This window comes from Papio anubis, chromosome 1, assembly GCF_008728515.1.
Source record: "Papio anubis isolate 15944 chromosome 1, Panubis1.0, whole genome shotgun sequence".
Lineage (NCBI taxonomy): Eukaryota > Metazoa > Chordata > Mammalia > Primates > Cercopithecidae > Papio > Papio anubis.
Genome location: NC_044976.1, coordinates 48,482,852 through 49,467,470, shown reverse-complemented (window position 1 = coordinate 49,467,470; position 984,619 = coordinate 48,482,852). Strand labels below are relative to the sequence as shown.

At 40.1% G+C, this 984,619-nt stretch overlaps 5 protein-coding genes, 6 long non-coding RNA genes, 1 other non-coding gene and 4 pseudogenes across 35 annotated transcripts; 8 read left to right on the top strand and 8 right to left on the bottom strand.

Moving 5' to 3' along the window:
* The first annotated feature begins 35,722 nt into the window (after positions 1-35,722).
* On the top strand, positions 35,723-36,373 carry LOC100999618 (annotated as a pseudogene). Its single transcript, XR_159652.5, has one exon. The product of XR_159652.5 is annotated as a protein shisa-5 pseudogene (transcript).
* A 17,941-nt stretch (positions 36,374-54,314) lies between these two features.
* On the bottom strand, positions 54,315-61,060 carry CDKN2C (cyclin dependent kinase inhibitor 2C). 2 transcript variants are annotated; one of them, XM_009208406.3, is made up of 3 exons: positions 59,052-61,060; positions 58,454-58,593; positions 54,315-55,062 (listed from the first exon to the last, which is right to left on the bottom strand). In XM_009208406.3, the coding sequence occupies exons 2-3, from the start codon at positions 58,580-58,582 to the stop codon at positions 54,685-54,687; spliced, it is 507 nt and encodes a 168-aa protein (XP_009206670.1). In that variant the 5' UTR covers positions 58,583-58,593; positions 59,052-61,060; the 3' UTR covers positions 54,315-54,684. The 2 variants fall into 2 exon arrangements, with proteins under 2 accessions (XP_009206670.1, XP_017816914.1); XM_017961425.2 differs by lacking the exon at positions 59,052-61,060 and having other exon boundaries at positions 58,454-58,886.
* Positions 61,061-68,722: 7,662 nt separating this feature from the next.
* Positions 68,723-563,949, top strand: FAF1 (Fas associated factor 1). Of its 4 annotated transcripts, none has more exons than XM_031668481.1 (20): positions 69,015-69,229; positions 94,144-94,181; positions 169,695-169,763; positions 222,773-222,819; positions 236,272-236,477; positions 271,815-271,906; positions 275,617-275,708; positions 305,210-305,315; positions 354,977-355,063; positions 413,366-413,461; positions 424,176-424,302; positions 425,289-425,352; positions 426,305-426,386; positions 441,963-442,117; positions 469,912-470,048; positions 474,163-474,251; positions 515,713-515,793; positions 516,852-516,929; positions 531,069-531,284; positions 563,691-563,949. In XM_031668481.1, exons 2-20 carry the CDS (start codon positions 94,149-94,151, stop codon positions 563,772-563,774), a joined length of 1,941 nt encoding a protein of 646 aa, XP_031524341.1. In that variant the 5' UTR covers positions 69,015-69,229; positions 94,144-94,148; the 3' UTR covers positions 563,775-563,949. The 4 variants fall into 4 exon arrangements, with proteins under 4 accessions (XP_021778554.2, XP_031524341.1, XP_021778529.2 ...); XM_021922837.2 differs by lacking the exon at positions 69,015-69,229 and adding an exon at positions 93,455-93,667; XM_021922862.2 differs by lacking the exon at positions 94,144-94,181 and having other exon boundaries at positions 68,723-69,229.
* Positions 266,236-266,326, bottom strand: LOC116272080 (annotated as a pseudogene).
* LOC116271961 lies at positions 426,486-426,592 on the bottom strand. Its single transcript, XR_004180694.1, has one exon. It is a non-coding gene; the product is annotated as a U6 spliceosomal RNA (small nuclear RNA).
* On the bottom strand, positions 535,329-554,713 carry LOC108586937. Of its 2 annotated transcripts, XR_001904985.3 has the most exons (4): positions 553,210-554,713; positions 550,917-550,961; positions 537,162-537,279; positions 535,329-535,988 (listed from the first exon to the last, which is right to left on the bottom strand). It is a non-coding gene; the product is annotated as an uncharacterized LOC108586937 (long non-coding RNA). The 2 variants fall into 2 exon arrangements; XR_004185106.1 differs by having other exon boundaries at positions 550,917-554,713.
* A 10,662-nt stretch (positions 563,950-574,611) lies between the features above and the next one.
* On the bottom strand, positions 574,612-580,497 carry LOC116275791. Its single transcript, XR_004185105.1, has 3 exons — positions 580,324-580,497; positions 579,856-580,019; positions 574,612-579,671 (listed from the first exon to the last, which is right to left on the bottom strand). It is a non-coding gene; the product is annotated as an uncharacterized LOC116275791 (long non-coding RNA).
* A 2,328-nt stretch (positions 580,498-582,825) lies between these two features.
* On the top strand, positions 582,826-586,586 carry DMRTA2 (DMRT like family A2). Its single transcript, XM_021922944.2, has 2 exons — positions 582,826-583,479; positions 584,737-586,586. Exons 1-2 carry the CDS (start codon positions 582,921-582,923, stop codon positions 585,792-585,794), a joined length of 1,617 nt encoding a protein of 538 aa, XP_021778636.2. The 5' UTR covers positions 582,826-582,920; the 3' UTR covers positions 585,795-586,586.
* A 12,979-nt stretch (positions 586,587-599,565) lies between these two features.
* On the top strand, positions 599,566-601,510 carry LOC110740744 (annotated as a pseudogene).
* Positions 601,511-607,327: 5,817 nt separating this feature from the next.
* On the top strand, positions 607,328-609,366 carry LOC100997852 (annotated as a pseudogene).
* A 21,072-nt stretch (positions 609,367-630,438) lies between these two features.
* Positions 630,439-665,074, top strand: LOC108586925. Its single transcript, XR_004185094.1, has 3 exons — positions 630,439-630,854; positions 632,080-632,195; positions 663,855-665,074. It is a non-coding gene; the product is annotated as an uncharacterized LOC108586925 (long non-coding RNA).
* Positions 665,075-678,457: 13,383 nt separating this feature from the next.
* On the top strand, positions 678,458-743,951 carry LOC103885055. The gene is made up of 4 exons (XR_004185093.1): positions 678,458-684,836; positions 729,061-729,206; positions 731,467-731,764; positions 742,540-743,951. It is a non-coding gene; the product is annotated as an uncharacterized LOC103885055 (long non-coding RNA).
* A 9,069-nt stretch (positions 743,952-753,020) lies between these two features.
* Positions 753,021-753,734, bottom strand: LOC100997503 (cytochrome c-like). The gene has a single exon (XM_009208342.4). The coding sequence runs from the start codon at positions 753,717-753,719 to the stop codon at positions 753,258-753,260; it is 462 nt and encodes a 153-aa protein (XP_009206606.1). The 5' UTR covers positions 753,720-753,734; the 3' UTR covers positions 753,021-753,257.
* Positions 753,735-786,025: 32,291 nt separating this feature from the next.
* LOC110743811 lies at positions 786,026-798,453 on the bottom strand. The gene is made up of 3 exons (XR_002523438.2): positions 798,378-798,453; positions 796,283-796,403; positions 786,026-786,671 (listed from the first exon to the last, which is right to left on the bottom strand). It is a non-coding gene; the product is annotated as an uncharacterized LOC110743811 (long non-coding RNA).
* Positions 796,399-802,382, top strand: LOC103885062. The gene is made up of 3 exons (XR_002523436.2): positions 796,399-796,517; positions 801,932-802,091; positions 802,186-802,382. It is a non-coding gene; the product is annotated as an uncharacterized LOC103885062 (long non-coding RNA).
* A 2,043-nt stretch (positions 802,383-804,425) lies between these two features.
* ELAVL4 (ELAV like RNA binding protein 4) lies at positions 804,426-960,516 on the bottom strand. Of its 18 annotated transcripts, none has more exons than XM_009208329.2 (8): positions 899,101-899,373; positions 865,769-865,855; positions 862,414-862,654; positions 831,820-831,923; positions 814,244-814,397; positions 812,384-812,609; positions 810,705-810,743; positions 804,426-807,398 (listed from the first exon to the last, which is right to left on the bottom strand). In XM_009208329.2, the coding sequence occupies exons 2-8, from the start codon at positions 865,772-865,774 to the stop codon at positions 807,029-807,031; spliced, it is 1,140 nt and encodes a 379-aa protein (XP_009206593.1). In that variant the 5' UTR covers positions 865,775-865,855; positions 899,101-899,373; the 3' UTR covers positions 804,426-807,028. The 18 variants fall into 18 exon arrangements, with proteins under 18 accessions (XP_009206593.1, XP_017816886.1, XP_009206580.1 ...); XM_017961397.2 differs by having other exon boundaries at positions 804,426-807,356; XM_009208316.4 differs by lacking the exon at positions 899,101-899,373 and adding an exon at positions 888,376-889,288.
* Between the last annotated feature and the right edge of the window lie 24,103 nt (positions 960,517-984,619).

Below are 984,619 nucleotides of genomic sequence, written 5' to 3'. Positions count from 1 at the left end.
GCGCCCGCCACCACGCCCAGCTAATTTTTTTGTATTTTTAGTAGAGACAGGGTTTCACCCTGTTAGCCAGGATGGTCTGGATCTCCTGACCTTGTGATCCGCCCGCCCCGGCCTCCCAAAGTGCTGGGATTACAGACGTGTAATCCCAAAAGGAGAAAGACAAATGAGTCGTTTGTTTTTCTTTGAGATGGAGTCTCTCTTTCTCTTGTCCCGGCTGCAGTGCAATGCCAGGATCTCCGCTCACAGCAAGCTCTGCCTCCGAGGTGCATGCCATTCTCCTGCCTCAGCCTCCCGAGTAGCTGGGACTACAGGCGCCCGCCACCACGCCCAGCTAATTTTTTTGTATTTTTAGTAGAGACGGGGTTTCACCGTGTTAGCCAGGATGGTCTCAATCTGCTGACCTCGTGATCCACCCGTCTCAGCCTCCCAAAGTGCTGGGATTACAGGCGTGAGCCACCACGCCCGGCAGAAGCTGTTTTTCAAGGAAACATATCTGCTCCCTTCAACCAGTACATGGACCAGTACTTGGTGGCCTGTTAGAAACAGAGCCACGCAGCAGGAGACAAGAGGCAGGCAAGCGAGCATTACTGCCTGAGTTCTGCCTCCTGTCAGATCAGCCGCGGCACTAGATTCTTACAGGAGCGCGAACCCTATTGTGAACTGTGTGTGCGAGGGATCTAGGTTGTGCGCTCCTTAGAAGAATCAATCATTCCTGCCCCCACCCCCAGCCCTGCGGAAAAATTGTCTTCCATGAAACCAGTCCCTGGTGTCAAAAGGGTTAGGGATCGCTGCTCTATGAAATCACAAATTCAGAGTCTGAATGTAATGGTTAATGCCACAGCTAAGATTCTATAGAAAGAATGATAATGCTACAAGAGTGAGACTATTTCACTTCCTTTGGCTATAACTCTTTGCATCAGTCTGTCTTGTAGGCATGGCTTTGCAAACATGATTGAAATAAACAAAGGAGTTGGCCACCTACCATTACCCTTGGATATTGTTTAGACAGGTATTGCTACTATTTGCTCTTTTTCTATGCTCTTGGATGACATACCCTATTTCTAATTTTCTTTTTTTAGATTCATTAATACATTTAATAAATAAGACCTAACTGGTCTAACAGCCTTTGTTTTACAGCATTGGCTCTACCTGCTGAATAGAAACTTCAATATCTGTAGAAGTCATTCCAGAATCTCAATATATGAAAGAATCAGACAGTAATTTAGTTCAGAGCAATGCTTTTCAAATACTGTACAGTGAAAAATTGGTTTTATTTCTTATCGATCATATACCTATATATATATATATATATATATATATTTTTTTTTTTTTTTTTTTTAAATTTGAGACAGTCTTGCTCTGTTGTCCTGGCTGGAGTTCAGTGGTGCCATCTCGGCTCACTGCAATCTCCACTTCCCAGGTTCCAGTGATTATCATGCCTCAGCCTCCTCCTGAGTAGCTGGGATTACAGGTGTGCACCACCACACCTGGCTAATTTTTTTTTTTAGACGGAGTCTCACTCTGTTACCCAGGCTGGAGTGCAATGGTGCGATCTCGGCTTACTGCAACTTCCACCTCCCAGGTTCAAACAATTCTCCCTGCCTCAGCCTCCCAAGTAGCTGGGATTACAGGTGCCTACCACCACGCCCAGCTAATTTTTTGTGTTTTTAGTAGAGACAGGGTTTCGCCATGTTGTCCAGGCTGGTCTCAAACTCCTGACATCAAGCGATCCGCTCGCCTCGGCCTCCCAAAGTGCTGGGATTACAGGTGCTTATCGATCATATACCAATACTTTTGAAAACTAAATAAATATGCATTAGTTAAAAAAAGAATGGTAAAAGAGATATACAAAAAGCAAGCTAATTTTTATTATTAGATTTGTCAGACATAAAATTATATTAATATTTCAATAAATATAACCAGTATAAACATCAAATAGGAATAAAAGAAAATTTTAAATCTATGTATTTTTAATATATTTTTCTTGCCATATTACACTGGCTATAATTTCCACTAAAATGTTGACTAAAAGCAGTAAGAGATGGCTTCCTTGAATAGAATACAGACCCAGAAATAAAGCCACATACCTGCAGCCATTTTATCTTTGACAAGACTGACAAAAACAAGCAATGAGGAGAGGACATGGTATGCAATAAATGGTGCTGGAATAACTGGTTAGCTGTATACAGAAGAATGAAACGAGACCTTTACCTTTCACCATATACAAAAATTACCTCAATGTGGATTAAAGATTTAAATGAAAGACCTTAAACTAGAAAAATCCTTCAAGAAAACCTAGGAAATATCCTTCTTGACATTGGCCTTGGCAAATAATTTTTGGCTAAGTCCCCAAAACCAATTGCAACCAAAACAAAAACTGACAAGTGGGATCTAATTAAAGGGCTTCTGCACAGAAAAAGAAACTATCAACAGAGTAAACACACAACCTACAGAATGGGAGGAAATATTTGCAAACTGTGCATCTGACAAAGGTCTAATGTCCAGAATCTATAAGGAATTTAACAATTGAACAAGCAAAAAGCAAATAACCCCTTAAAAAATGGGCAAAGGGCAAGGTGTGGTGGCTCACACCTGTAATCCCAGCACTTTGGGAGGCTGAGGTGAGTGGATCACCTGAGGTCAAGAGTTCGAGACCAGCCTGGCCAAGATGGCAAAACCCCATCTCTACAAAAAATACAAAAATTAGCCAGGCATGGTGGCATACACCTGTAGTCCCAGCTACTTGGAGGCTGAGGCACGAGAATCACTTGAACCTGGGAAGCAGAGTTTGCAGTGAGCTGAGATTGTACCACTGCACTTCAGCCTAGGAGACAGAGTGAGACTCTGTCTCAAAAAACAAAAACAAAAACAAAAAAACGGCAAAGGACATGGACAGACACCCTCAAAAGAAGACATACAAGAGGCCAGTATACATGAAAAAATATTCCACATCACTAATCATCAGAGAAATGCAAATCAAAAGTGCAATGAGATACCATCTCACACCAGTCGGAATGGTTATTATTAAAAAGCCAAGGTCAGGCACAGTGGCTCATGCCTGTGATCCCATACTTTGGGAGGCTGAGGCAGGAGGATGACTTGAGTCCACGGGTTCAAGACCAGTCTAAGTAACATAGTAAGACCCCCCTCTCTATGAAAAAAATAAAATAAAAATAAGTTAGTGAGGTGCAGCGGTGCACTCTTATAGTCCCAACTACTAGCGAGGCTGAGGTGGGAAGATCACTTGAGCCCTGAAGATTAAGGCTGCAGTGATCCATGATCATGCCACTGCACTGCAGCCTGGGCAACAGAGCAAGAACCTTGTCTTAGGAAAAAAAGAAATCAGATGTCGGCCAGGCTCTGAAGAAAAGAGAATATAACTGTTGCTGGGAATGTAAATTCATTCAGCTACTGTGGAAAGCAATTTGGAAATTTCTCAAAGAACTGGAAACAGAACTACTATTTGACCCAGCAATCCCATTGCTGGGTATACATCCAAAAAGAAATAAATTATTCTATCAAAAAGACACATGCAATCATATGTTCATTACAGTACTATTCACAAAAGCAAACACATGGAATCAATCTAGGTGCCCATCATTGGTGGATTAAAGAAAACATAGTACATATACACTGTGGCATACTATGCAGCCATTAAAAAAGAACAAAATCAGGTCCTTTGCAGCAGCATGAATGCAGTTGGAGGCCATTATCCTAAGTGAATTAATGTAGGAACAGAAAAGCAAATATCATGTGTTCTCGCTTATAAGTGGTAGCTAAACACTGGGCACTCACACAAAGATGGCAACAATAGAAATAGGGGACTACTAGAGGAGGCAGGGAGGGAGGGAGGCAAGGATTGAAAAGCTATTGGGTACTATGTTCAGTACTTAGGTGACAGGATCCGTCATATCCCAAACTTCAGCATCACACAATATACCCAGGTAACAAATCTGCACATGTACCCCTAAATCTAAAATAAAACTATTTACAAATACTTTGTTAAACATTGTGCAGTTGTGTTCATGAAGACTATTGGTCTATAGATTTTTTGTGACGTCTTTTTCTAGTTTTGGTATCAGAGTAATATTGTCTTCATGAGTTAGGAAGTGTTCCTTCTATTTTTTGAAAGAGTTTATATATAATTGGCATTATTTCTTCTTTAAATGTTTGATAGAATTTATCAGTGATTCTATCTGAGCCTGTATGTATGCATATATATACAATTATATGTGTGTGTGTAATTGTTTTATTACTAATTTATTTCCTTGTTGTATGCCTATTCAGATTTTCTGTTACTTCTTCGGTCAGTTTTGGTAATTAGTTCTTTTCTAGGAATTTGTCTATATCATCTAAATTGTCTAATTTGGCATAAAGTTGTTTTTCTTTATTTTTTTTTTTTCTTTTGAGACAGAGTCTCTGTCGCCCAGGCTGGACTGTGATGGCGCCATCTTGGCTGACTTCAGCCTCTGTCTCCCAGGTTCAAGCAATTCTCCTCCCAAGTAGTTGGGATTACAGGCCCCAGTTAATTTTTGAATTTTTAGTACAGATGTGGTTTCACCATGTTGGCCAGGCTGGTCTTGAACTCCTGGGCTCAAGTTATCCACCCACCTTGGCCTCCCAAAGTGCTGGGATTACGGGTGTGAGCCACCACACCCAGTCAGTTCACAATAATCCCTTTAACCCTGATTTTTTTTTTTTTTTTTTTGGTAGGATTGCCAGTTGGTGGCATAGCCCTTCCTTCATTCCTTATTTTGGTAATTTGGGTCTTTTTTTTCTTTGTCAATCTAGTTAAAGGTTTAATAATTTTGTTGATCATCTTAAAGAACCAAATTTTGTTTTCACTGATTTTTAAAGTTGTTTATGTTCTGTTTCATTGATTCTCTCTGCTCTTTATTATTTTCTTCCTTTTGCTTTCTTTGGGTTTAATTCATTTTGTTTGTTTTGTAGGTTGTATCTTAGATATTGTCTTGAAACCTTTACTTTTTCTCTAATACATGTGTTTAAAGCTACATTTTCATCTTGGTCCTGTTTTATCTAAATATTTTAGTATGTTGTGTTTTCATTTTCATTACCTTCAAAATGTTTTCTGATTTCTCTTGTGATGTTTTCATTGACCCATGAGTTATTTAAAATTATTTTGTTTAATTTCAAATGTTTGGGGATTTCCCAAATTTCTTTCTTTTGTTGGTTTAGAATTTAATTTTATGGATTGGCAAGCATGTGTTTAATGATTATAATCCTTTTGAATTTGGGAACTTGTTTTATATCATCATATGACCTAGCATACGGTCAGTACTGAAAAATAGTCTATGTGTGCTTGAAAAGAAGGTGTATTTTTTATTTTTTATTTTTTCTGAGACAGAGTCTGTTCTGTTGCCCAGGCTGGAGTACAGTGGTATAATCACAGCTCACTGCAACTTCGACTTCCCAAGCTCAAGTGATCCTATGGCCTCAGCCTCCTGAGTAGCTGGGACTACAGGTGTGAGCCACCATGCCCGGCTCGGTTTTTAAATTTTTAGTAGAGATGAGGTCTCGCTATGTTGCCCAGGTTGGCCTTGAACTCCTGTCCTCAAACAATTCTCCTACCTCAGCCTCCCAAAGTGCTGGCATTATAGGCATGAGCCTACATGCCCAGCCAAGAAGGTGTATTCTGCTGTTGTTGGGTGGTCTATTCTAAAAATGCCTCCTAGGACAAGATGGTTGATAGTGTTAAGTTTTCTCTTTTCTTGTTGATTTTTTGCCTAGTTGTTCTATCAGTTATGAGAATGATATATTGAAATTTGTACCCCAAGCTGTTGAACTGTCAGTTTCTCCCTTTAACTGTTATTTTTTGCATCATGTATCTCATGCCTCTGTTTTAGATGTATACATATTTTAAATTTCTATATTTTCCTGGTATATTGAACCTTTTAACATTATGAAACATGCTTTGTCACCGGGTGTGGTGGCTCACACCTGTAATCCCAGCACTTTGGGAGGCCAAGGCAGGCAGATCACCTGAGGTTGGACGTTCGAGACCAGCCTGACCAACATAGAGAAACCCCGTCTCTACTAAATATACAAAATTAGCCAGGCATGATGGCACATGCCTGTAACCCTAGCTACTCAAGTGGCTGAGGCAGGAGAATCACTTGAATGTGGGAGGCAGAGGTTGCGGTGAGCCAAGATTGCGCCATTGCACTCCAGCCTGGGCAACAAGAGCGAAACTCCATCTCAAAAAAACAAAAAACAAAAAACAAAAAACTCTGTCTTAAAATGTATTTTGTGTGATGTCAGTATAGTTACTCTAACTCTCTTATGGTTACTGTTCCCATGATATACATTTTTTCTATCATTTTAATTCTACTTTTCTATCATTTTACTTTTTACTATTTGTTTCTTTGAATCTAAAGTGTTTCTCTTATAAGCGGTGTATCATTCTTCAATCTTGCCTTTTAGAAAGAAGCCTGAAATCCTCTGCCTTTTGGTTGGGGCGTTTAGTCTATTTGCATTTCATTCATTATGATGTCGTTGGATATACGTCTGCCGTTTTGGTAATGTCTAATGTCTATTTCATTCCTCTATTTTTTCTTTACTGCATTCTTCTGTTAAATATATTTTAATGTATAATTTCAATTCCTTTGTTGATCTTTTCATCTGAATATTTTGTAATGTTTTTCATATTTGTTCTAGAGATCACAATGTGCTTCTTAATAAGACCATCTACTTCAGGTTAATACTGATTCAACTACAGTAAAGTATAGCAACTTCCTTGTGTTAATGTTGTTATATGTATTTATATATGCTTCTAATTCAACAACACAGAGTTATGATTATTGCTTCATATAATCTTGTCTTTTAAAGAAATTAAGAAAATAGAAAAATAGATATTTATATGGACTTTTATATTTACCCACATTTTTGCCATTTCTGATGCTCTTAATTTCTTCCTATGGATTCAAATTACTGTCTTATGTAATTTCTTTTCAGCCTAAAGGACTTCCTTAGTATTTATTATAAGGTGGGTATGCTAGCAATGAATTCACTCAGTATTTAATCTGGGAATCTGTTTATTTTCTTTATTCTTATTATAGAATTCTTTGGTGGCAGTTCCCTGACCCTGCCCCCAGCACTTTGAACATAATCCCACTGCCTTTTTTCCTCCATTGTTCCTGATGAGAAGTCAGCTGCTAATCATATTATTGCTTCCCTATCTTTAAATCCATTTTTCTCTTGCTCCTTTTGACTTTTTTCTTCATGCCTGTGGTTTGTTGAGCTTCTGGAGTATTTAATATTTTCTTATTTTAATCAAATTTGGGAAGATTTCAACCATTATGCTTCAGTTAACTGTTCTATCCCTTTCTCCCTCTCCTTTCCTTCTGAGACTTCCACTACATATATGTTGGTATACCACATACATGTTGGTACATTTCATTCTTGAAATATAATTTTGCTATACAGTTTTAGGTGGAAAGTTATTTTTTCTCAGCACTTTGAAGGTATTATTTCATTTCTTCTGTCTTCAGTGATAGCTGCTGGGAGGTCTTCTCCCAGGCCTTAAATATTGTGAGCTACCCTTTTTCTCTAGAAAGGTGACCTGTGCATTTTATCTGGCTATTTTTTTTTTCTTTTTGAGACAGAGTCTTGCTCTATGGCCAGGCTGGAGTGCAATGGCACAATCTCGGCTCACTGCAACTTCTGACTCCCTGGTTCAAGGGATTCTCCCACCTCAGCCTCCTGAGTAGCTGGGATTACAGGCACACGCTACCATGCCCAGCTAATTTTTTGCATTTTTAGTAGAGACAGGGTTTCACCATGTTGGCCAGGTTGGTCTCAATCTACTGACCTCATGATCTGCCCACCTCAGCCTCCCAAAGTGCTGGGATTACAGGCGTGAGCCACTGCCCCCAGCTATCTGGCTATTTTTAAAGTCTATCCTTTTTCATCTATATATATGTTTTTAAGTTTCTCAGCAATATATCTAGTAGTAGATTTCATTTCCTTTTTCTTTTTCTTCTGCTTATCCTGAGTAATACATGCTATGGTTTTCATATCTGTATATCCATGTTTTTCTTCAGTTCTGGAGAATTTTAAGCTAGTATCTCTTCAAGTGTTACATTTCTTCCATTCTTTCCTGGAATCTACTTAGACATATGTTAGAGCTTCTGACAGCTCTTAAACTCCCTTTAATGTTTTCTTTCTTGCTCTTTGTATTAGTCCATTCTCACCCTGCTATAAATAAGTACTGGAAACTGAGTAATTTATAAATAAAAAAGATTTAAACAAGGGATGTGAAGGACCTCTTCAAGGAGAACTACAAACCACTGCTCAACGAAATAAAAGAGGACACAAACAAATGGAAGAACACTCCATGCTCATGGATAGGAAGAATCAATATCGTGAAAATGCTCATACTGCCCAAGGTAATTTATAGATTCAATGCCATTCCCATCAAGCTACCAATGACTTTCTTCACAGAATTGGAAAAAACTACTTTAAAGTTCATATGGAACCAAAAAAGAGCCCACATTGCCAAGACAATCCTAAGCCAAAAGAACAAAGCTGGAGGCATCATGCTACCTGACCTCAAAGTATATTACAAGGCTACAATAAACAAAATAGCATGGTACTGGTACCAAACCAGAGATATAGACCAATGTAACAGAACAGAGCCCTCAGAAATAACATTACACATCTATGACATCTGATCTTTGACAAACCTGACAAAAACAAGGAATGGAGAAAGGATTTCCTATTTAATAAACGGTGCTGGGAAAACTGGCTCGCCATAAGTAGAAAGCTGAAACTGGATCCCTTCCTTACACCTTATTCAAAAATTAATTCAAGGTGGATTAAAGACTTAAATGTTAGACCTAAAACCATAAAAACCCTAGAAGAAAACCTAGGCAATACCATTCAGGACATAGGCATGGGCAACGACTTCATGACTAAAACACAAAAAGCAATGGCAACAGAAGCCAAAATTGACAAATGAGATCTAATTAAACTAAAGAGCTTCTTTCTGCACAGCAAAAGAAACTGCCATCAGACTGAACAGGCAACCTACAGAATGGGAGAAAATTTTTGCAATCTATCCATCTGACAAAGGGCTAATATCCAGAATCTATAAAGAACTTAAACAAATTTACAAGAAAAAATCAAACAACCCCATCAAAAAGTGGGCAAAGGATATGAACAGACACTTTTCAAAAGAAGACATTTATGCAGCCAACAGACACATGAAAAAATGCTCATCATCACTGGCTGTCAGAGAAGTGCAAATCAAAACCACAATGAGATACCATCTCACATCAGTTACAATGGTGATAATTAAAAAGTCAGGAAACAACAGGTGCTGGAGAGGATGTGGAGAAATAGGAATACTTTTACACTGTTGGTGGGAGTGTAAACTAGTTCAACCATTGTGGAAGACAGTGTGGCGATTCCTCAAGTATCTGGAAGTAGAAACACCATTTGACCCAGCCATCCCATTACTGGGTATATACCCAAAGGATTATAAATAATGCTGCTATAAAGACATATGCACACTTATGTTTATTGCAGCACTATTCACAATAGCAAAGACTTGGAACCAACCCAAATGTCCATCAACGATAAACTGGATTAAGAAAATGTGGCACATATATACCATGGAATACTATGCAGCCATAAAAAAGGATGAGTTCATGTCCTTTGTAGTGACATGGATGAAGCTGAACACCATCATTCTGAGCAAACTATTGCAAGGACAGAAAACCAAACACCACATGTTCTCACTCATAGGTGGGAATTGAACAATGAGAACACTTGGACACAGGGTAGGGAACATCACACACTGGGGCCTGTCATGTGGTGTGGGGATGGGGAAGGGATAGCATTAGGAGAAATACCTAATGTAAATGACCGGTTAATGGGTGCAGCAAACCAACATGGCACATGTGTACCTATGTAAAAAACCTGCACGTCGTGCACATGTACCCTAGAACTTAAAGTATAATTTTTTAAAAAAAAGAGAGAAAGAGATTTACTTAGGTCATGGCTCCACAGGCTGTACAGGAAGCATGGCTGGGACGGCCTCAGGAAACATGATCACAGCAAAAAATGATAGGGAGCAAGCATGTGTTACATGGCTCACAATCTAATAAGTATCTGCCTAGTGTGAAGAAGGATAATTGCAAAATGCTTGCTACATACCGTCCTTCATTTATGCATGCTGGGATTTTGTTTGCATTTTTAACAGGTTTACAGAATTAGGCTTACTTTCAGGTTGTGATACCTTGTTCTTCAAATCTTTTTTTTTTTTTTTTTTTCATTTCTGTCTTTTGTTGAGATGGGGGTGAGGATGGCCTTGCTCTGATGCCCAGGCTGGAGAGCAGTGGTGCAATCATTGGTCACTACAGCCTTGATCCCCTGGGCTCAAACAAATCTCCTATCTCAGCCTCCTGAGTAGCTGGGGCTACAAGCACTCGCCTCCAAGCCTGGCTGATTTTATTTCCTTTTTTTTGTAGTACAGACAAGGTGGTGTTATGTTACTCAGGCTGGTCTTGAGCTCCTAGGCTCAAGCAATCCTCCTGCCTTGGCCTCCCAAAGTGTTGGGATTACAGGTATGAGACACTGCACATGGCCTAAATCTTTTTCAATCGTGCTTGCCCGTAACCTCCATAACCTGTGTTCCATAAGAAACTATATAAAATAATCCTGTTCTTTTCTTTGAGTAGTGTTATCAGAAATTATTAATAGGGGCCAAGCATGGTGGCTCATGCCCATAACCCAGCACTTTGGGAGGCTGAAGTTAGAGGATCACTTGAGCTCAGGAGTTCGAGACAAACCTGGGGAACATAATGAGATCTCATCTCTTTAAAAATAAATAAATAAATAATTTTAAAAGAATAAATTATTAATAGACTTTTATTAGAAGAAGAAAACCATATACATCATGTCTGGATTTCAGTTAACTCTCTCTGGACCTAATCTACTTTGACAACAGATGGTGTATAACACAGGGCATGTTTACTTGATAAGTAACCAATAAAATGAGTATTTAATTATATTAAAAACAATACTCTAGGCCGGGAGTGGTGTCTCATGACTGTAATCCCAGCACTTTGGGAGGCCGAGGCCGGTGGATCACCTGAGGTTGGAGCTCAAGACCAGCCTGACCTACATGGTGAAACCCTGTCTCTACTAAAAATACAAAAATTAGCCGGGCGTGGTGGCCTGTGCCTGTAGTCCCAGCTACTCGGGAGGCTGAGGGAGGAGAATTGCTTGAACCTGGGAGGCGAAGGTTACAGTGAGCCAATATTGCACCATTATACTACACCCTGGGCAACAGAGTGAGACTCCATCTCAAAAAAAAAAAGTTATCATAAATATTGATAGTTTCCCAATGATTTAGCTGAGAAAAGCTAGAAGGGATAGCTAACTTGTTAAGTAAGATCATCAAGATTTTAAAGGATCTCAACAGGCTGGAATAATGGACTGACTGATTTCTAATAAGATACTGATTTATAATAATTTCATAAGGGTAAATTATTTTGAATTTATTTTCAAAAATCCAGTTTATTAGCTCCAATCTATGTGGAAAATATCATAGAGGCATTATTTTGTAGCAAACTTGATATGAATCTATATATTTTTGCTGTCTAAAAAGTCAATATTCATCTACATTAATACCATTTAGAATGAATGATTGATTGGGGTTCCTGAAGAGTAGGAAAAAATAAATTTAAAAAAGTAAAAATAGAATGACTGGTAATGGTGCTAGTCTATTGTGGTCAAAATACTTCTTGAATATGGAATTCAGTTTGGGAATGGTGCGCTTTAAGAGATAGAAGAAAAATTGGAGCATGTCCAGAAACAAAAAAGTAGAAATGTGAGGAAATTCCACTGTGTACATGAAGAAATTTTGAAGGAAATAGAATATTTAACCAAGGGTGGGGGGTGGGGAATTAGAACATAATTGGTTTCTTCACATATTTTAAGGCAGCAGTGTAAAAGAGAAGTGCAATTAATTTTGTTTGACTTTAGAAGATAGGATAGAAACACGGTAAAACACTCCCACTTGGGCAACAGAGTGAGACCCTACTTCTAAAAGAAATACGGTAGTTTACAGGAGGCAGATTTCAGGAAATAAAATTGTCTACCTTAATATAGTTCCCTGTCACTGGAGGTACTGAAGTAGTCTATATGATCTTTTCTTGAAGATCTTCATGAAGAGTTCAAGTATTTATGAGGAATTTTAGTTGAATATGCTGCATCTCCTTAGCCTGTAGATTCTTTGACATTTTACTCGATTAAAACATTTCAAATATTACTATTTTCTGATACTAGTTAACTTTCTGAAGGCTTGATATTAGATGTTAGGAAGACAGCAGAGCATATATTTGATAAGATCATAGACTTTGGAGTGACTGTCTGTGTTTAGGTCTGGCTCTGCCACTTACTATTAAAGCTTTGTGATCCTGGTCAAATAAGTTCCATATCTTGGAGGCTTTATCTAGACAAAAGCAATGTGTTTCCTCATTTGTAAAATGAGGATAATAGTTCCTACCCGATGAGGTTATTATATAAAGATTTAATTACTTACATCAGTAACAGGTATGTTGTAAGCACTATAAAAGTGTTATTAAAAAATAATGAGGATTTTTAGTAAAAGTTTTAAGGAACTCTAGGTTTAAGATTGAACTCTATTTTATACCGCACATTTAAATGTTGAAATACATAGCTTTTATTTTCATTTTGATCTTTTGGTGCTGTTTTGTTTTTAAGTAACAGGGAGTCTTTTCATGCCATAATTTTAAAATAATAAATTAATAAGGTCAATGAATTAATGATCCTGTGCTATGTAAATGTTTAATGTTTACACATTAAAAACAATTATTTTCTGTTATTTTCCCCTACATTTACTCTATATGAAGTTTAAATTCCGAAGTGTTTCACCCCTAACTTATTTTAAGACCTGGCTTTCATCACTTTCTTTTTGCTCACCCCAAACGCAACAATTTCCTTGCTTAACCAACTTAACTTATGCATCTGGAATTGCAACACAAAGGTCCCAAAACAGTACTTAAGAAACTGTGATTTATACTTAATGTGTTACAGGTGGCTTCTTAGAAAAAATGCTTATTTCTAATGTCATTAAAATGATAAATTCCTAAATTCTCAAGTTCTATTTCTGTTAAAAGTTTGCTATGGTTCATTTTCTTCCAAATTTGGGTTTGCATACACATTCCCAAATATTTTTGACCTTATGTTTACAAGAGCAAAATTACTATTAAAATTCTAGTAGAAGTAAATGGATATTAACAAATTCAGCAATAGAATTTCCTGCTATCAAAACATCATAAGTTGTTTAGACTATGCCAGACTCTATAACATATTCTAGAGATCATCTGGCTAAAACATTTACATTAGACCACTATCAAAATCAAGAGGAATGTCATGGATAAGGCAATCTCAAATATAAATTACCACAAAATAAACAACTACAATAGATTTTAACATTGAATTCTGAGAGATTAACTAGCAGCCAATTTGTGTCCTTTGAGAATTTTAGCTGTTTCTAGTTTTTAAAAAGTGGTTTACAATGCAATAAATGTGATAATCATCTCTTAAAAACACTACCTTTGCTAAGTTAATGTTTTCCATTTAAAAGTTACTTTAAAAATGTAAAGACCAAACATGATTTCTAGTAGTTTTGGTGTGTTACCGAAAACATCTGTTGGTTTAAAGGAAAAAAGTGTATTGACCTATAGTAACACAACTAGGCTGAATTTTAGGTACATATTTATTTGCCAATTAAATATCCATCATTTCAGTATAAAAGATAATCCTGTATAACTGTTGTGGTGATATTTTAGGAACATATTTTTTGATAATTGTTAAATGAAGATAGTTCTTTTCCAAATTTTAACTATGATAAATGAGCTTTAAAAGTGCTATGAAGACAGCAATTTCTATATTTTCTAATGTTTAATGCCATTGTATTCCTGATGGATGAGCATATGAACAAGCTGTGTTAGCTTAATTTGCCCCAGTTTTCCTTGTTCTCATGGCTATTCTTAAGGAAAGAGAGTAGATCTACCGATTGTTGGGCCTGCCGTGGACAGAATTTTCTATCCAGTATTTAGGTCACTTGGCTGATAAAATGGTTTCTGGGATTACTAACAATTTTCTGTTTGAATGTCTTCCTGTAACCAAAGAAAGTAAATTTAGTACCATCTTTGCAATATTCAAATCCATAATAATGGGGTTGTGTCTTCTGAGCCTGTGGAGCATAGAAAAGCCCCAATCTACTACTGAACATGTAGGAGAAACTCAATATAGAACCAACTAGGATTTTCCCTAATTGTTTTCTTGTTCCGACACTTAGAAAAACTCCTATTGTACCTACTTTATGTCAGATCCTATACTATGTGTTAATAATATTTTAAAAACAAAACAAAAATGCCCATTCTCAAGGACTTTGTAATCTAGTGAGAATCAGAAAAATAAGAAAAGCTTTTAATACAGTTTGAAAATGCTATAATAGGGTGCTAAAAGAACAAAGCAAAGATGTGCTTAATTACACCTGAGATGGCTTGGGAAGGTTATCTGGATAAGGCAATGACTGAATTAAGATGCAAAATTTTGTAGAAATTACTAGGGAACATTTAGGGTAAAATAAGAGGGTGGTAAGTATATCCCAAGCAAAGAACACATATGCAAAGGCAAAGAGGTTAAAGAGTGTGTGGTATATTATTAAAAAACACTAAATACTTTGGTATAGCCAGTAAACAGAGCTTATTGTTAGAGTGCAGAAATATTTCTGGAAAGGCAAAGTCCAGGTCAAGAAGTGTTTTCAATAAAATCCTATGATTTAAAATTTTATTCTGAATATGACACGTTGTTAGACAGTTTTGTAGTAGCCAATACTACCATTTTCTGAGGTGATATGAGATATACATACAGCAAAGTGTGTTAAGTCTAAAACTCTATGAATGGAAATATGTAAACACCTCTGTAACTACCACTCAGATTAAAATATTGAACATTTCTAGCACTCCAAATTCTCTCATGCCTCTTTCTTATCTGTAACTATCCTTCATCCAACCATTATTCTAACTTATATTACCATGCATTAATTTTTGCCTTCTCTCATACTCTTTCTAAACTTAAAAAAAATTATTCTTTCACTCAACATAATATTCATGAGATTCATTCATGTCAATATATTGCAGTAGTAGGTGTTTTTTTCTTATTGCTGGGTAGTCTCTAGTACGGTTTTGCCAGTTTGTACATTCTACTACTCACTGACATTTGGATTGTTTTCGTTTGTTTGCTACAATAAAATAAAAATACTATAAATGTTCTTTGCATATGTTAGTATGTTGTTTGAATTCATATATGCATTCAGTTCTTTAGAGTGGGTTCTTTTGGGGTGAATTGGATTTCTGGGCTTAGTAGATACTGCCAAAAAGTTTTCTAAAATGATTGTACCAATTTATACTTTCATCATCAATGTATGACTTGTAATTGATCTACATTTTCTTCAATACCTGGTATTCTTAATTTTTTCATTACTAGTTATTCTGGTGGGGTGTGATATCTCATTGTAGTTGTAAGTTGCATTTCCCTGATGATAATGATGTGGATACTTACTGGCCACTTGAATATCTTCTGTTAGGAGGACCTGTTCAATTCTTTTGTCCATTTTAATGTTTAAAAAATGTTTTTTTAAATCTTATTTGTAGGAATTCTGTATAAACTCGGGATACATAGAAAGGCTATATGTATGTATTGTGAATATCTTCTCTGCATTGTTGCCTTCCTTTTCACTCTCTTACTGCTGGTTTTTTGTTTGTTTGTCTGTTTGCTTTAGATGAAGTTTCGCTCTTATTGCCCAGGGTGGAGTGCGGTGGTACAATCTTGGCTCACTGCAACCTCTGCCTCCTGGGTTCAAGCAATTCTCCTGCCTCAGCCTCCTGAGTAGCTGGGATTACAGGTATCTGCCACCATACCCAGCTAATTTTTTGTATTTTTAGTAGAGATGGGGTTTCACAATGTTGGCCAGGCTAGTCTCGAACTCCTGACTTCAGGTGATCCACCCACCTTGGCCTTCTTACTGGTGTTTTTGATGAATTAAAGCTCTTAATGAAGCTCAATTTATTAATTTTTATTTTACAGTTAGTGTTTCTTTGTATCCTGATTAAATCTTTGTCTACAACAAGGTCATAGAGATATTCTTCTATGTTTTTCCTCCATAAACTTTATTGTTTTGTCTTCACATTTAGATTCATGATTCATCTCAACTATTTTTTTTTTTTTTGAGATGGAGTCTCACTCTGTTGCCCAGGCTGGAGTGCAGTGGCCGGATCTCAGCTCACTGCAAGCTCCGTCTCCCAGGTTTACGCCATTCTCCTGTCTCAGCCTCCCTAGTAGCCGGGACTACAGGCGCCCGCCACCTCGCCCGGCTAGTTTTTTTGTATTTTTTAGTAGAGACAGGGTTTCACCATGTTAGCCAGGATGGTCTCGATCTCCTGACCTCATGATCCGCCCGTCTCGGCCTCCCAAAGTATTGGGATTACAGGCGTGAGCCACCGCGCCCGGCCTAATTTTTGTATTTTTAGTGAAGACAGGGTTGCACCATGTTGGCCAGGCTGGTCTTGAACTCCTGGCCTTACGTGATCCACCCGCCTCGGCTTCCCAAAGTGCTGGGATTACAGGCATGAGCCACCGTGCCCAACCTATCTCACTTTATTCTGAAGAAAATTTTTTCTTGGTATAGAATTCTAGGTTGGGAATTTTTTTCTTTTAGCAAACAAATGATGTCATTCAATACTCTCTGTTGCTTCTGCTGAAAAGTCAGTTGGAAATCTTATTGTTGCTCTTTTAAAGATAATGCTTCCTTTTTTTCTAGCTGATTTTAAGATTTTAGTTTTTTATCTCTGATTTTCAGAAGTTTTACCAAATTTTATCTGGGCATGGTAATCTTTGCATTTATCCTGAACTTCTTGAATATGTATTTTATTTAATATACATGTATTTTTTGAGACAGGGTCTCACTCTGTTGTCCAAGTCGGGTGTAGTGGTACAATCATGGTTCACTGCAGCCTCAACTTCCTGGGCTCAGATAATCCTCCTACCTCAGCCTTGCGAGTATCTGGGACCACAGGCGCACACCACCACACCCAGCTAATTTTTTGTTGTTGTTGTTGCTTTTTAGTAGAAGTGGGGTTTCACCATGTTGCCAAGGCTGGTCTCAAACTCCAGAGTTCAAGCAATCCACCCGCACTGGCCTCCAAAAGTTCTGGGATTATATGTGTGAGCCTCTGCACCTGGCCTGATATATTTTTTAAATCAATTTCAGAAAATCCTTGGCCATTATATCTTTAAATATTGCTTCAGCCCCATTCTCTTTCTCTTCTGTATTCAAAATTCCAATTATATATATGTTAGATCATTTGTCTCTGTCCTGCATGTCTTTTATTACTGTTGTTTTTCTCATTCTTTTTTCTTTCTATGCTTCAGTTTGAATATTTTTATTGGACCTGTCTTTGTGTTCACTAGTCTTTCTAATATGTCCTTAAACCCATTTGATTAGTTTATTGTTTCATTTCTGGATTGTTCATTTGATTCTTTTAAATAAATTTTAATTCACTCGATATTTTCACTCTACTTTTTCACCTACTTTTAAATCTCTTCTTTGATTATTATTTTTTTTAATTTGTAATAGTGATTTTTAATTTCCTGGGGCCAGGAACGGTGGCTCACTCCTGTAAATCACAACACTTTGGGAGGCCAAGGCAGGCTGGTCACTTGGGGCCAGGAGTTTGAGACCAGCCTGACCAACATGGCGAAACCCCATCTCTTAAAAAAAAAAAAATTAAAATTAAAATCTTTGTCTGCTAATTCCACCATATAGATCATGGGTGGATTTGGCTCTGTTTGTTTTTTATCTTGATTATTGAAGTCCTTTTTCTTCCTCCTATATGTATTATAATTTTAACTATATGCATACATTGTATAGAGTAGAAAGTACAGGTGATATTATTTTCCCCGAGAGATGGTGCAAACTTTTCCTTGCTAACTAGATGTGGTAAGGTGAAAATCACCACATCCAATCTGGAATTGAGCTAGGTTGGAGCTGAGGTATAGTTTTAATGAAACTTAGTTCACCTCTGATTTATCCCTGTTCCTTAGAGGTGACCCTTCTGAGCTTTTGGTTGAAAGATTGGTAGGTCGGAAGTACTTGCCTACTGTAGGGAAAACCTGAAATACCAATGGAGATTCATCTGTCCTTCAGAGATTTGAACACCATGAAATCACAAGACATTTTACTCTGCGTTTCCAGCCAGCACCATGCTCAAGTGTGACCATTTCAGGCTTCTGATTGAAAGCCTCGTGAGTCCCTGTCTCCTCAGCCTTTTTCTGTGCTTTGGAGTTTTAAACTTAATTCTTTCGTGCTTCTCTCCCCATGCAGTTTTACAATCTGGCAGATTTCTTAAGAAGGGAGACCTGTTGTGTATTTGTTGCAGGACCATTCACTTTATTTTAGCAAGGCTCTTTGTTTTCTAAGCGTCATGAAATTTCACTCTGCCTTCCTGACCCAGGCCCACCAGCTTCCTGCTTCACTCTGTGAGAAAATGTCCCATGTGATAAACTGGTGGCACATTTGTGGAACCTTTAAATTCCAATCCATTATGCCAGCCCGTGTAGTTGTCAAATTCTCTTCTGTTTCTTTCCCCCAGGAGAGTCCTTCTTATTAGGCCAAGCCCAATTCCTCAGTCTGTGCCTAGAACAAGATAGTATGAGAAAAGAAAGTAGTTATTGCCAGCTTATCTAGAAAAAAAACTCTTCCTGCTGAAATTTTAATTCATCTAAGTGAATGAACACTGATGTATTGAAAAATGTTTTTTGTGATCTTTCTTTCTTTTTCTTTTCTTTCTTTCTTTTTTTTTTTTTTTTCAGACAGTCTCACTGTATCGCTCAGGCTGAAGGGCAGTGGCACAATCTCGGCTCATTGCAACCTCCACCTCCTGAGGTCAAGCAGTTCTCCCACTGCAGCCTCCTGAGTAGCTGGGATTACAGGGGCATGCCACTATGCCTGGCTAATTTTTGTATTTTTAGTAAAGACAGAGTTTTACCATGTTGACCAGACTGGTCTTGAACTCCTGGCCTCAAGTGGTCCACCTGCCTTGGCCTCCCAGAGTGCTGGGATTACAGGCGTGAGCCACTGTGCCCAGCTTTATCTTTTTTTCTAGTTGTTGAAGCAGAATATTTGTCTGTTTTCCTACTATAGCCTATCTACAAGATGAATTATAGTGATTTAAAGTGAATTTTCCATATTACTAATTAAGTAGAGCTGTTCTCATATATCTGTTGGGCATCTGGATTTCTCTTTTTGTGAAATATATGTTAAGTTTTTGCCTCTTTTTTTCTACTAGGTTGTTTACTTTTTATTGATTTGAAGGAGCTTTTTATATATTCTTCTAGAATGGTTCTTTTTTAAGTTTTATATATTACAAATATCTCCTCCCCCTCTGTGAATTTTTTGTTACTTTTCTGTCAGTATGTAATACATCATAATAAAAAAGGTTAAAAGTATTTTGGGAGATGTTGAGATTGAGATACCTGTGGCCTATCCAGTGCTAATATCTGGACCATGGATGTAGATTTGGGAGTATACCTGACACTTTATGAATTGCCTCAAATTCTTCACTATTCTTCCTGACCATCAGCTGCTTGCTTTGCCCCAGTGTGTCTATTTGATGCGTCTCTCTTTTCTTCTTTATTAGTCTGGCTAGTGGTCTAGCTATTTTGTTAATCTTTTCAAAAAATTATCTCTTGGATTCATTAATTTTTTGAAGGGTTTTTCGTGTCTCTATCTCCCTCAGTTCTGCTCTGATCTCAGTTATTTTTGTCTTCTGCTAGCTTTTGAATTTGTTTGCTCTTGCTTCTCTAGTTCTTTTAATTGTGATGTTAGGGTCTCGATTTTAGATCTTTCCTGCTTTCTCCTGTGGGCATTTAGTGCTATACATTTCCCTCTAGACACTGCTTTAGCTGTGTCCCAGAGATTCTGGTATGTTGTATCTTTGTTCTCATTGGTTTCAAAGAACTTATTTATTTCTGCTTTAATTTCATTATTTACCCAGTAGTCATTCAGGAGCAGGTTTGTTCAGTTTCCATGTAGTCGTGCAGTTTTGAGTGAGTTTCTTAATCCTGAGTTCTAGAGACTAGGACTGCAACCTCTGCTTTTTTTTTGCTTTCCATTTGCTTTGTAAATATCCCTCCATCCCTTTATTTTGAGCCTATGTGTGTCCTTGCACGTGAGATGTGTCTTCTGAATACAGCACACTGATAGGTCTTGACTTTGTATCCAACTTGCCAGTCTGTGTTTTTTAATTGGGGCATTTAGCCCGTTTACATTTAAGGTTAATATTGTTATGTGTGAATCTGATCCTGTCATTATGATGCTAGCTAGTTATTTTGCCCGTTAGTTGATGCAGTTTCTTCATAGTGTCGATGGTCTTTACAATTTGGTATGTTTTTGCAGTGGTTGATACCGATTTTGCCTTTCCATATTTAGTGCTTTCTTCAGGAGCTCTTGTAAGGCAGGCCTGGTGGTGATAAAATCTCTCAGCATTTGCTTGTTTGTAAAGGATTTTATTTCTCCTTTGCTTATGAAGCTTAATTTGACTGGATATGAAATTTTGGGTTGAAAATTATTTTCTTTAAGAATGTTGAATATTGCCCCCTACTATCTCTGGCTTATAGGGTTTCTGCAGAGAGATCCAATGTTAGTCTGATGGGCTTCCCTTTGTGGGTAGCCCAACCTTTCTCTGTGGCTGCCCTTAATTTAACATTTTTTCCTTCGTTTCAACCTTGGTGAATCTGACGATTATGTGTCTTGGGGTTGCTCTTCTCAAGGAGTATCTTTATGGTGTTCTCTCTATTTCCTGTATTTGAATGTTGGCCTGTCTTGCTAGGCTAGGGAAGTTCTCCTGGATAATATTCTGAAGAGTGTTTTCCAACTTGGTTCCATTCTCCTCGTCACTTTCAGGTACACCAATCAAACGTAGGTTTGGTCTTTTCACATAGTCCCATATTTCTTGGAGGTTTGTTCATTTATTTTCATTCTTTTTTCTCTAATCTTGTCTTCACACTTTATTTCATTAAGTTGATCTTCAATCTCTGATATTCTTTCTTCTGCTTGACTGATTCGGTTATTGATACTTACATATGCTTCACAAAGTTCTCATGCTGTTTTTCAGCTCTATCAAGTCATTTACGTTCTTCTCTAAACTGGTTATTCTAGTTAGCAATTCCTCTAACCTTTTTTCAAGGTTCTTAGCTTCCTTGCCTTGGGTTAGAACGTGCTCCTTTAGCTCAGAGGAGTTTGTTATTTCCCACCTTCTGAAGCCTACTTCTGTCAATTTGTCAAACTCATGCTCTGTCCAATTTTGTTCCCTTACTGGCGAGGAGTTGTGATCCTTTGGAAGAGAAGAGGCATTCTGGTTTTTGGAATTTTCAGGCTTTTTGCGCTGGCTTTTCCTCATCTTTGTGGATTTATCTACCTTTGGTCTTTGATGTTGGTGACTTTCAGATGGGGTTTTTGTGTGGACGTCCTTTTTGTTGATGTTGATGCGATTCCTTTCTGTTTGTTTTCCACAGTTTTCCTTCTAACAGTCAGGCCCCTCTGCTGCAGGTCTGTTGCAGTTTGCAGGAGGTCCACTCCAGACCCTGTTTCCCTGGGTATCACCAGCAGAGGCTCCAGAACAGCAAAGATTGCTGCCTGTTCCTTCCTCTGGAAGCTTCGTCACAGAGGGGCACCTGCCAGATGCCAGCCAGAGCTCTCCTGTATGAGGTGTCTGTCCACCCCTGCTGGATGGTGTCTCTCAGTCAGGAGGCACCGGGGTCAGGGACCCACTTGAGGAGGCAGTCTGACCCTTGGCAAAGCTCGAGCGCTGTGCTGGGAGACTTGCTGCTCTCTTCAATGCCAGTAGGCAGGAACGTTTAGGTCTGCTGAAGCTGCACCCACAGCCACCCCTTCCCTTAGGTGCTCTGTTCCAGGGAGATAGGAGTTTTATCTATAAGCCCCTGACTGGGGCTGCTGCCTTTTTTTCAGAGATGCCCTGCCCAGAAAGGAGGAATCTAGAGAGGCAGTCAGGCTACAGCGACTTTGCTGAGCTGCAGTGGGCTCTGCCCAGTTCAAACTTCCCAGTGGCTTTGTTTACACTGTGAGGGGAAAATCACCTACTCAATCCTCAGGAATGGCGGACGCCCCTCCCCACCAAGCTCAAGCATCCCAGGTCAACTTCAGACTGCTGTAGTGGCAGCGAGAATTTCAAGCCAGTGGATCTTAGCTTGCAGGGCTCTGTAGGGATGGGATCCACTGAACTAGACAACTGGGTTCCCTGGCTTCAGCCCCCTTTCCAGTGGCGTGAATGGTTCTATCTCGCTGGGGTTCCAGGCGACACTGGAGTGTGAAAAAAAGGCTCCTGCAGCTAGCTCGGAGTCTGCCCAAATGGCCGCCCAGTTTTGTGCTTGAAACCCAGGGTCCTGGTGGTGTAGGCACCTGAGGGAATATTCTGATCTGCAGGCTGCGAAGACCGTGAAAAAGTGTAGTATTGGGCCAAAGTGCACAATCCCTCACGGCTTCCCTTGGCTAGGGGAGGGAGTTCCCCGACAACTTGCGCTTTCCAGGTGAGGCAGTGCCCCACCCTGCTTTGGCTTGCCCTCCGTGGGGCTGCACCCACTGTCTAACCAGTCCCAGTGAAATGAGCCAGGTACCTCAGTTGGAAATGCAGAAATCACCCTCATTCTGTTTTGATCTCACTGGGAGCTGCAGACCGGAGCTGTTCTTATTTGGCCATCTTACCAGCTACCTCCACGTGGTGTTTCTTTATAACCTGCCCAGAGATGTACTGCATGGGTAAGTTTCTGGTTATGTAACTTTGAGAAGTAATGGCCAGTTTAGTAATGAACCACATTAAATTTGCTCCCAATTTGTTGCTGTCTCAATTGCCTTTTTCCCTCACTCTTACAAAAACAATTCAGCTTTGCCTCAGGATTTGTTTTCTAAGGAACCCAAACCTACAAATCTTGTAAGTTAGTAGTCTTCCCTTCTCTCCTTTAAATTCTATCCACTCTCCCACTCCATTTCCCTCTTCCGAAATAAGCAATGTTACTTTCAGGTCCTGCTCAAATAGTGCTTTTTCCAGTTTACTTCTTAGATTCTTTATTTCATTCAACCTTGCTAGAACTTTTCTTCTTCTTTTGCTGTGACACTTACCATTTTTCTCCTTATAATTGTAACCTGTTCATTGAACAAGCTGGACCTGGTACAGTACTAGCACAAAGTAATTTTGTTCTTTCCCACTGATTTCTTCAAGCCTACTCTCTCAACTTTTTCATCTCCATCCCTGGATGACATCTCAGGAAAGCTCCGTAGCTTTGCTGGTCACTGTTAGTAATTAAAAAACAAAAACAAAAAACCTACTAGTTAATCAAATGAAGTCTCTTTCTTAAAATAAAAAAAGTCTAGTCCAAACTCTACTTCAAACTCTCATACAATTTAAACTTATCCTGTACACAGTTTGGCCTGCTTTCGATGTAACAGCCTTAGTTGGGGAGAGTGACATAATTGACTTCTTTTTCACTTCACCACTTTGTGCTTCCACTCCTACTCCCCCATTCACAAGACTGAATGTTGGATTAGAACAAGGGAGAGGGAGGAGAGGTAAGGGGCAGAAAAATCTCGCTTGGCTGATGCAGTTATAATCTGCCTCCAGGGTGCTCTTTGTGGCAGTTGCACAATCAGTGGCTCTAACTTTAATAGAGCACTTTTGTGGGCTTTTTTGTAGACTCCCTCTTTTAAGTTCCCTGGGTATTTCTCTGTTCTCAATGCCTATTCTAGCAAATTAATTACAGCTCCACCCAACATTGTTTAAAAAAATCTTCCTTAGTTAAAAAAAATAAAAAATAAAAATCCAGCCTTAGTTTCCGGCAGTCCACCCATCTGCCTTGTCCCTCTCAAGAAGACCCAATCTGGTTCTCTGGCCTTTCTAGGACAGGGATAGAAATTGAAGCCAGATCTCAGTAAGTTGACAACAAGATTTTCTTATACTTATTCTGAGTATAGCACCTTAGCATTCAATAAATGCTGTTTTGTTATACGTCAGTGCCTCCACTAGGAGTCAAGGGGTGGTCCAAACTCTCAGCTTAGCAAGACTTTCTCTTGCACTAATTACTACTTTACTATCAAAATCTTCTTTGGGACCTTCAGAAGTAATCTCGTCATGCCATTTATCTCTGTTATATTGATCACTACAAAAAGCCAGTTCACAGGTCACCTCTTACCCCAGATATAACCTCCATTAGGCTATGCACGTTTTCATTACCTGACCCCTTTTCCCACCTACCTCTGCTACTCACTACTATATTAACATCCTAGATCTTGTCTTACCTATAAACTATCTTTCCCTAATTTCCCTAATCAATTTCATGCGTATCAGTCTCTAACCATCATCTCCTGTCTTTCCACTCACTCCCTTTAAGCTCCTGACTTTAATAATTCTCAAAGTCACCTGAGACTTAGACCTTATTGCTCCTATGACCTTTTACTTATGCTTCATCCCACTTGTGACCTCACACCATTCTTACCTACTTTAAACTCCATGGTTAATGATTATAATTACTCCCCTCCACACAACCTGCCTTGCTTTCCTCTCACTTTGGCAAGACTTGTTAAATTACGCTCTCTACCATTATTCTCATATAGCTAAATGTGACTGGAGAGGGACATAACAATACTGCCACTCTCACTTTAAATTTATCACCACTAGTCTCAAGTGGGTCATTAATGCTTTTCAGAAATTGTATTATATTACTCCACCACTCTCATAGAGAACTATTCTTACTGTCTGTCACCTGAAATCTCTAACTTCTTTTCCTCTCCTCTCTTTCCCTCACTCTGGGCTGTGCACTTGCCAAATGGGCTGAGTATACTTCCATGCTGTCTGAAGAGGGCCCTAGGGCAGAATGCAGGCTTACTGGAGGAGGAAATGGCAATGTGAGGTGAACTGGAATGGACTAACACAAATGTGGCTGAAATCAGAGATGGCCTGTGAATATGTAACGTGGGTGCCAGAGACATATGCTACAGAGGGAGACATGTCATTGTTATAATAATTATTTTCAATTAAGAATGAAGTTGCCTAGGCTATGAGTGGTGGCTTATGCCTGTAATCTCAGCACCCTTGGAGGCCGAGGCAGGAGGATCACTTGAGGCCAGAGGTCAAGACGATGGTGAAACCCTGTCACTACCAAAAATACAAAAATCAGCCAGGCATGGTTGTGCACGCCTGTAGTCCTGGCTATTTGGGAGGCTGAGGCAGGAGAATCCCTTGAGCTGGGGAGGTGGAGCTTGCAGTGAGCTGAGATCATGCCACTGCACTCCAGCCTGGGACACAGGGCAAAACTCTGTCTCAAAAAAAAAAAAAAAAAAAAAAAAAATGAAGTTGCCTTGCTACAAGAACAGCTAAATTTGGAATCAATATATTTCAGCGGTTAGCCTTTTTCTTTCTCAAAATCAAATTTAGTTTTTGGTTTAGTTAAGATGCAGTGGGAATATTTATTACATTTTTATTTATTGATTTTCTATTACATGAACTGATCTTGAGGAATTTACAATGTATTTGGGAGAGAAAAGATAATTCTTATTTGTAAAATACAAAAATTGGTGAATGATTCAGAATGAAATATAAAAAATAAGTCCCATGAATTCAGATACAGATTGTTTGGGAAATAAGAACACTTTAAATGTCATTGTAAAAATATTAAATTGTTATTACTATAAGTAGTGGTATACATAGTATGTTTGGCACCAGGATTGGATCATTTTGTTAACACATTTCTCCTCTAGATGACAAGATTATCTGTAATAAAAATCAGAAAATGAAATGAATAATCACAATGGCCAGAAAATAAATAGAAACAGTGAAATCTCCTTTTGTTCAAAAGAGAAAAATAAATATTAAAGTACAAAAAAATGAAAAAATAACAAATTAATGCTTTTTAATTAATTTAGTTTTTAAATGGGAAAGAAAGGCTGGGTGCAGTGGCTCACACTTGTAATCTGAGCACTTTGGGAGGCTGAGGCAGGTGAATCCCTTGAGCCCAGGAGTTGGAGACCATCCTTGGCAACATGGAGGAACCCTGCCTCTATGAAAAATACAAAAATTAGCCGGGCGTAGTGGCGCACACCTGTAATCCCAGTTACTCCAGAGGGCAAAGTGGGAGAATCCCCCGAGCCTGGGAAGTTAAGATTGCAGTTAGCCAAAATCATGCCACTTGCACTCCAGCACCTGCAACAGAGTGAGATCCTGTGTCAAAAAAAAAAAAGTAAATGAAAGAAATGTATACTTACATAACTTACATATGAGTCTGTTGCAATAACAAATGACATTTTGCTTTTGAGCCTTAATTTTTATATATTTGTCAATGACTCCATCACAGTTAATCTTCACATATTCATATTCAATAGACAGTATAGCCAGATTTGTCAATCTGTCTTCATTTACTGTTGATCGAAGAACTTTCTACTAAGTTTGATTTTGAAAAGTTTTCTTCAAATGAAGAATCCTATCTACAAATAGGACGTCTTAAACAAAAAGAACGTTTGTGGCAGAGATTCATAGCAATCCCCTCTCACAATAAAGTTTAAAAATTATGTCTGTTTCTTCAGGATTGATTCGAGTGGCTTTCAAATGTTTCTGTGTTTTACATTTTAGCTATTAAACACAGATAACTCCATGTAGTCATGTAAAATGATAGAATTAAAGTAACTCATGTTTCTTCATCTTTACAATCTAGTATCATTATTTATACCAAGTTTACTGTTTAAATGCAGGGGTTAGAGACAAGAACAGCATCTGCAGTGAGCTCAAGCAATTCTGAACCATCATGAACTTACTCAAAACAAATGTGCAGCTGAGTCTGATTGTGTCACAGGCTGACTCTGAGTAAACTTCCATGTACAATACATTGTTCAAGTAATTAAAAATGTGCTAATTGGAAGCAAGTATATATTGTTAAAACTCATAGTGTAACTGCACAACTTTCTAGAACTTAGACCAACAAAATATTTTGAGGAGAGGGTATTTTATCACTGATATAGTTTAAAATTGCTGGTGCATGGTGATAGTAAAAACTAGATCTATCTTTAGTCAGTTTTATTATTGCTTTCAAATTCTCTACACTTAGTTTACTTCCTTAATGCATTCATTCAGAGTAGACTACTCCCACCACCCAATCCTTGGCACACCACTGACTCTAGGTAGTTTTCTAGTTTTAGTCTAAGCTATATCCCTATTTCTGGTACTTAGACTTAAAAGATCAGTGTATTAGGGCAACTAGGAATTTGCATGAATTGATTTGCATGAAGTTTGGAGGAAGAGATCATAAAAAGAGCAGGGTGACACCAGGTGCTGTGGTTGCATGCCTGTAACCCCAGCTACTTGGGAGGCTGAGGCAGGATGATCTCTTGAGCTGGGAGTTTAAGTCTTGCATGGGCAACAGAGCAAGACCCTGTTTTAAAAAGTAGTTTTTAAGTGAATGTAACAATTGGGAAGGTAGCATGGGAGTCCTAAAGAATGGGCCCAGCTAATAAACTTAAGTTTGAGCCCCTTAGGGACCAGTACTCCAACTAGAAACTGAATAGACTATTTTTATTTTTAACTTTTAATTTTTAATTTCGATGGGTACATAGTAGGTGTGTATATTTGTGAAGTACATGAGATGTTTTGATAAGGCACGCAATGCATAATAATCACATCATGGAAGATGGGTTATCCATCTCCTCAAGCATTTATCCTTTGTGTTACACACAATCCAATTATATTATTTTAGTTATTTTTAAATGTACAGCAAAATTATTATTGACTATAGTCACCCTGTTGTGCTATCAAATATTAGGTCTTACTTATTCTTTCTATTTTTTTGTACCCATTAACCATTTCCACTTCCCTCCAACCCCCTCTACCCTTCCCAGCCTCTGGTAACCATGCTTCTACTCTCTGTCTCCATGAGTTCAATTGTTTTGATTTTTAGATCCCACCTGTAAGTGAGAACATGTGATGTTTATCTTTCTGTGCCTGGCTTATTTTGCTTAACATAATGACCTTCGGTTCCATCCATGTTGTTGTTGCAAATGACAGGATCTCATTCTTGTAATGGCTGAATAGTAGTCCATTATGTATAAGTATCACATTTTCTTTATCCATTCATCTGTTGATGGACACTTAGGTTGCTTCCAAATCTGGATCATGTGATAGTTCTATTTTAGTTTTTTGAGGAACCTCCAAACTGTTCTCTATTTTGGTTTCACTAATTTCCATTCTCACCAACAATGTACAAGGATTCCCTTTTCTCTACATCATCACCAGCATTTGTTATTGCCTGTCTTTTAGATATAAGCCATTTTAACTGAGGTGAGATGATATCTCGTTGTAGTTTTGATTTGCATTTCTCTGATGATCAGTGATATTGAGCACCTATGCCTGTTTGTATGTTTTTTTTTTTTTTTTTTTTTTTTAGATGGAGTCTTACTCTGTTACCCAGGCTGGAGTGCAATGGCATGATCTCAGCTCATTGCAACCTCCGCCTCAGGATTCAAGCAATTCTCACTGCCTCAGCCTCTGAGATAGCTGGGATTGCCCGGTCGCACCACCATGCCTCGCTAACTTTTTTTTTAGTAGAGACGGGGTTTCACCATTTTGGCCAGGCTGGTCTCGAACTCCTGACATCAGGCAATCCACCTACCTCGGCCTCCCAAAGTGCTGGGATTACAGGCATGAGCCACCACACTTGGCCTGTGTGTCTCCTCTTGAGAAATGTTTATTCAACCTTTTTTTTTTTTTTTTGAGGTGGAGTTTCACTCTGTCACCCAGGCTGGAGTGCAGTGGCGCAATCTTGGCTCCTCTCCTCCACCGCCCGGGTTTAAGCAATTCTCTGCCTCATCTTCCTGAGTAGCTGGGATTTTAGGCGCCCACCACGATGCCCGGCTAATTTTTTTTTGTATTTTTAGTAGAGACAGGGTTTCACCATCTTGGCGAGACTGATCTTGAACTCCTGCCCTCATGATCCACCCGCCATGGCCTCCCAAAGTACTGGGATTACAGTCACGAGCCACCGAGCACCTGGCTATTCAACTATTTTGTCCATTTTTAATTGAATTATTAAACTTTTTTCCTATAGAGTTGTTTGAGCTCCTTATATATTCCAGTTATTAATCCCCTTGTCAGACGGACAGTTTGCAAATATTTTCTCCCACTCTTTGGGTTGTCTCTTCACTTTGTTGATTGTTCCCTTGTTGTGTAGAAGCTTTTTCACGTGATGTGATCCCATTTGTCCATTTTTGCTTTGGTTGCCTGTGCTTCTTGGGTATTACTCAAGAAATACTTTGCTCAGACCAATGTCCTGGAGAGTTTCCCCAAGTTTTCTTTTAGTAGTTTCATAGTTTGGGGTCTTAGATTTAAGTCTTTAATTCATTTTCATTTGAGTTTTGTATATGGTGAGAGATAGGGGTCTAGTTTTATTCTTCTGCAGATAGGGGTCCAATTTTCCCAGCACCGTTTATTTAAGAGACTGTCCTTTCACCAGTGTATGTTCATGGCAACTTTGTCAAAAATGAGTTCACTGTAAGTGTATGAATTTATTTCTGGGTTCTCTATTCTGTTCCATTGGTCTATTGTGTCTGTTTTTATGCCAGTACTGTGTTGTTTTGATTACTATGGTTCTGTGGTATAATTTTAAGTCAGATAATGTGATTCCTCCAGTTTTGTTCTTTTTGCTTTATCCTAAGATTCGCTATTCTGGGTCTCTGTGGTTCTATATAAATTTTAGGATTTTTTTTCCATTTCTGTGAAGAATGTCATTGGTATTTAGATAGGGATTGCATTGAATCTGTAGCTTGCTTTGGGTAGTATGGACATTTTAACATTGATTCTTCCACTCCATTAACATTTTTTGATGTCCTCTTCAATTTTTCTCATCAGCGATTTATCGTTTTCCTTATAGAGATCTTTTCCTTAAGTTAATTGCTAGGTATTTAATTTTATTTGTGGCTACTGTAAATGGGATTACTTTTTAATTTCTTCTTCAGATTGTTCACTGTAAGCATATAAAAATGCTACTGATTTTTGTATGTTGGTTTTGTATCCTGCAATTTTTCTGAATTTGTTTATCAGTTCTAATAGTTTCTTGTGGAGTCTTTAGATTTTTCCAAATATAAGATACTATCATCTACAAACAATGATAATTTGACTTCTTCTTTTCCAATTTGGATGCCCTTTAATTTGTTCTCTTGTCTGATTGCCCTGAACGACTATTTTTAGAAATTACTCTGGGAGACCATAAGTCACAATTGGCATTGCTTGGTTCCCAGGTATATAAAGTGAGGGAGAAGGGCATTCTCACCTCTTCTGCCCCAAATATTGCCCACTGAGAACTTGAAGAAGTTTATACTATTTTGGCACCTAAAGGATTTCCATCAGCTTTGGGAGCATCAGGAGATAATCCCTTTGGAATGAACATCAGAATACTCAAGATGATAGGCATCAGGGCCAGTGGCAGTGCAGAGACATCATTAAATAATACTACAGGCAGTGGGAAGTCAGGAGATTTCACTGAAGGGAGTCTAGCAGGAGAGTACTGCATGACAGATGGTAGAAGAGGGACTATTCATGATCTCACATGAGATATGCTCAGGCTTCCAGACATAGCTGGGTGAGATTTTGGAGGTGGGAGAATGAAGATCCAATAATAGTAATAGTACCTTAAAAAAAAAAAAAAAAAAAAAACCTCTTTAAGTACCCAGCTGTACACTAGATTTTTTTTACTTTTCACAGGATCATTCTACTGCTACAAGCATACTCTAATATATTATATTTAGAAACCTTCCCTTGACACTAAATTCACCCTCAACTATCACCTCATTTCTTTGCTCATTTTCAGAGCAAAATTCTCAAGCTCTTCTATACTCATTGTCCATTCTTCCCCATCTCCCATTTACTCTTCAACCCACTTCATTTTGGCTTCTGCCCTTATTACTTCATATGTAACTGAGACTACTCTTGCCAATGTCATCAACAACTTTAGTATTACCAAATCCGATCTTTCCTCATTCTACTTGACCTCTTTGCAGTATTCAAAACTTCTTGAACTTTTCTTTTTTATGTCTATGACATCATTGTCTCCTGATTTTTCTCCTCACCTCTCTGATTCTTTTTCTTCAGTCGTTTATTTATTTTTTCCTCATTCTTCTGATACTTGAGCTCTAATTGTTCGTATGTTCCCCAGGTCAACTTACCCAGTCCCAAACCTGTAAAGCTGAATTTTATCTCCAGCTTTAACCTCTTCTCAGCGTTCAAGACACTCATGTATAACCATTTATTTGACGTTATCACTTGGAAATCTAATAAGCATCTCAAATTCAACAGGTCTAAAACTGAACTCCTACTATTTTCTGTCTTCCCTCCATCAAAAAAAAAATAAAAATAAAAAAAATAAAGCCCTTTTCTTGGTTCTCTTCACAGTAGGCCCTCAATAAAAATGAATAGAATGAATGAAAGAATGTTTACTACATGTCATTCTATCAATAACTCTATACAGTCATTGTAGGTGCTATTTTTAGCCCCATCCTTAAAATAAGGGAATTAGAGAGGTAAAGTACAACTTGCCTAAGGTCATAGGGTTTTAATCTGTGTGCTTTTCTCTAAAGCTTACATGCTTCTTCTCTATGCCACAGTGGCTTCCATTGAAACAAGGATGATTATTATAAGTTAAAATTATATTTATGACCATAAACTAGTACAAATTAGAAAAACATAGGTTATATTACCAATAATGATAATGATGATAACAATGATTATCAGCTTTCACATACCAGGCATCATGAGAGGCTTTTTTTCATTAATCAAGTTTATTATTTAGGACAGTTTTAGATTTACAGAAAAATTAAGCAGGTAGTAAGTATAGAGAGTTCCCTTATACCCCCCACCTGATCCGCACAGTTTCCCCTATTATTAACATCTTACATTATAGTATGATACATTATTATAATTAATAAACCAGAAGATACATTATTATTAACTAAAGTCCACAGTTTATTCATGTTTTCTTAAGTTTTACCTAATGTCCTTTTTCTGTTCCATAATCCCATCCAGGATCTCACATTACATCTAGTTCTGTCGTCTCCGTAGGCCCCTGTTGGCTGTGACATTTTCTCAGACTTTGTTTTTGATGACCTTGGGAGTTTTGAGGAGTACTGGTAAGGTTATATTGTAGGATACCTCTCTATTAGAATTTGTCTAATGTTTTTCTCATGATTAGACTGTGGTTATAAATTTTTTAAAGGAAGACCATAAATGTAAAGTGCCATTTTTATCACATAGCAGGATTATATACCACCAACATGGTTTAGGACTGTTGATGTTGACTTTCATCATCCAGCTAAAGTAGTGTTTGTCAGGCTTTTCCACTGTAAAATGTCTCTTTTTTTCTGCCTTTCCATATTGTACCCTTTGGTAGAAAAGTCACTATATGCAGCCCACACTTCAGGAGTGGAGAGGCTCCCCTTCTTTAGGGTGGAGTATCTGCACAATATATTTGGAACTCTTTGGTAGGAGAGATTTATCTATTTGCTTCAATTTATCAATTTATTCAATCATTTATTTATATTAGTATGGATTCCTAGATATTTATTTTATACTTTGGGTATAATCCAGTGCTACTTTATTTCGTTGCTCAAATTGTTTCACTTTTGGTCATTATGGGTTCTTTCAATGGGCTTTTGTGCCCCTTTGACATATCCCATCTGTGTGTGTGTGTGTGTGTGTGTGTGTGTGTGGAGGGTGTGTTTTGAAAAATTCCTTAGCTACAAGATGATCCAGGTTCATCTTGTATATTTGCTGCCCCAGTCCCTAGAATCAGCTATTTCTCCAAGAAGCCCTGGATCCTTTTCATAGAGAATAGTATTAGAAACCAAGATCTGGGCACTAAGTCTGCTCATTGCTAATGGGGTATCATTTCTTCTAGGCCTTCTCAGCTGACAGATCAAAGAAATATATGTGTGTATACTAATCCATGTGTATACACATATCTGTAAATATTTCTAAATGTAACCATTTGTATCTACACATGAGTTCTTACTGATGTCTCCAACTCTAGTCCATTACCACATGGATTATTCTAGCCTGTTACCTGGCTTGTCTGTAATCTCCCACTCATGAGAGAAATTTTATGTAAATGAACTTATTTAATCCTGTGAGGTAGATATTATTATCTCATTTTATAGTTGAAGAAACTGAGGCTCAATGATGATAAATTTTTTCAAATACATAGCGATTAGGAGGTGTAACTAAACTGGGCATGGTGGCTCGTGCCTGTAATCCCAGAACTTTGGAAGGCTGAGACAAGGGGATCACTTGAGCCCATGAGTTTGAGACCAGCCTGGGCAACACAGTGAGACCACCACCTAAAAAAAAATTTAAAAAGAAAAAGAAAAAGAGGTGTAACTACGACCTCTTCTGGGAGAAAAAGAGCACACACATTGTGGAATTGAGAAGGTATATGGTTTGTGCAGTAGTACATACTGATGAGTCAGTAAAATACATTAAAGTTATCTTGGTATGACCCTGAATTGAACACTGATGATTTTGAAATTTTACCAACTGCTTAAACGTCATGCACATCTCTTGAGGAGCAAATTATTATACTAAAGATACATCACCCCATGAGTCAACTGCAAAACTGTTTAAAATTCTTTTCAATCTTTTTTTTTTTTTTTTTTTTTGAGGCAGCTCTCGCTCTGTCGCCCAGGCTGGAGTGCAGTTGCATGATCTCTGCTCACTGCAATCTGTGCCTCCCAGGTTCAAGCAATTCTCCTGACTCAGCCTCCCGAGTAGCTGGGATTACAGGTGCCCACCACCATGCCCAGCTAATTTTTGTATTTTTAATAGAGATGAGGTTTCATCATGCTGGCCAGGCTTGTCTCGAACTCTTGACCCCAAGTGATCCACCCGCCTCAGCCTCCCTCTTTTGTATCTTTTAAAAGAGTCATCACTGGTTCCTGAATTCATGAAGATTATCAGGTATTATATAATTTTAATCAATTAAAGGATAACAAATGGCAATGGACTTGACAGGTAATTTGTACCTCTAGTCAAATTTTTCCTGACCAAAAAAACAACCATTCTCCCACCTTTGTTAAAAAAAAGTTATGGCCTACCTTGATTTTTTTTTGTTTTTTTGGGACACAGTCTTACCATGTGACACAGTCATAGCTCACTGTAACCTTGAACTCCTGGGCTCAAACAATCCTCCTGCTTTGGTCTCCCAAAATGCTGGGATTACAGGCATAAGCCACAATGCCGGGCCTAAAGTCTTAATCTTTGCTCATTGTAAAGAGGGCTTTGTGATTTAAAAGTTTGGAAAACACTGCATATATATCAATTATCTCTTGGAAATTCTAATGTGCCTATTACGTAACTGAGACAAAAATCAACAAAAAATTAACTTTCAAGGAAATATTTCCCAAATATATTTGTTCATAGAATGCCTTGTTTTAATGTAAGGGTGATTAATATCACACAGACCTATATTTGGAATTCAATGTTTTATTCATTTCATAAGAGAAGGAACTTGGGCCATGTTTTTCTGTTTCCAGAACCTAAAATGGCCTGGCACATACTAGGTGCTCAATTAATAATTGTTTGTTAAATAAGTGGACAAGCAAATTTGTATTATCTACTATATGGTAGTCACAAGGAATATAATGGTGAAAAAATAAACATGGTCCCTGTCTTCATGTAACTTACAGTCTACTAGAGAAGATTATAAAAAAGCAAGTAAAAAGGCTAAATCTTGGCCGGGCGCAGTGGCTCAAGCCTGTAATCCCAGCACTTTGGGAGGCCGAGACGGGTGGATCACAAGGTCAGGAGATCGAGACCATCCTGGCTAACACGGTGAAACCCCGTCTCTACTAAAAAAAACAAAAAACTAGCCGGGCGAGGTGGCGGGCGCCTGTAGTCCCAGCTACTGGGGAGGCTGAGGCAGGAGAATGGCGTGAACCCGGGAGGCGGAGCTTGCAGTGAGCTGAGATCCCGCCACTGCACTCCAGCCTGGGCAACAGAGCGAGACTCCGTCCCAAAAAAAAAAAAAAAAAAAAAAAAAAAGGGCTAAATCTTAGATAAGAGTTATTAATACAAAACTCTTTAGATAAGAGTTATGGAAACAAACAATGTTGAGATGAAGAATAAAGGAGATGGAAGGAGCATTACTTTCAAAAATAAGCAGCAAGATTTTTAATGTATTTACTCAAACAAATCTATAGTTAACCATAATCTGAGTATTTCAAACATCAACCTTCATTCAGATCACATATTCACAAAGATTGTATTAATCAAGGTCCTTGCATAAAACTGATGGCATACTCAGAAGGACTTAAATTAAGAGAGTTTTATAGAAGAACTATTTATAGCTCATGCCTGTAATCCCAGCACTTTGGGAGACTGAGGCGGACAGATCATGAGGTCAGGTGTTTGAGACCAGCCTGACCAACATGTTGAAACCCCGTCTTTACTAAAAACACAAAAAAATTAGCGGCGCGCGGTGGCGCACGCCTGTAATCCCAGTTACTCAAGAGGCTGAGGCAGGAGAATGGCTTGAAACCAGGAGGCAGAGGTTGCAGTGGGCTGAGATTGTGCCACTGCACTCCAGCCTAGGCGACAGAGCAAGACTTTGTCTCAAAACAAACAAACAAACAAACAAAAAAACAGCCTTTTCTCCAAAAGGGGAGGAAGTTGAAACTGAGTGGTCCACGATGGGAAGAGGGGAAGCCCAGGGGTACAGGAGGTCTCTAGGTGAAGGCAGAGGCTAACATGGGGTTCGGAGCGACCTTGGCCGTTGGCCTGACCATCTTTGTGCTGTCTGTCATCACTGTCATCATCTGCTTCACCTGCTCCTGCTGCTGCCTGTACATGACGTGCCGCCAACCACGTCCGGTTGTCACCACCACTACATCCACCACTGTGGTGCATGCCCCTTATCCTCAGCCTCCAAGTGTGCCGCCCAGCTACCCTGGACGAAGCTACCAGGGGTACCACACCATGCCACCTCAGCCAGGGATGCCAGTAGCACCCTACCCAACGCAGTAACCACCTTACCTGGCCCAGCCATGGGCCCGCCGGCCTACCACGAGACCCCGGCTGGAGGAGCAGCCGCACCCTACCCCGCCAGCCAGCCTCCTTACAACCCGGCCTACATGGATGCCCCGAAGATGGTCCTCTGAGGGTCCCCCGACCTCTCTGGCTGCCACTTGGTTATGTTGTGTGTGTGTGAGTGGTGTGCAGGCACAGTTCCTTGCGGCCCATGTGTGCTGTATGTGTCCTGCCTGTATATGTGGCTTCCTCTGATGCTGAGGAGGTGGGGAACGATCCTTGCCAGAGTGGGCTGGGACCAGACTTTGTTTTCTTCCTCACCTGAAATTACGCTTCCTAAAATCTCAAGCCAAACTCAAAGAATGGGGTGGTGGGGGCACCCTTTGAAGTGGCCCCTGAGAGGTAGGGGGCTCTCCAAGGCACATCTGGAGTTCTTCTCCAGCTTACCCTAGGGTGACCAAGTATGGCCTGTCACACCAGAATGGCGCAGCTTTCTGTATAATGCAGATGTGTTCTGGTTTCTGCAGCGTAGCCAGCTGCTGCTCGACGTGATGCAGGTGAAGCTTGGGATCTGACCAAGTTGGGCTTTGATCCTTTGGGCAGATGTCCCATTGTTCCCTGGAGCCTGTGTCGTGCCTGTTGGGGGTCAGGCAGCCGCCTGATGCCAGAACACCTCAGGCAGAGCCCTCCTCACCTGATAGCTGTCTGCCTGGACTGTTCCCTGTCTCTGCATCTTCCCTGGGACCACCCAGAGGGCCACATCCACACACAGCCTAGCTGCCCACAGGGAGCTCTGCTGCCCTTGCTGCCCCTCCCTTCCTACAGGTGAGCAGGGCTCCTGTCCACCAGCACACTTAGGTCTCTTCCCTGCAGTGTTTTCATTTTATTTTAGCCAAACATGTTGCCTGTTTTCTGTTTTAAAACATGATCGTTGATATGAGACTGAAACCCCTGGGTTGTGGAGGGAAATTGGCTCAGAGGAGATGGACAACCTGGCAACTGTGAGTCCCTGCTTTCCCTGACACCAGCCTCATGGAATATGCAACTCCTGTACCCCAGTCCAGGATGTTCTGGCAGCAGGGACACCTGGGCCAAGGGGCCATCTGGACCAAAGGTGGGGTGTGGCGCCCTGGATGGCAGCTCTGGCCCAGACATGAATACCTCAGTGTTCCTCCTCCCTCTATTACTGTTTCACCAGAGCTGTCTTGGCTAGGGTCTGTACCCTTGTTTATAATAAATGCAATCGTTTGGAAACAACAACAACGAAACAAAACAAAACAAAAAACAAGGGAAGAAAAACATCTTAAGAACCAAAGACAGCCAGAAGCCATTAGCAGCACCCTTAGACCTGAAGGACAAGGGAGTCAATGGGAACGAGGCATTAGGTGTCAGCTGAAAATAAATTATATTAATATAAATATAATAAATAAATATAATAAACTATATTTAAGCGTAGATCATATGGAGGCAGCACAAACCACTTCTATATAAATAGGCCTAAACTATAATTCCATGTGGGCAAAAATTAAGTTTTTGTACCTTACCACCTATTACAGTCCTCACATATAGTGGTACTGTTGGATGGAATTAATACATGTGTATTGAATGTACACATTGCATCTGACAGACATAACTTTCTTGAACAGCGATAATCACATGAGATTAAATATAAAGAACATTTCTTTTAAAGAGTTATCATTCTTCTAAAATTTTGCAGTTAAAGCAGTTACTACAGTTACATAGGATAACTGTAGTATCCTACGTAAGACTGTTTCAAGTTTAGAACTATGCCCTAATTGGCAATTATATATTTCAAATGAAGAAAACTGTTCTCTTGGGTGTCTAATGAAGAAACCAGATAAATCAGCAATAGACTGAGCAGAGGTTTTAAAGGATACTTGAACAAAAATGTAAAGCAGGCCTACTTTTATGTTTTAAGTGTGTGAGCACTGAATTAAATAGCCCCTTAGAAAAAAGTATTTTTGGCTGGGCATGGTGGCTCATACCTGTAATCCCAGCACTTTGAGAGGATGAGGTGGGTGGATCACAAGGTCCATCCTGGCTAACATGGTAAAACCCTATCTCTACTAAAAATACAAAAAAAATTAGCTGGCGTGGTGGCATGTGCCTGTAGTCCCAGCTACTCGGGAGGCTGAGGCAGGAGAATCACTTGAACCTGGGAGGTGGAGGTTGCAGTGAGCCAAGACCGAGCCACTACACTCCAGCCTGGGTGACAGAGCGAGACTCCATCTAAAAAAAAAGAAAGAAAGAAAACAAAGAATGAAAAAAGTATTTTTAGGCTGGGTGTGGTTGCTCACTCCTGTAATCCCAGCACTCTGCGGGGCCGAGGTAGGTGGATTGCTTGAGGTCAGGAGTTAGAAAACAGCCTGGCCAACATGGTAAAACCCGGTCTCTACTAAAAATACAAAAATTAGTTGGGCATGGTGGTGGGCACCTGTAGTCCCAGCTACTCAGGAGGCTGAGGCAAGATATGCTTGAACCGGGAGATAGAGGTTGCACGAGCTGAGATCGTACCACTGCACTCCAGCCGGGGTGACAGAGCAAGACTCTGTCTCAAAAAAAAAAAAAAAAAAAATTTTGCCATATAAAGGAATCTGTCATATTGCATATAACATCAAATTGTTCCATTCTATGTCAAAAAGGATTTATTAAGTTATTAATATGACTTTTTAAAAGAATAAACTGGCTCTAGATAATTTAAAATATGCTAAAAGATTTGTTTAGGTTGCTTAAGTTAATTCACATTTGAAAACAAGCATGTTTTCTTATGATTACACATAAGAATATTTTATAGCACATCATAAACACTAAATGCTGTTTTTCTTTCCATTTTTCCTAGTCCACCACATATGTAAATATAAACAGATAACCTAAGCAATTAAACAGTCATCCTGCGGCATTTTAGCCAAAATCTATCTTTTTGCCAATATCCATTCATCCAGGTGCTTTGGGGAGAAATCACTCAATGCACCAGAGATGGGCATGACTCAAGGTTGGCCAAAGCCATAGTGATTACATCAGAGATTGGTATGCCAGCTAATTAGAGCCGGTAAGGCACAATGATGAAAAAGGTAAAAAGTCATCAGATTCATAATACATATACATAATATAAATAGTATATATAAAACATAAATATATTTTGGTGATACAGTTGACAGAATTTGCTAATAATTTAGATAACAGACAGGAAGAATCAAGATTGATTGTCCTTAGCATTTGGGTGATTGTAGGCCATTTATTGAGAGGAAACACGGAAGAAACAGGTTTTATGGAATAAAAGTTAAAAGTTTAGTTTGGGACATCATAAATTTGAGATGCCTACTAGACACACAATAAGAGATGTCAAGTAAACAGTTGTACAAATGAGTTTAAGGGAAATTTATAATTCCTTAGGGTAGATTCCTAGTAGTAGAGTTGCTGGATCAAAGGTTATGTGCATTTTTAGTGTTGTGCTGGAGCCAATATAGTTGGCTTAGTGTTGGCTAAGATAGTGTTGACTAAGATAGCCAGTGTAACGTTGAATAGAAGTAGAGTATGCATCCTCACCTTGTTCTGATCTGAGAGAGAAAATATTCAGTGTAACAATTACATATGAGGTTAGCTGGCTGGGCACGGTGGCTCACGCCTGTAATCCCAGCACTTTGGGAGGCCACGGCAGGCGGATCGCAATGTCAAGAGTTCGAGACTAGCCTGGCCAACATGGTGAAATCCCCATCTCTGCTAAGAATACAAAAATTAGCCGGGTGTGGTGGCACGTCCCTGTAATCCCAGCTACTCGGGAGGTTGAGGCAGGAGAATTGCTTGAACCTGGGAGGTGGAGGTTGCAGTGAGCCGAGATAGCTCCACTGCACTCCAGCCTGGGTGATAGACCGAGACTGTCTCGCAGGGGGGGAAAAAAATGAGGTTAGCTGTAAATTTTGCCTAAATGCCCTTTAGAGAATAAAGAAGTTCTATTTTCTTACTATTTTTGAGAGTTTATTTTTCAATCATGAATGGATGTTGAGTTTTGCAAATGCTTTTTCTACATTAATTGAGATGGTCATATGGTTTTTCTCCTATACTTTGTGAATGTAGTGAACTAAATTGATTGACCTTTGAATGTTAAAACAACCTTGGACTTCTGCACTAAACTTCACTTGCTCAAACTAGATTACATATTACTGAATTCTATTTGCTAATATTTTGTTGAGAATTTTTGTATCTGTTGCCAGATGCAGTGGTTCATGCCTATAATCCCAGCACTTTGGAAGGCCGAGACAGGCAGATCACTTGAGGTCAGGAGATTGAGACCAGCCTGGCCACCATGGTGAAATCCCATCTCTACTAAAAAAAAATACAAAAAATTCGCTGGGCATGGTGGCGCATGCCTGTAGTTCCAGCTACTCAGGAGGCTGAGGCAGGAGAATCACTTGAATCCAGAGGCGGAGGTTGCAGTGAGCTGAGACCGTGCCACTGCATCCCAGCCTGGGTGACACAGCGAGACTCTGTCTCAAAAATAAATAAATAAATAAATAAATAAATAAATAAATAAAATGAGAAAAGGAATTTTTGTATCTATGTTCATGAGGCATAATCTTTTATTTTCTTGTAATGCCTGTTTCAGTATCAGGTTATGCTGACATCATAAAATGAATCAAAAATTATTTCTCCCTTCTCTATTTTCTGAGTTTGTGTAGTATTGTTTCTTAAAAGTTTGGTAAAATTAACCAGTAAAGTCATTCGTGCCTGGAGTTTCTTTTACAGGAGTGTTTTTAATTAAGAATTCAATTTCTTTCTTACTTTTTCTCTCTTTTTGGCATAAATTTGTTCACAGTATTTTCCTTTATCCTTTAAATATCTGTAGTAATAACTTTTGTTTTCTGTATTTCTTGGTCTAGCTAAAGGTTTATCAATATTATTAACCTTTTCAAAATATCAACTCTTGGTAGTTTCTAAGAACAAAGATATTCTCCTACATAATCACAATGGCATTATCTCACCCAAGAAATTTAACACTGATATGATAATCTTGTCCAATCGTCAGTCCATATTCACATTTCCCTAATTGTCCACAAACGTCCTTCAAAGTTGTCTTTATTCAGCTGAGAATCCAAGCAAAGACCATGCATTGTTGCTGCATGTATTATCTTTTTAGTCACTTTTATCTCTAAAAGTTCCCCTTGCTTTTTTTCCCTTAGATAATATTGACTTATAAAAATATGGCCAGGTGGGCTGGTGCGGTGGCTCACACCTGTAATCCCAACACTTTGGGAGGCCGAGGCAGGTGGATCACTTGAGGTCAGGAGTTCGAGACCAGCCTGACCAACATGCAGAAACCCTGTCTCTACTGAAAATTCAAAATTAGCTGGGCATGGTGGCACATGCCTGTAGTCCCAGCTACTCAGGAGGCTGAGGCAGGAGAATCACTTGAACCTGGGAGGTGGAGGTTGTGGTGAGCTGAGATCGCGCCATTGCACTCCAGCCTGGGGAACAAGAGCAAAACTCTTAACTCAAAAAAAAAAAAAAAAAAAAAAAGGCCAGGCACGCTGGTGGTCCATGCCTGTAATCTCAGCACTTTGGGAGGCCGAGGTGGGGGGATCACCTGAGGTCAAGAGTTCGGGACCAGCCTGGCCAACTAACATGGTGAAACCCCATCTCTACTAAAAATACAAAAATTAGCTGGGCGTGGTGGCACATGCCTGTAATCCAAGGTACTCAGGAGGTTGAGGCAGGAGAATCACTTGGATCCAGGAGGTGGAGGTTGCAGTGAGCCGAGATGGTGCCATCACATTCCAGCCTGGATGAGAGAGTGAGACTCCTTCTCAAAAATAAATAAATAAATAAAAATAGTCTAGCCAGTAGTCTCACAGAATGTCTCACAATCCGTTTTTATTGTATTGCCTTTCAAAAATTAGGTTAAACATTCTTGGCAAGAATACTTCATAGCTGATATTGTGTACTTCCCACTATATCACATCAGGAGGCAACTGTCAGTTCATTCCATTATGGTCATGCTAAGTTTGATCACTAATTAAAGTGGTGTCCAAAAGATCTCTCCATTGGATACTTTGAGATTATGTAAATATCCTGTTCCCCAGCAAAGTTTCATACAGTAATTTCTAATTGAATATTACATTGGTGGGAATAAAATAGGATTTCTTAATTCTATCACTCGTTCTACTTTCTTTTTAAATTCAACAGATATTTACTGGGTGCCTACCAAGTGCTAGTTACCACGCTAGGAATTAGATAGTGAAGTGAGCAAAATAAACACTTTTCTTCATTGTCTATAGTGGGAAAGAAATAAGGAAACAAACTCTTCTCAGTACTCCAAGAAGCTACATAAATTAAAAATCTAAAGAACAAGTTATATTTGTAGTCATCATTATCTTCGTATTAAGGGAAGTAGATGTACATCTTTAAAAAAAGTTTCTGTTTCTCTCTTCTTTTAAAAAAACTGATACATAATTACATCTCATAAAATTCATCCTTTTAATAAAGTTTAAAATTTAGTGGTTTTTAGTATATTCAAAAAGTTGTTCAGCAATCACCACAATCCAGTTCACCAACATTTTCATCACCCTGAAAGGAACTTTGTACCCATCAGCAGTCATTCCCCTCTTACAGCTCCTGACAACCATTAATCTACTCCTGTCTGTATAAATGTGCCTATTCTGGACATTTCACATAAATGGAATTATACAATATGTGGTCTTTTTCTTGGCTTTTTGTACTTTGCATAATGTTTTCAAGGTTCATCCATGTTGTAGCATTTATCAGTACTTACGACTAAAAATATTTCTTTGTATAGACATAATATTTTGTTCATTCATTCATGACTCCATATCAGTTTATACAGCTCTTCCTAACATCATTAAATTATAAACTTCTTTTCAAAAGACACAAGCTGGGCATGGTGGTACGGATCTGTAATTCCTGCTACTTGGGAGGCTGAGGTGGGAGGCTCACTTGAGCCCAGGAGTTGAGCCCAGCTGGGCAACACAGTGGGACCCTGTCTTGGGAAAAAAAAAAAAAAAAAAAAGACACAAGAAAACTAACAAGACAAGCCACAGACTGGGAGACAATATCTACAAAACATATCACTGATGAAAGACTTGTATGCAGGATGTACAAAGGACTCTCAAAACTCAATAGTAAGATAATGAAACAGAAACATAAAGATTAGCAAAAATTTTGAATAAACACTTAATTTAACTTTTCCCTAGGTGTACTGTCCTTTGGGATACTAGCTTTATAAAGGGGCCTTCTATCAGTCTTCTCACTTTGCAGTTGCCCTAAGCTTTGGCTTTTATCCCTCTCTGAGTCCCTTTAAAATGAAATTTGTAGTTTACCAGGTGTTAGGAGTTGAACTGTGTCACTCCAGAAGATGCTGAAGTCCTAACCTCCAGTACCTGTGATTGTGACCTTATTTGGAAATAGGATCTTTGCAGATGATCGAGTTAAGATGAAGTCATTAGGGTGGGCCCTAATTCAATATGACTGATGTCTTTATGAAAAGTGAAGACACTGAAGGAAAGCCATCTACAAGCCTGGAATGCCTGAGGCTATCAGAACCCAGGAGAAAGGAATGAAACAATTCCCCTCACTGCCCTCAGAAAGAACCAATTCTATAAACACCTTGATTTCAGACTTCCAGGCACCAGAACTGTGAGACAATAAATTTCAGTTGTTTAAGGCACTGAGCTTGTGGTACATTTTTATGGCAGCCCCACGAAACTAATATACCAGGGGTCAGTAGCTGCCCCCAGAGCAACTGGCATCAGGACTTGGCTTTCATTTTTGGTCTCTGTAGATTTTTCTTACTTTTTTACTAATGCAACTCTGCATTCCAAAATATGTTTTTAAAAATATTTTATGCAGCAATTTGTTTTGTGCTGGGAAGATTTTTTAGGATATTTAATTTTCATTTTGTTGGAAATGGAAGTCTACTTGATTCTTCAATAATAACTTTCTGAAAATGGGGTTTGGTTTCTCTCAGGTACTTATTATTACTTTCCAAGTGAAATTTATTATTTATTTTACATCTCAGTTATGCCTAATATTCTATTGTATTCTGTACATGGCATTTTTGTCTCACAAAATTGCTAGTTTCTTGAGAGTTGAGATGGTGTCTTACTTACCATTGAATACAAGCATATAGAACAATACCTCACATATAATAGATATTTCCAAAATTACCTGTTGGTTATTAAACTGAATGTACTTGTATACTGAGCAGATGCATAGGAAGGTAAAGTTGCTTGGAGTGATAACTTTAAGTCTTAATTTGAAGTTTTCATTAATTCACAAATGTCCGTGTTACTCAGGGTCATGGTCACCTAGGATGGGTTTTCTTTTTTTCTGATTAATATAATTAAATCTAGGTCTCAGGAAACCTGTAGGTTTATGACCTTTCAAGTTTCCTATATTAGAGTTTAAAGTGACTTTATTAATAAATATTATTTGTAAATATTACAACTCTGTAAATATTATTATACCCATTTTTCAAATACAGAAAGTAAAGTTCAGAAAGATGAAATGCCTCTTCTAAGGTGTGATACATAAGTACCAGAGTTAGAAATAAGTGTATTTTGCCCTAAAGCCATTCACTATTCTATACTACTTATTATGGATCCCATTTTGTAATGATTATGAAACTCCTTGCTGTTTTTCTATTCTTATTTGTTTCAGAGTATCATATTTACTTATTTCAAAATAATGAAAGAGGTATCTTTCAAAATACCTGCTTATGTATGATTTTTATGTTTTCTGTCCATGAAGTCACTTTCCATTGTTCACCTGATATATTTGTTAGACATAAACACCTTCAGAGGTTACATGCTAGAAAAACAAACATTTTGAGGTAGCTTTTCCTTTTTCTTCTCAGTAAGGAAAGGTTTCCACTGTAGGACATTCGAATCCATATCATTAGCCTTCTACAAGATTTTCCATAATAAGGCTGCTTTTGGGTTCAATCTGCACCACACACTACTATGCACTTGCTTATACCCTGCTTACTTTCCAGTTGCTTTAGTATGCCATATGTAAACTTTATTTACCCAAATCGTTTTTTAAGTTCCTTGAGGTCAAGCATGGATTTTCTATTACTGTGTATTCCTGTAATAGCTGCAATTTATTAAAGGCTTACTGAGTACCAGGAACTTTGCACACATTTCATTTATTATTTACAATAACATGGCAAATTAGGTATTACTACCCCCATTTCACAGATGTGGAAAGCCTCAGATATAATTAGTCCCAAGACTGTAAACCTATTAAGTGACCATAATGATGGGTCCTTAATATGTGATTGTTGAGTTGATGGATTTGTGGTAATTTTCCTGAAAGATCTTTCCATCTGGCCACAGTGCAGTAGAAAAAGACACCAGTTTGCATCCTTGTGCTATAGATTACTAGCCTGTGACTGTGGACAAGTGACTTAGCGTCATCAAATCTGAGTTCCTGATTTGTAAGATGGGATAATAAAGCCCAATCCATGAAGGAGTCTTAAATATTAAACTAGGTCATACGGATGCAAAATAAATATTGATTTATTAACTTGCTTGCTTATGTGTTTCTTTTCTTTCACTGAAATATACACTGAATAAGTGAATAAATTAAGAAGTACCAAGAAAAGACACTTATCAAAGTATATTTTTTGTATAAATATGATTTAATAACCTTTAAATTATGATAAAATTCAATATAATTCAATTTTTTTAAGAATTCTTCTATGCTAACATATTCACAACTACATTAAAACATCTTCAGATCATCCTCTCAGATCAATTACCATCACACTTGTGAATGGAGACCACTTGTTTTTAGCATGTTCAGATTCTTTCCCTAAATATCTAGGATTTTATTTCCTCCGACAATATTGGATAGGAGACAGTAATCTTTTAATTTAATGGAAAGAATTTAAATGCTTTTTTCTCCACTCCTTTTCCCCAAATTAGTACATGATTTTTGTGTGAGGTGATTTTTCTGTCAGGTAATTTAGTATCATTGTTGTTCCATAGCTTGAATTTTATGTCGGATATTTCAATCTGCTTTCTCTTCAGCATGTTCTGTTGCTGAGTAGAGAAACCTCACAATGGCCATAGACTGTTCTATTGTTCAAATTCTATGCATTTAGAGTCAAAACAATGATATAAAACATGCCTTTACTGTAGAAATGATAAATCAATTGTATATTGATTTTAAAGATAATATCTTTGTTTGTGGAAAACAAAAAAGGGCTACTAAAAATTCCCAGATCTCCATCCTAGTAATTCAAATCAGAATATTTTCCTTAGAAGGCACTAATCTTTAAAATTCTTTTATGTTGGTAAGCCAAAACCTCTACTTGCTGATCCTAGGGCATGATGTAAGATCTTACAATAAGGTTTGATGAACCAACAAGTATTCTGGAGTACTTCTTGAAGAAATTTTAAAAATTAGAATATTAATAAGTTAGTATTTATTGTTTATAGACAGTAGTCATATATTTGAAGAACTGTGCATTTTGAACCTTTAAAATATGATAAATAAGCCTTTTTAAAAGAAAATGAAAGCAATCATTGATCTTCAGCTGATGTTGTTATGTACAATTATCTAATAAATTGCCAAATTAATATTTTCTCTATAACATCTGTGATGTCCCTCTGGACTAAAAAGACATACATATATTCTTTCTGTTAACTGTCTTTATACAGTTATTTGCTTTTCCATTAGGTGCATGGTATATTTAAACAACTGCAGGCAATTTATACTAGCTCAGAGTCATTTTGATTAGTCTTGAGTAAATTAACCAGCCTTCAGTCAGTTCAGTGCTCCCTCCTATGTGGCCCTACTCCGGCTTCACATTGAATAGTTCCTCAGTCTAGTCCAGATGTCCAACTGTATCCACTCACCCTTTCAGAATGATGTTGTGTTTGCTATTTTTAGATGGAATATGTGTCTGCTGTATGTTAGTAAAACATGTAAATTATGTATGCAATTTATACATAAGTAGTGTGTTTTTCTACTATGTGTTTCAAAAGCATTATCCAAATGAAAATGATTAAAAAACTTCCCACAAAACTGGAAAATGTTCCATACCAAGAAAGTTAATTTGTTTATATTTACCATTGTGATATAATGAAGGAAATTTTTTTGGTCTGTTTGCCCTGCTTTTGGATTCTTGGGCAAATGTCTTTTACTGGTCTTTTTTTGTCCTTGCTTTTGGATTCTTTAGCAAATTGTCCACCATGTAATTAATATTAAATTAACCTACAGGCATTGCTATCTAAAACATTTAAAATATTCATTATTCCTCTTATCACTATCATACTTTCTTTTCTAATGTCTGAAATTTCTAAATTGTGGATAAGTGGCTTTTTAATATATTTGCCTTATGACAAGCTTTTGAAACATTAACTTAGGTAGAATGAGGACCTGCATTGGTGTTTTCAGTGCTAAGATTTTAATTTATATCTTTCCCAGGATCATTAATTAAAATGATTTAACCTATAACTAAAAAATTATCAGCTTATATTTCTTTAGTAGATAATAATTTGTCATCTTAAAATAGTAATATGAAGTGAATTGATAGTATTTGTTCCACATCCATTTTACTCAGTACTGAACTTTAGTAAGAAATATCTTAGCACACCCACATATACATAAGGATACTCCTATAGGACAGGACCAAAAACATTATTTTGATTAACTGGTTAGTACCAACTATATACTTATGGATAAACATAGCAAGCTTTAGTCCACATACAAAGTGCAAAATGTAACTATAAAATAACAATACAATTAAAATATGTAATTTACCAGTAGGAGTAATTTATTTTTTAAAAATTGCTTTGGATTTCATACCATAGTCTTTTCCTCATATTTTTCTGTAAGTATTAACAATTGAACATTTTCTTAAAATGATTAGTCTTATCAATATGACAAATTAAAATGTTATTTTCTGAAGATCACAAATTAAGATTTTCCAGATCTTAATTCTATGCTGAAAATGTTAGCATGTGTTGAAATGTTAAATATTATAAAACACTTCAACTAATTTATATGCTAAACATGAATACACAATTGATGTAACCTAATGTATACTTTTTTTCACTTAACTATTTTAAATACAATATAGGCTGAATGCTTTTTCACTCATAGGCCTATGATAAATTTTAATTAATGGGGATAATAACTACTTTTTAGCATCATTAAATATGACTTTAAAAGTTGAAGTAATGTTTGTGAACAGGCAAATCAATGGCTGAACAATCAGGAATAAAGAAGTATTGGAAACGTCTATCTACATGCTATTTTTGTTCATCACCTAAAATGTGGAGACAAAAAAATATACAGAGAAATTTTTTTAAAAAGTGGGGTGGACAGCCAAAACTATAGGTGATAGTATAGTGAAATATTTTCTAAACCATTGTTTTTAATTATGTTTTGAAAAAGAGACTCTGGAGTGATCAATTACTTTTATATCTCATGATGATTATTAAATGTTATCTTTCATAGTTAAAAAGCATACCACAGTATACAGTATTGTCTATGTGAATACTGAAACAAGGAATATTATCCTGTTAATCAGCAAGTACTGATTATTTAACAATTTCATCCTATTTATTCTTCTAATATATGAGCTTTTATTTCATCTTGAATCATCACCACACTATAACATTATTGCTGATTTGCAAATTAATTATTCTAGGCCTTTCAAATGTTAGTATTCATTCACAGCTGTTCCAAAGTTTGACAAAAATAAGAATACATGTTCATTTTTAAATGGCCTGTATAGGTTTGGTGTGAAGTGCCTGAATTAGCAGAATCAGTATCAGAATGCTGATATATCACTGAGGACAGTTACTTTTTAATAAAATTATCGGAAGGAGAAAACCATGGAACAAGAATTCCCAAAAAAGTTCCAAAATGTAAGAGAGGATATACTGTTACATTAGTTGTGCACGGAATAGCCAAATTATAGAATAATTATTCCTAAAAATCAGTAAGTGTTTTTTTATTTTAGAAAATAATGTTTCCAAAGCATAAATTTTAAACTCAGGACAAACTTCTTTACCAGCCAGTTGTGCAGACTGTCCACTGAGAAGGAACAGGGAGTGGACTGTATTTTAATAGAGTTGTGATAAATAATTTAGTTGCATTTCTAAATTAAAAATTCAACATTAAAAAATGTTGGCAGTTTCCTTTTTATGTGATCTTTCACTATTCATACAACTAATCTGAAAATCTAAGACATATAATGAAAATAAAATTCGCATGATACTGCTTTATATGGTCAAGATAAAGTATCAGCTTTTTCTAAGTAACTAAGAGTAGTTACTTCTGCCTCCAAAAATGTCCAGGAAGATTTTTGAGTTTTTCATGCATCAGTTTCAGAAACTGTCCCATTATTTTCATGCCAAAAGACAATATCACTTTAATTATACCAAATTAAATGCGTATGAAGTCCTGATAAATTATTTCTTTCATAGCATTGGTTGTAAGTAGCATTTCTTCTCAGTGCTCAAAAGAAACGACGTGTAGTTGGATAAGGATTGGTGGTTTTTTACTTCCTCCCCCAAAGAGCTTATGTTTTTGGCTGGTTGTTTTTTGTTTTTGTTTTTATTTGGTGGTGGGGGGAGACATGAGAGAAGAGAAAAAGGCTGTATTTAGAATTATTGAACAGGCCTACACTAAAATTCTTCCTTGTCCGATGAGGATGAGGGCTGGGGGAGAAAGGTGAGGTAGAACAATTGAAGTGTAATAGTATCTGTGTAGTTTTTTTAAACGTACAATCTCTCCCCCGGTCTCCGGTCCCCCTACTCCTATGTGCTGGTACCTCTGGACAGTTCAGAAGCCATTTTAGAACTCAGGAAGCAAAATATTTGAGTTCCACTGTGCTTCTGCAGGTGCTGTGGTGGCAAGGATAACCTTTGCTCGCTTGCCGGGAGTGTAACCATGCTGTTATTTAATGTCTTTGAGGATTAAACACACCACAGAAAATTCCAAACCCACATCCTAACACCTGAAGCTCGCACAGTGTTTCTAGAGCAAATGACAAAACATTTCACTGGAACCTTAATTTAGCAAGTTTGTGTCCAGATCTGGGGATTTTTAAAAAAATTGTTTTGAGGCGTCGCTGATGATCCATACAGTATTCGATTTTCAAAACTATTCTGGGTTGAAAAAAGACCCTTTTCTAGGTGTTTTGCGCACCCGAGCCCTGTAGTTCACGGTATTTCGGGAGGAGGGTCTTTCGGAATTGAACGTGCATTTTCAGTCCTGGGTGTCTAGTAATTTATGGGGTTCGGGGGAGAGACAAAACCATAGGGCAACTTCCCGAATAGTCTGAGGGGCTAAGAAGCCAGAGAGGCATTTGCCTCCTCGCAACTGGACGCGAGGCTCAGAGCCCGGCTGTCCTCAGCTGTCATGGGGGAGGGGAAGGGAGTGCTGGCATCGGCGTCGGGCGCCGTTTGCTCAGCCTCCCCGCCGCGTCCCGCCGCCAGCTCACCTCCGCGTAGAGCTAGGCACTCACCGGCCCGCTGGCCCTTGCTCCCTGGCCGCCCTCCCGCCCCGGTCCTCAGGCACAGGTCGCCAGAACCGTCCAGTGGGATGGCTGCCGCCTCCTCGAGGACCGCTGCCTTAGGGCCAGGACCGGGGTCGCCTGGCCGCCCGGGGAACATGCAGCTCCCGGGGTGCTGCGCCCGCGGCCGGGAGGCGCTGGCGCCCGCTCCCCCTCCCCGCCCCCCGCTCCCGCCTCCTGCCCGCGGCGCGGTGCTCCTGCTTGCCCCGGCCGGCAGCGCGGCAGCGCACACACTCACTCCGAGGGCGCCTCCAAGGTTACCCGCGGGTGGGGGCTGGGGCAGAGTCCGGCCACTGGCCTCCTTCGCTGCTTTCCTATCGCCGCGGCCCTTCTGCCGCTCCAGGGCCACCGGGATCCAAATCCTAACGCAGAAGACGCTCCAAAGTCCGGGGAGGGAAGTCAAGCTGAGAGGCAGGCCGGCATCTGGGCTGGGGGCGGCCTTAGCTGGCTTCGGGTGCCCGGACAGCCGGGTCAGGCGAGGTCGCGGCAGGAGGGGGCTGTGGCTCTGGCGGGCGCGCTCTGTACAGCGCAAGCTGGGCTGGGGGCAGCGCGCGGGGGCTGCAGGCAGCACCGAGGCGCCCGAGGCGCCCCGGGCCCGTAGGGGGGCAGAGACAAGCGGGCGGCCAAACCTGCCGAGGAAACTAACTAAATAAAAGGAGACTGTTATTTAAGGCGCGGAAATTTGAAATATTTGGACAGGAAGAGAAAAGAAAAGAAACCTTAGCGAGGGAGGGGGAAAAAACGCGAGCTAACGGTTTTGAAGCTCCCCCACCCCCACCCCAGGCTTTTCTGCGCGCCCTGAGGGAGCTCTGGGCTCCAGCTTCCTCACTAGGGCCCAGGGAGTTGGAGCTGGAGTCTGGAGGAGTGACACAGGGACAGAAAAGATGTCTTCGCAGCCCCTCCGTGGAGGGCTTGGGTTGGCTATGGGCAGACCTTTACCCGGGGTCTCAGGTGGGAAGTTTATTTCCTGCCTCTCACTAGGTTCCTGCGTGGATCTGTTTTCATGGGACTGCCATATAAAAGCAGAACAGTCTCCAGAGACCGAGACAGGGACTTTCCCCCGTAGCCTTTTGATGAAGGTTGCTTAGGGCATCCAGGAAGGCTGTGAGCACGACCTTTTCTTGCTCCAGCACTGTGATTGCCCGGCGCCTATCGACTATTTACTTCTACCCCCGGCAAAAGCCGAAAGCACCTTTTTGGGAACTGAGATTTCGAAACCAGTCCTGGGCCACTGACTCCATCCACAACGTTCTTTTGATCAATACGATAAGGGAAATATATCATATTGCTTTCTCGGGACAGAATACTTAATCTACTTATTGATCAGCCACCCATTGTGGTGTGTGTGTACATGAACTCATCACACCGTTGCAAGATGCATAATGTTTATCAGAAAACTTAATTCACTACCAAAATGTGATAAAAGACACTTTGGTTAGCAGTTCGGGGACCAGAATTTGAGCCGAGGTCATGTTAGTGCCCTCCACCCCAGATGTAAGCCTGGCTTCAGCTTACTGGGCAAAGGCTGAGCCCAAGTTTCCCGATGTGGATGCGGACGCAGCGGTGAAGAACTGAATTTGAGAGCGCATCCTCTGCTTTGTATCCTCCATCCTTAACAACAGCGTCGTCCCCTGGAGCTCTGGACACTGCATTAGTTAGCACTTGCATCCCCACTCTCTGCATCTGAATAAGTTCAGACCCCTCCTCACCTCAGGTCGCTGAAAATAGGACCCAAGCAGCACCGTTTCTTCCATCCTATACATTTCGGCATGTTCAAGAGGCTTACAGAATATTGTTGAGGTTTTTGAGATTGAATAATGGCTTTTCATATTTCCTAGAGGGGACCACATAACTCATTTCTAAAATACTTAGATTAGCAAAGCTACTTCCTGCACAGAGCCAGAGTAATATGGCGATGTTTTAATGCCTAACAAATTTTAGACTGATGAAAAGATAGAGCGTCCTCTCCCTCTACTGTGCTCCGACCAGCCGAGAACAAAGCAACTGCAGAAGTACTCTTTTGCTTTATGAACGTCCTATGCTTTTATATTTGAAATCTCTAAAGATAAATTTTATTGTAATTAAATAAAGTAAATGCCGACACATGTTGGATGCTGTGAAGTCCATTAAACTGGATTTTAAAATCATGACCGGCCATCTTTACAGTTGTGACTTGTAAGAGGGTTTTTTTAAAAAAATTACTTTCAGTTAGTGTTTTGTTCAAAAATATTCGTCTTATTAAAGTAGTATTTTTGTATATTGACTCAATTTTAAAATCCAAAATGTGACACTTTTACTTCAAAACCACCTCAATCTCTTTTTTTTCTTAAATAAGTGTTTTAAGTTTGTTGCCATCAAAAATAAATGTATTTAGTAATTTGTGGTTGAAGGTGTCAGATGATGAGGTCTTTTTGCACTTAGAGAATGTAAATTTTACTGCAAAATTAAAAGGATTAATCTTTTCTTTCTATATTCTTTTATACTATCATGGAAGATAAATTATTGAAAACCACTTGCCTGCCACCCAGCCATTCCAATCCTTGTTAGGTCAGGCATCAGAACCATGTCCTTCAATAAACCTTGAGGCATTTTGTTCTTTTTGGAGGGCAGAGAGCTTATGAAGTAGGAGGGAACTTTCACATAAAACATCTTTGATCATGTGGGAGATGATGAACAAAGTATGTATGAATTTGTAAATGATAACTATTGAAATACATTGTTGAAAAGTGTAAATTAAAATGACCGAGTAGTAGATGCTGGAAAATTGTCTTGGAAGTTTAATATTTCTACTTCCTTAAAAAATTTTTTAAGGTAAATGTACGCCTAAAAATATTGTATACTCTTTTACTAAAAAGTTTTGTGGAAATTAAGTACCATTTGTGGGAGTGGCTCATTTATTATTTTAAAAGTTTCTACATTTATTTTTCTGCAGATCCTAAAATAGTTATGACCTTTATATATAATTTATACATTTGTCTCGCTGTTTTTCATTCCCTAAAATTTGATATTTGCACTTTAATACTTAAACATTTTGTAATTTTACATTTCTTACACTCAGGGAGAAAAAGTCTACATTACACTTAGTGTATTTATGATATAATTTTGGGAAATGTATTATTTAACCATTTGCTTCATTTTGTGATTAAAAACCCATTAGTGGTAAGCACTTTTAAGGTGGCATTTTCTTTTAAAACTTTAGAACTAAAATATGTTTTCAGATTGCTACTTCTGAACTCTGTCCTGCAACTACTTGACTTAATGTCGAGAAAAAGGGAAGATTGGACATTAAGGGAAATTCACACTAAAATTTCAGGCTTAATCTTCAAAAAAAAAAAAAAGTTGTCCTTGTTTTGTTTTAAAGCAGAAATACTAGGCACCAAGGTGGAATGGACATGGGTAAAGGATGAAAACAATAACTGAATCATCAAGAGAGTATGTCTAGTTTTCCAGTTGGTCTACCTTTTCTAGTGTAAAGACTTATGACATCGGTAACTTTTAGTACAGTTCTCCTTAACAAGTGACAAGTTGTGTACGGGTTCTAGAGGTAGGAAAATCACAGAAAAATGTTGTCCTGTTTTGAAAGTGTTTTAATTAGGCAAAAGAAGCATCAGGACAAACCATTTTAAAAACAAAGTCTTCAAGTTGGATGTTGAGATTGGTAACAGGGGAAGCAAGGGAAAAGCCAAGTAAAGATAAAATATTCAGAAGAAAGTCAAAGCTATTTGCAATTACATGTTAGAACAGATTTTGCAGGTGAAAAAAATGTTGCTTAAATATATTCATAAACCTGTTATAAGATTTTCACTTATGCTGTTTCAGAAAATTTAGCTGCTTAAAATATGACAGAACAGTATTTTAACAAATGACTTAATTAAAAGTCAGGAGAGCTACCCAGTTAATTGATAAAGTAGAGGCAACGTGGGGGAGCCCTTCCCACATTTATTGAAGATTTGTGGCTCCCCCAGCCCCATTTGCCTGCATCAGGCTAACAACCTCGTTCCTCCCATAGAGCCTGGCCAAATCACAGGCGGTGTCCCCCTTATGGTTCCGATGCCCCACATTGCTGGCCGTGTGCTTCACCAGGAACTCCACCACCCGGAGGTGGCCTTCTTTGGCAGCCAAGTGCAAGGGCAGGTTCCCTTCATTATCCTCGATGTTAACATCAGCTTGAAACTCCAGCAAAGTCTGTAAAGTGTCCAGGAAACCTGCTCTGGCCGCATCATGAATGACAGCGAAACCAGTTCGGTCTTTCAAATCGGGATTAGCACCTCTAAGTAGTAGTCTCCTGGCAATCTCGGGATTTCCAAGTTTCATAACCTGGAAAAGAAGTAGAAATGGTAGAATCCTTCAAGTGCTCATGCTACAGAAATATAAAATATCTGCCTGTCCATCCATTTATTTAACTATTTATTTTTGATGGAGTACTTGCGGAAGACCCATAGCATGGGGCTTGATGGGGTCAAATGCAGAAAAGTGCTAGTAGGTGAAAGTAGAAGTTGAGCTTCTAAAAATTGAGCTTCTATGATGGAACGTCTTAAATGGGTCCAAAAGTAGGATAAATTGATCAATAAGATAGAATTTGTGCAACATGTATAGCATTTGCTAACAACTCAGTCTTCTATGTTCCATGAAGAGTTGTGTAATTTCATGAATTTATTAAAATAAAAGAAATGGAATTTGGGATTTAAATAAGAGTCTCTTTCTGTTTGATTGTTCATGCTCATAAAAGGTGCCTGTGGTATTAATTCTAGAAAATCATATGTGGTTAAACTTTATTTTCTAAATAGCTACTGCAAACAAATAAGGATGTTGAGTTTCTTTAAACCAACTCCATCAGCGAGTGTAAAAATGATGTCTTAAAAATTCAGGCCTGATATTTTCTTAAATGATCAATTTTTACAGGTTCCCTCCAAACAGATATAGTTCCAAATTTCCGAGCATTTCTTTAAAAATGTTTTTTATTTGTAAGTTATTTAGTATTGGCTACTAGGTGTATTCAATGCCTAGAATCCTTCATTTTAAGTTACAAAACATTACTGATTATTAAGGTGTTAAATAAGCCACAGTGTTCTAAATTGTTTATGGTATCAATTTATATAAAACTAAGTTCCTGATATGCCTTGTATCACAGTAGGAAATTGTTGTATGACAACTGTTCTTGAAAATAATAAAATAGTCACCCTATTACATTATATGCTGTTTCTCAAAGTTCTTACAAGCCTCCTGATTTTCAAGTGAGCAAAAGAAGAAAAAATAAGATATTTAATGGGTGTTTTGGGACACGGACAGCCTTGTGCCTTGTCTTGTGGTTTGAGCTAATTTAATAATCAACTGGTGATCCTGTGTTAGTTCCTTTTTCAGTTACTATCAAGCATTTAAAGAATAGCTATTTGTAAACTGCCAACATTTTAAAAGTCAGAATGTGGTATTACCACTTGCTATCAACATACAAATAATTCACATAACGAAGATTATTTACTATTGTTTGAATATGTTTCACTCTATCAGTGGTCTGTTATAAAATATCTTGTAGAACATCATGCAAACATAAAATACATATAATTTAGTTGTGAAAAAATATTACTTTCATTAACATGCCACATATTTTCAGCATTTACACTGGTTTATTTATATTTAGGTATATTATAATAATCTAAATTATAATAAATATCTTATATAATAGACACTCAATGTTTATGAAATTAAATGCTAATGGAAAATACAAAGTCGATCTATCTTTTTTAAATGTTTAAAAAATCTAATCACATATTAAATAATAAAATATATTTAGAATGAGTAATATTTTGTAAATGCAAACTATATAGATGGACAAGATATTAAGCTCCCCTGTTGATAAAACTCTGTTGACTTTTAGCTCTTCCTTTGGAGCAGTGGTAAACAGTGATACATAATTTATATTTCAAGAACTTCAATGAAACATACTTTTGGTTATTAAAAATTGATATCACCACAACTGTCTCTAAAGATTTAGTCATATTTAAGGACCTACAATGAGAAAAATAAGAGACAGATATCTTGGATCTTTGTAAAGCAAACATACGATTAAGGCCTTTGATATTAACCTGATAGAAAAATATACACTAGGAAGGTGGAAAAGGCTTTTGAAATTGAGTTAAATAAACATAATTGTAGAATAAAATTCACCTTTTTTCACAGAAAATAATAGTAATATTGGAAATGGTTTTGAAGAAAGTTATTTCTTGACTTATGACACAACTTCAGAGTCAGGATTATACATAATGAAAATAAGCCTTGAAACTCCAGTTTCTGTGTGTGTGTTTCGTTATATGTACAAGGACTAAGCCACAATAAGTGGGTGTTAGTATCTTGATAAGTATGTTTAATATAAACAAGATTGCAAAGTTGTATTAAAAATGTTTGTCAAAACTTTTTAAAAGAATATTATTAATTTCCCAGTCTTTCTGTTCGTCAAAAATCCTGTAAAATCTTATTATGAACTTGGGTTAAGTAGCTCATTCTTTGTGAAGTTTATATAATCTTTTGAGTTTTCAAAAGGAAGCTTTTCAATATATTAAATTTGTTACTTTGCTATCATCACTAAACCTGTTCAAAACTACTAGGTAGAAAAAGAAAAAAAATCATTACTTAATGTAGCAGAAATAACAAGATAAATAATTTAGTATCTGTGCATAAACTTCCTTAATACTGAAATTTTTGCAAGGCCAGTGTATTCTGATTGAAAACGTACAGACTACATGGACTTTGTTTGTTACTAGTATATCTCCTGGCACTTAAATTTTTAATTCTTGTAACCGAAACAAAGCCCTCTAAAAACCCTCTCCCCAATGGGTTTTCAAAAACAGCTTCAAGTGTTGCATTTCCAAATAAGAATAGCTCATAAGAATATCATCAGAACTCTGATAAATTAACTATTTTAAACTATTTTGTCATTTTTCTGTTTCTAAGCCTTTCACCTAAGTTACATGATAACATTCAGAAGAAGAAAAAAATTATCAGGTACAATACTTGGCAGCTGGACATGTGTCAATTGTTGCCTGTAAATCTAATTACTGAAAATTAGAGCACACCACGGCATAATCGTAGAGACAAAGACACTGCAGCTGAGCTCTGATTAGAAAATTCAACTTTTTATTCCTCCCGACTCCTGAATGAGTGGATGATATTACATTAACTGTGAAATGTACATCCTGTCCCGGTGCCCAGGCCACCCATTCCAAACGAGGAAAAGTCGTTTGTCAAAACTTGGAGCATTTGAAGGAAAAACACCCTCACCAGTAGTCAAGAAAATTAACGTTAAAGTCTATTACTGGGGGCAAAGTACGTGAAACCACTAATAGCAGTGTATTTCAAATAATAATCATAATAATGTGTTTACAGAGCTGTCTTTAAAAACAAAACAAAACAAACAAACCTCGGCCCTACAATGACTACTCTAAAATCCCCACCGTCACAAAAAGATTCCAAAAACTAAGACCAAATCTGGACCCCATTTGATATCAAGGATGTTATTGGATTTGAGGAGTTTGTTCAAAGTACGTCATTTTTGAGAAGTTGCATCCACTTAAAGATATAAAATATGGCAACCAACTAGGTTTAAAAACAGTGAAATTTTATGTCCCTGAAAGCTTAAAAGCTGTAAATCTAGAAAACCGGGTCACGTAGGCAACATTATTGACTTGTTTTCCCCACCTCTCTGAATACCAACCTGCAGCGCAGTCCTTCCAAATCCATTTTGTGCATTGACGTTTACATTATTTTGCAACAAACTAGTAAGTTGCTCTAGGTCCCCCCTGGCAGCTGCGGACGCCAACTCGTTCCCCCAAGGCTCGGCCATTCTTTAGGGTCCTGACGATCAGGAAAAGATGAATTAGTCGTTTTTCTTTTTCTCCTTTCCTTTGCTCCTAACCAGGCTGCATGATGGCATCGGAGACTGACAGAAGGACTGGGATGGTTAATCTGGAGTAGAGCTTGGTAGTAAATACTAGTAAGATCTGCCTGCCAAAAGCCCGCCCCTCGATTCACACGTGATTATTCAGCAAAACTGAGCCATTGGAGAGGGGCTCCTCGCCTCGCTTTTTTAGCTTAACCCCTATGAAGAATTCTGACGACTCCACAGAGACACACACAGACACACATACATTCCTGGGTAATGACTCCGGACGTCAGATGTAGGCAGAGCTGTCACGTACCTACGCTACAGATCTCTGTGAGGAGTGTGTGTGGACACTCAAGGGACTATAGATCGGGGCAGAAAATACCGCGGAAGGAAAGACATTCGGGGGGAAGAAAAGGCATTCACCCACCCTTGTTCACGGTGGTGACTTGAGCCGTGTGAGGCAGAACTGCAGGGGCAGGTCCTCCAGGGGGCTCGGTTTCCATCCGTCTCGCCGAAGGGACAGTCCTGGGTCCTCCGCTGCTGGGAGAGCGCCGCGGTGGCTGGATGCTGACGTGCTCCGGGGGGTTAAAAGATGATCGCCAAAGGCGAACGGGAGTAGCAGTTCCGTGGCCCTCAAGTTACAGGTCGTAACGACTGCCCAGTACTCTGGGCTTCTCCAGAAGAGCCTTTAGTCGCGTCCGGGCCAAGTCGTGGGCTAATGCCGCTCAGGAAAGCTCCGGAGCCCGCCCGCCAGGCAGCCGCAGCCCCGCCGAGCCTCAGAGGCCGTGGGAGCCGGGCTCGGCGCGCGTCTCCGGAGGCTGCCGGGCGTGCGGCGGGCCCCCGAGAAGCCCGTCATGCCGGCCCCGCCAGGTCCCGGGACTCCCGGCAGCCTGAGGAAGGAGGAGAGCGATGCGGGAAGCGTCTACGGGGCCCGGACTGCTGGGGCAGCTCGCGGCAGCATTGCGGCTGTACTGGGCAGCCCCCCGGGAACTTCCCGCCTACGACCGAGCTCGTTCAGGCTTTCTGTTGTAGGTACTCATTGAGCTGCTGCCGCCGCTGTCCTTTCCTTCCTTTCCCGGTTTTGTGGGAGCCTCCGGAGATGGGGAGAGTCCTGGGAAACGCAGGCCAAGTTCTGAGTAGGGGGAGTCGCCACAGTTCCAGGGCGCAGCCAGACCCGCCGCCGTCTCGGCGAGCGCTCAGCAGCTTCGGCGCCCGGTGCCACTTCGCCACCTCTCGCGGTCCCTGGCCGCCTGTGCCCCTTTGCTGCGGACAGGACAGCCGCCAGCCAGCTGTGCCCTGGAGCCGAGCCTGGCAGCACTGCTTCCTCCCTGGCCACACCGCTCCCAGTGACAGTTTCTTTTGTAGCTGATTCCCCCCTAGATCGCCGGTCCCTGCTCCTTTCACTCCTACGGGCACTTGCGTGTCGCCCCCTTTTTTACTTTTTTCCTTCACTCCCTCCCTTGCTGCTTTTTTCGCTGAAACAATTGCTGCTTCTGTTGCCTCTCAGAGAGGGTGCCGGTTTCTTCTCCCTTTTTTCCGACCTCATCAGCTTTTTTTGAAAAGAAAAAAATTGAGCGCTTTTTGAGTTGAAAAACCCGCCCCCATTTTAACGGCAGAGTTTTAAGGAGGCTCGGCGGAGTTGCAGCGCCGCGGAAGCGGGAAGGCCGGGCACCGCCCACGCCCCGCCCTCCGCCCTGCTGGCGCTCGCGCTCGCAGTCTAGCAGGCTCCGCCCTCCCGGCCCCGCGCACTCATTCCCGCCTCCAGCTCTCCACCTCCTCCCGTCAAGTCTCTTGCGCCGGCTCCCTCGCGCCGGCTCACTCCCGCCGGCTAGGCGGCCTGTCCCCAGCTGGAGCGGGGTTCGGCCCCGCGAAGCCCGGCCTGCCCTTCTCCGGCGGGCGGGCTTGAGTCTGTGACGCCAACCCCCAGCTGCCCCAATTCCTACGGGCGCGAGGACAGGGGTTTGTTATTTAAGACGCTGTGGAGGGCGGCGGGGTCTTCGAGGCTCCGCAGCACAGGCTGCGGGAAGGCGGAGAGCGAGCTGGCATAAAGGGAGTCGTTCTCCAGCGCTAGCGGGGCAGGTCGGCCAGCCTCTGTGCTCCCCCGCCAGGCTCGCAAAGTTCGGGCGGCCAGGCTTGCGGCTGCTGCTGCCTCCTCTAGGGCGCGCGCGCTCTATAAACTCGGCCTCCTTCGCTGAGCCCTGGGCCTCGGCCTCGCACCTGCCAGATCCACGCCCGACGGCCGCGGTGGGCAGGGGTGGCCGCGAGGGTGGAGGGAAAAATCCGGACTGTCACTAAGCACAGTGCTCACAAAAAGCAAGTCTTGTATAGATTGAATTTTATGAAAACTTAAGAACTCTGAAGCCTTAATTAATCAAGGACTAAATAGTCCTGTTATTAGAGAAAAAGGAGAAAAGCAATTAAATTTAAAGCAAAATTTAAAATAAGTCGTGTGAAGTGTTTTCTAACAAAGCTATTTCTTTGTTGCCGAAGTTCTCTCACTACTTAGAAGTGGCTTGGTGTTTTGGGGGTGTGGGGTTGGGGAGGGTGTCTATATGTAAAGGAATGGTCTCTCTCCTAATCCTTTATTTAATCATCCGACACCAATTTCCAGTACTTTTAACGTCCTCTTTTAAAGTGAGATTAATTAACTATTGCTTTCTATATTTTTATACTCTTAAAAATATCCAACACGGTTGCATGATGCACCCAGTGGTCAAAATGAAACCAAGCAAAAAATGACAAGTCTAATTAGAACCGGACTTTGGCAAGCGGATCCTCGAGCAGTATCTGTACCCTTCTTGAAGTACACTGAGAGTGTTAGCAGCAAAACACACCAGAAACATCTGGATAATCATCCAGCAGCAGATTGACTGGTAGGTAGAGGGAAAGTTGAAACTGGGAAGAATCTGGCAGTGTTTTCTTTAACGTAATTGTTGACCAAAAAACTAGAACTCTTTTCTTAGGTAACTAAACGAGTTGTGAATCAAATGAGAACTACAAAAAAAGAAACTAACTCTCTTTTTCTTACATATATGTAGACGTTTCAAATAGAAACATTTAAGATTCCATTTATACCAGTAAGAAATAAATAATAATTTACTTTTGATTGTTCTGGGAACTGTGTAATCTTTTCATACAGCCAGGGGGTGTGAGGACATATTAGCACTGTTGGCTGATAAGAGAGAACTGGTATTAGTCCAATTTATGAAGGTTGCCTTCTAGCATTTATTATGGTTTCTTGCTTAGAGATAAATTGTAAAGAGGAAGAATCTTAAATTGTATGATTACATAAAGTACGGGTAAACGTGCTATAATTTTCATGAAATAAAGTACTTATTGCTGAACAACTAAGTAAAACTTATGATAATTTAAGATGTACACAGAGTTGTATTAAGATTTTTGGAGGCCCTAAGCACTGAAAAGATTTTGATGTTCTACCACCTCTTCCTCATATAGAAATAAAAAGAAAAATAACAGAACCCCAAAATAAGAGTAAAAAAGTCCAACAAAATTCTGGTTTTTTTTCCCATGATGGCTACTTCATTGGTTTTGCTGAGATATTAAATTATTTGGCAAAGTTTTTTTTTTTTTTTTTAACAGTCTGGTTTTGCTGGTGCCCTGAAGCATATGCTTCATTTGCCTGTTGGGTAAACCAGAATTGGCAGTGCAGAGCTTAGGGTCTTAGTTCAGAAGGCATACATAAGTATTACACAGTAACCCCAGTGAAAATCTAGTATTTATTGAGGGCTAGTTCACTAAAGCAGATTCAAGGGTATCCTTACCCTCAAGAAGGTTATATTCTAACATGGCTTACAAGAAAAATTGATAGTTAAGTTTCTACTATATTGAGAGTGGTGCTTTCTCTTTTAACATCGTAATGATAAGTACATCAAATACTGAAATACAGCCTTTATAGTTAGATATTAAATATTAACAGTCATGGAAACCTTGTGCTCCAGCAGTTCATAATCATTTAAGGAGACATAGAAATGGCTGGGCGTGGTGGCTCACGCCTATAATCCCAGCACTTTGGGAGGCCGAAGTGGGCGGATCACCTGAGGTCAGGAGTTTGAGACCAGCCTGGCCAACATGGTTAAACCGCAACTCCAATAAAAATACAAAAGTTTAGCTAGGTATGGTGGCTGGTGCCTGTAATCCCAGCTGCTCAGGAGGCTGAGGCAGGAGAATTGCTTGAACCTGGCAGGCAGTGGCAGCAGTGAGCAGAGATTGTGCCACTGCACTCCAGCCTGGGCGATGGATCAAGACTCCGTCTCAAAACAAAAAACAAAAAACATAGAAATGTGATTTAGTCAAATTATTCCGTGCTTTTCCCTCATTGACTCAAGTAGGTACAGTATCAGATTGATTAACTTTTGGAAATGTGTATGTGGTATTTACCATTTCTTTAACTGGTCTCAAAGTCTTCCTTTTTGTTGTATTTATAGATCAACAGAGGTGGAAAACAGACTGGGCACCCCCAGGCAGCCTTTTTTGTCACTTTATAATTGTGGCTTCAGCATTTTATTTCTGAGATTCAGTGTTTTTTTTTTCATATAGGTACTTATTTACGAAAATTTTTTATTATTTTTATTTTATTTTATTTTTAAGACAGGTTCTCACTCTGTTGCTCAGGCTAGAGTGCAGTGGCTTGGTCATGGTCATGGTTCACTGAAACCTTGACTTCCCAGGCCCAAGTGACCCTCCTACCTCAGCCTCCAGAGTAGCTGGGGCCACAGGCATGCTCCACCATGCCTAGATAATTTTTCTAATTTTGTGGAGATGGGGTCTTCCTATATTGGCCAGGCTTGAAAGTTCTTTCAAGAACAGGGAAAGACGGAGTCTTGCCCTGTCACCAGGCTGGAGTGCAATGGTGTGATCTCGGCTCACTGCAGTCTCCAGCTCCGGGTTCAAGCCATTCTCCTGCCTCAGCCTCCTGAGTAGCTGGGATTACATGTGCCTGCCACCACACCCAGCTAATTTTTGTATTTTTAGTAGAGACGGGGTTTCACCATGTTGGCCAGGATGGTCTCCATCTCCTGACCTCATGATCTGCCCGACTCGGCTTCCCAAAGTGCTGGGATTACAGGTGTGAGCCACCGCGCCTGGCCTAAAAGTTCTTCTTTAAAGTAAGAAGAAGAAAAGCCCAGTAAGCAACCCCAAAGCTGAAAAATAATAGCAATAATTAATATTTGTATAGTGTTTCATGGTTATAAAATATGTGTGTGTGTGTGTGTGTATATATATATATATATTATTATTATTTTTTTTTTTTGAGACAGAGTCTTGCTCTGTCACCCAGGCAGAGTACAGTGGCACGATCTCAGCTCACTGCAACCTCTGCCTCCTGGGTTCAAGCGATTATCCTGCCTCAGCCTCCTGAGTAGCTGGGATTACAGGTGTGCACCACCACACCCAGCTAAATTTTGTATCTTTAGTAGAGACAGGGTTTCACCATGTTGGTCAGGCTGGTCTTGAACTCCTGACCTCGTGATCCACCCACCTCAGCCTCCCAAAGTGCTGGGATTACAGGTATGAGCCACCGCGCCCAGCCAATGCATATATTAATCTTTACAACAATTCTGTGAAGCGACTATGATAATAATCCCCATATTTCAGGTGAGGGAATTGAGGCTGACAGAAATTGTGATTTAAAGTCAGTAAATAGTAGACATAGGATTTGAACTCAGTTCTTGGGGCTCCAAACCTTATACTTTTCCATTAGTTTAAGAGAGTCCAGGGTCAGCCACTAGTATCCTAAACAACATTAAATCACTAGATGAAATACATATGTGTAGTAGCATTAGTCTTCTCATGAATTACATTATAAGCAAGAAGTATTATTTAAGAAATTGGTTATCTTAACCGAAGAATCAAGGTTACCACTACAAGTAATAAGTCAAGTTGATAACACATAGCCCTGATATGATGTAACAAGGACATATCACCTCTGCGGTGTTTTACCCCAAATGCATAAACTCAGTGTAATTCTGAGAATACATTAGGCAATCCCCGATTGAGGGAGATTTTATAAAGTTCCTAACTCTTCAAAAGTGTCCACTGAGAAACTGTCACAGATTGGAAGAGGCTACTGAGACATGACAACTAAATGTAATGTATTATTGGACCATGGAACAAGAAAAGGACATTAGTGTAAAAATCCAAATAGAGCCTCTGGAATTTAACTAGTAGTATTTAGCAGTGTTAATTTCCTAGTTTTGATAGATGTACCATGTTAAATAAGATGGTAACATTAGAGAAAAATGGGTTAAAAGCATATAGGAACATGCTGTACTATCTTTGGAACTATTCTAAAATAATTTCAAATAAAAATTTAGTAAAATATAAATAGTATTTATTATTTATATTGGAAATAAGGATGATATAAAAGTTTCTCTTAAAAGAACATGGAGATTCTAGAAAAACATCTGTATTTAACTTAGGCTGAGCTCCAGGAACTCCTACTGTGGGCCAACTATGAGAATAGATAAATTAAAATTACTTGTCTTTGCTCGTGCATGGACCAAATTTCTTTACATTTCTTTCTTTTGGCTTATGACACTTAGCTGAAATTGTTTCTCTTAAGGATGGAATTCTGGAGAAGTAAAAAATGATTTTTTTCTCCTAATTCAGTATTTATTTTTCTTCCCTTCTCTTATCTGTAGTAGATAATTACTCTGGATGCTAGGTATCCAATTGGGAAGAGTTAGGCCATAGGGAAGAAACAGTGTCTTTGGGAACGGTATAAACTAAGCAGCATGGAAGGGAAATTGTACAGAGGCAACATGGTAACTGGAAAGAGCACTAATTTGACCTAGTCTTGAATCCTAGGTTTGTCACTTTGTAGCATGACTTTGAGCAAATTCTTAACTTGCCAGAGCAGCTTTATATTCTGTAAAGTAGTAGTTGTAAACATTAAATGAGATAAAGTTTGTAATGTATCTGTACATATAGACTCCCAATAAAAATTAATAAATTCAAAAGCATTTACTATCTGTTATGTTCACAAGACTTTGCTATGTTTGCACTATGGCGAATATAAAAACACATGGCATAAAGCAGTTTATAATCTCAAACTTTCAACCTTTAGGGGAGATTAAACATACATATATGAAAACCATTAGAGAAAAAAATTACAGAATTTACTGGAGCACTAAGTTGTGTTGTAAAGATAGTAAAAGCAGTGATTAGAAAGGAGAAAGATCCTTATTGGCTTAAATTTTAGGAAAGGGGTGGTCCTGAGAAAAGCATTTAGGAATTGGTATACAGAGTAATAACTAATATGTTTGGAGAGTTTTAAGGTTTATAAGGAATTTTCACCAGCATTTTATCACTCAACATTCAAAATCACAAGTTTTTTATTTTAGAGATAAAGAAATAGAACCAGAGAGCCTTTGTTAAAGAGCAGAGTTAGAACTCAAACCACAATTATTGACTATTAAATGTATGTTAGTTTGATACCAATATTTTATATTTTCCATGCATTTTCATAATTGCTTTCTCGTTTATCAGAGGAAATAGTCCTGTGAGAAGCTGAACTCAGAAAGATTAACTGACTCATCCAAGTTCCCTCAGCTAATTATTTGGAAAAGCAGTACTAATATATGCCTGAATGTCTAGTGTGTTCATCCCATTGTTCTATATACCACATTGTTTTAATTTCCAGATGGAGAGAAACGAAAGAAAAAGGGAGCAACATGGGATTTGAATGGGTTCCGAGGTACACACGCATCATCACAGAGAAAAACCCTCAACTTTTTAGGACTGCATTAATCCTTGGCCATATAACTAGAAACAATTCACCTGCCTTATACTGAGGGTGGCCTATATGAATGGAGCAACTGAATTGCCACATTTATATTATTGGTGCTGTGTTTTGCCTCATGATTCACATTTGTGCTGACTTTTGGAATTACTTTTTTAAAAAATATTTATTTATTTATTTACTTTGAAACAGAGTTTCACTCTGTCACTGGACTGGGGTGCAGTGGTGTGCTCTTGGTTCACACTGCAACCTCTGCCTCCCGGGTTCAGGTGATTCTCCTGCCTCAGCCTCCCAAGTAGCTGGGACTACAGGCGCACGTCACCATGCCTGACTAATTTTTGTATTATTTTTAGCAGAGATGGGATTTCACTATGTTGGCCAGGCTGGTCTCAACTCCTGACCTCAAGTGATCTGCCCGCCTTGGCCTCCCAAAGTGTTGAGATTACAGGCATGAGCCACTGCCCTGGCCATGGAATTATTTTCTTAGGGATGAAAATTAAGCAAGACATTTTGATTCATGTGACTATGGAGAGTTCTATTATTTAGCTAATTCTGGTCTAAACACAGATCAATACTTAAGAGTTGTAGGCCAGCCTATTTTCATTTAAGAAAACACACAGAACAAACTCAGATCATAATACAGTGCACTTTTTTATATTCAGTGAAACTGAACAATTAAGTCATATTTCTGATTTCACATGAATATATTCCCAGTTTATGGAGCCTAGGCCTTGCTGGGTGTGGTGGTATGGCTCACACCTGTAATCCCCACTCTCAGGAGGCTGAGGTGGGAGGATGGCTTGAGCACAGGAGTTGGAAGCCAGCCTGGGCAACATAGTGAGGCCCTGTCTCTAAAAAAGTAAATAAATAATACAAGTTTAAAAGATTCTTAAGGGAAGCCTAGGCCTTCATGCTATATGATGATTTCACTAGTTTTTATTTTAGCTCTATAGGATAAAATCACCAATCTTATTTCACATTTTCAAGCGTTTACATACTTTCCAAAGTAAGTAAATGCCCCATGACAATCCAAAAGCTGATATTTTCCCAAGTCAAGGACGAACAACTTCCACTGTCACACTCACTGTAACCTGGATGACAATTACAAACTGTCACACTTCATTGAACATAGTCTTTGGCTGTTTTAGTTACAGAGGCTGTCAATTTCTGACCGTGGGTTGAAACTTTAAATAATTGGTGAATATTCCAAATTAGTTTCTTATAAAAATAAGTAGGCTGGGCGATGTGGCTCACGCCTGTAATCCCAGCACTTTGGGAGGTCGAGGAGGATCACGAGGACAGGAGTTCGAGACCTGCCTGGCCAACATAGTGAAAAATACGTAATTGCTCTAAAATAAGTCTCTACTAAAAATACAAAAAAAAAAAAAAAAAAAAAAAAAAACAGCCGGGCGTGGTGGCGGGCGCCTGTAATCCCAGCTACTCCGGAGGCTGAGGCAGGAGAATCGCTTGAACCCAGAAGATGGAGGTTGCAGTGAGCCGAGATCGCGCCACTGCACTCCAGCCCGGGTGACAGTGCGAGACTCCGCCTCTAACTAACTAACTAACTAACTAACTAACTAACTAACTAACTAACTATGTTCAAAGCTGGATTCAAGTTTTACCCCATTTGTAAGATGTCTCAGCTTAAAAAAAGAAACAAATATAACTGCAGCAATAGAAAGGTTTTCCCTTTTTTCCCCCTTTGGAGCAACCCTATTAACTGAGGGTTGTTATTTCTCATAACTACCTTATCAATTAAAAAAAATGCTCCTCCTCTTCTCTGGGACGAGATTTTTACCTTTCTCAGCTTCCTCGTCTCTCCCATGTCTACCATGGCAGTCTGGTTACTTCTGGGTTATGGAGTCTGAGGATGCAGACGTCAGGGAGCTTGGGACTGGGTGTGGCAGTGTGAATTCGGTTTTGACAGGTTGAGCGTGAGAGACTATATGAAGTTGTATTTTGGTGAAACATCGTAGAGAAAACGTATATTTCCGAAATACTGTTTGTTAGACGAGTTGTAAGCGTGTGTTCAGTTGGTTTGTGGGGCTGGTGTGTATTTATGAGACTAACCACGTGAGGTGCACAATCTGGTCCCCGCCTCAGCTAGGGGGAGGCGCTATCCCGAGGCCTTTGCTAAATCCAAACTGGAATAACCTGTTGCCAGACTTGAAGCTTCCGCAGCTGCAGGTTGCAGTCTCTGCAGCCAGCGCAGAGATCCTGGCCCGGTAGTCGCGCGCCCAGCGCTTGACAGGAGGGTGGTCACGTGGAAGCCGCAAAGCGGCGCTTTGCGACCTCGATGACAGGCAAAATGTGCGACAGCCGTGGCGCTGGCCAACCAGGGGCGGAGGCGGCGGCCAGGGAGGAAGCGGAGGAGGCGGAGGCGGCCGCGGCGTTCGCCCGCCCGCTAGCTCGCTCGGTTTCCCCGCCCCCGCCGGGCTTAACGCCGCTGAAGGTAGCCGGCTGCGCGCTGTCGCAACCTGCCCTCATCCTGGCCCGCGACTGTAAGACCGGACCCACATCCAGACCAGTTTCCCTGTCCCGGCTGCTGCGACGCGGGCTCGGCAGATTGCAGGCGGGCGGCCGGGGCGCCTGAAGGTTACCGAGTGCATGAGCGCCTAGCGCCTCCCGCGCTGCCCCGCCCGCTGGCCCGCCGGCCAGCCCGCCTGCTCGCCCGCCAGCCCGCCCGCCAGCCCCTCGGCGCCCGGCGGCGGCGGCGGCGGCGGCGACGGTCGCAGGAGGTACCGTCTCCCTCCCAGGTGCGCGCTTCGCTCCCGGAGCCGTGGAACTCGGCGGCCGCCATGGCGTCCAACATGGACCGGGAGATGATCCTGGCGGATTTTCAGGTGAAGTATCTGGCCCTTTTCCCCTCCCACTTCCAACCTCGTGGGTTTCCGGTGCCACAAGGGAGTCTTCTTCCCAGCGTTTGAACGCTGCAGTGATGTGTGGTTTAGGCTTTTATACGGTGCGTGGCGTGTGTGTGTGTGTGTGGCGAGCTATGGAAAAACGTATAATTTATATGCTATCATGAGTGTGTAGAATGTGTTAAGTACGGGGTTGAATGGGGTTGGAGGTATTAATGACTTTTGGGTTACTATGTGTGTGGAATGTATGGTGTTTCCTGTATGGTGTAGGGGAACGTGTAGAATTTTTGTTTTAATTGGTGTGGGACCATTAAGCATGGGATGTTTTGGGTTCTATGGGGAGAGATGTATGGAGTGTGAGCGTGGAGCATGTGGTGTTATGGGCGTGGTGTATTTATATTGTATTAAGGGAAGAGTAAAAAAGCAGAATGATGAGATGGCGAGGGTAATAGCAATGGGGTACTGAGGTCCTTTTCAAAGAGGAGTAAACATTTGAGACTTTGCCTAATGGAATCTTTGGAGGGTAAGAAGATAACGAGGAGACAGATAAGACTGTATATTCCAGAGTATCTCTGCAATGAATTCACAAGCTTAATAAATTACCTCTTCATATTTGCGGATTCCCCTCCTCTACAGACTTGAATTGCTTGGTTGGTGTCCTTTCTCCAGGAATACTTTAAAGGATAAGTAAAGGCTGTTCTCTTAATAAACCCAGCTGTAGTGCCACTGACATGTAAGTATCTTAGGGAGGCCCTTTGAAAGTAGAACTGTATGCATTGTGAAAGACTTGGAGCTAGAACTAATGTCCTGTGAGCGCTACCTTTGCCTTTTGATGTTTGGTGAAGAAATTATTTTAGTGAGATATTTTTAGCCATTTTGGCATCAACTTAGAAGCTACTGTCAAGTATAGGCAGACTTTTCCCTCTTTAACACTCATCATTGCACAGAGTCTAACACTAGCATAGTAGGCAGTATTTTTCCTTACTGAAATTTTGTTGGGCTGTTCTCTCTCTCTCTCTCTGTTGTATTAAGTTCCTTATTTTTTTAAAATTAATTAATTTTTTTTTGAGACGGAGTCTTGCTCTGTCGCCCAGGCTGGAGTGCAGTGGCGTGATCTCTGCTCACTGCAAGCTCCGTCTCCCGGGTTCACACCATTCTCCTGCCTCAGCCTCATGAGTAGCTGGGACTACAGGCGTCTGCCACCACACCCGGCTAATTTTTTGTAATTTTAGTAGAGACAGGGTTTCACCCTGTTAGCCAGGATGGTCTCGATCTCCTGACCCGTGATCTGCCCGCCTCAGCCTCCCAAACTGCTGGGATTACAGGCGTGAGCCACTGCGCCCGGCCCTTGTTTTTACAAATTAACGTTCAGATAACCATTTTCAGAGTTTGCTGTTTTGGTTACCCAGTGGAATCTGATATACAGGTATTAGGAATATGCATATATCTACACTTTGATTAAACCATAACCTCTAAACTAATAAAGGAGGGTCCTTAAAAGTTGACCATAAGATTTTGATGTTTTGTAGGTTTAGGATTAGCCTCAGGCTTTTTGCCTGCCTAAATTTAAAAAAACTTTTCAATTAATTAGATTTTTTAGAGATGGGCCTCGCCATGTTGCCCAGGCTGGTCTTAAACTCCTGGGCTCAAGTGACCTACCCGCCTCAGTCTCTGAAAGTGCTGGGATTACAGGTGTAAGCTGCCACACCCAGCCCTGCCTAAGTTTTTCATCACTGTCTTTTTGTTTTGTTTTTGTTCTCCAGTTCTATCTTTTATCTAATGTGGAATGCACTGTTTGAAAAAGGACTCTATATTTCTAGGTGTAGTTTTACCGTGTTACAAAATTGTCTTCTGATTTCCCTTTATAAGGTAATTATAACTTTGTTTTGATTTTGCCTTTTTATCTCTAATAACTTGCATCTGCTTTCTATTTTTTGTGTGTGACAATTATTATGCTTAACTGTTAACCTTATATTGGCTAAAGGACAGGAAATTTAGGCTTCTTGTACTCAGGCAAAGCAAGATTTTCCAGGGATTTTGGTTTGGAAATGAAAATGATAATTTCGATCACATTAATAAGATGGGGATAAGTTTTTCTCTTCAGACCAATGGTAATGCTATACACAATTGTTTAAAAATGGGGAAAATGGAATAGCATCTGCAGTGAACAATTGTTTGCCTAATAATTTTATGTTGTCAAATAGGTAAAACAATGTTAATTGATAGAAGAAAAAATTATTTGGAAAACTACACACATTAAACACATTAGCCATTTGTGTGTTTAGGAACCTGGAGTCCTCTTACAAATGATGGTCTTAGTAAAAAATGATTTTTTTTCCTGTTTTTCATATTATTTAAATTTTTATAGGATTAACTTAAAAGTAAACATTTATTCAGTTATAAGAAAACCAGGTAATTTATTTATTTACTTACTTATTTTTTCTGAGACGGAGTTTCACTCTTGTTGCCCAGGCAGGAGTGCAATGGTACGATGTTGGCTCACTGCAACCTTTGCCTCCCAGGTTCAAGTGATTCTCCTGCCTCAGCCTCCTAAGTAGCTGGGATTACGGGCATGCACCACCACGCTCAACTAATTTTGTATTTTTAGTAGAGACGGGGTTTCTCCATGTTGGTCAGGGTGGTCTCAAACTCCTGACCTCCTCACCTGCCTAGGCCTCCCAAAGTGCTGGGATTACAGGCATGAGCCACCACACCTGGCCTCAAGTAATTCATTTTAAGGATTGCAGCTTAAGACTTGGCATATGGATACTTGGATGACACTGGTTTCTTCTGTAACTGGGCAAATCAATTTCCTTACCAAAAGTGAATATGGTAAAATTACATGTTTATATCATATGATTGTGAGACTCAGTAATAGTTTGAGAGCTCAGTATTATCTTTGTAGAAAAGACATAATTTCTAAATTATGATTAGAATTTTCATAATTTTCATAATTTTCATAATTTCATAATTTTGATTAGAATTCGAAAATGAATCACATTTTGATCATTGCTAGATACTGTGTCTAAATGTGGAAAAACCTTTGAAAAGGATTTTTGTATTTTTTTCTTTGACTATTTCAAGTCAATAGAGAAAAGAATTCTGTTGAAATCAGTGAAGTGGTGATAAGTAGTGGGTAGAATATTACAGCTCAGACTTAATGGGATAGATTTGGAATATTATAGATGGGTGAATTTATTACAAAGCAAATATTACTCCAAATTGTCCTCTAAGAAAATCCTCCCCCAATCTGTTAATGAAAAAAAAAAATAATTGTGGTACAATCTTTATAAAATTTACCATTTTAGCCATTTTAAAGTCTACAGTTCACTGGCATTAAGTACATTCATTTTGCTTTGCTACTATCACCACCATCCATCTCCAGAAAGCTTTTCATCTTGCAAATCTGTTACCATACTTATTTAACAATAAGTCCTGTATCCCTCTCTCCTCAGCCCCTGGCAACCACCATCCTACTTTCTATCTCTGAATTCGACTATTCTATTAATAGGTACCTCATATAAGTGGAACATACAGTATTTGCCCTTTTTCGTGACTGGCTTATTTCACTTAGCATAATGTGCCCAAGATTCATACATGTTAGCATGCGTCAGGATTTTATTTCTTTTAAAGGCTAAATAATGTTCCATTGTGTGTATATACCATATTTTGCTTATTCTTTCACCTTCCATGGACATTTAGGTTGTTTCTATCTTGTAGTTTTGTGAATCATACTGCTATAAACATTGGTATACAGATTGATGTTCCAGCTTCTGCTTTTAATTCTTTTGCATATATACCCAGAAGTTAAATTGCTGGATCACATAGTCATTCTATTTTTAATTTTTTGAGGAACTGTCATAATGTTTTCTATAGTGGCTTCACCACCAAAATTTTGAATGGAGAGAATGTCAGCATCCTATTTAATAAGTTATTTTAAAAATAAGATTTAGAGCTGGGCACGGTGGCTCACGCCTGTAATCCCAGCACTTTGGGAGGCCGAGGTGGGCGGATCATGAGGTCAGGAGATCGAGACCATCCTGGCTAACATGATGAAATCCCGTCTCTACAAAAATACAAAAAATTAGCTGGGCATGGTGGCAGGGAATGGTGTGAACCCGGGAGGCGGAGCTTGCAGTGACCCTAGACCGTACCACTGCACTGCAGCCTGGGCGACAAAGCAAGACTCCATATCAAAAAAAAAAAAAAAAAAAAAAAAAATCAGATCTGAGCAAATGAATTTAGAATTTGGAATATTCGACCAAAAATCAGTTTTACATGTACATAGTGTTAACATTGTATGTTACTGATAAAGGAATGACTAGAGTAGTACACCCACAGTTCTTGCTGGCTAGAGCCAGAAGGGGGCGTAAAGGAATTTCCTGGGTTTAAAAAAGCAGGCAGCGTTGATGAATCATGACTTTCCCCCTTACCCCCCTTACTTGTTTTGTAACAAAGAGATGCATTCAGGTGACAGTTTCAAGTCTTTTAGTAACTATAGAATAACGGTTCTTTTTGTAATTGTAGAATTCTTTAACTTTTTTTTAGGTTGAAGTAGAGAACATGGATCATTTGGTCTCAAACAAACTTTTGAGACCCTATTTGGTTTGCTTACATATGTGAAAATAGTTATTCAAATAATTGCGATTGCTATCAGATAATTTCAATAATATCAGTTACTTCTTTTGGTCTAGAGTCTTCTCCTCCTTAATCTCTTTTTTTTGGTGAGACAGGGTCTCACTCTGTCACCCAGGCTGGAGTGCAATGGAGTGATCACTGCGGGTTTGAACTTCTGGGCTCAAGTGATCCTCTCACCTCATCTTCCTGAGTAGGTGGGACTACAGATGTGTGCCACCAAGCCTGGCTAATTAAAAACAAATGTTTAAGCCAGGCATGGTGGCTCACACCTGTAATTTCAGCACCTTGGGAGGCCGAGGCACGCGGATCACTTGAGGTCAGGAGTTCAAGGCCAGCCTGACCAAGATGGTGAAACCTCGTCTGTTCTAAAAACACACACAAAAATTAGCTGGGCATGGTGGCTGGTGCCTGTAATCCCAGCTATGGGAGTTTGAGGCAGGAGAATCACTTGAACCTGGGAGGTGGAGGTTTCAGTGAGCCAAGATCATTTCACCTCACTCCAGCCTGGGTGACAGAGTAAGACTGTCTCAAAAAAAATCAAATTTTTTTTTTTTTTTTTTTAAATTTTTAGAAACAGGGTCTTTTTATGTTGCCCAAGCTGGTCTTGAACTGGCCTCGAGTGATCCTTCTGCCTCGGCTTCCAGAGTGCTGAAAGTATAAGCATGAGCCACCACACTTGGCCTGGTGTTACCTGTTTTTGTATTTATGTTTCTCTGTTGCTGTTAATACAGAGGCAGACATCATAGCTGTACTCAAGTGAAGAAAGAAAAAGAACAACTCTCACTAGTAGTAATATTTGTTTTAGACTTTCTGAGAAGCCCTATCTGCCTTGCTGAAAAAGTATTCTTGGCCAGGCACGGTGGCTCACGCCTGTAATCCCAGCACTTTGGAAGGCCGAGGTGGGTGGATCATGAGGTCAGGAGATCGAGACCATCCTGGCTAACAGGGTGAAACCCCGTCTCTGCTAAAAAACAAAAAATTAGCCAGGCGTGGTGGCAGGCGCCTGTAGTTCAAGCTACTCGGTAGGCTGAGGCAGGAGAATGGCGTGAACCCGGGAGGCGGAGCTTGTGGTGAGCCTAGATCACGCCACTGCACTCCAGCCTGGGCGACAGAGCGAGACTCCATCTCAAAAAAAAAAGTATTCTTTCTGGATTTAGTTCCATTGGTCATAGATTAAGAGTCCCTTTATTTCTTCTCTAATTTGGCATTGATTTGATGTTATTTTCAGTTATGTTTTCTGTACCACACAAATGTGCTTTTGTTTCTCACCTCTAGTCTTTCCAGCTAATAATACTTTTTGCTGCCTAAATTGCTTTATGAATTTTCTTTTCTTTTCTTTTTTTTTTGAGACGGAGTTTCGCTTTTGTTTCCCAGGCTGGAGTGTAGTGGTGCGATCTTGGCTCACTGCAACCTCTGCCTCTTGGGTTCAAGCGATTCTCCTCCCTCAGCCTCCCAAGTAGCTGGGATTACTGGTGAGAGCTGGGATTACTGGGATTACTGGCGAGATATGGCCAGCTAATTTTTGTACTTTTAGTAGAGATGGGGTTTCGCCATCTTGGCCAGGCTGGTCCCAAACTCCTCACCTCAGTTGATCCACCCACCTTGGCTTCCCAAAGTGCTGGGATTACAGGCGTGAACCTCCACGTCTGGCCAAATTTTCTTGTATTGGGTTGTCACCATGGGTCTTTGAAACTTTTCTTTGCGTATGAGCTTCTCTTTGAAGTATGGACTTTTCTGTTGCATACTGGTAAGTCACTTATGTTGAGTGACACATAAGTAGTGTCTGTCCCTTTATAACATTTTCTCTTTCTAAATGAAGTTGTGAATCTCACTTCTTTCTTTTTTAGTTTGACACAGAGAAATATCATCTACAAAAGACAATACCAGACTGTGTGAGCAGAAATGGTATTGATCCAAACAGATATCTTTTGTGATGTTGCGGATTAGGGACCAAACTAAGTATCCATGGAACATCATATTTCATTCCTGGGAGCAAGTAATCTTGTTACCTGTCCTTTCTTTCCTTTCTCCTCTGCCCTGTTTATTTATTAGAGAGACAAATCATGTTGTTTTAGTATTTGGGTTGTAGGTCATTGGGAAAATAAGGTTTTCGCATGTAGAATAAAGTTTAATGGTTAGAGGTTAAGGACAGGGACTTTGGATTCAGACCACTTGTATTTAAATCACAGCCCTACCACTGACTCTTCAGGTGATCTTTGACAAATCACTTCACACCCCTCTGCCTCAGTTTCCCCATATGAAAAATAAGTTAGCATATGTAAAGTGATTAGAAAAGGTGTCTGACATAGAAAGTGTTCAATAAATTTTAGCTGTTTTTTTTTTTTTTTGGACAGTTTTAAGGTATGTACTTGCTCTCTATAGGGAGCTTCAGAGATCATCTGTTTGAAGCTTATCAGTTTTCCCTTTGTGGAAATTGAGACCCAGAAAAGAGAAGTGACTTGTACAAGGTCATAGGTTGGTTTGAAACAATGTTTGTTTGTTTGAGACAGGGTCTCATTTGGCCACCCAGGCTGGAGTGCAGTGGTGTGATCTTGGCTCAGTGCAACCTCCATCTCCCAGGTTCAAGCAGTTCTCTTGCCTTAGCCTCCTCAGTAGCTGGAATTACAGGCATGTGCCACCACCCCCAGCTAATTAAAAAAATATTTTTAGTAGAGATGGGTTTCACCATGTTGGCCAGGCTGGTCTTGAACTCCTGACTTCAAGTGATCCGCCCGCCTCGGCCTTCCAAAGTGCTGGGATTTCAGGTGTGAGCCACTTTGCCTGGCTGAAACAAATATTTTATAAAGGCACATATAAGAGTGTTCATTTTCTAGCTAATGTGTCAGCTTGGAGTTCTTGGAGAAAACAAAACCTGCTCTTTAGCTATTTCTCCAAATGAGGAAACTTACATATAAAATAAATTAACAGTGCCTGGCTATCATGTAGTAGACCCTCAGGAAGGAAGGAAGGAAGAGAAAGGTGGCACTTTGTCTATTCCTTGTTTACCGTTTAGTGCCATGCTTCTGTGTTCACAGGTGTTCAGAAGCCTTGGAATGCACATAGTGTCTCTAGATTAGCTGAGCGTGATTGAGTTGATGCCTGTTGTTTGCTTGACTGGTTTTATGGACCTTGTAGATCAGGGGTCAGCAAACTATATCTTGCAGGCCAGCTGCCTGTTTTTATAAGTAAGAATTTATTTCAGCACAGCCATACCCCTTCATTTGCCTTTATCTGTGGTGGTTTTCTTGCTACAGTGACAGAGATGAGTAGTTGAGACGGAGATTTTAATGGCCTTACAAGCCTAAAATATTTACTGTCTGGGCATTTAAGGTAAAGTTATTTCCCTCCTCTCCCCATGAAACCAGTACTTTTCTAGGTTTTAGTAAATTCAGAGGGCTGGTACGTTTGAATGCCTGCTAGGTGGCAGTATGTGGTTACACCTCTATAAGGGGCAGTTGTTGGAGCATTGTACTTAGGTAGACTGGCTGTAGCTGTTGTTTTTTTGTTTTGTTTTAGGTTTTCTAAGCTGTGGTTCTTTGAGAAAGTCATTTACCCTTTATGGGCTTCATTTATTCAGTCTATAAAATGGTGATCTGGGACGGGTGTGGTGGTTCCCACCTGTATTCCCAGCACTTTGGGAAGAAGAGGCAGGGGGATCACTTGAGGCCAGGAGTTTGAGATCAGCTTGGGCAACATAACAAAATCCTGTTTCTACAAAACAGGATTTTTTTTTTAATTAGCTGGATGTGGTAGCATGTGCCTGTAGTCCTAGCTACTCAGGAGGCTGAGGTAAGGTGATGTGATTGCACCACTGCACACCAGCCTGGGTGGGTGACAGAGAGACCCTGTCTGGAAAAAAAAGAATGGTAATCTGTGTAGAGCCATATGTACCTGTAAGCAGAAGACTGGACTAGGTCGGGCCAAATAGAATCCAGAGAATCACTTGGCAGCAGTGGGACTGAGGACAATCAATTGTAATTTAGATAACTGACCTAGATAAGGGGTCAGAAGATTACAGCCCGAGGGCCAAACCACCACCTTTTTTTGTAAATAAAGTCTTATTGGAATATAGTCATGCATGTATGTTTACATGTTGTCTCTGGTTTTTTTTTTTTTTTTTTTTTGAGACGGAGTCTCGGCTTGTCACCCAGGCTGGAGTGCAGGCCATCTCCGCCACTGTGCCTGGGCCCGGTTCGTGGCCATTCCCTCTGCCTCAGCCTCCTGAGTAGTTGGACTACAGGCGCCACCTCTACCTCGCTAATTTTTTGTATTTTGGGTAGAGACGGGGTTTCACTGTGTTAGCCAGGATGGTCTCGATCTCCTGACCTCATGATCCGCCCGTCTCAGCCTCCCAAAGTGCTGGGATTACAGGCTTGAGCCACCGCGCCCGGCCAAAGTTGAGTAGTTGACTGCATGTCCTGCAAAGCCTAAAATGTTTACCGTGCTCCTTTTAGGAGAGTTTGCTGATCCTTGATCTAGATCAGTGGTTTTCAACCGAGGGTGGTTTCTGTCCCCCAGGGGACATTGGGCAATGTCTGGAAACACTTGGGTTGTCACAGCTTTGGGCTGCTACTGGCATTTAGTGCACAGAAGCAAAGGATGCTGCTACACATTCTGTAATGCACAGGCATCCACTGATAGTAAAGAATTTTCTGGCTCAAAATGTTGACAGTATTTATTGGAGAATCCTGATTTAAACCAGTGGTTCTCAAACTTTAGTTTGCATGAGAGTAATTTGGAGGGCTTGTTAAACCATAGGTTGCTGGATCCCCACCTCAGAGTCTCTGACTCAGTGGGTCTGGTGTAGGGTCTGCAAATTTGCATTTTTTACCAGGTTTGCTGGTTATGCCAATGCTTCTGATCCAAGGACTACACTTAAGAATTGCTGAGCTAGACGACTTTTGAAATTCCATCCATTTCTATGATTCTTTGATTTTGTGATCTTAAGTACTGTTCCATTTCTACGACTTAGCAAAATGGTTTTATGATATGGTTTGGATGTTTGTCCCTTCCAAATCTTACATTGAAATGCGACCTCCTAAGTTGGTGGTGGGTCCTAGAGGTAGGTATTGGATCATGGGGGTGGATCCCTCATAAATGGCTTAGCATCATCCCCATGGTGATGAGTGAATTCTTGCTCAGTTAGTTCATGTGAGATCTGATTGTTTAGGAGTCTGGGGCCGAGTGTGGTGTCTCACGCCTGTAATCTCAGCACTTTGGGAGGCCAAGGTGGGTGGATCACTTGAGGTCAGGAGTTTGAGACCAGCCTGGCCAACATGGCGAAACCCCACCTCTACTAAAAATACACCAGGCGTAGCGGCGTGCACCTGTAGTTCCAGCTACTTGGGAGGCTGAGGCATGAGAATCACTTGAACCTGGGAGGCAGAGGTTGCAGTGAGCTGAAATCGTGCCACTGCAGTCCAGCCTGGGCAACAGAGCAAGACTCTGCCTCAAAAAAAAAAAAAAAAAAAAAAAAAAAGAGAAGAAAAATAAATAAGAGTCTGAGATCTTCACCCTTTTCTCTCTCTCTGGCTCCCTCTCTCACCATGTGATAGTCTGGCTTGACTGTGAGAGGCTGTCTCCTGCTTTGCCTTATACCATGATTGTAAGCTCCCTGAGGCCCTCACCAGAAGCTAGCAGATGCTGGCACCGTGTTTTCTGTATAACTTGAGAACCATGAGCCAACAAACCTCTTTTCTAAATAAATTACCCAGCCTCAGATTTTTTTTATAGCAACACAAGAATGGACTAACAGAGAATATTTCAGTATACTGATGCTTGATGCTTAGGCTGTTTCATGACTCCACGTTTTTGGATCCTTACTTTTCATGTTCCTTTGGAAAGTTTCTATTTCTCTTTCAAAAACCACCTCCTACCTTTTGCTTGTAACATTCATACCTTGTACCCAGTTAGGGTTAATAGTTTCTTGTGTATTGTGTACGTATCTCTTCTTTTGAGTCTTATGTTAGATTGTCAGTGATCAATTTACATGTTTCTTTCTCCTACTGTCAGCTCTGAGAGGGGAGCAACTGTCTGGATCTTAACCATCTGTTTCTACAGTATCTAGTGAAAGGTGCTCAGTGACTATTTACTGAAGGAATATTCTTAGTTTAGGCTGTTATGGTGCAAATGGAATAGAATTGTAAATTTTTATGTATTTTTGATATCTGTCATTGGCATGATTTTGAATAATAAAATCTGTCCTTGGGAAAATAAAGATTTGACTAAATCGAGGGTTATAACTTTAAAGTGACGCATATACAGAGAAGTACAGAACACTTCTGCTCTTGTTCAGCTTTTACTGAGGGGCTCAATAAGATGTGGTAAAATATAGGCCTTGAGGCCAAGAACTTTGTAAAAATTGAATGCTGCTATTGAATTTGCTGTTTTATTCACTCTTCCTGATTGTAATTTCACTCTCAAATGGTTTTTAAGGCATACATTTTATTTTCAAGTCAAAATTGTCCGCCATATTAAATCACTAGTCATTGACTTAAGGTGAGATAATTTTTTTGAGATAATTTCAAAAAGCTGTCTGGTAAAATTAACAGAATAATTACACCTGGCTTTATATTTACTTGTGGTTATGGGGAATAATAGAGATAAGAAGAATGAGATGTCAGATTGTGGTAAAGGAAGAAGGAAGAGTTTTCAGATTATGTGCGCCTTAATGGCTTTCAGGTTGGGTTTGAGTCACCTAGTTTTTCTCTTTGTAGTTGGTCCTGGCTCCCTGGATTCTTTAATGATTGAGCTATAATAGAAGAGTGTTAGTAGAGGAAAGCTTCTTCTCTTTTGCCCTCCCCATCCTCTTTTTCCCTAAAGGAAAGTAGTGGTTGAATTTGTTTTTTAAAATCAATTTTAGATGTATCCTTTCTTTAATAGGGAAGGAGTAATAACATTAACTTCTAGCTTTTGATTACTTTGTATATGTCAGGTACTATGCTAGGCTCTTAACATCTAATCTTTACAGTGATCTTTTATTGGGTTATAGTGATATGGTTCTCCATGCATGGTTTCTGTATATCTTCTCACCAGAGGCACTGAATGCCTTTGTTTCTATCTTTCCAAAGATTTTTGTACTCTGATCAGCCTTGAAAGGCAGAGATAATGTCTCCCTCTTGGGTGAATGGAGGTAGACATACTTCCCCCTATAAAAGATTTGGATTCTTTAGGCTGTGAGTTCCTCTTCTGTATTGCATTCCACTGCATGTGCAGGTATCACGTGGCCTATTTTGTGTTGCCCTATAGGAAATGGGACTGGAGAACCAGCACAAGAACATGCTGATACTTTGACTACTAATATTGCTGTGAATCATAAAGTTCATTGTCTCTGACCTGGGAGTCAATGTCTTCTGCCAGCATCCATGAAACTGGCAGACTAAGTTGTTAGCTTGCTAGTAGGATAAAACTCAGATCCTTTAGTTTTTAAGTTTTGGCAGCAAGGATGGATGTTGGCAGACACATGACATTCTGGAAGAAAGATGAGGGTGTCTTCATCAGTTGGTTAACAGAATTTGAGGGAAGTCCTTGGGAATTGGTAGAAACATGTTGACCAAATTAAGTGGTTCTCTACTTCATTGCCTGTTAATGATAAGATATTGGGGAAGTGGTTACAGACTGAGTTCCAGGACGTAGGTTCAAAGACAGCTGCCTGAACATTCCTCCTGTTGTTGCCAACTCTCCTTTGGGTGGGGAGGATATTTTTCACCAATCTGGAGGTCACCCTCAAATCCTCCCCAGTGTAACAACTGAGGAGATGTGTCCTGGTTGGGCAAAATCTTCTGTTCCCTTTCAGACAAGAGTTACAGATGTATGTGTACCTACACTGAGTGTGAAAGGAGGCAAATTTGTAACTTATGTGGGCAGAAAAAAAGTTGTTAGAATTTTGCTTTGCCTGAGAGATGGAGTGTATAATGTCTTATGGCTCAGCCCCTCTGGAGGAAACTTTAATTCCCACTTTACTGTCTGAAGCAAAGCCATCGGCTCAGTGGGGTCATTGATTCACAGAGGTTTCACCTTAAACCTGCTCCTGGTTTGCTGATGGTTTAGTCAAGCTGAAAGCTTACTGTGTCTGCTTGACTTCTAGGGCTGTTCAACCACTGTACTAGCTATGCAGACTGATAATGGATGTGATTGCTCTGTTCTCCGGACAGAACTCAAGGCTTTTTTTTTTCAAGGCTTTCTCATAGCTCTGATTGGTACTCTCCTTGATGAAACTTGTTATATTTCTACTGACCTTTGCCTGTTGCTAATGGCCTAGCTCTTTGGTCTGCCACTTGGAGAGCTATAGACTGGCGAGTTAAAGACAGCTTTTGTTAAAGCTGTGAACTATGAAAACAAATTATACTTGCTGATCAAACCATCTGGATCACTCATCTAGATGCCGTTAGTAAGGGCCTATCTTCTGATGAAGCCCACTGGAATCAAGCTTCTGATTGAGTGTACACTGCCCAGGGCCATGTTCATTATATTGGATGTGATGAATATCAACCATCATAAACTGGACACAAAACAAAGGACTGTGACACAGCCATTACATGCCAGACTTTTGCCTCTTGCTAAAAGTTTAACCGTTTGTCACATGATGAGAGAAGCCGGTGGCATGAGATGTGGCTCCTGCTTGCTCCTGGCAGGTTGAATACATTGGACCTTTGACCTCCCTCTCATAGCCAACTTCCTATCAGTGGTGCCTCACTGCCGTTGACATTTTTTTGTGGTTTTGATGTTGCTGTTCTAGTCCAATCAGCTGGCTCTGGCCACACCGTCGTAACCCTAGAAACCAATCTGTGTTATGCTTTTGGCTTTCTGGACTGTTTGCAGTGTAACAGTAGTGCACCTTTTATCGTACAAGCCACTCAGCAGTGAACTGATTGTCAAGGTATTTGATGCTTCCATGCTCCCTACTGTTCGTAGGCATCTGGTATGTGGATAAACATTAAATATTGGAACAGCTTCTTCAAAAATTGACTCAACAATTCCTCTTTCTACATCCTCCACCTCCCCTTGATTCACACACCTTACTTAGAAAGCCAATTTTGCCACTGCTTGTAGCTGTCCCCAGAAAAGGATCATCTCATCTTGATCACTCCTGAGTAATGATCAAAATGGAAGGGGTGGGAGGTTATATAGCCCTATTTTGAGAATTCAGGATTCCACCCTGACCAATTTAGGCGTGATGTTTCTTCCCCCCCCCAGTAATAAACCAAGGCCAGCCTGGTTGGCATCTATCTTCTATGTGGCAGCTAGGCCAAAAGATGGCTTAAGGAATTCATAATTATTGTTCAGTTACCTGGATTCTCTTGTTGCATTAATATTATTCTAGGTCATCAGGATAGTCTCTATTTGGTTAAGTATACTGCTTGCTGGGTCCCTGTATGGTAGACAGTGTAGGCCATAATAGGTTTCTGTAGGTTTTATACAAATTCCCTTGACCCTCTTGTGCCTGACATTTCCAAATGAAAGGTCTGGGTGTTGTGAGTAAAAGATGACTGGGAAAAAGATAAAGTTATAGCTACTGGAATGGGACATACTGATTTTGTAGCAATGGACAGAGAGCAGCAATCCTGACACTTGGTGGAGGGACCACCTTAGACCCCAGGAGGTTTAGAGAAGGGAAGGACATTAATGTTCATTTTCTTTCAGAATCACCCTTGAAGACTTCCTCATAAAGGAAAACACTCTGGTGCAGCTCCTCCAAACTGTTGCTATCACATTAAGTTTAGCTGACTGCTGGGTCTGCCGTCCCCCATGACTCTGATCATGATTTGTCATTCCCTGTAAACTTACTGGGAAGTCTACTGGAAACAGCAGTGGTTGGCTCCAGGTCATGTACCTTCCATACAAAACACCTGCAAACACTTCTTTACTCCCATCTCATCAACTTCACTCGGATTCTGTGGGATAGATTTTGACCACCTGGATTATGGCCTGGACAAATGGGACAGATTGGACTGACTGCCATCATTCAGTCCTTTCAAAAACAAGGACTAGACTCAATGTTTTGAACTGAACGGGGTGGGAACCTTGTGCTGGGACACAATTTGACAATGCCTCCTTGGCTGATGTAGGTACTCCTTGGAAAGACCTAGTGATTCTAAACAACCCTCTCTTTTCCGGTGTACCATGTGTGTCCTTGGGACTGTACTTCTTTTGTGTAACCCAGGTATTAGCTTATCTCCCTTCTAGAAACATGGACCTTCCTCTACCTTTGAATGTTTAAGGAAACACCATTAAATCTTGTAGCCTTTAGATAACTGTGGAGATCTCTCTAAAATGAGGCCATCCTTGCTTGCTTGGGGAAGCTTCCTGGAATGATAACTGATTTATTATTTAGGCACACCCTGTGAACAATTATCTCTCTAAGGGGAGTCATTCAATTAGACTAGGCAGTGCAAAATTCATTCCTGACTTTTTAACTGAAGTAACCAATGACAACACCTTGGCCCTGGAAGGCATTAAGGTCAGCCTCAATTCACTGACCAGAGTTCTTAGGGATGATAAAATTGCCCTGGACTTTTTTCTTGTGAGCCAAGGCAGAGTCTGTACAATTACTAATATATCTTATTGTTCCTAGATTAATACCTTAGGCCAAATGGAAAGGTCAATACAGACAGAAAGCTACTTGACTTTCTGAGGTAGACCCTGATGGCTTATGGGATTTCATCTTATTTGGGTGTGGGATTCTAAGAAACATGGTTGAAATCAATTCTGAAAATTGACCTCATCCTGCTGCTTGGAGTCTTGTTGATAGTAGCCTTAATTAAATGATGTATGATATCAATTGATTAGATTTAGGTCAACCCTCTGTCTGTTGGATTAATCAGATTGCCTGATAGTGGCATACTTGTGAGAAAATTATCAGCCGCCAAGATGGTTAGAAATGAGTGGATGTTGTTGGGACACAATTCTCTATGCCTTATATGTTTCTGCACATCTTATGAATAGGGTACTGATTCTTCTAGGTTTTCTTCTCAAGGATGTTATATTGCTACCAGCCTAGATAGTGTTTCCCCAAAGGGCTCGTTGCTTACACTCTGAAGGTAAAGATGCTTTCTCCCTCCACAGCAAAGGACAGGTATGCTTACAGTCCATTATAAAAGATTCACATTCCCTAAGCTCAGGGTTCCTCTCCTGTAATGCAATCCACGGTGTATGGCCCACTCTGTGTCACCCTATGGAAAATTGGCCTTGGGAATTGGTGTAAAAATTGCTGATACTCTGTTAAAAAAAAAAAAAAAAAAAAAAAAAGCTAAAACTCTGGCTGCTGTTATTGTTGTGAGGAATAAAGTGCTTCATCCTTGTCTTAGGAGTCCTGTATCTTCCTCCAATATCCATGAAATTGTAACAGGACAGGTTGTTAGCTTGCCAGTAAGTAGGGTGGATTCTTAGCTTTTTTGTAGTTGTTACTACCCTGCAAGGTAGGTAATCCCTCATTTTGCATATTGATCTTAGAGATAGTAATTATAATAACTACAACTAACGTTTATCGAACGTTTCCTTCCCTTCTCTTCCCTTTCCCTCCCCTCCCCTTCCTTAAAATACAGTGTAGTTTACAACAGAGTTCACATGTGATGTGGTGCAGTGGCACCATCACGGCTTACTACACCTGGCTAATTTGTGTGTACATATATATACACTTTTTGTAGAGATGGAGTTTCACTATGTGGCCCAGGCTGGTCTCAAACTCCTGGGCTGAAGTGATCTGCCCACTTCGGCCACTCAAAGTATTGGCATTACAGGCGTGGGTCACCACATCTGGCCTGAATGTTTTCTTTCTATTGGGCTCTGTGATAACTGTTTCATTTGCATTGTCTCATCTAATTGTTATATGCCATCTAATTTGTAATAGCCATTGTTATTATTTCTATATAAAGATGGAGAGGCCGGGCGCGGTGGCTCAAGCCTGTAATCCCAGCACTTTGGGAGGCCGAGACGGGTGGATCACGAGGTCAGGAGATCGAGACTATCCTGGCTAATATGCAGGAAACCCCGCCTCACTAAAATACAAAAAACTAGCTGGCGTAGGAGCCTGTAGTCCAGCTACTTGGGAGGCTGAGGCGGGAGAATGGCGCGGAACCCGGGAGGCTAAGCTTGCAGTGAGCCAAGATCACGCACTGCACTCCAGCCTGGGAGCACAGCCAGACCTGGCCTCAAAAAAAAAAAAAAAAAAAAAAAAAAAAAAAAAAAAAAAAAAGATGGAGAATATGGAGGGGTAAAGAGGTTGAGTAAGTATCTAATGACAGATAGTAACAAGGGTGGGATTGGAACTCAGATTTGTTCGACTACAAAGTAAAATGTATGTATGATCTCGTATATCCACATTTGCTCAAATGGGTATGCTAGGCAGTACTCAACAGCAATTTACTGGAATAATAAAAAAAAATATGGTTTTAAGAAATATTAAAAATCATTTTCACAAAGTATATATAAAATTTACATGAATTTTAAATAGAAAATGAGATTTCAAAGACATTGTAAGAAGGTAGCTTGCTTCTCTTTGGGCCCAATGGGGAAACATGTTTTCCTCCAATGAGGGAATGTATTTCCCTTCTGTCGTTATGCCCACAGTTGTGGTAGAATTTAATAAATACTAAACTTTACCACATTGTCTTTTTTAGAGCAAATCCAAATGCATCCAAACTGGGCTCAGTGGCTCATGCCTATAATCCCAGCACTTTGGAGGCCAAAGTGGGAGGATCGAATGAGCCCAGGAGTTCAGTATTGCCTGGGCAATATAGTGAGATCTTGTCTCTACAAAAAACTTGAAAAATTAGCTGAGACCTGGCATAGTGGCTCATGCCTGTAATCTCAACGCTTTGGGAGGCTGAGGTGGGTGGATCACTTGAGATCAGGACCAGCCTGGCCAACATGGTGAAACCCCGTCTCTACCAAAAAAAAAAGAAAATACAAAAATTAGCTGGGCGTGGTGGCTGGCACTTGTAGTCTCAGCTACTCCGGAGGCTGAAACACGAGAATCACTTGAATCCAGGAGGTGGAGGTTGCAGTCAGCTGAGATCACACCACTGCACTCCAGCCTGGGTGACAGAGTGAGCGTGAGCCCTGTGTCTCCAAAAAAAAAAAAAAAAAAAAAAAAAAGTTGAGCGTGGCAGCGCGCACCTGTAGTCCCAGCTACTGAGGAAACTGAGATGAGAGGATTGCTTGAGGCTGGGAGATGGAGGTTGCAGTGAGTCAAGATTGTGCCATTGCACTCTAGCCTGAGTGACAGAGTGAGACTCTGTCTTTGAAAAGAAAAACCCAAACTGCATCCAGGTATTTTTTGATTCTTTCTTTAGCTTTATTCTTTAAAGATGATTTTTAAAATTCCTTTATCCTATTGTAGCTTTATGGCACGCAAAAAGAGAGGACAATGTAGTTTTTCTGGTGTCCCTGGATTGACCAAGGATAATAGAGAGATGGAAAAACAAAATCTTCCCCCAAAACGAGAGCTTATTGACTGCTTATCTTGAAGTTATGTGTGACAATGGTTGCTACCGAGATTATGTAGTTACTGGTATTTTTACGTCACTTTTACATTCATCAGTGCCTGTACGTTACTTTCATTTTTAAAATTTTTTCTTGAAAGTACTGAAAGTGCCTGTAAATAATTATGTTAGTATAAATCTATATCAATGCAAAGTGATTTGCTTAATTTTTCTGGGAGTACTGTCAGTTTTGGGTATATTCCCAATGTCCTAGTAGTAGAACTTGAAACAAAAATAATGGTGTAGACCAGGCACGTTGGCTCATGCCTATAATCCCAGCACTTTGGGAGGCAGAGGCAGAATTGCTTGAGACCAGGTGTTTGATAACAGCTTAGACAACATATTGAGACCCCCATCTCTACAAAACAAATGAACAACAAAAACATAATGGTATAGTGGTGAAAGTTGATACATGTGAACTTTGTTGTAAACTACATTGTATTTTAGAAGAGTGAAATAATGCTTACTAATTACTTTGGAATAATATAGTAAAAATACTCTGCCAACGCTGACTGGATAGATATTTGATAATATGAAATATATGTATATTTTTAAATCTGGTAATGTCCTTACTGGATTTTAAGAAAAGGAGTCCTGTGGCTGGGGATGGTGGCTCCACGCCTGTAATCCCAGCACTTTGGGATGCTGAAGTAGGCAGATTGCTTGAGCTCGGGAGTTTGAGACCAGCCTAGGCAACATGGTGAAACCCCATCTCTACAAAAAAATACAAAAATTAGCCAGGAGTGGTGGTACGTGCCTGAGGTCCCAGCTTCTCGGGAGGCTGAGGCATGAGAATCACTTGAACCCATGAGGCAGTGGTTGCAGTGGGCCGAGATCATGCCGCCGCACTCCAGCCTGGGTGACAGAGTGAGACTTTGTCTTAAAGAAAAAACCAAGAAAATAAAAAAGTACTTTTAGAGACATACTGTAATACTTACGGGTGAAATGATATATCTAGAATTTACTTCAAAATGACCTTCAATAAATGTGATTCACCACGTAAACAGAATTAAAAGCAAAAACCATATGATCATCTCAATAGATGCAGAAAAAGCTTTCAATAAAATCTAACATCCTTTCATGATAAAAACCCTCCTCAGACTAGGCATGGAAGGACCATAACTCAAAGTAATAAGAACCATCTATGACAAACCCACAGCCAACATCATACTTAATAAAAGCTGGGACCATTCCCCTTGAGAACTGGGATGAGATGAAGATGCCTACTCTCACCATTCTTATTCATCATAGTACTGGTCATAGTACATAGTCCTAGCCAGAGCAGGTATTCAAATAGGGAATGAAGAAGTCAAACTATACCTAGAAAACCCTAAGGACTCTGCCAAAAGCCCCTAGAACTGCTAAAAATTTTAGCAAGGTTTCAGGATATAAAATCAGTGTACAGAAATCCAGTAGCATTTCTATACACCAGTAACGCTCAGGCTTAGAGTCAAATCAAGAGTGCAATCCCATTTACAGTAGCCACAAAGTATATGGAATACCTAGGAATACAGTTAACCAAGGACATGACAATCTCTACAAGGAGAACTACAAAACGCTGCTGAAAGAAATCAGAGATGAAACGAATGAAAAAACATTCCATGCTTATGCATTGGAAGAATGAATAACATTAAAATGGCCATACTCTCCAAAGCAATTTATACATTCAGTGCTATTCCTATCAAACTACCAAGATTATTTTAAACAAAACTACAAAAAACTATTCTAAAATTCACATGGAAGCAAAAAAGAGCCCAAATAGCCAAAGCATTCCTAAGCAAAAAGAACGAAGTGGGAGGCATTATACCACCCAACTTCAAAGTATACTCTAAGGCTGTAGTAACCAAAACAGCATGGTACTGGTACAAAAACAGACACATAGACCAATGGAACAGAATAGAAAAACTCAGAAATAAAGTTGCATTTCTACAGCTGATATTTGACAAGGCTGACAAAAACAAACAATGAGGAGAGGACCCCTTATTCAATAAATGGTGCTAGGATAACTAGCTGTATGCAGAAGGATGAAACTAGACCCTTACCTTTCACCATATATGAGAGTTGACTCAAGGTGGATTAAAGATTTAAATGAAAGACCTCAAACTAGGAAAATCCTAGTAGAAGAAAACCTAGGAAATATCCTTCTTGATACTGGCCTTGGCAAAGAATTTTTGGTTAAGTCCCCAAAAGTAATTGCAACCCAAACAAAAATTGACAAGTGGGACATCATTAAACTAAAGAGCCTGTGCACAGCAAAAGGAACTATCAACAGTGTAAATAGACAACCTACAGAATGGGAGAAAATATTTGCAAATCTATGCAGATTATGTGTATTTATAGCAGAGCCGTAGCATTTCCAGGGGATGGATCCTGAGGGTACCCTGAGTTAATAATGGATACAGAGCCATCTTTTGATGAAAGGGTACTGGTGACATACATAGCTGGTCCTAGGACTCAGTTTCATATACGTTCCTACTGAGTTTTTAGGAGACCTGTATGAAGGTAGTGGCAAGGAGCTCCCTCCTGGCCAGGGAACGTCTGTCTTGCAGTTGCTATTTGTTACCCATGGGAAATGTATGAAACTGCAGAGTCCTGGCTCTTAATTATTTTCCACAATTGCTATAGTAATGTCAAATAGGATGTTCTGAGCTTGCCTAACCAGGCATTTACTCAGAATATTCTTAGTGGTATGGTTGGCATTGTGGTCAGAGAAGAGAGATGGGTATATCATGGAGTTTTGTCAGTATGAGCAATTGTGCCTAATAAAAAAACAGTGTCTTTAATTCTTATTGCTTAAATCAGTATGTACTGAGGGTATACCAGGTATTAATTTATTCAACAGATACTTAAATGACCTCACATGTCTTGTGATGCAAGGATGTAAGGAATACAGAGAAATACGTATTACCTGACATGGTTTTTATTCATATTTTCACTCACTTGACAAAGATTTATTGAATATCTGCTCTGTGGCAGGCATTATACTAGGTATAGGTGAATAGGGATTGGAGAGGAGGAAGAGATACAAAAATTAAGATAGGGGCATTGTTCTTAAAATCCTTGGAAATAATTGTAGTGCAGAATAACAATAAAGGAATATAGAACTTGGTTCCAGTGGTTAAAATGGGGTATATTCATATAGTACTTTAAACCAATAATATTAGATATGTCATAGGGCAGAATACAACTAACTATCAGATGGTTGGTAAAACCATGAGAATCATGTGGTACAAAGTCCCAGGGCTGAAATCCCTTCTGTATCTTTCCTCATGTCCATCTTTTGCTTGAAAACTTTTGGTGATTAGGGGATCACTACTTTGGAAGGCAGCTAATAAAATTTTACCTCTTTGTAACTTACTGATTTACTCTAGACCTGTACAGAATCTGTGCCCACCGCCCCATGTGAAGGCAACTATGTTAGCATTAACTCTTATCTGAGTCCTAATTTTTCAGTTCTTTCTACCACTCTTATTACTTAGCTCTTCTCTGGATGTGCTTGTCTGTCAATGAAACACTTCAAAAGAAGAGATCAAGAGTGAATACAATATTCCAAAAGAGATTTGGAATACAGTAGAATGGACTTTCCCCTAGTTGTGCACATTGTATTACTATTAATGTACAATGTGTGATACTAATACCTTACAATTTTGACACATATTGGTGGGTGGTAACATAAATATCCCACCTGAGTAAGGCATACCTCCCTCATCTTAAATTCAATCATTTGAATTTCTCTAGCTCAGTGAAGAACTTTGCCAACTTGAATCTTTCTACCTGCTCTTAAATCATCTCTGTAGGAATTTGCTCCATCGGTTTTCTCCTACATTTCCTTTGGCTTCTGCATCTCTGTTTCGACTGACTCCCTCTTCCCCTCATATTTCTCTTCAGCGTTAATGTACATTAGAGTCTGTCCTGTCCCCTTTTCCTTTCCACTCTACCTCATCCGATATGGTTTCCAAATAATCATCCTTTCTTTGGTTTTCACTATCCATTAAATATATGCTACTAAGTCCAAAAACAGCAGCCTCATTTCTGTCCTCCTTTGAATTCCAAATTAAATTGCTTACATAGAATGAGGGTCAAGTTCACCGGCAGGCTAACAAAGCTCCTTGTGATTTGGCCTTCTATACCCTATGCCTTGTGCTGTAGTAATACTTTGATGCTTGTAATTTTCTTGAACTTATGTCATTGTGTGCCTCTGCTTTTGTCAGTTCTCCTGTCAGTTTTGCCTGATTCTGTCTTCGCACACTTGTGTGTAGGCATTATTATCTTCTGTGAAGTCTTCTCTGACAGTTACTTACTCCCTCCTCTGTATTTCTCATTCTTCTTCTTTTTTAAAAAAATAAATCTGCAATACCCATATGTATTTCTCATTCCTATATATCTATCTGTCATTATAACTATCACATTACTTTGTAAATATCTGTTTGTCTGTCTTATTAATTTGTGAGTTCTTTACAGCCAGGAACGGTATCTTATTTGTTTTGCAATTTCTGGTGCCTAGCATGCTTCCTGGCATATAGTATGTTCTCACTGAATATTAAATTGAACTGAACTAGTTAGTTTTGAGCTTGTTGAAATAAGAAGGAAAAGATATGATTCCATCTTTGTATCTTGATTTTGTCATCAGGATGTAGCTGTTTTAGCTTTGTGTCATTTGCATATGTAAGTGAACATTAGTTTGTTAGTTAACACTGAGTGCCCTGAGATTTGGGACTGTGTCATGTTCATCTCTGTATTACTAGTACCTAGTACATTGCCTGGCAAATCTCAGGATGTCAGTACTTATTAAAATGTAGCTTTAAGAGTAAATCAGGCTGGGCGTGGTGGCTCATGCCCATAATCCCAGCACTTTGGGAGGCTGAGGCAGGAAGATCACTTGAGGTCAGGAGTTCGAGTCAGCCTGGCCAACGTGGTGAAACCCCCCATCTCTAGTAAAAATACAAAAATTAGCTGGGGGCGTGGTGGTGGGTGCCTGTAATCCCAACTACTTGGGAGGCTGAGGCATGAGAATTGCTTGAACCTGGGAGGCGGAGGTTGCAGTGAGCTGATACCCTGCTACTGCACTCTAGTCTGGGTTACAGAGTGAGACTCCATCTCAAAAAAAAAAAAAGGTAAATCAGGCCAGGAGTGGTGACTCATGCCTGTAATCCCAGCACTTTGGGAGGCTGAGGCAGGAGTTTGAGACCAGCCTGGGAAATATATGTTATATTCTTGACATGCTAGTCAAGTTATTTATCGAAAAATATTTTGGCATGAATTATTAATAATGAATTCATGGTGATTTGTAATGATCATCCTTCCTAGAAAAAAATGTATAGGCCAACATCTTTATTAATTATAAAATTTTGGCATTAATTGATGGCAGCATACAAAGTTTCTAGTTATCTTAATTTTTGTTTTTCTCTCCTTTTGAAATTCTAGCATTTCTCCTATTTAAAACAATTCTCAAAGATTTCTTGTTGGTTATATGGGTCTTATTGCTACATTTTTCAGTACCTTTGTGGTTAGTTGGTGTAAGACATAAATTTACAGATTGAAGAAGCTTAGTGAATACCAAGTAGGTTTAATACAAAGAAAATCAGTTGTAGGCACATAATAATCAAACTGCTAAAAACCAAAGATAAAATCTTAAAAACATCCAGAGGAGAGGGAAAAACATTCATAAATAGAGCAATGACAAGAGTCATAGCTAACGTCTAGTCAGAAACAGTGGAATCCAGAGGATAATGGAATAATATCTTTAAAGTGTTGAAAGAAAAAAATATCAACTAGAATTTTATATTCATCAAAATTATCCTTCAAAACCAAAAGTGAAGGCTTTAAAATTTTTTTTTCAGTTACTTATTTATTATTATTTTTGAAACTCACTGTGTCACCTAGGCTGGAGTGCAGTGGTATGAACATGGCTCATTGCAGCCTTGATTTCCTGGGCTCATGTGATCCTTCTGTCTCAGCCTCTTGTGTAGCTGGGACCACAGGTGTGTACCACCATGCTTGGCTAATTTTTAAATTTTTTTGTAGAGACAGGGTCTCATTTTGTTGCCCAGGCTGGTCTCGAACTTCTGGGCTCAAGTGATCCTCCTGCCTTGGCCTCCCAAAGTGCTGAAATTATAGGCATGAGCCACCATACCTGGCCAAGAGAGTGTTATATGATAAAATATGGGAAGATATGTTGCCCACAGATCTGCATATTATAAGAAATTATAAAGAAATTTCTTTAGGTTGTAGAGGAATGGTATCAGATGGAAATATGGATCTACGGAAGACATGAAGAACACTGAAAATTGCATATATATGGGTAAGTATTTAAAAAATTACGTAGAAGTAAAATATGTGACAACAGTATCAGGAAAGAAGTATTGCAAGGTTCTTACATTACATGAGGTGCAGTAATATTAAGGTATACTGATAAGTTCTGGATGGATGTTGTAATTCTGAGAACAACCACTAATAAAGAGAAGAAATATAGTTAAAAAGCTAATAGAAGAGATAAAATAGATACTAAAAATATGCTGATATGGTTTGGCTGTGTCCCCACCTAAATCTCAACTTGAATTTTATCTCCCAGAATTCTCACGTGTTGTGGGAGGGGCCCAGGGGGAGGTAAATGAATCATGGGGCCTGGTCTTTCCCTCGCTATTCTTGTGATAGTGAATAAGTCTCGCGAGATCTGATGGGTTTATCAGGGGTTTCTGCTTTTGCTTCTTTCTCATTTTTCTCTTCCCGCTGCCATGTAAGACTTCTGTCATGATTCTAACTTCTGTGCACCCGCAGGCTCAATGATTCTGAGGCCTCCCCAGCCATGTGGAACTGTAAGTCCAATTAAACCTCTTTTTGTTCCCAGTTTTGGGTATGTCTTTATCAGCAGCATGAAAACAAACTAATACAGTAAATTGGTACCAGTACAGTGGGGCGTTGCCAAAAAGATACTGGAGAATTTTGATGCGACGTTGGAACTGGGTAACAGGCAGACGTTGAAACAGTTTGGAGGGCTCAGAAGACAGGAAAATGTGGGAAGGTTTGGAACCTCCTAGAGACTTGTTGAATGACTTTGACAAAAATACTATTAGTGATATGAACAATAAGGTCCAGGCTGAGGTGGTCTCAGATGGAGATGAGGAACTTGCTGGGAACTGGAGCAAAGGTGACTCTTGCTATGTTTTAAGCAAAGAGACTGGCGGCATTTTGCCCCGCCCTAAAGACTTGTGGAACTTTGAACTTGAGAGAGATGATTTAGGGTATCTGGCGGAAAACATTTCTAAGCAGCAAAGCATTCAAAAGGTGACTTGGGTGCTGTTAAAAGCATTCCATTTTAAAAGGAAAAAAGAGCATAAAAGTTCAGAAAATTTGCAGCCTGATGCGGTAGAAAAGACCCATTTTTTGAGGAGAAATTCAAGTTGGCTGTAGAAATTTGCATAAGTAGCAAGGACCCTAATATTACATGGGGAAAATGTCTCCAGGTCACGTCAGAGACTTTCATGGCAGCCCCTCCCATCACAGGCACGGAGGCCCAGGAGGAAAAGTGGTTTTGTAGGCTGGGCCCAGGTGTACTGAGTGCATCCTAGGAACTTGGTGCCCTGTGTTCCAGCCACTCCGGCCATGGCTGAAAGGGGCCAACATAGAGCTTGGGCTGTGGCTTCAGAGGGTAGAAGCCCAAAGCCTTGGCAGCTTTCACGTGGTGTTGAGACTGCAGGTGCACAGAAGTCAAGAATTGAGGTTTAAGAACCTCCGCCTAGATTTCAGAAGATGTATGGAAATGCCTGGATGCCCTGGAAGAAGTTTGCTGCAGGGGTGGGGCTTTCTTGGAGAACCTCTGCTAGGACAGTGTGGAAGGGAAATGTGGGGTTGGAGCTCCCACACAGAGTCCCTGCTAGGGCACTGCCTAGTGGAGCTGTGAGAAGAGTGCCACCATCCTCCAGATCCCAGAATGGCAGATCCACTGACAGCTTGCACCCTGTGCCTGGAAAAGCTCCAGATACTTAGTGCCAGCCTGTGAAAGCATCCAGGAGGGAGGCTGTATCCTGCAAAGCCACAGGGGCGGAGCTGCCCAAGATCATGGGAAACCACCTTTTAGATCAATGTGACCTGAATGTGAGACCTGGAGTCAAAGGAGATCATTTTGGAGCTTTAAAATTTAACTGCCCCACTGTATTTCGGTCTTGAATGGGCCCTGTAACCCCTTTGTTTTGGCCAGTTTCTCCCATGTAGAATGGCTGTGTTTACCCGATACCTTGTACCCTCATTGTATCTAGGAAGTAACTAGCTTGCTTTTTATTTTAGAGGCTTATAGGTGGAAGGGACTTGCCTTGTCTCAGATGAGACTTTGGACTATGGACTTTTGGGTTAATGCTGAAATGAGTTACGACTTTGGGGGACTGTTGGGAAGACATGATTGGTTTTTAAATGTGAGGACATGAGATTTGAAGGGGCCATGGGCGGAATGATATGGTTTGGCTGTGTCCCCACCCAAATCTCAACTCGAATTTTCATCTCCCAGAATTGCCACGTGTTGTGGGAGGGACCCAGTGGGGAGGTAATGGAATCATGGGGGCCAGTCTTTCACGTGCTATTATTATTATTATTTTATTTTTATTTAGTTATTTATTTTGAGACGGAGTCTTGCTCTGTCACCCAGGCTGGAGTGCAGTGGTGCAATCTTGGCTTACTGCAAGCTCTGCCTCCCTGGTTCACACCATTCTCCAGCCTCAGCCTCCCCAGTAGCTAGGACTACAGGTGCCTGCCTCTATGCCCAGCTAATTTTGTGTGTGTGTGTATTTTTAGTAGAGATGGGGTTTCACCGTGTTAGTCAGGATGGTCTCGACCTCTTGACCTTGTGATCCACCTGCCTCAGCCTCCCAAAGTGTTGGGATTACAGGCGTGAGCCACTGCGCCCAACCACCTGCTATTCTTGTGATAGTGAGTAAGTCTGGTGAGATCTGATAGGTTTATTCAGGGGTTTCAGTTTTTGCTTCTTCCTCATTTTTCTCTCACTGCCACCATGTAAGAAGTGCCTTTCACCTCCTGTTGTGATTCTGAGGCTTCCCCAGCTATGTGGAAGTGTAAGTCCAATTAAACCTCTTTTTGTTCCCAGTTTTAGGTGTGTCTTTATCAGCAGCGTGAACCAACTCATACATATGCTTAACCCTAAAGAATGCAGATAAGAAAGTATAACTGAAGAAAAACAATTGGGACAGATTGTGGAAACAAAATAAAAGAACCACGATAGTAAACGAAGAACCCAGATAGTAAACTTACAGTAAACTACTGCCATATCAGTAATTACATTAAATGTAAATAGGGTAAATAGTTATCAAAAGGTAGAGACTGTCAGGTTGGATGAAAATTAAATATTGATCTATATTGTGTATAAGAGAAGCATCTGGAATATAAAGATGCTTCTCTAGGTTGTAAATAAAAGGATGGATAAACAATGTATCATGTAGACACTAATCATAACAAAGCTGCTGTGATTAATTAATGTTAGACTAAGTAGACTTCAATTTAAGGAGTTTTACTAGAAATAAAGACATTCTGGCCCACAGTTTTTCTGATTTCTAACCCTAGTTATGTTGCCTTCTTTAGTTTTCTCATTGTAAAATTGGGCTATTTGATGCTTTACCTGCATTATTATTAGTCCTTACAGCAGCTTTGCAAGATTTGTTATTACCATTGTATGAATGAGAACACTGAGACTCAGAGAGTCTCAGGACTAGTTAAATGGTAAAGTCACAGGTCTAGTTAAATGGTAAAGCTGCATTTGAAGCTAGTTGTGCTTTGAGTCAGAGTTTTTTTTTCCACTACACATTGTTTCCTGCCAATATACCTTCCTGAATAGTACTGTACCCTAAGCTTTGCTTCTGTATAAACACACCTACTTGGAAGAACTCTCCTGAGGTCACCTGCTTAGCTCATTATGCCCTTTTGGAATCCATTCTTCTTTAAAACAAAATAACCAAGATGTATTAGAATGTCATTAATAGGCTGTAATTGAGAATTTCCCATGTTGGCATTATGATTTTACTACTTATCAGTACATTTCAAAGATATCCCTCTCTTGAAATGCTTTGTTAACTATAGCCCCAGATTCCCCTAAATAAATGCTAATTTGCTAACATTTTGGTTAAGCAAATGAAAAATGAAAAAAATGAGTGGCATGGGTCATTGGAGTCTACTTGGAAAAAAGAAGGTATTTGCATCTTGGTGCTTACTGTTAATTGTTTATGCGATAAATTGCCTAATATGTGTTATTTGCTTTTTAAGAGTTGTAGACTACAAATTACTGATAATTTGTATAGCGTTACATCATATTTATAGCTTCTGGTAAGACAGAATACTTATAAATTATGATTTATAATAATTATAAAAAAGCTAAGTATGGTTTGAGTCCATTTAAAGAATCTTATAAATCTTTAGATGTACTTTGTTATCTGAATAATTGTGAATCGTGAGGGCAGGAGCCAAATCTTTTACCCACTGTATTTCCAGAACCTAGCACTAGGCCTGGCACATGATAGAGACATTCAATGAATATTTTTGGCAGTTTTATTATTTCCTGAAAGTCTTGTGTGAAAGCTAGTGTGAAATGAAATTCCCAAGATGTGTTAAATGTTTGCTCCCTCTTGTGGATAGAAAAGATAATGTAAGCTCTTATAATGAATCTGTTCTCTAGTTTTTGTTACCAAAAGATATAGTATAAACAGTGTGTAAAATTTACTGAAATTTTTCTCTTTTTGAAGGGATCTGAATACAGTTTTATCAACCAAAGATCTTTTGGTTCACATATATTCATAAAACATGCATAATTCTTGCTCAAGTATCATTTTTTAAAACTATCCAGGATAAAATTTATATACTAGTACTCGATTTAGAACTTAAATAGCACTGTTTTTGGAGCCCACTCCTTCTGCTTTCCTATGTATAAATTGTGTGAATGATCAAAGAACTTCCTGTTTTAATTCTGTTAATACAACTCTATTAAATATTGTTGGATATCCTTTGAGAGTATTATTAAACACATCATTTCCTAATAATTCAAAACATTTTTTATTTTGATTAAAAAAAGAATAATTTTGCTAGCTTTCCCAGTTATTTATTTTTTTTGAGACTGTGTCTCGCTGTGTCACCCAGACTGGGGTACGGTGATGCAGTCTCGGCTCACGGCAACCCGTGCCTCCTGAGTTCAAGCAGTCCTCCCACCTCTGCCTCCCATGCAGCTGGGACCACAGATGCACACCACCATGCCTGGGTATTTCTTTGTATGTTTAATAGAGATGGGGGTTTCACCATGTTGGCCAGGCTGGTCTCGAATCCCTGAGCTCGGCTTGACCTCTCAAAGTGCTGGGATTACAGGCATGTGCCACTGCGCCTGGCCAGCCTTCCTCAGTTTTTTTTTGAGATGGAGTCTCGCACTGTTGCCTGGGCTAGAGTCCAATGGCATGATTTCGGTTCACTGCAACCTCCGCCTCCTGGGTTCAAGCTATTCTCCTGCCTCAGCCTCCCGAGTAGCTGACATTACAGGCGCCCACCACCACACTCGGCTAATTTTTTGTATTTTTAGTGGAGATGGGGTTTCGCTGTGTTGGCCAGGCTGGTCTCGAACTCTTGACCTTGTGATTGGTCTGCCTTGGTCTCCCAAAGTGCTGGGATTACAGGCGCGAGCCACCATGCCTGGCCGCCTTCCTCAGTTTTTAAATACAGAACACTTATTTTCTTTTAAGTGTGATACTTTTATTCTAAAGAGTTAACGTCACAGACTAAAAGCAGCTGGCCTTTGGAAATGCTTTGACATGTAGAATAAATCTTTTAAACAAAGATGTAGATTCTTGATATTCTTTTCTCCATATACTCAAGAGACTTTCATATTACTTTCTTAGACCTTCATTTTCTATTCTATTATTTATAGTAGAAGTTGACTTTCATTTTGAGGCCACTTTTGAAATAGAACTAATATTTTTGCCATTTCAGAAAAGTTGTAGTCTGTGTGCCAAAGACAGACAGCGTGCAATATAAGTGCACTATAGCATGGATGTTGGACTCTTAAGCAGGGCTCACTTACTAGGCAGGTGACTTGTTCCTGAAAACCAGTCTGGCTGTGAACATCCAGATCCTCACCTCAGCAGAATCACAGTCTGTCATTAACTAAAGCAAGTGAAAACTCTAAACTTTATGAGGGTGTAATATTCAGATAGCAAAGAACAAAAATCCTAAGAGTATAGTTTGAATTTGCACAACATGAACACATCCATATAAACAACACTTTGGTTAAAAGAACAGAATATGTGACAAGAGTAGAAAAAAGAAAAAGAGGAGATTAGGGCACATAGAGACGCAGGGAAGAACAATGTGAAGACACAGGGAGGAGATAGCCATCAACAAGCCAAGGAGAGAGGCCTCAGAAGACATCCAAACTGCTGACACCTTGATCTTGGATTTATCATCTCAGAATTGTGAGAAAAAAAATTTATGTTTAAACAAACAAAAAGAAAAAAAAGAAGCAGAATATAATCAGAGTTCCAGAAGCTTCCTTCTTCCATTCAGTTATCTCTCACCCTTCAGGATAACCTAGTAGATTGACTTCTGACATTACATATATGTTAGTTTTGCAAGTTTTAAAACGTTATGTATATGAAACTACACAGTAAGCTTTTATTTTATTTTATTTTATTTTATTTTATTTTATTTGTTTAATTGTTTTTTGGAGACAGGGTCTCTCTCTGCCACCCAGGCTGGACTGCAGTGGTGCCATCTTGGCTCACTGCAACCTCAGCCTCCCAAATAGTTGGGACTACAGGCACGTGCCACCGTGCCCAACTAATTTTTTGTCATTTTAGTAGAGACGGAGTTTCAATATGTTGACTAGGCTGGTCTTGAACTTCTGACCTCAAGTGATCCACCCGCCTCGGCCTCCCAAAGTGCTGAGATTACAGGTGTGAGCCACCATACTTTACCCCCATACAGTAAGCTTTAAAACAAAAAAATTCTGGTAAAATATACATAACATAAAATTTACCTTTTTAGCTGTTTTAAACATACAGTTCAGTGGTATTAAGTACCTTCACATTATTTTGTAGCATCACCACCACTCATCTCTAGAACTTTTTCATCTTCCCCTAAACTCTTATTGATTAAACATTAACTCCCCATTCCCCTTTCTGCTTCTAAACATTAACTCCCCATTCCCCTTTCTGCCTCTGTGAGTTTGAGTACTTATAGACGTGGAATTATTTAGTGTTTGTCCTTTTATGTCTGGCTTGTTTCACTTAACATAGTATTTTTAAGGTACATCCATTTTATAGCGTATGTCAGAATTTCTTGTCTTTTTAAGGAGCAACAATACTCTGTTGCGTGAACATACTACATTTTCTTCATTTATGGATGGACATTTGAGTTGTTTATACATTTTGGATGTTGTTAACAATGGTACTATGAACATGGGTGTATAAATATGTTTTGAGTCCTTGCTTCCTTAAAAGTCTTTTGGGCATATAACCACAAGTGCAGTTACTGGATGGTACGGTAACTTTTTCCCTTGTATTTTTAGTTTACATGTAATAATTGTATATACTTATGCGATACAAAGTGATCTTTTCATAAGAATATGCAATGTGTGGTGATCAAATCAGGATAATTAGCATATCCTTCACCTTAAACTTTTTTTTTCCTTTTTGTTGGGAACGTTTAAAGTCTGCTTTTTTATCTTTTTGAAAATATACAATATATTATAGTTAACCGTGTCACCCTACAGCGCTGTAGAACACCAGAACTCATTCCTCCTATCTAGCTGTAATTTCATATCTGTTAACCAGGTTCTCCCCATTCACCCCTTCTCACTGCCCTTCCCAGTCTCTAATATTTCCAATTCTATACTCTAATTCCGTGAGCTCAGAATTCTTTTTAGCTTCTACATATGACTGAGAGCATGTATTTATCTTTCTGTGCCTTACTTAGTTTAACATACTATCCTGCAGGCTTATCCATGTTGCTGCAAGTGATAGGATTTCATTCTTTTTCTTTGTAGTTTGTTTGTTTGTTTATGTTTAGAGACAGGATCTTTCTGTTGCCCAGGCTGGAGTGTAGTGGTATGATGTAGCTCTCAGTAATGTTAAACTCTGGAGCTTAAGCAATCCTCCCCCCTCAGTGTCCTGAGTAACTGGGATTACACGCATGTGTCACCACACCTGGCTAACTTGTTTTACTTTCTGTAGAGATAGGGTCTTGTTATATTACCCAAGCTGATCTTCAACTCCTGGCCTTAAGCGACCCTCCTGCATCAGCCTCCCAAATCACTGGGATTACATGCATGAGGCACACTACACCTGGCCCAATTCCATTCTTTTTCATGGAGGAATAGTATTCCATTGTGTATATAAACCACTTTTTTATTTATCCATTTGCCTGTTGATGGACATTTAGGCTGACTCCGTATCTGGGCTATTATGAATAGTGTTGGAATAAACATGGGGGCGCAGGTATCCTTTTGATGTTGATTTCCTTTCCTTTCTATAAATAACCAGTAATGAGATTGCTGTATCATATAGTAGTTCTATTTTTAGTTTTTTGAGAAGGCACGACACTGCTTTTTATACTGACTGTACTAATTTATATTCCCACCAACAGTGTATGAGTTCCTTTTTTTCTGCATCCTTGCCAGGATTTGTTTTTTTTTGTCTTTGATAATAGCCATTCTGACTGGGGTGAGATAATATTTGTTGGTGGCCATTTCTGTGTCTTCTTTTGAGAAATGTCTCTTCAGATACTTCACCTACTTTGTAGTAATGGGATTTTTTTTTTTTTTTTGCTGCTGAGTTGTTTGAATTCCTTGTATATTCTGGTTGTTAGTTCTTTGTTAGTCAAATGATTTGTAAGTATTTTCCTATCTACAGGTTGTCTGTTAACTGTGTTGATTGTTTCTTTTGCCGTGGAGAAGCCTTCTAGTTTAGTACAGTCCCATTTGTCTGTTTTTGTTGTCTGCGTTTTTGTCCTGATGTGTTTTTGTCCTGACGTGTTTTCACCCAGCAGTTTTATAGTTTTGAGTCTTACGTTTAAGTCTTTAATCCATTTTGAGTTAATTTTTGTATATAGTGATAGATAGGGGTCTAGTTTCATTCCCCTGCATATGGTCATCCATTTTTCTCAGCACGATTTATTGGAGACTGTTTTCCCAATGTGTATTCTTAGTACTTTTGCCGAATATCAGTTGGCTAAAAATATGTGGATTTATTAATATTTTTAATTTTAGGGTTGTCTGTTCTGTTGGTCTATGTATCTGTTTTTTTTGTTTGTTTCATTTTGTTTTTTGAGATGGAGTTTCATTCTTGTCACCCAGGCTAGAGTGCAGTGGCACGATCTCAGCTCACTGCAACCTTTGCCTCCTGAGTTCAAGTAATTCACCTTCCTCAGCCTCCGGAGTAGCTGCGATTACAGGCGCCCACCACCACACCCAGCTAATTTTTGTATTTTTTGGAGAGACAGGGTTTCATCATGTTGGCCAGGCTGGTCTTGAACTCCTGAACTCAGGTGATCTACCCACCTCAGCCTCCCAAAGTGCTGGGATTACAGGCGTGAGCCACTGTGCCTGACCTATGTATCTTTTATTATACCAATACCGTGCTGTTTTGGTTACTGTAGCTCTATTGTATATTTTGAAGTCAGCTTTGTTCTTTTTTCTGATTATTACTTTGGCTATTCAGGGTCTATTGTGCTTCTATGTGAACTTTAGGATTGCTTTTTCTATTTCTGTAAAGAATGTCCTTGGTATTTTATGGAGATTATGCTGTATCTGTAGATTACTTTGGATAGTATGGTCATTTTAACAATATTAGTTCTTCTAATCAATGAGTGTGGGATACCTTTGTTTGTGTTCTCTTCAATTTCTTTCATTAGTGTTTTGTAATTTTCATTGCAGATGTCTTTTATGTTCTTGGTTAAATTGATTCCTAGGTTGTTGTTGTTGTTGTTTTAATAGCTATTGTAAATGGGATGGATTGGTTTCTTGATTTTTTTTTTTTAAAATTGTTCATTTTTGGTGTATAGAAGTACTGATGATTTTAGTTTGTTTATTTTGTGTCTTGTAACTTCGCTGAGTTTATCAGTTCTAAAAGTTTTTTGGTGCAGTATTAGGTTTTTCTATATCTAAGATCATGTTATCTGCAAACAAGAATGATTTGACTTCTTCCTTTCCAATTTGGATGCCTTTTACTTCTTCTCTTGTCTGGTTGTTATAGCTAAGACTTTTAGTACTATGTTGAATAACAGTGGTGAAAGTGTGCATCTTCGTCATGTTCCAGATATTAGAGAAAAGTGTTTCAGTTTCTCCCCATTCAGTATGATGATAGCTGTGGGTATGTCATATATGGCTTTTATTACATTGAGATATGTTTCTTCGATACTCAGTTGGGAGTTTTTATCAGAAATGGATGTTGAATTTTATTGAATGCTGTTTCAATGTCTATTTAAATGAAAATATGATTCTGGTTCTTGATTCTGTTAGTGTGATGTAGTGTGTATTTATTGATTTGTGCATGTTGGGCCATCTTTGCATTCCTGGCATAAATCCAGCTTATGGTGAGTGATCTTTTTAATGTGCCATTGATTTCGGTTTGCTAGTATTTTGCTGAGGATTTTCAAATCTATGTTCATCAGGGATATTGACCTGTAGTTTTCTTTTTTTGTTGTGTTCTTGCCTGGTTTTGATATCAGGGTAATGCTGTCTCATAGAAGGAATGAAGAAGAATTCCCTTCTTTTTAATTTTTTGAATATTTGAGAAGAATTGGTGCTAGTTTTTCTTAAGAGTTTTGTAGAATTCAGCAGTGAAGCTATCTGGTCCCGGGCTTCTCTTTTTTGGGAGTTTTTGTTTGTTTTTGTTTTGTTTTTTTAAAGACACAAGGTCTACCCTGTCACCCAGGCTGGAATGCAGTGGTGTTATCATAGCTTACTGCAGCCTCAAACTCCTAGAGTCAAGGGATCCTCCTGCCTGAGGCTCCCAAGTAGATAGGGCTACAGGTGTTGCCTGGCTAAATTTTTTTGGAATATTTTTTGTAGTGATGGATTTTTCTATGTTACCCAGGCTGGTCACCACCTCCTGGGCTCAAGCAATTCTTCCACCTCAGCCTCTCAAAGCATTGAGATTATAGGTGTGAGTTACTGCACTTAGCCTTAGGAGACTTTATTACTGATTCAATCTTGTTGCTCATTATGGGTCTGTTCAGTTTTCTATTTCTTTATGGTTCAATCTTGGTAGTTATCTGTATCTAGAAATTTACCCATTTACTCTGTGTTTTCCAGTTTGTTGGTATATAGCTGTTCACAATAACCTGCGATGATCTTTTGTGTTTCTTTGGTATCAGTTATGATGACTTCATTTTCATTTCTGAATTTCTTTTGTTAGTCTCATGAGTAGTTTATTGATCTTTTTTATCTTTTCAAAAAAACAGCATTAGTTGATCTTTTGTCTTTTTTTTTTTTGAGGCAGATTCTTGCACTGTTGCCTGGGCTGGAGTGCAGTGGCGTGATCTCGGCTCACTGCAACCTCCATCTCCTGGGTTCAAGTGATTCTCCTGCCTCAGCCCCGCCAAGTAGCTGGGATTATAGGTGTGCACCAACACACCCGGATAATTTTGTATTTTTAGTAGAGACGGGGTTTCACCATGTTGGTCAGGCTGGTCTCAAACTCCTGACCTCAGGTGATCCACCCTCCTCGGCTTCCCAAAGTGCTGGGATTACAGGCATGAGCCACTACAATCCAGCTTAGTTTGGTGGTTTTCTTTTCTTTTCTTTTTCTTTCTTTTTTTTTTTTTGAGGTGGAGTCTTGCTCTGTTGCCCAGGCTGGAGTGCAATGGCGTGACCTCGGTTCACCGCAACCTCCGTCTCCCAGGTTCAAGCGATTCTCCTGCCTCAGCCTCCCTAGTAGCTGGGATTACAGGTGCCTGCCACCATGCTTGGCTAAGTTTTGTATTTTTAGTTTAAACGGGGTTTTGCCATGTTGGTCATGCTGGTCTCGAACTCCTGACCTCAGGTAATCCACCCACCTTGGCCTCCCAAAGTGCTGAGATTACAGGTGTGAGCCATCACATCTGGCCATTTGGTAGTTTTCTGCAGTGGTTACATTTGAGTCCTTTCCTCTTTCTCATTTGTGTGTCTGCTCTCTACCAGTGAATTTTATGCTTTAATTTTTTTTTTTTTTTTTGAGACGAGGTCTTTGCTCTATTTCCCAGGGTGGAGTGCAGTGGTGTGATCTTGGCTCCCTGCATCCCTCTGCCTCCTGGCTCAGGTGATCCTCCCACCTCAGCCTCCCGAGTAGCTAGGACTACAGGCATGCACCACCATGCCTGGCTAACTGTTGTATTTTTAGTGGAAACAGGATTTCACCATGTTACCCAGGCTGGTCTCGAACTCGTGGGCTCAAGTGATCTGCCCTCCTTGACTTCACAAAGTGCTGGGATTACAGGTGTGAGCCACCATACCTGGCCACTTTAATATGTTTTCATGATGATAGATATTATTCTTTCACTTCCAGATGTAGGAACTCCTTAAACATTTCTTGTAGAGCTGGTCTTGTTGTTATGAATTCCCTCAGTGGTGACAGAGGCAGGAGGTGTCAAGCTGATTCTCAGGCTCTTGGATGGTGCATGCAGCCACTGACAGTGGGTTGCAGTCGGGCAGGCCAGTCCACAGGCTCTAGGATGGCATCTGGGGGTGTTGGCTACTGCAGGTGGGGCAAGTCGGTCCCTTGGCCCTGTGACGGCTCACCCAGGCTCTGGCGGTTGTGGGCAGGGTGGGCCAACCTAAGGTCCCTGGACAGTGTGTACCTCATATGGTAATCGTGGGCTTGGTCATAGATGTATTTTGTTACTGTATACATTTACTTATTTTTTCTAGAGGTTTTTAATGTAAAGAATGCAGAGTTTTCTATATATAATCATTTGTCTGTGATAAAAGATAGCTGTAATTCTTTCCAGTTTTTATGACTTTTTCTTATTTATTGCATGTAATAGGACCTCTAGTATAATAGAGGTTGAATAGAAGTGGTAACAGCAAACATTCTTTTTTTTTTTTTTTTATACTTTAAGTTCTAGGGTACATGTGCACAATGTGCAGGTTTGTTACATATGTATACATGTGCCGTGTTGTTGTGCTGCCCTCATTGACTCGTCATTTACATATGTATATCTCCTAATGCTATCCCTCCCTCCTCCCCCCCCATCCTACAACAGGCCCCAGTGTGTGATGTTCCCCTCCCTGTGTCCAAGTGTTCTCATTGTTCAATTCCCACCTGTGAGTGAGAACATGCGGTGTTTGGTTTTTTGTTTTTGTGATAGTTTGACAGCAAACATTGTTAACATTCTTGCCTTTTTCCCTATCTTAGGGATAAATATTCAGTCTTCCACTATTAAGTATGGTGTAAGCTATAGATTTTTCATAGATGTCCTTCTGCTGATTAAGGAAATTACCTTCTATTCTTAATTTGCTAAGAGTTTTTATTATGAATGTTTATTAATTTGTTTTGAATATTCTAGGGAGATGGTGATATAGATTTTCTCCTTTGTTCTGTTAATATGGTAAATTATACTGATTTCTGAATGTTAAACCAACTTTGCATTGCTGAGAGCAACCTCAGTTGGTCATGATTTGTTATCCTTTTTACAGAATCCTGGATTTGATTTGCTAATATTTTGTTAAGGATTTTTGCATCTATGTTCATGAGGAAAATTGGCCTGAATTTAGAGGAATCTTGGGTTCATCTGCCACATATCAGTGATGTGAGCCAGGCAATCAGGGACAGTGTCTGTCATCTGCAGTAGTACTTGGTGCGTGCCTATACTTTTTGGGAGCAGTAATGCCTACTGTTTTTCTTCCACCTTCCAAAGTATATTTTCTTTCTTTACTTTTTTTTTTTTTTTTTTTGAGACGGAGTCTTGCTGTTTTGCCCAGGCTGGAGTGTGGTGGCGTGGTCTTGGCTCACTGCAACCTCTGCCCCCCAGGCTCAAGCGATTCTCCTGCCTCAGCCTCCCGAGTAGCTGGGACTACAGGCGAGTGCCACCACGCCCAGCTAATTTTTTGTATTTTTAGTAGAGACAGGGTTTCACCATGTTGGTCAGGCTGGTCCCAAACTCCTGACCTCAGGTGGTCCACCTGACTCGGCCTCCCAAAGTGATGGGCTTACAGGTGTGAGCCACTGCCAGGCCTGCACATGTTTTTTTGTGGCCATTCCTGACCTCAGACCACTCAGGGAAGGAATTTTCAGGAATTTAGTTTCAGCTTAGGTGAGTTGATACAGTATGAAACCAGCAGATCTCATCTTTGCTATACTTCTTACATTTCTTTTTTCCCACCCTTGTTCTAGAGATTACAACATACATGGTTTACTTATCACAGTCTCTCTTAATTGCTTTATACTACTTCATGTATAAGAACTTTATAAGAATATTCTTCAGCTGGGCACGGTGGCTCACACCTGTAATCCCTGCACTTTGGGAGGCTGAAGCTGGTGGATCACGAGGTCAGGAGTTTGAGACCATCCTGGCCAACATGGTGAAACCCTGTTTCTACTAAAAATAAAAAAAATTAGCCAGGCGTGGTATCAGGCGCCTGTAATCCCAGCTGCCTGGGAGACTGAGGCAGGAGAATCGCTTCAACCCAGGAAGCCAAGGTTGCAGTGAGCCGAGACTGTGCCACTGCACTCCAGTCTGGACAACAGAGCGAGACTCTGTCTCAAAAAAAAAAAAAAAAAAAAAAATTCGTCTGTTTACCCCCTTGTAGCCTTTATTTTATTCTTTTCATATATTTTACTTATACATGTTATATAGCTCGTAATTCATTCTGTGATTTTTGCTTAGAGTTGTCTTTTAAAGAATATAAGAAATAATAAATGTTTATATTTATTATTTCTGATGCTCTTTGTATAGATTAGAGGTTCCGTCTAGTATCATTTCCCTCCAGCATGAAAAGCTTTACTGTTTTTTATATGCAGATCTGTTGGTGAGAAATTCTCTCAGCTTTTGTTTATCTGGAAATTTGTTTTGTTGGTGAGAAATTCTCTCAGCTTTTGTTTATCTGGAAATTTGTTTTGTTGGTGAGAAATTCTCTCAGCTTTTGTTTATCTGGAAATTTGTTTTGTTGGTGAGAAATTCTCTCAGCTTTTGTTTACCTGGAAATTTCTTTGTTTTGGTTTTTCCTTATTTGCATGTTTTTCATTTAGGAGTTAGAGTTAGTGGTAAACCTATCTGTTGGATATTTAAAAACATTTTGGTAAAGAGTATAAAACATTATTAAGGAAATAACATTCCTGACACTTCATAATTTTATTATTCTGCCTTTATTGATAAGTACAAGTTCATTTATTTTGTTCCTTATAATTAAAAAGTTTTGGTTTATGTGAAGTTTACATTCAGTGAAATGTACTCTTTGTAAGTGGACAATTTGATGAGTTTTAATAATTATATAGGCAGGATATGGTGGCCCACTCCTGTAATCCTAGCACTTTGGGAGGCCGAGGTGGGCGGATCACTTGAGGCCAGAAAGGTTTCTTCATGGTCTCAATCATTCTCCATGCCCTATGTGAAACCATAGGTCTGATTTCTATTATTGTAGATTACTTTTGTCTGTTACTGGACTTCATGTAAATGAAGTCATACAGCATGCAGTATTTTGAATATGGCTTTTTTCTCTCATCTTAATGCCTTTGAGGTTCATCAGATAAATGTATTGTGAACATTTTCTTCCAGTGTGTGACTATCTTTTTATTTCACCTTAGATTCTGATGTTTCATCTGAGGTCTTAACCCTGGCTGGTCCTGATGTGTAATTTTGTTTTGTAAAACTGCCAAAAACTATGTTGGTCTTTCTTTCTCTCTTTCTCTCTCTCTTTCTCTCTTTCTTTCTCTCTTTCTTTCTCTCTTTCTTTCTCTCTTTCTTTCTCTCTTTCTTTCTTTCTTTTTTCTTTCTCTTTCTTTCTTTCTCTCTCTCTTTCTCTTTCTCTCTTTCTTTCCTTTCTTTCCCTTTCTTTCTTTTAAGAGGCTTCTAACTAAACTTTTTAGCTCTCTGACTCATGAATACATTAATACATTAAATTTAGGAAATGTTGCTTGGCAAAAAATCTGGCATTATGTTTGAGGCCCTCTGATTGCTGCAAAAATCTCTGCTGGTTTCTATTCTTATTTGTTGGTTCTGTTGATGCAACGCTTGTCTTTTCAAGTTCTTGCTTGGAATTAAAAAGTTCCTAGCAGAAGTCAGCTTACCTCTTACAGTTCTCTCGATTTCAGGATCTTAAGCCATCTTGTTCTTGTTGCCTGTGTGAGGAAGCTTTTCTCATTCTGCAATAGATTATTGCAGTATGTCTTTGAGCTTTTCAATTTGTTCTCAGCAAGAGTCTTCTGCAAGCTACTCTAGCCCATCTGGAAGCAAAACCTTTTGAATGCATTGATGAGAATACTTTTTAAAAATAGTTTGGATTTTAAGTTTTGCTGTTTACCCAAGCATAAGCCATCATCTTTCATTGTTCTTCCTCCTCTCCTGGTCTTTTTTGATAGCTGATTCTGTTAGGGTGATAGATTTGGGACATTGTAGTTATCACATGATTCATCTGGCAGAAACTTTCTTTCATTGCCAGTGACCTAGGACTTGGCTGATTAAAAATTAAAACTAGGGCTTGGTTCATTTCTCTTTTACTTTAATTTCCTTTGATCTGTCTGCTTTTTATTTCTGTCTTTTGCTTCTAATCCATGAATGGATAGGATAGATACTGTCTTTATTTACTTAGTGACATTAATTCTGTTCTTTGCTAATAATTGCTATTCTCAGCAGCATTTGATTATTAAAACTTCATTTCTATGTTTCCCTAAGTCTTCTAGGAGAAGTAATATGAAGGCTTCCATTCTCTTTCCAATCTATGATTTGTTAGTGCTCCTCTCCTTTCATTTGTCAAGACCTTTGCAACCTGTCAGGAAGTATGTCATATGGAAAATTATTATGCTCTGAACAGTTTGAAGATCTTTGTTTCTATGTTTAGAGAGGTTCATTTTACATTGGGGCTCCTGAGGAAGTGGGGCTCTAGAACTCTGAGAAAGCACTTTTCAACTTGTCCATTAGGAAGAAGGGTAGTGCCACAAGAAAGAGGCATCATTATTATGAAATTGAGGTGTTTGTATGGGGAGATAATTCCTAAAGGGAATGGTAATACTTATGGTTAAAAGCCCAGGTTTTGGGGTCAGGTAGCCTTGGGTTCCTTTCCCACCTTTACCACTTATTAGCTGTGTGACTGAATAATTTACTTAACCCTTTGTCATTTCCTCATATAGATGGGAATAATAATAAGTTACAGAATGCTATCAAGACTGAATAATATCAACACTGAATAGTAAGTATAAGAATTAGCATGGTGCCTATCTTGCATTCTACCCTTCTTCCTCCCACCCCCTTTTGTTTGTTTTTGTCTGTCTTTCACGTGCTAGGCTTCCTCAAACGTCTGGTGATCTTTTATTACCTATTCACATTTAAGAGTATGTACTGAAAAATTACTTAGAAGCTCAGAGGACATGGGCTGGAATAATCAAACAGAGGGCTGTATTATTTCTAAGGTTATTGTTTGATTTGCTTTTTTCTTTGAGAACATTCAAGTGTCAGTATATGAAGTTATTTTCAGCTTTAGGGGAAAAAAAAGGAGTTTTTAAAGGTTCTTTGTCCACTAGTGTTCTAGAGTTGGATGGGAATAGGGACTGTGGATCTCACCTTTCAGAATGCTGACTTAGCCTTATTTTCAGTTCAACAGTTCACTCTTATCCTCCTATGGGACTAGTTTCCATGAGTCTGAAATATTTATTTCAACATCTCTAGAATACATACCTCTTTTCTTGGAAGGAGGTGAAGAGGAAGGTTAGTTGCTTCACTATGTGAATATGGAGTTTGGGAACTGGGAGATCCCTTGTGGATTAAAAAAAAAAATCTATTTTTAGCCCCCTGACTTACCTCTGCCTTCTGAGGTACCTGGTACATACCATTCCTGAGCCTTTCTTCAGGGCAAAAATCGGCTTATATACCAGACATCATCTCTCAACAGGTTTTATCTTCTACTCTTCTAAGTAGTTGACTCTTTTTAAGTGCATCCTAACATGGTTCAGGGATATAGGTATCTTCTGTTGAATGAAAGATGGAGATTTTTTTCAGTAACTTGTTTTTTTATTTTTATTTTTATTTTTTTTTGAGATGGAGTTTCGCTCTTGTTGCCCAGGCTGGAGTGCAATGGTGCGATCTTGGCTCACTGCGACCTCCGCCTCCCAGGTTCAAGTGATTCTCCTGCCTTAGCCTCCCAAGTAGCCGGATTTACAGGCATGTACCACTATTCCCAGCTGATTTTGTATTTTTAATAGAGATGGGGTTTCTCCATGTTGACCAAGCTGGTCTCGAACTCCGGATCTCAGGTGATCTGCCTGCCTCAGCCTTCCAAAGTGCTAGGATTATAGGCGTGAGCCACCACGCCCGCCTGTTGTTGTTTTTAAGTGATGAAAAAGAAGAGTTGAAGAGGACAGAAGCATTTTCTTCTGTGAGCCTAAAACCAGAAATTCAGATATGTTTTAAAAACTTTGCAATGTGGAGAGCTGATTAGGGGAGTTCATAATTTAGGAAGACCAGTTAGGAAACTGTTGCAGAAATCTAAGGATAGAGAGAAACATGCTTGGTCTAGGCTCATGAAAACAGGGATATGAAAAAGGTGGATGCATATATTGATAGTGATTTGTTTGGATCTAGGGAATGAGATGAAAAGGGAGGTCTAGGATGACCATTTGGACATTACTTTGATAGCGAGATAGAAGGGATATGTTAAGTATAGCACATTGTCCCTTTTATTGCTTTTTCAGTTATGTGGGAGGGATCAAAAATAGACAAGAAGTTAAATAACATTATGAGGCAAATAATAGAGTAAGACACAGTATAATTAAATGTGCAGTGATTGATACATTTACTCAGAAGATAACAGAATAGGCATAACTGTGTTTTTCAGGAGCCTAAGCATAAAGGCATAAAGTTTGTCATCTTTTGCCTGTTTTATCTGTCACATTCTCGAAATGTGGTAAGTAAATCAGGGTTTTTGTTTTGATGCACTAACTAATTTTAGAAAAGCAGTTTGCTGGTGGGTAAGCTTGAAAAAGAATTAAGAATTGATGGTAGGCAATTAGAGAGTAGCATTGATTTTATTCTAGCTTATGTTAAAAATGATTCTTACTGGCCTATATAGTTTTGTATACTTATTTACATGCCTTTGGTATCATAAACCAAATTCCCTCTTTGGTGTATTTGGTGAATGGAGAAGAAGATCTAACTTTAAAACACTGCTAAAATCAAATCATAGCTTACCAGGTTCTGATATTTCTGTGAAATGTGGCTGAAAAAATAAGAGAAGTTTGGCTGAGTCATCAGGAATCCATGATCTCGTCCTTTGCTTTGCAGACTTAAATACTTGATTTTTTTATGTTATCCATCAGTGTTCTGGTAAATTGATTCAGAGTAACAGATATACAGGAGACTGATCTGTTATGTGGAATATTAATTTACAAAGATATAGCCATTTTTGCATTGACCACGAGACTTGTAATCATTATTCAGAGCATCTTCTTCCTGGTAGGATACCTGAAAAACCAATTTGGTCATCAAAACATGGATTGGTGAGCATGGAAACAGAACAAATTACTTGCATTGGTCTGGGGGATGGTTTACTCAGGCCATGGTAAGTCTAGGAAGTTATTCCCACTCTGTTTCTACTGGTTAAATATTCATCCATCAGTTCCATCAGTACTATTTTTTAGTATCTTTACAATATCTTTAGTCTTTTGGAAAGTAATAGACAAATTCTTCCTTTCTTATTTTTTTCCCCCAATATAATGTGTAGAGACTACTGCTCATTAAGACATATATTATTGTCATTATTTTGATTGATAATTATCTGCTGTTGCTGACAGTTTACTCTTCTTGATGAAATTTGAGAATAATTCAAATCTTTGTAAGACCCTGATACAGATTCTCTTCCTTTTTTGATGTTCACATCTTGAAGAAATCTGCAAGGTCTCTAATGGATAGATTCAGCCTTTTGGTGTTGTGGCTTTAGATTCAGATTCTGGTTCTACCACCAAGTAACTGAGTAAGTTGCACATGCCACTTGATCTCTTTAAGCTTGTATTTTCTTACTGATGTACCTTCTCTTGTACGGATGATGAGACAGTTATGAATTAATGTGTTTAAAATATCTGAGCAGTGTAAAAAAAATGTATTGGTGTAAAATCGATCCATCCATTCATCCTTTTAACAAGTACTGTATCCCAGGCAGTTTGCTGTGTATTGGATTATAACACTGACCATGATAATCATAATCCCTGCACTCATGCCATATATATAGTACAGTGGGGAAGAGAGGCACATAAACAGGCAATTATAAAACTGTGTGGTAAGTACTATAATAAATGATACAACATTTTTATAAGTGTTTTTAGAGGTGCTTTAAAAAATGCAGCACCAAAATATTTAAGGCTTTTTAAGGCTTGAATACCCCAATTTACCAACTGGCTGGTTCATTTCTGTTAATTGAGTTGAATGTATGCATAACTTATAGGAAGGAAATGTTGTGTGAAACATAGTTTATCAGAATTCAGTTTTGGTATGGCTTCTACAGTTCACCTTTTTTTTTTTTTTTAATTTAAGTTTTGGCAAAAACTTTTAAAGAAAAGTTATTTAAGAAACTGAAAATGGGTAAGCAATTGATTGATATTTTCAAATACTGAACCGCTGTTTGGCAAAATGTGCATGCACCTGCACTGTAGCACTGGCATTTATAAGCATCTACAAACATGTGAGTAGATTGCATAGTGTAGAGTCATATGGCAACTTCTTTTGGGAAACAGTAGAGACACATGATTTTTCTTAGTACACACTGCCAGTTCAAGCATCTGTGTAGGTTGTGATAACCAGAGTAATGATGTTAAAAATAACAACACACTAAGCTTAGTAAGGTTTAGTACAATTCAATCATCTTTTTAACAGCACTAAAAGTTTTGCACTTAAAGTGGTTTTCTAAGAATACCACCACCTAGATGGGGCAGGTGGTGGACAAGGCTCTCTTTCCACTCTACTCGTACTTCTCAAACTTTAATCAATGTAAGAATCACCCGAGATACTCTGTAAAATGTAGATCCTAGAATCCTACTTCTAGAAAGTGATTCAGTAGTCTGAGACAGAGTTAAAAACATGTATTTTAAACAAGCTTCTCAGGTAAATCTGATGTAGGAAGGATGAGGACAACTGTAAACACTTTAAAACACCATTCCTGTCTCCTATGCTTTCTGTAATAATGACTTGTCTAGTGGCAGCTCAAGCTCTTCTCTCTCCATAATTTTGAAATTGGTGGTCTTTTTGAAATGGTGGTGTTGTCACCATTGAAGCACTGACAATAGTGTACTCTGTTGTGCCTCAGGTCCTCCAAATACTCTGCCCTTTTTTTTTTTTTTTTTTTTTTGAGATAGTGTCTCACCCTGCCACCTAGGCTAGAGTGCAGTGGTGAGATCTCGGCTCATGATAACAGGCTCAAGTGTTTCTCCCACCTCAGGCTCTTGAGTAGGTGGGACTACAGGAGCATGCCACCATGCCTGACTGATTTTTCTGTATGTTTTTGGTAGAGATGGGGTTTCGTCATGTTGCCCAGGTTGGTCTTGAACTCTTGAGCTCAAGTGAGCCACCCACCTTGGCCTCCCAAAGTGCTGGGATTACAGGCGTGAGGCACCATGCTTAGCCCAAGTATATATTTTATGGCTGTTTTACCCATTCATGGGAGAAGTGTTTTTTTGTTTGTTTGTTTGTTTTTTGTTTTTTTTTTTTTTGTAGCGGAGTCTTACTCTGTTGCCCAGGCTGGAGTGCAGTGGCACCATCTTGGCTCACTGCAACCTCTGCCTGCTAGGTTCAGGCCATTCTCATGCCTCAGCCTCCTGAGTAGCTGAGACTGCAGGCACATGCCACCATGCTTGGTTAATTTTTGTGTTTTTTGGTAGAGATGGGGTTTCACCATGTTGGCCAGACTGATTTCAAAACTCCTGACCTCAAGTTATCTGCCTGCCTTGGCCTCCCAGAGTGCTGGGATTATAGGTGTGAGTCACTGCATCCAGCAAGGAAGAAGATTCTCTCAAGAAAAAAAGATAATAATAAAGGTGGTCAGGTGTGGTGGCTCACGCCTGTAATCCCAGCACTTTGGGAGGCCAAGGCAGGCGGATCACTTGAGGTCAGGAATTCCAGAACAGCCTGGCCAACATGGTGAAACCCCATCTCTACTAAAAATACAAAAATTAGCTGGGCATGGTGGTGGGACCTGTAATCCCAGCTACTCGGGAGCTGAAGTGGGAGAATCGCTTGAACTGGGGAGGCGGAGGTTGCAGTGAGCCGAGATCATACCTCTGCACTCCAGCCTAAGTGACAGAGTGAGACTCTGTTTCCAAAAAAAAAAAGAAAAAAAAAAGATAAATAAAGGCAAAATTCAGGATAGTGGTTACCCTAGGAGAAAAAAGGAAGGTGAAAGGAGGTTCCAAGATGGCGGAATAGGAACAGCTCCAGTCTGTAGCTCCCAGCGTGAGCTACGCAGAAGACGGGTGATTTCTGCATTTCCAACTGAGGTACAGGTTCATCTCACTGGGGCTTGTCGGACAGTGGGTGCAGTCCGTGGAGTGTGAGCCAAAGCAGGGTGGGGCATCACCTCACCTGGGAAGCGCAAGGGGTTGGGGAATTCCCTTTCCTAGCCAAGGGAAACTGTGACAGAAGGTACCTGGAAAATCGGGACACTCCCACCCTAATACTGCGCTTTTCCAATGGTCTTAGCAAACGGCACACCAGAGATTATATCCTGCGCCTGGCTCTGAGAGTCCCATGCCCACGGAGCCTCGCTCACTGCTAACATAGCAGTCTGAGATTGAACTGCAAGGTGGCAGCAAGGCTGGGGGAGAGGCGTCTGCCATTGCTGAAGCTTGAGTAGGTAAACAAAGCGACCGGGAAGCTCGAACTCGGTGGAGCCCACTGGAGCTCAAGGAGGCCTGCCTGCCTCTGTAGACTCCACCTCTGGGGGCAGGGCATAGCTGAACAAAAGGCAGCGGAAACTTCTGCAGACTTAAACGTCCCTGTCTGACAGCTTTAAAGAGAGTAGTGGTTCTCCCAGCACGGAGTTTGAGATCTGAGAATGGATTACAGACTGCCTCCTCAAATTGGGTCCCTGACCCCTGAGTAGCCTAACTGGGAGACACCTCCCAGTAGGGGCTGACTGACATCTCATTCAGCAAGGTGCCCCTCTGAGATGAAACTTCCAGAGGAAGGATCAGGCAGCAACATTTGCCATTCAGCACTATTTGCTGTTCTGCAGCCTCCGCTGGTGATACCCAGGCAAACGGTCTGGAGTGGACCTCCAACAAACTCCAACAGGCCTGCAGCTGAGGATCCTGACTGTTAGAAGGAAAACTAACAAATAGAAAGGACATCTACACCAAAACCCCATCTATACATCACCATCATCAAAGACCAAAGGTAGATAAAACCACAAAGATGGGGAGACACCAGAGCAGAAAAGCTGAAAATTCTAAAAATCAGAGCGCCTCCTCTCCTCCAGAGGAACGCAGCTCCTCGCCAGCAATGGATCAAAGCTGGATGGAGAATGACTTTGACGAGTTGAGAGGAGAAAGCTTCAGACGACTGATAATAAAAAACTTCTCAGAGCTAAAGGAGGATGTTCGAACCCATCACAAAGAAGCTAAAAACCTGGAAAAAAATTAGACGAATGGCTAACTAGAATAAACAGTGTAGAGAAGACCTTAAATGACCGGATGGAACTGAAAACCACGGCATGAGAACTATGTGAGGCATGCGCAAGCTTCAGTAGCTGATTCGATCAAGTGGAAGAAAGGGTATCAGTGATTGAAGATCAAATGAATGAAATGAAGTGAGAAGTTTAGAGAAAAAAGAGTAAAAAGAAGGGAACAAAGCCTCTAGGAAATATGGGACCATGTGAAAAGACCAAATCTGCATTTGATTGGTGTACCTGAAAGTGATGGGAAGACTGGAACCAAGTTGGAAAACACTCTTCAGGTTATTATCCGGAAGAACTTCCCCAACCTAGCAAGGCAGGCCAACATTCAAATTCAGGAAATAGAGAGAACACCAGAAAGATACTCCTCGAGAAGAGCAACTCCAAGACACATAATTGTCAGATTCACCAAAGTTGAAATGAAGGAAAAAATATTAAGGGCAGCCAGAGAGAGGGGTCGGGTTACCCACAAAGGGAAGCCCATCAGACTAACAGCGGATCTCTTGGCAGAAGCTCTACAAGCCAGAAGAGAGTGGGGTCCAGTATTCAACATTCTTAAAGAAAAGAATTTTCAACCTAGATTTTCATATCCAGCCAAACTAAGCTTCATAAGTGAAGGAGAAATAAAATCCTTTATAGACAAGCAAATGCTGAGAGATTTTGTCACCACCAGGCCTGCCTTACAAGAGCTCCTGAAGGAAGCACTAAACATGGAACAACTAGTACCAGCCACTGCAAAAACATGCCAAATTGTAAAGACCATTGATGCTAGGAAGAAACTGCGTCAACTAACGAGCAAAGTGACTAGCTAACTTAATAATGACAGGATGAAATTCACACATAACAATATTAACCTTAAATGTAAATGGGCTAAATGCTCCAAACAAAAGACACAGACTGGCAAATTGGATAAAGAGTCAAGAATGATCAGTGTGCTGTATTCAGGAGACCCATCTCACATGCAGAGACATACACAGGCTCAAAATAAAGGGATGGAGGGATATTTACAAAGCCAATGGAACGCAAAAAAAAGTAGGGGTTACAATCCTAGTCTCTGATAAAACAGACTTTAAACCAACAAAGATCAAAAGAGACAAGGCCATTACATAATGGTAAAGGGATAAATTCAAAAGGAAGAGCTAACTATCCTAAGTATATATGCACCCAATACAGGAGCACCCAGATTCATAAAGCAGGTCCTTAGAGACCTACAAAGATACTTAGACTGCCACACAATAGTAATGGGAGACTTTAACACCCCACTGTCAACATTAGACGGATCAATGAGACAGAAAATTAACAAGGATATCCAGGAATTGAACTCAGCTCTGCACCAAGCAGACCTAACAGACATCTACAGAACTCACCACCCCAGGTCAGCAGAATATACAGTCTTCTCAGCACCACATCGCACTTACTCCAAAATTGACAACATAGTTGGAAGTAAAGCACTCCTCAGCAAATGTAAAAGAACAGCAATTATAACGAATTGTCTCTCAGACCACAGTGCAATCAAACTAAAACTCAGGATTAAGAAACTCACTCAAAACTGCTCAACTACATGGAAACTGAACAACCTGCTTCTGAATGACTACTGGGTACATAACGAAGTGAAGGCAGAAATAAAGATGTTCTTTGAAACCAATGAAAACAAAAACACAACATACCAGAACCTCTGGGACACTTTTGAAGCATTGTGTAGAGGGAAATTTATAACACTAATTGCCCACAAGAGAAAGCAGGAAAGACCTAAAATTGACACCCTAACATCACAATTAAAAGAACTAGAGAAGCAAGAACAAACACATTCAAAAGCTAGCAGAAGGCAAGAAGTAACTAAGATCAGAGCAGAACTGAAGGAGATAGAGACACAAAAAAATGCTTCAGAAAATCCATGAATCCAGGAGCTGGTTTTTTGAAAAGATCAACAAAATTGATAGACGGCTAGCAAGACTAATAAAGAAGAAGAGAGAGAAGAATCAAATAGACGCAATAAAAAATGATAAAGCAGTATCACCACTGATCCCAGAGAAATACAAACTACCGTCAGAGAATACTATAAACACTTCTACGCAAATAAACTAGAAAATCTAGAAGAAATAGATAAATTCCTGGACACATACACCCTCCCAAGACTAAACCAGGAAGAAGTTGAATCCCTGAATAGACCAATAATAGGCTCTGAAATTGAGGCAATAAATAATAGCGTACCAACCAAAAAAAAGCCCAGGACCAGACAGATTCACAACCGAATTCTACCAGAGGTACAAAGAGAAGCTGGTACCATTCCTTCTGAAACTAATCAATAGAAACAGAGTGAATCCTCCCTAACTCATTTTATGAGGCCAGCATCATCCTGATACCAAAGCCTGGCAGAGACACAACAACAACAACAACAACAAAAAGAATTTTAGACCAATATCCCTGATGAACATCAGTGCAAAAATCCTCAATAAAATACTGGCAAACCAAATCCAGCAGCACATCAAAAAGCTTATCCACCACGATCAAGTTGGCTTCATCTGTGGGATGCAAGGCTCGTTCAACATATGCAAATCAATAAATGTGATCCAGCATGTAAACAGAACCAAAGACAAAAACCGCATGATTATCTCAATAGATGCAGAAAAGGCCTTTGACAAAATTCAACAGCACTTCATGCTAAAAACTCTTAATAAACTAGGTATTGATGGGACGTATCTCAAAATAATAAGAGCTATTTATGACCAACCCACAGCCAATATCATACTGAATGGGCAAAAACTGGAAGCATTCCCTTTGAAAACTGGCACAAGACAGGGATGCCCTCTCTCACCACTCCTATTCAACATAGTGTTGGAAGTTCTGGCCAGGGCAGTCAGGCAGGAAAAATAAATAAAGGGTATTCAATTAGGAAAAGAGGAAGTCAAATTGTCCCTGTTTGCAGATGACATGATTGTATATTTAGAAAACCTCCATCGTCTCAGCCCAAAATCTCCTTAAGTTGATAAGCAACTTCAGCAAAGTCTCAGGATACAAAATCAATGTGCAAAAATCACAGGCATTCCTATACAATAACAGCCAAACAGCCAAATCACGAGTGAACTCCCATTCACAATTGCTTCAAAGAGAATCCAATACCTAGGAATCCAACTTACAAGGGATGTGAAGGACCTCTTCAAGGAGAACTACACACCCCTGCTCAATGAAATAAAAGAAGCACAAACAAATGGAAGAACATTCCATGCTCATGGATAGGAAGAATCAATATCGTGAAAATGGCCATACTGCCCAAGGTAATTTATAGATTCAATGCCATCCCCATTAAGCTACCAATGACTTTCTTCACAGAATTGGAAAAAACTACATTAAAGTTCTTTTGGAACCAAAAAGAGCCTGCATTGCAAAGACAATCCTAAGCCAAAAGAACAAAGCTGGAGGCATCATGCTACCTGACCTCAAACTATACTACAAGGCTACAATAACCAAAACAGCATGGTGCTGGTACCAAAACAGAGATATAGACCAATGGAACAGAACAGAGCTCTCAGAAATAATACCACACATCTACAACCATCTCATCTTTGAAAAATCTGACAAAAACAAGAAACGAGGAAAGGATTCCCTATTTAATAAATGGTGCTGGGAAAACTGGCTCGCCATAGGTAGAAGGCTGAAACTGGAGCCCTTCCTTACACCTTATACAAAAATTAATTCAACGTGGATTAAAGACATACGTTAAAACTAAAACCATAAAAACCCTAGAAGAAAACATAGGCAGTACCATTCAGGCCATAGGCATGGCCTAGGACTTCATGACTAAAACACCAAAAGCAATGGCAACGAAAGCCAAAATTGACAAATGGGGATCTAATTAAACTAAAGAGCTTCTGCACAGCAAAAGAAACTACCATCAGAGTGAACAGGCAGCCTACAGAATGGGAGAAAATTTTTGCAATCCACGCATGTGACAAAGGGCTACTATCCAGAATCTACAAAAAACTTAAACCAATTTATGAGAAAAAATCAAACAACCCCATCAAAAAGTGGGCAAAGGATATAAACAGACACTTCTCAAAAGAAGACATTTATGCAGCCAACAGACAAATGAAAAAATGCTCATCATTACTGGCCATCAGAGAATGCAAATCAAAACAACAATGAGATACTATCTCACACCAGTTAGAATGGCGATCATAAAAAATTCAGGAAACAACAGGTGCTGGAGAGGATGTGGAGAAATAGGAATACTTTTACACTGTTGGTGGGAGTGTAAACTAGTTCAACCATTGTGGAAGACAGTGTGGTGATTCCTCAAGGATCTGGAAGTAGAAATACCATTCGACCCAGCCATCCCATTACTGGGTATATACTCAAAGGATTATAAATCATAGTGCTATAAAGACACATGCACACTTATGTTTATTGCGACACTATTCACAATAGCAAAGACTTGGAACCAGCCCAAATGTCCATCAATGATAAACTGGATTAAGAAAATGTGGCGCATATATACCATGGAATACTATGCAGCCATAAAAAAGGATGAGTTCGTGTCCTTTATAGGGACATGGATGAAGGTGGAAACCATCATTCTGAGCAAACTATTGCAAGGACAGAAAACCAAACACCGCATGTTCTCACTCATAGGTGGGAATTGAACAATGAGAACACTTGGACACAGGGTAGGGAACATCACACACTGGGGCCTGTTGTGGGGTATGGGGAGTGGGGAGGGCTAGCATTAGGAGATAAACCTGATGTAAATGATGAGTTAATGGGTGCAGCACACCAACATGGCACATGTATACATATGTAACAAACCCGCATGTTGTGCACATGTACCCTAGAACTTAAAGTATATTTTAAAAAAAAAAAAGAAAAAAAGGAAGGTAATTAGGAAATATCATTCAGATGGCTTAAAAAAGTATTGATGATAATGTATTTTTTTAGTTGAGTAGTAGTTATATTTGTTTCAGGAGGTTTTTGGAAACTGACAGTTCATCTTTGCTCGAAATAGGGAAAAGTGAAATGTAAACATTATTATTTAGGACCATTAGTAATATTTATAAGCAGGAAGATTTCTACCCTTGGGGTGGTAATCTCCCAAATACAATCCAGTAGGGAAATATTTGCAAACTTTGTTTTGATGACATAGGTAGGACATTCTCAGCACAGCTAGGTATTACTGAGGGCTTGTCTTAAACTGTATTTTAGGAAAGTAAACATGCACACATAGCATGAAGTATACAAACATCAAATAAAAAGTATACATGACATATATAACATAAAATCTATCATTTTAATAATTTTAAAATGTATTGTTCTGTTGCATTAAGTACATCAAAATTCTTTGTGACCGTTACCACCATTCATCTCCAGAACTTTTTCATCTTCTCAGACTGAAACTCCATGCCAATTAAACATTAATTCCTCATTTCCCCACTCCCCAGCTGTGGCAGCCACCATTCTACTTTCTGTCTCTATGTATTTGATTACTCTAGTACCTCATATATGTAGAATTATACAATATTTGTCCCTTTGTGTCTGGCTTATTTCATTAATGTCTTCAGGATTCATCCACTTTGTAGCATGTGTCAGAATTTCCTACCTTTCAAAAGCTGAATAATACTCTCTTGTATGTATAGACCACATTTTGTTTATTCATCCGTCAATGGACGTTTAGGTTGTTTCCACCTTTCAGTTATTGTGAATAATGCTGCTATGAACATTAATATACAGATATCTGTTGGAATCCATGTTTTCATTCAGTTTTTGGAATATATACCCAGAAGTGGAATTGTTGGATCATATGTTAATTCTAAATTTAATTTTTTGAGGGCTGCCATACTTCTGCAGAAATTTTATACAGTTTTCATTTACATAGCTTGTTTTGTGAGGTTCCTTAGAGGGACTTGGAAGCCAAGTATCCTATATGTACAATGTGTAGAGAGAACATGCTGGAAACCAAGCCAGCAGGAGACTAGAAATAACAGAGTGGAGACTCTTCCTTAATTTCTTACTAAGGGAGCCAGTGATAATTCAGTTCTTTGCTAATTAGTGTCTGTTGCTGCTGCTGAACTTGTCACCAGACGTATGTTACAATATCACTAATGTGGTTGGTTAGCAAATTGAATTTTTTCTTTTATCTTTCTTCCTTAAAATTCCCTTTTTCTCCTGATGTCCTCTATTTATTGCCATTTTTATTAGGTGCTCAAATGTTTCAACATTTTTTGTTATGAAACTGGAATTTTTGCTAGTGCATGTACAGTGATTTAATTTATACATATAGTAAAGATACATCATTTAATTCCTTTGAAAGACATTTGTTACCATTAACTATACTAGATATAGTTATAAGATGGCAGAGCTACAAAAATGGACAAGACACCAGTCATATCTTGAGGAAACTATATAAAGACACAGTATACTAATCCTTATAATTTATAAGTATCTCAGGAACTTTGAGATACAAAGTCCTAAGAAAACACAGGTAAGTAACTCTTTCGAGGGTTTGAGGCTAGGGATAATTAAGGAAGACTTTACTTAATGAAATATCTTGGCTGGCAGAGAAGATGATAAACAAGGAAATAGCAGGAAACAACTTGAGCAAAAGGTGTGAGAATAGTTTGAATATGCATTAGATATGAACAGATATCTCTGTTGTGCACTGGGGATAAAAAGATGACTTAAAATGTAGGAACTATGTCTTAAGAGATAAGAATCTAGTAGGGGAGATAGAAGATAGGTATATAAACAAAATTGTAGTGTGATAAAGTGTCCAGGTTTTGTTGGAGAGCAATAAGGAGAAGGACCAAGATGACCAGAAATAACACCCAAAGTGTAGTTGGATAACTGATTTGACTGAAACTCTCACACAAATGAGTTAATGTAGGATTTTTATTAATATTCTTGGGTTCGGCATTTCCAGATTCAACCAACCACAAATTGAAAATATTTGGGAAAAAACCCAACACAATAAAAATAATGTACATAAAAACAGATACAGTATAACAACTACTTACATATCATTTACATTGTATTAAGTATTATCAGTAATCGAGAGATGATTTAAAGTATGCTGGAGGATGTGCGTAAGTTACATGCAAATCCTGTGCGATTTTATGTACGAGACTTGCATTCTCAGATTTTGTTATCCAGGGGAGGGGTACTAGAACCAATCCCCATGGATACCAAGAGACAGCTGCATATAGTTAGTGTGACTTTGAGTAAAGGGAGATGAGTTTAGGGCAGTACACATCCAAAACAGAGTGTGAGCCATATATGTAATTTAAAAATTTTAAGTGGCCCTACTTTTAAAAAGTAAGAATAGATGCATTAAATTTAATAATACATTTCGTTTAAACCAGTGTATCCAAAGTATTATTTTAACATATAATCAACATAAAAATTATTAATGAAATGTTTTCTTCAATTTCTAAGAAATGTAGTGTGTATTTTGTACTTACTGCACATCTCAGTTCTTATTACACATATTTCAGATGCTTAGTAGTCACATGTGGTTAGTGGCTACCATATTAGCACAGGTTTTAAGATTCTATTAAAAGCAATTAGAATTTCTGGAATAGTTTTTAAAAATCTTTTAAGTACTTTTCCTTTTATAATTATGGAAGGATCTTGTTTACAGTAATCAACTGATCACCTCTATCTGTGACATGGACTGAAATCCTTGTATTAGTAGGATTTATGAGGAACTTTGAGAGTGATGCAATAACGAAAGTTACACTCTTTGGAGGTTCATATTTCCTAATGAAAATTAGGTACTTTGTAATTTCATTAAAGCTATCTAGAGATGGCTTACAGTATGCAAAGATACTTGAAGAACTGTTCTAAAAGATCTGCTTATAGTACTTCTAAACCATGTAATTGTTAATTGGCTGTAACAGGGTTTGTTGTTGTTGTTTTTGAGACAGGGTCTCACTCTGTTGCTCAGGCTGGAGTGTAGTGGCATGATCTTGGCCCACTGCAGCCTCTGCCTCCCGGGTTCAAGTGATTCTCCAGCCTCAGCCTCCCAAGTAGCTGAGACCTCAGGCATGCACCACCATGCCCGGCTCATTTTTGTATTTTTTGTAGAGACAGGGTTTTACCATGTTGCCTAGGCTGGTCTTGAACTCCTGAGCTCAAAGTGATCCACCTGCCTCGGCCTCCCAAAGTGTTGAGATTACAGGCCTTAACCTGCCTGAGCCACTGTGCCCAGCCAACAGTCTTTTTTTTTTTTTCTTTTTAAATTTTTAAATTTTATTTTATAGAAACTAGGTCTTGCTATGTTGCCCAGGCTGGTCTCGAACTCACTGGGCTCAGGCGATCTTCCCACCTTGGCCTCCCAAAGTGCTAGGCTGACAGGAATGAGCCCCCATGTTCAGCCCTGTAACAGTTGGCTTAAATGAGGCACAAATGTGTTTTGGGGAAGCTGAAGTATTATTTATAATAAAATGGCTTAGAATTAAAATAATTGATCTTTCATTGTTTATTCCCTTCTTCCTCATCGCCTTAGTGGGCCCTGGGGTCTGTCTTTTTCTCTTTTGATGGTTTTTGTTGCCTTTTTCTGAGAACAATAAATCTTAGCCCTGCAGGTGGAATCCTAACCATTCCAAGCCAGATTGTATTTTTTAAGAGGAAATAAGTAGCTAGATTAGAAGAACATAGATTCAGATTATTTTCTTACAGATGTTATTAATGAAAAACAAGTAGAGAAGTATATAATACATTTTGAAATACTTCCATATTTTTCTATCTACTCTTTTTTAAATGTTTTAAACAATTCACTGTCGCATCACGATCAAATCTTTAAATTGTAACAGTTCATGGGGAAGTGATTTTACCTCTATTAGAAATATATATAGTTATACATAGCATATGCATATGTATACCTACACACACATAAATAGAATTTATTAAGTGAAAGATGACTGCGAATAAATAAATTACTCATTTGAGGCTATGTTATATATTAGTACATGATGATATTTATAAAAACTGACAATTTATATTGGAAACCTTTATATTTAACTGAAAGGGAAATGTGAAAAAGAGACTTACTGAGCATGTGCTGTGAGCTTGTTGCTTAGTTTATCTCACTTAGTTTTCACATCCTCATGAGGAAGTTATTATTTTTCTCTGTAGATAATAGGTGAAGTAACTTGCTCTGGGTTTTAAAGTTTGTGAATTCAAAGTGTGTGAATTTGGAGTTAGACTGGTCCGACTCCAGAGCCTATGCTCTTTGCTCTGTCACACTCAAAATTGCTTCCATCCATCCATCTGTCCATCAATCGATCGTAACTCTGTTTAATGCAGGGAATTATGAAGAAGAAAACAGTAATCATCACTGCAACAAAAAACACCTTAATTTCGCCAAAGATTAGACTAATTTAAGAGAAAATTGAAAGCAGTAAAAATGAAAAACTGTAATTTCTAAGATTGTGAGATGTAATATATTTTATGTGAAATGAAGCTTTTAGTCTTCATTTAGTTTAGAAAAGTTGGAAGAATTTATTTTCTGAAGTGTTTATGTAGGCTTTAATATGCTAAAATTCATTGTGTCAGAGAGAGAGAATGTATACAGTTTCCTAGCTTACTTGCTGTGAAACCCATTTTTCTAGGCATTTCTCAGATGATTAAAATTTTTTGAGAAATGCTAGAACTATTAACAAAAAATGAAGAAAATGTAAATGGAAAGTATTTATGAAGTAAAATATCTCCAGCACTCACACAAAGCATAGACTATTTCTTGCTCCCACCAGCTGACTGAAAATACTTTATAATAAATAAATAAATGGGCACCCTAGTGTACTCAGAAGGATATTGCCTTAGTAGTAGGGGGAAAATAGCCCTAATCTAAAGGCTTCTCTGGTGATGCCTAACAAAACTTAGAAAGAAGCCTGAAAAACATCAATTATTTTCAAGCATCTCAGAGCAAAGCTCAAGAATAATTAAAGGAGGCTGGGTGTGGTGGCTCATGCCTGTAATCCCAGCACTTTGGGAGGCTGAGGTGGGTGGAGCATGAGGTCAGGAGTTCAGGACCAGCCTGGCCAACGTGGAGAAACCCTGTCTCTACTAAAAATACAAAAATTAGCTGGGCGTGGTGGCATGTGCCTGTAGTCCCAGCTACTCAGGAGGCTGAGGCAGGAGAATCACTTCAACCTGGGAGGCACAGGTTGTTGCCATTGCAGTCCAGCTTGGGTGACAGAGTGAGACTCTTTCTCAAAAAAAAAAAAGTGTGTGTGTGTGTATATTTGAAGATATACAGAAATATTTAACATATAACAAGGATAAAAGTCACAGTATTTAGACCCAATCAAAAATTGTCAAGCATATAAGAAGCTATAAAATATGACCCATAATCATGAGAAAAATCAGTAGAGAGAGACCTAGAAGTGATATAGATGATAGAAGGTCATTAAAAGTTATACCTATATTTTGAATGTTTAAGACAGTAGAGGAAAGCATGAATAGGTTAAGGAAAGACATGGAATATGTGAAAAAGTCCTAAATCAAACATCTTCAGATGAACAGCATAATGTCTTAGATGAAAAATGCAATTAATGAGATTAACAGCAGAGTAGACATTGCAGAGGAAAAATACTAGTGAACTTGAGAATACAGAAGTAGGAATTACGCAAAACAAATCACAGAGAAAAAGCTGGGAAAAAAAGAGGAGCAGTGATTTGTGGGACAATTTCAAGCAGTCTAAAAAAAATGTATAATTGGAATCTGCAGAAGGCAGAAATGGGAGGGGAGAGAAGACAGAAAAATATTTGAGGAAATAACCACCAACATTTTCCAAATTAGAGGAAAATCATAAACCAACATATCAAAGAGGTCATTGAATCCCAAACACAGGGAACATGAAGAAAACTAGAAAGCATCAAATGAAATGGTTTAAAACCTGTGAAAATTGAAAAATTTAAGAACAGTCAAAGGAAAAGATATACACAAAGTTAACAAAGATAAGACTGATGGAATACTTCCAATAATAATGCAAGCCAGAAGTCAGTGAAGGAATATCTTTGCTTTTAAGGTATATGGTATAGTTTTATGTGGTCTGTCCTGGAGAATGCCCTATTCTCTCCCTTCTACAGGAAACGTTACAGAAATCATCTTATTTTTTCATTGTAAAAAAATAGAAGTAAATGTGTCTGTATTTTCATATTCTTATGAATCATAAATAAATGGTAGCATATTATACAAAATTTTCTATGCTGTGTTTTTCATTCAAGGATATATTCTGGAGATTTCTTCATTGTAGAATATAGGACATGCTCAAATATACATATATATTTAATGTGTCTACATAGGTATAGATATCAGCTTATTTCTTTTAGAACTGCATAGTACTCCTAGAGTTTTTTTTTTTTTTTTTTTTTTTTTTCTTTCAAGAGATGGGGTCTTGCTATGTTTGTCTAGGCTGGAGGGCAGTGCTTGTTCACAGGCATGATCATAGCACAATATATCTTCTAACTTCTGAGCTCGAGTGATCCTCCCATCAGCCTCCTGGGTAGCTGGGACTGCAGGAATACACCACCATACCTGGCTGGAGTATTTTTAAAATGCAAATCCCAGACATAGTATTTCACTTGAAACTAATGCTGTTGCTGTGTAGCAAACAACTTCATAGTAAAGTGGCTGAAAACAACAATTATTTATTCTCATTCAGATATTTGCCAGGAGTTGGCTGATTGTTTAAGTGACCGTTTCAAGTTGCAGATCTGGTTGGATGGAACAGATTGGGCTCAGATATGTTCCATGTGTATTCAGATATCCTCTGATGAGATCACAGATAAATCAAAGGAAAGATCTTATAATCATGATGACACAAAGTTAAGACTGCAAGCAGAAACTCATGGTACTTCTCAAGGCATAGGCTCAGAATTGTCACAATGTGACTTCTGAACATATTTTGCATTGATGAAGAGAAGTCATATGTCTGAGCCCAGTGAATGGAAAATATACGTTAGCAGGAGGGACTATAGAGTTGAATGGTATGGATGCATGGAAGGTTGAAGAATTGGGTTCAGTACCACAGTCCATTTTGTCCTTGTTCTATAAAATTAGAAATGTTTTTAGGTCGACTTTATGGTGAACATTTACACTGTCAGCTATTTTTCTCATATATTATAGCTTTGGAGATATTAAAATACATAGGATATAGTGTGGGAAGTCACATTGGAAGCGACTTAGTCCAGTTCCCTCTGAAAATAAGCATATATTTTATAATACCTCTTGATAGATGATCAGCTGGCCACTTAAAAAATTCATTTATTTATTCATCTATGTGTTTATCCATTCATTTATTTAATATAGGAAAAATAGATGTGTCTTTCCAGAATGTTTAAATTGTGGGAACAATCACACTCTCCTGTGCCCATGCACGTCTATGTATATTGGATAAGTGGTGTATTAAATGGTGAAAGTTTGACACTGCCTCATAAAGGGGTAGTGATATGAGGGGAGTTATTCAGAGATGACATCTGAACAATATTGTGTTTTCCTGTCTGTGAACATAGAATATCTCTCCATTTATATATTCTTTAATTTCTTTCATTAGACTTTTATAGTTTTCCTCATATAGATCTTGCACATATTTTGTTAGATTTATTTATACCCATGTATTTCATTTTTAATTGGAGCTAATGTAAATAGTGTTGTGTTGAAATGTGTTGAAATTCCACTTGTTTATTGCTGGTATGTAGGAAAGCAATTGACTTTTTCTTTTCCTTATTTTTTTTTTTTTTTGGTTAAATACACATAATGTAATATTCACCATCTTAAGCCATTTTTAAATATACAGATCCAGTGGTATTAAGTATAGTTATATTGTGCAACCATCACCATCATCCATCTCCATAACTCTTTTTCATTTAGCAAAACTGAAACTCTGTATGCATTAAACAGATTTTCCATGCCCCTCACACCGTCGTCTGACAATCGCCATTTTATTTTCTGTCTCTTTGAGTTTTACTACTTTTGGTACTTCATTTTAGTGGAATGATACAGTCAATATTTGTGTTTTTGTAACTGGCTTATTTCATTTAGCATAATGTCCTTAAAGGTTCATTCATGTTGTAGTGTATGTCAGAATTTCCTGCCTTTTTAAGGATGAGTAATATTCTGTTGCACATATATTCCACATTTTCTTTATCCATTTAACATCCACTCATGGACACTTAGGTTGCTTCCATATCTTGGCTATTATGAATACTGCTGCAGTGAACATGGGAATGCAGATATTCCTTTTACGTCTTTTTTCATTTTTCTTTTCTTAAAAAACATTTTAATTTTTGTGGTACATAGTAGGTGTATGTATTTATGGGGCACATGAGATATTTTGATACAGGCATACACTATGTAGTAATCACATCAGGGTAAATAGGGTATCCATCACTTCAGGCATTTATCCTTTGTGTTACAATCCATCCATATACTCTTTTTTTTTTGTAGACAGGGTCTTACTCTGTCATCCATGCTGGGGTGCAGTGGTGCAATCACAGCTCACTGCAGCCTCAACCTCCCAGGCTCAGGTCACCCAACTAAGCCTCTTGAGTAGCTAGCTGGGACTGCAGGCATGCACCACCATGCTGGGCTAATTTTTCTATTTTTTGATAACAAGGATGATTTGAATTCTTCCTTCCCAATTTGGATACCCTTTATTTGTTTACCTTGTCTGATTGCTCTAGCTGGTACTTCCAGTACTATGTTGAATAGCAGTGGTGAAAGTGGGTATCCTTGTGTTCCCAATCTTAGAGGAAAGATTTTTAGTTTTTCCCCATTCAGTATGATGCTAGCTGTGGGTTTGCTATATATGGCTTTTCTTATGTTATGTTCTCTCTATACCCAGTGTGTAGAGGCTTTTTTTTTTTTTTTTTAATCTTGAAGGGATGTTGAATTTTATCAAATGCTTTTTTGGTATCTATTGTAGTGAACATATGGTTTTTGTCCTTCATTCTGTCAATATGATGTGTCACATTGATTGATTTGTGTATATTGAACCACCCTTGCATCTCTGGGATAAATACCACTTGGTCATGATGAATTATTTTTTGATGTGTTGTTGAATTCAGTTTGCTAGCATTTTGTTGAGGATGTTTGCGTCAATGTTCAGGGATATTGGCTTGTAGTTTTTTGTTTGTTACTTGTTTTTGTTTTTTGATGTGTCTTTTTCTGGTTTTAGTATCAAGGTAGCACTGGCCTCATAGAATGAGTTTGTAAGTATGCTCTCCTCTGTTTTTTGGAATACTTCAAGTGGGATTGGTATTAGTTCTTATTTAACTGTTTGGTAAGATTCAGTGAAATCATCAGGTAAAGCTTTTGGGTCCCAGGGGTTTCTTCTGGCAGACTTTTTATTGCAGCTTTGATCTTGTTACTTGTTACTGGTCTATTCATGTTTTGGATTTCCCCAGGGTTCAGTCTTGGTAGGTGGTATGAGTTTAGAAATTGCCCCATTTCGTCTAAGTTTTCAAATTCATTGGCATATAGGTGGTCATGGTAGCCTCTAATGATCCTTTGAATTTCTGTGGTATAGGTTGTAATTTTTTAAATCTCTGATTTTATTTATTTTCCTCTTTTTTATTTAGTCTGGTTAAAGGTTTGTTAATTTTTTTCTTTTCTAAAAACCAGCTTTTAGTTTCATTGATCTTTTATATTGTTTTATTTGTTTCCATTGCATTTATTTCTGCTCTGATCTTTATTATTTCTCTTCTTCTACTAATTTTGTGCTTGGTTTGCGTTTATTTTTCCAGTTCTTTAAGATGCATCCTTAGGTTGTTCGCTTTTCCACTTTTTGATATAGGTGCTTATACCTATAAACTTCTCTCTTGATACTTGGTACTTCTCTCTTGCTTTTGCTGCAACCCCATAGGTTTGGCATGGCATGCTATGTTTTTATTATCATTTGTTACAGTTAGTTTTTCAAGTTCTTACTTAATTTATTCATTGACCCACTGATCAGTCAGGAGCATATTGTTTGATTTTCATGTATTTGTATAGTTTCCAGAATTCCTCATTATTGATTTCTAGGTTTATTCCATTGTGGTCAGAGAAGGTACTTTATATTACTTCATTTTTTTTTTAGTGTTTTAAGACTTGTTTTGTGGCCTAATATATGTTCTGCCCTTCAGAATGATTCATGTGCTGAAGAGAGTAATGTGTACTCTGCAGTTGTTGGATTAAAGATAAGTTTTTCTTGCACCTTAAGTAACAGCTTGGCCACAGGGGTAGAGCACCAGGTAGGCTCTTGGGGTCCCTGACTCCACGCCTTGGCTCTTGGTCGGCATTTTTGGACCTGCCTTGGACCAACCAGAGTGAGGAGCCCACTGCCCTGAAGAGAGAGTCCCAGGCCTGACGGCATTCACCACAAGTTGACTGAAGAACCCTTGGAGTTTTTTTTTTTTTTTTTTTTTTTTTAAATTTTGAGACAGAGTCTCTCTCTCTCTCTCACTCAGGCTGGAGTGCAGTCGTGTGATCTTGGCTCACTGCAACTTCCACCTCCTGGGTTCAGACAATTCTCATACCTCAGCCTCCTGAGTAGCTGGGATTACAGGCATGCGCCACCATACGTGGCTAATTTTTGTATTTTTAGTAGAGACGGAGTTTCACCATGTTGGCCAGGCTGGTCTTGAACTCCTGGCTTCAAGAGTTCTGCCCACCTCGGCCTCGCAAAGTGCTGGGATTATAGGCAGCCCTTGGGCTTCAAGGAAACATTGGCAGTAGCCTGGTGGTAGTCCCCATGGGTCTGTGGTGGTGGTCACCACACGATGAGGCTCCTCTTCCTATGGAAAGGGGAGGGAAGTATGGAAAGGACTGTATCTTGTGGTTTGAGTGCCAGTATAGTAGAATACCAGGTAGATTTCTAAGGTGTTTCACCCCATTCTGGCTTCTGTGCAGTATCACTGGACCTGCCTAAGGCCTAGGGGAAATTTTTCACCCTTTAGGGAAGGATATAAACCTGGTTGGCTTCCCCACCTGCTGATTGTTGAGACATAGGACTTTGTGCGAACGTAGTTGGTAGCCAAGTAGTAGTTACAGGCAGCCTGGGGACATGACTCAGTGCTGTGCTGGCATCAGGTCTGACCCAGCACAGTCCCAGTGGTGGCAGCCATAGGAGTACTTGTGTCACCCCACCCCCAGCTCCAAGCAGCTCAATACAGAGAAACAGAGAGAGAGAAAGAGAAAGTCTCCATTTGTTTGGGAGAAAGTATGGGAAGATAACAAGAGTTTCTACATGCTAATCCATAAAATTTTTCCAGATCTTATCCAAGACCATCAAGGCAATACCTCTAGAAGTCTGTAAGAGCTACAGCGTTACTGGGCTTAGGGTGCCCCCTAATGCAGGTATGACTTGGATCACAACACCGAAGTTCTTTCCAGTACTTGGAAAGTCTTCTCAAGGACAGATACAAAGAAGTCCTGAATGCAAAAATTACAGTAAATACCTAACTCATGTATATGCCCAGACACTAGCAAACATCCGTAAGCATCAAGATGATCCAGGAAAACATGACCTCACTGTCATGCACGTCCGTTATGATCCAGGAAAACATGACCTCACTGTCATGCGCGTCCGTGTGAAGAGACCACCAAACAGGCTTTGTGTGAGCAACATGGCTGTTTATTTCACCTGGGTGCAGGCAAGCTGAGTCCGAAAAGAGAGTCAGCAAAGGGAGATAAGTGTGGGGCTGTTTTATAGGATTTGGGTAGGTAAAGGAAAATTACAGTCAAAGGGGGGTTGTTGTCTGACAGGCAGGAGTGGGGGGGGTCACAGGGTGCTCAGTGGGGGAGCTTTTTGAGCCAGGATGAGCCAGGAAGAGGAATTTCACAAGATAATATCATCGCTTAAGGCAAGGACCATCGATTTTCACTTCTTTTGTGGTGGAATGTCATCAGTTAAGGCAAGGTAGGACATTTGCACTTCTTTTCTGATTTTTCAGTTTCTTCAGGCCATCTGTGCAAGTCACAGGGGATGCGATGGCTTGGCTTGGGCTCAGAGGCCTGACATTCCTGCCTTCTTATATTAATAAGAAAAATAAAATACTGCTGGATGATCAGTTCTTGTTAAGAATCTGACCCCTCAAACTCTACAACCTCGATGGACCGGACCCTACTTAGCCATCTGTAGTACCCCGACTGCCGTCCGCCTGCAGGATCCTCCCCACTGGGTTCACCGTTCCAGAATAAAGCTGTGTCCATCGGACAGCCAGTCTAATCTCTCCTCTTCCCCCTGGAAGTCGCAAGTACTCTCCCCTACTTCCCTAAAACTTACTCGTATTTCTGAAGAACAGTAATAACCCTTATGTACCTAATACATCCCTTCATTCTATTGGGTCTGTTCGTCCTTACCCTACTTTTTATAACAGGGTCTTACGAAGTCACTCCCACCATTGGACCGAGCCCCAAAAACTAGTCATCCCTACTATCTTCTGTCTAGTCATACTCCTATTCACTGTTCTCAACTACCTATAAATGCCCTACTCTTGTTTACACTGCCGGTTTACACTGTTTCTTCAAGCTGTCACAGCCGATATCTCTTGGTGCTATCCCCAAACCGCCACTCTTCACTCCTTCTTAGAGTGGATAGATGATCTTTGCTGTCAGGGCATACTCCAATACTTCCGCCCTGAGGAAGTTCTATTATTTACTTTTATACTCACTGCTGAAAAAGGCGGACTCTGTATATTCTTAAATGAAGAGTGTTGTTTTTACCTAAATCAATCTGGCCTGGTATATGACAACATAAAAAAACTCAAGGATAGAGCCCAAAAACTTGCCAACCAAGCAAGTAATTACGCTGAACCCCCTTGGGCACTCTCTAATTGGACGTCCTGGGCCCTCCCAATTCTTAGTCCTTTAATACCCATTTTTCTCCTTGTTTTATTCGGACCTTGTACCTTCCGTTTAGTTTCTCAATTCATCCAAAACCGTATCCAGGCCATCACCAATCATTCAATATGACAAATGTTTCTTCTAACGACCCCACAGTATCACCCCTTACCACAAAATCTTCCTTCAGCTTAATCTCTCTCACTCTAGGTTCCCACGCCGCCCCTAATCCCGCTTGAAGCAGCCCTGAGAAACATCGCCCATTCTCTCTCTGTACCACCCCCCAAAAATTTTTGCCGCCCCAACACTCAACACTATTTTATTTTTCTTATTAATATAAGAAGGCAGGAATGTCAGGCCTCTGAGCCCAAGCCAAGCCATTGCATCCCCTGTGACTTGCACGTATATGCCCAGATGGCCTGAAGTAACTGAAGAATCATAAAAGAAGTGCAAATGCCCTGCCTCGCCTTAACTGATGACATTCCACCACAAAAGAAGTGAAAATCGATGGTCCTTGCCTTAAGCGATGATATTATCTTGTGAAATTCCTCGTCCTGGCTCATCCTGGCTCAAAAACTCCCCCACTGAGCACCTTGTAACCCCCACTCCTGCCCGCCAGAGAACAACCCCCTTTTGACTGTAATTTTCCTTTACCTACCCAAATCCTATAAAACGGCCCCACCCTTATCTCCCTTCGCTGACTCTCTTTTCGGACTCTGCCCGTCTGCACCCAGGTGAAATAAACAGCCATGTTGCTCACACAAAGCCTGTTTGGTGGTCTCTTCACACAGACGCACATGACACTCACCAAATGAGTTAAATGAGGCACCAGGGACCAATCCTGGAGAAACAGATATGTGACCTTTCAGACAGAGAATTCCAAAGAGCTGCTTTGAGGAAACTCAAAGAAATTCAAGATAATATGGAAAAGGAATTCAGAAGTCTATTGGAGAGATTGAATTAATTAAAAAGAATCAAGCAGAAATTCTGGAGTTGAAAATGCAATGGAACTACTCAAGAATGCATTTTAAGTCTTTTAGTAGCAGAATTGACCAAACAAAAAGTATTAGTGAGTGTGAAAACAACCTACTTAAAAATACACAGTCAGAGGAGACAGAAGAAAAAAGAATAAAGCATGCCTTCATTCTAGGCAAAAGATATCAGAAGTAGCCTCAAAAGGCCAAATCTAGGAGTTGTTGGTCTTAAAGAGGAGGTAGAGAAAGAGTTAAGGGTGGAGAGTTTATAAAGGAATAACAGAACTTCCCAAATGTAGAGAAAGATACTAGTATCTAATTAAAATTTGGTTATAGAACACCAAGCTGATTCAACTGAAAGAAGACTACCTCAAGACATTTAATAATCAGACTCCCAGAGATCAAAGATAAAGTATCCTAAAAGCAGCAAGAGAAAAGAAACAACATACAATGGAGCTCCAGTATGTCTGGCAGCAGACTTTTCAGTGGAAACCTTACAGGCTGGAGAGTGGCATGACATACTTAAAGAGCTGAAGGAAAAAAACTTTGACTCTAGAATAATATAAAATATTCAGTGAAAATATCCTTCAAACGTGAGGCGAAATACTTTCCCAGACAAAGAAAAGCTGAGGGATTTCATCAACACCAGACCTGTCCTACAAGAAGTGTTAAAAGGAGTACTTTAATCCAAAAGAAAAGGATGATAATGAGCAATAAGGTATCACCTGAGGGTAAAAAAAACCTCACTAGCAATAGTAAACACACAGAAAAACAAAGAATATTGTAATACTATAACTTTGGTGTGTAAACCATTCTCAAATAGACTAAAATATGAACTGATCAAAAATAACTACAACAACTTTTCAAAACATAGACAGTACAGGAAGATATAAATAGAAACAAAAAGTAAAAAAGACGTTAAGATGTAGAGTTTTTCTTTTTGCTTCTTTCTTGTTTATGTAAACAGTTTCAAGTTGTTATCAGCTTAAGATAATGGGTTGTAAGATAGTATTTGGAAGCCTCGTGGTAACCTCAAATAAAAAAACATACAGAACATACACAAAAAATAAAGAGCAAGAAATTAACTCATACTACCAGAGAAAATCACCTTCAGTAAAAGGAAGAAAGGAAGGCAGCAAGGAAAGAAAAGAAGACCACAAAACAACCAGAAAACAAGTAACAAAATGGCAGGAGTAAATCTTTACTTATTCATGATAACATTGAATGTAAATGGAGTAAACTCTTCAATGGAAAGACAGTGGCTGAATGAATACAGAAAGAAGACCCAAATGATCTGTTGCCTACAAGAAACAAGAAACACACTTCACCTGTAAAGACACACATAGACTGAAAATAGAGGGATGGAAAGAGATATTCCATGTAATGGAAACCAAAAAAGAGCATGCTTAACTAAAGTTATATCAGACAGAATAAAGTTCAAGACAACTATAAGAAAAGACAAAGGTTACTGTATAATGATAAAGGGCTCTCAGTTCAGCAAGAGGCCGTAACAATTGTGAATATATATTCATCTAACACTGGTGCACCTAGATATGTAAAACAAATATTAGAATGTGTGTGTGTGTGCGTGCACACACGTGTGTGCATGTGTGTGTGTGAGAGAGAAAGACAGGAAGATAATGGGAAACCTTGATACAATAATAGCTAAAGACTTCCACATACCCCTTAGCATTAGACAGATCATCCAGACAGAAAATCAACAAAGATTGGACTTACTCTGCACAATAGACCAAATGGACTTAATAGATATTTACAGAACACTTTTTCCGTCAGTCGCAAAATACACGTTTTTTCCTCAGCATATGGATCATTCTGAATGATAGACCATATGTTAGGGCACAAAACTTGTCTTAAAGCATTCAAAAAAATAGTTATGTGAAGCATCTTCTTTCTGACCACAGTGGAATAAAACTAGAAATCAGTAACAGGAAGAATTTGCTCCTGAAATGACCAGTGGATCAGCGAGGAAATTAAGAAGGAATTTGAAATATTTCTTGAAACTAATGATAATGGAAACAGAACATAGCAAAAAACTGTGGGACACAACTAAGACAATACTAAGAAGGAATTTTATAGCAGTAAGTGGCTAATCAAAAAAGAATTAAAACGTTATAAAAATAGGGTAACCATGCATTTTAAAGGGCTGGAAATGTAAGAGCAAACGAAACTCAAAATTAGTAGAAGAAAAAAATGATAAGGATTAAGCAGAAATAAATGAAATTCATGTGAAGAAAACAATACAAAAGATCCATGAAAGGAAAAGTTGGCTTTTTTGAAAAGATAAACAATATCAACAAATCTTTAGCGAAACTGAGAAAAGACAGAAGACCCAAATAAATAAAATCAGAGATGAAAAACGACATGTTACATTGTTATGCCCAGACCGTTTGTTCCCCAAAGAAGACCACCAGAGTCCAGAGTCAAAGCCAAGCGGCAAGGATCTTTACTACAAGTTTGAACTTGGTCCCTCCATTCCACAGCATACAAGAGGGCCTCGAACAATGTGAGTGCTTGCTTTTTATAGCCCGATGTAAACAGGATATGTAAAGTTACAGGGAACAAGGTAATTCTCTCAGTTACAGCATTACAATTGGTTAACATTATACATTTAGCATTCCTTATCGGAGATCTCCCAGGTGATGTTTTTCTGAAGTTTGAAAGAAATATGGAGGAATGTGTTTGTGCTGGGCTCAGGAAGTTGGGAGATATATGGGGGATGTGCCTCATTCCTTTCATTCCCCCCTTTTTTTCAGGTAACTCTAGAGCCAATCTTGGGTCTTATAAGTTTGACTCTGTTTCAGCGTTTACAGGTTGGTATTGGGCTCTGAGGACCATGAGCTGAACAGTGTTAAACCTTTCTCTGACAAACTGCAAAATTCTGTTAACAACACAAGGTCCTACGGTTAGCAGAAATAGTAGACTTAGCAGGGGTCCAAGGAAGGGGGATAACAGAGAAAACATAGAGGAATTCCACCATTGGTCTGTAGCTGAAGCAAACTGCCGTGTTTTTACTTCAGTGCTTAACTTGCGTAACTGTTGGACCTGGTCTTTTACAAGCCCTGATTTATTTATGTAGAAACAACAGTCCTCTTTCAGAAACATACATGTACCACCTTTTTCAGCAGTGAGTAGGTCTAGGGCCCTCTGGTTCTGCAAGGTTACCTGGGCTAGGGACGTGAGCTGTTGCTGAAGGGAGGCAAGGGACTCAGCTGACTCCTCCATAGCAACGGCAAATTGTTGGTACAACTTGTTGCTTTCTATGAGGGTGTGACCTAGGGCTCCCCCCGCTATCCCGGCCGCAATGAGGGATGCGGTGAGGGAGATTCCTGCAATGAGGGGGAGAAATATGGCTCGTGCAGGTCTTGGTCTAGGGACAGGGTGAATAGCAGTACTAGTCCAGTTACCGGTGTACCCTAGGAACTCGCCAGCAGTTAGTAGAGTCAACTGGGGAACTAATGTGACAGGGAGACACAGTAGGTTGGTAATAGAGGGACTAGATAGGTTCTTAGCTCTGTCCACAGTCCACGTGGCGGGTGCTTCAGCTGCCGCCGTGATTGGTCCCAGAAGGTCAGAGGTTGGGTCCACTGGCCTGACGTGGGTGTAGTGGATCCACGACGCGATGCCTTTTACCTTTAGGGCGGTGGGTGTGGTCAGGAGTACCTGGAGTGGTCCTTTCCACCTGGGTTCTAGGGTCTCTTGTCGGTGTCACTTAACTAGAACCCAGTCTCCCGGCTGGTACGGATGGGGTGTCGGTGGGGGACCGGTCTCATATAGTTCCTTCAGCTTGGGCCAGATTTCTTGATGAATTTTCTGCAAGGCTTGTAGGGAAAATAAGAATTCAGAGACATTTTCTGTTTCAGACTTAAGCAGATCGTCTTTTAACCTGGGAACCAGGGGTGGAGGTCTGCCATACATGATTTCGTAAGGGATAAGGCCCAGTCTGTAAGGGGTATTACGGGCCCGGAACAGAGCGTAGGGGAGAAGGACTACCCAATTAGCGCCAGTCTCCATAGTCAATTTAGTTAAGGTCTCTTTTAAGGTCCGATTTATGCTCTCTACCTGTCCTGAACTCTGGGGCCAGTAAGCGCAATGTAGTTTCTAATTTGCCCCAAGGATGGAAGCCAAATCCTGACTTACCTTAGTGACGAAAGCCGGCCCATTATCTGACCTTATCTGGACGGGGAAGCCATACCTGGGAAGGATATCTTCCAGAATTTTCTTTGCTATGACCTGAGCAGTTTCTTTGGTTGGGAAGCCCAGTCCACCCTGAAAAGTATCTACAAAGACAAGTAAGCAATCAGACAACTGCATTTCTCCTGGCTTTATTTCAGTAAAATCTACTTCCCAGCAGATACCGGCCTGGTTCTCCTGAGCCTGCACTGCAGTCTAGGATTGGGGTAGGCTGTTAAGCTGGCAGATTTTGCAACTGCCACGATGCTGCTGGCCTCTCGGGCTGTACATATGTCTGAATTTGAGCTAGAGCCGCCTGATCAGGTCTATCATCCACGAGCACCCAGGTGGGTTGTTCGCGGATGTGTTCTAACACTGTTGTCCTAATTTTTCTGGTAGGATGGTTTGATCATTAGTATCAGTCCACCACCTGCTCCTGATCTGTTTCAGGGAAAGCTTGTCAATCCACTGGAGATCTTGTTCTGAATAATCAGGAAACAGGCAAGTCCCGGGGCCCGGTCAGGAGCCGGAGTGCAAGGAGTTGGCTGGGGAGCCTTTGCCACATTTCTTGCAGTTTGTCTGCCAGAAAGGCCTGGAGCAGTTGAGTGGTTGGTTTCTGATGCCCTGGGCAATGCACAATGGCTAACTTTTTTTGGCTTCCATAGCGCTGTTAACAGGGCTAGGATCTCTTGCTTGTTTTTTATCTCTTTTCTTTCAGCCGTTAGTAACCCTCGCTCCCTGTAAATGACCCCATGTGTGTGCGCCGTAGCAAAAGCATATCGGCTGTCTGTATATACTGTCAGCTTTTTCCCTGCCCCTAAGGTAAGAGCTTGGGTGAGCGCTATCAGTTCGGCCTTCTGGGCCGATGTCCCCGGGGGCAGGGGTTCCGCCCAGATTACCTCAGTCTCTGAAGTCACTGCCACTCCAGCGTACCTCTGGCCTTGATGCATGAAGCTGCTCCCATCAGTGAACCAGACGAGGTCAGCATCAGGGAGTGGGCGGTCCTGCAGGTCCTCTCCAACTCCGTGCACCTGAGCTAGTATCTCGGTGCAATCATGGAGTGGCGCGTCCAGGTCCGGGTTGGGCAGCAGCGAGACAGGGTTTAAGGTCGTTGGGGACAGGAAGGTTATCCTGATAGGATTTCCTTGGTAGTGGGTGAGCCGGGCGTTACTTATCCATCGATTAGGTGGCTGTTTGAGTACACCTTCGATGGCATGTGGGGTAACGACCTGCAATTCTTGACCTATGACAAGTTTATCAGCATCTTGTACCATCAGAGCCGTGGCCGCAATCATTCAGAGACAAGGGGGCCACCCGGCAGCCACTGGGTCTAACTTCTTTGACAGGTAGGCAACCGGCCTCTGCCAGGGGCCTAAGTTCTGAGTTATTACCGCCTTGGCAACACGCTTACTCTTGTCCACGTATAAGTGGAAGGGCTTGGTGACATCAGGTAGTCCCAGTGCAGGCGTAGAGAGTAGGGCAGTTTTGATCTGTTGGAAAGCTGACTCGGCTTCGTCTGTCCAATTAAATGGCTGCTGCCCCCATGTTGCCTGATACAAGGGTTTAGCCAGTTCTGCGAACCCAGGTATCCATAGTCTACAAAATCCCACTCCCAGGAATTCCCTCACTTGTTGGGTGGATTGTGGCCTGGGGATCTGCAGAACAGTCTGCTTCCGGGCATCTGTTAACCAGCGCTGCCCTCCTTTTAATGTCTGGGGCTGCCTGATTTACGAAAGACATTATAACAGCTGCCTGACTTCCTGGAGCCTCTGGGTCTATGGGGGTGTACTGTCTAAAAGCTTCCATTAATCTTTCTAAGTAGGTAGCTGGGCTGTCTGTCTTTCCCTGCAGAACAGAGTATACTTTAGCCAAATTAGTGGGCTTACAGCAGCTGCCCGAGACCGCCATTAGAGTCTGGCGATAAAGGCGAGTCGCCCTCTACGTTCTGCCGTGTTGTAGTCCCACGGGCCTGGTCAGAGGAAAGTTGCATTTATGTAGGTAGGGGTTGGCAGTCGGTTGGACCGTTGTCCCCGGACCAGCTTTCAGCTTCTACCTGTATTCTCTCCTCACCTCCGCTAGAACAAGATTCGGAGGGGAGTTGCTGACAGTCATCAAGTGGCTGGTGGGTGAACATGACACTATCCAGTAGCCATTAAATCTTTGGGGTTGTCTGAAAACCGAAAGCACTCTGGGTCTTCCAGTTATACAGATCACTGGTAGAGAATGGCCAGTACTGGAGCCTGGGGATTCCTGTGTCATCTGGGGGTCCTATTTCCCAAGGTAAAGCCACCATGGAACAGCGTCAGGGGCTAGCCTGCATGCCTCTTGGCGTCCACTACTGCCTTTCGTGTTACTTTTCAGCGGGTCTGTGTGCCGGGCCGCCCTGTCCTGCTTTCTCCCCCGCTCAGCCCGGGTGGGTCCGAGGCAGTCACTCGCCCCACCTGCTCCTTCCCACAGCTCACACTGGGGGCTGGGGCCTGGGGCCCGGAGGGGTACGGGAGGGGGTTCTGTGAACAGTGGGTCCCCGGCCATCAGGTAGAACATCATATGGGGGGCAGTTGGTTGCTTGATTTTAGCCGCTGAGCAACCAGTGCCTTACAAGGTTCAGGGGCTAATTGAAAGGTGACAGCCAAGGAGGCGGGTTAGAACCCTGGGTGAAGGAAATCTGACTTTATTAATGATATCTAGTCATAGCCAAGGCAGCCCGGTCAGGAACGCTGCCGCTCAGATTGCAAACGCACTCAGGCAGCTTCAGATCGGAGCGCACTCGCAGCCCGGTCAGACAGCCGCTGCCCAGATCGCGAACGCCCGCAGCTCAGATTGGCGAAGCTCGGCAGCCCGGTCAGAGACAGCCGCCGCCCAGACAGCAAACGCCCGCAGCTCAGACGTAGCTCGCAGCCCGTCAGAGACAGCCGCTGCCCAGATTGCAAACGCCCGCAGCTCAGATCGCGAAGCGCCGCTTCGCAGCCCGCCAATGGACAGCCGCTGCCCAGATTGTAAGCGCTGCCCGCAGCTCAGACGCGAGCGCGCCTCCCGCAGCCCGGTCAGATTGCCGCCCAGATCGCAATGCTCTTGGCAGCTCAGATCGCAAGCCCGGAAGCCTGCGCCCGAAGCCAGTTGCTCGATCGCAACCGCTCAGCAGCCCAGATCGCAGCCGCACCGGTAGCCTCGGCCGAGTATGCTCGGATCGCTGACCGCGCCTGGCAGCCTCTTAGACGCAAGGCACCGTAGCCTCCGGGTCAGAGTTAGCTAAGCTCGATCAACAAGCATCAAGGCCTCCTGCAGCCTAGATCGCAGCGCGACCGTAGCCCGGGTCAGAGTTAGCGTTCGATCGCACCGGCCCGCAGCCCAGATCGCAGCGCCGCACCGCAGCTCCGGGCTGTGAGTTAGCTGCTTCGATCGCGACCGGCCCGCAGCCCAGATCGCAAGCTGCACCGCAGCCCGGGTCAGAGCATGCCGGATCGCGACCGGGCCCGCAGCCTGCTAGATCGCAAGCGCCGCACCGTAGCCCGGTCAGAGTTAAGCTGCTCGGATCACACCGCCAGCCCGCAGCCTGTGACGCAAGCGCACTGCAGTCTGGCCAGATAGCGTCATCGCGACCGCGCCCGCAGCCTGACGGTAAGCGCCGCACCGTAGCCCGGGTCAGAGTTAGCTGCTCGGATCGCTGCATCATGCCCGCAGCCCAGATCGCACTTAGAAATTTGTGAGAGCCAGGGGATGTCTCCCACCGGTCTCTGCTGGCTGTTCTATAGCGCGTCCGCCAGGACGGCTCCAGCTCCAGTTTCAGATCTCGCGAGTCACAGATTCAGATTCAGAACAGACACAGACAGACAAACGGAGATGAGCCGGCTCAACTATCAGTAGATCGATCCTAGTAGATCCCTTGACCAGGGGTCTGGTGGGCTTGGGGAATCCTGGACGAGCCCCCAGATGTTATGCCCAGACCATTTGTTCCCCAAAGAAGACCACCAGAGTCCAGAGTCAAAGCCAAGCGGCAAGGATCTTTACTACAAGTTCGAACTTGGTCCCTCCATTCCACAGCATACAAGAGGGCCTCGAACAATGCGAGTGCTTGCTTTTTATAGCCCGATGTAAACAGGATATGTAAAGTTACAGGGAACAAGGTAATTCTCTCAGTTACAGCATTACAATTGGTTAACATTATACATTTAGCATTTCTTATCGGAGATCTCCCAGGTGATGTTTTTCTGAAGTTTGAAAGAAATATGGAGGAATGTGTTTGTGCTGGGCTCAGGAAGTTGGGAGATATATGGGGGATGTGCCTCATTCCTTTCAACATCTGATACTGTAGAAATTCAAAGGTTCATTAGTGGCTACTCTGAGCAACAACTATATGCCACTAAATTGACAAATCTAAAGAAAGTACATTTCTGGACAAATAAAACCTGTCAAGATTGAACCATAAAGAAATCCAAAACCTGAAGAGACTAATAATGAGCAGCAACATGATCAAAGGTGTAACGAAAAGTCTACCAGCAAAGAAAAGCCTGGGACTCAATGGTTTTAACTGCTAAATTCTACTATATACATAAAGAAGAACGAGTACCAATTTTACTCAACCTAATCTGAAAAATAGAGGAAGGAATACTTACAAACTCATTCTACAAGGCCAGTGTTACCGTGATGCCAAAACCAGAAAAAAACACATCAAAAAAAGAAAACTACAGTTCAGTATCCCTGACTAATACTGATACAAAAATCCTCAACAAAATACTAGCAAACAAAATTCAACAACACATTAAAAAAGTCATTAATCATGACCAAAGGGGATGTATCTGAGAGATCCAAGGATGGTTCAACATACACAAGTAAATCTTCCTGTATTTAAGAAAAAAATTTTGTTTTTTTTTTTGAGACAGTCTCACTCTGTGGCCCAGACTGGAGTGCGTGATCTCGGCTTACTGCAGTCTCTACCTCCCAGGTTCAAGCGATTCTCCTGCCTCAGCATCCCGAGTAGCTGAGACTACAGGTGCATATCACCACACCTGGCTAATTTTTTTTTTTTTTTTTTAAGTAGAGGCAGTGTTTCGCCTGTTGGCCAGGCTAGTCTTGAACCCCTGGCCTCAAGTGATCTGTCCACCTCGGCCTCCCAAAGTGCTGGGATTATAGGCATGAGTCACTGTGCCCGGCCTATATTTAAGAATTTTTAACAAGTCATGTGTTTTATTTCTATGTATACATACACGTTTGTTGCTTTGTTGTTTGAAAGTAACTTGTAGACATCATTATACTTCATTGTTAAGTACTTCAGTATGCAACTCTTAATGGGGACAATTTTTTTTTTTTTTTTTTTGAGACAGAGTCTTGCTCTGTTGCCCTGGCTGGAGTGCAGTAGTGCAGTAGTGCAGTCTTGGCTCACTGCAACCTCCACCTCCTGGGTTCAGGCGATTCTCCTGCCTCAGCCTCCCGAGTAGCTGGGATTACAGGAGTGCCACTGCCATCATGCCTGGCTAATTTTTGTATTTTTAGTAGAGACAGAGTTTCTCCATGTTGGCCAGGCTGGTCTCGAACTCCTGACCTCAGGTGATCCACCCGCCTCAGCCTCCCAAAGTGCTGGGATTATAGGTGTGAGCCACTGTGCCTGGCCTAATTTCCCATATACTCGATACTTTACTTCTCAGTAAAGTAATAATTCAATAATATCTTCTAAAATCCAGGCAACACTGAAAATTTCCCAGTTATGCCAAAAAAAATTTTTTTACAGCTTTTCCTGTCAGTATCTAATTTACAATTGTATATTACATTTGATAGTTGTATCTTTAGTGTCTTTTAGTGTGGAAGGGGTCTTGTAACTCTGTGGAAGGAGGGGAGGGAATAACATTAACTTGTGAGGGGTCCAGGATAGTCTTGTGAAATGTGCATTTTAGATTTGTTCGGTTGTTTTCTTCATGGTGTCATTTGACTTTTCTTCTTTTAAGTCTAGAGACTTGATAAGACATTGGTGGAAGACTTTGGTGGAAGACTTTGCTTCATGAGTGATACTGTCAACTTTTTATCTTATACCAGAAGGCTTATAACCTGATGTTGTCTTAGTATTTGTGATACTTAGTTTGGTCATTTAGTTTAGGTGGTAACTGGCAAATTAACAAGTAATCTGGTGGTGATACTTTAGCATTTTGTAAATAAAAATCCATTTTTAAAAGAATCAATATGGATTTTTGTTTATTCAGTGTATTATCATTCAGTATAGGCATTTTTATTTATTTTTCTTTTTATTTCAGACATTTTTATTTTTGATGTTCAGGTTGTCCCATACATTTGTTAGTTGCCCAGTGTTGTTTTGGGCACTTAGGCATTTGAATTGCATCCTAGGTGCATAAATAGGGGTTTCCAGGTGGGGCAAACAGTGATCTCCTAGTCATCAAATCTTGTGGGCATTTGTGAGTCTTGATTTTAGATCTCTAAGCTGCATTTCAAAATCAATGCAGTAACCTAGTTGTTGTTGTTTTTTTTTTTTTGAGACAAGAGTCTCACTCTCTTGCCCAGGCTAGAGTGCAGTGGTGCAATCTCGGCTCACTACAACCTGCCTCCCGGGTTCAAGTGATTCTTCTGCCTCAGCCTCCCGAGTGTCTGGGATTACAGGTGCCCGCCACCACACCCAGCTAATTTTTGTATTTTTAGTAGAGACAGGGTTTCGCCATGTTGGCCACGCTGGTCTTGAACTCCTGACCTTAGGTGATCTGCCCACCTTGTTCTCCCAAAGTGCTGGGATTACAGGTGTGAGCCATTGCACCCGACCATTAACCTAGTATTTTTAGTGTGTGTGTGTTTACACATACCTACATATACATATATTTATTTATTTATTTGAGACAGAGTCTTGCTCTGTTGTCCAGGCTGGACTGCAGTGATGTGATCTTGGCTGACTGCAGTGATGTGATCTTGGCTCACTGCAACCTCTGCCTCCTGGGCTCAAGCCATTCTTCTGCCTCAGCCTCCTGAGTAGCTGGGATTATAGGCACATGTCACCATGCCTGGCTAATTTTTTAATTTTTGTATTTTTAGTGGAGACAGGGTTTTACCATGTTGGCCAGGCTGGTCTCAAACTCCTGACCTCAAGTGATCCACCTGCCTTGGCCTCCCAAAGTGCTGGGATTACAGGTGTGAGCCACCGTGCCTGGCCTACGTATGTATATTTAATGCAGCAACTCATCTTTCATTTTAGATCTTCTTACTCTGTACATTTACCATTCTTGTTTTGTTAACCAGAGTTTTTTCTTTCAGGGTGTTTTCTTTTGGGGCTTAATTTAGGACTTAGGCTTAAGTAATATACAACTTAGTTTCTTTTCAACTATGTGCTTTTATATGTATTACATATTTTATGTATTTGTATTTTGGTGCAATAATCTTTGTTCAGAGTAATGACTTGACATTTTAGATGCTTACTGTTTTTTAAAGCATTGTTATTCTTCATGGGTATTGAAACAATGCCTTTTGTGCGAAGTCACCATTAAAATACATAGATAATCTCCAAATACATCAAGTGAAGAGCAAAAATCTTAGAATTTTCAGGGTTTCCAGCTTAAAAATTTATGCTTTACCCATATATGTTTTCAATGCACGTATTAGTGTTGCCTTCTCATAAATGCACTTTTTCTGTAGCTATTAAAGAATTTCTTAGTTTAACAGTAAAATTATATATAGGTATTTAATATGATCCTCTGTGGTAGATGAAATAAGATTCAAATGTTTTAGAAACCACTCATGTAATGGGAAAGATAACAGTGATAAGTGTGTGCTATATGGAAAACAACGTCAGCTCTGCAAGAGTACCTGCAGGTGTTTCTAAGGGTTTTCCCGATTGATGCTTTCAACTTAGTGACATGTATGGAAGTATTTACTCAAATCCCCAGTGCTCTGTATCATAATATGTGGAAGACTTAATTGTAGCCTGGATGTTCCTTCTTTTGGTAGTGTGAGGGAGTGTGATAGGTAGATTTTTGGAATAATTAACTCAATCATATAAATAATCAGTTACCATGAAACTCAGGTTGGGACAGTATTTAAGTTTTCGGTCTTTCAGGATGAGTTCACCAGGAGGACAACTTTGAAAGTAGCCTTCCAGACCGAGGAAACAGCATGTGCACAAGAACAATACCAAAAATATTTTTGTGCCGGAGAAGTTCAGTAGATTGTATAAGGAGACCACCTATATCACAACCACCTAGTGAATTTTCTGAAATACAGATTTTTGGCTTCATTAAAAACTACTCCAAAAAGAGTCTCTGGGAATGGGGCCTAGGAATTTTTATTTTTCTTTCACTTTTAAGTTTTAGCAAAATAATTCTTGTATGTTGTCTAGAACAATGATTCTCATACTAGCTACGCTCATTAGAATGACCTGGGGAGCTTTTTAAACAGTACTAATGTTTGAACCCCACTCAGACTAATTACAATCAGAATCTCTGAGTTTGTAAGCTAGTGATGTTGACATTTAAAAAATATATATCCAGGTATTTCTTTTATATAGAAAGCATTGAGAACCACTGGTCCAGAAAGCGATTCCAAAGCTGAAAACCAATAAATACCATTGAAATTGCAGAGCCAAATGGTGTGCTAGAGTTTAGTTTTTTTCCTTTCTATGATGGTAACTCTATGACTGAACTGCTTATGAAATTTATAAAATTGTAAGTGAAACTTACTCTCTTTTTGTTCTGCCCTACATTCATTGCTCTTGTTATGCCACATTTTACTCAGACGGCCATAACAGAATATTGTACACTGGGTGCCTTAAACAACAGAAACAAATTTTCTCACAGTTCTGGAGGCTAGAAGTCCGTGATCAATGTTTCATGTGATTTCATTTCTAGCGAAGGCTCCTCCTGGCTTGCAGATGGCTGCCTTCTCACTGTGTCTTCATATGACTTTTCTTTGGTGTGTACATGTGGAGATAGTGCACGAGTTCTCTAGCATCTCTATCTATAAGAATAGTAATCCTATTGGATCAGTGCCCCGTCCTTATGACCTCATTTAACCTTAATTATTTCCTTACTCCGAATACAGCCAACCACATGGGGAGTTTGGGCTCTAACATGAATTGAGGAGGAGCATAAACATACAGTTCCTAATACTTTATATTTTGGAGCATGATATTCTTACAAAATCCTTTCCTCTCACTGTACCCCCACTTTTTTTCTGATAGCCTTTTTCCCTTTTTTTTAATTAACGGAAATCGTATTTCTTAATCATGACATGAATATCAGCTCCTTGGCTGGTCCGTTTATTGCTTTACATCAATTTAATTCTTCATGAAAGCGGGCTCCTTAGACACTACTGGATAGAAACCAGTAACATTCCTTAATACTAGCAGGCTAAAAAGGAGTAAGTGGATTGGAAATTGTGTCCTGGCCAAAATTGAAGTTTTAACCCAGGCTATCTTGTGTTTGCTTTAGCATGAATAGTAGAGAAGATTAAATGGTGTGTGTTTTTCTCTACTTTGTCAAGACTTATGCTTTTTGTTGTTTTTGTTGGTTCAGTGTTTCTGGAAATTTGAATTGGAGTTCTCTTAGGCAGATTCCCATAGTCCCTTCCACATCTTATCATCCTACTTCTTCTGACTACCTTAGCCAATTAAGGCAGTGGTTCTTAAACTTTAACTTGCATCAGAATCATCTGGAGGAATTGTTAAAACACAGATTACTGGGCCCCAACCCGAGACTGTGATTTAGGAGCATGGGGTCAGGCCTGAGAATTTACATTTCAAACATGTTCTCAGGTGATGCTGATGCTGCTGGTCTAGGAACAACACTTTGAGGACCACAAATTTAAGGTACCTACCTAGCCTCAAAAGACATTTACATTTGTAAATCTGATGTATTTTCCCATTTTCAGTTGTTGAAATCCTAGTTCTCTTTCATAATCTATCTTAAATGTTTTCTACCCCTGAATCTTTCCCATCTATCTAATTGGAATTAATTTTTTATTTTCTCTTTCATCAGATACAGTTTTTAACATCTATTATAGAAGTTATTTTCATTCTGGTTCATAAAGCTAATTGTTTGTACATATACTAGGTTGTGAATTTCTGAGTATAGGGAATATATGGTCATCTTTGTATTCACCCTCCCACCAGAGAACAGTTACCAAATTCCACTTGGTTTCTAATGAATTGAGGTAACCAGCCATAGATGAATTACATTAATCTGATTCATTAATTCATTAATTCATTTATTTGTTTATTTTTTGAAACAGGGTCTCACTCTGTGGCCCAGACTGGAGTGCAGTGGTGCGATGTTATCTCACTGTAGCCTTTGTCTCCTGGGTTCAAGTGATTATCATACCTCAGCCTCCCCAGCAGCTGGGGTTACAGGTGCTCGCCATGACACTGGGCTAATTTTTGTATTTTTAGTAGAGATGAGGTTTTACCATGTTGGTCACACTGGTTTTGAACTCCTGACCTCAAGTGATCTGCCCACCTTGGCCTCCCAAAATGGTGGGATTACAAGCGTGAGCCACCGTGCCTGCCCTAATCTGATTCATTTATGCTTTCATTTAGTAACACTTAACAAGAGTGACAGTGCTATGGGGGAGAGTGTTCTGGGATTGTAATTCTAATATCATTTACTAACACTGTGATTCTAGGCTCATTGCTTAACCTCATTGTTAAAATGGTCATAACGGTATCTACTTCATAGGGTTGGTGAGATGATTAAATGAGATACACTAAGTTGCCTGGTCCACAATAACTTGTTGCTAGTTAGCTTTTAATGTGTAAGGATTTTAAAGGGCATAATAATATCTATCTTGTATCATTGAGAGGACTAAAAGGTACTGTAGATTGCTTGGCTCATCATAAATAACTTCTTAGTTTGCTGCTAATGTGTAAGGGTTTTATGGTGAGGATACCAAATTGATTTTCAGTGTTTTCTGTGGCCTCAATTCCCTAATTTCAGAATTCTGTTACTTGAATATTCCTTGCTGTATTTTGATAACTTTTATATCTTAGCTCTAGGTCTTAGGGTGAAATAAGAAGAAACCACCCACAGCAGATGTTTCTGTGTCTGCTTCAAAAGGTTGTGAGTTACCTGACTAGAATCCTAGCCTCTTATTGGTTTCTTTGGCTTTTGAGTAATAGCTGAATTTAGTTCTCTGAGGACTGCTTAGGAAAATAGATAGCTTTGACTGCCAGTGCACAGCACTGTAACTCATCAAAAACAACTTTCATGCTTACTAAGTTCATTTTGTTTCAGAGTGCACAGTTGAAGTCAGTAAAATATGGAGACAAATGTCTAAATTTAAAGTTATATTTTGGGAAGCAAGAATTGCAGTTTGGGGCATACACACAGACTGGGTGGTCTTTGGTATGTCTGAAGAACAAAGAAAAGGTTAGTTTTATTAAAAAGAGAAATGTTATGTGTTGTTTTGAAGGAAAGCTAATTGGCACTAGAGAAGCTTTTGGGAACTGGCAAGCTCAGATTGGCGGGTGATAGTGGTAGGTAAAACCAGTCTTAGAGCCACAACAAGTTGTTTCAGCAGCTGCTAGGTGAAACTGGTCTTAGAGTTATAGAAGGCCATTTCAGCAACTGGCCTTATGAACAGTAATTCTTGGAGCAAGTGCTGTGTGCCCTGAGAGCTTTTTCTCTCTGGCCCCTTGTCTCCGATTTAGTTGAGTATCACAAGAATGACTCAATTTATATAATTAACTTTCACAACAGCCATTTCTGTTAGTCAGCAGTAAACTGAAGGGAGAAAACACTAATTAGAATGAGGAAGCATTTCTTTCTGGCCAGGAGGGTATTTGGAAAACAAAACTGTTACATGTTGGTATAAAAAAGGAATAATGTAACTAGTGGAACATACATATATTACATATGTAATATAAATATTTATTATAAATATCACATATTTATATCTATATTAGGGTTAGGTGTAGGTAGCTCTAACCCTAATACATATTTACATGTATTTTTAATACATAATATATTTTTACCTAATGTTCTTTTCTGTTCCAGGATGCCATCTAAGATACCACATTAGATTTAGTTGCTGTACTTCCTTAGGCTTCTCCTGCTGTGTTAGTTTCGCAGCCATTCCTTGTTTTTGATGGCTGACAGTTTTCAAGAGTACTGTTCAAGTATTTTGTAAAATGTACCTTAATAGGGATTTGTCTAATCTTTTTCTCATGATTAAACTGGAACTATGGGACTTGGGAAGGAAGACCACAGAGATAAAATACCATTTTCATCACATTATTATTTTAACATGACTTAGCATTGTTGATATTGACCTTGATCACCTGGCTGAGTGTTATTAGGTTTCTCCACTGTGTAGGTACTCTTTCTCCTCACTACCTGTGCTGTTGCTCTTGGGAAGGAAGTTACTATGTGCATCCCATACTTTAGGAATAGGGAATTATAGTCAACCTCCTTGAGGGTGGAGTAGCTACATAAATTATTTGAAATTCTTTTACATAAGGAATTTGTCTCTTCCCTATTTTTTTATTTATTCAATCATTTATATCTATCTGGACTTGTGGATATTTATTTTATAATTTAGGTTGTAATTCAGCACTACTTCATTTTGTTGAAATGTTTTAGCTTTTGGCCAGGTGCAGTGGCTCATGCCTGTAATCCCAGCACTTTGGGAGGCCGAGGCAGGCCGATCACCTGAGGTCAGGAGTTCAAGACCAGCCTGGCCAACATGGCAAAACCTCGTCTCTACTAAAAATACAAACATTAGCCAGGTGTGGTGGTGCTCCTATAATCCCAGCTCCTCAGGAGGCCCAGGCAGGAGAATCACTTGAACCTGGGAGGCAGAGGTTGCTGTGAGCTGAGATTGCGCCACTGCTGTCCAGCCTGGGTGACAGAGTAAGACTCCTTCTCAAAAAAAAAAAAAAAAAAAAAAAAAAGAAAATGTTTTAGCTTTGGCCATTGGGAGTTCAGTTAGCTTTATAGCCATTTGAAGTATTCCTTTGTCATATCCCTGTATTAGTGTACATGTGTATGTATGTGTGGTGTATTTACATTTGAACACTTACTTGCATTCTGGCACTACAAGGTGTTCCAGGTTCATCTTGTATATTGCCTTCGTAATATCAGTCCTAGAATTAGCCATTTCTACAAGGAACACTGGTTCCTTTTATTGGACAGTGGTGTTAGAAACTAAGATCTGAATACTAGGTATTCTTGATTTGACCTACTTTTACTTTCCAGAACATACCTTAATTTCATGCATCTAAGCTAATTGGTACTAGAGAAGCTTTTGGGAGCTGGCAGGCTCAGACTGGCGAGTGATAGTGGTAGGTAAAACCAGTCTTAGAGCCTCAACAGGTTGTTTCAGCAGCTGCTAGGTGAAACTGGTCTTAGGGTTATAGAAGGCCATTTCAGCAACTGGGCTTGTGGACAATAATTCTTGGAGCAAGTGCTATGTGCCCTGTGAGCTTTTTCTCTCTGGCCCCTTGTCTCCGATTTAGTTGAGTATCACAAGGATGACTCAATTTATATTTGGCCATGATGTTTGGCCATGATGTTTTCTCTGTATGGAATGTTCTCCACCTTTCATTTGCCAGACGTACTCCATTTCAGGACAAAGCCTGCTCAAGTACTGTGTCCTCTGGAATGCATACCTTTATCCTCTGTAGGTGATTTACTTTCTCTTTTTAGTCCTTTTGCACATTTTACATACTATTATAGCACATATCCTACTATATCATTGTTTACCTGTTTTTGTCCTCTTAGTGAGCTGTTCAGGGCAGTAATAGTTGGGGGATTCTTATTTATTAAAAACACACATATGAAATTTTAAAAAACCACTTGTCTTTTTGAGGAAAAGGATGGTGGTGATAGTTAAAGTAGGATTTGAATGACTGGTTTAATCAAAACTAGAATCTGGGGAGTTGGGGAGGTATTGGTCAAAGGATACAAAATTTCAGTTAGGGGGAATAAGTTCAAGAGCTGTATTGTATAACATGATGACAGTGGTTAAGAATGTGTGTATTAGAGTCTGGGTGCAGTGGCCCATACCTGTAATCCCAGCACTTTGGAAGGCTGAGGGGGGTGGATCACAAGAGCAGGAGTTTGAGACCAGCCTGACCAACATGGTGAAACCCCATCTTTACTAAAAATACAAAAATTAGCTGAGCATGGTGGCAAGTGCCTGTAATCTCAGCTGCTTGGGAGGCTGAGGCAGGAGAATTGCTTGAACCTGGGAGAGGGAGGTTACAGTGAGCTGAGATCGAGCCACTGCACTCCAGCTTGGGCAACAGAGTGAGACCCAGTCTCAAAAAAAAAAAAAAAAAAGAATATATGTATTGTATTTTTGAAAATTGGGTAGACAGTTGATTGTAGGTGTTCTCACCAAAAAAATCTTAAAATAGGTAAGGTAATACATATGTTGGCCCCATTTAGCCATTCCACAATGTATACATATTTCAAAACATTATATTGTACATGATAAATATATTCAATTTTTGTTAATTAAAATATATAACTAAAACAACAAACCCCCAAAATCTACAGTCTGAAAGACTGTAGATAAATAAATAAAATGAAATAAATAAGATGAAATAAATGAGTATAGTGACAGCTGGAAACCATTTTTATGTAACAACACAATAGATTCAGATTGGTATGATTTATAGAATACTTTGAAAAACAAAAGAATATTCAATATTCTTTAATATGAATTCATATATAATGTAAAAATATAAAAACATGTTGGTATAGCTTTTTCTCACTTTTGGGGAGGGAAGAAGGAAAAGAAATGAGATACCAACTTGGGCAATATGGCAAAACCCTGTCTCTACAAAAACAGAAAACGAAAAACAAAAATTAGCTGTGCGTGGTGGTCCATGCCTGTAGTCTCAGCTGCACTACAGGCTGAGACAGGAGAACTGCTTGAGCCCAGGAGTTTGAGGCTGCTGTGACCTGTGACTGCACCACCGCGCTCCAGCCCGGGTGACAGAGTGAGACCCTGCCTCCAAAAAGGAAAATAAGATGGAGAAGGGTTGGAGACTTAAATCATCTATAAACTTTTCTGACTTTTTTAGAAAGTGGGTTTGAAATATATATGACTGTTGGCTGTGCATGGTGGCTAATGCCAGTAATGCTTGTGCATTGGGAGACTGAGGCCGGTGGACTGTATGAGGCCAGTAGCTCAAGACCAGCCTGGGTAATAGTGAGACTCCATTTCTACGAAAAGTAAAAAAATTAGCTGGGTTTGGTGGTGCTCGCCTGTAGTCCTAGCTACTTGGGAGCTGAGGTGGGAGGATCACTTGAGTGCAGGAGCTCAGTATTATAGTGAGCTGTGATCACACTACTATACTCTAGCCTAGGTGACAGAGTGAGACTCTGTCTCAAAGCAAACAATCAATTAAAAACATATAGCAAATACTAAAATTATGAAGTGTTGGTGGAGGTTATACCATGGTATAGGATGGTTTTCTTTTTATGTTTAAGAAGTTAGTTGTAAGACAGAATGAAGAAAATAATGAACAATAGACTTTCAAATAGTCTGGTAGACTGAAGACCCTCTTTAATACTAAATAAAATCAGCCAGTAGAATAAAGGAGTAAAAACAACAAAAATACTAAATATGGTCAAGCTAGAAAGGAAAAATAGACAATTGTCAGGTACTAGAACCAAGAAGGGAAATCAGTGTCATTGCAATGGTTTTATCAGAACCTCCCAGACAAAGTCCCAAATTTTGGGTCTCACATACCCTGCATCATTTCTCCAGTTGTTTTCAGCAACTGGCCCTCTCAACTGGATATAGACATTAGGGGCTGAAGACTGGTCTTATACCTGGAGGTGAGATATAAGACCTCTGTCCTGTAGAAATGCAGGGTATGCGAGACCCAAAATTTGGGGGTTAGCCTGGGAGGTTTCTTGGCTTTGCACAAAAAAGAATTCAAGAATGAATCAGCAGTGAAACACAGCAACTTTATTAAACTCGCACCGCCCCTTGCAGAGCAGGACTAACCTATAGGCAGTGTGCTGAGAGCCCTTGTGTGCTGTTGGCTAACAATTTACACCCACTTCTAATTACATGCAAATTAAGGCGCAAGTCATTCAGAAATCCCTAAAAAAGGAGTGGTAACTTAAGAGTTGTGGCATTTGGAAAGTGTCATGGTGTTGGTGGGAGTATCTTATGCTAATAAACAATGAGTGCCACTAGAGGTTGCTTTTGGCGCCATCTGCAGGTTCTGGCCATTTTCTTCAGTTTATCTTGCCCAGTTGGGGAAGTGAGTCCTGCTGGTTTCCTGTCATACAAGGAAGAGCTATAAAAGCCTGGCGTGTACTTTTCAAATAATGTCTAGTAAAATTTTACCTGAAGATTCAGGGAAGCAGTAAAAAGGTGACCATTTACCCAGGGCCATAGGGGGAAAAAGGCATCATTAGCCTCAAAAAGTGAGAAGTACAGGCATACCTCAATGATGTTTTAGGTTCAGTTCCCGACCACTGCAATAAAGTAGATATCTCAATAAAGTGAGTCACTAATTTTTTGATTTCCCAGTGCATATAAGTTATGTTTACACTATTATGTAGCCCATTAAGTGTGCAGTAGCGTTATCTTAAATAACGCATGTACCTTAATTTTAAAATACTTGATTGTTAAAAAATGCTAATTTTCACCTGAGCCTTCAGCAAGTGTTAATCTTTTTGCTGGTGAAGGGTCTTGCCTCAACGTTGATAGCTGCTGACTGATCAGCATAGTGGTTGCTGAAAGTTGGGGTGGCTCTGGCAGTTTCTTAAAATAAGACAACAATTACATTTGCTGCATCGGTTGGCCCTTCTTTCATGAAAGGTTTCTCTGTAGCATGCAGTGCTGTTTGGTAGCAATTTTTTTTTTTTTTTTTGAGATGGAGTTTCGCTTTTATCGCCACGCTGGAGCGCAGTGGTGCAATCTCGGCTCACTGCAACTCTGCCTCCCGGGTTCAAGCGATTCTCCTGCCTCAGCCTCCAGAGTAGCTGGGATTACAGGCATCCACCACCATGCCTGGCTAATTTTTTTTGTATTTTTGGTAGAGATAGGGTTTCACCATGTTGGGCAGGCTGGTCTCGAACTCCTGACCTCAGCTGATCCGCCCGCCTCGGCCTCCCAAAGTGCTGGGATTATAGGCATGAGCCACTGCGCCCGGCCTGTTTGATAGCATTTTACACAAACTAGAGCTTCTTTCAAAATTGGAGTCAATCCTCTCAAACCCTACTGCTGCTTTATCAGTTAAGACTATATCATAGTCTAAATCCTTTGTTCACATTTCAACAGTGTTCACAGCATCTACATCAGTAGTAGATTTTCATCTTGAGAAACCACTTTTTTTGCTCATCCATAGGAAGCAATTTCATATCTATTGAGGTTTTATCATAAGATTGCAGCAATTCATGCATATGTTCACACTCCACTTCTAATTCTAGTTATCTTGCTGTCTTTGCCATATATGCATTTACTTCCTCTACTGAAGTCTTGAATCCCTCAAAATTATCCATAAGGGTTGGAATCAACTTCTCCCGAACTCCTGTTGCTGTTGATATTTTGACCTCTTCCCATGAATTATGAATGTTCTTAATGGCGTCTAGAATGGTGAATTATTTCCAGAAGGTTTTCAGTGTACTTTGCCCAGATCCATAGGAGGAATCACTATCTACAGCAGCTATTATAGCTTTGTGAAATGTATTTTCTAAATAATAAGACTTGAAATTCAAAAATAATCCTTGACCCATGAGCTACAGAATGGATGTTGTGTTAGCAGCCAGAAAAACAACTTTGATCTCTTTGGACATCTCCATCTGAGCTCTTGAGTAACCAAGTGCATTGTCAATGAATAGTAATAGTTTGAAAGGAATCTGTTTTTCTAAGCAGTAGGTCCCAGAAGCTGGGTTAAAATACTCAGTTACACATGCGGTAAAGAGATGTGCTGTCACTCAGGCTTTGTTATTCCATTTAGAGAGCACAGACAGAGTAGATTTAGCATCATTCTGAAGAGACCTAGGATTTCCAGAATGGTCAATAAGCATTGGCTTCAGTGGAAAGTCACCATCTGTATTAGCCCCTAATGAGAGAGTCAGCTTGCCCTTTGAAGCTTTGAAGCCAGGCATTGACTTCTCTTTTGCTGTGAAAGCCCTAAATAACGTCTTCTTCCTATAGAAGGCTGTTTTATCCACATAGACTGTTATTACTGCTGTTTAGTGTAGGCATCTTCATCAATTAGCTAGGTCCTGAATAAAACTTACTACATCTTCTACATCAGCACTTGCTGCTTCACCTTGCATTTTCATGTTGTAGAGATGACTTCCTTCCTTGAACTTCATGAACCAGCCTCTGCAAGCTTCAAACTTTTCTTCTGCATGTCCTCACCTGTGTCATAGAATGTAAGCAAGTTAGGTCCTTGCTCTGCATTAGGTTTTGGCTTGAGGAAAAGTTTCAAGTGGTTTAATCTTCTTTTCAGGCCACTAAAACTTTCTCCATATTAGTAGTAAGGCTGTTTTGCTTTCTTATTATTTGTATATTCACTGGAGTAACACCTAATTTCCCTCAAGAACTTTTCCTTTGCATTCACAACTTGACTATTTGGTGCCCAAAAAACCTCGCTTTAAGCTTATCTCAACTTCCAACATTTCTTTCTCATTAAACTTAATCATTTTTAGCTTTTGATTTAAAATGAGAAACATGACTTGAACACTTAGAGGCTATTGTTGGGTTATTAAATTGGCCTCATTTCAATATTGTGTCTGAGAGAATAGGGACTCCCAAGGAGAAGGAGAGAGTTGGGGAGCTGGCAGGTCAGCAGAGCAGTCAGGACACATACATTTATTGATGTTCATTGTCTTGTAGGCATGGTTCGTGGCACCTCAAAACAATTACAATAGTAACATCAAAGATCATAGATTACCATAATATATATAATAATAGTGAAAAAGTTTGAAACATTGCAAGAATTACCAAAATGTGACACAGAAACATTCAATCAGCACATACTATTGGAAAAATGGTTCTGATAGACTTGCTCGATGCAGGGATGCCTTAAACTTCTAATTTTTTCTTTCTTTTTTTTTTTTAATGGAGTCTTGCCCTGTTGCCCAGGCTGGAGTGCAGTGGCGCAATCTTGGCTGTGTGCAACTTCTGCCTCCCGGGTTCAAGCGATTCTCCTGCCTCAGCCTTCTGAGTAGCTGGGACTACAGGCACATGCTGCCACGCCCAGCTACTTTTTTGTATTTTAGTAGAGACAGGGTTTCACTGTGTTGCCCAAGCTGGTCTCGAACTCCTGAGCTCAGGCAGTCAGCCTGCCTCCGCCTCCCAAAGTGCTAGGATTATAGGCATGAGCCAACATGCCCGGCCCCTTCAATTTTTTAAAAATACAATATCTTCACAGTGCTGTAGAGTGTAATCAAATGAGTTTGCTTATACAAAATTCTGTCAAATGATTAAGATTAAATTCATGCAAATTAAAACTGGTCTAGAACTAACAAAGTCCATAAAGTTCCAGCCAGTGCATATACAGGAAACACTTTATAAGGATACCATCATAATGCATGGTATGAAAATAAATCTTTCTGAAGATGAACTCAGTTGTTAGACGTTGTATACCACAGGAGAAGCCACAGTCACATTCAGCAGATGCTGAAATCATAGAACTAACAACTTGAGAACTTGTAGCAAAGAGACTTTTAGATATGTTTAAAAGATATAAAACTGTAAAGAATAGAATTTATAAGCCAGAAATGGTGAAAAAATAGAATAGATTGGATTTTATAAAGAATCTAAAAGTATATCCTCAAAGAAAAAACTCTGTAATAAGTAGGTAAATTGGAAAACTATCGGTTTAAAAAAATGGTATAGAAGATAAAGTGAATCATCACTATACAAATTTGTATAGAAAATTTAAAAGATGACATGGAGGCTAGAATGAGATGCACCTGCATGGCAAGTAGGAGCTCTGAAAGGACAGAATTGATTAGGTAAGAGAGATAACATTCAAATGAATAAAAGTTGAGAATGTCTTAGATTTATAAAAATATGCAACAACAAACACCATGTCATATACTTAACTCATAATAGCAAAATAAAAAACAAGCACTAAAAGCCACCAGAGAATGGGATGATTAGAAAACAAGTAGGAGCGTGGCAGACTCAAGCCCAACCATAATAATTACATGAAATATAAGTACTTTAAATACTTTAATATAGAGGCAGATGTTGTTGTAGTGGATAAAACGCAAGACCTGACTATAGTCTGTCTAAAAGAAATGTACTATATAAGTAAAGCCACAGTTAAAAAATATGGAAAATTATATACTATGATGCTTATTGAAAAGCTAGATGACAATATTAATACCAGACTAAGTAGACTTCAGTACAAGGCATATTACCAAAGATAAAAGAAACATAATCACAAGAGAATCAATTTTTCGAGAAGGTAACACTCCAAATTTGTGTACACTCGTCATCAAGCAAACATGAGCAAAACTGAAGGCAGATATAGACAAATCCACAAATACAAATGGAGATTTTCACAGTTCTCTCTCGGTAATTAATAGAACAAGTAGAATCAGTAAAGATACAGATAATTTGAACAGTACTATCAATAACTAGACTTAATTGACATTTATAGAGTTAAATGGCAATTCCACACAATAAGAGAGAATACACATTTATGCGCATATGAAACATTTAGCAATACAGATTATTGGGCTATTTAGTCTTCATAAATTTCCAAGGACGGAAATCATACAGATAAAGTTCTCCATCCACAATGGAATTAAATTAGAAATCAACAGCAAAAAGATGTTTGGAAAATGGTATGTGTTTAGGAATTAAGTAACATTCTTCCAAATATAACACATGGGCCAAAAAACAGATCATGAGGAAAACTTTGGAAAAAACTTTGAACTGAATGATAATGAAAACACATATAAAAATTTGTAAGATGTAGCTACAGCAGTGCCTAGAGGTAAATTTACAGCTATAAATGCTTACATTAGAAGGGAAGAAGGGATTAAAATCATTGCTCTATGCTTCCACCTTAAGAAGCTGGAAGAGCAACTTAAGCCAAATAAGTGGAAAGAAGGAAATAATAAAGATGAATCCAGAAATGAATGAAATAAAAAATAGAGAAAATAATGAAAGCAAATATTAGTACTTTTTTTTTTTTTAACATTCTTTATTTTATCTTTTTAAAAAATTTCAGCAGTTTTGGGGGAACAGGTGGTGTTTGGTTACATGGATAAGTTCTTTAGTGGTGATTTCTGAGATTTTCATGCTCCCATCACGCAAGCACAGTACACTGTACCCAATGTGTAGTCTTTTATCCCTTACTCCACTCCTACCCGTCCCCTCAAGTCCCCAAAGTCTGTTGTATCATTCTTATGCCTTTGTGTCCTCATAGCTTAGCTCCCACTTATAAGTGAGAATACAATGTTCAGTTTTCCATTCCTGAGTTACTTCACTTAGAATGATGGTCTCCAACTCCTAGGTTGCTGCAAATGCCATTATTTTGTTTCTTTTTATGGCTGAGTAGTATTCCATGGGATATATATATATATATATATATATATATATACACACCACATTTTCTTTATTCACTCATTGATTGATGGGAAGTCAGGCTGGTTCCATATTTTTGTAATTGCTAACTGTGCTGCTATAAACGTGTGTGCAAGAGTCTTTTTCATATAATGACTTCTTTTCCTTTGGGTAGATACCCAGGAATGGGATTGCTGGATAAAATGGTGGATCTGCTTTTAGTTCTTTAAGGAATCTCCATACTGTTTTTCATAGTGGTGTACTAGTTTACATTCCCACCAGCAGTGTAAAAGTGTTCTATTTTCACCACATCCATACCAACATCTATAATTTTTTGAGATTTTGATTAAGGCCATTCTTGCAAGAGTAAGGTGATATTGCATTGTGATTTTGATTTGCATTTGCCTGATCATTAGTGATGTTGAGCATTTTTTCATGATTTTTTTGCCATTTGTATATCTTATTTTGAGAATTGTCTATTCATGTCCCTAGCCCAGTCTTTAATAGGATTGTTTGTTTTTTTCTTGCTGATTTGAGTTCCTTGTAGATTCAGGATATTAGTTCTTTGTTGGATGCATAGTTTGCCAGGATTTTCTCCCACTCTGTGGGTTGTCTGTTTACGCTGCTGATTGTTTCTTTTCCTGTGCAGAAGCTTTTGAGTTTAGTTAAGTTTCATCTATTTATCTTGGATTTTGTTGCATTTGCTTTTGTGTTCTTGGTCATGAAGTCTTTGCCTAAACCAATGTCCAGAATAGTTTATCCAATGTTATCTTCTTGAATTGTATGGTTTCAGGCTTTAGATTTAAGTTTTTGATCCATGTTGAGTTGAGTTTTTATAAGGTAAGAGATGAGGATCCAGTTTCATTCTTCTGCATGTGGCTAGCCAGTTATTCCAGGATCATTTGTTGAATAGGGTGTTCTTTCCCCATGGTATGTTTTTGTTTGCTTTGTTGAAGATCAGTTGACTATAAGTTTTGGGCTTTATTTCTGTTCTCTATTCTGTTGCATTGGTCTGTATGCTTATTTTTATACTAGTACCATGATGTTTTGGTGACCATAGCCTTGTAGTATAGTTTGAAGTTGGGTAATGTGATGCCTCCAGATTTGTTCTTTTTGTTTAGTCTTATTTTGGCTTTATGGGCACTTTTCCGGTTTCATATGAATTTTAGGGTTGTTTTTTCTAGTTCTGTGAAGAATGATGATGGTATTTTGATGGCAATTGTATTGAAGTTGCAGATTGCTTTTGGCAGTATAGTCATCTTCCCAATATTGATTCTACCCATCCATGATCATGGGATGTATCCATTTGTGTCATCTATGATTTCTTTCAGCAGTGTTTTGTAGTTTGCCTTATAGAGGTCTTTCACCTCCTTGGTTAAGTATATTCCTAAGGTTTTTTGTTTTGCGGCTATTTTTAAAGGGGTTGAGTTATTGATTTGATTCTCTGCTTGGTCGCTGTTGGCGTATAGCAGTGCTACTGATTTGTGTATTTGATTTTGTATCCTGAAACTAACACTGAATTCATTTATCATATCTAGGAGCTTTTTGGATGAGTCTTTAGTGTTTCCTAGGTATACGATTATATCATTGGCAGACATCAACAGTTTGACTTCCTCTTTACTGATTTGGATGTGCTTTATTTCTTGTCTGATTGCTCTGGCTAGGACTTCCAGTACTCTGTTAAATAGAAGTGGTGAAAGTGGGCATCCTTATCTTATTCCAGTTCTCAGGGGAAATACTTTCAGCTTTTCCCAGAACTTCAGTATAATTTTGGCTGTAGGTTTGTCGTAAATGGCTTTTATTACCTAAGGTACGTCCTTTCTATGCCGATTTTGCTGAGGGTTTTAATCACAGACGGAAGCTGGATTTTTGTCAACTGCTTTTTCTGCATCTGTTGAGATTATCATGTGATTTTTGTTTTTAATTTGTTTATGTGGTGTATCACATTTATTGACTAGTGTATATTAAACCATCCTGGCATCCCTGGTATGAAACTCACTTGATCATGGTGGATTCTTATTTTGATATGCAGTTGGATTTGGTTAGTATCAGTTGTAATATCTCCCCTTTCATTTGTAATTGAGCTTAGTTAGATCTTTTCTTTTGGTTAATCTCGGTAATGGTCTGTCAGTTTTGTTCAGCTTTTCAAAGAACCGGCTTTTTGTTTCATTTATCTTTTGTATTTTTGTTTGTTTCAATTTCATTTAGTTCTGCTCTGATCTTGGTTATTTCTTTTTTTTTTTCTGTTGCATTTGGTTTTGTTTTCTTTTTGTTTCTCTAGTTTCTTGAGGTATGACCTTAGATTGTCTATTTGTGCTCTTTGAGACTTTTTGATCTAGGCATTTAATGGTATGAACTTTCCTCTTAGTACCACTTTTGCTGTATCCCAGAGGTTTGATAGGTTGTGTCATTATTATTGTTAAATTCAAAGAATTTTTTAGTTTCCATTTTGATTTCATTATTGACCCAAAGATCATTCAGGAGTGGATTCTTTAATTTCCATGTATTTGCGTGGTTTTGAGGGTTTCTTTTGGAGTCGATTTCCAATTTTATTCCACTGTGGTCGGACAGAATACTTGATATAATTTTGATTTTCTTAAACTGATTGAAACTCATTTTATGGCCTACCATATGGTCTATCTTGGAGAATGTTCCATGTACTGATGAATAGAATGTCTATTCTGCAGTTGTTGGGTAGAATGTTCTGTAAATGTCTGTAAGTCCATTTGTTCTAGGGTATAGTTTAAGTACATTGTTTCTTTGTTGACTTTCTGTCTAGTGCTGTCAGTGAAATATTGAAGTCTCCCGCCATTGTTGTGTTGCCATCCATCTCATTTCCTAGAACTTTTTTTTTTTTTTTTTGAGACGGAGTCTGGCTCTGTCGCCCGGGCTGGAGTGCAGTGGCCGGATCTCAGCTCACTGCAAGCTCCGCCCCCCGGGTTTACGCCATTCTCCTGCCTCAGCCTCCCGAGTAGCTGGGACTACAGGCGCCCGCCGCCTCGCCCGGCTAGTTTTTTGTATTTTTTAGTAGAGACGGGGTTTCACCGTGTTCGCCAGGATGGTCTCGATCTCCTGACCTCGTGATCCGCCCGTCTCATAAATGGGAGCTCCAGTGTTTGTTATATATATTTAGCACTGTAATATTTTCCTGTTGTACTAGTCTCTTTATCATTATATAATGTCCCTGTTTGTCTTTTTAAACTGTTGGTGCTTTAAAGTTTGTTTTTTTCTGATATAAGAATAGCTACTCTTGCTTGCTTTTTGTGTCCTTTTGCCTGGAATGTCTTTCCCCTTCACCTTAAGTTTATGTGAGTCTTTATGTGTTAGGTGAGTCTCTTGAAGACAGCAGATACTTGGTTGGTGAAACTTACCCATTCTGCCATTCTGTATCTTTTAAGTGGAGCATTTAGGCCGTTTAGTTCATTGTTAGTATTGAGATGTGAGGTGCAGTTACTCTATTGTGCTAACAAATACTAGTTCTTATTCCTCTATCTGACTGTGGTTTTGTACCCATTAACTATCCCATCTTTATTCTCCTCTGCCCACTGCCCTTGCCAGTTGCTAGTTACCATCATTCTATCCAACATTCTCTGTTTTTGACACTTTGTTCCTCTGGTTTTGTAGCTTTTTGTTCATGATATTTTTACTCTATGAGCATGTTTAAGATGATGATTGATAGACTTTGTCTACTGAGTCTGATGTCTGTTTTTCCTCTGTACAGCTTCTGTTAATTTCTCTCTTGAATGGGCCACATACTTTGTTGCTTCTCTGCACACTTCACATATATTTAAATGGACATTTAAAACATACAGTATGATATCTCTGGAGGTTAGATTGGTTCTCATTCTCATGTTTTTTTGTTGTTGTTGTTGTTGCTTTCTGTCGGTTGCAGTTGTTTGTTTAATGACTTCTAAACTATTTTCGTAACTTTGTTTTCTTTGTTACAAGTGGTTTCTGTCTTAGTCTATTTGTCCATGGTAACAAAATACAGTAGTCTGGTTTGGCTTCAACAAAAGACATTTATCTTCTTGTAGTTCTGAAAGCTAATTGTGTGTCATAAGGGTACCAGCACGGCCAGTTTCTGGTGAGGGCTGTCTTCCTGACTTGCAGATGGCTGCTGTCTTGCTGTGTTCTCACCTGATGGGGTGGTGAGGGAGACGGCAATTTTTTTTTTTTTTTTAATTATTTAGTTTTCCTTTCTAGTCTTTCAAGCTTGAAACAAGTTCTTTGGTATCTCTTCTTACAAGGGCATTAATCTTTTTATTAAATAACTTTTTAGTTTTATGAACTTAGGAGTACAAGTGCAGTTGAGTTACATGGACATAATGTAAGGGCACTAATCCTATCATGAAGGTTCTACCTTCATAACCTCATCTAATCCTAATTACCTCTCAAAGACCTCATCTCCAAATACCATCATAGTGGATTTTAGGATGTCACCATAGGAGGATACAGATATTCAATCCATAGTAGTCTCTTGTTTTTAATCTGTGGTCTACTAGTGTTTTGTTTTTCAACTTTTGTTTCAGATTCAGGGGATACAGATAGAAGTTTATTACCTGGGTATATTGTGTGATGCTTGAGGTATGAAATGATCTTGTCACTCAGGTACTCAACATAGTACCGAATAGTCAACCCTTGCCTCTCTCCCCATTCTAGTAGTGCAGTTTTATTGTACCATGTTGCCGTCCATGAGTACCTGATGTTTAGCTCTCACTTGTAAGTGAGAAAATGTGGTGTGTGGTTTTTTTCTTTCTGCATTAATTTGCTTAGGATTGTGGCTTCCAGCTTAATCCATGTTGCTGCAAAGGACATAATGTAGTTCTCTTGATGGCTGCATAGTATTCCACAGTGTATACATGCCACATTTTCTTTATCCAGTTCACTGTTGATGGGCACATGGGTTGATTCCATGTCTTTGCTATTGTGAATAGTGCTGCAATTAACATGTGAGTGCATTTATCTTTTTGGTACAATGATTTTTTTTAATACATACACAGGGATTGCTGATTTAAATGCTGTTTTAAGTTGTTTGAGAAATTTACAAATTGCTTTTGTAGTGACTGAACTAAGTTGTATTCCCACCGACAGTGTATAAATATTCGCTTTATATCTGCAGCCTCACCAGCATCTGTTTTTAAAAATATATATTTTATTAATAGTCACTTTGACTTGTGTGAGATGGTATGTCATTGTAGTTTTGATTTGCATTTCTCTGTGATTGTTGATGTGGAACATTTTTTCATGTTTGCTGGCCATGTGTACATCTTCTTTTGAGAAGTGTCTATTCCTGTCCTTTGCCCATTTTTTAATGGGGTTACTTGTTTTTTCCTTGTTGATTTGTTTAAGTTGCTTATAGATTCTGGATATTACATCTTTGTCAGATGTGTAGTTTGTGAATATTTTTTCCCATTCTGTAGGTTGTCTGTTTACCCTGTTGATAGTTTCTTTTGCTGTGCATAAGCTCTTTAGTTTAATTAGATCTAACTTGTCAATTTTGGTTTTTGTTACAGTGGATTTTGAGAACTTAGTAGTAAATTCTTTGCCAAGATTGATGTCCAGAATGGCATTTCTTAGGTTTTCTTCTAGATTCTTATAGTTTGAGGTCTTATATTTAAATCTTTAATCCATCCTGAGTTATTTTTTTATATGGTGAAAACTAGGGGTCTAGTGTCATTCTTCTGCACATGGGTAACCAGCTATTCCAGCACTGTTTGTTTATTCAATAGGCAGTACTTTCCCCATTGCTTATTTTTGTAGACTTTGTTGAAGATCAAATGGCTGTAGTTGTGCAAGCAGCTTTATTTCTGGGTTCTCTGTTCTGTTCCCTGAGTGTGTATGTCTGTTTTTGTGTAGATTCCATGCTGTTTTGATTATTGTATCCTTACAGTATAGTTTGAAGTTGGGTAATGTGATGCCTCCACCTTTCTTTTTGCTTAAGATTACTTTGACTATCGGGCTCTTTTTTGGTTCCGTATGAATTTTAGAATAGTTTTTTTCTAGTTTTGTGACAAATAACATTGGTAGTTTGATAGGAATAACATTGAATCTCTGGATTACATTGGGCAATGTGGCCATTTTAATGATATTGATTCTTCTAACCTGTGAGCATGGAATGTTTTTTATTTGTGTTGTCTCTGATTTCTTTCAGCAGTGTTTTGTAGTCCTCTTTGTAGAGATCTTTCATCTCTTTGGTTAACCATATTCCTAGGTATTTCGTTTTCTTTGTGGCTATTGTAAATGGGATTGTGTTCTTGATTTGGCTTTCAGCTGGAATGTTATTGGTGTGTAGAAATGCTACTGATTTTTGTACATCAATTTTTGTGTCTTGAAACTTTACTGAAGTTGTTTATCAGTTCCAGGATCCTTTTTGCAGTCTTCAGGGTTTTCTAGATATAGAATCATATTATTTGTGAAGAGAGATATTTGACTTCTTCTTTTCCTATTTAGATGCCTTTTATTTCTTTCTCTTGGTTGATTGCTCTGGCCAACACTTCTAGTACTACGTTGAATAGAAGTGGTGAGAGTGGACATCCTTGCCTTGTTTCAGTTCTCAAGAGGAATGCTTCCAGTTTTTGTCCATTCAATATGTTAGTTGTGAGTTAGGCTCTTACTATTTTGTGATATGTTCCTTTGATGCCTACTTTCTTGAGGGTTTTCATTGTAAAGGGATGTTGGGTTTTATTGAAAGCTTTTTCTGCATCTATTGAGATGATTGTATGGTTTTTGCTTTTAATTATGTTTATGTGGTGAATTATATGTCAAACCCACCTTGTATCCCAATAATGAAATATACTTAATTGTGGTTAATTAACTTTTTGATGTGCTGTTGGATTGGTTTGGTGGCCTGAGAATAAAATGCCTACACTGCCACGAGCCGGGTCACCAGAGAATGGCTGACTTTATTTTTTTATTTTTTTTTTGAGACTGAGTCTCGCTCTGTCGCCCAGGCTGGAGTGCAGTGGCCGGATCTCAGCTCACTGCAAGCTCCGCCTCCCGGGTTCACGCCATTCTCCTGCCTCAGCCTCCCGAGTAGCTGGGACTACAGGCGCCCGCCACCTCGCCCGGCTAGTTTTTTGTATTTTTAGTAGAGACGGGGTTTCACCGTGTTAGCCAGGATGGTCTCGATCTCCTGACCTCGTGATCCGCCCGTCTCGGCCTCCCAAAGTGCTGGGATTACAGGCTTGAGCCACCGCGCCCGGCCTGGCTGACTTTATTAATGTGCCCAGCTTAAAAATGGCATCCTGCTAGTTAATATTTGCTTAGTCTGGTCACAAGTATGTCCTCATATGTTTTTTTCAAGAACAGCACCAGAAGTATAATTTCATATATGTAGTTAATTTTTTTAGTGTTTATGTTAAAAGGGTAAAAAGAAATGTGTGAAATTAATTTTAACATTTTTATTTAAGCCAATATGTCAAAAATTTCCATTTCAACATGTATTCAAAGGAAAAATTATTAATGAGATAGCTTACATTTTTAATTTTGGTGCTAAGTCTTACCTGGTGTGTATTTTGTACTTATAGCACATCTTAACTCAGTTGAGCCACATTTCAAGGACTCACTAGCCACATGTGTCTAGCAGCTACCAGAGAGCAACTGGTAGTGGCTATCAGACAGCACAGATCTAGAAGTTTTATAGTTTTAGATTTTACTTTAGGTCTGTTACATATTTTGAGTTAGTTTTTATATAAAGTGCAAGGTATGGGTTGAAATTCATTTGTTACACATGTGGTTGTCCATCAGAATCTTTGACTAAAAATTGTTCTTGGTAATTGGAGATCATCCTGGGTATCAAAGCTCAAGATTTAAATATACTTTCTTTTGCTGCTTTATTGTCTTTTTCTTTCAGAGCAATGTAAATTTATTTTGTAATTAACGATATTCATACCATATATGTAAAATGCTTAGAAGTGTTAAACTTTTAGTGTTTTGGCTTTATTTATATACCTATTTGAATTTAAATTACATATTATGCTATTTACATTTTTAAGTCTGATTTACCTCCCCATTTCTAAAATTATATGTAAAATGCTTATTTACTTTCTTTCTAGGCATGTACTGGCATTGAAAACATTGATGAAGCTATTACATTGCTTGAACAAAATAATTGGGACTTAGTGGTAAGTACTTTTTTATTTCTCTGACCAGTAATCAAGTTTTATGAATTCTTGAATCTCTTTAATTATTTTTTATAGATGGGTTCAGCACACCATAGCTCATCTATAACTCTAAGCTGAGTTAATAAAGTCTAAATGCCGTATCTTTAATATGGAGTTTATATTTCGCTCAGTATTAAGTTATTATGAATACTTAGATAATTTAAATGACTTTTAAAGTTGTTCTCTTATTTTACTGTGTGTTATGGTTCATCTTCCCATGTAGTATTTTGGTGGAGATGCTTGGAAGGAGAGAAGAGTCAGACTTATCTGACTGTCTGAATAACATATGTGATGTTTCCCCCTCACTTCTGGAGCCTTCACTGATAATTAGTCTTTTCTAAAGCTGTTAAAGTAGTTGCATTCTGCTGTAGTTTTCCTTATAAACTTCAGGCAGTATATTATAGAGGTGGCTTAGTTTTTTCTTTTTTCTTTTTTGGCAGTAACTCAAAAAGCAAGGCACAGCATAGCACTAAACATTCACCTATTACAAAGCAAACCAAAAATGGATTGTATAATGGCATTGGAGCAGTATTGGTTGTGTCAGGATGACACAGATGTCTCTTAATGCCTTAGAAATGCTAAGAAAAGTTTAAATTATAATTTTTTAAGAAGTGCTAATTTTCAAAAGTCAAAACTTGGCCGGGTGCGGTGGCTCAAGCCTGTAATCCCAGCACTTTGGGAGGCCGAGATGGGCGGATCACGAGGTCAGGAGATCGAGACCATCCTGGCTAACACAGTGAAACCCCATCTCTACTAAAAAAATACAAAAAAAACTAGCCGGGTGAGGTGGCGGGCACCTGTAGTCCCAGCAACTCGGGAGGTTGAGGCAGGAGAATGGCGTAAACCCGGGAGGCGGAACTTGCAGTGAGCTGAGATCCGGCCACTGCACTCCAGCCTGGGCGACAGAGCAAGACTCCGTCTCAAAAAAAAAAAAAAAAAAAACAAAAAACGTCAAAACTTAAGATGTGTACTTATAGAAGTGAGTTTAGATATGTAGGTATATGCATACATGTGTTATGCGGACTTAACATAATTAACTCTTGGTGTCTCTGTGCTTTGTGTAGACTTACTACTGTTTTAAACTCAGAATATGAAAAGCTTTTCTTTTCAGATTGTAAAAGTAATGATGCTTAATGTAATGAAATGAGATGAAAAATTTACAAAGAAAATATTAATTACCTTTAATCCCATCACTCAGATAATAATTATTTCACATTTTTAAGGTATATTATTCCAGATTATCTTCTATAATTATGTGATTAAATTTAAAAAATGTACAAGTGAGATTGTTTTATACCTTCTGTTCTGTAATCTGCATTTTTCACTTAATTGTGGCTGTTCATCATTCTTTTTAATGTTTGCATAGTATTTCATAGTGTCACTGTAACATAATTAACCGACTAGTCCTATGCTGTTGGGTATTTAAGATTTTTGCAGCATTTTGCTATTATGAACATTACTGTAGAGAACATTCCTGCATGCACATGTTGCATATTTAACCTATTTTTTCCAGAAGAAATTGAATAAATTCAATTCATAATTGAATTTTTGAGTCAAATTACATGCATATTTTTGGAGTTTTGAATACTTTTAACCAAATGGACTTCCAGATTGGTTTTACTAATTTAAAATTCTACCAACTATGTATGTTTTTGATATTTCCATTTCATTAAACCAATGCTTCCTTATCTTTTTTGTGTTTTGGTACTTGTCAAAATTTAGAAGTATTTGTATAGCTTGACTCTAAATTCATGCTTTTAACCATTGTTGCTATACTCCAAGAAAACATGATATAGGTGACAGCTCAATGATTGCCATATAGAGGAAGGGAGAAAGGGCAGCAGCTTAATTGAAATGATGCTCCCAAGTTTCTCGTCTTGATTCCTCTTTTGCAATAACAAGTGCTTTGCTTTATTTAGTTGTGTATTTTGGGAGTGTCTGTTAGAGAGGCTGATTGAAATTATTGGGGTGGTTAAAAATTCCTCCAACCCCCTCTTGCATGGTACTTGTAAGAGGGATATGGAATAGAGGAAAGGGTGATGGTGGGCTGGGAGTACAAGTCTTTAATGGGGGAATTACCAGTTTTGAGGACGGATGTATGTTCTTTCCTTATCTGCTTCCTATTGGTTCGTGTCCATTAATTTTCAAGGTTAAAACACTTACTGGTAGTGAATATTTTATCAGTATAGCCTATGCAGAATATTGCAAAAGGAGAATTTTCCCAGATAATGTTGAATAATTGAATGGTAAGGTACTCTTTCACTATTTCTGAGTTATTTTATTTTGGAAAATATTCTAATGACACTTGGGTTTAAAACACTGGTGTTATATTTGTGCAGAAATGCGATCATACACTGTATCAGGCCCAAGCAAAAACATCAGGCTGTCTTTCAGAACCTTAAATTTTGACTTTCTTTCGAGATATATCTATCTCCCAGCTGGCTTTTCTTCATAAGTAATTCACTTTTATTCACAGTAAAGATTTCTTGTGCTTTGTGACTATCTTGTGTGTACATTTGATCACTTCTCCTGTTTTCATACAGCATTCACTTTGTTGTTTTTTAAAAATGAAACTTAAATATTTTGAATAACCCATCACTAGTTTAAACTTTTTAGTAGCATCATGGAACTTTACGTGATGTCCTCTATATTTTGCCTGTGCATTATATTTTGTGTTTCTAAATTATGACTGCCACTGATCTGCATTTTCTAGGGTTTACAGAACAATTTGCATTAATTGAGTTTTAACCTGGGACATGTCTGTATTTTATATTTCCTGCACATATCACTTGGACCTCTCTCCTCCAGTGTTTTTGTGCACATTTTTGCTAGGGAAATGTAAAGGAATCTGAGTTAGGCACTACAGTCTGGAATTGTGATGAACTTAAAAAAAATCTAATCAAAAAATGCATTCAGTGAGCGTTGAGTGCTTACAGTGCATCCAGATTTTTGCTGGATACAGTGGGGGCTTAAAAAATATAACAAGATATAGTCTCTAACTTTGAGAATTGTGCTGAGAAATCAATAAGACACAAGGTCTCTGATCCGTGTGTATTACACAGGTCGAGTATTCCTTATCTGAAATGCTTGGGACCAAAAGAATGTCCAGATTTTGGATTTTTTCAGATTTTGGTAAATCTGAAAATTTAAATATACATTATACTGTTGAATATTAGTATCGCTAATCCAAAAATCTAAAATCCAAAATGTTGTATCGAGCATTTCCTTTCAAACATCATCCATAATGTTCCATTGAGCATTTCCATTCGAACATCATGTTGGCACTCAAAAGATTTAGGATTTTGGAGCACTTTGGATTTTGGATTTTTGGATTAGGGATGCCCAAAGTAACTTCCTAAAAAAATGGTGATTGCAAATATTTTAGTTATTTTGTAGATCTAAACACACAACAGTTATTCTATATGAATATAGAGCCCAGTCCTAGGAGTTCTGATTATTAGTCACCTTCCCAGACCTGGCACATTATTTTTGTTGTGTGGGCTGCTGTCTGCAAAAGAGGTATTCCAAACTCTATGTTTTAAGTACTCCACAGTTGGCTCTACTTATTTTGGGGTAACTGCAGGTTAGATTATATATATCAAAATTCTGAAAACAAAGTAACATGTACTAATACTTTTAGGAAATGTCTCAGCTTACTGTGTTACTTGACAGGAACCCCGTAGGTCTCTCCCAAAGTTATCTCCCTCTGACTGTTACCATTTTTCACATGTCCTGCGCTTAGAGTTAAGAGAAGATGAATGTCATTACAGTTGAGATTCCTCCCTTGAGATGAGTATTTTCCATTTATATCCAGAAAGGTAAGTACATAAGGAAGAACTAGTGACAGTGAGTTAGAATCTTTTACCAAAGGGCTTTTTCTGTGGAAGTGTGCTACATGGACATTATAAATTCTAATCTGCGCCCCAGAATTGACCCATATCTCACTTTCTGTTTTCACTATAGAAGAATTTGGGCCAGGGGAGAATAAAAATTTATATTGCTTGTGTAATTTTGACTAATCAAAATGCTAGCTATAGTGGTAAACACACTGCATTAATTGAGTGAACAGCCCTGGCTTTTCAGACCTCTTAGTAATTTATTGAATGTGGCCTTGGCCAAGTTACTTCTCTCTAATTTCTGAATTCCTCATATAAAATAAAAGGTTTGTACACTAGATTATACTCAAGCTTCCGTGATATATGAAGTATTTCTGAAGGATCTATTATGTCCTAATTTTTTGTTAAAATTCAATGAATAGCAGTCAATTATAAATAGTAGTACAGATTTTTAATAGATCTTCATAAGTTTGAAACATTTATACACATACTATTAAAAATTATTTTAACAACTTTATAGTGTAGATGATGGCAGGAGAAGATGCTCTTCCAGTTGTTTTACACACGATCTCTAGATATGAAACTCCTTCAATAAATTAAAATTTCCCATAATCTCTAGCAGATCCAGGGAAAGCTATCTGACATATACTTGATAACCCAACGTTAAGTGAAATAAAGTGAAAGTAAACATTAACCTAGCCATACTACATTTTAAGTACTCGATGCTCTTAGGAAATGATTTTTGAACTTTGCACTCAGTTTCTGCTGTAGTTTGCTGCCTGTGCTGACATTGCTGTTTTACTGAAGAAAGACTTTATTCAGAGTGCTTATATTGATCTTTAACTACGTTTCAACCTATAAGAGTAAAACAAATCTGCATATGTATTTCTATATTGTCATTGAATTTTTAGTCCTTGAAGGTAATTTTGTACTAATAGAAGCTTATAGTACAGTCATATACACTGAAGAGTCAAAACTAGGGAAAATTGTACTGCACATAATCTGCCTCATTTTAAGATCCATTGAGGTACTTTGAGAAATTTCCTCCAATTTTCACTTTTGAAGAAGCATATCTTAATGATTGCCCTAAAATTTCATGCAACAGTTTCTTCCGCTACTCTGCTCAGGATGTGGCTGTAGAGGTCCTCAAATGTACACTGCTTTTCTACTTTATACAGTGTTATGGACACCTGCAGTTTTATGAATGAATAGACTATTGATAATAATAAGTCTCTGTCCTCATCCGAAAGCAGCCAAGCATTGAGCACTGCCCTTCATCAGTGGCCATCAGACCCTGGTTTATATTTGCACAGATGCTTGCTATAACAAAAGATAAGTTACTGTGAACGAATAGCTCATCATATCAATTTCTGCTTCTTTCTACAACGCATTATTTACAAAATTTTTCAATTTCTCTGTTTTTAACCTGACAACCATTCCATCTTCTATTGTCTCTTCTTTAATTGAGGGTTTATTTTGTGTTAGGCATCATGTCAAGTGATACACTTACATTATTTCACTCAATCCTCACAGCAGTCCCCAAAAGTAAATAGGTAAATGTTAGTTTTATTATATAGATGAGAAACTGAGGGCTAACGAAGTTAAGTAAACTGTCCAAGCTCATATAGCTGTTAAGGGATAGAGTTTTGAACCCAGGCCTGTCAGTTCATGAGGAATTGTCATAGCGGTAAACCACATTTTAAGATTACTTATCACATTTTCCCTACCTAGTATGCTATTATTCTCTGTACTAGTTTTTTTCTTCCTACCACTTATAAATAATGTCATGTTGAGCTTTGGCTGTAATCACATAGTGGTGCTTTACTCTAAATACGTTTCTGCTTTGTTGTCACATAGATTCTCAGTTCTAGAAGAAGGGAATTGTGGTTCTTATTAATTTTGTCTGTGACACATAGTAATTGCCTAATGAATACTTGACTGACTGAGTTTATTATTAGCAAGCTTATTTTTAGGTCTGTTCTTTCTCATTTGGATATTTGAACGTCTTTGCTGTTAAGACTTCTGACTCTTGATGATATTACTTTTCCTTGTCTGGCAAACATAAGGTTTGAGGAAAGAGCGGGATAACCCAGACACCCAAGGAATAAGAAAGGCTAGTTTTAATATCTAACTAGTAAAATTACATGAACTCTACCTATTGTGACTTTTTTGAGAAATACTTTTCATGAATCTTTTCTTTGCAGTTTTTTTCTAAGCATGTCATACAAATCTTTTTTTCTTTCATATTTATATTTGGTTGTGCCATTCTACTATAAGGAAAGCTCATTATATAGCCTAACCTATTTGAAAGTTTTTATCAGTTCTGATTCTCAGGAGAAAACTTAGGGTGATAAAACACTGCCAAACTGTAATTAAATAGGTATGAAAGAATTTTTTTTTTTTTTACCTTTCCGAGGAAAATCTCAGTTTTTAGAAACATGAAATTCTCAATTTACTAAACTCACATTGGTTTGCCTGATCAAATTGAAACCTTTTGAGGTTCACAATTTTTCTTGATTGCAGTTTTACCTTTTGCTTATTTCTGCATTGGATCTTGCTCTACCTGTTGTATCACTTTTCCTATAAATATAATCTAGTTCTAGAATTACTTTATTGCAAGAAAGAAACATCTGCTTTATAAAATCTATGGTAGACAACAGTTCAGAGGCTTTAGGACCCACTAAAAATGTGTCGTGTTAATCATCTAGCAGAACATGCTGGTGCTCATGGTTGAATGCAGTTTGGAAACGTGGCTAATATTTACTGTTTTTTGATAGCCAGTATTACTTATGTAAATTGACAGTATAAATGTATGTTTTATAAAGTAAACTAAATGAAATAGGGATTCAGCTCACAGCTGGAAAACCAATTTAAAGGCTTTATGCTAATTCTGAAAGAAGTAGCATATGCTACTTACGACTTGGACGTTTAAAAGAAAATAAAAATTTAGACTCAGTGCAGTGGCTCACACCTATAGGCCCAGTACTTTGGGAAGCCAATGCGAGTGGGTCACTTAGTTTGAGAGCAGCCTAGTCAACGTGGCAAAACCTCGTCTCTACCAAAAAATACGAAAATCAGCCCCGCGTGGTGGCACATGCCTGTGGTCCCAGCTACTCAGGAGGCTGAGATGGGATCGCTTGAACCTGGAAAGCAGAGGTTGTGGTGAGCTGAGATCGCACCATTGCACGACAGCCTGGGTGACAGAGTGTGACTCTGTCTCAAAAAAAAAAAAAAGAAAAAGAAAAATGTAAATTGCTCCATTTTTAGGATTGTTCATATCAATCAGATGCACTGTGTACTTGATATTTTTTAAAGCTTACTAACCTACAAGTTAGCTTGATTTAATTTATTTCTATTACTGGAAGTTTAAACCAAATATCATTGTAGCAAAATCAATGGTGTAGCACATCTGTAAATATGATGACTTGGCAGTTCTTCCTGCTAGTTTCAAGAATCAGCTGACATAAATCAGTGTGTACTTGGAAAAGAAAAAATAATATGGCAGTTAAAATTCCTGTTCATACTGTCAGTTTTTTAAAAAATTTGCTATTTAATGGTAATATAATTTCTTAAAATTTCTAGTTATACTTCTATATCTTTAAGTAAAATATTAAAGTATTCATGTACAAAATTTCTATTTCCTACTTATACCTGCCAGGTTCTCATTTTTTTATCTTTTAATAATCTGTTTTTGGATTTGATTTAATTTGATGCTTTAGTTATTTTTTAATATTTTATGTTTTTATATTACACTCATCTAAATACTTCTTTATCTCTTGTGCATGTACTCAATTTCTCTCAAACACATACTCTATATCTTAAAGAGCCAAGTTTAAAATTTATCTATGTGGTAAATGTAATTCTTCAGATTCCAAGGCATTCTAAGATTAATCTTTGTGTACATACATCTGCTTTAGTTACAGGAAACTGAATAGTGGAATTGTTCTTTAAAGGCCTCTGTTACTGAATTTGAGCTTTCCTCTTTAGCTTAATGTTGAAAGCTCTAGCATTTAACCCCTCCTCTTCATCATGAATGAGTTTCCGTAACTCCTGAAGTATGTATAGCTTTGTAATCCAGCTAGTTAGCCTATATTCTCAGATATGCCATATATATTTCTACCTCTTAAGTTTTTGCTATTATAGGTCTCCCTTGGATGTTTTCCTCTATTTCTTGTTAACCATTCAATTTTTTTTTTCGTAGCTCCTAACCCTTCAGGAACTGTCCAAATTTCATCTTTCCTTTAAAGCTGACCTGAAGTCTTATCCCTTTTATTCCTTAACAGACTATTCTCTCAGTGGGGACACCTGACACTATTTTATTGCCTCTTTCCCTCACCCAAGTGTACGTGCCTGTGCGCATGCACACACAGAATTCTACATTTAAAGAGAATGTGTATTGTTGAAAGGATTTAAATGATTTCCAGCTAGGGTGTGTAAGGAAGAGCTGTATTGATAAATGTACACTTTGATTCATAGATATAGCTGGGGAAAAGCATTATATGATACCTATATGATACCTTTAATAAAGCCATGACTAGCGGCTGTGTAGATGTCTTTGAAGGTATTTAAGTAGCTCTAATATAATGCTATGTTGTTACCAAAATGTTGGCATTTTGACTTTTTTTTTTTTTTTTACAAGGATATTTATTATGTTTTACGGATACCAAAACTGACGTATAGTTCTAGAGGTTAGTAGTCTATATAGTCTAGAGGTTAGTAGTCTATATAGTCAGTCATTCTATAAAGTAGACTATAGTCTACATAGTCTGTATAAACTAAAATATAGTCTATATTTTAGGAGTATGGCAAGTCCAGTAGCACTCTCACAAGTTCTATGCTTGAATTTTTGGACTTATTTTTTTGTTAGTAATTTATTTACTGCACAGAGGATGAATATGTTAAAATGTATAATGAGTGATAGCAGTGTGTTTAGAATGCAAGGATATCTAAAAATGTAAAGGAACTACAGAAAAATTGCAAAATAGTGTAGAGCTCTCAATACCCTTTTTCAAACTTCTGCTGATGTTAACATCTTATAAATATAGTACACAGCAATTGGCATAGTGCTATTGGTAATTTTCTTTTCTTTTCTTTAATTTTTTTTTTTTTTTTGAGATGGAGTCTCACTCTGTTGCCCAGGCTGTGGTGCAGTGGTGCGATCTTGGCTCACTGCAACCTCCGCTTCCTGGGTTCAAGCGATTCTCCTGTCTCAGCCTCCTGAGTAACTGGGATTACAGGCATGTGCCACCAATCCTGGCTAATTTTTTTTTTTTGATATTTTTAGTAGAGGTGGGGTTTCACCATATTGGCCAGGCTGGTCTCGAAGTCCTGACCTCGTGGTCTGCCTGCCTCGGCCTCCCAAAGTTCTGGGATTAGAGGCATGAACCGCCATGTCTGCCCTAGTACAATATTATTAACTAAACTACTGACCTTATTTGACTATTACTAGATTTTCTACTAATGTGCTTTTTCTGGTTCAAGATCACATTTAATGTCCACAATGCATTTAGTTGTCACGTCTGTGTAGCCTCTTCCAGCCTGTGCTAGTTCTTCAGCCATTCCTTGTTCCATGACCTTCACACTTTGAGAGATTACTGATCAGGTATTTTGGAGCATGTTCCTCAGTTTGAGTTTGTCTGATGTTTTTTCATGAGAGAGTGAGTTTATGCATTCTTGGAAAGAGTATCACAGGTGTGATTTTGTATTTTTCTCAGTGTAACAGGAGGTACGTGATATCAGTATATGTTATTACTAGTGCTGTTAACTTTGACATGTGGTTAAGATAGTGTCTCCCAGTTTTCTCCAATGGAGAGTTACCATGCTTCCCTTTGTAATTAGTAAGTATCTTGTGGGAAATATTTTGAAACTATGCAAATATCCTGTTTCATATTAAACTTTTGCCAGTGAATTTTTTATTCTCCATTGGCATAATTATATCTCTTAAAATTATTTTTAGTAGTTATCCTAGGTTTTACAATATAATCAGACAGAATCTACAGTTAGGTAGTAATACTGCTTCATTTAACAGCCCTATACAGCATTGTATTTCCAATTCTTCTCGCACTTTTTTTGTATTTTTGTCATGCAATTTACTTTTGCATATGCTGGAAACATAATATTTTGCTACTGTTTTTACTTCTGGTAGTCAGTTATCTGTTCAAGCAATTAAATACAGGGAGAAAGTTAATTTAATTTAATTTTATTATCATTTGTTTTATTTCCAGTGGTTTTTTAAAATTATTTTTTTGGTATAAGTTTAAGTTTTTGTCTGGCATACTATTCTTTCTGGGTGAACTACTTTAGCATTTCTTGTAGAGTACATTTGTTGGCAATAAATTCTCAGTTTTTTGTTTGGGGAAGTTTTTATTTCTTCATTTTTGAAAGATGCTTTCACTGGATATGGGATTTTTTGTTGACAGCCTTTTTAAAGACTTTTCCTTGTGTTTGTTTTTCATAGTTTGAATATGATATGCCTAGAGGTGTGTGTGCGTGTGTGTGTGTGTGTGTGTGTGTGTGTGTGTGTATGTGTGTTTCTAAAGCCTTATAGCCTTGGGTGCTGTTGGTGCTCTTGGATCTGTGATTTTGAAATATTTTTCTTTTTTATTGAGGATAAATTTATATAATATACAGTTAACCATTTTAAAACATACAATTCAGGGATATTTAGTGTATTCACAATGTTGTGAGCCCACCAGCTCCCTCTAGTTGGTTTTGAAAATTCATGGTTATTTTTTTCTTTTCTTTCTCTCTCCTAAGATTCTGACTATGCATATATTAAATAGTTTGTTTTTTGTTCTACAGTTTTTGTTTGTTCTTTTCATTGTGTTTCAGTTTGAGTAATTTCTGTAGCTCTAGTAATTTCTATGGCTCTATCTTCAATTTCACTTATTCTTTCCTTGACTGTGTCAGTTCTACTGATGAGCCTGTTGTGGACATTCTTCATCTCTGTTACAGTATTTTTTTAAAATTTCAAGCTAAGTTTATGTTTCTTTGCTCTAATTACCTATCTGGTCTTAGGTGTTGTCTGTTTTTTCTATTTGAGCCTTTCACATATTAATCATAGTCATCTAAAATTTCCCGTTCTAACATCTGTGTCCTATCTCAGTTTTTTTTTTTTAATTTCTAAAATCAAGTTTATTACTCAAAGCAAAATTGCCCATATAATTAATACATTAGTCTTCAATTTTTATTTCTGCATGGTTATGGAGTCTGAATGACTAGCTCACAATCCTGGTTGGTATTACAAGTTTTGCTCTTCAAAATGGTGTTACTGTTGTAAGGGGAAAAGTCCTCACTGACAAATGGCACTAATGAAAACAAAATCAAGAATGATCGCTGGTGCCACAAATTACAGAGAAGCTGTCAGTGAGCAGTTCCTCACCTCTCTCAGCAAAGGGGATCAAGGGCTAAAAATATCTTAGAAAAATCAAACAGCACCTGCAATACACTCTTATATAAAGGCCAGGCTTGCAAACTATTTCTTCTCATCCATGCTGCTCAAATGTGAAGGGATTAAATATAAGGCTAATCCCTGGTGACTCTCCTTACTTCTTCCTCTTCTTTGTGGAGTGTAATTTTCCTTTAAGTGGGATTGGGACAATCCCTTCACATTCCTTTAGTTCCTGGGTCAGAGGATGTTTGACAGTGTTTGGTCTAATCACATCTATGTTTGGAGACAAGTGCTCCATCATGCTTTCAACAGTTGTGGTTGGTGCATAAAAATCCACCAGGAAATACCTTCCTCTGTTGTGCCACTGATTGTGGGTGGAGATTTTTTTTTTTTTTAGACGGAGTTTCTTCGCTCTGTCACCCAGGCTGGAGTACAGTGGCGCAATCTCAGCTCACTGCAAGCTCCGCCTCCCGGGTTTACGCCATTCTCCTGCTTCAGCCTCCCGAGTAGCTGGGACTACAGGCGCCTGCCACCTCGCCCGGCTAGTTTTTTGTAATTTTTAGTAGAGACGGGGTTTCACTGTGTTAGCCAGGATGGTCTCGATCTCCTGACCTCGTGATCCGCCCATCTCGGCCTCCCAAAGTGCTGGGATTACAGACTTGTGGGTGGAGATCTTACAAGGAAGCGCCCGTTCACCTAGGTTTTCCAAGTTCCTATTGCTCCTCTGTCCATCGGAGCCTCTATCCTATGTTTCAAAGCAGCAACAGTCTGGCTGCGGCATGGCTTTCAGGATTAAAGCCAGCTCATAGCGGGGCATGCCCAGAGGCTTGATGAGTGCGGCTTGGAAGCGAGCTTGTTCCCAGGACATGAAGGGGCAGGATGGCGGGGACGGCGGGGACCTGGAGGTGGCCAGGCCTGACGTCTCCCAGACAGCAAAAGCACGCTCCAGCCACATGATCCCGGGCCCCCTCAGTCTGTTTCTGATGACAGCTTGTCACTTGCAAATGTACTTTTTTTTTTTTTTTTTTGGTATGCTTTGTAATTTTTATTGAAAGCTGTACATCGTATATAGCGTAGTATAGACAAAGGCAAATAGATTTTGTGCCTCGAAAGGAGTCTCCCTTTCTTTCCTTCCTTTTCTTTCCTTTTTCCTTTCCTTTCCTTTCCTCTTTCCTTTCCTTTCCTCTTTCCTTTCCTTTCCTCTTTCCTTTCCTCTCTCCTTTCCTCTTTCCTTTCCTCTTTCCTTTCCTCTTTCCTTTCCTTTCCTTTTTCCTTTCCTCTTTCCTTTCCTTTCCTCTTTCCTTTCCCTTCGCTTCCCCTTTGCTTCCCCTTCCCTTCCCCTTCCCTTCCCCTTTCCCTCTCCTTCCCTTCCCTCTCCCTTTCCCTCTCCCCCTCCTCTCCTCCTCTCCTCCCTCTCCTCCTCTCCTCCTCCTCCTCCTCTCCTCCTCTCCTCCTCTTCTCCTCTTCTCCTCCTCCTCTCCTCCTCCTCTCCTCTCCTCTCCCAGTTTTGTTCTTGTTGCCCAGGCTGGAATGCAGTAGTGGCACAGTCTTGGCTCACTGCAACCTCCATCTCCCAGGCTCAAGTGATTCTTCTACCTCAGCCTCCTGAGTAGCTGGGATTACAGGCGTGCCCCACCACGCCCAGCTAATTTTTGTATTTTTAGTAGAGACGGGGTTTCATCATGTTGGCCAGGTTGTTCTCGAACTCCTGACCTCAGGTGGTCCACCTGCCTTGACCTCCCAAAGTGCGGGGATTATAGGCGTGAGACACCGTGCCTGGCCATGAGTCTCCCTTTATGTGTGCTAAGAGTTTGAGTATAATTTTGAGTTGGGTTGCGTTTGAGATTTATTTCTCCCAGGAAATTTCTCCCAAGAAATTGTCCTAAGGAAGGACAAACTTAGAAGGGATTCACATCTTGCTGAATATGTAGTTCAGCTTACCGAATAGAAAAGATGTTCACTGGTTTGGCTACACCAGGCTAGTCCTGGTTTGTAGTCACTAGACAAGCAGTTAGCATCTTCTGTGCAGGTGGGGAAGCCAATCAGCAAGCAGAAGAGTAGGTACACAGTGGGCTTGCAGAGAGTGTGGGGTCCCTCTGTGCATGGACAGACTGCACATGGGGGTGGGCAATTTGCAGGAGCAGCAGCCTGGTGCTAACCCTCTAACCACAGGCAGGATGTGTGCAGGGTTTTACAGAGGAAGTCAGAGTCCTAGTGGGTGGACAGGAGGCCTTTGAACACTTGTTTGCATGTTGAGAAGGCCATGCAAAGGTTATTGGTAGGCTAAGACTGCAAGGTTGCAGAGAGAGGGTGTTCTGAACCCATGGCTGAGAATACTGGATATCCTCACGCTCATACTGCTGGCTTCCAAGTTGCAGCCAGAAACTACAGGTGAACATCTTTCTTCTGCAGTGTCCTTCCAGTGCCTTTTACAGAGAAAGGTTAATATCATGCTTGCTTTAAAGGAGAGAGATATCTAAAGAGATTTTTCTTTTTTTCTTAAATCAGAACATAATTGAAGAATGCTTTTGGATCTGAGAGTCGATAAATTGATAACTGAGACAGATGGAGATATTGGATGACAGTAAGCAGTCACTGTTGACTTAAGTTAGCTGGAAGTCCCACCACATTTTACATTTCTGTACCTTTTATTTTATTAAACCTTTATTTTTCTTTTATTAAGCCTTTATTTGGAATCGCTGTTCCTTGGTACTTAAAACCTTTTCTTCCACACAGCTTTTCAAACATTTATCTTGCTCAGGGCACCCTCTGTTATAATCTTGACCAAAACTTTATCATTACCAATCACTGCCACCTCCTTTATAATCTTATTTTCAGGTACCCCTCTTTTCTCACACCATCTCATACCAGTAACCTGACTTGGAAAATACTTGAAGCACAGTCGCATCTCTAATTTATTGATGCTACCACCTTCACATTGTCTTCCAGATTCTTTGTATTCATTTTTCCTGAATCAGTTTCTTGGCTCCATCATTATGTTGACACTGCTGTGGGACAAAAACTTGGAGCCCAGGTCTTTGGGCTCTAGATTCAGATTCCAGTATACTAGAGATGACAAACAGTTTTAACACTTAAATCAATTCTGTTCAGTTATATTTTGCTGTGCGCAAAGGCCATTAATAGTGTCTGCCTCGAGCAGTATATTAAGGTTTATGGAATTATGTACAGGTTTAGCAGGAAAAAGTGAATATCTGAGTATCTGCCATGTACACATATTTCTCCCTGTAGCCATGTTTGTTTTAAAGCATCTTAAAAATCAGTTGTAATTGACAACCTGTAGAATGGGAGAAAATATTTGCAAATTATTCACCTGACAGGGGATTAAAATCCAAAATATATAAGGAATTCAGCTCAACTGTAGAAAAACAAATACTATGATTAAAAAAAATGGGCAAATGATCTGAATAGACATTTCTCAAAAGAAGACATACAGATGGTCAACAGATACATGAAAAAATGCTAACCATCACTAATTATCAGGGAAATGCTAACCAAAACTGTAATGAGATATCATCTCACCCTAGTTAAAGTGGCTACTATAAAAAAGACAGAAAATGACAAATGCTGGTGGATGCAGAGAAAGGGGAACACTTATACCCTGTTGGTGGGAATATAAATTAGTACAGCCATTATGGAAAACAGTATGGAGGTTCCTCAAAAAATGAAAAGAGCTACCATATACCCAGAAGTTCTCACAGCTGGAATATATTCAAAGTATGGGAAATCAGTATTTTGAAGTGATATCTGCACCCCTATGCTTATTGCAGTACTGTTCACAATAGCCAAGATGTGGAATCAACCTAAGTGTTCATCAAAGGATGAATGAATTAAAGAAAATGCAATACACACACACACACACACAATGGAATATCATTCAGCCTTAAAAAGAATGAAATCCTGTTATTTACAGCAACATGGATAGAACTGGAGGACATTCTGTTAAATGAAATGTCAGGCACAGAAGACAAATATTGCATGTTCTTATATGTGAGAGCTTTCAAAGGTTGATCTCATTGAGGTAGTGAACAGAATGGTGGTAACCAGAGGCTGGAAGGGTGGTAGGGAGTGGGGGATGAAGAGAGGTTGGTTTATGTGTACAAAAATAGATAGAAGGAATAAGTTCTGATGTTCTGTAGCACGGTAGACTGACTGTAATTAACAATAATTTATTGTATATATTTAAATAGCTAGATTTGGAGTGTCCCCAACACAAATAAATGATAAATGTTTGAGGTGATGGATATCCCAATTACCCAGATTTTATCATTGTACATTGTATGCTTGTATCAAAATATCATATGTACTCCATAAATATATACAGCTATTATATGTCCATACAATGAAGAAAAAGAATTAGGTCAGAAACCATAGGCAAACCCTCTTATCAATATGTGACACATAGCTCTCAATATTAAAAAAAAAATCAGTTCTGTGATCACTAGTAGAATGTTGAAGTAGCACATTTAGGTTTTAGTTTTAGAGAAAGATAGTTGGCATTCGGTAACATCTCTATTTCTGTCACCTGCCATGATAGTTTATAAAGCTAGTAAGTCCAAAATGAGTTTATCTCATTCTCTTATTATGTATGAATTCAAATATTATGTTGAGTCCCTTACTATGTGCTAGCGCTGTTTTAGGCACAGGGGATGTAGCAGTGAACAAGACAAAATCCAGTCTTATTGGATTTTATATTCTTGAGCAGATGGGAGTCAGATAATCTGCAAAAGTAAATTTATAAATATACAGTGTAATTTTATAATATGATAAATATCACGAAGAAAACCAAATAGAATAGTAGAATAGCATGACTAAAGATATAGAGGGGATTATTTTATATTGTAGAGTCAGGTAGGGTTATTTTATGGGGTAGCATTTTAGCTGAAATGTGAGAATGAGGAGCCAGCCAGGTGACGATCTGAGGAAAAAGCACTGTGAAAACAGAAGGAAAAGCAAACACAAAGGCCCCGAGGTGAGAGCAGACGTGTTGGAGAAAGAGGTAGAAATCTAATGTGGCTAGAGTATAGTGAGCAAAGGAGTGTGCTTAGAGGAGAAGACTAAGCAGAGGTAGGGGTCTGGTTTTATAGGACTTTGTAGACAAGAATTTTGTGTGTGGCAAGAATATTTTAGTTTGATAATTCATAATCCAAAAATGATTTTTTCAGTAATGCATGTAATATTAAAATACATGCTTAAGAATGATCTAAAATTATACTGGTTTGGATTACAAAATGGTGTTCTCTTAATATAGACCTCAAATGGCAAGCTAAAAACTAATTATTGATTCAGGGAAGTAATTACCCAGACTCTTGGCTCTTTTTCTTGGTATCTACCTACCTCCCTTTCACCATTTGGGCTGCATCCACCTAGGAACTCAAAATCTAAGAGTTTTTACATGAGAATGAAAGTATTGGTTTTAGTTAGTCAATGTGAAAGTGTTAGTACTCCTAGTTAGTGAGGATCCAACACTCCTGCTTAGGGTAATGACTCTTAATATACTTACAGTATAACAGAGTCTTAAATTTTTGGTCAGTAAGGAGAAATAAAGTTCAGAATTCTAAGTAAGTTAGAAAGTATAATGAGGCCCTTGCATTCCTGGTCAGTCAGGAAGTGTAACAGAGTCCAAAACTCTTAGTCTGGAAATGTAATGATCCAGCATTCCTAGTTAGTCAGGAAGTATAACAGTCCAGCACTTAGGCAGCTATTGCTTAGCAACTGGTATGAAGGTTGATGGAAAGGAAACAAACTGATGGTTAAAGTGAAGTTTTGGAATCATTAATTTATTCAGGCCATGCTTTTAATTGATCTCGTTAAAAATTTTATGTCCCATATCTGGGTTTTTCTTTTTACCTTAATAACTTTAAAAAATTTTACTATCTGGCTTTTTATTTTTTACAGTTATCTTCATTTCTTACCATGTTAACAGATTGGCCACTTCAAAATGTTGTTTTTCAGATAACATCATATCTTTCTTTTCTTTGCTAGTCAAAGGCCTAGGCCTTTATCTTCCTTTTTACTACAACCCTAAAGGCAAAGAAAGAAATGGGAAAAAAAGGCTTGGTTTATCCTATATTTCTTCTGAGTTTACTGGTATTTTTTTTAATGTATTTTGTTTTAATGCATGAACATACATGGATATTATTGAAAAATTTAAAACTATATGGAAACACAAAGGAGAAAGTCACCATCTTACACTACAACTTTTGGCACTTTGGTATGTTTCCTTCTAGTCTTTTTTTTCTTCCTGTGATTATATATAAGCATGTGTACATACATGCTAATTTATCTTAAACTCTTTTGGGTCACAAATATCTTAAAAATTTTGAAGCCTGTAGATGAGAGAAAATATATAAATGTTGAAGACAAAATTTTGTATATATGTGTCAAGCAGATTTAGGAATCAGTATCAGCAAGGATCTTTTTCATTCACTATCCTGTGCTGTTGTTGCAACTTCTTTTAAGTCTTGTTCTTAGTGCTGTAGTGGAGCCATTGCTGCGCCAAATCTTTGGCCATTGTAGTGCTATTGTTGGAATGTAAGGTTACTGTTACCACTCTTACAGTTTGTGTTCACTGTTAGCTATTTTTATCAAATAATAGCATTCATGTGTGAAGGGACTGGGTCCTGATGGACTTCCAGTCTCAGTAATATGTGGCATCAGTACCAGTCTTAACTTCAGTAACCCATTTGATCATTTTTTTCTTGACTGAGTGGTATTTCATTATGGGATATGTTATAATTTATATAATCTATTATAAATGTAGGCTCTGTAATTTTCTCTACCATAAGTAAAACAATGATGTAGTAAATACTCTTATATTTACTTGTCTGACAATTTTCTTGGGATAAATTCCTAAAAGTGAAATTACTTAGTCAAATTTAATATGAATTACCTGGTTGTGCCTGAGAAGTATACCAGTATATAGATAACAGTGTGGTCTTTGCTAACACTGGTCATTATGGAATACTTTTATTAGTTATAATGTTTATAAAGTGAAATACATAAATCTAAAGTATATAGTTAGATGTTTTTTGACGGTTCTATATGTCTGTGTATTTAATACCTTTAGCAGTGTATAGAACATTTCCATTGTCACAGAAAGATTCTTTATAAATCTTCCTGTATTCTTACTGGCCATCTATTTTTTTTTTCCTTTGGTGAAGTATCTATTAAAATCTTTTGTAGATTTTGTAAAATATTTAGATTTTCTTCTTCTTACTGAGTTGTAGAAGTTCTTCATATATTGTGGATACTAGTCTTTTGTCATGTATTTGTAGAATAAACACATTTCTGGTATGTGGCTGGCCATTTCATTTTCTTAGTGGGGTCTTTTGACAGTCAAAGGTTTTAATTTGAATAAAATTCAATTTACGAATTATTATTTATACTTTCTTGTCCTCTGTGGGAAATCCTTTCCTTAACCAAGGCCATAAAGATTTTTTCCTATGTTTTCTTCTAGAAATTTTACAGTTGTTAGCTTTTATGTTAAGGTATATGATACATTTTGAGGTAATTTTTGTGTATGATGTGAGTGTAGATTTGAAGTTTTTTAATTTTTTCTGCCAAATGGATATTCAGTTTTTTTAGCACCAATTTTGAAAAGATTATTCCTTCCTTATTAAATTACCTTGTCCCTTTTTGAACATCAGTTAGATATACAGAGATATTATGCTATGGCTTTGAGGAATGTGTTTGTTCATAGTATTGAAGTATAAGGAGTTAGAAACTATGCTTTGTATGTTTGGAAGTTGATTAAATTTGAAAAGCCTTAGCTTTTTGAAATTCTTTTTCTTTTATTCTTTTTCAAGTATCTTGGGATGGCTGTAGTAGAATCTGATTTGTAATGTATTTGTTTTCAGTGTGGCATATCCAGATATTTTTCTCTCTCCTTTTTCAATTACTAGTTTTTGTCAAACTATTTTCTGGTATTGAAGGTTAAACAGGTTTGTAGCCATCTTGAAATAGGTATTATAAGGACCTGACAGGTCATAAGTCTCCTTGTGTAGAACTCCTCACTCTTGCTTCCTGTGAAAGCATAAAATGTTGGAATTAGCAAAATCCAATCAAGAGTATATAGGCCCTTTCTTTATTACTTTTATTTACTGACATCTTTTTCTCTTGTCAGGCTATTATTAGCGATCATGGCCTTATGAAATTCTGGTTGAATAAAGCACCTGGAGAAATAGTAATTTATAAATATGAAACAAGACTAAAGTCTATTAATACCAGACTTCTTTGCATATCAAACAAATATTGCGAATTTTTAGCGAGAGTATGTGAACTTGGAGCGCGTGGCCATTTGATAGTAGTCATTTGCTTGGTGTTGGTGTCACCATTATAAACTAACGCAAGCAAATGCATGTCATAAGTAGGCAGTAGCTTGATTTTTTTTCTTGTTTATACAAATAATAGTAGAATTGAAATGAACTCCTTTTTTTCTGCGTTTCTTGCACAGTTGCCAATAAAAAATGCAGTCATTAAGCAAGCAGCAGGGTAAGAAATATAATAAATACATATTTCTTTTTATGAATAAAACTTCTCTGCTTCTTGCAGTAGAATTCTTTGTGCTCCGATCACATCAAAAAAAGCAGTACCTGAGGTCATAGGTGTGCCTGGTAGCACAGCTAAGTTGGATATTTTCTCCCTTGTGTTTTTATCACAAACATTGATTGATCTTAGGTGTTTATAATTTGATAGTGAATACTGGAAACATATATTCAGCTTCCAGTGTTAGTGTAGAAAGAACACCATCTGATGGATTGGTCAGAGTTAAATTTGAATCTGATTTGGATACTTTTATTGTTACAATTTTGAAAGAGTTATTACTAAATCTAATAGTAATAGTGATGTATTCTTTATAGTTATCACATTTAAGGAATTTTCAAAATAAAATCCTCTGCATGTTATTTCTCTGAGAGGAAATTACATTATTTAGAATGTTTATATTTGCAAAACCCAGTAATGTCTGTGGGAGCAGCTGATTGTCACAGATATTTTCTAGAAAAATTGCACAATAATGTGTATTTATAATTTAATTTTTATAATTATATAAAATATATATTTTTTAAATTTATAATTCTACATGCAAACTTGTTAATGTAAAATTATATATATTTATAACAAAACATAGCTTATATAAAATTATATATAATTATATATTTATAACTTACACTTTTACATTAATATGTAAAATTAAAAGTCATGTAAAATTTTACATTAACATGTAAAATTATAAGTTAATGTAATATTTTATGTTAATCCTATAGTTTACATGAGTTTCATAGGATAAAATGTTTTGTTAAACAATTCGGAGCTTTGAAAATATCAGTTGATGAATATCCTCAAATATAGATTCTTCATTTTATTTTATTTTTTAAAGAAATATCTACCATCTGATGGTATCTGCAGGCTTTACCCCAGATGGTTCAGTCCATGAAACCATCCTGTTGTGGTATACCAAAATACGTTTAAAAAGCTGTGCATGCCTTTATGATTTGATTTTGTTTTTTAAGGGATGATAGAGGTGCTTTGTGTTTTTAAGGGACACATTGTATAAAGGAGCATCCGGCTGGGTGCAGTGGCTCACGCCTGCAATCCCAGCACTTTGGGAGGCCGAGATGGGCGGATCACGAGGTCATGAGATCAAGACCATCCTGGCTAACGCGGTGAAACCCCTTCTCTATTAAAAATACAAACAATTAGCTGGGCGTGGTGGTGGGTACCTGTAGTCCCAGCTACTCGGGAGGCTGAGGCAAGAGAATGGCTTGAACCCAGGAGGCGGAACTTGCAGTGAGCAGAGATCGTGCCATTGCACTCCAGCCTGGGCAACAGAGCGAGACTCTGTCTCAAAAAAAAAAAGACATAACATACACTTATAAAGAGACAATTGGAAGAATTGAAAGAATTCAAATAATGTACTATTTTGTAGTTGCAATATAGAGTCAATATTAATTTTTTTTGACTTTGATAATGATATTGTGGTTATAAAGAGAATATCCTTATTCTAATGCTGGGACAGAGTGTCATAATGCTTGCAATTTACTTTCTTTCGAAATTGTTTTATTTTTAATTGGCACATCATAATTGTGTATGTTTATAAGGTTGCAATTTACCTTCAAATGTGAAAGAAATGGTATATGTATTTGACCAGAAAGGATGAAAGTAAACTTGTCAGAGTATTAACAATTATTGAATCCATGTGAAAGGTACATTGATGTTCGTTGTACTTTTCTTTCAAGTTTTCTCTATCTGGAAATTTTTTAAAACAAAAAAGCTGGGGACAAAATCTCCACAAAGAATAAACTGTAACATTAGGGCAGTGCAACTTACTATTTTTGGTCCAATTTTTGTCTCTAACATTATCCTTTGTAAGAGATTATTGAATATATGTTCAATACTTATTATTTTGTTTCCTGCAGTTTAATAATGCTTCATGATTTTAGAATGTTTTGCAGTTTACAAAACATATGGTGGGCGTGGTGATTCATGCTATAATCCCAGCACTTTGGGAGGCTGACATGGGAGGATCGCCTGAGCCCAGGAGTTTAAAGTTAAAGTGAGCTATGATCACACCACTGCATTCCAGCCTGGACAACAGAGTGAGACCCTGTCTCAAAAACAAGAAACAGAAAACAAGAAAACCCAAAAAAACAAAAAACAAAAACCACACACAAAAAAATCCCCCAAAAAACTACGTACAGAGAGAGTATTTATGTACATCCTATTTCTATTTTGTGAAATAGACGAGATAGGTGGTATTTTCCTCACTTTACAAATGAACAGTGTGAGTTTTAGAGAAGTATTCCCAAGAACATAGCTAGCTACTTTTGTGCCCAGACTTCCCTCCTAACCCTTGGAGTCTTCCCTTTATCAACCTTGATGTCCCACAGATTATTTTAAATGCAGTGTACCACAAACTTTCCTTTTTTCCTCTTTATATTATTCCTTGGTAATGGTGCCTTGATCTACCCAAATAGACCAGTCGCACATCTGGAAGGCATCCGACAATTACTGTACTCTTTCCTAATTGGCTCTAGGGGAGAAGAAATGGGGAAGAGAACTAATGTTTTTCAAGTACATATTTAATATCTGGTTCTATGTGTTCGATGATTTTCATGAATCTTATTAAATCCTTTCAACAGCTACTGTGTTTAGATGGTGTCTCCAATTTTACAGTTTCATAGTAGAGATTTAGAAATAGGCTTAACGAGGTTAAGTGATTTTTTTTTTTTTTTTGAGATGGAATCTCGCTTTGTCACCTAGACCCAGGCTGCCAGGCTGGAGTGCAGTGGCACGATGTCAGCTCACTGTAACCCTCCTCTCCTGGGTTCAAGTGAATCTCCTGCTTCAGCCTCCTGTTAAATGATTTGTTCTAAGTTGCAAAGCTCATAGACAGTGACTGTGGGATTTGAATTTAGGTCTTAAACTTTCTAAAGTCTGCATTCTTTCCAATGTACATAAGCAAATTTCTTTTAAATCTTTCTCTTAACTTTTTATAACACTACCATTGCTTGTGTGTCAGTTTGGATTACTGAAAGAGCCTACCTACTCAGTTTTTCTGTATTCAACCTTATTTCCTTTAGTTAAGCTTCCATGCTGTTGACAGAGTGATCTTTCTAAAATCCCACTCTGGTCATACTGCTTCTCTTCATTGATAGAATGAAAATGGCAAATAAAGCACTTCATATAATCTAGTTTTTGCCTTCTTTTTTCATCTTCCCGTACTTCCACACATCTGTGCTACTCTTCAGCCACACTGAAAAATGGAATTAAAGCTTTAGTCTGTCATAACTGCTTGCCCTTATAATTGTTACTACCCTAGTCTTTCATTCTTTGCTGTGTTATCTATTGCATTCACTATTCAAGACTCCAAAGAGTAAGTTCCTAAGGGAAGTCTTTATAATGCCTTCACTGGCTGTATTAGGTATTTTTCCTTTGCCATGTGCATACATCTGTTATAGAACTACATTATAACTATTTGTTTTCAAGCCTTTTGCTGTAATACTGTGAATTCCTTGAAAGTCATACCTCACAGATACTCAGTGTTCAGTAAATGTTTATTATTGAATGGAGATTAATGAACCTCCTTCTAATCCCCACACTATGAATATACTTTTCCTTAGGGAGGCTAAAATATATCAGTTTTTCCATAGAGGTTGTTGTGACTTTCATATTTATTTATTTTGTTCATCCTGAGTATTGGAATAGTAGTTAGGGGACCTGATTTCTAGTTTCGGCTCTGCCACTTACTTGCCATACTCTTCTGGGCAAGTTAGTGTAATTTGGCCTTGGTCTCTTGGCCTCAGTTATCATCCACTTAATAGCAGGTTGAATTAAGTGTTTCCTGACCTCTTACCTGTCTTTCCCAATGACTCTGATTTCTTGGGAAGGGTTTTGAGCAGAGATATGACATGTTGGTAGTGGTCTTATGAGTTTCACTTTGACAGAATGTGTAGGATGGGTTGGAAGAGTGTATTAGTCCATTCTTGCATTGCTATAAAGAACTACCTGAGACAGGGTAATTTATAAAGAAGTTTAATTGGCTCACAGTTCTGCAGGCTGTACAGGAAACATAGCTGGGGAGGCCTCAGGAAACTTACAGTCGTGGTGGAAGGAAAGCAAAGGGGAAGCAGGCACATCCGACATGGCTGGTGCCAGGAAGAAGATGGCGAAGGGAGAGGTGCTACACCCTTTTAAACAACTAGATTTCATGAGAATTCACTATCATGAGAACAGCAAGGGGGAAATCTGCCCCCATGATCCAGTTGCCTCCCACCAGGCCCTTCCTCTAACATTGCAGATTACAATTTGACATGAGATTTGGGCGAGGACGTAAATCCAAACCATATCAAAGGGGATAAACCAGATGAATGCAGAGAGACCGTTTAAGAGAGTGATGTGGTTTCATGAGCGCCTGGAATGTGATCAATATTTGGAAAAGGAGAAATAATTGTGAAAGAAACTTTACAATTTGAAATGGTAAGGGCAGATGTGGTATCACAGAAAGATATCTGGTCTTTGTCCCTGATTTTTGGCACAGAGGTCTTAAAACCCTTGGAATTTCCTGAGCCATAAGGGTAATAGAAGTGTCTTTTGTTCTAATGAGGCTACTCTTGGTGGGCCCCTAGATAGCTTCAGGATGGGGGCTAGTCTCCAGGAAGATGAAGCCTTGATTAGAAGCTTGGAACTTTCAGCATGACCTCCCCAACCTCTGGGGAGAGGACAGGGGACGGAGATTGAGTTGATCACTAGTGGCTAATGATAATCAATTGTGCCTATGTAATGAAACCTCCATAAAACCCATAAACAACGGGATTTGGAGAGCTTCTAGATTGATGAATGCAGTGAGGTGCTGAGATGTTGGCATACCTGGAGAGTGCATGGAAGCACTGTCTCCCACACTCCCGCCCCCACACACCTTACCACCCTATGTATCTTTTCCATTTGGCTGTTCCTGAGTTCTTTTTTTTTTTTTTTTTTTTTTTTTTTTTTTAATAATAAGCCTGTAATGGTAAGGAAAAAGCATTTTCCTGAGTTCTGTGAGAACCAGCAAAATATCAAACCTCAGGAGGGGGTTGTGGAAACTTCAAATTTGTAGCCAAGATGGACTGCATTGTGGGTAACCAGGGAACCTAATACTTGGAATTGGCATTTGAAGTGAGAGCAATCTTGTGGAACTCTTAAATCTACAGAGTCCGACACTAACTCTGGGTAGTTAGTGTCAGAATAGAATTGAATTGTTGGAGACCCAGCTGGTGTTCAGAGGATTGGAGAATTGTAAAGTTGATGTCAGGATTGGTTGGTGTAAGGGGGAGGGGGGGAAAGGCCATAACAGCATAGTAGAGTGATTATCTTCTCTGCAGATCCTGTCTTCCCTGCAAAAAAGGACTCCAGGATTTGAAGCCTGTGTTGACTTAAACAGACAACTAGGTATTGTATTTTGAGAGAAATAAATAGCTTAATTTTTTTTCTTATTTCTGCCTTATTTTCCAAAGAGGATGGGAAGAAATGGAACTTTATAACTAGAGGCATAGTTATTTTCAGATTTACACAGAAAATGTTATTTTCCCACATGGGGAAACAGCTCCCTAAAACACACAGAAAGAGGATTATCAGTCAGAAACAGCATAAAGACAGGGAAAAGAGATTGGGAACCTTCAGTAAAAACAAATAACTATCCGTACTTGCTCATCATTTTCCAAGTTTGTGAAGTTTTGGTTTTGAGGATTTTCTTCACTTGGACTTGCGCTGTGAGGAAGGTCTTCTTCTTAATATTATTGAAATTGTGCACCTTAAATTTAGTATTTGTCAAACTCTCATATTTGTTAAACAGTGAGCTTTAGAAAACATCTTTACTGTCTGTACTCTGAGGGTGCTATTGGCACTTACTAGCGCAGGCAATCAAGAGAGCTAGAAATCTTTCTTTATCAAAGTTGATACTAAGTCTGCGAAGTGCTGAGTGACCAATTTGTTCCTGTTGCTACTGCTGGAACTGTACTGTACCAGTACTGGACAGTGGTAACAGCTGTTGAGGCTGCTGATGCTAATGTCTTTTCTGCTAGTAGTCCTCTAAATCAGTGGTCCCTAACCTTTTTAGCACCTGAGACTGTTTTGTAGACAACAATTTTTCTGTGGACTGGAGTAGAGGATGGTTTGGGGATGATTCAAGCTCATTACATTTATTCTCCACTTTATTTCTATTATTATTGCATTGTAATGTATAATGAAATAATTATACAACTCACCATGATGTAGAATCAATGGGAACCCTGAACTTATTTTCCTGCAACTAGACTACCCCATCTGAGGGTGATTGGAGACAGTGACAGATCATCAGACATTAGATTCTCACAAGGAGCACTGAGCCTAGATCCCTTGCATGCACAGTTCATAATAGGGTTCATGCTCCTGTGATGAACCCTATTCATTACAGGAACAATATGGTTGCTGCTGCTCATCTGACGGGAGGCGGAGCTCAGGTGGTAATATGAGCGATGGGGAGTGGCTCACATTACCACCCTTCACATTGCATTCTCTGTGTCTCAGTCCTTTTTTTTTTTTTTTTTTTTTGTCTCTGATAAAGGGTACTCTTATGGGATCTAGGATCTACCATAATCCAACATTATGTAATCCCAATCCTTACTTTAATTCTATCTACAAAGATCCTGTTTCCACGTAAGGCTCACATTTTTAGAAAAAGACACGAATGTTTTAGACACACTATTCAACCCACTATAGGAAGCTGCTAGCAATTAGAAAAAACTCTTTATTAGTGGGGACCTTGTTTTCTCTTGATCATATTCATTCATTGGCTCAACAAACATTTAAGGAACCCCAACACTGTACAAGAGGAAGGTGTAGAGAAAGATGGCAGATATATTCTTTGCTGTTATGGAGCTCCCAAGCAGATGTAGACACCAGTATCTGCAGTACAATATGACAGGCTGGGCATGGTGCTGTAGGAATACAGAAGACAGATTCTATATTTGTTCTGGAGGGGCCTAAAGTTGCACCATTTAAGTCTTGAAGAAAGACAAGGAAGTTGCTGAAAAAGCTAATATCACGTGTAAAGACACTGTGGGTGGAAAGAGAGTAGCTTAGGAAGTCATAGGTTCTTAAGTGCTACTGGATCATGGAGTGCACTTAAAGAGTACATTAAGTATTTATTACCATGTAAATAGTGATTTAACTTCTCAGCTAATTATTTGTTAATTAGGAACTTTCAAAAAAATAATCCCTGCTTTGTCTACTGACTCAAGTCACCTTTAGCATATGTCGAATTTTTCTATATACTGTGGTTTCTTTGGGGCTATTCCTTTTGTTTTTGTGATTTTTAAAACCTGTTTTTGAACTAGATTCAAATGGTTTTCCTTAATGTAGCTTTATAATGTTTACTTACAAATGATGGGTCAAGTATATTTTCATTATACTCTTTTACAAAAATGTTTTGGTTGTTTTCAACTTTTTTTCTTCCAGATGGGTTTAGCTTACAAAAAAGATTCTGTTGATATTACTTCTAGAATTTCTTTATTCTTATAAGTTCATTTGGGATCAGTTGACATCATTTTAGTAGTCTTTGCAGTCAGGAATAACTTCTCATTTTTTCAACTTTCCTTTTTATGTTCTTCAGTAAAGTTTTAAATGTATTTATTTTTTATTTTAAAATGAGATGAGAAGCCATTGGAATTGGTTAAAAAAAACAAAACAAAAAACATTGAGCCCTGGAGGAAGCCACAATGTACACTGGCGAGTCTATTTGATAAACTAATAACAAATTCTATTCAGATTATAAAATATAGGTTGGTAACAGTTGGAAATGTTTTATAGACGATGTATTAGTTGCTGAGATGGTCAGTCTGTATTGATCTAATGGTCAATTTGAATTAACTCTAATAACTATTATAGAAAGTTTGTAAGAACAACCTTTTCCCCAGTGTCTCTGCGTCTTAAATGATACCCTGTGGTGCTGGGCACAGTGGCTTATGCCTGTAATCCCAGCACTTTGGGAGGCTGAGGTGGGAGGATCACTTGAGGTCAGGAGTTCGAGACCAGCCTGGCCAACATGGTGAAACTCCGTCTCTACTAAAAAATAAAAAAATTAGTTGGGCGTGGTGGCACGTGCCTGTAGTCCCAGCTACTCTGGAGGTTGAGGCAGCAGAATCGCTTGAATCCAGGAGGTGGAGGTTGCAGTGAGCCAAGATCAAGCCACTGTATTCCACCTTGGGCAACACAACAAGACTCTGTCTCAAAAAAACCAAAAAACCCCCAAAAAACAAAAACAAAAAGAAACAAGAATGATACCCTGGGGGTCATGAGGAGAGAGTTAGACATACTGTGTTTAATCTAGATGTCTCTGATGTAGATGCAGTTCTCTTCCACCAGCTCACCTGAACCTAAAAGGGACATAGCAAGAAACCAAGATTTAGGTGGTACCTGCATGCCAGATTCTAATTACCAAACCATTATTTCTTTTGTAACCTCACAATTTCTTTCAAACTAGTAGTGCTTTTTGATTTAGAATGATATTTTTCTTATTCTTCTCATTTGCAAAAGCAGTTTGGCTCATGAGGTTTAAACAACTGGAATGCTGGCTCTTGGTTTGTCAATAATCGGCAGCTCAGTAACAGGATGTAATGTCAGCTGTCCAGATTTAGAAGAAACAGTGGAACAGGAAAAAAGAGAAGGGAGTGTAGGTAGTTTCTTGGTTTCCTGATGTTTCCACTAAGTACAGAATGCTCTGAAAGAGAAATGGACTTTTGGGAAGGGGTGTTACCTTTGACTGCCTTTAATCCTGAGTTGCAGTCTCAGCTTCCTACTTTGGCACACATGCCTGTTTTCCTTTTGTGGAATGTGTTAAGGAAGGCAGCAGATGGTTGTCAACACTGTTGAGGTTAGACTGTAATGAGAGGTCGCTTTGTTGGGGGTGAATTGATTTATGGTTTACAGTACATTGTGTATTCACAGTAGGTAATACTGTGAAAGCAAAACTGAGATCTCATTAAAAAACAAATTGAAGGATAATGCCTTTTTTGTGTATTTTACCGCACCACACAACAGACCCTTCAAGTTGGCCTGGTTCCATCATCTACTTTGTCTTTAAAATACAGCTCCTCACGGGAATGCCTCTCCCTTACCCACCCCTCACCGCACTATGATTATATCACATTACTGCTTTCATGAAAGTGGTTGTCAGTACAGCCTATCTCCTACTCTGTACTGGCAGTTTGAGAGTTCCAGTTGCTCTACATTCTTGCCACTCACTACCTTTCAGCCTTTTTGTTTTTAATCCATTATTTTCAACTTAGAGGCATTTCATTGTGGTTTTAAATTATACTTCCCAGATTATTAAAAGCCATTTGGGGATGCTGTCTTGTGAGTGCCCATTCAAATCTTTTTCTTACTTTTCTGTTGAACTGTGTGTCATTTTCCTGTTGATTTACCAGAGTTTTTTATATTTTCTGGATAGAAGCTTTTTGTTGTGTGTTGCAGAGACCATCATCTATTCTGTGACTTGTGTTTTTGCCCTTTTAATGAGTCTTTAATGAGCAAGAATAACTAATTTTAATATAGTTCCGTTTATTCTTTCTTTATTGATTTTGGTTTTTTTGGATCCTGTTTTTAAAGAAATCTGTCCACCTCAGCTCATGAATATGTTTTCCTGCGTTTCTTTTAGAAGCATTGTTTTTACCTTTTACATTTAGTGTTGTAATTTATTGAAAGTTAATTTTGTGTTAGTATAAGATAGGCTGAAGTTTTGTTTTTCTCATGGAGTATCCATTTAACCTACTATCATTTATTGAAAATACCCTTCTGGGCTGGGTGCGGTGGCTCACGCCTGTAATCCCAGCACTCTGGGAGGCTGAGGCGGGCGGATCACGAGGTCAGGAGATGGAAACCATCGTGGCTAACACGGTGAAACCCCGCCTCTACTAAAAATTACAAAAAATTAGCTGGGCATGGTGGCCGGCACCTGTAGTCCCAGCTACTCGGGAGGCTGAGGCAGGAGAATGGCGTGAACCCGGGAGGCGGAGCTTGCAGTGAGCCGAGGTCGCGCCACTGCATTCCAGCCTGGGCGACAGAGCAAGACTCCGTCTCAAAAAATAAAAAAAATAAAAAAAAAATAAAGACCCTTCTTTGCCTACTAGTCTGCAGTGCCATCTTTGTCATAAATCAAGTATTCCTACTTGTATGGGACTGTTTCTGAATTCTCTAGTCTTTTTTTATTTGTCTATACTTGCTTCATTCAATACTACCCTGTTTTATTTATTAAAAGTCTTGATAAGCTGGTAGTGTAGGTCCTTGAGCTTTTTCTTTACTAAGATGGTCTTGGATATCCTCGGGTGTTTGCATCTTCACATATAAATAATTTACAGTCAGGTTATCAATTTCCTCAAAAAATATTCCAGGATTGTAATTGAGATCATATCGAATTTGAAGATGAATCTGGGAAGAATTAACATTTACAGTATAAAGTCTTCAAATCTATGAACAGAGAATATCCTTCCATTTATTGAACTTGTCTTTGATTATCTCTCAGTACTCTTTTAGGCTCTGTGTTGTAATTATGTACATTTTTCTTTTGATACTGGTTTAGGTATTTTAAATATATTCTTTAGATTTTTTTATTCAGATATTTTATTTAGGTATTTAGGTATTCTTTGGGTATGTTTGGTGGAATTCATCAGTGAAGCTGTGTCTGAAATTTTTTCGTGAGAAGGTTTTTAATTAAAGATTTGATATCTTTAGTGGATATAAGACTAAATGATTTTTCTATTTTTTCTTGTGTGTGTCTTCACAAGTTGTGTTTTGCTAAGAATTTGTCTATCTAAATTTTCATATTTATTGGCATAAAGTTCATAATATTCTTTTATGATCTTTTAAATATCTGTAGGATTTGTACAGACTTTCCTCTTTTATTTCTAATACTGAACATGTGGATCCACTGTCTGTTTTTCTGGACTATGACCAAGGGTGTATTAAGTTTTTTTTTTTTTTTTTTTTTTTTTTTTGAGATGGAGTCTCACTCTCTCCCAGGTGGCTCCAGTGCAGTGGCGTGATCTTGGCTTACTGCAACCTCCATCTACTCGGTGCAAGTGATTCTCCTGCCTCGGCCTCCTGAGTAGCTGGGATTACAGGTGTACACCACAGCACCCAGCTAATTTTTGTGTTTTAGTAGAGATGGGTTTCACCATGTTGGCTAAGCTGGTCTTAAACTCCAGATCTCAAGTTATCTGCCTGCTTCAGCCTCCAAAAGTGCCGGGATTACAGGCATGAGCCACTGCGCCCAGCTTAAACATCTAGTTTTTATTGGATTCTTTTTTATGGACTTTTGAGAATATTTGTGGCTTTCTCCACACGAGCAAGAATATTTGTTTACTCTTTTTAAAATTTTTCATATTTATCTTTACATTTAAATTCTTTGGTTTTTATTTGCTTTCATTTTTGTAATTTATTGATATGACTGCTTAGATCATTTTTTAAAGTCTTCATACTTAATATGTGTCATTAAGGCTATACATTTCCACTCAAACATGGCTTTAGATGCATATCATATGTTTTGCCAGCATGTATTTTCATTATTATTTAAACATTAATTTAAATATCTAATTTGTTTTAATTTCTTTTTTGACCCTGAGAGTTATTTTGAGGTATACTGCTTGATTTTCAAACATAGATGAATTCTGTATTTAACTTTTCAGTACTGCTTTCTAGCTTAACTCCACTTTGTTTAGAGAATATACTATGTGATTTCAGTCCTTTGAAATTCATTGAGATTTGCTTTATTGGTCAATACATATTGAAATTTTGGTAAATGTTTTCTGTACACATGAAAAGAATGCCTAGTCTGGATTTGTTAGATCCAGTTATCTTTAAGTTGTTATTATGTCAGGTTTTTTTGTGTTCAGGTCTTCTATATTCTTACTAATTTTGTTTTTTTCCCGTTCTCTATCAATTACTGGTAGATATGTGTTAAAATCTCCCCTATGATTATGGAGTTTTCTGTTTTTTTAATTCTGTTTTGATCATGTGCTCTTACGTATCTACAGATTTAGAAATGATACATATTCCGGGTAGATTGACCCTTTTATCATTATGAAAAATACTTCCCTCTTACCTTAAAGTCCTATGTCTTATATTACATAGGACTTTGTAATATTTGTTACATAGTTAGTAGATATAAAACTTTTGTTAGTATTTTCATGATATTTATTTTTCTAGTTTTACAAACTTCATTTTCACATTTTTAGATTTTTATATTTAAGGTTTGTCTCAGAAATATTTTTGGGCTGTCCCTCCACAATTAAAAAAATTGATACATAATAATTGTACGTATTTATGGGTTGCATGTGATATTTTGATACATGTGTACAATGTGTAATGATATAGTCAGAGTAATTAGGATATCCATCACCTCAAACATTTATCATTTCTTTGTATTGGGAGCATTCCAAATCTTCTCTTCTAGCTATTTTGAAATACACACTAAATTATTGTTAACTGTAGTCGCTCTATTGTGTTACTGAATACTAGAAATTACTGCTTCTATCTAACAGTATTTTTATACTAATTAACTAAACTCTCTTATCTCCCGTTTCCCCTACCCTTCCCAACCTCCTCTACCCCTCCCATCATTCTACTCTCTACTTTCATGAGATAAACTTTTTTTTTTTTTTTTAGCTCTAACATATGAATGAGAACATGTAATTTGTCTCCTTGTACCTGGCTTATTTCACTTTATATAGCGTCCTTCATTTCTAACCATGTTGCTGCAAATGACATGATTTCATTCTCTTTTATGGCTGAATAATATTCCATTGTGTATATACACCGTATTTTTTTAAATCTGTTCATCCATTGATAGGCATTTAGGTTGATTTCGTATCTTGGCTATTGTGAATAGTGCTGCAATAAACATGGGAGTGCAATTATCTCTTCTTTGGATGTATACCCTGCAGTGAAATTGCTACATCATACAGTAAATCTATTTTTAGTTTTTTGAGGAACTTCTATATTGTTTTCCATAGTAGTTGTACTAATTTATATTCCCACCCACAATGTACAAGTGTTCCTTTTTTTTTTTTTTTTTGCATTAATCAGTCAATTTTAAGTGCTATGGTTGATGCAAAGAAGAAATATAGAGGAGAAAAAGGATTAGCATTATTATAAGGCAGACTATAGTATGTGCTACATGAATGATCAGTATAATAACTATCTTCAAATAGGTTTTGGCAGTAAAAATTGAGAGAGGGTGAGAATGATTGAGAATGCTCACATAATGGAGGAGAGACTTGAATTGGGCTTGGTGCCTACTGGAATGGATAAGCTCAGATGCTTTTAAAATAAATATAAGGATTTATTATATGTATCTGAATATGATTCTCATTTTTCTAATGACATAATAGTGAAAATGTTTTGATTAACCTGAATATATAAACTGTTAAGCTGGTAGAAGAAATAGTTATTTACCTTGTTAAAATAGTCATACATGTATATTTAAAAGTGTATATTACTTTAGAAAATTTTTTATGCTTGTTTTATGAGATAACATTATTCACACTCTTCATATGCATTTTAAAATTAATCTTTCTCTTTACCAGATTTAGTGTCTTTTATAATTTTCCAGAACACATGATTTTAATTTTTACTTACATGACTTGAAATAAAGCATTTTTTAAAAATCTTAAGTATGACACTTTCCCTGGGAATTTTTATCTCCTGTCACAAGTAATCATTTGCTATTTACGAACTTTACAATGAAACCCTTTCAATTGATCATTAATGGGCCTGTTTATATTGGTATCTAAAAGTGTTAATGTGAGTCTGTACCCCCCAAATAATTATGAAATCTGTTTTTAATTTGTTTGCCATTCTTTTTAACTGTTTTTGCTGGGTAACCTCTTTTCAGTGTCCCAAACTGGTATTCCTTGAAGTTGTTTTTCAGGATGTATGTCTTTTCCAAACAGGTTTTTTTTTTGGTTGTTTTAAAAAAATACAGTAAGTAGAAGAACTCATTGGTAAGGTAATTTTCTCTTTTCTTTGGGATATTTTGGGAAAAGAACTTTACCTTATGTTCACTGTTATCATCTAAAATGAAGAAGGAGTAAAGGATAACTCTGAGATTTTTGACCTGGCCAGATGGAAGAATGGAATTGCTATTTAATGAGTTATTGCTTAATATTGTAGATATTTTATGTGCTTATGTTATTCTTTGTGTGCTTATCTTATTCCTCCTTCTAGTTCCCCAAGGTTTGGGGCTGTCTTGTCCTTGAACAATAGTTCACAATACCCAGCACAATTCTTTGTACAGAGTAATTGCCACCTACTTTCCTGAATTAAATTGATTTTAAATATACACCAGCCTCAAAATGTAGGCAGCTATATTCAGGGCTGCTATTAACAAGGAAGAGTGTTTTCCTGCTGCTGCTGCTTGTAATATAAAGCAGATATAGCTTGTTGGCTTTGTTCAACCATCCGATCCAAAAATCTTCCCTTGCATACTGCAGGATGTCTAACTCATAAACCCTTAAAACTGCTAGCCTTGGCTGAGCGTGGTGGCTCACACCTGCAATCCCAGCACTTTGGGAGGCCGAGGCGGGCAGATCACCTGAGGTCAGGAGTTTGAGACCAGCCTGACCAACGTGGACAAACCCTGTTTCTACTAAAAATACAACATTAGCCGGGCGTTGTGGTGCATGCCTATAACCCGAGCTTCTCAGGAGGCTGAGGTAGGAGAATCGCTTGGACCCGGGAGGCAGAGGTTGTGGTGAGTGGAGATTGTGCCATTGCACTCCAGCCTGGGCAACAAGAGCAAAACTCCATCTCAAAAAAAAAACCAAAAAAACCCCCCCAAAAAACAAAAAAAACCCCACACACCAAAAAACTAGCCTTTAGACATTTCTGTTGCTTTTAGGTTTTAGCTTGCAAATTCAATCTGGAAAAGGACTATTAGTTGACAATATTCCTTTCCTCTCCACATTTCATTTAAGAGATGGCAGTTACACAGTGAGCAGAAGGGAGAGGGGTGAGTGGGTGTTTATGTGAGGCTGACTAAAGTCTAATCAATGTGTTACCCAGAGTGGGGCAAAGACCTGTGAAGGGGAAGTAGGTGACTGTCACACAAAACACCTTTCTTATATTTTGGTTTCAGTAAATGAAATCTTGGTTGTCAAATCCTTTTGTTCCTAGCCCTGTGGTTTTTCCAGTCTGCTATTTGGTTTTCACTCATAGATGTTAATTTGACAAGAGGTTAATTGGTTAAGGTACTATTAGTTTTAGGATCTGCCTCATATTCCCTCATGTTTAATTTGGTCTGGACCAGTCTTGGTTCTGCCTGTTGGGCTATTTTGGTAGTGATATCTACTTGGAAGAGTTCAGTGAACATTCTTTGCATTTGACTAAAAGCAGATTGTGGAATGGTTACATTTCTTACATTGTTCTGCATTCTGGTTTCTTTTCTCCTGGAAAAAAAAATCAAATTAGAACTTAATTAGAACTTATTAAAACAAAATATTTGGCTGTTAGGATCTGTTCTAGGATTGCCAGTTGGAATTCTTTTCTACTGCAAAAATATACAGCAGGGTTAATAAAAAGAAATTTAAATTTTAAGTTGTAGGGCTGTTAACCTACCCACTTTTTTTCTGCTTTGGTCTCCTCATTTTATCTGTAATCAATAGAGGATTTTGATGATGGTAGGCCATTTAACAAGTAAAGAGGAAACATCTGAGAAATAAGTTGTCTGCAGTCTATTTCTTTATAGTGTTTATTAATACTTTGCCTTCAAAAATTTTGATTAAAAACATTTGCGATTTTAAAAACGGGTATCAATATGACAATAATTACTGTAAAAGCGTTCATCTTTATTGAGTACTTTTCTGTGTATCAAGCATTATTTAAGCACTTTCGATGTATTAGCAAGTTTCATAAAAACCTGATAAACAGGTATTGTTATCCACTTCCATTTTACCAGGAGAGAACTGAAGCAGAGAGAAACTAAGTAACTTTCTCAAAATTATGCTTCTAGTAAGTGCTGGAGCTGGTATACAATAGCTTTCTGGCTCCACAGCCTGAGTACTTTGAGCATATTTAATAATATATGAGTTTATGAAGGCTCTATGCCTTTAGACATTAACTTCTGAAATAAGAAAAGGCCCATGGGAAATAAGAATGGTATGGCATAGTAAAAGTTTTTTTATGTGCCTTTAATATGTATGCTAAATCTATCTGAATTTTTCTCAAACTTGGCTGTGCCTCAGAATCATTTGAGGAGCTTGTTAAAAAATATGATTTCTGGCACTCATTCCATACTACCTCACTGGAAGCAGGACTTTGATATATCTGAATTTCTAGGCCAGTGTGAGGCAGATATTTATGGACCACTGGCATACAACACACAACAAAATAGATTTTTTTGAAGTTACATATTGATGCTAGCTAATTATGGCAGCTAACATTTACGGAAGACTTTATCTGTATTATTTCATTTAATTCTTACAACAACCTTGTGATGTCAGGCAGCATTATTTCCTCCATTTTATAGATGAAGAAACTTAGGTTGGTGCAGAAGTAATCGCGGTTCTTGCCATTGAAAGTAATGGTAAAAACCGCAATTACTTTTGCACCAACCACAAATCCTAGAGTAGTAACATGACCAAGCCCAGTGCTCATTGCAACATTATTCACATTAGCTAACGTATGGAAACAACGTAAATGTTCATCAGTGAATGAATGCATAAAGAAAATCTGGTGTGTACACACACACACACACACACACACACACACACTATTCAGCCATTAAAAGAAGGAAATCCTGCGAAGTACAAAATGGGAGAAGCTGGAAGACATTATGCTAAGTGAAACAAACCACACACAAAAAGACCAATATCTGTGTGACCTCACTTACCTGTAGAACCTAAAAGTGTCAAACTCATAGCAACAGAGAGGTTAGAATGGTGGTTACCAGGGGCTGGTAAATGGGGAGATGTTGGTCAAAGGGTACAAACTTTCAGTTGTAACATGAATAAATTCTGAGGATCTAATGTACAACATAGTGACCATAGCTGATAATAGTATTGTTTACTTCTTGACATTTGCTAAGAGAGCAGATCTTAAGTGTCCTTGTCACACATGTACACACACACAAAGGGTAACTAAGTGTAGTTATGGTTGTGTTGCTTAATTTGGTTATGGTAATCATTACACAGTGTATACATTTATCAAATCATCACATTGTACACCTTGAATATACACAAATTTTATTTGTCAGTTATACCCTGTTAAGCTTGGGGAGAAAAACATGACCAACATCACATGGGTAATAAATACATGCTAGAACCAGGATTTGAAAACAGGTCTATCAGAATACGAATAATTTAACGTTAACTGTATTCACATTGTTGTGAAAAAGATCTCCAGAACTTTTTTGTCTTGCAAAACTAAAACTCCATGCTCATTAAGCAACAATTCCCTGTTTCCTACCCTCTGCCCCCCATCCCCTAGTAACCACCGTTGTGCCTTCTGTATCTGTGAATTCAATATAATTAAAGTATATCATATATATAGATGCAGAGAGAGAGAAAGAGTGTGTGTGTGTGTGTCAGTCTTGCTCTGTTGACCAGGCTGGAGTATGGTGGTGTGATTATAGCTACTGCAGCCTCGAACTCCTGGGCTCAAGTGATCCTTCTGCCTCAGCCTTTCAAGTAGCTGGGATTACAGGTGTGTACCACCATGCCTAGCTAATTAAAAAAAAATTTTTTTTAAATTTTCTACAGACAGTGTCTCGCTGTATTGCCCAGGCTGGTCTCAAACCCCTAGGCTTACTCGATCTCCCTCCTTCAATCTCCCAGAGTGCTGATTACAGGCATGCACCACTGCAATTTACATATAGTAAAACATATAGATTTTAACTGTAGGTAGCCTTATGAATTTTGGCACACATATATATCAAGTGTCCAATCCCCCCTCCCTCAATCAAGATTTCTGTCATGTCAGAAAATTTCTTTTTCAGTTAGTGACTGCCAACTCTACGCTAGGCAACCACGGATCTAATTTTTATTACCACATATTAGTAGTCTTGTCTATTCTAGAACTCTATAGGGGTTAAGCATCCCTAATCTGGGTATCTGAAATCCAAAATGCTCCACAATCTGAAACTTTTTGAATGCCAACATGATGCCACAAGTAGAAAATTTTACCCTTGACCTTATGTGATAGGTCACAGTCTAAATGAAGTCAAAATTTTGTTTCATGCAAAAAATTATTTAAAATGTTGTATAAAATTAACTTCAGACTATGTGTATGAGATGTATATGAAGTGTAAATGAATTTGTGTTTAGACTGGAGTCCCATCTCCGACATTTCTTTTTCTTTTTTTTTAAATAGATGGAGTCTTGCTCTGTCGCCCAGGCTGGAGTGCAGTGGTGCGATCTTGGCTCACTGCAAGCTCTGCTTCTGGGCCTGCACCTGGCCTCCAAGATTTCTTATTGTGTGTCTGTGCATATTTCAAAATCTGAAAAAATCCAAAATCCGAAATGATTCTGGTCCTAAGCATTTTAGATAAGGGATGCTCAAGCTGTATGAAGGAAATCATACAGTATGCACTCTTTTATACCTGGCGTTGTTCACTCAATATAATGTCTGAGAGATTCATCCATATTGTTACATGTATAAGAAATTCGTTTTGGTTATTGAATGGCATTCTTTTGTGTGAATATACTTCAATCTGTTTATTCATTGGTTGACGAACATTTTGGTTGTATCTGGTATGAATATTTGTATACTGGTCTTTGGTAGACATTTTTTCTTTTGGGTATATTCTTAAGAGTGGAATTGTGGGAATGTATGTTTAACTTTATAAGAAAGTTTTATTTAACTTTATATGAAACTGCCAGGCTGTGTCCAAAGTAGCTGCACCATTTTACACTCCCACCAGCAATGTATGAGAGTTCCACTTGCTCCAGATCCTTGCCATTATTTGGTGTTGATAGTCTTTTTAATGTCACCCACTTTAGTGTGTTTGAGATGGATTTTTTTGTGGTTCTTTAAAAATTAACTTTATTGAGATATAATTTATATAAACCCATTTCATCTGTAAAATTTGGTAAGTTTTGATAGATATGTGCACCTGTGTAACCAACACCATAGTTATCCTTAAATTTTCTTCTTGTCCATTCTCTGCCCACCTCAAGCAATTTTTTACCTGTTTTCTTTAGATTAGATTTTTCTTCTCTAGAGTTTTCATATATGTGGAATCATATAGTATTTACCTTTTTCAAGCCCTTTATTATTGCAGAATATGTACTGTTGAAAATATTATGTGAATTAAAGATAAAATATCATTATTCTTTGTTTACAGCTTTATTGAGATATAATTCACACATCATGGAGTTCACCTATTTGAAGAGTACAATTCATTGTTTTTAAATATATTCACAGGGTTATGCAACCAATGTTATAATCTAATTTTAGGACATTTCATCCCCAGCAAAAGAAACCCTGTGCCTATTAGTAGTGAATCTCTATTTCTGTTTAAATTTTTAAATCAGGCCGGGCGCGGTGGCTCAAGCCTGTAATCCCAGCACTTTGGGAGGCCGAGATGGGCGGATCACGAGGTCAGGAGATCGAGACCATCCTGGCTAACACGGTGAAACCCCGTCTCTACTAAGAAATACAAAAAATAGCCGGGCGAGGTGGCAGCGCCTGTAGTCCCAGCTACTCGGGAGGCTGAGGCCGGAGAATGGCGTGAACCCGGGAGGCGGAGCTTGCAGTGAGCTGAGATCTGGCCACTGCACTCCAGCCTGGGCGACAGCGCGAGACTCCGTCTCAAAAAAAAAAAAAAAAAAAAAAAAAAAAAAATTTTTAAATCATTTTTTATTGTGATAAAATACACATAACATAAAACTTACCATCTTAACCAATTTTAAGTTTACAGTTCGGTGTCATTAAATATATTCATAATTTTATGCAACCATCACTACCACCCATCTCTATAACTCTTTTCATCTTTTAAAACTGAAACCCTGTACCCATTAAACAGTAACTCCCCATTAACTTATATAGCCAGCCTCTGGCAACCAACATTCTGCTGTCTGTCTCCATAATTTTGACTACTCTCACTACCTCATGTAAGTGGAATCATAGAGTATTTGTCTTTTGATGACAGGCTTATTTCACTTAGTATAATATCTTCAGGGGTCATCCATGTTGTAGCATGTCAGAATTTCCTTCCTTTTTAAGGCTGAATAATATTCCATTGTATGGATATATTACATTTTGCTTATCCATCTGTTGATGGACACTTGGTTTGCTTCCATGTTTTATTTATTGTAAATAATGCTCCTATGAACATACAAACATGGGTATACAATTATCTCTTTTATGAATAGTCAAAGCCATCCTGAGCAAAAAGAACAAAGTTGGAGGCATCACATTACCCGACTTCAAAATATACTTTAAGACTAAAGTAACCATAACACCATGGTACTAGTACAAAAACAGACACATAGATCTGTGGAGCAGAGTGGAGAACCCAGAAATAATGCCGCACACCTATAGCCATCTGATCTTCAACAAGTTAACAAAAATAGGCAATGAAGAAAGGACTCCTTATTCAATAAATGGTGCTAGGATAGCTGGTTAGCCATATTCAGAAAAAATGAAAGTAGAGCCCTACCATTCACCATACACAAAAATTAAATTAGGATGGATGAAAGATTTAAACGTAAGACCCCAAACTATAAGAATCTAGAAGAAAACCTGGGAAATGCCATTCTAAACATCAGTCTTGGCAAAGAATTATGACTAAGTCCTTAAAAGCATTTGCAATCAAAACAAAAATTGACAAGTGAAACCTAATTAAACTACAGAGCTTCTGCAGAGCAAAAGAAGCTATCAATATAGTAAACAAGACAACCTACAGAATGGGAGAAAATATTTGCAACATATGCACCTGACAAAGGTCTAATATCCAGGATTTACAAAGGACTTAAAAATTTGAACAAGCTAAAAAACAAATAACCCCATTAAAAAGTGGGCAAAAGACGTGAATGAACACTTCTCAAAATAAGACATATAATGACCAACTACATGAATAAAAATCACTAATCTTCAGAGACATGCAAATCAAAGCTATGAGATTCCATCTCACACCAGTAAGAATGCCTTTTTTTTTTTTTGAGTCGGAGTCTCACTCTGTCACCCAAGCTGGAGTACTGTAGCTCGATCTTGGCTCACTGCAACCTCCGCCTCCCAGGTTCAAGCAATTCTCTTGCCTCAGGCCCCCGAGTAGCTGGGGCTACAGGCGTGCACCACCATGCCTGGCTAACTTTTTTTGTATTTTTTAGTAGAGACAGGGTTTCACCATGTTGGCCAGTCTGGTCTCAAACTCCTGACTTCAAGTGATCCGCCCGCTTTGGCCTCCCAAAGTGCTGGGATTTACAGATGTGAGCCACCACGTCCAGCCAGAATGGCTATTACTAAAAGTTAAAAAATAACATGTTGATGAAGCTATAGGGAAAAGGAAACACTTATACCCTGTTGGTAGAAATGTAAATTAGTTTATCCACTGTGGAAAGCAGTTTAGAGATTTCTCAAAGAACTTAAAAAGAATTGCCATTCTACCCAGCAATGCTGTTACTAGGTATATATCCAGAGGAAAATACATCTTTCTTCCAAAATATGTTCATCACAGCAGTATTCACCATAGCAAAGACATGGAATCAATCTAGGTGCCCATCAACAGCGTGGAAATTGAAAATATGGTACATATACACCATGGGATATTATGCAGCCATAAAAAAGAGTGAAATTATGTCCTTTACAGTAACATGGATGCAGCTGGAGGCCATAATCCTACGCGAATTAACTCAGGACCAAAGCACATTCCCACATAAGCAGGAGCCAAACACTGGGTACTCAGGGACATAAAGATGGCAACAATGGACACAGGGGATTACTAGAGAGGAGAGAGGGGAGGTGGACAGGGGTTGAAAAAGTACCTGTTAGGTACTCTGCTCACGACCTGGGATCAGTCATACACCAAACCTCAGCATCGTGCAATATAACCGTGTAACAAATCGACAGATGTACTCCCAGAATCTAAAATAAACATTGAAATTATTAAAAATAATTAATATATATATATATATTTTTTTTTTTTTTTTGAGACGGAGTCTCGCTCTGTCGCCCAGGCTGGAGTGCAGTGGCACGATTTCGGCTCACTAAAAGCTCGGCCTCCCAGGTTCACGCCATTCTCCTGCCTTAGCCTGCCGAGTATCTGGGACTACAGGCGCCCGCTACCACGCCCGGCTAATTTTTTTGTATTTTTTTAGTAGAGACGGAGTTTCACCATGTTAGCCAGGATGGTCTCGATCTCCTGACCTCGTGATCCGCCCGCCTCGGCCTCCCAAAGTGCTGAGATTACAGGCGTGAGCCACCGTGCCCGGCCTTAAAATAAATTTTTAAGAGACTGCTTTTAATTCTTTTTGTTGTATACCCAGAAGTGGAATTGCTGCACCATATGATAATTCTCTTTTTAACTTTTTGAGGAAATGTCATATTGTTTTTGTCAGCAGCGATGCCATTTTACATTCCCATCAGGAGTACAAAAGGGTTTTAATTTCTCCACATCTTGCCAACAATTATTTTCTGGTGTGTGTGTGTGTGTGTGTGTGTGTGTGAGAGAGAGAGAGAGAGATAGTAGCCATCCTAATGGGTGTGAGGTAGTATCTCATTGTAGTTTTGATTTGTGTTTCTCTAATGGTTTGTGGGGCTGGGCATCTTTAATGATTAGTGTTGTTGGGCCTCTTTTCATGTACTTATTGGCCATTTGTATGTCTTTGGAAAAATGTCTATTCAAGTCCTTTGCCCATTTTTAAAATAAGGTGTTGGTTTTTGTTTGTCTTGAGTTAGTATTTCCTCTTACATGTCTAACTTTATTCGCTTAACATAATGTTTTTGAGATACATACATGTAGTTGAATATATCTATAGTTGGCTTGTTTTTTGAATATCTATAATGTTTTTGAGATATGTCCATGTAGATGAATGTATCTGTAGTCAGTTTTTTTTTTTAATTTATCTACAGTCGTTTTGTTTTTTATTTTACTATACCCATACAATATGGTATATCCAAAACAACATTTGTCTGTAGTTGGGCATTTGGTTTGCTTCTAATTATTGGGTATAATACGATGCCTAATGTTATTTGGCAATATAGTATACACTAATATGCATAGTTGCCATGTATATTGTACACATAATATGCAGCTATAATATTAGGCTAATATTATGCCTAATATCACTTTGCCTAGGCATATTATGCCTAATATGTAGCTATGCATATTATGCCTAATATGTAGCTATGCATATTAGTGTAGAGTTGTCTTCCCTTATTAGTGGTTTCAGTTACCTGCAGTATAGCACAGTGAGATATTTAGAGAGGGAAAGACCACATTCACATAACTTTTGTTACAATACATTGTTATTGTTCTATATTATTATTGCTGTTAATATCTTACTGTACCTAATTTGTAAATTAAACTTTATCATAGCTATATGTATAGGTAAAAAACATAGTATAATATGGTATGGTACTATCTGTAGTTTCAGACATCCTCTGAGTGTCTTGTAACATCTTCCCCGAAGACAAGGAGGAATTACAGTATGAATCTTTGGAGCATACGTTTTCATTTTCTCAGGATAAATACTTAAGAGTGGAATTGCCAGGTCATGTGTTTTTGTTTGTTTGTTTGTTTGTTTTTTAATGAAGTTGTGGATTTACTCTGACTGGTATGGAGAGATGCCGACAATATAGTGTTAAATGAAAAGCATAAAGCATCCAGCACTTTGGGAGGCCAAGGTGAGAGAATCACTTGAGCCTAGGAATTTCAGACAAGTCTCAGCAACATGGTGAAACCCCATCTCTACAAAAAAGTTTTTAAAATTAGTTGGGCATGGTGGTGCGTGCTTGTAGTCCCAGCTATTCAGAAGGCTGAGGTGGGAGGATTGCTTCAGCCACGGAGGTTGAGGCTGCAGTGAGCTATGATTGGGCCACTGCACTCCAACATAGGCAACAGAGGGAGACCTTGTTTCAAAAATATTTTTTTAAAAGGAAAGCATAAAATAGCACATATAGTAAGATCTCATTTTTGGAAAAGTGTGTATGCAGGAGGAAAAAAGACTGGAAGGATATACACTAAAATATTAGCAATGGTTTTCCACTCAGTGAAATTTTCTTCTTTATACTTTTCTCTGTTTTCTGATTTCTTTTGCAACAAGTATGTATAAGTTTAATAATTTTAAAAAGTTTTTTTCAGTTTTTCCCCTGTGCTTTTCTGTTTTTTAAATTTTATTTGACATTCAAGAGTACGTGTGTAGGTTTCTTATATAGGAAAATTGTGTGTCACAGAGGTATGGAGTACAGATTAATTAATCACTAATAAGCATAGTACCTGATAGGTAGTTTTCTATCCTCACCCTCCTGCCACCCTCCACTCTTAAGGAGGCCCCAGTGTCTGTTGTTCCCTTCTTTGTGACTATGTATACTCAGTATTTACCTCCTACTTATAAGTGAGAACACACTGTTTGGTTTTCGGTACCTGTGTTAGTTTGTTTGGGATAATGGCCTCCAGTACCATCCGTGTTGCTGCTAAGGACATATTGCTCATTTTTATGGCTGTGTGGTATTCTGTGGTGTAAATGTACCATATTTTCGTTTCCAGTCCACCCTTGATGAGCATTTAGGTTGATTCCATGTCTTTGCTATGGTTAATAGTGCTGTGATGAACAAATACATGCATGTATCTTTATGGTAGAGCAATTTATATTCCTTTGGGTATATACCCAGTAATGGGATTGTGGGGTCGAATGATAATTCTTTCTTAAGTTCTTTGAAAAATCGCCAAACTAGTTTCCAGAATGGCTGAACTAATTTACATTCCCACCAACAGCATATAAGCACTCCCTTTTCTCTGCTACCTCACCAGCACCTTTAATTTTTTGAGATTTAAATAATGCCATTCTGACTGGTGTGAGATGGTTTCTCATTGTGGTTTTGATTTGCATTTCTCTAATGATTAGTGATATTGAGCATTTTTTCATATGCTTTCTGGCCGCATGTATGTCTTCTTTTGGAAAGTGTTTGATCATGTCCTTTGCCCACTTTTTAATGGGGTTGTTTTTTGCTCATTAAGTTGTTTAAGTTTCTTATAGATTCTGGATATTAGACCATTTTCGGATACATTTATTTTCTCCCATTCTGTAGGTTGCAAATATTTTCTCCCATTCTATTGGTTGTGTGATTACTCTGTTGATAGTTTCTTTTGCTGTACAGAAGCTCTTTAGTTTAATTATGTCTCACTTGTCAATTTTTGTTTTTGTTGCAGTTGCTTTTGGCGTGTTTGTCATGAAATCTTTGCCAGAACTTTTGTCCAGAATGGTATCTCCTGGGTTATCTTCGAGGTTTTTCTTCGAGGTTTTAGGTTTTACATTTGAGTCTTTAATTCATCTTGAGTTGATTTTTGTATATGCTGTATGGAAGGGGTCCAGTTTCAGTCTTCTGCATATGACTAACCAGCTACCCCAGCACCATTTATTGAATAGGGAGTCCTTTCCCCATTGCTTGTTTTTGTTACCTTGGTCAAAGATCTGGTGGTTGTTGGAGTATGGCATTATTTCTGGACTCTCTATTCTGTTCCCTGGGTCTGTGTGTTTTTGTACCAGTACCATGCTGTAATGGTTGCTGCAGCCTTATAGTATAGTTTGAAGTCAGGTAATGTGGTGCCTCCAGTTTTTTGCTTAAGTTCTTTTTGCTTAGGATTGACTTGGCTATTCAGACTCCTTTTTGATTCCATATGAATTTTAAAATAGTTTTTTCTAATTGTGCAAAGAATATCCTTGGTAGTTTGATAAGAATAGCATTGAATCTGTAAATTGCTTTAGGCAGTGTGGCCATTTTCACAATATTGATTCTTCCTATCGATGAGCATGAAATGTTTTTTCCTTTCTTTGTGTCATGTGTGGTACCTCTGAGCAATCTTTTGTAATTCTCATTGCAGAGATCTCTCACCTCCCCTAGCTGTATTCCTAGGGTATTTCATTTTCTTTGTGGCTATTGTAAGTGGAATTGCATTCTTGTATCGACTCTCATCTTGGACATTATAGGTATATAGAAATGCTACTGATTTTTGTATATTGGTTTTGTTGTTGTTTTTGCTGTTGTTGTTGTTTTTGCTGTTGTTGTTGTTGTTGTTTGACCCCTCTGTTACTCAAGCTAGAGTGCAGTAACTCGATCTTGGCTCACTGCAACCTGGGCCAAGAGTAATCTTCCCACCTCAGTCTCCTGAGCAGTTGGGACTACAGATGCACACTCCCTTGCCTGGCTAATTATTTTTGTATTTTTTGTAGAGGTGGAGTTATGCCATGTTGCTCACACTGGTCTTGAACTCCTGAGCTCAAGCGATCCTCTTGCCTCAGCCTCCCAAAGTGCTGGAATTACAGCCATGAGCCACCATGCTTCGTCTTTTTTTTTTTTTTTTTTTTTTTTGAGACAGTCTCACTCTGTCGCCCAGGCTGGAGCAGTGGCATGATCTCACCTCTATGCAACCTCCACCATCCAGGCTCAAGCGATTCTTCTGCCTCAGCCTCCCAAATAGCTGGGACCACAGGTGCCACCATGCCTGGCTAATTTTTGTGTTTTCGGTAGAGACGGGGTCTAACCATGTTGGCCACGCTGACCTCAAACTCCTGGACTCAAATGATATACCCACCTCCGCCTCCCAGAGTGCTGGGATTACAGGTGTGAGTCATCATGCCTGGCCTGACCATTTTTGTACCTTAATTTTATATTCTGAAATATTGCTGCAGTTGTTTATCAGAATTAGTACCTTTTGGACAGAAACTATGAGGTTTTCTAGGTTTGCAGTCATGTCATCTGCAAACAGAGATAGTTTGACTTCCTCTCTTTCTATTTGGATGCCTTTTGTTTCTTTCTCTTGCCTGATTGCTCTGGCTAGGAGATGTTGAAAAGAGCGGTGAGAGAGGGCATCATTTTCTTGTTCAGGTTTTCAAGGGGAATGCTTTCATCTTTTGCCCATTCAGTGTGATGTTGGCTATGGGTTTGTCATAGATGGGTTCTTATTATTTTATTTTGAAGTGTGCTCCTTCAGTGCCTAGTTTATTGAGGGTTTTTTAACATGAAGGATGGTAAATTTTATTGAAAGCCTTTTCTGTATCTGTTGAGATGATCATGTTATTTTGTTTTTAGTTCTGTTTATGTGGTAAATCACATTAATTGACTTGTGTATTTTTTGAATTTTTTTTTTTTTTTTTTGAGACAGAGTCTTGCTCTTGTTGCCCAGGCTGGAATGCAATGGTACCATCTTGACTCACTGCAACCTCTGCCTCCCGGGTACAAGCAGTTCTCCTGCCTCAGCTTCTCAAGTAGCTAGGATTACAGGCATGCACCACCACACCCGGCTAATTTTGTATTTTCAGTGGAGATGGGGTTTCACCATGCTGGTTAGGCTGGTCTCGAACTGCTGACCTCCTGTAATCCATGGGCCTCAGCCTCCCAAAGTGCTGGGATTACAGGCATGAGCCACTGCGCCGAGCCAATTGATTTGTGCATATTAAACCAACCTTGTATCCGAGGGCCCACTTGATCATAAAACATTAGCTTTTGGATGTGCTGCTGAATTTTGTTTGCTAGTTTTTTGTCAAGGATTTTTGCATCTGTGTTCATCCATGATATTGGCCTGAAGTTTTCATTTTTTGTTGTGTCTCCCAGGTTTTGGTGTCAGGATGATGCTGGCCTCAAACACTGAGTTAGGGAGGAGTCTCTCTTTCTTAAATATTTGGAATAGTTTCAGTAAGAATGGTATCAGATCTATATACATCTGAAGAAATCAGCTGTGAATGACTGTGTCTGGTCCTGGCCTTTTTTTCGTTGGTAGGCTTATTATTACTCATTCAATTTTACAACTTATTATTGGCCTGTTCAGAGATTCAGTTTCTTCCTGATCTAATCTTGGGAGGTTGTATGTTTCCAGACATTTATTCATTTTTTCTACGTTTTCTAGCCTTTGTGCATAGAGAGGTGTTCATAGTAGTCTCTGAGTGTTCCCTGTATTTCTCTGGGTTTGGTGATAATGTCCGCTTTGTTATTTTTGATTGTGTTTATTTGGAGCTTGTATCTTTTTTTTTTCTTCATTAGTCTAGCTGGTTATTATGTGAGTTTTATTTATTCTTTCAAGGAACTAACTCTTGGACTTGTTGATCTTTTATATGCTGTTTTCACGTCTCAGTTTCCTTCAGTTCAGCTTTGATTTTGGTTATTTCTTCTGTTAGCTTTGTGGCTGGTTTCCTCGTGTTTCTTTAATTCAAGGCATGAAGTTAGGCTGTTAATTTGAGGTCTTTCTAACTTTTTGCTGTGGGTGTTCAGCGCTATAAACTTTTCTCCTAACACTGCTTTAGCTATGTTCCAAAGTCTCTGGTATATTGTATCTTTGATCTCATTAGTTTCAAAGAATTTCTTGAATTCTGCCTTCATTTTATTGTTTACCCAAAGTCATTCAGGAGCAGGTTGTTTTAACTTCCATTAAATTATATGCTTTTGAGTGATTTTTTAGTATTGATTTCTATTTTTATTGCACTGTGGTTGAAGAGTATGGTTGATATGGTTTCCATTTTTTTTCAGTTTGCTGAGAATTGTTTTATGGCCAATTATGTGGTCAGTTTTAGAGTATGTGCCATGTGCAGATGAGAAGAATGTATATTCTGTTGTTTTGGGATGGAGAGTTCTGTAGATGTCTATTAGGCTTATTTAGTCAAGTGTCCAGTTTGGTTCTGGAATGCCTGATCCAAACTGATTCTTAATTTTCTCCCTTGATGATCTGTCTAATAATGTTAGTAGAGTATTGAAGTCTCCTATTATTATTGTGTGGTTACTAAGTCTCTTCATTGATCTCTAAGTATTTGCTGTTTGGATCTGGATGCTTCTGTGTTTGGTGCATATATATTTAGGATAGTTAGGTCGTCTTGTTGAATTGAACCCTTTAGCATTATGTAATGCCCTTGTTGGATGTGCTGCTGGATTTGGTTTGCTAGTATTTTGAATGATCCAAAAATCACTCAAAAACATACAATTTAATGGAAGTTAACCTGCTTTTGAATGACTTTGGGTAAACAATAAAATAAAGGCAGAATTCAAGAAATTCTTTGAAAGCAATGAGATCAAAGATACAATATACCAGAAACTCTGGGACATAGCTAAAGCAGTGTTAGGGAGAAAAGTTTTTTGTTTTTTTGTTTTTTAATCTTTGTTGGTTTAAACTGTGTTTTATCTGAAATTAGAACAGCAACCCCTGCTTTGTTGATTTTTTGTTTGCTTGGTAGATTTTTCTCTGTCTCTTTACCTTGAGCCTGTGGGTTTGATGGGTCTCTTGCATTTATGTGTGATGGGTCTCTTGATGACAGCATACAGTCAGGTCTTACTTCCTTATCCAACTTGCCAGCCTGTGCCTTTTAATTGGGGCATTGACCCATTTACATACAAGGTTAATATTGATAGGTGAGGATTTATCCTGTCATCATGTTGTTACCTGGTTGTTATGCATACTTAATTGTGTGGTCGCTTTATATTATCAGTGATCCACGCACTTAAGTGTGTTTTTGTGATGGCCTGTATTGGTCTTTCTTTTCCGTATTTAGCACTCTCTTAAGGAGTCAGGTCTAGTGGTAGCAAATTCCCTTAGCATTTGCTTGTCTGAAAAGGATCTTATTTATCCTTTTCTTATGAAGCTTATCTTAGTTTGGCTATATATGGAATTCTTGGTTGGAATTTTTTTTCTTCAAGAATGCTGAATATAATCCCTCAGTCTCTTCTGGCTTGTAGGATTTCTGCTGAAAGTTCCACTGTTAACCTGAGGAGGTTTCTTTTGTTGGTGACCTCCTTCTTCCTAGCTGCCTTTAACATTTTATCTTTCACTTTGATTTTAGCAATGAATAGGCAGTTGGTAAGAGTGTTGTATTTCACCAAACTTTCAATTTTACCCCTGTTTCTTGTGTCTTTTTTTGTTTTTTTCCTGTGGATTCTATATACTCAAGAAATCAATATTCTTATGGGGGGGAAAAAAAGCAAACAAAAACTTACTGCAGCTGTTCTTCTTACAGTTTCTGTCTTTATGCCTTTCACACTAAATGTTTTAAGAGAGTCAGTTATTCTTAGTTTCCCATTTATCTTTTTAGTTTTTATAATTTAGTTATTGTTAAACTGTTTTAAGATATGTCTGATAACCTTAGGCCTCATAATCTTAGTGTATTTTCACATTTTCTAGCTTTTGTGTAATATCTCCTTATAGTTCTTCTTTGCCTCCTCTGTAACACTTTCCCAGTCTTTTTCCTCCTATCTGTCCTTTACATTTTTATTTTTCTTTGTTTTGTTTTTAATGAATTACTCCAGATTTTATCTTCGTCTGCTTTTTCTTCAACAAAGAAGATAGCTGAGTGAGGGAGGGAGTTAGAATATTTCTAGGGCTTCATTTATTTGCCTTTAAACAGGTGTTGCTTTACTGAAATATAGCTGTGATTTTTCAGTTACATTTTGGATATCTCCATTTTGGTATTAGCTGAATTTTTCATAGTAAAACTAACTGTTGAATATACTTGGTCCTTCGTAGAAGGCAAGCTGTGTTATGTTCATCACTATATCTTAATTGTCTAGCCTAGTGCTTGGTACATAGTTGGCAATTAATACACGTTTATTATATGAACAATTGATATTCTCCTGTCACCTGAAAGTTAACATGTTCAAAATTGAGCACATTAGAATCTGGAATTTTCCTTTGCTTCTGTAATTTCCTGTTGTTTGAAGCGTAGATCAAATGCCCCCTCTTCTCTAAAGTTTTCCTTAATCATCACAGTCAAAAATCTGTTTCCCTATTCTCTATTGCTTTACCAAATTATACTTTTATTGTACCTTAATTCTGGATTACATTTTACTTATTTATGTACAGAGTTTGCCGTACATAAGATTGAGGTCAGGGGCTAACTTCTCCAAGACAAATTAACTATTTAAAATAATGTAAGGTTTTGGGAAAGGAAAGGGTTGAAAAGTGGTTTTGTGTCACTGTTCCTTCTGCATAGAATCCCCTCCGCATCTTTCTACTTTTCACTCATTCTTCAGCCTCAGCTGAGGCATTTTTTAATCCAGGTTTTTCTGAGCCGACTTTAAGTCTTGAATAGGTGACTTTTCTTTGTATTCCTCTATTACTAACTCCTTTAATAAATAATTATTGAGTGCCTTTAATGTGCAGACACTGTGCTAGACAGGCCTTTTAGAAACAAAAAGGCAGGACTTTTGTGGCTGAGTATGTAATGTTTAGCTCATTATACAATTACGTATTACACAGATAAGGAAACTGAGGCTCAAATAAGTTAAGTGATTACACTAAGGTTACCAAATTAATAAATGGGAGAGGCTGGTTTCAGACTTTGGACTTTCTGAGTCCTTGGTGTTCTTTCCATTATACTTTGGCATTCCTCAGTGAAAATGTTTTTCGAAAGATTTGAACCAAATCTTTCTAAGCTCTGGTATTTTGTTTCTTTTCCAGCACCACACAGCATTCTCTTAACCATTTACTGTTATTTAGCAAAGGGGATATGTGTAGATAGAACCATTGCTGTCAACAAAAAGAGGATAGTTAACCTGGTACTGGGCAGAAATACTTCCATTGAATTTGTGTCTTTGAAAACTGATTTTAGCATTTGCTTTACTCAAAGGATTTATAAGCCTCCAGAGTTGTCAGGGTTCTATGGTATCTATTGTCTATATTAATCTGTGGATTTCTTTGTTTTTTTCCACTGTAACATTACAGCTCTCAAAATTCATAGCAAACACCCTACCCTCTATTTCCATTCAACAGTATGATGGTATGAATTTGACCCACCTCTGGCAAATACTTAAGTTAATATTTCACAAAATACCCAAACTCCTGTTGGCAATGGATTTCCAGGCAGCTGATAAAACATTGAATTGATAGGTGTATTTTGTTTTTGTGGGTTATTCATTTTGATGTGGATACAGAAGGGTAGGGAAGGAGAAGTTGTTATAGTATAAAGACAGAGTTGGAAAAGTTGGGCTTATGTTGTTGTTTGTTTTTGTTTTGTTCTCCTGAGAATATTCTCTGTTACCCTGCAGTAAGCTGTCTACAGTCCAGGATTTGACAGCCTGCTTGCTTAATAGCCTTCAAAAACATCCATGTCCTGTCATACCTGTGCTATGTTCTGACTACTTGGTACTACTTAGAGATTAGTTTTAGGGATGTTTTATATAAGGAAACCTCTCCTCTAATGCTGCCTCCTTTTGTCACCTGTTAATAGTCATGGTGTTAGGTTTATTGAAGGACTTTTGCCTCTATATTCTTTTCTTCTCAATGTTTTTTTCATTAGGAGTAATGGCTGGGCATGGTGGCTCATGCCTGTAATCCCAGCACTTTGGGAGGCCAAGGCGGGTGGATCACCTGAGGTCGGGAGTTTGAGACCAGCCTGGGCAACATAGTGAGACCTCATCACTATAAAAAGTGATTAGGAACCCCATCTCTACTAAAACATGGAGAAACCCTGTCTCTACTAAAAATACAAAAGTAGCCGGGCTTGGTGGCTCATGCTTGTAATCCTAGCTAGTTGGGATGCTGAGGCAGGAGAATTGCTTGAACCTGGCAGGTGGAGGTTGCAGTGAGTTGAGATAGCGCCATTGCACTCTAGCCTGGGCAACAAGAGCGAAACTCCGTCTCAAAAAAAAAAAAAAAAAGGAAAGAAAGAATAATGATCATAACATGAAATAGTACTTTCATTTGTGATTTTATATCTTGCTCTTCTCAGTTTGACAAAGGAAATGTTTATAATATTAAGTTACTGATTTTTCCTGTTTAGACATCCTTAAATTTTGGGTTCTGTGGGTGTTTTGCCTGAATTAGAACTGTGGAATTAGACTTTATGACTCAAGGTTTGGCGATGTTACATGTCAAATGCATGTTTTTAAATTTTTTAAAATACAGTTTTATAACAGAAATATAGAAACATGTATTTAGTAGACAACATTTTGCCTCACTAAAAAAATTAGTATTATATTTAAATACATTTTTAAAAATATACGTATTTCCTTTGAAAGTGTTCTCCATCACATTTGGCATTTATCTGTTTCTTTCAATGGCCTTCTCTGTTTCTTGTTTGCAGGCAGCTATCAATGGTGTAATACCCCAGGAAAATGGCATTCTACAAAGGTATGTTATAAAGTGCTTACCAGTTAAGATGACTTAGCAGAACAAAAAACAACTAACTGTTAATTTTTTTGTTTTATTTTTTAATGGAGCATTGATTTGGGGTATATAAGTTCATTAATATTGTTCTTTCAGATATTTCTATGTATTATATTAATTCCCTAAAGTCTCCAACTTTTAACTGTATAAAATTACTACATATTTGGTAACACCATCTTTTAAGGTGGTTTTAATTTTTAAGAAAGCTTTTCAAGCTTATTCTTTGATTTATAAGATGAAAGGAACTGAATTTTTTAATTTTTTAAACTACTAGCACTGGCTATTGGCTTAATAACACCAGAATATGGTTGTCAAGCTTAACTATACAGGCTTTATCTCCAGGCTTACTACAGACATTTTCTCCTTCCCTTTTAGGTTCTAAACCAAGTATGTGATAATTTGCAACAATTTGAGGCAGTTCTTAATAATGTAACTTTTTAGAGTACTGAACTATTTCACTTGAAGTATCCAGTGTTAACAAGTGGAATGGTTTTAGAGGTTTTGTGTTATGGCCAGAAGGTAAAATTGGAAGATGTGGCCAAGAGAATTATAACAGTTACAACGTAATTCCTTAAGTTAAAAATAAATTCATGACTTTTGTCTCCTTAAAAATTGGAGACTCTGGTTCTAGATTAAAGAACACTCTAAAGTCTTAGGAGGTAAAACCATTCTCCCTTCCAAGTGTAGTTTAATTACTTGATTTTTCCCGCCTTTCCTATCAATTCAAACTTTGGCTTGAATTTGGGTGGCTGGGATTTCTAAGTCACTGAAGCATGATCTGCTAAGTGCAGATGAGGCAAACAGAAACAGCAGATTAGGAATGAGGTCGTTTTGGAGAGCGAGAAAAGTACTCTTGCAGAAACATCAGGAAGTTCACCATGAACTGCAAAACGTGCTGTTCTTTATAAGAAACCATATATTTAGGATGGAAGCAAAATTCTGTTTGATACCTGTACCACCTTTAATGATTAATGGTTTTTAGATGAAAGCAATGATAAAACAGACCTATACCCTCATTCCTCTCTTTTAAACTATCAGAAAGATTTTCATCCAGAGTAAATGCGGCTGATTTCCAGAGTTTCTACCAACTTCTGTTTGTTTAATTTTTAGTTTGTTGTTTGTTCAAAAACATTCAATTCTATCGAAACCCTTGCCTAGAAAGCGAATCAGATGAACTTCCTTTATGGTCATTTTTTTCTTAGTTTAGAAAGTTTTACACTGTTAAATATCACTCCAGTTTTATTTTTGAGTAAATGTTATTGCCACTTTTTGTGCCAAAGTTTTTGCTATGCAAAATCTGTGTGGATTCAGCTACTGGATTCTGAATACATATTGGATATATCATCCAATTAATAGCATTTGCCATAGGTGAACTGTAGAAACTTCTTCTCCCCTGGAAACATTCCGTCTTTCCTGTCACAGATTATACTTTTTGTTTAATATATTTTATGACTAGAAATTCAGTATTAAACTGATTTCTCATAAAGTTACTATAATATTTGGGGTTGAACTTTGATCAGAGTAGGATTTTGTTGGTTTTGTTTGCTTTTTTTGAAGGAATGAATCATATGTCTACATGAGAAAATCAGTTGTATCTAGTAATATTCTTCAACTATTTCCTTCCTAACATGGTTCTTTAGCTTTGAAATCATTGTGGATTTAACATAACTGAAAATTACTCTTGTATGTCTACTGACCAGAGGAAAACAAGAGGGCTCTTTGTGTACTTTCTCATAGGCTTAACACTGAAAGTAGAAGGCACTAGGCTAGAAATGGTATATTCAGGCGGTTAAAAAGATTTTTGTTTTGTGTGTTTGCTTTTTATAATAAAGTTGAATTTATATAGTCTGTGTATACAACTGTTAAATTGTTAGTCCATCCCTTACTTAACAAAGAAAGGAGGTATCAAATACTATAGTTTAAAGAAATTACTATATAAAGCAATATTCTCATGAGATAATGAACTTTTGGTAGGAAATAAATACCTACCTCACTGATACATGTGTTGATGCTAAATTGCTTTGACTGAAAATTATTATTATTATTATTATTTTGTTTTGAGAGAAAGAAGAGCCAGTATGTGCCTTATAGCTTTTCTTGAAGTCAGGTTTTTGTATGAATCCAAGAGGGAATATGATTTTTAATGTAACCATAAACTTCAAGGGAAAGAAACTTTTTTTGTATGCTTAAGGCAGTGTGCTAGGCAATTGACATATTTTTATTCATTTAATACTCACTACAACCTGTAAGAGGTAAATGTTTATATTTTATGTATGAGGAAATTCAAAGTTAGAGAGTTTACATAGGCTTGCCCAAGTTCACAAGCATAGAAGCAGGTGGTGAAGTCTAGATTGTCTTATTTTAAAAGCCATGCTCTATCTTCTCTATTACTCTGTCTTCTTCAAGATCAGTCAGTGAGGTATTTCAAAACTTTTAAGATTTTTCCTTTGTGGGCTGGGCATGGTAGCTCATGCCTATAATTCTAGCACTTTGGGAGGCTGAGGCCGGCAGATCACTTGTGGTCAGGAGTTCAAGACCAGCCTGGCCAACATGGTAAAAACCCTGTCTCTACTAAAAATAGAACTTGAACCCGGGAGACCAAGGTTGCAGTGAGCCAAGATTGCACCTCTGCCTTCCAGCCTAGGCAACAGAGTGAGACTCCATCTTAAAAAAAAAAAAAAGATTTTTATTTTGGATAAAAGTTGAAATTCAATATATGTACATAATGTCTTTCTTCCACAGCTTTGTTTTTTATAGTTACTATTTTAGTTGTAAGCTATTAAAGGCAGATATTATTATTCCTCATTTTACAGGTAGATAGGATAAGTCATAAAGTGACTTGGCCCAGATGTTACAGCGTGATGTTGATGGAGTCAGGAATATAAGCAAGGCTTCTGGCTGTTTCTCCAAGGCTTATTTCACTAGACAGTATATTGCTAACACAGCATACTGTGTGTAACTTATGCAGTCATAAATGTAAACTATTCATTCAGTCATAAACAAACATTGAGTATGTGTATTTACATGGTCTGGTATATTATTTATTTAACATATTGTCCAGGGCCTCTTTAAAAATTATTTTTGGATATATTTTTAGGAAGAAATGTTAGTGAATTACTTGTATAATTAGAGAGCTGATGCCATGTTTTCAAAAAGTAAACTTTATAAATTAATAGCATAATTTAACCACTCACTAAGTGGATGGTATTTATTAACTCATACTTGTTTTATTACCCAGACAGGTGTACAGTATATTCATTTGTCCACTGTTTAATTCATGGAGAACACCTAGATAAGACAACATTTATTTTCAAACCTTGACCACTAGGCTTTCAGAATATATAAATGCCCAACTTTTTTGACTTAGAAAATAGCCATTATAGCCAGTTAGTCTCTATGTATTGCTTTGTGTAATTTCCATTTTAAAAACCTGATTTAATTGATTCACAAGTTTATCTCTAAAATAAATGTGGAGTTTTTTTTTTTTTTTTTTAGGAGATGCCTAAAGATTTTGCCATGGCATAGACTTTAAGAAATTGAAATAATTAGCAAGTACAGAGTTCCTGTTTACTTTTCTTTCTGTTCATTGCCTTCCAAGATCCTGAGTTGTTTGTAGAGGAAAGTTGAGTAAGGATAAAAACACTTGGTTGGAGTTTTAGAACTAAATTTCTACATAGAGCTTCCAAATCAGTGGCATTTTTATATTTATTTATTTTTAAGGTACAGGGATCTTGCTATGCTGCTTAGGCTGGACTTGAACTCCTCCTGAGCTCAAGCAATCTTTCTGACTCAGCCTCCTGAGTAACTGGGTCTACAGGCACGTGACACCTTGCCCAGTTTCCCATTAGTATCTTTTTGTTGTTGTTGTTGTTGTTGTTGTTGTTGTTGTTGTTGTTTTGGGAGACAGGGTCTTGCTCTGTAGCCCAGGCACAATCACAGCCTTGACTTCCTGGGCTGAAGTGATCCTGCCACCTCAGCCCCCTGAGTAGCTGGTACTATAGGTGCTCACCACCATACCTAGCTAATTTTTGTATTCTTTGTAGAGATGGGGTCTCATGATGTTGCCCAGGATTTCTAGACTCCTGAGTTTAAGCCATCCTCCCACCATGGCCTCACAGAGTGCTAGGATTACAGGCATGAGCCACTATACCTGGCTTTCAATCGATATCTTTTTTAAAAAAAAGATATTTATAGATTAGTCAATCTATAATGATTACATTATTAGATTATTAAATAGAAAAGAATAGCAAGGCCAAATTATAAGATCATGGTTTTCACAGCTGGGAAATTTTTAAAATGCATTTACTCTTTTTTGATTCGATAAGTTTGGATGTTTTTGTATTCTTTGGATCTCATTAAATGTTAGTGAAAACTGATGGGATCATTCATTGACTGGTAAGATCTCTCTCTTCCTCTCATTTTTTGGATTGCCTTTTTGTTTTGAGACGAGGTCTCACTCTGTCACCCAGGCTGGAGTGCAGTGGCATGATCTCAGCTCACTGCAACCTCTACCTCCCAGACTCAATTGATCCTCCCACATCAGCCTCCTGAGTAGCTGGGCTATAGGCATGTGCCACCAAGCCTGGCTAATTTTTGTATTTTTTGTAGAGATGTGGTTTTGCCCCAGCCATGTTGCTCAGGCTCGTCTTGAACTCCTGAGCACAAGTGATCCTCCTGCCTCAGCCTCCCAAAGTGCTGGGATTACAGGTATGAGCCACCGCACCTGGTCTACCCTAGCAATTTTACCAGAGGGAATTTTAAATAGGGAGTCAGTTACACAGATATGGAGAAGTTTGAAAGATCAGAAAAGGGATAGTGAGACAACCTAGATAGAATGACTGCAGGAGGCAGCTGTACCACCAAGCGCAGGTATGGGTGGTTCTTTCTGCTTGGCAAGGAAAGGAGCCCAGGGCAAGAGCAGACTCATAGCTTCAGTGAGAAGGGTAGGGATGTGGAGGTCATGATTCCCATTCCAGACCAAGAAGCAGCAGCTAGAACACATCTACCAGGGAGAGCCCCCTGCCGACCACCAGTGGGCACAAAGGAAAGTGATAGAGGAACAAAGGAAAGAGGCTGATGGAGGTTGAGGTTAACAAAACTTTATTTGTAGCTCAGTGGAAGAGCCCTAGGAACTTGTCCCCAGACATATGAGAAGGAATTCCTGTTCAGCTGATACTGGTAGCTTTGGCAGGATGCAGAGAGACTTACGGAAAAGGTGCTGGGGGAAAAGAAAAAAAAACTAGAAGCTAACATCAGTGGTTGATGCTAAAACAAAATGAGTGCCACCGTTGGGGTGATATGTCACTGGTAGGGTGATGTTGATAGGATCAATGTGCAAACTGCAAGAAGATAGGGGTGTGTGTATGTGTTTGTGTGTTTGCTGCCAAAGTTTCTGTTCTGTTACTGGTCATAAGGCCATAGTTGATACTGTGAGTTTATTTCACCATTTATTCTGTATTCCCTGTTGTCAGCTAGCACCTCAAATGGTCAGGGTTTTTTTTTGTTTTTGTTTTTTTTCTTTTCCCCCCGGTGGAGCATCTTACACCTTCATTTTTGAAGAGTCAGAATCCTCAGTTTACCTGCTTTTTTATTAGTTGTAATTTTGCGTTCTTACTAGACATGCCCCCCAAAAATCTCCTGGGCTCCAGTCATAGTCCATTGTGTAGCAGCAGCCCAGTTTTTTTCTTGGTAATCAGGACCAGTCACTCTAGCCAGTACTCCTTTCCTAGGTGGTAATTCAGTGCCACGAGGAGTGCAAAATGGCCAAGCAGCATTCTCAAGGTCCAATTCAATGGAAGTGTTGTGGAAATGTTACATCTTTGGGAACCATAATTTCTGAACCATCAGCACCCAAAGTTGCAGGAGGCAAAAGTTTAGTAAGCTGTTAGGCATGTAAGAGGAATCACTGTGAACACTTAATTCCCATACATGTGTTTTCTGGCAGTATGAAAAATAGTGTTGTGTTTTGGACACTGATGTAAACCATTTATACCACATACTTTCAAGAGGAACCCCAGTCTTTGAGGTTATCTCCTAACCAGTGTCATAACTGAATCTTTAGTAAGTCATTCTGTTGTTCTGTCAAGCTAGCTGCTCCTGAGTAATGGCATACACAGTGATCCCAGTGCTGCACTTCTTTTGCTGTGAAACAAGTTCCTTAGTTAGAACCAATGTTGTGTGGGAAGCCATCAATACTTAGGTATTCCCTAAGTCCTTGAATGGTGGTCCTGACAGATGCATTGCTGTCAGGTAAGTCAAGTTCCTATTTAGAAAAGTGTCTTTTTCAGAGAAGATAGATCACTGCCCCCTCCATGATGGAAATATTTTATTACCAGGTCCCTGGGAAATGGCACCTGATTGGGGACTCAGTATTAGTCTGTGTCACTTGCAGTTTAGGCACTCCATAGTTTGCCTAGCTAGATGCAGCCTTGGTGAGGGGAAGTCCATGTTGTCGTGTCTGTGCGTAACCTCCATCTCTGTTGACATGGCCACATTGTACATTAATGCATCAAGCAGCCTCAGTAGGAAGGGATAAAAAGCTGACTGAACAATGTCTTCTTATCCATGTTATTAAGATAGTTTTTAAAAATTGGTTAGTCTTTAGAGAATATTCACTTAAGAAACAAATATATTTAGCCAGGCGCAGTGGCTCATACCTGTAATCCCAGCACTTTGGGACGCCAACGCGGGTGGATCGCCTGAGGTCAGGAGTTCGAGACCAGCCTGGCCAGCATAGTGAAACCCTGTCTCTACTCAAGATACCGCCCCCCCCCCCAAAAAAAAATTTAGCTGGGCGAAGTGGCGGGCATTTGTAATCCCAGCTACTCAGGAGGCTGAGGCAGGAGAATCGCTTGAACCCAGGGGGGCAGAGGTTGCAGTGAGGCAAGATTACACCATTGCACTGTAGCCTGGGCAACAAGAGTGAAACTCCGTCTCCAAACAAACAAAACCAAATATATTTTTATTCTGTGTGCATTCTAAAGGATCTATTTTCATATCTCTTCTCCAGACTTTCTTGTCATCCAGTTTTCCAATTTTATTCTTTTCAGGACCTGAACTGCTGGCCAACCCATCATCTATTGCCTATGATTCAATGTAGATTTATACCTCAGGCTATCTCTCCTTCCAGATGAAGTGGTGAACATAGTACAACATTAAGTTCTCCCTAGTGGGAGGCTTTTGTTTCACTGCTGTCTTTCAGGGTTATCATTGATTGTGGTCATAGTACTACAGCAGTGTAATTTTGGTTGGTGCCAGCATATTGTACATAATCATTTTTTCTCTTCCCAGTCCGAATTTTTTTTCCCCTCAGTTAACTTAGTTATTTCTTATTAATTGTTGGGAAATACAGAGTACAGCTTTCACCCTCATGTGCTTTCAACCACTGGACTCTAGAAACTTTACCAAGGTGGCAGCCCCTGTATTTTTGTGGTATGTGTCTGCTAATCCCTAACTTGCATGCGTCCTACCAAAGTATCAAAGTATAGGTTTAGTTTTCCTTATTTGAAGTGCATAGGACCAGAAGTATTTCACATTTCAGTTTTTTTCAGATTTGGGGATATTTACTTTATACATACTGGTTGGTTGAGCATCCCTAGTCCAAAAATCCGAAATGTTCCAGTGAGCATTTCCTTTGAGTGTTATGTCAGTGCTCAAAAAGTTTCAGAGTTTGGAACATTTCAGATTTCAGACTTTTGGATTACGGAGACTTAACCTATACTTGCTGCTTATGCACTTCAGGACCAATCTATGTTGTCATCAGTGTAATATCGTTCTTTGGAATGTCAAGTTAATCAAGATCTCTACAGACTATTATTATGACAAAATGTCAAGTTAATCAAGATCTCTACAGACTATTATTATGACAAAGAGCAGGAGAGTTGATGTAATCTTTAGGAAAAGACAGTGAAGGTGTTAGTGTACCCTGCTATGTGAAAGCAAAATGCACGTCCCAGTGCTTACAAATTAGTGTAGAAAATAAAACACATATGCAAGATCATTTGTTTCCACTGGTCCCTTCTTACATTACAGTCCTAACTCCATGGATCAGGAAACCAATATGGAATATCTACCAGTTACCGAGTGTGTTTTTTTCTATTATACCTCCAGGGCCTAGGGAAATAACTGCAGGGTAGATTGACTGACTGATCACATTTACTGTGAGCTGATTTGGGCCAAAACTTCACTTCCAACTCTAGTCTTTCACTTTTGTAAATTCCCCAGTAATTAGCATCATTTTAGAGTTAGCATCTAGTAATCTCCTAAAAATCTGGATATTTTCTTTTTATTGGCACACAGATACTCTAGTAAACAGCTGCAAGTGTCTTAATGGAAATCTTAGAGGAAAATTTACAATAAATACTTGTGGCACTGTTGTGTTTTAGGGGTCCATGCCTCATTTAATCCAGGGGCTTTATGTCTGTGAACCAACTTGTGTTTGGAAACTGGAAGTGACTTTGATTCTCCATAGTGGTCACTGAAGTCAGGATTTAGGCTACCAAGTCTGGGGTTTCTACTGTTTATAGATCAAGTAGTGTTTTAATAGACTGACCTTTAATTTTGTTCCTTAGAAATACCATGCTCAGTTCGAAACTCCGTCTCAAAAAAAAAAAAAAAAAAACCCAAAACAAACAAAAACAAAAACAAAAAACCACATTCAGTTAAGTACTTCTAAAGGTGTCTGCAGGTCTTGTACGTCACAACCTTCTTGATTGTCACTTTCTGTCCATGCTGTGCATTAACATGACTGTTCTTACCTTTTCTCTGTCAAATTTTACCATTTGACCTCTGCCACTCTGGAATCTGATCAGCTTGTTCAGGAGTCTTTCTCAATCATGCCATCTCCCCATGTCATTCCCAACTCACAGAAAACAGTCACCACAGAGTTTTTCAAATACAGATTCCCTTACTAATGTATTTTAAAATGCTTTAATACTGTATCCTCCAGGACCTCATGGATGATGTATAGGATGGTATGTATATATTCAGATTATACATGGTAAATCTACTCCAGCATTCCTGTTTCTTTAAGCATCTGTATTTCTTCTACATTATGCTAGGAAGGTTCAGGCATCTCATCCATATGAAATGTGGACTCTTTTGAGAGTTTTCATTTAGCCAACTAATAAACTATTAAGAGTTTAAGCTAAGAGCTTTCACAAAAGTGGAGGCTAGCATTCTCAGTCATGGGAGAAGGAGCTGTTCACCGACGTATCCTCATTCCATATCTTAGGGCCTCACTCCTTCCAAAACAAAGGAAACTTAGAAAGTATGTTTATTCAACTTTCACCATAATTCTGCAATCTGCAAAATTAAATTTTGGACTCAATTCTTGGCAGAGTTGTACCTATGGTTACAACAAGTAAGAAACTTTTAAAAGGCTATTTTTAAAATTTTGTAGCTATCTTGTCATGACTTGAGCTGAAAGTTAAAAACTTAAAAACTCTGTATCATTTTCTTTTTTAAGTCTCCAAGTCAGAAGCAGCCATCCGCAAGTCCTTGGTGTCATTATTACCATCAAAATAGTCAAATCAAACAGTAATTTGGTTCTCTTAGACACTTGTTTCAATAGGCATATCATCATAATTAGCTACAGGTGATAATGCAGTAATCATTATGCCAATGCATGGAATGCATCACTAGTATCCCGTTTATTATTGACAAGGAGCTAGCAGTGAATTGAAGGTCACGGTCACATAATCAAGCCAATTCTTGAATCCTGTCTTTGAGAGTATGTTTCCTGGGAACTCTTTACTGTATCAGGATCCAATCAGGAAAATGAAACATACTAGATATTTCAGCAGAGGAAATTTAAAGTAGGATTGGTTACATAGGTATAGAAGACTGAAAGAGCAAAAAGAGGTAACATGGATATGATAAATGCCAGAGGAAGCTACCACTGTTAGGTTTAGGGAACAGAGGGGTTTAACAGAACCATGAAGCACAGAGGAGCTTCATGAAGCTGGGGATCAGACCTCTGTGAATGTACACTGTCCAGCTGCTGCTCGTGTTTAAGGGAATATCAAGAAGCTGGTTATAAGAGTGCTGAAAAGAGCTGAAGACTGGAACCCACCTACAGGGTGATGCTGATGGAACTGTATACAAGCAGGAAAAAAGAAGTCTCTCCTCCCTTCGTTACTAATCTCTACTAATCTCCTCTTTAACTACTAATCTCTAGATAGCATCTCATCTTGGTAGAATCTAACAGGAAACCATCTAGCAGAAGAAAATACAGTTTTGCAGAATACTGGCCCCAGCATCCCAGAGTAGACTATATAGAAAGGTGGATTTGAAGTCAAAAAACAGTAAGTCAGTGACTAGCTTTTTCTTAGGTTTTTCTTCAGTTCTGAGAAGTTATGACAAACTTTAGAGATGTGGAATGTCATCGCACAGATTCTGTTCATAGATGTTTAAGAGCTCACTTTAGATTTCAGCTGTGGGATTCTTTCCTGCCTTTGGACATTTTCTTGGTTCCCATGTTTTTTTGTACAAGATTACTTTCTTTGAATTTAACAACTAGGAGAAAGGATAGGTTTTTGTCTTGGATCAGTGATTACTGGATTATCTGAGCTCTGTTGATTGAAAAACTAACTGTTTTTGAACTTTTTGGAATATGATTTACAATGAGAAATACTTGGAGTTGCAAACACATGTCCATATACAACTATGTAACAGAATAAAAAGTTTTATGGAACAATAGTTGGTCCTGTTAAGTGACACAATACTGATAATTTCTATTCTAATCTTTAAAAGACTGATCACAACTCACCAAGTCAACGATGTAATCTATAGTTTGATGAACACTGTTCAAAGCAGTAGTATGAAGAAGGGAAATTAAATAAAAAATAAAAATAAATATAACTATTTTTCTGCTTAATTGAAAAACAATTGAACATTGTTTTTTCTTAAATTCAGGTTGAGAAGAAAGATGTTTTAGAGCTGGTCTTGAGTTCTAGTGGTTGTGAAAGATACATACCATACTGATGTTGCAGTTGAAACACTCCTATGGTTCCCTCTCTCCCCACCTCCTTCTCTCAGAGAGGAAAAAAGAGAAGTGGCAATACATGTGATAAGTTAAGTCAGAGAAAAGCCAAATTTTAAAATAATTATTCCTCTACTTGTTAGTTTGGCAAATATTTGAGTGCCTCCTATGTATAAAATCTTAAGCTCAGGGCAGAGGATACAGCCATTAAAAACACAAACAAGGCCGGGCGTGGTGACTCACGCCTGTAATCCCAGCACTTTGGGAGGCTGAGGCAGGCAGATCACGAGGTCAGGAGTTTGAGACCAGCCTGGCCAACATCGTGAAACCCTGTCTCTACTAAAAATACAAAAATTAGCTGGGTGTGGTGGTGTGCACCTGTAGTCCCAGCTACTCAGGAGGCTGAGGCAGGAGAATCGCTTGAACCCAGGAGGTGGAGGCTGCAGTGAGCCGAGGTCACCCCACTGCACTCCAGCCTGGGCGACAGTATGAGACTTTGTCTCAAACAAACAAACAAACAAAAAACACAAATAAGAGATTTATTCTTGTGGTGCTTATATTCCAGTGGAGACATAGATGTCAAATCATTAATTATACAACTAACTAGTTAGTAGTGTGGAATTAGACCTAGTGCCCTGAGTTGAAAAACATTCAATCTGAGATATGAAAGGTTGAATATAATTTGTTAGAAGAAAAATAGAAGTGGATGGGTAATGGAGGAAAGGATATTCTTAGAGGGAATAGCCTGTGTTCCTCTGTGAAATGGGAATGATTAAGGTGAGAGAAGAAATGAAAGACCATGTGCCTATTAGCATAGAGGGCTGGAGATAATGTAGTACAAGAATATGGAAAGCTAGGTAGGATTCAGATCATGCAGGGCCTCATAAGCCACTTTAAGTATGTATCTGAAGAGTAAAGGAGAGTAATTGAAGGGTTGAGAAAGAATTATATGAAGACATTTGTGTCTTTAATTTCACTCTAGGAGCATGATGGAATGGAATTCAGTGTTGTAGGAGTACGTATAAAGGGATTAGTTAGGAGGCAATTGCATTAGTTCATACAAGAGGTAATTGTGGCTTGGACTAGAGTGGCAGCATCAGAGGGTAAAGGTGGATGACTTATGCAAAACATACTTAGGAGATATAATTTAAAGGACTGATTAGATATGTGAGATGAAAGAGAAGAAGGGATCAAGGATAACACCACAGGTTTCTGGATTGAGTTGATATTAGGAGTAATGGAGGAGGGTCAGACTTGAGGAAATACTAATGAATTGAAATGTGGACATACTGAATTGGGGATCTGGGATCTTACTAAGTACCAGATGTTGTGCAAATACAATTATTGTTCCCATTTTACAAATGGGACAGCTATTAAGTGGGCAGAGCCAGGATTTCATGTTATTTTTTAAGAAGGGAGAGATATGAATGTTTTTAAATGTTGTTCAAAAGAATCCAGAAGAGAAAGAGATGTCAAAGATACTGGATATAAAAGGGATAATACCTAGTGTACAGCTAATGAGGACATTGTTTTAGCCTGGGTACAGTGGCTCATGCCTGTAATCCCAGCACTTTGGGAGTCAGAGGTGAGAGGATCACTTGAGGCCAGGAGTTGAAGACTGGTCCGGGCAACATAAACAAGACTCCATTTCTACAAAAAAATAAAAAATGAGCTGGGGCTTGGTGGCATGCATGTATAGTCCCAGCTACTTGGGAGACTGGGGTGGATTGATTGCTGGAGTCCAGGAGTTTCAGGCTGCAGTGAGCCAAGATTTTGCCATCGCTGTCCAGCCTGGGTAACAGAGTGAGACCCCGTTTCAAACAAACAAACAAAAAATGTTTTCGATTTTGAACAGATTAAAAATATGGTATCTCTTCTATTTTATAGGAAGTGAGGAAGAGTGCATATGTGGGCTTGTTTGTGGATTTGATGTTAAGATAAGGGAAATTTCTCTTAATGGCTTTTGTTTTTTTGGCAAAATGGAAAAAGACTGAGATGTGAGATAGGGAAAATCGGGGAGAATTGAGGTTTAAGGACAGTAAAATTTCAAAATAGTCTGTGGAAAGTAGAGTAGATGAGTCAAATAATGATCCAGTGAGTAAATGAGAGTGAGTGAAGAAGACACTGTTCTTAATTTACCGAGTTAAAAATGATGTTTATATTATAACAACACAAGGTAAAAATCTAATTAAATGCTAAATGATATGATACTTTTAATAAACATAGAAAGGCAAAGAAGGGAAGGAGAGTAATGTGGCCTTCAGTCAATGGGAAAGATTTTATGGAGGAAGTAGAACTCAAGTTTGGCCTTGACACACATGTAGGTAAACTTACTTGCTAGGAAGAACAACACAAGCCAAGTATGGAGTGGGTCCCTAGTGGTATTCTGTAATGATTTGGTTGACAATAATCCTTCTTTTATGTCAACATTTTAGTGAATATGGAGGTGAGACCATACCAGGACCTGCATTTAATCCAGCAAGTCATCCAGCTTCAGCTCCTACTTCCTCTTCTTCTTCGGCGTTTCGACCTGTAATGCCATCCAGGCAGATTGTAGAAAGGCAGCCTCGGATGCTGGACTTCAGGGTTGAGTACAGAGACAGAAATGTTGATGTGGTACTTGAAGACAGCTGTACTGTTGGTAAGGTTTTTCCTGCCATAAAGCCTTCACAAATAGATAATTAGGTAAACATAGATTTTATACTTTTTAATTTCATGTTGACTATCAGTGCAAGAAGGGAAAAAAAGCAAGTTGAAACTGGTAACTTTCCAATACTGATTATTGTGCTTTATTTTTAAATACTGTGTTGAGATTGAGGTAAGTTTGAGAATAATGTTTTTTGTTCTATGCAAGTAGAATGGTATATGATGCTGTTTTAGGGCTGATGCAAATCAAACATCTGAGAGCTTCAAAAAAATACCCTTATCAAGTACATTGCATATCACACTTTACAACTGAGACTCACTCATTTTTCACAGGATATATCTTGATCCTTTTTGTGCTGCTATAACAATACCCGAGACTGGGTAATTTATAAGGAACAGAAATTTATTTTCTCACATTTCTGGAGGCTAAGAAATCTAAGATCAAGGCTTAGAAGGTTTGGTGTCTGGTGAGGGCTGCTCACGGTTTACAATATAGCACCTTGATGCTGCATCCTTCTAAGTGGGGAACATTGTGTTCTCACATGGCAGAAACCAGAAGGGCAAAAGGGACAGACTCCCTTCATCAAACTCTTTTTATAAGGGCACCTAATCCCATTAACAAGCTCTCATTGCCTAACCATCTTTTAAAGGACCTGCATCTTAATACTACCACATAGACAATACCTGAATTTTGGTGGGGATACATTCAAACCATGACACTATGTTTAATGAGAAACCAAACATGAGACATGTTTCCATCACTTTTCTCTCTGCCAGTTGAAAAAATGCTATTTTTCAAAAGGAAGTGAAAGTATATGCCTGCCATTTCTGGACAGACTTTATGAAGTTACTATAGTTTAGCTATGTTGAACTTATATTTGATTCAGATTACCTGATCCATTTTCATTGTAGAACCACATATTAATTTTCTCTTAATGTGGTTTACCTTAAATCTGAATTCTAGATGTTTCTGGAAATTTCGCTTTATTCCTTTTAGGAGAGATCCTTTTCTAATTTTATTTTATTAATTGAGTCTTGGAAAGCAAGGCTGTTTTAAGAGTGTTCATTCCCAAACACTACTCAGATTATGTTATTACTTTTCTTAAAGCTATTCAAAAGCTTTCTATTGATTTTAGGATATAATTCAAATCTTTAACATGGCCTATAAGTCCCTGTTTGATGAAGCCCCTACCTGCATTTGTAGTTTCATCTGTTACCACTCTCCTTCTAGTTCACTGTGCCTAAGCCATAATGGACTTATTTCAGTTTGCCAAATAGGTCTGGACCTTTGTACTTGTTTCGTCTTCTATGTAGATTATTCTTCTAGATAAACCCCTTCTCCCTGTACCCATTTCCATGCCCCCAAATATTCTCCTGTATGTTGTTTTTTATTTTTAAAAAAATTATGGTAGAAAACAATATGAGATTTAGACTGTCAATAAATTTCTGAGTGTACAGCCTAAGATTGTTTACGCACTTTTTCATCTTACAAAGATTGTTTACGCACTTTTTCATCTTACATAACTGAAACTCTATACCCATTGGATAGCAATATTCCATTTTCCCCTCCCTCAAGCTCCTGGCAACTGCCATTCTATCTTCTGTTTCTGTAAGTTTTGACTATAAATACCTCATAGAAGTGGAATAATGCAGTATTTGCCTGCTGTGATGGCTTATTTCACTTAGCATAATGTCCTCAATGCTTATATATGTTGTAGCGTATAGCAGGATTTTCTTCTTTTTTAAAACTGAACAACATTCCATTGTGTGTATATACCACATTATTTTTTATTCATTAACTTATCATAAATGGATATTTAGGTTGTTTCTACCTTTTGACTATTGTGAATAATGCTGCAGTGAACATGAGAATGTGATTTTTTTTTTTTTTTTTTTTGAGACAGGGTCTCATGCTGTCACCCAGGCTGGAGTGCAGTGGCGTGATCACGGCTCACTGTAGCCTCAAACTCTGGGCTCAAGCAGTCACCCTGCCTTGGCGTCCTGAGTAGCAGGACTATAGGTGCGTGCCACCATGGCTGGCTAATTTTTTTTTCTTTGTGGAGAAGGGTTCTTACTTTCTTTCCCAGGCTGGGCTTGAACTCTTGGGCTCAAGTGATCCTCCTGCCTCAGACTCCCAAAGTGTTGGGATTATAGGCATGAGTCACCGTGCCCAGCCATGGGAGTGTGAATATTTCATGGAAATCCTGGTTTCAGTTCTATTGGCAGTATGTTCAAAAGTGGGATTGCTGGATTAGATGGTAGTTTAATTTATAATTTTTTGAAGAACCTCCATACTGTTTCCTGTAGCAGCTACACCATTTTACATTCCAACCCCAACTTCGTTAACACTTATTATTTTCTGTTTTTCTTTTCTTTTATTTCTTTTTTTTTTTTAATAGTAGCCATCCTAAAAGATGTGAAGTGATAGCTGATTGTGGGTTTGATTTATATTTGTCTGATTAGTAATGTTGAGTATCTTTTCATATACCTGTTGGCCATTTGTGTGTCTTGTTTGGAGAAATGTCTGTTCAAGTCATTTGCCCATTTTTTAAATGGGTTATATGATATTTTATTGTTGAGGTGTAGAAGTTTTTCTATATTTTGTGCTTTAACCCCTTATTAGATATATGGTTCGCACATATTTCCTCTCATTCTGTGGGTTACCTTTTTACTCTATTGTTTACTTTTCTGTGCAGAAGCTTTTAAATTTGATATAGTCTCACTTGTCTATTTTTTCTTTCATTGCCTCTGCTTTTGGAGTCATTTTCAAAAAACTATTGCCAAGATCAGTGTTATAAAGCATTTCCTCTCTGCTTTCTTCTAGGACTTTTATAGTTTCAAGTCTTTTTTTTTTTTTTTTTTTTTGAGACAGGGTCTTGCTCTGTCACCCAGGCTGGAGGACAGTGGCAGAGTCTTTGCTCGTATAGTTTCAAGTCTTATGTTTAAGTCTTTAATTCACACAATGCAGTGAGATGATGTTTGTGTATGTTACGAGGTTCCAAATTCTTTTGTATGTGGATATCCAGTTTTCCCAGTACCATTTGTTGAAGAAACTATCCTTTCCACATTGTGGGGTCTTGGCACTCTTGTCAAAGATCATTTGACTGTATATTTGTGGGTTTATTTTTGGGATTTCTGTTTTGTTCCATTAGTTGGTGTGTCTGTCTTTATACCACTACCAAACTGATCTAATTACTCTAGCTTTGTAATATGTTTTGGAATTAGGAAGTAGGAGACCTCTAGCTTCGTTCTTCTCACAATTGTGTTTGGAGTTCCTTGTGGTTACTTATGGAATTTAGGATTATTTCCTTATTTCTGCAAAAATACCATTGGCCTTTTGATAGGGATTGCATTGAATCTGCAGATCACTTTGGATAATATGGACATTTTAATAGTGTTAAGTTTTTCAGTCCATGACCATGGGACGCTTTTCCAGTGTCTTCTTTAATTTCTTTCAGCAAGGTTTTGTAGTTTTTAGTGGACAAGTCTTTTTTCTCTGGATAAGTTTATTCATAAGCATTTTATTCTTTTTGAAGCTATTATAAATGGTACTGTTTTCTTAATTTCCTTTTTAGATTGTTCAGTGTTAGTATATAGAAATGCAACGGATATTTATGTGTTGATTTTGCATCTTATAACAAGATTGATGAATTTTGTATTTATTAGTTCTAACAGTTTTGTTTTCTTTGGTAGAATCCTTAGTGTTTTCTACATATAATATCATGTTGTCTGTAAACAAAGATAGTTATATTTCTTCCTTTCCAATTTGGATGCCTTTTGTTTTTCTTGCCTAATTGTTCTAGCTAGGCTTTCCAGTACTACGTTGAATAGAAGTGGTGAGAAGTTATCCTAGCTTGTTCCTGATGTTAGAAGAAAACCTTTTAGTTCTTTTTTTTTTTTTTTTTTGGAGACGGAGTCTTGCTCTGTCGCTGGGGCTGGAGTGCAGTGGCCAGATCTCAGCTCACTGCAAGCTCCGCCTCCCGGGTTTAGGCCATTCTCCTGCCTCAGCCTCCCGTGTAGCTGGGACTACAGGTGCCCGCCACCTCGTCCAGCTAGTTTTTTGTATTTTTTAGTAGAGACGGGGTTTCACCGTGTTAGCCAGGATGGTCTCAATCTCCTGACCTCGTGATCCGCCTGTCTCGGCCTCCCAAAGTGCTGGGATTACAGGCTTTAGCCACTGCGCCCGGCCTGAAAACCTTTTAGTTCTTAACCCTTGAATATGATGTTAGCTGTGGGACTTTCATATATGGCTTTTATTATGTAGAAGTTATTTCCTTTTATTTCTAGTTTGTTCAGTATTATGAAAATATGTTGAATTTTGTCAAAAGCTTTTTGTTTATTGAGATGATTGTTTGACATTTATCCTTCTTGCTTTTAATGTGGTGTATCACATTGATTGATTTTCATTGGTGGTTGTTGTTGTTGTTGTTGTTTGTAAGATGGAGTCTCGCTCTGTCATCCAGGCTAGAGTGCGATGGTGTGATCTTGGCTCACTGCAACCTCCGCCTCCTGGGTTCAAGTGATTCTCATGCCTCAGCCTCCTCAGTAGCTGTGATTACAGGCACGCAGCTGCCACGCCTGGCTAATTTTTGTATTTTTAGTAGAGACGGGATTTCGTCATATTGGTCAGGCTGTTCTCAAACTCCTGATTTCAAGTGATCCACCCACCTCAGCCTCCCAGAGTGCTGGGATTACAGGTGTGAACCACCGCGCCTGGCCGATTTTTATATGTTGAATAATCCTTTCATCCTAGGGATAAATCTCACTTTGCCCTGGTGTGTGATCCTTTTAATGTGCTGTTGAATTTAATTTCTCTAATAGTTTGTTGAGGATCTTTGCATCTGTATTTATCAGGGATATTGGACTATAGTTTTCTTTTCGTCTGATAGCTTCTTTGGCTTTGGTATTGATGTAATGCTGGCCTCATAAAAGAAATAGGAAGTATAGCCTCCTTTGGCTTTTTGGAAGAGTGTGAGAAGGGTTGGCAGTAATTGTTTAAATGTTAGGTAACATACCCTAATATTACCATGTGGTCCTGCATGTTTCTTTGTTGGGAGGTTTTTGATTGCTGATTCACTCTCAGTAACAGACTAGTTATATGTCTGTTCAGATTTTGTGTTTCTTCACGATTCAGTCTTGATAGGTTGTATGTTTCTAGGAATGTATCAGTTTCTTCTATGTTATCTAATTTGTTGGCATAAGATTTTTAATAGTAGTCTCATAATTTTTTATTTAATTTTTCTTTTTTTCTTACTCTAGATAAAGGTTGATGAATTTGGTTGATCTTTTAAAAAAAAAAACCTCTTAGTATTGTTGACTTTTTTCCTGTTATTTCTGTATATTAAAATATGGTATAAAAAACCATCTGGAAAGGACTCACCATTCTAAGATGCCACGAAGAACACTCATGATTCATGGGAGGAGGTCAAGATATCAACATTAATAGGAGTTTGGAAGAAGCTGATTTCACCCTTCATGGATGACTTTGAGGGGTTCAAGACTTTAGTGGAGGAAGTAACTGCAGATGTGGTAGAAATAGCAAAAGAATTAGAGGAGGAGCCTGAAGGCGTGACTGAATTGCTGCAATCTCATAAAACTTGGATGGAAGAGCAAACAAAGTGGTTTCTTGAGATGTAATCTATTGCCGATGAAGATGCTATGCATAAACATGGTTGAAATGACAAAAAAGGATTTAGAATGTGACATAGACTTAATTGATAAAACAGTGGCAGGGTTTGAGAGAATTTACTCCAACTGTAAAAGAAGTTCTAGTGTGGGTAAAATACTATCAAACAGCATCACATGTTACAGCAAAACTGTTCATGAAAGGAAGTTAATCAATGCAGCAAGCTGTATTTTGTGTGTGTGTGTGTATGTGTGTGTGTGTGTGTGGTTTTGTTTTGTTTTTTTAAGGGATGGTCTTACTCTGTCACTCAGGCTGAAGTGCAGTGGCACACTCTTACTGCGGCCTTGAACTCCTGGGCACAAGCAAATTTTCTACTGTCTTTGCCAGCCCTGAGATAGCAAGACCAACCCCTCCCCTTCCTCCTTCTCTTCAGTCTGTTGAACACAAAGACAGTGAGGAAGATAATATTTTGGATTTCTTAATAACATTTTCTTTTCTCTAGTTTATTGTGGGAAATGTATATATAATGCACATAATATACAAAATATTTGTTAATCAATAGTTTATATTATCAGTAAGGTTTCTGGTCAACAGTAGGCTATTAGTAAGTTTTTGGAGAGTCAAAAGCTATACCTAGATTTTTGACTGTGTGGAAGGGTTGGTACCCTAACCTTCCCACCCCCATTATTCAAGAGGCAATTATATGTAAAAATTAAGTTTATACCCTTGGAACCACCATCACCCTGATCCAGATAGAGAATATTTCTTGCGCCTCAGAAGCCTCTCTCATTCCCCCTGCTAGCTATTTAATCTCCCCTCTGAAACCACTATTTTGACCTTTGTCACCTTGGACTGCATTTGTGTATTTTGACCTTCGTATAATTGAAATCATACATTGTATACTGTGTTTAACTTCTTTCACTCAATATTATGTCTTTGAGATTCAGTAATTCATTCATTCTAATTGCTGTGTAGAATTCTATTATACCATAAATTACCCATTCTACTGATATTTGGGTTCTTTCTAGTGTTATCAAGCTGCTATGAACATTCTTGTGCGTAGTTTTGGCGTAGATAAACATTCTTCTTTTGAGCTTCAAGTGGAGCTGCTGAATCATAGCATAAAGGTATATGTTTGTTTAGAGTTAGCAGGTGTAGCAAAACATTTTTATAAAATTGTTGAACCAATTCACTTCACCAGTAGAACAGGGTTCCAGTTGCTCCCCATCCTTGCCATCACTTAATCTGGTTAATCTTTTCAATTTTAGCTATATTCCTGATCCTTTCTGAATTTCTTTTTTTTTTTTTCTTAAAATGAATTCAGGTTCTAAAGTTCATTTTGAATTTAGACTTCAAACAGGCTGGAAATCTTTTTTCTAACTTGGTAGCCATCTGCATTCTTATTTTAGATTCATTGTCCAAACTCATCAGATTTTCTTAGCTGCATTGAGGATACCTCTGGTATAGTTTACTGTATCTGTGTTTTTCATTTTTGTCCAGTTTAAAGTCCCTTTGAAAAAATATTTTTATAGTGTTGACTTAGGAAATATATAATAATAAAATGCAGTTACAAATTCACTATGGCATTTTTGAATTCATATGACTTAAAGTGATTTTTTTTCCTCTTAAGTGACAGAATCTTGCTTAAGTCCCAGGTTAGAATGCAGTGATATGACCACAGCTCACTGTTAAGCTTGAACTCCTAGGCTCAAGTGATCCTCCCACCCACCTCAGCTTCCTGAGTGCTGGGACTACAGGTGCACGCCATCATGTTCAGCTAATTTTTTTTCACTTTTTCAAGAATTTTTTTCTGATTTCACTGCATTTAGTCAATAAAGTTTTATGAATTCTATCATATTATCACTGAATCTCTCCTTTATTTTTCATCCCACTTTGTTAGAGTTCAAGAATTTCTTTCATGAATTAAAATAATTCCCGATTTCCATACGTTCATTTCTTTCTTCTTTTAGTCCATCTTTTCTATATAGTTGCCCTGTAGTGATTTTTCTAAAACACACATCTCCTCATGTGCCTTTCAGTGGCTCTGTATTTCCTGTATTCTGTTTGATAGACCTTTTCTTGCTTTAGCTTTCTAGAAAACTCCTACACAGCTTCCAAGATCCCATGTAAATATTTTGTCTTCTGTGAAGCCTTTCCTAACCTTTCTGGACATATAGTTAAGTTGAATCATCCCCTATGATCCCATAAAATTTTGTGTATGCTTTAAACATGGATTTTAACACATCTTACCATTTCTTTGTGTTTCAGATTTTCCTTGTGAATGTTAACTTCTCATGCTTAGAGACCAGGTCTTATTCCTCTCTAAATTCTTTATTCTAGCACAGTGTTTGGCACAGAGTAGTGCTTGTTGAGGAAACAAATGGCTCAATAAATAAGTATATGAATATATGTATATATATTAATTCATCCATCATAGGAAATTTTAAAAATGTGCACTCATTAAAGTTTATGTGACCAGCAATAGAATTGTTATAAATCATTCCAGCGTTACCGGAATTATATAAATAATATTTTTTCTGTAGCTGTATACATATAAATAATACAATGCAAAGAGATACCCAATCAGGTAATGCACTTTTTCCACATTATTACCAGGAAGATGCAACAAGGTTTGAAAGCGAGCCCAAAGGCAGCTAAGAACTTTGTATCACAGTGACACCTAGTGGTATGTTCACTGGGTTGTTAATGTTTTTAGGGTCCTTAATGCAGTTTTGTTTCAATATCCAAAACCTTCTGAATTCTGTTTTCTTATCTTAAATAAATTTAAGGAATTATTTTAAAGCATTTGTCCTCCTATAAAATGCTGTCTGATGTGAAGTATTGTGATCTCTTTGAGGGTAGGGATTATTGTATATTGTTAGGTCTCTAAGATCTAGCAGTGGATTTAACCTAACATGCAGGTATTTGTTTAATAAAGTTTGTTAAATCAGTACTGTTAACAAACCTAATTTACTGGAGCCTACTAGTCATAGCTTTAATTCCGTTTCTGAGATATAGCAGAAAAATAGATCTGTTATTATTTGAATCATTTATCTTATTTTTTCTCTTTTTGATCTTCTTAAAGCTACTTTTATTATATTGGATACTATTTTAGTTTTTAAGAAATCAGGTTGAATATGGAAAGATTTAAAATATTTAGCAAGTGCATTTTCAGTCTGAAAAAGTAGTTCAGGTTATTTCAAACCAGTTTTTGTCCTGAATCTATAAATTTAGATTCTAATCTTGACTCTGTGACTCTTATTAGCTGTATAGTCTTTGGCAAATGCCTTAATCCCTCCCCCACATGCCTCAGCCATGCTTTATGAATACTAGTTAAATGTTCTTCTGTTATTAGTACATGTGAAAAGAAGGAAAGAGTGACAATTTTGTGTGTCCTGAAAGATGCTATGAACATGAAATGACAATGCAATTGATTATAGTTTGTACTTTTGGGGAAGAAAGACAGCAAATGTTGTGTGTTAGTAGTAGTGTTTAGTCCATCTGCAAACTGATGTCTCTTGCCTCTGTGCCATCAATTGTGTACTCCCCAAATAATTTATTATTGGGTCATTTTGAAACCTGAATAAAGTAGCATCTCAGACTGTGGTCTCAATGTGCATAGTTTATTTTTATGCATTAGAAATATTCTTTAATTCAGCTTCAGATTTTTAAATTGATGTTTAATAAGTGTATATGTTTATGAGGTACAATATGATGTTTCAATACGTATGTATGTTGTAGAATGAGCAAATACATACCAATCATCTCATATACTTACGATTTCTTTGTGGTGAGAACACTTAACATCCACCCTTTTAGCAATTTTGAGTGATACATTATTTCTTAACTGTATTCACCTTACTGTGCATTAGATCACCAGAATATTTTCCTCTTGTCTAGCTGATCAAAGAGATCCTCTGATTGATATTATCCACGGAGCTCACTGTATGCCCTTGCCTCTGGTAACTACCATTCTACCCTCTACTTCGTATGTGGATTCAGATATTTAGATTCCATATGTAAGTGAGAGCATGTGATATTTGTCTTTCTGTGCCTGGCTTATTTCACTTAGCAGAATGTTCTCTAGACTCATCCATGTTGTTGCAAATGACAGAATTTTTTTTTTTAAAGGCTGAATAGTATTCCATTGTGTATGTGCCACATTTTTGGATCCATTCATCTGTTGACGGGCACATAGATTGTTCTGATCTCTTGGCTGTTGTGAATAATCCTGCAACAAACATGGAAGTGCAGACATCTCTTCAACACATTTTAATTACTTTGGCTATAAACTCAGAAGTGGGATTGCTGGATCTAATGTCACATTTTTAAACGTTGTACTTAAAGTAAAAACAGAGTCTCACTCTGTCGCCTAAGCTAGAATGCAGTGATGCGGTCATGTCCCACTGAAGCCTCAAGCTCCTAGACTCAAACAATTCTCCCCAGCTGAGCTTCCTGGAATCCTTTGTCCAGAACCTCAAAATACTCACATATTTATAATTTTTTTGGTAATTGTAGGTGTTATGTTAAAGCATTTTAAATGTAAACTTATGTCTATAAGTAGCAAGATATACAGGAGTTAGCATCTTTCAATTAGTGATACCAGAATAGTACATAGGGAAAACCAATGGGCATTGTCTTGTAGTCTTTGTCATTAAATCATTTCTTGTTCTTGAGTAGCCTTATCCTAAAGTGCTTTTGTTTTTTATTTTCAACATTTTGAGTGTTTGCTCTAATGAGATTTATTTATTTTAATGTTTATTTTAGGTTCAGGGGTACATGAGCAGGTTTGTTACATAGGTAAATTGTGTGTCACTGGGGTATGGTGTGCAGATTATTTCATCACCCAGGTAATAATCATTGTACCTGACAGGTAGTTTTTTTGATCTTCATCCTCCTTCCACTCTCCACTCTCAAGTAGTCCCCAGTGTCTGTTGTTGTTTTCTTTGTGTCCCTGTGTACTCAGTGTTTAGCTCCCACTTGTAAGTGAAAACATGCAATATTTGGTTTTCTGTTCCTCTGTTAGTTCATTTAGGATAATGCCCTCCAACTCCATCCATCTTGTGGCAGAGGACATGATCTCATTCTTTTTTTATGGCTGTGGTGTATTCCATGGTGTAAATGTACAACGTTTTCTTCATCCAGTCTACCATTGATGAGTATTTAGGTTAATTCCATGTCTTAGCTATTGTGAATAGTGTTGCAATGATCATATAAGTACATGCGTCTTTTATGGTGTGATGAATAATATTCTTTTGCGTATATACCCAATAATGGGATTGTGGGGTAAAATGGTAATTCTTTCTTAAGTTATTTGAGAGATTGCCAAACTGCTTTCCACAAAGGCTGAACTAATTTACATTCCCACCAACAGTGTATAAGCATTCCCTTTTCTTAGCAACCTTGCCAGCATCTATTATTTATTTATATATTTATTTTTCAGAATATTGCTTTTACTAAGGACCTTCATGGTATTATACGTTAAAAGACACTGATTAACTTGAGAAAAAAATGCTTCTTGCAGTTGAGCAACATCCACAATTTTTACTATTATACTTTTGCTATTATACTACATATATGAAAAGATAACCTACATGTAATCTTTTCCTGTATTTCCCTACAACTTGTTCATAATCTCTGCTGTTTCCCAAGGGCTCTACTTCTGTCAATTTTTTTTCATTTAGAAGAGAAATTTCAAAATTACACACAGTTGGCATTTTGTTTGTTTTTTGGAGACGGAGTTTCACTCTTATCACCCAGGCTAGAGTGCAATGGCATGATCTTGGCTCACTGCAACCTCTGCCTCCCAGGTTCAAGCGATTCCCCTGCCTCAGCCTCTTGAGTAGCTGGGATTACAGGCGCCCACCACCACACCCAGCTAATTTTTGTATTTTTAGTAGAGATGTGGTTTCGCCATGTTGGGCAGGCTGGTTGTGAACTCCTGACCTCAGGTGATTCGCCCACCTTGGCCTCCCAAAGTGCTGGGATTACAGGCATGAGCCACTGTGCCGGGCCCATTATTTTTTTTTAATAGCCATTCTGACTGGTATAATATGGTATCTCATTGCAGTTTTGACTTGCATTTCTCTGATAATTAGTGATACTGAGCATTTTTTGTATGCATTTTTGGCCATATATTTGGCTTCTTTCAAAAAGTATCTGATTGTGTCCTTTGCCCACTTTTTAATGGGGTTGTTTTTTGCTCATTAATTTAAGTTTCCTATCGATTCTGGATATTGGACCTTTGTTGGATGCAAATATCTCCTCCCATTCTGTAGGTTGCAAATATTTTCTCCCATTCTGTAGGTTGTGTGATTACTCTGTTGATAGCTTCTTTTGCTGTGCAGAAGCTCTTTGGTTTGATTAGGTCTCATTTGTCAATTTTTGTTTTTGTTGCAATTGCTTTTGGCGTCTTTGTTATGAAATTTTTGCCAGGGCCTGTGTCCAGAATGGTATCTTCTAGGTTGTCTTCTAGAGTTTTTATAGTTTTAGGTTTTGAGTGTTTAATCCATCTTAAGTTGATTTTTGTATATGCCGTAAGGAAAGGGTCCAGTTTCAGTCTTCTGCATATGACTAACCAGCTACCCCAACAGCATTTATTGAATAGGGAGCCTTTCCCCATTTGTTTGTTTTTGTCAACTTTGTCGAAGATCAGATGGTTGTAGATATGTGGCATTATTTCTGGGCTCTCCATTCCATGAGTCTGTGTGTTTGTTTTTATACCAGTAACGTGCTGTTATGGTTACTGCAGCCTTGTAGTATCGTTATGAAGTTGGGTAATGTGATGCCTCCAGCTTTCTGCTTAGGTTCTTTTTGCTTAGAATTATCTTGGCTATTCAGGCTCCTTTTTGGTTCCATATACATTTGAAAATAGTCTTTTCTAATTGTGTGAAGAATGTCCTTGGTAGAAATAGCATTGAATCTGTAAATTGCCTTGGGCAGTATGGCCATTTTCACAATATTCATGCTTCCTATTGATGTGCATGAAATGTTTTTTCATTTCTTTGTATCATATCTGATATCTTCGTTCAGTCTTTTGTAATTCTCATTGTAGAGATCTTTCACCTCCCTAGTTAACTGTGTTCCTAGGTATTGCATTTCCTTGTGGCTACTGTAAGTGAGATTGTGTTCTTGAATTGACTCTCAGCTTGGACATTGTAGGTATATAGAAATGGTACTGATTTTTGTACATTGATTTTGTATCCTGAAATATTGCTGGAGTTGTTTATCAGAGCTAGTAGCTTTTGGACAGATACTGTGGGGTTTCCTAGGTATACTATCATATCATCTGTAAACAGAGATAGTTTGACTTCCTCTCTTCCTATTTGGATGCCTTTTTTTCTTTATCTTGCCTGATTGCCCTGGCTAGGACTTCCAGTGCTATGTATGTTGAATAGAGTGGTGAGAGAGGGCATCCTTTTCTTGTTCTGGTTTCAAGGGGAATGCTTCTAACTTTTGCTCATTCAGTATGATGCTGGCTGTGGGTTTTTCATAGATGGCTCTTAATATTTTGAAGTATGTTTCTTCAATGCCTAGTTTGTTGAAGGTTTTTTTTGTTTGTTTGTTTTTGTTTTAATACAGAGTCTCACTTTGTTGCTCAGGCTGGAGTGCAGTGGAGTGATCTCGGCTACTGCAGCCTCTGCCTCCTGGGTTCAAATGATTCCCTTGCCTTAGCCTCCCAAGTAGCTGGGACTACAGGCATGGGCCCACCATGTCCAGCTAATTTTTGTATTTTTCATAGAGATGGGGTTTCACCATATTGGCCAGGCTGGTCTCAAACTCCTGACCCCAAGTGATCTGCCCACCTCGGCTTCCCCAAGTGCTGGGATTATAGGTGTGAGCCACCACACCTGGTCTGTTGAGGGTTTTTAACATGAAGGATATTGAATTTTATTGAAAGCCTTTTCTGTATCTGTTGAGATGATCATTTGGTTTTTGCTTATAGTTCTGTTTATGTGGTAAGTCACATTAATGATTTGTATATATTAAACCAACCTTGCATACCAGGGATAAAGCCCACTTGATCATGAAGGATTAGCTTTTGGATGTGTGGCTGGATTTGGTTTGCTAGTATTTTGTTAAGGATTTTTGCATCCATGTTCATCAGTGATACTGGCCTGATGCTTTCATTTTTTGTTGTGTCTCTGCCAGGTTTTGGTGTCAGGATGATGCTGGCCTCATAAAGTGAGTTAAGGAAGAGTCTCTCTTCCTCTAGTATTTGGAATAGTTTTAGTAGGAATGATACCAGTTCCTCTCTATGCTCTGGTAGAATTCAGCTGTGAGCTTATCTGGTCCTGGGCATCATCTGGTTGGTAGGCTTTTTATTATTCATTCAGTTTCACTTTACTGTTGATCTGTTCAGGGATTAAATTTCTTCCTGGTCCAATCTTGGGAGGTTGTATGTTTCCAGGAATTTATTCATTTCTTCTGTGTTTTCTAGTTTGTGCATAGAGGTGTTCATAGTAGTCTCTGATAGTCTCTGAGGGTTTTTGTATTTCTGTGGGTTTGATAGTAATGTCCTATTTGTCAATTTTGACGGTGTTTATTTGGAGCTCTCTGTCTTTCTCTCTCTCCTGTTTTTTTTTAAGTCTGCTCAGTAGTCTATCAGTCATATTCTTTCAAGGAACTAATTCCTGGACTCAGTCTTTTGTATATTTTTTTATGTCTCAGTTGCCTTCAGTTCAGCTTTGATTTTGGTTATTTCTTGTCTTCTAGCTTTGTAATTGGTTTCCTCTTGTTTCTCTTGTTCCTGTAGGTGTGATATGTGATGTTAGATTGTTAATTTGAGGTCTTTCTAACTTTTTGCTGTGGACATTTAATGCTGTAAACTTTTCTCTTAACACTGCAAACTTTTCTCTTAACACTGCTTAAGCCGTGTCCCAGAGTTTCTCTTACATTGTGTCTTTGATCTCATTAGTTTGGAAGAATTGCTTTAATTCTGCCTTTATTTTATTATTTACCCCATAGTCATTCAGGATAGGTTGTTTAATTTCCATTAAATTATATGCTTTTGAGTGACTTTCTTACTATCAATTTCTATTTTTATTACACTGTGATTCAGTAGTGTGATTGCTATTGTTTTGATTTTTTTTTTAAATTTGCTAAGGATTGTTTTATGGCCAGTTATGTGATGGAATTTAGAGTATGTGCCATGTACAGATGAGAAGAATATATAGTTTGTTGTTTTTGGGTGTAGAGTTCTGTAGATGTCTATCAGGTTCATTTGGTCTAATGTCAAGTTCAGATCTTGACTATCTTTGTTAGTGATCTAATTCTATCAGTGGGGTGTTGAAGTCTTCTACTATTATTGTGTGGTTATCTTAAGTCTCTTTGTAGATCTCTAAGAACTTGCTATATGAATCCGGGTGCTTTTATGTTTGGTGAATATATATTTAAGATAGTTAGGTCTTCTTGTTGAATCAAACCCTTTAGCATTATATAATGCCTTTCTTTACCTTTTTAAAATCTTTTTGGTTTAAAGTGTGTTTTGTCTGAAGTTAGAATAGCAACCCCTGCTTTGTTCTGTTTTCTGTTGACTTGGTAGGTTTTTCTCTGTCCCTTTACTTTTAGCCTATGGGTGTCATTGCACATGTGATGGTTCTCTTTTTGGCAGCATACAGTTGGGTCTTGCTTCTGTATCCAGCTTGCCACTCTGTGCCTTTTAATTGGGGCTTTTAGCCCATTTACATTCAAAGTTTATATTGATAGGTGTGGATTTGATCCAGTCATCGGGTTGTTACCTGGTTATTATGCAGACTTGATTGTGCAATTGTTTTGTAGTGCTAATGGTCTATGTATTTAAGTGAGTTTTTGTGGTGTCTAGTAATGGTCTTTCCTTTCCATATTTAGCACACCCTTAAGGAGTGTCTATAAGGCAGGCGTCGTGGTGACAAATTCCTAGCATTTGCTCATCTGAAAAGGATCTTATGTCTCCTTCATTTATGAAGCTTAATCTCGCAGGATATGAAGCTCTTGATTGGAATTTCTTTTCCTTGAGAATGCTGAATATAAACCCCCAATCTCTTCTGGCTTGTAGGTTGTCTGCCAAAAGGTACACTGTTAGTTTGATGGGGTTCCCTTTGTACGTTACCTGTCCCTTTTCTCCAACTGTCTTTAACATTTTGTCTTTTATATTGACCTTTAAGAATCTGATTACTATGTGTCTTGGGCATAGTTGTCTTATATAGTATCTCAGAGGCATTCTCTGAATTTCTTAAATTTGAATGTTGGCATGTCTAGTGAGGTTGGGGAAATTTTCACGAATGATATCCTAAAATATGTTTTCTACGTTGCTTGCTTTCTCACCCTCTTTTTCAGGGACACCAACGAGATGTAGATGTGGTCTCTTAATGTAATGCCAAATTTTTTAGAGGTTTTTTTGTTCTTTTTTGAGTCTTTTTAATTTTAGTCTGAGTTGTTTTGGGGAACCAGTGTTTGAGCTTTGGATTTCTTTTCTCCAGTTGGCTAATTCTGATGTTAATACTTGGATTGTGTTCTGAAATTCTTCAAGTGAGTTTCTCAGCTCTATCAGATCACTTTGGTTCTTTCTTACAATGGCCATTTCATTTTTTATCTCCCAAATCATTTTATTATGTTCCTTAGAATCTTTTATTGGCTTTCAACTTTCTCCTGAATCTTGATGGTCTTCATTCTTATCCATATTCTGAATTCTGTTTCTGTCATTTTAGTCATTTCAGCCTGGTTAAGACCTATTGCTGGGGAACTAGTGTGGTTGGTTGGAGGTGAGAAGACACTGTGGCTTTTTAAATTGGCAGAGTTCTTACACTGGTTCTTTCTCATCTGTATGAGCTGAGCATTCAGTCTTTGAAGTTGCTGTCTTTTGGATGTGTGGGTTTTTTTTTTTTTTTGCTTGCTTGCTTGTTTTTATCTTCTTTGATGCCCTTGAGGGTTTGATTGTGGTATAAGGTGAGTTTAGTCAACTGACTTTGTTTCCCTTCCTTTGGAGTTGTTGGGGGCCAAGCATGAATCCCTGTGCACGATAGCCCTGTGCAGGATCCCCGGCTTCCTACCCCTTTGGTTCAGCATCTGTGTCCTTCCTTCATCCACTCTGAATGCCTTACCTCCTAAGATCTGCTTAGAATGCCCCAGTCTTCCTGATGTCCCAGTCTCTTGGTGGCAGCAGATGTTTGTCCTGGCTGCAGCTAGTTGGCCATCTTCAGCACTTCCCCAGAGTAGGTTTAAACGTCTTCTTGGATGAGTCCTTTCCAGCTGTAAAAGTCTGAATTGCCTCTTCCAGTACAGAATCTTAATTTGACTTTGCTCAAAGCAGTAACTTTCATAGTTATAACAGTAAGTATTCTAGCGGGTAATGGCTTATAATGTTTAAAAGAAAAAAATGAATGGAGGCAGTAAATGATTTCTAACATTATAAAACATGATAATAGAACAAAGAGAGAAGAAATTCGCTTTTGATAATTGTGCTTGAGAAAAATTCAAGTGATGTAATATTATTGCACGTTTTGTTGCTTCTGGCTAACAGGTCACGGTTTTTTTTGTATCTACTCTGAGATGGGCTAGGTCTCATTTTACTTTTTTTTTTTTGAGACAGAGTTTTGTTCTTGTTGCCCAGGCTGGAGTACAATGGCGCGATCTCAGCTCACTGCACCCTGTGCCTCCTGGGTTCAAGTGATTCTCCTGTCTCAGCCTCCCGAGTAGCTGGTATTACAGGTACCCACCACCACGCCCAGCTAATTTTTTGTATTTTTAGTAGAGACAAGGTTTCACCATGTTGGCCAGACTGGTCTCGAACTCCTGACCTCAGATTATCCACCCTCCTCAGCCTTCCAAAGTGCTGGGATTACAGGTGTGAGCCACTGTGCCTGGCCCTGTTTTTTTTAATGTTGATATTTTAAATTTTACAAAGTGGTAACAGGCAAATTCCACATTATTTAAAAAAGAAAAAACTACTAAATAGTAAAAACTACTAAATAGTAAATAGAAAAAACTACTAATAGTAAAAACTACTAAATAGTAAATAGAAAAAACTACTAAATAGTAAATAGTAAAAAAGAAAAAACTACTGATTAGTAGAGATGGGGTTTCACGGTGTTAGCCAGGATGGTCTCGATCTCCCGACCTCATGATCCGCCCGCCTCGGCCTCCCAAAGTGCTGGGATTACAGGCTTGAGCCACCGCGCCTGGCCCACTACATTTTTTTCTCTGAATGGAAATAATTTGACTGTATTAATAGCCACTTGTTTATAGGAGCAGAGTCCCATATCCCCCATGTTTTGTCTAGAAATTATGAAGGTTTAATACAATAAATTTAAGTAATAAATTCCTTCCAAATGACCTTGAAAAAAGGTAGTAAATTCTGTAGATAACGTATTTGTTAAAATTTGAGACTCTGAAGAAAAATAAAAACAACTATTCCAAATGATCTATTTTTCAGGCATTTAAATGGCAGATAGAGCGCGTGTGAAGTGTTTTCAGTTTATTGAAGTGAGCCAACTAAACTGAATGACCTTTTGCTAATTATTTCTCTCCTAGGAAGGCAAATATCCACTTAGAATTATTGCTTACTTAGGTTTGAGGTAGACTTTTTTCTTTTTGTAGCCTTCTTGTCACTGTGCACTGGAAAATTCTAGAGAAAGGTTGCTGTTAAAAACATAAAGCAGAGAATTGTACTCAGCAACATTTGCAATATCCGTATTAATCTATAAGATAAATTGTTAGATGAAATGATTTATGGTAATAACTTGGTTTGTGTTAACATAGAGCCACATGAATGTGAACCACCCTAGTTTCCAGTGTAAAGATAGACATTTTCATGTAAAATTGAATTAATGTGCCCAAAATATGGGGGAATAAGCTCTTGTAAATTACATCTCTGACAGGTTAGTTTATCTGAAACTCTTTAAATCTGAGAAAACATTGAAATTTTTCTTGGCAGTAATTAACCGTAGAAAATTAACAGAATTTCTACTTTTGCCCTTAAAGGAATAACTGATATAGTACCTCTCTTCCTGCTGTACGCACCTGGAAGACTGGACAAAATATGTGAAACAACTGCTTGTAGGCATTGGGCATTAGGCAGCATAGGCCTATGATTCATGAGAAATGGGAAACAAGCAAGGTGAAAATTTCTGTACAACAGTTCACGAAAAAGGGAATGTAAGCAGAGCCCAACAGTCTTGCAGAGTTAAAGAGCTAGGAGATCCCCTGAGACTGAGATTGGAATGTAGAGGGCTCAGTACTAGGAGAAAGATTGCTACGTAGAGAAACATGCAGGTATCTGAATGATGCTTTCTGCAAATCTTTGGCTGAATAGTAATCTGTACACTATTGAGTACGCTGAACAATTCCTCAACCTTATAGATAGGACTGGAATACTATTGAATTCCTTCCCACCAGAGAAAAAAGACTTCGTTGCACACATGGTACAGTTAGTTCTGAGACCCCAGAGTAAATATTTTCCATATTAGTAATTAAAACTGAGTAACTTAAAAATATTTCTTAATTAATAACAGTAATGAACTCATTGCATATTAACATAAATAATGCTCTTAATGAAAAATAATTTTTCAAAACAAAAAAAGTAATGAGAAAGTGGTATTGTCTTAGGTACATTGCAAACTCTTCAACATCTGTCCATATAAAAACTGGGTTCTTATATCTCCTTCTCCATTTATTCTGTTGCAGTATGTTACTTCTGTTGAAGTATATAAAGAAAATGCCACCAAACAGCTATATAGTAAGGGAGGGATATTTTACTAGCTGGATAATTATGGACATTCTTAATTGGTAGTACACTGAAACTTAGCAAATGGTGGTTTCTTAAAGGTTTATTGCAATGTAAAACCAGAAACCACTTCAATGAAATTTTAATGTTCTGTTATATTAAAATCCATTGGTCATTTGGGAAATATTGGTTCACTTTGCTATGATATTAACAAAATGTTGATACATTGCATTATGTAATATCAATAATTTACTCTGATGGATTTAACAGTTTAACTGTTGAAAAGGTCAATGAATATGAAGACATAGCAATAAAAACAATGCAAACTGAAGCACACACAGCAAAAATACTGGGAGCTAGGGTCTGGAGAGGGAAGGATGTTGTCTGAACGACTTCTAGGCAAATATAAAATGGTTCAATGTATGTCTGATTAGAGCCCCAAAAATAGAGGAGAGAGTAGAAAGGGGGAAATTTTAATGAAAGAATAACCCAATGCTAGCCAAATTTGGTGAGAACTATAAACTCACAAATCTAAGAAGTTTCATAACAACAAGCAGGAGTAACTCAAAGGAAACAGCATCAAGGCACATCATAATCAAATTGTTAAAAATCAGTAGTAGAAAAGTCTTAAAAGCAGCCAGAGCCAGAGAAACAAAGATACATTTTATATTTTATTTTGTTTTATTTTATATTTTATTTATTTATTTTTTGAGACGGAGTCTCACTCTGTCACCCAGTTTGGAGTGCAGTGGCGTGGTCTCGACTCACTGCATACTCTACATCCTGAGTTCAAGCAATTCTCCTGCCTCAGCCACCTGAGTAGCTGGGACTACAGACGCATGCCACCATGCCCAGCTAATTTTTTCGTATTTTTAGTAGAGACAGGGTTTCAGTATGTTGGCTAGGCTGGTCTTGAATTTCTGACCTCAGGTGATCACCCGCCTCGGTCTCCCAAAGTGCTGGGATTACAGGTATGAGCCAACACGCTTGGCCTACATTCTTTTTTGTTTTGTTTTGTTTTGTTTTGTTTTTGTTTTTTTTTGTTTTTTTTTTTTGAGACGGAGTCTTGCTCGGTAGCCCGGGCTGGAGTGCAGTGGCCGGATCTCAGCTCACTGCAAGCTCCGCCTCCCGGGTTTACGCCATTCTCCTGCCTCAGCCTCCCAAGTAGCTGGGACTACAGGCACCCGCCACCTCGCCCGGCTAGTTTTTTGTATTTTTAGTAGAGACGGGGTTTCACGGTGTTAGCCAGGATGGTCTCGATCTCCTGACCTCATGATCCGCCCGTCTCGGCCTCCCAAAGTGCTGGGATTACAGGCTTGAGCCACCGCGCCCGGCCCAGGCCTACATTCTATATTTTAAAAGAGAGATTTAAAAATAATAGGGGACCGGGCGCGGTGGCTCAAGCCTGTAATCCCAGCACTTTGGGAGGCCGAGACGGGTGGATCACGAGGTCAGGAGATCGAGACCATCCTGGCTAACACGGTGAAACCCCGTCTCTACTAAAAAATACAAAAAAAAACTAGCCGGGCGAGGTGCTGGGCGCCTGTAGTCCCAGCTACTCCGGAGGCTGAGGCAGGAGAATGGCGTGGACCCGGGAGGCGGAGCTTGCAGTGAGCTGAGATCCGGCCACTGCACTCCAGCCTGGGCGACAGAGCGAGACTCCGTCTCAAAAAATAAATAAATAAATAAAAATAAAAATAATAATAATAATAATAAATACACAGCACTTTGGGAGGCCGAGGCAGGCGGATTGCAAGGTCAGGAGGTCGAGACCATCCTGGCTAACAGGGTGAAACCCCGTCTCTGCTGAAAATACAAAAAATTAGCCGGAAGTGGTGGCGGGCACGTGTAGTGCCAGCTACCCGGGAGACTGAGGCAGGAGAATGGCGTGACCCCAGGAGGCGGAGCTTGCAGTGAGCTGAGATCGCGCCACTGCATTCTAGCCTGAGCAACAGAAGGAGACTCCGTCTCTAAAATAGTAATAATAATAATAATAATAAAAAATACAGACTTCTTATCAGAAGCGATGCATACCAGGAGACAATGCAGTAATATTTTGTAAGTGTTGAAGAAATAAAATGTTCACCTAGAATGCTATATTGAACAGAGTAATCTTTAAGAAATGAAGACTAAAGATATTTTTCAGATGAACAAAAGCTATAAGAGATGTTAAAGTAAGTACCCAGGCAGGCTGAAAGCAAACAATAACAGATGGAAGATTAGGTTAATACAGAGAAATGAAGAGCACTAGAAATTGTAAATACTTGGATACACATTTTTTTAAACCTTTTCTGTATTTTAAAATTTATTTAAATGAGAATTGACATTTAAAAGTAGAAATTATAGCAATGTATTATAGCATTTGTAAAATGTGTACAAGTACAGGTATGACAACAATAACATGAAGAATAGGAAAGGGGACTAGAAGTATACTGTCGTAAAACAGAGGCCTGTCTAATTTGAAGGTAGTCTTTGTTGAGTTAAAAATGTATGTTGTGCTGAACGTGGTGTCTTATGCCTTTAATCCCAGCATTTTGTGAGGCCAAGGCAGGTGGATCACTTGAGGTCAGGAGTTTGAGACCATCCTCGCCAACATGGTGAAACCCTGTCTCTACTAAAAATACAAAAATTAGGCCAGGTATGTTAGCTCACTCCTCTAATCCCAGCACTTTGGGAGGCCAAGGTGAGTAGATCACTTGAGGTCAGGAGTTTGAGACCAGCCTGGCCAACATAGCAAAACCCCGTCTCTACTAAAAATACAAAAATTAGCTGGTAGCATGTGCTTGTAATTTCAGCTACTCGGGAAGCTGAGGCTCGAGAATCAGTTGAACGTCTGAGGCGGAGGTTGCAGTGAGCTGAGCTTATGCCACTGCACTCCAGCCTGGGCGACAGAGTGAGACTACATTAAAAAAAAAATATGTTGTAAACTTTAGAGCAATCACCGAAACCGTGAATACAGATAATAGTCATTAAGCTTCGTGTTGAGATGAAATAGAGTACTTAAAAAATACTCAAAAATCCCAAATGAAGACAAGAAGATGATAAATGAAATAAACAGATAAGACCAATAGAAAAGAAAGATGACCACATAAATAATTATAATATATATAAATGATCTCATGTTCTAATTAAAAGGTAGAGAGTGTTACACTGAATAAAAAAGGGAAACCCATTTGTATGATATATACGGGAAACCTGCTTTATAAAGTATAGAAATTGAATAAAAACTAAAAATGAAAAGAACTGGAAAATATATATGAAAATTGTAATCATAACCTGAAGGATCTATGTTAATATGGAATGAGCTAGACTCTGGACAAAGAATATTATGAAGGACAAATGGGGACATTTCATAATGATGAAACTGTTGATTCATCAAGAAGACATAAATATCCTAACTGTGTACATATCTAATAACAGAGTTTGAAATATTTAAAAGCAAAAACTGGTAGTACTAAAGTAAGAAATGGACAAATCCAAACTGACAGAACTGAAGTAAGAAATGGACAAATTCACAATTGGAGATTATAACACTCCTGTCTCATAGTAATGTTCAGAACAACAGACAAAAAATCTGAACAGCATAGAAACCAATTTGACTTACTTAAAACATATATAATACTCCTCATTATAACAGCGAAAGACATATTCTTTTCTTGGGCAATTGATCATTCATTAAGGTAGAACATATGCTCAGTCACAAAACAAATTTAAAAATTTTTAAATTATATTGACGAGTGTTCTGACAACAATGGAATTAAGTTAGAATTCACAAGAATTTGGAATATCCCTATATATTTGGAAATTAAACAACATATTCCTAAATAAACCATAAGTCAAAGAAGAAATCACAGGGGAAAGTAGAAAATATTTTGAACTGAATTGTGATGAAAACATGATGATATGGTTTGGCTGTGTCCACTCCCAAATCTCATCTTGAATTCCCACATGTTGTGGGAGGGACCTGGTAGGAGGTAATTGAGTTATGGGGGCAGATCTTTCCCATGCTGTTCTCGTGACAGTGAATAAGTCTCACGAGATCTGATGGTTTTATAAGGAGGAGTTTCCCAGCACAAGCTCTCTCTCTTTGCCTGCTGTCATCCATGTAAGATGTGACTTGCTCCACCTTGCGTTCCAGCATGATTGTGAGGCCTCCCCAACCATGTGGAACTATAACTCCATTAAACCCTTTTTTGTGTATAAAATACCCAGTCTCAGGTATGTCTTTATCAGCAGTGTGAAAATGGACTAATACAGTAAATTGGTACCAAGAGTGGGGCACTGCTGAAAAGATACCTGGAAATGTGGAAGCGACTTTGGAGCTGGGTAACAGGCAGAGGTTGGAACAGTTTGGAGGGCTCAGAAGAAGACAGAAAAATGTAGAAAAGTTTGGAACCTCCTGGAGACTTGTTGAATGGCTTTGCCCAAAATGCTGATAGCGATATGGACAATAAAGTTCAGGCTTAGATGGTCTTAGATGGAGATGAAGAACTTGTTGGGAACTGGAGCAGAGGTGACTCTTGTTATGTTTTTGCAAAACTTCTGGCAGCATTTTGCCTCAGCCCTAGAGATATGTAGAACTTTGAACTTGAGGAGATGATCTAGGGTATTTGGCAGAAGAAATTTCTAAGCAGCAGAACATTCAAGAGGTGACTTGGGTGCTGTTAAAGGCATTCCGTTTTATAAGGGAAGTAGAGCATAAAAGTTCAGAAAATTTGCAGCCTGACCATGTGATAGAAAAGAAAATCCCATTTTGTGAGGAGAAATTTAAGCCAGCTGCAGAAATTTGCATAAGTAATGGGGAACCAAATGTTAATCCCCAGTACAATGGGGAAAATATCTCCAGGGCATGTCAAAGGTCTTCACAGCAGACCCTCCCGTCACATACACAGAGGCCTAGAAGGAAAAAGTGGTTTCATGGGCCGGAAGCAGGGTCCCTGTGCTGTGTGCAGCCTAGGGACTTTGGTGCCTTGTATCCCAGCTGCTGCAGGTGTAGCTGAAAGGAGTCAATGTAGAACTCGAGCCGTGACTTCAGAGGGTACAAGCTCCAAGTCTTGGCAGCTTCCATGTGGTGTTGAGCCTGCAAGTGCATAGAAGTCAAGAATTGAGGTTTGGGAACCTCTGCCTATATTTCAGAAGATGTGTGGAAGTGCCTGGATGCCCAGGCAGAAGCTTGCTGTGGGGATGGGACACTCATGGATGACCTCTGCTAGGGCAGTGTGAAAGGGAAATGTGGGATTGGAGCCCCAACACAGAGTCCCTACTGGGCACCGCCTAGTGGAGATGTGAGAAGACAGCCACTGTCCTCCAGACCCCAGAATGGTGGATCCACGGACAGCTTGCCCTGTGAGCCTGGAAAAGCCACAGACACTCAGTGCCAGCCCTTGAAAGCAGCCAGGAGGTAGGCTATACCCTGCAAAGCCACAGGGACGGAGCTGCCCAAGGCCATGGAAGGCCACCTCTTACATCAGTGTGACATAGATGTGAGATACGGAGTTAAAGGACATCATTGTGGAGCTTTAAGATTTGACTGCCTTGCTGGATTTTGGACTTTCATGGAGCCTTTAACCCTTCATTTTGGTCAGTTTCTAACATTTGGAATGGGTGTATTTATCCAATGCCTGTACCCCCATTATATCTAGGAAGTAACTAACTTGCTTTTGATTTTACAGGCTCGTAGGTGGAAGGGACTTGCCTTGTCTCAGATGAAGCTTTGGACTGTGGACTTTTGAGTTAATGCTGAAATGAGTTAAGACTTTGGGGGACTGTTGGGAAGTCATGATTGGTTTGGAAATGTGAGGACATGAGATTTTGAGGGGGCCAGAGGCAGAATGATATGGTTTGGCTGTGTCCCCACCGAAATCTCATCTTGAATTCCCATGTGTTGTGGGAAGGACTTAGCAGGAGGTAATTGAGTCGTGGGGGTGGGTCTTTCCCGTGCTGTTCTCATGGTAGTGAGTAAGTCTTATGATATCAGATGGTTTTGTAAGGAGGAGTTTCCCTACACAGCCTCTCTCTGCTTGCTGCCATTCATGTAAGATGGGACTTGCTCCTCCTTGCTTTTCACCATGATTATAGGGCCTCCCCAACCATTTGGAACTGTAAGTCCATTAAACCTCTTTCTTTTGTAAATTGTCCAATCTCAGGTATATCTTTACCAGCAGCGTGAAAACGGACTAATACACATGGCATATCAGCATTTGTTTGATACTAAGAAATTGGAATTGAGAGGGAAACTTATGGTTCAAATGCTTAATTATAAATAAACAAAGTTGTAAAAGCAATGACTAAAGATTCCGTCTAAGAAGTAAGAAAAGTCCTCACTTTCATTTCCAGCCAGTATGGAGTAACAGGAATCAGATTTACTGTCATTTCCATTACAACTAAAAACCACTCAAAAGGCTTAGTGGGAACAAGATAGGGAATAGTGTCTGTTCCTACCAGCTAGATTGGAAAACCTCATAATTCATATGGCTTTGATTATACTACTCAGAAGGGTCTTTTCTCAATGGTGGAGAGTAGTACAAGATTACTGCTCGGGCGATGCTGACTAACAAATCTTAAAAGCAGAACACAGAAGGATTAAATTGTGTCTAACTAACGTAACTGCATCCCAAAATTAAGCTCAGTAATATTTATAGGAATATAAAAATATCCAGCACTTAACAAGATAAAATTTACAATGTCAGGCATCCAATAAAAAATTACCAGGCATGCAAAGATGTAGGAAAACCTGGCCCATAATGAGGAGAGAAATTGGTCAATCATAACCAACCCAGATCTAACCTAGATGTTAGAATGAGCAGATAGGCTGGGCACGGTGGCTCACGTCTGTAATCCCAGCACTTTGGGAGGCTGAGGCAGGTGGAACACTTCTGGTCAGGAGTTCGAGACCAGCCTGGCCAACATGGTGAAACCCGTTCTTTACTGAAAAATACAAAAATTAGCCAGGTGTGGCAGTGTGCACCTGTAGTCCCAGCTACCCTGGAGACGGAGGCAGGAGAATCACTGGACCCCAGGAGGCAGAGGCTGCAGTGAGTTGGGATCACCCCAGTGTACTCCAGCCTGGGTGACAAAATGAGACTATGTCTCAAAAAAACAAAACAAAACAAAAAAAATGAGCAAATCAAACCCAAAGTGAGTACAGAAGTATAATAATATGTATAAGAGCAGAAAACAGTAAGTGGAAGATAGGTATGTAGTAGAGAAAATGAACAAAACCTAAAGCTGTTTTTTAAAAAGATTAATAAAACTGATAATTATTTTGCTAGTGTGTAAAACAAGAACAGAAGAGGAAACACAAGTTATTCATATTGGGAGTGAAAGAAGTGCCTACATACATTACATGGACTGTAAGGTGATATTAAGAACAAACTTATGCTAGTAAATTTACATGAAACTCTAAAAGGTTAGAAAAATTCTTTTAAAGGTAAAAGTTACCACATTCACAGAAGTAAAAAATTTGAATAGCTGTACGTCAAATACATAAATTGAATTGGCAATCAAAACCTTCTCACAAAAAGGGCCTGGCATGGTGGCTCATGCCTATAATCCTAGCACTTTGGGAGGCCAAAGCGAGCAGATCACCTGAGGTCAGTGTTTGAGACCAGCCTGGCCAACAGGATGAGACTCTATCTCTACTAAAAATACAAAAGTTAGCCGGGCGTGGTGGCACGCGCCTGTAGTCCCAGCTACTCAGGAGGCTGAGGCAGGAGAATCGCTTGAACCTGGGAGGCAGAGTTTGCGGTGAGCCAAGGTTGTGCCACTGCACTCCAGCCAGAGCAACAGAGTGAGAGTCTGTCTCAAAAAAGAAAAACAAAGACAAAACCTTCCCACAAAGAAAATCTGAAACGCTAGATGGCTTTACTGGTGAATTCTATCTAATATTTAAGGAAGAACTATTACCTGTCCTTTGCAAAAAAGAGATGAAACCTTGCCTCATTTATTTTATGAGGCTAGCATTAGCCTAATACCAAAATCAGACAGAGATTTTTACAGGAAGATATTTCTTATAACTATGGAGGGAGAAATCCTTTACAAAATAGTTGCAAACTGAATTCAATAGAATATAATAAAATATATAAATATGTTTATAATATACATCATAGCCAAGTAGGCCATGTGGGCTTGTTTAACAGCTTATAATCCATCAGTGTACTTCCCCGTATTAGTATAGTAAATGAGAAAAAGCATTTGACAATATTCAACACCCATTTCTTGTTAAAAAAGAAAAAACTAAACTTGGAGCAAAGTAGAAATATAAGGGAACTTTGTAAACTTGATAGAGGACATTGCTGAAGAACCTACAATAGTTGATAATGAAATACTAAATACTAAGTATTTCCCTCCTACAATCAAGAGCAGTGCTAGGGCCACTCAACACTATTCAACATTTCCGTTTCTTTCTTTTCTTTTTTTTTTTTTTTGAGATGGAGTCAGTCTGTGGCCCAGGGTGGAGTGCAGTGGCACGATCTTGGCTCACTGCCACCTCTGCCTCCCGGGTTCAAGCAATTCTCCCGCCTCAGCCTCCTATGTAGCTGGGACTACAGGTGCGTGCCACATGCCCAGCAAATTTTTGTAGTTTTAGTAAAAACGGTTTCACCACGTTGGCCAGGCTGGTCTTGAACTCTTGACCTCGTGATCCACCCACCTCGGCCTCCCAAAGTGCTGGAATTACAGACGTGAGCCACTGCGCCCAGCCTACTATTCAGCATTACATAGAAGATATGCAAATAGTCAATAAGCACATGAAAAGATGCTCAACGACATTAGTTACTATTAATCATTAGGGAATTTAAATTGAAACCACAATGAGAAACCACTTTATATCTGTTAGAATGGCTGAAATTAAAAAGACTTAAAATTTCAGTTGTCATCAGTGATACACTGGAACATTGGTGGGACGCAAGTTGGAACAATCATCTTGGAAAACACTTTGGCAGTTTTTATAGTTATATACTTGAGAAATAAACATGTTCACAAAAAGTTCACACAATAAAGTTCATAGCAGCTTTATTTATAATAGGGAAAAACAGAAATATCCCATGTGTTCATCAGCTGGTGAATGGATGAACAAAGTATGCTATATTCATATGTATTAGTTATTTGCTGTGCAATAAATTACCCAAAATTTAGTGTCTTAAAAAAACAACCGCCTGGCACGGTGGCTTACACCTGTAATCCCAGCACTTTGGGAGGCTGCGGCAGGCGGATCATATGGCCGGGAGTTCGAGACCGTCCTGGCCAACATGGTGAAACCCCATCTCTACTAAAAATACCAAAAATTAGCCGAGTGTGGTTGGGGGCGCCTGTAATCCCAAGTACTGGGGAGGCTGAGGCAGGAGAATCACTTGAACCTGGGAGGCAAAGGTTGCAGTGAGCCAAGATTGTACCACTGCACTCCAGCCCGGGCAACAGTGTGAGAATCCGTCTCAGAAAACAAAACAAAACAAAAAACAACCTTGTTATCTGACAGTTCGTATAGGTCAGGAAAGGGGCACACATGGTATTTTATGGATTGAAATCATTATGTCATCTCAAGGCTTGACTAACAAAGGATCTACCTTTGAGATCACTGGTGGTTGCTGGCAGGATTTCTTTTATGTGAGCTGTTGAATTGGGGGCCTCAGAGCAAGATGGAAGTCTCAGTCTTATGTAACCTAACTCATAAGTGACATCCCATAGCCTTTACTGTATTTTATTCTTTAGAGGTAAATATCTAGGTATCAGCCTACACTAAAGGGAGGGGATTATGAAGGGTATTAATACCAGGAGGTGGGGATCATTAGACGCCATTTCAGAAGCATCCTATCACAGCATATAACAGAATAGTACTCACCAACAAAACAGAGCTATTTGTTTGTACACATACAAACATGGATAAATCTGGCCAGGTGTGGTGGGTCACGCCTGTAATCCCAGCATTTTGAGAGGCCAAGGTGGGCAGATCACTTGAGGTCAGGAGTTTGAGACCAGCCTAGCCTGCATGGTTAACCCCCATCTCTACTAAAAATAGAAAAATTAGCTGGGTGTGGTGGGATGCACCTGTAGCCCAGCTACATAGGAGGCAGAGGCAGGAGAATCACTTGAACCCAGGAGGCGGAGGTTGCAGTGGGCTGAGATCACGCCACTGCACTCCAGGCTGGGCAACAGAGAGAGACTGTTTCAAAAGAAAAAAAAAAAAAAAGAAAGAAAGGAAAGAAAAAGGATAAATCTCAAAAACATTACTCCAGACAAAGGAACCCAGACAAAACTAATCTTTAGGGTGAGAATGAGGATCAGTGGGGTAGGGGTAGGCTTTTGATCTAAGAATGTATGAGGAAACTTTTTGTGCTATGGGAAATGTTCTTCGTCTTGATTGTATGGTGGTTATAACCCTGTATATATTTGTCAAAACTCACGAGTGAATTTTATTGTATATAAATCATAATTAAGTTAATGTTTTAAATTCTTATTTTTCATGCTAATCTTCTCTGTATTGTTCCAATTTTAGTATATATGCTGCCAAAGCAAGCACTTAAGTTAATTTTTTAAATACAAAAGTATGCTATTGGATTCAGTGATTTGTTATTGATGACATCTGCCGGTTTGCACAATTTTTCAAGGAACGTGGCCCAGGGTGGGATACTGCAATGGCAGTGCCATCTTGTGGTAAGATCTTTGGAGTTAGGCAGACACAAATACGAATTCTGGTTCTGAAACTTGCTACATTCTAGTACTTTGTTCCCCTGAATTATTTTGGATATCCTAAAAACAATAACTACTGTATTTTGAGAACCTATACTGCCCAGGTACTATGCTAGGCACTTATGTGTATGTTACCTTATTAATTGTAATAATAATAATACAACTCAAAATAACATTTTTTTAGTTCCTTAGAATGTATTAGGCACTCTGTAAAACATTTTTCATGAATTACATCACTTAATACAGCAACCCAATGAAGTATTGGTTCTACAGTTATTTCCACTTTAGAGAAGAAGAGATTGAGGCCGAGAATCTTTTTTTTTTTTTTTTTTTGGAGACAGGTTCCCACTCTGTCATCAAGGATGGAGTGCAGTGGCAGTGATCATGGCTCACTGCAGCCTCCATCTCCTGGTCTCAAGCAGTTCTCCTGCCTCGGCCTCCTGAACAGCTGTGACTACAGGCATGTACCACCATGCCTAGCTAATTACTAAAAATTTTTTGTAGAGGTGGTGTCTTGCTATGTTGCTCAAGTTGGTCTCAAACTTCTGAGCTCAAGCTGTCCTTCTATCTTGGCCTCCAGAAGTGCTGGGATTATAGGCATGAGCCACCTTGCAATAGAGAATAATTTTTAAAATATGAGGAAATCAGGTTGCTGTCATGATTCCAGCTTTGTTTTCTATTCCTTTCTTTCTGTGGAACCAAAGGCTGTTTGTCTTATGTGTTACCCAGGCTTTCTGCAAGAGTAACTGGGACTTTAAGTTAAAATCTCTTCTTGTTTTTCCTTTAAGAAACTTCTTTTAAGGCCTGAAGGCTCAGAGTGTTTTCAAGAGTTTAAGAAGGTGGTGTCAGGTCTTGGAGATTGGTTTCTGAGCACTGGACAGACTTGCAAATGCATAAGCTCAGTTCCAGACAGGTACAGCTCTAGAAATATCAACCTCAGCCACAAGCAAAAAGGCAATGTTTATATGTGTTTGGTATAAAAACTGTGACTTATTTTTCTACTCTTTCCATAAACAGAATGATTCTTTGTCAGCAGTGACATTTTTGAAGGCTGAGAATGGTTAAAGTTTTTGCTTCCACAACTACAGTGTTGAACCAGAATTGTTTTTATGATAATCGCTATCCATAGTGCTCACATAGGGATCTTTTTAAGGAAAGTTAAAAAGTGTCATTGAGACCATGAATAATTGTATTGTAGCATTGCTTACTTCAGTAGTTGTGTTCCCATAGAACTTGTATATCATAAGTTCTCCCCCCACTCTTCTTTTTCTTCATCAGCATGGAATTATTTTCCTTCTTTTAATATGTAATATAATCAGTCTTTTTGGTATTCATGTACTTACTATAAATGGAATTGAATTATATTTTAATCTGAAACTATAGACTAGCAGCAACCTAACATAAGCAGATATATGAAAGATAAGTACATTCCGATTCACTGATCTTTAAAATAGTATAGTACCAGAAATCAGGTGATTAATTTATAAGTAGATTTGATTCCTGAAAAATAATTGTGGGGCACAGGGAAAATTGTGATTTCTCACTGTTTCTCATTAACATCCTGTCTATTTTTGCTTTTTTACCTTTCAGTCATTTTTCTTTTTTTTCGAAACAGAGTTTCACTCTTGTCGTCTAGGTGCAATGGCACCATCTCGGCTCACTGCAGCCTCTGCCTCCCGGGTTCAAGCGATTCTCCCACCTCAGCCTCCTGAGTAGCTGAGATTACAGGCATGCGCCGCCACGCCCGGCTAATTTTTTGTATTTTTAGTAGAGACGGGGTTTTGCCATGTTGGGCAGGCTGGTCTTGAGCTCCTGACCTCAGGTGATCCGCCCGCCTTGGCGTCCCAAAGTGTTGGGATTATAGGCGTGAGCCACCATGCCCGGCATTTTTCTTTACTGTATAGAGTATCCTTCATTATTTTGGTTTGTCTGTCCTTCACAGACCAACTGTACTTCAAGTTTGATTTAAGTCTCATTTCTCTCACAAAGCCTTCTCTGGCTATTTGATACAACACATTTGTATTAGTCCATTCTGGCAATGCTATAAGAAAATACTGGAGACTGGGTAACTTATAAAGAAGAAAGGTTTAATTGGTTCACATTTCTGCAGGCTATACAGGAAGCATGGCAACATCTACTTCTGGGGAGGCTTCAGGGAGCTTTTACTCATGGCGGAAGGCAAAGCAGGAGCAGGCATCTTCACATTGCCAGAGCAAGAGGAAGAGAGAGAGAGGGGAGGTGGCACACACTTTTAAACACCCAGATCTCATGAGAACTGTATCACAAGAACAGCACCAGAGGAGGAAATTGTCACACATGATTCAGTCATCTCCTACCAGACTCCACCGCCAACACTTGGGATTATAATTTAACATGAGATTTGGGTGGGGATGCAAATCCAAACCGTATTGTTTCACCTGCGGCCCCTCCCAAATCTCATATTCTTCTCACCTTGCAAAATGCAGTCATCCCTTCTCAACAGTCCTCCAAAGTCTTAACTCATTCTGGCATTAGCTCAAAAGTCCAAAGTCTCATCTGGGACAAGGCTGGCCCCTTTCACCTGTGAGCCTGTAAAATCAAAAGCAGGTTACTTACTCCCAAGATACAATGGGGGTATAGGCATTGAGTAAATACTCCCATTCCAAAAGGGAGAAAATGGCCAAAAGAATGGGGCTATAGGCCTTGTGCAAGTTCGAAACCCAGCAGGGCAGTCATTAAATCTTAATGTTCCAAATCTGCTTTGACTCCATGTCTCATATCCAGGGTACAATGATGCAAGGGTTGGGCTTCCAAGGCCTTGGGCAGCTACACCCCTGTGGCTTGGAAGGGTTCAGCTTCCATGGCTGCTCTCAAGGACTGGTGTTGAGTGCCTGCAGCTTGTCTAGGTGCAAGGTATTTAGCGGATCTATCATTCCAGGGTCTGGATGATGGTGGCCCTCTTCTCACAGCTCCACCAAGCGGTGCCCCAAATGGAGACTCTGTGTGTGGGGGGGGCCAACCTCACATTTCTTCTCTGCACTGTCCTAGTAGAGGTTCTCCATGAGGGCTCTGCCCCTGCAGCAGGCTTCTGCCTGGACATCCAGGCTTTTCCATATAGCATCTGAAATCTATGCAGAGGCGCCATGCCTCAACTCTTGCATTCTGTGCACCTGCAGGCTTAACACCACATGGAAGCAGCGGCCCAAACGGTACCCAGGTTCCTTTGAGCCACGGCTGGAGTTAGAGCAGCCAGGATGCAGAAGCAGTGTCCTGAGGCTGCGCAGGGTGGTCAGGGTGGTGAGGCCCTGTTGTTCACCCACCTCATAGGCCTCTGGGCCTGTGATGGCAGGGGCTGCCATGAAGGTCTCTGAAATGCCTTTGAGGCCTTTTCTTCATTGTTTAGCTATCAGCACTTGACTGCTCTTTACTTATGCAAATTTCTACAGCCTGCTTGAATTTCTCCCCTGAAAATGGGCTTTTCTTTTCTACCACATAACTGGGCTACGAATTTTTCAAACTTTTACACTCTGCCTCCCTTTTAAATATAATTCATTGGCCGGGCTTGGTGGCTTATGCCTGTAATCCCAGCACTTTGGGAGGCCAAGGCAGGTGGATGACCTGAGGTTGGGAGTTTGAGACCAGCCTGACTAACATGAAAAACCCCATTTCTACTAAAAATACAAAACTAGCGAGGTGTTGTGGTGCATGCCTGTAATCCCAGCTACTCAGGAGGCTGAGGCAGGAGAATCGCTTGAACCCAGGAGGCAGAGGTTGTGGTGAGCTGAGATCACGCCATTGCACTCCAGCCTGGGCAACAACAATGAAACTCTGTCTCAAAAAATAAAAATTAAATTTAAAAAATATATATATGTGTTTGTTTCAGGTCACTTCTTTGCTCACACATATGAGCATAGGATACTAGAAGCAGCCAGGCAACATCTTGAATGCTTTGTTCCTTAGACATTTTTTCCTCTAAATCCTAAGTCATCATTCTCAACTTCAAAGTCCCACAGATCTCTAGGCAGGGGCACAATGCCACCAGGTTCTTTGCTAACACATAACAAAAGTGATCTTTGCTCCAGTTCCCAATAAGTTCCTTATTTCCATCTGAGATCTCCTCAGCCTGGACTTCATTGTCCATATCACTGTCAGCATTTTGTTGACAACAGTTTGATAAGTCTCTAGGAAGTTCCTAATTTTCCCTCATCTTCTTGTCTTCTGAGCTCACCACACCCTTCCAGCCTCTGCCCATTACCCAGTTCCAGAGACGCTTCCACATTTTCAGATATCTTTATAGCAATGCCCTACTTTTCAGTAGCAATTCTGTTAGTTTTCGCACTGCTATAAAAAATACCCGAGACTGGACAATTTGTAAAGAAAAAGGGTTTGATTGGCTCACTGTTCCATAGGCTTTATAGGAAGCATGGCAACATCTGCTTCTGAGGAGGCCCAGAGAGCTTTTACTCGTGGCAGAAGGCAAAGTGGGAGCAGGCCAGAGCAGGAGGAAGAGAGAGAGAGGAAAGGTAGCACACACTTTTAAACAACCAGATCTCATGAGAACCCTCCCACAAGAACAGCATCAAAGAGGGAAATCAGCCCCCATGATGCAGTCACCTCCCATCAGGCCTCACCCCCAACACTGGGAATTACAATTTGACATGAGATTTGAGCAGGGCCACAAATTCAAACCATATCAACATTGTTTTTCTTTTCTGAAATTCTTGTTGCTTTTCTCTTTAACACAATTTAAATTGTCTCCTATATATTATTATCTGTATATTTGCTTTATTATTTTATTTTATTATTATTTTTTGAGGTGGGGTTTTTCTCTTGTCACCCAGGCTGGAGTGCAGTGGAACGATCTCAGCTCACTGCAACCTCTGCCTCCTGGGTTCAAGTGATTCTCCTGCCTCAGCCTCCTGAATAGCTGGGATTACAGGTGTGCGCCACCACACTTGGCTAATTTTTTTGTATTTTTAGTAGAGACAGGGTTTCAACAGAATTTCACCATGTTGGTCAGACCGGTCTTGAACTCTCGACCTCAGGTGATCTGCCCACCTTGGCCTCTCAAAGTGCTGGGATTACAGGCATGAGCAACCACACCCAGCCTAGCTTTATTTTTTAGTTTCATTAATGTATGCTATCTTTTGTCATCCTCAGATCCTAGGGCAAGATAAGATAAATAATATTATTTCCCATTTTATAGATACAGAAATATTCATCAGACAAATGTGATTGACTGTACACTATATGCCACATATTAGTGTTAGCTCTGGATATGGACAAATGTTAACTGTGTTATTTTGTTAGTAATATTTGATCTCTTGTTATTTATACAGGAGAGATTAAACAGATTCTAGAAAATGAACTTCAGATACCTGTGTCCAAAATGCTGTTAAAAGGCTGGAAGACGGGAGATGTGGAAGACAGTGTGAGTTTTTTAATTACATAGAAATTAAGTTATGCCACTGATTAAATGATACGTAAAAATTGGTTTTTATTAATGTTGTTACATATGGCAGAAGTAGATTTGGCAATAGTAATTTAGTTTAAGGATTCAGCAAGTAGTGTTTTCTAAGCTAAAATATTTCCTGATAAACCAATAACAATTGTAAATGAGTAGATTTGTAAATGAAAACAGTATATGGTATGTTTTTCCTATTTCTAACTTTTAAAGGAGTTTGGCCCTTTTTTTGGGAGCCTTTACCTTTTTTTCAAACCTCCTAGAGTATCAGAGAATGCCCTGGAATAATAATTTTCTGAGCAATTACATATTGGTCTGAAAGAAGTCACATGCAGTGTATACATTTATGTCAAGTATTGATTGTGGAACAAAGATAATAGGAAATTTTTTAAACTGAGAATTTAAATGATAAGAATGTTGTTTTCCTTGTTGACTTGGATAGTGGCAGGTGCATGGGATGAATTATATTTTAAGAATTTGCAGAGAGTGTTGCAATTTTAAGGAAATAATTGCTATTCTCAGGGTCCCGGTAGCAACCTCAGATATAAAATTTTTTACACTTTTTTTTGAGACAGAGTCTCGCTTTGTTGCCCATACTGGAGTGTAGTGGCACGATCTTTCCTCACTGCAACCTCTGCCTCCAGGATTCAAGCGATTCTTCTGCTTCAGCCTCCCGAGTAGCTGGGACTGCAGGCACATGCCACTATGCCCAGCTGATTTTTGCATTTTTAGTAGGCATGGGATTTCACCATGTTGGCCAGGCTGGTCTTGAACTCCCTCCTGACCTCATGATCTGCCTGCCTCGACCTTCCAAAGTGCTGAGATTATAGGTGTGAGCCACCGCGCCTGGCCTTACACACTTTTTTTTCTTCCAGAGAGAGTGGAGAAAGAAGGAAAAAAAATGAGTTAGCTCTCAAGTTTTAGATGTTTGAAGTGGAAATAATTATTGAATGTTTTCACATTTGTTACTGTGTCATTTTAATGGCCAGGCATAAACTTAGAATCTTCAACTTTTGGCCGGGCGCGGTGGCTCACGCCTATAATCCTATCACTTTGGGAGGCCAAGGCAAGTGAATCACCTGAGGTCAGGAGTTCGAAGCCATCCTGGCCAACATGGTAAAACCCCATCTCTACTAAAATTGCAAAAATTATCTGGGCGTGGTTGCGTACCCCTGTAATCCAAGCTACTCGGGAGACTGAGGTGGGAGAATTGCTTGAACCTGGGAGGTGGAGACTGCCATGAGCCAAGATCGTGCCACTGCACTCCAGCCTGGGCAACAGAGCAAGACCCTGTCTCAAAAAAAAGATAAATAAAAATAAAAAAAACTTTAACTTTTGGTTCAATTCTTCTTCGTGAATGGCTTCTTGTAGTGATTGTGCCTATAAGTACTTATATGTGAGTTCATTTGAAATTTGGAGATGTTCTGAGTATTTCAGTGAGATATTTACAGGAATTTTGGGTTGGGAAGATACGGGTAAGTTTAGAAGTGCTGTATTAGGTGTCAGCAAACTTTTTCTGTGCAAAGTCAGGTAGTAAATATTTTAGGCTTTGTGTGCCATGCAGCTACTTAATCACCGCTCTCTTAGTGGGAAAGCAGCCATAGACAATATGTGAAACATTGAGCGTAACTGTGTTTCAGTATGTTTATGGATGCAGAAATTTGAATTTTATGTAATTTCACATGCCATAAAATACTCTTTTGATTTATTTTCCAACTCTTAAAAAAAGTGAAAACCATTCTTAACTCACAGGCCATACAAAAACAGGCAGCAGGCTGGGTTTGACCCCCAGGCCACTATCTTTGGATAGTGGCATGGGAAAAGAACAATAATGACTTGATCAAATGGCAAGCATTTACCAATAATTCGCAGAGTAAAACAATGAAAGATAAAAAGAGAAAAATAATTTGTGTGTGAGTGTGTTGTAATGTTTGCATGTTAACTCTATAGAGATAACTCATCAATTTCAAAAGGATATCACATATTTGACATAAATTTCAGGATATCCATGTCTCCTGGCAGATTGTAAAGTTACAGGTAATTGCCTAATGCAGTGTTTTTTTCAAACCATGGACCATAAACCATTAGTGGATTGAGAAGTTAATTGAGTGGGTTATAGTCAACATCATTAAACAAAAACAAAAAAAAATGGAAGAAGAAAGAAATGAAAAAGAGAAATAGAATACAATAGGAAATGCCACGGTGTATTTCATATAATAAGGGTAATTATGTATTTATTTTCATTTAACAGATAACTAGTATGAGTCAAGAGTAAGTCTCAATACCTTTGGATTAAGACTGCACACTTAATAAGCTGGGTCCTCTCATGGAGGAGTTAAGAATAAGTTCCTTATGTTCCATGCTTGTGTTAAGATTGCCCCTCCCCAGGAAGGAATATATTATTTCTTTATATATTCTCATGGTTTGTTTCCTTCACCTTTAAGTTTTTGCTCAAATGTCACATTCTCCAAGTGAGACCCACCTTCATCACCCTGTTCAAAATTGCCAAGCTCCCCAACCCCACATTCTTTATCCCCCCTTCCCTGCTTTATTTTTAGTCAAAAAATTGTCACCTTCAACATTCAGCTATACAGGGTTACTTGTTTTATTTATTCCTACTCAAATGTAAGCTCCCTAAGATCAGAGAATTTTATTTTAGGCTATTCTGTTCAATGCTGTATTCTCAGTGGCTAGAGTAGTCCTGGTACAGAGTAGGTGGCTCAATAAATATCTGTTGAATAAGTGCATTTCCTGGCTTATGATGTAAAGATGTACAATGTATTTCTTAGTGTGTATTGCTGTCAAGAAAAGTTTGAAGTACTTCAGCAAGTTTTTACCTTCCGGTTAGTAGTTTGAAATATATGTGAGTTTTCTGCAAAGAAATTTAGTGAATGAAATTTTCTATGCGTATCAAGATAGTAGGTCATATGTAGTCCAATAGTAATTTATTAATTCCAGAGAGAGAGAGCTTTAACAAAAAAGATATCTGGAGTAAAAGATATCTAGGTAACACTAGAGCCCTCATCCAAGTTACTTAACCTCTTAGGCTATATAGCTTCCCATCTATAAAATCATTGACTTGAGGTGCTCTCAGTGATCTTTTCAAGGTCTAATGATCTCTGAAAACCTATATTACCAATTTTTGCTATGATGACCCTGAAACGAAGTATATATTAGTTGCAAGGATCTACTACTTCAGTGAAAAAGTAATTGAGTCCCAACTGTGTTCTTATCTATTTGTATTGCTTCATGAGCTGAAGAGTTTGTATATTAACATTCAGGTTTATGCTAGTTTATTTTATATATGTATATGAGTGTATATACACATATATACATATATAAACACACATATATGTACACACACACAGATACATATGTATATACACACATATATGTATACATATACATATATAAAATAAACTAACATAAACCTGAATGTTGTATACATATAATGTATATAGGTATACAACCATATTCCCATATATAATATATGTATATATTATATATATGGGCAATAAGATTACTTGGATTCAGTAGTTCGTTTGCATTAGCCTATTTAGGAAATTATCAAAAGCTGAAAAAATCGAACTACAAAATTAACAATTTTTCAAGAATTGTAGGAAAAATCAGTAATGAGTAATCAACATTCATTTTTTGCTTTATTTTTTCTTTTTCAGACGGTCCTAAAATCGCTACACTTGCCAAAAAACAACAGTCTTTATGTCCTTACACCAGATTTGCCACCACCTTCATCATCTAGTCATTCTGGGTAAGTTGTTTATATTTCCTGGAAACCTGAAATGAAAAACTCAGTTGTTAAAATTGCTTTAAGTTGTATATTAACCTCAAAATTAAATCAAATACAAGTCTTGTTGAAACTTGACCCTACCAATTACTATGAAGTATATCAGGTTTGAAACAATTTGGTCTGGATAGTTTGTTTTAATGGTATAATCTTCTTATACCACTTTAAAATATTTAGCAGAACTCCAGTATAATTATTAAAAATTGTCAAAATGGTACTTCTTTGACTGAAGGGAAAGGATTCAAGTTGGAAGGAAGAGAAAGTATAAATGGAGTTCCAGTTTCTCTCATTGCTAAAGAAGACATACCTTTGAGGAAGATTCATTGAGCTCTGCAGAGTAAATCTTGAAAAACAGTAACATATATATATATATATATGTATATATATATATTTTTTTTTTTGAAACAGAGTTTCACACTTGTTGCCCAGGCTGAGGTGTAATGGTGTGATCTTAGCTCACCACAACCTCTGCCTCCCGAGTTCAAGCGATTCTCCTTCCTCAGCCTCCCGAGTAGCTGGGATTACAGGCATGTGCCACCACGCCCGGCTAATTTTGTATTTTTGGTAGAGATGGGGTTTCTCCATGTTGGTTGGGCTGGTCTTGAACTCCCGACCTCAGGTGATCCGCCCACCTCGGCCTCCCAAAGTGCTGGGATTACAGGCATGAGCCACTGTGACTGGCGATATAAATTTTTTATTAAGGTTTTCTCTCTATTTGGAATAAAGGATCTCATTGTTTTTTCAGTTTTCACAGTGGAACTGAATACATTTATACAATGATCACATGATTTTAATTTTTAATTATACATTATGTTTTTAATTGTTTAATGAAGCAAACTGACCTGTAGTGGATGATTATGCTAGTGATAAGATAATAATTTTTATGAGGAATCTTTTCATACAGTATTATTCCAGAACTATGTTTAAGTTGGTTTTCTGTTGTTGATACAAATTTTTCTCTTTTAAATACAACAACTTGGTGTTTTTTTGTGGTAGGGAGACCTGTGTCCCTAAATTTTGAATATTGTCAAGCTTTCCCCCACCACTTAGCAAATATCTTGATTTTTAGGTAGATAGTAGCAAAAATAAAATTAAATTTGGCTTTACTGAAGTAGAAATCACTGAACTGAAAAGTTAAATCTTGTGTAGTTGTATTTGCTGGTCTATTAATAGTTTGTTTTGGGTTAAGAATTTAAAGAGTTCTTGGATTGCTCTTTATCTTCTATGTTTAGACCATATGTTAACGGAAAGTGGAATTTGCACACAGTTACAAAATCACGAACTACAAACTTTTAGTCCATGTGTTTATAATAATGTTGATGTAAACCTCAGATGAGATTAAGTTAAAGAGTTATAGGTGTGGTTCTGTATCTAGTCAGGTAGAACATTATTTTATAGGTTAGCTAACAAAGTGTAATCACTGTCATAAAATATGTAATCCACATAATTAAAAGCAGTCAGGAGATATCATTGTTTATAATCTATTGCTTTCCAGTAGCATGATTAAATGGATTTATCAAAATGTCTTCCTGGGCTAATGGAAATGTTCTTCATTGCCGTGTAGTTGACCTTAGTTTGATTGCCAGTCACTCACTCCCTAGGCAAGCAGGAGTCTACAGTGCTGCTGAAATGCAGCGTTTATTGGAGAATGAGTACTTTAGCATTAAAGTATCCTTCTGTAGTTGGCTTTGTGGATTTTTACCAAGTTAGAATGATTCTTTTCTTGTATTGGAAAAATAAGAAAGAGAGAAAAATTCAAAGGTGAACAAAAAACGTAGTGGGAGGAGGGACAAATGGAGACTCCTGCTAATGTAAAAGTCACGTTAATGTACTTTTGATTAAAACATAACTTAAAAGCCAGAGTTTACATCTTGTAGTATGTTTATTCAATATATCTTTCTATAACACTAGAGATTTTTAAAATAACATACATCTTGAAAGCTGACTTCATGGGAGACAGTTTAAAAAACAAAACAAAATCCATGCAGAACCTTAAAAGCTGATGGTAATAATTATTTTTAAGTTATGAGTTTTATTTCGTGACTCATCAAATAAAAATATTTTGACCTTTTTTTTTCTTTTTTTGGAGACAGAGTTTCGCTCTTGTTGCCTACGCTGAAGTACAATGGCATGACTCAGCTCACTGCAACCTCTGCCTCCTGGGTTCAAGCGATTCTCCTTTCTCAGCCTCCTGAGTAGCTGGGATTACAGGTGCCCACCAGTACGCCTGGCTAATTTTTGCTATTTTTAGTAGAGATGGGGTTTCACCATGTTGGGCAGGCTGGTCTCAAACCCCTACCTCAGGTGATCCTCCCGCCTTGGCCTCCCAAAGTGCTGGGATTACAGGCGTGAGCCACTGTGCCCGGCCACTTGACATCTTAACTATATAGTAGAATCAAACAATATCCTAGTAAGTTATATAGCATATCATATTATCAAAAATGGTAGACAGATAAACTTGCTTTGTACTAGACTTCATAATGAATTAAACTGATTTGCTTTTGCAGAATTTTGTTATAATTGATGGATTCTTAGAAACTGATTTGTAATTTGTAACCTAATTTATAATCTAAAAAGGAGAAAAAAGGTAATTATGGTTCTAAGTGTTATATTTGGAAATTGGCAAATGAATATAGCAACTCTGTAATTGGTAGAGTAAAATGGGAAGGTTTATGTATATATTCTTACATTTGCATGTATTATCTCACTTATAATTCTTAAGAATTTGCATGAAATTTCAGTGTGTGAATTCACTCTTAGTTACAGTATATTATTAATCCTTTAACATAATGTAGATATAAAATAACATGTTGGCCGGGCACGGTGGCTCATGCCTGTAACCCCAGCACTTTGGGACACTGAGGTGGGAGGATCACTTGACTGTAGGAGTTTGAGACCAGCCTGGAGAACATAGCGAGACTGTATCGCTACAAACAATTTTTATGAAATAGACGGGTGTTGTGACACACACCTATAGTCCTAACTACTCAGGAGGCTGAGGCAGGAGAATTGCTTGAGCCCAAGAGTTCGAGGTTACAGTGAGCTGTGATCATGCCACTGTATTTCAGCCTGGGCAGCAGAGCAAGACCCTGTCTCAAAATAAATAAAATAAAATAGTTATTAAATTGTTCACTGACAAAACATCCCACTCTTAAGTTTTGTTAAAGAAGTATAGATACGAGAGGGGGCATGGGGGCTTCAGAAAGAGCTTGGAGGAATAGATTGCAAATGGGCACAGGGAAACTTTTGGAAGTGATGAATATGTTCATTATCTTGGTTTTGGTGATTGTTTCATAGGTGCATGCACATAAATATTACCATATATGCTGTTCCTTACATATTCACTGTATTTCAATAAAGCTGTTTTTTGTTTAAAAAAAAAAAAAAAGAAGAAGTATAGATACAGAAAACTGTATCTCAAACCATGTCCTATTAAAAAACAAAACAAAAAAACTTCGTAACTTGATTTTACTGCCACTAGGGGGTGCCTGGTAATTTAGTCTTGTATTAACATGTAATTTCTTTCTAGGGGAAGAAATGGTATAAACCAAGAGCAGCAAAATTACCGTATGAGTGCCTATACTTGTAAACTGAATGTTTGTAAACTAAATTATGTGTTTCAGAAAACAGAATTTCAAGCTTTCTGAGAATTGAAGAGCAAACTCTTAATCATAATCTTTATAACAGCTGAAAAGCATTTTAAGCCCTTTTCAAAAAGAAATCAGATTTCACTAATTAATTGAAAGGGTGAAGCAGTGCTCCAGTGGCCTCTATGATACAACAGTAAATTATATTATAAATCACAGTAAAATTAGAAAGGAGAAAACAAACTATTAATTATACTGTTTCACATTATTATAGGAAAGATTCAGTCCATCAAAGACTTATTGATTACTTACTAAATAAAAACAAGCTGTGTCCTCAAGTAGCCTGTAACCTATTTATTAAGATGATTAGGCCTTTTCTTAAGTTATTCCTGTATAGAAAATTTTCTTAGATACCAACTCATTCCTGGTGTTCTTTCTGATTGTTTCACCCACTTTCCTTCTTAAACTCTTCATTTCTTCACCTGCTCTAAATGTTGGTATTCTGGAGAGTTTTCTTCTCAGCAATCTTTCTTTTGTACCTTCTCCCTGATATTTACTCTCAACTCTTCAATTTCTAAATATGTATAGATAACTTACAGATCTCTATTTAGCAACTCATAAGTCCCAGTTGCCTGTGGAGTTTTTCATTTGTGTGTGTCCTGTCTGTAATTCAAAGTCATATGTCTCTGTATTACTACCTGTGTTTTTCGTTTCAAATGTCCAACAGTATAAAATACTGGAGTGTATTCTAACCAAGATGCTGATTATTAAAAAAGCCACTGGGTTGGGAATATAAGTAATTAATGACTTCGTTAAAATCATTTTTGGTAGAATGGTGAGAATGAGAACCCGATTATAGTAGATTTTAATGGATAAACAAGAAATGAAGAAATGATTACTGTTATTTTCAGAAAACTTGACAGTGAAGGGAAGGAGAAGTTGAGGGAGAAGTCAAGGGAAGATGGTAGACAAGTATTGGAAGCACAAAGAGTAAGAGACAGCAAGTAGGAAAAATTTAAATGAGTGAAACAAAAATAGAAAATGTGGCCAAAGACTGGGTGCAGTGGCTCACACCTGTAATCCCAACAGTTTGAGAGGCTGAGGTGGGTGGATTGCTTGAGGTGAAGAGTTTGAGACAAGGCTGGCCAATATGGTGAAGCCCCATCTGTACTAAAAGTACAAAAATTAGCTGGGTGTGGTGGTGCATGCCTGTAACCCCAGCTACTCGGGAGGCTGAGGTGGGAGAATTGCTTGATTGCTTGAACCCTGGAGGTGGAAGTTGCAGTGAGTTGAGATCGCACCACTGCACTCCAGCCTGGGCAGCAGAGCGGGTATGGAACTGTTTTAGTTTGCTAGGGCTGCTATAACGAAGTACCATAGACTGGGTAGCTTAAACAGCAGGCATTTATTTCTCCTTGTTCTTGAGTTTGGAAACCTCCAAGATGAAGGTTCCAGTAGAGTCAGTTTCTATTGAAGGCTCTCTTCCTGGTTTACAAACCCAACTTCCTGCTGTGTCCTCATATGGCAGAGAGAGAGAGAAGAGAGAACTCTGGTTTCCTTTCATCTTTTTATAAGGACATCAATCCCATCAGATTAGGACCCAGCCCTTATGACCTCCTTTAACCTGAATTATATCCTGAAGACCCTATCTCCAAATACAGTCACAGTGGGTGTTAGAGAGTCAACCTATAAATTCTAGGGGGACACACTTCAGTTCATAGCAGAGAGATAAGGGTGGAGCCCAGGGAGTAAGTGTTGAAATGACATTAGGTAACAGGTTTAGAGACAGTAGGAAAGGTGTAATAATAGAGGTTTGGAGACAAATGGAGAATATTTCTGGGATCTAGATTTCAGTACTGTTGCAGTAATGGTTGATGACAAATTCCAAATTATAGATAACATCAAAATAGAAAATAGGTAATAGTTATGAGAATAAGGATGTTAAGGAAGTATGAAGCTAAACTATTTGATAAGTGACAGTGACACAGTAATTATCATTTATGAAGTCAGGTTTTTTGGCAAGCCTGTTATGTACATTATCTTATTAAGTCATCATAGTAAATCATAAGTAAATACTATTACCTGTTTTGCAGATAGAGAAATTGAGTTACAGGTAGAGGTGAAGTGACGACACAGAGATAGTGGTTATTGGGAACTACAGTTGAAGAAGGCTAGAGATACTGATTAATTTTAGTCTGTATTTTAAAAACACAAATCTAAGTGTTATAAATAAAGGGAATAAACACTAAAAAAAAAAAAAAGGAAGTAAATAACCTGCATACGTCTAGAAGAAAAAAAAGGAATGAGGAACTCAGTCAGTACATCAGCAAATAGGAATTTGAAACTGAAACAGAAACACAGGAAAACAAGGATAATAGAAAACAGAAAATATGATGGCAAAAAGAAAAACCAGATTTATCAGAATTCTCCATAAAAAAGAAAGTACTAAACTCTCCTATTAAAGACAGAAACTCTCAAGTAGGCTTTACAAAAATAGCCATACATCATTTACCAAAGAGACATCTTTTAAAGAAATGACAGAGAAAATAAAGGAAAAGAAAGTGATTCCAGCCAAATATTAACTGTAAGAATATCCTATAGTAATAATATTTATATCACATAAAATTGAATTTAAGGCAAATAGCATTGAAAGACAATTTGCCAAGAAGGTATGACAATTGTGGGCTTATATGCACAAGTCTGCAAAATTGGACAGAATTACAAGGAGATATAGCCCAACCCCACATTGAACACAAAATCTTTCAGAAAATAATGTATTTAGCAATACATCTTTGTCAGCTATAGAAGATTTTAATAACCCCATAAAGCACACATGGAGTACTTAGAAAACTAACCATGTAGTAGAATACAAAGCCAGTATCAAAGAATCACTATCATATTGACTGCATTCTCTCGTCATTATGCAATAAAATCAGAAGTAAAGTAATAATAAAAAGATATCTCCTAAATCCTCCATACATTTGGATCCTACAGATAATTTACTTCAAAACAATTTATGGATAAAAATGAAGTCATAATAGCAAACACCAGATACTTAGAAGTGAACATAAATGAGATTGCTAGATACTAAAACCGTGGATACAGCCAAAATGATACTTAGAAATTTGTAGTCTTAAGTCTGCCAGTTAGAAGACAAGTGTTTTGAGGCTGGGCGCAGTGGCTCATGCCTGCAATCTACCCGCCAAGGCGGGTAGATCACGAGGTCAGGAGATCGAGGCCATCCTGGCTAACACGATAAAACCCCATCTCTACTAAAAATACAAAAATTAGCCGGGCGTGGTGGTGGGCGCCTGTTGTCCCAGCTACTTAGGAGGCTGAGGTAGGAGGAGCATGAACCCGGGAGGTGGAGCTTGCCATGAGCCGAGAATATGCCACTGCCCTCCAGCCTGGGCAACAGAGCGAGACTCCATCTCAATTAAAAAAAAAAAAAAAAGACAAGTGTTTTGAGAGCCCCCAGCTCTCAAACTGGGGTTCTAGTACCTCAGCAGTTAGCTACCTTAACAGGAAATGAAGGGGAACTGAACAAGAGTGTTTGTAGTGTGCCTTTGATGGGATACTTCTTCTACATGGTGGACAGCCTAAAGCCTGGTTGTCCAACCTATGACCAGGGGGTCCCTCACACAGGAAACTTGTTTATACTGATAGATGCCTTTGTGGCTCTTATCTAGCTTGTGGGTCCAATTTTTGCCTGCGTGACCATCACTCTGGCTTCTAGGAGCCTGACCTTTTGTTCTCCCCAGTATCTCTGGGAAAGCCCAGCCTGGGGCAGTCCCTAGTTCTTCAGATGGAAGGTACAAATTCAATATAACACAATAGGAAACAAGTTCAGAGGTATTTTTACTTTCAGTTCCTAGGCAAGGAGGACATGAGTTGGGAGGGTAGTCCTCTGTCCCTGTGTAATGTGAAGCAGAATGAAGAGTTGGGCAGAGAGAGAAAAGTGTGTAGCAACTAGCAATATATATAAGGGAAGTTCAAGAACAAATACCTGAATGGTCCTGATAAAGGAAGCTGCAAGAAAGTGTGGAACCTAGTCTGTTAGGCAGGTGAGGTGCCTCTAAGTTCTTATTTCTGACCATTGGCCTGAGCCATTTGGGTATAGTATAGAACTGGTAATTCTGTCAAGAGTAGCTGAGCCCTGCTTCTGGCATGAGAAAATTAAATGTTCAAAATGAATGTGGCAGCAACATAAAATTAAAGAATTCACCACAATAAGAAAGATAGAAAATGATTGAATTGTATGTTTAACTTAAGAAAATAGAAGAATAACCGCAGAGTAAGTGCACTGAAAATAGAAAGAAAGAAAGATTAAAGAGCAGAAATTAATGACAGAGGCAAACAACAAGAATAACAAACTATTTACTTGAAAAGTCAAGCCAGGAAAAAATGAGAGTAAGCATAAATAAAAATACTAGGTATTAAAAAAGAGACTTAAAACTACAGATTAAGAAGAGATTTTTAAAGTAATAAGATAATTATTAAATAATACTAAGCAAATAATAAATTAATAATTTCAAAATAAACTGAAATATCCGTGTCTTTATGCTAACAAAATCCAAAATTTAGATGAAATGAAAAATTTTATATAAAACATGAAGTACTAAAGTGAGTATAAAAAGAGATGACCTGAAAAAATAATAATTATTAGATAAACTGAATTAATTGTCAAAAATTCCACATGCTGCTCCAACCCCCTTCACCCTTCAGAGGATTTTTCATACATTTTCATAGAACAGATGATCACAATCTGTCATTTTATTTTGGAAACAGAGTCTCTCTCTGTTGCCAGGCTGGAGTGCAGTAGCATGATCTTGGCTCACTGCAACCTCTGCCTCCTGGGTTCAAGCAATTCTCTTGCATCAGCCTCCTGAGTAGCTGGGATTACAGGCGCGTGCCACTACGCCCAGTTAATTTTTGTATTTTTAGTAGAGATGGGGTTTCACCATGTTGGCCAGGATGATCTCAATCTCTTGACCTCATGATCCACCCGACTCATCCTCCCAAAGTGCTGGGATTACAGGTGTGAGCCACTGCACCTGGCCTATCCCAATCTTACATAAACAATTCTAAGATAGCTTCAGTGCAGTGGCTCACACCTGTAATCCCAGCACTTTGGGAGGCCAAGGCTGGCGGATCACCTGAGGTTGGGAGTTTGAGACAAGCCTGGCCAACATGGTGAAACCCTGTCTCTACTGAAAATACAGTAATTAGCCAGGTATGGTGGTGCATGCCTGTAATCCCAGCTACTCAGGAGACTGAGGCATGAGAAATGCTTGAGCCCGGGAGGTGGAGGTTGCACTAAGCAACCTCTTGCATAAGAGCTGGGATTGCTACTTATTTTATGATATTCATATAATCTGGATACCAAAATCAGAAAAAGAAAATACAAGAAAAAATACAGGTAAATTTCACTTGTGACCGTAGATAATAAAAATGAGTAGATAGGCCAGGCATGGTGGCTCACACCTGTAATCCCAACACTTTGTGAGGCTGAGGCGGGTGGATCACCTGAGTTCGGGAGTTCGAGACCAACCTGACCAACATGGAGAAACCCTGTCTCTACTAAAAATACAAAGTTAGCTGGGCGTGGTGGCACATGCTGTAATACCAGCTACTTGAGAGGCCAAGGCAGGAGAATCACTTGAACCAGGGAGGCGCAGGGTGCAGTGAGCCGAGATTGCGCCATTGCACTCCAGCCTGGGCAACAAGAGTGAAACTCCGCCGAAAAAGAGAAAGAAAAAGAGTAGATAAACTCTTCTTTGGCTTCTCTCAGCCTTACTATTTAATGATGACTTTTCCCCCTGTACCTATTCTACTATCTTCAGACAGCATCTTCTCCCAAGTTCAGATTGTCTCACTAAGATGTAAATGAACTAGTCCTCTCCATAAAAATACAACTTGATTATATCTACCTGCTTAAAACTCTCCACTAGCTTTCTTTCTCTCTCTTTTTTTTTTTTGAGACGGAGTCTGGCTCTGTCGCCCAGGCGGGAGTGCAGTGGTGGTGCAATCTCGGCTCACTCCAACCTCCACTTCCTGGGTTCAAGCAATTCTCCTGCCTCAGCCTCCCGAGTAGCTGGGATTACAGGTATGTGCCACCATGCCTGGCTAATTTTTGTATTTTTAGTAGAGACAGGGTTTCACTATGTTGGCCAGGCTGGTCTCAAACTTCTGACATCAGGTGAGCCACCATGCCTGGCCCTCTCCACTAGCTTTCTATTACACTTCTAGTAAAATCTAAGTTCCTTACTATGACCTACAAAAGACTTACATAATCTTATCCCTGACTTTATAACTTCATCTTTTATCACTATCCCTCTGGCTCATAGCTCACCAGCCATACTGGCTTCCTTGTTCCTCTTTAAACCTTCTAAGTGTGCTTAAACCTTAGAGCATTTATACTTTGCTATTCTCCTGCCAGTAATGATACTAGCAGGTAACAACTTGACTCATTTCTTTACTTTATTTAGGCCTCTACTCAAATATCACACCCTCAGAGAGACTTTTCTTGATGCCCCTATCTAAAACAGCCCCTCTGTTATACCCTCTCTCTCTCTATCTTGCTTTATCACTATCTTTTTATCTTGCTCTTTATCTTGCTTTATCTATCTTTTTATCTTGCTTTATCTACTATAGTAGATACTTGGAAATGTTTATGGAACAAATATTGTAAAGTGACACATTTCTAAAGACATTTGCCTTAGCTTTGGTTTATTTTGATTGATCATACATATATATATTGAGTATCGTCTTACAATGTGTTAAGTCTTTGTTCTAGGTGCTAGGGATATAATGAGCAAGACAAATAAGGTCCTGCTTTCATAGAGTTTACAGTATAATATGTATAGAGGTGTATCTTGTTTATAATGAAACTACGGACAAGATAACAAGAAAAAAGTATCAGATGATAGTAAGTACTTTACAGAAAGCTAAAATATGGTGGCATGATAATGAATGAATAATTGAATGACTAGTGTGGGTTATAAGGTCAATAAAGGTGACCTCACTGAAGATGTACTATTTAAGCTGAGACATTAAAGATGGACGGGCCATCTAAGTGAAGAGCAGAATGAAGAATATGGGGGTATGGCTAGTGCCAAAGCCCTAAGGCCATGTATAAATATAATTGGAGAAGGTTTGACATTTCTGGGCTTTGTATTGCTGATGATTACCTTGATAGAAAAGGACTGAAGAAATGTCTTGATAATAAAAGGCGGTCTTTGCAATTTGCTTTAGTCACCGTCTAGTAAGTGATGAAAATGTCTAGTTCCATTTTAATTATGTATATTTTCTTTTTTTTTTTTTTTTGAGATGGAGTCTTGGTCTGTCGCCCAGACTGGAGTGCAGTGGCGCGATCTTGGCTCACTGCAAGCTCCGCCTCCCGGGTTCACACCATTCTCCTGCCTCAGCCTCCCAAGTAGCTGGGACTACAAGCGCCTGCCCCCATGCCTGGCTAATTTTTGTTTGTTTGTTTTGTTTTGTTTCTGTTGCATGTTTGTTTTGAGGCACGATCTCAGCTCACTGCAAGTTCTGCCTCCCAGGTTCATGCCATTCTCCTGCCTCAGCCTCCCGAGTAGCTGGGACTACAGGCGCCCGCCATCACACCTGGCTAATTTTTTGTGTTTGTAGTAGAGACAGGATTTCACCCTGTTAGCCAGGATGGTCTCAATCTCCTGACCTCATGATCTGCCCGCCTCAGCCTCTTGAAGTGCTGGGATTACAGGTGTGAGCCACCGCACCCGGCCATTTTTTTTTTTAATTTTTAATGAAGACGGGGTTTCACCGTGTTAGCCAGGATGGTCTTGATCTCCTGACCTCATAATCTGCCTGCCTTGGCCACCCAAAATGCTGGGATTACAGGTGTGAGCCACTGCGTCTGGCCTATTTTCTTTATTTTTATATAATAGCAAGGTGTGACAGATAATATGGTATCCATTGTTTGTAGTTGTCCCTTTTACAAGTAGTATTGAGTCGTGCTATTGGACTTTGATCTTTTTGTACTGGACTTACGGTTCCAGTTAATTTTTTTTGTTGTTGTTGAGATGGAGTCTTGCTCTGTTGTCCAGGCTAGAGTACAGTGGCGCAATCTTGGCTCTCTGCAACATCCACCTCATGAGTTCAAGTGATTCTCCTGCCTCAGCCTCCCAAGTAGCTGTGATTACAGGCACCTGTCACTGTGCCTGGCTAATTTTTTTTTTATTTTTCGTAGAGAAGGGGTTTCACCATCTTAGCCAGGCTGGTCTCAAACTCCTGACCTCATGATCCGCCCGCCTTGGCCTCCCAAAGTGCTGGGATCACAGGTGTGAGGCACCGCGCCTGGCCCCCATTAATATTTTAATGGCTTCATATAAGTGTATTATTGAGCTCTGATCCTGCAGTCAAGCATATCACTGTCTTCTGTGGCCTCTGGGTTGTGAAGTTGCATTTAACTATGGCTTTGAATTAGTGCTGTTTGTTCAAGCAGGAGTAAATTCAGGGTGCTGAATGGGACTCCTGTGATAGTTGAGTAAACCAGTGGTGTTAAAGTATATGGCTTTTCGGCCAGGCGTGGTGACTCACGCCTGTAATCCCAGCACTTTAGGAGGCTGAGGTGGGTGGATCACTTGAGGTCAGGAATTCAAGACTAGCCTGGAAAACATGGTGAAACCCCTTCTTTACTAAAAATACAAAAATTAGCTGGTCATGGTGGCACGCACCTGTAATCCCAGCTACTCGGGTGACTGAGGCATGAGAATTGCTTGTGAGCCGAGATTGTGCCACTGCACTCCATATTTTTGTTTTTGTCCTTGGAAAACCATTGGTGGGAAAGCAGATTACAGTAGCCATGAATTAAGCGAGAATAGAGTTCTTATATTTTCCAGTGGGTGCTATGGAAGGAATTGAGGAGTAGTAAGTCAAGATAGCTGAGTTTTAGGTCAAGCTCGGCTTCAGAATCACTGTATGACTTAGGGAAGTCTGCACTGGGCCTCAGATCCTATGAGAAAGTAGAGGCTCTTTTAGATTTTTAGATATTCATGGTGCCACTCATCCTTTCTTCTAGGGTTCTTAGCAGTAGATTAGACACATAGAAATCAATAGCCAAATTGGAAAACAAAACTACTTTAATGGCCGGGCAAGCACCTGATGGAGAGGATGTGGCCTAGACCTGAGTCCTAAATGATGTCTTTTACCTCTTGCTCTAGATCTAAATCTAAATCTAAATTTAAATCTTGCTCTAGATCTAAATGTTAGAACCTTTATGCTCATGTGGTCTGTAGGAGTTATGATTGAATCTTCAGAGCCTGATGGACTGATACAGTAGACCTGCCTTACTAACCTAATTTGCTACAATTTATTTTGAAATGATTTTTCTATGAATATGACTTCTTCATGCTGGCTTTTTAGTGATCAGTATTTGTGAAGTTTTAGCAGTGCAACAGAAAAGGAGACCTGGCCAGGCGCAGTGGCTTCCTCCTGTAATCTCAACGCTTTGGGAGGCTGAGGTGGAAGGGTTGCTCGAACCCAGGTGTCTGAGACCAGGTTGGGCAACATAGTGGAACCTCATCTCTACAAAAAAGTAAAAAATCAGCCAGGCATAGTGGCACATGCCTGTAGTCCCTGCTACTTGGGAGGTTGAGATGGAAGGATTGCTTGAGGCCAGGAAGTTGATGTAATGAGCCGAGATTGTACCACTGCACTCCAGCGTGGGTGACAAAGTGAGACCCTGTCTCAAAAACAAACAAAAAATGATTTAATAAAAAGAAAAGGAGACCTTAAAGTGGCCTATAAATAAGTTTTTTGAAAACTTTATGTATGTAAGTAAATGTCTGAATGATTGAGTTGTATTTTTTTTTCTGGCTGGGCACGGTGGCTCACACCTGTAATCCTAGCACTTTGGGAGGCCGAGGCAGGTAGAACCTGAGGTCAAGAGATTGAGACCATCCTGGCCAATATGGTGAAACCCCGTCTCTACTAAAAATGCAAAAATTAGCTGGGTGTGGTGGTGTGTGCCTATAGTCCCAGCTACTCTGGAGGCTGAGGCAGGAGAATTGCTTGAACCGGGGAGGTGGAGGTTGCAGTGAGCGGAGATCGCGTCATAGCTCTCCAGCCTAGTGATAGAGCGAGACTCGTCTCAAAAAAAAAAAAAAAAAAAAAAAAAAAATTCCCAAAGTGCTTTACGAAACAACTTTTTTTGTTGTTTTCATGAAGGATATTGTAGGGAAACAACAAATGTCTTCCCTCCACCCTCTGGGGTCTTGGCTGGGCTACAAATTACATTTACATAAAACAGATTAACAAGAGAAAAACATACTTAATTATATATGTACACATAGGAGCCCCACAAAATATGAGACTGAAAGAATGATCAAATGACTGAAACTTATATAGCATCCTGAGCTACAGAAAGGAATGGGAGCTTGGGGCTTCTGGTGGACGGTGGTGATACAAGTTATGAGAGGGTGAGGAGAGGAAATGTATGGTGAATAAAGGTTGTCTTATTATACAAATAAAAGGTCTCTCAGGTAATAAAAGTGGTCTCAGAGCAGCCCCCAGAAGAACAGGTGATCATCTCTCTGGGTATGGTTTCAGCCTTCAGTCTCCTCTTCTGTGACATGAGTTAGTTTTTGCTGGTTGATAAGATTCCTAGGGTGGGGGTTCAGGACAGTTGTGTTCCTTTTGGAGGATCTGTCTTTAGGCAGATAAGGGGAGCTCATAGAAAGCCTGTGTCTGTGTCAGCTGTTCCCCAGGTGCCCTCAGTTCAAAGTAATCAGCATACCAAAGTGTCACATTATGGGGTTGGCATTTCCTGAACTCTGTCAATATTTATCTGTAAAAGTATTTTAAGTTACCAGTATTGTAATTAGAACAATGCATGATTTGATATATTATTCTTAAAGTATTTTCATTTCTCAAGAATAAATTGATATAATCGGTATTTCAAGTACATTGTGATTACTGTTCAACTTAAATTTAATTGTAGTGAGCATTATTGTTAGATTTTGTAAAAGTGAAATTTGAAAGTACTGGGCTGGTAAATGTTTTTTAATAAGTGGCTACTTAAAAGTGGCTCATTTTTTGGGAGGCCAAGGTGGGCGGATCACCTGTCAGGAGTTCGAGATCAGCCAGGTCAACATGGCAAATCCCCGTCTCTACTAAAAATACAAAAATCAGCCGGTGTGGTGGTGCAGGCCTGTAATCCCAGCTACTCAGGAGGCTGAGGCAAGGCAATGGCTTCAACTCAGGAATTGGAGATTGCAGTGAGCCAAGATTGCACCACCACACTCCAGCCCAAAAAAAAAAAAAAAAAAAAAGGTGGTTAATTTTAAGAAGAGGACATTTCCTAAAAGTTATGCACTCTGGATGAAAGAAGAAACTTGTCCTCAATTAAAGCACTGACGGAGATCACAACACATCTAATTGGAGTGAAGTACCAAATCCATTTATACAGTTTACTGCCTAGTGATAGTTCAGTGACTACTGAGATTAGCTTGTTAGCATCATACTTTGAAAAGGAACTGCAGGTATTCTCTATGGTTGATTTAACGGATAGTCAGAAACTTGGTCACTAGGAAGCAAAAATTGATATATCTATAAATATTTCTTTGCTTTTTTCATATTTTGTCTAGATGGGTAGAATTCTGTTTTGACAGTTTTGCCATGTACTACTTGATGCATCACAATATATCACTATCATCACTAATTACCACATTTTGATTAATTTTACATACTTTGGTTAATACATTTTGCTGTATCCAATATATCACTATATTGATTAAACAGTAATTATAGACATAAGGCCACGTGAACTTTGAAATCATCATGAAAAATGTTATTATAAATTATGTGAAACCAAATGTTTATTTATCTAGACATGCTTAATTGCCAGCAAAGAAAGCAATTAAAAGTAGCTGTAGAGTAAGAGGCCAGCCTTCGTTAAACATGGTTTTAAGATTGTTACAGAACTTGTGGTGATGATAACATGGTGTCTTGGAGGATGTTAACAACTGTAGCAGAGTGTTAATTAAGAATGATGTCATCTGCAGCTCAGAATTACTAGTATATTTTAGTTTAGCTGGACAGGAGCAAAACCTAATTTCAGTTGTGATGAGAGCTCAAATCATATTTATAGTGGAAAGATTAACATTTTATTTTTATGCTGTTCCTGAGACAATTTAAAAATCCTGAATGAAATACAATCTAATGTAAACATCAAGGCCCTAGCTCATTTACATATGTGCCAGATTTTCAAACTGATTGCTATTTGAACCTAATCTGTCATTGCTAGCTGCATTAGCTACAACAAACATTACATTTACATATTGATTTCTTATTTTGTTTTAGTGTAAATAATCCATAATTATGGTAAATTTGGTCTTTTGTTGACAAGAGCTCATATGACTCTGTAAGTTTAGAAAGGAAATTTAAATTGCCATGTGTCACACTTTTTAATTTAAAATCTTGATGTAGCTAAAGAGATAAAAATAATATTGTAGATCACAAAATATTCCTAAAGAGACAAGAGAGAGAAAAAAATGTTAGGGCGTTTGGAAAGATAAATGATAAAGTATTAATGAAAAATTCAATACCACATTTTAAAATTATTACTTACATTTTTATAATTAAATAATCACAGTAATCTGAAGTAAAGTCTTTGTTCTTGCTTCACTCTCAGGCCATATTTAAAAAATAAAATCTAGTGAAAATGAACCTTACAAGCCAATTTTAAATTATTTTTGTTTAAAATATACAGTGCAAGAAAAGAACATATGCACATAGCAGGAATGAAATGAGATTTCAATCACTGTATTGATGTTAGTACTTTATTCATCTTAACAGCACACACAGCACTGATTTGAGAAGTATAATTTCACTGCTGACAGCTCATATGTGTCAGTGGACATATGTTATTTGCTATACTTGATGCAGCAAGTCCATGGTTCCCATTTACACTGACTAAAAGTGGATCGCGGCCAGGCTCGGTGGCTCACGCCTGTAATCCCAACACTTTGGGAGGCTGAGGCAGGTGGATCACGAGGTCCGGAGTTCGAGACCAGCCTGGTCAACATGGTGAAACTCTGTCTCTACTAAAAATACAAAAATTTACTGAGCGTGTTAATCCCAGCTACTCGGGCTCCTGTAATCCCAGCTGCTCGGGAGGCTGAGGCAGGAGAATTGCTTGAACTCGGGAGGCAGAGGTTGCAGTGAGCTGAGACCATGCCATTGCACTCCAGCCTGGGCGACAGAGCGCGACTATGTCTAAAAAAAAAAAAAAAAAAGATTGTATTTTTGAAGTTAAAAGTATAGGGCCCATGTAACTGCAAAATGGTCACTATTCGATTATTCAGGCATTTTTTTATGGTTAATGTTTTCATGGAGTTATAATTCATATACAGTAAATGTACAATTGTTTTAAAAATTGTTTTACAGATATGAGGTCTTGCTATGTTGCCCAGGCTGGTTTTGAACTCCTGGCCTCAAGTCATCCTCCCACCTCAGCCTCACAAAGTACTGGGATTATAGGCATGAGCCATCACTCCCAGCCAGGTCTTAAGTGTCTCTGAGTTATACGAGTTTTGACAAAAGTGTATTGCTTTCTGTGATATCCTATTAAATGGGATTTTAGTGAGTGAGATTTCAATTTGGATTTGTACATTAGAAGCCTGTGTTGAACTCATGGCAGCTGTTTACTTGAGTACTATGAATACAGAGGCCCTAAAAGCCTTTATATTAGTCACCTTGGGCTGCCATAACAAGATACTGTTTACTGGGTGGCTTAAACAATAGCCCTTTATTTGTGAATGTCAAAAGTCCAAGACATGGTGCTGACAAAATCAGTCCCTCATCCTGGCTTTGTCACCTTCTCATTGTGTCTTCCCGAGGCAGAAAGAGAGAGAAAACTCTTATCTGTCTTTCTCTTCTTATAAGAACACTAATCCCATCATGAAGGCCCTACTCTTATGACCTCACCTAAACCTGATTACCTCCCAAAGACCCCATATCCAAATATCATCACATTGGGAGTTAGGGCTTCAATGTATGGATTTTGGAAAGTATACAAACATTCAGTTCATAGCAGCCCTGAAGCCCAAGTATTGTGTCCAGAATTGGTTCCTTCCAGTGGGTTCTTGGTCTTACTGACTTCAAGAATGAAGCCGTGGGCCTTCACAGTGAGTGTTACAGCTCTTAAAGATGGTGTGTCTGGAGTTTATTCCTTCAGATGTGTCCAGAGTTTCTGCCTTCCAGTGGGTTTGTGGTCTCGCGACTTCAAGAATGAAGCTGCGGACCTTTGCAGCGAGTGTTACAGCTCTTAATAGTGGTGTGGACCCAAAGAGTGAGCAGCAGCAAGATTTAATGTGGAAGCGAAAGAAAAAAAGCTTCCACGGCATGGAAGGGGACCCCAGTGGGTTACCACTGCTGGCTGGGGTGGCCAGCTTTTATTCCTTTATTTGTCCCCGCCCACATCCTGCTGATTGGTCCATTTTACAGAGTGCTGAGTGGTGCATTTACAATCCTTTAGCTAGACATGGAGCACTGATTGGTGCATTTACAATCCTTTAGCTAGACCCAGAGCACTGATTGGTGCATTTACAATCCTTTAGCTAGACCCAGAGCACTGATTGGTGCGTTTTTACAGAGTGGTGCATTTACAATCCTTTAGCTAGACACGGAGCGCTGATTGGTGAGCTTATATTTACAGAGTGCTGATTGGTGCATTTACAATCCTTTAGCTAGACACAGAGCTCTGATTGGTGTGGTTTTACAGAGGGCTGATTGCTGCATTTACAATCCTCTAGCTAGACACAGAGCGCTGATTGGTGCATTTTATAATCCTCTAGCTAGACAGAAAAGTTCTCCAAGTCCCCACTCAACCCAGGAAGTCCAGCTGGCTTCACCTCTCAGTATGAATTTATCTTTCCTAGTCTAGTTGTTTAATTTTGATGTATACTTTATAATAGTGAGTGCTTCCCCTAGTACTATTAATGTATTAATAGGTGGGCTATGGGTTAGTTTAGCCAATTCTTCTCTCTACTAAAGACTTTAAGAGGGAGTTCTTGATTCAAGGAATTCCTAGAGAGAAAATCCTTAAATTACTATGATTATTGTTGGTTCAAGACAGTTTGCCTACTACTGTTGTACCCTGTGAAATGGGCCTGCTGCTGGTTGGCAGGAGGAAGTCATTCCTCGTCTTCATCAGGAATTAATAAAGTGGATTGTTTTACTAACATAATGCAACCTTAAGTTCACCTTGAAAAATTACTGTGTGTATTAAAATAACCCTGTGCTTTCTCATATATGGATTGCAGAAGTACTCTCTGAATGAGATATAAACTCAGTCAAGACAGTAAAGAGTGTTATATTTATTTTCTTTGTGTTGTTGCTGATTTCATCAATACTTGACATATGTAAGCTAATAATATATTGGCTTTGTATGTTCATATATAAATAAATACCTGTGCTAGACTTTCAAATTTATTAGGGCCTATGTTTTAAAATTTGCTATACCTGATTTTCCGCCTTTTTAAAAAATGTGGAGGAGTATGTAAAATGTATAAACTAAACTAGTGAATTAAAATTACATTGGTACTCATTAGAAGACTGGTATTTTACAGGTAACCTCTCTGTTCCTGATAAATATTCGTAGTTAAATTGGAATGGGAACTCCCCAGGCATAGCTAGATGGACATTCTGCTAATGAAAGAGCATTGGAAGCATAAGACTTGTGGACGACGAAGAGAGTAGAGAAAAGAAGTTTTACTAAAAAGATTTCTAGAACTGTTAATGGCATAGGTATTAATGCTTAGTAATGGCACTGAGAATTTCAAAGTGGTTATCTGTCTATATTTTTATAGTATCTTCTGTTACATGCTACTTCTCCCTACCCCCCATGCCAGATTTATTTATTTATTTATTTGTTTGTTTGTTTTGAGACAGGGCCTTTCTGTGTTGCCCAGGCTGGTCTCAAACTCCTGAGCTCAAGCAGTTCTCCTGTCTCAGCCTCCTAAGTAGCTGGGATTACAGGCACACAGCTCTGTGCCTGGCTCCCACCCTGCCACCTTCACTTTTAAAATTAAGAAACAGCCTGGAAAAATTATAAGGTGATGTATATGAAAATGTCTAGCATTTTGCATACTAAGTGTTTAATAATGTTAACTTTCATTTTATTTTGTTACAAATAGCACTGGAGCCCCCAGGGACGAAGTACATAATTCTGATTATATTTTAAACATTAACTTCAGTCTATATCTGAGGGTAGAGGAAGAACTGTCAGTTTTAATAGTATTTTTCTGTTTGTAGAAACCAAATTGTGTCCTTGTTGATTTTATATATGTGTGTGTGTGTGTGTGTGTGTGTGTGTGTGTGTGTGTGTGTATGTGAACTTTGCAACAGGTTATTTTTGTGTTATTTCTGTTACGGTGTTTGAAACCTAAAGAAATACATTTTCTCTTCAAATTTGGATGTGTATATAAATATCATTTGTCTGGACTCAGGACACTCAATGCCATGGTTTCTTGGCCTACGTCCGCTCTGAAATCAAGCTGTGTCTGTCTGCCCAGGGACTCTGAGAACATGGAAAATAGACAGAGTTTAGAGTTATTAGAAAAATAAGAGCAAATGAATTTGCGAAGAAAAACCAGTGAAGAGAAGAATTTGATTCATCTTCCAAGGGTCCATAGCTGTTAACCCAAGCTGTTCTTGGGAGATATCCAGTCTTTTGAGTGGCTGGGACTCCATACCCACTTTCCTTCTTGAATAGATCAAAGGCAGTTACTACAAAAGCTGGCTAAAAAGCTGATATCCAGCTCCAGCGTCCGAGGGTTCGTGAAGATGTGGAGGTTTTTTTGTTTGTTTTGTTTTGTTTTGTTTGTTTGTTTGAGACAGAGTCTCACCTTGCCGCCCAGGCTGGAGTGCAGTGGCACGATCTTGGCTTACTGCAACCTCTGCCTTCCAGGTTCAAGAGATTCTCCTGCCTCAGCCTCCCGCATAGCTGGGATTACAGGCGTCCGCCACCACACCTAGCTATTTTTTTTTTTTTTTAAATTTTAGTAGAGACAGGGTTTCACTGTGTTGGCCAGGCTGGTTTTGAACTTCTGACCTCAAGTAATCCACCCACCTCAGCCTCCCAAAGTTGTAGGATTATAGGCATGAGCCATGACACCCAGGCGAAGATAATGCAAATATTTCAATTGAAAAAAAAATCATAATGGAGAAAAAAAAATTTAAACAAGTGAGGAGAGAATGACTATATGGTCTGTCAAAACCATTTCTTGCATTGAGTTAAAATTCAAACTGCTTTTAAAAAATTTCCACATCGGGCCAGGCGTGGTGGATCACGAGGTCAGGAATTCGAGACCAGCCTGGCCAAGATGGTGAAACCCCATCTCTACAAAAAATACAAAAAAAGTAGCTGGGCACGGTGGTAGGTGCCTGTAAACCCAGCTACTAGGGAGACTGAAGCAGGAGAATCGCTTGAACCCAGGAGGCAGAGGTTACAGTGAGTGGAAATCGTGCCACTGCATTCTAGCCTGGGTGACAGAGCAAGACTACATCTCAAAAAAAAAAGTTTCTACATTTGCCAGATGCAGTGGATGCAGTGGCTTATGGTTGTAATCTCAACTACTCAGGAGGCTGCAGCAGGAGGATCACTTGAAGCCAGGAGAAGACTAGCCTGGTCAACATAGCAAGACTTCATCTTTGTTTTTTTTAAAAAAAGATTCTACGTTTGCTTATATCTTTTCTTCTCCCTCTAATTGAAAAGAAAACATGCAGTTTTTTGGCCAGATGCAATGGTTTATGCCTATAATCCCAGCACTTTGGGAGGCCGAAGTGGGCAGATCACCTGAGGTCAGGAGTTCGAGACCAGCCTGGCCAACATAGTGAAACCCCGTCTTTAGTAAAAATACAAAAATTAGCCAGGCGTGGTGGCACATGCCTGTGGTCCCAGCTACTAGGGAGGTTGAGGCAGGAGAATCGCTTGAACCCGGGAGGCGGAGGTTGCAGTGCAACGCCACTGCACTCCAGCCTGGGTGACAGAGTGAGAGACTGTCTGAAAGAAAAAGAAAACATACTGTTTTGTTTTGTTTTTTAAACTGTTTCATTATATCTTACTGTTTCATTATTTCTTTGGTTAATACTTATCCTTTTGACCCTGAAGATCAAAAGTTGAAGCAGCATAAACTTTTTTCTTTTTTTGAGATAGGGTCTGGCTCTGTCACTCAGGCTGGAGTGTAGTGGTGTGATCTCAGCTCACTGCAACCTCCCCCTTCCATCCTCAAGAGGTCCTCCCACCTCAGCCTCCTGTAGCTGGGACTACAGGTGCGTGCCACCATGCCGGGCTAATTTTTGTATTTTTTGTAGAGTCTGGATTTTACCTTGTTGGCCCAGGCTAATCTAGAACTCCTGGGTTCAAGCGATTCACCCACCTTGGCCTCCCAAAGTGTTGAGATTACAGGCGTGTGCCACAGCACCCCCCAACTTGAAGGTAAAAGACTGCTCCAAGGTGGCTTAATCGTGGCTAACTAGCATAACCAACCTAAATTAGGGGGCACTGTGTGAGAGAAAATTGCTCCTGGATGCTGCAGCTAAGGACTCAACTCATAGTTAGCTTTAGAAGCTAGGATCATTTTGCCTAGATAACATTTTAGCGAAAAAGTCTTTGCAGATTATACAGATTACCATGGCATTATTTTTTCTTTTGCAACAGAGTCTCTGTTGCCCAGGCTGGAGTGCAGTGGTACGATTTCGGCTCACTGCAACCTCTGCCTCCCGGATTCAAGCAATTCTCATGTCTCAGCCTCCTAAGTAGCTGGGATTAGAGGCGTGTGCCACCATGCCTGGCTAATTTTTGTGTTTTCAGTAGAGACAGGGTTTCGCCTCGTTGGCCAGGCTGGTCTCAAATTCCTGGCCTCAAGGGATCCACCCACCTCTGCGTCCCAAAGTGCTAAGATTGCAGGTGTGAGCTACCAAGCACAGCAACCATGGCATATTTCTTACAGCCTTCCCCACTACCCCCTCTCCTTAGAGTCATCACAAAACAAAACTTAAGCAGTTCACATGCCAGTTTCTGTGGAAAGCATTACTGATCTAATTTAGTTGTTATTCTGTGTTTCCATAGCACCTTAGGAAAATCGGTATTAGAAGCACAGGGGTACTATATGTGAATTGCAAGTTTGCTTATTTGCCCATCTCTGAGTAGACTCAATAAAGGCAGACATGTGATCTTACTGTGTTCACTTCCTTGATACCCGGAGGTCCAATCATAAGAGTATAATCCCTGAAGTTAGACCTCGGTCATTGGTACTTTTTTGTATGACAGTAATCAAGCAAGTAACTTAACATCAGTTTCCTCATCTGTAAAATGGAAATTATGATAATAACTTCATAATGGTATGAATCTCTTAATGCCTGGTATGTGGTAGCACTTGTTAAGTGTTAGTTATTATTATTAATGGCTAAGTGAATGGATCAGGCTAGAGTCTAAGTTTAAAGATAATACCCTTATCTGACTCCTCCAAACAAACTGTACTCAAAAGGAGCATGAATGTGGTAGAATCAGCCCCAAGCAAGACCTCTGTAAAAAAGAACAGGCCGAGTGTGGTGGTTCATGCCTATAATCCCAGCACTTTGGGAGGCTGAGGCGGGCAGATCACGAGGTCAGGAGTTCAAGACCAGCCTGACCGATATAGTGAAACCTTGTCTCTACTAAAAATACAAAAATTAGCCAGACGTGGTGGTGTGTGCCTGTAGCAGCTACTCGGGAGGCTGAGGCAGGAGAATCGCTTGAACCCAGGGGGTAGAGGTTGCAGTGAGCCAAGATCGTGCCGTTGCACTCCAGCCTGGGTGACAGAGCGAGACTCCATCTCAAAAAAAAAAAAAAAAAGAAAGAAAATAAGAAAAAAGTCAGTCTGGATAACTTTAGGTACAATATACAGTTATGTTTGGTGATCAAAACAAGGTTTTACTCTATATGAACTCCTGCCAGGGGATAGAACTAAAACATGAAAAGTAACTGCTACGAAAGCACTGTAGATCCTTTTGCTGATGTTTCATTATCACTGTAAGATTTTAAAGTATGAGTACCCTTCAAAAGTGTTCTATTTTCAGTAAGTTGTAATAGCTCACCTTATAACTTATGTGCAATAAAAATTCCCACTTGGAGACTGGATTAAGAAAATGTGGCACATATACACCATGGAAGACTATGCAGCTATAAAAAAGGATGAGTTTGTGTCCTTCGTAGGGACATGGATGCAGCTGGAAACCATCATTCTTAGCAACCTATCACAAGAACAGAAAACCAAACACCTCATGTTCTCACTCATAGGTGGGAACTGAACAATGAGATCACTTGGACTCGGGAAGGGGAACATCACACACTGGGGCCTATCATGGGGAGGGGGGAGCAGGGAGGGATTGCAATGGGAGTTATACCTGATGTAAATGACGAGTTGATGGGTGCTGACGAGTTGATGGGTGCAGCACACCAACATGGCACAAGTATACATATGTAACAAACCTGCACGTTATGCACATGTACCCTAGAACTTAAAGTATAATAATAATAATTAAAAAAAAAATAATTCCCACTTGGCCGGGTGTGGTGGCTCACGCCTCTAATCCTAGCACTTTGGGAGGCCGAGGCGGGCAGATCACGAGGTCACGAGTTCAAGACCACCCTGACCACCATGGTGAAACCCTGTCTCTACTAAAAATATAAAAATTAACTGGATGTGGTGGTGCGCGCCTGTAATCCCAGCTACTCGGGAGGCTGAGGCAGGAGAACTGCTTGAACCTGGGAGGTGGAGGTTGCAGTGAGCCAAGATTGTGCCACCACACTCCAGCCTGGGCAACAGAGTGAGATGCCGTCTCAAAAACAAACAAACAAACAAAAAAACAAAAAAACTCACTTGGCCGGGCGCGGTGGCTCATGCCTCTAATCCCACCACTTTGGGAGGCCGAGACGGTGGATCACGAGGTCAGGAAATCGAGACCATCCTGGCTAACATGGTGAAACCCCTTCTCTACTAAAAATACAAAAAATTAGCCGGGCATGGTGGCACGCACCTGTAATCCCAGCTTCTCAGGAGGCTGGGGCAGGAGAATCACTTGAACCCGGGAGGCAGAGGTTTCAGTGAGCCGAGGTCGTGCCACTGCACTCCAGCCTGGGTGACAGAGTGAGACTCCATCTCAAAAAAAAAAGACTTTTAAAATATAATATTCATAATTCTGTGAATGAAGGATTATCATCCTAAGAATTTGCAGAGTAGTTAAATGCCAAAAATAGAGTATTTTATATGGTAGACACTCAATAAATACGGTTGAAAGAATGAATGTTTTGGGGGAAGAAAGAATGAATGACTTGTCGAGGTCAAAGAACTAGCAAGTAGTGAATCAGGGATTCAGATCTGGCTTTATGACTCCAAAGCAGTTTAAAGCCATAAATATTGTCCTTGCCAGCTTACCCTCTTCCACAGCTATCCAGGAATTGTAGAACTAGACAAAATTTGTGTTCTAAAGTAGTCTGGCGGTCAAACTGGTCCTGGCAAACCTGTTTGCAAAGTTATTACACATGTCTGCCAGTCAAGATCAAGGAACATATCTAAGGAATTGCAGAGGCAAGCACTCAAAATATTAAACGTATGCATAGATTCTTATGTAAAGGTAAAAGAAAATCTATATAATAATCCTCCAGACTTCTGAAACTCTGAGCTCCTTAGCCTAGCATTTGAAGCCCTCCATAATGGAGGTCTTTAATATTGTTAAGGTTTTCTCTCTCACAAACCTTTCTTCACATCTCCTTACACTTCTTCCTCATTGCTTTCTACACGTTTCTTAATATTCCCCCATCTTCATTTCTGCACTGTTCTATGTCTGAAATCATCCTCTGTATCTACTTATCAAATTATTATCCATTTTTCTTGATAGTACTTTAAAGCATTCTCCCTTCTCCACAATCTTAACATCTTTTTGAACCTCTCTGAGGTCAGTGATTTCTTTTATTCCTGTATTATTACAGATAATAGGAATCAAATAATTATATGAATGAATGAGTGGTAAACTTCTAGCAGACAGGAGTCTTGTTCACCTTGTATCGCCCAAGCAGCCTAGCCTTTTGGGAGATAGGATGCTCAGGTTTGAAGAACATGTAATCAAATATAGGTTAGGGACTGGGGTCCACCTCTTTATAGCTTGATGATCAGGGACAATTAGTTCTACCTCTTTGTAGCTTGATGACCAGGGGCAGTTAACCTTTCAGAAGTATAATTTTGTGAGTAAAATGAAACCTCAGGTAGGCTTAAAAAAATGATAATCAGTAGTTCTTTGTATGCAGTTCAGAATATGCAGAAGTATTTCTTGAATCTTTATACAGTTGAATTGAATCACCTTCTAGTGTGCTACTTTCCAAAGGATATACTGATAAGTAATCAGTTATGATAAAAACATATAGTCTAGAATTCAGGGTAACCACACATGAAACAAAGCAAACTGTACAAGACAATAAAGTATGTGATACAGGAATTCAGAGGAGAAGAGAAGGTCATTAGTAAACCCAAGTAGAGTCCTGAAAGGTGATCTAAAAGCTGTGCAGTATTTGGAAGGGAGCAAAGGAAAGGAGGATAAGAACAATATGAACAAAGATTGTAGTGAGCATGTTTTTGACATGAGGGGATGTCAGACAAGCTCTAGAGAAAAAACCAGTTTTGAAGAATAGTTATGATAGATCTACCTTGGAAAGGCCTTCAGACCTCAAGAAGTCTTTCCATTACTCACCACTTCTGTGTCCAAATTCATTCAGCATGTATATATTGATCATTGACACCATCTGTTGTTTGAGCCTCATTTCCCAGTAGACTTCTCTCACACAGCCTTCACATTGAGCTTTTTGCTGCCTCCTGAACGTGGTCATTTTTCTGCCCTTCCCACCTTTAATGTCTCAGCAGCATTTGGCATAATTGATCCCGCCCTCCTATTTGAAACAGTTATTTCTTTTGGCTCCCTTATACTAGACTTTCTTGATTTTTCTTTTCTCTCCTTTGATAAAAAGATTTGTCAATCTCCTTTAAACTGACTCATTCTCCTCTGCTTGATTTCAAATGACTGAAATGCCCTAGGGTTCCATCTAGGCCTCTCTTTTCTCTGTGTCACTTATTTTTCTAGGTAATTTATTTTGGCCACGAAGCCTAAAAACTGACTACATGCTACTGACTCGCCTGCTCTGGGCTCTCTTACTTGATCTTTGAGTCTTATATTCAACTGTACATGACATTTTCTTTTTACTGTGTAATAGACATCTCAAAACATCTCAGAGGACATCTCAAATTTTGAACGAAAACTCCGCTCTCAATTTCTCCACCTCACCTGCCACTATTCCACTTTTTCTTGTTAAATGTAATTCCATTCTCCTATTTACTTAGGCCACAAACCTTGGGGTTATGTTTTTCTCTCACACTCCCTCAGTAAGTGGTCTGACTTCCACCTCTAAAATATATTCTGAACTTGACAACTTTTCATCTCTGCCTCTACCACCTTAGTCTAAGCTACTATCGCTTCTTTCCTGAACCAGCCTCCTGTCTGCTTTCCCTACCTCCAGTCTTTGCTCTCTGTAGCCACAGCAGCCAGAATAATCTTATATAAATGTAAATGTAAGTCATATCTTACCAGTTCCCATTATAAAATGTTTCAGGGGCGGGCCAGGCACTGTGGCTCACACCTGTAATCCCAGCACTTTGTGAGTCTGAGGTGGGCGGATCATGAGGTCAGGAGTTCAAGACCAGTCTGACCAACATGGTGAAACCTCATCTCTACTAAAAATGCAAAAATTAGCTGGGCATGGTGGTGCATGCAGCTCCTTAGCACCTGGAACAATGCAAGTCATCAAGTTTTAACTCCCATGGTAGTTTTCCAGAAGGCAACATTTCCATGTGAGATACAAAGATGAATAAGACTCTTGCCTTCTAGAAATTCACAATTCATTCATTATTCAGTAAATATTTATCTGCAGTGTGTCACACATTATGCTTAATTTCTTTCTTTTCTTTCTTTCTTTTTTTAAGACGGAGTCTCCCTCTGTTACCCAGGCTGGAGTGCAGTGGTGCCATATCAGCTCACTACAACCTCCGCCTTCTGGGTTCAAGTGATTCTCCTGCCTCAGCCTCCCAAGTGGCTGGGACTACAGGAGCCCAGCATGACGCTCAGCTAAATTTTTTTTGTATTTTAGTAGAGACAAGGTTTCACCATGTTGCCCAGGGTGGTCTCGAACTCCTGAGTCCAGGCAATCCACCCGCCTCAGCTTCCCAAAGTGCTGGGATTACAGGCGTGCACCAGTGCCCCCAGCCCATTATGCTTAATTTCTAAGGATATAATGACAAAGGTCCTTGCTTCAAGAAATTCTATTTTAGTTGGGTATGATTTCCTTTTATTTTGATTAGTAATATTTCATGATACGTATGTTGGTGCTTGCTAGGTATTGTCTATAAGCTGTGAACGCTATGGAAGACAATAGGGCAGACAGATTATCTGCCTAATTCTTCTTCTTCTTTTTTTTTTTTTGTTTGAGATAGAGTCTTGCTCTGTCACCCAGGCTGGAGTGCAGTGGCACAATCTCAGCTCACTGCAAGCTCCGCCTCCCGGGTTCACGCCATTCTCCTGCCTCAGCTGGGACTACAGGCGCCTGCCACCATGCCCAGCTAATTTTTTGCAGTTTTAGTAGAGATGGGGTTTCACCTTGTTAGCCAGGATGGTCTCCATCTCCTGACCTCATGATCTGCCGGCCTCGGCCTCCCAAAGTGCTGGGATAACAGGCGTGAGCCACCGCACCCGGCCTGTCTGTCTAATTCTAATCTTTATGTTGTCTGTGTATTCATCACATAGTTACAGATGAGCAAAGGAGGAAAGTTGAAGGCTAAAACCATGGAGCACACCCAAAATATTTTCCTGGTACCATAGGCATGGCAAAATTATACTTGAGACAGGCAGTAGAAATTATTCAGGCATACTAGTGATAGGTCTTTATTTTCAATAGTGATGAAAATAATGTTTCTAATATTTAATACTCATTTAATATTACTTTAATACTTCTATTATTCCATAACAGCTATTTCACTTGTAATTAAACCAGAATCTTTGTGTATACATTTTAGTAGCATATTTGGAATTTGATATAATTGACAGTTTCAGGAGGAGAAAAAAATAGAACCATGACTTATGTTTCTTATTTTTTGTCACTAATTTCATATACTCTTCATGGTTCTGATACATTTCTAAATTTTGGAACTTTGTTATGGACTTTACAAAATGTTGCTATGATTTCTCCAGTTTCTAAGTTCTGTGTATTACTGAGTCCTAAGTGAAAGCACGATTATTTTGAATGAATTTTTACATAGCAAGTAAAGTTCTGTAGATTTCAATATTTTCTGAATTTTGACTGAAATCATATTCTATTATACAACATTCATGAATATAAACAATAGCTTCATACTTCTGTTATTCTAGAACAGCTATTTCACTTGGAATTGAAGCAGAGTCTTTGAATATACATTTTAGTAGCATATTTGGAGTTGATATAATTGACAGTTTTGTTGGAGGAGATACATATGCAGATATTATGAATTAGCATATATGACTTGTAGAAAATTCTTAAGTATACAAGGCATTTAGACTTGAAATTTAAAAACACCTTGGTAGAGAAAGAGTTAACAGGTTAGCTCCCCTTGGTTGTTCTCAGTGTGTTCTCTTGCCTTTAGGAGCTGAGAATATGATAACATTGGGCCCGGACATGCCTGTGTGGAGGTTAGGGTACTCCTGGGGTTTTTGCAGCTAGCTGTAAAGCAAGCTAGAACTTGTTCATCTCTAAGTTCCTTGTTTTTCTTTCAACCCTTTCAGTGCCCTGCAGGAGTCATTAAATCAAAACTTCATGCTGATCATCACCCACCGAGAAGTCCAGCGGGAGTACAACCTGAACTTCTCAGGAAGCAGTACTATTCAAGAGGTGAGTTATGTCTCACAGCTAAGAAATAAAGGTAGCTCATTATAGCTAATGTTGACCCTGTTAAAGAGGGCTTATCTGTTCTGGTTGGAAATTCTCTTTATGTTTCATTATTGAGTTCTTAAATTTTAATTAACTGGAGCATCAATGATTACTGTAGATACACTAAATGACTTGACCTAGAAAGAAAGATGTAAATGGGAACTCTTGATAATTTTTAAACTAGTCAACTTGAAACGCTTCTTAAAAATAACTGATTATTACATAATATATTTCATGGTTTTATAGTCATTATTAGAAATACTACTTAGGAAATTGTTGACAACATTCATTTTGGAGGATGCTTATATTTTATTTGAAAGGTTGCTCTCAAATAATTATTTATACTGTGTACTCTGCCTGTTTCTAAAAGGAATTTGAGGGGACTTTTCTTAAGCAGCTCAATCCTGCCCTTGGGCAGTATTCCTAAGATGCTGTTGGAGACTATCTTTTAGCTTAGAATATGAGAAGGGTCTATTTATAGTGTCAATATTTTCTTCATCACGACCAACCAGGGCCACTGTTTCAAAAGAGAACCTCCCCCAAGAGAGAAGAGGTACCTTCTTGGTATGCCTTGGGCCCCACCCACCTAAAAGCTAATAATTTATCTACATGGAGGGTGGGGGGAATATTTAAGGCTATGACAGGACTTATGTTTAGAAACATTGAAATGATGACTATGTTGTATTACACCTTATAAATTATGAAAGCAACAGTCATTTGTCTACTAATTTTTTCTGAAGAGAATTAATCATGCTTAATCTTGGATTATTTTATAATTTTTTTCTTAGACTACATTGCTTAAAATAATCACTTAATGTCATTGTGAAAGAATAAGTTTTCACCCTAGTGTTTTCCTTCAGAAATATATGAACTGTTTCTGTAGACTATTAATGGTTTCCTTTTTTATATTGTGTTAATGAATTTCAGCTTCTGAATTTGACATGAATAACTCATTGCTTTTGGTTTATTTTCTTTATTGATTACTTGAATAGTTTATTGACTAGAAACTAAAGTCTTTAAAATTTTTTTCTGATCTGAGTCCTAAACTGAATCATAGGTTTGCATTATTTGATTTTTTTCAGGATTTTAAATATGTATAAATTGTAATTTCATTTTCAACTTCCATAATGAGTATTTTATTCTCTAAATTAAGAAACTTAATTCCTTAAAGAATCATTTGTGTTTTTCTGGTAGAAATAATGTTTTGCTGTGGCTCCACCTCCGAGCATCTGAAATTTTACAGGATAGTAAAATCTAAATTGTGTATGTGAATATAATGAAACAAGGAAATTTAGATTTAAAATAACTTCAGTTTAACCAACAAAAGAAAGATCAGAGGTAAATTCATTTTATTGCTGACTTGAAAATTGAAGAATAGTATAATGCGTGATGAATAAATATAGTTTGCTTTTTTTTCCTTTGGGGTTGAATTTTCTAGCCATAATTTTGCTGCCACCCTCTCAACCCCCCACCCCCCGTTTCTGTTATTTGAGTGTGTTTCAGCTTTCTCCCACAAGAGGGCAGAAAGGACTATTCAGCAGATAGCCTAAAAATGCCATTCAGTGTTTTCAAATTAGCTTCTCTTATATTAACAAAAAGGAGCATAATGGCCAAGTTATTGTTTGATTTACAGATAATTGGCATATTGCAGGGAGGAGACTTAATTTCACCCTTTTAAATTAAACAGGGAGATTTAAAAAGACATAAAATATTCATTAATGTTCGGTGATTATAAAGTAGTGGCATATATTTATTTTGCCTTTATTACTGTTTCGATGGGAAAATACTGCAAATATTTCCGAAATCGAGTTGGCCATACTGACAAGTTGAAATGTTTAAGCAGCGTTAATGCAATCTGCTCACACCTGATATCCTATGCAGAATGATTCAAAATGACTACATCAATTATTAAAAGAAATATTTAAAATTCTGTAAATGTGCCATTGTGTGCCACAGTTGGCTGAAACTGTTCTCCGTGGTCTGCTATTTAGATTATCAAATATATCTTAAGCTTCAAGGACTTAAAAACAGTAAATCATTTTTATACCATTTTCTAAATGTCATTTTTAAAATGTTCCAGAAATATTTTTGCCAAGACAGATATTCTTATGTATTTCTTGTCAAGAATTTGGTTTCTTCTCCTTTTTCCTTTTTTTCCCTTTAAGTAAATTTAAAATAATATTTTTAAATGCTAGTTTGCCCGGAACAAATAAATGCAGTTGCTACTTATGTCACTTGCTTCTCTGTGAGTAGACAGGTACACATAGGCTGTTTTATTCTGTACAACTTAGATAAAGGATGTGGGACCTCTCTGGGCCTAGTTCTGTGACTTTTCTGCTTCAACTTGTGGAACACCTGTGATGGAGGGGGTAGTTTCAGGTGAAGGACAAGGTGTTCTTATCTACAGCTATTCAATCCACAGTGACACTTAAGTATGTACATTTTTTCTTGTTGCATGATTGGAAATTTAGTTTGATTTTATCAAGATAAAAATATAATTATGAAACAATTTTGTAGTTTTATTTTATAATGCTAGTATTTGTTTTTTATTAATGTGAAAGCTTAATGATACCATATGTGCTAAATTGTAAATTAATCTATCTCACCAGTTTCAGGAATTTCTTTTCAGTATTAATAGGTCCAAGAATAAATCCTGACTAATATAATTGAAGGAAAGGAAAAAATGTTCAATACACAAAAGTTCCTGGTCATTTTTTTAGTGTATTTTTTATATATATATATATTTTTTAATTTTTGAAAACCTTGCATTTTTAAAAGAAAACTTTGCACTATTTTTCACCCAGAGGGAAATTTCTATTAAATGAAATAGGATTGAAAAAGGCACTATGATTTCAACTTTTAATTAGAACAAAGTACATTTTTTAAAAATACTGAGTTAGAAAATAGCACTAAAATGCAGTTTGAATTTCAAATAAACCATTCAATGACCATATGGTCATTGCAAGTTAATGGTGATAAACCAAGAGGTGTTCAAGTGTTTGTTCATTCTGGCTTTGTGGTCTGCTGCCTCACAATGCGTGACTTGTGTCCTTTAGGTGCTCTAGATTTTAATTTAAGCCAGTTGGTTATTGAGGGTTTTCATTTTGATTTTGTTTTTTAAAAACTCTGTACAAATCCTTCCACTTACATTATCCTCCTAGTTGAGGAGAAAGCAGTGACAGTATAAAAAGGTCAGAATGGAGAGAGTTGCAAGTAGTCTTAAGAAGAAAAATCTTTTCTCTTTTCCGTTATGACCAAACAGCTTGTAAAAAATATCAAAGAATGCAACAGTAATTCTGTGATAGTCTGTCTTTTCAACCTTTTGAGTCCTAAATTAGCTATTTGTCACACTTTAAAATTGTGAGTTTCCTTATATTTAAACAGGCTTACTTTATTTTAATGAATTTTTTTTACACTGAGAATTCAGGTTTTTCAACAGTTTATTGAGCAGATTCTAGCAATTCTCACTAATACTATTAAAGATCTGTGGTTATAAATGCACTTGGGGTGGGTTAAATTAAAGGGAAAAAAAGATTGATTTGCTTTCAGCAAATCCAAAACCCAGGTGTGGAAAAGGATATGAAGTCCCTGAAATCAAGCCAACTTTTCTTGGAAACTGATTCTTTGTTATCGGCCTTACTACTGCAAAAGCTTCTGTTAGGCAAAATATTGTTTTCTTTGTAGATGTCATATAAATTTAAGGAATATACACATGACCCAGAATAACAATAAGAAACCTAAGTATTTTTAGTGTAGAATCATGGAGTATTACTTACCTATTACAGCAAGAAGCATGATGAATAGCTTATTGGAATTATTTAAATCCTCTTCCAAGTTTCACTTTACCCCAGAATTCTCACTGTTCTTATTAATGTTGATTTAGTTCTTAATGGCATGAAAGAGGAAAATTGACAACCTATAAAGATGTATCTTGCAGGGAGTAGTAAAACGTTTCAGTACTATTACGGCGTTGTACAAACTAGTGATTAAGTGAGAAGCCAATAGAGTTGAATTAGTCTTAGGAACTGAATGAACTAAATACATAGATTATACCAATCCTTAAAAATAATCTTGGCTAAATAATCATGAGGCTAACTCTGATTCTGAACATTTGAACCTAATGTCGGATTTTGTGTGTTGTGTCTATTTTTGTACTTGCTACTTTCTTAACTTGGTTGACTAGCGTATATTTTGGACTATTCTCCTTTAATGCTGGTGGCCAGTAACAGTAATTAAAATATGTAGTCTTTTACAGATTGTGCTAATTATTGATGTTCTAGTAGTGGGTTGACTATGACTCCTTAACTAACATGGCCTTTCTGTAAATGTTTTAAGTATTGGGTGTTTTTTTTTGGTTTGTTTGTTTTGTTTTCCAGTATGGGGAGGGTTGGGGTTGCTGGCACAGAACTGAAGTAAGAGTAGAGTAACTGAGAATGTGCATATGCAAGAGGGTAAATTAAGTTGTGTGCTTATTTAATTAAAAGTGTAAGTGGTTTGTTTTTACTGCAAGATAAATGGCATATATTGGATCAATTAGAATGAACCAATTTAATTAACATATATTATAGTTTGATTTTTTAAAATTTGAAATCATGAATGACATTTTAGCAAGAATGAAAGAGATAATTTCTTCTGCAACTGGGCAGTGAATTCAAGCCTTTATTCAGCTTTCAGAAAAGAAGATTACGCATCTTTTAAATATGCATATATATTATTAGTTTCAAGTTGCATTTGAAAACTGAGATCTGTTGAAATCATACCACTTCAAATAAATAAATCAGTAGGGATCATTTTATAAATATTGAGGTTTCCTGTGATTCTTAATAAATTATCCCCTGAGGTAATAAATTTAATATTTATAACGCAGCTCTTTGGAACTGACAAGTCTTTTCCCCTCTCTGGAAGTGTTTTAGAATAATCTGGATTGGATCTCTTTTTCGGCCCATATAAGTATTTGTCTACCTGCGTTTCAAGATGATAGAAGCAATGACATTTTAAGAATTAAGAGCAATCTTTAGCCTTTTGTTACTTAAGATATGTGTATCAAACATCATAGCTGACCACATTTCATAATCTGTGATTTGTGTGTTGGTAGTTTTGAAATGCCTGGGTTAAGAGAAATTATGTTCAGTTATCAGAAACTAATAAACATAAGATTTTTTTATATGCAAGAAAAGGCAGAGAGTAAATAATTGCACTGGTGACCAATACTGTAATAATCCTGTTTTACAATATGCACTTGACAGGTTGTAATAGTGCTAATTGAAGAGACTAATTCACACTTGCTTCATTCTATTCAAAGGCAAAATCAGCAGCTTGTTTTGCTTTTGACCAGATGGTCCTCATGAACACCTACTGTGCACTTTAAGTGCTTTACTAGAATTACAAAGGCCGGGGGCTGCGTTCGACTCCAAATGATTTGAGGAGAGAGAGAGGGGGGAAAAGAACCTCTGTGCTCAATGGATTTGGTGCAAGTAAATTAATTCTAGTGGACCCATTACACACTGAGCCCCCTTTTCAAAGCTCTGAGCCTCCTCGCTTGCTCTGTAGCAATGAGAAAGAGAAAGGCAGATTACTGCAAACAGAAATAAAAAAAAAAGGGGGTATGAAAGGGAGAAAAGAGGCCTTGAAGCCTTTCATATCATTTGAGTTTTTCAAGTGCGTTATTTTTGGGGAGGGTGGATGTATGAAAAGCCAATTGGAGTTTTTTTTGTTTTAAAGTGCGCTATTTAAGCACCATGAATATAGGCGCAAGAGCAACAGTTGACTGAGTTTACTGTGATGAAGCTTTGTGTCCGAGGATGAATCAAATTCATTATATTCAACTCTTTGTGTTTTAACATGAATGTAGGGTTAGTTTCACAAGACTGTGTCTGTTTAGGATAATTATAATTTAATATTTTCCTTTCATAAAGTTATCACTGTAGATGTCTAAAATTTTAATCAAAGCAGATTTTGTACATTGACTTTGAAGCACCCTGACAGTTTAAAATTCAAAGGAAAGCTTTTTTAGTTTTCAAAAGAAAAGAAAGGCTCATTCTAATGGCATTGAAGGAGAGATTATTATAACTAATTAGAAGTCACACATCTGTTAGCTTTTGGTTTGTGACTTATTTATGTATTTTTTGAGTAAAATATATACTTTAAAAATATATTGCTGTTATTGTGTGAACCTAAAGGGATAAAATGCACTTAAAAGAGAACCATTCGTTTCAGCCAACCATTTTTGGCAAATCTCTAGATGGTCCTATAAAAATATGTAATGCAGTAAAGCACATTAAGTGTGAATTGCAGTTGTATAATTAATAATCTTAATTTGGAATATGCTTTCAAACAGTATTTTCACACAGTTCTGTTATCATAATTCTGATTATTAACCAAAGTTATGAGATAAAAAAACTTGTCCAGGTTGTACAAATTTGTAGTTGTTCCTTATCCTTAAAGCTGTTCACGTATAGTACTGTAATTTGGAATACTAACACTGTAAAATAATTAGTTCTTATTGTAAACTATGTAGGTTAGGACACAAGGAATCAAATATAGGAATATATATCACCCGCTTTTTATGTTTTTGTAGTTCTAAATTTAATTATTGTGATATATTTTCGTGGCATTGTTTACTTTTGTTTGATGGCATATATTACTGCCACCATGTTCCAGTTCATTTTAATTATAGCTATTATCAAAGAATACAACAAAATTACACCAATAGTGCGTAATGATAATTGTAAAAGTTTCATAGTCTTTTTAAAGTTTGGATTATCTCTTCAAATGAATGCCTAGAATTTATATTTTAAAAGGCATATTGCATCAATATGTTTTTTATGTCAATAAGTTTTAATTACAGTTTTAGAAAATAAAACACAGAAATGCACAAGCAACCACAAAAATCTTTTTTATTTCTCAAATACTTCATTTAAGAGGGTAGCATGCCTTTTATATATTTAAAATAAAATTTGATTCATATTAATGTACTCATACTTTGGGAGTGGTCATTCAAATGTGAGTTTTAGGGTGAGGAGGGATATAAGGAGAGTTCCCAAACCTTCCACCAGCAAAATATCCAATGAAATTTATAAGTAATGAAGCATTAATGAATTGATATCCTTGGGGAGAAAAACATTTCAAGAAAAAATATGAAAGATTAAGCAATACTCACTGCAGAAATTTTTTTGCAGCAGACCATTTAAAATAAAGGTAAAGGTACTAGATTTCTTTCTTGTAGGTACAATAAAAAGCTATCTTTAAAGCCAGAACCTTAGTTAGCAGAAGTGGATTGATCACGACCATGTAGTCACTTATTTCACTTGTTTAGATGGGGCTGATTCTTTGGTTTCACAGAAACAGTGCTCCTCATGCATGAAGAAGAGGTTTTTCTTTTTCAGTATTAAAATATTAACTCCTAGATTCCTGAATGCCAGAGATAAGGTTCTTTTCCTAGGGTCTGTGTTGGGAAAGGCTATAATTTCTTCATAGATGTAGTAAGTACCACATTACTTAAGCTGAGAAGTATTTTAACATTTAACTATCTTCCAGTCCTAAGATAAGAAATAGTAACCTCTTCATTCCTCCCCAACCCTCTGTAAAACAAACACACACACACACAAGGAATTAAACCACAGGATGGGTAAGTGAATATAAAGTGCTCATAAATATAAGCTGGACCAAGACTTGGCGTATTAAGATAAGGCCTGCATGTAGAAAATTATTTACATGTTTATCTTTATATGCCAAAAGTTATTTGGTTACAACCTCTTAAAACATCTGGTTATGGTAATTTTTCTTTTGTCTAATGTGTCTCATGTATGACTCAGTGTTAAACAGTTAAGCAGTTTTTCTTTTTCAAACATACTTTTTGTGATTAATGTTCTTTTAAAAAATCCTACGGCTCAATATAGGGCTATAGTGTAGTATCTTATTACCCTCAATGTATTTCTATTATTATTTTGAAAAACTTTTTTTTTTTTTTGGGGAGAAAAAATATTTTAAAAGCTTGTAGTAAACATTTTATATAAATGACAAAATGTATTCCTTGCTTTGTGGTCATTGCGTGACCAGACAGTAGAGTACTGGATTGTTCTAGGGTTTTACAGCTGCAAGGCAAAAGCATCTGCTCATTGCAAAGCCGGCATTGTTTAATTTTGACACTGACTTTTCCATGAGTCTTGTACCAAGCACTGGATTAGATGCCACTAAGATGAAATTTGTTTTAAGTTGCTCCCAAAGTGCAGCTGTTCCTATATACAGCCTTGTAGCTTAACCAAAACAGACAGACATAGGATCAATCAGAATCTTTGTACAGGGTCACCTCAGTAGGCTAGGGGGCCCCAGAGAATGTTAATGATATTATTTATCATGAATAATTGCAAAATTAGTTTCTGGGCTTATTTAATATCTATAGCACAGCCCCCCACCTTTTAAAAGCAATAGAACTGTTATTAAATATTTAGCTTTTTAAACTGGATTATCATGGCTAAGTATTAGAGTACCCCTGTATGCATTAGGCACTATTCTTCCACAATCAATTGCAAGAAAAATGATTAGTTTATTGGTCAGTAAAGTAGTGATTGACTGAAAATAAGACCTATTCTAAAATTGTTTGCTAAAATCTTGAAAAGTGGACATTTTTATAGAATGATAATTTTTCTTTAATGTTTCAAGTGAATGAAAAATGAAAGAGCACCTCACTTCCCAGGTTTCCTGGGATTGTGTGAATTTCTACCCAGCTGGTCCAAATTGATTGATACAGGGCCAAATATTTGTCTGCCTACATTTCAAAGTCTATAATTTGCTAATGAATTGTGGTAATAATCTTTCATCATACATGAAAGATTTAGCCAAACAATTTGCTAAGTATATATTTTGATCATAAAATTTTTGGACTTACACCAAGCTTTACATCTACTTTACAGCTAATGCATGGGGGTGGAGGGAGGGCAGTAGGAAAAATAATACTGAACATGGACACTTGATGGAAAAGAATGAAGGAAGCGTGAGGAAAGAAGGTACTTTGGAAAAGAATAATACTGGGAAAATCCCTGAGTGACAGAGGAAGACCAATTCTATTTGTACTTAGAGTTCAAAATAGAATTTTTTAAAATGCCAGTACAGTTTTAGTCCACAGTATCCGGAGACATATGGTATCCATTTAGATGAAGGCAAGGAAGGAATCTTTTTCTGTTTTGGCTACAGCTATTCCACACATTGATTATGATTATAATTTCCTAAAAACTTGATGCTGCAAAGTCTAATGCCCACAAAGTTTAAGTAATTGAGGCATAACAAAGACAAATGTTTGTTGGGGTTGATTAAAAAGAATCTAATGAAGAAATAAATGTGATTTGACTAATTCTAGAAGAAGCTGAGACAGTAACCTAGTAAAGCTTTTGAAATGACTGTAGGCACCCAAGAGAACATTTTCTCCCTCCAAAACAAGGGAAGACTGTATAAAGGAAAGTTTGGCTTGTGTCTGGGAGGCTATGTAGCATTAAGTTACCTTTGCTTGGGAAAGTGTAAACCTTAATTTTTATGTATTTTGGGAGAGGAGCATAAGATATACTCCACAGGAAATCCAGGATTACACTATGGAATGAGAGAGCTAGGCAATGTTCAAAATACGACTGTATCTTACACATGTAATACCTCTTCCATTGTTAGAAATCAAGGTGCCGTGATTTCCTATTTGACTTATATAATTTGAATTGTTTTCAAGTTGTCCATGTGGAGAATCTTAAATAATATTGATAGAATTTCCCTTGCCTAGCCATTTAATACCAAGTAGTTTAAAAAAAAAAAAAAAAAAAAAGACCGAGCACAGTGACTCACACCTGTAGTCCCAGCACTTTGGGAGGATGAGCTGAATGGGTGAATGGATCACCTGAGGTCAGGAGTTCGAGACCAGCCTGGCCAACATGGCAAAACCCCGTTTCTACTAAAAGTACAAAAATCAACCAGGTGTGGTGGCGGCTGCCTGTAATCCCAGCTACTCAGGAGGCTGAGACAGGAGAATCACTTGAACCCGGAAGCTGGAGGTTGCAAGTGAGCCAAGATCTCGCCACTGCACTCCAGCCTGGGTGACAAGAGCGAGACTCCGTCTCAAAAAACAGAAAGGAACTTTGTCTTATACGGAGAAATCAGATATATTATAAAGGAGATGGACCCTCCATTGTATAGATTTTAAAGATAAGCAACTCTATAATTTTTATATACCTGTGGGACCTCTTAAATGTATAGTTAAATGGCACATTTCCAGAGGATTAATTTGTATTCATTTATATAATTCCCCTTTTGTTCTCTGCTAGAAGTAAGCCTCCTTTAAATGTTAGTACAGTGGATGTCTAATCAAGGTGGCACCATTGAACTATTTTTTTTTTTTTTTTGAGTGCAATGGCGCAATCTCGGCTCACTGCAACCTCCACCTCCCAGGTTCAAGTGATTGTCCTGCCTCAGCCTCTTGAGTAGCTGGGGTTACAGGTGCATGTAACCACGCCTGGCTAATTTTTGTATTTTTGGTAGAGATGGGGTTTCACCATGTTGGTCAGGTTGGTCTCGAACTCCTGACCTCAGATGATCCGCCTGCCTTGGCCTCCCAAAGTGCTGGGATTACAGGCTTGAGCCACTGCACCCGGCCAACAATCTTTAAAGTATTTAGGAAAGTTAAGAATTTATGTTTAACTAGAGCTTTATTCAGATGAATAGAAAATTTTGTTTTACACATTGACTTTCTCAGCCTCTTTCCTTCTGTTTTGCTGACAGTTAAAAATCTGTCAATTTAATACATGCTATAATTTTTTTTTTGAAACAGTCTCGCTCTATCGCCAAAGCTGGAGTCCAGTAGCACTGTCTCAGCTCCCTGCAGCCTCAGCCTCTTGGTTCAAGCAGTTCTCCACTTCAGCCTCCCGAGTAGCTGGGACTACAGGTGCCCACCACTACGCCCAGTTAATTTTTTTTTTTTTTGTATTTTTTAGTAGAGATGGGGTTTCACCATATTGGCCAGGCTAGTCTTGAGCTCCAGACCTCAGGTGATCCGCCCGCCTCGGCCTCCCAAAGTGCTGGGATTACAGGCCTGAGCTAGCAAGCCTGACCTACTTGCCATAATTTTTTGTAGGTATATTGTTATCACATTATGGTAGTTACTATAGCAAATACTTAATGAAGTTTTGGTTTGCAAACCTTTGTGGGTTTTTTTTTTCCTGGCTATAGTATTATAGAAGAGATCCGTAATCATTACTATGAAGGAAAACTTATAATGAAAATCACATTTAAATAAAATTAATTATAAGTGAGATAATTAGTAAGATTCCTGATTTTTTTAATGAAAACTCAATTTCAAAAGCAAATATTAGAGTTATAGGTTATGTATACGAAATTCAAAATATGCTGTTAGCATTTGTTTCTAGTCCTTTTGGTGTTCTCTTATCAAAGGCACATTATATTTACATGCCTGCCTTTGCCTAATGAAAATGAGAAATAAATTCCTCCTAAGCAGTGTGTTTATAATGTCCTATAATAATCATTATCATAAGAAAAGCATATCATTTAAATATCAGTTCATTGCTGTTGAATTGGGAGATGTTTCCCTTATTCTTCATATCGTAAACAAGGAAATCTCAAGACATTTTTAAAGACTGCTATTTTTTTGCTGGTCAGTTTTTTTATAATGACATATATACGTATAGATCACTTTGCTTGAAATTTGAAGTATCAGAAATATAGTAAATATCTTAAGAGTCTTGATTTCTGTTGATAATTATTTCAAATAATTGATTCTAAAATTTGGTGATTATGTGGGAATTTAGAAATCTCATGTGCTTCAAGTGAACCATTTATGTGGGTGTGTGAGAGAGAGGGTGTGTGCTGGTCTATAGGCAGTGACTGTATAATTAAATGTATAAATATGTTGCTATGAAGTGTAAGTAATCTTTTAATCCTTAGGGTATTACTTAAAAGGCTCAGGGTTGAAATAGAGTTTTCTGTTGCCATGGTGTTTGAATTTCTATAAATCAGTGTTGTTTTAATGAATGATAAGGAATTTTATTTTTTATCTTAAAGTAGACTTTTACCTTATATGCATACGCTACAAAAGATTGTAAAAGTAAATTATATATCCATAACAAGGCTTTCTAATATATAAGATTTTATAATATTGAGAGATAATAAATGTAAATGGTACAATTTGATGTCATTAGCTTTACTTGTAGTAAGTGAATTAAAATTCCATATGGATGTTAAGACTGTGGAACCAGCATAAGGACATACAGATAGATCAGTGCACTAGAATTGAGAACCTAGAAAGAAACCCTTACATTTATGGTCAATTAATTTTCAGCAAGATTACCAAGAAAATTCAACATATGGTGCTGGGACAACTGGATATCTATATGTAAAAGAATGAAATTGGACTGTTCCCTCACACCAGACAGAAAGAAAAATTAACTCAAATCACAGATCCAAATCTAAGACTTAAAACTATAAACCTCATAGAAGAAAACAGGAAAAAATTTTCATGGTTTTTGAGTTAGGTAATGGTTTCTCAGACAGGACACTAAAACCAGAACAAGGACAAATAGGTTATTTGAACTTTATCAAAATTAAAAACTTTAGTGCCTCAGAGGGCATCATCAGTAAAATGACAGTTTACAGAATGGAAGAAAATATTTCCAAACCGTATATTGATAAGAGACTTGTATCTAGGATATATAAAGAACTCTTACAACTCAATAATAAAAAGACAAATAATCTAATTGAAAATTGGCAAAGATCTGAATAGACATTTCTCATGAGAAGATATGCAAATAGCCAATACGCAAATGAAAAGTTGCCCAACATCTTTAGTCATTAGGGAAATGCAAATAAAAAATCCAAAGAAATTGAAATCAGTGTGTTAAAGAGATATCTGCATTCCAGTATTCATTGAAGTATTGTTCACAATAAGCAAGACATGGAAGCAATCTAAGTGTTCATCAATGAATAAATGGATAGAGATTATGTGGTATATATTAATATATATAACAGAATACTATTCAGCCTTTAAAAAGAAGAAAATTCTGTCATTTAGAACAACATGGGAAGACCTGGAGGACAGTATACTAAGTGAATAAACATGATCTCACTTATATATAGATTCTAGGAAAGTTGAATTCATAGCAGCAGAGAGGAGAATGGTGATTACCAGAGGCTGGTGGTGGGGTGTGGACAAGTAGGAATGAGGAAAGCAGAGATGTTGGTTGAAGGGTGCAGAGTTTCAGTTTGACAGGAGGAATAAATTTGAATCATCTTTTGTACAGCAAAGTGACTGTATGTAGTAATGTGTTATATATTTCAAAATTGCTAAAAGATTAGAATTTAAATGTTCCCACCACACACACACACACACACACACACACGCAAAAAAAAAAAAAAAAAAAAAAAAGCACGGTAAATACTTCAAGTACTGGATATGTGGGGGTTGTTGTTGTTTTCTTACCCAGGCCGCAGTGCAGTGGCACAAACAAGGCTCACTACAGGCTCAGACTCCTGGGTTCCATTGATCCTCCCATCTCAGCCACCTGAGTAGATGGGACTACAGGTACGTGCCATGATGCCCAGCTAATTTTTGTATTTTTTGTGGAGATGAGGTTTCACCATGTTGCCCAGGCTGGTCTGATACACCTGGGCTCAAGTGATCTGCCTGCCTGGAGTGCTGGGATTACAGGTGTCAGCCACCATACTGGCCTGCTGGATATGCTAATTAGCTTGATTTAATCATTCCACAATGTATACATATATCAAAACATCACTTTGTACCCTATAAATGTATATAATTATTATTTGTCAATTAAAGAAAAATGGCCAGATGCGGAGGCTTACGCCTGTAATCCCAGCACTTTGGGAGGCCGGGGCAGGCAGATCACCTGAGGTCAGGAGTTTGAGACCAGCCTGACCAACATGGAGAAACCCCGTCTCTACTAAAAATACAAAATTAGCCAGGCGTGGTGGTGCATACCTGTAATCCCAGCTACTTGGGAGGCTGAGGCAAGAGAATCGCTTGAACCGGAGAGGTGGAGGTTGCGGTGAGCGGAGATCGCACCATTGCACTCCACCCTGGTCAACAAGAGAGAAACTCCGTCTCAAAAAAAGAAAAAAACAAATTGAACTACCCTTCACACCACTAGGATGGCTAGAATTTTAAAAGGTGGGCTGTATGCGGTGGTTCATGCTGGTAATCCCAGCACTTTGGGAGGCCAAGGCCAGCAGATCACTTGAGGTCAGGAGTTTGAGACCAGCCTGGGCAACATGGTGAAACCCCATTTCTACTAATGACACAAAAATGAACTGGATGTTGTGGTGCATGCCTGTAGTCTCAGCTACTGGGGAGGCTGAGGCATGAGAATCACTTGAACCCGAGAGGTGGAGGCTGCAGTAAGATCACACCACTGCACTCCAGCCTGGGCGACAGAGTCAAACTGTTTGGAAAAAAAAAAAAAAAGGTGATAGTGACAAGTGTTGTATTGGCAAGGATGTTGAGAAATGAGAACTATTACACATTGTTGGTGGGATTATGACATAATCTAGTAGCTGTGGAAAAAGTTTGATAGTTCCTCAACATGTTAAACATAGTTACCATCTGTCTGACCCAGCAATTCTACTCCTAGCTATATAACAAGAGAATTAAAAACATACGTCCACCCAAAAATGTGTATGTGAATATTTATAGTAGATGGTTCATAATAGCCAAAATGTAGAAGTCCATTAATGAATGAATGGATAAACAAAGTGTGGTATATCCATGCAATGGAATATTTTCAGTCATAAAAATATGGAATGAAATACAGATATATATGACAACGTTAATGAACCTTAAAAACATGCTAAATGAAAGAAACTAGACACAAAAAGCCACATATTGTATAATTACGTTTATATCAAACGCCCAGAGTAGGCAAGTCTCTGGGGCATCTGGCTGGAGGGAAGGGAAAATAGGTAATGATTGCTATTGGGTTTGAATTTTTGTTGTTTTTGTTTTTACGTTTCATTAATAATAAGTTATGTAGCACAATGCATTTTAAATATTAAACTTCAAATAATTATTTTCTTTGTATGCAACAGTTTTTTTGTTGTTGTTGCTTGCTTGTTTGTTTTTGAGACAGAATCTTGCTCTGTCACCCAGGCTGGAGTGCATTGGTGCGATCTCAGCTCAGTGCAACTTCCACCTCCCAGGTTCAAGCGATTCTCCTGCCTCAGCCTTCCGAGTAGCTGGGATTACAGATGCGCACCACCACACCCAGCTAATGTTTTATTTTTAGTAGAGAGGGTTTCACCATGTTGGCCAGGCCGGTCTTGAACTCCTGACCTCATGATTGCCCACCTTGGCCTCCCAAAGTGCTGGAATAACAGGTGCGAGCCACCACGCCCAGCCATTATGCAACAATTTTATATAAGAAATGTAATTTAAACACTGCACAATGATCTTCCTGTGTATACTGTAGAGTGTTTAATAAACTTGGAGAGTCTGTTTAAATCTTAATGTTTAATGCGTACAAATTTGTTTTTGTTGTATTATCTCTACCTACATAGGCTAATTTTCAGAATTCTGAAATAAAGTAACAGAAAATAGAACAGCATGTTTTTAAGGTTCATCTGTGTTGCACATGTAATCCATATTTTATTCCTTTTTTAAGACTGAACGATATTCCATTGTATGGATATACCACATTTTTGTTCGTTAATTCCACCTTTTGGCTATTATGAATAATGCTGTGAATATTCATATACATGTTTTTGTTTAGACATACTGTTTTTTTTTTTTTTTTTTTTTTTTTTTGGAGACAGAGTCTTGCTCTGTCACCCAGGCTGGAGCGCAGTGGCGCAATCTCGGCTCACTGCAAACTCCGCTTCCCAGGTCCATGCCATTCTCTTGCCTCAGCCTCCCGAGCAGCTGGGACCACAGGCGCCCGCCACACCCGGCCAATTTTTTGTATGTTTAGTAGAGACGGGGTTTCACTGTGTTAGCCAGGATGATCTTGATCTCCTGACCTCGTGATCCACCTGCCTCAGCCTCCCAAAGTGCTGAGATTACAGGAGTGAGCCACTGTGCCCGGCCTGGACATATGTTTTCAATTCTCTTGTTATATCTAGGAGTGGAATTGCTGTGTCAGATGGTAACTTTATGATATATATGATTTTTTTCTGTGTTTTACCAATTGTAGTAAAATATACATAACAAAATTTAGCATTTTAACCATTTTTACATATATAGTTCAGTTACATCAAGTAACATTCACATTCTCTTGCAACCATCACTTTAACCCATTTTCAAAACCTTTTTTGTCTTTACAAACTAAAACTCTGTACCCATTAAACAGTAACTCTCTGTTCCCCTTTGCCTCTAGCTCCTAGCCAGCCACGACTCTACTTTCTGTCAAATTCTTTTTTTTTTTTTTTTTTTGAGACGGAGTCTCGCTCTGTCGCCCAGGCTGGAGTGCAGTGGCCAGATCTCCGCTCACTGCAAGCTCCGCCTCCCGGGTTCGCGCAATTCTCCTGCCTCAGCCTCCCGAGCAGCTGGGACTACAGGCGCCCGTCACCTCGCCCGGCTTATTTTTTTGTATTTTTAGTAGAGACGGGGTTTCACCGTGTTAGCCAGGATGGTCTCGATCTCCTGACCTCGTGATCCACCCGTCTCGGCCTCCCAAAGTGCTGGGATTACAGGCTTGAGCCACCGCGCCCGGCTCTGTCAAATTCTTAATCTGACCACCCTAGGTACTTCATAAAGTAGAATCATACAGTATGTGGCCTTTTGTGTCTGGCTTATTTCACTTAACTTACTGTTTTCAAGGTTCATTCATGTTGTAGCACATGATATAATTTTATTTTATTTATTTTATTTTTGTTATGTTATGTTATGTTATGTTATGTTATGTTATGTTATGTTATGTTATTTTGAGATAGAGTTTCGCTCTTGTTGCCCAGGCTGGAGTGCAATGGCATGATCTTGGCTCACCGCAACCTCCGCCTCCCAGGTTCAAGTGATTCTCCTGCCTCGGCCTCTCAAGTAGCTGGGATTACAGGCAGGCGCCACCATGCCCAGCTAATTTTGTATTTTTAGTAGAGACAGGGTTTCTCCATGTTGGTCAGGCTGGTCTCAAACTCCCGACCTCAGGTGATCCACCCACCTTGGCCTCCCAAAGTGCTGAGATTACAGGCATGAGCCACCACGCCTGGCTAGAGTTTTATTTGTTTTAAGGCTGAATAATATGCTATCATATGTAAGTACCACATTTTCTTTATTCATTCATGCACTGATAGACCGTTGGGTTGTTTCCACCTTTTGAGTATTGTAAATAATGCTGCTATAAACATGGGTGTGCAAAAACATCTTCAAGGTCCTGCTTTCATTTCTATTATGTATATACCCAAGAATTGGGATTGCTGAATCATACGGTAATTCTGTGCTTAAGTTTTTGAGGAACACATTTCCACAGTGAATATACCATTTTACATTTCCTCCAGCAACACAGAATGGTTTCCATTTCTCCACGTACTAACCAATACTTGTTATTTTCTGTTTTACTTTCTTTTATTTATTTTGTTTTGAGACAGAGTCTCGCTCTGTTGCCCAGGCTGGAGTGCAGTGGCGCCATCTCGGCTCACTGCAAGCTCCACCTCCCGGGTTCACACTGTTCTCCTGCCTCAGCCTCCTGAGTAGCTGGGACTACAGGCGCCCGCCACCACACCCAGCTAATTTTTTGTATTTTTAGTAGAGATGGGGTTTCACGGTGTTAGCCAGGATGGTCTCAATCTCCTGACCTCGTGATCTGCCTGCCTTGGCCTCCCAAAGTGCTGGGATTACAGGAATGAGCCACCGCGTGTTTTATTTTTTTAGAATAGCCATTCTAATGGAGGTAAAGTGGTATCTCATGGATCTGGTTTGCATTTTCATAATCGCTAGTGATTTTGAGCATCACTTCTTTTTTTTTTTTTTTTTTTTTTTTTTCTTTTGGTTGAGTCTTGCTCTGTTGCCCAGGCTGGAGTGGGATCTTGGCTCACTGCAACCTCTGCCTCCCAGGTTCAAGCAGTTCTCCCACCTCAGCCTCTGAAGTAGCTGGGATTACAGGTGCATGCCCCATGCCTAGCTAATTTTTGTATTTTTAGTAGAGGCAGGGTTTTACCATGTTGGCCAGGCTGGTCTCAAACTCTTGATCTCAGGTGATCCACCTGCTTCAGCCTCCCAAAGGGCTGGGATTACAGGTCTGAGCCACCGCGCCCGGCCAATTTTGAGCATCATTTCATGTGTTTATGGACCATTTATATTTTATATATCTTCTTTGGAGGAATGTCTATGCAAATCCTTTGCCCGTTTTTCAGGTTGGGTCTTTTTTTTTTTTTTTTTTTTGTTGAGTGCTGAAACATTCTGGAATTGGTTAAGGTGGTTGTATGATTTTGTGAATATATTGGAAACCACTGAGTTGTACATTGGAACATAAAAAGGAAACTAAATATGAAATGGAGAACTGAGCGCTTATAAGACAGCTACACATACAAAATTAAAAATTACTCCGAAAATGAAAACTAAAGAATTGGGAATTATGTCACTTGAATAAAATATAAAAATATCAAGTTTCAGGTTGGGCACGATGGCTCATGCCTGTAATCCCAGCCCTTTGGGAGGCCGAGGTGGACGGATCACCTGAGGTCAAGAATTCGAGTCCACCCTGGTCAACATGACAAACCCCCGTCTCTGCTAAAAATGCAAAAATTAGCTGGGCGTGGTGGCACTCGTCTGTAATCGTGGCTACTCAGGAAGCTGAGGCATAAGAATCGCTTGAACCCGGGAGACAGAGGTTGCAGTGAACCAAGATTGAACCACTGCACTCCAGCGTGGGCGACAGAATGAGGTGCTGTGTAAAAAAAACCCAAAAAACAAAAACAAGTTTCAGTATACCAATGTTTGCCAAGAGTTTAAAGAACTCTTTTTGAGGTATTGCCTAGGGGTTTTTCCTTTCTATTGAAGTTAAACCAAGAAAAAATAGACTTTGTAATGTTGGAGACAGTTTTCTTGAGTTTGATATTAAGCACTGGATAGTTTTATGGAACCATAAAACTATCCATAGTTTATACGTGTTCCTCCCCTTCCCTCCCCTCCGCTCCCTTCCCCTCCTCTTCCCCTTTTTGAGCTGGAGTTTCGCTCTTGTTGCCCAGCCTGGAGTGCAATGGTGTGATCTTAACTCACTGCAACTTCCGCCTCCCAGGTTCAAGTGACTCTCCTGCCTCAGCCTCCCGAGTAGCTGGGATTACAGGCATTCGCCACCAAGCCCAGCTAATTTTGTATTTTTAGTAGGGTTGGGGTTTATCCATGTTGGTCAGGCTGGTCTCGATCTCCTGGCCTCAGGTGATCTGCCTGCCTCGGCCTCCTAAAGTGCTGGGATTACAGGTGTGAGCCACGGGGCCGAGCCTCTGTTACATTTTTTAAAGGGGACATATTTCTACTCTGTTTCCAACTATTAGATGGCAGTTATGTTGCACTAGTAGATAACATTTCAAGTGGGTTAATACCAGCTTTTCTAGGTTATAACATGGACAGTGGTACTATTATTGGATACTCTTTACATTATCATACAGAGTTTCTGTGACTAACCTTGCATAGTGCTTCCATCAGTACTTTTCTGTTACTATAATGTAGCAGAAGTGTATTTGAGCAGGGGATGAATACTTTAGGGAATAAAGATATTAATTAGCCTGTTAGGAAAACATATTCTCAATGGGGAAATTATCATATATCATTTATATTTCTAGTTGAGATCCATTAGAAAGGAGAATGGTTTTTACTTCATAGTAATTTGAGTGTATTTCTGGGCAAAATTTGCTAGTCGGTGGTATTCTAGTTGCTGACCTTGAAAGTTCATGCCAACTTCATTGAGGGGAAAGAGAAGGAAGCTTCATGTTGAGTTAACGTTTTATACTTTTCAACTCCTTTCCCCAACTTTAGTTCATTTGATTCTTAAAGTATCTACTAGTGTCAGTAGCTGTACACTTGTACACATATAGCTGAACAAGATGAAAATGGCATCTCGTGGCTGTACAACACAATGGTCCTGGTGATGGTGTTAATATAGGACTTGATAGTCAACTCTTCTTGCTATATAAACAGAGGGACTGATACAGAGGATAGGTTAAGTAGTACTCAAGAGTTCACAATAAGGTCATTGCTTTTCCCTATTTTACGATTTGTAGTGCTTTCTGTGATTCCATTTCCTAAATCTTCCATTAACTATACTATACTATACTATACTATACTATACTATACTATACTATACTATACACTATAACAGTAGTTTACCTCACCCTCCTTCCATCTCACTACTTGAACTCTTTCTTTGTCAGTAAAGTTAGCATAACAGTAGGAACACTTCCCTGACAGATGTTGTTTGTGAGAATGAAAGTGAGACAGTGTAGGTGAATACAACTTTATTAACTCTAGAATACTTTTTTTAGAAGTTATTTGTCTTTCCATGTACCTCAGATTTTACCAACTGATATTTACTTACCTGCCTCTGAACACATAAATTTTTTAAAAGGATGTGATTTCTTGCTCATATAGTTCCCTCAGCTCTTCTCCCTCAGCCTTACCCCTTCTCCTCATGCCATTCACAGATCCGTATGTGTTTCAAGAAGACTACACTCAGCTGACACATCCTTCAGGAAACCTTCTATAATCCTGTGTTCTATATGAACATAACCTCTCCTTATCTGCTGAATTAGCCTTGAAATACCGCACAGTGATATTGTGCCTCATACAACATTCCTTTGTATAATTGGCTTAGTCCATCTTATAGCCTATATACTTTTCGAGGAGGGGTGACTATATCTTACTGATGTTTATATTCTCTATAGAACAGAATGTTTTAAGAAGAGTTAAAGAACAAATAGTGTTTGTGGAAATTAATTGAATTTCATTAAACCAATCTATAACACTTTCTATTATATCTATATTGTAGTACTTATTGGTGTTAGCTTGCAAACATTCCATTGAAGTTATTAGTTGAATGCTGGAGCTGACTCCTATTAGTGCGAGAAAGCTGAGTAGTAAACATTCAGGAATTTTGTGAATCTGACAAAGTCTTGGTACCTTGAAATTAGCTTCAGTGGTATTGTTTATCTCATGGAGATTGGCAGACTCTTAAAAGCACTGCTTTTTGTTTTGGGAGAGCCATTTACCAGTACATCATTGGTTGTATGTTTCTAACCCCCACTAGAGTATGAGCTCCTTCAAGTTCATATCTGCCTGAATGCCTTGACTGTGATAGGAACATTCTTTGCTGAATTAATGAATAAATAAGTGATTGAGTATATCAGCTGCTTTATTCCTCTACTGCCTGACCCCTGCCGGCAGAGACCGAATTTCAGAATCTAGTGAATATTTTGAGACTGAGTTTTAAAATGGCCCGTTGTCATAGGCTGTAGTTTCTTCTTCAGAGTTTGAACCAAAAAAACACAGTCTGTTGGAAATCAAGGCTATTAAACACACAGGTTTCAATAGCACAGTAAGGATGGCATTTCTGTCTATTATCACCTTGTTAAGCTACTCCTGCTATGACTTTGCTACCTAATAAGTTTTTGGCATCTATTGCTTAACTAACTCACCTTTCAATTTCCAAGTTGGAAACCAATAGTGTGAACCATCTCAAATTAGCTGAAAGATGTCCTTTCACATTATAAGAGGTAACTAACTGATTAATTTCTCCTAGTCATAGATGCTATAATACCAACAAATAAAAAATACAATGTCTTGAGGCCTTAAAATATTTTTTTTTTTTTGAGGGAGTTTTGCTCTTGTCGCCCAGGCTGAAGTGCAGTGGCACAATCTTGGCTTACCACAACCTCCGCCTCCTAGGTTCAAGGGATTTTCCTGCCTCAGCCTCCTGAGTAGCTGGAATTACAGGCATGTGCCACCACGCCCAGCTAATTTTGTATTTTTAGTAAGGTTTCTCCATGTTGGTCAGGGTGGTCTCGAAGTCCCGACCTCAGGTGATCTGCCTGCCTCGGGCTCCCAAAGTGCTGGGATTATAGGTATGAGCCACTGTACCCAGTCAAAAATATTTTTTAAATTACTATGTTAAAACAATTTATATTTTCTATTAGGTTCCTATCAGTTTTATCAAAAGTAACATTTATATAAAATTGAAATTGGGGTATAATTTTTTTTTTTTTTTAATGAGACAGGGTCTCACTCTGTCACCCAGGCTGGAGTGCAGTGATATGATCTCAGCTCACTGCAACCTCTGCCTCCCGGGTTCAAGGGATTCTCCCACCTCAACCTCCCAAGTAGCTGAAAGTACAGGCACATGCCACCACGCCCAGCTAAGTTTTGTATTTTTAGTAGAGATAGGGCTTCACCGTGTTGACCAGTCTGGTCTCGAACCCCTGGCCTCAAGTGATCCACCTTCCTCGACCTGCCAAAGTGCTGGGATTACAGGCGTGAGCCACCACACCCGGCCAAGGTATAATGTTAAGAGTCATTTGGATTTTGTATTTTCTCTGAAACATCCTCCATAACCATGATGTATCTATGTTTTTTTTAAAAAAAAATACCGTTTTTCTAACCATCCTATGTAACATCTACTGTCATCTAAACCTGAAACTATTTTTAATTTCTTGTTAAATTTTGGATAAGATAAGCATACTATATTCAGAATATTCAGAGCCTTTTTTTTTTTTTTGAGACGGAGTCTTGCTCTGTCACCAGGCTGGAGCGTAGTGACGTGATCTTGGCTCACTGCAGCCTCCACCTCCCAGATTCAAGCAACTAATTTTTTGTATTTTAGTGGAGACAGGGTTTCAGCATTTGGCCAGGATGGTCTCGATCCCCTGACCTTGTGATCCACACTCCTCAGCCTCCCAAAGTGCTGGCATTACAGGCTTGAGCCACCACGCCTGGCCATATTCAGATCTTAACACTAAATATTAAAAGACTAAAAATAGCAGCTTCTCCCTGAAGTTCTCAGTTTTATGTTCTGTATACCATTTTTACTGTTGGTTATAGTACTTGAAGTTCCTTTCAAAATGACTGAGATATACCAGTATATATAATACTAAATATATAGCAGATTTACTTTTGTAACCAAGGAGGTAAGTAGGCTAATCAGTTACCAACGTAATTTTTGTTTTGGAGTTCTGCCATCATTTTAAACAATAGGTTTAATATTTTGTTGATAAAATCGAAGCAGAAAGTGACATAAGATGACATGCGTATTTCTTGGTTTTATTAAAGATGCAAAAACCTTCACAGTTCCACGGCTCTCTGCAACCTCAACCTCCTTGCTCAATCAATTGATTCTCCCACCTCAGCCTCCCAAGTAGCTGTGACTACAGGTGCGTGCCACCACAACCAACTGATTTTTTTTTTTTTTTTAAATAGAGACAGGGTCTCCCTGTGTTGCCCATGCTTGTCTGGAACTCCTGGGCTCAAGCAATAGGCCCACCTTGGCCTCCCAAAGTGCAGAGATGGACTGTGCCCAGCCTCACAGTTTTAATCAGGTACCAGTACCTTCTGTCTCTAGAGGTACATCCTTTGGCATCAGTTACTCAGTTACATGTTGAAATACTGTTCTGGAGACCAGGTGTGGTGGCTCACACCTGTAATCCCTTCACTGGAAGGCCAAAGTGGGTGAATTGCTTGAGCCTAGGAGTTCATGACCAGCCTTAGCAACATAGTGAGACCCTGATTCTACAAAAAAATACAAAAATTAGCCAGGCATGGTGGTGCACACCTGTGGTCCCAGCTACCCAGGAGGCTGAGGTGGGAGGACCGCTTGGACCTAGGAGATAGAAGTTACAGTGAGCCCAGATTGCACTACTGCACTCCAGCCTAGGGACAGAGCAAGACCCTGTCTCAAAAAGAGAGAGAGAGAGAGAGAGAGAGAGAGAGAGAGAAAAGAGGCCAGCTGCAGTGGCTCACACTTGTAATTCCAGCACTTTGGGAGGCCAGGGCAGGTGGATCACCTGAGGTCAGGAGTTCGAGACCAGCCTGGCCAACATGGTGAAACCCCTGTCTCTTCTAAAAATACAAAAAAAAGAAAAGATAGCCGGGCGTGCTGGCACATGCCTGTAATCCCAGCTACTCGGGAGGCAGAGGCAGGAGAATCTCTTGAACTTGGGAGGCGGAAGCAGGAAAATCAGTTGAACTCAGGAGGCAGAGGTTTCAGTGAGCCAAGATTGCGCCATGCACTCCAGCATGGGCAGCAAGAGTGAAACTCTGTCTCAGAGAGAGAGAGAGAGAGAGAGAGAGAAGAAGGAGGAGGAGGAGGAGGAGAGGAAGAGGAAGAGAAAGAAGAGAGGGGAGGGGAGGGGAGGAGAGAAAGATTGTGTTGTATGGAATTTGTATACCACAGCTATTGAAGATATTTAAAAATAATAACAGCTCCAATATGTATTCTAGATGTAAAAATAAAGAATAATGGAGTGATGAAATTTTAATAAAACCATGCCTGTTCTGTGGAAAAGTTAAGTGATAGAAGCTAATTAGGCCAGGCACAGTGACTCATGCCTGTAATCCCAGCACTTTGGGAGGCTGTGGGAGGTGTATCACTTGAGGTCAGGAGTTCAAGACCAGCTTGGCCAACATGGTGAAACCCTGTCTCTACTGAAAATACAAAAATTAGCTGGGCGTGGTGGCAGGCACCTGTAATCCTAGCTACTTGGGAGACTGAAGCAGGAGAGTCACTTGAACATAGGAGACAGAGGTTTCAGTGAACCGAGATCACACCACTGCGCTCCAGCCTGCGTAACAGGGCAAGACTCCATCTCAAGTAATAATAATAATAATGATAATAATAATTTTGAATGTAATGCTTGTAATCTATAATATATGGCTAGTTTGTATATGTAGACAAATCTGTTCAGGTAACCATATAGGTTTCTGTTGACTCTACTTTTAATTGGTTTGCTTAAATTCTACGCTTCAGTTTTCTAACTCCACAAACAAGAAAATCAGGGGTGTTTAAGTTGATCTGAGCCTTGTGGAAACAGATGAAAACTCCAAATTCTGACCATTTGTCAGAAGGTTATGTTATGGAGGCTACCACATTGAGTGTTTTGACTAGATGATCCCTTAGGTCACTTTTGGCTCAGAAGTTCTTAGAATCTGTGATGGATTTTCTTTCTTTTTTTTGAGACAATTTTCACTCGTCGCCCAGGCTGGAGTGCAGTGGCGCAATCTCAGCTCACTGCAACCTCCACCTCCTAGGTTTAAGTGATTCTCCTGCCTCAGCCCCCTGAGTAGCTGGGATTACAAGCATCCACCACCACACCCGCCTAATTTTTGTATTTTTAGTAGAGATGGGGTTTCCCCAGTTTGGCCAGGCTGGTCTCAAACTCCTGACCTCAGGTGATCTGCCTGCCTTGGCCTCCCAAAGTGCTGGGATTACAGGTGCGAACCACTGGCCCTGTGATGGGTTTTCTAAGTATTTTCTTAATAATATGGGAGAATATTGTATTTCTAAGTGTTTTCTTAATAATATGAGAGAATATTATAACTTCTGTTTGAAGGCATTCTTTCTATAAAATGTACCTTATTTAAATAAAGTATAGCAGGGAACAAACCGAAAAACAAGTTGTAATATTTAGTGATAAAACTAATTGTCAGTAACACTCAAACCCTAGTTTCACAAAACATTAATTCAATATTTCTGTTGTCAATCTGTTATACACTATCAGAGATTAATGTTTCTTCAACTTGGAAAACATCATTTTAATATTGTAAGATTCCCTAATTCTGAATTATAATTAATTCAACATGAAACAAAAGTAATTTCTTAAGCATTTACTGTATTACTAGATCTATCATAGTGAAAGTGATTTTTCTATTTTAGCTAGATTTTAACTCACGACGAACTATTACCAGGCTCTAGAACTTATTCCTGTTTAAGTAATTTATCAGAAGTTGAATATATTATGAATTTATGTAGTATTGTTATTCGATGTCTTAGTTGCCGAGATGTGTGGTTCAGACTCTAGGTAAAGTAAATGTATGTACAGAAGTGATTTATGTTTTAGTATTTGCATTTAGAATGTCTGTGACATACAAATACCTGTGGAAATAAATAGCAGTTACCAACATATTCATTTCATGTTTACTACTATGTGCTTTACATTTTAACTATATAATGTTATACTTTTATTCTTCAGTAGAAATGTGGATGATGAGATTCAGGGGAATGAAAAATGATTTCTAAATATTTGACTCGAGTAACTAAGTTCATGGTAGTGCCGTTTATTGGTATGGAGAGGACCAGGTAGGAGGATAGTTTAGTTTTGGCTATATTACCTTTTTATTGTCTGTTGAATGTCTGAGTAGAGAGGCAGGATCATCTGTTGGGCAAATCCTTAGGTGTCTTTTTTTTTTTTCATCTGTGAAGTGGAAATAATGTCATCTATTTAATAGGGTTACTGAGGGGTGTGTTAATGTATAAAGCACATGGCATGTAATGCTTGAACGAATGAATGAATGAAATTGCTATTCTTTTTTTTTTTTTTTTTTTGTACTTTTTCTTTTTCTTTTTTTTAAGAAAGTAAAGGAATAAAGAATGGTTACTCCATAGACAGAGCAGCTGAAATTGATATTCAGAGCCTGTAACTACAGCTTTAAAAAATTGGAACTGGCTTGCTTCCCATCAGTAATTTTGTTGCCACATGTAGCAGTTACAAAACAATGTACTGTGTGTTAATTGTCATGTTTGGTAGATAAAAGATCTGGCATAGAAAAAAAAATTTTTTTTTGAGATGTAGTCTCATTCTGTTACCCAGGCTGGAGTACAGTGGCGCGATCTCGGCTCACTGCAGCCTCCACCTCCTGAGTTCACGCCATTCTCCTGTCTCAGCCTCCTGAGTACCTGGGACTACAGGCGCCCACCACCATGCCTGGCTAATTTTTTGTATTTTTAGTAGAGACGGGGTTTCACTGTGTTAGCCAGGATGGTCTCGATCTCCTGACCTCGTGATCCGCCTGCCTCAGCCTCCAAAAGTGCTGGGATTACAGGCGTGAGCCGCCGTGCCCGGCCTTTTTTTTTTTTTTTTTGAGACAGAGTCTGTCTCTCTCGCCAGTCTGGAGTGCAGTGGCACGGTCTCGGCTCACTGCAACCTCTGCCTCCCGGGTTCAAGCGATTCTCCTGCCTCAGCCTCCCAGGTAGCTGGGATTACAGGCATGCACTGCCATGCCCAGCTAATTTTTGTATTTTTAGTAGAGACGGAGTTTCACCACATTGACCAGGATGGTCTGTATCTCCTGACCTCGTGATCCACCACCTTGGCCTCCCAAAGTGCTGGGATTATAGGTGTGAGCCACCACGGCAGACTGAAAAAATGTATTTTTTTAAAAGCAACTAGTGACCAGGCGCAGAAGAAAGATCTGGAGAAGAAAATCTGGCCAAATGTGTAAATTACAAAGGGAAAGTACTAATTTGTATGTTTTGGATAACTTAAGACTGTCTGATACAACCACTTTTCATTCAAAACTAACACTAGTTTTTAGGCCCTTACCTGCTCCACCCAGCTTTAACTACTCCCACCCTCCTTGAACTATCCCATAATATAAAATCTAAAAACTGCATAGGAATTTCTCCAATCTTTCATAAGTTCAAACAGCATCAGCCTCATAGGCCAAGTGTATAGGGACTGGGTAACCAGGCAACTGTACTCTATTGAAACCACAATGTCAGTTTTATTAACTCATGGGTCAGGCAATGTCAAGCTTATATCAAGGGGGCAAGTTCATTAATGTCAATGTCAAGCATATATGGAAGGGTAAGTTCATTGACTAGGGTCCTATAGAGAATCTGTTTTGCCTCTAGCCTACATATCTCACAAAACTCACCATTTTTATAAATGGAATACAAGGAAGATGGCAAGAGCTGCACAATTCGATAAAAACTTGTTGCTTTTTTTTTTTTTTTTGAGGCGGAGTTTTGTTCTTATTGCCCAGACTGGAGTGCAATGGCGTAATCTCAGCTCACTGCAACCTCTGCTTCCCGGGTTCAAGTGATTCTCCTGCCTCAGCCTCCTGAGTACCTGAGATTACAGGCATGCGCCACCATGCCCTACTAATTTTGTATTTTTAGTAGAGACAAGGTTTCTCCATGTTGGTCAGGCTGGTCTCGAACTCCTGACCTCAGCGACCCGCCCACCTGGGCCTCCCAAAGTCCTGGGATTACAGGCGTCAGCCACCGTGTCCAGCCCCAATTCGTATTTTTAAAACTTAGTAATAAGAACTAAAATGAAATTATCTCATTTATTCAGATTGACACTCAGAAGTATAACAATTTTTCCATCACAGTGTTTACTTTTTTAATTACTAAAGAAATACATGAGTCATTTTTATTATAAATGACTCAGGAATTCAGAAATCTAAAACATAAGAGCTCATCTTTATGAATTGCATGAATTTCTATAGGATCAGTTCTTAGAAATGAAATGGCAGGGTTGAAGGGTACATTAATTTTATTTTGATATTGCCAAATTGCTCCTCAGTAAAGCTTTACTTACTTCTTCACCTAGCTAGAGTATGGAAGCAGGCATGTTAGAATATACACAAATATATTCTTACCAACAACAGATGTGACAGTGTTTTTAGTTTTTGCCCAATTGAAAGGTGAGAATGATGCCTTGTTTTAATTTGCATTTCCTTAATTACTAAGTGAAGTTACCCATTTTTCTTTGTGTATGGGTTTATCTTAATAATATTATTCTTTCTGAACCAAGTTACTTTAGTATTTATTCAATTATAAAGTGACTAATGTGCATATGGCAATGGTTTATAACAATACTGAAGCACCCAATTCACATTGTTAATTTTACTACTAAGTATTTGTTGCTATGTGTATTTTATTGTCCTTTTTTTGTATATCACAGTTGGAATAGAATGGAGAGAGGCAGCCTAGCATATTGGTTAAAAGTATGTACTCCTATATCTCAAGTGTTAATGTCTTAAAATTACATCTTGGGGAAAAAAAATATATATATATACATATATATATATATATATATGTATATTTTTATATGGAATCTTGCTCTTTTGCCCAGGCTAGAGTGCAGTGGTGCAATCTTGGCTCATTGCAACCTCCACCTCCAAGGTTCAAGCAATTCTTCTGCCTCAGCCTCCCGAGTAGCTGGGATTACACGCCCCTGCCACAATGCCCAGCTAATTTTCCTATTTTTAGTAGAGACAGGGTTTCACCACGTTGGCCAGGCTGGTCTTGAACTCCTGACCTTAGGTGATCTGCCGACCTCGATCTCCCAAAGTGCTGGGATTACAAGCATGAGCCATTGTGCCCAACCTTGAATGTATTTTTATGTTATATCCTAGGGTGATTGTTACATTGAAAATAATATCTAAATTTTTCTTTTTTTACTGAAATAAGTGATAAACAAATTAATTTCATTTTCTTTCTTTTTTTTTTTTTTTTTTAGACAGAGTTTCACTCTTGTTGCCCAGGCTGGAGGGCAATGGCGTGATCTTGGCTCACTGCAGCCTCCACCTCCTGGGTTCAAGTGATTCTTCTGCCTCAGCCTCCTGAGTAGGTGGGATTACGGGTACCTGCCACCACACCTGGCTATTTTTGTATCTTTAGCAGAGACGGGGTTTCACCAGGTTGGCCAGGCTGGACTTGAACTCCTGACCTGAGGTGATCTGCTGGTCTCGGCCTCCCAAAGTGCTGGGATTACAGGCATGAGCCACCACGCCTGGCCCTAGTTTCATTTTCAAATGTTCATATGATTGATTTTCAAACACTGAGACTTGGTTGGAGGAATGGCTGGCAGTGTGATATGTTAGGAAAAAAACCTGCTGATTTTTGAAGTCACAAAGAGTAGGGGTTCAAATTCACATTCGGCTCTACCACATAATAAAGCAATTTCTGTACCCATAGAATTGATGTGAGCATGAAATAGAGTAATATGCATAGTACCTGGACCAGTGCCTCTGGTACTCAATAAATGGTAGTTTCAGCTACTATAATGGCCTCTTATACCTTATTGATATCTTTATCGTTATAACTATCACATTGTATCATAAACATTTGTTTCTTCATATGACCTGTAGAGGACTGTGTGTTCCTTTAAGGAAGAATATTGTGTCTTTATCTATCTTTGTATTTCTCCTGCAGAGGTTGCAAACTGGCAACCACAAGATTATTTTATTTGCAGCCAGTTTGGGTCCCAGCATGTTTTAAATGTGCACTGGTTGCCAACATTTAAAAGTTAGGAGGTTTCACATTTAAAATAAAATGAAACAGGATTCCTGACTTCTGGCTTCTTGCAAAGAATCAGAAAATCCTGGTGATGCTGAACCCTACATTTTCTATAACAGCAATCAGCTAGTCTGGAGCAGCATCTGCCTCTTTGGATAGGACACGCTCTCTAATTTGCCATCGTCCCTAACATTCCAATATTGTATCCTTGAAACAAAGGCTGAATGCCATTTGCCCATCACATTTCATTCATTTGTGTTACTTACTGGGCTGCTCTAGAAATTTGCATTTTTGACTGCTGCTCTAGTGACTGTCAGAGAGTCTGGAACTCAAGGAAGCACTCAATAAATGTTTGTTGAACGGAAGAAAGAAGAACCATTAATATATACACATAGAGAAAATTTACTATATTTACTTGAAAATGTACAAGGTCTGGCTGGGCACTGTGGCTCACACCTGTAATCCCAGCACTTTGAGAGGCTGAGCAGGCAGATCACCTGAGGTCAGGGGTTCGAGACCAGCCTGGCCAACATGGCAAAACTCTGTCTCTACTAAAAATACAAAAATTAGCCAGGCATGGTGGTGGACACTTGTAATCCCAGCTACTTGGGAGGCTGAGACAGGAGAATTGGTTGAACCTGGGAGGCGGAGGTTGCAGTGAGCCGACATCGCGCTACTGTATTCCAGCCTGGGCAACAAAGAGTGAAACTGTGTGTCAAATAATATAAAATAAATTAAAATAAAATAAAATAGTACAAGGTGACAGGGGTTTAGCATTGCTCTAGCGATAACTATTCCCATCTTTTCTTTTTCAATGTAGGACATGAAGCATGAATGATAATGTTGGGGAGTTGAGAGAATGATGCTCTGAAATAAGTGACTTTCATTGGCCATGATTGCCAGGCTGTGACAATTTTCAAGGATAGACAACCTCAAATTTACTTATTACTGGCATAATGCAGTAAAACATGCCAAAAAATAGAATATGATCAAATGCAGTTGCCATTTATTTTGGAATGCATGACAATATCTATTCACTTGCACAGAAACATAAACAACACCCACCTGTGTTTGAAGGCAAGGTATCTTTGATCAGAATCTCTGAAATATCCCTTTGAGTTAGCTATCACTATAGCAAACTTTATTAATTTGTACCTGACAGTAATTTGGGATTTATGATTATTTAGTTGAACTAAAGCATCTCCCAAATATGTGAAGGAAGAGTTAGCTAAGTAAGTGAATAGTGTGAGTAACAATTTCTTTGGCAAGAAGTGAGGGAAGAGAGGATGATTTACAGAAAAAGAACAAAGTTTTCCAGTTTTAGTTTTTAGGGACGTGTCATGGTACAATTAAAAAAAAAATTGCCTTGGGGCTGGGCACAGTGACTCACATCTGTAAACCCAGCACTTTGGGAGGCCAAGGCAGGCAGATCAGGAGGTCAGGAGTTCGAGACCAACCTGACCAACATGGTGAAACCCCGTCTCTACTAAAAATACAAAAAAAAATTTAAAAATTAGCTGGGTGTGGTGGCAGGTGCCTGTAATCCCAGCTACTTGGGAGGCTAAGGCAGAGAATTCCTTGAACTAGGGAGGCAGAGGTTGCAGTGAGCCGAGATTGCGCCACTGTACTTCAGCTTGGGTGACAGAGTGAGACTCCATCTCAAAAAACCAAAACAAGACAAAATTCCACCCTGGACAACATAGTGAGACCTTTTCTCTACAAAAAAAAATATATAAAAATTAGATGGCATGTACCTGTCCTAGCTACTCAGGAGGCTGAGGCAGGAGGATCAGATGAATCCCGGAGTTCAAGGTTGCAGTGACCTTGATCTTGCCACTGCACTCCAGTCTGGGTGACAGAGCCAGACCCTGTCTCTAAAAGTAAATAATAAAAATTTAATATGTTCATGGCGCCACTGCACTCCAGCCTGGGTGACAGAGCAAGATTCCGTCTCAAAAAAAAAAAAATTAAAATGTTCAATAGGTACTTAATGAATAAATAAGGTATTGAATCTGAGACTGGTAGTGATTGTAATATCCATTATACCTGCTGCTAACCTAGTACATGAATACATTAAGGATCTTGACCCAAAAAAATGGATTAAGTTTGAATCCTCACCCTCTTAAATAAAAAACTGCCAGGTATATTGTTAACATTATCTATTACAGTAACATCTAATTCACTGTAATCATGCTCAAGTAATCGTTTTGTGAATGTATGGATTGATGAATAATTAGATCATAGGTTACATCATGTGGCAGCTATGGAAGTCAAACTTATCTTTTTTTTTTTTGAGATGGAGTCTCGCTCTGTTGCCCAGGCTGGAGTGCAGTGGCATGATCTCGGTTCACTGCAACCTCCACCTCCTGGTTTCAAGAGATTCTCCTGCGTCAGGCTCCCAAGTAACTGGGATTATAGGTTTGTACCACCATGCCTGGCTAAGTTTTGTATTTTTAGTAGAGACAGGGTTTCACCATGTTGGCCAGGCTGGTCTTGGACGCCCCACCTCCAGTGATTTGCCTGCCTCGGCCTCCCAAAGTGCTGGGATTATTTATTTATGTATTTGAGGCAGAGTCTCACTCTGTCACCCAGGCTGGAATGCAGTGGTGGGATCTCAGCTCACTGCATCTTCCACCTCCTGGGCTCAAGTAATTTCCCCACCTCAGCCTCCCAAGTAGCTGGGACTACAGGCATGCACCATCACACCTGGCTAATCTTTGTATTTTATAGAGATGGGGTTTCGCCATGTTGCCCAGGCTGGCCTGGAACTGCTAAACTCAAGTGATCCACCCACCACAGCCACCAGAGTGCTGAGATTACAGGCATGAACCACTGTGCCCCGCCTTAGGCTACTTTAAAGTAACATTATTAAAAACAGTAAAAGTATAATTTTGAAGAATTAATTTAACTGCAGTATTTCTACCTTTATAGTTCAAGGACTATAATGAAATAAGAATGAAGTGAAGCATGTAAGCATCTAGTTTATCAATAGTATGTTTTTATGTTGCTCTATATTTTCTACTTTCTTAAGTAATATCAATATATTGTCCAATAGGGCCACTATTAGCTGTGAATGGCAATTTAAACTTAAATTGCTGGCCAGGCGCCATGGCTCATGCCTATAATCCCAGCACTTTGGGAGGTCGAGGTAGGCAGATTGTTTGAATCCAGGAGTTTGAGACCAGCCTGGGCAACATGGCGAAATCCCATCACTACAAAAAAAAAAAAAAATACAAAAATTAGCTGGGTGATACCCTGTCCCTCCCCTGCCCCACCTCTGGCGGCTCCAAATGTAAATAAATAAAACATTTTTTTAAGTTTAATTTGTTTGTTTGTTTGTTTGTTTGTTTTTGAGATGGAGTTTTGCTCTTGTTGCCCAGGCTGGAGTGCAATGGCACAGTCTTGGCTCACCACAACCTCTACCTCCCAGGTTCAAGCGATTCTCCTCCCTCAGCCTCCCAAGTAGCTGGGATTACAGGCATGCACCACCACGCCTTGCTTATTTTGTGTTTTTAGTAGAGATGAGGTGTCTCCATGTTGGTTGGGGTGGTCTCGAACTCCCAACCTCAGGTGATCTGCCCGCCTCAGCCTCCCAAAGTGCTGGGATTACAGGCATGAGCCACTGCACCCAGCCTAAAGTTTAAAATTTTATCCCTCAGTCGTACTAGCTACATTTCAAGTGCTCAGTAGCCATATGTGGTTAGTGGTCACTATATAGGACAGCACAAAGAACATTTCTATCTTCATAGAAAATTCTGTTTGCTCTTGTAGATTATTACATACACAATTACTTATCCTTTATTTTGCTACAGTGTCATTAGAGTTTTTGTTTGTAATTTGATAATTCAGTTTCATATGTCCTAGAAATACTTTTGCTTTCTTGAAATTTTATTTCCTCCCAGTTTTTTTTTAATCAACTATATGTTTAAATCAACATTTTTTTCCCTTTGTTGTTCCATTAAGATAGTCAACATCTGACAATTTTACCTTAAAACTTTTAAGTTCTGTGATGAATACAGTCGAAGTAATGCCTTTAGGTATTATTCATTTTTAAGACAACACAATCTATGACACTGTCTCTCCATGTGCCTCTTTTACCATGTACAGTGAAAAACTACTTATTAAATGGTGATTTTCCCCCCTTTATCTTATTAAGTAAATTATATGGTCTTTTTTTTATGGAAGCCTCCATAGTTAGAGATGTAAAACGGCAATTTCTTGGTTCTATAGCATGACATAGTTCAGAGCTGAGATTAGAGAAACCCCGTAGAGTTGTTAATACTTGAGGGCATCCCCAACTAGAAAAGTATGTGAATTTAGGCATGGGAGGAAGGAAGGATCTGCTTTAAATTTAGTGTAGGGTCACTGAATCTTAATGATAGATTAAACAAGGGAGGTAGAATAATGAATAGGGGTATACTGTGTGTAGCACTAATACCAGAAGTCCATGGTTTGTGGCGGTTTTTTAATGTCCTTTCCCATATGGTTTTGAATAGAGCAGGTTATGGCAGGGATGAGCTAAGGAATAGCTTTGTTAATGAATAAATAGGAGTAATTTTTTAACAGGAGACTTCAGGCAGTTTATTCAGAATGTCTGCTTATTTAATGAATCATGTGGTTAAATTTTTTTTCCTGATCTTAATAATACATTAAGTGGGATTGCTAAGGTATTCCCCGTATTTTCTTTCTAAAATAGCTGTATCTACATTTCAGAGCCAGCCCTAACAGTGAATCCTTGGGTTGGGTTTTACTTTCTTAATTAAAGGCCAGTCGTATGGAGCTTTTGAGCATTGGCAGCATCAGTCCTTAGGGTTTGGTGTGCAGCATTAGACTTTGTTTCATAGTGTCAATTCATTTGGTACGAGTTAATTAAATTGTCATTTGGAGCCATTTTCCAACTCTACTATATTCACCTAAACTTAACTAGGTGTGTAATTTTGGTGACTTTACTCTTATAACGTTGCTCATGGGCAAGGCAGCCACTTTTCTTAAGACAGGCTTTCTGCCCTCCCACTTACAAATCTCTGTGAGTAATGCTGAAAGCTGATCTTGCAGAGTAGCAAGTTAGAATCAGATAACCTGACCAGACACACTTTTAAGTATCTCTCAGGGCAGTTCTTTGGAGGAGCTTACTTAATATTTCCTAAAGGAGAGGTTAAGTGGGTTGTCTTTGGTGCGTTAGTTATGCAGAGAGACGGGAAATGTAACTCTCCTGACTCCAGGGCCCCAAATGCAAACACTAGCCTAGTTGTTCCCAAACTTTCTTCTTGATGTGGATGACTTGAATGGTTTATTTTCACTTGATGAGCCACACCCCCAGGCCACTTTAGTATTCATGGCAGACCCCAACACTAAGTCCCTTTGTTGTCTTTGTTTTTTGCATTTTTTTGTTAACTAGAAAAGATAAAATTATGAGAGACCTGATTATAGACTGAGGTTCTGTCGCTGATGGTTCCCACCACTTTTTTCACATCTCAGAGAAAGGCAAAGACCTGGATGGGCAACAGAAAACAGCAAAGCAAACATAAACATCACATCATGTCTGAGCATCAATGTGGTGCTACCAGAGTGGGAAAGGATATAGTCATTATCAAAATATAAAGATGGTTCTTTGCCAAAAGCATTAACATTGTCAGCATTTTAAAGTTTGAAACTTGCTGTAGAAGCAATGGTCTTTTCTTTAAGGAAAAAAAAATGTTTTCTTGAAGAAAAGGAAAATGGACTAAGAATTTTAAAAATCTGCATTATTGTTCTGAATATTAACTAAGTGAATGACATTTAGGCAAGTAGCTTAATTTGTCTGTGTTTGTGCATGTGTGCACTTGTGTTTTTTAACTCACATGAAATAAAATTAAAAAGGAAGTACAATTCTTTAAAAAACAAGTGGGCAAAGTAGATTAATGGCACTGGTAAATTGTCTTCCTTGTAGATGCAGTTTTTTAGTTTAGAACTTACAGAGGTTACAAATAAGACACAGCTAACTGTTTCTGATAAGAGTTTCACTTGTCCAGATCAAAAGCATAGAAGAGGAGTTGGCAAGAGTGCCCAACTGTTGAGAGAGGGAAAACTGGAATAACAGGATAAGGCATAATTGATTTACTGTCCATTAGCCAAGTAGAAGTAGCAGGCCCATAGTGTGAATATCTTCATATTCTTTTATTCCAGCCAAAATCCTTACTAATGTAAGGGGTGAAGGAGACTCAGAACGCATTGGCCAAAAGTGTAAGAGGAAGAGCCTTGGTAACTCTCATGATAAAATTTAACTATTTTAGGCGGGGCGCGGTGGCTCACGCCTGTAATCCCAGCACTTTGGGAGGCCGAGGCGGGCAGATCACGAGGTCAGGAGATCGAGACCATCCTGGCTAACAGGGTGAAACCCTGTCTCTACTAAAAAATAGAAAAAATTAGCTGGGCGTGGTAGTGGGTGCCTGTGGTCCCAGCTACTTGGGAGGCTGAGGCAGGAGAATGGCGTGAACCCGGGAGGCGGAGCTTGCAGTGAGTCGAGATCGCACCACTGCACTCCAGCCTGGGCAACAGAGTGAGACTCTGTCTCAAAAAAAAAAAAAAAAAAAATTAACTATTTTAAAATGCTCTTCTTTTTCCTTGATTCATTTTCCTTGGAGATTTTTTATCTTGCCATCTTTCCCTGATGTGTGTGATACCAGGAACTCTGCTACCTTTCTGTGAAGGATTCAATTGTTGAAACAGTAACAAGTTGCTATTGTTATTGTTACTGGCTTTGTTGTTCTTCCTCTTCATCACTTAAAAGTACAAAGTGGACAGACTATAACTGCAGTATCCATTGCAGCGCAGCAGCTGTGAAAAGGCTCATTTGCTTTTATAACAGGGGCTTTGCCCATAGTTGGTCCCTCTCACTTGTTACTAGTTTTTGTTGTTCTTGTTGCTGTTGTTGTTTTTGAGATGGAGTCTCGCTCTGTCTCCCAGACTAGAGTGCAGTGGTGTGGCCTCGGCTCACTGCAACCTCTGCCTTCTGGGTTCAAGCAATTCTCCTGTCTCAGCCTCCCGAGTAGCTGGGATTACAGATGTGTGCCACCATGCCTGGCTAATTTTTGTATTTTTAGTAGAGATGGAGTTTCACCATGTTGGCCAGGCTAGTCTCGAACTTTTGACCTCAGGTGATCCGCCCACCTCAGCCTCCCAGAGTGTTGGGATTATAGGCATGAGCTACTGTGCCCCACTCACTTGTTACTACTTAATGACCACTGTTTAGAATTAAGTGCAAATGGTTTCATAGAAGATTCATACACATTACAGTTATAAAAGTGTCCGGTAGCCGGTCACAGTGGCTTACAACCTGTAATCCCAGCACTTTGAGGGTGCTGAGGTGGGAGGATTGCTTGAGTCCAGGGGTTTGAGACCAGCCTGGGCAAAATAATGATATCTCCTCTCTACAAAAAGTTTAAAAATTTACCCAGGTGTGGTGGTATGCATCTGTAGTCACTCAGAAGGCTGAGTTGGGAGGATCTCATCAGCCCAGGAGATCCAGGCTGCAGTGAGCTGTGATGGCCCCACTTCACTCCAGCCTGGGTGACAGAGTAAGACACTGTCTCAAAAAAACACAAAAAAGTGTCCAGTGGACGGCTGGGCGCGGTTGCTCACGCCTGTAATCCCAGCAGTTTGGGAGGCCAAGGCAGGCAGATCACCTGGTCTTTTTTTTTTTTTTGAGATGGAGTCTCACTGTGTTACCCAGGCTGGAATGCAGTAGTACGATCTGGGCTCACTGCAACTTCTGCCTCCCAGGTTCAAGCAATTCTTGTGCCTCAGCTTCCTGAGTAGCTGGGATTACAGGATGCACCACCATGCCTAGCTAATTTTTGTATTTTTAGTAGAGACAGGGTTTCATCATGTTGGCCAGACTGGTGTCGAACTCCTGACGTTAAGTGATCTGCCCACCTTGGCCTCCCAAAATGTTGGGATTATGGGCGTGAACCTCTGCACCTGGCCTGATCTTTTTTCTAAGCGTACATATGGTATGCATACATATGTACCTATACTTATACACACATAACTTAAACAGAGATTCATATTATTTCGTAACCTGGTTTTTAAAAAGATCGTGTAACAACTTTTTATATTACCAAATATTCTTCCACATTAGGGGTCAGCAGATTTTTTTCCTGGAAAGAGACAGATAATTCCTATTTTAGGGTTTTTAGGCCATGCAGTCTTTGTTGCATCTACTCAACTCTGCTAACTTAGTAGTGCAAAAACAGCCAGAGAAAATATGTAAACAAATGGATGTGGCTGTGTTCCAGTGGAACTTTATGGACAGAAACAGACAGTAGACTGGATTTGACCTCTGGGCTCTGCTTTGTTGATGTTGGTTCATCACTTTAATAACTGCACGGTATCTGATTTATTCTATTATTGGATATTATGCCAATTTTGTGTTTTGATATGATTTTGTGTGATGATAAACAAGGCTGCAATGAATATCCTTATAGTGAAATATTTGGTTGCAGTTATGATCATGTCTTTAAGATTAGTACATTGCTTCTGACATTGTATCAGATTATCTACTAAAACTCAAATTTAAAAATCAAAACATTTCTGGTCTGCAGTATTTCTTGATTTATGTGTCCAATCTTTAAAGTATTATATAAAATTGAATTTCACAAAATGGTGTTAGGTTAAAGTAAAATTCCTAAAAATGTTCCTATAATTGCTTCAGTTATTTCTAAAATTGTCTTTGGGCTTAATTGGTGTTTTCCTTCCTGAAAAGAATTATAAATTGATTAATTTACTTGATTTTTAAATGAGATTTTAAGAGCCTTTGTTGAGTGATTGTTATTTTATTTATTGCAGGCTGTAAGAAACGTTTTTTTCATATTATTTACTAGGCCATTAAATAATTGGAAAAGTTTTGTTCCCTGTACAGAAGAAATATTGCCCTTTGTGACAAGGTCTTGTCTGACTGTAGGAAACTAACCTTTTTCTTTTGGGCCTTGTTTCAGCTATCCTACGAAAGGAAAACATAACCTGTTTGTTTGTTTGTTTGTTTGTTTGTTTATTGAGACGGAGTCTCACTCTGTCGCCCAGTCTGGAGTGCAGTGGCACGATCCCGGTTCACTGCATGCTCCGCCTCCTGGGTTCACGCCATTCTCCCGCCTAAGCCTCCGGGGTAGCTGGGAGGACAGGCGCCCTCCACCACGCGTGGCTAATTTTGGTTTTGTATTTTTAGTAGAGACGGAGTTTCACCTTGTTAGCCAGGATGGTCTCGATTTCCTGACCTGGTGATCCACCTGTCTCGGCCTCCCAAGGTGCTGGGATTACAAGCGTGAGCCACCGCGCCTGGACTTCTGTTTCGTTTTTTATATGGCTCAAACATAGTTTTCTGGTGGTTAGGGACATTTCTTCAGTTTATCTGACATAGATAGATATCTTCCAAGTTTGTTTAGTGAGACCAATAGGTCATTTATTGTGAGTTTGCAGGTTTATTGCAAGTTCCAAATACGTATTATGACCAGGAAGCAGTCACACTTAAGCTTGAGACAGAAAAACTAAAGATTGGCCCAGCGCAATGGCTCACAACTGTAATCCCACCACTTTGGGAAGCCGAGGCAGGCGGATCACAAGGTCAAGAGATCGAGACCATCCTGGCCAAAATGGTGAAACTCTGTCTCTACTAAAAACACAAAAATTAGCTGGGCATGGTGGCACACGCCTGTAATCCCAGCTACTTGGGAGGCTGAGGCAGGAGAATTGCTTGAACTCTGGAGGCAGAGGTTGCAGTGAGCCGAGATTGCACCACTGCGCTCCAGCCTGGTGACAGAGGAAAAAAAAAAAAAAATTAACAGGTTTTCAATTAACAGATATTTAGATTAAACTAAGAATGCAACGAAGTCTGTAGTAAAGAGGTAGTATCTTCTCTCATTAATTTCTTAGGCTAATGAAATCACATCATCCAAATAAAATTGCAACATTTTTAGAATTTCTGCAACAAATCGTTATTAATTATATTTATTCTCAAAAGTGACTGGCCACCTTAGGCAGAGTTCAAAGAATTTTAGTATCAGTAAACTCGAGAGGCATGGCTATCTGGAAGAGCCCATATATTATTTGCACATTCTAAAGCAGTGCTTCTTGCCGGGCGCGGTGGCTCACACCTGTAATCCTAGCACTTTGGGAGGCCAGGGTGGGTGGATCACAAGGTTGGGAGTTCGAGACCAGGCTGGCCAATATGGTGAAACCCTGTCTCTACTAAAAAAATACAAAAATTAGCCAGGTGTGGTGGCATGTGCCTGTAGTCCCAGGTACTCGGGAGGCTGAGGCAGAAGAATCGCTTGAACCTGGGAGGCGGAATTTTCAGTGAGCTGAGATTGTGCCTCTGCACTCCAGCCTGGGTGACAGCGACTCCATCGCAAAAAAAAAAAAAATTAAAATTGGGAAAAAAAAAAAAAAAAGCAATGCTTCTTAAAATTTAGCTTGGTAAGAGTTACCTAAAGAGCTTGTTAAAAGACAGATTGCTGGGCACCAGGGTGTTCCATACACTAGGTCTGTAGTGGGGCCCATGAATTTGCATTTCTAATAGTTTCCAGGTGATACTAATACCTGGTCCAGCCACCACCCTTTAAGAACCACTGTTGTAGAAAAATAATTAACCTAGGGGAACATCACACACCAGGGCCTATCGCGGGGAGGGGGGAGGGATTGCATTGGGAGTTATACCTGATGTAAATGATGAGTTGATGGGTGCTGATGAGTTGATGGGTGCAGCACACCAACATGGCACAAGTATACATATGTAACAAACCTGCACGTTATGCACATCTACCCTAGAACTTAAAGTATAATAATAAAAAAAAAAGAAAAATAATTAACCTTTTTTTCAGTTATAATTTTAATTCCTGCAACTTCACAGTTTCTATAAACTTTTGTTTTTCAGAAAGCTCCTAAAATTTAGCTTCTTTTTGTGAATTATGTTTAGCTTTTCTCATCTATGAACATTTTCTTAGCACTTTAGGAATTGTCTTTTATCAGAAGACATGCATACAGCCAACAGACACATGAAAAAATGCTCATCATCACTGGCCATCAGAGAAATGCAAATCAAAACCACAATGAGATACCATCTCACACCAGTTAGAATGGCAATCATTAAAAAGTCAGGAAACAACAGGTGCTGGAGAGGTTGTGGAGAAACAGGAATACTTTTACACTGTTGGTGGGATTGTAAACTAGTTCAACCATTATGGAAAACAGTATGGCGATTCCTCAGGGATCTAGAACTAGAAGTACCATATGACCCAGCCATCCCATTACTGGGTGTATACCCAAAAGATTATAAATCATGCTGCTATAAAGACACATGCACACATATGTTCATTGTGGCACTATTCACAATAGCAAAGACTTGGAATCAACCAAAATGTCCATCAGTGACAGACTGGATTAAGAAAATGTGGCACATATACACCGTGGAATACTATGCAGCCATAAAAAAGGATGAGTTTGTGTCTGTCCTTTGTAGGGACATGAATGCAGCTGGAAACCATCATTCTCAGCAAACTATCACAAGAACAGAAAACCAAACACCGCATGTTCTCACTCATAGGTGGGAACTGAACAATGAGATCACTTGGACTCTGGAAGAGGAACATCACACACCGGGGCCTATTATGGGGAGGGATTGCATTGGGAGTTATACCTGATGTAAATGACGAGCCGATGGGTGCTGACGAGTTGATGGGTGCAGCACACCAACATGGCACAAGTATACATATGTAACAAACCTGCATGTTATGCACATGTACCCTAGAACTTAAAGTATTAAAAAAAAAAAGAATACATTTCTTAAAACTCTAAAGAATAGAAAAATAAGAATAAAAATTATATAGCTTGGAAAAAAAAAAAAAAGGAATTGTCTTTTATCTTAAAATCCAGGTTTGACCTTTTACTAAGGATACAAATTCACGGCCGGGCCCGGTGGCTCACGCCTGTAATCCCAGCACTTTGGGAGGCTGAGGCAGGCGGATCACGAGGTCAGGAGTTCGAGATCATCCTGTGAATGGTGAAACCCCATCTCTACTAAAAACACAAAAAATTAGCCGGGCATGGTGGCGGGCACCTGTAGTCCCAGCTACTCGGGAGGCTGAGGCTGGAGAATGGCGTGAACCTGGGAGGCGGAGCTTGCTGCTGAGATCGCGCCACTGCCCTCCAGCCTGGGCGACAGAGCGAGACTCCGTCTCAAAAAAAAAAGATACAAATTCGTTTTAATAAATGTGTGATTATTAGTTGTTATTTAAGTAATATCTAACTTTGCAATTGTCAAGTTGCTTTCACCCACACCAGACTTTTAGTATTGGAAATTATGAACATAACCATGTTACCCATGGAAGTGTTAAATCTTATCCCTGGGTAGTGTTTCAGGATGGCCAAAATCCATCTCCAATTAAATACATTTAAATTAGTTTCCATATTTGATTAACTTTACTGTCATCATCCTAGTAATCATTTAGAAAGGCAATTGTCAAATTTCTTTATAGCCAAGTAAGAGTTGAAATAAGTTTTTAAAGTATGGTACAAAGCAAAACTAAGTTACAGTTATTAAAATGAAGAATTCATTTAGAGCCAAAAGATTTTTTAAAACTGCAGAATACAGTCAGTTCAAAGCCTGATTGAAAGCAACTTCATTTTTATAGATTTCTTGAAACAGATCTTCATTGTTTTCTGGAAAGATAGTATTTGAGAAAAAGAAATGTCTCCAGTTACTGTTTTTATGAGGAGAGAATAGCTTGGTCTTTTTAATGGTTAATGAGAAGAAGTAATAGTTAAACACTTAGAGCATTGATTTCTGATTTGAATTCTCCAACACAGGCCAGCCCTGGGGGGGGGGGAAAAGCTTGCTAATTAACATTTGATTACTGATGCCACCTTCTCATTCCCCTTGCACCATCCGGTTTCAAACGTTTTTTGTTCAGAAAGGATTTTAAGGAGGTTTTTAACTTGCATCTTAGTAAAACAAATCCATGTGCAACTGCAACGTGTATACAATAATTTTTAAAAGAGGAGAAAAAAAGGCCTTAGATATGAAGTATGTGTTCAGAACGCACTCTGAATCACTTCTGATTCAGAAGTGATTGCTTTCTTAACTATAAGCCTTTCAGAGCACCAGTGATTGCTAGGATACTGGAATTAAGCCTAGTTTGTATGCGTTATTTTGATTTAGCACACACACATACAAATAACTTATTTGCTCAATGCGGTTAAAACAAACTCTTAACCAGAACATCTGATAATGTGATGCACTGGGAGCTTAAGTTTGATATATTTAAAATTTGGTCTAAGCTCAGGTTTTAATATGACCGGAGTCCTTTTTCTTCTAAGAATGGTAAAAGAATGAGATGGATGGCTGTAGTTTCAGAGTACTTTTTTGTAAGTGCTGTACTATAAAGTGCCATAGTATCTTAATTCAGAAAATCCAGAAACTAAAATGCTGATTACTGAACATTTTGTTTTTATATTTTGCAATAACAAAATGTTTGATACGTGAAGAATTGTGGGCCAGATTTCAAAAAATGTTAAATGTTGAGATAAATTAATAAAACTTGAAAACTATATCACTTAGTAGCATTCTGGCAAAATCATATAATCACTCTGATGACATTAGGTTGATAGAATAGTTTTCTGGGAAACCAGTATGACAGGCCTTATTTTTAAATGAGATCTCATAAGGGGAAAATATTAATTAGTGTTTTTTAAAAAGTGTAATAAAAGTAAATACTAAGACTCATCATGTAAAAAAACCACGAAAATGCTTATTATCTTTATTTCTCATGTGAAATTACTTGCCATTTTTCTTTTCGATGTCTCTGTTATATTTATCCTATTGTTTCTCCATTTTCTAGCATTAACGATTTTAAATTTTCTCTCATTACTTCCTCGTCTTGTATATATTTAGCACCTCTTTTCTTCTACCTAGGATTAAGTCTAGTATTTTCATGAAATAATAACATTTTGGATCTTTGAAAATCAGAAATGATCATGTTTTATTCTCTTCTAAGATGGAGTACGTGAGATCTCAGAAAGGCTCCACCAATTTTTCCACAGTAACAGTTGAGCAGAATGAGGATTAGAAATCTAGTTCTCTGGCTGGGTAAGGTAGCTCGCCTGTAATTCCAGCACTTTGGTAGGCTAAGGTGGGCAGATCATGAGGTCAGGAGTTCGAGACTAGCCTGGCCAACATGGTGAAACCCTGTCTCTACTAAAAATACAAAAATTAGCCGGTGTGGTGGCACACGCCTGTAATCCCAGCTACTCAGGAGGCTGAGGCAGGAGAATCACTTGAACCCAGGAGACAGAGCTGGCAGTGAGCCGAGAACCCACTGCACTCTGGCCTGGGCGACAGAGCAAGACTGTCTCAGCAAAAAAATAAAAATAAAAAATAAATAAATCTAGTTCTCTGCCTCAAGGTATGCTGCCACACCTCAAACTTTGTGACTTTTTTATTAGTTTGCTTTCACAAGAATAATATCTGAATGACATTTAAAATTCCCTAAAAGTTTTTCAGTAGTTTGATTGATATTTAGCTCACAAGGAATGGTGTTTTATAACTGAGAATGTTATCTACTAAATTTTATATTTTTCAATTTAAATAGTTAAGAACAACTTATTTGAGACTAATCTCAGCTTCACGGTTTAACCTTTAGCAGAGCAACTTTTCCTAAGAATTACTTTCCTAAGAAATTCTGATGAAATTTAACTAAAAAATAAAACTGAAAATTTAAATGAATAAAAAAAAAAGTTAGTGGGAGATGAATATCTTATGAAGGTATTTTATAATTTTATACTGAGTAGGTTATAATGAAATAATCTTTTCACCAGTGCTGTGTTTAACATTGAAATTTCCACAGACATTGAGGAACTATGAAGTTTGAAGTAGAGATTATTACTTAGTTTTTCATATTAATTATACTATATAAACAGGTGTTTATTAGCAATGACAAATAAATAATAAGGAAACAAATCAGTAATTAATTCTATACTATTAAAAGTTAATCTGATTTATATATTTCCTCAGTTGCAAACGACTGTCTTATCTGAAACAATATGGAAGAAATTAAACCATACCTTTAGAAAAACTTGAATGCAAATTAGAAAATCTGTTGTCAATGCAGAACTCTAGATCTAAATACAATATAGTTTGTGACGTAATTTTAATGTTCAGCTTGTAATCAAAGAATTTATTAAATTCCTTCTGAACTAATTGAAACATTTGCATAGTTTAGGAGTCTGAAATCTCATAGATTTAGAGCTTAATGTAAAACAAGAATTAAAGAGATTATGAAGGTTCAGCATGATCTTGAGCCAATGCTGATCAAAAACAAAAAATGTGTAAGATAAAAAAGCCCTTAGGAAATGTTACCCTGTGAAGTGCCACTTGTCCTTAACACACTCTAAAGATGAAACTCCATCAGAAGCAGCACAATATTGGCAGCTGGTCATGCCAGCCACTGCAACCCAGCCTGTGTGTGTATGTTCTTTCTACTTCTTTAAAGTGCTCTCAAATCCCAAGTCAATCAATTAGTGTCCTTCCTCCTCTCTTTCTCACTTCTCTCTCCTCTTTCTTTCCCTATCATCTCTTTTTCTCTGTCTCTTTACCCTCCATCTTCTCTCTCTCTTTCCTCCTTTTCCCTTTCCCCTTCTTCCTCCTTTTCTCCCTCTCCATTCCCCCTCCCTCTTTCTTCCTCTTATTTCTTCATCTTCCCTCCTCTGAAAGAACTGTGTCCTTCATCTGATCCATGATGACTTTAAATTCGTCTGTATCATTTTATACAAAGCTGTATTTTATCATTTAGGTTTCCTAGAATACTAACTTTTTTCAGAATTGTTTTTATGTTTGTTTTGTGTACATTTTGGATTTCTTTCTTCTCTGCAGGATTATGATTTCAATTTTTTATTAAACATAATCATCAATAAAGAAAATGGAATTGTAATCTATTAGTAAAATCCCCACTGTTTTGATGCTTTTGCTATCTTATCACTTGTGCTTCATCCATATACTGATAACATCTACATATGTACAGCATTGGTATGCATGGAATTATTTTTGAACAACAAATTTGTTTTCAGTTAAATTGTTGTTTAGTGATTGTGGTTTAACATAAGATTCTTTTAGTTTAAACTCAGAATACTCTGTGAATTTAGCCTTTGCATTGGAACAATCAAACATTAGCCTAATATGCTTTACATGGGACTCTCTCAGCCAAGTTCTGTCTGCATTAGCCAGTTTATTCTATGACAAGTTGCTTAACAGATGTCATTCTGGGGAGAACAATGAAGCTAAATACTTGTGCAATGGCTAACATTACTCTAACTTTGATCACTTTTGTTCAGCACATCAGTCTGGCGTTGTGCTTTATACCAACATAACACTATAGCCAGGACGTGCTTTTCAGGCTTAGAATAGCAAAGGAATGTTATTCAATTTAGTGCAGTTACAGATGAGTTAATGAAAGAAGAAAATACTGTTTATTTCATAATACCTTATTGTTGTATTTTGGAATTAAGATGGAATTTAAAGAATCCCACTCCAAAGTTATTTGTTTGTATACTCATAGTATTTGTGTATACTTTACAATGCTAAAGTAGCTTTGCCGCCTTTCCAAAAGGATGTAAATATTTGTCCTGCTTTTTTTCAAAAATAACTGATAAAGTTTGTTATATCTAGATAACATAATCAAAAATAATTTCAAGAAATTACTTTAAAGTAATAATTTCTTAATTATTTTACGAAATAGTTTTAAGAAATTCTTTTGCCTTGAAGCCTAAAGACTCCTCATACTCCCTCTTCTAGCCTTCATCTTTTATTAATGTAACACTCTAGGTTTGTGGAACACTTTTCTTGTTAAGAACACTAATGTTTAAAAATAACAAAATAATAACAGCTAGTGAAAGTGGTTAGATGTTAACCCAATTACATTTGGTTAAATTGTTGGGTTGATAATGACGGATAAAAATTTCCAAACAATGTGACCAACTATAAACAAAGTATTGCATGGTAGACTAGCCATTTGCTAAGAAACTCTAAAGAAAACCTGTTTGTTTGAATTGAGTACAGATCAAGCCATTCCCAAGCTCCTCAGATCTCGTTTACTAAGTCGTTTTTCCACAGGTGTGAATTAGAGGTAAAAATAGAATGAGTTCTGTGTTTTTGTTTTATTTTTTGTTTCTCCTTTCCGTAGTGAACTTGTATCTCTATTTCACTGGAATGGTAACTTAGATGTGATTATGTATAAGAAAGGGTAATGTGAAAACAAAATGCTGTAATTGGACAACATGATACTTTAAGCTTCTGCATTTTTAAAACATAAATGCATGATGCTTGTTGAAGTATGAGAATCTATTGAAGTCTTTGGGTTTTGTTTTGTTTTTTGAGACAGGGTCTCACTGTGTCATCCAGAGTTCAGTGGCACAGTCATGGCTCACTGCTGCCTCGATCTGCTGGGCTCAAGGGATCTTCGCAGCTTGGCCTCCCAAAGGGTTGGGATTACAGGCGTGAGACACCATGCCTGGCCTCAAGTCTTAACATAGAACATATGATAGGGAGCATTTCAATCCTAACTTCATTTGATACAGTAGGATAATAGTGCCATAATTAACTTGAAGAATTAGTTAAAATGGATAATCTCTCCATTGTTATGATTCATTAATTTATTTGTGAATAAAAACTAAAATAGAAAAGAAAACCTGAAGAGAGACATACTGCTTTTTTCTTTCTTTTTTTTTTTTTGAAACAAGGTCTTGCTCTGTCTGCCAGGTGGGAGTCCAGTGGCGTGATCATGGCTCACTGTATCCTTAACCTCTTGGACTCAAACAGGCGCCCCACCTCAGCTTCCTGTGTAGTGGGGACTACAGGCATGAGCCACCATGCCTAGCTAATGTTATTTTTTGGTAGAAATGGGATCTCACTATGTTGCCCACGCTCATCTTGAACTCCTGAGCTCATGTGATCCTCCTACCTTGACCTCCTAAAGTGCTGGGATTACAGGTGTGAACCACTACACCCAGTAACACTTCTTTTATTTTTATTTTTATTATTTTCTTTTGAGACAGAGCCTCATACTGTTGCCCAGGCTGGAGTGCGGTGGCACAATCTCAGCTCACTGCAACCTCTGCCTCCTGGGTTCAAGCCATTCTCCTGCCTCAGCTTTTTGAGTAGCTGGGATTATAAGCACGTGCCACCACACCTGGCTAATTTTTGTATTTTTTGTAAAGACAGGTTTTGCTGTGTTGGCCAGGTTGGTCTTGAACTCCTGACCTCAAGTGATCCGCCCACCTCAGCCTCCCAAAGTGCTAGGATTACAGGTGTGAGCCACCACGCCCAGCCAACACTTCTTAATTACTGGCTGATGTAGAGTTTAACCTTCCAACACTTTATTCTGATAAGTTTACCTCCTTCCCTTTCAAAGTAGAAGGTATAATGTTGCATGTTGGGAAAAATAGTTTCTCAGCTTTAATGCATTTTTTGTATTTAATTTTCAGGAAGGGCCTATAGCTCTGATGTTAGTAAATATTACATGAAATAGTTTTTAGTTTGGATTGATTTCAAAAAAATAACCTGTGCTACTTTTTTTTTTTGGTCGGTGGTGGGGAGATAGAGTCTCACTCTGTTGCTCAGGCTGGAGTGCGGTGGCGCGATCTCAGCTCACTGCCACCTCTGCCTCCTGGATGCAAATGATTCTCCTGCCTCAGTCTCCCAAGTAGCTGGGATTATAGGAGCCACCACCACGCCTGGCTGATTTTTTGTATTTTTAGTTAAAGATGGGGTTTCACCATGTTGGCCAGACTGGTCTCGAACTCTTGACCTCAGGTGATCCACCTGCCTTGGCCTCCCAAAGTCCTAAGATTACAGGTGTGAGCCACTGTGCCTGGCCCTGTGCTCCTTTAATAAGAAGTTTCTATATCTTTGAAACTTACTTAAAAAATGTAAAGACAATTTTAGGTTTTTCCGCCCCTGCCCCACTTCCCTGTAATAAAACTACCCTTCACTATTCCACATAAAAACGAAATATGTTTTTGGTTTTGAATCATTGTACATTTTAACGATTAAATAAATTATAAAAATTCATAATTGTACTTTGCCCTTAGGGAACTGGGTGCCTGAAGTTTCCTGACTGAAAAGAAATGAAGCCAGCCAGGGGCTGAAAACAAGAGAGGAGGGATGTTTCTTAACTCTTACTTCATCTAGTCTTCATTGAGAATCTGCTTTTAAGTTTGGTTTTGTTCTTTTTTACAAAATTTTTTGACTTGGGTTTTTATAGTTTCAAATTCTTGTTTTGAATCTAGAAGAAAACAGGAAATACATTGTGTGTCTCATAAATTGATTGGAAACTATAAGTCATGTGAAAATTCTATTTTAATTGTCCTGTCTCTTTCTTTTCATAGGTAAAGAGAAATGTGTATGACCTTACAAGTATACCCGTTCGCCACCAATTGTGGGAGGGCTGGCCAACTTCTGCTACAGACGACTCAGTGAGTGACAGTCATATTTTCAGCTTTATATACTCCTTTCTCTTTTGCCACTTTCAGTCTATTTGGCTTTGATAATAAGCACAATCAAATGCATTGAGTCTTCCATTGAAAGAATTATCTAGCCAGGCACGGTGGCTCACACCTCCCAGCACTTTGGGAGGTTGAGGTGGGTGGATCACCTGAGGTCAGGAGTTTGAGACCAACCTGGCCACCATGGTGAAACCCTATCTCTACTAAAAACACAAAAATTAGCTGGGCATGGTGGCAGGCACCTCTAATCCCACTACTCAGGAGGTTGAGGTAAGAGAATCACTTGAACCTGGGAGGTGAAGGTTGCAGTGGGCTGAGATTGCACCGTTGCACTCCAGCTTGGGTGACAAAAGTGAAACTCCATCTCAAAAAAAAAGGAAATAATTATCTAAACCAAACAATGTGAAAGTAAGAGAAGTTGTAATAATTTGAGTTCACTTTTGGAACAGATATCACAAGCCAAGCAGGTCAACGTTCTGTTGGTAATGTTACAGTTGTCAATGCAAGAATTTGATGCTGCTGGATTTGACTTAATTTTTTTCTTGATGAGAAGAATATATTCAGATACTACTAATGAAATGTTCAAGGCAAAAACATTTTCTTTCCTAAATTACAGATATTTCAAAATCAAGCCAATCATTGTATTTAATTTTAAAACTACCTTTTTCATAGTAGACTGACACTTAAAAGTTAATTTTTATAGTTAATATTAATAGCACTTTAATCTCAAACATACCCATAAATTTCGCTACTGTTAAGAAGCTGGAAGAAAATAGCCTGTCATTTTTACCCTTATTATATTTTTTATAATGATTTTCCTATTGTAAATTTTTGAAGCCTTTCCTATCTCTTTTCATTTCCACTTATTGCTCTTTTCTGTGAGAGTAAATTTCACTATATAAGGAGGCCATCTGAAATTCAGTTTTGGCCACTTTTCCCCACAAACTTGCTTGTCTAACCAGATATCTAATTTTTTTTAAAAAGTAAAAGTGAAAATGAGAATGTTTCTGGAAATCTCAAGTTACTTCTAATTTTTAAAATAAATAGGGCTAAAAAGAAATTGGGACTTTATAAACATCTTGTAATGATCAATACTGAAATAATGATTATGCCTAAGAATTGAATTACCTTTCAATATTTTCTAGTAAATATTATATTTCTGCCTGGATAATAACTACAGTTCACTCCTCTTCCAGCACCACCACTATATATTTTAATATAAAATAATTCTTTGTGGAAGACAGAAAAGTTTTAAGACAATTTATGTAGATGCTACTTGAATCTAATTACAATGTAAACACTACGCCTTTAGAAAATGCTTTGTGGATTATGAAATTTTAAAAATCAGAAACTTTAATAATCAGAAAATAGCAAAACCTTTATTTTTGGTCAGGCACGGTGGCTCACACCTGTAATCCCAGCACTTTGGGAGGCCGAGGCCGGTGGATCACCTGAGGTCGGGAGTTTGTTTGTTTGTTTGTTTGTTTGTTTTTGAGATGGAATCTTGCTCTGTTGCCCAGGCTGGAGTACAATGACACAATCTTGGCTCACTGCAACCTCTACCTTCTGTGTTCAAGCAGTTCTCCTGCCTCAGCCTCCCAAGTATCTGGGAGGTGCCCTCCGCCATGCCCGGGTAATTTTTGTAGTTTTAATAGAGATGAAGTTTCACCATGTAGGCCAGGCTGGTTTTGAACTCCTGACCTCAGGTGACCTGCCCGCCTTGGCCTCCCAAAGTGCTGAGATTACAGGCATGAGCCACTGTGCCTGGCCAAGGTCAGGAGTTTGAAACCAGCCTGGCCAACATGGTGAAACCCTGTCTCTAATAAAAATACAAAATTAGCTGGGCGTGGTGGCTTATGCCTGTAATCCCAGCTAGCTGCGGGCTAAAGCAGGAGAATCACTTGAACCTGGAAAGGGAGGTTGCAGTGAGCCGAGATTGTGCCATTGCACTCCACTGGGCAACAAGAGCAAAACTCCATCTGAAAAACAAAAACAAAAGCCCCTTTATTTTTAATAAACATTTCCAGAAAAAAAAACTTTAGGTTTAGGTACTAAATTTGTTTCTAAAAAACTGATTTCAGCATTGATATTATAGTATATAATTAGAATTATTGGCTGGTCATCTATGGTTAAGGATAGGGATGTGTTTGTGGTTTTCTTCTGGTTTTTCTTTGTTGTTGTTTTTCTTGCTTGAGTGAGAAATTTGATGGCGAATATGCTACATTTATTTTTACAAAAATAAAAGAGTAATGTTCATACATGATGGTCTACTGTTTACCTGAGGAGGCATGAAAAAAACAGAAATGTTCTTAGTATTGTCTAATAACTTATTCCAAGAAATAGTAATATTATAGAAGAAATAATTATATATATATAGAAGAAATAATTATATATATAGAAGAAATAGAAGAAAATAATTAAGACCTGAGCATATCATTAAATTCTCTGAGCTTTAATTTTCTCACTAATTTGCGGAACTATTATGAAGATAAGTGATAATATAAATACAGTACCTGGCTCATAGTAGACACTCGATAAATGAGTCAACATTATAATTAAGATAACTCCAAAAAAAGTGATCATAATTGCAGATTACAATTACAGGCAAGAATTGACTGATTTAAAGAAATGAAGTGGTGTCTGAGACTTGCTTCAGAATAACCCATGCGTGGCACAGTGAGTGAGGATAGAGCTAATTTAGATTAGGCATCTATCACTCATTGTTGAATCTGGATGATATGTATATTGGGTTTATTATACTGTTCTCTCAACCTTTGTATATGTTTGAAAATTTTCATAATACAAAGTTTAAAGCAAAAATAATTGTCTTGTTTAAGAGCAGGGACATAAGATAATAGAGAAACTCTGGAAATGTGAGACTTCACAGGGTTGAAAAAGCCAACTGCTTTTGCACCCCACCCTTTTAGAAACCAGAAATGGGCTTATCAGGTACAAGTTCCAAGAGTGGTAGGCAAAGTCGATGAAATATGATCAATTCTTCTGCCTGTAAAATAGTGCCTTATACATTTTAGGTGCTAATTCATTGAATTGAGTTGGCATGGTCTTTTATGAGACCCATGTTTTAATGGTTTTTATAACATTTAATTTTTTGCCAAAGAGTTGTCATGCAGTCTAATTACTATAGGAAAATATGGAAAGCAGCTAAAACTGTTTGTTTCCAAGACTGTAATACTACTTGGTGCTCTTAAGTCACAGCAAACACAAGAGGGAATCCCTATTAAGAGGCTTGATTCTTTTAGCCTCATTATTCCCATTTGCACCTTGTCCCAGAACCTGTGAAGTGGTGCCTGCCCACACCTCCCCAGAGCAAATGTTGCCGCATTGGCAGGATGTTGCCTTGAGCTTGCATGATTTGATACAACAAAGATGTTTAGGGCCAAGCTGCTTTTAACTGATGCCACAGCAGATTCACTAGCTCCAGTGCTTGAATTTAGCCAAAAATGGCTTATAACCAGTATTCTGAGGATATCATGGCCAAATAATATGTCATAAAACCTGTTTCATTAGGAGTATAAAAACTCATAATGCTGGTACTTGTAGTCTATATTTGTTGCAGGCAGTGGTGTTTTTATACTTATTGAAATCATTCAAGTGGAGGCATCTGCTACAAAACAAAATAGTCCTCAGCTTAGGGCATGAATTGGGTACAGCTGAGAAATGTCAGCTGTGTAAACAGCCTGAAATGTGTTACCAACAAAAATATAATTAATTTCTTTCCAAGACAGTGTGCCATAACTTAATACTTAGAATGGTTTAACTTTCAGAGAAAGCACCTGAACATTTGCTTCCTAGTGCCAGAGTAGAGGATTGATTATAAAGGTCATTAAAAGTAAGGTCATGTTGTACTTTTATTGCTCAGTTGAAGAAATTTGTGTAACTTTGAATATAGATAGCCTTAGATATCATTGGCTTCTATGAATTTATGAAAATACCGTAGATCAAGAAATTAATGGATTTGGGGTGATGAAAATATTCTAAAAATTAGATTATAGTAAAGGTCACACATCTCTAAAGTTTTAAACAATCATTGAATATTTAAAATGAGTGAATTTTATGGCATATAAATTATGCCTCAGTGAAGCTATTTTTTTTTTTTAAAAGTTGATTAACTAGATTAAAATACTTTTTCACTTACATTTTTATCCTGCATGAGAAATACTTTGCAAAAGCACAAGAGATGTTTTGTTCAGTATACTTCTCATTAACCTTTGACTCACCCAATAGGACAAAGAAATAGACCTCTTATAATCAATTCTTTTATAATCTTGAGTCTCTTATGAACCTAATAGACTTCAGTCTTGGGCATTTTCAGGCTACTCAGTGAAGTCAACAATCATTTACAACATTGTTGCCCACCTCCCTTCAGAGTTAACATATTTTCTTTGCTTGTGGTCGTACTCTAATAGGGTGTGGAATACTGTATGAATTGTCAGTAACTCCATTCCTTTTGTACTCTTTCATCAGAAAAATAGGTATCTAAAGCTTCACCAGTGGGAAAATGTTTTCATGTTGTGACAGTTCAGCTGTGAGAACAAGGAGTTACAAGTAGGCAAAATCTCATTTTACACTTTAACAAGGAAACTCTTGGTTTCTAGAGAGGAGAAATAATTTTAACGCCGTGAATTATGTTTAGACAGCTTATTACAGTGCAGTCAATATGAATACGTGTAGTTCTTTTTAAATTCCTGGATTTAATAATGCTTACACAAAGAAAACTCTTTCAGTTTTGTTTGTTTGTTTGTTTTTATTTTTATTTTTATATTTTTTTTCGACAGAGTCTCTCGCTCTGTCACCTAGGGTGGAGTGCAGTGGTGAGATCTCAGCTGACTGCAACCTCTGCCTCCCAGGTTCAAGTGATTCTTATGCCTCATCCTACCAAGTAGCTGGGATTACAGGTGTGTACCACCATGCCCAGCTAATTTTTGTATTTTTAATAGAGACATGGTTTCGCCATGTTGGCCAGGCTGGTCTCGAACTCTTGGCCTCAAGTGATCCACCCGCCTCGGCTTCCCAAAGTGCTGGGATTACAAGCGTAAGCCACTGTGCCCAGCCAACTCTTTCAGTTTTAATACTTTTTTTTTTGAGACGGAGTTTTGCTCTTGTTGCCCAGGCTGGAGTGCAATGGCGCGATCTCGGCTCACCGCAACCTCCGCCTTCCGGATACAAATGATTCTCCTGCCTCAGCCTCCCAAGTTGCTGGGTTTACAGGCATGCGCCACAACGCCCGGCTAATTTTGTATTTTTAGTAGATACGGGGTTTCTCCATGTTGGTCAGGCTGGTCTTGAACTCCCGACCTCAGGTGATCCACCTGCCACGGCCTCCCAAAGTGCTGGAATTACAGGCATGAGCCACTGTGCCCAGCTTGATACTTTATTATTGTGCTTTTTTTTTTTTTTTTTTCTGTCTCTCTCTTTCCCTCTTTCTCAATCTCTCTTTTTTTTTTTTGGACGGAGTCTCACTCTCTTACCCCCATTCTATGGCATGGTCTTGGCTCACTGCAACCTCCACCTCCTGGATTCAAGCAATTGTCCCTCCTCAGCCTCTCGAGTAACTAGGACTACAGGTGCATGCCATCATACCCAGCTAATTTTTTTTTGTTGTTGTATTTTTAGTAGAAACAGGGTTTCATAAGTTGGCCAGGCTGTTCTTGAACTCCTGACCTTGTGATCCACCTGCCTCGGCCTGCCAAAGTGCTGGGATTACAGATGTGAGGCACCATGCCTGGCCTTTTCTTTCATGATTACTAATGGTCTTCTGTATTTCTGTCATTGGCCACAAAATATTCACTCAGAATTTTAGAAACTAGGAATTTTAGAAGCAAAGCTCTTTGGGCATGTGTTAGGATTCAGAAAGCTAGTTATTAAATATTTTCACATTGAGAATGTGAGATAACTTACAAGTAAAACCATTACACAGTGCTTTTGTATAAAATAAAAAGAACTGGGCACAATGGCTCACGCCTGTAATCCAGCACTTTGGTAGGCCAAGATGGGTGGATCACCTGAGATTTGGAGTTCAAGACCATCCTGACCAACATGGAGAAACCCCATCTCTGCTAAAAATACAGAATTAGCTGGGTGTGTGGCGCATGCCTGTAATCCCAGCTACTTGTGAGGCTGAGGCAAGAGAATCATTTGAACTCGGAAGGCGGAGGTTGCAGTGAGTCGAGATTGCGCCATTGCACTCCAGCCTGGGCAACAAGAGCAAAACTCTGTCTCAAAAATAAAAAAATAAAATAAAATAATTAAAAATTAAAATAAATAAATACATAAAATAAAATAAAAACTACACACAGCCCTCTCCCCGCGCCACTCTTAAATAGAAATGAATCTGAAGGCTGGGCACAGTGGCTCACACTGTAATCCCAGCACTTTGGGAGGCCGAAGCAGGCGGATCACCAGGTCAGGAGTTCGAGACCAGTCTGGCCAACGTGTTGAAACCCTGTCTCTACTAAAGATACAAACAATTAGGGCCAACTCCCCTAACTTTTGAGATGGAGTTTCGCTCTTGTTACCCAGGCTGCAGTGCAGTGACACGATCTCGGCTCACCGCAACGTCTGCCTCCCGGGTTCAAGCGATTCTTTTGCCTCAGCTTCCCGGGTAGCTGGGATTACAGGCGTGTGCCACCACACCCAGCTGATTTTATATTTTTAGTTGAGCCGGGGTTTCTCCATGTTGGTCAGGCTGGTCTTGAACCCCCGACCTCAGGTGATCCGCCTGCCTCAACTTCCCAAAGTGCTGGGATTACAGGCATGAGCCACCTCACCCAGCCAAAATTAGTATTTCTAAAGTACAACACGAATCACATTCAGCCTTGCTTACTTATTTTCAATGGTTCATTTATGCTGGCATTCAAAACCCTTCATTCTTTAGCCTGAAACTTCCCTTCCAGGTTTGTTTTCCCATACAGGCTCTGAGTAAATACTTGATAAATATTTGTTGAATGAATGATTGAATATTACACCATATGTGTCTCAGCTTTAGCTAAATACTTATCTTACTATTTTTCAAATATAGTTGGTACTCTCCCACTCTGTCATTTAATCATACTCTTCCTTCCACCTAGAATACCTACAATTATCTCCTTCCTTGAAGACCTTTTTTTTTTTTTTTTTTTGAGATGAACTTTCACTCTTGTCACCCAGGCTGGAGTGCAATAGCGCGATCTCCGCTCACTGCAACCTCCATCTCCTGGGTTCGAGCGATTCTTCTACCTCAGACTCCTGATAGCTGGGATTACAGGTGTGTGCCACCATGCCTAGCTAATTTTTGTATTATTAGTAGAGACGGGGTTTCACTATGTGGGCCAGGCAGGTCTCTAACTCCTGACCTCAGGTTATCCACCCACCTCGGCCTCCCAAAGTGCCAGGATTAGAGGCATGAGCCACCGCGCCCAGCCAAGACCTTTCTTTAAGAAACCCTGCCTATGTCCTTCTTCCCATGCTACCTTCTCCAACCCTCTTAGAAATTCATTTATAGTTCTCTTCTTCTGCTTAAGCTTTTTTCACTTTTTTCTTTCTTCGTTCTTTGTTTCCTTCATTTCTCCCTTCCTTCCTCCTCTCTGGCTTCATCTGAGTCACCACAAGCAACTTAATGTCTGTGGATCGCAGTCTCTGTAACTGTCGAACAATAACTTGTAGAGTTATTGTGAAGATTAAAGAGTCAGTAGTTACAAGAATAGTTACTGCTAGGTTTATTTTAAAGATTGAAGTAGTATGTACTAGAAAGAATGCCTTAACATGGTTAACTTTTGGCTATTATAGTTTTTTATTTATTGTTTTAATCTATCCATTCACTTGACATTTGTGGAACAACTCTGTTAAAAGAAAACTTCAGACAAATTAAATTTAACAGAGTTTAATTGAACAAGAAAAAAAAATGATTTGCAAATTGGGCAGCCCCCAGATTCATAGCAGATTCAGAGAGACTCCAGGAATGCCTCGTGGTTAGAACAAATTTATAGACAAAAAAGGAAAGTGACATACAGAAAGAAGCGAGGTACAGAAACAGCTGTATTGGTTACAGGTTGGCGTTTGCCTTATTTGGACACAGTTTGAACATTCAGCAGTGTATCAGTGGTTGAAGTATGGCTGCTGAGATTGGCCAAGGCTCAACTATTATTATAGGCATTTATTCATAAGTTAGGTTTTCAGTCTTGTCTACCTATTAAGTTAGGTTAGGCTTCCTCCACTAGGACTCAAATGTAGAAGTACGGAGCCCTAGGCTGGGCATGGTGGCTCATGCCTGTACTCCCAGCAGTTTGGGAGGCCGAGGCAGGTGGATTGCTTGAGACCAGGAGTTTGAGACCAGACTGGCCAAATTGGCGAAACCCTGTCTCTACTGAAAATACAAAAAAAATTAGCCGGGCGTGGTGGCTCACACCTGTGATCCCAGCTACTCAGGAGGCTGAGACACAAGAATTGCTTGAACCCGGGAAGCGGAGGTTGCAGTGAGCCAAGAGCGTGCCACTGTACTCCAGCCTGGGTGGCAGAGTGAGATTATGTCTCAAAAGAAAGAAGAATAAGAAGTACAGAGTCCTTCTCAGATCATATATTTAGTTCGCTTTAACAACTCGTATAGGCCAGTAACTGTGCTGGCCCTTAAAGTTGGAATGATAAGATCTTGCTTCTCAGAGATTGATGAGTTTAGTGGGAAACATATGTATGTAAACAATGACAACTGAAGTATACAAATGCAATGGGATCATAGAAGAGGGAACAACCAATTTTGCTTACAGTTAGTGGTAGTGAAAAAATGACTTCTCAGAGAAAGGGACATTTGATTATGTGTTAATTTGTATACTTATATTCCTCCTTTTGCTAATTATAAGCATTAGAAGTAAGAACTGTCTTCACATTTATATCAAACATAGTGTTTTACGCATTTATTTAAATTGCATTCATTTATTTAAATTGTTCAGTGCTCCACAAAGTTGACATCTATTGCAATAAACAACTAAAGAATCGATTTGTGAATATAGTAACTGGATAAACATTTTGAGAATCATTTATTTCTAATAAAAATTAAATTATCAAAACTAAGCATTTTATAGCAGCAAGTAGAATAACAGATTTAAGAGTGTGCAGAGCTACCTTGTCAGCCGATTTTTACCAATGTGTGTGTGTGTATATATGTGTATTGGTGGGAGGTAGAGGAAATGGAGGTGGGGGAGAATGCAAGTGAGCAGACCAGTCCAAGTTTATTGAATCCTAGTATTACTATTATTTATATGTTACTTAATATTTGAGCTTCTGTTTCTTTATCTATAAAATGGAGATGATATTAACACACTTGAAAGCCTATTGTGAAGATTACATGGGTTAACATATTATTAAGTTGGACCATATGAAGTTGCCATTTTTTAGGGACAAAAATGGTTACAGATTAGAAGTTTCATATGATTATATCTAATATGTAAAGCACATAATATAATGCAGGGGTTGACAGTAATGACTGTGAGCCCAAATCTCACTTAGCATCTGTTTTTGTCAATAATGTTTTCTTGGGACACATTCACACCGATTTCTTTTTTTTTTCTTTTTTTTTTTTCTTTTTTTAGACGGAGTCTCGCTCTGTTGCCTAGGCTGGAGTGCAGTGGCGTGATCTCGGCTTACCACAACCTCCACCTCCTGGGTTCAAGAGATTCTCCTGCCTCAGCCTCCCGAGTAGCTGGGACTACAGGCAGGTGCCACCATGCTCGGCTAATTTTTGTATTTTTAGTAGAGACGGGATTTTGCCATGTTGGCGAGGCTAGTCTCAAACTCCTGACCTCAGGTTCTCCCCACCTTTGGCCTCCCAAAGTGCTGGGATTATAGGCATGAGCCATAGTGCCTGGCCACACTGATTTCTTAAAGTACTGTGCCACAGCTGCTGTCACACTATAAGCAGGGATGTATAGTTGCAAACAAAGACCATATGGCCCACAAAACCTGAAATATCTACTGTCTGGCTCTTTACGGAGAAAGTTTGCCAACCCCTGGTGTAATGTCTGGCATTTAGTAGGCATTCAACAAACATTAACTCTCTTTCCCTTGAGTAAGCACCTTCTTTATATTGCATACACATGCGGAATCAGAAGCATTCTTTGAATAGCTTCAGGGTCATCTTATGCTATTTAAATTACTTTGTTAGCCTGTCCTAGGGCAGACAGATTCAGGCAATCTTTGGACATTTTCACTGACTTTTTCTTTATTTGGGAAGGTCATGGATAATGTTGCTTCTGATGGTGGTGAGACTCAGTAGCTTCAGAGGGTTCATTGCCCTTGTCAACATATAGAGTCTTTTGCAAATAACACAGGCAAAGACTAAACAGATGGAAAGAACAGCTTTGAAAGCAGTAGAAGAAAGTTTGGGTTTAAAAGGAAAGAAAAGTTGTGAAATGAATTCTATTCTGAACAAGAGTGAGAAGTTTGGGAGTGTGAATGAAGCACTCAAGGGAAATGTTTACTCAGTAAATATGAGGAAGAACACATGGAAGCAAGACAGCCCCCAGTTGGAAACCTACAAGCACTGAGACCTAAATGTGGGTCGTGATTTCAGTTTATTAAGATCCCAAACCTGTAGACTGCTGCTTCTGCCCATGAAGGGATAAATGCTTTGGGATTTTCCTTCACTCTGTAAACAACTACAAGACAGGATAAAATACATGAAACAACTGTTTTCAGATATTAGCCAACAGGACTCTGAAGAAGGAAACAAGAGTCCTATGAGAGTCTTAAATTCTGCCTGGAGGCAACTTCTGGATCCCATAGCAGGGAAGGGAAAGTAGAACAGAACTTGATGATTTCGCTGAGTTGAAGGGACAGAGGTTGGAGTTTGGGGAGGCTCCAAAAGCTAAATTTTGCAAAGCAGACTACCAGTAGAGAAAAATCTCCAGAAATCTGCATGTTCCCCAAGTCTTTAGCTGAATACCAGTCTCTGTGCATGCATAGGGTAAAATTTCAGGAGGCTAGGCAAAGAGAAATTGTTTGGAAAAAGAACAGTTAACTGGGATCTATAAGGTAAACAATCCCCAGACTTTACACAAAACTAAAACTACTTCAAGTTTCTTCCAACTATACATTGTAGAGACACCTCAGTGAATACACAGGGCATTCAGTAGCTATCTTCAGAAGAGTTATCCACTCCACTCCATTAAGTGGAGTGGATAAATTGGCCCTAGAGTGAAGGCTACTCTAGGACTTTTTAAAAGCTTAAAAACAAGGCTCAATAAGGAATAAGCTGATTAATAGGTAACTGCCTCTAAAAACAAAGTACAGCATCCGATTAAAAGTTACTGCACATACAAACAAGCCAGAAAATCTGACCCATAACCAGAAAAGAAGTCAGTAAAAGAAACAGACATGGAAGTTACTTAGATAATGAAATTGGCAGACATGCACTTTAAAGTAGCTTTTATAAATGCTATGAATGGGCTCAAGGACTTAAGTGAAAACATAAGAGGAAATAATAAAATATATAAAAGAGAACAAAGTATCACGGCAAGGTGGGAGTTGGGGCGGCGATGGCTCCTGCCTGTAATCCTAGCACTTTGGGAAGCTGAGGCAGGAGGGTGACTTGAGCTCAGGAGTTTTGAGACCAGCCTGGCCAACATGGTGAAACCCCAGCTGTACTAAAAGTACAAAAATTAGCCAGGCATCGTGGTGCATGCTTGTAGTCCCAACTACTCAGGGCACTGAGGCAGGAGAATCGCTTGAATCTGGGAGGCGGAGGTTGCTGTGAGCTGAGATCATGCCACTGCGCTCCAGCCTGGGCGACAGAGTGAGACTGTGTCTCAAATAAAAAAAAATTTTTTTTTTTTTTTTTTTTTTAAGGACAACAGTAACACTTCTAGAGATAAATAATACAGTATCTGAAGTACAAATTTTACTGGATGGGATAAATAACAGCTTAGACAATGCCCAAGAAAAGATCAGTGAATTTAAAGATACAGCAATAGAAACTGTCCAAACTGAAGCACAGAGAGAAAAAAGAGTGAATGAACAAAGTATCAGTGACCTCTGGGACAAAAATCAGGCTTCAAACATACCTACAAGTGGAGTTGTAGAAGGCGAAGAAAGATGGAGGGAAGAGGTCAAAAAAAAAAAAAAAATTGAAGACATAGGCTGAGCATGGTGGCTCATGCCTGTAATCCCAGCACTTCGGCGGGCCGAGGCGGGCAGATCACAAGGTCAGGAGTTCGAGATCAGCCTGGCCAACATGGTGAAACCCCATCTCTACTAAAAATACAAAAATTAGCCTGGCATGGTGGCACACACTTGTAATCCTAGCTACTCAGGGGGCTGAGGCAGGAGAATTTGCTTGAACCAGGAGGCAGAGGTTGCAGTAAGCTGAGGATCGTGCCACTGCACTCCAGCCTGGGCAACAAAGCAAGACTCCATCTCAGAAAAAAGAATAAAAAAGAAAAAAAATTGAAGAAATAGTGGCTGAATTTTTTTGGTCATATTTATGAAAACTATAAACCCATCAATCCAAAAAGTACAATGAACTCAAAGAAGGATATACAAAGAATTTCACACCTAAAGTGTGTCCTAATTAAATTGCTGAAAAGCAGTGAAAAAGAGAAATATATCAAAACAGAATTTTAAAAAATTCATCACACACAGGAGAACAAATATAGAATCTTTAGATTTCTCTTTAGAAAAAATGCAAGCCAAACTAGGTGCAATGCTTCCTGCCTGTAATCCCAGCTACCCAGGAAGCTCTGGTGAGAAGCTGGGAGTTCATCACCAGCTTGGGCAACATAGCAATACCCTGGCTCTATTAAGGAAAACAAAGAAGCAATACAAGCCAGAAGACAATGGAATGACATTTTTAAGGGGGCTGAAAGATTTTTAAAAATTTCAAATCAGAATTTTATATTCAGTGAAAATAATCTTGCAAAACCGAAAGTAAGGCTGGGCTTGGTGGCTATGTCCTATAATCCTCAGGACTTTGGAAGGCTGAGATGGGAGGAGCACTGCTTCCGGGAGTTTGAGACCAGACTGGGAAACAAAGTGAGACCCCCATCACTACAAAAATTTTTAAAAAATAGCTAGACATTGGTGATACCTGCCTGTAGTCCCAGCTACACAGGAGACTGAGGCAGGAGGATAGCCTGAGCCCAGAGATTCAAAGCTGCAGTGAACCATGACCTTGCACTCCAGCCTGGGTGACAGAGTGACACCCTGTCTAAAAAATAAGAAATAAAAAGAAAAAATAAAAAACTGAAAGTAAAATAGAATTTTTCAGGTAAGCAAAAACTAAGTGAATTTAGTGCCAATAAACCTGTGCTACAAGAAATATTAAAGGAAGTTCTTTAGACAAAAGGAAAACTGCCTTTTCCAGATACCAGATGGAAACTTGAATCTACAAAAAAAATGAAGATTGCCAAATAATGGTAAATATATGGTTAAATATAAAAGAGATATTTTTCCTTGTGCTTTTAATTTTTTTAAGATAATTTTTATTTTTTAATTTTTTCAAATTTAGTGTGAATTAGGAGGGTACATGTGCAGGTTTGGTACAAGGGTACATTGTGTGATGCTGAGGTTTGAGGTTGAATTGAACTCATCACCCAGGTAGTGAGCATAGTACCCTATAGGTGGTTTTTCAACCTTTGTCTCCCTCCCTCTACTTGTAGTCCCCAGTGTCTATTGCTCCCATTAAAAGATAAATTTTAGGAAAAAAAATAATAAGCAATATGGAATTTTTAACATATGCAGAAGTAAAATGTTTTAACAACAGTAGGACAAAAAAACAGAATGGAAGTGTACCGTTGGTGATCCTACATTATACATGAAGTTGTATACTGTTAATCAAAGGTAATCTGTTAGGTTAATAATGCATATTGTAAACCTTAGAGCAGCCACTAAAGAAAGAAATATAGCTAAAAATCCATTAAAAGAAATAAAACGCAATGCTGAAAAAAGTACAAATAAAACAGTACAAAGACCGGGCGCGGTGGCTTATGCCTGTAATCCCAGCACTTTGGGAGGCTGAGGTGGACGGATCACCTGAGGTCAGGAGTTCAAGACCAGCCTGGCCAACATGGTGAAACCCTGTCTCTACAAAAATTAGCCAGGCATGATGGCAGGTGCCTGTAATCCCAGCTACTTGGGAGGCTGAGGTGGGAGAATCGCTCGAACCTGGGAGGTGGAGGTTGCAAGGAGTCGAGATCGCACCATCACACTCTAACCTGGGTAACAGTAAGACTCTGTCTCAAACAACAACAACAAAAAAGAAAACAGAAAAAAAGGGAACAGAGAACAGATGGGATAAATACAAACAGCAATATGGTTTAAATCCAACCATATTGATAATTACAGTAAGTATAAATTACTTACATTAAAAGGAAAATATTATTAAAAATGAACTTTAAAAAACAAGATTCAACTATCTGACTGCAAGAATTTTGTTTTATTTTATGTTATTTTATTATTAGTCTTTTTTAGATGGAGTCTCACTCTGTTGCCCAGGCTGGAGTGCAGTGGCATGATCTCGGCTCACTGAAACCTCTGCCTCCCGGGTTCAAGTGACTCTTCTGCCTCAGCCTCCTGAGTAGCTGGGATTGCAGGCACATGCCCCTACGCCTGACTAATTTTTGTATTTTTAGTAGAGATGGGGTTTCACCATATTGGCAAGGCTGGTCTCGAACTCCTGACTTTGTGATTCCCCCTGCCTCGGCCTCCCCAAGTGTTGGGATTATGGGCTTGAGCCACCACGCCTGGCCCCAGAATTATATTTTAAATGATAACAATAACACTCTTCCACTAAATGAGCAGAAAAATATTTGCCATCCAAACAGTGAACATAAGAAATTTGGGATGACTATGTGACATCAGAAAAGATATAGAACAAGGAATTTTTCTTCTTTTTTCTTTTTTTTTTTTTTTAAGACAAAATGTCACTTTGTTGCCCAGGCTGGAGTGCAGTGGCACAATCTTGGCCCACTGCAGCCTCCGCCTCTGGGGTTCAAACAATTCTCGTGCCTCAGCCTTACAGGCGCCTGCCACCACGCCTGGTTGATTTTTTGTATTTCAGTAGATCTGGGGTTTCACTATGTTGCCCAGGCTGGTGTTGAACTCCTGATCTCAGGCAATCCATCTGTCTCAGCCTCCAAAAATGCTAGGATTACAGGCATGAGCCCCCGCGCCTGGCCAGAACAAGGAATATTATCAAGACTAAAAAGAGAGATTTTGCAGTAATTAAAAGGTCATTTCATCAAGAAGACAGAATGATCCTAAATGTGTATGTGCCCAGTAACAGTTTCAAAATACGCAAAGCCAAAGCTGATACACAGGTAGAGATTTCATTTTCCTTTTTCAGTGGTTTATGATAGGTAAGAATATAGATTTGGTCAACATGATTAATCAACTTTGCCTAATTTAAATTTGTAGACATTTCACCCAATAATAGCCGGATACGTATTCCTTTCAAGTATGCATGATGCATTTGCCAAAATACACTATAACCTGGACCATAAATATTTATTTATTATCTCAATACATATTAGATGATTGTAATTAAAATTATCACTAACCAAACATAATTAAATTACATATTAATAACACAGTGGTATCTGAAGCTCTTCAAATATTTGAAATAAAAAACATACTATTTTTTTAAATTCATGAGTCAAGGAAATCAGAAAAGATTGGTAACATTTTAAACTAAATGAAAAAGAAAACATAGCATATTAAATTTGTGGGATTCAGTTAAACAGTGCTTAGAGGAGAATTTATAGCTTAAATGCTTATATTAAAAAAGGAGGTCCACTATCAATGGAATAATCATCTACCTGAAGAAGACAGAAAAAGAAGAGCAAATTAAATCCAAATTAAATAGTAAAGATAAGAAAAAATATCAATGAAATAAAAGATTAGGAAAAATTATTGAAACCCAGTGCTGACTCTTTGAAAAGATCAATTAGGCTGGGCACGATGGCTCACACATGTAATCCCAGCACTTTAGGAGGCTAAGGCGGGTGGATCACGAGGTCAAGAGATCGAGACCATCCTGGCCAGGATGGTGAAACCCCATCTCTACTAAAAATATAAAAATTAGCTGGGCATGATGGTGTGCTCCTGTAGTCTCAGCTACTTGGGAGGCTGAGGCAGGAGAATTGCTTAAACCCCAGAGGCAGAGGTTGCAGTGAGTCAAAATGGTGCCACTGCACTCCAGTCTGGTGACAGAGTGAGATCCAGTCTCAAAATAAATAAATAAATAAAACTTAAGCTGATAAACTCCTAGCTAGACTGATCAAGAGAAAAAGAGACTAGATGCAAATTAACAATGCCAGTAATTAATGAGAGGACATCAGTACAAATCATACAGACAGTTAAAAGATAAAAAGGAAATGTGAATGACTTCAGGCCAATAAATTCTGCAACACTAGGCTGAAATGGACAAGTTGCTTGAAAGGTTAAAAATTACCAAATTGATCCAAGAGAAATAGAAAACTAGAATAACCCAAATACGATTTTAAAACTTGAACTTGCAATTAAAAATCTTGCCACAACAAAAACTTCAGGACCAGCTTATTACATTGCCAAACACTACCAGATATTTAAGGTAAACTAATTCTAATCCTCTTCATATTCTTTTCCAACTCATTTTATGAGGCTGCTGTTACATTTATACCAACATTGGTCAGACATAGGGAAAAAAAAACCTAAAAAGCTACAGACCAATATCCTTCATGAAATACATGTTAAAAATGTTAACACATTTTACCAAATTGAATTTCACAATAAATAGAAAGAACAGTACATGAATACATTTTAAAAGCGTGAATTTTATGTTATATGGTATGGTACCATATAACAACAAATAACAACAAAGTTGTTACTTTTTTTTGAGACCAAGTCTTGCTCTGTCACCCAGGCTGGAGTCCAGTGGCATGATCTCGGCTCACTGCAACCTCCTTCTCACAGGTTCAAGCTATTCTGACTCAGTCTCCCGAGTAGGTGGGACTACAGGTGCACGCCACCATGCCCAGCTAATTTTTGTATTTTTAGTAGAAACAGGGTTTCACCATATTGGTCAGGCTGGTCTTGAACTCCTGACCTTGTGATACACCTGCCTCGGCCTCCCAAAGTGCTGGGATTACAGGCATTAGCCACCATGCGCAGCCAAAGCTGTTACTTAAAAAATAAAGAAGAGGGAAGAATGGGAAAAAGAAGACAAAAAAAAAAAAAAAGAACAAAAAGGGTCATGCATCATCATTGGGATTTATCTCAGGAGTACATGGATGGTACAACACTGGAACATCAACCAGTGTAACTAATTTCATTAACAAAACTAAGAAAACATACACAATCAGATGAATAGGTCCTGGAAAAGCATTTAATAAAATTTAGCATACATTCCTGATAAAAATCTATCAGCAAGGTAGGAAGGCAAAATAGTATAGCCACTCTGGAAAACAGTGGCAGCTGCTTAGAAAATTAAGTAGACACTTAACATACAATCTCAACTCTTAGATATTTGCCAAAGGGGAATGAAAACATGTTCTCACAAAGATTTATTCTTGAATTTTTATTGGAGCTTTATTTATAGTAGACAAAACCCAGATGCAACCCAAATGTCTGTTAACTAGTGAATGATAAACAAATTGTGATATATCTATACAGTGAAATGCTACTCCAAATGAAAAGGAGCAAACTACTGATAGATACAACACTTAAGTTAATGATGTCAGACACAAAAGACTACATCACTATGTGATTCCACATTTATGAAATGTGGAAAAACCAAAGCTATAGGTTACAGAAATCCAGTCAGTGGGTTGCCAAGGGGTAATGGTGGAGACTGACTCCAATAGGGACACAAAGAAACTTTTGGGAGTCATAGAAATGTGTGTATTAGAATTGTGTTTGTGCTTATTAGAATATTGTGCAACTGGAATATTGGTGAATTTTATAAATGTAAATGAGTCTTTCATAAAAATAAGTTTTTTTCAAAGCAAAAGCAAACTAACTCAGCAAACTGGGAATAGAGAAGAATTTCCCCAGCCTGGTAGAAGGACTCTATAAAAAAGCAATAGCTAGGCCAGGTGTGGTGGCTCATGCCTGTAATCCCAGCACTTTGGGGGGCTAAGGCGGGTGGATCACAAGGCCAGGAGTTCAAGACCAACCTGGCCAAGATGGTGAGACCCCGTCTCTACTAAAAATATAAAAAAGTTAGCCAGGCATGGTGGCGGGCATCTTAGTCTCAGGAGACTAAGGCAGAGAATTGCTTGAACCCGGGAGGCAGAGGTTGTAGTGAGCCGAAACTGCACCACTGCACGCCTGCCTGAGCAACAGAGCGTGACTCCATCTCAAAAAAAAGAAAAAAACATTAGCTAACATATTTAATGGGGGAATACTTTCACTCTAAGATTGAAAATGATGTAAGGATGTTCACTTTCGCAAATTCTATTCAATGTTATACTGCTAGTCTTAGTACAGTAAGGTTAGGAGGAAAGAAAACACATGCAGATTAGAAAGGAGGAAATAAAACTTTTTTTTGTTTTACAAAATATTTAGTAGTTTGTTTCTTGGTAGATCCAACATAATCCAGCAAAAAGCTAATAGAAGTGACAAGTGAAATTAGCAAGGCCATGGGCTAGGACATCAATATTCAAAAATCAATTGTGTTACAATATAATAGCAAAGAACATTTTGAAATGGGTTTTAAAAAATTTATATGACTCACAATTCTATCCCAAAACATGAAATATTTAAGGATACATTCAATAAAATATATATAAGATCTGTACCTTGAAAATGGCAAATAACTGGAGAGAAATTAACAAAATTAAGACATGGAATGAGCTACCATGATCATGTGTTTGTGTATGTGTGTGTGTGTATATATATATGTGTGTGTGGGGGGGGTTTTTTTGTTGTTGTTGTTGTTTTGTTTTTGTTTTTTTTTCAAGAGACCTCGCCACATTGCCCAGGCTGGTCCCCGTCTCCCGGGCTCACGCGACCCACTCACCTTGGCCTCCCCAAGTGTTGGTATTAACAGGAGTGAGCCACAGAGCCTGGCCTACATTCTATATTTTTAAGGTGGTACCTCCTCCCAGACAGCTATGGATTCACTGCAATGCCAATCAAAATCTCGATAGCCTTTTTCGTAGAAATTGGCAAATTAATTTCAAAAAATGGTATGGAAATGTGAAAGAACTAGTGTTCCTAAAACAATTTTCTGCTTTTTGTCTTTTGTTTTCTTTTTTTGAGACAGAGTCTTGCTCTTTCGCCTAGGCTGGAGTACAATGGTGCAATCTTTGGCTCACTGCAACCTCCGCCTCCCAAGTTCAAGTGATTCTCCTGCCTCAGCCTCCCAAGTAGCTGGGATTACAGGTGCCCACCACCATACCTGGCTAATTTTTGTATTTTTTTAAGTAGAAATGGGGTTTTGCCATGTTTATCGGGCTGGTTTCAAACTACTGACCTCAGGTGATCCACCCGCCTTGACCTCCCAAGGTGCTGGGATTACAGACATGAGCCACCACTCCTGGCCTAAACCAATTTTCAAAAAGAACAAAATTGGAAGACTTACACTCCCTGATTTCAAAAAGTATTACTATAGTATTCAATACAATGTGATATTTGTGTAAAGACAGACATGAATCAATAGGTAAAATAGAGTGTTCAGTAATAGATCTGTATGTATGTGCTGTTAATTGGTTTTGTGCAGAGATACCAAAGTAATGCAATGGAGACAGTTTGTTCTTCATTTAACAGATGGCGATGAGGCAGCTGGATATTGGTAAAGATAGATAATTTCAACTTTTACCTTATGCCATACACAAATTTATCTTAGATCAGAGATGACTTAAATGCGAAAGCTACAGCTATTAAACTTGTTGGAGAAAATGTAGGAGAAAATCTGGGAATAGGAAAAAATTTCTGAGAGAGAGCACTAAAAGCTCATAAGAGTAAAAAAATGGATAAATTGGACTTCATTACAATTTGCAAGTTTCGCTTTTCAAAAGACAGGATTAAAAATACAAACAAGGCCAGGCACGGTGGCTCACGCCTATAATCCCAACACTTTGGGAGGCTGAGGCAGGTGGATCACCTGAGGTCAGTAGTTTAAGACTAGCCTGGCCAACATGGTGAAATCCCCTCTCTACTAAAAATATAAAAAATTAGCCAGGCGTGGTAGCGAGTGCCTGTAGTCCCAGCTACTCAGGAGGCTGAGGCGGGAGAACCACTTGAGCCCAGGAGGCGTAGATTGCAGTGAGCCGAGATCACGCCACTAATCTCAAGCCTAGATAACAGAGGAGATTCTGTCTCGGAAAAAAAAAAAAAAGAAAAAAAAAAAAAATTGGATAGGCCCCAAACTAAGAGAAAATATAAATTTCATGACGTTTGCCTCGGATGAGGTGTGGTAGTTGACTAGAAGAACGTAAGGAAATTTTGAGAAGTGACGGAAATTTTCTATAATTTGAAAATTATACTAGTGGTTACAAGATTGTATAGGTATATAAAAACTCTTCTAAATATGCTTTAAAATGGGTGCATTTTAGTGTAGATAACTAGACCTCAATAAGTTTTATTTTTAATTAGTGGATTTAGGATGAATATGTTGATCTGAGACCTTAACTGAGAAGGTAAAGTACAGAACCAGGATTCAACATAAAATCTGTCTCCTCTCCCTTTTGCTTTCTCTTGTACCATGCCATTTCTTATATGTCCTTGCTTCTCAGAACAGTTCCAGTTTTAAAATGTCCAGTCCAATTTATCCTATCATTGCACTCACACTGGCCACCATGTGCCTTTATCAAGGTTTGGGAACTATAATACCAAGAGGCATGGATGGCTTTCCAAAGTATTTAGTCTATTCCCTAATAGCTGACCTAAATTTCTATTTATCAGTTGAGCAATTATCTTTACCTCTGCATTAGTCTAAGAAACCAATGGCAAAGGCCAGGCATGACATCAAGGAGTCAGTAAGGCCAAATGAGTGAGCTAAATGGCATCTATACAATTGAATTTTCAGTCAGGGTGGGTGGTTTGCTTGAGCTTAGCAGTTTGAGACCAGGCTGAGCTCAGCAGTTCGAGACCAGCCTGGGCAACATGGTGAAACTCCATCTCTATCAAAAATACAAAAATTATCTGGGTGTAGTGGCATGCACCCATGGTCCCAGCTACTCAGGAGGCTGAGGTGGAAGGATTGCTGGAGCCTGGGAAGTCAATAATTCAGTGAGCCGTGATCACGACCCTGCATTCCAGCCGGGGTGACAGAGTGAGACATGGTCTCAAAAAACAAAACAACAACCAGATTATTCTGGAGTAGGACAGTGTGCTAAAAATAATTTAGATTCTTTGCATTTCAAGTCATAGAAGGAAAGTAGAGAAATTAGGCTGAATTTTTCTTTGTCTTCATATGATTAAACTGAATGTGAAGGTTTACAATTATTCAGTAAAAGGTAGAAACAAGCAAAATTTTGCCTTTATTTTCCTTTATTAGGTAGGCACTATGTCTTTGAATATAAGTGAATTTCAAATTTTCATCATGGTACTTTGGTTTGTATGTCTGTGTGTTCTTGAATGGTAGCCATATTATTAATGTGTCAGGGAATAGCAGTAGTACTCTTATTTTGGTGCTCACAGTTACTTAAAGTGTAAGTGAGTATATTAAGAGACATGTATATAGTGATTTGTAGTTTACAAAGTGTATTTCTTGTACATGATCTTATTTGAGCCAAGTAGTAGATTATAAGTGACTGATTTTTGATAGAAATTATATACAGTAGAATATAGTTACTGTCTGTTATCATAAATTTTCCTTAGGATTGCTTGAAACCACCCTTTTACACCTACTGCTTATAATCATTTTCCTTCTTTGAGACTGTGAACTCCTTGAGGGCAGGAAACAGATCTTAGTCATCTTTCTGTCTAAAGTGCCCAGAATGGCTCTGGCATAAAATGGATAGTAAAAGTTTCCTGTATTATATTAAGCATGGCACTGAAAAGTCAGTGATTGGCTCCAAATTGCATTTAATAACTGCTAGCCCAGTATTCTAATACATATTACTGCTTTCTCCACAGACACCTCTGCTCTTTAAAACAAACAAAAACCACAAACAGATTCTTTTTTGTTACAGAGAAAGGCCTTGTTGGCAGCCTTGTGCCCAACCCTATTTTATAACTGAAAAATGGAAAGTTGTTTATAATACGTATGTGCACTACTTAATCTCTGGCATTTGTGTTTGCAAGTTAACATGCTGTCTGTTGCATTTGAACAGCTGTAACATATGTGATAAGATTTCTTAATAAGTCATTTTCTTGAGCAATGGAAATATTGCTCGAGTAGTAGTCCAGCTTATTAAGTTGTACTTTTAGACCCTTGGGTTTTACATATAATCAATTACCTATAATTCTGTATTTGAGAAAGATCGTGAAGATAGCACTATAACCTGTTTTGGAGGTAACAGAAATTCTTTTTTTTTTTTTTTTTTGATGTACAAAAATAGAGAGGTGCTTACAACTGTGTCTAATTGGCTATAAAATCTTACATATTTTGTCACCCAAAAGGAAGGCTGAAAATGAACATTCATGCATAGTAAGTGGCCTTTTGAACCCAAGGTGACTTAATCAACAGTCAAATCAATTGTTGCTTCACATCATGACATTGTTTAATATTCTACGTGTAGGATATATATGGTTTTTTAAAAATAAATGTCCACAGGAGATTGCTGGTACTGATTGTTCCCAGAGCCAATGAAAGTCTTTTTGTTCTTTTATTGTATGTTTGTTGACAGTTGTGATCAACATGGAATGAACTGCTTTACAGTTTATTACTTTCAAAGTACAAATTTGAATGCTATGGATTCAGATGTATAAAAGAGATAAAATTACAGACAGCTTTGAGTGGCAGTTACATATCAAACCTCACGGGGGTTTGACAGGCAACGAATATCGTTATTAGACGCTTTTTCCATAATTGCTGACATTTATCCAGTGTTTCACAGTATTTGCTAATGTATTAATGCAGTCAATCTCTGAGAGGCTGCACATGCCTTTTTAGCCCTGGCTTTTATGGGATTCTGAAATTCATAGACCCACAGATACTTATTCCCTGCTGGTTGCCGTAGTGACAGAGCTCAGAGATAAGCCAAGACAGAGCCCTTTTGTGATTGCTTTTCAGGTGACATTCAGCGGCAGCTTGAGTAGAGTGTCCTTTTATAGTTCCTGTAATTCAGAAAATGATAACAGCTTTTTGCTGCTTAGAAGAGAAGTCTTTGGACTGCTCCCTGTGGGATTTTGTTTTGCTGTGCCACTTCATACCAACACCAGCCTGATAAAGTTCTTATTATTGTGGAGATTTCAAAGTGCAAGGAGACAGAATTAATTATGACAGGTTAGAAGATACAGGACTGATTTTACAAATAAAACTTTAAAGAATCAATACATGTTCCCCAACCATATGTAACAAGTTAATTTGGACATTTTAAGCTATTTGTGGCAATGTAGTTAGGCACTTGTTTAATAAGTAAATGCACCCAACTTCTGAATTGCTTGTGAACCCTGCTGGCTGTTCCATCCAAAGTGTAGAAATGATCTTTCATTTCTGTTACCATTTTCTCATTTGAAACTATTGCTTCAACATTTTGTTGTTTAGAGGCAAGTAGCTTTGTTTTAACATTTGCTTGGTTGGGGTATTTATAATTTCACTATTCTCAGCATTGCAATAATTAAAAATGGATACTTTATAAATAGCAGCTTATCTGAATTGCTTCAAATTCAGAAGAAAACACCTGTGATGATTGAGAAGAACACTGGGAAGGAAAGCAGTTCAAGAAATATCTAGAGAAAATAGGATCTTACCTGGAAATATCATAGAGGAGGTCATAAGAAGCCAATACTTTCACCTAGACTGTTAAAGCTAGGAGAGTTAATAATCTTAATTCTGGAAGAAGAAGAACACCACAAACAATGGATAAGTATGGGACACCTTGAGAGCTGGAAACCACTGTCTAGGTAGTTGATGTTATTGAGAAAGAGGCAAAAGACCAAAAACAAAATAAAACAAAAAATGTCAAGAAGAAATCAGAGACACTACCCCAAATTGAACCATGCAAGTCTGCTGGGAGATAGGAAGCATTGAGATATCTTACCCCTAAAATGTAAATGTAATTCACAGTTAAACTGGAAGCAAGTAAAATGAACTAAATAGAGAAGTAACTTGAGAATCTGAAGAGATTAAAAAGAATACATGTGTTCCCAATTTCTAATAGATGTGTTCCTGATTTATTGATGAACAAGCATATGGACTGAACATGAATGAGAGTTCAAAAGAGCAATTTGGCTTAACAAAAGCCAATCAGTTATCTTGAATTAGGTGTTCAGTTGAAAACTGGGGATCTGATTTGTGTTACTCGTTTCTTACCTTTCAGCCTCATTTAGAATAGATGTAAGCTAAACTCTCATAAAAATCCAAATATTTGTAATTCAGACTAAAAAAGGTAACCTTCAGACTAGTGACAAATGTGACATTTTCAAATGATATTTAGTAGACCTTTATTAACACTGTTACCCTGTGGTGTTCATCATATCCCTTACTTCTTATTGTTAACTTAATCATCAGTCATTTGCTTTGATATACAGTAGTCCCCCTTATCCTCAGGTGATATGTTTAGACTATAGTGAATGCCTGAAACTACTGATAACACCAACCCCTGTATATACTATGTTTTTTCGTATACATATACATCTATAGTAAAGTTTGCTTTGTAAATTAGGCACAATAAGAAATTTACAACAATAATGGTAAAACAGGACAATCATTTTAATAATAAAATCAAACACTTATTTCAGAGGATCCCTTGTTGAAATCTTCATATAGGTTCAATGCTTTCTGGTGCAACACATGACCGTTAATTGGAAAATATTTTCCGTTTGTGTCTTTCACTCACAAATATAATGCCTTGTTCATCTTAACTAAGCACTTATCACAGACATTGTGGTTGTAACTTTTGCACTTTGGGGTACAGCAGCAAAACTAGCAGGTATTTCTTTTTCCTTCACATACAATTTCACTGATAGAAAATAAGTTCTTTTTGGAGATCTTAGCAACCTTAGCATGATGTTTTTTTCTTATTAAGTCAAGAACGTTCTCCTTTTCACTTAAAGGAAGCACTTCATGGCTTCTCTTTGTCACATCTGAATTGCCAACATCTCTACTCTTGAGCTTTGGGGCCATTATTAAGTAAAATAAGGGTAACATAAACACAAGCACTGTGATACCTTGACAATCAATCTGATAAATCTGATAAGGTCTACTAAATGACTAATAGGCAGGTTGAGTATACAGCTTGGATACACTGGACAAAGGGATGATTTATGTCCTGATGGAGACAGATCTGGCTGGTGCAAGATTTCATCATGCTACTTAGGATGGCATGCAATTTAAAACATGAATAAATATTAAATTGGAAATCACAAAAATAAACATTTTTGGACCACAGTTGATTGCAGGTAACTAAAACTGCATATAAGGAGGGACTACTGGAGTTCCATTTCATACCAATAGAACAGGATAGCTAGGAAAACAATGCGTTTAGACAGTAGAGATAACTGCAGTGTGGCAGAGGAATGGTAGGAGAATGAAAATAGAGGCCGGACATGGTGGCTCATGCCTATAATCCCAGCACTTTGGGAGGTCGAGGTGGGTGGATCACAAGGTCAGGAGCCTGGCCAAGGTGGTGAAACCCCATTTCTACTAAAAATACAAAAATTAGCCAGGCGTGGTGGCGGGTGTCTGTAATCCTAGCTACTCGGGAGGCTAGGGCAGAGAATTGCTTGAACCAGGATCACGCCACTGCACTCCAGTCTGGGCGACAGAGTGAGACTCTGTCTCAAGAAAAAAAAAAAAAAAAGATAAGATACACTAGATATATAAACTGCGGAAAGTGAAACCACAGATAAGGGGAGACTACGATATTAAACAAAAGAGAGGAAGAAGAGAGATTTGTAAGATTGTATTATTATATGATATGCTTTTCAATACTGTGGTTATCCATTTAAAGGGTCTTTCTCAGAATTTTGTCATCCACTGAGAAGGTGTTTATATGTCATTCCCTCAGTGCTTTAGAATACTTAAGTATCAGTTTATAATTGCTACTAAAAACAAGAAAGCAAACAAAATTATGCAACCTATAGAATAGGGGGAAAGGGCATATAGTCTCAAAAATTGTGGAGAGACTGCTTGTTAAAAAACAGTTATTATATTTAGGGAATTGGCTCTTTTTACTAACATGGCAACTTACTCCTGAATCCAGAGGTTCAAAAATGCTATCATAGTTCTTACCTATGATAGTTATCTATTTTCAGATGATTGTAAAGGCAAAAATAATGAAAATTAGCCTTTTGCGGTATGACATCACAAGTTTTGAAGTGAGCACTAAAATCACTTTTTGAATTTTAGTTTAATGCAAAATATGTCTTACAACTACACATGGAGTATTTTGTGACTTTGACTCCAAGGAACCAAAATAAATGTTTACATGAACTGTAACCATTCTCTTGACCTCTGTATTATTTTTGCTTTATTAATAAATAATTAGCAATAGAATAATATTTATGTATCTTACTTTGTTCTAGGCATTTCGCTGAACCTTTATATGTTTTATCTTTTTTTTTTTTTTTGAGACAGAGGCTTCCTCTGTCGCCAGGCTGGAGTGCCGTGGTGTGATTTCGGCTCACTGCAACCTCCGCCTCCTGGGTTCAAGCGGTTCTCCTGCCTCAGCCTCCTGAGTAGCTGGGATTGCAGGCATGTGACACTATGCCTGGCTAATTTTGTATTTTCAGTAGAGACAGGGTTTCTCCATTGTCGGTCAGGCTGGTCTTGAACTCCTGACCTCAAGTGATCCGCCTGTCTCAACCTCCCAAAGTGCTGGGATTACAGGTGGGAGCCACTGCACCCAGCCTTATATGTTTTATCTTTAATCTTCACATTAATCAATCCCAAAGGGTAGATGTTATTATCCCCACATTTACACATTAAGGAACTGAGGCTTAGGGTGGTTTAATAACTTGTCGAATAACACAGAAAGAAGGGATGTGGAAAAGGGGATTTGACTAAAGTCTACCTCTTTTTACTATACCATAAGTTATTTCCCTATGAACCTTAAATCCCAAGTTCTTATCCTTTCTTCCCTAGCATAGTTTCCCGATTTTACCTATTATGCACAGTCAGAGATTTTCCTTAAAGAATTTATCTGGAGGCCAGGCACGGTGGCTCACGCCTGTAATCCCGGCACTTCGGGAGGCCGAGGTGGGCGGATTACCTGAGGTCAGGAGTTCAAGACCAGCCTGATCAATATGATGAAATCCGGTCTCTACTAAAATATAAAAGTTAGCTGGGTGTGGTGCCATGCACCTGTAATTTCAGCTACTCAGGAGGCTGAGACAGGAGAATCACTTTAACGCGGGAGGTGGAGGTTGCGGTGAGCCGAGCCGAGATCGTACCATTGCACTCCAGCCTGGGGAAACAAGTGAAACCCTATCTCAAAAAAAAAAAAAAAAAGCATCTATCTGGATCTATAAAATTGATCTTTTTGCCTTAAGCTCAAGTCTCTCTGGGAATAACAATAGTAGATATCACTTAAAAATACTTATTATATACAAGGCGTTAGTCTGATACACATATGATAACTCATTTAACCTTCCCAACAACCCTATGAGCTGAAGGCTATTACATTTTACAGTTGAGCAAACTGAATCATATTGATATGACCACATAAATAATAAGTAGCAGTGGGATTTGAAGCCCCGAAAGAATGGCCTTAACCACACTATGTACCTCTCATAGTAGCAGAGGAAGATCAGTGACGGGATGTCTGTGAAAACCTGTCATCTATGTTCTTTAGGTGAATAATGTTCACTGTGTAGCAGCTCATATTGAGCATGCTACATTCATTGTGGCCATAGTTCCATTTTTATGGAATGTGAGATGAAAACGGTAACTAGGTCTTTCTGTAATTTACTGTGAAGTGTGACTACTGTGTGCACCTGTTTGACAGTTCTTTTAGTTGCAGTGGTCTAGAGACAGATGACAAGTTTAATCACTTTTAAGCTTTTGACATCCAAGAAGCAGAAGGTATTGTCCTTCTAGCCTTTTTCGTCTCTAAAGCTGTTAGCCAAGGGTTTACTAATTGATCCATAAAACTTCAGAAATGATGTTAAATATCCCCATTTAAACACGAAGCTAAAAGGCCAGATACTTTAAAATTTGTCCAAGGCCACAGAGACAGGATTAAAACTTGGGAGCTCCTTATACTGAACATGAGAGTATTGCCACTGACCGAAATCCCACAGTTTCAAATCAGGTAACTGTGGGTAGAAAAAGAGCAATGAATTTGGGGACAGAAAATGTTGTTTCTACTTCAAGCTGAGTAAAATCAGTTTCTTTACCTGTGCTCTGTACCCCATCACCTTCTGTTTTCTCAGGAACCATATGTTATCAATAATATCTAATATATTTTTTCTTTGATCTCATTGTACTAGATATTCTGTTCACATTTAAACATGGCAAGTCTCTCATCTTAACAGAAACAAACATGCACACATGCACACACACAGAAACAAACATACTGTTATAGCAAAACCAAGAAATCCTCCCTGACTTTAGCTACTACTTTCTCTTCTCTTTATAGCCAAAATTCAGAGTAAACCTGCAGTTACTATCTCAGTTTTTTTGCTTCTACTTATTCCTCAACTCATGGCATTCTGGCTTTCAATTTGTTTCTCCAGCAGAATAGCTTTTCTTTAGGTACCAATGACTGCCATGTTGCTAAATCAAGTAGACTTTCAGTCTTCATTGTTCTTGACTTCTTAGCAGCATTTAAAAAAAAAATGTTTTGTTGAAAGCATTTATTCAGGAAAATGTACAAATCATGAATGTACAATTTGATGAATTTTTAAAAGCAAATACTACCATGTAGCCAGCATCCAGATTAAGAAAACATTTTAAAGTATCCCAGAAGCGCCCCTCACATTCCCTTTATCCAAAAGATAAGACCATAGATTAATTTTGCCTGGTTTTGAACATTATATATTATAGATCATGTGGTATGTACTATTTGTCTCTTTCGCTCCCTCCTTTCCTTCCTTCTTTGTCCAGCCTTATGTTTATGAGATGGATCCATATTTTTCTATGTAGTCATAGCTCATTCATTCTCAGTGCTTTATTATATTCCATTGTGTGGATATTTCACCCCTTTATCTGGTCTACTATTGATGAGGCAGGCATTTAGATAGTTTTCACTTCTGGGCTATTTAAAATACTTTCTAGCATTTGAATCTGTTGAAAACTCCTTCCTGAGACACTGTTTCCTTTGACTCCCAGGATACCACACTTTCCTGGTTTCTCCTTTTCTATCTCCTTTGCAAACTCATCCTTCTTTACCCAGTCACTAAATGTAGGAGTTCTTTAGGACTCAGTTTCGTGTACTCATGTCTTCTCACTTAGTATCTTCTCCCTAGGTATTCTTTATCATATCTGTAATTCAAATTATCACTCATGTGAGATTATTAACAAATTTATATTTCTAGCCTCATCTTCTCATGTTAGCTCCAGAAGAGCCTTCTTATCATCTTCACTTAGAGGTCCCAAAGGAACTTAAATTCACCATATCCAAAATTGATTTCATATTATTCCCTGCCCATGCCTGATCTTCTTCTTAAGCATTCTGATTCCATGAATGGCATCACAATCCTTCCAGTTCCACAAGCCAGATAAGAGTTATTCTTAATTTCTGTCTATCTTGCTGACTTTATCTAAATCATGATTAATTCCTGTCCATTTTAGCTCCTACATATCTCCTATTCATTCACTTCTATTTCCACTGCCAGTACCCTAATATAAGATACCAGCTTTTCATTGTGGACTGTTTATTGCAAAAGTTTCCAAACTGGGCTTCTGTATTTACTCTCACTTCCCCTCAATCAACTCTCCATACTACATCAGAATAACACTTTTTAAAAGAGATATAAACTACTGAAGTAATCTCCCTGCTTAAATCTTCCCATATAAAGACGAGACCCCTTAATATGACCAACCAGGACTTCATAGTCTGATTCTTGCTTCCTTCTGCAAAGTAGTCTTACTTTTTGCTTTCTGCTTTAGTGTTATCTTATATTTTACTGCCTCTTGTTCTCTGTTCACTAGCTACACTGGTCTGAGAGTTCTTCTGAGGTACCATCATTGGGGCTTTTTGTCCTGTTCCCTGATATGTCCTGTATAATTCTTATTCTTTCAGCTCAAACATTTCTTCGTGGAAGCTGTCCTTTTACTGCATTTACAGTTGTGATTTTATATTTTATTTAGGGCTTATTTCCTATTTTATACTGTATGTTCCACAAGGGCATATATCTGTTTTTGTTCATTATTGCATACCTAATCCCTTTGGATAGTGCTCAATAAAGATTGTTTGAATGAATAAACCTCTCTAAAACTCAGTTTCCAATTCTTAACAACTGTGACATTATTGTCAGTTCAAATAAGATGACATATTTGGAAACACATCTGAAAATGTAACACAGTAGCAAAATATAAGGAATTGGGATCATTATACGCAAGCAGATAGATTCTTGCTACTGAAGATTATAATTATTTAATTTTACTTTGATCTTGGAATATGCGAAAACATAGCAACAAGTATGGTTTCAGCTCTTTTGAGCTACTGATCTATCTCTCCTGTAGCTCTACCATTCTTACCATAGTTTAGACTCTCATAACTTTCTCCTGATTTCCCTGCTTCAGGTCTTTCTGTCTTGCTTCCCTCACTCCATTCTCCAGAACTTGAGGAGTGTGAGTTATCTTGTTAAATGCATTTGCATCATATTACTAGCTTGCTTCAAATCTCTTAGTGGTTTCCCATTGCCTGCAAGATAATGTCTAAGCTCCTTAATGGAGCATATTTGACTCTTCATAATCTGAGCAATGACTCCCTTCCTACCTGTCTTCCTCACCATTTTGTGCCTTACCTGGCCTCCAGCCACTCTAAACTACTTGTTTCTTAGATGTGTTACCTTTTTTCTTGCCATTGTGCATATCATTTCCTTCTCTTCTAAGGTGCTTACACTCCACCTGGCCTACTCCTTAATTAAATCATCCTTTAAGACTCAGCTGACACTCCTTTGTGACATTTCCCTTGAAGTCTTCAGGCAAAGTTAGACATTCTCTCTTCTTGTACTACCAAAGCATTGACTATGGGACTTAACCACATTGGTAAAATTAGTTAGTTACACTTCTTGTGTATAAGTTTATTCACTAGTGTTTGTGAACCCCTCAAAGGCAAGAATACTATTCTTTTTATCTCTCTATCCTTATGCACATAGTAGATACTTAATATTTGTTGACAGAATGATTAGAGAAGAATGCCCAGAAGAAATGAGGAATGGCCAGATTTTAAGGTGTGAGACGTATCGGAATAAATTTATGCTGCAGTGGCGGATTCCCTGTATTGTTGTTAAGAGTATAGGATTCTCTGCTAGGCGCGATGGCTCACGCCTGTAATCTCAGCACTTTGGGGAGCTGAAGTGGGCAGATCATTTAAGGTCAGGAGTTCAAGACCAGCCTCACCAACATGGTGAAACCCTATCTCTACTAAAATACAGAATTAGCTGGGCATGGTGGCGCCTGCCTGTACAATCCCAGCTACTCGGGAGGCTGAGGCAGGAGAATCACTTGAACCTGGGAGGCAGAGGTTTCAGTGAGCCAAGATCGTGCCATTGCACGCCAGCCTGAGCAACAAGAGCAAAACTCCTTTAAAAAAAAAAAAAAAAAAAAAAATGTAGGATTCTGGTGCTGTATAAAGGGGAGAATTAAACCTGATTTCACTTTGGATGGAGAAGGTTAATAATCACATGTTTTTATTGCACATCTACTTATGACACTTGGGTTTTACTTCAGGGTCTAGTAAGTCACACAAAGTGAACATATGTGAAAAGTTAGAGATACGGTAATGCTGTTCTTATTTAGTGCATAGGATAAGCCTAGTTAGAAAATGTTGGAGAAATAAAATCAATTACCTATTTTTCCTTGTTTTCTTTTTCATATGTTGAAGCCCTCTCTGTTTTTCAGTTTTAAAATCCTTTCATATAGGTTAGCTCATTTTTTTCATATCTGCTTAATCAGGCAGAGGAGTTGTTGTTTTTGTTTGTTTCGTTTACTAATAAGGAAACTGATACTCGAGAGATAAATGACTTTTGCAAGAACACTAGAAAGTTCGAAAGTTGGCTGGGCGTGGTGGCTCACGCATGTAATCCCAGCACTTTGGAAGGCCAAGGCAGGCGGATCACAAGGTCAGGAGTTCGAAACCAGCCTAGCCAACACAGTGAAACCCCGTCTCTACTAAAAAATACAAAAAAAAATCGCTGGGTGTGGTGGTGAGCTCCCATAATCCCAGCTAGTCGGGAGGCTGAGGCAGGAGAATCGCTTGAACCCGGGAGGTGGAGGTTGCAGCGAGCTGAGATTGCGCCACTGCACCCCAGCCTGGGCAACAGAGCTAGACTCCATCTCAAAAAAAAAAAAAAGAAATTTCGAAAGTTGTGTCTGGACTAGGACTAGTCATTTCTACTTGACTGCCTCCCACGGAAGTATGTGGTCTTTCTAGTGGCAACACTATCACACAGTGCCATTTGTATTTGTGGTTCTGCTTCTGCTTCTACTGCTTTTGCTGCTTCTGCTGCTTCTGCTTCTGCTTCTGCTTCTGCTGTTGCTTCTGCTGCTGCTGCTGCTGCTGCTGCTGCTGCTGCTGCTTCTGCTGCTGCTGCTGCTTCTTCTTCTTCTTCTTCTTCTTCTTCTTCTTCTTCTTCTTCTTCTTCTTCTTCTTCTTCTTCTTCTTCTTTTTCTTCTTCTTCTTCTGCTGCTGCTGCTGCTGCTGCTGCTTCCTCTTAGTCTTCGTCTTCATCTTCGTCATCTGATTCTTCTTCATCTTTGTCTTCTTCTTTCTTCTTTCTTCTTCGACAGGGTCTCTGTCACACAAGCTGGAGTGCAGTGGTGCAATCACAGCTCACTGCAGCCTTGCCTTCCTGGCTCCTGGGCTCCCACCTCTGCTTCTTGGGTAGCTGGGACTACAGGCACACGCCGCCACACCAAACTAATTTCTTTGTGTTTTGTGTAGAGACGGGGTTTCACAGTGTTGCCCAGGCTGGTTTCGAACTCCTGAGCTCAGGCAGTCCACCTGCCTCAGCCTCCCAAAGTGCTAGGATTACAGGCGTGAGCCACCGCACCCAGCCTAACTTGAGCCAAAATTTCTAAAAACTCCCAAACTACACTCAAAATGGAAGATTGTCTCCCAAATGCCACAGTTTTAATGAATGTAGATATAATCTAGCAATGTCGTCAAATGCTCTTTACTTCATATGGGCTGATTTGAACTTGATGCACTTATTGAGCTCATTGATACTTGAGGCTCTGAGGAAATGAAGCAATACAGGTAAGGTTCAGTAAAGTTGGGAACTGGTGAGAACAGGGTCATGGTGTAGGAGAAGATGATATTAGTGAGCCCTAGGGAGCAGAAACTAGAGTACAGGTATGGGATTACCACCAAGTCCAAGATAATGAGGGAGAGAATCAGGTCCTAGAGGAGGATTTGAGGAATAAGGTAGAATCTAAAAGAAACTTCAAGCTACCTCTCATTTATGACCAATTGTTCCTACCACTGCTCCCTGATGGGCACAGGTATACTATCAGAGGTTCCCCAGGGAAGCCAGATTCCCCTACCCCTCACAGTATTTTCAGGGATATCCCACTTTAGTAAAGAGGAGCTCATAGTAGGTGTCCAATAAATACTGGAATCCTCTCTGTTCCTCTTCACCATCCTCCCCACCCCCAAGTCCAATATTTCCCTTAACTCTGAAATTTTATGATTCTGTACAATTCTAATACATGTCCTTCAGCAAATGAAATGGATCAATTAAACATAGGTAAATTTGAAGTAATATTAGACTCCTGAATGACAATTGTACTAATATCCTTTAAAAATAATGCTCAAGAGAGCGGACAACATAACCAACTAAATGTGGCCTGGAAGTGCCACTCCTACCGAGAGAGACCGAACCATTAAGTCAGCATAATTTGGGCAACTCTTAGGAGAGAAAATGGCAAGAGTGGTTGGTGAGGTGATGCTGAAGCCAAGGCTTAAGAGGGAGGAAGCTGGGAACCTTGCGTGGGGTATCTGAATGCTGGCACTAGTTCTTGGCCCTGAATTGCTTTTGGGAAAGGAGTGTATGAGGAAAATGAGGGATAGCTCACTCTTGCCACAGACCACTGAGGTCCTAGCTACAGGGGACCCTTTATCCTCCATGGACATGTGAGCTGGCAAGGGAATCTTTCTTTTTTTTCTGAGACGGAGTCTCACTCTGTTGCCCAGGCTGGAGTGCAGTGGTGCAATCTCGGCTCACTGCAACCTCCACCTCCCAAATTCAAGCGATTTCTTGCTTCAGCTTCCTGAGTAGCTGGGATTACAGGCACTTGCCTCCATGCCCAGCTAATTTTTGTATTTTTAGTAGAGACTGGGTTTCACCGTACTAGCCAGGCTGGTCTCAAACTCCCGACCTCAGGCCATCTGCCCGCCTTGGCCTCCGATAGTGCTGGGGTTACAGGCATGAGCCACCGCTCCTGGCTGGTAGGGGAATCTTTCTAGGGAGCAAGACAGACAGGAGTGTGGTCGGCACAGAGCCCAGGAGCTTTTGTGTGCTGGTCAGCTCTGGCAGAGATTAGCCATAGACACCCACCCTCCAGGGCTCCTCATCTTCCTCTAGGAGGTGCTAGCCCCAGCTAACCTCCAACCTAAGAAAGATCAGAGCTGGGCTAGGCACAGTGACTCACTCCTGTAATCCCAGCACTTTGGGAGGCCGAGGAGGGTGGATCACCTGAGCTCAGGAGTTCGAGATCACACAGGGCAACATGGTGAAGTCCCGTCTCTATTAAAAATACAAAAAAATTAACTGTGTGGTGGTGCGCCCCTGTAGTTCCAGGTATTTGGGAGGCTGAGGCAGGAGAATCGCTTGAGCCCCGGAGGCGAAGGTTGCAGTGAGCCGAGATCGTGCCACTGCACTCCAGCTTGGGCTACAGAGTGAGACTCCATCTCAAAAAAAAAAAAAGAAAGATCGGGGCTGACTTCCTGCTAAGACTGGGGCATATCTGTTCTCCAGGCCTTCCTGCTCACTGGCTCCTGCAAAGGCCCCTTCCTAGCTGCCTTGCAGGAGCGTGTACACAACACCCCCTCTGCAGCCCAGCCAGAGTGCACTGTTCCACCTGAGTACTTTCCCAGCTACTCAGGAGCATATCAGAAACCCCAGCACAGCCATAACCCCACCCTGAGCTGTGTGTACTTCCTGGTACTTCCAGGGCTGTGGCATGTAGCTTAGGAGTATGGAGCCAAGATCTAAGGCCAACACTTGAGCAGGAGAGGAACCCCCACCCTCAGAGGACTGAGAATAGTGAGAAGTGCAGGTTCCTAGACTAGGGTAGTAGCAGGGTATGCCTTCCTCCACAGGGCTGGTCCGGAAAGCATGCGGCATACCTCCCTGCTCCAGCCTCTGCCTGAGGGGGCCCCATGGCCCGGAACACCTAACAAAAGAAAATGCAGGCACAGTGCCAGTCATTGGAGGAAGCACTCCCAAGGCTCAAGAGCAGACCTGGTGTGGGAGCCATCTCCTCCCCTCCCACACCACAGAGCACACTGGAGAATGCAAGAAAGTACAAAAGATCTATATGGCTGGATATTTGCCTAGCTACTGGCCATTACTCTTAAGCACCATCTACTGGATTGCAGCTCAAACTGCAACAACAAAAATTATCCTGCTAATATATACACCTGTGAAACCAAGTGCAAGAATTCACCCACACAGAAAGAATCAACACGAGAACTCCGGCAGTTGAAAAAGCCAGAGTGTCCCCTTACCTCCACACAAGTCCACTAGCTTCCCAACAATGGTTCTTAACCATTCCAAAATGATTGCAATAACAGACACAGAATTGGGAATCTGGATGTCAAGGAAGTCCATTGAGATTCAGGAGAAAATTGAAACCCAATCCAAGGAATCTAGCAAAATGATCCAAGACCTGAAAGATGAAATACCCATTTTAAGAAAGAATCAAACTGAATTTCTAGAGCTGCAAAGTTTACTACAAGAATTTCATAATATAATCCAAGTATGAACAGCGGAATAGACCAAGAGGAAGAAAGACTCTCAGAGCTCAAAGACTGGTTCTTCAAATCAACTCACTCAGACAAAAATAAAGAAAAAATTTAAAACAATGAACAAAACCTCCAAGAAATGTGGGATTATGTTAAGAGACCAAATCTAGGCTGGACACGGTGGCTCACACCTGTAATCCCAGCACTTTGGGAGGCCTAGTCAGGTAGATCACGCCTGGCCAACATAGTGAAACCCCGTCTCTACTAAAAATACAAAAATTAGCCGGACATGGTGGCGGGCACCTGTAGTCCCAGCTACTTGGGAGGCTGAGGCAGGAGAATTGCTTGAACCTGGGAGGCAGCGGTTGCAGTGAGCTGAGTTGTGCCACTGTACTCCAGCCTGGGCAACAAAGCAAGACTCCATCTCAAAAAAAAAAAAAAAGAAAAAGAAAAGAGAGATCAAATCTATTCATTAGCATTTTTAATAGACAAGGAGAGAGAATAAGCAACTTGGAAAACATTATTGAGGATAACCATCTGTTATGTTCAAGAGACACATCTCACACATAATGACACCCACAGTCTTGAAGTAAAGGGATGGAGAAAGATCTGCCATGCAGAAAGAAAACATAATAGATGAAGGGGCCAGGTGTGCTGACTCACACCTGTAATCCTAGCACTTTGAGAGGCCAAGGCTGGTGAATCACATGAGGTCAGGAGTTCGAGACCAGCCTGGCTAACATGGTGAAACCTTGTCTCTACTGAAAATACAAAAATCAGCCAGGCATGGTGGTATGGTGGTGCATGCCTGTAATCCCAGCTACCTGGGAGGCTGAGGCAGGAGAATCGCTGGAACCCAGGAGGCAGAGGCTGCCGTGAGCTGAGATGATGCCACTGCACTCCAGCCTGGTCGACAGAGTGAGACTGTCTCAAAAAAAAAAAAAAAAAAAAGCCTTGCTATTCTTATATTCGATAAAACAAACTTTAGTAAAAATTAAGAAGGACAATAAATGTAAGACCAATTGGCCTTACATAATGATAAAGGGTACAACACAACAGGAAGACTTAACTATCCTAAATATATGCACACCCGGCATTGGAGCACCAGATTCATAAAACAAGTTCTTGGCATTAAAAAATATTTAGGTGGCTGGGCGCAGTGGCTCACGCCTGTAATCCCAGCACTTTGGGAGGCCGAGGCAGCCAGATCACCAGAGGTCAGGAGTTCGAGACCAGCCTGGCCAACATGGTAAAGCCCCATCTCTACTGAAAATACAAAATTAGCTGGGAGTGGTGGTGGGTACCTGTAATCCCAGCTACTCAGGAGGCTGAGGCCAGAGAATTGCTTGAACCTGGGAGGCGGAGGTTTCAGTGAGCTGATATCATGCCATTGCATTTCAGGCTGAGCGACAGAGTGAGACTCCATCTCAAAAGAAAAAAATCACTGAAGAAAAAAATCACTGAAGCAGAAAACTAAAAAAGAAATTCTAGACTCAACACTTGACCAACTGGACCTAATAGACATTTACAGACCAATCCATCCAACAACCACAGAATGTACATTCTTCTCATTTGCACACAGAACATATTCTAAGATTGACCACATGCTCAGCCATAAAGCAAGTCTCAATAAATTCAAAAAAATTGAAATCATACCAAGCATACTCTCAAAACACAGTGCAATAAAAATAGAAATCAGTATCAAGAAGATCTCTTAGGCCAGGCAGGGTGGCTCACACTTGTAATCCCAGCACTTTGGGAGGCTGAGGCAGGCGGATCTCTTGAAGTCAGGAGTTCGAGACCAGCCTGGCCAACATGATGAAACTCCATCTCCACAAAAAATACAAAAATTAGCTGGGCATGGTGGCCCATGCCTGTAATCCCAGATACTCGGGGGACTGAGACAGGAGAATCGCTTGAATCTGGGAGACAACGGTTGCAGTGAGCCGCTATCATGCCACTGCACTCCAGCCTGGGCAACAGAGTAAGACTTTGTCTCAAAAAAAAAAAAAAATCAGTATACAAAAATCAGTAGCATTTCTATACACTAGTAACAACCAAGCTGAGAGTGAAACTAAGAACACAGTCCCATTTACATTAGCCACAAAGAAAATGAAATACCTAGGAATACAGCTAACCAAGGAGGTGGAAGATCTCTACAATGAGAACCACAAAACACTGCTGAAAGAAATCAGAGATGACACAAATAAATGGAAAAACATTTCATGCTCATGCATTGGAAGAATCAGTATCATTAAAATGGCCACAGTGACAAAGGCAATGTACAGATTCTGTATTATTCCAATCAAACTACCAATGTTACTTTTCACTAAACTAGAAAAAAAAAATTCTAAAATTAATATGGAAACAAAAAAGAGCCTGAATACCCAAAGCAATACTAAGCTAAAAGGACAAAGTGGGAGGCGTCACACTGCCTGACTTCAAACTAAAGTGTAAGGCTACAGTAACCAAAATAGCATGGTATTGATACAAAAACAGACACATAGACCAATGGAACAGAACAGAAGACTCAGAAATAAAGTCACACACCTACAACCATCTGATTTTTGACAAGGCCAACAAAACAAGCAATGTGGAAAGGACTCCCTTTTCAATAAATGTGCTGGGATAACTGGCTAGCCATATGCAAAAGATGAAACTAGACACCTTAAATTTTATAATATACAAAAATTATCTCAAGATGGATTAAAGATTTAAATGTAAAACCTCAAACTGTAAAAATCCCAGAAGAAAACCTAGGGAATACCCTTCCCAATAAGGGCCTTGGCAAAGAATTTTTGGCTTAGTTCCCAAAAACAGTTGCAACAAAAACAAAAATTGACAAGTAGAGCCCGATTAAACTAAAGAGCGTCTGCACAGAAAAATAAACTATTGACAGAGTAAACAACCTACAGAATGGGAGAAAATACTTTCAAACTGTACATCCAACAAAAATTCTATATCCAGAAATCTATGAGGAACTGAAACAAGCAAGCAGAAAACAAGCCCATTAAAAAATGGACAAAGGATATAAACAGACATTTCTCAAAAGAAGACATGTAAGCAGCCAACAAACATATGAAAAAATGCTAGTCATCAGAGAAATGCAAATTAAAACCACAATGAGATACCATCTCACACCAGACAAAAATGACTATATTAAAAAGTCCAAAAACAGTAGATACCGGCAAGATTGCATAGGAGAGGAAGCACTTATATACTGTTAGGGGGAATGTAAATTAGTTCAGTCACTGTGGAAAGCAGTTTGGAGATTTCTCAAAGAACTTAGAGCTACCATTCAACCCAACAGTTCCATTACGGGTATGTACAGCCCCTCCCCAGCCCCCCGCAAATAGATTATTGTACCAAAATGACACATGTAGTCATATGTTCATTGCAGTGCTATTCACAATAGCAAAGACATGGAATCAACCTAGGTGGACATCAGTGGTTGATTGGATAAAGAAAATGCGGTACATAAACAACCATGGAATACAATGCTGCCTTGAAAAAGAATGAAAGCATATCTTTTGCAGCAACATGGATAGAGCTGGAGGCCATAACCCTAAGCTAAGTAATGCACGAAGAGACAACCAAATACTGTGTTCTCACTTACAAGTGGGAGCTAAACACTGAGCATACACGGGCATAAACATGGGAATAGTAGACACTGTGGACTACTAGAGCAGGGAGGGAGGGCGTGGGTTGTAAAACTACCTATTGGGTACTATGCTGACTATATGGGTGCAGTATACCCATGTAACAATCCTGCACATGTACTCCCTGTGTCTAAAATAAAAGTTGAAATTTTAAAAATAAAAATAAAAAAATCACACTCACATTCTCACGTCATTTTTTTTCTCATTTTGCTGGGAAATTTTCTTTTTTTTTTTTTTTTGAGACGGAGTTTCACTGTTGTGGTCCAGGCTGGAGTGCAATGGCGTATCTTGGCTCACTGCAACTTCTACCTCCCAGGTTTAAGTGGTTTTCTTGCCTCAGCCTCCCGAGTAGCTGGGATTACAGGCATGCACCACAACGCCCAGCTAACTTTGTATTTTTAGTAGAATTGGGGTTTCTCCATCTTGGTCAGGCTGGTCTCAAACTCCTGACCTTAGGTGATCCACCTGCCTTGGCCTCCCAAAGTGCTGGGATTACAGGTGTGAGCCACTGCACCCAGCCCATTTTGTTTTGTTTTTAAAGGAAGATTTCTAATATTATTACTATGTGTTGATCAAAATAATTTATAAAATGATTTATTCCCAGTCTCTAGGAAATATTTTTCAGTTTTTAGTTTTTTACACTCACATAAACATTCTTTTTTTTCCCCCCTTAACTCTAATATTTCAATACATTTATTCAGCTTGAAGTGACAGGTAAACTAGTTTTTTGAATAATCAGACTTAGTTGTACACAACAATAGTTTCTGCCTGGTTCGAAGAGTTAACACTTAACAGCTTTCAGATTTGTGGCATTGACATAAGTAAGTGCTGCAGATATGAGTCTGCCCATAGAATACATGCTTGTCTTGGGAATGGATCATTCTTTCACCGTGTGTCAAAATATTTTTTAAAAGAGTTTCGGATCTGAGGGTTTTCTCATTTTTGTCTCTTGGTTTTTTGTTTTTGTTTTTGTTTGTTTGTTGTTGTTTTTGAGAGAGAGTCTCGCTCTGTCACCAGGCTGGAATGCAGTGGCACAATCCCGACTCACTGCAACCTCTGCCTCCTGGGTTCAAGCAATTCTTCTGCCTCAGCCTCCCAAGTAGCTGAGATTATAGGCACTTGCCACCACGCCCGGATAATTTTTGTATTTTTAGTAGAGACGGGGTTTCACTATGTTGGCCAGGATGGTCTTGATCTCTTGACCTTGTGATCTGCCCGCCTCGCCCTCCCAAAGTGCTGGGATTACAGGTGTGAGTCACCATGCCCAGCCTGGTGCTTTTTGTTTTTTGGTTTTTTTTTATATAAAAGATTTGTCTTGCAATGCATGTGTATATAGAAGAACCAGTAAATAAACACATGTATGTTGAGTGATTACTTAGTGTTTCTTGTATTTACTTGAGTGGGAGTCCTAAAAAGTGTAATTCCTTGTGTATTATTCTTATGTGAGACATTTAAAGCCTGTTGGATTTTTTTAATGTCTAATATACATTATAAATTTGAAAATGTTTTTATTAGCTACATTATTCATCCTCATAAATTTAAGAGCAATCATGTCTTACAAAGTAGAGCTGAATCATACTTAGATTACTCTAATTCCCATGAAGTCCACAGAGATGAAATACATTAGAATGCAAAGCTAATTATACAGAAACATTAAGTATGAAGTAAAAACAGTATGTCTTTGTCAAAAAATGAAGATGCATAAGTTCAAATTATGTTGAAGGTAAATTGGTCTTTGTTTTGCGTATTTTGATTGGTAGTTTTAAGTCTTCATGACTACTGAATTAAATTTAATATGCCATATCATGTCAGAATGCTTTTGAACCTTATACTTTTCACTGAGGCCCAGATGTCAATCAGATAGTTATTCAAATTCTAATGATAGTTTTTAGTATTTATCTCACTTTGGAGTGGTTTCCAGGCCTTGGATTATAGGACTAGATAGGTTATATATTTCTCTAGAAAATTACAAGTCTTTCATATTTTATCTTGGCAAGGGAAGCAGGAAAAGTACCCATATAAATTAAAGCATTAGACATTTATTGCGTGGCATATGCAAAGCAACCTACTAAGAGCCCTGTGGCAGATAAAAATGAGAATGTAAGATCCAGGCTATGTCTTCAAGGACCTTAGAGTCACCTAAACACAGATACGATGAAAACTGTAGTTCTTTTCAATCACAAAACACGAATTCTAGAGCTTCACAATAAGGGTTGTAAGAGTTGAGCAGAAGGAAAAAAATTACTTGGCTGGGCTGAACCAGCAAGGATTAACTGGCAAGGTGAAATTACTTTTTCTTGTTTCTAGATAGTACCCATTTATGCTGGTGTGCCTAACATGGTATAGTTAATTCAGACTCTTTTTTCCTAGGAGGAAAAGCCAGGACAAGATGCGCAGCAGCACTGTGTCCATGTCCCGAGACCAAAGTTGTTAGCATAACTGCCTCGGTTTTGCCAAGGAATTAGATGCTGCTGGAAAAATATCCAGAGCTCTTATATTTGCTATCCAAAGAGTTCCACAGTGTTGAGGGGTAAATGGCATCTCACTATTGACGAGACATGTGCCAGGTGGCTGGTTGGTACCCCTCATGCATACAAAGCAGGCTTGAGATGTATCCTTGCATATTTGAAGGTTGTGGTTATGATGAGCTGAAATGACCACTGATTAATACAGTAGCTCTCTAAAATAATGAGGTTTTTCCACAAACAGAACCTCTTTATTTATCAAACTTATAATAAAATGAGGAACCTGCTTGAGGTAAAATAACCTTTTCATTATAACTGAAGATTTGGTCTTCATTCTCTGTAAATTTGTTGTGATTGCAGAATAAGGCAAAGGGCTTGTTATAATCAATATTATAACAAGACTGTTATAATCAATATTTCCTGTGTTGACTTTATATGCTTTTGTTAAAGTGACTTTCTAAATGTTAAGGAAATGAAGAAAAATATCTTCAGAAAATGTTACATTTCTAATAATGCACCTTTCATGTGTATGATGGTTTTTAAATTTGTCAAACTATTAAAATACTGAAATTATGTGGCCATACCAAGATTATCATCGAACTGTTTTCGTTCACTAATATGTGTGATTTTCTGCAAACAAGCAATTTCTTCTGTTGAATTTCCTGCTCAGCATCATTATTTTGCCCTTTGCTTTTCATGAGTGTTTAACACTTTCTGTTTCAAAACCAGTTTCCATGAGCTCTGCCTTGTGTCCTCCAGCCTGTGCGTGTGTATATACATGTGTGGGTATGTGGGGAGGTTGGCGGGGGGTGAGAAATGACAGTTAATTCCTGTTAACTCTGACCAAGTAATGTGCACTGGGCATTTGTGAATCAAATTGTATGCATTGTGAAAAATACAGATTTGTCCACTCTTGTTTTGCTAGTGAACATTAGCGTTGATTATGGTGTGGACATATTTCTCAGACTTTCTGGGTCTTCATCTAAATAGCAGCAGCAAATAATGAAGTATTCAGACTTTAGCCATCATCATCTCGTGTTTCCTCGAGTTTAAATTGAAGTAAAAATGGAGTAAAAGACCATCTTATTTATTTTTAAAATCTCCTATCAGCAGAAAGTAATTAACTCAAGATCCACAATTAGCCTCACAGCAGTCCATATTAACCGCCTCCAACTATCCTAGGTCTTTCAGAGGTGGCATAATTTTGAGATTATTTTGCACTTGAAACAGAGAGTCTTATAATAACTGGCTTGAAACACATTTAAGGGTGTGAGGTTTTTCCTTTTTCTTTTTGTGTTAATATCTACCTTGTCTAATGATAATTTTCTGGTCTGTAAGTGGAGAAAAGCAAATATTAGAAGAAAATTCTTTCTCCCTAGTATAAAGCTAAGTCTTTCATAAGTCTAAAAGTAGCTGCTTTGCTTTAACTGGAAATTTCATTATTGAATTAGTAACTTGACACAAAAGAATTAACAAAGTGAATCAAATACTCCAGCACAAAGAAGTAAATTTAAAGAGGCCCACTCATCACCATTGCTGGCGCTGCCTTGTTTACCTTTTTGGTTTGATTTTGTTTTAAAGGAAATGTTCGCTTGTATAGCATTCCTGCATAATTCAGATACTGCACAAAGCTCGATGCTGGGAACCAATTTTGTATCTCTCTGAATGTTTTTTATGCAACCTGCTTTTACAGGTTTAAATTACATTTTGTGACACTGTTTTTGTGGTTGAATTAGAAACTTTTTTTTTCTTTAGTTAAACCTGTGATAAGTAATTGTCACAGTTAGTGCCCTGGTACAATGCTAATTTGAAGTGACATGTCCATACTGGCCCTCTGTAACATGAAGAAGCCTAACAGGTGTGAGGGGTGTGGCTTCCCATGGGCTCTCTTGAACTTCTAACCAGAGAAAAATAGCAGAAAAAGTGAAATGAACCTTGAATAAAGCTGTCAGCAGTAATTATCTCAGCAACACTTTGTGGGGAGATAAAATAAGCACTGATGCTTTTATAACCTGAGCACACTGCATCCAAGATAGATTTTTCACCCATTTAGTATAAACTTCTAAATACCTTTCAAGAAATATTTTCATACAGTCTAATTAAACAATAATAACAATTAACATGAAATATAAATTGTTGAAAAACATGTATTTGTTTTTATTTTAACATGGTTTCTTTTTGATATTTGTTTAAGTAGTTTTAATAACAGAAACTTTTTTTCCATGCTTCTTTTTTTGGTAAGCCGTTATGGTATGGAATCTCAAGTAATGTGTAGAAAATTATGTTCTCTTTTGGGAAAGGATACTTCCACAATTAAAAACATGCTTGAAAGTTTGGTTTTCAGTTTCTTTTAGAGGTATTCAGTGTATTGAACATATCAGCATATGGATCATATATGAAGCAGGTAATACATGTATGTGAATGAGCTGAATGACCTGCAAGTCATCATATGAACACCACTGTATTGCAGTACAGTAAGAACCACAGAAGATTTGATCAATGTTTTTCCATTTGTTCTCCAAACACAATCCATTATCTTTTTCTTTGACAGCTGTCTTTTAAAAGTATACTTCAATTTATTTAGCAAAATAATTCAAATCACTAATGACTATGTTTGCCTGACCTGAGTAGAATATAGAAAAGTTAAAGTGAGATTTTTGTTTATAAATTTCCTGGCTATAGAAGCTAACTGTGGAGGGCGGGGGGGGGGGGGGGGGGGGGGGGGGCGGGTGGAAACAGGTGAAACGTGGTTTTGCAACATAAGTTGTTCTCTTTATTTTTTTCATGGTCTTAAAATATAGTTATATTTTGTGCAATCTAATGACTTAACTTTTTTTCCCCCGTAATTCAGCTTTACCATGTTCCTGCATCCCCAAAATTAAAAGCTTGACAAGTCAGCCTGGTTGGTTTACGTTTCAGGTGGAGATGATGTCATTTTTAAAAGCTGGGAATCTCCAGGCACAGTAGCTCACACCTGTAATCACAGCACTTTGAGAAGCCAAGGTAGGAGGATTGCTTGAGCCCAGGATTTCAAGACCAGTGTGGGCAACATAGCAAGACTCTACTAAAAATAAAAAATAAAAAGTTGGCCAGATGGCATGTTCCTGTAGTCCCAGCTGCTCAGGAGGCTGAAGTGGAAAAATTGTTGGAGCCTGGGAGGTCAAGGCTGTGGTGAGCTGTGATCAAGCCACTGTCCTCCAGCCTGGGTGACAGAGCGAGACCTTGCCTCAAATAAATACTAGAGATGAAGTTAGTTCTGACTCTGTTTTGCTGTCTGTTAGCTCTGTTATCGATCCTGAGTGAAAATATGAGCCTCATTTTTCTTGCCTGTGAAATGGCAATGTGGCAAACTATGCCAGGTTCGTTCTCACTAAGAGGGAATAACAAGGATTAGGCAGAATAGCATAAAATAGAATTAGCATGATCTATACTTTATTCACAAACCTAAAGCCTGGGAAATTATTGACTTTATCAAAGCAGAAACTGTTCACCAGTGGCTTTATCTTTAGCACTCAGCTGAGGTCTTGGCACGTTGTGGTTGCTCAGTAACTATTAGTTAAGTGAGTGGATAATGGTATTTTGCACTGTACTTATAGTACTGTCTGTCTGTTCCCCCAGAGTGATTTAGCAAAATTCATACAATCAAGCATAGGTAGATACATTGGTTGATAGACAGATTTAGATACACATACTCTTGAATCTTCACAACAATCTTGTAACTTATAAGACTTTACAGAGGTGGAAATTAAGGCACTGACAAGGTGAGAGGGTTGTCCAGGGTCATGCAAGCTGTTAACCAGCAGAGCCAGGATTTCAAACCCTAGAAGAATGGCTTTGGAGTTCAAGTTCATAATTGCTCTGCTTTTATACCTCTCCAACGAAGTATGACATCTACCTACCGAAGAAATTGCCTTACAATGACACATTTTTCCAGACACTTCGTTGTCAGTGATACAAATGATTTGAGAGATATGGGGATATATTTTAGGGTAAGATTTCTCCTTCTTCAGTAAGATACTACTTCTTCCCCTCCCCTCCTAGGACAGCAGGTCCCCTGATCCATTGCACTCATTGAAGCAATGTTGCTGCCTCTCTTAGAACTACCATTTCCCTAGTGAACAGAAATGTCATACATGGTTATGGCCTGGGCAGACTTCCACAGATCTAGGATGACAGAGTTTTGATCTCTAGGAATTTGGCTTTCCCCTCTTGGGTCCAGTTCCTGACCCACTCATGTAAAACCTTTGCCTATTGATGTGCAAGGTGAGACTGAACTCCATAGGCAGGGCTCAGGCACCTGACCAAATTGAGGACTAGCTAAAATAGGGACAGGGCAAAAGCAGCTTTCCATAAGACATGTCCACCATTGTGCCATGTCTGTTTACCATTACCATGGCAGCACCTAGAAGTTACTGCCCCTTTCCATGTCAACAACCAGACAACCCAGAAGTTACCCCCTTTTCCTAGAAATTTCTGCATAATCACCCCTTAATTTGCATGTAATTAAAAGTGGATATAAATATGACTGCAGAACAGCCTTTGAGCTGCCACTGTGAGCACACTGCCTATGGGGGAGTCCTGCTCCACAAGGAGCAGTACGCTTTGCTACTGTTGTACACTGCCACTTCAATAAAAGTTGCTAACACCTCCAGCCCACCTTGAATTCTTTTCTGGGCAAAGCCACGAACTCTCCTGTGCTAAGCCCCAGTTTTGGGACTCGCCTGCCCTGCATCACTGTGACATCCACATTGCCTCTGTCTACTCAGTTCCCACCTGGGATTCTGGGTCTTCCTTTAGGAACTAGCTGAATAAATGAGGTTTATTTCTGGAAGATTTGTCCAAGTATCACTGGATATGATTGACTACCCAAAGATACCAAGTGTTTTGGAGATAGAGAAAAATGTGAAATTGGGGAGGTTATATAGAAGGCTTTCAGAAAGAGATTGAGCTGAGTTTTGAAGAAGTTCTGTCACTTAAATTTTTCTTGTGTTATCTTCACATACCTAAGAAATAGACAGGTGGAAAAGAATGGTGAGGGAAACCCAGGCAAAAGTAATGGAATGAGCAGAAGCCTAAGAGTAGGCACGTGCAAGGCACATTTTTGGATCATTGAGCAAACAAACCTGTATACAAAAGTAGTGGGAGGTAATGGCTGGAAAGGTGGGCAGGGTTATGGCCTTGAACATCAGACTGAAACAGTTTTCAGGGTGAGAGAAAACATGAGAATCATCTAGTCCAATTTTTTCATCATGCAGGTGATAAAACTTAAGAGAGTTGATCAAGGTCACAGAATGAGTAAGAGGCAGATTTAGAGTTTTAACCCAGGTCCTTTGATCTACATATAGTGTTCTTCCCAAGTATTTACACACATGGAATCATACCACAGGCCAACTTACGGGGGAGAGAAGTCATACAAGAGCACCATGAAGCCTAAAGACGTAAAAGAACAATTCTTGCTTTAATGGTGGTAACAGGAAAAAAAAAAAAAAAAAGTGGCTTACAGGCTCATTAAATGTTTTTGAGCTAAATGTTCTCAGGAGGCTTAACTGGTCTCCCAAAGTCATTGCAGCAGACAGAGATATCCTTTTTAGTTTTTCGTTTGTTTGTTTTTATTCTTGTTCTTTTTGCTTCCAATAGCCTGTTGTTCTTTCTCTCAATTTTGGTTTAGTTCCTGTCCCAGGAATTGAATGGGAAACCTGAAGCAAGTTCCACTTTTGGACATGGCTGTGTAATGTATCCTTTTGAAATTCCCCGTCATAAGTAGGTAATGAGTGATGTAAGATATGGGCCCTTAGAAACTCTCACAGCTACAATATATCTAAACAAAAATGCTCTCCACAGGTTGGCACTCACAAGAATGTCATGTGGGAAATGATAAGAAACCCTTCTCTCTTAATAATTTAAATTTGTTCACTTAGGAAGAAATTTTTCTTTAATATTGGTCAGCATCATTTGGATATCTTTAGTATGGAAAAGACTGAAAAAATATATTTTGTTGTGTGTATGTTTTAGAACATATACTAATACAGTTAAATTTAATTGACATAAGTTGATATAAAATACTTAAATGATACCAATTCTGTCATCTAGGCTTAGATTCTTAAAAACAGAAATAATTGGGCATTGCAACTAAAAACACCTATTTGATAATCCTTCCTTCTGGCAAGGAGACAAAGATGAAGTGGTGTCTGATTTTTATTTTTTTAAAGTTGAAAATCTAGTCCACTATGCTACATATTTTTTCACTTATCTTTTTATGTCAACAAACATATTATTCCCATTTCTCAGACAAGGAAACAGATCTTTTGAGATCAGCAGCTTTCCTGAGAAATGACATTAGATATCAAAGCTAGGATCCAAAGCCAGATTGTTTGGATCCAAGTGCCTGACGTATAATAACTTAATATTTATTGAATACGTTGTCAACTCTGAGTAACTATATGGTTAGTATAACATTCAACAAATAGTTCTGAATTATCAAATAATATGAGGAAGAAAAGCAGAGTCAAGAGAAGTCTGCACATATTCCAGATCTCTTTTTCCCCCTCACTATTCTTACTGGTTATAAGCAATATGTTTAGTATGTTCTTTTCCCTCTTCTGCCCTCCACCAGAGGGTGCTCATAAGCAACTAAATGACATAAAGCTGTAGTGATAGGAACTGAGAAAGAAGGGCTATTTTAATTCATAGTGTGGATTATTGGCCTGTGTGGGGGGGGAAAAAAAAAGTTGACTTTGAAACAGAGTTCTTGATTCAGCTGAAATAACTTTGGTTTAAAGTTGCCTTACAATATAACATCTTGAGCACTTACTTACCTGAGGATAGTACTTTTTTATATAAATAAAGTTGACCATTCTCTCTGAATAGGTATGAGGGACTATGCCACTAGACAATGTTAGGCTGGTCTAATTGGGTTGTATTTCCTACTGTGTAACTTAATGCTCTTCAGAAGTATTTTAATGATGTAAAATACTTCAGAACCTCTTCTATTGTACTCACTAAAATCAATAAGTAATGAAGTACTAGTATAAAAGCATATCCATTTAGAAATTTTGCTAATTCTGTTACAGTGAGCAGCTCTTTATCTCCCTATGATGTAATCTGGTTTTAGGTGATGAAATGCCCTAGAAGATTTTTTTTTTTAAAAAAAAGCTTTTCTGTTGAGCAACTCTCTTTGATAGCCAAAATCTCAAGATAATGTTGGGACAGTATAAGGAAGCATAAAAGTAGGTAATTATAATATAGAAAAATAGCATCAGGTGATCCTCCTTGATTTTGAGAGTCCCACCAGATTAAACGAAAGAAACCAAAAAAGTAAGGAAGGGGCATTTAAATTTATTATATATATTTCCAAAAGCTTTTAAAAGAAAATATGAGATAATTAAATCAAGATAGTTGTTAGTATTTTACAATTAACTGTAACATCTTTAAAAAACACATAGTTGGCTGGGTGTGGTGGCTCACACCTGTAATCCCAGCACTTTGAGAGGCCAAAAGGGGGAGCCCAGGAGTTCAAGACTAGCCTGGGCAACATGATGAGACTCCATCTTTACAAAAAAAAATAAGGAGACCCTCATCTCTACAAAAAATTTAAGAATTAGCTGGGCATGGTGGCATGCACCTGTAGACTCAGCCACACAGGAGGTTGAGGTGGGAGGATTGCTTGATGCTAGGAGATTGAGGTGGCAGTCGGCCATGATTGTATATCACTGTACTCCAGTCCAGTCTGGGTAACATGGCAAGACTCTGTCTCAAAAAAAAAAAAAAAAAGAAGAAGAAAAAGAAAAACCAAGATTAGGAGTCAAAAAGAGAACATGCTTGTGCTATCATTAAGCAGATGTGAGACTTGAAGCAAACACTTTACCTCTCTATACCTCAATTTCTTTCCCTGTTAAGTGAGAGGATTAGACGCTTACCTTGTGAGGAGAAACTGTCTTTCATTTGGAATCTGTTGGGGATGATGGGATTACTGGTAGAAGTTTAAGAGAAGGCTGCCGATACCTTCTCTCTGGAAATTCTCATTACTAGCTTGGAATGGGGCAAGGGAGATGCTGGGTAGGGGAAGGTATGGCAGCAGCACTTGACTCAGCTAAGGCTTCAAGATCTCCTGGTTGGGATACAAGCAACTGATGAATTCTGAGGACTCTTCCAAAGCTAATATCTTGTGTGTAAAATGAAGCCATGTATAGCAGCCATCGTTGTTTCTTCCAACTACGGTTGCTTACATGGTAGCATTTGTGTTTATGTACATAGCAAAAAGCCTCAGAACTTGTAACTGTTGGTGTTTATTTCATTAAACTTTACCAACTTGCCAAATCAATTGAGGACTATAACACAGCAAGGCCAAGCAGAGAACACAGTTTTTTGAGCTATTTACACAAGAGTTTTGTTGATAATTGATCTTGACCTGCACATGTCTTTTAATATTCTGTTGGTTCCAGAATATTATTAGTCACTTCCTTTTTAACAGTGTGCCTTTTTATGAGGTGACTAAACTGCTGTTTAACCCTGCTACAAGAATGTGGCAGTGGGCTAGTCCAGACAAGTGCATGTACACTTGGTAACTAGCATTCTTAATAAGCTTGCTTCAACCTGCCACAAATTAAAGCTCTGTGTGACTTTTCTAGCACATAAGTGACAAAAAAATGGCTGGGGGAAGGGCAGAAGAAATCTCGGATTGTGAATAAAAATAAATAAGCTTTTTTGATTTGTGCTTTGGTTGGCAGTAAATGAAATTTTAGCCTCATGACTCAGTTTGGTTTAAAACCACCTCAGTAACCTGTTTAGCTGAACAGTAAGCATCTGAAAATTTAAAAGGGGTATTCCAGCAGTCATCTTCAGGACTCCTTACCATAAAAAGCCTTATTTATGTTGGAAATGGGATGTTGTAGAAAACTCCATGGCTTTTGGAGTTAAATTTGGTTTGCCATCTGGTACCTGATTTATCTCGGACAAGTTACTCCACCACTCTAAGGTTGTTTTATGATTTGTACAATCATGATAGTCTTTAATTTACAGAGTTGTCATGTATGGTAGACATATGTTAAGCACTTTCTATGTAGTTTCTGACTAATTGATGGTCTCTAGGAGTAGCTGTTTTAATTAAGCCAAAGAAAGTAATTATTGGTTATCAGATAGACAAGATATTTTAGAGCCTTAATAGTTGTTTGATTGGATTCTTTTAAAATGGTTGTGAGATAAACTGCCTGAATTTTAATTTGGGTTCACCACTCAGTACCTGTTTGACTTTGGGCAACCTTCTTATTCTGTGTGAGGTTTAGTAACCTCATCTCTAAAATGGGAATTATAATCCTTACCTGGCAGAGTTATTATGAGAATTAAGTGGGATAGTGCATATAAAGCACTTTGTGTAATAACAGTACATATTGAGCTCTTAATAGCAGTTATTATACAACTGTTTTTTAAAATACTGAATGGTGTCAGGGGTGTATGTATACATATGTCAAAAAGCAATACTTTAGGCTGGGTGAGGTGGCTCCTGTCTATAATCTGAGCATTTTGGGAAGCCGAGGCGGGCAGATCACTTGAGGTCAGGAGTTCAAGACCAGCCCGGGCAACATGATGAAACCCCACCTCTACAAAAATACAAAAATTAGCCGGACTTGGTGGCGTGCATCTGTAGTCCCAGCTACTCAGGAGGCTGAGGCAGGAGAATCACTTGAACCTGGGAGGGGGAGGTTATAGTGAGCCGAGATCATACCACTGCACTCCAGCATGGGTGGCAGAGTGAGACTGTCTCAAAAAAAAAAAAAAAAAAGTAATACTTTATATGAGGATATAAATGTGTGTATTAATAACACTGAATACTGCCTTATTGAAATATAATTGACCTGTAATAAGCCATATATTTTTAAGTGTATAATTGGATACATCTTGACGTACAAATACATAGATTAAGGAGACCATCAGTGCAGTGTATTCAATGCTAATATCCAGTAGCATTCCCAAATCTGGATGAAATTACATCAGTGCCATGTTAGGATGATGATAAGCTTGAGATATGGTTTTTTAAAAATGTCTCATATTAATTGTTCTTCTTAAAACACAAGAGAATTGTATTTTACAAACTGAGTGAATAAAAGATACAAACAGTAAAGCTCTAGTTTGAATCTTGTTCAGTTGTGTTAGTGGGTGTGTCACATGCAGAGCAAGGAGTCTGCAGGTGACATAACCAAATCTCCTTAGTGATATATGAAGATCATAGCCCATTAGGGCTAGAAGGGATCTGAGAGGCCATGTAGTTGGTCCTACCTATATTTTACAAAAGGAGATGTTAAGACTCTTGGTTACTGACCCAAGGTCCCATAACAGGTTTTATAGCTTGCAGTACTCTTAAAATGTCTTAGTCTTTGTCATTTATAATTAGAAAAAAAGAGAGACTGCAAGCATGTATTTGGGAGAGGGTTAAAATTTGGCTATAAAATAAAAAATAATTTGAAGAACTAATTCATATATATATGAGTATCTATGTATATATATGAATATGTGTATATATGAATATATATGTGTATATATGAATATATATGTGTATATATATAATTGAGACTGAGTCTCACCCAGGCTGGAGTGCAGTGGCTCAATCTCGGCTCCCTGCAACCTCTGCCTCCCAGGTTCAAACAGTTCTCCTGCCTCAGCCTCCTGAGTACCTGGGAGTGCACGCTGCCGCCACCATGCCCGGCTAATTTTTGTATTTTTGTAGAGATGGGGTTTCACCACGTTGGTCAGGCTGGTCTCCAACTCCTGACCTCAAGTGATCCACCCGCCTTGGCCTCCCTAAGTGCTGGGATTACAGGTGTGAGCCACCACGCCCAGCCTACTAATTCATATTTTTAAAGAAAGAAGTATTAAGAATGGCCCTAAATGCTCTGAGGACCAAGCTTAAAATGATAATACTGTGTTTTACTAACAACTTGTTAGACATAGCCAGTGATCAGTCATGGTGGTTTACAGGAGTTTTCCTTTGCATATTGTCCTAGTATTTTATTTTCGTATGAAGAATAACATAAAGAATAATACAAGGAAAATATTTTATCCTTTGTTTATTATGTAAAGAAGAAACATCAAAAAGATTCTAAGATTTCACGAAAGAGCTTTTTTGCCTTTTCAGTTGTTTCAAATAATAGTCGTCATTATTCATGAAAATTAGTTGCACATGTACACATTGCATAGTTCAGCAGTTCTCAGCTTTTTGGTCTCAGGATCCTTTTTCACTTGTAAAGAAATCATCAAAGACCCCAGAGAGCTTTTGTTTATGTGGATTATATTCATTGACATTTACCATTCTAAAAATTAATATTGAAGAAAATAATATTTAAGATAACAAGTGAATTACATGTTAATATAAATAGAATTTTACACAAAGTAATTATATTTTCTAAGAATTCAGTAAGTAAAGTGACATTGTTTTTATACTTTTACAAATCTCTTTAATGTCTGTCTTAATAAAGGACAACTGGATTTTTGTGTCTTCCTTCTTCTACACTTAACCTGTTATAATGAATTTTGTTTGGTTGAAGATATGAAGAAAATCTGACCTCATAAAGATCTGTAGTTGGAAAAGGGAGGAGTATTTTAATAGTCTTTTCAAATAATTATAGCTATTATTCTTTGATACTAAACTAGAACTTGAGAAGTGGTAGTTTCCTAAAGGTTAGTTTTATTTTTTTAATTTTAATTTGTATGTGTGTGTGTATGTGTGGCACGGAGCTTTCTCAGGTAGAGCTAAATGTTACTTTCTTTGTAGAATCTGAAACCCTATCAGTATACTTTTTGTATTAATACTTTGTCATAGTGAGATACATTGATATGCCTCACACTTTGAATTAAACCTTTATCCATACATAATTTTATAACATTATGCAATCACTGTTCATTTGGAGAATATTGGTCTTGTAAGTTATGCAGATTTTCCAAATGTTGATACATTATATGATATAAAAAATCACATCTATTAATAAAACTACTGAGCTCATCACAAAGGCTTTAAGTATTGAGAAGCTGTCAAGCTCATGATGGCTGATAGTTTTTAAAACTCTTAATTTTTATGTGAAAACTCAAATTTTGTCATTGGCAATTAATACTGTCAAACCTGTTTCTTGAAGTAGTAGTCTCACTTCTTTCATTTTGGAGAAAATGTTCAGCAATTAGGGATACTCAATCACAGGTTGAGTACCTGTAATCTGGAAATCTAACTTTTTAAGCAGCAGTGTCATGTTGAAAGGAAATGCTCATTGGAGCATTTCAGATTTGGATTTTTAGATTTGGAGTGCTCAACTGTTAGGTATGTATGATGCAAATATTCCAAAATCCAAAACAGTTCTAAGTCTGAAACAGCTCTGGTCCCAAGCATTGAATAAGGGATGCTTACCCAAATACCAAATCCAAATAACCACAGTTTGTCTGCCCATCATTTGTTTAAGTAGTAATGGTGTTTCATGAAAAAAAGTGGCTAATTCAGCATATAACTCAAACACAAGTGCTTTTTCTTCAAGCCATCCATTATACTTTGATATGCTCTACAAGTGCTTTATACATACTTCCCATTTGTCACATAGAACGTTAAAAGACATGTGTTGAGTCAAAATTTAATTAAAAGTAACAATTTTTCTGATCTAACAGGGACATTCTTAAATGAAACTGCCATTTTTACAGAGTACATGGAACTGGAGATTTTTAACAGTTTGGTGCTACTACCTTAATTTGTGCTGAAGTATCAGCAGATTTGCCCACCATTGCTTTTTTTAATATCAGTATAAAAACACAGTGTGGCCAGCCGTGGTGGCTCACACCTGTAATCCCAGCACTTTGGGAGGCTGAGACGGGCAGATCACCTGAGGTCAGGAGTTCAAGACCAGCCTGGCCAACGTGTTAAAACCGCGTCTCTACAAAGATACAAAAAATTAGCCAGGTATGGTGGCACGTACCTGTAATCCCAGCTGCTTTGGAGGCTGAAGCGGGAGAATCACTTGAACCTGGGAGGTAGAGGTTGCAGTGAGCCAAGATCGTACCACCACACTCCAGCCTGGGTGACAGAGCGAAATTCCCTCTCAAGAAAATAAATAAATAAATAAAACACAGTGAAAAAGTCTAATGCCATTTAAGTATTATTATGAAATAATTTTGACCTAATGGAACTCCTGAAAGAATCTCAAGAACCCTGTGCCTATAGTACGTACTTTGAGAATCACGTAGTTAGTATGTTCTTTTTTTTTTTTTTGAGACGGAATTTCGCTCTTGTTGCCCAGGTTGGAGTGCAGTGACCCAATCTCAGCTCACTGCAACCTCTGCCTCCTGGGTTCAAGCAATTCTCCTGCCTTAGCCTCCCAAGTAGCTGGAATTACAGGCATGAACCACCACGCCCGGCTTATTTTTTTATTTGGTAGAAGTGGGGTTTCACCATGTTGGTCAGCCTGGTCTCGAATTCTTGACTTCAGGTAATCCACTGGCCTCAGCCTTCCAAAGTGCTGGGATTACAGGCGTGAGCCACCGTGCCCAGCACATGAGCCATTGTGCCCAGCACAGTATGTTCTTAACACTAAATACTGTCTGTAAGAAGAAAAGAAAAAACTTCAAGTGGACTTTGAGTATTCACTCACTGATGGAATATCTACCATGTAGCAAGTGTATTCTCATTTAAGCCATCCTCACAGAAAGCCTGTTAGGAAAGGTCATGTTAATTTTATAGAACAAAAAACTTAGCCTTTTTTTTTTTTTTTTTTTTTTTTTAAAAAAAAAGACAAGTTCTTGCTCTGTCACCTAGGCTAGAATGCAGTGGCATGATCCCAGCTCCCTGCAGCCTTGATCTCCTAGGCTCAGGCAATCCTCCCATCTCAGCCTCCCTAGTAGCTGGACTATGAGTGTGTGCCACCATGCTCAGCTAATTGTTTTTTCTGTTTTTGGAGACAGGGTCTCACTCTGTGACCCAGGCTGCAGTACAGTGGTGTGATCATGGCTCACTGCAGCCTTGACTACCTGGGCTCAAGTGATCCTCCTGCCTCAGCAACCCAAGTAGCAGGGACTACAGGTGTGCACCCCTGTACCCAGCTAATCTTTTGTTTATGTTGTTAGAGACAAGATCTCACTATGTTGCCCAAGCTGGTCTTGAACTCCTGAGGAGCTCAAGCTATCCTCCTGACTTGGCCTTGCAAAGTGCTGGAATTACAGGCATGAGTCACCACGCCCAGCCAGGAAACTTAGTTTTGAGATGTAAAATATTGATTTGAGTGAATAGTAGAAGTGAATTTGAACTCAGGACGCTCTGAGTTTAAAAGTCCATTCTACACTTAGCTGTCTCCTGTTATTAAATAGAAAAAGTTCCTTTAGCAATCAACAAGAATTTGTTAAGTGCCTGCCTGTCCATGGATTACTTTTTAACAGGGCAAATTTATTTAATTTTGGTCGTTTTTCTTCATGTCTTGTCAAAAAATGATTTACCGTCCTTATATTTCAATCATTAACAGCTGATAAGAACAATTAAATTCTTGCCTACAACAGCTACTTTTTCCTTGAGATGTGGTCTTAAAAATATAAATACTGTAAAATAATTATGATTTTTGTGAAAAAAAGGTTTTCTTTGGATAATTTAAATGCATAAACTTTTTGTGTTGATGTAGTATAATTATCAAATTATTTAATTGGACACATATACTTAAAATAATGTTAATATTATATAATGTTAATTTACAAATACTGCTTTTGTATCTACCCTCACATTTCATGATATTTATTCAAATTCTATAGGCATTTTTTGTATATAAGCATCATCATCACCACTAGGGTCACTGTTTTTTTCTCTTTGGTTGACACTGTAAAGACTAAATAATTGAATTTAATAAGGTAACTATTCTTGTGTTAATTAAGGAACAGGCTAACTCAGAAAGACCCCAAAATACAAGATGACAGTGGGCTTCTCTCATGGAACAGTGTAGGTGAGGAAGGTATTTCTGCTAAAGTCATGTTTTCTAGAGTCCATCCTTCTCACTGGACATTTTATTTCAAGCCACAAGTATTCTTCACAGACTAGTAAAAAGTAATGTTTGTTGAGCCACTACTGTGTGCTAGGCATTTTCTCATTGCTTTACCCGTAAACTCAACCTTATTATCCCTACACTGTGGAGAAAGTAATAATCAAGTACTATCCCTATCTAGGTGTCATTAAGGACAGTTGTAATTTTTTCATTTGCTTATTTTTTTGTTTTGGTTTGGTTTCATTTGTCCTATATATGTATATTCATCATCTTCCCAAGACATTTTTCAAAGAATCTTTTAAAGGCAGGTTTATAAGAACTTTTAATACTTGCAATTGTGAGATTATACCTCTAGGATAAGACAATGTCTTAATCATTGTCTTCTTTATTAACCAGTTTTGACAAGTAAACTCTCTGAGTACCTGAAGCATCATTGACTCAAGTTATTTAAGGCTAATCTGTTTAAACAGTGTATTGAAAATGAAGTATTGAAAATGAAGCACCCTGTAATAGGAGAACTTTTATAACTACTCAAATATAAGGCAGCTTCCTTTAGGGTAAAACCTAAACTTAGATTTTTATATATTTTTGGTATATGTATCTTAGGGAAATTTTAAATTCTGTATCTCACCTACAATTTTATATTTCTATCCTTACTGCCCTCAGAGTTAGGAAACTGAAGTATTATTCTGCTAATCAGAAAAGTAGCAGACGCACATTGAGGCAGTGAGGGATTGGGGGCAAGTATGTATACTTTGCCTTATTTGGGGCTCATTACAATTTCCTGGAGCCTCAATCTATCATCTAATGAAAATTAGCCTTGGCTACCATAACATCTCATGTGTGGAAAAAATTCAAATTTTCAAAGCCTTCCTGGTAATGCAATACCCAGGATACTAGAGTTAACTTTCTAATCTAGCTTCAGCAATAATAGAAAATACCTGAAAGGTAAAATCCTTTTGTGAAACATGGCCATATTTTGTTTACAAATGATGGATTCTACTTTTTGCAGATGTGTCTTGCTGAATCAGGGCTCTCTTATCCCTGCCATCGACTTACAGTGGGAAGAAGATCTTCACCTGCACAGACCCAGGAACAGTCAGAAGAAGTAAGCCTGTTTGCCAGCTTTTCATTGAACAGAAGGCCCATCCCCCACCTACCTGCCCATTTCCCTTTCTTTTTTATCTGCCAGAGCAATGAATAGATAAAGTTAATATAGCATTAATTATATCCTGGTAAATTCTTGAAGGCAGAAACTGTCCATGCAAGGTTATTACTAATGTGCTCCTTCTTTCTCTGTTAGTTTTATGTTTCAACAGACAGAATTCAGGTGGATTGGTTGAAATGATTTTTACTTAGAACTATCAGGCTAACAAAGAACTTTCTAGTCTGGGCACAGTCAGTCACGCCTGTAATCCCAGCACTTTGGATGGCTGAGGCAGGTAGAGCACATGAGGCCAGGAGTTCGAGACCAGCCTGGCCAACACAGTGAAACCCCGTCTCTACTAAAAATACAAAAATTAGCCAGGTGTGGTGGCGGACACCTGTAATCCCAGCTACTTGGGAGGCTGAGGCATGAGAATTGCTTGAACCCAGGAGGCAGAGGTTGCAGTGAGCCGAGATGGCGCCACTGCACTCCAGCCTGGGCAAGAGCATGAGAATGCATCTCAAAAAAGAAAAAAGAAAGTTTTTTTGGTGTTGACTGTGTAGTTGAGTAGATTCATGAGGATTGACCCTGGAAGTCCTTTAACTCATTGGGTTGGAGCACTTACTATGAGACAGACGCTGTGCTTGATATTTTTAGAGAACAAAAATGAGTAACACTGTACCTATACCAAAGTGCTCAGAGTCAAGGGTGATAGATAATAAAATAACAGTGGCGGGGTGCAGTGACTCACGCCTGTAATCCCAGCACTTTGAGATGCCAAGGTGAGCGGATCACCTGAAGTCAGGAGTTCAAGACCAGCCTGACCAACATGGAGAAATTCCATCTCTACTAAAAATACAAAATTAGCCAGGCATGGTGGTGCATGCCTGTAATCCCAGCTACACAGGAAACTGAGGCAGAAGAATCATTTGAACGCAGGAGGTGGAGGTTGTAGTGAGCTGAGATTGTGCCATTGCATTCCAGCCTGGGCAATGAGTGAAACTCCATCTCAAAAAATAATAATAAAAATATAATAATAATAGTGATGGCATAATATAAAAAATGCAGTGATAGTGTTGCACACAAGTGTCCTAAAGAAACAAAGAGAATGGGCAGATGAGATTGAACATGTTTGTGTGTGTGTTGTGCCTATTTCGGTCTATGTGAGCCCGAAGAATATATATATATATTCTTTTTTTTTTTTTTTTTTTTTTTTTGAGACTAGGGTTTCACTCTTGTTGCCCAGGTTGGAGTGCAATGGCGCGATCTCAGCTCACCGCAACCTCCACCTCCCAGGTTCAAGCAATTCTCCTGCCTCAGCCTACCAAGTAGCTGGGACTACAGGTGCCTGCCACCACACTCGGCTAATTTTTGTATTTTTAATAGAGATGGGGTTTCACTATATTGGCCAGGCTAGTCTCGAACTCCTAACCTCATGATCCACCCCCCTCGGCCTCCCAAAGTGCTGGGATTACAGGCATGAGCCACCGCGCCCAGCCCGAGCCTAAAGAATATTATGAGGAAATACCTAAATTCTGTTCCATGGCTACAAACAGCACTTTCATGCTCAACTCTGACCATGGTTATAAGGAAATGGGAAAGAGGGCATGGATGTTTTAACTTACTCATTTAAGAAATATTTATTAAGCTCTTACTATGTGCTAGGAAAAGTAATCACCAAGACGTTAAAAAGTGTATACAATGGAGGCCATAACTAAATAGCACAGATGAGCTTTATTTAAACTATATATATATATATATATATTTTTTTTTTTTTTTTTTTTTTTGGAGACAGGGTCTCACTCTGTCACCCAGGCTGGAGTGCAGTGTCACAATCTCGGCTCACTACAACCTCTGCCTCCTGGGTTCGAGTGATTCTCGTGCCTCAGCCTCCGGAGTAGCTGGGATTACAGACATGTGCCACCACACCCGGCTCATTTTTTTGTATTTTTAATAGAGACAGAGTTTCACCACGTTGGCGAGGCTGGTCTTGAACTCCTGACCTCAAATGATCCACCCTCCTTAGCCCTCCAAAGTGCTAGGATTACAAGTTTGAGCCACCATGCCTGGCCTTAAACTAGAATTTTTTAAATTGGAGCACAATTCAAGTATTTAAAAGCTTAGGCTAGTACAATAAAAAATTGTTTCCATTTACATTCTATACAAAATGTGGTTGCTCATTTTTATTTAAACTGCCTATATATTTTGGACACCCATTATGGAATCGACCACAGGACTTCTTCAGCAATCCTTTGAATATGTATTTATATCACTTAAACATGTGAAAGAGAAATGGAGCTACATAATTCAGGTTGTAGTCTATAATCATCCTGTGAAAATTATACTTTGCCACTCTGGTTTTTAACATTTTTTAGAAAACCACAGAGAAGGAAACTTTTTCCCCTGCTAATAATATGACTGTGCTATATTATACCGTACTGTACTTGGTCTGCAAAAATGTTTATTACTTTTCAAGAGACCAAACTTTTTTTTTTTTTTTTTAAAAGCACTTTATCTCACCAGCCCTTGTGAAAGAAAGATAATATTGAGTTTCACTGCTTGGCCGAAATTGCTGGACATAATTTAATGAGATATTTCTTTAAAGTGCTTGAGTCTGTTTTTAATGTCTAGAGTAGGTCATACTTCCACTCTTTAATGGATAAATCCACTAACATTAAAAGGTGGCTAACTAGCCCCAACCAAAATTTTTAATTATTCTGTGTCCTATCTGAGAGGTGACAGGTAACTTTCACTTCATTTATTTCCCTTCTCTCACCCTCACCATTATATGTGTTATTTGGGTGGTCCCATCAGCAGAGAGAAGCCAGTTCCATATAGTGAAGAGCAGTGTTTGTAAGGCTAGCACACTATTTAGGTTATTTTGAGAAAATGGTAGTGTGGGATTGGGAGGCTTTGCCAAACTAAAACAGTCACAACCTCGGTAATATCTTATTATTACTGAGTAATAATATCTTGTTATTAGGAGTTCTGCCCTCCTATAATAACCAGTTTCATTTTTGAGCAGCTTTTTCTGTTGTCTTCCTTATATTAATTTGAAATACGTGTAATTGTACCTTCTACCCATTGATTCTGCTGCTTTTTTCCGATTCTACTCTTCTCCTACATGACTTGGTGTGTTTTAAGACAATCATCTTTCTTTTCTTTTCTTTTTTTTTTTTTTGAGACAGTCTTGCTCTGTTGCCCAGGCTAAAGTGCAGTGGCACAATCTTAGCTCACTGCAGCTTCCTCCCCACGGGTTCAAGCAATTATCGTGCCTCAGCCTCCCAAGTAGCTGGGACTACAGACATGTGCCACCATGCCCGGCTAATTTTTGTATTTTGAGTAGAGGTGGGGTTTTGCCATGTTGGCCAAACTGGTTTTGAGCTCCTTACCTCAAGTGATTTGCCCTCCTTGGCCTCTCAAAGTGCTGGGTTTACAGGTGTGAGTCACCGCACCCAGCTAACAATAATCATTTTGCTATTGACTTTCTTAAACTTTGAGTTAGGAAGGAAATATTTGAGACCAGCAGTTACACTCAACTTTTAGATTTTATGGATTGTAGTTGTATGTCCTTTAGCTGGAATAATTTTAATTCTTACATCATATCTCTGGCCCTACAGACACAGTTTCTTTATGATCATTTAATTTTTTTTTTCTCATCCTACCCTTGTTCCTGAGCCCCCGTTTAATGATTTTCCCATATTTCTGGATACCTAGCTAGGTAACAATTTATCCTCAGTTGCTTGGGTGAAACAGTGTGGGGGCCTTGTTGACCCTGCCTCCTTGGGAATTGTTCAGTTCTCAGTTGACAATGGAGAAGGAGAGGCAGTCCAAAAACTTAACAACAAAAAAAGTTGTAATGTAATGTTAAAAGCATTAGTTTATAACTATGGTTAAAGAAACATTTATTGAATGCTCACTATGTACTAGTCAGATGAATATAAATTGATAATTTTGTATTATATGATTAATGAGAAAATTGAGGCAAGCATGAGATGCTAGAGAAGTATAGATAATGGGGGTGAGTTGTAACTTTCAAGAATGTTTGCAGGCAAGAACCTTGTTTGCCTTTCTCCCCTCTGTAGCTTTAACACCTAGCCTAGTGCCTGGCATGTAACAGACACAGAGTAGTTATTTGTAAATGGATTTATTTTTAAATAAAGAAAATAAAAGAAAAAAAGACTAGAGGAGGTGACATCCAAATTGGATTATAAAGAATGAGTCACAGCCAAATAAAGAATCAAAGGAATCATATTCCATTCATTCCATTCAGAGAAAAAGGCACGATTTGACGTAGCAAATGAGAAGATATGTGTAGGTAGGGTTACTGTTAGTGCAGAAGAAAGTGGGGGGGAAGGAAGATAAGAGATGAGGTGAAAGTGAGTAAGTCTTATATGACACATTGAGAACTTGAACTGTAGAAAGCAGTAAAAGACTTTTTTTTTTTTTTTTTTTTCCGGAGATGGAGTCTCACTCTGTTGCCCAGGCTGGAGTGCAGTGGTGCAATCTCAGCTCACTGCAACCTCCGCCTCCTGGGTTCGAATGATTCTCCTGCCTCAGCCTCCCAAGTAGCTGGACCTACAGGAGTACACCATCACACCCGGCTAATTTTTGTAATTTCAGTACAGACTGAAATTGTCCATATTGGTCAGGCTGGTCTCGAACTCCTGACCTCAGGTGATCCACCCGCCTCGGCCTCCCAAAGTGCTGGGATTATAGGCATGAGCCACCGCACCCCGCCAAGATTGACCCCTTTCACCACTTCTATTTGACATAGTACTGGAAGTTCTGGCCAGGGCAATTAGGCAAGAAAAATAAAAAGAAATAAAAGGAAGAATTAAAATAATCTCTGTTCACAGATGATATGATTTTATATGTAGACAACTCCAAAGATTACATTTTTTAAAAAACTATTGGAACTAAAAAATGAATTCAGCAAAATACCAGGATACAAAGTCAACACACAAAAATCACTTGCCTTTCTATAAACCAACAGTCAACAAGTTGAACAGAAAATTACAAAAACAAGTCCAATGACAGCATCAAACAGAATAATACTTAGGAATTAACTAATAAAAGAAGTGGAATACTTGTACTATGAAAGCTACCAAACATTGCTGAAAAATTAAAGAAGATATAAATAAATGGAAACACATTTCATGTATATGGGTTGGAAGGCTTAATATTCTTCAAATGTCCATAGTGCCCAAAGCAGTCTACAGAAATCCCTATCAAAATTCCAATGATGGTTTTTTGCAGAAATAGAAAAACTTATCCCAAAATTCATATGGAATTTCAAGGGACCTTGAATAGCCGAAAACAATCCTGAAAAAGAACAAAGCTGGAGGACTCACTCTTCCTGATTTCAGTGTTTAGTTAAAAAGATATAGTAATCTAAACAGTGCAGTGCTAGTATAAAGACTAACATATAGACCAATGGAATATAATAGAGAGCCTCAGCACACCAGCATGTTATGATAAAATGGTTTTTGACAAGGGCACTAATCCCATTCAGTGGAGAAAGGGTAGTTTTTTTCAACAAATGGTACTGGGAAAACTGGATATCCACATGCAAAAGAATGAAGTTGAACCCTTACCTAATATCATATGCAAAAATAAACTCAAAATATATGAAAGACTTAACTGTAAGATCTAAAACAATACAACTGTTAAAAGAAAACATAGGGCAAAAGTTTTGTGACATTGGATTTGGCAATGATGTCTTGGGTATGACACTAATGGCACAGGTAACAAAAGAAAAAATAGAGAAATTGGACTTTGTGAAAATTAAAAAGTTTTGTGCATCAAAAAATACTAGCAATGGAGTTAAAAAGGCAACCCATAGAATAGGAGAAAGTATTTGCAAATCATACATCTGATATGGGATCAAAGTCTATAAAATATAGAGAACTCCTAAAACTAAGTAATATAACAACCCAGTTAAAAAATGGGCAAAGACCCAGAGCTGCAAGACTGCTACTGCTGTAGTTGTTCTGGCCTGGGAACCCAGCCCAGCAGCCTTGACAGTCTCTGGGTGTGTGACCTACCACTCCTCTCCCTCCCCTCTACCTGAAGTCACCTGAGCTGCTCCTGCTTGGGTCTAGAATCCCTCCTCAGCAGAGTTCATATTTTTCAGGTGCCTAAGCACCTGAAATCCCTCTGTCCCAGAGCCACCCCAGCTGCTGCCTCCATGGGTTCTTTGGCCCGGGGACACAGCACAGCTACTGCATGTGTGCCTGAAAACAGCTCTGTGACCACTCATCACAGGCTTCAAACCCACCACTACATGTACCTGAGGCTTACCCCAGCAGCTAGGCTACTGCATGCTGCCAGCCCTGGCTGCCACAGTTTTATGTGTATAAGTAGCTGATCCTGCCCTTGGCTCCTGCCCCAACCACTGTGCTTGCAATCACAGATGGCCCTGCAGCTGCCCACATATACACAGATAGTCTAATTCCTGTCACCGAACCCTAGCTGGCCCCTGCAATTTAGCATAAGCAAGCTTCCAGCCCTGACCATCCCATGTGTGCTCTTACAGTCTTCCCCATCTCCTGTTTCTGTCTCCAGCACTGACCCCAGTGCATAAGCCTACATCTGGATATGCTGCCAGAGGCATGTCTGCAGCCAGCCTCTACATCAGAGGATGTGCATTTCACTGGCTCTGGCCTTCATTGTTGCTAGCCATGGCCCTTTGTTGCTGGACACAGAGGCACAGCAGAGGACTCCAGTAGCCCTTGCAGCCTCTGCAGACCTCCCACAACTTTTGCCATCAAGGATCACACAGGTGCCAATGTCACAGACTCTTAACTGTCTGAGCTGACAAGACTCAGTGTCCCCACTAGACCTCAAGTCACCACACACACCACACTTGGTGTCTTGTGCCCTTAGACCCAGTGCCACAGCATGCCCCAGAGTGCCTCTCTCCTTCCCTACCCTCTCTACACACCCACAGGTGAAGGTCTGTCCTTACTGATGGCAGCCCATAAAGTCTGGAAGAGGTAACTTTTTCATCAAACGCACGCATACCTTTGCAAGAATACAAGGATCATAAGGAATTTGAGAAAGATGATACCACCAAAAGAACACAGTAAACTCTAGTAACTGACCTCAAAGAATTAGAGATACATGAATTGCCTGAAAAATAGTTTAAAATAAGTTCACATTCAGCCTGGGCAAGTAGTGAGACCCTGTCTATACAAAATATATAAAAATTAGCTGGATGTAGTGGCACGTACTGAAACTTCCGCCTCCCATGTTCAAGCGATTCTCCTGCCTCAGCCCCCCAAGTAACTGGGATTACAGGCGTCTGCCACCGCACCAGGCTAATTTTTGTGTTTTTAGTAGAGATAGGGCACCACGTTGGCCAGGCTGGTCTCGAACTCCTGACCTTAAGTGATTTACCTGCCTCGGCTCTGAAAGTGCTGGGATTACAGGCATGAGCCACCACTCCTGGCTGTACTAGTTTTTAACGTAGTGCCTTGACGTAATAGGTAGTTGGTGAATGTTGCTGAAAGGAACATGTATTTCAATTATAAGCTTGCTTTAATGCCAGTTATGAGTTCTAAATTTTTGCCTTAAACGGTTTAGTTATCATCTCCTGCAGGAAGTTTTTCCTGATTCCTGCTGCCTATGATTTAGGTCCTCTCTTCCTAATCTACATGTCATAGCACTAATCACTCTGTTTATAATATATGATGCTCCTTGGGAGAGGATATACTGTATCTTTCACACAGGCCCAAATGATGTAGCACTTAACAGTGATTTGTAAATGTTTGTTAAATGTTAAAGGTAATAAATGAATGCAATAAACAGCCCAAAATATAATCACTAATTTTTTAGCTGTTTTTAAAATTATGAATAAATACCTTTTCTGGATTTAAAGAATTTTAGGGAAGCCATGACAGATACCAAGAGATTATCTATTCTCATCAGCAAACATTAATGAAAAAAAAGTTTGTTTATCTTATTTTTTAGAAAAAGCTCTTTATAACCTGTTAGATGGCTAAGAAAATATGAAGAGACTGGGAGTTCCTTATACATAATTAAATAGTTCATTCTTGGAAATATTTCAATAATTCATATTTGAAATATACTTTTTTCAACAAAATTGACTTTTTGGATACCTCCCTTTGAAGATGTTGTAGTTACAGGATTTTGTTTTCTGGGATTTTAAGAGGTTTGGGTATTCTATACTTTGTGAAGGAAAAATGAATAATGGAGACACATGGAGAATATTAAAATCACTATCTTAGTATGAAGTAAGGTCCTGTTGTTATAGAAGGAGCTAATTTATTGAATGGGATTTAGAGAAAGAGGATAGATGTGGGACAGTAAAGTAAAAGGGGTAAGTATAGAAAGATATATATGTAGAATACTCCCTTTTTTCTCCCCTGTGTCTCCCACCCCTTGTTCTTAACCTGATGCTTCAAAGGAAGGGGTGAGTACTAGGCAAGATTAAGAAAAGACTGAGATGATAGCTTACCGGATAGAGGATGTAAGAAGATTTGTCATATTGGTCCTTTGTTTCTTTTCAGTTGCCTGTGAACCTGACTAGGCACTGTAAAAGAACATGTGGTATATCTTGTAAATCTTGAGCCTTTACCTGTTTAAGACTAAGCCTCAAATTTAAAGGGAACTTCATGCTCCAGATATTTGACTGCCTGAAACACAGAGGGAACTCAAGCACTGTTGTCCTAGTAAATGTGTTGTTTTGTGGAGGAGGCTCCTTCACTGCTCTAAAATGAGACGGCATTGTGGATTTTTAAGCTGTTGACTAGCTTAAACCAGGAGGAGATCTTAGATCTATGAACAAACTATTAAGGGAGGAGAACCAATGTTTCTGTGAGAAGTAGAGTAAAGATAGCAGGTAAATGCTTAAGGGAAGGACCATTTATTTATTCATCCAACAAATGTATCTTCATTATCTTGTCTATTCAAAGCATTAGAAAGATTGTCTTAAAGTTGAGAGGGAAAATATAATTATGACTCTCTGCATTAATGCTTGGGTATGCTGAGGAGGAAATGCTGACATTTGACACTAAGTCAAATGAGAAATATCTTGACTTCGTCATTCGGAACTCTTAGAATCACTAGATTAGCAGTTTTAAAAAGTGTTTCATAGGGTCTGAGATCCTTTGGCAATACCCCAGATGTCAACAGATATAAGGAGGAAAAGGCCAACTCCAAGAGCATTAAGCTCCCCACTCACCTCTCCCTGTATCAACCAGAGTAGTCCTACTTTTATGTATTGTAATATCCTGTTTGGGCCTAGGGGAGGGAGGTAACCCTGTGAAAATAAGTTAGAAAACCGCCGATAACAGACTTTTCAGATCCTTCCAGCTTTAAAATCTATGATTCAACAACTGTCTGACCTCGGACATTCCCTCTAGCTAAATTTTTATGAGTCCTTTTTTTTTTTTTTTTTTTTTTTTTTGAGGCAGGGTCTCATTCTGTCACTCAGGCTAGAGTGCAGTGATGCAAACAAGGCTCACTGCAGCCTTGACCTCGTGGGCTCAAGTGATCCTCCTGCCTCAGCCGCCCAAGTAACTAGGACCACAGGTGCACACCATCATGCCCGACTTTTCTCCTTTTTTTTTTTTTTTGTAGAGATGAGGTCTGGCAGTGTTGCCCAGGCTGATTATGAGTCTTAGATTTTATTTCTATTAATGCTCTTCTGGCAAAATATTTATGTTATATTAGGTTATTCTGCATAGACTGAAGTATCAATTACTTTCCCCATTTTATAACTTAAGTACATAGTGCCACATTTTAAAAGATAGAAATTTTATTTACTAAGTAGTATTTATAGACTTCATTTATTGAACATAGGACAGATAAGCATGTAGCCAGATATCTTGCTTGGACCCTCTTCTTACCCAAGGCATTAATATTCAGCAGTACTTACAGCCCAGTCCAAAAGTTTTACATCTCAGTATTTCAGAATCACATTCTAACCTAGAGAATAACAGCCTAGTTCTTTGAAGCAGATGTTTTTAATACCTTTTCAATTGATGTTGCTAAAAACAAAATAAACAGAGCATATTCATCGGTGCTCAGCAGGTAGTAAATTCTCAATAATTTTTACTGAATTAAAACATTATTATTACAACTCGTAGGTAAAACATTGTTATTACATCTCATCTTCAGTTTACAAAGAGCTTTCATATATAGTGTATTTCATGTTATCCATAACAATGTGAGGATAGTGTACCATATTTCACGAAGAGAAACCTGAGAACCACTGCAGTAAGGAAGTGGAAAGTTTGAAAATGCCACCATTGCTTCTACCTACCAAATACAAATTTGTGTGAACTTTTTGAGAGACTCATAGCTTACGTTGTCTCTGACTTCTCCAGTTGTACCCATTTTCTCGTTTGTTTTGCACTTAATTGTGTACTGTATGCTGGGGAAGAAACAGACAAAAATCCCTGTCTTTATTTAGTTTGTAAGCATTCTTCATTTTCCCCCAGTCTCCAGCCTTCGGTCTACAGGTATCAGAGAAAGTTTAGAAAGTATGTGAGCCTTACAAGGAAAAAATAGTAAGCTTTACTCTAGCAAATGAGTTTATTTGATAAAAATTTTATAATGCTTATGTCTTGTTGTTACTATATAACTTATTCTTAGAATTTGATATGCAAAAATCAATATGAAACTAATCAGGACTTTCCTTAAATAGCAAAGCACCGATGTTCATATGGTTAGTGATAGCGATGGAGATGACTTTGAAGATGCTACAGAATTTGGGGTGGATGATGGAGAAGTATTTGGCATGGCGTCATCTGCCTTGAGAAAATCTCCAATGAGTGAGTATTATTAGCTCTTTGGGTCCAGCAATAGAATTCTTTCTTCTAGTACACAAACTTATGAAGAACATTAAACTTAAACATCTCTTACTGACCTCCAGGAAAGATAAGATAAAAGAGAGTAAGGGGAGATAAAATAATAGAGAGTAAGCATTCTTCATTAAAACCAGAGCCTTTTGAATTTTGATTTTATTAAACTTAAAAATTCTTAGTGCATTAGGAAAATTCATTAAAAACACAAGGTAGTGTAACTTTTGTTTTACATGTATAATTAATTATGACTGTCTCTCTTTAAACCTAGAGGCTGATTAACAAACAGGTGTACTTTCTGTGGCTGATACTTGTTTCCCCACATCTTATTAGAGATACCAGTTTTAAGAGTAGTAATATTACTCTTCTATTCAACAGTACCCATCTTTGGAGGGAAAAAAGTAAACTAAATGTGCCATCTGTTTCACTTCCACTTACAAGATGCGTACTCTAGAATAACAAGACATGCTACGTGCAAAATGACCACTAAAATAATAATGACCTATTTACTTTGTGAAATTAGAGAACTCCTGTGGGCAGAAATAGATGTGATGTTTACATAAAATTGGTTATTTTCCCAATTAATGAAGTCTTTAATATCAGACTTATTTAATATAATGTAGTCACAAGGTGTCTACTTCAAGAAAACATTGAAATCCTAAATGACAACTGGGCACATATTTTAAATGCTTAGCAGGATTGTGTCAGTTGGTTTTTCAAAATTTATGAGCTTGGAATATTTTAAGGTTCTTTTTGATTCTGGTTTGATGAGATCTAATATATGTTGAGTTAAACCGTCCCCTCAGATATATCACAGAAGCTAAAATTTAATTTTATTTCCTCTTTATTGATTAAATATATTTCTTATATGTGGGATTAGATGTTATGTGGTTTGTTTTTTGTGTCTATTTGTTTTGTTTTTTTTGTTTTTGTTTTTTCTTTTGTTTGTTTTTTAGTGCCAGAAAACGCAGAAAATGAAGGAGATGCCTTATTACAATTTACAGCAGAGTTTTCTTCAAGGTAGGGTTAGGATATTAACTATATAAAATTGATGCTGTTTTATGCTACTGTGGTTTTTCTTGGGCAATTTTAATTATAGATTGTTTAAAATTTCTCCGTAAAGTATTCGAAGGATATACTTGTTAATTTATGTAGTCCTAATGGTGAAACACATAAATAACTAGTAAACCGTTTATACCACTTCAGAGATGGATTCAACTTATTTCTGTATCTTTATGGACGTTCAATAAATGGATGCTAATTTAATATTTTTATTATATTCCCAAAGGACTAGTATATAGGATACTGATTTTTAGTATATCTTAGGACAGTCAAATGGAAAGTCCTTTAACATAATATTAAATTTAAAAATACTTTAAACATTTTAAATCCAAGTGAATTTTTTCTTTTGATTTTTTTCTTTTGGAATCGTTTTACATTTCTTCCTTAAGTGTCAAATATAAAATGTTTTATATGCATTTGAGAGTCTGCTGAGGTGTTCAAATATAAAGAGAATTGATGTTTAATCCTCAATTTGGTGTAAATGATATTGTTTTAGTGATATTTTCTGTTGAAATATAATATGGAAACTTTTAAAAGAAACAGTTTTTTCCCTCTATTGGAATTCTGGAATAAATGAACTGAAGTGGGAAAATAAAGTTACTGTAACTAGGAAAATCAGATGAAAGTGAGTAACCAAGAATTTCTTCTTATAAATGGCATGGTTTTATAGCACTTATTAAATTCATTTGCTAAGTGTACTTAAAATTCCAGCATTGAGTATATCAGTATAGGCCAAGAAGAATTCTAAAAACGAATGAAGCTCATTTCCAAGCTCTTAAAGAAATGTTTTTATGTTTAGTATGCACTAGACATTAGCCCCGGCATTTACTTAAAAGTCGTTGATTAGACTTGTGAAATTTGAAGTGAATTTGAAATGTATTTTAATTAATAGAGTCAATTTTTCCTATAGATATGGTGATTGCCATCCTGTATTTTTTATTGGCTCATTAGAAGCTGCTTTTCAAGAGGCCTTCTATGTGAAAGCCCGAGATGTAAGTAGATGTAACCTTTTCTGATTAAAAAGTGCATCCCACAGGTTTGCCACTAGGGCTGAGGCAATGCTTAAATGTTTTCTGTTTTTGTTTTTTTCCAAAAACGTGGAACTCTTCACAAATTTGTATGTCATCATTGTGCATGGGCCATGCTAATCTTCTCTGTATAAGTCCCATTTTAGTATATGTGCTGCTGGAGCAAGCACCATTTTCTGTTTTCATTTTGAAATTGGAGACTTCATTTGTTTCTGGTTCATCTACTAACCTAGTTTTCACCAAGATGCCTATTTCACAAGGGACATTAATGTAATAGGGGTACTGCTGACTCTTGCAGAAGGTCTTGTGAAGCACTGAAATAAGGTTTTTTTTAAATGGGAAAAAAGGTGGACATGCTTAAAAGGGACCAGGCTACGTGTTTGTATTATTTTCAGTTATGCAAATGACTAATTCTTGATAGATTTGTTCTTTAGTCTTTTCCCAAAATGATTATTCTATATAGTGATATATATCTAACAACAGCAGTATTTTCCCCCAAATGTCACTTTGGGCCCCCACCCCCCCCCACCAAAAAAAAAAGGTTTCAAACATAGAAATGAACTTTGTGATCTTGAAGTCTGTAACAAGAAGCCCATGACAAGAATTTAGAAGATAAATTTTGAGGAAGAAGACTCTAATCACTATTTGTATGTTGTCACAACAGTCAAGACATCAGTAATCTGGCTCCTGCCTATCTATGTCGCTTCAGCTCTTCCTATTCCCTGCCTCACACTTAATAAATCTGGCAGTAGTGTGCCATTTGTATTTCCCCATAATCTTACTCTTTCTTCATGCTTCCCCACTGCTAGAAATGCCTTTCATCCTGCTCTTTACCTGGATGACGACTCCTCTTCCTCCGAAACTTACCTTTTCCAGCTCCTCCCCTTCTCTCACATTGGCAGCACCTACCCCTTTAGCACTTCCCAGTGAAAAACCCTCAGCTTATCTCTTGTTACACTTAGCACAGTGTTTATAATTATCCAGTCTACATATGTCTTCCCAGGAGTTTTGATTTTCTTTTGACAGGAACTATCCTTTATGTCCCTGTACTTAGTAAAAATTCAGTAAATGTTTAATAAATGAAGGAATAAAGAAAGGGAAGAAGGAAGGAATAGCATGTACATGGAGTAGAGGGGAAAGCTATTGGAATTAAAGAGGGCAAGAAGTTTGAGAACAGAGTGCAAGGATGCCTCTGAGATTTCTATTTTCTAGATTATGTTAAATTCTGATACAAAGAAAAATTCATTTAAAAATAAATTTTAAAAATCAAATTCCAAGATGATTAATCAAATTAGAGCTATAATTGACAGTCTAATGAATTTAGAGTAAGAAACTATTCTTTACCTTAAGAATAGCAGAATAGCTCTTTTAAAAGCTGTTTTAAGCAATTATGTTTCAACTGTTAAATCATTATAAAAATGGCTATTTTTAAAGAAATGCATGTTTATGGTAATATGTTTATGGTGTTCATAAATACAGGTTTATGGCAAATACTGAGCTGGATGTGATGGCTCATGCCTGTAATCCAGCAATTTTGGAAGCCACTGCGAGTGGATCTCTTGAGCTCAGGAGTTCAAGATCAGCCTGGGAAACCTGGTGAAACCCCATCTTTACAAAAAAATCATACAAAAATTAGCCAGGCATGGTGGCACATGCCTCTAGTCCCAGCTATTTGGGGGGCTGAGGCAGGATTGCTTGAGCCCAGGAGGTGGAGGTAGGAGTGAGGCAAGATCATACCACTGCACTCCAGCCTGGGTAATAGGTGATATTCTTTCTCTGAAGGAAAAAAGAAAATACTGAAAAGCAAAGAGAAAGTATTCTAACACAGATTAACTGTTAACTTTATTATGCTCTTTGCATATTTATTATTGTATAGTTTAGATGTGTATATATATGGATTTTTAGTATAAAATTTAGTCATGTTATAATCCTGTAATAACAGCTTTTTTTACCTTTTAATATTATATGATCACTTTTTAAATTATAACTTCTTTTATAGTATTTTAATTTTTTATTATAAAAAAGTTTAAATTTTAATACAGAAAAAGTAGAATAGTACAATAAATAGCCAAATCCCCTATACCTACATTTAATAATTAGGAAAATTTTGCTATATTTGTATCTTCCATATACATCTCAAAGTCTTAATGGAGTTTTAAGGTGTAAGGACTTAAAAGGATTAACTGCTACAGATTGACAAAAGAGCAGCATTTGAAATTTATTTATATTTTTATACATATTTGGATTTGGGATTTTGATGAATATATTTTTATGATAAATTTTTGTTTCAGTTCCTCTCTGATTAAAAATGACAAATGTTGACTGGAACAGAAAATAAATTAAAAATTTATTCAAAATTCACAAAAACAAGTATAAAATAAATATAAATAATTAAAACTTCAAATAATTTTTTAATAGTTTATAGCAGATAAGCATTTGAAATTATTGAAACTTAAACTGCACAGAAACATTTAGGGTATCCTGTATAGTCATTAATTTTTGCTTAGCCATTTCAGACTAAATTATAGATGTCATACTTTACCCCTAAAAACTTCAGCATGCATTTTCCAAAAATAATGATATTCTCCTACATAATCACAATACCATTTTCACATATAACAAAATTAACAATAATTCCCTAATATTATCTAATATCCAGTGCATGTACAAACTTCACTAGTCATCCCCAGAATTTCTTTTTAGCTGCTTTTTGGAACCACAATCCACTCAAGGATCACAGGTTATATTTGAGTATTAGGTATCTTAAATACCTTTTAAGCAAGCACCATCTCTCCCCATTTGTCCCCTGGTATTTGCTTTGTGAAGAAATCAGACCAGATGACTTGTAGATTGTTCCAGATTCTGGATTTGTGTGATTGTTTCCTTGTGATATTATTTTTCTGATTTCCTGAAAAATGGATATTAGGTCTAAAAGCTTTGTTAGATTCAGGTGAAATGCTTTGTAAAAGAATGCTTTTTAAAATAATGCTGAATATTTTATTTTAACAGGATTTTTAGTGGTTATGGAGTCTTTCATTGTATGGCCATGTTGTTATAGTTAAACAATCACTTATTAGACATAAATATGTTTGAAAGAATATCTAATTATAGTTTTAAAATAATGTATTTTTCAACTTATTCTTTGATAATAGTGCATTTGGGATATATCTTTCTCTGCTTTCCAGCAGTCGAAGTAATCAGAAAATGTCACAGCCTTTTGTAACTTAAACTGTAGCTCCCAAAATAGGGATAGATATTTTTAAAAACCCATTTCCAAAGCTTCTGTAAGATATACTGTGTATACCTCACACATTTTAGGTTTAATGCAGATAACTTACACTTAAAAATACAGTATGTCATAGACAACTTAACACTTAAAAATACAGTATATCATAGACAACAGAACTTTTACTAAGTGTCTTGTACATTGTAATTGGCATTTGGATTTATTCAGACTGATAATCCCCTGAGGAATATAAGCTCTTGTTTATTAACTCCTGGATATTTCTAATGAAACAATTGATTGTTTGCTTTTCTTAGTGTCTAGGTGTTTTAGCAGATGAAAAATTATTGGTTCATGTAATTAAATATTTTGCTTCATATTAGATTCATAACCAAAATCCACTGACCTCTCTGGACTGATAAAAATGTCTTTGTCTTTATTCCTTTGTCCAGGGCTTTTTTCTTTCCTCATTTCTCTTTTCCAAGTTACAGATCAACAGTTTATGTACAGTTTATTACATTTCTATAAACTTAAGTAAAGTTTAACTCCATGACAGATAAATTATTCAAAATTAAATCTAAGCAGGTTCATTTATTAAGGTCATTAAGCAGATGGTATGCATCTTTTAATTGTGTAAGTATGGTAATTGTAATGTTACTTCAGAATTCTGTGATGCTCTGTGGTTTACAAAACATGTTCCTATACATATCTCATTTGAACCCCACAACCAAACAGTGAAATAGGGATATATATTCCTCATATTCCCATTTTAGAGATGAGAAAGCCCAGAAAAGCTACATGACTTGCTTACAACACACTAATAGTAAGTAGTAGGAACCAAATAAGACCTCACATATTCCAAGACAGGTAAATATGGTTTACACTATCCCACCACACTTGAGTTTTCATTGCTAACTGCTGTACTGCAGGATTTAATGATCAAACTTCATCTCTCCTTTTCATATTTCACACTTGAGAGTTAAAACAGATCTTGCTCAAGATTATTTTTTAAAGCTTTTGAATGAATCATTTTTCAGAAAACAGTTTGCTGATGTTCAAACATTTTAAGACAAATGTGACGGATACTGTGGCACTCTTACTAAATTTTCTTCATCTTAAATATCACATGTTTAATTTAAACTGTGGGAGGCACATTAATTTTACCAGGGCAACAGATGAGCCTCAAGCACCAGCATTCTTCACTTGAAGTGAGAAATTGAGTTCCAAGAGTAAATAAAAACAAGATTGAAGGTTTAAATCCTCTGCTAGGCTTTTTGAACTTATATACTCATTAAATGTTTATTGGAGTGGTGGGATTACAAAGGATTTGGGGAGCTTCATCAACTGGTATATAGTTAATCACTAAGTAAAACACTACATTTGATAAAGTGTTTCTCACGATGCCACATTCAATCCATCTTAATGAAAACTGCTTCAAACTGATTTCATTTGAGAGCACTTGGTGGTGAGAGTGCTTATAGTTCTTTCTGCCTTTTTTCTTGAGGAATTTATAGTACTGTACCAAGCAGAGCTTCCAACTTTGGTAAAGCAGTTATTGTAAGTTTTCATGTTTCTTTTAAGTATATCGTGACAAAGTATTGACTTCTGATAATGTACCGATCAGTTTTATGACTTCCTTCCTTGCCCTTAACTATGAAGGATGCTCACCCATTTGAGGGCTATAAATGTTTATCACATGCTCTCTAAGGATCTGGGAAATAGAGGTTTCCTGCTTTTGCTCAGTCTAATGAGGAAAATAAAACAATATAAACAGATCCATATAGTATAATATACTATAGAAGCAAAGAGAAGAGGTACCTTCAACTACCTTAGAAGTTCAGGGGAAAGATCTCTCCTCTCCTCTCCTCTCCTCTCTTCTCCTCTCCTCCTCTCTCCTCTCCTCCCCTCTCCTCTCCTCTCCTCTCCTCTCCCCTCTCCTCTCCCCTCTTCTCCCCTCTCCTCTCCTCCCCTCTCCTCTCCTTTCCACTCTCCTCTCCCCTCTTCTCCCCTCTCCTCTTCTCTCCTCTTCTGTCCTCTCCCCTCCCCTCCCCTCCCCCTTCTCTCCCCTCTCCCCTCCCCTCCCCTCTCTTTTTTAGATGTAGTCTCACTCTGTCACCCAGTTTCGAGTGCAGTGGTGCCATCTCAGCTCACTGCAAACTCCGCCTCCTGAGTTCAAGCGATTCTCCTGCCTCAGCCTCCTGAGTAGCTGGGACTACAGGTGCGTGCCACCACGCCCTGCTAATTTTTGTGTTTTTAGTAGAGATGGGGTTTCACCATGTTGGCCAGGCTGGTCTTGAACTCCTGACCTCAGGTGATCCACCTGCCTCAGCCTCCCAGAGTGCTGGGATTATAGGCATGAGCTACTGCGCCCAGCCTAGGGGGAAGATTTCTAGAGGAGGTACTTCTGACCTGAATCTTAAATGGTGAGAAAAACTTAGGCAAATAACAGAATTCTAAACAGAAGGAAGAACAAAAGTAAAGGCAATGGAAGATTAAAGTGAGGAAACTACAAAAAAATGCAGGACAGAGTTGCATTGCTAGGCATGATGCTGATAAAATCAGTAGGGTTCAAGGCATGAAGGGGCTTGTGATGCCCTGCATTAGCTGCCATTTAAAATCTGTTTTTAGGCTGGGCATGGTGACTCACACCTGTAATCCCAACACTTTGAGGGGCCAAGGTGGGAGGATCATTTGAGCCCAGGAGTTCTAGACCAGACTGGGCAACATGGTGAGATCACTGTCTCTACAAAAAGAAAAAGAAAAAAAGAAAAACAAATAACAATTAGACAGGTGCGGTGGCATGTGCCTGTGGTCCCAGTTACTCAAGAGGCTGAATCAAGAGGGTCACTTGAGCCCAGAAGGTCCAGCCTGTAGTGAGCCATGTTCGTGCCACTGCACTCCAGCCTGGGCAACAGAACAAGACCCTATCTTGGCAGGGCGTTGGGGGAGAAGATTAGTCTTTTTGTTCCTTGGAGCCTCCCCACCTGTCATGCCTGCCGTCCCTGAATTCTATTCTTCTGTACCACCAAAAGTACCCTAGAGAATCATTAGACATTTATAGTAACTAAGAATCAACAGTAATAAAAATCTCAATGGCAAGGCTTATCTCCCATGTGAAGGATTGTTCCTTTCCCAAGCATCCCTTTGGGAGTCTGGGCTTTGATATTGGTAATTTCATTACAGCTCCAGAGATCCGACCTCAAACCAGTGCTTTTTCCAAATATTATACATAAATTAAGGGAATCAGTACTCAATTGCTGATTTCCCACTTAGTAGCTCTGTGGCCCCAAACAAGTAATGAGCCTGTGTCTAATATGGAAAAAAAATGATGATGATAGTCTCTACTTTATACCGGTTGTTTTGAGACTTAAGTGGGACGCTACCCATAAATGCACCCAGCACTGTGGATGAGACAGATGGTGCCTTTAAGCAGTTTTGGACAAATTTGAGAAATGTCTGTAAAATAACAAAACTGATTTTCTCATTCAATTATGAACTAGTTCTAGGAACAGTTTCAGGAAGGAATTTTGAGAACCCCGTGAGCATTTCTACCACTAAATTTAGGAGTTCACGTTTAGCAGTGCTCTTAGTTATCAAGTTTTATTATATTTATTTTTTAAAATCAGCCCATTTTAAAGTCATGCTGTTTCTACTGCTTCATGTTGAAAGAAATCTAAATGCCATCATTGATCATTGTCTTCTAAGAAAAATAAGTTCTATACAAATTTGAGGCCACAGCTGTAGTTGGTAAGTTTCTAGCTCACCACACAATATCCAGAAAACCAGGCAAACAAACTTCTTTGTGCTTTGGAAAATATGCCCAGTCTGCTTATCTTGTCTGTGTTATTTTTTCCATTTAAATTCCTTAAAGTCAGGACAATGTCTTTTATAGTAATTTTGTATGACAGCTGGGACAGCATCCTGCACATGTGTGAAATAAGACCTAGGATGCTAATATATTTTTTTAGAAAAATATATTTGAATTATACAAATAATGTATTTACTATAAGAGAATGAAAATACAGATGCATTTTAAGTAGAAAATGACACCACTTAATTCCAAACCTGAAAATAACCACTATTTATTAAATGCTTTTACTTTCTAAATGTGATTTTTTAAAAAATCTATAAACATGTATATCAGAAAAAAAGCTGATATAGTTTATATAAATACAACCATACCAAACCTGCTGTTCTGTAATTAGATGTTTCCACTAAATAGTATATTTGTTAGTACCATTTGGAATTTGCCTTTATTCTCCAATTATCAGATCTGCCTAATTAAAATTGTAAAAATCTTTAGTGCCCATATTAAAATTATTTCTTAAATTAGTTTAAAACTTACTAGTTTAGAAATACACTGCCATTTGGCTGGACGCAGTGGCTCACGCCTGTAATCCCAGCACTTTGGGAGGCCAAGGCGGGTGGATCACAAGGTCAGGAGATCAAGACCATACTGGCTAACATGGTGAAACCCCATCTCTATTAAAAATACAGAAAATTAGCCGGGCGCCTGTAGTCCCAGCTACTCGGGAGGCTGAGGCAGGAGAATGGCATGAACCCAGGAGGCAGAGGGTGCAGTGAGCCAAGATCACACCAGCGCACTCCAGCCTGGGCAATAGAGTAAGACTCCATCTCAAAAAAAAAAAAAAAAAAAAAAAAGGAGTTAATACAACTCTATATGCTTAAACACAACTTGTTTTTATAACATATAATATTCTACTTAGAAATCTGTTTGCCAGGCAATATTTAATGGTATTTAAAAGCTACTGAACATGTATACCCATAAATCATTGTAATTCTTATAGTTTTTAGTAAGAATGCATTATTAATACATTTTTAATGAAAAAATACTATTAGTTTATCTTCAAGTCTTTACTGCTCTAGTCTGTCACCTCTTGGAATGTGGAAGTAGATATAAGTAGGTTCTTGTTCTCTTCCTCAGTGGCCTAAAAGTTGGAGAGAGGAGTACACTTGACATTCTCACTCCTGTTGTCATGCTTGTTTAACAGGCCTATTGCTGACTAGGATTAGTGTTATCCCTCTCCATAGAGAATAGTAGAGGGTTAGAAAAATCCTTCCTGCACTTTTAAGAGGCTACTATACCAAAGTCCTTAGTACTGTATCTAAATGTTTACCTGGCAAAGCCTGCCTACTTCCTTGCCTACACAGTCCCTCTTCCAGCCTCCCCACAGATATGCCTCCTTCTCTATAATTTGCTGTAAGAACCAATCATTTCAGCTTCTCATGTCCTTATTCTTAAAAACTTTAGCCACATGGTGGCCTTCCTCAAATATATTGTATTACCTGAGTATTACAGTCTAAGCAATGAAAACTGATAAAGAGCTAGACCCAATGAACATCTGTCAGCTTTTTTTGAGAGTTTGATTTTACTTTAGGCTTTTCCTTTTTTAGATAGAGTCTCGCCTCGTCACCCAGAATGGAGTGCAGTGGCGCAATTTTAGCTCGCTGCAACCTCTGCCTCCCAGTTTCAAGCAGTTCTCCTACCTCAGCCTCCCGAGTAGCTGGGATTACAAGCGCACCCCACCACACCCAGCTAACTTTTTGGTATTTTTAGTAGAGATGGGGTTTCGCCATGTTGGCCAGGCTGGTCTTGAACTCCTGACCTCAGGTAATCCACCTGCCTCGGCCTCCCAAAGTGCTGAGATTACAGGCATAAGGCATCACACCTGGGAAAGGCTTTTTTTTTTTTTTTAACCCTCTGACTTCCATATGACAGTGTTCCCTATGCAAGATTCAGACATCTGTGTCCTCCAGATTTCAGAATGCTATCCCAACATCTGCTTCAGAAAGTGAGGGGAAAAAGACACCATCCTGGCATCTTCTCATCTTCAGTAGCTGACTGTTTCTTTTTGGAACCTCTCCAATTTGGTTGATGCCTGTTGGTCCCTGAAATCATATTCAGGAGCTGAACAGGGCAAAGTGTTGTGATTCTTTTCACAATACAACCTGCAGTCTGGTGCTTTACTCTTTAAAGATAACTAGCTTGGAGTTCTTTGAACAGATGGGGCCATTGACATCGCTGGGCCTTTCCCAAACTTTTCTTTTGTTTTTTATCTTTTTTACTCTTCTTTTTCTCACTTTCATGTATATTTAAAATTCTGCTTCTGGCCAGGCACAGTGGCTCACTCCTGTAATCTCAGCACTTTGGGAGACCAAGGCAGGCAGATCACCTGAGGTCAGGAGTTCAAGACCAGCCTGGCCAACATGGTGAAACCCCATTTCTAAAAACACAAAAAATAACCAGGCATGGTGGCAGGCGCCTGCAGTCTCAGCTACTCAGGAGGCTGAGGCAGGAGAATCGCCTGAACCCAGGAGGCAGAGTTTGCAGTGATCTGAGATCACGCCATCAGCCTGGGCGACAGAGCAAGACCGTCTCAAAAAAAAAAAAAATTCAGCTTCAGTCACAAAGAAGTCACTCTCTTCTGCTTTTACTGTGGTTTGTTTGTTTCTACTTACAGCATTGATGTCCTACTTTTAAAATTCAGCTCAAGTATCACCTTCGCAGACCAGTGTGTAATCCCAGCACTTTGGGAGGCCAGGTCAGGAGGATCACTTGAGCCCTGGAGTTCGAGACCAGCTTGGGCAACATAGTGAGGCCCCATCTCTATTAAAAAAATTTTTTTTTTTTTTTTAAGTATCATCTTCATAAAGAAGCAGCCAATCTGATGTTCATGCCTAGACCCCAGGACTTCCTCTGTTACTACTCATTACTACTGATTTGCCAGCCTTACTTCCTCACTACTCCCATCTAGAAAAGAATTTTAACAGACTTCTAACCTTCAGAACTGTATGCCACCCAAGCACAAAACAGTGTAGTGGCTTTCCCAAGGTCACATAGCTGGGCAATGGCAAAGCAGGAATCTGAACCCAGATAGTGTGGCTTCCTACTGTCCTGCTTCTGTTCTCACATTGCACTTATCTTGAGTCATGATTGTATGCTATGCTGTACCTGTGAACATCCATATACAAGAATAGCATTGTAGAAGTTGGCAAGTATTGGAATGATCCAAATTAGATGCTGGATTTAAAACAATAAATAAAACAGCTACAAAGGACTTGTGGGAGTACTTGGGGGAAATTTGAACATGGACTGTATATTAGATGATATTGTAACAATATTAAATGTCTTAGGTGTGATATAAATATGATGATTATGTAAGGGAATGTATTATTCTCAGAAGACAGATTTCTTTAGGATAGAAGTGTCATGGTGTCTGCAAACATTCAAATGTTTTAGGGAAGTATTAAAAGAATGATAAAGCAAATATGGCAAAATGCTGATGATTGGTAAATCTAGGTGAAGAATAAATGGGTGTTTATTGTATCATTGTATCCATTGTTTGTATCAATGAGCCATCTCCAAACTTAAAAACAAAAAGTGATAGTGATAATGATTCTGATTACTATGGTGATGTTAATGATGAGGGAAAAGGAGAACAAATGGGAAGGAGAGAAAGCAAGTCAGGTCCAATTTACACAAAGGAAATTATTTTATACTATAATTTTTACACTGAAAAAAACCTATGAACTACATTGTACCATTCCCAGAAATTGTCATATCAACTTTAAAAGCATTGAACATGCAGATTATGGATATTTTGGTACTCAAAATGGAACCCTTTCTTTTTAGTTCATCAGCAAATATTTCCTTAGTATCTGCTCTCTGCCTGACTTATTTTGAGACACAGCACATTTCTTCCAGCTGTAATATTCTATGGTTCTGTGACACTAAGAGTCTAAATACAATAGCTACTGTAGCTCAAGGCCAAGTCACATTGGTTGCTGTCAGCTGGGCATTTCTTAAGCATCAACTTAGTACCTTAGCTCCTGGATTTGAATGTGAAGATTAGTGAGGCACCAAACGCAGAGACACAATAAGCATCCCAGACACTATTGCCAGTAGGAAAAATGAAGGAGCTGCTTAATCTTTAATACATTTTCATGGCCATTATTTCTCTTGAAATTGCTTTCAAAACCCTTTATTTTGCATGGATAGTTCAGGAATCTTCATCCTAACAGCTACCTTTCATTCAGCACCTACTATGGGCCAGGCCTTGTAAATAGGTACTTAACCTACATTATCTGCAATGCTTACAACAACCCATTTGCCCCATGGTCACACAGCTGCTAAGTGGCAAAACTGGATTTAGAACAGAGCTCTCTGTTACTTTAAAGCTTGGAGACTTCCCTTTGCACTGTGTTACTAAAACTTAGATTACAGGGAGGGAATCAGGATAGTGTAGCTTGGTTGTTTGCCTTTGTGGTCTGCCAGACTTAGACCCTCTCTGCCAAATTAGAAAGGACAAATACAATATATTCTTTTTAATGCCGCAATATTATCATTTGTTAGATGGTACTAAATAAAACGTTTACCTCCACACATTATTTCCCACCACTTTTTGAGGGTAAGGAAACTGTTTCATTCATCTTTATAGTCTCAATCCCTAACACATAGGTACTCTTTAAATGTTATTGAACTGAATTATTAATGGGCCAAAAGAAAAGCTGGTTATAGTAGTAATAGAAATCAAAACATTTTCTTACTCATTTTCTGTGGTACTGCTTTTCTTCATGAAAGCAGTTTTCTGATTAGTTTGCCATTTCAACTCTTCCAAATTGGTTGATATGCTGAACCCAGTTCTCACTCTTTTGGCCTGTGCTTAATTGAGCTCAGTAAGATAATCAGAAATCTGAGTCTGGAGTCCATTTATCTGTGACTGTAATTTAATCAGATTTATATAGCCTAAATTTACTAGCACTTCCATACTATTGAGTCTTTATATTTTGCTTATTTATTGTCATAAAAGCAGCAGAAAAATTTTTGTTGAAAGCTTATGTCAGAGAAAAGATTATTTTAAAATTATTAGTTTTCCTTTTGAAGGCTACTTTGGGGTACCCACAGCCTGAAGATCCTCTTGGGATACTCTTTTTATCATCTCCTTTCTCACATTCAGTCTAGAGCTTAAAGTGGGAATTTTTTTTAAGTGTGTTTTCCTGGCATCTCATGTTTAACAGTGTCAGGGGTTTGTGTCCCTGGAACGAAAACTGTTTCTCCAGAGTCTTTTTTCTCTCAGCTTCCAGTGAAAAGAGGGGCGAGGCGAGCCAGTCGCTTACCACAAAGCAGTGCCACCACAAAGGAAAGATTAAGGGTTTAGAGAGAGGTCAATGTGGGTTTTTCTCTAACTAAACACTTTCCTAAAGTTTCCTTGTGGAAAAATAATGAAGTCATCTCAGAGTTTTTAAAGAATTTTTATTTCTTTTTCACCGTCTGCATTCGCTTGTCTTCTCAGCATGGATGTTTAATCTTCCTAGGCTTTGTGAATTGGCCCAAATGAATAAGTGGTGAGCTGTCTCTCTAGGAGCTAGAGGCTTATTCTAAGGGCCTAATCACTGAGTAAACACATCTTTGCCCTCCCTCTCACAACTGCGATATAATAGTCGAGATTCTAGCACAGTAACCTGGATATTGCAGGGACCAATGCTTTGAAATGCAGAATGGTTGATCCTCCAAAACAGACAGTGCCTGATCTTCGCCTGCCTCTTTCTTCTTTTTTAAATTAAATATTGCCAAAGAGATGCTGTTTTATTGCTTGATATTGTGCATTAGTGCCCTGGATTTCCAAGTTTAGTTTCAGTCAACACTGTCGGCTGCACTTATAGGGAACTCTGCATGTTGGATTTCTTAGTAGCCTCTTCGGCACATGTGTGTTTGGTTTGGAAGAGCATTTAAATTAAATCAGTGAGATAGCAATGTAAATCACTAATCTCTTTCCCAAAGTCTAAATGTTCCATTGCAGTGTTCTTGAGAGAAATAGGCATTTTAAAGATTTAGCCATTGCCATTGTTTAGTTAGAAATATGCTGATTTAAAAGTGGACAGCTCTCTTGTTCCCAGTGTCTCATTAAATGTAGTTGCTGAGAAACGATCAAGCTGAATTAGAGGTTGACATCCCTCTGTCTATTCAGTTAGAGAGCTCCTAAGAAGAAGAGCTCTGAATTTGTTAATGGTGCCAGGTTCACATTACTTTCCCTAAAGCATCAGAATTCTTGACTCATTTACTAAAACTGATTTTGCATTGCCACTGCAATGGGGTATCTTTTTTTGCCAAGGGGCTGTGGCTCATATCAGTGTTCTTGTTTCTTTCGTCAAACAGGCTGGGACCCATGCTAGTTTAAAGACGCAAAGAAGACTGAAAGAGACCTCATTCTCTCTCTTGAGAAAGTTAGTCTAGAGGGGAAACTGGTAAACAATTGTAATACTAATAGAAAGAGATACAGACCCAGGAAAGGAAGCTCTTAACTCTGCCTGAGGGAATCAGGGAAGGTTTCATAGAGGCTTTTTTTTTTTTTTTTTTTTTTTTTTTGAGCCTTATAGGATGAGTAGGAATTTACTAGATAAGTATCTCTCTAACAATGTATCTGATTACAAACTTCCTAGAAGCCTGATACCGTTCTCTGCAGACATCAACATAGATGAAGAAACCCCAAGTCTGTCTTGTTCATCATTTTATTGCCACTGCTTCCTGCTGAGCCTGACACAAAGAGTATTTCAACAAATGCTTGTTGAATGAATGAACAAATGAATTAACACATAGAAGCAGGGTGGGATCAGCTGAGCTACTTATACGCAGGAGTCCTGCCCTTATTCCCATTACAAGCTGTCTCTGAGTCTCAGTCCAAAGCGGTCTGGCATCCTCATGCTATATGAGTGCTTCCACAAGCCTTGACTACAGTGTGGTTGATTTCCCTGCTACCACTGTAGTATCAGAGAAAAAACACTTACTTGGACTTGGAGTTAGACAAGCTGGGAGCCAGTCCTCGTATTACTTACTAACTAGCTGTGACATTTGGAACAAGTCCGCTTTCTAAACCTCAGTTTCCTCATATGCTAATGGGGTTAAGGATGCTATGTTAAAGATTTATTCTGGAAATTAAAGTAGATAACGTTTGTGAAAGTAACAGTGTCTCCTATTCATAGTAGATGCTTTTAGAATCTTAATCTACCTAACTGTGGCTACTCTCATCTATTATAAAGTTTACCTTTGTAAGAAATAATTTTAATGATGATTACTGTTACTATTATTTGGATTATTTATCGAGATAATTCCTAACGTCAGATTTCATTAGCCTTTCATCAGCATGAGCCTTATATTTTTCTGTAAGTTTCCTTCTTTTCTTCAGAATCCCACACAGCAGATTTTCATTTGCTGTCATCACATTCTTATTTAACATAAAGGGAAAGATACTAAGCTTCCCTGAAATTTTCCTTTGACAGAATTTCAAAGATTGGTTTGTATGTTGTCTTTACCATAAAATTTTATCTTTCCTTTCCCTGGTAATTGTGAGTATTGTTAAACTCAGTTCTTTCAAGAACTGACTACCAAGAAGGTAGTCAACAATTTAAGCTCTTTAATCATTATAATCATTGTTGGTAAAGCTAACATGTTGCAAACCATCAATGGCTACTTATACCCATTGTTTTTATTATACTTATTACCTTGTTCAATTTCAGTTTTTAGTTTTAATTATTGCATTGAGTATCCAACTATGACAGAAGACACATTTAAGAGACCAAGTCATTTATTGAAAGCAACTTTTATTATGGCAAAAGGGAAATAATAATTTTCTATATGAAAAGCCACAGTGGATATTTTCTGAAATATAAACTGGAAAGAATGCATGTGAACTGAATATTTTTCTATCTTTTCATATGGCAATTATATGTTATATGCTGTTAAATAAGGGCTTAATATGAGAACACATTAAGGACTTTAAAATTATCTATAGAACAAAAAGAAAACTTCATTTCAGACCTTTTCCTTTCAAATGGAAGAGACTATCCATTGTTCAGATTAAAACCATAAAAAATATGTAAGAGGAATTTTGTCATTCTGTTTTAATGAATTTTTTTCTCTGTATTGTTGAACAGTTCAAAGTTAATATTTCTCTTTACATATATCTATTAAATGAAAAGAATAGTAAATCCATTTTCTTTAAGCAAAATACAATTCTGTTGCAACTTCGTTTGAGATAGGCTTGCACATGTTAACAGAAATCTGCAATAGCAGTCTGAAAAATTAGATATAATCATCCTAGCCTTTTTCAGGTGTAAGGAAGTAAAATTTTTTGATATTTTAGATGCTTTAGGAACTCCACAATGTAAAGTACTCTTTTAGGGAATAGCATTTAATTTTTGTCTTTGCTGTTCACATAGACTAATTATGCCTGTCTAAAATTTAAGAAATCTTACATTAGTGGATATCTTAATTGATCAGATTTTTCTCCTCTTTTCAGAGAAAGCTTCTTGCTATCTACCTCCACCATGATGAAAGTGTATTAACCAATGTCTTCTGCTCACAAATGCTTTGTGCTGAATCCATTGTTTCTTATCTGAGTCAAAATTTTATAACCTGGGCTTGGGATCTGACAAAGGACTCCAACAGAGCAAGGTAATACTGTTGTTCACAAGTTGGGCTTCTATTAAAAAAAAAAATCATTGTGTTTGTCATCATCATAAACATTTTTCATCCTCAGCATTAAACTCTCTACCATTGCATTTTATTAGACAAAAGCTGCTCATTGCAGCTAACACATGCAGTTATTTGCAATTATGAAAATATACCTTAACTTATAAAAACTTTTTAAATTCAAGCATAACCTGAAAATAAAAATGTATTTCTCATCTTATTTTTGCAATGCAACAGACATTTCTAATATGTTTTTGAACTTTTAGGGAAAACTAATGTTTTTAATGATGTTCAGAAAAGGCAAAACAAGTCTAATATATAATCTTAGTAGTAAGTTTATTTTTTAATAACTTCAGTGAAGAGGGCAGGACTTTCTGCACAAGTCCAATGGAGTTGGTAATAGCTTAACTCTAGCATATGCTAATTGATGTAATCGCTTTATTGCACACATTCTTTTGCACACAGCCAACAATACTTCCATATTCTCAATAGGGAAAAAAATTCCTTTCCTAGTTGTCAGGATGAGTTTACTTAGTTTGTTAATCATAGTATCTGTAAGTGATTAACAATTCTTCATATTTTGCCTATTTCAGTTTCCCATCTGAAATATATTTCATCATGTTTAATTACACATGTGTCTATGACATCCCATGATGCTACTTTGGGTGTGTTAACACAATCGTAATCGCAGATTGCTGGTTTATGAACAGGGAGATTAAATTAATTCATTTCAAGGCAAGCATATTATAGTTACCTAATTTAAACGATTATAGAACAATTAGAAACCATCTGATTTGTCTTTTTGTTACTTTATGGCTTACTGAATTTTTGGTCATCATTCACTTTGTTTTATTTAATCTGAATCAGAAAAGAACATGATTCTTTCCTTAAATGTGAGGCAAAATAATGTTGAAGCTATTTCCTAATCTAATACTTCATTTCTTTAAGCAAATGGTTAGGAAATTTCATGAGATGACTTCGTTTTGCCTTGGAAATGTTCCCTGTTATACATAAATAAAGAATCTTTAGCACCTGTATTTGTTTAAATTAAATCAGGTTATTATTCACACTCAGTTAAAGGTGATGAAAAGCGGTGCCACAAACAGATAAAAATGCCACATCGAAGGTCTTTCATGAGGCAAAATACAGAGACTGGAGACTTGGCTAAATCTTTTGCCATTCACTGGCAGTAAGGAATCTCCTCCTTTCCTTTTATCCACAACTTGATGGAGAAGGAAACACTATTTCTAAACCATCTGTAGTGGCTAAGTTCAGTGGGCTACCTGCTGTTATTTTGTTCTGTCCTCCATTTAATTCCTTAGTTCCTTTTATTTTACAATGACAAAAAATTGCAGTGTAGTTTCTTTTGAAAAACAGTGTTTGAGGGTTTTTTTTTTTATGACTGGCAATCAACAGCCATGTAATTGCTTTGTTATGTTTTACTAAAGAAGTCTGTTAAGTAGCACAACTTTGATACACTAGTAATAAGAGTTTGCAGGTTACAGAGACACCTGTGGTGACCAAAGCGACAGAAGCTGCTTATTAGCAAGAGCCAGTACAGCTGTGTCCTATTAACTCCTTATGACACTTTTTAAAAAACACTAAATAAAGGTGTTGTTTAAGGCTTTAGAGCTATTTCTCAATGAACTGCAGAACTGACTATTAAGTATGATAGGATATTTCAATCTACATTTTGAATTAAGTATCTGTCATGAAAATTTGTAAAAGGTAATATTAAAGATTGAAAATAGGAACATCTAGGAATTCAATTTAATAAACATTTATAGGAACCACAAATGGGGCAATAGGGGAATGGGATGATTTCTATAATTTAAGATACTTGACATACTTATTCAAAATCTATTAATAGTTCTGTCCACATTACAAATGTAAAAGGTATCATATTTCTCTATTTTAGAGTAACAAAAGATAATCACTGGGTACTGAGTTTAATACCTGATTGATGAAATTATCTGTAAAACAAATACCCATGACACCAATTTACCTATGTAACAAACCTTCACATGTACCCTCCAGACATAAAAGTTTTTTTAAAATATCAGAAAATTTAAAAGCAAGTAATAAAAAAATAAAGTAACAAATAAAATTACATAGCTACTTTTGATCCATCATTATTACCGTTAAGGCAAATGGGAAAATACACATTTTATAAACACAAGGTGAAAATTCATTAGAATGACATATTCCCAAAAAGGGGATTGACTTTGACATATGAAACTGTAAGATAATTGATTAGGCTGGTTTATTGCTCAAAAAAAGGGTTTAGGCCGGGCATGGTGGCTCACGCCTGTAATCCTAGCACTTTGGGAGGCCCAGGCGGGCGGATCACGAGGTCAGGAGATGAAGACCATCCTGGCTAACACGGTGAAACCCCGTCTCTACCAAAAATACAAAAAAGAAAATTAGCCGGGCATGGTGGCGGGCCCCTGTAGTCCCAGCTACTCGGGAGGCTGAGGCAGGAGAATGGCGTGAACCCGGAGGCGGAGCTTGCAGTGAGCTGAGATCGCGCCACCGCACTCCAGCCTGGGCGACAGAGCGAGACTCTGTCTCAAAAAAAGAAAAGGGGGTTTAACTTAACCACAATTTTCTTGCCACCTATCATATCGTAGATTCGTCAAAATAAAATTGTCTAATTGGGTTTCCTACTGTATTATCTTTCTTGGATTTTTACACCACATTTATCCAGAGGTGTTTATCATGAAAACTGATTGTGTCACTCATTAGATGCTTTTAACTTTGAGTAACAAACCTCAAGCTTTCACTCTCGATTCGGTAGATGACTGCTTACACTAATATTTGTTGATCCATGGGGTACATGTCAAAAGGTATTATGCCATCATTTGCATATTGTAAGCTGAAATGGGGACATATTAATATCTGGAAATACAGAAGAGATTTCTAGGCATCACAAGTAAGTTTGTTGTTGTGGGTTTCCTTTTAACTGTTACTTTTTTATGATAGATGTAAGTTTGGAAATAAATTCCTGGTTAATAACTTGCCTGGTCCCATATCTGGTTAACCTAGTTCACACTGGCCATAAAAATTTAGAGAGTCCTGGACCTGTAAGCTATTTGGATGTTTTCTTAGTGGTTTTCTAGGACTACCACCTGATGTTATAGCTGAGGATGTTGATATCCAAGATAGGAAGAGACTTGCCAAGCAGATATACTTTTGCTTAAGGATTACTCTGATTAAGCCTATAGAGGCATTAGTTCTTTAGTCACAGTTTACTATGGCTCTCTCATGTGTGTAGGAGATAAGTGAAGGATATAAAACTAAGTGAATGCTTTGGTGAAGTCACCAGAATATGAGTATCACTTGCTATTATAAATTAAATTTCCTAATTTCTCTAAAAATTGGAATAAAAAAAGAAACACTTCTATAAAATGTCATAACCCCTGTGATGTTGATGATTTGGATTTTTACACCTCTTAAATGATTCTAATAACCTTCATTCTTAGTTGAATACTTAGATTTTCCAGCCCACTGTGTATAAAATATGTTGGAATAATTCTTAAGTTGATCTTAGAACATTCCAAATATGAACTGAGACATGAAACTTTAGCTGTAATGATTAATGTCTATCATCTCCCCTACTAAAATGTGATCTCCTGGAAGGGCTTATTCGTTTTGTTGGTTTCAGTAAACAAGGCACTTTTTTAAATTCTAGGAAAAAGAAACTCAGAAAGCATTTAGCAAATAAATATATGCATTTATTTCCATCTAAGAATGTTGCTTATAATTTCAATATTGCATATCTAAATAGGAGGTTTTTTCCTTGGAAAATATTCTACAGTCTTCTGGGCCACGATGTCTAGTTGGATTTCAGAGCCATTCTTAAAACAATGACAGGAAGCCCTTGGTAGTCTTGAGAAGTGCTAAAGGTATAATTTCTTTTTTTTGAAGAGACAGGGTCTCGTTATGTTGCCCTGGCTGGAGTGCATAATCATAGTGCACTGCAGCCTGAAACTCCTGGCCTCAAGCAATCCTCCTGTCTCAGCCTTGCAAGTAGCTGAAGTAGAGGCGTGTGACACCATGCCCTGTTCTAATTTCTGAAATATTGGTTTGACCAGTAATTCTGATGGAAATAGTAGGATTTACCTGTAAAAGAAAGAGCTAAAAACAGATAGGTAACAGTAAACAAGAAGATCTTGTAAATCACTTCATAGTTATGCAGGATTGGTTCCAGGACCTCCTACAGATACCAAAATCCACAGATACTCAAGTCCCTGATAGAAAATGGCATAGTATTTGCATATAAACCATGCACATCCTCCCATCTGCGTTAAGTCATCTCTAGATTACTTATAATACCTAATACAATGTAAGTGCTATGTAAATAGTTGTTATACTGTATTGTTTAGGTAAGAAAGACAAGAAAAAAGTGTACATGTTCAGTATAGACACAATATTTTTCTGAATATTTTTGATACTTGGCTAGTTTAATCAACAGATGCAGAACCCACAGATGCAGAAGACCAACTGTGTTTGTTATGTTTGTTCATTGAATAACACTGAATAATATGAACCAGGAATGGTGTGTCATCTGAGAATGAAAGGTGGAACAAGACACAATCCTAACCCTCAAAACACTCATAGTCTAGTAGGCAAAACAGACATAAGAGCTAATATATAATATGAGGTATGTATAAGGTACTTTAGGAGTATAGATGAACTTTATACTGACTTGCTGTACCCAAGGGGGTCAAAGAGGGATTTGAAAGAGATGACATACAGAAACATGAAGTTAGAACTTTACTCTTTTCTATTTAAAGATTTTATATTACCATAGTAGCATTCCTAGTCTTTTGGGTAGCAGATTTGACTACTCTTTACTAAAGGGCATTGGTGTTTAAAACCTCATAATTATGTATGGGGAACAAAGGATCAGTGGTTGAAATAATTGAGGAGAGAAGGAATAGAGAGAGCTGGCCAGCTAATATAATCCTCTATAATCTGAACCAGATTGAGAATTAAGGTCAACCAGCCAGCATGGACAAATCCAAAGAAGTTTTTTTGTTAATGATTCATCCTAGCATTGGCATATGTCTACAAGCAGACAGTGAAGCAGGGTTAAGATATTCTTTGGATATGTATCATGTAGAAAACCATCATAGATTTAACTAATACAATAAAAATATTGTTAGTACAATGTATTCTTAATGAATGAGTGCTTAGCTATGAAAGAATAATTTCTTAAAATTCAGGACAGGTATCACTTCCAGGAAGCCTTGCCTCTCCCCATCCTTCTCTTGCCTCAATCAGGGTTAAAATGCATATTCTGTATGCTCCCATAATGTATCTATACTAACTTGTACTAATAGCACTCATTACATTGTATGGTCACTGTCTATCTCCCTGCTAGGTTGTCAGCTCCCTGAGGGAGCTGTGTCTGTAATTCCATTGCTTTACACAAGTTCGTTCGTTCGTTCGTTCGTTCGTTCGTTCGTTCGTTCGTTCCTTCCTTCCTTCCTTCCTTCCTTCCTTCCTTCCTCCTTCCCTCGCTCCCTCCCTCCCTTCCTCCCTCCCTTCCTTCCTTCCTCTCTTCCTTCCTTCCTTCCATCCGTCCGTCCTAGATGGTGTCTCGCTCTGTCACCCAGGCTGGAGTGCAGTAGTGCAATCTCAGCTCACTGCAACCTCCACCTGCCAGGTTCAAGCAATTCTTCCACCTCAGCCTTCCGAGTAGGTGGGACTACAGGTGCATGCCACCATGCTTGGCTAATTTTTGTATTTTTAGTAGAGACGGGGTTTCACCATATTGGCCAGGCTGGTCTCAAACTCCTGACCTCATGATCCACCCACCTCGGCCTCCCAAAGTGCTGGGATTATAGGCATGAGCCACTGCACCTAGCCATAATTACCTTTTAAAGAGTAAGTACTATATTGATAATAAACAAATAATCTCTAATAGGCTTATTGAAAAATAACAAGAGAGTACCAATTTGGGTAATGGCAAGAACATTGGAAATGCAGCTACATTCCTCTAATTGTGTGATCTTCCCCTGTAGCCACTAATGGTACTAATATATGGTACTAAAACCTTCATTCTCCTTACAGAATGAATTTTAAATGTTCAGATTGGATACTTGGTCTACTGCTGGCATTGTAGGGTCTCAGAATATGATGGTGTATGCCCATGTGCCTCAGGTGCTCCCAGGCCATCTGGAAAGTGGCTTGAATTCCAACCCAGATGAGTTCATCCTGGTTCCAGAGTTTCTTCCCCAGACTTCACCAAGCCTCTGTGATACCCCAGAAGTAATTGGTCTCACAAGTTGGGCCATTCTGGGATGGTACTGAACCTTCTACAATGGTGGGAGAATTGATTATAAACCTGTCCCCAGGCCCAGAGTGCTAGACTGGCTACATGGTGGAAGAGACCAAGCATTCAGACATGTTCTATTAGAACACCATCAGAATTAACCATAAATAGTACTATGTAAAGCACCAGCACAGTGAGTATTAATGTGTCCCTCCATAAAGGCTGTGCCCTCCAGGCTGAGCTGTGGATTCTTAGCTGAAGTTGCTTCATCAAGGAAAGCCACATCACATATGTGACTCAGTGAACCGCCAGTATTAACCAGTAAGTGGGTTAGCGGGTATCTCTTGTTCTGCATAGGAGGGTCCACAAAGCAAATATAGGTGCTGGTTTAGATTATCTAATTTTAGAACACTTAGAATCAAACATTTGAATTTCACTGGAATAGTGCCAACTGGGTAATCAGCTAGCTATGAGTGCTGGAAAATGAATTGCTTATGTAAGTACCTGAGATGAAAATGTTTTGCATATCAGTGTACATGCTACTAAGTGTTAAATCAGGCATTGCACACTATTTCTAAGCAGTGTTCAGAGTAGTTGTAAACAGTTCCACAGGAGTTGCCAGTAGTGCTTGGGTTATACAGGTTGCATATAAAATATACATAGCATTGTATTAAATTTTGTACACACATTTAATACCAATATTCACAGACAGAATTCTGTGCCTGTCAGCATTAGCTTTTGAACTTAATGCCCTTGGGTGTGGTATTTCAGGTCACTGCAAACTTCCGCTGTTGTGCTGACAGGTACTTGTTAGGCTTAATATTCAAGTGATAGTTTTCCACATTACTTAATCTTTGGCAAGAGTTAATTGACTTAAAGCACTTATTATCAGTAAGCTGTCTTCACATGTACTTTCCATCTCAGTAATTAGCCATATTCACAGTGGCTTACCCTTAATTCCAAACTACTCAGTGGTTCATGCCTGGCTGAAGCCTTGCTGACCATGTTACTCTAACCCTATACTTCCATTTGATCCTGCAGATATAGCCCAGGTGTGGAGTCTGCATGGGAGACACAGGAGTATTAATTTCCAGCTGCTACCCTAGGTACAAATATGGATTCTGCAGAGGTAGCTGATAAAACAGATGAACATGTTGTGGTCAGGGTACTAAGACTTCAGGAGCACCTTCATGCCAGATTTCCATATAATTTTCCCTAAACTTCTTTATTCCCTTTGTGCAACATTTTCCTTCCAGTACTTTTAAAGGAAGTGTATTTCCATCCTAAATATCCCAGGTCAAGGGCTTAATTAATGCTTTAAAATGAAGGTTCCAAAACACCAGGAGAGTCTGTCATTTTCTCCGTGGTTTGTTTTGTGAAGAGGGAGGAGAGAAGGTGAGGAGGAACCCCCTCCTGTTCCATGATTACATCCTACCCACTCATTTTCTCCTTTTCTCTTCTGCTTTTGATTTTTAGTGGCGGTCTTAACAGAATGTCAAGATCAATTTGCAGCATGGTTTAACTCAAGGTTTGCGTTCTGCCAGCAGCAATTGTCCCTGCAAACAATGCCGTGTGTTCTTGTAACTTCAGAAGCTTTTAGAGAGATCATGGCTAGGGCAGCATCTAATGACTTTATTAGTGTAGGGTTTCAAAATGGGCTCAGTAATTGTTCATATCTCTTTGTCAGCAAGTCATAATTACTGCTCAGCATTGTCCAAGGGTACACTTGTGAATAGTTTCCTAATAGTACTGAAAGGAAAGGAAAGGGGGAATGGATAAAAGTGATGGCCTCTTACAATTGAGAACAAGCCAGTCTCTATGTAGTTGATGGCTAAACTCTTTATAGTACATTCAACATTCTTTTTTTAAAACAGATTATCCTTTTTTTTTTTTTTTTTTTTTTGAGACGGAGTCTCGCTCGCTCTGTCACCTAGGCTGTGGTGCATTGGCATGATCTTGGCTCACTGCAAACTCTGCCTCCTGGGTTCAAGCAATTCTCCTGTCTCAGCCTCCCAAGTAGCTGGGACTACAGGTGCTTGCCACCACACCTGGCTAATTTTTGTATTTTTAGTAGAGATGGGGTTTCACCTTGTTGGTCAGGCTGATCTCGAACCCCTGACCTCAGGTGATCCGCCTGCATCGGCCTCTCAAAGTGCTGGGATTACAGGCATGAGCCAACTCGCCTGGCCAAAATAGATTATCCTTTTAAAAATGTTCTTTGAGATAATTTAAAATTACCAGTTTATGAGCCTTTTTTACTCTGATTTGGATACTTCCCACACTCCTACCTAGTACTATAGTTACAACTGCCTGGTTGCACATGCATTGTATTTGAATCAAAGCATTTGTTTTTTAAAAAAGCCCATTTTCCTCTGCACTAATCTAATTAATGCTATTCAGGAAATATGCATTTAACTCAGATACAGCTGTCAATAAATAGCCTGTGAAAACTGTTGTCAGAAGCTGAGATACAAAGGTGGTATTATTGGCAAGCCATTCCAAAATAATAACATTTTAAGTTTCTGTCAAATTCTATTTTTCTCATGCACTAGATCTTTCTTATAAGTCTGTTGGTGTTCTCCTTGGTCATCTCCCGATTACTCTGTGTTTTGAATATTCTTTGAATATTCTAGGTATCTTGATTATGAGAGTCACAGAATTAAAAGAATCATCACTGTCTCAAGATGAAGTTTGAGGTTAATTCCAGACCTTTCCCTGTTTGTGATCTGTTGCTGAATCCTTCCCCATTCTGTAACCTGTACCCCCACCCCCACCAGTGTACTCATGTGTAGTCATATGCAAATAGTTACTCCCAATAGCTGGTTATGCTTGTATTTTAGAACATACAGTTTTTATATTGATATAAAACATGAGTAATCGAATGAAACAAATTCCAAAAATAAGATAAATATCTTATTCTAAAAATAAGATAAATATCTTATTCTAAAAATAAGATATTTGGGCTGGGTGCGGCGGCTCACACCTTTAATCCCAGTGCTTTGGGAGACTGAGGCAGGCGGATCACTTAAGGCAAGGAGTTCAAGACCAGCCTGGCCAACATAGTGAAACCCTGTCTCTACTAAAAATATAAAAAACTAGCCGGGCATGGTGGCATATGCCTATAGTCCCAGCTACTTGGAAGGGTGCTTGAGCCTGGGAAGCGGAGGTTGCAGTGAGCCAAGACTGCACCACTGCACTCCAGCCTAGGCAAAAGAGCAAGACCCTGTATGTGAATGAATGAATGAATGAATGAATATTTATGAAGTGAAATATCTTATATATATGCCATCATGTATTTTGCTTTTCTTCTTGCCTGAAATTAAAAAGGTCTGAAAAGATTTGTTTCCTTAACTGCTCTCATTAATAATTTTTATATTGATGATATTTTAGCAGACTTTTTACTAAATCATATCCCCTATGCCATTGAAATTCATAGCACATTTCTCCTCTTCTATAAATACTGATAGTAAAACAGTCAGAGAAATTATAAAAGAAACATGTTAGTTCAGTAACATAAAACCACATAAGTAATTTGGTTCCTCTGACATATTTTACAGTGTTTGCTTGTCAGTCTACATAGATGCCAAAAGATATTTTAAAGCCCAAAAATCTTAATGTTCTAATCTGCCAAATATACCACCAAAAAAAGGAAAGTTTCTGTTAGTCTGGAATTGGAGAGTAGGGTGGAATCCTGTTTCTAATGTGTTCAGGTAATTATTAAAGAATGGATTTCGTGTCCTTTCCTCAAGAATATGTTTGTGTCTTTGTACTTAATAGCATTATGGTAGTAGAGGAGTGACAGATAGTTTTGTATTATTCAGAACAGAGTTAACTATAAAGACTTTTTAAAAGCCATTTGACAGTTTATCTACTGTTGACTAACTCAGTCTGTAGCTACAGCAACAGTTTAAGAATCCTAAATAGATTGCTTTTATGTGCTTTTTTTTCCCTCAATACATGATCAGCACCAAGAAAGTCCTTTTCAGCAAATACTTTTCTACACATCTCAGCTAAGGAAGGGATGAGGCAAGGTCATGTGAAAAATAAAAAAGCCTTGATTGCCATACCTCAAATCTGAGAAATTACATTGCCCAGTCCCAGTAATAAATGAGCTACTCGATTCTCTGAGCAGCTCTCAAATAATTTACTGTCTCAACAACACATTTTATTATGTGGCTATTAGGAAAGCTATGTATTAACTTGTTAGTTCTTGAAGCAGACCTGTATACATTAAAATGTGTCAGTTGCTGTTCTTAAAGAAAACTGATTTTCTATTTTATTTTATTTTATTTTATTTTATTTTATTTTATTTTATTTTATTTTATTTTTGAGACAGGGATCTTGCTCTGGTGCCTAGGCTGGAATGCAGTGGCACAGTCTCAGCTTACTGCAGCCTCAACCTGCTAGGCTCAAGCAGTCCTCCCACCTCAGCCTCCCAAGTAGCCAGGACTACAGGTGCACACCACCACATCCAGCTAATTTTTGTATATTTTTGTAGAGATAGGGTCTCATCATCTTGCCAAGGCTGGTCTCAAATTCCTGAGCTCATGCAATCTGTTCACCTCCGCCTCCCAAAGTGCTGAGGTTACAGGTATAAGCCACTGTGCCTGACCAATTTTCTTTTTAAATTTCAATAGATTTAGGGGTACAAGTGGTTTTTAGTTACATGGATGAATTGTATAGTGTTGAAATCTGGGTTTGTAGTATACCTGTCTTTCAAATAATGTACATTGTACCCAATAGGTAATTTTTCATTCCTTACCTCCTTCCTACTTTCCCCCATCTGAGTCTTCAGTGTCCATTATACCTCTCTATAGGCCCCTGCATAACCATAGTTAGCTTCCACTTGTAAGTGAGAACATGATGACCTTCAGTTTCATCCAAGTTGTTGCAGAAGACCTTATTCTTGTTTTATAGCTGAGTTGTATTCCATTATATATACACACATTATATATATATACACACACACACTGTATATATAATATATACACATACCATATATATATACACACCATGTATCTATACACATACCATACGTATACATACCACTTTTTTTTTTTTTTTTTTTTTTTTTTTTTTGAGATGAAGTCTCGTTGTGTCGCCCAGGCTGGAGTGCAGTGGCGCAATCTCGGCTCACTGCAAGCTCCGCCTCCTGGGTTCACGCCATTCTCCTGCCTCAGCCTCCCGAGTAGCTGGGACTACAGGCGCCCACCACCACGCCCGGCTAATTTTTTGTATTTTTTTAGAGACGGGTTTTCACCGTGGTCTTCATCTCCTGACCTGGTGATCCGCTCACCTCGGCCTCCTAAAGTACTAGGATTACAGGTGTGAGCCACCGCGCCTGGCCATTACCACATTTTCTTTATCCAGTCATTGGTTAATGGGTACTTAGGTTGGTTCCATATCTTAACCATTGTGAATTGTGCTGCAATAAACATATGCATGCAGGTATCTTTTTGATATGACCTTTTTTTCCTTTGGGTACTCAGTAGTGGGATCGCTGGATCGAATGGTAGATCTACTTTTAGTTCTTAGAGGAATCTGAATACTGTTTTTCATAATTTACATTCCCACCAACAGTGTATGAGAGTTCCTTTTCACTGCATCTGTGTCAACATCTGTTATTCTTTGACTTTTTAATAATGGCTGTTCTGACTGGTGTAAGGTGGTATCTTGTGGTTTTAATTTGCATTTCCCTATGATTAGGGATATTGAGCATTATTTCATGTTTATTGGCCATTTGTATATCTTCTTTTGAAAAATGTCTGTTCATGTTGTTTCTCCACTTTTTAATGGGATTGTTTTTTTCTGGATGACTTGTTTGAGTTCCTTGTAGATTCTTGATAATAATCCTTTGTCAGATGTATTTTCTCCCATTCTTTTGCTATGCAGAAGCTTTTTAGAAGCTTTTGGGTTTTATTTTGGAGCATGTGTGTGTGTCAGGGTCCTGGGGTGTGTGTGTGTGTGTCTCAGTCTGTCACCCGTGCTGGAGTGCAGTGGCACAATCTCGACTCACTGCAACCTCGACCACCTGGGCTCAAGTGATCCTCTCACTTCAGCCTCCTGACTGAAGTAGCTGGGACTACAGGCTCATGCCACCATACCTAGCTAATTTGTTTTGTACTAGTATTTTATTTTTTTTTTATTTTTTTTTATTTTTTGTAGAGACGGGTTTCACCATGTTGCTCAGGCTGGTCTCCTGGGCTCATAGAAAGTACAATTTTCAATACAACTGTTTTCTCATTGTTTATGCAGACAGACAGATGTCAGTCATCATAGAATGTAGAGCAATTAAGAAGTAAGGCTCAGTCAGGCTGGAAATATGAAAAACAAGATGATATTAGACAAGTAGTGTAACATTTCCAGATCTTTTTCATCCATAAAAAGAGGGTGACTCACCTATTTGACCTGAGACCTTTGTCTGTAATATTCTGACTTGGATACAATTGTTTTCAGTAGAAAAATGTGAGGTAAGCAAGGGTTCATTTGAAAAATAAATTTTGGTGAAGTTCGATATAATATATCAGATTATAGCATAAGCATGCTACCCTTACCAGTTTGTGATAATCTGATCAGAGTGATTTTAGTGAGGTGTAGTGAAGAAGACGACAGTAATTTTCTACCTCTTTCGTTTTGTAACAAAGAATATCTGTTAAAAGTTTATCAGTAGCTAAAAGCAAGACTATCGTACTGCTTTTTAAAAATCCAAACTACATAATGACAACTACAACAATTAATTAAGTACCTTCTTAATTAATTATATTGTCAGACACTATATAAATGTGTGAATTTAACACTCTCTCTCTCTCTCTCTCTCTCTCTCTCTCTCTCTATATATATATATATATATATATATATATATATAAAATTTAATCTTTTCCACAATTCTGCAGGGTAAATAGCAAGATCCCATCTCACATATGAGGAAACTGTGTCTCAGAGAGGTTCTGTGAGGTCACTGCAATGGCTATACCAGATATAAATCTCAATGCTACCTGTGCTTTTCTACCACGTAATGTTTTTTTTCCCATGATCTTGCCATGCTGAATGATTCAGCAACAGAAATGTATTAGATAACCATCTAGTATGCAAAGTCCTGCAGGAGGTATAACGGAAGTCCATGGACCTTTTGGTCAAGGAACAAATAAACGTGAAATTCACCCAATCTTAGCGTTAGGGTTTAGACATGTCCTTAGCAGTACAACTTGTGGCCACTCAGGCCTTTTTTTCTATAACATGCTTAGCTGATGTTGCTCCAGCCTGTGCTTAAATATTGCCAAGACAAGGAAATGAAAGCTTCGAAAGATAGCTTTTTTTTTTTTTTAGCTGCTCTAAAAACTGGAAACGTCTTTACTAAAATGCTTCTTCTATAGAGAACTTCTACAACTTTATCCTTTTTGGTTCTGGTTTTGCAGTTACCTGATATAAGCCTAACTTCTCTATTGCATTATAACAGCCTCTTATCAATGTAACCCTAGCTCTCATTAGTCCTATTTTCCCTGCCTCTTCCTACCAAATATAATTAGTTCTTTTCACTGTTCTTCATACGATAGTGTGTCTAGGCTCAGCCCCTTCTGAAGGTGCCAGGATCAAGCATAGTGCTCTAGAGGAGGTTTGTCTGGTGCTATGCACAGTTCTATTCTGAAATTTTATTGTGGGCTTCTGTTGAACTCAGGGAATCAACTAAAACCCCATTGTTGTTTTCCAACTTGAGTTGATGCTAAACCAGATTTCTGCCATTCTTTACTAATGCAGTTGATCGACAAGATTGTTTGGGGTTCAGATTCTGTCTGTTGACCTTCACAAGTTTTATCACCCATAAATGAGTCTTAAGTCCTTATCATCTGTACTCCTGTCATCATTCTTGATAATCCTCTCGGTTCCTAGACATGTTCTCCAGAAAATTTTTCTTCTTCCTTGTATTTACATTTAGATGAGTCACTAATAGAAACTATATCACCTCATATATTTTGATTTCAAACATCTGGCTCTGATCACCACTTCCTACCACTCCTGTTTATTTGTTCAAGTATCACTGGTCCTAAAGACTTTTTTATCTCCTCATGCCTTCCAATCTGTTGATCTTTCTCACATCCCATCTGTGCTTTCCTATATCCAATTTTCATATTCCTCATCCTATTTAGACTTTGAGGTTCATCATTATAATTTCCTTGTGATACTTTAAACTGTCTGTTACACTCATTTTGTTGGACCCACCTGTTCACCTTCTGTATTGCAGTTGAACACAGCTAGAGAAAATCACACTGTCTTTTCTCTTCTCTTCTCCTTTTTCTCTCTTTTTCTCTTTTAAATAAACACAAGCTTCAAATAAGCACACAATAATGCTGGGCAAGCCTACTGGGATTTGGGATTCTCTAGTTAGTTTTCTTTGCCTGAATGAGATATCTAGTTCTTACTACTCTTCATTCCCCAAATATATCATTTCCCTCTCTACCTCCCCTTCCCAGCTTCCCCCACTAGTTGCTTGAGAATAAAAGAAGTTATCAGAAAGATAGAAATTAGCCCATTTTTATGTCCTGTCTATATATCCTTCAGAAAGGTCTGATTAACCTTTCTAGAGAAGGCTTCACCATCATTCTTTTTCATAGCACCCTCCTAGAACTTTCCATAATAAGCCATTACTTTTGCTTACTTTAAAATTTGTTTTATATTTCTTCCAATGAATATAAGCTATATAAGGATAAGAGTTATATCAATCTTTTCCACTTTTGTTTCTTATTAAAATGCTAAATAATTATTTGTTTATGTTATAAGAATTTAGAACATCATGATGATTAAGAATATAAATGAGCTTTGGATTTATTCAGACCAGGATTGGAATTGTAGTTATGCCACTAGGCCACCATAATGACTGTGGGTGAGTTGCTTAAACCCTCTAGCTATAGTTTTTTATTTGTTTGTTTTGTTGTTGTTGTTGTTGTTTTGAAACAGAGTCTCACTCTGTTGCCCGATCTGGACTGCAGTGGCACAATCTCAGCTCACTGCAACCTCCACCTCCCAGGTTCAAGTGATTCTCCTGCCTCAGCTTCCTGAGTAGCTGGAACTACAAACTCACGCTACCATGCCTGGCTAATTTTTTTGTATTTTTAGTAGAGACGGGGTTTCACCATGTTGGCCAGGCTGGTCTCAAACTCCTGACCTCAGGTGATCCGCCCACGTTGGCAACCCAAAGTGCTGGGATTACGAGCATGAGCCACCGCACCTGGCCTGCAGTTGTCATACCATGAAATGGAAATAAAACTACATTCCTCAGAGAGTTATTAGAATTAAATGGGATGATTGATTTTAAAGTCTGGTACAGAGTAAGTGCTCAGTGCATTTATCTACATGTAAATATTTTATTTGTCTCAGATATTTATGAAAATGTTAACAGGACAAAGCCAGCTAGTAAACTATTTGAGACTAGTCTCAATTTGGTAGCATTCTATAGATTCAATTTCCTGATGACAAATGAACTTATCTACCTTATCCTGTATTTCTAAATCTTATCTAAAGGATCTTTTGGAACACCTTTTATATGCCTTACTGAAATCCAGATAGTCAGAACTTATGGAATGCTGATGCATTCTCAGTCTAGGAAACTCACAGTTAGTTTTGGGAATAGTGTGTTCCTAATGGCCTGTGCTGCCTGCCGTTCATCACTACTGTATTCTAATTATTCATAAACCATCTTTCTAAGTGAATTTTTAAAGTTTTATAGGGTACTGTGAGCAAGTTTACTGGTTTATACATTTTAAAATCATGGTATTTACATGTTTTTAAGGACACAGATTCCTCATGATAGTTATTTCATTATCATTAATTTTAGCTTTTTACTGTCTCATTCATTCTACCATCTATTCATTTCTTTATCCAAAAAAGTATTTATTAAGATATGTACCATATGTGTACCATATACTGTGTACTATATACCATTAAACTGTGTACCATAACTGTGTGCCATATAGTGTGCTTGAATTGGGAAAATTCTTGCTCCTCTTATATTCTCTCTGTATATATGTCTGGGGTTTTTTCCATTTAGCATTTACAGTTTGCCTCCTTTAAAAAATTGATACAATCTCTATACATAATCTCATAATCTCTGTACATACAATATAAAATAGGAAAATAAAAAATAAAATTAGATGTAAACCAATTAAAAGTAGCAAATAGATATATTTATAAGAACCTGAGTTGAAGTTTAGCTCTAGAATTCCAGTAGGTAAAGGAGAGAAAGGAAATGTCATAGGCATATAATCAGTTTTTCATCTGTCCATTCCATATATATATATTGTATTTCTCTTATGTGCCAGATCATACACCTGAGAGCATTTACATTTTATCATTTACAGTTCTCATCTGACATATGGAATCATAATAGTTCTTCTCAAGATTTCCTGACACTGAAGTCAAGGGAGAATTTTGTTGCATGATTTTATTTGAGAGTCCATAGGAAAAGTAATAGACAATGAACTTATGTTGTTTTGCAGAAGACAGATTATTTTAAATAGATTTTTAAAATATAAATCCCTTGTAAAAGCAGAGAGCTTTGTATTTAATCTTTTTTTCAGTAATGATAATTCTTTAGGGAGTTTAGGTGATGTGATCCTTAAATACTCCTTTTTGATTACCTAACTCATAACAGATATAAAGTTTAGAGGAAAAGCCTACACAGTCAACCTGTCTATTCAACTCTTTGTGTTAAACATCAGCTGTCTCAAGTGAGCCATAATAAATGCTGGGTTACAATCAGCTCTTGCTTGAAAGCTTTGATGAGTGACTAAGATGCCAATATTCTGTTTTCCTGGTCACTTATCTGTTAAAGACTTTCCTCCTGTGGGTGAGATTGCAACTGAAGCACTCCTACATTTTTTTTTTTTTTTTTTTGAGCCGGAGTCTCGCTCAGTCGCCCAGGCTGGAGTGCAGTGGCGGATCTCGACTCACTGCAGGCTCCGCCTCCCGGGTTCACGCCATTCTCCTGCCTCAGACTCCCAAGTGGCTGGGACTACAGGCGCCTGCCACCACGACCGGCTAATTTTTTTGTATTTTTAGTAGAGACGGGGTTTCACTGTGTTAGCCAGAATGGTCTTGATCTCCTGACCTCATGATCCGCCCGCCTTGGCCTCCCAAAGTGCTGGGATTACAGGCGTGAGCCACAGCACCCAGCCATGCACTCCCACATTTTTATATCCACTAGGGTGATAGTTGTTTTCAAATACATAAGGACATTATGTGTAAATGTCAAGGTTCCAAGAGAAACCAACCAACCCTGAAATAAATGATGCTGAAACAGTTTATATAATGATAAAATCACGAAGTGTCCAAATTTGGCTGGGCGCAGTGGCTCATGCCTATAATCCCAGTTACTTAAAAGGATCCATTGAACCCAGGAGTTTGTGACCAGCCTGGGCAATATAACAAGACTGTGTCTCTTATTTTTATTTTTATTTATTTATTTATTTTGAGATGGAGTCTGGCTTTGTCACCCAGGCTAAAGTGCAATAGTGAGATCTCAGCTCACTGTAACCCCCACCTCCCCGGTTCAAGCAATTCTCCTGTCTCAGCCTCCCGAGTAAGTGGGATTACAGGCGCCCACCATCCTGCCCGGCTACTTTATGTATTTTTAGTAGAGACGGGGTTTCACGGTGTTGGCCAGGCTGGTCTTGAACTGACCTCGTGATCCGCCCACCTCAGCCTCCCAAAGTCCTGGGATTACAGTCGTGAGCCACCATGCCCAGCCTTAAATTTTGTTTTTTTAGAACTTAGCTGGGCACAGTGGTGCATGCCTGTAGTAGTCCCAGCTACTCGGGAGGCTGAAGCAGAAGGATCACTTGAGCCCAGGAGTTCAAGCCTTCAGTGAGCTATGATCATGCCACTGCACACCAGCCTGGGCAACAGAGTGAGACCCTATCCCTTTAAAAAAATCCAAAAACGAAAACAAAAACAAAGTCTCTAAATTTGGCAGCTAGAAAAAATTAGAGAACATGACAATGTTAAATATATAGATAGATTTAAAGTAGAGATACATATACTTTAAATCTCTGCTCTGAATAGGACATTATCTTCCAATGATGTTGGTGCATATTCTAGAAGTTATGCAGCAGTATAATACAGTGGCAAGCATGGTGTAAAGAATAACTTCCTGTTTAGTGATCTGAGTCTGAGATTGGTGCTGTAACTTATTTTAGGAAACATTTCACCATATCCTTAATTTGGAGAGATGGGGGTGGAAAAACCAATTTTGACTCTGAAGCACACAAAAAGAAAGAAAAAGGAGTAGTATTTATTAATCCACAGACCAATTCCAAGAGTAGGTATCATCTTCATTTTATAGATGAGAAAGCTGAGGCCCTTAAATTATCCAAAGAAACAGCTAATTTACAAAATCAGATTTGTTCAACTCCATAGTCTTTGTTCTTCCCACAATACTGTGCTGCTTGCAGTAATTCCTAATTTCTCTAATATATTAATATTTGGATATTTTACACCTTTTCTAAGTCACATTTTCAGTCAGTGGGTGGAGACAGGATGAAATTATATAAAAAGTGCACTTTGCTAAAAATCAGACAGTAAGTTTAGAATCATATACTTGTGGACCAACACCTGCTTATTTTGAGGGTTCAAGTGACCTGTGGAGGTGGAAACACAGTGAAAAGGGCCCTGAAACTTAGTTATTCACACTGACTGTCTTTGAATTAAACTGATTTCAAAAGTAGTTGGAAGAGAAAAAGGAAGATTGTACAATCAACATTGTCATAGTGAAGATAAAGGTTATTGAAGCATGAATTGGCCCATTCATGCAACAAATATAGTAGGTGCTAGGAATGCAGAGGTGAGTAAGTGATGGTTCTTCTTCTACTAGCCGTCCTAGGAGTTGCACAGTACATCATCAAGTTGTCCCTGACTTCTAAGCACCCATTCCTTTTTCTGATTTTCCCCAGCACTTCATCTGAACCACTAAATCTAGACCCCAGTAATATACTAGATTACATTTACTGTTTGGAGGCCTTGATTTAAAGACAAAAACCATGTCTTATCTCATCATGTATTTGGTGGGCCCTCACAAATATTTATTTATTGATAAAAGACAAAACACAGAAGAAATGTTATATGGCATTAAACATAAATTGGCTCTCTTATTCACGCCCTGGAAAATTAATCTTTTCTTTACATTACTCCAGAAGAAATTTCTACATTTGGTAAGAGATTGAATTAGATGTTCTCTATTATCCCTCCTAAGAGTCTAGGATCAACACTTGAGAAAAAGTAAACACCCTTTTTATTAAGAAATTTTCAAGTTCTTAAAATAAATGTTTATGTTCTTAGTGGTAAGAAAAAGCCAATTATTATTTATGATTATTGTTCCTCAAAAAAATTAGGATAAATTAGTCTCCTATAAATTAGCTAGACATTGTTATTAAACTTTCAGTGCCTCAAAGTCTTTTGCATTTGAGTGATTTATAGATGGAAACAAAGAGAAAGATTAAGAAATTACATGGCTTTTGCTGGGCTCGGTGGCTTACACCTGTAATCCCAGCACTTTGGGAGGCTGAGGCATGCAGATCACCTGAGGTCAGGAGTTCGAGACCAGTCTGACCAACATGGACAAACTCTGTCTCTACTAAAAATACAAAATTAGCCGGGCGTGGTGGCACATGCCTGTAATCCCAGCTACTCGGGAGGCTGAGGCGGAAGAATCACTTAAACCTGGAAGGTGGAGGTTGAGGTGAGCCGAGATCACACCATTGCACTACAGCCTGGGCAACAAGAGCAAAACTCCATCTCAAAAAGAAAAAAAGAAAAAAAAAAAAAAATTGCATGGCTTTTTAAAAGTCTACTAATCTATTGAGATAATTTAACAGTTTACTATTACAGGAAGCCTCAGGCAGATGAGATATGCTTTTTTAAGTTACATTCTCCCAAAATCTCATCCTGTGTTTTCTTAAAATTACCTTTGGTTTGTGTTCTCCAACATGCATACAATATGTGCATTTGCATGGTGAGGCATTATACTGTCCATTTAGAAAAAAATTTGAGGTCGGGGTGTAGTGGCTCATGCCTGTAATGCCAGCACTTTGGGAGGCTGAAGCCAGTGGATTGCTTGAGCCCATGAGTTCAAGACGAGTCTGGGCAATGCAGTGAAACCCATCTCTACAAAAAAAATACAAAAATTATCCGGGCATGGTGGTGCTTACCTGTAGTCCCAGCTACTTCAAAGGCTGAGGTAGGAGGATCACTTGAGCCCGCAAGGCAGAGGTTGCAGTGAGCCAAGATCACACCACTGCAGAAAAGATAGATTTGAACAGAAAACTCATATAAAATAGAAAAATGTGATTAACAATGTTAAAGGTTTGGGATTACATGCAGTTTTTCTTCATGTAAGGGACTTGCTCTTTTACCAGTTTTATGATTGGCTAACACATTCACATTAATCAAAATTCAAAGGCATAAAAAGGTATCTAGTAAAAAGTCTCCTTCTTAACCCTGTATCTATGTGACCCTCACCAGAGGCAATGTCCTTGTTTATCCATCCAGAGGTTTATTTTGTATATAAACAAATTAATGGCCGGGCTCAGTGGCTCACGCCTGTAATCTCAGCACTTTGGGAGGCTGAGGGAGGCGGATCACAAGGTCAGGAGTTCGAGACCAACCTGACTAACATGGTGAAACCCCGTCTCTACTAAAAATACAAAAATTAGCCAGATGTGGTTGCGCGTGCCTGTAATCCCAGCTGCGCAGGTAGCTGAGGCAGGAGAATCATTTGAACCCAGGAGGCGAAGGTTGCAGTGAGCCACGATTGTACCACTGTACTCCAGCCTGGGCGACAGAGCGAGACTGTCTCAAAAAAAAAAAAAAAAAAAAAAAGAAACCAAATTAATATATATTTATTTTTCCCCAGTTTTACACAAATGGTAAACACAATTTAATACCTTCCTTTTATCACTAACATTACTTCATAAAGATATTCCATATCAGTTAATAAAGAAATCTGTTTAATGGCTACGTAGTATCTCTTTAAATTCCATAATATTCTATAATTTTATTTAACCAAGATTGATTGATTTAGACACAGGGTCTCACTCTGTTGCCCAGGCTGGAGGGCAGTGACATGATCATGGCTCACTGTAACCTCAAACTCCTGGCCTCAAGCAATCCTTCTGCCCTAGCCTCCCAAGTAGCTGGGACTATAGGCATATGCCACCATGCCAGCTGATTTTTTTATTTTTTGTAGAGGCAGGTCTCGCTTTGTTATCCAGGTTGGTCTTCAGCTCCTGGGCTTAAGCAATTTCCTCCCCCCACCTTGGCCTCCCACAGTGCTGGGATTACTGGTGTGAGCTACTGCATCCAATTATTGATGGATTACACCCAGTATTCTGTTACAAACATCCAGTAACTGTGTACATAGGTGATTTCCACATGAAAATACATCTATAGACTAAATGCTTAGTTAAGAGTATGTATGCATTTATAATTTTAATTGGCAAATTTCCCATGAAGGAATTGTTTCAATTTCACTTATACTAACAGTGTATAGTAGTGGCTTTTTCCTGGTTTTACTGTAACCTTGCCAAAGCCAGTTTTGTTTTTTTTTTCTTTACGAATCTGACAGGTGAAAAAAATTTCTTTTTCTTTTTTCTTTTTTTTAAATATAGCTTTAGGCAGTCATGGTGGCTCACACCTGTATAATCCCAGCAATTTGGGAGGCTGAGGCGGGTGGATCACTTGAGATCAGGAGTTCAAGACCAGCCTGGCCAACATGGTGAAACCCCATCTCTACTAAAAATACAAAAATTAGCCAGGCATGGTGGCATGTGCCTATAATCTCAGCTACTTGGGAGGCTGAGGCAGGAGAATCACTCGGGAGGCAGAGGTTGCAGTAAGCCAAGATGGCGTCACTGCCCTCCAGCCTGGGTGACAGAGCAAGACTCCATCTCCATCTCGAATATACATATGTAGCTATTAGGAGCAAATTCAGTATGTGTAATTTTGCATATCTTTTTAACGTACTTATGTGCTATTACTGTGTCCATTTCTAGAAACTTTCTTTATATATTTTTTATCTTTTACTTACTAGTTTGTAAGAATTTTATGTATAATGAGTAAATGAGCTGCTTTTTTGTGGTTTGGAATTCAGAAAATTTCCCCATTTGTTATTTATCTTTTGGCCTAGTTATGGTGTTTTTGTTTTTGTTTTTTCTGTGGTGGATGTGTGTGTGTTTTACCATGTAAGTTTAGTAAAACTCATCAATTTTTGTCTTTTATGTTTCACTCTGCTCCAGCTATAGTAACCTCCTTGTTACCTTTCAAATATGCTAGATACTTTCCGACTTCAAGGTCTTTTATTTGCCATTCTCTACACCTGAAATTCTCTTCCCTGAGATAAATATTTCATTTCCTCCTTCACCTCTTTAGAGTCTTTGATCAAATGTCAGCGTTTCGTTGAGACTTTCCCTGACCACTCTATTTTATATTACAACTTCCCCTTCCCTGCTTTGTTTTCCCTCCATCACATGGAGCTCACAGACTGTTGAGGTATTTATTAGTATTTTTTCAGATCAGATTGGAGTTTACCCATACAAATGAAGCGAGTGGGAATGAATATTTTTAAAGTGGTTGCCTCAGGAGACTAGACGCTCGGTCCAGTGAAGCTATCATTACCCAAAACATTTTTATGACGACTTCTTTTAAGAACTGCCTTCAGAGACAGATTAAAGTCTTACAAAGAAAGTCCTGTGTCCAGAAAGCAATGTGTCTCAAAGTGTGGCCATTAATCACTTGTATCAGAATTACCTGGGGTGGGGTTGGAGACCTATTTTGTTTCCTGAACCTTACCCCAAATCTGTTGAATCACCTTCTCTGGGGGAATGGGGCTGAGGAACTTGCCTTTTAAGTAAATTCCCTAGGTGATTTATAGGCCACCAAAGGTTGAGGATCACGACCGTCACCTTTAGTTTCCCCTAGCTTAGTCATACACTCTGTTTTCCTAACTTAGTTTAGTTTAAACCAAAGATTTAGGATTATGCAATGGTTTGAGTGTCCCCACCAAAACTCATATGGGAACCTTAATTCCTAGTGTGGAAATGTTGGGAGGTGCAACCTTTAAGAGGTGGAGCCTAATGGGAGATGTCTGGGTCATGGACCCACCATGTCCTTGGCTGTTCTCATGGTAGTGGGTTCTCCCTCTTGTTCTCATTAAGCTAGTTTAGTAATCCCAGGAATGGGTTTCTTCCCAGGAGAGCAAGTTGTTATAAAAGGAGGATGTCCTTTCCACATGGGTCCACTTCCCCCTTGACCTTTCGCCATGTTATGATTAAATATAAATGTATTTAAAAGGAAGTAGTGATTTTAGTTTTGTATCCAGTTGTAAATGTTTAAAATTTTGTGGTATTGCACAAATGTAGCATCTATAATGTCTTATTTTCTAAATATTGATACCTGCCCATTCATTTTCTGAATGAAAAAAAACAGTGACAGTGTTTGTTTAGTCAACAAATCTTTGCTACCATATCTTCCTGTGCAAAATAAAGTCTCTTAGTGCTGGCCTGTAGGTATAAACCATCATTTTTAATCCTAAAAGAAATGATGATAAAAGTGTTAAATATTATTATGCATTTAATAATAGTAAAATAGCGACCAATTTTAAGGGCCTACCATATTTTAGGCACAAGTCCAAGTGTTTTCTGTATCTTATTTTGTCCTTACAAGAAGACAAGTGTTTTAAAGGTAAGTGTTATTCCCACTTTATACCTGAGGCTCCTTTAAACTCATGGGAATCACACTGAAATGTAGTAATCAGGAACCCTTAAATAGAGTAGTTGACAGTTTTGTGCCTTCTAATTTTTATCAAATATTCTTCCTTTTACAGCACCTGGTATATGGTAGGTAGGCAGTGAGCATTTGTGGAATTTCACCTCCCTTCCCCTGAATTGCTAGGTTCCATTTAACATATATTTTATGTTACAGTACAGCTTGGTAAAAGTCAGTGACTTAGGTAATTATGACTTAAGTTGAAAGAAATTAAACAATATCCTGTTTTGAATTTAAACAAGATTACTTTTTGCCATATCTGATTTATTAGTAATCCTGGTTTCCATTAACAAGATAGAAATATCTATGCTTCAGCAATGAAAAATTTTACAAGTGATTAATATATGCTAACCATCAGATATTCTGTTTATATTTCTCTCCAAACTTTAAATTAAAACCATTTCGTCTTATCTTACCAATTTTCTAATAGCAAGAACTGGAAAATAAAAAAGTATATCTGACTTATGATTAACTATTTCGTTTCACTCATTGCCTCAACCGTTCCTTCTTCCTTCTCTCCCTTCTTCCCTTGTATCATTCCTTTATTCGTTGTCTTTTCAAATTTGTAATTTTAGCATTTGGCCTTGGGTTGATTTGGCAACTTGTTAGTCCTGTCCTCAAATGTTATATGATGGGTAGGCTGTTTGATTTATTCAGAAATTTTATTATTTAAAAACAGAGCCATTTCCCTTTGTTATAGAATGGTTTGCCCTTGCTTCCCCACTTTGGGTTTGAGATTGCAGGAATTTACTTGTGGAAACCATTTATCCCTTCATGACTTCTAACTCTGATGAATGCCATGTGCAGTTGGTTGACAGCTTTGGCCCTGCCACTGGATGCACTGGTACACTTTTATCTCTTCAAAAGGAAGAAAATACCACAATTATGAGAACCACACATTTTCTCTTAAAATGACTGGTTTTTCCCCCGTCCATTTTCCTTCTAATGTGAACTGAATTTTTTGCTGCTGGTAGTGTGTTATGAATGGTAGCCCTGTGCATGAATGATCTTGGCAGGAAGAAGCAGAGTCTCCTAGCCATGAAAAAGATTTGACATCTGTGCTGTGAAGTACCACCTTCTTGTTAATTATAACGGAATGAACTGACAAGTAGGAATTTTTACAATTTCATACTGTCCATTGGCCCCACAGGCTCTTGATGATTGCAATTTGAAAATCTCAAACATAATTCATATTTTGGGAAGATTGATCAGATTAATTAAAATTTTAAGTCTCTCTTTGATTAGAATAAATTGTTGGTTAAGGCTACCATAAAGTGTCAGCTGGCTGTGTGATCCCTGTGTATCTCCCAACTACTTCCAAAAAATTAGAGTGATTTTCCAATAACTTGTAGAAAATTGATCACTTTGTTGTTGTTTTTTTATAATTTATTGAATGGCTGTGTGCGTTGAGATCTGCACCTCAAATGTGCTTTGTATAGTGGTGAAAGTTTTGTTATATAATATTTTATACCCAATAAGATAACTGTATTTTCATAATTATTTTATCTTCTTGCTCATTTTCACAAAAAGAATATGGGAAGTACGCAATTTCCAGGCAAAATTATCTTGAGATGGAATTCTTAAAATCACTAAACTTGCCTGCTTTTCCCTTTTATTTCTCTCTCTCTCTCTCCCTTTCCTTTCTTTCTTTCTTTTTTTTTTTTTTTTTCTCTTTTTGGTAGGTATCCTGTTTAGCTAGTACTTAATAGCACTTATGGACAGGTAATTTGTTATATCTGCTTAATTAATCCAATCAATGTGAAAGCAACGAGGACTTACTCCCTTTTGTGGGAAATGATGTTCCAACTATTTTTTTTTTTTTTGACATCTTTTATTTTAGAGGTTGCCAATGATCAGGTCAGAGTCAAAACTGACTTAAAATATTTTAGAAAAAAAGCACAACAATATCCTAATTTTCTAGTCTCATGATCTGTACATCCCCATCGATGAGTTAAGCTATATGGGTGTGAAATTTGGCATAGAAGGTTAGGCTGCTTGAGCACCTTTTATCCCATCATAGTTGTGGAATGTGAGAATTTGAATTTTCATGGTGGCATTGAAATTGCCATGAGGTCTGGTTATTGCTCTTCTAAGTGTGTATTTAAACCTGCCTTCCAATGAACTTATTGCAGTGGTGCTAACTTAACACTCTTGCCCACAGTTCTAGTTGCCCTTAACAGCACCTACTTTCTATAGTCAAAGCACAGATTTTTATGGAAGATTCAGTCTAAATTTCTGAGATGAATTTCTGTAGAGAGAAAATGTATTGGCTTTAAAAATTAAGAGGTTTGATTCTGTTTTGAATTTGGATATCAAATGAGTCTGAACGCATGACATTTTGATGCCGTTTGTCTTTTCAAATAGATTTACCTTCTAATGCATGTGATGACAGGACTTTGCTCATCAGCTAGAACATACATTTCAGAGGAGTTGTTACCTAAAATATTATCATAAGGCATAAGAAAACACACGATTTAAGTTGCCTTTCATGAACATAATTAAGAATTAATAAGCCAGTACCAGTGGCTAGTCCCCAGAATTTCCACTGTTTTGCCTTTTGTGACCTGTGTTATTAAAAGTCCATTATTTTTACAGACTTTATTAAATTGGATCTTATTAAAGCATTCTATATTTGCATTTGGTCTTTCATAATTCATTATTATTATGACATTTACTTTTTACCATCAGATCTGAAAACATATCATAAGCTACCCTTTTCTCTTGAAAGAAATGCTAATTTCAAACAGTCCTCTAATAGAAGAGAAAAGCTTTATCAGTTTTTTCATTTATTCCAGATCGTGTTAAGAATACTAATGCTAGACTTCAGTATGCTAATATCTTAGAGCTTTTTTTGGTCAAAAGCTTAGAATTATTATTTTTATCTCATGCTGAGTATGAAACTAGACGACCTGCTACTACTGGAGAAAACATAATTGTAAAGTACAGTTCTTGATTCTAAAGACTTATGAAAATGTTGCTAAAATCTGTTTTTTAGGATGATGCTAGTCTGTCTGTCTTTGTACAACACTGTATTATTCTATTTAACAAATTTTATCCTCTTGAAATTAATTTAGTTTGTTTTTCTCATAGTTTAAGGGTAGTGTTGTAGTGTTTAAGACTAAGAATCCTGCCGGGCACGGTGGCTCACACCTGTAATCCTAGTACTTTGGGAGACCAAGGCAGGTGGATCATGAGGTCAGGAGTTCAAGACCATCCTGGCCAAGATGGTGAAACCCCGTCTCTACTAAAAATACAAAAAAAAAAAAATTAGCCAGGTGTGGTGGTGGGAGCTTGTAATCACAGCTACTCAGGAGGCTGAGGCAGAAAATGCTTGAACCTAGGAGGCAGGGGTTTCAGTGAGCTGAGATCACAACACTGCACTCCAGCCTGGGCGACAGAGAGAGACTCTGTCTCAAAAAAAAAAAAAAAAAAAAAAAAAAAAACGAAGAATCCTATGCTGTCAGCCCCAGACAGCATTTAGGGTATGCTTCCTGCTTTTCTATGTGATAATCACTTCTGTATCATGTCAGATATGTTTGAAAACTCAATATAGCAAGATTTTACATACTGATATCAGGTAGGCTGTCTAATTTAACATAACTAACAACACAATGAGTTCTTTGTTGAAGTACTAGTAAATCTATTAAACTACAAAGCAAAACTTACTTTGTATTTTGTCTCCTTTTAGATTTCTGACTATGTGCAATAGACACTTTGGCAGTGTTGTGGCACAAACCATTCGAACTCAAAAAACAGATCAGTTTCCGCTTTTCCTGATTATTATGGGAAAGCGATCATCTAATGAAGTGTTGAATGTGATACAAGGTAAAGTACATGTCACAAGGAGAGTAAAGCCTTCTTGGTATGTGATAACTTTATAGTTTTTCCACCAAAGCTGACAATATTTCTATTAGTAAATTTGCATTTGAAAATATAGAACATCCTGAAAAATGTCTTCAAAAAGTATAGGTGCTATAAAAAATAATATGCTGCATGAAAATCTAACAGAAACATCTTAATAAAATTGCGCAACCCTTGGGACACAGGATGTTCAAGTTAAATGTTCAGAATTGCTAAATTCTATAATCTAGCAATTAGGACATAATCAGTTGTAAAGTACTTAATTTCTATTTATATTGATTTATTGTTATAATGTTGATTAATTGAAAGAAGTACTTATCTTTAGTTATCTAGAAAATCCAGTCACTGTATATTGAAGATTGAATTTTTCACAATGACAATTGTTTCTTCTTATTTGTATGATTCCAAGCAACCCTGAAGCAGGAAACTGTCGGATGCCTGTGAATTTAACCACAGTGCACATTCTTTACCAAAAAAGAAGTAAATGATTTTGTTTTGTTTACTGTTACTAATGCACTCCAGGGGTTGGTGTAAAATATTACCTTGTTCATTACAAAGCTTAGGTTGAACAGTATATCTTCTATATGCCACTGGGGAAAAGGTTTTTCAAGTGCCTCAAGCTAAAACTGTATCTGGGTACTGATTTCTGCCTCCATTTAAGTCTGGTTGGGAGGAGGGGATAAGTGTAAATTGCAGTGCCTTTAAAACCCAAATAAAACCAGACCTCTAGCATTTTATGTTTTCTCTATAACTAGAGCATTCAATTTCATAAATAGTGTTTAAAAAGACCTCCAGGGGAACTGATTTGCATAGGGTAAATGAATAATGAAGATAACACTTCATTCCTGCTTTCCCTGTCAGAGGCAACATTGCAAGAACTAGTGGTTCTCAGGGTGTGGTTTGTAGACTTCAGACTAGACCCTTTTAGGGTATCTGTAAGGTCAAAATTATTTTCCTAACTGTAATAAGACTTTTTTTTTTTTTTTTTTTGCCTTTTTTACTGTGTTGACATTTGCACTAGTGGCTCCAAAGGAATGGTTTATAAAAACTCTTGGCACCTTAGCACGAATCAAAGCCGTAACACAAAACTGTACTAGTAGTCATATTCTTAATTGCCATGTATTTAGTTAAAAAAAAAAAAAGAAAAAGCCTTAAAAATGTCCTTGATGAAGCAGTAAAAATTATTACTTTTATTAAATTTTAACCCTTTTAATAGTTTGTGTGGCACCGTGGGAGGTATGGGTAAAGCACTTCTGCTGCATACTAAAGTATACTGGTGGTCTCGAAGAAAAGCACTGGTGTGGTTGCTTACACTGAACTACTTGATTTATTTCTTATAGAAATTATTTTTACTTGAAAATATTACTGACAGGCAAACTATGCATATGTAGCCTGGGTAGTTGCCAGACATTTTTTGTGATTTTTTTTTTTAATATTCTATAATGAAGTGTGTCAGCATTCAGCAGAGAAATACATAACTCAGTGAACCAATGTTTTACAAATGATCAGTGCATATTATAAAATCATACACAGATAAAAGATCCTTTCAAAGGGCAATGGATTTTAATGTAACGTAGTACACAGATTTCATTGATATGGTTTCAAATTCCATGTGCATCTAATTTGAAGAAAACTTACACTTGTCAGTTTAAGTGTAGTATCAAAGAATATCCACACTTATCTATGAAAATACTTCTCCCTTTTCCAACTACATATCTTTGTGCGACCCGATTCTCTTTGTAAATTTCAATCAGTACAAGATATTGTAACTGGTTAGTGTAGATGTCCAAGAATACAGAATACAGTTGTTTTCTATTAAGCACACACATTACAGAGATTTGCAAAAATGTTACAGTGCTGCTCTTCTCACTAACCTTTTTCTGTTGGAAAATAGTCATGTTTCATAAAAATGTAATGTTTATATTAACATGCAATGGGTTTATTATTGTTAGTTTTAAATGGATTTATGAATTTATTTCAAATATTTCTATTTTAATTTCAAACACAGTAAATGTTAATAGCCATAATCCATATAAACAAAATTCTTTGGGTATCTCAGTAATTTTTAACAGTGTAAAGGGGTCCTGAGACCAAAAAGTTTGAGAACTGCTGCAATCAACTATAAAGAGTAAGTTTGCCCTGAACTGCATTAACTAGTACACTTTTTCTCTGTCTTTGATCAATAAGGGCTTAAGTATGAAGTACCTACGAGTTCAGTTTGGCCGTGGATCCTTCCAGTTAGGGCTAAAACATAGCTTATAAGTAGTGACTTAAGCCTAAAAATTAATGGCCAGTATGTAGTCAACCTATACAACTGTAGTATTTTCCCACTGATGATTCCAGTATACTCCATATAGTACCCATTTCCCATGCTCTGAGTCTTAGCCACTACAGTTTTTAAATAAAACATAGAAACCCAGAGACTTGTCCAATAATAAAATCTACATTGGCTAGGTGTGGTGGCACATACCTATAATCCCAGCTACTTGGGAGGCTGAGGTGGGAGGATCACTTGAGACCTGGGCAACAAAGGAGACCCTGTCTCAAAAGAATAAAATATCTGTATTGAAGGTGCTCCTGAACTTCTTTTGTCATGTGTCATATCTATTAATATTAACTACCAACGATTTGTGTATACTTTACATTATCTCCACTCCTTCTAAGAACATTACATAGTGTTATCTCCGTTTTGAGAAAAGGAAATTGATCCTTAGAGAGCTACAGTCCATTTCTTCACTTGTTCATTTATTTGTTTACTGAATAAATATTCGTCAAAGCCTTTGTCATGTGCCAGAAAATTTCCAGGTACTAGATTATATAGCTTATAAGTAATGGAATTAGAGTTAGAACTCTAACTATAAAACCAGTTCTGTTTTCTTAGTGCCAAGATAACGTTTGTCCTGTAGCTCATTTACTGAGTGAGTAGTACTGATGTGAACAAATTAGATCATTTCTTTTGCCAAGGACCATAGATGTTCCCTTAACCCATGCTGCCAATGGTCATAAGGATAATTAGGGAAAGCACCATTGAAAGATCATGCCTTCTGGAAAAATGCCAGCAAGAATGCTTGGTCTTTATTGTCCTGTTGGTGGCCATTTCGTTAATGGGGAAGAAGATCCCTTCTCAAGCCATGGAGAAAGCCTAACTCTTTCTGCCTGTAGGTTTAAGAGAAGAGAATTGTCATATCTTTATATATCCTCATGACTTTTTCTCTTGTAGGTACATCCCAAGCAAATAACAATGACTTAAATGTGTTCAGGAAATGGCATGTATGTGCCATATGTTTGTTATGGACTTGGTCAGGGAATAAAATGACATTAAGGAAAATCAAACATTTAAAATATCTTCTTTATAAAGATCATAAGAGTCATTTAAAAGCAGCTGAAAGGGAGAAATATCAATTGGGCAAAAAAAGAAATCATTTTTTTCAGAAATTGAGTTACTGTTTGTTTCACCAGAGGATTTTTGGTGATAGAAGATAATTCTAAATAAGGTAATAGACTGAGGTGGGTGGCAAAGAGGCCAGGCTTCGAGTCAGCCTCTTCTGGTTTCAGATTCTGACCTCACCACTTAACCAGCTTGACCTTAGTCAGACAAGTTTTTTTGAGCTCTCTGCGACTCATTTTTCTTCTCTTTAAAACTAAGTCTTAATCCTTCGTAGAATTGTTGTACAGATTAAATGAGATAATATAGAAGTGCTTAGCCTAATCAGTGGTATGTAAACAACTGGTAGTTGTTGCTAGTGTTATTAACTAGATATGTTTTCATAATTTGACAGAACTTTTGAACTTCATGATTTGGACATTCATCTATATAGTGCTAAAAGTCCTTCTTATTAAGAAACTGCTCCCTCAAATATAACTGTTCTGAAATTTCAACTGCCAGTATACTACTCTTTCTTATTGAACATATGAAACATTTCAATAAAACCACAAAAGTATTTTAACTGTAATTTTTTTAGACTGGTTTTCCTTTCTGGTTAATTCTAGAATGACTTTCCAGTTTCTAATACTTTAATAATTTGAAGTTATATATAAAAAGCTTATATAAAGTTTGGCAATCTCTATATGTTTTTAGGGAACACAACAGTAGATGAGTTAATGATGAGACTCATGGCTGCAATGGAGATCTTCACAGCCCAACAACAGGAAGATATAAAGGACGAGGTAAGGTTAAGCAGATCTTTAATAGGATTTTGATGAGGTAATTTGTCAAATGATGGTACATGCCTGTGATATGATCGATAAATAAAGATGATGAAGATGCATTTCCAAATTTACCAAGGGTTTTTATGCTATGAAGTTTACCTTTCAGTCCATTCTTTTTATGACCCCAAGACCCAGTGATTTGTTTTAGTTTATGGACTATTTACACTTTGCTAGATTTGGGGTGGTTACAGGAAGTCAATTTCCAAGAAATTAGTTCAGAAGCATTTTTATAGAAGAAACTATAGTCCAGGAAATGATGTCTACTATATGGATTTTATCACTCACTTTTATGGTCCTCTTACTCTTTTTAAATATTGAGATTAATTAGCAATAAACACATTTTATATTTGAATATATGTTTGAAGTACCTTGAGAATTAGCAAAAGATCTCTAGCATTCTGAATTTATCAACTTCCTAAACATATTCAGGTGTTTTCTCAACCTCCTAAACATAGTCAGGTGTTATAGATAACATGAACATAGAACCTCAAATAAAACAATAATAAAAGCATTATTGATGACAATAGTGTTCAATACTTACCTAGTATTTATCATGTGCTAGGCACTGTGCTAAGCACTAATCATCTCGTATGATCCTCAGAATAACCCATGAAGTTGTGATCAGTCAGTGTTCTGGCAGTAAATAGACACTTTTAAGCTAGGTTATTTAAGAAGAGTTTAATAAAGTGACCATTTTTAAAGATGTGGGCAGGGTTTTCAAAAATCAACAGAAGAAGCTGGGCATGGGGTCTCACACCTGTAATCCCAGCACTTTGGGAGGCTGAGGTAGATCGATCACTGAGTTCAAGAGTTCAAGACTAGCTTGGCCAACATGGTGAAACCCTGTCTCTACTAAAAATACAAAAATTAGCTGGGCATGGTGGTGTGTGCCTGTAATCCCAGCTACTTGGGAGGCTGAGGCAGGATAATCTCTTGAACCTGGGAGGTGGAGGTTGCAGTGAGCCAAGATCATGCCACTGCAGTCCAGCCTGGGCAACAGAGCGAGAATCTGTCTCAAAAAAATAATCAACAGAAGATAATACAGACCCAAGGCTAAAGGGAACCATTATCATCTCTAGGCCTGAAAGCCTAGGAGAGAGTGCTATATGGAGAGGACTGCTTCTGACAGAGGGATATAGCCAACCTTGGTGGCCCAGTAGGGAGGAAACTAGGGAATAGCTTCACCTTCCTTCTCTGATCTTTTGCTAGTATCTCCTATTAATTTAGCATAATCAGAAGCTGGAAGGTAGGAGAACCTCCATGGGCAAAAAGCTGTGTAGAGAACATGGATCCTGAGGGGGTAAATGGCAGATAATCTAGCACAGATTGGTATGACTATCTGTACTTTTCAGATGAGAACACTGAGAGTCAAAGTTAAGTAAATTTGCCCAAGGCCGTATAGCTGGTAGGAGCTATAAGTAATTATCTCAAGAAGTCATTATTGCTTGGTTCATTCAAGAGATTTCTGGATTTAGAAAACAGCCTTAAAATAAAATATGAAACAAATATTAGCATTTGTTAATCTGAGATGTTATGTTCACAGATATTTGTAAGATTATCATTTTTAATATATCTGTTTTAAATTTCTTTTTAAAAGATTTCCCTAGAACAAGTAAGGGAGAGTTTTATTTCTGAACAATGATGAAAAGTTTCTAAGGATAGTTTTAATAGACTATCCTTTAGTTATTGCAAATGTGAAACATATAGACAGTTTTAATATAACCCTGAACTATTGTATTTTACTGATTTATCCCTGTATTACATTAAACTGTGAGTTTGTTAAGAGCAAGAGTCATATCATATTCATGCTTGTAAGTCTGTCCCCTAACAGTGTACCTAGGACAAAGTCAGCACTCAGTAAATGTTTGTTAAGTGATTGAAGAAATGAACATCTGAATTTACATAAAATAAAGTAACTTGGAAGAAAAAAACAATATTTGATTACAATGATATAAAACCTGGCCAGGGCTGGGGGGTGGCTCACACTGGTAATCCCAACACTTTGGGAGGCCAAGGTGGGTGGATCACTTGAGCTGAGGAGTTAAGAGACTAGCCTGGGCAACATGGTGAAACCCCATCTCTACAAAAAATACAAAAATTAGCCAGGGGTGGTGTTGCATGCCTGTAGTCCCAGCTACTTGGAAAGCTGAGGCTACAGTGAACCATGTTCATGCCATTGTATCCCAGCCTAGGCAACAATGTGGGACCCTATAGCAAGTGTAGCCTGGCACAGTGACTCACACCTGTAATCCCAGAAGTTTGGGAGGCCAAGACAGGAGGATGGCTTAAGGCCAGGAGTTTGAGATCATCCTGGGCAACATAGCAAGGCCCCATCTCTACAAAAAAATCGTAGAAACAATAGCTGGGCATGGTGGTACATGCCTGTAGTCCTGGCTACTCAGGAGGCTCAGGTGGGAGAATCACTTGAGCCCATGAGTTGAAGGCTGCAGTGAGCTATGCTTACACCACTATAATCCAGTCTGGGTGACAGAGACCCTGTCTCTTAAAAACAAACAAACCAAAAAGATAAATTTTTAAATATTTTTTAAAAATGAAACCCAATATATCCACATTAACAAATATGAAAATGTAGAACACTGTAACTAGTTTATAGATTTTTTTTTTTTTTTTTTTTTTTTTTTTTTTGGAGACAGCATCTCGCTCTGTCGCCCAGGCTGGAGTGCAGTGGCCGGATCTCAGCTCACTGCAAGCTCCGCCTCCCAGGTTTATGCCATTCTCCTGCCTCAGCCTCCCGAGTAGCTGGGACTACAGGCGCCCGCCACCTTGCCCGGCTAGTTTTTTTGTATTTTTTAGTAGAGACGGGGTTTCACCGTGTTTGCCAGGATGGTCTCGATCTCCTGACCTTGTGATCCACCCGTCTCGGCCTCCCAAAGTGCTAGGATTACAGGCATGAGCCACTGCACCCGGCCAGTTTATAGATTTTTAATGCTCACTAGGTATCTTCTATTGCTATAAAAATATTGTTTATACTTTTTCTTAATAATCAGTGTTTCATTTACTCTGAAGGAAAGGCATTCAGATATATGGTAGAAAGATGTTTATCTGTTACTCTATAAATTGACAGTGACATTTTGAAATAATGAAGTACTGTACTTAGTTAGGAATTTGTAATAATAGGTGTTTTACCTTTCAAGATTACATTTATCCTGGAACAGAGGCATTGATTGACAATAATTCACTAAAAACATTCTTCAGCCATTTAAATCTTGAGTCTCATTGTACCAGATTTACAGATTATGCTGTATAAGAATATGAATACACAATATTTGCATACATATTCCCAGTTCATTTTTTCATCTTAATTTGTGTTCCCCATAATGCACTGGTAAAGAAATTGACTTTAAGTCCTTTAATACTGAGCACAAAATTTAATATGAGGGTTACAGGAAAAATCCAGCGCTCTATATAATTGAAATTTTTATTGAAATTTAATTGCAAGAGGTAAGGATTTCTCTTTGTTTTTAGAGTGTCTTCATGAAAGTTATAGCTCAAGTTATAATAGAGTTCCTAAGAAAAACATTTCTAACTTTAAAGACTTCTCTCGTACTATACATAGACCGTAATGATTTGGTATCTGCTGAATATGTGACAAGAAGCACTGTCCCTTGTAATTGTGAATTTGCCTTTATTTAAAAAAAATTACAAATAAGACTTTACTTAAGTTTGAAATTAAAAACGGAGAATAGGTTTGGAGGCTGGCTTCCTAGGCCTGAATTTATTTAAATTTAACTTTAAATTATATTCATCACTTTGATGATTCCATACTTCAACCGGAGATTCCTGTGTTTAAAACTTTTATTAAATAAACCCAAACCTGAACCGTATTTATACACTGAATCACTCTTCAGTGGCCCAGAAAAGACTAACCTTTATATCACTGATTGCTCCGTTTTTAACTAGGGTATATACATTATATGGATCTCTGTTTTTGACGGAACCGCCTATAGCTTTCTCTCTTAGACATTTTCATTAATCATGTTAGTTTGGTTTTGTAAAGGTTTACAAAGTACCTACCAAGTACATGTCACTGGACTAGGTCCTTGGGACAAAGAAATCTTTTGCTTTAATGAGAGACTATTGGCAAAGTGTGGGTGAGGAGGAAAACAAGTATTACTACATTACAGTAGCCACATTTTAGAATCTATTTTTGCCTAAAGCCTGATTCCAAATAATAGATGCTTTTTAACATGTAAATGGGTTGATTTTTTTTATATGCACTATTTTTCAAGCTACCTAGAAACCTCTGATAACCAAGAGTTTGTGATACTTAGTTTGTGATCTATTTATTGTTTCATTTGTTTATTCATTCAACACAAATTTGTTTATAATCCTCTATCCTGCTTGCAAGGATTACTTTCTTCCAGGCTTACCTCTGTGATTAACTTGTATCTGAACAATAGCTCGGTAATTACCACAATGCAGATGTTGGAGATCAGGGCAGATTTCAAGGGCAGTTACATCATTCTCATCTCTAGGAATTCTAAGAATACATTAGTGGAACATGGACAAAATATGCTAGAGGGGCATGCTAGGCTTATTTTAAAGGGTTCTAATTTAGGATTTAAAAACTGCATTGCCACACTGTAGGGAAGATACGTTTATTACCTAACAGCAGCCTTTTTGTTGCCAAAGGAAATTGTTGGCTTTGTTGTCTGCTACATGGAATGTGTAACTTTTTTCCCCTAAGCTTCGTCTTAGTCTGTTTTCAGCAGTGCATTCCTTTTCCTTTCCTCTGTTTAAAATCTCACCACCATCATACCCATTCTGTTTGCAAAGCTAACAATGACAAACAGAATACTGATTCTGGCTTCTGTTGTAGTTTTTTTGTTGTTGTTGTTGTTTGTTTGTTTTTGTTTTTTATTTTTCATTTTTTGGGTACACAGTAGGTGTAGGTATTTATAGAGCACATGAGATACTTTGATACAGGCATTCAATGTGAAATAAACACATCATGGAGAATGGGGTGTCCATCTCCTCAAGCATTTATTCTTTGAGTTACGAACAATCCAGTTACATTCTTTAAGTTATTTTAAAATATACAATTAAGGTATCATTGACCGTAGTCATCATCCTGTTGTGCTATCAAATAGTAGGCTTTATTCATTCTTTCTATTTTTTTTTGCACCCGTTAAACATCCCCACCTCCCCGCACCACCCTGATAACCATCCTTCTACTCTCTATGACCATGAGTTATTGCTGTTTTCTATAAAGCAGGAATAAATCGTCTCAAGGCACAGAGAACAAAAACAATCTCTTGGTACAAAAATTAAAGCAAAACTTACTAAACAGACCTTTAAAAGGAGATTTTACTCTTATTCTTTAAAAAATACACACACACACTCATACGTATATACATACACACACACACACACACACACCACTTCTTAAAGCTAGCAAAACTACTCACTGGTCAGTAGTTCTGTTAAGAGAGTTTTCTGTGAGATAGCTGTATATAAATTTATATGTGAGATTAAAAACCCAAAAATATGATATTTTTAAACATTAGAATTCCACTGAAAATGCTAAAGTTATAAAAGTTCTAATATTTAAAAGTAACTTCAAGGAGAAAGCGCTGTGTTAATTGTTGATGAGTAGGTTACTAAATGGTTAGCCAACCACACCGTAGGTGCCTTTCTGTAGGTAGCTACATTCTGCTTAGAAAAATAGTTATTTATCCAGTGATTTTTCTCCTTTCTTAGGCCCAAATCACAGAAAATTAATTTCTCTCCCTTTGATTTATATATTCATTTCGTAAATATTTATTGAGCTTCTACTGTATAGCAGACACTGTGTGAGGCCTAAGAACACAGCTGTGAGCAAGATAAACAAGGTCCTTAGGCTTACAACCCAGAAATTCCAATAAAGTCTATCAACTAATCAGGTGGATGAAGCCCAGGGAGCACCTAGCCAGGGTGAGCCAGACATGTTCTCAAGCTTCAAGGCAGGTAGAACAGGTAAGAATATAGATAATAACAGCTACTCTTTGAGTTCCTGCTACATGCTAGGTTCTGGTTTCTGGGGCAATGTTTCTCAGTGTGATTCCTGAACTACTGGAGTACCTATCTACTAAGATTCCCAAGCAGTTAGGTATGAATAAGCAACAGGTTCATTTTGTTCACATTTATTTCACATTTTGAAATGTAAGATTTACATTCTTCAGATCCCGTTTAATTTATCATATAAAATGTTATTCTATAAACATTTATATGATAAGAATTATCATATAAAATATACTTCTTACATTTTATCATACAAAATGTAAGAATTACATTCTTCAGATCCCGTTTAATTTATCATATCTGTTACAATTTATTAGACTGTTAATAGATAATAAGAATTGATTGCATTGATTGTTTTGTCTTGGCAAGCATTCATTTAACAGAGGTGTTTGACTCTGACATCTGAACTTCATGTCATTCATATGTTATTGTTATATTTACATTCATTTTTCCTTGCTTAAGTTAATTATATTCTTAGCTTCCCAAAATGGATCATGTCTCAACAATGGTTCATTGAAGCATAAAATTAATGATGAATATAATATAATAATTACTGCAAACCAGTACAAACTAGTGTAGTTCAAACTACAGTTAACCCTTAAACAACATGGAGCTTAGCGTGTCGACTCTTGACACAGTCAAATGCAAGTATAACTTTTGACTCCCCCAAAACTTAACTACTAATAGCCTACTGATAACCAGAAATCTTACCAATAACATAATCGATTAACACATATTTTGTATGTTATTTGTATTATATAGCGCATTAACAAAATGAACTAGAAATAAAATGTTATTAAGAAAATCCTAAGGAAGAAGAAATGTATTGCTTCTTCAGTAAGTGGAAGCAGATTATCATAAAGGTCTTTGTTCTTGTCACCTTCACATAGAGCAGGCTGAGGAGAGAGGTGGAGGAGAGGTTGGTCATGCTGTCTTAGAGGAAGCAGAACCAAAAGAGGTGGAGGAGGTGAAAGAGGAGGCAAAAGAGGCAGACATACTCAGTATAACTTCTACTGAAAAAACTCTCCACATAAGTGGACTCACACCATTCAGACCCATGTTGTTTAAGGGTCAACTGTAGTTCAACATTAGTATAGACGTAATTCAAAGAACTCCAGTACCAGTATAGAAGATGCCAAGGCAGCTGAATCTGAGTGTGATTATTCTTATACTAGTTTCCATAAAAGAATTTGATTAAGAAGTGAATATATAAAAATTGATCATATAAGAGAAGAAATCCATTTACCCCTACTGTCAGTGTTTCTCTCTTAGAACATTTTTTGATAAAAGCATGAGCCCTTCAAAGTTTTTGCTTCATTATTAAATAAAGCCTAATGATCTACCTCTCTGTTAAATCAATAGAATTTTTTCAGAACAGAAGAAAAATAATACCACTAAATTAAGAAATCTATTGCTAAAAGCAGAGAAGATGCAAAATGCCAAAGGAGAAATTGTTTACAAGTACAGTCGAGGTAAAAATGGATGCAAATCCTACTATTGCTGAGAAACTTGTAAAGCTAGCTGCAAAATTGGCAATTAGAAGCTAATGCTCAAAAGAGACAGCAGGCTGGGTGCAGTGGCTCACGCCTGTAATCCCAGCACTTTAGGAGGCTGAGGTAGGAGGATCACTTGAGCCTAGGAGTTTGAGACCAGCCTGGGCAATATGTGGAAACCCCATCTCTACAAAAAAGAGGGAAAAAAATTAGCCAAGCATGGTGGTGCATGCCTGTAGTTCCAGCTACTTGGGAGGCTTGAGGTAGGAGAATTGCTTGAGCCCAAGAAGTCAAGGCTGCAGTGAGCTGTGTTTGCACCACTGCACTCCAGCCTGGGCAACAGTAAGACCCTCTCTCAGAGAGAGAGAGAGAGAGAGACAGCAGAATTAGTTCTGGATTAAATACTTCATCAAATGACACTGTCGAATGGCATATGCAATGGTAATGGAGTGGTTGATGGAAGAGTGATAACTATATTCTGGACATTACTAGAGAGAGAGAGAGATTACAGTTGGATGAAACTACTAATGTGTGCAAAGTAAGAATCAGTTCTTGTCATATGTGCTGTATGTATGTTGAAAAAGTGGAAGTAGTCATCACTCTTTATTCTGTTTATCAATGAGAAATATATATTACAAGAGAAGTTTTTCACTGAGTGATTATTTTGCAAGCTGAGTTAAAATTTAAAAGATGAGGCAGAATCAGTACTGTTGACTAAACTACTTCAAAGGACACCATCAAGAAAGTGAAAGTACAACCCACAGATTGGGAGACAATTATTGTAAATCATTTATCTAATAATAAGGGACTTATATCTGGAATATATAAAGAACTCTTACAACTCAATAACAAAAAGACAAATTATCCCAGCAACAACTGGCAAAGGGTTTGAAAAGACATTTCTCCAAGAATGAAATACAAGTGACCAATAGCACATGAAAAGAAGCTCAACATTATTACTCACCAGGCAAATGCAAATCAAAGCCACGGTGAGGTACCACTTCATACCTGCTACAATTAGTAGAATCAAAAAAGTCATCAGGGGCCCGGCACAGTGGCTCACTCCTGTAATCCCAGCACTTTGGTAGGCCAAGGTGGGCAGATCACTCGAGGCTGGGAGTTCAAGACCAGCTTGGCCAACATGGCGAAATCCCATCTCTACTTAAAATATAAAAATCTTTGCTGGGCATGGTGGCATGCACATGTATTCCCAACTACTCAGGAAGCTGAGGCAGGAGAATCACTTGAACCTGAGAGGCAGATGTTGCAGTGAACTGAGATCATACCACTACACTCCAACTGGGCAACAGAGCAAGACTCTGTCTCAAAAAAAAAAAAGAAAAGTCTCCAGGTAACAACAAATGTTGGCAAGGATGTGGAGAAATCTGAACCCTCATTGGCTGCTAGTGGGAATGTAAAATGGTGCAACAGCTTTGGAAAACAGTCTGGCAGCTCTTCAATGGTTTAAATGTAGTTACTATGTAATCCAGCAATTCCACTCCTAGTTATATACTCAAGAGAAATGAAAATCTGTGTCCATGTAAACATTTGTACATGACTGTTTATAGTAGTGTTGTTCATAACAGCCAAAAGGTGGAGGCTGGGCGCAGTGGCTCGTGCCTGTAATCCCAGCCCTTTGGGAGGCGAAGGCATGAGGATTGCTTACAGTCAGGAGTTTAAGACCAGCCTGGGCCACACAGAAAATCTCCCATCTCTATGAAAATATTTTTAAATTATTTAAAAATAATAAATTTAGTATTATTATTATTTTTAGTAGAGATAGGGTCTTGCTATTTTGTGCAGGCTGGTCTTGAACTCCTGGGTTCGAGAGATCCTCCCACCTCAGCCTTCCACAGTGCTGGGATTACAGTTGTGAGCCACCATGCCTAGCCTAGAAATAATAAATAATTTAAAAATTGTTTTGGCCAGGCACGGTGGCTCATGCCACCATGAGCAAGCCAAGGTAGGCAAATTGCTTGAACCCAGGAGATCAAGACCAGCCTGGGCAACATGGCAAAACCCTATCTCTACAAAAAATGAGATACTAAAGCTAACCTACGGGTCACAACAGGAGTCATTAAACTGGATATAAACAACCTTTGTGAAATACCACAAACAATATCAATTACCTTCTACTGTTTAGAAACTGTCATTAGTATTATTTAAATATTATGTTTCATTTTTATTATCTAAAAGTTTTGATCTTAAAAATTTTCCTAAAATTTGTGGTTTGCATCTGGGTGAGTATCATGTACTCAGTATTAAAGGAATTCATGTCAGCTTCTTTACCAACGAATTATAGGGAGGACAAATTAAGATGAAAGAGTGGACTGGAAATATGCATGCAGATATTTTGCATTCACATTATTATGCAACATAATCTGTAACTCTGATACTAACAAGACTCAACGCATGCAGAAAAAAACATTGGCCAAAATCCAACACCCTTTCATGATAAAAAACACACAATAAACTAGGAAAAAAAGAGAACTTCCTCAGCATAATAAAGCCCACATATGAAAAACCCACAGCCAACATCATACTCAATAGTGAACCACTCATAGCTTTTCTTCCAAGATCAGGAAAAAAGCAAGGATTCCAACTTCCCTGCTGCCTTTTAACTGTAACTTCTAGCCAGGGTAGGAAAAAGAAATAAAAAGCATACAGATTGGAAAGAAAAAAGTAAAATAATCTCCATTTGTGGATGGCATAATCTTATATGTAGAAAACTCTAGAGATTCCACACCAAAAAAAAAAAAAAAAAAAAACTGAGCTTAAAACAAAGTCAGGAAACTTGCAGGATATGAAGTTAACACGCAAATCTATTGTATCTCTGTACACTAGCTGTAAATAATCTGAAAGATACAAACAAATGGAAAAACATTTCATGGCCAAAGGTAAGAAAAATTAATATTGTTAAAATAGCCATACTGCCCAAAGCAATTTATAGATTCAATGTTATTCCTATTAAACTACCATTGCGATTCTTCACAGAACTAGAAAAAACTTTTAAAATTCATATGGAGGCCAGGCATAGTGGCTCACGCCTTTAATCCCAGCACTTCGGGAGGCCAAGGCAGGCTTATCACCTGAGGCCAGGAGTTTGAGACCAGTCTGACCAACATGGTGAAACCCTGCTTCTATTAAAAATACAAAAATTAGCCAGGCATGGTAGCAGGTGCCTGTAATCCCAGCTACTTGGAAAGCTGAGGTAGAAGAATCACTTGAACCCAAGAAGCAGAAGTTACAGTGAGCTGAGATCTCACCACTACACTCCACCCTGGGCAACAGGGCAAGACTCCATCTCAAAAAAAGAAAAAAAAAAAAAATTATATGGGACCAAAAAAAAGAGCCTGAATAGCCAAAGCAATCCTAAGCAAAAATAGCAAAGATGGAGGGATTATGCTACTCAACTTCAAACTATACTACAGGGCTACAATACCCAAAATAACATGGTACTGGTACAAAAACAGACACAGACCAATGGAACAGAATAGAAAGCTCAGAAATAAGACCGCACACCTACAACTATCTGATGTCTGACAAAGCTGACAAAAACAAGCAATGGGTTAAGGACTCCCTATTCAATAAATGGTGCTGGGATAACTGGCTCACCATATGCAGAAGGTTGAAACTGGACCCTTACCTTACACCATATACAAAAATTAACTCAAGATAGATTGAAGACTTAAATAGAAAACCCAAAACTATAAAAACCCTAGAAGACGACCTAGGCAATACCATTCAGGACATAGGCACGGGCAAAGATTTCATGACAAAATGCCAAAAGCAATTGCAACAAAAGCAAAAATTGACAAATGGGATCTAATTAAACTAAATGCCTTCTGCAGAGCAAAACACACATCAGCAGAGTAAACAGACAACCAACAGAATGGGAGAAAATTTTTGCAAACTATGCATCTGACAGAGGTCTAATATCCAGCATTTGTACGGAACTTAAATTTACAAATAACAACCCCATTAAAAAGTGGGCAAAGGGCATGAACAGACACTTTTCAAAAGAAGACATACATTGTGGCCAACAATTATATGAATAAAAATCTCAGCATCACTGATCTTTAGAGACATGCATATCAAAACCACAATGAGATACCTTCTCACACCAGTCAGAATGACTATTATTAAAAAGACAAAAAAAAAAAAAAATAGATGCTAGCAAGGTTGCAGAGAAAAGAGAATGCTTACACACTGTTAGTGGGAGTATAATTTAGTTCAACCATTGTGGAAGACAGTGTGGCAATTCCTCAAAGACACAGGCAGAAATGCCATTCGACTCAGCAACCTCATTACTGGGTATTTACCCAAAGGAATATAAATTGTTCTGTTATAAAGACACTTGCCTATGTTCGTTGCAACACTGTTCACAATAGCAAAGACATGGAATCAACCTAAATGCCCATCAATGGGAGACTAGAAGAAAATGTGGTACATATACACCGTGGAATACTATACATCCATAAAAAAAGAATGAGATAACCCCAAAAATGGAAGAAAATATTTGCAAATCATACATGTAATAAGGGTTTAATATCCAGAATATATTAAATATATTAACTCCTACAACTCAACAACAGAAAATTAATTCAATTAAAAAATGGGCAAAGGACTTGAATAGACATTTCTTCAAAGATACACAAATGACCAACAAGCACATGGAAAGATGCTAAATGTCAGTAGTCATTGGGGAAATACAATATAAGCCACAAATAAGATGCCACTTCATACCTAGAAGGATGGCTATAATTTTTAAAATGGAATATAAGAATTTATGAGGATGTAGACACAAATTTAGAACCCTTGTACATTGCTGACTGGGATGTAAAATGGCAGCTGCTATGGAAAACAGTTTGTTGATTACTCAAAAAGTTAAACATAGAGTAACCATATGAACCAGGAATTCCACTCCTGGCCATATACCCAAAAGAACTGAAAACAGGGACTCAAATAGGTATTTATGCCTGAAAGTTCATTGCATCATTATTCACAATAGCTAAAGAGTGGAAATAATACAAGTATCTGTCAACAGATTAATGGATAAAAATGTGGTGTAGCCATACAGTGGAATATTATTTCGCCTTAATAAAGGATCAAAGTACTGATAAATGCTGCAACATAGATGAGTCTTGAAAATATGCTAAGTAAAATAAGCCAGACACAGAAGGACAAATGGGTATGATTCATCAATAGGCAAATTTCTGAAAACAATCGAATAGGCAAATTTATGGGGACAGAAAGTAGATTTGAGTTTGCCAGGAACTGAAGACGTAGGGTAAATTGGAAAGTTACTGCTTCTTGGGTACAGAGTTTCTTTTTGAGTAATGAAAATGTTAGGAAATAGATGGTGGTGACAGTTTCATAACATTATGAGTGTACTTAATGCCACTAAATTTTATATTTATAATAGTATATTGTATGTTATGTATATTTTACAATAATAATAAAGAGCACAAATAATACACATAGTTTTCAATTCTTGAGTGCAGAGAAGTGACAGGTTACTATGGGCTGGAAATTGGAAAAGTTATTATTGATTCTTAGGCTCAGTACTTACTGGGTACTACTGGGAACTGACATAGAGTGGAAAGGATTCAAGCTCTGCCTTTATGAACTTTAATCCTCAGCAGTTTGTTACTCTGTATTAAATTCCAAACTTTTATTTCATAGGGAAGTAAGGAGTCAGGTGAAGTATCTCAAAGAAGGGACTAAGCTTGTGCTGCAAATCGCTAGGGCCAAGCACTTTGTTAGATACTTCCTTTGAATCATCCCTTCTAGTTTTTATGATAATCTTAAGGGATAGTAATTGCCCCCATTTACTGAGGAGAGAGGAAACTGAGGCTTATACAGGTTAAGCAATTTGCCCAAGGTAATACAACTGTGTAAAGGCCAGAATACACACTTACCTGCTTTTGATACACCATGATCCCTTGTAAAACTGAGGTACAATTATATTAAAGACTTGTGAGATAAACTGGATCAGTGCTTTTTACCAAGATTACGTAGGATCTGAGTGGGATGACCTGAAGGCCAGATCAGACATTCCCATATTCACAAATATTATATTTATTAGATTAGAATAAGAAAGTTTCTCATATCTGCCTACCTCTACTTTTGTGCATGGAATAATGCTCACTTTTAAAAAGATATAGCCATACCCTCCTTGTTTACATTTGTTGTTCTTTTTTTTTTTTTGAGATGGAGTCTCGCTCTGTCGCCCAGGCTGGAGTGCAGTGGCCGGATCTCAGCTCACTGCAAGCTCCGCCTCCCGGGTTTACGCCATTCTCCTGCCTCAGCCTCCCGAGTAGCTGGGACTACAGGCGCAGTGCCTGCTGATAGATCAGTTTATCCATGTCTGACACCTCACAGTAGAAGTTAATAATTGTCATATATGAAACTGATGTAAAGAGATTTGTGACTCAACATTGGCATTACAATTCAGCATACCTGTTCAGAGCCAGCCCTCTACATTTTTCCCTTTTGCCTGAGGTGAAGACTTCTTCATGGATTACAGTAACACTTTTTGACAAGCTTAGACTGGGTGGAGTTGCCATGTAATGACAGAACACAATTGATGATATCTCAGTAATGCATTCTTTTTTGATTTGGGCTGTCACCATTTATTACTGTAAAAGCATTCATTGTTAAATAGCTGGCCCAACCTGTCCACTTTTTGTTTTCAGTAATGGCGAGGGCTCAGAAAGTATGTTTAATTTTCTAGTTATGAAATATTAGCTGGCTTTGGGGATAATATATCTAGTTGTATTTTCTTTTATGTAACATTTAAAAAGTAGCCATCTTAGTATTTTCCAAATAAAAATTAAAACCTTCTAAAGCCTTCTCAAGAGGCTGTTGAGACCTTCCCAATGTCATAAACCTGACAGGCACCTAGAAACATTTTTTCTTCTTATACAGATTCTTTTTAAAAGAATTGGAAGAAACTGTTCTTGTCTTAAATATAACACTAACTTAAATTCCTATCTTTGGAGACAGTCATATCCCTCATGAATTTTTATTTCCCATCGGGCCTTATATGGCCATGTTTGCAAGAATTTGGGAGCTGAAAGTACACTTTCATGTGCATTGTACCTTTACATTGTTTGCTGCCAAACTAAGGGACTACCACTGGTTGTTTCTGGGAACATTAAAAAAATAGTGTGAGTTCTCACCACAAAAAGCAATAAGTATGTGAGGTTATGCATATGTTATTTAGCTCAATATAGCCATTCTACAATGTATATATAGTTCAGAACATCAGATTATACATGATATATACAAATTTTGTAAATTAAAAATTAATATACAAAAAACAGTATGAGTGCCAGTCCTGTTCTTTAAGGAATTTGTCATCTAAAGTTGGAGAGCCAAAGCATATCCTTACAAAAAGTATCCCTAGCAAAGGTTTGTTATATGATCTAGAAGAATTCAGAAAGAACAATCTTTATAGTCAAAAAGGACTTTTCTAAAGAGGTAAGGTTTTTTGGTTTTTTGAGACAGGGTGTCACTCTGTTGCCCATGCTGGAGTGCAGTGACACAATCAGGGCTCACTACAGCCTCGACCTCCCAGGCTCAAGCAATCCTCCTGCCTCCCTCCCAGTCGCTGGGACTACAGGCATGCACCACCATACCCAGCTAATTTTTTGCATTTTTAGTAGAGATGAGGTTTCATCATGTTGCCCAGGCTGGTCTTGAACTCCTGGACTCAAGCGATCCACCTGCCTCAGCCTCCCAAAGTGCTGGGATTACAGGAGTGAGCCACTGTGCACGGCCTAAGAGGTAAGATTTGATCTGGCTCTGGAAAGCACAAGTACAGTTTGCATGTGCAGAGGTAAGAGGAGAGATCATTACAAGGTTGGGAAAACATGAGCAAAGGAACAGTGTGTAAAGAAGTTGAAATCATGTTGGTCCAGTTTGCAGAAAGTAGACAATTTGTATAGAAAAAAATATCAGAGAGAAAGATATTCAGTTGCCTTCCATTAGTATTTTTGACAAGTCACTTTTACCTCTCCAAATTACTTTATCCTGATTTTCATGCCTCTCATGGGGAATACTGAGAATTATCTGGCATTTTTCTTCCAGTTACAGATTTGTCTTGACCCTGGTTATTCTTTCCAATTACCTATTATCCCAGGAAACAGGTACTTGCAATATGGTATGAAAAACAGCAATGGCAATAAGTATGATACAGAAATGACACAAACAATACTTCTTAAGGAGTAAACATTTGAGTCTTAAAGGATCATATGTAGACATTTAGTAAGTAAACTACCATTAATTTGTTTTGGCCACTAAATCTACACATTTTCTAGGGACTTGCTATATATCTGCATTGTGCTCAACATCAGGAGATATAAGGATGATGCATTCCTTTAGATGATCAGTGACATGCAAACAAAGGATTGCATGTATTATGACATAAATTCCATGATGGAGATACATGTAGGGTATCAGATCTGCCTAGCAGAGTTAGGCCTCACCAGGGAAAATTTTTTAAGGCTGAGACAAAAAATTAGCAGCATTGTGGCAGGTCAACTTGTGGAAAAGTATCTTCTGGAAGAAAGAAGGGTACTTTTCCAATTGATGGCTAGATTGGAGGAACACACTATCAGCCAATAACACACATAATTAAGTGAGGGCTACTTGGTTAGGCAGAAAGATTCTAATTTCAGATTAGATATTTCACTTTAACAATAGCCATACATACCTCTCATTTCCTATTATACTCATCTTTGCAGAGTATTTTTAGCATAAACCACACCAAAACGTGTTAGAGGTTTTTGGTTTTATGCCTGGACATATATAGGCAAAACACTCCTATAAAAAATTATAGCAGACTAGTGAAAACGATTTTCTTTCTTTCTTCTTTCTTTGTTTCTTTCTTTCTTTCTTTTTTTTTTCTTTGAGACAGTCTCGCTCTATCACCCAGGCTGGAGTGCAATGGTGTGGTTTGGACTGACTGCCACCTCTGCCTCCTGGGTTCAAGCGATTCTTCTGCCTCGGCCCCCTGAGTAGCTGGGATTTCAGGTGCCCACCACTACACGTGGCTGATTTTTGTATTTTTAGTAGAGTCGGGGTTTCACCATGCTGGCCAGGCTGGTCTCGAACACCTGACCTCATGATTCGCCCACCTTGGCCTCCCAAAGTGCTGGAATTGCAGGCATGAGCCACCGTGCCCGGCCGTGAAAACTATTGTAATAGATTTGCTTTTGGAATTCTCAACTGCCCACTGTTGTTTCATTGAAGAAATTCACTGCTAGTATGCTAAGATACACATCACAGCTTTGCACAGCTTTGGGAATTTCAATGGTTGGAGAACAACCAAAACTATTATTCATTGCTGATAAGAATACAAAGTGGTTCAGCCACTCTGATAAACAGTTTCATGACAGTTTCTCAGAAAGTTAAACATACATTTAACTTATGATCCAGCAACCTACTGCTCAGTATTACCGTAGAAAAATGAAAACTTAGATTCACACAAAAACTTGTGCATGAGTGTTTATAGAAGCTGTGTTCATAATTGCCAAAACTAAACCCAAATGTCCTTAAGTATCCTTTATTGACCTTCAGTGGGTAAACAAATAAGCATACTGCTCAGAAATAAAAAGGAGTGAACTTTTGATACATACAGCAGCTTGAATGTATCACAAAGGCATTATGCTTTGTAAAATATATCAGTCTCTAATAGTTACTGTACAGTTCTATTATATGATGTTTTTGAAAAGGCAAAACTATAGGGACAGAGAACTGGTCAGCGGTTGCTAGAGAGTATTCAGGAAAGTATGTGACTGCAAGGGATACCACAAGGGACATTTTTTGTATGATGAAACTGTTTTGTATCCTGATTGTGGTGGTGGTTACATGAATCTGTACATATGTTAGAATTCATGGAAGTGTACATTACAAGTAATCCATTTTACTGTATGTTCATTTAAAAATAAAGTTAAAAACAAGGAAAAGTGACAGTTTATGGAATGGACTTTAAAATGGGTTTTAACAAAATTTTATTGTTCCTTCCTTTGTTTTAGTAACTTTTTGGATGTCTTTGATAATGGCGACCATTATATACATAAGACTAGGCCATTTGCAAAATCTGTAAGACAGGTTTCATTATACTCATTTTATAGAAGAGGAAACTGTAACACAGAACATTTAATGACTTTCCCAAGTCATGTGCTAATTGGAAAAATATCTTATTTGACAGACATATACTAATTGGAAAAATATCTTATTTAACAGATAACAGTTGGGATTGCACAATCTTTCCTATTATAGACTGCAGTCATTGGTGTGGGAGTTGTCAAAATATAGTACAGTGACTGTTAGCATCACAATCACCTGGGGAGCTTGTTTAAAATACATTCCTGGGCCTCTGACCTATTGCCAGTTTCCAATTTCCTCTTAAATAAAATAGACATAGTAATAGTACCTACATGAGAGTAACATGCACTGGTACCTAGTATGTAATAAGCACTATGTAAATAAAAGTATTATTGCTGTTATTTTTAATCTAGGCTGATCTGGAAGGAACTTTAGAATTTACTTAATCTTACTTCATTATTCTGTAGTTTAGGAAACTGACACCTGTATAAATTATTTGCCCAAGATCACTTATAGAGTCAGGCCTTTTGTGTTGTTTTTTTTTTCTCCTTTTAGTGTTATTTTATCTTAATTCAAATTAAATAGTTCTCTTATAATGGGGCATCCAGTAGGTAAGGGCAGGAGTTAGGGAAAAAGATTTGCAAATGATTTTGAATTTTAGCATTTTGTTTTTAAATAGCATTTTTTTTATTATTATTATACTTTAAGTTCTAGGGTACATGTGCATAACGTGCAGGTTTGTTACATATGTATACTTGTGCCATGTTGCTGTGCTGCACCCATCAACTCGTCAGCACCCATCAACTCGTCATTTACATCAGGTATAACTCCCAAAAAATAGCATTTTTCTTTTAAAAAATTTGTCCATGTACTTTTATTAGAAAAATACTGCCTTAAATTATCTTTTTCATAAAGCTCTTACATGCACATGAATGTATTTGATTATACCACTTTAGCAGTTGTAAAATATTTACCCTGAGGAAAAGATATACTAGAATAACAATATGTAAATACAAAGAATACAACCTATGGAATCTGTTCACTGCAAATATTCCAGGTGTAACTGAGACAAAGAACATACACTTTGTAATCCTGAACCAGTTTATTCATGCTGCAAAGCAGTAGATAGATTCAGCTTTGCAGCCAATCCAAAGTGTTTGTGAAAATCTCTTATCTGGAAAGGGAGTGAAACCTTCTATGCAGCTTTTTAATCCAAAGATCAATTTGAATGTATAGCTGTAGATATCTAATTACTGTTTACTGAAAGATTGAACTACAGGATTTCACTTTGAAAGTCAGGACCAGCCAACCATGGAGAACAAACCTACATATGCTTGAGAACCTGTTTGCATTTGCTTCTCAGTCTTTTGTCAAGAAAGGAGCTGTCTAACATATACCTGCCTAACTACCCCCTCTTCACTTTGGAGGGACTTTAATTACCCATTCATGTGCTATATCTTTAACCACTGAATATAGTTTATTTGGTAAAATGCGTGCTTTGTATTTCGGTCCAAGAAAAATTCATTCAGTGTCTACCATGTGACAAGTCCAGGCCAAGGTACACAGGGTAATATGGTTTCTGCCTTTAGGGTACTTGCCACTTATCTCTAAAACTGAAACCTCAGTACCCGAAGCAGTTAGAGACCAGACTGGTTCAAAACAGAGGGATATGGTCCACGAACAAGTGGAATGGAAGGAAGTTCAGAAGAATAAGAGATGAGGATAGACTAGGTGAATCTAAAGAGAGAGAGAGTTTGAATTAGGACCTGGGTAAATGGAAGAGTCCATGACTCATGAGAGATAGCTGTAAGTTAATGGTTAAGAGTTTGTAGTGCTATATTGCCTGAATTCAAATCCTAGCTCTTCTACCTAGCAGCTGTATAATCTTGAGAAAAGTCACTTAATCTTTCTGTGCCTCAGTTACTTCATTTAGTAGCCATTTGATAAGATTGTTGTGAAGATTAAATCAGTTGATACATGTAAAGTGCTTAGACTGGTGCCTGACATCTAGTAAATAAACAGGAAATATTATCTGCAATAATACTAATAATATAAACTAAGTTTGGAAGAATGAGTAGGAAGAATCATTTGGATTAAGAAAGAAGAACATTATAAAAATTGGGATATGTGATACAGCTTGGAAGTGTCAAATGGCTTAGGATATGTGGGAAGGAAGTAATTCAACAAGGCAAGAAGGAGTTATTCATAGACAGAAGTGAGGAGGGAGAGGACTGAAAATGTGCATTAGGGCACATTTTTCTTGAAGGTATGTCTATGTTCTGCTATAAAGCTTGAACCTTAAACTGGGCAGTAAGCATTCATTGCTTCTTTTAAGCAGGAAATTAGCAAGATTAAATTTGCAGTTTAGGAAACTAATTTGATAGGTATGACATTTGCTTACTCACTTTGTTCCTATCTTTATGATAATACCTTTTTGTTGTAATTTCTGTTATTTTGTTTGCTTTCTGAACTACATTGCTTTTCCAGCTGTGGTCTTTGAGCATACCTTTGGCTTCCAAGCTAGACCTACTGAATCAGAATCTCTGCAGGTGGGCCAGAGAGTCTATGTTTTCACAAATTTCCTATATAACAAGTGATTTCTATGTATCTTAAAATTTAAGAGCCATTGGTTTAGTGGAAAGAACATAGGTTTTAGAAACAGACCTACATACAAAACCCGATTCAGTTCCTTATGAGATATACACCATGGGCAATTACATAGCCAATTCAAGTCTCAGTTTCCCCATCTGTCAAGTAGACATAATATCCCATTGTGGTATTGTGGGAATGAAAAGAAATAGCATATGTAAAATGATAACCCATAATAGGCCCTCCTGTATACTGACTTCCTTTCTAAGCTTATATATCCATCTCATACAACTAATGAGAGAAGGAAACTGTCTTACTCATCTTATCTCCAGTTTCTAACACAGGGCCTACATCTAGTAGGTGTGCAGTAAGTATTTTATAAATATGTAAGTGGATGAACAAATTTTATGGGGAGAAACTGGAAGTTAGGAGACTTATTAACAGGCTAATGCCGTAATCTCTGAGTTAGTGATGACAGGATCTAAACTGAGGCATCATTCTTGAAAAATGTACAGGTTCCATCCTAGGTTACCAGGCAGACGTGTACATTGTCTCTGGATTGATTTAGCCTTAACATGAACTCTCACTAGTTAGCCAGTTTCACGTAAAGCAGACATTGAGACGGCAAGCCATAGTTTGAAATTCTCCCACTAAAGAAATTAGTAAAGCCAGTCCTAAATTCAGCTTTTTAGCTGACTCCCACATACCACTTCTATCCAGATGAAAAAGAATCTTTTCTAAACAGCTCCACCGGAAATTCCAGAGACTTACATTCTAGCAAAGCAAGACAATCTCAGTTAGGACTTGGAAGTTACTTGCTGCTTGTGAATTCATCTCTGTTTTTATAGTCCTACACAGACTATTTTGAAATTTCTCTGTTTAAAACTGTTGATTACTGGAGTTTAAAAAAATAACCAGTTAGTCTAACATTATATAAAAGGCTCAATCTTTGATATAATAAGTAGTAACCTGAAAGAATGTCATGTCAGATTTGCCATAATCCTTATTTCACTGTTTTTGAGCACCAGCAGATAATGATTTTACAGACAAATCCATTTAGCAGATATGAACTTATAATGTAGATGTATGTGGGACCAAATGCTCATTTGGTGTTCATTTTTTAAAAATCTGCCAAGCACCAAGCACTGCTTGGGGGTCAGAATAAAGAGATAAATATGACAAAGTCTCTTCAATTTGCTTAAAGTCTGAAAAGAGAAATAGACTTATAAATAAATGGTGACAACTCTGCAGAATAACGTAAGACTGGAGGTAAATATCATTCCTTAGCATCTTGCCTTTCTCTAAGGAGAATCCATTGAGAATTAAATGAACTAAACCTGTATTTGTTTTTCCTATACAATTCATTCAGCAAGTTGAAACAGATTATTCCTTACACACCCAAGAAAATCATTCCATAACAGTCTGCTACACTAATTCGAGGATTGTATTTGCACTGTTTGGAAGGAAGAAAATGTAGAGGTGGAGAAATACAATAAGCATGTAGGTTCAAGATAAGTTAAATAACAGAAAGAGCTGTAGATTAGGTATCAGGAGGCCTGCATTCTAACAAGCTGTGTGACTCTGGGAAAATCACTTACGCTTTCTGAGTCTCAGTTTCCTCATCTCTGAATAGGGATAAAAGTCCCTTCCTGGCCAGCCTAATTGTTGTATCACATGTAAAAGTGCTTTGTAAACTTTGAAATATAAGACTTTAAAGGATTTGCAAATACTTAGTTAATGGTAGATCTGGTGAGATAAACAAGGAAATGAGAACTTTCTACAGAATGGAAACCAAATGAGAACTTTTTACAGAATGGAAACCACAGTGATAAGTTAGGCCTAGGCCAGGGAATTCTCTTTTTTTGATACAGAGTCTCACTGTGGTCACTCAGAATGGAGTACAACAGCGCAATCTTGTCTCACTGCAGCCTCTGCCTCCCAGGCTCAAACAGTTCTCCTGCCTTAGCCTTTCAAGTATTAATCACTGGGATTGCATGCATGCACTACCATGCCTGGTTAATTTTTGTATTTTTTTTTTGGTAGAGACAGGGTTTCTCCATGTTGTCCAGGCTGGTCTTGAACTTCTGGGTTCAAGCAATCCGCCCGCCTTGGCCTCCCAAACTGCTGGGATTACAGGTGTGAACCACCATGCCTCGCCAGTGAGAATTCATTTTTATCACATAGTTGAGGCCTTCTAAGTCATTGCTGATTTTTCCTTCCAGTCTGGAAATGCTTAGTACATTTCAGAGCAGAATCCTACCATCTGTTTTTCCATTTGATCCTCAAAGTCTGGGCTACCCTAATGTACAACAAACCTAGAGGCTTGCTCTGGGCCTTCACACAAAAAAAGTAACTTCCTCCTCTATCTGTCCCTACTTTCTGCACTTAGAGTGTGATTACCTAAAGGCAGACTAAGCTCTTATGGAACCAACAGAGCAGATTTACCAAATCAATAGATAGACTGTGAAAATAAAAAGAGAAACCTTGCTCATGAATACGAAGAATGAATATCATGAAAATGGCCATACTGCCGAAAGTAATTTATAGATTCAATGCTATCCGCATCTAGCTACCATTGACTCTTTTCACAGAATTAGAAAAAACTACTTTAAATTTCATATGGAACCAAAACAGAGCCCTTGTAGCCAAGACAATCCTAAGCAAAAAGAACAAAGCTGGAGGCATTATACTACCTGACTTCAAACTATACTACAAGGCTACAGTAACCAAAACAGCATGATACTGGTACCAAGACAGATATATAGACCAATGGAACAGAACAGTGGCCTCAGAATAACACCACACATCTACAGCCATCTAATGTTTGACAAACCTGATACAAACAAGCAATGGGGAAAGGATTCTTCATAAATGGTGTTGGGAAAACTGGCTAGCCATATGCAGAAAACTGAAACTGGACCCCTTCCTTCCACCTTATACAAAAATTAACACAAGGTGGATTAAAGACTTAAATGTAAGACTTAAAACCATAAAAACCCTAGAAGAAAACCTAGGGAATACCATTCAGGACATAGGCATGGGCAAAGACTTCATGACTAAAACACCAAAACCAATGGCAACAAAAGCCAAAATTGACAAATGGGACCTAATTAAACTAAACAGCTTCTGCACTGCAAAAGAACCTATCATCAGAATGAACAGGCAGCCTACAGAATGGGAGAAATTTTTTGCAATCTCTCCATTTGACAAAGGGCTAATATCCAGAACCTACAAAGAACTTAAACAAATTTACAAGAAAAAAAAAACCCCATCAAAAAGTGGGTGAGGGATATGAACAGACACTTCTCAAAAGAAGACTTTTATGTGGCCAACAAACATGAAAAACAGCTCATCATCACTGGTCATTAGAGAAATGCAAATCAAAACCACAGTGAGATACCATCTCACACCAGTTAGAATGGCGATCATTCAAAAGTCAGGAAACAATAGATGCTACAGAGGATGTGAAGAAATAGGAACGCTTTTACACCGTTGGTGGGCATGTAAATTAGTTCAACAATTGTGGAAGAGAGTGTGGCGATTCCTCAAGGATCTGGAACCAGAAATACCATTTGACCCAGCAATCCCATTACTGGGTATATACCCAAAGGATTATAAATCATTCTACTATAAAGACACATGCACACATATGTTTATTGCAGCACTGTCCACAGTAGCAAAGACTTGGAACAAACCCAAATGCCCATCGATGATAGACTGGATAAAGAAAAAGTGGCACATAAACACCATGGGATACTGTGCAGCCATAAAAAAGGATGAGTTCATGTCCTTTTCAGGGGCATGGATGAAGCTAGAAACCATCATTCTCAGCAAACTAACACAAGAACAGAAAACCAAACACCACATGCTCTCACTCATAAGTGGGAGTTGAACAATGAGAACACATGGACACAGGGAGGGGAATATCACACACCGGGGCCTGATGGAGGGGTGGGAGGTTAGGGAAGGGATAGCATTAGGAGTAATACCTAATGTAGATGACAGGTTGATGGGTGCAGCAACGTATGATGGCATGTGTATACCTATGTTATAAACCTGCATGTTCTGCACAGATCTTAAAGTATAATAATAAAATCTCAGAACTTAAAGCATAATAATAATAAGTAATTTTTTAAAAAAAGATGACACTTGTGTCACTAGTCTTCTGGCTCACTTTACTAATCTGTCTCAACTGCCATCACTAATTAGGGTGAAGAGATGACTACTACCATGGCTGTTACTGCTTTTGCTGTATTTAAATGCATTTGGAGAGCCTTACATAATTTTTCCCACTTTTTACTCAGTGTATAATCTAGGAAGACAAGAAATTAACTTTCTAGAATTTGGGAACTTTTTAATAGATAAAATATGTCTTCCATATGAAAGAATGTGTGTAATATATAGGCAGAGTTTTAAATGTAATAAACACCTATGTACTCAACATTGAGTTAAAAAGTAGACTAATAACAATACTTTGGAAACGCTTTAGTAACCCTCTCAAATATCTTTTGCCTCTATATGTAGTCTCTATTCTGACTAGTATATTAAAATTACTCGTTTATGTATGTCCTTAAAAAAAAGAGAGAAACCTTTTTGAAATTTGGTATTTCAGAAATCGAAGTAATCATTGTGAGAAAAATAAGAATGTTGTCAGACTTCTGAAATGCATTTACAGTTTAAGTATTTTCTTCTGAATTACATCTGGTGCATAATCCGTGGTTAAGACCTCTAATGTTCTTATTTTTGGCCCTGGGACACTTATCAGAGCCCTGGCACATAGGGACTGACTTGGGGGGTGGGGTGTAACAGTCGGTTAGGGACTAATGGAAGGATGCTTCAGAGACCTGAGGTTCATGTTCATGTAATTATTCATGAACCATCCCTTGCTTCCCCTCACTCGTACCATTTCCATTTTACCTATAGAAAAATGATGCTATTTAGTGACAACTGATTTGCCCCAGGTCCTTCTTAAACGGTCCTTAGGGGAAATTCAACTATTTTCCCTAAAGTCACACGTCTAGTTATTAGAAGGATGAAGATTTATATTATTGGATTATTATTAGGATAATATTCATCAAATACATACCATAGTCCCAGATGCTGTGTGATATATTGATTTCATTTCATCCTTCCATTAATCTAGTTACTGGAGTTTTAAATTTTTTCTCAATTTTTTTTTTTTGAGTCAGAGTCTCGTTCTGTCACCCAGGCTGGAGTGCAGTGGTGCCATCTTGGCTCACTGCAACCCCCGCCTACCAGGTTCAAGCAGTTCTGCTTCAGCCTCCTGAGCAGCTGGGACTACAGGTACATGCCGCCACACCCAGCTAATTTTTTGTATTTTGGTAGAGACAGGGTTTCACCATGTTGCCCAGGCTGGTTGCAAACTCCTGAGTTCAGGCGATCCGCCCACCTCAGCCTCCCAAAGTGCTGAGATTACAGGCGTGAGCTACTGCGCCTGGCCATTTTTTTAAATTTTAGAGATAAAATTGATCAGTGTTGGAAGAGGTCAAGGAACTTGCCCAAGGGCACAGAAATTAAGTGGCAGACCTAGAATTCAAACCAAGGCTGTCTGTATTTGAAGCCCATGACCTTTTCCCTGTACTGTTCGGCCACCAGGATGAAAGGAGGACTGGAATCCAAGTCATTTGGCTGGAAGGTGAATGTCCTTGTCCTAATATACCATGAAGCCCATACCACCAGGCACTTCTTTTGCTTTTTTGGTATTTATTTATTTTATTTATTGACATTCTCACTCCATTGCCCAGGCTGGAATGCAGTGGTACAGTCACAGCTCGCTGCAGCCTCAACTTCCCAGGCTCAAACAATCTTCCCACCTCAGCCACCCAAATAGCTGGGACTACAGGTATGTGCCACCATACCCAGCTAATTTTTAAATTTTTTGTAGAGATAGGGTCTCACTGTGTTGCCTAGGCTGTTCTGGAACTCCTGGACCCAAACAATCCTCCTGCCTCAACCTCCCAAAGTGCTGGGATTATAGGCATGAGACACTGCATCTGGCCTGCACTTCCTTTGAGTGCCAATTTAACATTTTTTTTAAGCAATGCCATCATTTATACTTTAAATGTAGAAAGATTAAAATATATCTCTCTCTCTTTTCACTACAGACAGCTTTGTTGTTTAGCCATAAAGTATCAGCACTTCATTCTTTTTATGGTTGAATAATATTCCATTGTATGGATAATACCACATTTTGTTGTTTAGCCATTGGCTTGGTAGCCATCAAGACTGCAGCTCGTATGGCCTCCCTCTGTAATTTTGATCATTTTTTTTAGGTGAAATTCACATAACAGAAAATTAACCATTTTAAAGTATACAATTCAGGCGAGGCATGGTGGCTCACACCTGTAATCCCAGCACTTTGGGAGGCCGAGGTGGGCAGATCAGGAGGTCGGGAGATTGAGACCGTCCTGGCTAACACAGTGAAACCCTGTCTCTACTAAAAATACAAAATAGCTGGACGTGGTGGCAGGCACCTGTAGTCCCAGGTACTTGGGAGGCTGAGGCAGGAGAATGACGTGAACCCGGGAGGTGGAGCTTGCAGTGAGCCGAGATTGCGCCACTGCACTCCAGCCTGGGTGACAGAGCAAGACTCCGTCTGAGGAAAAAAAAAAAAATGATTCCTCCACTTTTCCTAGATACCTGGAAACCTGTCCATTCTTCGCTTGCCCTCATATGCTTAATCAAATCATTTTTATCTGTGGTGCAAAATCCCTTTCAAGACTTTCTACTGTTGGCACATGTAAAGGCTACTGGGAGAGCTTTGACTAAATCTTTCACACTAGTGTCAGAACTAAATTATAGCTTCTGATTTTTTGTAATGAACAGATTAGTTACTCTTTCCATTTGACCTTTCCTTTTCCTGAAGCTGTCCATAGATTTTATAAACTTTAAATCCCATTAGGATTTTATTCCCTACTTACTGAAAGTTGAAAGTTTAAAAGACTGACACCAACATTTATATTGATTTTAAAGGTCAGCAAAGTTTTTCTATAAAGGGCTAGATAGTAAATATTTTTGGCCTTGGGGACCATATACTTTTGTCACAGCTGCTCAACTCTGTCATTGTAGCACAAAAGTGGCCATAAACAATATGCAAATGAATGGATATAGCCATGTTTCAATAAAGTTTTATCTACAAAAGCAGACCACAAGTCAGCTTTGGCCCAAAGACCATACATAGTTTACTAACCTGTGATTGAAAGTAAACATTTTTCTATTGTCTTATCTGTCTCCTTTCAGGGAGGAATCCTGACTGGAGAAGTCTCCATAGAACGTAGTATTCAGCTTTTATCAGTGACCATTATATCATCTCTTTGTTACACTCACATACACACACCCCCAAAATTCTGTAGACCATTTAGCCGGATATACCACATAACAAGGCTGATATTTTGGAGAGGAATAGGTGTTTGGCTGTCTCTCTCTATTTCCTTTCTCAGAATGTATTCTCTCAGTGAACATGTTCCTATGTAAGGAATTTGCATATCCATTTGGGAACCTATTGTGAGGTGTCTGTTCAAAAGCACAGGTCTTGTCTTCCAAACTCCTGACTGGCTGCTAAAGGATTAGGTCCCAGTTCTGGTATTTAACCATTCTTCTCCCCCAGTGTGGATTAACTTCCCCCATTTATGTCTTTTCTGAAAGCAAAAATAACATCCCAAGCAGTCTTAAGCAGTGTTGATACATTACTTTAATCAAAATTTTCTTGCTTTCTACAAGATCAATAGGATCCCCCACTCAGAAGACTTCTACAGTGTTATAAGCAGTGCTTTTCAAAATTTAATCTGCATATGATAGGAATCACCTGGAGATTTTATTAAAGTTCATATTTCTGATGCAGTTATTCTGAAGTATGGGGCCCAATATTCTCCTTTTGTGACAAGCTCCAAATTGATTTCAATACTGCTTGTCCTTGGACCATACTTTGGTTAACAAGGTTCTAAGTACTACTTCTGTTACTACAACCTAGTCGTCCAGGGTCTTATCATTGGATCAGCAGCATTAAGAATCAGGGCTGGTATTCTATAGGTGAGGTAGCTTCAGTGATCTAGTCCTTGACTATGATAAGGCCAACCAATTTATTTGTTTATTCAGTTTAGGAGTTTCTTTAAAACTGGGGGTTGCCATTCGAAATTGATGTTGGGTACTTGTCTTTCATCTATACTAGAAAATTCAAAAATATGATCTCTTTAGGTATGCTTCATCCACTGTATTCTCTTCTTCTAGACTTCCTAGTAGATGCATGTTAGACACTCTTGACTGTATCTTCCATGTCTCTTTTCTTCCGTATTTTATTTCTCTGTATCTCTGTGTTGCAATATAATTTATTGAGATTACTCACATTTCATTAATTCTCCCTTTACCTATGTCCAAGCTGCTGTTTAATCGAAATTGATGTTGAGTACTTGTCTTTCATCTATACTAGAAAATTCAGAAATATGGTCTCTTTAGGTATTGCTTAATCCACTGTATTCTCTTCTTCTAGACTTCCTATTAGATGCATATTAGATACTCTTGACTGTGTCTTCCATGTCTCTTAACTTCTCTTTCACATTTTATTTCTCTGTATCTCTGTGTTGCAATTAGATAATTTCTTGAGATTACTCACATTTCATTAATTCTCCTTTTACCTATGTCCAAGCTACTGTTTCATTCATCTGTTAATTTTTTGCAGTATTAATCATTTATTTTCTAAATCCATGTTGAGGTACAATTGATATACAATAAACCACACCTATATAAAGTATATAATTTGACAAGTTTTGACATATGTATACACCCATGAAATCCTTACCATGATCAAAATAGTGAACTATCACTCTCAAGGGCTTCCTCTTGTACTTTTGTCGTCCCTCTCTGCTGTCTCTGTCTGTCAGGCCAAGTCCCACATATCCACTGACCTTTCTGTCAGTATAGATTTGCTTGCATTTTCTAGAGTTTTATTAAAAATTAAATCATACAGTATATACTCATTAGTCTGGCTACTTTCATTCAGTGTAATTATTTTGACATTCTCCACATTGTTGCATATATCAATAATTCATTCCTTTTACTTGCTGAATAGTATTCCACCACATGAATATACCACAATGTTACTTTTTTTTTGTTTTGGTTTTACCAATTTTTTTTTTAAAGAGACAGGGAATCACTCTAATTTCCCAGGCTGGAATGCAGTGGTGCAATCATACCTTACTGCAGCCTCAAACTCCTGGGCTCAAGTAAGTCTTCTCAGGCTCCTGTAGCTGGGACTATAGACACACACCACTACACCCAGCTGACTGTTTTAAATTTTTTGTAGAGTCAGGGGTCTTGCTGTGTTGCCTAGGCTGATCTCAAATTCTTGGCCTCAAGCAATTCTTCTACCTTTGCCTCCCAAAGTGCTGGGATTATAGGCATGAGCCACTGCACCTGGCCCATTAGCAATATATATACATTTTTTATGGAAATAGAATTTACCTAAAATAAAGTTAACCACTGTAGTGTATGCAATTCAGTGGCATTTACTGTATTTGCAATATTGTACAACTACCATCTAGCAATTATTAACAGTGTTTATAGGATAATTTAACATTTGTATTTTAAAATTTTACACAAATGCCTTTTTAAAAATAAGAGCAAGGTGCAGTGGCTCATACCTGTAATCCCAGCTACTCAGGAGGCTAAAGCAGGAGGACTGCTTGAGGCCAGGAGTTTGAGACCAGCCTGAACAACATAGCGAGACCCCATCTCTAAAAACATTTTTAATATAAGAATTAGAATAATTAGCCTGACATGGTGGTACACACCTGTAATCCCAGCTCCTCAGAGGCTGAGGCAGGAAAAAAAAAATCGTTTGAACCCAGGAATTTAAAACTGCAGTGAGCTATGATCATGCCACTGCACTGCAGCCTGGGTGACAGAGTGAGACCCTGTTTCTTTAAAAAAAAAAAAAAAAAAGTTTAAAAACACAGCAAAATAGCTCAAATACAATATATTGTATTTTTCTTTCTGAGTAGCCCATCATGCACACATACACCCAAGAAAGCTTGAATGTTCAGCTGTTCAGCTATGCTAAAAAACAGTATTCCAACAGACCCCAATACTTTATTATTAGCTAATCTGGATCTTAAAACAGGCTGCTGCCATATAGAGCAAGTCCAGCCTCCAGCAACCACTGAGCACTATGATATGGCTATACAATTTATACATGTGAGTCAACTGCCTGACCTTAGTTCCTGTCAAGCAGTCAATGAAACCAACACAGTACTTTTACCTAATTCACTCTGAATACTGATGTGCCCCCAGCCTCCAGTGAAAAGATTGTCAGTCTTTGATACAAGCCTGTATGTGACCATCAATATTTTTGTTAATAAAATCAAGTGGGCTAAGCTATGAATGGGTAGTTTCAGTTCTCACTAAATTGTTTCTTCTCTTCATATCTTGTTTTAGGAATAAGGCTGAGCAGTCTCATGTAACCTTGCGTTTCCATGCTGTCTTGAGTTTTAAGAGTCTGCTTTGTGTTGCTGACCCTAAGTCACTCAGTTCTAAGCACACTCTTCCTTTGAGTCTGTGAGAATTGGTCTTTATTAGAGAACTCAGTTCTCCAAACCCAGTTATCATTGGCTTAAAGTTGATGTAAAAGCCACTGATAAAAGGCTTATTATGCCTATTTTTTGAAATCTTATGATGATAAATTGTTACATTACAACAGAGGTTCCCATACCTGTCTACTCTGTACAATAAAAACCACTACTGCTGCTTTCAATAGTGTTTTTTTCACAATTTTTTGAATGTTCACCTGTTAATGGATATTTGGATTATTTCCTAGTTTTTGGCTGTTACAAATAAAGCTGCTATGAACATTTGTGTACACATTTTGTATAGACATATGGTAATATGGTCATTTGTCTTGGGTAACTACTTACCTAAGATTGGAATGACTGGATCATACAGTAGATAGATGCATAACTTTCTAACAAATTGCCGAAGTGTTTTCCAAAGTAGTTTTACCATTTTACATTCCCAACAGCAGTGTATAAGAGAGTTCCAGTGCCTCCACATCCTCATCAACACTTTGTATGGTTAGTCTTGTCTTTTTTTTTTTTTTTTTTTTTGAGATGGAGTCTTGCTCTGTCGCCCAGGCTGGAGTGCAGTGGCGCCATCTCGGCTCACTGCAAGCTCCACCTCCCGGGTTCACACCATTCTCCTACCTCAGCCTCCCGAGTAGCTGGGACTACAGGCACCCACCACCATACCCAGCTAATTTTTTGTATTTTTAGTAGAGACAGGGTTTCACCGTGTTAGCCAGGATGGTCTCACCTCGTGATCCGCCTGCCTGGGCCTCCCAAAGTGCTGGGATTACAGGCATGAGCCACCATGCCCGACCTGGTTAGTCTTTTAAACTGAGACATTCTAATAGGTGTGTAGTGGTATCTCACTGTGGTTTTGGTTTTTATTTTCTTGATGATTAATGAGATGCATTTATTTTTTAGCGTGCTTATTTGCTATGTGTCTTTTGATGAAGTGTTTGCAAATCTTTTGTCCATTTTAAAATTGGGGTCCTTTTATTTTTGTATTTTGAGAGTTCTTTATATGTTTTAGATACAAGTCTTTTACTTGAAATGTGATTTGCAAAGATTTTTCTCTCAGTCTGTGGTTTTGTCACTATTACTTTCTCTTTCATAAATACCAATTATTTATGTCAATGTGTTCTGCAGTGAATATTTTGCATTTAGTAGTAGAATTATAGTTTTATTGAGGGAGCATAATATACAGAGATTTGTTTTATTGTTGCTTATTAATCAAAAATATTTCTTACTGTATCATGATAATTCACTAGAATAAATATCAGATAGTATTTCCCTGGTCAAGAAATGTTTTGTAACTCTTAATTCCACTGTTAGATGAACAGCTTATAATTGTAGTAGTAATATTTGTCTTCTACTTACCTCACATTTAATTTTTAACTTTGATTTTTAATTTTTTTATTTTTACTTTTATGGATACATAATAGTTGTACGTATTTATGGGTTACATGTGATATTTTAACATAGGCACACTCAATATCATTTTCAATTGTCTTTTGGAGAAAACAAGTTTAAAATTTTGATGAAGTCCAATTTAAAAATTTTTTCTTTTTTTTTTTTTTTTTTTGAGACGGAGTCTCGCTCTGTCGCCCAGGCTGGAGTGCAGTGGCCGGATCTCAGCTCACTGCAAGCTCCGCCTCCTGGGTTTACGCCATTCTCCTGCCTCAGCCTCCCGAGTAGCTGGGACTACAGGCGCCCGCCACCTTGCCCGGCTAGTTTTTTGTATTTTTAGTAGAGACGGAGTTTCACCGTGTTAGCCAGGATGGTCTCGATCTCCTGACCTCGTGATCCGCCCGTCTCGGCCTCCCAAAGTGCTGGGATTACAGGCTTGAGCCACCGCGCCCGGCCAACATTTTTTCTTTTATGTATCATGCTTTTGGGTCATATTTCCCTAACCCGAGGTCACTATTTTCTCCTATGTTTCCTCTATAAGTATTATAGCTTTAGATTTCACATTGGTCTGTGATCCACTTTAGTTAAATTTTGTATATAGTGTGATGTGTGTGTTGAAGGTTTTTTTTTCAGGGTCAGGAAGAGATGGATATCCAGTAGTTCTAGTGCTATTTGTTTAAAAGGTTTTCCTTTTTCCACTGCATTGCCTTTGCACCTTTGTCAAACGTATATGTTGATCATACATGCATGGGTCTATATCTGTACTTTTTTTTTCCCATTTGTTTTTTCTATCTTTACAACAGTACCATACAGAATTACTATTACTTCAGCTTTGTAATAAATCTTGAAATCAAGTAGTGTAAGTCCTCTAATTTAGTTATTTTTTTTTTCTTAATTCTTTTGGCTTTTCTAGGTCCTATGCATTTCCACATGAATTTTACAATCAGCTTACCAAAACAATTTTTGGTAGTATTTTGATTGTAATTGTGTTAAATCTGTAGATGATTTGGAGAGAATTGACATAAAAATATTGATTCTTCTAATCCACAAGAATGATTTGTTTATCTCACCATTTATTTATGTCTTTAATTTCTCTCAGCAGTGTTTTCTGATGCTCGACATACAGATTGTTTGCATCTTGTCAAATCTATCCCCAAGTATTTCGTATATTTTATGCTATTATAAATGATATTTTAAAACTCTAAGTTCTGAGTATTTGTTGCCAGTATATAGAAATATAGGCTGGTCGAAGTGAAGTAGTGTTTACAACTAATTGACCACAACCAGTAACAAATTTTTTTGTTCTTTCTGCACTCCCACTGCGTCACTTGACTAGAAAAAAGAAAGAAGGAAGGGGAGGAGATGGGAGGGGGTTGCTTGTTATCTGTTTTATATTCTGCAACTTTACTAAACCCACTTACTAGTTATAATAGCTTTTTGGTAGAATCCGTAGAATTTTCCACATTTCTAATCATTTTATCTGTGGATAAAGAGAGTTCTATTTCCTTTTCATTATAGATGCCTTTTGTTAATTTTTCTTACCTTATCAGATTTGAAAATCAGTGTGATTTATGATATAATCATCTCAGTGGATGCAGAGACAGCATCAGACAAAAGCTAATCTATTCCTGATAAGAATTTTCAGTAAAATAGGAATCGAGTAAAATTTCCTTAGCCTGATAAAGAGGGCATCTATTTAAAAAAAAAAAAAAAAAAAAAAAAAAAACCACCCTACAGTTAATAAGCAATAACTCCCCATTCTCCTTCCCCTCAGCCTCTGGCAACCTCTATTTACTTTCTGTCTCTGTGAGTTTGCCTATTCCAGGTACCTTATGTAAGTGGAAACACAATGTTGGTCCTTTCACATTTGGGTTCTTTCATTTAGCACAATGTCCTTAAGGTCCATCTATGTTGTAGTATATATGATAATTAAAATTATTTTTATAGCTAAATAATATTCCACTATAGGTATATATCATATTTTGTGTATCCATTCATCTATTGAACACTTGGATTATTTCCACCTTTTGACTATTGTAAATGATGCCACTATGAACATGTGTGTACTGGCCATTTATACATCTTTGGAAAATGTCTATTCAAGTCCTTTGACTTTTTTTTTTTTTTTTTTTTTTTTTTTGAGACAGAGTTTGCTGTGTTGCCCAGGCTGGAGTACAGTGGCGCGATCTCGGTTCACTGCAATCTCTGCCTCCCGGGTTCAAGCAATTCTCCTGCCTCAGCCTCCTGAGTAGCTGGGATTACAGGCAGGCACCCCCACACATGTGTGTGTGTTTTTGTTTTTGTTTTTGTTTTGTATTTTTAGTAGAGACGGGGTTTCACCATATTGGTCAGGCTGGTCTCGACCCTGTGACCTCAGGTGAGCCACTCACCTCGGCCTCCCAAAGTTCTGGGATTATAGGCGTGAGCCGCTGCACCCAGCCCTTGACCATTTTTTAATTGGCTTGTTTAGTTTCTTTGTTGTTTAGTTGTCAAGAGTTTATTATATATTCTGGATACTAATCCTTTATCAGACATCACGTGCAAATGTGTTCTCCCATTCTGTGGATTATCTTTCCACTCTCTTGAGTGGAAAAGGTTTAATTTTGATGAAGTATAATTTTTCTGTTTTTTTCTTTTTTACACCTATGCTTTCAATGACATATGAAAGAAATCATTGCCTAATCCATGGTCATGAAGATTTTCACCTATATTTTTATCTAAGAATGATGTGGTTTTAGCTCTTAAATTTGGGTCTTGATTCATTTTAAGTTGTTTTTTTTTTAATATGTGGTATGATGACGGTCTAGCTTTATTCTTTTGCATGTGGATATCCAGCTTTCCTAACATCATTTGTTGAGGAGACTGTTCTTTCTTCACTGAATGGTCTTGCCACCCTTGTTGAAGATCAATCCACCATATGTGTGAGGATTTCTTTCTGGGCTTTCTATTCTGTTTCATTGTTCTGTGTGTCTATCATTATGCCAATACCACAGTTTCAATTACTATAGCTTTATAGTAAGTTTTGAAATCAGGAAACGTGAGTCTTTCAACTTCGTTACTTTTCAAGATTGTTTTGATTATTAGGGGTCCCTTGAGACTCTGTATGAATTTTATGATGGGTTCTTCTGTTTCTGTAAAAAAATGGCATTGAGATACAGTCAATTGTTTCTTAAAGAGTATTGAGGCTGGGCGCGGTGGCTTACGCCTGTAATCCCAGCACTTTGGGAGGCTGAGGCGGGTGGATCACGAGGTCAGGAGTTCAAGACCAGCCTGGCCAAGATGGTGAAACCCCATCTCTACTAAAAATACAAAAAAAAATTTGCCAGTCTTGGTGGCACAGGCCTGTAGTGCCAGCTACTCCAGAGGCTGAGGCAGAGAATTGCTTAAACCTAGAGGGGCAGAGGTTGCAGTGAGCCGAGATTGTGCCACTGCACTCCAACCTGGGCGACAGAGTGAGACTCCGTCTCAAAAAAAAAAAAGAGTTTTGAATAATAAAGTCTATTAATTTACCTATAAAGCTCCCATTTCCAGTTTTGTTTATTCCTTTGTCTAAACACAAAGCCATTCCTTTGTGGTATCCTTTTCCTTTTACCTGAAAGACTTCCTTTAACTTTTACTGTAATACACATACTATTGATGAATTTTTTCAGGTTTTATATGTTTGAAAAGCATTTTACCTTCAGTTTTAAAAAATATTTTCACTGGGTATAGAATTCTGGGGTTAACAGGGTTGTTTTTTTTTTTCTTTCTTTCAGTACTTTAGAGATGTTGCCTCACTGTCTTCTCAGTTGCACTGTTTCTGACGAAGTCTGCTGTCATTGTTTCCTGTACATATTATGTCTTTTCTTTTCTCCAGCTGCTTTTAAATTTTTTTTTATTATTAACTTTAAGTTATTTGGTTATGATGTGCCTTGGTGTAGTTTCTTCATGTTTCTTTTGCTTAATGTTTGTTAAGATTCTTGAATCAGTGGCTTTCTCATTTTCATCAAATTTGAAAAAATTTCAACCATTATTTCTTAAGGTAACTTTTCTTCCCCTCATCCCCACACCTCACTCCCAGACTCCAATTTCACTTACATTAGGCTGCAGAAGTTATCCCAGAGACAACTTTTTTTTTTTTTCTTTTTTGAGATGGGGTTTGACTCTTGTTGCCCAGGCTGTAGTACAATGGTGCAATCTCAGCTCACCGCAACCTCTGCCTCCCAGGTTCGAGCAATTCTCCTGCCTCAGCCTCCCAAAGAGCTGGGATTACAGGCATATGCCACCATGCCCAGCTAATTTTTTGTACTTGGTAGACATGTTTCATCATGGCGGTCAGGCTGGTCTCAAACTCCTGACTTCAGGTGATCCACCCGCCTTGGCCTCCCAAGTGCTGGGATTACAGGCATGAGCCACTGCGCCTGGTCTCCAGAGATGACTTTTATACCTCCTCACCTTGCTTAAGTCCAAAATGAGATCTCTGATCACAGTGGGGCTTCTAGGTTATCAAGACGGATGACCTACCTTGTCAGGTTCTGAATTACCTCATCATTTATATCTCTCACTTTCAGTTTCCTCTTTATTTCTGGTACCTAGAAACTTCTCTTTCTTTCTTTCTTTCTGATATGCTTAGTAATACTTTTGAACATATTTGTTATATTTTACCTATTATCTCTAAGTATTTATATTGAGAGAACTTCAGGTTATCTTGATCTGTATCTCTAGAGATAGATAGCAGGGCCATGTCTCTGTTGACAAGGACCTATTGGTAGAGCAAGGAGCAGAGTATGCATTCTAACCTGGGCATTCAGAAAACCAGTAAATGTTCTATGTGTATATGCATTTGCTAAGTATTTGAAAAAAGTCTATAGCCACTTCAGTTTGATAATTCGGAATTTTGAATTAGTCTTTTAGGAATTAACTGATGATTATTAATCTTTAACACTACTGAGGGTGTAATAAATTACATCTAAATTTCATTTTTTTGTTAAATTCTTACTTTAGGAACCATTTGGCAACTCATAAAATATTTTATTTTTAATAGACATCATTTTCAGTGAATTGTAGTAAAATTCAATGGCTATTGTCTCAGAGATAGAGGACTATGCTGAACTACCTAGTGTGCCACAGTGGGGAAAAAACAGGCTTTATGGTGAGAATGACTATATTTAAATTCTAATTCTGATACAGATCAGAACTACAGTAAGATATCATCTCATCTCAGGTAAACTGACTTTTATCCCCCAAACAGGGAATAACAAATGTTGGAGAGGATGTGGAGAAAAGGGAACCCTTGTACACTGTTAGTGGGAATGTAAATTAGTACAGCCACCATGGAGAACGGTGTAGAGGTTCCTTTAAAAACTGAAAATAGAGCTACCATATGATCCAGCAATCCCACTGCTGGGTATATACCCAAAGGAAGGGAAATCAGTATATCAAAGAGATATCTGTACTAATATAATTGTTGTAGCATTGTTCACAGTAGCCAAGATTTGGAAGCAACCTAAATGTCCATCAATAGGCAAATAGATAAAGAAAATAATGGTACATATACACAAGAGTACTATTTAGCTGTAAAAAAGAATTAGATCCTGTGATTTGCAACAACATGGATGGAACTGGAGGCCATTATGTTAAGTGAAATAAGTCAGGCACAGAACTACAAACGTTACATGTTCTCACTTATTTGTAGGATGTAAAAATCAAAACAATTAAACACATGGAGATAGAGAGTAGAAGGATGATTACCAGAGGCTAGGAAGGGCAGTGGGGTGTGGGAGAAGGTCTGTGGTTAGGGGGAAGGTGTAGTGGTTAATGGGTACAAAAAATATGGAAACAGTGAATAATACCAGCCTTTGATAGCACAACAGGGTAACTATAGTCAAAATAATTGTACTTCTAACTGGATTGTTTGTGACAAAGGATAAATGCTTGAGGGGACGGACACCCCATTTTCTGTGATGTGATTAATACCCATTGCATGCCTGTATCAAAATATCTCCCATATCCCATAAATACATTGACCTACTATGTACTCCAAAAAATATTTTTAACTAAAAATAAGTAAATTATAGTTCTGGTACTTCCTAACTCATTATAATACTCAGGATAGAAAATATATTTAAATAAAAGTTACTAGATTGAAGAATACTTACAGGCTCCTGAATTTCTGGTATATAACTGTTGAGCACTGATAATTCCATTTATTTATCCAACAAATATATATTTTAGATGCTTGTCATATGTAAGATAGTACACTAGATGCTATAGGAAATACAAAGACATATGAAGTAGAGTCTTTTACCCCTGGGAGTGTACAGCTCAGGTAGGGAGCAGTGAGACAAATAAACAAATGAGTGTAGCACAGCACAATATGAGAGCAGTGACAAGTATGTTACAAAGAAAGCTACCTACTGGGGCCATTACTTACTTCTGAGCAATCCAGCTTCTCACTTTGGTGTGACAAGGAGTGTTTGAATAACAAGTAACCCAAGCCATAGTCTAGGCAACACTTAAGACCTATTTCTGAATCTCATAATCTAGCGGTTCTACCTCCACCCAATCAATGTGTAAAAATTTCTAGTTACTTTGGTATGCCCTCTTAGATTTAGCAAAGGGAACCTCTACAAGGACAATATTTGTAGGACACAAGATAAGTTCAAGAGGCAAATCTACAGGTTATGAGAACAAATTTATACATTAAGTGTTAACTACAATACCTGGGATTTTCTAAAAAATCTAATAATGTAGAATAATATGGGGGGAACACATAAGCAGTTTTCTTTCTCAAAACTGGAGATGACTCTGAAGAGGACAGTTAGAGAGGCAAGTATAAAATCTGAGGAGCAGATAAGAAGAAATGATAACTATTCACCAACAACTACCAAACATACAAGAAGCTATGACCATGATAAATTTAGGAAAATTCATCCTGAGCCACATGCCGAAGCCAGCCCATCTATCAGGATGGTCAGGAAGAGCTGTGAGCAAGGTAAAGAACATACACCAGGTGCCACATTTCGTGGCAGAGATCCCTGTATTTGATGGCCTTTCATATCTGCTGTAGTCTGTTTTTCAGCAGAGCTGTTTACTTAGAATGCTTTTATTATAAACCATATTTGTGATCAAAGGGCTTCCAGCTGTGATTGCTTTTAGAAGGTCCATTTTTTATGTGTACATAATGACATAACAAGTCATTCCTGCCCAGCCAGTCAATTTCAGACTCAGATTGGGCCAGCCATTTTGTAGATGAGCTATATCTTTTTCTTTAATTTTTGCGGTAGACAATAAGTAGTTTATGCCTGGAAAGATAATTCATTTATTTAACATATGCTTATTAAACACCTCCCAAAGACTAGGCAGTATGTGGAATACAGACATATGTAATATAGACAAGTTCTCTGCCTTTGTGGAGCTTACAGTGTCATGGGGTAGTTTCACATTAAATAAATAATTACATGATAATGAATTACAGTTATGGTAAGTGCTTTAGAGGGAAAGTACAGAATGTTGTGAGAAGCTTTAAATAACTTGAAAGGGTGAAGTCAGGAAAGTAAGGTCAAATTAAAATTTTAAACATCTTGTGCATTTCCCCCATTTAAAATATAGAAAGGTAAGATTATTCTCATAGTTGGTTGATTACATTCAAGAGATATCTAAATTTGAAAAGATAGACTTATCCACAGAGGCATAGGATCCTTAGGAGTTTAACCCTTGGCTGGGCGTGGTGGCTTACGCCTGTAATCCTAGCACTTTGGAAGGCCAAGGCAGGCAGATCACTTGAGGTCGGGAGTTCAAGACCAGCCTGGCTAATATGGTGAAACTCCATCTCTACTAAAAATACAAAAATTAGCTGGGCATGATGCTGGGTGCGTGTAATCCCAGCTACTCGGGAGGCTGAGGCAGGAGAATCACTTGAACCCAGCAGGCTGAGGTTCAGTGAGTGGAGATCGCGCCACTGCCCTCCAGCCTGGGTGACAGAGCAAGATTCCCCCTCAAATAAAAAAAAAGTTTAATTCTTTTTAGATGTCTGAAAGGGTAGACATCAGTTTTAACATGGTTTTTCTTATTTTGTACTATAGCAATTAGCTTCAGGCCAGCAACATCTAATTCTTTCTAATTTTTATTTGAAAGATTAGGAAGCAATGAAATGTTCCTATTCATACCAGAGCTTTTAAGAATTAATTGAATTATCGGAACTAGAAAATGTATTAGGCTTCAGGAATAAGGCCAGTCTTGATTAGGTATTTCACCTAAGAGAATGCTGAGCATATATTCAGCCTTGAGTAAGCATATATTGGGGAGACAAAAAGTGAGAAATTAGCTATGAAATTTCCAGTTTTATAGGTCACAAATATTGGTGACTTTATATGGTTCTGCCTAATAAATAAATGACCAAAAAGGGAACCTACACCCTAGTGTGGACAGGTGTAGGTATTTATTATTAAAGTTAAGTATATATGTATATATTGTCTATACTTCTGACTATAACAGATGAGAAATTCTGTTCATGAATTAACTTTTAATTTTAAATGAATTCGTGATTTAAATATGGGCAGATGGTATAATCACTTCAGAAGCTAAAAATATTCTAAGAGATTTTCAACTTAGATAACTTTTGTTATTCACACTTCATGAGTGTGAATGTAATGGGGAAATACTTAACTGGTAACCAGAGCTTTAGTGGTGTGGTGTGGTGTGGTATGGAATGAGGTTAACCAGAGTATTTTGCTTTCGGCCTCTTTCTACACTGATCCAGGGATTACTTCCTAGTCTTTGTTCTCCCTCTCAGTCCTTAGTTCCAATACTGACAGTCTCCAAGTTTATCTCAGAAAAATCAGGAGAAAGGGAGAAGAGAACTAATAATGAAAATGAACTAAGTGCCAGGTCCTTTGCTAGATAGTTTATATATTATTGCACTTAATTCTCACAGTGACCCTGTAAGACAAATACTATTTCTGTTTTGCAAGTGAGGAGACTGAGACCTGGAGAAGTTAAATAACTTATACAAAGTCACACAGTTTATAGAGTTAGGATTCAAATATTCTTATTTCCACTATGTACCATGCTGCTCATCTTACTGTTTGTTTGCTTATTTATGTCCTATACACTTTAAAAGTCTCTTATTTAATTGTAAGTTCATATAGGAGTAAAAAAAGAGGATTACCATTAGTTTTTTTCTCTTTTTTTCAAAAAAAAAGTAGTAATATGTCAAAAAATGCTTCAATCTTTTTCTTTAAGGATGAACGTGAAGCCAGAGAAAATGTGAAGAGAGAGCAAGATGAGGCCTATCGCCTTTCACTTGAGGCTGACAGAGCAAAGGTAGGCTTGGTCAGGTACTTCTGGGATAAATAACTCAATTGTTCATTATTTAAATGCCAACCCTTTATCACTTTGATCCCTAAAAATATTGGGTTTGCAATAGAGAAAGCTAGATTTAGTTAACAGAAAGAATATAATCCTATCCACGGTTATTAAAGCATGGTTCATTTTGACAAAAATAAAGTTTGTTTCATGAAAAATGAAAACAAAGATGAACCTAGTATCTATTTCATTTGTTTTTTAGTTGGTCTATGATAGAACCCAGCAATTTTTAGAAAGCTCTTTAGGTGATTCTCATGTGTAGTCAGGGTTGGGAACTATTGATTTATTGAATACTTCTTAAGTACCTGCTTTTGTGTTGAGCTTTGAAGGAGAGGTGAATGAATAGGCCACAGTTTCTGCTCTCAAAGGAAGTTTCACAATGTGGTAGAGTTGATTAAGTAAAGAACACAAGTAGCTGTAATATAAGCCAAGAATCCTAAGTGTCATAAGGGAAGCACTGAGTTCTGTGAGAGTTCAGTGAGTAGGAGTTTCAGTGGAAACTTTTTTCCAGGTTTTATTTTTTTTGGAGAGCCAGGGAATACTGGGAATGTTTCAAAGAGGAGATGGTATATGTGAACTGGACAGAAAAAGAGCAGTAGGAGGGAAGAGGAAGCAATATAAGCTAGCATCAAGGGTCCAGAATGCATGGAAAATGGATAGAGGCTGATTAAATAGCTTTAGATTTGGGTACAGGGCAGATAGGAAAGGCCAGAAAGGAAGACCAAAGGATGTCCTGAAGGATCTTGAATGCCACTTTACTCAGAGCTATCAAAGGTGTTTGAATAGGAACCTAACATTATCAGAGACCTATGCTTTGTTTTTGCTTTCCATTCTTGTAGAAAGAGACGTTTCTATTACCACAATATACCTCTGAGTCATGTTGACAATGAGCCTTTGAATGTAACTTACTTTTTCTTTCTTTCCTCTTTTCTTCTTTCTCTTTCCTTATTTCTCTCTTTCTTTCTTTGTAAACAAGTTTGTGTTAAGTGCTTGTTTCTTTTCTGTTTTATCAACAGAGGGAAGCTCATGAGAGAGAGATGGCAGAACAGTTTCGTTTGGAGCAGATTCGCAAAGAACAAGAAGAGGAACGTGAGGTGGGGCATAATTTTAAGAAAAGTTATTCAAAAGTGGGTTGTATTTCCACTGTATTTGATACTGAAGCGTTAATATTTCTTTCTTTCTTTTTTTTTTTTTTTTTGAGATGAAGTCTTCGCTCTGGCACCCAGGCTGAAGTGCAGGGGCACCATCTCGGCTCACTGTAGCCTCCGCCTCCCAGGTTCAAGTGATTCTCCCACCTCAGCCACCCAAGTAACTGGGTTTACAGGCGCCCACCACCATGCCTGGCTAATTTTTGTATTTTTAGTAGAGACAGGATTTCACCATGTTGGCCAGGCTGGTCTCAAACTCGTGACCTGAAGTGATCCGCCCGCCTTGGATTTCCAAAGTGCTGGCATTAGAGACGTGAGCCACTGCGCCCAGCTGCGAAACTGTTAATATTTCTTACAACTTATTTCTCTCTACTTTTCCTAGACTCATTTTAGTATGGAAGACCTAACATTTTCTTAATCATTCCTGATCTGTTGTATGGAACTCTTAGAAAACTTGATCTTGTACTAGATTCATGATTTTCTATAATCTTCCCCTTTTGTTGCCAACAGATATTTGTTGACAAATATTTCTCATCCTTCCTAAGTGTTGTTTCACCCTAAGAATAGAAATATTATATCTCTATTCCCTTTCACAGGCCTCACTTTACCCACCAAAAGATACTGTGAGTTACTTTCGTAACATTTTGCTTTTAGCCCCCAAATGTGGGAAATTCACTTAGCTTCATAGATTTTCTGAGTTCATGTCATGTCCATAGCAATATAGAGGATTTTTCATTCACTCATTTTGCAAACATTTTTGGGATATGTACTATGTGCCCCAAATCTGTTAGGGAACAGTGATGCAGACATGGATCCTGCCCTCCAGAAGTTCCTACTCTTATAAAAATAGAATTATAATACTATATGTAAACATTATTATAGAGGTATGCCTAAGGTACAGTAGGCACAAACAGAATGGGGGTCGAATGACTTCTCAGGCTGGCTTCGTAGAAAAGAACATTCAGAACTTTTTTTTAGATGTAGGATTAATGGCAAGATTGACTTATAAAAAGAGGAAGCCATCTAACAAGCAATGGAAAGGCCTGAAGGGCCCTAACTGGGGTTGAGGAAAACTCTGTTAGTTACTACTGTCAGTCAAAGTATGCCACCACTTTCACTTGTTTAACAAATGTTTTTTGAAGAAGACCTGTGCTGAGCACTGCAAGGGAAACAGGATAATAAAATGTTTTCTGCCTATAAGAAGATATTACATCTTAGAGGGAAAATACAGGCTGTCTAGGAGTAACAGGAAATGAAGAAAAAATGTGCTAAATGACATAGAAATAAAAGCAAAATACTTAGACAGTTCAAGGCCAAAGGAAAAATTTTTTACAGCTGAGATAATCAGACAATGTACAGAAGAAGTAATATTGGAGTCAGGTCTTGAAAGATATGTGAAACTTAACTGTTCAGAAATCAAAGTTTATTCATGTCAAAACTCTTTTTTTTTTTTTTTTTTTGAGACGGAGTCTCGCTGTGTCTCCCAGGCTGGAGTGCAGTGGCGTGATCTCGGCTCACTGCAAGCTCCGCCTCCCTGGTTCACGCCATTCTCCCGCCTCAGCCTCCCAAGTAGCTGGGACTACAGGCACCCGCCACCGTGCCCGGCTAATTTTTTGTATTTTTAGTAGAGACGGAGTTTCACCATGTTAGCCAGGATAGTCTCGATCTCCTGACCTCGTGATCCACCCGCCTCGGCCTCCCAAAGTGCTGGGATTACAGGCTTGAGCCACCGCGCCCGGCCTCATGTCAAAACTCTTATGAGTATGTATCACATACATACAAGATATTGTGCCTGACAAACCCTAGTCTCTGTACTCTGAGGACTATCAATAATGGAAGGTAAAAAATATTTTGTTGAGTGTCTTCTGTGTACTAAGTAATCTGCTAGCTGCTTTACATATGCTTATCAATTAACCATTAAAACAAGCTACAGGGTTAGAGATTTATCTTTATAAGTGAGAAAACTGAAGTTCATTGAGGAGTTACATGTACAGAAATGAGAACAGCTGAGATTCTCATCCAGGACTTTATGACTATAAAGCTCTTTCTCATACTCCATTCCAGTACAAAGCCATATATCATTGTGTCTATAGGAGTCATATATGCCAAGTTTCACAGAAGTTTAGATAAGGGAGAGATTAGCCACTATCCTTTTAAGCTATTTCAAGCAATATAGTTTAGGATTCTTGCTGCTTTATGCTGTTGTTCACACATGCACACTCTTGCTCTGTGTGTGTTTGTGTGTGTGTATCTGTGTATTAGTATATCGTCACCCATACTGGCTTGCCAGAATGTCAAGGGTACCCAATTAACTCAATGTTCTGGATCTAGAGCTTGGCAGCATATGTAATTTCATCTGATGATTTACCTAATTTACCATGAGGTGAAACTTTCTCTCTTTCTAAATGTAGATAAAGTCCATCATCTTACAGAAGACCCTGTCAACACCTTTTTGCATAATTCAATATATATATTCCAGCTGTTAACATGTGAGAGGTTGGGGTACAGTGGGAGAGAGGACAGGTTATATTTTGCACCTAGTCATTACTTAAATTTTTCTATTGATATGCTCCCATAAAAGGCAAGTTTGGATAATACTATGCACTCTATTCTCCCTCAGCCAAGTGTCACAAAGGCTCTTATAAATCCCAGCATTAAGAAACGGTTTATTTTCATTTAGTCCAATCTTGTCTAAACTTATTTGCCCCTTTTCTTAATGGAACAACAATTAACATATCATGGCATCCTAGTGTATCACAAACCACTGTTTGGGAAAAGCTGGTATTGTGCAACCTCTGAAGAAACTAAGACCCAGAAAGATTATATGGTTTACCTATGGTCACCAAACTGGTTGAACACATAATCTGGATCAGAAACCAGGTCACCTGACTTTTCACAGCAACACTACCTGTCTTCTAACTGGAAATCCTAACCCATATAATTACATTGAAAAACAAGAGTACTTTTATTGTTTTGATTATCTTCAATATTCTAAGATCCTTTAGAAAAAAAGAAGTATTCAACAGTCAAATCACCTTGATTGCAGGGAAATTCCTTAATGGTTAGCCTCATTTTGCTGTGCAATAACTGTTGGAGTGAAATAAAAAATCTAGAAAAGCATATTGATCTGGTCATTGGCCCTAATAAGGTGAAAGGCTATTCTGAAGGAAAAACAAACAACAGCAAAGATCTCCCCCGTTTTATTAATTTATATATGTACTTATTCTTTCCAAAATCAGCTTCAAGAAACTTACATGATGAATACATGCAATTAAAAGGGATTAAGAAAGAATAGATATAGAAATAAAGGAAAAGGACAAAGGAAGATAATGCCAAAGATAAGACTTAACATGTTGACAACAGATAATCTAGCATAGGTACCAAATCCATGTGATAGGGTGCTGTACGTTTGTTCCACATGTACCATAAAATCTGTTCTATACTTATCTTGGGCCAAAACAAAGGAAAATATGATAGTTTACAAGTTTTACTTTGTGCATAACATCAGATCTAAAGGCTAGTTTCTCAGAAAGTTTCCACATTTTCTAGCACTGAGATTTTAGAGCAACGTTTCCTGTATTCCTATTCAAGAGTAAGCTGTGCAATGTGGTGAATACAAATCCCAACTATATCTAATAGCTACTGTGACAATGGCAAGTTATGTATGACAGCACCTTAAAACTTTTTAAATGTCATAAGGCTAAAGCACAATATAGTAAAATCATCCCTGCAAAGTCCCAAATAATACATTTTTTCTGATTAAGGGATGGACTTTATAGTAACTAGAGAAATGTGTGAACTATCTATACTCCAAGAAAGCCTTCCCGAGTACTACTTTTTTCTATGGAGTTTTTGGTAAGCAGAGAAATTTTCAGCTAAGGTTTTTGACTCTCAGATCTTTTATTCACTCAATATTTAGCAAATATTTAGTTAATCTCCTTCTGTGTGCAAATTATTAAATCAGGTGCTGTGGACATTATGCTATAGGTGTGAGGCATAGTCCAGCCCTCAAGGAGTTTTCATTTCACCTTCACAACCACTCTACAAAATTGGTAATATGGTTTGGCTCCGTGTCCCCACCCAAATCTCATGTTAAATTGTAATCCCCACATGTTGAAGGAAAGGCCTGGTGGCAAGTGATTGGATCATGGGATGCTCTTTCCCCTTGCTGTTCTCATGATAGAGTTCTCACAAGAGCTGATGGTTTAAAAATGTGGTACTTCCTCCATTGCTCTCTGTCTCTCTCCCCTGCCACCATGTGAAGAAGGTCGTTGCTTCCCCTTCATCTTCCACCGTGATTGTAAGTTTCTTGAGGCCTCCCAGTCATCCTTCCTGTTAAGCCTGTGAGTCAGTTAAACCTCTTTTCTTCATAAATTACGCAGTCTCAAGTCAGTTTTTTGGTTTTTGGTTTTTGTTTTTTTGTTTTTTTGTTTTTTTTTTTTTGAGACTGAGTCTCGCTTTGTCGCCCAGGCTGGGGATGCAATGGCGCAGTAGCACAATCTCGGCTCACTGCAACCTATGCCTCCTGGGTTCAAGTGATTCCCCTGCCTCAGCCTCCTAAGTAGCTGGGATTACAGGCACCTGCCATCATGCCTGGCTAATTTTTTGTATTTTTAGTAGGGAGAGAGTTTCACCATGTTAGCCAGGATGGTCTTGATCTCCTGACCTCATGATCTGCCTGCCTCGGCCTCCCAAAGTGCTGGGATTACAGGCGTGAGCCACCGCGCCCAGTCTCAGGTAGTTCTTTATAGCAGTGTGCAAACAGACTGATACAATTGGTGAGGATTATTACTGTTTTACAGAAGATGAGAGTAAGATCATAGCAGGATTTAAAAGCCTATTTTTAGCCAAACACAGTGGCACACACCTGTAATCCCAGCTACTTGGGAGGCTGAGGTGGGAGGATCAGTTGAGCCCAGGAGTTGAAGGCCAGCCAGAGCAACATGGCAAGACCCTGTCTGTATTTTAAAAAATAAATAAATAAAAGTAAATAATAGTAATTTAGAAAGATATTTTTAAGCCTACCTTAAAATTTTTACTTAACATAAGCCTGATGAAAGCAGAACCAGAGCTTCTATCCAGTATTCATTCTACTTATCACTCCATATTCAAAGAATGAAGTTGGGACCGTAAACTGGTTATTAAGGTAAAACTGCTCTTTATAATTTGTATTTTTATCTTATGTAAGTTGCTTTTGTCCACACTGGGCCATAATAATAGTCATCCCTGTCATCATCATCATTGGCATCATCACCACTATCTATTGCACAATTAATATGTGCTAAACTCAGTGGTGATCACTTTATAGGCATTAATTATCTTACTGAATTTTTACAATTCAATAAGGTAGGTGCCAATACATAAATATACCTTATTATAATTATGGAGACTATATATCCACAATTTCTTCAATAGTTCCAGTTTGAAGTGTTCCGTTGTTCTCATGAACCATTAAAACAGACCAGAAATTCTAGCTTCATGGTGTCCAAATCACAGGGTACAGGCTGTTCTTTATATCCAGAAGCAACCAAAAGTCATCTATCTGAATTTTGATTTAGGAAATACGATCATTTGCCTTATTTACTTTATCCAGAAATGAGGTCATAATAGTAGTAAGCTATCCATACTCTCCAGGTTGCCAGGAGCAGAGATTGACTGCAGAATCGGGTCAAATCAACTGTCCCTATATGGGATCCATTCTACTCCTTTGTTGATCTCATCCAGTATTATGACTATTATATTGACTATATTATATTCTATACGTTTGACTCCCAGATTTGTATTTCCAGCTTCTTCCTTTCCTGAACTCCAGACTTGAATATCTAGCTACTGGCCCATCATGTCTACTTAGATGTCTCATATGCATCAGAAACTTAATATGTTTTAAATTGCACAACTGATCCTACCCTCCCCACCCAAACCTGCTCTTTCTACAATCTTCCCTATCTCAATAAATGGAAAATCTTTCCAGTTGTTAGAGCCACAAACCTTGGAATTATCCTTGACTTCTCTCATTTACATCCATATTTAATGAGCAAATCCTGTGGGCTCTGCAAATATATGCAAAATTTAAATGTTTAACTCCACCACTATCACCCTCATCTAAGCCACCGTTGTCTGTTACCTGGATTACTTTGGTAGCCTCCCACCTTGATTCCATGTCTCCATTTTTGCCTTTCCTATAGTCTTAATAAATCCTTTAAAAATCATTTGTCACATCACATCACTTCAAAAACTCGCAGTGGCTTACATCTCAAAATAAAACCTGAATTCTTATAGTAATTCTAATCAAATATCTACAAGATTGTAGAGATTGACAAACTGATTCTTAAATTTATATGAAAGAGCAATAGAACTGGAATAGTCTAAACAGTTTTGAAAAAGAAAACAAAGTTGGACATCACCAGAGTGCAAGACTTACTGTAATCAAGACATAGCTGTATTTACAAAAAAATGGACCCATGAGTCAGTGGAGTCCAGAAATAGACCTACACATATATGGTCAATTGATTTTCAACAGAGATACAAAGGCAATTCAATGGAGGAAGGATAGTCTTTTCAACACTTGATGCTGCAACAATTGGATATTCATATCCAAAAAAATCCCATAGAAAACCAGTTTTAAAACACTTCAATTCATATTTTGCATCACAAGCAAAAATTAATTCAAAATCGGTAATAGACATAAATGTAAAATCTAAAACTATTCAAGTCCCAGAAGAAAACATTGGAGAGAATCTTCATGACCTTGAGTTAGGCAAAGATTTCTTAAATCTGATACCAAAGACACAACCTATAAAATAACAAATATCTAAATTAGAAACTTCTACTATTTGTAAAATACTGCTAGAAAATTGAAAAAAACAAGCCATAGACAGGAGAAAATCATATATCTAATGTCCAGAATACATAAAGAACTCTCAAAACTTAGTAATAAGAAAGCAACCCAAGTATTAAAATGGGCAAAATATTTGAAAGACACTTAATCAAAGAAAATATACAGTGCATCAAAATATGCTCAACATTTTTAGCCATTAGGGAGATACAAATTAAAACCACAATATATGTACACCTTTTAGAAAGCTTTTTAAAAGAAAAAGGGAAAATACCAAGTACTGGCAAAGATGAAGAGCAGCTGAACTCTTATACATTAATGATGGGAATGCTAAATAGTACATCCACTTTGGAAATTAGCATGAAACTTTCTTGTAAAGTTAAATATATATATACCCTATGACCCAGCAGTCACACTCCTAGGTATGTATTTACACAAGTGAAATGAAAGTAACAGTAAACTGCTTTCACACAAAGCAGTTTACATTCATACAAAAATATGTATGAAAATGTTTATGGCAGCTTTATTTGTAGTCACGTAAACCTGGAAACAGCTCAGGTGTCCCTCAACTGGAGAAGGGATCATCAAACTGTGTGTGTATCTATACAATGGAATACTACTCAGCAATAAATAGTAACAAACTACTGATATATTCAACAACATGGATGAATCTCAAATATCTTATGCTAAGTGAAGGAAGTCATTCATATAACATTTATGGTTATATTTATATAACATTCTGGAAAAGACAAAACTAGGGTCAGAATAAAGGTTAGAGGTTAGGAACTAGGGATGAAAAAATTTGAGAGAGGTAACAGAACTCTTTTTTGTTGGTGATGGTAGTTATGCAAATATATGAAAGGATAGAGTTTACTGTATATAAATTATACCTTAATTTTAAAATAGGAAAATAATTATTAATTGTCCTTCCCAAAGCCATAGATGATCTAATCACCCCTCTCTTTTATTTCCACTGTAACTTTAACTCCTACCCCTGTCCCCTTGCTCATTCCGTTCCAGCCATATTGGCTGCCTTGCTATTCTTCAATCAAGCCAGGCACCTGGGCCTTGTTACTTACTGTGACTCCTGCGTATAATATACTTCTTTTAGATCTAAATATCCATGTGGCACCCTCTTTCCTTTAGACCTTTGCTTACTGAGGTTTACAGTATTTAAATGTTTACCCTTCCCCCTACCTTCTGCCAGCATTCCCTGCACTCCCTCCATAGCACTCATCACTTTGTGAAAAATGATATACAGTCTTGTATCACCTAAGGATGGGGAAATGTGTCATTGGCAATTCCGTTGATGTGCGAACATCCTAGACATTACTTACACAAACATAGATAGTATAGCCTGCTACACACCTAGGCTATATGGTATAACCTGTTGCTCCTAGGTTACAAACCTGTGCAGCATGTTACTGTATTGAATACTGCAGGCAACTGTAATACAATGGTAAGTGTTTGTATATCTAAACATAGAACAGGCACAATAAAAAGGATAAAAAGGTACAGTACAAAGGATAAAAAATGGTGCACCTGTGTAGGGTACTTACCGTGAATGGAGCTTGCAAGACCGAAGTTGCTCTGGGTGAGTCAGTGAGCAAGTGGTGAGTGAATATGAAGGCCTAAGACATTATACTACAGCAGACTTTATAATCACTGTACACTTAGGCCACACTAGGTTTACTTATTTTCTTTTTTCAGCAATGAATTAACCTTAGCTTACTATAACCCTTTTACTTTATGTAAACTTAATTTTTTTTAACTTTCTGATTATTTTGTAATAACAGCTTAAAACACATATTGTACAGCTATCCAAAATTTTTCTTTCTTTATATCCTTATATATGTTTTTCTCTATTAAAAATTTTTCCTTCTTTTTAAACTTTTTATTAAAAACTAAGATACATGCACGTTAGGCTAGGCCTACACAGGGTCTAGATCGTCAATATCATTGTCTTCCATATTCACATCTTGTCCACTGGAAGGTCTTTGGGGCAGTAACACACATGGAGCTGTCATCTCTTATAACAATGCTTTCTTCTGTAATACCTTCTGAAGGACCTGCCTGGGGTTGTTTTATGGCTAACTTTTCTAAAAAATACATAGAAGGAGTATACCCTAAAATAACGATTGAAAGTATAGTGCACTAAATACTAGGCAATAGGAATTTTTCAGCTCCATTATAATCTTATGAGACCTCCATGGTATATACAGTCCATTGTTGACTGAAAAGTCCTTATGTGGCACATACTGTCTCTTCCTATGTGTGTCTTTGTTGTCTTTATCCCTACCCTACTAGGATGTAGGCTCCATTTAGGCAGAATTTTTTATCTATTTGTTCACTGCTATTTTCCTATCATTTAGAACAATGCCTGACTCATAGAAGATGCTCAGTAAGAATTCATGGAATTAATGAATGTTAGCTTTAGCCTGTTTAACACTGTGCCTCAGCCAGCTATAAACTGTTATTTGTACATACTCATAGAAGCCTAGAGGTTATGTGTGTGTATGTATTTATGTATACATCTGTGTGTGTATAAAAGTAAATTAAGGCAGTCTTTGATTCTTATTGTAAGAGACTATTATGTGTATTATTCTTTCTGTTTAAAAAATGTAACCGTGTAGCGACAGTCTTTTGTGGGTGCCTATTTTAGCTGCCTAATTTCACTTCAAAAAATAGCGCCATTTCTCATCCCTCAGATATGAATGCTTTAAATAGTCACATATTTTTAGTAGAAAAAGAAGTCCCAGATTAGTTCATATTTCTAACTTATACCAGGTTTCCTTGTTTTATTGCAAACCAAAAATAATGCAAATAAACTATATTTGTTGAGCAAATCAAACTGAAGTTTAACACTGTTGTTTACTATGACTCGTTTGAGTGTAGGTGTCCTTTATGTTGTTGTTTTACAACAGTGTTTGCTTACAGGAGGCCCTAGCTCTTAGCCAGTATGTTTGAAACTGAACTACTGATATATTTTTGTTCTTTTTTTGCCAGTAGAACTGTTGGATATTCAAATCTCAAGGTTGCTGATTTGCCTCATATCTCTTCATTGTTTTCCACGTTGGTCCATTGGTGTGGGATATATGAGGTCTGTTTTCTTTCTGGGGAAAAGCCCTGGAGACTGTATACATTGAGGAGCAGACATTGTCTGTACAATGAATGGAGTAATGAGCTACTGTTGTTTATTCTTCTGTAATATAATTGGTTGAATTCAGACAATAGTGTAGCATCTGTTGTTATACTATGCAGGGAAATGTCAAAACAGAAAGCAAGCAGACAGGTGGATTAAAGGGAGAGAATGAGGGAAAACCAAGAAATATCACATTAAGTTTTGATTTAAAGTAGGTGAAAAGGAATAATCATGACAAAAATGATAGCACCAAAAACTGTCATATGTTGATCACTGTATTACGTATAGCATGAGGATCAATGCTCAGCATTTGTCACTGAGTGCCGACCAAGTGTCAGCATTTGCTAAGTGGCGTCAGGGACAGGGCCAAGATGGCCGATTAGAAGCAGAGGCTCCCATCAAAAAGAACCATAATTAGCGTGTGAATCCTGCATCAGCAACCAAAGTATTCAGATTCTCTCATCAGAACTGACTAGGCAGCTGGCGTTATCCACGGAGAGGAAGGAAGAGCAGTGTGGTGTGGCAGCCCACCTAAAAACATTCTGCATCTTACGGAAGGATGCTGTGAGGAAGATGTTATTGGCTCTGTTTCTATGAGGAAACTGAAATTCATAAAGACTGTGATTTGCCTAATTCCCAGGATTTGAATGCATGTCTGCCATACCCCAAAACCTATGTTTCTAACCATAACATTGCATTTAATTAAAAATTTTTAAACTGCACTGTCAGAAGTCAGAATACTGACTTTAAGGGGAAGTAGTTCCCAGGAAAGGGTATGCTTCTGAGATACTTGATCAGCATTCTGGTTTTACAGATATGTTGACTTTGAAACTTTATCAAGTTGTACACTTAAGATTTGTGTACTTTTTCATATGTGTGGTATACTTTAATAAAAACTTTAAAACAATTACAAAATACATGACTTTGAACAGAAAGGATAAAGCTTTATTCAATACAACACTGACTCAAATTTTGAAAAAAGTTTCAAATATACTTATATAAAATATGCCTGAAAAATTAAGGAAGAGTATCTGGGCGATGAAAAAGTTTTGAAAATAAATAGTAGTGATGGTTGTACAACATTGTGAATTTATTTAATGCCACTGAATTGTACACTTAATGGTTAAAATATTTTAAAAATTAGTGGACATAAACAATCTTGGTGATGGCTATCTTAATGGTGAATCTACAGATTAGTTTTAATGTTTTTCTTTTAATCTATTTTTGCAATGAATTTATATTACTTTTGTAATTGGGAAAAATGTTTTATAATCTCAAAGATATGCTTGTAAAGAACCACCATTGTGGCTGGGCGCAGTGGTTCACACCTGTAATCCCAGCACTTTGGGAGGCCTAGGCAGATGCATCACTTGAGGTCAGGAGTTTGAGATCAGCCTGGCCAGCATGGCAAAACCCCATCGCTACTAAAAATACAAAAATTAGCCAGGTGTGGTGGCATGCGCCTGTAATCCCAGCTACTCAGGAGGCTGAGGTGGGAGAATCGCTTGAACCTGGGAGATGGAGGTTGCAGAGAGCCGAGATAAACTCCAGCCTAGGTGACAGAGCGAGACTCCATCTCAAAAAAAAGAACCACCACTGTTAACTGAGAAATGGATGATCCCATTAACAGTTTAGAAAATGTATATAACTCTAATCCACAGAGGTTTATGCTTAAAAGCAACTCATGGTTTCCCTTTAAGGGACACATGTGGAAAATTAATCTGAACAGTTAATGCAAGGAGGAATCATACCTCAGAGAAAGGAGAAGTAAGATGTTTAATTCTTAGTTACTAAAAGTAGAGGCTATGAGATTCACATTCTTCTAGCATTTATTGAACACCTACTGTATGCCTATAATCATACTAAGCACTTTCACCTACATTATTTCAGTTAGCATGTCAGTTTATTCCTTCCCTTCCAAGGGCATATTGAGCATCTACTTTATACTATGCACTATATTTGGAATAAGAAGTAATACATGCTCCCATGCTATTATGGAGCTTGCAGGCTAGTAAGAAGGCCAGGCATTAAATAAATAACTATGGTACTATATAGTGAATGCTGTAATTGGCATATCAACTAGCATTTTATTTTGATATACACAGGTTAATCCATTCATTTGGTTACTAATATATGATAATGTTACTGAAATAGTTTAATAGTTGGAACTATTCGGCTGAAACTCATTGCTGTCACAGAACACCAATATCAGGTAAACTGCCACTCATGCTGTCAGAAAAAAGGGCAAAAGTGACTGAAAAAAAAGCAAAAATATATTTTTAACTGTATTTCTTATGTCTCCATTTCTGGACATCAATTTCCCCACATAAAAAATGAGAGTATTGGGCTGTTTGACAAATGCAGCCCCTTCCAGATCTGATATTCTGTGTAGATCTCTTCCTTATAAGAAAAGCAACTGTCACTGAAGCCTATTATGTGTCAGATGCCATACTGAAAATTTTATATATATTGCCTATATAATTCCCACCTCTCTAATCCCCTATAAGGTAGGTGGTTATTCAGTGCCTCCAGAAGGAAAATAACCTCAGTCATAGGCGAGACTAGCTTTTTCTATACATTGCAGAAATTTTGAATGATTTGAAAAAAATACTTCAGTATTAGAGCCAACCAAATTCACCTGCATGACACAAATTACTTAATTTCTTATCCATACTTGTGTCTGAGCCAACTTTTTCTGTTGGTTATTTTAAACATTTTTTAACAGATAATTTGCATAGGTCAAAATAGGCATATATGCAGAAAACACTAGCTGTCACCTCTTCCACCTTGTTTCCCCTACCCTCTGTAGGTTACCATTTTTGTTTCTTTTTATTTGTGTAAGTATATTACCTCCAAAGAACCAGCTTATTTATTAGCTGACTAGTTTTATATTTCTTGTTTTCCTAAATTATTTATTTATACTTTTATTTTATTATCAGCTTTCCTTCCACTTATTTTATTGGGTTTTTTTTTCACTAGTTTTAAAATTTTTTTTGTACCCAGACACTGATAATTCACTAGCTTTTAAAATCTAATTCTTAATTCACTTATTTTTATTCTTTAATTTATAATGGCATGAGAATGTTAAGGCTATGAATTTCCTCAGAGCACTGCTTTAGATGAATTTCATGGATTCTAACATGAAGTCTTTCTCAGGGTTCTAGACAAAAAAGGTTTTAGTAATTTTTATAGATTCCAATGTTATTAGGGACCTCAGAGACCATCTCCTAATGGAATGTCAGAAATGCGAAACAATGTAATACTAAAACCTGGATTCAAGCCCACGCTAGCTATAAGGCCTTCCAGCAGTTTACTTCACCTGCTTAAGTCAAATGAAGGGTTTGGTCCATCTGTAGGTCCAGAAATCAATGACAAAGATTTGGCCAAATCCCATAGCGAGTTAGTGGCAAAGCCAGAACTAGGACTGTGGTCTTCTTCTACCAATAAACCTGATATTTGAAGTTCTTTCCATGTTTTAAAACTTTTCTTTTATTGTGGCAAAATATATGTACACTAACTTGCCATTCTTAAGTATACAATTCAGTGGCATTAATTGTATTCACAGTATTATCCAACCACCACCACTATTTCCAAAATGTTTTCATCACCCTAAACAGAATTTCCCCATTCCATTTTGACATAAACATAATAATCCAGTATTCTACAAACTCTGCAGTTACATCTACTTGAAAAATGTATTTCTCATATAAATATCTTTCTGTGTGTGTGTGTCTTTTCTGAATGCATCTAATAGCTTTAATTCATACCCTAGAAAGGTATCAATTGGGTATTTGATATGAATGTCTTTGATCACAAATATCTGAGCCCTTCAGTTAAAAAAAATGCTTTTTCTGTGTAGTTTCCTATATATTTAATAATATGTGTCATTAAGGTGGAATTTATTTTAATTACTTGCCTATTGGGCTAATATTAAGAAAATGAAAAATACGTGATTCTATTTTTCAAGCATTAGGCTTGGCTAATAAATGGGGCAGTGACTTTTCTATGAATTTCTAGAAAGCAGCAGCTTTTTCTCTGGTCTCTTCCTCCCCACTCTCCATAGTCCAGTCCTTCCCACATTTTAACACCTGGTTTTTGCTCTCCCTAGGCCATCCGGCTGTCCTTAGAGCAAGCCCTGCCTCCTGAGCCAAAGGAAGAAAATGCTGAGCCTGTGAGCAAACTGCGGATCCGGACCCCCAGTGGCGAGTTCTTGGAGCGGCGTTTCCTGGCCAGCAGCAAGCTCCAGATTGTCTTTGATTTTGTAGCTTCCAAAGGATTTCCATGGGATGAGTACAAGTTACTGAGCACCTTTCCTAGGAGAGATGTAAGTTCCCATACCTATCGCAGGAAGTATATCCCAGTGGGAGATGTGCCATCATTAAAGCTGAACGAAGTAGTTCAAGAAAAGTCCTATGGTGCAGGCAACTACCAGACATCCAGAAGTCCTTCTTTGTTCTGCACACCACTCTGTCCTTAGCCTTTGGAGAAAGTATGGCTTCCCAGGCCAGCAGACATGTGTACCCAGTAGCCTATGTAAGAAATTAGGTACAGATCTTCCTTCCTACCTGTTTTCCCTATTCCATCATTCCAGTCTTTGCCGAGGTCTCATCTGTATTCCTCAAATGAGATATATTCTGTAGACCTCAGAATATACCTGAGAATTGTAAGTTTAACAGCTTAACAGTTAGATATCAGGGTCAACGAATATAGGTTCACTAAGAATGACTCATGCAAAACAGAGAGTATTTTGTGATTTGATAGTCTTACTATACCCTGGGAGGTTACAGAGGGTGACCTGTATTCACTGTGTGCTTGCATTACAGCACAATATTTGATAGTCTCTCATAGTATTCTGGGGCAAAGTAAAGAGATATAGATGTGTTAGATTCATTGCTGATTAAATGGTTGCGTCCAAAAAATGTTAACCACCATTTCCTTGTAGGGAACCAAGAGGCTCTGTATTTAATCTTTTATTACTTACCATATTTATTAGCAACCTACATGAAGACTTTATCAGATTTATAGGTTATGAAAAATAAGATTCAAGAAAATCTTAAAATACTGAAACTTACACAAAATGAAGCTGCAGAAATTTTACAGAAACGTGTAGAAATAGATTCCTTTAGTAGAGGTTATGGTTGAATTAAGCTGAATACACATTAATAACATGTTGTGGCTGCCAACAAAAAAGCTAGCTCCTGTTTTAGAGGTATAATCCCAACCAGAGGTTAACTTAATGGTCCTGTTTAACTCTGCACTAAGATAAACTACCCCTGGGTAATGGGTGCACCAAAATCTCACAGATCACCACTAAAGAACTTACTCATGTAACAAAATACCACCTGTTCCCCAAAAACCTATGGAAATAAAAAATTAAAAAAAAAAAAAACTACCCCTGAAATAGTCTTTAGGCTTCACGCTGAAAAACGAAGCCTGAAGAAATAGGAGCAGGGCTGGTAGGAAGGTGAGGGAGCTGCAAATCGTGTCATTTAAGGAACATTACCTCTAAAGAAGGAAGGACCATGGGAGATGTGATTGTTGTCTTCAGCTACTTGAAGGCATGCCTTGTAAAAGAGGGATCTGATTTTTTGAGGCTCCAGGGGCAGAACTGGGACCAATGAGTTGAAAGTTACATGAGACAAAATTTGGCATAGTGTAACAAAGCATTTTATAAGAAAGGAATATGTTGTGTCGTGAAGTGTTAATTTTCCTATCATTGGAGATTACCAAGTACTACTCTTTTCAGGAATAACAGATATATATGGAGAGGGATTCATCCCTGGTATTCCTGCTTGATATGGGATGGGACTTAGACTTCCTTAGCTCTAAAATATACAGTAAATCTTCTGTGATTCCATTATGATCTAGGCATAGTAACCTAGCATACAAAAACCAAGAATTTCATTAAGGCACATCTGAGTCTCTCACATTGGCTGTCAGGTTTACAGGATAGAGAGAGAAACTAGTAATATCCCCTCTGGGTGGAATGAGGATCTTGCCACTTATTTCTAAGCCCAGGAGACTGTAGTGGAACCCAGGTGCTGACTATTGTTCCTTTTTTCACTGGTCCTGCCTCCTGCTCCAAGGTCATTCCCTTTATTTGTATATAAGGCACACAAACATGCACAAGGGAAAACAGGCCTGCATATGTTCTTACCACACAGCCAAGTATGAAAACTACCTTAACTTCTGTCACTGAAGTTGAACTCTCAGTGTGTGAACATTTAACAAAGAACCAATATCAAAGGGTTCAAGATCAGCCTGGTTCTCATACTTTATGTTCTGTAATGAAAATCTCACCTCAGAGAACTTAAAAAACTTAGGAGCTAAGTTTGCCCTTCCCAACCCTTAGTTTTAAGTCACTCCCTTTCTGAATGGGTCTCGTCTTTAAAAATGGAAGTACTGGAAGAAATAGACTTTCTGCATTTTAAAATTAAACTTTTTCTTTCAAATTATTTTTTAAAGCTTATTACTGACAGGGATGGGGTGAAAATATCTTAAAAGGAGCTAGGCTTTTTGATCACTATTAAGAACCTCTTTCCACGGGGTGAAACTCTGAACTGTGGAAAGTTGCTGTTGAAAGGAAACTGGGGAGATGTGATGTGAAATGCAGAGTGTTCTTGGGCCTGTGACTATCTCCCTGCAGTTGCCAGCATAGTGCTTCATACATAAGCATCAGTAACTGTTGTTGAATGTTAATAAGCTCGGACTCCCCTAATCTCTGGTTCCAGAATGAACAGAGAGGCTGGTCCAAATGAGAACAGATGCTCTAGGCCCACCCAGATTCCAGACTTAAACTAAGAAAGCCCACCCAAGACTCTTTAGGCCTCCTAGAGCCAGGGGTGGGGTGAGAGTTAAAGGCCCTTCATTCTTCTCTGAATTCTCTTTCAAGTCAAATGACTAGTGTTTTTGCAAGGCTATTCTGTAACAGCCATCTGTGTGTCCTAGGATTAGGATCTAATTTGTAAAAGTCATCTTAAATTACAGCCAAACTAAAGACTGTTAAAAAGCGCATCTTAAGGCCTTGCCTTTTTAATAACAAATAATATAAGCCTTAACTCTAGGAGTCTTAATTGTGTCTTCAGCCTTTTCTCCACAAAGCAGAGACTGGTTTCTCAGCAGAGGAACCAGTTAAGTGTTCTTCTGTACCTCCCATGCCTGCCACCCGCCCCCAACCAAAACAATACTTCATGTTAAGAATTCTCAGCTGTCTAACCATTTAGTAAATGTCTGCTGAGCATACTTCCCTGAACTGAACACTGTAGGACAACCAAAATAGCCGCAGACATAGGCCTTCCCCAGAAACGCTGATTCAAGTTGTGGAAGCAATGAGTTACTTGGTTTTGGGGGGTGTGTGTGTGTGTGTGTGTGTGTGTGTGTGTGTATGTGTGTGTGTATGTTTTCCCCAATTTTGCTAATAACAGTTACCAAGAGAAGGAGTAGTATTTATTTCCAGAGCTCTACCTCTTGGACATGTTAGAGCCGTGTGAACATCAGTGGTCCATTTGCCTTACTTGGACATTGCCTTGGAAATGAGGTAGTTGAGTCCTAAAAGCTGTATAATGATATTCACCCTACTACTCCTCCTATAGGCCAACTCCTGTCTCTGAGTTAGAGTAAGGGACTGCTGCCAGCTCCCCCAGCTCCCCTCCAGACCTACAGTAGCCCAGACATAGGCCCTTCCCAGAAAAGCTGATTATCACTCATGCCACTTGGTAAGAGGTTGTCAGTATCCCCCAGCCTTCCTCTTCTGTGCCACTTCCTTATCTTCCCTTTTCTCTCCTCCTTCCTTTTCTACCCCTTCCCTTTTTTCCAATCCTATTTTACCTGTTTTATCTTCTCCCCCATCTTTCCATTCTTCTCTTCTCCTTATTTCTTTATCCCACAACTCTTCTTTCTGCCTCCTCTTTTTCTATTTTTTGCCTACCCATATCCACATCCCTCAGAGGAGCTCTATCTACGATTGGAAAGTGAGATCTTTCAATTTATAAAATGACTGGAAAGCACTAGGAAAGGAGGATGAAGAATGGCAAGTGAGCTCTAAGAGTCCACTGATAGCCCATGTGTCTTGCCACTGATATAATCATACAGCCCCCGTTCTAGCCTAGAGAACATGCCTTTTTCTAGATCTATAGATATGAATCCCCAAACAGACAGACATGCATTCAGGAATAACTGTTTTCTTATATATCTAAAACAAAGTAATGAGGGAATTTATATTTTGCCCCAGCTTTCTAGGTTTTTTTCTCTGTAACTATAACTCGTAATTTTTGTTTCTCCCTCTAAGACTTAAATGAACAGGAGAATGAGTGTAAACAAGCTCCAGCAGCGTTTTTCTAGAGTAGACCTTCAGTAAGGTTTTGTTTAAATGTACTGGGGGAAAAGCCTTTCAAATTTGGGGTATACAAATTCCTTTCTCTGTCACCCATCCACTTTTATTATGCTAAGCACCAAGCTAAACACTACAAACACAGTGAAGAAAAATAATGGCATAGATCTAACCCTTGTAGAATTTACAGTCTGAATCCAGAAGCTACAGCTAGATGAAGTTTGACTTGACTTCATCCGTAACACGTGGATACTATTTGCCACCATAAGGAGATAGAAGAAATTTAATTCGCATTTAATTCATGTATTTGTTCTCTCATTATAGCAAAACATTTGCTGTGCAACCTCTCTGTTTCAGCCTTCATACCAGATGCTGGTGATACAGAAATTTAAAAAAAATTGTTGCTGACCTTGAAGAGTTCACATTATAGTAAAAACACACATCTAAAGCAAATTGCATTACAAATTACACCCACAGTTAGAAGGATAAGTAATTTCAGCCAGCAGTGATAAGGGAAAGTATTACAAAGGAAGTGAATTTTACCTGATCCTTGCACAGAGAGATGTTCAGTGAGTGGAAGCAGAATAGCAAAGTCAGAAGTAAATGTTTCAGTCGTAGTTAGTCTTGCATGTGCATCCCACTCCATCATACTGAACACTGGACAACTTACTTGACCCTGCCGAACTTTCATTTCTTCATCTTTGAAAGAGAAATGATAATATCTGAGATGGTCATGGTAAGAGTTATATAAAGTGAATATAAATTACTATATTCATAGCACATAAAACAGTATCTGCTGTAATAATCCTAAATAGAGAGAGGCAGAAGAGGTGGGAAGGGCTTACAGTTAAAGAAAACGTGGCAGCAGTGAATTCTTTCTCTAGAACAGTGATGGATATCAAATTTGAGTTACAAGTATCTGGCTGTAACCCAGGTTTAAGAATATATCATTGAAATCTTGCAAATATCTGATATTTGCAAAGGATCTCAGAGATATGAAGGCCAATGCTGCCACATTACTGGTGGGAGAATGAAAGCCTAGTAAAATTAAGCACTTAAGTCACTTGAACAATTATAAAAACAGAGCTGATGGTGACATCCAAGTTTTCTTATGATCATTGCTTTTTGAGATTATTGAGTCCTTTTAAAAAACTTAATAAATTATAGAGTTCCACTTTAAAATTAGAGTCATAGAACTAGAAATATCAACAATAGAGACCACCTAATAAATGCAATAAATTACAGCTGCAAGCACCAGTATTTTAAAATATTTTGTACTTCAACAACCTTCATATGGTAATACCTCTAATATTGCAGTTGGATTGATTTTCAATTTATATTAGACTTTTATTTTTTAAAAAAACAAGAGCCAGAAGAAAAAACTTTAATGCCATTGAACGACTGTATCTTAAAAGCTTTGTTCTCAAAATAAACCAAGATGAAGCATCTGATGTTAAAGGTCCTACTGCTGAGCTTGTCCCATTCCCCTCAGGTATTTTATATCACTATATCTGGTTATTTGGAAATGTTCAGTATCCCTAAATAATCAAGATTCAGATAAAAAGAACTATGATCGTGTAATGGAGCACATTAGTATCTAGACGATTGCAATATTAATTTTGTCTCTAAACTTCTCTCAAATCTGTTCTTTTCTTCTCTTTCCCTCTATACCACTGCCCAACTCGTCATAGCCCAAGTTAAACCTATGGCTTCCTAATTCATCTCCCTGCCTCCAGTTTTGCCTCCCCACATCTATCCTCCCCACTGTCTCTTGAGTTATTTTTTTAAACAACTTTGATGATCTCTCTCTCTCTCCTGCTTAAAAGCCTCCAGTGGTTCTAATGGCCTACAGAAAAAGTCCAAACTCCTTACCATGGCATACAAAATCTTCAAAGTTTCACACCATTTCCTTTTCCTGCTCAGTTCTCACTTCTTCTGATTACCTCCTCGCCACATGCATCTCACCATTAAACCACAATAAACTGCTTGACTGAAAGAAACAAGAGACCTCACTAAGGTACAAAATACATTTACAGAATTATCCCACTCCTCTTCTGTCAGCTTTGGGAGATACCAAGACAGGTGTGGTGTTAGTATCATTCAGCAATGGTGAATATGAGGTCTTGAGGTGAAGTTACTTGCTTGAGAGTGTACATTCAGTTAATTAATGACCACTGAGGACTGCAGCCCAGGCCTCTTGATTGCCTTATTTTCAGAAGTTATGTTGTGAAGAAAAATGATCCTGGATTATTCGACAGGACTCCTGAATTTTTAGGTAGAAGTCATTTGGTAAAAACTGTTTACAAAATATTTACAACATTCAAAAAAAAGTAAACAGCAAAAGATTTAAGAGACTAATACAGGTGCTGCTTAAATAGGTCTGTATATGAAACTCTAATCTGACACAACAGCAACCTAATTAAAGGGAAAAATACTAGCAAGGGCAGTTTATATTTCTTTAGGTTATTCATTTTGTTTAAGAAATTCATTTTCTGAATTGTAAGTTTTAAATTTTTTAAATTTTAATTGTTGGCCAAGTGCTCACGCCTGTAATCCCAACACTTTGGAAGGCTGAGGCAGGCGGATCACTTGAGGTCAGGAGTTCAAGACCAGCCTGGCCAACGTGGTGAAACCCTGCCTCTACTAAAAAATACAAAACTTAGGCCAGGCATGGTGGCCCACACCTGTAATCCCAGCACTTTGGGAAGCCAAGGCAGGTGGATCACGAGGTCAGGAGTTCAAGACCAGCCTGCGCAAGATGGTGAAATCTCGTCTCTACTAAAAATACAAAAAATTAGCCGGGCACGGTGGCAGGTGCCTGTAATCCCAGCTATTCAGGAGGCTGAGGCAGGAGAATCGCTTGAACTCAGAGGGTAAAGGTTGCAGTGAGCTGAGATCGCACCACTGCACTCCAGCCTGGTGAGAGAGTGAGACCTTGTCTCAAATAGAAAAAAAAGAAAAATATTTTCAATGTGTAAATAAAGCTCGGCGTTACATATTTTGAAAGATTTTATCATCTCTGATTTCTTCATTTCACCTTGTAATTCCTATTTCTGGGTCACTGCTAGATGCTGGTAAAATATATGCTTAGTTGTATTCCACACCCTGTTTATCCAATACAGTTTTATTTTGCCAGCCTCTCTGCTTAGTGCCAAGGAATAAGGCATGGTGCCACATTTAAGAACATTTCAGCCTCTCATACAAACAGTCCTCATACTGCAGTTCATGCAGTGGATCCAAAGAATAGTCAAGCAAAAGGGGCAATAGATCCCTGCTGGCATGGGTAACCAAGAGAGGTTGTGTAAAAGAGATAGCAGTTGAACAAAACTGAGGTAGATAGGATTTTTTGGTAGGTTGCTAAGAGGAAAACATTCTCCAGCAGCGAGGACAGCTTGAGGTAAAAGGGCTAATGTTGAAAAGCACAAAGCCATGACCAGACTGGCTGAAATGAGGGGGCTTTGTCTAACAAAGTCCTGAGAAAAGGCTGAAGGAGGTTTGGGGATAGGATATATAAAACCTGGAATACCAGGAGAAGGAGCTTGGCTTTATTCCAGGTAAAATTTATTGAGTAACAATGATATAGTCATCCATTATTATCATCACAGTAAGAATAATAACACATACATTATTCCATAATTTACAGATTTACATTACCTGGCACACAGCAGATGCTCAATACATGTCAGTCCTTTGATCTCTTTCTACTGGCATTATCTAATAGCTCTCATCTAGTCTTGTGGCAATAAACGTAATATACACAGTTACAACTCACAAATATATATATCCAGTCTAAATTCTCTCTCCAACTCCAAACATTTCTACATACAGCTGTCTACTCAGTATCTCCACTTTGCATCCAGTAGGTGTCTCACATGAAACATAGTCAAAACTGAATTCCTGATTCCTACTCTCCCCCAAAACCTGCTCCTCCCATAGTCTTCCTTATCTGATTAAATGGCAGCTTCATTCTTTTTGTTCAGGCAAGAAACCTCAAGAGTTATCCTTGACTCTTCTTTCTCTCCTTTCTCCATCCAACTCATAGCAAAATCTGTTGGTTTTACTTTCAAAGTATACCCAGAATCTACTTCTCAGTACCTCTACAACTGAACCCTAGCCCAAGCCACTATAATCTGTTATCCAAATTATTATAATGATGTCCTACTGGCCTCTGCTTCCATCTGTGATTCCCTTCAATCTTGTTTTCAAAAAAGACAATGATATTTTTTTAATAAGGCAAATTATGTCACTTCTCTTTTCGAACCCTGTAATAGCTCCCCATCAGTTCAGAATGAAAGGCCTTTATTGATCTAACTTGCTGGCATTTCTCTGACCCCTCTCCCACTCAGTCATTTCCATTTACCTTGGCATCTTTGCTATTTGTACAACACCATGAAACATGTTCCTACTTCAGGGCCTTGCATTTGCACTTTCTTCTACTGAAATAGTCTTCCTCTAGATAGTGCTTATGCCCTCACTTCCTTCAGGTATCTGCTCAAATACTGCCTTTTTTGAGGCTTTTGCTGACCAACCCATATAAAGTAATAGTCTCCCTTCCCTCCCCTCTCTGCCCTACCTTCCCCACCCTGCCAGACTGACAACCCCTATTTCTCTTATCCTGCTCTCTTTTTCTCCACTGAACTGTTCACTCTCTGACATAATAGGTATATAGTTGTTTATTGTCTCCCTGCTACTAGAATAAAAGCTCTTAGAGGGCAAGAACTTTATTTGTTAACTAATCCTGGCACCTAGGTCAGTACCTGAAACCTAACTGATGCTCAGTAAATACCTGCTGAATGAATGAATGAATGAATGAATGATGCAAATGAACAAACAGCCTGTGAAATAATAATAATGCTGTCTTCTATTTATTGAGTTCCCCTTATATGTTCCCATTATATGTTAAAGTGCTAGGCACTTTACAGGTATCATGTAATTGAATTCTTACAACAACCCCATGAGATTGGGGTATCCTTACTTTATGGTTAAGAAATCAAAAGCTCAAAGAAGCAGATTTCAAACTCATGTCCAAAACCTTTTATACCAGACAGATATTATCTCCATTTTATAGCTTCAAAACTGAAACTGTAAATTAAGTGTTTTAACCAAGATCACATAGCTAAGCAGTGGCAGAGCTGGCACTTAAATGTGACCGTAGTGATTCTTTCTGTTATATCTCACTAGTAACCTGGAAAGATGAATTGACAATGAAATAAAGACTGAAGCCATAAGAATAATTAAGGATGTTGTAGTCTTTAAAATGAGATGATAGAAATACCACCAGGCAGGGGAAGATTGGAGAGATGGTTGGATGTAAAGGTTACCAATGCCTAGACTAAGTATTTGGTAAATGGCCCATAGATTCTCCTGTCCTCTCTATACTTGGAGTCAGACAGATCTTTGTTCTAATACTGGCACTTCCACCTATTAGCTGAGGTGCTCTGAGTACATCATTTCTCTTTTCTGTATTTCAGCTACTTCATCTTTCAAGTGAGGATAATGTCATGTGTCCTCACAGATAAATTGTGATGATAAGATCAAAAGTGATAATGAAAATACTTGGTAACTGGCAGAGGGCCATGCCGTTTGAGTTGGTAATGGCTAAACTTCTTTAATCCATGTCCCAAAAGTCACTACTTTTGACCTGTCTCTAGCCTTTTAAAAAATAAGTTTTTAGACACATTCTTCATTCTTAATATGACAGTGACTTGCACTTTGCCAGTTGCATTATAACAGACTCTTCCTTGGAAGAAAATCCACTGTTTATTGCAGTCCCCTTAGTAAAATGCAGTAAAAATGTGTTCTGAGCCTTGGCAATCATGACAGGGAGACAGCATGATGATATAATACAAAGAACCAACTATTAGGGGGGCCTTGGGCAAGTCACATAACCACACTAAACTGGTTCTTTTACCTGTAAAAGGCAGATAATAATAACCACCTTTGTGCTGGTTGTAAGAATCAAGTGAAGGCCAGGTGCAGTGGCTCATGCCTATAATCTCAACTCTTTGGGAGGCCAAGGCAAGAGGATCACTTGGGCCCAGGAGTTCAAGACCAGCCTGGACAACATAGAGAGGCCGCCCCATCTCTATAAAAAATGAAAATTTAAAAATAAAGAATTAAGTGAGGTAATGTGAGGACACAGACATGGCACATGGTGCATTCAAGACATGTGAAGCCTTAAGATGTGTAGACCTTGTGCTGGGAGAGAATAGCACAGCTCACCAACTAGACATACCCCTGGGTGTATAGGATGACACCACACCATCTCACTTTCACTCCTACTTTCCTCTAAGGAAGCATATTCTCTCTTCTCTCCACATTACTTTTTTCCACAAAGCAAAATCCTTTCAGCTAGGGTTACATGGAAATGTGACCAAACATCCAAGAAGTTTTCAGTGACTTTTGTTGGTAGAATTTTCTGCCTAGTTTTAAGAACAGTTGGGCCTGAGCCTTCCAAGAGGTGGTGGATCTCTGATGTGAAAGTTTTATTTGAAATTTTTATGGCTGATTTCAGGACCTCTTCAGTTTTTACAGCCTTTTCCAGCTTTCAGTCAGAGGAATTAACAATTATTAATGTTCTGTTCCATGCCAGACCTTGTGCAGACATTTCAGAAAGTATTCTCTCATTTAATTTTCATTCAACCCTAAAGCATAGATAGTAGTCCTATTTTACAGGTTAGACAACTGGGCTTAAGAGATGTTAAGTGATATTTCCAGCACCACACACATAGTAACTGATATAATTGGGATTCTAACCTCCAAAGTCTATGCTCTTTACCCTAAACAAAACATTTTCATATAATGTGTTGGGGGTCCCCCAAGACTATCTCTAAGTTCAGTGATTTCCTAGGAAGACTCACAGGACTCAGCATATAATCACACTTGTGGTTATGAGTTGTTACAGCAAAAGGTTACAAAGCAAAACCATCAAAGAGAAAAGGTACATGGGCAAAGTCCAGGGGAATCCAGGCACAACCTTCCAAGGGTCCTCTCTCAATGGAATCATAGAGGACATGCTTAATTACCCCCAGCAATGATTTGAGACAACACATGTGAAATGTTGCCAACCAAGGAAGCTTATAGGGACTCTGTGCCCAGGGTTTTTATTGGGGGCTGACCACATAGGTATACTCTGCCAGACATATACCAAAATGCCAGACTCTCAGAAGGAAAGCAGTGTTCCTCATAAACTATATTGTTTGCACAAACAGTTTATGCATAATGAGCCACTCTTATCAGTTCTGGGAATAATGGTAACCCTTCTCAAACCTAGGTTTCTAGTTGCCAACCTTGTAAGCAGGCCTTTCAAACACTAGCAGTCCTGCTGTGTTAACCCTTCTCTGAACGTATAACTTTGTTTTCTAAGATATTTATGTCTCAAATTCACTTCTGGAGTTTACTGCTAGATATGTAAGGGGACCTCTGTAAACAGGGAAACTTCCCACCTTCTCTTGGAACATAACTTAGTCCTGTAGCAAAGGGTATAAAAGTAGTCTCAGAAGAATCCTAACAAGCACCAATCAACCTGTATTTTCAAAGGAGATTTTCAAGACATCATGAGGGACAATCCTTAGAAATAGCCATCACCTAGTTTGTAGAGTATCAGCGTGTTCAGTGCAGATTTGCCCCAAATTCTATAATGGTCTGCTCTGAACCCCTATTGTTGTCCTTGAGCCTACAGCCACTTTCCCTGCCTAGGGAGAATACTTTCTTCAAATTGGCTACTTTGAAAAGGGGAGGAGTTGTTGATATTTATTTTTCTTGCTTGCCACTATAAACAAATGTAGATCAACACTGTAAGGATGATTTATTTAATACTACCTCTCCTCAGTCACATTGCATAGGCACTGTAGACTGAAACAAGAAAACACACAAGTTGTGGAGTCAAATGGATCAACTCTTCACTGAGTGATCTTAGGTTACTTAATTTCTTGGTAAAATGGAAGTAGCAATACGTACTTCAAAGGCATGTAGTGAGCATTTAAAAATCTATATAAAATGTTTCATTCATATATATGTCATTTCCTAGGAAGATTCATAGGACTCAGCATATAATCATGCTCAGGACTATGAGTTCCTAGAGCAAAAGGATACAAAGCAAAATCAGCAAGGAGAAAAGGTACATGAGTAAAGTCCAGGAGAAACCAGGCACAACCTCCCAAGGTTTTTTATATATATATGTGTGTGTGTGTATATATAATATTAATAATTATTATATTTATATATAATACATTATATTATTTTATATATAATAATATTTTATATTATTTTATATATAATATACATTACATTATTATATTATAAATATAATGTATATATATAATTTATATAAAATATATAATATATAAAATTAATACAGGGTAAGAATCTAATAGTGTAGCTGGTGTGATGGTAATGGTGATTATTTTTCTCTGCAACCCCATTCCCTCCTTCCTCTTTTTTTTTTTTTTTTTTTTTTTTCAGTGTTTTGGTTTCAAGAAGACAAAGAATCTTTGTCCAATATTAACTGTTTGGAAACTACCAGTTTTCAAGTAAAGATATCAAACAATGTGCCCTACATGCCTAATAACGAAAGATTGAGAATGGTGTTCAATTAGAAATATCTAGAGTTTAACATTTGTCTTCTGTTTTACCAAACCAGCAGATTTCTTTCATAAGTGAAAATATTCCTGAATTAGTTTATGGTGTTTTTCCTAGTGTGAGAGACAGGTGTATTTCCTCATAGAGATTTTTTACCTCGTTTATGTCAGGGCCCTCTGGGAATTGCTCTGTATAAGTTCATTTAGGGCAGTAGCTATACTGTCTTATTTGCCTTTGTACCCCCAGTTCCTGGCACAGGACTTACACAGGCCTAGCACAGAGTAGAGGCTCGCTGAGTTGTGGGTAGGTGGATGGATAGATAGATGAAGAATGACAGGTATACACTTTGAAGGGTGTGATGATAATTACAACACAGTCTTGTCTATAAAGGCCAACCAAGTCTGGCAGGGCAGATACAATATGAGAAGATCATCCTGGCAGACTTGTGGCACATACTGCCAAGCTAGATACAACATGAAAAATACCCAGATTTCGCTGAACAAAAAGTCCTCTATCAGCGGTGCAGACTATAATAATATACCTGAGGTTAAGAAATTACAGTATTATTCTATAGGCTGTGGGGAGCTAATGGTTTTAAAACTGGGAAATACAGTTGATTCCCATTACTCACAGTAGTTGTATTGTATAATGTTGCCACAAACTCTGAATTAGTGGATACTCAACTACTGTTCCTAGGGGAAATACCACTCAATACATAATTTTGTTATGTATGTTATGTGTGTTTCTGTTTAGAGACACTTTACTTAGGTCAGGTGCTGTGGCTCACACCAGTAAATCCCAGCACTTTGGAAGGCCAAGACAGAAGGATGACTTGAGCCCAGGAATTTGAGACCAGCCTGGGCAACATAACGAGACCCTTTCTCTACACACACATGCACGCACACACACACACAAATAGTTAGCTGGGCATGGTGGTGCATCCCATAGTTCCAGATACTTGAGAGTAAGATGGGAGGATCACTTGAGTCTGGGAGGTTGAGGCTACAGTAAGCTATGATCACACCACTACACTCCAGCCTGGGCTGGAGAGCCAGACTGCCTCAAAAAAAGAAAGAAAATGTGCGTATACACACACACACACACACACACACACACACATATATGTAAAGACACATTAATACATACTGTTGGTTCATTAACATTGAATTTCATAGCTAATAGTCCTAAAAACTCGTGCCTGAATGAAGCTTATCTAACACACGTATTTTCTCCACAAGGCACATCACAGCCCTCCTTCAGTTAGGAACACCAGACAGCACTTCAGCACTATGATTGGGAACCATTTTAAACAGCAAAATCACTAACAAAAAGCACACAAATGGAAAAACATGACACTAATATACTGCAAAAAAAAGACATTTTGAAAACAGAAAGAGAGGAATGGGCATTTGCCAAGCAGAAGAAATGTGAACAAAACCATAGAAATATAAATCAGTGTATGTTTGGGGAATTGCATACAGTTTTCTGTGATTGGAATTTAGACTATGAAGTCAGGTATAAAGGGAAATAAAATAAGAGATGAAAAAATATGGAAGAGTTTTCTACTCATCAATCCAACAGATATTTTTGAGCACCTGTTATGTGTAAGACATTGGAGATATGGTAGTGAATAATTCTATGAAGAACTATACATGGAAAATATGCATGTATAGTTCATATTCTATGCATAGTGCTCCACAGAATTCTTTACTACTATACATCCAGTAATAGAGGACAGAATTCTTGCCCTCATAAAACCATTTCTAATGCTAATTTGTTGGTAGGTGTTAGGCCCTATGATAAAGATGAAAGATTTGAACTTAGAGCTGCCAAGTGGCTTATACAAATTGACATAGCTAAGTTGCAGAGCAGTGGTTTCACCTAGGTCTTTTAATTCCACATTTTTGCCTTTTCCCCACTGTCTCAACACTGTTGATTATCCTGATTAGGAAGGATTAAAGTAGTGAAAGCATGGGAAAGGGAGACCAGATAGAACTACTGCAGTAGAAAAGTAAACAGGCTGTGGGAGACAGTACTAAGATGGCAACAATTTGGGATGAAGAGAAGGCAGCAGAGCCAGGAAGCAGGAAGGATCAGTGGGATTTAATAATTGGCTATGCCAAGGTTGGGGGAGGATAAGAAGAAGGAGCTTTCAGAGGTGACTTAGAGGTCCCCAGCCTCAACGACTAAAAAGATGGTATAGTACCATAGGCAAAAATCAAGGAAGATAAATGGAGAGGCAGGTTCACTTTCGGATTTGTTGAGTCTGAGGGGCCAGGAGAAAGTCTACATGGTACTTTCTAGCAGAGAATATAGATTTAAACTGTGAGGATGGCTCAACACCAGAAAAAGCTCCTGGCAGTGACTGGAGCAGATTTGAAGATAAGCCACAGAGAGACTTTATTGGGTAGTAGTTAAAAAACTGAGTTCTGGGCTGGGCATGGTGGCTCATACCTATAATCCCAGCACTTACAGAAGGTCAAGGTGGGAGGATTACTTGAGCTCAAGAGTTTGAAACCAGCCTGAACAATGTAGCAAGACATCATCTCTACTAAAAATAAATTTTAAAAAATTAGCCAGGTGTGGTGGCACATGCCTGTAGTCCCACCTATTCAGGAGGCTGAAGCAGGAGATTTGCTTGAGCCTGGAAGGTTGAGGCTGTAGTCAGCCATGATATTGCCATTGCACTCCAGCCTGGGTGACAGAACAAGACTCTGTCTCAAAAAAAAAAAAAAAAAAGGTGGGGCGGAGGAGACTGAGTTCTGGAGTCCCAGACTAAATCTCATCTTTACCATATCTTAGGTGTTTGATCTTGTGTAAATGACTTAGCCTCTAGGTAGCTCAGTTTCCTCATCTGTAGGATAAGGATAATGGTAGTATGTAATTCATAGAGCTGTTGTAAAAATAAAATGAAGTGATATGCACAAAGCACTAGCATAGTAAATGCTCAGCATTTCTAAGCTATTATGATGAAATTGATAGCAGAAAGAGGAAAGAGTTGCTAAACCACAGACATATTGAGGGAACCAGTGGTATTATATGAGAAAACCCATCATTGTATGCTTCTGACCAGATCAAAGAAGTGCACGAAGGAATTTTTTAAATGTGTTTGAGGTTATTGCAACCATTTCAGATGAGCTGAGTAGAATTCAGAGCCTTAAAAAATTTGCCCTTACCACTTTCTAACTTATTTACAAAGGACTTGGAATGTTGGGGAACGATGACAATGAATATAGCTATTTCTTTTTGTGCCTATTGTATGCCAGGTATTAGTTCCCTGAAAGGTAGATATTGTCTCCATTTTACAAATAAGAACACTGAAGCTCAAAGAGTTTAAATTTCTCAATATTGTCCAATTAGTGTCAATATCAGTGTTTGATTCTCAAAACCCAGGTCCTTTCCCTATACTGTGCTGAACATAAAATGGAGGGACTATTACTGTTTATGTATATTGATATACTTAAACCTTTTCAAAATTATTATTGTTATTTTGAGACAGAGTTTCACCCTTGTTGCCCAAGCTGGAATGCAATGGCTCAATCTCAGCTCACTGCAACCTCCGCCTCCCAGGTTCAAACAATTCTCCTTCCTCAGTCTCCCAAGTAGCTGTGATTACAGGCATGCACCACCATGCCCGGCTAATTTTGTATTTTTAGTAGAGACGGGGTTTCTCCATGTTGGTCAAGCTGGTCTTGAACTCCCAACCTCAGGCGATCCACCCGCCTCAGCTTCCCAAAGTGCTGGGATTACAGGCATGAGCTACCATGCCCGGTCGATAACATTTTCAAAATTATTTACCCTTCCCCAAATAAACTTTTTCTTTGTTTTTTTTTTTGTTTGTTTTTTTTTTTTTTTTGAGACAGGATCTCACTCTGTCACCCAGGCTGGAGTACAGTGGTGCGATCACAGCAGCCTCAACTTCCCCAGTAGCTGGGACTACAAGTGCACACCACCATGCCTGGATAATTTTTGTATATTTTATTTTTTTTTGCAGAGATAGAGTTTCACCGCATTGCACAGGCTGGTGTCAAACTCCTGACCTCAAGCAGTCTGCTTGCCTCAGTCTCCCAAAGTGCCAGGATTACAGCATGAGGCACCACACCTGACCAAGAAATCAAATAAACTTTTGAAAGCTGTACATACAATTTAATCTGATTCTATCCAGCCATAAATTAAAAATTGTTAGTTCTGTGCTCCGTATTCTAGTTGCTTTCGCAGACACTTTGCTCACTTAAAGTCTGTATAATAACCCCATTGTAAACACAAACAAATGTGTATGTGCGCAGATTAACCTTTTCTAGACACTCCTTGTAATTTTCAAAGCCAGTAGTGGAGTTCTAGAGTGCATTAGCACATGCATCAAATACCAGATCTCACTGCAGTGCCAACTGCAGCCCCAGCATGCTTCACCAAAACCGCACCCTGTTCTTCGTCCAGAACCAGCACCTCAAGCCTTCAGGTTTAATGTCTAAATCTGAATCTTCAGGTTTGGCTGTATCCCAAACCTGAAGATTCTTTTGCTATTTCCTTTTTTTTTTTTTTTTTTTTTTTTTTCACTTTCCTTCCTCTAATTGGCTTTATGTAAGACCTTGTGTGAACAAGCCTTCCTCGTGCATGCATTCTTCACTGTGAAAACTAGGGGGAAAACTCCTATTTTCTAGATGAAAAAGCTGAGATGCAGAAATGGGAAGTAACTTGCTCAAGGCTTAGAAAAACCAAAAGCAGAAATGGCTGGTTCAAGTTTACATAGTCACAAAGTGAAGGTAAGGTGTACATTTTTTAAACAGAAAACAGTACACACGAAGTTTGAGACAAGGAGGAAAGAGAAATGTGGAACACCCTAGGGCTGAGTCAGGCATTTGCCTTCCTTGTGGTTTCCTGGTACCCTTTTCCCTCCTGTGGCCCTTTACTGTTCCGAATTTCAGGGTTCTAAATTCTTTTCTTGTCAGCATTCTACCCTAGACTGTATACTCCTGAGAGCAGAAATAGTGTCTTGTTTACTGTTATAATCCAGGACCTAGCATGGTTTCTTACATGTAGTAAACACTCAGGAAATACTTGTTTAATAAATAAATTAGAAGAAATAAAATGTTCCCAGCTATTCATGCATCCACTGTTTTTGTTTGTTTGGTTGGTTGGTTTTATATTTTCCATCTCACCCGTCAGAAACTCATGATATCTTCATAGCTTGAGGACAGGCAAGTGAGGGGCCACATTATACTGACATTCCTGGTTTCTTTCTCTCTCACCCTCCTCTTACCCCTCCTTACATGTTCTTGGAAGTAAAACTCCCAGGTTTGGGGGAGGAAGCATGCCAGGAGCATGGAGTTTCTAGAACTCGAGCACCAGAAGTGACCCATCTGATTAAAATTTTCAGATGTGTTTTTATAGCCAGTTGTCAGCCTATCATTTTGATATCTCCAGCAAGACATTCTTAGAAGAATGTGGGTGGCACAAGCCTGCAGTGTAGTCCCTGCTACTTAGGAGGCTGAGGCAAGAGGATAACTTGAGCCCAGGAGTTCCAAGCTGTAGTGTACTATAATTGAACCTGAATAGGCCACTGCACTCTAGCCTAGGCAACATAGTGAAATCTCATCTCTAAAAAAATAATTTTTTTTTTTTAAACAGGGTCTCACTCTGTCGCCCAAACTGGAGTGCAGTGGTGCCATCTCAGCTCACTGCAACCTCCACCTCCCAGGCTCAAGTGATTCTCCTTTCTCAGCCTCCTGAGTAGCTGGGATTATGGGTGCATGCCATATACTGCCCGGCTAATTTGTGTATTTTTAGTAGAGATGGGGTTTCACCATGTTGGTCTGGCTGGTCTCGAACGGCTGACCTCAAGTGATGCGCCTGGCCCTCAAAATTTTTTTATTAAAAAAAAACAGAAGTGAGAAGAATGTAGTGCAGTGGGAAGGGGGCTAAGCTGGGAGCCATGTCTCCTGGCGCAAATTTTTAATTCTTCTAGCCACTTGTTATGTGATCTCAAGCAAGGTACACAAGTCTCTTGGGTGTTTTTTCTTTATCTGAAATATGAAGAGATTAAGTGTTTTCTTAATTTTCTTTCAGCTCTGATATTATGTGATTTTATGATTAAGTGACCTGGATGTTGATAATACGTGCCCCATTGACAACTCTCTTCCAAAAACTAGAATAAAACCATTGGCTTCCTGGTCCTACTGTCTTTATTTAAGATCATCTTCTTTCATTTTATATGACGGTGTCTCTGTCCCAGGCAGTTTGTGAGGACTTAAGCTTTTATTTACTGTAGCTGGAGGCTCCTATAAGCCAAGGCTTTGACAATATTTCACATTTATTTATCTGAACTAGAGCTTAGGATCAGGTGGCAGCTAAGTCATTTAAGGTTATTCAAATGCATTGAAAATGTTGCTTAATAATTCAGAACCAGTTTTCTCTGTTTAGAGTATTAAGATTTTTTAAATCCTTCTAATTAGCCAATTCCAACAGCAGTTTAAATAGGGAAAATTCTGTCCCCTCTGAAAAGGCAACTGATGCAGACTTATTGTCAGCCCCTGTGTCTGTGCAGCAGAACTGACAGAAGCTAGAGCTAGAGAGCTTCCAGAGCCAAGGGAGCTGCTGGGATGACCTGCTGATGGTATCACCAACGGAGTCTGCCTGCTGTAGGAATGAGGCTAGGGGAAGAGGTCTGAGGATGCAGCTCCTCTAGACTCCATTTCTTTGGATTCATGGAGGCTCTAGGGAGGAGTGGGGAGTTTCCATTCAGTCATTCAGTAGGTCAGTCTTTCAGCAAACATGCAGTGAATTTACACTGTTTCCAGCAGTATGCTAGGAGCTGGGGATAGTTGGCCAGTAAAATCTCTTATGTGCCCTCAAAATTCAACCTGACTGGAGAGACAGACTCATAAACAAATAATCAAAAGGCACAACAGATAACTCAGTGTGAGACCGTAGCTGATCCCTTGAGCTAGATCCTGTAGGATCTCTTGCCTGGTCAAAGTATAAAAATGCTGTTTTAGCAAAAGACAGGGTTGGCATTGCCAGTACCTGCATTCCACTTTAAACACTCACCTTGAGTCAGCCAGCAGACCTTGGCAACTTCCTTGTCTGAGGATCCTAAGGTGAAATTAAGGTATTAGTTTGGTTAACATGGATTGACCACATGCAGGATAATGGGATAGCCATATGAGGGAGAGACCACAATGAACATATATGGTCACTGTGTTCCATGAGCCTGTGGCCTAGTGAATGATGCCAGCTATGATTAACTCTCTTACAGGAATAGGAGAAAGATTAATTTAGGCTCTGTCACTCAGGCCTGATTTTATGGAGAAAGTAGCATCTGAGCTGAGCCTTGAAGGATATGTAGGTTAGGACAGGTAGAACTGGAGAGAAAGGACAGTCTAGGTGGAGGAAACAACATAGCAAAGGTTCAGGGAGGAAAAGCACAAGACATATTTGAGGAATAGCAAACTGCTCTAATTGTCTGGCACATAGGGTCTATGAGAGGATAATATTTAGAGATCAGCATAGTAAGCAATGTTGGGGCCAAGCCACTACCACCCGTTCGAAAATTTAGACCCAGATTTCACTTATTTGATGTATTTTTTGAGAGAAAATATTTTGCCACTTCTAAAATGTTGTTACTGTGACAAGCTGTGATAATGCTCATAGCAGGTCCATAAGGTGGTACACCAGACAGATATCAACATCCTTGTTTAACAGACAAGGAAACTCAGAGGATGAACAGTGACTTGTCCTAGACCACACAGGTAATCAGAGCAGTATGCTAGGGTCAGGAGGCAGGTTTGCCGTTCCCCAAAGGATGCTTGTTCCCTGACTGTCCTCCCCAGCTCTGAGCCCTGACCCTTTGTGGATATGGCAACTAAACTGATAGGGAATAAGCATGAAGAAAAGGCTGGCCAGGTAAAATGCATATCTCTAGCCACCTTCAAGTACCACTTTCCTAGCATCCTCTCTTCCTAAGTACTTTTCTTTCTCATCATGGTACTTTTGCTTAAGCCCGGGAGTTTGGGAATTTGGGTATAGGTTTGATATTGTACAGGCCGCTGCTGGACCAGCCTTCAAAGAAAACACCTGCTCTGTTCATGATTCTTGCCTTCCAGTTTTATAAGCTTTTGGGCAGATGAAATGTACTATCAAAATAGCTCAGAGAGAGCCTTGGTAACATTTAAGATATTGAACGTGCTGCATCTGGTAACTAGAAAATTTAATGATCTCCTGCTGTTTTGGTAATTGGATAAGTAAATACATCAGAATAAATCACACCGGCAAGTCTTTTGTATGTCGTTAGGGACTAAACTCTTTTAACTCCTGTTCAAAGCCCCAGCTCTTGAGTGGTGTTTGCGTGCAGAGTAATGCACGCACCAGCTCACATGGCCCTGCTTGGATATTAAAATTCATTCAAAATGGCCACTTTCTCCCTAGCCCACTCGGCCTGAGGAGCACATCTAGCCCACCACTCCAGATCTTTCTGAAGCCAAGGAGAAAATATTTTTTCAGAAGTTTAAATGACACCTAATAAGGTATTTGAGCTCTTCATGATCTATGTCCAAACTCTTTCCAGCCATGTGTTTTACTGAAGGCCTGCTGGGAGCCTTCTCAGAAACACTACCATGTACAAACTGGGAAAGTGAGGCCAAAGCAAAAGGGGACTATCCTCTTTTGGCAAGGAGCCATTTAAGAATGTTGAGAAGGAGAAGGACAGGATCAGACATTTTGTTCAACTCTCTCACAAGTGGAAATGTGAAGGAGATAGACCCAGAGGGACATGGTCTATTAAGAGACCATGTGGTGTTGGGTGATGTTGTCACCAACTTACAGATGAGAAATTTGGATCTTATCTCATGGTAAGAGGTTAAATGACTTACTCAAGAGCACACATGCAGTGCTAAGATTTAAAAGCCATCAGTGTTTTTTTTTTTTTACTGCCTCCCTAATTAGCACTTAATCCATGCCTAGTAGTGAAACTCTGAGACTGACAATAATCAGGATCTCTCAGAAGGCTTTTAAACTGAGTTAACAGTTCTAAACCTAACCAGAAAATAGGTGTCTCCTCTTTCATTTGTCTCTCAATGTCTTGTTCCAAACACAGTGGTTAGCATTATGGACCAACCTTTTATACAAGGACCTGGCTGCTTCCATGGTATTGGCCTCAGAAAGTGAGGCATGTCCGCTAACTCAGTGATTCCCGGTCTTTTTCAAGTCACTGCACACATTGAAAATAGTGTTTGTGTGTCTTACTGGAGAACCAACCATACTAGGCTGCTCAGAGTCAAAAGCAACTCAGCTCTGAGGATCCTGGTTGCCCCAAGTGTTGAGAAGAGTCAGTATCTTAGCATACCTGTAAGCTGGGCACACTGCTGGGGCTCATCTGCATTAGGTTTGTCTTGCCACACTACAGAATCTTCACTCATGAATTTGTCTGTATCCAGTTTGTGCTTTCAGGGACAATGAACTTGCAAATTGTCCTGTAAAGCAGGACTTCCTTTTATGTACTTGAAATTATGTCTTCCAGATTCCAGGACTTTCCAGGATGGGGAAACATGCCTGTTCTCATTCTTTTTATATTCATTTTATGTTCTTTATTCTCATTCTGAAGACTTGGATCATCTCCTGTTTTTAGACTAAGAAGGTTTTTTCCTTCCCATTCCATTCTTAATAGAATCAATCCCCTCTGGGCCTTCCCCATTTATATTGTCATTTAATAGTACAGTGACCAAAGCCACCATCAGGGATACCACTGCAAGGTTACAGCTCTTTTTGGTGTCCCTGACAGTGTGCCAAGTTTGAGACCATTTTAACATTATAATACCTTAGAGTTGGTGTCTTCACTATACAGTCCATCTAAAGGCACAGGCTAGGAATGAAGAATCCAGATTTGCCATGAATACTGAATAAACTTGGGTAAGGTCTTTCCACTCACTGGGCTTTTCTGTCCCCATATGCTACAGAGATGACCTCTAAAGACCCATCCAGATCTAACAATTACTAGCTCTGTCATAAGTGAATGACTACATTTTGCCCGAATGCCTAAGGTAATAATACACTCTGTTATGGGGGAAATATGCATTTCAGTTACACGAAGGGTACAGTGCTCCCAAGCAAGGGACTTAGAATAAATAGTCTAGTACATGACTACAGTACTAAAATAATCTACAAAAACACAAGAGTTTGAAGTCAGACCTAGTTTTAAATCCTTGCTCTGCCACTTCCTGCCTGTGCATTCTTAGGCAGATTATATAATCTCTCTGAGCCTCTTGTCCTCATTTTTAAAGTGGAGGTAATATACCTCCCCCATAGAGCTGCAGTGGTGCTTATACAGCACGTAGCACAGTTAGCACCTAGTAAGCGCCCAATAAATGTTAGCTCTTTTTACCTTTATTATAATTTAATAAAACAAAGAACAAACAGGGCAGCCTACAAGACACAATTTCTATTCCTCTCTTATTTTAATCTTTTCTCCCTTTGTTCTTGCTTTAATTTTTCTTTCATTCTGTCTTTCCCACCTTAAAAAAGTCATCAAAGAAAGAAAATGCCCTCGACACCTATGCTTTGCAGCCACAGAAGCCCACCCAACCTCACTCTCTAGCACCCCAATTGTTCTGTCACAGTTCAATAATGAAAAGAGGAGCATCTGTCACTGTTTCCTGGAAGCCCTCACCCCAGTGCCACTTCTTTCCTGTGGTCCTGTGAGACAGACTGGCCTAGCAACTGCATAGGAAGCTAAGATAAACCATAGAGTAGTCTCACAGTGGGACCCTTCCAGATTGGAAATTTCATTTTGGGGTGTGTTACCACCTGCAGCAAAGGTAGAGAAGAAATTGCTAAGAGCTACAACTGGCATTGTTGTCATGGTTGTTTACAATAATTATTATTAATAATAATAATCATAATCCCTTATGTTGCAAAGGACTTTATCGTTACCAAAGCTTTTTTTATACCCCGACTCAGCATATGCCCAGCAATTCCCCTAAGTTCCCCTCGGATACTTTGTGGGTATAACTGCTTTCTTTAGGGATTCCTAGCTCATCAAAAGGTGTTTAAAGAAAATAGATGATTAGCTGTTAGGACTAAGTTGACAGTAACAAAAGACAGCTTGAGTTCCTGTGTGGAACAGCAAAGCCCATTAGGGACATGAGCCGTGACATAGCAGCAGAGTGTGGCATTTTTTATGCTCAACAGAAAGCCAGTTAGTCATGTTAACTGTCCCCCCTTTAGAAGTAGGTCAGAAGTTGAGAGGCAGTGAAGGGTAATGATTGGATATAGGCTGGAAGCTCACAAACCAGGGTACAATTCTGGCCTTCTCTTTCCTAGCTGTGTAATCTTGAGCAAGTCTCTGAACCATTTTTGACCTCAGAGAATTCATTTGTAAAATGGAAATAATAGGAGTACTTATCTCATAGAATTGTTGTGACCATTTAATTAGATAACATATAGAACAACTAGCATAGTGCCTAGCACCTAACACCAAATGAATGGTAGCTTTTTTTTTTTTTTCTTTTTTTAGACAGAGTCTTGCTCTGTCACCCAGGCTGGAGTACAGTAGCACTATCGTGGTTCACTGCAATCTCTGCCTCCCAGGTTCAAGCAATTCTCTTGCCTCAGCCTCCCGAGTAGCTGGGATTACAGTGTGCACCACCACGCCCAACTAATTTTTATATTTTTAGTAGAGATGGTGTTTCACTGTGGTGGCCAGGCTGGTCTCGAACTCCTGACCTCAAGTGATCTGCCTGCCTCAGCCTCCCAAAGTGCTGGGATTACAGACATGAGCCACCACACCCAGCCATGATAACTTTTTATAGTGATGATGTTAATAATTACTTATTAAGTTTCTGATATTTAATAGCATGTTTTCCTAATAGAGTAACTAATAGAATAGGTTACTCATAGAATACCAAAAAGATTAGTTAGGCTGGGTGCCGTTGCTCATGCCTGTAATCCCAGCACTTTGGGAGGCCAAGACAGGTGGATCACAAGGTCAAGAGATCAAGACCATCCTGGCCAACATGGTGAAACCCTGTCTCTACCAAAAATACAAAAATTAGCTGGGCGTGGTGGCACATGCCTGTAGTCCCAACTACTTGGGAGGCTGAGGAAGGAGAATCACTTGAACCCAGGAGGCGGAGGTTGCAGTGAGCCAAGATCATGCTACTGCACTCCAGCCTGAAAACAGAATGAGACTCTGTCTCAAAACAAAAAAAAGAAAAAGTTGTTCTCCCAAGTTCAAAGTAAATGCTAATTTTGAACAAAATCAAAAGCAAATATAGTCAGTTTCACTATATCTGGGAACTTACATATGCAGCCCATAAATATGCCTCAGAGTACAAAGAGCTTAGTATTCAAAAGGAAAGGACCTGTGTTCAAATCTGAGCCCCGACAATTTCTAGTTGTACGACTGTACATAAGAAGTGTCCCTATTTGAGCTTTGGTGTTCTCATCTGTAAAAATTCAGGATAAATGAATCCAATCTTAGGATAGCTTTATAGATAATATATGTGAAAGTGTTCTGAGAACTGTAAAATAATATTATTATGTATGCATTCTTCAGAAGGAAGTTTAGTAGCACATTCTTTTTGTGTTCAAATAACTTGGCTTTAAAGAAGCATCTCTTTAAGAATAGTCTTTGTTGTGGCTTTATGTTACAGATGGGAAACTTTATTTTAAAATTTATTTATGCCCTGACTAGTTGATTTTCCCATCTTTTAATCAAGACCAAACAGAACTTGAAAAAAAAAGAAAAAAGAAATGGCTGTGACCCTTGTATCATGTTACATCAAAACCTAATTGTTAAGTACTTGCTTAGTGCTCTGAGGTATTTGGGATTTTAAGGGCCATTAAATAATACCCTTTCACTTAACTAGTTCAAGACTAATTAAAAGACATAAGACCAATTGAAAGATAGACATAGGACTCAGGTGGGGATAAAAATATCACCTTTGTTACCAAAAAAGTTGATCGGAGATTGTGGTTTGCGATTAAGCAGCCAAGGGGCTAGCTGATGTGTTCTTTGCCTGTAAATTAAACAGACTTGTCCACCCAGTCCATGGTATAGCTGGACACTGCAGGCCCTCGTACCTTGTAACATGAGAGCAGGTTGGTTCCAGAAAAAGGAAAGGATGGGGCTGAGCTCAGATCCTTCTCCCAAATTCACCAGGCAAATAAGTTTGTTCTCACCCCTGTATAGGAGATAGGGAACACATCCAGAAGTCATTCCATATGGATACATAAATGTGAAATAAATACTTCCCCCAACGAGAGTTATAAGTTTTATATTATTGACTCCTCACAACAACTCTGGGAGGCAAAAAAGGTCTCAATTTTATAAATAAACATTGAATTTGCCCAGGTCATCAGACAGCTAGGATGTTACAGCAATGGGAATCCAACCCAGGTATCCCTCCCTGGGATCACACTTCAACAGTTCCACTTCAACTGGGGAACTCAAACCACATAGATGACATCTACTTACACATAAAGAAGGCACTGAATCATAATAGCTTCCATGTGTCAGGCCCTTGATGGCTATTTCAATCCTTATAATAACCTTTCACCCAGTGGAGAAGGAAACTGGAGCACGAGCAAGCATCTTACTGACTTGGCTAAGAGATTTGAATTTAAGTGTTTGTATTTTATTTCCAAAGCTCAACTGCAATCCAATTTACTCCACTGACTCACCCTCACACTTCTAAAAATGCAAAAATTAAAGCCTAGACAAGAAAAGTGACTCATCCAAAGTCATACTGCTAGAGTCAGGACTGGAATCCATATAGTCTGGTCCTTTATATCCTGATAACATTAGATAACGTACAGCCTTGGCAGTCAGCACAGAGGAATTCAGAGAGGGGAGGGTTTTCTGAAGTACATAGTCCATAACCGAAGGGATGGATTTCCTTAAGCTTGGAGAAACTGATTTTGCTCTGTGTCTAATGTAGAGGATGGGACCTGCTTGTCCTTGACATTGGTGTAAGAGGTAAGACGAGAATGGATGAGGTTCCGGAGTTTGATCTCTGTATGGACTCAAAGAGACTTACAGATTTTCTGCCAGTGTGGCAAAGGGTTGCTCCTGGGAGTCCGGCTATGCAGGGTCCCCTCAGCTCACAGTGCTGCCAGCACAGTCTAGAGAATGAAGGTTCTTGGTCACCAGAGGCAAGCAAACAAATACTAGACAAAATTTGGTAACGAAAGCTCTTCTGCCTTTTAGATGCTGGAACTTTCTCAAGTGCAAATTTTACTTTAAAAGCAGGAATACATTTTGAGAAGCCTCTGTTGGTTTATTGTTTTCCAGTTCCACATATTGAACCTGAAGCCTGTAACTCATGGAATGAGAGAGAACCCTTTTAGGTGAAGTAAGAGGTGGGGAGTTACTATGAAAATTATTAGGGAACCAGCGGAAGGCCTGGGTTCTGGTTCTAACTCTACCACTTCCTATGTGATAATAGACAAATCCAGTCTCTGGGTCTTGTTTCCTAACCTACAGAGTGGGGCTGATTTCCAAGAACTACTGCAATGCATTTCCCCCATAAACTGTTAAATTCATTAGGAACATTAAAAAGAAAAAGAAGAAAAAAGTCCAATCTAGCATTTTTTTCTAAAAGTAAAATACTAGATCCAGACTTTCTTCTATTCAATTTCAAAATAAAAGCATTACCTCAGCAAAATTAAATGTAAAAGATCTAGCTTCCTCACATGATTGTGAGTTAATGTTTGTGTAAATTCGTTACAAACTCTGAAGGGCCATGCAAGTATTGCTGCTGCTATTCTTTTTCGTATTACTCAGCTCTTGCCCTCAGGTAGCTCCCAACCTAATAGTACAAGCTAAGTATCCCTTATCTGAAGTACATGAGACCAGAAATGTTTTGGATTTTGGATTTTTTTCAGAGTTTGTAACATTTACCTACTGGTTGAGCATCCCAAATCAGAACATCCAAAATCTGAAATGCTCCAAGGAGCATTTGTTTTGAGCATCATGTCAGCACTCAAAAAGTTTTGGATTTTGAAATATTTTGAATTTTTTCATTAGTGATACTCATCCTGTAGTATTATATTTATGCTCAGATACTAAAAAGTGAGAGGCAGAATGATGTGACTAGAAAGAACCCCAAAACAGAAGTCAGAAACTCTGTGGGTAGAGTGTGCATCTGCTCCTATTCAACCGTGTGACCTCGGCTAAGTCACTTGACCTCTCTAAGCCTCAGATTGCCCTTCTATGAAATGAAGGGGTTAGGTAATTTGGCATTTAAGGAGCTTCCCTCTGCCCCCAAACATTCCAGGATTCGCAGTGTGGCCTAGGATGAGAATCTGTCACATGGATTCACATTTTTCTTACAGCTGATAGGCTTTTTAGAAAAGGAACCGAAGCCCAGGGAAGTAATAGAAACAGTATATGAAATTTCAGTCTACTAACAAAATTGATCTAGAAAGGAATAGCTCTGTTTGGCAAAGAACACCTGTCTCATTGTTGTTACATAAACGTATTTCACAAAGCCAATTTGCTAAATTATTAAACTAATGAGAAAATATATCCATTCAGGTTTTCCAAGTACAGTGAAGAAAATGTCAAGATGACTGACTTTTCTTTTCTAACTATAGACAAAGTCAAAAACCATACCTCTTATCTGAGAATGACCCTTCTCCCCCAAGGAGTCCCAAAAGGTGGGCTTTGTTGATTTAGAGAGTCAATAATTCAGTAAAGTCCCAAGTAAATGGCACAACACAAGCTCAGATTGGGTTTTTGTATTCATATTTTATAAATATTTCAGGACTTTTTTTCCTGAACCTTGACCTGTTGCCATTCTTAAAGTGAAGATCTTATATCCCGGAAGCTTGGTTAGAAACAACTTCAGGATCATCTCATCCAACTTCTTTCTCTATGTGAATCCTACTCTCAGCAATACCTCTGACAATATAATGTAGTGGGTTCCAAATCTAGACTGCCTTGATTCACAGCCTGGCTCTGCCCTTAATAGCTCTGAGACCTTGGGCAAGTTACTTAATCTTTCCAGGGCTTAGTTTCTCCATTGGCTTTTGGCTTAATGGGGATAATAATTGTCCTTACCTCAATGCAAAGGCATAAAAGTGATATAATGGACTTTGGGGACTCAGAGGGAAGGTTGCAAGGGATGAGGGATAAAACACTACACATTGGGTACAATGTACAGTGCCTGGGTGATGGGTGCACCAAAGTCTTAGAAATAACCACTAAAGAACCTACCCATGTAACCAAGAACCACCTGTTTCCCAAAAACTACTGAAGTACAATTAAAATAATTGTCCCTAACTCAGATAACCTACCTTTTATATTAAAGTGCTTGGAATATACCTGGCACAAAGTAAATGCTCAATAAACAATAACTATTATAATCATCATCTGCAAGTAAGCCCCTATTTGAGTGCTTCTGGGAACAGCAGAGAATTCATCCATCCATCCCACCCTCCCTACCCTCCATTTCCCCAGGGCAGCCTGTTGACATGTTAGTCAGAATCATTCATATCAGCTTTAGAGTCAGACCTGAGTGTGAAACCTTATTCTGTCTGCAGCCTTGGGCAAGATAACCTATGGTATCTTCATCCGTAAAATGGAAAGAATCATACCTATTTCACCGAACTGTTGTGAGGACTAGTTAAGATACTATATAAAAAGTACATAAAGTACTTAGCATGGTTCCCAGCTACATACGAGGCACTCAGTAAATGATAGTTGCTGCTGTGATGATGACTGAAGAACAAGAAAATAAAGAATAGAGAGAGGAGAGAGAAAGATAAGAGAAGCAGTAGTAGCCACACCAGCAGCTGCTATCTGTCTGTAAAAAGTTGTTTCTGACTAGCTGGGTTCTGCTTCCCTGTGATTTTATTTCACCAGCCCTAGGTCTATCCACCAGAGCTGCACAGAACACATCTGCTCTATCTTCTACTTATCAGCCCTTCAGATATTCAAAGAGGGCTAGCACAGCCCCTTCCCTACCTGTATAGCAACATCGCCACCTCCACTTCTCAGTGCCCCCTCTCCAGGGAGATATCTTCCATTCTTTAGCTGTCTCTCAGAGAACATAGTTTTTAGGCTCTTCCCTAAGCAGGAGGTCCCTCCTGGCATGCTCCATATCCTTTTTGAACAGGGCCCAGAGCGCTGCAGGACAGTTTCACAGTGTGGCCACCATCTTGCTGGGGAGAAACATGATGTCCTACATTCCCCTAGGTTTCCCTCAATCAGTTTGTCCAGCCAGGCAAATGAGAATGGAAATAGAGATTGTCTTGCTCACTTTGAAATTCTTACCTAAAATGGCCTTCAAAGAAAAAACATTGCTAGATGTTATTTTTAGGGCACCAGAGGGAGCAGTCAGCACAGCCGTATTTGCTTCGGGCAGTCCAGTGGTGACATAGCCTCACCGAACCTGTAGACAGGGGTCTCCAGAGATGGAGGCATTACCTGATCAGGAAAAGGGGGGCACTCTTGCTGGGAAGTGGGGAAGAAACAAGAAAGATAGCCTGGTGTAGATCAGGGTTCCAGGAGCTTTTGGTGAAAGAGCTGCAGCTTTGAAGTTAGAAAGATCAGGGCCCCTACCCAGTCAGTAATGGCTGCAACCTACTGAGTACTCACTGGCTCAGACACTGTACCAGAGGCTGCACCAACATTATTGCATTTAACTATCATCACAACAACCTAGGAAGAAGAAACTATGATTCCCATTTTGCAGGTGAGAAAACTGGCTCTCAGGTTATATAATTTATTCAAGGTCATATTGGTAAGAAGTGACAGAGCTAGGATTTGACTGTAGGTTTGCTTCACTCTTTTTAACCATTGTGCTGTATAAACACTTATTAACCATATGGCTGTAAACAAGTGGTAACCACTTTGAGCTTCAATGTAATCATCTCCACTGTCTTTCATGGTGGTTGTATGGATATGTTGTCTGGCATATAGTAGGCATTCAAGAAATTTTAGTTGCCTCCTTCTCAAATTCCAGCTCTCCCACTCAAAGTGACCGAAGAAAGCCATTTAACTTTTCTTGGACACAACTTTCTCATATGAAAACTGGGTGTGGTTTATGAATCTCTAATCTTGCATATGACAACCCCAGCATGGTGCAACTCAGGCCTGATACTTCAGCCTTCCACCCTCTTTTGCTTCCTAGCACACTATTACAATGATCGTTTCTCCCAGCAAACACCATATTTACAAGCCATAAATAACAAAGTAGAAGATGCTGGAAGAGCTCTGGCATGTTAATTAAGAACAATATCAGAAGCAGCTGGACAGAAAATGCCAACGAGTGAGAAGCAGAGGCAGTGTAGCTCTGTTTGTTGACAGAAGCCAATGCAGTATTGTACGTTAATTGGGGAAGTGGGTAAACATTTGCCAGCAGCTTGCCCCTCAGTGCATTGGAAGATAGACAGCAGGCTAGGCCCTTCCCACTCCTTGCCTGTCCATCTGCCCACAAGCCAAGAGATACAAATACAGTGTGCTTTGCTCTGAGTTCCTTACAAGCAGAGAGGATTCCAAGGGTGGATGTGTCTTTTTCATGACGCTCCTGAGCATACCAGGTTTCCATCTAGATACAGCTGAAGATAGTTTCCCCTTCCCCTTGCCAGCATGGCTTTGATACTTGGCATTGGCCCCCAGGGCTTCCCCTTCCCCATATCCCCCACCCCACCATGGAAGAAGACACCAGAACCATCTTATCAGGAGCAGCTTGAGTTAAGCAGAAGATAAGATCGCCTGCCTCAGGTGCTGCAGTCAGGCCCAGAGCAGCAGCCTCAGGCCTGACTAGAGATTGCTTGCCCTCCCATCACACACTTGGAGTTGCCCATTTATCTGTGTGTCCGCCATCTTTACAGTTGCTCTCACACACACAATCATTATGGAACACCTGTTCTGGGCAAGACACTTTGCTAATTATATATTTTTTCTCATTTAATTCTCACAGTCAGTCCTGCAAGGTTGATACTAACTTCAAAGCCACAAAGCTGATAGCCAACACAGCTGTAATTTAGAGTCTTTCTAATTCCAAAACCTGTGTCCTTTCCACTAAACCAGTATTACTCAACTTTTAAACATTCCTGACCTCTTTTGATAAACAGGAAAGTTTTGTTTCTTCTCTCAGTCGCAAATTCAAAAAACCTTCATGTCCCATCCCTGCCCCTTGCCTAGGAAGGCATAAACCTAATTTAGGATCCCTGTATGATTAACGTATCCCACTGAGCCAAGATTTTGTCTAGCTTGACTTTCAATAGTTCATATTACAAAATTATGATTTTTTTAATTTTGAAAATATAAAGTTGTATTATGATATTGACTCTTTTTTTTCCAAACTAAATAAACCGTCAACAAGGATATGATATGCCTCCCCTCACCAGGGAAGATAGTCATCGTTGGGCATGGTGGAATGGCCATTCTACACTTTATAACGTAGTTCTAATAGGAAGATCAGCCCCAAAGGCTTAGCTGCAGTCCCACCAAGCAGAAAAATCCCTCCCCTCTATTAGGGGTTAACCAAGCAGAGGTCCCTAGGAATGCCAGTCAGTTGTTAACCAGCACCTTTCCAAAGGGCCCCTGTTCTGCCAGCCAGGTTGAGCTGTGCAGGAGGCAAGGTACCTCCACCAAACTCAACTACGAGATTTGATTTTCCTGAGCCCTGGTTTCCTCACTTATAAAATGAGAATAACAACAGCTGCCTTGCAGGTTATTTTGAAGATCAACTAAGATACTGCGAGACTCTTCATGCCAGTGCATAGTTTCAGAATCAGTGTGCATAGATAAAATGAATGCCGTGTAGAGGTTATGGTGCTTGTTTCAGTCTCTTGAATATGTGTTCTTTGTCTTTTTAGGTAACTCAACTGGACCCAAATAAGTCATTATTGGAGGTAAAGTTGTTCCCTCAAGAAACCCTTTTCCTTGAAGCAAAAGAGTAAACACGGCCCAGCGGTGGAACCAGCCATTCCTTGACAAGCCAGCAGCCTGCATCAGGAGAAGGGCTCCTCGCCAACCCACCCACACGCTCGTCTCACTCAATTCAATGTCACACTTCTGCCTCTTGCAAAATTGCTGGAAAAAGTAATAATAAATATAGCTACTTAAGATTTCCCATCCATGAGTATATATTCCCAACCCTCATTACAGAAAATTACAACTCTGCCACCCTCCCCTACCCCTGCACTTCACCCTCCTTCAGTAATGAATACATTGTGCAAGTGGGAGTGGTCACTAAATAGCATTTTTACCTCTCCAGTGCCCATCTTTTCCCCAGTGTCTAGGACAGTTCTGTCTGTTCTGTGACACCAGGATGCTGTATATTTGATATATGTCTTTTTATTTTCATGACTGAATTTCTACTTCGTCACCTAATTTTAAGGGGCAGAGGGAAAAAAGTCAACTGAGACATTGTCGGCATGGAGATTAAACGTAGGAAAAAAGGTATACCATTTTTGTTAGTACTTTCTGAAGGCTTTACTAAGATGTAAGGTTTTGTTTGAGGACTGAATTTGACATATATGCAAGATACAGAATTACTGCTGCTTGCTTTCTCTCTCTCAGGTACTCCCTCACGACGTATTTGCTGATCCTCTGTAGCACTTGGAAACTGTTTAAGCACACTGTGTCTATCAACAAAGATCATGATGCAGCGAGCCCCATGGACTCTCCTGTAACTACAGGAACTTGCTCTACTGTTTTGATTCTACTGTTAATGTTTTGGTATTTGGGCATATTGGAACCTCAAATGAAAGCAGTGTAAACTGAACAGAATTCTCTCTTGCTTTCTCTCTCTCTACTCCCTCACACATTTGGACCTTGTCACTTGGTGTTTAAGCACCTTGTCTATCAACAAAATCTGATCAGCAGCCCCATGGACTCTCCTGTAATAAGGAACTTGCTCTACTGTTTTATTCTTTTAATGTTTTGGTATTTGATATTGGACTCAAATGAAAGGGATCTCATTCTGTGGCTGAAAAATCAGACTTCATATGTTGAAGAGAGCCAACTTGGGGGCTCAACTCAGAAGACATGTGTTGCCTGAAACCTGCATATAATAATTTTTTATTTGATTTAGTAAGTGTGGATTTTTCTTAATCTACAGATTTGGGGTTTGGGGTTTAGATCATGGGAACACCGTTTATACGTTCACAGCCAATGATTTATTTTTAGTCTTGAAATATTTCTCCATATCTGTTTTTGTGTCACCTGTGGTTTTTATCCTAGGGGTTGGGATCCTGATTTTGACATTTTGTACTTGTCCAAAAAAGAGTTCAAGTGCTGGGTTTCTTCCCCCAGTCTCAGCCAAAGGGTTCTCAGAAGACTCTAACCAAAGCTGGAGATATGCCTGCTCATTCTCCTTCTGCCCAGAAGTGAATGTTGGCCAGGAAAATTACACCTTGTGTCTTCTCTGATGCTCTAACCAGAGACCTCTCCAGATTACTATCTAGCACAGACTAGTGCTACATCTGCCTAGGTGTGGCCTTTCTCTGGCACCGGGGCTCTCTCTAGGGAGGCTGAAAGGAAGGGAGATCGTTCAGGGGAGTTCAAACAGAACAGTTCTCTCCAGCTCTATTCCTGTCTTCCTAATCTAATGGCTCTACAAGATAGTCATTTCCAGTGCTGCAGATGCACCAGGGCAGCACCTCTTTTTTTTCTAGGTAGACCTTGTTCTGTAGCTGCTGTGAAGAAACTGCAGCCCTGAACTCAGGTCATACTCAGGAACAGCAGCAGGGGTGTGGTTGGGGTTTGAGGGAAGGTACTCTGAATTCACCTTCATATTTAACCTGTTCCATCTGACTTGGGTTTCTTCATTATATTGCTCCCTCTCATTCACCTTCACTTCTGTATTACAACAATATAGACTTTACTCTAAAGCCAATTTCATAAAAGTTATTAAATGCTACTTGAATGTGTATGAAGTTGACACAATCTTTTTCAACCTGCCTTGGAAAGTTCTTCTCAGTCTGGCCTACTCAGCCCCATGATTTCCTATACTCTAGGCCTCATAACTGGGAAAGGCCTCAGCTAATTGTCACTGTTCACTCAAGACATGATGAGCCGGGCGCAGTGGCTCACGCCTCTAATCCCAGCACTTTGGGAGGCCGAGGCGGGTGGATCACGAGGTCAGGAGATGGAGACCATCCTGGCTAACACGATGAAACCCTGTCTCTACTAAAAATACAAAAAATTAGCCGGGCGTGGTGGCGGGTGCCTGTCATCCCAACTATTCAGGAGGCTGAGGCAGGAGAATGGCGTGAACCCGGGAGGCGGAGCTTGCAGTGAGCTGAGATCACACCACTGCCCTCCAGCCTGGGCAACAAAGCGAGACTCTGTCTCAAAAAAAAAAAAAAAGACATGATGGTCTACTAAGCTTCAGACAAAAGGCCAAAGCAATTGTATACTTTTTCATACAAGCACAGCATTAAAATGACTTCCTATCACAGTGTCCTCTGCAGTTCTTCCTCCTACCATTAGGCTTCCTTGGGCTTTACATCCCAGCCTCCAGGCCCAGAGTCAATCTGAATATTTGCTCGGCATTCTTACGCCCAGCTGTTGACAGTGAAGCTCCAGGACTCTTTGTCATCCCCTATTCCAGTTTACTCCCTTGTGTTCTTGGACTGCTGAATGTGCAGTTGCAGCATTAGTTTGAAAGTTAAAGGAAGTGTTGCCGATTTCTCATTGCCTTTAAGAAGGTGCAGGGGTTTTTTTGGAGGTTTCCGGTTTGGGATGTTGCCATTCTCTGGCACTACTAGTTTTATAGCACACAAAGATGTTCGTCTCTGGATTGTAAGCATCCAGAATCAAAGTTGAATGAGAGCATCTTTTATGGAATCTGTCTTTTTAACATGAGAGAATAAGAGTTAGGCTTTTATAGATTTTACTTGTTGCTGACATTAGAAACATATTAATCACATACCAACATCTAAGTGTGCTGGTCAATGGAATAGGTTTTTAAGAGGTTGGAGAGCTCTGGCAAATTTCCCCCAAAATATAGACTTTTTCATTTGGATGTGGGAGAGGGTCTTAATTCTCTCCACAACAGCATCACTGATTGACACATTTCTACCCATCCTTCTCAATCCCTTAGCCACCCAGTCCTGCGTCCCCACAAGTGGATGAGACTTGGAGTCTTTAGTTCAGTCCAGGAGTAACTCATATAGGCATTGCACATTATAGTCTGTGTAACCCTTTCACCTGTATTTTCTCTCTTGATCCTTTTTAAAATTCTTAGAGGAAGAGAGATCTTCACATACATATAACCACAACCACATACACACACATTCCAGAGACTTCAGTGTCTTCCAAGTCAAACCTCTCTTCTGCCACTTAGTAGCTGTGTGACCTTAAGGTAAGTAACCTCTGAACCTCAGCATCCTTACAACATTCTGATAGCACTTTGCAATTGTCCGCACCTTTCACACTCATAATAGTCTACTGCTATGACACAAGCAGGGCAAAGATGTTGATTCCATTTTTGCACAAGGGGCTTAGAGGATAGTGGCTTGCCTAAAATCACACAGCATGTCAGTAGAAGAATCAGGATTTAAAGTACTGACTCTAATTTTCCACTGCTTGTCTATAAAGAATCTGTAATTTTTTTTTTTTTTTTTTTTTTGAGACAGAGACTCACTCTGTCGGCCAGGCTAGAGTGCAGTGGCATGATCTCAGCTCACTGCAACCTCCATCTCCCAGGCTCAAGCATTTCTCTTGCCTCAGCTTCTCAAGTAGCTGGGATTACAGGCATGTGCCACCATGCCCAGCTAATTTTTGTATTTTTGGTAGAGACGGGGTTTCACCATGTTGGCCAGGCTGGTCTAAAACTCCTGACCTCAGGTAATCCGCCCACCTCGGCCTCCCAAAGTGCTGGGATAACAGGCGTGAGCCACCGTGCCCGGCCAAGAATCTCTAAATTTTATATTCAAGAATGGATCTTGGAATCTTTTACAGTTGTACATAAAAAGTTAAAACGTCACTTTGGGAGGCAAAGGTAGGAGGATTGCTTGAGGCCAGGAATTCAAGACCAGCACTTACCATATACCAAGACCTGTCTCTAAAAAAAAAACAAAAACAAAAAACAAAAAAAAAAAAACCTTTTTAATTCTCCAGGCATGTACTTGCCTGTAGTCCCAGCTACTGTTGAGACTGAGGCAGAGTGATCGCTTGGGCCCAGGAGTTCAAGGCTGCAGTGAGCCATGATAGTGCGACTGCTACTCTGGCCTAGGCATCAGAGTAAGACCTCATCTCTTTAAAAAAAAAGTTAAACATGCATTTTCCTGGAAAGGGAATCTGTATTCATCAGATTCTCAGTGGGACCTATTAATCAAAAAATTTTAAGAATCACCATTTACATCATTCTATTTGGGAAGAAGAATCTATCCCTTCTTTTTATCAAGCCGTATTTTTATCTAAAAGAAACCTCCAGAGGATGAAATACAATCACTAGACTTTCTTGCCTTGAATATCTCTGCATTTAGTATTTTGTCATTGTCTCAAATAATCTGCTTTGGAAGGTGACACTTAACCCCAACTGGCCATACAGCTCCTCATTGCTGCATTTTGAAAGTTGGTCTGAAAGAAAATATTAATAAAAGAGACATGATCTTCAGTCTTCAGTCTATAAACTCTTTGTACACTGTCTATTAGTTGTGGTTCTTGGCTCTCAGAGGTGGTATGATGTGTGGTTAAGAACATAGCCTCTGGAACCATATTGCCTGAGTCTGAGCCACTCCTCCACTTACTAACAACGTGTCCTTAAGAAGTCACATTCACATTCCTGTGCCTCAGCTTTTTAACTATAAAATGAAAATAACAGTACCTGGTTGATAAGGTTTTATGAAGATTCAGTGAATTAATGTGGAGCAGTTAGGAAGCTATTATCTGTTCTGTAAACGCATGGGATTATCATAGGAAAGGAGAGTGGGTGATGGCAGCAGTGAGAAGTGTCTGTTTATGGGCGAGGACACAGAAAATGTGAAAAGTAGACACAGGAGGTCCAGGAGCACTGCTCTAGGACCCATCATAGAAGGGTCAGAGAGCCCTACACAATGTCACTGTGTTACGGGTGTCTAAGGATAAGCCTAGACATGATTAAATGATAGAGGAGGAGGAGGAGAACTGACTTGCTGAGCACTTACGATGTGCCCAGTACTGTGCTCGGAGCATTACAGACCTCTTTCCTCATGTAACTTCACAATAACTGTGAGATGGTGGTCTTGACCCTATTTTGAAGAGGGAACAAGCTCAAAGAGGTGAAATGATTTGCCTGAGTTCAACAGGTAGTGAAAAACAGAGCAGAGTTTTGGACCAAGACCTTTGACTCAAAAACCCCTGCTGTGTTTATGACAATGCAGTGTCTTCAAGGAAAGTATCATATATGACCAAGGCATTTTTTTTTTCTTTCTGTAGAGACAAGGTCTTGCTATGTTGCCCAGGCTGGTCTTGAACTTCTTGGCTCAAGCAGTCCTCCCGCCTCAGCCTACCGAGCTGTTGGGATTACAGGAGTGAGCCTCCATACCCAGCCTAAGGCGTTGCAATTAATAATGGCAATAATAATAACATTTTTTAAAGTATTGGTGGATGCTAAGAGGGGTAAAGTCATATTTTTATAGTAAACTCAGCTCTCCAAAATACTCATTCTTCAAACGGTTCTTAGTGCTACTATTATATAGAAATGTTGTGTCAGGAGCCAGAATTTAAGCACACCTTATAAGTGCATGCAGTGATTTAAGAAGGTTCCTATATATTCTACTTATTTGACATCTTCAAAATCCATTCTCTGCTCCTTCATCCTTCATCCCACTGCCTTTTCTTCCCTTCAGACCTTTATTGTCTGTCACTTGGGTTATAAAAGTACACCCTAGGCTGGGCGTGGTGGCTCAAGCCTGTAATCCCAGCACTTTGGGAGACCGAGGCAGGCAGATCGTCTGAGGTCGGGAGGTCAAGACCAGCCTGGCCAACATGGAGAAACCCTGTCTCTACTAAAAATACAAAATTAGCCAGGCGTGGTGGCGCATGCCTGAAATCCCAGCTACTCTGGAGGCGGAGACAGAAGAATCACTTGAACCCGGGAGGCAGAGGTTGCTGTGAGCCGAGATCATGCCATCACACTCCAGCCTGGGCAACAAGAGTGAAACTTCATCTCAAAAAACAAAACAAAAAACTACACCCTGATTGATCTCCCTTTCTCCAGTCCCTTCTCTTACAGACCAGTTACCACACAACTGCCAAAAAGAGCTTTCTAAAACACCTGCTTCACGGTGTCACACCCTGCTTTGATCCTCTCAAAGGCTTGCTGTTGCCCTCCAATTAAAATCCAAACTCTTGGCTTGGATTTAAAACTCTGTCATCTGGCCTCTACTTCCCTCCCCATCTGTATCTCCAGCCATGCCCTCAACACACATCCTGAGCTACCTGCTGTTTCCTGAAAGTGCCAGTTCTCTGTCATCTCTGGCCTTGCACACTGTGTCCTCTGCCCTAATAGACTTCTACCATCCATCCATCCTTCACCTTCAGTTTATACATCACGTCCTTCAAGATGGTTTCTTGACCATTGCCACACCCTCCTCACACTCCTCGGGTCAAACACAGGAGTGCTGTGAGTCTTCAGACTTGTTGCTGCCCTTTTCGTAGTACTGGATCACTCTGAACTGTAATTCTCAGCTTAGATACTCTTTCTCCCCTAACCCCCAGACTGGGACTCCCACAAAGGGCCTGAGTCACTTCATATTCTTGAAGCCTAGTAAAATGGCTAGTACATAAAAAGCACACAGTACATTTGGATTTATTAACTGAATTTATAAATAATGGCATCCATGTACTAATTAGATGGCCACTTCCATCTCTAGTATCCAACTCATGTGGGAACATTGAGAGGGCAGAGACCAGATCTTAATCATCTGTTTATTTCCAGAGTCAGCCCAGGGTCTGGCACATAATAGTCACACACCCAATGGTTACTGAAGCCATTAATTGGAGCTGAAGCAAAACCAACTGGAGCTGCTAAGGAAAGAAAAAGAGTAAAGGAATTGGTTTTGAGTACCTAGGTGAGCCCAGCACAATGCTAGGGTCTTAATATACTCTGTCCTCCCATGCCATCCTCAGAACTATTCTGTGAGGTTGATACTATTATTATCCTTACTTTACAGCTAAGAAAACATTCAGAGAGATTGGGTCACTTGTCTCAGAGACACAGGTAGTAGGGAGAGGAGTTGGGCTTCTACTCTGGATCTATGCCCAAAGCTCATGCTTGCGTTTTTCCCTCATTGATGAGGTCCCCATTCCTGAGATGCTTCAGTGGTAGAACTTCTAACGCACAGAGAGTAGAGTATAATGAAAATCCTCACACACTCCCACCCCCCTTGCTTTCTAGGATACTGCACTGCCCTCACTTTCTTCTCACCTCCCTGAAAGATCCTTCTCTGTGTCTTTTGTAGGGTTTTCTGCCTGCCTATTAAATGTCAGCAGCCCCTGAGTTCCTTCCTCAGTTCGCTGCTCTTCTCTCAAACTCTCCTTAGATAAGAGGCAATTTGTACTTTGAGACTCGGCTCCGATTTTGCGTAAGGTCTAAACTCCGTGAGAGTAGGGTCAGTCTGACTTGTCTTATCCTCATCACAGGTCTGACCCTGCGTAGGTGCTTGATAAGTACCTATTGGTAATATAGTGAATACGTATATCATTTATATCATGTTTATTGTATGCCAGTCACTATGAGATTTATTTGTATTAACTCATTCACTCCTCACAACAACCTTATAAAGAAGGAGCTATTATCCTCACCTTATTTGTGAGCAAAATGAGGCACAAGTGGTAATTTGCCCACATTCACAAAGCTAGTAAACCAAAGAGCCAGGGTTCAAGCACAGGCAATTTGGCTCCAGAGTTCAGGCTAGTACTAAACTTCGCTATTTCTCCAGGAAGGCTCCTGAACCCCCAGGACAAGTCAAAGGCCTCTTCTAGTCCCTTTCTTTGCCCCTAGCAGAGCAGTTATCACATTATTGTGATTATTTGTACAGAAGTCTCCCTCTCTAGACCCTGACAGGTCCATCTTCATGGGACCTGACACAGGGCACAGACAGTAAGTGTTACATGAATGAATGAACTCCAAAACTACCCTATGAGGTGGATCATACCGTACCTGTTTCATACATTGATAAACTGAGGCTTAGAGCAGTTAAATCATTTGCCCAAAGTCTCATAACTACTATATGACATATCCATGACCCATGAGTGAGCCTGTCTATCTCCAAAGCAAATATTTTTCCCACCATGCATTTCTGGCAAACCAGCATTTAAATACCAAAGTACCTTTGCCTTATGGAGAACAGGTTAGCTTTGACTCATCCATTCATTGTTGAGGTCTTTAGTTAAACACCGGATCCTCAGCTTCTACCTTTGACCCAGAACTTCCAAGCTGGAGCGGGTTGGGGCCACTAATTTCAGGGTGGTACTGAAAGAGTTCCAGGAGCTGTGGGAACCCAGAGGAGGCCCCCAGTCTGGGCTTCAGAAAGGCTTCTGGGGATTAGTAAACCCCATCTGGGAACCTGGTAATCTGAGATCCTGGAATTAGAAAAAGGAGGCATCCTACAGGATCAGAATGGAGCTTGCCCTTCTGGGAGAAGATCTCCAGACTCCTGGAAATGTTACCTGCTTTACACACTGGTAACATTTGTATAGGACTTCTGAGGAGACAACAAGGAGAGTCTTACTGAAACTTCTCTGATTTGGGGGTCAGGTGGGCAGCCGGGAACTTCGGTATATTCCCAGAGATGGGCACCAAGGGCTCAGCTGAGCATCTCACACAAGAATCATAATCTTCCTGTGTCTGCTTGTCTCATTTCAGATCATTTCCAGATGCAGTAGGTCTGTCTTTCCTCATTCTATAGATGGAGAAACAGGCTTAGAGCAGTGAAGTGACTTGCCACGGCCTCCATTCTGGCATGCCTTTAACCAAAGCAAGCATCAGTGAGGAACTAGTTTGTGCAGCTATCACTTGCACGCCTTGGTTTCTTCCAACTGTGCATTGTATGCATCTTTTACATGTTGCAGGAGGTCAGGGGCTCAGAGAGAAGAACACATTCTCTGCAATAAAAGTGGTACTGTGTTATGGGGGCATGGAGCCCAGCCACTGCCTTTGGGGAGCCCCACTAGGAACCAGCAGTGCCAGCGTGTGCCCCAAAGAGTGGAGGTCCTGAGAAGAGATGAGGTCAAGGGGGGCAGGTGCACTTCCCATAGAGGCTTGGGGCCCGGGGCTGTGCATCTCCCTATTTACTGGGGCAGTACCACTTTGTGCCATGTGGCAAACACGTTCCGGTTAATGGAGCCTCTGGAGAGGGTGGTAGGTGGAGTGGGTGAAGTGACCTAGGGAAGGAGATGGCCCAGACTCTCTCTGGGATTTTGAGCATCCCAGGCCAGTGAAGAGTCTGGGCCATGCAAATCTTCCAGAATTCTGGTTCTGAAGGGAGTTTTAAGATTAGGGTTCAAAATCAGAAGCACCTGAGTAGGCACCTCCTATTGCTGGCTCCCAGCTCCCCAGTCTTCCTTCTCATGAAGGCAGAAGGGTGCTGAGAAGGGAACTGTTCCTCTCCGGACTGAAGGCAGAGAGGGATTCACTCATTCAGTAACTGCCTAATAAATTATAGTATCCAGCACTTATTGAATGTTTACTATATGTCAGGCAGTGAGAAGGACTTTACATGAATTGCATTATTGAGTCCTCACAATGACTCAATGAAAGTTTTACTTTACCATGAAATGTGAAGGTTGGGGGAAGAAGTCCGAGTAGAAGGAAAGCCGCCAACAGGTGTGTGTGTGTGTGTGTGTGTGTGTGTGTGTGTGTATTAGGCTTCCCCCTCCCAGACCTGTTCCCCTTATCTCCAGTTTGGTGGGTGACCCGAAGGTTACAGGCTGGGAATAGGCTGGGAGTACCTGGCTGCCGAAGGTCACTCGCTGCACTACGGAGGGAGGGAGTCTGGACTCAAACCCAGGCTGACTCGGCCCAGGAACCAGCTCGAATGCCCCTCCTGTCTACAGTCTCCTTTCTCCACCTGTAGTGGCCTGGCTGCGCTATCCTCCAGGCGGCCTGACTCCGGGGTGGCCGAGAGGCGAGCCCAGAGAGGGCTGGGGACTCGCTAACGGTCACACAGCGCGGCGGAAGCTCTGTATCTGGATGGCTCACCAGCCCCGGAGCCGATTCTCAGAATCGCTATTTCGAGGGGTCCTCTTGGAAGATGGAAACCAGGAGAAGGATGGCACAAAGAAGACCACGTAGCCGGTGCACACCATCCGCAATGCCCCAGGAAGACCTACAAATCACTCTGTACATCCTCCTCCCTCCCTCCTCCTGGTCATTTCCGGGTCCTTCCAAACTCAGCTGGGTGGGAAGACTGTAAAAAGTAACTTAAAAATTGTTAATGGGAGAGAGGTCACAAAGGAGGCGGGTTCCAAGATAAATATACTATTATCAGTAACTTTCTTATGCTCCTGTCATAACCGGTTAGATGCTGTAATGGGTGAAAAGATTCCATTCACAATAGCTATATAAAATACGGAGGGGAGAAATTTAAGAAACACAATTGTTGAGAAAAAGTGACAGCAGTTACCAAGAGACATAAGTCATGATAACGTCACACCAAGTCCTAGATGGAATTGTCTCACATTGTGAAGATGCACAATCTCCCTCAAATTAATTTCTAAAGGTACTTAAATCTCCCCCCCCCCCCGCAATATTTTTTACTTTTTTTTTGGAAGTAGCTTTAAAATTCCTAAAATATTTATTCAGAAGCCTGTATTTTGAAAATAGCCATGAGAATGTGGAAAAAAGAAAAATCAGAAGGATGACTTGCCCTCCCAAATACTACAGAACTACAATAATTAAAATAGTGAGGCTAGTGCAAGAGTAAACAGCTCCCTTGAAGAGAATATGCTGATATCAACCTACAGCCACCTGAGAATTTGGTCTATAGCATATGGTCAGTAGGGGAAATGGTTCATTGAAGAGGGCTGTGATAAATAGCTAATCATTGGGGAAAATTAAGCTACAAACCACACCTTCCATCAAAATTAATTTCTAATAAACTAAAGATATAAATGTAAATAATGAAAAAAGAGATAATACAAATATAGGCCAATGCTTTTAGAAGGTTGGATTTGAGAAATCCTTACATATACAACTGTAAATAGAATCTACAAATCCTTACATATACAAATCCTTACATATACAACTGTAAATAGAGTCTACAAAGAAACTATAAACTTTGGTCTACATAAACGTTTTAAAACTCCAGTGTAACAATAGCAAGACAGCCACAAAAACGTGAGGAAACAGCACATGTTGCAAACAGAAGATACTATTGTCTTTGATATATAAATTACGATTACAAATTAAGGAAAGTAGAAGCTCTATGATTGAAAAATAAGCAAATGATGTATATAAATAATTTTTAAAACACCTCAACTGACCAACCCATGTAGGAAAAAGTAAGGAATAACTAAGGAAATGCGAATTATAACAATGATACACTATTTTTCTTGTTTGAATTGGCAAAGATTTAAAATATCAGCAAGATGTCCTTCTATTGAGTGTGTTCATTGATACCTTTCCTGTGGGCTATTTGATAGCTATCAAAAGCCTTAAAAAATGTAAAAAGCCTCTGGCCAATCCATCTTATTTTTAGGAATTTATCCTAGGTAAATAATTGGGCAAATGCACAAAAGATGTTTGTGGTAGCAATATTTATTAGAGCAAAAACTCGAAACAAACAAAATACCTATTAACAGGGAAATGGCTAAAGAAAGATGGATCCATGCAATGGAACACTAAACAATCATTTTAAAAGCTTATGTAGATAGATTAATATTAAAATCCTTATAATTGTAAACAAAAAACAAGTACTGTAAAGTATGTTTTTGTCAGTGTGGGTAGACAGGGAAAAAAATAGCAAAATTCACCAAATATATTTTGCTGAATTTTCTAAAATGTTTTATAAGACTTTTATTCTATCAGAACAAGCAATAACAGTGTTTCCCTTTGGGAAACCTAACCATCAGAGGTCCCTTTCTTCGGGAAGCTTCCCCTCATCCTCCTTCCCCCAGTCCCAAGATTAGACTTCTCACTGTGAGGTCACTGATAGGGGACTGTGTCCCCAGTTGGCTAACAAGTTCTGTAAGGGCCCATTATGGTTGATTTGTCTCGGATCCACAGAGCTTGGCACATACTAGATGCTCAACAAATGCTGTTACATAAACGAATGAATGAATGAATGAATGAATGAATGACTCCTACTTTCATGTTTCTGTGAACGATCAGTGAACTGAATGAAACCGAACCAAATGGAAGCTCCTAGGTCTGATCCTACCTGCCCCCCCCCCTCCCCGCTCCGCCCCATGGAAGGTGAGGAGAAAAAAACCTGAGAGTGGGAGTTGGATCTGGATTTCTGTCTTTTTCGAAGTTCGGCAGCACTCTGGCCCCAGGCAAGTTGTGTCGCCTTGCTGAACTTTGGCTACCTTGTGTCTGAAACGTGGACCATGGCATCTTCCCCCATGGACTGCGTGGCAAGCAAGACAGCACACACCAAGTGTTTAGCAGAGTAGCTGTACTCAGTAGGCGCTCACAAATAGAAACAAATAGTGGGGCGGTGAACACCACTCTCCACGCGTTTGTCTCAGGCTTAGATGCTCCCAACCAGAAAATCCTGAGGAGCCTGGCGACACTGGGCAGACGCCTCGCTTTCGCCTGCCCCGCAGACGCGAGGGCTTGATCCAAAGGAGGGCTGCAGCCGCTGGGGCTCCGCCTCGGGGCCTCCTGCCGCTCACTCAGAGCCAGTGCCCTCTCTCCTCCACCTTCAGTTGGCTGTTCGGCCCGGCCTTTAGGTCCAGGGCCCGGGAAGAAGCTGAGCACCAGCGGGTTCCCGGCCAACGGGTGTGGAGGGGTGCCTTGACCCGGCGTTGAATGAGGGTACTCCCGGGTTTGATTTTTGCTCTGTTACGCACTAATTGTGATATGTGGAACAAGTCATCTCACCGCTCCAAGTCTCTCACCTGACAAGTGGAATAATCGGACCTGCCTCGCAGAGAGTGGTGCGACTTCAGTAAGCAACTGTAGAGAAATTGCTGGGCGCCTGGCCCTTAGCTGGAACAGCGCCTGAGAAACCCGGCGCCACCATAGGAGTTCTTTCTGGCTCCGAAATTATGCCCGGTCCCCGGTCCTGGCATAGATCCGTGGCTATGACCATGGAAAATGACCATTTTAGCGGTGTCAGAGGACGGGACAGGAAACCAAGCTGCGCGTCTCCCTGTTCACAGAGGGTGTGCACGGCTGAGGGTCTTAATCAGCGTGACTCATGAGTTGATCTGGAGGAAAATATCGCTACGTGTCTGTGTGTACACGTGCTTGTGTCCACATAGGAACAGGAGAGTGTGGTTTGCGGGAAAACGCGTGTCAGGCAACCCGTGGAGGCTCCTTCTCCCAAAGGCACGTTCCCCCTTTCTTCTGTGCCCCATTCCCGGGCGGAGAGTATCAGCCAAACTAACGGAATCCGGCACAGCCAGGGAAGGGGTGGGTGCGGGAGGGGCCATTCCGTCCCGGAGCCACCGGTTTGGGGATAATTACTTTTAATGTCAGAAAGATTTAGTTTAATATCATCTCTATTAGGCTGCCGGGAGGGTAATTAAACGGGACGCGTCGCAGCCGGCAAACAGATGGCGTCTGCTTGCTCCGAGGCCGCGGGCAAACAGCGCAAAAGTCAGTGCCTCCCGGGTCCCCCATCGGCGCCCCTGGCTCTTCTACTCAGAGTTACACTACTCACCCTCGGCGCCCTTCCCCACGCCGCGCCTACAGCCGGCTCTACGCCCTAGGCCCTCAACCCCGGCCTCACCCCAGCGCAGTCCCTTTGGACGCCACCAGTGCCTGGGCGTGGGCGTGGGGGATGGCGCCAGGGGCGAATAGGGATGGGGTGGATTTTCTTGGCCGGGCCCTCTCACCCGGACCCCTAGCCCCTGGCACAGCAGAGGCGTCAGCAAATGATTCTGAGCTAAGAGTACGCGTGTGAATGTGTGAGGAAGACCCTCTGCTCTCAGCCGCCTCGTTTGTCCCGGAAGGCTGTGGCTTTTTCTGCCTGGGGCCCAACTGTAGAAGTAAGGCTGGGGCTCCGCGCATAAACCAGGGCATACGTGCGTGAGGATGTGCTCCTGTCGGCGTGTGCTGTCACCGATGTGGAAATCTGTGGGAGTCTGGGAACGTCACACACCTAGTGGATGTCCCAGGATGGGGACATGCTTATGAGAACACTGAGGTCAAATTCACTGAAGGGGTCCCCTTGGGTTGGAGGGTAGTATCAGAGTTGAGCCTGGGCCCCGTGGTGCTCTCTGAATGCTGGCGTGACAGTGTGTCCCATACTTTGCAGAGAGTGGTCACACGCACGGGGGAGGGGGTGTGTCCAAGTGTGAAGCTACACTCAGGCTGGGGAGCGGGTAGACCCTGCTGACTCAACCTGAGCGTGCTCTTCTCGTGCTGACGGCTCAGTTCGGCCATGCCTTTCCTTTCCCCTTCGACCGACCCAATCCAAATCAGGAGGAACTGGCCCTGGAGTGGCCTGGGAAGCTGGGCAGAGGATTCCTGCCTGGTCAAAGTGTGGGTGAGATGACCTGGGGTTTATTTTGCCTCCCTCCATAACACATTCACTCACATGAAAACCCTAACCTCCGGGGAGTGGGAGAAAAGGCTGTGGGTCCCAGACCTGTGGAGATGTGAATGCCAGGAAAGAGGGGCGAGAGAAGAGAGAGGTTCCTCCACTAGGGGTGGGCGGATTCCCTCTGGTTGGGCTGTGTTAGATGCCAGGATGCTCCTCCTCCCACTCCTTAGAAAATGAAGTTCCTCACGCATCTGTGGGGCCGCCTAGGGTTCCCGAGTCCTCGTGGTTACACCCTTGGCTTCTGAGGAATCCCCCGTCCGGAGTGGGGAAATCTCACGGTGACCTGGCTTCAAGCGCGAAGGATACCTGGGCCACCGCCCCCCCGAAAAGCTAGGCAGATTTATATAGTTTATTTCGTTTTCGGTTTAATATAATTTCCCGAAAACTTTGTCCAAAGGAGCTCTGGGAGAAGGCACCTGACGGCCCTGGCGCGGAATCCGGCGGTGGTCGGCGCTCTTCCCCCAACCTCATGGCTCTCCTCCCCAGGTGCAGCCGGGGCTACTAGACGTACTTGGCCTGGGAACCTCCAGGTATTGGAAGGTGGGGTCTGGGTCCTGCGCTCCTAGAGGACATATTATCCCTGAAGCACCCCCTTATCCTCGCTTCACGCGGGAGACCCTCGCGGGGGCTGACACCCTTCTCTCTCCTAAACCCATTCACAGACTCCAGCAAGTGGCATTTTCTGGGAGCTAGTGACCAGGTTTTTATCGCTATCACAGACCTTGTTCGTGTCAGAGCGCCCTCGCGCCGGGGCCTGGTGAACTTTCTGGAAGCTCTCCGCCCGGTCCTCCAGCCCATCACCCCCATCCCCTTTTCCCTCCAGCCTCAGCCTCCGGGTGGGCTTCTTCCAAGGCTCTCCCGGGGCGCCAGGTTCTGCGGTCTTCGGGTGGGGGCCCGTTGGTCGCACCTTCTTTCCCCCACCCCCACCCCTGGGCTCAGAAGCGGATAGACTGACAGGGCGCGGCCCAGTAGTCGTGCCAGGCGGGAGGGCTGCGTCCTGAGGCCGCGACGGCCCCGGCCGAATCTACGCGCCCAGATTCCCGCCGGCCTGGAGGTTCGAAAGAGCAACGCGGAGACGCACGGTCAAGAGTGGACGGAGAACGCCAGGAACGCTCATTTTCCTCATTATTTAAACGAATTTTCTTTACTCTGAAGGAGAGAGAGAAAAGTAGAGAACAAAAACGAGAGTGATAGAACATTAGATATTAGAGGGAAAAACAGAATGAAAAGACAGAGATAGAGCTACAGGAACCGAGGGCGACCCGCCCGAGGGCCGCGGCATTAATTCCAGATGTTGCCTTTCAAAAAGGAAACAAAATCTGAAACCTGTTACCTCTTCTTCAGAATGAGCTGTTCCTCAGGGCCGTGACATCAGGACAGGATGAGAATAAGGCGAAAGTTAAAACTGAAAACTGTCCGCGGGGGCCTCCCAGCAGTCACTTTGTCTCTTGCGGGGAAGGTCGGACAGACCGATGCGCGTCCTGAGTCTAAGAGAAGCTGCGGAGACACAGAGGCCACTTTTTACTTTCGTTTAGAAAAGAAACAAAAAAAGGAGGAGGGCTGTTTGTTCATTTACAATAAAGACAAAAAGAATCCCATCACCAAGGAAAAGAAATCGAGATGCTGAAAAATGAGGAAAAGAAAGAGCAAAAGGGGCCGAGGGACGCGAAAGATGGGCAGGGAGAGGAAAGGCTCAGGGCGCGAGGGATGCGGATGCGGCGGGCACCGACAGGAAGCGCAATCTCGTTTCTCTTCGCTGAGCTTCTCTTTAAACACGAAAATCTTCATAAACCACACTTACCCTCCAGGATGACTAGCGTATCAGGACTTTTAAACAAAATAACTGAACTTTAAAGGTGACAGGAGGAAAAAACCAAAGCAGCCCTCAACTACCCCAAACTCGTCCGACTTGGGAGCGCGCCGAAACGTAGCAGGAAGAAGGCAGGAAAAATCGTCCTGGCATTTATGCCTTGAACACCCTCCCTTCCCCACCCCCGCACCCCTGTCCCGCCCCCACCCCGATCGCAGTAATTGAATTGTCACCTGCCCCCCATCCCGCCCCAGGGCTCCAGGGCCACTTGGGAAGCTCAGCTTTGCCAAGCGCCCCCGGCCAGTGAGAGCGGCGCAGCCGAGTCGGCGCCCCAGAAGCCGAGGGGTTACACAAGTCTACGCAGAGAGGCGCACCGGACACGGTAATTAGGAGCAATTCACACGCTCTCGGGCGCACGGAAACTACTTGTCACGAAAGTTTCAACGTTCCTCCTCGCCCACTTTTTTCCACTCCTTTCCTGGCGCGCCCCCTCCCCTCCCGGAGCACACAGTGGAGCTTTTGGAGTTTCGAATCTTTCGGACACTGTAGAATGCGGGGCTCCCCGGGCGCGGGCCCGGCCAATCAGAGTGCCGTCTGCCTCCCCTGGCCAATGGCAGGCTCCACATTGTTGTCCAATTCTGTCTAATGGAGCCCTAAGGAGCAACAATAGAGCGGGCGAGCCTCTCATTGAGAGTCTGGCAGTGCGGGGCAACTGGGCCCCGGCTGCGCGCAGCGTCCAGCGCGCTCAGCGAGGGGACCCGGCACTGCGAGAGTCAGGTTGCGGGTTCCAACCAGGCGGCCGGCAGAGGAGCCTCCGACCCGGATCTCTGAAGGAAGGGTTGGACTGCGCTACGTTCTGAGGGGTCCGGAAGTTCGGACATGGTGACTGAAGGAGGGTGACGTGGTCAGATAAGGGGCCGGGGGCAAAGGGAAGAGGCCAAGAGCGCCAGCGTCGCCAGTGGAGCCGGGAGGCGCGTGCAGCGCCAGCGGAGGAGGATCCCGGAACCCAAGGCAGGTAGTTGAGAGCCGCCGGGACAGCAGGGGGTGGCGACCTGGTCTACGGCCCCTGTTGAGGAGGCCTGGGCCCCGTGGGCTTAGGGACGGCGCGGCCCGAGGGGTCTGGGAGAGGAGGCAACGCTCATAGAGAGGAGGTCTGGGACTCTCGGATGGAGACACAAGGACTCTGTCCCGGGCTCTGGCAGGGACGGGGAACATGGGAAGCAGAGGAGACTGCGGCAGAAGCGGGGAGCTGGGCCTGCTTGGGCCTTGTGGGGCTGCGGCGCGGGTGGGACTCTGGTGTCCGTTTATGGCCAGTTGCGACTTCCCTGGCTTGGTGCGGCCCGCTGGGCCATCCGCGTCCTAGGACCCCAACTCTGAGATCAGGACGCAGGAGCCTGCGCTCGATCGGGGTCCCCTGGGACCCCAAGACGGGGAGGGCGTGTCTGACGACTCTGTCCCTAAACCCGGAGGGGAGGGGAGGGCAGTGTGAGGTGGTGTTCGAGAAAGATCCCCCTCCCGAAATGCCTAACTTTCCGCAGGATACGTCTTCCGCCCCGACTTCTACTCCAGACTGCGAAGCTAAAAAATTGCACCGCAGGTTTTACCCAATCCCCTCCCCCAGCCTTTGCCTGTGGAGTTTTTTACTTACACATTCCCCTCTCCTGGGCGCGGACCCTGGATCCTGGACACCCAGATCAGCTGCTTTTCGCTGTTTTCCTTGCCCATGAAGCTCATCTTTGGGCTGGGTTTGCCTATACAGAAAGTTTCTTTGGCCGAATTTTTCTCTTTAATACTTCCCAGTCCTAAACTAAACTCCACACACATTTTCTCTCCCCCTCTCTGGAGGCCCGCACCGTGGAACTTTTGGGGCTCACATTTTTACCGGTCCCAGAGCCACTGGGCCTAACTTTGCCCGAATTGTTTCTTCGCCCCCACTCTACTTCCTAAAGCTATTCTTTCTGTTGCTGATTTTTCTCTCCAAAGCTTCTGCCCCCACCTGCATTAAAAATAAACAAACAAAAAGAAACAAAACTCGGGCCCAACCAGCTCAACTCTGCTCCTTCACATCTCTCTCCTCTTCACCCTTCCGCCAGACTGGCCGTTTTGCTCCGGATTTTCCTGTTTTGCCCTTGGCATCGGCCTAAGTTCTGGGCCAAAACTGTGGCTCTAATCCCAGTCCTGTCAAACGAACATTTTTCTCACCCGTCTCACCTCAATTAGGCTAAGCTTTGGGGTATCATCTTAACTTTTCCAAATCCTCATTACAACCACCTGAATCAGTGACTTTCACACTTTACATGTCTCTTTATTTTTTCCAGCAGAATTACTGATTCAGACAAAATCTTAACCCCAGCGTGTAAATCAGCTCTAAGAGCAGCAGTGGCTGGACTGGGGTGAAGGCGCTAGGGCTCACAAGGAGGTTCCGACTGTACCTCCTCCCAGCAATTCTGGCCCCGCTAGCCCAGCCTCCGTGGCCCAAATATCCCTCTCCAACTTGGGTTCCTCAAGGCTGCGCTTTGGCCTAGTGCGCGGTGTGCTCCTCACCCGGTCTCTCCCCTCTCCCACCTTCTTTCCGGTCAGGTCCTGTCATGGAGCTGCGCTCGGAGCTGCCCAGCGTGCCCGGCGCGGCGACGGCAGCGGCGGCTACAGCCACTGGGCCGCCCGTGGCGTCGGTGGCGTCGGTGGCGGCCGCCGCGGCAGCCGCCGCATCGCTACCGGTAAGCGTGGCAGGCGGCTTGCTGCGGGGGCCGCCACTGTTGCTGCGGGCAGCCGAGAAGTACCCGCGGACCCCCAAGTGCGCGCGCTGTCGCAACCATGGCGTGGTGTCTGCACTCAAGGGCCACAAACGCTACTGTCGCTGGAAGGACTGCCTGTGCGCCAAGTGCACGCTCATCGCGGAGCGCCAGCGTGTCATGGCGGCGCAGGTGGCGCTGCGCAGGCAGCAGGCGCAGGAGGAGAACGAGGCGCGCGAGTTGCAGCTGCTCTACGGTACTGCCGAGGGGCTGGCGCTGGCCGCAGCCAACGGCATCATCCCCCCGAGGCCCGCCTACGAGGTCTTCGGTTCAGTGTGCGCCGCCGACGGCGGGGGACCCGGAGCGGGAGCGCCCGCGGGGACCGGAGGCGGAGCAGCTGGCGCAGGCGGTTCAGGTGAGAGCGCGGCCAGGCCGCAGGTAGGGGCAGCAGGATCGTAGCTCTGGGGCGCCTGGCCCAGGGGCTTGTCTCCGTTCAGAAAGAGTAGAAACCCCGTGTCCAGTCGCCCCGATTGCTAGGGTTCACCGCTCGCCCGGCCTCGGGTATGGAGCGTGGATACAGAAACTCTCCTTCCTCCCGCTTCTGTAGCATTTGCACTTTACCCCTTTCTCCTGCAGCCGGCCCAAACGGACACGCTTTAATTTTTTCACTCGCCTCTACCCAAAGGCAGGCAGGTCCCTGCTTCTTTGCTTCGTCTTCTACCCAGGTGGAAACCTGCGCATCTTCCTTCCCTCCGTGCTTCTCCACAGGCCCTTTCCCTTTGCTCCTTCCCAACTCTCTTAAGGAATCCCTCCCCTCTTTTAACTGACACCCGCCCCATTGCTTTCCCTAGGAAGTGAGACGCTCTAGTTTCTTTTCCCCTTCTCGCATTCCTAATACTCTGGACAACCGCTTGCTGCGCCCTCCCTCCTTCTAGCTTCTGCCGCACCCTCCCTGGTTTCTCAGGTCTTTTTTCCTATATCTTTTCCTCTTCGCTTCCTACACCCTGCCTAGCCCCACCCTCTTTTTCTGGACCCCCGTGGCTTTTTGTGGGGAGGAAAGAAATTAGGCCAGGGCCATTGAGGGAAAGGAAGGATCGCTCTAAACTTGGGAGGGAAGAACTTCTTAGGTCTCAATTTTGGAAAGGGTGGATTAGAAATAGGGGCTCTACTTCTGCCTGTAGAGAAGGTTGGGACCTCCTAGATAACCAAGGCGCTTTTCCTTACAGGTTGCACTGCCGGGGCAGGCATCTAATGTACAGTGGGCTCTTCTGTACAGCGTGGTATAGGCAGAAGTTATGTTGTCTCTTGTTTGAACCCTGGACCTGGCCACTTCTCCAGGGCAGGGCAGGCCTGGAAAGGAAGTTAAAGGTGGATGTTTTGGGGCACAGATGTGGGGGAAAGCAGCACTGAACATCGAGTTTACAGGGCACAGGTAGTTGGGGTTCTGAGGAGTACAGAAAGAGAGGGAGCCCTGGGGTCAGGGAAAGAGAGACAAGGCTGTAGGGGCTCAGAGCGGAAGGAATGCTAGAGCAAAAAGAAAGGGGAGCACTGGAGCCTAGTGAATAAGGGCTGTGGGGCTGAGGGAGAGGAAACTGAGATCCAAAGGGCCGAGGTGCTGTGACTGCTGTCTTCTAGCTAACCGCTCCTCACGACACGTTTTCTCCCCTCCCAGAGGCCAAGTTGCAGAAGTTTGACCTGTTTCCCAAGACGCTGCTTCAGGCAGGCCGCCCGGGCAGCCCGCAGCCGCCGCCGGTGAAGCCCTTATCACCCGACGGCGCAGACTCGGGGCCTGGGACGTCGTCCCCAGAGGTGCGGCCCGGCTCAGGCTCGGAGAACGGTGATGGCGAGTCCTTTTCGGGTTCGCCCCTAGCTCGGGCCTCCAAAGAGGCAGGTGGCAGCTGCCCAGGCAGCGCCGGCCCTGGTGGCGGTGGCGGCGAGGAGGACAGCCCGGGCTCCGCTAGCCCTCTGGGCTCTGAATCCGGTTCAGAGGCTGACAAAGAAGAGGGTGAGGCCGCGCCGACGCCGGGGCTGGGCGGAGGCTCGGGTCCACGGCAGCGGACGCCGCTGGACATCTTGACACGCGTCTTCCCGGGCCACCGCCGAGGCGTCCTGGAGCTGGTGTTGCAGGGCTGCGGCGGCGACGTGGTGCAGGCCATCGAGCAGGTGCTGAACCACCACCGTGGGGGCCTGGCTGCCGGCCTGGGCCCTACGGCGCCCCCGGATAAGGCCGCCGTGGGTGCTGCAGCAGCAGCAGACGATGCGTGGCCCGGCCGCGTCGACGCCGCCGCCAGCGGGGGTCCTGGGCTGCCCGCTCCGCTGCAGGCCGGGCCCGCCGCACCCCCACACCACAGACCCTTGCTGGCCGGCGCCATGGCGCCTGGAGCGCTGGGATCGCTGAGCAGCCGCTCAGCCTTCTCGCCACTGCAGCCCAACGCCAGTCACTTCGGTGCCGAAGCGGGCGCCTACCCGCTGGGCGCGCCGCTCGGCCTCAGTCCGCTGCGCCTGGCCTACTCCGCGGCGGCAGCGCACAGTCGCGGTTTGGCCTTCATGGCTCCCTACTCCACTGCCGGCCTGGTGCCCACGCTCGGCTTCCGCCCGCCCATGGACTACGCCTTCAGCGATCTCATGCGTGACCGCTCGGCCGCCGCTGCTGCGGCGGTGCACAAGGAGCCAACCTATGGCGGCGGCCTGTACGGGCCTATGGTCAATGGCGCTCCGGAGAAGCAGTAGGGCAAGGGGCCTGGCAGCCGGCCGCTCCCCAGACAGGAATCCCAGCCCTGTCTCCGCGGGCCGCCGACCCCTCTTCGCCCAGCGCGCTCTCTGCGCCCTGGCTGGGGTCTTCTCACTCCAAGATGGTTTTTGGGGTTTGTTTAGGAGGGTGGGTGGGGAAGGCTGAGCGAAGGGGGAGCAGCTACAGACAGATGAAGGTGTTCTCGGAGAGGGTACGCGGCCTGGGTTCTCATTTCCCACCTCTGGATCCCTCTTCCAGCCTCACCCAGCCCCCTTTCCAAAAGGCCGGGAATTCATGAGAATTCAGAGGCTGCGACAGCAGCGCAGGCTCCTGCGGCTCCTTAGCTGTGCTCATCCGGCTCTCAGTGGATGGCAGGATAATCCGAGAGTCTTTTCTGTGTCTCCCCATCCCCCACTTTTTTAAAAAAAAATCTAAATATTCGCTCTAACAAATATAAATTTAGGATGTATAAATCTCTTGGCACTGAGTCGAGTCTTTGGGACACACATATATATCGATACAATTGTGAAAAAAAAAGGAAACAAGTTCTAAGGTGCACTTTCCTAGTTGCGTTATTTGTCGCTCTCTTTGTTGCTTACGCCGTTAAGCATGGGTTTCCTTGGTGCAGTGTGTTTTTATATATGTATAAATCTATATATAATCTATACATATATATATACAAGCCAGTGTATAATGTTATAAAATGGAATTCTAAGTTATTAATTGTAATCTGTAGGTGACCTCGATATTAACGTGAGAAACATTCAAAAACAAGCAAAAAAAAAAAAAAAGGACAAAATGGAAAAAAAATTAGACTATGCGCTCATTGTACTTATCAGGTTTATAGATTAAATATATTGGAAACTCGGGACGAATCCTGCCCACCTACCCCTCTTGCCTGCGGCTGGTCTGTCCCTAAGGAGCCGTCAAGGTGCGCACTGAAGCAGGAACAGAGCGACGTGTGACTGAGCCAGAACCGCCCGCTCGCGGGCTCATTCTCGCCTCCCGGGACTCGCCAAACGCCCTGACTGAAGGGCCGGCAGCGGAAAACGCTGCTCCGGAGCAGCACTTTGTGCTTTCCTTTGCATAGATATGAGCTAGAAATAAATGTTATTTTCTAAGAAAACGACGCCGAATCCCGTCCCGCTCCTCGAGAAGTAGGGGGTCGGGGGGTCGCGGGAGAAGGTCTTGATTTCCCGCTCAGGCCGCGGCGCTAAGGAGACGCTAGACCGAGGTCCCGTGGGATTTCCGACCCTCGGGGCTACTGGGAGAGGAGGCTTCCTGTGGTACCGGAGGACCTATCCCACCAGAGCGGCGCGGAGCTCACAACTCCCGAAGGGTTCGCGACCGCTGAACAGCGGGAACCCAGTGTGTACCCCAGCTTGGGCACCCAGGCTGCGGAGGGGTCGCCTTGCCAGGGCTCTTAGTTTTTGGATCGCGGGCCGGAGTCGTCACAGGGATCTTGCAAGGCTGGGGGCCCAGTTCCCGCTCTTTCCCGGGTGCGGATTTGGATGTAACTCGGGTCGCACACTGCGCGCTCCCCATCTCAGGTTTGGCACCACAGGCAGCGAAGGCGACGGCTGAGCAGGGTGGCTGCTACCGTTCTCCTGACAAGGGCTACAGCCTGGGAGTTACGGGGTTCTGGGAGGTTGGGGGTGGCATGCTGCCTTCCTTGAAAAGGTGTAATCTGGGAGAGTGGCCGTGAGCACGCGACTTCGAGCCAGACCTCGTCTCTCACCCTTTTCACCTTCCCTCCTCACGCCGAGCTGAGCAAATTAGCCGCTCCTGGGCCGACCCTCTCCTTCAACCTCCAGTCCTTCCCGCTCCCCGCAGGGTGACTCCCCCGCTCCAGGAAAAGAGTGACTCCTCCCCTCGGCTGGGTCCGGCGACATCCCAAGGTAAACTTCTGGGGCCGGCTCGAGTTCCGCCAGGCAGTGAAACTTAATAGCAGGACAAGAAAACGGTTTAATAAAGAAGGGCTTTAATGGGGAACTAATTTGATTGAGTTGCCTAATTCCACTTTAATTGGAAAGGGGGTTTGGCTGTCTGGTGATGAAGTGCGAGCGCGATGAGATGAAAGTGGGGGAGAAGGACCCAGAGAAGAAAGATGCCGGCAAAAGCGATGGAGGAAAAGGGGACAAAAAAGGAGAAAAAAGAGGGAGAGAGGAGAGAGGAGAGGGAAGCGTTAGAAAAGAGGAAGGCGGGAGAAAGCGTGCAGAAGCTTCTGGGAATGTAAACTTTCTTGCCCTTGGCCGCTGCGCCCCCTAAAGCCCCGGTGCGCTCCCCCTACCGCAGGTTTTCGGAGCCTCCCAGCCTCTCTCCGCAGGGCAGTTCTGGCCGCCTCGTCCCGGTCCTCTGCCCCACCGCACCCAAGGTGTTTGTTTCGGGAAGGACCTACGCTGGGTCGAGGCTCCTCGGTTCCTGCGGGTGCTCTGGCCGGACCCGAGGGGGCGGCCTGTGGACCCGCGTTACTCATCATTCCCAAGAACATCTGGAGCGTCACAGACTTCAAGACTAGTATGTTAGTTCATCCTCACAGCAAACCAGGGTGAATCTAGAGAGTTGCTTATTACAGGCCCCATTTTACAGAGGAGGAAACTGAGGGCCATCTGGTCTAGGGAATTGTCCAATTTTCCGGGACCCTAGATCACTTTGCCTCTCCACCGCCCCTGGTGGGTCTCCCTCTCTCATGAAGCGGGATCTGCTGGTCGAGAGTGGGAGGGTTGCGGAAACTCCCCTTCCATGAACATAGGAGGCCCAAAGAGAAGCAGTGGGCCCCCAAGCGCCCAGGCCTCGGCTCCAGGCTGTCAGCTCCTTCGGGTAGAGCTCAGGAAGGCTTCGTGAGCAGTGGGCGTTCTAGGAGTGGGATAGTGGGGCACCCGAAGTCCCCACTTCCCGGCCCGGAGCGTCTGCATGTCCCAAGCCCCACGGTGGAAGCCCAGGTCGGTCAGTCACAGCCCTTGGCGCCTGGGAACGTCCTGCGCCCACGGCGCGCCCCTGACCCGCTGCCATTGCACAGTCAGGAACAGGGAGGCACAGAGACCTACAATGACCGGCCTGGGGTCGCACACTCAGGCCCCAGGGAGCCAGAATCGGAACTCCAGACTCTCTGGCCTGGTGGCAGGGGCAGGGGGGCGAGTGAGTCTCCGCTTCTTGGAGCTTCCGCAGCCGGCAGGAGGGGACTGCGGCCTGAGCTTCGCTGGGATTAGCGCTAGGGAGGAATGTGTGGTACCCTGGTCGCGGGCGGCGTTCGCACTCTGGAAAGAGAGGGCAGTGGCGGCAGCGTTACTTCTTTTCCTCCTGGGAGAAGGGGGAAAGGGAATCCCCTTCCTGACCGCTACTGTCCACGTTTGTTCCTGAATGCTTCCCAAAGCAAGCTGGAGCCCACTCGGCCTGGGCACTGGGAGGATGCGAACCCGGGCTGCCGCGGGTAGCTCCGACTGGTGGGGGAGATCGACTCGAAGTAGAAGCCGTCCTTTTCCCTTCCCCGCCGCACCCCTCCTGCACAACAACAGCAGCAGCAGCAGCGACACACTAGCACCTACTGTATGCCAAGTTCTGTCCCAACCATGTTCTCCAGCAGACTCCTGCTCAGTGGGCAAGGAAGAGCCCAGAGCTAGGGTCCAGGCACAATCGCCGGCTGGGTTATTCATTCTTGAATTACTTCAGTCAGCAAATATTTGCTAAGTACTCATTGTATGTCAGGCCCAGTCTTAGGACCCTGTGATGCACAAGTGCACACAAGGGAGGTCTGGCCGGGGAAGGCCCCTTCGGCAAGGCACTCGGCCTCAGTTAAATGGTGGAATAGTAAGGTCTGTCTCTGTGGGTGCTGTGAGGAGTAAATGAAATAATATCCAAAAGCTCTCAGCTCAGTGCTTGCTCACTAGGTGTTCACTATTACAATTATCATATCCTTTGGTGTGGATGGTGTGGTCTCATTCAACAAAGGAGTCAACAGCTCAGAGAGATCCAGTGACTAGAGCAAATGGGGCTTCTGAGCCCTCTAAAGTGTCACAGATTATGGGAGACATCCCCGCCCAGGGCAAGGGGCCACACAGACAGATGGGAGAGTGTGGTTCTATAAATGCCTCAGAGGAAGTGAGTCCTGAGGGGGTTGGCCAGGGGCAGCACTGTGATCTGTGGTAGGAGGTTGGGGAAGCAGTCAGGGGTCCCGCTGGACTAGCAACTGGAAAGGGAGGAGGTGGAGACAGGCTGTTGAGGTCGCACAGAGTCAGTGGTTAGATCATGGAGAACCTTGAGTGCCAGAAACTGGGCCTGGACTTCAGTACTGGGAGCTGTTGACAACAGGACCTGGTAAGATTTGCATCTGGATTTGGTAGATTATTTGGAGATAGCCCAACCTCTCCCTCAGGAGCCATGACAAATAGTAGTGTCAAAAAGGAATCAGTAGAAGTAGGGAGAGGGAGAGAAGAGGGCCCCTGCAAGAACTGCTAGGAGCCAAACAACCCATTGTTGATCCGGTGTTGTGAGTAAGTGAGGAAGAGAGCTGATTCCCATCTGGAGAAGAGACAAGATTGGAGGGCGTGGAGAAGCTTTGTGTTCAACTTCAGAGTTTGAGGGACATGTAGGTCTTCTCAGCATGGACACCAAATTGTAGAAAGAGTCAACTGTTGTCTTGGGAGGAATGAGGTGGCCCAGCTCCCTGGCCCTGAGGACACAGGACTCCATTAGCGGAGGCCATGGGCCTAAGAGAGATGTTGAGACCCTCTCACCATGTCTCTTGGTGCCAAGAGGACTGGCCTCTTAAAATCATTCTCTTAAAATTTTGCACCCTGTTAAGGTCATTGTTCTGAGGCAGACAGCCTGTCCTTGGGTCAATTGTGACACCAAATCTTAAATGTCAGGGCTCCCCACCGGTACAAGTCCCTTTCAACCTGTCCCTGCCCTCTGCTCCCTGAAGCTGTAGTTTCAGCTGCTTTTCTCCCCTCTCCCCATCTGTCCATCGCTGCCTCCCTATGCCTCTGCCCTCTGGCCATGCTGTGCTCCTCAGACCTACATAACTGTCCCCAGAAGACACAGGACTCCGTTAGTGGAGGCCATGGCCCTGGGAGAGGTGTTGAGACCCTCTCACCATGTCTCTTGGTGCCAAGAGGACTGGCCTCTTAACAGACCATGCCTTGCCCATGGAGATCACCTCTGCCTGGAAAGCTCTTCTCATTTTCCTCTTCTTTAAGGATTCTCCTCACTTTCCCTAGGGTCCAGTTTCACAGGTGGACTTACTGTGAACCAGTGAAGCTTAACCTTCAGGGCTCCACACCTGGCATATTCCTCTCAAGGTTTTGCACTTTGTGCATACAGTCAAGCGACTTCTATCTTAAAACTTCAGGCTCCATTAAAAACTGCATCTGCCCGCTGGGCACGGTGGCTCACGCCTGTAATCCCAATACTTTGGGAGGTCAAGGTGGCCAGATCACGAGGTCAGGAGATCGAGACCATCCTGGATAGCACAGTGAAACCCCATCTCTACTAAAACTACAAAAAATTAGCCAGGTGTGGTGGTGGGTGCCTGTAGTCCCAGCTACTCAGGAGGCTGAGGCAGAAGAATGGCGGGAACCCAGGAGATGGGGCTTGCAGTGAGCAGAGATCACACCACTGCACTCCAGCCTGGACAACAGAGCGAGACTCTGTCTCAAAAACAAAAAACAAACAAATAAACAAACAAAACAAAAAAACTGCATCTGCCACTGCCCAGTTTAGCTGCACCCTCATGGCTGCCTGTTCCTGTTAACTACTGTTGCATAACAAATGACCCCAAAATGTAGTGGTTTAAACAATAACCATTTTATTGTATCATTTATGGGTCAGAAATTTGGGCAGAGCTTTTTTTATTGTTGACCAAGATCTCTTGGTGGTATTCGGCTGGTAGATGTGTTGGTCTGGAGATCCCAAGACGGGTTCAGTCACATGTCTGACTCCTTGGTATGAATGGCTGGAAGGCTGGGCTCAGCTGGACAGTTGATTGGAGCACTTCCATCATGGTATCCTCAAGATATCAGACCTCTTACATGTTGACTCAGGGTTCCAAGGCAGATGTCCCAGAGAGCAAAGTGGAAGTTACATGACCTTTTATGACCTAACCTCATAGGTCAGAGGATATGACAAGAGTGTATTATTTGCAAGTGATTGACACTCAAGTCACACTGACTTAAAAAGAAGGAATTTTCTTTTTTTCTTCTTCATAGTAATGACAATAATAATAATTATAGACATTTACAACTAAAATTTCCAGAGTATATCTCAGGGAGAGTAGGAATCAGGTGTTCAAACACCATCAGCTGAGCTGCTTTTCTCCATCTCTTAGATCAGCTGTACTCTAAGTTGTCTTCATGTCAGGCAGACTTTCTCCAAATGAAGTACAAATGGCCATCAGTGGCCTCAGGCTTGCATTCTACTTTCTCTTTTGTAGTTAAACGAAACATTTTGAAAATGACTCATTGACTAGACTTTTGTCATCTTTCCATCCCAGAACCAATGGAGAATGGGACCTACTGGAAAATCAAGCTTTCAGGATAACTGAATGTTTGCCCATTTCAGCCCTAAATAGTCTTTGTTCTAGCATTTTAGGGTAGGAGCTTTAGAAGGATGTTACTTACTTTTCCATTTTCTTTTCCGAAGGCTACTGACATGCTCCAGGTGTTCTTTGATTCAGCATATTGCGATGTGCCATAACAGGGTCATGGGATCTTATTAGAGTGAGGGTTCACTGGCTTTGGCACTAAGAAATGCTTTTCCAATGTGCTTTTTACTTTAAAAACTTTTTACTGTAAAAACTTTCAAGTGTATAAGAAAGTAGAGAATAGTATAATAAATCTGAATATTTGTATACTAATCATATAAATTTAATAACTATTTAACATTTTGTCACATTTATTCCACCTTAGTTTTTGACAAATTTAAAAGCAAATTGCAGACATTGTGAAATGTCACTATGAAATACCTCAATATGAATACTTCATCTCTAAACAAAGCCACAATATATTAGTATACTATCAATATTAAAAATAATCCCTTTATATAACCTAATATTTAATATATATTAAAATTTACCTAATTGCCCCAGTTGAAATACTTTATAAATTTAACAGTTGATTTGTTCAAACCAGGATTTGGTTGCCTATAGCAGACACTGTCAGAGCCCCACCCATAGCCCTTGGACCTTTCAGTCTACTGATTTCCAACTTTCAAGACCAGTTTCTCTGGGCCTAAAGGCTTCTATTTTAGAATCACAAAAGGGAGAGACATACCAGGGTTGTAACGATGAGACCCATCCTTCCTAGAGAAGGTGATAAAAGGTTTATTGTTTGTAGAATATTTAAAACAATAATAATACTAAAAGTTGGTCTGCTTTTTAAGTTATTACCATTTCCCAGCAATTTTGAACAATGTCAGAGATAAAATGTTTCTCACCTCAAAGAACTTTTGTTGGTGGTCTAAATTCTAAACAATCCCTGCAGTGATTGTTGAGTTTAAATTATGTGTGTGTGTATACACACAAACACACCCACACTATACATATTTCTTTACATATATCACAAATCGTCACAACTATTATTTTTCTGTTTACATACAGTAAAATTGACTTTTTCATAGTACATTTCTAAAAGGTTGACCGTATGTATAGATTTGTCTAACCACCATCACAATCAGGATTCAGAACAGCTCTGTCACCCCAGAAAACGTCCCTGTGCTGCCCCTTTATAATCAAACCCTCTCCCCTACCCGTAATCTCTGGAAACCACTGATCTGTTCTCTGTCTTTACAGTTTCTTCTTTTCCAGAATGTTATACAAACGAAACTAGACAGTATGCAGCCTTTGGAGACTGACTTCTTTCACTTAGCATAATCCCTTTGCGATCCATCCAAATTGTTGCACGCGTCAATAGCCCATTCCTTTTTACTGCTGGATAATATTCAATTGTATTGATCTACCTCTATTTGTTTATTCACTCACGGTTACAGGACATTTGGGTTGTTTGAGTTTTTGGTAATTACAAATGAGGTTGCTATAAACATTCACAAACAGGCTTTTGTGTGATTACAAGTTTTCACTTCTCCAGGAAAATACCTCCCAATCCTAGAGGAGTTTCTGCATCTAATCTACTTTCTGTCTCTATAAATTTGTTTAGTCTGGACAATTCATACAAATAAAATCATATAATATATGGCCTTTTGTGACTGGCTTCTTTCACTTAGCATAAATGTTTTCAAGGTTCATCCATGTTGCATCATGCATCAGTTCATCATTCCTTTTCATAGCCAAATAATATTCATATATATTGATATATATATAATTTATCCATTCATCAGTTGATGGACATTTGGGTTGTTTCCACTTTTTGGCTATTATGAATACTTCTGCTATATGTTTTCATTCTCTTGGTATATACTTAGGAGGGGAAATGCTGGGTCATTTTTCTCTATGTTAACCTTTGGAAGAACTACCAATTTTTTTTTTTACACAGCAACTGCATCATTTTACATTCCCACAAGCAATGCAATAGGGTAGTATCAGTTTCTTCACATCCTCACCAACGCTTGTTTTTATCTGTCTTTTTTTTGTTTTGTTTTTTTGAGACAGGGTCTCACTCTATCGCCCAGGCTGGAGTGTAGTGGCGAGATTTCAGCTCACTGCAACCTTGACCTTTGGGCTCAAGTGATCCTCTCACATCAGCCTCCCGAGTAGCTGGGACTACAAATGCATGCCACCATGCCCAGCTAATTTTTAAATTTTTTGTAGACTTGGGGTCTTCTTATGTTTATGTTGCCCAGGCTCGTCTTGAGCTGCTGGACTCAAGCAATCCTCCTGCGTCAGCCTCCCAAAGTGATGGCCTTACAAGTGTGAGCTACTTTGCCTGGATATTTTTATCTGTCTTTTTAGTTCTAGCCATCCTAGTGGGTGTGAAGTGGCATCTTGTTGTGGTTCTGATTTGTATTTCCCTGACAATTAATAATGTTGAACATCTTTTCATGTGCTTTCTGGCCATTTGTGTGTCTTTTTTGGAAAAATGTCTATTCAAGTCATTTGACTACTTTGAAATTGTATTTGTCTTTTTACTTTTGAGTTGTAAAATTTATTTATATCTTCTAGATACAAGCCCCTTATTAGTTAGGTGAATTACAAGTATTTTCTTCTATTCTGTGGTTTTTCTTTTCACTTTCTTGGCGGTGTCTTTTGTAACACAAAAGTTTTTAGTTTTGATGAAGTCCAGTTCATCGGTTTTTTTTTTTTTTTTTTGGAGTTTGTATTTTTCGTATCACATCTAAGAAACTACTACCTAGACCAAGGTCATGAAGATATACATCTATATTTTCTTCTTCAAATAGTTTTACAGTTTTAGATCTTATATTTAAGTTTTTAATTCATTCTGAGTTAATTTTTGCATATGTATGAGATATTATCTTAATTCATTCTTTTACATGTGAATATCCAATTGCCCCAGCATTATTTGTTGAAAAAACTATACCTCAAAGGATCAATGCTTGAAGGGATAGGTATTCCATTTCCCATGATGTGATTATTACACATTGCATGTCTGTATCAAAATATCTCATATACCAAATAAATATACACCTACTATGTACCCACAAAAAAGTACAAAAATTTTAAAAAGAAAGATTGTTCTTTCCCCATTGAATTGTCTTGGGACCCTTATCAAAACTCAATTAAGCCTGAGAAGAGCTTTGACAATGAAAGAAAACAAAAAATCTAAACAAAAAGAATTTCTCAACTAACCATAAATGTGAGGGTTTATTTCTGAACTCTCAGTTTATTCTATTGATCTATATACCTACTTTATACCAGTACCACACTGTATCAATTACTGTATCTTTGTAGTAAGTTTGAAATTGGGAAGTATGAATCTTCCAGCTTCTTTTCCAAGATTGTTTTGACCACATGGTGTCCCTTGAATTTCCATATAAATTTTAGAAACTGCCTGTCAATTTCTACAAAGTAGTTAGCTGGAAACTGATGTGAATCACATTAAATTTGTAGATCAACTTGATAAGTATTACCATCTTAACAATATTAAGTTTTTTATCCATGAACATGGGATGTCTTTCTATTTATTAGAGTCTTCTTTAATTTCTTTCAACAATACTTTGTAGTTTTCAGAGCATAAGTTTTGCATTTCTTTTGCTAAATATATTCGTAAGTATTTTACTGTTTTTGATACTACTGTAAATTGAATTGCTTCCTTAATTTCATATTTGGATTGTTCTTTGCAAATGTATAGCAATATGATTAATTTATGAATATTGACCTAGCGTCCTGCAACTTTACCAAACTAATTTGTTAGTTCTAATTGTTTTAAGTGGGTTCCTTAGGATATTCCTTTTACAAGATTATGTCTTCTGAAAACAGATAGTTTCACTTATACATTTCAAATCTGGATGCCTTTTATTTCATTTTCTTGCCTAATTTTCCTGGCTAGAACCTTCAGTAAAATGTTGAATATAAGCAGCAAGACTGGATATCCTTGTTTTGTTCCTGTTCTTCAGGTGAAATCATTTACTCTTTCCCCATTAAATATAATGTTAGTTGTTATTTTTTGTAGATGTCCTTTATCAGGTTGAAGAAGTTTCTTTCTATTCTAGTTTACTGAATGTTTTTATTATGAGGTGTTAAATTTTATAAAATGTTTTTTTCTGCATTGAGAAAATCATACGGTTTTTAAAAATCATTTATTATATTGATATGGTGTGTGTGTGTGTGTGTGTGTGTGTGTATATATATATATATATATATATATATATATATATATATTTTTTTTTTTTTTTTTGAGATGGAGTCTTGCTCTGTTTTCCAGGCTGGAATGAAGTGATGTGATCTCGGCTCACTGCAACCTCCACCTCCTGGGTTCGAGTGCTGATTCTGCCTCAGCCTCCCAAGTAGTTGGGAGTACAGGCACATGCCTGCCTAATTTTTGTATTTTTAGTAGCGATGGGGTTTCACCATGTTGGCCAGGTGGTCTCAAACTCCTGACCTCAGGTGATCTGCCTGCCTCAGCCTCCCAAAGTACTGGGATTACAGGCATGAGCCACTGCACCCTGCCATGATATGGTATAGTCTATTAATTGGTTTTCAAATTTTAAAGCAACTTCATAATCTTGGGTTAAATTCCACTTGGTCATGGTGTATAATACTTTTTGTATGTTGCTGAATTTAGCTTGTTAGTATTTTGCTGAGAATTTTAAAATCTATATTCATAAAAGATATTGGTCTGTAGTTTTCTTTTCTTGTGATGTCTTTGTCTGGCTTTAGTATCAACATAATCTGGCCTCATAGAATGAGTTGGGAAATGGTCCCTCCTCTGATTTGTCAGAAAAGTTTGTGAAGAATTGGTATTAATTCTTGAAGTGTTTGGTAGAATTTGCCAGTGAAACCATCTGGGTCTGGGCTTTTCTTTATGGGTAGGTTTTGATTACTAATTCAATCTCTTGTTATAGATCTGTTCAGGTTTTTCTATTGCTTCTTCAACCAGTTTCAGTAGTTTGTGTCTTTCTAGGAATTTGTTCCTATTTTAATAAAGAATTTGTCCCTTATTATTTCTGTAAGGTCAGTAGTAATGTCCCTTCTTTCACTCCTGCTTTTAGTTTTTTGCTTTTTTGTTTGTTTGTTTGTTTTTTGTTTTGTTTGTTTGTTTGTTTTTTTGAGACAGAGTCTTGCCCTGTCACCCAGGCTGGAGTGCAGTGGCACAATCTCAGCTCACTGCAACCTCCACCTCCCAGGTTCAAGTGATTCTCCTGCCTCAGCCTCCCAAGAAGCTGGGATTAAAGACATGTGCCACCACACTCGGCTAATTTTTGTATTTTTATTAGAGATGGGGTTTCACCATGTTGGCCAGGCTAGTCTTGAACTCCTGATCTCAATTCGATCTGCCCACCTCAGCCTCCCAAAGTGCTAGGATTACAAGCACTGTGCCCGGCCAATTTTAGTAATTCGAGTCCTCAGTCTTTTTTAATTGGTCAGTCTAGCTAAAGGTTTGTCAATTTTGTTTATCCTTTCAAAGGACAAACTTGTTTTTCAATTTTCTTTATTGTTTTTCATTAATTTCCACTTTAATCTTTATCATTTTCTTCTTTTTGCTTCCTTTTAGTTTAGTTTGCTCATTTTATTGTTGAGTGTTGATGTAATTTGGCTCTGTGTCCCCACCCAAATCTCATCTCGAATTGCAATCCCCTTTTTTGAAGAAGAGACCTGGTGGGAGGTGATTAGATCATGCAGGTGGTTTCCCCCATGCTGTTCTTGTGATAGTGAGGAAGTTTTCATGAGATATGTCGTTTTGAAAGTGGCTATTTTCTCTGCACTGTGTCTCCTGCCGCCATGTAAGATGTTCCTTGCTTTCCCTACACCTTCTACATGATTGTAAGTTTTCTGAGGCCTCCTCAGCCATGTGGAACTGTGAGTCAATTAAACCTCCTTTCTTTATAAACTACCTTGCCTCAGGTATTCTTTATAGCAGTGTGAAAATGGACTAATTCAAGTATTGACATTTCTTTAACTATTCTTTATACAAGTCCTTTGTGAATATGATTTGCACACGTTTTCTTCCAGTCTGTAGATTGTCTTTTCATTGTCTCAGTATCTTTTACAGAGCAAAAGTTTTTAATTTTTACTAAGTCCAATTTATCAATATTTAAATGCATTATGTTTTGGTGTCATATCTAGGAACTCTTTGCCTAACTCAAAGTAACAGATATTTTTCTCCTGTCCTTTCTTCTAAGATTTTAATAGCTTTTCATTTTACCATTAGATCTATGATTAATTTTTAGGGTTTTTTTTTTTTTTTTTTTGCATAAGACATAAGTTTGGATTGAAGTTCATTCTTTTGCATTTGGATGAACAATTGTTTAAATGCTATATGTTGAAATTGCTTTTTCTTATTGAATGGTCTTTTTACCTTTGTCAAAAGATCAATTGGCCCCTTTCTGTGCATCTACTTCTGGACTCTATTCTGTTTCATTGATCTGTGTATTTATCTTTTTTGCTAATATCATGCTGTTTTGATTACTTTAGATTTAGAATAAATATTAAAAGTGGGTACCATGAATTCTCAAAATTTATTCTTCTTTTGTGAAAATGTTTTTGATCATTCTTGTTCCTTTGGCCTTCCATATAAATTTTAGAATAGGCTGTTTATATCTACAAAAACAACTTCTGGGATTTTGATTGGAATTGTATTAAACCTATAGATCTATTTAGAGAGAGTTAAAATTCTCACTATACTGAGTATTCCAACCCATAGACATGATATATTTTCCTTCCATTTAGATTTTTAAATTTATTTTTGTCAGCATTTTGTAGTTTTCAGCTTACAGATTCTGAACATGTTCTGTTAGATTTATACCTGTTTCAGCCAGTTGTGGTGGCTTACACCTGTAATCCCAGCTACTCAGGAGACTGAGGTAGTAGGATAGCTTGAGCCCAGGAGTTCAAGGCTGCAGTGAGCTATGATTGCACCATTGTATTTCAGCCTGCAAGAGAGAGTGTTAGTCTGGCTCTGTCACCTAGGCTGGGGTGCAGTGGTGCAATGGCATGATCTTGGCTCACTGCAACTTCTGCCTCAAGCAATTCTCCTGTCTCAGCCCCCCGAGTAGCTGGGATTATAGGCATGCATCACCACGCCTGGCTAATTTTTTGTATTTTTAGTAGATACGGGTTTTCACCATGTTGGCCAGGCTGGTCTTGAACTCCTGACCTCAAGTGATCCGCCCGCCTTGGCCTCCCTCCCAAAGTGCTGGGATTACAGGCACGAGCCCCCATGCCCGACCACTCTATTTCTTTTTTTTTTTTTTAAGATTTATACCTATTTGGTCTCCAATTGTTCATTACTATTATGTAGATGAACATTTCATATTTAAATGCTGACATTGTATAAAGCAACTTTGCTACATTCACTTATTATTTATAGGAGCTTTGCTTGTATATTCCTTGGAATTTCCTACATGGATAATCATGTCATCTGTAAATAAGGATAGTTTTACTACAATATTGAATAGTAGTCATGAGAGTAGAGATTCTTGCTTTGTCCCATTTTGGAGTGCAAAGATTCAGTCTTTCCCCATTAAATATGGTATTCGTACTGGGTGTGGTGTTCTGGGATTCAGGCTGCCTCTATGTCCAGGTTGGGAGATATTGGAGGAATAAAAACCAAGAAAACTCACCACTATAGTAATGATTCTTCAAGTTTTGGTTTCCTTTTCCAATCCTCTTGTTACTATTTACTTTTCAGAGTCCTCAGATTGCTGCTTCATGCATTTTTTCCAGGATTTTTTGTTGCATTCAATGTAAGAGACAGGGTGGAATGTGCTTACTTCATCTTAACTGGAACCAGAACCAAATGATAATTTTAAAATTACATATTCTTCACTACGCATTGTATTCGACATGGAAGTTAATTCAGAGGAATCCCAGTTAACAGTCAATCCCAACATATGTAGACTCAACATATGAGCCACATTTATTTCAAGAGTAAGTTTATAAAGGTTTGGAACTGTGGGCGCTTGCTTAGGGTGTAGTCTGTTCCTCCAACCTCTGTTGTACTACATATTCCTATTTAAATGGTATTTAAATGGTAGATATGAAATAAATGATAGTTTAGTGAGTTGAAGGTGAAGAATCAGAACCTGAGTTATTTAAATCTGTTACTTTATGTGCCCTCTTAGAGATTTTATTTGTGTTAAAAATTTAAAACAGTAAAACAAAGTGTGAATTCTGAGGCACAATATTTTTGTTTGGTATGCATAGTGCAGTTCACGTAAAACTGGAAGCTGTTAATCCCAAATCTTTACTTGTCTCTTGTATAATCATTTTCTGAATCTTTATGGTATTCACACTTTCAGAAGTGTTTTTAATGTGTGACATTTGTTAAAACTTTGTTAAAAAAAAATTCATTTTGTTGGTGATTACGGAAGAAACAAAAGTGTGATGTGACCATGGGGAAGCAAAACAAAACAAGGAAATATGCAAACATGAGGCGAATGCTTAGTCTCAGAGGTCAGAGGCTTAAAGAAAAGGATAGATTAAAATCTAAAAAGAAAGAAAAGAAGAATCCCATTGGGATTGGGGATTCTTCTCGTTGGGGAAAGAGGAGTTCCCCAACGCCCTTCCTGCTTATTTTTCCAATATAATACACAGCTCAGCCCACCTTACCACATCCTCGTTGATACCAACTTTATCAACTTTTCCATAAAAGCCAAACTGGACTTAGTGCAGTCAGTGATGGATTGTCTGTATGCCAAGTGTATCCCTTGTATAACTGATTGTGTAATGGCTGAAACTGAGAAATTGGGGCAGAAGTATCAAGTGGCTTTAAGGATCACCAAGGATCCAAGATTTCAACTATTACCATGTACACACAAAGGAACCTATGCAGATGACTGCTTAGTACAGAAGTAACTCAGCATAAGTGTCACATTATGGCCACAGTTGACTGGGACCTTAAAAGAAGAATCTGTAAGATTCCTGGAGTTCCTATCATGTGTGTTTCTAACCATAGATACAACATTGAATGGATGCCAGTTGATTATGGAGCCCCTCGATTCTAATTCTTACAAGACACAGTTCCTCTGCCTTTCCTTCCACCAACTTTCTCTTGTTGCCAGTTCATTACACATGTAATAGCATGAATTTTTATTCTGTTGACCTATTAGCTCTATTATGAGCTGAGGATGGTTAAAATATGCTCACTCTTTTTTTTTTTTTTTTTTGAGATGAAGTTTCGCTCTTGTTGCCCAGGCTGGGGTACAGTGGCGTGATCTTGGCTCGCTGCACCCTCTGCCTCCCCGGTTTGGGCAGTTCTCCTGCCTCAGCCTCCCGAGTGACTGGGGTTGCAGGCATGCGCCACCATGCCCAGCAGGCTTTTTTTTCCTTTTCTTTTCTTTTCTTTTTTTGGTATTTTTTAGTAGAGACAAATATTTTTGTATTTTTAGTACAGAAAAATATTCCTTGGCCTCCTAGGGTGCTGGGATTGCAGGCGTGGCCATCGTACCTGGCCTGCTCACTTTTTGATGCTGTTTTGAAATTGATATTTGTCTCATAAAAATTTTAGGCCAGGGACAGTGGTTTGCACCTGTGGTCCCAGCACTTTGGGAGGCCGAGGTGGGCAGACCACCTGAGGTCAGGAGTTTGAGACCAGCCTAGGCAACATGGCAAAACCCCATCTCTAATAAAAATACAGAAAAAGTTGGCCGGGTGTGGTGCTGCGTGCCTGTGGTCCTGGCTGCTGGGGAGGCTGAGGCAGAAGAGTCACTTGAACCCAGGAGGTGGAGGTTGTGGTGGGCCGGGATTGCGCCACTGCATTCCAGCCTAGGTGACAGAGTGAGACTGTCTCAAAAAAAAAAAAAAAAAAAAAAAAAAAAAAAAAAAATTAATGATGGTCAAAGGGTGCAAAATCTCAGACAGGAAAAATATGTTTTATACTTTTTTGGAGTTCTGTTGTACACTTCTGTTATACTTTTTTTTGAGTAGTGCATATACTTAACAGTGGAGTATTATGCCTTTCAAAATTGATGTTCTCATCACAGAAATGTATTTGAACTGCCGGGCATGGTGGCTTACGCCTGTAATCGCAGCACTTTGGGAGGCCAAGACGGGAGGATCACCTGAGGTCACGAGTTCGAGACCAGCCTGGCCAACATGGAGAAACCGTGTCTCTACTAAAAACACAAAATTAGCTGGGCGTGATGGCGAATGCCTGTAATCCCAGCTACTCAGGAGGCTGAGGTGGGAGAATCGCTTGAACCCAGGAGGTGGAGGTTGTGGTAAGCTGAGATCTTACCATTACACTCCCGCCTGGGCAACAGGAGTGAAACTCCATCTCAAAAAAAAAAAAAAAAAAAATGTATTTGAAATTTGAAGTATTGGGTATGTTAACTAGCTTGATTTAATTATTCTACATTGTATCCACAATTTATGACATCACTTTGTAACCCGTAAATTTATGCAATTATAAATTGTCAATTTACAATAAAAAATTTTTGTTGCGTCTAACATTATCCATTCTTTTCAATCTCTCCTCATCTATAAAATCTGCTGCCAAATGTAGTTATAACAGTGAAACAGACTATACCAGGCAAATTAAGCTGTGTGCACAGTAAGGATAATTTATTTTTATTTTTTTATTTAACTTTTAGGTTCAGGGATGCAGGTTTTTTATACAGGTAAACTCGTGGCACAGGGGTTTGATGTACAGATTATTTCATCACCCAGGTACTCAGTCTACTACCCAATAGTTATTTTTTCTGCTCCTCTCCCTCCTCCCAACCTCTACCCTCTGGTAAGCCCCAGTGTTTGTTGTTTCCCTCTTTGTGTCCATGTGGTCTCATCATTTAGCTCCTACTTATAAGTGAGAACATGCGGTATTTGGTTTTCTGTTCCTGAGTTAGTTTGCTAAGGATAATGGCCTCCAGCTCCATCTATGTTCCTGCAAAGGACATGATTTCATTCTTTTTATGGCTGCATAGTATTCCATGGCATATATGAACCACATTTTCTTTGTGCAGTCTTCTGTTGATGGGCATTTAGGTTGATTCCATGTATTTGCTATTGTGAATAGTGTTGCAATGAACCTATGCATGCATGCATGTCTTTACGATAGAATGACTTATATTCTTTTGGGTATATACCCAGTAATGGGATTGCTGGGTCGAATGGTATTTCTGTCTTTAGGTTTTTGAGGAATTGCTACACTGTCTTCCACAATGAACTAATTTACGCTCCCATCAACATGTAAATGTGTTCCCTTTTCTCCACAACCATGCCAGCATCTGTTGTTTTTTGACTTTTTAATAATGGCCATTCTGACTGTTGTGAGATGGCCTCTCACTGTGGTTTTGATTTGCATTTCTCTAATGATCAGTAATGTTGAACTTTTTTTCATATGATTGTTGGCCACATGTATGTCTTCTTTTGAAAAGTGTTCATGTCGTTTGCCCACTTTAATGGGGTTGTTTGTTGTTATTTGTAAATTTGGTTAAGTTCCTGATAGATGCTATTGTGGATAGCATTATTGTGGATTGCATTATTGTCGATATTATACCTTTGTCAGATGCATAGCTTATAAAAATTTTCTCCCACTTTATAGGTTGTCTGTTCACTCCGTTGATCGTTTCCTTTGCTGTCCAGAAGCTTGTTAATATAAATAGATCCCATTTGTCAATTTTTGCTTTTGTTGCAATTGCTTTTGTTGTCTTCATCATGAAATCTAACTCCAGAATGGTATTACCTAGGTTGTCTTCCAGGGATTTTATAGTTTTAAGTTTTCCATTTAAGTCTTTAATTCATCTTGAGTTAATTTTTGCATATGGTATAAGGAAGGGGTCCAATCTCAATTTTCTGCATATCGGTAGACAGTTATCCCAGCACCATTCATTGAACAGGGAATCCTTTCCCCATTGCTTATTTTTGTCAGCTTTGTTGAAGATCAGATAGTTGTAGCTGTGTGGCCTTATTTCTAGGCTCTCGGTTCTATTCCATTACTCTATGTGTCTGTTTTTGTACCAGTGCTGTGTTGCTTTGATTACTGTAGCCCTGTAGTATAGTTTGAGTGGAGTTTGTTTGTCTTAGCTCTTCAGGTTTTTTTTTTTTATGGTTCCATATGAATTTTAAAATAGTGTTTTTTGAGTTATGTGAAAAATATCAATGATAGTTTAATAGGAATAGCATTGAATGTATGAATTGCTTTGGGCAGTATGGCCATTTTTTTTTTTTTTTTTTTTTTTTTTTTTTTGAGACGGAGTCTCGCTCTGTCGCCCAGGCGGTAGTGCAGTGGCCGGATCTCAGCTCACTGCAAGCTCCGCCTCCCGGGTTTACGCCATTCTCCTGCCTCAGCCTCCCGAGTAGCTGGGACCACAGGCGCCCGCCACCTCGCCCGGCTAGTTTTTTTTTTGTATTTTTAGTAGAGACGGGGTTTCACCGTGTTAGCCAGGATGGTCTCGATCTCCTGACCTCGTGATCCGCCCGTCTCGGCCTCCCAAAGTGCTGGGATTACAGGCTTGAGCCACCGCGCCCGGCCCAGTATGGCCATTTTAATGATATTTATTCTTTCTATTTGTGAGCATGGAATGTTTTTCCATTTGTTTGTGTCATCTCTAATTTTTTTGAGCAGTGTTTTATAGTTCTCTTTGTAAAGATTGTTCACCTCCCTGGTTAGCTGTATTCCTAGGTATTTTATAATTTTTTCATGGCAATTGTGAATGGGATTGTGTTCCTAATTTGGCTCTCGGTTTGGCTGTTATTGATGTATAGGAATGTTAGTGATTTTTGCACATTGATTTTGTATTGTGAGACTTTGCTGAAGTTGTTTATCAGCTTAAGGAGCTTTTGGACTGAGACTATGGGGTTTTCTAGATATAGGATTATGTTGTCTGCAAACAGGGATAGTTTGACTTCTTCTCTTCTTAGTTGGATGCCCTTTATTTCTTCCTCTTGCCTGACTGCCCAGCCCAGGACTTCCAATACTATGTTCAACAGGAGTGGTGAGAGAGGGCATCCTTGCCTTGTGCTGATTTTCAAGGGAAATGCTTCCAGCTTTTGCCCATTCAGTATGATGTTGGCTGTGGGTTTGTCATAGATGGCTCTCATTATTTTGAGATATATTCCTTCAATATCGAGTTTATTGAGAGTTTTTAACATGAAGGGGTGTTGAATTTTATTGAAAGCATTTTCTGCATCTATTGAGATAATCATGTGGTTTTTGTTTTTACTCGTGTTTATGTGATGAATCACATTTTTTGATTTGTGTATGTTGAACCAAACTTGCATCCCAGAGATGAAGCCTACTTGATTGTGGCAGATAAGCTTCTTGATGTGCTATTGGATTCAGTTTGCCAGTATTTTGTTGAGGACTTTTGCATCAATGTTCACCAAGGATATTACTGGCCTAAAGTGGGTATTTTTGTTTTGTTTTGTTTTTTGTTTTCATGTCTCTACCAGGTTTTACTATCAGGATGATGCTGAACTCACAGAATGAGTTAGGGAGGATTCTCTCCTCCTCAATTTTTTGTGATAGTTTCAGCAGGAATGGTACCAGCTCTTCTTTGTACATGAGGTAGCATTCGGCTGTGAATCCATCTGGTCTTGGGCTTTTTTTGGTTGGTAAGCTATTACTGACAATTTCAGAGCTCATTATTGGTCTGTGCAGGGATTCAATTTCTTCCTGCTTCAGTCTTGGTAGAGTATATGTGTCTAGGAATTCACCAATTTCTCCTAGATTTTCTAGTTTATGTGCATAGAGATTTTTGTACTATCCTGGCAGTTGCTTGTATTTCTGTGGGGTCAGTGTTAATATCCCCTTTGTTGTTTCCAATTGTGTTTATTTGAATCTTCTCTCTTTCTTCTTTATTAGTCTAGTTAGTGGTCTATTTTATTAATTTTTTTCAAAAGATCAGCTTCAGGGTTTGTTGATCTTTTGAATGATTTTTTGTGTCTCAATGTCTTTCATTTCAGCCCTGATTTTGGTTATTTCCTGTCTTCTGCCAGCTTTGGGATTTGTTTGCTCTTGGCTCTCTAGTTCTTTTAGTTGTGATGTTAGGTTAATGTTGACTTTCAAAATACAGTCATACCTTCAAGATATTGTGGATTCAGTTTCAGATGACTGCAATAAAGTGAATTCATAATAAAGCAAGTCACACAAATTTTGGTTTCTCAGTGTGTATAAAAGTTATGTTTATACTATACCATAGTCTATTAAGTATGCACTAGCATTATATCGAAGGCAATAATGTACATACCTTAATTGAAAATACTTTATTGCTAAAAAACGCTGGTGATCAGCTAAGCCTTCATCGAGTCATAATTTTTTTGCTGGTGGAGGGTCTTGCTTCAGTACTGATGGCTGCTGACTTATCAGGTTGGTGACTGCTGAAAGTTGAGGTGGTTATGGTCATTTCTTAAAATAAGACAAAAATTTTTGTGAAGAGCCAGAATTAGCCTTGAGTAATGTATAGTAAATCTCAGTCTTGAAGTCTGGCACATAAAAAAATGTGGAGAAGACTTTTGGCTATGCCACACAAAAAGAATGAATATTTACATGGAAAAAAGAATCAAACTTTGAAGGAGAATCCCAGGAGAAATGACAAAAGATGCCAGAATAAATAAAAAGATTATGCTTGAATGACTTGATCATTTCTACCAAGAGCTGTATACTCATTTTAAAGCAATGACTCAAATAATGTCAATATTTGCTATCATTCAGCCATATTATCTGATTTTCAAAATAAAATGGAGGGTTTGTTTGTTTGTTCATTTGTTTTTGTGTTGAATTGTGAAAATTCTCTAGTGGCAATTTTCTTTTTTTTTTCTTTTTTTTTTTTTTTTTTTGAGACGGAGTCTCTCTCTGTCGCCCAGGCTGGAGGGCAGTGGCGCGATCTCGGCTCACTGCAAGCTCCGCCTCCCGGATTCACGCCGTTCTCCTGCCTCAGCCTCCCGAGTAGCTGGGACTACAGGCGCCCGCCACCACGCCTGGCTAATTTTTTGTATTTTTAGTAGAGATGGGGTTTCACCGTGTTAGCCAGGCTGGTCTCGATCTCCTGACCTCGTGATCCACCCACCTCGGCCTCCCAAAGTGCTGGGATTACAGGTGTGAGCCACCGTGCCCGACCTAGTGGCAATTTTCAACTCTGGAGACCACTGAAATCCACTAGAACTCATCCCCCTAAAACAAAGTAATGTACAGTATTATCATATTTGGAATTTGTGAAATTGGTTTTTGGGAATTTTTGACAAACCCTTTATATATGGGTTGCTTCATGTAAAAGAAACTTTTCACAGAGTGGAGAGAGTGACGAGGCCTGCTCTCACAGCTGTTACAGTACATTGAGCTCCATAGACACAGCGCCAGGGCAAGTGGGAGCCAGATGGACGCTGGGTGACTCTGTGCCTCGCTGAGGAAAAAATAACTAAACATGGGCAAAGGAGATCCTAAGAAGCCTAGAGGCAAAATATTATCATATGCATTTCCTGTGCAAACTTGTGAGAAGGAGCATAAGAAGCTTCAGTCAACTTCTGAGAGTTTTCTAAGAAATGCTCAGAGAGAGGCCAGGTGCGGTGGCTCACGCCTGTAATCCCAGCACTTTGGGAGGCCGAGGCAGGCAGATCACTTGATGTCAGCAGTTCAAGACTAGCCTGGTCAACATGGTGGAACCCTGTCTCTACTAAAAATCCAAATATTAGCCAGTCTTGGTGGCGGTTGTCTGTAATCCTAGCTCCTCGGGAGGCTGAGGCAAGAGAATCACTTGAACCCAGGAGGCAGAGGCTGCAGTGAGTGAGCCAAGACCTCACCACTGGGTTCCACCCTGGACGACAGAGAGACTCTGTCTCAGAAAAAATTTTTAAAAAGTGCTCAGCGAGGTGGAAGACCATGTCTGCTAAAGAGAAAGGAAAATTTGAAGATACAGCAAAGGCAAACAAGGCCCGTTATGAAAGAGAAATGAAAATCTATATCCCCCCTAAAGGGGAGACAAAAAAGAAGTTCAAGTCCAATGCACCCAAGAGGCCTCCTGCAGCCTGTTTCGTGTTCTGCTCTGAGTGTCGCCCCCAAATCAAAGAACATCTTGGCCTGTCCATTGGTGATGTTGCAAAGAAACTGGGAGACATGTGGAATAGCACTGCTGCAGATGACAAGCAGCCTTATGAAAAGAAGGCTGCAAGGCTGAAGGAAAAATACAAAAAGGATCTTGCTGCATATTGAACTAAAGGAAAGCCTGATGCAGCAAAAAAAGGGAGTCACCAAGGCTGAAAAGAGCAAGAGGAAGAAGGAAGGGGAGGAAGATGAAGAGGATCAGGAGGAGGAGGAAGATGAAGGTGAAGAAGATGATGATGAATAAGTTGATTCTAGTGCAGTTTTTTTTTCTTGTCTAAAAAGCATTTAACCCCTCTGTACACAACTCACTCCTTTTAAAGAAAAAAAAAGTGAAATATAAGACTTTAATGTAATGTAAGGCTTTAATTATCTTTAAAGTGTTTATGTTTTCCCTTTTGATCTTGTAATTTTTATTTAGTATTATTTTATAATGTCATACTTATAGAGTTCAACAAAAGAACTGTCACTGTCTGCATTTCTATTTATGTAATTTTTCCCACTATTTTCATTTTATTTCATAATAATTTATGAACCTAGTTTTTCATATAGAGAAAGGGACTTAACTTGCAATGCCCCACAGGTGTGAAATATCTGAGGTACACCACTGGTAAAAGACAGCTTTCCCTGCTTACCACAGGCCCAAAGTGCCAAATTAACACCCCCAAGGACCAGTTCTCTACAAATTACTTTTGTGAGTCAGTGTATAAAACTTAGGCGGCTTTGCCTTTTGTGAATCTGGTGTTTTGTGTCACTGTGAGTTTCTCATGGGACTGAGGTCCGGCTGCTCATTGTGGCGGCCAGCTCAACAACAAACCCATCGTGGACTCTCTTCTTTTTCTGTTTCACTGCCTCACTTCTCTACTGGTATCTCTAGTACCTCCCAAATAAACTCGGATCCATGTATCAGGGTCGGCTCCTGGAGGAATCAGTATCATTTCATCTGGAACAGTCCTCAACTTTTTTTTTTTTTTTTTTTGAGACGGAGTCTTGCTCTGTCGCCCAGTCTGGAGTGCAATGGCCTGATCTCAGCTCATTGCAAGCTCCGCCTCCCGGGTTCACGCCATTCTCCTGCCTCAGCCTCCCGAGTAGCTGGGACTACAGGCGCACCCTACCAGGCCCAGCTGTTTTTCACATTTTTGGTAGAGACGGGGTTTCACCACGTTGGCCAGGATGGTCTCGAGCTCTTGGCCTCGTGATCCCCCCACCTCGGCCTCCCAAAGTGCTGGGATTACAGGTGTGAGCCACCACGCCCGGCCCCCAACTGTTTTTTTTTTTTTAATGCCAGTGATTTACTAAGGAAACAGAGGCAGCTTTCCGCTAGAACGACCCATCTTCAGGATTTGTCTGATTGTTTCTTCATGGTATCACTTAACTTTTTCTACTATTCCCTGTATTTCTGGTAAACTGTAAGTCCCAAAAGGTTGTTTAAAGTAATGTCAAGCTTTCTTGGTAAGAATATTTCACAGGCAATGTTATTTATATTACATAACATTAGAATGCACGCCATGTTTGATGTTCCGCCACTAGAGATGTTAAGATCTACCAGTGGGTTCAGGTGGGGATAGTCTGACTCGTTCACTGTTAAGGTGTATTTTCCACCTTATAACCTCTCATCTGTGAGTTGATAATTTGACACCTCATAAGTCTCCAGTTCCCCATTGTGGCAGGCAAAATAATGCCTCTCCTAGACAGGTTTATGCCCTAATCTCTAGAATCTGTGAATATGTTGTTACATGGCAAGATAAAATAAAGGTTGCAGATGGAATTAAAGTTGCTAATCAGCTGACCTTAAAAAGATTATCATGGGAGTATCATGGATAACACAGGTGAACCCAATTAATCACAAGGTCCTTTAAAGTGGAAAAGGGAGGCTTAGAGGGGGTCAGAGTCAGAGAGAGGTTTGAAGCTGTTCCACTGCCGGCATTGAAGAAAGGAGGGGACAACTAGCCAAGGAATGCAGGCAGCTTCTAGAACCTGGAAAAGGCAAAGACTTTGATTCTTTCCTAGGGCCTGGCTATGGTTTGAATCATTATCTTCCCCAAGACTCATGTTGAAATTTAATAGCCATTGTTATTAAATCACCTTTAAGGAGTGATTAGGCCATGAGGACTCTGCCCTAATGGGTGAGATTAATGCCATTGTAAAAGGGCAAGTTTGGCCCTCTTCTGCCTCTCTTTGCCCTTCCACCATGTGATGCCTTCTGCCATGCCATGATGCAGCAAGAAGGCCCTTACCAGGTGCTGGCACCTAGATATTGGACTTCCCAGCCTCCAGAACTGTGAGGCAATACATTTTTATTCATTATAAATTAGCCAATCTGCGGTATTCTGTTATAACAGCACAAAACAGACTAGGACAGGCCTGCATTAGGAACACAGCCTGTGTGAACCTTGATTTCAGCTCATTGAAATGCACTTTAGACTTCTAACCTTCAGAACTATAAGATAATACATTTACTTTATTATTGTTTTAAGCCACATACTTTCTGGTAATTTGTTACAGTAGCAATAGGAAACTAATATCCACTGAACTTTCATCGAATGTATTTTGTATCCATTGTTCATTATTACCTAGAACATTATTCCATGAGGGGGTTACAAAAAAGTGTTTTTCTAATTTCATCAATACTTTCTAGCTGGAATTCTTTTGTAAGAGATAAATATTTCCTCATCAGTCAAGGCTATATGGTTATATATAATTTGACATGCAGTTTGAATAGGAAAGTCAGGGTCAATGCTTAATAATTTCCATTAATTGCCAAATTCAGAGTTAAGAATGGACACAGTAGCTATCTCCAATAATGATAAATGCATTTTAAAAAATTATCACTATGAGCCAGGTGTAGTGGCTCATGTCAGTAATCCCAGCACATTGGGAAGGTGAGATAAGAGGATCATTGTAGGCCAGGAGTTTGAAACCAACCTGGGCAACATAGCGAGACCTAATCTCTTTTTTAAAAAAATTATTATTATAAGTGTTGACCTCAGGTAAGATACTTCTTTTCTCTGTGTATTATTTTCCTCTTATACAAAATGGGGATAAAAATGGTCTTACTTTGCTGAGCACGGTGGCTCATGCTTATAATCCCAGCACTTTGGGAGGCTGAGGCGGGCAGATCACAAGGTCAGGAGTTTGAGACCATCCTGGCCAATGTGGTGACACCACGTCTCTACTAAAATCACACAAATTAGCTGGGTATGGTGGCAAAAGCCTGTAGTCCCAGCTACTTGGGAGGCTGAGGCAGAAGAATCGCTTGAACCTGGGAAGTGGAGGTTGCAGTGAGCTGAGATCACGCCACTGCACTCCAGCCTGGGTGACAGAGCAAGACTCCATCTCAAAAAAAAAAAAAAAAAGAAAAAAATTGTCGTTTGTCGTCAAGATTAATAATGATGATGATAATGATTACTACATTTATACACCTAGTAACAGACCCTCAAAATATATGAAGGAAAAGTTGACAAAATTGAAGGTAGTAGAATGTTCTACAATAATAGTCATAGTATTCAGTAACCCACTTTCGATAATGGATGAAACAACCAGGCAGAAAATAAGTAAGGCAGCCTTAAAAAGCGATGAGGTTCTGATACATACTACAACATAGATGAACCTTGAAGATATTATGCTAAGTGAAATAAGTCAGACAAAAAAGGACAAATAATGTATTATTACACTTACATGAGGTATGTAGAATAGTCAAATTTATAGATAAATAAAGTAGAACAGTGGCTGTCAGGGGCTGGAGGGAGGGGAAAAGAGGATGTTTCATGGGTACAGGGTTTTAGTATGGATGCTTAAAGTTCAGGAGATGGATGGTGATGATGGTTGCACAACAAAGTAAGGGTAATTCATGCTACTGAACTGTACACTTAAAAATGGTTAAAATGGTAGATTTTATGTTGTGACTATTTTACTACAATAAAAATAAATTTTAAAAATATAATACAAATATAGTGCTCACTCTGTTCTAGGCACTGTTCTAAGTACTTTACATAACATAACCATACTTATTATGTAAGTAATGCACTTAGCATAAAGCCTAGAATTTAGAAGGTGTTTAATGAACAGTAGTTAATAATAACAATTATTATTGATGATAACAATCTCCCTTTAAAAAATAAGAGACACAGGCTTGGAGATCTTAAGGGACTTGTCCAAGATCACTCAGCTGAAGGTGTTGGTACAGGGTCAGTACAGACTCCAAAAGCCTCACTGTCTCACTCTGCTGCTTCCCATGAGTTATTGAATCTTACAGCCAGCAACTAATAGCAGTGCAAAAGATATAGGGAAATAAATCCATTAATGCAAACAAACAGCTGTTAGCAACCATCATTTTCAGTGCAAAAGAAAATTATAAAATTATAATTTTAGTGCAAGAGAAAATTATAAAATTAAGAGTTGCATAAGAAAAGATATTCAGTATCACCATCATCAGGGAAATGCAAATGAAAACTATAATGGAATACCATTACCCAACCACTGGAATCATTAAAGTGAAAAAGTCTGATACTATCAAGTGATGACGAGCTTGTGGCATAATTAGAACTTTCATACATGCTGATGGGAATGCAAAATTGTTCGACTACTTTGAAAAGCAGCTTGGCATATCTAATAAAATTAAACAGCTCTGATATTTTCCAAAAATTCTATTCTTAGGTGTTTTTTTTCAAGAGAAAAATAAAACACATGTCCACACAAAGACTTGTACTGGAATGTTTACAGCAGCTTTATTAATGATAGCCAAAAGCTGGGGAAAACACAAATGTCCATCATGGGTAAAGAAACTGTTGTGGCCGGGCGCGGTGGCTCACGCCTGTAGTCCCAGCGCTTTGGGAGGCCAAGATGGGTGGATCACGAGGTCAGGAGATCGAGACCATCCTGGATAACACGGTGAAACCCTGTCTCTACTGAAAATACAAAAAAAAAATTAGCCAGGCGCGGTGGCGGGTGCCTGTAGTCCCAGCTACTCGGGAGGCTGAGGCAGGAGAATGGCGTGAACCCGGGAGGTGGAGTGTGCAGTGAGCCGAGATTGCACCACTGCACTCCAGCCTGGATGACAGAGGGAGACTCCGTCTCAAAAAAAAAGAAAAAAGAAAAAAAAAAAAAACCTGTTGTATACTCATACAATGGAATTATATTTTCAGCAATAAAAATGAATGTAATATTAATAGATGCAGAGATGTATGAATCTCAAAAGCATTAAGAGGACACAAAAACTGCATATCATATTATCAAAAAAAAAGTTGCAACAAATTTAGTTTAAAGGTCTCGGTTGGCTTTATCAAGGTTCTAGAATTGGGCAACACTTATTCCATAAACTAGAATAATTGTTCCCATGGCTCAAGCAGAGGATGTTGGCTTTATAGACAGTAAAAGGGCTGAAGAAAGCAAAACAAATAACAAAAAGTGTATTGTTCATTTCAAAGTTACTTTCTTTGTAAGTCAGGGACAGGAAGACAGACAGAACAATGGGAAGATAACTGATGGGTTAACAACAGGTTACTCCAGGTTACTCTGTTGTAAGGATTAAAACACAGGAAACTTCATTCTCATGCTGATAGAAAGTTGAAATTGGCCTGTTTGGGCAATTAGGCTCTTTCTCACTCCTGTTTTCTCAAAAGGCCATAACAGCTCAGTTTTGGTTTGGTGAGCCTAGGTAACTCCATTTTGAGGTTTAGTCTTGTCTGTTGGGGCCCAGTGTAGGAGTTTAGTCCAAAACAATGGCCTCCTGGCTGGGCATGGGCTCACACCTGTATTTCCAGCACTTTAGGAGGTCAAGGCGGGAAGATTGCTTGAGCCCAGGAGTTCAAGACCAGCCTGCACAACACAGCAAGACCGCATCTCTACAAAAAATAAAAATAAGAAAATTAGCCCAAAGTGGTGGTGCACACCTTAGTCCTAGCTACTGAGGAGGTTGAAGCAGATGGATCACTTGAGCCCAGGAGGTCAATCTTATTGATGTGACAGACATATCAATCGTTGTAAGGTTAATCTCTAACTTTCTGGCATGCATGTTTATTTCCAAGGTGCTATGGATTGAATCTGTCCTCCCAAAATTCATGTGTTGAAGCCCTAACCCTAATGTGATGGTATTTGGAGACAGGGTCTTTGGGAGATAATTGGGTTTAGATGAGTTCATGAGGGTAGGGTTCTCATGGTGGAGTTGGTGCCCTCATGAAAAGAGACATAGAAGGCTTACTTCCTCTTTCTCTTCTTCCCTGTCCCTGCCATGTGAGGACACAGTGAGAAGGTTTGCCCTCTGCAAGTCAGGAAGAGAGCCCTCACCAGGGAACCGGACTGGCCAGCATCTTGATCTTCAACTTCCCAGCCTCCAGAACTGTGAGAAAGACATTCCTTTTGTTGAAGCCACCCAGTGTATCATATTTTGTTGTGGCAGCCCAAGCGGACTAAGATACAAGGCATCCAAAGTACTCCTTCTGTTCACCAGGTCTAATGAATATGTCATCAGTATAGTAGACCATCATAATGTTTTGTAGAAATGTCAAAATGATCAAAATTCTTTTGGCTTATATTGTGACAGAAAAGAGAATTATCAGAGCCCCAGCAATGTGTACTGCTGTTCACACTAGGTGAATGTGAAATAACTGTACCCTGCTTTTGATCTTCCTTTTTGATGGGGATGAAAAGAATACATTTGCCTTATCAATAGCAACAACTAAGTGTTGATTGATTCTAGTAGAGACACCATATCTGGCACAGTGGTTGTAGTTGGATCTACCAGTTGGTTAAGTTTATGGAAGTACACCATTGTTCACCCTGATTTATATTTCTTTTGCAGGGGATATGATAGTAAGTTAAATAGAAACATAGTAAAAATCGCCACCCTCGCATCCTTTAAATCATTAAGGGTGGCATTAATTTCTGCCCATTAACTTCCACCCATCATGTAGCATTGCTTCTGATTCCCTCTCTTGGCCAGGGTGGGGAAAAGTTTCAGGGGCTCTCACTTGACCTTTTCTCCCATAAGTTCTTTCACTTCTCAGAGAACCAATACTGAAATGATCACAGTATGGACCCTAGTAGAAGATGGACGTGGGCCAGGACTCCATGTATCATCTTTCATATGACCTCACTATAACAAGGGAGCAATGATGACAAAACAGGTTTCCTGGTAAAAATGCCAGTTCAGACCTGTTATCTAACAACTCTCAAAAGACTTGGGTATATTTTTATATGTGATTGTGGTTATCAGCTAAAAATAGACAGTTATAACTATAAGATGCTTTATGTAAGCCTCATGGTAAGCACAAGGGAAAAAACCTCTAGGAGATACACAAAAGATAAAGAAAAAGGAATTAAGGCATACCACTGTCAAAAAAAGAATCCACATCAAATCACAAAGGAAGACAGCAAGAGAGGAAGAAAGACAGAAACTACAAAACAGAATACAATGAGCAAAATGGCAAAAGTAAGCCCTCATCTATTAAGAATTACTTTAGATGTGAATGGATTGAATTCTCCAATCAAAAAACATAGATGACTGGAGCATTTTAAAAAGCCAACAATATGCTGTCTATAAGAGACCCATGTTAGTTTTAAGGACACACATAGGCCAGGTGTAGTGGCTCATGCCTGTGGTCCCAGCTACTCAGGAGGCTGAGGCAAGAGGATCACTTGAGCCCGAGAGTCAAGGTTACAGTGAACCACAATTGTGCCACTGCACTCCAGCCTGGGGGACAGAGCGAAACCCTGTCTCAAAAAAAAAAAAAAAAAAAAGTGTTGGTGACAATGTGGATAAAACAGAACACTTGCACACAGTTGGTGGGATTGTAAATTAGTACAGCCATTATGGAACACAGTGCGGAGGTCCCTCAAAAAATTAAAGCTAGAACTACTCTATGATCCAGCAACCCCATTACTGGGTTCATCCAAAGGAAATGAAATCAGCACATCAAAGAGATATTTGCACTCCCATATTTATTGCAGCACTATTTACAATAGCCAAGATATGGAATCAAACTAAGTGTCCAACAATGGATGAATGGATAAAGAAAATACGTTATATATACACAATGGAATATTATTCAGCCATAAAAAGAATGAAATGCTGTCAATTGTGAGAACATGGAAGAGCATGAAGGACATCATGTTAAGGTAAATAAGCCAGGCACAGAAAGACAAATACTGCTCATTCTCACTCATATGTAGAATCTTAGAAAGAAATCATGGAAGTAGAGAGTAAAACAGTTGTTGCCAGAGACTGGGGAGGAGGGAAAGGGGGAGAGGTTGGGAGACAAGTACAAAGTTACAATAAGACAGGAATGTTCTACTGCACAGTAGGGTTACAATGGTTAATAGTAAGGTATTGTATATTACAAAATAGCCAGAAAGTCAGGCTTTTGAATGTTCTCACCTCAAAGAAATGATAAATACATGGGTGATGGATGTGCTAACTACCCTGATTCAATCATTATATAACATATATATGTATTGGAATATCAAATTGTATCCCATAAATATGCACAATTACATGTGTCAATTTTGGTGGCATGTACCTGTAGTCCCAGCTGCTTGGGAAGCTGAGACAGGAGAATCCTTTGAGCCCAGGAGTTCAAGTTCAGTGCGGGCAACATAGCGAGAACCCATCTGTAAAAAAATCAATCAATCAATCAATCAATAATTAAAAAGAAGTTAGTGATTAAAAACAGAAATAGGTCTTCAAATCAGAAAAGAAGCACAATTATCTGTTTGCAGATGATACGATCATATGTGTAGAAAATCCTAAAGACTCAACAAACAACTGTTAGACTTAAAAGAATTTAGAAAACTTTAGGATAAAAAGATCAACATACAAAAATCTGTTGTGATTGAGTACACATGGACACAAAGATGGGAACAATAGGGACCTACTTCAGAGGGGAGGATGACAGGAGGTAAGGGTTGAAAAACTACTTGTTGGGTACTATGCCCGCTTCCTGGGTGATTAAATCATTTGGATACCAAACCCAGCAACACACAATTTACTGTGTAACAAACCTGTACATGTAACCCCTGAACCTAAAATAGAAGTTGAGAAAAGAAAAAAAAAACTTCTTGTGTTTCTATACACAATGAACTATTCAAAATTAAGAAAACAATCCCATTCTCAATAACCACAAAAGGAATAAAATACTTCAGAATAGGCTTAACCAAAGAGGTGAAAGACTTGTATGCTAAAAATTATAAAACACTGAAGGAAATTAAAGAAGATAAAGATGAAAGACATCTCATGTCCATTAATTGGAAGAATTAATATTGCTAAAATGTCCATACTACCCAAAGTGATCTATAGATTCAATTCAATCCCTATCAAAATCCCAATGGCATTCTTTACGGAAATAGAAAAACAATGTCTTAAAATTCTTACAAAACCCCAAATAGCCAAAGCAATCTTGAGCTTAAAGAACAAAGCTGGAGGGCATTACACTTCTGATTTCAAAATATATTACAAAACTACAGTAATCACAATAGTATGGTACTGGCATAAAAACAGACATACAAACCAATGGAATAAAATAAAACAGAGAGTCCAGAAATAAATCCATGTATCTAGAGTCAACTAATCTTTGACAAAGGTGCCAAGAACATATAATGGATCAGGGATGGTCTCTTCATACTTTTAAACTCGGTTTTATTTTATTCTTTGCCTACTCACATCAGCAGCAATAGAAAGACTGTCTCTTCAATACATGATTTTGGGGAAATTGGGTATCCACATGCAGAAGAATGAAGCTGGATCCTTATCTCACACCACACAGAAAAATCTGTTTGAATGGATTAAATATTTAAATGTAAGCCTGAAATCATAAAATGCTAGAAGAAAACATAGAAAGAAATCATCTTTACATTGGTCTGGGAAATGTTTTCTTGGCTATGACACCAAAAGCACAGGTAACAAATGCAAAAGGAGACACATAGGATTGCATCAAATGAAAAAGCTCTGCACAGCAAAGGAAATAATCAACAGAGTGAAAAGGCAACCTACAGAATGAGGAAAATATATTTGCAAGTCATACATCTGATAGGGAGTTAATATCCAAAATATATAAGAAATCCAAACAACTCCATAGCAAAAAAAAAAAAAAAAAAAGAAAAAAGAAAAAAGAAAAAAAAAGACCCCTTTTCAAAATGGGTTAAAGAATTGAATAGACATTTCTTAAAAGACATACAAATGGCCAAAAGACACATGAAAAGGTGCAAAACATCAGTAATCATCATGGAAGTGCAAATCAAAAGCACAAGATATCACCTCACACTTGTTAAAATGGTATTGTCAAAAGAAAACGAGTGCTGGTGAGGATGTGGAGAAACAGAAACCCATATACACAGTTGATTGGATTGTAAATTGGTATAGTCATTATGGAAAATAGTATGGATGTCCTCAAAAAATTAAAATAGAGTTAGCATATGTTCCAGCAATCCCACTTCTGGGCACATATATGCTCAAAAGAGATGAAAGTAGTATCTTGAAGATATATTGGCACCCCCATGTTCACTGCAACCTTATTTACAGTAGCCAAGATATGAAAAGAACGGATAAAGAAAATGTGGAAGATATATACAATGGAATATTATTCAGCCTTTACAAAGGAGACCCTGCCCTTGGGGACAGCATGGATGAGCTTGGAGGACATCATGCTAAGTAATATCAGCCAGACATAGACTCACAGCATGATCTCACTCATATATGGAATCTAAAAAATGTTGAACTCATAAAAGCAGAGTAGAATGGTGGTTGCCAAGGGCTGAGGGATGGGGGAAATGAGGAGATATTGGTCAAAGGGTACTAGGATTCAGTTATTCGGGATGAATAAGCTCTGGAGATCTAATGTACAACATGGTGACTATAGTTAATAATACTGGTTTGTACACTTAAGTTTGCTGAGAGAGTTGATCTTAAGTGTTTCACCAAATACATATACACACAAATCGTAACTATGTAAGGTAATAGATATGTTAATTAGCATGAATGTGATAATTGTTTCACAATATATACATATACCAAAGGAGGGTCACTTGAGCCCAGGAGGTCAAGTACACCTCAATAAAGCTGAAAAAAGACTTGGGTATCCTCCTTTCTCCAGTAGACAATTACTCTGGTAACTGAATATAGTGCTTTTTGAGAAAGGGCTTCATATGTATTACACACGCATGCTAAGTCATTGTGGTATCCTTCCTCAAGGGGATTTGGGCACCTCTCCAATCAATGGACTCTGGCTGAGAATAGGCTCAAGTCTTCAAATTGCCATGAATTATGATTTTCCACTGTGGCAACTGGTTGTCAGTCTTCAGCTTTCATGCTTTGTATATTTTTTGGTTTGTAAGTCAACCCTAGTTGGCTGCCCATCTGTCTCATCTCTAGAGACACCATGTTCTATTAGCCATCACCACAGATCCCTGAAGGTCAGAGTCTCTGCTGCCCATTCCAGTTTTGCTGCCTATAACACACACCTTGCCTCTGATTAAGTGTCACTACCAGGACCCTGACACTTCAGAATCAATCTTCCTATTTACATTAGATAGCTCAATTCCACAGTTACATCTTTACCATCAACTTGGCTTACAGAGGAAAGCCACCACGGAGTTTCTCATAGTACATTCTTTATTCCATAGTGCACACTCATTTAGCAAACTGAGTGTTCTCTAGCCCTCTTACTCAACTTAGTGGCTGTTTGTTCTTATGCCATAAATCCATTCTAGCATGCCCAGTTCTCTGATCCCTTCTGTAATACTCTGCCAACATAGTTACGGCATTTCTACCTAATTTACTGTAGGCCTGTACAGTACTCCAAGCTCTAAAGTACTTCAAGCTTTAAGGAACCATTCTAGCTATGTGTTAAGACTGGCTTTGCGCATTCTTGTTAGGATGTGAAATCTTGAGTTACAGCAGCAACTTACAGGAGCACCCACTTCAATAAACTATCTCCTACCTAGCCTTTATAGTCTCCCTCCACCATGATGCAATGTCCTCAAGACACACTCTCACACATAATCTTCCAGTTCCTCTTGGTATATTTTAATTAATTTCAGCAGCTCTGATGGTGAATAATCTGTTAGGTCCCATGTAAGAAACACCACTTCCCTCAAGCCATGCTGAGATGAGACCACACATAGTTTTTGGTCCAAGGGTGGGATGTGATGAGGGAGAGGCAGGAGGACAACCATTACCTTGGAAGACATATGTTGTAGGCGAGAACTATTGCATGGGCTCCTGGCAATGGGAGGCTGTTCTTTGAAGGGGAAGGAAGACACTTATGCCAACCTACAAGACTTAGAAGAATATTTGGGTCAAAAGTTCTGAAGTCTGAATCCCAAGTCTCATGGTCCTACTTCTTCTGCTGTACTGGGGGCCTAACTGACTGAGGCTGTGAATTTTATGATTCAAGCATGCTTACAGTAAAATTTTGAGCTCTGGTTTTTGGCACAGTCCACCCTACAGTTGCAGGAGACGAGTGTCTCTTTAAATGGTGCCTCTGAGACTTCCCAAGTTTCATAAAGTGCCCTGAGCTGATGGTGTACTTACCTGAGCTCAACAGATCCTCTTTCTTTAAGGCTTCAGTGGCAGACAACAAAAACTCATCAACTCCATAGCCCCTGTAGCTGCCACTGCCGTGTCTTTCAAGTGCTGGAGTGCTGAAGCTATGACATACCCTTTGATTCTCCTTCTACTTGTATATGTGCCCAGTCCATCACGGGAGTCTTATGAATTGTGATGTTGCAAAAAGCATGCCACTTGCTACCAGAATTGATATATTTTTTTCCTGTCTGGTTGGTTAGTGATTTAATTCCAGAATCCTCTCCTGAGTTCTACTTTACAGGATCATCTGGTACCAACTGTTCAGTTTGCATTTCTCCAAAAGTAGATCCTGAGAATTTGGGTGTGAGAAGTTTATTTGGGAGGTGATCCTAGGAAGCACTGTGAGGGAGTGGGGAAGTGAGACACAAAAGGGAGAGAAGCTAAGAAAGGTTAGATTAATGAGCGGGTTACCTGTGGAGGGGTCCCTGGAGCTCAGTCCAACTAGGGGTCCTCTGAGAGGCTGTGTGGAATACTCCTCAGAATTGTCCCACTGAGGGACACGCATCCACCAGTGCCCATGCCTTATGGGTTGAGAGTTGCTCCTGGGGCATTAATTCATCAGCACTCTGGCCTGCCCTGCATGTAGCTAAGTAGAATCCAACACTAGACCAAGTTCTCAGGCAGCAAGATGTAAGAATCTGTTTGCATGTTTGCAACTTATGCAGGTGACCTCTGGAGTAGGCCAAGGGCATGTGGACTCCAGGCAGCCAGTGTCTCCCTTTAGATCACAGCAGCCTCCTCACTGGCATCTTGCAAGGCTCCAAGCTGACTGTGCTGTTGTGCTGTTTAAAATTCTGCAATTCTTAGCATAAAGTGACTACTGCTCCCTGAGGGCCAGTGAGATGCCAGATGTCATATAAACATCTTCCCTTGCATTAGTGCATTTTCTCTTTATAAAAGCCTCATGATGTTCATCCACTGAGGAGAAAATTGAGGCTTAAGGAGGTTTGAATGCCTCTGATTGGTGCAGAAACTCCTTCATAATTCTGCCTCTGCCTATTTCTCCTCCCTTGAGAGCCCTCTTCTTTGTCCCAGCCACCCTGCGCCACTTGTACTTACCCAAATAGACCGATCTTCACTCTTTTCTAGCTTTCTTTTTTTTCCCTTGATTTCATTAGGTTTTGGGGAAACAGTTGGTTTTCGGTTACATGGTTAACTTCTTCAGTGGTGATTTCTGAGATTTTGGTGCACCCATCACCCAAGCAGGGTACACTATGCACAATGTGTAGTATTTTATCTCTCACCCCCCTCCTACCCCTTCCCCCAAGTCCCCACAGTCCATTGTATTATTCTTATGCCTTTGTGTCCTCATAGCTTAGCTCCCACTTATAAGTCAGAACATATGATGTTTGGTTTTCCATTCCTGAGTTACTTCACTTAGTATAATGGTTCCAACTCCATCCAGGTTGCTGGGAATGCCATTATTTCATTCCTTTTTATGGCTGAGTAGTATTCCATTTTTTATATATATACACACACACACACGCGTGCGCGTATATACACACACTATATATACACACAATATCTTATATATGTTACATATATTATATATACACACGTTTATCTATACACACATACATATGGGTATATATATGTATACACATATATGTACACACACACACACACGTATATATCACATTTTCTTTATCCACTCATTGAGTGATGGGCATTTGGGCTGGTTCCATGTTTTTGCAATTGCAAATTGTGCTGCTATAAACATACATGTGCAAATATCTTTTTCGTATAATGACTTCTTTTCCTCTGGGTAGATACCCAGGAGTGGGATTGCTGGATCAAATGGCAGATCCCTTCTAGTTCTTTAAGGAGTCTCCACACAGTTTTCCATAGTGGTTTTACTAGTTTACATTCCCACCAACAGAGTAAAAATGTTCCCTTTTTGCCACATCCATGTCAACATCTATTAGTTTTTTATTTTTTTGATTATGGCCATTCTTGCAGGAGTAAGGTGCTATCATATTGTGGTTTTGATTTGCATTGCCCTGATCATTAGTGATGTTGAGCATGTTTTCATGTGTTTGCTGGCCATTTGTATATCTTCTTTTGAGAATTGTCTATTCATGTCCTTAGCCCACTTTTTGATGGGATTGTTTGCTTTTCTCTTGCTCATTTGTTCGAGTTCCTTGTAGACCCTGGATATTAGTTCTTTGTCAGATGTATAGATTGTGAAGATTTTCTCCCACTCTGTGGGTTTCCTGTCTACTCTGCTGATTATTTCTTTTTCTGTGTAGAACCTTTTTAGTTTAATTAAGTTCCTTCTATTTATCCTTCTATTTATCTTTGTTTTTGTTGTGTTTGCTTTTGGGTTCTTGGTCATGAAATCCTTTCCCAAGTCAATGTCTAGAAGGGTTTTTCAATGCTGTCTTTTTTTATGATTTCAGGTCTTAGATTTAAGTCCTTGATCCATCTTGAGTTGATTTTTGCATAGGGTGAGACATGAGGATCCGGTTTCATTCTTCTACATATGGCTTGCCACTTATCCCAGCATCATTTTGTTGAATAGGGTGTCCTTTCCCTATTTTATGTTTTTGTTTTCTTTCTTGAAGATCAGTTGATTCTAAGTATTTGGCTTTATTTCTAGGTTCTCTATTCTGTTCCATTGGTCTATGTGCCTATTTTTATACCAGTACCATGCTGTTTTGGTGACTATGGCCTTATACTGTAGTTTGAAGTTGGGTAACGTGATGCCTCCAGATTAGTTCTTTTTGTTTAGTCTTGCTTTGGCTATGCAGGCTCTTTTTTTGTTCCATTTGAATTTTAGGATTTTTTTTTTCTCATTCTGTGAAGAATGATGGTGGTATTTTGATGGGAATTGCAAAGAATTTACAGATTGCTTTTGGCAGTATAGTGATTTTCACAGTTTCACATGAGCATGGGATGTGTTTCCAATTGTTTGTGTCATCTATGATTTCTTTCAGCAGTGTTTTGTAGTTTTCCTTGTAGAGGTCTTTCACCTCCTTAGTTAAGTATATTCCTAAGTATTTTATTTTTATTTTTGCAGCTATTGTAAAAGGGTTGAGTTCTTGATTTGATTCTCAGCTTGGTCACTGTTGGTGTATAACAGGGCTACTGATTTGTGTATATTAATTTTTTATCCTACAACTTTGCTGAATTCATTTACAAGTTCTAGGAGCTTTTTGGATGAGTCTTTAGGGGTTTCTAGGTTTATGATCATGTCATCAGCAAATGGTGACAGTTTGACTTCCTCTTTACTGATTTGGATATCCTTTATTTCTTTTTCTTGTCTGATTGCTCTGGCTAGGACTTCCAGTACTATGCTGAATAGAAGTGGTGAAAGTGAGAGTCCTTGTCTTGTTCCAGTTCTCAAGGGGAAGCTTTCAACTTTTCTCTGTTCAGTATAATATTGACTGTGGGTTTGTCATAGATGGCTTTTATTGCCTTACGGTATGTCCCTTCTGTGCCGATTTTGCTGAGGGTTTTAATCATAAAGTGATGCTGGAATTTGTCAACTGGTTTTTCTGCATCTATTGAGATAATCCTGTGATTTTTGTTTTAAATTCTGTTTATGTGGTCTGTCACATTTATTGATTCATTTATGTTAAACCATCCCTGGTATAAAACCTACTTGATCATGGTCTTTTTGATATGTCTTTTTGATCATCTTTTTGATATGCTGTTGGATTCAGTTATTTAGTATTTTGTTGAGGATTTTTACACATATATTCATTGGGGATATTGGTCTGTAGTTTTCTCTTTTTGCTATGTCCTTTCTTGGTTTTGGTATCAGAGTGACACTGGCTTCATAGAATTATTTATGGAGGATTCCCTCTCTCTATCTTTTGAAGTAGTGTCAATGGGATTAGTACCAATCCTTCTTTGAATGTCTGACAGAATTCAGCTGTGAATCCATCTGGTCCTGGACTTTTTTTAAAATTTTTTTTTTGGTAGCTTTTAAGTTGCCATTTCAATCTCACTGCTTGTTATTAATCTGTTCAGAGTTTCTATTTATTCCTAGTTTAATCTAGGAGGATTGTATATTTCCAGGAATTTATCCATCTCCTCCAGATTTTCTAAAGGTGTTCATAGTAGCCTTGAATGATCGTTTGTATTTCTGTGGTATCGGTTGTAAATATTTCCCATTTAATTTCTAATTGTGCTTATTTGGATCTTCTTTCTTCTTTTCTTGGTTAATCTCACTAATAGTCTATACATTTTATTTATCTTTTCAAAGAACCAGCTTTTTGTTTCATTTTATCTTTGTATTTTTTTTTTTGTTTCAATTTTATTTAGTTCTGCTCTGATCTTGGTTATTTCCTTTTTTCTGGTGGGTTTGGGTTTGGTTTGTTCTTGCTTCTCTAGCTCCTTGAGGTGTGATCTTAGATTATCTATTTGTCACACCTTTCTATCTTTTAAAGTGAAGTTTCCTTTACCTAGAATGCTTTTTCCTTTCTACATCTTGCAAATACCTTTCTGTCTTTCAAGACCCAGCTCAGATGAAGCCTCCAAGTCCTCTTGGCTTGTCAGGCTGAGTTAGCTTCTCTCTGGTGCTGCCACATTCTCTGTGTTCTCTGTGGGAACACTGACTTTGACTTTCTGGTATTCTGTTTGACTGTTTAAGTGTTCATGCCTGTGCCAGGAATGCTTGAATAGGTACTCAGTGGATATTTGCCAGGTGAATGAAGAATCAGCTCACCCATTTTAGTTCCTACGTATTGCTAGATTGTGCTATTTCTCCACTTTTTGAAAAAACACTTTTAAGTTTATTCAGGACCGTGTTGTTGGCTTCTAGGGGAAAGCAGTCTCTGTTTTCTTGAAAGTTGGTTTTTCCTGGATTGGAAGCTTCAGGAGGGCAGGAAAATTAGTGCACCCTCTCATCAATGTATCCCAGCCTCTAGCCCAGACCTGGCATGAAGTGGAGCTAGACACATATAGCTGAATAAATGGATGAATAGTGAGTACTCTTTATGATGTGTTCATTAATTGTGCTGTGTTCTGTGGATAGGGAGATGAATATGGCAAATGGGCCATGTTTCTGTCCTCCAATTTGGTTTTCTCCAGAAGCTCACCTTGAGATAAGGGCTCATGTGCAAATAGCTTATTTAAGAGGGGATTCAAGGAAGCACTTCCCCAGGAGAAAGGGAAATGAGAGAAGGCAGGTAGTGAGCCAACCGAGGGTATGGTACAGAAACAAGTTGCCACTGTGAGTGAGAGCTGGAGCTTCACCCTGCGGGGGACTCTGAGCACTCCAGTGTAGAACTCATGCTTTAGAATGATTGCACCTGAGGGGTGAGGGAGCTGGTGTATTGATACACCAACTTTCGTCAATCCATGGTTAAGGGGTGGCCCATGGGTAGGAAGAAGGGGCTCTGGTAGCCAGAGGAAGCCCTTAGGTAAAGTAATGTAGATGCTCGAAGTTGGAAGGTGAATAGGCAGGCTCAGGAATGGTAAATAAGGACAAGGGGATATGGGAGGGGTATGGACAGGGTCATCCAGTGAGTGAGAGTCTCATGAACATACCATTGTTGTACAGCCATGTTCCAGATGAAAATTCCTACAGGGGCAAGGCAGATAATGTAAATGAGAGAAGTGCTTGAGGTGACAGCAGGTTCCTCTTAAAAAGTTGCACACAACTCTCCCCTTTGCCACTTTCTCTTACTCTGACAGAAAGTTACTACTAGTTTCCAGGAGGATAAGTTTGGGATATTTCTTTAATACTTTCCACTATTGCAGTTGTTGGATCCCTTGTGGAAGGGACTGTGATAAGTGGAGAACATGTGCCCGGTGCAAATGGGACTGAGGAGGCCGCTTCTCAGCTCCAGCAACTATGCAGGAATCTGAGATGCAGGATGTGGGTCCAAATCTGATTTTTCAAAAGAGAAGTGGTAATCTGGATATTTATTTGAAATTTCCTTATTTTAAATGTATTGAGTTGAGGGTGGGTGTCATGGCTCATGCCTATAACCCCAGCACTTTGGGAAGCTGAGATGGGAGGATGTCTTGAGGCCAAAAGTTTGAGACCAGCCTGGGCAACACAGTGAGACACCCCATCTCGTAAAGAAAAAAAGTATTGAGTTAAATAGTTTCCCTCCAAAATTCATGTCTCCGTGGAACCTCAGAATATGACTTTATTTGAAAATAGTTTTTTTGCAGATGTGAAATGGAGTCATAGGGATTAGGGTGGGTCCTAATCCAATGTGTCTTTATCTAAGAAGAGAAAGCAGGAACGGAGACACAGAGGGAAGATGACCATGTGAGGACAGAGACAGAGATTGGAGTGATGCTGCCACCACTGAGGAATGCCAAGGGTTGCTGGTATCTACTAGAAGCTAGAAGAAGCAAGAAAGCATTTTCCCCTAGAGCCGTTGGAGGGAACATGCCTAACTGACACCTTGATTTCAGGCTCCTAGCCTCTAGAACTGTGAGAGGATAAATTTCTGCTGCTTCAAGTCAGTTAGTCATGTTAGGCAGCTCTAGGCAACAGTTGGCAGTGACTTGTTTTTAAAAGCTGTGTGCTGGCCTTCATAGTGAGGGAAAACACTACGCATCTGCAGGCTGGCTGGGGTCCCTGAGTGGCCAGTTCACAACCTGTGGTGTACAGAGGGCAGGGGGCTCCAAGGAGGGAGCCCCTAATGGTGCCTGGGGCAAGCATGGAAGACTTCCCAGAGCAGGTGGACTGGAGGAATGTAGTCTTGAGTGTTCCCTGGGCTGACTGGAGGAAGGTGGACCCAAGGGAGTTTTGGAGAGCAAAGTTGACAGGACATGAAGGCTGACTGGCCATGGGGATGAGAACAAGAGAAGCACTGGGTCAGGCAGAGTTTTTAGGCTTGATTGGCTGAGGGCATGGAGATGGCAAAGTCTGAAGAGGGGAGAAGGAAGTCAGCTCAGTTGTTGACACTTTGAGTCAAAGGTTTCTGTGGGACATGCAAGTGGAGATGGAGAGGAGGCAGCTGGGTATGTGAGTCTGTGCTCAGATGAAAGATTTGGGCTGAAGACAGAGATTTTGGGAATTGTCAGCAGAGAAAAAGAGGAGTCTACTGAGGAGTCGAAGGAGATGTGGTCAGAGAGGTAGGAGGAAAACCTGGAGCGCTGGCATCAAAGGAGCATGGGAGGTTTTTGAAGGAGGGAGGGTTGACCCTGCTTCAGGCTGCTAAAGGGCTGCTTTGGTAAATAGAGAGGTTTCCTTTCATTGCTTGTTTGGAAAATTCACTAAGCCTCTTCAGAGAGGGTGAGAAACCTTCAAGAGGCGACAAGGGGCCTTTGTTTCAGAGGAGTGGGGTGGAGGTGGAAGCCAGGGGAGAGGAGAGGAGCAATTGGGTGGGAGGGGAGAAAGTGAAGACTGTGGCGGTGATCTGCTAGTGTGTGGAGCCAACTTCACTGCTGGTGGGAAGCTGCCAGGAGAGATGAACTGGTGGATGAAGAGGTGCATGGGCAGAGGGTAGCTTTGGGACGGAGAAAGGACTCTGCTTTTCAGAGGGGAAGGAGGACAGGGGCAAGGATTGTGGAGGTTGCTGGCCACTGTTGAAGAGAAAGCGGGTAGGGGTTGTTTGGGGGCCACAGTTACCTCTGTGAATCTGAGTCTGGGGTCACCCGCTAAGAGTGAGGGACAAGGAATGAGGGGATGCATCAGGAGAGAGGACCATACGGTCACCAGTGGGCACAGCAGGGGCTGACCCAGGGCTCCTTGAAGGAGGCCCCGAAGCTCACTCTCCTTTGAAGTTTTCACTGTCCCATGCACATGTTCTTCTTGAGGTACATGGTTGAGAAGTGCAAAGGCATTGTCCCCAAGTTATTGTTGTTATCTGAAAAGGCCAACCTGTATTGGGACGTTGCATCCCTGTCAGGGCCTCCAGTGCTACGAAACATGGCAGCAGATCTGATTTAAGGCAGCAGAGCTGATTGAATATCTGCTGTGTCTCAGGCACTGGAACACCAATAATTTCTCTCACTCTGTGAAATAACCCAGTGAAAATATCATCATTCTCCTTTTTCAGATAACAGAACTCCCTGCTTGGAGCATCCTGTGTGCCAGGCTGGCCCTTTGCATTCATCGCATCATTTCATCTTCTCGCCCTGCCTTGTTGAGGAAGAAAGGATCACTATTATTCTCGTTTTGCAGATGAAGAGGTTGCGGCAGAGGAGGATGGTTAAGTACTTGACCTAGGGGCTCCCAACTGCAATCGGAGGTCAGGCTTTGGAGAGCAGATGCAGCTTCCTCCCATAGCAACATGCTCCTTCTCCTGGTGCCATCTGTTTGGCATGCTCACTATCCAGATATTTGTCCCTGACAGGCCAGAAATTGGGTGTGTGGGACATGAGCAGGACCGGATCCTCTTCTGTTTGTCCATGACAGGGATGGTAAGCACATCCAACAGACCTCCCACCTGCTCTTCAGCTTTGACTTTTCATTCCCAAGAGGAAGTTGCTTGAGAGCAAAATGTGTCAGCCCCGGGCCTGGCATCAGGCTGCACTCAGCAGGTAAGTGTGGCACATATTTTAGCAATTGGGATGAACAGGCACTTTCTGTCCCATGCTGAGGTAGAGGGTGAGGTGGAAAGGGTCAAATGACCTGATTTTGAATCCTGGCCCTGCTATTGCATGACTGTAGGTCCCTGTGCTGTCATGCAATCTTACTGGGCTTCAGTTTCCCCACCTGTAATATGGGAGAAGATTTTTTCAACAGCACTCCACAAACCTGGAAACCAAGGGTCCTCCTCCATGTAAGGATTCAACAATATAATTATCACCATCATCATCACCATCACCATCACCATCATCATCACCATCATTGGCCTAATTATGATTACTATTGTTTGCCAACATGATATTACATACAACATTATATTAATATATTTCTCAGTTGCATTACGCTTTTAATATATATTAATATTAACACATACATACATGACATTATTGGCTTACTACGATTATTAATATATGGCCATTTATTACGAGACATAATTTTATTATTACATTTTACTTATTTTCATTTACTATGACATTACTTATTATGAGGTTTACTTTACTATTATTGGGCATTACATGACATTACTACTTTATGACATGACACACACACATTATTATATTATTATGGATTTATTACTTTATTATTACTTATTTATTATTACCATTTTACTTTATTATATGACACATTACTATATGCATTACTACTTATGAGAATTATTATTACTTATGACATTTACTTATTACAGACATTACTTACTTATTATGATTATTTATTATTATTTACGACATGACATTACATTATTACGTGACATTATATTTTATTGTTACTAGAGACCACATTTATTATATTTTTACGACATTATTACTTATTTACATTACGACATTACTTGACATTTATTTACATTTACTTTACTTTATTTTATTACGATATTTACTTTATTATTTATTATTACTTAATGACGCATAATTTATACTATTTAAGTGACCATCATCACTACCATCATCATCATCACCACCATCATTATCACCATCATCACCACCACCATCATCACCACCACCAGTACTATCATCATCACCGTCATCACCACCATCATCATCACCATCATCATCATCGTTGGCGTTTGTTGAATGTTAACCGTGTGCCAGGTGCTGTTCTGGAGCTTAAACGTGTAATCTCATTTCATCCTCACAACCTTGTGAGGTAGATAAGGAAAGCAAGGCACAGAGAAGTTAAATAACCCTGCCAGTAAGTGCTAGTGTCCATGCTGTGACTGAAGGCTGGCCACGCCACCTCCCATCCTGTTTCTTTCAACTATGAGATGAGCTCCTGTACTCCACGACACAATGAGTGCCCAGCACCTTGCAGACAGTAACTGTCCACACCACCTCCCATCCTGTTTCTTTCAACTATGAAATGAGCTCCTGTACTCCACGACACAGTGAGTGCCCAGCACCTTGCAGACAGTAACTGTCCACACGTGCGGGATCACTACGTTAGTAGTGCTTCCTCCCTTTATCGCTCCGAGTCTGTCTCCCGCGCCTTTCTTTTTCACTGCCGTCTCTTTTTAGTGTATTTTCTGTCCCTTTGAAGTATCTCCCAGTCTCCTACCCTCTCCCACCCCTTTCCCAAGACCCTCTCGGTTTTCTCCGCCTGTCCTCTGCTGCCCCCGTGTGGTGTAATATGGAAAGTCAGTTCCTCGCGTGCCCCACTTGTACCCCGGCCGCCGCGCACCTGGGTTTGCCGCTAGAAGTGAGCGCTGGCAGACACAGGTGTAGACCAGCCAATGCATCCATCGGGCCTGGGGTGTGGGTTTGACGCCAAGCCCCTGACTTGACCCACTCCCTGGATTTATTTTTACCTTGTTCCTGGCGCAGGGGACAGAGGCCTGGCTACAGCCTCAGTTCCGAGTTAACTGCGGGTACTGCGGGTGCTCTTTCCTGAGCCTCAGCGCCAAAGGAGGGCTTTGGCCTCGGTGCAGGAGCTCCTTTTTTGCCTCTAGAATTCAGCGAGATTTGAACTCTCAAGGCTTGTGCAGTTCATCCAACAGACGCTTCCCTCCATATGGTAACCGAAAGTTAAAATGCGTTCACAGAGGATTGTATTCACCTTCATGTCACACTGCCAGTGACAGACAGCTTTGGGATGTGAGCCCAAGGCATCTTCAAGTTCTTTTCACATCACCCAGCCGCTTTTCAGAGCTTAATTATCCTCCTGTCAGAAGCCTGATGAACATCCTATTTCTAAACTGTTTTATATGGTTTCACAACATTTAGTTCTTTCATGTGCTTAAATATATTTTAAAATTGCACAAGCAATGCATGTCATTGTAGAAGATTAGAAAACATAGCACAGGACTTCCAATTGATGATGACAGGTTGGACATGTGGTTTTTCCTGATACTCTACTGAAATGACAGCAAAGAAATTTTATTAAAATATTTAAACCCACAAGGACAAAGAGAACAGCAGCGAAGACAGTAGCGGTAGCATTAAAATCTTCTAGCTTTATTAAGGTATAATTGACAAAAATTGTATGTATTTAAGTTGTACTGCCTGGTGTTTTGATATAGGCATATATTGTGAAATGATTCCACAACCAAGCTAATTAACGTATCTGTCACCTCACATAGTTACCTTTTTTTTTTTTTTTCTTTTTTGGTGTAGTGAGACTATTTAAGGCTTACTCTCCTAGCAAATTTCAAGCAGCATTTTGGAAGCTGGAGCAGAGAGCGACATTTGACTCAACAGACCTCAGAAAACTGCATCTTACACCCTAACAGGTCTACATGAGCAACTGGGTTTACATTGGGAACCCCCCCAAATACTCAGGCACTTCTAGAAGTAGGTTAGGCTAAAAACAGAAAGTAGTTAGAGCCCTTGATTCTTCTTCCTGTAGTGAGATGACACTCTCCTCCTCTAGTCCAGAAGACTAGAGGTTTATTTAGAGAGGATAAAACAGAGGGTCTGTGGCCTGGGAGGGGAGGTGCTTGGGGGTGGGAACCCTGTACTGAACACAGATTAGGTGAATGTTTATGTCCTGCATGTTCAGCACAGCACCCTTTTGCTGCCGCACTGGGCTCCTAGCAGCTCCTTCCAGGCAGGAGACTAGAAGATGGTACTGAGTTGGTGTGGGGAGACACCCAATGAAATGGCCCAGTCAGAACACCCCCACTCCAGGGAAGCCTACTGTCAACAGACCAGACCCATATGCACACAGTTCCTGACCAGCTTTAAAATTTTCTCTTTTAAAAAACTTTTCTCCCTTAATTTCAGACAGGAAAAAAAATTATAAGAATTCCTATCTACTCTTCACACCAAATTCCCCTAATATGTGCATTAAAAAAAATATAATGATGCCCCTTTATCCCTTTACATGCTTTTAAACTTTGAAATGGGTTTTAGGCTGGGCACTGTGGCTTATGCCTGTAATCCCAGTATTTTGGGAGGTCAAGGTAGGAGGATGGTTTGAGCTCAGAGTTCAAGGCCAGCCTGGGCAACATAGTGAAACCCCATCTCAACAACAACAACAACAACAACAACAAATAGCCAGGTGTGGTGTGGAGATGGGCACCTGGAGTCCCAGCTACTCGAGAGGCTGAGGTGGGAGGATTGCTTGATCCCAGGAGGCAGAGGTTGCTGTGAGGCAAGATCATGCCACTGCATTCCAGCCTGGGTGACAGAATCAGACTCTGTCAAAAAGAAGAAAGAAAAGAAAAAAGAAAAGAAAAGGAAGGGAAGGGAAGGGAAGGGAGAAAGAAAGGAGGGAGGGAGGGAGGGAGGAAGGAAGGAAGGAAGGAAGAAAGAAAGAAAGAGAAAGAAAGAAAAAAGGGGAGTGGGAGGGGGAGGGAAGGGAAGGAGGGAGGGAGGGAGGGAGGAAGGAAGGAAGGAAGGGACTTTGTTTCAGGGCTATTATTTTATCTACTGAACTTACTTAGGTTTTGCGAACTATGCCTATAATGTCCTTTAGAGCAGAAAAATTAGATTTTGTATTGCATTTCATTGTCATATCTCTTTAGTCTCTTTTAATCTGCAGTAGTTCCTTAGTTTTTCTTTGCCTTCATGACATTAACATTTTTTCAAGAGTACAGGACAGGTATTTTGCAGGCTGTCCCCCAGTTTAGGTTTGTTTAATGTTTCCTACAAGCTACATTTAGGTTGTACACTGTTGGCAGGAACAACACAGAAACGATGCTGTGTTTTTCTCGGTGCATCATATCAGGAGGCACGTGGTATCTATTACCATTGTTGGTGATGTTAACTTTAATCACATGTTTAAGGAGGTGCCTGCCAGGTTTCTCCAGTGTAGTTATTGTTTTTCATTTTGTAATTAATAAGCACCTATCTCTTACTAGTTTTAGCATCACTGATGATTCTTGCTTGAATCAATTGTTATAATGGTACTATCTGGTGGTAATTTTCTAATTCCACTATTCTTTCTATATTTATCAGTTTGTTTCCAACTATCAGGAAGAGCTTTCCCTGGTGTAGAGAATTCCTTTTTTTTTTTTCCACTTATTTTATTATTATTATTATTATAATTCTTTAAGTTCTAGGGTACATGTGCATGCACATGCAGGTTTGTTAAGCATATGTATACTGTGCCATGTTAAAGTTGCACCCATCAACTCCTCAGCACCTATCAACTCGTCATTTACATCAGGTATAACTCCCAATGCAATCCCTCCCCTCCCCCTCAGCCTCCCCATGAGATAGGCCCCGTGTGTGATGTTCCCCTTCCCCGAGTCCAAGTGATCTCATTGTCCACCCCACCCATGAGTAAGAACACGCGGTATTTGGTTTTCTTGTTCTGTGATAGTTTGCTAAGAATGATGGTTTCCAGCTGCATCCATGTCCCGCCAAAGGACACAAACTCATCCTTTTATGGCTGCATAGTATTCCATGGTGTATATGTGCCACATTTTTCTTAATCCAGTCTGTCACTGATGGACATTTGCTGATTCCCAAGTCTTTGCTATTGTGAATAGTGCCACAATAAACATAATGTGCATGTGTCTTTATAGCAGCATGATTTATAATCCTTGCATATACCCAGTAATGGATGTATAGTCATATGATACATCTAGTTCTAGATCCTTGAGGAATCGCCATACTGCTTTCCATAATGGTTGAACTAGTTTACAATCCCACCAACAGTGTAAAAGTGTTCCTATTTCTCCACATCCTCTCCAGCACCCGTTACTCTGTTGTTTCCGACTTTAATGATCGCCATTTTAACTGGTGTGAGATGGTACCTCATTGTGGTTTTGATTTTGCATTTCTCTGATGCATAGTGATGAGCATTTTTTTCATGTGTCTGTTAGCTGTATGAATGTCTTCTTTTGAGAAATGTCTGTTCATATCCTTTGCCCACTTCTTTTGATGGGGTTGTTTACTTTTTTCTTTGTAAATTTGTTTGGAGTTCTTTGTAATTTGGATATTAGCCCTTTGTCAGATGAGTAGATTGCAAAAATTTTCTCCCATTCTGTAGGTTGCCTGTTCACTCTTGATGGTAGCTTCTTTGCTGTGCAGAAGCTCTTTTAGTTTAATGAGATCCCATTTTAATAATTTTGGCTTTGCTGCCGTTGCTTTTGGTGTTTTAGACATGAAGTCTTTGCCCATGCCTATGTCCTGAATGGTACTACCTAGGTTTTCCTCTAGGTTTTAAGTGGTATTAGGTCTAACATTTAAGTCTCAACCATCTTGAATTCAATTTTCAGATAAGGAGTAAGTAAGGAGCATCCAGTTTCAGCTTTCTACTTATGGCTAGCCAATTTCCAGCACCATTTATTAAATAGGGAATCCTTCCCATTTCTCGTTTCTCTGTGGTTTGTTAAAGATGAGATGGCTGTAGATGTGTGGTATTATTTCTATAATTTAATCGTTCCATTGGTCTATATCTCTGTTTTGGTACCAGTACCATGCTGTTTTGGTTACTGTAGCCTTGTAGTATAGTTTGAAGTCAGGTAGCTGATGCCTCCAGCTTTGTTCTTTTGACTTAGGATTGTCTTGAGATGCGGGCTCTTTTTGGTTCCATATGAACTTTTAAAGCAGTTTTTTCCAATTCTGTGAAGAAACTCATTGGTAGCTTGATGGGGATGGCATTGACCTATAAATAACTCCGCAGTATGGCCATTTTCAATTTTATATATTGATTCTTTCCTATCCATGAGCATGGTATGTTCTTCCATTTGTTTGTGTCCCTTTTATTTCACTTACAGTGGTTTGTAGTTCCTCCTTGAAGAGGTCTCACAACTTGTAAGTTGATTCCTAGTATTTTATTCTTTGAAGCAATTGTGAATGGAAGTTCATTCATGATTTGGCTCTCTGTTTGTCTGTTATTGGTATATACGAATGCTTGTGATTTTTGCACATTAATTTTGTATCCTGAGACTTTGCTGAAGTTGCTTATCAGCTTAAGGAGATTTTGGGTTGAGACAATGGGATTTTCTAAATATACAATCATGTCGCCTGCAAAGAGGACTTCTTCTTTTCCTAACTGAATACCCTTTGATTTCTTTTCTTCTGCCTGATTGCCCTAGCCGCCAGAACTTCCAACACTATGTTGAATAGGAGTGGTGAGAGAGGCATCCCTGTCTTGTGCCAGTTTTCAAAGGAATTTTTCCTAGTTTTTGCCCATTCAGTATGATATTGGCTGTGGGTTTGTCATAAATAGCTTTATTATTTTGAGGTAAATGCTCCATCAATACCGAATTTATTGAGCTGCTTTTAGCATGAAGGCCGCTGGACTTTTGTCAAAAGCCTTTTCTGCATCTATTGAGATAATCATGTGGTTCTGTCTCTGGTTCTTGTTGAGTATGCTGGATTATGTTTATTGATTTGCTAATGTTGAATCCAGCCTTTTGCATCCCAGGGATGAAGCCCACTTGATCATGGTGGATAAGCTTTTGATGTGCTGCTGAACTGTTTGCCAGTATTTTATTGAGGATTTTTGCATCAATGTTCATCAGGGATATTGGTCTAAAATTCTCTTTTTTGTTGCGTCTCTGCCGTGGCTTTGGTATCAGGATGATGTTGGCCTCATAAAATGAGTTAGGAGGATTCCCTCTTTTCTATTGATTGAATAGTCGGTAGCTGAATGGTACCAGCTCCCTCCTGTACCTCCTCTGGTAGAATTCATTGTGAATCCATCTGGTCCTGGACTTTTTTCGTTGGTAGACTATTAATTATTGCCTCAATTTCCTTGTGTTCGCTATTATTCATATTCAGGATTCAACTTTCCTGGTTTAGTCTTGAAGAGTGTAAGTGTCCAGGAAATTATTCATTTCTTTTCTAGATTTCTTAGTTTATTTGGCGTGAGAGGTGTTTATAGTATTCTCTGATGGTAGTTTGTATTTCTGTGGGGTCGGTGGTGATATCCTCCTTTATCATTTTATTAAGGCCTATTTGATTCTTCTCTTTTTCTTCTTATTAGTCTTGCTAGCGGTCTGTCAATTTTGTTGATCTTTTCAAAAAAACCAACTCCTGGATTCATTGATTTTTTGGAGGGTTTTTTGTGTCTCTATCTCCTTCAGTTCTGCTCTGATCTTAGTTATTTCTTGCCTTCTGCTAGCTTTTGAATGCTTTTGCTCTTGCTTCTCTAGTTCTTTTAATTGTGATGTTAGAGTGTCAATTTTAGATCTTTCCTGCTTTCTCTTGTGGGCATTTAGTGCTATAAATTTCCCTCTACACACTGCTTTAAATGTGTCCCAGAGATTCTGGTATGTTGTATCTTTGTTCTCATTGGTTTCAAAGAACATCTTTATTTCTGCCTTCATTTCGTTATGTACCCAGTAGTCATTCAGGAGCAGGTTGTTCAGTTTCCATGTAGTTGAGCGGTTTTGATTGAGTATCTTAGCCCTGAGTTCTAGTTTGATTGCACTGTGGTCTGAGAGACAGTTTGTTATAATTTCTGTTCTTGTACATTTGCTGAGGAGTGCTTTACTTCCAATTATGTGGTCAATTTTGGAATAAGTGCTATGTGGTGTTGAGAAGAATGTATATTCTGTTGATTTGGGGTGGAGAGTTCTATAGATGTCTATTAGGTCTGCTTGCTGCAGAGATGAGTTCAATTCCTGGATATCCTTGTTAACTTTCTGTCTCGTTGATCTGTCTAATGTTGACAGTGGAGTGTTGAAGTCTCCCATTATTATTGTATGGGAGTCTAAGTCTCTTTGTAAGTCTCTAAGGACTTGCTTTATGAATCTGGGTGCTCCTGTATTGGGTGCATATATATTTAGGATAGTTAGCTCTTCCTGTTGAATTGATCCTTTTACCATTATGTAATGGTCTTCTTTGTCTCTTTTGATCTTTGATGGTTTAAAGCCTGTTTTATCAGAGACTAGTATTGCAACCCCTGCTTTTTTTTGTTCTCCATTTGCTTGGTAAATCTTCCTCCATCCCTTTATTTTGAGCCTATGTATGTCTCTGTGTGTGAGATGGGTCTCCTGAATACAGCAGACTGATGGGTCTTGACTCTTTATCCAGTTTGCCAGTCTGTGTCTTTTCATTGGAGCATTTAGTCCATTTACATTTAAGGTTAAGATTGTTATGTGTGAACTTGATCCTGCCATTATGATATTAACTGGTTATTTTGCTCGTTAGTTGATGCAGTTTCTTCCTAGCCTAAATGGTCTTTACATTTTGGCATGTTTTTGCAATGGCTGGTACCGGTTGTTCCTTTCCATGTTGAGTGCTTCCTTCAGGGTCTCTTGTAAGGCAGGCCTAGTGGTGATAAAATCTCTAAGCATTTGCTTATCTGTAAAGGATTTTATTTCTCCTTCACTTATGAAACGTAGTTTGGCTGGATATGAAATTCTGGGTTGAAAATTCTTTTCTTTAAGAATGTTGAATATTGGCCCCCACTCTCTTCTGGCTTGTAGAGTTTCTGCCGAGAGATCTGCTGTGAGTCTGATGGGCTTCCCTTTGTGGTAACCTGACCTTTCTCTCTGGCTGCCCTTAAGATTTTTTCCTTCATTTCCACTTTGGTGAATCTGGCAATTATGTGTCTTGAAGTTGCTCTTCTCGAGGAGTATCTTTGTGGCGTTCTCTGTATTTCCTGGATTTGAATGTTGGCCTGCCCTACTAGGTTGGGGAAGTTCTCCTGGATGATATCCTGAAGAGTGTTTTCCAACTTGGTTCCATTTTCCCCCTCACTTTCAGGCACCCCAATCAGACGTAGATTTGGTCTTTTTACATAATCCCATACTTCTTGCAGGCTTTGTTCATTTCTTTTTCTTCTTTTTTCTTTTGGTTTCTCTTCTCGCTTCATTTCGTTCATTTGATCCTCAATCGCTGATACTCTTTCTTCCAGTTGATCGAGTCGGTTACTGAAGCTTGTGCATTTGTCACGTATTTCTCGTGTCATGGTTTTCATCTCTTTCATTTCGTTTATGACCTTCTCTGCATTAATTCCTCTAGCCATCAATTCTTCCACTTTTTTTTCAAGATTTTTAGTTTCTTTGCGCTGGGTACATAATTCCTCCTTTAGCTCTGAGAAGTTTGATGGACTGAAGCCTTCTTCTCTCATCTCGTCAAAGTCATTCTCCATCAAGCTTTGATCCGTTGCCGGCGATGAGCTGCGCTCCTTTGCCGGGGGAGATGCACTCTTATTTTTTGAATTTCCAGCTTTTCTGCCCTGCTTTTTCCCCATCTTTGTGGTTTTATCTGCCTCTGGTCTTTGATGATGATGGTGACATACTGATGGGGTTTTGGTGTAGGTGTCCTTCCTGTTTGATAGTTTTCCTTCTAACAGTCAGGACCCGCAGCTGTAGGTCTGTTGGAGATTGCTTGAGGTCCACTCCAGACCCTGTTTGCCTGGGTGTCAGCAGCAGAGGCTGCAGAAGATAGAATATTGCTGAACAGCGAGTGTACCTGTCTGATTCTTGCTTTGGAGTCTTCCTCTCAGGGGTGTACTCCACCCTGTGAGGTGTGGGGTGTCAGACTGCCCCTAGTGGGGGATGTCTCCCAGTTAGGCTACTCAGGGGTCAGGGACCCACTTGAGCAGGCAGTCTGTCCCTTCTCAGATCTCAACCTCCGTGTTGGGAGATCCACTGCACTCTTCAAAGCTGTCAGACAGAGTCGTTTGCATCTGCAGAGGTTTCTGCTGCTTTTGTTGTTTACTGTGCCCTGTCCCCAGAGGTGGAGTCTATAGAGACAGGCAGGTTTCCTTGAGCTGCTGTGAGCTCCACCCAGTTCGAGCTTCCCAGCGGCTTTGTTTACCTACTTAAGCCTCAGCAATGGCGGGCGCCCCTCCCCCAGCCTCACTGCTGCCTTGCCGAGATATCGCAGACTGCTGTGCTAGCAATGAGGGAGGCTCCGTGGGCGTGGGACCCTCCCGGCCAGGTGTGGGATATAATCTCCTGGTGTGCCTGTTTGCTTAAAGCACAGTATTGGGGTGGGAGTTACCCGATTTTCCAGGTGTTGTGTGTCTCAGTTCCCCTGGCTAGGAAAAGGGATTCCCTTTCCCCTTGCGCTTCCCAGGTGAGGCGATGCCTCGCCCTGCTTCAGCTCTCGCTGGTCGGGCTGCAGCAGCTGACCAGCACCGATTGTCTGGCACTCCCTAGTGAGATGAACCCAGTACCTCAGTTGAAAATGCAGAAATCACCGGTCTTCTGTGTCGCTCGCGCTGGGAGTTGGAGACTGGAGCTGTTCTTATTCGGCCATCTTGCTCCGCCCCCGTCGAGAATTCTTAGAAATTATGTTGCCTCTGCTTTTTTTTTTTTTTTTTTTTTTTGAGACGGAGTCTGTGTTACCCAGGCTGGAGTGCAGTGATGTGATCTTGGCTCACTGCAACCTCCATCTGCTGGGTTCAAGCAATTCTCCTGCCTCAGCCTCCCAAGTAGCTGGAATTACAGGCATGTGCCTATAATTTTTGTTGGTTTATTTGTTTTTTAGAATGTGTGGTTTTCATTTATTCACTTATTACTTATTTACTTTTAAAAATTTTATTTTAAGTTCTGGAATACATGTGCAGAATGTGCAGGTTTGTTACATAGGTATACGTGTGATATGGTGGTTTGCTGCACCTACCAACCCATCACCTAGGTATTAAGCCCCACATGCATTAGCTATTTGTCCTGATGCTCTGCCTCCCCTTGCCTCACTGAGAGGCCCCAGTGTGTGTTGTTTCTTTCCTGTGTCTATGTGTTCTCATTGTTCAACTCTCACTTACGAGTGAGAACACATGGTGTTTGGTTTTCTGCTCCTGTGTTAGTTTGCTGAGGATGATGGCATCTAGCTTCATACATGTCCCTGCAAAGGACATGGTCTCATCCCTTTTTATGGCTGCATAGTATTCCATGGTGTATATGTACCACATTTTCTTTATCCAGTCTATCACTGATGGGCATTTGGTTCCATGTCTTTGCTATTGTGAATAGTGCTGCAATAAACATACATGTGCATGTATCTTTATAATAGAATGATTTATATTCCTTTGGGTATATATCCAATAATGGGGTTGCTGGATCAAATGGTATTTCTGGCTCTAGATCCTTGAGGAATCACCACACTGTCTGCCACAATGGTTGAACTAATTTAGATTCCCACCGACAGTGTAAAAGTGTTCCTGTTTCTCCACAGCCTTGCCAGCATCTGTTGTTTCTTGACTTTTTAATAATTACCATTCTGACTAGCATGAGATGATATTTCATTGTGGTTTTGATTCGAATTTCTCTAATGATCAGTGATGTTGAGCTTTGTAAAATATGTTTGTTGGCTGCATAAATGTCTTCTTTTGAGAAGTGTCTGTTCATATCCTTTGCCTACTTCTTGATGGGATTGTTTTTCTTTTTTCTTCTAAATTTGTTTAAGTTCATTGTAAATTCTAGATATTAGACCTTTGTCAGATGGGTAGATTGCAAAAATTTTCTCCCATTTTGTAGGTTGCCTGTTCACTCTGATGATAGTTTCTTTTGCTGTGCAGAAGCTCTTTAGTTTAATTAGATCCCATTTGTTAATTTTAGCCTTTGTTGCATTTGCTTTTGGTGATTTCATCATAAAGTCTTTGCCCATGCCTATGTACTGAATAGTATTGTCTAGATTTTGTTCTAGGATTTTTACAGTTTGGGGTTTTACATCTAAGTCTTAGTCCATCTTGAGTTAATTTTTGTATAAGGTGTAAGGAAGGAGTCCAATTTGTTTTCTGCATATGGCTAGCCAGTTTTTCCAGCACCATTTATTAAATAGGGAATCCTTTCCCATTGCTTATTTTTGTCAGGTTTGTCGAAGATCAGAAAGTTATAGATGTGTGGTCTTATTTCTGAGGTCTCTATTCTGTTCCATTGGTCTATGTGTCTGTTTTGGTACAAGTACCATGCTGTTTTGGTTACTGTAGCCTTATAGTATAGTCTGAAGTCAGGTAGTGTGATGCTTCTAGTTTTATTCTTTTTGCTTAAGATTGTATTGGCTATATGGGCCCTTTTTTGGTTCCATATGAATTTTAAAGTAGTTTTTTCTAATTCTGTGAAGAATGTCAGTGGTAGTTTGATGGGAATAGCATTGAATCTATAAATTACTTTGGGCAGTATGTTCATTTCCATAATACTGATTCTTCCTATCCATGAGGATGAAATGTTTTTTCATTTGTTTCTGTCCTCTATTATTTCCTTGAGTAGTGGTTTGTAGTTCTCCTTGAAGAGGTCCTTCACATCCCTTGTTAGCTGTATTCCTAGGTATTTTATTCTCTTTGTAGCAATTGTGAATGGAAGTTCATTCATGATTTAGCTCTCTGCTTGTTTATTGTTGATGTATAGGAATGCTTATGATTTTTGCACACTGATTTTGTATGCTGAGACTTTGCTGAAGTTGCTTATCAGCTTAAGGAGCTTTTGAGCTGAGACTATGGGGTTTTCTAGATAGAGAATCATGTCATCTGCCAACAGAGACAATTTGACTTCCTCTCTTCCTATTGGAATGCCCTTTATTTCTTTCTCTTGCCTGATTGCCCCAGCCAGAACTTGCAATACTATGTTGAATAGGACTTGTGAGAGACAGCATCCTTATCTTGTGCTGGTTTTCTTTTTTTCTTTTTTCTTTTTTCTTTTTTTTTGAGACGGAGTCTCGCTCTGTTGCCCAGGCTGGAGTGCAGTGGCGCGATCTCCACTCACTGCAAGCTCCGCCTCCCGGGTTCACGCCATTCTCCTGCCTCAGCCTCCCGAGTAGCTGGGACTACAGGCGCCCGCCACCGCGCCCGGCTAATTTTTGTATTTTTTTTTTTAGTAGAGACGTGGTTCCACCGTGTTAGCCAGGATGGTCTCGATCTCCTGACCTCGTGATCCACCCGTCTCGGCCTCCCAAAGTGCTGTGATTACAGGCGTGAGCCACTGCGCCCGACCTTTGTGCTGGTTTTCAAAGGGAATGCTTCCATCTTTTGCCCATTCAAACAAAACCCATTTGTTGTGGGTTTGTCAAAAATAGCTCCTATTACTTTGAGACATGTTCCATCAATACCTAGTTTACTGAGAGTTTTTAACATGAAGGAATGTTGATTTTATCAAAGGCCTTTTCTTCATCTATAGAGATAATCATGTGGTTTTTTGTCATTGGTTCTGTTTATGTAATGGATTGCATTTATTGATTTGCATATGTTAAACCAGACTTGCATCCCAGGGATGAAGCTGACTTGATCATTGTGGATAAGCTTTTTGATGTGCTGCTGGATTCGGTTTTCCAGTATTTTATTGAGGATTTTCGTATCAATGTTCATCAGGGATATTGGCCTGAAGTCTTCTTTTTTTGTTGTGTCTTCACCAGGTTTTGGTATCAGGATGATGCTGCCTTCATAAAATGGTTAGGAAGGAGTCCCTCCTTTTCAATTGTTTGGAATAGTTTCAGAAATGGTATGAACTCCTCTTTGGACCTCTGATAGAATTTGGCTGTGAATCCCTCTGGTCCTGGGCTTTTTTGGGTTGGTAGGCCATTTATTACTGCCTCAACTTCAGAACTTGTTATTGGTCTAGTCAAGGATTTGACTTTTTTCCTGGTTTAGTCTTGGGAGAGTGTATGTGTCCAGGAATTTATCAGTTTCTTCTAGATTTTCTAGTTTATTTGTGTAGAAGTGTTTATAGTATTCTCTGATGGTAGTTTATATTTCTGTGGGTCAGTGGTGATATCCCCTTTATCATTTTTTATTGTGTCTATTTGATTCTTCTCTCTTTTCTTCTTTATTAGTCTAACTATCAGTCTACCTCTTTTACTATTTTTTTTCCCCAAAAAAACAGCTCCTGGATTCATTGATTTTTTCAAAGGATTTTTCATGTCTTTGTTTCCTTCAGCTGCACTCTGATCTTAGTTATTTCTTGTCTTCTGCTAGGTTTTGGATTTGTTTGCTCTTGCTTCTCTAGTTCTTTCAGTTGTGATGTTAAGGTGTCGATTCGAGATCTTTCTAGCTTTCTGATGTGGTTATTTAGTGCTATAAATTTCCCTTTTAATACTGCTTTAACTGCGTCCCAGAGATTCTGGTACATTGTCTCTTTGTTCTCACTGGTTTCAAAGAGCTTCTTGATGTCTGCCTTAATTTCATTATTTCTCCAGGAGTTATTCAGGAGCAGGTTGTTCAGTTTCCATGTAGTTGTGAGGTTTTGAGTGAGTTTCTTAATCTTGAGTACTAATTTGATTGCACCATGGTCTGAGCGATTGTTTGTTATGATTTCAGTTCTTTTGCATTTGCTGAGGAGTGTTTTACTTCCAATTATGTGACCGATTTTAGAATAAGTGTCATGTGGCATTGAGAAGAATGTATATTCTGTTGTTTGGAGTGGAGAGTTCTGTAGATATCTATCAGATCCACTTGATCCAGAGCTGAGTTCAAGTTCCAAATATCTTTGTTAATTTTCTGTCTCATTGATCTGTTTAATATTGACAGTGGGGTGTTAAAGTCTCCCACTATTATTGAATGGGGGTCTAAGTCTCTTTGTAGGTCTCTAAGGACTTGTTTTATGAATCTAGGTGCTCCTGTATTGGGTGCATATGTATTTAGGATAGTTAGCTCTTCTTGTTGAATTGATCCCTTTACCATTATGTAATGTCTTTGTCTTTTTTGATCTTTGTTGGTTTAAAGTCTGTTTTGTCAGAAACTAGGATTGCAATACCTGCTTTTTTCTGCTTTCCATTTTCTTGGTAAATTTTCCTCTATCCTTCTATTTTGAGCCTCTGTGTGTCTTTGCATGTGAGATGGGTCTCTTGAATACAGCGCACTGATGGGTTTTGACTCTATCTAATTTGCCAGTCTGTGTCTTTTAATTGGGGCATTTAGGTTAATATTGTTATGTGTGAATTTGATCCTGTCATTATGATACTAGCTGGTTACTTTGCATACTAGTTGATGAAGATTATTCAGTGTGTCATTGGTCTTTGTATTTCAGTATGTTTTTGCAGTGGCTGGTACCTATTTTTCCTTTTCATATTTAGTACTTCCTTCAGGATCTCTTGCGAGGCAGGCCTGTTGGTGATGAATTCCCTCAGTATTTGCTTGTCTGAAAAGGATTTTATTTCTCCTTCACTTATGAAGCTTAATTTGGTCAGATATGAAATTCTGGGTTGAAAATTATTTTCTTTAAGAATGTTGCATATTGCCCCCCACCTCCCCCCCACCACTCTTTTCTGGCTTATAGCGTTTCTGCTGAGAGATTCACTGTTAGTCTAATGGGCTTCCCTTTGTAGGTGACGGCTTTTCTCTCTGGCTGCCCTTAACAATTTTCCCTTCATTTTGACCTTGGAGAATCTGATGATTATGTGTCTTGGGGTTGCTCTTCTCATGGAGTATCTTACTGGGGTTCTCTGTTTTTCCTGAATTTGAATGTTGGCCTGTCTTGCTAGGTTGGGAAAGTTCTCCTGGATGATATTCTGAAGTGTATTTTCCAACTTGGTTCCATTCTCCCCATCTCTTTCAGGTACTCCAATCAGTCATAGGTTCAGTCTTTTTACACAGTCCCATAGTTCTTCGAGGTTTTGTTCTTTTTTGTTTGTTTGTTTGTTTTTCTTTTTTCATTCTTTTTTTCTCTAATCTTGTCTGCCTGCCTTATTTCAACAAGTTGGTCTTCAAGCTCTGATATTCTTTCTTCTGCTTGATTGATTTTGCTATTGATACTTGTGTATGCTTCATGAAGTTCTCCTGCTGTGTTTTTCAGCTCCATCGGGTCATTTATTGTCCTCTTTAAACTGGTTATTCTAGTTAGTAGCTCCCGTAACCTTTTATCATGGTTCTTAGCTTCTTTGCATTGGGTTAGAACATGCTCCTTTACTTCGGTGAAATTGTCATTAAGCACCTTCGGAAGCCTACTTTTGTCAGTTCATCCATCTCATCCTCCATTCAGTTCTGTGCCCTTGCTTGAGAGGTGCTGTGATCAGTTGGAGGAGAAGAGGCACTCTCACCTTTTGGGTTTTCAGCATTTTTTCATTGATTCTTTCTCATCGTCATGAGTTTGTTTGGTTTCAATCTTTGAGGCTGCTGACCCTTGGATGAGGTTTCCGTGGGAACTTCTTTTTTGTTGATGTGTTGTTGTTGCTTTCTGTTTGTTTGTTTTTCTTTCAATAGTCAAGTCCCTCTACTGTAGGGCTGCTGCAGTTTGCTGGGGATTCATTTCAGGCTCTATTCATCTGGGTCACTTCCGCATCTGGAGGTGTCACTCGAGGAGGATGGAGAACAGCAAAAATGGGTGCCTGCTCCTTCCTCTGGGATCTCTGACCTCGAGGAGCACCAACATGATGCTGGTAGGAGCATTCCTGTATAGGGTGTCTGGTGACCCCTGTCGGGGAGTCTCTCCCAGTTGCGGGGCACAGGAACCAGGACCTATTTAACAAAGCACTTTGGCTGTCCCTTGGTGGAGGGGGTGTGCTGTGCTGGGGGGAAACGCAGTCATCTGGGTTGCCTGGATTCCTCAGAGCTTGCAGGAGGAAAGACTGAGACTGCTGGTCCTTGGAGACTATGGCCAACCCTCCCACTAGGGGCTCAGGCCCAGAGAGATCAGAGTTCTGTCCCTGAGCCCTTGGCTGGAGTTGTTGGACTTCCTGCCGGGAGGCCCTTCCCAGTGAGGAGGGATGAGAGGGTCCGGCCTAAAGAGGCAATGTGGCCACGGCCTGCCACAGCCAGTGTGCTGTGCTGTGGGGAATACCGCTTGCACCAAGCTGTCCAGTCTCCCCGGCTCCAGAAGGGGAAAAGCGTGGCCTGGAGCTACAGTGATGGCTGCCGCTCTTCTCCCTGGGAGCTCAGATGGCTTAGACAGCAGGCAGCAACACTGGTAATGGCCGCCCCTCCCATTGGGAGCTGGGTGGTTTTAGGCAGATTCTAGCCGAGTGGCTATTGACAATCTGCGTGGCTCCGTGGTTGGGACCCAAGACCCAGTGGTGTGGGCTCATAATTGCAAGTAAAAAGCGTTGTTTCCCCGCTTGGTAGCATGCTCACTCACCGCCTCCCTTGGCTGGGGGTAGGGGCTCCCCTGCCTGCTGTGGCTCTCGGGTGGACCGACACACCACCTTACTCTTCCCTCCTCTCCATGGGTCATGCCAAGTGCCTAGTCAGACCTGATGACAGAAGGTGGATACTTCGGTTGCTGGTGCAGGATTCGCATGCTGTTTTGGTTCTTCTCGGTGGGAGCCTCCAATTGCCTGCTTCTAGTTGGCCATCTTGGCCCCGCCCCAATTTTTGTATTTTTGGTAGAGTCGGGGTTTCACCACGTTGGCCAGGCTGGTCTTGAACTCCTGACCTCAAGTGATCTGCCTGCCTCGGCCTCCTAAAGTGCTGGGATTACAGGCATGAGCCACTGTGCCCGGCCCTCTGCATTCATTTTGAATATAAGTTTAAATTTCCCATAATAGGAGCAGGGCTCAGTCACCCTTGACAGTTTCCAGGTCTACACCACACCCAAATGGCCCAAGCCAGTGTTCAGAGGGAAGATCTTTGAGACATTTCTCCTGCCCAACAGAGTGGGCTCCTTACTTTCCTGCCACTTTCTTTAAATGGACTTTCAGACGTTTGCTTGCAAACTTAGTGACTCACCCTATTCCCTAATATATGCCACTAATTGCCCCACACTGTCCTCTCAATTGCCTCATGCTTTTCTGTCTCTGCCTGACTTTTCCTTCCTGCCTGGTATGATTTGGGGCTGGAGAGCTGCTGCCCTCCCAACTCATGGTTCCCTCCCTGTCCAGGATCTGCAAGTAAAGAAGCTTTGAACTTGTTTCCTATTGTGGTGGTGTATTGAATTTGTGCCTTGCATCTGAAGAACCAGGGGCTGTCCTAGGCTAGGTTTTCCCCAGTATGCCAGGGAGAACACAAGGTTGAATTCCTGGTGCTAGAGCGACAGTCAGGCAGATATAAACTAGACACAGGTTAGGCAAGAGCCGCAAGGGCATCTGCCAGCATAAACAAGTTTCCCATGTGAGGCATCCCCTGGTCATGGACATTAGGCCATCTTCCAGGTAAAACCATTATTCTGTGAAAGGCACACTATAAACACCCTCGTCCAGTTGCATTCATTTCCTGTTAGAACAGCATTGCTAGCCGCTCTGGTACTGGAATCCCAATTTAGCTGGGGGCTCTCAAATCAACTGGTCATGAAGGATGGGATGTGTTGGTGCAGGGTATACACCTCCACAATGTCTATTAGCTGTGAATGGCGTACTAACTGCCTCTCCCAGACAGTCCAGTCCCTTTGGGAAGGAACCACTGCTTGCCAGTAACTATAGCTGCTTGGCACTGCTGTGTCATGCTGTTGTCAGGTATTGCCTTGCGGATTCTCTCGAAATTGTGGTGGCTGTGGATAGCACTTGGAGCACAGCACTCCCCTGCAGCTCTCTCCAGGCAGGTCCCAGTATAAGAAGGGTGTGTTTTCCTGGCATCAGCTGTCCTTCCTAGGATTGGGTCCTTAGACAGTGGGCTACTACTTTAGGGTATGTAGCACTTTGTGCCAGGTGCACAGTTCCAGTGACCTAGGATCTTGTTAGTGATCAGGACTGTGCTGGCTATAGGTTGTGAAATCCTGATGTTGAGCCAGAGCGAGCTGGCCAGGATGGTGGAGCTCTACCTCCATCTCGCTGGTGATGGAGATACAGGCTCCCAGGCTCCTGCAGAGCAAGGACTCCCCGTAGTAAAGTCAGAGAGGGTGATACAATGCTGGACTTTCTGTGTTGGTGAAATGGAGCTGGGGTGAAAGGATCAAATTGCCTAACCCTGGCCTCAGAGAGGGGTGACTTCACCTGAGTCCTCATGAAGCCTTGCAAGAGTAGGTGCCGCTGGAGCATATGCCTCTTCTGTTACTGCATTGCTTGCTGCTGTCTCCTTTTGTCCCCAACTCCAGGGGGTATCATGGTTCTAATCACTGGCACTGTAGTGGGCAAATACAAATGCCATGAACACCTGATCCCTGCCCCACTAAAGACACCGGAGGATGTAAAGAAGCTCTTAGATAAATGCAAATCTCCCATGGAAGCTGCGTGGATTTTGCTCAGTGCTGCTGCCTGTAAACATGCAAAGCTCTAGTGCCTCACTCCTGGGGTTTGGGAGCCAACCCTAGCAGTAATTTAAAAAAGATTGTATTGGTAGACACTGACCCTGATCCTTCAGAGGAGTGATGGGCACACCCTGGAACAGGAGACAGCGGCATATGAGTCTACAATGAGGCACCTCTTCCCCAGGTGTTCCTGGTCACTATGCACTGAGCCAAAATGGCCCGAGATAATCAGCCAGACCAAGAGGCGGGAAGCACAAATGGAGACTGCCACTCACCACAGAGGTTACTTGATGCCACCAGGAACTTATCAGGAACAAATTTAGAAAGAGTGAGAAAAGAAAAAATATATATACAGACATACCTGGGAGACAGTGCATATTTAGTTCCAGACCACAACAATAAAGTGAATATCTTAACAAAGAAAGTCACACAAATTTTTTGGTTTCCCAGTGCACATAAAGTTATGGTTACATGACACTGCAGTCTGTTAAGTGTGCAATAGCACTATGTCTAAAAAACAATGTATATACCTTAAGTAAAAAATACTTAAAGATACTTTATTGCTAAAAAACACTAATAATCATCAGAACCTTCAGTGAGTGGTAATCTTTTTGCTGGTGGAGGATCTTGCCTCAATGTCGATGGCTGCTGACTGATCAGGGTGGTGGTTGCTGAAGATTCGGGTGGTTGTGGCCATTTCTTAAAATAAAATGAAAATTAAGTTTGCCACATCAATTGACTCTTCCTTTCACAAAATATTTTTCTGTAGTGTGTGATGCTGTTTGATGGCATTTTAACCACAGCTAAACTTCTTTCAAAATTGGAATCAGTGCTCTCAAACTCTGCCACTGCTTTATAAACTAAGTTTAAGTAAAATAATAAATTCTTTCTTGTCATTTCAACAATGTTTACAGCATCTTCACCAGAGTAGACTCCTCTCAATAAACCACTTTCTTTGCTTATCTGTAAAAGCAACTTTTCATTTGTTCAAACCTGATCATGAGACTACAGCAATTCAGTCACATCTTCAGGCTCCACTTCTACTTCTAGTTCTCTTGCTGTTTCTACCACATCTGTAGTTACTTCCTCCACTGCAATCTTGAGCCACTAAAAGTCATCCCTGAGGGTTGGAATCAACTTCTTCCAAACTCCTGTTAATATTGATATTTTGACCTCCTTCCATGAATCATGAATGTTCTTAATGGCATCTAGAATAGTGAATCCTTTCCAGAAGGTTTTCTATTTACTTTGCTGAAATCCATCAGAGGAATCACTATCTATAGCAGCTACAGCATTACAAATAGTATTTCTTAAATAGTAAGATTTGAAAGTCAAAATTACTCCTTGCTCCATGGGCTGCAGAATGGACTTGGTGTTAGCAGGCATGAACACAGCATTCATCTCCTTGTACATCTCCATCAGAGGTCTTGGGGGAACAGGTGCACTGTCAATGAGCAGTAATATTTTGAAATGAATCTTTTCTTCTGAGCAGTAGATCTCAACAGTGGGGTTAAAATATTCAGTAAACCGTGCCATAAACAGATGTGCTGTCATCCCGGCTTTGTTCCATTTCTAGAGCATGGGCAGAGTAGATTGAGCACAGTACTTAGGGGCCCTAGGATTTTTAGAATAGTAAATGAGCATTGGCTTCAACTGACAGTCACCATCTGCATTAGCCCCTAATGAGAGACTCTTCATTCCCACCTCATGTGATTTGGGGATGGAGGATGACTCTCCCAACTCATGGCTCCCTCCCTGCCCAGGATCTGCAAGTAAATAATCTTTGAACTTGTTTCCTTTTGTGGAGGTGCATTGAATTTGTGCCTTGCATCCAAAGAACCAGGGGCTACCTTAGGCTGGGTTTTCGCCAGGTTACCAGGGAGAATACAAGGTCAGGTTCCCAGAGCCAATGGTCAGGCAGGCACAAACAGACACGGGTCGGACAGGAGTCACAGTGGTCTATACATCTGGCAGTCTAAACAAGTTTCCTGTGTGAGGGACCCCCGGTCACAATTCAGGCAAGTAGGCATTAGGCCATCTGCCAGCTAAAAGAAGCGTTTTGTGAAAGACACACTGTAAACACCCACATCCAGTCCCCCTTTGTTTCCCATTAGGGCTGGGTGGCTAGCTGCTCTGGCACTGGACCTCAGTTTAGCTGGGGGATCTCAAAACATCTTCGCCCCGTATATTTACTTATTAAGTTATATCAGTGCAGACTCTCAGATTTTATTTCAACCAAAAGCCATAGTCTGTTATTGTATATATATATGTGTGTGTGTGTGTGTGTGTGTGTGTGTGTGTGTGTGTGTGTGCTCGATTTGCTCTATGTTTGCCCATTGGAGGCCCCCTCAAGCTGGCTCTTGAATGTTCTTAATGGTATATGTCCCGAATTCTTTGAGTATTTTCTGTCACAGAGGGATGTTCTGGGGTCATCTACTACTTTTCCTGCCCCAGGCCAGGAATTAGCCAGTTCTTCAAGGAAACTTTTTTTTGTTGTTGTTTGTTTTTTTTAAATAACGCCTCATATAAAGACACCAAAGATAATGAGAGAGCCAAGGAGAGCTTCCAGGAGAAAAGATAGAGACAAAGCAAAAGAAACAGATACAAGTTACTTGGCAAAAGCAGAGACTAACCAGGGAGATAAGAACTTAAAAAACAATCAACGTGCTATCATTAATATTTTTAGAGCCAAGAGAAGCTGTTGAATCCATTTAAGAAGAACAAGATGCCATGACAAAGGAATGATCAGGGAAGAAAAAAACTCCTGGATGTTAAACGTTTGAGAGCATAATTAAAAAGCTCAATTATGAGGGGTTATAAGATAAAGCTGAGGGAGTATCTAGAAAGGTACAGCAAGAAGACAGAGATGGAAAATGTATAAGCAAAAATACAACAAATCAGAGGTCCAAATTCTGAAAGGTGGGGGTTCTGGAGAAAGGGGGCAGGAAAAACAGAGGTGAGGTCCCTGGTACTAGCGGGCTGGGTGTAGGCAGACATGAGTAAATCAGGCCTCTTATGGAAGGAGGGATAGAGCTTCCTGCTTTGGGATGTTGAAAGGGCTGCTGGCCAGTAGTGTGCTAGCAAAATTTTAGTAACCAACTCTCCAAAAATATATGTGTATTTATACATACAGAACTTCATTATAAATTTTACCCATATGAGTAACACCAGATTTACAATAATAAAATATACAATATTCGTTAGTGTAAATTCTAAATTGCCAATTGATTTTCTCAGGATTCTTTCATTGTTTTTTGCCAATCTCATATCTGTGGTTAACTGATGGTTGTGATTTGACCATAACTTGACAGATGGAATTGGATCTCAATCTGCTCTTTTTCTTTTTCTTTTTTTTTTTTGAGTCAGAGTCTCTCTCTGTCGTCCAGGCTGGAGTGCAGTGGCACAATCTCGGCTCACTGCAAGCTCCGCCTCCTGGGTTCATGCCATTCTCCTGCCTCAGCCTCCCAAGTAGCTGGGACTACAGGCGCCCGTCACCACGCCTGGCTAATTTTTTGTATTTTTAGTAGAGATGGGGTTTCACCGTGTTAGCCAGGATGGTCTCGATATCCTGACCTTGTGATCCGCCCACCTCGGTCTCCCAAAGTGCTGAGATTACAGGCTATATAATTTAATTTTTAATAATAGTGATGTTTACCAACTGGCTTGCAAGATACTTCCAAATTTAATGTTTGGCTCGTGATTGTAATCTGGTATGAGTCAGCTCCAGCACAGCACTGCTGCTGGGTGAAAAAGGGCACAACTCTGCTCTAAGTAGCCCCTAACAGAATCTATACCAACAGTGGAGATGACTGGTAGGCAGTTAGAAGGAAAGACTTCTATGGTAAAGACTGCTGGTCCCCAATACCCATAAAACTCTCAATTCATTGTTGAACATATGGTTGACTAGAATACAGACTGCACTCTCCAGTCTTCCTTGCGGCTAGATGTAGCCAGGTTACTATATTCCGGTCAATGAGATGTAAGTGGAAGTTTTGATGCTCAAAACTTACGTGAGATGTCCTTAAGAGATTGGATGTGCCCTTCTCCCCTTTATTCTTTTCCCTTTGGATGGAATGTGGGCATAAATGTTTCTACCAGCAGCTGCCTTAAATCCTGAGCCCTTCAAATGGAGACTAAGCATAGCAGAGAAATGGGACAGAAGCCTGGGTCCCCCTCATATGGAAGATTTTACTAATCATTCACTGACTACTTCTGGACTTCTTGGAGATAAAGAAAGAACAAAACTCTCCTTGCATTTAAGCCATTGATAACAGATGCACCTTCCTGCCAAGTTTTTAAGGCCGTGTGTAGAAATTCACATCCTGGAAGACTGATTCATTTATTGGCCTGAAGAATGTAGTGGGTTGGATCTGCTTATCTCAAAGCTCCTCTCCAAACTGTGGGCATCTATTGTCCTAACTGGAGGTGACTAATAATGGATTTGACCTCTGCAGGCAGTAATAAGTTCCCCCATTACTCGAAGTGTTCATGCAGAAACTAGATGTGATGTTATAATGATCTATCAATATCTGCTCCTAATAGTCTCTGATGTTTGTGAGGAAAGAGGCCTTGTTTGAATTGTTTACAGCTGAAACTTCAGAACCTTGTCCTCAGTTGATGCCCAGTAAATAATTGATGAATGAGTAAATTAACAAATAAACAGATATAATCTCTGAGAAATATCATGGTGAAAAGAGCACTGGCATCAAATTTGGATAGACTCCCCCCGGCCTTTTTTTGACTAGGTGTTGCTCTGGCGCCCAGGCTGGAGCGCAGTAGCACGATCTTGGCTCACTGCAGCCTCGACCTTCCAGACTCAAGCAATTCTCCTACCTCAGCCTCCCAAGTAGCTGGGATTGCAGGCGCTTGCCACCACACCCAGCTGATTTTTGTATTTTTTGTAGAAGTGGGATTTCGCCATATCGCCGAGGCAGGTTTAGAATCCCTAGGCTCAAGTGATCCTCTCACTTTGGCCTCACAAATTTCTGGAATTATAGGCTTGGGCCACTGCACCCAGCACAGGTCTGTTTTTTATCCCAGCTTACTACCTGTGATACCAGTGCTCTCTCTGCCCAGCCCCTCTGCTTTTTTAGAATTGGGACTCACTCTGACCCATTCTCATGGTTGCCATAGAAATGTCATATTCTTCAGAAACCTCAGCTTTGGCCACAATTGTTTGCTGGGGATTGGGGAGGGTGCATGACACTGGGTTGATCAGCATCCTTCCCTGGGAATTTGAAATTGGGACTCAGAGATTCTTATGAGATATAAATTTGGGAGTTATTTGTTTCAGGAATATTTTGTCCTGTGGTTTTGGAAATAGAGAAAACTGAGGCAGATGTTAAGAGAAAATTATTGTCATTAAATTTTTTTGACACCAACAGAAAGAAATTCCTGGCTGGTGCCGTGGCTCACGCCTGTTATCCCAGTACTTTGGGAGGCCGAGGCGGGTGGATCACGAGGTCAGGAGATCAAGACCATCCTGGCTAACACAGTGAAACCCCATCTCTACTAAAAATAAAAAAATTAGTCAGCCGTGGTGACGGGTGCCTGTAGTCCCAGCTACTTGGGTGGATGAGGCAGGAGAATGGTGAGAACCCAGGAGGCGGAGCTTGCAGTGAGCCAAGATTGTGCCACTGCACTCCAGCCTGGGTGACAGAGCGATACTCTGTCTCCAAAAAAAAAAAAAAAAAAAAAAAGGAATTCCTGGGCTCCCTATAGTGCTCCAGGCCCTGGTCTGGTCTGATCCTGATGAAACGGGAGGAGTTCCCTTATCCCCCTCACAGGGTGTGAAGCAGGAGTGTGGCTTGCTTCTTTGGTGCACCGCTGCTCAAACTCCTCGAGGGAGCATGCAGAGGGCAGGTCATGGGGCTCTGACGCCATAGCAGTATCTAGGGTTGAGTGCTTACAGCTCCCGAAGCCCCAGTGGGCATGTGTTACAGTGCACTCTTTCAGTTTTGTGGTCTGCAGGTGGCTCGTGTTAATCAGCTCAATTAGACCCTCAGTTAGCCTTATCACATGGACAGAGGGCTTTCTGTATCCCGGGATCTTGCCCTAGTGTACTGGAAAAATCAGATCACACGTGGGCTTGGAGGATGAGCACAAGGTTTTATTGTGTCGTGGAGGTAGCTCTCAGCGAGGTGGATGGGGAGTCAGAAGGGGGATGGAGTGGGAAGGTGGTCTTCCGGTGGACTTGGGCTCCTGACCGAAGTCTGCATTGTCCCGCCTCAATGGCCTGTAGTGTCTGCTGGTGTCTGTTGGTGTGCTCTTCTGCTCCTCTTGATGTACAGCTGCTTGTGTGTGTGCCTGCTATGGTCCCAGGTTTTTAATGGGCACAGAATGGGGGGTGTAATGGGCCAGAGTGGTCTTGGAAAATGCAATATTTGGGCACAAAAACAAGAGTGCTTGTCCTCACTTAGGTCTGTGGGCACAGGCCTGAGGGTGGAGCCCTTGCTAGGGACCCTGCCCTTCTGTATCCAGCACTTCCCTGCCTCCTTTTTGTATCTCAAACCATCTGTTCTTGGGATTTTGAGATTTCCTATAGCCTTATAATCCCTTTTGGTTTCAGCTGACTTCAGGGGGCGTCTGTTCCTTACCAGCAAGAGTCCCAACTAACATGCAAATAACCAAGATCTCCCAAGGAAAGTAGGTGGAGGGAGAAGAGCAGGTGGCCTAGGATAGAAGCCTGAGGACCACCATAATGTTACTCCCATGTGGGGAGGGGAAGAGGGCTCTGCAAAAAAGACTGAGGAGCAGGAGGAAAATCAGGAAAGGTGGTTGCAAATGCAACCAGGACAAGGAATGATGGAAAAGAGTCCACTGCAACATGAGGATGCATGGGGACCTTGAGAACAGTGCTGGGTGAATGCGGATGAAGTCAGGCTGCAGGTGATGCAGAGAAAGTGTGCAAATGAGGAAGTTCATCTATGAGGGTAGATACCTCTGGAGGAAGCTTGGCTGTGAAACAGGATAAGGAGGAGGAGACTGGTAAAGCTCAAGGGAAAAAGGTTGAGGGAGGTTCTCTCTCTCTCTCTCTCTCGCTCGCTCACTCTCGCTCTCTCTTTCTCTTTAGGGCAGAAGAGACTTGAGGGTGTTTATAGATTGAGGGGCAATGTTAATGATGCCCAGTTGAGAGGAGCTGATGTGTGCTTCCTGAGGATCCAGGCACTGGGGACAGGCTGGACTTGGACAGAGGAAGGATGCTTATCTTCTAAGATGGAAGGGGAGGCAGCAGGAGTGGTTTATAGTGTACGAGGGGAGTGTGGGGTGCTTCCAGCCTGATGCCTCAGTCTTCCTGTTGGAGTGAGAGGTGAGCACAGCAGGTGGGGCTGAATGAGCTGGAGGAGAGTGGTGCAGGCATCTTGAAAGGGGAATGGGAGGAAGTGCTTACAGAGAGTGAGCCAAGGGTGGGGCAGTGTGGGGGCCCTGCCGTGGTGGACCAGGTGTCTTGGAGCCTTCTGCACAGCAGCGAGGCCTACTTCAGCCAGTGCAGGAGCTGAGCAGGTAGATGGTGGGGTGGGGGTGGGGATCACTGGGCTGTGGACTAGGAGGGCAGGAGTGCAGGATGTTGTGAGGGCTGGTTCAGATGATCCACCTGGGGTCACCCAGGTAACAGGGGAAGGAGCAGTGGGATCAGCTGAGAGAAAAGAGCAGGGGAGAGGCCCAGAGGCCCTCAGGTGGTCCAAGGCTGCAGAATGCTGCCAAAGAGCTCCCGGGAGGCAGGTGAGGGGAATGGCATATATTTGGTGGATTCTGAAGGTGGGGTTAGTCTCTAGACAAAGTTAGAATTCAGTCTGTGGCCAAGGTCAGGCTCAGGCTGTAACCACAGTCATGGCTCAGTCTTAGCAGGTCTCTGTCTGGGGTTATTTTTGTGCTCACTGTATGATCTGGGAAAAGTTGAGCATCTCTCCTGGTGAAGCGGACTGACCTCTGCACAACTAAAGGCTTAAATCCAGGCCTGTCCGTTCACACACTTGGGAACCAGCCAGCAGACCCTAGGCTGAGCAGAGTGGAGTTATCAGAGATTTCTTTCGACTTTCTTGGGGAAGTCTCTTCCCTGTCATCTCTGTATGTACCACTAGAAGGCAGCAGAGACTTGACTAATGGAAAATGCCAGCACTTTAACCCAGCAACAGGCTGAAACCCGTGCCAAGTCTGACTCACAGGATCGGGGGCTGGGGAAGGATTTCCCAACTCTACCTGCACCACCACTTGGTCCAGGCACAACCTTCTTGCTGAGATCAGCTCCAAGGGTCAGAGGTCCAGACTCTGGAACCCTGACACTGACGCCAACCCCTAACAAGGGGCCCTTACCCTGCCTCAACTCTGACCCTATCTCTCTGGCCAGATCATCAGTCCTGGAGACTGGGAGTGGGGTTTGATTGCCTCTGTACCCCCAGTGCCTAGCACAGAGCCCAGCACCGAGTGGGTGCTTAGGAAATGTTTATCCAAGCAGCACTTGGAGGGTGGAGCAGTGCAGTATATTGGAAAACGCCTGGCTTTGGGATCAGATAGATCTGATTTAAAGTCTGGGTCTAGCTGTGTGATCTTAAGTAAGTCACTCAGCCTCTCTGAGCCTCTAACTCGCCATCTGTTTAGAGGAAATACTGGCACCTAAGTTGAAGGGCTGTTGTGAGGATTAAATGAAATGACCCAGGGATGTACCCAGTACCAGAGACCAGTTGCTTAATGAAGGCAGCAGTTATTATGATGCAGTTTTGAGGGATGGTAAGTAACCGGGTGTGGTAGAGGAATCGGTGGGAGATGAAAGATGTGATTGTCAGAGGAGGCTGGAGGTCACAAAGGAGCCTGAATGCCACGTTAAGGACGTGGGTTTTTCTTCTGTCTGCAACCGGGAGCCCCCGAGGAGCTCTTGATCTACTTGGTGAGATGGAAATATGATACAAGACATGGGAAAACCTTTCTCTCAGCTCTTTGTCAGCCTCACTTATTGAGAATTCAGCACACACGTGCGACTTAGAAATTATTTCAAATCTGTAAGAGTTGCAAGTATAATAGAGAGAATAGCCACATCCTTTTTACCCAGAATCACCTATTGCAAATGGTCACATTTGCTGTATCACTTCTTCTCTCTCTCTCTTATTTATTATTCCCGAACTGCTTGAGAGTAAGTTAACCCTTCACCTATAAATACATCAGTGTATGTTTTTAAAGAATAAGAATATTCTCTTATGTAGGCACGGGACACTTCCCAACTTCAGTAAATTTAACATTGATACAATGCTTTTGTCAATGACTGTTGTGTGCAGAATATTGGCCCCCCAAAAGATGTTCACATCCTAAATAAATCTGTGTTGTTTTAAGGCACTAGATTTGTGATAATTTGTTATAGCAGCAATGCAAAACTAACACGAATATATGCATCAATTCTGACTGTATTCCGATTTTGTCGATTGGCCCAGTAATGTTCTTTATAGCATTTTGTCTCTCTAGTATGTGATTCTGTCTGCAATCACTTATCTTACTTAGTTGTCACATTTCATTAGTCTCCTACAACTTAGAACAGTTCCTTAGCATTTCTTCATGTTTTGACAATGACATTTTTGAAGATAGTCTGTCCACCCTCCTCCTCACCTCCTGTACCCCCAGCTTCTTTTTCAATGGACTGTTTTGGGTTTGTCTGATGTTTCCCTGTGATTAGATTCAGGTGATGCATTGCTGGCTGGAGCACGGAATAACAATGACACTGAGGTGTCCTTCTCAGGGTAACATCTAGAGGCAAGCAATGTCCATGTACCTCTCATTGATGATGTTAATTTTGATCCCCTGGTCTATGTGTTTTAAATTTTTTAAAATGCTGGGAACACAGGGAAGTATCTCACCTGCTCCCTTCACCTGTGTTCCACATGGTGGGAACTGGTACGATTTGTATCATGATTGTCACTGCTCTCCTGGGAACTGGGCACTGGGAGTTAAGAAACACCTAATCCTTGCCCTTGAGGATTATACAGAAAGAAGCTGCCTGGCTAGTGGGAAGACAGGCAAGTAGACTCATTCATTTATTCATGCATTCATTCCACAGATATATACTGAGCACCTATGTGGGCCAAGCTAGGATACAAGGTGAACATGAGAGAACAGCTGGTACTTACCTTCATGATGCCTCCAGTCTAGTGGAGAAGATGATTAAAGGAGTGATATATCCCCAGCACCTAGAACTGTACCTGCCACATAGTAGCTGCTCAGTAAATAGGGGTTGACTGAATGAATAAATTACTGCACATCACAGCAGCACCAGTTCTTCCCTACAAGTCATGTTTTGCCTCTGTTCCTTTCACAGGCAAAGAAACTGAGGCTGAGAGAGTGGAAATAGCCCTCTGTCCCTAACCAGGTGGCCTTGGGGGTTGCAGGCCCTGATCTTCCCAAGCAGAACTGGGCCAGCAAGTTGGTTTCCTGTTTGTGAGCATCTGGGGGTTGGGCGCACTGGGGAAGGAGCTGGCTCCGCCGCCTTCTGGCTGGGCTGCCTCCTCTCCCCATCCTGCTCTGGGGCCTGGGGGCGCTTGATTGGGCCTGTGGTTATTTAGTCAGTGATAATATTGGATTTACTTTCATCTCTGAATTGCATCAAATGTCGCCAGTGACATTTAGCTGACACACAAGGAGGAAGCTGGCATTTTTAGACTGTCAGCGTGTTACAGATGTAGAAGTGGATTGTGTCGGGGCATCTGGCTTATTGTTAATTAGATGGAGCCAGCAAGGCCTCCTCCGCGAGCGGCTGGATAAGCCCCACCGTAGCTCCTGCTTCAAACCAACTTCAGATCCCCTCCCAGAAATTAACAAGGCTCTGACAGCTTTCCCATTGTGATAGGGAATTCATTTCAGAAGTTTGGGGATCAAATGACAAAGTGAATTGTTCTCCATCTGTGGATTTCTTTTATATTTCAATTATGCCCTGTCAACTTACTGTCCTTGTCTTTTGCAACTGGAGAGATAAAGTGAAGGGAAAACAGCCAGATTTGGACAGCAATTCACATTAGTTTAACAGTTACACATTCAACAGATGTTTATCGAATGCTTACTAGCTGCCTGAACCCTGGTTCATCCTTTAACCTCTCTGCCTCAGTTTTCTTATCTGTTAATTGGGATAATTATAGTCCCACCTCATAGGGTTGTTGTGAGGATTAAACGAATTAAAATACTCAAAGGGCTTGGAAGAGAGCCTGGTACATAGTAGACACCATGTATTTTCTACAGCCATGACTGCCACTATTATTATGATAATTAGTGTGGTGGGTACTGAGAAGTGTCAGAACATACCCTCCCTTCCCTCAAGTAACTTACAATCTGATGGAGCAGATGGACACATCCACAACCAACTCTTCCAAGTCTAAGATTGTATTATTTTGGGATTCTATGATTATGAGACATGAAAGTTCAACAATTCCCTATTTTTAAGATTCTCTCATAGTCTTTATATTCTCTGGGTCTATGATTCTAGGGTTCTGTGATTCAAAGTGCCAAGAAGTGATCTGAAGTGACAAACGCTGGCTTGATGTTTGTCAAACCCATTTCCCTTTCTTCCTGGGCACACAGACTGTTTCTGCAGCCTCCCTTACAGTTAGATGTGTCTGTGTGGCTGAGTTCTGGCAAAGGAAGGTGGGCAGATGTGACATTAGCCACTGCCAGGCCTCGCCCCTGAAACATCCAATGGAATCCCCCATGCCTTCTTTTTCTCCATTTCCTGGCTGGATGGAGGGCACACCAAAGACCTATTGGGGGCAGAGCCACAATATGGAAGGAGCCTGGGTTCCTGAAGGAGCACATGGAAGGTTGTCCAACAAGGAATGTGAGCAGGAAATACACTGTCATTGTGTTAAGCCATTGAGATTTCAGAATTTATCTAACTTGGCAACTGGAGAAATTTTAATAAATTCAGGCACTCTTTAGAAGTTAAAATGAGTCAGAGGTCACAGAAGTTTGGGACAGGTGAGAAGGCAGGTCCGAACTTTTCCTGATAGAACCTCTTCACATCCTTTGCCTATTATCTGCACCAGCTCTCTGTGCAGTTGGGGCATGACGTCCCAAATGTCCAGTTCCAGGCCTACCCCATTCAGAGCCACCTCAGCTCTCAGCAGGTGGGGCATAAGGCTGTCTGATATGATCACACGGTGTGGCCAAGGTCTCTGCCTCTCCTCACCCTGCAACAAATACAGAAACCCTGACTAGAGTTGAGGTTGTCATTACTCTGACCATGGGGCCAGGGACCCCACCCTGTGGGCAGGTCCAGGTCACTTTCCCTTTCTCTTTTGGAGTTAGCTGGGCCCAACTTACCCTGTCCCTCTCTCACCTTCTCTCTCTTGTCACTGGGCACCCGCACAACTCCTACTCCCCAGATCCCTCCACCTTGAGTATGCTTGCCAGAAGAGAGTCTGTTCCTTGTCAAAGGAAACTTTTGTAATTTGTGCTTAAACTGCACTGGGAAAGATTGCGTTTTCAGCTTGCATTAGTTTGATAAATAAATGGACACAAAAATTAAGAACTTTGCTTCTGCCAGAGCCTGGCTGGGATCTGAACAACTTGGGATCTGAACTTTAAAGAATTTCAGCCACTAGGCTACAGGAGGAGAGGGACATGTGGAAGACCCTCCCCCTTCTCCATCCAGCAAGTGAGCTCCTAAGTCACCTCCTCCAGGGTGTCTTCCATGATTCTGTCAGAGTTAGCTGCTCCTTTCTCTGTGCCTCAGCTTCCTCATCTGTAAACGGCAGATGCCTATTCACAGGGACATGCTAGGGATTAAATGAGTTACTACAGGTCACATGGTTCAGAAGAGGGCCTAGCCCTAGTCAGCACCCAGTTCTGTTAGCTGAGGTTGTTGCTAGTGTTGGTGTTACGATGGCTCACCAGGACTCCAGTTTGCAAGGAGATGCACTGGTTTTCTGGGAGAAAGATGGGTAAAGAAAACTCTGACCTAAGGACGCCAATATTATTCTTTCAATTGAAGAAAAGGGAACAAAACCTGTCCCCGGAATCTGGGAAAGGAGTCCAGGTAGGAACTGAATTCAGTGATCTGTCTTCAGAGGAGAGGAACTTCTGAACAGGGACTCTGACATGTATTTCAGGCCAGACTTCCAGCAAATACTTGTCCCAGGTTCTTGAAGAGAATGGGACACATGTTCTGTGGAAGCCCATTAATAAGAACTGGAACAATCTGGACGTCAGACACTTTATACCTTAAGAAGCTGAAGTTCAGAGAGGTTAAGTCACCTCCCCAAGGTCACGCAGCCATTAATTGGCAGAGCTAATTCTAGCTGCAGTCTGAGAGACTCAATTGTTCCGATCTTTTCTTTGATCTTGGCCAGGGCTACACGGGAGAGGGCAACAGCTGCAGAGGTGGAGAACTCGAGAGGTCTCTAGGCAGGCAGTGCTGCGAGGGCAGCTGGAAAGCTCTGAATGTCACCAAACAGAAATCACGAGTCTGCCCAGGGGCCAGGAGAAGGAGTTTGGAGTCTCATGGACTCATTATTCCCTCTCCCAGGGATGGCCTTCCCCTCCAGCTGGCATGGCAGGGAAGCCAGCAATATTGCACAGGATGCTTGCTCTCTGCAGATTAGTGCTTGTTTGCAAGGGCCGTGTACACTACACATTTGCTCTATGTAAATAACAAAATAAAAGGCAGGCACTGGCACTGTGCAGTTCCGCAGTCCCTGTGTAATTCTGCTGTCCTTTGGAGCAGGAGGCTTCCAACAGAAAGATGTTTAGCTACTAATGGATTCTACCTGAGTTGCCATCTAAACAGCAAACACCTTTGCAGCTGCATAAAATCTTTCCCATTTCAGGTGGGTGGCCAGGGAGAAAGAAAAGGCGAGCTGGGCGGAGTGGGCTTTACATGCTGTTATTTTTAGGACATGAGGGAGGGCCTTAGAGGTTTGAGCTGGTGTGGGTGTTACAGAGGGAGGTCTTTCAGGTTGGACATGCTCTCTAAAAATGGAAAGAGGCCACAAAAACGTGATGATTCTTTAATGGCAGAGCCTGAGATAAAGGGCTAAAATATTTATGTCACCTTTTTAACCCGAGTTTTATAGGGATGAAATTTAGCATCTATCTTCCATTATGTGTTGTCAACCTTACAGCTGCACCCAGTTATGGAGCTGTTATAATGTGCAGCAGACAGTTTTATTTCTCTTGTTTACACGAGTCCTGTCTGCCATCTGACTGAGTCCCTGACACGCATGTCTATGGTAATTCGCTTGAACACCTGTATATTAAAGGTGGCCTTGGTGACACGGAGCTTTGAATAGATTGGAGGTCTTTTTTTCCCTCATGGCTGCTGCAAAGTCAGAATATATGTGTTCAACCGATCTCTGATTAATGGTGAACTCATAAATAACCTCAGGATGTGAACGAAGCTCAGGAGGCAGCCGAGTCAAACCGAGGGAGGGGAGATCATTTGATGGCATCTGGCACGAGTTTGGGGCAGCCTCACAAAGCAGCAAAGGCACACATTTCCCAGCGAGACAGAACTGGGCTGCAGTCTCAGATCTGCCACATTTGACTGTGAGCCTAGGGAAGTCACTTTACCTCGCTGAGCTTCAGCTCTCTTATCTATGGAATGATAATAGTCCCTGCCTCACGGGGATGAGATGACACAGGGGATGTAAAGTTCCAGCAACAAGTGGTTGATCCACAATGTTGGTTTTTATCCCCTTTGGGGACAGCTGGTTTTAATCTGTCTTAGGTTTGCTGTATTTCTGTATTTTCTTTCTCTCTGTGTATGTCTACTGACTTACAAGCTGGGCTGAGTAGAACAAAGACTCCAGGTGTGAGGATATTGTGTGTCCTGTTTTCTACCAAAAATCTGACTGACATGGTTGAGGTTTAGAATGTAGTGGTACAGACTGTTTCTTACATAGGTAATTCTTCAGCTATAGATTAAAACTTCAAGGACCTGGTCCTTGGTTCACAGTAGGTCCTCACTAACTCTTTGTGGTAGAATGCTGGCTAATGAATTGACAACTAATCTCCATCATCCAGGGGCTCCATATTTGAGCTCCACAGGGAACACATATTCACCGCCTGCTGCGCAGAAGTGGCTGAGCAGATAGCAACCACACCTTGGACACAGAGAGCCCTTCTGCTTCCTTGGATAAAGGTTCTGCACAACGTGACACAGGTACGCTGAGCAAAGAGGGACTAATGGTCTGGGAAGTCAGGAAGGCTTCCTAGAACAGGTGACATTTGAGCTGGGTCTTGAAGATGAGTAGCTCTTCAAAGAGGAAGAAGGAGAAGGAGAAGGAGGAAAAGAGTGCCCTGGGTCAAAAGCACATGCAAACCCCAGACGCATGAGAGTTGAGCTTTAGTCTGCATCCTGAGTGAAATCTAAGAGTATTCAGACAGCAGCTCTGTGCCCCCAGGAGTAGCCCGTGCTTCAGACAGGCAGAGTTTGGCCACAGAGCTGCACCTGAGGATGCTGTCCATCATGGTAATAACTTAAGTAGCATTTATGGAGCACTTACTCCTATGTACTTGGCACTGTAGGTGCTTTACACATATTAACTCCTTCAATCTCCATCAATTTATGAGATAGCCACTACATATCCCCACTTTAGAGATGAGAAAACTGATGCCCAGAGGCCAAATAACTTGCTGAAGGTCATGGAGCTAAAGATGACAAGTGCCCCTAATCTCCCTTTCTTTCAGAAGATGTGGGCTCATTTTAGTGCACTCACTTACTTGATGTCTTCCATGAGAGAAGTGTGCTGCCCACAAATTTATTGTATGATAAAGTCAGAATGAGCCACTAATTTGGAAATCATTGTTCAGCTGGGAATGGGGAGGAGAGGGAAGAAGAAATTGTATGTGATGACAAGATGGAAAATTAGAGGTGGCTAAAACTAAGTGATATTACTCACACGTCTCAGCCCTCCCCCACACACCTGTTTTTCTTCCTGTTTCTTCCTTTGTTCTCCCTCCTGGTTTTTAGTAGGGCTGGGCACAGGTTGCTGGTGATAAGAACCCCAGAGAATGACAGTGTCCAGGGTGGTCTACCTGCTGCCACTGACCTAAAAGGCAGTGACAATTCCTTGGTCCAGGAGTCACTCTCATTTCTGCTTTCCTCCTTTCTCTTTTTCTCCTGAGGCTCAAGTTTAAATCATGTTTTCTCCCCTCACTTGTTGAAGGCATTTGGTGAAGGGGATCAGGGGGTTTGTCAGTAGGGATGGTGGGTGCAGGCGGCTGTGGGACAGAGGCAGAGAGAAGGAAGAGAGTGGGAGGAGGAGGGAGGAGGAGATGGGAGCGAAGGAGGGGAGTGGGATGAAACTGGAGAGAATGGGAAGGGGAGGCCAAGAGGAGAGAAGGAGAAGTGGGTAAATGAGAGAGAAGGGGAAGGTGTCGGATAGTTGATTTCCTCTTAGCGCTCTGGAGACCCTCTTCTCCCTGCCTCTCTATCTGCCTCTGAGTTTCAGAAGGTGGAGGTTTTCCTTCTGGTCCACAAACCCCAGTACCTGGGAAAGGCCTGGTACTGGACTCTGGGTATCCATCTAGGTAGTTCTGAACAGCACTGTTGGCTCAGTGACTGTGGAAGTAAACTGATTGGACCTGCTCACTGGAAGGGGCTGGGTGACCATCAGCAAGTGTGAGAGAGGCTCAGTCTGTGATTCTAGAAGAGGGATGGCCTGGGATAGGGTGGGTGGTGCTGAGCTTTAGACTCCAAGTAGACCTGTGTTCAGATCCCAGCTTCTGCCAAGTAGCTGGGACTACAGACACGTGCCACCACACCTGGATGACTTAATTTTTAATGATATTAATAAATTGTTAAAATTTTAAGGTAGGTTAGGGTATTTGTTTGAAACAGAAAAAAATCCTTGCTTTTTAGAGATACATGTTGAAATATTTAGGAATAAAATGAATGGAATTTGATTTTTTTTTTTAAATGGAGTTTCGCTCTTGTCACCTAGGTTGGAGTACAATGGCGCCATCTAGGCTCACTGCAACCTCTGCCTCCTGGGTTCAAGCAATTCTCCTGCCTCAGCCTCCTGAGTAGCTGGGATTACAGGCACCTGCCACCATTCCTGGTTAATTTTTGTATTTTCAGTAGAGACATGGTTTCACCATGTTGGCCAGGCTGGTCTGGAACGCCTGACCTCAGGTGATCCACCTGCCTCGGCCTCCCAAAGTGCTGAGATTACAGGCGTGGGCCACCACACCTGGCTGGAATTTGATTTTTAAAAAACTCAACAACCCAAGTGTTTGGAAGGGGTGATTGAGTAGAAATGTAGAGGAATCAACACTGGCCAGGGATTGGTACATGATGAAGTTGGGAGACAGGTACATGCAGGTTCCCCATTCTCCCTACTTTTGTATATTTTTGAAAATGTCCATAACGAAAATTTTAAAAAAGTATTGAGAGGCTTGTTTACACCATGACGAAGTGGAATTTATGGCAGGTATGAAAGGCTGGTTCAACACTTGAAAATTAATTATTGTGATTCATATTAACAGGCTAAAGAAGAAAAATCACACAACTGTATCAAGAGATGCAGAAAAGGCATTTGACATAATCCAACATCCATTAATGATAAAAAAATTCTTGGCAAGCTAGGAATAGAGGGAAATCTCCTCAACTTGATAAAGAACACCTACAAACAAACAAACAAACAAAAAACTACTGCTAACCTTATATTTGATGAGAAACTAGAAGCTTTCCTACTAAGGAATAAAGCAAGCATGTCCCATCTCTTCACTTCTTTTCAACATAGCATTAGAATTTCTAGTCGATCTGACAAGATAAGAAAAGAAAATAAAAAGTTTAAGATTGGGAAGGAAGAAATGAAACTGTCTTCGTTCACAGATGACATGATCATCTGTGTAGTAAATCTGAAAGAACTGATACAAAAAAACCAAGACAAAGCAAACTTCTGGAACTAATAAGCAATTTTAGCAAGGTTGCAGGATACATGGTTAATATATAAAAGTTAATGATTTTTCCATATGCCAGCAACTAACACATGGAATTTGAAATGAAAAGCACATTACCATTTACATTAACACCGTGAAAAATGATATACTGAGGTATAAATCTAACAAAATATTTAAAACATCTATGTGAGAAAAACTATAAAGCTCTGATGAAAGAACAGAAGAACTAAATAAATGGAGATATATTCCATGTTCATGGATAGACAGACTCAATATTATCTATTTGAAAGTTCTTCCTAACTTAATCTATAGATTCAATACAATCTCAGTGAAAATCCCAGCAAGTTATTTTGTAGATATTGACAAACTGATTCTAAAGTTTATATGGAGAGGTAAATCACATAGGATAGCCAACACAATACTGAAGGAGATAAACAAAGTTAAAGGATTGATGTTACGTGACTTCGAAACTTACTACAAAGACACAGTAATCAAGATGGTGTGATATTGGCAAAATAGACAAATAGATCATTGGAACAGAACAGAGAGCCTCAAAATAGAATCACATAAGTATGGTCAACTGACCTTTGACAAAGGAGCAAAGGCAATATGATGGAGAAAAGACAGTCTTTTCAACAAAAGGTGCTAGAACAACTGAACCTCCACATGCAAAAAACAGATCTAGACATAGACCTTAAACTTTTCGAAAATTAACTCATTTTTGTTAATTTTGTGAAAGGATCATAAATTTAAATGTAAAATGAAAGTGACAAAACTCCTAGAAGATAGCATACGAGAAAATCTATACACCTTTGGGTATGGCAATGATGTTTTAGATAAAACACCAAAGACACGATCCATGAAAGAAATAATTGATAGGCTGGACTTCATCAAAATTTAAAATTTCTGCTCTGTGAAAGACATTGTCAAGAGAATAAGACAACTCACAAACTGAGAGAAAATATTTGCAAAATATACATCAAATAAAGGATTATTATCCAAAACACACAAAGAACTCTTAAAACTCAACAGTAAGAAAATGAACAACCCTATTTTAAAAATGGGCAAAAGACCTGAATACACACTTCACTAAAAAAGATGCCAAGTGGGGAACGAAGGATGAACAGGTGGAGCACAAAGGATTTCTAGGGCAGTGGAAATACTCTGTATGATACTGTAATGGTGGATGTGTGTTATTATAAATTTGTCCAAACCTAAAGACAACACCAAGAGTGAACCCTAATGTGAATTATGGACTTTGGGTGACAATGACTTGTCACTGTAGGTTCACTGATTGTAAAAAATGTAGCCCTCTAATGCAGGATGGTGATAGTGGGACAGGCTGTGTGTGGGGGCAGAGGGTATACAGGAACTCTCTGCTCAATTTTGCTGTGAACCAAAACTGCTTAAAAAATAAATTTTGTGAAAAATATATTGATAAGTTTGGAGTCAAGTCCACCTTGGTTCGAGGCTAGGTTTGTCACTGACTTGTCAGTGACTTTGAGCAAGATTCATAAACTTTCTGAGCCTCAGTTTCTCCCAACTGTAAAAGAAAAGATAGTGGAGAATAGTGATCACTTAAAAATAAAAAATACGTGAAATAGTTAGAGCTGTTTTGGGCTCCTAACAGTGTTAGTTAGGATAGGCATATGGTATAGTGGTTGTAAGTGTAAACTCTGTAACTGGACTTGCTGCTATGGTGTCAGTTCCAGCTTTGTCACTTAGGAGCTGTGTAACCTTGGGCACGATACTGACCCTCTCTAGATTCCTCAGTTTAACCTGAGACAGTACAGGCTGAAGATGTCAAGTCTTAGAGACCTGTAAGGCAGGCCATATGGTCTGGGCTTCTCTGCTTCACTCCAGTGGAATCCTGGCTAAAAGAGAAAGGTAAAAATGACAGGGTGAGGCAGGGTAAGTAACAAAGCTAACATTTATTGAAACCTACTGTGTTCCATATTTATTCATTTACTTCATAAGAATTTAACTGAACACCTATCATGTGCTAGGGGCCACTCTAGTTGCAAACAAGACAGAGGGCCCTTATGGAGCTTATATTCTCGTGGGGCAGACAGACAGCAGGCAACTGAATGGATGAATAGGTTGACTTTCGTTTGTGATATTACCCTGGAGTTGAGGGGGATGCTGAAATGGAGGGAACTGGAACACCTCCTCCAGGCTGGATGGTCAGAGAAGCCTTCCCTGAGAAACCTTTGACTCATCTAAGGTTTGAAGGGCGACAAGGAGAAGCGAGCCGTGTGAAGGTCTGGGAGAGGATCATTCCAGGCCCTGGCCTAGGAATTGGTTATATTATTTCATGTAATTCTCACAATTAGCCTCAGGTAAAATTATGCCTCTTTCAGAGGCTGAAAGGCTAAGTTACTTGCTTGAGGAAGTGGTAGAGATAAATTGAGCCCAGGTCATCAGATACAATGTGCCCTTTCAGGTAGTGTTTTTGAAAGAAAACAAAGGTAAAAACTCAGCATTTTATCTCAGAGAAATAAAATAATAAATTGGCAGCTGTCGTGAATGTTGCTGTCTTAAAAACAATTCTCCCCATAAATGGGTCCTCAAGGCAGATTTCCCTCTTCCCTACCTGTGCCTGGGCCAGCTTCTTAGTCCAGAAGACCTTTCTTGCTTCTGCACGCCCATCCACATCCTCCCATCTCTTGGGGCCCAACTCCAGCTCCACTTCTCAGGAGACCTTCCAGGAGGGCTCCAGGCCCTGACAACTACAGGAAATGTCTTCCAGAGAGGGAACGAATTTTGTCCAAGGTCACAGGAAAGGGGTGTCAGAGTCAGGAGGTCAGACTCATATGTAGGCCTCCTCCTGACCCCCAGGGAAGGGCCCTTCCTCCCTCCCCCGGGAGCACCACCCCAGCTACTGGGCCTCCTCACCCCATGTCCAGTCGGCAGCTGTGCGTTGCCTTCTGCAGGCTTGTTTCCGCCCCCTCCCTCTCCACACTCAGATTTCCTTCTGGGAGGAAAGAGCTTTTTTTTTCGCAGAGATGACTCTGTTCTTGTGGTCATAGATTACTCTTGACACCTAATTACTGTATATCATCATGCCATAAAATAATGATTGGAGGTGTCACTGTCCCAAATTTGCGCTCATAAAATACGTGTTCTTTTTGTTTTCCTCCTCTGCATTTGTCTGGGAGAAAAGACAGGCAAATTTATTCCAACTTTTTAGAGGAACTTTAAAGCACAGGAACAGAAGAATTTTAGAGGTGGGTGGTTTTAAAAATACCCTGCAGAGGGAGGAGGCCTCGGCCCAGCTGATTTTATGTGGCCTAGGGAGAAAATGAAGACCTTGGCTAAGACACTGTCTCCTTCCAGCCTGCATTTCTTTGTCTTTGCCTGCCTGGCAAAAACCTCTCCTCCATCTTTTTCTCCCCAGCCCTCCGCTCCCCCATCGCCTCTACCCCACATCAGGCCCCTCTAAGGAAACACTGGAATGTGGTGGAAAAGATTCCCATTCTAATGTTACCCAGACTTGGTTTCAAATCTTGCCTCTGCTGCTCACCAGCCCTGTGACCTTGGGTAAGCTTGCCGCTTCCGAGTCTTGGTCCCATCACATAGACAATGGGGAATAATAAATACTACTCTGCCTCACACAGCTGCTCTGGGGATTAAGAATAAAATCGTAGATGTAAAGCATCTAGTAAGGGATCTGCCACAAAAGAAGGGCTCAACAAACGTCTGCTGCTTGTCCAGCCCACCAAAGTTCTCCTGTTTGTTCTCCTAGAATCCATCCTTACCTGATTAACATCTCCCTTCTCTGGCAAGCTCAGGCTGCAATCAGGAGTCCGGAGGAAAGCCATCTGATTAAACTGGCTGGCACGGGGGAAAAGCGGCTGAGATCCACGCAGCCCTCTGAGGGGCATCAACAAGGACATTTTGAAAGGACAATCTGATTTGTCACAGGGAGGAACCAGTGAAGTTAGCTTGTTCCACTGCTCTGGCTGCACAGGGAGACCCCCACAAGACCCCTGCAGGTGGCTTTCCAGCCTCTTGTCCACCTTGATGAGGATGAGTTTTCTGCCTCCTGAGGTGGCCTATTTAGAGTTCATCTCTCTGAGGCCTCATGCTCCCCTCATTACACCTCTCCCCAACCTGGAAAAATATTCTCTAGGCTTTGGGAGTGGTTCTTTAAACCAAGATAATGTATCTTGTGAATCCAAACCAACTTGCCAGCGATTCCTGTCTTAGCAGGGGGGACTTGAGGACTTCCAGGTGGGGGCGGAGTGAATGGCTGTGAGAGGGGGGCCTTATCCCATCTCACCTCTGCCTGGCGAAGACCTCAGCTCTCAAGGCTCACGTCAGAAGCCACCTCCTCTGTGTGCCTTTCTCAGCTTGGGGAATTTGTCTCCTACTCTGGCATCTCTGTACTGGACTCTTCCCTGGGGTTGGCCCTCCATCAAGGGCTGGGTATGGGTCTGAGCTCCCCTCTGGCCTGGGATCCTCACTCTCAGGGCACCCTAAATGTTTGTCAGGCTTGTCCAATGTCTGCCTCTCTAGGTTGGCAGCCTCACTAGGGTGTGACTGGATCAGCCTGCTCACTGCTGTATCAAAGGTGCCTAGTGCAGTGCTGGCACACAGTAGGTGCTCAGTGAACACTTACCTCCCACCTACTGTGTGCCAGTCACCATTCTAAACACTTTACATGCGTCAGCTCATAGAACCCTCAGGACAACCCTGAAATGTGAGTTCTATTACCATAGGGGTCTAGCATGGTGTATAAAAGCAGGGATCCTGGGGCCAGATTACTTGGATTTTTATTCTAACTCCACCACTTATTTCCTGTGTAAATCTGGTTGTTACTTGACCTGTCTGTGGCTCATCATTCAATGGGAATAACTGTACCAACTTCACAGGTTGCTATGCAGTTAAATTAAGCGTTCACATACATACAGTGTCTATGTATTAGGTACTATTTTCATTTTATGGTAGCAAAAATTGAGACACAGAGAGTTTTGGTAACTTGCCTAAGGTAACACAGCTGAGGAGAGGCAGAGCCAGGACTCATGCAGTCGGGCTCTGCAGTCCATGCTCGTAACCACGACCCTGTGCTGCTCTTACTGAAGGCGGATTTGAGGACCTGTCTTCACGTACACTGAGAAGAGCGTTTAGACCCGTGTGCTGGTCCCGTGCCTGAGCCTCTCTTCCCCGAGCGAGCACAGAGCGCGGGGACTCCCCCGAGGTTGGGAAGGTGGCAGCCAGGCCAAGGAGGCGCGAAGAGCCGCGGCCACCAAGGTCTCCGGAGCAGCGACTTTCCCTTCTGCCAGTAGGGGGCAGGCGCGGCTGCCACCGGTGTCTCGGGTGAGCAGCCGCCAAGCGCCGCACGCAGCGCCGGAGGAGCGCCAGAAGGACCCTTGGAGGTCACGCGCCCGCAGGCGGCCCCGAGGCCCCGAGATGCGGCACTTCCCGCCCAATTCACCCAAGGGTCCGTGCTAACGTGGTGTGGCCCCACCCCATTCCCTCGTCCCCAGCTCTTCCCTAAAGCCCAAGAGGCCAGTTCAAGGAGCTCTAGAACCCAGGTGGCTTAGGTCCTTGCAAGGTCCCGCGGGAGGTGTGGGTACCAGTCCTGGCTGTGCCACTGCGGTGCTGCGTGACCTTGGGCAGGTCGTTACCCTCTCCAGCCCCAGCTCCCATCCACTGTCCTTGGGAGGACGCGCGGGCAGCCGACACATTCTGTGACTGTGGAGAGGGCACCGCTTTCACTGCAGCGTGCCCTGGGCCTCGGTGGGTCACAGTTGGCCCAGCCCGAGCTAGAGCTTGTCCTGGACCCCAGTGCGTGTGGGGTCCGGACCCCTTTCCCGGAGCACTCGCCGAGCCGGCTGGGAGCGGAGCGTCCGGAGCCCGGCAGGGGGCGCTGCCGCATCGTGCGCGGCTTCCCCGCGCGTCCTCCCAAGGACAGTGTGGACGCGGCGGGCGGCGCGGGGCAATGCAGGCTGAGTGAGGTCCGGCCGCGCCCACACCAGCACTGCGAGGCCGAGGTCGGCAACACGGTCTGGCGCGTCGATGGGGCAGGGCGAGTCGTCTGGCGCCCCAGCTGGCCTTTAGCTGGTTTCTGGTTCTGGGTGTGAGGTGGGTGTTAGGAGTGGAGTGGCGGAGTGGGGATGGGGTCTACCAAACCAGCGCTGGGGGCCCAGGCTTTGCTACGTGGCCTTGAGCGGTCACTGTTCTGTCCGGGCCTGGGTTTCCTGTCTCTGTATTGGGGGGTTCTTGAGGAAACCAATTCATGTTGTATGTGAAAGTGCTTCAGGAAATCTGAAGCCCGGGCTGGATGCAAATAGAAAGGCTTTTATCGAAAAACAGCGATCTCCTGCCTCACCCAATCCATCCACCCAGTTCTGCACTCTAATGATGGCAACCACTTTAGCCACTTAGACCTGTATTTTCTGGCATTTACCCTCATACTTCAAAATAATATGCCCATACTGCGATTTCTTAATTTACCAACGCTAGACTTGATCTGTTGTCTCCCTGTTAGAATAAATAAGGAATTAGCTGTCTTCCAGCCCCATCCGCATGCCCGGTATATCTGAAGCACTATTTTTAGGTAATTCAGTGATCAGCATTCCTTTTAAGAAAATGTAGCTGTTCGTTTTCCCAAAAGCTCTATCAGAACTGCCACGGCTTCTCATCCTATAGCTTCCCAACAAAACCTCCCCTGTCATGTTCGGTATTCTGCCTTGAGGAATGCTCCCTCCCAAACTGCACTACCCAGCTGTCTGCAGGAACCCTCTGGTCCAAGGGTGTCTCTGCAGGATCATTTCATTGTCCTCTGTCTCTATTGGTTTGCTCCTTTTTTTTTTTTTTTTGAAAACTTTAATTGCTTCCTAAGAAATTGGGCAGGGGTGGGAAATTTTCATCCATGTGGACTTACCTGTATTCTGCCCTTGCACTTGATCAATAATTCAGTTAAGCATAGAATTCGGGGTTGGAAACCATTCTCCTGTAGACATGGGTGCCCTGCACTGTCTCCTGCACCTAGAGTGACCCTTGAGAAGCTTCATGCCTTCTGATTCATGTTCCTTATGTGCAACTTTTCTTTCTCTCTGGCTGTTTTTGAGGATTTTTTTTTTTTTTTTTTATCCTTGGAATTCTGGAATTTCACAAAACATGTCACATGTTGGCTTTTATCATTCATTGTGCTAGGCTCTGGGTGACCCTTTTCAATGTGGAAACTTGTGTCTTTCCGTCCTGTGAAACTTTATTTTTCCTTAGTAATCTTCTGTCTGCTTGCTCTCCACAACTCCTGCGAGTTGGAGCTTGGGCCTCCAGTGCTGCTTTTCCTATGTCTTTTCACTTTTCTATATTTCCCTTCTCCTTATGTTTCTCTTCTACTCTCTAGGCTATTCCATTATATATGTGTCCCAACCATTCTATTGAATTTTTAATTTCATCTATCATACTTGTTCATTCTCTGTTCTTCCTTCCCTCCACCCCACAACATAGATACAGCCTTTGTATTTATCTCTCTGAGGATATCAATAGTGATTGTTTTTCCTCCTGTTTGCTGACTTATCTCTGTCTCCTCCAGCTTCCCTCTTTTGGTTGGTTGCTTTATTGTGGTCTCCCTGTGGTTCTGCATCTCTCCTCCTGTTGGATGGAGGCTTCTTTAATCTTTACTGGTCCTTGGCTTTTGTCCATAGTTCAGGATAAATGTCCAAGAAGTTGACTGGCATTGGATGTCTGTGAAGGCAGACGGGGCCGATTTCCCTCTGGGTCGACCAGACAGGCCTTGGCCTTTTGTTTTGGGTGGGGGGGACACATAAATATCACAAAGGGGAGTTCTTTTCTCTGGGACTGCTCTGTTTCTTCAGTAAGGTAGGATGGATATGGTGAAGAGGATGGATTTTGGAGTCAGACCACTTGGGTTTGAATCTCCACTCTGCCACTTTCTAGCTATATGACCGTGGACAAGTCACTTAATCTTTCTCTGCCTGTTTCCTATATGTAAATTAGGCCTAATAAGAATAGTATTGCATGGGTTGTTGAGTTTATGTAAAGTTTTTAACCTGGCATATAGTGGTTGGTCTGGAGTCACTGCCATGTTCTTTATAGAGTGGGAAGAGGGCTGGGGCAGGGGGATTTGGCTGTTCCCTAAGCAGATTCTCAGTTAATCCTGCTGTTTTCAGCCCTTTCTGGCCTTAAAAGCTCATGCCCTTTTCCCCTCTACAGGCAGTTGCCTTTCTTCTCATTGGCACATCTTCTGCAGGTCTTATCTAACTCAATAGAAACCAGTTGGCTAATCAAAAAAAATTGTTTCAAGCAAGAAATCATTAAAAATGATTTTATTTTATTTTGACTGAAAACATACAGATGCTTATTCCATTTTCTTTGAGGACGGACCTGTTAGTTGGAATTCTATAAGGTCTTTCTTGCACAAATCCCAATGCATAAAACATTGTCGACCGTTTCCAGGTTCACCTTTATTGTGCAACTAAAACTTAAAAGGAACTTATGGAACAATCTGAGTACAGATTCCTTCTAGATTTATGTGATTTCCTCCAAGTCTGTTTCAACTGCTTATAACTCAGATAAACATTTTTTTTTTCAATGGCAATCTGCTTTCATTGAGTCTTTCAAAGCGTTCAACATAGTTTTCATAAAACAACTCCCTTTTTACAACCATATTTTATTGGTTTATTAATATTAAATGGAATCACATAATTACAAAAGCAAGTACCACTGGCATAAACAAGTTTGGGAATAAGCAATTGTTTCTGGGAAAGCAGATAGATTAACTGGAAGAGACGTATTTGGGCATTCGAAGGAACAGCCTACCTGGCAAGGTTTCTAGCCCATAATGTTTGTAGAGAGAACGGCGGGTGTGGCTCTCCTGAGAATGCTCACCTAGTGTTGGTGGATCATGAAAGCTTAGGTTGTGTTGTGGCTTCTACCACTCACACCTCCATCTCCCTTTAATCTTATAGAAATTTGTTGAACTCTCTCATCTATAAATGACTCCTCTTCCTTTCTTCCTGTCCTCATGGGTTTATATCTTCTCTTTTCCTGTCATTTTAAGGGGAGAGAGTATAGAGAAGGCAAGCAGATAAGCCTTAAAGTTAAATTTTTATCCAATTCATTTTTATCCAGACAATTTTATCCAGTCTTTTTTATTTAAGACTCCCAATATCCAGTAAGCAGCAGATCTCCACAAAGGTGACAAAGCTAAGTGACAGAAGCAAGTTTGAAATTCAGGTCTCTCTGAGGCTGTAGTGGATACTATGGTGTTTCTGTCTAGATCCCCTCTCCAGGGTCGGCAAAGCACCCCCCACCTGCTGGGATTTTGGTTGCTGGCTAGTCCTGCAGCAGCTCACTGGAAATTGCCATTGGCTATGGGAACTGCCTCACTCTAGCATACTCTTCCCTTCAGGGGTTGCTGTGAGCATGATTGGCTGAGGCAGGAATATAAAAGCCCAACCTTCTTTCCCCAAATTGAGACAAGTCTGAGGGGCCACCCTAGCTCCAAAGTTCCATAGAGGATAGACTGAGATGGTTGCAATTCATAATGGGTCAGCTTGGCCCCATGCCCAGCTGCAAGTGCGACTCCAAAGAGCACTCTCCAATGAGCCTTCGGCACACAACTCTTAGTTCTAGCATCTGTCTCTAGGAAGCCCAATATAAGGCAGAGGCCATGGTCTGTGCTCATTCTGGCACCTCTTCAGGTAGTGGAGACTCAGTCCCCAGGCTATTTTGGGGCAGGATTCATTAGCAAGGAGAAGACTGATAGTGTCTCACAGAAGACCAGGAAAGAAAGGAGAGAAGACTCATACTTGGTATTGAGTAGATGCTCAGGTCATGTCTGTTGTTGGTGATGACACGGTAGAATGGCCTTGGGTAGGAGGCACCAGGCTTGAATTGTCTAAATAATGAATAACCACCATTCAGGAATTGTAACGTGCTCAGCAGTTTACACGCCATGTGTGCTTGCGTGTTGCTGTGTGATACATGTGTGACTGCAGGCCCCACCTTACAAATGAGGAATCAAAGGCTTTCTAGGGTCACTTGCCCAGGGAGTGCAGGGCTGGGCTCAGCTCCAGGGTCCTCTGACTGACTCTCCATTCCCTGATTTCTCAGGTGGCTCGACTGGGCACTAGTGTGTGACCTCAGCTCTGTAGGCTTCAGGTTCTCTCTGGCAGGAGAAGTCGTTTAATCTGAGAAGCATTCTGGGACCCCCATCAGGGTCTCCTCCCTTTTCCAATGGTTTCCAAGGTATTGACTGCTGCATCACATTTGAGTCACCATGGGACTGGGGAAACTGTTTGTCACAGAAGCAGATCTGGCTTATGGACAGGAAACACAAGGGAGAGATAAACAACCACTTTCCAGGATAAAAAGCATTAAGGACAGGATCTCTATGGCAGTGTTGGAACTTGTTTGTTTGTTTAGTTTTGATGTTTTTCTTTAGTGACCCAGAGATGATCTTTCCAAGACGCACTGATTTCTGGTTGGATGTTTAAACAATGATCTCAGAGTCAGCATTTCCAGGCTGCTTCTGCTCTGTCTTCATGGCATCACTGGCCTCCATCTGAACAATTGCAACTTCTTCATTATCTCTCTTTTGTTGTTGTTTGGAAATATTTTTATTTTGTCTCTGCTCTCTAAAAAATGTTTTATTATGGAAAATTCAAACTTATACAACAACAGAGAGAATAACCTGATGAACCCAATGTACCTGTCAGTGACTTTCAACAGTTATCAGCCCGTGGCCCATCTTGTTTCACCTGCTGCTGCTCACTATTCTCATCCTAATCCTGCCTCCAGGTTGTTTTGAAACAAAACCCAAGCAGCATATCATCACATCTATCAATATAATGATGCATTAAAATATATAATTATAATGTCATTACCATACCTAAATGTAACAAAAAACTCCCTAATATTATAAAATGTATAGTATTTAAACTTCCTAGGTTAACTTAAAATTTTATTTTATTGTTTTACAATTTGTTTGATTCAGGATCCCAATAATTTCATATGTTGCAATTGGCTCATAGTGTCTTTATTCGTTTTTAATGTATACGCTCATCCCTCTTCTTATTTTTCCTCAGCTCTGTATTTGTTGAAGAAACTGGGTTGTTTATCTGTTTTCCACATTTGGATTTTGCTGAATGAGTCCCATGGTGGTGTTTAATGTGTTCATCTGTTCCCTGAGTTTCCTGTATATCACTAGTTGTATCTAGAGGTCTCATCAGATTCAGATTTGATTTTTGGCAAGAATGCCTCGGAGGTGGTGCTGTAAACTTTTACCAAGGAGCACAAACTGCTATTGTCATCTCTCTTTTTGTTATTAGCAGCCATTGATGAATATTGACTAGATCCATTATTTCTTCAGAATTTGCATATGAGTAATATCTCTCTCTCTCTTTCTTTCTTTCCTTCTTTCTTTCTTTCTTTTTTTCTTCCTTCCTTCCTTCCTTCCTTCGTTCCTTCTTTCTTTTTCTTCTCTCTCTCTTTCTTTCTTCTTTCTTTCTTTCTTTTTCTTTTTCTTTTCTTTTTTTTTTTTTGGACAAAGTCTTGCTCCAATGCAGTGATATGATCACGGCTCACTGCAGCCTCGACTTCCCAGCTCACATGATCCTCCTACCTCAATCTCCCGAGTAGCTGGGACTACAGGCATGCACCACCACGGCAAGCTAGTTTTTTGTATTTTTTGTAGAGACGAGGTTTCCCCATGTTGCCCAGGCTGGTCTTGAACTCCTGGGCTTAAGTGATCTGCCCACCTTGGCCTCCCCAAGTGCTGGGATTACAGGTGTGAGCCACTGCACCTAGCCATAATAGTTTATCATTTTTTGTTTGTTAGCTGGACTTTTATAAAGGGTAACATCCTTTCATAAACTACTTGGTTACCCTGAGGTACTGTTCATTCAAGAAAGGCAGGGTAAATGCTTGATTCTCCCCATTTGTTTTCTGCTTTTAAAATAATGAATTTGTTCTCTAGCGTTATTCAAAGGTAACCAGTGAGATTACTTTGTATCATTATGAACTCATAATGAGTTCATATGGGTTTAAATACATGAGATATGTTTCAATCCATTTCAGTTTTTATCCTTTTTTTTTTCAGTCTTAATTCACTTTATTTTTCATATATAAAAACCCTATGTTGTAGCCACAGCTGGAGCCTGGGTCCGCTGCATGGAGACTCTGGCATGGGTCTTGATGTGGTGGTCAGTGAATTCCTGACAGGGAGACATGGTGAATACAGTCTCCTTCCAGAGGTCGGGGATCAGGCAGCTGTAGCTCTTAGAGATGGTGTCAAAGGTGGCCTTGGCGAAGTTGCCCAGGGTGGCAGTGCAGCCCTGGGCTGAGGTGTAGCAGTTGTCGATACCCGCCATCATGAGCAGCTTCCTGGGCACAGGTGCCGAGATGATGCCAGTGCCCCTGGGTTGGGTGCAGGGATGAGGCACACCAGCACAGAGCTGCAGTGGCCTGTCACCTTGCAAGGGACAGTGTGGGGCTTGCCGATCTTGTTCCCCCAGTAGCCTCTGTGCATGGGGACAATGGAGAGCTTGGCCAGTTTGATGGCCCCACGGATGGCAGTGGCCACCTCCTGGGAGCACTTAACACCCAGACTGACATGGCCATTGTAGTCCCCGATAGCAACAAACGCCTTGAACCTGGTGCGCTGGCCAGCGCAGGTCTGCTTCTGTAAAAACCTCCTCCTTGAGAGAGGCCCCCAGGAAAAAGTCAATGATCTCAGATTCCTTAATGGGCAGGGAGAAGAGATAGATCTCCTCCAGGGACTTGATCTTCATGTCCTTGACCAAGCGGCCCAGCTTGGTGATGGGCATCCACTCCTTATCCTTGGCCTTGTCTCCGCCAGCTCCGTGGCCTCAGCCCGGGCCCGGTACATGGCCGCGACCCCGGTCACCCCAGATGCCACTGCTGAAACCTCCACAGAAGCCACTGAGTTTCTCCATCCCCAGGTCCCCAGGGCCTCCTGGGGATGACGCACCAGCGTCATCCACCAGTTTTTGTTTTCTCGGAGGAGAAGCTCAGTTTTTATCCTTATTGACACTCACATTATCCCGTTTTTGGCTAATGGAAATCTCTTCAACTTGGCTTCCGAGCCCTTTTGATTGTTATCCCAGTAGTCTCTGCTAGCTTTCCTGCTTTCTAGAATGACAAGATGTACCATTTTGTACATTTCCTGTCCCAGAACTGCAATCCGCCTCTCCAAGGAGCCTTTGTGTTTGTTTAGTGGGAAATGGTATTTAGAGGCCACAGTCTGGGTGCTAGGGTTATCTTTTTAAGATCATATTTGGTAGATACAAAAGAGTATATGTATTATTTATGTAATTATGAAGCATAATAGTAAAATGGCTGCCTATCAGTCACAACCCAATTTAAGAATTGGAACATTATCAACACCAGGTATGTGCTCCTCCTTTAACTTAATCCTCAGACTGCACCCAACAGGGTGAATTGTGTTATTTATTATTTTCTTGTTTAAAAAAAGCTTTATCACATATGTATGTATTCTTAAGTTACATATTTAGCTTAGTTTGTTTCTGAACTTTGTAAAAATGGTATAATGTTTGTTGTCTTCTGGACCTGTCTTGTTTTTACCAATGTATTTTTCTGAGATTTATCTATTTTTTTTTAAAGCTGTAGTTCATTTATTTTCAGTGCTGTGTAATATAATATTATAATATTCAATGCTGTATAATATACCAAAATAAATATACAATTTATTTTGTCCATTCTCCTGTCTGTGGACATTTGAGTTGTGTTCACTTTTTGCCACTACAAATATTTAGCTAAGACAGTACTGTTACAGGCCTCATTGTTCACAGCCTCAGAATAATGTGCAGGAGTTTGTGTGGGGCAGTGGCTATCGAACATTTTAGTCTCAGGATCCCAAAGAGCTTTTGTTTATGTGAGTTATATCTAAAGATATTCACTATATTAGAAATTAAAACTGAGAAAAACATATTTATTAATTCATTTTAAAATGATGATAAGAAACTCATTATATGTTAACATAAATCACACACTTTAAATGAAAAATAACTGTATTTTCTGAGACAAATGAAGAAGAGTGACATTGTTGACATGTTTGCAAACTTCTTTAATGTCTGGCTTAACAGAAGACAGCTGAATTCTTGTATCTGCATCCATGGTCAATCTGTTGCAATATCATCCATCATGCATCTTCTGACAAATACTGTACACCTGTGAGACAAGAGTAAAAAGTCAAATAATACTTTTCAAATATATTATGAAAATAGTTTTGACCTCATGGATCCCCTGAAAAAGTCTCAAGTCCCTGGACCACAATTGGAGAATTGCTGCTCTGGAGAATACTGGTCTAGGGGTGAAATTGCTGGGATATAGGGTCGCAGAGAACATATGCAAATGTTTGGTTATATAAGATAATGCCAAATCGTTTTCCAAAACGGCTATAGTAATTAATACTCCCACCCTCAGTGTCTGAGAATTTCCACTGCTCCATATCTCCCCTAACACTTGGTGTTATTAGACATCCTAATTTTGGTCCATCTAGTGAATGTGAAATGGCATTTCATTGTGACCTATTTGTGCCCCAGTTTCTTCCCATTTTAATCCATTCTTCTCGCCCTGCCAGATTAATCTTTCTATGAAGGTATTTTGGTCATGTTATCCTTGGTCTTCTTCAAAAACTTTCCCTCAACAGAATAGGAGCAAGTTTATCATCCTTCCATTCAAGGTGCTTTACTCCAAAGGCTGAAATCACTTGGTGGTATTTCCTCTACAGCCTACTGGTACAATATATTCCAGGCAAATCGAAATATCTACTTTACCAAACAGGCCCCGAAATTTTCCCCCTCCATGTTCTTGCTCATGATATCTTTCTACCTTGAATCCCCTCTCTATCCCACATGGACCTGTTGGAGACCAGTCATCTCTAATGAGAGCTCAAATACTACCTCTTTCAAGAAGCTGCCCACATCTTTCCCTCCCCCAAACCCTCACCACACAAGGCTTGTCCCTGCTTTGTCCCTCTACTGCACACCACCTTGAGTTCTTGTTATGAGTGTCCAGTAGCTCCTTGAGATCAGAGACTGTGCATTTTCCTTCTTGTATTCCCCACAACCCCTAACATTGGGCCTGGAATAGAGTGGGTGCTAAAAATCTACTTATCAATGTCTCTGTTTTACATATGAGGAAACTGAGGCTTGGCCAGATTAAGAGCTCAAGGGGCTTTCTCAAGAGCTGGGGAATCAGGACCCTGTGTAAAGATAGAGCAATACAAGGTGATCTCTGATAAAAGATTTTACAGCTGATTTATCAAGTGAGAGACCAGAGAGTAAGAATAGTGAGGGCTCAGAAGAGGGAGGGGACTGGGGCAGGCAGGGCAGGCTTCTCGGAGGCAACAGAGCTTGGAATGAGCATGGGAAGAAGGGGATGTGGATTGAGTGGAATGGAGGCGCACTGTACCTGGTGCTGTAGGGAGGAGAGACCTGGGCCTGAAACACAAGACTGAAGGATTTGGGTTGGATCCCAAGGCACAGTGTCTGTGTGCATCCTTAGAGCCAGCTCTCACTGCCTGCCCTAGCCAGCAAGGGGCTGGCCTGGCTGGAGCAGAGACACAAGGACAGCAAGAAATGAAGTGGGAGGGCTCAGGGCCTGCAGCATGTGCTGCAGCTCCCATGCCAGCTGCAGAGGACTGGGCCCATCCAGAGGCCCTGGGGGAATCTGGGGGCCCCTCTATTGTCCTTCAGAGGAGAGGTGTTCTGAGGGATCTTTTCTGGGCCAGGTGCTTCTGGAGACTTCAGAGGTGACCAAGGTCAGCCCATGGCTGTGGCCTTTCTTTCTCCCCCGCTGCAGTCTGGGCTCCATCCCTGCTCTTCTTAAGACACTGGTCAGCCTCTCTCCTCCACCCTCGGTCTCCTTCTCTGTTTATCCAGGTGCAGAGGGGCTGTGTTGCCAATGTTTGGGACTTCCATTTGGTCATGGACTGAACTAATCAGTTGGGGGCCTGCTTAGTTTCTGACCACAGGGGTTCACTTCATCCAGGTAAGGAGCCTTCCCCATAGACCAGCTCAATTTTCAGCACTGAGTTTGGGGCCAAAGCCTCGGTTAAAAATCAGTGTCACTTAACCTTCTGTTTTCTAATTATTGTCCTGGTTACTTTCTTCACTCAAGGACTTGAAGAAGGTGAAGGCAGGGCAGGTTTGGGCATAATAACCTTCAGTAGCACCTGGGTTCACCCTGGTTTCTAATAGTGTCCCCTGACCGATCAGGATAAACATGCTCAGTGCTTATTCAGGTGAGCCTCAAATCTCGCTGAGGCCTTGGTCTCACTCTGCTGAGAAGAGATTTTCATCATCATCATCATCATCACCACCACCATCATCATCATCTTCTTCACCACCATCATCATCATCTTCAAATAGTTTCCACTTACTGAGCACACCTGTGTGGGCCAGGTCTTGTGTTAGGTACTTCATGCCCAATAGGTCTTGAGATTCTTGCATAACTGTGCAAGGCAGGTGTTAGCATCCCTGGAGAAAGACAGGTGAGGAAATGGAGGCTCAGAGAGGGCAAGTCAAAGTCACACAGCTGCTGACTATATGAATAGAAGGTAATGCCCAGTGCTTCCAGCTCTTGGTGCAGGACTGTTAGTGGTGTCACCAGAGCAAAAGTGTTACCATCCCATGGCTAATGTGGTCTCAGGCTTTTAGAGAGAAATTGAGGCAAAGAGCAGGTCTAGTTCACAGAGTCTAAGTTTGTAGACTTAGCTGGCCTATTCAAACCCTTGGCCATCATGAGAGTCACCTGCCCTCCCCTCAGGGTACTATTTCCTGCGGAGCCTCTGGGGTCTGCTAAATTAATTGTGTATGAAAACAGAAGGAGCTGGTAGCATCTGTGGGACCTGTGTGATCCAGGGCTTGCCACCTAGGCTCCTTGGTGGCAAGGAGAGGTGGGATTTGAACTCAGTTCTCTCTGGGTTGCTAAGAGATTTGTAATGGTAGTGGTGGCAGCATAAGATGGTGTGTGTTGATTTCACATGAATAAGGGCTCTGGGCAATGCTGGTATGCAATGAGTCAGGCTGTTTGCAAGAGAGAGATCAGGGGAGGTTAAATCAGCTGGAGATGTTACATTTACCAAAGGACATGACAGAGAAGAGAAATAAAGGGTGGATTCTCAGGAGGGATGGTGGGTGGTGGCAGAGGGAGCACCTAGCAATCAGCCCTTGGGCACCTGCTCCATGCCAGGCTCTGGACTGGTCTCTGTGCGGGTTTCCAAGGCCCCAGCTATGGAGCTGAGCTAGGTTCACCCTTGGGGAGCTCAATCAGAGAGAGACGGACATCCTGAAGGACACCAGTTGTGTGCTATGCTCTCTTAGGATGCGGAGTTTGCATTCTTAAGAAATCTTGTATTACAAAAAATCGAATTATAGAGACAATTGCTTCAGTGGGGAAAATGAGGTTAGGGGTTTGAGAGTGTCAGACTCGCCATAAAAATGTTATTTTTCCTTCAGGAATGTCAATAATAAAGGTGCTTTTACAGCTATAAGTGTATGGCTGTAAAAGATGAACATCACGGAGCAAATCCAGTTTTAGACTTCCTCATGATTTTGTTCAAGAGGAACAGCCTTTTTTCTCCTGTCACCCAGCACTATCACTAGCTCAGACCTCCAATCACCTTGACCATCCTCTGCTGGAGTAACAAAGTATCGAGTTCCTCTAAGGAGGCATCCTAAAGACATCAGGACATGCCTTCTTCAGGGCCTACCATCTCCTTTTCTAGTTCCCCTGCAGCAGATTCCTCCCCTCCACGGTGTTATAACTAACTGTGATCTGCTCAGTATAAATTGTGCTCTTTAATTAAAGAATCATATTGTATTTAATTTGCATTGAAAAATCCCACCATAGGAGAAATTCTTGGAGGGTATGAGAACGTTAGTGGTGGCATGTAGAGGCAGTGTCATGTCACAATTAAGGGTGGGGCCTCTGGAACCAGTCTTCCTGAGGTGAAATCCTAACTTGGCCACTTACTAGCTATGTGAACTTGGGCAAATGACCTAATCCTCTGCGTTTCATCTCTAAACTGGGGAGAATAGAAGCATCTACTTCATCTAGTAGCCAGGATTAGAAGAGGTAATGATTGTGGTGGCTCACTACAGAGCCTAGCACATGGTCAACACTCAGTAAATGCTAACTATATCACAGGGCAGAGAGAGGAGGGGTCTATTTTAGCCTGTAGTGTGGGGTGACCGTGAAGGAGGAGAGATTGGAGCTGGACTTAAAGGGTGGTTGACATTGGACAGGAGGATAAAGCAGAGGGAACAGAGAGACATAGCAAAGCTCTTTTGAAGTCTCCCTGAAGGAGTCAGGAATAACCAAGACCTTGGTTTCTACTTAACATCAGCTGCTGTAATAGCTAAAACTCCAAAAGGTCAATAGCTTAGTGTAATAGATGTTAATTTCTTGCTTGCATAAAGTTCAATCAGTGGCAGTAGAGGAGGAAGAGTACTCTGCACCTCACCATTATTCAGTAACACGGGCTAACGGAGGCTCTGCCGTTGTCCATGTGGTTTCCAAGGTCACACTGGGCACTGACATCCAGCCCGCAAATGGGGAAAGAGACCATACAGGATGATGCAAGAAGTTTTTGTGGGCCAAGCTTAGAAGTGATGTTCATAATTTCCTCTTACATTTCACTGGCTAGAACTTAACACATGGACATCTGCAAGGCAGTCTACAGACTAGAGTTTAGATGTGTTCCCAGAAGGAAAGTGAAATGTGTTCCCAGAAGGAAAGTGAAATGGATTTGGTGACTAGCTAGCCAGTCCCCTGCCCCAGGTTCTGGGACTAAGAGATGCACCAGCCCAGAGAAGCAGCAGTCTAAATGTGAGGACTCCGATTCTGAACAATGAGTTTGAGCTTGACTCTAAGGGCACTGGGGGGCCACTGAAGGGTGTTCATCAGGAAAGTGATGTGGTCAGGAAGTGCCAGAGGATTAACTGGCTTACTCCAGCTACAAGGTAGATGTGGGAGGGTGAGGAAGAGAGGTTGGATAACCAGTTAAGGGCTGTTACAAGGATGTAGGCAAGAGTTGATGAGGCCAGCACTCAGCTGTGGCCATAGAGATGGAAAGGAGGGTGACTCTCAGAGAGTTCACTGGGCTACTTAGAAGACAACTGTTATTCCATGAATCTAGTGCTCAGCACTGTGGAGCATACAAAAGGAAAAAAATCCCAGGCCTTATCTATTGAGAGCTTACACTCTATTTATGGACATAAAACTGACAAAGATGACTTTGTATCAAAATTTTGGAGTAAGCTGGCCAGGGTCGTCCTACAGTGGCTTTCGATGGCCTTGAACACTCTCATCTCACTTCTCTCTCTCTCTGTATATATATTTAATCTTTGCTTCTCTTTGCATGTCACTTCATTCTCCTAGGTGGACTGTCCCCACCAAGCTAGAACAATAGCCAAAGCCAGGCCCAGGCTTACATTTACACTTCCCAGCAACAAAGAGGTAGAAATGACTGATAATGGCTTAGAGTGGTGGTTCTCACTCTAGTGTGCATCAGAACGACCCAGAGGGTTTGTTTCAATGCAAACTGCTAGGCTCCAGAATTTCTAATTCAGTTAAATGTATTAGTTCCCCAGAGCTTCTGTAACAAAGTGCCACAGACTGGGTGGCTTAAACCACAGAAATATATTTCCTTACATTTCTGAAGACTAGAAGTCTGAGATTGAGCTGTCAAAAGGATTGATTTCTCCTGAGGCCTCTCTCCTTGGCTTGTAGATGGCTGTCTTCTCCCTGTGTCTTCACATGGTCTTCCCTCTGTGTGTGTCTATGTCCCAGTCTCCTCTTCTCATAGGGACACCAGTCATATTGGATTAGGATCCACCTCAATGACCTCATTTTACTTTATTTTTTTAAAGAACCTATCTCTAAATACAGTTTTACAGTCTGAGGTACTTGGGGTTAGAACTTGAACGTGTGAATTTGTGGGGGAGGACATAATTCAGCTTACAACAGTAGACCTTGGGTGGAGCCCTAGAATGTGCATTTCTTTTTTTCTCTTTCCCTTTTATTTTAATTTCAAGGCGTATATGTACAGATCTGTTACATGGGTAAATTGCGCGTTGTCAGGGTTTGGTGTGCCGATAATTTTGTCACCCAGGTAATCAGCATAATACCCAATAGATAGTTTTTCAATCCTTACCCTCCTCCTACCCTTCACTCTCAAGTAGGTCCCAGTGCCTGTTGTTTCCTTCTTTGTGTCCATGTGTACTCCATGTTTAGCTCCCACTTATAAGTGAGAACATGTGGTACTTGGTTTTCTGTTCTTGCATTAATTCACTTAGGGTAATGGCTTCCAGCTCCATCCATGTTGTTGCAAAGGCCATGATCTCATTTTTCAAAAAATAGCTACATAGTATTCCATGAAATGTATGTACTACATTTTGTTTATCCTGTTGATGGGCATCTAGGTTGATTCCATATCTTTGATATTGTGAATAGTGGTGCAATGAACATATGCATGCATGTGTCTTTATGGTAGAATGATTCTATTCCTTTGGGTATATACCCAATAATGAAATTGCTGGGTTGAAGGGTAGTTCTATTTTAAGTTCTTTGAGAAGTCTCTAGACTATTTTCCACAATGGCTGAACTAATTTACATTCCCATCAGCAGTGTATAAGTGTTTCTTTACTCCACAATCTCGCCAGCATCGGTTATTTTTTGACTTTTGCATCATAGCCACAGAATGTGATAGAATGTGCACTTCTTTTTTTTTTTCCTTTCTTTTGAGACAGAGTCTTACTCTGTCACCCAGGTTGGAGTGCAGTGATGCAATCTTGGCTCACTGCAACCTCTGCCTCCAAGTTCAAGTGATTCTTGTGCCTCAGCCTCCCAAGTAGCTGGGATTACAGGCATGCGCCACCACGCTTGGCTAATTTTTGTATTTTTAGTAGCAATGGGGTTTCATCATGTTGACCAGGCTGGTCATGAACTTCTGACCTCGAGTGATCCACCCACCTCAGCCTCCCAAAGTGCCAGGATTACAGGTTTGAGCCACTGTGCCCAGCCACAATGTGCATTTCTAACAAGTTCCCAGCTGCTGCTGCTGCTGCTGTTGGTTCAGGGACCACACCTGGCTTAGAGTGGTTAGCCCTTGCCCTGGTATACATATGCATTTGAATAAGAGCAGATATGAGCTCAGGAAATTATAAAATTAATTGGAAGGAATGCCATACATTTTTAGCTGGCCAATGGGAGAGAGAAGATTTTGAGCTGAGAGCCCTTCTGGCATTTCCCAAACCGCATGTCGCTGGTATTATGGCCTTTCAGCAGAATGTAGCAAAAGAAAGGGCTCAGATTTTCACATGAGACACATCATACATCCAATCCTAGCTTTGCCCCTTCTGAATTAAATGTGAATGAGCCACATAACAACTCTGAATTTCAAATTCCTCACCTATAAACTATACCTATGGGGTAGTTGTAGGAGTTAAGTGTAATAATTTATATAAAGGGCCCGGCATCGAATGGTAACTGTTACCATTGTTGTTCATTTATTCATTTGCTCATCAAATATGTGAGTAGGAGTCAGAAGACCTGGGGTCTAGTCCCAGCTCTGGAATTTAGCTGTGTGCCCTTAGGCGCCATGTAATCTTCTTGAGCCTCAGTGTTTTCACCTGTCAAACAAGGAAGACTATCTCTTTCTTACTGCCCCAATCATGGTTGTTTTGAGGATCAAAAACGAGAATATGAAAATTCAAGATTGACTGTGCCATGCTATACAATAGAAATACTAATTTTTTTTTTTTTTTGTAATAGTCACCAATAGGAGTAACTGCCTGACTCATAACAATTCCTCCTTCTTCTCTAGGAACAGTGTCTGCACTAACTAATCCCATCCACTTGGCTAGAGGTGTGCCCCTAACTCAGCTGGGTTGATCAGGGGGCTTCCCTGGGATTTTGAAAACTGGAATGAAGGGAAGAAAGTCCTAAGTCTTTCTATGGTGGGAGTTGTTGGATATGAGGCTTGGAAGGTGTAGGTGGTTTCATTTCGTGCCATATGGGGGAATGTCACTTCTGCCTTGGATGAAATAATGCTGATATGCAGAAAGAGGTCAAGATGAGTGAAGAGAGGCCTGGGGCATTTGAGGCCCTGCTTCTGACATTTCCAAGGCCCAGCTGCACCTCAGTCATAGGAGATACTTCAGTATTCTTCTCCTTTTAAATTTATTTTTAATTTACTTTTTTTTGTAGAGATAGGGTCTCACTATGTTGCCCAGGCTGGTCTTGAACTCCTGGGCTCAAGCGATCCTCCTGCCTTGGCCTCCCAAAGCGCTGGGATTACAGGTGTGAGCCACTGTGCCTGGCCTCCTTCCCCTTGAAATCCAGCCACGTTTCAGCTGCTTTTCCGAAACTTGTAACCCTGATAAATACATTATTCATTTAAGAAGTACTCATTGACCACTTACACTCTGCTAGCCTCTGAGCTATAGGCTGGCCAAATGATACATAGTGGGCAAGGCCTTTCTTCAACGCCCCCAGACCTGTTCTGCCTGTCTCCTCTTTATTCTTTAGCAGGAACCTGCAGAGTCCACACCATCCCCTGCTTAGCCAGACCAATAAACAAAATTGCAGAATCATATAACTTAGTCTCCTAGAATTAGTAAGCCAGAGAATAAATAAATCTGAATTCTTATAGACTATAGAGAAAATCTGTGCATGGAAGATATGAAGTCTCAATCTCAACTCACACTATGTGAAATGACCTTTTCACGCTACTCACTGGGCCTTGGGCTAGAGGTAGGAAACAAAGAATATTTCAAGGGAGTCCTCTTGCTTTTAGCCACCACTGAAGGTTGGAATTGATTTCAGCACTTATTTAAAAGTACAGATTTGTAGGATCTGTCCAAACCATCTGAATCAGAATCTTCGTGGGCAGGATCTGGGGATCAATATGTTTAAAAATCTTTAAAGTGCATCTCATGCAACCGGCCCATAGGAACACCATGGTGAAGGTCCATATGTTCCTTCCTCTCCTCTTGTAAGAACAAGAGAAACTGGACGAGGAGGGGATGAGTGATGTGACTCAGAGGGGCAAAAACTAGAGGGGCTTAGCTTCATTATCTGTGTGACTTGGAGCAAATTGCTTCCCCTCTCAGAGCCTTGTTTCCTCATCTGAAAATTGGGATTGATGACAACTTTTGCAGCATGGGGTTGTTATGAAGAATAATTTATTCCCTTCTCCTGTGTTTAGGGCCCCTCCCACAGACGGGAGTGAAGGCTCCAGGAGGGCAGGGGTTCAGGCATTTTCCTTGTATCCCCCAAAGGGTTGAAGTTGATAGTCCTGTGGATGCTTGTTGACAGGGCATCCCTTCCTCTCCATCTTCATAGTCACCATGAGGCCTAATTCTCTGCCACCTGGGTATGGCCCCAGCCATTTTGTCGGTCTTGGCAGACCCTCCTAAAGGTTCTGTAGTGGGGAAGCTTGGCCCTTCCCAGTGGCTCCTTCTAAAAACTCCATGAAGTGGGCACTCTCTGGCTTGGCTACCCACTTGCCTCAGAGGCCTCTACAGTTCTGGGCCAGCCCCTAGCTGGCTGGCTGGGACTTCCTCAGGCTTGATTTCTTCTAATGTCCCAAACCAGGCCTCCAAAGGAGCTAATGAGGAATAATGCAGACTTTTGCCTGGACGTCAACTCCAGAGATTCTTGATTTCTGGTCTGTAACAGAGTGAGCTGAGAGGGCGTATTAATATTTGGAATCCTAGTTGAGTGACCCAAAGCAAGTTTTTAGGGGCCTAAGTTTCCTCAGGGCCAAATGGAAGATGCTAGGACTTGTAGGATTCTGTGAAGGTTAGAAATACCACAGATTGAGTGCCGGAAAAGAGCAGTTGTTCACGTAATGGTAGCAAACATTGTTACTTGGGTACACACCCTCCTCACTAAGATGGGAGCTCTTTGAGGGCAGGGACTGTGCTTTTGTGTAATATAATAGTTCCAGTTTATTGAGCACTTCCTATGAATTGGGCTGAACTTTCATAGGGTTAACAATTACACTTACCCCATAGGTTGTGTGTGGATTAAATGAGGAAGACTGTGCCCATTTTACAGATAAGGCAACTGAGGCTCAACTAGGTTAATGCTCTTGTTTGCAGTTTTGTCTTTCTCTGTCCCTGCCTAGGGCCTCACACATACTTCAGTGACTGTGAGATTGCAGTACCTAGTATGGTCATGACTTGGCTCTGCTCACAGGGCATTTTGGAAGGGACCCAGGCTTCCCTGCCCCTTTCCTTTCCCTGTCCTGGCCTCCCTGGCAGGAAGGGAGGTTGTGAGCCTGTTGCTGGGCTGGCACTGAGGGAGGGCCTCAAAAGTCTGGGAGCCAAGTGCAGGGAAGAGGAAACCCATCAGAGGCCCTACCCTTGGTGGGGGGACATTCCAAAGAGGCAAAGAGCAACCTGGGACAGGTTGAGTCAGATTAAAGTGGACACCTGGCGGGTAGAGTGGGGATGGTAGTGGATATGTGCAGAAACCCATCTCTGTTCTGATCAGCAGAGTTTTCTGTTAATGGTTTTGGTTTGCAGAGAGGCTCAGTGCTCCCTTTGTCTCTTTCTAATAGTGTCTCTTATTGTTCTATTTTTTCTTGGTTTTCTCCAGTGATGAAGCTATACTTGTTTCATTTTCCAGATGGGGCCACTGAGGGAAAAGACCTACCCAAGGGCACATAATCTGTACATGAGAGAGAGCCGGGTGTAACAGACTGAGTGCTGGACTGGGGGTTAAACAGACTATGAATCCTTCCACCCCACTGGCAAGTTACTTTGGAAAAGTTACTTTAATCTCCCTGAGCCTCAATCTGCTCATCTTTAAGATGGAGGTCTTAATAATCTCCTCATAGGGGATTAAACAAGAACATGAATGCATCTTGTCTAATGCAGTGTCTGAGATGAGTAGATATTCAAAATAGCAGTTCATTTGCTTCTTTGCTCTTTGGCTCCCACCTTTTTTTCAACTGCTCCAAATCTCTTTCTGCCCACCTTTTCTCATTCCATGGGGTCTTTACACCACCATGTTAGCATGTGTTTCTGCTGCATGGTTATTTCTCTTTTAGAAGCCAGTGAGTGAAGGGAAGGCCCAGTGGGCAGCTCAGAACTCAGTAATAAAACCACACAGAATCCATCTCAAACAAAACAACAAACTGGCAAGAGTGACCTGCATGTAGTTTTTTATTTCATTTACAGTATGCAAGGACTGTGGGAGGACAGCTGGAGGGGGAGTCAGGATATGGGGGTTCAAGTCCATGGAGTGGCTATGTGACTCTGGGCTGGCCCCTTTTCCTCTCTTGGCCTCAGTTTCCCCATGTGACAATAAGGGGTCAGGCCAGGGAATATTCTGACACTCTGAATTTTTAATTTTATTCTAATTATGTTTCAGGGAGGAATAACTGGGCCCCGGATAGAATGTGATGAATGAATATTCTTAATGAGAAGTGGAAATAATTTGTGGTTGAGAGCTGTGCCTCAGATCAGAGTGACAGGATACAGGGCTAGGCTATATTTTCCAGCAGATTAAGAGCTATAGCCCAAGACTCTGAAATATGAAGAAAAAAGGAGAAGATGACAGGATATCTTTTTAAAGAAATATTTTCTAGCCAAATGGTGCAACAGAGGACTTCCAGGAATTTGTTCTCGTTCTCTATCAAAGGTGAGGAGTTCATAGCCTTCAAGGAAACAAGAAACCATGGGATGGAGTGAAGGAAGGTGGCCTGGAACCAGCTGCTGAGCCTCTCTGAGCCCCAGTTTCCTCAACTCTAAAATGGGGCTGATCTCTCCCTCAGCCTGTCGTTGCAGGAATTAAATGAGGTATTGAGTGGGAAAGCATCAGTCCTGTAGCAAATGTCCCTAAGTAGGAGCATCTGAGTTCTGGTTCTGGTCCTGCTGGGATATGGTTGGTTGAGAGGTCAAAGAGGTAATTAAAGGGATTGCCAGCTTCATTATCAGGAGCTGAGATTCCATTTTAGACCAAGAGTGTGACCAAGGTGGTAACCTTAACATTTCATTTCTTCATATTTACTTATTGAGCCAATATTTTTCAAGCATTTGTCATGTATCTCGCATTTTGTTGCTGCTAGGGTAGACAACAGCCCCCCCACCCTGCCCCGCAACCCACTGCAGTGTAGAAAGTACCTCTACATCCATAGGGCCCTATCTACCCTGGTCCAGCCCACCCAGCCACTGCCTGAGTAGAGAATGGGACACAGCATCCCTAACCTCCCTGTCCCCTGTCCAGACAAGCACATCCCATCCGTTCTGTCTCCTGATGTCATTCACACTGTCCCTCCTCCTGCAGGATCCCATGTTTGGCTTTCCATGTCACCTTCCTCCCTGTCTTTCCAATCCAGATCCCACATAGCAGCCAGAGTGGCCCTTCTACAGCACAAACCATATCACTCTCTTCTTCAGAACTCTCCAATGCCTCCTTTCTGGCCTCCTCAGAACCACAACCTGGCCCTGCCCCTTGCCCTCATCACGCATAGCTTCTTTAGAACACACCTTCTCTGGCAATGCAGTTCAGCTCTTTCAAGCTTCTGTGACTTTGCTGGTGGAAAACCACCCAGCCATGCTAACTCCTTTTCTCAGCTATAGAAAGAGTCTTGGAGAAAGTGACCATCCAAGATCACATGTGAAATGTGACACAGGCCCTTTTTATCAGTCTGCTCCGGCTGCCATAACAGAATACCACAGGCTTAAACCACAGAACTTAATTTTCTCACAGTTCAGGAGGCTGCAAGTCCAAAATGGAGATGCCATCAGGGTTGGTTTCTGGTAGGGCCTCTCTTCCTGGTTTGTAGATGGCACCTTCTGGTTGTGTCCCCATAGGGCATTTTTCTCTGTGGGTGCACACTCCTGGCATCTCTACCTCTTCTTAGAAGGATACTAGTCCTATTGGATTAGGGCCCTACACTTATGACCTCATTTAGCCTTAATTGGCCCCTTAAAGGTCCTATTTCCAAATAAAGTCACATTGGGGATTAGAGCTTCGACATATGAATTCTAGGGGGACACAACTAAGTCCATAATACGCTTCTTGCTGGAGATCGGAGGCCAGCACTCAGAAAATGGTTCTGGGGTGAGAGCAGCTCACGTGTGTCCTGTGGAGCTAATGGGGCAGGGGTGTAAGGAGGAGCTTGGTGGTTAGAGAAGGAAAGGTAGAAGACTGGGATAGCCAGAGATGAGGAGGGGAGGGTCCTGTGGCCTGGAGAGAAGGTAAGAGCAGCCTGTGCAGGGGTGTGGGGCCTAGACTAGGAGTGAACACGCAGATTGGGCTATGGAGTGGGAGTAAAGGGGAGGTTGGTGAGGGCAGCCCACCTTGCTGTTGAGAGCAGGTGGAGAGCATGTCTCCTTGTCTGCAGAGCAGGTGGTCACTAAAGGCTGCCATTACTGTATGAGCTCAGCACCTCTCACCTGGTCCTCACATCACTCTTGAATGTAGGGATGCACACCCCTATTTTTGGGAAGAGGTAAATCCACTTCCCTAATTGCCTGGCAAGTAGCAGAACCAGGGGTCCTGATCCCAAGGCTGGGGCCTATTTTCATCTCAGGGTCAGGGCTAGGGTAAGGTAAGTGAGGCACCAAGGAGGCACTTGCACAATCTGGAGGGTGGGGGCCTCCTTAAATTTTGCGCCCTAGGCATCTTGCTCATCTCACCCTAGTCCCGACCCCGACTGGCCTCCTCCTCTGTGGCGACTGCTCTGTTCTCTCTAATCTGTGCAGCAGAGACAATAGGCTGCAAGTAGCTGCAGCCAGGCTTGGCTTTGCTCCTAACCAAGTGGGAAGCATTAAGTTAATGGCCCTGTAGGTGAAATCAATTCAGTTAAAGTTATCGCCCTTTGCTTTTCCTGCGCACCTTCGTAGCTAGCCATGCAGTGTTATCTGTTCTCACTCATCTTCTTGGTTCATGTAGCTCCTAGGTCCACTTTCAGCCACTAGCACTTTTTACCCTCTAGCACCGCGGTTTCTCCATCTTCCAAATGTGGATGATAATGATGATTATGCTAGGGATGGTGGTGGTGATAATTCATATGTCATAGGGTTGTATATACTGTAATACAGTAAGTATTATAAAAGTGTTAGTGATCATTAATTCCAATTTTACCTCACTCCTGCTCAGCGTTCAAGGAATTTTCACACCAAGTTCTCATTGTGGCCTGGAAGGTGGGAGGACAAAAATTATTGTACCTCCTTTAGAGAAGAGGCGAGGATACTGAGAGGCCTTGGGACTTACTCATGTCGCACAATCAAGAGGTGGCAGAGCTAGGTCTGGCACAGAACTCAGGCAGGGTTGGCGGAAAGTGGGGGGGACCCCTCTCTCCTCACTCTGCCCCATGGCCTAGGCAGCTGTTGTCAGAGGCCAGGAGGAGCTCAGGACTCATAGCTGGAAACTTGAGTTCAAGACCTAGCGGAATGAGGCAAAATTGGAATTAATAACTGCTAGCTCTTTTATAATACTTACTGTATGCATCTATTCTCATACAACCCTATGACATACAAATTATCACCACCATCATCACTATCATAATCATCATTGTTATCCACATTTGGAAGGTGAAGAAACTGAGGCGCTAGAGGGTAAATAGCTTGCCTAAGGCCACACAGCTAATAAATGGTAAACTGGGTTCAAACCCCTACAATCCAGCTCTAGATCTGCGCTCTTAACCACAGTGCTATTTTTTTCCGCTGGGTCTTTTTCTGCCTATTTTAAAACGTTAATTAAGAATGATAAGTTGCTTACTAAGGGCCCGACAATTTACATTTCTTTTTCATTTGATCATCCTGAGATGATGAAAATTATTCATCTATTTTGCAGATGAAAAAATTGACACTTAAAAAGGGGCTTATAGCTAGTAAATGGAGGCTCAGGCTTCAAGCCTAGCTCTGTCTGGTTCTAAAATAATAACAATAGTAATGACAATAATGATAATATTTATATTAGTAACAGTTACTGGCCAGACATTACACTCAGAGTCAAGAGTGCATTGTCTCTGGTCTGTGACCTTTTACCATCTCCTCTTAGGATCTCATATTGTGGTCTCTGGTTGTGAGGCTCCTCCAACCCTGGCAGGTGGTGATTCGCCAGGGTTGGCAGTTTGAGCTCGGCTGATTCCCTCAGATGGAGGTCATTTGTTATCTGTACATTGGAAATTATTTTTGTGTCTCAACCTAATTAGGGAACCAACATAATTTAAAAAAAAAAAAAAAAAAAAAGCCATCCTGGAAAATGAATTGCTGTTCGAAACAATTGTTTAGACAAAACACCATTTGTTCCCAGCTTTTGCTCCCTGCTGGAATGGCGGGCCACTTGTTTTGGTGACAGATGCCTATTGCCTGGGATTTTGGAGCATGAGGAGCTGAGTGGGGTGAAGGTGGGGGCTGGAGCTGGCCCACTCTCAGCTGGCCTCTGAGGGGAAACCCTGAGGTCCCCTGGAGGTGGGATACTCTAATCACTCTGCAATCAAGAGGGCCCCAGGCCTCCTGGGAAAGTCTGACCCGTCAGTCCTGATGTTGCACTATAGACTTTGATTCAGAATTGAAGTCCAGAGAGGCACAGTGATTTTCCCAAGGATGCTCAGCAAGATGATGGCAGAACTACAACTAGAATCCACATCCCCTCATTCTTTCCATGGTGGCATGTGGTCTTCTGAATCAATGATGATGTTACCTCACCTGACTTTAGTATCTGATATCCAGCCTATCTGCTCGTACTCGAGGCTTGTTGGGAATTACTAACTTCTTGTGTCTTGCCACTGACCCTAAGAAGTTTGGGTTTCTACCTGGCACTGTTGCTCTGTGGACTGGAAAGATCCCAGCGGGGCTAGAGCTGGTAATGTGACCCAGCGAACAACTGTTCAGATTCAGGCAGAATAAGAGGGGCCTTCAGTCAAGTATAATGGTTTTTGTCTTGGTCATGTGACTTCCTTGCTTGTATGTAATTAGGGCACCTCCATTCACTCGTGTGTTTTGATCTCAGATTCCTCATTTATAAAATGGGGCAGTATTCTCTGTTCTCCATATTCATTTACAAGGGCACTGTGGGAATCAATTATGTGAAGAAATAAAAAGTACTTGTGAACTAAAGAGTGATGTAAAAATAGGATTAGCAATAATGGCTAGTATTTACCCAGTACTTTATATGTGTGTATTAGTTGAAGTACAGTGCTTGCTGCTGGAGCACACAACCTTCAAATCCCAGTGGATTAAACAACAAAAGTTTATATCTCAACCACCATAGTCAGTGGTAGACCAAGTGGCACTGGGGAACAGGTCTTTTCTAACTTTACCTTCCTGGCTTCTTTCACTTTCAGCCTCATTGATAAGGGCAAGAGAAAAGTATGGAAGATTGGATAGGAGGTTTAGGGGCCAAGGCTGGAGGTGGCGTGCCTCACTTCTGCCCACATTCTACAGACCAGAATTCAGATTCTTGGTTCCTTAAGGCAACTATGTGCCTTGGAGGAAAATAAACCTTTTTGGTGGACACATGGCATTTTATCAGCTACAATGTGCTATGCACCTTGTTAGTGCTCATAACGATTATCTAAATGGTTTTATTATCCTTTTTTAAAAACCTGGGGAAAGAAAGTCTCAGAGAGATCAGATGACTTAGAGAAGATACCAAATTAATGTGAGGGTGGTGGTCTGAATTCAGTCTGTCCAGCTACACAGTCCCTGCTTTTTTTGTTTAAGAAAGAACTTCTAGTTGCAGGTGAAGCAGTTTAATTCATTTTATTTGTTGAATGCCTACTATGCACTGAACACTGTGCTATCTCCTGAACAAAGTCTTGATGATTCCTTTTCCCCTTACCCATGCTGACATCACATTTTTTTCTTCAGAAATTCTAATTCTTTCTAATCTTTAAGGTTCAACTTCAGACTGTTGCTTTAAGGAAGTTTCCCTGTTTACCCACAAGGAAGCACTCTTTTTAGAACCTCTCTTGTGCTAGCCTCAATTCCAGGAAATAGTGTGAAGGACAGAGTGAAGTGCAGAGTAGATCATTCCCCCTGCCCCCAACCAGGAATTGACACCTAAAGTTTACTGCTTGAAAAAAAAGGCACAAAGTCTTTACATTTTAAAGAGACTAAGAGTCATGGTGCCACCTTCCCACAGGACTGGTTGAGGGGCTCCTGGTTTTAAAAACCAGCCGTGCTCTGACCTCTTCTCCCTAGAAGAGGAAAAAAGGCTGTTACCTCCTATCCCATTTCCCTGGGAGAAACAAAGGATTGCACTTTTTCCCAAGGAAAAGTAGACTGACATTGTGTTTCTTCATTTAACTACCTGGCCTTATTATGCCATAGCAAAGGAAGAGCATGGAGAGAAAAGGGTGGTGGTTTGGCCAGACAAAAGAGGCAAGGACTTTCTTCTCCATAGAGGTTGGATGAGATTAGAGACCTCATACAGTGAGGGGCATCAGGGCACTGGGTTTGTGAGACTATGACAGTGGGTGTCAGTCAACGATGAGGCAAATCTCAGTTGGGATTGGCAGTGCATAGTAAGCTGGTCAGGGAGGGCCCCCATCAGTAGAGTTTATGGGGATCTCCCCTGCACCTGTAAGGAGCCCACAGACAATAAATCAGTTCAGCAGCTAGGGTACAATTAGGAGAGGACTGTCTCACTGTGAGCTGTTACACCAGAAGTCTGCTACCTCCTGTCTCTCTCCTCACACCCCAATGCCAGAACAGTGGAAGAGGGAGGAGGTGAGTGGGAACAGATGCTGGAACTGGATTAGAGATGGTGAGGGGAGGAGGCAGGGAATAACAGGGGCTGGGTAGGAAGAGCTTTGAATCAAACATAAGAATACAAAATATGAGTAAATAGGATTGAATCCTAAAGAACCCAGTAAAACTGTTCTAGTAACTGAAAGTGACTGAAAAGTTATGGCCTCAGATTGAGTTTGTTAAGGCAGTCTGCTACCCAGCAGGAAAAGGGAGGGTTCAACAGAGCACAGTTGGTAGCAATTATTGGAAAAATAAAACTATTCTGGGTTTATAACCCAGTGAGCTGAAACTCCACATTAAGTCAGTTTCATACTCATCCATTTAGCTACTATTTGCTGAACTTCTAGTCTTTGCCAGACAATGCTCTTGGCACTGGTGGTTCCAAGGAACTTACCCTGATGGGGAGACAGACAAGTGAAAAAAGTAACTGTTCAGCATGATAAATGCTATGAGAAAGGATGGCAGAGGACAGCAGGGCATGCAGGAGAGAAGGATTTAGTCATGGTTGTGTGTGTCAGGGGAGAGGTTGGAAAGGTTTTCCAGGGTCTTGAAGAATGAGTTGGGGTTGACAAAGCAGCTGCATTGGAGAATGGTGTCCGTATGCAAAGGAGCAGATGCAAGAGAGATCAGGGCACATTAGAGAAACTGAGTAGTTTGAGCAATGCATAAAGGGTGTTCATTATTATCATTTATTTTTATTTAAGTTTTGAGACAGGGTCTCACTCTGTTGCCCAGGCTGGAGTGCAGTGGTGTGATCTCAGCTCATTGCAATCTCTGCCTACTGGGATCAAGTGCTTCTCATGTCTCAGCCTCCTGAATAGCTGGGATTACAGGTGTGCACTAGCACACCCAGCTAATTTTTGTATTTTTAGTAGAGATGGGGTTTTACCATGTTTGCCAGGCTGGTCTTGAATTCCTGGCCTCAAGTGATCCACCCACATTGGCCTCCCAAAGTGTTGGGATTACAGACATGAGCCACTGAGCTCAGCCCATTATTATCATTTATGTCTCTTATTTTCATTTTATCTCCTTTCCACAACTAGACTGAAAACTCCTTCAAGGAAAAGTAATGTCAAATCTCAATTTCATCCCCTAATGACCAACATTAGGTGTACAAATGTAATACTGAACTGTTTTTCACTGAGGGTAATCCAGCAGAGGTTGCATGATTCTCAGGGCTTGGGAATCCTGCAGAAGAAGGGAGGTAGATGGGTTTGTATGTGGCTTAAGACAAGTTAGCTTCCTGTTTAGGCCTTAGTTTTTCCTTCTGTGTGTAAGACAGTTGACCAGATGATCTCTAGAATTAACTTTAAAATAGTTTAAATTCAGAATTTGTGAGACAAAAGCAGTGGATTGGAAATCGGATTTGGTCCCTATGTCCAGCTCTGCCATTGACTAAGTGTGTTATGTACCCTTTCTCATTTCCCTTCTAAGCCCAAGTTCCCTATCTGTAAGATGCAGGAGCAGCACACTATAGCTGTAAAGTCCCTTTTAGCTCCAACCTTCTATGCCTTCCGCACTGAATTCAGTTGACCTTGTCCAGGACGGGTGTCCTTGCTCAGGAAGGCCTCACTTTCCTCAATATTCTTCAGACACATTTTCAAACTCTATGGGGTAGGGGAGGGAAATTAGGGCCAGGAGAGGGTATTTGAGTGAGGCAATGAATATTTATAACAGACGCTCCCACCAGAGGACACATTAAGTCTTGCAGCATAACAAAACTGAATTACCATGAAATAAACTTTCTTAATTAAACCAATTAAATTTCTTCCCAGTATGTAATTTAGAAACTCTGATAAACCCTGGTTGAAAAGGTTTGTTTTAGCCTTAAGCTGGCTGAGGAAACAGGAACATCTGGTTGGTGGTGGAAAGGCCTGTTTAGGCTCCAGGCCATGGGGGCAGCACCATGGAGCTATCCATGGTGCTGAAACAACCTCTGCCTCACCGCCTCGATAAAGGACACAGGCAATCCAGGGCCCGGTGGTGCTTATGAGATGTGTTATTTGAGGACAGTGCCTTCCACTTAAGGCATGGTGCACTTTTCTGTTTCCTATGCATGACAGCAGCCACTCAGAAGTTAATCATGTGTCCTTCTCCACTACCCCAGATCTACTAGAGTTCGAAAAGATGTTATGAATTTTCTTATGCTTATGAATTCCTAGACTCTCAGAGCTAGAAGGGATGGCCTGGTTCACCCCTCTCATAAATGTAAGGAACCTGGGTTTCAGAGAGGTAAAATGACTTGACTCAAGGTCACACAACTTGTAAGTGACAGAACCGAGATTCAAGTCCAAGTCTCTGACTAAATTCAGATCTGTTTTCACTAGGAGGTTCCTGTAGTCAGTGAGGCCTTTCAGGGTAGAGGCCATGTCTTATTCACCCTTATTTTCATCTGGAATCTATTTTAGTGCTTGGAAAGGTTTTTTGAACAAATGAATACATGTGTGCTGTTTTTATTCTTCCATAGTCCTTGGTACCATAATGCAATTGGTACTCAATAACAGCCATAGCCGAGTACCAATTACACTGCACAATTCTTTGTAAGATTTTTATAATTAACAGAGTGCTTTTACTTGTTATTCAAATTGATTCTCACAATAATCTTAGAAACAGGTTGTGTTAGTCCCACTTTACACCAAAGGAAACTGAGGGTCAGGGGTCTAGTGGCTTGTCCAAGGTCACATAGAGAGTCAATGAAGAATCTAGGAGTAGGACCCAGCTCTCCTGATTCCCATCCATGAACCCAAGGCTGAAATTAGCACATAGAGAGGGAAAAATAGAAGGGCAATACATGGCTCCTGCTCTGAAGCTACAATACAGTTGTGGTAATAAGCTACACAATCCAATGTGTGGAAACAAGGTACAAATACTGAGGAAAAAGGTAATAGAATGAGGTGGTATGGTCTAAAGTCTGATGAATGGCTTAGATAGTCACTGCTTTGGCCCCAAAAACCTGTCAGGGTTTAGAGAAGTTCTCTGAGAGCAGGTAAGAGCTGACCTGTCACTGGAAGGTGAGTGAGATTTTGATAGGTAGAGGAAACATAATTCTCAAGAAATCCAACAACTTGAATGCTGGAAGAACCTTAGAGAGTGATTGCTCCTACTACTCCTTCATATTATAGACAGGGAAACAGAAATCTAAATAAATGAGTGACTTGTATAATACTATGAAGTCATTTATGGCAGGCTTTTCTGTGTAGACACTGGGGCCACAGGATGAGTAAGATAGGGTCTCTGCTCTCAGAGGGTTCTCAGGCTAGTAGAAGGTGGGGCATGGAAGTAAGCAGGTACATTCAAGTGTCACAGACAATGATGGAGTCTATGTGGGCATCAGAGCAGTTGCAAAGGAGGGGCACCCATTTATAGAGTAGCACATTCAAAGTTCAAAATACTTCATTTCAACTAGTCAAAGTCAGTCAAGGTCAGGAACTAAAAGCTGAACTCCATTTCCCAACTTCTGAAACCACTGACCAGAAAGAATTTCTGCCTAGGAGTGGGCTTGAGCTGGAACACTGGAGAGAAGCAATTGGAAAGACTGAGTTCCAGTTCTGGCTTCATCTCTTTCTGGTTGTGTAGCATTGCACTTGCTGCTCCTGTTTCTAGGACTATCAGTTGTCTCATAAGATGAGGGATTACTTTTCCTTTTTCCAGGGTTGCAGGGATAATCAAGAAACATCTCAGGAAAAGTGTTTTGTCAATTATAAACTAATAAAACAATATGTGTATGTTAATTGTTTTTATTCCTCCTATATATAGAACTTGATACAGAAGAAAATGTCCTGGGTTATATTGGAGTCACATCTCTGGGCCTCTGATTTCTTGTCTATAGGATGGGAGGATCCCTGTCCTATCTACCTTATAGAAATTGTATAGAATTTAAAAAATACCCGTGACAATGAAATGATATGTATAAAGAAACAAAAGTGTAGTTGTATTCCTGAATGGGGATAAGTGACTGAGCATAAAGAAAACTGGACTTTAGTATTGTAAACCCACATTTGTACCCTGAATCCATTTACAAAGATAATTCACAGCCATTATCCTATCCAATTCCCTCAACAGTTCTGTGAGCTAGGAATGAGCTTATCACAGATGATTTGCCTCAACTCACAGATGAGAAAACTGAGACTCTGAGAAAGTGATAGGCCCAGAAGCTGAATCTTGGTCATTTCTCCCCATTTCTTTCCAGCCAACCCTCTGTTTTCTAGTGCCCAGAACTCTGTCTTCATCCAAGTCTGTTTGGAAAACAGGCCAAAGTCATGTTCTCTTGGACTTCCCCCTTGCTATGGGGGCAGTTCTGGTCTTCTCCTCCATTCAGTACTTAGCCTTTGAAGTGCTTGATAAAATCCCAGAGATGGGTTAGGATGCCCATCTCTACATGAGGTGCCCCTGCAAACAAACACCAAGCCACGAGTACCTTGTTATGTGTTCAAAGGACTCCAGATGGAAGACTAATACAGCTGGCATACTCCCTAGGCATGTTTTCAGCTGCTCAGGCTGCCGTAGCCAAGACATGCTATCTTTTGTTCATAATCTCAGTTAAGGACTGTCCTCCCCATAATTCAGGCAGAAATCTAGGGGCTATTGTCCACTTCCCTGTTATGCCTCTCCTTTGCTGAAACCTTCCAGTAGCTGGATTAAGCCAGTGTCCCTTATGTACTCCTTTCTCCACAAAGATTCTAAAAAAGAGAGGGGAAGAGAATCATTCTATTTTGGGATCTGGGGACATAATTGAATTGTATTTAGTTGGAAGGTTTACTGCAATACTCTTCCAGTGTAGTCATGGATATTTGGGAGACTGTTAAGCTGGAACCTCCAATGGGACCTGAATATTCGGAGTCCAGGAAGTAGGGCTTTGCTGAGTTTTCTCTCACCAGGAGCAGGATCTGGCTGTGAATAACAGATCTAATTAGGAAGGGAGGGGATTATCAAGCCCAGAGCTGGCCCAGGCACAGGAAACACTAATGCCTGCCTCCTGAGGAGCAATTATTGGCAGCTGATTATCCTTCAAGGGCAACCCGGGTACCTCCTCTTTCAGGATGCCTTTCTGATCCCGGGTTGGGTTCAGGAAAATCTTTTCTGGACTTCCAGAGCCCTAGGCTTCTCTCTATCTAGCACTGATTACACTGTTGTTATTGTCTATGTTGGTTACTACTATATCGTTCCTTTAGACTGTGAGCTCCCTCGATGCTGGGTCTGGTTCAGCTTTTTATTCAGCTTCCATCACAGAGTTTGGCACACAGCACGTTTTGCATTGTGGTTAGGATCATGGGCTCTGTACCCAGACTGCCTGTGTTTGAATGTCAGCTCTACTACTTGCTAGCCTGAAGACCCAAGGCCAGTCACTTAACTTCTCTGGGTCTTAATTTCCTCATTTGTAAACTGAGAGTAATAATAGTAATTACCTCATGGGTTTGTTACAAAGGCTAAAAATGTAAAGCACTTAGAACAGTGTCTAGTACAGAGTGCTACATAGAAGCTGCATGTTATTATTTGACTCCTGATTTTGTATTTTGGATCTTCACTTTACTTAAAGCAAGGACACCTGTACCAGGAGGTATGATGCCATGCCCCCTTTCCTTCTATCCCAGCTGTGAGAATGAGTTCCAGGGGTCTTGGTCTGAGGGCAGGACACATCAAGGAAGATTGCATGGGATAAGGCATAATTGTTTTGCATAATTTGACCCTTGATGAAATCTCAGTGTTCTGTGACATGAAATGCAATTAGACTGACTTCTCCCTTCTGTATTCCTAATCTGCTCATGTGACACCCATCACCTGGGTCCAGCAGATGCTGAGAGACATTAGTGTTCTATGTACAGCAATAGGAAGATCCTCAGAAGACTGACGTGAACTGGCCTTCTCTGGTCTGTATTGAGTGGCATGGGTGGGAGTTGAGGTTTGAAGGCAGCTAGTGGAGATGGGTGTGCAGAAAGTACTAGAATGTTTCCTACTGGAAAAGCTATGAGTAGGATAGTCCTATTGGATATGTCTAAAGGGCACAATGTCTGGATAATAGAAGTGTGTTTTTTTTTAAATAAAACAAAACACAACATACTTTCAGTCAGTCTGGTGAAAGAAGAGCTCTGGGATGGTATCTAGAATCAGGAAGTTTTGGCTCTGCCACTTACCAACTGTATGACCTTTGGGAAATTCATTTGTCATTTTAAGCCTCAGTTTCCCCTTGTAAAAAACAAGGGCCTTAAAATCAATATAATTAAACTAAGACATATTCCAATTTTCATTAATTTGGCCCGGAATGGGCCCTAGAATCTATGTTTCTAACAAGCAATAAGGTGATCGTGTCCATGGACTACACTCCATGTGCACAAATTGCTTCTCCCTGATTCTAATACGTTATGGGCCTATAATTTCCTCAAGAGTAAGTTATAAATCTGACCACATCAAGTCCCTGTATAAACCCTTCAATGACCCCTGTTGTTTTTAAGATAAAGTCCTGCCTTCTTAGCCTGGTGTGGGCTATATAGGGGCTACATGTTATTATTTGACTTCTGATTTTGTGTATGTATGTGTGTGTGTGTGTGTGTGTGTGTATATATATATATATTTATTTTTATATATATTTATATAAATAATTATGTTCCTAATTCCATCTCTAGATTGATCTCTCCCACACCATTGTCATCTTCCACTCCTTACTCCAGCCATACAAGAACTGTTTGCAGCATGTAGATTTCCCACCTCCACACCTCTGCTCAAGCTGTTCTTCCTTTATGGTGCATTCTCTCATTTTCTTTTTCTTTTTCTTTTTTTAAAGGCCTTGCTCAGTCCAGTCACAGGTATTCTGCTCTCTGAGCTACAGAACTACTGACACTTGGTATCACTCTCTGGTCATGGATAGGCTGCTGTGTATGGTTATTTATCTGTGTCTCAACTTTATCTTGTTTCCTACTTCATTAGCCTATAAACTCTCAAGAGAGCAGGTACCCATCCATGTCTTCCTATCCCCTGCTTTCAGTTGGCAGAACATCATGGACATCCAGTAATTGTCGAAAGATCAGTGACACCTTAAACAGATACCCTCTCTCTTAGGTGATGGGTTGGCTAGTTGGCCCATTTTGGGGTGAATCACATTTGTTTCCTAGCTAAAAAACACACTGTAACAGCCAATTATAGAATAAAAGAAAATTCACCACAGCAATATTATTTTCACTTATAAGCCCATCATTCTGAAATTATCACCAATTACATGTTGAGTATCCTTTATCTGAAATGCTTGGGACCAGAAGTGTTTTGGATTTCAAATCTTTTCAGGTTTTGGAATATTAGCAGTTATCGTTGAGCATCTCAAATCTAGAAAGCTCCAATGAGCATTTCCTTTGAGTGTCCATAATATTAGCACTCAAAAAGTTTTGGATTTTGGAGCATTTCGTATTTTGTGTTTTTGGATTCGGATGCTTAACGTGTAATAAGAACAACAAACTATTTTATAATTTGTTAAAACTGGAAACAATTCATAGCTATTATTTAAGCTTTAAGGGAAAGTGTGCGTATGCTTTTGTGTATCTGTTTAGTAAACTTAACATGGTTAAGGGGTGTCCATGAAGATGAGTTTATGGAGCACTTCTGGGCTCTGACAGCCCCACCCAGAAATCTTTTGCTCTCCGTTTCTGCCTCCCTCAACCTAGACCACATGGCTGTCATTAATTCTGCATGCTAACAGCAGTGTCATCTAAATAAATAATTATGATTTTTCAATTAAGGATCCCAGGACCTCTGGGACCTAAGCTGACCCAGACATTGTGAGGCCCTATGTCCCCAAGAGGCCATAGAGGCAGCTGCAGCTCTGCCCTTCGCTAAACCAGCAGACCCTCTCAGATTGGAGGAGCTCTTGAGGACCTGAGGCTGTTGGCCCTAATTGCCCACTACTCCCACTGCCAATCATTGTGATACGAAGACAACAGCTCTGGGCCAGGAGTTAGGTGACTTATTATTTAATCCCAAATTCATTTATTGTCTTCTAGACTAGTGATTCTCAAACTCGAATGTGCCTATGCAACACCTGGGGATCTTGCTAAAATGCAGATTCTGATTCTCTAAGTCCAGGGCGGGGTCTTTGGAGCATTTCGTATTTTGGATTTTGGAGCATTTTGTATTTTGTGTTTTTGGATTCGGATGCTTAACGTGTAATAAGAACAACAAACTATTTTAATGAGCATTTCTAATGAGCTCCCAGGTGATGCTGGTGCTGCTGATTCATGGGCTACACTTTCAGTGACAAGGAGTTAAGCCATGAGCTTTCCCCTGTGAGCTCATTTTATTTTCAATACGAAGGTGCTAGACTTGGTGAACTCTGAGGACCTGTCCAGCTCTGATTTTCTGTGATTCCAAATAACTAATAACCACAGCTTTAGTACTCAATCAATATTTATAGCGGTGATATTCATAATAGGCCAAATATAGAAACAACCCAAATGTCCATCAAACTGTCAAAAGGATAAACAAATTGTGGTATACCCATACAGTGGAAAACTACTCATCAATAAAAAGGAATGAATTACTGATACCTTTAACCACATGGATGAATCTCAGGTGTATTATGCTAAATGAAAGAAGAAAGACAAAAAAGACTCCAGAATGTGTTATTCCATTTATATGAAATTCTAGAAGAGGAAAACTATAAGGGCACAAATCAGATTGGTGGTTGCTAGGGGCCATGAGTCAGGGCGGGGTGGAGGGGAGCAGCTATTGCTTGAGAAGGGGCACAAGGAAAGCTTTTAGGGTGATGGAATTGTTAATATCATGATTTTGATGGTGACTACATGACTACACACATTTGTTAAAAGTCATCGAATTATACACTTAAAATTGGTGATTGTTATGGCATATGGATTATCCTCAAGAAAGCTGATCAACCCCCCTGCCCACAAACAGCGAAACAATAGCTACTGTTTATTGAGTACCCACTATGTGCCAGGCATTTTACAGAGATTGTTGCTATTCTTTGCAACAATGCTTTGAGGTAGGATTATCCCCAGATTATGAAACCCAAGCCCAGAGGAAAACTGACCACTTTCAAAGAAGAGGTAGGATTTGAACCAGCTAATGTTTGATGATTCCAAGACCTGGTCTGCCTCTAGGTGGCTGTCTTGGCTCCTACAATTCTCAGTCCCTTCTTGCAAGAGCAGTAAGTTCTAAAAATATCCTGGGGTCATGCCTGGCTTCTATCTGCCTATCTGAAATTCCCTGCCTATCTGCCAGGGAATTTCACTTTAAGAGGTATTGTTATTATGTATTTCTTTGTTGAGCATGGAACCCACTTTGTTTAGAACATGCCCCTAAAGTGATATCAGCAGCCTGGCGAGTGCAATAAATCATCAATACATACATTGTTTTATATCATTTTTAATTAAACAATTAAAAGTCCTATGGAGAGTGCAGAGTGTTTGTGGGCAGTGGGCATAGAAGGCCCAGTGGGAGGTGGAGCTGCCTGGTAAGGAGGTGGGGGCAGCACAGCCCCACTGGCCCCTCTCAACGTGTCTGGGGAGGCTGGAATTATTATCTTCTCCATTTTGCAGATTAAGAAGCTGAGGCTCGTAGGGGTTGAGTGACTTCTCTGACGTCACACACCTTGTTAATGGCAGAGATCAGGCTTGAAACCTGTTCCTGTGTAACTCCCAGTTCTGTGCCTTTTCCCTTTTCCCACAAGCAAGGAGAAGACAGAGCCCTGTCCTTAAAAAGTTTATAAGAATACAGCAGCTGCTCACAGCCATAAAAGAACACTGCAAAACAGGCAATAATTCTGTGGACTCCAAAGATATGAGCCAGGGAGGGTAGAATCAGTCAAGGACTTCTTGGAGGAGGCGAGTCTTGTGTTAGGTTAGCCATGGAGGTTAGGTACAGCTAGGGCAAGCAGAGGTGGGAGAACTGTATTTGTATGCTCAGTCTTAGGTCCCTTAGAGTTATGGAGAGAAAACTTATGTGGTACCAGGCTTGGACCTAGTTGAGATGGCTGGAAAAGGTCTCTGTTATTCTTCTCCCTCTGGTTCTATGCAGTGGGCCTGTTTGAGAAGGGGAGGCCTCAGTCGCCAGTGGCAGAAGGGCCAGGGAAGGGTGTCCTCAGGGCCTTCCAAATGACCTTGTCCTTCAGCATCACCACAGATGCTGAGCAGGTCTCTCTCCTCAGGGCAGGGCACCAGATCCTGTTGTCCCATGGCTCCAGATGAGCTGCTGCATCTTATTCGGCCACCACCTCCACTCTGACATCACCCCCATCCAGGACCAGGCAACCCTTCTGGGCACCCAGGAGACCTGTTGGCTCCAGCAGCTGGTGCAGGATTAGTAATTGAGGCTCTCTCCTGAGCCCTGGGTCCATCAGGGACTAGTCCTCCTGATGCCTGCTACTATTGTGTTCTGATCAATTAGTGGGGAAGAAATGAGGTCAGAGATAGCAGGTGTGGGCTTGGCTTTGTTTCTGGAGAAGGGCTGAGCTGGGTTGGGGTTGGGCTGGGGTGATGAGGAGGAGGTGGTTCTTAGGGCTTTAGGCCATGAGCAGTAGAGAGGAGAGTGAACCACAACAAGTACTGGGCTTGTAGCTCAGAAGTCTTGGCCTTACTCTTGCCAGGAGATAAAAATGGCATTTGGAAAACATTTGTGCTCCAGGCTGCACAGGGTACTGGGGCAGGCCCATTAGCCACTTAATGTCCTGGATAATGACCCTTAGCTTCTGAGAATGTCAGCTGGAAATCCAGACTCTACCAGAGGCATGGAAACCGGCCAGCATCCTTGGCCTCGTGTTCAAAGCTCTTTCCATCTACAAACCAACCTTGCCCATTTTCTCTACCGCCTTCCTCTCATGTGGCTCTCTCCTTCAGCTTTCTGAATATGTCCTGGGCTCTCTTATTTCCCTTCCTTTGCTTAAGATGTTGCCCACCCCTGTACTACTCTGTTCCATCTCTGCCTGGTGAAATCTTCCTCATCCTTTGTGCACCGTGTCATATGCCAGCTTCCCCAAGAAGCTTTCTGTTACAGCCACTGTCAGAAGTTGTCTCTTGCCTCTGACCTCCATCACGCCAATAAAGTTTGTCTTATCCTAAGGGAATCTGAGCTTATTCTCATCTTCTTTCCCTTCCTAGGAACCCTGGAGTTGCAGAATGTCATGACTTGTCTAATGTGCTTTCTGGCACATGGTAGGTTCTGGTGACTGTTAAATCAAATACCCACTTGCGCATGTGCAAGCTATTTCTCTATATCACTCCTGACTGTGTAGCTTCTTTCATCTATCTATGCCTTTGCATTTGCTCTTCCCTTTGGCTTAAGCGCCCTTCCCTGCTTTTCTATCTGGCAAGATCCAGTTCCAAATCAGGCTAACCTGTGCTCTCTTTGTATCTTTTACGCCTTTCTTTGATGGCATGACTTACTCTGCGCTGTAAATAAGATAGGCTTTTTGCCCTCAAAGGATTCACAGTCTGGCAGGCTGACAAATAGATCTGTTGCAGTCTTCAAATCTAGGGCTGACTCTTAGACTGTAAGCTTTGGTGTGGTAAAAATTCAAATAGTATAATCAAAGCAGGTAATGAAAAGTTTCCCTTCTCTAAAATCAGAGCTTCTGATATGTTGTACAGTTCCAGGGGACACTGTTGCCATTATGGTCTAGATATATGGCTCCAAGTGGGCTTGCAGAGTGCACAAGATTTACCACACTACCTGGCAGCCCTGGTTCAACAATTCAATTGCAGTTCCATTCCTCAAGGGTAAGACCACTGTCACATTTCTTATGTATCATTTCAGATGTCCTATACATATCAAACATTTATGTGTATGTGTGTATCCTTTTTTGTACACAAATGGAATGTCACATACAATCTTTTGCATCCTGCTTTCTTTAATAATCTTGGAAATCATTTCTGATCAGAGCATCTGGATCTACTCTATTTTTTACTACATTATTTTAAATAGCAGTATAATATTCATGACATATGTGTGCCACAATGTAATCACTCCCCGACTAGTCAACATTTAAGTTCTTTCAATTTTCTTTAGCACTCCAAACAGTACTGCAACAAACATTCTCACAGGTACAACTTTGAGCACTTGTTTGAATTTGTCTGTGGGACAAATTCCTGGAAGTTGAATTGCTGAGGAAACAGAGGGCGTATGTGTTCCAAATTGTGATGGACATTACCAAATTTCCCTTCAAAGACTGAGCTGAGTCATCTAAGATGAGTAAGAACTACTGAGACAAAGCCATGGGCATAAGGAATAGCATGGAAAGAGGTTTGGGTTGGGCACAGTGGCTCACACCTGCAATCCTAGCACTTTGGGAGCCCTAGGCAGGTGGATTGCCTGAGCTCAGGAGTTGGAGACCAGCCTGGGCAACTTGGCAAAACTCCATCTCTACACAAATTAGCCGGGCGTGGTGGTGCACACCTGTAGTCCTGGCTGAGGCAGGAGGATCGCTTGAGCCCAGGAGGTTGAGGCTGCAGTGAGTCACATTTGCACCACTGCACTCCAGCCTAGGTGGCAGAGCAAGACACCATCTCTCAAAAAAAAAAAAAAAAAAAAAAGAGAGAGAGAGAGAGCAAGAGAGAGGGAAAAGAGTTTTGATGGGGGTTTGACAAAACACAGCCTGTTTGGAGGAACTGAGTCATACTTTGTGTAAAGAAAAAATTAAGCATGGTGATTGGTGAAGATAACTTCTGTGAGGCAGTGGCGAAGTCACCCAGGGCATCAGGGGTTGGTTTAAGTCACAGAGGTTGGCAAATGATGGCTGGCTGGCTGAATCTGGCTCACTGCATGTTTTTGTAAGTTTAATTTTATTGAAACACAACTATGTCCATTTATTTATTTACTGTTTATAGCCGCTTTTGCTACAATGACACAGTTGAGTAGTTACAACAGAGTCCATTTGCCCACAAAGCCTAAAATAATTACTTTGTGCCCCTTCACAGAAGTTTCTGGTCTAAGAAGTTAGATTAGCCTGAGAACAGTGGCAGGCCTTTGACAGTTCCACAGAGAAGAGAGACATAGTTTGGTATTTTTGAAAGATTACTTTGTTGCTGTGCAGAGAGAGGATTGGGGTGGGGCAAGGGCTGAAAGATCAGGGAGGAGGCTAGTGCGGTGACCCAGGTGAGAGGTCATGGGGCCTGGAATAAGACAGAGGAAATGGGATGGAGAAAAGAGGGTGGACTTGCTAGGTATTTGAGAGGACTTGGAGAATGGTTGAGTATCTGAGTGGGGAAGGCGGAGAAGTCAAGGATGTTTGGGAAGATGTTTTGATGTTGTGTTCTGATGTTGACATGGCAGCAGGCAATTCAGGCACCCCAAGGCCTCTAGCTCTATTCTGGCTGTTGGTGCCAGTACTCAGAGTGGGGCTGTCTCTGATCCAGGGTCACTGGTCTCCTTTGACTTGAAGGAACAACCTCTTCTAACCTTCAAGCTGGCACTAGCAAAAGGAGACACAGAAATGTCTTCTAAGATTGTGCTCAATGTTCATCTTCATTTAAAGCACTAATTTGGCTTTTATTTTTATTTCATTTTACTATTTGATTTGATTTATTTATTTATTTTTGAGACAGAGTCTCGCTCTATTGTCCAAGCTGGAGTGCAATGGCATGATCTCAGATCACTGCAACCTCTGCCTCCTGGTTTCAAGTGATTCTCCTGCCTCAGCCTCCCAAGTAACTGGGATTATAGGCATGAGCCACTGTGCCTGGCTAATTTTTGTATTTTTAGTAGAGACAGTGTTTCACCAGTTTTGGCCAGGCTGATCTCGAACTCCTGACCTCAAGTGATCTGCCTATTTTGACCTCCCGAAGTGTTGGGATTACAGACATGAGCCACTGCACTTGGCCAGCTTTGATTTTTCAATCGAACTCATCTCCTTGCTTTTCTTTCCATTTAAACGTTTATTAACAAGATGACTCAAATGATTCATAAAGTGGTGGGGAGTCTGGACTCCTGGGCCAGATCAGGCTACTATTCTTTTCTGTTGCCCAGGCTGGAGTGCAGTGGCACGATCTTGGCTCACTGCAAGCTCCGCCTCCCGCGTTCACGCCATTCTCCCGCCTCAGCCTCCCGAGTAGCTGGAACTACAGGTGCCCACCACCATACCTGACTAATTTTTTGTATTTTCAGTAGAGACAGGGTTTCACCATGTTAGCCAGGATGGCCTTGATCTTCTGACCTTGTGATCCCCCTGCCTCGGCCTCCCAAAGTGCTAGGATTACAGACATGAGCCACCGCTCCTGGCCTATTTTTTTTTTTATTTTGCTCAGTTTCATAAAGATAATCCCCTGATCACTTCCCACACAGAATGCTTTCCTTTCTCTTTGAGCTGGTGGGGGTATCTCAATAAAATCAGAAATATAGAAAGCAGGTGAAGAACTGAGAACAATGGTTTACTAGAATTTGGAAGGATGGTGACAAGATATTTAAGGGTTGGAATCAGCCTTTCCAGAAGTCAGTTTCAGAACCATTCTCCAAGTTATAAGGATTATATTCTAATGACAACACAAGATAGACCATAGTTGTTCATATAAAGGCAGAGCTTAAAGAAGAAGCTTAGTTCAAGGGGCTTATGGTAGTAATTGCTCCGATTTTTAGGACAGAGCAATCAGGGACATTCTCTGGAAGTTTTAAGATTGACGTGACCTACAGAGAAGCAGAGATGAGAGAAGAGGAAGAGGGAGGGAGAGCAGGGGACAGAGAAAATGAGAAATTGATTAAGAATAGAGATGGAGAAGAGGAAACTGAATAGGCTTCTATGTGTAGTAGTTGCAGGTATGCTCTTCGCTGTGCCAGGAACACCACACTTATGACTCATTTATGCCGTTTAATAATTCTGGAGTGTGGGTAGCATCACCATCACATTATGCACAAGGAAACTGAGGCTCAAGGAAAGTTGCACACAGAGCAACTTGTGAAAAATCCCTCAGAGAGTAAGTGGTAGATGTGGGGCTTGAACCCAGGACTAATTGGCTCCAAAGCCTGGGCTCTTTCTTCCACACTCTATGGGGCTGAGAGTGGGTAATTGATAGGACAGAAGGAAGAGCAGTTCAGGAAGGCAACAGGGCTGCAGGAGACTCACAAAATCCACAGCACTTGCCAAGCCCAGCTACTCATGCCTGAGCAGCTGGCTGATTTTTTTCATAAAATAAAAGAAGTCCCTGAATTGAGAAATATGTGTGTCTCCTAGATTGGATTGTGCAGTGAACAGTAGCCAGAGCGAGCAGTAATCCATCATGGCCTGGCGTTGGCGGGTGCTGCCAGCTGAAACCCTGGTGGAACTGTCATGAAGGTGACCTTGGAGGGGAAAGCCAGGGCCCAATGTCTCACTACTTCCTGGGAGTCAGTGTGGGGTGGAAGGCAGTGGGATGACAAGTTTCCTCTTCCCTCCTGGTGACCTGTTTTCCCCCATTTTTTTTTTTTCTAGCTTTTTACATGCTGCACCAATACTCGGTCTAGCCTCAGCTTGGCTGGGTCACAGAGGCTGAGGAGGGAGCTAAGCCTGGAGAGCTGGGTTAAGCCAGACAGACCTAAAATCTCTTACACTGAGTCTCAACTTACTGTCCCTTGTGACTCCAAGGTCAACTGCCCTCCCCTGTTGGCTGAGGATCCAGATGTGGAGCCAGTCAGCCAAGATGGGCCCTGGAGGGCCTCTCCTCACCCAGGGAAGGGGAGTTGTTTAAGGAGTTTGACTGTATAATCAATAGGACCTGAGTTCAAGTCTTTGCTTGGCTGCCTACTTACTATTTATGTGACTTGGACATTAACTTCTGACCCTCAGTTTCATTACCTGTAAAATGGGAATTATTAATGTACTTAGGAGGAATAAGAAAGGTAATGCAGATAAAGTCAATAGTTAAATGCCTAATGCACAATCCATATTTTGATTAAATGGTAGTGATCATAATTATCTTCTTTATTCCTCAGGGTCACTCTTTTGGATGGATTCATTAAGTCTGTTTTACAGAGACCCAAAGAGGCACCTCTATGCTTTTGTGGGTTTAGAAGAGACAGGGTGCAAAAGGCTTGTTTTCTGAAACCAATGCAAGTTTTGATATCTTATAATCTGCAACATTGTTGGGCTTTCTGATCTCTTGAATTCTTGGCTACCATAAACTAAGTGCTCACTATGTTCCAGGCACAGCATTAAACTTTTCGCAAGCAGTAGCATTAGTTAGGCTGTCATTAGCTGCCATAACAAATAAGTCCATGAAAGCATAATGGTTCAACCACTATAGAAGTTTATTTCTTTCTCTGATAAAGTCCAGAATGGGTGTTTTGACTGATGGGAAACTCTCCTTCAAGTGGTGAGTCAGACCAGGCTCCTTATATACTGTGGATCTTCAAGTTCAACATGTGGCTCTAGAGGCATGCTGTAATCTACACCCAGTGGCAGAAGGGGAAAGAGCATGGAAGTTTTTTTTTCATGGCCAGGTCAGGAAGTGGCATACATCACTTACGCTCAGATTCCATTGTTCAGAATGCAGATGTATGGCTAATCCTAATGACAGGAAGACCTGGAAAATGTAGTCTAGCCGTGTGCCCAGGAGAAGAGGACATGGGTTTGGTAAAGAGCTAGCCAGTCTGCATCATGCATTATCATCCCATTTTATTTTTACAATAATTGAAAGAAAGGAGGGAGGGAGTGTGGGAGGGAGGTGGGGAGAGGAAGAGAAAGAGAGAGAGGCAATTCCTTCTGTCTTAGCTAGCACTTTGCACTGAGTTCCATTTCAACATTGCAATATATACCTGGTTCTTTAACCCTGCTGATCCCAGTTGATACCCCTTTTATCCCCTTTTTCCCCAATTCAAGTTCTCTTGTTCTAATTATTCTCTGTAGGTTTCCAGATATTTGTGTAAGAGTCAAAGTGTCTATAAATGGTTTTCTATCATATATTTTATAGTAGATGGTGAAGATTATCTAAAATAGGCAACACTTATTGAGTGCTGATGAGATTCCCCCAAATTTCTAAGCATTTCACATGTATTAACTTGTTTAATCTTCACAACCATTTATGTGATAGGTTCTATAAGGATCCCTATTTTATAGATGAGATTTCTTTTACGGATGAGAAAACTCAAAGAGAGGTTACATAACTTCCCCAAGGTTACCCAACAGTGGAGACAGAATTGGAATCCAGTCAGTCTAAGTCTAGAATCTGTGCTGTGGATACTGTTATTACTGTGGGCCAGGCTCAGAGCAAAATGCTCCCTATGAATTGACTACAAATCCATGAGGAGGAGATTATCGTTGTCATTTTCCTCACTTTATGTATGATGAGATCAAAGCTCAGAGGAGTTAATCAACTTGTCCAAGGTCACACAACTAGAAAGTAACAGGTTTGAATGATACCAAAGTCAAAAATCTTCATCACTGAACTATAAGAACAATAAGGACGTAGAGCCATCGTCATATTTTCATTTTCCACTGGGAAGTAGAAACACTTTTTTTAAAGGATGAGAGGGCAGATGGTTAGTGTGCCATTTCAGGTGGTTTGTGTATATTTCAGAGAGAAGGGCAAGCCCTGAGGGAGAGGAAGGGCCCTCCAGTTTGCTGAATGTGACAAGGAGCCCTGAGTCCCTCCGAGTCCCTTTCACATTCTCATACCTGCCTAGTCTGCCTAGTCTTACAGAAACTTGTACATATTAGCATCCAACAAATCTATGTTTAAATCCCAGCTTTGCCCTTTATTCCCTGTGTGGTCTTTAACAAGACTGAACCTCTCTGAGTCTCATTTCCTTCCTTCCCTCCCTCCCTCCCTTCCTTCCTTCCTTCCTTGCTTCCCCTTCTTTTCTTTTTCCTTTCCCTCCCTTCCCCTCCCCTCCCCTCCCCTCCCCTCCCCTCTCCTCCCCTCTCCTCCCCTCTCCTCTCCTTTCCTCTCCTCTCCTCTCCTCTCCTCTCCCCTCCTCTCCTCTCCTCTCCTCTCCTCTCCTCTCCTCTCCTCTCCTTTCCTTTCCTTTCCTTTCCTTACCTTTCCTTTTCTGATATAGTCTCACTTTGTCATCCAGCCTGGAGGGCAGTGGAACAATCTCAGCTCACTGCAACTTCTGCCTCCCAGATTCATTTTGGTCATCAGCCCTACCCCCCAGTAGCCGGGATTACAGGCATGTGTCACCTCATCCACCTAAGTTTTTTTTTGTATTTTTAGTAGAGATGGAGTCTCACCATGTTGACCAGGCTGGTCTGGAACTCCTGGTCTCAAGTGATGCACCTGCCTCGGCCTCCCAAAGTGCTGGGATTACAGGTGTGAGCCACTGGGTCTGGCCTCATTTTTGTATTTCTAAAATGGTAATAATAGTGTCTGTCTGCATTGGAGGGGTTTGGGGTTTGTGTGTGTCTGTGTGTGTGTATGTGTGTATGCGCATGTATGTGTTTATAGTGTCCTTTACAGAGTCTGATGCACACTAGGTGTTTAATGAGTAGTTGCTTTTGTCATTGTGCCAGCTGAGAAGCTGGGTAGCTGGCCTGTTACCCCAAAGCAGAAGACCGACAGCAAGCAGAGGTGCCATCCTCAGGTGAGGTGCACAACAGTCCTCCTCTCAAGATGAGGAAATTGAGGCTGAGGTGCAGGGGATTGACTTGGTCACCTTTGACACAGCCAGTGAGTGGCAGCAGCAGGACCCCTGGCCCAGAACTCATTCCGTGGCTCAGCCTCAAACCATGGCCTTCCGAGTCCATGCTTTGCAGCTCTTCTCTGATGAGTCGAATGACAAATGCTGACCCACAGAGCCACTTGTTTGAAAGATAAATGGCGACTGAACCTTGTGCAGTGAGTTGGAGCTACTTCTTCCTGTCTTTTTCAAGGTCCGGGGGTTATAATGGGTGAGTCAGATAGATAGTCATGGCGTGGGAGCATATTACGGGGACCCAGCCAATAACCTGCTCCTGTTTGTTGTTCCCAGGCCTGGCTAAATGCATGAGGATTAAATTCCTCATCTATCAGGATCCCCTTGGCTCTCAGATGCTTTGCAGTTCCCTCCACCCAGAAGACAAACTCCTCCTTTTGGCCGAGACTGGCCTAATGTGGCTGATTTTTTTTTTCTGAGAGGATGCTGCCCACTTATGCCCCCCATCTTTCCTCTGTCTCACTGGGCACTCCACATCCTCCATGATGGGGGCCCCGCAGCAGCCACTGCTTGGCCCCCCTGCCTCCCATCTGGCCCTCTCCAACCCACTCTCCACATTGAAGCCAGATTTAGTTTTCTTGCCAAATCCAGCCATGTCAGTCGCCTATCTAAGTGTATTTTAATACACTTCTGACTTTTCTCTGCCAATTGAATCAAACTCCAAACTTCTTTTTTTTAAAATTATACTTTAAGTTCTAGGGTACATGTGCACAACGTGCAGGTCTGTTACATATGTATACACGTGCCATGTTGGTGTGCTGTACCCACCAACTCATCATTTACATTAGGTGTATCTCCCAATGCTATCCCTTCCCCCTCCCCCCTCCCTACACCCCACAACAGGCCCCAGTGTGTGATGTTCCCTGCCCTGTGTCCAAGCGTTCTCATTTTTCAATTCCCACCTGTGAGTGAGAAGATGTGGTGTTTCGTTTTCTGTCCTTGAGAAAGTTTGCTCAGAATGATGGTTTCCAGTTTCATCCATGTCCCTACAAAGGACATGAACTCATCTTTTTTTATGGCTGCATAGTATTCCAAGGTGTATATGTGCCATATTTTTTTAATCCAGTCTGTCATTGATGGACATTTGGGTTAGTTGCAAGTCTTTGCTATTGTGAATAGTGCCACAATAAACATATGTGTGTATGTGTCTTTATAGCAGCTATAAAGACACATGTACCCTTAGGTTCTCCCCTAGCATCCTTTATAGCAGCATGATTTATAATCCTTTAGGTATATGCCCAGTAATGGGATGGCTGGATCAAATGGTATTTCTAGTTCTAGATCCTTGAGGAATTGCCACACTGTCTTCAATGTGCAATGTGCAGATGGGAGGCAGGGGGACCAAGCAACATGCCCCATACCTGCCCAGTTCCAGGCCTTTGCCCTTGCTGTTCTCACTGCCTGCAGTGCCCGTTCCTCTTTACCTACCTGGCCAGAACTCCAAGCCCTCCAAAACACCTCCTCCTTCTTCAATAGCCCCAGATTCATCCAAGCCTGGGCATTCCTCCTTCACTGGACTCTCATAGCATTTTGCATGCAGTTCCTTTATAGCATTTGTCTCATTGTGGGGTGACTGCTTGCTTGCCTCTCAGCCTTGGCTCCCCAGCAACCCACTGGGCAGTAAATTCCTGGAGGACAAGCGCTTGAGTCTCCTTCATCGTTGTTTTCAGGTCCAATAGCTGGGCTGTACAAATAGAGCCCTGCTGGTTGTCAAAATACTGAAATATTTTTATGCCGGCTGGTAAATAGCTGTCTTGTCATCTCCCGTAGGATCCTCAGCCCTCCTGTGGTCAAGCAAGTGCAGGGTTAATGGTGAGCATAGCAGGGGTCTCCACTCCATTGGTCAGTGCCTTGGGTCGAGCCTGTTGTTAAATTTCCAATTTTACCCAGGGAAGACTCTCACAGGGAATGGGCCCTGCCCCCATACTTCTCTACCAGACACACCTTAGGTTTTCCCCAGGTCTTGAATTCCAGCTCATGAGCAGTCTCGGTGGCTTTTGGAGGCGTGGCTCTCTGGAAAGAAAAGAAACCTTCCCCCAAGATGTCCAGGTCTGAGGGTGTGATCCTTCCTGTGGCACCCAGCTCTGAGGCAGGCATTAAAGGCTTTAGATTTTAGGCCACAGGCTCTGGGCTGGGGAGGACTTGGCAGCTCTGCTCAGTTGTGGAGCATATGTTGCAGGCCTGGCACCAAGAAAGGCACTGGGGCTCCAAGAGCTGCACTGGGGTGGACCATGCCAGTTCAGAGCTCACAGCCTGGGTGTGAGGACAGACATGTAAGCAGATAATGACAACACAGGGTGATACAGAGGTGGGAGGCTGCAGGGGACCTCAGGAGGGCCAGGGTCAGGGAGGGCTACTTAGATAATGGAGAGCGTGGGCTGGAGCTGAGTCCTGAAGAATGACACAGAGGAGCCCTGCCTGGGCCCAGGGTCACTCCCTTCAAGCCACTACCCTTCTGGAAGGCAATGCCCAGTCATTGCTCTGTCTGGTTTCTGGGCTTGGCCTGCCAAACCACAGTGTGAATAATCACATCAATAATAACCATACCTAAATAATGCTTACTATATTTTACATGTTTGATTTGTGGTAAGTCATTTAGTTTTCATGATGACCCTATAAAGTAGGTGCAATGAATACTTCTCTTTTTTAGATACAGAAACTGAGGCACAGAATATTTTTGTAACTTGTCCAAGGCCTCAGCAGTAGGATGTGGTAGAGCCAGGATTCAAACCCAGACAGCCTAGCTCTAGGATCTCTATGGGCATAACCAACACACCGTGCTGCCTCATACTAGCTCCCAGGATCGCTGTTGGGGCCCTGGCCCCCTGTGATCAGCAGCAGTAGAGGATACCTCAGGTATCTGGACGGTCTTTTCCCCTGAGCGTGTCATGTGGTTGGTAGTCCCCATGTTCTCAGGCACCTGACACCTCTGACATGAACTCTTGAGGGTCCAGGTGCTTTGTGTGTCTGTCAGGTCTGTGACCCACACTGAGAATCCCAGCCACGGGCAATTACAACCCCCACCTCGAAGCCAGTGGTAAGTTCACCACCCACGGGAGATTCTAGGAGCCCAGCCCTGATGGAGGGTCCCAGAAGCTGCAAGGTCCATTGCCCAAACCTGTCTCATTCTTTCCTTTGTCCATGTCCTCACAATGCCCCTCCTCTCCTCTCAGAGAATGATGCTTGCAGGAGGTGACATTTAAGTTGGATCATGAAAGGTGAGGAGGAGTTTTCCACGCAGAGGAGAGGGGCACAGACATTTCAGGTGGAGGGAGTGACTCAAGCACAGATGTGGGTGCGCGATGTGTTTGGGAAAGGGGGAATGCCAAGGCTGGGATGATGAGGCTGGGAAGGTAGGTTGAGGCTATGCCCTTGGCTTTCAGTCAGTAGGCAATGGGGAGCCACTAAATAGCCTGGAGCAGGGGACTTAAATGGGCATGCTGGTGTTTTAGAAACACCATAGGGGATGGTTTCACAGGGAGGGGCTGGTGGCAGTCCCGGAGGGAGGCTGGAGCTATGGTTCCCTTATGATAATGGCCTGAATTGAGGTGGTGACAGAGAAGGGGAAGACCAGAGATGCTTTTTAGAACCTGGGACTGTTGATAGTGGGATGAAGGAGGGAAGGAGTTAAAGCTTGACCCCCAGGTTCCTGGTTTTGGTGACTGGGACTTGGTTCCCCAGGAGAAGGGGTGCATGTGGGTAGAGGGTGGTGAGAAGGCTTTGGACTCTGACTTAGGTGGAGCCGTGGTAGAGAAGTCTCCTGGATGCTTACCTAAACAGGTCAACACAAGAACAAGATCTGGTCTAGAGACAAAGATCTGAGAGTCCTCAGAGGAGGCTGGAACCTGAATCCCTGGAAGGTGTGAAATCCTCCAAGGAGAGTGTGTTGGTGACACCAGGAAGGAGAAGCAATGTCTGGGACCCTGAGAAATGCCAGCAGTTCAGGGGAGGGCTGCAGAGATTAAACTGTGAGGAATAATTCATTCACTCAACAAACTCAGTGCCTCCTATATGCCAGGCTCTTCTCTGAATACTGTGAATGCAGCAGAGAACAAGGCAGAAAAAACCCTGCCCCACGGCAGTACATTTGAGTGGGAAAAGGCAAACAAAAGTAGGACGTGTTACAGTGATAAGTGCTATGGAAGCTGATTAAGCAAAGGAGGTTGGAGGGTCAGATGGGGCAGCAATGATAAACGGAGGAGGTGCCACTGAAAAGGTGACTTTGAACAAAGATTTGAAGGAGGTGAGCAAGGTGGATTTTGGGGGAAGACTCTTCTAGAAAGAGGAAGCAGCAAACACAAAGACTCTAAGGCAGGAGTGTGTCTGGTACGTGGGAAAAATAGCTAGGAAGCCTTGCGGCTATCATAAAAAACATAAATATTATTATTGCATGATTATTATGTAGTTTTGGTATCTACCCCTGCTGTGTACTGCAATGAGTTTTGTAGGGGTGAGCTTGGGTAAGCCCCTTGACTCTCTGTGCCTTAGTTACCTCATCAGTATAATGGGGATAATAATAGTATCTACTTATAAGTAGAATTAAATGAGTTAATGTGTGTAAAGTACCTAGCACAGTGCCTGGCACAGAGTGTTTACTGTTATTATTATTAATTGTTATTATTATTATTTGAGACGGAGTCTCGCTCTGTCGCCCAGGCTGAAGTGCAGTGGCATGATCTCAGCTCACTGCAAGCTCCGCCTCCCGGGTTCATGCCATTCTCCTGCCTCAGCCTCGCGAGTAGCTGGGACTATAGGCACCCGCCACCATGCCCAGCTAATTTTTTGTGTTTTTAGTAGAGACCGCATTTCACCATGTTAGCCAGGATGATCTCAATCTCCTGACCTCGTGATTTGCCCGCCTTGGCCTCCAAAAGTGCTGGGATTATAGGTGTGAGCTACTACGCCTGGCCATTATTAACTATTGTTATTATCCTTATTATTTTTATCACCATCATCTCCCTCTTTCTAGACTTTGAACCCTTTAAGGACAGTGGCTATGCATGGTTCTTCCTTGCAGCCCAGGGTCAGCCCATGGCAAGGCTCACAGTATGGGCTCGATAAGGGGAGGGTTTTGGATAGAACAAATGAAAGAATAAATGGCAGGACATGGAAGGCAGCCAGGTCCCTTCTTGCCGCACTCCCGCAGCTCCCCAGACCCCCAGAGTTGGACAGAGCCTGGACTGGCTGGGGCTCAAAGCAGGCACATCCTCAAGTCAGTGTGTGCGGAGCCTCTAGGCCTGACAATCTATTTGTTATTAAGGTAATAAATAAACAAGTTGCTTGTCAGCACGGGGACTGGCACGAGTGCCTTAGAAGATAAATACCGCCTCTGAAATAGACAAATATTTACCATCCTCCAGACGAAGTTGTCAGCCCTGCTAAAGGCCTCCAGGGCTTAGAATAAAGTGAACGTTAAGATATTTTTGTTTTACCCTAATGGAAATATATCCGTGTACTTCTTCAGAGCAAAGAATGTGAAATTGCCTGTCCTTGAGCATGCACTATGTGCCTGGGCCTTCCCACAAGCTCACCACAACCCTTTAGGGCAGGGATTGTGATCATCATTTTACAGATGAGGAGATGGAGACTTGAATGAGTTAAGTGACTTGCTGAAGGCCACACAGCTGGAGATGGTAGAGCTAGGATGAATCTGACTCCCAGCCCCGGCTCTGGGTTGGAGCTTCCTGTAGCCAATGTGTTGAGATCCTTAGCTCAGTGGGTAGAGTGGAAGGTAGGAAGACAAGCTTGCCTGAGGATGCTGGGGCTGCTTTTGCTTCATGGAATAGACAAATGGAGCCCATGAAGGTCTGTGCACCAGAGTGAGGTGGTCCTGGGAGGTTGGAGGAAGTTGTTTGAATTATAAGACTGGGAGTGTCAGAGATGGCAGAGGCCTTTGAGGTGGAGCATCTCCTGAGTGTGCAGGTAGAGTGATTGCAGCACCTCCATGCCAGATTGCCAAGGTTTGATCCTAGCTCTGTCAGTCATTAGCTGCATGACCTTGGGCAAGTTACTCAACTCTCTGTGTTTCTGTTTGTTTCTCCATAAAAGGAACATAATAATAGCTTACCTTGAAGGGTTATTAAAAGGATGCAGAAAGTGAGTAGGTACAAAGTACTTAAACTGTGCCTGACACATACCAAACAATAAATATTAGTTATTATTATTACCACTATTGAGTTGTTTATGTGTCAATCATTCATTCAGCAAAATTTATGTGCCTGAAGCAGATGCCATCAGTGCCCATTCACATGCACCTGGCATTGACCAATTCTGAGCACAAGGGGCGGGCCAGAAGTAGTGGGGCATTAACACAATGCCTCCCTCTGGCCTCTGCTGCCCAGAGCAGCTCTCAGCCAATGTGTATAGGAGCTGGTAGATAGAAACCCCACTTCTTCTTCCTTTGGGTGGGATAACTCTGAGACAGGAGTCCTACACTGGCTCCCAGAGTTAGGTTCTAGTTACTCATGGAAGTAACTTTCTTGAAAAATGCATCTTTGTTGGTGCTTTCCCTGCTCTGTATCACCTCTCAGTGTCCCTTCAGTGTCAGTTGGGGTCATTTCCCAAATTCACTACCTGCACTCGAGTCCTTGCTTTGGAATCTGCTTCTGGGAAAACCCAAACTAAGGCAGTTCCTAAAATGCATCAGATCCTATGTTTGGGACAGCTGAGCCAGATGAAGTGGGGATGGGGAGATGGGGAGTTGGGGAGGGAGTTTCTAGCAGAGGGAAAGACATCTGCAAAGACACAGAAGTGAGCAAACTATGCTTGGCAAAGGGTGAGGAGAGCAATATGGCTGACACAGAGGGCTAACTGACTTAAAATTCAAATTTAAGGTTGGCCATGATGTGGACAGGCTTAGAGAAGATCCCTCTGATGTCTGTGAGGAGGAGTCTGCTCAATCACCCCAATTTAAATATTCGAGGATATTTAAATTGGCAAACGATGGGGTGTCCAGCTGCATTTTTCTCCTGGAAGTCCCCAACAATGTTCATTAGCTTGAGGATGGTTTTAACTAGTTGAACTTCATTAGAAAACACTAGTAATTGTTGACAAACCCCATTGCAGCACCTAAAAGCTGTGAAGGCAACTGAACAGCTTCTGGAACTGGTACAGACGAGGCTCAGCTCAGTCCTAGCGAGCTCAGAAAGGAGCTCTGCTCCCCACAGGGGTCAGGGGCAGAGCCTGGCCTCTTCCTCTCCCTAGACAAAGCTTTCCTTTTCTCATGTCCCTCCTCCAAAATCATCCCTTCTACACACACACACACACACACACACACACACACACACCCCTTCTGTTCTTCTCATGCTTCTGCAGTCATTTTTGGATGCTTGCTCTCTTTGTCATCCACTTCAGCAAAAAGTCCCTGAGCTTGTACTCATACAGGATTCTGTGCAAGGCCCCAGAGACCCAGAGATGCCTCAGATGTAGCTCTGTGCCCCAGAGAATCTCGCACTCTGGACAAGGAGATAGATATGTACATTGACAAGGGCAATGTGGTCAAGAAGATGTTTCAATAGAAATTCAGAGGGAGGGATTAATTAAATCTAGGGAAGAGCTCATGGAAATCATTTTAACAGCAGTGAAGTCAAAGTAGGGTTTTGAAGGATGCAGAAGAGTTAGGTACTGCTCTTCCTTGATCAGGCATGTGCCTTCCTAAGAGGATGAGCATCAGACTCTGCCCAACTTTCAGCTTCTTCCTCTAGTTCAGTTCCCTCCACAGCCAGGTACATTTAGGCCCTCCCTGTCCTCAGCCACACCTTGAGTCTCACCCATCCTGGTGGGAAGCAGGAAGTGCCTGAGAACCTTGGCCTGGGACCAGCACAACCCCTCCTCACCACTTTGCTTTTGAACTCCTGAGCTGGAGCTCCCCTCCCAACCTTGTGAACCTTGGGGCTTCTTTAGTTTCCCCAGGGAGACCCTTGCATTTCATGCTCTTTTACCTCATATGGAGCCTCTGCCTTAGTCCTCCATCCTGGGTGGATACAGTCTGAATTTCCCCTTCCAATTTGTGACTCTTACATGAGCCTCGGTCACAAAGTTCCTTTTGCCATCACTCTCAAGGTTCTTGGAGCCCCAGTGTAGAAATACTGCTGATATCCCAGAATTCCAAGGTGGATGTGCAGATGAGATTTCCAGTGACGCCCAGCAGGCTTTACGCGGAAGGTGGCATAGTGTAGAGATTGGGCATTCAGGCTTTAACCTTAGAGTGGCGTTGCTTTGAATCTGCATCTGCCCCTTCTTTTGCCTTTGGTCAGTAACTAACCTCTCTGAGCATCATTCTCCTCTTGTGTAAAATGAAGACGTAATAACCTGCCTTACAGTAGTAGTAAGACATAAGTTACATAAAAGGCTAAGTTTAGTACCTCTCAGGGTGTCAGGAGGAAAAGATGACCTCGTGCCTCCCATCAACAACCAAATAGTTATCTACCTCTGGCCTGGAATCCTCCCTGCAGAGCTGGGGCATCCTACTTCACCTGCTTTATTCCTTTGCTGTCTCCCCCTCTAGATTATGAGATCCCTGATGGACTCCAAATCCATTATCTGATTTATTTTATATTTAGAATATGAGGTGGGTCTGGAGAGGTGGTCTGAGGGTCTCAGGGTCATACAGACAGGTAGAGTCTGAGTGGGTCCTTGGACCTGGATCTGGCTGAGTCCATGCTCAAATATGTTAGAGCCTGGGAGATTCTGAAACATTCTGATAGACTATTCTGAAGATGCTGAATATTTCGGTCAACCAACATGGTTCCAGTCTCAGTTTCTCTCTACTAACATCGAAAATTTGCAAAAATTCGGAATTTGTGAGTGGGCCTGAAATTCACCTTTCCTTTTTCCATGAAAAGTCTTAGCAAAGGTAATTATTTCTGAAGAAAAAATGTCTGTGGGGATGTTTAATTTATATTAATTATATTAACATTATGTACCCATGGCAAAGATTAATACCCATTCTAAGCATGGTTTTGATGGGCAATAGAATATGCCACTTGTAGAGATGTGGGACAGAACAAACTTCCTTGCTTTCATCCTGAAATTCCCTTTTTAATTTGTCAAGCAGCTCTGAGCTCCTCCCCTACAGCCACACTAATTCTGACTGTTTCTTTTTCATGTGCTTTTATAATGGGACAGCCCCCTGCCCCTGCCATCCACTGTGCCTTACTAATGTTGAAGATGAGAGCAGAGTGGTGAAAGGAAAGAGTTCTGAAGCCCAGTCCTAGATCCTCCACTGATTCTTTGTGTCCTTGGACAAGTTATTTAACCTTTCTGAGCACTTGAGTAGCATTCAAATCTCTCTCCCAACTTCTTTTTCGTGGCCTCAGATCTCATTTGTATTCCACACATCCTTAAGTCTTCCAGCCAAACAGACTTACTTCCCATTCCAGGAACATGCCCCATGCTCTCTTCTGTCTTCACCAGGAATATTTTCCTTTCTTTGCCATTAAAATCCCATGCATTTTTAAAGACTCAAATGAGAAACTTTTCCATTAAGTTTTTCTCCCAGTAGGCTGTGAGCCTCCTGCTAGAATCACATTCTGCCTGGCATTAGAATTCTTGTAGACATAATCTTTCCATCACTAGACTGTAAGCTCCTTGAAGGTACAGTCATTGTCTTCTATATCCACTCAAATCCACATCGTAGACTAAGGGTATATGGCTGTAAGTGGAGGAGCTGGAATTCAAAGTCGTGAGTTTTGACTGCAAAGCCGCTGTGTGATGGTTCATTTTATGTGTCAGCTTGGCTGGGTGAGGGATACCCAGATGACTGGTAACACATTACTTCTTGTTGTGTTTGTGAAGGTGTTTCCAGAAGACGTAAGCATTTGAATCAGTAGATAGAGTAAAGAATATCTCTCTTATCAGTGTGGGCAGGTATCTTCCAATCCGCTGAGGGCCTGGATGGAAAAAAAAAGGTGGAGGAAGGGCGAATTCACTGTCTCTACTTGAACTGGGACATCCATTTTTTTCTGCGTTTGGACTTCAGAGCTCCTGGTTCTGAGACCTTCAGATTCTGACTGAATCATACCACTGACATTCCTGGTTCTCTACCTTGCAGACAAAATATTATGGGGCTTCCTGGCCTCTGTAATTATATGAACTAATTCTCATAATAAATCCCCTGTTGTCTGTCTGTCTGTCTGTCTATCTATCTATCTATCTATCTATCTATCTATCTATCTATCTATCTATCATCTATTTATCTCATTGGTTCTGTTTCTCTGGAAAATCCTGAATAATATACCCTGATTCCATATCCTTATGGGATGGATGAAAGAACCTCAGTTTCCCTGGCTTTCAAATGCAAATAATATTCTGTGCTTTGTGTTACCTGTAAGGGCAAATCATAAACTCTAAAGCTCTCTTCTTCCTAAGGGGTTATAGGATGGCGCTGGCTTCTTGGATGAATAGCCTGGAAATTCAGCAGGAATTCAGTAGCAGATCTATTTTAGGGACTTCACCATGGAGCCCATTACTGGATCTTGGGGATGTTCAGGCTTGAGGCTGACTATTCCTTATTTCTGGGCTTTGGGGGTGGGTGGGTCTCAAGCTAAGAGGGATTCTGAGCTGGCTCCCAGTCAGCCTTCTTACCATTTGGCATCCACTTTCCTAATCTCTTTGTGATCCAGTGTCTAGTCAAGAAACATTGATTGAGTCCTACTATGTGTCATGCATTGTGCTATCCCTGGGAATACAAAGATTAACCAGACATTCTCCTTGTCCTCCAGGAGAAGGTGGACATGTGAACAGACAATGGCAACCCAGGGAGACATGTGTTATAGTAGAGGGCAGCCCAGGGCTCATGGTGTCCCAGAGTAGGGATCATAGGAGATCTGAGAGATCACATTTCCTGCCTCTAGCTTTTTCTGGCCTGTTACATTAACTCATTGTAAGGTCTTAGATTACATTTCTTCTCTGGCCTTAGTTTTCTTTCTCTACACAGCAGGGCAGGTGGACTCAGTGGTGCTCCAGATCTTACCCCACGTACTCACCTCTTGTGCTCATGCTGTTGGACACCATGCAGTCCTCCTTGTACCCTCTGTATTTCTCAAGAGGCAGAGGCCTCCCCAGAGCTCCAAGTCACATCAGGTAGAAGCCTTGGCAGTGGGGGACAGGAGATTGTTGCAGCAGAGGACTCTGGGACTTCCATAGAGGTTCCAGGATTTCTTTTGGTATCTGCTGGTGTTGGACATGACCAGGCCTGCTCTGGGCACATTGCCTACCCTCCAAGTCATGGGGGAGGCTGCTTCTTGTGATCATTGTACCAGGACCTGAGAGTGCAATGGCAAGAAAAACGGACACGATTTGTAGCCTCATGGAGTTCACTCATGGAACTCCAGGTCCTCATGGAGTTCACTCATGGAACTCCAGGTCCTCATGGAGTCTAGTTAGAGAGAAAGTATTAATCAAACAGGCACATAAATGAATGTATAATTATATCCTGGGGCAAGTGCTGGAGTGCGAAAAACATAGTCCTAGGAGAGCAAGTATAATGAGGATTGAAGAATAGGTTTACCAGCATGAGGTCATTATTGAGAGTTGTTTTGTCAGGATGATGAGTCCAGAAGCCACATGGGCGTGAACTGAGAAGCAAGCTGGAGGTGAAGAATTGGAGGTGGTCAGTGTAGATAACTCTAAACCGGTGAGCACTGAAAGGGCTGGGAGGAACTTTTGATGTCTTCCATGGCAAGCACTTTAAAAAAGATTACAAAGAGATTCATAGACATCATCTTTTGTAATCTTTAGAACAATCTTGTGACATGGGAGGGTCAGGTTTTGTTTCCACTTGACGTATGAAAAAAATGGAAATCCAGAAAGGTTTTGTGTCTTGAGTAGAGCGTTCATAGAAGAGCCAGGACTGGAACTGAAGTCCCCAGAATCCCTGCCCTCCTTCCACTTTCCAAATAAAATGCCATCTGTCTGGAGGTTATTTGAATGAATGAGAACTGTATTCATCACACTCAAGTTTTCTTTATTACATTTTCTCTCCTCAGGCCCTACAGATTCAGGACCACGGCCAGCACCCACACTGCCTTCCGTAAACACTGAGCTAAACCTAGAGCCTCGGTGGTGAGATCAGCACTGCCTTTGTAAGTTGGTTTTCTCAACAAACATCAACTGAACATCTACTAAGCATAAGGTGAGATGACAGGTTCTGGGGACATGGAACTAGAGAACTGCCCATAAAGAGCCCACAGTCTAGGATGGACAAGACATGGACACAGAGTGTGAGAATGTGCACAGGGGTTGTGGGATCCTAAAGGAGAGTGAGGGTCAAAGAAGGCTTCCTGGAGGAGACACAGCCTGAGGTGAATCTTGAAGACAGAAGATGGCAGTGAGGAGCTACTGAGGGGTTTTAAGCAGGGATGTGACAAGGTCACATGTGTGTTTTAGAGAGATTTCTTGTGCAATGTGAGAATAGAGGAGGGGTGAGAGAAGCGATAGGGAATGACTCAGGAGACTGAATAAGAAGTCTCCCAAAGCACATTTTAAAAGTCATAGCCAGGTTTTAATCTTGTTTAAAGATTAAATATTCTGTATTTTAAATGTTTTCTTTTGGCATTGGAAAGTTTCACTTTCTTGACCAGCAGAAGCTGATATTGAGGGAATTACATTGCTGGTGGGCAGGAGGAAAATGAAATGCAGAGAAACAGGGAAGGAGGAGAATCTGATTTGTTGAGCTGTTGTTATGCATCAGCACTATGCTAGGTGCTTTTTACATAGTCTCATTTAATTCTCCCAACAACCTGTGAAGTAATAAGGTCTTCATAGTTTATAACAATAAACTGAGGATTAGAAAGGTTAATTACCTGTAGCCCATGGCCAAACACACAGATAAAAGGAAGAGGCAGGATTTGAACCCAGGTCTGCATTGTTCCAAATGCCTCACATTCCTTTCTCATGCATATGTGATCTCAGTGGAGAATGTGGTGGAGACCTAGCTGACAGAAGAGCAGAGTAAGGCCCCTAGGTACCTACCCCTGCAGCCTTCTTGTTCACACACAAAGGAATAATCACAATAAGCATTCTTTCCTCAGCTTCTAAGTACAGGAGCTTTAGAAGGCTACAAATAGACTCAGTATGTGTGACATAGTCACTCCTAGGCTAGGTGGGTTTTACTTGCTTCTTACCACCCCATGGTATCACATCTCGCAGAAAAGAGTGCTTCTGTGTTCAGGGACAAGAAGATAAGAGGTTTCATATCGGTGCCAATTACCTTCCTTGACACCCCTGAGGTGCCCTTGGCCCCCAAATTTTGGAGACTACACCATTCTCTCTGGGCCTTTTGTGGCGGCTGTGGCAGCGTCTGCCGCAGAGCCTGAGGAAGGTTTATGGAGATGGTCACACTCCAGTGCCCAGCCTACTTGTTGGAACTTTCCAGAAATATTGCACTGCAGACATTTTCCACGCCGTTATGCTAATGGAATCAGGAAAAATCAATTGTCCTTAAGGAACAGGGGAATGAGACGTGCTGTAAATGCCACGGGATGAGTGATTGGTTGATTGCTTGCCCGCGATCGGAGCGCGTCTCATCCCTACATTATTCTGATGAATTTTTATGGCATGCCTCCTTTCTTGCCTGCTCCCACCCCCCCTTAGCTGGGGAAGAAGGTTTATGGCTTGCAGCTTCTCAGTTGATTGAATGCAGCTGGCATTGTTGCAGCAGAGGACAAATAGGTACATTTGCTTTACAGGCTGAGAAAAGTGGGTTTGGAGAAATTGCACAGCCACGTCCCTCTGCAACAAAGGCGCCCTTAAAAATGCAGATATTTTTAATGAAATGACTTTATTCTCCTTCCAGGCTGTCCCTAATCTTTCTGTCAGAGGAAAGGGCAAAAAAAAAAAAAAAAAAAAAAAAAAAAAAAAAAAGAGGTTGGGGAAAAGAAATGTATAGCTTGTGATTCCGCGGAAATCCGATTTTTCATTCTTATCACAAAGGACGCTAACGAAGGCATTTCATTAGTATTCATTTTAGGCCAATGTGATTTTCTCCTCTTTGCTAACACAAAAATAAATAAATAAACAGTCAAGCTATGTCTGGGAAACTGCCGACAAGGCGGCTTGGAGCAGAGGTCAGCATTTTTTGGAATGAGTGTGCACCGCATTCAGTAAGGTGGCCAAGAAAATGGATCCAGCTCAAATAAGGGCCATCTGGGGCAGGGAAGAGACAAGGTTTGGGATGGAGACAGGTCCCTTGGGTTTCCAAGCTGGTGTCCAGCTTGGCCATGGCAGTTTGTGGACCAGAGAAGGCAAACAGGCTGTGACTACTGTTTTCCGTGGGGAGTTAGCTGCAGCTGATACTCTGTGCCTGGCTGCTGGTTCTGAGGATGGGGATACTTCAATCCTGGCCAGGGCACTAGGCAACTCCTATTATTCTTCTTTCCTGTTTCTTCCTCAAGGGAAACTAAGCCCTGTTGAGGGCTGGGAAATCCTACTGGGTGAAAATCTGGGAGTGTTTGGCTGGAAAGAGGAGATTTGGGGACACAGCTGTTGTCTTCATCCATCCAAGGGAGTATTGTGGACGGAGAAGCAGGCTTATTGTATTGGACTTCAGATGGCTAAACTAGACTCAGTAGGTGGAAGTGACAGCACGGCAGAGAAATCCATCATATTTGAGATCAAATTTCGGATCAAGCATTTTCTGAAGATGTCTGCAGGCAAGTCTCTGAGCCTCCGTGTCCACATTTTTAAAAGGAGGTAAATGAGAATAAACCCAATGTATTCTTTCCAGGCTACTGGAAAGTACAGTAACTTGGAAGTTACTGTGCTAGGAATTGGCTCTCAGTGACTCCTTTGTAGAGAAGGGGAAACCCAGATTCAGAGGTGGTAAGAAGCACAGCCTCTGGGAAACAGGCCCCTAGACTCCGAGGCCAGAGCCCCTTGCCTGCCCCAGCCAAGGGCATCCTTCTTCAGCTACTTCTCAGGGCTGCTGTATGGAAGAGGTGAGTGAGAAACACAAGCAGAACACTGTTTGTTCTTGGATAAAAATTCTTACCCAGTTCACCTCAAAAACCACGTCATCTGACATATTTCCATCTCTCTGGGGCTGTACACTCCTGGAGGCCAGTGTCCCTTTGTACTCTCTGTGCTTAATTCAGACATTTCAGCAATTCCTGACTTGCCTTAACATGCTGTGTCTTTTGATACTTCCTGATCCTGGCCTATGCTACTGTCCCTGCGTGGAACATTCTCCTCGGCCTTTTTCATTTGGCCGAATCTCACCCATCCTTCAACTCAGATTCTACAGCTTCTGAAAAAACTTCCTTGACACCCCACACAGGCCTGTTATTCTCTCTGCTCTTGTTGGGTCACTGTGTAGTTGTTTATAGCACCACAATGACACTATTAATAGTAACACAATGCGCAGTGGGAATCATGGTGTCAGGCTGACCTGAGTTCAAATCTTGACACTGCTGTGTAATCATGAATGAATTACCTAAACTCTCTGAGCCTCCCTTTCCTCACTGGTCGATGGTGATAGTTATAGTAATGGTACCTATTTGGAGAATTCAATGAGAAATATTTGTAAAGTACTTTCTCAGTGCTTGGCACATAGAAGACCTCAGGCAATTCAAAATGAATGACTGAATAAAGTTTCTTTTAGGTTGGCTAGAAATATTGATAGAGGTGACTAAGGACTCATTTGTTTTTCCATTCCCTCACTCCTCTTGTCCATTTTCCCCTGGCCTTATTCCTTCCTGCTGTGCCATGAATGATAATTAACACCCACAGTGTGCCAGGCAGTTAGGGGCAGACCCAGGATAGAACTAGGGTCTCTGAGGCTCTAATGTAGGACTCTTTTTCATCGTCCCTCTCCCAAGCAGGTAGCTTCTCAAGGCAGGTGTTGCATCTTTTTTACCTGTCTCCCCTGCTGTGCCTCCCACAGGTTAGGCCCCACCGTGGGTGGTCTGTGAGGTCTGTGAAGGGCCGGAGTTGTGGGCTCACTGGCAGGGGGATCTGGAGCTCAGTTCAATCTCTGCCTGCCTGTGTGACCCCGAGGCCATCAGTTTTCTCATCTGTCAGGGAGTGGCCCTACTTCCTGCCAGACCTGCTGCACTGGGCTATTGTTAATCAGAGAGGAAGAGGAGGGTGCTTTGTCAGCTCTCATGCATGGTAGGGGTTGAAGCTATTGCTGCTGTTTCTGTGTCCTTGTTGTTGTTATTGCCTCTCAAAATAAAAAAAGTCCCCATAGCCAGGGTCCTGGAGCCAGTCTGTTAGAGGAGATGGCTCTGCCCTTGAAAGCCACTCTCCCGGTCTGGCGTTTCCTGTGAGTAATTTGAAACTGGGGCTCAGGGAACTGAACTCCAGTTAATGGTTTTCAATAAAGAATTAAGTGCTGCTTGTCAGGCTGGCGCTGGGGCCCGGCTTCCCGGAAAGGGGGAGAGTGCTGGGGGGTGGGGAGCAGTTACGTGCGTTTAGGGATGCGTTTGCATTTTCTGGTCAGTTAGGCAGTCTGATGAAAAAGGGATAAGATCAGGCCACAACAGCCAGAGGGCGGAGGTGGTGGTGGTGGGTGGGGAGCAAGAGAGACTCAGACCTCGCACTGTGTAGGCTGCAGGGAGGGAGTAATGGTCATTGCCATTAGAGCTAGATCAGCTGTTTCTACAAAAAGCCTGTTAGGCACTTGGCTCTTGCCCCTTCCCCTTGGGGCAGCCCCTGTGGGAAGGAATGCTGAAGCTTTTCCTGCTAGTGCTGCCTTCCACAGCAGACATCACCTTTATAATAACCACAGCTCTCCTTACATGCTTTTTGCATAAAATAATTCTTTAAAGCTTCATCCATAACCCTAAAAAGTTGCTAGTACTTTCCTCACTCTTGTTTTTCAGATAAGGAAATTATGGTACAGAGAAGTTAAGTAACCTGCCCAAGGTTACACAGCTTCTGGAGTTGGAGATCAGGGCTTCAAACCTAGGTACTCCAGCACCAACATTATGCTGTTCAACCACTTTGCGGTATTGCCTGTTATAGGGTCTTGAATTCTTTTTCTCCAGCCTAGGAGGTTGGCAGAGGAGGGTCATTCACTCCATCTCATAGCTGAGGAGACAGGGCCTGGGGGTGTTGTGCCTCTGCCAGGGGACCAGAGAGAGGGAGAGGTAAATCAGGCATCCAGACATGGGGGAGAAGGACAAAGGCCCCACAAGAAAGGTATTTGGTAGCAAGTATCAAAAGACTTAAAAATATTCATACCCTTGGTCCTAGTATTTCTGTTTCTGGGCGTCTGCTCTAAGGAAATAATCTTTCCAAAAGAAGACAATTCTAAATAAAAGAAAAGATTGATTATTTATAATATCAAATGATGGAAGCAATTTAAGTACCTAACCATTGGAAATGGTTGAATAAAATCCGGTGTTTACACTCAATTTGACAGTCTGTAGCTGTGAAAAATAATGGTTCTGAAGGCAACATAGTAATCTGAAAGAATGCTTATGATATAATGTTAAATAAGGAGAAAAGTAAAAACCAAATTGTCTGAATAATAAAATCTCAAGTGTGTACCAAACATGCAGGAGGTAAGCAAAATAATAGTTGCTGTGTTGGGATGATGAAATTGTAAGTTCTTTTACTTTGTTTTCAACTTTCTATAATGTGTTGCTTCAAGTATAGATAAACTGATGGACTTGGTCCAGAATATTGTTGTATGACCTAGGAAAAGCTACATCTCTCTATGCTTCAGTTTCCTAATCAGTAAATATGGATAAAGTCTCCTTTTTCCTGGTTGCTATATTTAATGAGATAATAGACATAGTGTACCTAGCAGGAGGCCTGTGCATAGTATGATGCACAATTACTACCCTGAACTTTATTCTGTTTCTCACATATTGTCTTCTGACTTACTGATATTTGCACAGTGAGGCTGGGATAGCCAGGCCCAAACCTGTATCCTAGATATGAGGGCTTCCCAGAGTCAAGCACAGACATATCACTCCTCCACTGCCTTACATCTGCCAAAAGAATGAAGGCCAGATCCTCCAAGGAGAGTCAGCTGAGATTGACTTCCCCTGAGGGTGTCTCTGAGAAACACACACCACTAAGCTGGCCTTCTTTTCTGAGAACTTCTGGTGGGGCATAGAGACCTGTGTGGTTGTGATGCTGCCTGCTGGGGGACCCATAGGCCATCAATTTTCTCATTCATTTGTTCATTCATTACTCATTTACTTTCTCATTCGCTGCATCATGTAGATGAGCCTTATTGAATGTTGACCCCATACCTACTAGGCGTAGGGGTGGGGGTCTGTACAAGGGGTTTTCACTTACCTTAGCTTATTGAATCCTCACATTTGCATTGCAGAAGAGGTTCACTTAGCTAAGCATGGCAATTTTTAAAAGTAAGATACAAATGAATGTCTCTCCTCGCATAGGCAGTCAGTTAGTCCCCTGGCCCTGTCAACTCTGTCTTAGTGCCTTTCAGATCTAATCCTTCTGCTTCCGCCCTCAGCTTCAGTCACTCTTTTTGCCAGAGTCATCTTTATAAAACCCAAGCCTGACCTTAGGAGAACATCCCTGCTCAGCCTGTAAAAATCAGTTTCTTTTGGTCTGATCTCCCATAATCTACCCCAACACATAGCCACTTCTCCTGCGCCTCAGTGCCCCTTTATGGCTTATGCTTCATACACTCTTCCTACTTTCTAGAATGCCTTTCCTACATGATAGACTCTAACCCATCCTCTAAAACCTCGCTCAACCACTGCTCCTCTTTGGCTCCCATAAAGGATTTGCTGCTCCCCTTCTGTGCCCATCTCTCACTGTACTGCAGTAACTTCTAAGTCTGTTCTCCTCCCACTGCAGGACCATGTATTCCTCAAGGGCAGAGACCATGCCTTTTTATTTTTGTGTCCCCAGAGCTTAGCTCAGAGCCTGGCACAAGCAGAGGGCCAGTGAGTGTTTGTTGAGTGAATTATGAATGACAGTGTGATCTCAGGGCCACCACTAGGGAGGAGAAACACGGCTCTTTGACCTCTTGGGAATGGAAAGTGTTCTCAGCTGAATTCTCTTGGCAGACACTTTCCAGCATCACCAGCTGCTCGCTCCCCAAAGGCCCTGTCTCTGCTCAGCCCCCCAGCTGATATGAGAACATTTGGCCATAAACCTGGCTAGCTGTGGGATTGTGGCCAGCACCTTGCAGAGAGCTCATCCTGGCAAAGCCTTGACCTGAACTGCTGGGCATGCATGAATGCTTATGGTCTGGCCTTGCCACATCCCAGCCCCATGCCGTGCCTCTGTGCCCCCTCATGCTCCAGGCTATAGCACTACTGAAAAGTTTCCTGAAGGCATCTTGTGATTTCACTTTTCTTTATGGTTCCTTCTGCCTAGGATGTTCTCCATCTGCCCACCCTTTCATCTTTGCTTAGTGAATTCCTACTGATTCTTCTTCTTGGTTCAGGTGTCACCTCTCTTCTGGGCCAGGAGCCTGCCCTGAGCACCTCCCAGTCTCTGGGGGTACCTCCATCATGATACTGTTCACACTGTGTTGTCATTATCTGTTTATTTTCCCAAAAAGTCTGTGGGCTTCCTGAAGGCAGACACTTGATTTAATTCACTTTGGTGTCCCTAGTACCTTGATCACAGTAGCTGCTCACAAGTATGTGCTGCATGGGTGAATGGTTGGATGGATATGTGGGTAAATTGTGCTAAGACCCTTCCCTATTGCTCTGAGTCAAATAAGTGGTACACCGTCCATGAAGGGGACCTGAGAACGCTCCCCAGTGCAGCAGTGGGTTGGAGAGAGGCCTGGGCTTCAGAACCAGCTCTGCTTCCAATCGGTTCTGAGTTCTCTCTTCACCTGTCTAAATTTGTTTACTGACCTCTTAAATGGGAATTACAACCCTTGCTCATCATACCTAGTAGAGTAATTGTGAGGATCAAATGAAACAATGTCTCTAAAATTGTTTTGCAAACTGTGAAATGCTGTGTTTTTACTCTGTGGGGGAAAGTTCAGTGCTGTCAGGTGGCAATGCCCACTAGGGGGAGTGGCAGAGCAGGCCAGGCCCTTATATTGGAGACATGGGGACAGTGGACGCCAGCTGTGGGGTAGAACTTAGGCTGGCCCAGAAAGAGGGGATGCAGGGTCCAGGACGCTTCATATTGAGGTCCCTGGCTCCCCTCTCCTCAGCACTTCTCTCCAGGTTTAAAGGGATGGCTGGGCTATCTTTGAATTGCTAGAGGAGAAAGAAATTAGAAAAAGAAAACCTGGCCTGATGGCAAGGGGACAGCCCTAACACTGCCTTATTGTGGGGGTGGGAGGTGGGAGTGGGAGATAGCTATGGGCAGGCAGAAAGTGTAGGACTTCAGCTTCTTTCCTTTAGGCACTGTTTTCTGTGACTAGCTCGAGAGCCTGGATGTCAGGGCTCTGAGGTCATTGTCTGACCGGTATAAGGCATATCTACTGGCTTATGGAATGCCACCTTATTGGGACAGGGTCTGGGTCTGCACATACCTCTCTCCATGGGTGCTTGAAATCTGCAGGCTTGGCCTACAGTTGATTAGCATCCTCTTTGCTGGGGCGGGTGGGACCAGACAAGGAGACCAGCTGGAGGAGAGCTCTGTAACCCAATTTGCTGTGCAGAGAAGCCAGTGTGTCTGGCAAGAGCTAATTGGAAAGCTGCTTCCTCTAAGCCTGGACCCAGGAGGGCCTTAGGCCTGGCTGGGCGGGGCCCCTTGGCTAGTCCAACATCACTTAGTGCTTTGTGGGAGCCACTCCCAGCGGGAGAGCACTTAGCTCTGGTAATTGGCCAAGCAGGCTTATCATTAATTCATGCCAAATTGTATTTCTTCTTTTGAGAAGGGCGGGGGATGGGGGATGGGTGGAGGGGGGGCGTGGAGAGAGAGAGAGGAAGAGTAGAAGTAGGTGGGAATAAATGAGTTTCTGAAGGGAACAGTCTGTTTCAGGGCTTGGTTGAAGCAGCTTCTTCTTGGGATTGGGAAGACTGAGGATTTATTTGCTAATTTACTGTTGACCTGAGCAAGTCACTTTCCCTCAGGTGGTCTTAGTTTCCTAATCTGTGGTAGGAGACAATAACCTGAGATCTATCTGTCTCAGAGGATGGCTTTGAGGGCTGAATCCAGATAATGAGGGATGAGTACTTTTCAGATGTTCATTTCAACATGCTAAGGGAGACGGAAGCCATTTACATTTAACGTAATTATTGATGTGGTTAGGTTTCAGTCTATCATTTTTTGGGCAGTATCTTTTGGATAGTTTTTATAGTGACTCTATTTTATTTCTTTTGTTGTCTTATCAGCTCCTTGGTGTGTAATTTTAATGGTTACCTTAGGGTTTATAGTACACATCTTTAACATTGCAGTCTGCTTTCAAGCATTGTTGCAGCACTTCACATGTAGTATAAAACCTTACCATAGTATACCTCCCCTTTTTCCTCCTTGCCTTTATGCTAATTTAGTCATACATTTTACCTGTAAACTTCATAATACATTATTATTATTTTCATTGAGACAACTATCCTTTAAAGAGATTTAAATCATATTTTAAAATCTTATAAAGTCTGGTATTCTTCATTTCATTGTGAGGATTTATATTTTCATTTGGTTTCATTTTCCTTCTGACTGAAGGACTTCCTTCAATATTTTTTATACTGCTATTCTGCTGGTGGTGAATTATTTTGGCTTTTATATGTCAGAAAAAGATTTATTTTATCTTCACCTTTGAAAGGTATTTTCATTGGGTATAAGATTCTAGGTTGACAGATTTCTTTTTATACTTTAAAGATGCTGCTCCATTGTCTCCTGGCTTCATTATTTCTCTTTAGAACTCCTTTTTCACCTTATCTCTGTTTCTCTTTTTATAACATTTCTTTTCTCTATGGTTGCTTTTAAGATTTTTCTTTTATTACAGGTTTTGAGAAATTGGATTATGAAGTGCCTTGGGGTAATTTTCTTAATTTTTCTTGTGTTTGGGGTTCATTGAGCTTTTGGATCTATGAGTTTATAGTTCTCACCAAAATTGGAAAAATTTGCAGCCATTATTTCTTCAAATAATTTTTCGGTACCCTTCCTCCTTCAGGGACTGCCATTATACATATATTAGGTTTCTTGAGGTGGTCCTGTAGATCGCTGATGTTCTTTTCATTTTAAAATTCCTTCTTTTTTTCTTGTGACTTATTTTGAATAGTTTCTATTTTTTTCAACTTTACTCTTTTTTTGCAAGGTCTAATCTGTCTGTAATTCATTCACTCCATTGAAATTTTCATCTCAGTCATTGCAGTTTTCTCCTCTGGAAGTTTAATTTTGATCCATTTTAATGTCTTTTATGACTACTTAATTTTTTCAACAGAGAGAATACAGTCATAATAATTATTTATTGTCTATATTTCCTAATTCTAATATCTGTGTCAGTTCCGATTGACTATGTGTCTTCTCAATGTGGGTCCTACTTTTCTGCATTTTTACAAGCTTTGTAGTTTTTGACTGAATTCCAGACATTGTGAATTTTACCTTGTCTTGGGCTGTATATTTTTATATTTCTTTAAGTATTCTTGAGATTTGTTCTGGGATGCAGTTAAGCTACTTGGAAACATTTTGATCCTTTTGGGTCTTTATTTTAAGATTTGTAGGCAGGATCAGAGCAGCTTGTGGTCTAGAGCAAATTATTCCTCATGACTAAGAGAAGACTCTTCTGAGTACTCTACCCAATGCCCTGTGAATTATGATTTTTTTCAAGTTGGCTGGTAGGAACAGAAACTGTTTCTGATCCTGTGTGAGTACTGGGCTCTGATAGGTCTTTCCCTGGCCTCTTGTAGTTTCTTCACACATACGCACTCATTGTTCAGTGGGAAACCTTTGCAGATTTCTAGAATTCTGTCTATGTGCAGTGCTGTCTTTCTCTCCAGTACCCTTTCCTGTGAACTCTAGTAGTTTTGCTCTCCTGGGATTCTCAGCTCTGATCTACAATTCAGGGAGTCCACAAGATTCTCCCTCCCTGTGCTGAGGCCTGGAAATTATCAAAGCAGTAAGCTGGGGGCAATGGTAGGGCCCACCTTGCTTATTTCTCAAAGATGATTATTGTTCTTTGAGAAACAGTAAAAACCATTGTTGCCTCATGTCCACTGTTTTGAAAACCATTGTTTCATATATTTTGTCTGTTTTTTTTTGGGAGTGGAGTTGTTTTACATGAGAAGGCAAGCCCTACCCTTGTTACCACCTTGCTTACAAGTGGAAGTTCACAAAGAGGCAGGAAATGAGGATCTTTTAAATAAAGCATGCTCATATACCTAAGCCTTGATAGTGAGGGATTCCCAGGGCCGGTTACAGTAAGGTTTGATAGTCAGAGTGGAGGGCAGCACTAAAGAGGCCAAGGTCCTAAGTCCTGGAATTTGTCCCTGATTATCCTGCTACTTATAATTTTTAGAACAGAATCCAAAATTTCTATCATATTGTTCAGGATTCTTCCTAATGCAGGCACCTCCAGAAGGGCTCCCCAGAGAGAATAAATAATGAATATCATAAATAAGTAAATTATATATAGTATGTTGGTATGTAATAAATGATATTGCCTGTGAAAGTCATCACCACTGTGCGTGACACATGGTAGGTAGCTAAGAACTCTTTCTAAGAAAGCCAAAGATTTCTTCATATTGGGAAGCCAGTGGGAGCCAAGTCTTGAAGTATGATAAATTCACCAGGTAGAAGAGGGAGCAGTATCTGGCATAGGAATAAACAAGATTAAAGTTTGGATATGGGGGATATGTTTGGGAAGTGGCCACGGTCCTGTCCCTGACAAACCCACGCAGTTGCTATGGAGCGAATGCATCAAGCTTTCAGGGCTGGCAGATGGAAGTTGTGTCAGCACCACGGAGAGTTCCAAGGGAGGCCAACCTCAAAGGAGAGCACTGGCTGCTCACCAGCTGATTTACCTGGTCAGCTCAATCCCAAACCAGAGTGACTCTGTCTCAAATTCAGGCAAGGCTGATATCTTTTTTTTTTTTTTTCCCGGGATGGAGTCTCGCTCTGTTGCCCAGACTGGAGTGCAGTGGCACGATCTCAGTTCACTGCAACCTCTGCCTCCTAGGTTCAACGATTCTCCTGCCTCAGCCTCCTGAGTAACTGGGATTATATGCATGCGCCACCATGCCTGGCTAATTTGTGTGTTTTAGTAGAGAGAGGGTTTCACCACGTTGGCCAGGCTGGTCTTGAATTCCTGACCAAAGTGATCCACCTGCCTCAGCCTCCCAAAGTGCTGGAATTAAAGGTGTGAGCCACCATGCCAAGCCCAGGCAAGGCTGATATCTGAATTTGACTTCAGAATTGGAAGCTAGTCCTCCCCCATCTTACATCTCTTGCTGTTGGAGTAGTTGCCAGAATCTTGTAGCACTGAAATCTTTGGACTGTTATCTGAAGATCTGGGTTTGAATCCTAGTTCTACCAGTGACTAGCTGTGCAGCTTTAGATGGATGAGTTAGTTTCTCATCCAGAAAGTGAGAAAAATGATACTTATCTGATAGTGTCGTTGTGAGGACTAAGTAGGAAAGAGCTAGTAAAGCAACATAGAAACACAGATGATACCTTCCAATACTTTGCTGTGGTGTGAGTGAAACCTTTAGCAATGTTAGACCCTCTCTGGAGGTGATGTATAGGATTTCAGAGTTGATAAGGGAGAAAGGACATTCTAGGCAGAGAGAACAGCAGGAGCAAAGGCAGGAAGGCATGAAAGTAAATGACTTGGCCAGGAAATAGAGAGTAGTTTAATGAGACTGAAGTTATTCAGCTGCCACTTTTATTCTGAAGCCTCCTGAACCACTATTTTCAGCACAGAGTACTCTCTTGAACTCCTGACTTTATTTCCAGCTAGTCTATTGTGCATCCCTGTTGAAAGTTCTACATGCACCTCTAACCCACCTTTCCAAAACAGAATTCATCTCTTTCCTCCAACATGCTGTCTTCAGATAGTATGTCAGAAGGAAGAAGTGTGACTTATGAATAGTCTTAAATTGGGTGAAAGTTGTCTTAAAGCATATGGTGACCTTATTCTCCTTTCCAACTAAGAGCAGAAAATGAGACTGATTTAAACTGAAGCATGAGATAATTGGGTTAGAGAAAGGAAGGACTTCCAATATTGTAAATTGTAAGGAACTCAGAAGGGCTGACCAAAAGAGGTCATGCAATTCTCTCCCCTGAAGAGGAGACATTATCGTCTAGCTAAGATACTTTTTCTCATCATCACTATTTAGTAACTATTACAATAATTGAATTATTAATATTCTTTTAACAACAGTTTATATTTGTATAGAACTTTACAGCTTATAAAAGGTCTAATTCGATCTTAATTGCCACCCTATGAGGTTATGAAGATAAGGATGATTAACTCATTGCCCCTCTGCCCTCATTTTATACATGGAGAAACTGAAACTGCAAGCCACAGAAGTGATGCAATTGGCAAGAAATCAAGTGGTGCAGCCAGGAACAAAACTATGTCTCACAGCTCGCACCTAGACCTATACTTTTTTTTCCCCCCCCAATAGAGCACTCTGGCTGTCAACTGAAAACAGTAGCAGCAGCAGCAGCAGCAGCAGCAACAACAACAACAACACCAACAACAATGACAGCTGTTGAATATATAACTAAAGATCCAGAGTCCCTCTTTCCAGTTTCTGGTGTTAGTTGCTACAAGGAGTGGGAGAATGAAGATCTGACCTCAAGGAATACAAGAGCTTTTGTTCAAAGTTCCAAGGCTAAGCTATTAGAAGGGAGAGAGGTCCTGATGCCATGTCATCTCTGACCAAGAGAATTGGTAGACTAGAAATAATCTATCTCTCACGTGGTCTAGGACTTGACAATCTACATAGCAGTTTTATACCCTCTATTTCATGTGACATGCTCCCTGTGACGCATGTGTCATTGTTACCACCCACTTTCCAGATAAGGAGAGATGGGGAGGTTCAGAGAGGTAAATGGATTTGCCTGAGGCCATTGGTCAGTGACTGAGCTGGGATAGGAATTACCTTCTCTGGTCTCTTGATCTAAACTCTTTCTCTCACTCTTTCTGCTGCATCTCAGTTGCCTCTGCGTCTAGCCAGATCCAAAAACAAATCCTGTAATTGAGTTGGAATGCGGGTGCTGGGGCCCAGGAGACAACGTTTTCTGCTTTTCAATCTGTTCTTAATTGATTAAAGTGATGAAATAAGGAAGAGGCCCAGAAGGGTGGATGTTTTCCATCAGTGAGTCAGGGGAACATGCAGAGGCAGAAGGTCAGGAGGAAGCTGCTGTTGCTGCAGCAACTTCACCCACTCTGGCCAAGTCCCCACAGATGTGCTGGTGGGGGAGACCTTCTTAGAGCTGCCCCAAGTGTAAAATAAATCAGAAAAGAGCAGGCCCTACTGGAGACTCTCTCCATCCTCATAATGTTGTCTCTGACTACCTGAGCACCTTCCCTCTTATGTGACAAATGTCCAGTGTCTAAGGGAGAGACCCAGTGAAGGCAGGAGGGGGCGTAGCTCAGCCTGAGAAGGGTCAGGAAAGGTTTTCTAGAGAAGGTGACACTGGCACGTGAGACTTGAAAGCTGAAAAGAGGTGATCTGGGAAAGGGGGGTGAGGAGGAGAAAGTGTTTTCCAGGTGGAGGAAATAGCAGGTGGGAGGTTTGGAGATGAGAGAGGGAATGGTTGGAGCCATCAGGTGGAGAGATGAAGCTGGATTGGCAGAGGGATTGGCAGTGCTGGTATCCAGAGGGCCTTCCAGGTCAGGTTGTTATGTCTCCTCTGAGGAAGGGTCGTGATTATTAGCACAATTTCTTTGGTTAGGCATAGAGAATGGATTGCAGGAGAGAGTGGCAGCCCAAGGCAAGTAATGAAAATGCTGGAGAGTTGGTGGGGTCTGAGTAGGGGGCAGTGGGAATACGGATCAAGAGAGAGAGAGATGGAGGGACAGATGGAATGGAATCTTTGTTTGTTTGTTTGTTTGAGACAGTATCTCACTCTGTCACCCAGGCTGGAGTGCAGTGATGCAATCACGGCTCACTGCAGCCTTTGATCTCCTGGATTCAAGCAATCTTCCCACTTCAGCCTCCTGAACAGCTGGGACTTCAGGCACGTGCCACCATGCCCATATGATAATTTTAATTTTTTTTCATTAGAGATGAGGTCTTGCTATATTGCCCTGAATGGTTTCAAACTCCTGAGCTCAAGCAGTCCTCCCACCTCAGCCTCCCAAAGTGTTGGGATTGCAGGTATGAGTCACCACATCCAGACTGGAAAAGAATCTTATTAGACTAATGGACCTTCTGGTGTGTGATGACTGGATGGTGGGTGAAGGAAGGAAGAGGAAGAAGCTGGCTTCGTCCAGGCCTTTGTGACTTGGCCCAGGTGGCCACTACAGACAGCTGTCTGTGTACAGTGTACAGAGGGTGATGTTCTTGAATTGCTGTTCCTACCCAGACTGTTTGCTTGTCATCTGTACTAGTCAGGTTCTCCGGGGAAACAGAACCAGTGGAGTACACATGCACACATGTACACACACAAAATAAGGAATCATGATGCAGTTATGGAAACTGAGAAGTTCCATGATCTGTCTCTGCAAACTGAAGACTCAAGAATGCCAGTGGTGTGATTCTGGTCCAAGTCCAAAGGCCTGAGAACCAGGGGAACCATTATGTAAATCTCAGTCCAAAGGCTGAAGATGACTGATGTCCTAGCACAGGCCTGCAGGCAGGAAGGGGATGAATCTTCTCTTTTTCTGCTTTTCATTCTATTTGGGCTCTCAGTGGATTGGATGAGGCCCACCCACATTGATGTGAGCAGTCTACTTCTCTGAGTCTAACGATTCAAATGCTAATCTCATCCAAAAACATTCTCACAGAAATGCCTGGAAATAATGTTTAATCTGGGCACCTTTGGCCCAGTCAAGCTGGCATATAAAATTAACCATCATACGATCTATAAGGCAAAAACTTTTCTGTGCCAGGCTCTGTGCTGGGCATTGGGCATGCCGTGATGATTCAGAACCAGACCTTGTCTTCCAAGTTGGGAGACAGGCACATAGCAGTGATGACAACATGGTGTGCTGAGGCTGAGACGGAGGAGTTTCAGGATCCCAGAAGGGGAACCTAAAGGACGGCAGGGAGGCTTCCTGGAACAGGTGACTCCTGAACCGGTTCTTGAAGCCTGATAGGAGTTAGCTGGGTGATTGAGGGAGAGTAGAATATTCTGAGGACAGAAAGGAAGTTGTGAAAGAGAATGGTATGATCAGCAGGAGGTATGTAGGTGGAGCCAGGTGTGGGGAGAGGGAGACAGGTGGGGTTGGGCTTTCCTGGCCTGGTTCTTTGTGTACTCTGTTCTTTCAACTTATGATGTTTTTCTCTTTGGCTTACATTACACTACCCTTCAAGGTCTACTTTAAATTCAAACTTCTCGAAGCCTTCCTTGTCAAAAGGAATTTGTTGGGCACCTACTAAATGCTCTTTATATCTTTCATTTTATTAATTCATCAAGGCATCCCTGTGAGGTCAGCAGTTCACTTCAGTTCAGCATACCTCTGGTCCCTGCTATGTTCCATGCCCTAAAAATATGCCGATAAATCAGATATTACAGCTCACATTCTAGTGGAGAAGACATGCCTATTAACAGATATTTTTAATACAAGTAATATTGGGTGCTATTATCTCAATTTTGCAAAGAAGAAACTCAGACATTTACTTATTAACTGATTTTGCCCAGGATCATATGAATAGTAAGTGGAACCCTGCTGTAGGTAGAGTTGAAGTCAGTGCTCCACCCTCTGCTCCAGTCAACTCCCATGGCACTTATCACGGTCTGTCTGGGAAGGATGTATCACTAAAGAGGTGCTGATAGTTTGCCTTACCCTGGGACTTGGTTTCGAGCTCAGTGAAAGCAGGATCCAGTGTGGTAAAGTGGTTCTGCAGAGAGAGAAAGCTTGAGAAGAGGATGGGACTAACATTTAGAAAGTGTCTACCACGTGTCAGCCTGTTGTTCTGATGCCAGTCCCACTTCCCACCTTTGTGCCCCTTCCTCTGAACAGCTTCCCACGTCCTCCCACTATCATCTGCCCTGGCTCTTTTCTCTTCTCTTGGTCATTGCCTGTTCACTTGTCTGTCTTCCCCACTTGATCAGGTTGAAATCTTCAGAGTCCATCATAGTGTGTGGACTGTAGTCAGAGTTCAGTAATCTTGAATTGGATTGACAGAATTCTTACTGGCCATGCTCTGACAGAGGGTCTGCTTGTGTCTCTGTCAGTATTTGTGGGTGTTGAGTCTGTGGGTTATCTGTGTGGGCCCACCATAGTTTGCATGGTGTGTGTAGCTCCTGTGTGGGGCCTTGCACTGACTTCCTGCATGTTCCCTATAAGGGTATTCCCACCCCCTTCTGAGCCCTATGCCTCCTCCCATCATTAGCATCTTACCCTGGCCAGCCCTAATGTCCCTCTCTGTCAGAAATATATTTCAGGGTAACTCATGTCTCCTAGCCATGATTAAAATACTTCTGAACACCCTTGGGTGTGGGCCTGGTCTCTTGGTGCATATCAAGTGCCTGCATTTGCCAGCTGAGCTCCCCAGCTCTATATCTGCTGACAATGAGGTCAGGCCCAGCTTGGTTTTAAAGGTGAGTGGGCAGTAAATGATAAAACTACACTCAACCTCTTGCGCAGTCCACAGCTCTGAAAGCACTCCAGCTGGTTTACAACTTCTCTAAGGGGCTGAACTTTTGCGGGGAGGGTTGGAAAGGTATGAATTTAGAAATTGTTGTCTTCAGACAGTTTGTGTTTCTGGGTGTTTAAGAAGTCTCCCCCCGCACCCCAAGCTGATCATTGTGTTTTAATGACTCAAAATCATGAATATTAAACCGAGGGAAAGTTGACAGTATTTAAATGAGCATCATTAAGAGACACATAAATTAACAGGGTTTTTAGTTCTTGTGGAACTGCCGTTTCAATGTTAATTAAACAACCGGAGTGCTCGGGCGCTTTTGCAGCAAACTGTCCCTAAAGTGTGCTGCAGAATATCATTATGGGTGGCTGCCTTGCTGTTTAATTATTTCCAAGTTGATTTTTTCCCCCATTGCTGAAGTAGTTTTATGCTTGTCTTGCATTTGGAAAAGGTGATGGAGCTGAACCTCTAAGGAAGCTGTCAGTGTGATCTCTGTTGGCCCAGTGGTGAAGACCTGAGCTGAGCAATGCTTGTCCCTTCGTGCCAGCCTTCTGTGAAAGAAGCCCAGGTGCCCCTTTGGGTCTCCTGATGGGCTGGCCCCTGACTGTTAACTCAGGGTGTCTAGGAGGTACCTGGCTCCTTAGCTGCCGACCATCTTACTCTTAGAAAGTTGGGGGTCTGAATTTGGATGGAGCCTTTAGATGCAGAAGGAAAGGCAGAGAGTGTCAGATTAGGGGAAGGGGTAGCAAAGGCTTCCGTGACTATGCTTGAGGCTGTGTGGGGTGGAGGAGCCAGGAGCCCTGGGATCTGCTCTTGATTCTATTTGGTCTGAGTTAAGTGACCTTGAGGCATTCCCTTCCCCTCTCTGGCATCAGTCTCTTCAACTATAACATGACAGGGCTAGATTAGATCATGCATTCTCAAAGAGGGTGATGTTGCCCTCAAGAGGGTAAAAAGTGGTTCTTGGGAAGGTGGAAAGAGTGTACTCTTATTTTAATGTGTAAAACAATAAATGTGTATTACATAAACAGGTACATAGTTTATTTGTGGTGTTAAAAAAGACTGAGAAATACTGGAATGGATGAACTCTAGGAGCTTCATCTTTAAAGAAAAGAAAGTCTCCTGTGAGGTGGATCCCCAGATGGTCACATTCCCTGGAATATGGAAATGGTCTTTATCATTACCTGTGTGAACGTGACTGGGCTCTTGTCTCCTGGGCGTCAGGGGCCTAGTCTGTCAAATGAGACTATTCATCTCTTACCAGTCCAAAGGTTGGGGGCTGGACTAAAGGAATTTTAGAAGTCAGTGAAGCAGCCTGGTGGAGAAGGATGAAGTCCTGGGTCCCAGTGTGTGGCTTTTGAAACCAGCCTGCTGGCACCAAAGCTTGACTCTAGCACTTAAAAGCTGTGTAAACTTGGGTGAGTTCTCAACCCCTTTAGCAAAATGGGATTGTGCACAGTACTTCATGGGGTTGTTGCGAGGATCAAGGCAGTCAGCATAAAGAAAGAATTTCATGGGGTCTGACATATAGTAAGGGCTCACTAAGTGTTGATTTTACACATCATTGTTAACATTCGTTTGTTTTATTGTTATTACTGAGTGGCCTTGACTGAGTTGCTGAGCCCCTCTGGGTCTGGGTTTCATGGTTCACAGCTAAGACATGTTTCATGGATTCATCGTATTTTTGCACACACCTTTTTTCTCTCTAGAATGCCCTTCTGCCTGTGTCTCCTGGCCAAATTTCCACTCATCCCTGAAGTCGCCTCTCAGCAATCATCTCCCTAGGAAGCTTTCTTGGCCTCCTCAAATTAGGCTTAGGTATTCTCCTCTGGGCTCACAGGTGGTATACCTCTGCCCCCTTCTTCATTTCTGCTGTTTATTTTTGTGTTGCCTTCCTGCACCCTTCCCTCCTTCACCTCCTCCAAATTTTTGCTCAGATGTCACTTTCTCCATGAGGCCTTCTTTGACCACCCAGTCTAAAGCTACCACCCAAGACATTGCTCATTGCTTCCCTTGTTATTCTTCGTACACATTTTATGTTCATCCCCTCACCAGAATGCAAACTCTGAGAGGGCATAGATTTAGGTCTGTTTTAGTTACTGCTGCAACCCCAGCATCTAGAAGAGCACCCCACATAAGAGACAATATTTATTGAACAAATAAATGAATGAAGTGGGCTTCCCTCTTACAGCATTCCATGCTGAATGTTGGAAATATTTGTAAGACCAGTTTGCTACTAAATGGTGCTATGATTCATGGACCCAAGACCAGCTGAGTCCCACTATGGTGAAGCCTCCTTTTCCTTCTTTTCTCCCTTCAATGTTTCTAAGGATATTACTGTATAGGGTGGGGACTAGTAAATCAACTGGAGGGCCCAGACGTGCTTTACTCTAAACTGAGGTTTTCATTCCAATGCCTAGTACCAAGAACCGCAGGGAGCTGAGCTGGGCTGCTGGGCATGAGCCTTTCATGTAGTTCATTAGGATTGCACCTCCCCACACTACAGCAGGCCACCAATGCCCAAATCTATGTCTCATATCTTACCACTGTGATTCAAGGAAATACTAACCCAATGCCCAGGAAAGTGGAGGGAGTGAGTAAGAGAGAGTGGGGCTTACCCCTATGCCCAGTGCCAAGCTGACTCAGTTGCAGTGGGAGGATGGGGTAGAGAGGCCTCCCCAAGGAGAGATACTTGGACAAACAGCTTCTCTTTTAGGATATTTTAATATACATTTATTAATGATATATCCCCCAGGGTGGGTTTATTTAACATCATAGGGCAAGATTCCGAATACAATGTTAAATGGAAAAAAGAAAAAAGAAAACTATCTATCTATCTGTCTGTCTGTCTGTCTATCTATCTATTTATCTATCGCTATGTATGTATGTATGTATATACTGGAATGAAGTCCAATCAAATGCTTCTGAGAGCTCTAAATGTCCATTAGGTTGCACATTAAAGCACCTGTGGTAGGGGCCCAACAGGAGCTTGGGCAACAGAAAACAGCCTGGAATTGGAGTGTCAATATCAGGCCTAAGCTGATGGAGTAGGGCCTTTAACCTCTGTAGAAAGGTGATCACCTGGGGTGAGGACACAGTGTGAAAAGAGCACAGTATTGGTTTTTTCCAGAAAGGGTCAAAGCCTGGGTCTGGAGATGAACTGGGGTTTCTTGCCTTTGGTCTTAAATTTCTGGCTGGGCTCAGGTTTGCTCACTGGGTACCCCAAGGTAAAAGAGCTTCCAGCTAGGGGTAAAACTTTCAAAAGCCCTTTTATAGAAATTAATATTTATTTAATCCAGAGAAGCCTTTAAAACTCAAGACTCCAAAGACAAAAACATAAAGGAAAAATTAATAAAGCTATAAAATTTTTAGACATAATACTTATCAAGTTATTGGAATTACTTGTTTAATATATTTTCTCTATTGGACTGTAAGCCCCATGGGAACAAGTACTGTGTATATCTTTTTCATTGTTATTTGACTGGTCTCTGGCACATAGGAGGTGCTCAATAAATAATAATGATAATGTATAAACAATAAGGAATTCAACATGCTTTCAGTGTTTGTTATGGTTATAGAAAATAATAACAACAATAACAAAAACTTTCTTTGGAATGTTTTCCATTCTTTCTTCCTTGTGTATGCCAGGATTAATGGAAGAAAGTTGATACACCTTGAAGTATATTGGGAAAATTGCCACAGCACTTTGCAAATTCTCCCATCATGAGAGGGAGTGCATTTCAGGCTGGCTTTGTGACTTGCTTTGGCCAATAAAATAAATGACACTGGGTGAGTTATGAGCCTAGTTCAAGAGGCCTTGCAGCTACCTCTCTTGCTCTTCTTGGAATACTGAGACTACCATCATGTGACCAAGCCCAGGCTAGCCTCCTAGATGACAAAAAACACATGGCTCAGTTGATACCCATAACCACAGACTTGATAGCCAGCCTATCTCCAAAGCAGAGCTTCCTAACTGACCCAAAGCTGTACACAAATGAATGAGCCCAGCCAAGATCAGTGGTGGAATTGCCCGCCTGAGGATAGCCCAAATACAAACCTACAGAATCACGAGCTCTGTAAATGGGTGCGTTAAGCCACTAAATTTTGGATGGTTTGTTACACAGCCATAGATAACCAGTAAAGATATTCAGAGGTAATTAGAAAGTGTTTCATCATATGCCCTGCCAATAGAAGCACAAGTAAAATAACCAAACAAAGCTCATTGGGAAATGTGTAATGCAAGTCATAATGCAGGAACAACATTTTCAAGAAGAACCATATTGAGAAAGTATTTTCACAGTAGGTAGCTGTCCAAGGGAGAGATTGCTGAAGCTTGGTGTTGGTGATGGTTGTGCATTGGCGATGAAAGTCCAGAAGTTTCTCCAGTTCTTAAGGTACTGTTGCCACAACTCTACTTCCTAGACCTCAGACAGGCTTTGCTCACTTATTCCTGTCATCTCAGTGCCACTGCAACTCTCATGCCCAAAAGGGTCCCCAATACCTATAGAAAAATATTCAGATTTCCTCTGTATGGTTTGACCTCAAAAGACTTTCTCATTCCCTTTCACATCCTACCACCATCCCACATACACTATGCCATCCAGACCAATCCCCCTGGTCTAAATACACCGCTTTTTTACCCCCTGTGTCTTCATATGTTGTCTCTCTACTTGGACCCCTCCTTCACTTGACACGCCCACCCTTAGCCATCAAGGCACACTTATACAAATGTTACCTTCTTTGGGAAACCTTCACTGAGCTCTCTCAGCTCCCAGATTGTGATTATGGCAACATATCTCATTATGAGCTAAACTTCTCTCCTCTCCTTGTCTTCTTGCCTCCTCTCCTAAACTTTTCTCCTCTCTACTTGGAAACAGAGTCCCCATCTAGTTCCTTTTTCCAGGACAAATTCCCAGCACATGACCTGGAATAGAGTAGGAACTCAAAACTATTCTTTGAATAAACAAATGAATGAAAACTAATATTTGAACAGGGTTTTGCAGCTTACAGAATATTTTTGCATCCATTGTTTCATATCAGATACTTTCATTAGATATTCCATTTTCCAAATAAGAAAAGTAAGGTTCAGAGTGGTTATATAAGTTGTTTGAGGCTTCTCAGTGAGTAATTAGAAGGAGACAAGAATAAAGGCTTTTGAATTCCAAAGCCCATAATGGTAAAACTTGTGTGGTTATTCACTCATATATTCATTGCACAAATATTTATTTTGTGACCACTCTGTTCCATGCCTGCTCACAATTCCCCACTTCTCCCCAGTGCTGCAAATCCTGCCAGGATCACTCTTTCTACACTTAGCTTCCTGCTTTGCCTTCACATTTGTTCCCCATGGGAAGTCTTCATTGAACCCAGGCTAAGTTAGGTACCTTATCTCTATTTCTATAAACTCCTAGATTTGCCTGTCATATTTCTGTCTTCTCCAGTGGTCTATGAGCAGTTTTAAGGCTTTGTGGGATCCCTCTACAATTCCGATACAACAGCAAGGTCTTGTCTGGTTGCCGTAAAGTGAGGGGCCATGTGAAAGATGAGGCTTGGGGGTAGTCAGCAGAGGGCAGAGGATGAAGGGACTTCTTAGTCATGTGAAGGGGCTTGGACTTTATCCTCAAAGCAGTCAGGAACCAGGGAAGAGTTTTAAGCAGGTGAAATGCAATCATTTAAGGCATAGAGAAAGTGGAACTCTTTTTTTTTTTTTTTTTCATGATCTGTGGTTTTCTTTTTAATTATCTTTAGTCTTGCGATCACACATAATTTTAAAATTTGTGTATATCTCCACTACTTTAATCCTTTTAAGTCGGCAAAAACACCATTCCTAATCACAAATACACAGTTCTACAGTTTTATGTTTCTGAATGGCTGTTTAAAGACAATCCTAAATTATAACTTAGTTTGACTTAGATTGTAAAGAATTCAAGAGTGAAGTTTAACTTGCTACTATTGTAAAAGCATGTGACCTTATAGATTTGTAAGATGTGAGAAGTGTTCAATAATCTTTAATATTACACACAAACCGTACTAAAATGCTTTTCAATAAGTAAAAGGAACCATTTTAAATACAGGGAATTATAATTAGATTGGCATCGTTAAGGCCAAAACTCTAGACATTGCTACCTTATTTATCTTCAACCCTTGCCTTTAAGAGGCAAATGAACACAAAACACAGGTGAATCTTGCTTGGTTCTGAGATGGTGAAGGAATTTACCCAGTATTTAAATATACTCACATAACCAGCTATATAAATCTAAATATAAAACCAATCTCCAGCAAGTTTTTAGATGGCACGCACCATCTTTGCGAAAAGTTGAACATTACTAACAAAGTCTAATAATATCTTTAGAAGGGGTAAACAGCGATAGCATTTACTGAATTGGAATTACTATTAAAATTCAAAAACTGAACATATTCATTTAACCACAAGCCAGTCTTAGTTTTAAATCAGGACTGCTCAACAAAATATTCTGTCAGTCATTCATGATCTGAATTCTGGTGTATGAGATCTATTAAAGTATGGTACACATAAAAAAGTCATGAGACATTTGTTTTGTAATAAATAAGGCAGTGGCCAATTATTACTCATTAGTAGCTTTTTTGAGATAAGCTATCAAGTCTGCCCTTTCTTCGTTCTTCTTAATGCCAACAAAGATCATTTTTGTTCCAGGGATGTACTTCTTGGCATTCTCCAAATACTCCATCAGTGTATCCTCTCCCCAGGTGATGCCTTTGTTCTTATTGGCGGCTGTGTAAGAGTATCCAGGGGCCTGACCTGTCTTCCGCCCGAAGAGACCATGGAGATTTGGCCCAGTCTTGTGCTTGCCTTCCTTTTCAACGGTGTGGCACTGGGAACACTTCATAATAAAAATCTTCTTGCCTTTCTCAACATCACCAATATTTAATTCTCTTTTTAGTCGCTGGCGCAACGAAGATTCCCGCTCCGAAGCAGGACATCCCCACTCTCTCGTAAGTGGAACTCTTAAAGGAGACTGTGAAGAGATAGCCAGTGAGGCTGGGGAGATCAGCACACCTAGGAACATTCTAGCAGAAAATGTTGGTGCTCCACAGAACTCCCCACACCTCACTTAATGTGCTTTCAAAAGCACTCCTGGATCTTCTTTGGTGAATGACTCTTAGGCTACTGGGAATTAGCAGTAGCCCATTAGCACAGACAGCCAGAGGTGTCTGGGAGTTTACAATGATTGTTGGATGTTGGAATGGGGAGAGTGAAAGCCCAGCCCCCTTGCCTTGAGTTGGGATGATGTACACTTCAGACTTCCCCTTCAGGATCAGGCTCAAATCTACCCTCTGCTGGACTTTTGCCTGAGAACACAGCCTTATTTGGCTCCTCCTTCTTGTCCTGCTTTCTTTACTCCCTCACTGGTTTCTCCTAGAAACATTTCCTTAATAAATCACTTGCATATGAATCTCCATGTCAGGGTCTGCTCTGAAGAAGCCAGCCTATGACCCATACATGGGTACAGACATTGACATATAAATGGGAATACAAACTGTATACATGGGTACAGACGTTGACATATAAACGGGAATGCAAACTGTGTTCATGCCCCAGTGCAGGAACTCAGAAACAGCCTGCCCCTTCTTCATGTTCTTGGGCTGTGAACAGACACAGAAGACCATGAATCCTACCTCCCAGGACCCCAGTAAGAATTGGCCAATCCCATGAAGCTGAGCTGAACTTGTTCTGCCTCCATCCATGAGTGATTTGTTGTAATTCTCTCCATCTTTAGAGCCCTTTTACATCAGTTCTCTCAGTGGGCCTCCAAAACATCCTACAATAAAGGCAGGGAATCTATCAGCTTCACTTACTAGGTGAAGAAACTGAAGCTCTGAATGGCTGTGTGACTTACCTGAGGCCACACACCTCCCCTGGTTTTCTTGCTGTCATAGTCTGATTTTCTCCACCATGCTGCTCCTCTGTGAGCTACTGGATCTATAAATAAACATGGGGAAAATGTTCATAGCTTTGTGCTACAAGAGGAAGATGAGTAGTACAAGGGAGTAAGTGGATCCCTGTATAGAAATTCAGTGCATCCAACAAGAGACAAAAGTGGCTGGGAGTTAGTGTCAGGGCTACACAGAGTGCCTATATGGTAGACAGAAAATAATAGGGGGTACTGAGGTTGAAGAAAATGATGTTCTCCAGGATCTTGTCCAGAGGAAGTGCAAGAGTGTCCCTCAAAGTACACCTTGCATCCAGTGCAGAGTGTTGGGGGAAATGGGAAAATCACAAAGGGAATGAAGCCATGTGCTCAACATGATGATATAAAAAAGGGACGTTGAAATGAAGTTACTCATGCCCTTCTGGACACAGTTTTGGCATCACCTTTTCTGGAAGGTGCTCCCTGGCACATCCACCTCTCCCAGCCCCAGACTGGAAAGGAGGCACTGTCCTGTGTTCTTCTTTCCTGTTTTCCTCTGTCATAACTTTTAATAGTTGGTAGAATAATTTCAATTTAATGTTTCCCAGAGAAGACTATGGAATTCTTGAGCAGAGACTAGGTCTAAGTCATTCATGAATCCCACTGCCATGATCACAAACAGTCATGATCCTGACTACAGTTTAGCCTGGTCTTGGCCAAAGACTCGTCCTGGACCTCAGGTCTTAAATGTCCTAATATTGGCCACAGACTGAGTGATCCTGGCCTCAGCCTGAGCTCTGATTCTGGCCACAGACTGAACCTTAAACCTGATCATTCTCTGAACCTCAATCTTGGTCACAACCTGAGCCCTGATCTTGGTCCATGCTGAGGACTGGTCCTGGCTATAGATTGAGTCATGCACCTGGCCCTGACCTAGTCATAGACTAAATCTGGACCCATCTAATATGCTCATCATCTCACAAGGGTCCCAGAGCGCCACTCTCTTGATATTTAAACAACCTGTTGCTCACGTGTTTCTTATCTCAGCCTCACACATATTAGATCTTGAGCACTCCCAGGACACATCTTCCCCCAGAGGCTGGCATAGTGTGGGGCCTCTACAGGCTGCTGACAAGGGCTGGCTTGCTGAGTGACCACACTCTGATGAGGATGTGTTCACAGTGGCTGCAGTAGGGTAGAAACAGGAACCCCTAAGGTCCGATCACAGAAGAACCTCTTGACTGCCTCTACCCTGGCCATTTCTGTGATCAAAGCACATTTGAGAAAAAATTTGTCTTTTTACATGCAACACAGCAGAATTCCGGGTAACAGAATCTGCTTTTCCTTAATTAAGAGTCTGCCAGAAGTGGGAGAACAGTTAGGAACTTGAGGACAAAGAACATGAGAAGCAGAAATTTTGCCTTCCCAGGCAGAAAATTAATTATAAAATCAGATTGTGTTACCAGAATTGTTTATATCTGTGTTTTAAGGAATTTGCCATCTTCTGAATCTAATAGATGGAGCAGTCAGAGCTTGACTGCTACAACAGTTTTTAATTTGTTTGGAAATTAGTCCAAATAATGAAGAAATGCTTTTCAATACAACATGAAGGCAATACAATTGGCACATCTTTTAAACAACAACAACACAGTTCTCAACGTTGAATAACTAAAGAAAAGCATCAGTCAGAAACAGGTTGCGAACTTCTGGTTTGAAGAAATGCTACTTCTAAGGGTATACTAATACCTATCAAAACTCCATACTTGAGCACTTTCTTTGTATCACTTTTGCCCTTCAAAATAGACCTGAGGATGTGGTAGGTAACTTTGTCTTCCATTTCAGAGAGAGGAACCCCTGGCTCAGGAGAATGGAGTCACTTGCCCAGGGTCATCCACCTGAGCTGGTGTCCTTTGCACTCCCCATGCTGCTTCTCTCTGGGTTTGGCAAAGGTTTTTTGTTTTTGCAAGAAACAAGTAAGTGGCTTTGTGTTTCAACGTGTGAGTTTTTTTAAATGGGCAAAGCAGTCTGACGTGTTAATGATGACTGATGATGTAGACAAAGTCTGTACATTACAGCCACATAGCCCATTTTCACGTAGAACTGCGTACCTGCCCCAGTTTGACCACCACCCGCCCACTGTGTGATCTTGTACATGTCGCCTTTCCTCTCTGAGCCTGTATTCTTCCTCAGTAAGTGGGGGTAATGTCTACCTCACTGATTTGAATGAAAAGTAAAGATTATGTTGGTATGTTAATGAGCAATTGTGAATTAGTGGTTGTGAGTGTTAAACCCTGGATAAAACCACAGTGGTATTATGGCACCTAGAACAATGCTGGTTGTCTGGTAAGTCACTGAGCTATGTTTTGTGAGGTTGCTCCATGCCCATCCTCAGGGTGAGATGTAGTCCTCAGGATACAGAAGCCACAGAATGACATTCCTCAATGGGAGACTGAGCTTTGAGAGATAGCTTCTCAAACTCACCACCCAAGAAAGGAGAATCTTTTCGTGGTTCCCTGCTCCAAGAATTTTCCCACTGGCAAGTGGATTGGGGGATGGCCTGGTGGGCAGGGTTCCTTACTGAAATTAATTTTAATTTGTTTTATAGTCCTTAGAGGTGGACTAGATTTTAAAAAACGAAGAGCAAGGGGAAGGGCTTCTAGGGAGAAGCTGCACCAGAGGAAAGGTGCAGAGGTGCAGAGGTGCAGGGAGTCGGGAGGGCAAGGCTGGGGAGGTGGGTGGGAACAATGTCAGGCTAAGGAAGCAGATTTGTTCTTCTGAAAATTGGGAGCCATTGAAGTTTGAGGGAGAGAAGTAGCATTTACTGATTTTCTGTTAGGTGCTTTACATATGGCAGCCATTTAACCCTGTGAAGGTAGAGATCATCATGCCCATTTTACAGACTGAGAAGCTAAAATTTTAAAAAAGAAGTAAATGAATATAGTCACACAGCTAGGAAGGGTGAGCACCAGGACTTGAGGTCAGTTCAAACGAATTCCAAAGCCTTGTTCTTTCCAGCACAACTTGCATAGCACATATCTGGGAGTGGGGGCCGTGGCGGGTTGTGCAGAAGGGGAGACCAGAACTACTAGCTTCTAATTTCCTCTGTTCTTCCCGACAGGAGGCTTAAAGGCCTCCAATACTAGGAGTGCAAGACAGTATCCTCCCTCCCTTCCTTTCTCTAATCTTCTCACTCCTGCTGCTGTACTGGCTTCCTTCCCCCTCTCCATTATCCAGCCTTTTATCGCTTTCCAAGATGTCTAGGGACAGCCTTCAGTGGCTGGCTCTGTCCTGATAAATAATTTGCATGCACAACACACAGCTGAGTAATGGTGGAGCTGGGCTGGGATCCAGGAAGTCAGAGCTTTTTGCATTGTACTGTTCTTGTGCCAAACATTGTGCCCAGCCCATAGTAAGTGCTCAATGAATAATAACCCTTTTGCTGCAGGAGCTAATGTCCATCACACTGGAGGGTCAGATTTTTAGAGCCTGAAGATGCATTTGCCCACACTTCCCTTTGGAAGCAACTCTTGTCACTGGTCAGATTTTAGCCTTTTCCACAAGTAGAAAGACTAAGGCTTCCCAGTGTCTGTAGCTTAGGCTGGGGAGACTGTGGCCAAAGGGTCTGGCCCCCATAGAAAGAGGTGGCCCAGCCTCAGCTCCAGCAGCCTCTCCAAAGAGTGAGGCCCTGGCTGCTTTGCATGCAGGATGAAGTCTCCTCTGGTCAATTTGCTTTCACTAATGTCAGGTCCCCGCGGCGCTGTCGTTGGTTGCATAGCAACTGGCCGAGCAGCACGGCAGAGGTGGCCATGCATAAAAGATGACACATGATGGTGGGGCACGGGGTGACGATTTGCAAATTTAGATACAGTCGCAGCAGGAATATGAACTGGGCACTGACAGGCATGGGGGTGGGTGGCTCTCTTTGTCTCCTCCCATCTCATTCAGAAAGCCAGGTTCCCACTGTATTTACAGAGGTCTGGGGAAAGGGAGCAGAAGTGGGGAAGTGCGGCTTGACTTCAATCCCCAGAAAGCCAGGGGCTGGGCTGAAGGGGAAAAAGGAGTAAACAGTATGGGCAGCACAGACAAACAGAGGCCTCAGGGTGCCCTCCCAGGCAACCTGGCTTTCCCACAGATTCCTCCAACCTTGTGGAAGGCTGATGAAAGCAGCTGGTCTGAACACCCCTCCTCTGCCAGTGGGTCTTCTCTTTGCCTCTCCTGACAGCTGCAGGGAGAAGACATGTGCTGGACTTGGAGTCTTCAGACCTGGGTTCAAGTCCTAGTTCTGCCATTTCCTGATATTGGGTACTGCAGCAGGTGACTTTAAATCACATTCAGTTTAATCTAACTAATACCAATTAAGCACCTACTATGAGCAAGGCGCTGACCTAGGGGCTGGAGACACGACCTTATAAAATACAGTCCCTGTCCTTGAGGAGCTCTCAATGTTGCAGGAAAAACCAGATATTCAAATGATAAGATTATACTTTAATGCACTGAATGCAAAAATAGCAGGCTAGGGAGGGGGCAACTTCTGCTCTGAGTTTTAAAGGTAATATAGGGACTGGCTAGGAAGGCAAGGAATGGAGGGGAGTGTCCCAGGCAAAGGAAACAACAAAGGCACATGGGTGAGAACCAGAATGTATTCTCAGCAGGAGGTGAAGGGAACTTAAAGGTGTTGATGTGTCCAGAGAGTAAAATTTACTGCCTCAGGCTCAATGAGAACACACCTGGGACTCTCCTAAGGTCCTCACAGATGCTTGGTTTATCCTTGTGCCCACCTGCCACCCTCACCATGTGAAGAAGTAGCAAACCATTCAGTAATCAATGGCCACATTGAAGGATCTGGAAATCCATCAAACCCAAACTCCTTATTTTAGAGAGGAGGGAGAATACCCAGAGAAGAGGGTGAGCTGTCAGAGGCCTCTCATTTACCTAGGTGGGAACAGAGGAAAGAGAAGAGCTTGTCCCTCCACAGCTCAGACTTCTATTCTGGGGTGAATTTGGGGTAATCGTGACAATGACAACAGACAAAATTACTGATGCTTGGAGCAGGAAGTTGGGTTTGGAGGCCATTGCTAAGCTGTAAAAGAAGTGATTTGACTATAAACTGCCTAGGCCTCCCTGAATGGGATCACACACCACAATGGAACCTCTGACAGGCAAGAGGGCTTCCCTCATGCCCCATCATACTTTTTGAACCATGGAGGAGTTCAAATACCAGCTCAGACACTTAAACTTGCTGGGTGACCTCAGGTAATTCATTTTGCCTCTATTTCTCAGTTTCCTTTTTGGTAAAATAAGGACACTACTAGCATCCACCTTATGGAGTTGTTGTGAAAAGTAAATAAATTCATATATGTGAAGTCTTGGAACAGTGCCTGACATACAGTAAGTGCTTAATAAAAGTTTAACATTATACCGAAAACATAATAATAATTATTGGAGCAGAGAGGAGAAATGCAATTCAGCTTAGGATAGGAGTTGGAAGATGGAGGATGGAAAAAGGCCTCCTAAAGGATCTGATAAGATGAGTTGAGTCTAGAAAGACCTAGAAGTTAGCCAATCTAAGAAGTAGAGAGGAAGGGTGTTCCAGACAGGGGAAACAGTGGGTACTAAACCTCAGCAGCTCCAACCCTTTATTTGGAAACTCAGATGCAGAGAGTGTAACTGACCTGTTGAAGGTCATGCGGCAAGGATTAGCAGAGCCAGGCTGGCCTCCAGGCCTCGGGCTTAAGGGGAGAGATCTGGATACACCAAGGGGCAAGGTCTGCAGATGAACATGGCCTCATGCCCTCTCTGCTGGGCTTATGTCTAAAGGGCACGAGTCTGGGAAGGTAGACAGGTCAGGCAGACCGTCTCCAATGTCCAGGGGACCAGTAGGGAAACCAGATCCTGACTGACTTTTGAGCTTTCAGCGGGGACTGGGGACCCTCAGGTGGGCTGGTGGGCTGGTGCCTTGAGCCTCTGGAAGCTGAGGGGCTCACTGGGCTGCTGAGAAAACTAGTAAAGCCCCAGATTCTGGTGAGGACGTGTGATCTGCATTATTGATAAATCTGGAATCTGTGTGGTAGCACATGCCTAGCCTGTGTAAGGAGCCCAGAAGAGGCAAACACCTCCACAGTTCACATCCTTTAGTGTGGGGCCCGTGCATTTCCAATGGCCTTTCCATCCTTTATGTGCTGTGGCATCTGTGAGGGGCTGACTGAGGATCATTACTCCTTTCCTGAGAACCCCCATGGAGGGTCTCTGGGTGAGGCCTTGACTGACATGAGCCCAAGAATTTTGGTTCTGACATCTGAAGACAAGACAGATTCTGTCTTAAGATGCGCTCTGGTGGCTCTTGGGAGGTATGAATCATGGTGGCCGTGGGCCCTAGAAGCTTCTTGGGGACAATTACTACAGTCTAGAGAAATGCCTGAAGATTCAAATCGCTGATCTCCTGCCTCCTGGGTGTCTGACCTTGGCCAAGTTACTTAACCTCCTCCCTTTCCTCAGTCATGCAATAGGGATAGTAACAACACCAACCTCAGGATTATTCGGAAGATAAAAGAGGCTGTACATAGAAAACATTTGGCAAATAAATGAACTGACACAAAGGAAATGCTCAATGTGAGCTATTTAGTAGAGTTTCAAATTTAACTCACATTCCAACTCAAATCTGCAGAAAGAATGTATTACTTTTTTCTGTTGATCTGACCTTCCTTCTGAGCCTCCTCTCTTGCTTTTAGTTCTGGTCAGGATAAAATTCTGGCCTTTTTTTAAATGTCAGAGGTTGAATATTACTTTATCCTTCCCTTGGAATCCCTTTTGAAAGATTCTCAACTTCATGCTAGTTAGATGGGGCAAGACTCATGTACTTGGGGACGCAAAAGAGAATAATGCTTTATTGATTTCCAAAATATTTCCTCTGCTACTCTTTTATTATCCTGATAATGACACAGGGCCCCTGTCACCCAGTTCAGGTTATAGTTCGGATTGCAGTATGTTTTACATCCCAAGGCCAGAAGAAGGCATGGGCTGTCCAGGGAGGGACTGCTACAGTAGGCCCCTCAAGGGCACCTCCCTGCACTTGCTGAGGCAGCTAGTCACAGAAGCCCTCTCTCCAAAAAGCGCCCCTCGTCTCTACACCATTCCGTCTTCACCCACCGCTGCCATTGTGCCAAGGGAACCTGCTGTCTCCTCAGATCCTAGTCACCTGACCATGAGTGGCAGCCCCTGACTGATCCTTAGAGCACTGTTCAGAGACTTCTGCCAAGAACAGGTAGCAGAGAAAAGCAGCATCTCTAGGGGCTTTTGTTATATCTCTTTATATATTTAAGAAACCTTACAAAACAAAAAGCAAGAAAATAACTCCCTTCTTTCCTGAAGACTACTGTTTGGATCAGCATCTAGCTGTCTCTTGCCTACCACCCACAGAACCCAGACTTACAGTCAGATGGAGAGCCTCAGAGGGCTTAGGAGGAGTGACCCCCAGGGTCCACCCAGCGATGCCACCACTGGCCTGGCCTGGGCCCTGAGGAATCAGTCTGTAGCTATCTAGAACTCCCTGTCTGCATACTGCTCCTTCCCATATGTCTGTAGCTCTGGTCCAGACAGTGACTGGAGGAGCTCTGGGCCACTCTAGCCCACTGAAGTGTAGAATGACCAGTACAGGATTTTAGATGGTTTGAGGTGACTTCTAGCAAGCCACTAAACCTCTCCATACCTCAGTCTCCTCTCCCTAAAATGGAAATAATGCTATACTATCTAGGGTTAGTATAAGAATTAAATGAGTTGGCCGGGCGCTGTGGCTCAAGCCTGTAATCCCAGCACTTTGGGAGGCCGAGGCGGGTGGATCACGAGGTCAGGAGATCGAGACCATCCTGGCTAACATGGTGAAACCCCGTCTCTACTAAAAATACAAAAAAAAAAAAACTAGCCGGGCGAGGTGGCGGGCGCCTGTAGTCCCAGCTACTCGGAGGCTGAGGCGGGAGAATGGTGTGAACCCGGGAGGCGGAGCTTGCAGTGAGCCGAGATCGCACCACCGCACTCCAGCCTGGGCGACACAGTGAGACTCCGTCTCAAAAAAAAAAAAAAAAAAAAAAAAAAAAAAGAATTAAATGAGTTGATTTTAAAAAAGTTTTTAGAACAGCCTCTGACACATAGTATGTGCTATGTAAATGTTTGTTAAATAAATAAAATGCAAAGATCATAACATTACACAGCACTGACTCACAAGTGCAAAGTAGTTTCCATTTAACTCTCCTTTCAATCTGTCTGATTACATCAAGAGGTGCTCACACCTCAGTTTTGCACTATTATGTCTTGAGCACCTCTCTAACATGCTTTTCCCCAAATAGGGGCAGGTTTCAGACTCAGAACCTTTGGCAGGCAAGGGCTGCTCTAGAATTTAGTAATTTTGTTTTATTTTTAGTGCAATTAATTTTACATTTACTTTTTCTTCTTTGTATGTAATATTGGCTTTCCATTTATGATAGAAGTGATATAAAACTCATTTAAGACACAAATTAAGTAAATTTAAAGGAAAACATAAAGTAAATAATGATATTGGAGATTTATGGTCATGGCAAAGTCTGTTTGACTTTGGGAAATGAATTCCAGAAGTTAGGGAAACACACACACACACACACACACACACACACACACACACAATCTCTAAAGAGAGGACTCCCTGCACTGCCCCCACTGGGCCTGGGACACTGATTTTTGATCTATTTTGTGGAGTGTCTCTCCTTGCTTCCATCCCTCTGTCCCACATGGGCCGAGCCTAGCTGATGCCACCTTCATGGTGCCCAGTGCGTGTGGTCCAGTCCTCCAGACATGCACTAAGCTGGTGCCTCTTAAGGTTCTGCCACTGCAGAGGCCTCTCTCCCCTCACTATCTCTCCCCTCACTCACTCTCTCTCTCTTTTAATCTTCCTGCCTGGCAGAGTGGCTGTAAATTACCACATTAATTTCCAAATCAAGCCAAGTTCCATAGTAAGGGACCAGCTCCCATCCAGACCTGAAAAGATTCATTAGGAAGTTGATTCGCTAAGTGCCCTCAACTTACTCCTTCAAAACGACAGCTGCATTTACCCAATTCTGATAGCTCTGCAGGGGTGGGGGCTCCAAGTGGCTGTGATCCTGACACGGGTACTGCCAGAGTGAGTCCTTGAGCAGGAAGGGTGGGAAAGTCGGGGGATTTCAAGAGCAGTGGAATGTAGGTCCCAGGTGGCCATCAGAAATCTGGGTACTTCATTTAGGGGGATGCTGATCTGCCTTCCCCCCTGGAGAACTCCTGGATGCCTATTCCATTTGTTCTATTTGTGGGCAGACTCGTTAAACCTGCTGGAGAGGCGGCTGGGGAATGTCTCAGGGACTGACAGGCCCTGGGACACTGGAACTTTGTGGAGTGTCTCTCCTTGCCTCCATCCCTCTGTCCCCCATGGGCCCAGCCCATGTTGGAAGTGTGGCTGTGGGGCAATAAGTAGGGGTTACAGGCCACCCCAATCTCTTTATGCTAAGGGGAAGGACTGAGAAGCCAGGGAACATATTTCAAGATTAAAAGGGTTCAGTAAAAATATTTCTTTACTAGGTTCAGGTAATTTTCTATGTAAACTGTCCCCAACAGGGTATTCTTTGGAAGTCTCCATCTTCTCATATATAAAATGGGGACAATAATACTTTCTCACAAGGTTGCCATGAGGCCTGAATGGGACAATGTATGAATAGTACTACAGTGCCTGGCATGAAGTTAGCGCTCTGTATCTGTGATGCTGATGATAGAGTGATGATTCAAAGCTCACATTTCTGTCAACAGCACCGCTATCTACCTATTGATCCATCTGTCTCCCTTGGCATTCCCTCATTCAGCAAGTGAACAGATCATGAAGGTGCCTCTTCTCTCTGTTCCACCACCAGCTCATCTTCCTCCTGCCCTAGTAAGGCTGTTGTCGGTTTTTTTTTTTTTTTTTTGAGATGGAGTCTCACTCTGTCGCCCAGGCTGGAGTGCAGTGGCATGATCTCAGCTCACTGCAAGCTCTGCCTCCCGGGTTCATGACATTCCCCTGCCTCAGCCTCCCACATAGCTGGGCCTACAGGCACCCGCCACCACACCTGGCTAATTTTTTTTTGGTATTTTTAGTAGAGACGGGGTTTCACCCATTTGGATGCTAACTGATATCCCTACCCCCCAGTCAGAGCTGAGAGGGACAAGTGAGGCAATTTCTCCTCTTTTCCCCCTCCTTTCTTTCCCCTAAGGAGCAGTCGTTAAGGTTGAGGCTCTGGAGTGGCTAAAGCTCTAAGGAAGACAGACAAGGAGTCTCATCAGGATTCGCCACTCATTCACTGTGTGATTCTGGGTAGGGCACTTGACTTCTCTGAGCTTACATTTTCTCATCTGTAAAACTATATGATGTTTCTTCCCACCTTATGAAATACTGTTAGGTTAAATGAGATTGTGTTTGTGAATTGGTTAGCCCAGGGCCTGGTCCAGAATAAATGTTAGCTACTGCATCCATTTTCCAGGACTGGGCCTTGTGTTGAGCCCTGGGGCTCAGAGCTGGGTGCAACTTACACCCTGCCTTCCAGGTGCTCACTTGCAGGTGGGAGAGATGGACATCCGAAGGCGTAATCGTAACTGGAGGCACCAGAGGCGGTAGGGGGCTCTCCAGGAAGACTTCCTGAAGGAGGCCACACAGACTGGAAGGATTGGCCATGTGGCATAGCACGATGGGAATTGCACATGAGCAGAGATACTCAAACTTGTTCCAAACACACTCTGAGGCCAAGGCCCTGGGCCCAAGTTTTCTGCAGAAATCTGAAGAATGTGTAGTCAGAAGTCAGCTGGCCAGGCCAATATGCCTGTAAAAACCAAGGCTCAGGACCAAGGTGATCATTCTGAAATGGGGTTGTGGGCCAGTGGTGCAGGACTCAGGACTGCCCCTGGGGAAAATTGAGGCAGAGACAAGTGGGAAGGATCACCCTACTAGGAAGAGAACCAGGGTACAACCATGCCTGGAAGAGCTCCCCTTTTGATAGCACCTCGTTTGGGGGCAGCAATTTCCTGGCAGTTTCCTGTCTGTGCTGAAACTGCTTTAAGCCAGTGTGCAGGCTCTCCCAGCAGCTGCCCAAAGGTGAGGTCTTCCTAATGGCATTTGTATTTGCATTACACATTCCTGTAACCTGCCGGGCAGGGGTCGGGGGGCTTGTTTTAATTTGGCAGAAATTAATAAGTCTGAGTGGAGAGACATCACACATAGGGCTGAACATGGCATTGTCACCCCTTTTAATTTGTTAGACAATACAGCCCTGCTGCAGCTTCCAGTGTAGATGATGAAAAATAAACACATGTATATTAATGACTTTAAAAGATTTCTATTTATCCAAGCATGTCTTTTTCTTTTTATTCAGTGTATCATCAGATCAATAATTAGTCTCCATACATTTTAATAACTAGAGTTTTCACTTACAATTGTTTTTCATAATTTTGCATTTATGTTTGACAAGTTCAGGAACTTGTTCAGTTTGAAAAGGGAAAAAGAAAGTCAGGGATGGTTTCTTCTTGTGTCGTGGTGTCTCAAATCTAAAAGAGCAGAGACGATGTGAACTGAGAGGGGCTCACCGAAATCTGGTAAGTCTCCTGGACTGCTTGTGTTCTGGGTGGTCCTAACCTCAGGGATGTGTGTTTTGGGGTGGGAGCAGGGGACTGGATTCTTCATTATTCGCTGTTTTTAAAATGTTGTAATTAGCAATAAGCCCTGCTCAGAAAGGAGATCTAGTTGGGGAAGGAGGGAGCTGTTTCACATGCTGCAGCCAGCTAAGCATCTTCAACAGGCAGTTTACCAATTATAACAAATGTACCACACTCATACATGAGGCTAATAATAGGGGAAGAGAGAAGAAACAATTAGATGCAATAAAAAATGATAAGGGGATATCACCACCGATCCCACAGAAATACAAACTACCATCAGAGAATACTATAAACACCTCTATGCAAATAAACTAGAAAATCTAGAAGAAATGGAAAAATTCCTTGACAAATATACCCTCCCAAGACTAAACCAGGAAGAAGTTGAATCCCTGAATAGACCAATAAAAGACTCTGAAATTGAGGCAATAATTAATAGCTTACCAACCAAAAAAAGTCCAGGACCAGACGGATTCACAGCCGAATTCTACCAGAGGTACAAAGAGGAGCTGGTACCATTCCTTCTGAAACTATTCCAATCAATAGAAAGAGAGGGAATCCTCCCTTACTCATTTTATGAGGCCAGCGTCATCCTGACACCAAAGCCTGGCAGAGACAAAACTAAAAAAGAGAATTTTAGACCAATATCCCTGATGAACATCAATGCAAAAATCCTCAATAAAATACTGGCAAACCGAATCCAGCAGCACATCAAAAAGCTTATCCACCACAATCAAGTTGGCTTCATCCCTGGGATGCAAGGCTGGTGTAGCATATGCAAATCAATAAACGTAATCCATCATATAAACAGAACCAAAGACAAAAACCACATGATTGTCTCAATCGATGCAGAAAAGACCTTCGACAAAATTCAACCGCCCTTCATGCTAAAAACTATCAATAAACTAGGTATTGATGGGACGTATCTCAAAGTAATAAGAGCTGTTTATGACAAAACCACAACCAATATCGTACTGAATGGGCAAAAACTGGAAGCATTCCCTTTGAAAACTGGCACAAGACATGTATGCCCTCTCTCACCACTCCTATTCAACATAGTGTTGGAAGTTCTGGCCAGGGCAATCAGGAAGGAGAAAGAAATAAAGGGTATTCAATTAGGAAAAGAGGAAGTCAAATTGTCCCTGTTTGCAGATGATATGATTGTATAATTAGAAAACCCCATCATCTCAGCCCAAAATCTCCTTAAGCTGATAAGCAACTTCAGCAAAGTCTCAGGATACAAAATCCATGTGCAAAAATCACAAGCGTTCCTATACACCAATAACAGACAAACAGAGAGCCAAATCATGAGTGAACTCCCATTCACAATTGCTTCAAGGAGAATAAAATACCTAGGAATCCAATTTACAAGGGATGTGAAGGACCTTTTCAGGGAGAACTACAAACCACTGCTCAACAAAATAAAAGAGGACACAAACAAATGGAAGAATATTCCATGCTCATGGATAGGAAGAATCAATATCATGAAAATGGCCATACTGCCTAAGGTAATTTCTAGATTCAATGCCATCCTCATCAAGCTACTGATGACTTTCTTCACAGAATTGGAAAAAACTACTTTAAAGTTCATATGGAACCAAAAAAGAGCCCGCATTGCCAAGACAATCCTAAACCAAAAGGACAAAGTTGTAGGCATCACGCTACCTGACTTCAAACTATACTACAAAACTACAGTAACCAAAAACAGCATGGTACTGGTACCAAAACAGAGATATAGACCAATGGAACAGAACAGAGCCCTCAGAAATAATACCACGCATCTACAACCATATGATCTTTGAAAAACCTGACAAAAACAAGAAATGGGGAAAGGATTCCCTATTTAATAAATGGTGCTGGGAAAACTAGCTCGCCATAAGTAGAAAGCTGAAACTGGATCCCTTCCTTACACCTTATACAAAAATTAATTCAAGATAGATTAAATGCTTAATTGTTAGACCTAAAACCATAAAAACCCTAGAAGAAAACCTAGGCAATACCATTCAGGTCATAGGCATGGGCAAGGACTTCATGCCTAAAACACCAAAAGCAATGGCAACAAAAGCCAAAATTGACAAATGGGATCTAGTTAAAGTAAAGAGCTTATGCACAGCAAAAGAAACTACCACTAGAATGAACAGGCAACCTACAGAATGGGAGAAAATTTTTACAATCTACCCATCTGACAAAAGGGCTAATATCCAGAATCTACAAAGAACTTAAACAAGTTTACAAGAAAAAAAAAATCAAACAATCCCATCAAAAAGTGGGCAAAGGATATGAACAGACAGTTCTCAAAAGAAGACATTTATGTGCCCAACAGACACATGAAAAACTGCTCATCATCACTGGCCATCAGAGAAATGCAAATCAAAACCACAATGAGATACCATCTCACACCAGTTAGAATGGCGATCATTAAAAAGTTAGGAAACAACAGGTGCTGGAGAGGATGTGGAGAAATAGGAACACTTTTACACTGTTGGTGGGACTGTAAACTAGTTCAACCATTGTGGAAGACAGTGTGGCGATTCCTCAAGGATCTAGAACGAGAAATACCATTTGACCCAACCACCCCATTACTGGGTATATACCTAAAGGATTATAAATCATGCTGCTATAAAGACACATTCACAAGTATGTTTATTGTGGCACTCTTCACAATAGCAAAGACTTGGAACCAACCCAAATGTCCATCAATGATAGACTGGATTAAGAAAATATGGCACATATACACCATGGATACTATGCAGCCATAAAAAAGGATGAGTTCATGTCCTTTGTAGGGACCTGGATGAAGCTGGAAACCATCATTCTGAGCAAACTATCACAAGGACATAAAACCAAACACAGCATGTTCTCAGTCATAGGTGGTAATTGAACAATGAGAACACTTGGACATAGGGTGGGGAACATCACACACTGGGGCCTGTCATAGGGTGGAGGGAGGGGGCACGGATAGCATTAGGAGATATACCTAATGTAAATGATGAGTTAATGGGTGCAGCACACCAACATGGCACATGTATACATATGTAACAGACCTGCACGTTGTGCACATGTACCCTAGAACTTAAAGTATAAAAAAAATAAGTAACAGGGGAAATTGTAGAGATGGGGCAAGCATATATGTGAAATATGTGCTTTCTGCTCGTTTTTTCTATAAACCTAAGTAAACTGCTCTAAAAAAGAGGAGAGAGAGATTTTAGTCCCCCACACTTCTAACTTTGAGCTCCTTTGTCCTTCAGGAAAGGCCGTTGTCACAGGGGTGGTGGGAGGCACCTGATTTCCTTGACACCTCTTTTACACCAGGTACTTTCTATATTGCCATTGAACCTGTGACCACCTTGTTCAGCAGGTATTATTATTCTGCCTTACAAAAGGGGGGACATGAGTCACACCAGGTCACACAGCTGGGAGGGCTCTGAACTTGGCTTGCCCGGTTCTGTGTCTGTGCTCCTTTACTGCATCCCACTCCTGCCCCTTCACGCTGCTTCTTTCCACTCTTCTATTATGACGCAGCACATGAGTAATTTCTCCCAGGAAGCCTCCCCGGCTCCTCAGGTTTCCTCTGTGGCCTCCACACCACTGTGCTTCCCTCTGTCATGGCACCGATCTGTGCTACGGGAGTGTAGATCAATGCTCTGTGTCTGTACTGGTGGGTTGTCATCCTCTGTTGACATGATGTCTCTCCCATTAGAATCTGAGCTCCTCGGGGTGAGGACTCTACTTGTTTATCTTCGCATTTTCAGGCCTTGAAAATAAATATCTGTGGAAGAAAGGGAAGGAAGAAAGGAGAGCGATAAGGAAAGAAGAATGAATTATACTGAAATAAATTGAGCAGATTTTAAGGTTTTAGACTTTCTTGATGCAAAATATTCAGGCTGAATAGAGAAGCTTCATTTCTCTTTCTCCATCTGTCTCTTTTTAGTTTTTATGAATGTGAAGGTTTTAATTTATTATTAAAGGCATATTATTATTTTTTAAAAAAACTAGATGCTCTAAGCGAGGCAAAGAAGGCTAAGATATGTCTATTTTCTCAGACCTTATCATGGAGCTTGAGAGACACATATATAGGATGTCGTAAATACCTAAACAACAGAGCTTGTTTTTAAGAAGGGGGGAATGGAGACTTATTTATTAAGCATCTGCAACCAGCCAGGAGCTGAGTTAAGTACTTTGCATACATTATCTCATTTAATCCTCACACTTATGCAGTAGGCATGACAGCCCCCATTTTATACATAAGGAGACCGAGGCTCAGGTTCGGGGAACCAAATGACTCACAGAACTAGCTGGTAAGGAATATGGGTCAGAGGGCTCCCAGATGTATCAATTTCCCAAAGCTTATTTTCAGTCAAGTTCCCAAATGAAGAGACCAGTCAACACCTATGGGTTCCCAGGGGCAGTAGTGGCAGAGAGAAGACACTCTGCTGGTCCTCACCTGCTAGCCTGCTCAGCTGCCAGCCCCAAGGCTCTCCTGCATTGCCCAGGCTCTGAGCCATCCTTAGGCTGGCAGGATGGCTTTGGGCTTAGCCTCAATAGTGGGTGGGTTCTGGAATTAGGCTCACAGCCTGAACCTGGCATGTTGAATGCCTGCTGGGAACTCTCTGATCCATACCCTCCTTTCTTGGTGGTGGCCCAGTAGATGCTTGCTGCAGTTTTCCTGATAGATCTCCAGTGTCCTACAGAGGAGGTCAGCCTTGCCCTCAGCCTGCTTGGCTGATACCTTGATCCTATAACTGGGTATTCCCTGTAGCTGAAGGAGCAGAAAGAGTAACATCATGTCAACCAGTTCCACTTTGCAGTGAAGCAAATCCCTCTGGGCATTTCAAGCAGAAGACTTGGTTACAAAGCTATTGATGGACTGGAGAGCAAAAGGGGAAAGGGGGTGCTCCTTAGAGATTAGTTATTATAGGGAAGCCATGACTGATCCCAGGTCTGAAGAAGTAAAAGGGAGACAGTGGAGACTGCACCGCTGAAGAGACATTCCTAGAGCTGATGTCAGTGCAGCTCCTGGAATCCAAGAGCCCACACTCCCACAGATGACAGAAGCCAACAATGGCTTCTATTTTTTTCCTGCCTTCTGATGGCCCATGTGTGTCCCTCAGCTGCAGAGCAGACTGGAACCCAGCTGGAATGGGAGTCTGAAAAATGTAGTTCTCTGGTCTCCAGCCATGATGGTACATGAAAGATCAATTGACCACATCTAGCATAGGATGGAAAGAGCAGGGGCTTGAGAATCAGGTGCCATTGGGTTCAAATCTTGGCTCTGCTTTAATGGGTCCTTGGGGAAATTACTTAACTCCCTCTGACTTAGTTTTCTCATCTGCAAAATGGAAATAATAATAATACCTTACTCATAGAGCTATTGTGAGGCTTAATTGAGATTATACATATAAAGCACTTAACACAGTCCCTGTCCATAATAAGTACTCTCTGTAAACGTTAGATACCATTGGCAGTGGTGTATTTCACTTCACTTTTTTTCCATATATAATCCTTTGTTTCTTGAACTGCTCGTCTCTGACTCCTTACCACTACAAATCTGTGCCCAGGTTCCCCACCTGTGAAGGCTTTAAAAAATGAATCAGATCCTTAGAAGATATTGTACATTTACAGAGCAGCTTTCACCTATGCTGCATAGAAGTAGTATCCTACCCAAAGTTGTAATTTTCCTCACTCTCTTCACCTCAGTTTCCCTGCTGATTATGAGAAAGTTAACAGGGTTCAAGCAGAATGGTTAACAGGGTTCAACCAATCATGCCTTCCCAACAGTCCCCCAAAATCTTAACTCATTTCAGCATTAACTTAAAAGTCCGAAATCCAAAGTCTCATCTAAGACAAGGCAAGTCCCTTCTGCCTGTGAGCCTGTAAAGTCAAAAGCAAGTTAGTTACCTCACAGATGTGAAGGGAGTACAGATATTGGGTAAATACATATGTTCAAAATGGGAGAAATTGGCTAAAACAAAGGGCGTATAGGCCCCATGCAAGTCTGGGACCACTATGTGCCCACATCTGTGATCTCTTTAATTCCCCATTGCAACCATTAAGGCAGGATTATTGAATCCATTTAGTAGAGGAGAAGACTGAGGCCTAGAAATATTGTAGGTTCAGGTGACTCCCCTTCTGTCCTCCACCTACTCCTGTCTCCAATGTCCTATGGTAGGAGTCAGAGGGCAGGACTGCTTGGGTGGTGCTCAGCTCCTTTCAGCATGTTTCCTGGGCACCCACGGGTGGTGGGCACACAGCCAGGCAGTTGCTGCCAAGCTCATCCGTTCTGGAGTCGGCTCACGAGACTCACGCGGCTAGGAGGGGGTTGGCAGCAGGAAGAGGATGGTGTGAGAAAAGAACATCTCATGCTCCCCTTGCCCACGCATGAGCCACTCCTGGAGAAGTTGGATTCAACCACTTTATTCTGCTTTCTGGCTCTTAAAATGCAATATTGGGCTGGTTCCAATTCAATCCCGTTTCACATGAGTTTACTGAGTATCTACACAGATGGGTCAGGCCCAGGGTCTGCCCTTGAGGGACTCACAGTCTGGGGAGGCAGATATGTGACAGCAAAGATGGCATTCTTGTGTCAGAGCTATGTCAAGGAGGCACAAGAGCTGTGAGAACAGATAAATGGGGCTTCTAATTCTGCCTGGAGAGTCAAGCAAGACACCTTACAAGACATAATTACCCAGCTAAGACTTGAAGGAAGCAGTAGAACTGGTTTGCTGAAGGAGTTGGGGATGGTGGCCCAGGCAGAGGGAGCAGAATATGCAAAAGCCATTGGGGGAAACTGAGAAAGGCTCATGCCACTGATACATGGAGGGCAAAAAAATTTGTGGCAAATGCTGAGGGTGTGAGGGGCAGAAAAGGGCTGAATCATACTGGGCCTGGGTACTATGGATAACCAGCCACAGAGAGGTTTGAAGCAGGAAAGTGGCATGCTAGATTTATGAATCAGAAAGAGCATTTTGGGGCCAGAGTGGAATAGGAGAGGACCCAACAGAAGACAGGGAGGCCACTGAGGTGAAGGCTATTGCTGCATATGGGGAGGAATGGTGATTGCCTGAACTGGGGCAGCAGTACAAGGAATGGAGTTCATTCATGAGATACTTAGAAGTAGAAGCAACCACTAAAATAATAGTAATCAATGCATAACACATAGAACTCTAGCCATATGCCAAGCATTGTTCTAAGTGCTTGATATATAACTAGATTAGTTCTCACAATAACCCAAAGACACATGCCCAGAGGGCTGTAGAAACATATTCAAGGTTATATACCTAGTAAGTGGTGGAGTCAGTCAGGATTTGAACTCAGGAAGACTAGCTCCAGAGTCCATGTCCTCAACCCCACATTATACTGCTTCTCGAGGTCACAGTGCTTGGAAGCTGCTTAAGTGTGAGGGATGAGGTTCAGTGTATTAGTCTGTTCTCATGCTGCTAATAAAGGCATACCTGAGACTGGCTAATTTAGAAAGAAAAAGAGGTTTAACAAACTCACAATTCAACATTGCTGGGGAGGTCTCACAATCATGGCAGAAGGCAAAGGAGGAGCAAAGGCATGTCTTACATGGCAGCAAGCAGGAAAGCATGTGTAGAAGGACTGCCCTTTATAAAACCATCAGATCATGGGAGACTTAGTCACTATCATGAGAACAGCACAGGAAAAACTCACCTCCATGATTCAATTACCTCCCACTAGCTCCCTCCCACAACACGTGGGGATTATGGGAGCTACAATTCAAGATGAGATTTAGGTGGGGATACAGCCAAACCATATCATTCTACCTCTGGCCCCCCTAAGTCTCATATCCTCACATTTCAAGACCAATCATGCCTTCCCAACAGCCCTCGAAAGTCTTAACTCATTTCAGCATTAACTCAAAATCCATGGTTCAAAGTCTCATCTGAGACAAGGCAAGTCCCTTCAGCCTGTGAGCATGTAAAATCAAAAGCTAGTTGGTTACTTCCTAGATACAATGGGGGCACAGGCATTAGGTAAATATACATGTTCCAAAAGAGAGAAATTGGCCAAAACAAAGGGAGTACAGGCTTCAAGCAAGTCTGAAATCCGTCAGGGCAGTCAAATTTTAAAGTTCAAAAATGATCTCCTTTGACTCCATGTCTCACATCCAGGTCATGCTGATGCAAGAGGTGGGCTCCCATGGCCTTGGGCAGCTCCACCCCTGTGGCTTTGTAGGGTACAGCCCCCTTCCCGGCTGCTTTCACAGGCTGATGAAGAATGCCTGTGGCTTTTCCAGGCACACAGTGCAAGCTGTCAATGGATCCTTCTGGGGTCTGGAAGACAGTGGCCCTCTTCTCACAGCTCCAATAGGCAGTGTCCCAGTGGGGATTGTGTGGGGACTCTGACCCCACATTTCCCTTCCGCATTACCCTAGCAGAGGTTCTCCATGAGGATTCTGGCCCTACAGCACACCTCTGCCTGGATATCCAGGTATTTCCATACATCCTCTGAAATCCAGGTGGAGGTTCCCAAACCTCAATTCTTGACTTCTGTGTACCTGCAGGCCCAATACCACATGTAAGCTGCCAAAGCTTGGGGCTTGAACATTCTGGATCCCTGGTCTGAGCTGTACATTGGTTCCTTTTGGCCATGGCTGGTGTGGCTAGGATGCAAGGCACCAAGTCCTAAGGCTGCACAAAGCAGGGAGGTCCTGGACCCACCCCAGGAAACCGTTTTTCTCTCCTAGGCCTCCGGGCCTGTAATGGGAGGGGCTGCTGGAAAGGTCTCTGACATGTCCTGGAGACATTTTCCCCTTTGTCTTGGTGATTAGCATTTGGTTCCTTGTTACTTATGCAAATTTCTGCTGCCCGGTTTGAATTTCTCCCCAGAAAATGGGGTTTTCTTTTCTTTTGCATCATCAGGCTGTGAATTTTCAAAACTTTTATGCTCTGCTTCCTCTTGAACACTTTACCACTTAGAAATTTCTTCCACCAGATACCCTAAATCAGCTCTCTCAAGTTCAAAGTTTCACAGATCTCTAGGGCAGGGGCAAAATGCTGCCAGTATCTTTGCATAGCAAGAGCTACTTTTACTCCAGTTCCCAACAAGTTCCTCATCTCTATCTGGGACCGTCTCAGCCTGGACTTTATTGTCCATATCACTAACAGCATTTTGGTCAAGGCCATTCAACAAGTCTCTAGGAAGCTCCAAACTTTCCCGCATCTTCCTGTCTTCTGAGCTTTCCAAGTTTCCAGGAAGTTCTAAACTTTCCCATATTTTCCTGTTTTCTTCTGAGCCCTCCAAACTGTTCCAGTCTTTGCCTGTTACCCAGTTCCAAAGTCACTTTTACATTTCAGGATATCTTTACAGTAGCACCCTACTCCTGGTACCAATTTACTGTATTAGTCTGTTCTTACATTGCTAATAAAGACATACTCAAGACTGGGTAATTTATAAAGAAAAAGAGTTTTAATGGACTCACAGTTCCACATGGCTGGGGAGGCCTCACAATCATCATGGAAGGCAAAGGAGGAGCAAAGTCACATCTTGCATGGCAGCCGGCTAGAGGGCGTGTGCAGGGGAACTGCACTTTTTAAAACAATCAGATCTTATGAGACTTATTCACTGTCATGAGAACAGCACGGGAAAACCTGCCCACATGATTCAGTGACCTCCCACTGGGTCCCTCCCACAACACGTGGGGATTATGGGAGCTAAAATTCAAGGTGAGATTTGGGTGGGGACACAGCCAAATCATATTAGTCAGGAAGGAGTTCAGCATGACTCCCAGTTTCCACAGAAGCTCATACTATCCTATGCCTTTTAGCAGGGGAAGGGCAAAGTTGGAGGAAGATGAAGAAGGAAGCACAGCTGTACTTCTCGGTGGCTGATGACCACCTAGGCCCAGATCCAATTTTCTTTCTGAACCCAGCTTTTTGTCCTCATCTTTTCTGGCATCTTGTGAAATCCCTGACATTGTTCAAAACTATCAGCTTTTGATGAACCCTGAAAGTTTATTTAGCAAACATTTCCTCCCCAAGGAAGGAAATAGCAATGCTTCTGACATGCCTCTATCATTGACAGTCTTGCTGGGGTCATCCCTGCTTCCTCTCTCTCCCACCTGCCAACGTACTCCACTTATTAGCATGTCCCCTAAAGTATCTGTGGTGAAGGACCTTTTATTTTTCCATTTTCAATATGCTGTGGACTGATACTTTTGTAAAATACAATAAAAATATCTCAGAAATGTCAAATTACTATAAAGTCCTTGTTCTCGCCTCTTGCTTTTTGTACTTGTCTTGCTGTGGACTAGTTATAGTTCACAGATCAGCCCCACTTCACAGACCACTTTGTTGAGCACTGCTCAAGTTTTCTCTCTCTAATTCTAGGCCACCACCCTGAACTAAGCCACCATCATCACTTGCCTGGACTCTGCAGTAGTCTCCTAAATGGTCCATCCTCTTCCACTCTGGTCCTCTCTAACCCATTCTTCACTTAGTAGCTAAGGAATCCTCTAATCCACAAATCTGACTATGTCATGTCCTTGCTTAAACCATTGACACATTTCCCTTTGCCTTTAGAAAGGTTTATGATAGGCCAATTCCTGCTTCTTATTACCTGTCTTAACTCTCACTTTCCACCTCATTCACGTACACTAGGCTTCAAGACATATCAAACTGCTATAATTTTTAAAATAATGAATGTGCTCTCTCATGCCTCAGGGCTTTTGCACAGGCTGTTCTCTCTATGTGGAATGCCTTTTCCCCCAAAATTCATTCATTCATTCATTTATTCATTCATCCAACACTTGTGGGACACCCAGTAAAAGCTAAATACCGTGCTAAGTACTGGGACTGCATAGATGAAGAAGATGCAGTCCCTTTCCTTTAGGAACTCATGGTCTAACAGAGGGAGACAAGTAAATTGACAATGATCACACAAGGGTGCAAAGTGATGACAAAAGAAAGCACAAGGGCAGTGGGAGTCCAGAGGAGAGCCTTATAACGTAGCCTGGGGTCAGGAAAGTCTTCCTGGAATAGATGACACTTGGACAGATTGATTACTTGCTGAAGTAATCATTCAGAGCTAGCCAGGAAACAGTAGAGGTTGGGGTAAGGAAGCAAAGATGATCTGGGCCAAGGAATACCTGGCAGGGAAGTGGGGAAAGGAATGGCAAGAGTTTTCCTCATTGCCCAGCTATTATTTGTCAGGCCCTGTGCCCTAGGGATGCAGCTGTGGTGCCAAGTATTCCACGCATGAATACACACCTACAGACTTAAATACACACACAAGTGTAAAAACATATATGGAGAACTTTGAAAACATTATGGTAGGCAAAACAATCTAGACACAAAAAGTCACATACTGTATTATTCCATTTACATAAAGTATCCAGAATAGGTAAATCCATAGAGGCAGAAAGCAGGTTGCCAGGGGCTGGGGCAGGGAGGAATATGGAGTGACTACTTAATGGGTACAGAGTTTCTTTGGTGGAAGATGAAAATGTTTTGGAACTAGATGGAGGTGATGGTTGCACAACATTGTGAATGTACAAAGTACCACTGAACTGTACTCTTAAAATCGGTTAATTTTATGTTATGTAAACTTTACCTAATTTTAAAAATATGGAAACATATATATATATATATTCAAAAAATATTCTCTAAGTGCCTGACATGTGCCTAGGGATTCAGAGTTCCTGTCCCTGAAAGTCCCACTCCTGGGATTAAAAACACATATATCTGAACCCATACAGACTAAAACACACGCTTCATGAAAACATACAGAAACGTTCACCTATTCATTTAATAAATACTTATTGAGGGCCTACTATGTGTCAGGCAATAAGCCAGGTGCTGGACCTCCAGTGGTTAACAAATAGACATAATTACTGTCCTCCTGGCTTGTGGACACAAACATATAATCACCGACAGCGGCACACCAGATTGAAGTACACAAACACACACCTACCTAAACAAGGACACAGCCAAAGCCCACCAGCCAAATATGGGTTGGGTGAAAGAAATGGGCAATAATGCACAGACAGGCAAGAATAGTCCCTTATGCTCCCTGACATGCACACTTCCCTCATGCAATCAATGGGAGTTCCATTAAAAGTCAGATTAAAATGAACTCGGGATTTCAGTGCCTTCTCAGGAGAGAGGAATAAACAGGCCTCAGCAGAAAGGCCTGGAGCATTGAGAAAAAAAAAATCCCCAAGTCTCACTTAAGTGATTTTTGGCAGAAATCAAATTAACGGCAAGACTATGGACTGCTGACAAGGTGCTCCATCATGCTCTGCTGTGTGAATGTGTTTTTTCTACATGTTGTTTTCATTAGCACTTCATTTGATAATGATAAATGGCATTTTCATTTGAAAGGAAAATATTAAAAAGTTCTGATTTGCAAGAGCAAGTTGGAATAAACGATATTATTATGTCCTGTCACTTGTTCAGCTCAGAGAAAAATAATAATAATGATAATAAAAAACCCCAACAGCTTTCCCTGCTGAAGAAACACAGGCATTTTATTTCTCCAGTGGGCCATTTTCTCGCTATCAAATCTGTCCTTGGCACAGAGACTGCCGAAAGGCAATGGTCTTGGAGGGTGAAGAAATTGTGGAGACGTCAAAGGCTATCAGGAGAAGGTGACCTTGGGAAGTCTTTTTCCCCTTGGAGTCTAGCAGAGGGAGGGATTGCTTGCCGGCTTAATCTCTGTAGGGGCCTGGAATGCACTTTCTTTGGGTCAAATTTCAGAGGCTTTCTTTCTATGAGTTTATAGAAGCCTGGGCTCTTATGAGCTCACTTAAGGGCTCCAGGGTCATTATTCTGGTTGATCAAGTCACTACCTTGCTTAAAACCCACTGAAGTCCTCTTCATTACGTACAGGATAGAGTCCTAACTCCTTAGTCTGGCATCCAATACTGTTGGTGACCTTGCTCCTGCCTCCAGCCTCAACTCTCACCAGTTCTTCTACACTTATCTAGTGCTCTAGTTACACTGAACTTCTTAATATTCCCCGCATATGCTTTCTCTTTTACCCAAATGCCATGCAGCTCCCCTTGACCACTCCTTGGGTAAACTCCTACTGATTCCAAGATCCAGCTCAAGCACCTCCTTATGAGACCTTGTTTGAATCCTCCTCTGGAAGGGCATTCATTTATTGGTTCCCAAGCCTTGTTTTTACATATTCCACCACTGGCATGAATGCATAACATAGCCTGGTTCAAATGAAAGGCTGCAAGTCATTGGCATGGCTGGTGCAAATAGTGTGAGCAGGTGCTGCAACAGGGAGTGCTGAGCTGGAACTGGATGCAGTCTGTAGAAGGCCTGGTGTCTTTAAAACCCCACCTCAGGCTATTGAGTGCTTTCTTCTTTGGCTGCCATAGCACCCTGGGCTATCCCAGTCCTATGATCCATCATACTTCAATGTCCACAGTTGTTGGGGCTCAGGGTTTTTCCCCTTTCCTGCCCATAGATTGTGAGCTTCTTTAGCACAGAGTCTGCTCTATGTTCCCTTAGTGTTCACAGGACCCAGCACAGGGTCTGCTTAAAGTGAGTACTTGTTACATAATCAAGTGAGTGAATGATAGTATGATGACGTCTCTAAATTCAATCAGAAGTTATGAAATTGAGGTCTGAGGATTGGACAACTTTTCTCCTAGTATTTCTTCATATCAGTAGTATAACCTTTACTTTATCCAGAGGTGAATCAGAGTCAGATAAGTTTGTTTGATAGCATAGCACATCTCAGCAAGGGTCGATGGCATTAGCATGCATTGGGAGACTTTCAATGTCTGGCCTCAGCTCAGGCAATTGATGAATCTCCTTTCTGTCTCCTTTGCTGCAGAAGGAGGAGCATGCTGTGATAAGAGAAGGCTGAATGTTTGCTGCCTCTGGAGGAAGTGAGAGCTGCTCAAGGGTGGTGAACATGGCAATAATGCAGGACTTTGAGGCTGTCCTTGGTCTTTCTTCCTAAGCATTAGACCATCTACTGCCTCTTTGGTGTCCCCCAAGAAACCCATAAGATGGCAGTTTAACTAACATGAGACGAGCTTCCACTAAGTGGCAAACACCCTGTTTTGCATGATCGCCAGGAGAAGTATGATAATTCCCATTTTACAAATTAAGAGACTGAGATTCAGATAGGGAAAGGGTCTTGCTCAAGGTCACACAGCTGGCTAGTAGGTGAAGCACGATCAGCATCCAGGTTTGTCAGGTTAAGGGTCTCCCTCCCCCAAAGCAAGACATCCTTGAGCATCCATAGGGTGCTTAGCTCTGGAATAGGTGCTGGGGGAGAGAAAGGGCTGAATGAGTTGCGGAAATTGAGATGGAGAATAGAGTCTGCATCCTGGCTGACATTGAACCCCAGGCCTTCTGACTTGAGCCTCCTCCCTGCTCATTCCACATCTCAGCCTATACTAGGCTCACACCTTTCCCTGTGCAGGCCCTGCTACATTCTTTACACCAGGCCTTTTGCCAATACAATCTTCCTGCCTGGCAGGCCCTTATCTTAACTTCACCTGTTAAGATTCCAAGCAGCATTTAGGATCTAGCTCATACCCCACTTCCTCTAAGAAATTTGTTAACAATATGTGTTTTTTTTGTCCCCATGGCATTATGAGCCCTCAGGGGATATGGTTATAGGATACAGCTAGTGTATTCTCTAATTCACTCTTGAATTGTGCCCTACACATAGTAGATGCTCAGTAAATGTATATGTAATTATAATTATCATATCACATTCATCATTATTAACATCTTAATACTTGCAGTATTTGTCTAAAATGGTACTTCCCAATAAACTTTAAATCACCTTCTTTAAGAATCTGCTGCTGGAAGCCATGGACTCTCCAGTCACAAATGCACAGAGGAGTCGCATCATGTTCAGGTGTTCAGCTCTAAAGATAGTCTGTGAGACAAAAAACACATGTACTTGAAATTACCCTTGCAAATCCTGTGAACGCTCTCAAAAATTCAGAGTACATAGTACAGTACCTACATAGAAGTTAGTTGGTTTACATTTGGGAGCCATGTTGTATGGAAAAGTCTTTCTTTAAATAATAGAATCACTTTCAGCACAGCAAGAAGCTCACATATAAGAGGCACAGGGGAACTAAGATTGTGTGATGGACCAGCAAGTCTAGGCTTGTGTATACAAAATTTAGCATCATCTTCAAGAGGTTCATAGACCTCAAAGCTCAGACATGGACCTTGGGTTAAGGGTTTTTAGTACAGAGCTTTAAAATTTGCCAAGTGCTTCCCACACATTAGTTCATTTAAATGCTCAGAAACATTCTTTGAAATGGATAGCACTGATGTTATTCCCACTTTACAGATGAGGAAATTGAGACTCAGAGAGGCAAAATGACTTTCAGTCCAAAGATCTGGCTTTCTCATTCAATGACTTTGCTCAAAGACTCCACACTGTACTGCCTTCATGGCCCCTTGAGTGGTTATACTGGTCCTTGATCCACTTGTTGATGGAATAAGAGGATGTATGACCTTAGACTAGTTACCTAACCTCTCTGAAAGCACTTTTTTTCAAAATAAATATATTAATATCCACTGAGCAGGGTCCTTGTAGGATTAAATGAGCCATTGGATGTAAAATTGCTTGGCAGGTGCCTAGGATATTGCAGGGGCTCCTCAGGGGCTGGAGTTTCTTCCCCTTCTCTGCTAAAACTGGCACTCTCCCAGGAAATCAAACAGACAAAAACCTTCCTCTGCATTATTGGTGAGGTCCTGTCAATGATGACTGGACCTTCTCAGTATCCTCTCTGACCTCCAAAGAACTTCAAAGAGTTGGAGTCATGTACAAAACTGTTAGAGAATATGCAAACATCTCTCTGTGTTTTCGAAGTTTCTGAGGTTCTCAATGCCATTTATTTAAAATGGAGTAGAGAGCAGAGGAGCAGGCACAATGAGTCTGTCCCATCATAAATTCTGTGTGATGTTGGGCAGGTGTCTTCAAAAGAAACATTTTTGGAAACACAACTGTTTTTCTATTCACTCAGGCTTCAAGGCAACTCAGGAATCTCTACTCAACCCCCCAGTGGCTGCCCATTTTACTTAGAGTAAAAGCCCAAGTCTTACAGGGGCCTGTGGAGTCTTTATCAGTCAGAGTCCAACTGGGAAACACAATCCATACCAGGTAATTTAGTAGAGATTATTTAATGTAGGGAATTAGTTATAAATGTGCTAGAAGAGCTGAAAGAGTAACCAAGAGAAAGTGGAGTAGCCACAAGTTTAGCAAATGTAGGGCCCACCAATTCTCCCAAGACATGTGGGAATAAAGAGAGGAGTCCATGTTACTGGAGTCTGAGAGCTGGAGCTGCCCCACTGGAGCTGGAAACATGGCAGGTCTGTCTGTTGGGAGCTGGAGCCAGAGATGCGGCCCCTGCTAGAGACACCATTTGAAAAAGAAGACCTGGTTTTTCTTCCTTCCCACTCTTTAATCTCCTGACAGTGCATCCCATTGGCCAAATCTAGCCAGAAGCCTGAGGGCAAGAAAGCAGTACAGAGAAGGGGAGGAGGAGTATGAGAGGAAACTAACCATTGATGGTACAAGGACTTTCAGGATACGGTGCCCCCCTCCCTAGCCCCTATTACTTCTCTCGGCTGATGTCCAACAAACATCTCACGTCTTGCTCACTCCAGCCACATTGGCCTCCTCACTTCTCTTTGGACCCACCAGGACTTTACATTTTCAATTCCCTCTGTGTGGATTTTATTCACTAGATAGCCACATGGCTCCATTCCCTGCTTCCATCACCTTCTAAGTGAGAGGGCTTCTCTGACCATCCTACTTAAAGTTGTACCTACCTCCCCTTCACTGGTTGTATGAGTCAGTTCTCACATGGCCATAAAGAACTATCTGGGACTGGGTAATTTATGAAGAAAAGAGGCATAATGTATTCACAGTTCTGCATGCTGTACAGGAAGTATGGCTGGGAGGCCTCAGGAAACTTACAATCATGATGGAAGGCAAAGGGGAAACAAGTACATCTTCACATGGTGACAGGAGAGAGAAAGAGCAAAGAGGAGAAAGTGCTATGTGCTTTAAAACAACCAAATCTCATGAGAACTTACTATCATGAGGACGGCAAGGTGGAAATCCACCCCCATGATTCAATCACCTCCTACCAGGTCCCTCCCCCAACGTTGGGGATTACAATTCAGCATGAGATTTGGGTGGGGACACAGAGCCAAACCATATCTTTCTACCCTTCTAAATCTCATGTCCTTCTCACATTTCAAAATGCAATCATGCCTTCCCAACAGTGCCCCAAAGTCTTAACTCATTCCAGTGTTAACTCAAAAGTCCTAAGAGACTTTGGAAGTCTCATCTGAGACAAGACAACTCCCTTCCACCAATGAGCCTGTAAAATAAAAAACAAGTCAGTTATTTCCAGGATACAATGGGGGTGCAGGCATTGGGTAAATTCTTACATTCCAAAAGGAAGAAATTGGCCAAAACAAAGGGGCTATAGGCCCCATGCAAGTCCAAAATCCAGCAAGGTAGTCATTAAATCTTAAAGTTCTGAAATAATCTCCTTTGACTCCATGTCTCACATCCAAGGCATGCTGATGCAAGCGGTGGGCTCCCAAGGCCTTGGGCAGCTCCACTTCTTTGGTTCTGCAGGGTACATCCCCTGTGTCTGCTTTCAGGGCTTGGCATTGAGTGCCTGTGGCTTTTCCAGATGTATGGTGCAAGCTGTCAGTGGATCTACCATTCGGGGGTCTGGAGGATGCTGGCCCTCTTCTCACAGCTCCTCTAGGCAGTGTTCCAGTGGGGACTCTGTGTGGGGGATCCAACCCCATATTTCCCCTCTGCACTGCCCTAGTAGAGTTCTCTCCATGAGGGCTCTGACCCTGCAGCAGACTTCTGCCTGGATATCTAGATGTTTCCATATGTCCTCTGAAATCTAGGCAGAGCACTCCAAACCTCAACTCTTGCCTTCTGTACACCCACAGGCCTAACATCACGTGGAAGCCACCAAGGCTTGAGGCTTGCACCCTCTGAAGCAATGGCCTGAGCTTTATCTTGGCCCCTTTTAGCCATGGCTGAGCTGGAGCATTTGGGATGCAGGGTGCCATGTCCTGAGGCTACACAGAGCAGCAGGGCCCTGGGCCTGGCCCACAAAACCATTTTTCCCTTCTAGGCCTCTAGGCTTGTGATGGGAGGGGCTGCTATGAAGGTCTCCAAAATGCCCTGGAGGCATTTTCCCCATTGTCTTGGCTATTAACATTCAGCTCTTCTTCACTTATGCAAAGTTCTGCAGCCTTGAATTCCTCCCCAGAAAATGAGTTTTTCTTTTCTACCACATGTTCGAGCTGCAAAATTTCCAAACTTTTATGATCTGCTTCCCTTTTAAATATAAGTTCTAGTTTCAGTTTATTTCTTTGTTTATGTAAATGACCATATGTTTTTAGAAGCAGCCAGGCCACATCTTGAATGCTTTGCTGCTTAGAAATTTCTTCCCCCAGATTCCCTAAATCACCTCTCTCAAGTCCAAAGTTCCACAGATGTCTAGAGCAGGTGCACAGTGCCATCAGTCTATTTGCTAAAGCATAGCAAAAGTGACTTTTACTTCCCAGTAAGTTCCCAGTTCCCAGTAAGTTCCTCATCTCCACCTGAAACCACCTCAGCCTGGACTTCATTGTTTGTGTCATCATCAGCATTTTGGTCACAACCATTCAATAAGTCTCTAGAAAGTTCCAAACTTTCCCACACGTTCTTGTCTTTTTCTGAGCCCTCCAGACTGTTCCAATCTCTGCCCATTACTCAGTTCCAAAACTGCTTCCACATTTTCAGGTATCTTTATAGCAATACCTGACTCCTGGTACCAATTTTCTGTATTAGTCCATTCTCACACTGCTATAAAGAACTACCTGAGGCCAGGTGCAGTGGCTCACGCCTGAAATCCCAGCACTTTGGGAGGCCAAAGCAGGCAGATCATGAGGTCTGGAGTTCCAGACCAGCCTGACCAACATGGTGAAACCCCATCTCTGCCAAAAATACAAAAATTAACCAGGCATGGTGGCATGTGCTTATAATCCCAGCTACTGGGGAGACTGAGGCAGGAGAATTGCTTGAACCCGGGAGGCAGAGGTTTCAGTGAGCTGAGATCATGCCACTGCACTCCAGCCTGGGTGACACAGTGAGACTCTGTCTCAAAAAACAAACAAAAAAACAAAAAAACAAACAAAACCCCCCTAAAAGAACAAAAAAACTACCTGAGACTGGGTAACTTATTTTTATTTTTATTTTTGAGATGGACTCTCGCTCTGTCATCCAGGCTGGAGTGCAGTGGTGTGATCTCAGCTCACTGCAACCTCTGTCTCCTGAGTTCAAGCGATTCTCATGCCTCAGCCTCCCAAGTAGCCGGGATTACAGGCACGTACCATCATACCCAGCTAATTTTAGTATTTTTAGTAGAGACAGGATTTTACCATGTTGTCCAGGCTGGTCTTGAACTCCTGATCTCAAGTAATCGGCCTGCCTCAGCCTCCCAAATTGCTGGGATTACAGGTGTGAGCCACCACACCAAACCAAAACTGGATAATTTTTGAAGAAAAGAGGTTTAATGGACTCACAGTTTGGCAGGATGTACAGGAAACATGACTGAGAGGCCTCAGGAAAATTACAATAATGGTTCAAGGTAAGGGGGAAGTAAGGGCATTTTCACATGTTGGAGCAGGAGGAGGAGAGAGTGAAGGTGGAAGTGCTACGCACTTTCAAACAACCAGATCTTGTGATAACTCACTCACTATCATGAGAACAGCAAGGAGGAAATCTGCCCTCATGATTCAATCATCTCTCTCCAGGTCTCTCTTCCAACACTGGGAATTACAATTCAACATGAGTTTTGGGTAGGACACAGAGCCAAACCATGTATCTGACCCTCCTTTTTGCTTTATTCTTCTCTCTAGCATTTATAACCATTCAACAATCTATGCAGTCTACTGCCTCTCTCATGTGAGCTCCATGAAGGAAGGGATTTTTGTCTGGTTTGTTTACTGCTTTGTTCCCTGTGCCTAGAACAGTGCCTGGCAAATAGTGGATATTCAATAAATACTTTCTGAATAAATGAATGGGTGAATCAAGACCAAATGCCTCCTTCATTTTTATTCCTTTAATCATTCAATAAATTCTAGTTGGAGGATGGATTGTGGGTGGGGGGGTGGTGGTAGAAGGAGGGCTGAATAATTAGAATACAATTCTGATCTCTGGGCCTCTGTTTCCCCATCCATAAGACAAAGGAGCTGAGGAGGAGACCTCAAAGGACTCTTTCAGCCCCACTATTCTATGAATCTAAGAGTATTTCCCAGTAGAAATACTTGGAAGATAAAATTAATCCTCTCCTTAATCAACGGTTCCTATCTCTGCACGTGACTTGTCAGGGGAACTTTTCTCTGATGCTCACACGATGCGGGAACTTGTCACATCTTCAATCTCCAGGAACGTCCTCACCTGAAATTGAAAGGTAAATATTTCAGTTGTGAGTCTCTCTGTCATGACTCAAATAATTTTAAAATTGCTTAGATGTCTTTGCCTAACAATGTTCAGATTGTTCTAATGCAGGGGAAAACGGTAGTTTTAGACACAGTAATATTGATAGCAGCTAGTAATTTCCATGTACTTCTCACAGTTATTGGCACTGTGAGGATTACCAAGGAGAACTTTTTACTTACTAAAAAGACATTCTATGTTGAGGGCCCAGCATGGTGCCTGGCAAGAGAAGATTCTCACTAGATAGTGAGTTTTGCAATAATTATTTCCATGGAGTTGGGTTGAGAAATAGCCATACTTCTCTCCAAGATGCTATAAAGTCATCAGGTATCTCAGTTCATAGGGATTTTATCCCTAGAAGACATTTTTAGACAGGCAGCTCAGAGTTGGCACAATCTCCCCCTCATTCATTCAGCAGATAGTCTCCAGTGCCTTCATGAGAATCAAACTCCATCCCTGCCCCCAGGTAGCTCCCTATGTAGTCAGAAGGACAATATAATGTGCAAGAAATATCAGTTAATGGGTGTCAATACAATAGTAAGAGAAGGTTCTGGGTGTTGCCCTGAGTTTTTAGAAGATCAAAGAAAGATGTTTCAAAAACTACCTTGAATCAAGCACTAATTTTTTTTTGTTACCTTCACTTACCAGTCCTAAAAGAAAAAGAAAAAATAACTAAGTTAGTAAGAAATTGTCGACATCTAAAAGGCTATAGTTTTTTAAATGTGGTTATTCTTATTGTCTGTTTCCTTTTTAAGGCCAGGGAATTTTATTTCGTTGTGTTAACTGCTTTGTCCCCAGCACATGCTGGGTGCATAAGAAGTCCCAAATAAATATTTGTTGGCAGATGGACTAGACCTGCCCAACCTAGGCCACTGTGAAAAAGAAATAAAAGTGGGCCCAGTCAAGAAAGAAGCTTCAAGAGACCCCAAGGTCCATAGGTCAGTGGGATTGATAGTGATGGGGGGAAGTTGGGAGAGGGAGGAGAAAGGGTTGCAGAGACTGGAGGGGTGGTGAGATCCCGGGAAACTTGAATGCCAGGCTAGGCATCGTACCCTACATTCTGAGGCCCTGGAGGGACAGTGAAGGATTTTAAGCTTCAGCAAGGCCCACTTAAACTCCTGTTCCATGACCTTGTCTTTCTTTTCAAGGTTTCCAAGTTTCTTTTGTGTTTCTTGCTTTATTTGACATGTCTAGTCTTATTTGGGAGTTATCTTGGCCAGCTGAAGTCTTTCGGTGAGTGGGAGGGATCCAGTTATCTGCTCTTCCCTTCCCCAAATCCAGTGTAACCTTACTCAAGCCCACATTTCTTCCTGTAATTAAACTCAAACTCCAGCTAAATTGGGCAAATATTTTAAAATGACAACTCAAAAGGATGTTTTAGTAATTGTATGATGAAGATGTCAGATCTTTGTCATTTCATTGCAGCAGAAGGCCAGCTGGGAGGGAAGTCATTTTTTGAGATTTTAATAATGTGTGCAATTCTCAATATATATAAAAATGATGACAACTGGATGCCAGTTTCAGAGAGGATAGATCCAGCTTTGGTTTGGTGTGTCTGTGCTATCTGGCCTGTCTCAGGATCTTCTTTAGTTGATATTAACAAAACTCTTTATATTCATTGACAAATATTTATTAAGCACCTATCAGGTTTCAGACACTGCCCTAGTTGCTGAGTCCGGGGAGTCAGTGTTGGCAAGAATCTAGGTCTTTGCCATCAAGGACTTTTTAGTCTAGTAGGGAAGATTAGACATATGGCCATAAGATCACCACAGCAAAAACAGCTGTCTTAATTTACTATGTGTGATTTACATACATTTTCTCATTTAACTCTCACTGTAATCCATGTGGTTGTCATTTTTGCCCCTATTTTACAAGACAAGAAAACCAACTGTCATATGGTCAGTAAGTGGTACAGTCAGGATTTGAACTTAGGTCTGACCCCAACCCCATGTTCTTTCCATAATGCTTGTGTCTTATTTTAGAGCAGAGTTAGCGTACATATGTGGGATGAGGATAGGAGAAGGCCAGCCATACAGTACATCAGGAGTCCTTAGAAAAGAAGAAAGAGCAAATGGGAAGTGGAAACTGGCTAACATAAGGAATGGGGAAATTGGAAGAAATAGAATTGTTGGTCTGCTTTGCAGGTGGTCAAATCACCAAGTTCCGGGAGTCTGGGGGCTTTATTTTAATGAAAACAAGGCCCAGTGTTTTAGGGTTTCTGTCAAAAGACAGTGGTGTTGAGGTGCAGTGGAGCCCCAGACTGTCTATCTTCAGTAGAGAGAGCACTCTGAAAATGGCATTGACACAGGGAAAGGCCTTGAGGAACTAGACCAGATTCCATGCAAGCATTAGGCAAGAGGGGGAGAGAATATGAACAACAATGGACTAACATACTCTTGTAAGCATTTACTGGAGTTGCATGCAGATTCATTCCACTATCATTGACACTAGCTGCATATTGCACACATGTCTCTCCATGGATATGACCCACTCACTCTGTGGTTGTCCACAGAGATCTCACTTATCTTCTCCTTTCAGGCACTTTTCTGCTCCCTTGTATTTAGGCATGCCCATGTGACTTACTTTAGTTAGTTTGCTAATTCATGGGTTGCATGTGCAAATTCGGGAGGAGTTGGTGTGAAATGTAGTGGCTGTGATGTCAGCAAGCTCACTCTGCGCAAGCTCCAGTTGGGCATCTTGGTTCCAACTGATTTCAGTCAGCTCTTTTATCTCATAAGAGGAGGGAGTTTCAGTGTTTTTTGACAGGTTGTTTCTTTTCTTATCTGCCATCCTGAAAACTAAGAATTTCTGTTAGTCTTTGGTTTATTTAACTCTTTGGGACATGTCTCACCACCATGAGCCACTGCCGTAGAGAGAATTTCTGAGAAGGCTCACAGTAAGGACCAAGCGCTGCTGGGCCACTGGACTCTCCTTCCCTTCAGGCTCCCAGGAGCCTCTGACTGATCTCTCTATTCTTCACACAGTTTGGGGCCACCCTTGGTGACAACACCCCCTACAGAAAGAATCCAAGGAGACCTGACATTTCAGAGACAGGATTTAGAATCTAGAAATTCTTATTATTTGGTGGAATGTGTATGATAAGGCAGAATGGGGAGTCAAGGGCAAAACCCAGATAAAATGGGGATGACTGAAGGTGACAGCCCCTGACATGAGAACACCTCAGGAGGCACAGATTTCAGGGGGAAGATACTAAGTTCTGTATTGGACATGTCAAGTTGACATGTCCAAAAGTACCTGTTGACATCCAGTTGAAGAGGTCTAATGGATACCTGAAACATAGGTTCAAAGGTTGAGGCTGAAGATATAGATTGGTCCATCAGAATACAAATTGTACTTATAGTCATGGGATTGGGTAAAATCTCCCACAAAAAGTAAGTATAGACACCCAAGAAATTGTCTATAAAGGAACTTGAGAGAGAAGGTTTCCAGGAGAAGTCTAGAAGGAAGAGCATGGAGATCCAGCAAGGTGGTCTTTTGTTTGTTTTTAAGATGGAAGAGGTTTGAACCTTCTATAAGAAGACAGGCAAGTGAGAGAGGCTAAAGGGTTTCATTCATTCACTGATTGTTACCCATGCAGCTCTCACTGATGTTGAATTTATTCCTTCCTATTATTCAATTGAACAGACATTTTTGAGTACCCACTGAGTGCTCTGTGCTAGATTCTAGTCCTGTCCTAAAGTCAGAGGATGGGGATAGAGTGCCCATTGCTATAAGTTCCATATTATCACTCAGGATTTGCAGTGTGTGAGGGGCTGCTTTTAAATGCCATCTTATAGGGACTTGGTTGGCAGTAGAGATTCTTACTAGGCCTGAGCTTAGGAGGGCCTTAGGAATTATGGTTTGTAGAGAGAGACATATTTCAACCACAGATAGTGTCTGCCCTCTGGGGCACCCATAGAGACAGTTAAACTACGTGACATGAGGTAAATACAAGCAGTTACTAGATTTATAACTAAGTTAGAATAACCAATCCACTCCTGCTTTTAGTTGGAGTTTTAGTTGGTTAGTTTTGTCAAACCCACAATAAAACCCTGGGTTGGACCACGAGAGTGAACCACTCTAGTCCTTGGCTTTCTATATAGTAGGAGATGCAGACCTTGGAATCTGGAGGAGTCTCTGGTGCCCCTCCCTTGGCCTTTAACTTTCACCCCACCCTCTCCCTCTCCTGAGGCTTTCTGGGCCCTCATCTCTGTGCTGAATGCCACAATGACCACACTTGGCATTCAAGGCTCTTCATGACTTCGCCCCTGCTTACTTCTCCAGCTCCCCGATGTCTCACAGTACCTTTCTCCCTTCCCTCTCGGTTCTTTTGCCACGCTGGCCATCTGTTGTTTCCTAGAACCCATTAAGCTCACACCTACCTCTGGGCCTTTGCATCAATGTTCTTTTCCTGGCTCTTTCCACAATGTCTCATTCTGTCTCATTTCAATGTCATTTCCTCAGGGAAAAGAGAACTCCTCTGTTATTTTCTAAGCAGAACCTCTCAGTTATCTTATCCAATAGCACGTTCCTTCTTATCTGTTATTACAATTTGTAATAATTATTTTATTTGTTGAATGAACAGCTGAATAATTTAGTTATACCTTTATTTGGCAAATATTTATTAAGGACCAGGCACTCTTTTCGGAGCTGAAGTTTTAATAGTGACAAAACAGATACAAATCTGTACGCAATGGGGAGACTTTTTAGAGAATAGTAGGAAAAAATGGAGGTAAGTGTAACTCCAAGAGATTTGGCCTGAGTGACTGAGACGATAGTGCTTCCATTTGTTGAGATGGAGAGAGGGCAGGTTGGGTGGAAAGGGCAAAAAGAAACTGGGTGGGTTTTTTTTGGGGGGGAGCAAGTTTGAGATGTCCTTTAGGTAGTCAGGTGGAAATGTATACTAGACAGTAGAACATATGTCTCCAGAGTTCAGGAGAGAGGTCTGTGCTAGAAATATATTTAGAAGTAATTAGAACATTAATTATATTGAAAGCCACGACATTAGATGAGTGACCATGGAGAGTGACTGTAGTTAGAGAAGAATTCCTAGAACTTAGTCGCCAACAGTTAGAGGTCAAACAGAGGAGGTGACTGTCAGATGGCCAGAAAGGTAGGAAGAAAATATGCCAAATGGGGAGTCCCAGAAGGCAAGTAAAGAAGGCATTTCAGGGAGGAGTAGGTGATTGGCTGAGACAAATACTGTTGCAAGATTGAGTACCACAAGGACTGAGGCTTGCCATTTGGATTTAGCAACGGGGAGATCACTGGTGACTTTGACAAGAGCAGTTTGGGAAGAGTAGTGGGGAAGCAGATCTTACTGAAGTTCAAGGGAGAATGGGAAAAGAGAAATTGGACAGTGCATATCACTATACTTTAAGAAGTTTTCTTGTTGAGGGAAAATGAGAAATGGGGTAATAGTAAGAGTTAGGGTAAAGAGGGAGTTTTGTTTTTTTTTAAGATGGGAAAAGTAAAAGTATGTTTGTATGCTTATGGGAATGACTCGGTAGAGAGGGAATAACCTAATGATGCAGGATAAGAGAGGAGAACTGCTAGATCTATGTTCTTGAGTAGGTGAGGGGTGGGATTTAACACACAGGTAGAAGAACAATGGACAGCTCATCCATGGTAATGAGAGAAGGGGGAGCAGGGGTTTAGTGGGAGTTCTCTTCTGATTGTTTCAATTTTCAGTGAAATAGGAAGCTGGGTCTTCAGTTGAGAATGAAGATAAGCGAGGTGTTAGAGGTTTGAAGAAAGAGGAAAAAGTAGGAAAATACCATCTAGGAGAGAGGGAGAGTGATTGCACTAGATAAATACAGTGCGAGCTTCGGCAGTTTTAGGGCCCACACAAGGCTGGTGGTCACTAATGTAAAGGGAGTCTGGTTAGCATGAATATGTGTTTTTTTCTTGCAGTGCGTGTTCAGCTGTGAGAGTGCAGGTACACAGTAGATGGAGAGCTTTGGTTGAAACAAAAGAATACAATGAACTGAGGGAAGGGTAAGGAAAATGAAAGTGTACACAAGGGAAGGATTATATGTTTTATATGGAATTTAAACTGGGTAGACAGGGAAGTGAGGACATGGTGGGGGTGAGGGACAGTAAAAGTGAGTTGAAGGTCCCAGGAGGGTTGAAGGGTTATTTTGAGTCAGGATAGTAAAGGGAGTGAGATAGGAAGTAGATATTGACAAGAGGAAGCTTTCAACTGAAATTAAGCTATTAAGGCCTAAGGGAGGAGCAGGGAGGGAGTAACTGAGGTGGAAGGAGGAGTGTAGGTTGGGGAGCCCAGGTATTGGAAAGATTGTCTTTGTGCATATTGAAATCATCAATAATTATGACAGATGTAGTTTTGAAATCTTTGTGTGGTTTGGGATAGTACTTATGGGATATAAGGTATGTGTCTGGCACACAGTGAGTTCTCAATCAATGCAGTTTAGTCGGTTATTTGTCTAATATTTGTTCAGGGCCCTGGGACTTCTCCCTCAGCGGCTTCCAACTTGTGGAGTGTTGCGGCATTGCACTGGGGATGGGGGTGGGGTTGGGAGACAGCTGGGGCATGAGTCTGGGCTCGAGGGTCCCTGCTGCTGAGATTGCCCCATACACAAGGGTCTGGGCCCCTCTTCTGGCTTCCGGCTGGGCTCCCACCAGAGCTGCATACGTTTGGCTCAGCAGCAGCAGCAGCAGATGGCAAAAAGTGGGTGGGCTGGGGGGTATCTGCAACTGATCCCACAGTCGCTGGATTAATGAGGCCTCATGCCCGCCTTCTTTTCTGCAACATGCCAGCCGACAGTAGCTTCCTTTGCTGGGGTGGGTTTGTTTGTGGGAAATTTTTTGGCAGTGAAAGCCCAGCACCTGATTGAAAACTTCCTCTCCCCCTCATTTCTCCTTCTCTCCTGGCTCCTATATTGGTTCTAAAGTAGTCTGGGGCCTCAGGCTTGTCCCTGGGGTTCTTCCTGGTGTCAGGCTGATGAAACAGACCAGGTAGTCCTGCTATTACATTTACTGATGGGGAAACTGAGACTTGGAGAATTTAATTATTCATTCAGTAGCAGGAAGCTCAGGACTCTATGTACATTTCATGCCCTCTTGTGTCTAGCTACATCCCTGGGTTGGCATAGACCCCGTGAGTCGGAACTTGGATGGGTATATAATCCTATTTGATGGGCATTGAGGTCATGGGGATGGGGGCATTGCATTGGAATCCAGATTATGATAAGGATAATGGGGACTCCGGGGAAAAAATATTAGGTGAGGAGAAAGTCTAGCACTGAGGACCATAGTAGCAAATGGGTTCAGGGCTAAAGAGCACTATTTGTTGGCACAGTATAAAGCTCTTCTTAGCCTCTGACCAGGCCCTGACAGTAAATATATATTTTACTGAGTCATTAGGGATCCAAGCAACTCTGTGGTAGAACTGTTCCTTCTTTATCAAAATGGGATAAAAGAAAGGAAAGGTGCATCTTTGATGACAAGCAAGAGTGAGAGAGCGAGAGGCGGGTTGGAGAGTTGGGGAAAGACAGAGGAGCTCTAGAGATGTGAAGGTGGGCAAAGATGTTGAGATATTCTAGTCAGCATGATGACAGAAACTGAGGCCCCAAGGAGCATTGGGGGTCAAAGATAGATCAGTGCTACTGGACGGGTCGCCCAAGAGGAGTCTTAGATGCACGGCAGACTAATGCAGGCAGCAATAAGTTGATGAAAATCTGGAGGCAGGTGGTGATGGAGCTTCTGGCAGTGGAGACACGTGGAGGAACACTGGAAATCTCAGTGCATAGGCAATGGTCAAGTGGGACAGAGCAATAAGCAGACTTAAACCAGACAGACAAAGTTGTGTAACATTTGTTTTTACACAGCAGTACACATATGAAAACGTTTGTATGGCCCAGCAGGGTAGAGGGACGGGCTGTTTGGGGCCAGAGATGAATGGCTTGGGGACTCTAACAGCACAGGGCCCCATCTGTCTAATCAGAGGGTTGAAGAAATAAATTAAGCACATTAATAAAGATTGTGTTCATTTATTGGGAAGCTCTTCAGTAAGGAGTGTATTTTTCTCAAATAATATGTTCCGAGGAGATAATCCAGGGCTGCTGTTGCAGCCTAGGGATACCACTGAGGACATAGGCTTTCCAGGTGTTTCTAATCTGTCATTCATGGTTTTTGTCTGTTGCTTCATAGTTGCAATACGGCACATGCAGCTTTAGATATCACACCAGCATTCCAGATGGGAAGAAGGGAGAGGGAAAAGAGGGCAATGGCAAAGGGAAAACAGCATGCCCGTTGAGTTTGCTGCCATTTGAGGAGCTTTCCTAGAAGACTCACAAGGGAATTCTTACTTCTCATTGGCCAGAGTCATGTGATGTGAAAGATGTTTTGTAGCTAGACATTTTGTTGCCCTAATAAAATCAGGATTCTGTTAGTAAGGAAGAAGAGAATTAATGGGAGAAGGCCTATGACAAGCACTGTGTTATATTCGGGGAACAGGTAGTAATTTTGCAGGGCTGGACCACAAACTGTGAGGCAGGAAGAGGAAGGGGATGAGGCTGGTTAAGCCGCCAGAGCCTAGATGATTCAAGGTCTTGTGAGTCATGCTCAGGAGTCTGGACTGTATCACCTGGGTAATGGGAATTCACTGATGCAATTTAGGTGGAGCAGTGATTTGGCCAGATGAGTATTTTAGATAGATTGTCCTGACAGAGGGGGTAGGTGGAGTTGCAGAAGGTGAGGAGGGAAGGTCTCCTGTGAGGGTAGTGTCTGAATCCATGTACATAGAAGGGATTCAGTTAATAGCCTGTGAATGAAGTAATAAGACTTAAATCAGGGTAGTGGCAATAAAGAGGAGAGGAGGGGATGAATTTGAGAAATTTTCAGGAGAATAAAATTGATAGGGTTTGGTAATTGATTAGATGGTTGAGAGGAGGGGAGGGAGTTTAGGAATACTCCTGGGTTTCCCAAAATTAATTGAGATGTGGAACATAAGAGAAAGAGCAAGTATGGAGTATATAATTTGTTCAGAATTACATGCAAAACTGAACCCAGGAACTGGTTCAGGAACCTAGATCTCCCAGGCCACTGTTCTATTACCCTAATTTACACTCCAAATTGTCTCTTCTGGAGCCCAGCATGACAGTTCACTGATATCTTTGGACCCATTGATTTTTCGCCTCCTCCACCATCCACCAAGTCCCTGAGATCCGGGGATGATGATGCTAATATGGTGGTGGTATCTTGCTTCCTGAGGGCCCAGAGTGATGAATGTGTGTTAAGAGTGTAGATACAGAAAGAGTGTAGATACAGCGGCCACCATCAACTCTGTTCCTATTCTCACCGATGCCAGGGAGGGCCTGGACTAAACATTGGCTTCTCCCCACAACTATCCTTTTTCTAACTCCTGCTTTATGCTTGGCTGATGTATTAGTATTCTATTACTCCTATAAAAACTTACCGCAAATATAGTGGCTTAAAAACAATACAAACTTATTTTCTTATAGTTCTGAAGATCAGAGGTTTAAAATCAAGGTGTTAGATGGGCTGTGTTCCTTCTGGAGGTTTCAGGGAAAAAAAATCAATTTTCTTACCTTTTTTCAGCTTCTGGAGGCCAAATGCATTCCTTCGCTCATGGGTCCTTCGTCGCATTACTATAATCTTCTGGTCCCATTGTTGCTTCTCCTACTACTGAGTCTGAATCCTCCTGCTTCCCTTTTAAAAGGATTCTTGTGATTACATTGGGCAATCCTGGAAATGGTACCTAACTTGGTCTGAGAGGTAGAGGAAGGAGCTCCAGCGGGGAGGATATTCATGTTGAATTTTGAGGTATGTGTAAGAATTAGCCAGATGAATTATAAGAATGATAGCAATAGTAATAACAAACATTTATATATATATATATATCCACCTGGATAATCCATGATAATCTCCCCTTAAGATCCTTAACTGAATTACATTTCTAAAGTCCCTTTAACCATTTAAGGTAATGCAATGGTCTGAATGTTTATGTCCCTTCAAAATTAGTAAATTTAAAGCTAATCCCTAATGTTGTATTATTAAGAGGTGGGAACTTTGGGGGGTGAGTAGATTATGAGGGGTCCACCCTTCTGACTGGTATTAGTGCCTTTATAAGAGAGGCCTGAGGGAGCTTGGTCACCCCTTCTACCATGTGAGGACACAATAAGAAGGTGCCAACTATGAGACCGACAGCAAATCCTCACCAGACATCAAATCGACTAGTGCTTTGACTTTGGACTTCCCAGCCTCCAGAAATGTGAGCCATACATTTCTGTTGTTTGTAAATTATCCACTGTAAGATGTTTTGTTATAGCAGCCCAAATGAGACAGCCAGGTGGGAGGAGGTCCATGGAGAAACTCCATCCAGCCTGCCCATTTGAGGAGGAGCCTGGGGAAGTTCATGACATTTGCAGCAGGGAAGAGCCTGGCCCTTCCTCTTCCTGTGTGGGACCTGGGATTCGAATGGCCAAGTGAGAAGTGCTCTAGCAGGGACTCTGGCCTTGTGAGAGTCCCGATTTCCTCCTTTACTTCCACTTCACCCAATAAAACCCTGTCTTAGTCACCATCCAAATTGTCTGTGAGCCTGAATTGTCATGACTGTGGGACAAAGAACCCTGTCTTTAGCTGAACTAAGGAAAAATCCTGCAACACAAATAAACTAAGACAGATAACATATTCACATGCCCTCAGATTAGAATGTGGACATCTTTAGTGGGGGCATTATTCAGCCTACCACAGCTGCACACCTTCACTGACATTCTTTTATGGACAACCTTGTACTGATGAATAGGGCACAGTTCTTGCCATTGCTGAGCTTATGATTTAGGGGAGAAGGCATAGAGGTAGACAACAAACTATTCTACAGGGTAAGAGAAGACTTTGGGAACACAGATAAATGGTACATAACTTGGTCTGAGACATTGAGGAATGAGCTCCAGGGAAGAGGATATTCATGTTGAATTTTGAGGCATGTGTAAGAATTAGCCAGATGAATAATAAGAATGATAGCAATAGTAATAACAAACATTTATATAGTTATTACTATCTGCCAGGTAGCATTTAAGCACTTAATGCATATTAATGCATTTGACCCTCTCAACACTGAATAAGTCCCTTATAAGAGGCCTTATAAGTACTGTTATCAGTCATCTCTATTTTACAGATGAGTGTAATAGTCAAGGTTCTCCAGAGAAACAGAACTGATAGGAGATGATAGATTGAAAGATATAAATATATAGGTTAGATATAGATATATGAGAGGGGATTTATTATTTATTATTAATCACAATGAGTAAAGTGAGTTTGAGAGAAGAGAATCCATTGGCTGAAATGTAGGCCCTCCCCATTACTCTTAAGGATCAAAGTCCTTTCTGTGGCTTGAAAGACCCTTGATAATCTGGTCCCTGCTACCACTCCCACCCCAACCCCATTCCCCTCTCCAATGCTGAGTCACTGGGTTCCTCTCAGTCCCTCAGCTGAACATTGTTTCCCTCTACTCTGGCCCTTTGCCCATGCTGTTCCCCTGGCCTGGGATGGGACACACTGTCCTCATCCTTCAGATCTTGGCTCAAATGCCACAGTCTGAGAAAGGGTGCTCCTCCTCCTCAGCCAGGCAGGTGCTCTTGCTCACTGTCAGAACAGCCTGCACTTGACCTTGACAGCACTCACCTCAGCAGTATATAGCTGTCTTTTTCATCCTCTCGTTGTTTCCTCAGTGACACATAATAGGTGGCCAATAAATATTTGCTGACCCTATGAAAAATGTAGGGGCAGATGAATGTCTAGGAGTCAGTAGGAGCAAGACCATCATAGACCATCTCATCCCACACCTTCCTTTAACTTCTGGGAAATTGAGAGGGGCAGTGACTTGCCCAATACTACACAGCAAGTCAGGGGCAGAGCTGAGGATTCTGACTCCTGGTCCTGGATCACTTCCATTGTTCCCAGTAGGATGCTCCTTGACTCACTCCAGTGTCTACCTGTCCAAGTCTGTTCTATCCTTCATGAGACAGCTGAGTTCTAAACAGGTCTAGGATTCCTTTCATGTTACAGTTCAACCTCACTTCACCCCACAAAGTTAGAATTGACTGCTCTTTTCTCTATGCTTCCCAAACACCCTGCAGCTTTGCTCTTGCCCTTCTGTACTCTGCTTACACCTGAGCTTTTCCATCGCAGACACCATGCCTGATTCCTCTGTCCCCATGGAGGCTGCACACAGCAGTACAAATATGGTATGTGAGTATGCTGAGATACAGGAAAGCAGAGGGATGTGGGATTATCAAGAAATCCTTAACCCAGCCAGGGTCAAGAAAGGTTTCCAGGAGGTAGTGAATCCTGAGCTGAACAAGCAGGACTAGCCAGGTGGGTGGTGCATGCATGCTTTGAGAAAAACGTGGGTTTGGGGTGGAGGAAAGGGCATTTTAAGGAGAGGAACCCTAATATTTGTGGAATAAGATGATAACTAGTTACACAGGGTGACGTGGAGGCTGGACAACTCAAAACCCTTTTTCTCCCAAGGATTAAAATGAGGAAGTTGAACTGACTTTCAAGGGCTTTCCAGAGCTAAGTAACCAGGCAATGACAAGGCTGATTGTGTGACAAGCTGGGGAGGACTACCCTTTACAAATGGTTTAATTGGATTCATTTCTCATTTGGCTGAGACAGAGCTTTTGACTCTTTCTTGTTCCTACAGCCAAGAGGAGTAGGGGTTGGAGATATTTGCCCTTTACTGGATATTTATGAACGAAGGGACCTCACTTCCTTGCTCAAAAGCCTTCTTGTACTCTGCTTTCCTAAAGATGTTTCCTGCCTCAGCCTGCGTGACCCTTTTCCTTTTATTCCTGTGCTCTCCCTTTCCGCTACTGCCCACCTAAGCTCCTTAGCGTGGCCTCCACTCCTTTACCCTGAGGCGAAGTCCCTGTGACTCTTCCATGATGCTCCCAGCGGTCTAAGTCTCAGGGGTGAATGAGATGGAGTGACTGAGTCACTGTAATGGCCAGACACCAGAGGAGGGACCAATAGGGTCTCTGGTTGCTGAGGGCAATCAGAGCTTTTGTTGCTAGGTGGCTGGAGTTACTGTATTTCAAAAGCAGCTTAAGTTCCCTGAGGCCAAGTGAGATTCCCAGCAACTTATTCCCACATGTATTCCTACTATTTCTTCCCTCCCTCACTTGAAGAACTCAAACAGGATTTCTTGGTTCTTCACATGCAGGGGCATCCACCAAACCCACCTCTCCCTGCCAAAGGGCCTGACCCAAGTTTTCTTCTTCTGGGAACTCTTTCTGGCTATTGTTTAATTCCTGCTACTCTTCATTCAGTGCCAGGAACTTGGCATATTTTACTTCTAATCCTCCCTTGTCTGATCAGGAATTTCAGAGACATTAAATTTTTGTCCCAGGGACCCCAACCCAGAACCTTTTCCCTAGAGCTAGTCCTCTTTCCATCAGGGCAAACTCTCCTTCCTTCCTGGGTCCCAGAATGCTCCTTTCACTGTCCACAGATTTTCAAAATCTCCTGAAATTCTCCCTCCAACACAAAAGTTACCTGTGCTACATCTCTGTGGCTCGATCATTGTTCCAAAGGTCTTGTCTTTGTAATAGAACTCTAAATTCCCTTTCCTGCTTTTTTGGTTTTCTGTCATAACCCACTGCACAATTTCATGCACAAAACAGGTATACCAAAAAAAGCTAGACATGTTTATTTGTTGTCATGCCCCTAGCTCAGTATCTGGCATATGGCAGGTGTTCAGAGTAAGGATTCTAATGTAGACAAGGCTTAGGCTGATTCCCTCAACTCCCACCCTGCCATACCTCAGACCTAGGCAGATGATCAACAAATGGTGTCGCATTGAAAGCCATCAATATGGTTTCGTAGAAAGACATTGGATCGGAACCAGATGACTTTTGTGCAAATTCCTACTCTGCAACATGCTGTGCAATCTTGGGCAAGGTATTTAACTTCTCTGTTTTTGTCAGATGTAAAATGGGGATTATGTTATGTGCTTCCCAGGATTGTTCTGAGGATTCAGAGGCAATGCAGATAGTGAAAGGAGTGACCACTATGGTGCTCTTGGTCCACACAATGGACCCCTCTGTGGATCACAGTGGGACCTATCACCTGGGGAGACCCATGGGGCAGAGCTCCAAGGGTCCTTAAGTTGGCTTGTTAACTTTCTTATCTGTCTGTCCTATCCTCAACTCCTTTCTACCTCAATGATTTTTAGTGGTTAAAATAGATCTATTGACAAACTAATTCCATTTTTAAATACTGTTGAGCAACAGTGCTTAAAAACTATCACTTTTACTTTTCCTTTGTTAATTTGCTTGTAAACCATTGTTATTTGGTCTGTTTTTCCATTAAGTATTTGGGGAAAGGGTTAGACTCAGGCACAGTACATTAATGTAATTTCCTTTATTTCCTACATAATAGGACTCATCTCACCTTTAGTTGAAGTGTGGACCACTTGGTAATTGTCTTGGCTCTAATTCTAACATAATGGACTTGGAGCCAGGGTATATAACTGGGGATCTTGGGGGTCAGACAGACCTGGGTTTGAATTCTGGCTTTGCCACCTACTTACTCACGTTCACAAAATACCTAATCTCTCTGAGTTTCCTTCTGTTCAATGTAAAAGGGGGATGATACCCCTCACTAACACTATAATACATATAGAGTGCCTGGCACAGGAAAAACTTAATAAATGTCACTGGTCTTTCTAGAAACAATTTCTTAAACCTTAAGGACTTTGCTAAAAATTGTTTGAAATAATTACATGGCATACTGGAATGTCATGTGAGTCCACTTTGCATTTGAACCACTAGTAGATTAAGCTGAACTTGCATAGAAAAGCCTTCTGGGAATTAACCCGGGGTTGGGTGATTTTAAACCAGTTTTCATTCTGCTGCAGAAACAAAAAGGATGAGATGGGAGAAACACTATTCCTTTAATTGAAGGAACACTTTTATGTTCTCAGGTCTATTTTAATCTTAAGTGCCGATTATGTATCATTCTCTCCTGTTAACAGACACTTCTGTAAGTGATCTGCACAGAGAGAAATATGATTCTTACATAAATACTGTACCATGAGAAATTATCTTATTACCTAATATGCCAAAAAGCTAATAAGATAAGGGAATGGTACGAGTCATTTTTGGACAATATTAAAACTTGATTTCAGCTCATGGAAATAAAATGTAATTTCCTTTTATTATTCTCTTCTTTAGGTAGAACAAAGGCAGTCAAGGGTGCGAGGATATTGGAAGCTGTATTCTGTGAGCGTTCATGAAGGCTGTGGAAGGATCCAGGCAGGATGGCCTCAAATTAAGATTTTAATGACTCTTTGGTTTAGAAAACACACTCTTATTGTTAACACTATCTTATCAGGTATCATTTTTGAATTCACAGATGAAAGCTAAAAAATTCATAATTACACAAATACTTACTTGTCTTGTGTGTTTGCATGTGTGTGTCTGTTAAGGAACAAATGCATAGTGCCTACAGGAAGTAAGGGCAAAATAATTTCAAGGACTGGGAGTTTCCGGAATTACCTATGGCAAAGGCAATTGCGTGCTGCATTTTGACAAGGTTAAAAGTATCTACACCCAAATGCTGACTCAAGGAGAGTACGGGCGCCACAAGACCCTGTGAGTTTCAAACGTACATTTAAATGTTATTCTTTGGGGGTTAAAATGTTTTATTTACAAATGAACGAGGGTTGATTGATCTTGATGAAAGACATTTAAACAGGACCTCAGCTGATAAAAATTTCTGGCAGTAGCCATCATTTGGTCAGTGTTTGATCTTCGGTAATAGAAGTAAGCAAAGTTTTGATGTTGATGGTGATGATGTGGGGTGGTTTTAGACACAAGCACATTTTTTTTTGCACTCCTCCTATCACGTTGACAGAAATAACACTAAGTAAATGCCGTCAGCTTTCTATGACATGCAATTTCACAACCAAGCAAAATACAATGTACCTAGGACCTCAAAGAAATGTAATAATCTCAGTATTCTTGTTATTTGTTAGACCTTTTCCATAAACACCTACAGAAACCATATATGTTTGCCTAGAGATTTAAGGTAACAGGCTTATACTCGCAACAAGATGAATTTTTTATTAGATGTTAGGCAGACACATTGTGCTGATGCTAGAAAGTGTTTCTGAGAGAGTATATGTAGAATGTCTTCTATGGACATTTTCAAGACCTATTTAAATACCTACATCTATTTGTAAAATTTTCAACATAGATCTGTAGGAGAACCTAGTGAATGAACTACATGAACTGGGAAGATTCTACCAACTTCGGGTATTCCAAAATAATGCAGCCGTCCATTTAAAGTACACTAAAATGACACCTTTAAGGAGCAGGGGTGGTGATGACTGGCAACTATCATAGGTTTGGCAGCAACATTTTTAGACCTACAAACATGGTTGTAAAGCTGTGTTATCCCTGTGGGAAACTGTTCTTTTGAATGCCCATTTTTTTCTCCAGAAAAGAAACATACGGGCTTGTCTTTAAGATAAAACTATAATAAGAACCTTTAAGTTCAACTATATGAGGTTCAGGCTGACTTAGAGGTTTAATATTTAGCTTGGTTAATTAAATCCCATTCTTTGCCCCGAATTTAATTATTCCAACCAATGTGGTAACTTAATATAATAATAAAAAAGAGGTTAATTAGAAATAGAAGAGAATCTGACTATTTGTTCATCTGGCTCAGTGGGGGCATTTCATGAAGTGTCAGTTTATGGATGGCAATGTTTTATAGAGTATGAATTTTCAGTTAGTGAGAAAGTGAAAATGAAAGACAGTAGATCATCAATGAGTGATTGTATCAGGAAATCACTAAAAAGCTAATCTGTAAAGTTCAGGGCATATTTTAATGTGACTTCATGATAATATAGGCAGTATTTTTCTCCCTAGGTTGAACAGAAATCATGTTCTTTAGACACATTATGAGTAATTCCTTGTTTAGAGTTTTTATTCAGAGGTAAGACAGCCAAATATTTCCTACTTTTAAACAGAAATGAGTGCTAAAATAAAAAGGTGACCTTTCTTGCTTAGCTATCACTTTCAATACAAACGGTCTGCTTTCTTAATATTTCTTAATGCTCAAGTTCTGCAACCTTAATGCTGAGTGCTGTGCAGTAGAATCAGACTTGGATCAAATCCTAGCTGGAAACTTGCTTTTGGTGTCAAGTTACTATTCTTATTGAGCCTCAGTCTTGTCATCTGTGAAATGAGGATCATGTTGTCTACATCCCTCGGGTTGCTGAGGATAAAGTGAGAGAATGTAGAGGATACTATACAGCCTGCCCGTTACATAATAGATGCTCTGCAAATGGTGGCTCCCTGTCCTCTGAATAAGTCACAAGCCTTCTTATAAATGACTAACAGGTGCTAATGTATCGTAACACCAAAGGCAAGGCCAAGTGTTCTGGCTTATCAACCAGGGCAGTGCTCCTTAAACTTGAAAGTACCAGTGATTCATTCACCTGGGGATCTGGTTAAATGCAGACTCTACATTTCTAAGAAGCTCCCAGATGATGCTGATACTGCTGGTTGCGGACCACCACACTTTTAATAGCATGGAACCAGAACAGTGACTTCTGAATATCGAGCTGACTTTCAGGGACTGGGCTAAAATATTGGGAATTCTGAAGATGGTACAGGAAAAAAGTGTAAATAAACACATTTAAAAATTTGGGAAGTCAAATCCATTCTACACACTTTCATTTATTGTCTGGACAGATAAAGTACAAATAATTCAAACACAACAAGATTATGAAAAAAAAAACATTTACAATACTTTCCCTTGGAAATCATCTAAACTAGCAAGATTAACATGAAGTCATTCATTAATAACTAAAGTATACAACTGCCTGGTCCTAAGATTTTTTTTCCTTTTTTTTTCCCCCAAGATTGAACACATTATAGAGAAGATTTTGGCATGCCTTTCCCACTAATGCTTAGCAAATGCATCAAAACTTTGCCAGCAAACTGCGTTCATTCATAGCAGGTGACGTAAAAAGGTTTCCCTGAATGTTGAACGAGTGTTCTCTGAACTGAAATCTGGTGTTATATCCAAAACCGAAAAGAGGAAAAAAAAACAGAAAAAAAATTTAAAGGAGGAGTCTATGATGCAGCCTTGGTATTCGTAATCTGTCTACCACTACGACGACTACTACAAAGTTTGCCTCTTCAGTGTGAAAACAACAGTCCTGTCTACATGCACTTAGTGGGTTCAGCATGGGAAAAAATGCACAAAATAAGCACAAGTTATAAATAACCATAACGTTTTATTACCATTAAGACTAAACTTGTATTGAAAAGATTTTATATAACAAGACAAGAAAAGCAATAGCAAATTTAACTATCAACTAGATTATGCATAGCGAGTAACTGTTTCTATTACCCAGGGAAGAGCATGAACCCTTGTATTTTTTTGTTTTGTTTTTGTTTTAAATATATAACCGTACAAAGCACAAACATACTAAAATGATCAGTGCACTGGACGTGGGAGAGTGCTCCCTCAGTCATTTTGTTCCCTTAGCTCTGTTTGTTTTCCCCAATCTGAGTTACATTAAAATAAAGACTCAGTTGTTTTTATTTTTCTACTGTGCAGTAAGAAAAAATATTCACAACAAACATGACAATATATCAAACAATAGTTCTACACAAGTTACCTTGATACCTCTTTAACTGTCACTTAAATATCATAAGAAAACATTTTAAGACATATACAAACAAAACTAGCCAAGTGTTACAACTTATAATAAATTAACCCAAAGAAAAAATAACTTTATATATATATATTTATATTGTATATACACATACACACACAACAGAATGACACAATAATATGCTTCTTCCCATAGTTTAAGTAAACAAATAAGTAGTCTAGCCAATCTAGCTATATTTGATCTCGGCCATAGGCATCATCACATCGGCGATTAAATAAATAAGTGTTTCAAGCAACATAAACAGTGTTTCAAATGTACCAACACAGCCCAATTCTATCAGCATGGGCTACAAAGTGAATTTCAAAATTTCTTAATGAATTTAAAGCAAATGTATCTTTTGTTTTCCTCTCCTAAACACATTACATTTAACTATGATACTAAGATATGTAAATAATTTCGTAGCACCTACTGCTCAAACTAAGGAAGTTTTAGATCAAAAGGAAAATTAATCTTTTTAATTTTTGTTCTGCTGACATCCCATACTGATGACTTAAAGAAAAACTGTCTTTCAACTCATCTCCTTGCTTTTGGGTTTTGACTGTGGGGAACTGTGGTACCCTGGGTAGAACGAACACTCCTTTCCCCTAGTAATTAATAATTGTTTTTTAATTATTATTACATGCTATGAAAAGATATGAAGATCATCTGTTTATAGCCCATCCTTCAAAAAACAGTCTACGAATCCAGTTTAAAACACACATCTTGATCTCTAAAAAGTTACCAGTGCAGTATGAACGCGACAAAGTTGTCAATTTCCCCTAAATTAGCCAGTCAAAATATTTTTTTCTCAAATCCAGATTCTCTTGTAAAAATTCTTTATATTTTATAAAAATAGATTTTTCTTGAAACCCATTTTCAGCAAAGAGACCACCTCTTTGGCAACAATGTTAATGTTATTAAATTGTTAATGTCATCAGGTATCCCCCTTGCCCCCATCCCCTAACAGAAGACTGTTTTAGTTCACATGATATAAAAGAAAAAAGGAAAAATAAAAAAATTTGCAAAAGTTTTTTTTTTTTTTATTTTTGCAATTTTTATTATTCCTCTTTAATTTGTGTGGGGGTTTTTACCAATCTGATTGGATCGACATTTTGACAAAAAAGAAAAATCTTTTTTTCCTTTCTTTGAATCCCATTACTTTGTAAAAATTGTTTTATTTTTATTATTTTTTTTGTTTTTTGTTTTTCTTCTTCAAATGAGCGAATGGTCATCTTAAAAAGATCCACCTTCAAGGAAGGTAGTAAAGTTAGCTGGCTGGGTAAAAATCCCTGCACATCGCTATCTATGTATATTATATTCAACAACGACAGCTATGAAAGAACATTCAATGCATCAAAGGTATTTTTTTGTTTTTTGTTTTTTTTCTTTTTTTCTAAGCATTATAAAATCCTTTCCTGGTACACCTCAGGATAATCCAATGTTTTAATACTTAGGCAACACTGGCTTATAAAGTCCATGGTTGAATATAAGCCTTGAAAAGTTTGTTTCTCTCTCTTTTGTGTATGTGTGTGTGTGCGCGCGTGTGTTTTGTTCGTATATATTTCTATATATATTTTAGTAAGTAAGAATGGGAAATTCAGGACTTGTGGGCTTTGTTGGTTTTAAAGGAAACTTGCAACACTCTGTCTCCCAGGCGGTACCCGTTGAGGCTGGCGATGGCCATGGCCGCCTCATCATAGTTGGTCATGGTGACAAAGCCAAATCCCTTGCACTTGTTGGTGTTGAAGTCACGGATCACCTTGACGTTGTTCACTGCTCCAAAGGGGCCAAAGAGCTGCCAGAGGACACTCTCATCGGAATCAGGGGACAGGTTGTAGACAAAGATGCACCACCCAGTTCCTGTGTGACCAGGGATGTTCATTCCCACAAGGCTTGTCATTCCATCAATGGTAATTGGGGAGAACCTGGGGGGACAAGCAGAAGGGGGGACTGGTCCAGACATCAGTCTGACCAAGGATAACACACAGATGCACAGACACAGACACGGGGCAGAGGGCTGAGTGAGTGTTTGCAGGAGAGTCTTCAGGGTTCAAAAACCAAAATGTAAAAACTAATGTCTATGTCATTTCCTCTGATGGGAATGGCTTGACTGGCTAGGGTATGTTCATGCTGAGAGAAAGATCTAGGTCCATTTCTAAAAACCATGAGGGACTCCCAGGGCTCCCAGAGCAAGGCTCTATAATAGTTCTATCACAGTAGATGCTCAGAGCACACCCCACCCTGACTCCACCCCACCCCAACAATAGACAATGTGCTCTTGGGGGAAAGGGTCTATTTCATTCATTCTGTGGCTCTATTTGTTTATTCAGTGGAGCACATATGGGAATCTCACAGATACAGTGACACATAGAAAATGCTCAATAAATATTTATTGGTTGAATAAGTGACTAACTTTGGCCAGTGCTTGGGAAATTTCATTTTTTTTTTTTTAAAGGCAGATTAGGAGATGGCCCTAAAGTGCTTAAGTCTACCATTTTTGCATTCCCTTGACCTATGGTTGTCAAAGGTTTCTTGGTGAGGATGGAGATACTTGACAATGAACAGGCATGTCTTGCTATTAAACAGATGGGTGGTTCATGTTTCATTTAGCATTTATCCAAAAGGGTTTCCCCTACAAACTCAAGCAATAATAATAAAGATGTATTACTCCTTTATGCTATGTTATCTGGAATTTATTCCTAAGCATCATTGGAGCAAGACTTCAAGTGGTTTGTGCATTTATATATCTTGAATCGCTGTACATTAGAAAAACATAAAATTGTTATTTGCCCTATTACAACTGCTTTTGTATTAGGCTTAGAAATCTTCTCAGTTTTTGTGTAATCCTGAAAAGAAAAAAATGACCCTTTAAATTCTATTCACTGTCTGATGAAATAAATCCTTGTGTGATTTGTGATGGATGCACCAGATGAAACAACTAGGTTACCAGTGCCTACAGCAGAACAATATTTGTTAATGTCTTGTTTCACATCAAAGCTTATATGGGGATTTTTTATTTTTTATTTTTGGGATGGAGTCTCACTCTGTCACCCAGGCTGGAGTGCAGTGGTGCTATCTCGGCTCACTGTAACCCCTGCCTCCCGGATTCAAGTGATTCTCGTGCCTCAGCCTCCTGAGTAGCTGGGACTACAGGCACGCACTGCCACGCCTGGCTAATAATTTTGTATTTTTAGTAGAGACGGGGTTTTGCCATGTTGGCCAGGCTGGTCTTGAACTTCTGACCTCAGGTGATCCACCCACCTTGGCCTCCCAAAGTGCTGGGATTACAGGCATGATCTTATATAGAGATTTTTGATGCTATACACTGAATAGTTTCTTGCTTTTCATTTGGCCGGGGTTTTACTGGGGGAGATAGGAAAAGGAGAGAAAGCAAAAACTAGGGATGAGCATGGTATAAAGTGTGAGCTACAACTGTTTTTAAAAATAAGCAAATATTCTTGGAGATTTGAAAGTCCTTTTAAAGAATAGTTCTGTATCTAACTAGAATTTGGATAATCAAATGGCTACTGAATATATGCTAAATCTAACGACTCAATAGACAGTATTTTTGCTATTATTCACTAAGTCAATCTTCTCTCTTGTTTAAAAACAATTAACAAGAAAAAGCCAAAAAATATTATGGTGTAGATTCTTAGAAGTGCAAATCCATGACAATTTGTAACTTGTATCATTTCTGAAGACTGTCTTTTTAATCTTCTCTCCTCCAACCAGGTGAGTTGACCCTGGTGAACTGACCTCTTTCTGTTTATAGGTGGAAAACAGCTAAGTATTTATTATAAGTCAAAGGTCAGGGCCAGCAAAGAGATTGCAAGTACAGCCTTTATCCTAGTTAGTGACAGTTAATTGCGGCATTTTGGTAGGAAGCATTCTAAGTCCAAATCTGGGTTCAATAGGAAAAGAGAATGCTATTATCAGCTAGTGATGTTTACTCTGGGTGGGGCAGTGGAGGAGGTGGCGGCAGGCCTACCACAGCTGTGTCTTCCCCTATCTTATCTATGTTATAAGCATTTCTCTTTTCATAACATTTAGCACCACCTCACTAACATCAGAGAGGAGCAAAGGAATGAGATAGAGCTAGGAAAGATGTAAAATCCCTGGGAACAGGCATACAGTGTGCTGGAAATGTGGAGATAACTCATAGTTATCTTCATTGATGTTGGGATTGAGATTTGAGAGGCTGGTCCTCTGAAGTGAAGTCTGCAGTCAGGTTACTTCCTCTACTGTGCACCAGTTCCCAGAGTCAGGGTACTTACCATGCATGGCCAGTGAAAGAACTGGGAGTGTGATGTGGACTATTAAAGACTACATCTCTTTCCCTTGACTGTAGGAAGGGGAATTAAAGTGTGCAGCTCTACTGAGCAAGATGATGAAGACACTATGTCCCTAGCAGTGCGGTGGAGCTTATCAGAAGCACATATGGGAATCTCATGGACACAGTGACATCACACACCCAACTTTCCAAGATTCAGATTTCACACTGGGTCTGGAAAACCTTTGAATCTGCCTTCAGAGAGCCCCAAAAGCCTTGACTCTGGGCCCCCAACCCCACAAAAAGCCTTTCAGTGAAAGGAACAGCAAGTTTAAAACACACATAACATATAACCAAGGGAGGATTTATAATAACTGTTAAAACCTGTAACAAAAGAAACCCCTGGTTGAGGTGCACACAGATACACTTCATTCTCAGGATGTGCTCTGAAATGCACACTGAAGTGGGGGCAGGAGTAAGAAAGTCATCCTTGTGTTTGTTTATCCTTTGGCCAGAGCTGGTAGTCCAAAATCTAATTTTTCTACTGAAAAATCATAAGATTGTCAACCACAATTAGCAAAATGTTCTAATTCTGATTTGTTGGAATCTGCCCTCTTAACTGAATCTTGGCATTGCTAATGCAAAACAGTTTGCTCTGCAAGTTTGCAAAACCAGCCAGCAAAGAGTCGGAGCCTTTCCCCTTAGGGGAGCCATTCAAAGGACCAGATTATTAAGGGCTTGGTAGCTGTGGCACCTGAACCATAGGAGAAGCCCACCTGCAAATAAAAGAAAAAGTGAAACACACAAATACATTTTGTGTGCCCTAAAAGAAACAAAATCAACTGAGGTCCGAAATTAAAATTAAGAATTTGACATGCTGGTGGAAGAAAAAGGAGGAATTTTTTTTTTTTTTAAAGTAAAGTTAGTGAATTAAAAAAAAAAAAAATTCTAGCCCCAGTCTGTGCCAACATGGACATCTGGCAATCTGTGGAGTTTTAATTACCTCTTTACGCCATAGGCCATATTAAGCAAATTGTCCAGCCTGCAAAGAGAAGGAGGGTCTCTGGGTTAATGCCTCACAGATGGCAAGATCGCTCAATGGAACTATTAATAAGAATGCTCCATTTTCAAAGAAGAAAAGCTCAACAACTTTCCCCACTGCTTGGGAGTCTCTCCACCGGTAGTTTCCCCCTTTTCTGTCTCTAACTGCAAGTAATTCATGTTCGGGTCAATGCTAGAGTTTAAAGCAAGTGTCTAACGAGTCTCCCTTTCTTTCAAGATCTGAATTAATACCATTCCCCCCACCTCTCAGAACGTTTGTGTGGATTTTGTTTTACATTGTATGTGAAATTTTTCAAAGCGGGGGCTTCTTAAATTGTTCACCTTTTTACTATAATTAAACTTGTAAATAAAGGTCTCTGTTTCAGATTAACAATACACAGGCACACAATATGTATCGGAACGGATATTTTCTGTTAGCCTTGCTATATTAACTAAATTATCTTACTACACACATTTTTGGGAGGCAGGGGGGAGTTTGCAGGTTAAGATTTTTAAAAAGTAGCTTACTGTTTACTGCCTGATAGCACCTCCCAGCAAACTGCCATTATGCTATAATCTTCCTCACATTCAGTACCTTACTTGGGGACAAGCTATTCACACCATAGGGCAGTAGTAACCATAGTTTCCACCATTAGAAGTCTGCTGGAGAGGCTTTTACATAAATACGCATGTGCTCTCATGCAAAATAAAAATTAGATGACTTGGACTCTTCATGAAATCATTAACCATTTCAAATTCACGGGGCATAGGAGGACATGAAAGAGGATGATTTTTCTCCTCATGTAGCCAGATGGAGCATACTATCCTAGATAGAAGGACCTACTATTTCCCACGTGAAGTTTCTCAAAGAGAAAAACATTTTCATCAAAGGGAGGCTGGGATGTGGTGTGGAATAAAATAATTGTTTAGAATTTATCATGGGTAAGTCACAAATATTTTTATCTCTTGTATAATAGAGACCAGTCAAGGTCATACTGCCTTCATGGAGAGAAACCTGTCTTTAGGAAAGTCCCAGGAGAAGGGCAATGCCCCCCTGCCCCAGGGGCTTCCTGGGAGTTGGGTACTCGAAATAAACACTAATCAGGCTTGGACAGGATCTTCCTCCCTGTCTTCCCAGAATCTACTGACTTAACATAATAAGGTTAACACCTTAGACAGTCCCCCGTCCCCTGAACTCAACAGAGTTACCTGCCGAGGGAAAAGAAGACAGGAAAAACCACTCCCTCTGGCAAGGATCTGCCTTATGATCTATTTTTAAAATTTATTAAAAGCCACTGTCCAGCCTTAAGTCTAATCTGCTGAATGTGGTCACTGATCTGTGATAAACTGTTGTTGAAACTGAACCTTCATGTTTGGTTAAATACAGAAATTTTGTTTCTACCAAAGAATCTGAAGTTTATACAGTCACAGTAGTAAATTGGAAAAGGGCTTAGAAGGGCATCTGTTCCAACCGTCTCATTTTACAGGAATGGAAACTGAGGCTTGGGGGGAGTTTTGCACACTGATTCCTGGTGGTGGAAGCTTTTACCCTTGCCCCATTTGTCAGGACCATGGGCTTCCCTGGCTCTTGCCCAGCTCTGAACCCCTGTAGCAGGGCTTCTTCCTCTTGGGCATGCCTACCTGAACCTCTGAGCCTGGTGGTGAAGCGGACCTGGGTAGCGCCGGTTGGGGGACTGGTAGAGCTGGGAGAGCAGGGCCTGGCTGGACTTCTGGCTGGGGTTGTTGGCAAACTTCACAGTAATCGGTTCCGTAGCACCGCTGGGCTTCTGGCCATTCAGCCCTTTGATGGCTTCTTCTGCCTCGATCCTCTTATCAAAGCGGATGAATCCCACCCCTCTGGACACTCCTGGGGAAAGAGAAAGAGCCTTTGTAAAGAGTGAACACACCAAACTGGTAAACATCTTCGGGAAGAGATGGGTCCAATGGATATTGTGTGAGGAGTAAACCCACCTGTGGGGCCACGGCTGAGCCCAGCTCCCTGATCTCTCTCACCCATCAAAACACATTTATCTGCATTCCTGCCATCATGGCTCTGGACTGATGCCTCTCAGCCATAGAACATAGGGATCTCTTGCATCTGGCCCCTCTGGTCCTCTACCACTGCTCTGCTCCATCCTCACCTCCCAAAAGTTACTATCACTGATCACTCACAGTCCAGTTTCTAGTCTTCTCATGTGTCCTCCACATGTAGCGAGTGTGCAATCTATTTGAAAAGTGAACTCTGACCACATCACATACTTTAAAAACATCTTCTATAGCTCTTTTGTACCTTTTAAATTTTGTACCTTGTACATAGTACCTATTCTTCACTGACTCCCATTCTAAAATGAAAAACAAACAAAAACTACAAAATACCCTTCCATGGCTCCATTCTGCACCCAGATAAACTCTAGACTTATTGGTACAAGATTCAATGCCTCTGACAATCTGGCCCCAAATTCCCTATTGAGGCTCACACCAGCCACCATGAACTGCCTGATGCTCCTTGAATAGACTGTGTTCTTCCTCGATTCCATGCCTTGGGTTATGCTCTCCTCTCCACCTAGAATGCTCTGTCCCTCCTTTTTTGCTGGATACCTTTGAAACATCCTCCCAACCCCTAATCAAACATTGCCTCCTCGATGGGGCCTTCCCAGCAATTCCCACCAGGCATGGCACACCTTCTCCTGAGCTCTCAGGGGCACTTGACAGCTTCTAGCAAGTATTTGGACTCCACACTGGAGTCCTGTAAGGGTGGGGCAGTGCCTGTTCATTCTTGGTCTCCAGTGTCCGTCTGCACAATGTCTGGGGCAGAGCCAGCTTCTGTGAAGGTTTGTCTCATGAATCATATGATAAATGTGCTAAACTATTCTCAGGGAGTGAGTTCTAAATTGGAATCAAATTGGAGGTAGGCGAAAACACCTTGTCATTAAAAATGCAACCTAGAGTACCTGACATTTCTTACTGAGAGGTGGTGGCTGCCTTTCTTTATTGTAGACAAAGAACCCCAGTACCAGATCCTCAGTTCAGATCCCTGTACTGCTACTCACTAGCTTTGGGGAGTTAGATCCCCCACTTTCAATCTGTTTTCTCATGTGTGAAATGGGACAATTCCTAACTCTATAATGCCATGAGTTGGAGTTATAGCTACGCATACAGGTTATTTTCACATACAAAAGTAATGTTATTTGGTTGAGGGCTGAAAAAGACTTTGAAGGTCATACAGTTCGACTCTCAACCTGATGCCTGAATCCTTTTTACAACCCTGCCAAGTAGTTTAGCTGCTGCTAAAACAAGTCCCATGATGGAGAACTACCTCCCAAGATGGCCCATTTTAAATTTGGGCAGTTGACCGATAAGAAGTCTTTCTTCCAAGTCAAAAATCTGTCTATTCATGATCCATATCATCTGCCTTAAGCAGCCATCAGCCTTCTGCTCTTATGAGTAACAGGGCTGATGACATTGATATACACAGAAAGAAATTACAAAGAAACACTTAACCTGTGACTTGATCAACCAGGATTCGTGAGGTGATGATACGGCCGTATTGCGAGAAAAGCTGCTCCAGTTCCTTCTGGGTCATGGTTTTGGGAAGGCCGCTAACATAGAGGTTAGCATCCCTGATTGAGGCAGAGCTCGGACGGGCATATGAGACCTAGGAAAAGGCAAGAGGAGCTAATTCCATTATAGGCAATCACCCTCAGAGTAGACGCCGAGTCCACAAACAAGATGACAGTCCCTCATCTACCGTTACAACTAATGGTGTCAGTTTAAATCACTCAGTAGTTCAGATTTTTAGCTACTCTTCTAATAGTAATGAGAACCAGGAGAACAACAATAGAGGAACAAGAGGAGAGTTGATGATAACTTAAAACAAATGCACAGATAAGGGTCTCTAAGTGCAGAACAAAATAGCTACTGTATGGCAGCTGTTAAATGCAGAGCTACCCACGCATGGAGTTCTGAAGATTTACCTCCTGGATGTGGGTGTATAGATGATTTACTGTATCCAACACATAATAATCTTTGAATAAACCAAAAAAAAAAAAAAAACTCATGAAATTCTGCTCTGCACATTTCTCTCCTTGCCACCCTCCCTACCCCCATCCCCTTCTTCCTGAATACATAAAAGCAATCAGTTTTTCTGCAAGATTTTTTTATGTTCCATCCTTTGTGTTGCTCCAGTCTGCTCCCATGAGGTCTGCTCTTCAACGAATGACAAAGTGCTGGTGAAATAGGGCTGAATGAACATCTGCTTGCGAAACTGGATATGTGACCTTGTTGTCACATCTGCAAGGACCAGTTGCCTCTAACTTTGAAGCAGGGCAGATAAAAACCACAACAAACAAAATGGGGGCACGATGGAAAGGAGGGAGGGAAAGGGCCGTAGAGAGAGAGAAGAGAGCCTCACCAATGGTTATAATAAGTTCGACTTTGTAAATTTGTCCTCCCAGATCTCTCAACTGCTTTTTTTCCCCCAAAAAGCTAACACAGAAGTGTAAACAGATCTGAAATTCCATCTGCAAGAAGCCAAATCTGTAGCAGTACACATAAGCAAAGCAAACCCCAGCAGTCATTAATTTTAGACTTTCATTTACTTATTTATTTATTTTTTAAGAAAACAACATCAGACATTTGAAATATAATTTACAGCTAGTCTAACAAAAGCACTTTCCTGCTAAAGCTATTTCTGGGGTGGTTATGGCTCAGAATAGATGATGAAAACAGTCATTTCAGAGCACATCTGACAACGTTGGACAGGAAGAGACCTATATGCCTTAGCATTTTTCAGTTGGAAGTTTTATTTAATCCATATAACTGATTCATAAGACCTATTAAGACTGTAGGGGTGAGAGAGTGTGTGTGTGTGCACATACACACAAAAGCATGTGTGCAAAAGGAATTGAACACGTTAAACCAGACCTTTGACATTAAGACCTAAACCTCCAGCAGTAAAGTGGGCCTTGCTTCTGTGACCTTCAGGGAAGAGAATGGGTCTAGCAAAGAAGATGAAGGATGAGCAGAACCCTCATCCATGGCACTCTCCCCCTTTCCATGACAGACATGCCAGGTCCCTTTATGAGTTCCACACCTAAAAATAGATGTTGACTCAACAGATAAAATGATGTGAGTGACTAATCTGCCTCGCTGGCCTCCTCCTGCTGATGGAGTGAGGCAGCTGCCTTCAGTATCTCCATCTTCTAGAAACTCATGGGTGGGCTGGGAGGCCTCTGGAGGCTCCTTCCCAGCACATGGCTGAGAGGTAGAGGGGCCTTTATACACAAGGTCCCAGTGTGTGCATTTGGGTGTGGGCTGAAGGACTAAGAACCCCATGTGACTGTCTGGACAGGGTTTCACTCCACGGAAGGTTCTCTCACCCCTGTTTTTTAAGGGACCAAGTCTGTCAATAGCAGAACCATTTTTTGAGTAGGAGGAAGAAGTGGTAGGAGAAGGAAATAAAAACATCATAGTGATATGCCCATGGCAATGAGGGTCACCCTTGTTTCACCCTGCCAATTACTGACAAATTAATTATCTGAATGACATTTGTGCTCCCTCAAAACACAACCTACCACTTTTATGCCATTGCTCATACAGACATTTTTTTTCTACCTACTTCCCCAAGTCCAAATCCTACTCCTCTTCAGGGCTCAGCTCAAATGACATCTTCTCTAGGCAGCTTTCTCTAATCTCACCTTCTCCTAAATAATCTCCCCAGCAGTGCTCTCAATGAACCATGGTACTTAACCTGTTTCAACCTTAACTCATCACCTCTCCATTGAGGCTGATGATTTCTTTAGGTTGTAGGTCTTGTGTGTGTGTGTGTCTTATTCAACTCTGTGGCTCTAGCTCCCAGCTCATAGCCTGATACCTATCGAGTGTTCAACATCTACTGAAAAAAAAAAAAAAAAGAATAAACACCCACAGCTCATGGGAAATGATGCTGGCATTACTGGCTCTTTGGAGTTAACTGTAGCTCTAGTAAGGTGGACCGCTGAAGAGTCAGGCACCCAGAATCCCAGCTGCGTTTCTCCACCAAGCTAAGAGCTAAGGGACAAATTTCCCATTTTCTAGTGCCTGGGGTTGGAAGGACTGAAAGAAGATTGTTTTAGGACTAGACATCACATAGAGGCCTTCTCTTAGCAAATATTTCCTCAGGATCTACTGTGAGCCAGGTACAGTGGTATGTGCTGGGAACACAGCAAGAACAAGGCATGGTCTCTTGCTGTAAAGGAACTCCAAGTCCAAAAAGGGCAACAGACAATACACAGGAGGCACTCAATAAAATGTGCTGAACAGAAGAATGGATGAGTACACACACAGACTAATTATCACAGTGCCACAAGATGTGTGTGTTATGCCAGGGATACGTATGAGTGTGACTGAAACACAGAGGAAGGAGAGATTAATCAAAGGTTAAAAGGGCCAGGAAGGAGACAGAGCTGAGCTGAGACTGGTGGTGAGAAAGGTGGTGGTGGAGTCAGGGAATGGTGGCCTGATAATAGCCTTCCTCTGTCGTTAGGACAAATGAGGTGATGAAGATCGAGGGCTCAGCACAGCACCTGGCACCCAATAAATGCATAATGGATAGTCATGACCTTAACTCCCATTAGTTCTGCACAGTCAGAGCTAGGGTACAGAGGGAACTGGGTGAACCCTGCCAGGGAAGAGGAGCTGGCACTTGAAAGTTGGTGACACAACAAAAACCACTTCCCCTAAGTTGATTCCAACACAGGTAGAATCTCAGCCAGGGAGAAGTACTGCAACACATCTCCAGAGACAGACCCTAAATCCCCAAAGGCAGCAACAAATCCCAAAGGTGAACAACACATCAGTCATTCTATACCAAGTCTAATTCCTGTTTAGTATTTCTCACCTATATGGAACCTTAAGTCTATTGTTCTCTTAGTCCCCTGTCCATGAAACCTGTGGGGTTAGGATAGATAAAAATGACAGAAAAGAGATATTCCCACATTGAATATTCAAATGTTCATCCTAGTATCTAAAAGTTTCAACTTTCCATATAGAAGTATTAAATTCTAACTGAATGACTACAGTTGTCAGGTCCTTGGTTAGGCTGAAAGATTTCCAAAAAATTGTCAATTTTCGGCCCCTGTAGAGGGTCAGATTTGATGGCATATTAATCCCCCTGGGCCAGTGGCCTGGAGTCACAGGGCTTCCGACACTGGAGCCAGCACCCTGGAGAACCCCCCTTGCCTCAGTCAGGATCCTGTTTGCTTCATTCCTCCAGAATCTCTGAAGACAAGACTGGCATCTCTAGGCCAGCACTGACCTCCCTCTGGAACTCAGAAAGAGCTGGGAGTGAAGAAGCCACTCCTCTCTCTGGGTAGGGGTGGCTCATGGCCAGGTGACTGTGAGCAGCTGACTTTACAGATGATCTCCATGGAAGATCTGCAGTCCCTCCAAGCTCCTCAGCTCTCCCCATCCCTGGTGCTCGCAGTGTTCCCATCCTCCACCAGAAGGATGCTATAGCATCATGCTTATGATCCCTGACTGTGGGTCAGCTCCAGTACTCACTAGCTGCATGACTTTGGGCAAGTAATTTGATCTTGATAAGTCTCAACATCTTTGCTGGTAAAAAGGGGGTCAATTATCCTTTGATGGGTTATTGCAAGAACTGAGATAATGTATTTAATATGTCTAGCACATACCTAGAACTTAGTAGATACTTACACATATTATTATGTGATGAGTCATACAGGCTTTTGTGGGCCAGCCTGGGAATCTAGCTCCCATTGGGACATAACCTCCAATTTCACCAAAAACAAAAACAAAACATGTGGAACACTACCAGGGAATGCCTGTAGAGGCACTGCCCTCCTCTGCCACCCTGGTGGGGTCTGGACCATCTTTTACCACTTAACTGACATGAATGTCCTCTAACACATTTCCACAGATCCCACTGCTTTATGCCGACAAAGTACTTTCCACTTTCCAAAGTGACTTTCCAATTCTGCTGTCAGCAAATCTCACCAAGGTGGGTAAGGCAGGCATTGTCATGCATCACAAATGGGGTATCAGGACCAGGGCTTGGGGCTGCCTCTTCCCATGCAGCACCCACAACTCCCTTTACCTGTTCATAAACAGGGCTTGGCCGGGGAAGGATGGGAAGAACAGCATGACCTGAGGAAAAATGTTCCCTGAATCATCCAGCAACACCTCACTCCTTCTCTGTCCTCCATAATACAGAAAAGGGTAAGGACATGGAAAACACGATAACGGCATGTTGGGTGCAATGAGGGGGATAAAATGAGAGGGAAAAGGTATCCTTTTCAGCCCCAGAAAATTGCTTCTTTAGAAAAACACTGGCATTTGAAGATGGGAGTTCATTCATTCCTCCTCTTCCTAAACATCTACTGTGTGCCAGGCCCTGGGATGGGTGTTGGGAGTGTCTCTGCTTCAAGAATCCCAGTCTGGAAAGGAAAGGAAAGAAATGAAGCACTCAATACAGAGGGCTGCTTCCAACAGGGAGATACTCATTTCCTACTCCCAGTGTTTCCTTCCATGCGGAGAGAACCCTCTGCAGTAACAGACCAGGCCTATTGCTATCCCTTCACCCACTCTTCTCCACGGGAAAGGAGTGACTCCGCTGAATGGAGGCTTCAAGAAAAGAAATAGGCATGTGAGGTTCAGATGCTGCCTGCTTCTTTCCTTCTGGGAGCCAGACGCCAGCTGGAAGCAGACATTCTGTTCCAGGCTCTGTCTTATGAGGGCAGAACCCGCTCTCTGCCTGTGGGATCTAGAGCACTTGTGACAGGGTGTGTCAGTCTGTAAAAGTGTAAAGTTCAGTGTTATGGAGCCCACTGTGTCCATGCAACCCATCCAGGCCTTAACTGGCAATAAAGATGACCTTAGGATTCCATACACTTTTCTCTTTTGTCTTACTTCTCAATTGGTTTAGAACTTGGATGTGGGGCCAGGCGCGGTGGCTCAAGCCTGTAATCCCAGCACTTTGGGAGGCTGAGATGGGCGGATCACGAGGTCAGGAGATCGAGACCATTCTGGCTAACACGGTGAAACCCCGTCTCTACTAAAAAATACAAAAAAAAACCCAAAACTGGCCTGGCGAGGTGGCAGGCGCCTATAGTCCCAGCTACTTGGGAGGCTGAGGCAGGAGAATGGCGTAAACCTGGGAGGCGGAGCTTGCAGTTAGCTGAGATTCAGACACTGCACTCCAGCCTGGGCAAACAGAGCGAGACTCCATCTCAGAAAAAAAAAAAAAAAGAACTTGGATGTGGAAAACAGCAATGCCATTTGTTGGGCCCCTCTGGATTACAGTAATGACGTGGCCTCTATCACTGACTGGATTTTTTTCATGAGGTAGGCATTCTGTTCACAAAACTGCAAATTTCTATAACTGTGGTTCATAGTAAGTGGAGACATAGTGTCACATAAAAGTGACATACAGTGGCAATGGTGAACTCAGCAGAAAGTTATATTCCTGAAATCTGCTTCACAGAAATTTGGTGCTGGAAGTGGCCCCAAAAGTTTAGGGCAGGATCCAAGACAGCCGACCACTCAATTTATACATTTCCAAGGACAGGAAGCTCACCACCTCATGCGGCATCCTACACTATTGCTGGCCATCGTTAATTTTTTTTTTTTTTTTTTTTTTTTTGAGACTGAGTCTTACTCTGTCACCCAGGCTGGAGTGCAGTGGCACCATCTTGGCTCACTGCAACCTCTGCCTCCTGAGTTCAAGCAATTCTCGTGCCTCAGCCTCCCAAGTAGCTGGGATCACAGGCAGGCGCCACCATGCCCGGCTAATTTTGTATTTTTAGTAGAAGAGGAATTTCACCATGTTGGCCAGGCTGGTCTTGAACTCCTGACCTCAGATGATCTGCTTGCCTCAGCCTCCCAAAGTGCTGGGATTACAGGTGTGAGCCACTATGCCCAGCCTCATTAACTGTTGAAAAGTTTTTCCTTCTACTGAGTTCACATGTGTCTCCCCTCTAGCTTCCATTCTTCTCCTATTATTATTCTAGCTTCACACCCCAGGGCCATCTTTTCTGCCTTACCACCCCTTATCCTATGGGTCTCATTGATAGGTGCTAGTTAGAGTACTGGGTAACTATATTTTGAGACAAATCACTCCAAAGAAGTTCTTGTTTATGTTACTTTAACTGAAAGTGAGTACCTGCTCTAGAATGAAAAGACAGCAATTAAAAGCAAGTGCTTTGGGGTTGGAGAGATGTGGACTTGAAACCTGACCCTTATTAGCTAGCTGTGTGACTGTGGGGTGAGTTACTTAACCTTTCTGAGCTGCATCACTTGAATACATAGTTCAGAAGCTCTGTAATAGAGCTGTTTGAGGGTTAAACAAGAAAATGCATTTAAGCCTCCTAGGCACAATGCCTGGCACACAGTAAACGCTCAATAAACAATGGCTTTGATACACTTGCTATGTAATCAGGCCTTATGCTAGACACCAAGGGTGCAGAGATGAATACAACAGTCCCTGACATGTAGGACTATTAGTCTAGCAGAGGAGACACACACACACACACACGCACAAACCAATCGTTTCAAAAGATCAGGCTGCAGATTTTCCCCAATCTGTTGTAACACCCTTTTCTCTGAGCGCATACAAACTCCCCAGAGCAGACAAGTCCCTGTGGAGATGAGGAGAATGGAATCAGAGAACAGATTCTGATGCTGCCAGGGCCTTCTAGGAACAAACCCTCTCAAGGACCTACAATCCCACTTCTAGGAACAGGGACAGAAGAAAGAAGCCAACTGGTTCCTGGAAACAGCAGCTTTGATTGTGAGAATCAGTTTACCTCTGTGCCTGTGGCTATGGGCCTGTCCACAGGCAGGACAGGCATCCACTTATGTAGCACCACTCTTTACACTTCCCCTACCTGCCACCTGTGCTATTCTTTTAGCAGAGGTAAAACTTGATGGTAATGGTTCTAATGAGTTCCAATTGTGCCATTTTGTGATGGGAGTCTAAATCCCTTACCTGGGCATTCAAAGCCCTCTGGAATCTGGCCTAACCTCTCATCTGCCAACCCCTTCATGCACCCTATGCTCCAGTTCAAACAAAACATGGTCACAGTTTTCTGAATATGTCCAGAAAATTTCTACTCCCACGTCTTTGTTTTGCTGTTCGTTCATCATTATGTCAAAATAAACTCCTGCCCATCTTTCTAGGCCCATACTGAATGCCGCCTCCTCCATGAGGCCCAGGCACAAATGACTCTCCTCTCCTTTGACTCCACAGAAGATACAAGGCAGTATATTTCAATGGCAATAGTTACACTTACCCTACCTCCCATTGCAGGCATCTGTGATAACACCTTACCTGCCCTATGAGTCTGAGCATTCTGGTGATCTCCATAGACCCCTGCGGCATCTAGTCTCAAAGCTTTATCAGGGCAAGAGCTCAAAAAAATGCTCTCTCAAGCGAAATGAAATGTATCATATACTTTATGCTGTGGATTTTAGCTTATTTTTTAAGAGCTGACTCTGATGTGATGAAGAAGCCAGAAAGAATCATGCAGTTAAAGAGTATCTACGGATATCATAAGGGTGTCTGGCACCCAGTAGGCCAGGTAAGTATTTCTTTTAAAGAACAGAAAAGCTATGACGATAGATTCATGTGTCTTGCAACTTCTTTTAAAATATCTATCAAATTATCAAAGAGGCATACTTAGTACGTACTAAGTTCTCTCTATCTAGTGGTCTCCAGAAGGTAGAGCTGTGCTAAAGGTTTCATGGCCTGGTTAGTGGAATATCTGGTTTTGGGCTCAGGACCCCAGATTCAGTCTCTTCACTAGACTGCAACTCCTGGCTCCTGCTTTATAAAAGACTGATATGATTACTGTGGCCACCTGGAAGTTTCATAATACTTTCCCTATACAAAGCTTTTTACATATGTTGCCCGAGTCTTAGTAAAATTCAGACTCATTCTTTACTGCCTTACTTATCTCTGAAACATGTAGATGGAAAAAAGTCCTCCCCTCTCCTCATGTAATGTTCACCTTAGGGATAGCACCATTCACCATCATCTTCATTCTGGGGAGCATTTCTTGAGCATCCACTGTAAGCTACGATTCCCTACAAGATATCATTAGTTCCATTTTCCAGATGACAAACTCCAGCTCAGTGAGATAAGTACTTATTCAAGGTCACACAGCTGAACTAAGAGACAAACTGGGATAAAATTCCATGTTCTGGGATGTTTCCACTATGCCACACTAACCCAGACAGTGAAATAAAAGCCGTGTGCTTGGCACAAACTGTTACTTTCCCTGAAAGGTTACCAAGCCAGAAAGATCACACTATAGTTATACTGTTGGAACTGGAAGAAATCATTTTGCGGATGAGAAAACCAGTCCAGAGAGTAAAGTAAGTTGCCCAAGGTCATCCTTACCAGTTTTTGACAGAGCTGGAACTTGACTTGCCATCTGAACTCAGAGCTCTTTTGAATGGACAAAAGGGGAGAAGGAAGAGGAGTGTGGTGCTCTCTGATCACTGACAGATCAGCCATCCTGACCAGAGGCTGCATGAGCACCATGGTTTTCATTTGCATTTCCCCGACCATGGGTGACGGTGAGCATTTTCTTCATACACCTATCGGGGGAACCCGCCCCCGATATTTCAGCGTAGGTTCCTTCTATTTTCCGTAAGTGCCGGCCGGCTGAGAAATAAAGAGGGAGAGTACAAAGACAGGAATTTGACAGCTGGGCCGCCGGGGGTGACATCACATATCGGTAGGACGGTGATGCCCACCCGAGCCTCAAAACCAGCAAGTTTTTGTTAAGGATTTCAAAAGGGGAGGGGGTGTACGAACGGGGAGTAGGTACAAAGATCACATGCTTCGAAGGGCCAAAAGCAGAACAAAGATCGCATGCTTCTGAGGGAACAGGGCAAAGGGCAAAAGCAGATTTATTGATAAGGGTCTACGTTCAGCGGTGCACGTATTGTCTTGATAAACATCTCAAACAACAGAAAACGGGGTTCGAGAGCAGACAACCGGCCTGACCACAAACGCAGCAGGGCGCAGTTTTTCCCCGCCCTGATAACCCTGATGGTACTGCAGGAGACCAGGGCGTATCTCAGGCCTTATCTTTAATCCTCAGGGCCACTGATGTTTTAGGCTCGTACTGTCCCACAGCATTTTCTGGGATCAGGAAAATGTTCTTTATCTGTGCCGTCTAATATAGGTAGCCATTAGCTACAAGTGGCTACTGAGCACTTCAAACATGCCTAGTATGACTAAGAAACTGAACTTTGAATTTTATTAAATTTTAATTAATTTAAATTCAAATATAAATAGCCATATATTGCTAGTGGCTACTATGCTGGACAGAGCAGTTCTATGACCAGAAATAACACAAAATTATAGCATCTCAGAGTTAGAAGGGACCTTTAGGATCATTTAGTCAGGCTCCATTGTGGGGCTGAAGTCCCTTCTGCATCATCCCTTATGAGTTCATTGGAATGCTTCTGATGATCGGAGCCTCACCACCACCCAAGGCAAACATTCTACTCTGATATCTACACAGGTTCTCTTCCCAGATTCTTGAAATATAGGATCAAACTAATGCCTCAGGATGACTGCAGAATTTTCTTTCCTAGAGAATAGAAAAGCAACTATTGTGAGGAGAATTTGTGGGTGCAGAGACTTCTTTCCCATCTTTGTCATTCACCTTTAGACAATCTTTTAAAATGTGAAGCTGAGAATGGGACATAAGACACTAGGATGGGCTGACCGGAGTGGACAGGAAAGGACCACTATTTTCTGTGATATGGAGTCCATAATTCTCCCAACACAGCCAAAGTTGTGCTGAGTTTTTTTTTTTTTTTTAAGCAGCTCGCATCACACTGTTGGCTTCTTTTACACTTGTAGACAGCTAAAGCCCCCAGATCCCATTCCATGTACTTCTGAAAACCTGTGTCTTCTCAACCCATACTGGTCTAATTTCCTTTTTAGATGTGGACACAGGACACTATGAATGACCTTCAAGATACTGGGATCATATCACCTTCACTGAGCAGAGAGAAGAGGGGAACTGTATTTCCATCTCTCCAACTCCTATCCTTGTATTTGAAATTATTCACTCAAAGGAAGTGAACAGGGCATTGGGAAGCTGAGCAGCCAAATAAAATCTCCCACAAGAAAGAGAGGGTTGCTAGTACAACTGGGGTAAACGTGTCTCTGGTTTCCGCTGGCATTGCCACATGCTCTCTCTTGGCTCCCTGGGGATTCAGTGATCCAGCTGCCCCTGCTGACCTTGGCAGAGAAGCATTCTCGCCCAGGCTGTGACTCTAGCGATAATGGAGGAGGAGAGAAAATGCCTTTTTATTATTAACAAGACTGAGGGAGGCAGTCCATCATTTCTGGGTGGGGTGATATCCATCAGCAAAAAATGATCTGCTAACTCTCCGGAAAGCATTAAGAGCAGTGATAGGAGAAATAATTGCTTACGCTGAGTGCAAAGAAAAGATGCCTCAGCGGAATGGAGGCCCTTAGCAAGGCAGGTGGATGCAGGGAGGAGAGGGGAGGCGCAGCTCCCCCACGACCCCTGGCAAGAGAAAGAAGTGGGAGGGGCAAACTGGAACCTGCAAAGCTCAAGTGTGGAAAGACCCCCAGAGGCACCATTAGTGGTATTAGAAGAATAAAGTGAAAATGGAGAAGTGGTTAAGCAGCATCACAACAGGAAGAGGCGGAAATGAAGGAGCACACTCTCCTTCCCAGAGAAGGAAGGTGTTTCCTTCTGAAAAGCTTTCCCTCACACACCTTCCCCTTCTCTATGCCTGGCGCCTCCAGAACTGGGCCGCTGCCTCATGGCTAAGCATCTTTCTTATTCTCTCACCCGCTGCCTGCCTAAGTGCTAACTCTCATAGATTTGCTCAGAGTGGCAGGAGCAGCTCTTTTGCCCCTTCATCCCAGATCCAGTCCTGCAATCATTCATAATACCTGTCCTCTGGAAATATTTTATTTAAAGTCATATTTTAATCATTTGGCTAATAGCTTAATGTAATTATTAGAAAAAGGTAAGTCCCTAAGTCATTTGTGCACATATAATACAATAAAAAAAAGATGGAAATTGGCCGGGCGCAGTGGCTCACACCTGTAATCCCAGCACTTTGGGAGGCCAAGGTGGGCAGATCGCTTGAGGTCAGGAGTTTGAGACCAGCCTGGCCAACAAGGTGAAACCCTGTCTCTACTAAAAATACAAAAATTAGCAGGGCTTGGTGGCAGGTGCCTGTAATCCCAGCTACTTGGGAGGCTGAAGCACGAGAATTGCTTGAACCCAGCAGGTGGAGGTTATGGTGAGCTGGAATTGCACCACTGCACTCCCGAGCGAGACCCTATCTCAATTAAAAAAAAAAAAAAAAAGGATGGAAATATATAAAAATGTTAACACTGTTGGCTTAGGAATGGCTGATATTGCCTTCATGATATTATTCTGTAAATACCAAATTATTTACAAAGAAGCATGTTTTGCTTTAAAAATTAGTGGATAAGGCTCCTAATAGAACTGGTGGAAACCAATGTCTAAGGCTGACGAAAACCTTCCACAGCAGCCTGTAAGCTCTGGTTTCATCTGCCAAATATTCTATGTGGCGCATCGTTGATAGATGAACTTTCTTGGAACTTTACTTTGATCAGATCTTTCGCTCACTCAAACCTTGCACAGCTCCCTATGTCCCCAACTCCAATATCAAATAGAAACCTCTGCAGCCCCATGACTGCCTCGTCCCACTGCTTTAGAGTTGGTCATTTGCATGTCTGTGTCCCCCATGAGGCAGGAGCTTCTGGAGGCAGAGCCAGCAGCAAACACTTGTCTAATCCTACTCCTCATATTTAGGTCAAAACCCAAACAGGTGTGCCAACACTCCGAATGGTTTAGGGGATATGATACCAAACCCTCACATTGCATTTTGGATCACTTTTTACTGAAAGTTCTCAATGTAACTTGAACATCAATTCAAAACTTTAGTAAACATATTTCTCTTTTGAAGGTACTCATTTTCTTTGTTCCTAATGAATGTGACAGAGCTGGACCAAATGCAACTTCACGGAAGCGGTTCTTAGTAAACGTATAAAATTACAATGTAAATTCAGAAGCTGTTCTTTTGGAGCCCAAGAGAAGGTCAGGCCTGGGACAGGCATCAGGTGTGGGGTCAAGGAGTACCAGGAATAATTTTTCAGAATCCACAGCCATTTCCAGAGTCTAAAATGATCCCTATTGGAGATGACTTTAAAAAACAAAGCCAGTCGGGCACAGTGGCTCACGCCTGTAATCCCAGCACTTTGGGAGGCCAAGGCGGGCAGATCACCTGAGGTCGGGAGTTCACGACCAGCCTGACCAACATGGAGAAAACCTGTCTCTACTAAAAATACAAAATTAGCCGGGCGTGGTACTGCCTGCCTGTAATCCCAGCTACTCGGGAGGCCGAGGCAGGAGAATTGCTGGAACCTGGGAAGCAGAGGTTGCGGTGAGCTGAGATTGCACCATTGCACTCCATCCTGGGCAACAAGAGCGAAACTCTGTCTAAAACACACACACACACACACACACGCACGCACGCACGCACGCATGCACGCACCAAAAACAAAGCTAAACAAATAGCATCCCAAACCCCTAAATGAGGCAAGTCATCTCTACTGGGCTCAGGGTTGAAACACTAAACAATGACCCAATTTCCCAAGTGGGGTTCCAGGCTGCTCTGGCAGGCTAGTGAATGTAAACCCATGGTCCATACTCCATAGCTCTCTGACATACATGAATGGAAGAATCTCTAGGGGACGGCCATTTCTGGTTTACCCAAATCCGAGGACCTAGCACAGAGCCTGGAAAGCAGGGACTCAAGAAGAAATGAAGTCAGGTCTGTCCCTAGGTTGATGGCAGAAGCCCTGAGCCATGTCTGTTTACTAAAGAACCTGGAGGAGACAAACAATTCATTTGTTTGCTTTTTTTCTCCTTCCCATGCCACAGAGTATAACCCATGTGTGCACAGAGCCAAATACACACCCACTCATCCTCACAGAATGCACGTGTTGCTGAGCAAGCAGGCAGTATGACATTCCAACACTTACGACCTACTGCCAGAGAGTTATTTTTAAAACATTTTTTCTTACTCCAAGTCTCGCTTATCAATTGTGTGATCCTGGGTATGTCTCTAAATCTCCTTGGGCCTCAGTTTCCTCACCTGTATAAAGGAGGTAATAATAGTACCTCCTGACAGGGCTATTTTAAGAATTAGAGTTGATGTGTATAAAGCACCAAGCTCCAGGGATATTTCAGAGATGAAATGATATCAAGCATGTAAAAGGGTTATAATAGTATTGGATACAGAGTGAATACTCACTATAAGTTAGCATTACTATTAATCTTTACTATTATTATTTCAAGCTCATGCTAACACATTAAGCAGCTCCTCTTCTGACAGAATCCTTCAGAGGCCGTTTTGAAGCTAACTTGAACTCCACTGCTGGCCTGTTGTATGGCTTTGGACAAGTCACTTCACGTCTCTGAGCCTGATCTCCAAGATGTGTGGTGGGAACTTTCTCCCACTAAAGAAGTTATAACCCAAAGAACAATTCCCCTGGAGTCACCATCCACACTACGCATTGGGAGCTTAATTACACATCATGCTCTTTCTCTGCTTTGGTGCTGTGCTGATGCCTAGACTGCATGCTCCTGGAGGACAGAGGTCTAGATTGCTCTCTAAATGCTGTCAGTATTCACACACAGTCACGTAACACTGCCCCTAATAAAAGGGAAATGGATATTTGTTGACTGGGAACCATCATTTTTGGGTACCTCCTAGTACAGGTTGAGTATCCCTTATCAGAGATGGGACCACAGATTTTAGATTTTGGAATATTTGCATTATACTGATTCAACATCCTTGATCCAAAAACTTGAAATTTGAAATGCACCAATGAGCATTTCCTTTGAGTGTCACGTAGGTGCTCAAAAAGTTTCAAATTTTGGAGCATTTTGGGTTTCAGATTTTCTGATTTGGGATGCTCAGCCTGCAGTGGACTTGTAATGAGCCATTCACTACCAATTGGCAAAACAATGTTTTCATATTTAAATGGGAGTTCATTTTTTTTTTTTTTTTGGTGAGGGTGGGTTGGGGGGTGGTTTGCAAACTGCCTGTCAGAAGGTCAACTATTAATTTCTGTTTGGCCCACCTATATAACTCTTAACATTCTTTGAGTTATTTTCTAGCTTTTAAAAATTGGGAGATTGACATGAAAAAAATCTAGATTTTCATGTGTATTGAACAACCGGTAGATCTGGCAACAATCTGGGTTTAAACAGTTAGCAGCAGCAGCAGAATAGCTGTCCTCTTTACTGCTCACTACAGTCTCCACCACTCCCTTAGTGCTTTCCAGAACCTTCCCTGAATCCACCTGTTAATCATTAACCTTCACGGCTTTGGAATTAACTATTGATTTGCCTGAACCTATTTTGTGCATTACATTTAAAGTAGAGTGTTTTGCACTCCAGAAATTTGAAAAGGAGGGAGAAATTCGACCAAAGTTCACAAACATGTACTAGATGGTCCTGAGATCTCTGTAATGTACACTTCCAAACAAGATACTTGATTTTTTTTGCAGACAGGCAAGTTAACTATTCCTTCATGGGAGTCAGAGCAAAGAGATAAATCTCATGTCACTTATCAAAGCAAACAGAAGCAGAGGTAAACAGTGGCCTGAAAGACAAAAGAGCAATTTAAAAAAATTAATAAATGATGAGACTATTAAACAGCACACAAAAGGGGTTTGCTTTTTCTTCCCTGTAATATGATTTTTACCTAAAACATTGTGTCCCTTTAGAAAATGGAAGAAAAGTTAATAAAGGAACCTATCACTCAAACTTAATTTTTAGTACAGCAAATAAACTGCTTTAATGAAAGGGCTGAAATCCCCAGGTTTGCACATTAAATTTTCATTCGTAGTGGAGAATGGAAATTATTGATTCAGCCGTGGCATCGTGCATTTTGAATCCTACAGTGCCTCAGAAGCCCACATTACCGCTGGGTGCAAATGTGTTGGCAGCGTTTTGATGCAGGTTGAGCACAGGGTGGGTGAGGGGGTGGGGAAAGGAATATAGATAATGGAAGGAGGCAGACTCACTCTTTACAGAAAGAAAATAATCAATGTTCCTTGTCTCTAAGATCCACTTAGATAAAGTCTCTGATGGCATGATGGGCTAGGGGGTATATCTGAGACCAGAAAAGCCAGGTCTACTCAGTCTTTGGGGAAACCACAATGGCCTTGTGGAATACTTAAAAAAAAAAAAAAAAAAAAAGCAAAATGGAAGGTAGATTATTTGATCCTAAACCCCTGGAGAAGAGTTGGGGTTTCAAGAAAACTGTAAAGAAATGTACCTTTTTCAGTTCAAGGTTAGTGTGTCTGTCAAGGGAAGAGTAAATGTCTGACATTCTAATGCTGAACTGGATAGCACAGAAAATCAATCAAAACTACAAATACAGCTCTCAGTCTAGTGTGGCCTCATCAAAGAGTCAGGTGACATGAGCATCCGGTCTTGTCTTAAAGCATGAAAATAGGTATGTTTTTACTTTGAAAGAAATTAATCCTCCTGCGTCTCAGAGGACTACCCCACAATTAAACAACTCTTTGTTATTTCCTCATTAGAGAACTCATAGGAAATGATTCTAAGCCTAGACTGAGGCAGCCTGAATTAGGTCCATTTTGGGATCTTTGTGTACCAGGCTGTATGAGATCAGGGAAAGCAATCATCTTTAGAAATAAGCTAAACTCAATTGCAAAAGTAAAGCTGCTTAAAAAAGAAAGAAAGATAATCACATATTCTAAAAAGAGAAAGGTTTTGCTTTGTTTTTGTTTTGATTACCTTCCAGCTAAGATTATCTTATACCAGTAGTCTCCTCTATCAGGCTCGATGTTGGAAAAGTAGCTTTGTTGGACTAAAAAGTTCTGGTTTTGTGTTTTCAGATGCTGAGAGCTGGTGCCATCTATAGATTTCCATTCTGGGAGAGGTTTCTCTTTTGTCCTACTTTGCGTCAGACCTGCTGTCGTGAGGATAAGAGCGCCCAGGAGACACTTCCCTGCAGTTTAATAGGCTATGAAAGATGGGGACTCATTAATTGGCTGGCAGCTGCCCCTAAGCAGGATGCTGCCTGGAGGTGGGGGAAGAAAGGGAAGGAAGGCCGAAGAGGAGGCAGGCTCCATCCACTAGACCACCACTGGCTGCCCAAGGGAATCTCCAAGGCAAACAGCACTACCTCCTGAAGGATCCCACAAGTGAAGTCTGAACTGAGAGTATGACTATCCAGTGACAGAAACTTAAACCTCCTTCTGGAGGAGCAGGTTCTGGGTTATCATTTTTCTTTTTTGACTTAAAACAACCCTTCCTGAGATATTATCTACCCATCTAATTATTTTCGGATTGCTGAAATGTTACTTCTTCTGTCATTCCCATACTATGCTCTCATCGATTTTATTATAGTACCCATCCCTCCCTATTACACTGGTATGTTTATTTATAACTGATACTCCCTTTTCGAGTCTCGATAGGAGGGTCCTAGCCACCCTTTGGTAAAGCCAAGCTGCATCCTGGCACACAAAGCTTCCTGACTTGGCCCTGCCACCTCCCATCCTCATCTTTTCACCTTCCCATCCAAACTTAGGCCACACTATTTATATGCTGTCCCTGCTCACAACGTCTTACATTTTCACAGCTTTGCATGCACTGTTTCCTCTGCCTGGAACAGGTTCCTTGCCTCAGCCTTTTCCCTTGGCTCGGCTCTGGCCATCTTTGCAGACTCAGGCTCACAGGCCCTCTTTGTGGGGTCTTGAATCCCAAATATCCCATCTGCTCTCTTAATTGGAGGTCTCACAGCTTGTGATCCCTTCCCTCTACTCAACCCTCACCTCACTCTTCTGTAACACCCTGTGTCTCCCATTTAGTATAGTGGATGGTAAATGTTCTTTGAATAAATCAAGAACACTGCTTCCAGCCCCCACATAGCCTGGATTTATCAGATCAACAGAATGAAATTTAACCAGTGCCTCCTGAATCAGGAACCGGCACATCACCTCTTACCTTTATGGTTTTGGTCTGGAGTCTGAGTCCATTTAAAGTGTTGATGGCTTTCTCTGCATCCTTTGGATCAATATAGTTAACAAATCCATACCCTAAACTCTGTCCTGTGGAAATATTAAAAAGAGAGAGAGAAAGGGAGAGAGAGACAGAGAGAAAGAGAGAGAGAGAGCATGCTCAGTATCTTTATAGAGGCAACACTTCCCACTGCAGTGAGTCAAAACTCTCCTTTGATATACAGTTCCTCTTACACCAGGGTTTACCCCCAGATTGAGAGGTGTCTAATTCCTCCAACTCTTACTCTTGTTGGCTATTAAACTTTAGGAGTTGTGCAAGCTAAAACTGGGTAAGTGCCCCTGCACAGCCACACAAGAGATACACAAGTATCCACATAATCAGGGAGAGGCAGGACATGGTAGAGGAAAGAGAACAGGTGTGGTTTGTCAGAAGAGAAACTGGAGCCTTAGAGCTTTCCCTGTCAGCTGTGCGACTTTGTAAGGAAGTCATTTAATCTCTCTCCCCCTCCCACCTCCAATCTCTGTTCTGGAGATAACAGCACTTACCTCAGGTAGGTTTGAGAGAGTGAGAGATTGTGTACAAAATGCCTACCAAGTACATTACCTAGATTACAGTAGGTGCTCAACAAAAGACAGCTATGCTCTGCTCAGGCCCGTAAAATTGAGGCAAGTGCTGGACACAGTAGCTGTCTATTGCCTCGGTCATGCCAGCCACACCCACACTCAGAGGGATGTAGCAAGATTTGAGTAGCAAAGACTGGAGACGTGTATAGTGAAGGACGCAGGCATGGCTGGAATTACAGCAGTTGCTACAAATCATTCTTTACCCTCATCATCCCCTGAGTCAAAGAACAATAAAGAAAAAGGAGAGGGGGTTTCTACTGAAAAGAGCTGAGGAGCTCCTAACACAAAGCTAAGAGTGCAAATACACTCTGAAAAGAGGATTTAGCTACTTTAGGTGGAGATGGCATCAACTTGTCTGCAAAGAGAGGTAGCAAGTGATAGGGCTCCCCCCAAGTGAAATAAAAATAATGTGCTTGCAATCGTGCCACTGATTATAAATAGTCCATCAGCTCTGCCATGTGTCATCAGCCAGAAATATCATTAGGAAACTTTACATTTTCTGACATACCCTTTAAGAAACACAGAGCTTGGGGTGGCTGCAAAACCAGCTTGAACTTCCCAGGCAATGTTATTGATTTGTGGGCGGCAGCAGAGCCAAAGGGGAGGAAAATGACAGGACATCACATGTCAGCAAAGACTGATTACATAAAGCTCTCTTTGGAGTACTGGGGCCAGGGCTGGGAGATAATACAGCAAAAGCCTGCCATGTCCTGGTGACAGGAGCCCATTTCAGCGGCCAAAAAATCTTTCCAACAGCTTCTGTTTTGCTGGTAAATGTCTGTGTTTGTGTTGGTTGTAGGAGGAAACCTGGGAAAACAAGTTGGGTTCTGGATGAGAAAATGGGCGACTTATTATAGGATGGAGCAAAGAGAATCACAAGAAAGCTCAATGGCATTTGACCCCAAATGGAAAACCCAAAATGACAACACCTTCCATTAGGATATTCCTTTGTTTTGGAAGAACAGGGTGAGAAGAAGACAGGCAGGGGCAAACTTTACCAGACATGCCCTTCACCAGCCAGGATTAGTAACTGAAGAGGAAGGAGAGAATGCTGGGTGCACTCCAGCTGCTGGGACCCTTCTCTTTCCATCTCACTGTGTAAGTATGGTGTGTGAGTGGTGTGTATGTGTGTGTATGTGTGGAGGGGGCAGGGTGAGGTGAATTACAAGATCCTGCCATATGTTCCAAGAAATTTCATCTTGCAAATACAAAAATACAGAGACCAATTTCATTGGTTTAAAAATATCATTTATCTGAAATTTGTCTCCATCTCATTAAACTCAGCTAAATAATTCACCTAATTAAATATATTTTCATTATGCAAATTTCTCAGTCATATTTACCTTGCATATATGAGAAGCTTTAAAAATTGCTGTACTAAAGTATTCTTATAATCACTTTTTAAAAACAGTCATTCACCAAGTTGAGCTGCTTTTAAAGGGTATTTTTAAAACAATTATGTCAATATAAACCTTATGTATAAGTTCTAGGAAACTGGTCAGATGGTCTATCTATCCAGCCCAATTTAATTTGTGTAAAATTGAAATAAACTACGAAAAATATAAACAAAACACTCACCACTTAACAGGAAACATTAGACCTAACTCACATTGGAGTAGTACTTGATTTATTATACTCATGGAATATATGTGGAGGAATCATGCTTACTAGTGGTACATGCTCCTGACACACTGCCCATCTTTCTAAAATTACTCATATATTGATGAAAATCTAAAATAAATATAATGAGCATAATTTTTACATTCTATATTTTATTTTGTTTTAGACCTTTGCTTCTGGAGGAAGGAAAACACATTCAAGTCCTAGGAAGACTCTGAAGGTCAAATGAGGGAAAGGAGCCCTCTTGCCCAGCAAGATGTATCATGTCAAGCCACTTGCTTGTATCAGTCCCAAATCCACCATCACCTTAGTTCCTGACTGCAATTAGCACAACTGTGTAATCACCTGCTCTAGCTTTAGAGAGAGACTGCATTTAACATCAAGAATGAGGGTGCTTTTGGGAAAATAAAAAAATAAAAATAAAACACAGATGAACATCATTTCAGAAAGGAAGAGGAAAAAAAGATGATGATTCTCCTTGATATAAAATAATGAACTGCAAGCTCTAAAACAGAACATTGCATTGAACAAGAGGAGGACAGAGGCAGAAAAACTTGCCTATGAATTGAAAGATATGAGATAGTCTGGCACCACAAAGAAACTACCTGTGGTTAGCCTAGTTCACGAACAGGTTTTCTTAACATGCTTCTCACCATCATAGGAGTCCAACTAAGTCTAATAAAAAATACTCTATGGATCTAAGCATTCTCTTTTAACATGCCCTATAGAGGACTAAATCTCTAAGTAGAAAACATAAAAACCCAAGATTTACTTCTTTTAGAAACTATTTCAGTAGTAAAGGAGAGTAAAATGAGGAAAAATTTTATGTTTTAATTTTGGTGGCCGTATATTGGTGATGGGTTTTAGATTTGCAGTTCTGTGTGTAAGTGTACCTACAAAAAAATAGATGAAACACATTCACAAAAAATAGCAACACTTTTTCTATGGGGACCAAGAGAAATGCTATGTTGGGAGGGCCTGAGGGATCCAGTCTGGAACCTAGAGCTAGTACGTATCTGCATTCCAGAAATCATATCTTTTTATTATTCTGGTTTTTTTTTTTCCCAAATGGCTACATCTTCTCCTTTTAAAATTAAACAGAAAATTAAAACAAACTGTATTTTTGTTCCCAATTTGTGAGTTTATTTTGATGGAAGGTGAACAAATAAAAAGGAAATCATTAAAGTTATGTTTATTGAATCCTCTTTATTAAAAAATAAGATATTATGAAATTAAGACTGTCTCCAAAATTTAGAAACTATAGTGAACATTTGGCCCCTTGGTGCCCAGGTGACCTACAATCCTTATTGTGACCAGTCCCTAATAATCTTGTCCAGCAGGCATGGGTGAATGGTCCCCAGTTATCGTGCATGGGCAGGAAATGCATTCTTGGCAGTTTGAGATGGAAACTTACAATTCAGAATGTACTTTCCAAGAGAAAACTGCTACACATAACGGCTACACTTTAAAGCACTTCAGAGTATTTTGAATTAAACAGGTTTTTGTTTTTAACAAGCTGTTCTTAAATCTGAACTTCAATATTTCTGTTTTTATAAAGCATAGGTACATAGGCACACACACAAATACATAATGTCTCCTCTTACTATGACATGGCAACATCTTTATTCTGTTATAATAATTTGTATATCTAACTTTTCCCCTTAGAAACCAAACACATCTTCCCAAAATAACTAGCTCATAAAAGTTTGTATCCTTGCACATAGTAAGTAATCAACAAATGCTTGATAAATGAAAGAAGGGATGTATGCATTTGTACTAGTCCTCCACTACTGAAAGCATATGACCAGAATGTTTGGTAAGTTTGGGGGAAGAGGGGGAAAAGAGTGGGTACCCAGGGAATTAATTCTGCATTTGTGAGAAAGAGAGAACACAACAACAAACTGACTCTGGGGATTGGAAAACAAAACACAAACAAGGAATATCCTGGGTAAGTTCTCCTCCGGTACAGATCAGATGAACAACAAAAATCACCCTTATCCACCTTTCCACAGAGATTCTGAGTTTACAAAATGCTTTCCCATCCTTCTATGCGTTTGATTCTCCCAACAACCCTGTGTGAGAGATAATCATCATTTTATAGATGTGGATATTGAAGCTCAGAGAAAATGGTGACTTGCCTAAGATTACAGAGCTAGATCATAGTCTGGATCAGGGGTCAGAAAACATGTTTATGTGTAGGGCAAGACAGTAAATAGTTTAGGCTTGGTAGGTCTTATGGTCCCTGACAACTCTGCCATTGTGTAGCAGCCATAGACAGTATGTAAACAAATGAGTGTGGCTGTGTTCCAATAAAACTTTATCTAGAAAAAAAGGCAGTAGGCCCAATGTGGCCCATGAGCTGTACTTTGCTGATCTTCTGGTCTAGATCATTTGACTTCAAATCCTGTACTCTCTGCCACAGCTAGTTACTCCATTTGAACTAAAATGTTATTATAACAATGATTCTGAGACCTGAAATGTATCAGAGTCTTTTTGAAGCTGCTATGAAAAAGTAAATTATCTCCAGTAGTTTGTGTTAAGCATTTTTGTTATATTTAATCTCTAGAAAGTGTTGAGAGCATAGCTGGTTATAACCCCTTATTTTCCCAGCCATTCTGGATAGACATACTTTTTCCTTGCCTTTAGGGTCCTGGGGATTATTCTGATCCTGACGTCCTCATGGTTGATGACTGCAGTAGAGAAGCTGGCCAGAAAGAACCTCAGCATTTCTGCACTGCCAATCTGCACACCTTGCTCTTTCGCTCTTTAAAAAACTATCATTCTCCAGAAACTGAACAGTTACTCCCCTCATCTGCAAAGCCCCTGAGGAGGCAGCCAGATGGGTAGCTGCTGTTGAAAACTTCTGAGTTGAGTAAGGAATTTTTATGGAAGTTGGAACTCCTAGCTCAGGCTGAAATCCTGTTCTCAAAGCACATGATAAAATCCCCAGTCACCTCAAGATCACCTGCGTGGCGATAATCCACGTACTAGGTTAATTGCAGCCAACTCCATATCCTGGGACTCCCACTCACTGCCCATTCTGAGAGGTCTTTCCGGCTTTCAGAAGCCTTAAATCTACCCAAACACACCCAAGAAAGGGTCAGATGAATGGCTGTTACTGCATGTATCAATGTGTGTGTGGTTCAAAACTGCTTGCTGTATAACCTTGGTTAAGTCATTTAAGCTTTATCAGCATGCTCTCTTATCTGGAAAAATAGAGATAATCCCTTAATTCTCACAATCAAAGGATCACTGTGAAGATTATATTAACATGGGGACTAATAGCAGCTACAATTTATTCAGTGCTTACTTTGTGCCAGGCACTGTACTAACTGGCTTATTAATGTTACCTCATTTAATTCTGTGTGAAATGGGTATCATCAGGCCCACTGTGCAGATAAGGAAAGTGAGGTTTGAGAAATGTTAAATAATCTGTCCAAAGTCAACCAGCAAGTAGCTCCAAGGCTAGGATTTGAATGAACTCCAGTCTGTTGGATATCTCAGTTCATGCTTTCTCTCCACAGGGGCTGGCCCGAGTGTAAGTGTCCAGCAGAGTGTCTGGCATCAGGCAGTTAGTCAAGGGGATGCATTCACCTGCACTGGGGGTCTCTTCTCCTTTTTAACACACTGACTGGGGGTCCGTTGGGGTTCTGGAGTACCTATGACTGTTCTCTCCCATCCCACCTCTGAGAGGCTTACAATGAGTCTTGGCTTATTTCCTGCAAGCCCAGTGTTACTCGAGCCAACTAGTCAGAGGATTTATTTTCTTTTGGTCATTCACACAATTTCCTCAAACTAAGTATGTGGGGTTTTTTGTTTGCTTGTTTGTTTTGTCTCATTCTTTCGCCCAAGCTGGAGTACGGTGGCATGATCATAGCTTGCTGCAGCCTCAAACTCCTGGGCTCAAGCCATCCTCCCACCTCAGCATCCAGGGTAGCTGAGATTACAGGCGCATGCCACCACACCTGGCTAAATTTATTTATTTATTAAGAAATCACGTCTTGTTTTGTTGCTCAGCTTGGTCTCCAACTTTTGGGCTCAAGCATTCCTCCTGCCTCGGCCTCTCAAAGTGTTGGGATTATAGGCCACCATGCCCAGCTTACGTATGGTTTAAAACCTTGCTACTCAAGGTGTGGTTCCTGTATCAGCATCACTGGCATCACCCAGGGGCTTGTGAAAAATGCAGATCTTCCGGTCCCATCCCAGACCTACTGAATCAAAATCTGTACTTCCACAAAATCCTCAGGTAAGTCAAATGCACATGAAGGATTAAGAAGCATTGGTTTAAAGTATGACGAGAAACACTGGAAAGAAAGGGACTTGGAGTTGGTCAGACGTGTGTCTGAATCCCAGTTCTTCAATTTACTGCTGTGTGACTCTGGCTAAGTTAAATTAAACTCCCTGTGCCTTGGTTTCTGGGGATACTACACACCCAACTCATGGTAACAGAGAAGGGAAGCTCTGATGGGAAAGCTCTCAGAATTTCTTGGTATATGCTATTTCTTTTTGTCTCCAAAATTTGCTTTCTTACTTTGCGTCTTTCTGCTTCAATAATCTCATTTATAAGATGGGGCTAATATTACTTTTTTCTTTTTTTTTTTTTTAATTTTTATTTTCTTTTATTTTTTATTTTTTATTTTTTTGAGACGGAGTCTCGCTCTGTCGCCCAGGCTGGAGTGCAGTGGCGCGACCTCGGCTCACTGCAAGCTCCGCCTCCCGGGTTCACGCCATTCTCCTGCCTCAGCCTCCCGAGTAGCTGGGACTACAGGCGCCCACAACCGCGCCCGGCTAATTTTTTGTATTTTTAGTAGAGACGGGGTTTCACCGTGGTCTCGATCTCCTGACCTTGTGATCCGCCCGCCTCGGCCTCCCAAAGTGCTGGGATTACAGGCGTGAGCCACCGCGCCCGGCCAATATTACTTTTTTCAAGGGGTTAATAAGAAGATTAAAAGTGGTAATTCATGTAAAGTCACTGCCATATAACAGATGCTCAATGGATGTTTGGTTCCTTTTCCTTCTTCTCTCATTCCCCATGAGATACTGTCTGAGACTGCTGTCTATGTGAATGTTATTCCTCAATGAAACCGCAACCTTCTTGAAGGTAGAGACTGCTTCTGATGCCTTTCTTTTACATTGGGGCATATAATATTCAACACACACACAAATCCCACATATAACTGGCACCTACCACATGCTAGACACTATGGGTAGACCCCAAAATGACCAAAAAATTGTCCCCGCATTCAGGGAGCTTATAATGTAGAAGGAAAACACAGGTATAAAAACTAATTATAGCCCAGCAAAAATAATACATACAATAGGTATTTTTCTTTTAAAGCTATATATAAGAACAGAGAGAAAGTTGAAATTGAGTCTGACTGAGCAGACTAGGGAAGGCTTCATGGAGGTGGAGACATTTGAGCTGGGCTTTGAAGATAAAGCAGAGTTTTGATAGAGTTTCCCTATCACATTGATGACATTCCAACTTGAGGGCTGAATCCAAGTACTACATTTATCCCACAGATAATTAGTGAGCATGTGTTACGTGCCAGGCATATCACTAGGAATATAGAAGAGAACAAAACCTACTTGTTTTCTGCCATCACTGAATTTACATTCTTATTGGGGTTGAGGGAGATGGACAATAACTACATAAATAAAATATAATGTTTGTCAGATGATAGTGAGTTGTAGGGAGAAAATAAAGCAGAGAAGAAGGAAAGGCAGTGTAGGGGGTGGAGTTGTGATTTTTAAATAGGTATGATAGTTAATACTGAGTGTCAACTTGATTGGATTGAAGGATACAAACTATTGATCCTGGGTGTGTCTGTGAAGGTGTTGCCAAAAGAGATTAACATTTGAGTCAGTGGGCTGGGGAAGGTAGATCCACCCTTAACCTGGTGGGCACCATCTAAACAGCTGCCAGTGATATAAAGCAGGCAGAAAAATGAGAAAAGGAGAGACAGGCCTAGCCTCCCAGAGATCCAGCATCTTTCTCCCACGCTGGATGCTTCCTGCCCTTGAACATTGGACTCCAGGTTCTTCAGTTCTGGGACTCGGACTGGCTCTCCTTGCTCCTCAGCTTTCAGACAACCTATTGTGGGACCCTGTGATCATGTAAGTTAATACTTAATAAACTCCCCTTTATATATATACACATATATATGTGTGTGTATGTGTGTGTATATATATATGTATCTCCTATCAGTTCTATCCCTCTAGAGAACCCTGACTAATACAGATTTTGGTACCAAGAGTGTTTCTAGAGGAACAGAATATTAAGGATGAAGTTCTTTAATTAGTTTTGGGGTTTTTGGAGTTGGCTGCTTAATATGATTAGACCCCAAAGTGCTAAGGACTCTACTTCTAATAGTACGGAGAACACTGATAGTCTTTGGCGTGAACTGTTTAGAGCGTTATGCAAAATAAACACATTGGATACTCCTGATTCACCGCTTGTGAGCGGCAAGGAGTTTAGTGACTCTATACATAAGACCTTTGACTGTATGTGGCAAACCAAGGGGCATAATGAAGCAGGTTGGTTGCTCCTAAGTTCAGTGGACAAAGTGATGAAAGAAAATGATGAACTCAGGGATTCTGTCTCCCAGCTTCAGAAGTAGATACTGAGCTTCAAATCTGCTAAGACTGCCTTGAGTGAGAGTCTTATGTCTTGTAGAGAAAGAGCTGAAATTGTGGAAAAACAGACACGAGCTCTTCTCATGTGAGTGGCTGACCTGCAACTAAACATGCATGCACAGCCTCACCAGGTGTCTACTGTTAAAGTGAGGGCATTGATTGGAAAAGAATGGGACCCTGAAACTTGGAATGGGGATGTGTGGGAGGATCCTAAAGAAGCTGGGGACACTCCTGCCACCCTGATGAAGCAGGAGACACTCTTGCCACCCTGCCTTCTCTTCCCCAGCTTGCGCCAATGGCCTCATGGGGAGTTCCCTATGATTGGTTGACAGGGGAAGAGAAAACAAGGGCCTGGTTTACAGATGGTTCTGCATGATAGGCAGGCACCACCTGAAAGTGGACAGCTGTTGCACTACAGCCCCTTTCTAGGACATCCCTGAAGGACAGCAGTGAAGGGAAATCTTTCCAGTGGGCAGAACTTTGAGCAGTGCACCTGGGTGTGCACTTTGCATGGAAGGAGAAATGGCCACATGTGCAATTATATATGATTCATGGGCTGTAGCCAATGGTTTGGCTGGACGCCCAGGTACTTGGAAGAGGCATGATCGGAAAATTGGTGACAAAGAAATCTGGAGAGAGGTATGTGGATGGATTTCTCTGAGTGGTCAAAAACTGTGAAGATATTTGCATCCCATGTGAGTTCTCACCAATGGGTAACTTCAGCAGAGGAGGATTTTAACAACCAAGTGGATAGAATGGCCCGATATGTGGACACCACTCAGCCTCTTTCCCCAGCCACCCTGGTCGTCGCCCAATGGGCCCATGAACAAAGTGGCCATGGTGGCAGGGATGGAGGTTATGCATAGGCTCAGCAACATGGACTTCCACTCACCAAGGGTGACCTGGCTACAGCCACTGCTGAGTGCCTAATTGGCCAGCAGCAGAGACCAACATCGAGCCCTTGATATGACACCATTCCTCGGGGTGATTAGCCAGCCACCTGGTGGCAGGTTGATTATATTAGACCTCTTCCATCATGGAAAGGGCAGAGGTTTGTCCTTACTGGAATAGACACTTACTTCCGATCTGGGTTTGCCCATCTTGCACACAATGCTTCTGCTGAGACTACCATCCGTGGACTCACGGAATGCCTTATCCACCATCATGGTATTCCACACAGCATTGCCTCTGACCAAAGCACTCACTTTATTGCTAAAGAAGTGCAGCAGTGGCTCATGCTCATGGAATTCCACTGATATTACCATGTTCCCCATCATCCTGAAGTGGCTGGATTGATAGAACGATGGAATGGCCTTTTGAAGTCACAATTACAAAACCAACTAGATGGCAATATTTTGCAGGGCTGGGGCAGAGTTCTCCAGAAGGCTGTGTATGCTCTGAATCAGTGTCCAATATGTGGTACTATTTCTCCCATAGCCAGGATTCATGGGTCGGGGAATCAAGGGGTGGAAGCGGAAGTGGCACCACTCACCATCACCCCTAGTGATCCACTAGCAAAATTTTTATTTCCTGTTCCTGCAACATCACGTTCTGCTGGCCTAGATGTCTTAGTTCCAGAGGGAGGAACACTGCCACAGGAGACACAATAACGATTCCATTAAACTGGAAGTTAAGATTGCTGCCTGGATACTTTGGGCTCCTCCTACCTTTAAGTCAACGGGCTAAGAAGGGAGTTGCAGTGTTGGCTGGGGTGACTGACCCAGACTATCAAAATGAAGTTAGTCTACTACTCCACAACAGAGGTAAGGAAGAATATACATGGAATACAGGAGATTCATTAGGGTGTCTCTTAGTATTACCATGCACTGTGATTAAGGTCAATGGGAAACTACAACAGCCCAATCCAGGCAGGACTACAAATGGCCCAGACACCTCAGGAATGAAGGTTGGGTCACTCCATCAGGAAAAAAAACCATGACCTGCTGAGGTGCTTGCTGAAGGCAAAGGGAATACAGAATGGGTACAGAAACAGGGACAGTAATTATCTTGGGTATTTCCTCCTTTTTTTGCTAAAAACATGTTTGTGCTTATATAAACTTGCACTAAGAAAATATCTTTATTTCCTTTTCCGTTATCATGTGACATAAGATTTATTGATTTCATATCAGCATGTAAGTATTGTTAACTTAATATAATGATATTTGGGTTGGGGATTGGTGCGTTTCTAGTTGTTTGAAGGATAGTTGTATTATGCTTGGTGTAATCATGAGCTTATTACTACCTTTATTTGAAGATTATGTATAACCTCAAGAGATGTGTATGGGTTCAAGTTGACAGGGGTGGACTTGTGATGGTTAATACTGAGTGTCAACTTGATTGGCTTGAAGGGTACAAAGTATTGATCCTGGGTGTGTCTGAGAGGGTGTTGCCAAAAGAGATTAACATTTGAGTCAGTGGGCTAGGGAAGGCAGATCCACCTTTAATCTAGTGGGCACAGTCTAATCAGCTGCCTTAAAATATAAAGCAGGCAGAAAAACGTGAAAAGGAGAGACTGGCCTAGCCTCCCATCCTACATCTTTCTCCCGTGCTGGATGCTTCCTGCCCTTGAACATTGGATTCCAAGTTCTTCCGTTTGGGGACTTGAACTGGCTCTCCTTGCTCCTCAGCTTGCAGGCAACTGATTGTGGGACCTTGCGATTGTGTACGTTAATACTTAATAAACTCCCCTTTATACACACACGCGCGCGCGCGCGCACACACACACACACACACACATATATATATCTATATCTCCTGTTAGTTCTGTCCTTCTAGAGAACCCTCACTAATACAAGTGGTCAGGTAAGGCCTCACTGCTAACATGATGTGAGAGCAGAGATCTGAGGGAAAGGGCTGGGGTGATTGAAGGGTGGTAGCCAGTCACTTCTATCAGAGAAAAGGGCATTCCAGGCAGAGGGAATCTCATGCGCAAAGGTCCTGAAGCAGGAATATGCTTGGCATGTTGGAGCAGTGGCACAAGTGAATGTGTGGGTAATCTACCATCACGCTTATCAAATGACTGAAAAGAGGAAAGCGGCACCCTTGGTTTCTTCAATCTGAATTACCATGCTGCTGAATAAGACATGTATGAAAAAACTGCAGTGGCCCCCTCCCCTCAGTCTTGCAGATCAGGTGAACATTCTCACTGACATATCCTTTGAAAACTGTCTTGTAATGTGTCTCTGTTACCCACTAGACTGGGAGCAACATGGGAACAAGGTGCTGCTTTATTCATTCCTTTTCCCCCAGGAACTAACAAAGGGCCCATAACATTATTGGATATCCAGTAAATGTTTGTTGGGTAAACTAATGAATATTATCTATTCACATGGATATTTACATTCTCTTAACCACCTTCAGTCTCCCAAATACCAAACATAAAAGGACCGGGAAAAGCAGCAAAATCTTTTTTTACCAGAGCCTTACCCGTGTCCATAGGAAGTTGATAAGAGGAACTCGATCCCATAAGACACATGTGAAAGACCTGTGGGTATTTAGTTTGAAGGAGAGAAGACTTTAGAGATATCCAAAGCCCTTTCTTTTATTTTTTTATTTTTGTAGAGACAGAGTATTGCTGTGGTTGCCCAGGCTGGTCTTGAACTCCTGGCCTCAAGCAATCCTCCCACCTAGGCTTCCCAAAGCACTGGCATGCGCCACTGTGCCTGACCTCAAAGCCCCTTCTAATATTTTGACAGGTCATGATGGGAAAATAAGGGTAGACTTGCTATGTGGGGCTCCAAAAGAGAGAATGAGAGTCAGGCAGTGGAAGAAAATTAGGGAACAGATTTTTGCCTTTATAAAAGGATAACTTTCTAATAATGCTTTTTTAAGGGGTGGGCTGCCTTGTGAGGTGGTAAGAGCCCCATGCCTAGACATGTGCAAACAGAAGCTGGACCTACTATTTGTCAGAGGATGCTACAGCAGTTGGTAAGACTGACCCATAAGATCCCTTCAAAGGTTCTAAATTCTATTTATTTTAGACTCAATGCTCATAGTGGGTTTCAGTTTATCCTTATTTCTGAGAAAATAAAAATAACAGCGAATATTTTTTGAGCACCCATTATCGGTCAAGCACTTTACTTACATCACTACTTACATACTCTTTACAACCCTCTGAAGTAGGCATTTTGATATCTGTTTTACTGAAGGGGAAATTAAGGCCCATTACGGCCCGGAGGGAGAAGTAGCTTTCTTGTCTAGAAAATAGTGGCTAGGCCCATCTGACTCCAGAGCCAGTGCACTTTCTGCTGTGCCCTGGTTTCTTGAATATGTGCTCATTTGTATGCTTAAATACCTGCTCTGACATTAGCATAGTATGCCTGAGACTTTAAGAGAGCATGCGGTTGGTTGCTTGCTTGCTTGCTTTTTGAGACTGAGTCTCACTCTGTCATCTAGGCTGGGGAGCAGTGGCATGATATTGGCTCACCACAACCTCTGCTTCCTGGGTTCAAGCAATTCTCGTGCCTTAGCCTCCCGAGTAGCTGGGGTTACAGGCATGCACCACCACTCCTAACTAATTTTTGTATTTTTAGTAGAGACAAGATTTTGCCATGTTGGCCAGGCTGGTTTCGAACTTCTGGCCTCAAGTGATCTGCCCGCCTCGGCTTCCCAAAGTGCTGTTATTACAGGCATGAGCCACTGCACCCGGCGAGAGAGCATGGGTTTTCTAGTACCAACTCCAAGTCTTTGTTCTCCCATTTAATTCCAATATATATCCCAAAGTATCCCATTCCCATCTCCCAACTTGGCTGTGCCTTTCAAACTGGATCTGATGCATCATAAAATGACAGTCTTGGAAAGGACGTTAGTATCTACCGTCTTCAAATCCCTTCTACAGATGTGGAAACTGAGAACCAAGAAAGAAGAAAGGAGCTCATGATCTAGTAGAAAAGTCAGACTCATGAATTATCAGTGATAGTATAGTTAAGTGTTACAATAGTGAGAGAGGGCTTTCTGGAGGATGTGATTGAGGATGTGAATTGAGACTAATTTGAAAAAATTGACAGGAGATAGCCAGGCAATAGGCAGTCAAGGGCAACAGGTATAGTAGGGCATTTCAGAAGGAGAGGACACAATGAGCACCCATTCCTTGAGAAGAAAGAACTGTCACGAAATTTATAGTCATCACTTCCACATGTTGTTGATATTAACCTGTACTGTCAATACCATTTCTAAGTTGCATCCATCCTCATATTTTTATATGAGGTCTCCTTATATCTCTGGCAGAGATTCAGGAATCATTTAAGCATCTGTAATTTTGAGTGTATCTGCTCTCTGCCAACAACATCGTTTAAAAAAACAGGACTGGCTGGGCACGGTGGCTCACGTCAGTAATCCCGGCACTTTGGGAGGCCAAGGCGGGTGGATGACTTGAGGTCACGGGTTTGAGACCAGCCTGACCAACAGAGCAAAACCCTGTCTCTACAAAAAGTACAAAAATTATCTGGGGGTGGTGGCATGCGCCTGTGGTCCCAGCTACTTGGGTGGCTGAGGCAGGAGATTCACTTGAACCTGAGAGGCAGAGGTTGCAGTAAGCCGAGATCACACCACTGCACTCCAGCCTGGGTGTCACGGCAAGACTCTGTCTCAAAATAATATCAACACAATGACAACAAACCCAGGACCTAGTCTCCCTTATTTTGAATTCCCAAAGTATTTAAAATTACCTTGGGCCAGTCCTTGGTTATTTCCAGAGGGTATATTCTGGCTTCCTAAGTAGATGTTTGTACTCATCATGTGGCATCAAGATGGCAACAAGCAAAGTGCCTGGCCTACAGTAGGTATTTAATATAAGCTTGTTGAACTAAATGTATTTCTCAATAGACCCTAAGTTCCTTAAGGGCGGGAGGGCAGGAGTCTTATTATGACCCACATGGATCTTGTTATGATCAATGTCTGGTACATAGTAGATTTTCAAGAAATCTATGTTGAATGGATGGATGAATTAATTAATTCAGCAAGTGAATGAATAGTAACAAAAACAGTTACCATTTTTTGAGTGCCAGTCAGTATACTAAACATTTTGTTTCTATCATTTCATCTATTCTCTAAAGCAATCCTACAAGGTAGGCATTATCATTGCAATTTATAATCAAGGAGGCCTCAGATTCCAAGATCTGAATATCCATCCAGCTCCAAAGCACACACAGGCCTTTAATAGAGTTTCTGATTTCAGAGAAGATAGCTAAACTGTTCACATGGATGTAAAATGATGTCTCTGAACATGAAAATGCACAGACTATATACATTCATTTCTAGCCGTCCCAAAAGCAGAAAAAAACAATTACAAAACTACACTATTCATTAAGAAAGGCTAACTGCTGGGTGCAGTGGCTTACACGTATAATCCCCGCACTTTGGGAGGCTGAGGCAGGAGGATTGCTTGGGCCTGGGAGGAGAAGTTGCAGGGAGCCACGAACCTGCCCCTGCACTCCAGGCTATGTGGCAGAGGGAGACACTGTCTCAAAAAACAAACAAAAGAAAGGCCTGCCAACTCTTTCTCAAAGGAGGTATTTTCTTTTTCTTCCACCCCCCTACTCTTTTGGTTTGTTATATAAAATAAATTGCTCCAAATGACAGGTCCTTAAATATACATTTCAAAAATACACCTCAATAAACGAAAAACTGAATTAATCTGAACTTGATTTTTCTTCTGTTTGTTCAGAAAAGAAAGGAAATTTGTAAGATAAAAAGCTGGTATCAAGTACTTAGTTAAAAAAAAAAACTGAAAAGGAAAAGATATTCTAAGTAGTGCACTAGGACAATAGAAGCCTGTGACAACTATCTCACCTTCAGCATTTATCATACAAAAAGAAGGAGTATTCAGACTGATGACCCTGGGGCAAGGAAAGATTCTTAATCGAAGCAACATTAAATTAAATTATGTTCAGAATATTCTTACAAGACAGGAAAGAATAGTCACACGTTTAAAAATATTTTTAACAAGGGTTGAAAAAAAAAGAGGAGAATTTTGGCAAACTCCCAGCTAGCCAGAAAAATGAACCAGAATTCTTAATTCTTGGTTGGCTTACTCTTACATGAAACAAAGGTCTGGGTGTCAGATAGACAAGACATTCCACCCAGAGTGGATGCAAACCAACAGGTGATTCCAGCAATGTTAACCGCGAGGGTTTAGCAACAAAGGAGGAAGAGGTAGAAAAAATTATCAGGTTAATACTAATTACATACACTGTAATTAGCCTTTGGGCAAAATGAGACTTTCTGTGGGTGAAATGTCTGTGGGTGAAATGTCTGTGCGTGAAAGGAACTGCTATATTTAACACTAAGACAATGGCTTCTAAAACTCCCACCAGACACCATTCTTACAAAGGGCACATAGAAGCTCCTGATATCATGTTGGGATTTAGATCAAAAGAGATAAGTTACATGAGAGGGCTTGGCACAGAGTAATACTTCATAAACATTAACTGAATATAAATCCATTAAAACTGCCTTATTCAAAGTAAAAGACATTTATGGCTCTCACTCAAGGAGATGAGATAAATAACTTGTCCATTCAGAGATAAGTCAGGATGCCAAATGTTGGCTGAAGGACTTTGTTTGAAAACCTCTGTCAGCGTGTCCTTTCTGAAATAACGCTAAGGGGTTCTCTGGCCTTGGATCTACCACTAATATCTGTGTGAAATGCAGAAATGGACACCTCTGTCCTTATCATCAAGGAGTTCGCTGACAGTAAAGTGCCAGGCATAAAGCTCTCCACCATGTTCTAACAGCTTAGCTTGATTTCAACAAATGTTTAAAAAGAAAGAAATTCCCAGATCCATGAAGAAGAGAAAAACAAGAAACAAAAGTATGTTTTCCCTTTTCATTGCTATTTAACTTGCAGGTAGGAAATAAGGCAAAATAAAGATAAAAACTCAAGAACAACTCATGCAGAAATAGGTCTTTAGGGTAGAAATTGCGGGGGAAAGTCATCTTCTTTGATTTTCTAAACAGCTGGGGATTCTTGGGGAATGGCTACACCAAGCAAGAATGACCAGTTTCATTACATGGAGTTAAGTACCTGGCAGATGTGAAAATGAAGGAGTGCCCAGGAATATGAGTGAGATTGCAAAATGTGAACACCTTCTAATGGCTCAGGTCTCCCAGGCAATGGAAAATGAAATGTCACCCTGACAGTCAGGACACCAAATGAACCCACGGTTTGAATCATACCCAGAATGTGCTCAGTACTCAATAATTTTCAAAAAAAAAAAATGCCTAGTGTGAGATGAGATCACCTTTGGGAAAAATTTTTAGATGGAATTCTCAGATGAATATTACCCTTTGAAACAAGACTGAATACTGTCTCAAGATTTTTACCTAAGGTGTGGGATCTGGTCCCCAAAGCTGAACTATAATTCCTGAGATAACAACGGGACCAGTTGAAAATAAGACCAAGTCACAGGATACTTCTTTTTTTTTTTTTTTTGAGAAGGAGTATTGCTCTGTTGTCCAGGCTGGAATGCAGTGGCACGATCTTGGCTCACTGCTGCAACCTCTGCCTCCCGGGTTCAATCAATTCTCTGCTTCAGCCTCCCGAGCAGCTGGGATTACAGGCACCCACCACCATGCCTGGCTTTTTTTGTATTTTTAGTAGTGATGGGGTTTCACCATTTTGGCCAGGCTAGTCTTTAAACTCCTGACCTCGTGATCCACCTGCCTTGGCTTCCCAAAGTGCTGGGATTACAGGCGTGAGCCATCGGGCCCGGCTGCCATGGAGTACTTCTAATGTCTCTTTTCACTGTGACAGTCTATGATTCGGCTTCTCAGATGACATCACACAGTCTTGCTTCTGGGATAATCTAGACACAGGACAGCAGTGCATAGTGGGAGGAGAGTCAGACATCTGAAGACACATTTTCATTTTGGTACAAGTTGTACAAGTCTGGTTCTAGCTCACTGTGTGAGTAGAAAGCAGTGAGCTCCCTGTTTCACTAGGAGAACCATAGACCCAAGGAAAAAAATGGCAAACAATTGTGTGTGGCTGCATGAATAGTCAAGCAGGAGCACGCTCTCACAGGTACACACATACACACATGCAGACACACACACACACAGTATCTACACTTAATGAACTAGGCATATGACCCTGGAAGCTAGTACAGTATAGTAAATAAAAACAGAGGCTTTGGAGTCAAATAAACATTGGTTCAACTTTGCCACTTAGAAGCTGTGTGATCTTAGATAAGTTAGTTTCTTATCCAAGATCACACAGCTGTTTCCTCATCTATAAAATGGGGCTAATAATACCTACATCTCACAGAACTGCTGTAAGAATTGTATTACTATATGCCAGGTGTTGTTCTGGGCAGTTTACATAAATTAATGTTCACAATCATCCTATCAATATCCCTATTTTATAAATGATAAACCTGAGGCCCAGAGAAGTTAAGAATTTGCCTGTTACACAGCTAGTAAATGGTAAGGCAGAGATGTAGACATAGGCGGTCTGGCTCTTAATCACTAGACTATCCTGTCTAGCACAGTGCTGGATTAGCTTAGGCCCAAAATATTCCCTTAGCAGGCACAGATACACGTATCCATATATACAAACACCCTATACCTCCACTTCCTCTCTGGTTTTTAAAATTTGATGTTTTGATCATTAGTTTATTACATGGTGCCATTCAAATGGACAACATGTGGACACCAGCTTCCCAAACACAAGGATCCCATGTGGCTGCTCAAGGAACAGAAGAACAAATTCAAGCCTGAGAAATGTTAGTTCATTCTGAATGATGACTCACAGCCGCTATTTTCACAAACAGCCTGCTAATTAAACTTTCTTATGAACTCTGCTAACCAATTTTCCCAATGCATGGAGGAAAAATCATTCATTGTAGACCGGAATCCAAAATCTAATATTAACAGCACAAGTAGGATCTGTGGCATTGTAATTTGATCAGCTTGAGCATTAATAACAGTTAGACACTGATGTCTGAGAGAGTTAATCAGCTTTTGTTGAGATGTACGTAGATAACTGAACAAAACATCTGGAAGGCAGACTAGGAAGGAAAGATAGCTTATCACAGGGGGGTTAAGTGTTTGTTTTACCCTCATAAATCCCGTGCTTACAATGTCCTGTCTTATAGGTGACCACAGTAATACCCTGAATTTACCAGCACATTAGCAAATCATCTGATCTCACAACACACAGAAAGGTGTGAAAAGTCAGTATTACCTGCATTTTATGCACAACAACCTGAGGCACAGAATGCCTTGATCCACCAAAAGTCCCATAGCTAGCCCGAGAACAAGAGCTTGGTGGATCCTTCCACTTTATCATGTTACCACTCATAGAAGTGGCCTAATTTAAAACAAAATCTCAGAAATTATCCTGACATATTCAACTACAGACTGTCCCTGACTTACGATGGTTGGATTTATGATTTCTTGACTTTACAATGGGTTTACCAGAGTATTACATGCATTTTCAACTTATGATATTTTCAATTAATGATGGTGTATCGGGATATAATCCCATTGTAAATGGAGGAGCATCTTACTGAACTAAAGGCTTGCATTTACAATCTTCCAGAACCACTGAAATTGGTGTTCATTATTTCTGCGGCTATTCCTGAGGTTTACTGGAATACAACCTACAGTCGCATTCGTGACTCAGGATGAAACAGCAAGAATGTGGGAAACCCTCTCTGTGAAGGTCTCTTGTCCCAACTGGCAGCCAGACATGGGTATGCAGCCTGCTTGGCCACTTGCTTGCTGTGTGATCTTAGGCTAGTCACGTTAAACTCCATGAGCCTTGGTTTCCTTGTCTAAATAACAGGGTCACTAATATCTACCTACAGTAGATGTGGTTAGGATTAAATGAGATAAATATAAGGTGACACCTAACATCTGGCATCTAGTGCGTGCTTAGTAAATGTAAGTTCCCATTCTATTCTCCTGCCTTCTCAGATGCTATCTCCTACTTCCTACTTGGAATTACATAACCTAACATTGAACCAGGAACAGACATCCACCTTCCCTCTCCTCCCCCTTTATCCATCTGTTGGCCCAGGGCTAACACCCTTGGTGAGAAGTGGTTAGGAGTTACGAGGTAGGAGCAACCCATTTATAGACTGCTTTCGTTTACAAAGTGCCTTCACATGTATCACCTGGTTTGAAGTCACAAGTACCATCCAAAGAAGGTAGGGTGAAGATTTATCTTCTCTACTGTATATTGAGGAAATGGAGATACATAAGGTTTCAAATATATCTATCAAGTACGGGGGTGGGGAAGGCAAGGCAGGACTTTCAGTGAAGTCTGTCTCAATTCTGGTTATTCTGATGCACTGTGTTTGGTATTTCTAACCAGAAAGTGTTTGGGGGACACTTAGACAGAACTCACTGCAGAAACCCTCACCAGAAAGACGGAAGCTGAAAACTGAAGTTCCTGCATGTCCAGACTTGGGGTCTGAAGGGAAAGGAAAGACTGAAGTGACTCAGAAAGTAGTAATACCCCAGTAATACCTCAGCTCAGGGCAGCAGGCAAGGAAGGCCTGCTTCAGACCATCTCCTCCATAGGGCACACTGTTTATACCTTACGTTAATAAAAACAAGAACTCCATTCAGGCAGCTTCTCTGAGTTACTGCCTGCCCTAGCCATAAAAAGCAAGTCAATCAATCCAAAATGGACCCATGCAAGAAAGATGAGGAAAATTCCATGTATGTGATTCCAGGTTTTCTATCCAATCCTGCATTATAGTGGGCAAGTGTCTCCGCAATCAGAGGCCTGTCGATCCAGAGAAAGGGCTACAGGGTCAGTGGTGGGAAAGCGTGTGGGGTTGGGATTCTGGTAACCACTTGAGAAAGGAACCAAAGTTGTCACCATTCATGTTTCCTTGATGTATAAAAACTCAAACTAGGTGGTCCGTTTGAGACATTTAATCACATTTAATTTACTAATTTTCCTCTGGTCTCCTTTTACCATTCTATATTCATTTACTTCTATCCTGTTTTTAAAAATTTGATGGCTATTTCCATTTTAGTTTTTTCCATACTATCTAATAAGCCAATGCAAATCCTTTTTGATCAAAGTGACATGTCAAAAAACAAGGCAGAAAGAGGAAGCAGGACAAAACACACACACACACACACACACACAAAGTACAACAACAACAAACCAGGCAAAGAAAAGAACAGAGGAAGAAAGAGCAAGAAAAATAAGAAGTCAAGTGCTCTTGACTCGTCAAAGGAAGTACTGAGTATAAAAGCCTCTGAAAACAAACACAAAGGGCAAATATCAGGGATCGCTAAGTGTACATTTTATGCTTATACCACCAATAAAATTATTTAATCTGATTCCAGATGTTTGTGATGAGAAATTCCATTAGCGGCCATACGAATTAGAGTTATTAACCTAGCTAGCTGTGTCCACTTTGTGTTTATGAGGACTTGCATCTCACCAGACATTCAACTACAAAATAAGGGACATGCAGAAAACTAAACTTAGAAATCCGCAAGAACTTGAAGTAGGTGGAAAGCAAGTCACTGAGCAAACGGGTACATCACCTTAGAGAGATAAATAACGATTCTCAGATTACAGACACCATGGGAAGTGTGAAAGCTGTCAGCTTCCTTCTGTGTTAAGTAGAGTTAGTTACCAGCAAAGTAGAAGGAACGCAGACCTCAGAATCAGACTTGGGTTCAAATCTCAGCTCCACCACTTATTAACTGTGACCTTGGATAAATTACTTAACGTCTCTGAGCTTCAGATATTTTACTGACACAAAGGTGGTATCCTCACTTACCCGACAGAGTAGTCCTGCCTGTTCTATTCACTATCTCTTGAAGATGTCTGTATTAGGCAGCTTGCGCTACCATAAGAAAATACCACAGACTGGGTGGCTTAAACAACAGAAATTTATTTTCTCACAGTTCTGGAGTCTGGAAATCCAAGATCAGGGTGCTAGCATGGTTGGGTTCTAGTGAAGGCTCTTTTTCTGGCTTGCAGATAGCTGCCTTCTTGCTTGTTGCAGTGTATGGAGAAAACTCCAGTCTCTCTTCCTCTTCTTATAAGAGCACTAATCCTATCAGATCAGGGCTCTACCATTATGGCCTCGTTTAACCTTAATTACTTCCGCAGAGGCCCTATCTCCAAACACAATTACATTGGGGGTTAGAACTTCAACATAAGAATTTTGGGGGGACATAAACATTCATTCCATAACAACGTCTCTGAAGCTTGGCTCAGCTGCCTCCTCTGCATGGACTGGTCTCCTACAATCTAATCTCTGCCAAATTCAGGGCCAAGCTGAAGGCTCACTTTTCTTTGACACTTGCTTAGAGAATCTCAGTCCATTGTCATCTTTTTCTCCTTTGAACACCCATAACTGATGTTGTCTTCATTCAGCACAGACAGTGGTAAGGTAACAGAAAGACCATAGACTTTGCAGTCAGATGCCCTAACCCCACTCACCAGCTGACTAATTCTAGGTCTTGGGTTGTGCATCTGCAAAATGGGAATAAAATCACTGATTAAGCAACACTGATATAAAGCTTCAACGAGATAACATCTATAATGTGCCTAGCACTGTAGCTGACACATAGTAGGCATTCCATCAAACCTCCAACTTCATTGTATCATTATGAATCCTTTTTCACTATTCTTCCAATGACATTAATAGCCAGGACCAAGGAAGGGTAAGATTGGGCCCTGGTGAAGAACAAAACAAAACAACCTCCACTCCCCTCTTGCCCCCAGTCACAAAACAGCAAAGGTAGATGTGTAGTTAATATGCATAATAAGCAGCCAGGTCCCAGTCTCTTCCAGACTTTCATGAAGGGCTGTCATTTGTTCTGGTTTCCCTGACTCATTGGTCCCATAGCAACACATGGGCACAAACTAGGTCTTATCCATTTTGACCTCCTCACAGACAGTGATACAGAATTTCAGAGAAGGGAAGGAAAGGAAAGGGAATAACACCTATTTAGTCTGAGAGAGTAGACACTAAACAAATACTGTTGGCTGATTGAAAATGTTTTACAAATGTAAAAACCTTATACAAATATATGATCTCTATCTGAATTTTATCTTCTCTCCAAACTAGAAATATCTTCTCCTATCAAAGCTCAATTTGGGGACTGTAGAAAAAACGAAAAGGCAACTTAAAGATCTTTGGTTCTTACGAGGAATAAACACAGATACAGAGTTTATCAGTTAAGAGCAGTCAGGGAGATGTGGAATGGGGGCGAGGGGGCAGATTGAAAAAAGAAATCACCACTACTACACCTCACAGAAGACAAGAAGAAAATGAATTTCCCATTAACACATTTCAGAAAGCACTTTCCTCCTACCCTGAAGCTGATGAATTACATTTTTAGATAATGTGTGGAAATTTCAGTTTGACATTACCTTCCTCCTTAGTTCCTAGTCTCAATCAACCAGGCCATTCTACAGAGAAGGGAGGAGTGAGTGAGTGAATGTGTGGGTGTGTGTGTGTGTGTGTGTTGGGGGAAGAGGAGAAGGCTGCGTGAACAGGGAATTGGTCTTACGAACCAAACAGTCAGCTAAAGTACAGAAATAGAAAATTCTTAAAATACCCAGCCTGATTCACATCCTAGGTAAAAATCCTTTGAGACATCTCTCCTGGGATGTGAGAATACTTTCCTACGGTTATCTGAGTTCGGAAGCAGGGCAAAACTGTCTGATTTGGAAGGTAAGATGAAGGGGAACACAGCCAGGAGGCAAAAGGAAACCATACCTGGTCTGTAATCCTGACTACTGCCATTCTGGGAAAAAATTGTGTCAGAAGATGCATAATGTACCTGCACAAACCCTAAACCTCACAGCTCCACTCTACTGCCAACCTGCCCTAATTAGAAAGGATGGAAAGTCTCTGATTCCCCTTGATGAGTGTGTAAGAAGCACAATGATTATATGGTTTACTGTTTGCACTTCATGTTCTGACGTTCTTCAAGTTCCCCTTAATAAGGCAGACTCCAATTCTCCTGTTTTGTAACCCCATTAGGCTGCCAAATCTCCTCCATACCTAAAAATTTTCCACTCACCTCCAACAATAACCAACCCCCCTTCCCAAGTCAACAAATCAAAACTCTTTTATTCTTCTTTGTAGAATATGTATGACTGCAGGGAGGTGATAAATAAAATGACAGATGCAAATCTGCCTGATTTTCCTCTGAATTCAGGAGACACATCACATTGTACTAAGCACATTTTCCAAATCAGCAGCAAAATATGCTGATAAATGCTACCATTTGCTGTACTCTTCCCATCACTAATGACTCTCCTTCTGATGTGCATATAGAAAAGTTCACTTAGCTAATCAATATCTTGGGATTTTCTTGGATATGCCTAAATGAGGCTGGGTTTTTATTATGCTTAAATTGTAGGCAGCATCCATGTCAATAGAGTGCTTGCACAATAAAGAAAAGGTGAATATACTGAACAGTATTTCATGAAAAGAGAATATCAGAAGTGAAAAAAACCACTCCAAGTCTAGTCTTCTTTGTTTAGCTAAGCAGTGACCTGTTTAATACAAAAAATTTATCTTTTTAATGCACAGTATGCTATTTTCCAAAACAAAAGATTCTGAGCTCTAATTATGTTTTCCCTGTACTAAAAAATTTCATTCCCTAGGTATACAAACTGAGTTGGTTTGTAAAGGGGAGGAGTCAGTTTAGTATTTTGGGGTAAACTGTCAGAGGTAAAGTATAAATTTGACAATTCACAATTAGGCAGTGCTGGGTTCAAGTACCAGCTCCCTTAACTTGGAAGCGAAGTCACGTTGGCAAGTAATTCAATTACTCCTAAGTTCAAGTTTTCGCATCTGTAAAGTGGCCATCTTGAGGATTACATGAGACTCTGTCTACTGATCTCAGCACAATGCTTGGCACACAGTAAGTTCTCAAAAGCCCTGGCCATTACGATTCTCCAAGATAACTTGATTTATTATTTAAATGAGCTACTATATTTAAAGCATTCTTATAGTGCCCAGTACACACATTAAGGCATACACAAAAAATAAAAGCTGCTGCAGTTATTCTTATATGTCTGCTGGGTGTTGTAAGAAATTATGCCAATAAATTCACCTTGGGGCTGAATTCACATTTTGGGAGTGAGTTTAAGGAATTTTTATTATCTTAGGATTTTTCAGAGCCTTTTATTGTTTATACAGTTATCTCAGAAGTAAAATTCAACCAAATTCCCATAGTGTTCCTATAAGTCCAGTACATGAAAGTATATAAGGTACATTAAAACAATCCAGAGCCCTCACTCCCCTCTCCTCTTCAACCCAATAGACTGTACTCTGTCATGACTCAAGGCCTATCAGATGCTCTAATAGATACTGTCACCACTGCTGTGGTCCATGTCCCACATCTCTCCTACTGAGAGACACACACACAGGATTGTTAGCACTTTCAGAAATTTGAGAAAGAACACAAGTTACCCAATGTTACTGCATCAAAACTGAGTTGGTTCCTTTAATTAGGTTGTAAATTCAGATCCAAAGGTAGCAGCAAAATATCCACCCTCTTGTCCACAGTAGCAAAGGTTATTTATTTGGCCTTATTCTTTTTCCACTAAATGATATTAATTAAACCAAAGAGATGTATTATAAAGGAAGAAATGAAGACATGGATTAGAAGTGGTGTTTAGGAAATGTTGTCTTTGTCCATTGGGGTACAACTCTAACTGACTTAATTTTTTGCTATGCTTAACTTCATTTGGCCATGCTACTTCATATTAGACTACTGCTTCCAAAGAGACACTTCTTTTGTCCAAAGCACAGAGGAACACAAAATGCTTTTGTTCTTTGACTAAAATTTTAGCTCTATTCCTTTGCCTTTCTTTCCTCTACCTAAATCCTTACCCTATCTTTTAAACTTTCCCCAACAGCTCCAGCTAACACCAACCTTACCTCTTCCAACCACCCATAGCACTTACGTATTAATAGCATGTTCCATATACTTGTCTCTTAATAGATTCAGTTTTGTTATTGATAATATTCAGTTTGGTCTGCCCTGTCCTCAAAAAATTCCCTTCAGAGCTCACAGTCACTTGAAATGAATAGAAAACTACTCTTAAAAAGTAGACTGTGGCTGGGTGCAGTGGCTCACGCCTGTAATCTCAGCATGTTGGGAGGCCGAGGCAGGCGGATCACAAGGTCAGGAGTTCGAGACCAGCCTGGCCAATACAGTGAAACCCCATCTCTACTAAAAATACAAAAATTAGCAGGGTGTGGTGGTGGGTGCCTGTAGTCACAGCTACTTGGGAAGCTAAGGCAGGAGAATCACTTGAACCCAGGAGGTGGAGGTTGCAGTGAGCCGAGATCGCACCACTGCACTCCAGCCTAGGAGACAGAGTGAGACTTCAACTCGAAAAAAAAAAAAAAAAAAAAAAAGTACACTGCATGGATACACAGAGTGACATGAGGTAAAAATATAATTCTTTTTTTATCACTGTGATGCAAATAATCACCCAATGTAAATAGGCAGGTCAAAACTGTTTGCTCTTGCACTGATTTCTTTTTTCTTTTCTTTTCTTTTTTTTTTTTTGAGACAGAGTTTTGTGCTTGTTGCCCAGGCTGGAGTGCAATCCAGCTCAATGCAACCTCCGCCTCCCAGGTTCAAGCAATTCTCCTACCTTAGCCTCCCGAGTAGCTGGGATTACAGGCACCCACCATCATGCCCAGCTAATTTTTGTATTTTTAGTAGAGACAGGGTTTCACCATGTTGGCCAGGCTGGTCTTAAACTCCTGACCTCAGGTAATCCACCTGCCTTGGCCTCTCGAAGTGCTGGGATTCCAGGCGTGAGTCACTGCACCTCACCTAATTTCTTTCCAGAGATTTTTCTTTTTTTTCTTTCCTTATTTGTTTTGGGGTGGTAACAAGATAAACACTTATAAAAACGCAAAAAAAGCAAATAAATAATAATAATAATCCAGCTCTGCTGATTTCAAGACATACCCTGAGCCACCTAACCTTGCCTTGGTCAAGCCACATGTTTTCTCCCCTAAAATACTGATCACATAGGAACTTGCATTCAGTAAGGCAATCTCAATGTTTACAAAACAAAACCAAAATGGTAACAAAAAAAAAAAAAAGAAACTGAATCAACTCCTTGGATTCCACGGGAATAATATAATTTCTACCAGGTATTTGGTGTTCTTTGCCAGAGTTTCTAGGTTGCATGAACTCAGTGGGTCACATGCCACTTCCTTTTTTTTCCCCAGCAGCAGAGGCTGCAGGTAGATGAAGAAGAAAAACTAAAGACTTAGTTTCCAGTGCCATCATGTGTCATGGATGTACACAAGAGCAACTCAGGATATGCCTTTCTTCTCCCTGGTACCTGGATTATCCTGGTAAGTGTCCTTTCCCAGTTGGAAAAAGAAAAATGTAATGTCTCTGAGAAGATAAGTAACAGAGATGTCCAAAAGTATCTTAAAACTGGAATTTTCAGTAAATTTGGTTCTACTCTAAAGGAAGACAAAGGCTGAGTTATATCCCCAGAGGATGATAAATGTTGTTATCTTTGCTCCCTTTATACACATGAGTCTTGTTTAAAGTCATGGTGCATTAGATAGACTCTCCAGAGGGTGCCCAAGAACCTCTGCTCAGAAGAACACAATGTTGCATTGGGTTATGAAGTGGGGGTTAGGCAGGGTCTTTACCCTGTACATGCCTCCAAATAAAATCATGCTTTTGGAAACTAGGGGTGACTCCCAGCTCCACCACCTGCTAATAACTGTGTTGCCTGGGGAAATCACTAAGCTTCAGTTTCCTCATCTAAGAAAACGGAGGCTGTTCTCCGTGTTAAATGAAATAGGGTATGTCCAGCACTTAGCAAGTATCCAGCACAGAGGAAGTGCTTGATAAATGGTGATGTTTATGTCCTCAGCACATAACACTTAAGTCCACGCCCAAATTTCTTCTATCTGTTCTCAAATGGAGAATTCATTGACAATTCACAGCCAGGGATGAATCTAGCCTGCTGGTAAGGCTATCAACAGAGTCACTTCCTCTCTCTCTAAAGAGATTTTAACGTTACAGAAGCCAGAACTTTCTAAGGGAATCCATTACATTCTCTTAGGGAGTGGTTGGGGCTGGAAAATCTTAATCTTGAATTCTTATCTCTTTGCCACCTCCCACCCCCCAATCCTCCCACTGGATATTTAGAACTCCTTGTAAACTTCACAGGATCGAGATGCATTGAGATCTGTAGGAGGTGTTGGAGGAAAAGGGGGGACTGGGATGTTAAAAATCAGGGCAACAAAAATACCCATGATGTCATTTACCCTGACTTCTGAACCACCAGCTGCAGCGTCTCCATTTGCCTAGTGTGATATACCTCACCTCTTCCAGTCTGCATTGTGACCTAACCCCAAATGTTGGCCTCGGGGAGGTCCTCCGCTAGAGCGATTCCCACTCCTTCCCCATTTCCCCACAGCCCTATCTCTCCCTCCTTCTCTGACTTTTAGCATAGCCAATTAAACCTGAACAACGGGTGGATGGAGGAAATATGCTGCATCTATGGAATGGTACAGCAGGGACTAGTTTCACTGTTAATTTAAAATGCTAGAATTAATTAGGTAGTGTAAATGAAGAATTTAATAAGCACTCTTTACAACCACAAGTTTTACTTTTATTAAACACTGCTACCAAATGAGGGCAAATATCTCTGGTCTCTCTCTATATTTCTCTGCCTCATTCCCATAAGGTCTCTACAAATAAAAATTTTTGGGGCCTGAATTTAAGAAGGATGCATAATTACAAATTTGTGCCTGAATTGTATTTCTGCTTTCAACCCCATAAGTTTCTTCTTTAAGCTCAGATGCTACTGTATGTCTCTGCTTGTGCTGGAGAGGGTGCTAAACAAACCAAAGTTGACAATTTTGGTTTTGTATACCAAATTAAAGGCTGTCTTCGAAGCTGTCACTCCTATTCAAATCCACTCGGTGAACTACCAAATTAGCATTCTTTCAGTAAAGGAATCTGCTTGTTTAAACATGTGTCTTTAGAAAACAAGGAACAACACCATGAATCAGTACTTCTCAAAAATCTCACTACAGTTCTGAAGGAATTCTGAAAAGGTGATTAATAATATTCACTAATGTAGCTGGCAGACTCTGTATTTTGAAGGTAAGGCTACACTAAAAATACATTTCCTATATAGGAGTAGGAGGAAGAATCATATGGTTAACTGGTTTTAATTTGGTTTGAATTATCATCCTATTACATAAAGATTATTCAGGAATCTAAATATTGGCTTTCTGAACGTATGGGAAATTCTGTTTAAGGATAGATGTTCCAGTGCTCTGGTACAAGATCATCAAAGCCTGGCCCTATTTGGAGAACTTGATAGATATATTTTTTTTCTGTTCTGGCCACTTTCCTTGAAGCATACTAGCTGTACTTATAATAATAGATGTATTTACTGAGGCACCACTAAGCAATAGACACTGTGCTAGATGCAATATATCTAGTCTCTCATTTAATCCTCACAATAAGCCCTTTGAGACAAGCATTATCTTACAATTTTTCAAATAAGAAAATTATATCTGGAGTGTTATATGACTTATATTTTGGAAAGTGGCAGTGGTATTTAAGTTTTATGATTTTGCAAACTACTTAATTTATAAGGGGAACAAATTTACATGTGAATTATGAGAACAGAAGAATATATATAATTACACGCACACATATAGAATGTAATCTCTGATTTAAAATAAAGATGATGTATATCCCTATTTTAATGACACAGCTTCCTTTTTTTAAAAAAAACTACAGGACAGTTGCTGATTAATTAAACTGTCTAGAGAAAGAAAACAAAAGTCAATACTCAAAACTGACAAGTATTCAAAGTTGGATATGAATGATTTCAGGAGTGGAGTATCACACAGTAGCAGCTTCACTGCCATCGTTATGTAGCCTAATATATCTCTAAGAAAATATTCTCACTGCCAATAAGATTACAGGGAAACTTTCCCCCAAAGAATTATAGTGTCAGTGTCTGGCAAACATTTGGTTCTCAACGAACAGTTGTCAATTAGGAGAAAATCAGAACCTAAAAATCTCATGTATTGAAGTTGTATAGGGTGTTGATTCACTTTCAAGTAAAAATTCCCTCACTTCCTAAAGAGCATCTTCAAAACAAACAGACAGATGACATAAAACAAAATACCTCAAATGCAGATCTTCATTAAGTATCTCCCTCCTACTGCAGAGTAGTTGCATTCCAGATTAATCTGCTATCCTTAGGGCCTGTTTCTCCCCAGGGACAAGGGCAGTTGTGTCAACCATCCACACATCCACAGTGGCCCCTTTTAAAACACTTGTTTCAGGCACTTGGAAGAACATTGGGCACACACGAAGCAAATATTGAGAGGAGAAGAATACATGAACAAAACTAGTGTAAAGTATAGGGAGAGCACAGTGTGGGACTGGAAACTATAGAAAAAAGGGAGGGAATGGATGATTAAGAATAAAAGGAGACAAAATCAAAAGATCATTTTACATGAAGATGAAGATGTGCCAAAATCTTCATCTGCTTCCCAGCAGTACCAATCTACAATAAGGTCTTATGTGGTGTATGTGGTGTAAGTTTATGACTGTGTATCCGTGCCACCCTGCAAGCAGGGTACATGATATAGACACTCAGGTGCATCATCACACATGTGCATTTCTGCTAAGATCTGCACATCTAATGGAACAACATAGCTTCAAATCCTGTGCATACCTGTAATTTTGTCTCTCACAAGTTTGCAGGATTCTATTTCACCGATGCTCCCGAAGAGACTCCTGAATTCTTCTTGGGTCATATTCTGGGGTAAATAGTTGACGATGAGGTTGGTTTTGCTGTCATCTGTGGTTGCCCCTGTTTGCATGGGAGAAGGACAGTTTCTGTTGTTGCTGGAGGGTCCATTGCTTGTATTGGATGTCGGACCATTTGACACCTGAGGCTCCATGGTGCTAATTATCTAAATAAAAATAAAAACAATTGAAAAAGCCTTTTGAAATCTCAGACACAACCAAAGTCTCTTTTAAAAGTTTATTTATTTTTTTGAAAAGAAAGAGAAGATAAAGCAAGATGGAGCAAGAGACTGGGTTGTGAACACAGCCAATTTAGAAGCATGTTTTTAACCAAAATGTTAAACTCCCCTTTCTATTTTTAGGCCAGCCCATAGATTTTGAACACAGACTAGAATGCAGTAGGAACTCTCCCATTATTTTGTTAATGAAAAGCTAATTCCTGTTTTCATTACACAATCACTCTCAGAAATGTATACTTAAGCCACACCAAATTATAATTAAAATGTAAAGTAATAATCATGATTAAAATTATAGTTCCATTAAAGCTGAAAAAGCTAAATATAGAGGGCTACACTCACAAGATCAAATACAGTACCTGTTTATTAACTATCTCATAAAATAAAATGACATTAAATTAAGTGGGGTTGTTCAATATGGGAAGGGTTTAAATTTTCACTGATGCTTAATCACTGATCAAACTTTAGATTTTTATAGGTACATGCTAGGTAGCTGCAAAGTCCTCTAATGTCTTTTTTTTTTTTTTTTAATCTAGCCATTCTGTTATTGTTTCTCCCAGACCTCTAATAAAACAAAAAACATGGAGGCAAAGTTTTCCTTAGGTCCGGCACTGCCTGAGGCTGTCCACTCACATATTACTCAAAAAGGACTTTCTCTTGATTAAAATATTTAATTAAACAAAGATTTCTGGCTGGTGTGAATGTTCTAGGCAGCATGCATGAGAATAAAGAAATGAATGAATCCCTATCTTCAAGGAGCTAATAGCCTATAGAGGACACAGACAGGTAAACAGCTGGTGTAGGGCAATGACCATGCAATACAGAGGCAATTACTTCTGCTTACAGGATAGGGAGATTCAGGGAAAGTTCTGAGAAGATGCTAGAATAGGGTTTTATAAGAAAAATGAGTTTAAGCTCATGAAGTCAGGTCATGAAGATGCCCTGTATGGGATGACAAACATGGAGAATTGCAAAATTGCAGAGCCGGAAGGCGCTTAAGGGAACAAAATCTAGCTCAACACTCTCACATTGGACATGAAGCCCAGAGATGTCCAATTACTTATCTGTTATCATAGAAAAATGAGGGCAAAGTCCAGGCCTGCACCCAGGTTTCCTGGCCCCAAACGCAGCCCATAATTTGCAACTTTCCATTTTGTCTTATCACCATCCTCTATTTGTCCATCATAAAATGGCTTCCATCTCCTCAGAAATTGATCATCAACTCTTTGGAAATGAAATCATGCTCTGCCACTTACTAGCTGTGTGACCTTGGGCAAGGAACTTAAACCCTAAGAGCCTTCATTTTTCTCATTTGAAAAATGGGAACAATGCCACCTGTCTTGCAAAGCGGTAAGGATCGATCCAGTGATATGACTTATGTAAAGCATCAGAACAGAGGTGGGCACATAACCACAGTCACTGATGTTTATTAGTTACTCTGCCAATCATCCAATGTGACTTCTCTCATTGTCTCCTCACAAGAAGGCAATGAGGCATATTCTAATATTCTCTACATCTTACAGATGAGGAAACGAAGGCATAGCAGACATCTGATAACTAGTAGCTTCCATTATTATTACCATTTGCCTGCTCAGAGGATTTGGGGGGGAAGTATTTTCATTTACTATAACATACATGTAATAAAGTGTATGAATCTTAAGGGTACAACACAAAGAATGTTTACAAAGAGAACACAATTCACAACTGGGTAGCTACCTTTCAGATCACAATATAGAACATGACTGGCATCCCAAAAGCCTTTCTCAGGTTCTCACTCCTGTCATTTACCTCACCCCTCAAAGGTAACCACTATTCTGAACTCTAGTCCACAGATTTGTTTTACCTATTTTTTTCACCTTTATATACATGGAATCATACAACACATACTCTTTTGTGCCTTTTCACACATGTATGGAGTGTCATCTGCTCTGTTACATGTAACAATACACTGTTCTTCCCACTGCCATAGCAATTTCCATTGTATGGAAATATTACATTTTATTTATCTGTTGATGAATATTTGGATTGTTTCTAATTTTGAACTACTATAGATAATGCTGCTATGAGCATTATGTACATGTCTTTTGGTACAAAAATGTCTTTGGTACAAAAACATATTCTATTGGGGATAGTCCCAGGATTCTATTTTTGGGGTCATAGGGTGTACGTATATTCAGCTTCAGTAGATACTGCCAACAGTATTTCAAAGTGGCTGTATCCATTTATATTCCCACCAGCAGAGTATGAAAGTTCCAGTTGTTCCACATCCTCATCAATTTTCAGAAACCATTTTTTGTTTTTGTTTTTGTTTATTTTTTCATCTGAAGCAGAGTGGCATAGTAAAAATGGAATGCGTGTTTGAGTCAAGACAACAGGTGATTTAAATTCCGAGTTCTAGGCCAGGTGCAGTGGCTCACGCCTGTAATCCCAACACTTTGGGAGGCCGAGGTGGGCGGATCACCTGAGGTCAGGAGTTCAAGACCAGCCTGACCAACATGGAGAAACCCAGTCTCTACTGAAAATACAAAATTAGCCAGGTGTGTGTGTGGTGGCGCATGCCTGTAATCCCAGCTACTCAGGAGGCTGAGGCAGGAGAATCACTTGAACCTGGGCGGTAGAGGGTGCAGTGAGCCAAGATTGAGTCACTACACTCCAGCCTGGGCAACAGGAGTGAAACTCCATCTCAAAAAAGAAAAAAAAACAACTTAGTTTTACCACTTATTAGCCGTGTGATCTGAGGCAGGTTACTTCAATACTCTGAGCCACAGTTTCCTCTTCGGCAAAACTGGAATAAAAAGCTTGCCATGCAGGGTTATCTTCAGGATGAGAGATAATGTACATTAAATGTCTAAAATACAAAGGGCCCAGAGGCATCATAACGATTATTCCTCATCATGCCCCACGTAGGTGAGTGTTACTCTAATTCTTTCATCTTCCGATGGTCACAAATGATAAACGAAACAAAAAGGAAAACATGAAAGCCTCAAGAGGAGCCAAGGAAATAAAGCAGACTGAGAAAGATGGGGAACATCTAAGATTCTTTACCATCATGTAAGTAATTTAAGTGGCTCCACTTCTCCCATCACCAGAATTTTCTTCTTGGCTTCAGGTCAACTTTAGGATTCTAGAAGGCTGGTCCAGACAGCAAGGAGAAAGCAAAAGCTTCTGAGAAGAATCTTAAATCAAGCTCCCCTCAGGACTGATAGAAGTTGTACCCAGCAAAGCCTACTCAGCCGCTTTGCCTTCGAGGCAAGAGTCCAGGAAAAGAATCAGGGAGATGGGCCCCAGGGAAGGAGGCATGCTAAAGGAGATGGCATTATAGAGCATCCTCACAACTCTTGGCTAGGAGGCAGGTTTCAGTTCTGCCAAGCTGTGGGGCCTTCTGAGTCTTTGCAGTGCCTCCATTTGCTGTGTTGTCTCACTGCTTCACTGAGTCACGTGTCCAGGCAACAAACATAAGAAGCACTGCCAACTTGATAATGAACATGAAAAATCAGAATTTATACATTCAGGAGGCCTGACCTCTACGTTTGATTCAATGGCAAACCCCCCCGAGCCCTACAATCTTTAGAAACCCTTCTCTGTTCTCTACCTTTTTCAGGTTACCCTTCTTTCAGCTGCCTGACAAACACCTAGAAAATATCCCACACCAAGGCAGCTTATTTAGTGCTAATGATGGAGTATGTGGAAGAATTTCATGCTGAGATTCTGTGGGACCAAAACTCTTAAAGGTCACCTGACAGTCAGGTTCATCTTTCATTTTCATTTTCAGACACGTGGTGAAAGCCAGCGCTTGTCCACGTGAACATCTCACAGGTCCACCTGTTCTAGGAAGGCCTATGAAGTAACAAGGCTGCAGCAAAATAATTTCAGTCCCCCCATCAGCTTTGTGGCTCTCCTTACATTCTATGCGGATTTCCTAATTTATGTTGACTCCTGGAGGTGAGTTCCATCTGTAGATTAGACAGCCCAACTGGTCCCCACTAGCTTCTAAAAGGAGTCATGAGATACAATGTTCACTACTGAGCTACTTCAGCTGACCACATCTAAAAATTAGGCCAAGTCATTCTCATCCAATGTAGATGGAGCTCTCTTTGCTCTGCATCTATGCTACACAGTTATTCTTTTGTGTGTCCAGAAGGAACAGATGAAAACACACAAATGGACACATACAAAGAGAGTTTTCTCAATAAAAGTGTACAGTCTGAAAGCTGAGAAACATTTGTAAATGTGTTAATATACATCCTATAATAAGACCCCTCATGGGTCTTAATGATGCATCTTAGGATGCAACACAGGCTGAAAAAAAAATCAGAAATGTAACACTTCAGAATCAAATCTGATATGTGAATGAACCAAGAGGATTTTAAAACATTACCTGGAAAATAAGAGAAGTTGCCAAGATGTAAAGATATTAAATGCACGAATATGAAACTACAGCATTTTAAGGTTATGCGACAGATCTCAAAGAGAGGACACCTGTACTCTCTACTTGGGAAACAGAGGGACAGACTAGGGGTAGAAAAAATGTGTGTTGTTGGAAAGCACATCCTCCAGTAAGTACAGAGGCTGGCTGGGAAAATCAGAACACTTGATTCCTCAGGCTAACGCCTTTGATATTCTAACAGCACAATTTTCATTGCAAATAAATATATCAGTTACTCAAGTGTGCATATGTACTTTAATGAAACATTCTGTGTGGGTCTCACAGCCAACTTTGCAGCTGACCAGGTTCCAAGCCCCTGACTTGCCCTCCTTTCCTCATTTGAATAGCAATTAAGAACAGAATTACAGTCAGCATCCAGGATAGAGCATTGAGGAGGTTCAGTTGACTTCAAACTCTAATGGTTGTACAAAGCACTACATTAAATCTTTTATGTTTCTGTGATATATTTTAAGAAACATTATACAGGCAGAAAATTTCAGGGATAAACTATTAGAGCGGTGCACAATAACGTAGGCACTCAAATCCTGTCATTGTAAATGTCGATGGTTTGAATGACTAATTACTCACACTCAACGCATTAACCTCACCCCTCCCACCACTCTTTTCTGCAAAATATACAACAAAAGCAAGAGGGAAGGCTTCAGATGTGCAGCTGCTGGATCATCACCAGGGTCGTTTATCTCTGCAGAGGGGAGGTAAGGAGTGGAGGCTCAGCCAGCCTCCTGCTCCTGGAAAATAAAAAACCACCCCTCTCTTCCACCTCTCTCAACACAATTCAGGCTCCTTTTGTCTACCCAAGTTAACTGTAATACTACTTCCTGGATATGTCAGGTCATACGCACATTTAAAAAGGGTTTATTTCCACTATGGCTATATCTGGGTATGTTAGATACACAGAGATGGAGCCGAGATCTGTGCTGGACTCTGGGGATACAGAGATAACAAAGACAAAGAGTGGGCCCTTCTTGAGTTCACATTGTGGATGTGCAACAGATACGAGAGACCATGAAGGGACCATGAAGCCCAACCCTGTCATTTTAAACTGGAGGAAACTGAGGATCAGAAGAGGGAAATGACTTGCCCAAGGTCACACTGCTAGTTAAGAGTCAGAGATGGGATTGGAGCCCAGGTCTACAGATTACCTCTCTTGTGTATTCTTGTGACAATATGGGCATGTTCATTTGGATGAGGATTTACTTGTCCTCTTGGGCAAGGACTAATGGGTGGCCATATTATAGAAATGCACTTGAACAGGGAGGGCGTGGTGGCTCATGCCTATAATTCCAGCACTGTGGGAGGCTGTGGTGGGAGGATCACTTGAATCCAGGGGTTTGAGACCAGCCTGGAGACCTTGTCTCTACAAAATGCAAAAAATAAATGTAGCTGGGCATGGTGGTCAGCTTGCCTGTAGTCCCAGCTACTTGGGAGGCTGAGGTGGGAGGATGGCTTGAATCTGAGAGATCGAGGCTGCAATGAGCTGAGATTGTGCCACTGCACTCTAACCTGGGAGACAGAGTGACTCTGTCTCAAGAAAAAAAATGCACTTGAACAGACTGTGGACACACGTCTACCTCCATACTTTTCTGAGTATAGCACTTCACAGTTCATAAAAATTCATGACCTGAACTCTGAGGTCCACAGCACAGAGATCACATCTGTTTTGTTTATTACAGCATCTCCTGAATGTAGAACAAAGCCTAAAATTGGTAGGTCCTAGATAAAGGACTATAGAATAAATGAAAGTCCTTACATGTCCATTAGCTTACTGGATCCCTCAAACAACCCTGTGAAGTAAAAGCCAATAAAGTAGTAATATCATCCCCATTTTACAGATAACAAAAGAGAACAGGACAGATAAGCAACCAGTCACCTATTGAGCACCTATTATATGCCAGGCATACGCTTAAATATTATTTCAAATGCAGATATTTTTTCAATTTTTAAAATTGTGGTAAAACACACATAACAAAATTTGCCACCTAAATCGTTTTAAAGTGTACAGTTCAGTGGTATTAAGTACATTCATATTGCTTTGCAGCCATCACCAGAATTCTTGTCACCTTGTAAATCTGAAAGTATATACCTATTAAAGAATACCTCCCCATTCTCCTAGTTTCCCCAGTTCCTGGCAACTACCATTCTACTTTCCATCTCTATGTCAAATGCAGATTTTAAGAAGCACTGATTAGCCGGGAGTGGTGGCTCATGCCTGTACTCTCAGCACTTTGGGAGGCCGAGGTGGGCGGATCACCTGAGATCAGGAGTTTGAGACCAACCTGGCCAACATGGCGAAACCCCATCTCTACTAAAAATACAAAAATTAGCCAGGCATGGTGGGTGCCTGTGCCTGTAATCCCAGCTACTTGGGAGGCTGAAGGGGGAGAACTACTTGAACCTGGAAGGCGGTGGTTGCAGTGAGCCGAGACCATGCCACTGCACGCCAACCTGTGCAACAGAGTGAGGCTCCACCTCAAAAAAAAAAAAAAAAAAAAAAAAAAAGCACTCATTCAAGCAGGAGGGTTAAACCTTTGGCTGGCATGGGTCTACTATTGAATACTTTGGCCCTATATCCTCAGAAAACCTATTGAATGCTTTGGCCCTACGTGCTCAGAAAAATGTACACGCATACAGCATTTTACGTTCACTAAAGCCAATCTATTATCTCCAGATTGAATGCTCCCAAATTGCTCCTTCCCATTCAAGCCTGCAGCATTTTTGGAGCACCTCTGTGTAGACTAGCACTCCTTCACTTCTTGGTAGAAAAGTTTAGAATACAGCCTTACCCCAGCCCTTCCACTGACCTAACCTCTACCCATTACCTACCTCACACCAAGGTGGCTGAGAGCTGTTAATTAAGTATGTTGGCAGCATATAGTGTCTATCATCTTCACTCGGCCCCTCCACACCTTCGTCTCAGCCCTATTTAATGCGTCAAAAGGAAAAGAATAGAACCTGGTGGTTCAGGGCAGCCTTTGCTCTTACCGGTATAAAAAGGACTCAGTGAGATAATGTACATGGAACACTCAGCACTATTCCTGGCATGGTAATCCCTCCACAGATGCTAGTGGTGACTGATGCTAATATTATTAGAAGAGAACAAGGAGAAAGATAAAAACCAATACCTAAGAAACTAGGTTGGGAGTTAGACAAGAAAAGCTGATTAGCAATTAATCAAAAGTAAAACATTTCCTTCCTCCCCAAATCACTCTTTTCATATGATTTCTTGCTCTCAGAATTCATTAATTTACTAATCAAACAAATATTTATCGATGAAGGGTCCACATGTCAGAGGACAGATAGCAGCATGTCCTGTGACCAGGAAAATCTTTAACGTATATTAGGCAAGACTATTCTAAAATCGAAAAGTGTATGGATGTACTAAAAATGTATTTAAAGCTCCCTTAAAATTTTTTCCCTTCCCTCCCCTTCCCTTCCCTCCCCTTCCCTCCCCTTCCCTTCCCTTCCCTTCCCTTCCCTTCCCTTCTCCCTTCCCTTCTCCCTTCCCTTCTCCCTTCCCTTCTCCCTTCCCTTCCCCTTCCTTCCTTCCTTTCTTTTTTTTTGACTGGGTCTCTCTATGTTGCCCAGGCTGGACTTGAACTCCTGGGCTCAAGTGATCCTCCCACCTCAACCTCCTGGGTAGTTGATATTTATTCCATTAGCTCATGACTTTCTTACACCTCCTTCCATCTTCCACTCTTCACAAAGCTTTAATTTTCTCAAGTTTGGGGCAATCAGGCTAGAGTTACAGGATTGATCCTCCTCCTCACAATGGAGGAGAATCATTGTTGCTACCATAGTCTTCTAACCACCCTGCCAACCAGACCATATTGTGTTCTTGTCCTAATATTTTCCCTAAAAGTGGTAGTATAAAAATAAAGATGGAAAGTCCCCCAACTGTTCCTCCCCATTTAAGCCTGTGACATTTTTGGAATGCTTCAGTGTAGACTAACACTTTTACTTCTTAATAGCAAGGTTTAGAACCCTGTCTTACCCCATCCTCTCCACTTTACCTACCCACAACCCCACTTTATTGTTTTGCATTTACATATTTTAATCTAGTTAACCTACACTTACTTTCAGGATTTACTTCATGAGGAAAATCAAAGGCTACAACTTTACGTTACAGGAACCTGCCCTGATATAGAACTCACTACTGACATTCATCATCTAAGAACCCAGTGCAGGGTCCTTGTACACCTGTCACCATACTTTTGGCAGTCCTTAACTCCTGGTTTTCTGGCGGAGATATAGCCTCACTGCTCAATTCATGCAAAAGGATCAAGAGAAAAGAACCAAAGAAGGTCACAGGAACTTGATGTTTCTTTTACAAATACCCTTTCCCTCTACTTTCAGCCACCTTTAAATGTCAGTATTCCCAGAAACGAGAAAGATGTTAAAGGAATGTACCGATTGCAAACATGTCTCAGGTGTGTACATCTGAGACTCACACATGTATTTTATTAAATATTTTAATGAGTATGTAAAGGTGTTTTCTTTTACCATGCTGGAAGGACTTTTGAAAATATACATATAAAGCTAACCCTTATGTAATAGAACAAGCTCTCCCAGGTGCATGAAGAATAATGTTTACCAAGGGCAGTCACTGAATTGAACCATTAAAGAAATAGATTTAAATTATTAATGAGAACAAAAATAAAAGTCCTAATTCTCTTTGTAGGCATTTCCCACTTAACCCTCGTAAAATTCTGACATGCAGTATGTTAGACTCTGGTGGATGCAGGAGCCCAGACTATTGCATCTCACCCGCCTTTCCAAGCCTGAAAAACAAATTCCCAAAGTTAGAAAATTACACAGCAGGCTCTATGTTCCTGAAGACAGACATTATTTTTTTTGTAAAATTCCTTACAACCCCCCAATTTCATATTTCTTTAAAGTGTCTTAGATCAGCTCATAAAATCTATTCTCTCCCTTCCTTCTTTTCAAGAGGCTTTAATTTGCTCAAGTCCCTTCAGGTTAATTTTTTTTGGAAATGCAACACTTTCCTGGTTATGATTCAACTGTGAAGGAGACATATGTTATTAATGGGACCCAAGAGGAGGGGCTGAGACTGACGATCTGATAACTCTAGGAAAAGGGAACTTGGAAATACCACCCTTCCAACCAAATTACAGGTGATGGCTCACAAAGACCACTGGACTAGGGGACTGTGGTTAAAGACTGCACTCATATTCCCCAAAACCATTCATACCATGCTTCTGTAGATTCTACCAGAAGGTAACTAGAAAACTCTGGAAAAAAATATTTAATTCCATCCAAGAAACACATGTTGACAGCTTAATAATACCTTTGGGCAGATGCACAAATAACCTGAAAGACCTATTTACTCTGGGAAGTTATGTGGTAATAAATTCTCAGCATATCCTTAAAACAAGTGTATTCAACTCAACACAAGTTTATTGAATGCTATTGTAAGCCAAGACATTCTTCTAGAAGGTGGGAAAACAAAAATAATTTGGTCCCTACCTGTAGAGAGTTCAAGCTGGGAGGAGGGCAGGCAAACAAATAATTCATTAAAATCACTTGTATATCCCTTTCTTTTAAGCAGTCCCCTTCAGAGTTTCTTCAAATGACATCCCCTCTTCAGCAAAAGCATATAAATCATATATACTCAGACTAATCCTACCTGTTTTGATACTGAACTGACAGTCCTATTCCTGGTATAAATGCCTACATCCTAAACAAATGACTTGTTTATTTGTCAACTCTTTGTTTTGTTTCTACAATGAGAATATAGCGCTTTATAATCTAAAAGGAAGTTATATTTGTAACAATGAGGTAAGCGTGAGGCATCCCTTCTTTCAAACAGCATCTTCTGCTCTGGAGATGAACACCAGGCATGCCAAAAGTATTCTCAGTGGTGGTAGTCAGGGCTTTTAAAAAATCAGCAGCCACTGGAGAGAACAAGAGGCATTAATACTTAAAATAGCGGGGCCAGCATGGATATGAAAAGCATAATCAAAATTTAATTTCTCATAGGCATCATTCTCAAATTCATAGAAATCCAAGTTTTAATCTTCTTCCCCAGACACATCACACACATTTCCCCTCCTTAATAAATACTGGCCTCCTTTACATTTTACAGTGTTTCATTAGAGCTTCATTTTGGGCCTAAGATGATTTCCTGGTGTGTTCATCCTGATGCAGTTCTGATAAGACCCCTGGGTATGTGGTTTTAACCAACTTTTATAGCAAACTATCCAGAGCTGAGGGACAGCTTGATCATTCAGTACATTATAAAGATGAGGGAACCTTCCCTTCATGCCCCACAATTCAGTTCTCTTTTCCAAAATGGCCAGTAAATAAATAAATACAGTATCACACTTTCAATAAGCTTTCTTTAAGTCAGATTTGAAAAACAAAAATGTTTGCACTTTAATAAAAATACAATTTTGTGGGCAAGCTCAGCTTTCCTGCAAAAATATCAGCTCTAATAAAAAAAAATCGATTGGAAAACAATTCCTTCCCATTCTGCTCCCTAAGTCCCTCTGAACTCTGAAGGTTTAATGTGGACAAAATAACTAAAATGCCTAATAATAATCTCTGGATACCTGTTGGGATGGGAACCAGTTGTGATGGGAAATACGTTATCTTCATCTTCCACATAAAGAACAGTCTTTCTCATAATTAATGAATCTTTTGAAAAACTGCCCACAAACTGATTAAGGCAGACTTATCTTCCCAATTAAATGCATAAACAATAGCCAATGGCACAATTCATGTAAACATTAGTATTGTATATTTATAAAATGCCTGGCTAGTGGCTCAGTCGTAGCAAACTCTTGAGGTTTAGCTGTAAACAGCAATGTGCTATTCTACATATGTATCATGATCTAAAGCATTAGGTCACATCTCTGAAATTAAGTTTTATGCACACTCAGATTAAATTCTTCAGAAATCTACATAGAAATATATTTTATTTTGAAAATTAACACTTGTTTTCTTAACTTAGCCAGGGTGAGGAAGAGGGGAGGAGTAAAAGGGAGTACAGGGAGTTTGTCTCTAGAAAAATCTGTGTAGAAGTCTTGTTCTTTTTAAGAGAAATTGTATAATGTCAACGGCTCTTCTAATTGTGCAATTCAAAAGATTAAGTCATTCTGAAGATAAAGATAAAAAGTGAAATAAAAGGGTTCTTAGCACCTCAATGCATATATAAATACATAACTGGCCATGATAAATTATACTCAAGGACAATTCATACACCCTCATATAGCTACATGTTCATTCATGAAAAGATCCTGAATGTCATTCTGATAGAGTAGTTTTAAATCTGAAAATTACTTTATCACACTTGAAAGTTTATTGTGAATTAGTCCCTTCACTGCTTGCCTGCCTGCCTTCCTTCCTTCCTTTCTTTCTTTCTCTTTCTTTCCTTCTTCCCTTCTTTTCTTTTCCTTCCTTCCTTCCTTCCTTCCTTCCTTCCTTCCTTCCTTCCTTTCTCTCTCTCTCTCTCTCTCTTTCTTTCTTTCTTAGATATACGTTAGAAAAAAAGAACTTTTTGACTTGACAGGAGAACTTTATCCCTCAAACTTCCTCTGAGGGCCAGTTGGATACCATTGCCCCCAGACATTCCCTTGGAAGGTAGCCGGGGCAGGAGTAAAACTGGACTCCACCAAATCAATGATGGTGAGAATTCAGGCCTGGGTGAGGAAAAGTATGCCTTCGAATTATTTGTGGGCAACATGTTTACATGGAAACTAGAAATTTAAGGTTTGCAACTGTCAAGTTCTGAGATGCAGTGAAATAGTCTTTCTCATAAGTAGGCGTGGAAGGAGAAATTGGCACATCTCTTCTTATGTTCATATTCTTGGACCTGCTGGTCCATTTTGAAACTCAGAAAAGAATCCCAAATTCTGCAGACCAAAAGTATACACAATGAGGTATATTAAGAGGAGTGAGAAAAACGGGAACAGCCCAAGGGTCTAACAAGGGGGATGGCTAAATAACTCACTGTGCAGTTTTTTGATATAGTATTCTGCAATTGTTACAGTTATGTTTATAATGGGTTTTTATAATGTGAGAAAATGTATATGATCAATGTAGAAAAAGAAGTGAAATAAAAGATTGATTATCTCAATTATATAAACAAGTACAGAGTAGGAGGGAAAAATAAAAAACACTAACAGTAAGTGGTGGAATTACAGGTGATTGTTATACTTTTCTCCATCTTTGTCAACTCTGTTTTGTTTTTACAATGAGAATACAGTAGTTTTATAATCTGAAAGGAAGTAGTTTTTTAAAAAAGAAAGAAAATGTCAAGTGCTTCAAACCAGTTTGGAGCCACAGTATTAAAAATGATTCCATCTCCTCCCCAGAGCTATCCTGTAGGATCTTTCCTTGGACATACTCTGTTTGTTTCTACATTAGAGTACACATGGGAGCCCAAATGAATAAAAATCACATTTCTAGAAACCGTCTCTTTTTCAGTCTCCCCTTCACCTAAATCACTGTGAATTAGCAAGGTTACAATCTTAAGTCTGCCTATCGCCTGGCAGCAACCTTCATGAGGACAGCAAGGCGAGAAGACGATTTATAAGAAAACCATTCCCTGGATCAGGGAGTGAAAAGTACTGATCCGTTCTAAAAGCTCCTGCTGACAAACTCTGATATTATGAACATTTTGCACTTGGACAAAAGCTCCCACTTTTCTTAATTACATGGTTTGAGCAGGAGTCTGCTTTCAGGATCTGCCCAATCACACAACAGCCATTTATTTTCCCAACTGCAGCTGCCAAAATTTCCCTGATCTCTGTTCTGTGCTCCATCTTCAAGGACATCTTGTGAATGTATGACACTGTCAAGCGGCATTCCATATCATGCTTTTTAAGCTTCTCTCTCTCTCTCTTTCTTGCATTTGAACATTCTTCTAATACATATCGATTAAAAATATCATGAACAAGAAGCAAGCAAAGTAGAAATGGAAAAAACAAACAAAATCCAGAAATCACAAGTATCAGAATACTTATGTCTGCTCTGAGGCAAGCACTTTTTATGACATTGAATCACTAATATTCTCTGTTCTCTGTGTGATGGGTTTGCTTTTGTTTTCAATATTAGGAAAATGGGTGCCAAATCTATAGCTTTCTGTGTGTAAAGAGCATAGGACCTCACGGCAAACTTCTGGTTTTTTTTCAAACATGAATTTTACCTCTGAATTTACCTTTTTAAAATCCTCTTAGTTTCCCTTAACTTCACTTTCTTCATTGTTCTACTTTTTTTAAAAATTTTTTAAATTATTATACTTTAAGTTCCAGGGTATATGTGCATAATGTGCAGGTTTGTTATTTTTTTGTTTGTTTGTTTTGAGACAGAGTCTCGCTCTGTCCCCAGGCTGGAGTGCAGTGGCGTGATCTCTGCTCACTGAAACCTCTGCCTCCCGGGTTCAAATGATTCTCCTGCGTCAGCCTCCCAGCAGCTGGGACTGTAGGCGCGTGCCACCACGCCCAGCTCATTTTTTTGTATTTGCCATAGAGACAGGGTTTCACCATGTTAGCTAGGATGGTCTCAGTCTCTTGACCTTGTGATCCCCCAGCCTCGGCCTCCCAAAGTGCTAGAATCACAGGCGTGAGCCACCGTGCCCGGCCCATTGTTCTATTTTTAAAAAAACTCCTACTGTATGTATTTTTATGATTTGCCACATAAAAACAGAATTTTAGATTATAAGAGAATAAATAAGTTAGTATTTCTGTCTTCACAATCTTTTGCCTTTTCAAAATATGCTTTTGAAAGGTCACACTCACTAATGGGCAAAAGTCAAGTTGGCATTTTTAAAAATCAAAAATAAAACTTTTAAATTATAAAAAAGACATAATAACATTTCAAAAATCACATTTGTATTATAATTCAAGCTGCATAATCTACAATTCTCAGATAAGGCTCTTTTAGAATTAATTTACTATGTCCCAAAGAATATTTAGTATACGATACAAGTATATTATCATGTATAATTATCAAATGGATATAATACCTGTATTTTGAAACTAAAATATTACTTCTTTGAGTAGGGTAAGCTTGTCCTTTGAATCACAGATACAAAGAAAATTTGTTTGGTAAACTTTTGCAACTCTTAATATATTATTTTTATCCCAGAAATTTACCTTTTTAAAAAGTAAAATGTTAACACATATTCAGAATCATCCATTGTCAATTAGAGCAATCTAAAATTTCTTTAGTTACAGGTATATATTTGAAGGCAAGTTATGAGCCACAATTTAAAGATGTTAATATAGTACTTCATTGGAACAGCCCCTCCCCCAAACTGAAGTTGGCTCTCAAAAGAAGGAACAAAAGCCAAGCTAAATTCCCTAACATTAATGAGTTCCTTCGATGGGCCAGAAACCATTATGCTGAACGTCAGGGATATGAAGGAGAAAGAATTCCTGCCTGCAAGGAAGTAAATAAATAAGTAAATAAGAAATTACTGTCTAATGTCATAAATGTAGTAACGGAAAAATACATACAAAGTGCCTGGAATATGACAAACACTCAGTAAAGGGAAATCCTGTTATAATGCTGATTAAAAAGTGCTTTGGGTTACACAGGAAAATATTTAGGCAAGTAATTATCATTAACTCCTTCCAACACTACTAAGAAGAAATGGTGAGAGGTGTCTTTACATACATCACTTCACTTAATTCTCACACAACTTTGAGAAGTAGGTGTTGTCATTCCTCTCATTTACAGATGTAGAAGTGCTGTCACTCTACACATGATGGAGAAACGAGGCTTCAGGCAGTGTCCACTGTCACTTAACTAGGATTGCAACTTGAACCCAAGGCTAAAACCAAATTCGTGCCCTCTCTTCAATCTCTAAGTCTGAGGACTTTTCCTATCACTATGAAATGCAACCCACTATTAGAGAATGTAAATACTATCCAACAAATGGGTGTTACAGGAAAGATCATTATTCAAAATTCTACATGGTATAATGGAAAAAGCATGAGATCTGGAGGTGATCTGACTTGGGTTGGAAATCCACCACCAGCCTTGACCTTGGTTTAGCCAGTTGAGACTCTCTGCAGTGCAATTTAAATTTACTCATTTGAAAAATGCGAACAATTCTATCTGCCTTGCAGGGTTGCTGTGAGGATTAAAAACAACAAATCTGAAGAGACCTGGTTCAGAGCTCAGTACACAGTAAGCACTCAGTACATGTTCACTTTCCTTGTCCAAAAGGTAACATTCTGAAATATGTGCCCATTAAAATGTGCTGCAGGTGGCAAAGTTGATTAATCTAAGAGCTGGGTAAGATTTATCCTTGGAATTTAATTTCTGAAATAGAAAAGTATACTTGAAAACATTACTACTCATCACCTATGCCAATAGCTATTCCTTTCATCTTCACAATGTTCCACAAACATTCACTAATAAGCTCTCACAATAACGCCAAACCAGAAAACACATAGCAAAGGGGAAGGGGCTACGTGGATTCTAAAAAAGAAATAATGAAAGTACCATTTTTGATACAGACACAATTTCTGGTATATTTTGCCCTTTCAAAAAGCCGTCCATTGTGAATGGCTCAAGTTAGGTACTTCAAATGTAAATAAGCAGTCATTAGGGTTTCTGATTTCCTACAAGGAAAACCATCATGTTTTCATAGGAAATTTCAGATCACTGCCACGGTGCACTCTGCATACTGACAGCTGAGGGCTTTTCCGGTTTTCCGCAAGGAAACTCAGGGTGGAAGAGCAGGGTTGTTTTTGGTCCATCCTCTACTTGGACTGCTCCTTTCTTCCTGTATACCTCAAGAAGCAGCTAAACTGACAGAATGTACTTCAAGAGCATTTTTCCAGGGCACAGTCAGAAAGGTGTGATGGGAAGTGTAGAGATAACAGAGCAAGTGTTATTACCCCTGAAGAAATGAGACTCTTACAAAGCCCTTAAAAAACCCTCACTTACAAAATAATAATTTTTTATAATAATTAATTTTATAATAATTAAATTACATCCTGGACTCAGAGGATTTTGTAAGTACATTCACATTCACCACCCCACTTAATTTTCATGAAGAATCTGAGAGATGGTGGAGTCTTCCCTTGCCATCACTTGCAATTTACAGGTGAGCAAACTAAGGGTTAAGGAGCAAATGGAAGGTAAAGCTAACTAACCTCTATTCACATGGTGCAGGGCCTGGATCTGAACTGACATCTTCCGGTCAGTGACTCCCATCTTCCTTCTTTACCCACTACAAGTTCCATAAGCCCTGGAATGCACATTCCAGGCCACAGCCTTCTGTAGCCTTCTGCAGCCAGCAATGACAAACCAGAACACACTGTGTTCTCTCCTGTGCCACCCTCTGCACATAAACACTCCCTTGGCCTGGAAAGCCCTCCTCTCTCTGCCTTCAGACCTAACATTACCCTTCCCCTATCCCCCATCATGGCTCTTACCTCTGTCCCTCATACACATTTCCATTATGGACATGTGCCACACAGCATTGAAACTCTCCAGCCTCCTGTCTTTCTCTATCACTGGACCGTGAGCAACTTGAGGACTGGGACTGTGTTTGATTCATCTGTAATCCCAGGGACCAGTGCAGAGCTCCTGATTTTGCTGGTAGAATAAATGAATAAATGGATGACTCTCTAGGTCCTCACCTGCTTTCTATAGCCAAATTAGCTTTCCTTGCCTGTTCATCACCACTTCGCTCTCACCATAAACCTCTCTTACCTCTCCTCTTCAGAATCAATGCAAAAGTAGGAGGGAATTCATTCTTTTAAAGCTATATTGCCCTTTTCATTATTGTTTTCCTCAACTTCCTTCAAACTATCCCAAGAGCCTATTTTCAAAACCTAGGGTCTTCCATTTTCCAAGTAAGGCCATCTTTACAGCCTTTGCTTCTTCATCTCCACAAAGGAAATTAGATCTCCTCTGTTTCAGGCCTAAACTCATATTTCATTTTCATGCTGAGTCTGAATTTGGCTAAAGTCTGCATACCATCTTGAGATTCACAGTCCTGCAGAACATTTCTGCCCGTAAGAGTTTCTGTAAGTTACAAAGCCAAAGTCATCAGGGACTCAACATTTTCCTGCAACAACTATTAGACCTGGGCATGCCTGGCATGTTATTTCTTTTAAATAAGTGAATAGATAAATTATCACATAATCACTTCTACATCCATTCAATTAACATCAATTCAAACATTTATTAAATATCAATTGCATAGCATAATAGTTAAGAACAGAGTCACTAGAGCTTGACTGCCCAGGTTTAAATTCCTGTTTAGCTGTGTGACCTTGGACAAGTTACTTAACTATTCTGTGTCTCAGTTTTCCAAGTGTAACTTGGGGCATATCAATAGGATAATGTTATAGGTGTCACAGAAATGTGGTTCACAGGAATGTGGCAAAGATTAAATCTATTATTGTTGTTGGATAACTGAGTTCCATGGCACTTCATCACTGCCCTCTAGGAATTCAGTCTTGGAAAGTTAGTAGACATTTGAAAACAAAGTTCCAGATGCAGTGAGGCAAGTACCAGAATCTGAATGCCTTTGGCAGTATGTCCCTTCCATGTCTTTGCATATGTGGCCGTTGAAATGCTTTCACCATCACCATCTAAATTACCCTGCCATTTTGCAAGACTCCCTGGAGTCCACCTCCCTGACCTACATAGTCTCAGACAACTCCTCTCTCTCCTCTGTCCTGGTACTCACCACCCTATATTGAGTCACTTTTTACCTGCCTGTCTCCCCACTGACAGGGAATGCCTTGAAAACAGGGCCTGAATTTTGGTTAACTTCTTACTCCCAGCATGCAGTACATGGGGAATTCAACCAATGCCTGCTGAATGGATCAGGTTTCAAAGGCAGGTAGGTGCAGGGTGCTAGGAGACTTTAGAGGCAGAGCACACGGGGACATAGGAGGAGACATCCTTATCTCCAACCCAGCAGGCTTCTTTCTCAGCATACTGAGATAATCATAAGAGGAACTGGTGATTCTTTATTTTAAAATGCTTTTTTTAAAGCGTTCTCTTACTCTTCCTGCTCTGTTTATTTTAGATGAGTGCAGCCATCAATATTAAAACAAATGTGAACTAGTGACAAAGGGGGTCAAATTAATTCTGGGTGAATCACAATGCTAATATGCTACTAACCACAAGAGGAAAAAAATATTTAGAGTTTCATCCAGTGCCCTGTACAAAAAGTGTACTGACAAATATTTGGAAAATAATTCTTTTATTCTTAAATGTGTTTGATGGGGGAGTTTTGTTTTGCTTTTAAAGTAATTTCAAGTCTACACATTGCTAATGAAAACAAAGGAGCTTTGGGATGAGAATAAACTGTGCTTTTTTCTCTCTTTATCTTCAATCTTAATTTTAATCAGGTAAATTAATTTTAATCAGTGAAATTTAAAAGTTTAATTTTAATCTTTAATTTTATATAATAGTATATACAATGGAGTGAGGAGATACAATACATAAAGGTTTATGTCTACATTCTAAAACTAGTGCTTTCCAGTTGCTCTCACCAGACCATCAGTTAGGTTTATGTATAATTCCAGTTAGCACAGGAGTCCTTCCTTGAAATTTTTGACCTATGAAAATAATCAAATCACCCACCCCCTTCATCCCCCATTAAAAAGTAAATATTCTAACTTATTACTAGAAAGAATTGGACTCAGGATTTAAGACTCCAGAGCCCTTTTAATCAAGTGCGTTTCTTCACAGAGCCCCAGGCCTCTAAGAGCCTGTGACACCAAGAGGATGGGGCCAACACAGTTGTTTGACAGAGACTAGTCTCAATCATACTGATTTACAGCAAATCTAATCTTCTTCACAGTTCTTTCTGAAATGACATATCTTTAGTTTTGAGATTATCTGCTCACTTTTTTGAAAGTTATAGAATGGGAAGTAGCTCTCACTTTTCAGTCTAAATCTTCTCTCCCTATGAGCCCTGAAATAAATTACCAATACCTAAAATGCACACCCTAGAGGGACTGAACTTATTTTAAAAATCCTCCTTTATTAGATGCCTACTATATGCCAGGCACTGAATCAGGTTCTTTATGCATGTTAATTAGTTCATCTTCTAAACAAACTTTGGAGGAAAGTATTATTAGTCCATTTTTACAGATAAGGAAACTGAGGCTCAGACAAGTTAATGACTTTACCAAGACCCCACTACAAGTAAGTGAAGGAAAAAACACCCCATTTTGCAGACCCCTAAGATGCTCTTAATCAGCAGAATACTCATGGAAAGGTAGAATCCTATCATAATGCCAATGACTATACCACCTGCTAGGTTCAGGCTCCTGCAAGGAGCTATCAGGAGATCTTAATAGCCTTACTTGAGAAGACATTCTGGCTGACCCTGTCCTTAACTGAATGATTGGCCAAATCCTCCTCCTGACCCTCCTGGAATGTTTATCCCATTTCACAGTCTAATATAGGGAAATAGAATAGGACCTCTCTTCAAAGGCTGGGACCCCTGGCCTCTTTATGAGTTCTCTATGTTAAGTTTTCCTGAGGCTCAGACATCTCAGTCCAATTGTCCAATCATTCCACGGATGACCACCTTACACCAAATGCAGGTCAGGCAAGCCTGTCTCCAAGAGTAGTAGTTGGACATATGAAGCTCAGCCTTTCAGAGTAGGGCATTGATTGTTCCAGCTCATCAAGCAGAAGCAAGGCACTGACTGAATTATTGTGGCCTCACTGTGTGCCCACAAACAGAGACTCACAGTGTCTAGCATCTCTTATTTTTCAAACAGCATTTCACTATGTGAAATTATAAAACACCACATACAGTGAAACCCCATCTCTACTAAAATTACAAAAAATTAGCCGCGCGTGGTGGCGGGTGCCTGTAGTCCTAGCTACTTGGGAGGCTGAGGCAGGAGAATGGCGTGAACCCGGGAGGCAGAGCTTGCAGTGAGCCGAGATGGCGCCACTGCACTCCAGCCTGGACAACAGAGTGAGACTCTGTCTCAAAAACAAAAAACAAAAAACAAAAAAAACCCACCACATAATATATAATATCTACTTTTAGGCTGGAGTGCAGTGCTATGTTCACAGCTTACTGCAGCTTCAAACTCCTGGGCTCAAGTGATCCTCCCACCTTAGCCTCCTGTGTAGCTGGGATTACAGGCACACATTAATTACTATGCCATGATCTACTTATTACTTACTTACTCTATTCTCTGTCTTCTCCCTCTAAAATGAAAGCTCCATAAAGGCAAGGACTTGTCTTAGTCACTGTAATCACCATTACCTAGAACAGTGTCTGGCAGGCACTCAACAAATATTTGAAGAATAGGACACAAATTAATATTGTATGATAACAATAATGATGATGATCATTATCACTTTATATGCCAAGTAACTGTTTTAAATCCTTAATATTCATTGGTCCATCACATCCTCACAACAACCCTAGTTTACAGACGAAAAAGTTGAGGCATAGGGAATGGAAGTGATTTGCCCAAGGTCACAACTGATAAAGCCAGGATTTGAATCCAGGCAGTCTTGATCAAAAGTCCCTATTACCTTGGGAGGTTGAGGCTCCAGTGAGCTGTGATCGTACCACTGCACTCCAGTCTGGGTGACAGAGTGAGACCCTATCTCAAAAAATCCCTATTAATAATCACTAGGCTAAATGTTTCTCATTAACTCCTACCTTTTAAGGGATGAGTAATACAAAATAGGAAACAGACCATGGGCTTCGGAATGAAACAAACCAGGTTTTAAATTCCCAGTCTGATATTTTCCTAGCCACGTAACCTTGAAAAAGTTACTTACACTACGTTGTCCTCTTTCTTCAAAATGGGAATAAAAATATCTGCTTCTTAAAGTCGTTGTGAGATTTAATGAGATAATCTAAGCAAAGTTCTTTCTGCAAAGCCTGACACACACATTACATAAAGGGTCACTATTATTGTGATGTGTCATTGTTAACTGCGTGGTACAGACAGCAAGTGACATAAAGGAGTCCAGAGGAAAGAAGAATTACTGAGGAATTACAGGTGAGTCATGGTGATCAGGGAAAGTTTCATGTAAATACATATACTCAAGACCTTCAGCTCAAAGTTATAGAACTGGGGTTGGTGAGCAATAGCTGTGTCAAAACCAGCTGTCATAACAAGGGGGATTTGAGTCCAATATCCCACTCATAAGCTAGGAGGCACCTGATGGGAATACATTATGAAAAACCTAATTAATATCTGACTACATCAGTTAACAATTAATTACTGAGCACCTACTTGGTGCCAAGCATAAAGATAAACTCAGTGCTGATTGTTGAGGCAGTGGTGAAACCTAGAAAAATAAACATTTGATTACGGAGTGTGGAAGATCAATGATGAAGTGATGCTGGCAGTGTTAACGGAGACAGCTACAATTCAGAGTAAGTTAAGGCAAAGCTTTCTGGGTGACACAGGCCTCCTATATGTCTCATGAAGCCAGGTGAAGAAAGCAGAAAGATGTTGGAGACCAAGGGATCTGTGTGAGCATTGGTAGGGAACACCGTGGTGCAGTTCTACAGTGGAGCACGAACAGAAGGCAAAGAGACCCAAGATGGGAGGCTGGAAAGGAAAGAAGGAGTCTGGCCACAGAGGAGCTCCTGGGTTTTGTGAAGCTACCTGGACTTGGTGCTGAGCCACAGAAGAATTAAGTAGCCACATCTGAGATCTCATCTTAATTGTGTGCTTATAGCAAAAACACTGTTTCTTCATGAAATACAAACAAAACAGCACTGGGAGAGTGAAAAAATACATTATTTTTTAGGCCTACTGCCGAATTTTCTTTAGGGCCCTATTTTCTTCCTGAGTAGATCACAGGTATTTTTAGCACTAGTGTAGTATATCACTGCTTCATGACACTGTTCCCCTTTTATGCTCTAAAGTTGTTTTAAATTCAACTCTGTTCAGCAAATGTTACCCTCCCTTTCCCAGCACTGTACCCTGAGCCACCTGATAAATATTTGCTGAATTGGGCTGGATTCATCTAGCAACTACTGTATAAGGTAACATTGTGTCAACAGGCAAGGATGAAACTTAGGGGTAGGTGGAGATAAACAGATAAATATCAGAGCTCACTCACTCTCAATAAACTTGAAATTCTGATGATGCAATTGAGACATGTATATGACAATATACACATACCCCAAGGAGGACTGTACAGTGCTGCATCCTATCAGTAGTGAGCTGTGCAGATGGTGGGAGTCTGAATCCCACTTCTCACAGCACATTCACCAGATATTCAGCTCTTCGAGGGCAGGGGGCCATGTCTCCTTTACTACTAAATATTTACAGACTACCAAATAGTAAGTCTTAGTAAGTTTTTATCAAATGGGTCTATTTAATCCTAATAATCCTGAGAGGTATTAATTCTTTAAAAATGTGGAAACTGAGGCTTAGAGAACTAATATTACTTGCTTGAAGTTATAAGGCTAGTAAATGGCATTGTAAAGACAACAGTAACAATGATAATAACAATTTTCCATTCTAAGGAAGCCCACCTTCCATTTATTATTCCCCAAATGTCTCTGCCATGGGATTTTCTTTTCACACTAGGATGGAAAATGTTCTCTCTGGCTGAATGAAACTGGAAGTTTACAATTTGAGTTCTTGAGCTCTTGTTGACTTTTCTGTGCTGCCAGTTTTAGGAGCTCCAAAAGGCACTGAATGGATTTGGGACAGATGGATCTGCCCACATTGCAGGTAAGAATACCCGTGCCACTAGGCATATACAGCTAAACATATAAAAATGTACAGTCTTTCTTTAGTACAAAGGTTCCCTAATCCCTAGAGGAGAATTAATCCAACTTCAATTCCACAGAATAAATCTTTAGTGAATGCCTACTATGTGCCAGGCACTTTTCTTAACACTTCTGAAGTAAAATATACAGTACTCTATGTGCCTTTCCTATCTCCTGTTGTGATAAAATAAATCCTTATTCACCTTCTCACATAGTGAGAGGTAAATAAGGGCAGCTAGTAAACCCTCAAGGACAGAGACTGACTTATCTTTGTAGAGGAGTACAGAGCTAACACATAGTAGGCACTTTAATACATTTTCATGGAACTGAATACATTTTTGAAATTTTGTTCTGGAATCAGACAAATTTGGGTTCAAATCAAATCCTCGCCCAGTCAATTACTGGCTGTGTAAACTTAATTTACCCCTCAAAACCTCAGCCTGTCCATAAAACATAGAAATTAACATTTACCTTTTTAGTTTGTTCTAAGGATTAAAAGGTATGGTGTTTGTAAGGCACAGTGCCTGACTCATATCAAGAGCTCAAGAAATGAAAGCTAATCTTACTATTTCTAGTCCCACCTCTAGGTCACCTTCACTACTGATTATTGTCACTTTTATTATTATGTTACTGGTTCAGCTACGTAGCACAACCAAGGAATAAGGTTTTCTAGTTAATAAATACTTTGGTTAATAGAGAGCCCCAACATATACCATGCAGACATCAGTAGTTATCAAAGATATAGGATACAATGCTTCATATTAAATCTAAAACAACTAGAAGTCATCCTTTCTTTAATAATTCAGAAGATACTAGAGATCTTGCATTGCATAGTTCTAAAAAAGTTGACTGTTATTTTTCCTTTGGATAATAGAGAGCTCACTATTATCTAGACCAGTATTTCTCAAACTTTTCTGACCATGACCCAACAAAGTAAAACAAAAAAGTAAGGAACATATTGAACACCATATTGAACACCACAGCTTCATATCACAACTCAGAACAGAGGTAACTGAAACAAAGATTCACGAAATAATACTTACCCTTAATAAGTACCACCCACTGATACTTTCTTTTCTATTTCATTCAATTCTATCATTCCATTGTTTTAATTTTTAACGCTGATCAACACCCAATAAACTATCCATAGGTAAAACTAGAACCTAGTAACTTACTAATATTGTTATCCTGTCCAATAGAGCGTATCAAGGATACAATTCAATGGATTCTCCCATTAAGCCATGAAGTTGTACTCATTTTGTTTTACATATTAAGAGACTTGAAAGTCAGAAAGGTTAGGTTAGTTGGGCTAAATAGGCTCCCAGAAGTTGATGACAGATTCAAGATCCACAAGTCTAACTCTGTAGTTCAGACTCTTTAAAAATCAAAGATAAAAACAAAACCCCCAACAAAAACCATATTATGACAACCCAATTCAAAAAACATTTTTTTGAGTACTTACTATGTACCAGAAATTGAAATAAGAGAGGATTTGACATGATCTCTGCCTTCTAGGGCTAACAGATGACCAGTCAAGACAAGCATGCCTTGGTACATGTACTTGCAAGTTTGAAGTGGGCATATTTTTATACTACAGAAAATAAGCATATTCCCCACTCACCACCATCTTCTCTCTGGCCACACATTATTCCACAAAATGAGCACTGGGTACCTCTTGGTGAGAGAATGCAGTGTACTCCTCTAATGGCACATTTCTTTACAATCTGAAGTAAAGTCGGTATTTTTCCTCCTACTGCTTTCTGCCACTGTAACCCTAAAAGCAGTCCTTAATGTGACTTCACCAATGAGCATCATCATCATAACATCACATTATGACCAGAAGAGTGCTCTAATGCCAATTCCCCTAACCAATACCTAATTTAGAAGTATCTTTAGGGTGACTTCAACTTCTGAGAAATAATGACTTAATAAAGACAGGTGTTGACCTTGAAAAAGAATAAAGAAAGGAAAGTCCTCTGACCTAAGACATTCCATAGCTACCACTTCAAAGTAAAAACCAAGTCAAAACACCTGAACCTTCCTAAATCATAGCTTTTGCCTGTCTCCTCCTAGCTTTATCTTTACACAATGTATGATGCATTCACACCAGATTACTTACAGTTTCTTAAGTAGGCCTTGTAAGTTTCCATCTCTATGCCTTTACTCATATGATTCCCTCCATGTGGAATTCCCCTTTCTTCTAGTTTTTCCATCTATCCAGCTTCCCTGGCTCTATTCAAATGGCATTTCCTCCATGAAGCTTACCTCCTTCCCCCCAAAAGAACTAATGTCTCCCTCTTCTGTACATTGTACCTCCTCTGCTGAGACACTGTCCGCATCATTCTGCTTGTCATTGTCCTTGCTTACTATCTTTTAATATATTTTAAATACTATGATGTTCTGGGAGCCATCTAGAATATGCAACAGACATGCTATATATATATATTTGTTGATTCTCCAATGGAAAATTTGATATAGAAAAGAAATTACCTTATTTTTCCCCCAAGGAAAGTAAACTTTGGCTGAGCTGGACATATTCCCAAACACTTTGGAGCGAAGACTTCTGATATTACTAAACATGCAAGTTTAGTCAAGTGGCTAAGCTTTATTTTCTATAAAAAAGAGTACCTGCCCTAATTACATTAAAGAGATCAAACTGATACCACAGGGCAAAAATTATACAAGGCTGAGTGAATATGAAAGATGATCTCTATGGTCACAGATCTGTTATGAGTAGAACTATGCTGAGAACAGCTGAAGTTCTAGAATGCGAACTTGTTCTTCTGTTCCTGCAAAATGGACATGGGATAGTTCAGGAAGAATACTGTTAAGATTATACCAACTGCAAGCCCATGCCTCCAAAATCCAATGACTGGAGACCTGTTTAAGAGTTCTTACTAAAGCAGTTCTAAGCTCCAGGTCTTTTTTCTTCCCATGAAAAACTTCAGCCAGAAATCTAAAAAAAAAGAAGGAACTGAGATTCAAGTATTGACCTAAATATGGATGAATTTTTAACTTTTAAATAAACAAACACCTACCTAGCAAGAAGGTCCTAAGAATATCCAACCTTCTCATTTGCCTGCTCAAATCACTAAATCATCCCTTTTTTGTCCTTCATTAATAGGCATGAGATTTTCCAAGGCTAAAATATGGAGAAACGTCTTCTATACCATCCCTTCTCCAAAATCAAGTTCCTCCCTGCTTTTTACATTTCTGCCCATACAAACACAGTCTAAAAACCAACCAAATTCTTCCAGAGCTTGCACATAATATACAATATGTATAGACACACACCTGCAAAATCCTCCAAAGATTCTTAGTGAAGACTTAAAATAGATTCATGTGGAAAGAGAAAAGTTTTATTGTCTGCCTGTTTCACAGCAAAGGATCTTTTTCTTCCTTCCTTCCTTCCTTCCTTCCTTCCTTCCTTCCTTCCTTCCTTCCTTCCCTCCCTCCCTCCCTCCCTCTCTCTCTCTCTCTCTCTCTCTTTCTAACATAGGACCTGCAAAATGGCATTTGGGATATCAGATCAACTTATAACCCCTTCCCCTAGTTTTAAGGATTAAATTGAAGGAAAAAAAATTGACTTCCCTTTACATCCTTCCTGTCAGCATATGAAGTAGAATTATAAATCGGTGTTTCAAGATTGTGTTTTCAATTTAAGTCTTGAATCCCTTCAGGAACATTTTGTATTATTTCTCCATAATGGCAACAGGTCACAGCAACAGGTCCCCATTTAGAACAATTTGTGAATTTATTTATGGTGCCTATTTATTTATTTCCCCCTTCAGATCCTTGGGAAAAAGGTACAAAATTAGGTTTAACCTAACACCAGTCCTGACACCACCCATTATCCCATCCCAAGAGTGTATAATCAACAACTATGCCAAGGCCTTTGTGGTGGTTTTCCTCTTTTCTTTCTTTCTTTTTTTCTTTAAATGGGAGGGTAATGAATTGAGGGTCAGCATTCTGCTCACATCCTGCACATCTCTTCAGTCAATCTGATCACTTCTAGAGGTGTTCACACTGCCAAAGCCATCCATCATCCTGCCTTGCCAAGCAGAAGGAAAACTGATGGCAAGTTAGAAAAATCTCTTTAAGCCACTTTTTGCCTCAGCCTCTTCACCATTCTGTGAGAAACAGAACTTCAAAGTTCAGCCTATTGGGAAAACAAGGGGAAAGGAGAAAAAAACCTGATATAGTGAAGAGGAAAAAATAGATCTGAAGTAAGTTGGTTTCTGGGAAAAAGTCAAATAATTTGCAAGTTACAATATATAGACAGCAAAGATGGGACCATATCAATTAAGCTCAGCCTATTTTTATTTTCTTTCTGGCTGACTTCTAACTTTCCTAACAGGCTCTTTCATGAAATTAAAAAACAGCACTGGGTAAAAGTAATTTTATCTTCATCCTTTTTCTCTTTTGACAACTAAATCCCAAGTGAATTCTAATTCCAAAGGAGATCATGGATATAGCTTACGAAATCCTAGGAGGATGCAGAAAACGTAATAAAGCCATACAATTCTGAGGAAGAACTGAGGGCTTGTCTATATAGAAAAAAACAACAACAACAACACTGTGTGCCACCCTCCTTGCATGCTGGGGACAGTATGGAGACTGTGAGGGTAGCATGCAATGTCACTGCCCAGGACATCTGGCATGGGCAGATGGGCCTCTTTCTGGGGAAGGGCTTTTGCCAAGGGACAGAAAGACTGACAGACTGAAAGAGACTTAACATCCTCAAAACACCTTCGACTTTCAAGTCCTATGTATGACTGGTGCCTTCTAATACTGTTTCTCATCTGATTCTTGCAGAAACCCTGTGAGTTACATATTATCATCACAATCATAAAGATGAGGAATTGTGGCTCATGTTGAAGTAGCTCATCTGTGATTGCCCAGTTAGTAATTGGAAGAGTTAGGATTCCAACTTAAGTTCACCTGACTCTGAAGTCCTTTGCACTTGCCAGTTTCTCAAGACAAAGGGCAATCTTTTTAGAGGCTTGCCTGTACGAGCACACCATGACATTCCTCAGAGGCCAGAGGCAGACTCACGGCTCTCTGGTCTCTGAGATAGTCTTGCCAACAAAGGCATGGTAATAGTGGTGTCTAGTAGAAACAAATCTGATTTTTCTACATGTGTACAGGTCAATATAATATGTTTTTAGCCCCATCTGAACACAGGCCCTCTGGGTCCTAATCACAATAACCAGGTTGCTTTTAAGATTAGAAACTTTTCCACTACAGAGGTGGTTAAAATATAATCAAGCTAGGAAGTTATCCTCCCCCAAAGCCACCTAAAACAGAGCAGCTCCAAAATAAAACCAATTTACATATTTTAGCCCAAATTAAAAAGTAAAAGCTAAGGATTCCCTTTTAATATCCTGAATAATAAGTGCACATTTATGTAAAGCTTCCTTTGGGGAACGGTTACTATGAGGACAACTTCCCCAATATTATTCATAAATATCACTTTTGTTTTGGTGTTACAGTAAGAATCTGGACTTGTGGGAATTGTACTATCTGTACCCAGTGCATCAACAGAGATAATTAATGTTGAAGACATGTATAATACTAAGAATTTTGGATGTGTGGTTGACTGCATTACAAAAAGTAACTTAAGAAAAGATGAGTCAAATCTGGTCAAAATCACAAATTTCAGGGACTTGGTTGTTTACTCCATTTTAAGTGAGCATTTTCCTAATGAAAGTTTCATTAGTAAAGATGGCAACCTCTCAGCCTTTCTACCATAGACTTTTAAGTAGCACTTAGAACTAAAGTTTATCATTAGAGCAGTATTTACTACTGCTGCATCTTCAAAGAGGGCACTTGAAAAAAAAATTCGACTCAGTCTGTTATTTTTCATGTACAAATTAGAAAGCAAACCTTTAAAGGGTTTAGACTGGCAGCTTAGGAAAACACAGAGTACTTGAGAAGCCATTATTGGTACATCCCACGGCACACCGGGGCTCACAGCTGTCTACAATACACGCCACACACACATACCACAGTATTTAGATGTGTATGACAAAGTAACCGCGATTTCTGCTCCACTAGCAAACTTCCACTTTGGCATGCCAAAAGGGTCACTATCTGTTCAGATGCTCCTGGGAGGTAACAGAGGAAAAGGAATTCAAAAAGCCATTTATGTCAGAAGCAAGGAGGCAAGACATTCGTGTTTCTGTAAAATTAACCGGTTCCAGCCAAGCTTCATGGGCAGCTGACTGAAAGACAAGTTCCTTTCAACTGTCCAAACTTCTATATTTCTTCCTGAGGCTGAAGATGTGGACACATGAAACCTTATAGACTAAAATGTCCAAAAGATCTCTTATTTCTATCTTTTGGAGTCACGCCTAGACACTTATAAATACAGAAGGAAAGACATCTATGTACTTAAATGTTTCAGCAGACCTTTTCTCATTATTTGACACAAACCTCATTGTGCAATGTGCCACCTTAAAAATCCCACACCCCAACTTTATCTCCAATCACAGGGACTTATCCTCTAATTAGTTATGTCTTTTGACCATTGTCAAAAGAAAAAGAAACGGTGACCTTGGATTCCACGTTGCAAAGAAATACACACAGTAAGTCCTCAACAAATACATCTTCATCCAACAAGGAATGACAGCCAGCCTCTACTATGAACACTGTTGGCAAAACAACTTCAAGGTCTAGTTGTTATAAGAGAGTAGACAAGAATAAAGGATAACTCAGAAGCAGAAGACTCAATGGCACGAAGTGCAGACAGAGGAAAACTCCATGCTGTGTTTTTTCAGAATTCACCGTCTTCGCTGGGTCGTTTCTCTGCTTCCCCGTATCCTGAACAAAGAACTACACTTCCTATAGAAAAAATATTTATGAACTATATTTTATAGTTCAAAATGAGTGATTCAAAAATTAAGCTAAAGTTTGCATGTTATTTTTCAAATGAAGAGTCCAAGGGAAGTTATTTTCAGGAGAGACCCATGACACATATATTTTTTTCATTAAAAAAATCACATACGCTAGTTTTGCATTTTACTTTTGGGGTTAAAAATAAGTCTTTCCAAAAACAACAAAAAACAAAAAATGCAAGCACAAAAATTACACTGACTTTATTTCCTTAACACTTTTACTGCTTTTTCAACCAAAATTTATTTAAGGATTCCTTTAGGGCTCTCAGCATTTCTTGATCCTTGCAGAGGTGTATCTTTATTGAGGGGAGAAATACCTTTGGTATTAAATACAACAAGGATCTGAATATGAGACCCCACTAAAGCAAAAATGGTTGGTCCTAAAATGGTCTGAGCAAAGACAGTCTCAGGGGTGGGTGGAGAGAAAGAGATAGCTGGAGATAGAGAGAGAGAAAGACAGAGACAGAGAAAGAGAGAGGAAGTCACCAGCCTATTAGGAGCCCTGACACTGCGTAAGTTATTTCTTAATGAATATACAAGGGAAAGCATAAATATTACCATTAAGCAGAGTGGATGTGAACATCCAAAGCAAGCTAGCTGGCTGATTGCTGTCTTATTTTTTTTGTTCTTTTTTAATAATTGCATTTCCAAACTGCTCGATTCCTAACACTGATGCTCCAAAGCTACTGTGAATACACTGCCTGAATACTTAATGAAGTAAACAACAAACAAAATGGCTCATCTTTGGTGCCCCCAGCTAGCATCCCAAACTGGATATAATTAAAGGTGTGAACAAGCAAGCAAGGAAGTAATGGACCTGCAAAGTCAAGGTTCTGAGAAATTATCGGGCACCCTGCACTGCACCAGTTCAAATTTATCACTCATTATCTCCTATACCGGAAAGATGCATACCCACATGTTGGTACTCTTCTCCCCTCTTGTCTCTTGTCCTCCAGCCTTTTTTTCCTTTTCACTGCTAAATAGCTACTTTAAGACAATTACTGCTTGTGACTCCCACCCACCCGCAGATCACCTTTTCTTTTCTTTTTTTTTTTTTACCCTTAGAAAGCCAGTGACCTATAAAAGCCCTCAACCCCTAAAATACGTGGAGATTTCAAAAATATAAGGATGTTCCTAACACACACACACTTGCACACCAACTTACAAAGCAAAGCACAGATGTTAACACTGCCATCTTACCTCCTCCTTATTTTTACCAATGGTAAAGACTAGGTTCAAATGCCCTCAAAGAAAAACATCCTGCCCACCCCTCCATACACATACACATATCCATATACACACACATACACACATTTTAATTCATACCCAGGCCCTTGACTGAAGGGATGGCTTTTAGCTCACAAACATTGTTATGGATTTGCACACTTACAATTTCTTAAGTGGCAGCTAAAGAAAGGTGTTTGGTTACCAACAGACTGCAGGGTCTGAATATATCTTTTTAAATGAATATTTGAAATTTCATATTTTTCTAATAAGAGAACTCCTGGAGTCATGAAGAGAAACCAGTTCTTATGGGAAGCAACCCAGTTTGGTTTTCTTTCCATTTACAGATGCGCATATACTTGCAAGTAAGTGTGTGTACATGTTTAGTAATACCAAATAAGGAAAGCCTAAGACAGGTGCAGGAATCCGCAACACACTTATACTGATACACACAGAGTCTCTCTGCCTCTCTTTCTCGCACACACACTCTTTCCACATATACATTAAATGGATGGGGGAATGGATAGTGGTAAATGAAAGGTTGATTTTACTTTCAAAAGGATAATTGACCAATTCTGTACAACATGGCCCATCGACTGGACAATAGTAAGATAAAAGCTTGAAAATGTTCATGTCCCTTCCTAGCCCCAAAATTCCCAATGACATTGGGGAAAAAATACTGCATTGCAGCATTTGCCAGCGCATACTCGTGTGTTTAGCATCCGCTGGCCAGCTCACCAACAAATGTACATATTAAATATCTAGGCATACAAATTAACTGCCTGGTGGCCACAGATCATTGGAGCTAATGAAGAAATTTGTCAAGCCCAAAGTACTTTTGTCTATGTATGATGACCTCTATGAAGACCACCATTTCTTACTTGAGGTACATACAATTTGTTTCTTTTTTTAAAAAAAATTAATATAAGGTGTTAAGATGCTCAGGGCTAAATGAAGCAGCACATCTCCTCATGGAAGAAATAGCATTTGGCCTACACATAGGAAAAGAACCCACCTATAATAAGGAAATAAGTGTAAAGGTAAGAAATCAAACCAAAGAAAAGGACTTACTCTGAGGAAACCCTACTGTTATTCATAGTAACTCTAACTTGAGAAAAACACCCCAATTCATCCACAAGTCCTTTTAGAGATATTGAACACACACATACAAGGCACCATGCATGCAATAATTTCTAGATATGAAATTTCAAATAGCTTATCCCTAATAGAAATCCTAAGTTTAAAATATCTGAAGTCTAACATGTCCCAAACCCAATTTCAAGACTAAGTTTAGAAGTAAAAGGCAAATGCGCAGTTCATTTTCCTTCTCTCTCTCTTTTTTAAATATTCTATTGTTATTATCTCACGACAATCTGGCCTTCCTCTCATAACAACACCCTAATTTTCAAAGGACCAAGGAAGGGGTATTGGGAAAGAAAAAGTTTTAAGGTTTTGTGCAAACCATCAAATGGAAGCAAGGCCATCTATATCTGGCCAGGAGAATGACTTGAATGAATGGCAGGTAGAAATGAATGGGACTGAGACCACAAATGAATGGTTAAGTTGTTTGTTAGCTTTCTAAAAAATGAGATATTAAATTGTCTTGTAAATAAACGATTCTCAAAGTAATTTTTCAGCTACTTCCCCATCTATGTTAATTTTACCCTTTCAAAAATTTAAATATTAAATGATTTAGCTGTTACGTTACTATGAGATATATGGACACTCTGATCATTAAAACTGCGACTTAGTCAGATGTTGTTTGCAGAAATATTTCCAATTGGATTTTCACTTCTTAATAAATGCACATTCAGCCTTGTGCTTCCATAAAGGCACACCTTCACATGAAGGTAGTAGGCATTAATATTTTTAAGACAAAGGAGCGAGAAAGGTCAGCATCAGAACCACGTGTCTTTTTTACAACCCAAGCCAAGATGATACTTCTTACAGAAATTATTTTCCCCTGACTAAAAATTGCCAGACAATTCTCAGAAAATTAAAAAAGAAACTATATTAGAGACTTTAAACAATTCTATTTTTTTAAAGGTGACATAGGCTTATGCACTCAACATATGGCTGCAAGGTTCAAGTGTATCACAAAAAATATAAGTTTATTTATTTTTACCTCAAGAGTGAAAACACAATTTTTAAATCCCCTAAAAGAAGAGAAAACAAAAAGATGTCTCTGCAAGGAAAAAAGAATTGGGGGGGATTTTCAATGAAGAGAGTAAAAATTAAGAGTACTTTCAATAAAGCCAATTATATTTCCTAATCTTTTAATGTATTTCAGCATTTTTTAATCTCTCATTTTGGGGCTTACAATTAGCTACCTGATCATGTATCTATTTTGTCCCTTAGTATAAAACCCTAACAGATCACCATTTCAGTTGTTTTTACGCTATCTCCTGTTCACCCAAGTACTACACCTTTCAATCCTTATGGTACCCACCATCATGAGAAAACGAGACTATTAGTAAAACACACTTAGAGAAAAAAAGAGAAATGCTTGTCACCCAGTGCACACATGGGTCCCAGACGTTCAAAGACACTAAAATAAAAATCAGCTTTTCACTCAGTTTGTGCCAAGACCAGAACAAGGACCAAATGCCAAATGGAAGGCAGTGGTTGTGAGAGTGCAAGCGTGATGCATCCTGTGACTGTGGGCATGGGGAAAGAAGAAAAGCAAAAGGATCTTCATTTATTATTTTGTAAAGTAATTTCTACTCAGGAAAAATAAATCAGAGGTAGAATGAACTCCCCTGAAACTAGAGTATCAACATCTGATTTAGTAAAAATACCAATATCACCTAACGCCAAATCATTGCTTAGGGTAGATCTCTTCTACCTATATTTTTCCTATGAATATTTGCTGGAAATTTCTAAGAAATCATTTGCAGAACCTATCAGCTGTAGGAGTTCACTATTATGCTTCCGTCAACTTCATTCAATATAATTTACATTTTTTTCAAATGGTCTCACAGGATTCCTTGCGATTTTTCGCATGTACAATTTCACAGCAGGGAAAAGGGGGAAAAAGGAAAAAAAAAGCAAGATTCCCTACCTTCCCTTCCCCCTCTCCTCCTCTTTGGGTTTTTTAAACAACAACAACAACAACAAAACACACACACACACACACACATGCACACACACACAAACAGGGGAGACAGAGCAGATGCTTAAAAATAGATTTCTAAAAATCACTGTAAACCAGAGTTAGAAATGTAATTAACACCTATTTATAACAAATAATTAAAGTTGGGCTGGCCACAAAGAACAGCAAAGATAATCGAGGTCCTGTCCCCCTCCCCTTTTTTTTACACTGTTTGCAGTGTGTTCTCATGATAGCCACCTGCTCCCTACTCGGCTTCTCCTCTGTTCGTTTCCCCGGCAACCTTTCATTGGGTTTTCCTCCCAGCTATCGCTTTCAGTTGGGCTGCTCGGTCTAATCTTATTTGTTTTACACCCATCAAAACAAGCAGCCAGACAAAGGCAATCCTCTAAGAATGGGAAAAAGACCACAGCTTTGTTATAACATCTATGCAGAGCAAAAAGTCCTCCCCAGGCTTTTCTAGGGAAAAATAAGTAAGATGATTATGAATTTACAGCCTGCCCCCATACCCAGCTCTGAAACCCCGTGAAACCTATTGCTGGAGAAAATTCAAAGTCAAAGTGGGCACTCGTGGCATCTGATCATGCCATTTTGTGCCTTATCTTCAGGGTCAACATCAGGCGACAGAAGCGGCACTCAAGGAGTTTCCCTGATTCTTTTTTCAGAAAAAGATGATGCTAAAAATAGATTTACTACTTCGGCAGAAAGGTTTTCCACTTCCCCTTCCACATCCGAAAGTCCTGTTTCACAATTGCATCTGCTGGTACTGAATCTCACCTCCTCCACCCCTCATTCCCATCCTTCCCCATCACTCCTAGCATGAGACTGAAAAAGAAATGTGCCTTTAACTTTATCAGTCGTGTAATTCCGTTGAAGGCTCACAGAGGCGGTGGACACGCCAGCCAACAGTGACGGTGACATTGATTGTCAAAAAAGACACCAACCTTCCTTGGCTAAAATGTGTGTTTGCTGGAAGAGGCAGTGTGTGTGCCTGTGTGCATGCAGTGCCATTACACTTGGAGATGGATTCTGGTTTTCAGAAAAGAGAAATACTAATAAACACACACACACATACACACACAAACGATCAGCACAGTGATTTACAATGCACAGTCCAGCATCCTTACACATACACACATACAAGCACACACACACACACACACACACACACACACACACACAGGGCTGGGACCTCCAGGCTGCCTTCCTCTTTTCACTTACCATCTTCAAGCCATTCCACTCCATCTGTGATCAGAAGAAGATGGACCCTCACACAGTGTGTCAAAAGCGGAAAGGAACGTTATGTAAAAGCTGACATTCCTTCTTACAGAGCTGCTGCCCAGAGAAGGAAGCAACAACTCAACACGCCAGGCACTGCTACACATACAAGCCGCCTCCTCTTTTTTATGAGGTCATGACAGGAAACTCTTTGAAATACAAGATGCAGCATTTACTGAAGCCCAAATAAATCACTCTCTTTGCCGTTTTGACTGCGCAGTCCCCCGAAACACAACTGCCCATCTCAATGTTCAGTATCCAGGAGCTGCCTCTCGAGGTTTAGATTTCCAGCACGGAAATGGAGAGATTCCTAACCCCGCTGCATCCACCCCCAGCCCCACAAAACCCAGGCACGTAGACAAACCCCCTCTCGCTTACAAAAAGAAAACCCTTCTTTTGCCATTATGTCTCAAGTAATATAACCTCTTTCAATAAACCAGCAATTATTTCAGCCCTCCCCCTCCACCCCTTGCCTTTATGTTGAAGGGAAAACTGACAACGACTTGTTAAAAATGACAATCTTATATCCCCACTGCTTTTCAATAAAAGGACCTACCCGCACTCTCTACACAAAAGAGATAGTAAATGTAGGAACCAAACAGCAGCACAGAACTAAACTCTTGTGCAAGCATAAGACTGGTCAAGGTGTAGATGCTTTTCTTCCCTCCAGCAACACAAACAACAGATTATAAATCTAGTCATACCTACCATAACCATTCTTATTGGCAAATATTGGGTCTCGCAGAGCTTCGACTCTTCTGTTAAAATTTGCAAAGATTTCAGAATATATATTTAAAATGACTACTATTGTTATATATAATTAAAGATCCACAAAACACGGTGTGGATGATTGTAAAGCAAATCAATTATTTTTGGGGGGGTGGGCGGGGGAGAGAAAGAAAAAAAGAAAAGGAGCAGTGAGCTGAAACCCCCGATTCTAGGATGTAGATAAGAACAACTGAACAGAGCCTTGCTGAAATTGGCTCGAAGCTTCCCCTTTTTACATCCATTTATGGGACCATCTGTCAGCCGAAGCCTGGATCTGATTGGCTGGGGAAACGAAGGGAGGCGTTGCAACATCAGGTGCTATTTAAATTAGCTACTGCCAGATTGACGATGTTAATGATTTGGTGACCTCTACAACAACAGAGACCAGATTTCTGAACTGCTTCTTGTGTCTGGTAATTAAGGCCCGGCTGAAGCAACAACAGCCATACTTGTATTTTTACCTTTTCCCTCCTCCCAGCTCAAAAGTACTGTAACAACTGCAGGTCACTGGAGGCTTGCAAACCTTAACTAACAGTGGGAGGGTCCTTCTTTTCCCCTGTCCTGAGGGCCAAACCATCCCACCCCTCTGATGGAGTGCTTTTCCACTGTAGAATATTTTCAACCACCTTATCTTTCTAGACAGTTGCTTTCTAGCGAAATGCATATTTAATGATCTGCCTGTAGGCTTAAAGATACAACAAAAGCACTTTAATGTGCTAATTCATCTACAATTTAACTTTATTATTTCCTGATATTGCTGATTTTTAGTAAGTAATGCTCCTTCTCCAGCTAACATGGCCAACATTTCAAAAGCAAGCAAGTTGGGGATTAAGCTTGCTCCGTGAACTAGGTTCACACAAGTTTATCTCAGAAAACTATTTCCTAATAAACAAAAAGAAAAAAAATGGTGGGGATAAGGGAGGGGCAGCTGTCAGCCTCTACCTTTCTGCCTTCTGTCTGAGCTTTTCAAAACTGAGGATGATGAATGATTTATTTAAATGAATTTATTTTTCAACTTGGATAGGGGCATGATCTGAATTTTTAAAAATCCACAAAAACACTTTCTCCTACTGTTTTAGAGAAAGGTAAAACATGCTTTTGACAACAGCCTCATTTCAAAACCTGTGCAGAGTGCTCATTTTGCTTAGCTAAATAAGTGATTTTGCTTCTCTCCTTCAAAGGGATGTCTTTTTTTCTTTGGCCTCTTAAGAGATTTGCAAAGAGACATTTAGCAAGTGTGTGGTGATGTATACAGCTTGTCTGCCTATTTACATATTTTATAGCCTCTACACTACCAAGCCATCAGTAGTGTATTTTTTGTTCTGGTTTGGGTTTTTAAAGTGGCTTACCTGAGAAGTTCATGCTTCACACCTATGCAAAAACTAATGTATCACTGTTTATTTAACTCATAATTTAATCAATTTGTTCTTTGATAAATACACAGTGGTAACACATATCACCAAAGACAAAATTCAATGTAATCTTTAATCTTTGGCAGTGAGACAGAACTAGGCAGAGTAGAAATAAAGGTCGAAAAATATGCTATATCTCTGGGTTTCAAAGTCCAAGAATAAAATGGGTTTGTGAAAAATTATTAGAAAATAAAATAACCTTACATTTTTCAAGATGAAAACTGTTCTATCCAAGATACTGTTTCATGAACACACATATGTAAACATACATATATATTCATACTTTAGAAAATACAGATACATCATAAAACAATATATGTTGGGTACGCTGCATAATCCATTAGACTTCAGTATGAATACGTTCAGCTATTAGAAATGAAAATACATGAAATAGAATAGTAAAAATGTTAAAACTATGATTCCTTAAAGTGGAACAATACTCAGTTAAGTAAACTTTTAAAGTAATTTCTTTAGCAAATGTATAAAATGTCTTGTGAGTCACAATAGTACTACAGTATCTGTTGAACTGTGTACTGAGGATGAATTTACAGGTTAAAGTGTTCTAAATGGTTCAGCATATGTGCACAGAGTAGGTACGTGTGCCCCAAATCAACAACATAAACTCTGAGTGCAATTCCACCAATATTAAAATATTGTGAAAAGTAAACATTAAGACAATGCTGACAAACACACAAATAAAAACAGCTCGCTTGGAACAAAATATTTACTTAGATTTCTCTGGAGGTTATAAAAGATAAAATTTTACAAAACGCTTTTCTCCCATCCATACTAACCTCAGCACACTTATTGAACCATAAATTAACATTAGGTATATTAAAAGATATTCTGGCCACTTTTCCAAAATAGTAGCTGTATATACAGTATAAATAACTAGCTGGTTTTGCTAGGCTAAAAAATTCGTGCATTTCTTATATTGATCACTTTTCCACAAACCTCCACTCTAAAGTCTTTCAACGGAATCCTCAAACAAATGCACAAATGTCCTCAGAGGCCTTTTCTCTAAAGACAAAGGCAGAATCCTATTGTTGGGAAAAGTCAACCTTATTATCGCATTTCCAATAGTACCATTCATCCTTCAGAGTGAGGGGCTGACCGCTACATCAGTGTGTGACATTTGTAAAGCAACAGATTCTCAATATATTATCTCAAGAATCAGGCAGGCGAGTCTCCCAGTCATGCATGATTTTTTTTTTTTTCTGCCACAATCCACCACCACAGAAAGAAACTTGTCTCACTCAAGCAGCTAAGGCAACCTAAAAATGATATCCCAGCACTGTGGGGCTGCCAACACCGCTGTATTCCTCTTACCATAAATGAGCAGTTTCTTGACTCATTAATAACAATTTCCCTTAAAAGAAGTAATCTCATATCAGTCAGCCCCTTGCCACCATGCACACATCCCAAAGGTTGCAGATATCTCAGCATCAGTCGCCGGCAGCCAGCTTTCCCACACAGAGTCCAGATGGACTGTACCAGAAGCCAATTCAGCGTTAATAACTACCTACTCCGCGCAGTGGAGAAGCCTTACGTGGCACAATGGGCTAGGAAACAGCAGCCGGTTGAAACTGCAAATAAAAAAAGACAACCAAATTCTCCAAAAGCACCAAAAGGAAGGAACAGAAATGGAAGCGTGAATTGTATTTCCTTGACTTCCATGAGGCAGAAAAAAAGGAATCCTTCATAAATATAGGGAAAAAAAAGAAGGGGGGGGAAAACAGATGCTGCCCAGAAAAAAGTGACAAAATATTACCTCATTATTTAACAAAGCAGCATTAAGCGTCCTGCTGATTTCAAACATCTTGCCACAGATTTTGTTTTAAGAGAAACAGATAGAATCCTTTGCAAAGCACTCCGTCTGCAAAGGGTTCTTCAATTTTCTTGCGTGTCACGGAACAGTCAATATATTATTTCCCTAGAGTTCGTACATTAAAACCTCTAGTCAGTGAGCTGAATTTTCCCCTTATCTCACACACACTAGACTCCTGTTATATGTACTGCTCTCTTTGCAAGAGCAGCCTGCCCCAAACATGGCTGGTGTTTAAACTACTCTTTAAAGTAACAGTTCACTATATAACCACCAGGTGGGTAGAGTGCACAGATTCAAATGAACCATCTTAAAATATTTCTTTTCTTTTTTTTTTTTCCCTCTTGGAATAGCTTTTGGGTGTAAAATGTGACATGAGAAACACCAGCATTCTAACAGGCAAGATTGTCTCTCACTATGTCTTGTCAAAATAAATAAATAAAATTCCTTCTCTTGACTTAAAGCAAGGAAATGAAACAAAACAAAACACTGCCACCAATTCTAATAAGAACTGTGAAGAATGAAACACAAACAAGCTTTGTTTCATTCAGCAAAGGATGAACAAGGAAAATACAATCAACACAGAGCAAGGGGGAAGGCCAAAAACCTCACGGAAATATTTCTCTTTAGCAAAAACAGAAAAATATTCACACACAGTGATGAAAACTCAAAAGTGTGCATGTGGATGAAGCACATACAAGACGGAGGCAAGAGTTTAAGGGTGCAACTTTTCTTCTGAGTAGAAATTAGGTTTATTTAATATGGGTCTTTCCTAATAAGAAATAACTGAAAGCTTAGAAGTAAAGACACTGAAAAAAAAAAACAACACACACACAAAATCTTAAGCCTCTCTTTTTAAAATACAATTAAATGAATAGTGATAAACAACCACAAGAGCAAGCCAATCACATATCTCTACCCATTGCTGTTCTTTTTCCCGAAGATCTCCCTCGAAGTGGAACATTTCTGTCGTATACTATTTTGGATGTATAGCTAACTTGGCATCTCCTTTGTACCACTCTATTCCAATTAATCTACTCCTCTGCCAAGAATAAATAGACTGTCCCAAGTTGAAAGCTCCAAGTGATTGGGGGTATGTTAAAAGGATATAGAACCACCTGAATAAAAATAAATTACATCACTTATATTGTTATATGGCCTGATTTTAAGGAGGATCTTATTACTTACAAAGCATGCAGCACCATTCTATGTTCCACATGTGTCTAAAACAGAAACCAACACACACAGATACCTGGGATTTTCTTTTCTTGGCTGGACAAAATTAAAGGTCTGGAACCTCCACATTTTCTTGCAAACACAAGTGTTGACACTAATATTTTTCCAGCTCATTCAGGCAGTATTTAGCCATACACAATAGTGACTATTTCCTTCATCTTTAAGTCAAGACGGCATCACTTAATACCATTTAACCTCCTTGCATATATTAAGTTTCAAGTGACAATTTTTAACTGGCGAGTGAGAAGGAGGAGTTGCTCTCATCAAATTCTGGTTGTATGAAATAAGCTAATTTGTACACTCACCATATGTCTTAAACACTAATTAAAAAATGTCACTTTCTTCAAACATTAAAATGTAATCAGCTTAGTAAATAAAATATTCTCAAGTTTTCTTGCCTTGGTGATAATTTAAAGAGTGTTTATCTCAAGGTAACCTCTCTATTTTGATTACCAAGGAAGACTTTTAATTTGAAAAGGGAAAAAGGGGATACTGGGGACTGGGGGGAGTGAGAAGAGAAAACCACTACTGTATGAAGTTGCACAAAGGAAAATAAGATGAAGCGGGTTTTTAAGGACCCAAAGTCTTGTTACCCTAAGGCAAATCCAGCCAATCAATACCACCCATTGACGGTCTACCATCTGCCAGGCTATCCAGCGATGTGGCTAAACAGACCTGTTCCATATGACTGTAGCCGGCTCATTTTCAGTCGATTAGGGCAGTTCCAGAGCATTCACGTGCAACAGCACAAAACTCCAAGTCAGACTGAGCCTCTCTCTTCACACCAGTCCCTCCGAGCACAGCTGCAGACCTTTTCCTCCTGTTCCGGCTGTCTGGATTACCTCTTCTTGCCCCTCAATTGAATTAGCAAAATGGGGTGGGAAGGTAGAGTGAACAGACACTCACATATCCACACACACACATATAGATAATTGCTGGCCCTTCTTCACTGTTAGGCAGAAATCAGGAATTCCATGTGCTCTGCCCTAATAGCACACCATTTAAATAGCGTCATCAGTGACTACGACCTGACATTTTCTTGTAATTCAATTTCTTTTTATCCTTTACCTCTTCCCTTGAAAAATAAACCTAGACTGCTGGCATTTCTTTCTTTAGGAAAAATACAATCAGTCTGCCCAGAAAATGGTATCCTATATGTAAAAGCTTTTGAGAAAATTTAAAGCTTAATTTTTCTTTGTTGAATTGTGGTGTTGGTTTCTTTTTTTTTTTTTTTCTTTGTCATGTAGAAATATAAATTATATAATTATACATATCATATAAAAATCAATTTTTATAGGAAAATGCAAACATACTACAGAGGCAAGAAAGATGCACCAGATTGACATGAAAGAGTCTACCAGAAATTCACTGTCGAATGTTCTCTGTGAGATATATGACCTGATAGTCAATAATGCCTTTCTCCTTCCTAAGGAGTTTTGTCTACTACAGATTGTGGGAAAGCTAGAAGAATGCTACTGTGGGGGGAAATGTGACAAATGGATGTCTAACCTGTCTAAACCACCAAGAGTTCACCTGTGCAGGTAAATGGACCTAAAAGTAGATTCATACTTCATCTTCCCGCTTTCTTTTCATATTCCTAAGCCTTATGCAAGAACAGTAGCTAAAAGTAAGATTCCTTTCCAGAGTTAGTGTATGCTTACTTTTTCAAATGTGCCTTTGACCATACTCTTAAAGCACTAGAATGTCTTTCTGGGAAAGAAAATTTGAAGTACGGGAAAACTATCTTACTTACAAAATTCTGAAAAAAAAAAAAAGGTAAATACACATTTATCCAAGCATCTGATTTAGGTAGAATGGCTGTCTGGACTTTTCCCTGATACAGTCTTCATCACAACCTCTAAAAAACTCAGCAGGGTCAATGTGAAAACACACAGAGATTTCTGAAGGTCTCTGCATCAAGGGATTTGGGGCCTTTTCATATCAGTTCAGATGAGCTTTACAAAAAATAAAAAACCAAAACGAAGAAACAAACAAAAAACCCTGCTATATATATAAATTTTTATAAATCTAAGTGCACTGAGCAGGTAAAGTATGGAGTAGCTATTCACACCATAAAGGATATAGTGGTTGGTCAAATACATTTTTAAAAATGATTTGATATGGAATTAAAAAAAATTCTGGACTCGTTTATAATTCTGTAACTAATAATAAAGGAATATATGTAAAAGGCAAAGAAGGTACATCCGTGGAAAAAGAAGGGAGGAGGAGGAGGAGAAAGAAGGAAGAAAAGGTCAAAGGGAGAGGAGGGGAAGGGAGAAAGGGAGGAGAAGAAGAAATAAGAAATTAACAGGAATTCTAAAGCACAAATGAAAACACTATATTTTACCAGGAGTCTACTGTATACCAAACACTGTATTAGGCCCTTGACATACACAATTTTACTCAACCCCACAGTAGTGACAATTATAATATCTAAGCATTACTTCTAGAAAGGTGTTTTCCTTATCCAAAAGTAAGATGTCTCTTCCATTATGTCACAGAAGAATCTGCTAAGTAAATATTTGTGTTTTTTAATTAAGATTTTTTTTTTTTTTTGGTAGAGATAGGGGTCTCGGTATTTTGCCCAGGCTTGCCTTGAACTCCTGGCCTCAAGGGATCCTCCTGCCTCAGCCTCTCAAAGTGCTAAGATTGTAGGGATAAGCCTCTGTGCCCAGCCTTAGTAAATATTTGCTGAGTCATTGAGAAAGATGGGCACAGACTAGAAGAGAAAGGAAAGGGAAGGTGAAAGTCATGCTCAATTTTTTCTCAACTAAAAAATAAAAAGATTAAAAAAATTTAAAAAATTATTTAAAAAAATATTCTTGAAAAGATTTCTTTGTGACATGCTTTTAGCTAGGTATGTCCTCAAGATATCTCATTTAATCTATTATTACGATCAGGCTGTAAATCTGGAGTGGGAGAAACACAAAAGATTAAAACTGGAAAGCAAAACATTTTAGAAAGCAGGATAAGTACTTGATTGAGTCCCCAACCCTACCCCTTTTTCCTCTTTTAAACCTGAAAAAACCCCTTACATACAGTAGTTGCTCAACAAACAGTAGTTGAATTAAGTTATATATCCTTATTTCCAAGCAGTGCTGAGTTACAGGGAATGAAGGAAGATCAATAGTCCCACTCATTAACACTTCAAGTACTATCCCAAGGCCCATTCTGTTTGATTCAACTAGGGGTTGCTGAACATCTCCTTCAGGAAAAATGATATGTTAGGCTCTATAAGCCTCAATTTCCTCATCTGTAAAATAGGCACAATAATACTTCACTTATGGTTTGTTGCCAGGAAAAATAAAAAAGAAAAAACAGCATACATAGGCTTGGTGGAGGCATCATTCTAAACGGCAGCAATTATTACTAATATGCAGAATGGGAGGAAATGCATAAATTAGTATTAGTTTCAGGATAATTCAATCTTGTTGAGGAAGATATATAAAGACTCTCAAAATAACTAGAGAATAACAAGACAATCATAACTAACAAAGGCTGAATGGTCTGTTCCAGTTCTAATAAAAAAGTGCCTGCTGCCGATAAACATTTACTTAGTCTTGTGGGCAAACTTCAGTACTAAATTATTGGTGTGAACAATAAAAAGAAATAGATGTCATAGTCCCCACCTTCAAGGAGCTTAAAATCTGGTTGGGAAGGAGTTTTCCTTTTTACGTATGAATCCTAATAGCCTAAGGAAGGATGTAAAAAAAATACCAAAATTAAGTGTTAGAGATAGTTGATAAGCCTCCCCCTGTGGGGGAAGGGAAGGCTTCATGGGAGAAGCCTGAACTGAGGCGAGGTCCAAAGAATGATAAGAATGGGCTAGGAAAATGCAGAATATTTTTCATATAAGAATAGGGGTGGGGTAGGGGGAAAGGAAAGAGATACTGACAGCCATCGCATCCTAGCCAGAATCCCTGTGAGGGCTCCTCTGAATCTATTCCAACCTCCTCCATTTTAAAAAGCTATAAATAGAGGGATATTATGATATGACTACTGTGGGAGGGCAGACCTCTTATTCAGTAAGTTCTTTATAAAAGGAACAAGAATTAATATTGATGGAACATTCACTGTGTGTTGAACATTATGGTAGGTGCTGTGCCTATAAATCTCATTTAATCTCACAACTCTGAGATTTCCAATAAGAAAACTAGAGATTACAAAATTTAATTGATTTTCTCAAGATCATGTAACTAATAAGAAGAGACCAATTTAGGTTTCATGCTTACGTATGCCCAGCCTCAGTCCACAGTCTTTTCTCTATAACATACCAACTTATATAGAAAAGTGTGAATCTAAAGATATTTAAGTCTTATTTTCTGTGTTACTCTATACTCAAAAACTAACATTCAAAATAATATCTTTGACTTCTATTGACATTTAAAACAGTAACAATCAAAATAATCTATGCCTGTAAATTCACTATTCTGCCACCAGGTGATAATAGAACTCTGGTCCTATGAGGATTACAAGGGAAACATTTTGTCTACATTATTTTGTGCATGTGCTATTCCATTCCCCATGCTTGGAAGTGGTGTAGAGAGTGACTGATCTTTAGATGAAATTGTCTGCTCAAGTCCCAAAACATTTATCTTTACAAATATTTCCAAATTTTATTTATTAAAAATCCAACTGTGAACATAATTCTAGACCTCAGTAATTTTCAAACAATTCAATTACAGATTGCATTCAATGGATTATAGTTAATTGTTACTTTCTTTCTTTTTCTTTTCTTTCTTTTTTTTTTTTTTTTTTTTTTTGAGACGGAGTTTCACTCTGTCGCCCAAGCTGGAGTGCAGTGGCGTGATCTTGGCTCACTGCAACCTCTGCCTTCCTGGTTCAAGCAATTCTCTTGCCTCAGCCTCCCGAGTAGCTGAGATTACAGGCATGCGCCACCACGCCCGGCTAATTTTGCATTTTTATTTTTAATAGAGATGGGGCTTCTTCATGTTGGTCAGGCTGGTCTTGAACTCCCAACCTCAGGTAATCTGCCTGCCTCGGCCTCCCAAAGTGCTGGGATTACAGGTGTGAGCCACCGCACCCAGGCAGTTCACTGTTACTTTCACACTGTACTGTGAGTTTGCATGGCAGAAATTGTACGTTATTTGCCTTATAACCCCAGCACATAGAATAACAGTACCTGGAATATGGTGGACACTCAAGAAAAGAATATAAATTATTGATTTCAAATAATTCGGAAAAAATTTGAACCAACTGCTTAGGGTATAGTTATTTGGTGGTCAATGCTCTATTCACTAATACATAACTTTCTTTATCAAGTCATCCTTAACCCTGACTTATTACAAAAATCCCTTTCCTGAGGTTGGTCACCAGCAGAAGCCTTAGATCAACAGCCCATGGCTGCTTTTCTTTCAGTGGTCAGGCACTTCCCTTGTGCCTTGGCCAGGGACATTCTACATTTATTACAAGCCCTGCCCTACTTGGTAGTCTAGTTTCCAACTCTCTTATGCCCAGAAAGGTTGCTTCCTTTCTCTATGAGAGGTGAATAAAAATATGTGGAAAACAAGAGAGGCATGCTATATAACTGTCAGAAAGAGGCAACTCTCCACTTGACCCTTTTTAGTTCTTCCCCTCTCTGACTCTAAAGCTGGGGAAATGATTTAACTACTTTTAAGCAGAAGAGTAAAGTTACACATTAATGCTGAGTAGCTCATTTCCCTTAGCAACCCCTTAGCAACAGCAGCTTCAAGTTCAAAATACCTCCGTGAAAAGGATCACATCTTTAACGAAGATGAGTATTTTTTAATGTAAGGTTTTTGAACAGAAGTTTTAACATTACAACATCCAAAGCCTTGTTTGCTACAAGTGCTTATTTCATGTTAACCTTCCTTTATGATATTATGAGGTAACCATAATGATGCTAGGCTTCTACAAAATTTGAGTGTCTAGAAAAGCCCTGGTCCTTCCCTAAAATTATTCACAAACATAACTTTTCCTTTTTTTTAAAATCAAGTCATCGTTACTGCTAGGTCATTATAGAAATTACACAAGTTATTTTAAAAGGGTTATTGATATTGAACTCACTATTCAATCTAACCACTTGCTATTCCTCCCTTACTAAGAAGAGTGAATAAAGAGTATTTACTAATTTTATTATTTGATACCTACTTTGCCCACTTCATTATCCATAAAATGAACCGTAGGATAATTAAATAATCATCACATTGAGTATTTTTCCATTGTTAGTGAAATAAGAATGCTTGCAAAAAAGTTCTCTAGCCTTCAAAAATCCTATGAATGTAAATGTGTGTTATATATGTTATGCATATTATTAAAACTTACATCTTGTTCAAGGATTTTGAAATGCTTACATCATCTTCAAGGTTTCACAACTCAAATAATGTAAAAACTTCTGCTTGAAATTTTTTCTTTATTATTTGTTAGCACATGGATACCTTGGGGCAAAAGAAAACAAAACACACAAGGGCTTAGAACAGTAATCTTAATGGATATCTTCACTATTAAAAATTTATTATCAATTTATGTGTGCCAATTCCATGATATGGATAGCTAAAAGACAGATTTCCCCCATATCTTTGACATAGTATCAGTAGTTAGCCAAACTCAACCATCTACCTAACATGAATTTGTACACATTTGCATGTGTAAGAGAACTGAAGAACATACCTAGAACAATGGGCCTTATACACAGTAGGTGCTTGGTGCATGTTTGTGAAAGTAAGATCCATTTTAATTCACTCGGGAACATAAAAGGAAGAGCCAGGAGACATCAAGGCCAGTTTCATCTCTGCTACTAGTAATTCTATGACCTCAGGCAAACCACTTCTCCTCTCTGGACCTGAATCTTCTTGAGTAAATAAGAAATGAAACTAGATGATTCCTGAAGTCTCTGCCAGCTCTAATATGTCAGAGTTTATAAATAAGTAGTTTTTAATTAGCAATTTTAATTCAGTAGGGTTTACTCAGATTTTCAACTGACTTTACACTGTAATAATGCTGGCTAAAGGGAAATTAAGTTTTTGAAGAAGATTTTTAAATCTGCCTCAAAGAAAGAGCCAGGATAGTAGCATGTTCCTCTAACACCCAGTCTGGTCACCAGAGGTTTTGTTGTTTCTTTCTTTTTGAAAGAGGGTCTTGCTCTGTCACCCAGGCTGGAGTGCAGTGGTGTGATCATGGCTCACTGCAGCCTTGACCTCTCAGGCTCAAGTCATCCTCCCACCTCAGTCTCCTGAGTAGCTGGGATCACAGGCCTTTTCTCCAACACCCAGCTAATTTTTTATTTTTATTTTTAGTAGAGACAAGATCTCACTATGTTGCCCATGTTGGCCTCAAACTCCTGGGCTCGAGTGATCCTCCTGCCTTGACCTCTCAAAGTGCTGGGATTACAGGTATGTACCACTGTGCCTAACCAAGTTATTTTAAAAAAATGCAGAACTGGAGATGGTTGGTTAAAAATCATTAAAACCATGGGCTTTTAAAAGTCAGGGACCAGGACCTTGATTAAGTCCAAAGATACTCTCTGAACTGTAGTGTCATATTTAAACTGGGACAACAATAATGCCTAAACTTGTGAGGATTAGATGAGATAATCCATGTAAGGTATGTATTATGGGGTGTGACATGCTGCTAATTACTCAAAAATGTTCACTATTTTTTATTAGGTTGAAACATGAAATTGTTTTTATAGGTTAAAAGCAGTCAAACATGGTCAATTTCTTACCGTTTGCCCTATGTTCTGTTACTCCCCTGCCTAAAAATCTTTCTAAGATCCTTATTGCTCTTTTCAAGTCCAATTACTCAGTACAGCATTCAAGGCTCTTTACAATTTTGTCTTTATTTAAGTTTCCTGATACCTCCAAGACATTTCTTTCCATATACACAGCTCTAGATATGACAATCTATTCTCTCACAACACTTGTCTTTGTTGCTGTCATTTCTTCCATCTAGAGTGCCTTTTCTCTCTGGAAAATCATACTCATCCTTCAAGGCCTCAGCCTCACTAAGCAAAATGAGCTTCTTTGTTATCTGAGCTTTCATACTAGCTTGTTCTTCCTGACACCACAGAACTCCCGTCAGAGCATTACCACAGTTGTTTACGGGTCTGCCTCTCCCACCTATTTTCAAGGTACTCAAGAGCAAAGACTGTTCTTATTCATCTTTGTTTCCCTCCAGCTGAGCACAGTGGCTGTCATAGTTGGTGCTCAATAAATATTTGCTAAAGTAAAACAAATATATTCGTATGGCAGGCTGAGATATGGCCTTTCTTAGAAATACATGAAAAATAGATGAATCCCAAGGATGACTCAAAAACTTTTGGAATCCACCTTTCCACAAAATCATTTTTTTCTGATGTGAGAAAGCTCTGCCAAAGGAAGGTATTATTCCTCTTAGAAATGTTCAAGTGACAAAAACCAAAAACTCGAAAGTGGAAGTTGCTCTTCAAACTCAACAAATCCATTGAGTTCATGCTATGAGCTTTCAACACAGGCACTGTTTTATTGATAGAGATGGGGATGCTCTGACTGCAACCTTATTTGGTGAATAATGAGGGTTTGCCCCTGAATTTGTGCTTCCATAGCTGGAAAGTCTTCAGTCACAGAGAACTCCAATAGGTCTGGATGGTGTGAAAGCTATGGAAAAGAGGAAGGCACTGCTGATATTGTAGCCCATATTCTCAGATCTATACAACCAGGTCTCTGGGAAAACCCTAGGAAGTACAAGTACTTAACAGAGTATCTATATAGGCGCAGATATTAGTTAATATGTATGTATGTATGTGTGTGTGTAAAAAATATATATTATATAAATATAAAAGTAGTTTAAAAGGAGAGTATATAGTTTTACACTACAGTAGTTTCAGGCTATTTAGCCAATTGGTAGCTTCAGATGATTTATTTTCAACATTTTTTTTTACAGCAAGTGCTTTTTTCTAAGCAAAATTTTATGAAAACCCTCAATATATAAACAAATAGAACATTGCTGTCCTCCTAGCAGTTCCTGAGGCATCCTGAGGAACTCAGCAATCAGTGAAGGGACTAATCTAGTCTAGTCTAAATAATACTATAATGAAAGAAAACTGAACTGGGAGTCAGAAGACGGGTTTGAGCACCAATGCTGCCATAAACTAGCTATGTGACCTTAGGCAAGTCCCTTAGCACTTCCACTTAACTCAAGCCTCCTTGTCTATTACTTTCATTTTGAAGCAGACAGTCATTGCTCTCTGAAATCCCAAATGGAATGTCTCCATTGCTGAGGCCTCCCAAGCATACAGGAGAGCAGTGCTTACTCCTCTCATACTTTTCACCTACCTGAATGCTTCACAATTAATCTTCCTCCTAACCATTCTTTTTTTATTTTAATTTTTATTTTTATTTTTATTTTTGAGATGGAGTCTCACTATGGCGCCCAGGATGGATTGCAATGGCGCAATCTAGGCTCACTGCAACCTCTGCCTCCCGGGTTCAAGAGATTCTCTCACCTCAGCCTCCCCAGTAGCTGGGATTACAGGCACCCGTCATCAAGTCCATCTAATTTATTTATTTATTTATTTACTTTTTGTAGATACAGGGTTTCACCAAGTTGGCCAGGCTGGTGTCAAACTCCTGACCTCAGGTGATCTGCCCACCTTGGCCTCCCAAAGTGCTGGGATTACAGGCATGAGCCACTGCATCAGCTAATTATTCTTTACTTACAGAAACATGAAGTGCAACAATTAACCATGGAAACACTCAAGGTTGACAACACAGGTTTCACAAGTACCGAGAGAGGACTGGGAAAATAAAGCTGGTATCTTGATCCTGTCTTGAATTATTATCATCAACATATCTTTGCCTTCAGTTTTAAATGAATACCATCTACCAGCCACAGTAACCTTTCTTAAATTCCAATCTAACCACATTGCTTCCTTGATTAATAGTAATCAACATCCACCCCTTCTGCTGAAACTGTCAATGAGTGGTCTGTAAAGTGGTACCCAGCAGACCTCTAACAGAACCCACAAATTTATAGGACATGGTTTTATGACATAAATGTATGTAGATTCATAGTCTTTTTTGCATGTCTGTCTCTCCCACTTGAGCTCCTTGAGGGTGGGGCTTATATCTGATTCACAATAAATGATAGTTAAATAAATTAACAAACACAACCTTTCCTGGACAAAGTTTCCAAATAGCTGCTTTTCTCATTTTTAAGCTGCAGAAAACTATCAGTATCTCTGTTGTGTTTACAAAGTGCTTTCACACAATACTGCTATCTATTGAGCATTTACTGTGTCAGGTGCTACTCTTAGCTCTTTATATGTATTTACTCACTTAGTTTCACAACAATCCTATAAGGTAGATACTGTTATTATTATCTTTGCATTGACATATAAGAAAAACTAAGAAAGAGGTTAAATGACATACATTATTTATTCATTATAATCATTCAACAAATATTCACAGAGTATTTACTGTGTTATTCTTATAACCGTGAGAAAGATAGGATATGTATAATCATCACTTTGAATTAAGGGCAAAGGAGAGACCACATTTTGTTCATACTTATGGGTCCCTGAAGTGTCCAGAATAGAATCACATTCAATAAACATCTGCTGAGTAAGCATTGAATTAGTGCTCCTGATATCTGGTAGTGGGGCTTTCTACATCAACCACTTTTCTTGACTGATGCTTGAGAGAAGGGATCCTTCCTTCTCTTGGTCAAACCCAGATATTTTTGAGAGTGCAAGGAGTCTCTATTAATAATTACAACAAGACAACAGGCATAAACCAGTACTGGCAAACCAGGTCACACGGTCACATTACCTATGACCAATTTCACCTGATAGCCACTATGGTTTCCAACAAAGGGATGAGGGTAGAGGATGCAACAATGCCCAACCTAATGCAGGTAGTTCAAAAGGACATCAGTTGACAAAGGCCCTGGTTAAAATGTGCTGGTATAGTCAATCTTCTCAAGACACTTAGCACAGTAATGTGTGGGGAGAATTCAATCAAAAGCTTAAAAACAAACAAACAATAAAAAAAGAAAGAAAGGCCACTATCCAGAAATCTCAATGATACCCAAACTTTATAAGAACGCTCTCTGGCAGTACATTCAAGGAAACAACATTTGGGCAAATTAAAACTTACACCTATGTATGTTCCTTTGCTCAAGCTATTCTCTCTCTGTCTGGAATACATGTCCCCACTTCTTATGCTTGATGATCATAAATAAAGTTCAAGCATTAATTTCAATAAATTCACTCAGCAAATATTTATTGAACACCTACTGTGTGCCAGACACTGTGGATTCAACAATAAACAAGGCACACAAAATCCCCTACCCTGGGAATTTATATTGGAGTGAGAATAGGCAGAATTAATGATTCCCTATTTGAGCTCTCACAGAACTTGTTCCATAGGTTACTCTTGTCCTTATTGAATTGTGATTACTAGCTTCCCTGTCTACCTTCCACTCAAGACTGCAAGCTCTTTGACATCAACAACATCTGTGCCCTCCATGCCTGGCATGGTGCTGGTTTACCTAACTGAACTAAAGTCCATATATTTTCCCTCTCATGGTGCTACATCCTGCTAATATTCTCTTGAGCTCACTGCTTGATTTCTGAATATTTAAAAATCACCAAGCAGTCCCTTGGCACTTTACAGTCAGACTAGGGAGCCCAGGCCTAATGATGAAAACATGGGCAGAATAAGGCAAGAGTACATAATCAAAGACTGAATTGTGTGGGTCAGACCCAAATCACTCCCTAAAGTCAGAGAATTGAGATGCCACATGAGTCCAGGAACAAGGGTGCACATGAGTGTCACAGAATATCTTCCTTTACTTTTAGCTCAGCAATGCTGCCAGGGTGCCCCCATAGGGTTCATTACTGTCTAAAACCATCCCAAAACATGCCAGAACATCCCTGCACAGGGCATATTTTATGCCTTTGCACAAGTTGGTGCCTCGCCTGGGATGCCCCCTGACCCCTTGTGTGTCTGATGGTCATACACCTATAAAATTCAGCTCAAATGTCACCTTTGTGACATCATCCCTGACCTTCTAAGGAAGAACTTACCATGCTCTCTTTGTGTTTCCAATCCTGGCCCTTCCCCACACATATATCCATTATAACTTGTCTATATATGTATTTGTATCTGTCATTTATTTATCTCTATTTCCATCTTTCCTACTAAGCTGTGAAGGCAAAGACCCTTATTTATCTCTGTATCTGAAGCACAATACTTGGTACCGAGTTTGTGGATGGACAGATGGATTAATGGATCAACAGATTAATAGAGTCAGTTACAGTGAACTAGAATGGCCAAAAAACCCATCAGCTGATATAACCTTGTGTGGTTTAGGCAAAAGAGTTTGGAAGTATAGAGATTTGGGTACTCATCTTGCATACATGTCTCACAGACCTTAAGCGAGTCACTTAATCTCTCTGTACCTCGAGAAGTCTTATCTATTAAATGGGGATAAAACACGACATCCCTACCTCACACAACAATGGCTGGGGATTTTAACATGAGATGATAGAAGTGAAAGTGCTTAGAAGAAAATGTTGTTTCAATATAACATGGTTTCAGGAAAAGAAAAGCATTAGCAACTTTAAATTACTTGGAGATATTTTTAATGGAGGTCAATGCTTCCTTTCCTTCCAAACTGACACGTGGCTGTGCCTTTTCCAGGTCTGTTAGAGAAAATAGGTGACAAATTTCTGTGTTGGGAGTCTTTGGGGGTGAGTTTCTTTTTCTCTTGCTAGATGTGAGGAAGAGGATTTGTCCTCTTTATGGGTCTGGGGTTTCAACTCTTGAGGTCTAAACACTTCTGATGGCCTTGAACTAATTTTGGCCACCATCGACAGAATGGGAGTGGAAAAACCCCACCACATCTGCCTTGTCAGGGGGTGGAGGAGAGAACTTTCTAAATAGCCTCATTATTGGTCCCAGCTGAATTCTGCTCCTGTTCCATGATGCCAGCAAAAGCATTTTAGTAAGACGCTGCCAGCATCAAAAGCAGATCCACTTACGGTTTCCTGTAAGCGTATCTGCAATGGCAGAAGGTGGCGAGCAGCCAGGTGTAAGCGTGCGTGCTAAAAATCTCCAATACGTCAAGCTGGAAGAACAATTCATGAAATGAAATTCAACATTCTATTTCTACTCCAAGAACTCAGTTTAAGTCACCGGAAATTCAGATGGGTAATTCAGCTCCAATTCCCTTCTGCTTTACTGAATCAGAGAACCTCAGAGACAGAAAGGTCCTCTGCATTCTTCTAGCTTAAATTTCCCCCACCTTACCCTAGTAGGACTGGGAAATAAGGGGTCATTGGACTCTGCTTACATACCTTCAGTGAAAGGGAGCTCATTTGCTACTTTTCCAATGATTTGCCTTGTTTTGGGCTACCTCTGACTGCGGTGCAGGGACTGCCAAATGTCCACCCAGTCCTATTTCCTTTTGTGCCTAGCCATACAGCTAGACTACAGTGGGGCTGAGTGATTGAGCTCCGGCCAATGGAATGTGGGTGGAAGTGATGCACATCACTTTTAAGACCAGTCTCTAACAATTTCTGTATGATGTGCCATCTTCACTCTCTCTCTTCCTTTGCCTACCAGGTAGATGCAAAGGGTACAAGGGAGAACTCTGAAGTCCTAAAGGAGAACAGAGCCACCAGATGAGAGGCACCTGGGTTCCTGAATGACTGAGTGGAGCACAGCATCCTATGGACCTATGTTGAACTGTGAAATGAGCAAGAGCTAACCCTTACTGTATCAAACCATTGAGATTTCAGGGTTGTTTGTTACAGTAATTGGCCTGTTATGACTAATATACACTGTTCAATTTTTTTTTCAGTTGCAATACTAGACTAAGTGTCTTGAAAGTTACAACATCACCATCTCCCTTAGAAGCCTAGTGGCACACATTGTATAGAATATTTTAGAATAGCTCTTTCTCTACACTACTGGCTTCTGAAAAGTGAAAAAGAGTAGTGTGAGAATGCAGAGGAAGGGGGTATGAGAAAGGAGAGGTGGGGATTTCTTCAAGGACTAGTCTTTTTATATGTGAGAGTTTCATTTATAGCTTATGACAACTTTGAGATAGATAAAATCACTAACTTTTTAACAGGAGGAAAAAAGAGACTCAGTTGTTGTACATAACCTCTGCCTGAGCCTGTTTAGCCTCTGTCATTCCCCACTGATTTCAGCACCAGAACCTTCCAATTGTCCTCTGTGGCAGACCTTTTCACAACCTCCATCCAACTCTCTGATGCCCAAATACCAGCCTAACAATTCCTGTACTTTACATGTTGGGATCTCAAATGCTTTTGAGGCCTTTACATGACTCTTAAACATCTGAATGTCTTAGGCATTAAGTTTCCCCATCTGGCTATTCTTCTGTAGGTGTCCCTAGCAACCAGCTGTAGTCTCACTGCACTTGGCCTTATCCTTCCCACCCCTGATGGCATCACTGAGAAAATACACCCCATTCCCCAAGCCCATTCTAAAAACAGAAAGGGTTAGAAAAATGCTTTTTGTTTGTTTGTTTGTTTTAGAGATAGAGTCTCACTCTGTCGCCCAGGCTGGAGTGCTGTGGTGCAATCATGGCTCACTGCAGTCTCAACCTCCCGGACTCAGGTGATCCTCCCACCTCAGCCTCCTGAGTAGCCAGGACCACAGGCACATGCCACCATGCCTGGCTAATTTTTAAAACTTTTTTGTAGAGATGGTGTTTTGCCATGTTGCCTAGGCTGGTCTCAAACTCCTGAGCTCAATTGATCTGCTCACCTTGGCCTCCCAAAACGCTGGGATTACAGGAATGAGCCACCACACCCAGCCAGAAAGAGGCTTTTAAAAGCCAACATGAGAGAATGTTGAAACTAAACCAAAGTTTTTAAAAATCAAGTTGTTGTTTTTTTTTTTTTTTAAAAAAAGAACTGTATTAGAAGGTACAGAGATCACCCTGGAATCCAAAAAGGAAAACCTTTAAAGTTAATAATGCCTTATATCTTTAATTTAATTTAGCCAGTTTTTAAGAATCTGCATTAGGTTACCCTCTTCTCTGCTCCTATAGACTCCTTGCTTCCTTTCCAACATTACAGCACTTTTCACACTGCAATGACAAGTTCTAATGAGTCTTTCTTTTCTGCTACATTGAGAATTCTACAAAGCCAGAGACCATTTCTGGTTCTCTTTATCCTAGTGCCTGGTAGTGTGGCAGAATGGCAGATAATATTTGAGGAGCTCGTTCACTTTCAGGTGGCTTCTAGTCAGAGCTGCTCAATTCCTTTGCTGTGGAGACTTCAAGCTTTGCTATGGGTTAGTATCATCAACTGTGAAATGGGGCTATTGCTATACCCAGCCTTCTGCAAAGAACACTTGCCAAGCCTGAGTAAAACCAATACAGTCATATGAATGGATCTGAAACATCCTGGCACTCACTAAGGCTCAACAGATTATTCTGCTGTCTAGTATTTGGAGAACAGGGTCTGTGGGAGGATATGAGAGGTGCTGGCTGGCTGTGTGGGTGGGTGCCCTTTCTTGTTTCCTGGTTTCTAGTGCCCTGAGTGATCGAAGGAGCCTGTCTATCCTTGGAGATGAAAGGCTTTTGGTGGTTAATGTTATGGAAGTAGCATTACCATTCTGCCAAGACCTTCAGGCCAGTAGTTGGTTTTCTTTGATTTCAAGAAGTTTAAGAGGCTTGAGACCACATATTTTTAGATCTTTTACTTTGTCCAAGGTTGCATTAAATATTTGTTAATATTTGTTTCCAAGTTTGACATCAGCTGAATCCATCAGTTCAAGGTAACCAACTCTTCAGTGGCGAAGATGAGAGCCTCTGAGTTTTGTTAGGGATGCTTGAGGAAGAGTTGGTCTACAGATAGAAGAGATGAGCTTGAGGACCTCCCAAAAGGATTCTATGGTTCAGATGGTTTACACAAATGTTAATGAATAAGTCAGCATGGCAGGGAAGACAAAAACAGTTCAGTGATGCTGTTCAGGTATTATGTGCATTCGCCTATAATTAAGTGATTTCAGGAACTCAGAAGTGAGTTCCCAGTCCAGCAAAGGCCTCTGGCCACAGTGACATCACAATGCTAATACATCCTTCAGTCTTGGTTCAGTGAAGGACAGGCTAGCTTTCATCAATTTCATTTGTGAGCCAGGATGTTTCCAGTCAACAATAAGCTATTCCTTACAATTAAAGCAAGTGCTCTGAAGCACTCACAACTCAATCACACAAAAGGCACACAGAGCCTCAAAGGAACTATCAGAGTGATTTTTCTAAAACACAGATCAGCCTCAATGATCTTGTAATTTGTATGTCTACTGGGTCTAGAAACCAGAATTTAGTGGGACAATAAAGCTTTTATATTAGTCAACTTGGGCTGCCATAGCAAAATGCCATAGACTGGGTGGTTTAAACAAAAGAAACGTATTTTCTTGTAGTTGTGGAGAGTGGAAGTCTGAGATAAGGGTGCCAGCATGGTTGGGTTCTAGAGGGGACCCTCTTCCTGGCTTGCAGGTGACTGTCTTCTCACTGTGTCCTTGCATGGTGGAGAGAAAGATCTCTCTCTTTCTCTTCTTATAAGGCCAAAAATCCTATCAGACTAGGATCCTACCCTTATAACCTTATTTAACCTTAATTACCCCCCAAAAGCCTTATGTCCAAATACAGTCACACAAGGAGCTAGAGCTTCAATATGTGAATTTTGAGGACACAATTTAGCCCACAGCAACTTTTCATGTAGAAAATTCAGTATCTACTTGAGGCCAGGTGCAGTGGCTCACATCTGTAATCCCAGCACTTTGGGAGGCCAAGGCAGGCGGATCACCAGGTCAGGAGTTTGAGACTAGCCTGGTCAACATGGTGAAACCCTGTCTGTACTGAAAATACAAAAATTAGCCTGGCATGGTGGCAGGTGCCTGTAATCCCGGCTACTTGGGAGGCTGAGGCAGGAGAATCACTTGAACCCAGGAGGTGGAGGTTGCAGTGAGCCGAGACTGCGCCATTGCACTCCAGCCTGGGCAACAAGAGTGAAACTCCATCTCAAAAAAAAAAAAAAAAAAGGATCTACTTGAGGTGGTTACATTTTAAGTCACATCACTAAGGTGAAATTTATAAAAATTAAAATATATTTATCTTCAATGGGTTGTTTTAGCTAAGTTTAAAAAAATACAATCTAGAAGATGTAGTCTGTTGTTCATAGCCACAGTTGTAAACCATGCATCTCTGAAGATTGTGAGAAAAGAGACAGTAGAAAGTACTAGAGTGGAAGACATGAACAGCAAGCATCTTCGCTCTGTCACTGATTAGCTCTGTCACCTTGGCTAAGTCCCTAGCCTTTTCTGTGCCTCTCTGCTTCCTCATTGTACCAAGCTGGTTTAAAAAAGAAAATAAATTAATTTAAAATAAACCATGTTTTAGAATTCCATTTCCGGTTGGCTGTTTTGGGGGATCCATTCATTACAGTGATTAGAAAAAGATTATCCTGCTCCAGGGGGGTTTTCATAAGGAAAATAATAAATGATGAAGTAGATATCCTTGAATCATGGGTTCATTTTCTTTAGTTTTAAGCCCAAAAGATAATTGATTGACTCTAAGCCCACCCTCTTCTTCAGTAATGGCAATCTCCCTTTGGAAAAAATAGATAGGAACAATGGGAATCTCTTCCTTTAGCTAAAGAACAGCAGAGGCCAAGGAGTGACTTGAGGGGTTCGGAATGAAGAACTGGCCTTGGATCTGCAGAGTCCCCGAGAGAATGCACTCATACTACAGCAGTCCCTATTCCTTCCAGAATATAATACACAAGCGCCCCTCTCTGAAAAGCAAACAACAAAGAACACTAGCTCCAATCCAATTATCTGGGGGTGGAGGGTGCGGGGTGTGGAGGGTACACCACTCCCAGGGTGGCAGGAGGCAGGGGTTGGAGAGCTCATAGCAAGAAGAGCTCTGAAAATATATTTCTTATATAGAATGCATGCTTCTGGCTTTAAAACATTAATTCCATTGCAGAGAGTCACTGAACAATTTCCCAAGGATTCCCAAGATCTCTTAAGCCATAAAAAGCATCCTTATTATATTAGTATGCTAAAGGGTTCCTCCGCATACTATTCCAGGAGACAGAGCAGAGAGAGTATAAAAAAAAAAAACTGAATGGTTCCAAGGAACTAAACAAAGAAATACCTTTAAATCTTATCTAGTTATACCTTATTTTGAAATCTATTTTTTTCAAAGTCAAACTAGACAAATTTCCCAATTTCAAGAAAAATGCTATGGAACCAGGTATTTACAATTCATACAATTTCAACGTTCTTTTATACAAGTAGAAAGGACCTTCTAAGCAAGATGTGCTTAAACCATAAAATAACCAGGAAAAAAGAGTAACCCATTAGCCAGTCTTGGTCTCTTATAAGCTTAAGAGCAATTAACAAGGAAAAATATTGACAGAATGGCCTACATGTACTTCAGGAAGTCTAAAACAGAAAAAGTTACAAGGAAGACAAGCTGGAAAAATATTTACCAAAGATACAAAAAAAAAAAAAAAAAAAAAAAAGCAAGATCACTGCTTTTACTACTTAAAGCACTCACATAAATGTATTACAAAAGACAAAAAAGACTCAGACAAAACACACAAACAGTTACCCCAAACAGGACTTACAACTGGTGAAAAGACATGTGGGAAAACATCTACCCTCATAACTAGTTTTAAAACTCATACATGAAAATAATACTAAGGGGATATCTCTGCATCTATCTCCCCCTTCGCTGCCTCCCTAAGAAGGAGGCTTGCAGCTGTAAATATAGTCAGGTTCAAGAGCTTTATATTGGGTTAAACTCTCAGAGGTATTTACCATGCCATGCATTAAATATGATGAATTTTTAAAGCATTTGCTAATTAGATATCTGAATAAAAATGGTACCTCATCTGTCAAGGAGATAATAATGAAATGGCATTTGGACAGGTCTATACCAGCAATGACAATGCAAATATGCTTTCTTTGCTCTGAATAGGTCCTTCCTTACTATTTGGATATAGATTTAGGGGAAAAGGAGCAAGGGGCAACTGTATTTTTAGGCAATGGCTACCTCTAGGCCTAGCAAAAGAAAGTCTTCAGAAGATCCTGCCCAGATTATGAAGGCTGAAAATAGAGCCAATCTGGGCACCTTTACTTGCCACTCTTCTCTAGAACCCTTGGCCACAAGCCACCCTCCTACCTTGGCCTCCCAAAGTGCTGTGATTATAGGTGTATGCCGTGGCATTGGCTACTGCTGTTCTCTGTACTTATAGTCTCTGTGTGACCTCAAAGGAAAAGGAGTCCAGGAAAGGATGTGGGTGTTCTTGGAACTCAGGCCAAATGTCAACTTTATATATCATCCCTTTAGCAAATGAAATTTACTGAGCACCTACAGTGTGCAGGCATGGTTTGAGTCACCTATCAAAATAGCTAAGACTTTAAAAACTGATGATGCTGGCAAGGGTGCAGTGAAACTGGCACCCCCACACAGTGCTCACAGTTGTATACACTTTGGGATGCTGGGATGAATTTTTTGCAGTAATGTGGAGCAAGAGCCCTCAAAATGTTCCTACACTTTGATCTAGTTTGAACCTCTATGAAACTATCATAATGATAAAGTGTTTTATATAGAAAAATGTTCAATGCAGCATCATGTATAAGTCCATGTTAGACCCAGACCTATAAAGGTGAAGGTGATACAAGAACACAATAAAAAGGCGAATAAAATGAACTAATGGTAAGTTATAACAAGTGCTACGAAGGAAATCCACCAAGTGCTAAGAAAGAAAACAGGACCTATGTGAGATAAGACTTTCAGGGAAAACTTATACGTTTAAGCTGACACCTAAAGGATGAGAAAAAACTAACCATTGAGTCATTAAGATCTAAGACAAGAGTGTTTGAGGCAGAGGAAATGGCCAGTGCAAAGGTCCCAAGGCAAGAACATTCTTGACTTGTTCCAGGAACAGAAAAAAGGCCAATGTGACTGGAGTGTGGCATGCAAGACAGAAGGGGGCAGGTATGAGATGAAGGCAGGCAGGGAGGCAGAGCCATTCTGTATAAGGAAAATGCTTATACCATTATGTTAAGGGTAAATGGGAGGGTCAAAACTGTGTTCACAGTATGATCTCAGCCATGAAAAAACATACATAAAAAAAGACTTGGAGGAAACAATCTACAATGTTACCAGCGGTTATGTGGGAGAGTACAGGCTTTGGAACTAGGGAAAAACAGAATGTTGTAAACTAAGCAGGACAATTATTTAACTTTTCTAAGCTTAGTTACCAAATCTATAAAATTAGAATTATGTCACCTACCCTACAACAGAGGTCACACATGGTAAACACGCCTTATTTAAAGAACTTTAAAAAAATTACTACTATAATTACTCTTGGGTAAGAAGATCATGGATGATTTATTATCTTTATGCTGTTTTATATTTTCCTAATTGTTAACATTGAACATGTGCTGCTTCTTTCATAATCAGAAAAACACAAACTTGATTTTTAAAAATGTTCTGATGGTTAAAGAAAAATTAACGATGCTGTGTTAAGTCAAATGCCTTTCCACTGCAACAAATGTATTTCCACTGGCATACTAGGCATTCAAGGCAGCTCTCAACAATGAGGGGAATGCACCATTTGTAAGGGACCTTTTAATAATAAAGGTTCAGCTATGCAAAAAAGCAGAAACTCACAATTAACTTGAAATATCAAACAAGTTGTTATTGACCTTTCAGGAGTGTCAACAATGCCGCAGGTTCTTTACAAAATGCAAAATTAAGATACATGGCTGCCCATTGTGGTCCTAAAACAACCTTCAGAAACTTCTAAAAATTCACAGTAACCATTATTTTCCTTTCGATTTCAATACTGATTTTCAGATTTCTCAGAAAGTGTGAAAATAGCAGCTGTGCCCTGGAGAAATGCTTGATTTGCTAACTTACTTTTTTGAATATGGAGTTTTCTCCCCAAATTTTATGTTTAGTCACAACAAAACTAACTAGTAGACCCAGAGAAGGCTGAAGAGCATTAGTGTCCATCTGCAGGTAGTTAGATATATGCTCATCCAGTGAGAGAGGAAGGAGCTTTGAAGTCAGACATACCTGATTCAAGTTATAGTTCAACCTTAAAGGCTCTAGATGACTTACATAGTACATAACCTCTTTAAGCTTCCAATTTCCTCACCTGTGAACTACTTTGATGAATTAGTAATAGTGTACCTAAAAAGTCTTATAGAATGCCTGGTATCTGGTAGGTGTTCAAGAAATGGCAGTTGGGGGAGGCTGAGGCGGGAGGATCACTTGACATTGGGGGTTTGAGACCAGCCAGGACAACAAACCAATACCCAGTGTCTCAAAAAATAAAAAAATAAAAAATATTAGCCAGGTACAGTGGTGTGTGCTTGTATTCCCAGCTACTCAGGAGGATTAGGTGGGAAGATCACTTGAGCGGGAGTTTGAGGCTACAGGGCGTTATGATCATGCCAATGCACTGCAGCCTAGGTGAGAGTGAGACTCCATCTCTTTAAAAAAAATGGCTGTTGGTATTATTCTATAGGAGAGCTAAACTTCCTGGCCAATGCTTTTTCATCCTTCCCTATCAAAAAGGCCAAAATCCCAGGGTAATCCCCATTCTGACAGGTTAGCTTATCTGAAGTTCACATTGGTTCACCGGGTACAAGGCACAATGAAGGTTGATTTGTAAATACAGGTGGGTAGGTACACAGGTACATAGTTACACAGGCAGACAGGTAGGTAGCTACAAAGAAAAGGAGGGAAGGAGGAAAGGAGACAGGAAAGAAAGTCTGTTCCATAGTTATAGATCAAATGCCTAATTCTTACTAGCAAACTCATGTATGGAAATGAAGACCATGTCTTTCAAACCAAAAATCAAGGCATAATGTCTAAAAAGAGTGCTCTAATGGAGACAATAGATGAGAATAGGTAAAATCATGACTTTTACCTATTCTCTTTACCTGACAAAGAGCTAATATCCAGAATCTACAAAGAACTTAAACAAATTTACAAGAAAAAACAAACAACTCCATTAAAAAGTGAGCAAAGGATATGAACAGACACTTCTCAAAAGAAGACATTTGTGCAGCCAACGAACATGAAAAAAAGCATCACTGGCCATTAGAGAAATACAAATCAAAACCACAATGAGATGCCATCTCACACCAGTTAGAATAGCGATCATTAAAAAGTCAGGAAACAACAGATGCTGGAGAGGATGTAGAGAAATAGGAATGCTTTCACACTGTTGGTGGGAGTGCAAATCAGTTCAACCATTGTGGAAGACAGTGGGGCAATTCCTCAAGGATCTAGAACTAGAAATACCATTAGACCCAGCAATCCCATTACTGAGTATATATCCAAAGGATTATAAATCCTTCCACTATAAAGACACATGTACACGTATGTTTACTGTGGCACTGTTCAGAACAGCAAAGACTTGGAACCAACCCAAATGCCCATCAATGATAGACTGGATAAAGAAAATGTGGCACAGATACACCATGAAATACTATGCAGCCATAAAAATGGATGAGTTCATGTCCTTCACAGGGACATGAATGAAGCTGGAAGCCATCATTTTCAGCAAACTAACACAGGAACAGAAAACCAAACACTGCAAGTTCTCGCTCATAACTGGGAGTTGAACAATGAGAACACCTGGACACAGGGAGGGGAACATCACACACCGGGGAGTGTCGGGATGGGGGGCTAGGGGAGGGATAGCTTTAGGAGAAATACCTAATGTAGATGATGGGTTGATGGGTGCAGCAAACCACCATGGCATGTGTATACCTGCGTAACAAACCTGCACATTCTGCACATGTATCCCAGAGCTTAAAGTATAACAATAAAAATATTTCAAAATAAAATAAAATAAGAAAGTTGCCCTAGTTGTAGAAAAGTATGTAAATGACTCCATAAAACCCATCCCCACTGCAAGATGCAAAAGGGCTACATCCATTAGCATCACCCTGGTGTGCTTACTAAAGGCAGATTCCTGGGTTCTAGCCCAGACACACTGAATCAGAATCTGGATGAACAGCTCAGAAATCAGCATTTTAACATAGCTCATCAGCAGACCACTCTTAGGCGTGGCATGAGCCAGTGGTCTAGGGGAAATGGAACTTAAAGTGCTAGTGAAAGCTAGTGTGCATCTAGCACTTCATCCATCAGAGACTGCTCTTAATCACATGTGGCCTGTCTCCATGTGCTGTTCATAACCTTCACTATGGGTATTCTATATTCTTGAAGAACCATCTGATTTACCAGAGACAAACTGAATTCAGTTTGGGGTATGCCTTGCCACATTTAAATTATTTAAAAATATGTAATTATATGCATATGGCAGCTTGAATAACCAGTACAGTGGACAGTACAGAAAACTGCTCTCTCAATCAAGGTTTATGATGATTTTATAGACTTGCCATCTTTGGGCTATTTTAGCACCTCCACAAGAGGGCAGTCAGGGGAAAGCTTTCCTTTTGTCAGAAAGCCTACCTTTAGGAGCTCTTCTAATCCTTGAATCAAAAGATTCTGGTTCTTCTTAAAGCCAAGAACAAAATCAAATATCAGATATATTAAGTCACACTTTTAGAGATACATATAATGAGTATTGACTCTGCCAGATGAAAATTTTTAAGTACAAAGGCTTTGCATATAACTTCTCCCATTCTCTGTCTACCCTGATCTTCTCACACTTCCAACTAGTCCACAAACTCATTTCCTTCCATCCTGTAGCTCTCTGTCTTGGAGGAAAGGCAGCACAGAGCAGCAAGTGTCATTGTGGGGAAGCCAGGGAAGGCTGTCCAGTGGAGGAAACATTTGAACTGAGACCTGAAGGATGCATAAGCAATGAGAAAGCTTTCTGCAGAAAGGAAATTACAAGCACAAAGACACAGCAGCATAAAAATTCTGGCATGTTTAGGGAACATAAGACTTTTGCTGAGACTTTAAATTTTGTGATGGAGATGTTAGGGAGCTACAGAAGATATTTCATCAGGGAAGTGACACAATGCAATTTGTGAGTTAGAAATATATACACATATATATTTGAGAGAAATCAAATGATGATGGAATTCAGAGAATAACTGGCTGACCACATTAGTATGTGTGTGAGTGTGATTGTGTATGTGTGTGTGTGTGTGTGTGTGTGAAATCAACAACATATTACACCTCTGAAGTCCTGTACACAGTTCTTTTCTATAAGCAGCTAGTGTCTGGAATTGACTCAGAGTTGCTCAATATTCTTGATCTTTGGAACATTCATTTTTCCTGTTGTCAGCTTTTGCTAAGATATTCTGACGTCTGAGCCCTACAAGCCTATCCAGGATCAGTACAAAGTTGGGAATGCTAGTGCCAGTACTGATTTACGTTTAATTAACTTCACTGATGGGAATCGTTAATGTTAGCAATGTTTAAAGACTGCAGTTAGACTTTCTCTGAGCCTATATGGAATATAAAGTCTGAAGACAGATAGTCAAGAAAGTGCTTCCAGCTGCTCTGACCATCCCAGATTAAGGTCAGAGTTCAGAACAGTCATTTCAGTGGAAAGGAAATCAAATCAAATCAACCATAGAGGTTTTAAAATAGGATGGCATAAGCACTTTTAAGATGAGCTTAATAACAAAAGAGAGAGGGAGAAGGGTGTCTTTGGGAAGTGAGAAGAAGGGTATATACAAGAGTATATATTAACTGCATGAGTTTTGTTGAGAAGTTGCTCTAAAAACATAGAATCAACTCAGTTGAAGAAGTATTTACCCAGTCCCAGTAATATTACTCTTAAAATTGACAACAACTAAAACCTTAAGTTTAACACCTTACAGAATGCTTTCACATGCATCAGCTTTCCTGTGAAGTTGTTACTTGAGTAACTGGGTTAACCAGCTTGGGATATTTGGGTTACTGGGAGGCTGTGACGCCTTCCAAGTCCTCCTTTGAAACTGAATAACTTTAGTTTAGACAACCCTCAACTGTCAACTCTCTTTGAAACTGCCTTGACTGAGAGAATTGTCTTTCCCAAGGTCATGCCCCCTTCTTGAGGTGCCCACATCCAGTGATTGATCAACATAGGGTATAAAGACCTGACACTCTCACTCTGACTCAGGACTATTTTGAAAGGCTATCTTAGCTTCAGAGCTTCTCATGGAGGCAGCTGAGGCCTTCATTAAAAATGTGCTGTAGCCTCTCTTCTCCCTTTGCCTGATCCTGCTTCCTTCCATTCTCTTCCACTGTGATGATCCCAAGGACACTCCCTAATAAATCTCCTACATGCTAGTCTACATCAGAATCTACTTCCTGGGGAATACACCTTGTGACAGTTATTATCCCAATTTTAAAGATGGAGAGCTAGGTGTGGTGGCACACACCTGTAGTCCTGGCTACTTGGGAGGCTGAGGCAGGAGGACTGCTTAGGCCCAGGAGTTTGAGACCAGTCTGGGCAACAAAGCAAGACCCCATTTTAAAAATAATAATAAATAATTACAAATTAAAAGATGCAGAAACTGAACATCTTAGATGGCAAGTTAATCACCCAGACATCATCACTTGATGAGTGATGGATAATAACTAGAACTCAGACCCAGCAGATGGTATTTAATGAATGATACTCAATGGAAATTCAAACAGGCAGGAGATGGAAAAATGAATACGGGTCTAACCCTTCTGAGCTCACAATGGAAGGAGCATCACAAACACAAACAGCCATAACCTGCATGGCCACCAACAGATACACATGTGATAGGCACAGGAATGGAGAAGAGAGGGTGGTATCAGCAGGATGTGGGATTTGCACAGGGAGAGTACAGAAGACATTCCAGGGAGACTGCAAGCACCATAGGCACCTTTCCTCTTTCACTTGCCCTACCTCTGTCATAGGTCAGTGAGAGATCGCGTCCTCAAAGGGGGTCACAGATGACAGACAGTAGGATGGACTGAATGTTCCAGTTCCACTCACCTAGGAACCTTGAGACCATCCAAAGAGCCCTACTGGCTTTGGAGTCAGGCCTCTGTTCCCTTTGTTCAGTCCCAGTTTCCCCTGGTACTGACTACCTTGTAAGTGAGCTTCGAATTTGACATCTATAAAATGGGCCACTCTGCTAGCACAATTGTTAAGGGAAGTATTTGTGAAACACTCATTACACAGCTGGGCAGATGGCAACCTGAGGGTAAAAAAAAAATCAGTTTTAGGTGGCCCAAGTAGTGTTTTGCAAATTCCTGGATTTTAATGCCTTCAAGTTAAGAGGACACTCCCTAGTTCTTCACTCACACCCCCCTACTCCATACTGACCTATTATTGATCACTTCACACACTGATATTACCTGACTGGTGCCTGAAGGCATGAGAGTTTGCTCTCTGTGTAATCACTGTCCTCACCACCACTACTATTGCAACATATTCACATAGATATATAAACACACACAAATACTATATATATATACACACACACACACACATACTTGGTATATATTTGTATACTAAATGCCAGGCTCTGTCCTAAGCACTTTGCAATTATTATCCCACTTCACAGAAGAGGAAACAGGCACAGAGAAGTTAGTAACTTGCTCCCAAGGTCATGTACCTAGTGACAGAACTGAGATTGAAACCATGGGAGGCTGGCTCCAGAAACTGTGCTCCTCTTCACCATGTCTTAATGCAGGGAATCTGTGTGCAGCAACAGTTATACACATGGACCTCTCTAAGGGGTAAACAGAGGGATAAAGTTATTGTGAGAATTAAATGAGATAATGCTAGTAAGACCGAATAATAACTGGGATATGGGAAGCACTGGATAAAATTAAGCTATTATCATTAAAGTAAACTTTTCTCTTTGAATCAATAGTGATACTTCCTTTCATGTGTACAGTATTTTAAAACTTAACAGCATTTCACAGCAGGCAGGGTAAGTGTGATAGTTAATTTATGTATCAACTTGACTGGATCACAGGGTGCCCAGACATTTGGTCAAACATTATTTGGATGTGTCTCTATGAGGTGCTTTAAATAAGATTAACATTTGGCTCTGTAGACTGAATAAAGTCATTTGCCTTCCCTAGGCTGAATAAAATCATTTGCCCTCCCTAATTTGGGTAGGCCTCATCCAATCAGTTGAAGGCCTGAATAGAACAAAATGGCCAACTCTCCCTCAAGTAAGGGGGAACTCCTCCTGCCTGACTGCCTTAAGGTGAGACTTCAATTCCTTCCTGCTATTGAACCCAGACTGTAACATTGGCTCTTTCCAGGCTTTAGGCCTACCAGCATCTGTACTAAAACTATACCATCAATTGTCTTGGGTCTCCATCTTGCTGACTACAGATTTTGGGATTTGTCAGCCTCTGCAATCATGTGAGCCAATTCCCTATATATCTCCCCTACACCTAATACATATATACATGTATCTAGTCATGTACATGTATCTAACATGGGATAGAACTGGGTCTGGGAGGTGAATCTGGAGCCTTTAGTCTTCTTTAGGAAAGAGGACAAGCTGTGCAGTATAGGGTCATGTATCTAACATATATGTATTAGAGAGAGAGAAAAAAAAATCCCATTTACTTTGTTTCTCTGGAGATTTTTGACTAATATAATAGGGAGTACTCTTACCTTTCCCCTCTCATAGATGAAGAGCTGAGGCTTAGAGAAGTTGAGTGACTTGCACAGGTTACAACTCGTCTCCTTGTCCTTCATCACCAGGACTCTCTAAGTCCTGCTGATTGTACTTTAATTCACTCAATAAATGCTTATCAAGCAACTATTATGGGTCAGGCATTATACCCCTAAATAATTGTCAAATATTTCCCCTCCCCCTCTCTCTTTCTTCCTATCCACCCTGGCCTTACACACAACACAGCTTATCCTCTTTCTTGCATAGGACTAAAGGCTCCAGACTCACTTTCTAGGCCCAGCTCTATCTCATGTCAGACATTTCCCCACACATTTTTGCCTCCAGGATCCTTGGAATATGCAAGCCTGCTCACACTACCGTAGTTCCCCCTTCTCCACTTGGGATACGTTCCAACACCTTCAGTGGATGCCTGAAACTGAGATACCACCTAACACAATATATACTATGGTGTTTTTGCATACATACATACATACATACCTATGATAACATTTAATTTACAAAGTAGGCACAGTAAGAGATCAGCAATAATAACTAATAATAAAATAGAACAACTATAACAGTATATTGTAATAAAAGTTACATAAGTGTGATCTCTTTCTCTCTCTCAAAATATCTTACTGTATGTAACAGATTTGGACCAAGGTTGGGATCAAGGTCAAGTACCAAGGGTCACTGAAACTGTGGAAAGTAAAACCACTGATAAGAGGGCTCTATCTTACTCTCAACTGAAATCCTTTATGACCTCCCCATGGCCTACATATACAGCTGCTCCTCGATTTACCATAGGGGTACATCTTGATAAACTCAACATAAATTGAAAATACCATAAGATGGCCAGGTGCGGTGGCTCATGCCTGTAATCCCAGCACTTTGGGAGGCCGAGGTGGGACGATTGCTTGAGGCCAGGAGTTCGAGGCCAGCCTGGCCAACATGGCAAAACACCATCTCTACTAAAATGCAAAAAAATAGCCAGGTGTGGTGGCGCATGCCTGTAATCCCAGATACTCAGGAGGCTGAGACATGAGAATCACTTGAACCCGGGAGGCAGAGGTTACAGTGAGCCGAGATCATGCCACTGCACTCCAGCCTGGGGACAGAGCGAGACTCTGTCTCTCTCTCTCTCTCTCTCTCTCCATATATATATATAGCCAAAAAGCACTTGCAGCTGACAATATGTATTTTCAACTTATGATGGGTTCATCAAGATGTTGCCCCACTGTTAAGTCGAGGAGCTCCTGAATGTGTACTGCTGCTTTCACACCATCGTAAAGTCAAAAAATAGTAAGTTGAACCACTGTAAGTCTGGGACCATCTGTACTCTGGCACAATACAAAAAACCCACTGTGGTCCGGCCCCTGCCACCCACTGTGCAGTGCAGCCTTCCAGGCCTCCATGCCAGAGCTCTTCTTTACCTATAATGACACTAAATGATGAGACTAGGGCTAGAGCTCCCAATTCCCCTTCTCCTTCCTTTTTAGTACTCTTCTACATAGAGGATAGAACATTTAAAAATACATCAAATCTTTGTATCCAATAAAATGAAAATGGTATTATGTGATGGGTATACAGGAGCTCACTTTAAAATTCCTTTAACTTTGATGTATGCATCAAAATTTTCATTTAAAAATGAAGGAAAAAAATCATGCTGCTCCCCTGCTTAAAAACCTTTCAATATCTTTTCCTTGCACCTAGGATACAATGCAAATTCCCTAAAATATCTCCTAAAGTAATTTATGTGATCTCTTTCTAGCTGTTTCCCTGGTGGCCTCATATCCTCTTAAACATGGCTGCCCTAGGGCCTTTACACATACATGAAATTCCCCATCTGACACACACTTCATCCTACTCACTTCCTCGTTATTCCATTATGTCTCTGCTTAAATGTACCTTTCTCACAAAGACCAAATCCAAGTTATGTTCTATTCTCTTAGCATCTAATTCATTTCCTTCACAGAACTTACTGTAATTTGTAGATAAATGTTTGTCTTTTTACTATTATTTATGCTATCCTCTAGATAACACAAATACTAGATTATAAGCTTTATGAGGATTTGCTCATAATTATATCCCCAGTGCCTAGCACACAGCCAGTGTTCCATATATTTGCTTAATTAATGTTCCATAAACCCATCACATAGCTGAGCATCTTCCTACCTCTGCTTTTACCATTCTGTCTACCCAGAGGAATCTACTGTCCTCTGCCTGCCTCTAGTGTCTTCAGCTGGCAAATTCCTATTTCATCTTTAAGATTTAGCTCCACCATGTCCCTCTTTTCCCAAGGTTATTAGGTCACTGTGCATAAACTACCATAGCTGTGGCAGCACTGAGCTCACCATACAGTAATTGCACTTCATCTTTTCTGTGAATTCCTCAAGGTAACAGACTGGGTCCCTTTCTTCCCTGAAAACTTCGGAGCCAATACAAAACCGGACATATAATCAGACCCAGTGAATATTTGACAAAAGCTTGCTGACCTGAAAGACAGGAATCAGAAATGCGAACAATGCACCTGGCATATAGAAGGTGCTCAGTAAATGGCAGCAATTATTGTCATTATTATTGTAGTGCCATTTTTGTACCTGATCTTCCTGTGAATGCTCTTTAAGTCATCCTTTAATTCACTCAAGAAAGATTTCTAGAGTGCTTACTCTGAAGTAAACACAGCATGAACAGTTAAAATAACGAACTGGTCAGAGACTGGCTCCTCAAGGAACTCACAATGAGATAAGACAAAAACATAAGTAACTATAAAACAAATCCTAAGTGCTATAAGGGAATTTGTCTGGGCTTCAGCCACAAACTAGAGAAGCACAGCCTAGCCAGCCAGCCAGGCCAGCACATCTATGGCCCCAGGACCCTTGATCTTGAAGCTTTACCAGTAAAACCTTTCAAAATAATGCTTTCTGGACTGCTGGCCACCACTCACCTCTCCTTACCTACCATGCTGATGACTCAGCATGCTTTGCAGTCATGCCTACCCAAATACCAGTTCACAGTCTCATTCACATGATCCAATGAAGATGTCCAGAAGGCAACTAAAGGTACAAGAGTCTTACCTGAAAGTCTAGAGTTTCTGGGATTTCTAGGATCCTGTGTTAGACTTCTACTTTCTTATGCGCCTAGAGTCTTTGTGCATCTAGTTTGTTTATCTAGTTTAGTTATGGCAATCATTATAGGCTCTTGGTGTTTTTCGCATCTACAAAGCCATTATTCCTCAAACTCCAGTGGATGACCAAAAGTTAACATTTCATGTTAATGTTTCGTGTGTGTGTGCCTGTGTGTGTTTGTGCATGTGTGTGTGTATCCACTAAAAGGTAGGTAAGGGGTTGTTTTGTTCTTAATTCATTTTTCATACATTTTTAATGCATATTATTGATTTTGCATTGAAATGGTTTTGCAAAACATTTTACTAGAATCCTTATTTAGCATCTTGCAGACCTCAACACCTAGTCATAATGTTTACTCAGAAAAAAAGGACATGGGTTTTTATTACTTTGCTTTAAAAAAATCAATAGAGCATTTGTGCCTGTATTAGAGATTAAAATAACTTTTGCCTCACAGTTAGGATTTTTTTAAATAATAAGAAAGAATTTGTCAAATATCATCATCCCCATCCACAAAATCTCCATATTTCTTTAAAGTTTAAAGATACAGAAGAGGGTAAATGGCCAGATATGAAGACGAGGGCCCTGAGCTTATATCCCAACTACATTACCTACTATGAAGGACTGGCAGAATGTTTCTTCCTCTGTAGAGATGTAGCAATACCCTCCACTCCCTGCTGCCATGAGGCTAGAGGGAGACTGTGTGTCTGCACAAAGGCTGAGTAGAATGCACAGGTGAAGGCTGCAACTCAAGATACACTCATGATACATTAGGGCATCATCCACAAGAAAAGATTTAAAAATTTCATCTTAATAACTACTAACTGAGGTGAAACTAGGGATAGATGGGGACTAAAGGCGAATGAGAGGGTTGTCTCTCCTCCCAAAGAGTTTACAATCTGGCAGACAACAGACAAGCTCTGGTGTTAGATGACTTTGATTGACAGCCTAACTCCTCCACTTTTTAACTGGGGTACCTTGGGAAAGTTATTTCATCTCTTGAAACCTCAGTTTCCTCATCTGTAAAAATGGGGACAATAATAGTACCTACAACTCCTAGTGCTGTAGAAGGATTCAGATAAAGGATTAAGCACAATGTCTGGCATTTAGCAAGAATTCAATCAATCTTTGTATCAGGATTATGATTTATGTCATTCCCAGCAGTTGCAAAGACCACAGATGTGAAGGACCTTCAAGGTACGTCAGTTTCTAACTACTGAGACAAGGAGGATCTGTGTCCCCACTTGATGAGCTTGAGGGAGAGAGTGACTTGTCCATAGCTCTTTCTTTTCCTAACTTCTTGTCATTCATCAGTGATGACAGCAGTGAGAGGCTGCCACTCTGATGGGTCTTGGCATCTATCTCATAAAACAGTGAGAAGGCCCAGTGGGGCTATGTGGACAAAGCATGCTCATGTCTCTGCTGGAGAAGGAATACAGGGGGTTCACGTTCATAGAGAGGTACAAAAGGCATCCATGAATTACTCAGTCCACAGTTTATTTCTCTTGCTCCTGGTTTTTGGCCACAGTGCCTCCTTCAGATGATGGACAGGAATTTAATAGAGAAAGAAAATGAAAGCTTGCTTGGGGTAAGATTAGTTTGAACTTTAGTCGATTTGCTTATTTATTTATTCATTTTCTTCAGGACTTGAACTCATTTCTGTCTTGACTCTAGAGTCCAGATTCTTACTCACTGCACTCATGGGCCCTCCCACACTTATAAATGCAAACAGGGAACAGAAGACAATTCGAAAGTTTGTTTAAATTTAAAGAAAATAATCATTAACACTAGTAAGAGATCCAAATCTTTACAAGTGTTTCAAATCATTTCCAAGTGATTTAATAATGTTAATATAACTAGTAATAGATACTATTTGTTGACTACTTACTGGATGCCAAGCACTTTATATGCATTTATGTCCATTTATGAGAGTGCTACTCAATATAAACTGCTATCGCATAAGTTCTCCCAACAGTTTTTCAACACCCTTATGTGGTAGGCAGCCTCTACTCCTCCCATTTCTCCATCTATGGGCCTCATTTTACACCCAAGGAAACTGAAATGCAGAGGAGGTAAAAGGACTTGATCAAAGTCACACCAAAAGTATAAGGCTGCTGGTACCTCTTGCCCATCCAGTTTGGTTACAGTTTCCATCATGTTCAGATACAGTTCTTGGTGTTCTCTTGATCTACTCAAATTCAATTCTTTCCATCTTATCTTAGCTGCTTCTCTCAAAATCACCTGATAATAATAAGCCTGCCTCTAATGTTTCCTACACAAAAGGCAGCCATGTGGTCCAGTAGGAAGTTGTATTCACGATGAACCTCAATTTGACTCTGAGTCTAGTCAAATTGTCAAATTAAGTTTTATTGGCTACGTTCACAAAAATAAAAGATGCACAATTCAAGAAAAAAAGTTCTTATAAAGCTGAAATTAGGAAATCTATCCATTCTTGTGGAATGAATAGTGCCAGGCACATTTACGTCCATGTCAAGGAATACTGTTTAAGTACTTACTGTGTGCTAGGCTCCAACGGAGGGGCTGAGGAGACAAGGAAACTAGATAGACAAAGTCCTCGCCCTCATAGAGTTTACATTCAAATGAAGGTAGCACAAACAAATAATAAAAATTAAAATAGTTTTAGATAGCAATAAGTAGTATAAGGAAAATAAGGCAGGATAAGGTGGATAGACAAAACAACGGAGGGAGGGAGAGCTCTTCTGGACTGCAGATGACAGAAGGACTGTTCTGAGGAGGGGTCCTTGAGAGCAGAGGCCTGAGCCAAGTGAAGAAAGAAGCCGTGTGAGGGTCCGGAGGTGCAGGTATAGCAGGATGGCACTAAGGAGCCAGTTGGACATCCTGGAACAAGAGCAAGAGGGCCAGTGAGGCTGAAGTGGGGTGAGCAAGGGTCAACAAGATCTGAGTGTCTGAGAGGTAGGATGGGATCAGATAATACCAGATGTTGCAAGCCAGTTAGGAATTTGGATCTTACTTATTCCACCAACAGTCCTATGGAGTATGTGGTATTTCCAAAGCAAAAAGTTGAATGCTAAAAATACTATGTAACTTTATCTGCCCTTCTGAAATCTCACCATTTAGTGGTGGAATTTTTGTTTGTTTGTTTTTGAGATGGAGTCTCGCACTGTCACCCAGGGTGGAGTGCAGTGGCACAATCTCTGCTCACTGCAACCTCTGCCTCCAGGGTTCAAGCGATTCTCCTGGCTCAGCCTCCAAGTAGCTGGGATTACAGGTGCCCATCACCACACCCAGATAATTTTTTGTATTTTTAGTAGAGATGGTGTTTCACCATGTTGGTCAGGCTGGTCTCGAACTCCTGACCTTGTGATCTGCCCGCCTCGGCCTCCCAAAGTGCTGGGATTACAGGCATGAGCCACCACGCCCAGCTGCAGTGGCATTTTTATATTCTTTAGTCTTGCTATCAAATGAAAGCACAGGGTAGTTAAAAGGAAAATGAAAAAGATGAGGCAGGGAGTCCCATAGAGGACCCCATCCTCCCTATCCCCAATAAGTCACTCTCAAATAGTAATAAATGAGTGGTAATCCAATTGAGGATTCAGGAAAATAAATGCAGTCTTCAGCCCTCTCTGGCCTTTGAAGTTTTATTCTATTTCCTAAAAACTAGAAACACTGTCCCAAGAACTGCTATCCACTCCATTCCAGTGACCATTATTTACATTCCACATTATCCTTCTATGTCCAACACCATTAACAGTGTCAAGAAAGCTCAGGAAAACAAGGAATCCTGTTGCCTGGAAAATCCAGGAGTGGCAAATATATCAATTCTAGACTAGTCTAGCCATTCCCTGCAATACTTCTGCACTTAGCAAATCTACCTAAAGGAAAAAGAAACCACAGAATTTTATAGAAGATATTAAAAACAACCTTGACACTAAAACAGAAAGGACTTAGAAATGTATACAATACTTAGGTAATACCTTCAATCCACCTTTACCACAAATTCATGAGGGCCGAACCCTTGTGAGTTGCTGAGCACAGGAAGGGTCTACGAAGGAAATATAGTACCCAGGTGAGGAGTGTGGGTTCTGGGGTCAGGCTGTTTAGGTTCAGAGGGTGATGATAAGGGCCTACTAAGAGAATTTGTATAAAGTACTTAGTATGATGCTCTACATGCAGTAATAATGCTAAAAAATAAGCTGCTATTATTATTACCATTATTACAGAGATAAACCCCAGACTTTGATTCAAGGATGGTGAGGTGAATAATATCACTAAGAGAAACACTGGAAAACAGTAATGTCAAGAATAAATTGCAGGATTGTAGGGGAACCAAGACTATGCATCCAAAAAATATTTATTGAACAACTTCTCTGGGCCAGAGTTCAACCTTCCTTTCAGCCATGAATGATTCTAAATCAAACAAAGAGAACACAAGCACCCATGTCTAGTGTTGGACAATGCAGCTCCTGGTTTAAAACACAGCCTTTGGCTTTTCTCCATCTAGGGAGATAAGACTCAACCAGAATTAACAAGAAAATGAGCTAAGTGTGAGGTGTGGAGCAGTATACAAATGCTATAGGTAATCAGAGACAGGAGATAATAATAGAGGCCAGAGAGGTCCAGAAGGGCTTCATTAACCAGAAGACCTCACAGAGAATGAGGTGTCCTTGTCACCACAGTGGTTAGGTAGGTCTCCATCCAAAGCAGTCAGTCCTCTTAACTTGTAAATGATGCTGCTGTTACAGAAATTAAAATATGACACAGAGATACATAAACAGAAATGTTTAAAATGAAATAAAATCTAAGACTGCGCGATGTAGTAGAAAGAGCATGGACTTAGAGCCACAAGGCCTCAGTGATTACTACCTGTGAAATCCTGGGTAAAATACTTATTCTCTGTAAAATAAATAAATGTTTTGTGAATAAGTGGAATAAATAGAAATTAAGTTACCATACCCTGTTTAAATCAGGTGTGGCTCTATGATCAATAAAACTGCTTTGTGATCCTAGAAAGAAAATGCCTATTAAGTAAAGCATTGTTGGCTTTACTTACAGGCTCAAGCCTGTAATCCCAGCACTTTGGGAGGCCGAGACGGGCGGATCATGAGGTCAGGAGATCGAGACCATCCTGGCTAACATGGTGAAACCTTGTCTCTACTAAAAAAAAATACAAAAAACTAGCCAGGTGAGGTGGCGGGCACCTGTAGTCCCAGCTACTCAGGAGGCTGAGGCAGGGGAATGGTGTAAACCTGGGAGGCAGAGCTTGCAGTGAGCTGAGATCCGGCCACTGCACTCCAACCTGGGCGACAGAGTGAGACTCCGTCTAAAAAAAATAAAAATAAAAATAAATAAATAAATAAACAAAGCATTGTTATTAATTCATTTCATCCAGGGATGCTGAAACCAGAATAGATCATTCTTTTTGGAAAATATTATCCACAGACTTCCATTTAAATCCATAGCCATCTCAACTTATCCATATATTTCACTCAATCAGTCATGATGTTCAGAAATACAATTCAAAAATCAGCTCTTAATCACCTACTATGTCCTAGAATATGCATAGATTTCACACAACCAGACATGTGATGGTCAGAAGTGCAATTCAAAAATCAACCCTTGATCACCTACTACATGCCAGACACTGAGGCAGGTGACAAGGATGTGACAATGACAAAGGCACCACTCTTGTGCCCCTATGGAGTTCATAAGCAGTTGACCAGGCTTTAACAACAGTGTGCCAGAAGCCCTTCTACACTCTATTATTAGACAGCATAGATTTTCACTCTTGAAAATTCCAGCCATTGATCCCAGCTTCGTCCTGTCTTCTACCTCTTGAAAATCCTTCAAAATACTAGAATATGGAGGTTCACTAACATTTCTGAGCTTTGGTACCCCTTATCACCCAGCACCATACCAAAGTGGACTGCTCTTGCACAAACATATCCTTATTCTCCCATGTCTAGTTATGCATGGTCTTGGATTTCAGGAAGATCTTCAATTTACCACCCCCATCTCTACACATCCCTGACCATCTACCTAAAACAAGTTCCCCTAATCTATCCCCTTTAACCTGCTTTATTTTCCTTGCAGCACTTAATGATGATCTGAAACTGCATTATTTTGTTCAATCATTTATAAGTGATATGGTTTGGCTGTGTCCCCACCAAAATCCCATCTTGGATTATAGTTCCCAAAATCTCCATGTGCTGTGGGAGAGACCCAGTAGGAGGTAACTGAATTATGGGGGTGATTACCCCCATGCTGCTGTTCTTGTGATAGCGAGTGAGTTCTCAGAAGATCTGATGGTTTTATACGGGGCTTTTCCACCTTTTGCTTGGCACTTCTCCTTTCTGCCATCATGTGAAGAAAGACGTGTGTGCTTCGCCTTCTGCCACGATTGTAAGTTTCCCGAGGCTTCCGCAGCCATGTGGAACTGTGAGTCAATTAAACTTCTTTTCTTTACAAATTACCCAGTCTCAGGCACTCCTTTATAGCAGCATGAGAATGGACTGATACAATAAGCTTGTTATTTATATGCACTACTAGAATGTAAACTTTGTCCCCAGTACCTATCACAGTGCCTGGATACAATAGGTACTCAATCAGTTTTTGTCAGAACAAATAAATGACAGCACATACAAACTCTGTATCAGTTTATCTATATCTTTCTGACTACATCTGTCCCTTTCAACTTGGTAGTATTTATATGCATATTTATAGGCATACATATATCTTCCCTACATGGCTGGAAACTCCTTGAGGATCCATGTTTATTTCACCTTTGTGTATCCTGGACACTTGAGGTAGAGTGTTTCCTGGTTAATGTCTGTTAAATGGAATAAATACATGATATGGTTCCCTACTTGTTCCTCTGCAGGCTTCTTAATCTTAACTTTATCAAATCACTACCTCAATCCTCAAGAATACGAACATATTTGATTGGTAACAAGGAAAAGTAAAGGACCATTTTAACCACATTTCTGTTGCTTCCTTTTAAGAATTACTCGGCCACTAAGCTTAAAGGTTCTTTCCTTCCACCTCCTACAATCCATCAACCTCTTACTTGATAGGGCTTTTGCAAACACCTATCAGTTTCTTGGAGAGGGGAAAGTGAATAAAACCTTTAAAAAACGTGCATTCTCCCAGAGTGCACCAATCTCTGCTTGCTATGGGTACAAGCTATTTTTACCAGGTGATACTGTGATATTCCTTTTCAACACATGATATTCACTCTTTCAAGCTGTTCGGCACTGTTCTATTTGGTTTCATGTTACATCAATGAGACAGTTTGAGGGAAAAGGAAAAATGGGACATGCTATATTTAGAAGCACCACTGAAACCCTAAATAAAAACTCTGAAAATTTCCTAAGCTCTTTGGCATCTACATTCAGGACCTACCTACTGACCTAAGATTAAGGTTGAGTAAAAAATGCTTTTGTGCAGAGAGTATTTTCCTAAGAATATTAATTATAGAAAGCCGTTTTCAGTGTATCCAAAACTTTAGAGGGTTAAAAATCATACAGACAGGCCACAGAAGAGTCGAACAATTACTACATGTATTTTGTATCTTCATAGTATTTTTTACTCTGCAAATTATGAGTCTAATTACATTTTAAAATAATAACATATCTAGTTATGCATCTGGACATGCTGAGTTTGAGACAGCCATGTGACAAGTATGAAGAGTTGGCCAACAGCAGTTAGACATGGAAAAACAAAGTTCTGGGGGATTTAGGCTGGAGTATCAATTTCTCTGCATATGAGTAGAACACGAAACCATGAAAGAAAAAAACGTGAGCCTTGAAGAATCAGGAAAGCAGTAGGGTTAGGAGGAAAACTTACTAGTCAAATGTTAGCAATGGCCGGGCGCGGTGGCTCAAGCCTGTAATCCCAGCACTTTGGGAGGCCGAGATGGGCGGATCACGAGGTCAGGAAATCGAGACCATCCTGGCTAACACAGTGAAACCCCGTCTCTACTAAAAAATACGAAAAACTAGCCGGGCGAGGTGGCGGGCGCCTGTAGTCCCAGCTACTCCGGAGGCTGAGCCAGGAGAATGGCGTAAACCCAGGAGGCAGAGCTTGCAGTGAGCTGAGATCCGGCCACTGCACTCCAGCCTGGGTGACAGAGCGAGACACCGTCTCAAAAAAAAAAAAAAAAAAAAATGTTAGCAATCAATGTGTGCTGTAAGGACAAGAAAAAGGTTTCAAAAGAAGTATGTGCCTAAGATAGTACCTAGCATGTTATGAAGGTTAAAACATACTTAACTCATAGTCTCATTGTAAGACCCAGTGGTTACAGGCAAAAGGTCTTTGTAATCTGTAAAACATGATACAATGATTTGTTTCTCTTATTTCTAGAAGGAACATAGGGTGGTAGGGTAGATCAACTGCAAAACTACCACAATCTTTATCTATATCTATGCCCTTTGCAATGTGACTTTGCAGATCTTCCTAGAAAGAGATGTAATCTCTTTCCCCACTCCTGTATCTGGGCTGCTCTTGTCATCTGCTTTGGTCAATAGGATGCATTAGAAATTCCACCGTGTCACTTCTTCCTTACTTTCGCTCTCTCTCTTGGTACCCTGCCCAGCTGTCATATGAACAAGCCCTGGTTCTCCTTCTAGAGGAAAAGAGATCACATGGAATATAGCCCAGTGAGCCCAGCCAAGGCCATCCTTGGATAGACTATAGCCCTCAACCCCTACACATGTGAAAAAACCCAGTCATGATCAGCAGAGCTACCTTCTTGCCCAAGAGCTTACTACAAACACAGGAATAAGACCAATTGAGATAAAAAGAACTGACTTGTAGACTCATGAGCAATAATAAACACTCATTGTTTCAAACCATTGCATTTGAGGTGGTTAATTATACAGCAATAGGTAACTGATGCAAGTAGTAATAAATAAACCAGTCCACCCTGAGCCATACTACGTGCCTGGCATTCTGCTAACGAGCACTTTACAGGGATTATTTGATTATTTCATTTGTTTCTCACAATAAATTTATGCAGTAAATATTATTATTCCCATTGTATAGATTATAATAAAATCAAGGTGCACATTTGTTAAGTTAACTTGCTCCAGTGTTGCACAGCTAGCAAACAATGGGACTGAAATTCAAATCTGGCAGTCCAACCTCAGAGCAGCACTTAATCTAAGAAAGAGAATCTTTGCCTTAATCCAACAAATAGGAACTTTTCCCAGTCTTCTCCAGGATAACCTGTTCTAACCTTCTCCTTCACTTCTGATTGTTCTAACTCAAAAGGCCATTTCTATAAATTAACAGTAACAACTGACTTCATTTGTTGATATGTTATTTCATTTGATCCTTACAATACGCATTTAAGTTTCCACCATCACCTTTGTTTTATAGAGGTGACAGGAAAAGGTGGGGGGCGAGCAGCCTGGTTGTGCTGTAACTCCAGGTCTAGTAACTCCACAGCCAACACTCATGCTGCCTGGCTACTCTTCTGAACTGTCTCCAAGTTCTTCATGTCTTCCTTAGGCTTAATTGCAAGTCAAACTGTTCCAATTACTGAACATATACCAAATATCCCCTATGTCTCTAGGCACGGGACTGGCCCTTGAGGAGGCTTCGAAGCAGTTATACCCATATTCCCTGCCCTCATAGAACTCAACGCGACTTGGGGATGCAAGACAGAAATATACAAAAGGCTAAATGAATAGTAAGAGATGAAAAGTAAGAGGGTATTACTAATTGTCAAATGAATGGAATAAACAGATTCCAGAGTTCAAACGGGAGTGAGAGAAAAGTATGTTGGATCTACCTAGCAAGCCTTCACATGGGAGGCATAACAGGATGGGAAATTCCCTGTGGGAACACAGCCTGTCATTGCCATAGGTGTGTGATTCTTGTTTTGGATTATCATGGTGACTGTATCTTCAGGATATTCATGTGGTGACTATTTAAATCTGGTGACTTTGGACAAGGTCAATTCCTAGTATGCAGACAAAAAAGATTCATCTGAGAGTTCCAACATATTCCAGAAGTTGGCAGGACTGATAGCTGGATCCTGGAAACTTGAAATAACTACCAGGTCATGCCAGTCAATAGATCTAGAAAATGAATATGAGATTAGTCTAGTCCCGGGGAGTAGAAAAAAAGATTGAGAAAAGGACCAAGAAGAAATGCAAGCCATGCATCATACATACAGAATGTCAGCAGGTGGTGTTCTAGCTCTTAGGGGCCAGGGAAAAAATAGGTAAAAATAAAACACCTGCACTTGAGAAAATTCAACCAGTTTCACTTCCAGATTATTTTCTCTCTGTTCTCAATACCCAGGAAAGATCCACCTTGATCTAACACAACCTAACTTCCCAGGGGTACCTCTTGCCACCTAAGCCCTTGCACTCTATGACACACCAGACACATTGTAATGACTGCAGTTTCTCAGCACACCTTCCTCTATTACACACTCATGCTGTTCCTGGCCTCTGGGACTTGGCACAAGTTTTTCCTTCTCTGGGATTTCTCATTTGTTCTATGTACCCTACTCAATCCTGCCCTCCCTCTTCCCCTAGATAATTCCTACTTTTCCTTTATTCCTTAGTTTAAATATCATTTCCAGTTGAAAATAGGGAAAACAGGAATCCCTGGGTGGGAAAAGACCATACCTGAGGAAAGAGGCTGGTACAGTAGGCCTGAAGCTAGAGGAGATCGATGGTTCCAGGTTCGGTGAGAGGTTCTAACTGAAAACCACATTTAACAGTCTAAGAAAAGGAAGGCAGTGTGATAAAGAATGAAATAAGTCTGTTACTAGGGTCCTATATCACAATGCTGTGGGACTACCATGAAAATAGGCCAGACAAGAAGAAAATGCTTCACCAAGAACTGGGAAGAGAGGAGCCCCTGAGATCTGGAGACAGGAAAAATGGCAAAAGTCCCCAAGTAGTAGGAGGAGAAAGGGCAGACACTCAAAAAGGTCTTACAGAAAGAGGGTGGTTAACCAGAGAGACGAGTGTATCAAAATAGATAAGTGCAAATGCTGATATAGGAACAGAGATCTGGAGACAGTGGTCATAGAGGAAGCTAAAAGGCCATCAGGTAATATAACATGTAGGTGTTTCCTACAGTGGCAGTAGCATAGGAGAAAGGTGAGGGCAGCTTTAGAGCAACAAACAAAACAACAGTAGACAATGACCAGGAAATATGGTGAGAAGAGTCATCAGAGAAAAAGAAAGGCAAAACTGTAAGTAGCAGAATACATTAAATAAATAACATTAATAATAAAAATAATATTCACCATGTATGAGGCGTTTACTCAATTACCAAGAATCTATTAATAATATGCATTATTTCATTTGGAAAAAAATGGCCCCGAGGATGTCCAGAAAGATACAAGAAAGGAGCAAGGCTGACAGTGTGCCATTTTGTAGATGGAAGACTACACATCCACTGGAAATATTTGAAGTGACCTCTCCTAGGATCCAATTGGGGAGTCTAGAGGACATTCAGGTTATATTTGTTTAGAATCCAATTATCCTACCAGAATGAAACCTTCTTGAGGACAGAGACTGTGCTTTTTGTTCACCACTGTGTGAACAGAACCTGGCACTGGGCTTGACACATGGAGGGTACTAGATAAATATGGGTTGGTAGACTTAACACACAAGAATGGATGGGTGAATGGATGGATGAAAGAATGGATAAAAATTCAGCTTAACATATTTGTATCATTGGGAAATAAGATAGAAAGCATGTGTCCATGTTTGAATAAAAAATTTAAAGGGGAATGGAAACATCCCAAATCCACACCTGCTGATGACAGTGGGAAATAAGGTGAGATACTCTCCAGAGAACGGTAGAATTCATCTGTCCCCACCCTTTCCCTCCTGTGTATTCTCTTCCAAATCTCTTTTCTATTCACACCTTGCAGGCCAAGCAAACAAATGATTCTCCTCATTCACTGATTCAACAAACACTTCCTAAGCTCCTCAAGGAGCCAGGGCCCCAAAGCAGGCATGAACTAGCACTGAGCACACAGACAAGCAGGACACAGGGTGGGAAATATCAGCTAAGGTGGGTGTGGTATGGTAAGTGCAGAGGGTTCCTGTAAGAATACAGAAGAGTCATGCCCAGCTCAATTTGGGGTGTTCTAAAGACATAACAGGCATCCCAGATAAATATAATGGCATGGCTATAGGGACAAGAGGAGGAAGAGTAGTCCATTCAGAGGTGGAAGAAGTGAGAAATGACACAAATTAGGTCCCTCCTCTGGGCTCTCAGGGCACCCTGCACATATCTCATTATTGCATTTAGAGCAAAGACTGACGCTATCTGCTTATTCTCCTTGTTTTTTCCACAAGATTGTGGACTCCTTGAGATCAAAGGCTATGCGATTCATCTATATACTCCTAGCATCCAGCCAAGTTTCTGGGATACAAAGGATACTTAATTGGATGAACATGAACTTCAGAAAGGGAAGGCAACATACTATAATGGTTAAAAACATGATAAAGAACACTGAAACTCACTTGGCTGCGACACCTTGAGCCCTTTCTCTGTGCCTCAGTTTCTTCATCTGTGAAATGAGGATAATAATAATACTCATCTGTATTAGTTGGGTCTGCCCAGAAACAGACAATGAGACAGACAGAAGTGCAAGAGATTTATTAGTTTCTTGTGAAAATATGGGGGCGGGGACGGTGAAGAAAGTAGAATTGGAGACAGAGCCTCAGACTACGAGGCAGATCAGACAAAGGCTTGCCAACCTAATGGAGAGCTCTGAAATAAAGATTACCCATTAGGGGAGTTCCCACACTGGGCAGAAATGGCCAGGCCTTAGTACTACCAGAGTGTTTAGTCATTGGCTAGGACCACTCAGCAAAAGCATGGCCTAGAGGCACTGCCACTGGAGACTGTCATCTAACTGCACTCCTTGCAAATGAACATAAGCTTCCTCTTAAAGGCAGATCTGAATGGTGCACCTCCATGAGGGCCACACTACCTGATGGGGTTGTGAGGTTTCCGTTAGTTACTATGGATTACACACTTTAAACAGTGCCCAGAATTTAGTATGCATTATTTAAGGATTTAGTCTTACTGTGAGTTATCTGCATAACTATATATAATTTTAAAACTTGAATTTATGTTCATAATCATAAACTCGAATGACTACAGGGGATAGGTAGGAAACATAAATGTGTAAATTGACCTAAAAAAGAGGAAAGGAAGCCCATGCTCTCTATAGCCTAACTGGAGAGTACATACCTTGCCTCAAGGGATTCAGGTTAAAAACAATACCAAAGAAAATAGCCACTATTCAAGCCCAGCAAAGAGTCAAACTTTGAAAACTAAACTGGTATATAATTTTATGAACAAACCAAAGCTATTATGTAAATATCTTCTCCATCACTTTTGGTCATTGACTGTTAAGCGCAGAGCATCATAAGGATCTTACTTTTCATAAACCATGCTGGTGAACTTGATCTCTCTGATACTTTAGGATTGATATTACAATCTCAAGAGGTATCAAGGAATATTAAGGTTTGGTCTGCGTTTGGTATTCAAAGTTTTGATTTTTTTAAATGTATAGGGATACTCTGTGCTGGATATTAAACATATGTCTATTTCTTTTTCCTCTCCAACAAGAGAAATAGGAGAAAAATTACCTTGAATGAGGGGTGTAAATCATGCTTGAGTGCTACAAGGCACTCAGGGTACCTGGCCAGAGGAAGTAGGCAGACAACTTTGTCCAGCCACAATTGATGAAGAAGAGATGGAGTGGTGTGGGGAAATCAGGTTCTGGGCCTGTAAAGTGTGGAAACATAGGCTCACTGTGCCACTGAATTCTGAGACTTGTTTGAGACTTGGCAGGCGACAGTGGGAAAGTATCTTACAAGTAGGATCATACTGGTGACAGTGCAGTAGTTAGAACAGAGGACCCAGTGTAGCACCTTCTCACCTAGAGGCTGACCCAGGCCCTCCTCCATAGTAAGAGCAGGAGATTCTGCTTCACAAAGTCCTTAGTCACTGCTCTGGATCTTGATCCTGAGCCAAGTTGCGACTCTGTCACCAGTTCTCTATGACTTAGCTGCAAAGCATGACATCACTTATGATTCCTGATTGTGGCATATTGATGTAGTTTGAGCTGTTGAGGGGAAAAGGAATGTGGACACTCCTATTATACCTAATTATGTATCATGAAAAATCATACAGCTTCTTTTGGAAGTCGAGCTTTTGACAAATATATGGCAGGTGCCTAAATGACATTCCTTGATGACACATGAAAAGGTCATAACAATCTCTCTGAACTCTGAAATTCTAGGTTTTATATAAAGAGATTTGACAATTTATTCTGTTTATTTACTTGTAATGAACAGTATATGACAGACAAACTTTAGGGCATACAATAACTTTTCATTTCAATTTTGTAGCACAGTGTAGTATTTAAAAAATACCTTATTGAGATAAAATTTATATAACAAAAGTAACCATTTTAAAGTGAACAATTCAGTGGCATTTAGTAGGTTCACATTTTTGTGCAACCATGACCTCTATCAAGTTCCAAAACATTTCCATTATTCCCCCTTATTCATTAAGCAGTTTTTCCCCATTCACCACCACTCCCTAACCTCTGGCAACACCAATTTGCCTTCTGACACTATAGATTTATCTGTTCTGGATATCTCATAAATGAAATAATATAATACGTGACCTTTGGTGTCTGGTTTCTTTCACTTATGTTTTGGAGGTTCATCCATGTTGTAGCATGTATCAGAATTTCTGTACTTTTCATGGCTGAATAATATTCCACTGCATTATATAAAACAATTTGTTTATGCATTCATCCACTCATGGACATCTGGGTTGTTTCTACCTTTTGGCCATTTATGAATAATGCCTCTATGAACATGTGTGTACTTGTACTTGAATACTTGTTTTCTATTCTTTTGGGTATATATGCCAAGGAGTGAAAGCAAAACAGGGGGGTTCCATTTTCTCCATATCCTCACCAATACTTTTTTTTTTTTTTAAATCATAGCCATGCTAGTAGGCAAAAAGTAGTATCTCATTATGGTTTTTATGACACTGAACATCTTTTCATGTGTTTGCTGGCTATTTCTTAACATCTTAAATAACAATCAGGGATCCAAATTTCAGTTCAAATTTCATTTTACATGAGGCTTCTAAATGCAAATAAATGAACTGAAGTGACAGTTTAACAGATACTTCCTGTGAGCTTCACTAAGTCCATGCATGTATAGGCAATGACAAGTGCATCACAATTTGCTAAGTTTTAGTGTAGTATTTTTTTAAACTTTATTGTAAAATGCATTTCCATCTCAGAAATCTTATCTTAGAATCAGAGAAATATAACTGATATTTAAGAAAATGCAAGCTCTACAAGGTTAGCAATTTTAATTTATAACACTCTATTAGGCACTCAATAAATGTTGGCTAATTAAAGGTATCAGTTTGACTACCTGGACCCAGAGACTGAAAAATTTAATGCAGGCAGTAAGGAAGAAAAATGAATCTAGGATAATTTCTAGATTCAATATTTTTCTGCCTAGGGCCACTGGGTAAATGGTGGTGCCATTAACCAGAATAGTGAATATAGGAACAAGAATACTTATAATAAAAGAATTATCCTGGGCCAGGTGCAGCAGCTCATGCCTATAATCCCAGCACTTTGGGAAGCTGAGGGCGATGGATCGCTTGAGGCCAGGAATTTGAGACCAGCCTGGGCAACATGGGGAAATCCCATCTCTACAAAAAATACAAACACGGTGGTGCATGCCTATAGTCCTAGCTACTAAGGGAGCTGAGGTGGAAGGATTACCTGAGTCTGGGGGGCAGAGGCTGCAGTATGTAGAGTACACTGCCACTGTACTCTAGCCTGGGTGACAGAGTGAGACACTGTCAGGAAAAAAAAAAAAAAAAAGGAATTATCATAGAATTCTTACCATTAATGTAGAGGTCCATTTTTACTTTTTTTTTTCTTTAGACTAGTCAAGTGAAGCCATTTTTATTTTTTAATCTTCAATTTTCATGCTCCCTTTATAACAACCTTTCTATGTGGATAAGTGTAAAAGGAAAGTGAAAGGGTGCTATAGAAACATAAGGTAAGAAGGCTGCCCCTTTCAAAATTTCCCATTTAATTTTTTGTGGTTTGGTTTTTCTTCCTATATATCCTATCCTGTCCTTACCCCTGCTGAATGTCAATCCATTTCACATCAATCTAGTGTTCCATGGTTATAATGACAGTGTTTACAGTACTGGTTATCCCAATTTGGTTTTGTAAATTTGTTAAGTCTGTTCTCTAGCTCGTGAGTTAGAGAACGTCTCCCACAGAACAGCATTTATCTATAAAAGCAGACCATGGTCCATTGTGACCCCTATGTGACACCACTTTATGATTAGAGGATAGAGCACTAAATTTTAGTTTACTCTGATCACTTCCCCCCATAGACTCTGATTCTTCCATTTCAAAAATCAGAAAAAAGTAACTCAAGCTTACTTTAATTTGGAAAAATGTTTTGGTGCTGTCTTTTAAAATTATTTTATTGTAAGAATACTCTAGCCTTGCTTGCATAATGTATACCCAAAAAGAATAAATCACACCCTTGAAGGGTGTGATTTGGAACTCACAAAATTGTCCCATGTATACAAAAGTTTCTTGAGCTCTGTTCTTGTGTCATATGTCCCAAACAACATGGCAACTTGACATCATATTATAGTATAGTCACATATTGCTTAACAATGGGGATACATTCTGAGAAATACATCAGACAGTTTTGTCATCATGCAAACATCACATAATGTACTTACACAAAGCCTACGTTGTATAGACTACTGCAGACCTAGGTTATATGGGATATCCTACTGTTCACACACTACAAACTTGGACAGCATGTGACTGTAGTTAATACTGCAGGCCTCTGTAACACAATGCTTGTATTTGTGCATCTAAACATAGAAAAGGTACAGTAAAATACAGAATAAAAGACTAAAAACAGTGCATCTTTATAGGCAGTTGCCATAAATGGAGCTTGCAGGATTGGAAGTTACTCTGAGTGAGTCAATGAATGAGTGCTGAGTGAATACGAGGGCCTAGGACATTACTGTATACTACAGTAGACTTTATAAACACTGTACAATTAGGCTACACTGAATTTATAAAAATGTTTTTTCTTTTAATAATAAATTAACTGTAGTTTCTGTAACTTTTTTACTTTATAAATTTTTAAACTTTTAGACTCTTATAATAACACTTAGCTGAAAACACAAACACATGTACAGCTGTACACATTTTCTTTCTTTATATCCTTTTCTATAAGCTTTTTTCTATTATTATTATTTTTTTACTTTTAAAAACTTTGTTGTTAAAAACTAAAAATGCACACAGTAGCCTAGGCCCATACAGGGTCAGAATCACCAATATCACTGTCTTGCACCTCCACATCTTGTCCCAATAGAAAGTCTTCAAGGGCAATAACCAACATGGACCTGTCACCTCCTGTGATAACAACGCCTTATTTTGAAATAACTCCCGAAGGACCTGCCTGAGGCTGTTTTACAATAAACTATTTTTTAAAATAAGTAGGTGTACATTCTTTTTTTCTTTTTTTTGAGACAGAGTCTTGCTCTGTCGCCCAGGCTGGAGTGCAGTGGCGCAATCTTGGCTCACTGCAAGCTCTGCCTCCTGGGTTCACGCCATTCTCCTGCCTCAGCCTCCTGAGTAGCTGGGACTACAGGTGCCTGCCACCATGCCCGGCTAATTTTTGTATTTTTAGTAGAGACGGGGTTTCACCATGTTGGCCAGGATGGTCTCGATCTCCTGACCTCGTGATCTGCCTGACTCGGCCTCCCAAAGTACTGGGATTACAGGCATGAGCCACCTCGCCTGGCGGGTGTACATTCTTAAATAATGATAAAAAATATAGTATAGTAAATGCATAAACCAGTTACTTAGTAATGTATTAACATTATCAAGTGTTATAAACTGTACCTAATTGTGTGTGCTATATTTTTATATGACTGGCAGCACAGTAGATTTGTGTGCACCACTATTACCACAAACATATGAGTAACGTATTATGCTACGATGTTACAATGGCTATGAAGTCACTAAGCAATGGGATTTTTTCAGCTCCATTATAATCTTACAGGACCACCGTCATATATGAACTTTGTTGTTGACCTAAACGTTCTTGTGTGGTGCATGACCATATAGTATTACACTCAGTGTCATTTCCCCCTCAACAAGAACAGACAGTGAAAGTTTGTAGTAAAAAACTCTTATTAGTAATACAAACTTGGGGTGTGACTTCAATTATTACCATCATGCACCAGGCACTTCTAGAACACTAGTTCCAGTGACCTGAGTAAGATCCTCAAAACTTTTGCTTCCCAGATGACCCTTTGTCCAGAAACTCATGCTGTGAGAATAAAAAGACCTTTACTATCAGAAATGTAGGGAAAAAGACGGGCAGCCCATCTTCAGGGAAAGAAAAGGAAATCCCTTTCATAATAACAGCAGAGCAAACTAACCCAGATCAATCACAAGTTGCATAAGAGAGCAAAGTTGTACAGAGTCCTACTCACACCTTGGGCAGCAAAAACACGACTTCCTGGTGTAGACTTCCTATTTAGGCACTCTGCAGTTGATGACTACTCAGAACTTTTGCTTTTTATTTTCTCCTTACTCCCATCTCCACCCTACCTCTCTGAAATTTTAATTCAAGGCAGCACAACTTCAAAACTTTTTTTGTAAAGGTTTTGGTTGAAGGAGGCTCATACTAAGTCATTTGCTCAATAAATAACTTGTTGATTGTCCCAAAGTGCTGGGATTACAGGTGTGAGCCACCGTGCCTGGCCTATATAGACTTTTGAAGGTCAAAGTAGAAAGATTTTTTTCAACACTATCCACCAGTTGGGATAAGTTCCTTTGTGGTATATTTAAAATTGATCATGTTTTGAAGTCACAAAACCAGGATTTAAGTCCCTACTCTTGTCATTTACTGAATATCTATTATTGGGCAAGTCATCCAACTTCTCCAAGGCTGTTGTTTTTAGAGTAGTGTCTTGGTCAGGGTCTCAACAGGAAACAGAAGGCGTATTCAGAAAGGGAAATTTAGCAGGATTTAATGAAGATAAGTCATCGAAGATAGAAACAGTGGAGACTCAGCCCTAGATCTTGAGAGAACCCATAAAGAGAGAGAAAGCTGTAGCTGTAGATTGGATAGGTGCTGTGGCCTCCACGCAGCCACTGCTAGCCACTGCTAGCCAGTAACCTGGAAGGGAGAGAGCTGGAGAAGTAAATATTCCAAACTCACTTTTCATCTGTCTGAGATATCTTGTAAGCACCCCGTATTGGCTGAATCCTTCCAGAAGCAAGAGTGCAAGGGAGCTTGTTGATGAAGCCATGAAGGTCAGCCCCAAGGCCACAGAAAAGATTGGGAAAGGGGTAGGGAGTAAGATCTCAAGGGCAAATGGAAGATACTCAGCCCAAAACTTACTAATGGCTGCCCACCTCTCACATAGATTTGCTGTGAGGATCAAATTAATATTAATATATGTAAAAATACTTTGTTAACTATAAATGAAATACACAAATATAATAATTATAAGGTCTATCCTATAAGAAATAAACTAAAAAGAATAATACCAATCTATGGTGTGAGTCTTCTAAGGTTGACAGATCTCATACTTTCAAATCTAGTATATTCTTTACACTGGAATTTATTCTTTCTGGTTAAAATTTCCAATCATGAGGACAAAAATCAAACAGAAAAGGAAATTTTCAGTACCAAATTTTCAGTACTAGATAAGTGAAAAATTAATTCCCCTGGCAAGATGGGTGTGACAATGGTTGGGCAGGACTCAGACACCTACACATTAGCATCTATCAGGTTGTTTTCCTGCCTTCCTCCCTTTTCCATCTCCTAATCTAACTTCTGCCAGCAGTAGAATTAGCAGAAGTCCATTTTCCATTGCATTTCAGAACCAGTTCTTATAAGCACAAATTCATTTGCCAAAGAAACATTCAACAAGCATTTGGAGAGAACCACTATGCTAAGCATCTACTTACTGGTAGACAATATTTATGTCAACACTTACTCAGCATACAAAACATATAACTCAGTTTACAATAGTTTTCCTCCTTGCTGACTCCTCTCAAGCCGCAATGACCTCCTTGCTGTAACTTGAACACCTGTAGGTACGCTCCCGCCATATGGCCTTTGACCTGGCTGTTCCCTCTGCTTATATAATCCCCAGATAGCCACACAACTAAAACTTCCTCACCTTCATCAAGTTTTGTTCAAATATCACTTCCCACTGAGGCCTACTGTATTCAAGATTGCAATCCTCCACTGGAATCCTTATCCCTCTTTATCTTACCCTATTTTTTTTTCCACATAGCATTTGTAACTGTCTAACATGCTCTATGATGCACTTCTTGATTATGGTTATTTTTAACGTCTACTTTCTCTTGTTCCTTTGCTGACAGGGATAGCTGAGTTTTGTTCACTGATACATCCTAAACACCTACAACTGGGCCAGGTCCATACTGGACACTCAATAATATTCACTGAGTCTATCAATCAATCACACCTATAATCCCAGCACTTTGGGAGGCTGAGGTGGGAGGATCACTTGAGGCCAGGAGTTTGAGAATAGCCTGGGCAACATAGAGAGACCCTGTCTCTACAAAAACATGCAAAAATTAGCTAGGCTTGGCGGCGTGAACCTGTTGTTCCAGTTACTCAGGAGGCTGAGGTGGAAGGATTGCTTGAGCCCAGAAGGTCAGGGATACAGTGAGCTGTGACCATGCCACTACACTCGTTTGGGTGACAGCGTAAGACCGTCTCAAAACACAAAACATAAAAGACAAAACAAATCAATTATCCATCAGTCATCTGAAATGGTTTTAGGAGGCTCAGAGACATGAGAATTTTTTGTCAATGGAAGTATTAAAAGTACAAAAAGAAAGCTATTTTGATGTTATATTTTAAATCTAATAGACTCACCCCAACTATAACTTGTTTCAAAATTGTTGCTCATAGGTGAAAATTCATAGTGATGATTAACCTCCATTATAATGAAATGTAAAAGCTGCAGTATTTCTATTAAAAGAAACATAAGATCAAGTATCAAGCTGGTACTACAAATAATAAGCATTTGCAATTAACATACTGTGAATAACTGTAAGCTCTGTTATCATACTAATAAAATTTAAAAATTCCTACAGCAACTGGGAACTCTGTAGCAGTTACATTATCAACACTAGCCACTTTGCCAGTTGTTCAGAGGCTGTGCAAATTAGCACAAACTGGTAGTAACAGTAACATACATAATGCTTTTGGGAGTCATTTTTGTACAACACAAGTTTAGAGGGTTTTTTTCCTTTTCTTTGGATTAAAATATCATACTCTGATGCATGAACGTGTGGAACAGAGATGAACTTCAAACTAGTGAGAATAAACCGTGTAGTAGGCAGTTTAGGTTCCTCTGAGTAAACTACTGCCAGACTCTGACTTGAGTGAACAAAGGTGCTTGTGTGGCAAATTTTGGTCCATAAATTCATGGTTTGAATATGTGGAAAAGATGCATCAAGGGATTAGTATAATTATTTTGTTTCAGAGATACCTAGAAGGTCAAAGAGCTCAAATGACAAGGAGATATGAAAGTATCAAAGTGTTAAATGGTTTATTTTGAGAAAGTCAAACCTTCTGCTTCCATCACCTAAGACACTATAAAACCAGAAAGATTAGGAAGCTACTGCACAGCTGTCTTTTTTGGTCAATGAAAGACATTGCTAGTGGACCTTATCACAGATTAAACTCAGCTTGGACAATGACCCTAACTCAATTTCAGTTATAATCAACTTTACACACAAAAAGTGTGGTGTGTGTGTGTGTGTATGTGTGTGTGTTGGTACATGATGAGTATTTTGGGGTTTCTCACATGTAAATCCAAATTGAACTGTTCCAAAGCAAGAATTAAAATCTCACCTGTTTCATATTCTGCATGCTGAATTATTTTGAAAGAATCAATACAGCTTTTTACTAAATACCATGTGTTACTGGCTAAATTAAGTCCCTTCAAACTCATATGTTGAAGTGCTAACCCCCAGTATCTCTGGATGTGACTGGATTTTCATATAGGGCCTTTAAAAAAGTAATTAAGGTAAAAAGAGGTCTAATCCAATAGGACTGGTATTCTTAAAGAAGATATTAGGCCGCAGAGCAAAGAACATATGAAGAGACAGACAAGACAGCCATCTTACAAGCCAAGGAGACAGATCTCAGAATAACAGCCCTGCTAACACCTTCACCTTGAACTTCTAGCCTCCAGAACTGTGAGGAAGTAAATTTGTGTTGTTTAAGCCTCCCAGTCTGTGATATTTGTCATGGCAGCCCCAGCAAACTAATACTCTATGTATGATTTACCTCATCATGTTGTTCTATCAAAAGATGAAATTAATTATAAAAATCCAGTTCCCAATAAAAAAAATCACAAGTTGATAGATGCCTCATTTATGCAGTACCATGAGTGAATAAGTCATTCCACATTAAGATATCCAGATAACTGAAGCTTGCCCTTGACAAACCAAAGTTTGTAATCTAATCCTTTCAGATGGAAATGTTTCTAAAATACATCACTATACACTGCCCCACTTTCTAGAGAGAATATACAATTTAACTCTTTTAAAGAATAAAAATTAAAATTTCAAATAATTCAGCAATACTATTCAGTACCCTAAATCAAGTTTTACTTTGACCCAAGATTAAGACTGATTTCTCATGTCTTATCTTTACAATTTGTTCACCCCACACATTCAGCCAATATTTCTTGAAACTTGTATTTAGCAAGGTTTCTAAACTACTATAGGCTGAGAAACTAAGGAACTAAACATATTAGAACTATGTCTGAAGTAAAAATAAAAAGGCTTGAGGGAATGTGTGAGGAGCTTGCCTCTGAGTAAATGAGTTAGCATACTGTTTGTGGATATATGTTTGCTTTTGAGAAAAGTTTCTGCTTCCATCATAGTTTTTGCCTGCATTCTCAAGACATAATGTTGTAAAAAGTTCATGACCACTAAGTTTGGATAAGTGAGATTTTAGTTTTACAACATTTTATTAATAATTTTTGGTTTGTTTCTACCTCAAAAACTTTTCACAGCATATTTATGATAGATTGATATTATAATCTATATAGTGTTGATTCTGTCCTATAAAAAAGATGAATTTGAATACATCAGTTTAAACACTAACAATTAGCATGTACTGGTATTTACCATGTGCCTGGTACTGTGCTAAACACACTTTACATATTTCACTTAACTAAAACAATGCATAGAATTTACTGAAAGCAGGAAAAGGGATGCAAAATCACTATGATTTTTCAGGAACTGTGAATACTGGATGGATATTATCATATCCATTATCATATTATGCAAATGAGCAGTACTGGATCAAATAAAACATTTCAATTTTTTTTAAGCTACTAATGAAGACTAGTACCAAATTAAATATAATCTTGGCACAAGACAATCATTTTTTTCCATGGACCATCACTCCTGACATCAACCTGAAAAATTAAAGCACTTTCTCTGACTTTCCTGCGGCTCAGGATAAACTTATGAAGAAGGTATACTATTATGCAGAATTAGGCCTCCCAAAGGCATGTACTTAACACATTTGGAGGTTAATTTTAAACATGAACTTTATTGATATATAATGCACATAAAATTAAATGCCCAGATCTTAAAGGCTCAGTTTGATGAGTTTTGACAAATGGATACACCTTTGTAACCAATACCCCAATCAAGATAAAGCATACTTCAGTCACCCCAGTGAGCTCCCTCCTGTCCCTCTGTAGCCAAATCTCCCTCCCCAACTACAGGGAGCCATTTTTAAGCAATGTAGTAGCAGCGGTGGTAATAGCTACTGTTTATGTTTGGTTGATAATAGCAGTACTTACCGAGTGCCCACATGGCAGGCACTGTACATATATAATTTTCTATTAATTTTCATATCAACTTTACCAGGTTGGTATTAACCCCTGTGTCTATGGCGAAAAATGTGGGGGGAAGGACCAAAAATTTAATTATGCAAAATCACATAACTACTGAGTGTTGAGGTCAGACTGGAACCAAGAATATCTAATGTAAAATCTCTCGTGCTAAACTATATTGCACTTACACAAATGCTAAGGAGTTTTCTGTCGACCCAAAACACACAGTAAGTAGAGGAATTAGCAAGGCCACCAGCTCTAACTCACAACTCCACCTCTATTACAATCCACACCCAAGTACGTTATCTTAACCAGCAAGCAAAGGTTTCAGAGGCTAATACTAATGATAACTAAAGAGGATTACCTACAAGTTCTTCAACTGAAAACCTGCATGTAAATCCCTCATATATTTCTAGAGTAGTTAGAAGAGGGGGAAAATCCTCTGTATAGGTGGGTGGGTCACAACCCCATCGGCCCCAGGATTTTGTTAGTGCTTTAAAAAATGAATGGAAGGAATCCAACCATCCACTTGCTCATGGTCGACCCCATAAGCCACAGTGCCACAGTCTACCCTACCTAAGAACTGAAAGGAGAGGTGCCGCGCAGCATCGTACTGTCACTTTATTAAGGAAGCAAGTGGTGTCATGCAGTATTTTACTGTCACTTTATCGAGGAAACAAGGAGGCAAACATCTGGATTGAACCTTTTGATTCCTTGTTACGTTAATTTTATTCAGTGTTTTAAACTCAACCCACTCACATTTACAAAACACTTCACACAGACTACTTCCCTCATGAATGGAGTTCCATTCACATCTCACTTAAAACATCAAACTTATTCTGAAATGACGGAGGTTAAAGCTTGTTCAGTGTCAATTTGCAAGTATTATAAAATATTAAAAGCTAGGCGCACAAACGCAGGAGGATAATGTGAGGCAGCTTCTTCAAGGAGCTCTACTAAGTTAAAGCATTTAGGTAAGGGGCATGGATAGGCTTAAAGGAACCACAGAGCTCTCAACAAACTGTTGTGGAGCCGGGTATTTAAGTCCCCAGTGGGAAGATTTTATGAGAATTATCACCCTTGAGTGGTATTGGCTAACAGCTTGGGAATCAATATGACTCATTTTCCCCAAACCTGGAGTTGTTTTCTAGAAGTCCCTCCCCTCGGTTTCCCTGTGGTCTCCTGAAGTCCCTTAACATATGTTGGGGGAGGGGAGGTTCTCTCCTGGTAGAAACAAATGAGTCTCCAGCAAGTTCAAGACTTCAAGACCTGTGTTTACTAAATCCTCCATGTATGACAGCCCCAGCCCAAAGAGAGACAACAATTACAACACACACAGGTACACCCTACGAATACGTGAGCCTCCTTCTTCCTCAGCTAAACATGAGCACTGCTTAGTGTAACACAGGCGCCTTCCTAATCTCGTCTAGAAAAACCCAAGTCCCACGTCCACAGCGGGGTGTAATAGAGGAAAGACAGGGGAGGGTGCTGCCCTCCCTGTGTGACAATTAGCGAAAGTCACACAGAGGGAACCTCTGAGGATCCAAGCCGGCGCGCCCAGCGCCTCGGGGCCCTGATGGCCCGAAGCTGCCTGGACTTTTTGGCGCCACCAGTACGTTCAACAAAGCCACCTCGAGGACAACTCCGAAAAGGCGCAGAGAGGAGTGGCGCAGGGCTGCTGTGGGGTCGACTGTCGCCGGGGAGGGGACGCGTGTCAACCCAAGTTTCGGTTGTCTCCCCTGGGGCCGGGAAGTCTCAGGAGGCCGGCCGGGGTGTGACCCGGACCTGAGGGGCCAGAGCCGCCAGATGGGCGGCGGATAGTGTCGCCAGGAGCCCTCGGGTCCGGGCAGCGCGGGGGCAGGATCCTTTTGCAAGGGCCCTCTCCCCCTCCCTGGGAGTCAGGGTGGCCAGGCTGGCCGCTGGGAGAAGCCAGTCGCGACCACGTGGCCAGGCGGGCGTCCGTAACAGAGGGCGGGCGGAGTCGGGGGTGTGGGGCCTGCGCCGAGGCGCTTCTACCTGGTTCTTGAGGCGCATCTTCCCCGCCGGGCGATTCGGCCCGAGGCGGCGGAGGCTGGGCTGGGTGGGGCACAGCTGGCGGGAAGACGTCCGCAGAGTCTCACTGCGCTAGCTCTCTAGCTCGCTCTGCGGCTCCGCCACCGTCGCCGCCGCCACCCCCTGGCCACCTCGAGGGGGCGCTTCGCGTAGAGACGGAGGATGACTCCTGCGAGTCAGGTTCCTGTGGTGGCCCTGGCGCCTACCTCGGGGGTTGGCATTCCAGTGTGCTCAAAATGTTGAAGGAGAAAGTCTCCTCTCTTTCCTCCAAGGCTGCTACCTGTGGTCTGCTTAAATTTTAAATGAGGTAGCTTCTTTGAAGCTAAAGTTCACTGACACCGTTTGGACCAATGTTAATTGCTGTGCCGGGCCCAGGGGGTTTATAAATGTGACCAATTCAGAACCCTTAGAATAAATCTTACCCTTTGGGGAGGGGAGCATGAAGAAGGTGGCTTGTCTTTGGCAGGGAATGTAGACACCTTAAGTAGATCCTTCAAGTCATGTTTGGCTGTTTGGTGTCTAAGATATGTCCAAAGTAAAGTGAGAAATGGAAACAGTTGACCCAAACGAAATGCCAAAGTCCTTTGTGAGTTCTGATTTCAGGTAAAAATAGTTACTGGCCCTTCCATTACTCTGTGGCCTTTTAAACCACGCTAGATGCTTGAATAACACAACATTAGTTCTGTGGTAGGTAATGGGATGATCATGAAAAATGGAAAAAGTAGCTTCTTTGGCCCTCCTTGACCTTCATAAAAGTCCACTCCTAGGGCTGAGAAACTCACAGTTGAATTGTTGAGAATGGCCGCTATTCTAACTTGATTCAAAATACAGGAAGTACAGGTATCAGTAAAAATTATTGGGCTAAAGTAAGCTTCGTATCAAGAGTTAGAATGGAAATAGTAAAGAGATCATCTTATCCAGTGTCTCTTTATAGGTGGAGGCTCTGAGGTCCAGAAAAGACCTGCCCCAGATTACAAAAGAATCAGGAGGAAAAATTATAAAAGTTCTCCTGACCCCTAGCCTATTGCTTTACCTCACAATTCTCAGCATTCTCAAGCTTTCCCTGTTTTTAAGACTTGAGCAAGATTCAGAACTTCAGATAGGCCCAAACAAACTAAAGAGGAATCCTAGGTAGCAAAAAGATTTTGGATGACAAATGGAACAAATTTGATGATGGTTTCATTGTAATAATCGCTATGTTATTGACACTATGCCAAGCGCTATGCACTTTCCATGGACTATCTCATGCAATTCAAGTTTCTTAGAGCAGCCTTAAAATTGAACAATCACTGATGGCTATAAGAACTTTTTTCCTACAATCTTCTTTGGTTATGTAATACAAAGGAATTTTGTTCCTGAGCAGTTGGGGATATACCAACTCAAAATTCTGCTAACTCAAATCCTTTGATCCAGTAGTTCCACTTTTATAAATTTATTTTAAGGAAATAATCATTAACATGTTCAAAGATTTGACTCTATGATTATTTGCTGTAGCGTTCTTTGAAATATGGAAAAATTATAAATATTATTTATAACTTTTCTATCAGTCAACATGATATTGTGAACATCTTTGTTGACTAATTTTTCACATCAGTCAATAAAGGGGACTGATCATACAATGGAATATTCTGGAGACATTAGGAATGATACAGTTGATGAATATCAACATGAAAAGATGTTCACAATATATTTCAAAGTGAGAAAAGCAGTTCACAAAATTGTATCTTCAGAATGATCCTGTTTTTTGAAAGGGTAACTGGTTATTTTGGAAGGTGAGATTATGCATGATCTATATTTCCCTTTTGCCTGTGTTTTTTTAAAAAAAAAAACAGTAGTAAATGTTTATTATTTTAGAATTAAAATAAAACAGATTAGTTTTAATGTATCACTATCTCTAATTATTATCAAAATACCTACAATGAGCAAAGCATTGTGGCAAAGGCCAGCAGGCAAAAATTCAGTGTAGTTTAGCATAGTAAAGAATATAGTCTTAACCACTGTAGTTAGGGTATTGATCAAATCTAAGTTCAAATCTTAGTTCTTTCCTCTTTAAGATATGTCATCTTGAACAAGCTGCTTGATCTTTCTAAAGCCTAAAAACAGTAATGATATTAACAGCTGGCATTTATTAAGACTTTACTTTGTGCTAGATACTGTGCTAATCACTCTAGAATATCTTCCCCATGTCAGCTGATGAGGAAACTGAGACTTAAATAGGAAAGTTAAGTAAGTTGCCTAAATTTACATATCATGGTGTGGTTGTGAGGATTAAATGCGAGGGATCATTTAAAGCACGTAGCCTAACACTGGTAGGCATATGTACAAAAACTGGATGCACACTATTGTTTTTAATGATTTAGACACAACCCTGTAGCAAGTTTTGCTCTTTATAACCATCTTATTACTTAAATCACCTCTACAGGGATTCTAATTTGGCTGTTTAGTGTGGTGGATAACGGCATGGGCTCTAAAGCCTGTCTTGGTTTGATTCACAACTCTACCACTTAGTAACTCTGTGATGCTGGGTGAGGTACTTAACCTCTTTGTGCCTCAGTTTTCTCATCTGTAAGATAGGCATAATATTAGAGCTGTCTTCATGGGGTTTGTTCTGAGGATTAAATAAGTTAACAAACAGAAAGCATTAAGAACAGTCCCTGGTAAAAATGATCACAAATTAAACAAATTTTAAGTTCTTTGTCACATTCTAATATAAAGATTTTAGTATGTGTTCCTTATATTGATATATAAACATAATGTTATTTAACACTAAAAGGTTATGTAAATGTATGACCTGTCATAATTCATAGTGGGAAGCTGTCCCCATTTAAAAGAAACCCATGTAGCATTTACATATGCTCATATTACTAAAACGGAAGTTAAATCCAGACACAAGACATATAAAGATTAATTCTTTCATCTTTAACTTTTCCAAAATCAGCTCAGCAACGAAGTCTTCAAAATAAAAAATCTGGCATACATAGGACTTTACTGTACATTTTATTTGTTATATTCAATGATTTAATCTATTCTCTGGATTTATTAGCTCTTTCAAAAACAATTGAAAAACTCCACATAGAGACTTTAAAAATACATCTCCAATCTTATAATTTCTGTTTATCTTATTGATATTTCAGAAGTAATCTAAGAAAGGTCTAGGAATCAAATATATTAAGGTAATACCACTTATGAAAAATTTTATCAAAAGGGTACATCATCATAGAATTAAGAACCATGTAATAGGAAAAAAAGTTTCTCATCAGTTGAAAAAATTGTTAGGCTAACTCAGGTATGTATATGACTGTATACATATATGTACATAATTAAAATATTAACTTTATCAGCATAGTATTAACTATTTTAAAGTAAGTGTTTTGGAATTATGTTAAAAATCTCCAAAGCAAATTGTTAATTTATGTTCCTTCCCAATACAAACCATAAATAGTATCTGTGATCATTTTGCCCAAATTTGTAAAAGTGTAAAATCTACAGTTTTACAATTACTAGTCATGTTGTGGCTCTAGAATAGTCAACTTCATGTAACAAAGCAATCAGTAAGAGCATGGAAACTTACTTTCTTCCTTAGAAAGGCAATTCCTGTATTAAGGACAATGTTATTTTTCTTTAAAAGTCCCAAATCTTTACACAAAGGCATTACCAGCTCATTGTGCACCTTAATTATAAGAGCAGGTGTGCTTCTTTGTTAATCTGATTGATCTGACCTGAGGATTTGATTTGTCACACCCCTCCCCTGTCCCGCCCTATTTCTCTCTTAATGAGAACAACTTAACAATGGCATCCATATAAAAATCCATGGCCCAAATAATGAGTGGTGAGGAATAGAGGTATTAGTTATGGTGGGGAGCACTTGTTGCTGAACCGACATGTAAAGAGCTAAAATTCAGGGTTAGTAAGCATAGATGTAGGGGACAGGTCGATTTTAAAAGACAGGTTTCAGAGCGTGAGAGTGAGTCTCCACCCACACCCCTAGCCCTGTTCCTCCTTGTGGAGTGCTGTGTACTATTAGAGTCAGACGAATTCCACCTCTGTTATTCAGGAGCTGCATGATACCATGATACCTGGCAAGTTCCTTTTTCTCTCTGATCCTCAGTTTGTATTTAATAGAAATAATAGTACTTACCTTATAGGTTATTATGAAGATGACGATTTTTAATGTTATTGGAAAAAATATGTAAAGTAGCTGCTTAATACTAGTTGCTTCTCTTTCCCCTTTCAACTCTGCATTGGGCACATTCAAAACAAACTCCAACTATGCACACCAACATAAGAATTGGCTTATGTGAAATTATGGATATTTGAAGAATTTGGGAACTTGACATAAGATAGAACATGCTTTGTATTCATTTCAACATCTCCTAAGGGGGAACAAAGGAACTGCAGTCATTTAACAAGAATTCATTGAGCACCTACTAAGACCACGCTTCACTCTAAGCCCTGGCAGTAGAGTTGTCTTCTGTTCTTGAGATGATCACAGCTTGAGGAGACTGTAGATGAGGAAATGACAGACAATGACAATACAGTGTAACAAGTACCAACACAGAAGGAAGCAAGAGGGACTTCTAGAGTGCAGAGCAGGAGCGTCCAAAGCAGCTTGGCCTTGTGTATGTTTATATGTGGGGGTGGGTGGATGGTGGTTATTGGGATAGTTTTGAGCAGGTTGGGGGTGGGGTGGGAACCAAAACGATTCCAGTATTGAACTTTAAGGAAGCAGGAGTTAGAAAAACTGAACATCAAAGCATGATGAGGTACTTTTTAAAAAGATCTACATTACATGGCTGTGAAGTAAATGTATTCCACTGTCAGAGTAAAGTTACATTGTATAATACTTTTATTGACTGTTATGGATATAACAAAATTTGTGCAATCTCTAATATTTCATCCCGAGATTTTAATGTGAACAGTGAATAAGTGCTATTCTCAAGTAAGCCCATGAGCATATGTTCAGAAACATTTGATTAGATCCTTTGCTCTCACAGTTTTAACTATTCTTAGTTGCTCGTTAACAGTTGTCGTTTGCACTTAATAGACTAGATAATTAATTGCTTTGTAGTAGAAAATAACTGGGCCAATCATGATATGCAGGAAATGATAAGAGAAAGAGTACTCAGTCTTCATGTAGGTTTTAGTGCTGGAAAGGACCTTAGAAATTGTTGGTATTATCCTTCTCATTTTACTGAGGAAAGTCAGGTCTAAAGAAGCTCAGTGATCTGCTCAAATTCACACCGCTTGTGAGAAGCAGATCCACAAACAGAACCCAGCTGGCTATGGCTACCATTCACTGGGCATTTCCAACATGCTGACAACCAAAATCTCTGAGTACTATTTCATTTTACTGGCATTTCTAATCTAACACACATCCCTTAAATCCTTTTAGAATGGAAATACGTATTTTTAAGAAGTATTTTTTCTGTGGATACCGGTAAATGAAAAAACAGCATTCACAGAGAACTTGCTTTATTACCTGGTTCATGTATAGCAGGTCCTCGAATAATGTCATTTCATTCGATGTCATTTTATTATAACATTGATGAGAAAAAAAAATTGACTCCCAGTTGGGTCCACTGTCCATGTGGAGTTTGATATTCTCCCTATGTCTGCATGAGTTTTCTCCAGGTACCCCGGTTTCCTTCCACATCCCAAAGCTGTTCATGTTGAGTGAATTGGCATGTATAAATGGTCCCAGTGTGAGTGAGTGTGGGGGTGTGTGTGTGCATAGCCCTATGAGGGAATGGCATCCTATCCAGGACTACTTCCCGCCTTGCACCCTGAGCTGCCGGGAAAGGCTCCAGCCACCTGCGACCTTGAACTGGAAAAAATGGGTAAATAATTATCTTATTTGTTTTTATTAACCTTTCTTAAATGTATGTGTAGTTCACATTTGTTTCAATTTTTAATATTAGAAGTGTTTCAGTCTTTATTCAGAAGTTTAGTGATGTTTTTGTGACCAGAAATATGCTGTAGGAATGAAATCCTTGTTTGCATCAATTAGCCTATGGCCAAATTCATTTCCTTATATGTCGTTTCACTTAAAGTTGCAATTTCCAAGAAACTATTGATGATGTTAAGTGAGGATTTACTCTACTTCTGTCATAGCTGACTTTAACATACATCTTTCAGATTTTGTTCCTAAGATTCCACTGTAGGAGTTTGATCTAATTTAGTTCAATTCAACAAATATTTATTGAGTCCTTGTGATAAGCAAGGCAAATATTTCTTTTCTGTTGTATTCTTTCTGGATGTCAAGCTTCATGAGAGGCCGTGTCATGCCAGCAAAGAATTCCAGCTTGAGAGTCAAACAGGTTGGGGTTCAAATCCCAGCTCCACAACTGCCTTGGGGATCTTGGGCAAGATACCTACTTCCTTTATCTATAAAATGGGAGTGTGATTAAACTGACCTTACAGGGTTATTCTATGGATTAAATGGAGTGAAATGAGTAAATGGAATCAATATTATTCATGGCCATTTGGTCTGAAGATTATTCATATTCATTAAGCAGAGCTGCATTCTGTTAAAGGTCATTTATTGTCATGTGTGGCAGATTGTATTTTCTAAATATGGCTACAACAGTATCTTCCTACCCACCTGCTCTTCAGCATTGTGACCTTGTCACTCCCTTATCAGGAGGGGAATCTAATCCTCCTACCCTTGAATGTTGGTCACTCTTAGTGATTCTGGGCCATCCTATCTACTGCCCTTTCATCTAACAGGAATACAGATGTCATGGAACTGTAATGGTGGGAGCTGAGATAGAAACTGGCAGGACAAAAAAACAGAAAGCCTTTGAAACCTTGATGATTATGTGTGTTGTCATAGCAGCCATGGACCACATACCCAGACTTTTACATGACAGAGGAATAAGCTTCTGTCTCATTTTGGTCACAGTTATTTTGGACCTTCCTTTCACAGCAACCTAACCAATATCCTAACCAACACAATTGGAGATACCATAATGAATCTAAAGTGCCTGGCATAAAACTGGTGCTCAGCAGTCAGTAGCTAGCACATTTCAAATACCAAAGCCATCTATTGCCCTTCAGGACACAATTCCTTCTTTTGGAGTGATTTTTAGACTTGGCTTATTGACTTTTTCTTTTCCACATAGGCTTCCTTGTATCTCTGCCTTCTGGGTCATCATCAGACAACAGTGATATTTCAAGTTGCTTACTGCCAGTAATCTTTGTGCTCTTAATCTCCAATGACTCCCTTCTCCTCAATTTCAGCCACCTAGGTTCACAACTGATTTCAGGCTTCATTATAGTACTAAATGGCTCCACCTTTAAGCTCTAGAATTCAGCCATTTTTCTCTCTTATTCCTGCTTCTTCCCTGGTCACTGTTCTTATCCTTTCAGTGCTACCAACTCAGTTTTCGTTCTCATCCTGTTTTTCACCTCCTAGGTCCCATCCTGTGTGCCTAGCATGATGTTATGCCTGGCACTTCTACTAAGCATGGGCCATGTGCCCAACATTTTCTCTATCATCCTCTAGAATCTCAGCACACCTTCTTCATCTTCTGATATACCACACGGTCAGCACTAGCCTAACTGATCCAAGTGGGCCTCCTCTGGATTCCCACAGCACCTTTGCTGTCCTGTATCACAACTGGTGTCACATTGCTTTGTCAATTTCAGTTGTGTGTCTGTCTCCCCACTAGACTATGAGCTTTTTGAGGTTGGAGACTGACTTATAGTCTATGTAACTACAACTTAAGGAAAAAGCACATCTACTAGTTGGAGTGTCACAGATTTTCCTGCTGTCAAGCCTTTGCTTATGCCATCTCTCCCTGGGAATCTTTTTCCCCAGCTACATTGCCTCTTTTTAAAATCAGACAACTCCTATAAGGTTCATCTCACATACCACCTCCCAAAAGTTTTTCCTGATATGACACCTTCCTCCATTGGAGTTCCAAAGCATTTCATTGGTATTTCTTCCATTTTTGCATTTATTTGATTTTGCAGTCAATTTAATTATTGAATACCTACAATTCACCCAGTGATACACTGCCCACTTCACTCATGGCTATCATTTATTCCTCATAAATATCCAATAATCCTGATTTTACAGATAAGGAAACTGAGGATTTGAAAGATTGCACAACTTTGCAAAATCACACAGCTAGAAAGTAGAAGGACCATGATTTACTCCCAGGTCAGAGTTCTCTTGCTAAACCGCGTTGCTTCATAGATGCTTTGGAGAATTGTTACTTGTGTAAATGTCTTGCCCCTCTGTGTGAGTTCTTGGGGGGAAAGTGGTGTGTCTCACCTTTACGTCTCCTTTAACATCTGGCCCAGCCTTTTGCACATCGTGATTCCAATAAAATAAATAAAATAAAATTGATTCAGAGACTCTCAGAAAACATCTACAAGACAGCCCAGGGAAACCCTCCCTCCACTCCCATTTCCTTCTTACTGACCCAAGGGACCTGATTGCCAAGGGGCTCACAACAGATCCTTGCAGGAGCAGGTGCTAATTCAAACAGCCTCATTAACAATCTGTGGGGCTCCTGCACTAATTACAGTGGGGCTTTAACTACATCCAGTTCACCAATTCAACAGCTTCTATTTTTAACGCATAATGGCGGGATCTCCATGAGGAGTATACGGGGATCTAGTGTTCTCTCATGCCACCCTATGTCCCTTCCCAGTGTTTCCAAGGGAAAAAAACTGTGAGAAAGTGAGAAAATACATTCAGTTAGTGAAATTATGATTTATATCTCGCAGCTTATCTGTTCCTTAGCTGTTTAAACATTATAATTTTTAAAATCAAGGTAACTCTAAAAACAAAGAAAATTTATGAAACTACCATTCACCATGACAGAATAGACACTTCTTTTCCCAGCCGTGTAGTTCCCATGATACCTCAATAATTCTGAGTCATTTTGTAGAATTTATTATTTTGATAATTTTACATTTATTTTTGCTATTCCTTGGTTAATCTCCATTTCTTCTATTAGATTATTAAGCAGGTGAAGATAGGGATAGCGTCTTCTCTTTCTCTAATTCAGAGCCTGCTATGTATCAGTTAGACTGTTTGCTATGTTTCTAACTCCCTTATCTCTAATTGTAATAAGGACACACAAGGTAGGCACTAATGTGTCTATTTCACAAATAAGGAAACTGAGATTCAGGGAGGTTAAATAACTCATCTAGGACCATATAGTGAGTAAGTGGAGAAGCTATAATTTAAACCCAAGTCTTTCTAGTTCCAAAAGTAGTATTTTATCTTCTATGCTGTATTGCCTTTGTCTAAAGAAGCTGTTAATCTTGGTGGATTTTTGTTTTTATTTTGTTTTGTTTTTGTTGTTAAAAAAGAAATTGTTTCAATGGTTTGTTAGCCAAGTGCTAAATTTCTCTCCCTGATATGTGTATGTTTTTGCTAGAGAAGATACAAGAACAGTGTATTCACCTGACTATCGTTAGAAAAATGTTGCTTACCTCTACACAGCTTTCTTTTCAAACAAAATATTGATGACTTAGTTTAATTTTTCTAAATTTCTTGTGTCAGATTTCACTGTGTGTGTTTGTATGTTTATTGTGTTTTTATTCTGCCTCAGAGACTAGTATTCTGAGAATTGAAGTTTGCTTAGGAAAGTTTGAGATACAAAGATTTAGTGATTTTGGCTGCCCAATATTGCTGAGGTTTAGGGAAATGCAACTGTTGTAAACAAAGTAACTTTTTTCATGATTTCCTCATGTTTTCCTTTTTCTGCTTATTACAGCATATTTATTATCAGTTTGAAACGGATTTTTCCTTTTGTATCTTACTAGTTTTATCTTCCCAGAATTTGTTGTAAGGAAGTAAATTGTAGATTTTGCTTTGATTCTGATGCCTCCCTGAACTTTAAAGGTAATATTCCCTCAGAGAGAAGTTTTGGATTCTAATTTTTTTAATCTCAGAAAATTATACAGACAACATATTTGCAGTAGTATTGTGGAAAGTTCTAAAAGAAGAAATGAATGTATGAGCTCTTCTTTTAAAGAAGATACTGGTAAGAAAGTAAAAGGAAGGAAAATACAGGAGTATACGAAGAAGACAGGCCCCCTCAAGCTTTCAATGGCAAACCTAACAAACTTTTTTTTTTCCTTTAAGATAAAAATTATCTTAAAGGAAAAGCAGGAGCTTATGATCTTCAAGGCAAGGAACAGGAAACAACTCTTACTACAGTTTTTCTTCTAACAAAAGAGTAAGTTTATGCCAACTCTTTAGAAATATTGTTTAGCCCCAATATTCTCTCTCTTGCAAGTGGGCAAGTTCTGCCCCATGGAAATGCTACTTTTGTTTGATAAAAACAAAACCAGATACAGGGAGCATAACTTATCATTCCTTAATTGTGAGCTGCAAATGGTGACTTTCTCCAAAGAATATAATATGGAAAGAGGTAAATTTACACTGGAGAAGCCTGAAAAATACTACCTCAACCAGGTAATCAAGGTCAACAATAACAGTCATAAATCATGTTGATAGTATGTGCCCTTCATTTGATGTGATGAAAATGACACTTTGCATCTGTAATCTTCCTTCCCCAAACCCATATCCTCAGTGTAATCTTGAGAGAAACATCAAAGTCCATTAGAGGGGCATCTTACAAAAAACTTGAGCAGTACTCCCCAAATCTGTTAATGTCATCAAAACCAAGGGAAGTCAGAGAAAATGTCACAAGCTAAAGTAGCTTATGGAGGCATGTCAGTTAAATGTAATGTGGGGTGAAATAGAAAATTCATACTTAAAACTGTTGAAACTTTAAATTATTCTGACCCTTGAGAGGGATGTGGCTCTGCAGCCTGAGTCACATGACATGAAGTAGCAACTTCTGCTTTTTTTCCCCCATAAATAGTTAAGACCAGGCCAGGCATGGTGGCTCACGCCTGTAATCCCAGCACTTTGGGAGGCCAAGGTGGGTGGATCATGAGGTCAGGAGTTTGAGACCAGGCTGGCCAACATGGTAAAACCCTGTCTCTACTAAAAATACAAAAATTAGCTGAGCGTGTTGGCATGTGCCTGTAGTCCCAGCTACTCAGGAGGCTGAGGCAACAGAATCCGCTTGAACCCGGGAGACGGAGCTTGCAGTGAGCTGTGATCACACCACTGCGCTCCAGCCTGGGTGACAGAGTGGGACTCTGTCTCAAAAAAAAAAAACCGTTAAGACCAAACAGCACCGAAGATAAGACTCCCTGAGATCACTGCCCCTCCTTCTGAAGTAATAAGCTTCCTCGGAATGTAGCAATCTGTAACCAATCAAATTGCTGTAATATATGCACTGATCTATGCGGAAAATGTATTCCTGCTAAAATGTCTCTGCCTTTGCCTATTAAGTGAAACCTTAACTTCTCCACTTGGGAACCGACCCCATTCATTTGGAGTCAATGTTTCCAAGTGGCCACCTTTAATACTTGTGTTCAAGTAAACTCTATCCTTAATTATATTTTCTGAATCTAGTTATTTAAGGTTGGCTGTGGTATCTTGCATGAGATCTTAGAGAAGAAAAAGGATGTTAGATAAAACTAAGAAAACAGTGATAAAATTGGGACTTAAATTATTAATCCATCAATATTAGATGGTTAATTGTAACAAATTGATACCATACTAATATAAGATGTTAATAGGTGAAACTGTGTGTGAGGTATATGGATGCTCTATACTATCTTCACAATTTTTCTGTAAATCTAAAGCTATTCTAAAATGGAAATTCATATTTTAAAAAACTCAACAAATAAAAGTGCTTGTAGGGTCATTTAAGAGCTTCCTCAGAAATTCAGAAGAACACAGAAACAATGGATGTTACACAATAACTTCTAACATTTGGATGATCCTATACCATCTTACTTAATTTTTAAAACAGTCTAGTGAAGGAGATACAACTATTTATTCCCATTTTATAGCAAAGAAAAGTGGAGCTTAGAAAGAGGAGGTGGCCCGTTAAGAATTTTACAGCTTATCTCCCTAGTTTCAATGATCTTTTCACCATATCCCATTTACCTCTCTACTGCTCCTAAACATTAGAAACAAAATAGGCAAAAACAGTACCAGGCTTTAATGGTTGGTCAATATAAGGCAAGAGAATAATTGCTACACCCTTTTCCATTATTTGCCCACCCAAAACATTGATCTAAAATATCCATTTAATATTGGGTTAACTGGTTAGTGGCATCTTATCACAAAAAGTCAATAAACTGTGCTTGCCTCTGACAACAAGGGTACAGAATGTGTTACCATTGAGGGTGGATGGTAATGTGAATGGGTAATAATTTACTTTATGTCAGAAAGCGTTCTATTTTAGGTCTGCTCACTTAGGAATATGACCTTTACTCAAGGCTACCTTAAACATCTCATTTGGCTTTTAGGAGTTTGTTGATAATAGATGGTGTTCTGTACTTTGAACTGGGGAAGTGTTCAAAGACTAGCAATGGTTTGGGGATCATTTACAAAATATTCCAGCTGTGGTGGCCATATGCCACTCCATCTGCCTGTATTGTGTGGGTATTGTTCTGCTATGTTCTGAAGCTTGCCTATTCTTGCTTTTGGATTACAGACTACTTGGGCAGGGATATAGTTTTTTGTTTGGACCATTTTACCTGCTACAAAGCATATACTCTTCCCCCACCCCCTGCCCGCAAATTCAGAAAACATGTGGCTGTTAAGCTGGCAATTGTAGCAGCATTAAAAATATATACATGAGAAATTGTATCTCTAACAATCAATTTATTGTGTGGCACCTGAGAGAGGAGAGGGTTGGGAGGAGGTTACCACTTAAAACATCTGCCAAGACACAGGTAGTAACAGTAGCAATTACTGGATATTATTAAATACAGCTACTGTGAGATGAACTCACCATACAGAATCTGTCTCTAATCCCATCAGAGAAGCTGGCTTATAATTATGGATGTTGTTGGATGTCCTAAAGGGTGACTGGCCTGAGTTTCTGCCAGATCTTAGTTGGAGAGTGTGTATGGGAGGGAGGTGAACAGGGCACATGCGGAGGATTTTGAAGATGAGGAGTTCCCCAATAAATGTTATTTTAAACTTCCTGTATTGCTGTAAACTCTGTTAGAAAGAAAGTCCACATGAGTTTGGTCATCTTTGAGGGCTTTAGAAATACAATGTTTTTTACTGCTTTTGGTATTCAAATTATTCATAGAGCTTCTAGGACTATATTCAACTTCTCCACTCACAGAGAAGCCATTTTTTCCTGTTCAACTTATTGTCAAGTCATTTCAGATCACCTGCAGTTAGTATTTAAGCTGTGTTTTCTTCCGTCTGTCCTTACATCTCTGTTTCTTTGACCTAGGATCCCCTTTTTCTTCCAATTATCCTTTAAAACTCAGCTCACATTTTACCTTCCTCTGGGAAATCTCCTTTGGTTACACTCTGTTTCAACTGAAAGTTTAAATTAGGTGATCTTTTTTTTTTTTTTTTTTCTCTCCAATTATCTGTACATGGACCTATCATACTTTTTTTTTTTTTTTTTTTTGAGACAGAGCCTCCCTCTGTCGCCCAGGCTGGAGTACAGTGGCACGATCTCAGCTCACTGCAACCTTCACCTCCTCAGTTCGAGTGATTCTCCTGCCTCAGCCTCCTGAGTAGCTGACATTGCAGGAGCCCAACACCACGCCTGGCTAATTTTTGTATTTTTAGTAGAGATGGGGTTTCACCATGTTGGCCAGATTGTTCCAAACTCCTGACCTCAAATGTTCCACCCACCTCGGCCTCCCCAAGTGCTGGGATTACAGGCATGAGCCACCGTGCCCAACCCATATCATTTTTTGTTCATTCATTTATTCAAATATTCATTAAAATATTTATTAAATGTTCACTCACTGTGTATCAGAAGTTGTTTGAGCTATGGAATATGTAACAGGGCACAAAATAGGTAAGGTTCCTGTTCTCACAGAGCTTACTGTTGGAAAGAAAGCCAATGAATACATGGACAAATGATTAAATAGAATTTATGATTTTAGACAGTAAAGAAAAGCAGATTAGTGAGATTGTGAGTAACCAAAGGTGGGAGCTATTTTGATTGAATGGACAGAGAAGGGTTCTTTGAGGAGATGACATTTGAAAAGAGGCCTTAATGAAGTGAGAGAGCAAGTGATGTGAAGATATGAAGGGAGAGTAGTTCTAGCAGAGAGAACACTGAAGGTTGTGAAGGGGGAAGCTAGCTTGAGGTGCTTGAGGAACCCAAGGAGGCCTATGGAAGCTAGCTTGAGGTGCTTGAGGAACCCAAGGAGGCCTATGTAGCTGAAGCATCATGAGTGGGGAAGAACGTGGTAGGAGGTGAGACCACAAAGACACACCTCTCCATGTTACGTAGGTTCTTAAAGGTCAAGGAGAGAACTTTATGGGGTGATGGAGCCAGGATTTGTACCTGGACTTATTGCTCTCCAAACCTATATAATGCCTATAATAGAACATTATCTATATGTATCATGCTTTTAAATACAGTGATGGAAAGTAAAACCTTTAGGTTGTTCAAAAATGTGGAATTAAGATGTCATATGACAAAGTTTTGTAAAAATTAATTACATTTATTGTTAGGAAAAAGACATACAGTTTTAGGCATAGTATTTGCCATTGATCTATTTTGTGAGTATATATGTTTTTAGCAGGCTAAACTATTTTTAAAAATTGTTGTGTGTATTAAATCAGAGAACATCTACATTCTAATTCCAGATTTATATCACTAATTGTGATATTCTGCTTTTTGAATGTTTTATAAAAAAATTACGGCCTAGTGTTTCATTACACAGTCATAAATTTCCATGTAGTTCTGGGATTTATATACTTGCCTACATGGTTTCAGGGATATTATGACTCTACTGGACATAGTTAACTTTTATATCAATCATCTCCTCTTAAAACTAATAGAGGAGGCTGGGCATGGTGGCTCATATCTGTAATCCTAGCATTTTGGGAGGCCAAGGCGGGTGGATCACCTGAGGTCAGGAGTTCAAGACCAGCCTGACCAACATGGTGAAACCTTGTCTCTACTAAAAATACAAAAAAATTAGCTGGGCGTGGTGGTGGATGCCTGTAATCCCAGCTACTCGGGAGACTGAGGCAGGAGAATTGCTTGAACCTGGGAGGCAGAGGTTGCAGTGAGCCGAGATGGTGCCACTTACTGCAGCCTGGGCAAAGAGTGAGACTCCATGTCAAAAAACAAACAAAGAAATAAACAAAAAACAAAAACAGAGGAGATACTTATATATATATGTTTGATCACATCCTAAGGTTTGCATTCCAAGAGCAATTCTTAAAATTTAGATTCACTGACATCATGATCTACAAATCTCTTCTGAAACAGTCATTCCATTTCCACGATAGAACTCTAATACACTAAAATTTGGAATAATTTAGGTTCTATGGCCTCCTGTTCAGTCTAAATGTCTTCACTTCCTTGAACAAGGCAGCAACAGCCTTGTTTTATTCCCTAGAATTTCAATCTCAGTGTGTTTAAATATTTTGTCACATCAGTAAGAAAGTAAGATTTGAATGATACTGGGGGATGTAGCAAAATGAGTGTTCAGAGCCCTTTAGCTCCAACTCTTTTAATCCTTCAATAAATTTAAAGAATCAAAACATCTGATGCCATTAAAATAGACTAGGCTTACAAGCCCTACGTTGTCTTCTTCCAAATACCCTGTAAATAAGTACCAGTTAAGGGCATGAACATGAGGAAAAATGGAGATCTTTATCTGTTTCTCCAGTTAACCACAGAGAATCCAGCATACCTAATTCATACCATATACTCTTTTCCGGAAAGAGAAATGAAGCCTGGGGTTCATAAACCTTCTCTCCTGATAGAAATAAAACGTTGAAAACAATTTTTCTCTTTTTCTGCAGGTGTCACATCTGTGATAAGTACAATTAGCTTTTTCATGTTTCCATGTTTAAACCAAACTTCTCAAATTTCATTTGGGCAGATGTGTCCTGGCTAATTGGATAAAACATTTTCTCCTGTAATATCACAGGCAGAATGTTGACAAAGGCATCATGTGCCAGGTACTTGCATACTCTGACAGTGGGAACATAAAGGGATGAGGTCTTTGGGGAGGACAATTTGTCAATACGTTTCAAGAGCCTTGTACGCTTCATACCCCTTACCCAGTGACCTCATGTACAGAAATGCAAACCAAGAAAGTGACGAAATGATGACAAAAGGTATACATACAAAGATGTTCACTGCAGCATTATTTACAACAGAAAAAAAGTAGGACTCAAATATCCAAGAGGGGTATGCTTTAATTAGTTATGATGCACCTTTATGATGATTTTATAGCAACAAGAGTAATGTTTTCAAAGAATATTTCATGACATGAAGAAATTCTTATGAATTAACATTAAGTTATGAAACTAAGGCATAAACAGTATGTGGTGTAATATACCAATTAAAAAAATTTATATATGGGCATAATGCCTTTGCGAGCCCCATGTTCACTAAGTCCCTAGATACTAGGAGGTCAATGAGGTCTGGCCCTTCTTGGACAACGTTGTCCTGCTAATCTCATCCAAATGAAGAATTATGTGAAGTTTACAAAGTTCTTTAAGGAGTTCTCTCTAGCAAGGAGTGGGAGAAACAGAATGGAGCCCATCTATTTTCAGTCTATTTGATGGAAAAGGGGAAGCTTTTCAGATTTGGGCCTTTAAAAAGAGAGTGGCCTCTGTGGGGATTTCCATCCTTGGGACCTCTTTCCCTTCTCAATTTACCTGACCTTTCTTCTTTAACTCCATCTCCTTCCAGATCCGTGAGGGCCATGTTCTCATTCCCTCCTTTAGGAACTGTGCTCCTTATCTCTAAAGGAGGACAGTCTGCCTCTCTGACCTTTTCAGTATACCAGGTTTGGGTCAATTTTCCATCAATTCCTACCCTTCTCAGCCATTATAAGATCAATGAATCACTGTTGATTTCCTCACTTGCTTCCCAAGAAGTTATCACATTTCACTAAGGCAGTGGGTTGGGCATTCATATTTCTTGGAGACAATAAAAAATTAGTAAGGACAGCATTTCCTTTCTATTAGTTGCATTTAGCTTTGCTCCTTTCAGAAGAGTAGCCCCTAGTATGATATTGTTGTGCTAAGAAGCTGTTGGTGCTCTCCTGAGCTCGGTTTATATTTCAAACACACTAAACCAGCTGTCACTGGCTCTTCCTCTTTGCTACCCAGAAAGACTGGTGTCAGTGTCAATTACATCCTCTTTGATGGCATGAGTTACCATGATTGAGAGATAGGAGCTAGTAAGGAGACAGGTTTCTCCATTTTTAAATTGCTACAATGTCTCTTTCCCTAGGCTGTGAGTTTCCTCAAGTCAATATCAAGTCTGACTCATTCAGATAGTACTCCACCCCAGCCATCATTGAGACAATACTCTGCCCATCAAATTAGGCTGCCTTTAAGTTATTGATTGAATCTGAGAGCTTGGTATGGGGGAAGCTGGGAGGTAATGGAACGTATTAATGAAGAACATGATCTTTCAAGCTTCCTTGTAACTTCAGAATATTTTCCTTTCTTTTGAATTCAGCCATGTTTTAAAATTTTAACATTTTATCCAGCACTTATATGTGTTCATGTAATCAAGGAGACCCTCCTCATTAACTTAGCTATGTTCACTCATGCTCATCTTTAAATTTTTTCTTTTTAATATTTGGTATTAAATATCTTCTCTCTACATGAAGTGTTTTCGCTCAGGCTGCTATAAGAAATACTATAAACTGGTGGCTTATATACAACATAATTTTATTTCTCACAGTTCTGAATTCTGGCATTCCAAGATCAAGGTGCTGGTGTGGCTGGCTTCTGCTGAAGACCTCTTCCAGGCTGCAGACTGCTAACTTCTCATTGTATCCTCACATGGTAGAAAGATAGCTAGCTAGCTCTCTGGCCTCTCCTTGTAAGAGTACTATTCTTCTTGAGGGCTCCACCTTCATGACCTAATTACTTCCCAAAATCTCCAACTCCAAATGCTATCACATTGAAAGCTTCAACATATAAATTTTGGGGGAACACAAACATTCAGTCCATAACATGAAAATAATTTCCTATGCCTCTAAACATTGCTGGGAGACCCCTGCAGATAGTCATATGGTCTGGGAAAAAAGTTAATAAAACTACCTGCTCCTTAGTTCTTTATTGCTCCAACATACAGTCCCTCCATCTGCTGCAAGTTTTCTTCCTTTCCTTGTTAGGCCAACAGCCTCACTTACATTTTTCTTGGTAGTTGGATTTACCACTTTTATTTAGCTCATGTTTATATCCGCAACTTGGTTTTAGTGTCTTGAGTACATAATTAGGAATATAATTTTTAGGTCATAAGGCTATGTTTAACTTTATAAGAAATTGCTGGCCAGGCACAGTGGCTCACGCCTGTAATCCCAGCACTTTGGGAGGCCGAGGAGGGCAGATTACCTTAGGTCAGGAGTTCGAGACCAGCCTGGCCAACATGGTGAAACCCCCATCTCTACCAAAAATACAAAAATTAGCTGGGCATGTGAGTGGCACATGCCTGTAATCCCAGCTACTCAGGAGGCTGAGGCAGGAGAATTGCTTGAGCCTGGGAGGCAGAGGTTGCAGTGAGCCGAAATCGTGCCACTGCACTCCCGCCTGGCTGACAGAGTGAGACTATCTCAAAAAAAAAAAAAAAAAAAAAAAGAGAGAGAGAGAGAGAAATTGCCAAACTGTTTTCCAAAGTAACTGTGCAAGTTTGCATTTTCACCAGCAATATATGAGAGTTTTAGTTGTTCTGCATCCTTATTAATATTTGGTATTTTTAGTCTTTGAAATTTTAACCATTATAGTGTTTGGTAGTGGTATCTTATGGTGATTTTAACTTGCATTTTCCTAATGACTAATGATATTGAACATCTTTTCACATGCTTATCATCCATTTGCATATCTTCTTGCTCAACCATTTTGTCCATAGTTGGGTTGTTGGTCTTTGTCTTCTTAATACTGGGTTGAAGAGCAGAAATTTTTAATTTTGATGAGGTCTGATTTATCAATTTTTTCTATGGTTATGCTTTTTGTGTCCTATGAACTCTGCCTAATCAAGGTCACAAAAATGTTTGTTGATGCTTTCTTCTAAAAGTTTTATAGTTTTTATTCTAGTTTTAGGTCTATGATCCACTTCAAGTTACTATTTGTATATGGTAAAGGTACTGGTCCAAGTTCATGTTACTTTTGCATATAGATAACCAATTGCTCTACTACCATTTGTTTAAAAAACTGTCTTTCCCCATTGATTACCCTAGCTCTTTTGTCAAAAAAATCAATGTACCATATATGTATGGACCTTTTTCTTGATGCTATTCTGTTCTATTGATCTATAAGTATGTCTATATGCTGTATGTTACGTGATTATGCAAATCAGATGCTGTTTATATTATTGTAGTATTATAGTAAACCTTGAAACCAAGTAGTGAAAGTCCTCCAATTTAGTAATTTATTATTAAGCATGTTTTTCTTTCTTTTGAGACAGAGTCTTGCTCTGTTGCCCAGGCTGGAGTGCAGTGGTGTGATCTTGGTTCACTGCAACCTCTGCTTCCCGGGTTCAAGCAGTCCTGCTTCAGCCTCCCAAGTAGCTGGGATCGTAGGCACTGGCCGCCATGCCTGGCTAATTTTTGCATTTTTAGTAGAGATGAGTTTCACCATGTTGGCCAGGCTGGTTTTGAACACCTGACCTTAAGTGATGCACCTACCTCGCCCTCCCAAAGTGCTGGGATTATAGGCATGAGCCACTGAGGCACCCGGCCTAGTACGTTTTTCTTTTACAAAATGTTTTGGCTCTTCTAGTTCCTGTATTTATATATACATTTTAAAATTAGCTTGTCATTTTTAATTATAAAAGTTATTTAATGACTGGAATTTTGATGGAGCTTGCATTGAATTTATAAATTGCTATTGTCCAATGAAACTTTTGGTGATTATGGAACTATTCTTCTTTAAAAATTAAATTAATTTATTTATTTTGAGATGATCTCATTCTGTTGCCCAGGCTGAGGTGCAGTGGTGTGATCTTGGCTCACTGCAACCTCTGCTTCCTGGTCTCAAGTGATCCTCTCACCTCAGCCTCCTGAGTAGCTGGGACCACAGGCATGCGCTGCCATGTTTGGCTTATTTTTGTATTTTTAGTAGAAATGGGGTTTTGCCATGTTGGCCAGGCTGGTCTTGAGCTCCTGAGCTCAAGCAGTCCACCTGCCTTGGCCTCCCAAAGTGCTGGGATTACAGGTGTGAGCCATTGTGTCCAGCTGAGAACTATTCTTTATCTGCTTTGTTTAATGTGGTAGCCACTAGCCATATATGGCTATTAAGAACTTGTAATTTGGCTAGTTTGACCAAAGAACTTTAATTTTAGTTTAATTTTAATTAATATAAAGTTAAATAGCTACATGTAGCTATTGGATATTTATTGGATAGTGAATCTTATAGATAAGTTTCAGGATAATTGACATCTTAACAATATTGTTTCCTGATCCATGAACACGGTGTATATCTTCATTTATTTAGGTCTTCTTCAATTTCTTTCAAAAATAGTTTATAGCTTTCACTGTATAAGTCTAGAACATATTTTGTTAAATTTATCTGTGCTTTTATGTTGTAAATAGTATTATTTTCTTAACCTGAAGTTTTGTTTTTTGTTAGTATATAGAAATGCAACTGACATATGCATATAGAAAACTCACTTATTAGTTCTAATAGCTTTTTGTATATTCCTTTGGATTTTCTAAGTATATAGACATGTCTTTTGTAAATATAGACATTTTTATATTTTCCTTCTCAGTCTATCTGAATTTTATTTTTGTCTTATTCTACTGGCTAGGACTTCCAGTGCAATATTAAATAAAAGTGTTGACAGTGGACATCCTTCTCTTCTTCCTGATTTATAGAGGAAAGCATTAATTACTTCCCTTTCACCCCATTGGTGAGGGAAATTCCTGCCTTGGCCTTATGGGAATGGCTGAATACATGACACCTGACATGACAGATGAGATTGAGAGCAGTTTATTAGTCACATATACTCACAGCCCAGGAGAAGATGACATTGTACACCATTAAAGGGCCAAATGGAGGTTATACTCAGGAACACAGTGAACAATCAGTAGCTGTAAGAAGCAGGCTTTGTAGTTTCAAAAGGGTTGAGTGCTTCCCTGGTTCCTATGGGAGGATTTAATTGGCTTGTTTGAATACTTCTACGGATTGGTAGGGAACTGAAACCACTCAGGGATAATCAGGAACTATACCTGATCTGTTTGATAAGGAGGGTTTTTTGACTTGGGGACCTTATCTGTGTGAGAAGAATGGGGAGGAGAACTTGTGGTTAGGTAATTCCAGGCCCTCCTGTTTTTACTACATGTGAAGGCAGCATAAAATGTTATTTTTAGGTCTTATACCATAAGCATTCAGTAATTCATTATTAAGAATAATGTTATCTATCTTCTTGCTGAAAAGACCTCTATAATTATGTGATGTCCTCTTTAAACTTTTTAGCAATATATTCTGTTCTGAAGTCTACTTTGATATTAATCTAGCCTTCTTTGGATAAGTGTTTGTACAGTCTGTTTTTTCTTCTGTTTATTTTAACCCATATATACCTTTATATTTATAGTGAATTTCTTGTATACAGCATAGAATTAGGTCTCGCTTCTTTTTTTTCCCCCAATTCACTCTGTCAATCTCTGCCTTTTAATTAGAGTGTTTAGACCTGTGCTTTCCAATATGGTAGCTGCCGGCCATATGTGTCTTCTGAGCACTTGAAATGTGGCTAATTCAGATTGAAACATGCTATGAGTGTAAAACACAAACCTGATTTTAAAGACATAGTATGAAAATGTATATAAAATATCTCATTATAATGTTTTGGCCAGGTGTGGTGGCTCACGCATATCCCAGCACTTTGGAAGGCCGAATCACTTGACGTCAGAAGTTTGAGACCAGATGGCCAACATGGTAAAATCCAGATTCCACTAAAAAAAAAAAAAATACAAAAATTAGCTGGGCATGGTGGTCCATGCTTGTAGTCCCAGCTACTCAGCAGGCTGAGGCGGGAGAATCACTTGAACCAGTGAAGCAGAGGTTGCAGTGAGCCGAGATCGTGCCACTGCACTCCAGCCTCAGTGACAGAGATTATGTCTCAAAACAAACAAACAAACAAAAAACAAACAAAACTATTTGTTAAATATTTCTGAAGGACATAGAAGACTTAAACAGATTTTAAGACATATCATGTACCTGGATAAAAGAACTCAGTATCATAAAGATGTCATTTCTCCCTAAATTAATCTATAAATTTACCACAATTCTAATAAAATAACAGCAACATTATTACTTTTTCTTTCTTTCGTTTTTTGCAATTAGGCAAGCTGATTTAAAATTTTACATGGAAAGAGTAAACAACAATAGCCTGTTTATTGAAGGGCAGAATAACAAGTATGTCCTAAGAACATAAATATTGGATGTGGTATGATTAAGTGGGTGTGGCCACAGGAGTAAACGAGAACAAGGCTCGGAAAGAAGTTTATGCCATGAAGGGTCACAGGGGAAACACCAGGTTTTGGTTTGATGTCAGAACACAGGAGCAAGGGGAAATCCTAGGCCAAAGCCTTTATTGGGATTTCTGTGAGAAATGTAAGGTATAGCAGAGTAAACATTTAGGATTGGCTATTTTGAATATTTCTGGTGGGCTGTGCCTATAGATGCCTATCAGGGGGGTCTCTCTTTGGTGCTCCTCCATTTTGCTGAGCATGCCTGTGTCATTGCTCTTACCACATTGTTTAGAAATTAATTGTAAACTGAATTTGTGCACGTTAATCCTTTCTTTCTAGTTAGTTTGTAAACTTCAAAGGCATGGTATTTTTGGTCTGAAAATTACATGAGATAACATAGATGAATTTCCTAGCATAGTTTCAGTCTTTCCTGAGTCTGCTACTTTCTGCCTGAAACTTTGTATAAGTCACTTAAACTCTGTGAGCCTCAATTTTGTCTTCTGTACAAGAGGCTGATACTAATACCAATATCATAATGCTGCTCTGAGAATGAAATGAGTTTGTGCATGTAAAAATATGATTATAAATTAAATATGTATCTCATTCCATTCTGCATCTAACTTACTGGCCAGGCACATGGAAGGTATCATTTTAGTAAATGTTTATGGAGGGAGTGGGTGAATCCTACAGGGTATATTTTGCTTGAAAGAAGGCACCCTTGTTGTGGGTTGGTGTTTTCTGTGGAGACAGAAATCATAGGAGGTCTCTGGGGGAGACAGACCTCCCAGGGACATATGAATGGTAGCATGGGGAAACCAATTCCCAGGAGCCCATGTGGGGGATATTTTCCCCCCAATTCCCATGCTGTGTTATTTCACACAACAAAAGGGAAGTCTCTGAGGACTCCAGCAGTAGTGAAGAAGTCTATACTCCCTCCTGCACTGCTTCCTGAGGAATAGCTGACATAGAGGAGAACTGAACTTGGTCCTGTCAGCAAGCTGGTTTTCCCGGCTTTTCATCTCCTCTGCCCAGTAGGCATTTGTCTATCAATTTTGATGAACAAAACTTTCCGCAGTGATGGAAATGTTCTATACATATGTTGTCCAACATGGTAGCCAGTAGCTACATGTAGGTATTGAGCACTTGAAAAGTGGCTACTCTGATTAAATAACTGAGTTCTAAATTTTATTTAAAATTTAAATTGACCAATGTGGTTCAATTTAATAGTGTTATGTTTGTCTCTTTATCCTCAGCATCTGCACAGAGCCTGGCTCAGAAGAGGCATAGGAGATGTTTGCTTAAGTGAATTATTCTAAACCATGCTAGATTCTTTTATTGGCTGGATTTATACTCATCAAATGCATTTTCATTCATCGCCCTATTTGTGTCTTAGCGCAACTCTTTGTGGTAGGCAGGACCTTTGTCTGTTTGTTGGAAGAGGAAACTGAGGCTCAATGAGTTTAAATGATTTGCCCAAGATTATAAAGCTATAACGTCAGTCTGAGTAGAACCCACATGTTTCTCTTTATTTTCCATCTCCCTATACTTAATGTAGTTCTTTTGTTCTTCTTAGCCCTTATTGACTCCTCCGACACCGACATTCCCACAACCCTCACAGCCTTTATATAAGTGTCATTAGGACTGTGGAAACCACATATATATTCATCTTGATAGTTGTGTGGACATGGCTTGTGAATTTTAAACTGTTCAAATGTGAGAGATAATTCTGATAGATATTTTCATGTA

Bases quoted from the DNA above. Each gene is read 5' to 3' on its own strand.
- CDKN2C (XM_009208406.3), bottom strand. From the start codon at position 58,582: ATGGCCGAGCCTTGGGGGAACGAGTTGGCGTCCGCAGCTGCCAGGGGG. The intron at 55,063-58,453 runs GTTGGTATTCAG...CTTCTTTTCCAG, and splicing joins TTGGAAGGACTGCGCTGCAG to GTTATGAAACTTGGAAATCC.
- ELAVL4 (XM_009208278.4), bottom strand. From the start codon at position 888,465: ATGTTTAGTAATATCAGAAGTCTTCGCTCCAAAGTGTTTGGGAATATG. The intron at 831,924-862,413 runs GTATGCACAGGA...ATATTTCCACAG, and splicing joins TGTGAGAGACAAAATTACAG to GACAGAGTTTAGGGTATGGA. The intron at 814,398-831,819 runs GTAAGAGGTGAT...GCCTTTTCCTAG, and splicing joins TCCAGACCAAAACCATAAAG to GTCTCATATGCCCGTCCGAG.
- DMRTA2 (XM_021922944.2), top strand. From the start codon at position 582,921: ATGGAGCTGCGCTCGGAGCTGCCCAGCGTGCCCGGCGCGGCGACGGCA. The intron at 583,480-584,736 runs GTGAGAGCGCGG...CTCCCCTCCCAG, and splicing joins AGCTGGCGCAGGCGGTTCAG to AGGCCAAGTTGCAGAAGTTT.
- FAF1 (XM_021922837.2), top strand. From the start codon at position 93,637: ATGAAGAACACTGAAAATTGCATATATATGG. The intron at 275,709-305,209 runs GTAAGTTGTTTA...CAACCCTTTCAG, and splicing joins TCATCATCTAGTCATTCTGG to TGCCCTGCAGGAGTCATTAA. The intron at 425,353-426,304 runs GTAGGGTTAGGA...TTTTTCCTATAG, and splicing joins ACAGCAGAGTTTTCTTCAAG to ATATGGTGATTGCCATCCTG.
- LOC100997503 (XM_009208342.4), bottom strand. From the start codon at position 753,719: ATGTTCCTAGGTGTGCTGATCTCCCCAGCCTCACTGGCTATCTCTTCA.